At 46.8% G+C, this 1024127-nt stretch overlaps 3 protein-coding genes across 6 annotated transcripts in view; 2 read left to right on the forward strand and 1 right to left on the reverse strand.

Annotated features, from left to right (window-relative positions):
- The first annotated feature begins 162403 nt into the window (after positions 1 to 162403).
- Positions 162404 to 259636, forward strand: NCF2 (neutrophil cytosolic factor 2). Of its 2 annotated transcripts, none has more exons than XM_078643095.1 (15): positions 162404 to 163120; positions 166876 to 166958; positions 172591 to 172699; positions 183401 to 183535; positions 192234 to 192341; positions 205507 to 205572; positions 215284 to 215327; positions 217860 to 218001; positions 220123 to 220200; positions 222183 to 222249; positions 225664 to 225710; positions 226338 to 226489; positions 235057 to 235168; positions 246276 to 246447; positions 258867 to 259636. In XM_078643095.1, the coding sequence occupies exons 1-15, from the start codon at positions 162947 to 162949 to the stop codon at positions 258962 to 258964; spliced, it is 1587 nt and encodes a 528-aa protein (XP_078499221.1). In that variant the 5' UTR covers positions 162404 to 162946; the 3' UTR covers positions 258965 to 259636. The 2 variants fall into 2 exon arrangements, with proteins under 2 accessions (XP_078499221.1, XP_078499231.1); XM_078643105.1 differs by lacking the exon at positions 162404 to 163120 and adding an exon at positions 164205 to 164323 and having other exon boundaries at positions 258867 to 259101.
- A 50402-nt stretch (positions 259637 to 310038) lies between these two features.
- SMG7 (SMG7 nonsense mediated mRNA decay factor) lies at positions 310039 to 794042 on the reverse strand. 3 transcript variants are annotated; one of them, XM_078643118.1, is made up of 23 exons: positions 793725 to 794042; positions 713374 to 713405; positions 683754 to 683871; positions 662366 to 662498; positions 647248 to 647419; positions 645477 to 645548; positions 645007 to 645157; positions 640697 to 640832; positions 598799 to 598961; positions 571471 to 571627; positions 536210 to 536280; positions 535800 to 535860; positions 487982 to 488101; positions 482087 to 482525; positions 465016 to 465154; positions 419915 to 420300; positions 392602 to 392982; positions 359959 to 360108; positions 344654 to 344725; positions 334757 to 334913; positions 323005 to 323175; positions 322756 to 322913; positions 310039 to 312594 (listed from the first exon to the last, which is right to left on the reverse strand). In XM_078643118.1, the coding sequence occupies exons 1-23, from the start codon at positions 793751 to 793753 to the stop codon at positions 312481 to 312483; spliced, it is 3582 nt and encodes a 1193-aa protein (XP_078499244.1). In that variant the 5' UTR covers positions 793754 to 794042; the 3' UTR covers positions 310039 to 312480. The 3 variants fall into 3 exon arrangements, with proteins under 3 accessions (XP_078499244.1, XP_078499252.1, XP_078499263.1); XM_078643126.1 differs by lacking the exon at positions 359959 to 360108; XM_078643137.1 differs by lacking the exons at positions 344654 to 344725; positions 359959 to 360108.
- Positions 794043 to 1023437: 229395 nt separating this feature from the next.
- The window catches only part of NMNAT2 (nicotinamide nucleotide adenylyltransferase 2), a 298030-nt gene continuing 297340 nt past the window's right edge, over positions 1023438 to 1024127 (forward strand). Inside the window, exon 1 of the mRNA XM_078643152.1 lies at positions 1023438 to 1023575. Coding sequence (XP_078499278.1) covers positions 1023494 to 1023575 — 82 coding nt within the window. The 5' untranslated portion in view covers positions 1023438 to 1023493. The remainder of the gene's footprint in view (positions 1023576 to 1024127) is intronic.

Raw genomic sequence — 1024127 nt, forward strand, 5'->3', positions numbered from 1 at the left:
AAAAAGCATGCAGTATGGCCAAAAAGCCTAAGTGATCTCATAGAGTCTAGTATATTGCTATATCTTTTATAAATAAAACTAAATTTTGAAAAGCTTCAACCTTCAAATTGAAATTAAAATTTGCTTGAGAATTAAGTGGAATAGTTCATAATTTGTGTATTTGTTTGGTTTCCCCTTATTTATGCATTTTATGTATTGTTTTGGGGTTCATATTGGATAAATTGTCAGGCCCCAAGCTTCCAACAATAATTCAGTGGAGGTCCACAGAAGTCAAATGTTTAAGAACAGCCGTTTTGGCCAACACCCTCACCCTCTCAGAATCCTCCCCTATCATATTCCCATCCTGCCAGTCACATACACACATTTTTTGTTACACTCTAACCTCGGCCCACACATACATGAGCTAGGAATGAATACAGACTGTAAGCACAGATGCTGTGGATGACTACAGGAGATAGGAGGTTGAGAGTGAGGACAGAACCTATGAGTGAGCCCTAGAATGATGAGGTTTAAGTGAGTACAAGAACTAAGAGCTAGCCCGCTGCTGTGAGCAAATGAGCTAAGAGTGAGCATGTGCAGTGCTTGTGCACAGTTCTGTCTTTGAACATTAGACATGAATAATTAAGACAGACGTAAGATGAGGCTGTAAGCAGGGTTTTAAGTGGGCCGGGTCTAACCGGTTCTGAGCACTGGCTAAACGGGTCTCTATCTGGCTCTGTTTTGTGCCCTGGCACAGGTGGTCTGTTTTTTTCCAGACTGCAGAGACACCAGGCACACCGATGTGCACATGCTCACAATGCTCACCTCTCACTAGTGGAGAAGTTACGGCAAGATGCCATGTCAGGTGAGCGTTGTAGGGAAAGGGAAAGGGAAATCCTTTAAAGAGAGTAATTTTCTCTATGGATTTCCTTTCTCTTTTTGAAACTCAGGAGCAGCAACCTTGTTGTGGTGTCACCAGGATTTTAAGTGGATGTTTTTTCCATATTATATATAACCAGCCATAGTTGCTACTTATTTATCTTATGAACTAACAACCATTGACAAAGTCAATAGTCCTGACTTGTTGAAGGTATGATGTTACTTGTCATAACTGTATCGCAGTGTAAAGACCGCGTTGTAACGTCATACATCCAATATAAACCCAAGCTGCGGTGTTTCTCATAAACCCATGTTTTTTATCTCTATGTTTCCTGGCTATTCGTTTGGCTATAAAACACTAGTTCTTTTCACCTTTTCCTCCTTCCAACATATTTCTCTATTGGAAAGCTTGTAAATATTTATTTACCTAAAGTAAGACAAGCCTTACTTCTTGGGTTCAAGCATCAGAACTTGTCTGACTATCCTGGGTGTCCTTTGCTGCTAAATGAGTTGATTGCTCACTGGAATCTTTATGTCAGAATCAGGGTACTGGAGAAGAGTGTATTGTGAAACAAGAACTGCATTTTGAGGAGTATTGTCATTTTGACCATAGCCAACCTCCCAAGCCAGGGCAATCCTCCAAAAAGCCATGAGTGTGAACCAATCCTGGATACCTGTTAGGAGTGGTTCATAGTTAGTCTCAATGATTTGTGAGATTGAGGGAGTGATCTGTACACCCAAGCATATTGGAATGGAAATTGGTTTTCAATAAAGAGATTGATTTGTGCTTGTTAAGATGTTCATCATCTGGGACTTTTGTAATTTCAATGTAAATCCCCAAGCTACACCATATTGGTTCAACTCTTCCAGCAGAGCCAGGAGAGAGTGCCTTGAACCTCTGATATTGAACAATACCACTTTTGCATATATAGTAAATGTGTATGAGTATTTCCCTATTTTTATTCCCACTATTGTGTCATTACAAAATTCCAGCAATAGAGTGAATAATTGCATTGATGGAGGACACCCTGTCTAGTTCCTCTTTGAAAGGGGAAGGATGTGGAAGAACATCCATTCGCTCTAATAAATGTTTTTGGTTCATTGCAATTAGGGCGCAGCCACTTGCTGATTCTTTGACCAAATCTGAATTCCGAGAGCATTTGTAGTAAGAACGGCCAACTCACGCTCAAGCAGAATAAGTTGTTTCTGTGTTTTGTGGGCATTATCTCTGATATGCCAGAGTTATTTGATGTCGGCACAGCTCCTACCAGGCATGAAACCTGCCTTTTCAGGCTCTGTTAAGCCAGGTAACATGATGCATGTCAGATAAATCTTCATGTCTATGTTTAGAGGTGAAAATGGTTTATAGGTGCTAGTGGGGTTCTTCCATTGCTTAGGAATTGCTAAAGCCAGGGTTTTCATCCAGAGGGTCAATGAAGTGATCTTTGAAAAAGAAATGTAAAATCTTGCCAGAACTGGGGGCAGTAATTACAATTGGTCTTGTCAAATTTAGCGGTGAATCTGTCAGGGCTGCAGCTTTGCCTCTTTTCACGCTGGCTCTGCTACAGACTACTTTGTGTACTCAAAAATTGGCCAGGCTAGATGTTCTGACTGTTAAACACAGTGGGAAGGGGGGTATTTTTTAAATATGCCTGAACCCTGTATGAAGGGATTGAAACATTTGCGAAGAGATGTTTATAGTGTGCTAGAGATTTAGGGAATATTTCTATCTTCATTATTTATTGTGCCAGAGGATTCTCTCACTGCTCCAATGCTGGCTCTAGTTGGTTTGTCCTGTAATTTACATGCCAGCCGTAGTACATCCACTATAATATTCCTGTTGTAGTCTGAGTGAGGTGTTTTCAGCTTTGTCTATGAACATTTAATGTTTTTGTGGATTTCATCCACTTACCTTAATTATGATTCAAGATTTTGGTGGGATTCAGCTCCAAGCATATTAAGCCTGGTCACTTTGGAGAGCAGCTGGGCCCTAGCTATAGCTTTTATGTTAACCCAAACAATCCCGGTCTTCCCCTTGAAACATATTCTTCTCTCTCAAGAAATTCTGTATTACACCACCCGACTCTGTACCCCTCAACAAGCTGCCATTCATCCTCCGCTGAGTTGAGGTGCAACTTCCTGAGCTATATGTATCCAGACTTGTGCTTGTTCTGAAAGTGCAATGTGGCCCATGTCTGTTGTTAGTTTCACTTTGGAAGCAGGGAGGGTCCAACCAAGAAACGGTCTAGTCTGCCAAGTCTTATGTACACCCGGGTAAAAGCAGAAGTCCAGGGATATCTAGGATACTGCAATTTGCAGACCTCCATCGGTCCAAAACTGCACAACCATTCTCTTCCTCTCCTGGCGATTGCAACTGTCTAGCTTAATCTCAATTGAGGTCTAGCCCACAGGGGGTCCATGACAACTTTAATTTCCCTGAATCACTGACAGAATAACAAGGAGCTAAATATCGACCTACAAAAATTTCGGTGACAAAATTTCGACTACCAGAATATCAAATTCTTATATACAAACAGGTAAGTACAAAAATATTGAATCCAAAATATTGTTGTAAATTATATAGTATGTTAAAATATTGAATTTTTTAAAAGTCTTAAAAGTAATGTAAAATTAATGAACTAATAAATATAATTAAGTAAAACATACATAGAAATACTTAAATAACCTTAAATTTAATATATATATATATATTAACTTAAAAATATTAAAAAATATTGAATATTTTTAGCGTTGGATAGCGGGAGGGTAAAAATTACTATTCCCACTCCATTGACTGCAACAGTAGGGAAAGCGTTGGATAGCGGGAGGGTAAAAATTACTATTCCCATTTCAGTAAGTGCAACAGTACGGAAAGCGTTGGATAGCGTAGGGATAAAAATTACTATTCCCACTCCAGTGAGTGCAACAGTAGGGAAAGTGTTGGATAGCGTAAGAGTAAACATTATTATTCCCACTTCAGAGAGTGCAACAGTAGGGAAAGTGTTGGATAGCGTAGGGGTAAAAATTACTATTCCCACTCCAGAGAGTGCAACAGTAGGGAAAGGAATGAATTAATATTTAAATAAAAGTTAATTATTTATCAATACCAATAAAAAATAATAACAATTAATTACCAATTACAAAATAATAAATTAATTATAAATACCAATTAATATTACTCATTGCAATTAACGACCTAATAATAATTCATTAACAACACATTAATGTTCAATACCAAAAATTATTAATAAAAACATTTCCCAATTAATACTTAATTAACAATCAATTAATTATCAATGCACAAAAATAATTTCAATAATTAATAAAATACAATTAAATTACTTCCCACCCTATTCCCCTATAAACTTGCTACAAATAATAAAATAATACAATTAATATAATTATCAATTAATAAAAATTATTTCCCAATTAATAAACATTATCAATTATCAATTAATGATTAATTAACAATAAATTGATTATCAATACCAATACATAAAAAGAAATTACTTAATTACAATTAAAACCTACAACCCGCTACAGATCTAAAACACAAAATTAAATAACAAATAATTAATAATTCCTAAAAATATATATTTAATTTACTATAAATAAATTACTTCCCACCCTATTCCCCTATAAACCCACAACCCGCTACGGAGTCAAATTACACAAAACTTAAATAACATAACATTCATCACTTTAACAAAATGCAAACATACATTACAAAAATAATACATGCTGATAACATATATACTAACACTTACAACACTATAAAAAAATTAGATATTTTTAACAACTCTATCTATTACTAACTTGGATATTATAAAAATCGATATTTCTTACCTGAATTTCGATATTTTGTACCACTATATTTTTGTAATTCGATAATATGTCCACTCGATATTTAAAACTCGATATTTTGGCAATTCGAAATTAAAAATTCGATATTGAGACTGTTCACCAATTTCCCTCTGATAATCATCTACCTTTCTGTTCTCTCTAATATATTTTTAATGGAGGTCTTAAGGCCTTTCTCCTGCGTCCAGTTGGGCATGTATAGATTAGAGATAGTGTAAATTGCATGGCCTCAGGAGATTTTTAGTGTTAGCGAGTGCCTGCATTATGTGAAATGATGTCAAGTACTTTGCAAGCGTTACTAGATGCTGGCAGTATTGCCACTCCTTTTTTTAGATGGTGCAGAAGAGAAGAACTGTCTGGGATATCATTTGGATTGAAGCTGGAATTGTCTTTCTTAAGAAGGTAGGTTTCTTGAATAAGACAAACCTACCCCCTGCCCCCACCCCCTTTACTTTGTAGCATGTTTAAGATTCCCATTTATATGACTGCCATGTTTAAGCCTTTTGCATCAAAGCTGAAAATCCTCAGCATAATGAGACCATCATATGCAGAGGATGGGAGTGGCAACAAAAAATGTGATTCTTGGAAGAACATTACACATAGACAATGTAGATCATGTTTCAATGCATAACCTCCAATAAACAAAATATATAAAAAGTGAACGCATTCCCGGTCAAGTTTGATTTGTATTTTAATGTTGTGAGTACCAGCACCCAATGCGTTTTGTTCTGCTCTCAGGTCTTAGGTCTGAAAACAGACCAAAACTCGTTGGTACTCACCACATTTAAATAAAAGACCGGGACTGCGTTCCCTTTTTATCTAGCGCTTAGGCACCAGATTTTTGAAGATTTTGCCGATGAGGTTGTGCCAGGGGAGTCAACGCACTATCAACATGTAGAATGTCTCTTCATCCATCTTGGACCAAAACTGTGTGTGTGCGTGTGTGTATGTGTGTGTGTGGGGGGGGATTTGTGTTCCTATCTATATGGATATATATATATATGAGCAAGATCGCTGAGGCGAAGAAACGCGTCTGGGGCGGACACTTGTCTGCACACTTTATGGAAGAATAAACTGCACTATGCTTCTGTGAGCAATTGGAGGATCGGGACTTGTGTTTCATATATATATATATTCACTGAAACACTGTTGAGAACAATAGACATTTTGACAGAGTAATTAAAAAAATAAATATATATATATATATATATATATATATATATATATATATATATATATGTATGTTATATATATATATGTATGTATATATACATTCTTTCTTTAATGCTTGATGGAGCAAGGTTTCATATGTAAAGAAACTTGCTTGGATTCAATCCTCTCGAAATAACATGTAATAAGTTAACCAACATGTTTTGTGCATACTAATAAGTGCACCACACAACATTTTCTTCATCTAGGGGAAGCTTGTCTATGTGCTTCACTAACAAGTAATCCGAGTGTCTTAAATGGCTGCTGAAAACGCGGGAACTCTTCTGCGCATGCGTCTACTGCATCTACGTAGTATGACGTTCTTTGCTTTTGGTGGGAATTCTTTGAAGCTGCGCAGTGGTAATCAAAATGGCCGCTTTGATCCTCACATGCTAATGCCTATGGCTACGCTTAAATTAAACCTTGCATGTTTTGCAAATCTGCTAATGCGATAGTTACAATAAAATAATGGGATTAGAGTAGAAATGAGTGGTATACAGAGCATTCATTTATTTTCGTATTCTAACATGTTCTTCTTTTACTTTATTAATGGTTTGATTTTTGGGCCTGGAGGGTGAATGAGATCTCCATCTTGAAAATTTGTATGCATGCATCGGGGACACTGAAAGACCTCGAGCGATGACATTGAAGAGCTGCCAAATCCCATCTTACCAGCAATGTGCCTGAGAACTTTACCTCTTGACCCAGAGGAAGAAAATATTAACAAAAATTGTATACATTGTACAAGAAATAATGTGAATGTTGCTGAGAGGATTAAAAGCATGGGAAAGTAAAATTAAGGGTGGGAACTTAGAACAATTAAACCAAAGAAGATGACTTCATATTAGTATGGTGTGATGACCACTCCCCGTCCCACTGACCAATCGAATGAAAGGAATACACGAATTTTGAAACATTGGGGGGTGGTAAATACACTGAGAATAGTATAACTAAGGTAGGCTTAGTCAGTGAGATTGTCCGACTTGTCACAGACCTGTCACTGACCCAACGTTGCTGAAGGAGATCGTGGATGCCACAGCGCTAAGAGGGCTGGTCCAGTACTCTGAAAGAAGAATCGGGAGATTCCTGAATGAGAAGAATCTGTTCATCTAGAAGGGGGACGAGACTAGCACCAGAGAGGGGTGCAACGCTGGCGTTGCACTTAGAAGAGGTTACCTGTCCTGTCCTGCACCTGTCCTGATCCGTTGGCTCCTGATTAGTCGGGAGCCCTTTCTTTCCAGCCCTAGAATGGTGCGGGTTGGACTCGCACCATTCTAGGTAATTATAAATCTGTGTGGTATGTCCTTGTACAGTATCCCTTCCCAGGTACCAATGTCTAGAGATTTTACTAACCCCCAGATGCATCAAGCATCCATTTTGCGATTCCTTATTAGCGAAAAATAAGGAATCGCTAATAAGGAATAGCAAAATGGTATGCAAGAAGAAATCACTTTAAAAATAGCGATTTCCTAAAATTCCTTAATTGCAATTCGAAAATTGCGAGTCGCAATTAAGGAATACATCCCCATTCATTCCTATGGGCCTAGAGGCCCATAGGAATGAATGGGAAGAATTTTCAATATGCGAATCGCAGTTAGCGATTCGCAAAATGAGATTGCGATTTCAAGGGTGCATGGGTGTCCAAAGGAAATTGATCTGTGCACATATGGGGCATGAGTGTGCGCAACATGAAACTTTGAAAAATGCACTATAGTGCATTTTTCAAAGTTTTTGCAAATTACCATGAAGTTCAACTTCATGGTAATTTGGGCCCCTATTAGCGAAATCTCTAATTTTTTTACTTTAATGCATTGCATTTAAGGAATCTCAATTTGAGATTCCTTAAATGCAAATAATCGCAATTTAGCGAATTCTCAGTTTGCGATTTTTGCATTTGGGGTGATGCATCCCAAATGCAAAAATACCGGTCGCAAAGGGGCAGATTCTGAGAATCTGCCCCTTTGCGACCTGTTTTATGCTTGATGCATCTGGTCCTAAGTCTTTAAGGATTTTTGCTTTGATCATTATTTTTCTCCTTGAGAAGTTGGTGATTGACATATATTGGTATTAGACTCACAAAATATTGCATAGATAAAGGTTTTAAAACTCTCCCGAGTCTGTGGTTATTCTATAAAGTAAGGTAAATGTTATTATATGCCTATTATGCTAACAACCTGATCTAGCAACCAGAAGAAATCAAGTAATAAGGTATTAAGGTTTGGTAAGAAACGGTGTACAGGTAATTTATAATTCAAGTGAGATAAAATAGCTGATCGTTTCAGCACAGGATTGCCAGCTTATTGTAAGAATGTTTACGGGCCCAGGTGAGTATGGTGTTTCCGAAATAATCCACGCTGGTAATCTCACGCCATCATGCCATATATTAAAGAAAGCGAATTTATTAGATGCAAGTAACCATTCTGAATGTATATAACAATCATAAGATGATCACAACCTCCTATATACAACTAATTATTAAAAACATTATTTAAACTAAAGTGATATTATAGCATTTTTCTCAATTACGTTTGAAGGCATTGTATTCAAATTCCAGCTTCTGCAATCCTGCAGGCTTCAGCTGTCCTTTTTGCGTAACAGTGATTACCACCTTAAAAGCCACCTACCATGCTTCTCACATTTCTAAAATATATGTCATTATACTTAAAAGAACATGTAAAAAATATACTTTGTTCACAAATTGCACTTCTCCCATTTTCTGATGTTTGAAAAACTTATTTTTTTAGATTTTTTGTTCACTGAAAAAAATCTGGAAATCTTACTTCAACAAAGCAATGCATGTGTAACCCAATTAACGTATTTAGAGGTTGGTGGGCCGGAAACTCCGTCACAACAGCTGCGGAGCATGCCATCCGCCAATCTCTATATAAGGCTTTAAATGTTAATATTAAATAGTTACTTTTCTAGGGGGAAAATGATTCAAGTTTTCTTTATTTGTAAAAAAAAAAAAGAAAAAATTCAAACTTCTTAATTTAAAAGCAACTTGTGGTGTTTGCATGTTTCTTTGAATTGTATTTGGAACGGCACTATGTAATGGAATGTGATGTAATGTATACTGTGGTAGGTTAGAATGTTATCTTGTCATTCAGCTGTTACCTGCCTGATCTGCTGCATGCACCTTTTCTCTTTGTGAACTTACTTGAATAAATATTCAACTACTTCTACTGCGTGGATTACTCTTTGTAAGAAGATCACTACACAACTCCACTTTGATTAAAAAAAAAGACTTTCAGCGTAGTTTTTTTTCCATGAATAAAAAGATTTGCACATCGCTTCATACAAACTCTAAAAGATGTTTTATGAAACAGCACAATATCTTCTGATGCTGTGGTTTTCATATTCTGTCAGAGCTAAGGCTTTTCTCAGAATGTTCATGAGAAGCCATGGCTTCTAATCAACACAGAGACCAGGGCTTGAGGCCTTGTCTGTGTGATGTCATAACTCAGAACCCTGGCCATAGCAACCAGTATCACATCAGAACCTTCAGTTTGCAGAGTTATCCGGACGGGAAAGGCGAAGTACCAGGGCTCTCAGAGGCAATACAATGGAGGGTCCCAGTGGCCTCACCCCAGAGGACTTTGCCGATGCACCCGGAACCAGCCAGGACCATCTTGATTACGAGGACGATGGTAAGAGTCCGGAATGGGGTCAGAATAAAAGGATGCAGACCTGATCTATAAAGAAGGGCTGGTTTCTCCCAGGCACAAAGCACCGCCATGACACAAACTTGGCATAAAAACTACTGAACTTAAGGGGATGATGTATTTGTAGAGGGTGAGTGATGACTACAAGGTTTCCTCGAGTCGAGGTTGGACCCTGAATGTTCACTGAGTAATAAAATATGTTTAAGTGGACACGAAGAGTCGGCAAAGAACCTGCCAATGTTAAACCAAAGCCCATGCTTAGGGCTGTGCAGGACTTAATAATCAACCATATAAATACAAAATAAAGGTGTGACAGAGCTACAATACTGAACATTTTATGACAAATATCATGTGCTCAGGGATGGCGCTAGGGATGGGCAGCGACCCAGGACCCAGCGCTCAGTCCACCAATATGGGGCCTTGCGGGGCCTCGCACCTATGCTCCAGCACTGTGAGGCCCAGAGGAGGGGGACCTGTCTCCAAGCCTCTCAGCAGGGCCGGATTGGCTGTAGTGGGCACAGGGCGATTCCCCATTGGGCCGGAATGGTGGGGGTCGTTTTTGTTAGGGGGAACCGGTTTTGCAGCAGTGCTGCAAAATCAGTCCTCTGTAACAAAAGCGCACGCAGCAGCAGTGTTCCCGCCAGCACCCTCCGCTCCCCCCGGAGGCCGGTTGAACTTAATTGCCGCAGCTGATTTGCGATCCCAGTCCGGCACTGCCGCGCAGTTATGTGGCGTGCTGCTAGGAACGAGAAGCAGCTCTCACAATTTCAGCCTTTGATGAGCCGTGAAAGAGATGCTTGTCAGTGTCTGAGAGGTGGTGTTGCTGCACAGGAGGGGCCCTGCACCATGCAGGTTCAGGATCACCTTCAAATATTGGGATGCAAATAGGGTTGTCAGCTTTCCAGGAGAAAAATCCAGGCCATTCATTGCTGTTTTAGGAGCATGCAAGGGCTGGTACACAATACTAACTGCCACTTTAAACAAAAGTATATGTATTATTTGTAACAAATCGTTGTGTCTTTGTTTACCTGAATTATTACTCTGAGATGGGTGCAGATCTACAGAACAGGACAGAAAACCACACAGGTGGAAACCCTAGGTGCATACAGCCTTGAATGAGGGATTAAACCCTTTTTTTTGCAATATTGTATAGCACTTTTCTTTTTTTAGGCACAGGGAGGTTAAGTGATTTGCCCAGAATCACAGGATCTTGAGCTGATGCCAAGACTGGAAGCTGGTTGCCCAGGTAAAAGGTCGGCACCTCTAGCTGTAATGACACATCCTGGTTAGACGGAGGGTGGCAGGCTGGTGCTACATGAACGCTTGGCTCTTTATGGACTTGTGGTTCTAACTGGACCTCAAGCAGAGCCAGAGCCAGGAAGAATGCCTTTGGTGGCTATTTCTCACATTAAGCCTGTTTCAAAGTGCTGCTGTATTGTCAGAGCAGTGGATGAGGCACACAGAGAGTGTTATTTGCCAGGTATCAAACATTTTGTTAAATTAGTAGACCCAGGACGGCAGTACACTGCTACTTGTTGCAAAGACTATATATTTACCACTGTACTGCATTTAGATGATTATGTTATGATATGTTAACATTTCTTATAAAGCGTTTGTACACCGATTAGTTTCTTGGTGCTGAACTAGTACATATCACTGGGCACCTCCCTTCTCTCAGAAATTATTCAGTACATTTTTAGAAATCACAGTGACTTCCAGTTTTCACATTGAATAAAAGTACTCTCAATCTTCCCAAAAAGGGAGCAGCAGAGTAATAAGCTCAGCCACTGGAACTATATGGTAGAGTAGGGTCAAATTATGTCTCAGGGATGAGTAAATTATGCACCAAAAAAGGCATATTATGCGGTGTAATTCAGTACATTTTATGACAATATTACTTCAATATTTGGACATTTTTGCACTTAACACTGCCTGGGCATTGGTTACACTTAATTAGTACCAGTGTAACATTCAATTTTAGCAATACACAACAGAAAGGTAACCAGTCCAGCTTTTCAAAGGGTCTTCTGCTGCAAGGCAACACGTGTTGTTGTGTTAATAGGAACTTTTGAACCATTTGAGCTAGAAACAAAAAATTGTGTTTGTTAAAACCTGCAGATTATGCAGCAGATGATAGATTAGGTGATACATCAATAATTATGAAAAAAGCAGCAGCCACTCAATCGCATAATCCCAGTGGCCCTGGCAATAAATTCAGAAACATTATTGCCCAAGAGCACACAATTTGGTCAAATGGGAGGCAAGGATTAAAAAAATCGTCTCCTGGTTGCATTTCTCCAACTAGTCCACTAGACTACAATTGGGATCTCAGTAAGTGGGCTAAGGGGATGCTTCTCCATGGAAATTGCCACTCTGTTTCCAGCCATGATCCGCATTAGAACATGATGATCAGATGCCAAATATCCTAGGTCAGCGGTTAAAACGTACTAGTTAGACCAGGTTCTGTGGCAGTGGGTACTTACTGGACAGTATGAATGGTAGATACTGATTTACTACTGTTACTTTTCTAAACTTGTTTTCAAAATTTGCAATTGTGAGCAGTCAAGCCTTACTCCAATATGTGGTAAAGGGATTAGAACTCACCAAAGCATGAAGAGTAATCACACTCTAGAAACTCAATCTCCAGCTGAGTAAACTTTTAACATGACCTGTTTTAGAGGGGGTATTTAGAATGAAACTCCTAAAATCTGCTAGGTGACTCTTAGTTCCTCCGCTCCCCAATAAACACCTTCCGGAGTCTCTGCACACAAAATGTGTCTCCACACGTGCAGTGTTTCTCCAAAGGCATACATTCTCCTGTGAAGTCCCTATGTGGATCTTGCAGAGATGACTGAGGTCCATGGGTGTGAGGCCCAGGGAAGGAGACACTCCTCCCTAAGGTCTTGCAGCACCAGACCATGGATGGGAAGTCCAAGGCAGTGGGGCTACATACCAGAGGCTTTGCAGCACTACATGATAGCCTTGAGGACGGAAAATAGGAAAACATTCTCATGAGTCTCACAGCTGTGGGTCATGGTGAGGTGGTCTATGGAAGGGAACACCCCTCCCTGGTCTTGCAGCGCAGACTATTGTTGTGAGACCAATGGTAGAGGTTTCCCCTATCCCGGGTCCCTTTTTCTGGGCATCGCAGCACTAGACCATGGTTGCAAGGCCTAGAAGAGTGGAGGTCCCTACCCTATGCCTCATAGCCATGTTATAGCATGTTGTAGCATTACAGGCCAGGCAGAGGGCACCTCTCCCCTGGCCCTTGCTGTCATGCTTATGTTGCTGCAAGGCTCATGGTTTAGTGGGCTCTCTCCCCTAATCCTCTCAGTGCTACACTATGTCTGAGAAGCCCAGGAGTTGGGGAAGGGCACCTCGTGTGGGCCCTTCCCCAAAGGCCCCATTGAAACTGTCTCACAGCTCTGTACCATGGCTCTGAGCATAGGTCAATGTCAAGGTCCATGTCCTGTGATGCCATTTCCTGTGATTTCATCTTGCATGTAGCACATTCCCTTTCTGCCCTGGCATAGCCATCTGCTAGTGGCATCACCATCAGTAGTGTAGGGGGTGAGGGGGTACTGGGCCCAGGGGTATTAAGTACCCAATGTTCCCAAATTATGGCTTTATTTTACTGTGCAGTCAGTGGGCAAGAGTGAGGGGGTGCCTTTATTTTGCAATGCCCATATAAGAGAGACAAGTATCACAACAATAGTGCTCTGGATGCTGGTGCAGCCATGTTCCAGATCTTTGAGGCATGAGAGAGGTCCTCCCTATAATGGGCATTAGAGTCAGCCGTGGTTGGACACTCAGTGGAGGAGGCACCGGTCCATGAGCTTAGCAGAGAAGGACTATGGCTGTGAGGCTCATTGGGAGCCCTCTCTCAGGGGTATAGCTATCAGTAGTGCAGCAGGCGCACTGGCACCTGGGATCATGGATGTTCTGGAAACAATGCACCTAGATTATGCCTGCGCTTTACTGGCCACATCATTTTCCTGCATCAGGGCCCATTACTATGCCACTGGTCCCTTCTCCCATGCACCGCACAGCCATGATCTAGAGCTGCGAATGTCAGGAAAGGTCCATCCTCTCCTAGGCCTACCAGCCATGGTCCAGTGATAAGAGGCATAAAGGAGGAAGCCTGCAGTTTTGGGCCTTGCAGCCATAGACCAGTGCGGCAAGAGGACCCTCTGAAGGGCATAGATATCAATAGTGCAGCAAGCGCAGTGGGAGTATGGCCTTTTGAGGTTATGGGTCCAATGCACTCAAATTATGGCTGTATTTTACTCTCCACAAAAAAGACTACAAAAAGTGATGGATGGAATACTTGACTTAATCACAATCAATCAGAGGTTTATAGAGCGCAGCTACTCATTCGAAGGTGTCTTAAGGCGCTATGGGGAGGTAGGGGTGCGCATCAACTGGTAATCCCGCAGGCTGCATCCCACTCCATTATTTTACATACCTCAGTTTAGACCCAGCCATATGCAAATCAGTCTTGTCCCGGCTCCAATGGGAACAGACAAGACCAAACTACCAGGCCAGGTCCTTTCTGAACCGGAACACAAGCAACCCAGGACATGTGCTGCCATATATAGAGATCAACATTCAGGTATAGCTTGGTTCCAGTAAGACAGTGAATAAATAAATATATATATCTTTTAGTTTTATTTTATAACTTACTTGCAATATACAAACAGCAGGGTTACATCCAGAATGAGGAGCAACCTGCATTAAGTCATGCCAAACATGTGCTTTACAACAGCAAGCTCTACTCTTATGGGGGCTTTAGCTCATATTCTATCTGTTTAAATGTCTTACCCCTCTTCACACCAAATTCTACTAGCTATGTTACAAACAAGAACAGCAATCTCTATCAATAAAAAACATGATAATGGCAAGAAGAGATTAAAATAAATGCTTAAATCCACTGTGCACAATATTTTGATGATGTTCCAAAAATAACATGATGGATTGGCCGCAAACTTATCTAGGTTTTGGACTAGTGGTGCTAGACAGAGTGCATTGTAGCATATTTGTTGAGACATGTTGGAAATTAGACTGTGGATTCTTTCCACATTCACAACAGTCCGGCACATATTAGTACACTGCAAAAGACTGTTTTCATTTCATTGTCTGGATGGTAAATGTTCCATTATTTGTAGTACCTCGTTATGGAAACTGCTGCTTTAACCTTCTTGCAATGGTAGTTGAACCATCAGAATGCCATAAAAACATGGTTGGCTTTGACCGAAAGTAATACTGTTATCACCCCTGGCATCACACATGTACCCTGGAACAGTGCAGATACTGTACCTCTTCGGAGAGTGAAGGAAGCTTGCATTGCTGAAGTTCATGCTGTAAATGTTTTGTTAACCACGAAAGTCTCTACTGCTGATCCACGAGGTATCAGTTTTTTGAGTGAGTGAAGTGGCATCACACATGGACCCTGAAACAGTGCAGACACTGTGCATGTTCAGAGAGTGAGGGAATCTTGCACTACTGACGTTCATTCTGTAAATGTTTTGTTTCCAAAAAAGCTTCTACTGCTGATAAACACGAGGTATCGGTTCTGGGTGTGAGTGAAGCTTTCTTTGCTGTGCCTATGCTGTGTCTGTTGGATGAAGGGATGATTGCACTACAGATTCCCATTCGGTGTCTCTTGTGCTAGTGAGGGAAGCTTGCACTGCTGGTTAACATTCTGTACCTTTTCTAAGAAAGATAAAAGCCAAAACTGCTGTTGCCTAAGTGGCCCAGAGAGAGGGAAGTGCTCACTGCTAATGCCCATGGTGTACCTGTGTTGGTAAATAGGAATCTTACATTTCTAATGTCAATGCTGCACCTGTTCTGTGAGGGAATGTCGCTGCCACTCCTGCTTCCATACTGTACTTCTCTGAGCAGGAGAAAATGTGCACTTCTGATGTCTATAACAATCCTGTTCTGTGAGAAAAGGAAGCTTGCAATGCAGATGTCCATTTTAGTTCTCTGAGGGAGGAAATCCTACCCTGTTAATGTTTGTGATATACCGTTTGCATTGGTGTGGGAAGCTTGCACTAATGGTGTCCATGCATTACCTGTTAATTCAGGGAGTAAAGCTTGCACTTCTGATGTCCAAGAAGAACCTGTTCTTTGTGCTAGGGAAGTTTGCATTACTGCACATAAACAATCTCCCCCTGCAACGCAGACACCCTTGAAATATGGTGAAATGGTGCCCGCTTTGGCACTAGGGAGCTAAATTTAGTGCCAGTGCAGGGGGAAATGCAGGGCTGCACCATAGTGTTGTAAACATAGTGCAGCCCTGTATTTCTAAAGTGACGGAGTGTCGTTCGCCTTCTTGGCCTAACAACACGCTTCACCAGTATACTGGTAAATATGCCTCTGAGTTTCTCATGCATTGGATCTCCACATGCTTGAGTCATTTTCTGTTGCCATAGGGAATGATTCAAGAATATCATTTTCTGTGTCGACTGGGAATGATTCAAGCGTGTGAATCTATCAAAGGTACCGATGCTGGAGAACCGGAGTTACAGGTAAGTAACTTATTTCTTAATCAACTGTGAAAGAAAAAGGCTGGTCTAGGACTTGCTGATTTTCAAAATTGAGACTTGTTAGTCACACACAGACACCAGCAGTCATAGCTGAACTTCCTGAGCTACCTTGCCATGACATAATACTACATTACAAAGGACAACACCACATTACAGATGATAACATATGTTCACATTGCTTGCGTCAACATGACACATCTGCAGAGCTGCACTTAGCAAAAAAGTAAGTTCGAAATCACAGAACCCGCTTAAGTCATGTATGTCTGTAATATGCAATGTCAGCTGAACTCCTGGCAACAGGGGATTTATAAACAGTTGTTTTTCACGCACAATTGGACATCTGAAACCTCTTATTAAAAACAACACAACTGGTGGTGAGGGCGATACTTAATTGACAGGTATCTTTTTGAAGCTTTACTGCTTGAAATTTACACCCCAACCAATTAGGCTCTGAGATTCCACCTTCTCGCCTTCAAGAGATACTCCTTGTGCAAATTATACATATTTTCTATATTTTGGATAAACATTTACAAAGATTCTGAATTTTGTTGTGGAATTCAGTTATAACAACACATTCTGATGAGACTTTTAAGGGTGTAGCAGCCCATTAGTACTAAGGTATATTCTACCTTCAAAATCCAATTACAGCTTAAAAGCAAATACTGGTCTGTGATTACGGTAGCCTTTCATTTGAGACCAAGTATTATATAATTTCACTAGTACAAATGTATGGGTCTGTTGGGTTGAGATTGTAGTCTCTAGTCTAGACATTAGAGTAGTTTGAATCTAAAAGTGCAAAAGTGACACTTCTGGAGGCAGAACAGAAAGTCAATAGGCACTACATACATGCAGTGGAGCCATATTTTATTCAGTTCTGGTCAGCACTTATTAACTCATTAAAGTACTGAGCTGAGGGAATCAGACAGCAGATCTTTGCATTTTGTAGTTCATTATTGAAGGGGCTGAAACAAGTGCCTCTCCCCAACAATAATGTATATTTTGCTAGCTTTCTACTCACAAGCAAGCCTTTGTGTTCTTTCTACCTGTCATTTTTGGCTTCATTCACTCTTTCTTTGCTGGGTCTGTTGCTTAGTGGGGCAATGCGTCCACAGTAAGGGCTGTGTTTAACCTTATAGTCACAGGTTCAAATCCCAGTGGATCCACTTAGCCTTTCGGACTTCTGATATCGATAAAATGAGTACCATTAAGTTGGGTAACAATAAACATCTGTTATTAAGCGCCAAGATACCCTTTGCAGTGAACACAATGTGAATGTTATGTTATGGGATTTCTGATTCCTTCATTTTTGAGACACTCTTGCGGTTATGGATTCTGGTTAGTTATAACACTACTGTGGCCCTTATGAAGGCAGTAGGCATGCACCTTGATATCACTCACGCTAAATGTTTTCCAACCATGACCCAACAGATTAAGGGGAATATTCATGCAGGGTTACTGCAGTGAAGGGCGACCTTTTGTTTGCAGCCATGTGTTCGATTTGATTTGATTTTCAACTCTTCAGAATGTATTTGATAACTCAATGTATGTTTTAGTAAACTTAGTAAGTGCCTAGCCTCTATTTCAAAAACATGCATAACATGTCTGCTTCTTCCCCTAGTCACTACACTTAAGGAGAAGCCAGCTCTGCAACTTAGCTCATCAGATGCCTTTGAAAACCTAATCCATGCAGAAGAAACATCCCCAGAGAACACTGAATCTGAGAAGGATGTAGGAAATGAAGTGGTTATTGCTAAGTCTGATGCCAGTGACTTTGTTTGGCATGAAAATGAAGATTACGTTATTGTAATAGGGTCTGACACTACAAAAGCAGCAGAGGAGAAAAATGAGGTTACTACTGAACCTATCTCACTAGTCAAGCCACTCATGCGTACACGCCTAAGAGAAAGGAACAACAGCCGCAGTATGACATATAGCTCAGACATTCAGTGTGAGTCAAGTGATGATGTAGAAGTTGTTCCTCTTCATCCACTGATCTCGGATTTCCCTCCTGGTATCCCCATTACCAAGAAATTTGTGCAATGTTTTCTTGTGCAGGTGCAAGGTAATATTGTTTTGCCATATGGATGTGCTGCTTGCTGGCAGACCTTTGCTGCCATAGAGAGGCGCGACTGTCTGAAGAGAAAGAGAGAAGGTCTCATTTCTCTCCCACGTACAGTATGTTCTTGCTGTGGGAGGAGCGTCCAGGGATACGTGAACAGCACCAGCAGCGAGAGCAACAGCAGCAGCTGCTGCAGAGGCAGCCAGAAGAGGAAACAGCAAGATCGTGTTTCCCATTGCCCACCCCCAAAAAGGCAATGTTCTAGAAGAGAGTCATTCAAGATGACCACTAGAGCAGACAAGAAGAGGCAATTAATCAGCTAATAATCACATACTTTTAGCCAACACTTTAGAATTATTTAGGAAATGTTAATACACATTTAAGTTTAGCACATTACTAACCCATTACCAATAGGACAATATTGATACGTAAGAGTGCCTTTATTTACGCAGCTAATTCACATTGTTAAACAGAGCTCCCCTCCTTTGTGTGCTAAGAGCATATCTACACTTCACAGAGAAGCTTTATCTGAGCCCCATGGCAGGACTGTCTGACAAAAACTATAACTCCTTCACACTGAGCTCCCTTTACCCCGTGCCCTTTACCCCGTGCTGGGCATTATGGAGGCCATAGAACATTCAAAGTTCTGCCACCTTTGTAAAGCTATACATCATTTCTACAGAGAATTGCATCCAGTGGACCAACAGAGTTCAGGGGCATGTACATTCTAAAGAGCAATTAAGCTTGCCTCACAGTATCAGATGTCACAGAGATGGCCCTTATTGAGGAATGAAGTGTTTGCAGGTAGAGTCACCTCACACATCTGTCCAGAGTGCTACAGAACAGCATCATTTTTACCTGAAACACTCACTTCTTCTGTCTAAATGTTTCGGAGCAAAATAGGTCGAATATGATATGCCTAAAGATATATATAATTTGTGGCAGACAGGTTTACATCGAAGGACTCCCCAGAGAGCTGCTGTTTTTACCCCAGGGTAAATTTGGTGATTAGAAACAACTTCCTACTTTCAGTTTCACTTCTCATTTTCCTTTACAGTTCAGTTCTAAGTTTACCTTGGTTCCTTATTTCCTGAGGAATTCCTGTTTCCAGATCCCTAGATTGTATCTTAAAGTGCCCCAACTCCCAGGTGTTACTCAACAACAAGATATATGAAACAGGCTTGAAAGAGTGAGGAACAGGGACCGGACTTTACATATTAGCATTGTTTCCTGGCTGAAATTGGCATTGCTCCCTACCATAAAATAGGCACCAACTCCTGCTATAAAACTGGCACAACTGCCTACTACACAAATAACACTACGTCACCCACATGGATGAACTTCCTCATAGAAAACTGCTGTTATTTACAACTGCATAACATAGACACACTGGGTGGTAGTAAGAGGTATTTCAACTGATTACAAAAAACTGAACTTGGGCTGATATCACATAACAAATGTAAAATGTTGTTTAATGTGGCATGTCTGCACTTATAGTAGTTGCTGCACCTGACCATGTCACATACAAAATCAGCCTAACCAATGGATGCATACATAGATTATCCTAATCCCTCCACTTTCACTCACACCTCAACTGCCCCAGGCTTTGGCCTACTGACCTCACTGCAACCACTTTGCACTACTGATCTTCCCACAATCCTGCATCCTTTTGTACAACCCATACTACTTCTCCGTTATTTGCCATATCTAAACCCTCACTGCTCTTACGTTGGCCAACACCCCAGTACTGTCACAATCTAATGAACCCCAGCATCAGAGCCACGTCTTCGATTGAGACACATGAATTGGGGAAAAACGTAGGTAAAACAGAAAAGCATCCTACCTAACCACCACAATACATGGTGGCTGGCCCTTCCACAGAAAGGAACAAATCAGGGCTGTGACTTATCTAAACCAAGTATTGGGGATCGGGAAAGGGAAATTCTGCAACACATATAAGAAACATGGACATAAAGCCTGACTGATCAGCGTGGTCAGAACCCAGTGCAGCCTGGTTGCTAGTATCTCAGCAAATACTTTTAAATCTGCATTAATTAAGGAAATGGGACATTAAGAGGCACCATCATCTCCAGGATGTCCGGACTTGGGGAGCACTAATATATTGGCAATCTAAATCAGGTGGGAAGTGACCTTTCGGAAACGCTTCTATATAGAGTTTAAAGTAGATGTGGGATAATTGTATCCCAAACGTGCTATGGAACTCAATAGGGAAACGATCAGGGCAAGGATTCTTGCCTGTTTGCATGTCTTCTATTGCTGTCTCAATTTCCTCCGCCATAAGGGGAGCATTGAGGTCATCCCTTTGAGCACTTGCTAGTTCTGGAAGGAGTGTCTCAATAATCAGGATTCCAGCCGGACCGTCCTAAGGTAGTATGCATATAGTGTTCAATAGTAGCTTGCGATTATCACTGCTATTTCAGTGGATGTATGCAGATGGTACCCATCCCAATCAGCGATATGGAGTGATTACTTTGGAACCCATATCTCTAGTGGCCAACCAGTAATGACATTTCCCACTCTTGTCCCCATGTTCATATGCTAGCCAGATAGAATCCCTCCAGCATTGTTGAGCCTCGTCCAGCATATGCTGCCGCAGCAAGGTTCTATCAAGTTTGAGTTGTCAACGGAGAGTTTCAGAGGAGTCTATTTTGTTTCTCTAGCTCTATGATTGAGACATTATGGTCATTACGTTGGCTATGTTTGTCTCTTTCTACCTGTTTAAGGTATGCTGTGGCCAAGCCTGTATTTACAGCTTTGTTAGCTGCCCATAAAGTGCTTGTCCCAATCACCGAGCCTTAATTTATCTCAAAGTAGGAATTAAGCTCTATAGCTAGGTACTCCATCAATCAGGTATCAGGCATTGAAATACCATGTTGGCCTCCTGTGGTGTGCAGGGTCCCCATGCTGACAGTAACAAGTGAGTGGTCTGATATCCCTCTGGGGAGGATGCCATCTGCCGTTGCACATATCAAGTGGGTGGCTTGAAGAAGCAGGAGGTCTATCTGTGAGAGGGGTTTGACAGATGTTGATGTATGTGCATATGTGTTATCCCCAGGATGCCAGGCTCTCCAGACATATCACATAGACCCAGCAAGTTCATCCATGCCCCAAAGGATTTGGATTTCTCTAAGTGATGTTGCTTTGTAAGAACTTTGAATTGCCTGCAGCATTCTTGCTACCTCTGTAAATTTAAATGATCCTGGATCAGGGAGGTCTTAGTGGGCTGCCTGGGTTGTTCCGAGGAAAAGGTGGCGTATTTGTCTGGTTTTGGTTGTGGATGCATTTGGGATCCTCAATCTTTCCCCGTTATGATTACAGAGAGGGGTAACTGTATGCAGAAGTGCCACTTATCAATCAGCGACTTCTCTGTAAATGTCTCAACTCATTCAACTCAACTCATTCAGACAATAGCATCTCACTTTATTCAGGTCCAGCATCACAGCTCATGCATACAATCAAATTCTCAATTCCACACTCAAATCTTCGTTCCCAAAAAGTGAAGCATGTCTGATACAGAGGACAATCATAAGCTGTCTTGATGGCTACCGGGAAAAATGATCAAATGTATTCATACCATTGCAGCCATCTAGCTAGACATGTCATGCTTAAATACAATCACACGCTTTAAGGAAAAGATATCAGACTTCACTCTGGCGCTTGTGGCTGTCTGATACTCCTAGATAATGAGGTATAATTCATGATGTGCCTGCTCTTTGTTTGGGAACTGTGGCACTTCAACCATCCTAGCAACAATCTAGGCCTACGATTTTCTCTCAACTACCATGAGGGTACACATGTAACAAGCAGCAGGGACATTTCAGCCAGTAAAAGGGTCCACCTCACCTGCATCCATGATGGGTACACTAATGATTAGCATGCCTAGAGTCCCAGGCCTGGTAGCCTCTAGCCAGCACTTTGATGAGGTTGGTGTCTGGGGTAGGGCACAATACCTGGACAATGGAGTAGGGCCCACTCGCTGCTTTACTGCAATCACTTGTGTCTATAGCACTTATCTCCAGTGTGTTGCCAACTCACTGCCACATAGGAGTCCTCTGGTCCAAGCTTGCAAATCCTCTCTTCCCAATAGACATGCTCAGTGAGTATTGTCAGGTTCTTGCTCTTCATCAACAGTCAATGCTTGGACACCTGTCACCAAAGGCCCAAGCGGTATAGGGGCATATATTGTTTTTCCTCACACATGTTGAGGTTTTATGAAAGTGTTTGAAAATGTCGAGAACCATCCCAATTATTTTCTTAGAGAATTGATTTAAAAGACAACATGTCTATAAATTACTCTGAAGCCAATTTTGTGTTCTGATTCAATTTCTACAACATTGGGTATTGTGCCTCATATCTGAACCATGAAGAGCATCGTAAGACAAATGTGTATTTTCATTTTTCTACTGAATGGGGTTTCCTCTTGTGTTAACCTACTCTATGAAAATCCTAATTATTATCCCCTGTGAACAAAATGTTTTCTCAACTCTCTGTTTTATGACATTTTATTTCTACTCCCTGACGAAAACAATAGCATATTATAACAATGATAGGTTTTTATTGTGAAGTATCACAAGTTGTAAATGTTAAACAAATTCTAGTAAAATGTTACATTGTAAACTGCTGATATACCCTAAAGAACACACGGCAACAAAAAATCCTACAAAAATAAACTTTACAAACGTGTTGGCTCCTTACTTGTGGCTGTGGTCTCTTTTTTGTATGAATGGTGCAGGGTTACCCCTTTATCCACAGGAAACACATTGGGGCATATGTACAAGCCCCTATCGCCACCACAATGTCACCTATAGTGACGTTGTGGTGGCGGTAGGTGCTGCGGTGGTTTAACGCTGCCTTGTACATAAGGCCCCCTTTCATGCTATGTTTAGCGTGAAAGGGGTGGGCAGTGGGTGTTGCGGTGGGCGTTCCACTACAACACCCATTCATTTTGACGCTACCCCCTATGTATAAGGGTGGCGACCATAGGAGGCAGTGCCAGAATTAAGACCAGGCAAAACCTGTTCTTAACATGGCGAAACGAGGAGAAATGCATTATTTCCTTCTGCCTTGTGCAGCACACATGGAAAAAGCAAAATGCCATTGTTTGTTTATGTAAAGGAAGGTGTCCCTTTCTTTACATAAACAATCTTTTTTTTAATTCTATTTTTTCACTTTCATGCATGCTGCATAAAGTAGCACGCATGAAAGTGACAGGATGGCATTTCTAGGATTGTTTATGTGCTGGAAGGGACACCTTCCTATACATAAACAATCCTTCCCTGCACGCAGACACCCTTGCACTCTGGTGCAAGGGTGCCTGCGTGGGCACTAAGTTGATAAACTTAGCGCCATCGCAGGGAGAATCGCAGGGGGAAATGCAAAGCTGCACCACATTCATGAAAATATGGTGCAGCCTTGCGTTTCAGAAGTGGAGAAGAGAGGCGTTAAGCCAGGAAGGCTAACACTTCTCTCCTCCGCATCCGTGTACATATCCCCCGTTGTTTTGCAATATACAGCCGGCCCTTTCCAAAGAGTTTATTTTGTTTGTGGGTATTTTTGCTTCCCAGATATTTTCTCCACATTCCAGAGCTGGCTGGGTGACTTTTACATATATGTCATTATACCAATCCTAGAGTATTTCAGAAGCGCAATCCAAAAATGGTAACTTTTATTCGGTCAGTTGGAATATCAGATGTAGATTCTAGATATCTTGAACATGGTGTTACCCCACTTAAAAGGTGAGATAGCTTGTAACATTCTGAACTCCTAGTAAGTAAGTTGAGTGGAGGTACCCACCACTGAAGTAGGGTAATCATGCAACAGAAAATGGCAAAATATTTGTAGAAGAACACCCCTCTCTGCTCTCATTATGCAGATGTGCACCAGAGAGAGTCTTTGCATTGCTGTGAGGTCTCATAGGTCAACAGTCAATCAAATAAAGCAGAGAATGGCTGAGGGCTTGAAGGAGGTGGGGATTTCACTAAGTGGTCCCCGGGGCCAGCATGGAATGGCTCATGTTCATAAGTTTTGCTGTTTCATACTTTTGTCCAACTGTGCCCAGCACAATAAGTTAATTGCCATTAAAGGGTGTGATGACAGGAGAGATAAAAGTGATCTAAGCAGCCTAGAAATCTAGCCCAGGTAATGTGCGTTAGATATGAAACGTGGTGGCAGGAGGAAGATTCAAGCAGAATATAAAATAAAAAGAAAAGACGAAGAAAACAGACAGACCAATGAGGTCCAAAGAAAAAAAAAACAGTAAATGGCAATAGAGCCGGGAACATGCAAAAATTGACAGAGCTAAGGAAGTAGAGCGACCAGAGGAATATGAGGAGCTAAATCAAATCATGTGCCATTCAATATACTGCGCTACAGTCTGAAGGTGTCTATCCTCCAACAAAAAAAAAAAAGATCTGTGAAGGACCTTAAGGTCCAACAGTTGCTGGAACATTAGATCTTGGTAGATGTAGCCTCATTTCCTATCTTAGCTACCACAATAACTGAACTAAGCTGAGGATTTGAGCGCAGGTCATCAATTTGGCTGTTTTGATCCCCAAAGCTCGCGGCTTCATAAAATGTTGAGCTTTGACCATCCTCCTATATGCAGTGTGACATATATGCAGGAGAAAGCAGGTCTATCCGCCTTTTGAATTAGGATAAACAGGACCAAAAGTTCGACCTAGGAACAACAAGAAGGGACGGACTTAAATCTCCTTCTGCCTGTCCCTGCTTCCTTGCCATTTCTTCCTGTCGGGACCAGCTCCTGGCCCTGTACCTGCCACACTCCTCCCCGAGCCTCCTTCCGCAGGCTAAAGCCAGGTGATTCTTGACCATCAGGAACTATGGAGGGCAAGTGTGGAGACATGGTAGCTAAGTGTAATGGCATAAGTTGGTGTAGAAGTGGGTATTAGTGTAGACTGATACAGGTATTTTTTAAGGTGACTGTGTTTATCTCATATTATTACATGATTTACCCTTTATGCACTATTGCAGTCATGCATGAAATATGACCGCATAATGTTGCATGCTTGGAAAGTGTAGTGTCTGAGTATTTTTGGGGTATATGGATGATCTGATATCTGGATCTGTCAGACAAAGGATATCATTTGTGGGAAGGGCGTATGGGCATTGCAAGCTTATAGTCACAGATAAATATATCCCATCACAATTAATAGGTTGGGCGCTGGTTAGTCAACATCTCATCAGTAGCTTCTCTTGATTAGACAATGGTGTATTCAATTCAACAAAACCTGTCACAAGGCAACAACCAGCAAGACACAGAATCCCTGGGCTCAGGGATAAAGGCTGATTTGTGGCTTTTGGCTCTCACCCTGTTTGAACCTTGTCAGTGAGCACCCAGAAGGTTTGGCAGCTATTTCATACATTTGTGTATGATTCCAGCAGCTCAACTTCCTTTAAGAATAAAAATAATTTACAATAAAAAGGTTTATCACTGGATTCTACTCCTGCTATGGCTGTAGGATGGAATCTGTAATACTAGTCTTGCAAGATACATAAGGAATGCTCCCAGCCAGATGATAGTTTAACATGAGCCTATGAACAAGAAAAAGTCATGTTAGTCAGAGTGAATAATAATGTAAAGCCAGTTGAAGCGATTGGGGCATTTGGTATGTCCAGTTTAGCTAAAAATCTTAGCCAGGCCTAGATGGTTGGTTGCAATGCCTGTTCCAATATCAGGGAGATACGTGATAAAGCAATAGTCCCTATCCACTGCGAGAGGTGAATTTTAATACTTTATCACAAAAAATCCAAAACTTTATTCTGCAAATGGTCACCTGATACCCATGTTGAGCATTTTTGGGAGGATTTCTCTAGTAGGGTCAAAACTCATGTTTCGGAGCAAGCGAATAGCACCAACTATTTCCTCAGAAGGGAGACATGCTTTAATAATTTGAATCCACAACGCACAATGTCGATGCTTTGGCTATATTGATAACGATAACTGTGTGCAGAGGGATGGCTGCTATATTGTATATTTCCACTCCCTTCCACAGGCCAGGTAAAACTTCCTTGTGGACCAAGCCAATGGTTGGTGTGTGCCTGTTTCCTCTTATCCTCTTTCAATTATTATTACATCACACAAGTACAAATTACTTTGCTAAACCTCAAGTTTAGGTACAATATTAAGATTGGGTTGATTCAGGGGGGCGCTAGAGGGCGCACGGCAAGATGGCCACACTTCTGTGAGGCTCTGCCAGACCGAGTCATCATCCGTCTAAAATCCGCCATATCCGTATGCTGTTTCCTTACCAATTGATGGCAGACTCTGTCCTGTAACCTGCGCTGCTGATTTGTGCTGTTGCGGGGACCGTGTACCTCGTGGGCCTGAAACTGGAGACCTGTCTTGTGCGTTGCGCGGCTCCTGCAAAATGGCGGACTGTCCTGGCCTGGTTGCATAGACTCCCCTAGCTGCTAACATATACATCATCTGTGGGTCTGCACTTTGGCAGCGGTACCGGAGCAGCTGCAAAGGTGTGGTGGTGAAGGGCGGACCCTACTGACACCCCGGCAGTGGGAGGCGGCTGTCAGAGCGGCTGGGCCAGGCACGGCCGCGAATGAAGAGACGGTGGGCTGGCGACGCACCTGCCGGGAGCTGCCGAGGTGAAACGACCCTCTCCTGCTGCTGTGGGCTCGTCGCTTTTCCTGAGCTGACTGCGGTGAGTGGGGCCGGGATCTGGACGCGGCTGGGGCTGCGGAGGCGGCGCGGAGCAGGGTGCTGGGTCTCGCCTCTGCGAGCTGTGGTTGGCGGGGGAGTGGCGCGGGCAGCGGCAGCATTGCTGGTGGCGGCCGAGGGGGCCGGGGCTGCTTGTGAGGCCGCGGCGTTGGGCTGAGTGCTCGAGCTGAGGAAACGCTAGTGCGGGGCTCCGTGAGGTGGGCCGCGAATCCCTGGCCTCAATTGACGGCGAGCCCTGAGCCGCATTGAACTGCAGCGGGTCGAAGAGTGTTGGGCCATACCTGAACTGTGTTGGACTCTGGTGGCTGATCCTTCGCAATAGCGGGGCATCATTTGTGGCGCAATAGGACGGGCAGGGCAGCGCTACCCACAAATACATGAGGCAGAGCTCTGTGTGTGCTAGCCCTGGGGACCGATTGCTAAGGGGTAATAGGCAGCTACCTGTGCTTCACATTACAACGTTGGCTGCACTGATTTGGGTTCTTCATCGTCGAGAGGCTTCCAAACTGGCATAGGAGGGCTGCACTACATTCATATACCATACTAAGGGCGCTCTGCTCCCATCTGCTGTTGATCTGCGCTGTAAGACACAACATGGGCCGGACATATAGAAATCAGCCTAAACTAACGTTCGAAGGGCGTAAGCAGCCTCTGTCCACGCAACAGGCCGCATCGGACTCTGAGACTGCAGTGATGCGGGGAGCTCCCCAAATCTGGAGGCCACACTGATAGCTATGCAGAAGACGCTGCAGTCCATCGAGGGCACTATGGCGACGGTTAATCATAGACTTGACCATATGTCCACGCAATTAGAGAGACAGAATGCGCGCATGGGAGAGGTGGAGCAGAGGGTGTCCGCCACGGAGGATGCTCTCACGACAGTGTCAGATAAGGCGCTTAATATGGAACGGGTCCTCTCGCTTATCCAAGCAAAGAATGAAGATTTAGAGGCGCGGTCACGATGCAATAACATCCGCGTCATGGGGCTGCCGGAGTCCACGAATGTGGGTAAAATGGAGGAGTTTATGGAGCGCCTGATTGTGGACATTTTTGGAGCCGACCAACTGTCTCGCATGTTCATTGTTGAGCGCGCTCATCACTCCCTAGCTGCGCGGCCGGTGCCGGGTGCGTCTCTGCATCCTTTCATAGCTCGCATCCTGAATTATAGGGATAGGGATGTAATTTTGAGGTTGGCACGTGAGAAAGGGACTATTGACTATCAAGGGAATAAGCTGGCATTCTTTCCGGACTTTACTGTAGCAGTTCAGGCTGCGCGGAGGGAATTTGGCAATGTGAAACATTTTCTACGTAAAGAGGAAGTTCAGTATGCTATGTTGTACCCAGCCCGGCTCCGAATTGGAGCGGTTACAGAACATAAGATTTTCATCTCCCAAAAAGCCGCAATGGAGGGGGCGTGGCTACGAGCGCGGCAATGGCGGTCGCAGCTTCCTAGAGCTCCCGCTTGCCCGAGCCTTATCCGTCCATCTATCCTGTCCCCGAGCCTCTGCCACACTCCCTAAGCGAGGCGATTACTGCGGGGAGCTCTAGTCATCCTCCGGTGCGGTCCCTGGGGACGTCGGCGCCTTGACTGCTGCGGGGCGCTTGAAGACGGAGAGCGGCCTGGTGCGGCGCTGAAGCCGGGTCCTCAATTTTGGCGCCCCCCGCCCGGGAGACACCTGAGTGGCGCGGCGGCCTTGCCGCAGTCCTGGACTGCTGACGACCCTGCCAGACGAGCGGGGGCAGGTTCGTTCCCCCCCCGTGATCCGCCTGCGGCGCCACTGCCTTGAAGGGGCGAGGGTCGCCCACAGCCTACAAGGGGCCTAGCGGACCCGGCGGAGCCGGGGCCTCAATTTTCGTGAATCCAGCCCGGGGTTGGCTGGGTGCAGCTCCTGACCGGGGAGGACACCTGGCTGCTGCCTCTCTGCGTTGGAGGCTCACTTCACGGCGGGGTGTCGGTCGACGGACCCTGTGGCGGGCGGAGAGTTGTGGACGCCCCCCCCTGGACCCCCAGACACCGCTGGCAGTGACAACTGGCCCGGGTGGGCAGCAAGTGGACGGGCCCAATCGATCGCCCTGGGGCCACGAGTGGTGAGGGGGTGTTTCCCGGTGCCTGCTATACCTTGCCTGGACTAGGACGTGAAGGGGGACGCCGACTGCCCGCTCCTGGTGAAGGGTCGTGCCTGGTGGACGGAGTCCCTGCTGGAGTGGAAGAAGAGCGTGGGGATCCCCATTGCCACGGCTGTGTCGATTGTTGGTGGCCCGTGGACAGGCGGCGATCATGACCCGAGGTGGGGGCGGCAGCCAATCTAAACAACCGACCATCGACAAATACACGGGGCCAACTGGGGGACCGGGCCCGTCGGGGGGGGGTCAGCATCCGCCGCCCCCCCCGGATAATACCGCGCTCATGGCCGCCATCACCCAATCCCGGGACACGCTGGACGCTAAAATTGGCGCGGTAGGCGCAGATGTTACCCTGATCCGCCAAGACCTGCGGAATGCGGTGGCGCGGATTACTGAGGCGGAGTCCAGAATATCTGTCGTGGAGGACGATGTTGGGTCCCTGAAGAAACGGCTGGCGGTGGTGGAATCGGTGCAGAAGAATCTGGCGCTGCGAGCTGAGGATGCTGAAGGTCGCGCCCGCCGCAACAACCTCCGATTTGTTGGTTTTCCGGAACGGTGCGAGAAGGGGGACATGGCGCAATTCCTTACCCAGTGGCTGCTGAGCTGGATGCCTCCGGAGGGCCTGTCCTCGTGCTTCATCATTGAGCGCGCCCATCGCGCCTTGACCCAACGGCCGCCGGAGGGTGAGCGGCCCAGGGCAGTGATCGCTCGGATACTGAACTACCACGATCGCGACGCTATCCTGAGGGAGGCGAGGTCCAAAGATGCCATCCTCTATGAAAATCACAAGATCATGGTGTTCCCCGACTATACCAGAATCGTACAGCAGAAACGACAATCCTTCATGAATGCCAAGGCGAAGCTCCGCGGTCTGGGTCTCCAATACTCCCTGCTGTACCCGGCCCGTCTGAGAGTGATTTTCCAGTCCAAGACATTGTTTTTTGATACTCCGGAGGAGCTGTTTCGTTGGACGGATGAAACTGTGGCGCTGCGGCCGCATGACCAGCCGGGATTGAATCCTGGGTCCTCGAGGGGTTCCTCACCGGAACGCAGAGATCACCCTTCCAGGGGCAAGAGAAACCGGAGATCTAGATCGCGGAAGCGTTCGGCCTCTGCCGCTGGTGCGCAGGGAGGCCACGGACCCGAGGACTCTGACGTATCCGGGAAGTGACACTGCTGCCTTCAGGTACTCTGTGCTCCTGGCTGGGTAGCGTGGCTACTGAGACTAAGTGGAATGGGGGCAGTGGACCGGCGCCTTGGATGCTTTCCTGATGCCTCGATGTCTTCTTGTTCCTAAGTTCGTGAGATTGAGTGGGGTGGTGGGTACTGGCTCGGGTACAGCCGATTGGGGGCTGTCCCACTCCTACCTTGTAGGAGTTTGTTTTTGGGGGGGGGGGGGGTAGTGTAGATGGGCCTGAGGGAGTTGGGATCCATTGGCATGGTGGGTCCTGTGCCCTCTGTTTTGGGCTCGGGATCGCCCATGCCGCGACAGATGCTTCATGGTTCTGTGAGGTGTAGGGGAGGGGGGTTGGGGGTGTGGGGAGTTGGGAGGGGACTGGCTTTAGCAGCCCCTACAGTTTTTGGGTGTTTGGGTGGCAAGGGGGGGATGCACATGCTTTTTATGAATATGCGACTGCTGTTGAGTGGTGGGTGGTGTGGACACGAGGGGCCCTCCTGGCGGACTCCATCAGACTATGGTTGATACAATGCACAGACTCCCTGTGGAGTCCCTAAGAGTTGTCACGTGGAATGTCAGGGGATTGTTAGACAAGGTGAAACGGGGGGCGGTCTTGCGCTGGGGGAAGAGGGCCTCTGCCGATGTGCTTCTGCTTCAAGAGACTCATATGATGGGGTCGAAGGCACTCAGTTTGCAGCGATTGGGCTATCACCAGGTGTACCATGCCGGCTTTACCCGGGGGTCCAGAGGGGTGGCTGTGCTGATCCACCGCAGGGTGCACTTCGTACATGTGAAGACGTGGGCGGACCCGCAGGGTCGCTATTTGTTTGTCAGGGGCACGGTGGGTACAGAGCCCGTAATTCTTGGGAGTGTATATGCCCCCCCCCTGCAGTGGGCCCTGGCTGAGAGGATTTTCCAAGTATGGGGGGATATCCAAGAGTCCCTGGCGGTGGTTGGGGGTGACTGGAACGAGGTGATGGATGCTTGCATGGACCGCAGGGGTCGCCGAGGACCGGGGGGGCTAGACCCCCCTCTTCCCGTCTCCCCTCCCTCTACGAAGCTGCGAGCGATGTGTGATGCCCTGGGCTGGATGGATGCTTGGCGACATATGCACCCTACTGCACGTGAATATACGTTTGTGTCAGCAGTGCATGGTTCCTTTTCTCGCCTAGATTACTTGTTTGTTCCCCGAGTGTGCATGAGCAGAGTGCGGACGGTGGAGATCTTGCCTAGGGGGCTGTCTGATCATTCCCCGGTTTCGCTCGACGTAGAACTTTTCAAGCCACGACAGCCCTTTCGATGGAGGATGTCCTCTTGGCATCTCCAGCAACCTAGCTATGTTAAGCACCTCCGGGAAGCTATTGATCACTACTGGCGGGAGAACCTGGTTGATGATATCGACGCGGTCGTAGTGTGGGAGGCCTTGAAGCCCACGATGAGGGGGGTTGATATCGCTTGGGCCTCGGCGGCTCGTCAGGATCGCCGCGAGGCGATCGTGGCAGCTGCGGCACAAGTGGAGTCCTTGGAACGGCGGAGTCGTGGGGGGGGGGTGACGATACTGGGGTGCGACTGCTACTCCAAGCGCAACAATCCTACGCGTCAGTCCTGCTGGACGAGGCCAGACAGGCGTGGCTGGCCACACGGAGCAGGATTTGCCAGTGGGGTGACAAGTCGAGTTCTATGCTTTATAGACTCTGCCAATATAACGTCAACCCTGTCACCCTGCCCGGTCTTCTGGCGGAAGATGGCACAGCCATTACTGACCCTGTCCGCCTAGCGGCGAGCTTTGCCGCCTACTTCGGAGCACAGTATGCCCCATGTGATAAGTTGACGGGTGAGGATGTTGCCAAGTTCATCGATGACCTACCTCCTAAAATGGTGTCGGATGATGTCAGGGAATCTCTGGATGCTCCTCTCACGGCGGAGGAACTTGGGGAGGCCCTGGGACAGCTCAATGCGGGTAAAGCCCCCGGGCCGAGCGGTTATCCCTGTGAATTTTATAAGAAATTCTACACGCAATTGGGACCCCATTTTCGGTGTGCCCTGGAAGCGGCGCGTACTCGAGGCAGGCTACCGCCTGATTGGCGCCATGCTGAAATCGTGGTTTTTCCGAAGCCAGGTAAGCCCCCTGATAGTCACGACTCGTATCGCCCCATCTCGCTGCTCAATATAGAAGCCAAGATACTGGCTAAAGCCCTAGCGAATCGGCTGCTTCCTTACATAGTGGACCTGGTACACCCCGACCAATCGGGCTTCATGCCCGGCAGGGCTACACGCCATAATATTCGGCGAGCGTGGGCTGCGATCGGGGCCATGGGAGCCATGGGTGAGCAGGCTGCTCTGTTGCTTGCAGACATTAATAAGGCATTCGACTCGGTGAGCTGGACTTACCTGTTTGCGCTCCTACCCCGTCTCAACCTCGGCCCTGTTTTTCTATCCTATATTAAACTACTGTACACAGACATCACGGCCACTGTGCGTGTTGCAGGGGCCGTCTCGGAGACATTCCGTATTGGCCGGGGTACCCGCCAGGGATGCCCTCTCTCCCCCTATCTTTTCGCCCTGGCTATGGAGCCGTTGGCCGCCTGGGTGCATATAGATGCGCAACTCCGAGGATTTGTGTGGCCCCAGGGCCTCTCCGATAGGATCGCGTTGTACGCGGATGACGTCCTTTTCTTCCTGACCGACCTGCGTCGCTCTGGGCCGCGGGTATTGGAAATAATGCGGGTTTTTGGTGACGTATCCGGCTTATACCTCAACCTCAGCAAATCCACCTTGTGGGTCCTGGGTGGTGGTGCAGTATCGGACCCCTGGACGCTGGACCTGCAAGTGGCCACTGGAGGCCTGCAGTACCTAGGGGTGTTCCTGTCTGACTCCGCGACCCTCGCGTGGGAACGCTCGGTGCTGCCGGTATGGGAGCGGGTGCAGACCGACGTTAAAACATGGTCCCGGATGCCTCTTAACATCTTTGGCCGGTCCGCCATCTTTAAGATGGTGGCGCTTCCACGCCTTTTATACCAACTGCAAAATTATCCCCACTCGGTGCCGGCTTCCTGGTTTCGGCGAGTGAACTCGGTCCTGGGGCAATTCCTGTGGGCCGGGGGTTCGGCCAGGGTGGCGTTACGCACGTGCTTCCTTTCTACATACTGTGGGGGACTCGCCACCTCGGACCTTCTGTCCTACTACCAGGCAGCTCATCTCCTCGTCCTTAATGACTGGTGGTATGGTGATAGAGGCGACCCGGCATATGCATTAGAGCGTGCGCTTATGGGCGATAATACCCTCCATATGCTTCTCTACTCCGCCCGGCTGCGTCGGGGCTTGCCTAGTGTTACGAAGACAGTCTTCCTTGTTTGGCGTCAGGCATTGCGACGCATGGGCTGGTGGGGTAGGCTGACGGCGGAAACGCCGCTGTGGCGTAATGGCAGGTTGCCTGCCCTGGCCTCCTTGCCGGGTTTTGGTGGCTGGGATGCAATCGGGATATCGTCGCTGGGTGATGTGCTGTCTGGTGCTGCCCTTAAGTCGTTCCAGGTCCTAAGTGAGGAGTTCCACTTGCCGCGGACTCAGTTCTTCCGTTACCTACAGCTGCGGCATGCACTCACACCGTACATTGCCGACCTGGAGTCGCTCCCCGACTTTAGCCCCATTGAGGCAAAGCTGTTCATGGGGGAGCTTGGGGAAAAAAAGGTGTCCCGCATTTACCAGACTATGGTCACCCACTGCGCCTCCGACCTTCTTCCCCTGCGGACGGCATGGGAAGCTGATGTCGGGTCACTAGACGAAGATGACTGGCGAGAGGCCCTGGAATCCCCGCGTGGGACGGCGATCGCGATGAGGCTCAGGTTCATCCAATTTAAGGTCCTCCACAGGGCCTATTTTACGCGTGAACGCCTCTGGAAGGCTGGACTGATTGCATCGCCGGAATGCTTGCGATGTGGTGCGGAGGTTGGCTCGCTGCTTCATACCCTGTGGCTGTGTCCTAGGCTTGCTGGCTTTTGGAGAGGTGTGTGGAGCTGTTTGTCTGAAGTGTTAGGATGGGACTTGCCCCGAACGCATCGCTTAGGTTTGCTTCATATTCTCGAGGGGGTGGGAGGGAATCGCTATAAGCGCCACCTACTGCTGTTGGGGTTGGTACTGGCCAAGAGAGACCTAGCGCGGGCGTGGAAGGATGAACGGGCTCCCCCCCTGTGTGTTTGGAGGGCGGGTCTGGACTTTTGCATGGGCCTGGAGCGCCCTATCTTTGAGGCGCGTGGGTGCCCCCGCAAACACTTTCGGATTTGGAAAAGATGGGCTGAGTATAGAGACTTGCCGCTTGACCCCCCCGTTGACCCTGAGGAAGAACTCTGAGCTTCCCCCTTAATGTAGGCCTGTGTCTGGTGCCAGACCGACCACTCCGTACGTCTTTATAGCTGTTTCTTCTTCGCATGTGCATGGGGTTAGGGAGGGATTGTGGGGTGGGATTGGTTGAGGGCGGTTGGGTGTTGGGGATGGGAATGGGTGGGAGTGGGTTGCTTCAAAGCGATGGAAATATGTTTGACTCAGATTCCAATCCTGTGTTATGTGATGTCTTCATCTGCGTGGTGGTTTCTCCTGACTGTGGGGTACCACATTCATTGCCTTGCCTGATTATTCAATAAAATCTGTTGTGAAAAAAAAAAGCCGCAATGGAATATGCTAAAAATTAAACGGCGGAAACGCGATTCGGCTGGCGCACAGGAGGGCGAGAACCTGGGGGAGGAGGAAAGTTGAGTTTCGTACTCAGGCTGCTATGGACATTATGGTTTGATTAGTTGTACTAATGATTTGTTATGCACTGTGAATATGTCGAACTCTACTGCTTAGGATTGGGAGGTGCGATTATGCTAATCCACACCGTTGGGGCTAAGATTTCGTTCGACTGGGTCACCCTCCCTTTTTGTGCAATGCTAAGGGTAGCTATGGTTGCAAGGTTGTATTCACTAGATCTTATTTACCCACTTGCCTATCTTGGAATGGGGGGGTGGTCTACGGTTCCCCTATCTGTGACAGTCAAGGGCTCATGTTTATGCTATGGATGTTATATCTTGTTGTTCGGTCACCTCCTGTTATATGGGAGGCTTATGCATTTGCGCCCCTCCAAATGGGTGTGCCCCAAATGTTGAATGCAGTTGGGTTGGGGGGTGGGGGGGGTTAATTGTGGTTGGGGATGGCTTTGGCAGGTTGGGGTTGCAGCAGTGGATTGGGGTTTGTTCATTGCCTATTTGTTGGGGGCGGGGGTGGTTGCATGGGTGCGGCTGTGTAAAGTGTGCGTGTAAGTTTCACTACTGGTCTCCGAAGGTGTGTTACTCAAATATCTATCACACGTTACGATTTATTTTCGTCTTTAATGGCTAGAGTGGGCAAAATCACTTGGCTCACGTGGAATGTACGGGGGTTGAACAGGCCACAAAAAACCAGACAAGTATTAGCATATTTTACTCGACGTAATATTCAAGTGACATTCCTGATGGAAACGCATCTTACAGGGCATGCTGCCGCCTCTGTGGCTAAGCAATGGGCCGGGGTTCGCGTAGCCTACAACTATTCGTCTTATGCTAGGGGGGTAATGATATTGATTAAAAAGAACGTCCCATTTGTGAGCATGCATGAGGAAATTGATAAGGATGGTCGGTACATCATACTGCAAGGGACGCTTTGTGGTACCTTTATTACAATGGTCAATGTGTACGGACCGAAAGTGGATGACCCTGAATTTTATACAATTTTGTGAAATAAGGTTTATGCATTACTGGCATCCGCTATTATATGTGGGGGAGATTTGAATGTAGTATTGGATCGGGATGTGGACAGGAAGACATGTTGCCTGACTTCTGACAAGAAAGTAGGGCAGGCGGTGAGAGATGGCATGACTGAGTTGGGATGTGTGGCGCATGCGGCATCCGGGTGTGAAAGAGGGTACTTCTTATACCTATGCGCATGATACCTGGTCTCGATTGGACTATTGGTTGTCGACCAGGGATGTCAGTGGCTGGGTGACGAGGGCTGTACATCTTCCTCGCACATTGTCGGATCATGCGCCAGTGCTGATAGACATGGTACTTCCCACATATGCTCCTGCGCCGTTTTTGTGGAAACTACAGCCAACTGCACTTTTAGACCCGGTGTTCAGAGAGGGCATACGGGAAGCTATAGACAATTACTTTGCAACAAATGTTGACTTGGTGGAGGACGCGGATACCGTTTGGGAGGCGTTTAAGGTAACAATACGCGGGGCGTGTATAGGGTTTCGATCAGGGGTGCTTCACTCGTTAAGGGCCGCGATGGGCCGACTGGAGCGTGATCTGGTAGGACTGGAGAGGCAATAAGAGGGAGCGCCAACGCCATCTCTTCTGGCTAGCATAAGGTCAAAAGTGACAGAGTATAATGAGCTAGCGGAGCAGGAGGTAAAACACCTGTCAAAGCGGAGTAGGGCCCGATATTACGGTGAGGGGGGCCGACAGGGGCGCGGACTGGCTGACAGGATTACGGAGCCATGGGCTAAATACTGCGGAGTGCAGGAACTCAAGGAGGGAGATAGTTCTGTGACAGACAGCAATGGCATAATGGATACATTTGCAAGCTTTTATAAGCATATGTACGGCCATCGGGAGTCAGCCAATGAGGAAGAGATAGCACAGTACTTAGACGATGTGGCCTTGGTCTGGTTGTCAAAGGGGCAGCAGGATTTTTTACTGCATCATTTAACAGAGGGCAAACTTAAAGAAGCAATTGCCGCGCTACCTAATGGGAAGGCCACAGGAACAGATGGTCTTCCCTCTGAATTTTACAAGGAATATACCGATTTGATATTACCTCATCTCAGGCTATGTTTGCAGAGGCATTGGAGCAGGGGTGGCTGCCAGATATGTTGAGGGAATACTGGACTTTGACTTTCAAAATTTTCTATTAACACCTATATGAATAAAGCATAACGGTCCATTTTCTACAACGTCACTAGTTTATTTATTTATCTGTTTCACTAGTCACTCTCTTTTTACTTTTTTTGTTTCTCAGAACCACTTTTTTGTGCATATACAAAATATACAATAAAAAACAATTACAATGACATATATTCACTATACATATTTACAATTTTTCAACTCATCCACACCGTACTTTGACTAGTCCATTCATCCTGCAATCAAACACACACATGTATAAAACAAAAAAACAATAAAGTATGGCCCTTTGCCAACAAAAACAGTTCGACGTACAATTTATGTACCCTAATAGATGCCACAATGTGACTATATTATATAGAAATATCTAGTTGGAACCTAATTTCTTAGTATCCTAACACAGTCCTTCTAGTCTTATTATTGACACAGGGCCAAAAAAGGGTCGACGCGTTTTGAAACCCATTGATTGCGGGGTTCTCCTCAGGACCATAAAGTTCTACAAAAAACAAAAGACAAATGTACCAGATTAAGTCACCTATTTCGTAAAACTGCCTTTTTGTATCAACATACAGCCACCAGCCTACTCAATTCCGCCTACCTTATTTCTAAAGGAATCGATGTCCCTTGTGTGATCATGTGGTGTAGTCACAATGTTCTAGACATAAAGACAATTACAAAGAGACATTTACTATATATAAGTGGGTCCTCCGCATATATATAACAATGGATCAACTCATGGAACAATGGCCATTAGCACTCACCTAGTTCACGATGTGAGGAGCAGTGGCACTAGATGGAAAAGAGCTGGGCATTAATGGAGGAGAAAGCAACATAGAGCAATTACAAAGTTGCTGGAGGCAACACTAACCTTAATAGTGCGTTTGAAGGGCTCATAGTGCCTACAAGGGGGACATATGCCGAGAATTACTACCTAAATAACGCCGTGGTCGGTCACACTTTAATAGAGTCATAGGGGTAACAGGCGGAACGACTTACCCGGTCTCCTATGTGGCGCGTCCACACCGGGTGGGAAGATTGCTGCCGGCGCTTGTTTTCTAAGCGATTCTGAGAACAAAGAATCGGGGGACTGGGTTAAATCATTTGAAGGCTCGGAAAAGCAGTGGGAGGAGCAAAAACTTCTTTCTAGACTTACATCAATATTCGAGGTGCTCTCCGTGAGAAAAGTCCGGACGTTTGTCAGGCCACGCCGGCTTCTACGTATATTACGTTCATTTTCGGTCATGTGACCGAGTTTTCCTTAAAGGGACAATGTCTCGTAAACTTAACAGAAATTTATTGAGCATAAAAGAAGTGTACATAAACACACACGTTCTCCATAAATACTTTGCCCATTTGAGGAGTGTCTCTTTTGAGATGACCACCACTGATTATCCAACTTCTTTGGATTCTTAAACTGACCCGCTTGCCAGTGGCGCGGCCTATAAATAATCAAAAGGAATCATTGTATAAAAATTGAATCCGGACCCCGGCTTAGTGCGCTTCGCTCAGAAGGCTACTGATAACGCCTACCTTTGAATGGTTGCAAATAGTGAGTCTCTATGATAGCAATGTCCATACTGGAGTCTTCTGATTAACAGAACCTCGCCGTATGTTTTTTCTCTAGTTATGGCCGTCACGGGCTGTGTCAACTATCCCTCATGTCCAATGTGAGGTGAAGAAGTTACAAATGCCATTGTCTCAGTAGTTCACTGTCTTAGGGAATTGCTCTGAAGATTTCAGAAATCTCATTCAGGCCATTTACAGCAGTGTTGAATTTCATTAATAATCTCAGCTCCATGTCCCCCCCTCGAGGGTCCTGGTCCACTTTAGAAATAATGGTCCAGCGAATGTCCTCCTCTTTGTGTTTTTTCGATGTCCAGTGGTGGACCAGTGGTGGGTACTTCTCTCCTAATGCAGGACTTGTGCTGCGTGATCCGCTGGCGTGCCTCCTGTATGGTTTTGCCAATATATAATTTTGGGCACGGACACATGATCCCGTATACCACATTCCTTGTCTGACAATTAGTGAATTTTTCATGTTTCCAGTGGATTCCGTCAAAGCTGAACACTGTACCTTCCTCCGTTTGTGCACAACAACCACAATTTCCACACTTATGATGTCCTACTATTGGGGGTAATTCCAACATGTCTCTTAATGTGGGTTTAGTTTCACGAGGTAGAGCAGCCCGCACTATGTGATTTGCCACACTTTTCTCTTTTTTAAACGCGAACAACGGTGGTTCTTGAAAGTCACAATGTAGATTTTTTTACCAGGTGCCAGTTCTGCATTACAATTTTTCGCAGTTGGTGTGAGCTGGGGCAAAAAGTGGTTACACACACAATCCTCTTCGTGTCAGGTCGTTTCTTCTTTTGTAACAGAGTATCACGAGGAACCCTCCACGCTCTCCTTAATGAGTTTTTTAATAGTGTTTTTTGGATAGCCTATTTCACGTAACCGTTCCATTAACCCATTAGCATGTTTAAAATATTCGTCTTTATTGGAGCAATTTCGTCGAATTTGTAAAAATTGACCAAAAGGCAAATTTTGCTTGAGGCTTCTAGGGTGGTGGCTTCTGTAGTGGAGGGCTTTGTTTCTATCGGTCGATTTACGAAACAATGTTGTTCCCAATTTGCCTTCCGTTGCATACACCTCCACATCAAGAAAAGTGATACTTTTATTAGATGCAGTATGGCTGAATTTGATGTCCTCAGTTCTTTGGTTGAGCCATGTTACAAAATCATTTAGTGTCTCTTGGGTCCCCGACCAGATAAAAAATACATCATCGATGTATCTGATGTATTTGGTAATAAATTCAGTGAACTGATTATTGTTGTAAATAAATTTGGTCTCATAAAGCCCCATAAACAATACTGCTAACTCCGGTGCAAAGGGGCAGCCCATGGCCACCCCCTTTGTTTGGAAAAATAAGTCAGTTTCAAACTGTAAGTAGTTCTTTTGCAGGGAAAATTTGGCCAAACTCACTATGAAACTTGTAGGCACTCTAGTTGCTTGTTCTCTTTGATCCAAGAAAAAAGTTAAAGTCTCCAAAGCCTGGTCCTGGGGGATTTGGGTATACAATGAGACTATGTCCATCGTGACCATTAACTCGCTAGTCTCGTCAAACCTTATCGATGTTATTGCATTCAGGAAGGCTGTCGTATCCTTTAAATGCGCAGAGATTTTTTCAATCAGTGGTTTTAGGAAGAAGTCTATATATTTGGCGACCGGTTCTGTCAATGATTGGCAACCTGATACTATTGGGCGTCCTGGTGGGTCATTTGCGTTCTTGTGCATCTTAGGAATAATGTAGAACACCAGTAGCCTAGGGTTTTTATTTTGGAGAAAAGCTAATTCTTTGGATCCTAGGATCCCTACATCATGCCCCTCCTGAAGGATGGCAAACAGCTCATTTTGCAGTTCTCTTGTGGGGTTATTGTTGATCTTTTTGTAGCAGGTCGGGTCATCAAGTTGGCGTCTCACTTCCTGTTTGTACTTATTGATGTCCCAGAGTACTACCGCTCCCCCCTTATCCGCTTGTTTAATTACTAGCGATTTATCATTCTTGAGCGAGCTGATGGCATCTTTCTCATTTCTCGATAGGTTGAAATTTATATACTGTTTCTTCTTCTGGAGGGCTGATATACCTGACAATATGGTCCTCTCAAAAGTAATGACCTCTTTAGGTGTCTTACATACCGGTGGACAGAAAGATGATTTATTCCGGAGGCCCGTAACTTCCATACTGTGTGCCTCTGGCACGGCTTGAAAAAAAATTTTAAGCCTTATTTCCGTCGCTTCAAGTTTCATTTTCACAAAGTCCGTTGGTCTTACAGGGACAAATGAAAGTCCTTTTTCGAGGACAGCTATTTCAGACGTGGTAAGAACACGATCTGACAGATTGAATAATGGTGAAGGACTTAACTCCTGTAGTATTGGCGTCTGGTTCTCATCTCCCATGGCTGATAATTGGAGCGTGACCGGCCCCTTGCTCGCTGTCGGCCTCTGTCTAAAAAAGGCTGCGGGTGTTGTTGCTGGTTGTTCTGATTACCCCTGTAGCTCGAATTACTCCTTGTGTCGCTTGTGTCTGTCTCTCCGCCAGAAGAGGAGGAAGTATCAGAGAAAGTCAAAAATTTGTTTTTGAGCGTCCTTGATTGTCCCTAAAGAACTGTCTCTGATTCTGTCGTGTGTAAAAATCCTGTTGTAGATACGGATAAACAGTTTCTAATGAGAAGTTCTTTTTGTCCAATTCAAATTTATTCTCTTTCTGGGTTACTGAGTAGTTCTTAAACTCTAGTATTTCCTTCTCTATTTTTTCAAGAAGTCCTTTCGCGTCGGAGATCAGTTGGTTGTTTTGAATTTCCATTTCCTGAACTGAAATTTCTTGCAATTGCTTCAGGGAAATCCTATCTGCTGTTTCGACAGTGAGGACCATAAGGTCCCTACTGCACTTGGTCTCTATCCCACTGAAACTTTTTTTATATTCTGGGTCATCTACAAACACCATGGGAGTATTTCTAATTTGCAATCCACAAGGGATTGTACCTGCACGTAAGTGTTGAAGCAGAAAATGACCATGCAGGTCCGTTCTGATCGGCTTTTTCCCTAGTCTAATCAATCTATCAGATTCATTTTGAGTCTTTGTATCTCTCTCTGACATATTCTTCAGAATATGTCAGAGAGAGATACATTCGCTTACAGCGAGGAACACATCCAGAAATTAATCAGTGCGCCACCTGTTTTCGCTTCTGCCACTTTAAGTCTAACAGCAAAGACTCAAAATGAATCTGATAGATTGATTAGACTACGGAAAAAGCAGATCAGAACGGACCTGCATGGTCATTTTCTGCTTCAACACTTACGTGCGGGTACAATCCCTTCTGGATAGCAAATTAGAAATACTCCCATGGTGTTTGTAGACGACCGGGGTCCGGATTCAATTTTTATATAATGATTCCTTTTGATTATTTATGGGCCACGCCACTGGCAAGCGGGTCACTTTAAGAATCCAGAAGATCGAAAGATGATGCATCGCGAACACTTTACTACATTGACCAGAGTCCTTAGGGGCGACACCGCCGGTGTGTGAGTAGTGTGCAACCCCACCCCCATTTGTAACTTTAAAGCTCCCGTGAGCAGTGGGCTGACGAGCCTGGGATCCCGCACCTCCGCGCCTGAGTGGTACTATACCTGGCAGATATTGGCAGCTATCGGCAACCCCAGTACACGGCCTATCCCTGCTGACGAGGGGTGATACCCCGAAACACGTGTCCAGGGATGGCGAAGACAGCGAAGATAGCAGAAGATCGAAAGATGATGCATCGCGAACACTTTACTACATTGACCAGAGTCCTTAGGGGCGACACCGCCGGTGTGTGAGTAGTGTGCGACCCCACCCCCATTTGTAACTTTAAAGCTCCCGTGAGCAGTGGGCTGACGAGCCTGGGATCCCCCACCTAGGCGCCTGAGTGGTACTATACCTGGCAGATATTGGCAGCCATCGGCAACCCCAGTACACGGCCTATCCCTGCTAACGAGGGGTGATACCCCGAAACACGTGTCCATGGATGGCAAAGACAGCGAAGATAGCAGAAGATCGAAAGATGATGCATCGCGAACACTTTACTACATTGACCAGAGTCCTTAGGGGCGACACCGCCGGTGTGTGAGTAGTGTGCGACCCCACCCACACTTGTAACTTTAAAGCTCCCGTGAGCAGTGGGCTGACGAGCCTGGGATCCCGCACCTACGCGCCTGAGTGGTACTATACCTGGCAGATATTGGCAGCCATCGGCAACCCCAGTACACGGCCTATCCCTGCTGACGAGGGGTGATACCCCGAAACACGTGTCCAGATATGGCGAAGACAGCAAAGATAGCAGAAGATCGAAAGATGATGCATCGCGAACACTTTACTACATTGACCAGAGTCCTTAGGGGCGACACCGCCGGTGTGTGAGTAGTGTGCGACCCCACCCCCATTTGTAACTTTAAAGCTCCCGTGAGCAGTGGGCTGACGAGCCTGGGATCCCGCACCTACGCGCCTGAGTGGTACTATACCTGGCAGATATTGGCAACCATCGGCAACCCCAGTACACAGCCTATCCCTGCTGACGAGGGGTGATACCCCGAAACACGTGTCCAGGGATGGCGAAGACAGCGAAGATAGCAGAAGATCAAAAGATGATGCATCGCAAATACTTTACTACATTTACCAGAGTCCTTAGGGGCGACACCGCCGGTGTGTGAGTAGTGTGCGACCCCACCCCCATTTGTAACTTTAAAGCTCCGGTGAGCAGTGGGCTGACCAGCCTGGGATCCCGCACCTACGCGCCTGAGTGGTACTATACCTGGCAGATATTGGCAGCCATCGGCAACCCCAGTACATGCCCTATCCCTGCTGACGAGGGGTGATACCCCGAAACACGTGTCCAGGGATGGCGAAGACAGCGAAGATAGCAGAAGATCGAAAGATGATGCATCGCAAACACTTTACTACATTGCCCAGAGTCCTTAGGGGCGACACCGCCCGTGTGTGAGTAGTGAGCGACCCCACCCCCATTTGTAACTTTAAAGCTCCGGTGAGCAGTGGGCTGACGAGCCTGGGATCCCGCACCTACGCGCCTGAGTGGTACTATACCTGGCAGATATTGGCAGCCATCGGCAACCCCAGTACACGGCCTATCCCTGCTGACGAGGGGTGATACCCCGAAACACGTGTCCAGGGATGGCGAAGACAGCGAAGATAGCAGAAGATCGAAAGATGATGCATCGCGAACACTTTACTACATTGACCAGAGTCCTTAGGGGCGACACCGCCGGTGTGTGAGTAGTGTGCGACCCCACCCCCATTTGTAACTTTAAAGCTCCCGTGAGCAGTGGGCTGACGAGCCTGGGATCCCGCACCTACGCGCCTGAGTGGTCCTATACCTGGCAGATATTGGCAGCCATCGGCAACCCCAGTACACGGCCTATCCCTGCTGACGAGGGGTGATACCCCGAAACACGTGTCCAGGGATGGCGAAGACAGCGAAGATAGCAGAAGATCGAAAGATGATGCATCGCAAACACTTTACTAAATTGACCAGAGTCCTTAGGGGCAACACCGCCGGTGTGTGAGTAGTGTGCGACCCCACCCCCATTTGTAACTTTAAAGCTCCCGTGAGCAGTGGGCTGACGAGCCTGGGATCCCGCACCTACGCGCCTGAGTGGTACTATACCTGGCAGATATTGGCAGCCATCGGCAACCCCAGTACACGGCCTATCCCTGCTGACGAGGGGTGATACCCCGAAACACGTGTCCAGGGATAGCGAAGATAGCGAAGATAGCAGAAGATCGAAAGATGATGCATCGCGAACACTTTACTACATTGACCAGAGTCCTTAGGGGCGACACCGCCGGTGTGTGAGTAGTGTGCGACCCCACCCCCATTTGTAACTTTAAAGCTCCCGTGAGCAGTGGGCTGACGAGCCTGGGATCCCGCGCCTGAGTGGTACTATACCTGCCAGATATTGGCAGCCATCGGCAACCCCAGTACACGGCCTATCCCTGCTGACGAGGGGTGATACCCCGAAACACGTGTCCAGGGATGGCGAAGACAGCGAAGATAGCAGAAGATCGAAAGATGATGCATCGCGAACACTTTACTACATTGACCAGAGTCCTTAGGGGCGACACCGCCGGTGTGTGAGTAGTGTGCGACCCCACCCCATTTGTAACTTTAAAGTTCCCGTGAGCAGTGGGCTGGCGAGCCTGGGATCCCGCACCTACGCGCCTGAGTGGTACTATACCTGGCAGATATTGGCAGCCATCGGCGACCCCAGTACACGGCCTATCCCTGCTGACGATGGGTGATACCCCGAAACACGTGTCCAGGGATGGCGAAGACAGCGAAGATAGCAGAAGATCGAAAGATGATGCATCGCGAACACTTTACTACATTGACCAGAGTCCTTAGGGGCGACACCGCCGGTGTGTGAGTAGTGTGCGACCCCACCCCCATTTGTAACTTTAAAGCTCCCGTGAGCAGTGGGCTGACGAGCCTGGGATCCCGCACCTACGCGCCTGAGTGGTCCTATACCTGGCAGATATTGGCAGCCATCGGCAACCCCAGTACACGGCCTATCCCTGCTGACGAGGGGTGATACCCCGAAACACGTGTCCAGGGATGGCGAAGACAGCGAAGATAGCAGAAGATCGAAAGATGATGCATCGCAAACACTTTACTACATTGACCAGAGTCCTTAGGGGCGACACCGCCCGTGTGTGAGTAGTGAGCGACCCCACCCCCATTTGTAACTTTAAAGCTCCGGTGAGCAGTGGGCTGACGAGCCTGGGATCCCGCACCTACGCGCCTGAGTGGTACTATACCTGGCAGATATTGGCAGCCATCGGCAACCCCAGTACACGGCCTATCCCTGCTGACGAGGGGTGATACCCCGAAACACGTGTCCAGGAATGGCGAAGACAGCGAAGATAGCAGAAGATCGAAAGATGATGCATCGTGAACACTTTACTACATTGACCAGAGTCCTTAGGGGCGACACCGCCGGTGTGTGAGTAGTGTGCGACCCCACCCCCATTTGTAACTTTAAAGCTCCCGTGAGCAGTGGGCTGACGAGCCTGGGATCCCGCACCTACGCGCCTGAGTGGTCCTATACCTGGCAGATATTGGCAGCCATCGGCAACCCCAGTACACGGCCTATCCCTGCTGACGAGGGGTGATACCCCGAAACACGTGTCCAGGGGTGGCGAAGACAGCGAAGATAGCAGAAGATCGAAAGATGATGCATTCGAAACACTTTACTAAATTGACCAGAGTCCTTAGGGGCGACACCGCCGGTGTGTGAGTAGTGTGCGACCCCACCCCCATTTGTAACTTTAAAGCTCCCGTGAGCAGTGGGCTGACGAGCCTGGGCTGACGAGCCTGGGATCCCGCACCTACGCGCCTGAGTGGTACTATACCTGGCAGATATTGGCAGCCATCGGCAACCCCAGTACACGGCCTATCCCTGCTGACGAGGGGTGATACCCCGAAACACGTGTCCAGGGATAGCGAAGATAGCGAAGATAGCAGAAGATCGAAAGATGATGCATCGCGAACACTTTACTACATTGACCAGAGTCCTTAGGGGCGACACCGCCGGTGTGTGAGTAGTGTGCGACCCCACCCCATTTGTAACTTTAAAGCTCCCGTGAGCAGTGGGCTGACGAGCCTGGGATCCCGCGCCTGAGTGGTACTATACCTGGCAGATATTGGCAGCCATCGGCAACCCCAGTACACGGCCTATCCCTGCTGACGAGGGGTGATACCCCGAAACACGTGTCCAGGGATGGCGAAGACAGCGAAGATAGCAGAAGATCGAAAGATGATGCATCGCGAACACTTTACTACATTGACCAGAGTCCTTAGGGGCGACACCGCCGGTGTGTGAGTAGTGTGCGACCCCACCCCATTTGTAACTTTAAAGTTCCCGTGAGCAGTGGGCTGGCGAGCCTGGGATCCCGCACCTACGCGCCTGAGTGGTACTATACCTGGCAGATATTGGCAGCCATCGGCAACCCCAGTACACGGCCTATCCCTGCTGACGAGGGGTGATACCCCAAAACACGTGTCCAGGGATGGCGAAGACAGCGAAGATAGCAGAAGATCGAAAGATGATGCATCGCAAACACTTTACTACATTGACCAGAGTCCTTAGGGGCGACACCGCCAGGGTGTGAGTAGTGTGCGACCCCGCCCCCATTTGTAACTTTAAAGCTCCCGTGACCAGTGGGCTGACGAGCCTGGGATCCCGCACCTACGTGCCTGAGTGGTATTATACCTGGCAGATATTGGCAGCTATCGGCAACCCCAGTACACGGCCTACCCCTGCTGACGAGGGGTGATACCCCGAAACACGTGTCCAGGGATGGCGAAGACAGCAAAGATAGCAGAAGATCGAAAGATGATGCATCACGAACACTTTACTACATTGAGCAGAGTCCTTAGGGGCGACACCGCCAGTGTGTGAGTAGTGTGCGACACCACCCCCATTTGTAACTTTAAAGCTCCCGTGAGCAGTGGGCTGACGAGCCTGGGATCCCGCACCTACGCGCCTGAGTGGTACTATACCTGGCAGATATAGTACACGGCCTATGCCTGCTGACGAGGGGTGATACCCCGAAACACGTGTCCAGGGATGGCGAAGACAGCGAAGATAGCAGAAGATCGAAAGATGATGCATCGCGAACACTTTACTACATTGACCAGAGTCCTTAGGGGCGACACCGCCGGTGTGTGAGTAGTGTGCGACCCCACCCCCATTTGTAAGAATCCAAAGAAGTTGGACAATCAGTGGTGGTCATCTCAAAAGAGACACTCCTCGAATGGGCAAAGTATTTTTGGAGAACGGGGTGTGTTTATGTACACTTCTTTTATGCTCAATAAAGTTCTGTTAAGTTTACGAGACGTTGTCCTTTTAAGGAAAACTAGGTCACATGACCGAAAATGAACGTAATATACGTAGAAGCCGGCGTGGCCTGTTAAACGTCCAGACTTTTCTCACAGAGAGCAACTCGAATTTTAATGTAAGTCTAGAAAGAAGTTTTTGCTCGTCCCACTGCTTTTCCGAGCCTTCAAATGATTTAACCCAGTCCCCCGATTCTTTGTTCTCAGAATCGCTTAGAAAACAAGCACCGGCAGCAATCTTCCCACCCGGTGTGGACGCGCCGCATAGGAGACCGGGTAAGTCGTTCCGCCTGTTACTCCTATGACTCTATTAAACTGTGACCGACCACGGCGTTATTTAGGTAGTAATTCTCGGCATATGTCCCCCTTTTAGGCACTACAAGCCCTTCAAACGCACTATTAAGGTTAGTGTTGCCTCCAGAAACTTTGTAATTGCTCTATGTTGCTTTCTTCTCCATTAATGCCCAGCTCTTTTCCATCTAGTGCCACTGCTCCTCACATCGTGAACTAGGTGAGTGCTAATGGCCCTTGTTCCATGAGTTGATCCATTGTTATATATATGCGGAGGACCCGCTTATGTATAGTAAATGTCTCTTTGTAATTGTCTTTATGTCTAGAACATTGTGACTACACCACATGATCACACAACGGACATCGATTCCTTTAGAAATAAGGTAGGCGGAATTGAGTAGGCTGGTGGCTGTATGTTGATACAAAAAGGCAGTTTTACGAATTAGGTGACTTAATCTGGTACATTTGTCTTTTGTTTTTTGTAGAACTTTATGGTCCGGAGGAGTACCCCACAATCAAGGGGTTTTGAAACGCGTCAACCCTTTTTTGGCCCTGTGTCAATAATAAGACTAGAAGGACTGTGTTAGGATACTAAGAAATTAGGTTCCAACTAGATATTTCTATATAATATAGTCACATTGTGGCATCTATTAGGGTACATAAATTGTACGTCAAACTGTTTTTGTTGGCAAAGGGCCATAATTTATTCTTTTTTGTTTTATGCATGTGTGTGTTTGATTGCAGAATGAATGGACTAGTCAAAGTACGGTGTGGATGAGTTGAAAAATTGTAAATATGTATAGTGAATATATGTTATTGTAATTGTTTTTTATTGTACATTTTGTATATGCACAAAAAAGTGGTTCTGAGAAACAAAAAAAGTAAAAAGAGAGTGACTAGTAAAACAAATAAATAAATAAACTAGTGACGTTATAGAAAATGGACCAATATGCTTTATTCATATAGGTGTTAATAGAACATTTTGAAAGTCCAGTATTGGCAGTTGTGTTGTTTATTACTTATATCTGGCTTAGCCTTGGTGGGTTAGGAGTCAAGACCCTGTGTTGTCCATCCAGATACGTTGAGGGAGGCTCTAATTGTTGTTTTGGCAAAACCGGGCAAGTCACCAGATAAATGTGAGTCATATCAACCATTATCCCTTATGAATACTGACGTTAAAATTCTTGCCAAGGTTCTGGCGACGCGCTTACGCCTGCTGCTCCCTGTAATGGTCCTTCCGGACCAATCGGGGTTCGTTCCCACACGTTCCACGACCCACAATCTGAGGGCACTGTTTGCAGTACTCCATCTGCTTAAGCCTGATCTAGCGGCGGCAGCAGTCCTGCTAGATGCTGCCAAAGCATTTGATTCGATTGCGTGGCGTTACATGCTGGCGGTACTACACCGAATGGGGGTCCCTTTCCTCTTCACTGCCCGGATTAAATTACTCTATACGGACCCGATGGCCCGGGTGCGGGTTAACGGGCGTGTGTCTGGGGCATTTCCCATTCGGAGGGGCACTCGACAGGGGTGCACGCTTTCGCCCTTGCTTTTTTCCTCTTATTTTGGAGCCGTAGGCGTGTATATTGAGGCAGAGGCATGCTGAGTCGGCACTCCGGTTTCATCAGAGGCCATTGGCAGTCTCAATGTACGCAGACGATATGGTCCTATACGTCAGGGAGCCGGAACGGTATTTGGTAGGGGTAATCAGAGAGTATGTCCGCTTTGAGTGGTTTTCAGTCCTAGCTATAAACTGGGACAAATCGATAATACTACCACTCACGAACAGCACCAGACTGTTTGAGCTGAACTTCCCATTGGAGTGGGCTACAGAAGAACAAGTTACTTACCTTCGGTAACGCTTTTTCTGGTAGATACTATATCTGCCTGTGGATTCCTCACCTTGTGAATATCCCCCTTGCGCCAGCAACGTTCGGAAATTTTCTTCGTAGTACGCCGACGTGGGCGACGTCACAGGAGCACGGCATCGCACGCGACTCCGTCTGACGTCACCGACCCCATATCAGGCCCACGCCGGCGTGATGACGTCAGTTCCGCCCTTTTTTCCGTGCCTTCGAGGCACACGGACGGACCAACTATAGCAAACATGCAAATATACAATGTACACAGTACATATAGAACAAAATCAATACAATAGTATAAACCATATATACAGAAAGACCAGGTATAGCAGAGTGGACAACGGGGAGGCGGGTGGGTCAGTGAGGAATCCACAGGCAGATATAGTATCTACCAGAAAAAGCGTTACCGAAGGTAAGTAACTTGTTCTTCTGATAGATACATCTGCCGTGTGGATTCCTCACCTTGTGAATAGATTCCCACAGCAGTCCCCACTCCCGGAGGAGGGTGTCCACTCTGCTACACCAGGAAATCTTGGAGGACAGAGCGCGCGAAGTGGCCATCCCTCCTCACCTCGGTATCCAAGCAGTAATGCTTCGCGAAAGTGTGGAGGGAGGCCCAAGTCGCGGCCCTGCAAATATCCTCAACAGGTACACCCCTAGACAAAGCAGATGTTGCAGACTTTGCCCTAGTTGAATGTGCTCTAATACCCTCAGGAGGGTCCTTACCCGCAAGGGAGTAGCAGATCTTGATGCACAGGATTATCCACCTGGAAAGAGTGCGCTTGTGCACCGCTCTGCCCTTCTTGCAGCCAGCAAAACCAACAAACAGCTGGTCGTCCATCCGGAAGTCTTTAGTCCTGTCCAGATAGAAAGACACCGCCCTCTTAGGGTCCAGGCGATGCAGTCTCTCCTCCTCCTTGGAAGGATGTGGGGGAGGATAGAAGGTAGGAAGGGTAATGGACTGCCCAAGATGAAAAGGAGTCACCACCTTAGGCAGAAAAGCAGCCCTGGTCCTAAGAACCATCCTTTCAGCATGAATGGTCAGGAATGGGGGTTTAGAACTTAGAGCTTGAAGCTCACTTACCCTCCTTGCCGAGGTGATTGCAACGAGGAAGATCGTTTTAAAAGAGAGAAGCCTCAATGGACACTTGTGCAAGGGCTCGAAGGGAGAACCCATTAAAAAGGTCAGCACAAGATTCAAATCCCAGTGAGGAACAATAAAAGGGGTAGGAGGGAACATATTTATGAGACCCCTCAAGAATCTTAAAACCACCGGAGATTTAAAGAGAGAGGGCTGATCCGGCAAACAGAGAAACGCCGATAAGGCCGAAAGATACCCCTTGACCGTAGCCACAGCCAAACCTTGCTGAGCCAGACAAAGAGCAAATTGTAAAATATTAGATAAATAAGCCTTCAAAGGGTCAATATCTCTCTCCCTGCACCAAGAAACAAATTTCGACCACCTATAGGAGTAGATGGACTTAGTGGTGTCATGCCTGGCAGAGAGAATGACATCCACCACATCGTGAGGGAGAGAAAAAGAACTCAAGTTGCCCCGTTCAATCTCCAGGCATGAAGGTGTAATGTCTGGAGGTGGGGGTGTAGAACCTGCCCCTCCATCTGAGAGAGAAGGTCTGCCCTGTGAGGGAGACGGAGCGGCGGGTGAGAGGAGAGGTGGAGTAGGTCCGAATACCACACCCTTCTTGGCCAATCCGGGGCGACCAATATGACTTGGGCCCGGTCTTGACGAATCTTCCTCAGAACCCGAGGAATCAAGGGTATGGGAGGAAACGCGTAAAGGAGTTGATTTCCCCAACTCAACTGAAACGCGTCCCCCAAGGCTCCTTGCATCGGATACTGGAGACTGCAGAATGACAGGCAGTGCGCATTCTCGCGAGTGGCGAATAGATCCACCCGAGGAGTCCCCCACATCTGAAAGATGTCATGAACAACCTCCGGGTGAAGCCTCCACTCGTGGTCGGCAGAGAACTGCCGACTGAGACTGTCCGCACGAACGTTCAGAACTCCGGCCAGATGATTTGCCACCAGACAAATCTGATGGTCCTGAACCCAGGACCAGAGACGCAGAGCCTCTCTGCAGAGACACTGCGACCCTACTCCTCCCTGCTTGTTGATGTACCACATCGCAGTCGTGTTGTCTGTCAGGACTTGAACCGAACGACCGCGAAGGGAAGGGAGGAAGGCCTTGAGCGCCAAACGTATCGCCCTCAATTCCAGAAGGTTGATGTGAAACAACCTCTCTTCCGGAGACCAAAAACCCTTGACCTCCAGGTCTCCCAGATGAGCACCCCACCCGAGAGTGGATGCATCCGTTATCACTGTGGCCACTGATGGAGGCAGTTGAAAGGGCTTTCCTTGCGACAGATTGCCTTCCACGCCCCACCAAGACAGATCCGCTGCAGCTTCTCTGGAGATCTTCACTGACTCCCTGAGATCTCCGTTGTGCTGATACCACTGCCTGCGGAGGCACCACTGGAGTGCCCTCATATGCCAGCGTGCATGACTGACCAACAGAATGCAAGAAGCCATCAGACCGAGCAGACGAAGGACCTTCAGGACCGGAACAACCGCTCCATTGTAGAATAAAGGAATCATCTCCTGAATGTCGTGAATCCTTTGAGGTGAAGGGAATGCACGACATACAGTAGTGTCCAGTACCGCACCTATGAACAGGTTGCGCTGGGAGGGCACCAGGTGAGATTTGGGTACGTTTATCGAAAAACCCAACCTGTGTAACAACTGAGTTGTCTCTTGCAGATGATGGAGCACCTTCTCCGGCGACTCTGCTTTGATCAGCCAGTCGTCTAGATAAGGGAATACAGGAATCCCTGACCTTCTGAGATGCGCAGCCACCACTGCCATCACCTTGGTGAAAACTCGAGGCGCAGTAGTAAGTCCAAAGGGAAGGACCGCAAACTGGTAGTGCTGCAATCCCACCGTAAAACGGAGATACTTCCTGTGCGACTTCAGGATTGGGATGTGAAAATACGCATCCTGCAAGTCGATTGACACCATCCAGTCTTCTTCCATCAGCGCAAGAAGAACCTGAGCAAGGGTGAGCATTTTGAACTTCTCCTGCTTGAGATAGAGGTTCAAAACCCTGAGATCCAGGATCGGCCGAAGCCTGCCATCCTTCTTGGGAATCAAGAAATACCGGGAGTAGCACCCTTGACCCCTCTCCTACTCTGGAACCACCTCTATTGCACCCTTTCGAAACAGTGCCAGGACTTCCTCCTGCAGGAGAAGCAGGTGGTCCTCCGAACAAAAACCTTGGCACGGAGGGTAATTGGGAGGGAACTCCTGAAAAGGAAGAGCATACCCATTCTCTACGAGATTGAGAACCCAAAGATCTGATGTAACCGATTCCCAATCTCGTAGAAAATGAGTAAGCCGACCCCCTACTGGCCCTACATGATCCAGAATGGTGGATCTAGGGCTGCTTTGCTGATGCGGGTGGGGGCTGGGCATTATTGGAGGAAGTGGAGGAAGAGGAGACTTGACGTCCACGTCCCTTTTGTCTACCTCTATAGGACTTATATAGAGGGTTCTGCTGCTGCTGCTGCTGTTGTTGACCTTGCTTGAAGGGACGAAAAGAAGATCTACCAAATCCTCTGAATTTTCTAGTCGTCGACCCTCTCATCTGTAGACCCAAAGATCTTGCAGTGGCACGGCTGTCCTTAAACCTTTCCAAGGCTACATCAGCCTTTTTACCAAAAAGGCCAGTTCCTTCAAAAGGCAAGTCCAGCAATGTAGACTGCACATCCGCAGAGAAATCCGAGGACTTTAACCATGCGGCCCCCTTGGTCGCAATAGAGGAACCCATAATTCTAGCAACAGAATCCACAGTGTCCATGCCGCTCTGAATGACCATGCGCGCAGCAGCTTGAGTGTCAGAGATCACTTCATTAAAGTTTTTCCTATCTTCCTCAGGAAGTTTAGGTGACAATTGCTTCACTGAGTCCATCAGAGCATGTACATACCTTCCTAAAAGGCAAGTAGCATTTGTTGACTTAAGAGCCATGCTCCCAGAAGAGAAAGTCTTCTTCGCAGACTGATCTAACTTCTTTGATTCTTTGTCAGCTGGCACTTGAGGGAAAGAGCCTGCAACCCTATTAGAGCAAGCCGCCTGTACCACAAGACTTTCCGGAGATGGATGTGAAGAAAGGAATGCAGGGTCATCAGGAGCCACCCTATAGCGTCTTGCAATAGCTCTCGAAACTGCAGGAGCAGATAATGGTCTCTTCCAAACCTCTTTAATTGGATCAGTCAAGGCATCAGTAAATGGCAGTGTAGGTTCCACAATTGAAGAGGGAGAGTGCAAGACTTCAGTAAGGATGTTGGGCTTGTACTCAACTGTGGGCAGCTTCAAGTTGAGAAGATCAGCAGCCTTCTTAATAACCACGTGATAGGGAGCCACATCCCTAGATGGAGCATCCGAAGCCGAAGGTAGACCCCACTCGGGAGAGAGTTCCAGACCACTAGCATCCCGAAGTTCATCGAAATCATCATCATGATCAGGAAGTTCGCCTTCCTCCACATCAGAACTTTCATCATCCCTTTCTTCGAGAAGACGCTGAGCTCTTCGTCTCGACCACTCCAATCGAATCGAAGTCGACGGATTCGGTAACGACTCCGACGGAGCCGGTTCCGACGTCGATCGAGGAGCCGGAGCAGTAGGATGAGAATCATGGACAGGTGTGGTACCTCGATCTCGACTACGAGGCCGATCCGGAGTCGGCGAAGCCGTATGCGGAGTCGAAGACCTCGGTGGAGCCGTACCGAGCCAAGGTGGAAGAGGCGCCGGCATAAAAGGCATAAATGGAGCTGGGGCGTACGACTGAGGAATACCCAGATTGTACGATAATGGACCCATGGGACCAACAGACGCTCCAGCGGGGTACATCGCCCTGGAATATACTCCAAACATCGCATTGAGAAAATGCGAGGGATCCTGACCAGTACCAGGAAATGGAGGGTACGGACCTACCGGATGTTCCAACGGAGGCCGTTCCGACACATTCTCACTCTGACCTTCTGGGTCTGCAGGAGTCTCCATTGGAGCCGGAGTCTGAGGAATCATCTCCTCTTCCTCTTCATATTCCGAAGGATGTGAGGATACCGGATTCGGTTCAGGTTCCGGAGTCGGAGAACCTTCGATTGACAAGACAGGTGAAGGAGAGACAAAGTCCTTACGGTGTTTGTGAGACTTTTTCTTCGAGTCAGAGGATTCCTTCCCTGAATGATGTCTTGAACTGTGCTTCCTCCTCTTATGTTTTCTCCTCGAGGAGCTCGAAGCATGACCTGAAGCCGACTTAGATCTAGATCTAGATCTTTCTCTGGATCTTGACTTCGCTTTAGATCTCGACTCCTGCCCAGATCTCGAACCCGCTCTGGATCTCGACGCCGATCTCGACTTCGATCGAGACCTTTGCTTCGACTTCGATCGTCTCGACGTCGATCTCGAATATTTTCCAGTATCCTGTTTTACCTTCGCTAAAAGTAGTTTAGCTTCACGCTCCCGAAGCGCCTTTGGGTTCATTTTAAAACAGGAACTGCAGTTTTTAACGTCGTGATCCGAACCAAGACACCACAAACAATCCTTATGTGGGTCAGTGATAGACATCATGCGGGCACAAGACCTACATTGCTTAAAGCCTGTTTTCCTCGACGACATCTTCGGTGAAGAATTAAGTCGTAAAAGAGAAACAGTGACAATTAAATAATAGCTAGATACTAAGTATCCGCAACCATTAACAGATGCAGAATGGGAAGAAAGTTGCGCCATGACTGGTGGTTTTGCTGTCAATGGCAATTTTCAAACTAATACATTATAAGTATCTCCACCAGTGGTACTACTCCCCACACAGTTACATAAGTACGGACTGAGAGACACGGATTGTTGTGTGAGATGTGGGGTGGAGGATGCTGACTTTGTACATTTGGCATGGGCTTGCGTCCGAATCTTTACATTCTGGATGGGAGTGACTGAGGCACTGTCTGCCATGACCGAGGTTCAGATTGGCTGCAATCCAAAGGTATGCTTGCTAGGGATAGAGTCCATGATACCGGTGAGGGTACGCAAATTGGTAGTGCTATCCCTGCAGCTGGCCAAACGTAGGGTGGCCATGTGCTGGGGGGGGAAGAGGGCACCTGAGGTTAGGACCTGGCATATTGCCGTGACCAACTAGCTTGTTATCATGAGGGTCTGCCATCGGCATCTAGACCGCAAGACATTTGGGGTCCTTACACTGTGTATATTATGTCTCGAACGAACCCCGATTGATTCTATATGATAACTCCGAAGATTCGTTTATAGCTCAATCCCAATGCTCCCATGGAAGGGGCTGACTTTTGTAATAGCTGCTACTGTACTGTACATCTGCACAGTTGTTGGGGTACTGTTTTCCACCCGACTGAGGTATTGGTTGCTGAAGATTTGCCTAATTAATTTTTTTGTAACTGTGATGCATTATCTGATTTTTGTGATACTTGTGATTGGATTGTAACACGCATACTTTGGCTGCACCTGAATGCTATGTTGCATGTTATTGTTGCAAAATGATAAATAAAATAACAATAAAAAAAAAGATTGGGGTGATTCAACCTAACTTTGGAGAATAGTGCATCTTTGCTATGTTCTTTGCTGATGACACACTGCTTCTGATTAACAATGCGAGGGAGCTTTAATGTAGCTAGCTTCTTACTAATTTCATATAAGCTTTAGATGTACTTCGGTGAATCAAAACTAATTATCTTTAGCCTCTTTAGAAGGGGATAGCACCTGGGATACTAGGCACTTTCAGGTAATTTGTAGCTATCTCAGGCACTAGTCATAGCCCCAGATTAAGGTACATTCAAATATTAGGTGAAGGAACCCACTGAAATTCAATAGTAAATACCTATAACAAACTGAGCACCTACAATAATGGTCCCAATACTGGATCCCTTAATAAAAACATATCTGGCAGTAATCTTTTCAGAACTCTCATGAGTCAAAAAAGGATCATGATATATTAGAAGCTGCCGATGAGTCACTGAACTGTGAGCAACTAATCTTCGTGTTGCCGTTAGAATGGATCGCAGTATCAATTTGGAGAAAGAAGTAGCAAACTGTGCATCAAGAAATTGACTTAACAAAATTGTAATGCAAAGGTGGGTCTCTATTTGTTATAATCAATATTTTTCTATAAAAGACGCAGCCCACAAATGAGTGATGGGACTACATCTGGTTCTGGATTTCCAAACTAGATATCAACAGGTTTACAATGGGGTTGGGTCAAGAGGATTGGCTCTAAAGGGTGTTTAGACAAACAAAGTCAGTGAACAAGTTCTTAGCAGGGGTGTGCATAGGCTATTGCCTGAAGAACTCCAATTTACAAAATATTTGAACACTAGCATGAATCTTGGGTTCTTAAAAGGTGCTTTCTGTGAAATGAAATGAAATGGTGGAATATGATTGCCAGAATTAGTCTAATTTGCTCACAGCTGTAAATTTCGGGTGAAGGATCAGAATGTGTTTTTTCCTTTAAAAAAAAATAAATAATTCTTATTAATTTATTTGCCATACAATATCTACCCCCATACCGCTCCCCGGACTCCTCTCAGACAATTTGTGAAAACGGAATAGCAATACAAACTTCATTGGTGCAATAGTAAAAAAAAGAGCATAATGAATCTAATACAATAGTAACTTATAGCAAGCTTATGCAATAGCATCACCATTATTTTCATCATTGGATCTAAACAACAATAAGATGAAAAAAAAACAAGCAAGTTCCTATCCTGTCCCGTTGCACCTTAGCATTCACTTTATCAAAGGATCCCATATTTCCAACCCCCTTTAGCATTTACTACGCCCTTTTCTTTTATATATAGCTACTTCTAAACCAAATGTCGCCAATAGTTGGGTCCGCCATTGTTGAAACGCCGGTGGGTTTGGATCCATCCACGCTGATGCAATACAGACACTTAGGATGGCCATAGCCACAAAAATCATTCCCTGCATGTTCCCTGATCGGCATATTCCAGCCGTACCCAAGATTATCTCTTCAACTGAAATTTCTATTCTTGTACTTAAGATCTCCGATAGAAAATCTGATTTATCAGTGATTAACTTTTGCAGTACATTACATGATGCAAAAATATGCACTATGTCTGCTTCATGGACATACGGTCCTTTTGCCTGACCCCCACTTGGCTATCTTATATGGTGTATAGTACAGCTAAAAACAAGTCTTATTATATTGCGCTTGTAATCTGGTAGACATTAAAAGGGTCTGAGATAATTCATAAGAACAATAAAAGATATCAGCTGAAACCCCCAGTTTAGCCTGCCATTTCAAAAAGCATTTATCCATATCATCTGGCACAGCGGCATTCATGTATTCATAAACTTCGCCAATAGATCCTGCTCTGTTTTTAATTAAGATTTCCATGGTTTTGACTCGTTGAAATTTAGATCTTCCTCCTCCCTTTCCCCCTCAAAAATCCCTGACCGGGAGGAATTAAAAAAAATCTCTATGGTCTAATATATAGTCATTTTTTAATTCATCAAAAGCCTTGAACCCTGAAGCTGAATAAAAACAGCCAAGCTGCAAAATCCTAGTTCGTACCCATATGTTGATGCATGAATTTCCAAAGATCTCCAGGAGGTTGTGATTATTAACTATCGGCATATAAAAGATAACCTGCCTATACCCAACATTTTACGTACATTGTTCCATACTTTATGCATACTGAACAGAGTTTTAAAGCGAACTTTCTTGGAATAGCTATCATATAGTTGCCGACATAAGCACGTCGGCAGCTCGTTTCTTCACCGAAAATAAGTTCCTGTGGTGATGGAATCCTATCATTTGTCCTATTGTCTTCATTTGTCAGTAATAACTTCCGGCTATACCTTAATGTGATAGCCCAATAATAAAGTTTTAAATTGGGAAGGGCCAACCCACCTCTATCTTTTGGTAGGGTGATAAATCTCAAGTCTCATATATAATATATAAACCTTGAGAACATACTCTCTATTGTCTTAAACCATTGAGATGTAAACTCCAAACAAATTGTCCTAAAAAAGTATAGAAACTTTGGTAAAAAAAAAGCATTTTTATCACGTTGCATTTACCGCCAATGGATAGATGCAGATTATTTAAGCTTGCGAGATCTTTTTTCGTATGTTGCATTAATGGTTCCAGATTATTTTCAACTAGGTTATCCAGTTTTGATGTTATACTCACACCTAGATATGTGGCTCTTTTCACAACCCTGATTATCTCTCATCCTGATTTTTTGGTTAAGTATTGTCTGCGTTTTATCTTGATTCAACGGGTAGCCGGATACGTCTCCTAAAATTTTGGCCTCTCTTTCTATTATCTTTACTGCGGTGTTAGGATCGGATGTGACCAGAGAAATATTATCTGCATATGCCAAGGTTTTTGTGGGCCAATCCCATGACCATATTAGAAGTATTAATGCATTGATCTCAAGTCTGTGAATAAAAGGGTCGATAAACACCACAAATAAAGGGGGAGAACAAAGGTACCCCTGTGTGGTCCCGCTAGTAATAACAATTTTCTCTGATAATGTCCCATCAACCATCACTACGGCTGATGGTTCGATGTAGAGCATTTGAACTGCCTTAATAAAATTCTCCTTAATGCCACTTCTTGACATTGCTGTCCATAGATATTTCCAGGAGATCCTATCAAAAGCTTTTTCAGCATCCAATAAAATAAATGCCATAGGGTCTCCTGAAACATCAGTAATATCAAACAAGGTAATCACTACTTGGATATGATCAATGGTAGACCTCCCTGGGATAAACCCATGTTGACGATATGTAAAAATAAAAAATGTAAATTGATACTTGTATAGCGCACTACTCACCCGCCAGGGTCTCAAGGCGCTTGTACGAATACCGCTGTGGAACCCATCCTGGCTTTCCCTGTGAGGTGTCCACTCCTGGGCACCCCCAAGGTGGAGGCCAGGCATCCTTAGCGTTGTGGGGACCGTTGTGGAGATTAAGCAAGCCATTGCCCAGAGTTGCAGAGTGGGACTCCCTGATTGGAATAGGCACCGAGGCGAGAATTATCAGGTCCGTGGAATTTTTGAGCCCAAGACCCGCAGAGGCGGGGAATTGAACCCTGGTCCCGAGCTAGACCTCTGCATCAGGGTCTGCCGCTCTAACCATTGAGCCACACTTCTCCACGATCAGATACTACTTTATGAATTACCAACGCAAGTCGGCTGGCTAAAAGTTTAGAATAAATCTTGGAATCACCATTGATCAAGGTGATGGGACGATAGGGCCAAAGAACTGTAGGTGTCTTTTTTTTTTTTTTTTAACACAATCTTCACTAAAGACCACGATCCTGTGAAAAATATGTGTAAATAAATCAGAGATTATTCCCTTTAGATGCTGGGAGAATTTAGCGTAGAATTCTGCTAGTATACAGTCTGTACCAGCCGCTTTCCGTTTAGCTAAGCAATTCATGAAGAGTAAAATTCCCTCCCATTGCGGTGGGGATTCCAAGCCATCCTGATCTTCTTCCTCTAATCTAACAGATAGAATTTGATCTAAATATTCCTCGATCCTATTCTGTTCTACCCCCATATTAGCATCATATCATTTTTTATAATACTGCTGGAATGCCTCTCTTATTGCTTTAGGTTCAGTCTTATGCCCATATTCTGGATTGTTAATTTCCCGTATTAGATTAACTGCATTTTGTTGTCTAGTACAGACTGCCAAATGATGACCAATCTGTTCGCTTAATTCATAAACTGTTTCTCTCCCTGTTGTTGCTTTCTTCGTTAAAATATATATAATAGTAGTTTTAGCAATCACCACATGTCTTTGCTCAATTTCAATTCCCTGTCCCTCGTGTACAGCCCTTATCAGACCTTCCTCAGCTGCCCCCAATTTTCTCTGCAGTGCAGCCATTTTTTGTTTAGCCTCCTTGTTGAAATTTAGTAAAAATCGTAGTGTTTCTCCTCTAATCCCTGCATTCAGGGCATCCCAAACAAACTTAATTGCTACACCGCCCATAATATCCTCCACAAACCCTGGTATCCACTGAGTCATATGTCTACAGTATTCCTTATTAAGCAGCAATGCCCTCTCAAAGGTCCAGATTTTTACATTTGAGTTCACTGCTCCCATTTCTATATTTAAAACTAGTGGTATTGGTATTGGTGGTGGTGGTACTGGTGGTGGTGATACTGATGGTGGTACTAGTCGTGGTGGTGGTACTGGTGGTGGTATTACTGGTTGCAGTACTGGTGGTGGTGGTACTGGTGGTGCCAGTGGTGGTGGTACTAGGGATGGTGGTTGCGGTGGTTGTACTGATGGTGGTTGTACTGGTGGTACTGGTGGTGGTGAAACTGGTGGTGCTACTGGTGGTGGTGGTACTCGTAAAGGTGGTACAGGTGGTGGTTCTGGTGGTGGTACTGATGGTGGTACTAGTATTGAATGTACTGGTGGTGGTGGGACTGGTGGTGATGGTGGTGGGGGTATGGGTGGTGGTGATACTGGTAGTGGTGGGACTAGTGGTGGTGGTACTGGTGCTACTGGTGGTGGTGGTACTGGTGGTAATGGTACTGGTGGTGGTGGTACTGGTAGTGGTGATACTGGTAGTGGGGGTACTGTTTGTGGTGTTACTGGTGGTACTGGTGATGGTGGTGGTACTGATGGTGGTGGTTCTGGTGGTGGTACTGGTAGTGGTGTTAGTGGTGGTGGTACTGGTGGTGGTAGTACTGGTGGTGGTGGTGGTACTGGTGATGGTACTGTTGGTACTGGTGGTGGTAGTACAGGTGGTGCTGGTACTGGTGGTAATAGTACTGGTAGTGATGGTACTGGTGGTGGTACGGGTGGTAGAGGTACTGGTGATAATGGTAGTACTGGTGGCGGTTCTACTGGTGGTAACCGTTGGTAGTACTGTACTGGTAGAGGTACTGGTGGTACTCGGACTGGTGGTGGTGGTGGTACTGGTAATGATGGTGGTGTTGGTACTGGTGATGGTGGTACTGGTGGGGGTATGCATAGAGGTGTCAGTAAATGGTTTCTTGAGCAGAGGAATAACTTTAGCTTGTATCCTTGGGCCAGGAACAGAAGTGATAGACATCGAAAGATTGAAGGGAGGAAGGAGCTGATCCTGAAGTTTAATGAAAAGATCCGCTTCAAATGGATTGTCAGGTGAGCCAGAGGTGAGCCAGATTTCACCTGGCTGCAGAGAGTCTTCAAAAAAGGCAGACCAAAAGAGGGCAGGGAACTGAGCAGAGCAGGAGGGTAATTGTTAGCACCGACAAGACAGCATCAGACCTTACAGGATTGACAAGGCGGAAAATGTAAGTAAATGTCCTCAATCTTCTTTGAGAAGTAAGCTGATTAGTTACAATGAGCACTAGAATTTTTGAGAGGGTCAACTGTAAGCACTGGCGTTGAGAGGCTATTTACCAAGCTAAAAGTTTCTTCAGTAGGATTATTGCTACAGCTAATTTTGTTAGTGTAATATTCTGCCCTAGATTTCATGATCAGTTTATGATAGGATTTAATAGCTGATCTGTATAAAACGTTTTGCATTGGGTCCTATGCTTTCCTCCAGCAGCGTTTCAAGGCCGTACAGTGGTTTTTAGCCAAAATAAGGGCCTCATTAAACAAGGGGGCAGCGGGTCCCTTTGTCACAGAAACTTATCTGACTGAAATAAAAGCATCTAAAGCAGAGGTAAGCCAGAGTTTCGAAGTACTATTAGCAGTCTCAGCAGTGGGAGGCAGCTGAGGACAACTGGCTTGGAAGTACTAGCCAAATCTTGGAAGATTGAGCTTTCGCCATGGGTGTTTAAGAATAAGTTCATGGGCCAATATAGGTGCCTTGCAGGGTAAATGGATAGAAAATTATCAGTCCAGAGCATAGGTAGGGATGGAGCAACGTGAAGAGAGCTGAGTTTGGAACAAACCAGATCAAGAAGGTGACCCGCAGATTGCGTGGTACCTACAACAAGTTAAAATAACTGCATAGCAGCGAGGTCATCAATACAATTGGTGACAGTGCTGTCCTGTGTGTCCTCCAGCTGGAGACTGAGGTCTCCATGGATGTTAAAATTAGATAATTGAGATGACCAAGGGAGCAATGAAATTAGTCAATTCCTCCCTAAAAGCTTTTGAGGGATCAGGGGGGCGATGGACTAAAAGTTCAAAAATGTTTAAATATTTGTCAAATAAATTTTTAGAAAGGCACTTTTACAGTCTGTGTTGTTATATTAAAACACGCCATAGGTGAGTGTGTCTTTATAGATCACAGCAATGCTGCCTCCTCTGCCACTAGTTCGATCGAAGTTAGTTAAGTAGAAATCAAAGAGGAGCGCCAAAGAAGGTTCTTCAAAAGAGAATTGGCCCAGCCACGTCTCTATAAGAAATAAAAACATCAGGAGAATTATCAAGAATAAAATCCTAAATATCAGAATGGTGTTTAAACAAAGACCGGCAGTTCATGCTGTAGAGCCTATATTCAGTGGGTTTAATAGTCAGGGAGGTTAGGGAATGACTACTACTCAGCCCAGGTGTACAGGCCTGGAAGCAACAGGTTCTGCAATTCCTCAGTTCCTGTTGCAAGCAACAGAGCTGCGTGGAATCCCTGAGTGCGTAAAGTTCAGAGGAAGTGTAAATTAACCTGCAGGAGCTAGGAGGGGCAGAGTGTCTCACCACTGGTGCCGTCAAACCATCTGAATTGGAAGAAACTTCAGGACTTTTGCCCACACAGAAGTGTATGAAATGTCCTGCCTCCCTGCTCTGGTCCCTTGCTGTCTGCAGTCACAATGAGATACTGTGACGTTCTTTGTGTGTGAGCTAAGACAGGGTCTATGAAGTTCAAGTGGGGTTATGCACAGCTCAGTTCCCTATCCTGATTGAGTGGCGTATTCTGCCAACACCCAGTCTCTCTATTGTGTGGCGGACTGGGAGGAATACACAAAGACCAACTACACCTACTCATGAGACCCAGCAAACGGGCTTCAGGCACCAAATAATTAGGACAAGGAAATGCAACATTCTTAAAGTGGCATTTTCAGAATTCAGTCTTAAAATCCAACTTTACCATTATAGAGGATTTTAAATTACAAATCGTTAGACACCAAACATGATACTTCTCCCCGCTCCCAAACAGAAGTTATCACTTATGAAATATAATAAGGTATCCCAAAATTATCCTAAGGGAGAGGCAGGCCTCACAGTAGTGAAAAAAAATGTGTGAGTTTTTGACTACCAGGGCATGTAAAACTTAAACTTAAAGTACATGTCCAAATATTTTAAATACAGTGCACCCTGCCATATGGGCTGTTTGGGTGCTTCCTTGGGGATAATTTATATGTAACTAAAAGGGAGTTTTAGGCCTGGCAAGGGGTTTATTTTGCCAAGTCAAATCGGCACTGCATACTGGCTGCAATGGCAGGCCGGAGACATATTTTAAGGAGCTACGTACATCAGTGGCACAGTAAATGCTGCAGGCCTATTGGTAGCATTTAGTTTACCAGCCCAGTTATCTGGTATACTGCTTTACTAGGGACCTGTAAGTAAATTAAATATGAGAATCAGGTGTGAGACAATTTTACTATGTTTTAGGGAGTGACTACTGGTACTTTAGCATTGATTAGCAGTGGTAAAGTGTACAAAGTCCAAAAGACAACAAATACGAATTCAGCAAAACAAGAGAGGAGAAGGTAAAACGTTTAGGGGAAGACCACCCTACAGGTCAAATAATATTAGTTTATATTTTTAAAACATTGAAATTCACAGAAAAAGTCAAAGGTTATAGTTAAATGAAGTAACAATAATTCGCCCCCAACCATGCACGGTGATGTCATAGATGATGTAATTATCAGATGTCACACTGATTATGCCTGCTTACCCCTTTTTTTAAATTCTGTTTAGGTACCTCTGTCCCACCAAGGGCACACACTGCTTTTTTATTATTCTTTTTTATAAGCAGTGCGGGGACCCCTCCCAAGCTGCAAAGCCAACTCTCTAGCTGCCAGCACATCACCATGCTGGTGGCGGGAGCCGGCAGCTTCCTTCTCCCTGCATGCTTCGTACGGGCAAGGTGCTGAAGTGTATGTCCCACACACCTGGCCCAGATAAGTGGGACAGAACACCTGAGTGTGGGGGGCCAACAGAGCTCCCTTTTTCCTTCCTTTGGAGTCTTGGAGCCCTTTGCTATCTGTGCCAGCCCTGGCCCACCCAAGGGTGCTTTAAATTAAAAAGGGGAGGAGCCTATTACCACTCTTCCTCAATACAATTGAAAAAGAAGCAGTATTGCCCCCCACCAGAGCTAGGAGGCTAGGGTATACTGACCATGCTACCTTTATGTTGTTTGGGGTTTTTTTCAGGACAGGTAATTGAGTCCCTGAGACCTAAATTAGCTGCTGTAACACCTTTGTAGATGTTGACAGCAGCCAGTCAGATCTAATCTTTTGATCTGTTGGGTCTGCTAATCCTCCGCTGCCTGAAATATACTTACAATTTGAACCTTAATTTCTCAAAACCTACTGAACAGATTTACGCAAAATCACTCTTTCTGGATAAAGATCTAGCTCTCTGCCAAATTTGGTGTAATTCCTTTCAGCCATTTTTAGGGCTCACCCCTAGCGATGCAGTGCGCAGCACTGTTCACGCAGGTGAGCCCTTTTGTAGGGGGTTTAGAAACGGAGCCTGGAATCGCACACGCTTGTGCTTATGCTTTTCCTTTTGGCTTGCGTTATTGGGCTTTGAGTTCGAGTTTTTTTTAAACAGAGCACGCAATAGGCCAAAGGCGGGCGCATTGCTCCGCCCATGGCCTATTGGTGTCTGTTACGTGCACCAAAGCCAATGTGGTTTCAATTATTGTGCCCAGACACGGGCGCGATAATTGGAAACATATAGCTCGCTGTGGCACGCGCGTGCGCGCACCACTCGCGGCCGTGTTTTTTTTTTTTCTTCAGTGCCGCTTGTTTTTTCTAGTGTTTTTGCAGCCTGGCACTGCATGCCTCACTGACTCAAAAAGAAATACACCTTAGTGCGGAGGTCATATGTGATTCATGTCAAAATACCACAGTGATTCGGGAAATGGATGCCCCCGTTAAAAGAAGCCTCATTTAAAGACCCTGTTGTTTTGGTGGGAGTTTCCACTAATGACTTTGTTTTATGTAAGGATAAAAAACTGCCTAACAAAGGAATTCATGCATTGCCTTAATAGACTGCGCCCGAGTTAAGTTAAAAAATGTATGAGTTCCCAACAGCATTGTTCCTTTTACAAGAGCATTATAAAATGCAACCAGTGTGGAGATTAAACTTCCCCAAGCAAATTAAGTACAACTTATCTCTGCTCGGGTTTCAGACTCACTTGTTCATTTATCACATAACAGCTAGCATTTCTGATCAGTGTCAAAATGCTCTGCATCCTTGCAGTTAACAGATGTCTTCTCTTGTTGAATTAATTACTTTATATTTCACGCACTGGTGGCCGCAGATGTGTCACTATAGCAACATCATTAATTTCGGATCCCACCGGAAACATGCACTCCAATCAAACCTAATTGTACCACATTGCTTTCTTGTCCCACAATAAGGAAACTATAATGCAATTATTGGGATACTTCATTTTCTATTCTAATGTGGCAAATGAGAGGAGCGCAGTGATGGACGCGTATTGTCAAAAAGCTTCATGATAAAGAGCAAACTTAATTTACAATCATACAAAGGACTACCTTGCAATTATGTTAGCAGTGTAATGCTCCTTACTCAACGGCTAATTCTAAATCATCTGAATGGATGCTTGATCTGTTGCTAGCGGTTTGCTTTCCCTTTTCTTCTTTCCTCCAACATAAGGAACCCTCAGTGCACTGTGGCAGTCACCTAGCGTGAGCGCTTCTCAAGCACGCCAAACCAGTCACTTGGGTGGCCTTTAAACACACTTGCACTCGTTTGCAAATGTGTGAATGTACCTCTAGGGGGCAGGAGAGATGTGTGCGCTGTTTGAGAAGCACATTTGCATTTCTCGTTTAAATAACGCGCACTAGAAATGTAAATGTAAAATGTCATGGTATTTATAGAGCGCACTGTCACCAGACGGTCACCTTGCGGTGTCGCCTAATCGGCTTTGTGGCGCTGATACTCATACCGCTGTGGAACCCCTCGTGGCTTTCCCTGTGAAGTGTCCACTCCTGGGCACCCCCAGGGTGAAGCCAGGCATCCGTAGCCCTGTTGGGTCCGGTGTGGAGGATAAGCAAGCTATTGCCCAGAGTTGCAGCGTGGGGCCCGTGATTAGAATAGGCACCGAGGCAAAAATTAACGGGTCTGAGGAAATTGAGCCCGAGACCCCGCCGAGGCGGGAATCGAACCCTGGTCCCCTGGCCAGAACTCTGCATCAGGGTCTGCCGCTCTAACCATTGAGCCACACTCCTCCACACTACACAAATAGAAGGCTAAGGAGAGCGCTCCAAGGGACAGCCCTAGTCATGTTTTGGACCCTCGAGCACGGCTGAGTTCAGGCTTCCGCTCTGGCTTGCTCACCCTTACCGAAGTTGAATACTACATTTAGTGGTTAACCTGTCTTTTTATAGCATTCGAAGACTATTTTATGCCAATTTTAGTATTCAATAGTGTTCTTTTTGGGAAGGCTGGTGCATGAAGACTACTGATATGTGAGTGGTACTTCTTGAATGCTAACAGAATACTAAGCACATACTTATTTGTAATCGCATAATCTTCATTTACAATGCAGAACATTTAGTGAATGCAAACAATCTGAATACTACTGGACTTTACCCAGACTACTATTAACATTCTATTCAAGCTGCATGCTGAATGGGAAATTGGTGCCTTATTCATTATACTATTTGTATGCCTTATTTATTATACTATTGTGGTAGTTGTGTAGTGTGGGGTAGTGTTTTTAGGGTTTAGGGTAGTGCTGGGGGATCTTGCAGGGTAGTGTTTGAGTGTAGGGACCGGACTGGAGGTTGGGGGATGGTCGTGCTGTGGGTAGTGTTTTAGGGTTGAGGGTAGTGTTGTGGTGCTTGTGTAGGGTAGTGTTTTAGGGTTTAGAGTAGTGCTGGGGGGTCGTGTAGGGTAGTGTTTAAGTGTGGGGACCAGACTGGGCATCAGTGCACGCTTTTCCACCATGCACACACACCACCAGCCGTCAGTGCAAGCTTCCACCAGGCACACACACCGCCAGCCGTCAGTGCATGCTTTTCTACCAGGCACACAAACCACCAGCCACCAGACCATGCTTCCACCAGGCACACACACCACCAGCCGTCAGTGCACGCTTCCACCAGGCACACACACCACCAGCAGCCAGTGCACGCTTCCACCAGGCACACACACACAGCAGTCAGTGCACGCTTCCACCAGGCGCACACACACACAGCAGTCAGTGCACGCTTCCACCAGGCACACACACACACAGCCGTCAGTGCATACTTCCACAAGGCGCACACACCACCAGCCGTCAGTGCACGCTTCCACCAGGCACACATACCACCAGTCATCAGTGCACGCTTCCACCAGGCACACACACCACCAGCTGTCAGTGCACGCTTCCACCAGGCACACACACACAGCAGTCAGTGCACGCTTCAACCAGGCACACACACACACAGCCGTCAGTGCACGCTTCCACCAGGCACACACAGCCGTCAGTGCACGCTTCCACAAGGCGCACACACTACCAGCCGTCAGTGCACGCTTCCACAAGGCGCACACACTACCAGCCGTCAGTGCACGCTTCCACAAGGCACACACACACCCAGCCGTCAGTGCACGCTTCCACCAGGCAGACACACCACCAGCCAGTGCACACTTCCACCAGGCACACACACCCCTAGCTGTCAGTGCACGCTTCCATTAGGCACACACACACAGCAGTCAGTGCACACTTCCACCAGGCACACACACCTCCAGCTGTCAGTGCACTCTTCCAACAGGCACACACACCACCAGCCGTCAGTACAGGCATCCACCAGGCACACACACCACCAGCCGTCAGTGCACACTTTTCCACCAGGAACACACACCACCAGCCGACAGTGCACGCTTCCACCAGGCACACACACACAGCCGCCAGTGCACGCTTCCACCAGGCACACACACCACCAGCCATCAGTGCACGCTTCCACCAGGCACACACAGCCGTCAGTGAACACTTCCACTAGGCACACACACCACCAGCTGTCAGTGCACGCATCCACCAGACACACACACACAGCCGCCAGTGCACGCTTCCACCAGGCACACACACACAGCTGTCAGTGCACGCTTCCACCAGGCACACACACCACCAGCCATCAGTGCAGGCTTCCACCAGGCACACACACAGCTGTCAGTGCACGCTTCCTCCAGGCACACACACACAGCCGTCAGTGCACGCTTCCACCAGGCACACACACTGAGTTCGCACTTGTTAGCATTGTTGTTATGAATAAACCACATTTTATTTATTATAGTTGTATGGTAGCGCAAGGCAGCTAGGTAATACAATTGGACATTTATGTATGGTCATTTGATGTGATCTTTTAAATTAAACAAGGAATAGCACAATACGTTTAATTATTTACGATTCTCCATTTAATTTTGTAATATCGATAAACAGTTTTCATGAAATGTCATGGTCAGTTTCAATGTCATTCTATTGCAAGACCGGAGGCTTCTGATTATGCTTATTCAAATTCTTTACTGCAAACACAGCAGCCAATGAAAATAAAACTACACATTGTAAAAACAAAAATACCCATGAGGCTTGGAACCACGCCTCCATTATCACAGCCAATCACTGCATCTTAAAGTATACAAAGTAGAGAGGCAGAAAACTGGCTTCCTCTTTCTTTGCTGCTCCGTAGTCCAGATAAGTGCCTCTCGACCATGTATACTTTACACTTTGCTGTCTTGGATAGTCTTTGATATATATATATATATATTTATCATTCAGTTTGCTGTATTGCTTTGTGTATGATTACACTGTTGTACAGTTTTTTATACCTTGTGGGGGATTGTCTGCTTTCAGCGAGCGTCTGGCGTCATGCGTGATCTATAAATAGCCGATATAGGAGCGCAGCTCCTTTGAGCCCGCTCCGCTTCAGTAGCTCCCCCTTTCAGCGAGTGTTGCACTGTAGTTTTCCTTAGTGCCCCGTTTTCGCTGCCGCCACGATGCCAGGTTGGCTTCAGCGCTGGGAGTGGAGCGCACGTCGGAGCCTTCGTGGGCACTCCAGGGCTCGTGCGCGTCTCTGTGCGCGCAGCCCATCTAAGTGCCGATCACGACACTCTGCCCCAGGCTGATTAGGGGATAATTCGCGCAGCAGGCCAGGAGCCAATTTGGGCCGTGTTCACGCAGATAAGGCAGCGTTTTTGTTTATTCTGACCTCATGCTTGTGGCAGGCATTAACCCCTGCATTACCAATGCTTCTGGAAGCCACAATTTTTGGGTGCCCCTATTTCTGACTGCAGATAGGGGTTTTCTACCTCCATTAGTCCTAGAGTGGGACTATACAGTCTTATTGAGTGGCTTTGGTATTATTTTTTATTGGCTCCTGCGCCCGGCACTACTCCCAACCGCCGCCCTTAGTCTGGGTTGATAATTGAGCTTCCCTCTAGAGATTTCTGATTGGAATTTTTATATTCTACTTCTGAGTATGGCAGAGTACGACTGCTACCAAGAGGAGGATGCTGCGTGCGATGACCAGGGCGAAGATGAATATTATGAAGAGGAGTCCATGGAGCTTTGTAAGTATTTAGACCTGCACACCCGTTAAAACGTGTATTGTGAATCACTATTTTGCAATTCTGTAATCAACTGTTGGGGAGCAGCCCTGCTTGGGGTCTAGCCCCGACACCCTTACTGAAATAAGCACTATTAAGACCTGGAGCTACCCAGGTCTGCAAGGTGCTTCTCCTAGAGGTCCCTAAGGTTTCTGATATTTAAACTGATTATCTCGCTGTCATATACTCTTTCTGCCAATACTTTTTTCCAAAACAATATTTTTTACATTAGATCATGAACACAAATAAACAAACTCAATTGTATGCAAACATCTAATTTGCTCTGTTTCTGTTTTAATAAACATGAGAAGCCATTCACTCGAGGAGTCCATGGAGGACATTATTAACAAAAAGCTTGACGCAAAATTAGATAAGGCCCTTTCTTCCGCCCTATTGCCCCTAGCTAAGAAATTGGAGTTGCCAGTTCCTGCTACCCCCAAACCCCACTCCTCCTCTAGCTCCGATCCGGCCCATGTTCCCCCGGCACCTGAGCCCACTGGTTCCCATTGGCCCCATGTGCACTCCTATGCAAAAATTTTAGCAGTCCAACGAAAGCTCCAAGGATGGCGCTCCTGCCGCTCCCCTTCCACAGTCCTCTCCTGTCCCTGTTCTCGACACCACTACTGATGCTGGGACTGGTACGGATTCATCCCAGGCTTCTAAACCTTGCAAGTGCACGAAGAAGTGGAAGCACGCTTCCTCTCCTGTTCACCCTTCTCCCTTCATGTTCGACCCCTCAGACATAGTCCATCCTAGGTCCTCTGACTGGGTCCCTCCCCCTGCTATGGCTGAATATTTGCAGACCAACCTGCGTAAGGTTTTGACAAAAAGGATTAGGGCTCGCCTGAAGTCAGAATATCCACGCCCAGACTTAGCACACAAGGTGGCTCTCACCCCCGACATAGATGCCTCGATGACACCCGGGCGCGCCAAGATAAGGTCCTTGACCTTTCGGACCCTCTAGCGAAGATTCTTGAATTGGCCCTCCAAGCTCAGGAGACAGGGGCAGCAATCCATCCTGAGGTCCTGGCTGATTGGGCACAAAGGGCTATTTGCATGCTTGGAAACGCTAATTGGGCCTTGGCTTCTGAACGACGGAAGTCCGTCTTGCTCAGGATTGATCCACAGCTGGTGGAACTGGCTTCGTCTGAACAGGGCCCCCTGGCAGAGGGACAGCTTTTCAGAGACAAGTTTGTGAAAGATATTGCCAAGTTTGTAAGCACGTTTTCTTCCTTCGACAAAACGCAAGCTTCTTTGAAAAGAGTGTTACACCAGGTCTCTGGTAGGGCCGGGCGTGGCAGAGGAGGCTCGACCGGCCGCTACTCGAACCCAAGTCCTCAGAGAGGATACGCTCCCAGGTGTGGCAGAGGTTACACCCAGGAACCCGAGCAGGCTGGTTTCTAACCCTCCAAATCGCACGGCTACAGAGGTCACTTCAACTCGGGTGTCGACCGTGGATATAAGAATTTCGACACCCAGTCCTCTGGTAAGTCCTCTGTGCCCATTGATCCCCCTAGGAGGCAGGTTGTTACATTTTGTGGTCAGTTGGACAAATCTCACTTCAGATGTTTGGGTTCTTCAGACCGTTCAGGGTTACCAGATAGAACTGTTGGATTGTCCCCGTCAGGTGTTCCCCCCTCGCCCTCTCCTTTTTTCCCTTCAAGAACAGATTTTTATAGACTCAGAACTGGAAGAACTTTTGGCCAAACAGGCTATTGCCGTGGGACCCTTCATCCCCGAAGGATTTTGCAGTAACGTCTTTTTGGTTCAGAAGAAAGGCGGAGGTCAACGCCTAGGAAGGAAGTTAAGAGATTTCAATCCTTATGTAGTCTATCGACCTTTCAAGATGGAGGGTATCCATCTGTTGAGAGATCTCCTGCTGGAGGAGGACTGGATGGTCCGGCTGGACTTGAAGGATGCCTACCTTACAATACTAGTTTGCACCTCACATAAAAAACTTCTTGCAGTTTCAATGGAAAGGGCAATGGTACCGATATCGCACTCTCCCTTTTAGTCTTTCATCGGCCCCGTGGGTCTTCAACAAACTCATAAAGCCAGTGGTCTCCCGTCTCCGGGAGATGGGAGTGCACCTCATTGTGTACTTAGACGACATGTTAATTCTGGCGCAGGATCGGAACCTTCTCCTCACACACTTGGAGTGGACGATATCCCTGTTACAGAATCTGGGTTTTGTCATCAACACCGAGTCATTGATGGTACCGAGCCAACAGATAGAGTTTCTGGGATTCCTGATAGACTCAGTCTCTGCGCAACTTCTCCTTCCGGTGAGCAAAATCAGGTCTATAAAGAGGGAGATAAAATTCACTTTAACCAAGCAAATGATTTCCCTGAGGGTTCTGGCAAGAATTGTGGGGCTTCTTGCCTCATCGATCCAAGCCATATTCCCGGGTCCCTTGCATTACAGGGCCCTCCAAAGACTCAAGATGTTTTACATTCAAAAGAGGTTCCATTACGACCATCTCATTCCCTTATCCCTGGAAACTCGAGAGGAGCTTCATTGGTGGTTGGAACACATGACGGACTGGAATGGACGAGCAATCTTCGGCGCCGCCCCGGACTTGGTTGTCGAAATCGACGCCAGCCAATGGGTCTGGGTCGCTCGCTGTGGAGAATTTACCACAGGAGGACGGTGGTCAGCAGAAGACCTAAAGTTGCACATAAATTGCCTAGAGTTGCTGGCAGGTTCCTTTGCCATCAGGTCTATCTCACCCCTGAAGAGCAATTGTTGCATCCTTCTCCGAATGGACAATGTCTCAGCAGAGAGATACATCAATCGCCATGGGGGGACGAGGTCCAATATGATAGTCAACATAGTGGAGGAGTTCTGGCAATTCTGCCTGGATTGCAAGATCTCGGTTGTGGCAGAATATCTTCCGGGGAAGCTCAATCAAGTAGCGGACTGGAACTCCAGCTTCCTCAGAGATTACAGCGATTGGAAGCTTCACCCCTCTCTTTTTGCTCAGATCATGGATATGGGAGGCCCATGCCACATAGACCTGTTTGCCTCTCACCTCAATGCCCAACTTCCCCTGTTCTTCAGTTGGAGACCGGATCCGATGGCAATGGAAATGGACGCGTTCCTTCACCATTAGGGGTATCAGAGGAACTTTGCCTTTCCTCTGTTTGCTCTGATCCCGAGGGTGGCGGCCGGCGGCCGTCGACAGAGAGCTTCCTTAGTGTTGGTGACACCTTTGTGGAAGACTCAGTCGTGGTTTCCCACACTTTTGGAGTTATCTCCAGGACCCAGTGGGAGCAGGTCATCCACTGGTCCTGCAGAGCCAGCAAACGCTGATGGTGTGGATGCTCTCAGGAGACATAAGAGCATTGCAGGCCTTTCACAGGCAGCTGTCAATTTTAGATTTACAAAAATTTTTGAGAGTTGCACTCAGTAATATGTTCAGCATGAAAAAGTTCAAGAAATTTGAGGATCTTCAGTTCCTTCTTTATTGATTTCTTTATTTCCGTCTTTATAAAATACAATGGCACAGCCAACGCGTTACATTCCCTTTCGTGCCTTGGGAATTTCGTCAGGGCTGCAAGAATTTTTTTTACATGCATAAGCATATTTATCACATACATTAAAACAAACAATAACCTGTGTTACACGTGAATTAAACATTCGACTAAGTATACACCAATAGTCAAATGAGTTATTCTTTTCGAGAAAGTTATATCTATTCAACAACAAGTGCTTCATCTGTCTAGAGACACGCTTGCCCTCACCCATGCGTGGTCTCAGACCCGAATTTTTTAAAAAGGCATATGTCCCAGATCCACACCCCAGGGTGTTGAATCAAGGCAAAGCCATGTGCATTAAGGTGCCCATTGGGGAAGAAGACACCCAAAAACCAGGAGACAATAAGACCAGAAACCGTCGTGCTAATAGGCAAAGATGAGCAAATAGTGAAAAGGAAGAAAGAAAGAGGGAAAGAGAGGTGAAAAAAGAAGAATAGAGAGATCATATGTGACTTCTACAGCACACCAAGGTGTGAAATAAGGATATAAAAATGGGGGTGGGGGGACGACGTGAAACATTCCTCCCTATTAGTGACCCAGACTTTTATACAAACGAAAAGAAATGTCAAATTCGAAGGGATTCTCACCAAAAGAATTAGTTACAGTCTCAGTCCCACAGTTCAAATGAAAAACAGCATGTTCCTCATACGCGCCGATAGAACGTATTATCAATAATCCAACTGTCCAAATGCCTGAAATATGAGAATAATGGTAAGACCCACCGACTCAAACCGTGCCTAGCTCAGATATTATTCCTAAAAGCCGTACACAGAACGAAATTACATATCAACATATGAAAAAAGTGTGTTCAGCAATACATCCCTGACCATGGGATAATATTCACGAGATGGGATCCATAATGTAAGAATACATTTTCTTAATATAATAGTTTTCCTATACTAAAAGTCAGTAAGGGATCCGAAACACATGAAATCTGATAATACCCAAATCCGTTCATGGTCAATAGTTATCAAATTAAGGAGGCGAGTACCTTCATATAGGCTAATTTCCCAGAGCAAGATCCAGTTACGTTCCTATGTGTGGTTCAGAATAATAATGTCCACCAGACAGAGCTTGCAAAGATTCTCGCCCCCTGCACAAAAATATATATATATATAAGCATATTGTATTAATGGATTTTCGTGAAATTAAAATCATACCAAATGACAACACTCCTTATTGATGAGTTCCAACTCCACCATTGTAGATATATCCCATATTGGGATAGATGGCATATGGATAACTGCCATCTAATATAACAATTTCGTATCCATGTAAATAGGAAAACCTGAGGATATAGCTGTCTCAATTTCCAACTGCATACCTGGTCAACCAATTGCCAAATGGGCAAGTAAATTGGTGGAGTTGGAACTCATCAATAAGGAGTGTTGTCATTTGGTATGATTTTAATTTCACGAAAATGCATTAATACAATATGCTTATATATATATATTTTTGTGCAGGGGGCGAGAATCTTCGCACGCTCTGTCTGGTGGACATTATTATTCTGAACCACACATAGGAACGCCATTCAAGCCAGTCTCTGCTGCTACCTTAGGTAGGTGGGTTCAATGGGTGATGTTGGAGGCAATCAATCAATCAATCAATCAACCAGAATAATTTATATAGCGCGCTACTCACCCGGTAGGGTCTCAAGGCGCTGGGGGGGGAGGGGTCCGTTACTGCTCGAAAAGCCAGGTCTTGAGTTGCTTCCTGAAGGAGAGATGGTCCTGGGTCAGTCGTAGGTGGATGGGGAGGGAGTTCCATGTCTTTGCCGCCAGGTAGGAGAAGGATCTTCCTCCGGCGGTGGCTCTGCGAATGCATGGTACGGTGGCGAGGGCGAGGCTGGTCGATCGCAGCTGACAGGTGGGCGTGTAGAAAGTGAGGCGGTTGTTGAGGTACTTGGGGCCCAGGTCGTGGAGAGCCTTGTGTGCGTGGGTGAGGAGTCTGAACGTGATCCTCTTGCTGATGGGGAGCCAGTGCAGGTCTCTCAGGTGGGCGGAGATGTGGTTGTGGCGGGGGATGTTCAGGACGAGTCGTGCGGAGGCGTTCTGAATGCGCTGGAGTCTTTTCTGTAGTTTGGCTGTGGTTCCAGCGTAGAGACTTTTCCCGTAGTCCAGTCGGCTGGTGACGAGTGCCTGGGTGACAGTCTTTCTGGTTTCGGTGGGGATCCATCGGAAGATCTTTCAGAGCATGCGTAGGGTGTTGAAACAGGATGACGAGACGGCGTTGACTTGTTTGGTCATCGAGAGGGAGGAGTCCAGGATGAAGCCCAGGTTTCGTGCATGGTCCGTTGGCTTGGGGGTGGTGCCCAGGGCAGGGGGCCACCAGGAGTCGTCCCAGGCGGAGGGGGATGATCCCAGGATGAGGACTTCCGTCTTGTCTGAGTTCAGCTTCAGGCGGCTGTTCTTCGTCCACTCGGCGACGTCTTTCATTCCTTCGTGTAGGCTGGCTCTGGTGGTGGTAGGGTCATTGGTGAGGGAGAGGATCAGCTGGGTGTCGTCGGCGTAGGAGATGATGTTAAGGTTGTGTTGGCGTGCGATGGCTGCGAGGTAGGCTCATGTAGACGTTGAAGAGGGTGGGGCTGAGCGAGGATCCTTGTGGTATGCCGCAGATGACTTCGGTGGCCGCGGATCTGAACGGGGGAGGCGGACTCTCTGGGTTCTTCCAGCGAGGAACGAGATGATCCACTCCAGTGCCTTCTCTTGGAATCCGATGTTGCTGAGGCGCTGTATTAGAGTGCGGTGGCAGACTGTGTCGAACGCTGCAGAGAGGTCCAGGAGGATGAGGGCAGCTGTTTCCCCGTTGTCAAGCAGGGATCTGATGTCGTCGGTGGCTGCGATGAGGGCGGTCTTGGTGCTGTGCTTGGCTTGGAAACCGGACTGTGAGGGGTCGAGGGATCCGTTTGTCTCAAGGAAGGCGGCGAGCTGTTTGTTGACGGTCTTCTCGATTACTTTGGCAGGAAAAGGGAGGAGCGAGATGGGGCGGAAGTTCTTGAGGTCGGTGGGGTCCGCTGTCGGTTTCTTCAGGAGGGCGCTGAGCTCGGCATGCTTCCAGCTGTCCGGGAAGGTGGCGGTGTTGAAGGAGATGTTGATGATATCCCGGAGTTGGGGTGCGATGATGGAGTCGGCCTTGTGCTAGATGTGGTAGGGGCAGGGGTCGGTTGGGGATCCGGAGTGGATGGTGTTCATCGTGCGGGTGGTGTCTTCGGTGCTGACCGGGGTCCAGTTGCTGAGGGTGGTGGTGGGGGCGTTGGTTCGGTAGTTGGGTGCGTGGTCGGTGCGCTGAAGCTGTTGTGTATGTCGGCGATCTTGCGGTGGAAGAAGGAGGCGAGCGAGTCGCAGAGGTCTAGCGATGGTGTGATGTCGTTGTTTCCGGTGCTGGAGATGGAGAGCTCTTTGACGATGCTGAAGAGTTCCTTGCTGTTGTGGGTGTTGTTGTCCAGACGTTCTTTGAATGTTGTTCTTTTGGTGGTGCGGATCAGCTGGTGGTGTGTGCGGGTGGCGTTCTTGAGGGCAGTCATGTTTTCTGTAGTCTGGTCGTGGCGCCAGGCTATCTCGAGGGTGCAGCAGTTTTTCTTGGAGGTTTTGAGTTCGTTGGTGAACCACGAGGTTCTCTTGCTGCCGGGTCTGCTGGGAGGGTCCTTCAGGGGTGCGAGGTTGTCGGCGCAGTTGGTGAGCCACTGTGTGAAGTTGCGGGCTGCTTCGTTGGGGTCCGTTGTGCTGGCTGGATTGTTCTGGCTGAGGGAGGTGGTGAGCTGGTCGGCGGTGGTTTTGCTCCAGCTCCTGCGGGGAACCTGTTGCGGGTGGTGGTGGGTCGTGGTTCTCCTGAAGCTGAAGTAGACGCAGCTGTGATCAGTCCAGCGGAGTCCGGTGGAGTGGCTGAAGGAGATGTGCTTGCTGGAGGAGAAGACGGGGTCGAGCGTGTGGCCAGCGTAGTGGGTGGGGGTGTTCACCAGTTGCTTGAGTCCGAGGTTGGCGAGGTTGTCCAGCAGGGTGGTGGTGTTGCTGTCCTTGTTGTTCTCTAGGTGGAAGTTGAGGTCCCCTAGGAGGATGTAGTCAGAGGAGGTGAGGGCGTGTGGGCTGATGAAGTCTGCGATGGCTTCGCTGAATTGTGTACGTGGGCCCGGGTGTCTGTAGATGAGAGTGCCTCTGAGGGTGGTCTTGGGGTCGGTGTGTATCTGGAAGTGAAGGTGCTCGGCGGCGGTGAGGGTGTCGTCGGAGTTGGTCGTGATGCAGATGGTGTTTCTGTGGACGACGGCGATGCCTCCTCCGGTCTGGTTGACACGATCCCTCCGGGTGATCTTGTATCCTTCCGGAATGGCTATGGCAATGTCGGGGGCTGAGGAGGCGTTCATCCAGGTTTCCGTGAGGAAGGCGACGTCTGGTGATGTTGTGTCGAGCAGGTTCCAGAGTTCAACGGCGTGTCTGTGGACGGAGCGGGTGTTGAGGAGGATGCACTTGAGGTGGTTGTTGCTGTTGCTTGGCCTTTCAGGTGCGGTGCAGGTCCGGAGGCAGGTGAACTTGCAGGCTCGGCAGGTGAAGGGTCCGTGGGTGCGTTTCGGAGTGGCTCGGTGGCAGGCGGGGTTCAGGCCGGGGTTGAGTGCGTTGAGGGTGGTGGCGTCGTAAGTCCGTCGCGTGGGCTGGCATCGTCGGTGGCCAGTGGTCCTGGCGCTGGGCGGGTGCGGTCGCAAAGCGTTCGACATAAGAGGGAAGGGGGGGAGGAGGGGTCATCTGGGAGGAGGGAGGGAGCAGGGGGGCGGGGCCGCACGGGAAGCAGCGGTGGGAAAGACGGGGCTGGGGAGCCTCCCGAGGATCGCGGCGATCCTAGGGGAGGCAGGGGCCCAGAAGGAAAAAAAGAACAGTCCAATCGCTCGGGGTACAGAAAGAGAAGGGGGGGCGGGCAGGCACTCGGGGCACAGAAACCAGGAGTCAGGAGGGAAGAATAAGAACAGTCACTCAGTCCTGCGGGGTGCAAAAGTAGAAGGGGGGGCTGGCAGACACACACGGGGCACAGAGCCAGGGCAGAGGCAGCCCAGGCGGCGAACGCGCAAGAAGGAGAGAGCGCCGATCTGGAGAGAGGAGCAGGAGGCACAGCAGTCAATGCAGGCAGAGCTGCAGCAGTGGGGAAGCGACCTACCCGAGGGTCAAGGCAGGTATTGATATTTCTGTTTATGGTGCCCACTCTACAAGAGGGGCTATGGCCTCCAAAGCTTATATGTTGCGATCCCGTTTGGAAGACATCCTGAAAGCAGCTGACTGTTCTTCAGATTCTATGTTTAAAGTTTTCTATTATAAGCCTATTTCTCATGTTTCTGATGCTGTGATTGATAAACTTTGAACCAGCATAATCAGAAGCCTCCGGTCCAGCTTTAGAATACAAAATTTTAAAGCTAATGCAACAAGAATTTTAGATTTTATTAGGAACACGGAGGCGAGGATTATCCCACCCGTTGGGACAGTTTATTCAACTGTTAAGTTGTTGAAAGTTATATTTATAACTCTGTTATGTACCCACCCTATGAGAAGTGAAGTTGTGGGTTCCCTTTCTCAACCTTTTTTCTGTTTTTAGGAAATGATTCCAGCAAGAATTAATGGGTCACTCCGGCTGGAGATGCATCGCCCTCATGCTTGAAGCAGATGACTTTGTGTGCTGTGGATTTATTCTCCTTTGAGAATTCATAAAGGAAATATTCATCTCTCTGTTGAGAGTTTAAGACTTTGGATTTGGTTCGTTCTTTTGGACTGAGTTCGCGCAAAGAAAGAGGAAGCCAGTTTGGTGCATATCTACTTTGTATACTTTAAGATGCAGTGATTGGCTGTGATAATGGAGGCGTGGTACAAAGCCTCATGGGTATTGTTGTTTTTACAATGTGTAAGTTTATTTTCATTGGCTGCTGTGTTTGAAGTAAAGAAATTGAGTAAGCATAATCCTTGCCTCTGTGTCATTAATAGAATCTAAAATTCTTGTCACGATATCTGGAAAATGTTGTAATATAAGGGTAGGTAGCCGGTGGCAGACTCGTTCTTACACCGCACACACACACATAAATGCAGCATTGAAGAGCTATTAACCCATTGAACAGACAGAGTTAGTTAGATTCAAAAGGAATTCCTCCAATCAGCAGTATCAGGGGGACGGGTTAAGGATTAAGGTGGCCCGGCTCGTCCTCCAATCATGAAGGGAAGTAAGTGTAATCATTTCAAAAGCGCCCAATCAGAAGTCCGCTTTCATTTTCTTGCATGCTTTCTTGGCAGACTGGCAGCATGAGGGAACCTTCCTTGGTGATGGGCGAGTCGTTTTACATCTTCTCACTGTGAGCGAACCTTCCTTCTGAGGAACTGAGATAAACCTTTACTTGCATGCGCGGTTGCAATGACGCTGGTGCATCTGTGCACTTTGAGGGATAGCTCAACTATTTACGGTATGTGCCTGTGTTGTATGTAGAGCTATCCCTGCTGTCTGAAGGTCGCACCGACTAGATCTGTGCATTGTTGTGAGTGCATGAAGATAATCTTGAGCGCGACACATGTGTAAATCTGATGGCTCGAGCTTGTGAGGTGTGTTTGAGTCTTGGCTCCCTCTTATCAGAAGACCTGAAAATATTTAAACACAACTTCTGCACCCAGCTGTAGAGCCTTGCCTGGAGTACTGCTACTACTTTAACAGGCCCTATTATGAGTGTTGCCTCAAGCACTTCAGGCTCTTATTACATGTTGTGTCTATTAAGAACCACGCCTGAGAAGATAACGATTTGAGCAAGTTCTTTATTGTTACCAACACAGGCTCCGGGATCGAAGCGTAAGCTGTACCAGCTGCCTCACGTCACCGGCTGTAACTGTCAAAGCAGGGTGACAGCTGGTGACGCAGGTCACAACGGTGTCCTTGCAGGGACAACAGGAGAAACATACTATGGTGTCCCTAAGTGGACACAAAGCAATACATAACACATCCTCCCCCGTTGAGAGTGGTGAGGGAGGAATGATAACCATAACGACAACCAAACTGTTAGGGAAAAAAACATAAGCTTAGTCACACACATAGTCGCTGAGCTTCACAGGGGGTAACACCCTTCTACCGCACCTGCTAGTGGTACCCTGTGGAAGCTGAGTGCATACAGGGGTTGCGGGTAATAACCTCGCTGCTCTGCAAGTGGCAGCGCTTAGGGAAATGGCAGGTGCGTTGTTGGTTGAGGCAGACTCCGTAGCGCTCTGTGACTCGACTCCAGAGTTGTCAAGTCCGAGGTCAGACTCGCAGTCTGATGAGTCTGAAAGGGCCATGTTATGTTTGGATGTGTGCGCCTGTTCACTACTCAATTTCTCCATTTTGGATGTGATGTCTTCGTGAGTTTGTGGTGGTCTGTACACAGAAAAGGCAGAGAAATGCACACCCTGCCATCACTCAACAAAGCTGAATTACAGTACACCTCATTGACAGTAAGGGGCGTTGAGTATTTGTCCTGCCCCTTTCCTATGTGGCCGCTCCTCTTCACCTTTACCAAGTCCCCTGCCGATATCTGCACTGGTTTACAGTTGTGTTTAACATCATACCGGGTCTTGACACTGTGTTGCACTTGTTCTGTTCTTTCCCTGACTTGTTCTGCCATCCAGTGCACTTTCTTTGCTGCTGATGTCCACCCCACATTGCCCTTGGTAAGGGGTGTCCTTCCTCGCATGAGCGCAAATGGACTATAGCCAGTGGAGTCACATGGTGTGATTCTGTAGGCCCACAAGGTCTTAAGGATTTCTCTTTTCCAACTTAGTCTGTTACTGTTCGCTAGCTGTATTATACCCTTGAGAACCCTATTGAACCTTTCCACTGTACACAGATGTAGTTTTGTGTTGTATCTGAGTTCTTCAAACATATGCTTTGAAGGCATCTGATATAAACTGTGGGCCGTTGTCGCTAACAACTACTTTCGGTAGGCCTTCACGTATGAACACGCCAACCAAGAACTCCACCACAGTTTTTGAATCTGCTCTGGTAGTAAATTTGAGTTCAGGCCATTTAGTAAAATGATCAATAATTACAATTATGTACCATTGTTCACCCAGGTCTTGCATGGGTCCCATTATGTCTACCCCCACTCTTTCCCAAGGCATTGCAAGGCATTTTATGGGATGGAGGGGTGGTCTGAGGGTCACCTGGCTCTTGTCAGATTGTTGGCACATTCCGCAATCTCTTACCATCCTTTCTACTTCAATACTTACTCCTGGCCACCAGTAGTTCTCCTTCACTCTTTTCTTACTCTTCACTATGCCTAAATGTCCTTCACGGCATAGCTGCAAAATTCTCTTTCTCATGGTGATTGGGGGAATTACTCTTCCTCCTCTTAATAGTAACCCATTTTCATGCGATATTTCATTCCTTACTTCGTAAAAATGGCTCAGAGTCTCGCTCATGTTCTTTTTGCTGGTCCATCCTTCTTTCTGCATATTGATGACATTTTGCATGTCAGCGTCCTTTTCTTGTTCAATTAACCACTCCTCTTTAGAAATTCCCTGGAGACATTCTTTTAAGATGGCTATGCAACATTCTTCGCTTTCATTTGTTGCTTCTGTTTCTTTTTTTTCTACTGGCATTTTGCTCAGATAATCGGCTACAGTGTTTCTAACACCTGGAACATAGTGAACTTCATAGTTGTAATCGAAAAGGCACATGGACAACCGCGCTAATCTTGGCGATGCATTGTACAGGCCTTTAGTAGTGAACACTTTGGTGAGGGGTTTATGGTCAGTGACTTTTTTACCCCACACAAAGTTCCTAAAGTGTTCTAGTGCCCATACGCACGCTAGCGCCTCCCGTTCGATGACAGAGAATCTTTCCTCTGTTGGTGTCAAGGAACGTGATGCTAATGGGATTGTACAATCATCACCTTTGTCGTCTTTTTGTGTTAGCACCGCCCCAAGTCCTTTGGCACTTGCATCAGTGGTGATGGTATTGTTAAGCCAAGGGTCGACTCCTTGCAATGGCATTGCACTGCACAATTCTTTTTTTAGTTTCTCAAAGGTTTGTTGGCAGGTTTCGTCCCACTCAACTTTGCTTCTCATTTTTATTAATTGCTTTAGATCATAGGTTTTACTAGAAAAATTCCTTATGAATTTTGCATAAAATTCCACCAGCCCTAGGAATGATCTCATTTCCTCTTTATTTTTGGGTACTGGTGAGTTCTTGATGGCATCAAGTAGGTCCTTCTTTGGGCTTATCCCATTGCCATTGATTTCGTGTCCTAGGTAACTCACAGAATCTTGTGCGAAATTGCATTTGTTGTACTCTGCTGTGAGTCCCTTTGCCTTCAAGATTTCCAATACCTGTTTCACTTTCCCATCGTGTTCATCTTTGGTTTTCCCATCACAAGGATGTCGTCTTGAAATATCAAGATGTTGGAAACTCCCTTGAAAATATCACTCATGAGTCTTCGAAACATCGCTGCAGCAGAAGCTAGTCCAAAGGGGACCCTTGTATATTGGAAAAACCCAAATGGTGTGATGAAGGTAGAGAGGTTTTTACTGCTGTGATGTGATGGTACCTGGTGGTACGCCGATTTCAAGTCTATGGTTGTAAACCATTTTACCCCCTTTGTGGTAGCCAACATTTCACCTATTTTTGGAAGTGGAAATTGTACTACAACTATGTTTTTATTCAGGTCGCGAAGATCCACGCATAGCCTGATTTTTCTATTAGGACGTTTGGCCACGACTAAAGGTGTAACCCACTCACTGGCTTCCACCTGTTCCATGATTTCTTCCTTAAGTAGTTTTTCCAATTGAGATTTGACCTCATCCTTGACTGCAAACGGGAGGTTCCTTGGTTTGTGCACGACGGGTATAGCTTGTGCTTTAACCCTGATTCTGTGCTGGTATCCTTTTAATGCTCCAATTTTTCCAATGAATACTTTGGGGTACTTATCTAACACAGTCTTACTGTAGTCATCTATTCCTTGTACTACTAGGACAGGGTCTTCCTGGTTTGGGTCTAGGATGATGCCCAAGTCGCCCTGATCCATCCATCCCAGCACGGATGGTCCTACAGCTACTACATACAGTTTTCCATCTGATTCTCTACCTTTGAAGTTGAATTTAAGCCTTCTTATTCCACAAACTTTGATGGATTCTCCATTAAATGATGTTATAGCTATGTCCCCTTTATCTAGGTGGTCTCCAATTTGTGGTGAGAATTTTTCTACCCATACTTTTCTATTTATGATTGTGTAGGGTGAGCCCGAATCTGCCACAATGCTGATACCTACACCACCAAGTGTCATTTCACAAACTGGCTTCTTTTTCCTTTTTGTCTTGTTAGTGCTGACCTCGTGTACCTGTTCTTCTTCTATACTGAGGACACACAAGATATCATCCTCTTCATCTGAAGTGTTTTGTTGGTAGTACTCTTCATCGTTGACATATTTGACGGAACGTGTGTTCCTTCTTCTGAATGCTTTTTGGAAATGTCCTACTACTCCGCAGTATGTACATTTCACTCCTCTTGCAGGGCATTTCTTATCATCAGCCCAGTGTGATATGTCGCCACATCTATAGCAACGTCTCTTATCACTGTCTCTTTGTTTACTGTAAACTGGTTTGGGCGTTCTGTTGCCCCAAGCTTGTTTTGACGTTTGTTTATCTAGCATTACTCTGTTAACTGTCGCACTCTCCTTCTTCACGCTGCATTCTGCAATTATTGCTTTTGCGCAATGGCTTTTCTAGCAATGTCTATTATATTTTGAAGCGGGTATTCTCCTTTAGCCCATAAATTGTCTTGTATATTTGCATTAGAACCTTGCATTACAATTTGGTCCCTGATGAGCTCGTCATGTAAGTCGCCAAATCTATAGTTCAATGCTAAGTTTTTGAGTGCTGACACATAGTCATCTACCGATTCTTCTTTTCCCTGTTTTCTGTGGAAGAACTTGTATCGGTCCACTCCCACGCATACATTTGGCTTGTAATACGTATTAAGATCATCTATAGCATTTTTGTATAAGTCATTCTCACTTTCCCCTCTTGTTTTCTTATTGATGTTGTTATAAACTTTTATTCCTCCAGCACCAAGGCAATGCAACAAAAGTTTGTATTTTTTCTTTGAGTTAAATTCGTAGTTGTCCTCAGTGTCCAGTTATGGAAGATTTAATACTGAGCCTTTTCCAATTCTAGTGCCCACATATAGGGTACATTCTAGCGTTCTAGAGGCCACGTCTGCACAGTCATTGTCACTTGCTCCCGCCCCCATTCCCCATCAGATCCATTTTGGAACACCGCACACCTGAAGATTCGGGAGAAAATATTTCTGTTTCTAGATGAGAGAGGTGGACATGTAGTTCAGTAAATGGGTAACTGATGTGTGGTGTGCATGTAATTGAATGGATGAGAGAAGAAACAAGGCAAGGAATATGAATGCGTGGAAAGACGACTGGATGGACAGAGAGAAGGGTTACAGAGGAAAGGATGAATGGATAGATGAATATGTGGGTGGCTGAATGGGCAGAGGGCGAGTGGGTGAAGTGACAAGGATGGGCAGAGGGATGAAGGAGTGGGCAGGTGGAAAGGAGAGTGTGATGATAAGTAGGTGGAGGAGAGCGTGGACCGATAAATGTGTGCATGACAAAGCTGGTGAGTAAGAACTCAGAAAAGTGGGTGGATGACTGACGTGTTCATGACAGTGTTTGAGTGAGTGTGGCTGGACGGATGGGTGGAGAGATGGGTGGGTAGGTACATGGATGAGACTGTACTCATCAGTTAAATGACTGAGTATGGACGAGTTGGCGGACAGATGGGTAGGTAACATGCAAGAAAGTGGACGAGTAGTTGGGTGAATGTATGAGAGGATGGACTGGAATTGGTCCAAAAATAACTAATATCTCGACATAAGCGATTAAGGTGTCAAAACCCCTTTGTTCTGGGAACAAAAAATTCGGGCCCACACCTGATTATTTTCAATCTGTTAACAAGCTTATGGCTCTTTTAGGAGGAACATTAACGTTGTGAACTCAAGATACTCTGCAATAACATAGCAACCAAAATAATTACTTCCAGCATACACAACAACTTGGCGGCGGCTAAACTGGATGCTGGTGTTCATACATATGCTTTCAACTTCTACACCTCGGGGTTATCAATTTAATGACAAAATCGCTGGTGAATAATGAATCGAGATTTTAGTAAAACATAAACCCATCAGCTGCTGTCACCAACAAAGGATTTAATTGAATGTAGCCTTCGTCAGAAGGGTAAGTGTTAGCCAAACATTTTCACTGGGCTGTGAGGTGAAAGAGTTGGATGCACAGAAACAGATGGAAGACATTTCTTAATGAATGCTATAGATTTAATTGAAGAAATAGAGATTGGCACCATTACATTTGTCATGCGACTAGAGCAGTTTGGAAAGTTGATAGAGAAATCAAACAGAACTGAACCATATATATAAAAAGATCCTCGGGGAGCAGGCGCTTGAAGCAGACTTACTTTTGGTGTGAATGAAGGGCTTCTAGCAGGTAGAGAATGTTTGGTTACAACTTAATCCCACAACTTAATTATTTGTTCAACCTTCGTCATTGTAGCGCGAGGCAAGGGATGGCGCTGTCCCCTCAGGACACTACAAGGTGTTCCCTGTGGTACAGTCCCTCCCTGGCGCTCACCGCAGATTTCTGCCTCTGGCTGCAGTTTCATCATTCTCTTTCCTCCTAATGATGGGCACCTTGGCCAAGAGCTCAAATCTGCACTGGTCAAGCCGTTAGCAGGATTTACTCTTGTCCCTTCCAGCATGGGTACACGCCTTCTCACCACACTCCCTGAGCACAAGTCATTACCTCCTAGCCCTCTGATATATTATTTTTCACACCTGTCTAGGGATCCTCACCTTCCATACAACTCTGGCCTTCCTCATGCTCCTTACCTCCCCGCACTGCTCTATCCCTCGTGGCCCTTACTAGATGAGGGGGAGCAGCTGGCACCTGGCATCTCCTCTGTGCCCATACCGACGAATGGAGAGCCTGCTGCTGTGTATTCAGGACTGGGCCTGGCCTATGATTTCTTTAGAGTGCACCCTCTGCCACCAATGGCATTCCCTCTTATCTCCCACCAAACAGACTTCCCAGACTGCCCTCATCCCGCTTTGCCTCTAAAGAGCCGTAGTCAGTCAGGGAAGTATTTGGGCAGGAGAGACACAGCATTCCCGTTCATGGCATTTAACCGGTTTGGCATCTTATGGCACAGGAGCTGAGAGTAGTTCACAACACAGCTTCTCCTGGGTACTTTATGGCACATGGCCCCATGGTAGCTCATTGTAAAAGACCTAGTGGGCATTTCTTGACATGGGACATTGGGTTTTGAATGCCACAGAGTTTGCTGGGTAGTTTACCTACTTAAACACTGCCTGGGCTCCTGAAGGATCTTGTGGGCTTCTTTTTGACACAGTCATTTGAAGACATTTCGAGGTACAGTGTTTGAAACGCACTTAATGACACCTCGTGGTCAAATCACAAAATGCAACTTCAGGTCCATTCAAGGTCACGTGACCTTGTGGGCACTTCATGCTATGGGACAACACATGCTTTGCATGGCAGAGGCACTTACACTTGTGTTGTCCCATAGCATGATGGCACCGATATCACAGGCATTGTGGGGCTTTGTGGGTATTTTACTGCACTTGAGCTCATGTGCATTTAACAAGCACATGACCTCGTGAGTATTTAAAGGCCCAAAACCTACTAGGCCTTTTGTGGCAATGAGTATTTCATTACAAAGAACTTGAGGGCAGTGTATGGCATTGAACATCGTGGGTATTTCATAACAAAGAATTTGAGGGCATTTTGTGACACTGCCCATGTGCAATTCATGTAACACGGCCCTATGTATTTACAAGCACATACCATCATATGTGTGCAATAGGAAGGACTTAAAGGATACATCACAGAAGTGCCTCATTGACATTTCATAGTACAGCACCTCCGAGCACTTCAGGGTAGATGGCCGGATATGCACTTTACGGGACAAGAAGCCAGTTCCAGTCCATGGCTCATGATGTGTGTGATCTTTCATGGGACAAGACATTGAAGACAGCGGCATGTCATTTAAAAAATTCAGCCAACCCTGTATTTTCCCTTGCGCTGGCATTACAAATAGCACCTTGCACTAATCCACACAACCCTTATGGTGATTTTAGTTGTCTTAGACAACCATAGAAAGCTCTCTAAGTGGTAGCTGTGGAGAGCAATCCAGAAGGAGTGTTAAGCAGCTTATTTTACCAGAACTAATCATATAGTGTAGGTTAAACAAAAAAGAGCAACACAGTGTAGTTATAAAAATAGTTATATTTATTAGACACACTCACTAACACATTGGTATATCTCTTACCCGGAGATAGCAACACAATACACACAATATTTCAAATGAAAAATAGGTAAGAAAGCACAAATACACAATGGTCTCCAGGGGAAGAATAAACCATAGACTAAAGAAGTGGAATGCAAACTACACTGTTCCTTTTGAGTTACCCAGTAAAGTTAGGCCTTGCACAGCCTTCATCACACTGCCCACCACTTTTTGTTGCCAGAGGTCTGCTTCCGCAGCCACAGAATGTCCAAGCATTGCAAAACCCAGAAATCTTCAGCATCCCTATCATCAGTCCAGCACCAATTTTTGCATTAATTTCTTTATTTATAAGGTTTTATATTGCGCAGACTTGACCCTAATAGGGTATCGGAGCGCTTTACAATTGGTTAGGCAAGACAAAAATATGACAACCAAGCACCAAATGCTGTCAATAGCCGTTGCAAATCGGGAGGAGTTCCATGAGTTATTCACCCAGACGACGAAAGGGTGGTGCGAGCCCAGGTTGGGACATTGTCAGTTCAATTTTATATGCTGAGTCAGGGCGTAGTGTAGATATTTGTTCATCAGAAACAGTTTCACTTCTTTTTCGAATGAGGTGATTGATGGATTCAGTCTGATATCAGGGGAAAGGGAGTTACAGATTCTGGGGGCCCTTCCGCAGCAGTTTCGGTTGTAGGTTTTTCCCCCAAAAATTGTCTGTGTTTTTAACAGTAAGGTACTGGCACTCCTAGAGGATTTGCAGCCACTGGACAGATCCAGTTTGTCAGCTATGTACTTCAGTGTGTTAAAGTGCAGTACTTTATGTGTCAAGCAAGCAATTTTCAGCTGTATCCTTGCATAATAGGCGAGCCAGTTTAGTGTCTTCAGATCGGGAGTGATGTGGTTATTTCTTTGGGATCCAGTGATGAGTCTTGGCTGTGCTGATGTACACTTGCATGTTGAGATTCTTGTTGAGTGCAATTACCAGTGATCTTGTTCTATTTATAACTTGTGGATGGCAATTGAAGGCAGTTAGATGTTTAATCCAATCTTTGATGTCGAGGAGTCCCTTTGTTGGGGTGATTAAGAGCAATTCCGTTTTGAGCGAGTTGAGTTTGAGGTGGTTTCTTGTCAACCAGTTTTAGGAGTTTGCTTGGAGCAACCTATCAGTTGCTCCAAGCCTCACCAATTGCACTCTTGTCCCCAGCACCCTGCACAGCTCAAGGGTCCATATCATTTTAAAACCTGTTATACCTAGACTCTTCCTATACCGTATGCATGCCACCAGGGGATTCAGTGGTGACACCTCAACCTCAGCCTGTCCAGTTGTTCTTGCTCCTCATCACTCATAATCCATGTCACTCAGCCAGATCATTGTACCAGCCATGCCAATACCCACCCCTGGATACCTTTCATCTCGCGGTCACTGTACCCTTTATTTACATCCAGCTTTATCACTATCACCTAGAAAACCATTGCACCTGCACTGTTTAACCTCTGGCTCGAGTACACTATAGCCCTACAGTAATACTCATCCATAGTACTAGAAGCATATCATCCAACGTCACCCCCAGCAACCTTACACCAAACATGCCCAGATATTCTGTATTCCTCGTCTAGAAAACCCAACTAGTTTGTGGTCGCACCAATACTGCCAACCATACTCGGCCCAAGCACTTGCGCATGGTCATTATAAAACATCATGTCACCTTGACACACATTTGTTTCTTGGCTTTGATTTTACAAATTGTGCACTTTGTTAGTACAGTTTGTTCGCTCAAATGAATCCAAGACTGTAACTCTCAAAATACTTTGATGTGTTAAATGAAGCCTAGGACCCCACATGAGATGTTCCTGTAATATGGTTTCATCTCATAAACCTGATGCAACCTGCATGGCACTCATTCCTCCAGCATCACATGCCTCTCAATCAACTGTACCTTGTTAATCTTTCCCACAGAGAGAACTAGCTCCTTTGCATATATTACATGCTGCACTAACATTTACACTAATACACATAGTCCCCCTCTTGCCCTAGATACCGGCCCTAATTCAGGACCCACTCAGTGCCCCCTATGCACCTTCAAACTCCCCCTTCTGTCCCATCTCCCTCCCCTGCACCACCCCACCCCCGTTCTCTTCTGCGCTGCTCTTATACATGCCCGCTCTCTCCCCAAACACAAATTTGACATTCTAGAGTTACTAACTAGACCTCCTATTTATAACAGAAACCTGGGGTGACTGATTTCTGTTCCGCTATGCCTGAGGGTTACTGTGTACTCAGACAGGACAGACCTATCAGGAAGGGAGGTGGCCTAGCCATTATTCACAGAGAGCGATACAACACCAAAATAGAAGCCCTAGACTCCTCGGTCTGTGAAGCACTCACCTTCTCCATTGCCCTTTCCAATCAATCAATCAGAGTACTTGTAAAGCGCGCTACTTACCCGTGAGGGTCTCAAGGCGCTATGGGGAGGGGAGGGGGGTGCTGCTACTGCTCGAAGAGCCAGGTTTTGAGGAGTCTTCTAAAGGTGAGTAGGTCTTGGGTCTGCCGTATGTGGGTAGGGAGGGTGCTCCAGGTCTTGGCGGCGAGGTAGGAGAAGGATCTGCCGCCGGAGGTCATTCATTGGATGCGGGGGACAGCGGCGAGGGCGAGGCTGGCGGAGCTGAGCTGGCGGGTCATCAATCATTTAAAGGAACCCTCCTTTACTGCCCTCCGGGCCCCCGAACAAACTTCCTCACAGCCCTAGACAGCCTGATAGAGCCCATGGCAGGAGCCCCCGATTATACTATTCTAGGAGACTTCAATTTCAACCCAGAATCTCTCAACGATAAGGACACCGCCCTTCTCACTACCGATTTACAAGAAGTCGGACTTTGCCAGCTAGTAACCAAACCCACCCATCTAGCTGGCCACACTCTTAACGGTCTTTTTACCAACAATACCGACATTGCCCTCCTCTCTGCTATCCCTCTCGTCTGGACAGATCATGCTGCAGTACTCTTCACCATCCAGCCCCGGAACACCAACCTCCCCCGGCCCAAGGCCCATATTCCCAAACTCACTCGAGCCTACAAAAACATTGACATCCCCCTACTCACATCTACCCTTTCCAATACTCTTGATGATTTCATCCCCGACATAGCATCCAACCATTACCTGGACTGGTTACATTGCGCCTTTAGTACTCTGGTACCACCCAATATGATCGCCAACGATCGAATTACACCTTCCGCCCCTTGGTTCACTGAGGCCCTCAGACTCCAAAGATAACACTGTAGACACTGGCACAAACACTACAACTCCCACGACAAACAAACATACAGGACGCACTGGCCATGTACAAGCGCCTCATTATCTCAGAGCAAAGTAACTTCTATCTAACACAAATCGAATCTGCCCAAAACTCCTCCAAACAGTTGTTCCAGGTTGTAAACAAACTCTCTAATCCCCCCACCTGTCCAAATTCAGACACCTCTCAAGAACTTTGTAACTCCCTTGCCAACTTCTTCGCAAACAAGGTTACTACTATATACTTAGCTTTCACCTCTCACACTAACCCCAACTCCACGAATCCTGACACCCCCATCAGCACTACCTCCACCTCTTTCTCTAATTTGCATCAAGTCTCCCCCGTACAGATCGCAGAATGAATTTCCTCCATAAGATCAGGATCCCCTCTTGACCCCTGCCCGCCTTCCATCCTCAAACTCATTCTGAATGTCATAACCCACTCTCTCACCAACATTTGTAACTCGATGTTTCTCACAGGCTCCTATCTGGAAAAAATCAGTTATCAAACCCCTTTTGAAAAGACCCACCCTTGACCCCATAGCCTCGATGAACTACAGACCTATCGCCTGTCTCCCATTTCCATCCAAAATCTTTCAAAAATTAATGAACAGACAATTATCGGAGTTTATTGATCAAAATCACCTCTTGGACCACACTCAATTCGGATTCAGAAAGGGCCATGGAACCGAAACGGCCCTTATAAAGGCATCCGACGAGATCAGGATGATTTTAGATCAAGGCGGCACGGCAGTCCTGATACTTTTGGACTTGTCCGCCGCCTTTGACACGGTCGATCACGCCACCCTCATCGACCGTGTCACCTCCTTAGGCATCCACCACACAGCCAGGGCCCTTCTAGCTTCATTCCTTGCCAACCGCACCCAATCAGTAAAGTTAGGCTCCTTCTAGTCACCTGTTTTCACTCTCCCTTGTGGGGTGCCCCAAGGATCCTCGCTAAGTCCAACCTTATTTAACATCTATGTTTCAGACTTAGCGAGGGTGACCAAAACTCACGGGACGAGTCTAACATCCTATGCTGACGACACTCAGCTGGTGCTAGCAATTCACAACGACGGATAAGCAGCTGCGTCCAGATTCCAGGAGGGAATTCTAGCCATCAGCTCCTGGATGACGAGCAACTGCTTAAAACTAAATTCTGATAAGATGGAGGTAATGACCTGCGGCAACCTCACCCCAGGGTGGTCCCCTACCTGGTGGTCCAATGAGTTGGGTCCACCGCCAGACCCCGTCACCAAGGTCAGAAATCTTGGGGTCCTGTTCGACGATAAGCTCTTGTTCACCTACTATGCAAATGCTGTAGTCTCCTCCTCCTTCTATATCCTAAGAAAAATTAAGAAACTATTACCATATCTCCCCGTCTCAGCCGGCAAAACACTGATCACCACATTAATCTTTTCTAAAACCGACTACTGCAATGCACTCCTGCTCAATGCCCAAGAAAAAGTCCTTAGCAAGCTTCAGTTGGTTCAAAACTCGGCAGCCAGAATTCTACTCGGCATCCCCAAGTTCAAACACATCACTCCGGCCATTCGCCAACTCCACTTGGCTACCCATCAGAAGCCGGACCAAATTCAAAGCACTATGCATCGCTTACAAAGCAATCAATAATTCGGGACCACAGTTTCTAAAACAAGCTTTTTGCCTATACACACCCAACAGACCACTACGCTCCTCCACAGCATATCTACTACCTGTCCAACGCACCAAGAAAGCTTCTTGGGGAGAGCTGCGCTTCCTAGTCTCCACGGCCAGACTTTGGAATTCCCTCCCTCTCTTCATTAAAAAGAGTCCCACACTCATCACCTTCAGGAAACAATTAAAAACCTGGCTTTTCAACCAATAACCGCCCTCTGCAGCGATTTCCTTTCTGGGTTTAAGTTCACAAGCGCCGAGACACCCCAGGGTATTTACGCGCTATACAAGTTGCCTAAACATAAACATAAACTAATCTGCAGTCATTAACAAAACCACTCAATATCCCTCTGTTTTGCCAGAACCTACTCAAAGTCACTGTGCTTCTTGCTCACTATACCATCACCCACTCACAACACATCCTAGTAACACTACTCACCACTAAACATTTTTCTTCTTATTCACTGCTGCTGGTAAATATTTGAGAATCAACAGGCAACTGTATTTCATTTATCTCAAGAAATTGTCAATCTATGCAGGGGCCACTGGAATTATGCAGCTGTAGAGGACCAAATCATGGGGCATAGTTGACAAAATTATGTGGTAAGAAGAAAACAAGTTACTTACCTGAAACGTTAGTTCTCCAGTATTGGAAGCTTTCATAGATTCACATGCCTGAATCATTCCCCGTCGTCGAGACGGGAGTCTTCGTAATATAAAAAAGCAGTGCTTAGTAGTATAGCAAACTGAAAAGAGGCCTATAGGCCCATTTCCCTTTTGCAACCCATAGCCTTTGTTATGTAAAAAAGGCCCAAACCTTTCCCTGAACCAATCAGAGCTCCTCACTCTCTAGAACACTCCTGAGAGAACCTTCTGCCCCTCAGATTTTTCGCGCACTTGTGTATATAACACACTTTTTGTGCTGAATCCGAGGTGAGCCTCTCAGGGGAGGAGGGTGGGTGCATTAGAATCTATGAAAGCTTCCAATACTGGAGAACTAAAGTTACAAGTAAGTAACTTGTTTTCTTACTCCAGTATTGGAACTTTCATAGATTCACATGCCTGAATCAGAATAGCGAGCAGTGAAAAACAAAGCACATTTCTCTGATACATTTCATAATAATGCAATACGATTTGAAAATGAAGCATAATCTCATATATGTATACACGTATATAAAATGTGACTTTGTAAACAAGAGAAATTACGGATGGAGGGATGTAAAAAAGGCTCACCGTTACTGGATGATATTCCGCAGTACTGCCTCTCCCACCGCCGCATCCGATTCTGCGGCTGCCTCCAAGCAGTAGTGCCTGGTGAAGGTGTGCGTAGATGCCCAGGTCGCTGCTCTGCAGATATCCTGGAATGGCACTCCTCCAAACAGTGCAGTGGATGTGGCCACCGCCCTCGTGGAATGGGCACGAACTAGTGCATTCAGAGGCTTTCCAGCAGCTTGATGACAGTAGATAATCGCAATGGAAATCCATCTGGCAATTCCCCTCTTTGACAGCGGGAAACCTTTCCTGGGTGTGCTGAAAGCGACGAATAACTGAGAAGGCTTGCGAAAAGCCTTAGTTTCTTTCAAGTAAAACTTCATACATCTTTGAACGTCCAGTGAGTGCAATACTCTTTCCGCTGCTGTTGACGGATGAGGAAAGAAACGTTTCAACACCAACGGTTCATTCAGATGAAAATCAGTTGGCACCTTCGGAATGAACTTCGGGTTCGTTCTGAGAATCATTCTATCCTCTTGAAACTGTAGGAAAAGCTCCTGAATCGTGAGCGCTTGTAGTTCATCTACGCTTCTCGCTGAAGTCAATGCAATGAGAAGAGCCACTTTCCAGGACTAGAACTTAAGGTCCGCCCTGTGTATTGGTTCAAACGGTGGTTTCATCAATTGAGAGAGTACTATATTCAGATTCCATAGTGGTGGTGGAGGCTTTACTGGAGGAAAGAACCTGAATATCCCCTTCATAAATTGCTTGATGATCCTTGATGACCATAAGGACGGGCCTGACGATGACCTCCTGTAGCGGGATAACGCAGCCAATTGCACCTTCATGGAAGCGTGTGCTAACTCTGACTTTGCTAATAGCAGAATGTAAGGTATAATTTGATGAGGTGCAGCAGTAAGAGGGTGAACGTTATGCCTCTTCCACCACAGACAAAACCTCTTCCATTTCTTCCTGTAGGTTTTGTTGGTACTCTCCGCTCTGGCTTTGGACAGGATCTCCCTACATTCGTGTGAGATGTTTAGATGACTAAACTCACAGTGTTCAGGAGAAAGGCTGCTAATTGCAAGGATTTCGGGTCCGGATGGAGCACCTGACCCTTGGACATTGTCAGAAGCGATGGAATTGGATGCAACCGAATTGGACAGTCCTCCGACAGCAGCAGTAGTTCCGTGAACCAGTGTTGTCTGGGCCACCACGGGGCTACCAGGATCAGCCTGCACGGTTCTTTCTTGATCTTCACCAGTACGCGGGGAAGAAGAGGAATTGGAGGAAAAACGTAGGCAAAGACGCCGGACCATGCCATGGAAAACGCATTCCCCCAAGATCCCTTCTGGGGAAGCCAGCTTGCGAAGTACTGGCATTTCCTGTTTTCCCTTGTAGCGAAGAGGTCCACTATCGGTGTTCCCCATCTTCGAAAGATGCTGTCCAGGATCCTCTGGTCCAGCTCCCATTCGTGGCAGGACGATTTGAGTCTGCTGAGAGTATCCGCTTTGACGTTTTGATCCCCAGGGAGGTGTTCTGCTGCCAATGATATTCCTTGCTGAAGAGCCCATTCCAATATCTCCTTGGCTTCCTGAGACAGGGAGAGAGATCTTGTTCCCCCTTGCTTGTTCACATAGTGCATCGCCGTAGTGTTGTCTGTTCTTACCAACACCGGCGAACCTCTTATCCTTGGTAGAAAAGCAAGTAATGCAAACGGATCGCTCTGAGCTCCAGCAGATTTATGTGCAATTGCTGCTCGTGCACCTTCCAACGACCGCTGACTTGAAGGTCCTGAAGGAAAGCTCCCCATCCTTCTAAAGACGCATCCGTCGTCACCACTAGAGGAGCCGCTCTTGCCAGAAACGTCAGACCTTGAGACACATTTCCTTTTTGTGTCCACCACTCTGCTGCCTGTACCATCACTGGTGTCACCCATATTGTATCGTCGAAGGATCCCTCCGCTTGACGCCATCGGAGATCGATCTGCTCCTGCCATGGGCGCATCCTTAATCTGCAGCAAGGCACCAGGGGAATACAAGATGACATCATGCCCAGCAAGGATTTGTACCTGCGGACTGAAAGAGACTTTCTTTTTACAAAGTCTTGGAAGAGGGACACAATCCTCAGTTGCCTTTCTTCGGAGGGGAACGCCTTGTTGCATTCAGTGTCCAATATTGCCCCCAGAAATGTGATCACTTTTGCTTTGTGGAGGTTTGACTTTCCCTCGTGGAGAGTCAATCCTAGTTTGGTGAACAAGTCTATGCAGGCCTGTGTTGACACTCTGGCCTGCACCTTTGATGGTGCTTTGACCAACCAGTTGTCGAGGTAAGGAAATATTTGATGTTTTTGCTTCCTCAACACAGCCGCTACTGGAGCCAGGCATTACGTGAATACTCTCGGCGCTGACTTCAAGCCGAATGGCAGTACCCTGAATTGGTAATGTCTCCTGGCTACTAAGAACCGAAGGTACTGTCTGTGTGCAGGATGGATCGGCACGTGGAAATACGCGTCTTGTAGGTCCAATATAGTCATATGATCTCCTGGGTTCAATAACGGAAGGATGCTCTGCAGAGACACCATCCTGAAAGATTGTTTCTTGAGATAGGTGTTTAAGGATCTGAGATCCAGAATGGGGCGCCATTGGAGCTTGTTTTTCCTGACAAGAATAAACCGGGAGTAAAACCCCTTGTTTTCCTGGGCTTTCGGTACCGGTTCTATTGCTCCCTTTCGGAGCATTGTCCGAATCTCCTGCCGGAGTTGATGCAGATGGTTGGCTCTCTGGTGCATCGGTGGCGTACAAGGGGGCGTTTGAAGAAATTCTAGGGTATGATCGAATTGAAATATTTTGAGGACCCATTGGTCCGTTGTTATTTTCCGCCAATTGTGAAGATAGTGAGCAATCTTTCCACCCAGGGGAGCATCTGACATAGCCGGAAGATGGAGGTTGTCATTGCCGACGGGTGCTGTCCTTTACCCGGCCATCCCATCCTCTTGGAGTTGATTTTGTATATCCTCCTGATTGACGCTGACTGTACTGTTGACGGTAAGGCTGTGATGAGGCCGAATAAGAAGAATATCTCCCCTGTTGATATCCTCCTCTATACGAGGACTGCCCTCTACCCCTGGAGCCACGAAAAGGGGTTTTTCTGTATTGCAGTGTCCCCAGAGCCTTTGCCGTATCAGTATCCTTCTTGATACTCTGCAGAGTATCATCAATATGCTTCCCAAATAGATCTTCTCCATTGAAAGGGAGGTCTAAAATCTTGTTTTGCACCTCCCGCCTAAACGCAGTTGATCGCAGCCATCCTTGCCTGCGCAGTACCGCTGCTCCTCCCAAGGATCTAAAAGCTGTGGTCGCTATATCCATAGCGCAGTCTATGACTTTGGCCGAAGTCCTCTCCCCTTCCAGGAGAATCTTCTTCGCCTCCTGCTTCTCTGGTTCCGGCACCTGGTTAATGTATGGAGACAGGTCACACCACATCTGCCTGTCGTACCTTCCCAAGATAGTGAGGGCATTAGCTGCTTTCACTAGCAGAGCCGACATTAAGGGAAACCGTTTTCCTGCCTTATCCAACCTTCTGCCCTCTCTGTCCGGAGGTGTTGTGATCGGAGCAGATGGGTTCCTGGATTTCTGTTGTGCCAACTGAGTAATCACAGAATCCGGTTTGGGATGACCCAAAAGGCAAGCTGGAGCATCAATAGGTGCCTTATACTTTTTATCTAGTCTAGCCAGAACCGGCGTTACCGTAGCTGGCGTCTCCATGACCTTTAATCCTTCCTCCCAAATATGAGACACTTTAGGCAGGGATCGCACAGATTTCCGATACGAGTCCTTGAAGTTGTATAAAAAACATTCCGCTTTCTCCTCTGTCATGGACAGTGCAAATCTCTTAGTGGCTCTTTCCATCAAATTATGAAAACCACCGATGTCCTCCTGTGAAGAATCTACTGGTCTCGGCGTGGGAGTTGAAGGTGAGGGGGTGAGATAGACATTCCATTCTGCACTTGGTTCCGCAATCTCCCCATCCTCATGATCGTCATCCGAGGTATCGTGATGTGACGTCGGTGGTGAAGACCTAGCAGTAGGCTCCGGCAAAATCTCTCTCCTACGAACCGGTGTCCCTGGTACCGACCGTGGACGCGGAATAACCTCTGGGACTTGTTGAGTGACTGGAGTCGCTGGGTATCTCCTCCTATAATCCTCCAACATGCCCTGGAGGTCCCTCAACAAAGAGGATGGCACATTTGTCATCTCCTCGCGTTGCTGTTGGCGATTTCGGTGCTGTTCTTGGGGATGTTCCTGAAAACCCCCATATTCTTCCTCAGAACCCACCTCCTGGTACTTGACCTGCAATTGCGAAGGGCTACTCGCAATTCCATACTCGTCATCTTCCTCCTCCGAATCTTTCTCTTCCAGCAGGTGAAATGGCAGCAATGGAGAGACCTTGCTCGGAGATGTAACCTCTGCTGTTATAGGCTTTTTCCAAGGCACAAATCTTTTCTCTGGTGTTTTTTCCCTCGTCGACGAGCCCGTCGACGAGATTCCCATCGCCGTCGTCGACCAAGTCATCGTCGTCGACGTTGTAGTCACCGTCGACGTCGTCGTCGACGCTGCCGTCGACACTGACGTCGTCGATGCATCGACGGTAAAACCGTCGAAGATATCGCCGTCGACAGTGAAATCGTCAACGCTGTTTTCTCACCAGCTTTAACACCATCTATCTTCGTCGACGACGGAGATGTTTTTGTCATCGTCTATGACACCTTTTTCGTCGACGGTCCCGTCGATGGTGCTGAAACACTACCTTTCTCCTCAGAAGGCGAAGAAGAAGTCTGTTTGAAGGTAATCTTGATTTTCTGAGGCGGATTTCACTTGTTTCACCTCACAAGCAAAACTCTTCTTCCCCTTAGCTTTAACTGAAGGGGATTTTGAGGGACTGCGCCCTGAAGACCCTGGAGTGGTCTTTTTTAGGGCCTTCTCAGGTCTTTCTCCTGAGGAATGTGTCTGAGGAGATCTACTTCTCTTCTGAGATCACTTAGACGCCACAGATTCCTCTTCGCTCTCACTTGAGAGGATTTCTTTCCTGGCTTTAACCTTCTGGAGCCAGACCAGCAGCCTTCCCTCACGATCCCTCAAGGTTTTATTCGAAAAGGTACGACATACCTTACAATCTGCTGCCTTATGGTCTGGATAGAGGCAGTAGATGCAATCTTTGTGAGGGTCATCTGTATAAAGCCTCTTCTTAGAGCAGGTGGAACAAGCTCTAAATAATCCTTTCTTCTCCTTCTCGGACATGGTAGATGAAAAACCTCAAATCTTAGTCAAAATACTGTAAAAGTAAAGAGTTTGAGCAGAGCTCAAAGGAGACTCCCTAGCACAACGTGCGGTAGAAAAATCTGAGGGGCAGAAGGTTCTCTCAGGAGTGTTCTAGAGGGTGAGGAGCTCTGATTGGTTCAGGGAAAAGTTTGGGCCTTTTTTACATAACAAAGGCTATGGGTTGCAAAAGGGAAATGGGCCTAGGCCTCTTTTCAGTTTGCTATACTACTAAGCACTGCTTTTTTATATACCGGAGACTCCCGTCTCGACGACGGGGAATGATTAAGGCATGTGAATCTATGAAAGTTCCAATACTGGAGTAAAAGGCAAATTTTATAGACTAATGCAGCACATTTTGTGACATATTTTTGCATTTATTATTTAGGCATTTTTATCATTGTTGACAGTGGCTTAGCGAAGGTTTTACTCCATTAGTACTACTTTAAAACTCAAATACAGCAGTAGGCTACAGAAAGGTGACCCATCTACCTTCACAAAAGGACTTCCTCTATCCAGCAACAGATTAGTAACTCTGCTCTATGCCAGTCCACTGTACGCCACTCTATGCGACTCCACTCTGTCACTCCAATACAGGACACGATCTGCCACTCCATTCTACAACACTCTATTCCACTCATCGCAATTCTACACTGCAACACCCCACACCACTAGCTAGTGCACAACATGGCTAAAATAAATTGGCAAAGCGCAACTTCTGCTGTGGACGATTGTGCGGTTAGATCTGCTTGCTGTCATTGCTATAAAATACAACACTGTAAATTACTTGGCCCGAAAGAGGTATACATACAGAGAAAAACAAAAAAACACCTGATACACGGGCCGCCAATTTATTCTCTAATTGACTGGTTACAAATATGGTCACAATTGGTCATGTGAAAGCGCATCATATAAAAAACATTGTGAGCCCTGAAGAAGTCCGTGTGTGTGCAAAAAGTTTGAAAAAAAAGGAAAATAAAGGATGAAGTTCAATAAGAAAAACAATAACATTGACTCGTCTTTGTCCGACAACTGTACTGTGAAACTGTTAATTGTTTGACCTTTGAAAAAAGTGTGCTGGGCAAATTGTTTCTACACATTGGCAAAGCCAATAGCTCTTCCAAAGGCAAATACATTGAAATGTCATATCTCACACTTTTGTGTCCAACTGCATTTCCTTTAAAAAAAAATGTACTAGTCGATGCCATAAACGCCTTGTACAAACGTGTTTAGTGAATTGTTTTTATAAGTTCTAACATTAATGGAGTCTGGTGGACAATCAATACAGGAGGAATTAGATTTTTTTTTTTTTATCTGACAACTAATTGAATTTTGCACAATTGCTCATTTTGGGTAACCTGAAACCGTGGTGATCCTGTCTCATCATGGTCCAAGTGGGAATTTAGTTAGGTTCTCGACAATTCAACTGGCTCTCTACTTGCAGTAGGAGGGGTCTCCTGGTACTATCCTGTGTATGTCTGGTTCGGCTCCTTTGCTTTGTGCTTCTCCTACGATCTCTTGCTCCGGTCTTCTCACATACCACAATTATAAAATTCTTACTAAATGCATAACTAATGAGTTTGTAACAGGCGTATTAGGATCATTGACTCCCAAGATGTAACACATACAATTTAGTCCAAAAGAAATCATTAAAAGAAGCCTTGTGCAAGCAACCAAATGAATACAATTGCTATAAATTAATCAGAATTAACTCAACTAGTGTTCAATTAACATTCATTTTGAATTCTGCTAGTCTTACTTAACTCTTGACAGTCATTGCCATTAGTCTTCAGATATTGTTCACATAGATACCACTAATCTTCAATTAGCGGTCACAATAAATGAGACTAGCCTTCATTTTGCTCTTGAAATAGCACAAAAGTGTTCAATTAACATTCACTTTAAATTCTGCTAGTCTTACTTGAGTCTTCACAATCATTGCCGTTAGTATTCAGATATTTCTCACAAAAAATACCACTAGTCTTCAAACAGTGGTCACAATCAATGAGACTAGTCTTCATTTTGCTCTTCAAATAGCACAAGAGCTGCAAATAAAACCTAAGAGAATACTACTAAGCTCCAAATGCTATTCTTCTAGAATACTACTAGTCTTCTTTTAGCCTTCAATAGAAGTGTTCAATATGTATTTGAAGGGTAGTTGAGTAGAACTAGTATTCCCTCATTTGCATATTTCGGCTTGTGGGCATACTACATAGTCTTCATGCATACTAAATAAATACTATATTTTAATAGTAAATGAATAGTAAATGAATACCGCTGTAACAACTGTAATCAGTGAAGATCTTCCATTTTGGTGAGGGCAGCGCTGAAGTTTCAAGGCGCGCATTTAGCAGGAAGCGCCGTAGGTGACTGGTAATATTTGTCAGGCGTCAATAAAAAAGTAACAAATAAAGGTAACGTTCCACTCTATTTTCATATTGTGGAAAACAAAGATATTTGAATACAAGACATCTACAGAAATACCAAAGAGTGACAATAAAAATGGATTAATTATGAGATGCGTGTTTTTGTGCTTATTGCTGCCGTTTGACTCACTCCGGGCTTCAAACACCTGGTATCGGCGTGCTGGGGCAGCCTAAACATGGCCGGCTGGAGGCACAATAATCGCTACACAGTGAAATGCCTTTTAAGAGCCGTTCTTTGACATTCTTTTAAACTTGTTAATCGGCTGAAGGAGAGGTTGTAATTTTCTTTCTGCTGGACCTGACACAAAAGGACAAACCTAGCCTGCGGCCTCTGTCCAACAATGATTTTCACAATAAATTAAAATTGACAAATAACTACGCAAAGCAAATCTACCAATTTCTGACTTTCATGTGCTGAAAAACAGATTACAAAAGGAATGGCAAACACGTGGTGATGAGGTATTCCAGTGCGAAAGCTCTTTGCTCTAGCGATTTCAAGCCTGGTAACGGAACTGTTGGTATTTCATCGGGACAGTGCTTAACGGCATAAACAAGGTATCACCCATCATGGCGGACAGTGGTTGGGTAATCAGAGACAGCCTCACTCAAAGCACAAGATGATATGGCTGAGAGAAGGTGGTGAGCTAGACAGAGATATTAAAGGATGCCATTAAGAGGGATTAAGATAACTAAGCAAATTAGAAATCAGGCAGGACAGTGAGAGGTACCAGAATCGACACCGAGATCCCAGGAAAACAGCTGTCGGTGTCTCCAACTCCTCTCTCTATACAGTGCCTGCTGCTATGCCTTCCCAGAACTCCCTTCACCCCTTTGTTAAACCTTCCTGCATAGCTAAGAGCAGGTTTGAAGGGGTGCGGGAAGGAAAGCACAGGGGCACACTACAGATATCCATTCTTCATATCGTTTGACCCCTGAAGCTTGTGGGAGGACAGAGACATCAAAGGTTGAAGAAACAGCTCTCCCCAAGATGCTAAAGGAAGAAACCCTGGACACTGAATGTTGCATCGTAGTCTAATCCTGAGGAACACTTGAAATTACAATTGGGTTTAACAAAGAGAACTTTCTACAGACTCTTTATATATATGAGCAACGAAAAACAATAAAAAGCAGTAACTGGGACAGATTAGTAGGATTATATTGCAATCCCTGTACACGTACTTATTTGCCCATGGATTGTAATTATAATGGGAAACATCCTTTAGGACGAAGAGGAATCACGTTTTGTTTTCACAACATTGGCAATAAAAAGCACCGTTAGCACGCATTCGTTCAGCACACAAGTCGTTATAACAACTTGCTTTAGAGGAGGCTCATTGGTGGAATGGTGTTGGATTTAAATTCCAACACCATCCCTACTATTGTACAGACTGGAGTTGGAATAGCAAATGATCCTTTTCCAAAGTCCAGCAAGTCTTTATAATGACTTGTGAGCTGAACGAATGCGTACTAATGACACGTTTGTTTTAATGACGGCGTGATGAAGGCATGCGCGCTAAATGCATGCAGTATTCCTTTGTACAATTATTTGGTGCAATGTTTATCACACTTGGTAATTTCCAGCTGCAATAAAGTTGGCACTCTCAATAAAATTTTGGCAAGTCAAATTGCCGGAATTTATAAAGGGAAAAGGTTCAGTACTTACCAGGACATTCAGACTGGGGGGTTTTAAGTACCAAAATCCACATGTTATTGCCCAAATAGTTAGAATATGCGAAAGTTATAGCATGTGATAAATACCGAACACCTTGGTGTCACATATTTTTCAGGTGCATTCATTATCACATCGACAAGGGCCACTTGTAACAAGGCCCATAAATGTATTTTGGAGTCCTCCTATTTGTAGTCCACTCCTTTCTTTTTTTGGATGTCTGCAAAAAACTTGAATTTTCCAAGGTCGCTCAAAAGCAGGCACATTTTCAGGCCGGTTAATAATTATATATATATATAAGTGTTATATGTAAAGCGCATTCGGGAAAGTGCGACATAAAAAATAGATTATACATAGGAAACGACTACTTGACATAATTGACGTATGTCTCAAACAAAGGTCTTTTTTTAAGAGACAATTAGAACACAATGTTTTAAACTAGTAAGTTTAGCTTCACTATGTACGGCCTTTCTGATGGAAAGCATCCCATAAAAACATAAATTCAATATTTTCATGGATAAAATGTGGTAGAAGTTTTTGAGCTAAAGTCTAAACAGTTGGGTATAAATAAATGAAATATGCACAGTAGCACAAAACTGTAAAAAAAAAATATGGTAGCAAATACTTAATAAAACACATTATTAACATAGCAGGAGAGTGGGAATCAGAACACCAAGACTAGGGACCCTGTGTCACTTCCTCTGCCCATTGGCATGTGAGGCAGGCAGTTCTCCGATGGCCGCCGCACTCGAAATTCGCACCCCTCCCAAGGCACTCTGGTGTGCCTGCAGCAGGAGTTTAGTGGGTGCCCAATAACAAAGATAGAGGCAGCTGCAAGAAAGGACAAACATTGGCATGGACAAACATTGGCATAGCCAATAGGTCTCACGTTTTGGACCTTCTAAGTGTGTAGCCATGCAGCATATTAGCCTGAGTGTTGTGCCGCCAGGGATTGAAGAGCTATACAATTCCTACACCTTTTTTTTACAGGCAGAAATGGCTAACACTCCTATATAAAGTGTTTAAATAACAAAGTAACTAAAAAACAGGTTGGACCACATTTAGATTCAAAAGCAGAGCAGAAGAATGAAAAGTAAGGTTTAAATTTTTTGATCTTTAAACAACTGCTTTAATTATGCTCCATGATCAGACCTTGTCAGACCTGTCTTACCCTTTAGCTGGTGGCTATGGCAGCAGGTGTTGTGACATCAGTACTCAACTGTAATAAGTTATTACAGATGAGTTCTGATGTCATTTCTGTGTAATCTGTGACATGGTGCGTCACAAGTCACTAAATATAAACACATTTGAAATGCAGCTTTATACAAGTATTACAGAATCCCATGTATTATAAGGATATTGCAGGTCAATGAGGAGTTCCATGACCACATAAAGGTAGAAGGTAGAAGTCTGAGTTCCTTTAAAAGGTCATGGATCTCCAAGGTGACTTTCATTATGCTTATAAGCCATGTCAGGGAGTACTTTATTCCTTATAATACATGGTCACACATTCCCCCTTCCAACAAACTGCTTAAATATTTGGTGCCTTCTTCTTTCATATGAAATAGACAGGGTGTTTGCAGACATGAAAAATAAAAGTAAAATTGGTGCAAAATTAAACATATCAAAAAGCAGTTCGAAATTGGATGCATGGCAGAAGGCAGACTTTCTTCAGAAGGGCAAGAAGCTCCTTGGTGACTTGCAATATCCTTATAATGTGTGGTAAGGAGTTATTTATCCAATATATCATAAGTGATCAGCTACATGCCTTAATTACAGGTGACTAGAGTTCTACCAACTCCTCTGTAATAGGAAAGTTTGTAACCAGCTTTTATACAGGGATTGCAAGCGTCCATGTTTTATAATAAAACTTTAATTCAACCCCTGCAAACAACACTAGGGCACTGTCAAACTGTGAAACACCTGCGTTTGCAATGCATGCACAAGGACGAAAACACTGGAACACAAATACTGATGATATATTAGGAAAGTTTCAGCACGAGTAAAGAGAACGGTCAATCAAGTCAGAAAATATACTAAAATGTTAACAGTTATGAATTTAGATAATGTTAAAATTAAGTTGGGGCAGTAAACTAGGTGTTTCAATATACAAACTAGCCTTCAGGAGCTGTCGTCCTCCTACGGGAGTCTGGGGCAGAGCTGGGATTTGGCACAGTGCCTTTCAGGGCCTCCTCTCCGAGGGTCCTGTCTGAGTTGTCTTGCAGCTATGGCGGCGGTGATGCACACGGCAGCTCAGCTGCTCTAGGAAAAGCAGCGCGCCTTGTGAATCTTCTCTATACAAACGTTTTATACGTTGGGTGCCATGAGGGTAGGGTTTGCATGAGAGGATAGGAGTGAGGGGAAACCTTCCCAAGGTTATTCGTGCATCCGTACTGGCTATCCATACAATAACAACAATTCCTGGGACGGGTCTAGAGTCAACATGTTGTCAAAAGGAAATTCCTTGCATTAAAGTCTTGTTTTGACCGTAAGAAACGCACACAAAATGCACTACGTCATTGTCCCACCCCACCAATTTAGAGTCATGGGTCACAATGACCGTGCTCGCACGAGATAGGTACTTTATAATGAGGTTCTGTAGGGCAGTGATTATACGCCGCAGTTCTCTTGTAAGGGAAATGCTTTCCTTTTTTATGCACCATAACAATTGCAAATTATAACTCAGCAATTCAGAGAATCTGCGGTTACATTGTTGTATCAACTTAGAAACTTCATAGTTAAATTGCATCGCTCTTTTTAAACAAGCATTTGCAATGCAATAGGTCTCGCACTATTAAAGTTTGAGTTATTGGTGTTGCATTATTATTAGCAATGCCATTAGCACAAACTTTAATAATGCGAAACCTATTGCATTGCAAATGCTTGTTGCTGTATTGTTGTTAAATGCATGGGGAAAACCTGTTTTAGGACCCCCCCCCCTTTTTCTTGACTCCTGCTTGGGGAATCACCCCCAAAACCTTCCAGTAAGGAGCTCAGGTGGATGAGACTTCATGTTACTAAAAACCCACATCTCAGTCTGCTCCTCAGGAAATATTTTAAATACAACAGCTCCTAACACAACAAAATTGTGTTCAGGAGTGACTCGCTATTGTCCTGAATACAAAATGTTAGTGACCTAGTTGTTAATAGGGACTCTGTGGTAACGCTGCACTGTGGTTGATTACAAGGGAGTTAACTGAAAGACTGCTGCTGGTGTTGGAGGAACATTTCACTCTGCAGGTCAGAATGTTTTACTGAACTGGATGAGGGAGATATTTGAAAACTCATAGAAAATGTAGCCTCGTTTGATATTTCTAGAGCACCAACTGTAAGTTCTAGGGCAAAAAAAACAAATTTTGTTCCACCATTACAGTCTCCTCTGTGGGTATTGCATACAGTTTTACAGCTTTGATTCGATCAAGATGGGGTTCACACTTCCCAGCTGTTTGTCCTAAATACAGAATGCTAGCTCTCAATTTGCTCATTGGAAAATTGTGGTGAAGCTAAAGTTGATCACTTGGGAGTTAACCAACAGACTGCTGCTGGTTTTAAAAATAAATTTCAGTCTGCATGCAAGAATGTTTCTCTGATATGGATGAAATAGATATTTAAGAACGCATAGACAATGTGTTCTCATTTTAGATTTCTAGAGCACTAACCACAAATTGTATTACAAAATGAAACCTGTCACCTCATTCACTTCTCTAGAAAATGCTTTACATATTGCACCTGTGATTCCATCAAAATGCCATTCATGTGTGCCACACTTTTGTCATAAATTCAGAACGTTAGCTCTCTAGAAGTTCATTAAAACTCTGTGGTGAAGCTGCAGAACAACACTGAAGAATCAACTGACATAGTACTGATGCTATTGGAAGAACATATTTTATTCAGAACATCAGATTTGTTTTTTACTTGGCTGAGGAAAATAGTCTGAACTTATGGAAAATGTCCTCTCATCTTAGCTTCTTGAGAACCTTCCATAACCTCTACGAGAAAAACATGAGAAAAGCAGCTTTCTCTCAAAAATAGATCATTAAATTCCAGCAGGGGGTCAGCATTTTCCACAAGGAAAAATAACCTGAGAACTGAACAGAATTCCTGAAATGAATATAATACCACCAACATTTGATTTATATTGTGACTAAAATCAATTCTAAACCTTTATATATGCTCCTTTCTGTGATCCTCAAAACCTGACATTCACTACAATGCATTTTAATGGGAACAATGGCCCTGAGTCCTGGAACGACTTCGACAACATATTGTTGATATTATGGCCAGCCAATAAAGGAGGGCGCTCACCCTGCCCCTAATTTTTGTATTCATTTTCAGGATGCACCGTCCATGATCATAAGCCCTGTAATGTCTCCCATAACATATTATTAATGTTGTGGCTAGTAAATCAGGATTCACTAGTCTTCTTTAAATTGACCGATCAGAGCACAAATGAACATCAACACCCATATATCACTAACTTTTTAACCCCTTCATGTCCAAATTAAGCACCTCTTAAAACAGTAACTTCTTGAAAAAGGCTGAACGGATTTACTGCAAATCAATAAAAGAACAACTTCTGAGTACAGTTCTAACTTTTGACGAATTTAGAGTAATTCCACTCAGCCATTTTTTCTGTATCAGAGAACAAAGTAGTCTACGGAAACTAACATGGGAAATCACTCTTTTGTGACCCCCTTTTCTTGGCCCCTGGTTGACATATTGTAGTAAGCCATTCAACAGCAGTCAAGTAAAAGAGTAGTTTATGTATCATAAAACTACACAGCTCATCATCTGCCAGGTACATCCAAGCCAGCCCCAATCAGTTAGAGCCACAGAATTAAATCATCACATTCCAAGTGTCAGTCAGTCAATCCACTTTATTCGATTACTTATAATCATAAGTGCCGCTCGAGACTGCTTTTGGGACTGTGAGGACCCTATCCTGCCTGAGGAGTGTTGGAGGTCTCTGTACATCGGGACTTAGCTGCTGTTTGCCGTGCTGTGCCTGCAGAGGAGAGAGGAGCGGAGACCGGGACTGCGAGGACCAGCATTCCACAGAAGATCTACAGCTGGTTCCTCTTCCCGGCCCTGCCGCGCCCCCTCTCAGTGACACGCCCCTTTTCATTTTCTTAAAACATCTCGCGGCCCCCGCTTCGCGGGAGCCGCTCGAGACTGCTTTTGGGACTGTGAGGACCCTATCCTGCCTGAGGAGTGTTGGAGGCCTCTGTACCTCGGGACTTAGCTGCTGTTTGCCGTGCTGTACCTGCAGAGGAGAGAGGAGCGGAGACCGGGACTGCGAGGACCAGCATTCCACAGAAGATCTACAGCTGGTTCCTCTTCCCGGCCCTGCCGCGCCCCCTCTCAGTGACACGCCCCCTATTGTGAACAAGTCTGGTTGGCCCTCGCGCTTCGCGGGACGCGCGCGGGACTCAGCCCGGGGCTAAGCCCGGGCAAAGGGCGGGCCGTTTGAGGCCGTTCGAGGACTGGAGAGACTGGACTGGGCCAGCCCTCTAACATTTCTCCTACGTATTTATTTTGGTCCCCCCTTTCCTCCTTTAGCAAGCTATGCTTACTAGAGGAAATAAATCGAAGGCTACTGGGAGTGTGGGCAAAATGTTGGGTCCAATGGATGACTTTATCACCAAGGCTAATACCTTCATAGATCAAAGTATTTCACTGATGGAGGAGAGAGTTTCCCTGGATCTAGCGTTCGCCAAAAGATCCTCCATGGGCAGTTTGGCCGACGCTAGAACCCCTATACCAGCTAACAATAATGATGGTCAAAGGGCTTCTGGCGAGGGTAGGCGTAGCTTACCAAACAATGTGGATCTGTCGGCTTCTCAGCTCTCAGATCTACATTTAAGTTCAGATCTTGAAAGAACTCCTGACTTATTGCCACAAACCCTTCCGCAAATGACATCAGATGACAGAGAGAAAGCGAGGGGAATGAGGGAAGGTGCCATAAGAAAAACCAAGTCACATTCAAGAAAGTCTAGATCCAAGGAGACAGATAATATCCCTAGGACACCACAGAACCTACCACCTATCACAGAACAGCTAGTAATCCCCGTGATGGTTCATCATCCCTCTCACGACACCCCTACCCCTATTAATCTGGAATCCCCTATCCTTTTACCCAGCGCTAATGAACTAATGGATAGTGATAATCCCCACTTGTTAAATAAGATCACAGAGCTTTTTAAACTTTTTTTGCAACCAGTGGAAGTAAAGCTCGCGCTAATAGAGACTCAACTATCCAAACTGGTTAATCTTTCACAGCAAAAACAACCGTCAGGGTTACAAATGGGGGGAGGTAAGCAAAATAAACAAGTCCCCACCAAGCCTGGGAATACCCTTCCGAAACCCGTAACCATCCCAAAAAATCCACCACTAGCCATAACTCCCGCACCTACGAAAGGTAAGCCCATAGTGATTCCCTCCACTAACGTTACAACCTTCACACAGGGAAACTCCACTTCAACTATAACTCTGGTTTCGAAGTCAGTGGTAGAAAATAAAACAACATCCAAAACCCTGGTAACACAAATTCCTGCTGCTAATCCCTCGATCCCTGCCTCTAATAGAGATGCTCCTAGTGTATCCACCGAACTCAGATTCCCAACAGATCCGCCTCCGGATGCTTCTCCCTATGTGGTGGTAATGACCGGAGTGCCTGAACTGGTGGACCATAGTGTCGAATCCACGTGGTCCCTGAAAAATAAGGCACAATTTTGGCTACATAATAACCGTCCTATGCCCCCAAACTGGTATGGAAGGATCCTGATAGTACGCAGGACCCCATGGGTGGGAAAATGCAGGAAAACGATCCCAGGAGATTGTATCGTGATCACTTTTGAAGATCCTCGAGTCGTAGATTTTATTTTTTCTTGGGATCACCCGAAGCCAAATGGAGGGATTGATATCAAACCTCTTTCCTTTTTCTACCCCTCCAGACAACTCTACGGATCTTATCATGGCCATGATTTCCCCTGGAAAGCGCCACCTCAACATCACACAAACCTCATTAACACAAGACAATTTGGAGTTCCTCGGTATTGTGACCAGGATAACTCCTGGCACCTAGTGGGCTCGCGTCATCAGGGAGGACGTTGGGATGAATGGGGTCCACACACGTTGAGGTCCACCTATAGAGAACCGCCACACTGGGACAATTGGTATACTGTTCTGGTGAGCAACAGATTTAGCGGACTCGAAATGGTCGACTGACCATCAACGGAAACTGATTCTAATAAATCAAATTTACCACAGTCACCGTCAAAAATACCTACCTCCATGGTAGCAACAGAACCCGTGGTAATAAAATCTGACATTCCCTCCATATCTATCCTTGTTTGGAATGTGGCGGGTTTACGCCCCCTAAGGTAGAGGATGGGACAGCCTTTCACTTTTTGAAACCATTTAAAATAATTTGTCTCCAAGAGACATGGTCCACAACTGAGCTCCACCTCACGGGATACAAAACGTACTTTGTCCCAGCTGTGCGAAACTCTGTAGGTAGACCTAAAGGCGGGCTAACAACATATATCGTAAATACTTTAAAACTTCTTAGAGTGACCTACGTTTATTCCGACCCAAATTTTCAAATTCTTTCGCTCTCCTTTGAGGATAAGGAGACGATTCTCTTGGTCAACTCTTATAACAATCTAGAAGATGACCATTTTTTGAGCCTCCTACGAAATGTCCAAGAGAAACTAACTCAATTTTATCGGCTGAAGCAAGGGTGTGGGTTGACTCACCTTTAATGGGGAGGTGATTTTAATCTCCATCCTTGCCCGCTGATGAAATCAACATGTTGTGGGATTGTTGATGAATTTGACGTATCACTGGTGCATTTTACCCACACTAAGGTGGGAAATGCCTTGAATAATTTGCTTTTTGACCTGGATCTTGTAATAGGTAATACCTTAAATTCAGATCAAAATACCCTCCACCCTACCTACGTGGGCAGGGGCCATCAAACGACAGTTGATTACATTTTCCTGTCACCCGGCCTGTCGCACACAGCTAGAGCCTTTCAGGTCATCGCTAATTCATTGAGTGATCATTTGGCACTGAGGATAGACATTAGTTTAAGCGACTACAAACCCCAAATAACAAAAACCTTCGCACAGAACAAGCTATCCCTGGGCAAACAAAATGGTTATACCCTAAAATGGGGAAAAATCAATCCAAACGGTATCTTAAAAAAACTGGTTGTTGAGGCATATTCCAATATTAATAAGTGTCTGGACTTATCGGCCACCCATGAAGAAGTCTTAAATAACTTCGGCCACATACTGGAGAAAATTAAGGGATTACTGACAGTCAACTCAAAATCTAACATCCCTTCAAAGAACGGATGGTTCAATCACAGCTGTACTGCAGCTCTTACCAAATTAAAACTTGCATTACACTCCAAACCTAGAGATACGGGCCAGATCCAACTCCTTAGGTCCCAATATGCAAAGGCACGTAAACTAAGAATCGAGGAACTTAAAAAAAACTATGGGAAGATCTTCATGCGAGTGCTGTTGCTAAAAACAGCGAGGCCTTTTGGAGAACGGTTAGAGCACCTTATCTCACTGATAATAACAGCCCAAACATCGAAGTGGCCATTGACGAAGAAACATGGGTGGCTCACTTTACACACATTTTTAAAAACACTTCCACTACCATCGACCCTGTCAATATCCCCCCAATAGTAGCATATCCAATACCACTCCATTTTGACATCTCCGACATACTAGTGGCCTTAGATTCAAGCAAGAACGGAAAAGCCCCTGGCCCAGATGGGGTCCCAGTGGACCTTTTTAAACACAACGTTGAGCTCTGGGCCCCCATCCTCACCAGAGTCTGCATAGCCGCTGCTAATGTAGGTCTCTTAACTTCCTGGACTAAGACCATCATGGTCCCCATTTTTAAAAAAGGGGACCGCCAGGATGTGAAGTGTTACCGTCCCATCTCATTGCTGGACTCGCTGGGAAAGGTTGTTGGGAGAGTAATTCTCGAGCGACTCCAGCAATGGGCGGATGATAGAGCTATCATCTCGGACCTCCAGTTTGGATTCCGAGAGGGGTTCGGAACGGTGGAGCAGGCCTTAAATCTGAGTCTGATTTTGGGGAAATACATGGAGGCAAAGAATAACATGGTGTACATGGTCTATGTAGACCTGTCCGCAGCCTTCGACTGTGTCTCGCATACGAAGCTGTGGACGGTCTTAGGACAAATGAATGTGGATCCCCCTCTCCTAGACTTCTTAAGGAAACTCTATTCTAGACCCTCGGCAAGAGTGCGTTTTGGTCTGAATGGAGAGCTGACGGCGTCGTTCGGAGTAGAGCGTGGAGTCAGGCAGGGTTGTGTCCTGGCCCCCTTCCTCTTTTCGTTGTATACCAACGGTCTGGAGGCGGAGATGTTGAGGGGGGCCAAGGACCTCCCACGTGTAAAACAGCGCCTGATTCCCGCTTTGCTCTATGCCGACGACGCGGTCATCCTCGCACGTACACCGCGAGAATTACAGCACTCCCTGAATAGGTATACGGCCTTTATGGGTGGTCTTGACCTGAAAGTAAACGTTAAAAAAACGTTTGTCACGACCACCGGTTCTAGGAAAAAAACGAGGAAAAGACATTTACCTCGACAACCAAAAACTGGATGTCACCCCCCAGTGCCCATACCTCGGAATTATGATAGATGAAAAACTCACCTGGAGGCCAGCAGTTGAGGCAAGATGTCACCTGTTCAGAAGATCCACAGCGGCCCTAATGAGTTTCTCCCAGAGACTGGGGAGGAGGGCACCAGTGGAGCTCCTGAAAATCTATAGTGCGAAGTGTCAGGCAATCGCCCTGTACGGAGCGGGAGTATGGGGACATACAGACATTAGCCCACTCCAGGTAGTGGAAAACACCTTTTTAAGATTCATTCTAGCTACCCCGAAAGGAACATCAACCTATGCTTCGCATCTGGAATTAGGAATACCTTATTTAGAAGATCTGATAAAGATCCAACCACTGATGTTGTGGAGACGCGTTTGGACCTCGGTCAAAAATGCCCTTACTCAGTCTATTGTAGCTGACACCATGGCTCTTGATCAGTCCCTAAAAGTAAAATGGCTCAGCTATGTTAGAAATGTTCTAAAAGATCTTGGTCTAGAGAATTATTATCTTCAACCAGAGACATTGGTCAACCTCCCTAAGAAGGTTTTAAAGAATCTAGCTCTCAGTCACCTAGAGACACTGAGACTGATGTCCGAGGTGCGAAAACCTTCGGTTTTGCATGCAAACATGGTCCAGATAACACATTCCATCCAGCCGTACCTAACTCTCCAGCTCTCTACATACGAGAGGATGTTGTTAACAAGATTCAGATTGGACACTTTCTTTAGATTGGTGACATTCCCAGAAAGTAATAGTTGGGATCAAATTCTCCCTTTATGTCCTTGCGATGGGGAATCGAAACAAACAAACATACATGTTATCATGTTTTGTAAATTTTATCACCAACACAGGAGAATCTGGATTTTACCAACATTGAGGCGATGGGGTTCTAGGCAATACCGCCCTGCAATGCTTAGTCTACAAATGCTTGACTCTGAACATGTTTGCTACATCGTTTTAAATTTCCTGAAATGTATTAGGAAACATAGAAGAAATCTCTAAAAAATAATCTGGAATCAGTTTTAACTTAATTAACCGAAATGACCACGTTGAATGTTTTTGTATGAATTTCTTTGGAATAATGAACTGTAAACTATAGGCTTGTGTAAATAAGTGTAAATGTAATTTTTAAATGCTCCTTTTATGGTCTTTCCATGTGAAAAGCCGAATAAAGAAATTTATATATATATAATCATAAAAGTACAAAAAAACAATACATAAACATAGACACTACTACAAATCTTTAAACATAACATTAAAAATACATAGGAGATATTAAAATTCATAATGGAACCTAACACATATTCAGATCCCTTAAACTAGAATTAGGCAATAGCTAATGAGTAGTACCTTTGGATGGACCCATCCTCAAAGTTCTCTTGTTCTTAATCCTCACAGCTGCTACCAAAAAGGATACAATATTAAAAATGTCATTAGGGTTACACAAAGCTTGAAGAAAAACTAGCGCTGGTCTAGCCTGAGTGAAACCCCTTCCACTCAGTATAGGTAACAGATATCTTCTGCGAATATTGGTGAAAAAGTCGCAAAACATCATAAAATGTATTGTGTCCTGGGGCGAGAAATCATCACATTGGAAAGGATCAGCACCAAGGCAAGATGGCGGCGGTGTGCTAGACCGCTGTGAGGCGTCTCCCTGGCCAGTACCTGGTCCGTAACGAAATGTGAAGGTGTTTGTACTCTTATGAGTGATTAATGGCTGTAAAAGCTGAAAAGACTCACCTATCTTTCTTTTGGCTGTTTATCTCGATGGTATCGAGGATATGACTGGGAATCGAGTGGAGAACTGGCCCATAAAGGACACACTGGACCCGGCTGCTCTGCAGTTACGCTTTTCATTTTGCACCTCGTTGATTGGAATTGCTGTGTTGAGGTTGATCGCTCGCATACAATCCAGCAAAGCACCCACTCACAAAAAGCAAAGTAGCTTCCCTGGCTCAGTCCAAGCTACTCTCCGTCTTTGTGCGACTCCGCCTCCTCAAAGCAACTCCGACGGAATGGCCCCGAAGAACTCTGCGACGGTAGCCGCCGCCGCCTCGAAGACCAGAGCGGCGAAGCAAGCTCTCCGTGATAAAGAGCTAATGACAAAGCGAGGAGGCACATTGGGGCTTGAGGGGGTCGGCAATTTTACTGACTCCGATATTTCTTTAACTCTTGTTAAACCTGCAAAAGGATCAAAGCAGCTGCCTACAACACCCGTTTCTGGTCCCTCTGTTATCGAGCTGCTCCGGAAAACTCCTGCCCCGGCTCTTTCAGTTCAGGTGCCGGCAATTACTCCGAAACAGTCAGCGGTGCCGAATACCCTCCCTAGCTCAACAGTGACATCAAGTGGGCAATCTAGGGATGGAAAGGCTGGAAAAGAGGGAAATGCTGACATATTCACGATCACCCCGGCGGCAGCAGAGGCTACTTTTGTGACGCATCAGGAATCTACGGCGGGAATAGCAGACTCTAACGCTGGAGTGCAAGGTATGGAAGGTCACCCCTCTTGCAGTACTCTGCCCCCTTCTATTGTTCTGGCTGCCCCAACAGTTCTTCCATTAACTCTACCTGATACCACCTCGATAGTCCCTAATATCTCTGAGACTTTGGGTGTGCAGGGCGGACAGGTACCGCAGGCTGTGCAGACACAGGCTGCACTTAGTGTTCCAACGAACGACACGGTGGTGTTAGAAGCTATAAACACTTCAAAGAATTTGGAGAATTTGTTGGAGCCTCTAGGTGGCAACGAGAAAGCTGGCAGAGATGAGGCAGCTCTCGACCCGACTGACACCGATAAGGACCCCTCTGACTTCTACTCAATATCCGAAGGGGCCGAAGATGCAAGATGGTCAGATGGCTCTGAGCTAGACATTGAAAGTAACACTGAATCTGGAACCGAAAGCGACCATGAAGCGAGACCTGGTGAATCCAGGGAAAATAAGAGAACTGCCCTGAGGAAGAAAAGGGGCCATCGGGGTGCCCTAGGGTTAGCATGGGACTACTCTCCCTCTGCGGTGCTCGGCCCTCAAGAACATGCTTCAAGCTTATGCTCTACACGACGGGGGTCTGCATATCAGCAAGATGTATGTATGTATGTATGTATGTATGTTTGGATTTATATAGCGCTTATAACCCAGGGGTCTCTAAGCGCTTTGCCTTGGGAACCCGTCCTGGCTTTTCCCTGTGAGATAGCCCCTACAGGGCATCCCCAAGGTGAAAGCCAGGCATCCCGCCGCGGGGGGCCGTTGTGGAGATTAAGCAAGCTTAATGCCCAGAGTTGCAGAGTGTGAACCCATGATTAGGTCAGGCACCGAAGCGAGAATTATCGAGTCCGTGGACATTTGAGCTCGAGACCCTGCCGCGTCGGGAATTGAACCCTGGTCCCGGGTCTGACCTCTGCTTCAGGGTCTGCCTGCTCTAACCAGTGAGCTACACTCTCCACTGTAATGGATACAGTCCTCCAGACTATTGCCTCCCATCGTGAGGAAACATCAAGGGATGGGCGTAAGGCGCAATTAGCTCTCCACAAGGTACAGGGCGTAGTACGTAAACTGTCAAAATCTGTTGGTACCTTCAATACTCGAATGACAGAGATGGAAGATCGCATAGTCACCAACAAGGCTGAGGCTAAAGCCACTCAGGAGCAGGTTGAATCACATGAAGCGGAATTAAGTGACGTCAGGTGGAAGCTTGAGGACATGGAAAACCGTCTTCGCCGCAATAACCTGCGTGTCCTCGGAATACCTGAAAACATCGAAGGTACTGACATGCGAGCCTTCATCATTCAGCTCTTTAAAGACACACTCCCTGAGCTTTCTTCCTGGAATTGGGAGTTAGAAGTGCAGCGCGCTCATAGAACACCATTTACCTTGAAATCCACCCTGAAACAGGGAGGCTATCCACGCGTAGTCCTGGTATTTTTCGGGAACTTTCTTCTCCGACAAGCCATTTCAGACAAAGTCAGGCCTGAAGCTCGACGTACCAGAGACTCCATCTCCTATTTTGTTAGACCAGATTTTTGCCACACTACTGTGGAAAGGAGGTGGCGCCTAAGACAACTTATTAAACCCTTCATGGAGAAGAAAGCAAAAGTGTATCTTAATAATCCAGATAAATTGAAAGTACTGTACAATGGACAGACTAAATTTTTTACCTCTGAGATAAAGGCCAAGGAATTTTTAGATAGTCTGACTTAATGTAGACAAGCCTTGTACATAAATGATCCTCTGGTCAGGAAGCTGAGGATGGGTTGAGGGTTGAGGGGATTGGAGTAATAGATAAATGGGGCGAGAGAGTGGAGAGTAGGGAGTGGAGAGTGGAGAGTAGAGAGAGCATTTCTATATATGGTAGATATATATTAAGATACTTGGCTAGGCATTTAATTGTTATATCCCTTATATTTAGCCATCACCCTACACCTAGTCATGAATTGTATTATATGATACATACTCTCTCTCAGGATTTTCCGGCTTTTTCCCCATTTTTTCTTCTCTCTATCTCTCTCTCTCCTGTCCTCCTTCCATTCTTTATGCTCCTAATACTTTTTTTTTTATATCTCTCTGGAAAAGATTGTTTTTGTATTTTCTGCACTTTTTTCACACCTCATAAGTACGATACCACAGTTGACCATTTTCTTTTCCCTTTTCTTTTTCTCTCCTTTTCTTCTGTTTCTGTCGTTGGGGATCACTGGCCTGGCTTGGGAGCGCCTACCCATCACTAAAGACTCTAATAGAGTCTAATTGCCTCACTGTGTGGGTTGTGGGGGGTTGGTAGTAGCGGTAGGGGTGTGGGGGGAGGGGGAGGGATGTAGGGGGGTAAAAACTTAAGAAATGAGCATGATCAGTTGTACCCGAAATTTTTGAAATTTGCGAATCTCATTACTTATTAGGAACTATTTGCTACTTATGTTGAACAATTGGAATTTTGATTGGAATATTAATCTCGAGGCAGATATATGCTGTTGTATGTAAGGCGCTGGGTTGTTTGGGCATAACCTTAAATGGGGAGGTTAAAATTGCGCTGCTGGAATGTTGCAGGCCTTAATGACAGGAAAAAAAGGGCCCAACTTTTTCAGTCACTACGTCAGGACCCTGTCGACATCCTATGTATCCAGGAGACTCATATAGCGGAGAGTGATAAAGATTTGTTAAAGATTCCGGGGTATAAATTGATTGCATCAACGTCTCAAACATCTAAAACACGGGGGTTGCTATTTTGGTAAAACCTGGTTTGGGGGACCCCAGACGCCGACTGGTTGACAAACATGGTAGATGGGCTGTAGTCCAACTGGAGATAGGCATCACCATCTGTTCACTCTATGGCTCCAATTTGGACGATCCGCAATGTTTGGCGACCTTGAGATAGAATTGGCCTCCTGGTCTGGCCCCCTTATCCTTTGTGGGGATTTTAATGTGGATCTAGGAGATTCAGTAATTAACCAACTGCCCCAGAATTATAACGGCCGCAAACCCAAGGTCTATAGAGCAGTACGTCACCTGATGGACAGTCATGATCTACTCGACGTCTGGGATATGCTGAGGCAGAGCGATAATGGCTCTACCTATTTTTCCTATCCCCACAACAAGTACGTCCGAATAGATTATATCATGACATCTTTGCAGAATTCGGCCCTAATAGATATATTTAAATCCCCCAAAACTATTTCTGATCACAATGCGCTCACTCTTGTCTTTGATATGGATAGTTTTAAAAGACCCAATATCCAATGGTCATTTGATCGCAAGCTTCTTGCTAAACCAGAATATATAAATCACATAACATCGTGGGCCCAAGCCTTTTTCGATTGTAATCAATTTAGTGCACCCAGGTTCCTTGTCTGGGATTGTTTTGAGGCAGCGATGAGGGGGGAGACTATTTCGTTTGTAGCTAAACGCAAAAAGGCTCAGGATAATATCAATACTCAGCTTAATTTGGAACTGTCTAATCTTGAAACGCAGCATGCTAATCAGATTCAGCAAGGAATCTCAACTTCTGACACATTGCAAAAGTTATTAATTTTAAAAACAGAAATTAATGGCTCTTTAATTCAAAAAGCTGCTGAAACATATCAAGCTAATAAAAACAATATCTATGAATCAGGAGAAAAAGTAGGGAGACAGTTAGCCCGTAGAACTCGACAGAAGCAAACATATAATAAAATAAAGTGTATTGAATATGAGGGCCGACATTATTCTTCCACCCAGGACATTGTAGGTGTGTTTCAAAAATACTATCAAAAGCTTTATCAAAGAGAAAACGACCATCAGCCTACCAGAGATACGAAAACCTTCCTTAATGACTGGCTGCATGACCCAGAGTTAATTAGGAAAATCGATCAATCAGTTAAGGAAGACCTCGAAAGGGAAATTTCAATCACGGAGCTTGAGCTGGCACTTTCGGACCTCGCTAATTGTAAGGCCGCTGGTCCCGACAAAATTCCGTTGGACCTATATAAGGTATTAGGCAAACAGGTAATACCCTACCTATTAGATCTGTTTCTGGGGGTACAGTACCACTCAACATCACCAGATTCTTGGAAAAATACCAACATAGCGATATTCTCTAAAAAGGGGAAGCCCCCTCAGCTTCCATCTTCATATAGGCCTATCTCTCTCATAAACTCCGACTCAAAGCTATATGCCAAGATTCTTGCAAATCGGCTGAGCGGGGTCATCGAACATCTTGTATCCCCGTGGCAGCATGGCTTTATACCCGGGAGGGGCACAACTGACCATACCCGGAGAGCCATTTCCCTATTTGACATCATGGGTGCCACGGGGGGGAGATGTCGATGATCCTACTCGATGCCGAGAAGGCGTTTGATCGTGTATCTTGGCAGTTCTTATGGGACATCATGGAATTTAACAACTTTGGGATCGGCTTCATTAAGGCCATAAAAGCTTTGTACATTGATCCAAGGGCCAAACTTTCCATCGGCGGCTTTGAGTCGGAGTTTATAGAGATACAAAGAGGCACGAGGCAGGGGTGCCCATGCTCTCCGATATTATTTGCTTTGGTTATTAATCCATTAATTTTAAAGCTGCTCACCTCCCCTGTAATCCAGCCAGTCAAGGTGGGCCCCTATTCAACTAAAATCCTGGCATATGCCGACGATGTCGCCGTGCTTACAACCAATCCGGCCGACGCACTTACTGAAATAGAACAAATTACCCAGATGTTTGGATCCTACTCGGGGTACTCCCTAAACAGGGATAAAACCATGGTTCTCTGCACAAACAATACCTCATTTGATAGCCCTTATAAAGTTAAAAATGCAACCTATCTTAGTGTAAGTATATCTCCTGAGGTGAAGGAAATTAATCGGCTTAACTTTGATCCTTTGATCAAAAAAGTAAAAACCGACCTCAGGAGGGTAGACAACCTACACCTCTCTATAATAGGGAGGGCGAACTATATTAAAATGAATATATTCCCGAGAATACTTTATCTATTTCGGGCCATTCCCCTGATGGTTGAGGGTGGCACTATTAAAATCCTAGATTCCACCATATCCAAGTTCTTATGGAATTTTGGGAAAATTAGGAGGGCTTTACCACTACTGACTCTTCCTCAACATAGAGGAGGCCTTGCTATTCCGAATTTGACACTATATCTTTGGTCAACATTGCTTCAGCAATGGGCCCGCTTTTTAATATTAAACCTATCATTTCAACCAATATAGAATCACATATCCCTTCCATTTTTGAACTTGGATTAGGTGATAAATGCCAAGGGTTATTCTTGAGACAAGTTGAGGCGTCATACTACAAAAAGATTAAATTCAAGGTGATTAGAGATTCATGGAAAATATGGAAACTTGCCTCTAAACATCTGGGTATTCCTAAATTCACTAAATACACTCCTCTATGGCATAGCGCGATCCTACCAGCTTGTCTAAATGATAACATCTCCCGGAAATGGGAGAATCTTGGCATTTACACACTAGGTGATTTCTTTGGACAAGATATGTCTCCATCCTTTGAAGGGCTCCAGCGGAGATTTGCTATTCCATCTACAGATTATCTAAAATACATTCAAGTGTTCACTAGTATTCGTAACTCTACACTCAACATCAATCTAGATAGTTTTCACTTTTTTTCTATTATTGGGAAACGTTCCACCAGGATAGGAACTATATATGATACACTCTTCTGCTGACGACCTAGATCGTGTCGAGCGAGCTTGGGCACTAAAACTTGGAAATCCAGATGTGGACATCGATTCTTCCCTGGCACTCTCAGCAACATTATTTTTAGCCTCCAATCTTAAAGCTCAATATTACAAAACTGTCTATAACCTTTATTATACCCCGTTCAAGCTTTTTACTTGGGGTTTGCGGACAGATGATAGCTGTCCAAGATGTGGACAGGGTCAAGCAAATCTAATTCACATGTTTGCTGATTGCCCCAAACTTGATACCGTACAAACTATGATTGGGGGATTTTGGGCTCATGTTTTTGGTCGGAGTCTTAGAACCTCAGCTACTTTATATCTTTTGGGTCAGGATGAATCTCTAGGTTATAATGCGGAGGAACGCAGGATTGTCTTTTTAGGCACCGCCGTCCTTCGTATTATACTTGCCGCCCGCTGGAAGGATCCTGATGCACCCACTTTTCAGATGTGGCTTAGCCAATTCCTTGCCACATACAAGCAGGAGGTAGCTACATATAGTACGAGAGGAAGAAAATCCAGAGCTCTTGGTGCCCAGATCTGGGCCCCAATTTCAGATTGGTACTCTAATGTAAGATGTCCCTCTTGATCTGATCTGAATTGATTTGATTTGACTTTATTCATGTAGTTTTTATTGGTTAACAATGCTTTCTTTCCTGCCTTTTTCTTTTTTGTATTTTCTGTACAGAATTATCCGATGCACTATTGTTATTTCATGTTTTCACTTTTTTGTAATGAATTGACAGTCTTGATTTCTACTGATATTGCTCAATAAAAAATAAAAAAATTAAAAAAAAGGAAAGGATCAGCACCTTCAGGTTTACACCATCCATGATAATCCTCTAATGTTAGGTGGATCAAATTAAAACGGAGCCTCGTTAGACGCCAACGATGGTACGACTTATTAACAATTAACAGATAAGGTTCAGTGTTAATAGATGTTTTTAACAGGTAATGGGCCCTAACTAAGGGTTTACATAGCTCCTGTTCTTCTCCCTCCACCGACAAGAGGTTCTTAAAATTCAATTTCACCCACAACACGTCCTCCTTCCGAATCTTGTCAGGATCCTCATAGAGCTCTGGCTGTCCCAATTTAATTAACATACTTTTTACATACGCCACCCATTTGATGTTTACAGACGTATCCAATGCTATACAATCTCGTAAAATCAAATGATTCAGGGTTAGTTCGGGGTTCAGCCACGTTTTGAGCCAGCAAAGCAAAGGAGCTGCTCTCAATGTATCAGTGACATAACCCATCCCTAATTCCTGATGTATAGCATACGATGGGGTTGATTGTGGGACGTAGAGAAGACTCCTTAAAAATGTGTTTTCCGCTATCTGGATGCCAGCTTGATCTTTATATCCCCATATGGCAGATCCATAGGCCGCAATAGCCAAACACTTGGCTTTATAGACCTTTAGGATAGCCTCTATCGGTCTGGCCCCCAGACGCCGCGCAAACCCTAACAGGGATGAAGAAGCTCGTATAACTGCATTATTTTTGGCTTTTTGTTGTTGGACCCAGGATGACCTGTCATCAAAAAGAACTCCCAAATAAGTAAAGGAGGACACAGAAGAAACCTCCAAACCATTACAATAAAAAGTCTTCCTAGGTCGATGACCTACTGTCATGGAGTGGGACTTTCCATTGTTCACAACCAGATCCAGTGAGATCATAACTGCCCCAAAAGCATCTAAGAGCCGTTGTAGTCCTACTGCCGTACGGGCCAAAAGAACCGCATCATCCGCGTAAAGGAGGACAGGGACTGGACACCCTCCCACTCGCGGAATTCCAAGTGTCACAGGATGTTATGACATCACAACCTCAATGACAGCTATAGAGAAAAGGATCATTGAATACAACATAGATTCATTAAATACAACATACCTTCCCTTCTCCTACCAAAAACAAGAACAAAAACAAAAAGAAAAAACAAGGATAATATAAAACAACACATTAGAAGGTAACTACAATACATGAACTATTCATGAAACCTACGAGGAGTAATAGAGACTCTAGAGCTCATTCTACGTTCAAGAGGAGGAGAGGACATACAAACCTCTTGTCCATTCAACATTGGACAAGATCTTGTCTTGACCAACTTGGACAGGTTCCACCAATGACCTCCTTCCACCTGAACTGCATTATTACCAATTTTGATAACCTTGACAGGTTCATCAAATTTACATTTACCTTTCTTGGTGTGTACAAACATGGTCCCCCACATTTAGAGGAACAATATTGGCACCTTTCTTTTTGTCATACCATGTCGTTTGTTTCCTTTAGGTACAATATCAGAATTAACTTTAACCTTTTCCATAAGAGATTCAACATTGGTCACAGAATTTATCCATTTCCCCATCCATCCTGGTCTAAAGCACGTATTAGCCTTCCTTCCCCATAATAGTTCAAAAGGAGAAACCTTAGTGGACGAATAAGGTGTGGTCCTATAAAACCAAAGCATACTTTCAAGTGAATTAAAAACATCATGCTTACCATTCATAGCCCACTTGACACACTCCCCCACAATCTCTCCACAAGACCAATGGTCTGTGGATGATATAAAGACCTCTTAAGATGTTTGACTCCACTGGAGATCAGAAAAGACTCAAATTCTTCGCTTATAACTTGAGTTCCATTGTCCGAAACTAGAAATTGTGGAAACCCTTCCCTCAAAATCACATCTTTAAGAAACTTGACAACACTAGAAATGGCATCCTTGACAACTTTAATCTCCGGCCATTTTGATGTATAATCCATCAAAATGAAAATGTATTTCATTCCCACAGGTAAAACTTCATAGGGCCCCATAATGTCAATTCCTACCTTGACCCATGGACTGGATGGACACTCAATGGGTGATAGAGGAGGAGTAGCAATCTTGAATGTTTTCTCTGATGAGCAGCACACAGGACAATTTTCGACCAACGTGCTAATCTCATCATCCATACTGGGCCACCAGAAATCTTGACGGAGACGCCGTTTGGTGAGAGTGATGCCCAAATGTCCCTCATGAGCTTCTTTGGTAATAGTAGATCTAAGGGAGTGAGGTGGAATGAGTTTATCACATCTCATAAGTGAACCATCTTCCAATTATATTTCCGATTCAACTTTCCAATATGGCTGTAACATGGTCAACAACATTTTTTCTCTTGGCCATCCATCCCTGACTAACACACACACTTGTTGAAGAAGACTGTCGTATAAAAGTGCTGCCCTCCAATCTCCTTCAGTCCCAACCGCAAGAACAGACATATCTAAAGCAGCAACAAAACAGTCGTCAGCATCTTCTTCATTTAAATCTTGGAAACTGGTGCCTTCGCTAAACCCACTGCTCTGAGGTAAACGTGAAATGAAATCTGCTCTAGTGTATTTCCCCCCGGCAATGTGTGATACATCGAACTGATATTGAAGCAGTTTGCTAACCATCCTGGTACTTTTGGGGTGCAGCCCTTACTGGGACCGGAAGTTAATATGGAAACAAGTGGCTTATGGTCAGTGATCAAATTGAAACGTCTTCCCCATACATAAGGATGATATTTTTCAATGGCCCATAAACAAGCAAGTAATTCCTTTTCAATCACTGAATATTGGACTTCTGCACTCCTCAGTACTCTGGAGGCAAAGGCAACCGTATTCTCCCGACTCCCACTCTGTTGTGTGAGAATGGCTCCTAGGCCAACCTGACTCGCATCTACAGCTATACAGCAGGGTAAATCTGGGTCAAAAGGAGTAAGAGCATCACTTTACTTTAAGGAACTCTTAACTTCATTAAAGGCACGATCACATTCTAAAGACCAAACAAATTTGTAACCTCCCTTGAGTAAATTACTAATAGGCCTGACCATTGAGGCGTAATTGAGAATAAATCTCAAATAATATTCCAATAGACCTAATAGAGATTTAACACCAGTCTTGTCCTTGGGCACAGGGGCATTTAAAATGGCATCAACAAGACCTTGTCTAGGCTTGATTCCCTCATGTGATAGTAAATGACCAAGGTACTCAATTTCTTTACACAAAAACGTACACTTCTCAGTTTTGAGTACTACAACATTTTTCTTGACAATTTTGAGTACATTTCTAATAATAACATCATGCGAATCATTGTCTTTGGCATAGATAAGTACATCATCCTGAAAGACAAGAACCCCTTCTACTCCTCTCAACATGGTCTGCATAACCCTCTGGAACACCTCCGATAACTAAATGTTCCAAGAGGGGACACAAACGCTGTTAGAAAGCGAGAGTTGGGATGCAATTCTATCTGATGATATGCGCTAGCCATGTCTAGCTTGGAAAACACATGTGCACCCTTCATTCTGGTGAACAGATCGGTGATTCTAGGCAAAGGGTGAGAATCTACCCAGATCTCTTTGTTAGGAGACCTGAGATCCACACGCGCAATTGCCCATCACGCTTGCGAGCGACGACAAGAGGTGACAACCATAGAGATGATTCTGTTGGTTCAATGATACCTTAGTCGCATAAGCTTCTGAGCTCCTTATTGAGATCTTCCCTAATGCTGAATGAGACCCCTCTGAGTTTGTGCTTAACAGGGGTAGCACCATCCCTTACAATAATGTTGTGCCGCTTTCCATTTAGTACACTCATCTTCACATGTAACCAGCATGACTTGCTCCTTCGTGCCTGGTTTTAATATCATGCAAAAAAGGCCCTGGCGAAACCCCCCAAGGTTTTTGAGGCCTTTGACACCTACATAGATTTTACCCCTGATTATTCTCCCTTTGGACATAGGAACATTTTCAATGAAACCCAAAAGTTCAATTTTTATCCCTCATACGAGATAGGTGAGCGATTTGGAGGAAACAACTCTCTCTCACCCCAAGTTTCAGATTTTTTTGGGGTGGTTATCATGGTAATCCTGGCACCAGAATCTACCAGTAATTGAAGTTTGTTATCTCCAACAAGAATCTCAACAATGGGGTCAACACATAATGAGGGATCACCAGTAAGAGGTATCGAACAAGAATTATTGGAAAAAGTGTCATCAAGAACAACTGAAACAATTTCAGGTTCTGTGTCATCGTCAGATTCCATGACACATTCTACAGTTTTGAAAATAGATGATAATAAAAAATTGAAAAGGTTGAACTGTGGGTTCTGCGGTGTAGTCAAATCGTCGCCAAAAATCTGTAGTGAGCCACTCAACAGCAGTCAAGTAAAAGAGTGGTTTATTCATCAGGAAACTACACAGCTCATCATCTGCCAGGTACATCCAAGCCAGCCCCAGTCAGTTAGAGCCTCATAATTAAATCATCACATTCCAAGTGTCACAGGATGTTATGACATCACAACCTCAATGACAGCTATAGAGAAAAGGATCATTGAATACAACATAGATTCAATAAATACAACATATATCTATGCAAAATTTTCCAAGAAGGAACTAAGGTGAATGAACTTTCTTTTTGGAATGTTTTGTGCAGATATGTCAAACGGCACTAAAGTTATTACTAAAACAAAAAAGACTCTTCCATGGGAAACTATGATCTAACTATAACTACAGAATGGTGACCACCTCTGTGTAACATATACATGAAAAAGCAAAATGTAAAATTAAACATTGAAAAACTCTCTGTACATGTGTGAAAATTTGAAATGGGAGGCTAATACTTAAGGGCACGATTTGAGTCGAGGACAGGGTATTCAGTCACAAACGTGGTGGAGTACCCTGTCCCCCAAACCAATGGTCTGCCCACCCTATTTAGAATTAGGAGGACTGTCATCTTTCTGACGGTGATGCTTCTGTTGGATCCGCCATTGCAAAGCTTACTCTGATGGTCTGACGGAGTAGGTGCCGTAGGAGTAAAGACTTAAGACAACCTGCCCTATTTAAAGCAGACGTCTGATGTGTTTTTTTCTATATGCCAGGAAAAACCTGGTGGTACCAGCCAGACAAAAAAAGAATAATGGCCCCTAAATCCTGGAAGAAAATCTCCAGGGTCTGTGCGCCATTCATTTTTGTTCGTTCAGTAACAAACTCCTGCTTTGGGAAAGACTGTAGCAGCTAACCAAACTTGCAGTGCCTTCCAAGGAACCAAAGGAACTCCTATGATGGCGACTTCTCTGAAGACACTAAGATCACCAATGGGCCGACGATGGTCTCTAAATCTAGGGACAGTGGGGTGGTGGAAGTAATGTCCTCCATCACCCTGATGGATGGCGGGCCGCCTGCCAAAGTCAAAATCAGGTTTTAAACAGGTATTCCTACCATGATGCACGGGAGCAGCGCAGGTACAGCATGTGGAATCAAGTATGGGCGATTGATGGCCTCAATTGAAGTACTCTAAGTGCTGACAAAAAGCATGCAGTATGGCCAAAAAGCCTAAGTGATCTCATAGAGTCTAGTATATTGCTAAATCTTTTATAAATAAAACTAAATTCTGAAAAGCTTCAACCTTCAAATTTAAATTAAAATTTGCTTGAGAATTATGTGGAATAGTTCAGAATTTGTGTATTTGTTTGATTTCTCCGTATTTTATGTATTGTTTTGGGGTTCATATTGGAGAAATTGCCAGGCCCCCAGCTTCCAACAATAATTCAGTGGAGGTCCACAGAAGTCAAATGTTTAAGAACAGCCGTTTTGGCCAACACCCTCAGCCTCTCAGAATCCTCCCCTATCATATTTACATCCTGCCAGTCACATCCACAAATTTTTTTGTTACACTCTAACCTCGGCCCACACATACATGAGCTAGGAATGAATACAGACTGTAAGTAAGCACAGATGCTGTGGGTGACTACAGGAGATAGGAGGTTGAGAGTGAGGACAGAATCTATGAGTGAGCCCTAGAATGATGAGGTTTAAGTGAGTACAAGAACTAAGAGCTTGCCCCGCTGCTGTGATCAAATGAGCTAAGAGTGAGCATGTGCAGTGCTTGTGCACAGTTCTGTCTTTGACCATTAGACATGAATACTTAAGACAGACGTAAGCTGAGGCTGTAAGCATGGTTTTAAGTGGGCCGGGTCTAACCGGTGCTGAGCACTGGCTGGTTTTTAAAGGGGGCCTCTAAACGGGTCTCTATCGGGCTCTGTCTTGTGCCCTGGCACAGGCGGTCCATTTTTTCCGGACTGCAGGGACACCAGGCACACCGATGTGCACATGCTTATGCTGCTCACCTCTCACTAGTGGAGAAGTTACGGCATGATGCCATGCCAGGTAAGCGTTGTAGGGAAAGGGAAATCCTTTAAAGAGAGTAATGTTCTCTATGGATTTCTCTTCTCTTTTTGAAACTCTGGAGCAGCAACATTGTTGTGGTGTCACCAGGGCTGTAAGTGGATGTTTTTTCAATATTATAAATAAGTAGCAACTATGGCTTCTTATATATCTTATGAACTAACAACCATTGACAAAGCCAATAGTCCTGACTTGTTGAAGGTATGATGTTACTTGTTGATCAGCAGGCACGCCCTGACCTCCACCGACTACATCTTCCTCAGAGACCTGAAGTTTCACCTTGAGAAAAACAACGACAACAACTCCACAACCCTGATCCACAACCTCGGACTGAAGCAACTCGTCACAACGCCCACCCACTCCGCCGGCCACACACTCGACCCCGTCTTCTCTTCAAGCCTGCATGTCTCCGTCAGCCACACCACCAAACTCCTCTGGACCGACCAACGCTGCATCCACCTCGCCTTCCAGAAACCCACCACACACCACCAGATCCCCCGCCGCTGCAGGAGCAAAATCACCGAAGACCAACTACACGCAAATCTTGCTCTCAGCCCACCCACCGAACCCTCCAACACTGACGACGCTGCCCACAGCCTCAGACGCTGGATCGAGGACTGCGCTAACATCCTCGCCAAAGAAACCCCCCCACAGAGACACCAGCAAGAGGGCCAGCTGGTTCACCCCAGAATGCCTGGCCTCCAAGCAAGCCTTCCGGAAACTAGAGAAGAAATGGCACAGTGAGCAAACTCCGGACAGCCACGCAGTACACAAGGACGCCAGCCGCAACCACCACCACCTCATCAGGGCGGCCAAGAGGACCTCCTTCAAAGACCGCCTCGACAACAACGCATACAATAGCAAGGAGCTCTTCAACATCGTGAAGGAACTCTCCAACCCCAGCTCCAACACCAAAGACATGCCGCCGTCGCAAGCCCTGTGCGAATCCCTCGCCACCTTCTTCCACCACAAGATAGTAGACATCCAAGACAGCTTCAACACCCAGACAGCCCCAACAGACAGCAACACAACAGACCCTCGACACACCATCGACCACGACCCCCTGCTAGCCTGGGTCAGTGTGAGCATCGATGACACCATCAAGACCATGCGCACAATCCACTCCGGCTCTCCGTCAGGCCCATTCCCGCACCACGTCTTCAACAGAGCAAGCAGCTCCATCGCACCCCACCTGCGCAACGTCATCAATCTCTCCCTCGAGACCGCGACCTTCCCAGAGATCTGGAAACACGGTTAGATCAACGCCCTACTCAAAAAACCTAAGGCAGACCCTAGAGACCTCAAGTACTTCGGCCCATCTCTCCGCTCCAATTCCCGGCCAAGGTCATCGAGAAAACCATCAACAGACAGCTAACCCGATACCTTGAAGAAAACAGAATCCTGGACCCTTCCAGTCAGGGTTCCGCAGCAACCACAGCACCGAGACTGCCCTCATCACCGCCACCGACGACATGAGGACCCTGCTGGACAACGGCGAGACTACAGCACTCATCCTCCTAGACCTCTCTGCCGCCTTTGACACCGTCTGCCACTGCACACTACGCGCACGCCTCCATGCAGCAGGGATACGGGACAAGGCTCTGGATTTGACCACCTCCTTCCTCTCCGGCAGAACCCAGCGCGTCTGCCTCCCCCATTCCGTTCCAAAGCTTCCGAGATCATCTGCGGCATACCCCAGGGATCCTCCCTCAGCCCGACGCTGTTCAACATTTACATGGCCCCGCTCGCACACGTAGCACAACCTCAATTTAATCTCCTACGCCGACGACACTCAGCTGATCCTCTCCCTCACCAAGGACCCCATCACCGCCAAAGCCAGCCTCCACGAAGGAATGAAGGCTGTCACCGGATGGATGAAGACCAGCCGTCTGAAGCTGAACCCGGAAAAGACGGAGGTCCTCATCCTCGGCTCCAACCCTTCAGCCTGGGACGACTCCTGGTGGCTGACGGCACTGGGGGCAGCCCCGACACCCACCGATCACGCACGCAACCTGGGAATCATCCTCGACTCTACGTTCTCAATGACCAAGTAAGTCAACTCCGTCTCCTCCTCCTGCTTCAACACCCTCCGCAAGATCTACAGAAGGACAGATACAAGAAAGACAGTCACTCAGGCCCTTGTCAGCAGCAGACTCGACTACGGAAATGCCCTCTACGCGGGAGCCCCAACCAAGCTCATCAAACGACTACAACGCATCCAAAACGCCTCGGCACGACTGACCCTTGACGTACCATGCCACGGCCACATCACCCCCACCAGAGAAACCTGCGTTGGCTCCCCTTCAACAAGAGGATATCCTTCAAGCTCCTCACCCACGCACACAAGGCACTCCACAAGACCGGCCCAGCATCCCTCAACAGACGGCTCTTCTTCTACATCCCCAACCGCCAGCTACGCTCCGCCGACCTCTCACTCGCCACCGTCCCGCACATCGGAATAACAACCACCGGTAGGAGATCCTTCTCCCACCTTGCCGCCAAGACATGGAACACCCTCCCACTGAGCCTACGACAGACCCAAGACCTGCTGACCTTCAGGAGGATACTCAAGACCTGGCTGTTCGATCAGTAGTGCCCCCCCAGCCCCTTGAGACCCTCGCGGGTATGTAGTGCGCTTTACAAATGATTGATTGATTGATGGTTGTATCATATATCTGGATGCACTGACAGAAACTGCAAAATACAAGTCAGGCGGCACACTATGCTAGGCACAGATTTTTAGCTTATGTGTTTTTAAGCCACGCCCTTAATTACATTGGCCACACCCCTTTGATAGACCCCCCCCAGTTTATTCATTGCACTTAAAGCCATGGCTGTAAGTGAGCACAGGAGCTCCGAGGGACCATAAGATTGAGTTCTTCCTTTAGGAGTGAGCACATGCTATGTGTGAAAACAGGAACTGTGAGGCCGTGCAGGAGCCAAGAGCGAGCACAGGGGCTGTGAGCAAGAAAGCAACATACAGTGAGCACAGGAGCAATTCAAGGAAATGATGAGCAGAACGGCTAGGAATGAGAAGTAGGGCAATAAGCATTGAAAATGCAATAGGTCTAGAATTTGTTGGAGATATTGGTATTATAAATGCCAATGGGCCATATGCATGAACACATTTTCCCATAGACACAAAATGGGCAAAACCCTTTGATGCATCTGGCCCAATATTTTTTACCTAGCTATGTCGGTTCCTAATGGCAATGTCTCCACTGTGGGTACGAGGTCAGAAATGGTTTTAACCCCTTCGCCGCGGGGCTAATTCCCCCGCGGCACGGGGGAGGGCCTGCGCGCGGCGCCGCGGTACTCATGACGAGATCAGTTCGTCATGAGGCACAGTGGAGCAGTGGAACGCCCCGCACAGAAGGGGAATTATCCCTGTGTTATGACGAGCTCAGCTCGTCATGAGCACAGCTCCAATGTGCCTCATGACGAGCTGTGCTCATCATAAACGCCGAAGGAGTTAAGATCATGTCTAAAAACCGTCACTTGTAAATTAGCACTTCTCAGTACATAGCTACAATGTAACATGTTAATGTCAAAGCTTCCTCATGTTAAAAAAAATACCATATTTTTTAATTTTGAAAAGACTATCATAGTTTATGTGGTTTGTTGTATGATTTACACAGCCAACATGTTCAGGGCTCAGCTGTACACGGGCTCTACGAGCCAAGCCATGCACTTGGCTCGGTACTCTGTTAGTTTGTTGCCTTGCCCATCCATAATGCTAAAGCTATAAACCAGTTTGTATGTATGCCTGGTCTCTGGCGACTGGCGTCCTTGCACCATCCAGCTGGTTAATGAGGAGTTCCTGATGTCTGGAAGCAACATGATTTATTTGCACTTAATATATGACACACCGTTGGATGCTGAAGAGAGCAAGTATTTTCAGTCTGCATACTGGGGAGACGAATTTATTGCAGTTCCTGAAGTGCACGTGGTCTTTTAGGCCCCATGCATATGCATTCATGCTTGGGTGAGATCTCGTTAAAAATGGCAGTCAGCTCGCTGAGAGATGTTAATGTCGGGAATGTAAGCCCTCCTCACGAGATGCGGCCTAGGGACTGAATCATTAACTTTGATTTCTGTTGCAACTCGGAACAGAAACAGCCCTTTACCAAATCTAGAGCGTGCTGTTCCTAGAAATTACATATTCTCCTGGCTTTCTTCCTTTTTTGTAAATCTCATCCCATTCATTCACCTTCGCAAATAACTGCACCTGAAACACCCACACGATGAATGTGGAAGGGACAATTTGAAACGCTGTGGCTTTGAACAACAGAACGAGTTCGTGATTTCCCTCCAAGCATGTTTTATGCAGGTAAGGGAGTTCAGCAAGCTTTATGCACTTTCAGTAGATATTATGCGCCTGAAAAATAACACTGTTAAAATGTTGGTCATGGGCAGCTCAGCCTTTGATCCATGCAAGACAGAGAAAAATGGTATCCAGTATGGTGGCGGTGGCAACGTTTATCATGCAGCTGTATCAAACCGTAAAACCTGAGTGTTACATTCCATGTACATATTTATCTGTTATGTTATGTCTCTTTAAATGCACTGCATCTTTCAGTGTTCTTACTGTTATGCTTAGAATGTGTACTGCTGCTAGGCACCAGGTCAGTTGCTACTGTTCCTGCCTGCCAGCCAGATGCTGTGTTGCTGTGCCACAATTCTTGAAATAAATATCTTCAATCAATTACCAGTCTCTGTGTGAGCTGTAACACACTGAGCTACGCAGCAGTATACACAAAAGACATTCTCTTTAATAGCAGAAGCGAGGGATCGGATTTCACCGTTTGTGAGAGACATGGAGTGGCGATGATATTGGACTAGAGCTAGAGAGCGCCATGTATATAAGAACTTTATTGTTGGTTAATTAAAACCCTTACAATATAAAAACACTTAAAGCATATTCTTAATACAAAACAAACCACTGTATAAAACTGTAAAAAGATACTAATTTAACGTTTTACTTAAAAGTCTGCAGAGCTTCTTGGCAGTTAGTGATAGACTCGGATACCAGGTTAGGGTCAGCAGATTGATAATGGTTGGAGAGTAATTATTTGACCCAGGGATGGAGTGCCGCGCTGCCATGATGAGAAGTGGTTGGGAGCGTCAATAACTTCCAGCAGTTTTTGTGCCTTGGTGACAAGTTTTGTTAACCCGATGTTCAATTTCGTATTGTCTGGGTTTAAGGCTGCTATTATGGCTTGGCGGCATGATTGGATTCCAAGCCTAATCCATTCATCTCGCAGTAGAAGTCATCTGACAGTGAGCGTTGCAGGACATAGGCAAACTATGTGTTCCATTCCTTCAGTATGGTAGATGCACAGCCTTCATGGAGTGTGATGATCCGGTCGGTGCCATTCTTGGATGTTCTTTAAAAAAAGGCCATTCACCCATCCTTAGAACCAGGACATTTTTTTCCAATGAAGTGCGAACGTGCTAGATAAATAAAAGGGTACAACTCCTCGTTTAAAATTTGTAACCACTGCCCAGGCGTGTTTCCTTTTTGACAAGCTAGGCACCAGGTCAGTTGCTACTGTTCCTGCCTGCCAGCCAGATGCTGTGTTGCTGTGCGGCAATTCTTGAAATAAATATCTTCAATCAATTACCAGTCTCTGTGTGAGCTGTAACAAAATTTGGCGACGAGGGTCAATTAAGAAGGAAGGACACTCCATCAACTTTTTAGCGGCACAGGTGTGGAGTAAATTGAAAATTTCTAGCAATTCTTGCTGCAGGATGACAGGTTAAGGAAAATTTCTTGCTCTGGAGGTTTTTCTACCGTTTTCCTGGAAACCCGGTAATTCTATGCATTTTGGGTCGGGAGAAATTGATTTTTATGGAAAAAGAAGATATTTCAATCTTGTTTTCTTTTGAAGCTGCATACCAGCGCGAGGGTTGCTCACCTGTTTCTTATCCGCATGCGTATGTGTTGTCTCGAGCCCGAATACTTGGATCGTCTCACGCGCAGCTGACTGAAACATTCGTCAGCAAGGTGCGTTGACGGAGATAAGACGTTGCGTCCTACGTCATTGGAAAACAACGTGGCGGCCATTTTGTTTATTTCGTTTCCATGACTACATTTCACCGAGGGTAATTTGGAACTTTACACAGTGCTTTTACCGATATGCAAGAGTATTTTTAAGTTACCCAAGTAAGTGGCGCTTATCTTTGACAACCATCGAGTGAAGGACAGTACTGTTTTTCTTCATTTTTTTTTTATTTTGGTGTTATTCACGATGTTGCTTCACGATGCTGGAAGCAAATTAAAGTTTTTTTTGTCTCTTCTCTTTGACTATTCGTTCATATTTTAGGGTGATTTACTGCATACTTAGTTTATTATCACCATATATCTTTTGATCCACATTTTTTTTTTAAAGTGTATTTTTACAGTTATGGCCATGCAATTTGATCCACGGGACAAGTTTTTACAAAATAAAGGGGAGCCTCCTTTACCCTGGACACGTTGGAAGGAGGAGTTCATCAATTATATGAAGGCGATTGACGGTGAACGAATGGGAGCGGAAAGAAAAAAGAGCATTTTACTACATTGTTTAGGTTCAGATGGACAAATGGTTTTTAGGGCTCTGCCACAAGTTCCACCTTCAGAAGGTGAGGGTAAGGGAACTAATGTTTACAAGGAAGCTTTATTAAGGCTAGAGAAAAGATTTAAACTGGTTACAAATATTGCTTTAAACAGATAGAAGTTTTATACTAGGGCACAACATGATACAGAATCGTTTGATTTTATTACTGCGTTAAGATCGTTATCCATTCATTGCAATTTTGGTAGTATGTGTGATGAAATGTTGAGGGATCAAATTATTGTTCACGTAAAGAATAAGAAAACACAAGAGCGTTTGTGGGAATTGGGTGATCCTAAATTATCTGAAGCCATTGCTATTGCCAAATCGTTAGAGCAATCGGAGAAGTGGATGATTACAGTTAAGAAACACACTGAACAGAAAAATGATTTGGTTGATGAAGTGTGTTCGCTCAAACGCACGGAGTCAAATTCAAATGTTAATGTCCATCCCAGTGCTAATTTCAATTCTAGTAAGACAAATTGTCATGGCACTGTTAGAAGATTTGATAAATCTTTTATATGTGGAAGTAGAACGCATTTAGCTTCATTTGGGGGATGAGAGAGTGTAGGAAATGTAGTAGGTTGGGGCATTTTTCAAACATGTGTAGAGATGTAAACAAATTGGTTCTGTATCATGTTGTGCCCTAGTATAAAACTTATATCTGTGTAAAGCAATATTTGTAACCGGTTTAAATCTTTCTCAGGAAAAAATGTCGTCTGTCGTGGAAGAAGTCCCCAAAGCATGCAAGTGTGAATGTTCTGGGAACCATTGTGGGGACAAGAAAGGTTTTGTTGTGTTTTTGATGGAGGGTATTTCAAACATTAATGATCCTGCTGACTGCATGTGTATAAAAAAACCTCTTTATGAGGTTGAAGTCTTGAACGTCAAATTAGACCTTATGGCTGACTCAGGTTCCCCTTGGACAATTATTACGAAGGAATATTTAGATGTCCGATTAAGTTCAGTTCTTTGTCTTAAAATCCATTTTCCCATCTGACATTTGTGCTTTAAGTTTCAATGAGACTAGAATTGATATGTTGGTTTTTTTGTGGTGGGTGTTACTTTCAAAGGAAAATGTGTGAGTGTTAAGCTGTACATAGCTGTGAAAGGTATTAATGTACTTGGCTGGAGAGACCAGTGGAAATTTTGAATTATACGCAATCCTCGTGCAGAAGAGCCAGTGATGTTGGATGTGAATGCGGAGATAAATAACATTGCCATGGTTGAAAATGAAAAGTTTACTAAATTGGGAATGTTAATTAAAGCAGAGTTCAAAGATGTATTTTCGGATCGATTGGGGTGGATTAAGGATTATTCGCATAGAATCAAACTTAAGAGTGGTGTGATTCCTCTCAAACAAAAACTAAGAGGTGTACCCATTAATGTGAGAGAAGAACTTAAGAAAATGCTTAATGATTTAGTTTCAGAAAACATTATTGAACCAATAGAGTCTGCAGAATGGGTTTCTCCCATTGTTTTAGTTAGGAAACCGGATAAAAGTTTAAGAATGTGTGTGGATCTTCGAGCTCTTAATGCAAGTATCATTGTAGACTGTCATCCTCTGCCCAATATAAATGAAGTGGTATCAATGTTGGAGGGGGCAAAGGTGTTTTCTACCTTAGACTTAAGATCCGCTTACCATCAGATTCCCCTTACTGAAGAGTCAAAATGTTTAACAGCTTTTATCACTCCTCAGGGTTTATACCAGTACACTAGAATGCCGTTTAGGTTAGCTTCGGCGGCCTCAGTGGTTCAAAGAGTCATGTTTAATATTTTCTGGGAGTTTGATAATTTTGTTAAGTGCTTTCAGGACGACATATTAATTTTTTCAGCTACTACTGATGAGCATTTACAACATCTACGGAGTGTGTGTGTGGAAAGTTGAAGGAAAATGGTCTTACCTTAAAACCTAGCAAATGTAAGATGTTTCAACACTCTGTAGAATACTTGGGACATACATTGTCGGGTGATGGTGTGGTTCCGAAAAAATCAAATGTTGAGGGAATTACAAATGCTCCTGCTCCTAAAAATAAGGAACAGTTACTCGCTTTCGCAGGTATGTGCGAATACTATAGTAAATTTGTATATAATTTTGCATCCAAGATGGAGCCTTTAAGAAAACTGCTCAGGAATAATTCGGTTTTTCTTTGGGAACAGGAACAACAAACAGCTTTTGAACTTATCAAGTCAGATATTTTACAAGCTCCTACTCTTAGGCCTTTTTGTTTAAACAAAATGTGTATACTCACAGTGGACGCCAGTATGTATGGTTTGGGTGCTGTATTGTCTCAAGTATCTGGGAAGGAGGAGTGGAATGTTTGTTTTGCTTCACGTACTCTCAATGAAACTGAACGGAGATATGCGGTTATAGAAATTGTCTTGTGAATGGGCCATAGAACATTTCCGTAATTACATATGGGGTAGTACGTTTCTTTTGAGAACTGACCATAAACCTTTGGTAAATATTCTTTCTACGGGTGGTGGATGGAGTTCCACAGCTCGCATAGCCAGATTGACTTCAAGGTTGCAGGAATATTGTTTTACTCCAGAGTTTGTGCCTGGTAAAAAGAATGGCATTGCAGATTTTATGTCTCGTATGCCTTGTAAAACAATTGGTGATGTGAAATCTGAGGAAGGTGAAATAGTTATGTGTTTACAGGATGTTTTGTCAGGTTCGTTTGATGATATTTCTGAACAGGCATGGAAACTTGCTGATGAGCAAGATGTCACTTTACAGAATATTAGGAAATACATTTTGGAAGGTTGGCCTGATAAAAGGAATTTATCTGATAGTGCCATGCCTATGTTTTCTGCTCTTGATGAGTTAGAATTAGAAAATGGTTTGATTTTCTAATTCTGGTAAATGTGTTCCTCCTTTTGATATGCAGAAGGTAATTTTGGATCTGGCACATAAAATGCATCCAGGAATGTCCGCTATGAAGCGTCTTATAAGAAATTATTTTTGGTGGCCTGGTATTGATAGAATGGCTGATCGCAAGGTAAGAGAATGTGAAGTTTGTATGGGAAGTGAAAAAATGTTGAAGGTCAGTGTTCCTCCCTTAAAAAATTCAACTTGGCCAAATGAACCTTGGAAGAAAATTGCTTTTGATATTTCTGGTCCGTTTATGTGTCTTCCTGTTGATTCCCGTTATGCTTTGGTATTGGTGGATTACCACTCTAAGTGGCCAGAAGTCAAGTTTGTTTCTTCAGTCTCTACTAACGTGGTGATAGAGTTTTTCAAAGAAGTGTTTTCCAGAGAAGGTTCTCCTTCAGTCCTTGTTACTGATAATGGGGTGCAACATACCTCTTTAGAGATGGAAAGTTTTCTCAAACAACTTAGCATTAAACATTGTTTGGTTTCCGTTTATGAACCGCATGAGAATGGTTTGGTTGAACGTTTCAACAGAGTTTTCAAGGGTTTTGTGTCTGATGTCATTAAAATTGGGTCTGGCTGGAGAAATTTATTAAGAGAAAAACTGTGGTTATACAGAATAACTCCTCACTCAACAACTGAAGTCAGTCCTTTCCGTTTGTTAAAAGGGCGTGATCCAGCCTCTTCAATTTGCCCATGGTGGTTAAAAGACAAATGTCCCAATATATCCTTTTCTGATGATCTAACCTGGACAAGGTTAGTAGCAACGCTGCGCTGCTGTACACGACGCGCTGCCTCGCTGTGTAAATTGCGCTAGTATGCGCTTTTAAAATCGCCGTTTAATCATTTTTAAATAAAATACGAAATTGCCGCAATAACTCTTTTTAAAGCACACATAGCGCTTACCTGCACTTAAATGGTAAAAGTCACCGCTGTTTGGCGGACCACTTAGCTCCCTACACCCACGCACCCAGCCATCTTGGTGGTAGGCAGGGACAAAAACGCGGCGCCATTTTGGTGAGCGTCCTAGTCTTTTGCCTGGCTGAACTCGGACCTATTTAAGACGCCTGTAGAGCCTGCTCGGTCCTGGACAAGGTTAGTAGCAACGCTGCGCTGCTGTACACGACGCGCTGCCTCGCTGTGTAAATTGCGCTAGTATGCGCTTTTAAAATCGCCGTTTAATCATTTTTAAATAAAATACGAAATTGCCGCAATAACTCTTTTTAAAGCACACATAGCGCTTACCTGCACTTAAATGGTAAAAGTCACCGCTGTTTGGCGGACCACTTAGCTCCCTACACCCACGCACCCAGCCATCTTGGTGGTAGGCAGGGACAAAAACGCGGCGCCATTTTGGTGAGCGTCCTAGTCTTTTGCCTGGCTGAACTCGGACCTATTTAAACCTGCCTGATGCCGCGCAGCGGGAACGCGCAGCGGGACAGCCGGACTCACGCCGGAGTCCAGCCAGAGTCCAGCCAGAGTCCAGCCAGAGTCCAGCCAGAGTCCAGCCAGAGTCCAGCCAGAGTCCGGCTCGTCTGCGCTCGTCCGCGGCGAGGGTAAGGGAGGCCGTCCCCATACATACGCCTGTAGTGAACTCCAGGGATTGGTTGTGTTCTCTTAATACTCATTCTCCCTCTTGTTACAATCTCTTGACCCCAGATAATTGGAAGGACACAGTGGTATGTTTGCACTGTAGAGCTAAGCTTATTCCGGTATTAAGCTCTCATGCTCATCCTCATTCTACTGTCTTTCGAGGGGGGCTTCTTAATGCCAGATCGCTATGTAAAAATGCCCAGCATGTCCATGATTTGATCATCGAAATGGACCTGGATTGCTTATTTGTCACCGAAACATGGCTTCGGCCGTGGTGCAATCCGGATTTAGCTGTAGCTTTGCCTCACGCCTTTTCAATACAACGATTGGATAGACCATTGCAGCGGGGAGGCGGGCCTGGCTATTATTTATCGCACCACTCTCAAATGTTCTACATTTGAATTGCCTGACATTAAAGAAGCTGAGGCCATGGCCTTTTGTCTTACCATCAATGACACCCTCTCTTTTTCTGGTGCCCTAATCTATCGCCCACCTGGCCCACGGACAGTCTTTCTGGATAGTGTGGGAGATACTCTGAGCGAGCTTACTCTTCGGTTCGCACATTGTACAGTATTGGGAGACCTTAACCTTCATCTGGACTCCATCAAAGAGCCAGGAACCAGTGATTTTATGGACATCATAAACACACTCGGCCTTACTCTGCTGACATCGGAACCCACACATGCAGCAGGCCATGTCCTGGACTGCACTTGTACTAATATGGAGGGTTTGTCTGTTAAGGCCCCACATACCTTGACATGGTCAGATCACAAACTCATCCCATTCAACCTTTCTGTAAAACAGAAGGTTCCGATTCCTAAGGCAGATTCGAACATGGCCGGCTATAAGCCAGATTGGATTAATGCCCTGGCGCGCCCGCTGCTCATTGAGAAGTTGAGGGCTAGCAAACCCGGCTTAACAGGGTGCACGTTAACAGATAACCAGCAATACTGCGAATGGTTAGCAACATTTGGCTCATCCTTAGATGTAAGGAAGAAGTGTGGTCACACACATGGTTCCACAAATAAAAAGAGCGCCCCCTGGTTTACATTAGCTCTGAGAATGGAATTGAGTGCAGTAAGATCCCTGGAGCGCAGATGGCGAAGGAAATATGAGTCAGCTGCTCGTGATATCTATATAGCTGCACGTAAGAACTATCATGCGGCAATTAAGCTGGCTAAAAAAAACTACTATCTGGAGGCTATCTCTGCCTCTGAAGGGGGACAGAAGGAAATCTTCAAGATAGTTAAGAGTTTCACCAATCCCATCGCGCTTTCCCAGGAGATCACCCCCTCGCAATCATTGTGTAATGATATAGCTAATTATTTCGAAAAGAAGATCTTGGATATTGTCAGGGATTTTCCACCGAGCCTCCCCATTCCAGCTGATCCGGATAAAATGAGGATAGACGCCTTGACATCCAGGACTTCTTGCTTGGAATCATTTGCACAGGTTTCCCTGGAGGACTCATACCAAGCCATCTCGGCTATAAAATCTGGTTCCCCATTTGATCCATGCCCGCCCATAGTTCTTCGAACCTTGGTTGCGGATTTAAATCCAATGATTAACAGTATCATTAACTCCTCGCTGGCTACTGCTGTAATCCCAGATGATTGGAAATGCGCAGCAGTTATGCCACTGCAAAAAAAAGCCCTGTCAGACCCAACAACCCTGTCTAACCTGCAACCAATTTCCCTACTCCCGGCAGTTTTCAAACTGACAGAGAAATTTGTCAATCATCAGTTGTCAAATTTCCTAGAGGAGAATAATATTCTCCACTCTAACCAATCAGGGTTTCGGTCCAAGCACTCGACTGAGTCCGTCCTTTTGTTCTCGGCCGAGACATTACGTATGGCATTGGACCAGGGGAAGAAGGCCGTCTTGATTTTACTCGATCTATCGGCGGCCTTCGATACGGTCGCCCACTCAATCTTGACCGACCGTTTGAAGAATGCAGGTGTAGGTGGAACGGTGCTGGCATGGCTTACTAATTTCCTATCTCTGCGTCGTCAGGTAATAGTACTAGGTGACTATAAATCTGAGGAAAAGACCATCAACTCAGGGGTTCCACAGGGCGCCAGTTTGAGTCCTGTCTTATTTAATCTTTATATGGTCCCCTTGTTAGAGCTGATTGTGTCTTACCAGATTGAAGTCATAGCGTACGCTGACGACACTCAGCTGATTCTAGTGCTGGATAGGGAGTTGCCGGAGGCAGAAGAAAACCTGAGGAACTGTCTCCGGGCTACATTTGAGTGGATGACTAACAACCACCTCAGATGTAACTCGGGGAAGACAGAAATAATATCCTTTGGCCCTCTAAATACGTTTTCCCCCTCACAATGGTGGCCTGAGGGTGCTGAAGCCCCCCCTAACACTATTGCTTCTGCACGAAATCTTGGAGTCAAATTTGATGCCCAACTTTCTTTTAAACCGCAGGCAGTAGCTGTGGCGGGCTCGTGTTTTCAGATTATCAGATCACTGAAGAAGTTTTTTGACTTGCTGCCTCTGGCGGCCAGGAAGACTGTTGCAGTGGCCCTTATAACATCTAGATTGGACTACTGCAACAGTCTTTATGCAGGCACCAATAAAGCGGTGCTGCATAGACTGCAGATGGTTCAACATGCTGCAGCTCGTCTGGTTTTACGCTGGCCGAAAAGATCATCTGCTTCGGCGGCACTAAAAACTCTACATTGGCTGCCCATTCATAAGCGGGTACTTTTTAAGATTCTTGTGATCGCCTTTAGAGCCTTTCAGTCTCAAGGCCCTAGATATCTTTTGAGGGGATTTCAACGCTATATGCCAACACGCTGTTTGAGGTCTGCCAATCAAAACCTTTTAGTTGTTCCTAGATTTAGATTAGCCACTAAGGGAGGGAAGTCTCTCTTTGTGCTAGGATCAAAAGCCTGGAATAAACTGCCAGCACAGCTCCGTTGTATAGTCAAGGAGACTGACTTCAGAAAATCATTGAAAACATGGATCTTCTCGCTCTCAGACATAGCCTGCAGAGCATTGGTGTAATAATTGCACAGTGTGTTACTGCCTTCTGTCTACCAACTCATTTTTCATCAGGGTTGGGTGTGGAGCGCCAAGATGCTCCCCAGAGCGATAGTTGCGCTATAAAAATGTGTGCTTACATTACATTACATTACATTACATTACATTACATCTATTAAGAAATGTTGCACAAAGAGTGGAGTGCAAACAAGCTAAGGTTAAAGAATGGTATGACAACAAGTGGAAGGCCAAGGAGCCAAATTTTACTATTGGTAATTGGGTCAGGATTAGAAAACCTGGTTTCATCACCAAATGTTCAAATAAATTTGGTAAACCCATGAAGATTGTAAAAGTGTTTAGCAACAGTGTTATCACTCAGGATGGTAAGTTATGGAACATCAAGCGTGTTGCTAAATGTCCTTCTTTGCAAAAGGTTTCTGTGCCAGATGTACAGTTGTGTTCCAATGGTGATATTGCCTCAAGAGTTAAGACGTCGGTTCGCTCCCGAATTTCCCCGATGCGGTTTGCTGATTATGTAACCTGAACTTTCCTTTATAGTTGTTCTTCTTCTCTTTGTTAAAAAGGGAGATGTGTTACATTCCATGTACATATTTATCTGTAATGTCTCTTTAAATGCACTGCATCTTTCAGTGTTCTTACTGTTATGCTTAGAACCTGTACTGCTGCTAGGCACCAGGTCAGTTGCTACTGTTCCTGCCTGCCAGCCAGATGCTGTGTTGCTGTGCCACAATTCTTGAAATAAATATCTTCAATCAATTACCAGTCTCTGTGTGAGCTGTAACACACTGAGCTACGCAGCAGTATACACAAAAGACATTCTCTTTAATAGCAGAAGCGAGGGATCGGATTTCACCGTTTGTGAGAGACATGGAGTGGCGATGATATTGGACTAGAGCTAGAGAGCGCCATGTATATAAGAACTTTATTGTTGGTTAATTAAAACCCTTACAATATAAAAACACTTAAAGCATATTCTTAATACAAAACAAACCACTGTATAAAACTGTAAAAAGATACTAATTTAACGTTTTACTTAAAAGTCTGCAGAGCTTCTTGGCAGTTAGTGATAGACTCGGATACCAGGTTAGGGTCAGCAGATTGATAATGGTTGGAGAGTAATTATTTGACCCAGGGATGGAGTGCCGCGCTGCCATGATGAGAAGTGGTTGGGAGCGTCAATAACTTCCAGCAGTTTTTGTGCCTTGGTGACAAGTTTTGTTAACCCGATGTTCAATTTCGTATTGTCTGGGTTTAAGGCTGCTATTATGGCTTGGCGGCATGATTGGATTCCAAGCCTAATCCATTCATCTCGCAGTAGAAGTCATCTGACAGTGAGCGTTGCAGGACATAGGCAAACTATGTGTTCCATTCCTTCAGTATGGTAGATGCACAGCCTTCATGGAGTGTGATGATCCGGTCGGTGCCATTCTTGGATGTTCTTTAAAAAAAGGCCATTCACCCATCCTTAGAACCAGGACATTTTTTTCCAATGAAGTGCGAACGTGCTAGATAAATAAAAGGGTACAACTCCTCGTTTAAAATTTGTAACCACTGCCCAGGCGTGTTTCCTTTTTGACAATATTGCCCTATCTGAATGAAAGGACCACAACCTGATGCTCTTCTTAATAATTGCTTTCAATGCCGACTGGGAGGGATTTGTTCACCAAAACTCCTTGACACGGAGTAGTTGTAAACTATAATTCAGATGAAGCCGATATTTGTGACTGGCGTGACTTTTCTGGATTTCTTGCCAGAGTCTAGCCTCCAAGGAACTCTCCCGGGCATTGTGCAATCTGTTGCAAAACTCTATAAATGTACCGGCCTCTACGCCGTGATGGTCGAATAGCCCTAGTTCAAGGCGAATATGTGCTGTGCCTTTGGAAGATGAAATGCACGTTTAAAAATGTTGATTATTAGTTTATTTAAAAGAGTATTTGTGGTACTCTTCGTGATCTCATGGCCATACGTCAATGTGTTAGTTATCTTCGCCTTCATCACTTTCAACGTTGAAATTAAACTGGAACCAAGCAGTTTTTAGTCCTCAGTGCTTCTTTCTGTTTGACAAATGAGCATCTGGTGTCAAGAAATATTCCCAGGTATTTGTAGTGTGGTGTTGAATAAATGTTTACTTTGCTAAAAGCGCCACCCTCCACATGTCTTCTTTAGCTTCCCAAATGAAATTGTTTTTGTTTTGGATATGTTCAACTCTAAGAAATTGCTTGTAGTATAGGGGAGCAGTTCATCAAGTAGCCTCTGTAGGCTCACTTTCGTATGGCTAAGCAGCACCAGATCGTCAGCGTATAGGAGGTTGCTGATTCGTACTGCGTCTAATTGGGGTGGATGGCAGTTAACACTGTCAAGAATTTGCTAGAGATCCAATATAAACAGCTTAAAAAGAAGTGGAGCCAGCACGTAGCCTTGCTTCACTCCACTGCTCATCTCGATCTTCCTAGAGACATGGGAGCCTTCACCCAGCTTGATTCTAATCCATGTATCAGAATGGAGTTGAACTATTGCGAGTAGCAGAGGCCGGCGTACGCCCCAGGACTTTCATTTTTGCCACAGTAAGCCCTGGGGTACTCGATCGAAAGCTGCTTTAAAATCTACGAAACAGCAGTGCAGTTGGGTTTGTTGGACAAACGCTTTCTCTATCAAAACAGACAGGGTTAATAAGTTGGTTGTTGAGCCAGAGTTGGCCACGAAGCCCGTCTGATTGAAGGAGAGTCGCTTTGTTTCGTTGGCCTAAGCCAGAAGCTCTTCTAACAAGATTCTTGCATAGTATTTCGCCTAGACATCTAAGAGTGCTATCATTCGATAGTTACCGGGGTTGTTTCTCTTCCCACTCTTGTATATGGGATGAATGATAGCACCTCTCCAGGACTCAGGAAGGGTGTTGTTTAGCCTGCAATAAGAAAACAAGGGGGTCAGATGGACTGTCCAGAATTTAGCTTCCAATTTGAATAAGGCCTGGGGTAGACCGTTTGGCCCAGGTGCAACATCGGCTTTAGCTTTCTTTATTAAACGTAGAATCTTACGGTTTAGTTCTTCCGGTGCCGCTGTTGACTCAAAGGGTGAATCGGTAATGACTCCACTAGTCACACTTACTGGTTCTTCAGGAGGACTAATGACTAAGAGGCTAGGGCCCGACCATGTTGGCTTTGTAGCCTCTGTAGAGGGTACCTTTTTGTTGGCTGTGCTAGGTAATTCGGGGCTGGCAACTTTGTTGATGATGCTCTTAAAATGAGATGATAAAAAAGAGGACCATTCATCAGCACTGATGTTTGCGCTGCCATAGCTGCTTCCACCTCGCTGGGCTTGAAGGCAGTTTGGGCTTGCTTGTAATTGTTTGTTAAAGTTGATTTTATTACCTGGGCTCTTCCTAGATTCCTGAAGGCCACGATTTCCAAGTAGCTTTAATTTTTTTAATGCAGGTGAAGTGTGTGGTCAAAATATGTGCTGCTCAGGGGGCCTCTTAAATGGAACTACTTCTGGTAGTTGGTTAATAAAACTAGCCCAACTACTAGTAGGAGAGGAATACAAATCTGAAAGTTGGCTTAACAATGTTCTGCATTTATCCAACACGAGGGGGGCCCCTGATGACGCGGGGTGTTGGCAAGAATTGTTATAACTTGAGGCCGATGGTCGCTCTCACCTTGTGGTGCAATATGATAACTCTCAATTAAGGGGAGAATTTGCATGCTCCCTAGGGAAAAGTCCAGAAAGTAGAAGGTTTGACCGTCGGATTGTGTCCAAGCTGGAGGAATATCTGTGTGGAAACAACCATTCAATACGGTATAACCTACGCTGCCTAACTGAATTACTGCATACTCGCCCAATTTTTATGGTCGGTTTCCTACAGGGACTGACAGTGTTGCAAGGTGTGATGGAACCATTGAGGGGGCAATCTCTGGTTCCTCAAAGGTGTCACAGTAAAGGATGGTATTGAAATATCCTGTAATTATACATGGTATACTACCATGCTCACTGAGCAGGTTGCTAGTGGTGATAGCCAAACAATCCAATTTAGATTTTTTCTCAGTGGTGCATGGGGATATGTAAACATTCAAGAGACGCAACTGGATATCGGTCTGTTGACTACCCAGAAGGATTCCAGAGAGCCATTATTCCTCAAATGTTAGCTGCTTAGTGGGTTGGGATAATTTGGTTGACACATAGATCGCCAGTCCACCACTCGGCCTGCCAAATTTGTACTGTCTTGTTGCAAATTCAAGATAGCCTTTAATGGGAATGCTGTCTACTGCCCAGGTTTCCTGCAGCAGAATAATGTCATATTCCTTTAAAAAACCAAGTATGGCTGCTGATTGGATTTTATGACCAAGGCCATTGATGTTCCAGGAGCATATTAATAGACGGGGGGGAGGGGTGTTGTAATCTTTCCGGCTTCTCACTAGGGCCCCTGGGAGCCATGACCAGTCAGACTTTTCGGAGTTTTGCTGGTTTGTTGTACGCTCCTGGGTTACTGTGGGCGAGCGACTTCTAGCTGACTTTAATACGGAGAAGGTGACCGAACGATCACTTTGAGCCTGGGTCTGATTATTCTGTAGTATTGTTGGATAACATGGGAACTGAACGTTGACATTGTTATACCCCACTTTTTAAATTGATCAGTTTTTGACTGGACCAGTTCTCGAATTGCTGAAGACCCAAGCGTTAATTCGGTTGTTTTGCCCGCTCCAGTTCCTGATTATGGAAGAAATTTAATGGAGATTATGTTGTTGGATTGCAGGGCGCACAAGTCTGGGAATAATTTTAGAAGTCTTAATATGTTCCCACGATTTAGGATGCCGTGGGGGGCCTCTTGAAACATACTCTGGGGTTAGCAGTAGTGTGGTGCCTGAGTTGGTGGTAGGCTGCGTAAAATCTTCATCAGTCATAAAAGGCTTTCTTTTCTTTGAATTGTCGATAAAAACATGCTTAGTCGGACATGTAACTGCCAATGAAGAAGACGGCTCACAATATTTAATAGTTGGTGGCGAGCACAGAGTCTTTTGCTCATGGGCGCCAGCAGTTGGTCGTTTGACAAATTTGAAAGATTGGGTGAGCGGGTTCTTTAACAGTGTATTGCATAGCGTAAAGATAATTACCCTCCTCTGCTGATAGACAATTATGGAGGGTGTCTAGGGGCAGCGTCACTGGAATTTTATTTCCCAAATGCACTGTACCTGATGCAGGCACGGTTATGAAGGTTGACTGGTTCCAGATATTGCTTGTGTGGAATAGTGTGAGTGGGGCTGTCGATCTTGGCGAGGCCCCTGTTGTTGGGTATTTAGTTGCGGGGGATCGATCTGAGGAGTCGGAACTTGTGCTGCTGGACTAGAGACCGAATTTGCTCCCGACGAGGGCACCTGCCCTTGTGCTTGGTCTGAGTTAATGGTAACAAGGCTGCTAGCATTTGAGGTTTTGGTTTTGGTTGCGTGTTTGTTCTGGCTCTTCTGTAGTCTTTTTCTTTCCCGTTTTGACAACCTGTGTGTGTGTTGTGTTGTTGAGCTGCTTTTGTGGGGGTTACTCTACTATCTTCAAACTCCATATAAAGTGGGGAAATAGGTGGAAATTGGACTTTCATGACAGAGGGACCATCAACTGGGTTGAGAGCTGGGGGCAGGGTATTTAATGGCCCTGTCGACGGTAGCTTCTCGATTTCGGTTAGCATTGAAGAAAGAAATTGTGGTAGGGATGATAAAGAATCAATAATAGGGGAACAGCAGCATACCAATTGGACCAATTGGGCTTGAGATTGAGCTTTAGTAATGACAAATTGAGTGCCTCGAGTTTTTGGTCTATTCCTGCAGTGTACAACGCTAACATGTTCAGAAGGTGCACCTGCAGGTCCATCTTGTCTGAGTGATAAGCTAGGGCAGCTGCCGAGGTTTGGAGAGTTTGCAGTAACTGGGACCAAAGTTCAGTGAGGTCAATTGAGGATGAGGTTGCCTGGGCAGCGGGTTTTTGAGGTTCGTTTGAAAAAAACGATAGATCTAGGGGGGAGAGAATAACATTTTCTCCCAACACGTCTGAGTTCCCCGTTTGGTCGCCTTGGTCGGCCTTTTCTAATAGAATTTTGGGGTTGAGGTTATTGGACAGGGATGAAATACAACTTCAGGGATCAGGATACTTGCACTCTTATTTTGGCTGTCAAGTAAAGTTACAGTTGGGAATTTTGATGTTGATGGAGAAAACGGACTTGAGTTCTGAGCGGACTGAGCAGTTGGCGAACTGGCTTCTTTGAAAACGGGGGTTTGGGAAAGGACCTGTTCAATCTCATCTGACTGATGGTCCAAGAAGAGCTGTCCTGATGGTGAAGGCAGTTGACTATCTTCAGGGGCGAGAGTCCGTTGTCGCTGAAGAACACAATGGCGAACATAATAGTGAAAAACTTTCGCCTTCATTGACAGCCACGTGAATCATGGGCTGGATCAGCATTTGATTCAAGGTGGTAACTGTTTTCGTAGGGAGGGGAACCTGGGACAGTTCTGCTGGACTGTAATTTTTCTTCGAAGACTGCAGTGGTGCTAGGCTCCTAAAATAGTCCCTTAATGAAAGTTTAGTCGATGGGTTTGAAGGGGCTATTATGCCCAGTTTTGGCACCTTATTTCTCCAGTGTTCCTCCGCTGTAGCCATCCCCCCTGCAGCGGGGTGTGGCAAGTGGGTATTAGCTAATTGCTCTTGTGCTGAAGGCTACCAGGGTTTGAGGTTGTGTCCTAAATCAGGGTCAAATCCTATATGTGAATTCACGAAAGGTTGTGGATGTGGTTGTAATTGCTCGAGGGATTCGGCCAATGCTTTCGGGCAGTTGGAGGAGCCACATTTGCGTTTTTTTTATTTACGTGCTTTGTAGGTGCTTTTCTCACCCGCCCCTATCTCATGCTTAAGGTGTATAGCCAGAGGGGAGTCCAGCAGGGTTCCTGAGAGTTCAACTGTAAAAAGGGTTGATGCAGCAAAAAGGAGGAGCTGAGATAATTAAGGGCTGTTTAAATCAATTTGCAGACAAAAGTATAGCTCCGTTGGTTGTCGCAGAGGCCGCCGCACCCTCCCGCAGGGGGGGGGGGAGGCTTAGAGGCCGGCGCCATAACCCACGCGGTGCCCCAGCAGTGGGGAAACTGGTTTTGGGCGCCTTAAAGCGCCCAGAAAACCAGCGGAAGTCGAGGGCGCCCCAGCCCGGTCCGACCGGAAATGACCCTTGACCTGGTCACCCCTAAGGGGCGGCCAATGGTCACTCCGGCCTCTTTCGAACCCCCCAATCAGGGGGGGTCACCAGAATCCCCGATGGAGGTTTTCAGGGGATTTAAGGCGCCGCCTCTCCCAGCAAGGACACAACTTAGGCGAGGAGCTGGGAGAGCGGCGCGACAACGCAGCAACTGCAGAAGGACCACAGCGGGAAGGCGAAGCCCTGTCGGTGAGCACCGGGGCTCGGAGGAAGCGAGGAGCCAACAGCCGGTTGTGCGCCGAGACCTCTCCCCACCTCGTCAACAACAGCCTCTCAGCGCGCAGTAGGGCCGCTGGGGAAACAGAAGTGCAGCGGTACGGGAGCACGAAGCCTCTCTCCGGCCTCACGAGTTTCTTTGGCGCCAAGGGACTCGGCCCGACAGCAGAGACCAGAGCAGGTCCCACAGCCGAGAAGCGTCAAGAGCAACGTGAGCATCGAGATAGCGCGCACTGGGGCCGCTACAAACTCCGAAGACGACCCTCGCGGTCAGAAAGGTCGGGGTAGACCCGAAGCAGGCATCGGGGAGTGGTTGAGCGCTGCACCCGCTCTCCGGTGCCGCCAGAAGGCGCGGCGTGTGCCCGTCGCAGCAATCCCCCACCCCCCCAGAGGGGAAATTGCGGGCAGAGACCTTACTTGATCCCCCCCCCATCCGGTTCAGGGCACCTGATTCTCCCCGCTCGAGCGGTGTGAGCGAAGTGAGCCCGCACGGACTCAGCTGTTCCAGCCGCGACCACGTGGCCCCGGAAGCAAGCGGGCAGAGTGCGGCCCTGCCGGATCTAACTCATCGGGCGGGACGCGAAGCTCAGAGCCCTGTTAAAGCCCACGCTTTGGGCGGTGCACCACTAAACGGCCTGACGCAGTCTCAGAGGCACACAGCCATGGCAGAAGGCCAGCCCGAGGAGGTGGCCGAACTGCTGAAGAGGATACGCGAAGTATCGGCTATCCACGGAGACGACTGGCTGCAGCCTCATCTGGGCCAAGGGAAAGCCAGCAGACCGGAGGACCTGGCAGACGAGGTAGCCGGCCCTTCATCACCTAAGAAGCGCAAATGCACGCCACAGAAGAAGGCATCCAAGAGGAACCCACCGAGGAAAGAGCGCCAGCGAGCCCCCGCGCCACGACCGGACGCTGAAGAACGGTTTGAGGCGACCGGCAGCACAGCGAATGGTGAGCATATCAGTAGCATTGTAAAAGAATGCTTGAAATCATTGGCGCCAGCATGGTTTAATGGCTCAGTACAGGGGTCAGGGGGGCCCAGGCAGCAGCGCGCAGAGGAGGCGGCAGGCATGCCATGGCATATGGTCGACCCAGGGTGGGCGCGCCAGGTGAGGGTACAGGAACAAATGGGGCTATCAGCGCAGGGCGAGCAAGTTTCCCCAGTGTCTGGTTGGGGGTATGGGACCACGGCAGGCAGCCCAGCGTTAGAAGGGCTAGTCACTGACCCTTACAGCAGGCCATCCCCCGGTCCGGCGTCATTGACAACAAAGGCCACCGGCCTAGCTTGCCTCATACCCCTGGCGGTTAAGGAAAGAATATGGCGCAAGGAATTTATAGACATATTCTCCCTGCTTGAGATACAACTCGAGGGCCTGGACCTCACCACGTGTGACAGGAGTACTGCGTAGGTACGGCTTCATCCCCGTATCATACGCAGATGATACTCAGCTCCTCTTTCCTTTTAAAACTCTTTCCGCTGAGGTTAGGAACTCTTTTTCTTCAGGTATGAAGGAAGTGGCAAAATGGATGTCTACCAACTATCTCCAATGTAATGTCAGCAAAACGGAGGTCATGTTGTTTGGGGAGGCTAAAATACTATGGACTCCGGAATGGTGGCCATCAGAATTAGGAGCAGTCCCTGAACCTAAACAGGTCGTGAAGAATCTGGGAATTCGGTTTGATCACGGCCTGTCATTAAAACAACATACAAGCTACATTTCAGGGATATGTTTCCATACCATCAGTCTGCTCCGCAAAGTCTTCCCACTTCTACCCGACTCTGTTAGAAAAACACTGGTTCAAGCACTGATCCTTAGTCGGATCGATTACTGCAATGGCTTGTTGCTCTCTGCAAACGAAGGAGTGTTGGCTAAGTTACAAGTCATTCAGAACACGGCAGCTCGCCTTGTTCAGAATGCTCCCCCGAGAACTGCCTCTAAGCCCCTCCTTGAACAACTTCATTGGCTCCCAATTCGACAAAGAGCCAAATTCAAAATTTGCTGCCTGATCCATAAGTGCTTGAATGGACAGGTGCCGGTTTATCTGGAGCGGAAATTTGTTCCTTACATTCCAGCACGATCCCTTAGATCAAGTAATGATCTCCTCCTCGTGGTCCCTCGCGTTAAAAAATTCAGACACGGAGGTAGAGCTTTGTCCATCACTGGTCCCAAGCTGTAGAATAAACTCCCTCTGTATTTAAGACGATGTAAGGAACATTTTACATTCCGGAAATTTTTAAAAACCATCTTGTTTAAAAATGAAATCTAAATTCCATCTCCATACCACGCCCGCTGTCTTAACGGTTCCAAAAAGCGCAGAGATACTCCAGTTGGAGTGGATTCAAGCGCTATATAAACCAATAAATAAATAAATAAATAAATAAATAAAGAGGATGACAGGAAGGAAAGGCGCGGCGCCAGAAGGGAGCGTAATTTTGAAAACTGGCGTGACGCTTTCAGAATTATGGCTTGTATTATAGTGGAGAAGTTCCCCCGCTGCGCGGCAGATTTATGATTATATGAGGCCAATATCGACCTGGCGCAGAGGCAGTTCCCCGGGGATGCGTGGCTGGAATATGATAAAGGTTTTAGGCTGAAGATGCAGAGGCACCCTGAGATGGAGTGGAACGAGGAGGATGTCTCAGGTTTTATTCACAAAATGCTCGCAGCCAAAGAAGTTAAATCTTAGGCTAGTAGAAGAGACCAGTCCTTTCGGAGTTCCTACCAGAAGGGAAGGGGCAGGTCGTATCATAAACAGAGCACAGGGAGCTCCCACTCACCAAACAAGGCCAAAGCTATATGTTGGAGATATGACGCAGGGGATTGCACATGGGGATCTTCATGTAAATTTCAACATGCATGCTCTAGCTGTGGGGGCAGGCACCCGGCGGTTTCCTGCAAAGGGGGCAAGCGCGAGTCTAAGGGAGACAAAAAAGAGAAAAGCAAGAAGCACTAGCCGCAAGGCAAGTAGAGGGGGGAGCTTGGCAGACATTTGAGAGTGCCAGCTGGCCAGATCCCCTATTAACACACAACAGCTGCGCAGATTGGCAAACAAATACCCAAACAGAGCAGACGCCAGGGTGCTGGTAGAAGGCTTTGAGGAGGGATTTCGCATTCCATTTGAGGGTTCCTTACCACTGGGGGGGGGGGGCAAACAACCGAAAATCAGCGATACAGCACCCTGAGGTCGTGGGAGCCAAAATAACTAAAGAAAAAGCGTTGGGCAGGATTGAGGGCCCTCTCCCAAAAGAACTGCACAGGGGCATAGTGGTCTCTGCCCTGGGGGTGGTTCCAAAGAAGGAACAGGGCCAATTTAGGTTAATACACCACCTATCATTTCCTGAAGGGTCATCGGTGAACGACGGAATCACGCCTGAAGCCTGCACAGTAGGATACGCGTCAGTAGACGACGCAATTGAGTTAGTAAAGGCAACAGGGAAGGGAGCCCTCATGGCCAAGGCAGACATCGAATCTGCATTCCGTTTGCTGCCCGTCCACCCCTCCAGTTTTCACTTACTGGGCTTCCAGTGGGAGGGAGACCTGTTCATTGATAAGGCAATGCCCATGGGCTGCGCTATATCATGCGCATACTTTGAGCAGTTCGCCACTTTTTTGGAGTGGGCCCTCCATGACTGCCATCAGGAAGGCGGCAAACTGCATTACCTAGATGACTTCCTGTTCACGGGGCCAGCAGGGTCCCACGTGTGTGATAGCACGCTAGCAGCCTTTGAGGGGCTGGCCAGGTCCCTGGGGGTCCCCCTAGCATCGGATAAAACGACGGGCCCAACCACGAGACTCACTTTTTTAGGCATAGAACTGGACTCCATCGCGGGGACGGCCAAGCTGCCCGCAAACAAGGTTATGGAATTCTGGGAAGATGTGACCAAATTGCGGGGCCGGAGCAAAGCCACCATCCGCGACATCCAAAGGGTGATCGGTAAACTGAACTTTGCAGCTAGGGTGATCCCCGCCGCCAGGGTATTCTCCAGGCGCTTGACTCAGCTGACATCAGGCGTCACCCACAGAGACCACCACATCCGGTTGAGTACAGGGGTAAAACAGGACCTGCGTATGTGGGAGGAGTTCCTAAAAGATTTCAACGGGGTGCTGATCTGGAGAGAGGGATGGGTGACGGCCAAACAGATATCCCTTTTCACTGACGCAGCCGGGAGCCTGGGCTTCGGGGCAATCCTAGGGAAACTATGGTGTACAAGCCAGTGGCCAGACAGGTGGCATGCACAGGGGGTCACCAAGAATATCACATTCCTTGAGCCTTTCCCGATGATAGTGGCTCTGACAATCTGGAAACAGGAAATAAAAAACATGAAGCTAACCTTATGGTCAGACAACAAGGGGGTAGTACAGGCCATTAACAGAGGCGCAGCGAGATGCCCTGACACACTGAGACTAATGCGTCAGTTGATTAAATTACAGCTGGAAGGGAACCTGGAGCTGAAGGCTCGCCACGTGCCAGGGGCAGAGAACATGGCAGCGGATGCACTATCACGGTCCCAGATGAAGCGATTCAGGGAGCTGGTCCCTGGGGCAGAAAAGGAGATGACCCCTTTCCCAACATCCCTGTGGGACCTGGGGGGTAGACCTATCCAGACTGGTAGGACACTCGCTCACCCCAGAAGCTACCAGGAGATACAAGAGGTGCGCAAGCACAGTAATGAGAGTAGGGGGCATAAGCTCACTCGATGACAAGGCAGGGACGGGAACAGCAGTAGAGATGTTCGTACAATGGGCATTCAGCGCAAAGAAAACGAGGTCATGGGCACAGGCCTATTTGTCCGCCATTGCCCACTTTGCCAAGCTCCACACAGGGAAAGATCCCACGGCCTCTCTATATCTAAAGACAGCCCTGAAGGGTTGGAGGAGAGTGGAGGGGACGAAGACAGACAGCAGGCGCCCCATTGACTTTGGGAAGTTGGGCCAGCTCCTGGGTGCGTTAGTAGGAATCATGGTAGACAACTACGAATTACTGCTATTTAGGGCTGCATTTACCATGGCTTTCTTTGGCGCTTTCCACATCAGCGAGTTAGTGGCGCCCAACAAGACGGACCCGGCGCAGCAGTGCCTGCAGGCTAGGGACATCAAACCATTGGAAAGGGCTGTAGAGATCACATTGAGGCAGTCCAAGACGGATAGGGCTCGAAAAGGGGTTTCGATACGACTCCATTGTATCCCAGAAGCTGGGCTCTGTGCGGTGTGCTGGCTATTCAAGTACATGGTGGCCCGCCCGGCGGGCGAGGGCCCCCTCTTCAAGCACCAGGATGGCAGGAACCTTAGTAGGTTTCAATTCACGGCCGTGATGCGCCAGGGCCTCCGGAAGGCCGGTTTTCACCCGGCGGCTTTTGCCCCGCATTCTTTCAGGATCGGCGCGGCAACCACGGCATCGCAGCATGGCATGCCGGAGGACAGGATCCAGGCCGTGGGCAGATGGCGATCCAGGGCCTACAAGTCATATGTACGCCCTCATCTAATATAAAAAAAAAAAAAGAAATAAAAAAAAAAGAAAAGAGAAAGAAGGGGGGGGGGGAGACAGTCACTTTGGGATGCCGCACGACTGGGTGCTGAGGGGCCACCCCGCCTCTCCCTCCTACACATCCTCACACTACAAAAAAAAAACACAAAAAAAAAACCCTGGTGCGCAGCAAGCCACCGTAACTGAATTCTCTCTCTCACCAGGGGGACGCCCGCGTCTGGTTTGGGTGGTGGGACATTCATTCGTGTCCAGAATGGAGTCTTAGTGGCGGCAGTCGGGGCACAAATCAGCGAACAGACCCAAAGCGACGTACATCCGTTGGATAGGGCGACTAGGAATGAGATGGGAGCAGCTCCTGCCAACTCTCGACAGCCTCCTGGCAGACTCGGCGTGGCATCCGGACGTCCTCATCGTTCACCTCGGCGACAACGACCTAACGCGGCTCGGGCGCAAGGCGGTGGGGCAGGCCATCCAAAGGGATCTCATCAAGGCGACAACATGGCTGGGCCCCACGACAGTGGTCTGGTCGGAAATGATCAGCAGGAAGCACTGGAGAGGCGCTGACTCCGACAAAGCGGTAGATAATGCAAGGAGAAAATTGAACACCGCGATGCACAAGTTTTGCTCCACCAATGGCCTGGAATCGATCAGGCACGGCCTCATTCACCCGGGACGCCCGGAGCTTTATGGGCAGGACGGGGTCCACCTCTCTGACAGAGGGATGAAAGTGTTCTGGGACAACCTGTGGGGAGCAATGGCGCTGGCAGGTTGCAGATAAAAAAAAAAATTTTTAAAAGGTGAAGGGAAGCCACGAACCCGGGGCTGGGGGGGAGCCGCAGAAAGACGTGAGCCTCCCTGCGGCGTGGCGGAAATCCTACAATGGTTGGCTAAGGAAACACACCGGCGGGCGGTGTGTAGGACGAGGGCCACTCACTTTTGGATGCCGCACGGCAGGGTGACGTGGCCACACTAAGGAGGGGAGTACCAGGAGGAGACGGCACTCGCGGCCCAGACCCGGCCGGACGGCAGGGCGCAAATGGTAGCGAGCTGGGGACCTAACTCCAGAGAGAAAAGCTCCCCTCCACGACACGCAGAAGGCGTGCGCGACCAACCACGGGAACACCAAGGACTGACAAGGAACTGGTTTGGTACAGTGCCATTTACGAACTGAGGAATACACAAAAGACCCTGACACCTGTGCTCACATGAGGGTGTCATGAAGTATATTTGACATGTATGATTTATGAGTACAGTTCGTAAATGAGAAGTTGTATAACCAGTATGTGGTCCTTGTTAATATGTGTTTTAATATTAATAAAACTGTGGCCAACAACGACCATTACGAATAACCGGTACTGTTGGCTGACTTCATTGGTAAGAGGGGTAACGGGCATCCAGGGAAGGAGGAGCCGGGAAGTGGCTGTTGGGTACCCACGGAATGGGCACGTGCGGGGGTTATCGCAGAGGCCGCCGCACCCTCCCGCAAGGGGGGGGAGGCTTAGAGGCCGGCGCCATAACCCACGCGGTGCCCCAGCAGTGGGGAAACTGGGTTTGGGCGCCTTAAAGCGCCCAGAAAACCAGCGGAAGTCGAGGGCGCCCCAGCCCGCTCCGGCCGGAAATGACCCTTGACCTGGTCACCCCTAAGGGGCGGCCAATGGTCACTCCGGCCTCTTTCGAACCCCCCAATCAGGGGGGGTCACCAGAATCCCCGATGGAGGTTTTCAGGGGATTTAAGGCGCCGCCTCTCCCAGCAAGGACACAACTTTGGCGAGGAGCTGGGAGAGCGGCGCGACAACGCAGCAACTGCAGACCCACCCTCCCACACCTAAGGAGCAGCGAAGTCGCAGGGCTGAAGATGGCAGGGGCGTTTGCGGAAATCCTACAATGGTTGGCTAAGGAAACACACCGGCGGGCGGTGTGTAGGACGAGGGCCACTCACTTTTGGATGACGCACGGCAGGGTGACGTGGCCACACCAAGGAGGGGAGTACCAGGAGGAGACGGCACTCGCGGCCCAGACCCGGCCGGACGGCAGGGCGCAAATGGTAGCGAGCTGGGGACCTAACTCCAGAGAGAAAAGCTCCCCTCCACGACACGCAGAAGGCGTGCGCGACCAACCACGGGAACACCAAGGACTGACAAGGAACTGGTTTGGTACAGTGCCATTTACGAACTGAGGAATACACAAAAGACCCTGACACCTTTGCTCACACGAGGGTGTCATGAAGTATATTTGACATGTATGATTTATGAGTACAGTTCGTAAATGAGAAGTTGCATAACCAGTATGTGGTCCTTGTTAATATGTGTTTTAATATTAATAAAACTGCGGCCAACAACGACCATTACGAATAACCGGTACTGTTGGCTGACTTCATTGGTAAGAGGGGTAACGGGCATCCAGGGAAGGAGGAGCCGGGGAGTGGCTGTTGGGTACCCACGGAATGGGCACGTGCGGGGGTTATCGCGGGACTGTAGGCTGTGTAGACTGTGGCCGTAGGCTGGGTGGGCTGTGTGGCTGTAGGCTGGTTGGCAACTGTGGGCGGCTGAAGCGTGTGAGGCAGATTCAAGGTGTGGCAAGCGGGGCTCACAAGGCAATTGCAGGCTTCAGGCTGCACCTGATCTAACAGGCCACCACTGCAGGTTGCCAGGGGCTCTCACTTAATGCAGCCGCCGGCTAAAGGGCAGCAGCGCTTGCCCTTCAGCCCTTTTACGAGCGGTCTGCTGCGGTGGCACCAACGCTGCAGACCATATCCTCTAGCCGCTAAATGGTTATCCACTTTGGAGAAGCCAAACAGTGCCGGGCAGCGGAGGAGCGGGGCAAGGGAGGCTAGAGCGGGGGAGGTGAACTGCTACTCCCGTGGCGCCAGGTCCAAGACCCCAGTCCAGACACCAAGCCTGCTGCTAATGGCTTTGACTCTTTTCTCACCGCTTTGCTCCGGCCGTATCACTCCCGCTGCCTTCTCCTTCATGGTCGCGGTTTGCTGATTGCCGACCTCAGGTGGCCTCGAGGCCTGCGGCTGCAGCAACCTCTCCTCTCCTCGGCGCTGGCGTGCTGGCTGGCGCTTCACCAGTAAAACCAGAGCAAGACCTTGCTTGCTGCTTGAAAAAGTTCACTCATTCGATTTCAGTTACCTTGTCCGGCTCCGGCTGCTCAGCTTGACAGCGGGGCAAAACAAGAGATGAAGCACTGTGATGCGACGGAGAACGCTCTTCTCAGCCACCGGGGTCAGACCCAGAAGACGTTGAAGTTAGTGTGTTCATCGGGAGAGAAACAAAACCAAGCACGCTGTTGTGCGGGGTCCTCCCGCCGTGTGTCGCAGCCAAGGCAGTGTATGAGCTAGAGATGTCAGCTACCGGGAGCAGCGTTTCCACATTCGGCATTTTCAGCCGGTGGTAGAGCAGTTCGACGTTTCAGCCATTCCCGGCATCTTTCCCTGCCGTCAGCTGCGGAGCATGGATGCGTTCAGCGTGAACAGTCTGGAGTTCAGAACAATCACATAGGTTAACCATGTCAGATCTTGCGTGTACCAAGCAGAGGCTAATTGCCTGAGTCAGCTTTAATTTTTGGGGAAAGAGGGGCTCCCTTGTGACCAGGCAGCCGGTCAGGAGTCATGCTGACCTAGCTAATGCTGTCCCCCCTCAAAGGCAATTTATCCTTCTTGGCAGAACGATACCTGACAAAAGCAAACAAGAAGTGTCAGAGGCGCGCGGACGTCTCTTTGGTTTTGGACTCAGGCGGGAAAGAGCAGAAAGCAACACATACTCCCTACAGTTTCCGATAGAAATTAATGCATGGGTTACCGAGCCATGCGGTGTTTCACATACCATAGTTGCAGATGGAGGTGGCCTTCCATTGTGCTCGGAGGGTGCGGGGAGGGCTCATAACGCAAAACAGAAGGGGAAGCAAAACGGGCAGAAAGCAACATTTAAAACAAGCAGCGATGGGCCAAATGCATCAATAAAGGAAAAAAAAGTTCTCCCAAGCAAGAGATAAAGAAGGCAAATGTAAGTACACTGAGCCAGTGCTCCTCAGCCTTGAAAGGAAGTGAGGTATTGGCTGCGGGAATGAGACAGGAGGCAGAAAAGAAGAGCAACGCTGGAGTGAACCAATCGTATGCAGGAGGCGGAAATAGAGTACTTTTATTGATTACAGAAGGTCTTGCAGACTTCGCAATGCGCGCCGACAAGGCTGGACCTAAAAATGAGCATAGGAGCTATGAATGAAGGGACAAAGATTACATGAGTTAGGTATGAGAAAAACTGCAGTAGGTAACACAGGAGTGAGTACACCAGCTAGCAATAGGCCCATGCTGTATGTGAGCACAGGAGCGATGAGTGAGTACATGAACCAGCTAGAAGTGTGCCCCAGAGCCACATATAATGCAAATACAAGTTACTGTCCCTAACTCAACATGTACAAGACTGAAGTATTCTTCTTTGGGAAGAAAACTAATGGTGGCTATGAAAAAACGAATGGTGGCCCACGGACCACTCCCACAACTCTAGGCTTCTTCCTGGACAGCACCCTACCTATGAATAAAACAGGTAAACACAGTCTCATCCGCTTGCTTTTACACCCTATGCATGCGACTCAAGATCTTCAGGTGGCTCCCAGTCAACACCCGAAGCGCTGTCACGCAGGCTCTTGTCACCAGCAGGCTGGACTACAGGAACACACTCTACGAAGGAATCATCGCACACCTCCTGAAGAGACTAAAGACAATACAAAACTCAGCGGCAAGACTCATCCTCAACCCCTCCAGAGAGACCCGCATCACACCGCACCTCAAGAAACACAACTGGCTCCCGATCCAGAAGAAATGCCAGTTCAAGATGTTGACCCATGAATACAAAGCCCTGCACAAGGAAGGACTAGCATTCATCGACAATCTCACGACCTTCCACCAACCGACCAGACACCTAAGATCTGCCTTCCGCTTCTTCGCAGACACGCCCCTGATCTGCCAGAACTACAGGGGAGGACGTTCATTCTCTCACCTGGCAGCCATAGCTTGGAACGACCTTCCCCTGCACCTCAGGACCGCTTATTCGCTCTGGGAATTCAGAAAGGGACTCAAGTCCTGGCTGTTCGAATGAATAACCACCTAGTATTAGTCAGCTACTCCAGCGCCTTGAGAGACTCACAGGTGATTTGATGTGCTCTATAAATCCCTGATTGATTGATTGACAAACCCTTAGACCCCTCAAGACATCACATAGTTGTCTCCTTTGCCCATCCCAACAGGCTTGTACTCACTGGTGAGGCGTTGTTAAAATGAACATAGCATTCAGAGCCCTGGTCAGTGGCGTAACATTAACCAGCACAGCCCCCGCGGTGAGTGAGGGGGCACAAACCACAGAAGGCCCCACCAGCACAGTACACTGACTGGGCCTGGAACCAAGAGGGCTGGTCTGGCCGTATCAGGTACTTGGCATTTTTCCGGTGGGCCGGAAGAGTGAGGGCCGGTTTTGGAGCGGTGTGGGACATTTTTGCTACTGAGGGCCAGTTTTGCAGAAGGGCTGCAATATTGATCCCCTGTTACAAAAGGAGCTGCAGTGTTTCCCATAAGCACATCCCCATGCTCCTGGGGCTGGTCCGACTCAAATGCCTCAGCCGGTTTGCGTTCTCCGTCAGGCTGTGGGGACCAAAGTGGTATGTGGTGGGCCGGGGCACTCCATGTACTTTGCGGGGACCCCTCAAGTTTCATTATGCCACTGGCCCTGGTTGCTTTCTAAAAAGGGGCTGTCTTCATGAACTTCAGACCAAGCAATGCATGGGTACTAAGTAGGGTTGCCACCTTTTCCAAAGAAAAAGAACAGTCATTGGTTCGCGTTTCAAGTTTCTGCATAGATCCAGCCATTGTACTTAAAAAGAACTGTAAGTAAAATCTTCTGTTTACATGTTTAACATGGCCTTTCTGTCTTTGTTTACTTTATCAGTTAGGGTACATTAGGGCAGTACTAAAACACATTTTAAAGTGTTTTCTTCTTACTCAATTACTGTGTTAGTAAGGGGAAGAATACCAGGTTTAGTCGATTTTCCTAATATTTGTACCCACTAGAACATTAAAATACTGGTCATATCGGCAACAACCACTAGCCAGGTGGCAACCCTAGAAAGGGCAAGCAAGGTTAATGTCTTCTATCACTGACTACCCTTTAATTGGTTGGCGTCCTTTAATTGGTTGGCGTCCTTGGAGAGCGCGCTGGAGGTGTGAGGTCCGAGTCACTCACGACTCAGGCGCTCAAACGGGCTCTGGGGACACGCGCGAGGTCGTGACTGACCTCTGTGTTTGGGTAAAGTGCGGAGTGAAGAGGAAGCAGAAGGACGGCGTTTAAACCAGCGAGGGCGAGAGAATTACACAAGTGCGTCGGTTTGGGGAAGTGTCTCCGTCGCTGCTTCCAGCTTCACTTCCTCTGCAGGCCCAGTCAGGCACGGCCGAGGCAGTGATTCTTAAAGCCCCTCTGCTGAGAGGGGAGAGAGCCAGCCCCTGCGCCGCTGTGGTCTGTGTGAGTCCGCCGCCTCCCTAAGACTCACACCTCGCGGTGAGCTCGGGAGCAGAGTGTCTGTCACGGCCTGAGACCCCAGCAACCACCAAGAGCCGTCTCCCACGCGTCACTGGAGACCCCAACAAGACCTTCCCCCGACGGACCCACCGGAGCACCGACCAAGGCCCGCCTCGGACAGGGAGACCCGAGCAACCAGCGAGAACCGCCTCTGAGGGGAGACCACTGACCACCCTGCGGAGAGGGAGACCCGAGAGCACACCGGGACCAAACCCTGCACTTCAGAGCGAGACCCTGAGTGTTCACCAAGACCCGCCTCAGAGGGAGACCCTGAACATCCGACACGGACTATTCGTTAACGCCTGCGTCAGGGAGGGGGGAGCTGCCTTCAAGAGGGAGACCCAGAGTATCCCCTACGTTCTCCGAGGGCGATACACACAGGCCTTCGGTTAACCATGTCGTTGGCTGAGACCATTCGGCTCTGGGCCGAGGGGGTGTCTGCCGCAGACAGGAAGGACTGGGCTAAGGCGCTGGAGGCCTTTGAATCTGTGCAGGACCCCCACTCGAAAATATGCTTCAATATTGGATGCATCCACCTGATCCTCGAGGACCTTAACTTGGCTGAAGAGGTGAGTGAGTGCTGCCTCCGGAGACTGTCCCATCGCATTCTGCAGGGAGGTCCCAAGATGAGAGACGGGCAACAGAGAGGGTGGGAGAGAGAAGGGGTCAGAGAGTGCAAAAGAGGGAGGGACACGGGGAAAGCAAAGGACAAAAAGTAGGTTTGAGAGATAGAAAAAGAGAGCGAGAAGGGGCCAAAGCAGGAGAGAGCAAGAGAATGGGATAGACAAAGCAGAGAAAAAGAAACATAGCCAGAGAGGGCAGGCGAAAGAGACACAGAAAAAGAACAGACAAGAGAGAGATGGAGAAAAACAGAAGGAGACAAATGAGAAACGAGAGGGCAAGTGAAAGGCAGAGTTTGCAAGAGAAATATATATATATATATATATATATATATATATATATATATATATATATATATATATATATATATATTGGGAGAGAAAGTGTCAGAAGGCGAAAGTAGAGAGACAAAGTAAGACAGACAGCGAGAGAAAATGAGAACAAGAGCTAGAATGAGTGAGGTGAGATAGATAAGAGGAGAGAGGAAGACCGAGAGAGAGAAAAGATAGAAGAGTTAGAAAAAGGGGGTTGAGAGTTAAAAGAATGAAGGAGCGAAATACGGGAGAGAAAGGTAGAGAGCGAAATAAAAAGAAAGATGCACAGAGGGAAAGGGAGTCGGACTGCGAGAGAAAGACAGAAAGAAACAGGGAGACAGACAAGGGGAATGGGAGATAGAAGTGTGTATAGGTGTAAGCAGGTGTGTGATCTGGAGAGGGAGAGAACAAGAGATAAGGTGCAAGACAAAGAGGAGTAAAGCTAGATGATATGGGAAAGAAAGGGGCAAGTAAGAACAAGTGAAAGGGGAGTTAGGAACACAGACAACAGAGAGAGAGATACAAGAAAATAAACGAAAGCAAAGACATACCTCAGAGAGAGACGTGACCTGGGACAAGAGATAAGGGCAGGACCATCATTGTCACAGGCTGAACAAGAATAAGAGCAACAGAGAGAAGACATGAGACACAGGCGGGCACAATACACGTAGACACTGGACTGGGCTGAGGGAAAACAGGAGAAATAGCACAGACGCCGAGACATTGAAAGATGCTAGTAGGTACAAACTCACCCGAGAGAGAGGCTGAGAGAGGCACAGAGAAAGGCATTGAAAGAGACAGTGAAGATCCAATGAGACATCCGCTGGCCCATCACAGGTACAGAATACTGTAGATCGAGGGGAGCAAGAAAAAAGGCCAGGGCAGACGGGCATCAATGGTACAGACCGCAGAGAATGAGGGAGACATACAAAGGAAGCGGATTTACCCTAGAACAAACGGTAGATACAGAAAGAGAGAGGGACAGCCATGCAGAGATGGGGGCGTGCTGCAGTGCACCCCAGGCCTTACTGCCACGATAAATTATTAGCCCAAAATATATCGTACCAACTTTTATTAATGACCTGTGCGGCTGGTGCTCTTTGCTGCCATGTTGCTCATTTGCAGACTGCCTTTCAGTGCTACCAGCAACAGGCAGAGAGAGCTCGAGAGGGCGGTTTGACCCCTGCGGAAGGCAGGGCCGTCAGTGGTCGAGTGTTAATGGAGGAACAGCAGACTGGTGTGCTGCTATTGCAGTGGGACCCAGAGTGTGCCATAGATATCGAGGCCATATACCAGTGGCAGGTGTGACTCCATGCTAAGGGTTGAAGAAGTCTGGGGGGGTTTCCTGTCATCAGACACCCTGGAGAGGCAAACTAGCTTTGTTCAGTTTGTATAGATTTCTTCGAATCCTGAAATAATAGCGAGGAAGGCCCTTGCAGGACAGACGTGGAAGAGAAACTAAAACCTTCTACAACATTTCCTCCCTGCCAGTCACGACTGGAGGCTCGCCTTTGCAGGTCTAACCTACAGATAGCTCTAGCAGTCTGTTTCGAAGGCCTTTTGGGGGGATAAAACAATTCATAGGTGAGCCAGTTGCTCAAAATTTCTTGTCCATCTCACTTCTTTGTCCCTGATTCAATGGCTTTCCTCCCTATTCTTGTGTTTGTCCCGCCCAAGGAGCATGTCGGTCACTAAGTGTTTTGTTTGTATTGAAATGTATACATCCATTGCAGACATTAGACCTTGCAATGCAGTACATATAAAGAACTATGTTCTCACCTCTCTATCTTTCCCTGCTGCCCTCCATTCTCCACTCCCCTCTTTTTCTTAACAATCACCCCCTGCACCCGCTTATCCAAGACCCCTGGTGCTTACATTGTTTTAACCATTCCAATATGACCTCTCATGTAAGTGCACACGCACGCTTGCAACAATGCCATTTGTTATGTTTTAGAGCATCTTCTCAAAGATGGCTGCTGCAGATGCATGCTGGTTTCAGTATATGGGTAGGTGTGACAGTGCGTGTGGTAAGTGCCTGGTGGCCCCTTTGACAGATCAACATAGTTACGGATAACACAAGGAGGTCTCTACAAGCCAGACACATTACCTACGTACCTCAAATGTGTGCGAATAACTGCAGAACTTTAGAGCAAACCTTCTCTCTCTTATGGTGGTATCTAAATATATTATTTTGATATATGTTTGAAGTTTGGCATATAACTCCATCCAGTACCTCGCAATTGAATGGTGACTGCAGTCTTAACAGCCATGTTGCACAGACATATTGAACCCAGTGCCCTAATGGGTGTCACCTGTTGGTGGACAAGGCCACTGGGCAGATGTTTGCAGACAAAGCAGTGTGTTGTATGTACTTTTAACCTCCTACACTTCGTGATGTCGGCTCAGGACTGTACCAATCTCTACCTAATGACCCAGGTCACTCAGGGACATTTTAAGGATTTTGGGGGCCCTGGGCCAAATGTATTAGGGGGCCCCTGTTCTGAACAGTTTTGAATTTATGATCCAGATTCAGCTCTTTCATACCGTCTTTGGCCCGGTCACTGATAGTGCATAAGCACACTGGTCTAAGTTCGAATTGTGTTTACATCTAATATTCAGGGATAGTGATGTGTGGTTTTTAATATTGTAACACAGCTGCATCTCACTAATATTACTGCGAATAATCAAGGCCATGCCCTCCCATTTCTCATATGCGAGGTAATGTTATGATCTAAAAGAAGCTTTGTTATTGATGTTGCCTAAAACATTCACACATTTCTCTGCAAACTATCTGTAGTAGACTCACACATCACCTACATTAAAAATAAATTAAAGGAAAACTGTACTTAAAACATTTCTCTTTAAGAATTATTCAAGGCCATCAGGGCAAGATTCTCCGCAGAACTGAGCTGGCTCTACCAAGGGGCCCCCTGATAGGCTGGGGCCCCGGATAGAGCCCACTGTGCCCATGCCTTAAAACATCTCCGAGGGCACTGCCACCCGGGCTTAGGCCAGCCTATTATGGGGTTTTAGGGTGCACTAGATTAGAACAATCTGTCACTGTTTACCCTGAGGTCTGAGACACACACGAGCAGAAGAGTCTACCCCAGTGACCTGGAGCAGTGTGATAAAGGACAGGGGGTGTCTGGTGGTCTGTGGCACCTGGGTCTGGACAAGCCTGATCCTAGTGAGCTGAAGATCTGTGGTACTTGGGACCAGGAAGTCTGTCCCTAGAAATCTCGCTTTCTGAGGAATGTATGTGGACAATCTGGATCGAGTGTCTTGAAGCTCTATGTCATGCAGGACATTTAATTCCAGTGTTTATGAAGTGAGTTGTTTAATTCTAAAAGATTGCCTGTCAGTAACATGTGCCTTTGTGTCTCCCACAGGCCTACTCCAGAAGCATTGCACGGGACAAACACTTGGCCGTGGCATATTTCACGAGGGGAACAGTGTTTTTCAAACTGGGAGAGTACGTATAAACTTTCCGTTTTCTTTCATGACACATTAAAGCTAGCCGTGATAGCTTTACTAAAGTCCTCATAATATATGGCCTCAGTCTTCGAGGGTTCCATTGGCACACTGCAGATCCAATAGTCATCACCTTGCATCTTCAGAGTTTAGGCATGTAAGCAGAACGAGGCTATGACCCAGGACTCTAAAAAGTCAGGCTTTGTGGAAAGCAAGCCTACAGTTGTGCACCACCCTTTCTCCAGACCTGAGATGCATAGAGAATCTTTTATTTTCTTTCACAAACCTTGTCTTTTACTATATTTGTATGCACATTATTTTTGTAATGTCGAATGGAGTGTGATCAATGTCAAAGCAGCTAAACTGTGTTCAGCATATCCGCTCATTTTGTTAATCGAGTTCTTTTGGTACCTTATACAATAACATAATAACAGAGTGTCCACTTTTCTCTCTCCCTTTGCTACTTTCTCCTCTTCCTCATTCCCCTCTTATTATTTGGTGAAACAGCCTTTATAAGGAGGTTTATACTACATTGTGCTTTTATCACGCATTTGTTACCGCTCATGTTTTTACCACATATATGCCTTTACAACGCATGCTATTACCATGCATTTAAGGTAAGTTGGTGGGTCTCCCCTACAAATACATTGTTTTTATATAGATATATATATATATATGTGTTTATATATATATATCTACACAATGCGTGGTAATGGCATGCGTTGTGAAAGCATGTGTTCTAAAAAAGTGTGAGGTAAAAATTGCATTGTAAAGACATGCAAAGTATTTCCCTGCGTTGTTCCATCATACAACCCATTATTGGCAAATATTGGCAAATCAAATAGGTCTCACCTACGCAAGAGCTATTCGCTTTGCCAATGTGTTTTAGCCATGTTGTACACCAGCGTGGCTGCTGCTCAACGCGGCTGAAAGTTAGTGGCTTGGAAGAGTGTGGCGTGGAGTGTCGTAGAGTGGAATGGCAAAGAGGGGATTAGAGTGTTGTAGAGTGGAGGGGCAGAGAGTGGCGTTATTGGAGTGGCATAGTGTGGAGTCGCATAGTGTGGAGTCGCATCAAGTGGAATAGAGTAGAGTGGACTGGTGTATAGTGCATTGGCGTAGAGTGTTGCAGAATATAGTTGTGTAGAGTGCAGTGACATTGAGTACAGTGGCATTGAATTCAGCGGAGTACAATGTAGTATCGTAGAATGCAATGCTGTAGATTAGAGGGGTGCATAGTAGATTAAAGTGGTGCATAGTAGACTGGAGTGGCGCAGAGTGCAGCGGCGTAGAGCGGTGCAGAGTAGCATAGAGGTGAGTGATGCAGAGGGCAGTGACGCAGAGTAGAGTCGAGTAGCATAGAGTGCAGTGGCGTAGACTGGTGCAGAGTAGAATAGCATAGAGGGGTGCAGAGTAGAGTATAGTGTCATAGAATGCAGTAGCATAGGGTAGAGTGGAGTAGTGCAGAGTAGAGTGGCATAGAGTTCAGTGGCAGAGAGTGCAGTGTTGCAGAGTAGAGTGCCAGAGTGTAGTAGTGTAGAATGGCGTAGAGTACAGTGATGCAGAGTATAGTAAAGTGACAGAGTGAAATCATGTAGAGTGCATCGGCGCAGAGAGCTGTGTCTAAGAGTAGAATGGTATAGAGTGCAGTGGCATAGAGTGGAGTGGCACAAAGTGGCATAGAGTGTAGTGGCCTGGAGAAGCGCAGAGTGCAGCGGCGCAGAGTGCAGTAACACAGAGTAGATTGTTTCAGAGTAGAGTGAAGTTGCGTAGAGTGGAGTGGTTCAGGATAGAGTGTTGTTGCTTAGAGTGTGATAGAGTCTAATGGCATAGAGTAAAGTGGTGTAGAGTGAAGTGGCATAGAGTACAGTGGTGCAGAGTAGATTAGGAGTAGCGTGCACTATATTGGCATATAATGCAGGGGCATAGAGTTGAGTATTACAGAGTAATGTGCATTGGCATAGAGTGTATTGGCATAGAGTGCAGTGGCATAGAGTGGCATAGAGTGCAGTGGAGTTGTGCAGAGTAGACTGGTGTGGCCTAGACTGGAGTTGTGTAGAGGGCAGTGGCAAAGAGTGCAATGGTGTAGAGTAGAGTGGCAAATAGTGCATTGTCATAGAGCAGGTTGTTACAGGGTAGAGAGGCATAGCGTAAACGGGCATAGACTGCAGTGGTGTAGAGTGGAGTGGTGCATAGTGCAGTGGTGCATAGTGCAGTGGCATGTAGTGGTGTAAAGTGGAGTGGTGCAGAGTAGAGTGCAGTGGTGTGGAGTGGTGCAGAGTAGAGTGGAGTCACATAGAGTGGAGTATTCATCGTGTGATAGCACACTACCATTACAGACAACACATTTTCAATTGACATGACCATTACATTTGCACAAACATACAGTTTTACCAATAAAACTATACAGTGCACAGACAAAAATGTGTGGAAATTGCATCACCTAATGTAATGATTTGTTTTGATCATATTAAAGTATTTGTTTCCAACACACTTCGGAAATACTAAAAAATGTGCTTTAATTAGTGTTCCTATTTCTGATGTATTCTAAAATACTTACACAGTTCATTTAAATGTTGTCGTGTGGTAGAAAAAAACTATTTTCTACCCCCAGTATCCAGCAAGATTGTCACATAAATCCTCTCACTTTGTAGTCAGAGAAAGAAAAGTAAACAAACGCCCTCAGAAGTCAGTACCTGACATTTGACCTCAGTCTTTGAACGCAAAGCAAATGTGAGGAAATTAGAACAGAATGGAAGCGTGTGGAAGGATACTGTAAACACGGTTTGGGCAAGGGAAGGCACAAACTCTAGCTGGGCAGCCTAAAAACAAATAAGGCCAGCAAATAGAAAGCAAGAACAATGTGAGTTACAAAGCCAATGGCAAGCAATAGGCAGAATGTATTCCTAGGTCAGCTTTCTGAATGTCGCCAAGATGTCTTTAGCAAACCAGACAGTTGTGCTCTCTGGTAGGCTGTGACCTGAAACCATACCCACTTCCCCGAGCTGCCCCGTGCTTTGAGCACTGCCCTCTGCTGTATTGGCACGCATCAATCTTAAAATGTTTGTTTTACCCATTCTAAGATGGCCTCTACTGCATGTGTATTCATGCATCGAGGCCAGCTTTGAATGCTATTCTTATGCATTAAGCAAATTCAGAGCTGGCTCCTAGAGAACCATCCCGGCACTAGGAAGTACAAATGCATGATCACATGTTTGATAGGTGCTACGTGGCACACTATAGGTACCTGTTCCCCTTGAGCTTCAACAGATCAACATAGTCACAAACACTGCAATGACATTTCTCCGAGCTAAACAATTTACATACGTACCTCAAGTGTGTGCATATCACTGCATTGCGTTACCAGCTCCCCCATACCTCTTTAAATTATTTTTCATTATGCCCAATTTTCTGGACTCCCACGGCTCATATTACATGTTCTTCCTGTTGAAAGCAAAGATTGCACATTTGAATTGCACGTTTAAGGTCTCTCTTGTGAAATTCTGAAGTGCCTGACTGGTTATAATCCATGGAATTAGCTCTTTCTTCACAACTTCAGTTGCTGGTCTGCTCCTCCTTTTCATGTTCTTCCCATTAAAGTATTGAGCAAGACTATCTCAAGAAGGGGAAATGAAATATACCTTGTCAAAGCAGGAAATTGTCAGAGGATGGTGCAATAAGGTGTTGTGTCCCACTGATGACATCAGGAGAGCAACCCAAGTGTTTTTTAATCCCTGTTCCAAAATGTATTTTCATAAATAAGCGGGTTTGGCGTGTATTTAATGCACAAAAATTAATGTTGCTACGACTTGTGGTTTAGACTTTCAATATTGAGAATTTGTTATATTGACGCATGAAGGTGGACTTGTTTGATTATATAATTAAACTAGCAGAGGTGAGGCCCAAGAGCTTACTCTGACCACAGGTCAGCTCAAATCAAAAGAAGGTACTTTCTACAGTGGCACAGTGCTATACCTAGCAAACACAAGGAGATGAGGGACAGAGTGCTGAAACTTTTCAGACACTCACCACCAGCCACAGATTCTGTGTTGAATCCATCATCGTTCTTTAGCTCACCTCAGTTCAGACCCATCTATATGCAAATCAGTCTTGACCCAGTGCCTCATGGGTACAGTCCAGCCCAAATTGCCAAGCCTGGTCCTCCCTGAACTGGAAACAAGCATCTTGGGACGTGTTTAGGGGTAACAACACTCATCAGCCAGGCTAGGTTGAATCCAGTGGCACAGTGAGCAAGGGACCCACGTCTGGCCATACCCTGCCAACATACGGCAAACAAAGCAAACACAAGGAGATGATGGACGGAGCGCTGAAACTTTTCAGACACTCACCCCCAGTCACAGATCTGGGTTGAATCCATCATCGTTCTTTAGCTCACTTTGCCACCTCAGTTCAGACCCAGCTAAATGCAAATCAGTCTTGACCCTGTGCCTCATGGGAACAGTCCAGCCGAACTGCCAAGCCAGGTCTTCCCTGAACCGGAAACAAGCATCCTGGGCCCGGTTTGGGGTAACACCCCTCATCAGCCAGTCTAGCTTGAATCCAGTGGCAAAGTGAGAAAGGGATCCACGTCTGGCCATACCCTCCGAACTTACGGCGAACAAAGCAAACACAAGGAGATGATGAGTGCTGAAACTTTTCAGACACTCACCCCTAGTCAAAGATCTGGGTTGAATCCATCATCGTTCTTTAGCTCACTTTGCCACCTCAGTTCAGACCTAGCTATATGCAAATCAGTCTGGACCCTGTGCCTCATGGGAACAGTCCAGCCCGAAATGCCAAGCCAGATCTTCCCTGAACCGGAAACAAGCATCTTGGGACCGGTTTCGGGGTAACAACTCTCATCAGCCAGGCTAGCTTGAATCCAGTGGCAAAGTGAGCAAGGGATCCACGTCTGGCCATATCCTGCCAACTTACGGCAAACAAATCAAACACAAGGAGATGATGGATGGAGCACTGAAACTTTTCAGACACTCACCCCCCGTCTCAGATCTGGATTGAATCCATCATCGTTTTTATAGCTCACTTCACCACCTCAGTTCAGACCCAGCTATATGCAAATCAGTCTTGACCCTGTGCCTCATGGGAACAGTCCAGCCCAAACTGCCAAACCAGGTCTTTACTGAACTGGAAAGAAGCATCCTGGGACCGGTTTTGGGGTAACACCCCTCATCAGGGGCCTTTTTTAAAAGTACCAGGACACCAAAACAAGCAATGATTTTACTGGAATTGATTGGATCTATCTATCTATCTATCTATCTATCTATCTATCTATCTATCTATCTATCTATCTATGTTAGTCTGTCTGTGTCTCTCTCTCCTTGTCTTTGATGTTCTGGGCACCATATTGTGACTACTTGATATTCCTTCCAAGATATACCAGACTTACACCTTTGGGTTAGGTGAGGAGGGGAGATTTTAAAAGAGGCTCAAAAAACTGTTCATTTGTTAATAAATGCACTAGCTATGCTGAAAATTATCAACAATGTGGCAACTCCATCAAGAATGTAATTATGTGGATTTTTCTGCATCCTCAGAATTCCCTAATTTCATAATTAATGCAACACTACTTAATTGTTACAGCATAAAGAATCTCTCCCCCCACTTTCTCTCTGCAGCTATGAGCAGGCCATGCAAGATTTCACAGTAGCATTCACGCAGCTGAGGGGAAACCTGCTCATCGACTACAAAATCCTGGGATTGCCGTACAAACTATATGGGTGTGAGGTAAAGAGCTTGTTCATGTATACATGCAGCCATTTACGCTGCCTGATGATTTCTTCAAATTAAAAAAATAGAACTTTTAGAAGCATTTTCCTCATGTTTCTCCGTAAAGAGATTAGCAATAAGTCTTACAGATTTTAAACATTTGAGAACTATATTTTGAACCTTTCTTGTATTTTTCTTCCTTGTTCCTCTCTAGCATCTTTTATATCCAATATTTCTGACAGGAGTTGGGACATCTTTGTTTCTCATCCACAAGTTCTCCAATTTCAAGTTTCTACTGTGGTGGTTTATGGTATAGAGGGTATTTCAGTAACTCAACATATGGTTCACCCTACTATTTGGCACCAATTACCAGTGTCCCGGATAGTGGCGTTCTACTTATTGCTCCATATAAAATCCTATTCTCTATCACCTATTGCAAGATGTCTTTTAACAGTGGGGAAAAACATGTGGATGTTGGTGTTTTCTGCATCAAAATTCACATACTCCTATGTTTGCAGGGCGTTTTTCACTTTTCCCAGATTGACCTGTCAAATCGTGAGGGAGAAAATTCCGGGGGCACTGATTACTTGTAATAATGATCGCTGGGCAAATTCGGCTTTGCACAGAGATCTCCAAATAACGAGAAACTTCTGTTTGAGGCCGATTGGGGTTGTTCCTACTTCCGAATGTCGGAAATATTCTTTGCCCTTTATCTCAATCAGTGATATCTTGACTAACACTGTAAACAAATATCCCTGTGGTAGCCTGATCAATACAGTGGTGGGTATTCTGTGATAACCTAATCAGTGCATAGACAACTCTCTGCAGTGATAGACATCTTTGATAGCATCATCCATGCATTGATAGATATCTCATGATAGCCCGATCATTGCAGTGATGAACATCCATGTGCAGTAATAGACATTCCTATGGAAGCATGGTCAATGCAGTGATAAACATCTGCGTGTTTGCCTGATCCACAGACACGCCTGTGAATGCCTAGACAGTGCAACTGTGTAAGATAAACAGGAGTAAACCCATGAACCACGTTGGGATGGGTGAGTAATGCAACAAGAAACAATTCCCAACTGGTCTCAATAGAAGTCAATTAAATACAGTATGCAATCAGAATTACAAAGAGCAAGACAAAACCAAGGAGTCTCAAAGACGTTTTTTTAGAAGAAGCTTATTATTTAGCAAATTTTTCAGGGTCTTTCACATGGCTAAATACAGTTAAACAGCACTGTGTCGAGCAAATCATGTGACAACCGGAGAGGCACTTGGTGAATAGTGATATTTACAATAAGTGAGAGTGCAAGTGCTAAGGTGAGCAGCGTGAACGACGCATAGTGACAAAGAATATGTACGATCAGCCTGCCCCTCCGCAGACCCAGCCCGGAGGACTTCTCTCACGCAACTAGTGTGTGCGTGCACGGCACTGCCCTCATCGACAACCTTGTCCTGATGACGATCCCGACTCACGGGGATCGAAACGCCGTCGACACTGCAGCATTATTTGTTGACGCATTTTACGTTTTGTGCTCCAAAAATTTATTGAATTTTGCTTCAAAGTAATCGCAACTTGAAATTGTGGAGCCATCACTGTACATATTCTTTGTCACTATGCGTCGTTCACGCTGCTCACCTTAGCACTTGCACTCTCACTTATTGTAAATATCACTATTCACCAAGTGCCTCTCCGGTTGTCACATGATTTGCTCGACACAGTGCTGTTTAACTGTATTTAGCCATGTGAAAGACCCTGAACAATTTGCTAAATAATAAGCTTCTTCTAAAAAAACGTCTTTGAGACTCCTTGGTTTTGTCTTGCTCTTTGTAATGCTGATTGCATACTGTATTTAATTGACTTCTATTGAGACCAGTTGGGAATTGTTTCTTGTTGCATAGACAGTGCAACAGCAGACTCTCCAGAGAAAGCGTGATCAGTGCAGTGAAAGCATCTCTGTGATTGCCTGATCGGTGAAGTGCTAGGCTCCCTGTGAAAGGGTAGGCAGAGCCTTGTCATCACAGAGAAAGCCTAATCAATGCAGTGATAGGCATCCAACTGATAGCGGATCAGTGCAGTGATAGATTGTGTGCAGTGATTAACTTTTGGAGATAGTTGTGGCACAGCAATTATTTGCTTTTCTAGAAGATCACAATATTCATTGTGAGAGTCAATTTGGTTTTCATCCCGGAAGAGACACAGAGGGCCATGTTGTTTGCCATGGAAGTGATCTGTCACATTGAAGATGAGGGTGACTTAGAGGGAGTGGTGCCCTGGACCTCTTTGCTGTGGTTGACCGTACCATAATAACCAATTGTTTGAAGGAGGTAGGAATAGCATGCACCATCCACTATTGTTAAACTTGCTGATTTCATATCTGCTAATATGGAGTCTTCTTCCTGATTTCCATGGGGTCATCATTGTCACCTATGCTTTCCAAACTGAATGCTTTTTCTCCACCCTACCATATTCAATCTTTTGGTTGTGCTGCTATTTCATATGAATATGACACATTTGCCTAGATGCATCAAACAGAATTGCATTCGCAAACGGTGCGAATCGCAAAATTCGGCCGTTTGCGAATGCAATTCATAGATTTGGGATGCATTAACCTTTTTTGCATATTTCGCAATTTAAGAAAGTGCAATTTATTTGCGATTTCTTAAATTGCGATTGCATTTAAAAAATCGCAAATTTGCGATTTCTTAAATGCAATGCATGATTTTTTTAAGGTAAAAAAATCGCAATTTGGAAGTGGTAAATTAACATGAAGTTAAACTTCATGCTAATTTATGAAAACTTTCAAAAATGCACAAAAGTGCATTTTTGAAAGTTTCATTTAAAACACACACATGCCCTTTGGGCATGTGTGTGTGAAAAATGTACTTAAAGTTTAATTTCAGGGGTGCAGGGAGGGGTCCTTTAGACCCCCCCTGCACCCTTGAAAATGCATTCTCATTTTGCGACTCCTTAATTGCGAATGCCTTTCAATTGATTCCTATGGACCTCTAGGCCCATAGGAATCAATGTAAAGGGATTCCTTATTTGCGATTCGCAAAATTGGGAATCGCAAATAAGGAAAAATAAGGAAACGCAAAATAAATTGCGATTTTTTAATGCATTGCCGTTTGCGATTCCTAAATTACGATTCCTTAATTTTCGCAATTAAGGAATCGCAAACGGCAACAATGATGCATTTGGGGGACAGTTTATTATATGCCAACATCATGAGACCCCCTCTATCTATGTCACATTCCTCAACTACTTGGAGGTAGGACAGCCAAAGGAGGCCTTTAATGTTACTCACATTGAACACTAATAAAAACGAAATCTTTATAATTAGCAGAAATAAAGAATGCAGGGACAGGTTGTTTTGAATTGGTAGTCTTGGAACAGTTACCTCCTCTAGACCCTAATGTAAAATCATTAGATATCTTTTTGGACCCACACTTTCTATCCATTCTCAAATACGTGGTTTGCAACACAGAGTTTCTGTACACTGTTTATGCTGAAATAGTTTCCCTTTTTCTTCGTGGAGTTTTACACTTGTCTCTTGTTACTTGACGCATGATGTCCAGATTTGATTACTGTAACATTTTATATTTGGGGTTGCTAGCTTCTGCCACGTGAAAGCTTCAAAGGGTACATAATGACTCGGTTTCTCTAATTTGTTATGTCAAAAAATACAATCAAGGCTTACAGAAAGTACATTGGCTGACAATGGAGAAAAAAAGTTAAATTTAACTGTCTTTGTTTAATCCATAAAGCTTAACCATCCAGAGAAGTCTTGTTTAATCCATCTGTTGCACCCTTCATTCCCCTGACATCTCTACTCTCTGAAGCCTTGCTATTACTACAAGTACCCTCAGTAACGCTAGTGTGTGGGCAGTTGGTCATTCAGCTTTCTTGGTTCTAAACCTTAGAACCATGTACTACTACTACACCCACAACAGGCTAATCAGTACACAGTCTTCAGAAGGGCTCTCGCTCTTAAGACCTTTTCTTTCTGCTAATTGAGTCTTCTGCTACTTCTGTCATGCTGTGTCGTGTTCTCTAGACCAGGAAACCATTTGGTATATATTGCACGTTAAAAGTAAAAAAATAAGTCCCTCAATCATAGACAACCCTGTGCAAAGATGGACAGCTCTGAAGAGCGTGGCGGCAGTCAATATCTCCAAGAGAGCCATATGGATGCAGTGGAAGGTGCAGTTTGAAAGTCTGATCTAGGCAGTAATAGGAGTCATGTGAACACAATTAATTCATAGAAGCCTGTGAAAGTCATATGCAAGTAGTGATAGTAGTCATATGCAAGCCTGATTAATCCATTGATTTTAGTCCTTGTGGAAACCATGTCAATGCTTTGACAAGTGTATAGTGCTAGCCTAAATGATTCCATGACAACAGCCCTGTTAACTCTGGCTTAATACGACAAATAGGAGCTCCTAGGACTATCTGTGAAAGTCTCATCGCTGCTGTGACAGGAGACCAGTGATATGCTCTTTGATGGTGTCATTGTAGTTGTGATCAGGGCTGAGGTCAGAGCCTTCTTCCCTTGGTGCTTTGTGACGCTTCTGTTCATCAAATCAGAACCTTAACACAGTTTGATTTGTATATCTCGAAATCAGGCTTGTGACATTATGGCAACTTGACATCAAACAAGACTCAAGACTGAGCTCCTGACAGTCTCAGGTTCAAGTTTCCCTAACTATACAGTTGTCGTCACATATAGACAAGCACCAGGCACGCTCTCTTCATACGTCCAAACTCTCGAAAGGAAGATCTGATGTCAGATTGAGTTGATGTCAGACAGTGACACTAGTGGAATGGATGTATCTGCTCTATTTTATCTGCGCGGCTTTGTTAAATTAATTGTGGCATATCTTTGTTAGAGAGTTATATAGAGGAGTATGAATTCCCAAGTACAATAGGAGTACATTTGAAATATTTGCATTTATATGTGGACCATGTTCCCTTGCCAAGTGGCCTAGTTTTTCTTTGCATCCGCAGGAGGACAGGTAGCTTGAAGCTTCTGACTTGGCAATAAAGGACACATAGATGGATGACATCATCAGGGAGTCACCTTCTTGAAGGGTGAGACACATTTTGGAGTAGATGTGTGCAGCCAGGAAGCCACTAGTGCTGCACAGGTCACATTAAGGTCATTAAATAATTAAACATATAGGTTGTATATAGCACAATAATTCATTTTGTTCTGTGTGGATCAGAATTCACCTTTCTGCTCATTGAAAGTCTTCAAAAGGATCTTACATTCCTGGAGTTAGTACTGTAGATACCAGGTCAGGGGTGTTTTTGGTCTTAGTAAAAAGAACGGGCTGTGGAATCACAGCTTGTATTTTGTAAACCTTTTTGTAGGAAATGTTTACTCCATGCAGCTTTTGGTGAGATGTGGCAGTACTCTTTGAGAGAGTGGATATCAACAGGGCCTAGCCAGGGTAGCAGTTTTCCACCGCTGACCTCCCTTTGGCAAACTGGGCACCACCCTTGCTACAACTGGTCTTCGGGTCATTAACAGAGGAACAGAAAGTACGCAAGCTGTCAGGCTCTGTTTACTTTCAGTGTTTTAGCATTTCTACCTTTTTCAATAGCTCCTCACCAGCATATGTAAGGCTGCTGAGGGGCCAAAGGCGGGACAGAGGTCAAGTCTGTGTGGAACTTTGGTGATTCAACATTAATTTTATGAGATGTGCTCAAGGAGCAAAGTAATACATTGTTTGAAAGTTAGACTGCTTCTGATCGACTAATCTAACTGGAAATCCGCTTTAAAAAATAGAAAAAAACAAAAAACACTTGCATGCAAATGCAGGCGAACATGTGATACTATATTAGGTCACTACCCAGTGCTTACCTTGGACCAGTGTTTGCAGATGGTGGAATAATTCACTCATTTTTTAGGACAGGGTTCTATTGTGCATTGTCAGACTTTGTCCAAGAGCAAAAAAGCAAAAGGCAAAAAATAAAGGAGGAAGATGAGAAAATAGGATACAATCACCAATCCTGAAAGGAGGGTTAGAAAGAAGTAGCAAGGAGGGACGTGGCTTGATGACCAACATGGCGGACGCAGCCTAGCGAGGCTTCAGCCACCCAAGCCTATAATCCGCCCGAATCCTTCTTAAATTCTGCCTCCAGCGGTCCCTACCAGCAGCACTGGTCATGAGTGTCAGGCGGAGTTCCGGTTTGGGAAGCGATGGCGGACCAGAGGCCGAATCGGACTATGGAAGACGGGCATGTGGTTGTGCCCTAGGCCGCACTGCCGCCAGACTGTTTCGCCACGGAGCTGACGCCCAGAGAAGGACACGGCTGTTGAAAGGGATCGCAAGCCGACCCACGGACCCTGCCCTGAGGTGAGGAGACACCATTTTGGGCTTTTGCTGAGGCGGTAGCAGCCCTGGCTGGGCTGCGCCCGTCTGTGGACCTGCGGGGTTCACAGAACATGCCAGGTGCAGTGGCGCCTGGGGGCACGGGGCCATGCTGGGGCGTTACGCGGGGCTCTCCGCCTACCTTGGTGGACCCAGGTGGTGGAGCAGTAGGCGACAGCAGCAGAGAGGTCTTGAGGCAGGGTGGGGAGGGCCCGGCTGTGGCCTAGGCCTGTGATCGAGGGCAGGCTGGGCCTTGCCGGGCCACGCCCGCTGCACCTTCATCAGGTTGTAGACAAGGCCCGGGGACCAAGAAGGTTAATAAGCTCACGGTTGTCGCGCAGGCGTTGGCATACCGTGTCGCAAATTCAGAGGGCTGATCTTGGTGCAACAATCTACGCTTTATTGGCTTCCCATAGCTTTGCGAGGGCCCCTTCATGGACCGTTTCCTTACACAGTGGCTGAGGGTCCTTCTGCCAGAAGACTCCTTGTCCTCCTTTTTCGTAATTGAGAGGACTAGGAAGCCCCCTCCAGGGGAGCGCCCAAGACCGGTGATCGCCAAGCTGTTAAACTACACAGACCAGGATACCTACCATCCTACAATTTGCACGACTTACAGGGACCAGCTGTTTTTTGAATCACAGCCCATAATGATTTTCCTGGTCTACACTAGACTAGTGCAGCAAATGTGCCAGTCATTTACAGCTGCAAAATGTTGGCTCTGGGAACTCAACATACAATATATGCTGCTATATCCTGCCCAAATGAGGCTACATACAACTCAAAATTACATTTTTTGGACACTCCAGAAGCGATCTTTGCCTAGGCAGACGAGGCAATGCACCTACAACCACACCCCGCCACCGCTGGAATCCGACTCCTCACAAGAATCGCAGAGAAAAAGGCAGAAGAGGGGTAACTCTAAGAGGAGGTACAGGTCCATATCTAACTGGTGCTCCCTGACCCAAGACAAGGCGTCAATGTATACCGACCGACTTTACCTCTCAGGTGTGTGGCCTTGTCCAGCATCGGTACTCTCCTCATCTATGCAGAACCGCTGGGAGAACCAATATGGCTTGGGGGCCATTCAAGGAACTGTTACGCCCCTGAACTATTATGTTTAACTTTTTTGTGAAGTTTGGGTAGGCTTGGCCGAGGTCCACTTCCCCGCAACAGATACTCCTTGTTGGTGGAAGTATAGGGGTGGGGCTTTGGGGAAGGAGAAAGTTCAGTCCTACCAAGTTCATATTGTTGTAGTTATCGCACACACACAGAGACCGCATCACACCATCGCAAACGCAATTGAGATAGCAATCCCCATAGACAATCAATTACTTCACACTTACATATTCCCCAGCTTGGGGAATTAACCGTAGTATCCTGGAATGTTAGAGGGTTGCTGAACAAAATTAAAAGGGGCACCGTTCTCTGGCCGGCCAAACGAAGCGAGGCGAAATTCTTCTCCTACAGGAGACTCTTCTACTGGGCAATAAAACCTTGTGCCTCACCAGATTCGGGTACACCACAGTATACCATTCAGGCTTCACACAGGGTCCCCGGGGCACAGCTATTCTGATGCACCACCGGGTCCCATACATTCTATCTAAACAGTGGCTAGATCCTGGGGGTCAGATACATTGCATGGCGAATGCATAACTATAGCCAGTGTTTACGCTCCTCCTCTGGGGCATACCTTCACCGATAGAATCTCCCAAGAGTAGGTTGAGCTCCCAGGGGGTCTGACTCTGCTGTGTGGGGATTGGAATGACGTTATGTCACCCCTAGATCATCGGCTGGGGCCCCAGACATGTAGATCCAAAGTCTATCTCCTGACTACTACACTAGGGTGGCCGGATGCGTGGCGAGCCTATCGCCCCTCTGAGGGGGCTTTTACATTCCTATCGGCCGTGCATGGCATCCGATCGCAGCTAGATTATGTCCTTCTGCCTTACAGTTACATACATAGGGTGTCCCACGTCTCTATCCTGCCCTGGGGATTATCAGACCATTCTTCAGTCTTACTCAAGCTGCGTTTAGGTTCTCAGAAACCTCCCTTTGAGTTGCATATATCGCCCTGGTACCTCCAAGACCCCAAATACCAGGATGTTCTTTGTCAGGCCATTTCTGACTATCTCTTTGCCAATGCTGCCTTGGCCCCGTCCAGTGTTATTCTGTGGGAGGCTCTTAAACCCACAATTCGTGGTGTCAATAGTAGCTTCTTTGCTGGTGAAAAACACAAATGTCTTACCCAAATTGTGGAATTAGAAGACTGCCAGAGGTCCCTTGAAGCACAATTTGGTGCCAGTCCAACATTGCAGCGCAATCTCCCCCAAATACAGCAACAAATACATCAACATCTCATCAATGAGGCACGGGGCGCGCAAGATCTGGTTAGCGACACAGCACAGGATTTATCAATGGGATAACAAATCTAGTAAAATACTTTACCAGTTGTGCCAGGCTGCGATGTCCCCTACTCCCATTCCGGCACTTCGGGACGCAGATGGAGTTCTGTGCACCAGAAGTGGTGATCCAAGTGTTCGCAGCCTATTATGCTTCCCTATATAAACAGAAAGAACTCATATTGAGCGCCCTTATAGGGAAGATATACCCCCAAAAGCTCCCAGACCAGTTACGAGATCAACTAGACACCCCAATAACTGTAGACAAAATCAGAGGCTCCGGCTCGTCGACAGCTCGGGCACACGGGGCAACCCACTATTGGGAGTGGGTCAGCACCAACTCTCCCGGCTCGTGGCTCTCAGGCTCCCACTGACCGGTTTCTCATCCAAACCAGGGCCGCCAACACTACGAACACTGCCGGGCAATCTCTGCACTCGAGGCCCCGGCGTCAGCGCCACGAAGGCCGGCAAGCAGACGGGGGCAGGTCTTCGAATCCACTGCACGGTGGAGCCCCAAAAATAGATGGTAAGTGAGCGCTTCTCTTTAACAACCTAAATCAAAAAGCCTCGCTCAGGAGTATCAATAGGATAGGCGTGCGGGGAGGAAGGGACCTCAGAGCGAAGCGTTCATGCGACTGTTCCGATCGCCATCTTGGCTCCTCCCAACTTTTTAAATTAAGTTTATTTGTTATATTTGTTAAAATGTATATTAAATCTACTTTATTTTTTTAAATCCATTTTATTATTTAATATTTATTATATCATTTTATATATATATATATATATATATATATATATATATATATATATAAATTGATGTTTTGTACAACTATATTTTTAACATCTATATTTTTTCCCGATATTTTTGTACTTACCTGTTTAAGTAGAGGGAGTCAATATCTTTGCATTCTATATTTTCTCATCTATATTTTTTACACCTATATTTTTTACATCGATATTTTGTAAGTGAACCATGTCTCAGATGTAGGGACGCGGATGATACCTTCTTTCACAAGGTCTGGAGTTGTGAGGCACTGCAGTCGTTTTGGCATAAAATCTCATCCTACCTGGGCCATGTCTTATCCTGGAGCCTCCTGTTCGACCCTAGGCTGTTCTTGCTTCAAAGCACAGACGGGATTGGTGTGAATCGCTACAAACAACACTTACGGCTTCTTGCCCTCACACTTGCCAAGTGGGACATCTCCCACGCGTGGAAGGCGTCTTCCCCAATGGTGGGTGGGAAGAAGACAGCCATGGACAGATGCATGGAAGTCGGGGTCGGGGTCGCAGTCTATCAGGCACGGGGCACAGGAAGATTTAGCCCCAGTTGGGCGACATATCGGGGCATAAATTTACATCCCGCCACAAACCGACCCTCCATAAATTGCTAAAATATCTAAGATGAGCAACTCTGTCATCAATACAAATACATCTAGACATAATGGGGGACTGCCCGACATAAGGGCGGGGTCTCGTTTGGGCCATTAGGATGCGCCAATGTGTTCAAGTGAACTACGTGATAATCTGTGTTACGATTCAGTTGTTGGGCCAGCTGTTTTGTAGGCTAGTTTGATTATGTATTTCTCAAAATTGTGGTACTTTCTATATCGAACTTTATCTACAATGTATGCTTTGGGCACTGCCCACCACCTGCCATGGAAACTTAATAAAATTTGTTGTAAAAAAAAAAAAAAGAACTAGCAGGAGTGAAAAAGAGAGAGAGAGAGAGTAAGTCTATGGTGGCAAAAGAAAGAGACATGAGGTGCTTACAAGACCAAGCATTCTTGGTATGACATAACTTATGAATTCTTTCTGCCCCTACACTAATTTTGTATTTTACCAATTGGTAATAATTTACAATGCCTTTTTTGCCTCATTGTGCTTTTTTACCTCCTTACCTCCCGCCCTTGTTACATTGTTTTACATTTGGCCCCAGGTCCTTCACAACTTGGCCTTGGTGCATGCCATGCTTCAGGACTGGCGGAAAGCTGAGGAGACCCTGACCCTAGCCACAAGTTTGAAGACTGAGCCAAAGCACAGCAAAATCGAGAAGGCATTGGAATCTATCTTGGTAAATCATTTTTCTTTATCATTTTCTATTGTCCTGTGCTGATACCTTGTTGAAAGTTGCCAATGCACTCTCCAAGTCCCGACACAACACTGTTTATTGCAAAAATGAATAGTCTGTGAATCACAGAGATTACTGACAAGGAGATCACCCTGACACAAAGTAGTAGCCAAATATATACCCTACTGCACACAATGTTACTATTGATCACATGACAAAGTTCATACCAAGAGGACAAGCAGGCGCCTAGCTGAGCTCATAAGAATGAGTATATTGCTTTAGGAGTAACAAAATGTAAATAGTTTTAGCTGAACAAGCTAGTTAGCAAATTTTTGCATCTCATGTGCTGGGACGCAACAAGTCTATGGGTCACAGACGAGTACATCCGCGAGGCTTAGTTAGCATTAGCAAGAAAACATGGCTGCAGCAGGTTGGACACAAGACCAGCGCAATGTGTTTATGTTTTTCATAATGAATACTCTATTTCTTCCTGCATAACTCTGAACTTTGCTGGCCTAAGCATGAGCGCCTTCGATCTTTTTAGCTTAAAAGTCCTCACTTACTTATTCAGCTTTCTTTGTTTCAGAGGACAGATCTGCAAATATTTATTAATGAATTAAGGAACAATGGGGCACATGCATCAACCTATTTAGGAAGTGCAAACGGTGCGAATCGGTAAATTCGGCCGTTTGCGCTTCCTAAATAAGTTTTTGGGATGCATGAAACAATTTTTGAAAATCTGCATTTTTTTGCAATTCCTAAAAATGCGATTGCATTTAAGGAATCGCATTTGTGCGATTCCTTAAATGCAATGCATGAATCTTTAAAAAAATGCAAATTTTGAAATGGGAAGTGCAAATTAACACGAGGTTGACCCTCGTGTTAATTTGCGAAATTCCGAAAAAAAGCACAAAAATGCATTTTGGAAAGTGTCATGTTACACACACACATGTCCTTTGGACATGTGTGTGTGAAACTTGCACTAAAACAAACATTTCAAGGGTGCAGGGCGGGTCCTTTGAACCCCCCTCAGCACCCTTGCAATGCATCATCAAAATTTCATTCGCAAAAAAAAATTCGCAAAAAGGCATTGATTCCTATGGGCCTCTAGGCCCATAGGAATCAATGTAATGCCATTCCTTAATTGCGATTCGCAATTAAGGAATCGCAATTTCCGGAAATTAAGAAATCCTAAAAACCTTTAGGATTTCTTGATGCATAGGATTTTGCAATTCCTAAATTGCGATTCCTTAATTTTCGCAATTTAGGAAGTGCAAAATCCTACAATGATGCATGTGCCCCAATATACCTGTTCAATTACTTTAAAACATTGGGATTGCAGCCAATACTTATGAAACGTCTGAGGGCCAGATGTAGGTCGGTCGGTAACGGCCGAAAATCGGTATTTTCGGCCGTTACCGACCGGTATTTTAGAAATGGTATGTAGGGCCACATATTTTACAGAATCGGTAAATTTACTGATCGGTAAATTTACCGATTCTGTAAAATACCGAATCGGTATTTCTACCGATTCGGTAAATTTGATATGTAGGTGGGACTCTTCTGAGTCCCACAAGCCTTACCGATTCGGTATTTTAGCATCAAATTCAATTTGATGTTAAAATACCGATTCCGGTGTGCATGCACATGTGTGCATGCACACCTATGCCATATGACAGGCAGACCTGCCCTTAGGGCAGGTATGCCTGCCACATGGCACCTGAGCCTCTTTTGGGGGTGCCAGAGGGTGTCAAAGTGACACCCCCTACACCCTTGTGTAATTCGGTATTTACCGATTCGGTAAATACCGAATCGGTAATGCCCATTCATTCCTATGGGCTTCAAAGCCCATAGGAATGAATGGGCATTACCGGTCGGTATTTACCGAATCGGTAAATACAGATTTTTACCGATTCGGTAAAATAAACATCTGGATGCTCCTTCATGTCCCCCCTTCTTATTTACCGATTCTTAATTACCGAATCGGTAAAATTCGGTAATTAAGAATCGGTAAATAAGTCCTACCTACATCGGGCCCTGAGTTCCCAGTACTAATGCAAGGTTAGACTGCTGTGCCTTTTCCTGAGCGTTTTATAAGTAGTAGCTTGTGTGACAATTTGCTCATTCTTATATAAAAGCTTTTCTCATAGCACATTTTGCCAACATATGTTTCGCCTCTTAGCACTGATTGGCTTAGGGTTTTTCAGGGCTGTATGCGAATAAATGTGGTTTTGTCCTTTTTTCTCGAAAGTCCATATTTTGGACCCATGGTAAGCCATGTAAGCCATGACTTCTGGTATCTTGGTCCTGAATTTATACAGAATCTAGTGATAATTCAGGTTAAGAGTCACCTGACCTGAACAATACCACCCATTTGAAAAAGAAGCATTACCAAGGTAGAGCTAGGATTGCCCATTGAAACTTCAGTACACATCTACGAGATCTGTAAAGATGTATGTCATGTGCTTAACTGCATCTCCACCTCTAGGATCCACTGTCCAACTCACATTATATCACAAATGAATTTAAATATTTGCGGATTAAATTCGTTTTTAAAATATTTGGGGGAATACATTTTGTTTATTAGGGAGGAAACGAATAGTGTTCCCCAATAGAAATGGTGAGTGTTTTCTTGACCGAGGTTGTCTCCCTATGGGTGGGGATTAGGGTTTATTGGGGTAACATTTTAAACAAGCATTTACAATGCAATGGTTTTGCCTTTGTTAAAGTTAGAGCTATTGGCATTGCTCTTGACATTATTTTTATTTATGTTTTTTCTAACATAAATAAATGGCATTGTCATTTACAATCCCACTAGCTTTATCTCTCGCAAATGACACACACAAACACACACAGAGCCCCCCACACACACAGCCACACAGAGCCCCCCACACACACAGCCACACAGAGCCCCCCACACACACAGCCACACAGAGCCCCCCACACACACAGCCACACAAAGCCCCCCACACACACAGCCACACAGAGCCCTCCACACACCCACACAGAGCCTTCCACACACACCCACACAGCACAAGCAGGCAACAGGGGCACACGGAGGCACAAGCAGGCAACAGGGGCACACGGAGGCACAAGCAGGCAACAGGGGCACACGGAGGCACAAGCAGGCAACAGGGGCACACGGAGGCACAAGCAGGCAACAGGGGCACACGGAGGCACAAGCAGGCAACAGGGGCACAAGCAGGCAACAGGGGCACACGGAGGCACATGCAGGCGACAGGGGCACACGGAGGCACAAGCAGGCGACAGGGGCACGAAAAAGGAGGCGCAAGCAGGCAACAGGGGCACACGGAGGCACAAGCAGGCAACAGGGGCACACGGAGGCACAAGCAGGCAACAGGGGCACACGGAGGCACAAGCAGGCAACAGGGTCACGAAAACAAGCACAAGCAGGCAAAAGGGTCACAATCAGGAATTGTAATTTAGACGGGGCTGAAGTGGAGAACGGTCAGTAGGGAAGTAGTGCGGCTGGTGCAGTGGTACCAGGCCGAAAGGTGAGAGGGGCTGTCTGCACCCCAGTTTGGACAGTTTCCACTACCTAACAGGGATTGGTGGGAGGGGGGCGTACTTCTTGCTTGCTTTAGGGCTGTTACTTCGGGGACGCAGTGCACGCTCTTGCCTGCTGCCTGCGGGACAAGACAACAGGCAGGGAGAGGACAGGCTGGGAGAGGGCAGGGAGGGGACAGGCTGGGAGAGGGCAGGCTGGGAGAGGGCAGGCTGGGAGAGGGCAGGTTGGGAGAGGGCAGGCTGGAAGTGGACAAGCTGGGAGAGGACAGGCTGGGAAAGGTCATGGAGGGGACAGGCTGGGAGAGGGCAGGCTGGAAGTGGACAGGCTGGAAGAGGACAGGCTGGGAAAGGGCAGGGAGGGGACAGGCTGGGAGAGGGCAGGCTGGGAGTGGACAGGCTGCGAGAGGACAGGCTGCGAGAGGACAGGCTGCGAGAGGGCAGGCTGGGAGAGGGCAGGCTGCGAGAGGACAGGCTGCGAGAGGACAGGCTGCGAGAGGGCAGGCTGCGAGAGGGCAGGCTGCGAGAGGGCAGGCTGCGAGAGGGCAGGCTGCGAGAGGGCAGGGCAGTAAGGGGGAAGGACTGGGGGTGGGCAGTAAGATAAGATTGGGACAGGGGAAACAAGGTAGTGGGGGTGGGGCAGTAGGACTGGGAGTTGCGGCAGCCGGGACGGATGGGGGTGGCTTGGTGCTGCATAGGTAGGGACCTGTGGCAGTCGGTATTAGCGTCCACCCCACCCCTCCCCCCAGAATAGGCCTTGGGTGTGAGACAGGCTCCCAGCCTGCCCGCGGGAGATGAGTCACTGCGGCTGTAATGTGAGCCACACACCTGGCAGGCAAACAAACACCAGGCCAGACCTGCAGAGCTATCAGAGGGCGGGGAGGGGTCACTACATCAACCCCCTCCCCACCCAACCCCAGTTTGAAAAAAAAAAACATGCCAGGCTGCCTGGGTTATCAGAGGGGGCGGGAGGTACCTCTACCTCTACATCTACCCCCACGCCCCCCGCCAAGTTTACACCACGCATGCCCGGGATGTCTGGGTGATCACATGGCTTTACTACAAAGCACAATAACCCGTTCTAATCTAGTTTTATTTTGCCCGCCATTACAGAAACTGCAGGTTTCCAATGCCACTGCCAAAGGTACTGTAATGAAGGCCATAGTATGCATCAAAGATAATGTCACATGGGAATACCAAGCCCACTATAAAACTTACAATTCCAAGAAAGTAAACACTGAACCAATGGGAAAAACACGAGCTACAATTCATGGAACATGCAAGACACCATACAGTGCAAACTTCTCAGCAGTCAGTGAAGCATCTCTTTTAACAAGTCAATCTGAGAACCAAAAGAGTATCTTAGCCCAAAGAGATCAGAGGGACAAGACAAACGCCTTTCCACGCCAGGGGTTAAGCTAGGCACTTCCACTATAAAACGAAGCACAGGCAAATTAAACTATGAACAGCAAGTTATCTTGCACCACATTAGCAGACTATGATGTTAGCCATTATACACTGAGAGTCTTTGAAATTTTTTAAACTAAAGGACAACCACCATTTCTTCTCAGACGTACCGGGCAATTGTGAACAGTTTCAAAGGGTTTTCACCCTCATTCATCTAATCTGCAAGGGCATCGCCAGCAACTTATACACACACACAGAATGTGTCCTGGGATAGTGCACTCCTCTCGGGGCACGACGGCGTCATGACAGCCCTTGTGCAATGTGTGCCCGCCCCACTGCACGCACATTTTTTCACACTCAGGCGGACACACACACACACACACTACACACTCTCACACTGATACTCAACACGTAGACACATATGCAGAGACTGAGAGACATGCAGACGGACGAGCTGACACGCACAGGCACACTCACTCAGCCACACAATGCGCAGACAGACGTACACACATGAAGAAACCCGCACAGACACGCGCACAAACACACAGGCGCATACACATAGTACATACACACATAAGTATGTACACACAGAAGTATAGTAGTCCTTTGCGCAACTAATACGTGGGACCAGATGGGTCAGGCCGTCACATACGCACATTGGATTTCCTGCCAGCAAGCTTACCTGGTCACATGGAAGGGCGTGTGACCCAGAGCTCCGTGGGAGGCAACACCACAACAGCAGGGATGGGTGGTATGTACCCTTCACCGCTAGCAGTGAGGCCGAAAAAATCCCTAAGAGGTGCTGTAGAATAACTTCAGTAACACTTGACTCCACCTCGGAACAAGTTGGAACACTTACCACGGGTCGCTGCAGCTCTTCCTCACCCGGTCCCGCTTCTTGGGGCCGGGTGCTCTCACGGGCGGCGGCGGGGCTCCTCTTCAACCATGGAGCCCTGCCGGTGGGTTCATCTGCTTCTCCTTGTCCGCGCTGGGGGGGTGGGACTTCGCTGCAGCTCTTCCTCACCCGGTCCCGCTTCTTGGGGCCGGGTGCTCTCACGGGCGGCGGCGGGGCTCCTCTTCGACCATGGAGTCCTGCCGGTGGGCGCAGCTGCTTCTCCTTGTCCGCGCTGGGGGGGCGGGACCTACGCAACACAGGGCGGCCAGGGGCTGGAGGACTCCCGCTCCTCCCTCGAGACTGGCCAGAACTCCGGGGCTCCCCCTTCACTTGGGAGCCCAGGGAAGGACACGGCAGGCGGCTTCTTCTCCTTGCGCTGGAGCTCTTCTTCTCCGGCACTTCTGCTTGTCCCGCCCCCGGCCTGCCTGACTTCCGGGTCGCGGCCAATCGCAGCGCGGCCCTGGGGTGGGGAGGCCGGACAGCGGCGGTGTAAACACGGGCAATGCCGGGTGGGCACCGGCTTCAATTAAAATATAAAGCGAGATGGCACTCGCTCAGAGGCGCCAATGTCGCTGGCAGGGTGGGCACCTGCCAGGGGGCTCCAAAAAATCGGCAAGGGACGGTATGTCAATGCCGGACCAGATTCGGGGGCGTTCCCGGCTTTTGCCTGACGTCGCGTGACGTAGCCAAAAGGGAAAAATTCTCGGGAACGCCCCCGAATCTGGTCTGGGATTGACAGACAGAGCCCTCTACCAATGGCTAGCCTCCATTTATGGAGCTAGCCAATGGGAGGAGGGGGCGGATACCCGACCCCACATAGAGATATCAGAGATATCATTAGATTTTGCTAGCGCATGGGTACTTCGTACGCATTGCGTAGGCAAAACCTAAAAATGGGGATAGAATGATTCTGTTGGTTTTGCAAATCAAGGATACATTTGTGTGTTTTGTGAAGTTTAAAGGAGGCCAATGTGATGCCACATTTAAAATACCAAAAGTTGCCCACAGCAATGATAATCGTGCATAGATTGTTGATGCAATTTTGGATCCTGTAAAATTGATTCTTTAGAGAAACCGATCGGAAATTTAGACTGACCAAAATGTTTCCAATTTTCACACATATTTTTAGTAATATTAGTCATATTTATGAATTTCAGACATTCAAGAGCATCTACAATTACACAGCTCTTTACTGAAAGACCGTTTTCCACGTGTTAGAAATATAAAATGTCAACTAATTTTGGTGAATCTTGCAAGTTTAAACTTTGAGAAATCTGCCCTGCCCACTCACAATTGTTTTTATTGTTGATGTCTAAATTTTATGGAAAGAGGCCACCAGATATTAGTATAGCTGTGGGGGCCTTTAACAAAGGAGGGGGCCTTTATTGGCCAGTAAAGCCCACTATGGAGTAGTCTAAGGCTATTAGAACATTCCTCCCCGAGACGGCAGAATGTTCTAATTTGTAAAACAAACGCCTCATGGAGCCCGAGGGGGTTGAAATCCTGATGGGCTCTGTAAGGCGTTTGTTAAACATTTGAATGTTGATGCTCCAGGCTTCTACTGGCCATTAGAAGCCCGGAGTATTCCACGGTTTTCAACGGAGTGCTCCACATTTCAATGTTGTAATTTAAGATAATTCACCTACCCCTTCAGCAGTCTCCATTATCCTAATGTTTTTCTACAATGAAAATGTCTCCTCTACTCAGGAGAAGCTGCTTCCACACGATTGGTATCTAGGTTTCTAACACTGCAGTTTGAGGACCTAAGATGTATTCTAAGCTTCTGCTCGTCAATAAAGCGATCGTGATTTTGTGCCGATCAATGTATCTCTTTGTGCATTAAATTGTAAATATGTATAATTTAAATATGTGTACAATCTAATGCTGTTCTAACGGACAGCATCCTGGTGACAGTTATTTGGTCTCGATCGGTTCCCATATACCATGCTGTCTAAACATAGTAACTCATGTTTCAAATACACCTGCTACTACACAAACAAATTTCTGTAGGGCACCCCACGGTGTTTAAATCTGTCCTAAATCAACTATCTAAAAAGCCAAAATTGTTGGGGAGCTTAGCTTGTTCTGGAGTGATGGAAGTCTTACTATGTAATTGTATTTTACATTACATGTACTTAATGCTGCTGCAAATCAGTAATTTTCCATTTCACATTTCACTCCAGTCAGTTATTAAATATATTACTTTACACTCAATATTTTTTTAGAAGAGACAGCATGAGCTCCGCTGGGCCTCTTGTAGAATATTCAATGTCGCTCTAACATCCAGGAAACCGTGTGTGAGTAAGAGAGTTACACAAAGATACACAAAGGGATGTTTGAGCAGGATGCACATTCTGAGAGTTTCATAGTCCCTTTGTGTTCATGGTTTGCTACCTTTTCTCTGCAATAGCACTCTGTCCAGAATCACATTAATGTTTGATTAAATAACAATAGGTCTTGTGGAGGATCAGTTCTGCCCCTTTACTCCACCCATTCAATAAGGCCATTTTTTAGAATAACTTTTCTTTATTATTTCTATAATACACATTAATTTTCTAAAGTTCATCAGCCCCAGTGAATACGTTCCTGTAGGTTACGAATGTATCGTACTGTAGGCCAACTATCCAAGGACAGTTGAAGTCATTGCAGCATCCACTAGAGCATCTATGGGCCAGTCATAGTCCTGAACCCTGATCCACCACAATGTTGAAAGCATGGCCCTCCGTAGCTCAGAATCAACTGAGACATACTCTCCTTCTCAAGAGTCATGTTCTTGAAAGGCAAAGTGAAGACTTGCATATAACTTTCTGATTCATACCAATATTTCAGTATCCGTTTCCCTGAGTGACAATTGTGTTTTTTTCATTGTTACAGAAGCAGAAGGTGTACACACTTCTGGAGATGCCATTGGCTAGGCTTTTTCGGCCTAACGAGAAGCAGGTGGCACAACTGCAAAAGAAGGATTACCTGGGAAAATCAGAGGTCCAGTATTGTTTAAATCTGTGTTTATTATTCACAATTCAAGTGGTAAAGGAGAGAGAAAGAGTGCGTGTGTGTGTGTGTGTGTCTGAGCAGAAATCAGTTTAGTAACTTTGAAACAGATTGAAGCGCATTGCTTCAGAAACCTTTTTCTGTAGGGTTGCAAAAAGCAAAAAACTTGAAATACTAAGCACTGAATATGAACACCACTGATGAGTCAGCCTCTTGCATTTATGTATACAAATAGGCAAAAAGAGTCAATGAAATGTTTGTTGCATATTCCATTAATGCTTGAAATCTCTACTTTAGAATGGAAGCTATAATTCTATGATGTAGTTAAACTGCTGATTTCTCCAATTGAATCTGATCTTCAGAACCGATTGGGACCCATGCTTATGCACATTATGAATCTTTCACCAGTTTGTAGTCGGTAACTTTTTTGTTCTCATACATAGCTCAGTACTAGAAACACTTCACAGATCCAGACAATAAGCCATCCCCAGACTGCACATGCATAAATTACCGTGCCATTTAAATTTTTTCATAACCTTCTCCACCACATTTAGTAGTGATCTTATCCATTCTCATTACTTGTGTTTGCACCAACTAGTCAGATCACACAATTGTTATGTTGTTTTCCTTTGAGTACTGCTAAGGTTAGATACTGCAAATCATGTAATGGAGTGCTGGTGTTATCCAAATCCTATCACTTTTTCCTTGACAAAAAATGTCCTATCAGATCTAGTCATCATCACCATTTCCATGCATTTCTTCAGGATTTTTTTTTATCTTTGGGAGTGGCAACAGATATTAGGATGGTAAAGTGATGAACGTCTCTTTTTTTTATCGTCTTTATTGGGTTTTCACACTCAAAGTATAGTACAAGTTGCCATCTTTATTATACAACACCATACAACGACATACAGTGACATTGACCAGCATGACACTTGGTGGGGAACCAGGCTACATTGCATGCCGGTGACAGGAGGAGAAAATTAACTTTTTGTATATATCTTGTATGTTATCCACTTTATGCTCAGTGAAAAATCTACAGGCGCTATAAACACAAAAGAAGAAAAAACTATACGATCACTAATAATCCACATGTGCGATGTTATGCGAGTCGTGCATAAGCTAGGGTATTTGCTTTTGTGTAATGCTTTTTAAAGTCAGTGGGAGCAGCAGGGGGGTTGGGGAGAAACTGGACCGCCATGAGGAGGTGTCCAGGTTGCTCGTATCTGCATGCTATTGTGCTGTTATGGAATCCAGGGATGAGAGACCATCTCAGCCCTGTGGGTAACTAGATGTATTCAGTCTGCCTTCCACGAAGGACAAGTACTGTTGCCATTGCATAGGGTTAGCCTGAGGGGTGTTATGGGGTGTCATCAGGGCTTGTGTCGTATGTTCCACCACCAGTGCCTTGCGGAGATCCAGCATCCAAATACACATATCAGGTGCTGTGGTCGATTACAAAGACAGCTATTCTCCACTTCGCTAGTGCAAGTACCAGGTCTAAGAACCTATTAAGATTTTTCCGCTTTGCATTGCGCTTGATGATGCCAAGTAGGAAGTGCAGGCCTTGCACAGGTATTAGTGTGTCAGTTGCTCCCCCTAGTATTATTGCGATCTCCTTCAAATATGCGCCCAAGCAAGGGCATGCCCAGACCATGTGGAGAAATGTTGCATCCGTCTCTAAACAGCGAGTGCATATGTTGACTAACGTGGGGGTACATATGGCCTAGTCTGTGTGGTGTTAGATATGTATGATGCAAGTAATTAAACTGTGTATAAGTGAGTCTAGCATTCGTTGATATTATTTAGGGGTACCCTATGCACTGCATCTACTGTTTATCAGTTATGATGACTGCCAACTCAGAAATCCCAATATGCCCGAAGTGGTGCCAGTAGGGAAGTAGAACTGTATAGTGCCATCACCACATGTCTTACTTTCCCATGCATGAGCAAAGTCTGCAGCAGCTACGATGTGTCTGGCTCTTTCTCCGCATTCTCCCAAGTTAGGAGGAATTGCCGTGTCAGTAGCGCATAATGCACGAAAGTACCCTGCGGGATACCAAAGTTCTCTATCAGTCCTTCTAGGCTGTGCAACTGTGCGTTTGTTAATAGATCGCCCCAGGTATCCAATTCCACCACCTAATCGAATGGACCGCACAATGGGAGGACTTGCTATACACAAATTGCGATAGGCCAACATTAAAAGCCTTACAGGGATAGACATTATACGTTTGATCCCGAACTTATAGGGAGCACTTTCATTACTGTAAATCCACGAAAGCATACAAGATCATACAGGAGGTTGTTCTGAGAGGGAGCGACTACCTTCATGCACTAATTCTGATGAATATAAAGAAAGGTTCTCTATATTACATTTGCCCTGAAGAAGTCCTTAGGGACGAAACACGTTGGCTACTGTCATTTTAAGAAGAAATTAAATAAGAAAACTGAAACAAGACCAAATGGACTTGATACTTCTTTTCACTTAATATTATATTTGTTGGACATTGTTTGGAGTGCTGGATCATATTGTTTTGCTTAAAATTTGTAGGATATCATATCCTAGGAGGCTTAGGGGTATTGAGCCTCAGATCCCTAGCACCCTAAGAATAGGACTGACTATAACCCCACTGGATGATAGGTGTAGTCACCACTGCCTCATACCTCGTTTTATTTGTGTTTGTATATCCAATTCCCCACTGCCCAGGATTCCAGCTCCGGTCGGTCATGGCTGGTGAAGGAGTCCGGTAAAATCTCAAGTGGTACCATGGGTGCATAAGTCATTGTTAGGCTCTTAGATGTCACGCAGCGCAGCCAGATGCGTCTGGCTGCCATCATTAGGTTGCCTTATTTCCTCTGTGTCGGGGTAGTGAAACCCTACAGCCATTCTATATTGACTCTGCGTCGTAATGGCATTACCCAACAGGACATTTCTGCCACATGGGCACTCGCTAGCAATCACATTGGCCATTAAAGTTGTGCAGTAGCATAGTAATGCTCGTAATTTGGAGTCCCCAATCCCCCATCTGTTTATGGAGTGCCACTTTTGACCTTGAGCCTCTCCATATCACTGCAACTAAGAGCAACTCCAGGTCCTTAACCGCATGCGTGCGGCGGCTTTTTTCGCGCTGCGCTGCTTTTTTTTAAAAGCCGCGTTACATGACGAGCTCAGCTCGTCATGAGCGTGCGAGCGGCACAACTCATGACGAGCTGAGCTCGTCATGAGCGGGGAAGGGGTTAAATAAGGGCTTTGGCAATCTATGCTGGAGGGCATCAAAAAAGTAGAGGAGCCTCAGGAGTAAAAGTATTTTCGCTATAGCCACTCTGCCCTTGGGGGACAATGGGAGGCCGCACCAGAATGGTAGTGCGGCGCGTGCTCTGGACACTGCCTTACCCAAGTTCCCTTCTACGATGTGTACACTGGAATGATAAACCTGCACCCCATGTACTTAAATGTGTCAAATGCACACTCCAGCGGAGTTCAGGGAATACCCTGTCTTTGATCCAGTGGGACCACTTTCATGGGAAAGACTACTGACTTAGGCCAGTTAATCCGAAGGCCTGAGCCCTGCACGTAGGCATCTAGGAGCAAAATCAGGTCCTGCAGCGCTATCTCCTCAAAGGTACACCAGCGCATCGTCTGCATATATTGAAATTATATGCCATTGTCTATCAGGATGGACACCCCAGTCCAGCACTCTCTGGCGCAGTTTGCATGCTAATGGCTCCATGGCAAATGCAAATAGGATAGGCGATAGAGGGCAACCCTGTCTGGTGCCTCGCTCAATGATAAATTGTGGAGAGATGTCACGCCCTGTCCTGACTCGTGCCTGCAGGTTTGTATATAATATACGTACCCAGTGTAAATATTTAGGACCTATGCCGAATTTGCCTAGCACTCCTATCAGGTATTGTCACCCTAGCGCATTGAGCTAGCCAAGGGGTATCGATTTCCGCATGGGCCCATTCCAGCAACCTGAACAAGCGGCGCAGATTCAATCCAGTACTTCTTGCCGGGATAAAGCCATTTTGATGCTCATATATCAGGATCGATTTCGTTTCCATTAGTCTGTTGGCCAGTACTTTTCCCAGTATTTTCTAATTGGCATTTAATAAAGACAAAGGCCGATATGATGCCATTTCCAGCGGATCGCTTCCGGGTTTAGGTAGTACCACCTACAGTGCCTCTCACAAGGATGTTGGGAGTTCTCCCTTTTCATACGCATCCTCATACACGTTCTCCAATTGGGGCACTAGTTGTTCAGAATAGGCAGAGTACAACTCGGAGGGCCAGCTGTGGGTGCCTGGGGATTTAACCGCCGCTAGCTGTTTAATAGTGTCTAGTATTTTGTCCACTGTAATAGGTTCCTCTAATGAGTCATGCTGAGATTTTGTCGCCTGCGGGAGCTGCACTGTTGTTAAAAAGCTATGGATGTGAGGGAGATTAATAATGACAGGTGCACTATATAGAGCTGTATAATATTTGTAAAAGAAGTCGTTGATTGCTGCTTGTGTGTTTACTAGTACCCCCTCGTTGTTGTATATCGCAGTGATGGGGGGTTGAGAAGCGTCAGTTTTTAAGTGCAAAGCTAACATTTTGCCCGCATTATCAACCTCTGCGTGTTGCCGGGCTAAATAGTGCTCATAGTCTAGTGCATTTAGGCTATCTGAGGTCTCGCTGTATGCTGGCCATGCCTTGGCCAGAAGAGTAATTACCTGCGGAGTCTGTGGGCGCCAGGCTTTCACATCTTTGAATATCCGCCTCGTGCCTTTGCGAATCTGCCAACAGCGTCATGCGTGAGCCATATGTCATCTTGATGGCTTGTCCTCGGGCGACTGTTTTAAACGCTTTCCATTCTATGCCTTTATTAGAAGTGGTGCCTGTATTCTCCTGGAAATATGTGGGAAACGTCTGTAAAATGGCAGAGCAAAAGTGCGTGTCCCTACGCGCAGCTATGGAGAGATGCCATGTCAGGAGCCTAGCCCTCTGAGCGCCCCATGAGAGGTGTAGCTGCAGTGGCATATGAACAGATAACGCCCATGCTAGATATTCTGTATGTGTTACCCTAACTAAGGCTTCCATGGAGCAATATACTGCATCGATCCGCGTGGGGATATCATGCAACGTGGAGTAATGGGAGTAGATGTGCGTTTCAGTGTGCTGACTGTGCCACACGTCTTTTAGTTGCATGTGTCTACCCAGTCCCTCAGGTGTCTTGACAGTTGAATGAATTGTGCTTACATGAGCGGTGGGCGTGAGCGGTCCAGATCGAGATCATACGTACAGTTATAGTCTCCTACCCATAGTGTAGGCGCTGTAGGGTCAAACAGCAGGGATGGCGTAAGTGTCTGGAGGAACTGTCCCTGTCCAGTGTTCGGGGCATACAGAGAGACCAGTGCCAATGGGGACCCGTCCAGCAGGCCCTCAAATATCACGTAACAGCCCTGAGGGTCGATGCAGGTGTGTTCCAGTGTCAGTGGTGTGCCTGGTGCCACCCATATAAGGTCGCCTCTGGCGTATTCGAAGTATGAGGTGCCTATGACCGTGCACATCCAGCGCTTGCGCAGTGAAGCCAGTGTTCTCACAATGAGATGCATGTCCTGTAGTAATGCAATTGCAATCTCATGGGATCGCATGTATTGGTACCTTCGCACCTGGACCACGGTGACCACCGAAGACACAGCCCGCACGATGAACACCATCCACTCCGGATCACCGACCGACCCCTGCCCACACCACGTCTTCAACAAGGCCGACTCCACCATCGCACCCCAACTCCGGAACATCATCAACGCCTCCTTCAACACCGCCACCTTCCCGGAGAGCTGGAAGCACGCCGAGATCAGCGCCCTCCTGAAGAAACCTACAGCGGACCCCACCGATCTCAAAAACATCCGCCCCATCTCGCTCCTCCCTTTTCCTGCTAAAGTCATCGAGAAGATCGTCAACAGACAGCTGACCGCCTTCCTCGAGACGAACGGATCCCTCGACCCCTCGGAGTCCGGCTTCAGAGCCAACCACAGCACCGAGACCGCCCTCATCGCAGCCACCGACGACATCCGGACCCTGCTCGACAAGGGGGAAACAGTGGCCCTCATCCTCCTGGACCTCTCCGCTGCGTTCGACACGGTCTGCCACCGCACCCTAGTCCAGCGCCTCAGCAACATCGGTATCCAAGAGAAGGCACTGGAGTGGATCATCTCGTTCCTCGCCGGAAGAACACAAAGAGTCCGCCTCCCCCCGTTTCGCTCCGAGGCCACCGAAGTCATCTGCGGCGTCCCGCAAGGATCTTCACTCAGCCCCACCCTCTTCAACATCTACATGAAACCTCTCGCAGCCATCGCACGCCAGCACAAGCTCAACATCATCTCTTACGCCGACGACACCCAGCTGATCCTCTCCCTCACCAGAGACCCCGAGACCGCCAGAACCTGCCTACACGAAGGGATGAAAGACATCGCCGAGTGGATGAAGGACAGCCGCCTGAAACTGAACTCGAACAAGACGGAAGTCCTCATCCTGGGATCTTCGCCCTCCGCCTGGGACGACTCCTGGTGACCCCCAGCCCTGGGCACCGCACCCAAGCCAACCGACCACGCACGCAACCTGGGCTTCATCCTGGACCCCTCCCTCTCGATGACCAGACAAGTCAACACCGTCTCCTCATCGTGCTTCAACACCCTGCGTATGCTTCGCAAGATCTTCCGCTGGATCCCGACCGAGACCAGGAAGACTGTCACCCAGGCACTCGTCACCAGCCGACTGGACTACGGAAACGCCCTCTACGCCGGAACCACAGCCAAGCTACAGAAAAGACTCCAGCGCATCCAGAACGCCTCCGCCCCACTCATCCTGGATGTCCCCCGACGCAGCCACATCTCCAGCCACCTGAAGAACCTGCACTGGCTCCCCGTCGACAAGAGGATCACGTTCCGGCTCACCCACGCACACAAGTCTCTCCACGACCTGGGCCCCAAGTACCTCAACGACCGCCTGACCTTCTACACGCCCACCCGCCAGCTACGGTCCACCAGCCTCGCCCTCGCAGCCGTACCACGCATCCGAAGAGCCACCGCCGGAGGAAGATCCTTCTCTTACCTGGCTGCCAAGACTTGGAACTCCCTCCCCATCCACCTTCGGCTGACCCAGGACCATCTCGCCTTCAGGAAACAACTCAAGACCTGGCTGTTCGAGCAGTAGCATACCCCTCCCCCCAAGCGCCTTGAGACCCTCCCGGGTGAGTAGTGCGCTATACAAATGGCATGATTGATTGATTGATTATATGTCTTGACGCATCCTGCCAACCCACGCACATTCCAGGTTACGAGTGTGTAATCATTATTAGTCATTCAGTGCCTCTTGTGGGGAAAGTGGAAAGAACCCCACACATGCAGTCCCCCCGCCTAGCCATCAGGCCTATTTGCCCGCTCTATTGCCCGTCAACCATCCCGCTGTATATTATTTTGTTGAACTGCATCACATGCATTGCAAAATAACAAGTAGAAATCGCATTAAACAAAAAGAACATTCCCTGAACACCCCACCAAAGGCCGGTTTGCCAATACACTGAAATGCCATCAAACTTGTTGTAGAACAATTGCTATCTCAGCTACCAAACGTTCTGTAGGGGCACAGCTAAATTCTGTTCTAGCCTGACCTTGGCTGCCATCTATTAATCAACCAACACTAGGATATCACATAGCTCAGTCCCCCATGTTTGGAAAAGAAAACAATATGCAACTAATTAAGGCAACCCCCCAGATTGACATCTGTACAGTTTACCATGTGCTATTAATACTTAGCAAAACGGATATGCAGGGCGTCCCCCCAGTCCTTTCGCCATCCGCTGGTTAGATATGAAATCTTGTCTCAAAGTGTCTGCATACTTCAGGGCATGACCCAAGTTCGTTTGTAGTCTGTGAGGTCACCTCTGGGCCTTCTCCTTGCGGCTCTGCACCCTGTGAATCTGTTAGAGATACCAGGCGGTCCTGTCCATCTTCCGAGTCTGGTCTAGTTGACGCTGTGGGGTTGCTGAGATGTTCCGCCGTCTTTATGACCCGCGCCCACTCAGCTGCCACCTGCCTCTTAGTAGGCCATTGTATCCTGTTCCTCCCTCGCCTTCTACTTGTGCCTACTAGTTCCAGGCTGGTCGTGGGTCCCCGTTGACAGTGGGTGGAGGGTGTGCAAGTCCATTTTGGTCTAACCAAGACCAGGCTTCTTCCGGAGTAGAGCAATATATGTTGGAATCTTTGTGGTGTATAGGCAGCTTGGCTGGCTATTGCAGTGCATATTGTATCTGGTGCTTTCTCAGGCATTGCTTAACCTCTGTATAAGAGGACCTGCGATGTTGGACAGCCAGGGTGTAGTCAGGGTAGATATGCACAGTTGCATTTTCCACCTGCCAGGGTCCTCTAGATCTAGTTACTTGGAGGATGTGGAGGATGTGGTCTCTGTTACTGTAGTTAAACAATTTTGACACCACTGGTCGTGACGGATTCCCTGGGCATGGAGGGCCACCCGGAACCCCATGTGCCCTTTCCATGGGAAAAAATATTTGAGACCTTGCCTTGTAGGATTTCATTGGAGACCTTCCTAGTCCTCCACCCTGCTCGCTAAGTATTCCACCTCCTGCTGTAGGGCTTTAAGTTGGTCTGTGGCAGTGGACACTGTAGGGCGCAAGGCCGCCAGCGCCAATTCTGATCCTCCACTCTGGTCTTGAGTTTTTTGTGATTGTCCCTTAGAAATCCCATATCGACGCAAAACTTGTCTATTTTGGGCCCCAACGTGGTCTTGATGTCCAATATTGCAGCCATCAGTTCATCGAACTAATGTGAGTGATCTGGTGGAGAATTGTCAGTGGGTGCACCCTTTTGCTGTGTGCTTCCACCATTTGCTGCAGATGGCATTGTTTTAGCTTGTGGGGGATACGTTTAGTCCGAACGTGGCTTTCCCACTATATATGTTGGTACTGGCTGGGCCCTATAACGATGAAGTCACAGGCTGCGGTCTCGATGTGGAGGGCCTGGATGGGCCGTCTAGTGGTCGACAGCTCTCATCTTGTGGGGCGACGACCAGTTTCACCCTCACATCTTTGGACACAAGGTGCCACGCAACAACACCACTACAATCCAGTGACTCCGGAGGGTGGAGGGAGAAACCATGTGTGACTGCTCAAGATGCATAAGAGGTAACTGAGGGTCCAGCCATGCCAAGCGGACCGCTCTATACGGTGAATCGCCCAGGGTGTGTCTGCGGTAGATATATATCATAGTAGTGCTCCGAGTGGCTCAGATTCCAGGTTTCTACCGCCTTCAAGATGGCGGGATTCCCACCGCCTTCGAGCGACCCATCGATAGTCTCTACGTCCCCTGTGGGGCTAGCGGCCACCACAGGAGCCTCATGACAACGCTCTACGCAGTGCAAGTCTTCACGAGCAGCACGATCCTCTCCCATGTGGTCCCTAGGGCACAGTGTAAGCCGCCAGGTCCCTGGTGAGGGTAGTGCTTCAAATATTTTATTACCATTAAAATCAAGTCAAAATATTATTGTAAGCACTGTGAGGTCTGGTTAAGGGAAAGGGAAGGCGAAGGGGTAAGAATTAGAGTTAAGGTGTACTATGAGGGTTATGGAAATGGTTCTGGGGTAAGGTTAGGGCTTAGAGATGAGGTTAAGGCTCAGGTTTGGGGGTAAGATTAGGGCTAAGGGTGAGGGACAGGAGTAGCAGTTAAGTTAAGTGTTGGGAAAAGAATAAGGGCTGGGGTAAAAAAAGAGAGAGACACCACGTGTAGGGGGTTTGTTGTAAAAACTATTAATTAATATAATTATACTGCATGCAAGACTATTGATTGCCTGCTATGGTAGTTCCTTGACATGAAATCCTGTAATGACTTTCATCCATCACTGCATTTGCACAATCAGTGTGCAAAATGTACTGCCTATGATTGAGGTCCAGAATTTTCCTATTTTTGTTGTTTTACAATGATGCATTGGAATACAGGTCATTTTGTACATACGTTTCTGTGAATGCATCAAGGCAAATCCTGGTTACTTATCAATACAAGTGGACATGAACCAGAAATCAACCTATATGCATGGAAAGTCGGTAAACAGTTAGTACTTTTTTGTTTGTTTTACTGTTGCTTGATTGGTAGGGACCGCCTACGGGCCAGCCACCATCAAGGAGGGACTGGTGGAGAAAAAGAGAGGCAAACTGGACTAGACGGCAGCTTCTGTAGCTTCCTTACTGGCAGTACTCTAAACACTGACATGAAGCATTTCTACTAACTTTAAGCTGATATAATGTACTTAAGTAGTCTTTCTTCAGGCACACTGAAAACCCCATACAGAGGCTTGGCCCATCAGACACCCATACAGTCCGTCACACATTAGACTGAGACAAGGCACACTACCTCTAGCTAATGGGTACTCACAAACTTTCTCCCGGGGGCCAAAATGACAGTGTAGTTTGTGGCCGAGGGCCGCACCAGTAGGGGTGGGGTCAGTGGGGGGTGGGGTCAGTGGGGTCAGTGAGGGGTGGGGTCAGTCGGGGGTGGGGTCAGTGTGGGGGGCGGGATTAGAGTAAAAAAAACATTAAAAAAAATTAGACAATGCAATCTTACCAGACATTGCATAGCTTCATACACACTTTGACCCCAATTCTATTAAGGGTTACTTTTGGCCCACCCTTGACCCCGCAATAGCCTGCAATGGCTTGCAAACACAATGACAAGGACCAAAAACTGAGGAAAGTCAAGAGGACTACCAAGGGTTTACTTTTTATTCCTGGAGCAAACTCAATGACTGCTGAGGCCAGTCTCTCTCTCTCTCTCGGTCTCTCCCAGTCAGTCAGTCTCTCTCTCTGAGTCAATCAGTCTCCTCGCTCTCAGTCAGTCAGTTTCTGTCTCTCTCAGTCAGTCAAGTCTCTGTCTCTCTCAGTCAGTCAGTCTCTGTCTCTCTCAGTCAGTCAGTCTCTGTCTCTCTCAGTCAGTCTCTGTCTCTCACAGTCAGCCAGTCTCTGTCTCTCTCAGTCAGTCTCTCTCAGTCAGTCAGTCAGTCTCAGTCAGTCAGTCAGTCTCAGTCAGTCAGTCAGTCTCTCTCAGTCAGTCAGACAGTCTCTCTCAGTCAGTCAGACAGTCTCTCTCAGTCAGGCAGACAGTCTCTCTCAGTCAGCCAGTCTCTCTCTGTCAGTCGGTGCTCTCTCCGTCAGTCAGGTGCTCTCTCCGTCAGTCAGTCTCTCTCTGTCTCTCAGTAAGTCAGTCTCTCAGTCAGTCAGTCTCTCTCGGTCTCTCAGTAAGTCAGTCTCTCAGCCAGTCAGACAGTCTCTCTCAGTCAGTCAGACAGTCTCTCTCAGGCAGTCAGTCAGTCTCTCTCAGTCAGTCTCTCTCTTAGTCAGACAGTCACTCTCTCTCTTAGTCGGTCACTCTCTCTCTTAGTCAGTCGGTCACTCTCTCTCAGTCAGTAAGTCTCTCTTAGTCAGTCAGTCTCACTCTCAGTCAGTCAGTCTCTCACTCTCAGTCAGTCTCACTCTCCGTCAGTCAGTCTCTCAGTCAGTCAGTCGCTCTCTTTATCTTGAGTTATCTTGTATTCTTACACTTAGCCGCCAGAAGGGTCAGCTCCAGCATGGAGACTGTGCCTACTCATTAAATATGGGCAGTGATCACACCATGTAGGTGTATCAATTTATTTGTCTTTCGTTAGTGCGGTTTTCCCTACCACTGCTCAAATGTATTGTGTAAAGAGGTTTGGAGGGAACAAGCTGACTGCGGCAGAGAAAAAGAACACCACATTTCAATTTCCCACCATATCTCTCCTAAAGTGACTGTCTACACTACGTGGGAGCAATCCAGGGTGAAAATGTCAGCATGCCTTTGGCAGAGGGTGGGATCCCTCTTAGCATAGATTGTTTTGGAATATCCCCACACAGTTGGACATATAGTCATAACCCACAGGTCATGCCTTCAACACACTTGTTGTTTTCTAGTATGGTATGAGACAGGACATACTTCTTGATGAAAGGCACTCTTATGGTGTTTCATGGAGTAAACAACTCCAACCCAGGTGACGGACAGGTCAACATTGACTGGGCTGCTGTCACCATTTCTAAATGCATTTAGAATGTCTTGTTTAGCTTCAATAGCTGAGGCGATGTATATATCCTTCCTCTGCCATCCTTTAGATGCAGTGGTGGTGCAGCGGGATACTGGCAATGGAATTATGATGATTTCCATTTGAATTCCCATTACAGCCTCCCCCTAAATCAGGCCCATTCGTCTTACTTTACCTACTTTTTTTTATAGCCCATGCAATGTTTTCCTTGTAGTGGTCTGGAAAAAAAAGGTCCAATATGTTTTACTTTCTACTGCACACTGGTACTTAGAGAACTTTTCTGAATTCAAATTTGCAAGAGAACAGGAGAAAAGAACCAGCTCAACTTAAAATGACACACATCAAAATAGCCAATTGCAAAAGTTCTCTTGCCACACATATCCTTTAGAAATTTAGCTTTTTGTCATTTGTTATTACTCAATTATATAATTATTACAAAATTCATAGAACACACTTCACAGTAGCATATTTGGAGGGGAAGGAACTAGTTTTCAGTGAAAGGATATTTTTGCTAAATTATTGACAATTGAACAATGTGTTTTTATATAGACCCAGGAATAAAGGATGAAAGTTTTCTATTTATACACTGGTGTTTTCTTCCACAATACCTCTTTCCATTCTCCACTACCACAGCCCAAAAGTTATTAAATTAGTCACTTTAAAAGTAAGCAATGGATGTGCAACACACATACACACCATTCCTGTTTGTATGCATTTCCCCTTCTTTCTTTCTCTGCTGCATATCTCAGTTACTAGATGAGGAATTTGGAGTATGAGTGCATTAAAGGCAAGTTCATCTCACTTAAGTACTTTTAAAGCACTAAAATTGGTTGTTTTGAGTTTGGGCTAATTTGAGACGAGTCATTTTGAAGCACTACACATTCAAAATGGCCAACTGAGGTTTGTGTGTAAGTCGCCCTACAGTAAGTTTCATCTATGTATAATCCAACAGATTAGCCATTCTGCAGTCTGAAGCTAAGGGCAGTATTGTAGGAGTGGAAAATTGTGAGAAAATACAAATAAAACAAAACAATTTTTTCTGATTTTTAGGTGGTTGTTGTGGCGTCTGTTGTTGACAAGGACACCTATTCTGGATTCGCTCCTCTTCAGCCACAGGTAAAATCTTTAGTTTCCTTTGACAGAGGTTTTTAACTGGTATACAGACAAGATGGGTACATATTTTTAATTACCAATTTTTAGATTTATAAACCAGAAATATAGCACACATGATGACTTTTATATCGAGTAGTTGACTACAGCTCACATTTTAAATTATTCAGCTGTGTTCAATTCTTTTCATTCTAATCATTTATTAGTTTCTAGATACATTTACAAGCACATCCAATACCGCAATTAAGCATAAAACTGTAATTTCATAAATGTTCATAAAAATGGAGGGTTTGATTAAATGTGCCATGGAGACATATATAGAAACTATAAAATATCTTACTGAGCATCTTTTAAGCACATACTGATTGGCATACCTGTAAACACATTCATTCAGCCTCATAAAATCCCACAAGTGTCCCTCAAATGTCATCAAGAAAGAAACTTACCCCATTTCTAAATGAGATTCTTTTGAGGCCTTCTAAAAGATCCGTCTCCTGCTAAAGCAGTTCTATTGACAAAGTTTGTTTTACTCTTCCAGTTCTTCAACACCAAGGAACTCTACATATGAAAAACTCTATGCATATAAGTTTACGCTTATATTCATGAGGAACTTTACAAGCCTAAATTGTGAATAGACAAAAGTAGTAAAGTTATTCAAAACCGTAGACTTACATGTCCTTACCCTTTAAATTCAGGGGGTGGAACATAATAAACAAGTGTAAAGTTACTACTCATTACTTTTTACATACAGGCGGACATCTCCATAGTGTAAAGTATAGAGAAAACTTTATACGTTTATTAAAGTGTAAAAGTTCAAAAAAATGTAAAAAATAGTTTTAAGATGAAAAAGTATGTCAATAATTTAAAAATGTTTTTTTAATGTAGAACATAAAAAGTGTTACAGCATTGTTAACTTAATAATAATTACATTTAAATATTAAATTTTTCTTAAGATTTAGATAAAAAGAAATCCTACCTACAATATAGATTTTATATTAATTATGTATTAAAACATTTAAAATAAATTAAATGTATATATAGAATTAACTTAAACAAATGTATTTTTTTTAATGAAGTTACTTTAATGTTTAAAATTTAAAGAACTCGCATTTTTTATAATAAACTAATATTTAAAATTGGTATTTATATATAACAACTTTAAATTAAATTTGTTTAGATTAGAAAAAAAATGTTAAAATAAGTTACTTTCTTTTAACATTAGTTCCTATGTGTGTTTACTTTAATTCCCTGCCTCCATTATTTTACATGAGAGGGTGTTGCAGTACCAATGGTTGGCCATGTGTTGTGCTGGACTTGGATGGTTTCTGATCCCTTTTAACTGTAAAAACGATAGAAGTGCAGTTTGTGAATAGCAAAGTGCTTACTCTATTGTGAGTGGTTTCATGTGCCCCCCCATCAAATCCTCTATAACCATGTATAACCCCTCCTTACTCCTCTCTAAACCCTATCAATTAATTTGAAATGTTTCTGTTTTCCAGTCACTTTCCCCTTGCCCCTCCCACATTTATTACTAAAATATACTTATGTATGAAGAGATCTTCGCAGTCGGGATGAGATTCCTGCCCATAAAAGATAGGAATCGAAACAAAGACCTTTGCATGTAGGTTACTGAACAGCATTTGCTAATATGTTAAAAGTAATATAGTAGTACTACTAAATGTACAACAAAATGCAGTTTGTGACTAGGCCCCTAAGAGATCAAAATCATCAGACTTCTTAAGAAGCAAGAGCTCTCTCTAGCTGGCCAATTCCATACGACTAGCAAACAATTTAAAATTATCAACTTAAGACGATTGTAGTACGAAATATCAAAGATGGAATATTAAGTGGCACCAATATCGTGACCAAAATATTGAAAACCAAAGTATGAAGAAGGTAAGTGCGTATAGGTAGGTAACGATTTATTATTATTATTACCTCAATATCTATGCATATTTTTTGGCATGATATTGTGGCCACTTGATAATCAACAGCACTTTTGTTGAGGGGGCACATGGCGTTTACATAGAATCTGGAAAAATGCTAACTTCAGCCACCTAGTAAAAAAATAGTTGGTGTTCAGCAAATATCTTAATATACACCAATGTGGAGCTAGAAGCATAAAGAAAACAACTTAAAAGGAAAGCCTGGAGTCAGGGCATCCTTTTCGTTCACTGAAATGTGTGCACAGATTGTATGGCTGCCATCGATAGACCATCATATTATGGGTGCCGTATTTACTGACATTTAAACAGATGGCAGGGCAACGAGGCACTAAAAATATCCAAGTTGTAACCATATAAAACAAAATATATACTGCAAAATGGAGACACAAACACCTGATGGCCCTTAAATAATAATGACAAAAGATGCCACGAAACAAGTGAAGTACACAAGACAGATACATGGCTTTAAGTAGAAGAACTTTATGATGTGAGCATGAAGGTAAACTGGCCTGGTCATGTCAAAAAACGTGAGAGCCCATCCTCTTTGCTTATTGCAGTCAAATATTAATATCTAGACACTATAGGCACCTGAAGAAAAACTAAAGATGTGAGAGAGTGTCTGGAGCACTTGAGACGAGTATATTGCAGGTAATGCTGTGGGGACACCGAGATCTGCAAATGAGGATCCACTGGACAGCACTGGTTCCCTACAGTAACACTCTTGGGTCAAAAAGCTCCAAGAGGAAGGAGCTAGACTATGATGAAGGACATTGCATGCTTTGAAATTTTGTATTTGTATTTGTGGTGGTATTTATAGAGCGCAACGTTCGCTCCGAAGGGAGCATCTTGGCGCTGAGTTTCCTGTTATTCACACACACCGCTTTATAACCTGTTAGATGTAGGTGCTATACAAATGTGATGGACTTCACATTATACATGTCAAAGCATGTCTCCATGGTAGAGTCTATACATTTTGAACCACTTGATGAAATGGGAAATATATATTTATTTTTAGAAGAACTATTGCTACAGAGGTATCCTTTTCTTGCATTTATTTACAAAAGAAATGGTATTTTTACTATTTTCCTATGCCCGGCTATTGAAGTTAAATAATCATCACTCAGGATGCAATATGTACACTGTCATAACAGCTCTTCTTTTAAACTAACTCTCCTACCTCAATATAAAAATGATTTTCCTCTTCAATGATCGCTGGGCAACAGCAGCTGCGCTGCACCACACTAAAGGCTGCATTTCTGCCCACAAGAAAATTCAACGATTTACTTAGCATCTTGTCTACTTTAATGGATCACAAACAGCACTATCTGTTGTCTGATATCGCCTTTTGTTTCAGAATTTGAAAGCAGTTTGCACATGCAGGGCAATCTGAATAAGAAAAATTGTAACAAAAAATTACAAATTCGAAGAATGGAAAGAGTTGTTGGTTGGGAAATCAAGAAGAGATTATCAGACTATTCGCATCGTCCTCTTCCTGACAAACTGAGACATCACACCTTCCCAACAGACTCTGAAGCCCCTGAAGTATTACTTAAAATGTCCGTCTCTTTCCAGAGCTCCGCCCTTCTGCTGTCCCATAGCATCCGGATCCAGCAACATCACTTCTTGTTATCGCTTAACAAGAGCAAGCCTCAAACGCATGGGGCAAATGAGAGGGCCAAGAGAAAAAGCACCAGGACGAGGAGATTAGGGGTGGGGCCCATTACCCCAAGGACACCATACATTAACCTCGCTTCCCACCCTGCTCATTCTCTCCCTGAGAGTTGAGCATAGGCCAAAGAAAAGGCCGGAGCCAGGTGAAGTATTAGCCAAATGTACACAACCCCAACTTGGATGAAACATCCCAGAAATGAATTATACAGAAAACAGCATCATGAAGTTTGAACACCAGAAGAAGGCAATACAGCCTATCCCACCCCCACAGTAGAGTCATGAGCTACCTGCAAACGAAAGTGATCAACAGTTGTCGGGGTCTGCACACAAGCAGGAGTGGAAGGCTGGAGCAGAAGCCCAGGAAAGAGACTGCTCCAGCTTAGTGACCAACCCCCTACACCAATAGGAAAGGGCAATAGTCAACCCATAAGCAGGGCAAATTAGTATCTACATGCAAAATCAAATATAGGGCTTCACAGGCATGAAACCCAGCAGCATAAGCCAAATAAGTCAATGCAGAAGATTTCACATCAAATCCCATGGCTCTCCTCCAAAAATACTCCTGCACAAGGGCCAGTCCAAGTGAAACAATGAAACGGTTGGACAAAATATATCAGGATAGGGTCCCGAATACCAGACATTCTAAATCCCATCATAACGCCACAGTGGTGTGAAAGCCACTTTGTGTGAAAGTAGATTCCGAGAACTCTTGCCCTGTTGCTTAAACGGAGCACCTTATGAAGTTCGTAAAACAAAATGCAAATCTTAGGAAGGCACTAGTGCCCTATCTGGTGGATCTACCCAGCAATGATTACAACGTTTGTCTTACAGTTAGAGGTAGGCCTTGGAAAAGTAGTCGTGGATCTTAGCAGGACAGCTTTTCACATGAATGAATGTGTTGCCCAATGAAACTTTCAGATGTGGTAAAGGGTCTTGGTGGCACTGATAAGTCACATTATGTAGGCAGATGAGAGCATCCCACTGTTAGACCCTCACAATCAAGTGTTATACAGCACCCCATATTCAGAGACACCACTGAAAAGCTGGGCAGAGAAACCACGCTGAACATGGCTGGATAGTGATCAGAAAAACAGTATGATGAGGGACCTCCAAAAGATGCCTCTGGCTGTTTTGCCAATTAATACATGCAAAGCAACCCTCGGAGAGATACTAGGACTAGAAAATGACTCACTATGTATTTACTGTGCCAAATCGGTTGTAACGGAGGCAGGTGGGCCTACAGGGTTCTTTGTTTTGGAGGAGGCCCCCTTAGCCCTTAAGCCATGCCATTGCATGTCCAACAAATGCATGCAATGCTATGGAATGAGAAACAGTTGGACTTTGGGGAAACTCACCCTGCTTTCCCAAGCAGAAAGTAATAGAATCGCAACACTGTTGAAATTTGCGGCTATTAATTTTTTGCTACTAACTGATACTATTTAGATGTATTTTTTCCCTCTCAAAATCTCTTTCTCTTCATTTTTTACACCCAACCTACAAAGCATTATTTGCCACTGTATATTTTATTACTTCAAGTTAATGGAAAAGTGACTTACCTTTGTAAAGGCCTTATCTGGTAGAGACTCTATATAGCCGCAGAATCTGTACCTACCCTCAAGCGCCAGCTGGATCCGGAATTACCCCAGGCATCAGACTGGATCCGGAAATTGTTTTGTGAGCAGTACCCCTGCACGCCGGTAGGTGGGGTTGTTCAGCTCCATGTGGTATGGTGGCAATGGTAAGGAGCCGAAGAGGACAATTGTGCAGAGGTCTAAAGGGAGCGCACGTAAGGAAAGTGAGAACGAGATTGAGGTCCCACTGAGGCATAAAAAATGGAGAAGGTGTAAACAAATGTTGTACGCCATTCAAACACCTATGGGATTTGAAGATTGATGGCTCATCAGGCAGCCACAGAAAAGCGGAAAAGGCAGGGCAGAGAGATAGCACTTCAGAGTACCCAGAGCAGAACGCAGTAGGGCAAGGAAAATAATGAATAGGAGAACCTGGGAAAGGGGGGGGGGCAGAAAGGAAATCAACTTGTCTTTCTGTGCACCATGCCACAAATACTGCTCAGTGGCAGGCGTAAACCGTCTTAATGGAGGGCCTCCTGGCTGTTAAGATAATGTTACAGACTTAAGGCGGAAGGTTGAAAACTGTCAACTGTTGCCGCTCAATTTACACGCAAGAAACAAGAGCGTTGACAGGTTTGGGTGGAAAACCCTCCCCTGCTGCTGCACCAGAATATCCACCAGAAAGGGCAGTCTCATCAGCGGATTAATGGCCTTGCTCAACAGCTTGGAATACCAAACTCTCCATGCCCAGTCCGGAGCCACAAGAATGACTTGGGCCCGGTCGTTCCTGATCTTCTTGAGAACTCTAGGCAGGAGTGGTATGGACAGAAAAGCATACAGGAGGCCTGAGATCCACTCGAGACAAAAAGTGTCTCAGAGTGAGAACTGCCTTGGAAACTCCAACGTGGAGAACTGCTGACATTGCGCATTCACGTCGGTGATGATTAGATCTCCCGACTGCTGAAAGAGACCATGCACCATCTTCGGATGGAGACACCATTTGTGATTTGGTAGGCATCTTCAGCTGAGTTTGTTCACCCTGGACTTCAGAGAACCTGCCAGTTGCTGAACCACCAGGGATAGGCATTACTGTTCCTGCCATGTCCAGAGACAAAGGGCTTCTTGGCAATGGGACCACAACCCCACACCACCCTGTTTGTTGCAGTATCACATGGCGGTAGTGTTGTTGTGCACACCTGCACCAGCCTTCCCTGGATGGAGGGTAGAAAGACTTTTAATGCCAATCAGATTTCTTGGCGCTCCAACATGTTGATGTGGAGTCTGGCTCAGCCATGGACTAGAGTTTTCTGATCTCCACCTATCGCATATGGCCGGCCAATCCCAGGAGTGATGCTCCTGTCACTACTGTCAGATCTAGTTGGGGAAGTGAGAAGGGTCTGCCGCTGACCCAGTCCAATTCCTTAATCACCATTGCAGCTCTTTTGCAGTTCCCTCCAAGATTTGGATCATGTCAGAGATTTCCCTGAAGCTGTACCCACTGGAACTTCAGGTCCCACTGCAGGGTCTGGATATGCCAGCGGGCATGTGTCACCAGCAGGAGTCCCTGCAGCCTCACAAGCAGTCTCACTGAAATCCAGGATAGAGGCTGAAACGTCGTCATCATAGCCTGAATGTCCTGGGCTCACAGTTCTGGAAGATAGGCCCAAACCTGCACCATGTCCAGAACAGCTCTGATGAAAGGGGGAGCCTGAGAGGCAGTCAGGTGTGACTTCTGCACGTTGACAGTGAACCCCAGTGAGTGCAAGAGATCTGCCGTAGTCTGAAGGTGGGACATGACAGCCTGTGGCAAGCCTACCTTCAACAGTCAGCCGTTGATATAGGGGGAAGATTGGCACCCCTGATCTCTGCAGATGAGTTGCCACCACCAGCATCAACTTGGTGAACACCTGAGGGGCTCTGGTGAGGCCAATGGGGAGCATAGCAAACTGAAAGTGCTCATGGCCCACCGTGAACCGCAGGTAATGCCTTTGGGCAGGCAGGATGGGTATATTGAAATATGCGTCCTGCAAGCCGAATGCTACCATCCGGTCTCCTGGGTCCAGGACAAATAGGACCTGAGCTAGAGTGAGCATTTTCAACTTCTCCAGGAAGAAGTTGATGGAGGTCTAAGATAGGATAACGGCCTCTGTCCTTCTTGGGCACTAGAAAGTAGTGGGACTAACAGCCACAACCCCCTTTTGGCATAAGTACTCTCTCTATGGCTCCTTTGGCCAAAAGAGCTGCCACTTCTTGTGGAAGAAGATATAGGTTGTCCTCAGTCAGCCTGTCCTATGTAGGTGGCATGGAGGAAGGGGTAGCCTGCGAAGGAGTAGCCTCTTCAGACAATCTGAAAAACCCACATGTCTGATGTTCTGAACTTCCTGCGGAGCATGCGATGGTGAATCCTGCCACCCACTGGGCGCCCATGATGGTAAATGGGCAGACTAGGAAGGTGTGGAGGATGCAGTTGCTGGGAGGGTGGTGGACTGACCAGACTGCTGACCAACCGACCCATGGGGCATGTAGGAGCCGCATCCATGGGCACACAGAGGCTAGTAAGATTGCACACTACGGTGGCTGGCTGGGTAAGCAAGTGGCTGTACGCCGTTTCCTAAGCCATTAAACTAGGATTGAGGGTGACGAGGGGCCATAGAAAGGTGCAAGGACCTGGCCGTAGCCCTGTTATCCTTCAAGTGCTCCAGCGCTGAATCCGCCTGGTCTCCTGAGGGATGGGAGCCATCAAAGGGCATGTCCATGGGTGATGTCTGGACAACCGCAGAAAACCCAGTAGTCCTCAACCAGGTGTGGCGTCGCAGGGCTACTGTCGATGAAACCGCTCTGCCTAGTGAGTCGGTGGTGTCTAGTCCACATTGAATGTTAAACTCAGCCGCATCCCTCCCATCTGCAACAGCCTGGGAGATCACGTCCCGGGCCTCCTCAAGGACCATTGGTAGCACCTTCAAAACCATATTCCACAGAGTATGAGACTAATGGCCCAAAAGACATGTGGTGTTCATGGACCACAATACCAGGCTGGTGGAAGAAACATTGTCTTTTCCTAAAGTTTCCCGCCTCTTGGATTTCTGATATTGTGGTGTGGTTGGAATGCGCCAGGATGTATGTGTGATTTGGAGACCTGGACCACCAAGCTCTCTGGAGTGGGTGTTGGTTGAAAAGTTTGCATCCCCTGGAGCGGGGTGGTTACAGTGGGCAATTGTCCTATTCACAGGAGCCGCTGTGTTGGGCTTGGACCAAGTCCCAAGCAGGACGTCATTAATTGCCTCATTGAAACAGAGAAGTGGTTCTGATTGGAGACACTGCTGACGGAAGCATTTCTGTCAAGACATTAGTCTTGGCTGCCACGAAGGGCAAACTAAGGTCCAGGATCTCAGCTGCCCTCTGCCCTACCATTGCAAATGACCCTGCTACTTCTGTAGCCATGGTAGGGGGAAAAAGCATGCTAGTATCTGCAGAAGGGTCCAGTCCACTGGCTTTACCCAGATCCTCACACCGGTCCATTTGTTATTCATAAGGCTGGTATTCTTCAGGGTCCAGCAACCCCTCCCCTATCTCCCGAGTCCTAGCCCATAAGAATAGGGCTCAGGATCTGGCCTGGATGGCATCGCTCCAGATAACGCACTTACCGCTCCGTGTTGGAGTCAGGGATACCCATGGGGATGGTGCTGTCGGAGGGCTCCAGCTGTGCTGGGAGCATCAATCTCAAGATAGGCACAAGGGAATGGCGAGGTTGCACGACAGGTGCCCATCTGGATCCCTGGGGCCCGACTGGCACCAGAGCCATCGGCATGGGCCCAGTAAGGTCCTCTCCTGAACCCACAGTGCCCAAAGGCACACCAGAGTGAACGGGCCATACAAATAGGAGGTTCATGGCTTCATAAAAATTTTATAATGGGCGGGGGTCGCTCCAGCTCCTGGAAAATCAGGGCGGTGTGGAGCCGTACCTCAAGAGGCGACGCTCCCACCTCTCATCGGCCGGCGGACGAGGTGAAGTCGAAGCATGCTTCGACTTCTTATTATTTTTGTTGCATTGGGACTTATCCGAGTGACTCGATGACTTGGAGTGCGATGATGACCTCAGACTCCATGATCGCTCGGAGGACCTTCTCTCGACTGGGATGTCAATCGTAGCAGCATTGCACATCGAGCCGCTAGAAGCTTGAGGAAGCGCTCCCTTATGGCTAGAAGACAATCAAATGCATTGATTTAATGGTCTTTAATGTCTGTGTTGCCTGTTTTTCTTTACATGTTAAAATGTTTTTCATTTATTTATTATAGCCAATAAAGAATGAGTTTTGCCCATTAAAAAAACCAAAAAAAAACCTAACATTTGGATTATCAACACAACAGATTTAAGATGATATAAAACAGTGACAATGCATAAAACAATGGGTACATGCTATATTAAGCAAATAGAACAGGAGTAAAGTGTTTTTACTTTGTGTTTTCTGTTGCTCCTCATTATGCAAAAATCAGTATTCATGGCCCATTTTATGTTCTCTTTTTTGCAGGCTTTTCAACCACCCCCCAGGCCAAAGACCCCTGAAATCCTTAGGTGAATATCAGAGACATGCTCTGTGTATGTCTCCTCTTTGTTTTGACTGTGATAGTTTGAGTTAAATGCCATCTTGATTCTAAGACTGCGCACACATGAAAGAAAAGAGATTCTGTCCACCTACTCATGATACCAAGCTGGAGTCCTTTATTCCGATTACATGACGTGAGGCCTTCGCCTGATGTTAGGTGCAATGTCGAACAATATAACTCTTATTTATTCAAAGTCTAGAAGTATTCCTTCCCTCCCACATGCTAATTCCAAGTCTAATTCCCACACAGGATTTATTCCAAAGCTTGATCGTCCACACCACTCGATCTTCTCTGCAATTTGATTTTGGGCTACCTCCTCCTCTTCTTCTTTGCAATTGTGAATTATGGTTATTCACATCTTCACACCTTCCAATACTGTTTCTAGGTTTTCTTGATAAATCATTGGCCACTCTTGCTGAATCTAGGCAACCGCTGGAACCCCTTTTCTTTCTCACTGCTGATTAGCATAAATGTTGGACCTGGACCTCTCTGCAGGGTCACCCCCAAAATATTGCCTTCAACCCTCTAATTTTTGCTGAATTTGTTTTAGTTGGCCTTAAGTCTCTGTGCACTTTACAACTGCAAACCAGTGCTAAAGTGCTTGTGCTCATTCCCTCAAACATGGTAAAGTAGACTTACACTTGACTGGCATATTTAATTAGTAAGTCCCTAGTAAAGTGGTACCCCATATAGCCAGGGCCTATAAATAAATTAAAAGCTACTAGTGGATCTACAGCACTGATTGTGTTGCCTACTTAAGCAGCCCTGTAAAAGATGTCTCAGGCCTGCCATTGCAGTCTGTGTGCAGTTTTAAACTGCCATTTCAACTGGGCAAAATAAACCTTTTGCCAGGCCCAAACAGTCCATTTTAATGAATACGAGTCTCTCCAAAAGTAGGCCCTTAACAGCCCAGAGAGCAGGGTGCAGTGTATTTAAAAAGTTAGACGTGTACTTTTAAGTTTTACTGTCCTGGTAGCGAAAAACACAAAGTCCTTTTTCACTACCGTCAGGCCTTCCTTTCTCATTAAATAACACTGAGTTTCCATATTACATTTAATAAGTGATAATTTTCAATTGGGATCAGATGGATGGGTCAATATTGGTTTCTAAAGAATTGTAAATTAAAGCCCTCTTTAATGGTAAAGAAGGATTTTAAGTCAGTTCTGAAAATGCCACTTTTAGAAATTTGCCATTTTCATGTCCTAACAATTTGGTGCCTGCTTCCAGTCTCTGGGTTACATGACTAGGTGTAGCTGGCAGTTGGTCCTTGTGTATTGCTCCCAGACAGTGAGACAAAGGAAAGGGTTGTATGACAGAGGCACACGTGGCTGAACCACGCCTGCCTCTACAACACGGTCCCAACCACAAATGCGTTTTAATCACACATTCGTTTACCACACATGCCTTTTCCACGCATGGCTTTATAATGATATTCATTGTAAAGGCTTGCTTTCTAAAGGAATATGTGTGGTAAAATAAAAACTAGAGGTTCCTAGCTACAAGGCCATTTGAGCAGATCTGCTCGGAACCACCTGTAACACCCTCTAATCGTACCCTAAACACATGCTTAGGCCCATTGCAAGCAATTTCAAATTTAAAAACTAGGCCGGAATCCATCCCTTCCCATGGATCGATTTCTTAAAAAATATCTCAGGCACAGTAGACATCCCTAGCCATCAGTGACAGAAGCCGGTTTTACCTGTAGCAACTGGAACCCCAGCAAAAACATTTCTGAACAACCCCTACTAGGCTAGCCTGAATCCAGTGCTAAAGAACAATGACGGATGATTCAACCCAGATCTGTGACTGGGGGTGAGTGTCCGAAAAGTTTCAGCGCTCCGTCCATCATCTCCTTGTGTTTGCTTTGTTCGCCCTAAGTTGGCAGGGTATGCCCAGACATGGGTCCCTTGCTTACTTTGCCTCTGGATTCAAGCTAGCCTGGCTGATGAGGGCTGTTAGCCCAAAACTGGTCCCAGGATGCTTTTTTCTGGTCCAGGGAAGACATGGCTTGGCAGTTCGGGCTGGACTGTTCCCATGAGGCACAGGGTCGAGACTGATTTGCATATAGCTGGGTCTGAACTGAGGTAGCGAAGTGAGTTAAAGAACGATGATGGATTAAACCCAGAGCTGTGACTGGGGGTGAGGGTCTGAAAAGTTTCAGTGCCCCGTCCATCATCTCCTTGTGTTTGCATCCTTGACTACAACCAGTTCCTCTTGATGCTACTTATAGGCAACACTCTAAATCTTCCTCCCATCTCACTGCTGATTACAGGCCTTAACCTGCTGCTTGGTTTACTCCCACTCATTACTCATTATGAGCAACAACTTGCGCTTACCATCCCTGTTGCTGATGACTATAGGTGGCGTACAGCTTCTATTGCGGACTGTCACTGCCACTACTCTTACATTTCCACCTTCCACTGATGATTCTAGGCTAAGCCTGTCTTAACTATGTGAATGCTCTGCACCTCCCATTATAACGTTCTTCTTTCGTGTCTAGGGCCTTTGAAGGGAGGCCTCATCGTGTTCTCTATGACTTTACCCCAGCGACGCCAGAAGAGCTCCAGGTCGTCCCAGGGAATATTGTTTTCTTGCTCAAGGAATGTGATGATAACTGGGCCACCATCATGTTCAATGGGAAGGTAACAAGAAAACCGTTCTTTTTTAACCCAGACCTTCCTCAATTAAATAAAACCCTAACCAGAGACCTGGAATTTGTTTTAAATAGAAAGTGAATGATTGATTCCACTGGTTGCTTTGCTGGGGACCACAGACAGAAATGGTACAATACGTAACAGAGTTACGCCTAGTAGGTGTGTGTTTGGCGCAGGCATAGTCAATGTGAAGACTTACAAAAGTAAAAACAGGCCAGGGAGAGGCAGTCAGACAGGGACACCGACCCAAAATGAGATGTACAAGTGGAAGGTGATGGTGTACCTAGAGGGTTGAACTATGATAACAGCAACAGAGTCAACTCTGTGAAGCAGCATGGTCTGCGATACTTAAGAGCGAGGTGGAGTAAGACCTTAGAGGTACAGAATGAGCAGAGGTCAGACAGGTAGGTTACACTGTTAGAGAGAATTGACCCAGCAGATTATTGAGATCGGCTTTAGGAGTGGAATGTAAGGGAAGGTCCATCTCTAAATTCTTCAGAACAAAAAGTAGTTTGACCTAAGGGGTAGGAAGAGAAAGTCTGTTTCAAGGAGTAAAGAACATGAGGGAAACAGACCAAAATTGTATTGTAGTGGGAGATGATTGCCAGACCCAAGGTGAGCAGAGAGATTCAATAAGAGCAGGAAAATTCAATTAGATGTTTAGAAAGTGAGGAGCAAAACCAACGTGTGTAGAGTGAGGGGGCTAACAGGGTGTGCAAAGAAGATTTAGACCCAAGGGTGTCATCTGTAAGTGGGTATCAAACCCTACAAGCACGGTGCAAGTGTGAATGAAACTCCAGACTTGCATGATATGGATGGAAGGTTGACCCCAGGGATGCAGAGTGAGTGAGGGTCAAGCACAAAGAATGTCAGAGTCAGACTCTGGTTTCAAGAGTGACTTACCAGGGAATTGCATTGTGAGTGAGAGTCAATCCCAAGAGATGCAGAATAAGGGAGAATCCATTAAAAGCTAAGAAATGTCATCAGACACAAGAGATGCTGACTGAAGGAGACTTCCATAAGTGTTAAAAAGTGAGGAGATGTTCCAATTGTATGGGCTGAACTTCCTCTCTCTTTATATCCCTTGCTCCCAAGCCTCTCGCTATGCACATCTTTTTAAACTTTATTTTAATGGCTTTCTAATTTGTTGTCAAAACCAAACACAAGGGTGTTCTCAAAAGCCCAGAGAACAGCTACAGACTAATATTCCAAGTGGTTGAGTCATACAATCTTGGTGGATAGATTAATCATAGACAGGAAACTATAGTTCATAGATTCATCCTAGGCATACATTTTATAAAGACATTATCATTAAAAACAGTTGTGTGGAAATTCTCTCTGCTTGTTATTCGAGGGGGGGGTGGGGGGTTCTATATCTTTCACTCTATCAATGTATCTGTAGTTGTGATATTCTATGCAGGATTTAATATTTTGTCAAACATTTTGGAACAACTCCTCTCAGGGAATTTCTATTCTCCAATCACTCTTGAATCTGATGACTCTTCCTAATGCTGACTTTTTTTCTATCCTATTGGACTCTCGCCTACAAAGCACGAGAGTAGGACACAAACTATGCAGAACATAAGGGAGTCAAGCACAAGCCTTGCAGAGTGATGGAAAGCCAGAACTAAGGGGTTTAGTCTGAAGGTTTATTATTCCATTATTCTATTTATTCCAGAGAGAGAAAGAGTGATGCAGGAGTCAAGCTGAAGGTGGGCAGGTTGAAATCAATCAATCAGGGTTTTTAGAGCATGCTAATCACCTGTGAGGATCTCAAGGCGCTCGGGGGGGGGGGGCAGATCCAGATCAGTCGAAGAGCTAAGCTTGAGGGCTGATGAAACATGTCTCGAGTGAAGCAGGGTTAGGTCTAAGGAATGCAGAGTGAAGGGGAAGCAAAGACCTAAGGGATGAAGATAGAGGAGATTCAGGAGATTCAAGCCCATCCTGAGCAAGGGGAAGCATGGCATGCGAAGGCACTCTAGGGCGAGTAAGAGTCTAACATGATGAACGGTTAGATCCATTGAGTATCAAGTGAAGAGGTGGAGATACAATTGCGATCATAAATATTTTAAGAATTGTATCTTAATTATCTTGTCTCTTTTTCCTCAGAGAGGGATTGTGCCATGTAACTACCTAGAGCCCTTGGAACTCCAGTTTCAGCCTCAGTTGCAGACAACAGAGTCACAGGTAATGTTCGACCGATAGCCAACAGGCAGGAGGAAAGGGAATATCTTGAGCTGGTGCAAGACAGATTGGGGAAGGTGGAAACCTACATCCTGCATGCCATAGATTGCACTCCAAACATCCTTCCGAATATCCTTTCTAATTACAATCTTTGTGCCAATCTGCTAAGCCAGGTTATTACTCTGGGGCTGCATGCCAAAGTGTCTTATCCCGCCAGGCAGCTGTCACTTTCTGTAAACACACAGGCCTGCATAGTGTAAACACACAGGTCTTTATGGGGTTTCTCCATTGAGGAACCAAGGGCCGTATTACACAAAGTGCGGTGGGGCGCAATGGGCGTTTGTGACTGCTTTGCATGCCCCCGGGATACTCTGGTATTACAGAAGGGGTAGCAGATGCTTGTGCGGCCCCTTCTGTAATACCGATAAAGCTGGCACACATGAAGCACCAGCACTATCTTCAGGGGGCGTTCCCTCATTTTCATGGGGGCATGCCCCTTGCAAATGTGGGAGTCCCTTTGCCTCTGCACCCTTGCCGTATTAAAGACCTGGGCGCAGAGGCAAAAAAGCTCTCAGGAGGCACACTGAACTAAAAGGTAGTGCACTGTCAGTGTGTCCACTGGGAGCAGCCCTCTGGAGGGGGAAACGGGATCCGATGGACTCCCCAGACATCCCCAAGCAGGTGGGTACAGTCACTGACTGCATCTGTTTGCAATGGGATCTCCAATCTCCCTTCAAAGTGCAGGGGGTTTGCCGCCTGCACTGTGAAAACACGGAGCGGCTTTAAAGCAGCCGCTCCGTTTTTCAAGTGAATGCACTGCCCCCAGGGCAGTGCGGGTTCCCGGCTGCCCAGGGGGCAGCGCATTTATCACAATACAGCACATTTTCCTTCATGGTGCTGGGTGCACCTTTTTAAAGGTGGGCCCTGCGCCATGATGGATAATGCACCCCATATATAATGCGGCCCCAAGTCTCCATCATACAGAGGTCAACAAAAGGTGCCGTCTGTCAGCTTTATTTACTCAGATTTGCCAAACCCTTCATTCCAAAGGATGATTTCAAACAAGCTGTGCAGGCACTGGCCATACTGTGTCTTGACTATGGGTACTGACTACTTAGTGGTCTCCAACAAGATGTCTCACTCCCTTAAAAGCAGTATTCCAACAGCCTTCGGATTGATCTCAAATTTGGGTGAAGAAAGAATAAAAAAACAACAATATTAAAATTGCAACCATGGCTGATTCCAGTGGCCAGATGAAATTACAAAACTCCCTCCATCGCCTTCAAGTCTCTAAAATTAAGCACACAAGCTATAATAAACAAATCAAAAGTATAAGGAGGCTACCAAAATCTATGTAGCAAATCTGCACTTTGACTAGAAACACCACGTTTCAGTGAAATTTACACATTTTATTGTATGTTCTCGGTCAGTGTCACTTTGATTTGGACGACCTACTGATAGAAATCAGTCCAGCTCAGTCCTTCCCAATTTTCATTCACAAAATGTAGTGCTCCAGAAAATATAACCAGAGTGTGTTCGTGATGTATCCCGCTGCAGACTTTTTGTTTTGGAAACCTTTATGACCTGATCTACCTGTATATATGATATCTGAGGAAACCACTTTTTATTTCTCTCCCCCACTCACCTAAGTAATATGACCTTACTTATTCTGGATGCAGGACGACTTAACCAATATGTATATATTGTGTCAGAGAAACTGATGTATCTATTGGTATTTTTCACTATGTCTTAAATAACATTGTATGTTCGATGGCCACATCTACATTTTCATGGAACCCATTATTTATGAAGCTCTCTGATCTCCTCCAGGATGGAGTATGCACTATACAGAAAAGTAGAACCATGCAACTTAATGTTATTTTTCTTGTACAAAATAGAACACCATTAGATCCCCCGCTGATGCAGGGAGAGATTTCCCACTTACCTGGCTTTTCATCACAAAATACATAACTGTTTTATTTCAGGACAAGAAATCTCCAGAGACTTCAATTCCAGCAGCTCCAAGTTCAGCACCACCAAGTATTGTCATTGGTAAGGGACGATCCACAACTGTTCACTTGGTGTAGAAAATCATCGTGAACAAGAAAGGAACCTAGAAGTGTCTAGAAAGATAACTTGTGAGGATATCTTAAACACTTTGAAAGTCTATTCTGGATCTAAGGCAGTGCTGCAGCAGGGCAGAAACAAAGAAAATGTAAATTTATTAGTAACTTATGTTAGAGCACTGTACATGTACAGGTATCCATGGGCATAGACAGACATAGCAGACAGTAATTATAACGGTGTAATCAGGCTATGATGAACTACAACCCACTCAAAGACTAACACATCAGTCTACTCATATCAATCAGTAATGATCTTACATAGTCTGCTCTTTCTTCCTTCTGTCCAATTCTTCCATCCTCTCCTTTCTGCCTTCTTTCTTGGTCTGCCCTCCTTTCAGTTCCTGCTATTCTAAACCCTGGTAAGCAGCTGATACTAACACTTTTATGGTATGCCTTCTACATCTACTCAAGATTGAATTACCATGGATTTTATTATTTGTAAAACATAGGGACACAAAAAAGGCTTTATGATGCTCAGAACTGAATGAGAAGCATTAACGTGGGCAGGTGAAAGCCGAGGTTGACAAATTCAGCATAACCAGGAAAAAACATGTTAGTACTTTATCTAAATACAAGGTGATTCTTAATTTTCCAAAATTCCAATGGCAACTGAGCCTTTGGCTAAGCACCTCAAGAACACCTACACAAACTGTTCCTCTTGATATCAGGGGCGAAGCGCAAAATTGAATTTTCAGTGCTCAAGAATTGGGTTAGAGTATAGTGGAGTAGGTGATCAGCAAGATCCCCGAGCTCTCTGTCATAGCAGCTCTGCCTAACACAACCCTTAGTCCAGCGGCAACTGTGTGCTGCAAATAAATGAACACATTTGCAGGGGTTCTAATATGTACTTGCTGTGAGACAGTGAAAAGATGCATGGGCTGATAACTTTACAGGATATTAACATAATCAAGTCTGGAGAGAATGCAGAAATCATCTACGGTAGAATAATGATGCATTAGGAGGAGGACTTGTCAGTGTTGACATGAGCCTTCAAATACCACGTGTGATCCAACAATACCCTGAAAGACTTAACTTTCATGGTTTGTATCAGAGATGGCCCTTTGCACAGTTAAGTTTTGGGAGACAAAGGTCCTATTTCCATGGATAATTTCATAAAAACTTTAAAACATGTTAAATCCTAAATAAAAAAAATCCTTATGACTCGGAAGGAGAATTCATTTAGACAATTACATTTGTCTTATACATGTTAATTTGGACACATTATAGACGGCACAAGGCATAGGTGTATATTCCTGTCTCAGGTTAGTTGCTGACTTTGCCAAATTTAACACCAAGAAACACTGGGCGTTATGAAATTATTCATGGAAATAGCATTTTTATACTTTTGTATTGATTAAAAGGATTTTTTTATATACATATCTACTTGTGTGAATATAAGTGACATAAACATCGTGAGTGGAAAGCAGAGTGGGTCTAGTATGAATGTGGTCATAAAACTAGTTTAATTCATCTCTGATAGTTTTTACCAAAGGGAACACTTGTTTTTAACCTTTAAGTCACTGGGAGCTCCATCCCTTTGGGTTTTCTAGAGCCCCTCCCCTTGGTTTCAATGTATTCTTTCAGCTGCCAACACATTTTGAGTCCTCAGAACAAGCATGGGCCATCCTCATGCATACAGCCTGTAACAATTCTCTCTCCCTCTACCAAGTATTAACCATAATCATGTTCCCCAACCAACCTGTGAAGTATCCTTATGATCTCTAAATAAGTCTATACTACTCTGATGGCCTCCAACCAAGTCTGGAGTATCCTCATGTCCTCGGACCAAGTTTGAGCTACTTGAATATAGCGGTGGTGCAGAGAAATTGCACATGATAGCTTCATTACTTTTAAAATCTTATACTCACCCACCATTATGACACTTTGGGTCTTTCATCATCTCATGTCAAACACAGTGCAGTAACTTGGTGATTGCAACAAGATGATATCGGACACCAGTTTTTCAACTTGACTTCCGAGCAGCAGAGTCGAATTTAAGGTGTTGAATACACCTCTCATTCCACTCAGTCCCTTGGTATAGCACCCCATTCGAGCACATGAAACCAGCATGAGGTTCAGGCAACCTTTAAATCTAACACTTGAAAACGATGAGAAGTGCAAAACATTTTCAGGGTTGTGGGTTACAGTGTAAACACGGTAGGAAGATTGTCCTATGAGGATCTTAAACTTCAGAGAAACACTGAAGTCAGAAGACAAGTTGGAGACATAAACAGTATGCAGCTACAAAAAAAGACAACATTTGACTGATGAATGGGAAAATATTCCAAAGTAGCATAATGCTGAGTAGCTACCAGGCCTGGACACCATCCCATGGATTTGTGCTTGCCTCAACCCTTCCTCTCATTTTGAATTTTGACTTATCCTCATATCCTCCGACCACTTCTTAAATATCAACTGTTCCGACCAGGTTGGAACTATCTTTATATCCTTTACATTATCTGTGCATTCATCGACTAAGTCTAGACTATTATATTGTTTAATCAAGTCTGAAATCCTTATGTCCTCCTTCTAAGCCTGAACTATCCTCATGTCTTTCAGCCAAGTATGAACTATTGGAATTTGCTGTATGTTTGCCTGAACTATCAATATTTCCTTGATCAAAATCTGAACTAACCTCATTTCATCCACCCCCTTCTAAACTATCGTCATGTCCTCGTACCAAGTCTGGAATATCCTTCTGTCATCCAACTAAGTCTGGAATAACCTTGTGTCATCCAACCAAGTCAAACCTATTGTCATATGCTTTATGTAAGCCTGAACTATACTAATGCCCTCCAACCATGTCTAAATTATCTTCATCTCCTCTGTGCAAGTCCGGACTACTTTTATGTCCTCTACCCAAGTCTGAACAATCCACATATCCCCTAACCAAGTTGGACTATCATCATGTTCCCCACCACATCTGAATTAAACATTCACTCTCCTTCCAAGTCTAAACCACATTCATATTTTTGATGCTTTCTGAACTATCCTTACGTCTTCCGTCCAAGCTTGAACTATCTTCATGTCTTTAATCTAAGTCTGAATTCTGTTGAGCTTTCCAGCGGAGTACAAATTTACTTCCACCATCTGTCTGCCAAGTCTGACTTCACATCCATTGGACTTTTACCTAGCCTCTACGCAACTCAATCAAGATCACTGCACAATTACAGGCAGTATGGTAAATCTTCTGTGGGACCTTCTCTAGGAATGTCTCACTTTTTGCAAGAAGTGCATTTAAAGACTGACACAAAAGCACCTAGTATTACTACTATTTGTAGTATGTGCAGTAAATGTTGAACTTCTCACGAACAATGATATGCTGTTGCTTCTTTTGCAGATAAAAGTTCCCTGTCATCGGAAATCCAGAAAGAAGGCATGATGGAGGTAAAGTCTTGCTTTTAATAGGCCCCAAGAATAGGGTAGGAGGTGATGCATACAACTCATACAGATATAAGCTATGACGCTAAGGCATTTCTCTTGGCCTATGTTTTGGTCTAGTGTAGGAATAGGAGAGAGGGGCATTTCTTAGCTTCAGCTACTGATGGTCTCCCTCCAAGGGGATTACATCTATAATAATAGTATTGACTAATTATATGGGTCATAAACTGTCTCTTGTCCCTACAACAATAGGGGATATTGTAAATCAGCAGCATTGTATTCATGTTATCCTCCTGTGATGGATAAATGGCTGAGTCAGGCGGACTTAGCATTGTAACATGCATATTTGGTTAAGGAATGCATGCATGTTCCTGCTCATTCACTTCATGGCCTTTCTTTTGAGGGATGCTATTGAGTGTGAAAGGCTGGTTCAGTGTCCATGACCCTGAACTTTTTGGCCTCCCTTCAGGAGGGCCAGCTCTAGAGCTATGTATTCCATCTGTCTATCAATTCTAATATCTGACCATTTAAATTCTTCACACATCTCGGACTGCTGAATTTATTTATTAGTTCATTAGCATGAACAAGACCCAATTTGTGTCAGAATGTTAACAAGTTTTCCATCCACTTTAGGGGAAGAACCGAGAGGCTCCAGAGAACTACATTATCAAAGTGCACTACAAATTCACTGTGAACCTGCAGGTGCAGACGGAGCTCTCATATGACGAGATCCTCGAAGCGGTGTGTAAGAAGCTGGAAATCCCAAGAGATCGTACCAGGCTTTGGTAAGTTGAAAAAGTCATGGCCACATAACCCAGACCATCAATATCCCAGAAATGAAGATGCGTCGCCCAATAAATATCCAGACCATTTATCAATAAAAAGTGTTTCCAGCAAGAAACATGCAAATCCGCCCATAAAATCCTTTTTCAGTAGCACAAATGTTTACTTATATCATCTAAACCAATTCCATGTCAAGGAACATAGATATTGCTCTAGTGGCGGCTAAATGTGTGCCTAGAAAAGGACCAAGCATGCTTTGAGCCAGTTAAAGAATGTACCATCAGTGGGAAAACTAGCCTATTCCTTTATTTTGATCTTTGTAACCTGGGAGTTTGCTCTTCTAGCTAACATGTAAAGGGCCTTGTTTAGAGAAGGGTGATAAAGTGTCATCCTCCAGCTTTTGGCAAAAGCTCCATCTTCTCTCCTCTTGGTTCCTTTGCCTCAATTAGAAGGAAAGTGCTGAGGCAACAAATGATGGACGGAATGCTGAATAAATCAAACATTCACCCCCTGTCAAGAGATCTAGGAAGCATCATCGTTGTTTTGCTCACTATGCCACCCCAGTTTGGACTCAGCCATAAGCAAATTAGTGTTGACCCTGCTACTCGTGGGAACACTCCAGGCGAAACTGCCAAGCCGGGTCCTCCCTGGACCGGAAACTAGCATCCTGGGACTGGTTCGGGTTATCTTCCCTTATCAGCCAGGCTTGCTTAAATTCAATTAGAAAGAAGGCAAACACAGCTTCAGGGGCAGCGGACCCATCAAAACACTTGCAGCAGACGTGACATAGTTGAGAATAGTGCTGGAGAGGTCAGTGTATTTAGGAGAGGCATTCCAGAGCCATTCCAAATGATGTCTGGTGGCCCTCGGCCACCCCAACAGACCATGCCCGGAACCTCGGCATCATACTTGACTCCTCACTCACCATGACGCACCAGATCAACGCGGTCATCTCCACCTGCTTCAACACCCTCTGCATCCTTCGGAAGACCTTTAAATGGATCCCCCCCGAATCCAGAAAGACCCACACACCCATAACAAGCAGTCTGGACTACGGAAACGCCCTCTATGCTGGAATCAACAAAACCCTGCTGGGAAAACTCCAGACCATTCAGAACACAGCGGCCAGACTCATCCTCGGCTTCCCACGACATGTCTACATCACCCAACACCTGGGAGACCTCCACTGGCTCCCCGTCGAGAAGAGAGTAACCTCCAAGCTACTCACCCACGCCTACAAATCCCTCCACAACACTAGACCCAAATACCTCAACGAAAAAGTCTCCTTCCATGTACCCTAGAGGAACCTCCACTCCGCCGACCTTGCCTTAGCAGAAACCCTCAACATCCGCAGAACCAGAACAGGTGGAAGAGCCTTCTCCTACGTTGCAGCAAAGGCCTGGAACGAGCTCCCGCTCAACATCAGACCCTCCTCCACGCTGCACACCTTCAGGAAGAGCCTCAAGACCTGGCTTTTCGGCTAACTGAGCTGCACCCGTTCCCCCCAGCGCCTTGAGACCGTCACGGGTTAGTAGCATACTTTATAATTCCCTTATTGATTGATTGAAGTCTATTCTATCATGGTACATCAATGATAAAAAAAAATGGATTCCGCCTTGTTTAAGTTAGAATTAACTATGTGTGTTTTTTTAAAAATTTCTGCTGCAGGCATAAAAACCTTTTCCAATACTTCATTTGGGCATAGCGTGACCATCTGGACACAGTTCTTATCATTTAAACCCCTGTATACATCAATAATTTGGCAAACTATAGCCTGCTATCTTTTGCAAAGTGTCAAGAGCTGAGGTCCACTGCATGATCATGTTCATGTAGTAGTGTTTGGTCTTTTTCGGCTTCAAACTGTTGAAGTCTGCAATTTATGGAACAGGTGCTGAGAGATGTGACACGTGTGGCAAACCCAAATAATGTTGAAATGCGCTGCATCCCAAAATCCCATAAACGAGTGCCCCCAACAGACCCTTTGTTTTGCTGAATGTAATTACATGTTCCTAATGGGTGGCCAAAATAATATCCATGCCATAGCTACAGAATTTCCTTAAGATGGCCCTGCTTGCGCTCTGCTCCATTTTGCCCTCTCTTCCACCCAACTCTTTTCATGCTCTAGCCTCTGTTTTGCCTTTTGTTTTCCTAGTATCTTCAATGTCTAGCCCTCTCCAAGCCATTCTATCCTCTTCTTCCTCTTGTACTCTCCACCATCCTTTCCTCTTGTATCTTGCTATCTCCTCTCCACTGCCCTAGGCCTACCCTTCTGCACTTTTCTCTCCTAACAATTTTCCCCTGCACTTTTCACTTCCTTCTTCTCCCTCCTCTCTTCTCTCTTAATTACATCTGATGAAGACAGCTAGAATCCCAGTGCTATGGTATTCCAGATAACCATACTATGCAAAAAAAACATACCATTACAAAGAAACTTATTTTTTCAATATGAAAAAGAACACCGATTTCATCATTTTAATGTATGCCTTTCAATATTGTTGAGAAAAGTCAAGTAAACAAATGTAAATAATATTTAAATCAAACAAGCTTGCAGGAACAAGATTTCTTGTTGAGCCATTGGTCATCTTTGCATTTTCAACAAGGAATGGTCCGAACTGTGTCATACTCCAGTGCGCAAACCAATTTTAAGAATCAAACGTGATCTAGGTGATTTAGGCGGATCACCATTTTTTGGGGATGTGAGACTTCAAATCTGAAGACTAACTTCTTACACTCTCCTCTTCAAAAAGTTTCCTTTCCGCAAAAAATAACTTCAAAATGCCCATCATTGAACTGCACGAGCCACATAGAAACAACAAATCCTTGGTTTCCACTGGGTTTGAGTTGCTTCATCTTAGTGTTCACTTTCATAACTTTCTCCTCGTTGACTGACCAAATAAAAATATGTTGATGGAAAAATTACTAACATCCTAGAGGGGGAGTTAGTAGATGATTTCTAACTGTTTGCATCAAAAGAGATTATTCGTTGGTACATTTACAAATTTTTATATTATTGCTTTTTTCTAAAATAACTTAGCGGACTCTAGATATGGTTTTGTTGTTTGGAACTCAGTGGTAATCACGTTTGTTTTGTATCCTCGTTTCCTGTTTATTTGAACTGCGTAGCCCTCAATCTCTTCCACACCTCACCTTATTGTCTCGGCCCAATATGAAAAGTGTATAAATTGACTTTGTGCCTCACAGGTCTTAGTATTAATATTTTAGAACGTTAACCTCACTTTTCAATGAATTTGTAAAGAGAACATTTTAACATTCTGGACATCGCTCCGTCTTCGTTATGTACTTTATTCCCTTGACGCACTTGCTCCCAGATGTGCTTCCTACATTTGATAAAACCTTTCATTTAACGTTACTGTTCTTGTAAGTCTGTTAGGATGTTGCTCAGATTATGTATTTTATCCATGATTGCTGTGTTCTTTTATGGTTTTACTTTTAGAACCGAATAGAGATATTACTACTTCTTCTACTACTACTTGAGGCAGCCAATTTATTTAATCTTTTAACAACTCTAGTATCAAAAGTCAGCATCGCTGATTTATTTTTTGTGGTTTTATATAGTGTGAATTCTTTATAGTCATGCTTACAATAAGTACATAAGAAAAGAATCCTTATAAAGCATGTAATTTACAATTTCAGATTGCAATTTTGTACACCTCAGGTTACAGTTTATGGGGCAATTTACATTACAACTATTCTGGCTTCTAGGAGGTAATTCCACTCAAAGGGCATTCATACGAATACCTCTAAATTGTATTTCAAGTGCAGTAGCATGAACAACAAGGACTGCGGTATTAATGTCCTGATAGATAGGAAGAGGTTCTCGTCTTGCATAAAATATCTTACCCAGTAACCAGTTAGTGAGTGAACATTCGAATACTTCTCTATTGGCATAGCTCCTTCTCAATATCCACCTCTCCCTATCTAGCCACTCTCCATGGCATGATGACACCTGTACATCACTGGATGGCAACCTCACTCCCAGTGTCCAAGCTGTACTTACTCCAGCACTGGTGACGACCCACCACTCCGACATGAAGAGTGGCGGATTGAACCTCAGAGTATCTTGTCATCATGAGCAAACTACCTACATAGGTAACGATAAATTGTATGTCTTTGATGCAGTATGGGAGTCTTTCGTGGTGGGAGACAATGCCACCCCTCCCATGAAAACGCATATTCTCGTTCATTTCTTTCTTAATGGGTACTTAGAAATGCTTCATGCTAAACCATCCACACGATGGGCTAACTTGTGGGCCCGCAGATAGAGTTCAATCTCTTCTTCATGGTTCTGCACATATATTTTGACACTGACCCCACAATGAGTACCCCGCCCTTCCGTATCCCTCTAGGCTCTACTGTCCCCTACCCCTCGTCACCACCCCTGGAGCTTTTGAAAGGTTTTTTTTATATTCTTCAGAAGTGTGCATAACCTGTACATCTTTCCAATGTAGACATTATTTTTTAAGTCTTTATGCAATGTTTAGAGTAGTTTTCGCCTTGTGTTACTGTCATACCTTCTTTGTATTGAATTTCAATAAATTCATAAACTTTGCAAAAAAAAAAGGGATCTTACCTATATCAGGGGGTTTCCAACACTTGAGTTTAATTTAGTATCTCAGTAGATTTTTTTGGAGATGAAGAAGGTTCCATTCCTGTTGTGAGCTGAGATGGCATTTCAAATTCTGAGGGCATGTCCTGAGAAAAATCTCGAAAGTGTAATTGATTTTCTGACGCATGGATTGTTGGGTAACAGTTTCTTTCTGCTTCTAAGCAACCCGTCTCCTCCTGAGACCAAGTTTGTTGTTTAAAAAATGTAGGATGTGGAGGTGGAGATCTTTGTAGTCAGGCTAGCTAATTTACATAAATATCTGATATCTAATGGCATCCAGTTATGGCTTGAGAAGACAGGAGTGATTATATGCTTGTTTTTTGTTAGGTAGGAAGTTGGTTGCTGCATGTAGAGCATCTGTTAATGGGGTGAGACTTTTGAGAGGCCTGTGCCTAAGGACAAAAGAAAAAGAGGGTGTGTCTTTTAATGAGCTTTTTTTAATGCTATTTAACTCCCCTAAGAAAACTTGCTCACTTCTACAGCAAAAAAACTGTGAATATTAGAGCTGTTTAGACCATTAGTTCACAGATCACTCAGGTTTTAGCTCTACAAATCCCTTGAAGATAATATATTTGAAAAATAAACAAATCCTGCTGGAAGAAGTATATTTATTTTCCTCTGTTCAGTGCAGGATTTGTAAATTCTCAGAGGATTTGAATATCTGAGCAATATGATAAGCTGGTAGCAGCTGAACTTTTTATTGCAGGATCCATTACAGTCTGGTAGGCATAAGCAGATTAGGGGAGCTTCTCCTCGCCCCAGGGAAGACCTGCGGAGCAGGAGAAGGTCCGAGAGTGTGAGATACTGCCCACAAAAGTGAAATAAATGCCCATATTCTTCTCATAAAATTCACAGTTCCAAATTTGGGTCTGCAAATCTGCACATTTATGGGTAGATCTCCATAACAAAAAAAACAAAAAAAGTTCAATAATTTTACAAAACAGTTAAACAAATAAAAGTCACAGTGCAAATAATCATTGCAATGACTATACTCAGAACGTACAATGGACCCGGTCAGTCTCAACTACTATGGATATTTAGCTCTCTCTTCATCAAGCACCTCCCTTGCTCTGTCTCGCACCAAATTGCCCTATATGGTGCACACCGCTCTGTACAAATAATGAATGAATCAATCAATGAATATAGCCTCCACCTTGTTCTGACACACTCTGGTCATCTACGGAGGAATGTGGGGATATAGAATGCCTAATCATTCCTTGCTGACATGTTGTTTGATAATAAAGTATTGGTATTTTCATATGCAAATATGGAGTAACATCTATTTTTCGCAAAACGGCCCTAAGCATGAGAACCTCTAACTTTTGAATTGGGCAAGTGACCAGTCTATGAAGTTCAGATGTGCTTAATATTGAGATCATTAGTATTAAAAAATATTTTGGGTTTTCCCACGCCATAAAAAGGATAATGTTTCTATAGCAAAAACGTTTCACGTGCACAGAGTTAGATGCATTGCATGTACCACAAACAAATGTGCACGTGCGCCAACGCTTTCAGTATTACAGAAGTAATTCCAAAATGCCCCGGGGGCGCGCAAAGCGGGCATTTTTACACCCAGGGCACGTCTATAATCCAGTCTCAGCAGGTGTCCCCGTTCTCTCGAAAGTCATTTGTTTCTACTTTTTTGAATTTATTTATGTTTAAATGGTATAGTGGGGAAAATTGATGTGACACTTTTCCTGAATTCAGAATTCTGTCTGGTTTTTAGGTCTCGGCTGAACGCGCGGAAGCGCGTATCCGCCGACAACCTATTGTGGCCGTGTCTCCTTTCCAGGAGACACTCCTGGCCGCGCGCATCGCCTTGGAGGCGATTTCAAACGAGCACGCGCACGCGAACGCTCGCTGCATTCTCTCTCACACACACACAGAAGCGCCAATGCATGCACGCACGCACGCACGCACGCACGCACATACAGCCTCCCCCACACACATACACACGCACGCACACAGACACACGAGTGCTGCCCCGCACACCGCACACCGCACCCCCCAGCCCTTTCTAACTTACCGGGGCAATCTCGGGGGACTCCGCCGCTGCAGCTCTTGCCAGCTCCTTTCACGGGGCTCCCTCTTGGTCAAGGGAGCCCCGCAACAGTCGCCTAACCTCCTGCTGGCGGGCCCGGGGTTCTCCACTGCTCACAGGAGCCCCGGGCCGCGATACGCATGCCTCCTCTTCCGGTCCTGACGCGGCCCCGCCCCCGTCACAGGCGACATTGCCTGACTTCCGGTGGGTGCGTACATTTCCGTCTTCGTTATTTATTTATGCAATTTTTATTTTTATTCTAATGCTGCCGAGACCATTGCATTGTAAATGCTTGTTAATTAAGTATCGGTTTGTGCAGTCCCATACTTCTTTACTCAGCAAGTGCCAAAAAATGGGAGAAAGGCCACCTGTTACAAAAGTGTCTGCACTCTGCCTGCTTTGGAGAGTTCAAAATATACCAATTATGCAAATGTACCATTTATATCAGGTCACACTCTGATGAAAAAAATCGTACAGTTTTGTACTGGGAAAAAACTAATTAGTTCAAGAACTTGACTTTAAAGATGTAGGGGCACATGCATCAAGGGTTTTTGCATTCGCAAACGGTGCGAATCGCAAAATTCGGCCGTTTGCGAATGCAAATCCCTTTTTTGGGATGCATTATTTTTTTTCATTTTTTCGCAATTTAAGGAATCGCAATTATGTTGCGATTTCTTAAATTGCGATTGCATTTAAGAAATCGCAATTTGTGATTTCTTAAATGCAATGCATGAAAAATTTTTTTGCGAATTCGCTAATAGGAAGAGGTAAATTACCATGAAGTTGAACTTCATGGTAATTTGTGAAAACTTTCAAAAATGCACAAAAGTGCATTTTTCAAAGTTTCATTTTACACACACACATGCCCTTGGGGCATGTGTGTGTGAAAAATGTTCTTAAAGTTCAATTTCAGGGGTGCAGGGGGGGTACTTTAGCCCCCCCCTGCACCCATGAAATAGCATTCTCATTTTGCGATTCCTTAATTGCGAATCGCAAAATGAGAATGGCTTCCCATTCATTCCTATGGGCCTCTAGGCCCATAGGAATCAATGGGAAGGGATTCCTTAATTGCGATTCGCAAATTGTGAATCGCAATTAAGGAAAATGAAGAAATCGCAAAAAAAATTGCGATTTCTTAATGCATAGCATTTTGCGATTTCTTAAATGAGATTCCTTAATTTTCGCAATTAAGAAATCGCAAAATGTAACAATGATGCATGTGGCCGTGCATTCTCATTTTGCGATTCCTTAATTGCGAATCGCAAAATGAGAATGCCTTCACATTCATTCCTATGGGCCTCTAGGCCCATAGGAATCAATGGAAAGGGATTCCTTAATTGCGATTCGCAAATTGTGAATCGCAATTAAGGAAAATTAAGAAATCGCAAAAAAAATTGCTATTTCTTGATGCATAGCCGTTTGCGAATTCTTAATTGCGATTCCTTAATTTTTGCAATTAAGAATTCGCAAACGGGAACATTGATGCATGTAGCCATTAATGTTTTGACAGCAAACTGCAAATTCTAGGTGTAACTTTGATCAAACTGTTTTGATCAGTTAAATCTAGTATGTTTGGTACCAGCTGCCCAAAAAAGAATGTTACGGTTTAATTATTTATGTATGTACAAAACAATTTCATGAAAAAGTTACCAAGGCTTGAATGAGAGAAAAAAAGTCCTTACCACCGTGGGTGAAAAGCCTCGGCACTATAAATAATGTATTTAATGTATTTAATTTAGAAATAGTTCTACCAGATCTGGGCCAAAAATGTTTTTAACATGCCCCACAGGGACAGATTGTCCAATGCCGTTATTCCCAACTTCCCCCATCCCGCTGACTTATTATTAGGCGGTACAGTTGTGTGGTAACAGGCCTTGACTGTATTTTACTTCTCACTGTAGTTACAAGTCTATGGAAACAGAGGAACGCGTGCCGCTCAGCAAGGAGAATGTGCAGAGTGCTTGGGGTCAGGCTTCAAACCGCTGCCTGAGACTATGGTGTGAACTTAAAGAGGTAGGACAACAATCTTTTTTTATAGCAACATTCTAACTTTAACGTTAACAGGATTTTTCGTGTGTGCATACTTAATTCACAATTCATTGACAATAATATAGACCATTACCACATTGAACTTGCCGAACTAAATTGGCTATTTGTCCTTAATTTTAGATGTTATACCAAACACCAGTGGTACAATTTTGATTGTTCACTTTTTCAATATCGGAATTAAAGCCCCTGATCTGTAGGGTATACGAATGTCTCTACACAAGGCCTCACATAAGAAGCCATGTTCACAGCACTTTCCACAGTAATGAGCCAGGGGAGACGTATCAATTTAGTAAAACTATTAAAGGATCACGTTCCAGCAGTAGCAAAACCTTTTTTCTCTGGAACAGGCGTTATTGTCCAACACAATGGTACTAATACTTGTATGTGTAGCAGTGCTTAATTTGTTTAAAAAAAACAAGCTCCAGGGTTCTCATCAGGCGGCCGCTGCAGCTTGTACCATACACTGCCCCTGCTATACTAGATGATAGTAAGAATAAAACTATCACCCACACTCCTGTAAGAGTCACAATTCGGACTATTTTAAGCTCACAAAGCTATAATCATGGCTTGGGCAGCAGGTAATAGTAATTTTAGTGTATATTGACTTAAGAATTAAGTGTTGTTGTGGTCATCTCTGAATTGGCTAGAGAGCACCACCTTCTGGCAGACTGTAACAAGCTCCCATGTTGACAGTTAAGTGCTGGTGCTGAGCATCGGAAACCACCAGCTCAAATTAAGCACTGATGTGTAGGAAGGATGTGGGCATTGGACTACTGCCTTCTCTCTGTGAGTATCACATAAAGCAGCAGTCACAACATACCATGTTTTGTGGATCAATAGTGTGACCAGATGTATTTCTGTGTGTCAGGGAGAGACAAGCCTAATGTCTCATTTCGTGTAAAGATCTGCTGTTGTAAGAGACCCAGACCGTTGCGCTGACATCCCACATGCATGTCGAGCGTGAGTATGTGCAGTGTGTGTAGTAGTGGGATTCATGATGGATGCACGCATGACAAGGGCGAGGATGATGACCCCCTTCCTCAGAACGTGTAGTGTGCGGACTGTATTCTTGTGGTTGTCGGCAAAGTTTCATACACTGAAGTGAAGGAGCATATAGAAAGGGCTACCTTTAGAAATTCAATTAGAAACGTTAGCAAAGGGCTGCTGAGTTCTTCCCGAGCACTGCCATTTGGTAGTTTGCAGTTTCTGGTGTTCTGAGTGAGGACTGTTCTAGGCAATGCCTGCCCTCTTTCTGTCTCTGATAGTTCGTTTAGGAAGTCAGGTCACAGCCAGTTCCATAGATCTCACACTGCATTGTGTCCATGATTTAGATACCCTTGCTTGGAGCAGCCCCATTACTAGCTGCACTGAGAACCATCCCTTTGCACAATGCCTATGCCTGAGGAGCAGCATGAAAAGGATATTTGAAAGAGAAGACCCACATCTGTTCTGGTGCCTTAGACAGTGAAGCCACATATTTACTCTTGAGAATATGCCTAAAATTGGGATCCAAACCACCCCACTTAGTAGGAGTCCCAGGTTCTTGACCAAGAAAGGGACTACTCTACAGAGTACTGAGAGAGCTTGTGTGGGGCCCAGGCTGGCGACTGCCAGTATCCCAGAGGTAAGGGGACATTACCTGAAGACTGTATTTCTGCTGGAGGAGCGGAGGGTTTGCCTGAAGTGCCTAGAAGCCTGCTTACCTGCTGAGAAAGGGAAGGAGCATGCCTGGCCCTGCAGAAAAAGGCTGTCTGGGAGGAGGAGACCAGCATGTTTAAGGTTTGTAGACCCCAGAGAAAGCACACCATTCCATAGAGCGAAGCCTGGAGTGACCCATGCCATGAAGTGGTCCCACTATTTACTTTGTGAGATACACTAAGATTGTTACAGAGCAAGTACCACTGTGATGCCTGGGAGTCTGCAGAGGGCTGTAAAGACTGGTGCTACCGCTGCTAGTGTGAGAGAGAGTGAAGCTGCATTACCACCAAAGTTGGAAGCCTCCGTCATCACAGATGGTTCAGGCTGGAAGCCGTAACTGCTGAATCTGAACCCCTGTCTGCCAACGACCGGGAAAGACACCAAAGGCAGGGTTTGCAGGGTGAAACTGCATCCAGATTCTCATCCTGCCAGTGCTTAATTTAAGCCTGTGGATTCTGGTGCTTGGCACCAGGATGTCATTTTCAACACAGTGACAGTCTGCCACAAGATGGGGCTGTCTGGCCAATTTAGAGATGACCACAACAACATTTAATTGTTAATTCAATATACATTAAAAACGACTATTACCTGCCGCCCAAGCCATTCTTATAGCTTTGGGGGCTTGAAATAGTCCGAATTGTTCCACTTGTAGGAGTGTGATGGTTAGTATTTGTGTTGTTACTTTCATTGGCAACATAGCAGGGGCTATGTATGGTTCAAGAGGAAGTGGCCTCCTGACGAGAACCTTGCCACTTATTTTTTTTTTTTTAATTAAGCACTGCATCCTGACAATACTGTCCAGAGGCTGAGGTGGCATTGCAAACCCTCGGGAGTCATAATTGTGAAGGATGGAGCACAAAGCATTTCTGCTGCACTCTTTCACCTACATCGATACCAGTAATTTAAAGCGGGGCTTAGCCTGCACCTGGGATAGGAAAGAATCCAGCACAGACGAGCCTGCCAGAGGAGAAAAAGACATTGAACTAGTTGCATTTGACCTGTGAAAGAATTTGACACTATCTGAAGCTGTATTATGGTCTTAAGAAAATATGTAGAATCGATTTCTGCAGTGAGATTAAAAGTCTTTTCTTTTTACATAGACTATAAGCACTGGGCTAAATATCACATTATTGTGTTCCCCCCCACCTCCCATACTGTGTCCGTAAGTAGCTTTGGACTGCTTGCCCTCAGTGCACTGAGAGTTAGGTATGGGAAGGGTTAACCTTGGCCCAGTTTACAGAGAAACAGTAGGGTGGACTCCAGGGCAAACAACCTCATCTCCCATAGTTGAGGCTCGGTAGTTCCTGTCTGCCATGCGGGTCCAACAGCAGAGCATAACAGTGCCAGTTCCGTTTGGATCTGCATCATTCATAGACCGCACAATGGAATGATTCTTATGCAGGATGACATGAGGCCTAGCAGTGAATTTAGTATTGTAAGTGAGGTTGTGTATTGCTGAAGTTTATAGTGCTTGTCAGACAGAGTTCTGTGATTGTTGGACATTTGCCCTTTCTGGGGGGGTCACCCCATATTTATTTGTTTTTTTTGCTGAAGCCTATTTTTGCTCGCTAGTTTGCTAACCAGTGGTTAAGTGTTTGTGCTCCTCCTTTCAACATTGTAAAATTGGTATAGACCTGATTTGTTTATTGAATTTGGCTAAAGTCTCTAGTATATGGTACAAAGTGTACCCATGACCTGTAAATGAATTACGAACAGTGGACGTGAGCATTGATTGTACCATCCACTGTAGTGGCACTCTAAAGCATGTCTCCAGGTCAACCACTGTAACCTGCCTGTTCAGTTTTAAACTGCAAATTTGATCTGTCAAAATCACCCCTTTTTTACAGATCTAAAACTTCCTTTTAAATATTATTAAGTCTCTCCTAAGTAGGCTTTATCGCCTACAAGGCAGGCTGCATAGTATGTAAAAGTGAGACATGTAAAAGTTTAATGTTCCATGTGAGGAAATGTGGTTCATTTTATAGTGTGGTTGTGCGACCTCACTGTCTTTAAACTCACAGCCCTGTCTAGGGTACAGTCAGGCTCGTTTGTAAAACCTTAGCTTAACCCTTGATAGCTGTGGCTTCGAGCAGTCAGGATTTATTAAAGGAACAAGTGCAAAGCATTTAGAAGTACCAAAACAATTGAATAAGAAAGAAACGGTACACAAAAGAAATCGGACACCAATTTATAAAAAAGATCTTAATTTTACAAAGTTTTACACACCAAAACGAACAAAATCTACCCTAGTGTTCCAGAGATATAGATTTTTAAACCAATTGTAAATCACTGCTGTTCACTCAAATTGTTAACAAGCATTGGCAACTACCACCATTAGTGCTACTTTGGAAAATGTTAAAAACTTTCAAAAGAGTTGCGTTCAGGGGCTTTTACCCGCATTGAGTGACTAACTCCGACAGGCAGCAAATCAAGGGGGCTAGTAAGGTTTAACAGGACAGTTACCTTGCAGCCAAAGCAGTCTCCAGTTCAGTTACAGGCTGTATGGGCCAGCTCTCAAAGAATTCAATGGAGTGGTCCTGATTCAAGGGATACAGGATGCGGATCCAACAGGGTTGTCCTAGTGTCACCCCTGGTTCACAAACATGTTGGGGCAACTTTAGCCACAGAGGTCAATGTCCCTCGAAGTACAGTCAAAAACCAGTTCTCACTGGTCTACTGATTTCCAGTCGCAGCAAAACCAGTGGTTCACTTTAACTGTATCGGGGACCAAACTGCACTTCGATAACTCTCCCAGGTCTAGCAGACTTGGATGCAACTTATGAGCATTAAGGTTAGGTCTCCCGAGCTGCTCTTTGGCGGGTAGCAAACAACCAGTTGTGGTTACTAATTTTGCTAAGGCGGCTTCTTCAGCTTTCTGGCTCTGGAAGTTAGCCAACTGACTCTCATAGTTGAACTCTTCTGTCTGGGGCTTGGGGATGACTATTCCTCGAGCCAGGTATCAAGAGGTACAGTCCTTTCTTTGCTAGCCCAGAAGCAGCAGGTGCAGTCCAGTTTTTGGTGTAGCCCTTCTTCAGTCGTCTCTCCAGTGCAGACATGATCTGAGGTCTGGGTGCCACTTTAGTTCTCACAGCTTCCCCTTGGGGGATGCAGAGACTATTAGCCAGAGAGAGTGAGAGTGAGAGTGAGTGTGTGTGAGTGTGTGTGAGTGTGTGTGAGCGAGTGTGAGCGTGTCTGTCTGTCTGTCTGTCTGTCTGTCTGCCTGCCTGCCTGCCTGCCTGCCTTTCTTTCTTTCTTTCTTTCTTTCTTTCTTTCTTTTGGGCTCACACCTTGTGTCGCTTCAAGCCAGGGAGAGAGACCTTTTCCAACAGCAGGCCTCTATTGTTTCCTGTCCTGGGAGTCGGTCCCAGGAGGGCAGAAGGCTGTCTTGTGGCCAGCATCTGAGAATGGCCACTGAAAAACCTGGGCAACAGAGTGGAAACTTTCGAACGTCGCCTTTTACTCAAAAGTACATTAAATTTAACTAAGGCATCAAGTTGGGTTTAATGTAATGATTCTTTTGATATCTTGACGTACCAACTTTGGTAGTCCCATTTAGGAGTTGTCAGCATGTAATGTGTAAACTTGCCAATGGAGGTTCTAGTGATTCCACAGTAAAAATTACAATTTGGGGTCTTTACTGTAAGGACAGATAAAATGACATGCCCTACTTTTTAATATGCAGCACCCTGTCTGTGGGGCTCCACAGGCTTGCCTTAGGGGTAACTTATATATGTCAAAAAGGGTGGTCTGGACTTGGTAATTAGTTGAAATGGCAAAGTTGATTTAGCAGTTTTAAACTGCTCTACCAGTCTGCAGTGGTGGGCTAGGAGACATGCTTTACTTTGTCCCTCCCACAGTGGCATAATAAGGGCCACAGCCATGAGGGACAATTTAACTTGCAGGTCCTGTGTACCCCTGGTACCATATACCAGCAACTTATTTGTAAGTTAACTTATGCCTATTGTGTATGAGCCAATCAAATATACACTTTAAGGGCCAGAGCACTGCCACCGAGATCTGGTTATTAGGCCTCACTGAACTTTCACAGTCAAAGGAATCAGCCAAAATATTTTTTTTATTTTTTTTATAAACAATTATTTATTCAGCATATTTTGAGTTTAGTCCCTTACCACCCTTTGTCCCTCCCCAGCCCATGCCCCTCCCGCTTTTAAACATTTTTGGTCAAGAATTCCATTACAGCAGCATAAATATATACACTTATTTCACCAGATTTTGCTAAGTTATTGTAACATACAATGGAAGACATACTAGTACATAGTCATAGACGAGAGGGAAAGGAGAAAAAGAGTAAAGTAGTTAGATAATTAGATAAATAAATTATAAAAGTTAGAGATATTTATTCTCTATTTCCATACCTGCTCGTCCGTTCGCAAGTTATTAAGTCATGTTAATTTCACACGACTTAAATTAATTATTGCCTATCAATATTCATTATCTTGCAGCCAATTGATTAAGGGATGCCATATCTCGAGACCCTTTTTTTTTTCTATGTGTCCCCTTTCTCCTGTATATAGCTATTTCTAGGCTATAGCTAGCTAGCAGTCTTGATCGCCACTGTTGGAATAGTGGAGGTGTAGGATCCAGCCAACCGGTTGCTAGACAAATCCTAAAGATGGCCATAGATATGGATATCAGGCCCTGTGTTTCCCTGGATCTTAGACCTTGTTCTAGTCCCAACATAATTTCTGTTGTCGTGATAACGACTGGAATTTGAAAAATTTCAGAAAGAATACGTGCATGATCAGATGGATCAATACCGGGATTACACATTTGGGGGTATTTTTTTCACCATTGGCCATTAAATCTTTCGAGGAATTAAAATTGGAATTTGGGCTTGAACATAGGGATTTTTTTAAATACCTCCAAATCAGAGATTTCATAATAAAAAAAGGGGGAGGCAGGGCTGAGTTTCAGAAAGTTCCGATAATAGAAGCTATTATAGGTAAGATTCCTATCAAAATAGGAGATATTTATAAAACTGTAATCTCACTGCTACCAGATGATCTGGATAGACATAGTCTCAAATGGCAAAACAAATTAAATATCACTATAGACGGCGTACAATCAGCATTTCAATTCTCTCAAACATCACTAATATCCACGAAATTACAGGCTCAATATTATAAGACTTTCTTTCAACTATATTACACGCCATCTCAGATCGCCAAATGGAGTATGGGGAAAGGCACGAATTGTCCAAGATGTGCTACACATGCCGCCGATATAGTACACATATTTGCAATTCACTAACTATTATCAGATCAGAAATCTGTAAATTTCTTTCTGAAATTTTTCAAATTCCAGTCGTTATCACGACAACAGAAATTATGTTGGAGCCCAAAATATTTGAGAGTGATCATACAAAACGAGGCATTTCAGTACATTCCACATGTCCCTACCGTGAAAGTACCTAAAAGCTATTTTCACTGTGGCAAGACTAGCTCCTTCCATAGGAAAGCACACTGGATAACATTATAACACCTTTTAATTTAATGATAATTTCAGTTTAGGTAACATCTAGAAAAATAATTTAAGGACTCTCTTTAATAGTGAAAGAAATACAATTTAATGGTAAAGTTGAATGTTGTTGAACTATTGAAGAAAAGGTACAATAGAAATGTTACGTGTTCTCTGCCTAAAGCCTCTAAGGCCTTTCTGTGACTTATGACTGTGAACTGGCTACTGATGGCTCCCCAATTGGGAGGTGTGAAATTCTCCTAGGATATAGGCCTTGGGTGTGGGGAGCTATTGTCCTCATGAGGCCTGTGGACTGTCCCCAGCCCATTGGTGCACTTCAAAGAGGCTTCTCCTGTCACAGGCAAATGTTAGCTGCCACCCAGGCCGGCACCATTATTTTATCCCATCAGCCTGACCATACCCATCACAGTCAGCCTCTTGTTGACATCAGTGTCCAATCCTGCTGGACTGTCAAGAATTGCTTGACAGGTCAGCTTGGGTTTTATATATGAGAACAGAACAATTGATGGACAGAATGCTGAACAATGTCAAACATTCACCCCCAGTACAGAGATCAGGGACGAAATCCATTGTATTTTTGCTCAACACGCCATTCCAGTTTGCACCCAGCCATATGGAAATCAGTCTTGACCCTGTGCCCCATGGGAACAGTTCATCCCAAACTGCAAGACTAGGACCTACCTGGACCAGTAACAAGCATCCTAGGACCGGTTTTCAGGTATCACCCCTCATTAGCCAGGGAATCCTGAATCCAGTGGGCTGGTGAACACGGGACCCAAGTCTGGGCATACCCTTTCCACTTAGGACAACAAATGCAAAAAAGAACAACTGATGGAGGGAACGCTGAACAATGTCAAACATTTGTACTGAAACAGCTCTAATGTCGGTAACAGACGATCTTCGGTTGTACCAGGACAGAGGTTATTCTGTTGTCCTGGTGCTACTGGATTTATCGGCAGCGTTCGATACGATTTCCCACACCATCTTGATCGAACGACTGTCTGCGAGTGGAATCGGCGGAAGGGCACTGGACTGGATCAGAAGCTTTCTCTCCAATCGCACCCAATCTGTCATCATGGGTGACTTTAAATCGGAGGAAGTTAACATTTCCAAGGGGGTACCACAGGGCTCATGTTTGAGCCCAACGCTATTTAACACCTATGTGGCCCCCTTGGCAGGTGTTACTAGAGCTTTTGGCTTCTGTCCAGTGTCCTACGCAGACGACACGCAGCTGCTTTTCCCTTTTAAAACTCTTACCCCGGAAATTTTACAATCCTTTTCCGATGGGATGAAGGCAGTTGCAAGGTGGATGTCTTCCAACTTTTTACAATGCAATGTTGGAAAGACAGAGGTGATGCTCTTTGGTGAAGCCAGGATTCAATGGTCCCCTGAATGGTGGCCCTCTGATTTGGGGCCGGTCCCTGTGCCAAAAACAATAGTCAAGAACTTGGGCGTCAGACTGGAACCAGAGCTAACCATGAAGCAAAACGTTAACATCACTGTAGGTTCTTGCTTTCATGTGATTGGCCTTCTTCGTAAAATCTTCCCTTTCCTCCCTGACTCCCATAGGAAAACCCTTGTTCAGGCTCTGATCATCAGCCGGCTCGACTATTGTAACGGGCTCCTGGCAGGTGCAAGTGAGGAGGTTTTGGACCGTTTGCAGGTGGTGCAAAATACGGCAGCGAGGCTGGTGCTAAATGCACCCCCTAGATCTCCCTCCAGACCGTTACTTTATAAGCTCCACTGGTTGCCAATACGTCAACGAGTGAAGTTTAAGACTTGTTGTACCATCCACAAGGGCCTCAACCAATTGGGACCTGAGTACCTGGCGAACAAATTTATTCCTTATGTTCCCATCCGTGCCCTTAGATCCAGCGACCAACTGCTACTAAATGTTCCAAAAATCACTAAAACCAGGTTGGGTGGTAGAGCCTTATCTGTCGTGGGTCCCAAATTGTGGAACTCGCTTCCGTTGTCATTAAGGCAATGTAATGACCACCGTCAATTCAGAAAACATTTGAAAACGTTTCTGTTTGGTTCATTTTAATGTTTTCCTGCTCACAGTATTTTAACTATCTGCTCCTTTTTCAGTTCTGTACCGGCAGTTACAGCGCGGAGATACTCCCTTGGGAGTTTATTCATAGCGCTATATAAGCCCATAAATAAATAAATAAATAAATAAATTTGTCCCCAATACAAATATCTGGACCTAAAGTAATCGTTTTGTTTTTTACCACGCCATTCCAGTTTGAACCCAGCTGTATGCAAATAAGTCTTGACCCTGCTCTCCATGGAAACAGTCAAGCCCGAACAGCCAGGCGAGGTCCTCCCTGGACTGGAAACAAGAATTCCTTGGACCAGTTTCCTGGTGAGCATGGGACCCAAGTCTGGGCATACCCTTCCCACTTAGGTTGACAAATGTTAAAAAGAACATTTGATGGACGGAATGCTCTACAATGTCAAACATTCACCCCCAGAACAGAGATCTGAGGCCCATAGCCATTGTTTTGTGCTGACCATGCCATTCCAGTTCGGACCCCGCAAAATACAAATCAGACTTGACCCTGCTCCCCATGTGAACAGTCCAACCCAAATTGCCATGCCAGGCCCTCCCAGGACAGGAAACAAGCATCCTAGGACCGGTTTCGGTGTTTTACCCCCCATCAGCCAGGATAGCCCGAGTCCAGTTGCATGGTGTGCATTGGACCGATGTCTGGGCATACCCTTCCCACTTAGGATGACAAATGCAAAAAGAACAATAGATGGACGGAACGCTGAACAATGTCAAACGTTCACCCACAGTACAGAGATCTGGGCCTAAATACCTTATTTCTTTGCTCTCCATGCCTTTTCAGTCCAGCCATATGCAAAGCAGTCATGACCTTGCTCCCTACTGGGGGTGAGTGTTTGACACTGTTCAGCATTCTGTCCATCAGTTGTTCTTTTTGCATTTGTTAGCCCAAGTGGGACGGGAATGCCCAGAAGTGGGTCCTGTGTTTGGCATGCCAATGGATTCTCCATTATGTGATGTAAGGCATTAAGGAAGCTTACAAGCACCTGTATAATATTGGAATTCCGATTTGCTGTCTGGCATCATAGGGCCACTCATAACATTAATGACAGTTGTCATACTCCTGCTACCCCTCAAAAGCTCCTCCAAGTCTCATTCACAAGGGAACTGTCCATATTCATCCCCTGTACGTTTAAAGTCTGAAATCCATTGCACATTCATTTGAGTTGAACTGTAGGCTGCATTTAGGTACCATTGGTCACTAATGTCCACTTGTAGCCCGAAATCCAGAATATGCTCTGGCAGTTGGATGGATATCTTTAATGATGGAGAATGAATCAGTGAAAAGGTATTGGAACCTCAGTCATGGTCATTATTAACGCCATTGATGGGGTCATCAAAGACTCGGGGCACTTCTTGTTGACAGGCTAAACTGCCAATCGTACCATGCAGAGGATGAACATACTTCATCCACCCAAACAAAGAACAATGGATTAAAACTGGAGCATACTGAACAGAGTTTAGAGTGGACCATAATGTTAGTTCATTGATGAACTCACGTGGCACTGTTTGACTTAATTGAAATAGATGTATTTTAAAGTAACTGAAAAGCAATGATCTAAGTGTTATACAAAAACCTTAAATAAACTGCTGCTTTCTATATTTGTTCTGTGCTGTTTAGAGACACCCTTTACTAGTGGTATCAATGATATTACCGATAAGAGGTTGGCCAGTGCTACCAGTGATAGTCAATGTGATACAGCTAGTGTGACAGATGTACCTTTTGTTTTGTGACAACAAATTACCAGTTGTCCCCAATCACACTGCAAATCTGCCTCTTCAAAAGTATGTTGTCTGTGGTAGGTCCCAAGCCCTGCGCCCAGAGGTCTGGGTAAACAGAAGGTCGCTACGGTGTCACAAAGCACCCCAGACGAAAAGCATTCAGATGAGGTGTTGGCCCTGTTCAGATACGAAGCGATGGAGCCGGAGGATCTGGAGCTTCAAGAGGGGGATGTCGTACATGTATTGACCAAAGGTAAGAGCTGAACTTTAACTTGGACACATTAAATGATCGGAGGCTTAGTCCCATAACTTGTGCAAATTCTGCTAGTATATGCACTTTATCATGTAGGACAGAAGAAAATAAGACAAAGGAGTTAATGGGCATACCTTCAAAGGTGCGCTGCTTAAATAGATTGCATTTAGGATGAGATCTTTGATGGTCAGGTCAGCAACCAAAGGCATAAGATTACACATTTTCGCTGGATTTGTAATGGTGTTGGGATAAGTCCTCTGGTCAGATCACAGCAATACAGCATGCCTGCAAGAATTTGCCAAAGTCGGCAATGTCCATGCTGTGCAGCACAAAAGAAAAGGCAATGGCAGAGTAAATGTCTCAAAGCCAGACCTATTGGCTTTGCCTATGCTTGCTAGGTCTCAGTACGACATCCCTGGTATGGTCAATCTCCCCATACATGAAAAAGAAATATGACATTTGGCAAAAAATCCCATCAAATAATGAAGGCAACTAAACACTTAGTGAAAATACATTTGGAAACAGATGACCTCTTTTGCCAAAATAACAGCAGATAACATCTACTGTCACAATAAACATCTTTTTAAAAGGAGAATAAGGCTTTTTTGAAGTGTGCATTGTACAGTAAAACACTTACAAATGGCAAGAGGTTCAACAAGGACGACAAGGAAAAAATAAGATTAGTACCGTAATCACAGCGCCATCAGTGGAAGCGCACCAATCAAGCTGAAGCAATCAGTACTTGCTCCAGTCGAACATAGAGGAAGTGAAGCCAACACACGATGGCAAATTAGAAGACCGCAGATAAGAGAGACAACAAAGCTAACAAATGTTAAGCAATGGGCAGGCTGCAAGTCCTTTGTTGCACACAATATCTTTCACCAGCGAGATCGCACTCATTGCATGCGATGTCGCAGGCGAGACACAAAAACGAGGTAGGAGACGAAAGAGATAGTGTAGCTATTGGCCATACCTGGTGTAGAGAAGAAATTAGTTAATATCAGTTTTCAAATGAATGCCATGGTTAAGTTTGCTAGTTTGTAAACTGTGAAATAACAAATATTTCATCTTTCATGAGTAAAATTTTATGTAAAGTGAATAGATTGCAGAATTGTAAAACGAAATGTTGCACAGGTATGCTTTCTCCATGTTTATTTCATCATCATGTAAGTACCAAGAAAAAAGAGTTTAAAATAAAAAAAGTCTGCTAGTTCGTGCAGTCATCCCCTCATTGAGAAGTTAAGACAACAACAAGAGAAAATAAGTCAATTGAGAGCGGGCAAAAACCAAACCATTACAGTGAATCCGAGTCAAAGAGTAAAGATGTCAGTGGCCTTTCTTCTCTTCCACATTTCTCTCCCCCACGCCATTACAAGTCTGCCTCAGAGCCTAGAGATGCTTTTTTGCTGCACTCGAACTGACTTTTTAAATATGTTTGAGTCAGGTCCTGCGTCTCCTAAACAAGTAATCGCTAGATTACAGTTGATTAGAATGAAAGAGAGTAACACATTAAAGCAAATAGAATAAATAACATAGTTCAGCACTTTAAAAACCCACTTAGCCCATAAGCGGACATATTAGGCCTCCATTTTTCATACAGAATAAGTATTTGCGCAGCACTGAAGAACAAGCTACTGAACTTTGGTAACACTTAATATTTTTGGGAACTCTAACTGCAGATCCTCACCTCAGAATACTCCCCAGGAGCCAGAGTGGATGCAGAAACGTTTTTGCAGCAATGCTACTGCACGTTGCACCCTGACAGACGTGAAGGACAGGCACTCCATGTGCAACACAGTGATAGCAATGTTATCCCTCGTGCAATGGGCTCTCGGACCTTCCAGTGGCTGCTTCTCTGACAGTGCATTGCAGATATTAGAGGATTATGCATCTCAAGAGATTTCTTTTCAGCACAGCCTTCCTTTTCTTTGCCCCAGAGAACTGCTCAAAAAGATGTTCATTCATAATGTGTTCTTTGATGTGCTAAATATCAAAGCTGAACGCTTTTTGAAGTCTAGATGATGAAGCGTCTCCTCTTTCAAAGGGTGAGATGGGGCAGGATGATAAACTGCCCAATGTGGAAAGGAGTCGCAACGTTTTCTGGGAAAAGGGTGGTGTAGGGCAGTTAAACCAACATTGCCTGAAGCTTACTCATGCAATGAGCTGGAGTAATAGAAATAAGGAAAATAGTCTTTAAAGTCAAGAGATGCAATGAAATGCCATGCATGAGCTCGAAAAGTGTGCAGATGAGAAATGTCAAGACCAAATTAAGGTCCAACTTTGGCATCACAAAAGGGTTGGTATGAAACGTTTATAAACCTCATAAAAACAGGTGATTTGAACTAGAAAAGGTGATCCGGCAAATGGGAAAAGGCTGAAAGGGGAGACAAATAACCTTTAAAATTGCCTACTGCAAGGTCTTGGTGAGCCAAATACAAAAAGAACATCTGACAGCTTGGCTTGTAAGGGTTAAATATTGCAGCTACCACGGCAGGCTACAAATCTGTCAAAGCACCCAAAGAGCATCTGGCTGAGAGGATGACATCCAACACTTCAGATGGCAGTTCAAACATAAGACCCTATCCTGTTGCTGCAATGGAAGACCCTTGCAAACTGAAAGCCTGATCAGAGGACAAATATTCATGTCCATACATTCCGGGTACCACACCAGCTTGACCCAATCTAGAGCGACTAGGATGACTTGAACCTGATCATTTCTGATCTTTTTCATAACTCAGGAAGGGGAGGCTGTGGTTGGAAGACATTCAGGAAGTCCATGTTCCGTTCCAGCTGGACTGCATCTCCTAGTGAGCGTTCTTGCAGAAACTCCTAAGCACAAAACCTTTGATACTGTTCTCTCTTGACCGTGGCGAAAAAGGCTAGCCAGGATTCACCCCACTGTTATAAGATGCCCTGTACCACTTCAGGATGTAGATGCCATTCATGATGTGCCAGATGCCACCTGCTGGTCTGCTCGGGTATTCAAGCATCTGGCTTCATACTTCACAATTAGGGAAATGCCCTGACACATTAACCAAATCCAAAGATACAGCACCTCCTCGTAGAGGATCCCATTCCTCCATGCTTGTTGCAATACCACATGCCAGTGGTGTTGTTCATGAGAACCTGCACAAATCTCACTTTGATGGATGGCAAGAAGGCCTTCCGAACCAAATGAATGGGCTGCATCCCCTACAGACTGATATGGAGCCAGGACTCCGTTGTAGACCAGAGTCCTCTCATCTCCACCAGTTGCAGCTCCTCCAATAAGGCTGAGGAGCGTCGCCCCACTGCCCACGGAGCAGTGCAAAATAAAAAAGAAAAGTATAATTCCTGGAGTTATTTTATTTTTAGTATTGTCAGGTTAGAGTGGGGCGGGGGTTGCATCTCCTGACGTTGGGGAGGAGGAGTGGTTGCTGCACTCTAAAGTGTGCATCACACTTTGGCCAGCCGTCTTGGCCTGGCCAAACTGCCATGCACACTTTGCATGTTCTCCAAGCAGGCTGCATTACAGCCTGGGTAGGATACGTGCCCAGGCTCCCTATCCCCCTCTGAGCGCTAAACCATGGCGCTCAGACCAATCACAACGCTGCATTGCAGCATTATGATTGGCTCAGGGGAGCCTGGGTGCCTCCTGGGAGATGCTTGGGGGACACAGGACGTCGGAGAGAAGGAGGAAAGACGAGATGATCAGGTAAGTTAATTTTTTCCCCTCCCCCGTGCCCCCACACCTCTCCCCTGTCCCACCACCCCCATACCGTACCAGCCGCAACTGATCTCCACCTCCCTCAGATTAACTCCCCAACCAAGTAGTGTGGCGCCTGTCACTGCCATCAGCTCTGGGGGGGGAGGGGGGGGAAGAGGGTATAGGGGTCTGCTGCTGAACCAAATGCATTTGAGCTGCTACAACTGCAGATCTTGAGCCACCTCTGCTGGATTTCTGATGGCATCTCATAGATTTCCACGGTACTGAGTCCACTGGAAATTCAGATTCTTTTGCATGGCCAGCATGTGCTAACTGTTGTAGTGGACCAGAAAGGGGCAGGAGGCTAAGAATCCAAGAAGCCTCAGAGCTGCTCTCACTGAGATCCTGGACTGAGGCTGAAACATTATGATCATAGTCTGAATGTCCTGGCTCGTTGCAGCAGACAGAAGGCCTTGAACTGCACTGTATCCAGCATAGCTCCAATGGATGGCAACCTCTGTTAAGGAGTCAGATATTGCTTCAGCTTGTTGATTGTGAACCCAAATGATGTCAAGAGGTTTGCCATCATCTGGAGGCGGTCTTCAACTGCCAGGCATCAAGGCAGGTGAAAACTGGTATCCCCAATCTCTAACGGTGTGCTCCGACCACTACCATTATGTTCATGAGCCCCAAAGCATGTGGGAAGGCCAGAGGGGAGCACTGCAAACTGGAAATGCCCCCTCTCCTCTTTCAGAGTATGGAACCCTCTTAATAGCACCTTTAGAAAGCAACACTTGTACCCTCCTGTAACAGAATGGAGTGGTCCTCCTCTGAATGCCTGTCAGATGGGGGGGGAGGGGGGTTAAATTTGGGAGATTGAAGAGAGAGGGTTGGGCACAGCAATTCAAAAGTTGGATGACCCATCCGTTGCATGGGATGGATCATCACATTGAGAGGAAAAACTGAATTCCGACTCAGGCAGTATGACAACTGGTTGTGTTTTAGTAATTTTATAGTGTGACATTGGTCAAAATCGGGCTAAAGGTAATTTGGGGGTCAGACATTGGAATCCGCTCCGGATCCTCTTCTGACACCAGGTCAAGCATCGAGGAAGAACAGCCCGGCTCAGGAGCTGGAGTAGATGTATGTTAGAGTCTGTACAGGTTGAATAAATCCTTAGGGGTCAGGTGTTGCCATGGAAGAACCCGCTGGCAGGAACCTGACTGGAGACCCTTGCGGTTCCCTGGGACCCGAAGACATGCCATGGGGAGCCGGAAGAGTGGCAAACATCTGCTGTAGGGCATCTTTCAAGGCTTGATGTGCTGTGGCATCATCCTTGCCCCATGAAACTATGAGTGCATCAGGATCAATTGGGGAATCTGTAGCTGGGGCTATCGAAAGGCTGCACTTCAGTGCTTTACCAATGATATACGATCAGAAAGAAAGATGGGGGCAGTAACAGAGCAATTGAGAATTGTTCATTTTGGCTCCACTGCTTTTATCATAATGAAGTATCCTTGATGACACTAGGAGCTGCAGAAACCCATGATTAAGTTACAAGGGCCTTTTGGAAACCTATCCAGAACATCCATGTGTCGACCACACTGTGGCCTGTGAGAAGCAGGTGGACGGGGGAAAATACCTGTACCCCAGGCACAATAGTTGTGTTAGGTCAGATCATTGGAAAATTCTAAATATTTATGATTTAGAAATCATCTTTTTTTCTTCAACAGAAACGATTTTGGCCTGTTGATGAACCAGGGCAGTTCCGCAGTTTCCATGGATCATCCCATTTGTGTGTGGATGTTTGTCTTCCTGGTGGCAGTTAGCGCATCACTTGGATCAATGACTTCCAAAATCTGACAGATGAAGACCTTATGCAGTCTTCATTAAGGACACTGTGTCCAGAAAAGACAAGATTTACATAGTAAGGGGCCCATTAGGATGTTGGGCGGATTGCCACCGCCAGCCTGGCGGGGGCAATCCGCCCGACATCCACACTCGTTCCCCCCGCCATATTAGTATGGCGGGGGGAACCTTGGCGGACGGAAAGACCGTCCGCCGTTTTTCCGCCGGATCGCCTTGCGGCCAGGGTGGAAAAGGAATATTATGGTGGCGGTGTCTATCAGACACCGCCACCCATATTATGATGGTTGTTTTAAGGTGCCTTTCCGCAGCGGCGATGCCGCCACGGAAAGGCATGCGGTCTTCACTCTGGGGGCCCCCTGCCCCCAGAGTGAAGGGGAGGTGGGGGTGCACACGGGGGGTAACCCCCCTTTATTTGCATTTACAAAGCGGCAGGCACCGCGCGGTGCCTGCCACTTTGTAAATGCAAATGCTGAAATGCATTTTTAGCATTGTGGCGGGCGGTGCAGAGAGCACCGCCCGCCACAATGCTAAAAATACAGGATGTGCCCACCACTGTGACGGGCACATCCTAATACCCCCCACGGGACCCCCGCCCTTATGGCGGGCGGTCCCGAATACCGACAGGCTGGCGGGCGGACAAAGTCCGTCCGTCATCCTAATGACCCCCTAAGTTGGGAACTTGCTTCTCAACATTATTTCTGAAATGCTAAACAGACAATCCACAACTTAGGTGTTAAGAGGGCCCTCATATTATTTGGGTCATGAAAAGCCATTGTTTGTTTCCTTTGCTGGCCATAACCAACCAAGTCCTCTGCACCTTGCTGGATTCAATTGTGAATATCTGAGATCTATTCAATCCAGGAGTTTCATCTGTCACCCTGAACCATTCTACTCTGTTAGGGTCAAGCCCTTGTTTGTGGCATTTTAGAGACGTATCATTGATGGCACATCTGCAAAGTTACCCCTAACTACATATCACACTGAATTAAACACTATACACTGGATGTCCCTTGCAGGGATGATGCCCAGTTCTTTCAGGTCAAGCTGAAAACCATCTTATGCTACACAAGGGCTGGACTTAAAATCTGCCTTTCTCCTCATATTGATAATGATGTGGATATGCTTAAGACTGGAAAGGCTGGGACATATGAGGGGGCACAAATTACTCACTGTACTTACTACATCACTGCTATTCCAAACACCATTTTCTGCATCGCTTAGTTATGTTGACATTCTCTGTAAACAAACAAATGGAACCAATGTGACAGAGGCGGGGAGGCTTCCACCTCCCCATGCTCAGGGCTTTTTTTTCCTAATGTGCACCTACTTCAGTACCAGTTAATGATACTGAGCTTTTATAATGGGCTTTCTGTGCTCAAACTGAAAAGCTACGAGTACTGTTAGAACTGGGGGTCTCTAGTAGGCAATGGTATACACCTTTGACCAAATAGGGACCCTTGCTTCTAAGTCAGGGAAAGGGGATTACACTACTGGATAACCCCTGCTCACCCCCTTGGTAGCTTGGCACGAGCAGACAGGCTTATCTCAGATGCATTGTGTTAAGCATTTGTGAACACACACAGTAATACAGTGTAAACACTACAGATGGACACCACACATGTTTTTATAAAAAGTAGTATTCTTTATATAGACTTAACACAAAACCACAAATGACAAATCCACAAAACTGTACTTAAAATAGGCTTAAAGATGGTAGAAGTTACTTAATTCAAATTGATGATAGATGCGACAAAGTTCCCACCAAAGTACCTGGATGGGTAACGCAAAACAAACAAAAGGTTCGCAGGAAGGGAGATGCGTCGGTTCATTGCTTCGGAAGAGACGATGCGTCGTGCCCCAATGCTTGCGCAGAGTAGGGGATGCGTCTCGGTTCTTACTGGAGAAAAGGTGATGCGTAGATTCTCGTGATGCGTTCCGGGTGCGATGCAACAAGATGGCGCCTCTATGCGATGTGACCATTCGGTGCGTTGCAATAAGATGGCGCCCTTGATGCGACGGCGTGAAAACGATGCGTGCACTCCCGGCAGCCGTGCGGCGAACTCTGTAGCTTTAGAGCCGTGACAGGCCCTGCGACATGCTTCTCCAGTGATGCAACAGCAACCTTGTGGCAGCGACACACTTCTCCGGCGATGAAGGCACGCTTCTCTGGTGATGCGGCGGCAACCTCTGCGGCGGCAACGCGCTTCTCTGGCAATGCGACGCAACAGCTACGACTGCGACGCGCTTCTCCTCGATGCGCACGCTTCCAGCTCCTAGCGACATGCAGGCTTCTGCAGTCAGAATTCCCAGCAAAGAAATTCAGAGGGGAGCTGGTGGGGAAGTCTTTTGTCCCTGAGACTTCAGCCGGAGGCAAGCACAAGTTCAAGCCCTTGGAGTAATATTCTGCAAGATGATGAAAGTTCCTTCTCCTTTCCTTGGCAATAAAGAAACCACTGCAGGCCAACCCAGCAACACAGCACACTGGCAGGGGTGCAGTCCAAACTCCTGCAGCTTCCTTGGTTCTTCTCCTTGGCAAAAGGTTTGTCTTGTTCCCAGAAGTGATCTAAAGTCTTGTGGTCTGAGTCCCCATATTTATACTCATTTTCTCTTTGTTCTCTGAAGGCAGAGAGGCCTTTGCCTAGTCCAAACCAGTTCTAGTCAGCCCTGGAGCACTTTGTTGACAAGACTCCTTTCCTTTCACAGTGTAGGCCAGGGACATCAGACACACCACAGGAGGTGGAGCCAGCATTGTGGAGGGAAGGCACAACCCTATTCAGGTCCCAGGTGCAACTCCTCCCACCCATCCACATGCAGATATCTACTCAGCACTGTGCTGACTCACCCGGTCTCCTGGAATCTCCCAGCCCCTGTCACTCACACACCAGACAAGGAATACACAACCTAGCAAAGGCAGGTTTGGATAGTTAGGCAAGCAAATACCTACTTTCTAAAAGTGGTATTTTTAAACACAGAATGTTAAAACCAACTTCACTAAATGATGTATTTTATCATTCTGAGTTCAGGCATACTAAACTCGAATTTCTACCTAGTTCCCAAAATCAGTTAGGATTATAAGATGTTATAATCAAACTGTCCATTCTGGCCTGTGGGGAACAGGTAGCCTTGCAATAGTGAAAAACGAAAGTGGCTGTAATTCACGGTTAGGACAAGCCACACACACCAGGCATGTCCTACCTCATACTTACAATGCACCTTGCCCTTGGCCCTACCTTAGGTGCGTCTGATCTGAAGAAAAGGGAAGGTTTAGGGACTGGCAAGTGGGTGCACTCACCAAGTCGACATGGCAGTACTAGACTGCACACAGGCTCTGCAATGGCAGGTCTGAGACACACTTTACAAGCTGCTTCTGTGGGTGACACAAACAGTGCTGCAAGCCCACCAGCAGCATTTGATCTACAAGCACTGGGCACACATGGTGCACTGTACTAGGGTCTGACAAGTAAATCAAATAACCCAATCATGGAGCCACTAATCAATACATCAATTTAACATAGGGAGCACCTGCACTGTGGCAGTGAATAGCAGTGGCACAGTGCCCAAAGCATCTAACCAGCAAATCATATAAAAAACAGAGGAGGCAATCAGTACAAAATGGAAGGGAGACTCACGCCAATGATACCAGGTATAACAAGTCCCATATTTACAACAGTGGGTACATTTAACTCCTTTTTAATCCTTCCCTTAGTTGTCTTGAGGTTAGGTTGTATCCCTTGCAAGATTTCACAGACCTGGACTAGGTCTGTGAAATCTTGCAAGGGATACAACCAACCCCCTAATTTCATATCGATCATCAGAAATAATAGCTCCATTGCTGTAACATTGAAATGCCAAGGTACCCACTTTGTTCTATTGAGACTCAATTCTGTTTTATCTGTTTCCTTGAGTTGTGCCATTGCCGCCTCTAGGTATAATCAATAGAACCATTACTATGGTACATATATTTTGTTTGCTTGGGGGGCACCATCACCACTTCTGGATATTCTCCACATACCCACAGTAGTAGTATCTACTGCTTCTATGTAATTGTCACCTCCTGCTAATTAATGTTATGCCTTCTGGACCAACTACAGTAGTGTATATTTTTTGCCAATGCTCTGAATCACCATGTCAATTAATGACTGTTGCAGTGGTGAAAGAAGACGACATACACAAATCACAGCGTGAAATTATCATAAAACAATTACTCACAGCAGGGTTTGAAACGCACACCCACCACCTCAGTTGACCAACTGCACTGCCATAAATCAAACGTTTCCCTCTTTGTGGATCTTTGCCGTACCCTTTCATAGAACCATAAATGTCCTCGCAACGCCTCTTCCTTGGATTGCTTCACACGATCCCCAATTCAACTGTCCACCTTCCTGGAACCAAAAACAGCACCAAAACTCACTCCTACTTTTACCACTCTTCATTCTTTAATCCTTGCTGTTGCTCAGTGCATCTAAACCACTCCTATACTTCATTGAATCTCCTAACCTCTCTGCTCCTCATTTGTTTCCTCCAACACAGTGAGATCACTAACTGGCTTCCTAGACCCTCTATTACCTTTTCATTCTGGATCTCTCCACTTCGTCCCTCTAATATCACCCTTCCTAATACTCCCTTGACTCTCGCACGCTTCTCCCTTTACCAGTTCCACCTTCCCATGCTTCAGCCCTCCCCCACACGCTCTTCCCATGTCCAGGACAAGATCCCCACTTATACTCACTTACTCTCCTTGTGCTGCAAAGTAATCTAGCCCACACCCCACAAACACATGCCCACCTCTCCTCGTGCACATCATTCTAAGAAACAACTGCAGGGTTCAGACTCACTTTCCACAAGATCCAGTCACAAAATCCTCATCCCATACCTTGTCCTGTCGTAATGTGTATGTCGTGTACGACCGTATTTTATCAACTCTTTCCCCAAGTTGCACATCAACCCTCCTGCTCCTTTCCTTTCCCAAAGCCTTTACACCCAGAAAACAACTAAATACATGGCAGCTCACACCCCGCCATGACAAAGCAGAACCTCAGGATAGCTTTACATGTTTCTACCAGTCAACAAGGCTTCAGCACCGCTACCCGCTTTGACACCTGCACAAGCATGACAGGTGACATCTTTTCATGGCAAAGCTAACTATGAAGAGGTCACTAAATGTATCGTGCCATCGACTATCCCTGCTCAATTTGGCAAGATTCAATTTTGCTATCCTCCTCCTATAAAAAGATCAGTCATGTCAGCCGATTTCTCATCCTGGCAAAGAGAAACATCAAGATAGGTCTGAAATGAATCTCCAAGGGCAGCCAATAGGAGGATGCCGCTGACATCCCATCCTGGAAGAGAAACAACATAAAATATCTGCAATACAATCATCACGAAAGCTGAATATCTGCCACAGCATAGTTCAGGGATGCAACTGGATAATTTCTGAACCAAAGGGTATCATGAATGAAAAACACCAATATTTCATACATTGCCTACTGGCACAAGGATATTCGCATCCTCCCCTTGCCACCCTCAAGATATGGAGTGCAGCTGGAACTGACACTCACCCGGAGTGCAAGGCAAGATATCCTCAGCCCTATGGTCTCTTTCCGCCTCTTCCACATCGAACAGCCCCAACCTGAGAACTAATATTAGGTGACAGCAGGCGATTTATGATGAGGAAGACTGAGGGGCAGGCTTCGGAACTCTCAGGAACAGATGAGCGCTCTTAAATGCCCTGATCATTTCAAGCAAGGGGGCACCCTTCAATGCCTGATCACTATAAGCATAGGGCAGCCTTCAGTGCCCTGATTACTTCAAAGTTGAATACCTCCAACTCACTGTACCCTAGGTCCCAAAATGTACCCACACCAAGAAAAGTTTCCAGACTAATCGCAGGAAATATGAATTCATATTACATTCTCTAAGAGGAAGCAGAAAGATCGCTTGTTACAGATCACGATAAGCCCAGGCCTGGATTAACGGTGTTTTCTGGTTTTGGGTCAACTTAGTGTGTGACAGAAAACGTGAATTTCCTAAACACCTTGCAAGTCTGAGCATTTTCTCCCAGTGTTCACAAAAGGAGACAGTGAGAAGAGGAAGGCAGACCTAAATCCTCGACCTCCAGGCACCTTCTATAAAATGCAGTACCTCGTGAACCCAGGCCTACCTGGGAATTGTGCTAAATAATACTTTGGCTCAAGCCAATTCACTTGAATCCTAAATCTCAAATCCATAATTCACACAGTAAACTTAAGGTGAGTTTCCCAGTCTGTCAATCCACTAGGGAATAATTTCACCCGATTAATTTCGAACTAATTAATTTTCGGGGAAATGTGGCTAATTCTTATTTTCTTACAGTTGTACCGGATCATTTTTTTGATAGCGAAGATAAAATCCTGTATTTCGTCCTTTTTCCTTATTTAAACCCTTTAATCCATACTCTATGCCTTAGCCAAAGTACCAAACAAGGTTTTAAACCATATCCTTCATATTAAAACTACCCTATTACTACACTGACCCCCACCCTTACCATTATTACTCAAACCCAAAACCTTACACAAATCTAAACCTGTTCTCCTCCATATAACCAAGTCTAGCCCTCTATTAACGCAAGCCCTAAATCCTCCCCTCGTTCTTTAATCCAGCTATACCTAGCACTAATTCACACCCTAAAACGGACACTAATATTTAGTTTCAAAGTTTTGGTTTCCAGTATTTTTGCTGTCCCCGATTTATCCCCCGACATTATGGCCCAAATATGTAATTTATTTTAAATATCCTAAAAGTCATTTGGATCATTCACTCGCAATACAAATGTACAATAAACGAAACAAGAGGGTACAAAAAGTAATTTACCTCTGTTACTTTACAGTGAACGAGGACTGGTGGGAAGGAGAATGTCAAGGAAAGGTGGGAATCTTCCCATCATCATTCGTGGAAGAATACGTCACCCGTGAGCCTGGACTCTGAGACCCTGCACAGTCCTCAAACACAGACGGCTGTTCTACTACAGAAGATCATGCTCTGAGAAAGACTACACTCCAGGCAGAAATAATTTATTTTCGTGTTACACAATTTATGGAAGGAATCGGAGCAGGATTATGTTTGGGGGATTCTTCACCTAGAAGTTCACCTACGTGGAGGCCCTTTCATTTGAGCACCAGGCTCAATTTTAGGTTAGGACTACATGAAGCATCAAATTACCGCAGATTTGCCCCATTGGTATAGTGTGCTGCATTAAGGTTGCAATTTTGAATAATCTGTATATATTCAAATATAGCTCTTTTTACCAGAGGTTTGCCATCTCTAGGCACTTTGGATACTGGTATCGCGAGTTTTATAGTTTAATGATACTCAAATAGCAAATTCTTCTCACATCCAGCTCTTAGGATCACAGGTACTTAATGCTTCCCTGTTTTGAGGTCAAGATTTAACCATCTGTAACAGCTTCCTTGCCCATATAAAAATATTTATCTTATTCCAAATAAATGTTCTCACCAGTCCTATTATTTTGTCTATTTTCTCACTCCACTCAAGGATTCTCCGGAACTATGGAAATAAAAGTAAAGGTCTTGTAATGCTTTCTGTGATCGCATCATGCAAACTGTTTTTTTTTTTCATTAAACAATTTGTGGCATAAAATGTGTTCATGCAATTGTTACAACGAAATCACGTTTCTGATTTTGGTATTTTTTGAGAAGCCGAAAAAAAAGTGATGTGTTAAAAAAATAAAAAGTTAAATATCTATTTCCAAAAGTATATTGTAGCTTCTGGACCCAGCTGGACAATTTTTCATATTTTGAAGGTATGAAGTTTAATTTCTGAGATGGGAGCTTAGGAAGGGATAGAGTTACATTTCATAATACTAGATTAAGAATTTTATAAGGGATGTTGTGTTTTCCACCTAAAATGCTTTTCCAATGCCTTGCTAATAATATAAAATGACAGCTGCAAAAGTATCTATTCCCTTTTGGATCTAGCTGGCAATTGTTAAAAGTAATTTACCCCGTCCTTTTTCTACACCAACCAACTGAATAACACACTGCTGTTTCTAAGGACCCCGGCACTTAAGGAGCCGCCCCCGCCCCCCTCCAGCGTCTTGAAACCCTCAGGGGTGAGTAGCTGTGCTTTATCAACCATGATTGATTGACTGCTGGAGGTGGTACAGAAGGCGCAGCTTAATGTAGCACTGAAGTATACAAAAAATAATGGGTAGAATGCTCGAGTTCATTACAGCCACTGGTAATTAAACTGGCCGCCACCCTGTCCATCCTTTCCCCCTCCCCACAGTCTTTGTCCTACTCCAACAGGAATGATAGACTGGGGTGAGGCCCGAGTAATGATCAGTGGCCAAGATTCATTCAAGTATTCCATCCATCACTTTTTTGTATACTTCAGTGCTACTGGCATGCCCAGATGAGGGATCCCATGTTTCGTATGTCACTGGAACCAAGCTGCACCCTACTGTTGACCCCTAATCAGGGCGAACCCATTCTAGGGTTGCTTGTGCTCTGGCTCAGGCAGGACCTGACCTGGCCCTTCAGACTGAACTGTTCCCATTGGGGCAGGGTCAAGATTGATTGCACACAGCGGGCACCAAAACGAGCTGGCCTCGTTTGCAAAATAGCAATTGACTGTAAAGTGGCCCTTAATAGTTACCAGTGGCTGAGATTAATTCAAGCATTCCATTCATCACTTTTTTTCTGTACTTTGTCAGCCTTGTATAGTAGCAACAAGTGCAGGTGAAAACACTGAAAATGGTGGCACTGCTACACACAATTGGGGTGGGGGTGTGAAGAGGAGTTTGTCTACTCACAATTGTTGTGTTACCCATTTGACTCCCACACTTGAACTCTGGGAATCCCTGGCGATGTATTTAAACAAAATAAAAACGATTTGTAGTACTTTTAGTCATCACCGGTTGAGATTTCTGCTGACTGGAAGCCCAATTCAGTTAGCTCTGAGGATACCAGAGTTGATCCACTCACTCTGTCAGTGACAGAAGTAAGCAACATTGCCCTTAAAGATAAACATCAGGATCTTGCCCTGAACCTTGCTCTACAAACATTTACCATCTAGCCATCTGTGCCGTAGAGAAACTGGAGTGCCCCCCTCCCTCTCTCCTCCTCCAGCTCGGGGACCTGTGTTATGCTACTAGGAGGTTGGTCCTTTAATCCTCAATCATTTTCAGAAAATGTCTTTACCATTCACGTCCAAAGTGGCAGAGTAGATTGTCAACAACCAGATCTCACACTTTATTAAGGACAATAATACGCTGATTGAATTTTCAAGCAGGATTTCAAACATATCATGGCACAGAAGAAGCGCTTCTTTGGATGTCGAACAAGCTGCGGATGATCCAGGATAGAAGTGAAATGGGGTTGCAGCAAACAAATGTAGACGGAATGCTGACAATGCAAACATTCTCCCTGAGTCAAAAGAAGTAGGTTAAAACCATCGTTCTTATGCCCACTATGCAACCCCAGTTTGGACCCAGCCATATGCAAATCAGGCTTGACTCTGTGCCCCATGGGAACAGTCCAAACCGAACTGCCAGGCCAGGTCCTCCCTGGACAGGAAACAAGCATCCTGGGACCGGTTTCAGGGTCTGTCACCCTTTTTCAGCCAGGCTACCTTGAATCCAGTGGCACAGTGAGCAAGAGACCCACGTCTGGGCATACCCACCCCACTTAGGGCGAAAAGTGAAATGGCTACAGTCAGCCTCCTCTTTCCTTGTGTACACACTTGTGGTGGCCTGCTTCTTTTCTAGAGTGCCACACCTGTGATTATGGTGGCCTGCTTCTTTTCTAGAGTGCCCACACCCGTGAACTCTGTTCATAATCTTGGTTTTATTTTCAACAGTAATGTGGCCAGCACAGCACAAATTTCCAATTGGGCTTCTTAATGTGTCTTTCATTTGAAATTAAGGAAATAAAATTGTTTGCAACCTTTTCATCACTAATTCAATGTGGATGGTTGCGTCTTGACTACTGTAATGTATTATATCTCACCCTTCTGAAATATGATTTTTGGAACGTTTGTCTCATCATCTCTAATGTTTACAAAGGCTGTTAAATGAGAAAATAATTAAACTTAATATGCTTTGTATCAGTTGCTAAGCCACTTACGGGTTGTGAGAAAGTGCCACCTTTCTTGCCTTGGTATGCCCCCACTTTTTTCTGAACTGCTGATGTGCTCTGACTGAGTGTGCCCTGGGTCCCTGCCAATCAGGTACCCAGGGCCTGTGTTCCTTCGCTAAAGAGAAAAGCTATGCTGAAACAAAATACCCAATTGGGATCTCGGGCCACCTGTCAGCCCCTAGTAAATGGTACCCTAGGTACCCAGGGCATGGTGACCAGAGAAGACCCCTGAGGGCTGCAGCAATTATTGTGTCACCCTCAGGGGCTCTGTACCCTGACACCCACACACTGCCTTTGCAGGCTGAGTGCCTAACTACAGAACTAAAACGAGAGTCGACAAGGCACACGTCCCTGTGTGCCATGCCCACAGACCCCACTGCCCTGGCATACTTCAGTCACCCCTCTAGCTGGGTGCCCTATGCCAGTGGTGAGGGCACAGGTGCATGAGCCCTGTGCCCCTACAGTACCCAGGGCCATTCCTGGGCACTGTAAGTGCAGTGATGCCATTTAAGAGTATATGGTGCTGGGAGGTTGTCATTACGAACTCCACAGCACCATAATGGCTACACTGAAGACTGACAAGTTTGGTAGCAAACTTCTCAGCACATTAAACCCGCACTGATGCCAGTGTGGGATTTAATGTAAGATGCACGAGAGGGCATCTTAGAGATGCCCTCCAAAACTCGAACCTACAATCCATGTCTGGGCTGAGTGGCTGCAGAGGCTGCCACACAGCAGACATGTTGCTGGACCCCTGGGTGGAGAGCCCCCCCGCTCTCCAGGGCCTGCAACAATGCACAGCCTGGGCGAGGTGGTATGTCTCCTCCCCCAGGATGGACGGGGGAAGCTTCAAAGGCATACCGCCTCTGAGAGCTTCTCCAGACCATTTGCTGTACCCAGCAACTGGCCCCCCACCCATTCTACTGCCACTCTGGCGGGAAAAACGATGTCAAGAAGGAGGGTGTGCCAACTCCACCCCTCAGGTGGAGGAGGCGAGGTGAAGCACGACACCGGGCTCTGGCCATCTTGTAGATGGGGAGCCCTGCCCAATCCCAGCTAGGCTCCTGCCCCCCTCCCATGGGAGAGGAGCAGGCTAGGGGGTGTCCTCACCCCTGGACAGGGACCCATTGATCCCTGCCCTTGCGCTACATGTAACGCCCCTAAATGTAGTATTTAGGGGCTCCCTGAACCTTCCTTCCTCAGATCCCGATTTCAAAAGAAGAAAGAAGATCAAGAAGAAGACCCGCCGCGCAGCTGCTAACAGGACAACAACAACTGACTTGGCCCCAGCCCTACCAGCCTGTTGATCCTGGAACCTGCTCCTGCCTAATCCTGGCGACCTCCGCGGACAGCAACCTTGGGACACCCAGAGGACCTCCCTGCCTTGACCCTCTCGAAGAATGGGACTCCCATCAGCAGAGGCTCTGCTGCAACACCCCACCTGGTGCTCACCAGGAAGCTCCGGACCAGCCCACTCTGCACCAGCCGAGCCTGAGCCGGGCCGAGCCGAACCAAGACCACGAGGACATCCCCCCGGCGACTTGGACCCGAAGTCCAGTGCCCAAAGACCCTCCTCGACGAACCAGCCGAAGCCTGCAGACTCAGAATCAGGGGCCACCCCAACCGCGACCAGCCGAGGGTAAGCTTTTCCGACCCCCAAAGACACCCCTGCACCCGGCGCCCCGCAGCCCCCTGTGCCTCCCTTTGGGATACCTACCTGTGCTCCATCATACTTACCTCTCGAAGTGCTGGTCGCCCCTGGAGAGTCACCGTCCCCGAGCCCGCAGCCTTTGTTCCCTCTTCAAGATCCTCATTGGATAACACTGAGCGCCCGACGGCTCAAAAGCACCCTGCACCCAAGTGCCGCTGGCTGTGACCTCTTTTCCCTATCCTACTTCCCCCTTTGCCCAGAGCAAGTGACCAGAAGCCCAGCTCCCAGAGACGAGTGGCCTGCTAGCCAGCAGCCACCAACCGAAGGCTCCTTTCCATCATTGGATAACATTGGGCCTACCTACCTCTGCACCCGGCCGCCCCTGTGCCGCTGGGACTGAACTAACTGTACTCACCTGACCCTGGGGGACCCAAGAGTCTACGCCCAGAACACTAACTTCACCAACCAAGTACTCACCTGGAAACCAGTAATTCACTTACCTGCCATTGGATAACATTGACCCATTTTGACTCGAAAATTTTCAAAGTGTGAAGTTTTGAAAACTGAAAATATTCCTATAAAATCAGCCAAAATCCGAATTCGAAAATACTCACCTGTGATCAGGAGAGAAGCCAGTACTGTGCCTTTCAGCCCAGTACTGAACCGCAAAAGTAATACCTAGCGGGTTTACTAGTAACCTGTATTTTCTCCATAGGAACCCATTGTCTGCTTTTCTATGAAATTTCTGGTCTACTTTTGAAAACTGCAAATATTCTTTAAAAATCGTACGAAATACTGAAACGCAATTACCTACCTGTTTTGAGTTAAGCCCCCAGTGCTGGCCCTAGGAGACTAGTGCTGGGTTACAAATGTAACGCAATCGTACTTTACCTGTAACCTGAATTTCCTCCCATTGGATAACATTGTCAGAATCACCTTGAAAAGTTTCTAAGTGTTAACTTTTAAAACAGCTTTAAATTCAGGAAAATTCATCACAGTAACTAAAACGTTTTTGCTAATCTGGTTTCAGCTTAGACCCCAGGACTGAATCGAAGATCTAGTCCTGGAACTACCAAAGTAATCCATAAAGTAATCAACTGTACTTTCCTATGAAAAACCCATTGAGCTCAATGGTAGTGTGTTTCAGAACTGTATTGCTTATTAGCTATCCTGTAATTATTGTGTGTACAAACTTATTGTTCCTCTGCAAAGTATTTACATGAGAGTACACGTACCTCGAAAAGTATATTTTTATAACTGTTGGTTCTAAAAATAAATGTCAAAACAGAAATTCCCCTTTGGGTGAATTGCTATACCATCTATACTTTCAAACAACATTTAACTCAAGGGAGCAAAGAAGAAATCTAAAGTTGACGTTCATAAAAATTATACAATTTATTCAAGTAAGTTTTAAAAACATAGAATATCCTATCATCAAGTACATAATTCATAAAAATATACAATGCAATGCAATGGAATTTGCTCCAACCACTGCCTGCAAAAAAATTCCAACCATTTCCCAGGCTAAGAATGGGTAGGTGGAAGGTATACGACAACCCACAAACGTCTGAGTTTTCAGGTGTGTGCAAACTTTCTGGTTATTCAATCTCTGAAACACCTGCTCCCCAACCTGAACCGTAGATTTACTCACACAAAAGACAATTTCAAGCATAAAACCAGCATTTGCAATTTCAAAGTGGTTTTGCACTCAAAAATGTTATTTAAATGTGTAAATTAAACTTCCAAGTGTAATCACTGTAAGAATCGGGTCCTAATTACACAGCATACGCATTCCACCTGCAGGTTCAAAGGTGAAAGCACTAGGAGAACTCGGGAAAACTGCAATCGAAAATAAACAGACTAGTGCTGGGCAAACATACAAGAGTCAATAGACAGTCAGATTCCTAATGGAACTAAAACAGAAGGTCAGAAATTGGGAGACACCTGAAGCATGCTAATAGCAACTGAAATCATATTCACTAATGCTTTCTGCCTTGAAAGATAAATTCCTAGTTGAGTAATTTAACCACTTAAATCTGGTGGCTGATACCCCGGACGTCCATTGCATTACCGGTCTATTGCAGGGAACATCAACAAGTCGCCCACTGCATTGCTTAAGAAAATCCTTTTACAGGGGCGGGGATAGGTCACACAGGCATGGGTCATGCCCCCACCGCAAAAGGGATGTTTTTTCTGCCCCCTCACACGACACCACAGATTCATTGAGCAAAGAAAAGGGGTGGGGCGGCCCACACTGGCATTGAGCAATGCTCCTCCCGAAATGTGGCAATAAAGTCTATTGGCACTGCACCCTGGGCATACAGACTGGTAAGGGGGTTATTTCCCCAATCTGGTCCATCTGGGGTGGGTGTGGTAGAGAACGCCCACTAGAATACAGGGTAAAAAATATAAAGGGGTGGAGGTAGCCTGCCCATGTATCGGGTCTTACCCCCATTTCATATATGCGCCTGCAGTCTTTCTGCCCTCCGTCCCTCACCGGTTCAGTAAGCACAATAGACAAGTAGAAAAATGGTTAAAAAAACAAGCACTGAAAATGCAATAGGTCTCGCCTTTGATGAAGTTATAGCCATTGGCTTTGCTAATGGTATTGTATTCTAGCTTTGCAATATTTAGTGTATATTTGTGATATGTGCCTATATTTGCTCTCCCCTCGCCCCTTTCGTCTGCCTCATGCTATTGTAATTCTCACTATACGAAATTAACACATACTATTCTTCTATTCATTCACCTCCCAAATCTGAAACTCTGCTCTTTTCCTACTACCACTATGCTTTAAACTACTACATAGCTAACAAACCAATTCTAACTACATACAACTACAACATATCAAGCTAGAATACAATACCATTAGCAAAGCAAATGGTTTTAAGCTAATTAAAGGCGAGACCTATTGAATTTTCCATGCTTGTTTTAGACAGTTTGCACAGTAGTGTGGGCTGCTGTGCAACAAAGCTGAACGTATAGAAAGTAATAATGCTATACGGTGGCCAGCACAGGTGGGAGAATAAAAACACGAGATGGGAGGGGGAGCAAGAAAGGGCAATGCGGAAGGGGGTGGTAGGGAGTTTGCATGCAAGGAGGAAAGTGTGGGGGGACATGTAACAAAATCTGGAGACGGGTGCGACCGACAGAGAGCGATGTAGGGGGCCTTAAAGTATATAAAGGGAGAGAGAGAGAAGGCAACTAATTACAGAATGGAACACACTCCTGCTAGCTTTACAAGTCAAGTCGGATAACAGAACGCTGTAAACTGCGTACCAAAACACCGAAGACTAACAAACCCTTATAACACTGGAACTAGGTAACAGCGTGCTAGCTGGCATACACAGATCAGTATTTGACGCATCTGAGAATCATCCTCTCAATAAGGGATACTGGACTCATTACCAATAAAGGGGAGGAGAGGAGGTTCGCAATTCTTGCAGCCGCTACTGTCCCCAGACTGCAAAAATTAGCTTGTAAGTGATGATTTGTATCCATACAAGGATGCATGTTTATTTCATTGAAAAATTAATAAAGAGTCACGCAAAAAAAGGGGGTGGGCAGTTTAACTCTTACCAGTTATTTCAGTGGCCTCAAGTCATGTGGCACTCTTTGACCCTTGATTTTTTTGCCATGGTCACTGGACACGCAAGGACTTAGGATGCTAAGGTGCTGCTCCTAATTTAACCAGGACGAGAGGGGCCGCCCACGGGGCCAATTGGCTGCTTCGCCAATAGCTCTGCACATTTTGCCAAACACATTGATGAGGGCATTTGCATTCAACAGCTAACTTTCAAAAAGTAGAGAACACAAGGGTCCCCAAAATCGTTAGAATTCTACCTCGTTTAATGAACAGCTACAGCAGGCAGAAATCTATTTGCTTACCGACCATAATAGGAGTATAATCAGGTTTTGTTTTACAAAAATGCGGTTCAAAGGACCAATAGTGTGTACTGACATACAACTTTGAGTTGTGCTTTAATTTTAGAGGCATTTGTGGTGTGTATGGTTTGCTGCAGTATTGTGCTGTTGTAGTCACCTGCTCTCATTCCTAACCATATACCACTTTAAGTCAAAGTTCGTTAATAAAATATAGAATTTGAGTAGAGTAGTTTATTTCACCTTGTGTTAATTGTAAAGTAGGTCCATGTCATGCATCATGAAACTGTCGACTCTTCTGTTTGATTTCACCCAGATGCACTTTGCATACTGGGACTTGTGTGTCATTTTCAGTATGGGACTGCAGGTACCAGCAAGAAGAACGCTGTTGGTTATGAACTTATGATGCCTGCACTGACTGAAGATACCGTACACGCTTTTACCTAGCAAGTGTGCCATTAGTAGCACAACATAGTGAAACAAGACAAGAGTTGCTTATACTCTTAAGAACGAGTACAGCGTATTCCTGGACAGTTGTGTTTAGAATCTGGGCACCCCCATAGGTTTAGTTTATTTCTAGGACATGAGATAAAACCGCTGTTGTGCCTCCCGTACAAAAGAGTTATTGCGGCTGTGTGCAGCTGCTGGTCCAGAGCTGTGTGTGCCAGAAGCTGCCCTCGCTGGTTGGTCCTGCACAGAGGAGCATTCAGAGTCACCTTTGACAGGGTTTGTTTACAGCAGCTCACAGGTCAGTGCCGGGCTCCGGCCAGTCGAGGGGGCCGTTTACAGCTCTGGCTCAGTCGCCTATAAATATTGTCTGCATAATTAAGGAAGAAAACCCCCCACAAAACCAATGATGCATCTGGTCGTGTGACTTTAATTGCATGTGAATGTCAGTGGGGGACAGGCGCAGAGTGATTAGCGAGCACATGCCTGTGTTTTGTTAATGGCTTTACAGGTCCCTGTGTGAGCGCGCGGCCAGCCCTCTGATGGCCGGTGAGCCAGGGAGAAGGCACCCAAACAGAGTTCTGGTCACGGGCAGCGTTGTGGGCCGCTGAGCCCGGGGGCTGGCTTAAGCCGGAGCTTTTTTTTCATCCCCGCTCACACTGGGACTGCTATTTTGAAGCTTTCTTGCTGTTGCAGTAGAGGCTGCAGCCCTGCCTGGCTTACACGGAGCAGCTCCGGAGAGCCGTGGCTGCGCGCATGCCCCTCTGCCTGCCAGAGGACCCTCCGCAATGGCTGTCGGTGATGGTGAGAAGCGACTGGTGGGCTAGTGGATGGCGCGTGGCACGGTAATGTGTGTTTTCGGCACCCCTTTTGCATCTGCTGTGACAGATCTTTTAGCGATGGCTTTCTTAGCTGCCGGTGAGCGGAGCTCTGCAATGGCTCTTCTTTCCTTTGCATTCACCTTGAACAAGCACTCGAAAAACAAGGCACATTAAAACTAGCGCGGCCGAGGCGGCCTGCGCTCAAAATGACAATGAAAGAGTGCTTCCAGACTTTTAAAAGAGCGTGTAACTCCGCAGGTACAAGATCCAGTCCCGGTGGGCGGGACCAAAAATGGCAGAGCAGTAACAAGGAGGGACTAATAATCCTCCTTTCCAATCGTGAGCCAGCGTTTAACATGGAGGATGACGCCAGCGAATGAAAAAGATGGGCAGGGCTTATAGTCTGCCTCTAAAAGCTTCGGAATCCGTATCGATCCCAAGAAGCCCTCGCAAGGCGAGAGCAGCGCATGCGCGCTGCTAATGCCAGGCGAGACCTAAAAAAAGGGGGGGGCTATATTTGAGTCATGCCCCCAACTATGAACAGGTGCAAGTTTTTCTGCTTTGCCCGGTGCGCAGTTTGGGGAACGTACCCCAAGGATGCCACAAATAGTTTTGTTAAAAAAATTAACAAGGCTGAGGCAGGCTTGTCCATACATCAGGCTACACTCCTACCCAAAAGGCCAATAGTCTTTTTACCCATTTCTATACCTATGGCAAGCAGAAGGAAATTGGGATTCTTTTGGGTATGGTTTTGACATATGGGCTGGCAGAGAGGGAGGCAACCCAGATTCCCTCTCACTGGTCATGGTGAATAGCTGCGCTATTCAGGCACTGGATCAGCTAACCAGGGCACCCCATGAACCCTGAGCTTTACTGAAACCTAGAGACCTAGGCAAATCCAGGGTGGTGTGGCTTGCATGTATCTTACTATGTTTTCTTACCCAGAATGCCCTGCGAGCCTCAAGCCTTGGCTAAAATCACATTTTCCTCACTTTTTATGAAAATAAGTGCTGGAATCTGTAAGGATCCACAAAATTCCTACTGCTCAGTGTTACCAAACCTCTGTAGATGAAACCAGAATTGTTGCTGGGCTTAACGCATGTGACAGAAACAGACGAAACCTGTGACTATATGAAGTCAACAAGGTCTTTACATGGTTTCTGGTTTCGTTAAAAGTTACTTTGGTAACCACCTCCTGAATTTCCCCAGGCAACAGACTGGATCTGGAAGCATTTGTAGAAATTCCCTCATCATCATCATCATGCTCATTGTTAGAAATGAAGGTCACTAGTTGGCAATGGCTTGCACCTTTGTCCAATAAGGGACCCTTCTTACTAGTCAGGGTAAGGGGAATACACTTCAAAAATAACCCCTGCTCACCCCCTTGGTAACTTGGCACGAGCAGACAGGCTTATCTCAGAGGCAGTCTGTAAAGCATGTGTGCGCACACAGTAATACAATGAAAACACTACAAATGGACCCCCAACAGTTTAGCAAAAAACCACCACCACTGCCGCCACCACCGCCGCCACCACCACCACCACCACCGCCACCACCACCACCACCACCGTGTAGCCTTACTGGTAAGAGGGCAAACCAAAGAGGCTTCTGGATGGCAGATTCTGGGAAGACGGTGGACTAGGTGACCCTCTGGCTTGTGGTTCATGTTTGTAGGAACTGCAGGAACATAAAAACTGGTAACACTGATGGTTGTGGTGGCTCATTGGGGAAAGACATGGTTGGTAGCCCCTACCATAGCCATGGAAGAGGTAAAAGGCAGACTGGGGTTGGCAGGGAGCCATTGACTGGCCCTTAGATCTGGCCATAGCCTTGATTTCTTTAAAGTTCTCCAGCACAGAGTTTGCCTTACCACCAAAAAGGCAAAAGCCCTCAAAGGCCAAGTCCATGAGGGAAGATTAGGCAACCCCCAAAAAGCCAGTGGTTCCCAACCATGCATGACATATGAGTGCTACTGACTATGCAATCGCTGTGCCCAGTGAGTCAGTTATGTTAAGCCCACATCTTATGGAGCTGTTTGCTGCGTCTCTACCATCAGCAATAGCTTGGGAGGGTATGGATCAGGCCGCCTTAGAGACCTTGAGCAGCACTTGTGCCACAGATTTCCACCAAGTGTGGGCGTATCAGTCCAAAGGCATGCAGTGCTCATGACTGCAGTGCTAGGCTGGTAAAAGAGAACATAAAATCCTCTTCCTAAAGGTGTCCAACCTTTTGGATTCCCTATCCGGTGGAGTGGTGGGGAATGCACCCTGGTTGATTGAGGATGTAGAGGTTTGAACCACCAAGCTCTCCGAAGTGGGGTGCTGGGTGAGGAAACTGGGGTCTCCATGAGTGGGGTGATAGTGGCAGGAAATTGTCCTATGCACCGGAGCCCCTGTTTAAGGTTTTGACTGGACCCAGAGTAAGACATCCGTAACTGCTTAATTGAATGGGAGTAGAGTTTTGGAGGGCTGAAGCACTTCCATCAAGACATTCGTCTTGACTGACAGGGAGGGTACTGAAGGAGACTCCTTCCTTCTTAGTCAAGGTTGGAGGAGAGACCAAGCCAGTGTCTAGGGAGGTGTCCCACCCATGGCATCCACCAGCTCCTCCTATTAGTTGTCCTCTGATTCATCTAGGGTATTATGTTTCATATAGGTACCCTAATATAGGCTCAGGTAGCAACCTAACCTCTCACCTGTATTTCCCCTGCCAGTACACTACATGACAGTTCTTGAGACTGACCTTTTACCTAGTTACGGTACTGCTAACAGGACGTGGGTTTTTCCCTGAAAACTAGCCTCATCCATTATGCATGAGGATTCTTGGAAACTCAGCCGGACTACCATCTCCTGCATAATAACTATGCATAGGGGTCATTCCTTCCAACATCCTAAGTCTGACATGACACAGCACGGTAGATCCCCTGAGGGTACCACTTTTAGGTATATAAACTCCATATACCGGGACTGGGAGAGGAGAAAAAGGACTTCCATGCTGACAAGTGGACGCAAGACACTGAGGTTTCTGCAAGCTGACGCTCCTGCTCGCAGTGGTCTGACATCCCTCGAAGGGTGTCCATCTCAAGACCAAGACGGGGTCCCACAGTCTCTCACTTCAGGTAATGGGTATGACTTCATCCTAGAGAGATTCTTGGCTCTACACCTACATATATGCTAGGTCCACTTAGGGACATCTCTTTAATGTTGCATCGTAGGAGTATGCATTATTACCGTCATGTATTTTTATACCTGCCTATAGTTATTGTTTTAGCACTACGGTATAAATCTACCATCCTTTTACTCTGTTGGTGCTTATAATCATTTATATCCGTTTCTGTCTTATGGTTGTTTTAGCACACCTATTTTTCACTAGAATGATGCTGGTTCAATAAACGCTTATTGAAAACCGCCGTTTATTCTGAGCATCTCTCAAAGAAAAAGTGAGCAGGAGTGACTGAGCGAAACGTATCCCACTGTTTCACCGATCCCTGATGGAACAGAGTGGTCATGTTCGATAGCTGCCAAGAACTATACTCTCCTTGGTAAGAGGGGTTTCTAGTGGCACTGTGAGCTAGCTGGTACACAGGCAAATATACCTAGTTGGGTTGTCTGGAATCAGTCTGGACACCAATCCCAGTCTATGTTGTCTAAACACGCTGATCTTATATAGGTTTATAGGAACTACACGGCATGGCGCCGCCAAAGTTGGTTTGGTACTTATTTAACGGTGAAATCTGAGCAGGTCAGTCATGCTAGTCTCAGAGGCCCCTACTCACACTTTATCCAGAGACTTCTGGAGTGGGAAGGGAACTATCTGCCACAGCTGAGTAGGCATATCCTATGTATTGGCTGAAGGTTTATCAAGCTTGAAAGACAAGACGTTCCTACTGTGCATAAAACCTTCACAGTTTGAAACTTTTTCCTTCTTCAAAATAATGGCTGACAAAGACACTGATGCGCCAGCACATCGTGCAGCTGCAGCAAGGGAGGAAGAACAAGATGAATTAAACATTTCAGAAAATGTCAGAACTGCCCTTACTTTAAAACTATCAGACTATGGAGTCAGAGCTAGGGGTGGGACAGTAACATTCGTGATTGAGGCAATACAAAATCATACAGAACAGAGGTTTTCTATTCATGGGTTAAATTCCCACAAGCAGATGCTCAAAGAAATGCGTTACTTACCTGTAACAGCAGTTATCCAGTATTGGTGTCTTTCATAGATTCACATGCCTGAATCATTCCCCGTCGTCGAGACGGGAGCCTCCGGTAAATAAAAAAGTAATGTCCTATAGACATACATAGAGAAAATAGGCCCAAGGGTCTCCCCTTAGTGGCCTTTCCTTGTCCTTATGTAAAAAGGACCAAACTCTTACAGTCAGCCAATCAGCTCCGACCTCCCTCTAGGACCTCCCTGGGAGGAGCCCCAGTCCCTCAGATTTTCGTACGCACCCAACTAGGTTGGCGTAATATTGTTAGAGAGGGATGTGAGACCTTCCAGGGGAGGCGGGAGGGTTGCATGTGAATCTATGAAAGACACCAATACTGGATAACTGCTGTTACAGGTAAGTAACGCATTTCTTATCCAGTATTTGGGTGTCTTTCATAGATTCACATGCCTGAATCAGAATAGCTAGCAATCAGATATGCACCCGCGTGATGGAAATTGTGAGAAGTTGGCCTGATGTGCAGTGCTCACTATTCTAGTGATCACTATATATCAGTCCAAACAACCCTTATTGATGATTGGTTGTAAGTCTAAGGCTAAGACTCTAGAGGGCGTGTTAAGCCAGCTGTTTTACCATCACATTACCCCTTGAACACCCAGTGAAAGGACACCACACAAGTGTTATGAAAATAAACAATGTATTTATTAGAATCACAACAACCCTGTACTCTTTATGAGGACAGGGTGCTAAGCACACAACAAAACTCTTACGAAAATACTTTTAAGTTAGCACGTTACACAAATGCCCGAGGGGCACGAAAAACCATATACGCTAAAAGTGGAATGCGAATTACTAGCAGGTAAGTAACAGTTCTAATAGGCTTTGGAATCGCTAGGACTGGACTAGGGAATCGTTAGATTACTACTAGGAGGCCTAGGGGACTCGGGTGCAGAGTGTGCACTCTCACGCGGGATGCGGGACAAAGTCTATGGAAGCTAGAATTCACAAAGTTAGTGTTCACGGGCGAACCCGACCTGGTAGGGAGAAAATGACAGTGGATCCTGACCCTTGGATAGTGAGGCTATGCTGGGACACCGGAGTGCCGAAGTTACCTAGCCCAGGGGCTGCAGCTGCATAGGTCTGAAAAGACGTCGGGGATCTCGTTGCCGGACCAGGAGCCTGGAAGGAAGAAGTTGCTGGCAGGCGACCAGTGAAGGAAAGTTCGATGGATCCAAGCCTGGATCAAGGAAGAAGAAAACCTGAAAGCAGAGGGGACCAAGTTCTTGAATCACTAGCCAGTGATTAGGTGGGCACCAGGATGGCACCGGGCGAAGTCACCGCAGTCAGGTGAGTGGGCGCTGCTGGGCTCTGCAGTCTCTCGGACCAGGAGGCGTTGTCGGCGACCAGGGTGGAGGTGCGAGCTGTCCCACGAAGGATGAAGTCGTTGGCGTCGAAATTACCCAGGATTGGGCAACAAGCCTTGGCTAATTCAAGCCCACGCGGTGGACTTAAAATGGCGTCTTGAGTGGACCAGGAGGGTCCAGGGTGCTCCTCTTCGGGAAGGGAGCAAGGGCCAGTCTGGAGCAACCAGACCAGCAGCAGAAATGTCGTCGGGCGTCGTCAGGGAGGCCACAAGCCAACGGGCTAGTAGCCAAACAACGCGGTGAGCAGCGGAAAGCAGAAGGGCCCCACGCAGATCGTGGAGATGCTGGGGGGCTGCACTTCGGAGCTGGAGCTGCTCAGAGTCGGGGCTTCTCGGACCCCAAAGCACTCGCCAGTAGATTACTCGGCGGGCTTGCTGGAAAGAAGTCGTGCAGTCTTGCAGATGGCCAGTCCCTTGAGGTCTCGTCGCACCCACGGTTCTCAGCTGGGCTGTAGAGGTGGGTAGAGGTCAGAGGTGCCAGGGAAGCCGGTTCTCGTCGAGCTGGGCAGTCGGATTCCGGAGGAAGGACTTACAGCAGACCGCAGTGTTCTTAGATGGTGCCTGCGGATGCAGGGTGACTACTCCTTAGTCACAAGGGAGAAATCTTAGGAAGAAGTCTTGAGTTCCTTTCGCAGAAAGTAGTTTCAGGATTCAAAGATGATCTGATTTGGAAGGGGGCCAGTCTCTACCTTTATCCTGTAAAAAGGGGCTGGCACGCGACTAGGTCCTGCCCTATGGGTGGGACCAGGAGGGGGGTGGTTACACCCACTTCCTTGGCGGGCTTTTCCCCAGCACAGGGTCTGGAGTGACCCTGGAACTGGTTCCAGCCAGCCTATGCACAGTGAGCACCGGGGTGCCACGTGCAGTCACCTTCCTCTAAAGCCCTGCCTACCTACAATACACAAAACCCTGTCTGGGACGGTGCTGGCACCGCCCCTGGCAGGAAACCCTTTGTCCTTATCTCCTGCTCTGGGAGGACTCCCAGCAGCAGGAGGGCAGACTTGTGTCTCGGTGGCAGCATCCATTTTGTGGATGCTAAGGCTCTGTCTGACTTTTAACCGGGTTATAGGTTACAGGCATGTCGTGTCCCTCTAGAAGGGTGGAATGCTAACCCCGTCGCCAGAATTGGCGAGGGGTTAGTATTCCAATTCGTATGACACCTTACTCGACATGTTTTGATAAAGCGATACCAGAGTTGGCACATAACCGCGAGGATTATAATGCACTTAAGAGTATATGGTATGCGATATCATGGAAACGGCTAAGGGATGGATCCCGAAAGCCGCAGACAGGCTCAGCTCATGCTAGAGCACCATCTCACACGATTCCCAGCACTCTGCCTTCAGGATTGTTAAGGCCTGCTATAGGAGTGACTGATAGGAGATCTGTGTGTCCATTTTTAGGGTTAGATATAGGTATACTATATCTAAAGCAAAGGGTGAGTACACCACCTTGCCCCAGCTGTCGTGCAGCCAGTTGTGTCAGTTTTAGTTAGTCAATCCAGGGGTGGCATAATACATGCTTCAGCCCCTGGGAGACTTCTGGGTGCACCTCAGCCCTGGGTACAGGGACTTGGAGAGGGCCCAGTGCCAATTCAGTACCTAAGTACAATTTGGATAGAGAGAACAGCTAGGCTGTGGGTCTGATTAGCAGGCCCACAGCCAGGGAAAGTCGTAAACCAGTGCAGCAAAAAGCAAAAATCTGGGTGATCATAGGATTGCAGACCCTACTCTCCTACATGACCCCCCCCCAAACTTTGGGACAATAAACTAACCTTGACCAGGTGAGTCTTCTTGCTCTAAGTGGAAATACCTGGAGAGCCCATCAGCATTGCTGTGATCAGTCCCAGGTCTATGCTCCACTGTAAAATCCATCCCCTGTAGGGAAATGGACCACCTAAGCAGTTTGGGGTTTTCACCCTTCATCTGATTTAGCCACAAGAGGGGCTTATGGTCTGTCTGAATGGTGAAGTGAGTGCCAAACAAGTAGGCCCTCAGCTTCTTCAGGGCCCAGACCACAGCAAAGGCCTCCCTCTCAATAGCTGACCAATTTTTCTCTCTGGGTGTCAGCCTCCTACTAATGAAAGCAATAGGCTGATCATTACCATCAAAATTCAGTTGAGACAGAACAGCTCCCACACCCAACTCAGAAGCATCTGTTTGGACAATGAATGGCTTGGAGTAATCTGGACTCTTGAGGATAGGAGCTGTGCACATGGCCTGCTTTAGGTCATTGAATGCTTTCTGACAGCTTGCTGTCCACTGAACTTTCTTTGGCATCTTCTTGCTTGTCAGGTCATTAAGGGGGGTCACTATGGACCCATAATTTCTGACAAACTTCCTATAGTACCCAGTCAGGCCCAAGAAAGCTCGAACCTGAGTCTGGGTGATTGGAGGAGTCCAGTCCTTGATGGCCTGTATCTTACTCTCCAGTGGCTGAACCTGGCCTCCACCTACAAGGTGGCCCAGGTATACAACCTGTGACTGCCCTATCTGGCACTTTGTGGCCTTGATAGTGAGGCCTGCCTTTTGCAGGGCCTCTAACACTTTCCTCAGGTGGACCAGGTGATCCTCCCAGGTGGAGCTAAAGACAGCAATATCGTCAAGATAAGCTGCACAGAAGTCATCCAGCCCAGTGAGGACTTGATTCACCAACCTTTGGAAGGTGGCAGGTGCATTTTTCAGTCCAAAGGGCATTACCACAAATTGATAATGCCCTCCAGGGGTAGAAAATGCTGTCTTAGGTTTGGCTTCCTCAGCTAACCTGATTTGCCAATACCCAGCTGTCAAATCAAATGTGCTTAAGAAGTTGGCAGAAGCCAATCTATCTATAAGCTCATCTGCTCTTGGTATTGGGTGGGCATCAGTCTTAGTGACTGCATTGAGGCCTCTGTAGTCTACGCAAAACCTCATCTCTCTCTTACCACCCTGGGTGTGAGGCTTTGGCACTAGAACTACTGGGCTAGCCCAAGGGCTATCTGAGGGCTCAATGACTCCCAGTTCCAACATTTTCTGCACTTCAGTTTTTATGCAGTCTCTAACATGATCAGGCTGTCTGTAGATTTTACTCTTGACAGGCAGACTGTCTCCAGTGTCAACATCATGGGTACACCAATCAGTTTGGCTGGGTGTCAGAGAGAACATATGTCGAAAGGATTGCAGAACTTGCCTGCAATCCTGTTGCTGATGTTCAGTGAGGCTGCCACAAAAGACAACACCATCAACTGACCCATCATCAGGATTCTGAGTGAGCAGGTCTGGGAGAGGGTCACTCTCTTCCTCCTGTCCCTCATCTGTGGCCATGAGCAAGCTCATGTCCTTCCTGTCAACATATGCTTTGAGCCTGTTAACATGGAGCACTCTGAGAGGGCTCCTGGGAGTTCCAAGGTCCACCAAGTAGGTAACCTCTCCCTTTTGCTCAATGATGGTGTGGGGCCCAGACCATTTGTCTTTCAGAGCTGCTGGGGCCACTGGCTCCAGCACCCACACCTTCTGTCCTGGCTGGTACACAGTCAGTACAGCCTTTTGGTCATGCCAAGCTTTTTGAAGTTCCTGGCTGGCCTCAAGGTTTTTAGATGCCTTTTCCATATACTCAGCCATCCTGGAGCGGAGACCAAGTACATAGTCCACTATGTTGGTTGCAGGCTTTTTGAGAGGTCTCTCCCATCCTTCCTTCACCAAACACAGGGGTCCTCTTACAGGATGCCCATACAGAAGCTCAAAAGGGCTGTAGCCAACCCCCTTCTGTGGGACCTCTCTGTAAGCAAACAAGAGGCAGGGGATCAGGACATCCCATCTTCTCCTAAGAGGTTCAGGTAGTCCATGAATCATCCCTTTCAGGGTCCTGTTGAATCTCTCAACAAGCCCATTGCATTGTGGATGATAGGGTGTGGTGAACTTGTAGTTCACACCACACTCTTTCCACATGGCAGTCAGATATCCTGACATGAAGTTTGTACCTCTGTCAGAAACGACCTCCTTAGGGAAACCCACTCTGGAGAACACTCCAACTAGGGCTCTTGCCACTACAGGGGCTGTAGTGGTCCTAAGGGGAATAGCCTCAGGATACCTGGTGGCATGGTCCACCACCACCAGTATAAACTTGTGTCCTGATGCTGTCTGGGGTTCCATTGGACCAACAATGTCAATCCCCACTCTTTCAAAGGGAACCCCCACCACAGGTAGTGGTATAAGGGGGGCCTTTGTTGTGCCACCTGACTTACCACTGGCTTGGCAAGTGACACATGAGCGACAAAACTCCTTGGTATTCTCATTCATATGGGGCCAGTGAAAGTGTGAGACAAGCCTGTCCCAAGTCTTTGTCTGACCTAAATGACCTGCAAGGGGAATCTCATGGGCCAAGGTGAGAAGGAAACCTCTCAGAGACAAGGGGATGATCAGCCTCCTGGTTGCACCAGGCTTGGGGTCTCTTGACTCAGAGTACAGGAGTCCATCTTCCCAGTATACCCTGTGGGCACCTGTGGCATTCCCTGCAGCCTCAGCAGCAGCCTGCTGTCTGAGGGGTTCAAGGGAAGGGCAGCTCAACTGTTCCTTCCCCAGGTCTGCTCTGGAGGGTCCCCCTGAGCCCAGAAACTCAACTTGATCAAGTTCAAGCTCTTTAGGCTCAGTTTCCCTCAGCTCTTCTAGATCAGCCTCCTCAGAGACTTGATCCTCAACCTGGGGCAAGGGGGAAGGCAAAGCCTTACCCTTACTGCTCTTCTTCTTGGGAGGTGTCTGGTCCATAATTTCAGGATCCAGCACCTGTTCAGTGGGGCATCTTCTGGCCTGTGACCTAGTCACAGCAAGCACATGTGCTGGCAAGCCTAACATCTCCATGTGAGTCCTCTGCTCCACTTCTGACCATTGTGATGACTCCAAATCATTGCCCAACAAACAATCAACTGGGAGGTCTGAACTGACTACAACTTTCTTTTGTCCCTTCACTCCACCCCAGGAGAAAGCTACAATTGCCACACTATGACTAGTAGTGACATTGCTGGCATTGGTCACCAGGAAATCAGTACCTGGCATGATCTGTCCAGGGTCCACAAAGTTAGGTGTCACCATGGTGACACTGGCACAAGTGTCCCTATAGGCCTGAGCCATTTTGCCATTAATCAAAGGTGTCTGCCTGTATTTGCCCAAAGTATTGGGACTTATTTCAGGGGACATATCCACATCCCCTGTACAGACAAGGACAGCCTGAGTGAGTGTGCCAACTAAGTTGTCAGACCCCTCAGTACCCAAGGTTAACCCAACTAATGCCTTGGGAGTGACACTACCACTACTGACTGTACTAGGGGGTGCAGTTGCTTTAGGAGCTGTAGTGGTAGGAGTTTGTCCTCCTCCTCTTTTGGTGCACTCACTAAACCAGTGAGATTTACTTTTGCAGTACTGGCACCACCTTTTGGACTGGCCTTCTTGAGTCTTCTTCTTCTGGGAAGCCTGACCCCCACCCTCTTTGGTTTGTTGGGGACCTGGTGAAGACTTCTGGTCATTTTGCTCATTCTTGACATTACCCTTCTGGTCTGCTTTCTTCTGACCACCCTGGTTCTGGTTCTGGTTCTGCTTGATCCTTGTCCTGACCCATTTGTCTGCCTTCTTTCCCAATTCTTGGGGAGAGGTCAGATCTGAATCAACAAGGTGCTGGTGCAGCAACTGGTTCTGACAATTGTTCAAAATTTGTTCTCTCATCATTAGATTATACAATCCTGTGTAATCTGTAACCTTGCTACCCAGCAACCAGCCCTCCAAAGCCTTAGTGGCACAATCCACAAAATCAGACCAGTCCTGAGACTGAGTTTTCTGGGTGTCTCTGAACAGCAACCTGTACTGCTCAGTGGTTAAACCAAACCCATCAACCAGTGTATTCTTCAGGACCTGGTAATTGTTAGCATCCTCCACTCTTGTAGTGAGGAGCTTATCTCTACCTTTACCATCAAAGGAGAGCCACAGTATAGCTGCCCACTGACTCTGGGGAATGTTCTGCACAGTGCAGGCCTTCTCCAGAGCAGCCATCCATTTCTGGATGTCATCCCCTTGCTTAAAGGGGGGCACTATTTTAGTCAGGTGTTTAGTATCTAAACCCTTCTCTCTATCTCTTGGGAGATTGCTGCCACCAGTGGGAGCTAGCCCACTCATCTGCTGCTCTCTTGCCAGGGCAAGCTTCTCTTTGGCCAGGGCAATTTCTTCCCTTTCAATCCTCAGTTCAGCTTGTCTCATCCTAGCCTCATGCTCCCTTCTCTGAGGGGAAGTAAATCTCCTCTGTGGAGGATTCCTTCTCCCCTGAGAAGAGGCATTAGAGTGCAGAGATCTATTGGAGTCCCTAGAAAGAGATCTATCTCTCCTAACTCCCAGGTTAGGCCCACTTCGGGTTAGTACTGGGGGGCCCCCAGATCCTAGCCCAAGTAAGTCTAAGTTGGTCCTAGTTAGCCTTCGGACTACCTCAAGACCCTTGTCTACCTCATCCCCAGAGAGTACCTCCTCATCCTCCTCCTCAACTGCTGAATCAGTGTTGGGGAGGTCTGGATCCCCAGAGGTTCCCTCCAAGGCTGGCATGCTCTCATGTAACTGAGAGAGCTTTCTGGCATCATATGTCTCTAAGAGACCTATCAGAAAGGGAAGGGTGGGGTTAGACCCCTGCTTCAGTTTCCTGGAGACACAGAGTTGTCTCATCTCCTGAAAATTGAGAGCTGCATATCTTGAAGTGACCTGTGGAGGGTCAACACTGACCAGGGGAGTCTCAGTAGAGTCCCCCTGAGTCGACATGCTTTTCTAGTGAGGTGTAAGTGGTGCACTTACCTACACTATATGTTTGCCTACTGATCCCTTGCTAGAGTTGTAGTTTAGGGTGTGCTAGGCCCTAGGAGCTACAACAGCTGGTTCAGTAGAACTCAGAGTATTCTAAGCTAAGTTATATGTACCTTTAGTACTTATGTGATCTTTCACAAGACATTCTTAGGGCATGTGTGGTAAAACAACAGCAAGCTCAAATCCCAACCGCTGCCACCAATGTGAGAAGTTGGCCTGATGTGCAGTGCTCACTATTCTAGTGATCACTATATATCAGTCCAAACAACCCTTATTGATGATTGGTTGTAAGTCAACCTTATAGACCAGCTATCCTAGTAGCATGGATACGAGCAGTCTAAGGCTAAGACTCTAGAGGGCGTGTTAAGCCAGCTGTTTTACCATCACATTACCCCTTGAACACCCAGTGAAAGGACACCACACAAGTGTTATGAAAATAAACAATGTATTTATTAGAATCACAACAACCCTGTACTCTTTATGAGGACAGGGTGCTAAGCACACAACAAAACTCTTACGAAAATACTTTTAAGTTAGCACGTTACACAAATGCCCGAGGGGCACGAAAAACCATATACGCTAAAAGTGGAATGCGAATTACTAGCAGGTAAGTAACAGTTCTAATAGGCTTTGGAATCGCTAGGACTGGACTAGGGAATCGTTAGATTACTACTAGGAGGCCTAGGGGACTCGGGTGCAGAGTGTGCACTCTCACGCGGGATGCGGGACAAAGTCTATGGAAGCTAGAATTCACAAAGTTAGTGTTCACGGGCGAACCCGACCTGGTAGGGAGAAAATGACAGTGGATCCTGACCCTTGGATAGTGAGGCTATGCTGGGACACCGGAGTGCCGAAGTTACCTAGCCCAGGGGCTGCAGCTGCATAGGTCTGAAAAGACGTCGGGGATCTCGTTGCCGGACCAGGAGCCTGGAAGGAAGAAGTTGCTGGCAGGCGACCAGTGAAGGAAAGTTCGATGGATCCAAGCCTGGATCAAGGAAGAAGAAAACCTGAAAGCAGAGGGGACCAAGTTCTTGAATCACTAGCCAGTGATTAGGTGGGCACCAGGATGGCACCGGGCGAAGTCACCGCAGTCAGGTGAGTGGGCGCTGCTGGGCTCTGCAGTCTCTCGGACCAGGAGGCGTTGTCGGCGACCAGGGTGGAGGTGCGAGCTGTCCCACGAAGGATGAAGTCGTTGGCGTCGAAATTACCCAGGATTGGGCAACAAGCCTTGGCTAATTCAAGCCCACGCGGTGGACTTAAAATGGCGTCTTGAGTGGACCAGGAGGGTCCAGGGTGCTCCTCTTCGGGAAGGGAGCAAGGGCCAGTCTGGAGCAACCAGACCAGCAGCAGAAATGTCGTCGGGCGTCGTCAGGGAGGCCACAAGCCAACGGGCTAGTAGCCAAACAACGCGGTGAGCAGCGGAAAGCAGAAGGGCCCCACGCAGATCGTGGAGATGCTGGGGGGCTGCACTTCGGAGCTGGAGCTGCTCAGAGTCGGGGCTTCTCGGACCCCAAAGCACTCGCCAGTAGATTACTCGGCGGGCTTGCTGGAAAGAAGTCGTGCAGTCTTGCAGATGGCCAGTCCCTTGAGGTCTCGTCGCACCCACGGTTCTCAGCTGGGCTGTAGAGGTGGGTAGAGGTCAGAGGTGCCAGGGAAGCCGGTTCTCGTCGAGCTGGGCAGTCGGATTCCGGAGGAAGGACTTACAGCAGACCGCAGTGTTCTTAGATGGTGCCTGCGGATGCAGGGTGACTACTCCTTAGTCACAAGGGAGAAATCTTAGGAAGAAGTCTTGAGTTCCTTTCGCAGAAAGTAGTTTCAGGATTCAAAGATGATCTGATTTGGAAGGGGGCCAGTCTCTACCTTTATCCTGTAAAAAGGGGCTGGCACGCGACTAGGTCCTGCCCTATGGGTGGGACCAGGAGGGGGGTGGTTACACCCACTTCCTTGGCGGGCTTTTCCCCAGCACAGGGTCTGGAGTGACCCTGGAACTGGTTCCAGCCAGCCTATGCACAGTGAGCACCGGGGTGCCACGTGCAGTCACCTTCCTCTAAAGCCCTGCCTACCTACAATACACAAAACCCTGTCTGGGACGGTGCTGGCACCGCCCCTGGCAGGAAACCCTTTGTCCTTATCTCCTGCTCTGGGAGGACTCCCAGCAGCAGGAGGGCAGACTTGTGTCTCGGTGGCAGCATCCATTTTGTGGATGCTAAGGCTCTGTCTGACTTTTAACCGGGTTATAGGTTACAGGCATGTCGTGTCCCTCTAGAAGGGTGGAATGCTAACCCCGTCGCCAGAATTGGCGAGGGGTTAGTATTCCAATTCGTATGACACCTTACTCGACATGTTTTGATAAAGCGATACCAGAGTTGGCACATAACCGCGAGGATTATAATGCACTTAAGAGTATATGGTATGCGATATCATGGAAACGGCTAAGGGATGGATCCCGAAAGCCGCAGACAGGCTCAGCTCATGCTAGAGCACCATCTCACACGATTCCCAGCACTCTGCCTTCAGGATTGTTAAGGCCTGCTATAGGAGTGACTGATAGGAGATCTGTGTGTCCATTTTTAGGGTTAGATATAGGTATACTATATCTAAAGCAAAGGGTGAGTACACCACCTTGCCCCAGCTGTCGTGCAGCCAGTTGTGTCAGTTTTAGTTAGTCAATCCAGGGGTGGCATAATACATGCTTCAGCCCCTGGGAGACTTCTGGGTGCACCTCAGCCCTGGGTACAGGGACTTGGAGAGGGCCCAGTGCCAATTCAGTACCTAAGTACAATTTGGATAGAGAGAACAGCTAGGCTGTGGGTCTGATTAGCAGGCCCACAGCCAGGGAAAGTCGTAAACCAGTGCAGCAAAAAGCAAAAATCTGGGTGATCATAGGATTGCAGACCCTACTCTCCTACAGAAATGCTCTGTAGTCACAGTAGACAATGCATGTGTCGTCATACAACATGTGGACAGCATAACAGTAACATCACAATAGCAAGGAACGTGCATACCTGGATGGCGGGATGTAGGAAGGCCCACATCACTGAAAGAGATGGCGAAGCACTGCCTGGCCCACTGCCGCATCCTTCTGAAGTTCGATATCCAGGCAGTAATGTCTGGAGAAAGCGTGCGGTGACTTCCAAGTCGCCGCTCTGCAAATGTCCAAGATTGGTACCCCAGCGAACAGTGCTGCGGACGTGGACATCGCCCTGGTGGAGTGAGCAGTAACATGCTCAGTTAAAGGGCGTCCGGCCTGGTCATGGCAGAATGCAATCGTTGATGAGATCCATATTGAGACGCTTTGTTTCGTGAGGGACAGGCCCATTCTTGGTCTGCTGTATGTCACGAACAGTTGTGAAGAGTTTCTGAAAGTCGCAGACTTATCTAGGTAGAACCTGAGACATCTTTGAGATCTAAAGAATGTAGAGGCATTCCTGCTGCGGTTGAAGGGTTCGCAAAGAGAGTTTGAAGGATTGTTGGCTCATTGAGACGAAAGTCTGAAGGCACCTTTGGAATGAATTTTGGATTCGGTCTCAGCACCATGCTAGCATTCCTGAACTGCATGTATGGTTCCTGAATGGACAGAGCTTGGAGCTCGCTCACTCTTCTGGATAGAAAACCGCCTGTAGCCCACTGACTCTTAGTGGGGATTTTTCACGAGACATACTTTGGGTCAGCTCCGTGTACTGGTTGAACGGATGTTTCATGAGCTTGGTAAGAACCACATTGAGACGCCAGGAGGTGGCAACATCCTTACTGGCGGGAAAGATCTATATAAACGTTTCAGAACTTGCTTAATCAACCCGCTTGACCAGAGCGATGGGCTCGTTTGAATTCTTTTATAACGAGATAGCACTGTTAAGTGTGCTGTAATGGATAGATAAGGCAATATTTGCACCAGTGATGTGGAGAAAAGCATATTTCTGCGGTCTACCCCGCAGACACAAAGCGCTTCCCTTTCCGGGAATATGTTCACGTGCTATCCGCACTTGCTCTGGCAAGAATGTCTACAGTCCTGTGGATTATTCCGATTGTGGAACTCTGAACTCAGTCTTGTGGAGTATTTCGATTGTGGAACCCTGAACTCAGGGGTCAGGCTACCAACCAGAGAGACTGCAGACCCTGATGTCGAACTGCATTATCGATCATAGTAAGCAGAGATAGATACTGCCGCCGGTGGATCGGCGGCTACAGGGATAGGAGGTGGAGTTCTGTGAACCAATGTCGCCTCTGCCCAATTGGGGCTATTAAAATCAGAATACCCGGCTCCACCAACCTTGTCTTGAGGACAATGGGAGCATCGGGAATGGCGGAAAGGCCTACGCAAAGATATTGTGCCCTGCGGTTGGAGATGCATTCCCTAGCCAGTTACCGAAGCGTGGGCATTCGGCTTTCATTCACGTCGCAAGTAGATCCATTTGTGGCGTGTTTTATCTGGAGAAGATGTGGCCAATGAGTTGTTGGTCCAGCTCCCCGTTACAATGGTTTCTGCCTGCTGAACGCATCGGTGAGCCCATTGTTCGTCTTATTCTTGGTAGGCAAGCTTAAAGGCCCAGGAAGATCGTCAGCAGTTCCGGCAGACTGATATATAGTGTCTTCTCCATAGGAGACCACCTTCCGCATTTTGTGACGACGTGAGGAATCGCCGGAAGTAGGAGTGACAAGCCTTGAGATCGTTTTTGAGAGGATATTCCTCATTGTAGGACTCCGGCCATGTGAGGATTCCCTTTTATGTGGTAAGATGACCCTGTAGATTGTAACCACTGTCTCAATAGCGCCTCTTGTAGAGGTCTTGTTCGTAGTTGAGAGCGAGGAATCAGGAGGATACACTATCACTCTCTGATATGAAAACCTTTGTTGACCGTGTGGCCAGGGTTATACCTAGGAAACCGATGTACCTAGGAAACTGATGTAGTGAGAAGGTCTCAGGACCGATTTTTCCTGATTGAGGATGAGATCCAAGCATCGAAAACTGAAAGCAGGCGTTGGGAGACCTGGACACGTCTTTTAAGGATGAAGCCTTGAGCAGGCAGTCCTTCAGAACCGAAAGACTTGGTGTCCTAGTTATGTCGCTCCCAGGGAACTGTATTTCGTGAATATGTGTGGTGCAGACTTGAGCTCGAAAGACAGAACGCGAAACCGTAAATGTCTGCCCACTACTGCAAATCGTAAGTACTTTGAGCGATTCCTGTGAAGTGGGATATGGAAGTAAACGTCTTGTTTGCTGGACCTCATGGGTTACCATGCGAAACAACTGCCTCATTTAGGAGGGTGTTGAAGTCTCTGAAGCCCAATGTTGGTTTCCTCCTCTTATCTTTTTTCTGGATATAAAAAGGAAGCGGGAACAAAAAAAACTTTTCCCTTATGAGGAGGAGGTACTCTCGCTATAGCTCCTTTGAGGAAGAGGAACTCTCGCTAAAGCTCCATTCTACAGCATAATCCAGACGTAGATGCAGCTGTATATCTTGATATCTCTGCTGCCCGTTCCATGAGAAGACAATTTCTCAGAGGATGGGAGCTTGTTTTGCTATTGTCGGCGACTGAAGGCATTGTGGTCTACTCTGGCCTGAAGAGCAGGAAGATTGGAATTGATAATTCCTTTGAGGGAAGACCTTCTTCTTCCTCCATTTGTACTAAAGGACAGGTCCATATACTGAGGAGTGTCCAAAGTTCTCGCATTGTCTGTTTCGTTAACTTTTCGCGCCAATAGTGACTGGCCCTCATCTGGCCTGTCCACAAACATTGTTTGCACCTCAGGACGGAAAAGGTCCTCCTTGGATCCGCAAGACTGCTGGTCCAGCCACTTGCGGAACCCTGTCATAGCGATATACCCCGTGTAGTGTATGGTTTAACGCCAATGCACCGCCTCTAGCGGAATCCACCTAACTTCCTCTTCGGATGAGTCTGGTAATTCCGGCTGGTATTCGGAATTCCGGCTGGTATGGGGCCAGTGTGCCCACAATTTTTCCATGCTAGCGTACCAAGAGCGCTAGAACGTTCACAGAGGAAAACCTGTTCGTCAGGTTGTCCACTCTTAGACCCTCCTTATCAGGAGGAGGTGACAACGGGGCCGAAGGATCCCCGGAGTTTTTCTAGGGCGCCTGTGGCACTACGGAGTCCGGCTTAGAAAGTTCCTGTCAAGCACGCCGGTGCTGTATCTGGCGCCTTATACTTCTTCTCCAACGGAGGGATCACCAGTGATACAGAGGAGGGGCACTACCGGACCCATACCACTTCTGACTATAGGTAATGGATAACCCGTATTGACCTTACTGCCTTCTTGCAGGGGTCTATGAAGACGTACCAGAAGCAGGCCTGTTCTTGAGAGGTCATGGAGATCGTAAAACGTTGAGCGGCTCTCCGTACCACCTTAGAAGAGATTCCAGAAGTAGTGGAGTTCCTTCTTCGTCGATGAATTCGTCGACGAGGTTGCCGTCGTAGACTATGCCATCGTAGACGCGCAGTCATAGATGACCATACCCTCTTAAAAGAGATTACAGACTTGGTGGATTTCCTCCTTCGTTGACGAGTTCGTCGACAAGATCTCCATCAGAGAGTATGCCGTCACAGACGAGCAGTCATAGATGAGGCCGTCGTAGACTACTCGTAGACAAGGCCGTCGACGCCGTCGTAGACTAGCCTTCGTAGCTGAGTCTGTCGTAGATGAGGTCATCATAGACTAGACCATCCTAGACGAGGCCATCGTAGACGAGTCCCTCGTAGACTAGGCCATCGTAGACGAGGCCCACGTAGACGAGGCCCGCGTAGATGAGGCCATCTCAGGCTAGGCCATCTTAGAGAAGGCCCTGGTCGACCAGACAGGCTGTCCTAGACGATGTCGTCGATGACTATGCCGCCGTAGACGAGTCCTCGAAGATGAGCCTACGTAGATGAGGCTATCGTCGATACCGTAGACAGGGCGTCGCAGGCGAGCAGTCGACTCCTTAGACTAGCCCTCGTAGACGAGGCCGTCATAGACTAGGCCGTCGTAGACTAGGAAATTGTAGACTAGGCCATCGAGCACTAGGCCTTCGTAGACGACTAGGCCATCGATCATTAGGCCTCCATGGAGTAGGCCAGTAGACTATGCCATCGTAGACTATAGATTAGGCCATTGTAGACTAGGTCCTCGTAGACTAGGCCCTGTAGACGCTATAGATAGACTAAAATTGTAGACTAGGCCATCGAGCACTAGGCCTTCGTAGACGACTAGGCCATCGATCAATAGGCCTCCATGGAGTAGGCCAGTAGACTAGGCCATCGTAGACTATAGATTAGGCCATTGTAGACTAGGTCCTCGTAGACTAGGCCCTGTAGACGCTATAGATAGGCCGCCGTAGACAGGCTGTCAGACGCGCCCACAAAAATGCGCCTTTGTAGATGAGGCCATCATCGTAGGTGAGGCCATCATCGAACCGTAGACAGGCCGTAGACATGCCGAGTAGTCTTCGTAGATGAAACCATCATTGATACTGTAGACAGGCCTTCGTTCCGAGAGGCTGTCGTCGATGGTTGCGTCGCCGACGTCAAGGTTGCGTCGCCGACGTCGATGGTCTCGTCGTCGACGGACTCGTCGTCGACGGCGACGGTCTTGACGTCGACGGTCTCGACGTCGACGGTCTCGTCGTCGACGGTTTCGCCGTCGTCGACGTCGACGGTCTCGACGTCGACGGTCTCGACGTCGACGGTCGCTTCGTCGACGGTCTCGACGTCGACGGTCTTTGCCTTCGACGGTCTTAGCCGTCGACGGTCCTCACAGTCGTCGACGGTCTTCGCCGTCGTCGACGGTCCTCGTCGTCGACGGTCCTAGTCGTCGTCGACGGTCCTAGTCGTCGTCGACGGTCCTCGCCGTCGTCGACGGTCCTCGCCGTCGTCGACGTCGACGGTGTCGAAGTCGACGTCCATGGTGTCGTCGACGGTCTCGTCGTTGACGTCTATGTCCTAGTCGTCGACGCTCTCGACGCTCCAATCGTCGACGGTGTCGCCGTCGACGTCTATGGTCTCGTCGTCGACGTCATCGTCGAAGCTGTCATCGACGCTCTCATTGTAATGATGATGGTTTTGACATCTATGGCTTCTTAGGCTGTATCTCTAGGAGGTATAGACGACGCCTTTCTGAACGAACCTATGACCAGAGGAGGGGATATAGACGGCTCATACGTCGTCTATTTTGTCCGATATTTCTCCAAAGCAAGTCCTTTACTCTCCTTTCCCACAGAGTGGGGAGACCCTTGAAGGACTGCGCCCGGAAGACCCCTGAGCGGTCTTGTTTAGGGCCTTCTCAGGATGGTATCCTGAGGAATGAGTCTGAGGAGATTCTCTATTGAGGTCTCCTGGACTTTGAGGGCTGAGTCTGAGGAGATTCTCTATTGAGGTCTCCTGGACTTTGAGGGCAACACCTCATCGCAGTAAATGGAGAATAATAACCTCCTTTCTGGCCTTAAGCATATTAACAGCTCTGTTCACGACCCCTCAAAAGTCACTTGAAAAAGCAACATACCTTGTAGCCTTTGGTCTGAGTGCGAGGAACCGAGCAGAGCCACCTCTTGGAACAAGAAGTGCAGGCTCCAAACAGAATTCTTCCGTTCTTTCCCTTGTTAAAACCTTCTTTAAAGAAAGTATTTGAAGATAAAGATGTATTTGAAGATAATCCATAGTAGAAAAGCCAATTTAAGTGAAAAAAACACAGAATCTGAGCAGAGCTCAGAGGAGACTCCCTAAGCACAACGTGCGGTAGAAAATCTGAGGGACTGGGGCTCCTCCCAGGGAGGTCCTAGAGGGAGGTCGGAGCTGATTGGCTGACTGTAAGAGTTTGGTCCTTTTTACATAAGGACAAGGAAAGGCCACTAAGGGGAGACCCTTGGGCCTATTTTCTCTATGTATGTCTATAGGACATTACTTTTTTATTTACCGGAGGCTCCCGTCTCGACGACGGGGAATGATTCAGGCATGTGAATCTATGAAAGACACCCAAATACTGGATAACACATACATTTCATTCTTATATTTAAGATGAAACACCAGACAAATTCTGTCCGTATGAGGACATTGAAATTCCGCTCACCTAGCAGGAGCACATAAACTAGTTTAAAGGCGCCCTCTCACACACACACAACAGAAAAAGTGAGACTCGGTCCGCTCAGAAGAGATGGAGAAACTTGGCCAGTCCTAGCTTGGAACTTGGAAGACGGACCAAAGGACTGCCCTGCTGCACCAAGGGACCAGCGAGAGGCTGCACCTGGTGGCTAGCAAAGGAAGAGACATTGTCTGCCGTGTGCTGCTCATGGAAATCTGTCTCCAGAGCAGAGCCTTATTTGAGCCAGTGGCTTCTAGTGCTCGGCACCAGCCCTAATGATAGCCCACCAAATGGTGGCTCAGTCTAATTTTGAGATGAGCACACAACGTGTTTAATAATTCAATATACATAAAAAAATTAATTTAAAAAATCGGACTATTCCATGCCATTTTTATAGCTTCGGGTGGCCTGTAATAGACTGAATTATCACAATTGCAGCAGTGCAACGAGTAGTAATTTGGTGGTACTGTCACTGGCAGCGCAAGCAGTGGAGGTGGGTGGTGCAGACTGCATTGGCCACTTAAGAAGGGCTCTGGTACTTAATTTCTTTTTTTTTTTTTAACAAATTAAGCACTGTCTTAGAGCCCAGACAAGCGAAGTGAACAGCAAGGGCCAACTGACTGACCTACTGTTTACAGCACAGAGATACAACAGCTGAGGAATCCTGCTGGGGCCAGTTGGTAGCCCAAAGTCATCAAGCCGCTTCCACCGCCGCCATGCAGCACTGAGGACCAAGACCCGATGCACAGAGTTACACCAGAGTTTGCCGAGCCTGGGAGTGCTGTCTGAGAGTGGCAGGGACACACACTAGGCGAGTTACAGACTCTGGAAGGATTGACCTGTGACCGCAACAAAGGGTGACTGGGCTTCGGCCAGACGGGAGATTACTTCGAGAGAAGTGGACCCTGCAATGAGAACCCTCTTACCATCTTCGTGGACCAAGGAATTCCTGCAGGAAGACCCCTGTTGAAGTCGCATCCACAGCATCGTTAAAGCCGCTTCTGCATCATTCATCCCTTGTATCAGGACCACTCCACAGGAATCCATTGCAACATGGATAAAATGCCTGTAAATGCTACAGGACTGCTTCTGTAGAGGGAGCCATACTTGAAGACCTTGCTGGTCCCCTCGACTAGCTCCCTGCTGGAGAGGATCGCCCCCGAAATTCTAACCAACTGCAATGATACTTACCCTAGTTTTCCTTGAAAAAGTTTCAAAGTGTGACATTTGTTGCCTTTGACGAGGCTTGTTCGCAGTTGAGTGAAATTGCTTTCTTAATGCTGGTAAAATCGATATCTCTGGAATCTTTTTCATTCTAGTGTCTAAATTCTTATATAAGTGCAGTATATTTTTATTAATTGGTTCGGGATTTGAGTGTTGCGTTGATTTCTTCAATTGTTTTGGTGCTGTTTAAATGCTTTACACTTCTTCCTCTGTGTAAGCCTTATTGCTCAGTGCCAGAGAAATCCAGGATTAAGTTGTGTTTAACAGACCCATGTGTCCTAAAGTGGTTGGTAAGTGCATTACACGGTGAGGTTGTGCAACTACATTGTGTAATACACCTCATTTCCTCAAAGGCGCATATGTAGTCTTGCGTGAGGTACTATTGCAGCTCATGAAGCACTCATCCCAACAGTGTCATTATCATCCTTACCATATGTGGACATGGTGTGTTAGAAATGGGATTTCCGGCTAGCGGAGACTTGCATCATAACCCCTGCTCACCACCTTGGTAGCCTGGCACAAGCAGTCAGGCTTATCTTAGAGACAGTGTGAAAAGCATTTACATATAACAGTAATACAGTGTACGCACTACAAACTGACACCACACCAGTTTAGAAAAATATCACATTTTTATATACTTAAGACAAGACCGAATACGATAAAAGAATCCACAATACTATACTTCAAAATCTTCACTTATCAAAATATGCTTTTCAAAAATAGTTCCTTAAGGTCGATAACTCCGTCCGGGGCTATCGTGGCGATGTGAACAACAAATCCAAAAACAGTTCTTGCTGGCCGCCGGGTCGCAGGCCAACTACGGTGTCGGGAAGACCAGCAAACAGTACCTTTCAGAGATGCAGGGTGATGGGGCCCTTGAAGTCACTCGCGTTGCAGGTCGAGCTCCTTTCTGATGGGATTCGGAGCGCTGGCTCCGACAGGCGTCGGGGGCTGCGGTGTGAAGCGCTGCGGCAGGCGGTGTCCCCAGGTTGCGGTGCGAGCAGCTCGGTGGCGGCGTCAGATGGCGTCGTTGGTGAGACCCGGGGCCAGATGAAGGCGGTGCTCGTCACAGTGCTAGCAGGTCACGGTGCAGGCAGTAGCGTAGTCGTTGCTGAAGCGCTGTCGTCAGCTGACGAGCGGGAGTCAAGGCTGTGGTGTGGGATGAGGGCGGTGCATTGTGTTAACTCACGAGCGGTGCCCCCGAGCCACGGGGCAGGCAGGAAGTGGCGGCGTCAGGACAGCCACGTCGCCGTCGTGTAGCGTGGCGATGCAGAGTGCGGTGCCCACAGGTCGTGGAGAGAGCCGCGGCTAGGTGGCGGCGGGAACAGGCGTTGTCGGTGAGACCAGGGTCGCGTTGCCCTCTGCAGTGCCAAAGCTTCGGCGTGAAGCAAGGCAGTGCGGTGCACACAGGTCGCGGTGCGAGCAGCAGCTCGGTGATGGAGTCAACAGGCATCATCGGTGAGACCAGGGTCGTGGTGCGGCGGTGCCCTCTGCAGTGCCTTCCGGACACGGGTTCGGCAGAGTCATCGTAGACATCCCCTAGGGGCATTCTTCGGGGTGCAGAACAAAACACACAGTCCCAAATGCTGCGGGTCATAGAACCTGAAGTCTTTGTTGTTCCTGAGACTTTGTGAACAGGGGGCAAGCTCTACTTCAAGCCCTTGGAGAGTCTCACCACTTTGGTTGCAGAAAGTCCAGTCCAGGCCTTTCACTGCCCAAGACAGAAGCAGCCACTGCAGTCCAGCAAAGCACCCAGGCAGGCGTTCCTTTCGCAGCTTCTCCGGCGCTTCTTCTTGGCAGTCCTCTTGATCCAAATGAGTTCTAACATTCAGGGGTCTGGGACCCAGCATTTGTATCCAAAAATCGTTTGATCTTTCAGGCAGAGGGTATCTGTGTCCAGCCAGAACTAGTTGGACCGTCTCTGGCATGAATTCCTGGCAGGAGGTGGAGACTGCTTTGTCAGAGGCAGACCAGGCCCTTTAAGGTGCAAGGAGATTCCCTCCCTCTTCCCCCATCGCATCCAGGTCTGTTGAGCCCTTTCCCGACCTACCTAGACTATCAGGAGCCACCCCACTCCCCAGCCATCTGTCGTCCCAAAAACCAGACAGGCAATCCACATTCCAGCAGGCACACAGGATGACCAAGCAAAATAATACCCACTTTCTAAAAGTGGCCTTTATGAACTCAGAATGAAAAGGCCCCCCCTTGCTAAAGGCTGTGTCTTTAGACGCTGAGTTCAGGCATACCAAACTTAATTCACTTATACCTTTTTCAAGCTACGTACTTGGGTGGCACAATCTGTGCTGCAGGCCCACGAGCAGCGGTGGACTCGCAGTGCTCGTTACTGGGGGCTGACAAGTGAGTCGCACATCCAATCAGAACACAATTTACCACAGGAGCACCAGCGCTTTACCACAGATCAGCAGTGCGAAAAGCACACAGAAACGTTATACCAGCACAAAGAGAGTCAAAACCGGGAGGGCAGAAAGGAAAAAACTCGGAGGAAACACGCCAAAAGATGCCAAGTCTAACATGGTGTCTGAAAACACAGGCAAGCCTTTGGAATTCCATTCTATCTCACTATTTTGGTTGGGTTTCCTCATGACTGCTGTTGGAAAACACCAAATAAAGGGGCTGGATTTGTCGAAGCTCAAGATGCACATTTTTACCATTAACAGTGAAACCAACCTAGGCAACAGTGACAATGATGCCTATGTGTGCACTAGGCCGTGATCGCTGCTCCTACTCACTTTCTTCCAGTTGTTTACGTGAGTAAAGGAATTGAAAGAAATTGAAGTCACTTGTGCACAGATGAGCCGGTATGACCCCGCATGACACCTCCTCAAGCCCACAGTGCAACATAAAAAAAGAATCCATTGCGGATTGTTTTCCCCCAGCAGGTGAGATCTGTCAGTTGAGTGGATAAGACAGAATATATGTGCTGTGCAATGCCAAAAGGCAAAATTGAAAACAAATTGGATCATTCGCTGCCTGGGAGGGGGCAGGTCACACATGAACCAACATCAGTACAAGCTACCAACAGATGGCTAGAAGGTAAGTAACATTTTCCCTTTGTAGGATGTGTTGTATATACACATGCTTTGCATAGACTGCAAAGCAGTACCTACCCAAAATTATGGCATCAGAAACCCTTTCAAAGGGCTACATAGAGTACTGGTAAACACTCTTTGGTCTTTTTTTACCCCAAAGTGTAGAACTTTGAATTGGTCTTTTTGGCCACTTACCAGAAAACACAGGAGGCAGTGATTTGCTCAATCTATTGGGATGTGGAAGCAGTTCAGATGCTGTTTGATCAGTAGCACCCCCAACCCCAATGCCTTAAGACCCTCGTGGGTATGTAGTGCGCTTTACAAATGATTGATTGATTGAGATCTACAGTATGTCGCAGAGTTCTATATTTCTTGGAAGTACAGGGAGTACTTTCCATGGCCCGCTGGTGAAAGGGCATCAATTCAATGGCACCTTTGTCAAGGAGTGCCTGAACTTTTTCCTTTAACACTTGTAGATGGTCTCGACTTGGTAAATGGCACGAGGTGAAATGTTTGGTGGCATGGTGTTGAACTCCAGGTAGTGCCCCACTGTATAACAAAAAGCACACATTTGTTTGGAGGATATTTCCTCCTGCTAGGAGTGACCTCAATCTTGCCCGACAGGTGTTGTGTGATGATTGAGTGCTCCAGGATGTGCGGCTTACGGTGAGACGCCCCGGGACTCTGCAACATTTTCACGGTGCTTCGCGAAGATTAAACAAGTGGTCGCGACACGGATGTGAAGACGAGCCACCCTACCCTCCAGAAAACGGCGCCATAAACTATTGGATTGCAGCAGTACCACCACAGCCGTCTGACCCGGCACTGCTGTAAATCAGCAGTCACCAAATTGTGTCACCAGCTAAAATACTGGGTGTACATACCACGTAGAGTGAATTGTTAGGTCATGATGAGAACTCCCTGTACTAGAGGGGTTCGAAACGCATAGACCTTAGGATAAACCAAACCCCAAAAAATTGTTTTTGTGTTCAAATAGGACAAGCTTTATTAAACAGTAGGATTATTGCAAACTTCACAAAGTTCATTTGAATGTTTGAAATGTATATAAATGTATATTTTTGCTTCTTGTGGAAAAAGTGATTCTGTTTTTACAATTTGCTGTTTGGTTTATTGTACATGTAGGATGATTATGTATGAGTATGAATGCAGTATGTTTGGAGATTAATGGTGGATGTGATTGTGTTATATTTGGTGGTATTTTGTACAGTCAAGTTGTAGGTTATGTAGTATTTTGCATATATATAAAAATTGACAAAGCTTTTTCCAAAAAATGAGAAAGTGAATAAATAAAAAGCAATTCATGAGCTTAAAGATATAGTGATGAGCGGTTCCTACATCTTTTTGGATTAAGTTCATCTAATAGTAGCAGCACTGGCATTTGTTCTTTGGTAGTCCTCATCCTCCAGCTCACCCAAATCCCTTTGCCAGTGATCATGGAGCCGTCGGAGGGGATCCGAAGAGTTATACACCCTTTTTGTTATATGTCAGGGAGATCGCCCGGAGATCCATGAAAACCGTAAGGAGTCTGACCTCCAGCGGGGTCTCTTCAGGGAGGGCACGTGGTGTGACTGCCGTTAGGGCATACCTAACCTATAGATATCAAAGTTTTGGTTGTGGTGAAATTATATTCCTGTTGCATGTCTGCAAATAGTATTACCCCCCCCTACCCCCCGCCCCAGTCCATAGATCTCCCAGTTTTTAGATTCCTATGAGGTCCCACTTACCAAATCCAGGGCACTTAGATAACCGGCCCAATCTCTCAAGTTCCCGAGCGTGATGTGGCTTGTGTTATTTTATTATACCATCCCAGCCTTTTGTGTGCTAGATTCCACAGTCTGATCGCTTGTGCCGTGGGACCTGTGAGCTTATTGCCTCGGATGTATGCGTATAATGCCCATACATGGCCCCCTGTGCCCAGAAGGAGTCTGTCCATTCTATAGACTGAGTCATCCTGTGCCCGGAGCACACACTGATTATTAACTGCTATTTGGCTGCCCAGTAGTATGTCTGACTGTTCAGCAATGCAATTCCCCCATCGTACCCCACTACTAACTTCTGCATTGCTATTTGTGGGGGTTTCCCATCCCAGAACATAGTACACACCTTGGAATCAGCCTGGAAGCAGGATTGCCAGATCGCATATGTTTTTTTTGCAGAGCGTAGAGGAAGCTGGGAAGTGCCATCATTTTGAAAAGTGCTGGCGTCCTAGTAGGGACAGTGTAGGAAGGTTGATCCCTGACTATGGTTGCCCCCAACTTTTTGCCTGGTGTTTTGCTGGTTTTCTGACTTAGTTGACCTGAGGCCCTGCTATTCAGGACCTCAGGCCCACTGCTCTTTCTGTAAAATGGATTCCATGTACCTTAGGTACATATCTAAATTGGATACTGAGTCACCTTATCAGTCCCTGTACAGTGTACCTTAGGTACCCAGGGCATAGGTGTACCCAGGGCCTACCAGGGGCTGCAGCATGTATTATGCCACCCCTGGCTGGCCATCCAAATCTGACACAACTGGCTGCTTGACAGCTGGGGCAAGGTGGTGTAATCACCCTTTGCTTTAGATATAGTATACCTATATCTAACCCTAAAAATGGGCACACAGATCTCCTATCAGTCACTCCTATGGCAGGCCTTAACAATCCTGAAGGCAGAGTGCGTGGAATCGTGTGAGATGGTGCTCTGGCATGAGCTGAGCCTGTCTGCGGCTTTCGGGATCTATCCCTTAGCCGTTTCCATGATATCGCATACCATATACTCTTAAGTGCATTATAATCCTCGCGGTTATGTGCCAACTCTGGTATCGCTTTATCAAAACATGTCGAGTAAGGTGTCATACGAATTGGAATACTAACCCCTCGCCAATTCTGGCGACGGGGTTAGCATTCCACCCTTCTAGAGGGACACGACATGCCTGTAACCTATAACCCGGTTAAAAGTCAGACAGAGCCTTAGCATCCACAAAATGGATGCTGCCACCGAGACACAAGTCTGCCCTCCTGCTGCTGGGAGTCCTCCCAGAGCAGGAGATAAGGACAAAGGGTTTCCTGCCAGGGGCGGTGCCAGCACCGTCCCAGACAGGGTTTTGTGTATTGTAGGTAGGCAGGGCTTCAGAGGAAGGTGACTGCACGTGGCACCCCGGTGCTCACTGTGCATAGGCTGGCTGGAACCAGTTCCAGGGTCACTCCAGACCCTGTGCTGGGGAAAAGCCCGCCAAGGAAGTGGGTGTAACCACCCCCCTCCTGGTCCCACCCATAGGGCAGGACCTAGTCGCGTGCCAGCCCCCTTTTCCCAGATAAAGGTAGAGACTGGCCCCCTTCCAAATCAGATCATCTTTGGAATCAAGATACCACTTTCCACGAAAGGACTTCACGATTTCTTCCTCAAGATTCTCCCTTGTGGCTAAGGAGTAGTCACCCTGCATCCGCAGGCACCATCTAAGAACACTGCGGTCTGCTGCACGTCCTTCCTCCGGAATCCGACTGCCCAGCTCGACGAGACCCGGCTTCCCTGGCACCTCTGACCTCTACCCACCTCTACAGCCCAGCTGAGAACCGTGGGTGCGACGAGACCTCGAGGGACCGGCCATCGCCAAGACTGCACGACTTCTGCACAGCAAGCCCACCGAGTAATTTCCTGGTGAGTGCTTTGGGGTCCGAGAAGCCCCCACCCTGAGCAGCTCCAGCACCGAAGAGCAGCCCCCCAGCATCTCCACGATCTGCGTGGGGCCCTTCTGCTTTTTACTGCTCACCGCGTTGTTTGGCTACTAGCCCGTTGGCTTGTGGCCTCCCTGACGACGCCCGACGACATTTCTGCTGCTGGTCTGGTTGCTCCAGACTGGCCCTTGCTCCCTCCCAGAAGAGGAGCACCCCGGACCCTCCTGGTCCACTCAAGACGCCATTTTGAGTCCACCGCGTGGGCTTGAATTAGCCAAGGCTTGTTGCCCAATCCTGGGTAACTTCGACGCCAACGACTTCATCCTCCGTGGGACAGCTCGCACCTCCATCCTGGTCGCCGACAACGCCTCCTGGTCCGAGAGACTGCAGAGCCCAGCAGCGCCCACTCACCTGACTGCGGTGACTTCGCCCGGTGCCATCCTGGTGCCCACTTAATCACTGGCTAGTGATTCAAGAACTTGGTCCCCTCTGCTTTCAGGTTTCTTCTTCCTTGATCCAGGCTTGGATCCATCGAACTTTTCTTCACTGGTCGCCTGCCAGCAACTTCTTCCTTCCAGGCTCCTGGTCCGGCAACGAGATCCCCGACGTCTTTTCAGACCTATGCAGCTGCAGCCCCTGGGCTAGGTAACTTCGGCACTTCGGTGTCCCAGCATAGCCTCACTATCCTAGGGTCAGGATCCACTGTCGTTTTCTTCCTACCAGGTCGGGTTCGCCCGTGAACACTAACTTTGCCTTTTCTAGCTTCCATAGACTTTGTCCCGCATCCCGCGTGAGAGTGCACACTCTGCACCCGAGTTCCCTAGGCCTCCTGCTAGTAATCTAAAGGTTCAGTAGTCCAGTCCTAGCGATCCCAAAGCCTCTGAGAATCGTTACTTACCTGCTAGTAATTCGCATTCCACTTTGAAAGTATATGGTTTTTCGTGCCCCTCGGGCATTTGTGTAACGTGCTAACTTAAAAGTATTTTCGTAAGAGTTTTGTTGTGTGCTTAGCACCCTGTCCTCATAAAGAGTACAGGGTTGTTGTGATTCTAATAAATACATTGTTTATTTTCATAACACTTGTGTGGTGTCCTTTCACTGGGTGTTCAAGGGGTAATGTGATGGTAAAACAGCTGGCTTAACACGCCCTCTAGAGTCTTAGCCTTAGACTGCTCGTATCCATGCTACTAGGATAGCTGGTCTATAAGGTTGACTTACAACCAATCATCAATAAGGGTTGTTTGGACTGATATATAGTGATCACTAGAATAGTGAGCACTGCACATCAGGCCAACTTCTCACATTGGTGAGCAGCGGTTGGGATTTGAGCTTGCTGTTGTTTTACCACACATGCCCTAAGAATATCTTGTGAAAGATCACATAAGTACTAAAGGTACATATAACTTAGCTTAGAATACTCTGAGTTCTACTGAACCAGCTGTTGGAGCTCCTAGGGCCTAGCACACCCTAAACTACAACTCTAGCAAGGGATCAGTAGGCAAACATATAGTGTAGGTAAGTGCACCACTTACACCTCACTAGAAAAGCATGTCGACTCAGGGGGACTCTACTGAGACTCCCCTGGTCAGTGTTGACCCTCCACAGGTCACTTCAAGATATGCAGCTCTCAATTTTCAGGAGATGAGGCAACTCTGTGTCTCCAGGAAACTGAAGCAGGGGTCTAACCCCACCATTCCCTTTCTGATAGGTCTCTTAGAGACATATGATGCCAGAAAGCTCTCTCAGTTACATGAGAGCATGCCAGCCTTAGAGGGAACCTCTGGGGATCCAGACCTCCCCAACACTGATTCAGCAGTTGAGGAGGAGGATCAGGAGGTACTCTCTGGGGATGAGGTAGACAAGGGTCGTGAGGTAGTCAGAAGGCTAACTAGGACCAACTTAGACTTACTTGGGCTAGGATCTGGGGGCCCCCCAGTACTAACCCGAAGTGGGCCTAACCTTGGAGTTAGGAGGGATAGATCTCTTTCTAGGGACTCCAATAGATCTCTGCACTCTAATGCCTCTTCTCAGGGGAGAAGGAATCCTCCACAGAGGAGATTTACTTCCCCTCAGAGAAGGGAGCATGAAGCTAGGATGAGACAAGCTGAACTGAGGATTGAAAGGGAAGAAATTGCCCTGGCCAAAGAGAAGCTTGCCCTGGCAAGAGAGCAGCAGATGAGTGGGCTAGCTCCCACTGGTGGCAGCAATCTCCCAAGAGATAGAGAGAAGGGTTTAGATACTAAACACCTGACTAAAATAGTGCCCCCCTTTAAGCAAGGGGATGACATCCAGAAATGGATGGCTGCTCTGGAGAGAGCCTGCACTGTGCAGGGCATTCCCCAGAGTCAGTGGGCAGCTATACTGTGGCTCTCCTTTGATGGCAAAGGTAGAGATAAGCTCCTCACTACTAGAGTTGAGGATGCTAACAATTACCAGGTCCTGAAAAATGCACTGGTTGATGGGTTTGGTTTAACCACTGAGCAGTACAGGTTGCTGTTCAGAGACACCCAGAAAACTCAGTCTCAGGACTGGTCTGACTTTGTTGATTGTGCCACTAAGGCTTTGGAAGGCTGGCTACTGGGTAGTAAGGTTACTGATTTCAAGGGATTGTATAATCTAATTATGAGAGAGCAAGTCTTAAATAATTGTCAGAACCAGTTATTACACCAGCACCTGGTAGACTCTGATCTGACCTCTCCACAAGAATTGGGTAAGAGGGCAGACAAATGGGTCAGAACCAGGATTAGGCCCAAGAACCAAGGTGGTGACCAGAAAAAGGAATCAACCAAGCCTCAAGAGAAGGGTGGGAATAAATCTACAGATCAAACCACATCAGGGCCCCAAAAATCCTCTGAGGGGGGTGGGTCCCAGAATCCTTCCAATAACCAGAAGAAACCTTATTGTTATCCCTGTAAACAGGTGGGTCATTTAAAAACTGACAGCAGTTGCCCAAAGAATAACAATAAGGAAAACATACCCCCAAGTAACATTCCCAAACCTCCTGTTACTACTAGTAGTAATCCCCCAGGTGGTGGGAGTGCCCCCAAGAATTTGGGTGCATTTACTTTGGGAGTTCCTGGGGACTCTGGCCTAACCAGGTCCCCAAACTTAGATACTCTTGTCTGTGAGACTGGCATGGGGTTTGCCAACTTCACCACTTGTCCCAACACTTTGGGCAAGTACAGACAGGAGCCCCTCATCAATGGTATAAAAGTTGAGGCCTATAGAGATACAGGGGCTAGCATCACTATGGTGACTGAGAGTCTAGTCCCCTCAAGGCAACTTTTACCTGGTGCCACATACCAGGTGACCAATATTGATGGAGTACAGAGAGATCATCCCATGGCAGTGGTCAATCTCAGCTGGGGAGGTGTCACTGGCCACAAGAGAGTGGCAGTGTCACCAAACTTGCCTGTAGATTGCCTACTGGGGAATGATTTAGAGCTCTCAGCCTGGGCTGAAGTAGAGCAAGAGACCCATTCTAGAATGGTGAACATCCATGGTAAGGTTAGTGGGGCAGTGATAGCCACAGCCCCAGTCCAAGATATCCTCCCTGAACAGGTCAGGAGGGTTGTGCCAGTCACAACCCAATCTCAGACAACTTCCTTCCCAGAACAGGTTGTCAAGGCTGTCATGGTAACAGCCCACACCCAAACTGAGCCCCCTCCTGAAAAGGTTGGGAGAGTTGTGATGGCCACAGCTCAAACTCAGACAGATGATAGTGTGGTGAAGCCTGAAACTATGGATCACTCCACTCAGACAGAGAGCATTGAGGAGGAAGAGAAATCTCCCTCCCACCAGACTTTAGGAACAGATCAGCCTCCTCAGGGGACTGATCTGACCCCTTGTGAAGCAACTGCCACAGAGGTAGTCAGGCCTAGCCTGGCAGAACCCCTGATGTCAGTGGACCCTTCCAAGGTGGGACCCAGTCTGGAGCAGGTAACCTGCCCCTCTCTACCCTGCCTCAGTCAGCCCAGGGCTGTAGAGGTCAGGGAGGCCAGTGTTGGACCCCAAGGGGCCCCCTGTCCAAAAGAATTTCCCAATCAGCAGATTAAGGGCACTGAAGCTAGTAGTCCTAGCCAAGTGAAAATAAAACATACTCCTGAGGGATCCCCCTTAAAATTAGTTAGGGACCTCCCACAGATGGACACTGTTGGGCACAGCCAAACTTGGGACCTGAGGGCCCCAGACCTGACCTGTCCCTCCAGTAAGCCAAACAGAGGGACCCAACCTCCAGCTGTAGGTAGCCAGAGGTTGACCCTGAGAGCCCAAAACAACCCAGTCTTGGAAAGAAAGGCCTATATGGTGGAAAATGATTGGAGGAAGCTGAGCCCAAAATTAGTGGAGCCTCACTTCAGTACTCCATTTCAGCACCAGCCTTTTTCTTTGACAAAACACACCACAGGTAGAGATTCCCTATGGTGGAGACCCTCAGACACCCTTAGGGTGAGGGATTGCTTAGTGGACCATGACATAGGGGGTAACCATGCCAGTGCTGGTACTTCCTTAAATGGCCACTTAGGCAATATAGGCTTACCTGGACAAGGATAGCCTTATCTCCTTTCGTTTGGGGGGGGGGTTATGTAGGAAGGTTGATCCCTGACTATGGTTGCCCCCAACTTTTTGCCTGGTGTTTTGCTGGTTTTCTGACTTAGTTGACCTGAGGCCCTGCTATTCAGGACCTCAGGCCCACTGCTCTTTCTGTAAAATGGATTCCATGTACCTTAGGTACATATCTAAATTGGATACTGAGTCACCTTATCAGTCCCTGTACAGTGTACCTTAGGTACCCAGGGCATAGGTGTACCCAGGGCCTACCAGGGGCTGCAGCATGTATTATGCCACCCCTGGCTGGCCATCCAAATCTGACACAACTGGCTGCTTGACAGCTGGGGCAAGGTGGTGTAATCACCCTTTGCTTTAGATATAGTATACCTATATCTAACCCTAAAAATGGGCACACAGATCTCCTATCAGTCACTCCTATGGCAGGCCTTAACAATCCTGAAGGCAGAGTGCGTGGAATCGTGTGAGATGGTGCTCTGGCATGAGCTGAGCCTGTCTGCGGCTTTCGGGATCTATCCCTTAGCCGTTTCCATGATATCGCATACCATATACTCTTAAGTGCATTATAATCCTCGCGGTTATGTGCCAACTCTGGTATCGCTTTATCAAAACATGTCGAGTAAGGTGTCATACGAATTGGAATACTAACCCCTCGCCAATTCTGGCGACGGGGTTAGCATTCCACCCTTCTAGAGGGACACGACATGCCTGTAACCTATAACCCGGTTAAAAGTCAGACAGAGCCTTAGCATCCACAAAATGGATGCTGCCACCGAGACACAAGTCTGCCCTCCTGCTGCTGGGAGTCCTCCCAGAGCAGGAGATAAGGACAAAGGGTTTCCTGCCAGGGGCGGTGCCAGCACCGTCCCAGACAGGGTTTTGTGTATTGTAGGTAGGCAGGGCTTCAGAGGAAGGTGACTGCACGTGGCACCCCGGTGCTCACTGTGCATAGGCTGGCTGGAACCAGTTCCAGGGTCACTCCAGACCCTGTGCTGGGGAAAAGCCCGCCAAGGAAGTGGGTGTAACCACCCCCCTCCTGGTCCCACCCATAGGGCAGGACCTAGTCGCGTGCCAGCCCCCTTTTCCCAGATAAAGGTAGAGACTGGCCCCCTTCCAAATCAGATCATCTTTGGAATCAAGATACCACTTTCCACGAAAGGACTTCACGATTTCTTCCTCAAGATTCTCCCTTGTGGCTAAGGAGTAGTCACCCTGCATCCGCAGGCACCATCTAAGAACACTGCGGTCTGCTGCACGTCCTTCCTCCGGAATCCGACTGCCCAGCTCGACGAGACCCGGCTTCCCTGGCACCTCTGACCTCTACCCACCTCTACAGCCCAGCTGAGAACCGTGGGTGCGACGAGACCTCGAGGGACCGGCCATCGCCAAGACTGCACGACTTCTGCACAGCAAGCCCACCGAGTAATTTCCTGGTGAGTGCTTTGGGGTCCGAGAAGCCCCCACCCTGAGCAGCTCCAGCACCGAAGAGCAGCCCCCCAGCATCTCCACGATCTGCGTGGGGCCCTTCTGCTTTTTACTGCTCACCGCGTTGTTTGGCTACTAGCCCGTTGGCTTGTGGCCTCCCTGACGACGCCCGACGACATTTCTGCTGCTGGTCTGGTTGCTCCAGACTGGCCCTTGCTCCCTCCCAGAAGAGGAGCACCCCGGACCCTCCTGGTCCACTCAAGACGCCATTTTGAGTCCACCGCGTGGGCTTGAATTAGCCAAGGCTTGTTGCCCAATCCTGGGTAACTTCGACGCCAACGACTTCATCCTCCGTGGGACAGCTCGCACCTCCATCCTGGTCGCCGACAACGCCTCCTGGTCCGAGAGACTGCAGAGCCCAGCAGCGCCCACTCACCTGACTGCGGTGACTTCGCCCGGTGCCATCCTGGTGCCCACTTAATCACTGGCTAGTGATTCAAGAACTTGGTCCCCTCTGCTTTCAGGTTTCTTCTTCCTTGATCCAGGCTTGGATCCATCGAACTTTTCTTCACTGGTCGCCTGCCAGCAACTTCTTCCTTCCAGGCTCCTGGTCCGGCAACGAGATCCCCGACGTCTTTTCAGACCTATGCAGCTGCAGCCCCTGGGCTAGGTAACTTCGGCACTTCGGTGTCCCAGCATAGCCTCACTATCCTAGGGTCAGGATCCACTGTCGTTTTCTTCCTACCAGGTCGGGTTCGCCCGTGAACACTAACTTTGCCTTTTCTAGCTTCCATAGACTTTGTCCCGCATCCCGCGTGAGAGTGCACACTCTGCACCCGAGTTCCCTAGGCCTCCTGCTAGTAATCTAAAGGTTCAGTAGTCCAGTCCTAGCGATCCCAAAGCCTCTGAGAATCGTTACTTACCTGCTAGTAATTCGCATTCCACTTTGAAAGTATATGGTTTTTCGTGCCCCTCGGGCATTTGTGTAACGTGCTAACTTAAAAGTATTTTCGTAAGAGTTTTGTTGTGTGCTTAGCACCCTGTCCTCATAAAGAGTACAGGGTTGTTGTGATTCTAATAAATACATTGTTTATTTTCATAACACTTGTGTGGTGTCCTTTCACTGGGTGTTCAAGGGGTAATGTGATGGTAAAACAGCTGGCTTAACACGCCCTCTAGAGTCTTAGCCTTAGACTGCTCGTATCCATGCTACTAGGATAGCTGGTCTATAAGGTTGACTTACAACCAATCATCAATAAGGGTTGTTTGGACTGATATATAGTGATCACTAGAATAGTGAGCACTGCACATCAGGCCAACTTCTCACAGACAGTGGCAGTGATCTCCAGTGATGGACATCGCTCCGGAGAAGAGTCAGAGGGGCCTGCAGATTGCGTACGTAAAACAGGTCTGGGTCTGCCGTGATTAATATCCAGAGGTATTGGAAACTCTCGGTCACCACCGTAGCATCACATTCCGCCAGCAAAACTGGGGGCAGACCATTTAGTATAAAGATTGTGGACCAGGGGTGTGGAATTTTTAAAATAATCTACTTGGCCAAGGGACAAACCGCTACTAAGATCTACATGTCCTGAAAAATCCACTTGTCCCTCCGACAATTATAAGAGCGGACAAAGAACATTCACTATATTTCTATTTTGTTTTACACGTTGTTGCATTTCTACAGCACTGTGTGCACCTTTCAAGTGCCTGAAGGAGATTCTGGATTTTCTGAAAAGTTACCACCTCGTTAGCTTTGCATCACTGGTAGATTTATTTTGTTGATTTATAGCACACCAACATGTCCTTTAAAGCATGAATTTTGTAGACAGTGGGTTTAAAATATCTGTTTTGGATGTTGCAAGGGTGTTTTGAAAGTGCTCCAGTTTTGTTGTGGCAAGCTTGCAGTTGTATTTAGGCATGACGTGACACAGAATGGTGCATTTTTGGTTGCAGGGTATTTGCTCATGCTGATCATACGTCGTGTCACAAGCTTGAAACCAAAATTTGCACAACAACGAAGCACACCTTGCAGAGGTCTAAGCTCAGCACGAAATGAACAGCATGGTCATTTGTAACATTTATAAGGTGCAAACTAAGTTACAGGTAAGTAATGTTTTTCAATTCTTTTGTTGGACCTTTGCTGGGAAAGGGTAGTGTGTTTGGGAGGTGCCAATTCTTTACCGCGGTATAAAAATTCTGGGTGTTTTTCAAGTATCCGTATTCTTGACAGGGGGATTTTCCAGAGCGTGACTCGCAGGGCCATTCTGTACCAGAGACACATTCTTTAGCAGTAGGTGTGACGTGTGAGTTGAAGGAAGATCGGTCCTGTGTAATGGATGGTCTTGTGTGCGATGCAGAGATCTATGAATGAGCTGTTTCTTGCAGCCAGTGTCATTCTCGAAGAATGTGAGTGATAGGATTATGCATACATAGGTATTGATATTGAATTATGCCTGCATTCGTAATTAGCTAAAGGTTGGGGAGGAAAAATAGCATTGGGCACCGGTATATAAACTCTTGGCGTAAAGTAGGTGTGACTTACCCAAAGCGATGGTGGCCATCTCCTTGTGAGGAAATCCCAGATGTAGAAAGTTGTGGCATTGAGTTCACAATGAGTAAAACATGCCTTATTCACTTTGTTTACCCTAGCAGTGGGTCGAGGCCATAGTCCCTCCCTATCGTGTTTCTCACTTCATTTGATAGCGCTGGTTCATGCACCTGTGGCCAGATGGTGAAGAGGTGATACTTTGTCCAAGTTTGTTTTACGTGCGAGAATCTCAGTCTTTTGACAAATATGAACTTGAAGTGATTGAGATGCTGAAGATGTATAATAGAGTGTTAGCACACACAGGCATAAACTTAAATATTTTTTTTTTACTCCTGTTTTTTTATTAATGTTTTCCTAAATAAACCTAAACAAAATGACTTGCACTACTGTCAATGCTGGGCATAAGTATAACTCCTGCAGGGATTAGAATACCCTTTGTTTACAGTAAAAGACTCACAGACTGTCACTAATGCATCCTTGGAAATGACAGGGGGCAGTGCTCTTCAATTATTGTAGAGCCCAATATATCACGATTAGGTATCAAGAGGTGAGCTGCATAAATAGTTTCAATTTCCATGGATGAGTACCTTGCTCATATAGGGGCATGTGTAAAGTCACCATATTCGCGTGGCATAACCACAGCCATAGTAAACAGAATACAGGGTTTCTGTGTCAAACAGTCTCTGTATGAGACACATGGCTGCAGTCATCATGGAAGATGTGAGGCCATAGTGGGCACTAAATATGACCCAGTCTACAGCTCTCCAGCTGCAAGGTACACCAAAGCTCTACTCGGATGGGCTCCCGCGACTATAGAATCGATTGATCACTGTCACTGGAGTGCGGCCTTTCAGCAAAGGGAAAATAGCTGCCCAGCACAAACTAACATAACGTGGTTATGCGTGATAATTTCATGCCCTTGCTGTAAATGACCTTAAAATGCCATACTTTTGACCCCGCCCCCCTTGTCAATAATCCCAGCCCGTAGCATGCAGCATCACAGTTTCCGTACATTTCTTAGTAAATGGTGCGTTTTTCTGCAGATTATTAATGGGTTTATTCAGCGGTCAGACTCACCTGTAGGAGACGCCTGCCACTCACAATTCCAGAGAGATGGCCTGCGTGAGGCCCAAACCGACATTGCGGGATGGTGGAAATCGAGACACTCTTCAACCGGCGGCAGAGAGACCACACGGATGCCCCGTCCCACGGCGCTTGGACCCGGCAGTAGAGAAAGCATTTCATGCCTCACCCAACTCTTTGCATGTTCGGCAGCTTAATTAGGAGTGTGGGTGGGCTACACCAGTGTTTAACCCACGTGCTTTTCCCACTGAAGAAACAGTGATGTTTTGCTGGGCTACAGACTCCCAGCCAATCACTGGCTATAGCCCAGCCATGGGCTTTTATCTAATCAGAGGCCTCCAAAGTTCTTAGGCTTCTGTCAGCATGTCTAATCGCCGCAAGTACCCGAGAGTGTACGCAGCTTGTATATTTTTAGTGATTTAATGTCTACTTGTCCGTTGGACAAAATGGATATTAAATCTTCTTGGCCATCATAAAAATCAACATGTTTCGGGTATCGGGCGATATGATTCCCCCACCCCTGTGGACTTAGACACATTTATTTAATAGCAGGAGTATTTACCGAAATTTGTGAAGATATTAAATATTCTAGCTATAGAGGGGGGAGGGGGATGGTCTGAGACTGCAGGTTGGAGGGGGCGACTCCATGGCCTAGAGGTACTCTGGGCGTTGTGCGACTCTCTATGCTGGGAGTGGTAGGACAACGGAGACCTGTGTTTCTACTGATTATGCTTCTTTTATTTCGTCAACTTAACTGAACTCCTTGACTTTAAAGACAAAACGGTAACGAGAACAGCTTTCAACTTCCTCTGAAATTCGGCGACGCCAAGTTTGGCTTCACAGTTGCAGACTGCCTTCTTGTTCATCTTTGTGCAGTATTCGCATTCCTCCAAGTCATGCCTGGAGCAGACACACCAAAGACAGACCTTGCGGGTGTCTGGCACTGACATTTGTCAGTTGCAGCCTTTGCAAGGCTTACTGTGTAATTTTTAATTGACATATCCTTTCCACACTGGAATTTTTTTTGATGGAAAAAGAAAAACCTTTCAACCTGACAGGGTTGGATGGAGTGCCAGATCCTCGTCAGAAGGCACATCTATCTTCAGACTGCGGAGTTGGTGTAGGTATAGGGGCCCAGACATCACATCCTAGGCAGAATGATCTGACACAGAGCCAGCACGATGTCACCTATCGGCGCATGAAGGAACGATTATCAAAAAAATCTCTAGATCCAGTCTGACACCTGGGAAAATTTACAAGGTGAGAAATATGCGGTTAGAATTATAACAAAAATAGTAGTAAGTTGATGGGAGTGCATATACAAGCAAAGGAAAGGTGCCTAGTGCGCACACACCTGTGTGCACTTGGGACCACACACATCCCAAGTGCAAATATCTGTGTACACGGAGACCACTAACTTCGTTCCTAGCTACAACTAGTAGTTTCTTGCCCTAGCCACTATGTAGAGCTTCTAAAAAAAGGCGGAGAATGGAAGACCACCACAATCCAGGAACAAGAAATAAGAGTTCTTCTGACCAATCATAAAGCATGGAGAAGCTATTTTGGAGCCTATGTTGCTATGATAGAGAATATTGAAGCACCTATTTGGGGTGACAGATCAGAGTTCACGTATCGTACTGGATTCTAGTCACTTGCCTTTTGCCAATATTTGCATGCAAAACTAATTCAAAGAAAGAATGGACCTAGCCTGGAATGTTTATAAATATTATGAGAGTGATCATTTCTGTTAACTTCAGCACAATGATTTGCCTGTGTAGATTTCAGGCAATTTAGACTAGGAACTGGGCAACTTAATAATTCATTGACAGTAAAAGAGTTCTAACTTAACTGATTCACTGAAGAAACAACTTTACAAATGTTACTATGTTTTTCTTACACTAAAACACAAAGTAGGCTTCTATTTAAGACTACTGACAAGAGAACCACCATGTTACCCCCAACGTGTAAGTTAACGCTCATGTTCTTGGTCATCACACTTCATAAGCATTTCTCAAATTTTCTTCCCCACCCTCCAACCCAATCAGAAAATAACACGTGCAGTTGGAGAGAACACGGTTTAATTAAAGGCAAAGCTGGTTTCAGCAGCTGCAGGTCTTTGCACAGACAAACACAAATAAGCTTACAACACAAACCAGTTACAGCTGAGGTTCGACCTCTGCCCCCTGTCCAACACTTGAGCACTAGTGGATAGGATGGAGGGGCCCCATTGCCCACTATAGACCCTTATGCAGCAGTAGTTTGGTGGAAAGTTTGGTGCAGCTGGGTTCTCTGCCCTGCTGAGCTAGTGACTTTGGGCCTGGTGGGCAATTACAATACAAGAACGAAGGAATGTTTTACTGGTGCTGCTGCAATGGATGTTTAGAGCAGCTTTTAATCCCTCCTGCCTTGGTAGCACAAAAAGATTGTTCAATTTCAAACCCCACCACTACAAGTGTGTTCAAGAGAGGCAAGAAAGGAGCACCACACTTCAGATATGTAAAAAGAAACAGACCTCTGGAGTGCCAGGAGGAGCTGTAACAGTCAGCACAGGCAAGAGGCATGCAAATGAGACCTGGAGAGGTCTGCATGCCCATACTCACACATTCGGGGTTCGGGAAGGCGCAGAGTGGTTCTCTGTAAATTAGTTGACAGCTTGTGTAGGCAAAGAGCTACTTGACAACAGACTGTAATTACCTGAAAATTGTGGCCATTTGAAGACTTTTACACATGTAGAAATTCTCTTACAGCTGAAGGTCTTACCACTGTAAGGCTAACTGCTTTTATTCCTGCAGGAATATTACATACAGTTACTCTGCTATTCTGTAATGTCTGCTGACATACAATTAATGGCAGTTTTGGATGTGAATATCCAAAGAAAGCAGTTACATTATGGCCACTTTGATAGCTTATACAAGTGTTCATCTTGAGATGTATTTCAGTCTTTAATAAGCCCCTGCCCCCCAAATTAAAGTCACCTTCGCTCCTCACATCACTATCAGTCAGACATTTAAATATGTATCTCTCCTTTTTTTTTATAATCAGCGACGGATGCTTTTCATTTTATCCCACGGTGATCATTCTCACTGTAAGAGCAAATAAACCCTTAAAACAGTTCTCCCTTCTTCATTGCCTCCCTTTTTAAACTCAGATTGTGGAAGCATAGTGCTACACCTTCAATTGAGGCTGGATGGGCTGTATCTCACACATACACACAGTGCGAACAAGAACCCACTGGGCTAAACAGCATCGTAGCAAGGAATATCAAAGTTGGCCTGCCGACTAGAAAACCAACTTTTAGGAGGGGTGTGTTTAAGGGATGTTGCCATACTGAGCCACATTGCTCTATGCCACCTCTAGTACCCCCTCCCCCTTACCCTACTGAGTGCCAACATTCCCCATCAACCCTACAATTTCACTTAAGGGTAAAGCACTTTCTACATTGTCTGACAGCATAACCACTTACCACCCTTGGAGAAATATGGGTAACACCACAAGGGTCTTGAATTAAGGAGGGGGTGTAAAAAAAACCCTTCCCAATACCCTCCCCACAAATTCTGAGCTGCAATCTACCTATTAAAACCAGCCAGTGACCCAGTGAGTTGACGACTAGGTTGCTTCCTACACTACAGTAAAATGTACATGAGTTTAAAACCCACCCTAAACCTCCTTCCCCTTTGTAGTTCCCTGCAGGAGACACTGGCTTATACAGAGCCATTGACTCAGCTTAAATGCTGCCCCCCATGTATAGAAGTCCACGTCCTGTGGTTCTCCTAGGAAAGTTTATTACTAAGGACATGCAGGCAGGTGTGCTCTGTGCCTGGCATTCCTCTTCTGGTCTTCTCTATGCCATGTCAGAGGAGAACTGCGCCTTGTGTTCAGACTTCTAGCAGGGATGGAATTATTAGGGCTACAGGTAGGTCTGCAAACGCAGGATGATTAGGCAATCTTTATGCTGAAGGGGACACTACTGACCCCAGCAGGTAATAAAGATGTTGAAGACATTTTTCAATCAGCAAAGCTTTCATGAATTACCCCACCCGCTTCCCTACTGTTCTCCTTAGCCTCATGGACTGAGTTCCCAACCGTTGCTTCTATCTGCCCTTTCCATCTTGGTTTTTCCATGTGGTTAGGGGTAGTAGGCATGCACAGCAGATTTGAGAGGAGGTGGCGGATGGGATAACTGAGTGATGCGTACACCAGTTTTTCTCTCCCTCTGAATGGGCCCGGACGGGCATTTGAGGTTAAGGAAGGGTGTCGGGAGAGTCCCTATGTCCGTTCGGTTTCTTTGCCGTTGCCATCGTTCACCGCCGCACTGCGGAGATGGATTTTGTTTTCGTGCGCCCGGCAGGTCGGTGGAGCGCTTGTGCCCTCTGTGCGAAACGGAGAGAGAACTGAGGGCTGCCACCCCGGAGAATGAGGACTGCTTGAGCTAGTCCTGCAAACCCAGCATGCCATGGTATATGGAGCCTTCGTCAGCGAGGGTTGCAACCTCGGGCGGGTCTTTCAATGTGGTGGGTTCAGGGCACCATGCCCTCGCTGTTGTTTCTCCTTCTGCTGCATTAGTAGCTGCTCCAGAGCCGAAGGGCCAGGGTGCATCATGGAGCTGGACCAGATGGACTGAAAGGTAAATTGGAGGATGCCAGTGATTAGTGTTTTACATTCTTACATCTGCCAACAACATATTACTTCAGCTTAGATATCAGTCCCCCATGACCACCTATATCAAACACTTCTATATTTCAATATGTACTCATTGCACAAATGCTTCTGATAAACACAAAAATAAGTAAGAAAAGGATACTTCTAATCCTAGATATTGGCCATGAACATTTTAATTTATACACATTCGAGTTATTTGCCCTTGAGCAGGGCCCTGGAACACACTGCAGTAAACAGAAATCACAAAGTAAACATGCAAGCAGGATGCAACATCTGAACTGTTTTGAATGAAGCCAATTGGAATTAAAATCAAAGACTAGAAAATACATTGGACTTAAAAGTCCGTTTTATTCTTCATTGTGCTGTGGGGACAGGATCAAAACAAAGGTAGGGTTGTGGACCGACCTCCAGGTGTTCTCTCTGCAAATCCCAAATATTGCAACATTTCTCAAACAGGCAGCGGACAGCTTTGCCTGCAGTGTTATTTGCCATGGGTCTACTGTGAAGACATTTTGAAAAGTGGCGATAATACAGGACAATATCCACTTACGAACTGTTTCAAGGAACATAAAAAGACACCTTGTTTTCCAAGCATGCTGAAATAGCAATCTATTCTGATCCAAATAGAGGCTAAAATGTATATGAATAGTAGAGAAGGCGGAATACGTTGTGGTCAGAATCGTACCCCTCCACTTCTTCTGCATTTTGCTAGCTTCAGAAGCCGTGAGATGGGATTCTTGTAGGAACGCGATCTGCGTGTGGTGACGCAGTAAGAATGCGTGTATTCTGTGTCGCTTCTGGACCGCCCCCAGCCCTCTCACATTCCAGGTCGTAATGTTATACTTCCCCACTACTCTAGCCATGTTCATAGTTGTACCTGATAAGTACCTGCACCCGCCCGCCGATTCGCACCCCACATGATTGCCACCCGGAGACTACCCTCCCCCACCCCAAAAAACAAAAAAGAACTAACGGCGCAGCTCAAAAACCAAGCTGTGCCCAACAATGTAACAAAATAGAAAAGGATTAGAAATCCTGTGCGTTCGCCATCGGGGGGGTGTTCGAGCGCCATCATGTTCTGTACCCGCTGTTCAGAGAGCGCCGCCGGCTCCACGGCTGCCGACATGGGGCCACGTTACCAATATTCAAAGGGGAAACGAATATGCAATTCGCCCGTGTGTCAGCTACCTACTACCTGTGGTTCGACCATACCAAAAGGACAAAACATTAGGATAAGATCCATAAAAAGCATTGGTCCCCACGTGCGCTTCCCCTGCCTCCCTCCTCAAAGCAATCCACCGCAATCATACAATAGTCAATCAGGGTAAGCAGGGAATACAATACGGTTCTCAGGCTCTTCAGCTGCCGCCAGTCTGGTCATCTCCACCGCAATTGTCCATCAGGTAGTCTGCCGTGCCTGGCGTGACACTAGGGAACAGCAACACACTGAGGTCCGAGTCCGAGTGGACCGTGCTGTCCTCGGAGTCTGTTAATATCTTTCTGGGAGTCCTCCCGAAACGACCCCGCCACCTCCAAGGCGTCCCGGCGCTTCTCCTTTTGTTGTGTCTTAGACGGGCCCCGGCTCCTTCCATTCCGTCGCGGCTTGGGGGCCTCCGCTCCGCCCCTGTCACGAGGCTTTCTCGGTTGTCCGGCTTCCGACGTCTGCGAGGGACCCCGGCTGCCATCGATGCCCATCACCTTTAACCATTCCTCAGCATCGGCAGGGCTCTCGAAAAAGTGTGTTTTCCTGTCGTGTATGATTTTTAGACGGGCCGGGAAAAGCAATGCATACTTGAGATTAGCGGATTGTAGTTTCTTCTTCACGTCCAGGAAGGAAGAACAACGCTTTTGGACCATGTTAGTGTAGTCCGGGTACAGGGAGATCTTGTGGTTCTCATACTGGATAAGGGACTTTTCACGGGCCTTCTGCAGTAGGATGTCCCTATCTCGGTAGTTCAAAATCCTCACTATCAGCGGGCATGGGGGTCGTCCGGGATCTGGTCTGCCGTCGGAATCCTGTGTGCCCTTTCCACGCAGAAGTGTGGGGAGAGTCCTTCCTCCGCTATGTGTTCTCGGAACCACTGCTCCATGATGTCCGCCGCCTGAGGGCCCTCACATCTCTCCGGAAGGCCTATGACGCGGATGTTGTTGCGGCGGTTACGTCCCTCCGCATCCTCCACCCGGTCTAAAAGAGTGGCCATCTGAGTCTGTAGTTGTCTTATGGAGGATGTGTGTTCCGCCACCGTTGGCGTGATCTTGGCGATGGATATGCCCGGTTCCTTGACCCTGTCCGCCAGTTTGCCATGGTCCGCCCGTAGGAGGGACAGGTTCGTCGTCAGGGTGCCCATTTGCTGCTCCAGCACCGCTCTGGAGTCCCTGATTTCCTGTAGGATAATGTCCAATTTATCCATGTGGGGTCCCTCCGTCCCAGGTTGTGGCGGCGCTCCTTCTTATGCACCTGGTGGCATCGTGGTGGCCGTCGACTGTCCTCCAGGGTTCACCGGTTGTTTCGCTCCCTTACGGACCATTAGTGCGATGAGCTTAGACCCCAAAGCGTAGCGCTATGTGGAGCCTACCGTAGCTGGCCCCGCTTGACTTGAAATGTCCAACCCCCCGGACAAGTTCCGCCTCAGCAGCACCACATAAAGGATTAGTTCAAATGGGGATCCTCAGGCCAGTCTCTCACAGGGCGAAGGAGGCGCCGCAGCCTCCCATGCGGCCCCCCACCAGATTGCGCCGCCTCTGTGCGCCACTGTCAGCTTGCCGCCCGTGAAGGTAGAGGAGAACGGGGAGGGGGGCCCCCCAGGCCGGGATCGCCCCCAGCGTCTACCTCCGTCCGCACCAGGCGACGTCCGCTCTCCTCCAGTGCGCGGTCTCCTCTCTGCAGGGGGCGAGTCTGCCCCCCCCCCAGGCCCGTGTGGCAAGTCCGTGGTTAGCGCTCCGCTCCCCTCCGGGCAGCGCCTCCGGTGGTCCTGTAGTGCAGGGGGGTCAAGAGTGAACCCAGTTCCAGGGGGGGGCAATTGCACTGAGGGGGCCGCTATCTCACCTCCGATCAGGCGGCGCGGCACAGCACAGCAGTCTCCCCCACGTGGTCGGAGCCTCCCGGGTGCCCCGCGGCTCAGCCGTTCCTGCAGCGGCGCCCGTCTCACGCCTCCTCCCCGCGCTCCGACACCCCTGGGGGGGTCGTCTTCCGATGGTCCTCAGCGGCGCCCCGGGCACTCCTCGATCTTTGTGTGACCACAACCGGGGCTCCCCGGCACTTCTGGTGTCCGCAGACTCAGCCCAGGCGGCCACGCTGTGCACTGTGGGTCCCGGCTTCTCAAGGCCCACCCCCACCGAGGGCTGCACCGCCGCAACCTCCGCCCTACGGGCTGTTTCCCCGCACTTCCACCAACCGCAGGGGAGGCAGGGGATAGATGCTCGCCTCCGGTCCGTTAGGTAGCTTGCTCGGGTGTCCTCAGGGTAATTGCAGCAGGATTGTGCCTCGATCGGCGCCAGAGCTCTAGCGGCGCACGTCCATGCGCTTGGCTAGCAAGCCACGCCCCCGCCTGAAGCATCTATTACCTTGGATTCTTTTTCAGGTGGGGGTGCCTCACCTGAAGTTTGTGAGTTTGCCCTTTTCCTAGCATTTGACACAACTAGTGAATCTAATGGTAGTTGTCCTTTAATGTAGGCTGGATCTGCAGGTGCAGGCCTATATTTTTCTCAATTCTAGGGTTTAGGAACCTAGTACGTACAGGGTCTTTAAATACCTCTGGAGCATGTTTGATGACCCCTTTAATCATAGGAAGAATTTGAACAGACCTTTGCGATTGTTCGAATGTGTCTAACAGAAAATCTTCCTCTGCCTCATCAGAATGCATAGTGACCCCATGGTAAATGGCAGCTCTGTTCAACAGGTGACCAAAACCAATGTTATCTTCTGGGGGAGAAGGTTTTGATGGGTATGACTGTGGGTCAGGAATATCTGGCACATCCTGTGGGTTTGGGTACTCCCAGTCTGTATCATCTGTAGGGTATGGGAAAGGCTCATCTGTGTCTATCCCTCTTCCTAAACTATACTCATCATCATTTTGAGGTGAGTGTGGAGATAAAAGAGGAGAATGTGGAGGAGATCTCTGTGGTGAATTGTTAAGAGGAACAGGGGATGAAGGAGAACGAAGTATAGGAGAAGAAGGGTGCATAGGAGATGTGGCAGAGTCCTTGTTGGCAGGAACTACAGGTGTGGGTGTTGCATCTGCCTTCCTCTTCTTGTGTGGTGTAGTGGATACATGACCTGTCTTTGGGTCAATGTAGATCTTCTTTTGCAGAGGTTCTGGTTGAAAAAGGTCTTCTCCTTGTGGAACCTTTGACGGCGCCGATTTCTTCGGTTCCGGACGAGGCTGCTGTCTTTAGCCTTAGGAGGTGTTACAATGTCCTTTGGCGTAGTTTGACACCGAAGGTGTTGTTTTCAGTGTGGTCGGCTGTTTCGAAGGCTTGGACGCGTCGGAATCAGGCCTTGTCGATTTTGGTACTGAAGACAATGGTATCGGAGTGGAAGCTGGTCTCGTTGGCTTCGAGGCGTCGGACGCTGGCTTCATACCTTTGTCAGAGACTTCTTTCGGTTTCGGTGCCGAGGGAGCTGGTGGGATCGGCACGTGCTGCTTGCTTGTTACCGAGCTACCGGAAGGTTTAATGACTTTCTTCGGAGCCGGGCTCGATGGCAGGGCTGTCCAAGTGTTTTTTCGGTCACGACTGGGCCCCGGAGGCAGAGTGTTGACCTTTGTCTTCGATCTGGGTGCTGTATGTGGTGCAGGGGCAGTAGTACTCACGCGCTGACCCGATGGGATGGAGTCATCGGAGTCGTCTGCCTCTGATACAATTTGGAGATCATCGGAATCTTCTTCGGGAACGTGCAGAACCTCCTCGTCGAAGATATCCGCCGGTTCCGGAGCTAATCTCTGCATGTCGTGTCGACTGGCCCTCCGATCTCGGATGGTTTTCTTGGATCGAAAGGACGCACAGGCTGTACAGCTGGATTCGTCGTGTTCTGGCGATAAGCACAGGTTGCAGACCGCGTGGTAGTCACTGTGTGGAAACTTTGCTCCACACCCGGGATATCTCTTGAACAGCGTCCTTTCCATGAGGTGTAGGCCTGCGTCAACGACCGGAATCGAGCTGGTGGAGTCGAAACGATGTCAGTCGATATCGAAGTTAGTTACGTTTTTATGATTTTTTGCGCTTCAAAGTACTTGAAATGTAGATTTTGAGGCGGAGCGGAAAAAGTTCATCCGAACCCAGTGGCGGAAAAATACAATCTAAGGATGGAGTCGATGCCCATGCACACTATCGTCAAAGGGAGGAGTCGCCTATCTCGTGACTACAAAAGACTTCTTCCAAGACGACAACAACATGCAATCATCCGAGCCCAACACCATGTGGCGATCTAATGCAAAAGTGTAGTATCTGCAGCTCATATGCCTCAAACACATCGTTACCGAAGCGAAGTAACTTGTACATCTGATAGACTACTAGCCGCAGATTCCTTAACGTAGAATAGATACCCTAGCCATATCCAGAGGGGAGGGGGCCTGCGAGAGAACCTCCCCAGTCAGTAAGAAACACAGGGTGTGTCAGGGGGACAAGAAGGGCAGCCCACCCAAGCAGAAGTAAGCAGGATGAGGCAAAGGGAGGCCAGGACACCCGTAGTCCCTCAAAAATACCAGGAACCTCCACCAGAAAGCCCCGGAGGGACAGACAACGGCCGGCAGAGGAGTACGGAGGAAGAAAGAGTTAACCCAAACTCTAAGGAAAAGAGGTAGAAATGGGGCAAGGCCCTCCACAGGAGAACACCCAAGTGAAGGGGACAGCTGAACCGGCCCTAGCCTTGATTGGTTCAGATGCTCCGTCCATCACCACCCCCTTTTGTACTGCTTTGTTCGCCATAAGTTGGCAGGGTATGCTCAGACGTGAGTCCCTTGCTCACTTTGCCACTGGAGTCAAGCAAGCCTAGCTGAAGACGGCTGAAATGCCAGAAACCGGTCCTAGGAAGCTTGTTTCTGGTCTAGGGAAGGCATGGCTTGGCAGTTCGGGCTGGACTGTTCCCATTAGGTGCAGGGTCAGACTGATTTGCATATGGCCATGTCTGAACTGGGGTGGCAGAGTGGGCTAAAGAACGGTGATGGATTAAACCCAGATCTGTTGACTGGGTGTGAGTGTTTGATTGGTTCAGATGCTCCGTCCATCACCACCCCCTTTTGTACCGCTAGCCTCAAGTCAGCGGGCAAGGTAGAAACGGTTCCACAGCCAAGAAAGGGAGGCGAGAGAAGACAGACGCAGTCACACTAGGCACCAGCAGAACAAAAGGCAAGGGCACACGCCAAGGCCCCCGGCTGTGGACTGAAAGAGCAGGTGTGTACAGCCGGCAAGTACCATGAAGCCGAGCACCCAAGCCAAGCGCAAGACGAAGGCAAAGGTCAGGGAAATCCAGAACAACCCCCAAAGGGAGGCCGTTCCAGATAAAACCGACCCACGAAAAGAAGTGGGACCAGGCCGAAACGCCGGACAAAAAAAGGGCAGGAACACCACAGCCCAATGCCGCAGACGGCATGCCAAAGCTGGTCCAGCGATTTAGCGAATACTGAAAAGGACAGAACCTGGAGCACCGCAAGCTATGCCCAGACAAGAGCAAAGAAAACACACCAGCGGAATACAGTAACGCCAGGAAAGGCGAGGAACCCACAAGGGGCGTCCACAGCCCCTCAGCGTAGGACAGAGCTATACAATAGCTACAAGTACCCCATGTAGGGTAAAAGACGTCCCAAAGAAAACATGAAAACCACTCTTAGGGAAAAAATCCCGCAGCAGAGAACAAGAACATAAGGACCTGTGGCTAGAAGCACAGACGGCTTACCAATCAGCCAAAAAATACACAATTGCCAAAAGGGCTGAACCAGCAGCCAACAGGAGAGAGGGGCAACCTAGGGTCCCCGAAGGCACGGCAAACCACATCGAACATACAGGCCGGCCACTCAAAACACCAGACTCCAGGAAGAAGGTGGGATAACGCTTCCCACCAAGCCCCGGTGGATCAACAAGCCAAGCTTACGGAGGGGGAGGAGGATGGAGCCCCGCAAGGAGACGTTGAATGGCGGAGTCCGCGTGGGTGTTAAACAAAAGAACCCCATCAAAGGGCAGGTCAACCAGACGCTCCCAAATATTCTCAGGAAAAACACCATCCCGCAACCAAGCATGGCGACGGAGAGCCACAGAACTGGCCATAGCACGGCCGAGAGCATCAGCAACATCCAAGGCCGCACAGAGAATAAATGCGGCCAACTCCCGACCATCCAACACATGGTGCTGTAAATCAGCGCAGGCATCGTCTTGGGAGATGTGAGACAGAAGGGACTCCACAGAATCCCACAAGCTGGCAGTAGCCCTGGCCAACACACAAAGTGTGTTAAACGCTCGCAAAGCAGCACTGGAGGAAGCTAACCATCGGACCTCCTGTGACGGAGGAACCAACACCACAGGCAAGGACGGAAAGGCAGTCTGCAGAGGAGGGCCCTGAGTAGAAGGGTGGAATGAAAGGCAGAGCGGGTCGCGTGGAGCAGGACGGTGGCAGTGTAGGAGTGGCTGAGGCACCGGATCACCTGTGGCAGGACGCCCCCAAGCTGCCAGAAGAGAGTTGTGGAGCGAAGCTACGAATGAACGAAGCAGCTCCTGCCCACAAGAGCCCTGGTGGAGAACTTCTAACAGATGATCCGTAGGGAATGGTGTGACGGGGTCACCCATTCGCAAACTGCCAGCGGCCGTGGAAATAGCCCGAACAAAGGCAACACTGGCCTCTGTAGGGCGCAGCGGGGGAGAAAGCAATTCCTCCGTAGGCGACGGCTTTAAACTAAGCCGTACGTCCCCAAATCCAGTTGGAGGAACAAACGACCAACCCCTGAATCCATGAACGAGTGGGGAACCTGAGGGCCCCCCGGGGAAGGCAGAGAAGCCAGTGGAGCAACCAAACACGAGCTGCAGAAGAGAGCGTCTGAGGGCTGTGGCCACGGGGACGGCGAGGAGCCCTCCCTAGAAGACGCCGGTGTAAAAGCAACGATGCGGCGGCCCATCTCCGGAGAAGAAGAGACCAGGAGCTGACCAACCTCTGGAGAGGAAGGAACCTCTTAAGACGAGTCAAGTACCCGACGCCGGCACGGCGCCGTGGAGTCCATCACAGGCGCGACGCCAGTCGGCACCGCAGAGGACATAGGAGGCGCCGAGTCGACTTCCACCACGTGCTCCCTAGGAGAATGGGTCGGAGCCAGTTCGGCTAAGGAACGGCACCGAAAAGGCAGCCGCCTTCGCAGAGGACCGAGGGGGACTCAGGGACGTGCCCAGAGTCCCGGTGTACTCCTGCAACGCCACAGGGAGCCCCGTAGGGATGTGCGGTGAGGCAGGGACGCCGTGGGTCAAAGAGGTGAGCCCCACAGGACCGCGCCCCGACGACACCACCCTCCTACAACCTGAAGCCGAACCTTTCGGTGCCAGGGACGAAGCCACCAGAGACTCCGCGGAAGGCCCCGCACGAGGCAAGGGATCCGCAGACGTCTCAGGAGGAGGAGGGGGGTTAAGGGGCAACGAAGCCTGCAGAGCCGCAGCGTAGGTTTTCATTTGGGCCCTAGTCACCCCGATGCCAGGAAACGGCAGGTAGGGTGGCGACTGGCGAAGGCGCACGTCCCAAGGGGAGCCTGCGCCTTCCGCTGAATGAGGACAAGGCCTCGGAGACCAGCTGCAGGACCTACCAGCTGGCGAGCGATGCCCTTGGGGCCATGGCGATGCCGCAGTCTGAATCTGCGGCTCCTAACTTCCGAGGTAGGGGACCGACACTGGGACGACACCGACATGGACAAGCAGGCCGACAGCAATTTCATACGGCGCTCCCGCCGGGACTTCGGTTTGAGGTGCCGTCGAGCTTCGCAGTCTGTAGAGTCATGGTGCTCACCCAAACACCACATACAGATAGGGTGAGGGTCAGTCACCAACATCTGACGTGCACAATCAGTACACGTCTTGAAGCCCGAAGGCATTCGCACTCTGTTCTTCAACGCAAAGCGTGAAAAGAAGGCCTGAAAACAGGCCAGGGCACGATCTGGATCTGCGTTGCACGCGGAAAAGAGAAAAAACTGACGTCAGGGCGCCGGGGTGGGGCTTATGTGACCTCGCTGACCGACGACGTCATGGCGGAGTCACGTGGTACCGCCCCGGCGCGCAGAGATGCTGTGGCAAAAAACATTTTCCGGATCCAGTCTCATGCCTGGGGATCATTCTATGTTAAGGAATCTGTGGCTAGTAGTCTATCCGATCGTAGATTTACTTAGAGTTGTATATTAAAAAAAAATTCTATTGTGCAGTACATGAACAGCAACACCAGTCTGTTAGCTGTCAATAAAAATATTTTCTAAAAATGAGAGAAAGCAACAGTCTCAAAAGTGCCTACTACCTGATGTGTACTACAGATGCTTAACAAATACTAAGGGAAATAACGCTTACTTTGAAGGAGGGTATGTAGGACAATAGAATAACATGTGAAACAATTCTTTAGGAAGATTGTCAGGACCTCATTGAAAATTAACCCTTAAATTAATGAATGCAGACATTCAGAGGGAGCCTTTCTGATTTTGGACAAGTCAAACTAGCAGATACAATGTCCTTGGCAGCACTGTTGTTTTTTAAAAAAAGAACAAAAAGAAAAACTAAAGAAAAACAAAATAACCGATGGGTGAGTTGTGGCATTCGGATGTTTTTAAGTAACTTGCTGTAAACCTTTTTTTCTGGCACATTTTAAGCAACTGTAGTAGTTAGCCCAACCACAATCAAAAAGACAGCAGTATTACAAAGAGTGGCAAACGTAGTAAAATATGGACGTTACCATTTCACATACAAGGAAAGGATTAGCAAAGTACAATTCACCCCGCATTAAACAAGCGATTTGCATCAAAAGTCCAAATACACACCATAAAAAGCAGGACCATCACGTCACCAAATAAAGCACATGATAAATTCCTCCATTAACAGATATGGTGAGCTTTTAAGGAACAAAATGCAGTTTGTTCAAATTATTAAACAGCTATTTACAGTACAGCTCACCTTTAAACTCTCCATTAGGACCGCAGATGAATCATCCCGGGAGCCAACGTGGGATGCCCAGGCATTACTGCCAGTCTGGGGCCCAGGCTGATGCCAGCCACTCACAGAATTGGAGGCAGATGTTGCAGTTAGATAATCTAGGCCAAAACCTCCCATGGCTGGAAAGGTAACAAGCAAGAGAGAGAGATTAATAGGACGGGGATAGCATGGTAAGCTAATAAGACGATGGCTCAAAGATGCTAAACTTACCAGGCTTATCAGTCTTCCATCGATCAGCCACCCTTCTGTCTCTGCTGTCTGGTGTCCCGATGGGTCCAAAGTTAGAGAAGGAAACAGAGTTGTGATTGTGAGTTGGAGGAGAGCTGGGAAGGCTGCTTGGGTTTGAGGAGTGAGGAGACTGGCTGGCCGGTGTGGAGTGATCTATTTTAAACAAACATAACATAATCAGTAACGTGCTATGAGCACACATTCCTCATTACTCTACACTTTACAAATCCAGTAATCAATTAATAGAAATGTACGCGATACCAGATGTTAAAAAATAAAGAAATAAAAAAGGTAAGTAATAGGCAATGTCGAGGTTATTTGATATCAGAACTAAAAGAATGGTTGGGTCAACAGCACTAAACCAATTCTTAGATGAACAAGTTATCTAGCTTCAGTGGCAACCTTTCTGGGGAATTCTATATCTACCTGCAACTTTCTTACATCTTAAATCCCTCCAGGCACGAGACTGGGTTAGAAAAATCTGCAATAACACTCCTTTGATGGCAAGTGGTGCCACAGGTTAGACTAGATTCTGGGAACCACTCCAGACATGTCACAAAGTCAGAAGATTCTACCCCAGGGCATGGCCATCAGTTACTCACCTTGAGAAGTAGAGATGAGGCAGACGGGACGGACAGAAATGCCATGTATGAAGCCAAACTTGAAAGCTTATTAAAAATTACATAATCACTCCTCAGAACAGGGAGTAGGGTAGGATCAATGAGGAATCTGCAGGCATAGACACATCGTTACAAACGGCAAAAAAAGTGGTCTGATGGATACTTCTACCTGCAGATTCAATACCTCGAGTCAGTAACCAAACAGAACATCTATGGTGATGGCTCAAATGAGATGGTTAAACCAAGGATCCTAGAACACAGATTAGGCAAAATTGGCATCCCTGCACATTTCAGAGTTGAGACAATAATACATGGTAAAGAAATGAACCCCTACTGCAGACAGGCAAATATCCAGGACAGGATAATCCCTGGACAATGCTGAATAACAGCCTTCACCTTGGTGGAAATGGCCCAGATGCTCTTGGTAACAGCGTACCAAATTTTAATGTATAGTGCAAGCCAGCTGGACAGTATGCTGCAGAATCGCCTTGCTGGTCTTGGAGCCAATATAGCCAATGAAAAGTAGAACATCAACCAGCAATCAAGGTCCTACCAATACAAAAACTGATGGCGATGAGGGGATCCAGACAGTGCAGTCTCTGCTCCTCTTCAGTGGGAGAGGTCAGTGAATGTTGGTAAAGTGATGCACTGTTTTACGTGTAATGTGGTGGCAACCTTAGGCAGGAAACCAGCATTGGTCCCTAGAACCAGTTTGTCTGTAAAAAAATGTGGCAAAAGAAGGGAAAATAACATTTGCAGCTTGCTAACATGATGAGCCGAGTTAATAGGACTCAAAAAAACAGTGTTCAATGTAAGGAGCCACAAAGGGCAACTATGCTTAAGCTCAAAGGCTGAACTCATGAAAAAAGTGTGACTCATGTCAAGGTCCCACTGATGTACAACAAAGGGAGAAGGGAAGACACAAACCTGTAGGAGACAAACTACAATGGTTAATCTGGTAAACAAAGAAAAGCTTTGTGGGACCTTGACATGGGTCTCAGTATTTTCACAAGTTCAGCCTTTGTTCCCAACCACAGTTGAGTTGCTCTTTGTGGCTGCTTACATTGGCCCAAGTTGCTGGATTTTCAACAAAACATCTGTTTTAGTCTCAATGGAGGGCAGCTTTAATTCCAGCACATTGGCTGGTCTCAAGACCATCACTGCAAATGAGGCCCTCACTTTTTATAGCTGGAAGTAGAGCTCTGTTTTTTGGAAAGCATCAAGCCCACTAGTATTCTGTGAACGAAGATACAAGGCATAATTAGTGTAATGAGTAGGGAGCAGGGCCACCTTCCCCACCATCATCCTCATCAATATCTTGGGTTGTCTCCTGCTATGGCACAGGGTCAAAATGAGTGCCCAACATATAATGGATCCTCGGTGGATACAGTCAAGCAGCCAAGGTACAGGATTAGTTTATTATCATAGGGTAACATCGGTCAAGCTTGGGCCAAACTGTGTTCCGAGATCCGATGTGGGTGTTCACACCCGATCCTCCTCTGGCACAGGTGGCACTGGTACCAGCTTTGGGCAGAGGGAGCAAACTAGGATCTTAGGGCCGTAGCAGTCTTACTGGGCTTGATAAAGGGCCAGTAACTGGTTCTACCGGAACAAACTGCAATAGGGAGGGACCTGCTTGTGGTAACCTGACTGGAGGCCAGTGCGGATCAATGGGGTCTAAAGCCATGCTAGATGGAGACTAAAGCACACTGAAAATGTGCAGCATGGCTCCTTTGAAGTCCTCGTTTTGCAGCAGAGTCAATTTTAGCTCAGGAAAATAAGGGTGTGTCGTAATCAATGGATGGACCGGCTCTATGGCTGGAGACATCCATGGAGGTGACTTACATTTCAACACATTTGCGCTTTCTATATGGAGTCAAGAGTGGCAAAATAGGGCTGAGCCCCGCTCTTATCTTTTTAAACATTGAATCTAAAACTAGGTTGACATTTTAGCCTTCAATTCATAAATGCAGCTGCATCCTTATATACATACTATTTTACATCCTTATCCACGAACACAGGGGCACACACTAATGATCTTATTCAGACAGGAAAATTAATGCGGGAAATACAAAATCCCCCTGTAAAATGAAGGTATCAGATGAGGTCTTCGACCACAAAGTATGGTCACACAATGATTCATTCAGAGAGAGGTTTAGATATTATTAAACCACAACCTGTGCCTTGAGAAAGCAGAAGGTCTGAAAAGCATGTTGGCTGTGGACTCAATCATTGTAAAGATTGAACTTGGAGCACATTATTGGAATATTGATATAGGGATTATATCGATGAAAACTACGACCAGTTATCACACTTATGAACTTCAAGATCAATAAATATGTTAGCCCTTGCTCATGCAGTCTTATTTTAGCCTTTTACTGAGATTCCTTTTTTGAAAACTAGCTTTCTTTGGTCACTATATATTTATTTAGGTTGAAGGAGATTCAGGAGAGCTTTTGACTATAAAAGGAAATTAAATGTTGCTGGGCTGTAGACTGACTGAAAGGGGTATTATTGTTTGGAAGCTTCATTGTTATGTATATCAATCCTACTTGGTTTCTAGGACATGTAAAAAAAAATAACATTTCACATTAGATGGTGGCATTTTTCAATGTGTTAAAGTATATTTTCCGTTTTCACTGATCCACCAAAGAAGGTGAAGCAACTTTACATCTTAAATGATTATGATGGACCGACAGACCAGTGATCATGCTGTAAAATTGGACTATATTTTTCAACAGCTTTGGGTTTGTAGAAGAAAAAGTTTAGAAAGGTTACTTTTCCTTGTTTGGGTTCAGTCCATAACTGATCAGCTTTTCAGTTCTAAACACATCGTCAATAACTTCATGCATGGTCCTAAAAGCCACTTTGTCTTCACTGAATAATCAGTTTCAAAAGGTCAAATAATCCTCGATTCACGTTTCACCCCCTCAGGTTGAGCATCCAGCAGATTTTACATGGCTTTTATTTTAGCCCGTTGCCATAATCAATATTAATAATGAACTAGTTGCTAAATTCACTATAAGTATAAGACAACAAAGAATTTTTCTGGGGGCTAAAAAATGCATTCAATTGTAATACATTTTAGCAGGAATGTGGAACACACATGGTCTCCCTTCACATGGGCTGCATGGTACTAATAAATTCACCACATTGAGATCAAACAAACCCCAACAGATTCAAACAACTGATCATTAGTGCAGTATCAAATGTGTCTACCAAAGGTTAAAAAAGAGGCTCTAATAGTGAACCCTTTATGTAATATGCCTGTCAAACTATCTTGCTATTCAAGAGTTTCACGTTTGGGTAGCTTCGGACCTAAAGTAAAATATCCACATCACAAAGCAGTGGCACTCCAAAGATCTTGTGTGGCCCGAAGATTACCTTTTTCTTTTTATCACGGGGCAGTTATTAGTACAGAACCAAACCAACAACACTGCAACTGGATCACATTTGATGAACAAGTTACTTACCTTAGGTAATGTCTTATCTGGTAGAGCATTTCTAGCCGCAGATGCCTTACGTTTTAATTTCCCCAGGCTTCAGACTGGTTTGAAAAGATTTTTTGTGAGCAGTACCCATTGGCACTGGTAGGCTGCTGGATTGGCTCCGTGATCGCCGGCCATTACGGAAGGGACGTTTGCGTCACCCATACAAATGCTTATGTCAGTTACTTTTCATGACTTTACATTACTTGCCAGAAGCATGGAGCCATGAAGTTCACTGAAACTGGTGTGTTCAAACAAGGGCCCTGAAAGGGATCATCCCGGACCCTAGAAATCTATCCGCAGAAAGGGGTGGAGGGGTGGGTTTGTAAGGAGTCTGCGGCTAGATATTGTCTCTATCAGATCAGGTGTTACCAAAGGTAAGTAACTTGTTCATCTGATAAGACTTCTAGCAGCAGATTCCTTACCTTTGAATAGATACTCCAGCAATACCATCCCCAGTGGTGAGTCGGAGGACAAATTTAAACTAGGAAGTTCTGCAGGACCGAACGGAGATATGCACGGCCCTGCAAACCTGACTGCCCAGGCACTAATGCTTGGTAAACGTGTGTAGGGAAGCCCACATTGCTGCCTGGCAGATGTCCAGAAATTGGGACTACACGTGCTAACAGTGGTCGTAGCTTTAGATCTGGTGGAATGAGCCTTCAGGGAGCTGCTTCTTTGCCAGCGCATAGCAGTTCTTGATGCATAGTACCACTAATCGAGGGGAAACGTCCTTTGGGACGAAGCCCCAATCATGCTGTGCCTTCACAACACAAGCAGCAGAACGAACGTGTCTTAAGCATTCGTTCTGAACGCAAATCATTACGACTTGCTTTAGGGGGGCACATTAGAGGAATGGTGTTGGAATAAAATTTCAACGCCTTTCTTGCTGATGCGCAGACTGGAGTTGGAATAGTAAATTAAACTATTCCAAAATCCAGCAACACCCCCAAGACACTTCGTTATTACGACTTGCATGCAGAATGAATGTGTGATAAAGACGGCATTCCCAAGGCACATGTGAAACGCATGCGGACTACCGTCATACATTTCCCATCGAGAGATGGCGAATTTCTGCACTACCCGACATTTCTTCTGACCATCATAAACCAGGAAGAGGTTGTCGTCCACCCAGAACTCTTGTATGCAGTCAAGGCAGAACGACAACTCTCTTTTTGGGTCCAGACGGTGGTGTTGCTCCTCTTCCTTAGAGGGATGTGGAGGAGCGTAGAAAGAGGGCAAGGAAACCGATTGGCCCAAATGAAAGAGTGTCACCACTTTCGGGAGGAAAGAGGACCTAGTGCGCATCATCAGTTTGTCCATGTAAACTGATAAGAATGGAGGATTGGAAGATAAAGCCTACGGCTCACTTACCCTTTGAAACTGCTGTAACTGCCACAAGAAAGGTGGTCTTGATGGCGAGGGGACAATTGTGAAGAGGCTCGAAAGAAGCCCACATCAAGAATGTGAGGACCAAATTAAGGTCCCACTGAGGCATAATAAAAGAAGAAGAAACGTATGTACAAGGAAGGCCTTTGAAAAATCTGTTTACAATAGGGGACTTAAAGAAGGTTGCTCGGGCAGCAGCAAGAAGGCAGACAGAGGAGAAAGATAACCCTTCAGAATGCCCAAAGCAGAGCCCTGCTGGGCAAGGATAAGAATAAATAGCAAAATATCAGAAAGGGAGGCAGACAGAGGGTCAATGGACTTTTCTGTTCAATAAGATACAAAACGGTTCCAAAGGCAGGCTAAAACAGTCTTGGTGGACGGACGCCTGGCTGCCAGAACATTGCAGACTTGGGGAGGAAAGTTGAAAGCCATCAACTGGGGCCACCCAATTTCCACACAAGAAGGCAGAAAGTTGACTGGTTCGGTTAGAGGACCATCCCCATCTGCTGTGGCACAAGATCCTCCATAAGGGGCAGCCTGATCGGAGGATCGACACTCATGCTCAGAAGATCAGGATACCAGACTCTGTGCTTAGTCCGGAGTCACAAGGATAACTTGGGCCCAGTCGTTCCTGATCTTCTTAAGAACTCTGCGCAGTAGTGGTATGGGCGGAAAGAGGTAAAGGAGGCCTAAGCTCCACTCTAGACTAAAAGTGTCTCCGAGTGAAAGCCGCCTTGGAAACTCAAGCGTGCAAAACTTCTGACATTGCACGTTCTCGGCAGAGGCGAACCAATCTAACCAAGGCTCTCTCCACTGCTGAGAGGCCTTGCGCCACCTCCGGGTGGAGACACCATTCGTGATCCACTAGGCACTGGCTGCGGAGTTCATCCACTCTGGCGTTCAGAGAACCCGCCAGGTATTGAAACACCAGGGATATACCTGGATGTTACAGGGATATACAGAGACGCAGGGTCTCTTGACAGAGGGTCCACAGAGCCACCATGTCCCCATTTGTTACAGTACCACATGGCGGTGGTGTTTTCCGTGAACACCTGAACTAGCCTTTCCTTGATGGATGGTAGAAAGGCTTTAAATGCCAGTCGGACAGCACGGAGCTCCAGCATGTTGATGTGGAGTCCTCTGATCTGGTAGCCACCCCATCCCTACTGAGAGATATGGTTGGGGAAGGGAGCGGGATCTGCCTCTGACCCAATTGCGGTTTGTTAGCTAACACAAGAAGGGTACTGGAAAGCCCAAAAAGGGAGCACAGTGAACTGAAAGTGCTCGTGGCGGTTGGAGGGGGGTGTTGATGAACCAGACTGTTGGCTACCCAACCCACAAGGCCAGTAGGAACCATGCCCTTGCTCACGTAGAGGCTGGGAAGCTTGCACGGCTTGGTGGCTGCTATAGGTTTGACACGGTTGAAAGCCTCTTTCATTGCAACAAAAGGAGCGAAAGGCAGACTGGGGACGTGGGGCAGCTGAGAGGCCCAATGACTTGGCCGAAGCCAACAAGTCCTTAAAGCGCTCCAGCACAGAGTGTTCCTCGCCTCTGAAGAGATGGGTGCCATAGAATGGCATGTCCTTGAGGGAAGACTGGACATCCCCTGAAAATCTAGATGTTCTCAGCCAGGCGTGGAGTCTGAGAGCCGTCTACCAAATCGGTCTGCCCAGAGAGTCAGTCATGTACAAGCCACAGCTTATAGTGAACTTCACTATGTCTCATGTTTGTAACTGCTTGGGAGAGAATGACCTGGGGCCTCCTCCAGGAACTGTGGCATTTGCACAACCTTTTCCCACAGTGTGGGAATAGCAGCCCAATAAGCATGCGATGTTCACCAACCACAATGCAAGGCTGGCAGAGGGAAAGATTTTCAGCTGTTCAGCATCTTGGAGTACCAGTCCAGGGGAGCAGCGGGAAATCCGCCAATAGAAGTGGAGGCTTGGACCTTCAAGCTCTCCAGGGCAGGGTGTTGGGTGAGGAAATTTGGGTCACCTGGAGCAGGGCGGTGGGCAATCATCCTAATCACAGGAGCTTCTGTGCTGGGTTTAGACCAAGTCCCCGGAAGGACGTTGGTGAGGGCTTAGTTGAACGAGAGTAGGGGCTCAGGGGAGGAGACTCCTGGTTGCAGTACCTCGGTCAAGATGTTGGTCTTCACTGCTACCGAGGAAAACTGATGGTCTCAGACCTTAGCCGCCCTACGACACCACTGCATAAGTAGCTCTCTCCTCTGTGGCCACGGTAGGGAGAGAAAGACAGTATATGGAGAGGCAGCCAGATCGCTGGCATCATCCAGTTCCTCACACCAGTCCATGTCCTGCTCATAAAGATTATATTCCAGAAACCACTCCCATTCCTCCTCAAGGCCTATCCCTATGGAATTGGGTTCAGGCTCCGACTTAGGACACCAGGGTCCTGTTGATGCTGGAATCGGCTTCTGCCAACGCCGTTCGTGACGGATTCGTGGATCACAATAGGGGCTTGCACCGGGGGAAGGTGGCAGTTGCATGACCTCCGGCGGTCCGGATTTATGCTGGGCCATCAAAGTCGGGCCAGAGCTGTCGGCACAGAACCAGATGGTGATCCCTCCAACCCTGCAGGGCCCGAAGAAGTGCTGGAAGTGTTGGGACGTTCAAAAATGAGGCGCATGGGCTCATAAAACTTTTATTTGAGCGGGGTTGCTTTTGCTCCCGGAAAACTGGGGAGGTGCGGAGTTGGCCCAGGTACAGGTTCGAAAGCTGATGTTCCTTTGTCGCATCAGCCAACGGACGAGGAGAAGTCAAACCGCACTCCGACTTCTTGTATTTTTTTGTGCCTCTTACCAGAGTGCCTTGATGATTTAGAGTAGGACGAATAGGACTTTGGACTCCTGGAACCATTCCAAGATCTTCCTCTTGAGCGGGACCGTTACTTCCATGGAGTCGCATGTCGTGCCACAAGCAGCTTCAATGACTGCTCCCTCAAAGCCTTTGGTCCCGTGGCCGGCAGTTGGAGCACGACTTGGAGTCGTGGTCGTGGTCGTGCTCCAGACACCACAAACACACGAGGAGTGAGTCAGTCACGGACATGGCGCAGTGACAGGCACTGCAGGGGTTAAAATCGGTCTTCCTTGATTAACGCTCGACACACCAGGAGGAAAAAATCTCAAGAAAGGTCAACAAATGTCGCAAAAATCTTGTCAAAAATGGACAGAGCGACAGCTCTTCTCTTGAATCAGCGCAGGCTGGTGCGGAAAGAAAAACTGATGTCAGCGAGCCGAGGTGGAGCCTATGTTGGCGAGGCAGAAGTCAATTCCAGGTCAGACGCCACCGCCGCATGGACCTAATCTACGCCACATACCAGCACGCAGGGGTACTGCTCACGGAAAATCTTCCAGATCCAGTCTGACCCTGGGCAAATCTAAAGGTAAGGAATCTGCAGCTAGAAGTCTCTATCAGATACAAACATTGTGTGACCAGTGTTTCGCTATTTAATGGCCTCCGATTGATCTCATTTCATGTTCTTTTCAGTTTTAAAATCCAAATACTTTTTGTGTATATGTGTAGTCAGTGGGTACAAGAGCATATAGTGCAGAATATTATTTCCACAAAAATAGCCAGCATTCACGGAAATTGGTTTACCACATGTTGGAATTTTTCTGAAAAATAGTCTCACCAACCTGGAATCATGAGGTTGGTGTTCTCTAGTTTGAAATCTGTGCAAATGAGGGTACATCTGTACCAGACACCCTATAAAGCAAAAGCCCCACTTATGGTGGACTGAACAGACCATTACCTGGAGGAGCTGGAGCCTATAGGCAATGGATCATGAAAAAATCCTGCCAACTTGGTTTAGTGCACCCCATGATGCAAACCAACAGAGGTAAATTAACAGTGTATGGGTATCTGCAAGACAGTAAGGAATATTCTATCTCTGATTGCTTGATTAAAGGCCCAATGCTCCAAAGGTTTGAGTTTTACTCAAAGCCAACTCAACCAATAAGAGTTTACAACCTTTACACAGTGTCAAAAACAAAATAAATCCCGCAAACAAAAAATAAAAATTAAATCCACTATAAATCTATACAAGATCATTTAACCAACAAGCATTGTAAATGCATTAGGTTTCAACTATGTGATTAATAATGAGCTGTATTTTGTAGTAACCTGCTGAGTAGTTGTACAATAGAAGTTACAGAAAGTCTGTTAAAGTGTTACGACTTGTTTATGTGCAAAAAAGCAATATATTGTGCTGTTACTAGTGGTGTAGTGCGGGTAAATAGCAAAATTCTGAAAAATGAAACGAAAGAGAAATAGAATTAATTGATGTAATCGCAATATTGTGTGTTTAGAGGAGTTCTGACAACTTTTGGGCCCGGTGCCACTGCACATGCCGCATCACTGAAAAAATTATCCTAGTGCCTGCGAGGCAACTGCACTTGTGATTGCTTATTTAGTAGTTAAATATAGCGATATTTGGTGTTAAGAGGAGTTATGACAACTTTTGGCTCCGGCTCCACTGCAACACCATTGAAATCATGGCCCAGTTGGATAACTCACTTGTGACTGCCCGTTTAGTAGTAAAATTTAGCAATATTCTGCATTTAGTGTGGTCCCTAGAGCACCACTCAAATCATGCCCCTTTTACCTGAAAGCTAATTGCAATTGTGTCTGCCTGTATAGCAATATTAGGAGTTTATAGGTGTTCTGACAAATTTTTGGCTTGGTGCCTCTGCACCTACTGCACCATTCAAATCATGATCCTAGAGCCTGAAAAATAAATGCACTAGTAACAGGCTTTTTAGTTGTGAAATATAGCAATAATCTGTGTTTATTGGGGTGCCTGGAGCATTTGGCCCCGGTGCCACTGCACCTGCTACACTATTGAAAGCATGACCTAGCACTTGTTAGATAACTGCAAGTGTGACTGCCTGTTTAGTAGTAAAATATAGCAATATTTAGTGTTTAGGGAAGTTATGACAACTTTTGGCCCCGGTGCCACTGCACCTGCTGCACCAACTAAATCACCCCCCCTTATAACTGCAAGGCAACTGAAGTTGTGGCTGTCGGTTTAGTAGTCAAATATAGCATAGATCTTGTATATTAACTTTATTTTTAACGTGCAATGTTTATTACAACATTTAGAATTTGATCATAATGACCAAATAGATTACATTGAAAAAAATCAATCCGATAATGCATATAAAGTTCAAAGAAAGATACTGAGGCGTGAAGAGGAAAGGTCACAAACGTTCTAAGGCTAAATCATCTGCTTTACACAGCTAAGGAATAAAAAGCAACCATCCCAGCATACTGTTACAAGCGGTCTGCCTTTTCCGTGGGAAGATATCTCATCTTGACAATGAATTGGGTTTTAACAGTGTGAATAGCTTTAGTAGAAGTATTATATATGTGTGCAGCCAGGAGAAGTTAATTAAAAAAAATAAAGGTTTCACACAAAAGCGAATGACTACAGTAATTCGGCCATGGGAACGGATAAGAACCTTGTTTTAAGATATATTAAATACAAGAGATTTCGCAAGCGCTGTGCAGGTAAAACCTAAAACAGTGTTTTAGAGGCAGAAACTCAAGAAGCAAGCCATTTGTGAAATTAATCCTCAAATGCAGGACATTCCTATCAGGTAAAAAGAGAATACAGTGATCTTGATTTCCCCAACTATCATACTTTAATCTCTAACCAATTTAATAAATGGATGGGTGCACAGGATACAACAGCCCATTTGGAAATCCCATGATCTTGACAACATGCCTGCCTAAAGAGAACAATCCTGGGTACAGAAACGGAGCATAATTCTGTGGGTAGTGGAATGATCAGTGTGGGCTTCCGGTCGTTATGGAGCAAGGGGTGGGAAGTGGTGGGATGCGAAGGCGCACTAAGATAGGGAATGCTGGACTAGAGAGGTGTATAATACAGCACAAGCCTGAATTAAAGCAGGTGCTAGTACGATATGGAAGGGTGTCTGGAAAATGCAGTGGGCGCCAAGATGTAAGGGCAAAGTCTAGTAGGCACTGGATGGGTGATGGAGCGTTGCTGGATAGATGAATTCGAGCAGGGGATGCTAGATTTAACAAAAGGTACAAATGTAACAGAATTGTCAAGAACATACAACACAATGTGCTACAATGTAGTTGTGGAGTCTAGAAGGGATTGTGTCAAACGAAGCTGATGAGGAATGCAAATGGTAGGAGTGGCTTTCAGTGAAGTGCAAGTCAGACTTCAAACAGATAATCTCCTCACCAGAGCTGGCAGGCAGTGATGGAGACCAAGGTGTTCCCTCGAAGAGCGAGTAAAGGGAAGTCTCTTGGTGCCCTACAGCTGACGAAGCATCCATCTTTGAGCTGGTGCCAAGGGCTTTTCCATACACCTCGTTGAACATGTTATTCGGATACCTTTCCTGTAAAACAATTAGGCATCAATTAGTGATAGGTTAAACCTGCCTGAAAAAAGGGGCTGCACTCCACTTATATTCTTAAAGGCAATCCTTCATTTGAACTTCAACTGTTCAAGTAGAGCTACGAGTTTGGAAATGAGCCGTTACACATGCAAGCACATACATAAAGAGATAACTGGCAAGAAATAATTATTTGTAATCAAGACAAACTGGGATCCCAAGCTTCTGACATTCCCACTTGAGCTATTACCTCACCTGAAATCCAACTTAATTTCTGAACAAAAAGTGATGTAGCTTAATTAACGGATACTATACCCAGTCTGACAAACTAAGGCAAGTGTGTCCCATCTGATGACCAGAAAGAGCACCCTTTCAAAACACTTGTCAGAGATGGGCTCTCCATCGAGTCACAAAATCAGGACCAGATTGGCTCTCTGCAGCTACAGATATAGGACAACCCAGGGTTATTGCCATGTAAGAATTCGAATAAAAAGTATCTCAAATAATGGGCAGATAAGGTTCACTGGAGAAAGAGGCAAGTCATGAATGTACTTTGACGGATTCACTTTGTTTAACGTCACTGCAGGTGAATAGCTGATTGTGAGCTCAGAGACCAATTACTTGGACATCTCAGGTTTTATAGAAAACAGATCCTTTATGAGGAGCTTACACTCCGCTACTACTGCTACCAAAGAATGGAACCTATCTGTATTCCCTCACTTCCTTATCCTCCCATTGCTGTGGTGTCATACACTCCAACAGAGCTGTAGGGCCCCTCTGAAAATTGCAGTTTCATTTTGCAACTGGTTTGAAACAGACTTGTTTGCTTGCTTAATTGCCGTTTTCTGATTTCAACTAGTACTCTGTTTAACCAGGAGAATTAATGAATTTATTTACTTATTGAGTTTTATATGAATCTTAATCATACGCTCTTGTATAGCGCCTTATCACCGTAAGGTCTCAAGGCGCTTGCTTTGGGAACCCGTCCTGGTCTTTCCCTGCGAGATTACCCCTACTGGGCATCCCCAAGGTGAAGACCAGGCATCCCATCGCGGTGGGGCCGTAGTGGAGATTAAGCAAGCTATTGCCCAGAGTTGCAGAGTGTGAACCCACGATTCGAGTAGGCACCGAGGCGAGAATTATCGAGTCCGTGGACATTATGAGCTCAAGACCCTGCCGCGTCGGGAATTGAACCCTGGTCCCGGGACAGACCTCTGCATCAGGGTCTGCCTCCTCTAACCGGTGAGCTACACTTCTCCACTGGCTAGACCCAGAGGTATCAGAGCGCTTTACATGAGGAAGAAACATGGTTTCAGAACATGGTTACAAAGTTACATCAGTTACTGGAGCGTAGTTACAGGAACTACATGAATACAAAAGCATAGCAAAAAAACATGAGGAAAAAATAGGTACGGGGAGAGAAGATTAAACCAGGATGGTGTAAAATTATGCCTCAGCAAATATGCTGCCAGAGGTGAAGAGCAGACTTTTGCCTTGGAAAGTTGGTCAACAACCACAAACCTATGAGCTTGTTGGGTTTTGGCTGGTCATAGGGAGTCCAATATCCGAAGGCCCATGTTTCTATTGCAGGGGTTCTAAACCTTTTGACTTTTGTACCCTCCTTAATCAATACTGGAACCTAGGGACCCCCGCTGAATCATTAATGGAATCAGGAGGTCCACCGAGTCATTACTGGAAGCCGGGGATTCCGGGATATACTTTTTTGAAGACAAACACAATACGCACAAAAATTCAGATGCAAGCATTCATTGTACAAATACATATATGAGGAAATATATTATTTAATTAAATTAATATATATATATATAAAAAAATAAATTGTAATGGGATGGTTCGAGCTTTACTAAATTCGATTTAGGCCGCTCATTGTCCATATTATATTCTATATGATGCACTTTAACTGCTCTCAACTCTGAGGAAACTAACTTTTTAGCCTCCAATTTCAAATTCCTACACATTAACAGAACATTTTAGAATTTTCAGCTTAAAAATGTGTTTCATTTATATACACGTTATTAATCCATTTAATTTTCTGAGCAGTCGTAGACTCTGGGTGGACTTTCGGATCCTCGGAGCTCCCCTGACCACAGGTTAAGAACCACGATCTACTGCATTCACTAGAAGCTATTAACTGGTTCTCTGGAAGTTCGTCAGGTAAGTCACTAACTATGTAATTACTGGTACCATGACTGATGAATAATCAAAAGGTGCCAAAACAGGCACTACAGCATTACTGTTACCATATGTGCAAAGTATCACAGGAGCCACAATTAAGCATAACAATACAGATTCATAATTGAAGGTGACATCTTAGTTACACCTCAGGTACCAAAACACAATGCATTGTAATCAAAGATATAAATTAAAGTGGGCCATATCGAAATGGGAAATATTTACTAGTACCATGTGTGGGCTCATTCATAAGTGCCCAGTAATCAAGGAGGCATGATTACCGACAACCAATAAAGGGAAATAACTGGGCCAAAATGGGACATGTGCCATTACCATCCCACAATTTATTGTGGCATACTTGTAATCACCTGAAGAGCAAGGAGGTCATTTCTAAAACCACCACAGGGTGGGTGGCATGGAGGGGGAATGGGAGGCAGGGATAGACACCTGTCAAGAAAAACGCATTTGGTGAATTTTTGGACCTGCAATGGTTGCGTGCAATTAAAATAGACCTTAGACAATGCACAGATGTAAAGATACACTATAAGCAGACAAAAATTGTAGTGACAAAATAGGATATTAAATGGCAAGAAAATAAAAGTTGTAAGCCTAGGAGATACGATGGGCTGAAAACCTTAGCTGACTTACATAAATATTTAGTTTGTGGGCAAAATACTTCTTAAATCCATGGCATGGGGAAGTAAATTCCAGTTAAATCCTATTAAATGTGTTTCTGCCTACTACTGTAGAAAAAAAGGCCTAAGAACTTACCCGCTTGGGCAATTTCAGATAGTTCCTGTGTGGCCAGTGAGCATCAAACAATTCCAGAGAACTATCCCGAATTGTGGGTGGTTCATGGAATAGTTCAATTCCGCAAAATCTGCCTCTTTCTCGGGTTCCTCTGGGTAGATTTAGCCCAATAGCACTCCACAGGAATTTAAAACAAGCAGATTTCCGCAAAACAGTTTCATCCATCCATAATGCTATAGTTCTATGGCTTTAAATGTCTTTGCTTCGGACTCTTAATAACTATGTGCATTTGAAAGGCAACAAATTCAACCCCACAATATGTGCATACATTTCTTTTTTAGGTGTTTAATTTACTTTTTTTTGTAAGAAAAGATCAAGTCGCCATACAAAAGGCATTGATCTAAATAATCTCTCTCTGGTCATATTTTAGCATTCCTGCTAAGTGGAATTTCACTAAGAATATAGAGGAACTGTCTCTTTTGACACTTATGTAGATGACACAAGAAATGTGACTTAGTGAAGAACAAGTTACTTACCTTCGGTAACGCTTTTTCTGGTGGATATAGTATCTGCCTGTGGATTCCTCACCTTGTGAATATCCCCCTGCGTCAGCAACGTTAGGAAAATTCTTTTGTAGCACGCCGGCGTGGACGACGTCATAGGAGCACGGCATCGCGCGCGACTCCGACTGACGTCACTAACTCCTTATTAGGCATACGTCGGCGTGATGACATCAGTTCCGACCTTTTTTCCGTGCCTTTAAGGCACCCGGACGGACCAATGACAATAGATATATACATATACAGTGTACACAGTACATAATATCCAAAATAACACATTGTGTGTAGACAATGTATGAAAAACACAAAATATATATATATAAATACATTTAAATAATGTCATGAACTCAGGTAGAGTGGACAACGGGGAGGCGGGTGGGCATGCGAGGAATCCACAGGCAGATACTGTATCCACCAGAAAAAGCATTACCGAAGGTAAGTAACTTGTTCTTCTGATGGATACATCTGCCAGTGGATTCCTCACCTTGTGAATAGAGTCCCACAGCAGTCCCCACTCCCGGAGGAGGGTGTCCACTCTCCTATACCAGAAAATCCTGGAGGACAGAATGCGCAAAGTGGCCGTCGCTCCTCACCTCGGAATCTAAGCAGTAACGCTTCGCGAAAGTGTGAAGGGAAGCCCAAGTCGCTGCTCTACAAATGTCCTCTACAGGTACACCCCTAGACAAAGCAGAAGTAGAAGACTTTGCTCTAGTGGAATGAGCTCTTATACCCTCTGGAGGGTCCTTACCCGCCAGGGAATAGCAGATCTTGATGCATAGTATAATCCATCTTGAAAGTGTGCGCTTGTGCACAGCTCCTCCTTTTCTGCAGCTAGCAAATCCAACAAAGAGCTGGTCATCCACTCGATAGTCTCTTGTTCTATCAAGATAAAAGCTCACCGCCCTCTTAGGGTCCAGGCGGTGAAGTCTCTCCTCCTCCTTGGAAGGGTGAGGGGGAGGATAGAAGGTAGGCAGGGTAATGGACTGTCCTAGATGGATAGGCAGAATAGCAGCCCTGGTCCTAAGAACCATTCTTTCAGCATGAATGGTTAAGAACGGGGGCTTTGAACTAAGAGCTTGAAGCTCACTTACCCTGCTTGCCGAGGTAATTGCAACCAGGAAGACAGTCTTAAAAGATAAAAGTCTCATGGGACACTTGTGCAAAGGTTCGAAAGGAGAACCCATCAGAAATGTAAGCACAAGATTTAAGTCCCATTGAGGCACAATAAAGGGAGTAGGAGGAAATTTTTTTGTAAGACCCTTTAAGAACCACAGGAGATTTAAATAAAGACGGCTGATCTGGCAGGCAGAGAAATACAGACAAGGCCGAAAGATAACCTTTGACTGTAGCTTCAGCAAACCCTTGCTGAGCCAGGAAAAGAGCAAATTGAAGTATATCAGACAAACGAGCCCTCAAAGGGTCAATGGACTTCTCACCACACCAAGTCACAAATTTAGACCATCTGTATGATTAGATTGACTTGGTGGAGTCACGCCTGGCCGATAGAATGACATCCACCACATCATGTGGGAGAGAAAAGGAATTCAGGTTGCCCCGTTCAATCCCCAGGCATGAAGGTGTAAGGTGTGGGGGTGTAGAACCTTCCCCTCCATCTGAGAGAGGAGATCTGCCCCGATAGGGAGACGGAGTGGCGGGCACGAGAAGAGGTGGAGTAGATCTGTGTACCACACCCTTCTTGGCCAATTCGGGGCGATCAAAATAACTTGGGCCCGGTCTTGGCAAATCTTCCTCAGAAGCCGAGGAATCAAGGGTATGGGAGGAAACGCGTAAAGGAGCTGTGAGTCCCAACTCAACTGAAACGTGTGCCCCAAGGCTCCCTGCATCGGAAACTGGAGACTGCAGAATGACGGGCAGTGAGCATTCTCGTGAGTGGCGAACAGGTCCACCCGAGGAGATCCCCACGTCCGAAAGACGTGACGAACTGCCTCTGGATGAAGCCTCCACTCGTGGTCGGCCGAGAACTGCCGACTGAGACCGTCTGCACGCACGTTCAGAACTCCGGCCAGATGATTTGCCATTAGACAAATCTGATGGTCCTGAACCCAGGACCAGAGACGCAGAGCCTCTCTGCAGAGACACTGCGACCCTACTCCTCCCTGCTTGTTGACATACCACATCGCGGTGGTGTTGTCCGTTAGGACCTGAACCGACCGACCGCGAAGGGAAGGGAGGAAGGCCTTGAGTGCCAGACGTATCGCCCGCAATTCCAGAAGGTTGATGTGAAGCAACCTTTACTCTGGAGACCAAAGACCCTGATCTCCAGATCCCCCAGATGAGCACCCCACCCTAGAGTGGATGCATCCGTTATTACTGTGGCCACCGATGGAGGTAGCTGCAAGGGCTTTCCTTGAGACAGATTGCCCTCCACACTCCACCAAGACAGATCCGCTGCAGTTTCCCTGGAGATCCTGATCGACTCCCTGAGATCTCCCTTGTGTTGATACCACTGCCTGCAGAGGCACCACTGGAGTGCCCTCATATGCCAGCGTACATGGTTGACCAGCAGAATGCAGGAAGCCATTAGACCGAGCAGACAAAGGACTTTCAAGACTGGAACGACCGCTCCATTGTGAAATAAAGGAATCATTTCCAGTATGTCGCGAATCCGTTGTGGTGGAGGGAATGCCCGACATACAGTTGTATCCCGTACTGCACCAATGAACAGGTTGCGCTGGGAGGGCCCCAGGTGAGATTTGGGTACATTTATCGAAAAAACCAACCTGTACAACAACTGAGTTGTGACTTGCAGATGATGGAGCACTCTCTCTGGAGATTCCGCCTTGATCAGCCAATCGTCCAGATAAGGGAATACTGGAATCCCTAATCTTCTGAGATGTGCTGCCACCACAGCCATCACCTTGGTGAAGACTCGAGGCGCAGTAGTAAGACCAAATGGAAGGACCACAAACTGGTAATGTTGTGAACCCACCGTGAAACGGAGATACTTCCAGTGCGACTTCAGGATTGGGATGTGAAAATATGCATCCTGCAAGTCGATCGGCACCATCCAGTCTTCTTCCAGCAGCGCTGGAAGAAGCTGCGCAAGGGCGAGCATCTTGAACTTCTCCTGCTTCATGTAAAGGTTCAAGATCCTGAGATCCAGGATTGGACGAAGTCGGCCATCCTTCTTGGGGATCAGGAAATACCGGGAGTAGCATCCCTGACCCCTTTCCTGCTCCGGAACCACCTCTATCGCACTTTTTCTCAACAATGCCAGGACTTCCTCCTGCAGAAGTAGCAGGTGGTCCTCCGAGCAAAAACCTTGGCAAGGAGGGTAATTCGGAGGGTCGGAGGGAATTCCCGAAAGGGAAGTGCATACCCATTCTCCATAAGATTGAGAACTTAAAGGTCCGACGTGACAGATTCCCAATCCCATAGAAAATAGGTAAGCTGACCCCCTACAGGACCCGCATGATCCGGAATGGCGGATCTAGGGCTGCTTTGCTGTAGTAGGAGGGGGTGGGAAGAGGAGGAGACCTGACGTCCTCTAGAACGACCCCTTTGTTTTCCTCTAAGATTTATACAACGGATTTTGTTGCTGCTGCTGTGATTGCTTGCAGGGACGAAAAGAAGATCTTCCAAAGCCCCTATATCTTTTGCCCACAGATCCTCTAGTTTGCAAACCTAAAGATCTGCCTGTTGCTCTGCTGTCCTTGAACCTCTCCAATGCAGCATCAGCTTTCTTCCCGAAAAGGGCTGAGCCATCAAAGGGCAAATCCATTAAAGCAGCCTGAACATCCGCAGAGAACTCTGAAGTCTTCAGCCAGGCAGCTCTTCTGGTGGCAATCGAAGACCCCATAACTCTAGCCACTGAATCCGCTGTGTCCATACCACTTTGTATGACCTGCCGAGCAGCAGCCTGAGTGTCAGAAATCACCTCATTAAAATTCTTTCTGTCCTCCTCATGAAGCTTGGGAGACCGCTGTTTAACAGTATCCATCAAAGCATGGATATATCGACCCAGCAAACAAGTGGCATTTGTAGATTTTAGGGCCATACTGGCTGACGAAAACACTTTTTTTGCATTTTGGTCCTGCTTTTTGGAATCCTTATCACCAGGTACCTGGGGATTGCACCTGCAGATGTTTTAGAGCAGGCAGCTTGTGCTACCAAACTCTCTGGTAAGGGATGAGTAGATAAAAATTCAGGGTCGCCAGGAGCCACTCTAGAACGCCTTGCAACAGCCTTAGAAACTGCAGGAGCTGTAACTGGTCTATTCCATACTTCCAAGGTGGGATCAGTAGGCGCCTCAGTAAAAGGAAATAAAGGCTCAACCACAGATGAAGGTGAATGGAGGACTTCAGTCAGAATGTTCGACTTATACTTAACAGATGGCAAAGTCAAATTTGAGAGTTCTGCAGCCTTTTTAATTATCACATGGTAGGGAGCCACATCTTTTGAAGGAGCATCAGATACTGTGGCCAACTCCCAATCAGGAGACGGCTCTAGACCACTTGCATCCTGTAGATCGTCAAAATAATCCTCCTGATCTTGGAGCTCACCTTCTTCAATTTCAGCTTCCCCATAACTCTTCTCCTCCAAAAGGCACTGTGCTTTACGCCTCGACCACTCGAATCGAACCGACGTCGTCGGATCTGGTATCGACTCCGAAGGAGCCGGAGCCGAATGTGGAGCCGGAACCGGCGCTGAACGAGGAGCTGGAGCCGGCGTCGAACGAGGAGCTGGAGCCGGCGTCGAACATGGAGCCAGAGCTGGCGTCGAATATGGAGCCAGAGCTGGCGTCGAATATGGAGCCAGAGCTGGCGTCGAACTTCGATTTGGATCTCGAGGTCGTTCCGGAGCCGGTGAAGCCGTAAGAGGCGTCGATGACTTCGACGGCGCCGAGAGATGCCAAGGTGGAGCCGGAGCTGGCATAAACAGCAAGAACGGCGCCGGAGCATAGGCTTGGGGAACCCCCAAATTGTATGCCAATGGACCCATGGGACCAGCCGGTGCTCCAGAGGGGTACATGGCTCTCGCATAAACACCATACATGGCGTTTAAAAAATGCGAAGGGTCCTGTCCTGGACCCGGAAAAGGAGGGAACGAACCCACAGGCTGCTCCTGAGGAGGCTGCACCGGAATCGACTCCTCTTGTTCCTCGGGTTGGTTTACCGGAGTCGTCGAACCCTGAGCAACAGGAACTTCCTCCTGTTCTTCGTCATGTCCAGAAGGCTGAGACTGATCCGGAGACGGATCCAACACCGGAGCTGGTGAATGCTCCCGTGACTCCAAAGGCGAGGCCTCACCTTCATGACTTCGAACTGGAGAGGGTGATACCATGTCCTTACGACGCCTTCTTGAAGACTACTTCGTTTTCGAATCCAACTCCTTACCGGAATGGTGCCTTGAACTATGCTTCCTTCTCTTATGCTTCTTCTTAGACGATCTGGAAACATGTCCCGAAGTCGACTACGAAGCCGACCTCTACTTTGACTTCAGGCGTCTCGATCTCAAACTCTTACTGGCATCCTTACCCTTCAATTTGGCAACAAGAAGTTTTGCCTCACGTTCTGGAAGAACCTTCGGGTTCATCTTCAAACAGGATCGAAAACCCTGGACGTCGTGATCCGAACCCAGACACCATAGACAGTCACCATGCGGATCTTTAATGGACATCATCTTTCCGCAGGAATCACATGGCTTAAACCCAGTCTTCTTCGTCGACATCACGACAGAAGACCGCAACATCGAAGAGATACAAATAAACTCACAATAGTAACAAAGTTACTATCAATCAACAGAAGATCCCTCGAAACAGTTAGCGTCGACGACGCGGAAAAAAGGGAACTGATGTCATCACGCCGACGTAGGCCTAATAAGGAGTCAGTGACGTCAGTCGGAGTTGCGCGCGATGCCGTGCTCCTATGACGTGCTCCTATGACGTCGTCCACGCCGGCGTGCTACAAAAGAATTTTCCGAGCGTTGCTGACGCAGGGGGATATTCACAAGGTGAGGAATACACTGGCAGATGTATCCATCAGAAGACAGCATACTGCATGCCCTTGTGTTACTGTGAGTCCTTAGTCACACAATGGAGCTGCTGGTCCAGGGCCATAATTACAATGCCACCTTGCCAAAACCATTCAAAGTAAGGGTAAAGAAAACATTCTTTGAAAAGAACCCACACAAACTAACCCCTTCCCAAGGAACAAGCCATATTTAAGGATAACGTTAGATAGGCCACAGATCCCAAGACCTGTGTATGAATGTTTGTACCTGGTTAAGCGAGAAGCCTGTGAGAGACAGGAAAGAAGGTTGAATCAGTTCCGAAGGTTTCTCCAGCAGCGACTTTTCCATGGAGCAGAAAGGAAAGGGGACACAGTTACTAGGGATGCTTATATGTCTATGGTGATTAGACGCCTGTGCGTTTTAGTTAGTCTTAAAGACCAAGCCACAGGTGGGAGCCAAGTGCAACTCTGTTGTCTCAGAAACACTTTACAAAACAGAAACGTAGCACAAGTAGTCCACCATGTGAAAATAACAATGTAGGGCCACAGGCCAAAGTGACATGTTAGCGCTATATGAAAAATACCTACTGAATAATGGCAATAGACCATTAAAGGAAAGAAAAGGTTATGCAATTCAGCTGTCAAATGAATGAAACCAGGAAAGCAACAAAAGGGAAATGTGTTAAAGGAAATGGTCTTTTTAAGATGCAATTTTGCAGTGGGGTGTGAGGACAACCTATGTAAGCGTACGACTGACTCAAGTCTGATACAATTCCTCAATGATTTTCATTTTACTACTAATAGATCAGTATTTCCTAGCCAAGAGCAAAACTTTGGGAATCAGGTCAAGGAAGGCTTTTGCAACACACAAAACAATCTACTTTGCCACACTCTACTATTAAACTGATTAAAAAGCACATACCAATACAATGTGAGAGATCCAAATAAATGATCACTTTGTAATTAACAGTCAAACAGCAATCTAAGTGATATACCTACTTCGAATAACATGCTGTAGCACGACCTGGTGAATTAGCCTTGTAGCAAACTGGGCCATCACAGTCAATATCTGTGCGACAATGCAGCATAACAAATGTAGGACAACAGTAAGGCGCATTTATGGCTCTTTTGTGTCCATACTCTCTGCTTAAACTAACCCACTCTGCTAAAGGGAGAGCCAATTTGCTCGACTGGTCAATGACCTGTCTAAACTGCACTCTGCACTTCAATACATCCCCCACATAACCTATAAATGATTAAGGCAAACCACATGGCAAACTCGGTAAGGCTAAATTGTTATTCAGAGATGTCAAGAGTTCAAATGACTTGCATTGTGCTATTAAGCAAAAGAGACTAATTATTTGGATTTGTAAAACCCTACCTAAGCCTTATAAAGCACCAGCCCAACTTACAGGTCTCTTGTATTCTTTACCCACTTGTAGGAAAGAATGAACTTAAAAGTAGACCTGGTCTGTTGCATCACAAAACTGATTTTGTACATCACAGCGAGACTGATTTAACAGGGGCTGTTACGTAGGGTGTTCTTATTAGCATAGCAAAATTGATTTTGAACATATTGTCTGAGAGTAGTACAAATGTTCGACAAGTAATTAAAAATTAAGCTATAGCTCACATATCAATGACTGTTTGGTTAGTACCATAACACTTGGCAATGGTCCATCATACATTATTTATTAACCTGAGTTGCCGATCATAAAAGGCACAGTTCTGATTATGAATGTTGAGGTTTTCTTTTTAAAGAAACCTTAATACAGTGAAAAATTGTCTAATTGTAGAGCTTTGCATTTGTAAGTTGTCCAGGGAAAATAAACCAGGGAAGTATCCCAATGATGAGCATATACATGTGCCTAACGTTTTCAATAAATTTCACATACATACTGAAAGTGGGCATTACAATATCTGAAAGCCTGAAGTCGGTGTTTGCATGTGTGGCACTTATTTGGTGCTGGAGAACCTTTTACTTTACAATCAGCAACAGTCTGTAAGTCAACCCTCAAGGGACTGTTACTACCTTCTCGTAACACATCAAGGTTCTAGTTTCAAGAGCTACGGAAGCCGATATGCAACAGTGACAAATTTGAGCATTGACTGGGAGGACCACAAATGTTTGAAATATGGAAATCCCCAACGGACAAAAAACATGCTTTTAGAATTTGGGTGGAAATGTGAGTTAATGGGCAGAATAAGTACTTGGGGAAACCCCAATAAACTGTAAGAGGATATCTTCACAAAAGAAACCTAAGAAAGGCTGTGTTTCAGGAAGCAAACACAGGCAGCCTTGAAGTGGACACAGTTGGAGTGATTTTCCTAGAAAGAATAGCAGTGTGGTAACAAAGCAAAAAGACTACAACTAAAGCAAAATTACAATACGAATAAAGCAAGAGAAAGCATTGTGCACACACTGAAGTGCAAAAGCAACATCGTTTTCAGTCGACCAGTTAGCCTCTCTAGGTGAACAAAGCCATTACAGCAATGTCTACAGATTAACAGCACCAGAGGAAAATCCTTCCCCACAAAAAACAATAAAGTGTTGCCACTCCGATTACATCCTATGTCAGAGGCAGCAGAGGGAGGTGATTCCCAAACCAGTAAAACTAAATGTTTATAACGTCCTGTACACAGGCTGTACAAAAGTAAGTTGAAGGAGCCCGATATGAAGAGATAGGATCCTGGCAGCTGTCAAGGCAAAGCGTGTAATGGGAGGTGTATGGAAAACACTCAACTTTTCAACACTGCGCCCCTCAAAATCTGAACAAGCACTTGCAAAGATAATAGTTCTGGCTTTGCCCGCTGACCTTTTGAATTTGACAATGCTCATTTAATTTGTGAACGCTCTTCGTTAAACTTTTTAGGAAAAATAAAACATGCAGAGCTGGCCGAATGTGTATGCTCATGCAGGTACATGCTCAGCATCCATCTTAAAATGTTTTTTTACAATAGTTTTACCAAACCTGGTGGAAGTGTGGGTCTGCATGGGTGTATACATGCATGCACACGGGCGACAATTTTTACCCCCCCCCCCCTTTTTTTTTTTTTTACATAAGCACAACAAAAATTATATCCCATTCAAAACACGGCTGCCATGTATGCGCATTCAGAGATAAGGGATACCTGCAGTAACTGCGCGTGATATGGCACAACCCTAGCAACAGTGAGGGCCTGGGCCTGGGGACGTCGCAAACATTTAAAAATCTATTACAAAAAAGAGTTTTCTTTAAAAAGCACATACTGCCTCAACAGTTACTGGCATTGAAGGAGACTATTTTCTTTGTGGGTGACGAAATTGTGCTTGAGAAAAATGCAGTCACTCACACAGATGGGAATTAATTACGGAAATGGGCTTACCCAGTACAGTATGCTATGGTGGGTGGAAAATCAAAATGACACTGCAACAAACCAGTGAATGAAAAGAGCTGACTGCAAGCCCACGTATGCATAAGAATATACATTTTATTAAATCAAAAGTTAGCTAATGCCAGACCTAAAATTGAAAAAGTTCTGAACCTCAAATTAAGGGTTCATAGATAGAGTCTTCAATAACATTTAAGCGTAACGATTAGTCTTTGTACATCATCCACAGTTACATTTTGCATCCGTGGGAAATGACAGGTGTATGTGCTGTTTGTGTCCAGTTCTGCTTCCAGATGTAAGGTACAATTGTTTGTATGAATCAAGAACTTATTTGCTTAAAATTATTAAAGGAAAGGGTTGAGATGGAAATGTTTATCGCATGGTGATGGACGAGCACCCCTGCCAGAGTGCCCCAACTGTAATGAGGTCTGAATCCTTGACTGCTGATTTTTCTCATTATAGACAAACATGGATCAGGAGTGTGCGCAATGCCATAGGCCTGTCTTATGGACTGTGGTCTTGTTGGACTGGGAGTGAGGGTCTAAAGTGTTAACCTGAGTTGTGAAAGGCTACTGCCTTTACCAAGAGTTAAGCGGCACAAGCGCGGTGGGGACAGCATACCATGAAGTGATCAGTAGGAGTGAACATGTCCTTTTTACCAGTATCACTGGAGTGAGGCATACAGGCTCACTCATTTAAAGTTCTGCTGCTGTGTCCTTAACTCACCCATGGCCTACATCAATTTGGTACACAGTGCTGCGCAGAGCATGTGGGGTATCCATGTGCTGGTGAATGTGTGCCGGTGAATGGTATAATACATAAAGGATGTAGTGATGTGCAGTGCGTGTTTATTATATGCATGTGCTGGGATTATGTGTGCCTGCGAATCATACAGTGCACAAAGGGTGTAGTGCTGTACAGAGCGTATGCTATATGCATGTGTTGGGTGCATGTATGCCTGTGAAGGATACAATCAATGGGAGCCTATGGATTCCACTTTAGAAGAACAAGGGATGGATGGAGAAACATGAGCAGAGGAAGCAGAGGAATCAACCCCAACAGATTTGTGTATTGCTGCAGTCCTGTAAGCTGGATGTGACACATTAGAGGAAGGGAGAATCAGACTCAACAGTACACTTCAAAGGGGCCCAGCGAAATCTGAGGAAGGAGATGGGGCTGATAAGAGAATCATGAAGAGTAGGGCTGAGGCCAGGGGGGGGTTGCCTTTTGATACCATATCACTGTGGTCAACATCCAGGCGTGAACCTTTAGTCACTTCACTGGCCAGTGTTGTGGAGCTACCAAATTTGGAGTTCTTGCTGCTGTGACAGACTGCTTTCTGGAGGAAGAGAGAACAGAGTGGGCATTTCAAAGAAAGCAGATCCTCCAACATAAAAACTTCAAAGCCCCAGACCCTAAATCACATTTGGTTTCTGGAAATGGACTATAAGAAGGGGAGCTTAAGACACATACATTTTGAACTATCAAGCAGCCACTCTCAGGAGGAGAAGCCCTGCAAGACTTCTGCCTTTGACCAAGACGGGGACAATACCTGCTAATCTCTCAGCTGGGTGAGTGGATGTCACCCAGGGCATCCAAGACCACCTGCCCTGGAGCACCAGTGACTGCTTGCTTGCCAAGACTTGTGTGCCCTGTGAGGAACAGGTGGGCTTTGGAGGGAGTGAAGTCCAGTGGGGAATACTGGTGAGTGTTTTTCTTAGAGGACTGAGGAGATAGATGCTGCACTGACCGGGTAGTTGCCCATGTGAAGGGAAAGTTGTCGACCCCTGTATGCCAGAAGAGGGCCTACATGAAGCGAGCTGTGATTGATGCTGCACCGAATAAGTCATCACCCATGTGCGGTGTTAAGTCTGCATCCCCATATGTCGGAGAGGTCGCAGTGAAGGCTGCTGCTGTGCAAATCAGGCCAGTGCCTGTGTGTAATGGAGTCCTGCGACTCGGGCTACTAGTATGACTTCACCTTAATGTCGACTATAGTGAAAGAGAAGAAAAACACAGCTTCTAGCTTGAGTGAAGTGGGACTCCGGGACCTGCCAATGAAACAAAAGTTTATAGAGGTGTATAAAAGTGTAAGCTAGGCTTCACATTTGGAGATTGAGCAGGTGGCAGAGGATCTCCTTGACCAAAGGTTTTAGAGGTTCCAGGTGTTTGTAGTTGTAGTTGTGAACAAATCCACTTTGCAGCATAGCAGGCTAGTGTGGTAGGTCTCCAGGACTCTGGTGGGATACCCATGCACTCCTGCGGGAGATGCATGTAGTCTAACTCCAAGATGTCAGGTTCCAAAATGCTTTATTGAGCTGTTTGGGGTCTGGGTGTACGATTTAAACCTTGTTCCTGGTGAAAAGGTCCAGCCTGTTTGGATCTTCTCAAGGAACCCGATTGACATCTTCAGTAGTTCTGAGTTCTAGTGCAGAGTAGCAGGGCTGCCTGGCCCAAGTGTGGGCTATGAGGATGAGAGTCAAAGAGGTCTGCTGCATCTGCCACACCACGAATGGAAGGAATGGGAGAAACAGAAAAGTGTAAGCAAAGATCCCTGACTAATTCATCCATGGTGCATTATCCATGGACTGTGGGTGGGAGTACCTAAGCTGGGCATTTTGCATTTTTAGGAGTTGCAAATAGGTCTATGTGAGTGTTCCAGTGTGAAACGTACTAGCTAAGGACTTGTGGGTGGGGTTCCCTCTCATGAACACGTCGATGGATCCTGCCGAGCAGTTCTGTGAGGTTGCTGTCCATCTCTGGACAGTACTCTGCTATCAGGTGGATGTGGTGGTGGAGTGCACAATGCCAGGTGTCCTGTGCCAGCAAGTAGAGGGGTAGAGAGTGAGTGCCGCCCTGTTTCTATAAGTAGTACATAGCAGTCATGTTGTCTTCCTTGAGGAGTACTTTTTTACCCTGTTTGAGCGGAAAGAAGCCTTGGAGGGAGAGATGTACGCGGAGGAGCTTGAGATAGTTGATGTGGTGCCATTGTTGGTGAGTGGTTAACACTTCACCAACAGTGGTGTGATTCGAGATATGCCACTCAACCAGCTTGAAAGGAGTCTGTGCTAATGGTAACTTGCAGAATGGAGTCAAGGAAAGGCCTGCCCTGTAATACGTTGTTGATGTTCCACCACTGCAGACAGCGATATGACCTGGCTGTCACCAACACTAGCTTCTCAATCTGACCCTCTGCCTGTGACCATCGAGTCAAAAGGCACTGCTGTAGCGGGCACATGTATAACAGACTTGGGGCACCATGGTGATGAAGGAGGTTATCATTCCGAGGAGAGGCATAAAGGTTCTGTGAGGTGATAATTGGCTGAAAAAGAGGTAAGAGTGGCTAGAATGCTAGGACCCTCTGTGGGCTAGAGTAGACTTTGCCTGTGACCGAGTTCAGTACTACACCCTAAGGAGGGCCGGATTTGGAGCAGCTGTAGGTGAGGCTTGGTGGTATTAATAGTGAACCAGAGGCTGCGGTCGAGTGAGATTATATCCTGGGGTATGCACTAGCCGCTGGTGCTGGTCTGCCCTCTTGATCAGGCCATTGTCGAGGTAAGGGAAGAAGTGGATGTCTCTCACCTTAATTGGGCAGCCACCACTGCAAGGAACTTCGTGAAGACCTTTGGCACAGTGGTGATGCTGAATGAAAGTACTTTGAACTGATAGCGATGGTCACTTACCATGGGTAGAGACAGTGGTTGGGATTGATGGGATGTGAAAGTAGGGATCCTTGATGTCTAACACTGTAATGTAGTTGCCTTCTTTAAGAAGAGGGACGACCCCCTGCAGAGATACCATTTCGATTTTTTTTTAGCTAAGTTTTCATAGGCTTCAGTGGAGGCAGCGTTGTAGAGATATTGCCCATCTGGAGATGTATGAAGAATCTCTTCTGCTTCATGTAAAGCTCTTCCTGGAGCTGCTGAAGGGTGGGTTGCTCCGAGTTGTCAAAGGATTCTTTGGCTCTGATGCAGTCTTCGATTTGAAGGGAGTGGCGACTACGATAGCGGCATAGAGGCTGGTTTCAGCACCTGAAGGGTGTTTGGCCTCAAAGGTGTTGGAGGCCTGTGGAGCACCCTTGAGTTTGACGACCAGTAGGGGTTGAGGCCTGTGGAGGCTCCGAAGCCTTTGTCCAGTGTGGACAAGAGCCTGAAGATAGTGGATGTCCTGGGAGCTGCACCTTAGTTTGAGGGCTCAATACCCAAACCCTTTTGGAGCCAGTGTAGTACACTAGCAAAATACATGCCGAAGATTTCATGCACACAGAAAACTAAAAGATGCATGGTGTAGTTAGCAGGATTGATCCTAATTAATAAGGAGAGCGGGGAAGAAATGTAGGCGTGTCAATTGTGTTGCACAATAGCTGTACTATACCAGAGGGGCATACTGGGGGAAGGCACTTGGTAGTGAATGCCCTTGCCTACTATTGCTTCTGGTTTTCAGTTCCATCATCTGTGTAAACAAGCACAACAAAATATTGGATGATTTATTTTCCCACCTAGACACCGAAGGTTGGTTTTGCATGTCATTATTTTAATCTTCATATATTATCCTTCAGCCATGAAGTACAGTTGAGGAACTATCAAAATCCGAATCCAGAACTCTGAATGACACCACAATGCATTCACAAATTATCAAGACGATGAACAAACACTTTAATAAATAATCTGTGCTGTGTCTACTAGAGGTTTCTGCAGAATGAAACACTAATGTTAAGCTGAAAGCTTTCATACAATCCTGAGCTACATACAATGGTTCCCCCTTCATAAGAAAGCGTTCATGCATCAGATATTTAGAGTCAAAACTGCAAAGGTGGTGGCTAGAACTGGACCTAAAAACTCGGCTTGCTACCTCAAGACAATACAAAAGTTATATGATGAATTCCTTGAACTACTGGGTCTGGGTGTGAAGCCTGAGACAAATATGCAATCCTCCCTTTTGACTGCGGAAATATGTTAAACACAGACCATGTAGGTATGAATAGGAAGAGATTACATTTGCACTACTAACTAGATGTTATTCTTGCAAAAGTCAGGCTTTCGCAAGAAGTGGGTACATTGCAGTCTTCGTTTCTAGTGTGGAAACTGTGTAGAATACACATAATGCACAATAGGCATGCAGAGCATTGCTATCCACCATATTGCCTTACCACCATTGCTAAAAAAATCAGCGTGGTCATCAACTTACCAGGCATATGCTAAAAATATCACAAATATTCAGTTCAAAAGGTTAGTTTAGCAAAGCAGTGATGTGCTGATTTCAGCATATTTAATTAAGCTTAGTAAAGCTGCAGAATGAGCAGTCAGGAGGAGTTTGTCACCTGAGCCTACATAGGTATTCCACTTTACTACAAAAAGCTGCAGGTTCACAAAAAAAGCCGGCTTGAATAAATGTTTCCAAGAACATCCTGAATCTTTGTACAAAAGAGCCTGCACTTTCTGATGGAGCAATGAGAGGTGACCCATCATCAGCCGTTCTTTGGATGGTGGCAAAGACTGGGAATTCTGCAAATGCAAGGGCGTACCTCTTACGCACAATCTGAAGCAACCACGTGTCCGAAGCAATTGTAGACCATTGGGGCAGGTGATGCCAGATACTTGCCACCAACAGGACAGGCTGTGCTGCATGGAGGGTGTACTAAAGAGGCTTAGTGGCTGTAGCTGCCAGAGGAGCTGGACAGCTTGCTGGGCCTGGCTCCCATGTCCTTTATGGGCTCTGCTACCCAGTGCAAAAAAAGGATGGTTCAGGTTGTTCTTACGGTGAGTACAGTTGGATTAGCAGGTGTCCATAAGTGCCCTGACCACATCCGTGGTAGGGGGAAAAAGACTGTTGCTGAGACCGGGCAGATTGAAAAAGCCCTAGGGATTTGGCAGTGAATCTAATGTCTTCAAAGCGCTCGAGCACCGTGTCTGCTTTATAACCAAATAGATGGGAGCCATCGAAGGCCATGTCTATCAGGGATTCCTGTACATCCCTCGAATACCCAGTGGGGAGCAACTAGACAAGACAATGGAGCCCCATCATAGAAGCCATGGCTCTTTCTAAGGTGCTGTAGTATACAGCTCGCACCTGTTGGCAAACTTCACTGCGTCTCAGCCATCCATGAGGAATGGGTTGGGGGTGGTGCGACCCTATTAGGGAAGCAGCTGTGCAACTGAATCCCACATTGCATGGGAGTAATGGCCCAAGAGGGAAGCAGTGTTCACCGACTGCAAGGCTAGGCTAGTTGATGAAATAAATACGTTTCCCCAAAGGAGCCCAGACTCTTGGAATAGGTGTCATGTGGGGTGAAAAGTAATGCATTGGGGCGGACCTTAATGGCTGATTCCTCCACAACCAGGCACTCAGGAGAAGGCTGCTGGGAGAGGAAGGCTGTTTGTCCTGGGGCAGGATGGTGGTTTTGGGCAATCACTGCACAGGAACCCCGAGAGAACATCGGTGAGGGCTTCATTGAAGGGGAGCAAGGGCTCAGCTGAAACCGTTCCTGGGTAAAGCACTTCAGTCAAGAAGTTGGTCTTGAACTCGACTGCTGGCAGCTGCAGGCCCAGGACCTACATTGCCCTGCGCATTGCAGAGGCGAAGGATGCGCCTTCCTTCAAGATTGGGCCCAGAGGGGAAAACAAGCCAGAGTCTGGGAAGAGTCCAAACCACTAGCATCGCCCAACTCCTCGTACCAGTTTTCAGCAGGATCAGGGAACTCCTCCATAGCACCAAACCCTTCCTAAGCATCTCCCCTTTCAAGGAGGGAGGGTCTATCAAGCGGTGGGAAGCCTAGAGGTTGGAAGGACTAGGACACTCGCCAGCAAGGATGTTGAAGGGCGCCAGATCAGAGTCAGGGGTGATAGGCTCGCTGTTGAGCAGCACAAGTGGCGGCATCGGTCCGCATCTGGGGCTGGAACCTTAGATCCCATCTGATATCGGGGCAGAACCCCAATGGTAATCCAGCTGAAGCACCTCATTGGTCTGTGGGGGACAAAGGCGCTTCAGAGGGAGTCAGTGGCTTAAAGGTGGCGTGCATGGTGTCAAAATTCTCAATTAAGTGGGCATTGCTAAAGGGAACTCGGGGTATTGCTGAGTGGGCCCTGAAGCAGGCTCCACAGGAGTATGAGAACAGGGCATAGAAGTACAATGTTTGAACAGAGAACTTGCTGACAGCGTTAACTTCTTTTTCTTGTGCTTCTTTGACTTATCGGACTTAAGAGGAAGAGGTGTTAGAGCGTCTACACTGGCAAAAACTGATGGACTGGGATAAATAATTTAAGCACTTCTACCATCAAATTGTTTGTTATACTACTTCTGTAACTCAATAGGGGTATGCTCGATATTCAGATGCTGTGTGTAGGATACCATTAAAATTGGCCCGCTTGGTGTCTGGGAGGCCATGGAGCAGGGCATTACCACCACCCACATGAGAGTTCAGGAGCATGAACAGCAGTTCTGCAGTTGCTTTCTTGGAGAAATGTATTCACTTTATTCAGTAGAGAGAGGTGGTACCAGGCCACCTGGCTTTCATGGCAATGTGTTTCTTGCGGATAAGGTTGTGACAAGTGACTTGGCACTGGGTGAAAGTTATGGATTAAATATGCTCTGCTTCATGTTCTTGAGCCTTTTCGGTTTGTTGTTTTTTGTTGTTCTGGTGAAAAGGAGAAGGAAAATATTACTTACCCTGTAACCATCCCTTTGTAGTCCCTAGGAGTTGTAGATTCACATGCTATGCATATTCCTGCCCTCTAGCTTTGAGTGCAGATGTTCACAAGTTGTTTTTTTCTTCAACTAAGTCGTCGGTCTCAAGGTATCACCTGACTCCTCCCATAACCCAAAATGCATCAGGGTAACAAATCCACCTCAGATTATTTTTCCCCCTGCAGGTGTGTTTAGTTATTGAAGTGAAGTATAGGTATATGCACTGGCATTGTGAGTATTTACAATAAATGTGAAAAAAGTCTGAATTACTGCACGCTTCTGGGAAGGCAGGAGGCCGCATCTGATGCTACTACACTGCAAGCCACAAACAGATGGTTCCAGCTAGCTTTTTTCCCATTGCAGCCTGTATTGTTGTAGATTAACATGATTTGCACAGTCTATAAAGCAGTGTCTAGCGAGCAGATTAAGTTTGAAACAAGGGCCTTAAAACAATTTGGCCATCAAGAGCCTGTTGATAGGCTTGAACATCCACAAAATAAGTTGTGTTAACCATGTAGCAGCTTTTCAAATGTTTGCTACTGAGATGGTACCCAAGATGGCCATAGTAGCCCACTTCTTACAAGTGTAATGTGTCCTTGACACTGCATTTAGTGGGCCCTTAGTTTTAAGATACCATGTCTGAATACACCAGACTATACATCTGGTTATGTCACTGTTCGAAATGTGAGGCTTGCAAAAGCAACCAACAGATGCTTAGTTTTGTGGATGGATTTAGTAGTATTTATGAAATAAATTAGGGCCCTGTTGCCGTCATTTTTGTTTGCTCGTAAAACCATACTATCCTTTTGGATATGGATTCAGAGTTCCTCCACTGTTAATATCTCTTCTGATTGAGGAAACAGAAATAACGAAGGCCACGTTCCAAGACTAGAATTGTACCTCACAAGAGTGTAGCAGTTTAAATAGGGGCACTACAAGTCTTCCTAATAATACACTGAGGTTTCGGGCTAGGCCTGAGGACGTTTATGAAGGAATTTCTTTTGAGGCCCTCCATGAAGCCTTAACTGGAAGTCTATTCAGGGACAAGTGTTTTCGCTGATTTGCCTACTGCAACTAAATTAAGACATTTAGCTGTATACTAATACTGATTTCTGAAGATGCAGCAAGTAGCAGAGGATATCCTAAAATGAAGCTTTAAGTGGGTCTTAATGAGTTCCTAAGCAGTAATGAACAACGCTTTTCCAATTGGCTGCATAACAGGTGTGCATGGTGATATTAGCGGCTCATGGAGGCTTTGCATACACTCATCTGCGACCTGAGGTGCCAGATGACTAGATTCGTTTTCCTGAGGTTTGGATGTCTGAACTGCCCCAAATGCTGTAAAAGGAGGTCTGGTCTCAGTGGTAGCTTTTCGTGTGGATGGTCCAACATCCCTAGAAATATTGAATGCCATGTCTGTCTTTCCTAAGTTGAAAAAGTGACTAGACATAAGGGTCAGACGCTGTAATTGTCCACACTATGAATTGAGGTGGAGTGGAGAAAAAGCATAAGCAAAGATCCGTGACTAGTTCATTCATAGTATATTGTCCCCGGACTGTTAATGTGGTTACATGGAGACAAAGTTGTGGCATTTTGCGAGGTGCTAAACAGATTGATAGTGGGGGAACCCCATAGCCAAAAGTACCACTAAAGTACTTGAGAAGTCATCCCCCATTCATGGAACTGTGTGATACATACTGCTTAACAGGTAAGCAAAGTCGTCCACCCAAGGCAGATGCTCCCCTAGGAGCTAAACCTGATTCCGAATAGCCAAATGCCAGATATTTGGGCATAGAGCTGAGAGCTGGGGCAAGTAAGTCCACCACTGCTTGTGGACATAGTACATTGCAGTCATGTCAGTTTTAATGAGGACTTTATTGCCGTGGATGACCCTATAAAATGTGCAGAGTACAAATCTCACTGCTATAAGTCTGGGGGAATTGATGTGAAAACATTGTTGGTGTAGTGTCCAGGTACCCTGTACAATCTTGTGGTTGAGAGGACGGTGATAAAGGTGACGTGCAGTAGTGGGTCAAAAAACGCATGTCCAGCAGTAAGTCCTTATTCGACCACAGGAGTGTGTGTCGAGTCCCAGGCTGTACCAACACTACATCTCTCATTGACCCTTTGCTTGTGACCACTGCCTCACCTGGCACTTCTGTAGTGGACGCATATGTCGCCTTGTATACGGTACTACTGCAGTGTACAAAGTCTTCATCACGAACAGATTTATCATCATTCTTACTGTAAGAGGATGTGGTGTCTAAAAAAAAAAAAAAAAAGGCAACCTTTGAAATGCCATCACGCTCTCTTTGTTTGGCTAGCTTTTCCTGTCAGTGTTTAGCACAACCTCTAAAAAGGGTTGGATTTGATATATTTTCACACTGTCTGTGAATCCTAGCGTGTGCACAATAGATACTGCATATTGAGTGCATGTTAGGCATCGCTGTCTGCTACTGCTCTTTATGAGACAGGTGTCAAAGTATAAAACAATGTGAAAGCCATTGCAACGCAGGTGTGCCACCATCTCCACTGAAAACTTGTGAATACACTTAGGGATGCTGTTGTGACATTGAATGGGAAAACCTTGAACCGGTATTATCCATTTACCACAAAGTGAAGGTAGGGGAGAGGCACCGGATGGATGGGGATATGGTAGCAGGTGTCCTTGAAGTCGAGGGTCACCTTGTAATCTCATGTGCAGAGCAGCCGACTGACATCCACAAAGGGGTCATTTTGAAGTGTACGGACAGGCTTTTTCGGCTCAAAAGCTGGAGGACTAGGATAGGCCGCAGTTTCTTCCTTTTAGGGAATGAGAAAATACGGAAGTATTCTTTTTGGCACCACTGGTGAGGGAGCAAAGGCTTGATGGCACCACTGGTGAGGGGTACCAGCATCTTCAAAAGTCTTTTTGTTCTTCAATCATTGCGTCGCGATGAGGTAGAATGTTTGTTTGGTGGTGTGGAGTGTTAGGAAGTACCCCTGATGTACCAATAAGAGGACCAATTTGGCTAAGGTTATTTTTCCAACTGCAGGAGGAATAACCTTTTTTGTCCGCTAATAGATTTGTAATGATCGTTGGGGGAATAGTGATCGAGTTTGTTTGGAGTAGGGGTGTCCCTTCAGGAACTTGCATCTGCAGTTTCCACAAAAGCCACCTCTGCCGAAGGATCTGGCGGTAAAGCCATCCTGAAAATACTGGTGTTGGCAGTATTCCTGTCTTTGGAGAAAGGTCCCATCATTGGCACAGTCTTGTCTGATGCTTCTGAAAGGCACAACAGGTATGTACACAGCACTCTGGGCCTCAGCAGTATCTGTATCCTTTTTGATTTTCTCAAGCATACTACCCACTGGAGGGCTTGTTGCTCCCCACTGAAAGTTAAGTTAATGAGGTGCTGCTGCAATTCTGGCTCGAGCTCAGACACTAAGTTGTGTATGGTGGCGAAGTATCCTGGAAGAGTATCGCCCTTGACACATTACTACCCACTTTGCCTCAAATTCTTGACCTCTTGTGAAATGCTTCTGGTAAATGCTTGACCATGTCGCCTATCTCCTTCCAGCAAGAGAACAGTCGGACTGAGTTGGCAATACTCCACTGGGTGACTGCCCCAACAAATATTTACTTGCCTGCCACAACATTCCTCTTGTTGTTCTTGAAGAAAAACAACTTGCAAAAGTCTGTGCGCAATATGAATTACAGGAGAAGGCAAAGCATGAGCATCTCCAGCAGCACATAATACAAACTTTTTTTTGGTGTGGTTAAGGTTCAGATACGTGCACAGCATCATGGTCTGGATGGGGTGCAGGTAGTGTTTGAGGAGTTGAGGAGAATGTCTGCAATGGAGAGATTTCAAATTAGAGATGTGTGAGGTTGTTGAATTGGTGAATTTTGATGGAGAAGAGATGGAACCCTGAAGGACTCCGAAGGTTCGGGGATCCGAAGGTACCCCTATAAATTAACTGGTTTCATTTGGATAAAGGAATAATCTGAGAAAGACACTGAAATTGAATTCAATTTGAAAATTCAGAGCGTGGATGCGAGTCAGATTATCAACCTCGTCTAAGATAGCACAGAGGTACATCAGTAGCAGGCGTCATCTTTGTCCGTGAATAAGTAAGCTTAGCAATTCCCAATATTTTTTTTAAAAACGGTCTTTTTTCTAGACCAACAGTTATACGAATTCTACTACTACTGTAAGAATACTGAATGTCATCTTTACTAGCAGGCAGGTCTCTATATGCGCTCTACAATAGAAGACCTATCAGTAACCAGGAAGGCTCAAACTAGTCTTTCAAATGCGCAAATCAATGGCTTGAAAAGGATTAGTGTGTCCCTGTCCATTAATTCATAGACAGTTCCAACAAATGTAACATACTGGGATTATTAGACCGTTAAGAGAAAGGGAAAATCAAAAACAGAACAAAACAGCCACATCTTAGACACATCCCAGTCACACAGAAAGACAAACACAGGGCAGGGTCAAAGCAAGGAGAAGCAGTAATATGTAGAATACATACAAAAAGGCTTCGTCCAGGAAGAGAGGCGAGAGGCCCCAGCAAAGCTGGATAAAGATCAGAAGGATGGGAGAAAGCCCGCTCTTCCTCTTCCTCCAAGGCAGCCAGACTCTTTAGCAGGTCCGGAGGAAGCAGAGGGGAGCTCTTGGGGTCCTAATGACAGAAAGGAGCAAAGTGAGAAAGTGGAACAGGAAAGAAATAGAGAGCAATTTGGGCATGTACTGAAACAGAGGAAGGAAGGAAGGAAGGGAACCTAGGATAGGAACAGAAACTAGAACACACTCCGAGCAAGAGCAGGGATGGGAGCAGGAATGAAAGATAAAAGCAAGGAAGGGAAGAGCAACACTGAAGTGCAATGGGAGAAAATAGAAAAAAAACTATTCAAGTGTAGAAAAACAGAGAAAATCAAGAAGAAGGAGCAATGAAGGGCATTGGGATATGGCATCCATGAAAATTGGCAAATTGAAAAAAGGAGGACGAGAGCTGAAAGGCATAAATGATTAGGAAAAGTGGATTAGAAATACAAAGACTACTATGTAGCAAAAAAGAGTGAATAAAAATAAAGTGACAAAAAAGAATCAAAACGGGGAATGATTAAAGATCAGAAAGAGGATCAAGGAAAGTAATCATGGAAGCTGCTGTGGAAATGTATATAAGGGAGAGATGTCAGTGAGAAAGAGCTGCAGCAATGATAGCTGGGATGAAAGCAGAGAAAAAAAGAAAAAGAAAAGTTACTCAAAATTCTTAAGCTTGGAAATTCTTCACTGTATTCATGAACAGTGCATATTTCGCACAATCCTGAAACACTTTCATAAGCCAGAAAACGTATTTTGCTGAGCTACAGGCACACTTAACTATAGAAGGTTAAAATTTAAGTCAGTAGTCCTTAAACCTTTTAAAAACATGTTTACAAAATAAAGTAAAATGAAGTGATCAGACAGGCAAAGTCGCTTTAGCGGGAGAAAAGTCTGTGTGCCTTTAAACCCTCAGGCTGATCTGTTCTACAAGGGAATATCCGAGCAGATGACTGGCAGATCATGCTGGAGCTTTTAAGTCACTTTCCGCATCTTGTGGAAGAAAAGTTAATAATAAATTCAGTAAATATTACTCTAACGGAGTGTGGGTTGAATTCAATGAAGCTTCCAATGGTGGAGAACTAGGACAAGTAAATAACCTTTGCTTCTCCATCATAGGACCTTCACTGACATTAGTGGAAGCTTGAATAGAATTGCAAAGGCACCCACATTTTCACCCAGACCATGAATGCCTTCTACCCCCAATAGGTTTTATACAGATGCTTAGGAATTAGTCCTTTAGTCCAGGTAATAAATCTTTGAATTAGCTCCTCTGCAGATTTCAGCAGCGTGGCCATTTCTGAAAATAGCAGTTGTGGAATTTAGGTAGATCTCTTGATCTACCCATATCCATCTAACCATATCCAAAGCTCTCCATCTCCTTCCTTCTAGCTCGCTCTCTTAGCAAATGTCTATGTCTAGATATATTACACAGTAGCGTCGGGTCCGAGTTTACATAGACCGAGAGCTTTTAGCTTCACAAATAACTGTCACTCTTTGACCTAACTGTACAAAGTGTACTGAAACAAAAGTTTAACCACCTAGGCTCCTTTAAAGAAAGCTTTGTGCTGATCTGTTGAGCGGGCGCCAAGGAAAAGTATCCCAAAGGTAATATTTCCAAGATTAATTACCTTAGTAAAGTTTTGCTCTTAGATACAGAAAAAAGGCTAAAAAGAAATACACCAAATTTGACAAAGTTAGAACTTTACTCAGAAAGCGTGCCATTTGTGATTTGATGTATATCTGTTCAGCCGTTTGAGAAATCGGAGTTTAAAGAATGAATCTGGTCAGGAAAGAAGGGGGTAAAAAAAGGTAAGGATATCTGGACTTAAGGTGTCCAGATAGTCAATCCAGATTGGCTGGTCACAACAAGAACCATATTTTGTGGCAGTCATTACATTACAGAACTCATGGACCCAACAACCAGAAAATGGGTTAAAAAATATAGGGGGGGGGGTTTAAACAACCCGGCACTAGAGGCATATAGGCTAAAATGCTAACATTCTACACTAGTGACTAAAGTGTGGGTCACCTGAACGCCATCTTGATGGAATCAAAGCTGTAAAACTTGCAGCACTTCAATTACAAATTAACGAAATGAGGGGGTTCATTTTGTCATAGAAATTATGGTTAGTGCTATTAAAAGTTATAAAGGAAGCAGATGTAGGCCTTTTGATTCACAGAAGGACACAAACTTTCACTTGCCTTCATAAGTTCTGTTGGATGATTGCACTCTCACTTGAGCTAGCATTTTTCTGCAATCATCCAGGATGTTCGGGCTGGCAACACTATTGTGCTCAGGAGCCAGGCGGTGAAACTGGGAGAGGATGGATGTTGATGCAAAATTTGACATAATATGTGGACTCTTGTCAAGAAGAACGGGAGTGGCAAAATGAGCTCTAGGAGATCTTAATAACGGTGCTGTTTGCGCCATGTGGGACAATTAGGATGATATAAACAGGTCTCCAGGGAACAATAGCCAAAATCGCGGGGAACAAATGGAAACAGTAGAAAAATGTAAGCAAATTTTCTGCTCCAGGTCAAGGCAAATAGTACCCCTCTTTCGGGGTTGAAAGTGCCTGCCAGAAAAGATATGGATTGATTTTTCCCCAGAGATGGAATATTTTCTGGGGCGTGTTAATTTAGCACGCAATCATGGCATTCTCCTGTCAAAGTAGTGAGTTGGCTTATTGTTGGTGCCTGGGAGGTGTTATGCCTTTGAGGATATCCCACTCTGTACTGCCGAAGCCCAAAGGTGCAGGGCCCCCTCCTTGCTCGTTTACATAAAACAAGAATGTGGTTTTCCATTTTTATTAGCACAGTAGAGCAATGTATTTTCAGAAGAACGGAAGCAAGGTGCAGATGGCTGCCATTCTAGCATATGGATATGAAATGTTGCCTAAGGCCCGAATTCCCTCCATGAATGCTCCTGAAGCAAAACATTTTAGAACTCCATCTGTAGTCATTACGTAACGGAATGCTGGGGCATGAAGAAGGGACCTACATTTGTATTGCTCCTGTCAGTCTGCCATTTTAATGATGATTTGACTACCTGTTATCAGTACTTTGTCTTTGAAGGAGCCATTACATTGCATCCATTGAGCATCTCATTTTTCTTAGAGGTCTCATATGGAGACAGCAGTTGGGTATCAATGCTACGCACAAGGACATCAACATTTAAAGGGAGTTGCACATATGGATGGTTGCTTCACTTTTGGTTCACAGAATAAAGTGGTAACGCTTAGCAAACTGCAAGCGCTTTTTTAATGGAACTGCCTTTATGTCAATGGTATCGAGGACGGACCCTAGAAAATAAATCCAGCTTGTGTGAGTCAGTGGAGATTTTGAATGATTCAATGCAAGGTCGAGGATGTGACACTGCTGGGCTGGATGATGCAGCCTCAGATCGCAAGCTTTCTTTTAACCAATCATGCAGGTAAGAAAAGACTTGAGGACCCTGGAGGGACACACATGGAGCAATGCAATTCGTAAAGATATGGGGGGTGGGCGGGTGGTTTGACGTGAGGCAGATACTTTTGATATGTGGGAATGTAAAAACATGCATCCTGTAAATATAATGAAGGTATGTGCACCTCCATCTACAGAGGCAAAAGAATGTCTTGAAGTAACAGTTGTTTCTTGAGGTGTTTGTTCAAGCACTGTAAGTGCAGCACGGGTCACCATGCTCCTGATTTTTTATTTCAGAGGAAAAACCAACCAAAAAAACCAAACTTACATTTTGCTGGCATTTCGGAAATTGTTCAGGGGTCGCCCTATTGTATCACTGAAAGGATCTCTGTAGTTGCAGAAGGCACTGACTGTATGCTCCCGCTGTATCAGAAGTGATGCATGATCATTCCTGTAAGTAAGCAGTGATGCAACCTCAAACACAATCAGGCACTGAGGGGGTAGAAGTTGCTGGTGTCAGTGGAGAGTCACTTGCTTGTACAGCCTTGGGATTTGGAATGGCGACGTACATGCTTTTTAGGATTGGTGGAGTATGGCAGACAGTTGGCCTGAGTTTCTGAATTGCCTGGACAGATAAGGTCTATTTTACTTTCTTCGGGTCGGCTGCTGCTGGTGAGATAGCGGTCAACTAATTGATAGAATTCATAAAAACAGTGCAGTCCTTGTTCTCTTTTATATTTTAAAGGGTATCACTAATGTGGAACCAAACAAACTTCCCATCTAAGGTCAAAAACAAAATGCAGGCCTGTACTTTTGGATGAGAAGAGGTGTATCTCAATTGATTCCGGGCAATGTAGAAGAACCGCACCAACCAATTGGTGGAATCCTACATTAGATACGTCCATAGATGCATCTGTGAATCCATCCAGCTGCTTCACATGGACTGAAATAAGCCCCTCGCCCCATGTTATGTTCCCAAATGCCAAGCTAACAGAGCTTGAGGGGCATTGATAAAATTATATCATTTAGCCTTTGGAGCAGAGGCCGCTGGCAGCTTTCTTTCTCTTTCCCCCTCTGTGCCTCTCTCTCTGCCCCCGCCTCTGTGACCCCCTCTCCCCCTCTCTTTCTTTCTGCCTCTCCCCTCCTCTCTCTCCCCCTCTCTCTGCCTCTCCCCCCTCCCTTTCTATCTGCTCTCCCCATCCCTCCCTCTGCGCCTCTCCCCCTCCCTCTCTCTGCGCCTCTCCCCCCTCCCTCTCTCTGCGCCTCTCCCCCCTCCCTCTCTCTGCGCCTCTCCCCCCTCCCTCTCTCTGCGCCTCTCTGCCCCTGGCCCCCTCTCTCTGCCCCTGGCCCCCTCTCTCTGCCCCTGGCCCCCTCTCTCTGCCCCTGGCCCCCTCTCTCTGCCCCTGGCCCCCTCTCTCTGCCTCCCTCTCTCTGCCTCTGGCCCCCTCTCTCTGCCTCTGGCCCCCTCTCTCTGCCTCTGGCCCCCTCTCTCTGCCTCTGGCCCCCTCTCTCTGCCTCTGGCCCCCTCTCTCTGCCTCTGGCCCCCTCTCTCTGCCTCTGGCCCCCTCTCTCTGCCTCTGGCCCCCTCTCTCTGCCTCTGGCCCCTCTCTCTGCCTCTCGCCCCTCTCTCTTTGCCTCTCGCCCCTCTCTCTTTGCCTCTCGCCCCTCTCTCTTTGCCTCTCTCTGCCTCTCTCTGCCTCTCTTTGCCTCTCCCCTCTCTCTGCCTCTCTCACCTTTGTCTGCAGAAATCCAACCGTTACCGGGGACTGTTGACTAGCCCCGGACTCTTCCCAGTCAGAAGCACCGTTTCTACGTTGTTACCTTATATACTGGTACAGCATAGTAAGTAGGTTTGTGTACGGATCATTATCTTCCATTTATGTTTCGGGTATTTGCTCTCAGCCACGTTTTTGTACTAGGAGGCCTTTCTTCTTTGCAAATTGATTGTTTTATCACGGGGTTTTCATTTTCTGAATTCTGGCATAAATCTTTCCTTGTTCTTGTGTCCACCTAATGAACAAGTTACTTACCTTCGGTAACGCTTTTTCTAGTAGATACAGTATCTGCCTGTGGATTCCTCACCTTGTGAATATCCCCTGCGCAGCAGCCAATCGGAAACTTTTGTAGCTCTCCACGCCCGCGAGGTCATGGACGACGTCACAGAGGGTAAGACTCTGCTCGCGACCCCGCTGACGTCACTGGATCCATAATAGGGCCTCGTCGGCGTGATAACGTCAGTTCCGCCCTTTTTTCCCGTGCCCCCGAGGCACACGGACGGACCGACATAAACAGTAATAGTATACATAGCACACAGTGTGCAAACAATGCAATATGCATGAATATATAAAACATCCATTAAAAACATTCAAATAAACACACAGCAGGTATAGAAGAGTGGACAACTGGGAGGCGGGTGGGTCAGTGAGGAATCCACAGGCAGATACTGTATCTACCAGAAAAAGCGTTACCAAAGGTTATTAACTTGTTCTTCTGATAGATACATCTGCCAGTGGATTCCTCACCTTGTGAATAGAATCCCACAGCAGTCCCCACTCCCGGAGAAGGGTGTCCACTCTGCTATACCAAGAAATCCTGGAGGACAGAGCGCGCAAAGTGGCAATCCCTCCTCACCTCGAAATCTAAGCAGTAATGCTTCGCGAAAGTGTGGAGGGAGGCCGAAGTTGCGGCCCTACAAATATCCTCTACAGGTACACCTCTAGCCAAAGCAGATGTTGACGACTTTGCTCTAGTAGAATGAGCCCTTATACCCTCTGGAGGTTTCTTACCAGCCAGGGCGTAGCAGATCTTTATACACAGGATAATCCATCTCGATAGCGTGCGCTTGTGCACTGCTTTCCCCTTCTTGCAGCCAGCAAATCCAACAAAAAGCTGGTCGTCCACACGATAGTCTTTAGTCCTATCGAGGTAGAAACTCACCACCCTCTTAGGGTCCAGGCGGTGAAGCCGCTCCTCCACCTTGGAAGGGTGAGGGGGAGGATAAAAGGTAGGAAGGGTAATGGACTGCCCCTGATGGAATGGAGTTACCACCTTATGCAGAAAAGCAGCCCTGGTCCTAAGTACCATTCTCTCAGCATGAATGGTCAGGAACGGGGGTTTCGAACTAAGAGCTTGACGCTCACTTACCCTCCTTGCCGAGGTAATTGCCACAAGGAAGAGCGTCTTAAAAGACAGAAGCCTCATGGGACAATTGTGCAACGGTTCAAAGGGTGACCCCATCAAGTAGGTCAAGACAAGATTCAAGTCCCATTGAGGCTCAATAAAAGAAGTTGGAGGGAATTTATTGGTAAGACCTTTTATAAAGCGTAATACAATAGGTGACTTAAATAATGACGGCTGGTCTGGCAAACAAGGAAAGCCGACAAGGCAGATAAATAACCTTTTACAGTCGCCACAGCAAAACCCTGCTGGGCCAAAGAAAGAGCAAACTGAAGTATGTTCGACAAACAAGCTCTCTAGGGGTCAATAGATTTCTCTCCACACCAGGAAACAAACTTGGACCACCTATAGGAATAGATGGATTTGGTAGAAAGACGTCTGGCTGAAAGAATTACATCCACCACATCAGGCGGGAGAGAAAAGGAATTCATGTTGCCCCGTTCAATCTCCAGGCATGAAGGTGTAAGGTCTGGAGGTGGGGGTGTAGAACCTGCCCCTCCATCTAAAAGAGAAGATCTGCCCTGAGAGGGAGACGGAGCGGCGGACACGAGGAGAGGTGGAGAAGATCTGTGTACCACACCCTTCTTGGCCAATCCGGTGCGACCAATATAACTTGGGCCCGGTCTTGGCGAACCTTCCTCAGAACCCGAGGAATCAAGGGTATGGGAGAAAACGCGTAAATGAGTCATGATCCCCAACTCAACTGAAACGCGTCCCCCAAAGCTCCGTTCAACGGATACTGGAGACTGCAGAATGAGGGGCAGTGGGCATTCTCGCGAGTGGCGAACAAGTCCACCTGAGGAGTTCCCCACGTCCGGAAGACGTGACGAACCACCTCTGGGTGAAGCCTCCACTCGTGGCCGGCCGAGAACTGCCGACAGAGTGTCTGCGCGAATGTTCAGAACTCCGGCCAGATGATTTGCCATCAGACAAATCTGGTTGTCCTGAACCCAGGACCAGAGAAGCAGAGCTTCTCTGCAGAGAAGATGCGACCCCACTCCTCCCTGCTTGTTGACATACCACATCACGGTCGTGTTGTCCGTCAGGACCTGAACTGACCGACCGCGAAGGGAAGGGAGGAAGGCCTTGAGTGCCAAACGAATCGCCCTCAATTCCAGAAGGTTGATGTGAAGCAACCTTTCCTCTGGAGACCAAAGACCCTTGATCTCCGATCCCCCAGATGAGCACCCCACCCTAGAGTGGAGGCATCCGTGATCACTGAGGCAACCGATTGAGGCAGATGAAAGGGCTTTCCTTGAGACAGATTGCCCTCCACCAAGACAGATACGCTGCAGTTTCTCTGGAGATCCTCACAGACTCCCTGAGATCTCCGTAGTGCTGATACCATTGCCTGCGGAGGCACCACTGGAGCGCCCTCATGTGCCAGCGTGCATGGTTGACCAGCAGAATGCAGGAACCAAACAGACCAATCAGGCGAAGGACCTTCAGGACTGGAACGACCGCTCCATTGTAAAACAAAGGAATCATTTCCTGTATGTCGAGAATCCTTTGAGGAGGGAATGCCCGACAAACAGTGTCCAGTACTGCCCCTATAAACCGGTTGCGCTCTGAGGGCACCAGGTGAGACTTGGGTACATTTATCGAAAAACCCAACCTGTACAACAACTGAGTTGTCTCCTGCAGATGATGTAGCACCTTCTCTGGAGACTCCGCTTTGATCAGCCAGTTGTCCAGATAAGGGAATACCGGAATCCCTGATCTTCTGAGATGGGCTGCCACCACTGCCACCATCATCATCTCCAAACGCAAGGACCGCAAACTAGTAGTGTTGCGACCCCACCGTAAAACGGATATACTTCCTGTGCGACTTCAGGATTGGGATGTGAAAATATGCATCCTCCAAGTCAAGCCACACCATCCAATCTTCTTCCAGCAGCGCCTGAAGAACCTGCGCAAGGGTAAGCATCTTGAACTTACCTTGTTTCAGATAAAGATTCAAGATCCTGAGATCCAGGTTTGGACAAAGCCTGTCATCCTTCTTGGGAATCAGGAAATACTGGGAGTAGCATCCCTGACCCCTTTCCTGCTCTGGAACCACCACTATCGCACCTTTCTTTAACAAGGTCAGAACCTCCTCCTGAAGGAGATGCAGATGTTCCTCTGAGCAAGCCCCTTGACAAGGAGGGTAAGTTGGAGGGAATTCCCTGAAGGGAAGAGCATACCCATTTGCCACAAGATTGAGAACCCATTGGTCTGTAGTGACCGATTCCCAATCCCGCAGAAAATGGGTAAGCCGACCCCCAACAGGACCAACATGACTGGGAATGGGGAATCTAGGGCTGCTTTGCTGCGGTGATAGGGGACGAGGTAGAAGAAGAGGAGGAGGAGGGTTGACGACCTAGAGGACGACCTCTGCTTTTTCCCCTCTAGGACTTGTACAGCGTATTCTGTTGCTGTTGTTGCTGCTGTCGAGGCTGTCCTTGAGGACGAAAGGGCGACTTTCCAAATCCACTATACCTTCTGAAAGATCCTCTAGATTGAGTCTGTAAGCCAAGAGATCTTGCTGTGGCCTTGCAATCCCTGAATCTCTCAAGAGCGGCATCCGCCTTCTTACCAAAGAGTCCTGTTCCATCGAATGGTAAGTCCAATAGAGGAGCCTGCACATCAGAAGAAAAGTCTGAAGACTTCAACTAAGCCCCCCTTCTCGTAGCTACTGCAGAGCCCATTATCCTTGCCACTGAGTCAGCCGTATCTAGGCCGCTCTGGATGACTTGACGAGCTGCAGCCTGGGTGTCATCCAAAACCTCTTAAAAAATTTTCTTATCTTCATCAAACAGTTTTGGCAGCAACTGCTTAGAAGAATCCATCAAAGCATGGATATATCTTCCCATCAAGCAAGTAGCATTTGTAGATTTTAACGCCATGCTTGTAGATGAGAATACCTTTTTGGCGGACTGGTCAATGCGCTTTGAATCTCTGTCAGCCGGAACCTGAGGAAAAGCCCCTGAAGACTTCTTTGAACAAGCCGCCTAAACTACTAGGCTCTCAGGCGAAGGATGAGCCGACAGAAACTCTAGATCTTCGGGTGCCACCCTATACCTCCGTGCCACAGTCCTGGAGACCGCAGGAGCAGATATAGGCTTCTTCCAAACCTCCAACACTGGCTCCAAAATTGCCTCATTATATAGTAAAAGAGGTTCAGATACAGAGGAGGGAGAATGCAACACTTCAGTTAGAAGATTGGATTTAAACTCCGTGGTAGGCAGAGTAATGTCCAGTAACTCCGCAGCTTTTCTCACTACCATATGATAGGGAGCTGCATCCTTAGAGGGAGCATCTGGGCCAGGAGAAAAATCCCACTCAGGTGAGACATCAAGGCCACTTGCGTCCTTTAATTCCACAAAATAGTCCTCAGATTCAGGAAGTTCACCTTCCTCCATCTCTTGTCGATAACGTTCCTCCTCTACAGCCCTCTGGGCTTCCCTCCTGGATCGGATCCTGGGGGCTGGAGTCGAAGGCTCCACAACCGACTCCGTCTGCTTCGGGATCGGCGTCGAATGCGGATCCGACGGCGCCACAAACTCCAAAGGAGGACGACCAGACGGCGTCGGAGAATCTCGATACGGCGTCGGAGATTCTCAATACGTCGTCGGAACTCTCGGCGCCGGAAAATTCCAGGACGGTGTCGCTGGCATAAAGGGCATAAACGGTGCCTGGGCATAAGTTTGGGGAACACCCAAATTAAATGCAAAAGGACCCATGGGACCCGCAGGTGCACCGGATGGGTACATAGCCCTCGCAAAGACGCCATACATTGCGTTAAGGTAATGAGATGGGTCCTGACCTGGAGCCGGGAATGGAAGATAAATACACGGCGGCGTCCCTGAAGCCGGTGCTCCTGGAGTCGGGCCAGCCGGCGCCGATAAAGGAAACTCCTCAGGCTGCTCCTGATCCTCATGCTCTGGCTCAACCTCATCAAGATTCGGAGAGTGAACCGAATCAGAGGGAGCCGGCGTCGAAGATCGAGAGACCTAGACTTCAGGAGTTACAACCTTCGCTGGTGAAGCTGGATTCGAAGGCAAAGGACCGACGTCGTCTCTGTGCCGCCGAGAAGAGGACTTCGGCGCCGATTCTTTATCAGAGTGGCGCCTCGAAGAATGCTTCTTCTTCTTAATGCCTCCTCGACTTCAAATGCCCCGAAGCAGACTTCGAACCCGACCTGGATTCGGATCGAGACCTCGACCGTGATCTTCTTTTACTCGCCTTCTTCTCTTTTTTCTTCATCTTAGCCATAAACAATTTCGCCTCCCTTTCTTTCAATGCCTTCGGGTTCTTCTTCCTACAGCACGCACATTCATCGACGTCGTGATCGGAGGACAAACACCAAACACAGTCCTGATGCGGGTCAGTAATAAGCATTTGCTTCCCACACTCTCTACAGGGCTTGAAACCGGACTTTCTTCCCGACATTTTAGAAAGGAAACAAGAAGAACAGACGAGAATACTCGAAATTACAAAGTAACTATGGAGAGTCCCAAAAAACCGTTGGCGTCGACGGCGCGGAAAAAAGGGAACTGACGTCATCACGCCGATGAGGCCCTATTATGGATCCAGTGACGTCAGCGGGGTCGCGAGCGGAGTCGTACCCTCTGCGACGTCGGCCATGACCTCGCCGGCGTGGAGAGCTACAAAAGTTTCCGATTGGCTGCTGCGCAGGGGATATTCACAAGGTGAGGAATCCACTGGCAGATGTATATCAGAATAAGCTTTTCGTTTTAACATGTTAACTTGGCACATTATTTGTTTTCACTTATCGGTGATCTTAACATCTTTTTATTTCTTTTGGGTTAGGTTCCATCTCTTGTACCCTTATTTTAAATCTAAATCAATAAGATTTCATTACAATGTTCTTTGTCCTGCAGACCTTTTGTTGTACTGGCTGAGCACCCTGTATACAATTGCTCTCAGATGGCTTCCCACCACTGAATACTCTAAATATACAGCACCCTGATGAAGGAATTTCTCTCTTCAGCCTTTTCCGAAACGAGAGTCTGCGCTTTCCTGCTGAAATACATGGCTATGTCTAATGGAGTGTATTTCATTATATTGAATATTGTCTTTTCACTTGCGTTTTCCCCCCGTTTTCACAATCATGTATTGTTTATCCTGTGCACGTGTCTATGTAATGTGGTAAGTCTTGTTATGTTTTGTCATTTGTCTCATGTCAAAAATGGTTTTCTTTTTCAATCCTATGTTGGTGCTCTTTGATATATTATGTGGTTAGTAATTTCCCCATACATGTTTTTGCTTGCCAGTTTATGTATATAAGGAGGTTATTTGTGTAAAGAAAAGATAAAAAGATTTAATCACTATATTTTTGAAGAATAAAATTCCAGAAATCATTGGTTTGTTGGACAATTGTACATATATTTTATGGACATTTTTGCCAAATCTGAATTCATTTCTTGGAGAAGGTACTGTTGATATTTATCTTGTTGTTTCCCTGCCTCCTTCTCCATATGTATACAGTTTTACCAGGGACCCTAAAGTTTACCTTGACCACTCCAAAGTACAGCCTTGGAACAGATAAAACAAGCATTTGCAATGCGATAGGTTTCGCATTTACACGAGTTTAAGCTATTGCCATTGTAAATGACAATGCCTTTTATTTATGTTTTAAAAACAAAAACAAAAATAAAAGGCATTGTTATTTGCAATGTCAATAGCTCAAACGCACGTAAATGCGAGACCTATTGCATTGCAAATGCTTGTTGTAATTTAGTAATTGTTTTCTATAGTGCTTACGAAGGAATCCCTTCAGAGCACTTTGCTCATTGGACTCACACTATTGGTCAATATCTGTGGAATGAATCGACTACCTTACAGAGGGTGTTGTGGGTTTTCTCAGCAATCAATTGGCAAATGGTGTATTAGGAACTGCCGTGTAACATTTGTCAAACCCTAATTAAAGGTTGCTTTGCAAAGAGGTCTGACAAAGCAATTTTACCAGCCTGCTGCTGCCAATGGAGTTTGCAGAATGTTGCTGCAGTGTGCAGCGGGAGAAATCAGTTGTTATGCAGGCTTCAACAATGGGATGCCTTGCTGCGCTGCCCTACACCAAAATCACATAAATAAGCCCCACAGAGTATAAGGGAAGTGATTCACAAAGCAGCATTAGATAGATCCTTGTTGATGGATCTAATGAAAGTCTTTAGCCTTCCCACCAACAGCGTGCATTGCAGCATACTTTTCAGAATATTTACTGTGGTGGAGCAAAAGGAGTAATTGAATGTGCTTGGTGTCTTCTTATTCCCAGCCAACATAGATGGCTCTTCCTTTGCTTTAGTTGCAGGTTGTATTGTGTACTATGTAACTGGAGCTGCGGGTAAGTTGCTCCCAGATGTAGAGCTGTGGGTGAGTTGCTCCCAGATGTAGAGCTGTGGGTGAGCGGCTCCCCGATGTAGAGCTGTGGGTGAGCGGCTCCCCGATGTAGAGCTGTGGGTGAGCGGCTCCCCGATGTAGAGCTGTGGGTGAGCGGCTCCCCGATGTAGAGCTGTGGGTGAGCGGCTCCCAGATGTAGAGCTGTGGGTGAGCAGCTCCCAGATGTAGAGCTGTGGGTGAGCTGCTCCCAGATGTAGAGCTGTGGGTGAGCTGCTCCCAGATGTAGAGCTGTGGGTGAGCTGCTCCCAGATGTAGAGCTGTGGGTGAGTTGCTCCCAGATGTAGAGCTGTGGGTGAGTTGCTCCCAGATGTAGAGCTGTGGGTGAGTTGCTCCCAGATGTAGAGCTGTGGGTGAGTTGCTCCCAGATGTAGAGCTGTGGGTGAGTTGCTCCCAGATGTAGAGCTGTGGGTGAGTTGCTCCCAGATGTAGAGCTGTGGGTGAGTTCCTCCCAGATGTAGAGCTGTGGGTGAGTTCCTCCCAGATGTAGAGCTGTGGGTGAGTTCCTCCCAGATGTAGAGCTGTGGGTGAGTTCCTCCCAGATGTAGAGCTGTGGGTGAGTTGCTCCCAGATGTAGAGCTATGGGTGAGTTGCTCCCAGATGTAGAGCTATGGGTGAGTTGCTCCCAGATGTAGAGCTATGGGTGAGTTGCTCCCTGATGTAGACCTATGGGCGAGTTGCTCCCTGATGTAGAGCTGTGGGTAAGTTGCTCAGTGAGTAACTAGTAACCAAGTGTATCCTTTCTATATAGGTGACCATGGCAGTCACTTAGGGGCCCGAAGTTAAGTGAAGCAACAAGGTTGAAGGATGCAAATTACAATCAAATACATTTAAAAAATAGTGATTGGGAGTTGATTGCATGGTTTGTCTTGTAATGCCAGTTGTAGGCAGCAAAACTAGGGCTACCTCGGTGGGGTCCCTGTCGCCAGAAGGCTTATACTGACAGTTCAACAGGGGACCTAAAGATTGTGAAGCAAGGCTACAGCCGCCATGTCCTTGTTGGACTTGTCGACTGCCGTCTGTGTGGAGTCACTTAAAGGGCACTGGGTCATTCTCTGGTGGAAGTGTAATCAGACCACAACAACACGCTATGTGCTGCCCCCTGCAGGACGTCAACCTCTGATGCAAGAGCCACTTACAATGGCTATGCATGTTTACTTTGTTGATGTATGACCCGCTGAGACCCCCTCCCATGCTACAGACACCATTCAATATCGCTGTCCTGGTAATAAGAACTCACTTGCGGATTCCTGTGGCCTGGACACGTGTTTTATTAGCACGTCGGGGTTGTCGCAGATTAAAAAGCAACAGCAAACCCATTTTACTCAGCCTGCGCAAACTCTTGATTGAAAGTCCCATTCCAGGTGAAAGTCTTTGCAGCCCGAAAGTCTTACTTCCTTTTTCTGAATTGCATATTTTTTAGGCATACAAATTCACCAACACTCTGGCTGGTGCTTTCAATTCCTCACCTTTGACTCACCAGCGAGGATGATCAAACTCATCCTCTGCAGGCAGATTAGTCGTCAAGACCTTGTTCTATTATTTCCTCATGAAATACAAATACCTCTCGTTCAGTGGTTCTGGGTGCTGCAGAAAATGCAAAATCATCGCTCTCTGTAGCCCTGAGCCAGCCCTGCGTACCACCTTTGAAGGATCAACAAACCGGAAATCAATTTTAGAATACATTTTGAATTTGCAGACCTTAACAGTTAAACGAGAGCATAAAGTGCTGCCAGCTCTAACTTTCTCAATATGCTCGGGGAACGAGATTGGTGAGGCGGGGCAGAGGCAGGGAGAGAACAAATGGCTCCTGCACGTCACTCTACAGTTTATCATTGAGTATTTAAACAACAGCGACGGTAGCGGGAATCGCACTGCTTCACAAAAGCTTCAGTAGAAACACAAGAATAAAAATGCCCACAGCTGCTATTGTTTTCCTCCTATATTAACTAATTAGTTTTAAAGAAGGGTGATAGATATGATCCCTCTAATTATCGTCCTATTTGTCTTTTAGACATTTAAAAAAAAAAAATTTCAAGGCACCTTTTAAATCGAATGGGTTCGTGGATAGATGAGAACGAGATCTTTAACCACTTGGGAGCTAGTAAACAAACCTCCCCAGTGCTGCGCTGTCCATTATCCGGTGCTGAACTGGACGTCCAGCGGTCGCACGCAGCACTGGGGAGGTAGTGCCCGTGACGACCGTTGGCCGACGGCAGCACTTAAGGGGTTAAAAAGTTTCAAGCAGGCTTTAGACGGAACACGAGTACAATAGATCAGGTTTTTAGGTTTTGTTGCATTTGTTGGAAATATGTTTTTTTATTAAAAGGACACATTTATGTAGCTTTTGTTGACCTTAGGGCAGCTTTTGATTTAGTTTTGCGGGATCGTTTATGGGATTGTTTGTTTGCACTGGGAGTACCAACTTGTATACTCCAGCAGATTAGACGATTACATGATAATAACTTTGCCAGAGTACGCTGGGGCCCAAAAGGGGAATTAACAGAACCTGTACCTATCAGACGGTGAGTCCGTCAAGGATGTGTGTTGGCCCCCACACTTTTTTCTTTATTTGTCAACGACATTCCAGACTATTTAGATAGGAGCAATAATGATTCCCCAAAGCTAAATGGTGTGAGGGTCCCCTCACTCCTATTTGCGGACGATACGATCCTGATCTCACAAACGCCCGCTGGTCTACAAACCCTTTTAAATTCCTTCAAAATGTACTGTGATTCTAAAGGCCTAGAAATAAATACGAAAAAAAACAAACGTATGTCAATAAATCCCCATAAATCTTTTAAGGGGCAATTCTTCCTAAATAGCCAAAGACTTGAACTTGTTTTAAATTTTTCGTACCTTGGTGTCTCCCTAGACTCAACAACCTCATGGAGAACGCAAATTGAAAAAAGCAAAACCATCTTTAATCAGAGTACCCTACCTATTATAAAGCGTCATGTGGCAAGTTTAAGCAAGTCCATTTCGCAAGCACTAGAAGTTTTTAAATTTAAGGTACAATCTGGTGCTTTATATGGAGCAGAAATCTGGGGAACAAATGCGGGTAATATTTTTAAGACTAGTGAAAACATCTTCTATAGAAGGCTTTTGAGGTTGCCCAAACGTACCCCACTTGTACCATTATTTTTGGACTTAAACATGAAACGAACGGATCATATCGCATTACTTAGGCCTCTTTTGTTTTGGGTCAGGCTTTGGAGTACCCTTGAACTTACAGACTATAAACAAGGAATCTTAGAAGTTAGGAACCTTGATGTTTATAATACCAACCCTTGGCTGCAGCATGTTAAAAATTGGTTCCAACGGATAGGCCTTGCTAATTTCTGGGACGATCCAGCGTGCTTGAGACAAAGATGCAAGATTCTGGTCAAGGCAAGATTTTGGTTTTATACAACACATAATTACCTAAACGATCAGCCATGTGGATCCATTACACATAGCTTTCTTGATTTTAAGGACTCTCCACTTTTTGAAGATTTTTTAAATGAGATTCAACCACCCCTTGCAAAAAGCTTATACTTAAAATTTAGATACAGTATACTCAAATCAAACTCAGTATTAGCTAGATGGGATAAGTCAATAGGGCAAACAAAAAGCGCAAACTGTACATGTTGTCAGTTAAATCAAAGAGGATGACAACCACATACTGTTCTTTTGCACTGCCTACGATCTAGCAAGGAGAAGATGGATCAAACCCTTGTGCAAAGCTCTAGGTATACGGTCATACCTGGAAGCTTATAGGATCATCAAAACAGACACAGGTCGACTTACAGTATTTTGTGTCAGTAGATTCCTATTGAGTGTTAGTCAAACCCGCAAATACTTGGCCCTTGATTTGTAGATACAAAATGGGTGCACTTTATATGTAGGTTAGGTTGCCCTGATCGTGGCTGGTGGTGGTACTATTCAAAATACCTGTTTTATAGCTATTTATTGTTTAATATAATCCTTCTCTTTTTATGCTTATTTTACTCTGGATGATTTTATCATATTAATTGATGAATTGTATATTTTCTGCTTCCCACTGGTATGTTGTATCCACTGTGCAAAATGTATTATTGTTGTTTATGTATCTTTTATGGCCGAATGAGCCGAAATAAAGATTAAATGAAATATTAACAAGCCGCAACAGTAGCGGGGATCACGCTGCTTTAAAAAAGCTCCAATAAAAGGCACACGGCTGCTTTTGTTTACCTCCTATGCAGAAAGTTAAACAAGTGCGGTCCCGAAAGTGAAAGTAGGACCGCACTGCAGCCGGAGCATGGAGATCTTTTGTCTTTATGAGGCCATGCGTTTAACACATGGCCCCATAAAGATAAGAAAGTGCTTTGCGACAGCAGCAAAGCAGGCCACTGAGTCCGGATCGGAGGCCAAAGGGCGTGAACCAAAAGAACAAGTTACTTACCTTCGGTAATGATATATCTATAAGAAACAGTAGTTAGTATTAGATTCCTTACCTTAGAATAACCCCAGGCGTCAGACTGGATCCGGAAATTTTTTGCGTAGCAGTACCCTTGCGCGTCGGTAGGCGTCGTCTGCGGCTCCGCGTCCGTCGTCGTGATGACGTCGTCTTAGTACTTAGACGCCGCTTCCGCGTGCTGACGTCAGTTCTTAGACACAGCTTTTCCGCGCCAGAAACGCAGAGCCATGTTAAAAACCAACACTGGCGCCATTGAAACTAGGGCCCTGAAAGGGGATGACCTTAACCCTAGATATCAGTTTGCAGAACGGGGAGGATGGGTGGGGCGGTAAGGAATCTAATACTAACTACTGTTTCTTACAGATATATCGTTACCGAAGGTAAGTAACTTGTTCATCTGAAAGAAACAGGTTAGTATTAGATTCCTTACCTTAGAATAGATACCCCAGCAATACCAACCCCGGTGGTGGGTCTGCGAACCAATAATCACACCAGAAAGTCCTGGAGGACAGAACGGCCAAAGAAGCCATCCCTCCAGACTTGGCTGTCCAGGCAGTAGTGTCTTGCAAACGTCTGCAGGGATGCCCACGTAGCTGACTGACAGATGCCCTGCAAGGGGACTCCCCGTCCCAGGGCAGTGCTAGCCGCCGTGGCCCAAGTAGAATGGGCTCTCAGCCCAACAGGAGGCTCCTTCTTCGCCAAGGAGTAACACGACTTGATATACAAAACGACCCACCGAGAGATGGTCCTCTTGTGCACCGCCCGTCCCTTCTTAGCGCCCACGTAACCAACAAAGAGTTGGTCTCCACCCGTGTGCGATCCAGATATAATGAAAGCGCACGTTTTGGGTCCAGACGGTGGAGCCGCTCTTCCTCTTTAGAGGGATGCGGTGGCGGAAAGAAGGTGGGCAAGGTGATAGACTGCCCGATGTGGAAGGCCGTGACAACCTTGGGCAGGAAAGATGGCCTAGTCCGCAACACAACCTTGTCCGGATGGACACAAAGGAAAGGAGGTTTGGATGAAAGAGCCTGGAGCTCACTCACTCTCCTGGCAGAGGTGATGGCAACCAGGGAAGAAGTCTTCAGAGTAAGAAGGCGGAGAGGGCAGTTGTGAAGTGGCTCAAAGGGAGCGCACATCAGAAAGGTAAGAACAAGGTTCAAGTCCCACTGAGGCATCACAAACTGAACAGGAGGGAACATGTGTGTGATGCCCTTCAGAAAACGAGTTACAATAGGGGACTTGAACAAAGAAGGTTGATCAGGCAGCCTCAGAAAGCCGGAAAGGGCAGAAAGGTAGCCTTTGATAGTGCCCAGAGCAGAGCCCTGCTGGGCAAGAGAAAGAAGAAAGAGAAGAACCTCAGAAAGAGGGGCAGAAAGTGGATCCACAGCCTTTGCTGTGCACCATGCCACAAATGTATTCCACCTGCAGGCGTATACCGATTTTGTGGAGGGACGCCTGGCTGCCAGAATGACATTACAGACTTCAGGAGGCAAGTCAAATGGCCTCAAATGTCGCCGCTCAATCTTCAAGCATGGAGGTGGAGACTGGACAGGTTCGGGTGGAGGACGGTCCCCTGCTGCTGCGACAGAAGGGGGATCGACTGACATACTGAGTAGTTTGGGATACCAGTACCTTTGTGCCCAGTCCAGAGCCACAAGGATGACTTGGGCCCGGTCGCGTTTGATCTTCTTCAGCACTCTGGCAGAAGTGGTATAGGCGGAAAGGCGTACAATAGACCGCAACTCCACTCGTGGCGAAAAGCGTCGCCGAGTGAGTGCAGCCTTGGAAATACCAATGCGCAGAACTGATGACATTACGCGTTCTCTTCGGTGGCGAATAGATCTAACCAAGGCTCTCCCCACTGCTGAAAGAGGCCTTGCGCCACGTCCGAGTTCAGACGCCATTTGTGATCCATCATGCACCGAAGGCTGAGTTCGTCCGCCCTGGCGTTCAGAGAACCTGCCAGGTGTTGAACCACCAGGATCACGCCCTGATGTTCCAGGCACTGCCAGAGGCGCAGAGCCTCCTGGCAAAGGGTCCACGACCCCACCCAGCCATGTTTGTTGCAGTACCACATGACGGTGGTGTTGTCCGTGAACACCTGCACTACACTCCCCCGGACAGAGGGGAGGAATGCCTTCAGTGCTAGACGAATCGCCCGCAGCTCCAAAAGGTTGATATGGAGCCGGAACTCCGCCGGAGACCAGAGGCCTCTGATCTCCGCCTCTCCCATGTGGCCTCCCCAGCCCTAGAGGGACGCGTCCGTCACAACTACGTGCTCTGGTTGGGGAAGGGAGAGGGATCTGCCGCTGACCCAATCGCGGTCCGTGAGCCACCACTGCAGCTGTCTCGCAGTGCCCTCCGAGATCAGGACATGGTCGGACAGGTTGCCCTGATGCTGGGCCCACTAAAACTTCAGGTCCCACTGCAGAGCCCGCATCTGCCACCGAGCGTGAGGCACCAGAAGGATGCAGGAGGCCATCAGCCCCAGAAGCCGCAGCGTCAACATGACCGAGACCCGGGATAAAGGCCAAAAGAGTGGAATCAGAGCCTGAATATCCCGGACCCGCTGTTCGGGAGGATAAACCCGAAACTGCGCCGAGTCGAGAACCGCTCCGATGAAGAGGAGCTTCAGAGAGGGGCACAGGTGTGACTTCGGCACATTGATGGAAAACCCACGCCGGTGCAGGAGGTCTGCCATAGTATGGAGGTGGCTGACGACTGCCTGGGGCGAGCCCGCCTTCAACAATCAGTCGTCGAGGTAGGGGAAGACTGAAACCCCTAACCAGCGCAGATGAGCTGCGACCACCGCCATCACCTTTGTGAACACCCGTGGGGTGCTGGTAAGGCCGAAGGGCAACACGGTAAACTGAAAGTGCTTGTGGCCAACTGTGAACCGCAGGTAGCGCCGGTGGCAGGACGGGGATGTGGAAATAAGCGTCCTGCAAGTCCAGCGCTACCATCCAGTCTTCTGGGTCCAGGGCAGCTAAAACCTGAGCCAGTGTCAGTATTTTGAACTTCTCCTTCCGGAGGAAGCCGTTGACGTTTCGTAGGTCCAAGATAGGTCATAGGCCCCCTTTGCCCTTCTTGGGTACCAGAAAGTAGTGGGAGTAGCAACCACACCCTACTTCTGGCCCAGGAAAGCGCTCGATAGCCCCCTTGGCCAAGAGGGCCATAATTGCCTCCTGCAGAAGTCGGAATTGATCCCCCGATACGTGGTGGTATTGCGGTGGCATGGCTGGAGGGGTCGCCTCGAAGGGGACCTACTCTTCCCTTCTTTACCCTTGGATTTGTATACAGGGTCCCGGCTTTACCCCCTCCTCCCGGAGCACCACCTCATTAAATGGTGGCTTGAGTTGCAGCACTGTCGAGATGAAGTGTGTATTTTGTGGCAAGCATGTGGGAAAGAGGAGACAAAGGTCATCCTTTCTGGAGGTTAAAATACCTCGCTAGCTGGGTGTCCAATATGCAATGTTCCCAGCGAAACTGACAGTTGTCACCGACACAGGAACTAAATTCTTCATCATACTATGGGGGGTGTGGGAGTGGATCGAGACAAAGCCACAAGTCAACAGATCACCAACTGCCCAACAGCGGGCCATGCAACTCAGCGAGCCTGCTTCCGAAACAGACTTACTAGAAGGAACTTTCCTGCTAATGCTCAGACGATTTGCAGCACCCACCTGCCCCCCACTGGCGTCACATGGGCCTGAAAGCACAGACTAGGAGGGTTTTGAGGCGGATGCAGCGGGGGAGGGTGTGGACTGGCCTCGCCGTTGTCCCCGACCGCCTCCACAGCGGTTTCCACAGCCGCCACCGCGTTGGATGTTAGTCTGCGGTGCGTGGCTGGCAGCACGTTTGGGGGCGTCCCTTCCTTGGCCACGAAATGAGCGAAAGGTACCCGTTTGCTGGCGTGGAGCCGATAGGCCCAAGGACCTGGCCGTAGCCCTGGAGTCCTTAAAGCGCTCAAGCGCATGGTCTGCCTTGTCGCCAAAAAGGCGATGTCCAGAATACACTCATGGACATGCCGTTTGATGGCCATCCGCCGAGAAGTTGGCGGACCTCAACCAGGCGTGGCGACGAATCGCAACTGTCGTTGCCATCGCTCTTCTGCCCAGTGAGTCGGTGATATCCAGCCCGCCCACACCGGATAGAATACCGTGCCGCATCTCGGCCCTCCACAAGGGCCTGGCCGAGTTTAGCCCGTACCTCCAACGGGCATTCTGGCAGCACGTCCGCGACCGTATCCCACACAGAGTGGGTGTAGCGGCCCAAGGTGCATGCGGTGTTGGAAGACCGCAGTCCCAGACTTAGGGAGGAGAATACCTTTTTGCTGTACTGCTCATACCTCTTGGATTCCCTGTCAGGCGGAGCCGACGGGAATGCGGTCTGGGAATTTGAAGCCTGGATAACCAGGCTCTCAGGGGTGGGGTGGGTGGACAGGAAACAAGGGTCGCCCAGGGCCGGTCGGTGGCGTCTGGCCACGTTCCTATCTACAGGCGAACCTGTAGCGGGCCTGGACCAAGTGCCCAGAAGAACGTCGGTCAAGGCCTCACTAAACGGCAGCAGAGGCTCAGCCGAGCTTGACTGCGGTTTAAGGCCCTCAGTGAGGAGGTTAGTCCTCACGGCCGCGACTGGGAGCTCAAGGCCCAAGGCCTTGGCCGCCCACGTCAACACCACACTGTAGGTTGCCCCCTCCTCCGTAGCCACGGTTGGAGGCGAGACAAAACCAGTGTCTGGTGAGGTGTCCAGACCGCTGGCTTCCCCAAGTCCACCTGTCCAGTCCTCCACGTGTCAGAGGGTCCTCAGACCCCTCCCAATTCTCCTTATCACCCATCTCCTGATACTCAGGGGTATCAAATGATGGGGCCGGTTCATTGAAGTAAAACTCTCCAAACGGCGCAGAAAGCGGCGCCGTCTTCGGGCGGCGCCGTCCCCGATGCCTCCCTCGATCCGGCGCCGCTCACTGAGGACATCTGGTGGACCGGCGCCGGTGAGGTCGTCAGGTCAACCGGCGACGATCCGGACCCAGAAGCGGATCCAGCAGGGCCCTGCGGCGCCGAGCCCAAAGGCGGCATCGGGGCCGAAGCACCGGTCTGCGTCGGGGCCGAAGCCCCCGACCCGCTAGAGTCCGCTGGGCCCGAAGGCGCCACGGAACCCGCCGGAGGAGTGAGGGACCTCATGGCCATGGGGAAACGGCGTCCCGTGTGGCCCAGGGACTGGAGGGTGTGGGGCCGGACGCGACGCCCGCGACTACAGCGGAGCCGCGTGGGCGGTTTCAACCGAACCCCCAGCCGCGTCACGCGAGCGTCTGGGGCCGTCGGAGAGCGATGACGTCTCTTCGACTTCTTTTGCTTACCTGACGACTTCGAACCTGAGGAGTGATGTCGACTCCCGGAGCTATGATGGTTCCTCTCCCGCGACCTGTCCCTCGACCTCCGTCCGGACCGGGACCGTTCGCGGAGCGGGGCCGACTGCCAGAGCTAGAGTCGCTTGCGGGACCGCTCCCGCCTAGCTTTCGAAGTCAGGGCCCGGCAGTCGGAGCAGGTCTTGTCATCATGGTCGACGCCGAGACAGTTAAGGCACCGGCGGTGGGGGTCGGTGACCGACATCAGTCGGTCGCAATCCTCACAAGGCTTAAAACCTGGCATCCCTACTGCCACCGTTCGGAGTCGAAGACTCAAAAATGATCAAAAAAGATTAAAAAGTTTAGTCAAAAAATGACTAAGGTACCACTTTTTCCGGATCTGCGCTTGCTGGCGCGGAAAAAAGAAGAACTGACGTCAGCACGCGGAGGCGGCGTCTAAGTACTCTGACGACGTCATCACGGCGCCGACGACGGACGCGGAGCCGCAGACGACGCCTACCGACGCGCAACGTTACTGCTACGCATAAAATTTGCGGATCCAGTCTGACGCCTGGGGATATTCTAAGGTAAGGAATCTAATACTAACCTGTTTCTTACAGATACCCTCATTTCCAATGGCAGGCCGCCGTTTAGCATAAACGGTGACGCCAGCCAATAGAAATGAGGGGCTGGGCTCAAAGCCCACTCCTGAAATCTCCTTCATCACAATAGTCCTCGCAGAGCGAGCAATGTGTTGCGCTGCAACGCTTCACACAAGACTTAAAAAAAGAAAAGGTAAACATCTGCCACTCGCTGGGGCTGCCATACGAGAGCACAGCTTAGTTAGTGCGAGCTGTTCTTCTGAGAGCGTTCAACTTCAATGGGATTTGTGATGTTGTTACTGTTCATTTATGAGTTAGCAATTCAGCTGCAGTAGAGCTAGTTTAACGTGGTTTGAATGTCAACTCGTGCTCATCTCAAATTGGAGTACCCTACCCCGGGAACAGCCAAGCGCACTTCCGCATTGCGGGAAGCATGGTTGGAAAAAACAGAGGCCAGACTTTCCCAGACAGGATGACCTCTTGCTGAACCAACAGGTAAGCCGTGTAAGCCCCTCCTAAACCTTGCCCCTCTAAAGCTTGTTTTGTACCAGTAGTTTAGTTTTTCTCTTTTTTGGGCAGGGGGCGCGTGGGTTGGAATAGGGGAAGGCCATGCTTCTCTCCATAGCTCAGAGAAGAGTCAGAGCTGCAGGTTCAGCTTTGTTGGACCCCAGCGAGTTACAGGCTCCAGAGCATCAAACCAACCTGGGATGTCTCAATGAGGAGGCGAGCCTTGCTCAATGCCTTTGCTGACTGCTACAACCAGGTGTGAAAGTATTATGTGACAGTATGTGCCCTTTACGTTGTTGTACGTTTTTAAAGCACATATATTGACTGGAACCTTTCGCTGTTTTATCTCAAGTTAGTATTTCTGCCCCGAGACTCAGATCATAGAGCTGCTGCAGGTGGTGTTTTGCTGTACTACGTGTCCCAAGCAGCGATAGAAGAGCATAAAAAACTGTATGGTGGTGCGGCGGGCCCAGGTTTCACGGACGCTTTTGTAAAAAAAAAAAACTAAAAAAAAACGGCCTTTTTTTAACAAAAGTGCCAATTTCACGTTTATTTTTGCAAATTGCGAATTCGCGTAATCCTGGAGGGTCTATCAAGCCAATGAATTTGGATGTAATTTTAGGTTTAGCTGGGTGACTATACAGATCCCACAAGTCGTGTGGGGACAATGCTGTTCTGTCGTCCCTGGTGTAAATAATAAAGCAATCACGTCAGATCAATATGCAGAACGGTGTGTGCAGTCCCAAACGATGTGAAACTTCTCCACCCCCACAGTACTGCATCTGGGACACGAAGTTTGAGCTTGCAGGAAGAATTTGTTGACTTTACTGGGTGTAAGATATGGTCTGTGTTTAAAACAGAAATTAATTAACCTAAACCTTGCCTTCCTGGAGACCCTAGGGACTCTATCCAGCACTTTTACTCAGTCTCCATTCTGAATGGGTGCTCTCAATGGGTCCTCTGTCTTTCAGTGCTTGTAAGGAGTATTTATACCTTATCTCAGAGTTCGATACAGGCCTGAAATGGACTTTTATTTATCAGTGGTAGTACATATAATATAGCATTCTTGGTGCAGTCTAGGTTCTCCTGTTCTCCCTCTTAAGTTCTGCTACAACCACTCCGTAAAGCAAAAACTGCCCTGCTCGGAGGTCAAAGTCTGAATGCGAACCCTCAAAGGTCAACAGTTATCCAGCCCTAAATAATTCACCCAGAATTTCAATGCCTAAATCTGCTCAGTCAAAATTCACCGCTTACCCTCATGAGGGAGGGCAGATAAATATTACAATGGGATGTCCTGAAAATATGGGGCCTCCATTCAAGTTTCTTTGTAGTAGGCAGAGAAGCCAGCAATCTTTGACTACTGTCAGCAATCAGCAGTGTTCTACCTTAGTCTGTTTAGGCATCTGTCTGTTCTTTCTAACTTACACCCACATCGTAAACCACTGCAACTGCCCTGCCAAGTAATAAGTCTTGCAGTCTAGGGGTGCCTGGCCTCCGTCTGTCACTGGGGGTTGGAGCTTGGATAGTGTTACTCTACATATATTTTTACCCCATATTAAATCAGCGAGTACAGGGTCTCATTCTTGGAATTTACCTCTGGGATTATCCCTGGTAATGCAGCAAAATAATACAGTAGTCTAGGTAATGTCACCATATTGGCATTCGCAACTTGCCCTACCACCGGTATGGGGAGTTTTCTCCATAAAGTTATCCGGGCTCTCAATGCAGTGATTGCCTTCCCCACATTACCCTCCACGGCGTTATTATTTTAGTGAAGTATTTTTCCAGATTAGCCCAGTGGGAATGGGACTTCATTCTGTGAAGGTAATAATATAACAATAGGGTTATGATTTGGTACTGTTCTAGTCAAGTATTCAGGATCAGTGACTGCTGCATAAAAAAGTGTCAAGGTGAACATGTAAATAGTGCAATGCAGAGAAAAATGAGTAGTGTCAGTCTGCAGGGTGGTTTACCCCCCATGTGTCTGACTAGCCGCCCTCCCACTCCCCTCCCTCCCTCCCTGCTCTTACCAGTCCCTCCTCACCAATCATCTTATGGCAGTCATGCAAGGGTTGGTGTGCACTGCTCAGCACAGGGCCAGCAACACTGTTAAAGTCTCCCCCGATGATGACAGTAGCATGTATTTGGCTATTTGTGAAATCTCATCCAGAGGGGTGGGGTGAGTGTGGGGGGTGGGATGGGTGCAATCGGGATGGGGGGTGGGGTGAGCGGGTGGTGAGATTGGATGGGTTGGGCGGGCTAGTGGGGGTGTGGGGGGCTGGGTGTGTGTAGGTACAGGTTGGCACAATATGTGCTGCAGCCATTAGAGGCCTTCCCTGGTCACAGGGCCCTTGATACCCATTGTACCTTTTATAAGGGACTTGCATGTGGCCGGAAGTGCCAATTGTGGGACCCAATGTACAGTTTGGGGAAAGAACACATGCCCTGGGAACCTGATTGGTGGGTATCCAGAGCACATCCAGTCAAAGTGCATCAGAAATCTGGCAAAAAGGGGGTGTTACTGCAGCAGAAACCCTACAACAATCTTCTATACAGTGAGCTGTTTTATCTAGATAGAAAAGCGGTGCAGCATGACTCAGGCTTCGGTGATGGTCGCCCACCCACACACTTCACCATCAAGTCAGTAGCGGCATACAGTGGATTGTCAACTTTATGGACCATAACAAACAACCCCATCTCACCAGGCCCAGAAAAGAAATGCCCCTGCAACTTTGCAAACATTAGCAGTAAGCCTCAGATAAAGTCAACTGACTGAGGGGTAACTTATTGTAGGCCAGGCCAGGAGCCAGAGTCCAGTGTATAATCAGATTGAGGGTCCGTGTCTGACCCATTTGTCCCTTCTCCACCATGATCCAAAAGTCATACTGATCTGGAGATGTTTAGATTTGCCACTAAGGCCACCACATTCAATCTGTTCCATTGTGACTGAGCATTAGCAGGAAAGTTCCTTCTAGTAAGTCTGTTTCGGAAGCAGGCTCGCTGAGTTGCATGGCCTGCTGTTGGGCAGTTGGTGATCTGTTGACTTGTGGCTTTGTCTCGATCCACTCCCACACCTCCCATAGTATGATGAAGAATTTAGTTCCTGTGTCGGTGACAACTGTCAGTTTCGCTGGGAACATTGCATATTGGACACCCAGCTAGCGAGGTATTTTAACCTCCAGAAAGGATGACCTTTGTCTCCTCTTTCCCACATGCTTGCCACAAAATACACACTTCATCTCGACAGTGCTGCAACTAAAGCCACCATTTAATGAGGTGGTGCTCCGGGAGGAGGGGGTAAAGCCGGGACCCTGTATACAAATCCAAGGGTAAAGAAGGGAAGAGAGACCCTCTGGCGCTATAGTTTCTATAATTCAAATATCCAGAAAGGTGATCGCGTGAGTACCTTCAACAAGCTCTGGTAGCCCAGTTACAAGGATATTATTTCTATGGGCTCATTCTTAAGCGTCTTTGGTCCTGTACTTCAATGCACAGATCCTTTCCTCTATTTTCAAGATCTGAGCTTTCAGCTCTCCAGCTACGGACGCCAGGTCAGCCAGAGACAACTCATTTGTCATGGTCCTCTCTGCCATTTAGCAATTATCACACAAGATACCACTGTCACTGAACAAAGTGCCCGTTTTGTGCTTTAGGGCCTCCCTAGAGACTTTAATTGACAAGAGCATAGAGTCCAGTGTGGCCGCATTGGTGTCATCCTTGTTTAGTGAGGAGCGAGTAAAAGTGGCGGAACAAAACTTATGGGGGGGCCCCTGCAAAGTACATGGTGGGGGCCCCCTATGCTGCGAACCCAGTCAGGAGCTCTCAGTGCTGCCTGTGCACAGTGCTGGAGAGGGCCCCCTGGAGCTTGGGGCACCCGCACTGCAGGAATTATTGTTACACCACTGGCAAGTAACTCTTTCCTCAGTGTCGCTATTTGAACAAGTCAATAATTACATATTGTTGTCTAATGATTTCCATTTAGCGTGCCTGATGCAAAAAGAACAATTGATAGACAGAATGCATAACAATGTCATACATTCACCCCAGTACAGAGATCTGGGCCTAAATCCATTGTTTTTTTGCTCACCATGCCATTCCAGGTTGGACCCAGCCATATGCAAATCAGTCTAGACCTTGCGCTCAATGGGAACAGTCCAGCCCGAACAATGCTGATGTGCTGAAGGCATAGTATGTGTTGGACAAGCAAGTGTTTCCAGTACGTGGCCTGCCTGTTCTGCAACAAAAAAAAATCGTACCTCACTTTGGTTAGAGGCACTCAGCAGGAGGGGCACCTTCTCCTCTGGGTGTATGCTCACCTGCAACATGCATTCGTCTCCCCCAATTCAATCTCTCACAATTGACTCCTCATCACCTTGAACTCTGGTGGAACTCAACAATGGCTTACAACCAGCTCTGAGATGTGGGCCCTACAGTAGTAGCTGGCGAGGGCCTTCATAGGCAGGCAGTCTCAAAAAGCCAGCACTCTTCGCATTTTGTTAGACTCCAGAAGTGGGCAAAGAAGTGTCACTCCCTGGCTCCTGAGCACTCAGGATAAGCTCGGAGGGATCCGCTGAGCACCACTGATGAGGCCGCGCCAGAGCTCAAGTGCCACCCAATTCCGATGGGGGATGCCCAATTCCGATGGGGGACGCCCAATTTGATTTTTACTCGCAGATGTGATTCAAGCCTTCCGTTGGCTCAGTCAGGTAATGAGGCCACCAACTGACTCCCTCACAGGCAGGAGGTGAGGGGGGGCACATTTACCTACTGGGGAGGGGAACAAAGTTCTAATAGAGGAATACGGTAGGCCAGACTTCTAGAAGATGCCACAAATAGATGACATTCTGTACTGAGGCATGATGAGGCTGCTTGCTCCTAGTAAAACAGTTGTGGGGACACCTTTTCCATTTGGTGGCATAAGATGCCGCACTGTAGTGGGTCGGCAAGCCTCTTTCAGAATGAGCATGCACTGTTCGATTAACTGAAATTATCTCAACTCCAAGGTCGTCGGTGTCAATTCGCAAGACTGAGCCCTGCGATTTGAATGCAACAACTGACCCTGATGCTGTGTGAGCAGGCCTCCATGCTAAACAACTCCTTCAACAGTGACTTGCCTACCTCACTAGAGTATTTGACCTGGTAGTTTGTGTATTTCGGGTCACAAGTCACCTCAAAACTAACAACTTGCAAAATCTGTGCCTAACACAAGATGGGAGTATGCAAAGGAATGCGCTCAACAGTTGCACGAGCTGAAAACTCATTATTATTCTATTTGTTTATCATTATTAAATAAAGCACAGATCAAAACATAAGGAGACTTACCCACAGCATCCCCTCAGTTCCAATTTAATATAACCAGCAGGCCCAAGAATTCAACAATTCATTTAAAACCAGATGTAAAGAAACTAGCCTCAAAAATAGTGTCCATTAGATCAAAAGTATCAGCAAGAAATAGATAAGGAGAAAAGAATGCACAGAAGCAGATGCATAAAGGAGGAAATTCTTTAGGGGAGGGAGCACGATTAGGGCCATTAAAAGGCAGGGTGAACAAGAACAATGGAAGGGAATGGAAACATATATGGGGAATCCATAGAAAAGTGATCAACAGCCTTACAAAAGACAACATGATGAAAGTAAGTCAATCAACGTCAAGCCAATACAGCAATATGACATTGTTCCAGGTTATGTAACAATCCACAAGCATCAAATGTAGACTGAGGTCCAACTCAAATTACCTTCTCTTTATCAGAGTACAAGCAGAAGCTAATTTACAACGCCACAAAATGTAATTCAGGAAAACCATTAAGAGGTGAAATTCCCTATGTACGTTTTAAGAGAAGAAACAGTAAAGTCCAACTCTGCTTGAAGAGAAGAGACGGAGCGTCCAAGCGTATAAGGATGACCGCTAACTTTACAGGTCCGTGGCTCAAAAGGAGATGATCATTCTAGGGTAAATGTCAGGACAACATGGTCTACTCTGAAATATTATAACCTCTTCAGGTTTAAGATTGAAGTGTCAGATTAATTAAAAAAAGAAAAAAAATCATAGAGTAGCATTTAACTTTGAGGACACCGACTACCAAGACCAAAACAATAATATACAGTTTTAGTGGTCAACTATACAAAATGAAATCCGTTCTCATCTTTCTCTCCGGGAAGAACTGTACTGTGACAGTAGGGACCGGAGATTAACATCTTTAATGCTCCCCACAGCATTCTGCCTATATTTATTTTATTTATTTAGTCACTTGTAAAGCGCGAACAGCTACCCCCAACGGGGGTGTCCCGGCGCTGACAGCGTGTGAAGTCCTAGAGGGTCCATCAGAGAATTCCGTCAGGCTAGATCCGAGAGAAGAACCAAGTTTTGAGTTTCCTCCGGAACACAGCCTCAGATGAGAGGAATCTAAGTTCATCTGGAAGTGAGTTCCACAATCTTGAAGTGGCCACGGCAAAAGCCCTACCACTTGTGCGAGTCAGACGGAAGCGTGGGCAAAACAGAAGGCAAAGATGGTTGGATCTAAGATCCCTTGTTGCCAGAGACCGCCTGATTCTGTGCCTTAAGAATGCCGGGCCACGACCATTGAGAGCTCTGAAGGCAAAGATCAGGGCCTTAAACTGAATGAGATATCTCACAGGTAACCAATGCAGTTTGGCCAGATGGGGTGAAATCGAGTGGCGATAAGGAATGTTACAAATCAACCGGGCCGCCGAATTCTGCACAATTTGCAGACGGTTAATGAGATATGCAGGGGCACCGACATACAGACTGTTTGAGTAATCCAGATGGGATGTGATTAGTGCATGTACTACTGTTCTGCGGGACTCAAAAGGCAAAAAAAGGATGATTTTTTTAATCATTCGGAGTTTTCCGAAGCAGGATGATGAAACCTTATTGATTTGGGTCTTGCAGGAAAGAGCTGTGTCAAATTGAAAGCCCAGGTTGCGGGCAGCTTGAACAGGCACAGGAGGGGGATTAAGTTGAGACGGCCACCAGATATTGGAGGGAATAGCAGATTTTTGATTAAAAAATAGCACCTCCGTTTTGTCGGTATTTAATTTTAAGTTGTTGATGGACATCCATGAGGCGATGTTAACCAGACAGTGGCGAAAGCGGGCCAGGGAGCTGTCAGAGTGATCCTTAAAAGAAAACACAAGCTGAGTGTCATCAGCATAAAAGATCACTCTGACGCCCCATGATTCAACCAGCTCTGCCAATGGCCTTAGGTACACATTAAATAAAAGAGGACTGAGGGCAGATCCCTGCGGTACCCCCCATCTCAATGGTTTCTTAGTGGAAACAAAGGGTCCGAGGGAAACCTGTCGAGGCACCCTGCTATTTATTTATTATTTTATTTATCACATTTAGGTTTTGAGGGCCCATAATGCAGCCATCCAGGCTACAAAACATCTTAAGAAAGAATAGTATGTTTTATTTGCCCAGATATTGCTTTACTAACTACCTGTGACAGAATGTATTAGTTTCCAAATATCATTCCTGGCATACAAATATTTACACCACCTAGCACCAGATTTAGCTCAGAGATTGTCGTCATCTAAACAATTGCAAACTCTTAGTAGTATGCAATAGGTCTTATTTAACGTACCCCTTTCAATCTCAGTACCAGAAGTGGACACTCCTTTCAGCACTTGTCCCCAATGTTTTTAACTCTCACCTACTGGGTCAGATATTCCTCTTCTCCAGCAGCACTGAATAAGTTGTTAAAGATTAATCTTTTTATAAAGGCTGTGTATTTAGACAGGCCATGGGTGATAAGTACTAAATAAATACAGTCCGAATCCCACAGCCAATCCATGAAGTGACTGAAGAGACAGCTCAGTCAATCCATCCCACAGATGATGCAGAATTTATACAACAATCTTTTTCCCATTTTCAACAGGAGACAAACCTACGCACGATGCATACCAATAAACACTATTAAATTACCAATTAAGTACTCCAATCCCCTGCTTGATAATGCACTGGGTGACTGAGCAAATGGCACTGTAACACAACAGTGATAGCAAAGACTGAAAAAGGCACCAAGTGTTAACTGGCAGAGAACAGTAAAACTACCCCAAAGAAATTAGATTGAAAGCTACCAAATCGACCACATAGAATGACACCAATAACATTGCATATCAGTCTGAACGAGGATGAGCAAACCCCACACAGTAAGAAATAAAAGGGCAATGACTAAAGCCTGATGCACATGCTAACATTACAGAGAATTGGAGACAAATAAATAACGACTAACACTACAATAACTGCAAAGGGATATACAGAAAGTAGATGCAACATTACATCAAATGAGGGGGGGGGGGGCGGGACACACACACAAAGTCTGACACGCAGAGCAAGCCGGCCATGGTAATAGCCGTAAAGTACACACACACCACAGACAGACTACACAAGTTGCTGCACCAATGAATAACAGTAGAGCATCATTCATAATATCGGACGAGCAACAGCCCAGATCTGCAAACAAGTATAACAAGACAGTATCTAAGAGCACCTATATACAGGAACAGGAGGCCATCTGCGCCAAACCCAGAATTGATTTTTTTAAAGCAAAGGCAACCTTTCCAAAAGGAACTATATCAACTCAATAAAAACTACTATGGACTAGAAATTCCACTTTCTGTGTAGAGAACACCCCAAACAATCAACAAGATACAGTCGAACAGTTGCATTACCTCAAAAGCCATTCTATTTACAGGATCCTGGTCAGGACGGAAGACTCCTGGTGGCCGCTTGCTCCTTCGGTCCATGCTGGCTTGTTGCTCCATAAGTGCCCGGGTTTCAGCCATGCTGTAGGTGTTAGCAGGAGCTTCGCCCCAGAACATGTCCGCTACCTTAACCTCAGACGGCACCGGGTTATAAGGCTCCATGGGGAAGGGCTTCATCTTCTTCTCCAGGGGCTGCTGCATGCTTGGGTGCTGCAAAGACTGCTCGAAGAGCTTCATGGGTTCCTGTGAGGCCATGTAGTATGACTGCTTCATGGGCAGAAGTTTCCCGATGGGACCAGACATCTGAGTAGGATTCCAAAGCTGTTTGGATGTATCCATTTGCTGGTACTAGAGAAAAATAAACATGTTGTAAGCAACATTCAGGTGACAAATACTTAATTGGCTACATTTCTGTACTAACTAAACAGTTAAATGAAGAGAATGTGTGCTAGGGCATTTAGGTAGCCAAGTATAGTGGCAACACCACAATCTTTTGTTCAAAACCCACACCACAGAAATTCTATTTGGCAATATTTAAATTATCTTGACACTTTTTATAGTGTCCTGTAAGTGCATTTATAGGTCAGTTAGTTTCACTCATCTTTATCTATTTCCTTTCGTAACTGTTATACAGCTAAAAATTCCAATTTGTACTTTACGTGCCAATACAGCCAGGGATAATGACCAGCAAATATTGGTGGCTAATAGTGCTGTAGGCTAACAAACATAACTCAGAGCTGGGATGACAGGCCTGGTATCTTGCAAAGCATAAAGCAAGAAACCTGAGAGAACAAAACTAGATATCTAAAAAGATAAGATATTGTGAAACCTGTAGAAGGTGAATATAATCAGGAACATGAATTACAATGTTGTTGGTATTAAAATACGATATGTAAGATATAAAGAATTAGAGTAAAGAGGGGACTGGAGCAAAGACTCTCTCCATCGGTAAGGGCTATAAGCCCCTTTTACCTTAGTTGTAGGGTGGAGGGTGGTAGGGGGGGAGGGGAGCACATATGGAGGTGGTAAGAAGGGAGGGGGGCGAAGTGGGGTCACAGAAGGGGAGAGGGAGGGAGGTTTATAGGGATAGGTGGGGGGGGGGGCTGGGCAGAAAGAAGTAAAAAAAAACACGAAATTCAGACAGATACAGACGGATGCACAATAGGGTATGTTATACCGTACAAGGCTGGCATAAGCAGTGGCAAAGGAAATATAGAGTATCCCAAATAAAGAAATATGGCTACATTCAGAATCTGCTCATCAAATGTTGGTGGTTTAAATGATAAGGCAAAACGTGCAAAGGTTTTCGAAATAATCAATACATTGAACCCAGATGTCCTATGCCTACAGGAGACACATATTCCATGGGGGAAACAACATGTGTCTTGAAATTAGAGGGTACAATCTAGCAGTATGCTCCACCTAAACAACAACAACGAGAGTTGTGGTTACATACATTAAACAACAAAGAGGAGCAGTTTATCGAACAAAAGCAGATAAGTGGAGACGTTGGGTCATAATGGAGATATCATTGGGATTTTCTATAGTTAACATATGGTTCAAACCTAGACGATCCCAGTATATGGGAGGAGCTAGAGTTGGAATTCGCACAATGGTCACGCTCTGATTATCTGCAGCGACTTCAACATACATATGGATGGGAATAGCATTAGCAATAAGCGGAGAGTTCCACGGATCCTGCGGGTTCGGTGGTAGGTGCGGATTTCTCTCTCTTGGAGCGCTGGACCCATGATCCACTTTGACATGCCCGAATAAAGGAGAGCAGTGATCTGCAAGCTGAGAAGGCAAATTCAATAGTAGGAGGCCCTTGGACCAAGGCTCAACAGACACAGGAACGGAGACAACAAGTCACAGATGCATTGTGGTCCTTGGAGCAATAACTACAAAGGGAGGAAGCCTAAGGTATTCAAGGCACTCTCCGCATTCAAAAGTACGCATGGGGTTGCGGATATATGGGTAGAAAAACACATTACTCGCAACCACACAAGAAATGTGATCGTTTGGATTTTTTCTGGTACCTGTACAGTGGGTAGATAACCTGGATATAGTAAAACTCCCAAAATTATATTCGGATCATAATACGTAAATTATGGAAATCAGGGAAGTTCAGGGTCTGGGCAGACAAACTTCATTGACTTTTGATAGGAAATTATTATTAGATGATAAATTTTGTGCATATATCAAGCAATGGACGCAATCTTTTTTTGATTGCAATAGATTTAGCGCTTCCCGTGCACTAGTCTGGGATTCGTATAAGGCTGCATTGAGGGTAGAAATAATAGGGTTTGGTGCCCATAATGGTAAGGAGCAGAAAAAACAGACGGACCAACTAGTGAATAAACTAGGTAAATTGGAATCAAAACACATACAAATAATATATAATAGAGCTTCGGAAGATGTAGTAATACAACATTGTCTAAGATAGCACTGGCTAAAGCCGAAATTAATCAATATTTTCATGAGAAAGTGGCGGAAAAAAGTTCCATATATATCGTAAGGAATTGTAGGAGTATGGAGAGACAACTGGGAAGCTATTAGCGCTGACAACGAGACAAAAAAAGTGTCAGAAAGAATATATCAAAAATGAAAGATTCGAATGGGGTAATGACGTCACATACTGAGAGGATTGTCAACATTTTTGAGGATTTCTATAGTAAACTATATCAAGCAGAACTCCCGGGAGGGGATCAAGAGGAGCAGGATGATATAGAAGATATCGATAATTGTGGTATATCCCTTCCTAACATAAGTAGTGAAACGACTCCGGAATTAGAGCGGTGAAATTACATTAGAGGCAGTACAGCTGGAACTGTCTCTCTTTCACCTGGCAAAGCAACTGGGCCAGATAAAATCCCAACTGAGCTGTATAAAATGCTATCAGTACAAATAACACCTCTCATGAAGACCTATTTTTGGATGTACAATATCGTGGAATACCCCCAAGCTCATGGCAGGATACAGATGTTGTGGTCTTCTTAAAGAAAGACAAACCCTCAGAACTCCCCTCGTCATACCGCCCAATATCATTCATGAACACAGATGCAAAAATATACTCTAAAGTCATGGCCGCCCGATTACAGAAAAACATTGCTGAAATTATTTCACCATGGCAACATGGCTTTGTTCCAGGCCGGGGACCACAGACCACACGCGGCGGGTAATATCATTATTGGATATTGCTGAGGTAGAGAAAAGAACGGTGGCTGTGGTCCTCCTAGACGCCGAAAAAGCCTTTGATCGGGTGGCCTGGAGCTACCTGTGGGATAAACTGGCTGAGAGAAGCTTTGGGTCAGGATTTATACGGGAAATGCAGGCCATGTACTATAATCCTCACGCCAAGATTCAGATAATGGGGTATACATCCAAAAGGCTGAAGATAGAAAGAGGGCCTCGTCAGGGCTGCCCTTGTTCTCCAATTCTTTTTGCATTTTATCTAGATCCTTTTATCTTCCTGATTTTAAACTCCCCTATAATCAAGCCAGTTATCTCTCATAGCTATGAGACAAAAATATTGGCATATGCCGATGATATTGCCTTGCTAACACTAGACCCACAAGAAGCAATCATGGAAGTAAAGGTTGGCAGAAAAATTTGGGAAGAGATCTGGATACTTGTTAAATAGCTCAAAGACACACATTATGTGCTCCCCTACTGTATATTGGATGATCCTCGAGTAAAGGAGTCTGCAGTATACGTAGGAGTTAGACTGACAGCCAAAATGGGCAATATCTGGACAATAAATATAGATCCAGTGATGGCCTCAATCAGTAGGGAATTGAAACGATTAGACCATCTGCATATCACGATAATTGGCAGGATAAATGTAATTAAAATGAAGATCTTTGCAAACATTTTGTATTTAATGCGGGCCATCCCCCTAGAATTAATGGCCAAAAAAATACGGAAAATTGAGGGGTTGTTCACTAATTTTATTTGGAGCTACCAGAAAACTCGACGTGCCTATAAATATTTGAATCAACCGATCGAGCAAGGTGGATGGAACGCTCCTAATATACAGCTATACTATTGGGCTACGGCCCTACAGAACCTGGGTATTCTCTACTATCATAAGACCCCCCAAAATTATATAGGGGAAATACCAACTATTTATGAATTGGCAATTGGGGAAGCCGCAGGGGTACTATTCCAGCATCAAGATGACATGAGAAAATATCAAAAGAAGGGATATAAATGTATTGACTGTGCAATTAAAAACTGGAGAAAGATAGTGAAGACATGTACGATTAACAGGTTCACCAAATATTCGTCACTTTGGCATTCTGATCTCCTGCACATAAACATATGATGATATGGCTAGAAAATGCGAACAAAATGAGGATTGTAATGCTGATAGATGTTTATGAAAATACAGAAATGCGCAGGTTTATAGAAATTGCACAGAAACATGATTTACAAAGTGACTCATGCTTTAAATATCTACAAGTCAAGAATTGCATGAGAGATGTTCCAAAAGAGAGCATCAGTTTTGACCCCATACCAATACTACAGCTTATGAGTAATTCTAAAAACAAGTTAAAAGATTTTTATCAGGAATTGCAAAAATGTATGCCTAATGATTTAGAAAAAACAGAAGCAAACTGGGCAACCAAACTAAGCGATGGGGAGGTTGATATAGATACGGTCCTGGAAATATAAAACGGTATATAGCCTATATTATACACCATTGAAGCTTTATAATTGGGGAAAAAGAGAAACGGATAATTGCCCAAGATGTCAAACTGGATCAGCTGACTTAATACATATGTTTTACTCCTGTGCTAAATTAGATGATTTAAAAAAAGGAATTCAGGCATTTATGATACAGACACTGGCAAGGAATGTTAAGATCTCCTCTACATTAATGCTACTGGGCTTTGATGTAACAATGCAATTTGACACTCCACAAAGAGATTTTGTGTTCTTAAGTCTAGCAATAGCACGTCTTTTGATTGCCACAGTATGGAAGAATTCTGAACCACCAACTTACTATATCAGTGATTAAATCGACTAATTTTTATTGGGAAACAAGAAATCGCTTTATATAAATATAAAGGTTTAAAAACTAGAAAAAAGGTATGAAAATTTGGAAGCCACTTATTGTTTGGATGGAGGAACTAAACAGACAAGAGGTTGGGTAAAGGAATAGATCTTATCATGTTTATAGGCAAGTACACTGAAAAGATAATGTTTGAAAGATACGTTTCTTGTGTTCTTCTTATGTTTATTTTGTTTAACTTACCCTCTGTGTGTAACTTTGCATGTCCAATGTATTTCAATGCATCATGTCAGATTTCAATTAAAAAAAAAAACTAAAAAAAAACTCAGATGAAAGATGCCAGGTCCTGCTTTCGAACTGCAGTTCTTATTCAGGATACTAACTTGTCTATTTGGTTCACTGCTTATTGGCTTGGACTCCCTCATCCTGGTCAGCATCTTGTCCTGCCCTTTTGATAAAAGGGTTTTGTTTGCTCCATAGTTGAAACAAACATTGGCAATGCCAATCGATCTTGCTTACCTTTACAGTAGGCCTGGGTGAAATTTTAACTGCACTGGAGTCATTGATGTAATTTTGGGTATTTCACGTTACTCTTTTGACACAAAATTACATGATTACAGCCATTTGCATACGTATGCATAATTTGGCACAAAATCCTATCGCAAGATCACAGGAACAATGAACTTAGCAAGCTCAAGGGACTGCCGGCTGCTGCGGTTTGTGTTCTATTGAACGTAGCTCAATTTTCTTACCTCACAATGCATCCTCAGGTCCATTTTGGACATTTTCTTCTAAGAAAACTGCAGTAAATACTGGGTTGCACTATTCTTGTAATTCCACGTAATCTTGTGTGATTTTGCTGCAATTACGCATAATTACGAAATAGCAAATTATGCAAGTTCTACGTCCACCCCTACTTTGCACACATGCACAACCAGTTCAATGCCTGTCAAGATCAATGTTGTACCTTCCTTATTTATGCTACAGTTTTTCCAGTGAACACTAGGTGACACTGAAATGCTGAAAACTGACGTTGTTTCAAAGTGGATCTGCTTTCTTAGCTGCAGTACAGCTCAGAGCAAGACAAAGGGCATATTTATCAACAGCAAGACATAAAGGCTCTTATGGCCTGTCAAATGCAGAGTAAGAGAAAGCAATCAATAAGAGCAACGCAATTAAGACTACCACAAAATCCATCTAATTCTGAGCAAGGATTGACTCTGTGGACTATTGTATACAATACTGTCTCGGTCTGTAATGAGACCTCAAAAAGTAGACTCCACATGCTTGAGTTGCCCAAGACCTTTGTCCAAAGGGATTTTTGCTTCTATTTTCCTCTCTCTGCAATGTGGTGCAACCATTTATTTCATCATGTCTTAACAATGACAGTGACACCCATATGATGCTGCCCGAATGCTTTCTCTACTATTTGCAAATTGTTCAAAATGCGGCAGCAAGTATTAATTTTGGCCTTAGTACTACTCTCATTGGTTACATGTCCGAAAATAAAGCGCAAAAATATTGTGCTGCAAAACATAGCAGGAATATCGACTACCAAAATATCATCACTGAAAATATGTATATGTAAGTAAAGGTTTATTTTTATTAACTCCACATCTATGTGCCTTGATGATATTTACATTGTCAAGGTATATAGATGCGGAATTCCGTAAAGTTAAATTACATATGTAAAATTACCTTCATGATATTTTGGTAGTCGATATTCTGGAGAATTTGTTGCAGTCTATTCTTGTCTCTGCCTTACTTTCCATCGTCCAAGTGACTTAACATGAAGCTGGCAATGGATGTGTGTTCAAAAGATATTTCTGTTCATGATCCTCTCCTCCTCTTTTGTTGTATAGCGTTTTAGGACCCTAGTGTAATTTTCCCGATTCATGCCTTTATATAGGTATAAATCACCTTGTCCTTATATAGACATAGAAATCATAACCATATTTAGACATGGCCCATGCAGTTCAAATACGGCATGGCTACTTCCACTAGTTCCGAAAATACACAACGATTTCTTGGAAAAACTCTGCTTCAGAAGTTAGGGACTTCCCCTTGCTTGAATATTGATTTGTCCAAGAACTCATGGAGTTTTCAAAGAACAGACTCTTTGATGACGTTATTATGTCCACCTTTACGTCAAACTCGGCAGCTTCAAGGTATAAATATGCCCACACTTGCCATAGCAAACACACGGTGGTTTGGAGCAATTCGACTACCTACTTGCCCGACGCAGCTTGCTACAGCAAGTGCAGAAGGAAGCCGACCCTCCAGCAGACGCACTGAGAGAGACGCAGTCTTTTCTCTTGACGAAAAATCCAGCTCCAGTGTTTCCAAGTTACCCTTGCGGGTTGTTGGGAAATCGAGTCCTGAGACAGAGAGATACTAGACCTTCGTTCTAAACCAAGGTACGGAGCTGATTAGACACGAAGAGAAATCTTGGGTAGATTCTTGGCAAAAAGAATACTAGATTTATGCTACACCTCACTTACTCCTTCCCTCGTACTAGACTTAGGTTAGGTACATCGGGGTAGGCGTATTTTAGAAGCAACAGTTGAGTACTTTTAGTCTTTATTTATTTATGTATGTATTCTATGGCTTAGAAACCATACCATACCATGCTTTTACAGTATTATTCTATAATACTCTTTTTGCTGTACATATTATACTTTACAGACAGTATTACAATTGTAGCATTTCATTTCTTCCACATGAGAAATAAAACTGTTCAATAAATACTTTTATTGAATACGCCTGTCTCTCTTTCTCTGCACCTCTGGTGAAACGAAGCATGCACGAATGACTAGATCTATTGTTTCCATGACTGTGAAGATCAGTTTTATCTTGGGGAAACAAAGTTGTCATGTTTATGCGGTTGTCAGAAACTAATCCCTTCTTGTTCATTCGAGAAAGTTTCTAGTGACCTCGGAGTTAGCTGGCACTCACAATTAAGTCTAGTATATTCGATAGAGACCTAGTAGACCTCAGTCCTACGTCTAATCTATAAGATATATTATTCCAATGCGCAGAGCCTATTGGGACTATAGGAACTACACTACACTTTGTCTTGCTCGCCCTCTTTTTCTCAGTTGTTTAACATACAACTTATTTGTATAACTGGATATCTGAGTGGAGACCCAACACACAACACAGTATGCTATCACTATTAAACAAAACAAATATTCATTAAAATTGCCCAAAAAATATTTCTTGTATCTCTAAAACGTCTAGATGGTCCGAAGTTTGTAATGAATTCCAGAATTGTTCATCTTCCAGTAAATGAATGGAATGGCACTGGAGTCTCTCCTGTACATCACTGTTAAGTTTGTAAAAAAGTTAGTACTAGTATAGTTCCTCTTGTTGACGCAGTTTCCAAAAGGTAACAAATAGTACTCAAAATGCCTAAAACATGGAAGGAGATCTAGGTCCAACCTCTGCAATCTCTGAGAGGTCCTTTTGGAGGTGTGCGAACACACTCACCGGGGTACTGGCCAACTAGTCAAAAGCAATCAGGGGTGTCCCACAACATACACTCTGGGCAGCAACACTGGCTCCATTACCATAAACTTGATGGACGTGTAGATCTCTTCAGCACGTGTTAACCCCTTGACAGCATGCTTGTATCTAGTGCGGCTAGGTATGGCTGAGTCTCCTCCTATTGTTTGGTTTGTTGACCCCCAAAACTCCCCTCCAAACAGGGATCCCAGGATGGTTGCTTCCCAGCCCCTCTTTCCCCAGAGGCACAGATAATAAAATCATCCAAACACTGAAACTTGGATTAGGGGCCGGATAACCCCGGTTGTATTTTATTAAAATTAATAAATCATAATTAAACAATTCTTGACACACTTTAATATGCTCAACCAAATTGTTGAATTTTATTACCAGCCTCAGTTAGACCATGCAGTATTAAGAAGCTGCTGTTGCCTTGCAGGGATTTTCAGAATGCCAGTGCAATCCTTTCTTTCTCCAAGCAACAAGGTCATTTGTAGCAGTCTACCTCTTGTGGGCATTTGTGTCGACGATGTAAGTCTGAAGCCTCCCATTGCCTTAATATAGTACTGGCAGAAGGCAGCAGTTCAGTCCTGTTCTCTTACATTCGGCATGAGGTAAATAAGGTATGCATTTTCTTTGTGTCCAAGTAAATCATGTGCTCTTCAGTGCTTAAAATAACCTTGCACAGCATATCATGTTTAGGGCTTTATAGCGGGTATCAAGGGGTACATTTTTGGTTAACATCAAATGAACCTATGAAACCGGAGTGCCACTCATTGTGGAGTCCGAGCTGGAAGGTAGGGGAGTGAAACTGACCTTCATTTGTTGGCAAATGACTAACTCTTGTGGAAAACATTCATGCACAAATATTTAGAGTGGTAAAAAGGCCTATCTGTCTGGCTTTACAAAAGACACTTCGGGGGAGGGGAACGCAGACTTATTATACTGATGTGATGCGCTATTACAATGTACTGGCTGCTCTTGGTGGTGCAGGACATCCATTCGTCCCACTGTTCCAAGAGTTGATGATGTTGCACCAAGGATATTGTGCTGGATAACTAAACACTTATAAGGTCCCAAAGGTAAGACCTATTGGCTATGCCAATACTTGTTATCACATGTGATTACAACAAGTTCATTTGCCCACACACACACAGGAATACCGTTCCCAAAATTAATTTTTGTCGTCTTTGACCTCTCAATACATGGTTCAAGTACAAGAGATTAGTTTCCACAAGGTATTCTGAGGAATCCTGGAAGTGAAAACGTTAATTACTCTGTAAGCGTTTGTTTGTAGCATTTGGTGATGTCAATTCAAATGGTCTCCATACTCCTAGTGTTTAGTGTTGGGTCGGATGTTGTGTTTTCTTCAAAGATTCTTTCAAGTCACGAGATGTACTATAACTCTTCTCTTGATACACAATTCACATGAGCACAGCACAATGGGTGAGAATGTGTATGGAAGGTCGTGCAAGCCTAGAGTGGTGCACCATGCTCATTGTGCAGTACCAACAGGGAAACAATAGAAGATCTGCAGTAATCAAAAGCTTCCTGGGAGGAGGGTGGATGCATATAAATCTACAGCACTACACACAAAGATAAGATGCTTATAGGTAAGAAGCATTTTTAAATCTTAGTGTGTGTGGCTATAGCTACACAAGCTCTGCATAGACCTTAGAGCAGTGCCTACCATGAGTGGTGGCTAGCAAGCAGATAACGCAGATGTCCAAGTCCTTAAAATTGTCTGACCAACCACAAACTGCCCTTCCTATCTTCCTCACTTGCTCTTCGATAGTTTGATCAGCTCGTTGTGGCCTCTGTGAAACCTTACAGGGGTCATTCCTTTTTTAAAGCTGGTATAGCAAGATGAATAGTAAAGTGCATCCTAGACTTATCACCCTAAAGCTAGGAGTCTTACTGAAACCCCAGGACACACTCCATCCCCAAGAAAGAGGCAACCAAGACATTCTTAGGGAATATTCCGCTAAATGGTGTCCACCTGGGCAATACCATACACCTTTACCAAGCACAACTGTGTGGATATTGTAGCCTGCCAGCAGTCCTCAGTGGCAGAGCTCTTTCCCAAACAGTTCAATTGTTCCCCCAATTTGCAAAACCTTTGACAACCTCTGCAAGTCCCTAGTGTAGAAAACTGACTCTATATATACACTACACCAAAATGAGGTATAGTGTGTATAGAGTCCAGAGGTAGGCAGAGGTTAAAGTTAGATAGAACATTTCTCTCTATTTGTGGTATAGTGGTCGAGCAGTAAAGCACTTTCAGAGTACAGTGTTAAGCATTTGATGTACACAATCAGCAAATGAATTCACACACTCAAGAACTGAACTCTAGGCCAATTGTTTTTGTATAAAAAAAATATTGTTTTATTTTAGAACCAAGCAAGCCTGTCACAGGTAAGGATTTAAATACTTTACAGTAATAAGTTGCTGAATGTAGAACAGTTTGAAAATGCAACAGGAATTGTACTTTGTTTGATTTACAGGGGATGCAGTGGGTTGGAATACTTAGCAAATGCAGTACATTGAAATGAATAGGCTTTTCAGTAAATTACAGGCAAGTTACTTTTTACGTTACTTTTCTAACTCAGTGCTGGATACCTAGATTCAGCACTGGGACATTTCCTGCAAACAGGTAAGCATATACGTTTTGGTTATTCGTGCGATTTTAAAAGAATGTTTTTAGATTTCAAAACGCCACAATTAGAAACATTTTGGAAAAAAATAGTTACTGTTATCCTATGGAGGAAAAACAGGTTATCGGTTCACAGGTAAGTTTCCGACTGTGGGAGTTAAGGTTCTGGGGTTAGACTCATGGGTACCCCAGGATCAGTGATGCACTCTTGTTACACCCTCAGCGGCACTAGGGTGGCCGGGTGCAGAGCGTTGAGGCCCAATGTTTTCCAATGGGGATAAGGGGTCCTCCGGTTGGTGGCTGCTGGCAAGCAGGCCACTGGGTTGTTGGGAGCAAAGTTCCTAGGGTTTAGGTCAGGGCAAATGGGGAAACAAACTAGTACAAAAAGGTGCACCCTCAACAGCACTGGGGCAGCTGGGTTCAGAGTGCTGTTTTGACGTTGGGCGCCCTGTGGTTTCCAGTGGAGAACCTCCGGTTTGCAAAAGCACTGCAGGCAGGGAGATGAAGGACTTCAGGGTGCGACCACCACTTCGAGAGGTAAGTTGGGAAGATAGGGGTTGGTCAGGCACCGTCAGTTTGGGCACACAAGGCCTTGGGGCGTCTGTCGCAGGGCTGCCTTTTGGGGTCGGATCTTCTTACCAACTCTTGGTCGCGGTTAGTGGGGCCTTCTGGATTTAGACTGCAGGCATTGGCTGTAGGCTTGAGACAGGTCAGGGGTCGCCGGATCTCGGTTCAGGACCACTGGGGTGACCACCTCGTGGTGTTTTTCCACACGGGAAGGGTTCGGTGGGTGCAGAGTGGGCTGGATTCGCGGTTTTGGTCTGCTGCCAGAGATTGCTTCTCCTGTGAACACCGGATTTGTTCAACAGCAGTCTTTTGAAGGGAAGGCAGGCAGGTCCTCTGGGGTTTTTGAGGTTGCTGGCTGCAGGAGACACCAGGATTTCGCAGAACCAGGTTCGAGGGGAGACAGGCCTATAAGGCTGGGACCAAGTCAGTGGGTGTCTTCCTCTTGTTAGTTGGATGCAGGGTTGTTTTGTCCTTTTCCTATTGTTTCTGGATCAGAGGAAGCAAGGGTCAGAGCGCCCCTAAACACTAGATTTAGGTGTGTTATAGGTAGGTAGAGGTCAGGGACCAATGGGTCCCTTCCCTGGGGTGGATACACCCCTTATTTGCAGCCTTTGTAACATGGCCCCCAGCCTCTCCTGCTATCAGGAATTAGATCAGCTGAGAAAGTGTGCCCACCTCTGCCAACCCCAGCCCTCATGTGGGGGAGGAGAGGTAAAGCCCACTCTTCAGTGCCCGCCATCTTGCAGATGCCAGGCACTCTCCAATCAGGATTAGGGATTGTGCCCACTTCCCCACGTGAGGTGAGCACACCAAGGGTGTAGTCACCCTAAAGTCAGTAGCCCATTGGCTACTGACCTCAAGACTCCCAAAACGCCTCCTAAATACAGTATTTAGGGGGCAACCCTTAACCAACAAGGCAGATTGCCGCAATCTACGAAGGACGAAAGACGACGCCCAGCAGAGGACACTGCAGAGAAGAACAGACTTCTCCCTACTGGCCAGTCTGCAGTTTCCAGAGAACCTGCGCTAAAAGTCGCCTTGTCCTGCATCCAGGGACCTCCAGAACCCTGGGAGGACTGACTGGCTTCCACAAAGACCGGATCTCCTGTGAACAGCAGCTCTGTTAAAAAAACTCCCAAGACAGAGTCTGAGCCTGTTGAGGACAAAGAAACCAGACGCCTGGAACCGCCACTGCACCCGTCGCCTATGGCCCGAGTTAGTGTGGCCCACCGGTTCGAGTGAGGTGCTCCAGAGTAGAGTCCACCGTGGGTTGACCCCTCCAGGACTCCCCGACGTAGCCTAAAGCCTCTGCAAGGAGACTTCCCCCCCTCCCCCCAACAGCGAGTGGCCCTGTAAGATGAAATCTGACCTCAAAAGACACCCCTACATCCAGCCGCCCTGGAGAGGAGAACCTGAGGTGCACCTACATCCCGAGCCCCCCAACTTACCTGCCCAGCTGCTGGTTTCTCCTGGAAGTCTTCCTGGACCAAGCCTGCAGCCAAAATCCAAAACCAGCAACTCCTATTGAAAACAGGGCACCCAACGCCAAAACAGCACCCTGCACTTGGCCGCCCCTGTGCCGCTGTGGGTGCAACTTTTGTGCTAAACTTGATCCCCCTTTGCCCTGAGCTGAAGTCCAGGAGCTTTGCTCCCACAACCTTGTGGCCTGTTCTTGAGCAGCCACCAACCGGAGGCCCCGTACACCCCACTGGTTAACACTGGGTCCCAGCACTGTGCACCCGGCCCCCCTAGTGCCGCTGAGGGTGCTCCGAGTGCGCATAGATGACCCTGGAGGAACCCTGGTTCTAACCCCAGAATACCATCTCCCACAAATAAGTGCTTACCTACAAACCGTTAATTTAATTTCCTTCCATAGGATTGCATAGACTGTTTTCTCTTGAAAAGTGTTGAGTTGGTTTGTATGAAACATTGAAAAACTGCAAAAGTACTAAAAGTGAATTACTTACCTTTTGTCTAAGAAATGGCTCGCTCAGTGTGATATCTAGGCATATCACACTGATTAGCAAAAGTAATCTAAAACGTAACGTGCACAGTAATCTGTAAAGACACTGAAAAGTAATTTCAAACTGTTGACTTACTTGTAATTTAACCAACTGCATTTGAACGTGCATTCAACTGTAAATCATTGCATACGTATTGCAAAGTATTATTTCACTTACCTGCACCAGGCCTGGCTTGGTTCTAGACATAAAATAACTAAATAATATTTTTATACAAACAGATTGGTCTGAGTTCAATCTTTGAGTGTGTGACATCATTTGCTGACCGAGTGTGTACAACAAATGCTTAACACTACCCTCTGATAAAGCCTTACTGCTCGCCCACACTACCACAAATAGTGTGTAAGGTGCTATCCACTTTTACCTGGGGCTCCACTGGACTGTGCACATTAAACCTCATTTTGGTATAGTTTATACAAAGCCAGCTTCCTACACTCAGTGCACTAGTAGGAGGCACAGGATGGCTCAGCACTGCTGCCATTTCACTCTAGAAATTATGTGCGGAGCCAATATAGACACCAGTCCAGCGCACTGACTTCTATTACTTTTGAGACAGTCCGCGCTCCCAGTTGCAGAGCCTTAAAAGCAAACTGTTGAGATGACTGTGCAGATTCCTAAACTTGGGATCTTAATTGTTACAGGCTAACCACAAAATAGGGAGGAAGGGAAGGGAGGTGCAGAATCTGCAGCTACATAGATTCACTACCAGAAAGAGCGTTACCGAAGGCTAGTCACTTGTTCTTCTAATAGACTTCTAGCTACAGATTCCCCACCTTTTGAACAGATACAAAAGTGCCACCAATATGTAGGTGGGTCGCTGTATAGACTCAAACCATAAAGTCCTGCAGTACTGTGTGGGCAAAGGGCCCCTCTCTGTGAACCAGACTATCCAGATAATAGTGATTCATGAAGTTATGGAGGTACGTCTCCTTAGACGCCTAGCAAATGTCTAGGACAGCGACTCCGTGTGCTAATGCCGTTGTAGCAGTTTTAGTCCTAGTAGAATGAGCACGCAATCCTTTCGGAGGCAGCTTTTAAGCCCATGAGTAGCAGATTTGAATGCAGAGCACAACCCATCATGAGATGGTCACTTGTACAGAGCCTTGCCTTTCTTCATTCCAGAGAACACTACAAAGAGCTGATCACCGTCCATGTTCTTTGGAACCATTTATGAAGAAGCTCAGCGCTCTCTTGGAGTCTAAGTGATGGAGTCTTGCCCCCTCTTTGGAGGTGTGAGGTGGAGCACAGAACGCTGGCTGGGTCATGTTTTGAACAACATGGAGCTGAATCACAACATAGAAAATAAGAATGCCCGGGTCCATAAAACCAGTTTGTCTGGGAAGAAGTAAGTATAGGGCAGGTTGGCACACAGCTTGGAGCTCACACACGACAGGCTGTTGTGATGGAAATGATGAACAATGTTTTGAGGGTGAAGAGTAACAGGGAACATCTGTAAAGCGGCTTAAATGGAGTGCAATAGGATAAATTCTACAGCAAAAAGTTAGATATGGTGGACCGCTGCAGTCCAACATGGATTATCCTTATGGAAATTAAGAGTTTCTGGCTTTTTCTGAATTTCAAATAGTCTCCTTTGAGTCAGATAAACGGCCTAAGTGAAATACAGTGAAAGCTTGGAACGCATAGATTTTGTACCACAAAATAAGGGCCACAGCAATTATGTAAAAGCTGGAGGTCAAAATTTAATGACAGGGTCGGCTAATTGTGGCAAAACAGTGAAATTATGCATTATGTTATGAGATTAATGGAAAATGTTGCCAATTATGTGAAACGGCCTAGTGATTTTGACGTTTTACCATAGTTGATAAAACCGCTATTTATGTGCCAGCTCCTCTTCAAAATGTTGTCCAACAACACTTCTATATTTGGTCTAGCACTGAAGTACAGGAAGGCCACTTTAGTATTGCTGTCCTTTCTAAACCACAGATAAAAACACACTTAGTTGGATGCACCATCTAAAACATTGCGCTGAACAGAATGCAAGTTTAAAAGTACACATGTATAATGAAAGGGGTGCGTTATATTTTCGCACATCTTTCGGATTTCTGATTCAGGCTTACCATGTATTCACCCAAAAGGGGCCTTTGGAGCACCCCTATCCATAAAAAAGCAGCACTGCAGTAGAGTATACCATACTGTATATTAACCTGCCCATGCAGCCTAACAGGTACTTTCAAATATAAACATCAGATCTTAAATCAACTTGTCAGTGGTATTTCTAATTTTACAATAACCTTGTTGAAAGACACTGCATTCGGAACACTGTCAGTGATATATACACAAATTTGTATGAAGAAAGAAAAAAATCAAGACAAAAAACTAAAATATTCCTTCCAGCCTGTTTGAATTGCATTAAGGTTTAAGGGGTTTATTTTCTGATACAGACAGAAGTCCATCCCATCAAATAGGGATGTTTGTTTTTTCTGGGCAGCATTATCACCTCTTTAAATGTCTCGCTGCAGCAACATACTGCTGAAGTTGACCACTCACATCCACAAAGTGTCTGCACTGACATAACCGGGTTATACGAAGAAGGGTGACCATTTCCCTGCTCGGTTTCAGTTTTCTCACTAGTAATTACGTAAAAGAGCATTTGGCTCGGGGAAGATTTGTTACAAGAATGAGCAAATGGAATCAATAACTAAGGTACTGGCATGGCAAGACAAGTCCAGAAAGTGCTAGGACTGCAAGTGAAGCCAGATTATCAAAAAGGTCATCCCCATCTCACTACAAAAAGCTGCCTGCTGAAACCGCTCTATTGGAGATGTTTCCGACCATGGAGAAGCCTGGTTTATGCAACAGGAGAACTTCTAAACGCCTGCCTGTGGGGGGAAAACATGACTGGTGAAGGGAAATGATTTTATACACAGCCGTGGGAGTGCCAGCAAAAACAGAATCACAACACAATCAAGTATGCAATTGGCAACGTCTCAAAGGAGTCTAATTCGAAAGGTGCCACAGGAACATGACAACATTTGGAGTGGTGCGCGCACATTAAATAGGCTGATAAACAAAGTTGAAAGCGAGCGGGTTTGTTTACTTAAGAACATGAGGGAAGATCACGGTAAGGAAGATATGCAGCTGGCACAATGCGCGCCGCTGCTCGCTCCCGAGCCCCCTAGGCCAGGGGAGTTAACATTAAAAGAAAAGGCAGGACATGATGCAGTCTTTGGCCATTTGTGTGCTTTCAGTACTGAAAGCCACACGCAAAAGCCAATTGAATATGCAGGAGTTAACTAACTCCCACGGAGAAGTTTAGGATCAGTGTGTAGTGCTCACAAGAAGCCTCCCATAGAGCAGCGCACGTGTCCTGCGCCAGGCTTGACCTAAAAAAAGTCTAAGGACAAAACAACAAAACGTCAGATAACTTAGCCTCAAATCTCAGCCACAAGCGTATACAGGTTTTGTCGATGGACGCCTGGCCTCCAAGATGTCGTCAACCACCTTCGGAGGTGCAAGGTGTTCAGCTGTCTCCACTTGATCTCCAATTATGAAGGTGGAGTTTTAAGTTGGAACCATGCAGGCATTTACTAAGCCTGCTTTAATGCAGTCCAAACCACGAATGCGTCATTACAACGAAATTCCTTTACCACGCAAGTCGTTACAACGACTGGTCTTAGGGAGAGTGCTTATGTTTGGAATAGTATAATTTACTATTCAGAGTCCAGCCTGCGCAACAGTAAGGAAAGTGTTGGACTTAAAGTCCAACATCAGTTTAACAATGCCTTGCTTCAGGCAAATCATAGTAACAGCTTGCATGATAAAGGAATGCATTGTAAAGACGCATTAGTGGTTCAGACCATGTTGTTAAGGCACAGCGTGGTTCGAGCCGCGATGTAAGGATTATGCTACTTACCCAGTAAGCATCTGTTCTTAGCATGTAGAGCTGTAGATTCACAGGCTTTGCATACTCCTGCCATCTAGTGTTGGGTCCAGATGTTTGCAAATTGATTTTCTTCGAAGAAGTCTTTCCTAGTCATGAGGTACGGTGGCTCCTCCTTCCGGTGAGAAGTGTGCATGGGCATCGACTCCATTGCTGGATTGTTTTCCCGTAAGAGTGTGAGAATGGAGTAAGTTCAGTACAGAGATGTGTATGCAATGTAAATAAGGCAAAACTGCAACAGCTACAGGTGATTGGGGAGGTGGGAGGGTGCATGTGAATCAATCTACAGCTCTACATGCCAAGAACAGATGCTTACTGGGTAAGTAGCATAATCCGTTTGAGGCATGTGTGCTGTAGATACTAATGCTTTGCATAGACTATATAGCAGTATTCTCCCAAAGCGGTGGATTTAAATGTTACAGCAGTTTGAAAAAGTGTTTTTAGCACTGGTTGGCCTATATTGGCTTGTTGCTGTGCTAACATCCACACAGTAATGTTTGGTAAAAGTGTGTGGTGTGGACCATGTTGCTGCTTTACAAATGTCAGCTATAGGGATGTTACCTAAAAAGGCCACAGATGATGGACTTTGTGATGAATTGTCAAATGCCAAATTGTCTGAGAAAGGCAAGACCGTTGCAGAGAATGTGTCCACCCCCCCCCCCCACCTGTTTTTAAACTTAGTACATTGCTGTCATACTGTTGGTGCAGACTAGGACAACTTTCCCTGTGAGGTGAGATTGAAAAGATGTTGGTGCTAGATATACAGCTAGAAGCTCTAGATAACTGATGTGCAGAGCTTTGTACCTGTTGTCCCATAGACCTTGAATTGTCAAGTTATGAAGATAGGTACCCCAACCTGTGAGGGATGCGTCTGCTGTTAGCATGATCTCTTTTGATAAGTTTAGTGTGTTCCACCAATGCAGAGAGCAATGGTTGCGGCTGTCTACCAACAACACATCTGTTAATTGACCAAGACTGATTCCACGGACGTGCTGAGCACTCCTATTGAGGACACATGTGCTATCTTGCATGTAGCTATATCGTGATGCATGATGCAATCACCCCTAGCAGTAGCATGAACGTTCTGGATGCTAAGTATTGATTGGCCTGAAAATGTATTTGCAGAGATAAAATATTCTGAATTCTGGCTGCATTGGGAGAGGCTAGAGCTGTGCAAGTGTTTAGAGTCGCTCCCAGGTAACACTGCATTTGTGAAGCCTGAAGCTTGTGTATGTCTAATGTAGTCTGAGTTTGCTGTAGACACTTTTGGTGTGTACTGGCCTTGATGAGCCAGTCGTCCAAATATGGGCAGACATGAATCTGTTGTCTTCTGAGATGTGCCGCCACTACTACCAGACATGTGCTCAGCACCCATTCTTAAAGCACCAGACTACTCCAAGCAGTTCATAGTGCAGACTGATGCCTCAGAGCTGGGGATAGGAGCAGTCCTCTCCCAGATCAATGAGGAAGGCCAAGATCAACCTGTTGCTTTTATAAGCAGGAGGCTACTCCCCAGAGAGCAGCGTTGGAGTGCCATTGAGATGGAGGCCTTTGCTGTGGTTTGGTCCCAGAAGAAGTTGAGGCCCTACTTGTTTGAAACTCACTTCCTGGTTCAAACTGACCACAGACCTCTCAGATGGCTAATGCAGATGAAAGGGGAAAATCCAAAACTATTGAGATGGTCCATCTCCCTACAGGTTATGGACTTTGAAGTGGAACACCAACCAGGGACTGCCCATGCCAATGCAGATGGACGTTCCAGGTTCTTCCACTTAGACAATGAAGACTCCCTAGGGCAAGGTTAGTCTCATCACCCCCTTATTTTTGAGGGGCGGGGGGGGAATGGGGGGGGGGGGGTAGAGAAAGTGCTATCTTTCTTGACTTGGTATGCCCCAACTTTTTTCAGAACTACTGATGTGCTTTGACTGAGTGTGCCCTGGGTTCCTGCCAACCCGGTACCCAGGGCCTGTGATCCTTCCCTAAAACTGTGTTGAAAGTAAAACCCAATTGGCATCTCTGGCCACCTATCAGCCCCTAGTAAATGGTACCCTAAGTACCCAGGGCATGGTGACCAGAGAAGACCCCTGAGGACTGCAGCATTTATTGTGCCACCCTCAGGGGCCCTGTACCCTTACACCCACATACTGCCTTTGCAGGCTGAGTGTCTAAGTACAGAACTAAACCAAGAGTCGACATGGCACACATCCCTGTGTGCCATGCCCACAGAACCCACAACCCTGGCATACTTCAGTCACCCCTCTAGCAGGGTGCCCTATGCCAGAGGTGTGGGCACAGGTGCATGAGCCCTGTGCCCCTACATTACCCATGGCCATTCCTGGGCACTGTAAGTGCAGTGATGCCATTAAGAGTATATGGTGCTGGGAGGTTGTCATTACGAACTCCACAGCACCATAATGGCTACACTGAAGACTGACAAGTTTGGTACCAAACTTGTCAGCACATTAAACCCGCACTGATGCCAGTGTGGGAGTTAATGTAAAATGCACCCGAGGGCATCTTAGAGATGCCCTCTAAAACCTAACCTACAATCCAGGTCTGGGCTGAATGGCTGCAGAGGCTGCCACACAGCAGACATGTTGCTGGACCCCTGGGTGGAGAGCCCCCCGTTCTCCTGGGCCTGCAACAATGCACATCCTGGGCGAGGTGCTAGGTCTCCTCCCCCAGGATGAGCAATGGGAAGCGTCAAAGGTATGCTGCCTCTGTGAGCTTCTCCAGACCATTTGCTGTACCCAGCAACTGGCCCCCATCAGTTCTGACCCCCACTCGTCAGGAAGGGGGGTGTGCCAGCCTGTGCCAACCCCACCCCTCAGGTGGGGGAGACTAGGTGAAGCACAACCACGGGCTCCGGCCATCTTGAAGATGGGGAGCCCTGCCCAATCCCAGCTAGGTTCCTGCCCCCCTCCCACAGGAGAGGAGCAAGCTAGGGGGTGCACCCACCCCAGGACAGGGACGTATTGGTCCCTGCCCTTGCCCTACCTGTAACGCCCCTAAATTCAGTATTTAGGGGATCCCGGACCCTTCCTTCCTCAGATCCTGATACCAAAAGAAGAAAGAAGATCAAGAAGAAGACCCGCCGTGCAGCTGCTAAAAGGACGACAACAACTGACTTGGCCCCAGCCCTACCGGGCTGTCGATCCAGGAACCTGCTCCTGCCTAAATCCCGGCGACTCCTGCGGACAGTAACCTTGGGACACCCAGAGGACCTGCCTGCCTTGACCCTCTTAAAGACTGGGACTCCCATCAGCAGAGGCTCTGCTGCAACAACCCCCCTGGTGCCAGCCAGGAAGCTCCGGACCAGCCCACTCTGCACCCGCCAGCCCGAGTGACCCAAGACCACAAGGCCCTCCCCCCCCATCCCCCCCCCCACCCCGGCGACTGGGACCCGAAGTCTAGTACTCAGAACCAGGCCCCCCTCCCCCCCCACAGCGACCAGCTGAGGGTAAGCTTTTCCGACACCCAAAGACCCCCCTGCAACCGGCGCCCTACAGCCCCCTGTGCCTCCCTTTGGGGTACCTACCTGTGCTCCAAGATCCCAACTTACCACTCGACGTGCTGGTCACCCCTGGAGAGTCTCCGCCCTCGAGCCTGCAACCTTTGTTCCCTTTTGACCTTTTCCATTGGATAACATTGAGCGCCCGACGGCTCAAAACCACCCTGCACCCAGCCGCCCGAGTATCGCTGGTTGTGCCACCTTTGTCCTATCCTACTTCCCCCTTTGCCCTGAGCAAGTGACCAGGAGCCCAGCTCCCACAGCCGCGTGGCCTGCTAGCCAGCAGCCACCAACCGGAGGCCCCCCGTCCCCCATTGGATAACATTGGGCCTAACTACCTCTGCACCCGGCCGCCCCTGCGCCGCTGAGGGTGAATCAACTGTACCTACCTGACTCTGGGGGACCCCTGAGTCTATGCCCAGAACCACAACTTCACCAGTCAAGTACTCACCAGGAAACCGGTAACTCACTTACCTGCCATTGAATAACATTGACTGGTTTGACTCGAAAAATCTTCGAAGTGTCTACTTTTGAAAACTTGAAATATTCATATAAAATCATCCGAATCCCGAAATACTCACCTGTGATATGGAGAGGAGTCAGTACTGTACCTTGTAGCCCAGTGCTGAAGTGCAAAAGTAATCCCTAGCGGGTTTACTAGTAACTTGTATTTTCTCCATAGGAATCCATTGTCTGCTTTTCTATGAAATTTCTTCTATGTGAGTACTTTTAAAAACTAGAAATATTCTTTAAAAATCATACGAAATACTGAAACTTAATTACTTACCTGGTTTGTAGTTGAGACCCAGTGCTGGCCCCAGGAGACAAGTACTGGACTACAAAAGTAACAAGATCGTACTTTACCTGCAACCTGAGTTTTCTCCCATTGGATAACATTGCCAGATTTCTGTTGAAAAGTTTCTAAGTGCTAACTTTTAAAATAGCTTTTTATTCCTGAAAAATCACTACAATACCTAAAACGTTTGCTACACTGTTTTCAGCTTAGACCCCAGGACTGAACCTGGGAGCCAGTCCAGGAATTACCAAAGTAATCTACAAAGTAATCAACTGTGTTTATATAAGGAAATCCATTGAGCTCAATGCTGAATTGTGTGTAGAATTGTGTTGCCTACTGCAACCCCTATACCTATTGTCTTTACAAAGTTTATTGCCTTTCTGCAAAGTACTCATCTGAGACCTCTCATATTGGGAACAGTATATTTTTTGATACCTGTTGTTTCTAGAAATAAAACTATATCTTTTCATATAAAAACAATTGGACTGGAGTTCAGTCTGAGTGTGTGAAACCTTTTGCTGACTGAGTGTGTACAACAAATGCTTTACACTGTCCTCTGGTACTGCCTTACTTCTCTACCAAGCTACCACGTTAGAGAGTAAGGTCATACCTGGCTTTAACCTCTGTTATACCTCTGGGGTTTGTGGTCTCTATACACACTGTAAGAGCCACTTTCTCACACTGGTTCTATAGCTTCTTTTGTGAAGAGCTTGAACTTCTTGTTTTAGAAGCAGTAGGTGATGTGATGAGAGCTTGTCAGTGCAAGGTGGAATGTTGGGAGGACTGCTGGTGAGCTCCAGGCAATAACCATATCGGATCATTTCTAGCACCCGTTTGTCTGATGTTGTGGATTGCCAAATGGAGAGAAATTGTTGAAGACTTCCCCAGACAGATGTTTGATGATCAGGGGAAAGCGTAGGCAAGTCACTGCTTATTGGGGTAAGGGGAGTTGCGTGTTGACGTGCCCTTACGTCCTACCCTTAAAATTGTTTCCACTGTGCCATCATTCCGTCTCCAGGGTCGAGAGTAGACCAGACTTATTCTGGTGTGAACATTTTGAATCTTTCCTTATGGTGACCCTGGTATGGCTAGCAAAGGACAATATTCTTCTTCACAATGGTTCTTGTTGTCTGCCTCATGTTATGCTTTCCTCCTCATTAGAAAGCAGACATTTTGCTTGCCGCCAAGGACGGATGCATGCTGGTCTACTAGGTCCTTGATTCGTCTTCTGATTAAAGCTTGGGTGATGGTTCCAGCAATACCTAGTTTGTAGAGGTGTGACCAGGACTAGAGAACTCCCTTCTCAGAGATCAAGGTCACCTTAGAGATCCTTGTAAGCAATGTATTCAACTGTTTTCATCAACAGCAAAACAATCAGTGACAATGCTGATGGTTTCAATGATGGTAGAGCGTAGAAGGTGGCTATTAACTAGCTCATCAACGGGAACTTGGGTGTAGATGATAGGGACGAAACTGGTTTGTGCCTGTCTGTAGACAGTGGTCGGCATCAGACTGCATTCAGTGCCTTAGGTGTCAACGGTTAGGGAAGTCTATTTTGGCTGAAATCTCAAGGTGACACATAGCACATTAGTAGATGGACTGGAAAGTTATCAGTTTTCTTCCCCACTTTCCTCTTCATTTTTGAGGCAGCAGATTGGAAGCTGAGAGAATATCTTCTGAAGTAGCAGCCCTGGTTGACACCTTGTGCTCAGAATGCTCTACGTGATTTTTAGGCATTTGACAAACACTTTGACTACACTAGTCTACTGAGCATGAAGCATCTCTGAAATCAGAGTAAAATACGACATACTCAGTCTTTTAAAGCTTTTGAAGACAACTTCCTGCAAACATAGCAGCCTTTGGACTCCTGAGAAGCAATATATGCAGGCCTTACAAAGGTCCTGCGCACAGAGCTTCAGCTTCCTACATGAACTACAAGGCCTCAAGTGGCTTTTCTTGGAAGAATCTCACATAACCAAAAAGCTTGAGTCACAACAGAGACAACCCCATATTCAGAAGAATGCCTTCAGGGTAGGAAACATTTTTAGATAAAGATGAACACAATCACTTAGCTGACGATAAAAGAGTGTAGCTCAGACAGAATCCTTCACTCATGAAGTGCTCACCATTTCTAAGCAAGAGTAACAACTACCCTCTCAAACAAGTGTGTGCAGTGACTGGGAATGAAGGCAGCATGATTATGGCCAAGGGGCAGGCAGCATGATTATAGTCCAGACGCACCCCTGTAGGAAGACTGCCTATGGGTTCGCTAAAGTATTGGACTATCCAGTCCCCATAACAGACTAATCTTCCTTCTTCAGGTCTGAGGCATGTTTGAAGTATTTGTAATATGCATATATTGCTGTGAATGTGTGCTTAAAGTTACGTGTTCGTTTGGTGTGTGTTGTGCGCTTTGCACAAATTGGCAGGTGAATGGTGGGGTAGATTTGGAAACCATGCTTATACCCTTCATATCATGGTGGTCTTTATGTCGAGCTAGTGACGACCATCGTTGACACCCCAGTTTCCACACAAACTCTCATTGTTCCCCCTGCTTGAAAATCTGTGTATATGGTATTGAATCTCAGTCTATTCTCTTTAGTTGGTGTAGGTTTTCGCTGTGCTCAGTAAAGCTCACCTACCCTCAATGCCCAGAGCAACAGAGGCAAAAAAGTGTTTCAGTACGAGGCAAATTAAAGGTCTGCATGGTATCTCCGGGATCACAGTGATGTAAAATCTGGACAGCATAAAGGGCAGAAGGAACCTCCAGAAATGGAGAACCCTACAAACTGTTTAATGTTGTAGATCTTTTGGTTCAATATGACATCCCACCCTGACCATCTGGTGGTATAAGTACCAGACCCTCAAGCAGGTTCCTCAATGACGCCTGCACACCATTATATGGGAACATACAACAGTTAAAAGGTCTGCAGCATTACTGTCCTGCATCCAGACAAGAGCTAAAATCTGAAAAGCCTCTAGTGGTCTTGCAGTTATGCACAGAGAAAGACTACTTACCTGCTTGTCTGCTGATGAGCTGGACTGCAACTGCTACAGACGTTACCAAAATTGTGGTAAGCCCTCCAAAATGTCCAATGGACGAGAAGACATGCCAGGACAGCTTGACAGACTACCACAGTCCAGCTGTCCAGGAAAAAGCAAGATGAGCATCAGAATATGGAGTGGCTGAATCACTGGTCATCGACACAAAGGTGAGCCTGGTTCACGATCCATGCTTGTAGGTTTCCTATAATGTCATAACGCCTGAGGAAATAGAGTCAGAAATGTTTGACTCATCGTTTTAGCTACTGGGGTTGCTTGACACAATCAAATTAAATTGCAAGCCACTAGCTGATCCTATAAGACAATTTATCAATTGGGAATGGTGCCATACCACCAGTGGCTTTACACACCACAGAAATTTTCAACATGAATGGTAGATTCGCAGAGATTCCAACATGGAGGTTGTATTGATCCCCAACAATCTCTTTGCAAAGCACAGGTCAACGAGTGGACCATGAGCTCCAATTAATCATTGGCTGTGTTTCTAACCAGGCGCTAGTGACTGGACTACAGGTCATCAGGACATCACCACCAGAAACTCTATTGCATAGGATCCTAGCTGTTTAGGGAAGTGAGTTTTTTATTTTTATTTTAAGGTCTTTATTAATTCTTTTAGAAATAACACCATTTAAACAACCTCTTTGCTATTATAGTGGTAACAAACACCAATTTTGGATCTGCAAGTCCCACATCTATCTCATACCCATCTCTCAAATCATTTTTGTAAAAGGTTAACGGACAATGAGAAGCAGAGATCATACACAGACTCAGTCTTAACCAAGCACAACAGGATAACCGTCTCTGAGCCAATATCAACAAGTCTCACAAATAGCTATAAGAGGTAATAATAATGTCTGGCTTGCACCACCTCACTCAATGTATGCATCTTCACTATAAATGTACTAGTCACTTGTCTGTTAAATAAAATAGTTTTTCATTTTCTAAAGTGAAGTACTAATTGGACATTGATGTAAATAAGTTTAATTTATTGTTTCACCCTGAATCTAGCTTTCTAACTACCCACCTCCATGAGTACGCCTTGACTGTGTCCTTGCTATTTTCAAAGAGCCTGAAGGCTGTAATATGGCTAACCAATTTGAAGCAAACCGCATTTTGGCAATGGTACACCAGACTTCCATTACAGGAAAAGACAAACCCATCTACATCACTGCACTGCAGACAGATGAGAAATGACAAGCATACAAGATCTGGATACTGTCCCACTCCTTCAATAGTCCAGGTGTACAGTTCAAATTGACAAAAAAGAAAGCTCTTGTATATTTAGGGAATTATTACAGCTCAACAAGAGAATCATTTATTAACAGCAACAGTCCTTGAATATTTCTAAGTATTGCATTTAAGAAGTGGGAGAGGTTGTGGGGAGCCTGGCAAGCCTATAGGGGGGTCGGGAGGGTCTTCTAAGGTATAGACGGCACGCAATGCTGTATGGAAGGCTTAAGCAATATGTATAAAGTATAATGGGCCGTCAAAGCACCACTATTATCCATGTTCTGCTTATGCTCCTATCAGTTCTTCCTTGCCATCTATGTGCCTGTATACACTGAATAAAGAGAATGGTTTCAATAAAAATTAAAAAAGAAAGTATTGCATTTGCATTATGCAGATTGCAATCAGTTTGCTCACTCTGATTACGCTGAAAACAGTTATTGTAATTAACCAGAAAAGGTTGATGAAGTTTGTGCTTATGCTGCTTAATTCACCCACATCTTAATTTACCAATAAATTAGAGCATTCAACTTCCAGGAAAAGACACAAGAGACAATGCACCCATTGGATACTACCCCTAATAGTGTCAGTATCAGTAGAGCCTTGTAAAACTGTCAAATAAAGTTTGTCATCCAAAGTTATTGCTGTTCCTTCTTAATTTATTTGCATGTTTACATACTTCTGATGTGTATTCTTGCCATTAACATTTTCTTTCATGTTCACCAAAATAATGTATCTAGAATTCGATAAGTACACTCACTGTATTGACAATTGTGTGCAATTTGACAAACACCAAAATTGGATCTAGATAAAAAAAGTTGTGGTATAACACTAGGCCTTTTTGAAGGGCAGCTTTGGCATATACATATGGCCTGTTTGATGGTTAGAGAAATGGGTGTAGAGGCTATTATCCCCATGCTAGACAAGCACTATTTGACCATAAAAGCAGAAGGGATTGTCATGAAAGAAACTGTTAAGATTTCAATAGAATACATTTAAGTTCTAGCTGAGCCAACATACCTGCTGAAGAGTATTGTGGTGTGGTGGGCTCTTCCCCAGAGACTGCCCCTGTTTGGTGGGAGACTGCTGCTGTTGTTGTTGTTGCTGCTGCGCCAAAGCTTGGAGCTTCAGCTGGTTTGAAACCTGTGCAGTTTGCTGAGCTGGTGAGACTGAAGGGGGCTGCTGTGAAGGCTGGGGTCCTTGATTCATCACCCCAGGCCCAGAGGGCCTCTGCTGGCTGTAGGGAATGTGGGATGGTTTCCCACCTTGCCCTTGGCTCCCAACCGGAGAGTGAGGTGAAGGTTGCATGTAGGAACCAGGGACGGAGACTCCTGCAGGGAAGTTATAGCTGGAATTCATGGAGAATGCGACAGGTGGAGGAATGACATATGCAGGGGGTGGAAAACCTGATAGAGAAAAATGTAACAATTAGTTGTTTTACTGTGTCAATTTAACAAGGAAAAAAAGACAACCAATGGAAAAGTGATTGTATAAGGTCTTTGAATTCAGGGAACATATCCATTTGCACCCCTTGTAAAATGGATGGCAGGGAAATTCTAGAAGGTGAAATCTACCATGGTGGGAGGTCACGGAGCCTCAGGAAAAAATGGAACGTTGGTGAAGTGAGACTTTCTGCAAAGTTATCACACAAACTAGAGATGGTTTTGTCCAGATAGACATCCTTCCATTACTGCCACCTGTAATATTTGAATGGCCTGTAAATGCATCCAGAGGTCTAATGCTTATGCCGGCCACCATGTCGAATCCATGACATGGCCCATCAGGGAGCAAACATGGAACAGAATATGCCCCAGTCTCCCTTTTACATATCCCTAGCTACATAACATGGGTGACTAGGACATATAGCGCGACAGACCATAAACAGTGATTAACCGCTAAACATAAGTGCAAAAAGGGAAAACAGTGGCGATAATGAGCAAAAGAATAACAATACATTATGCACTTCAATTAGCTCCATTAAACAGCTTCACCAAGCCTTCATCATATTCAATTAGCAAATCAACTTTGCCTGATCTCTTCTTAGATGGAAGGCATGCAAGTGCATTAAGGTGCCTTCCTTTTCACATAGTTAACCCCATGGGCATACCTCAGACCCCAAAGAGACAATTAAGGAACATGGCAGTTAACCTTTTATGCATATCTATCCTGCATGTAAGTAGTAACTGCAGCCACACAGTCAGCCTTTTGTCATCTGGGCCCCCCAACCCAAAGGTTCACACTGGTAATCTTAGTAGCTATGTTCAGGCTGAATTTGAGATATAAGTAACTATGCAGGGTTCTCTGCCAAAACTCTGAACAAAAAGCAGCAGGCCTAAAACTAGGCTACCCACCTCATTATTTTTGTAACATCTTAGGACATCACACAGGCCATAGAAACAATAATGTGGCTGCTAACCAAACGCCTGCTTCAAGAGCGTGAGCCTGACCCCACCAAGCTTTCTATGGCTAGGTAATCTGTGAGCCTACTGGACCAATCCAGCTCTAACAGCAGATCAAATGAGAAACATCGGTCTCCTAAAATTGTCCGGCTGTCAGAAGTAGAATCACTGGTGGGTAGATCCTAGCACTTTCAGCATCTCTCTGAAACTTTCATCTTAACTTCAAACTGGACTCGCTGATGTTCAGAATAATGTGGTTGACTTATTAGTGGCGCTCCATGCATCAACCATGGACATCAGAACTTAATTGCTTTTTCAGAGCACCTCTAACTACCCTTTCTCTTTCACCTCCTCATTTGGTTTTCTTGACCTACTTAGAATTATGTATTAGCCAAATAATGAATATGCTACTTACCAGTATGCATCTGTTCTTGGCATGTAGGGCTGCTAACATTCCTATCTGTAGCATAGATCGCCGCCTAGTGTTGGGTCCAGATGATTGCACATTGTTGTCCTGGAAGAGTCTTCGAAGTATCACGAGATAGGTGGCTCCTCCCCTGGACTACAGTGCGCATGGGCATCGACTCCATCCCCAGACTGTTTTTAGCCATTGTGGCAAAGATGGAGTTTAACAGTGAAAATGATGGCCATGCTAGAGATTAAACGCAAGAAAAGTCTGCAGCCGCTACGGGCGCCGGGGAGGAGGGCGGGCGATATGAATGTTAGCAGCCCTACATGCCAAGAACAGATGCATACTGGTAAGTAGCATATTCAGTTTGAGGCATGTGGGCTGCTAAATTCATATCTGTAGCATAGAATACATAGCAGTCCCTCCATTAACGGCGGCCGCCCGTGCCAGCTGCAAAAGTCTGAAAAAGTGTTTTAAGAACAGCCTGTCCTACAGTTGCCTGCTGTTTGGAATGCACATCTACACAGTAATGTTTGGTAAACGTATGTGGTGTAGACCATGTGGCTGCCCTACAAATGTCTTCCAAAGGAATGTTACCTAGGAATGTCATGGAGGCCCCCAACTTGGGTGTGGAGTGTGCCTTGGGGGGGACCGTTAAAGTGCGCTTAGCCTTCTGATAGCAAATCTGAATACACTTAACGATCCACCTGGCTATTCCTGCTTTGGAAATGGGGTTGCCTTTATGCTGGGCTGCGAAGGCAACAAAGAGTTGCTGTGTCTTTCTAAAAGGTTGTGTTCTGTCAATGTAGTACATAAGCGCTCTTTTGACATCAAGCGTATGGAGCATCCTTTCTGCTACCGTTTCTGGGTTGGGAAAGAATGCGGGCAGTTCGATGGTTTGATTGACATGAAACTGCGACACCACCTTAGGGAGAAATTTGGGGTTAGTGCGCAGCACCACCCTGTTTGAATGAATTTGTATAAATGGCTCTTGAATGGTGAGCGCCTGTAGCTCACTAACACGTCTTAGAGACGGTATGGCAATGAGAAAAGCCACTTTGCATGTGAGGAACTGAAGCTCACATGAATGCAGAGGTTCAAATGGGGGACCCATCAATCTGGTGAGCACCACATTGAGGTTCCACACAGGAGCTGGCGGGGTCCTGGGAGGGATGACCCGCTTCAGCCCTTCCAGGAATGCTTTAATGGCAGGCACCCTGAAGACAGAGAGATGCTGCCTGTTTTGGAGATAAGCCGCTATGGCGGATAAGTGTATCCGAATGGAAGCGTATGCTAGATTGCATTTGTAAAGATGCAACAGATAGCAGATATTAGGAATGGATGCATCGAGCGGGTTGATAGCGTGCTCGGTACAGTAGATGATAAACCGCTTACATTTTGCTGCATAGCAAGCTCTGGTAGTGGGCTTCCTTGCCTCCCGGATGATGTCCATGCATTCAGGGGGCAAATCAAGGTAGCCAAACTCTAAGACCTCAGGAGCCGGATCGCCAGATTGAGCTGCTGTGTATCCGGGTGCTGAATGTCGCCACGGTTCTGCGTTAAGAGCCGGGGTGTGAGGTGCAGTCTTTGATGCGGTACCACGGAGAGTTCGAGGAACGTGGTGTACCACGGTTGTCGCGCCCACGTTGGAGCAACTAGGATGAGCGTCAGCGAGTGTTGCTTTAGCTTTCTTGCCACCAGCGGAATGAGAGGCGCTGGGGGAAAAGCGTATGCAAATCTGCCTGACCAGTTCATCCATATCGCATTGCTCTGCGATAGTGGGTGAGGGAACCTGGCGGCAAAGCTTTGGCATTTTGCGTTTTCCTCCGTGGCAAACAGGTCTATCTCTGGATGACCCCACTGCTGGAAGTACGGACGGAGTACTGATGGATGTAACTCCCACTCGTGCATCTGGTGGCTGTACCTGCTGAGCAGATCCGCCATCTGATTGTCTGTGCCCGGGAGGTGTTCCGCCATGAGGAAGATGTTCCTCTGAATGGCCCACTTCCACATGCTCTGAGCCAGATGAGACAACTGTGGAGAGTGCGTACCTCCCTGCTTTTGAATGTAGTACATGGCTGTCATGTTGTCCGTCCGGATCAACACTACTTTGTTGCACAGATGTACTTTGAAGGACTTGAGAGCCATGAAGATTGCCATCAGCTCCAAGTAGTTGATGTGCATCTTCCTTTGTTGCGTTGTCCATAGTCCCTGCACCGTGTAGTGGAGCACATGAGCGCCCCATCCCTGGAGAGATGCGTCCGTTATTAGTGTAATCTGTGGCACAGGCTCCTGGAACGGTCGGCCCTTGCAAAGGTTGTGTGGATTCCACCAATGCAGAGAGCTGTATGCCCGACCCGTCACCAACACTAGGTCGTTTAACTGTCCTTGAGCCTGAGTAAATGTAAATGTAAATGTAGTATACTTGTAAAGCGCACAGCTGCCCCAGCAACGGGGCGTCCCGGCGCTGTATAACTCTGGGGAACCCGTCCTGGCTTTCCCTGTGGGATGGTCCCTTGCTGGGAGTCCCCAAGGTGGAGCCAGGCATCCCCGGAATTGGTGGGGCCGTTGTGGAGATTAGGCAAGCTAATGCCCAGAGTTGCCGAGTGGAACCCCTGATTAGAGTAAGCACCGAAGCGAGAATTATCAAGTCCGCTGACCAAGGTCCACGACCCTGCCGCGTCGGGAATTGAACCCTGGTCCCAGGCTGACTTCTGCTCTCAGGCCTGCCGCCTCTAACCAGTGAGCCACACTAGTCCACTGATGCGCTAAGCATTCTTGGAGCGGACGCATATGGAGCCTCGCGTGCGGGACTATGAAGATGCAGGAGGCCATCATGCCTATCAACTGCATGAACACTCTCGCTGGGAATGAGTGTTGTGGTCTGAACTTTTGGATCAGCGCCTGGATGTTGTCGATCCTCGCTGGGTTTGGCTGAGCTGTGGCAGCCAGAGTATTGATCGTCGCGCCCAAATACTGCTGCACATGGGCCGGCTGAAGGTGTGACTTCGGGTAGTTCAGTGTAAATCCTAGACTGTGAAGGAGGTGAATGGTGTGGGACATATCTGCGGCGCACTGCTGGGCTGACTTTGCCTGAACGAGCCAGTCGTCCAGATAAGGGTAGACATATATACCCTGTCTCCAGAGGTGTGCCGCCACTGTCGCCAGACATTTTGTGAACACTCTGGGAGCAGTGGTCACTCCGAAGGGGAGTACCTTGAACTGGTAATGCCTGTTTTGGATGGTGAACCTGAGGTACTTTCTGTGGGATGGGTGGAGTGGTATGTGAAAGTAAGCATCCTTGAGGTACAAGGTTGCGAGGAAGTCTCCCTGTTGTAACAAGGGAAGAACCTGCTGCAGTGTCAACATGTGGAAGTGTTCTGAAAGAATGTACTGGTTTAAGGGGCGTAGGTCTAGAATCGGTCTGAGTGAGCCGTCCTTTTTTGGGATTAAGAAGTACAGGGAATAAACCCCTGTGCCTTCTTCCTCCACTGGCACGAGCTCTATTGCGCCTTTTTGCAGCATCACCAGAACCTCCTGCTGCAATAAGTGCAAGTGCTCTGCTGACATAGGACGGTGTTTTGGGGGCATGGGTGGTGGGGTGGATGTCAGTTCTAAACAATAGCCGAACTGGATAAGTTTCCTGACCCACCTGTCTGTGGTGATGGACTTCCAGACGGGCAGGAACTGTTGGAGTCTCCCCCCCGACAGGTGTTGGATGGTCGGGGGCAGTGACAGGGAGTCACTGTTTGTTGGCGGCAGAGGAACGGGAACTGTTGTTGCCTCTGCCTCTACCCTTGGCACTGTTTCCTCTGTATCCACCTCTGCCCTGCTTGCTGTAGGAGGATTGCGCACCACTTTTAATGAATGGCGTCTGCTGCGACATGTGCCCTCTTGTTAACACCTCGATTGCCTGAGCGACGAAAAGTGTTCCCTCTAAATTGTTGTGACTGGAGAGCTCCCATGGACTTGGCAGTCTCGGTATCTTTTTTGATCTTCTCCAGGGTGGTGTCCACCTCTGGGCCAAACAACCTGTCTGGATTAACGGGCTGGTTGAGGATAGTAGTTTGTATCTCTGGCTTGTATCCCGAGATGCGGAGCCATGCCTGACGCCTCAACATCACACTAGTGTTGATCGCTCTCGCTGCTGTGTCCGCAACATCTAGCGCACACTTTATAGCAGCGTTGGAGATGAGCTTCCCCTCCTGGATAAGCATTTCAGCTCCCTCTTTAAACTGGTCTGGGAGGTGTTGTAACAGCTGCTCTAGGGTGTCATAGTGTGCCCTATCGTATCTGGCCAACAAGAGCTTGCGTGTTTGAGATGCGCCATATGTTGGCCGCCTGAGCTGCTACCCTCTTCCCAGATGCCTCCAGCACTTTTGACTCTGTCTGGGGGAGGAGCTTCACCCGTGGTTTGGGAGTTTGCCCTCTTGCGGGCATTAGAGACCACCAAAGAGTCCAAAGGCAACTGGCCCCTTATGTAGGTCGGGTCGCCAGGTGCCGGTCTGTATTTCTTCTCAATGCGTGGGTTTACAACCCGAGATCTTGTGGGTTCCTTGAAAATGTCTGCCGCATGCTTAAGGACCCCTTTCAACATTGGGAGAGTTTTGACAGTTTTTTCAGCAGTAGAGAAAGTGTCAAAAAGGAAGTCCACCTCCACGGGGTCAGCATGCATTTCCACTTTATGGTTTGTAGCTGCCCTTTCAATTAAGGCATTAAATGCCGCAGAGTCCTCAGTGGGAGACGGCTTCACGTTATAAACCTGAGGATCCTGGCCCGTCTGCTGGTCCCCTTGATCACCAGTGTCCATCCATGAGTCCTGTTGCTCATCAGGCTCTGTATGAGCAGGAAAATTGTACTCCTCATCTTGCTCCCCTCCATCCCCATCAGAGTATGTGGGTGAAGGTGCTGCACTCCTCCTATGCTGAGGAAGAATCTGCTCCACCAGAACTGGTGTTTCTGCTGCAGGCTTCTTACGTTTCAGAGGAATGGTAAACGACTGCAAAGGTTGTGAAGTAATCTTCCTCTTGTATAGCGTGAGTTTCCCGGTGTCTGCATCGATGAAATGCTCAGACCGTTCTTCAACCAAAGGGTGTCGATGACCCACAGTCCCAGCCGGGTGAGTTGACGTCGACACAGTGTCCTTGGGCACCGACCGCGGTGCAAAGGCCTTCGGCGCCACCTTAGGCGGCAACGTGTAGAGGAGCGGTGCCGATGTGGTCTTCGGTGTGTCTGCCGGCTTCGGTATGGAAGGAGTCTTCGGTTCCGATGCCAAAGCCTTGTCCTTAAGGCGCTTGAGGGAGTCCACGACCTGCTTCGTAAAGGAAGCGGACGGCTTCGTCGATCTGACCGATGTCCTTGGTCCGCCCCCAGGGGAAGACCCGAGCGTGGATGACTTGTGCTTGTCTGTTCGAGGCGCAGGAGCACCCTTGACCGGTGCGCTTCGATCACTGTCCACGGCCGCAGACGTCGACGGCTTCGGATCGACGGGTTTCCCTTTAGGAGGAACGACCCCAGACCTTGGCTCCGCGCCCTTCACTGACTTCGCGTCAACGGGCCCCTTGGTCTTCGGTGCGACAGACTGTCCCGATGTAGGCTCGACAGCCTTCTTGGACGTCGGCTTGTCTACCTTGGTTGACACCGGCTCGACGGGCTTCTTCGAGCTTGGCCCCTTGACCACCTTCGGCACCCTTGCCTGGTCGACAGCTTGCATCGGTTTGGAGGCCCCCGAAGACGACGGCGTCTGTACCGGAGCAGACGTCTTCGGTTTCGATGGCGTGTCGGCCATCTTGGTTTTCATCGATTCCGAGGGTTTCAGTTTCGGTTTCGATTTTAGTAATGACGGCTCCGCGGAGGTGTCCGTAGTCGGGCCGGAAGGCGGGGCCATGGATCGAGGTGTAAGGTCTTGGGTAAGGCCGCGTGGCGATCCCGTGACCTGAGCCTTTGTAAGAGTACGAACGGGGCATAGCTCATCCTCCGAGCTATCTTCCATGGCTCCATATGCTTCGTCGTCCCCTACCTTCTCGACGAGTTCCTTAATGTCTTGACTGTGGATGTCCGCTCCGTCGTCGGACTCTACCTCCACCGGGGTAGGGGAAATCTGCAGGTGACGCACTTGCTCGTCTGCCGCGGGGTCGCCAAAGATGTCCACCGGTGCCGGAGCCGATCGCTGGGCCTCAAGGCGCGCCACGCGCCGAAGCTTGATCGTCTTCTTCGAATGAAATCTTGAACAGGCCATACAGTTGGCCTCGTCGTGGTCCGGCGACAGGCACTTGTTGCACACAGGATGGACGTCAATGTGTGGGTACTTGGATCCACACACGGGACATTTCTTGAATGGACTCTGTTCCATGCCGTCGAAGTCTTGCTGCGTCGACTAGGCCCCGATCACCGAAGAGTCACACGACCCCCCAGATATCCGACTCCACGAGCTGGAAGATAGATGGGACCGAACGCGAACAATACCGACGGTGCAAAGAAGGCCTTTTGGCCTTGAAAAAATTCTATCACGATTCCGAACAGGAGACGTCGAAATCACATCCGAACCCAATGGCGGAAAAAAACAATCTGGGGATGGAGTCGATGCCCATGCGCACTGTAGTCCAGGGGAGGAGCCACCTATCTCGTGATACTTCGAAGACTCTTCCAGGACAACAATGTGCAATCATCCGGACCCAACACTAGGCGGCGATCTATGCTACAGATATGAATTTAGCAGCCCACATGCCTCGAACATATGAAAACAAATGTTCCGACTACTATTGAAGCATGTGATTTTGGGAGTGAAGGTATCAGGTGATGCAACATATCATGCACAGTAAAAAAAACGATATCTATTCATACAGACTATGCACAGGCACACCCTGCCGTCGACTTTACATATTGTAGACAAAGATTGCATGAAAAATGCCCAAGTGTAATACACTACCTAAATTTGCCTTATGTCTCACCCATCTTACTAATTTATGCCAACTGTCAACAAGTAGGATTGTGAGTTAATCAAGCCAAAGCTAAGAGATGAAAGGAACTTCTAAACAGGAATATCTACGAGACAACACAAAGCAATTGAGTGCCCCCGTACTCCAAACACAGGTGGTTACTAGAAAAATAAAATTAGACTAGTAGCAACAATAGTGTGTTATGATGGTTAGAGCTACCTGTTCTAAAAGCATATATGCTGGGAAAACGGGATAGGGGACCAGAGTTCGCATAAAAGCATGTCGAAGTTTTTACTGCCCTAGCTTTTTTATGGGTTTGCAAGCAGCACTAAAAAGCAACTGGGGATATTAAGCATCTAAGAAGATTCACAGTGACATCTCTGCAACAAATAACAGACTGAATGGCAGGGGTGCTTTGTTGTATCCAAATAAAATATTTGAAGTTGCCCCGCAGTCCCATAGGTTTCAAACAAGAAAGCAATATTAAACAATAATCTGATAGCACTACAATATTAAATGTCGAGTTTCCACCCTTTTCTTCTATGCTTTGTCTGGATAAGAACAAGGATAGCAAAAACAGAGGAGACAGTACTGAAAGGCCAATCTGCGAGAAAGACACTTTAAAATCATTCACTGTAATGCTGAAACAAACAAATGTTCAAATTGCACTGTACATGACAATTCATCATTGCAAAAGTAACATAATGGCGTTCAATATCTCCAATGGGAAAGAAAGATTATTCTTAAGTCTTTTTCTAGATCCTAATTATACCAAATAGCTTTCACAGCAATAACCTTAAACCTTCTCTCTTCTGTCAATACCTAAAAAGAGAAGGTCAATTTACCTGTAAGGCACAACAAAAATAACTATCATGAGTGCTGGCTCAGAATTCAAAGATATGGCACTGTCATTGCCAGTGTTTACGAGAATCCAAAAAATAAGGTCCAGATGACCGACTAAAAGCAATAGTCTGGCTCACAAACCCCAGTCAGATGCCTTCAAGAGCCAGCATGGCTGAGTATGGCCTATGCTGAAAACGAGGTCCTGATCAGAGGTTCATTTAAGGACCGACCTGTGCAGCCTGAACGTACGCTTTAGCTTTCACTGCCCTCAAGCCTAACATGAACACTTTTGACCAAATGTCCTCAAAACCTCAAGGTCTCTATAAATAATTGTCATTTTCTTTAACTTATCCTTGTGATCTGTATTTCTCACATACCTGAAATAGTGAAAAATGACTCCTTACTTTTTGTACCCCAAAGGATGTCAGTCCGTAGAACTTGACTGGAGGGAGCAGACTCCCCATTTGAGAGATTGGTAGAGGTCCAAGAGAAGCACTTCAAGGGCCTACCTGGTAACCACCATAGGACAACATTGTTACAGGTGGACTAGAGTGAGCAATGAAAAGAATGTTCTAACTGCAAACACATGTAGAGCAAGGACATCAATTGAGGATTCCTTAGAACATTTCCCTTCTACAGCAGGCCAGTCACGTAGAAGAGATTCACTCTAAAGCTTATTAAACAGGACAGTATCTACTGTTAACAATTTAACTAGGATGTTGTCTGGAAATGCAGGTTGCTTATTTGCACCACTGTTCTATACAAATTTCTAACATTGCCCCACCCTCCAGGATGAACACCAACTGACGATCCAAATAGCGGAGCCCTGGATCCAGAAAAAAATGGGAAGTAGTAAAAATGGCACAACATGAATTTCTAAAAAAAAGAAACCCAACTGATGTGAACTGCAATAAATCATCAGCCCTCAACAGTATAGAGTGGGATTCAGTTTATTTTTATTCTCATCTTTTTTTTTTTTTTTTGTTCAGTAAGACTTTATTGAAATTTTAAGAATGATGAAGCACATAAGTACATACAAAAAAGTGAAGAAGGAATTCATTAAAGTACAAAGAAGCGAAAAAGACTAATCATAAAAAATACAGTCATTAATAAATTACATCGCAAGAAAAAATTTGACATTCTAAGGAGAAAATAAGGAGGGGAATTTTATTCTCATCTTTAACCGTGACCCCACAGACTATGAGGGAATTCAGACTAGGAGTGATAACTGATGGAGAATGATTGCATTCTAACAAACAAAGAGGTAAGGTTAAAACAGAAGACTTTACAAAATAGAATGCCACATATCTCCATTGTTCAATTAGGGCATGCATGAGCCAATCCATTGTCATTCCTACGAAACAGCCTTGGACCTAATAAACTTAACTACTGCGTTTGGTCCTCGTCGCTCAATCAGTAGTTTGGAAAAAACTCCAGGCACTCGTAAAATGGTGCTGTTTTTTATGCAAATTCTGAACTCAAACATGTGGCCGCCAAACATTCACCAGAACAGATGGAGTAGTTTCTTACCTGTAACTCCAGTTCTGTAGTAGGGGTATCTCTGTTATAGTCATAATCTAGTGAATAGTCCCGCTCATGCGCGGGAACCCCGGAGCAATTAAAAATAATCTCTTAAGCGGTCTTCTTTGCAGTACTGCATGGACACTTAAGAGAATTAAAGACAAATAATACAGCCTATACATGCAAGGCTACACTGTCAAGTACTTCAACTAGAAATGCAAGGATATTCCACCAATATCACACTTAGACCTGTCTGTCAGGTTTCACCATGGAGAACACTTCCCCCTTCACCAAATCCTTGGAATGATAGAGAGGAAGGACAGGACAGACAAGCCCCCATAGGCTGCCATTATGTGGCTTAAAAAGGGATACCGTGCCTTTAAGGAAACTTTCCAGAACTCTCCTGGTATCCCAGAATGCACAGCAACTCCCTCCACTTTCAGTTCTTTTTGGAGGTGTATCAGCTAGACCTGTAGCATTCATCATTTCATCCTTTTCACCACCGGGGAGGAGGGCGGGCGCTTATGACTATAACAGAGATACCCCTACTACAGAACTGGAGTTCCAGGTAAGAAACTACTCCTTCTGTAGTAGGGGACCTCTGTGTATAGTCATAATCTAGTGAATAGAATGGCAAGCCCATCCAAAAACAACCCGGCGGTGGAGAAAAAAAAGACAACACCACTATTATGCGAACAGATTTTGCAGCGAAGCCTGTCCAACCTGAGCATCTGCTCTGGCATCAGAATCCAGACAGTAATGCTTAGCAAAGGTATGGACCGACTTCCAATTGGCAGCCTTGCAGATCTCTGCAATGGGAACATTACGAAGCAAAGCTGCTGTGGCCGCTTTGCCCCTGGTGGAATGAGCCTTAGGCTTACCCCCTATGGTCTTATTCGCTTTCTGATAAAGCTGGATACAAGACACAATCCACCTAGAGATAGATTGCTTCGAAGTAGCCAGACCAGTCCTAACCGACCCATAGTTGACAAACAATTGGTCGGACCTGCAAATGTCTTTGGTTTTATCCAGATAGAATTTCAACACCCTTCTAACATCCAGGGAATGAAGAGCCCTATCCGCTGGAGTGGAAGGATTCTGGAAAAAAGTCGGTAAAGTTATAGTCTGATTAACATGAAAATCAGAAATCACCTTGGGAAGGAACTTAGGGTGAGTACGCATAGCAACCTTAGCAGCATGAAACACAGTATAAGGTTCTTGGCAACACAATGCCTGAATCTCACTCACCCTGTGGGCCGATGTAATGGCCACGAGGAACACCGCCTTCCAGACAGGTGCTGCAGCGAAGCCTTGTGAATAGGCTCGAAAGGTTCCTTCATCAGCCTGGACAGCACCACATTCAGTTCCCATGCAGGCGAAGGAAGCCGAACAGGAGGGAACACCTTCTTCAACCCTTTCAAAAAATCCTTAATCACAGGAATCTGGAAGAAGGACGTCTGCGAAGGGCATTTTCTGTAAGCAGTCAATGCATCCAGATGAACCTTAATGGAATGGAAATTAAGGCCAGACCGAGCCAGATGCAGAAGGTATGGAAGGATGACATCCTCCTTGCAGGTTGTTGGATCATAATTCTTAGACATGCACCAGATGCAGAATCTCTTCCATTTGTAAGCATAAGAGGTCCTAGTAGACGGCCTCTTAGCCTCCTTCAATATGTCCATGCAATCCTCATGAAGATTTAAGTGGCCATATTGCACTCTCTCAGGAGCCATGCCGCCAAACTCAACGACGAGAGGTTGGGGTGCACCATCTGCCCTCCGAACTTCGTGAGAAGGTCCGGCCGACACGGCAGCCGCCGATGAGGCAGGATCGAACGATGAAGCAGGTCCGTGAACCACCACTGTCTGGGCCATTCCGGAGCAATGAGGATCATCCGCGCCCGGAACTGGGCCAGCTTGATGAGCACCGCCGGAATCAGGGGAATGGGTGGAAAAGTGTACAGAAAGCTGTTCGACCAGCTGATCCATAACGCGTTCCCCAGAGTCCCCGGTTGGTAATACCTCGAGGCGAAGTCGCGGCATTTGCTGTTTTCGGCAGTGGCGAACAGCTCCACGTCCGGAGTGCCCCACATGGCGAAGACGTCGTCGAGCACCGCGTCGTTTATGACCCACTCGTGCTTTTCTTGAAGCAACCTGCTGAGGGCGTCCGCCTGAACATTCTGCACACCGGGCAGATGAGTCGCTGTTATAGTCAGTCCTCTGGCTAGCAGCCAGTGCCAGATCGCCTGCGCCTCCTGTGACAGTGTGCGCGATCTTGAGCCCCCCTGCTTGTTGAGGTAATACATTGTGGTCGTATTGTCCGTCTGTACAAGCAAGGAGTTGGTCTGGAAGGACGGAAGAAAGGCCTTCAATGTCAAGTGAACCGCTCTGAGTTCCAAGAAATTGATGCGATACGTGGACTCCGCCGGAGACCACGTTCCTTGGATCTGTAGATGGTCTGAATGCGCTCCCCAGCCCAGGAGAGACGCATCCGTCACGATAGTCTGAGTCGGGATATCATTGTGGAAAGGAACCCCTCGGAGTAGATTCTCTGTCGAGCACCACCATCTCAGGGACTGTTGGGCATGAAGAGACAACTGGACCTTATCGTCCCAGCACCCTGTCCTCTGGTCCCATTGATCCTCCAAACATTCCTGCAGCGGCCTCATCTGCAGGTGCGCATGTGGGGTGAGGAAGTTACAAGAGGCCATCGACCCCAGTAGAGAAGACACTGTCCTCACTGTTGTAGATGGAGCAGCTATGAGAGCCTGAGCCTTCCGAAGGAGTGATAAGCGTCTCTCCTCAGAAGGAGACACTTGCTGACAGCGTACTGATGGAGGCTCCCAAGTACTGCAGGCACTGGACCGGGATCGGAACAGACTTGGACATATTTATGTGCAACCCCAGCCAATTCAGCAGGACGGTTGTCCTGTTGAAGTGCAATTGTGCAGCCTGGAAGGTGGAGGCCTTGATCAACCAGTCGTCCAGGTACGGGTAGACAAACACCTTGTTCTTTCGCAGGTGCGCTGCCACCTCAGCCATGCAGTTGGAAAACGTCCTGGGTGCAGACTTCAGTCCAAACGGTAGCACGGTGTACTGATAGTGATTGGTGCAGACGAGGAAGCGCAGGAACTTCCGGTGTTTCCGTGCAATGGGCACATGGAAGTACGCATCTTGCAGATCTATCGCGCAAAGCCAGTCTCCCCTTTGCAGCTGAGGGTAAATCTGGTGCAAAAACAACATGCAAAACTTTTCCCTGCAAATCCACTTGTTTGCTTGTCGCAAATCCAGAATGGGCCTGAACTCGTTCTTGTCCTTCTTCCGCACCAGGAAGAAGCATGAGTAAAGGCCCTTTCCCCTTTGAGACAGAGGGACGCCTTCTATATCCCTTTTTCTTAACAGGGTGTCGGCCTCCACCTGGAGCTCGTGCAGCCGGGACTGCGAGCCAACCGGTGGAATCGCTGGAGGCGGACTGGTGAACCGAAGACTGTATCCATTGCAAACAATATTCAGCACCCACTTGTCTTGAGTAATGTTTCTCCAATCTGCCAGGTAATGTTGGATGCTTCCCCCCAACGGAGCGGGAAACGGATGAGGGGGAAGAAGCACCTCAGGGCGTAGACCCAGCCGGGCCTTTGGTCGCGGATGAAGCCTGCTGACCACCACGGCCCCTCTGGCGCTTTTGGAAAGGGCGCCGCTGGAACTGCTGCTGCTGTTGTTGCTGCTGCTGCCCAGCCTGTCGACCTTGCCCTCTAACATGCGCCAGTACCGTCTCTGGAACGAGCGGAAGGTCTTCTGTTCCTTCGGCTTTTCCAATCCAACAGCCGTCAAGGTCTCCGCCTCCATGCGGGCCATCTCCTCGTCCGCATGTTTTCCAAAGAGGGTCTCGCCAGAGAAGGGTAGATTGCCAACCCTCTGCTGTGCCTCGGGTTTCAAGGACATCAGACGCAGCCAGGCGTGGCGCCTCAGGTTGACCCCATGACAGTATCCGTGCGCTGCCAGGAGGGAGGAATCCGCAGCCGAACTGATCACCTGGTTGGAGACCATCAGTCCTTCATTAAGGATTTCTTGGAAATCCTCCCGGTTATCCCGGGGATGGAGTTCCACGAACCGTGAGAGGGACTCCCAGAGGGACCGATCATAACGTCCCAACAAGGCTGAGGCACTGGCGGCCTTGATAGACGTGGAGGCCGTCCCGCATACCTTCCTGCCTGCCGAATCCATCCAGCGGCTCTCCTTGTCAGGAGGCACTGTCGATGACGGGGTGGTGGGGTGTTGCTTCCTCGCCGGCGTCACAATCACTGAGTCCGGCGCAGGGTCCAAGCGAAGAAACGCAGGATCCGAGTCAGGGGCCCGATACTTCTTTTGCAGCCTGGAAGGCGCTGATTTCGTAACCGCAGGGGTGAGGAAGAGCTCCATGGCGGGTTCCACCAGCCCTGGCACCAACGGCAACAAGGGGCAAGACAACTGCTTCTTGTGCAGTGTCTCGAAGATGACGGAAGTCAAGGGCGCGGGCACCGTGAGTGTGATGCCCAGCTTAGCCGCTCCTCGCAGCAACACCTCCTGGAAGGAGACAATGTCGTCTATCGGGGACACCCTCGTCCAAGGGGAGTCTGACCGGGTCGGCGAGTAGTCCCTGGCACTGGACGAATCCGTGTGGTGGGATCTAGACCTGTCCCTCCTACGGCGTCGTCTGGACCTCGTAGACGAGCGACGGCGACTCCTGGACCTATCTCTCCGTCTTGAGCGAGACCTCGACCTCCGCTGCCTCAGACGGTCCACGGGGGCGGAACGGAGGGCGCTGTGTAGGCCGAACCGGGAGCCTAGGTAGCGGCGGCCCCGTAGGCGATGTCGGCAAATGAGGTAGCGAGATAGACCTTGGCGGAGCCGGTGGAGGAGGACGGTGAGGAGGAACCGGAGGTGGTGGAGGAGTAGGAGGTGGAGGCAGTGGAGGAGGAGTCTGGGTACGCGGAGGAGGATCCACGGGTAAAGGAGGAGGTGTAGGCAACCTCGGTTTGGAGGGTGAGTAGACTTGAGTACTCCGAGCCCGGAGACTGTCCCACTCTCCTTTTCCTCTTCTGACCCGAAGGGGGCGATCGAGGCCCTACCCCTCGTAGACAAGCGACGGCGCCACCGCGACCGTGTGCTCGCTGAAGCCGAGGACTCCGTCCTGGTCCTAGAACGTCTAGGCTTCCTCCTCGACGCTGTGCGTCCTTTCGACGTCGACGAGCGTCTCCTTGACATCGACGAACGTCTCCTCGACGTCTACGAGCGTCTGCTCGGCGTGGATGGTCGTCGCTTCGACATAGACGGTCGGTGCCTTGACGTCAATCGTCTTCTCGACGACGACGATTGTAGGAGAGTAGGGTCTGCAATCCTATGATCACCCAGATTTTTGCTTTTTGCTTCACTGGTTTACGACTTTCCCTGGCTGTGGGCCTGCTAAATCAGACCCACAGCCTAGCTGTTCTCTCTACTCCAAATTGTACCCAGGTACTGAATTGGCACTGGGCCCTCTCTTGTGTCCCTGTAACCAGGGCAGAGGTGTACCCAGAAGTCTCCCAGGGGCTGCAGCATGTATTATGCCACCCCTGAGTTGACTAACTAAATCAGACACAACTGGCTGCTTGACAGCTGGGGCAAGGTGGTGTAATCACCCTTTGCTTTAGATATAGTATTCCTATATCTAAACCTAAAATGGACACATATATTCCTATCAGTCACTCCTATGGCAGGCCTTAACAATCCTGAAGGCAGAGTGCATGGAATAATGTGAAATGGTGCTCTGGCATGAGCTGAGCCCGTTTGCAGCTTGCGGAACCAAGTCCTAATAGCTGTTCCATGATAACGCTATACCATATACTCTTAAGTGCATTATGTACCTCGCGGTCATATGCTAACTTTGGTATAACATTATCAAAACATGTCGAGTAAGGTGTCATACGAATTGGAATACTACCCCCTCGCCAATTCTGGCGACGGGGTTAGCATTCCACCCTTCTAGAGGGCAACGACATGTTGGTAACCTGTAACCCCGGTTAAAGTCAGACATTGCCTCAGCTCCACAAGATAGATGCTGCCACCGAGACACAAGTCTGCCCTCCTGCTGCTGGGAGTCCTCCCAGCACAGGAGGCAAGGACAAAGGGTTTCCTGCCAGGGGCGGTGCCAGCACCGTCCCAGACAGGATTTTGTGTATCCTAGGTAGGCAGGGCTTTAGAGGAAGGTGACTGCAAGTGGCACCCCGGTGCTCACTATGCATAGGCCGGCTTGAACCAGTTCCAGGGGCACTCCAGCCCCTGATCTGGGGAAAAGCCCGGCAAAGGAGAGGGGTGTAACCACCCCCCTCCTAGTCGCACCCATAGGGCAGGACTTAGTCGCGTGCCAGCCCCCTTTTGCAGGATAAAGGTAGGAGCAGGCCCCCTTCCAAATTAGATCATCTTTGAATCCTGAAACTACTTTCCCCGAAAGGAACTCAGGACTTCTTCCTAAGATTTCTCCCTTGTGACTAAGGAGTAGTCACCCTGCAGCAGCAGGCACCAACCAAGCATCGCGGTCTGCTGCAAGTCCCCTCACCGGATCAAGACTGCCCAGCTCGACGAGAACCGGCTTCCCTGGCACCTCTGACCTCTACCTGCATCATCAGCCCAGCTGTGATTCGTGGGTGTGACGAGACCTCGAGGGACCGGCCATCTTCCAAGACTGCACGACGCTTGACCAGCACGACTCCCGAGTGACCCTCGACCGAGTGCTTTGGGGTAAGAGAAGCCCCAACCCTGAGCAGCTCCAGCACCGAAGTTCGGCTCCCCTGTGTGAGAAGTTGGCCTGATATGCAGTGCTCACTATTCTAGTGATCACTATGTATCAGTCCAAACAACCCTTGATGATTGGTTGTAAGTCAACCTTATAGACCAGCTATCCTAGTAGCATGGATACGAGCAGTCTAAGGCTAAGACTCTAGAGTGCGTGTTAAGCCAGCTGTTTTACCATCACATTACCCCTTGAACACCAAGTGAAAGGACACCACACAAGTTGTTATGAAAATATACAGATATGTATTTATAACAAGACTACCCTGAACTCTTTATGAGTCAGGGAGCTAAGCACATAACAAAACTCTTAAGAAAATACTTTAAGTCGCACAATTTACACAAATGCCCTAGGGGCACGAAAAACCATATACACAGTAAGTGGAATGCGAACTTGCTAGCAGGTAAGTAATACTTTTCTAGACTTAGGAATCGCTAGGCCTACAATTCTAAACACTGGGATTAGATGCAGGAGGCCTGTGGACGTCGTGTGCAGAGTGGGAACTCTCACGCGTAAGGCGGGAAAAAGTCTATGGAGGCTAGCAGTTGCAAAGTTACTGTTCTCGGGCGAACCCGACTAGGTGGGTCGAAAACAAGAGTGGATCCGAACACTTAGGGTGTTGGACTATGCTGGAGCACCGGAGTACTCAGGTTACCTAGCCCAGGGGCTGCGGCTGCATAGGGTTGAAGTTGCGTCGGAAACTCTCGTTGAAGATCCAGGAGCCTGAAGAAAGAAGTTGCTGGCAGGCGACCAGTGAAGAAGTTCGTGGTGATCCAAGCCTGGATCAGGGAAGAAGAAAGACCTGAAAGCAGAGGGGACCAAGTTCTGAATCACTAGCCAGTGATTAGATGGGCACCAGGGTGGCACCGGACGAAGTCACCTCGACCAGGTGAGTGGGCGCTGCTGGGCTTTGCAGTCTCTCGGACCAGGAGGCGTTGTCTGCGACCAGGATGGAGGTGCGAGCTGTCCCACGAAGGTTCTTGCTGTCGACGTTGCTGGACCCAGGATTGGGCAACAAGTCTTGGCAAATGCAAGGCCCACGCGGTGGACCTAAAATGGCGTCTTGAGTGGACCAGGAGGGTCCAGGGTGCTCCTCTTTTGGAGGGGAGCAAGGGCTAGCCTGGAGCAACCAGACCAGCAGTGTTTGTCGTCGTGGAGCGTCGTGAGAGGGCCACTAGCCAACGGGCAAGCGACCTGGACCACGCGGTTGGCAGCAAAGAGCAGAAGGGCCCCACGCAGATCTCGTGGATGCAGGGGGGCTGAACTTCGGTGCTGGAGCTGCTCAGGGTCGGGGCTTCTCTTACCCCAAAGCACTCAGTCGAGGGTCACTCGGGAGTCGTGCTGGACAAGCGTCGTGCAGTTCTGAAGATGGCCGGTCCCTCGAGGTCTCGTCGCACCCACGGATCACAGCTGGGCTGATGATGTAGGTTGAGGTCAGAGGTGCCAGGGAAGCCGGTTCTCGTCGTGCTGGAGCAGTCTTGATCCGAAGGAGAGACTGGCAACAAACCGCGATGCTTGGTTGGTGCCTGCTGCTGCAGGGTGACTACTCCTTAGTCACAAGGGAGAATCTTGGGAAGAAGTCTTGAGTTCCTTTCGTGGAAAGTAGTTTCAGGATTCAAAGATGATCTGATTTGGAAGGGGGCCAGTTCCTACCTTTATCCTGCAAAAAGGGGCTGGCACGCGACTAAGTCCTGCCCTATGGGTGGGACCAGGAGGGGGGTGTTTACACCCCTCTCCTTTGGCGGGCTTTCCCCAGGCCAGGGGCTGGAGTGCCCCTGGAACTGGTTTCAGCCGGCCTATGCACAGTGAGCACCGGGGTGCCACTTGCAGTCACCTTCCTCTAAAGCCCTGCCTACCTAGGATACACAAAATCCTGTCTGGGACGGTGCTGGCACCGCCCCTGGCAGGAAACCCTTTGTCCTTGCCTCCTGGGCTGAGAGGACTCCCAGCAGCAGGAGGGCAGACTTGTGTCTCGGTGGCAGCATCCATTTTGTGGAGCTAAGGCTCTGTCTGACTTTAACCGGGGTTACAGGTTACATACATGTCGTGTCCCTCTAGAAGGGTGGAATGCTAACCCCGTTGCCAGAATTGGCGAGGGGTTAGTATTCCAATTCGTATGACACCTTACTCGACATGTTTTGATAAAGCGATACCAGAGTTGGCATATAACCGCGAGGATTATAATGCACTTAAGAGTATATGGTATGCGATATCATGGAAACGGCTAAGGGATGGATCCCGAAAGCCGCAGACAGGCTCAGCTCATGCCAGAGCACTATCTCACACGATTCCAAGCACTCTGCCTTCAGGATTGTCAAGGCCTGCCATAGGAGTGACTGATAGGAGATCTGTGTGTCCATTTTAGGGTTAGATATAGGTATACTATATCTAAAGCAAAGGGTGATTACACCACCTTGCCCCAGCTGTCGTGCAGCCAGTTGTGTCAGATTTGGATGGCCAGCCAGGGGTGGCATAATACATGCTGCAGCCCCTGGTAGGCCCTGGGTACACCTATGCCCTGGGTACCTAAGGTACACTGTACAGGGACTGATAAGGTGACTCAGTATCCAATTAGATATGTACCTAAGGTACATGGAATACATTTTACAGAGCGAGCAGTAGGCCTGGGGTCCTGAATAGCAGGGCCCCAGGTCAACTAAGTCAGAAAACCAGCAAAACACCAGGCAAAAAGTTGGGGGCAACCATAGTCAGGGATCTACCTTCCTACACCCTGCATCCACGAGATCTGTGTGGGGCCCTTCTGCTCTTTGCTGCTCACCGCGTTGTCCAGGTCGCTTGCCCGTTGGCTAGTGGCCCTCTGACGACGAATTTCAACGACAAACACCGCTGGTCTGGTTGCTCCAGACTGGCCCTTGCTCCCCTCCAACAGAGGAGCACCCTGGACCCTCCTGGTCCACTTCAGACGCCATTTTGAGTCCACCGCGTGGGCTTGCATTTGCCAAGACTTGTTGCCCCAATCCTGGGTCCAGCGACGTCCACAGCAGATATCTTCGTGGGACAGCTCGCACCTCCATCCTGGTCGCCGACAACGCCTCCTGGTCCGAGAGACTGCAGAGCCCAGCAGCGCCCACTCACCTGGTTGAGGTGACTTCGTCCGGTGCCCACCTAAATCACTGGCTAGTGATTCAGAACTTGGTCCCCTCTGCTTACAGGTCTTCCTCTTCTCCGATCCAGGCTTGGATCCCCAAGAACTTCTTCACTGGTCGCCTGCCAGCAACTTCTTTCTTCAGGCTCCTGGTTCATCAACGAAGAAACCCGACGACATTTTAACCCTATGCAGCCGCAGCCCCTGGGCTAGGTAAACCGAGTACTCCGGTGCTCCAGCGTAGTCCAGCTCTCTAAGTGTCTAGATCCACTTTCGTTTTTGACCTACCTAGTCGGGTTCGCCCGAAAACACTAACTTTGCTTTTACTAGCCTCCATAGACTTTTTCCCGCCTTACGCGTGAGAGTTCCCACTCTGCACACGCCGTCCCTAGGCCTCCTGCTTGTAATCTAAAGGTTCAGTAGTCCAGTCCTAGCGATTCTAAAGCCTATGAGAATAGTTACTTACCTGCTAGTATTTCGCATTCCACTTGTATAGTATATGGTTTTTCGTGCCCCTCGGGCTGCCCTCCTGCTGCTGGGAGTCCTCCCAGCCCAGGAGGCAAGGACAAAGGGTTTCCTGCCAGGGGCGGTGCCAGCACCGTCCCAGACAGGATTTTGTGTATTCCAGGTAGGCAGGGCTTTAGAGGAAGGTGACTGCAAGTGGCACCCCGGTGCTCACTGTGCATAGGCCGGCTGGAACCAGTTCCAGGGGCACTCCAGCCCCTGATCAGGGGAAAGCCCGCCAAAGGAGAGGGGTGTAACCACCCCCCTCCTAGTCCCACCCATAGGGCAGGACTTAGTCGCGTGCCAGCCCCTTTTTGCAGGATAAAGGTAGGAACTGGCCCCCTTCCAAATCAGATCATCTTTGAATCCTGAAACTACTTTCCACGAAAGGAACTCAAGACTTCTTCCCAAGATTCTCCCTTGTGACTAAGGAGTAGTCACCCTGCAGCAGCAGGCACCAACCAAGCATCGCGGTTTGTTGCCAGTCTCTCCTTCGGATCAAGACTGCTCCAGCACGACGAGAACCGGCTTCCCTGGCACCTCTGACCTCAACCTACATCATCAGCCCAGCTGTGATCCGTGGGTGCGACGAGACCTCGAGGGACCGGCCATCTTCAGAACTGCACGACGCTTGTCCAGCACGACTCCCGAGTGACCCTCGACTGAGTGCTTTGGGGTAAGAGAAGCCCCGACCCTGAGCAGCTCCAGCACCGAAGTTCAGCCCCCCTGCATCCACGAGATCTGCGTGGGGCCCTTCTGCTCTTTGCTGCCAACCGCGTTGTCCAGGTCGCTTGCCCGTTTGGCTAGTGACCCCTTCACGACGCTCCACGACGACAACTACTGCTGGTCTGGTTGCTCCAGACTAGCCCTTGCTCCCCTCCAAAAGAGGAGCACCCTGGACCCTCCTGGTCCACTCAAGACGCCATTTTAGGTCCACCGCGTGGGCCTTGCATTTGCCAAGACTTGTTGCCCAATCCTGGGTCCAGCGACGTCGACAGCAAGAACCTTCGTGGGACAGCTCGCACCTCCATCCTGGTCGCCGACAACGCCTCCTGGTCCGAGAGACTGCAGAGCCCAGCAGCGCCCACTCACCTGGCTGAGGTGACTTCGTCCGGTGCCATCCTGGTGCCCACTCAAATCACTGGCTAGTGATTCAGAACTTGGTCCCCTCTGCTTACAGGTTTCTTCTTCCCTGATCCAGGCTTGGATCACTCCGAACTTTCTTCACTGGCCGCCTGCCAGCAACTCTTTCTTCAGGCTCCTGGATCTTCAACGAGGGTTTCCGACGCAACTTCAACCCTATGCAGCCGCACCCCTGGGCTAGGTAACCGGAGTACTCCGGTGCTCCAGCATAGTCCAGCACCCTAAGTGTTCGGATCCACTCTTGTTTTCGACCCACCTAGTCGGGTTCGCCCGAGAACAGTAACTTTGCAACTGCTAGCCTCCATAGACTTTGTCCCGCCTTACGCGTGAGAGTTCCCACTCTGCACACAACGTCCCCAGGCCTCCTGCATCTAATCCCAGTGTTTAGAATTGTAGGCCTAGCGATTCCTGAGTCTAGAAAAGTATTACTTACCTGCTAGCAAGTTCGCATTCCACTTACTGTGTATATGGTTTTTCGTGCCCCTAGGGCATTTGTGTAAATTGTGCGACTTAAAGTATTTTCGTAAGAGTTTTGTTGTGTGCTTAGCTCCCTGACTCATAAAGAGTTCAGGGTAGTCTTGTTATAAATAAATATCTGTTTATTTTCATAACAACTTGTGTGGTGTCCTTTCACTTGGTGTTCAAGGGGTAATGTGATGGTAAAACAGCTGGCTTAACACGCCCTCTAGAGTCTTAGCCTTAGACTGCTCGTATCCATGCTACTAGGATAGCTGGTCTATAAGGTTGACTTACAACCAATCATCAATAAGGGTTGTTTGGACTGATACATAGTGATCACTAGAATAGTGAGAACTGCATATCAGGCCAACTTCTCACAGTGTTGGGTCCGGATGATTGCACATTGTTGTCCTGGAAGAGTCTTCGAAGTATCACGAGATAGGTGGCTCCTCCCCTGGACTACAGTGCGCATGGGCATCGACTCCATCCCCAGATTGTTTTTAGCCATTGTGGCAGAGATGGAGTGAAATAGTGTAAAGGATGTCCATGCTAATGATTGAATGCAAGAGAGTATCTACAGCCGCTACGGGCACCAGGGAGGAGGGTGGGCGATATGAATGTTAGCAGCCCTACATGCCAAGAACAGATGCATACTGGCAAGTAGCATATTCAGTTCGAGGCATGTGGGCTGCTAAATTCATATCTAATGCATAGAATACATAGCAGTCCCTCCATTAACGGCGGTTGCCCGTGATAGCTGCAGAAGTCTGAAAGAGTGTCTTGAGAACAGCCTGTCCTACAGCTGCTTGCTGCTTGGAATGCACATTTACACAGTAATGTTTGGTAAATGTGTGCGGTGTAGACCACGTGGCTGCTCTACAAATGTCTTCCAAAGGAATATTCCCCAGGAAAGCCATGGAGGCCCCCAACTTGCGTGTGGAGTGCGCTCTTGGGGGGATTGTTAAAGTACGTTTAGCTTTTTGATAACAAATCTGGATGCACTTAACAATCCATCTGGCTATTCCTGCTTTGGAAATAGGGTTGCCTTTGTGCTGGGCTGAGAAGGCAACAAAAAGTTGTTGTGTTTTCCTAAAGTGTTGTGGTCTGTCAATGTAGTACATCAACGCCCTTTTTACGTCTAATGTATGGAGCATTCTTTCCGCTACTGTTTGTGGGTTTTGAAAGAATGCGGGCAGGTCAATAGTTTGGTTGATATGAAACTGTGACACCACCTTTGGAAGGAATTTGGGGTTAGTGCGGAGCACTACCCTGTTTGAATGAATTTGTATGAATGGCTCTTGGATTGTGAGCGTTTGCAGCTCACTAACACGCCTGAGCGATGTAATAGCAATGAGAAAAGCCACTTTCCATGTCAGGAACTGAATCTCGCATGAGTGTAGTGGCTCAAAAGGTGGGCCCATCAGCCTAGTGAGGACTACATTAAGGTTCCACACTGGAGCTGGTGGTGTTCTTGGAGGAATGACTCGTTTCAGTCCCTCCAGGAAGGCTTTAATGGCAGGCACCCTGAAAACAGAGAGATGCTGCCTGTTTTGGAGATAAGCCGCTATGGCGGATAAGTGTATCCGAATGGAAGCGTACGCCAGATTGCATTTGTAAAGATGTAACAAATAGCAGATGATGTTAGGAATGGATGCATCTAGCGGGTTGATATTGTGTTCAGTACAGTAAATGACAAACCGCTTCCATTTTGCTGCATAGTAAGCTCTGGTAGTGGGCTTTCTTGCCTCCTGGATGATGTCCATGCATTCAGGAGGCAGATTGAGGTAGCCAAACTCTAGGACCTCAGGAGCCAGATCGCCAGATTGAGCTGTTGCGGATCTGGATGCTGAATGTCGCCATGGTTCTGCGTCAAGAGGCTTGGAGAGAGATGCAGCCTCTGATGCGGTACCACGGAAAGTTCTAGAAACGTGGTGTACCATGGTTGGCGTGCCCACGTTGGAGCAACCAGGATGAGCGTCATCGAGTGTTGCTTGAGCTTTCTTGCCACCAGTGGAATGAGAGGCGCTTGGGGAAAAGCATACGCAAATCTGCCTGACCAGTTCATCCATATCGCATTCCCCTGCGATTCTGGGTGAGGGAACCTGGCGGCAAAGCTTTGGCATTTTGCGTTTTCCCTTGTGGCAAAGAGGTCTATCTCCGGATGACCCCACTGTTGGAAGTACGGGTGGAGTACTGTTGGATGTATCTCCCACTCGTGCATTTGATGGCTGTACCTGCTGAGTAGATCCGCCATCTGATTGTCTTTGCCCGGGAGGTGTTCTGCCATGAGGAAGATGTTCCTCTGAATGGCCCACTTCCACATGCTCTGAGCCAGATGAGACAGCTGTGGAGAGTGCGTACCTCCCTGCTTCTGGATATAGTACATGGCTGTCATGTTGTCCGTCCGGATCAACACGACCTTGTTGCACAGATGTACTTTGAAGGACTTGACCGCCATGAAGATTGCCATCAGTTCCAGGTAGTTGATGTGCAACTTCTGTTGCTGCGTCGACCACAGTCCCTGCACCGTGTAGTGGAGCACATGAGCTCCCCACCCCTGGAGAGATGCGTCCGTTGTTAGAATAATCTGTGGCACAGGCTCTTGGAACGGTCAGCCCTTGCAAAGGTTGTGTGGATTCAATGCAGAGAGTTGTATGCCCGACCGGTAACCAACACTAGGTCTGTCAGTTGTCCTTGAGCCTGTGTCCACTGATTCGCCAAGCATTCTTGGAGCGGACGCATATGCAACCGTGCGTGCGGCACTATGAAGATGCAGGAGGCCATCATGCCTATCAACTGCATGAACACTCTCGCTGGTAGTGAGTGTTGCGGTCTGAACCTCTGGATGAGCGACTGAATGTTGTCGATCCTCACCGGGTTTGGTTGAGCCATAGCAGTCAGGGTATTTATTGTCGCGCCTAGATACTGCCGCACATGGGCTGGCTGAAGGTGCGACTTTGGGTAGTTCAGTGAGAACCCCAGACTGTGAAGGAGGTGAATGGTGTGGGACATGTCTGCGGCGCACTGCTTTTCTGACTTTGCTTGAACGAGCCAGTCGTCTAGGTAAGGGTAGAACTGTATATTTTGTCTCCTGAGGTGCGCCGCAACTGTCGCCAGACACTTTGTAAACACTCTGGGGGCAGTGGTCACTCCGAAGGGCAGTACTTTGAACTGATAATGCCTGTTTTGGATGGTGAATCTGAGGTATTTTCTGTGGGAGGGGTGGAGTGGTATGTGAAAATAAGCATCCTTGAGGTCCAAGGTCGCTAGGAAGTCCCCTAGGTTTAGCAGGGGAAGAATCTGCTGCAGCGTCAGCATGTGAAAGTGTCCTGACAGTATATACAGGTTGAGGGGGCGTAGATCCAGAATGGGCCTGAGGGATCCGTCCTTTTTTGGGATAAGGAAGTACAGGGAATAGACCCTTGTACCTCCCTCCTCCACTGGTACGAGCTCGATTGCGCCTTTTTGCAGCATCACCACCACTTCTTGCTGCAATAAGTGCAAGTGCTCCGCCGACATAGGACGTTGTCTTGGGGGAATGTTGGGTGGAGTGGATGTCAACTCCAAACAATAACCGTACTGGATACGTTTTCTCACCCACCTGTCTGTGGTGATGGACGTCCAGACTGGCAGGAACTGCTGGAGTCTCCCCCCGACAGGTGTTGGATGGTCGGGGGGCAGTGACAGAGAGTCACTGTTTGTTGGTGACAGAGTAACGGGAGTTGTTGTTTCCTCTGCCCTTGGCACTATTTCCTCTGTAACCCCCTCTACCTTGCTTGGGGTACGAGGACTGTGCGCCATCTTTCGTGAATTGTGTTTGTTGTGCCAGGTGACCTCTGGTAACACCGCGGGTAACTGAGCGACGAAAAGTGCTCCCCCTGAATAGCTGGGACTGAAGCGCCCCCATGGACTTAGCTGTCTCATTGTCCTTTCTAATTTTTTCGAGTGTGGTGTCAACTTCTGGGCCAAACAGTCTGTCTGGATTAACAGGGCTGGTTGAGTATAGTTGTTTGAATGTCAGGTTTAAAACCTGATATGCGAAGCCATGCTTGGCGCCTTAACATGACGCTAGTGTTAATAGCCCTAGCCGCTGTATCTGCCACATCAAGCGCACACTTTATCGCAGCGTTTGAAATGAGCTTTCCCTCTTGTATGAGCATCTCGGCTGCCTCCTTAAACTCATCTGGGAGGTGTTGAAGGAGCTGTTCTAGTGTGTCGTAATGCGCCCTATCATAACGTGCCAACAATGCCTGTGTGTTTGATATGCGCCAGATATTGGCAGCCTGCGCAGCCTTTTGCCAGATGCCTCAAGCACTTTCGACTCCTTGTCTAGGGGAGGAGCTTCACCCGTTGTCTGGGAGTTCGCCCTTTTGCGGGCATTTGCGACCACCAACGAGTCCAGAGGCAACTGTCCCCGAATATATGCAGGGTCCCCAGGTGCCGGTCTGTATTTCTTTTCAATACGTGGGTTTACCACTCTCGCCCTGGTAGGTTCCTTAAAGATCTGAGGCATGCTTAAGGACACCTTTTAGCATAGGAAGTGTTTTAACAGTTTTTTCTGAAGCAGAGAAAGTGTCAAATAGAAAATCTTCTTCCACCGGGTCAGCATGCATGTCCACATCATGATTTGCAGCTGCCCGCTCTATCAAGGCATGAAATGCCACTGAATCCTCAGTTGGGGATGTTCGTGCACCAAAACCCTGTGGGTCCTGTACCACCTGATGGCTTCCCTGGTCACCAGTGTCCACCCATGAGTCCTGTTGCTCATCAGGGTCATTGTTAGGTGGGAAATTGTACTGGTCATCCTGGTCATCGTCCTCTCCCCCTGACTGATTGGGGGAAGGTGATGGGCTCCTCCTTGGTGGAGGCTGAATAGGTTCAACAAGGGCAGGAATGTCCTGCAGGCCTCTTCTTTAGCGGTATGACATAGGAGTCCAATGGGTGGGAAGTGATCTTTCGCTTATAGAGCGTTAATTTCCCCGTTTCGGCATCGATATAATGCTCAGATTGTTCTTCTGAAGCTTGATGTCGATCCAACCGGCCACTTAGCGTCGAAGGTTCCGATGTTTCAGTGGTCTTCGGCACCGATCTGGGTGCAAATGCCTTCGGTGCCAACTTCGGCGGCAGAGTGTACAGAAGCTTGGTTGAAGTCTTCGTAGGTGCGTCAACCAGTTTCGGAGCCGACGGCGTGCGAGTCGTTGACGTTAAAGTCTTCTCCCGAATTCGTTTGAGGGAGTCAGTGACCTGCTTTGTGAAGGAAGCAGAGGGTTTCGTAACCGATGCCCTATGTCCGTCACCATCGGAGGCTCTCCGTGCCGACAAAGTGTCCGCTGACGCATCTTCGGCCCCAATGGTCCACTCCTCCGTTGTAGGCTTAGGTGCCGATGCCGTTGCTTTAGATCCGGCGTCTGTGTGCCGATGCGTAGGGCCTCCGGACTTTGGCTCGGGGCCCTTTGTCGACTTTGCTTCGACCGGGCGTTTGCCAGTTGGCGCCGCAGACGCGTCCGAAGGAGTTGCAACAGTCTTAGTGGACTTTGCCGGAGTAACCGTGCTCGACACGTGTTGGACGACCTTCTTAGAGGACGGGTCCTTGGCCACCTTCTGTGGCGGTGGCGGTTCGACAGCCGTCTTCGGCTTCAGAAGCCCGGCGGGCGACGGAGTCAATGACGTAGCAGGCTTTTTCATTTTTGATGGTACGTCGGCCATCTTTGGTGTTGTCGAATCCGAAGGTTTCGGTTTCGATGGTACGTCGGCCATCTTTGGTGTCGTAGAATCCGAAGGTTTTGGTTTCGGTTTCGATTCGCGCAATGGCGTCTCCGCTGGTGTGTCCGAGGCCGGGCCAGAAGGCGGGGCCGGGGATAGCGGTGCAGGGTCGTGGGTAAGGCCGAGTGGCGATCCCGTGACCTGAGCCTGAGTCATGCAACTTTCGGGGCATAGCTCTTCCTCCGAGCTATCTTCCGCGGCCCCATAAACTTCTTCGTCGTCCCCTACCTCCTCGACGTATTCAAGGTCCTGGCCCTCAACGGGTTCTCCGGGATCTGCCTCGACCTCCGCCGATGGGGGTGAAATCTGCAGGCGATGGCTTGGGCCTTCTGCCTCGGCTCGTTGAAGATGTCGTCGGGTACCGGAGCCGCTCGCTGGGGCTCGAGGCGCGCCGCGCGCCGAAGCTTGAGCGTTTTCTTCGACCTGAACTGTGAGCAGGCCATACAGTTGTCCTCGTTGTGGTCCGGCGAGAGGCATTTGTTACAGACTGGATGCACGTCGATATGTGGGTACTTGGATCCACACACGGGGCAGCGCTTGAACGGACTTCGTTCCATGGTAAGCTCGTCGGGGTCTTGCTGCGACGACAGGGCCTCGATGTCCGAAGAGTAAGTAGACTCCGCAGAATTTCGACTCGAAGAGTCGGATGAAGGCCGAGACCGTACGCGAACAATACCGACGCAGTTAACGAAGGCCTTTTGGCCTTAAAGAAGTATGTTTTTCCGATTCCGACAAGGAGACGTCGAAATCACATCCGAACCCAATGGCGGAAAAAAACAATCTGGGGATGGAGTCGATGCCCATGCGCACTGTAGTCCAGGGGAGGAGCCACCTATCTCGTGATACTTCGAAGACTCTTCCAGGACAACAATGCGCAATCATCCGGACTCAACACTAGGCGGCGATCTATGCATTAGATATGAATTTAGCGGCCCACATGCCTCGAACTTGAGCTTGCTGTTGTTTTACCACGCATATCCTAAGAATATCATTTGAAAGATCACATAAGTACTAAGGTACATATAACTTAGCTTAGAATACTCTGAGTTCTACTGAACCAACTGTTGTAGCTCCTAGGGCCTAGCACACCCTAAACTACAACTCTAGCAAGGGATCAGTAGGTAAACAAATAGTGTAGGTAAGTGCACCACTTACACCTCACTAGAAAAGCATGTCTACCCAGGGAGAGTCTACTGAGACTCCCCTTGTGGCTAGTGACCCTCCACAGGTCAAATCAAGATATGCAGCTCTCAGTTTCCAGGAGATGAGACAATTGTGTACCTCCAGGAAACTGAAACAGGGGTCTAACCCCACCATTCCCTTTCTGATAGGTCTCTTAGAGACATATGATTCTAGGAAAGCCTCTCATATAGATGGGAATATGCCAGCCTTAGAGGGTACCAGTGGTGATCCAGACCTCCATGACACTGAAGACAGAGTTGAGGAGGAGGAACAAGAGGAACTCTCTGGGGATGAGGCAGACAAGAGGTCTGAGTTAGTCAGCAGACTTACTAGGGCCAACTTAGACCTACTTAGGGAAGGAGCTGGGGGACCCCCAGTGCTGACCCTAATAAGGCCTAACCTTGGAGTTAGAAGAGATAGATCTCATTCTAGGGACTCCAATAGATCTCTGCACTCTAATGCCTCTTCTCAGAGGAGAAGGAATTCTCCCCAGAGGAGATTTACTTCCCCTCAGAGAATAGAGCATGAAGCAAGGATGAGACAGGCTAATCTGAAGATTGAAAGGGAAGAACTTGCCCTGGCCAAAGAGAAGCTTGCCTTTGCTAGAGAGCAGCAGATGAGTGGGGTAGTCCCCACTGGTGGCAGCAATCTCCCAAGAGATAAAGAAAGGAGTTTAGATACTAAACACCTGAGTAAGACAGTGCCCCCCTTTAAACAAGGGGATGACATCCAGAAATGGATGGCTGCTTTGGAGAGGGCCTGCACTGTCCAGTGCATCCCCCAAAGTCAGTGGGCAGCTATACTGTGGCTCTCCTTTGAAGGCAAAGGTAGAGATAAGCTCCTCACTACTAGAGTTGAGGATGCTAACAATTACCAAGTCCTGAAAAATACACTGGTTGATGGGTTTGGCTTAACAACTGAGCAGTACAGGTTGCTGTTCAGGGATACCCAGAAAATTCAGTCTCAGGATTGGTCTGACTTTGTGGATTGTGCCACTAAGGCTTTGGAGGGCTGGTTGCGGGGCAGTAAGGTTACTGATTATACAGGGTTGTACAATCTGATCATGAGAGAGCAGATTTTAAATAACTGTCAGAACCAGTTGTTGCATCAGCACCTTGTGGACTCAGATCTGACCTCTCCCCAAGAATTGGGAAAGAAGGCAGACAGATGGGTCAGAACAAGGGTCAAGCAGAACCAGACTCAGAACCAGGGTGGTCAGAAGAAAGCAGACCAGAAGGGTAGTAACAAGAGTGAACAAAATGACCAGAAGTCTTCAACAGGTCCCCAACAAACCAAAGAGGGTGGGGGTCAGGCTTCACAGCAGAAAAAGAAGACTCAAGAAGGCCAGTCAAAAAGGTGGTGCCAGTACTGTAAAAGTAAGTCTCACTGGTTTAGTGAGCGCACCAAAAGAGGAGGGCAAACTCCTACCACTACAGCCCCTAAGGCAACTGCACCCCCTAGTACAGTCAGTAGTGGTAGTGCACCTCCCAAGGGACTAGTTGGGTTAACCTTGGGAACTGAGGAGTCTGACAACTTAGTTGGCACACTCACTCAGGCTGTCCTTGTCTGTACAGGGGATATGGATATGTCCCCTGATGTCAGTCCCAATACTTTGGGCAAATACAGGCAGACACCTTTGATAAATGGCAAAATGGCTCAGGCCTATAGGGACACTTGTGCCAGTGTCACCATGGTGACACCTAACTTTGTGGACCCTGGACAGATCATGCCAGGTACAGATTTCCTGGTGACCAATGCCAGCAACGTCACTACCAGTCATAGTATGGCGATTGTTGCTTTCTCCTGGGGAGGGGTAAGTGGCCAAAAGAATGTTGTGGTTAGTTCAGACCTCCCAGTGGATTGTTTGTTGGGCAATGATTTGGAGTCATCACTATGGTCAGAAGTGGAGCAGAGGACTCACATGGAAATGTTAGGCTTGCCAGCACATGTGCTTGCTGTGACTAGGTCACAGGCCAGAAGATGCCCCACTGAACAGGTGCTGGATCCTGGAACCATGGACCAGACACCTTCCAAGAAGAAGAGCAGTAGGGTTAAGGCATTGCCTACCCCCTTGCCCCAGGTTGAGGATCAAGTCTCTGAGGAGGCTGATCGGAGAGAGCTGAGGGAAACTGAGCCTAAAGAGCTTGAACTTGATCAAGTTGAGTTTCTGGGCTCAGGGGGACCCTCCAGAGAAGACCTGGGGAAGGCACAGTTAGACTGCCCTTCCCTTGAACCCCTCAGACAGCAGGCTGCTGCTGAGGCTGCAGGGAATGCCACAGGTGCCCACAGGGTATACTGGGAAGATGGACTCCTGTACTCTGAGGCAAGAGACCCCAAGCCTGGTGCAACCAGGAGGCTGGTCATCCCCTTGTCTCAGAGGGGTTTCCTTCTCACCTTGGCCCATGAGATTCCCCTTGCATGTCACTTAGGTCAGGCAAAGACTTGGGACAGGCTTGTCTCACACTTTCACTGGCCTCACATGAATGAGAATACCAAGGAGTTTTGTCGCTCCTGTGTCACTTGCCAAGCCAGTGGTAAGTCAGGTGGCACAACAAAGGCCCCCCTCATACCACTACCTGTGGTGGGGGTTTCCTTTGAAAGAGTGGGGATTGACATTGTTGGTCCAATGGAACCCCAGACAGCATCAGGGCACAAGTTTATACTGGTGGTGGTGGACCATGCCACCAGGTATCCTGAAGCTATTCCACTTAGGACCACTAAGGCACCTGTAGTGGCAAGAGCCCTAGTTGGAGTGTTCTCCAGAGTGGGCTTCCCTAAGGAGGTTGTTTCTGACAGAGGTGCAAACTTCATGTCAGGATATCTGACTGCAATGTGGAAGGAATGTGGTGTCAACTACAAGTTCACCACACCCTATCATCCACAGTGTAATGGGCTTGTTGAAAGATTCAACAGGACCCTCAAAGGGATGATTCATGGACTACCTGAAAAGCTCAGGCGTAGATGGGATGTCCTGATACCCTGCCTCTTGTTTGCTTACAGAGAGGTCCCACAGAAGGGGGTTGGCTACAGCCCTTTTGAACTTCTGTATGGGCATCCTGTAAGAGGACCCCTGTGTTTGGTGAAGGAAGGATGGGAGAGACCTCTCAAAAAGCCTGCAACCAACATAGTGGACTATGTACTTGGTCTCCGCTCCAGGATGGCTGAATACATGGAGAAGGCATCTAAAAACCTTGAGGCCAGCCAAGAACTCCAAAAAGCTTGGCATGACCAGAAGGCTGTCCTGACTGTGTACAAGCCTGGACAGAAAGTGTGGGTGCTGGAGCCAGTGGCCCCAGCAGCACTCAAGGACAAATGGTCTGGGCCCCACACCATCATTGAGCAAAAGGGAGAGGTCACCTACCTGGTGGACCTTGGAACTCCCAGGAGCCCCCTCAGGGGGCTCCATGTGAACAGGCTCAAGGCATATGTCGACAGGAAGGACATGAGCTTGCTCATGGCCACAGATGAGGGACAGGAGGAAGAGAGTGACCCTCTCCCAGACCTGCTCACTCAGAATCCTGATGATGGATCAGTAGATGGTGTTGTCTTTTGTGGCAGCCTCTCTGAACATCAGCAACAGGATTGTAGACAAGTTCTGCAATCCTTTAGACATATGTTCTCTCTGACCCCCAGTCAAACTGATTGGTGTACCCATGAAGTTGACACTGGAGACAGTCTGCCTGTCAAGAGTAAAATCTACAGACAGCCTGATCATGTCAGAGACTGCATAAAGACAGAAGTGCAGAAAATGTTGGAGCTGGGAGTCATTGAGCCCTCAGATAGCCCTTGGGCTAGCCCAGTAGTTCTAGTGCCAAAGCCTCACACCCAGGGTGGTAAGAAAGAGATGAGGTTTTGCGTAGACTACAGAGGACTCAATGCAGTCACTAAGACTGATGCCCACCCAATACCAAGAGCAGATGAACTTATAGATAGATTGGCTTCTGCCAACTACTTAAGTACATTTGACCTGACAGCTGGGTATTGGCAAATCAGGTTAGCTGAGGAGGCCAAGCCCAAGACAGCATTTTCTACCCCTGGTGGGCATTATCAATTTGTGGTAATGCCCTTTGGTTTGAAAAATGCACCTGCCACCTTCCAAAGGCTGGTGAATCAAGTTCTCACTGGGTTGGATGACTTCTGTGCAGCATATCTTGATGATATAGCTGTCTTTAGTTCCACCTGGGAGGATCACCTGGTCCACCCGAGGAAAGTGTTAGAGGCACTGCAAAAGGCAGGTCTCACTATCAAGGCCACTAAGTGCCAGATAGGGCAGACACAGGTTGTATACCTGGGCCACCTTGTAGGTGGAGGCCAGGTTCAACCCTTGGAGAGCAAGATACAGGCCATCAAGGACTGGGCTCCTCCAACCACCCAGACTCAGGTTCGAGCTTTCTTGGGCCTGACTGGTTACTATAGGAAATTTGTCAAGAATTATGGGTCCATTGTGACTCCACTTAATGACCTGACAAGTAAAAAGATGCCAAAGAAAGTTCAGTGGACAGCCAGCTGTCAGAAAGCATTCAATGACCTAAAGCAGGCCATGTGCACAGCACCTATCCTAAAGAGTCCAGACTACTCCAAGACCTTCATTGTCCAAACAGATGCTTCTGAGTTGGGTGTGGGAGCTGTTCTATCTCAGCTGAATTTTGATGGTAACGACCAGCCCATTGCTTTTATTAGCAGAAGGCTGACCCCCAGAGAGAAAAATTGGTCAGCTATTGAGAGGGAGGCCTTTGCTGTGGTGTGGGCCCTGAAAAAGTTGAGGTCATACTTGTTTGGCACTCACTAAGATTCAGACCGACGCCGGAGGAGCTTGGCGGGCATCCGAGATGGCCGCGTGAGCACAGCGCTCTCCGGACCCCCGCCGCTCCCGGCTTAATATCCTGCTTTAATCCTGATTTCTTGCGAGGATTCACATAGAGGACATTGGGCTGATCTACCTGGACCTTTCAGAAACTGATTTGGACATCGGGTGCCTGAATTATGTTCAATTGAACTTTTGGGCTCCGCCCTCGAAGTGCGCCCGGGACTGGGTGAGGTTCGGTGGCCGTCTTGGAGTTGAACAACAACGGCAGGGGGATTGGTCTTGTGGGTCCCCCTCTTAAGGTTCGGTTTCGTTTCTGCCTCAGACTGGGACACTGGTGAGAGGGTCGGACCGGAGCTGCGGCCGGGACACGAGTAGGTTGTCTGGCCTTGGCTGCACGGTTCCTGGAGTGGGCTGCCTCGATCCTGGTGATTCCCCCTCTTGTAGTCCTTTGGTCCCGGGGCCTCCATTTCTGGTGCCCGGTCCGTCGACCCTGGTGACTTTACTTGTGACGCATCTTCAAAATGGCGGGCAGAGGGGACCGAGAGACGCGCAAGACGAAGACACCTCTGCGCGGGGGTCCGGTTCAATCTAATGTTATGGATCGTTATACCTACTCTAAAGGGTCCCCCGGAGCTGCCCTGCCCGGTCCCATTGCGTCCGACCAAGTGGTGGATGCGTCGACGGAGCCCTCCTTGCAGGACATTATGGGCGCCATTTCTGGCATGAGGGAATCCATAGGCCAACAGTACGAAACCTTGGCCCACAAACTTGACACTGTGGCAATTGAGGTGAATTTGATTCGAGCCGATCTCTCCAAGACGAACGAAAAGGTGAAGTCGTTGGATATCAAATCATCCAGCCTCACGACGGACGTCTCTGATATTCAGACGGAGATTGGCAATCTCCGTAGGGTGAACGATTTCATGACCCGGCGCTTGGAGGATTTTGAGAACAGGGCACGTCGCTGTAATGTTCGCGTGGTTGGTGTGCCGGAGAACCCGGAACCCCACTCGGTTGATCTCCTGGTTGAAGACCTTATCCAGAACCACCTTTCTCCGTCTGGCCTTAGTAAATTTTTCGCAGTGGAGCGCGCACATCGTGTTCCGGGGGGCCAGGGCAAGCCAGGCGCCCCGCCGAGACCTATTGTTGCTAAGCTCTTCCACTATAGAGATCGGGACGCTATCCTGCAGGCCTCGCGGGTGAAGGGCCCGGTGGCCTTTGAGAATGCCACGGTGAACTTTTATCCGGACTTTTCCCAACAGGTCCAGAAGCAGCGTATGGGATTTCGTGGTGCCAAGAAGCGTCTTAGGGACATGGGGATGCGTTACGCAATGCTCTTTCCGACCAGGCTACGGGTGGAGTATAATGATCGAACTTTCTTCTTTGATCGGCCAGATGCTGTGAATGACTGGCTAGACTCCCTGCCTCATCGACCTCCTGAGACTGAGTCCGAAGCCCACCCGGGCGGTGCTGAAGGTGGCGTAGAGAGCTGAACATTTCATCTTTGACTGATGCCTTGTTTTGTATAACTTTTCCAGGGATGTAAGCCTATGTTCCTCTACCTCACTTGTGTTTTGATGTATGATTCTATTCTCGTCATTGGTTTGATGGGGGGCGGGTGGGACAGAGCCTTTCCTCCTCCGGGCTCTTTGTGTAGAATAGGGGTTCTTGGGCGACAGGCACACTGCAGGTTGGGGTGGCTTTTTAGCTTTTTGCAGGGGTGCAGGGTGGGGGGTGTTTTCTTGTTACCTGGGGGGTGGGTGGTTGGGAAGTTCGTTGTTTGTGTGTTCTGTGTTCAAGGCGACTTTATTCTGTATCTGTACTGCTTTTCATGGTCGTGCTCATTGGTGGGGGGTTTGGGCTTTTTCGGGTGGGATGGGGGGTAGCGGTTTGAGATTTGTTTCGTGGAACGTTAATGGTCTGGGAGATCGTATCAAACGAAGTGTGGTGTTGAAATGTATACGACGTTTATCTCCTGACATTGTTTTCCTGCAGGAGACTCATTTGATAGGCAATGTTTGTCATGCAATGAATAGGTGGGGCTATCGCCTCGTAGCGCATTCGGGGTTTACCTCGGGTTCCAGGGGTGTGGGTATCCTTGTCCGGGCTTCCCTCCCCCTGGCTATTGATGATGTTATTCAGGATGACCGGGGGCGGTATGCTGTTCTTGTGGGTCGATATGAAGGCCGTGCCCTCTCCTTATTAACCGTTTATGTGCCCCCCGGCTTGCAGACTTCTACCTTTTCAGATTTGGGCCGTGTCTTGTTGGACCTCCCTGATAGTACTCTCTTTCTGGCTGGTGATTTTAATTCGGTTGTCTCCGGCCTCCACGATCGCCACCCCCCTAGGGATACCCCTGCGGCTCAGCAGTGGTTGGGTGGATTTTTGGATACCTTTGGCCTGGTGGATTGCTGGAGGCTTTTGCATCCTACGCAGCTTCAGTACACCTTTCACTCTGGGGCCCATGGGAGTCTGTCTCGGCTGGATTATTTCCTGATGCCTGCGGCTCAGTCCCCAGCGGTGCGTGAGATTGTGCACCTGCCCAGGGGTATCTCTGACCACTCTCCGCTCTGGCTTCGTTTTGAGGTTGGGGTGGAGGCAGTGGGCCGGGTGGCCCCCATTAATCCGTGGTACCTCACCTCCCCCGAGACCCGCACCCTTTTGCTTAAGTCCTTGGACTCGTATTTTTTGGATAACGAGGGGTCGGTTTCCTCTGCTGTGTCCCTATGGGAGGCCTTTAAGACCGTGATTCGTGGGCAGGCCCTCTCCCTTATTGTTGAGGCTAAGAGAGCGAGAAATAGAGAGGTGGTTGATCTTGAGGGGGAGATTTCTGCATTGGAGGAAGGTTTGGAATCTGGTGTCACGCCTGAGAAGCTCCATGCCCTGGGTCTGAAACAGTTTGCTTATAAGTCCATGGTCACAGATGCCGCCAAAGTGATGTTTCGGGAGCAACAGGGTCGTTTGTATGATGTGGGTGACAAAGCGGGTAAATTGCTGGCATGGCTGGATAAGAAGGAGAGAGCTAATCGTGTGGTACCCGTGATTCAGTCTGCGAGTGGTGTGAGTGTAACGGACCCGATTGGAATAGTTGACCGGTTTGCCGATTACTTCCGTGTGGTGTATACCCCTGTGTCGGTGAGGGATGTGGTTGACTCTCGCCTTCTGTTGCGTGATATAGCCCTGCCCATTGTTTCCGATTTAGACCGTGTGGCGTTGGACTCCCCCTTTAAGGTTGATGAGATAGCTACTGCCATCCGTTCCCTCCGTTCCGGGAAAGCATTGGGCCCGAACGGGTTGCCAATTGAATTGTACAAGTTGCGTCCCGATAGGGTGGCTCCGTATCTTCGCGCCATGTTTCTGGAGTCCCGGGAACGGGGTATTCTCCCTTATGATCAGAGACTGGCCACAATAGTTGTCATCCCCAAGGAGGGTAAACCACGTGATCTTTGTTCCTCCTACAGGCCCATATCCCTGTTAAATGTTGAACCCAAGGTATTGGCGAAACTCCTGGCATCCCGTCTCTTGACGGTCATTAGTGACTTGGTCCATCCGGATCAATCTGGATTTATCCCGCATCGCAACACGGCTCTGAACCTACGTCGTCTTCACGGCGCGGTCGCGAGGGCGGGGCTTCTGACGGAGCCGGCCATTTTGGCGTCGTTGGATGCTTCCATGGCCTTCGACACGGTGGAGTGGCCTTATCTTTGGGCGGCTCTTGAGAAATTTGGTTTTGGGCCTGAGTTTATTGGTTGGGTCCAGTTACTGTACGCGGAACCTCTGGCACAAGTAGTGGTGAATGGTAGGGTATCGGCTCCTTTCATCCTTGGTAGGGGTACCCGTCAGGGATGCCCCCTGTCGCCGTTACTGTTTGCGCTCGCCATGGAACCATTGGCTGCTTGGCTTCGGTGGGAACCTTCCCTCAAGGGGATCCGCTGGTCTCCGGACTTTGAGGACCGCGTTTCGCTTTACGCGGACGATATCCTTTTATATCTCACCTCCCCGCGTAAATCTCTGTCTGTTCTGTTTGACGTTCTTGCTTCCTTTGGAGCCAATTCGGGCATTGTTATTAACTGGACCAAGTCCTGTGTATATGTTCTTTCGGGGGTTTTGCCCCCCTTGCCGAGCAGACTTCCTATTCAGGTGGTCCACTCGGGTTTCAAGTATTTAGGGATTTTTATTACGTTGGATCCGACGCTCCGCTTTGACCGTAATCTCCTCCCACCGTTGCTTAGATTGCGCCTGGATGTGGCCCGTTGGCGTAAGCTTCCTTTGTCTCCTCTGGGCAGGGCGGCTCTGTTTAAAATGATGTCCTTGCCGCGATTCCTTTACGCGCTCCAAAACTCCTATGACGCTATTCCTAAGACCTATTTCCAAGAGATTGAGAGTCTTCAACGGCAACTGATATGGGATGGGCGTCCGCGTATAGCGCTTGCAAAGCTCACCATCCCTTGGTATGACGGGGACATGGCGCTCCCCGATATCAAGCGATATTACTGGGCTTCCCAGTTGTCTGCCATTAATCACGTGATGTTTTCCCCGGGTCGTAATCCTGCATTCGAGATGGACAGACTCCAGCTTCCGGGTGGGGACTTTACTAGAGCGCTTTATTCCCGATCGGCCGGGCGCCATCTTGTGGGCCCATCCAGGATTGCAGTAACGGTGTGGCGGGCTGCGAGTGTGAGTTTGGGGTGGGAGGATCGATTGACGTTGGCGACGCCGCTTTATGCATCCGAACGTTTGGGCGGGCTCTGGTCTACCAAGGGTTTCGACCGCTGGGATGTGATTGGGATCTGTAAGGTGGGTGACGTGTACTCGAACGGTTGTGTGAAGTCGTTCCAGGCCCTCCAGGCGGAATATGGTTTGAGTGGTAGGGAATTTTTTCGCTACCTGCAGGTCCGGCATGCCCTCGCCTCAGTCTTGGTCCCTGATGAGGCCCTGCCTGAATCTTCTCCCCTCGAGGACCGTGTCCTTGATGGGCATCTTCCCGATAGCACTATTTCTCTTATTTACAAGAAATTGATTAATAATCGGGCGGACTTACTGGTCCGACTTCGGGAGGCTTGGGTTTGCGATGGGTTGGAACTGGACGACGAAGATTGGCAATCGGCGCTCTCTTCTCCCAAGGAGGTGGCCATTCCTGCCCGTCTCCGCTTGGTTCAGCTTAAGATTCTTCATCGGGTCTATGTCACTGGTCCGCGTCTGGTTGCGATGGGCTTTTCTTCGGATGGGCTATGCAAGCGTGGATGTGGCTTGAGTGCGACCTTTTTGCATATCCTTTGGGAGTGCCCGGTTGTAGCTGCTTATTGGACTGCTGTGCTTGAGGTGATGACTGCTGTTACGGGTGTTGCCCTGCGGCCGGAGCCTCGCAGATGTCTGTTGAATGTGTGGGAGCCCACTGACTACTCGGTGGCCCAGACCAGATAGGCTACCCTTGGTTACATGATTGCGAAGCGGGATGTCGCGCAACTCTGGGGCGCTTCCAGGCCCCCTGAGGTCTCAAAGTGGGAAGACAATATGGACTGGTCCATGTTTCGTGAGAAGACGGTTTATGTGGCCAGAGGCAGGCCCAGGGCGTGGACGAAGGTTTGGGGCCAGTGGAATGATTATCGTGGGGATATTTGCACCCCTCCCCTTGACAACATAGCTGAGATTGTCCTTTCTCCCTAGACTAGAGTTCCCGGAACCCTTCCGTAAGGTTTTTTATACTTCCGGTTCTCCCCGCTGCTCCCCTCCCCCCCCCTCCCCGACTTGATTGGAGCCTCTGGGCTCTGGGTGTGTTCTCCTGATCGTGGAACCGTCCCCTCCGCTCTTTGGGCTGACCTTAAGTATCATTTATTCGCCTTTTAGTGTTTGTGTTTCTTTTTGTAAAAAATGAAAATACAAATTGTTCTGTGATGTCTATAGAGTAATGCTTTGTACTTGAGCTGTACCTACCCACGGGTGTACATTTTCTTACATGCACTGTGCCTTGTTATTAGCGGCCAGCCCGTGAGGTTGTTGGCCCATTCTTGTACTTTTCTATGCTTACTCCAATAAAGGTTTTGGAAAAAAAAAAAAAAAAAAAAAAAAAGATTCAGACCGACCATAAGCCCCTCTTATGGCTAAATCAGATGAAGGGTGAAAACCCCAAACTACTTAGGTGGTCCATTTCCCTACAGGGGATGGATTTTACAGTGGAGCATAGACCTGGTACTGATCATGGCAATGCTGATGGGCTCTCCAGGTATTTCCACTTAGAGCAAGAAGACTCACCTGGTCAAGGTTAGCTTATTGTCCCAAAGTTTGGGGGGGGTCATGTAGGAGAGTAGGGTCTGCAATCCTATGATCACCCAGATTTTTGCTTTTTGCTTCACTGGTTTACGACTTTCCCTGGCTGTGGGCCTGCTAATCAGACCCACAGCCTAGCTGTTCTCTCTACTCCAAATTGTACCAGAAGTCTCCCAGGGGCTGCAGCATGTATTATGCCACCTCTGAGTTGACTAACTAAATCAGACACAACTGGCTGCTTGACAGCTGGGGCAAGGTGGTGTAATCACCCTTTGCTTTAGATATAGTATTCCTATATCTAAACCTAAAATGGACACATATATTCCTATCAGTCACTCCTATGGCAGGCCTTAACAATCCTGAAGGCAGAGTGCGTGGAATAATGTGAAATGGTGCTCTGGCATGAGCTGAGCCCGTTTGCAGCTTGCGGAACCAAGTCCTAATAGCTGTTCCATGATAACGCTATACCATATACTCTTAAGTGCATTATGTACCTCGCGGTCATATGCTAACTTTGGTATAACATTATCAAAACATGTCGAGTAAGGTGTCATACGAATTGGAATACTAACCCCTCGCCAATTCTGGCGACGGGGTTAGCATTCCACCCTTCTAGAGGGACACGACATGTTGGTAACCTGTAACCCCGGTTAAAGTCAGACATAGCCTCAGCTCCACAAGATGGATGCTGCCACCGAGACACAAGTCTGCCCTCCTGCTGCTGGGAGTCCTCCCAGCGCAGGAGGCAAGGACAAAGGGTTTCCTGCCAGGGGCGGTGCCAGCACCGTCCCAGACAGGATTTTGTGTATCCTAGATAGGCAGGGTTTTAGAGGAAGGTGACTGCAAGTGGCACCCCTTTGCTCACTATGCATAGGCCGGCTTGAACCAGTTCCAGGGGCACTCCAGCCCCTGATCTGGGGAAAAGCCCGGCAAAGGAGAGGGGTGTAACCACCCCCCTCCTAGTCGCACCCATAGGGCAGGACTTAGTCGCGTGCCAGCCCCCTTTTGCAGGATAAAGGTAGGAGCAGGCCCCCTTCCAAATTAGATCATCTTTGAATCCTGAAACTACTTTCCCCGAAAGAAACTCAAGACTTCTTCCTAAGATTTCTCCCTTGTGACTAAGGAGTAGTCACCCTGCAGCAGCAGGCACCAACCAAGCATTGCGGTCTGCTGTAAGTCCCCTCACCGGATCAAGACTGCCCAGCTCGACGAGAACCGGCTTCCCTGGCACCTCTGACCTCTACCTGCATCATCAGCCCAGCTGTGATTCGTGAGTGTGACGAGACCTCGAGGGACCGGCCATCTTCCAAGACTGCACGACGCTTGACCAGCACGACTCCCGAGTGACCCTCGACAGAGTGCTTTGGGGTAAGATAAGCCCCAACCCTGAGCAGCTCCAGCACCGAAGTTCAGCTCCCCTGCATCCACGAGATCTGCGTGGGGCCCTTCTGCTCTTTGCTGCTCACCACGTTGTCCAGGTCGCTTGCCCGTTGGCTAGTGGCCCTCTGACGACGAATTTCAACGACAAACACCGCTGGTCTGGTTGCTCCAGACTGGCCCTTGCTCCCCTCCAACAGAGGAGCACCCTGGACCCTCCTGGTCCACTTCAGACGCCATTTTGAGTCCACCGCGTGGGCTTGCATTTGCCAAGACTTGTTGCCCCAATCCTGGGTCCAGCGACGTCGACAGCAGATATCTTCGTGGGACAGCTCGCACCTCCATCCTGGTCGCCGACAACGCCTCCTGGTCCGAGAGACTGCAGAGCCCAGCAGCGCCCACTCACCTGGTTGAGGTGACTTCGTCCGGTGCCACTCTGGTGCCCACCTAAATCACTGGCTAGTGATTCAGAACTTGGTCCCCTCTGCTTACAGGTCTTCCTCTTCTCCGATCCAGGCTTGGATCCCCAAGAACTTCTTCACTGGTCGCCTGCCAGCAACTTCTTTCTTCAGGCTCCTGGATCAACGAAGAAACCCGACGACACTTGAACCCTATGCAGCCGCAGCCCCTGGGCTAGGTAACCCGAGTACCCCGGTGCTCCAGCGTAGTCCAGCTCTCTAAGTGTCTAGATCCACTTTCGTTTTTGACCTACCTAGTCGGGTTCGCCCGAAAACACTAACTTTGCTTTTACTAGCCTCCATAGACTTTTCCCCGCCTTACGTGTGAGAGTTCCCACTCTGCACACGCCGTCCCTAGGCCTCCTGCTTGTAATCTAAAGGTTCAGTAGTCCAGTCCTAGCGATTCTAAAGCCTATGAGAATAGTTACTTACCTGCTAGTATTTCGCATTCCACTTGTATAGTATATGGTTTTTCGTGCCCCTCGGGCATTTGTGTAAATTGTGCGACTTTAAGTATTTTCTTAAGAGTTTTGTTGTGTGCTTAGCTCCCTGTCTCATAAAGAGCCAGGGTAGTCTTGTTATAAATAAATATACTTTATTTTTCATAACAACTTGTGTGGTGTCCTTTCACTTGGTGTTCAAGGGGTATATGTGATGGTAAAACAGCTGGCTTAACACGCCCTCTAGAGTTTAGCCTAAAGACTGCACGTGTCCATGCTACTAGGATAGCTGGTCTATCAGGTTGACTTACAACCAAACATCAATACGGGTTGTTTGGACTGATACATAGTGTTCACTAGAATAGTGAGCACTGCATATCAGGCCAACTTCTCACAACGATCTCCTCGGCGTCGAAGACCTCCGTCTCGACACTGATCTTCGTCTCGACGTCGCTGACTTATGTGTCGACGGTGACCGGCGGTGTCGCCTCGACGGCGAGCGCCGGCGTCTTGACCCCTCTCGACGTCAATGAAGGCTCGACGACTAATCAGTCCTCGACGTCGACCTCGTCGGAGGTCTCAAAGTCAGTCCCCTCGACCAGGAGCCCTGGGGAGACGGGGAACAGACTGTGGTCATTCCTTTCGATGCCGAAGGTATCGACGTTGACGGAGACCGGTGGCGTTTTCTGGCCTTTTCCTTACTGCGGAGCCCCCCCAGAGGCCGGCGCACGGGCAGAGGAAGGAGCCCCTTCATGCCCAGACACACCTTGTCCTTGCTGCCTTCTCTGCTCCAAGCCTGGTCTTCTCCCTGTCCTTCAGGGTCCTTTTAGGGAACTGTAGACAGATATCACACTCCTTACGAACATGAGAAGACAGGCACAGGATGCACACCCTGTGAGGATCCGATTTTGCCTTTTTCCTGGAGCACTCTGGACATTTATCAAATAAGGCAGGCATATTTGATAAAATATCGGCCAAAACACCAGAGAAACTCCAGCAAAGATGAGAAGAGGCAAAAACACGTCGAGTGAACACACTCTAACACTTTAAAAGTGCACAATTGGTAGAAAAACCCAAAAAAGGGAGAGCTCAATGCTCCAGGGTCCTGCTAGCAGGAGCTAGAAAAAAGAACTGAAAGTGGAGGGAGTTGCTGTGCATTCTGGGATACCAGGAGAGTTCTGGAAAGTTTCCTTAAAGGCACGGAATCCCTTTTTAAGCCACATAATTGCAGCCTATGGGGGCTTGTCTGTCCTGTCCTTCCTCTCTATCATTCCAAGGATTTGGTGAAGGGGGACGTGTTCTCCATGGGGAAACCTGGCAGACAGGTCTAAGTGTGATATTGGCGGCATATCCTTGCATTTCTAGTTGAAGTACTGGACAGTGTATCCTTGCATGTATAGGCTGCTTTATCTATCTTTAATTCTCTCTTAAGTGTCTATGCAGTACTGCAAAGAAGACAGCTTAAGAGATTATTTTTGATTGCTCCAGGGTCCCCGCACATGAGCGGGACTATTCACTAGATTATGACTATACACAGAGATCCACTACTACAGAAGTCTTTTCTCCCTTACATGACACAAACAAGCAAAAGTAGACTCATACTACAACAGTCAAACTCTGCCATGTTTTAAGGCTATCCAGATTGCAGTAGCATGGACTACACACATACAAGTCACAGAAATTACATGATGTATCTACCTGGTCGGCTGGGAAGAGGAGGGAACGCTCCTGGATGATGAATGGGGATGAACTGCGAAGTGCTAACTGGAGTCGGTGTTACAGTAGTTTTTCTGACTTCTGAGACTGGTGTCTTTCTCAGTTCATTCTGGGACTTAACCTACATGAAGAAAAAAATAAACAAAAAAATGACCTTCAAGATGATACTTTCCAATTGGCCCAGAAATGGGAGTTACAGGGCCAATCGCAATTATGAATGTTGGTATTCCACACATAAAATTCAGCTGCTAAATACAGTCAAAATCGATGTGAACCTTCAGGAGAAAACGTACAGCGTTCTCACAGAAATGCCAATTTTTGCATGTTATTCCACAAACAGGCAAACCCAGTCCCCCCCCTCCCCCCCCCCTCCCCACTGGCCACCCCTTATTACCGAGACCCCCATTAATTGCAATTCTGGGGAAAGGGAAAATAACTTAGATTTTAATGAACCAGCAATAATGAGGCTCTTAGACTTTTCTCTTCCTCCTTCATAGCTTAAGCCAAGTAATAGTGAAATTTGGGTTTGAAAAGTACAAGGATTATATTCTGCACTGTATACTATGTATATTTTTATAATATATTGTAAAGTTTTATAGAAAATTATATATATATATATATATAAAGTTGTATGCAGAAAATAAGGAAACTGTTACTTCCCCTGTAAGCATCTGTTTATGGCATGTAGTCCTGTAGATGGACATGCTCTGCATACTCATGCCATGTTAGTGTTGGGCTTGGACATGCACAACTTGTTTTTCTTCAATGGAGTCTTTTGAGTGACGAAGTAGAGACTCCTCCTATGACTAGTAATGTCATTTGGCTCCATTGTTATGTTGTTTTCCCGCATGGCAGGTGAGAATGGAGAGGAGCATGAAAATGCACAAGGATGACCATGCAAGAAAAAGGTAGAAAAGAAAGAAAGTACACCCAAAAAAAAATAATAATCTGCAACAACCAAAAGGCTTCCAGGGAGGAGGGTGGGCACATGTGGATCTACAGCACTACACGCCACTAACATGCTTACAAGGTAACATTTTCCATTCGTGGCATGTGTAGCTGCAGATGCATGCTCGAGACAGAAAGTAAAGCAGTTCTCCCCAAAACCGTAGCTATACAGAGAATGTTGCAGAAGGTTGAAAAATTGTACATAGTACAATACAGCCTTGCCCACTTGATTGTCATGTTAGGAAATCCACACAGTAGGTGTTTGATGAACGTGTGTGGTGTTGAGCAAGTAACTGCATTTCAGATATCAGTAATTGGGATTAATACCCAGAAAGGCCCCGGAGGCAGCTTTTTTTCCCCCTTTCTTTTTACTGGTAGAATTCGACCTTGGAGGAGCAGGGAGCTACCTTTTGACCTTGGCATAGGAGGTTTGAATGCACTTGACTAGCCAGCCAGCTACCCCAGCATTTGAAATGGCATTGCCGTGGTGTGGTTTAGTGTAGGAGACAAACTTTAACTGAATGATTTTGTTCATCAATGCAGTACTAGGGCCCTCTTTACATCTAGTGTGTGAAGGGCTCTCTCTGCTACGGAGGTTAAAAAAACATTGGAAGTTCAATTGTCTGGTTAATGTTGAAAGGAGAGATCACATTGGGTATAAACTTTAAACTAGTTCTAAAGACAACCCTGTCAGCATGAACTTTAAAAAAGGGTTCTTCAAAACGGAGAGGCTGAATCTCGCTCACATACCTGAGGGAAGTGATCGTGACTAAAAAGGATAATGTTACCTATCCAGTAAGCCTCTGTTATTGGCATGTAGAGCTGTTGATTCACATACTTTGGATACTCCTGCCATCTAGTATTGGGTAAGGATGTTTGCAAGTTGTTTTTCTTGGAAGAAGTCTTTCCAAGTCACGAGGTAAAGTGACTCCTCCTTTCGGTAACAGTGTGCATGGGCATCGACTCCATTGTTAGATTGTTTTTCCACAAGAGGTTGAGAATGGAGTAAATGTAGAACAGAGATGTCTATGCGTATGTGATGTAAAATGAGAAATGCAACAACTACTGGTGCTCGGGGAGGTGGGAGGGCGCATGTGAATCTGCAGCTCTACATGCCAAGAACAGACGCTGACTGGTTAAGTAACATAATCCGTTTGAGGCATGAGAGCTGTAGAAACACATGCTTTGCATAGACTATAAGCGGTACAAAGGGGGTGGTGATGGACGGAGCATCTGAACCAATGAAACACTCACACCCAGTCAAAAGATCTGGGTTTGATCCATCACCGTTCTTTAGCCCACTCTGCCACCCCAGTTCAGACATGGCTATATGCAAATCAGTCTGACCATGTGCCTCATGGGAACAGTCCAGCCCGAACTGCCAAGCCATGCCTTCCCTGGACCGGAAACAAGCTTCCGAGGACCGGTTTCTGGCATTACAGCCGTCTTCAGCCTGGCTTGCTTGAATCCAGTGGCAAAGTGAGCAAGGGACTCACGTCTGAGCATACCCTGCCACACTTATGGCGGCCAAAAGCGGTACAAAAGGGGGTGGTAATGGACGGAGCATCTGAACCAATCAAACACTCACACCCAGTCAAAAGATCTGGGTTTGATCCATCACCGTTCTTTAGCCCACTCTGCCACCCCAGTTCAGACATGGCTATATGCAAATCAGTCTGACCATGTGCCTCATGGGAACAGTCCAGCCCGAACTGCCAAGCCATGCCTTCCCTGGACCGGAAACAAGCTTCCGAGGACCGGTTTCTGGCATTACAGCCGTCTTCAGCCTGGCTTGCTTGAATCCAGTGGCAAAGTGAGCAAGGGACTCACGTCTGAGCATACCCTGCCACACTTATGGCGGCCAAAAGCGGTACAAAAGGGGGTGGTAATGGACGGAGCATCTGAACCAATCAAACACTCACACCCAGTCAAAAGATCTGGGTTTGATCCATCACCGTTCTTTAACCCACTCTGCCACCCCAGTTCAGACATGGCTATATGCAAATCAGTCTGACCCTGTGCCTCATGGGAACAGTCCAGCCCGAACTGCCAAGCCATGCCTTCCCTGGACCGGAAACAAGCCTCCGAAGACCGTTTTCTGGCATTACAGCCGTCTTCAGCCCGGCTTGCTTGAATCCAGTGGCAAAGTGAGCAAGGGACTCACGTCTGAGCATACCCTGCCACACTTATGGCGGCCAAAAGCGGTACAAAAGGGGGTGGTGATGGACGGAGCATCTGAACCAATCAAACACTCACACCCGGTAGCGGAGCCATGACCACCACTCCTCAGTCTTCGGGTAGGTCGAAGCACAAAAAGAAGGCGAAGAAGCACCGCCTTGCGGTCTCCCCGACCGTTGGCCAACAAGACATGCGGAAAGTAGTCGCCCGGCTCCGCCCACGGAGCCTATTGGGTTGACTCAGACCTTCCCGGGAGCCATCGACCCCTGCCCAACGTCTTAGCTTTTACGAAGCCCTCCATTCAATCTTTGGGCAGCCCGATTCCACCGGCGCACTTTCAGGCCCCGCGGACTCAGCTGGGGGCTTTAGGCCTTCGATGCCAGCGGTTTGGTGCCGCAGGGCCTCCAGGAATCCAGGCCTGGATCTAGATCGGTGCCGGCCGACCTCATGACACCACCTCAGTCGCTGAATCCAGTGGCAACACCTCTGCTTCCTCCGATGCCGGTTGTGACCCCAGCCTCCCCCTCACTGTGGACACAGAGCCGGACCGGAGTCGACCGACGTAAGGACCAACACTTTTGTACCACTTTTCTCCCCTAGTGTTCCCTATCGCCCTGAGTGGCTACCAGAGAAGGGCGAAGAGGACTGGGAGGGGAGGGGTCTGCTCTGGAAGACCAGCAGTTAGAGGAACCAGACTGGAGAGAGGAGCTGGGTGAGGCCAGTAGTCTGGACACCTCACCAGACCGTGGCATGCTATCTCCCCTACTGTGTATGAGGTGACCCCTGTGGTGTTATGTGTAGTGGAATTGAAGCCGGCAGTTGTAGTAATGGTGTAGATGGTGGAGGGGAGGGCAAGGTAGGGTGGATAGGACTTGTAGTAATGTCCTTCTTCTTAAGATGAATCTCATATCCTGTGTCCTCTGAACTAACGTAACCTTTTTGAGGGCGTTTTAGCCAAAATGTGTCCAGTAGCTGGATTGATGTATAGCTTCTTCTGTTTCTAGTCCAATCTGTCCTTTATGACCTCCAAGATCGGATCTGGGAGATCTTGCTTTGATTTCAGCTCCTTAGTTTCCAGAGCCAAACTGGATTTGTCTTTTTTTATCCTTCAAAGAAGAAGGTTTTGGTTCCGAAACAGACTTGTGTTTTGAAGCTGTAGATTTCCGAACCAGATTTGTCTTTCAGAGTGGAATGTTTCGGATCCGAAGACTAATTGTCTCGATGCCAGGCCTGAGGGCCGAGCATTGGAAACATCGTCTCAGTTCCGGCAAAGGACTGACTGCAGATGTGGTGCCAAAGCCTTATGTTTAGTGAAAGAGAGTTTATGTGGTAAAGGGGCTTTAGTACTCGGGGCACCCTGTCCTGCTGAAATAACGGACTCAATTTCGATCTCCAAGTCGGAATTTGATTCTGGGACCGAAAAGGCCGCCTCTTCCTCCGCAGCTGTCGCTTCCTCCTGTTCGGATTCGTCTCCAAAGATATCCAGAGTATGTTGAGTGCTCTGGCGCTGAATTTCTCATTGTCGAGCCAGACGATCCCGAAGGGTCTTTTTCGATTGAAAAGACAGACAAGCCTCACAATTATCTTCTTTGTGCTCCGGTGAGAGGCACAAATTGCAAACTTGGTGTAAATCAGTGCAAGGGTACTTCAAGTGGCAGAGAGGACAGAACTGAAACAGAGACCATTCCATCGGCAGAAGGTTGGACCGACGTGGCTCGGCCCGAAGGCCACCCACAAAGTTGTCGACCAAAGGGAGAGACTATCCCGATCGAGTCGATACACGGAGAGGGAAAAGCATACAATAATACAGTCAGGGGCACAGTGGATTGATCACCGAGGGGAAACCGAAAGACTGTTTTGAATCAGAGTGCAGCAATACACGTCTGAACCAGATGGCAGAAAGAAAACAATTAACAATGGAGTGGGTGTGCATGTGCACCATTACCGAAAGGAGGAGTCACTTTACCTCGTGACTTGGAAAGACTTCTCGGAAGAAAAACCCCTTGCAAACATCCGGACCCAACACTAGATGGCAGGAGTATGCAAAGCATGCATATCTACAGCACACATGCCTCAAACTGCTACTTTCCACACAAAAAATTGGAGATGGCAAAAATGAAGTGGTTTAAAAAGGGGTCCCATGAGCCTAGTGAGGACTACATTGAGGTTCCATGACGGGACATGGGGTAACCAGGCAGGGATAACACTTTAGTCCTTACATAAAGGCCTTAAAGAAAGGGATTATGAATAGTGAAGAGTATTCCCTGTTCTGTAGGTATGCCGCCACTGCAACCAAATGCAAACTACTGCATGAATAAGACAGGTCTGAAAGCAGCAAGTGAAAAAAGGTAAAAGACAATGTCTTGTACTGTGGGCTTTAGTGGATCAGTGTGTTTGGGGGAGTGGGGGGGGAGGGGCGGGGGGACAGTTGTGAACAAACCTCTTCCACTTTCCAGACTTGGGTAGTGGGACAGAGGGCCTTTCTGAGGATGGACATGCATTCAGGAGGCAAACTGAGGTAACCAACCTCTAGGATCTCAGGAGCCAGAATGCCAAGTTGAACTGACTGGGATTTGGATGGCTGACTTTGCCCAAGTGTTGAGTGAGAAGATCTGGCCTGTTGGGGAGCTTCTTGTGATGGACTACGGACAACTCTATGAGGGTTGTGAACCACAGCTGCTTGGCCCACTTAGGAGCCACTAGAATGAGGTCTGCCAGAGCTTCAGAATCACTTATGGAAGCAGTGGGCGAGGCAGAAAACCGTAGGCAAATATCCCTGACCAGTTCATCCATAGTGCAGTGCCCATAGGCTGTGGAAACCTGGAGGTGAAGCCTGAGCATTTGGAGTCTTTGGTAGTTGTGAACAGATGTGGGTCGGGAAAACCCTAACATTGCTTGTATGGGAGCAAGACTTGGCGGTGGAGTTTTCACTCGTGGATTAATTGCTGAATCCTCATGAGAAGGTCTGAGAAGTCAGTATCCACTCTCGGAAGGTACCCCACTAGCAGATGTATTCTGTGGTGAATTGTCCAATGTCAAATGCTTCACACTACCAAGAGCTGGGGCGAGTCTATGACTGCCTGTTTTTGCAGGTAATACATGGCAGTGATGTTGTCTGTTTTGACCAGGACGTTTTATGATGTACATGGCAGAAGAAAGCCTTCAAAGCCAATTGAACTTTCAATAACTCCTGATAGCTTATGTGGAAGGTCTGCTGAAAGGGTGTTTACAGTTTTTGAACAGTCATGTCCTATAGATGTGCCCCAAGCTTGCGAGAGAAGGAGTCCGTAGTGATGGGACAGGAGTTAAAAAACGCCTACACCTCAACAGATTGCCGCTATTTCACGACTGCAGAGAGCGATGCGTTCTGGCCCTAATCAACTCTAGATCCTTCCACAGACCCTCCGCTTGTGACCATTGTGGCACCCGACAATCTTAGAGCAGACACACGTTTAAGCGGTGTGGGGAACAAAGGCGATGTAATGTGCAATCATGCCAAGGAGGGGGAAAAAGACCAAATGATGGAAACAAGCATCCTAGGACCAGTTTTGAGGTATCACCCCATATAAGCCTGGCTAGCTTGAATCCAGTGGCACAGTGAGCACGGTACCCACGTCCGCTTGTTTCTGGTCCAGGGAAGACCTGGCTTAGCAGTTTGGGCTGGACGGGTCCTATGGGGAGCACGGTCAAGACTGATTTGCATATGGCAATTACTGGATTTAACACAAATCGGTGACTGGGGTGAATGTTTGATTTGTTCAGCATTCTGTCCATCATCTGCTCTTTTTGCATTTGTCGTCCTAAGTGGGAACAGTATTCCCAGCGTGGGTCCTTTGCTCCCTAAGCCTCCAGATTCAAGCTAGCCTCGCTGATGAGGGGTGATACCCGAAACCGGTCCCGGGATGCTTGTTTGCGGTCCAGGGAGGACCTGGCGTGGCAGTTCAGGCTGGATTGTTCCTATGGGGAGCAGGGTCAAGACTGATTTGCATATGGCTGGGTCCACACGAATGGCATGGCGAGAAAAAAACTATTTAACCCAGATCTGTGACTGGGGGTGAAGAAGTTTGACTTGTTCAACATTCCAGCCATCATCTGTTCTTTTTGCGCTATGCTGAGAAGGAGTGTTAGACTTGGCATCTTTGGGCGTGTTTCCCTGACTTTCTGCTTTTTGACCTCCCGGTTTTGACTCTGTGCTGGCTTAGTGTTTCTGCGCACTTTTATCACTGCTGATAAGTGGTAAAGTGCAAGTGCTCCTGTGGTAAAATGTGTTGTGGTTTGGTGTTTCCATGATTGGCCGGTTTGATTTATGTGTCAGTCCCTAGTAAAGTGCACCGCGTGTGCCAGGGCCTGTAAAACAAATGCTGTTGGTGGGCTGCAGCACTGGATTGTGCCACCCACCCAAACAGCCTGTAAATGTAACTCAGACCTGCCACTGCAGAGCCTGTGTGAGATTGGGTATTGCTATGTCGACAAGGAAAGTTCACCCACTGCGGTTTCCTTATTGTCTTGTATTGTTCTATTTACAGTGGCCCCCGAAGAAGGGACCCATTGTCCCGAAATGCATCGGGCCAACTACAAGCAACTGCTGTTAACCAGAAGCTGTTGATAACGGATTTAAATATATGGGCTGTTGTGTTCAATTATGAACTTTTGTTGTATTAACAAACAGTCATGATTTAATGACATTTGTGTACATCATACAATTATTCAGAATGTAATGGAACTACATGAGAAAACAAACAAGAATAACTTGAATTATTGAAGATGATTTGTACTGTGTTTAATTTGACAGTAGCAGTCAATTTGTAGTGAAATTGATTAATACAAGTTTGAGTTTGAATACAAAATATACGCTGTGCTCCAGTCAGGTCCAAACAGTTCTTGCTTTGCACCCAATACATGTTAAGTTCACCCACTTGCCAGGACCTAACCTTCCCTTTTCTTACAAGTCAGTCACCCCTCAGGTAGGCACAAGGTACCCCTGTGGGCAGGGTGCAGTATATGTGAAAGGTAGGACATGCCCTGGTGTGTGTGGCATGTCCTGATAGTGAATTACTGCCAATTTTGTTTTTCACTATTGCAAGGATACCTGTTCCCCATAGGACAGAATGGGGAGTTTGTTTATAACATCTTATAAACATAACTGGCCCTGGGAACTAGGTAGGAAAATGAAGTTTAGTATGCCTGAGCTCAGAATCAAAAGATGCATCTTTTAGTGCAGGTGATTTTTAAATTATGGGTTGGAAAATACCATTTTTAGAAAGTAGGTATTTTCTTGCCTAACCATCCAGTGTGCCTCTGCTGGGTTTGTGGATTGACTGTCTGGGTCTTGGATGACAGGGGCGGGGAGCAGGAGTGGCTCCGGATAGTCTAGGTGGGTCAGGAAAGGGCTGAATAGACCTGGGCTGCATTTAGAGTAGGGGGGGATTTCCTTGCACCTGAATGGGACTGGTCTGCCTTTGACAATGCCGTGTCCACCTCCTGCCAGGAAACCACAACAGAGAAGGCAGAACTGGTTCTGGCTGGGCACAGAGACACTCTGCCTAAGAGATCAAAGGATTTTGGGATATAAATATTGGGGCAAGACCCCTGAACTTTAGAACTATTTTGGACCAAGAAGAAGAGGAGCTGGAGAAGCTGTGAGGAGGAACTACCACATTGCTGTGTGCTTTGCTGTGTTGGCCTGCAGTGGCTGCTTCTGTCTTGGGCAGGCAAAGGACTGGACTGAACTTTCTGCAATCTACTTTTGTGAGTTTCTCCAAGGGCTTGAGGTAGAGCTTGCCCCCAGTTCAAGAAGTCTCAGGGCCAGCAACGACTTCAAGCTCTTCTGCCTCAACACTGGGAACTGTGTATTTTGGGCTGCATCAGAAGAAAAAGCAACCAGACGACATCGACGAAGCTGTCGAACCAGTGTCCAGAGCGCACCGCCGCACTGCGACCCTGGTTTCACCGATGACGCAAGCCGACGGCGTCACCGAGCTGCTGCTCGCACCACGACCTGTGGACACCGCACTCCGCACCGCCTCGCTTCACGACGACGCCTTGGTATCCCAGATGACGCTCTATGCCGATATCTACGCCGCTGCTTGCACCATGGTTCGAGGGCACTGCTCGTAAAGTTACACAATGTACCGCCCTCATCCCACACCGCAGCCTTGGCCTACCAACGCCATTGATTCCAGTTCGTCAACAGACGACAGCGCTTCAGCAACGACTACGCCGCTGCTTGCACCGCGACCTGCCAGCACTGCGACTAGCATCGCATTGACTTCACACTGCGACCCTGGTCTCACAGACAACGCCATCTGACGCACCGCCGAGCCGTTGCTCGCACCGTAACCTAAGGGCACCGCACACCGCGCTGCTGCACTTTGCACCGCAGCACTCGACGCCTGCCGACGCCAGCGCTCTTGACTTCAACAGAGAGGAGCTCGATCTGAAACGAGTGTGACTTCGAGAGGTCGCCAACAACCTGCATTTCTAAAAGGTACTGTTTGCGGGTCTTCCCGACACCGTAGCTGACCCGCGACACCGGGGTCAGCAAGAACTGTTTGGATTTGTTTGCTCACGATGCCGTGATAGCCTCGGACGGAGCTCAACATCAAGGAACGGTTTTTCAAGCATATTTTGATAACCGAAGATTTTTAATTACTATATTGTGGAATTTTATCGTTTTGGTCTTGTCTTAAGTATATAAAAACATTGGATATTTTTCTAAACTGGTGTGGTGTCATTTTGGAGTGCTTACACTGTATGTTATGTGCAAATGCTTTACACACTGCCTCCAAGATAAGCCTGACTGCTCGTGCCAAGCTACCAAGGGGGTGAGCAGGGGTTATTTTAGGAGTAGAACTCCCTTCTCCTGACTAGGAAGAAGTGTCCCCATTTGGACAAAGGTCCAAACCCTTGCCAACTAGAGACCCCAATTTCTAACAAGGAGCAATACTGTTCTCACTGTTCGCAGACTATTTGGCTGAAAAAGTCAGCAGGAGCTGGATGGCTTGGACTCGTGCGGAGCTGAGATACGTTTTGCTGGTGACGGAGTTCAGATTTGCACCTAGGGAGGGCTGCATTTGTTGGGGGTGGGACTTGCACATGTTAATGGTGAAACAATTAAGTTACTAATCTTTAGTAACGCTTTATCTGGTACTGCCATCTAGATGCAGATACCTTACCTTTAGGATTATCCCCAGGCATTAGACTAGATCCAGATATTTTTCATGAGCAGTACTCCGTACAAGTAAGCGGCATCATTCGGCTCCACGTAGCATCATCAGCCGCTTCGGAAGCGACATACACGTACCTATATAGGCACCACCCCAGCACACTGATGTCCATGTCTTTTCACAACTATCCACACCAGAAGTGTGGAGCCACGAAGAACACTGACCACTGGTGTGTAAAACTAGAGCCATGAAAGGTGAAAAATCCTGTCCGTAAAAATCTGTTTGCAGAGCCAGAAGGATGGGTGGATCAGTACGGAATATGCAGCTAAAACTGGTACCAGATAAGGCGTTACCGAATGTAAGTAACTTAATCTGATAAAGAGACTTCTAGAATGAAGATTCCATACCTTAGAATAGATACCCAGGCAATCCCTCCCCGGAGGTGGGTGTGTGAAACAATTTCACACCGAAAAATCCTACAAGACCGAAAGAGCAAAGTGCCCATACCGACAGACCAGACTGTCCCGGCAGTAGCGGTTTGTGAATGTGTGAAGAGAAACGTATAGTTTCTTACCTGTCGGTGTAGTTTTGCAGCCTGGAAGACTTTCTGAATTCACTATGCTGTGCATTATTTATTGGGTCCAGAAGTGTCTTTTTTTCATGGTCAAGATGGGCGTCGACATACCACTATTTGGTGTCCTTCGTGACGTCGACGTGCTTCCTCCGGAAGCTCCTACCTTTGGTCACCATCATCGGATTCTTTTTTTTGAATTGTGTTATTCTGGTTTTTCCTCTTGCTTTCTAAAGTCTTTTTTAATCTTTTAATCCCTTTCCTCCTGTCTCCTCCTTCTGGCAGAGTAGGGTGGGTTCACTAGTGAATCCAGAAAGTCTTCAAGCTGCAAAACTACACCGACAAGTAAGAAACTATATAATTTGCAGCGTGAATTTGGTTCAACACCCTGTTTCCGAACAGCTCCTTCTGAAAGGCTTTTAGGGCTAGGAACACTGTTTTTAGTTCCAGGTAGTAGATGTGCTTGACCGCATCCTGCTGCGACCATGGCCCCCTCACCTTCTTCATGTGTGCCCCCCACCCCACCCCCACCCCAGCTGGGAGGCATCCTTTGTGATGGTCACTGTTGGAGTTGGTTGTGTGAATGGTTTCCCCTGCGATATGTTTTCTTTGTTCCACCACGCTATTTCCTGATGCACTGCGTGTGGGAAAACCACCAACTCCCTGTTGCCTGTGACCATTGCTGCTGAATCCATTCCTGGAATGGTCTCATGTGTTGTCGAATATTTTGGACTAGGTGAATGCATGACACCATCATTCCCATCAGCTTGCTCACCATCTTCACTGTCAGAACTTGCCCCTTGCGGTAATGGCGCGCTTCCTTCAGTATCGCCAATGTTCTCTTCCTGCTGGGGAACACTTTGGCCTGTATGGTGCTGATCTCTGCCCCTAAGAATATCTTGATTTGCTCCGGTTCTGTTGAGTTTTCCCAATGGATTGAGAAACCCAGATGTGTCAGTAGGACGTGCTGGATGTGTTGGTTGCATTGGCTGTACGAACTTGTCTTTACGAGCCAGTCGTCGAGGTAGGGGTATACGTGTATTCCTTGCCTTCGTAGGTGTGCTGAGACAGCTGCTTGGCATTTTGTAAACACCCTTCGTGCGGATTTGAGTCCGAATGCCAAAACTGAACTGGTAGTGACTTTGGTTGATCACAAACCTTAGTAGAAGTTTGTGGTTGTGGTTGATGGAGTTTTGCAAGTACGCGTCCTTTAAATCTAAAGTTCCCATGTAATCCCCTTGTTGTATTGATGGTATTACCTCTTGTAGGGAAGTCATTTTGAATCTTTTAGTCTTTATGAATTTGTTCAAGAACCTTCGGTCTAGGATAGGTCTTAGTGTGTCATCTACCTTTGGCACGAGGAAGTAAGTGTAGTAGACCCCTTGGTTCCTCTGGTAGTACAGCACTATCTCTATCGCCTCCGTGCTGAACAGTTCTTGCGCCTCTAATCACAAGAGCAAGAGTTCCTTTGCTGAGTGTGCCTTGCTTCTTGGTTTTCTGTTTGGAGGTTGTTTCTCTAGCTCTATACAGTATCCATATTGTATGCCTTGCTGAAACGTTTGGTGCGATGTGGTAGGCATGTTGCGCCCCCCCACCACCACCATCTGGTCTTGTGGGTTTACCCCTTCTCATCCCTCTGAACTGCAGCGCTCCCATCGACCTTGCGGTCTCGTTGTCCTTTTTGAGCTGCGTTAACTTGTCTTCAACTGGTGTGTCAAACAGTTGCTCTCCGTTAAAAGGTGTGTTCAGGAAATTGCTTTGCACCTCTGGCTTGAATCCAGAAATTCTGAGCCATGCGTGTCTTCTATCGATCACTCCTATCATCATTAGTCTGCTGGACGTCTCTGCAGCATACAAGGCCGATTTCAAGCATGTGTTCGCCATGCTTTTGCCCTCTTCTATCAGTTGAGCCGTTTTATGTTGGTACTGGTCTGGTAGATGCTTTAGGAGTTGCCCCACTTCCTCCCAGTGCTGGTATGTGTTCCTGTTGATCAGGGCGTTGGAGTTTGAGATGCACCAATGGATTGCCACATTTCTCTTCACCTTTCTCCCTGTGAGATCCATCCTTCTACTCTCCTTGACCGGCATTAGTGGGTACATTGGCCCTTTTCCTAGCGGTTGCTGTGATTATGGAATCAGCTGGTACGGACCCTAGGATGTATGTGGGGTCCATGGAGGAATGTTTATACTTCTTCTCCGTTCTTGGAGTCACAGCTTTGCATACTGCTGGTTCTTTAAAGGCATCTCTTCCTTGGTCCAGCACACTAGGGAGCATGGGCAGGAACTGACTTCTAGTTTGTGGAGGCAGTAGAGTTTCCAGGAGAAAACATGCCTTGGGCTTTTCCTCCTCCATCTTTACCCCATACGTGTGTGCAGCCTTTTGAACGACCATATAGTAGATCCCTATGTCGTTTGGCGGTGAAGGCCTCGAAGGGTATGTGTCTACCCCTTCTTCCGGCGATTCGGCGTTGAGATCATGCCATTCCTAGTCTTGTGCCTCCGAGGATGTCGAGTCGCGGTAGGACTGCTGATCCTCATCACCCTCAAAATAATAGACTTTCTTCTCTCCTGTTCCTCGACCAGTTCAGGCGTTTTCGGAGGTTTGGCATCCTCGTTGTCTTTTGACTTCGAACGCGGGTTTCAGTGGAATGGTGTATTGTCTCATCTTTTCGTCAAAGTCCCTTTTCCGCTGCAGGATGCTCGTCATTTCGGGCTCGAGCCTCCTCTTCTACCTTTCCATCTCGGCGGCATGTTCGGCATCGAGAGTTGGAGCGCTTCGCTTCCAGGCCGCCGACATCGAAGTAGATGTTGGGCTTCTTTTCTCGGCGCAGAGGTGTCCTTTTCGAGGGCAACCTTGACGACCTAGACTTTGTGGGCTTTCGCCGTTTGGGAGTCCTTTTTGAAGGATATGCTCGGCTGACTGTCCTTGGTTGCTGTTGCCTTCGTTGAGTGTTTTGGCGGCAATGCTCCCTTTGAGGACTTTGCTTCACTCCTACGAATGTCACTCGGGGCTTTAGCTTCACCCTTTCGAGTGTCGCTCGAGTGTCTAGGGGTCAACAACTCCCTTACCTCTTTCGATGTCTTCTTATGGACCTCGAGCAGGGACCAGAGTAGGTCCCATTAGGAGAAGCCTCACTGGGGACCATGGGGCCTCAAAGGTGCTCCAGAGAGACCCGGAATCATTCCAAACAGCTACAGCATGGACAAATCGGGCAAATTGGAACCAGATTAGGAACAGGCTCTAAATTGCACATGGAGGAGGGGTCAGATCCTTTAAGTGAAAGACCGGTTGTATCATAGACAGAAGTCTAAACGTTATTGCTAAGCAATAATGTTTAGACTTATGTCTATGATACAACTGGTCTTTCAGTCTACCTCAGAGAACTGGAGCACGCCTGGGCCCAAGACTGGTGTGTGATCTACCTTGTCGCTTGTGCTCAGTGTCATACAGATTTGCCTTGTGCTCTGTGATGGCCTTCGGATGAATCATGAACAGCAATAACGTTTAGACTTATGTCTATGATACAACTGGTCTTTCAGTCTACCTCAGAGAACTGGAGCACGCCTGGGCCCAAGACTGGTGTGTGATCTACCTTGTCGCTTGTGCTCAGTGTCATACAGATTTGCCTTGTGCTCTGTGATGGCCTTCGGATGAATCATGAACAGCAATAACGTTTAGACTTATGTCTATGATACGACCGGTCTTTCAGTCTACCTCAGAGAACTGGAGCAAGCCTGGGCCCAAGACTGGTGTGTGATCTACCTTGTCGCTTGTGCTCAGTGTCATATAGATTCGCCTTGTGCTCTGTTTGGAACCCTGTTCACCAGTTCCACAGTCAGAAGCTCTGGTTGTTACACCATATGGTGAGAAATGTCTATGACCCTCACCCCAATTATTAGGGAAATACACTTTATGGGGAAAAACATGTACTGCAGAGAAACATTGATAGGTGTGAGACAAGGACAATCAGAACCATGGATAGTTAGAAAAGACTTAGAAGTGTCCTTAATGACATCACTTCCTACAGTGTCATTGGGCAAAGGCCCTGTGACATCGTTTCGTGAGATGCCTTCGAATACGGTACTGGCACTCCTGCATGAAAATCTAGAAAACGTATGATCTGTGTAGATCACAAATTTAAACTGAGGCAAAGGGCGCACTCGACAGTCTCTCTCATTCACACAGTGTTTCTTCAGCGAACAACGCCATATCAGAGAAAACGTTAATCTGCTTATGCTCCGATTAGCAGTATTCTTGCTTCCAAGCACGCTCAGTTCGACTCAGCCAGAAACTGAGCATGCTCAATAAGTCAAATCCTGTTTTCGGTGAGTGGTTTAAGAAAGGAGCTTTGCGTCTTTTACCTGACAAAAGTAATCGTTAAGGAAGTAGTACTTCTGCTTTACAAATCTGACTCCTTACAAATAAGACACCGAGGTTTCCCTAGCAAAAGTTTAACCAGGAGACAAACCGAGTGAGACACAGAAGCACGAGAGACGCACAGAGAAAGTTCTTACCCACTTAGGACATCCCGAGCTGAGCGTGCGTGCGCATTAACAAAGCAAAACTGCTTAAGGCTTGCGACGACGTCCGGCAACCTTGCCTGGCGCATGAAGAGCGCGGCCAGAAGTGTCCGGGGCTTTCGTGATCTGAGGGAGCCCCGCGTGTTGGAGAAGCGAGGCAGGAGCCCACCCCGCTGAGGGAAGTCCAGCGGGAGCCCACCCGGCCTTCGTGAGTGCCGCATGGTGCGGCCGGAGCAGGATTTCAGGCAGGGCTCCTGTGAGCAAGACGGAGCCCCGGGTGTTGCTGCGCCAGTGACCGGGTGAAGAGGCGAGTCCTCCCTGCCATCGAGGAAACCAGCCTGGGAACAGTGCAGAGTCCCCACAAGAGCCGGTGAGTGGGGTTGAGCGGGAGGCATGCTGGTGGCCGCGCCTGGACAGACTAATTTGCATATAGCCAGGTTCTGAGCTGGGATAGTGCAGTGAGCTAAAAAACGGTAATGGATTAAAACCATGATCTATTGATTTGGTAAGAGTATTCTGCATCATTCAGAAACTCTGTCCATCACCACCCCCCTTTTCCAAAATCGGCCGCGCCTGGACAGACATATGCACACGTATGGTGCGAGCAGGAGTTGTGATAAAGCCGCGAGCAGTACTCATGCACATCTCCTGTCTGTTAAGCTTCAGCCCAGACAGTCGATGTGCACGTGTACGGCTTGCGGCGTTATTACAACTCCTGCTCGCACCATACGCATGCACATCTCATGTCTAGGACTTGCCGTACGTGTGAACATGTCCTGTCCCCCTTCGCAATGCAAGTCGGCAACAATAGATCTCGCCTAGGCTAGTAGCGCATGGCGCTGCATCGCTAGGCGAGACCTAAAAAAAGGAACTAACATTTGTGCGCAGGGGTGGCGCCTATATGTGTATGAGGTCAAACTGGAATGGCATGGTGAACAAAAAAACGATGGATCTAGGCCCAGATCTCTGTACTGGGGTGAATGTATGACATTGTTCTGCATTCTGTCCATCACCTGTTTTTGCATTTGTCACCCTGAGTGGGACGGGTATGCTCAGACTTGAGTCCCGTGCTCTCCATGCCACTGGAATCAAGCTATTCTGGCTGATTAGGATGCTTGTTTCCAGTCCAGGGAGGACCTGGCTTGGCAGTTCGGGCTGGACTGTTCCCATTGGGCACAGGGTCAAGACTGATTTGCATATGGCTGGGTTCAAACTGGAATGGCATGTTGAGCAAAATAACAATGGATTTAGGCCCAGATCTCTGTACTGGGGTGGGAATGTATGACATTGTTCTGCATTCTGTCCATCACCTGTTGTTTTTGCCAATATGTGGATCCCTGCCATCACTTCTTGAGTCGGACCAGGCTGTCACAAGGTATGACCTTGGCCAAATGTTGATGAATGGGAGCAATTGTTGAAATGTTCAGGATCCCCTCTTGTACTTGGGCGGAATACAAATGTTAAGGAATGTTAGAAGTGTTCATCAGCACATCTGTGCCTTGCCAAAAGGCAACCGTGAGCTACTGTCATTATCATCCTGTGCTTCAAACTACAGTACTGCAAATATCAGCTTCTGGTGGAGGTTTCGGGAGAACCTGAGCAAGGAGAGATGGTGCACAAAAATTATAACAAGAAAATTTGTAGGAGATAATATTGTACTATGGTTTACCTGCACAGCAATACTTTGCTTTCCTGCATCTGGGACTTTATCAAGGCCATTCCTTTTCATATCGTTCTTCCGCTTGTTGTCTTTTTTGACATCATTCTTGTTGGTGGGTCCATTCAGTCCTTTTCCGAAGTCCCTGCCATTTTTGCACAACTCCCGTGAGGGAAAATTACGCGCTGGCTCACGATTCACCTCCCTAGGTTTAATGTTCTCCTTAAAGGTGACCATGGGCTTCTCTGACATTTCACAGCTGGTACCCTGGGGTCGACCTGTGGATAGCACCGATTTAAGTCCTGCGCTGCCATCAGTGGAAAAAGACTCAAGGGGGGAAGTTTCACGAAGGATAATGGTGTCTTTCAAGTCATTCGGCTCATCCATGTTTAATTCTGGGATATCCGTAACAAAAAATAGCTTTCCTCCGTTGTTCTGACACTGAATTAACCTAAAGAAAGGAACATATACAAAAGGTTAGTGGAAGCCTCAGAAAAATGCATGGGAACTAATTGCCTATAAGCACACAATTGGCGCTTCGTCGAAACAAATCATTTTGTCAAACTACAATGCTAAATTTACCTACATGTAGTTTATATCAGTCCTTTGGAATTAAAACAAACAAAATAGTTCCTCAACATCTCAATAACAATTATTTACACTCAATAAAAAGAAACAATGTCAGAAGAACACTTAGTTGCAGACCAACAATGGACAGCTAAGCGTCTATCTGCCATGAATGCTGGGATTCCAAGGCTCTGGCATCACAATGTCCCATGTACTAGCTATAGCTCTGTGCACCCAAGTGCCTAATTTTGCTTAAAGAGAAGATGTGCTGTTCGTTTACAGAGGTAAACCCACTCCTCAGTAAAATTAGGGGAGTTGAGCAAAAACTGTTCTTCTGAAAATTTTACCTGGGAATGGGTCATTAGATATTACCTGTTTTCTGGGTTGGATGGGTCGAGGTTGTTTGCGAGTTGAGGTCTAACAGTAGATTTTCAGCTCGGGTGGGAAAGATAGTTCCAAGAACTTGTTCAGTATGCTTCTAGCTACTTCATTGTAAGAAAGTGCACTCTTTTTGCATGGCTGCCCCCACTTTTTGCTAAACTGCTGATGTACTTTGACCGAGTATACCCAGGGCCTCCCTAAAGCTGCATTGAAAACAAAATCCAATTGCCACTCTCTGGTCACAGGTCAGTCCCTTGTAAATGGTATCACAGGTACTGTGGCAAGGGAAGGCATCTAAGGGCTGCAGCACTTATTGTGCCACCATTAGAGGCCCTGTATGACACACCCACACACACCCACACCCACACCCCCCTGCAGGCTGTGTTTTTTGGTGCAGAACAAAGTGAAGAGTCGACATAGCACACATCCCTGTGCGTCATGCCTACAACCTACAGCCCTGGCATAGGTCAGCCACCCCTCTAGATGGGTGCACTATACCAACGGTGAGGGTAAGGGTGCAGGAGTCCTGTATCCCTACAGTGTCTAGGCCAATTCTTAGACTGTGTAAGTGCAGTAATGCCATTAAGTGTATGGTGCTGGGAGTTTGTCATTACGAACTCCACAGCACCATAATGGCTTTGCTGAAAACTGGGAAGTTTGGTATCAAACTTCTCCGCACATTAAACCCACACGGATGCCACTGTGGGATTTAATGAAAAATGCACTCAGAGAGCATCTTCGAGATGCCTCCTGAACAACGGCCAGCCTCTAGTGGGTTCCCGGACTGGTACACACCAGTCTGCCACCACAAGACAGGTTTCTAAACCCCTGGGGTTGGAGCCTTCGCTCACTGAGCCCAGAAACAAAGCCTTCCCTGGGCAGAGGTGGTCACTCCTCCCCCAGCCCAAGAAGATCCATCTGTGTCAGGGGAGCTTTAAAGGCCCTGTTGCCTTTGTAATGCTACTCCCAGCCTCTCCTGCTATCAGGAGCAGGCCCCCTTCCGGTCTACCCTCCTTTTCCGCAGAAAGACAGGCGTGAAAAATTAGCACAGCCCACGTGTGCCCACCTCTCCCACCCCTCAGGAGGGGAGGAGAGGGGAAGCCCACACTTCGGTGCCCACCGTCTTGCAGATGGCAGGCACTCTCCAATCAGGGTTAGGGATTGTGCCCACTCACCCACGCAGGGTGAGCACACAAAGGGTGTAGTCACCCAAAGGTCATTAGCCCAGCGGCTACTAACCTTGAGGCCCCTAAAATGCCCCCTAAATACAGGATTTATGGGGCAGCCCTAAACCAAGAAGGCAGATACCAGCAACCTACGAAGAAGGATGAAAGAAGACACCCAGCAGAGGAGACTGCAGAGAACTGACTTGGCCCAAGCCCTACCGACCAGTCTGCAGTTTCCAGAGATCCTGCGCCAAAAGTCACCCTGTCCTGCGGCCAGCAACCTCCAGAACCCTGGGAGGACTGACTGCCTCCCACAAAGACCAGCTCTCATGTGAACAGCAGCTCTATTCAAAAGAAACTCCCAAGACAGACTCAGAGCCTGCTGAGGACAAAGAAACCAGACGCCTGGAACCACCACTGCCCCTGTCGCCTACGGCCCGAGTTAAAGTGGCCCACTAGTCCCAGCGAGTTCCCCCAGCACTCCAGAGTCCAAGTCCACCGTGGGTTGACCCACTCCAGGACTCCCCGACATCACCTGCAGCCTCTGCACGGAGATTCCCCCCCCCCAACCCCCCTACCCCCCTTCCCAATCGCAAGTGGCCCGGAAAGGTGACATCCAACATCAAAAGACACCCCTGTATCCAGCCGCCCGTGCCCTAGATGAAAAAAGACTAAGGTGCACCTACATCCCCCGAGCCCCCAAATTACCTGCCCAGCTGTTGGTTCCTCCCTGAAGTCTTCCTGGGCTGAGCCTGCAGCTAAAAACCAAAACCGAGATTCCCCATTGATAATAGGGCACCCGACGCCAAAACAGCATCCTGCCCCCGGACGCTCCTGTGCTGCTATGGGTGCACCTTTTGTGCTAAACTGGATCCCCTTTGCCCTGAGCTAAACCCTAGGAGCTTTGCTCCCACAACCTTGTGGCCTGCTCGTGAGCAGTCACCAACTGGAGGCCCCCTATCTCCCATTGGATAGCACTGGGCCTCAACACACTGCACCAGGCCGCCCTAGTAGCGCTGACTGTGTTTTGAGAGTGCATCATTGACCCTGCGGGGAACACTTATTCTAACCCCATAAACTCAACCCAAAAGACAGAGTACTCACCTGTTAACCGATAAGTTTATTTCTCTCCATAGGAAACACTGACTGTTTTTCTCTGGAAAATATTCAAAGTGTGGAGTTGATTTATATAGAAATCTGAAAAATTACAATTGAGCAAAACTGATTTTGCTTAGGCTTTCTCTAGGAAACGTCCCTGTGTGTCATTTAGGTATATCACACTGAGTAGAAAACATAACTTAAAAAGTAATCTAAAAAGTAACTAAAAAGTAATCTATACAGTATTTCAATACCTTGACTTACCTGCATTTTAAACAACTGCATTTCAACTTGCATTCACTTGTAAACACTGCATAATATTTTGAATATTTTGCAAAGCATTTATTTCACTTAACTGTGCCAGGCTTGGCTTGGTTCTAGAAATAAAATAACAATATTTTCATACAAACAAAATTGATCAGAGGTCAGTCTTTGTGTGTGTGACCTCATTTGCTGATTGAGTGTGTACAACAAATGCTTAACACTACCCATTTGATAAAGTCTTCCTGCTCGCCCACAGTACCACAAATAGAGAGTAAGGTGCTACCTAGTTTTACCTCTGCCAACCTATGGGGTTCCACTGGACTGTGCACACTACAACTCATTTTGGTATAGTATATACAGAGCCAGCTTCCTACAATAGTGCTATCTACTTTTACCTCTGCCTACCTTTGGGGTTCCACTGGACTCTGTATATACTATACCAAAATGAGGTATAGTGTGCACAGAGCCAGTTTCCTACAGTAAACAAATGCAAATCGGTTGCTGTGAGACAACCTGCTAACATTTCTATTGCTTGCAAGTGCTAGATTTCGCTCAATGGTCCTATATCCAATGGTATCAAAAGGGCTTGATTGACATTGACAGTCAGATCCATACTTTTTTGTAGTTGTTCATCTTGCCAGGTGCAATAAAATTGGGCAAGGGATGCTAATGTGGGAAATAGGCCTCACTGTGGTCCAGAGTCAACCATGGGTAAGAGAGGACAATTCAACAGCCTGAAGATCTGAGTTCCCTACACTTTATGCCAAAAAATAAAAAGCGTCACTGCCAAAAAAGGTATCCAAAAACCCAACGCCCAAACAAGGACTGCTACTACCCAAAGAAGGTTTTCTTGAAAATCTGGTTATAGTGACTGGTGTCAGATATAGGGACAGGCTTTGTCAAATGTACATCAAACACACAAACGGTGATGGAAGGAATGCTTGCAAAAAGTCTAACGAATGGAAATCGCTCGGGGTAGCACTCCAACCCATAATTCTTTTATCCCCCATTCCAGCTCAGTTTGGACCCAGTCAAAAGCAAATAGGTTCTTGACCCTGCTCCAAAAGGAACAGTCCAGCTTGAACTGCCAGGCCAGAACCTCCCTCAACTGGAACACAAACAACCTAACACTGGTTTTAATCTTATTAGGGCTCATCAGGTGGGTGCAGCTTGGTTCCAGTGGCTGAGAAACATTTACTCCATGGACTGGTTAGAAACCAAAGTGTTCATATTTTTAATGAGACAGATGAAAATAGAAGACCAGCTCCTTCTACGGATCCATTGTGTTCCTTTTAGGTATTGGAACATGTATCTGAAATTCAGTCGCTGTGCTCCGGGGAACTCAGTGTAGGTACTGGTAACACCAGTTCCCAATTGAAACGGTTGTACTTCGGGTTTGATTTGACAGACTTAACTTTCAATATCTTGGTAACCGCAGAGGCAAGAAGGATGGTTCAATTAGGTAAGGAATAGAGGCAAGAGCTTCAACAGACCACAACCAGCTCTTATGGGAGCATGGGTATTGAATGCCTGCTGATCCTGCTGGACCCTAGCAAGGGGGTAAAGAAAAGGATACACAATATCTAAATGTTGTATTAAAGATGGTAGGGGGCCTCCCTCGCAAAAGAAGAGCAGCAATACAGCTACATGCCCCAGGCGAAGTTCTTCCTCCTTTCCAGGTACACTATGAAGACCTCTGGGTGACATCAGGCCACAGAGATGAGATCCCTACAGATGTTCCAGTCAGCTGGGCCTTGTGCTATTTTGGGGGTGAAGCTTGCTGCTCCTATTAGTTGCAGTGCAGATCAACGTACGGGTAGGTAAGCTCTGGATGGCTTCAAAGATCACAAAAGCTTTATAAACACTACCACTGAGCACAATCTAGCCATGGTTGAGAAGATAGCATCTCAGAAATGCGCTATTCTTTAGGTGTGACAACCACTGTACGGTGGAAAACAAAACCCTAGTGGGTAGTGCACCTCCAGTGGGCTTACATATCTGTCACACTCAATGTGTGAAGTACAGGGATCTTGGGAAAAACATTTTAGAGCAGGGTAGTACTCCGCTTTACCAAGCTAACGAGTGAGCTTTCAAGTAGATGGAGATGTGTAAATAGCACATAGATGCACATACTACTATTATCAAGCAAGATAGCCCTTAACCTATGTCTACTTGCCTTTATAAATTAAACAAATTACATTGATAAATGCACCTTTTACATGTGTAGCACTACGTCAAACCTTGCATTTCAATCGTTTTACACTAAAGAAATATAAGAAGGCAACTATAGCATCCCCATTGTGTAAAACCCATAGTATTATGCAGATCAAGGGGGGATATGGTGGATAATGCATTGATTTGGTCTAAGTACTGAAAGATTCAGTAGATCAGAGATGGTGAGGAGCTGCTGTATAAGACCAAGAAAAATTACCTTGGTAGGTTCTCACACATCCATTTGCCCATGGAAACCAGACGCTGAGGTCGAATCAATTTGTGCTGCACTTCCTTCTCTCCAGTGATTGCCTGGTGGCCTTTGGAGAAATCCAGGTTTCTGAAATAAATTAATCAAAGGAAGTGTTAATGCCAGTGACTCCAGTACTCGTTTCTTCTAGTTCGTTCATGTTAAATACTGGTGGGAATTGTTACTACCTCACCAAGGAACAGGAATTTGGCACCCAAAATGCCAACGTTTTATAAATAAAGAGGCTGTACTGCATGTTCATCCCCATCACCTTTCACAAATCTTATTTACAGACCTCTGCCCTCCCCCTCCAATTCATCACCAGTGCATCTAACCTAGTTTTCTAGAGTAGGTAGTAACAAAGCCTCAATTTTCAGAGCCATGGATTACAGGAATTTGATGGTAATTAGAAACACAAGCTCTGAATTCTTGAATGATCACAATGGTAATTTTCCTTAATTTTACAACAGTTTTTTTAGTCCAATTCACAAATAAGAGGAAACAGATTACCAAACTGAGAAAGGAAAAGCAAATGACCAGCAAAAAACCTGCTTAAAGCAAATTGCTGCACAGGAATCTAGAAAAAAATCATTTACTTACCTTACTAATGGTTTGAGCTTGATGTGCTTCTAGATTCACATAATGTACATAATTCCACCATCTAGTGGTTGGATTTGGAAGTGCAGAATTGGCAACACTTTCCCACTCTTGGATGGGTGTCTACTCAGGTAGAGCATGAATATGATCCACCATAGGACAAAAATGCCTACCAACGTTTTATGTACTTACCCTGTAGCATCAGTTTGTGGCATGTAGTACTGTAGATGTACGTGCTCTGCTTACTGCTGCAATCTAGTGTTGGGCTCAGACGTGTACAAGTTGTTTTTGGTCAAAGAATTTTTTGAGTCACAAGTTGTAGCGACTCCTCCCTTAATGGGCAATGTGCATCGACTCCAAGGTCAGACTGTTTTAAAGCAGGCAGGTGAGGATGGAGATAGTTATTTCAAAAGAGGGGGAACCAGTAGCGTTATAGGTCCAGCATGTGAGCCCCTTATCAGATTTAGAGCATGAACGAAGGTATGCAGTTGCTAGTGAAAACTAAAGCCTTAGGACTGTGCAGGATGGTTTTTAACTGAGGAATATGTTCCAAAAGGAGCAAAGGCTTGCACACACCGGAATGGGTGTCATGCTTCATCATTGGGCTAGGTCCTCATTGGGCTTTCTCTACAATGACAGAAGGGCAACCACAAGGGGGCACTTTGCTGGGGATCTTTTTAGAACAGTTGTTTGATGAAATGAGGATGTGTGGGCTGCTAATGTGGTTTAGATTGGTAATCCCCATGGGCAATGCAACGCTGGCCCGACGAGGAGCTAGCCCAATTATTAAGCATGACACTCATTCAAGAGTGAGGGCCCTTGCTCCCATTAGAGCATATTCCTCCCTTAAAAACAATCCTCAACAGTCCTTCGTCTTTAGTTTTCACTAGGAACTGCATACCTTTGTTCATACTCTAGGATGGAGATAGAGCATGAGAATGCATAAAGATGTCCATGCAACAGATATAGGAACTTGGCTCTGTATATGATATTACCACTAGGTGGCAATACTGTGCACAGAGTCCAGGGGTTCCCCAAAAGTGTACAGGGCTCAATGCAAAACCCAAAGTGCGCTATTAGTGGTAGTGTGGGTAGTAGCCTTAGGCCTAATAGAGAAGTGCAAGACATTTATTGTTCAACAATGATCAATAATGGACTTGTGACTCAAGGAGGAGATCAAGACCAATTTTAGAAAAAAACATACTTTGTTTTTATTTTAAGACCAAGGTCTTCTAATAAGATAAGTACGTTTTTAATTAAAAATACTTTTCACTTTGAAAATCGACACTTTGAAGCTTTTCAGAACAGGTCAATGTTATCCTATGGGGAAAACAATATTGCGGTTAAACAGGTAAGTATTGTACTTACAATCCCAGTCTTGGGAGCCAAAAGTCAGCAAGGGCTAGGGGTCAGATGAGTAACAAGACTGCACCACCAGCGGCACAGGGGCGGCTGGGTGTAGAGGTCAAAATCGGGAGTTCGACCCAATGCTTTCCCATGGAGACTGGGGGTGCCTGAAGCTACACTGCTTGCAGTTAAGTAGATCAGTTGCAGGGGCCAAGCTTTAGGGGTTTGGTTAAGCATAGGGAGTGGAGGTGCCCCAAAGCAGCACCAAACATACACCACCATCGGCACAGGGGCGACAGGTGCAGGGTGAAATTTCGACAACAGGCGCCCAATGCTTTTTAATGCGGATTCCTCTCTCAGCAAAGCGGCTTCAGGCATGGCACCCGTGGTTGCAGGAGGAAGACCAACGACAGCAGAAGCAGAGATGTAGGGGGCCATAGGGGCACCATTAGTTCAGCTCAGCAAGGCCTAGGGGCTTCGGGTGCAGGGGTGCAGGGGTGCCTTTGGATGTCTGAGTCTTCGTACCGGAGTTGGTCGTGGTGAGACTCTGGATTCACACTGCATGCGCAGTCGTGCAGGGCAGGAAAGGTCAGCCAACGCTGGGCAGGAGGTCAAGATCGCCGGGGAGACTTTGCTGCACAGGTGAGCCACTCAGACTCGGGCCGCGAGCGCCAGGAGCAGAGTTGGCAGGAGACGCAGATCCGGCTAGATCCGGGGGTCCTTGGAGCTTGTTTCTCCTTGAAAAGGTCTGTGGTTCACAGGAGATTGGAGTCTTTTTCAAAGGCAGCAGTCCTCCCAGGGGTTTCCGAGGTCGCTGGCGGCAAGACAGTTCAGAGGAACTGGAGACAGGCCGGTAGGGCTGGGGCCAAGGAGGTTGTCTTCAGTCTTCTCTGCAGGGTCGTCTTTGGTGGTCACAGATCTAGTTTCTAGGTCTGGGGGAGCTACCTAAATACTAAATTTAGGAGGCATTTTAGGAGACTAGCAGGTAGGGCCAATGGGCAGCTTACCTGGGGTGACTACACCCTCTATTATGCCAACCTCCTGTGAGAGAGGGTCATAGACCTTGCCCTGATTGGAGGAGTCTCCCCATCTTCAAGATGGTGGGGACTGAAAGTTGTGCTTCAGGGTTAATTTGGCAGTGGTGGGCACACCTACTACTCTAAGTTTTCCTGCCAGTTTTATCGCCCAAAGCGGTGTAAACCAGGGGCTGCCATCTGCTGCTAGCAGCAGAGGCTGGGAGTCGCGTTACAAAGGTGGCAGGGTTTTGAAGCTTCCCTCTACAAGCACTGGCTCATCCTGGGGGAGAAGATGTGACACCTCTGCCCAGTATGTGCATTGTTTCTGTTCCCAGAGAGCAGGGGCTCTCTACCCAGAGAGAAGGGGCTCTCTACCCAGGGATCCAGAAATATATGTCTGGGGATGGCCGACTACCCACAGCTGGTCAGAGACCACACCAGGGTTGAGGCATTTTGTAATGAATCCATCACTGGCATCAGTGTGGGTTTATTATGCTGAGAGGTTTGATACCAAACTTCCCAGGCTTCAGTAAAGCCATAATGGAGCTGTGGCGTTTGTGTCGACAAACTCCCAGCCCAAGTACTCAAAATGGCTTCATTGCACTTACAGTGCCTAAGAATGGACTTAGACACTGTAGGGGTATATTGCTCTAGCAGCTATGCCCTCACCTGTGATATAGTGCACCCTGCCTTAGGGCTGTCAGGCCTGCCAGAGGGATGACTTACCTATGCCACAGGCAGTGGTGCGTAGGCATGGCACACAAGAATGTAGGCGTATTTATAGAGTGCACTAATACTCCGGATTCCAGAGTGTCCTGGCGCTGTACTCATACCGCTAGGGAACCCGTCCTGGCTTTTCCCCGTGAAATGTCCACTCCTGGGCATCCCCGGGGTGCAACCAGGCATCCCCAGCGCTGTAGGGGGCTGTTGTGGAGACTAAGCAAGCTATTGCCCAGAGTTGCAGCGTGGGACTCGTGCTCAGAGTAGGCACCGAGGCGAGAAATCAGGTCCGAGGAATTATGAGCCCAAGAACCGCCGAGATCAGCCGAGGCGGGATTTGAACCCTGGTCCCGGGCCAGGCCTCTACACCAGGGACTGCCGCTCTAAGCAGTGAGCCACACTTCTCCACTGAGCCACACTCCTCCACCGTCCAGGCGTGCCATGTCAACTCTTTTAGGGTAGCAACACATAACCTGCAATGGCAGGGTATATGTGTTTGGTGTGGGGTCCCTTAGGGTGGCACAATACATACTGCAGCCCTAAGGGTCCCTCTCTGGTCACCAGGCCCTTGGTGCTATTGGTCCCTATTACAAGGGACCTATAAGTGTGCCAGAAGAGTGCAAATTGTGGGAGCAATGGTACAGTTTTAGGAAAGAACACAGGTCCTGGGAACCTGATTGGCAGGGACCAATGGCACACTCATTCAAAGTGCATCAGATATCTGGCAAAACGTTAGGGGGTGACCATGCAGAAAGGTGAACTTTCTACAATGAATAAACAACCTTCACTGCTGAGAGTCCAGCTACTTCTGAAGGCTCTGTAACTACAGGAGCTCCTGGCTGTCAGAGTCTGCAGTGGATGGACGAATGGACACACAGGTTTGCTTTTGCGCCAAGGCCGCTTTCGACATCGATCTGTGTTTCGGCTTAGGGGAGTCCTTTGAAGCTGGCATCGAACAACCAGCACAGAGGGAGCTGTAAGCATTGAGGCAGGCCGGGATTTATGCCGCTGGGTTGGTGCCGGAGTCAGCTCTGAAGCCTTAGGTCAGTGCTGTGAGGCAGCGGTGGTCTGGAAGGCTGTGTCCTGGAATGTGGATTCGAAACCCGGCACTTGGATGGACACTGGTGCCCCGGTGCTCTGTGGTGCTCACTGTGATTGTCTTTGGATATTGAGCAGCGGTGGGCTGAGGATCTGGGTCACTGGTTTTTACAGATTGTGCAGGCAAATAAAGTTATTCCATTAACTAAACTTGCCCGTAATTATCAATGCACTCAGATTGAGAACGTCTCCGCTCACTAGCCAGGGGGAATGAAAAGAAGCAGGTTTCCCTCCCGAAATTCACATTTGGTTGCATTTTAGTGGAATATAGAGTTGTTCTACGTTTCACATCAAAAGACAAATCACTGACACAGAAATAGATTTCTGATACACTTATAACTTTTTCTAGAAGACAAGCAGACTATGTATATAGTTCGGTTTGTTACCTTCAAAAAATGCATTCCTAATGGCTTTGAAAAAATGAATTGCAATGTGATAAGAAAAATGAAGGCAAAAGGTGGTGTCCCACGCTTAACAAGAGTTGGAGCTAACCTAGAAGACAGGCTGCTAGGGGAGCAATATACAATTAGGCTAAGTTCTCACTTTTACCATAGAGTAGTAACGGAAAGTACCAGAAGAATTATTAACAAACCTTCCAAATTTGATTGAAATATGGTTTAAAAAGTTGCAGTCTTCATCTCAAATGGGAGATTTTTATGGTTAAGTGAGGAGTCAAAGTTATTGGCCATCAAGTGTACACCTAAAGTGCTCACTATAGCCAAGGGGTGGAGTATGCCAAGGGAGGACTGGCTCAGACATTTTCAGGAGCATAGACATAACTGTAATAAGCAGCAGCAGGCTCTTATTCGGAAGCTGAATAATAATATTGATGAGGACTTATCACAAAGTTTGCACCAATGAAGAGAAGTAAGTAGAAGAAAAACTGGCCAGAACGAGCACCATGGAAGTGGAATTGCTCAGAAGGAAGGAGGGAGGGTGTTACTTGACTAACAATCGGTTTGCACCCTACAGTGCTGTAGATTCTCAAGCTCTGCAGATTCCTGCCATCTGGTGTAGGGTGCAAAAGTTGCAGGTTGTTCAAAGTAAGGTTTTGTTTGCAAAGGGACTGTGATCCCTCTCAGAAATGCACAATGCTAAGGACAAAAATCCATCTTACATCATGTTTTTCGCTTAGGGGAGAGACTAAATTAACAATTTACTTACCTTCGGTAACGCCTTACCTCATAGAGACTATCTAGCTGCAGATTCCTTACCTTTGAAAATTCCCCAGGCGTCACTCCAGGAACCAGAAAGGTTTCTTGAACAGTGCCCCTGAGCAACAGTAAGTGAATTTGTTCAGCTCCACATGACATTGTTGGAATCGTCCGCGCCGGAAGTGATGTGTGCGGTGCCTATATAGGTGCCACACCAGGGCGCGGACGTCAGTTACTTTTTGCGACTTTCCACACCAGAAGTACAGAGCCATGAAGCATACTGACAATAGATATGGAACACTAAGTCCTTGATAGGGGAAATCTGGGTCCCTGGAAATCAGAGGTCGTCCTGCAGGACCGAAAGGGCAGAGTAACCATCTCGAAGGACCCGACTGTCCAGGGAATAAGGTTTGTTAAACGTGTTATGTTAAAGGAAGTTATTCAGCGCAAACAAATCCCTATAACATCCGTCTCACTGGGGCATAATAAAGGGAGAACGTGGAAACAAATGTAAACCTTTCAGAAACGTATTTACAATAGGGGATTTGAAGAGGAATGGCTGATCAGACCACCACAGATTAGATCAAATGGCAGAGAGATAGCCCTTCAGAGTGCCCATAGCAGGGCCCTGCTAGGCAAGGGAGAGGATGAACAGGTCAACCTGAGAAAGGAGAGCAGAAAGGGGATCCATTTGTCTTTCTGTACACCATGAACTTGAGTGATCTAGCCACTCAACCTCTGCGCACTGTTGCTTTTTGTAACACTATTTTGACTATTAAACTTTGTTTTTCGAAAGAAATTTTATCAAACTATACAATCTTGAACATAAACCATGAATTTTGCATTATAAACATGATTTTTAATTCGATTTCAATCATCAATTCAAAAAATCAGTTGCATATTACGATTTGTTTCATACAGTATAAAAACAATATTCCATTTCATGAAAGTATGGCGTTGTTGACGAAGCCCGATGCATTTCGAGTCTAGCAGACTCTTCCTCAGGGGCCTGAAATCTCCATACGGAAAAAATGTACTCCACCTCGGTCTTCAAGTCAATTTCAGCTGTAAATCACTACTTTCAAAAACGACGAAACTTCCACTCCTTAAGGACGCTTTCACGGAGCTCAATTTCTCTCCACCTTACTCCCGTAAAATTTCACCACCAGTGACAGCAACAGTGCACAGAGGTTGAGTGGCTAGACCACTCAAGTTCAGGTAGTACAGTGTGACGCACGGTGTGCAGACATACGTGCCACCTCAGCTGCACGCTTGTAAATAAAGAGAAATATTTACCAAGATATCGTTACCTAAGATGAACTAATACAGGTGTGCTTCTCCATCCAATTCAATTCTTTATGTACACCATGCCACAAATTATCCCCAACAGTAGGAGTAAACTATCTTAGTGGAGGGACCCCTGACAGCCAAGATATCTTACAGACTTCGGGAGGAAGGTCGAAATCTGTCAACTGTTGCAGTTCAATCTCCACTCAAGAAGGCGGAGCATTGACGGGTGCACATGAAGAACCCTCCCATGCTGCTGTGAAAGAAAATCTTCCCGTAGGGGCAAACTGATCGGAGGATCGATGGCCATGATCAACAACTTAGGATAACAGACTCTCCATGCCCAATCCGGAGCCACAAGGATGATTTGGGCCCAGTCTTTCCTGATCATATTGAGAACTCTGGGCAGGATTGTTATGGGTGAAATGGCATACAGAAGGCCTGAGCTCCACTCAAGCCGAAAACCTTCTCAGAGTGAGAGTAGCCTTGGAAGCTCCAGCACACAGAACTGCAGACATTGCCCTTTCTCGTCGGTGACTAACACGTCTAACCAAGGCTCTCCCCATTGCTACAAGAGAAAGTAGCAAGAATAACCACCACAACCCACAACTGGCATCAGCACTCTCTCTATGGCTCCTTAGGCCAAGAGAGCGGTCTCTTCCTGGCGGAGAAGAGATATGTGGTCCTTCGTCAGTCTGTCGTAAGTTGGTGGAATTGAGGGAGGGGTAATCTCAAAGGGGAGGGAGTAGTTCCTTCAAACAATCTGCAAAATCCACCTGTCCAATGTTATGGACTGCCAGTAGGGCAGGTGATGGCGAATCATGCTGCCCACTGGGTGCCGATGATGGTAATGGGCAGACTTGGAGAGTTAGGAGGCTGCGGCTGTGAGAAGTTGGTCTAGCATATGATGTCCACTATTCTAGTGGGCACCTTGCACCAGTCCAAACGACCCTTATTGATGGTAGGTTTAAGACAACTTTTATAGAAAGCTATCCTAGTGGGAGCTGTGGAGAGCAGCCTTCAGGCTAAGTCATGAAGGAATGTAAAGCAGCTTATTTTACCAGTCTTTAATCTCTTGAATGATCAAATGAAGGCAGAACCACACCAGGTATATATATAAAATATATGCATTTATTCTAAACACACCCCTCTAGTCTCTTTATGAGGCTCGAGGCAAAAGTACAATACAGGAACTTAAATAGCACACAGTAAATTAGCACAGTATACGTTTTGCCCTAGGGGCCTCACAAATCATATACCAAGAAAGTGGTATAAGTACCGCTCTAAGCATAGAGACAAGGTCTAGAGCCTGTAGAACCACTGGGGCAACCAGGAACCACCCAAGGTAGGGACGCAGGAGGCCCACGGGGGACAGAGGTTAAAGTCAGAACTGACCTTACTCTCCAAAGTGGTAGCTTGGTCGAACAGTAAGGCAGTACCAGAGGACAGTGTACACACTCAGTCAGCAAAAGGTTTCACACACTCAAGAACTGAACTCCAGGCCAATTGTTGTTATAGCCTTAGATATAGTTGTTTTATTTTAACAGTTATAAAAATAAACTTTTCAAGGTACGAGTACTCATGTAAATACTTCGCAGAGGAGCAATACGTTTGTACACACAATTACAGGATAGCTAATAAGCAATACAGTTATGAAACACTCTGGCATTGAGCTCAATGGGTTTTTCATAGGAAAGTACAGTTAATTACTTTATGGATTACTTTAGTAGTTCCAGGACTAGATCTTAGATTCAGTCCTGGGGTCTAAGCTGAAACCAGATTAGCAAGAACGTTTTAGTTACTGTGCTGGATTTTCTTGAATATAAAGCGATTTTAAAAGTTCACACTTAGAAACTTTTCAAGGTGATCCTGACAATGTTATTCAATGGGAGGAAATTCAGGTTACAGGTAAAGTACGATCGCGTTACTTTTGTAACCCAGCACTAGTCTCCTAAGGCCAGCACTGGGGGCTTAATTCAAAACAGGTAGGTAATTGAGTTTCAGTATTTCGTACGATTTTTAAAGAATATTTGCAGTTTTCAAAATAGACACTTAAAAGAAATTTCATAGAAAAGCAGACAATGGGTTCCTATGGAGAAAATGCAGGTTACTAGTAAACCCGCTAGGGATTACTTTTGCGGTTCAGTACTGGGCTGAAAGGTACAGTACTGACTTCTCTCCTGATCACAGGTGAGTATCTTCGAATTTGGACTTTGGCTGATTTTATAGGAATATTTTCAGTTTTCCAAACTCCACAAAATTTGAGTAAAAATGGGTCAATGTTATCCAATGGCAGGTAAGTGACGTTAGTGTTCTGGGTGTAGGCTCAGGGGTCCCCCAGGGTCAGGTGAGTACAGTTAGTTCAGTCCCAGCGGCGCAGGAGCGGCCAGGTTCAGAGGTAGGTAGGCCCAATGTTATACAATGAGGGAAGGGGGGGCCTTCGGTTGGTGGCGGCTGGCTAGCAGGTCACGCGGCTCTGGGAGCTGGGCTCCTGGTCACTTGCTCAGGGCAAGGGGGGGGAAGTAAGATAGGACAGAGAGGTCACAGCCAGCAACACCCGGGCGGCTGGGTGCAGGGAGCTTTTGAGCCATCGGGCGCTCAATGTTATCCAATGAGCATCTTGAAAAAGGAACAAAGGCTGCAGGCTCGGTGACGGTGACTCTCCAGGGGCGACCAGCACTTCAAGAGGTAAGTTGGGATCTTGGAGCACAGGTAGGTACCCCAAAGGGAGGAACAGGGGGCCGCAGGGCACCAGGTGCAGGGGTGTCTTTGGGGGTCGGAAAAGCTTACCCTCGGCTGGTCGCGGTTGGGGTGGCACCTGGTTCCGAGTCTGCAGGCGTCGGCTGATTCGTCGAGGAGGATCTTTGGGCACTGGACTTCGGGTCCCAGTCGCCGGGGGGGGGGGGGCGTCCTCGTGGCCTTGGTTCGGGTTGGCCCGGGCTCGGCTGGTGCAGAGTGAGCTTCCTGGTGGGCACCAGGTGGGTTGTTGCAGCAGAGCCTCTGCTGATGGGAGTCCCAATCTTCTAGAGGGTCAAGGTAGGCAGGTCCTCTGGGTGTCCCAAGGTTGATGTCCGCGGATGTCGCCGGGATTAGGCAGGAGCAGGTTCCAGGATCAACAGGCCGGTAGGGCTGGGGCCAAGTCAGTTGTTGTTGTCCTGTTAGCAGCTGCGCGGCTGGTCTTCTTCTTGATCTTCCTTCTTTTGATATCGGGATCTGAGGAAGGTAGGTTCAGGGAGCCCCTAAATACTAAATTTAGGGGCGTTACAGGTAGAGCAAGGGCAGGGACCAATGGGTCCCTGTCCTGTGGGAGGGGGCAGGAGCCTAGCTGCGATTGGGCAGGGCTCCCCATCTACAAGAAGGCCGGAGCCCGGGGTCGTCCTTCACCCCGCCTCCTCCACCTGAGGGGTGGAGTTGGCAAAGGTTGGCACACCCTCCTTCCTGTCGTAGTTTTTCCCGCCAGTCTTCCCGCCAGAGTGGGGGTAGAACGAGTGGGGGGCCAGTTGCTGGGTACAGCAAATGGTCTGGAGAAGATCTCAGAGGCGGTATGCCTTTGAAGCTTCCCCCTGTCCATTCTGGGGGAGGAGACATATCACCTCGCCCAGGATGTGCATTGTTGCAGGCCCAGGAGAGCGGGGGGCTCTCCACCCAGGGGTCCAGCAACATGTCTGCTATGTGGCAGCCTCTGCAGCCACTCAGCCCAGACGTGGATTGCAGGTTTGGGTTTTGGAGGGCAGCCCTCTAGTGCATTTTACATTAAATCCCACACTGGCATCAGTGCAGGTTTAATGTGCTGAGAAGTTTAGTACCAAACTGGTCAGTCTTCCGTGTAGCCATTATGGTGCTGTGGACTTCATAATGACTACCTCCCAGCACCATATACTCTTAAATGGCATCACTGCACTTACAGTGCCCAGGAATGGCCCTGGGTACTGTAGGGGCAGAGGGCTCATGCCCCTGTGCCCTCACCTCTGACACAGGGCACCCAGCTAGAGGGGTGACTGAAGTATGCCAAGGCAGTGGGTTCTGTGGGCATGGCACACAGGAATGTGTGCCATGTCGACTCTTGTTTTAGTTCTGTACTTAGGCACTCAGCCTGCAAAGGCAGTGTGTGGGTGACAGGGTACAGGGCCCCTGAGGGCGGCACAATAAGTCTGCAGCCCTCAGGGGTCTCCTCTGGTCACCATGCCCTGGGTACCATTTACTAGAGGCTGACAGGTGGCCAGAGGTGCCAATTGGGTATTTTGTTTCAGCATAGCTTTTCTTTTTAGGGAAGGAACACAGGCCCTGGGTACCTGATTGGCACAGGGACCCAGGGCACACTCAGTCAAGCACATCAGCAGTTCAGAAAAAAGTGGGGGCATACCAAGGCAAGAAAGATGGCACTTTCTCACGGTTACAGATAAAGGACACTTAGGAGTCGACTATGGTGGAACCCCTTCTGTACTGGACACTTCGAAAGTCAAGACCCACGGGAGCACCGAAGTACTCGTGTTACCTCACCCAGGGAAGCCGGGTGCATAGGTGTCTTTCTGTGTCGGGTTTCGTTGTCGTTTCCAATGGCGAGCTGGAAAGAAGTGCTGCAGGGGTTGTATGACGTTACTACGCATACTTTTACAACGCACACCTTTACAACGCATTTTTTACAACGCAACATCCATTACAACGCATTCCATTACAACGCATACTACCTTTACAACGCATACCATTACAACGCATAACATTACATGTATGGTAAGTGTGGGATAGTGTAGGGGTAAAAATTACTATTCTAACTCCAGGGGGTGCAACAGTGTTGGATGGTGATGGTATGCGTTGTAGTGTCATGCGTTGTAGTGTCATGCGTTGTAGTGTCATGCGTTGTAGTGTCATGCGTTGTAGTGTCATGCGTTGTAGTGTCATGCGTTGTAGTGTCATGCTATGTAAGGAATATACTACTTACCAGTAGGCATCTGTTCTTGGCAAGTAGGGCTGCTGACATTCATATCTGTGCATAGATCGCCGCCTAGTGTTGGGTCCGGATGATTGCACCTTGTTGTCCTGGAAGAGTCTTCGAAGTATCGCGAGATAGTTGACTCCTCCCCTGGACTACAGTGCGCATGGGCATCTTCTCCATCCTCAGATTGTTTTTCGCCATTGTGGCAGAGATGGATAGTAAAGTAAGAGATGGCCATGCCAGAGATAATGCTGCAGCTGCGACAGGCACCAGGGAGGAGGGCGGGCGATATGAATGTCAGCAGCCCTACATGCCAAGAACAGATGCATACTGGTAAGTAGCATATTCCGTTCCAGGCATGTGGGCTGCTGAATTCATATCTGTGCATAGACTGTATAGCAGTATCTCCTCTAGCGGTGGTTACCTGTGCCAGCTGCAGCAGTTTGAAAAAGTGTTTTGAGGACAGCCTGGCCTACAGCAGCTTGCTGTTTTGCTTGCACGTCTACACAGTAGTGTTTTGTGAAAGTGTGTATGGTGGTCCATGTGGCTGTCTTACAGATGTCTTCTAGAGGAATATTTCCTAGGAAAGCCATGGATGCCCCCATTTTTCTTGAAGGGTGTGCTCTTGGGGGGACGGTTAAAGTGCGTTTTGCCTTTTGATAACATATTTGAATGCATTTAACTATCCATCTGGCTATTCCTGACTTTGAAATAGGATTTCCTTTGTTTTGTGGTGCAAAAGCAACAAATAGTTGTTTTGTCTTTCTAAATGATTTAGTTCTGTCCACATAATAAAGTATAGATCTTTTTAAATCTAATGTGTGTAGGGCTGTCTCAGCTACTGACTGTGGATTTTGAAAGAATACTGGCAGTTCTATTGATTGATTGATATGGAAATTGGATACAACCTTAGGCATGAACTTAGGGTTGGTTCTAAGAACCACCCAGTTGGCCTGTACCTGCATGAAAGGTTCTTGAATTGTCAGTGCTTGTAATTCGCACCTTCTCCTGAGTGAGGTAATGGCAACTAAGAATGCAACCTTCCACGTTAAGAATTGTAGTTCACATGAGTGTAGAGGTTCGAAAGGAGGTCCCATAAGTCTGGTAAGCACTATATTTAGATTCCAGACTGGGGAAGGGGGGTGTCTTGGAGAGATCACCCTTTTCAAACCCTCCATGAAGGCTTTGATTGCTGGTACTCTAAACAGTGAAAGGTGTTGCCTGTTTTGAAGGTATGCTGCTATAGCAGCGAGGTGTAGTCGTATAGAAGAGTATGCTAAGTTACATCTTTGTAGATGCACAGGTAACATATAAGGTTTTGTATGGAAGCGTCTAATGGGTTGATTTGGTTATTGTTGCAGTAAATAACAAATCTCTTCCATTTAGCTGCATAGCACGCTCGTGTGGTTGGTCGTCTTGCCTCCCTAATGATGTTCATGCAGTCTGAGGGCATGTTAAGGTATCCAAACTCTAAGACCTCAGGAGCCAGATCGCTAGGTTCATCTGATTGGGATCTGGGTGTCTGATTTCTCCATGGTTCTGAGTTAGAAGATGGGGTGCAAGGCACAGTCTTTGATGAGTAACTACTGAAAGTTCTAGGAACGTTGTGTACCACGGTTGTCTCGCCCATGTGGGAGCAACTAGGATTAGCGTGAGTGTTGCCGCAGATTGCGTGCCACCAGCAGGATCAGTGGTGCTGGGTGAAAAGCATACGCAAATCTGCCTGACCAGTTCATCCATATCGCATTGCCCTGCGACAACGGATGTGGGAACCTGGCGGCACAGTACTGGCATTTGGAGTTTTCTTTTGTGGCAAACAGGTCTACCTCTGGGTGACCCCACTCTTCGAAGAATGGCTGGAGAACTTGGGGGTGAATCTCCCATTGGTGTAGTTGTTGGCTGTGCCTGCTGAGCAGGTCGGCAATCTGATTGTCCTTCCCTGGAAGGTGTTCTGTTAGGAGAAAAATGTTTTTTTGGAATCGCCCACTTCCATATGCTTTGTGCCAGATGGGACAGCTGTGGAGAGTGCGGTCCTCCCTGTTTCTGGATATAGTACATTGCGGTCATGTTGTCCGTCCGGATCTACACCGTCTTTCTGTACAAGTATTTCTGAAATGCTTTCAGGGCTAGGAATATCGCTAGCACCTCTAGTTGGTTGATATGCAGTTTTTTCTGTTTGTTTGTCCAGAGCCCTTGTACTGTGTATTGAAGGAGATGGGCTCCCCAGCCTGTCAGTGATGCATCCGCTATTAGTACTAGTTGTGGAACCGGCTCTTGGAACAGTCGCCCCTTGGAAAGGTTTTGTGGGTTCCACCACTGCAGAGAGTTGTGAGCGCGACTGTCTACCAACACTAGGTCTTTTAGTTGCCCTCGAGCCTGGTTCCATTGCCGTGCTAGGCATTCCTGTAAAGGGCGCATTTGAAGTCTGGCATGGGGGACAATGAATATGCAGGAGGCCATCATGCCTATGAACTGCATAAAGGCTCGACCTGGCAGAGAGTGTTGTGGCAGGAATTTGCGAATGAGTATCTGCATGCTGGCTATCCTTGCTGAGTTTGGATATGCTTTTGCCACTGGAGGTATTTATAGTGGCTCCAAGGTACTGCTGAGCGTGGGATGGTTTCAGATGCGATTTTGGGTAGTTGATGGAAAACCCTAGACTGTGTAGCAACTGAAGAGTTTGAGATGTATGTACTGCGCACTGTTGGTACGATTTCGCTTGTATTAGCCAATCGTCCAGATAGGGGTACACATGGATGTGTTGCCTTCTGAGATGTGCTGCCACTGTTGCTAAGCATGTTGTAAACACTCTTGGAGCCGTGGTAACCCCGAAGGGCAAAACCTTGAATTGGTAGTGTTGACCTTCTATTGTGAACCTGAGGTATTTTCTGTGGGCTGGATGGATGGGTATGTGAATAGACGCATCTTTGAGGTCCAGTGTTGCTAGGAAATCTCCTTGTTGGAGCAACGGGAGCACTTGCTGTAGTGTGATCATATGGAAGTGTTCCGATAGTATATATTGATTTAGGGGTCTGAGATCCAATATTGGTCTGAGAGAGCCGTCCTTCTTGGGAATAAGGAAGTATAGGGAGTATACTCCGGTCCCTTGCTGGTGGAAAGGGACTTGCTCTATGGCCCCCTTTTCCAGCATGCATTTCACCTCTTGTTGGAGCAGGGTGATGTGTTCCGTGGACATAGGACGATGTCTGGGTGGTATGTTTGGTGGCGTAGAAGTAAGTTCTAGGCAATAACCAAACTGGATCATTTCTCTCACCCACTTGTCCGTGGTAATTGCGTGCCAGACAGGTAGGAACTGTTGGAGTCTGCCTCCGACCGGTGCTATGTGGTCTGGAGGCAGCGTAATGAAGTCACTGTTTTGTGGCAGTGGAGGCTCTGGTGTTATTGCCTCCACGTCCTCTTCCCTTATTACTGTTGCCCCTATAACTTCCTCTGTTTGTGTTCTTGTTGAAGGAACCTTGTGTGTTACTTTTGTATGAGGCAGATGTTTGCGAGGTATTTCCTCGTGTAGTTGCCCTGTATGAGGAGCGCCGAAAGGAGCACCTGTGTTGCTGAAATTGCAATGCCCCCAAGGATTTTGCGGTTTCTGTCTCTTTTTTCATTTTATCCAAAATGGTGTCGACAGCAGGGCCAAATAGAAAATCTTGATTGACAGATTGGTTAAGAATAGTGGATTGCACCTCATTCTTAAAACCGGAAATACGCAGCCATGCATGTCTGCGTAATAAGAAGCTAGTGTTAATTGACCTAGCTGTGGTGTCTGCTGTGTCAAGCGCGCATTTGATGGAGGCATTTGGTATAATTTTCCCTCTTGAATGAGGCCATCAGCTTGTGCTTTAAAGGGCTCAGGCAGGTGTTTCATTAGGCTTTCGAGTTGATCATAATGCACCCTGTCGTAACGAGCCAGTAGGGCTTGTGTATTAGCAATCCTCCATGAGTTTGAGGCTTGTGCTGCTACCCTTTTGCCTGATGCCTCCAGTATTTTTGACTCTTTATCAGGGGGAGGTGCTTCCCCTGTTGTATGGGAGTTGGCCCGTTTACGTGCATTAGCCACTACCGGTGAGTCTAGACCCTACTTACACTGTCCCCTGATGTAAGTAGGGTCGGTAGGAGCAGCCCTATACTTCTTTTCTATTCTGGGGTTGATTACTCGTGCCCTGGCTGTATCCTTAAATATGTCAGGTGCATGTTTCAGAACTCCTTTTAACATGGGAAGTGTTCTAACACGTTTTTCTGAAGTGGGGAAGCTGTCAAATAAGAAGTATTCCTCAACAGGGTCATAATGCATATCTACATTGTGGAATTGTGCTGCCCTGTCTATGAGTTGATTGAAGACTATGGTGTCATCTGTAGGTGACGGCTTAGTAGGATAAGAGGGTACATCAGGGATGGGGTGGGTGTTGTAAGTGTCTGTTGGCTCCTCCCATGGTTCCTCTTGTGGTTGAGGATCTTGTGGGAAATCATATTGAGGTTGTGGCTCATCCCCCATGTTACCCTCATTGTCCCCGTGGTGAGAAGGAGAGTAAGGAATGTAAGGATTAAAGGGTGTAGTAGGCATGATAGGCTGAACAGAAATGAAGGGTCTAGAGGGAGAAGTCCCAAAGTCCTTTTTCTTTAATGCAATAGGGGAATGTGAGCCAGAGTCCAAAGGCCTCTTCTTTCTGTGCAGGATGGTAACTTTATCAGTCTCTGGATTGATGTATATTTTTGCTTGGTCGTCTGATGGATCTGGGTGGAAGAGTTCTTCCTCTACAGTTCTGGGTTGAGTGTTAGACTTTTTTGGGTCGGTAACGCTTTCTTTTTCGACGACTTTTGGTGTTCGCTTGCTTTTTTTCGGCTCGGGCCCTCGTTCGGGGTCGACTGGAACTTTCGGGTCGACACGTTTTTTGTGCTCCGTAGGCTTTTTGGGATGAGTGTCCTTTTCCGAGTTGACATTCTTCTTCGGATCGACTGGTGTCTTTGGAGCCCTTATCTTTGGGTCGACAGGTTTTTCCCGCCGTGCTACGGGCTTCGGTACGGCCCACTTTTTGTCGGCGACCTTTGGCGGGTCGATGGATTTTGGACCGGTAGGCTTATTCGGGTCGGCGACCTTCTTTGGTTCGGCGCCCTTAGGTGCGTGCCCCTGTTTGGTTCAACTACCTCTTTGGGGTCGACGTTTTTTGGCTGAGCGGCCTTCTTGAGGTCGACAGTCTTTTTTTGGCTCTACGCTTTTTGGCTCTACGGCCTTCTTTGGTTCGACGCCCTTCGGGTCGACGACCTTTTTTGGCTCTGGAACCTTCTTTGGGACGATGTTACTGGGCCCTGGGGTCTCTGAAGGTTTCAGTTTCGATTTCGGAGCAGAGCCGGATGGCGGGGCTAGCGAAACTTTTTTATGATATTGGCTAAGGCCTTTTGGCGATGCCTCGACCGGAGCCTTCGGTAATGGGCTTATTGGTGTCGGGGGCAGTGTACTCACGATTTGCCCCGGTGGGATCTGGTCATCGGAGTCCGAGTAGTCCTCGACGGTGACAATCTCTAGGTCCGAGTCTTGAACGTCCTGTAGTTCCTGGTCATCATCGAAGATGTTGTCCGGTTTCGGTGCCTGCCGCTGCATTTCTTGCCTAGCGGCCCGTCGGATCCGTATGGTTTTCTTCGACCGAAACTGGGCGCAGGCCGGGCAGGATTCTTCCCTATCGTCTGGGGAAAGGCACTTGTTGCATACTGAGTGTTTATCAGTATGTGGGAACTTGGAGTGGCATTGTGGGCACCTTTTAAAAGGGCTTCTTACGCCAACCACACACATCTACAATCCGGGCAGGGTACGATGGGAAAAACAACTGGGTAGATCCCTGAGTCACAAAGAATGGGGGAACATTGCATATAGGGTTAGGCACTCAGCATACCACATGGGACTCACCGAGACGCTCACAAAAATCTCTCTATACTGGTACTACACCCCCGAGAGGTGATCCGAAATGGATCCTTCAAAAGATAAGCTCTGCTGGAGGAGTTGTGGGCACACCGGAACCGTGGTACACATCTTGTGGGAATGCCTGCTCATCCAATAATACTGGACACACATCTTAGATGAAGTAGACGCACACTTCCAGACAGAAATACCCCGCTTTCCTGCTTATTTTCTACCGGGCCTCCCCAATGCATTAACCTACCCGCTGCGCTCTCGTAGGGGCCGTAAAATGGCCATAGCCCTTGGGTCTGCTCTGCAGAACATCCTTACACACTGGCATACCACCAACGTCCCTACCACCACAGGCTGGCTACACAGGAAGTGGCATGTGTTTTCTTACCTGTCGGTGTAGTTTTGCAGCTTGAAGATCTTTCTGGATTCACTATGCTGTGCATTATTCCGCGGTCTTGTGGTTGGGTCCGGATTCGTAGTCTTTTCTTTTTTTTTTTTTTTTTGTAGCCCAGGTGGGCGTCTGCGTCACACCCCTTTGGGTGTATTTCCGGTGGTGTCGGCATGCTTCCTGCGGAAGCTCCCACTCTTGGGCGCCATCTTCGGGTTCTTTTTTTCCGTGTTTCTTTCGTTTCCGAAGTAATGGCAATGTTCTATTCAGGTGATATTTTACCGCTTTGTACCTTCAAAGTCTTTTCCACTTTTCTATTTCCACCTCTTCTCTCTCCAGCCTCATCTTTCTGGCGGAGGTGGGTGGGTTCGCTAGTGAATCCAGAAAGATCTTCAAGCTGCAAAACTACACCGACAGGTAAGAAAACTATTCGTTTTGCAGCGTGAATCTTTCTGGATTCACTATGCTGTGCATAGATTTTGTAGCGGTTTCTCATCTCTGTGGCGGTTGGGTGGAAGATGAGCGTTGGGTATTGAATATGTGCTGTAGCACCTTCTGTCCAACTTGAGCTTCCTTGTTCATCTGTATGTCCACACAGTAGTGCTTCGTGAACGTGTGCACCGAAGCCCATGTTGCCGCCAGGCATATGTCTTGTATGGGTGTGTTAGCCAGGAAGGCTATTGTAGCCCCCTTTTTCCTAGTGGAGTGGGCACGTGTCCCCTCTGCTAGCTCTTGTCCTGCACGCTTGTGGCAGAGTTGAATTGTCTGTGCGATCCATCGTGCAATGGTCTTTTTGGTTACTGCCTTTCCCATGTAACTGTTGGCGAATGACACAAAGAACTGTTTTGTTTTCCTGTGTCCCTTCGTCCTCTCAATGTAGTGCATGACTGCCCTTCTGGCGTCCAGGGTGTGCAGAGCTCGCTCTGCAGCAGTTGTCGGTTTTTGGAAAAAACTCGGTATCTGTATCGACTGGTTCATGTGAAATTTAGATACCACCTTCGGCATGAAGTGTGGGTCAGTCCTCATCACAACTCTATCATTGTGTATTTGTATGTAGGGCTCTTGTAGCGTCAGAGCCTGAAGCTCGCTTACTCTGCGTAAGGACGTTATTGCAACCAGGAAAGCTGTTTTCATAGTTAGCATCTTTAAGGACGCCTTGTGGATTGGTTCAAAGGGCTCCTTCATGAGTTCCGTTAGGACTACGTTTAAGTTCCATGCAGGTGGCGGCACCCGCTTGGGTGGTGCGATCCTTTTCGCTCCTTCTAGGAATCTCTTCACCACCTGTGATGTGAAGAAACTCCTGCAAGTTTCTCCCCTTGTGTAGGCGACTATCGCTGCCAAGTGAACTCTCAAGGAGGATGAGCTAAGGTTCTTCTCTAGCAAGTGCGTCAGGTACTTTAGCACTGTGGAGTCCTTCATTTTATTGTGAAGTCTCTCTTGTCTGCACCATATTGTGAACCTTTTCCATTTCGCAACATAGCACTTCCGAGTGCTAGGTCTTCTTGCCTCTCGAAGTACCCTCAGGGTACTTTCTGGCAATCTTAAATGTGCGAACTCTATGTCCTCAGGAGCCACGCTACTAGGCTCATGTTCTCTGGCTCTGGGTGGAGCACCTCTCCGTTCTGCATGGAGAGTAAGTCTTTCCTCCTGCTGAATCTGTGGGGTGCACACTGTGTCATCTCCATGATCTGCGAATACCATGTCTGCCTCGCCCACTGTGGTGCGACCAGTATCAGTGTCATGTTGCTCGCTCTGCATTTGCTCAGTACTCTGTGCATCAGTGGTATCGGGGGAAAGGCGTAGGCAAATGTCCTTCACCAATCTATCCATAGGGCATTCCCTAGTGATCCTTCCTCGGGCTGCCTGGATGCGAAGTTTTGGCATTTTGCATTCTGGCGTGTGGCAAACAGGTCCACCGATGGAGTTCCCCACCTGTCGAATAGGCGCCTTGTCTCCTGAGCATTGAGCTCCCACTCGTGGGATGCCGATGTCTGCCTGCTGAGCCAGTCTGCTTGTATGTTGTCCTTCCCTGGCAGGTGTATGGCTAGCAGGTCTATCTTGAGAGGGATGGCCCATCTCCATATCTCCTGCGCCAGCGTTGAAAGCGGGGCTGACTGTGTGCCCCCCTGCTTGTTGATGTAGAACATCGCAGTGGTATTGTCTGTTTGTATCAACACCTTGTGTTTGTACAGTCTTGTTTGAAAGGCTTTCTGTGCAAGGAAGATTGTCTTCAATTCTAAGTAATTGATGTGCTTTGTCGCATCTGTTGGTGTCCACAGACCCCTCACCTTGAGCTCCTCCATGTGAGCGCCCCATCCCTTCAGGGATGCGTCTGTGGTGATGGTCACTGTTGGCGTTGGGGGCGTTAGAGGCTTTCCCCTTGCTATGTTCTCCATGGTCCACCATGTCATCTCCTTCTGCACTGCGTGCGTTACAACCACTAGATCCTCCCAACTGCCTGTAGCTTGTGACCATTGCTCCTGTAGCCATTCTTGAATGGGTCTCATGTGGAGTCGTACATTCGGTACCAGGTGGATGCATGATGCCATCATCCCCATGATCTTGCTCGCAGTCCTCACTGTCCGAGCTTGTCCCTTCCGGTAGAGGCGAGTTTCCTTCACCAGCGCCCTCGCCCTCTTCTCGCTGGGGAACACCTTGCCCTGTAAGGTGTTGATCTGTGCTCCCAGGAAGATCTTCACTTGTTCTGGCTCCATTGAGGATTTCTTCCAATGGATGGAGAACCCCAGGCTTATGAGCGTGCTTGTCACTGTATGTGCGTGCAGCTTGCATTTCTGGTATGAGTTTGCTTTCACCAGCCAGTCGTCCAGGTAAGGGTATACGTGTATCCCCTGCCTTCTTAGGTGCGCTGCGACTGCTGCGAGGCACTTTGTGAAAACTCTTGGTGCTGATTTTAGACCGAAGGCCAGTGTCGTGAACTGGTAGTGGCTTTCTCCGACGGTGAACCTGAGCATGTGCTTATGCTTTCTGTTCATTGGAATGTGCAGGTATGCGTCTTTGAGGTCTATTGTGACCATGAAGTCCCCGATCTGCAATTGTGGGAGCACCTCTTGCAGGGAGGTCCTTTTGAATTTTTGCGTTCTTATGAATTTGTTCATGAACCGTAAATCGAGAATGGGTCTCATTGTTTCGTCTACTTTTGGTACCAGGAAGTACGTTGAGTATACTCCTGTGTTTCTTTCCTTGAAGGGTACCCGTTCTATGGCCTGCTTCTGCAGGAGTTCTTTTGCTTCTTCCTGAAGGCACTGCAGCTGCTTGCTTGCTAGTGGCTTTCTTTTTGGTTTTCTGCTTGTTGGCCTCCCCTCCAACTCTATGCAGTATCCGAATTGGATAATGTTGAGGATCCATTTGTCTGATGTGATTTCTCTCCACTCTCGGAGGTGGAATCTTAATCTTCCTCCCACTGGTGTCATGTGGTCGTAGGTGTCTAGTTTGTCTTGACCCATCTGTACGTGCTGCCCCCTGGGGTCTTTTTTGTGGGCGGGCACACGGATTTTTTTGAAGTCACTTGGAGGTGGGCTGCTGCCCCCCTCTTCTATTTTGTCCCCGTCCATTTCTCCCTCGAAAGGACTGGCCTCTTTGTTGGTACTGCCAGGACTGCTTCTGATGACCCTGCTGAGTCTGCGAGTCTGCCTGGTGCGTTTGCTGGAAAGCCTGGTGTGATGTACCTGGCTGGTTTCCGCCTCTCCCGCCGGGCCTCCGTGACGGGGTGCCCCTCTTGTTCCCTCTGAACTGCAATGCTCCCATGGATCTTGCTGTTTCGTTATCTTTCTTCAGTTGGCTGAGCGTTTCATCGACTGTTGATCCGAAAAGCGTGCTGCCGTTGAACGGTGTGTTCAGGATGCTGTGTTGCACCTCAGGTTTGAAACCGGATATCCTGAGCCAGGCGTGCCTCCTTTCCGTGACGCCCATCATCATGAGCCTGCTGGCGGTGTCTGCCCCATCCAGGGCCGTCTTAAGGCAAGAGTTTGCCGCGTTTTTTCCCTCTTCAACCAGCTTTTCGGCTCTGTCTGGCATCCTGGGGCAAGTCCTTCACCAAGTGCCCCAGTCCCTCCATGATTTGGTACATGTGCCTGTTTATCATGGCGTTGGAATTAGCCATGCGCCAGTGGGTCGCGGCATTCCGTTCGATCCTTCTGCCCAACAGATCCATCCTTTTGCTCTCCTTATCCGGTGGTGGGCCCGAGGTAGTGGGTACGTTAGCCCTCCTCCTTGCTGTGGCCGTGATAATGGAGTCTGCGGAGACCGTGCCCTGAATGTAGGCCGGGTCCTTAGTGGCATGCTTGTACTTCTTCTCAGTTCTGGGAGTTACTGCCTTGCATGTTGCGGGCTCCCTGAAAGCTTCCTTCCCCTGAGCCAAGACGCTCTCGAGCATTGGAAGGAACTGGCTCCTCGTTTGTGTTGGGAGCAATGTTTCTAGAAGGAAGTCTGCTTTCTGCTTCTCTTCGTCGAGCTTGAGCTTGAGCTTGAAACCTGCTGCGGCAGCCTGTATCACCGAGTTGTAGGCCCCGATGTCGTCCGGCGGCGAGGGCCTCGAGGGGTAAGTGTCGACCACCTCCTCGGGGCTGTCGGTGTCGACATCTATGTAATCTACCTCCTGTAGGTCAGAGGGTGTCGAGTCTGCGTCTGTCCTGCTTTCTTCCTCCCCATAGTTGTAACTATCGTAGGGATTCTCGTACTCCTCCTGGTCGTCGATCACCTCGATGTCCTGGTCTTGTTCCTCGACGACTTCGGCGATCTCTTCCTCCTCCTCGACTGCCTCCTCCACCGGTGGCTTGGTCTTGTGAGGGATCGTGAAGGCCTTCATCTTTGCATCGAAATCTTTCTTCCGCTGCATGATGTTCTCCATTTCGGCCTCGAGGCGCCTTCTCTTCTTCTCCATCTCTGCCGCGTGTTCCGCGTCGGATGGGTCGGCCGTTCTTTTCGGCGGATGGTTCGTCGCCGTACCTTTCGGCGTCGAAGTTTTCGACGTCGACGTCGGACCGGATCTTGGGTCTCTGGTCGTCGTCGTCAGATTCGGGTCTTTCTCCCTCGGCGTCGATCGATCCTTTTCGTGGACGATTTTCGACGTTTTCTTCTGATCAGCAGCCCTCGGCTCCGGGGACTCCTTCTCGGAGGATCCGCTGGGCCTGGGAGTAGTCGCGGACGCCACCTTTTTTGGCGTCGGCGCTTTCGGGGTCTTGCCCTCGATTTTTCTAGACTCAGAGTCTCTCGGGTTCTTGGGGGCCGAAGAGTCTCCTACCTTGTCAGAAGTCTTCGTGTAATCGGTCTCTACGACCGTGTAGCTGTCGTCTTCGGCGGCAGCGTTGTCTTCTTCCTCGGAGGACATCCCCAGCTCGTAGAGGGACGGAGTCGGGGCCTTCCCCTGCAGGGTGGCGTGTGCTACCCTCTGCCTCTCTCTCACACGAAGGGTCTTCGGGGCGAAGGCGGAACAGGCGTTGCAGTCTCCGCTTTCGTGGTCCACCGGTAGGCAAAGGTTGCATACCGGGTGCTGGTCCTTCTGCGCGTACTTGTGGTGGCAGTTACGGCAGAACTTGAACGGCGTGTTGTCCATCATCGAGCGTCCAGGGCCTCTCTGGCCGCGTGTTCGACGGTCGTCGATGATCTCGATGAAAAACGCCTTCTCCTCGCCGGCTTTTCGTCGATGAAGTCCCCTGTAGTCTTCAGATGACTTCTCCTCGTCTTTTCTGTATTTTCTTTCTTCTTTCTCCAAAAATGTCTGGAGCCCAAACGGGAACGATCCAGACCCGACCGCGGAAAAAAAGAATCTGAAGATGGCGCCCAAGAGTGGGAGCTTCCGCAGGAAGCATGCCGACGTCACCGGAAATACACCCAAAGGGGTGTGACGCAGACGCCCACCTGGGCTACAAAAAAAAAACAAAGAAAAGACTACGAATCCGGACCCAACCACAAGACCGCGGAATAATGCACAGCATAGTGAATCCAGAAAGATTCACGCTGCAAAACTGTCACTCACCGCAGCAGGGAAGGGGGACCAACTTGAGGAACTCTGGCAGCCTTTTAGAGCCCTACTGCTGACCGAATTCACGGAGATAACCTGTCCTAGATATCTCAGACTGTTGCGCCTGACGGCACCCATAGCTACAGATCCTTAGGGTACTCGAGGCAAGAGTCGCTCAGGACTGGGACGAATAAGGCGTAGGGAGACTGTGGGGAGCTCTGGACTGGGTGAGGGGGGGGGGGGGAGGTTGGGGGTTTGGCTACGGGCGGGGGGAAGTTTTTCTTGGATTTTTCTAGTTGCGATATCTTCTTGGTTCAGTGCATTTTCATTCCCGGCAGGTTTGTTGTTGCCAGTATTGCTTTGAACATCATGCCTCCGCTGAGAATTAATACTTGTACCTGGTATAACCACAATGCTTATTATACTACATTGCACTGTCTTCCAATAATAAAAAGATTTAAACCTAAAAGGGCTTCTTTCCATCGACGGTCGGCTCACGTCGCGTCAAAAAGGCCCAACGGCCTGCATCGACGACCGATGGGAGATGGAAAGCTGGATCGAGTAGAGAGGTACCGAACGAGAACAATACCGTCGAAGGCCTTTTGGCCTTTGTTAGACCTGGCACCTTGGCGTGAGTTTCCCTTCCACTTTTTGCTGTTGTGCCTCAAATGTTTTGCTGGAGTCTGCTACTCAGGGCACTGCGCCACGGCCAACCCGTGCCGCAGTGCAAGTGCTCCCTACTGTAAAGTGTACATATGATTGATGTCCATGATTGGTTCATTGGATTTACTGTTAGTCCCTAGTAAAGTGCACCAGGAGTGCCAGGGCTTGTGAATGCCAACACTGCTAGTGGGCCTGCAGCGCTGGTTGCGCCACCCACAGAAGCAGCCTTAAAATGTGTCTAGGGTCTGCCATTGCAGAACCTGCGTGCAGTCTGGTACTGTCACCCTGGCTGGGCAAGTGCACACACTCGCCAGCCCCTAAACCTTCCCTTAACCTTCATATTAGTCACCCCTATGGTAGGCCAGAGGGCAGGGTGCATTGTAAGTGTAAGGTAGAACATGCCCTGATGTGTGTGGCATGTTCTAATAGTGAATTACTGCCAAAGTCGTTTTTCACTATTGTAAGGCTACCTGTTCCCTTCTAGGCCAGATGGGCTGCTGGAATTATTACACTCTATAATCCCAGCAGGCTCAGGGAACATGGTAGAAATTCATGTTTAGTATGCCTGAACTCAGAATAATAAAATACTTCTTTTAGTAAAGTTTATTTTAATATCCTGTGTTTGCAAATGCTACTTTTAGAAAGTTAGCATTTGCTTGCCTAACCATTTCAGCCCGCCTCTGCTTGGATGTGGATCTGACTGTCTGGTGTGTGTGAGTGACAGGGCTGGGAGTTGACAGGTAGTGATTAGCAGGAGGACCCCTTAATGGGTGGTGGGAGTTTCCCCTGAATGATGCATCAGGCTGTGCCCCTGCCACCACAATGCTGGCTCCGCCCTCCTGGGGAGCGACTGATGACTCAGCCTGCACCTGGCCCAGGAAGGACCGAAGCTTGTCAACAAAGTACTCAGGCCACTCCTGCCCTCTCAATGCCGGCTCCGCCCCCCTGGGGAGCGGCTGATGTGCCTGCCCTCACACTGAATACAGAAGTCATAAGTACCCACAACAAGTACTCAGAGACTGGAGCAGTTATGCAGAGGCCCCCCTGGCTTGCTAGAACAAAAGAAACTGGGTATAAAAGTAGGAGCCCTGCTCCTTGTAAATTAGATCCTGTTTGTGCTACAGAAGAAACTCTGCCCGAAGAGAAGGACCTGGAAGGACAAGGAGGAGTGCTGTCTCTGGCCTGTGTCTGGTGCCTTGCTGCCAAAGGAGAGGAAAGAAAAGACTACCAAAGACTTTTGCTTATTTGAACTTTGTGCCAAACTCTGCTGAAAGATCTCCAAGGGCTTGCCTGTGAACTTGCCCCCTGACCAGCGCCCCAGGAACAGTGGGCGCTACCCTTCTGAAGAAAAGCTGCTGCTGGCGTGTGCTGTGTGTCTCTACAGCGCCAAGGAAAGGAGAGTTGAGAGCGCTGTGCCTGCCGCCACGCTCTCTGACAATTGGTGCAGCTGTGCCCCTTCCCCGACCACCGTGACTGTGGCCTGTTCGTGTGCCAGCCGCAAAGTAAGGACCAGCCCCGCGCTGGTTCGAGCGCCGTGACTGTCCGCGCTGAGCCGCCCTTGCAACGGAAAGGGAGGACCTGCCCGGTCCAAGCATCGCCGCCTGTGTGACCCCCGAGGTACAGGCTGCTCCGCAAAGACCGGCCCTGCCAAGATTGTGCCCCTCGTGACTTGGGCGCTGAGACCCCCTGGCCCCCGCAGCTGGAAGTGACTCGCTGCTGAGCCGTGCCTGAATTGTGCCCCGCGCTCCGTGGAGTGCACCCCCCTCAGCCCCGCCTGCCTGCAGCTTCCCCCTTCAGTGCGAGTGAACCGGACTCCGGAGAATCCTGCCCCGCATCTGCACCGTCAGCCCGGGTGCCCTGTGACCTGCGCTGAGACTCGCAGGCCGCCGCACCCTCCAGGAAGACAACGCGACGTGGGACAGATCCACGGACAGCCGTCCGCTCCAAGACCTACAAGAAAACCAAGGTACTGTGTTCTTTGTCCTTGCGGTGCGAGCGTCCTACGTCCTGAGCTCGCACCGCGCTACCTGCTTCCCAGCGTGAGCCGCCCCTGAAACCGAGGCTCGCACTGTGCCGGGTCCGCGAGGCCCACGCGGGAAGCGTGAGCTTTAGCCGGCCGGGCCCGTTCTCCTCTCTGAAGCGAGCGGAGACAGCGGAACACGCATTGAGGCGCTACAAGACACTGAACCTTGCTGGAACCTGGGCAGAAGGCCCAAAAGATTGCTTATTGCTAAGAAAGAACTGTGGCAACTTGAAACTAAGTAAACTGGAACCGCTATTGAAAGTTTGACAACTGTATTTACAAGCCTGCTTGAGATTTATATAAAGAACATATATTTTTACAAATACAGTTTGGTGTCATTGTGTGGTGGGTTGGTGGTGATGGTGTAATGTTGCAAATGTTTAACCCTATATGCCCCAGAGATTAGCCTAAGACTGCTTAAGCCACACTACCTAGAGGGTAAGCAGAGGTTGTCTTGAAGGTAACCCTCAGCCCTGACGGGGAAGAGAGAGGCCCTGCTTGTCGCCAGTGCTGCACTGCGCCAACCAGAGACTCCCCCTTCCTACAGCCTTTAGAAAGTTTTGTTTTCGATTCCGAAGTTGGAGTTTTGGAGTTAGCATCCGAACCCAATGGCGGAAAAAAAACAATCTGAGGATGGGGAAGATGCCCATGCGCACTGTAGTCCAGGGGAGGAGTCACCTATCTCGTGATACTTCGAAGACTCTTCCAGGACAACAAGGTGCAATCATCCGGACCCAACACTAGGCGGCAATCTATGCACAGATATGAATTCAGCAGCCCACATGCCTCGAACTGGATGTTGCGTTGTAAAAGTTGCGTTATAATGGTAGTGCGTTGTAAAAGTTGCGTTGTAAAGGTTGTTTCCCGGTGCAGGCGACGAGGAGAAAAGTGTCCGGATGGATTCAAGGGTGGATCGGAGATCTGAAGAACCTGAAAGCAGAGGGGACAGAGTCTGGGTCACTAGCCAGTGACCAGGATGGCGACAATAGGATGCCAGCCGATGTCGGGTGCTTTCAAGTGATGCAGGTGAAGCTTGACTCTTCAGCCACGAGGACTAGGAGGCGTCGACGACAACCAGGAGCTGGATTTGAGCTGTCCCACAAAGGATGTCGAGTGCTGCAGCGTCGGTATCTGGATTGCACCCAATAAGCCTTGGCAACAGCAACAGACGCAAGATGACAAGATTGGCTTCGGAGCAGACCAGCAAGGTCTGAGGGACTCACCCTTTGGAGGGGAGTCAGGGCACACCTGGAGCAGCCAGGGAAGCCCAAGAAACAAAGTAGATTCCTTCGTGGGGACCCACCAGTTGAAGGGGCCTCGAGCAGGAAGCGGGTCCACAGAATACTCGTGGAGTGTAGGCCTCTAAGCTATGGTGCAAAAGGTGCTCAGGGCTTGGACTACAAGTAGTCCAATGCACAACTTCTGGAAAACTCGGGAAGTCGATGCACTAGCAACTGTGCAGGATGTCCAGGAGTTCCGGTCCCAGGTCTCTCGTGATAGCTACAGGTCTCAGCTTTGCTGGAGACTTGTGTCCGCCTCGGAGATGTCTGGAAGTCAGTGTCCTTTGTCGCAGATTTTTCGGGATCCGGCGGGAGCCTCGAAAATGCAGACAGGCAAGATGCTTCTTTGGTGCCTGTTTGAACAGGGGAGTCACTCCTTGACCCCAAGGGAGATTTCTTCCGTCTTCCAGTCCATATGGAATGTCGAAGGTACAAGATTTCTATTTCAGAGTTTCGTCCAGGGTAATCTAAAGTCCTAGGGACTGGGTTCCTATACTTATACTAAGTTTAGGGGTTGGACTAACTCTAGGGTCCCACCTATGGGAGGACCTGGGGAGGGGGTGATTACACCCCTTTCCCTTTGTCCAGTTTCACGCCAGAGCTATGGCTGAGTGCCCCAGCAACCGGTTTGACCTGGGAAATGCATGGGACACCTTGTGTGTCCCAGGCAGTGTCTGAAAAGCAGTCACAGAATGCAACCCACCATGCCCCAATACACTAAAGTCTGTCTGGGGAGGTGCTGGCACCTCCCTGGACAGTAAACCTATTGTCCAAGCCTCCCCTGCCGGAGTTTGGTCCAGCAGCAGGAGATCAGACTCGTGTCTGTGGCACCAGCATCCATTTTGTGATGCTGGGGCTCTGTTTAACTTCTACCTGGTTTACCAGTGTGTACATGTCTTCTCCCTCTAGAAGGGTGGAATGCTACCCCACCGCCAGAAATGGCAGGGGGGGGGGGATTGTATTCCCAAGTGTTTGACAGAGACAAGACATGTTTTGATAAAGCCATTCCAAAGTTATCATTCACCGCGAGGATCACAGTGCACTTAAGAGTATATGGTATGGCTATATCACATAACAGCTATAAGGAAGGGCTTCCGAAAGCTGCAGAGGGGCTCAGCTCATGCTAGGGCACCCTCTCACACAAAACCAAGCACTCTGCCTTCAGGATTGTCAAGGCCTATCATAGGAGTTACTTATAGGTTCATATGTGTCTGTTTTAAAAGTTAGATATAGGTACACTATATCTAAGTAAGAGGTGCTTACACCACCTTACACGGGCTGCAAGTGCAGACCTGTGGTGCCATTTTGGGAGGCTTCCCAGGGGTGGCATAATACATGCTTCAGCCCCTGGTAGGCCTCGGGGGTACCCATGCCCTTGGTACCTAAGGTACCATATACTAGGGACTCACAAGGGTAACCCAGTAACCAATCTGGTGTGTACCTAATGTACAGGTAATGAATTTAGAGAGGAAAGCAGATAGTTGGCTGGGATCCTTCTATTCAGGGCCCCAGCCTAAGTCAAAAACCATCCAAACACCAGGCAAAAAGTGTGGGTAACCATGCAGTTGGATTTCACCTTCCTAAAACGGCTACGGGGGTAGGGAGGGACCGTTTGAGGGTGACGAGGGACGATGAGAAGGCACAAGGACCTGGCCGTAGCCCTGCTGTCCTTTAAACGCTTCAGAGCCAAATCCGCATCATCTCCGAAGAGATGGAAGCAATCACAGGGCCTGCCCATGATGTCTGGATATCCGAGAAAAGCCAGCAGAGCTCAACCAGGCATGGCATCACAGGGCCATGGTCGACAAAACCGTTCTGCCTTGTGAGTTGGTGGTGTCTAGTGACCATCTAATTGTGAACTTAGCCTGGGAGAGCATGGCCCGGGCCTCCTCTATTGGTAGCACCTGCGTGACCGTATTCCATAGGGCGTGGGAACAGCAGCCGGAAAAGCATGCAGTGTTCACAGACGGCAATGCCAGGATGGTGAAATAAAACATTTTCTTGCCTAAATTGTCAATCTCTTAAATTCCTGATCCGGCCGGTTGGGAAATCATCGGCATTTAAATGTGAAGTGCAGACTTGGACCACCAAGCTCCGTGAGGAATTTGGGGTCCCCTGGAGAAGGGAAATTGCAGCAGGTAATTCTGCTGTTCACAGGAGCTCCTGTGTTGGGCTTGAACTAGGTCCCAAGCAGGACATCAGTAAGTGCTACACTGAATGGGAGAAGTGGAGTGGAAGGGGATCACCTCCAGTTGAAACACTTCAGACAAGATGATGAGGTCCAGGTCCAGGACTGAGCAGCAGATCTTAAGGCGGAGAACTGTCCATCAGGAGGCTGTCCACGTCTGCACTTCCTTGCCCTTCTTTGCACCAGAGAACCCCACAAGCTGCTGATCGTCCCCACAAGCTGCTAATCGTCCACCCAATGCTTCTAGGTACAATGCATGTAAGACCTCTGTGCCCTTTGGGGGTCCAAGCGGTGGAATCTCAGCATGGTCCCTTGAAAGGCTTCAACTAGCGGCAAGGACTATGGACCCAGATAAGTGGTGACCAAAGGCTGAATAGAACAGGAGCGAGACCTTGAGGCACAGGGACACACCTTCATCTTCTCTGGAGAATTGCAGAAAGGGGCAGAATCTAGCCTGGCCATCTACTGCAAAGCTGATCAGTAGCTGGAACGACTTTGGAAGAGCACTCTTGACTTCAACTTTGAAGACGGACCTAGGTGGAGTCTTGCAGTGCTTCACGACAAAGCTTTACGTTCACAAATTGTCTTTGGGTTCATATGGGTGCAGTCGCCACAGCCCTTTGAGTGTGTGGAGGCCCCACCAACCAGAGTAACACCTCGTGTGGATTAGGCACAGGCGACAGACATTCCCTACAAGGCTTAAAACCTGTAGTCATGGGAGTTGACAAAATCCCTTGCACACTGAAAAATGTTTGAAGGAAAAATAACTTCACAAAGTAAAGAAAAAGAGGAACAGAGCTCCTTGGATGTGTCTGAAAGCATGCAAAGAAAGCAACTGAAGATAGCACAGAGGTGGCACTTATATGGTGCTCCATTTACTTCTGGAACAGAATGCCATCATACAAACAATGTAGTATGTAAGGCTCTTAAAATCTCAAGCTCTGCCAACTCCAACCCTAAGGTAGGGGGAGGTGAAGTGAAGTACACCTTTCAATCACTGCCATCTTGAAGCTGGGGGGGGGCTCCAATCAGGCCTAGGTCTTTGCCCCCTCCACAGGAGGGTGGCATAACAGGGTGTAGTCACCCCAGGTAAGGTGCCTATTGGCCCTACCTGCTACTCCCCAAAACACCCATAAATCAAGTTTTTAGGTAGATCCACAGACCTAGAAACTAGATCTGTGACGACCTAAGTAGCAAGAAGACAACCCTGCAGAGAAGAGTGAAGACAACTGCCTTGGCCCCAGCCCTATCGGCCTGGCTCCAGCTTCTACGAACCTGCAACCTGTCTTGCAGCCAGCGATCGATGAAAACCCTGGGTGGACTGCTACCTTCGAAAAATGCTCCAATCTTCAGTGGACAGCAGACCTATCCAGAAAAAATGGACTCCCAGGGCTCTGGATCCAGCAGGAACTGCAATCCCTGCCCATTCTGCACCAGACGCCCACGGCCACAGACGGAGTGGTTCACCTGTGCAGCGAAGTCTCCCCAGCTATCCAGACCTCATGTCCAGCGTTGCCTGACCTCTCCTGATCTTCACAGCGGCACATGCAATGTGAATCCATAGGCTCCCCTGCAGCGGTTCAGGTAAGAAGACTTCGACATCGAAAGGCACCCCAAGCCCCTGGGCCTTGGTGAGCTCAACCAATTGTGCCCACACGACCCCCACCATCTCTACTTATCTGGGCTGTCGTTGGTCTACGTCCTGCAATCTCCAGTGCGGCGCCTGTTTGCCAATAAGAAGAAACTCAATAAAAAAAGCATTGGACGCCGGATCTTGAATTTCCACCTTGCACCAGGCCGCCGCTAAGCCACTGGTGGTGTATGTTTGGTGCTGGTTTGTGGCCGCCCCTGTGCTTGTGCCAACCCCCAAAGCCTGGCCCCTGAAATTGATTTACTTACCTGTAGGCAGTGTGGCTCCAGGCACCCCCAGTCTCCATTGAAAAGCATTGGGCCGAATTCAGATTTTGACCTCTGCACCAGGCCGCCCCTGTGCCGCTGGTAGTGCGGTTTAGGAACTCACCTGACCCGTGCTCATTTTTGACCCCGAAGATTGGAATTTTAAGTGCATTACTTACTTGTTTAGCAGCGATATTGTTTTCCCCAAAGGATAACATTCAACTGTTCTGAAAAGTTTCTAAGTGTCAATGTGAAAGGAAAATGCTACTTACCAGTATGCATCTGTTCTTGGCATGTAGGGCTGCTGACATTAATATATTAGCATAGATAGCCGCCTAGTGTTGGATCCGGATGTTTGCACCTTGTTGTTTTGGAAGAGTGTTCGAAATATCACGAGATAGGCGACTCCTCCCCTGGACTACAGTGCGCATGGGCATCTTCTCCATCTTCAGATTGTTTTACGCCATTGTGGCAAAGATGGAGTATAGAACAGGGGAACTGTTAAAGTGCGCTTTGCTTTTTGATAGCATATTTGAATGCATTTAACGATCCATCTGGCTATTCCTGTCTTGGAAATGGGATTACCCTTATGTTGTGGTGAAAAGGCAACAAATAGTTGTTTTGTCTTTCTGAATGATTTTGTTCTGTCAACATAATATAGCAGAGCTCTCTTAACGTCTAGTGTGTGTGTAGAGCTCTTTCAGCTACTGATTGCGGGTTTGGAAAGAAAACTGGTAATTCTATGGACTGATTGATGTGAAAAGTGGAGATGACTTTTGGCATAAATTTAGGGTTTGTAGGGAGTACTACCTTATTGTGATGTATTTGCATGAAAGGTTCCTGAATGGTTAGTGCCTGTAGTTCACTTACTCGCCTAAGGGAGATAATGGCAATTATAAAAGCCACCTTCCATGTTAAGAATTGTAGTTCACATGAATGAAGTGGTTCGAAGGGAGGTCCCATGAGTCTGGTAAGTACTATGTTTAGGTTCCAGACGGGAGAAGGTGGATGCTTTGGAGGGATAATTCTTTTAAGACCTTCCACAAAAGCTTTGATAGGTGGTATTCTAAACAGGGAGACATGTCTGTTTTGAAGATATGCTGCTATAGCAGCAAGGTGTAGCCTTATTGATTTATTTATTTATTTTTAGAATTTTTATAGCGCAGCTGATACCTTGCAGGCTTCCTGGCGCTGGAGAATACTTTAACTAAGGATAACTGGTAGCGGGCAACAAGCGGGGAGGATAATTAGGGGGAACAACCAGGTCTTGATCCGTTTCCGAAAGGGGAGGAGATGAGGGATTTGGCGTATGTCGATAGGCAGACTATTCCATAATTTAGCCGCTGCGACCCTAAATGATCTTCCCCCCCGTTCTAGCTTTGTAATATCTGGGCACTTTTGTCAGATATGCTGAGGAAGAACGCAGGGCTCTGGTGGGGGTGTACCATGAGAACATATCTTGCAGAGGTCTGGGTCCAAGTCCATGCAGCGCTTTGAAGACAATGCAGAGGGACTTGAACGCCACCCGCTGCCTCAAAGGTAGCCAGTGTAGCTCGGCCAGGGCCGCCGAAGATCTCCTCGTCCAGCCGAGAGCAAGCTTGGCGGCGGCGGACTGAATTCTTTGAAGCCGGTCTAACAGCGTAATAGGGGACTCAAGGAGCAGAGCGTTGCAATAGTCGAGGCGACTAAGTATAGTGCACCTGACTATCATCGCCCGAGCTTGTGAAGGGAGGAGTGGCATAATTTTACGCAAGGAACGTAAAAGAGCTGAGCACGTCCCCACTGTTTTGGCGACCTGGGTGTCCATGTTCAGTTTGTTATTGAGCGTGGCTCCCAGGTTGCGGACCGAAGTAACTGGCAGTGGTTTGTCCCCGAATTCCGGAGGCCAGAAATCACTCGGGAACTGACGAGAAATATAATTTCCCGCACAGTACAGAACCTCTGTTTTGGAGGAGTTAAATTGTAAGGAGTTCCTGTGCAACCACCCAGCCGTCTCTCTTAGGCAATCATGGAAGGAGGTTAAGGGGATAAAGCCTTCTCCCTCCCAAGAGAGAATGAGCTGGGTGTCGTCGGCATAGTTGATCGTTGTTATCCCGAATGACTTGATTAACGTTATCAGTGGTTTAAGATACACGTTAAAAAGAATGGGGCTGATAGAGGAGCCCTGGGGAACTCCCTGAGGTACTGGGGCAAAAGCGGATTGGAATGGAGGGAGGGAAACAGCCTGTCTTCTGTCCTGCAGGTAAGAATGAAACCACAGCAGGGCCGTGCCCTCCACATCTGCCTCGCGGAGTCTGTCCAACAGTGTCCCGTGGTTGACCGTATCGAATGCGGCAGACAGGTCCAGCAGTATCAGTGCTACTGGCTGGCCCCTGTCTGCACGCATGCGAAGATCCTCCATGGCTGTCAAGACTGCTGTTTCGGTACCGTGAGCAGGACGGAAACCGAATTGGAGTTCATCCAAGAGGTTGTTCTGTTCTAGGTGCGTGGAAAGACAAGAGCTTACCCATGAGTATGCTAGGTTACATCTTTGAAGATGTATTGTAGCAGGTAACAAATTAGGTTTTGGATGGAGGCATCCAATGGATTGATTTGATTATTATTACAATAGATTACAAATCTTTTCCATTTAGCTGCGTAGCATGCTCTGGTAGTGGGACGTCTTGCTTCCTTGATAATGATCATGCAGTCGGGAGGCAAGTTAAGAATCCGACTCTAAGACCTCAGGAGCCAGATCGCTAGGTTAATCTGATTGGGATCTGGGTGCCTGATTTCTCCATGGTTCTGGGTTAGCAATTGTGGCGAAAGGCGCAGCCTTTGGTGAGGGACTACAGAGAGTTCCAGGAGTGTCGTGTACCATGGTTGTCTTGCCCATGTAGGAGCAACCAGGATCATTGTGAGTGACTGTTGCCTTAATTTGCTTGCCACCAATGGAATCAGTGGGGTTGGTGGAAAAGCGTACGCAAATCTGCCTGACCAGTTCATCCATATCGCATAGCCTTGTGACAACGGGTGTGGGAACCTGGCGGCAAAGGACGGGCATTTTGAGTTTTCGTATGTGGCAAACAAATCTATTTCTGGATGTCCCCACTTTTGGAAGAATGGTTGAAGAACTTGAGGGTGAATCTCCCATTCGTGTACCTGTTGACTGTGTCGGCTCAGTAGATCTGCTATCTGATTGTCTATTCCTGGAAGATGTTCTGCCAGGCGATCAATGTTTTGTGGAATCGCCCACTTCCATATGCGTTGTGCTAGGTGAGACAGCTGTAGAGAGTGTGTGTCTCCCTGTTTCTGGATGTAGTACATGGCTGTCATGTTGTTCGTCCGGATTAACACAGCCTTGTTGCACAAGTATTTCTGAAAGGCTTTCATTGCTAGCAATACTGCTAGTAACTCTAAGTGGTTTATATGTAGTGTCTTCTGTTTGACTGTCCAGAGACCTTGGACTGTGTATTGAAGGAGATGGGCTCCCCAACCGGTCAGTGATGCGTCCGCTGTTAAAACTACTTGTGGAACTGGCTCTTGGAACAGTCACCCCATGGAAAGGTTTTATGGGTTCCACCATTGCAGAGAGTTGTAAGTGCGACTGTTTACCAACACTAGGTCTTTTAATTGTCCTTGAGCCTGGTTCCACTGCCGTGCTAGGCATTCTTGTAATGGACACATGCGAAGGCGAGAATGAGGGACAATAAATATGCAGGTGGCCATCATGCCTATAAGCTGCATGACTACTCGAGCTGGTAGAGAGTGTTGTATGTGAAATGTTTCAATGAGAGACTATGTTTGCTATCCTGGCCGGGTTTGGATATGCCTTTCCCACTGAGGTATTAACTGTAGCTCCCAGATATTGTTGTATGTGGGAGGGTTGCAGATGTGATTTTGGGTAATTTATGGAAAACCCTAGACTGTGCAGTAGCTGGATTGTCTGAGGTATGGCTGGCACACTGAGCGTATGAGTTGGCTTTTATGAGCCAATAGTCGAGGTAGGGGAACACATGGATGTGTTGTCTACTGAGGTGTGCTGCTACTACTGCTAGGCATTGTGTAAAAACCCTTGGTGCTGTAGTTACCCCGAAGGGGAGAACTTTGAATTGGTAGTGTTGACCTTCGATTGTGAACCTGAGGTATTTCCAGTGAGCTGGATGTATAGGGATGTGAAATTATGCACCCTTGAGGTTTAATGTAGCAAGGAAGTCGCCTTGCTAGAGCAGTGGGAGCACTTGTTGTAAAGTGATCATATGGAAATGCTCTGATAGTATATATTGGTCTGAGTGATCCGTCCTTTTTGGGGATGAGGAAGTTTAGAGAATATACTCCTGTCCCTTGATGTTGGAATGGGACTGGCTCTATGGTACCTTTTTGTAGCATGGAGAGTACCTCTTGTTGTAACAGCGTGATGTGTTCTTTGGACATTGGACGATGTTTGGGCGGTATGTTGGGTGGAGTAGAAATGAGTTCCAGGCAGTAACCATACTGGATAATTTGTCTCACCCACCTGTCTGTAGTGATGGCGTTCCAGACTGGTAGGAATTGTGTTATCCGCTCTCCGACTGGTGTTAAATGGTCTGGAGGGAGTGTGAACAAGTCACTGTTTGGTGGTGGTGGAGGCTCTGGTGTTGTTACCACCACGTCCTCTGCCCTTGTTATTGTTCCCTCTATTACCTCCTCTATTGGAGCCTCTATTAAAGGAGCTTTGTGTAGTACTTTTAGATGAGGAAGAGGCCTGGGATGTGTTGCCTCTGCCTCGAAAAGAGGAGCGACTAAAGGAGCTTCGAGACTGTTGAAATTGAAGTGCACCCATGGACTTAGCGGTGTCAGTATCTTTTTTCATCTTTTCTAAGATGGTATCCACTGCAGGTCCAAACAAGAAATCCTGATTAATGGGTTGATTAACTATGGTAGACTGCACTTCATTTTTAAATCCAGAAATGCAGAGCCAGGCATGCCGGCGTAGTAACATGCTAGTGTTGACAGATCTAGCGGATGTATCCGCTACATCAAGGGCGCATTTAATGGATGCATTGGTGATGAACTTCCCTTCCTGTATTAATGCATTTGCTCTTGCTTTATAGGGTTCTGGTAGGTGTTGTAATAACCCTTCCAGTTCATCATAGTGTGCTCTGTCATAGCGTGCTAGGAGAGCTTGTGTACTGGCAATTCTCCATGTATTAGCCGCTTGAGAAGCTACTCTTTTGCCCGAGGCTTCTAAAATCTTTGACTCCTTGTCTGGAGGGGGGCATCACCGGTTTGCGAATTCACACTTTTCCTGGCGTTAGAAACAACTAAAGAGTCAAGTGGTAACTGAGCCCTGATATAGGAGGGGTCTGTAGGGGCTGGTTTATATTTCTTTTCAATCCTTTGATTGAATAAGCGCGTTCTAGCGGGGTCTTTAAAGATGTCTGATGCATGCTTTAGTACTCCCTTTAACATAGGTAGTGTACGTACAGTCTTCTCTGATGGTGGGAAGGTGTTAAATAGGAAATCCTCCTCTATAGGGTTAGTGTGCATGTCTACGCCATGATACTGGGCTGCCCTGTCTACTAGCTGGTTAAAAGCGACAGTGTCGTCAGTAGGAGATGACTTTGTGGGGTATGTGAAGGGATCGGGAATGGGTAGTGGGTCATCAGGGTCGTTTGGATCGTCCCATGTGGTATCTTGGTTTCCTTGATCGTCAGGGTCTATAAAATCCTGTTGAGGATCTTCACCATGTCTTCTTCCTCATCAAAATGTGGAGGTGTAGGAGAATATGAACATAAGGCATGTCTGGAGTGAAAGGAGGAGGTGAAAAGGTCTTGAAGGGGATGTCCCAAAGTCTTTTTTCTTAGGAGGAACAGGAGAAGGAGCTTCAGTGTCCAGTCTGCTCTTGTTTTTACTTCTGTATGTCCTGTTGCAGGTTCTATATACAGTCTCTTTTGGCCTGGGCTCACTGGATCAGGATGAAAAAGTTCTTCTTCTGCTGTCCGTGGCTTTGGCGCCGAGATTTTTGGATCGGTCGCTTTCTTGTCCTTATGTTTCCGTGGAGCTGTATCCGGCTCGACGTCTTTTGTCAGCTCGACAGCTGTTTTCGGGTCAACGTTCTTGTTCGACTCAACGGTCTTTTTCGGCCCTACTGTCTTTTTAGGCTTGATGTGCTTTTTCGGTTCGACTGCCTTTCGGCTCGGCGGTATTCTTCGGTTCGAGGCCTTTCTTAGGGTAGATTCCTTTTTTCGGGTCGATGACCTTTTTCGTGTCGACGCTCTATCGGATTGACGACCTTTTTCGGGTCGACAGTCTTAGTAGGATCGACGACTGTTTTCGGGTCGACTACCTTTTTCGTGTCGACGCTCTTCTTCGGGTCGACAGCTTTTTTGGTGACGGAGCCCGTTCTCGGCTCTGTGGCCTTTTTTGAATCAACAGACTTTTTGGGAAGTGTTTTACTTGGTACTGGTGTACCTGAAGGCTTAGGTGTAGTCTTCGTAGCCGAGCCGGAAGGCGGGGTTTCTGAAGCTATGTTTCGGTCTCGGCTACGGCTTTTGGGCGATGCTTTGACCGGAGCATTGGATGGAGGTGGAGGCAGAGTAGGGGCTTTGGTACTCACCGTTTGCCCCGGTGGGATCTCGTCATCGGAGTCAGACTGGTCTTTGACGGTGACTAGCTCTAAGTCGGAGTCCTCTGCAAGTTCATGTTCGTCCTCAAAAATGTTTTCTGGTTCTGGTGCCGGCCGCTGCATCTCTAGTCGGGCAGCTCTTCGGTTCTGGATAGTCTTCTTCGACCGGAACTGAGCACAAGCTGGGCAGTTGTCTTCGTTGTGCTCCGGAGCTAGGCACCTGTTGCATACTGTATTCTTGTCGCTATGTGGAAACTTGGATCGACTTTGTGGACATCTTTTGAACAGGGTCCTTTCCATCGGCAGGAGGTCCATGAAAGAGTTGTCGTGTTGAGGGATAGATACCGAGCGGAAACAATACCGTCGAAAGTTGAAGGATTTCAGCCTTTGAATTTTGTAAAACTTTGGTCCCGAAGTTGGAGTTGTCGAAGTGCATACGAACCCAATGGCGGAGAAAAACAATCTGAAGATGGAGAAGATGCCCATGCGCCCTGTAGTCCAGGGGAGGAGTCACCTATCTCGTGATACTTCGAAGACTCTTCCAAGACAACAAGGTGCAAACATCCGGACCCAACACTAGGCGGCGATCTATGCTCAGATATGAATTCAGCAGCCCACATGCCTCAAACAGAGTTTTTATTTTAAAACGCATTTACCTTAGTGCGAAGAGCTTAGTTTTAAAATAAAATACAAAGTATAATTTACTAACATTGGTGTGGATCTCTGTGAGAAAGTGCCATCTTTCTTGCATTGGTATGCCCCCACTTTTTTCTTACTGCTGATGTGCTTTGACTGAGTGTGCACTGGGCTCCTGCCAGCCAGGTACACATGGCCTGTGTTCCTTCCCTAAAACTGTGGTGAAACTAAAACCCAATTGGCATCTCTGGCCCCCTGTCACTCCTAGTAAATGGTACCCTAGGTACCCAGGGCATGGTGACCAGAGAAGACCCCTAAGGGCTGCAGCCCTTATTGGGCCACCCTTAGGGGCCCTGTACCATGGCCCCGAAACACTGCCTTTGCAGGCTGAGTGCCTAAGTACAGAACTAAGCAAAGTCGACATGGCACACATCCCTGTGTGCCATGCCCACAAACCCACTGCCCTGGCATACATCAGTCACCCCTTTAGCTGGGCGCCCTATGCCAGTGGTGTGGGCACAGGTGCATGAGCCATGTGCCTCTACAGTACCCAGGGCCATTCCAGGGCACTGTAAGTGCAGTGATGCCATTAAGAGTATATGGTGCTGGGAGGTCGACATTACGAACTCCACAACACCATAATGGCTACACTAAAGACTGACAAGTTTGGTATCAAACTTCTCAGCACATTAAATCCACACTGATACCCATGTGCCCGGAGGTAGTGCTGAAAGAAACGCGAGCGGATTCACGGCTTCTCACTTGATACTAAATGGTCGTCACAGAGCCGCTAACAGTCTAAATTGAGCCAGTAAGCCGGAAATCACCATTTATATTATGGTTTTCAAAGAAATGGCGTAAATACAATTCAACCCGCCGTGATACAAACGGAACGAAAACGCCGGCGGGCGCGTTTCCGCTACACTGCAAGCAGCGGTTTCAATCTGACGTTAGATAGCTGCACCGTGACCGCGTCCTCCACGCCGTTTTTGGTCCTGAACCTGATTATTGCAAATAAAACAACAGCCAATCAAGATACGGCTTCCCTGCGTACTATTCACGATCCCCCTCTACCACCCTACCGTATTTCACCTATACTCGAGGCCCTGAAGAGAATCCTAAGAAAGCAATTGGGATTCGAAACGCGTAGGCTCCTTTGGCCACAACATAACTGCGAAAACGGCTTGGTCATCTAATTAATGTTTCCATTCCGTCTGTACATTACGAAGAATCTTTTGAAAATATAAAAAATCATTAGAGACGAATGTACATGTAAAAAATTTGTTTTGTTTACTATTGTAACACAGTGTTCGCAGTATGTGGCTTCATGTTCTTTTGTAAAGTAGAAATTGCAAATGTATATACAATTTTTATGATTATAATGTATGTTTCTATAGTTCTTTTCTTGTATGGTGTGAAAGTTTGTCGAATGCCTGTGATATGGGTGTAATAGCGAATGTTTGAAGATACATATTTAGTTTTTCTAATTGCACTTGTCCTTCCCTTGTGAATAGGCTTTTTTTGATCGTTTGAAAAAATAGAAATCTACTTTTCTAAAACCTTGAAATAAAAAGCTATTAAATAGCAATTCCCGGCCTCGAATCTGTTTTTCAGGTTTTGGTTAGTACATTGTTTGTTTAAATTATCCATATCAGCACTGGCATTCTATTTTTGTTTTTTGATAATTTGGCTCAGCCTTGCTGATTAGGGCCCACCCGTAGTTGTTTTCTAGTTAAAGATATGAATTCAGCAGCCCACATGCCTCGAACAGAGTTTTTATTTTAAAACGCATTTACCTTAGTGCGAAGAGCTTAGTTTTAAAATAAAATACAAAGTATAATTTACTAACATTGGTGTGGATCTCTGTGAGAAAGTGCCATCTTTCTTGCATTGGTATGCCCCCACTTTTTTCTTACTGCTGATGTGCTTTGACTGAGTGTGCACTGGGCTCCTGCCAGCCAGGTAACACATGGCCTGTGTTCCTTCCCTAAAACTGTGGTGAAACTAAAACCCAATTGGCATCTCTGGCCCCCTGTCACTCCTAGTAAATGGTACCCTAGGTACCCAGGGCATGGTGACCAGAGAAGACCCCTAAGGGCTGCAGCCCTATTGGGCCACCCTTAGGGGCCCTGTACCATGGCCCCGACACACTGCCTTTGCAGGCTGAGTGCCTAAGTACAGAACTAAGCAAAGTCGACATGGCACACATCCCTGTGTGCCATGCCCACAAACCCACTGCCCTGGCATACATCAGTCACCCCTTTAGCTGGGCGCCCTATGCCAGTGGTGTGGGCACAGGTGCATGAGCCATGTGCCTCTACAGTACCCAGGGCCATTCCAGGGCACTGTAAGTGCAGTGATGCCATTAATAGTATATGGTGCTGAGAGGTCGACATTACGAACTCCACAACACCATAATGGCTACACTAAAGACTGACAAGTTTGGTATCAAACTTCTCAGCACATTAAATCCACACTGATGCCAGTGTGGGATTTAAAGAAAAATGCACCACAGAGGGCCCCCTGAAACCTAACCCCAATCCACGTCTAGACTGAGAGGCTGCCTGCAACAATGCACATCCTGGGCGAGGTGCTAGGTCTCCTCCCCCAGGATGGGCCGGGGGAAGCTTCAAAGGCCTGCCACCTCTGTGAGCTTCTCCAGACCATTCGCTGTACCCAGCAACTAGCCCCCACCAGTCCTGACCCCCACTCTGGTGGGAAGACAGGCAGGAAAAACTACGTCAGGAAGGGGGTGTGCCAGCCTGTGCCAACCCCACCCCTCAGGTGGGGGAGACTAGGTGAAGCACGACCCCGGGCTACTGCCATCTTGAAGACGGGGAGCCCTGCCCAATCACAGCTAGGCTCCTGCCCACCTCCCACAGGAGAGGAGCAGGTTAGGGTGTGTACCAACCCCAGGACAGGGACCCATTGGTCTCTGCCCTTGCCCTACCTGTAACGCCCCTAAATTCAGTATTTAGGGGCTCCCTGAACCTTCCTTCCTCAGATCCCGATAAAAAAAGAAGAAAGAAGATCAAGAAGACCACCTGCCCTGCAGCTGCTAACAGGACGACAACAACTGACTTGGCCACAACCTTACCGGCCTGTCGATTGTGGAACCTGCTCCTGCCTAATCCCGGCGAATCCCAGAGGAGAGCAACCTTGGGACACCCAGAGGACCTGCCTGCCTTGACCCTCTAAAAGCCTGGGACTCCCATCAGCAGAGGCTCTGCTGCAACAACCCCTCTGGTGCCAGCCAGGAAGCTCCGGACCAACCCACTCTGCACCCGCCGAGCCCGGCCCGTGCCAGAGTGATCCAGGACCACGAGGCACCCCCCTGGCGACTGGGACCCGAAGTCCAGTGCCCAAAGACATTCCTCGACGACCCCGACCACGCCTGCAGCCTCAGGACAAAGGACCCCTCCAAACGAGACCAGCAGGGGGTAAGCTTTCCCGACCTCAAAAGACACCCCTGCACCAGGTACCCCACGGCCCCCTGTGCCTAACTCCTAGGTGCCTACCTATCCTCCAAGATCCCAACTTACTCCTCGAAGTGTTGGTCGCTCCAGAAGATTCTCCGTCCCGGGCCTGCAGCCTTTGTTCCCTTTTCAAGTTCCTCATTGAATAACATTGAGCGCCCGATGGCTCAAAATCAACCTGCACCCAGCCGCCCAAGTGCCCCTGGCAGTGCAACCTGTACCCTATTCTACTTCCCTAATGCCTTGAGACAGTGACCAGGAACCTAGCTCCCACAGCCGCGTGGCCTGCTAGCCAGCAGCCATCAACCGGAGGCCCCCTGCCCCCCATTGGATAACATTGGGCCTAACTACCTCTGCACCCGGCCGCCCCTGCGCCGCTGAGGGTGAACCAACTGTACCTACCCGACCCTGGGGGACCCCTGAGTCTATGTCCAGAACCTTAACTTCACCAGTCGAGTACTCACCTGGAAACTAGTAACTCCCTTACCTGCCATTGGATAACATTGACTGATTTGACTCGAAAAATCTTCTAAGTGTAAAGTTTTGAAAACTTAAAATATTCATATAAAATCAACCGAAATCCGAAGTACTCACCTGGGATCAGGAGAGAAGCTAGCACTGTACCTTGTAGCCCAGTACTGAACCGCAAAAGTAATCCTAACCGAGTTTACTAGTAACCTGTATTTTCTCCATAGGAATCCATTGTCTGCTTTTCTATGAAATTTCTAAGTGTCTACTTTTGAGAACTTGAAATACTCTTTAAAAATCATACGAAATATTGAAGCGTAATTACTTACCGGTTTTAAGTTGAGACGCCAGGGCTGGACCTAGAAGCCCAGTACTGGATTACAAAGGTAACGAGATCATACTTTACCTGCAACCTGAATTTTCTCCCCTTGGATAACATTGCCAGATTTCCCTTGAAAAGTTTTTAAGTGTGAACTTTTGAAATAGCTTTTTATTCCTTAAAAATCACTGCAATGACAAACGCTTATACCCCCAAGACTGAATCTAGGGTCCAGTCCTGGGATTACAAAAGTAATCTATTAAGTAATTACCTGCATTTATGTAGAAAAACCCATTGAGCTCAATGCTAAATTGTGTTTAGAATTGTGTTGCCTACTGCAACCCCTGTACCTATTATGATTACACAGTTTATTGCCTTTCTGCAAAGTATCTATCTGAGATCACTCATCGAGAAGAATATATTTTTACACCTGTTGGTTCTAAAAATAAAACAACTATATCTGTTGATATAAAAACAATTGGCCTGGAGTTCAGCTCTTGAGTGTGTGAAAACCTTTGCTGACTGAGTGTGTACAACAAATGCTTTACACTGTCCTCTGGTACTGCCTTACTGCTCGACCAAGCTACCACTTTTGAGAGTAAGGTCAGCCCTGATTTTAACCTCGGTTATAACTCTGGGGTTTGTGGACTCTATACACACTGTATCTTACTTTGGTCCAGTATATATAGAGCCACTTTCTCACAATCTCCTACTTGAGTCGTATGTCCATTATTGGTCAATGTTGTGCACCAACTGTCTTCCACTCCTCCGTGTTAGGTCTAAGGCTGCTCGCCCACACTACCACAAATAGAGCACTTTGGGTTTTACATTGAGCCCTGTACACTTTGGTGGAACCCCTGGACTCTGCACGGTATAACCACCTAATGGTAATACCATTTACAGAGCAGCTTACTACACTCCTCCAATTGGTTATTCAGAGGTGAGCCTTCTCTTCTTAAGTAGCTAAAGTGCGTGGGTTTCGCCCCATGGGGGAGGCCAAAGTAGCTTTCCCGGTGGATGTGTGGACAAAAATCATCCACAGTCTCCTCAAGAAGCTCAAATGTGAGAGGGTTTTGACTCAAGTCAGATTTTAGTGTCCAAGCCTATTTCAGAACATAAGATCTAGGTTTCAGAGTCTGCTTCAAAGCTGATCTGTTTTTTTCCTAAGGATCGGGTCATAACAGCATAGGTGGATGTCAAGACACGGAGGCCTTCCTTGAGCAGAGGGGGGTCTTTCTGAGTCCAGAGGTTTTAGAGCCTGGAGCTGGACCCAAAGGTGGTGCCTCTTGTGGATGGTCTCCAGGCTTAATGCCGGACTCCCATGGGAGTGATGCTCGGATTGACAGGAGGACATTTCCATGGTGAGCTCCTGGAAGTCTAATCCTTAAGTGATTGTGAGAGAATGGAGGCTCTAGGGGTTGTTTTGGTCCCAGGGTCTTTACTGTGGCACAATGGAGTTACTCTTGCAGCTTCACCTAGTAGACGCCGGAGGTTATAACTTTCAGGGCTTTGCTTTGCCTGCAACAGCTAGATACCTGAAGACCCTGGCTGTTCATCCTTGGCATTAATGATATCCTTGGGGCTACGTCCCTCAGGCCGAATATGTCCAGAGTTTTTGGTGATCCCTTATGGTGCATTTTGCAGTATTCCCTGCATTGTTGTGTCGGTTCTGGATAGCCTTTTCCACCTGAACTCCTTGCATGCTGAACAATTCACATCCTCATGCTCAGGAGACCAGGAGAAGTTGCAAACAAGTTAAACCAGGGGAATTTTGAGTTGCACTAGGGCAGACTTGGAAAGGGATTTGCTCCATAACAGGATCTGCCTGGGTCAAAAAAGAAAGGTGATGGGGACAAAATACTCCATTCTGGAAAGGCTTTGGGTATTGAACTGTTAACATCACTGTTTTCTTAAGCATGATTTCCTCCACCCACAACCCATTACCAAATGTGCATATGTTGCGAGACACAACAAAAGTGCCTCTTTAAAAAAGCCATGTGATTTAGCCTATGAAAATATCAGTGAGGCATACTCTATGTATTTTTTGAATTCTCTTGTTTTTTAGCTAAGCATTTTCATATAACTTGTTAAAATAAAGACATCAATAATGAGGCATATGGGTAAAATGGTATTTCTTCATGTTCAACACACTAGGACATGTCATTAGGATTACAGTGTGATTTCTATATATAAATGCCTTAAAGCTAGATGACACACTTATACACTGAAAAACAAATGATGTTCAAAATAGGTTACTGAATTGAGAAACTTAAAAAAAAAAGTAAAAAAAAAGACAGTTTCATATGTTTCTAAACAAAAAGGTTGTGTTGCTTTTCTTTTCAAATTTTTGAAAATTTGTCAAGGACTATGTGTGGACCATCAGGTGCAGTAAGAGCAGAAAGTACCCTGAAAGCTCATGATGGTACAATATAAAGTAACCTGCAAAGAACAGACTCTGAATGGACCTTTGAATATTTTTTGGATTAAATCTTTTTATTAATATCAAGAAAAAGTGGAGCAAACATTTTTAAACCGCAATTTGCTTACGACCTCATCTGAACAATTTGGTATTTCAAAAGCATATTAACGACTAGGCCTTGGAGTGAAAACTAGGGTCACTGTGGGAGAAGGGAAGATGCACAGCGGTTTGCCTACAACCCCACAGGGTTGGCCGTGCGAGAAGCCACTCCAAGGGGCTAGACCATGTACAGAGATACAAGATGCCCGTAGAGGTAAGACCGCTCTACCATCTACATCATGCTGCACATGCAAAAAACCGTAGCCTTGCTCTTAGATGTGCACACTAAAGAATACAAATGATCAAACCGAGATAGGCAAAAACCCCACCCTAACCCACCCCCCATCCTATCTCCTTCCGAAGAAGTCTAGGCAAAATTGAGTGGCAGCGGGGAAACCATATTATTACAGGGAGCTGCCCACAAAATGACCTATTGAAACCCTAAGACGGTGGCAGTATCTTGAGGATGTGCAGGTATGCCGGGCACTAAAGTGCTCTAAATTCCTTAGACCGGATAGAGATGAACGGGGACCATATTACGCCATAGGATTTGGGGTCAACACGAGCAGGCAAGGACAATCTCTCCATACCAAACCTCGCCCATAAGTGCTGGCGCCATTGCCTGTGGTCTGGGATTTTGTCTGATCCCCAGTGTGCCAAGAGGAGCCTATGGTCTGTGTTAAAGGTCATTGCCATCTGTCCGCCCTTGATGGACCGTAGAGGGTAGGTGAGGGCATTGGAGAGACCCAGAAGTATGTACGCAGGAAGGCACGGGATCGCTGTTTGAAAGGCCTCATCTATGTCATTCAGCACCTGTTCCCAGAACTGCGTGAGCTTGGGGCAGTTCCACAGCAAATGTACAGCCTCTCCAGCACTGGCTGTTGCAGAGTCCATTCCACTTATGCATGCACATTGGGGTAAAATACCAATAGGTGGTGAGTTTGTAGGCTGTTTTTGTGGCCTATATTGAATGTAGTGTGATGAGCCCTGTAAAATAAGTCCTTCCACCCTTTATCGGGATGTCCTGACCCAACCCAATTCTGAATATTTTTAAAATCACAGTGAACATACATGTGTGTTGCTTCCAGGGACATTACAAATTCTTCCAGAGTGGCTGTGCACAGCTACAGGAGAATCTTAGATAGCTCCAAAATACCCAAGCTACATCCTAATACACACTTATAAGCACCATATGGTCAAGAGGGAATGTTTGTTAGCAAAGCCATACAAATACATGCTAAACAATTAGAAATATCATAAAAATAATCACAAGCAGACATTTCTTAACAACCACTCACCTGAATGCAGGTCTGAGAGCCAGGAACCCTTGAAGCTCAAACTCCTCCGGGAGTGGCGTTACTGTGGATCAATTCAGATAAAATAAATGTCAACCCGTACCAGTCCTATTACAGAAGTCCAGGTCAGTTGGCAGTTAATACAACATTAATTACTTTATGGACAGGACTCACATAAATCTACCCAACACAATTTAGAGTAATTAGATACACCATGAAAGAACAAAATATCTGCAATACCAAACTGTAAACTGTATGTATTATGCAACAAAGGCACCAATAAAACAATGTGTGCCAATCGAACAATCACACAAAATATCCTTTTATAGCTTCCTTCAATAAAGTTGCCATTAAAACTGTAGCACTGCAAAATTTCCAATATACCCTATTTGTAACTTGACCTCCAAACTTACAGATAGTGTTGGAGAGATCTTCCTCTTGCACATTGAAACTGTTCAAGAGAGAAATCAGCCAGGGCCAGATACTGCAATATAAAAAATTCAGTGTAAGCACACAATACAATCATGATAGGATTATACGAAGTAAAATAACGAGTCTTCCATTTAAATGGAGCTCACTATCCTGAAAGTCTTTCCCCTGGATGCTCCTCCACAGGCAAAGAACCTCATTGTTTTTTCAAGAATGCTCTTTTGACATTTGAGTTACACCACAAGCAACATTAAGTTTGTGTTAGCATTAAAAAAGATGACAATGCTAATCAAAGTACAGTGAAAATACTTGGCCAATTTGTCCTTTACGAATCTTCAAAATAAAAACATATTAAAGAAATGGAGAAAGATGAAAATGTACTTAAGGTAGTCAATAGGCCTACTGTCCCACAATGTTCAGCAAGGGCAATTGAAACATCAATTGATTTTCACAAGGTAGCAGGATCCTCATTTTCAATAAACTACCATGCAATTGCTTCCATTGATTTCAATGATCACTTCCTTATTGGAGAACTAGGACTACAAGTAACTTTTCCTTCTCTCTCTCAGGGGATCTCTATCCGTAGTCACTAAATATAAATAATGGTCATTACTCCAAAGTGGTGAATGTAGCCAATGGAATGCTAAAAAATATGCATGCTGTTATACACTAGTTAAATAGCTTATGGAGGAAAGCCGGAGACATGTGGGTATCTAAATAAAAACAACATTGTGCATGTATGAATGTAAATCTCAGTGACTGTGCTACACATGTAAGAAAGGGGAACTTTTCCTAAAGCTACAGTAGCCAGCTTCCCTGCAAGATACAAGTCTCTGGCTACAAAGGGAAGCAAATATAACAATGGGATTGGTTACTGGTGCACTCTCAAAGGAGTGCATCATGCTCTGTTGATTTGAACTTCTTTAAAGGTGAGGTCTTGCCACCTTGGAGGTTGTCCAAGCAAGGGGGAACTGACATCGCTAATTCAATGAGATCTGGAACCTAATAAGATTGCTGGTTTGTATACACCACAATATTAAAACATTAAAAAATATAAATGGTCTAGCCTAAAACATGGACTAGGGTTTAATATATACATCAGGCCAAGACATCTTGGAATTGGAAGGAGGGTTACCAAAGGAATTGCTATTTGGAGAGGTTGGTGGATAGGTACCAGACTCGTGTGGTGTTTTCTGTGTGAGCTGTTTACATCAGGACTCAGGATCAGCAAATGTATGAAGTTCACATTTATAAAAACTACAATCAAAGTGGCATTCACGTTCAGCTATACATCCATAAAAACAGAAGGGAAGAAATTCTTCAGCAACTCTAAATATTTCCACAACAGACTTGCATGGCCGGAAAGCACTTAAAATATATGAAAAACCGCAAGAACACATCTCTTGAGGCCATGATATATGGCAAATTGTTAAAAAACATGTTGATTTGGATGATTATTACAAGACGCTAATAGCTTACACAAAAAAGGAGGCGTTAACGAGAAAGAGCCATTTGCAGAATTAGTTATTCAGTTCTGACGACAAAAGTGGTAGTAGTACTAGTAGTGGTGGAGGTGATGAAAACACCCACAGATGATATATCTACTGCTCCCCACCATTATCGTCGTTCCTCAATGGATAATGGCGGAATGGGTCTCATCCATTCCCACCCTCGAATCCCATTTTGAAGAGGTAAACTTTTTTTTTTTTTTTAGGAAGAGGACGAGGAAATGGTAGACAACGAGACAATACCAAGGTACAGTGGAAATGCAGATGGACACAAGGAGCTAAAGGAAGGAAGGTCAGCCAGGAACCAGTAACAACTATCTAGTTAAAGTTTATTTATAAAGTACATAGTTAAGTAAAACTATTATACTACTAATATCACATTAATTAACAATAGAACTTTTCAAAACAATCTTATTTGCATAACAATATCACATTTATCATTGAAAAAGCCTTAAGGTAGGAATGAAAACATCCACACAATAACGTGTATTAAATGTTCGCAGGTTCATCCATGCTGCTGCTTTGCAAATGTCACTAAGAGGGATATTTCCCCTGAAAGCCATGATTGCTCCTTATTGAATGAGCCCTTGTCATGGTTGTAAATGTTAGTTTGACTCTATCCCAACAAATATGGATACATTTGAAAATCCATCTTGCGATTCCGGCTTTTAGCATAGCCTTTCCTTTATGTGGATTTGAAAACAAAAAATAGGTGTGCTGTTTTCCTGCAGTGTTTTGTATGTTCCAAGTAGTACAGAAGTGCCAGTTTAACATCAAGTGTATGTAGGGCACGCTCTGCAAGGGTCTCTGGTTTTGGAAAGAAAAACAGTAACCCTAGTGTTTGATTTAAATGGAACGGAGATATAACCTTAGGTAAGAACTTTGGGTTTGTGCGCAAGCACAATTTGTCTGGGAACACATGAAATGATGGTTCTTCCACTGTGAGTTCATGTATTTCGCGAACGCTTTGTAGAGATGTTATTGCTACAAGGAAAGCCACCATCCATGTTAAAAATTGTATTTGACAATGAAGTGGTTCAAATGATGGCCCCCATAAGACGTGTTTGGACAATATTTAGGTTCCACGCAGGTACTGGAGGTGTACGTGGTGGAATGACTTTAATCCTTCCATGAAAGCTTTGATGACCGGAATACGGAACAGTGTTTCCTATTTTATAGGTGTGATGCAATGGCTGCTAAATGCAAACTTATTGAGGCATATGCCAAATGTGCCCTTTGCAAGAGTAACAAGTAACAGACTAGTTAATGTTCTGTTGGTTTGATGTTTAAGGATGCACAGTACTGAACAAAATGTTTATTTTGCTGCGTACCAAGCCCATGTGGCTGGTCTTGTGGCCTCCTTTAAAATAGACATACATTCTGGAGGGAGATTTAAGTATCCTAACTTTATGACCTCAGGAGCCAGATCGCATGATTGCTCTGTTGTGCACTGTGATGTCTTACCCTGCCCCGGCTGTGTGTGATAAGGTTTGGGTAGTTTCCCATGGGGTACTACAGATAACTCAAGTAGTGTGGTGTACCATGGCTGTCAAGCCCATGTGGGCGCAATTAGCATTAGAGTTAACGAAGTTTGTCTGAGTTTTCTGACCACATATGGAATGAGTGGGAGAGGAGGAAAAGTGTAAGCAAATATCCCTGACTAGTTCATCCATAGAGCATCCCCTTTGGAAAGTGGGTGTGAGTATCTGGATGCAAAGCTTTGGTATTTTGACTTTGGCAGTGGCAAGCGCATCTATTACAGGGGTTCCTCACTGGTGGAAGTATTGTTGCAGTAATGGAGTGTACGTTTACCACACATGAACTTGCTGCTGTATCCTGCTGAACAGGTACGCAGTGGAGTTTTCTTGCACTGGTATGTATTGAGCAGGGGGAATATTTTGTGTTTGTTTGCCCATTTCCATACAGTCTGCACTAGTTGTGACAGTTGTATGGAATGGGTTTCTGTGTCCTGTCACACCACCACTTCCTCCTCTTGTGGAGAGGGTGCTTGTGGCGAGTCGCTCTACCTCGTGAATCGAAAGACTTCTTCAAGGAAAAACAAACTGCAGATATCCTCGCTCAACACTAGATGGCGGACTTATCCTACGCATCTGTATCTACAGCTGCACATGCCTCAAACACAGTGTACCCTAAGAGGGGAAGTGGAGGACTCTTTGCCTTGAGGTAACAAGTATGAACGCATTTGTCAATCGCCAGACTATACCAGTCTAGGAAATAGGCAGCCCCTTGTGAAGTATAGCAAAGGACAAAAAGAGCTGGTCTGATTTGCAGAATAGCTTGATCCCATCTATGTAGTACATGAGGAACTTCTTAACAGCCAAGGCGTGTAATGCACTTTCTACAGAATCTGGCTGCAGGAAGACCACATGAAATTCTATGGTTTGATTAAGATGGAAGGGCAACACTATCTTAGGGAGCAACTTAGGGCTGGTTCTAAGAACCACCCTATCTCTGTGGAGCCTTATGAATGGTTGCGGAGTGGTAAGGGCTTTCAGCTCGCTAATGGGCCTAAGCGAGGTGATAGTTACAAGAAAGGCTACCTTCCAGGAAAGGAATTGTAGAGGCCATGAGTGCACAGGCTCAAATGGTGACCGAGAGTTTGGTAAGGACTATGCTGAGGTTCCAGGCTTGAGAAGGGGGTGCACTTAGTGGTAAGACCCTTTAGTCCTGCCATAAATGCTTTAACGACTGGTATTCTGGTGTGTGTTGTCGGTTTCTGCATGTACGCTGGGACTGAAATGGAGTGGAGCAGAATGGATTCGTAGGCCAAGCCTCCCTTCTGCAGATACAGAAGGCAGGTCAAACTTTCCTGCATTGGAGGATTTCAAGGTCCAGGTTGGCTGGAAATGGTGTAATGAACAAACCTCTTCCATTTACCTGCATAGCAGAAGTAGGTTTTAAGACATCTGGCCTCCTTCAGGAATGACACATTCTGTGGGAAGGTAGAGGTATCCAAATTACAAGACTGCCCTGAATCTGAATGCCTGACCTAGTATGGTCTTTGTGAGAGAAGGTCCAGCCACTAAGATTAGAGTTTGAGATATTTGCATTTTCCATTGACTGTTGGTGTGCGTACATGGCAGAAAAGCTTGAACAATCTGTTTTTTTATGGGATAGCAAAGACGCCTATTTGTGGAGTGCCAAAATGCTGAATGTATCTGTGGAGGACCTGGGGGTGGAGTTCACACTCATGAACCTGTTGGTGCATCCTGCTAAGCAAGTCGGCAAAATTGTTGGCTACCACTGGTAGATGCTCCACCAGAAGAGAATGTTTTAGAGGAGTGCCCAAAGCCAGATGCTCTGGGCTTGTGAGCCGAGGGGAGTGTGTGCCATCCTGCTACTGGATGTAATACAAGGTTACAAATATTGCCACAAGCAGAACTGGGTCAGCAAAAGGCCTGCTTTGCAACAGGTTGTGGTTGACATCACTGCAGAATGCAATGTGCCTTGGCCTGATCCAAAATTAGATCTTCCCATTGACCCATGGCTTGTGACCACTGTAAACTGCAACAATCTTGCAGAGACTCCGTAAGTGAAACTTTGCATGGGGAACCACTGTAATGCATGATGTCTTAATTCCCATAAGACGCATAACTGTGCGCACTGTGATCGGACTGCTGGCCTGAAAAGGAGGCTGTAGATGTTGGATATAAAACCTTTAGCTCATTGGGATATATGCCTTGCCTGTGACAGTATTTAGGAAGAAACAAAGGAAGGGGAGTACCTGAATGGGTTTGAGGTGGAATTTGGTGGAGTTTACTGTAAAGCCTCATGTGTGAAGCAAGGACACCATCACTTGCATGTGTGGAAGACACTGCAGCCCTGTTGCTGCTCTCTATCAGCCAATTTTCAAGGTATAGGAAGATGTGAATTAGTTCCAAGAAGAAATGAATCGCCACCACTACCAGACACTTCGTGAACACACTTGGTCGTTGTGACAACAAAGGGGTGTACTCTGAATTTGTTGTGATGTCCATTTACCACAAAATAAAAAGGTACAAGTGGGGAGGGTGGATGGAATATAAAAGCAGGTCTTGAGATTGGGCACTGTAATGAAATCCCCTTGTTGGCTGAGGGCGTGACCTCCTGCTGGTTTGCCAATTGAAAAGATTTTGGTAAGTTGTAGCGTCTGAGGGGGTTGAAGTTGAGAATAGGACTGAGGTAGCTGTCCTTTTGGGGAATGAGTAAGTATGACGAGTATACTTCTCTCCCTTGAATTCACAAAGGTACAGCTTCTATTGCCGCCTTTTTGCAGAAGTGCATGCACCGCTTTCCTTTAGATGAGAGAGATGATGGTTACTGACCCTGTGTGATGACGGTGGGATGTTGGGAGGGGTTGGAGGGGTTCAATGCAGTCTGAGGCACTAGCCTTGCTGGTTGATGGCCAGTACCCATTTGTCTGACATGATTTCCTGCCATTGGTGGAGGAATAAGCATAATCTCCCATCCCCAACAGGTAATGTGTGGTCAGGCAGGTCACAGTTTGGTAGCGGTAGAGCACTTGTTGGAACTTCCTTTAACTCTACCTCGGTTTCCTCTATAGGACCCCCGTACTGTATTCCTGACAGCTTGAGCTTTTTATGCCTTAAAAAGCTTATGCCTGCTTCAGCCTCCGATAGGAGTGGGGCTGCTCGGGAAGGAAAAGGAATATGCTACTTACCAGTATGCATCTGTTCTTGGCATGTAGGGCTGCTGACATTCATATCTGTGCATAGATCGCCGCCTAGTGTTGGGTCCGGATGATTGCACATTGTTGTCCTGTGTTAGACCTGTCTGCCTTTGGGAAGTCCCTCCAATATATTATTTATTTTTATCCCATTTTTGCCCCTCATACCTCTTATTTTTTTTATGTCCACTGGATTTTTTGTGGTGCTGGCAGGGGTTAGATGCTCTTTTGCCCCCATAGTTTCTCACCTTAGGCCTAGGTGCCTTCCCTGACTAGAAAGTGAGGTTTACACAAAATGGTGGTTCTCAACTGCCCTAACTGCCAACCTATGAGGAAGCCCCATAGAATAATATAGAGACCTTCCAGAACCTTCTGGACCCTACTAGACCCTGGGTGGACAGTCTATAAAAGGGCAGGGGTCAGGTAGCCATTTTGTACAGTCCAGTGAGTTAGAGGAGTGAGGCAGTGGTGTGGGGAGGTCGGCGCGCAAGAAGTAGTTAGTTTGTCAAAGAGATAGACAACCTCTTCGTGAAGACGTCCCCCCTCTTGCCCCTGATCAATCCCTCTTGCTAGACTTGGTCGACTGAAAGAATCGGCTGGTAACTGCTGTCGGTCCCTTGAGACCCTCTGATAACTGCTTGCTGAGCCGCTGACTGAGGAACCCCCCCCCCCTCTCGCCAAATCATCTCACCGGTTGTTTAGGAGAAAAGACCGGCGCGAATTGTGGCGCCCTGCACTGCCCGCGGAGCCTCTGGAGTGGAGGCGTGTGTCCTTAGAGGCGGTGCCGGGCTCGGCGCATGAGTGAGGGAGCGCTGAACCTCGCGCAGGCTCTGTAGTGCCATCTTCCGTGGTGGATCGGAGTAGTGCTGAGATCCGCGCAGGCCCAGAAGCGGGTTCCCGCGCGACTGAGGCGGTGCCATTCTGAGACGCTACTCTTCCGCGCCTGAGCAGTGGCGCGATCGACGAGGGAACGGCGAGAACAGCGCGGGTGACTGAATCACCGGCAGCCCCAGTCCGGCCTCCCTTCAGCCGGCGTGTGTGCGCTGGTTCCGTTGTCCGTGGGAGGAACCGCTGAGAAAGAGAGCGGGAGGACTGTGCCCTCAATCTACTCGAAGCAGCCCCAAGTAAGGTGGAGAAGGGGGGGGGGGGGGGAAGACTGACGAGTGACTGGGGAAATTACTTGAGAGGCCAGAAAGGAATTCCCGCACGCCCCGATCCCAGGAGTAACTGGAGGAGCTCTTTAACACCCCCCTGACTCCCTGAATTCCTGTAAGACAGCCCTGACAGTGTGAAGGAAAACTGAGTTGGAGATTCTTCTTGGGTCAGACGTTCAGAGGAATAAGTATCGGAAGGGGACACTACAGTGCTCAAGAAGTGAACGGAGATATTGGGATCGATTAAGTTGGCGGTTGGGTTATAAAGTGGGATTCTTGAGAGGAGGAAGGGAAGAAGAACCTGTGGCTTCATCCTGTGCTAACGTTTGATTAAGATATAACTGAGCTGATTACGGTATTGCTTCTGACAACTGAGTAGTTGAGGTTACTCATCTGAATGTGAGAAAGGTGCCACACAGTGGTTAGGAAGGTAACCTTTCAGGGTCCTGTGACCTGAACTTACCCATAGTAGTGGGCTGGAGTGGGTTAAGTGTTAATGGTGGGGATTGTTCCTTTATGTAATCTGAAAATCTCAGCTGGTGTGGGCAAATTATTGCTGTAGGAGGAGTTGAACGCTGAGGTAGTGCCTCCGGGATCAATTCTCTGTACAAAGATTAATGAGCTACTGGACTGAGATCTACTAATGTGATAGGTCATGTGTGAAAAGAACTGATAGAATTGCACAGTGAATTAAATTGTAAAACTACGGAGAAGAGAGAAAAGCTAACAAAGTATTTTTTATAAAACAGCTCATATTTTTCCAAACTTGGTGTAGTGTCATTTTTCAGTGGAATTGCTTTAAGTTACTGCTGGGTGGTGTGCAACCTTTACACGTGTGCCTTTATAAAATGACTGTCTTACCCTAGGCCAGGCTACCCTAGGTGACCTGACAACTTTAGGTCCAACATCCTGGAAGAGTCTTCGAAGTATCACAAGATAGGTGGCTCCTCCCTTGGACTACAGTGCGCATTGGCATCCTCTCCATCCTCAGATTGTTTTTCGCCATTGTGGCAGAGATGGAGTATAGTACAGCAAGAGATGTCCATGCAAAGAGTGAGTGCTGCAGCTGCGACAGGCACCGGGGAGGCGGGTGGGCGATATGAATGTCAGCAGTCCTACATGCCAAGAACAGATGCATACTGGTAAGTAGCATATTCCGTTAGAGGCATGTGGGCTGCTGAATTCATATCTGTGCATAGAATGTATAGCAGTATCTCCCCTAGCGGTGGCCGTCTGTGCCAGCTGCAGCAGTCTGAAAAAGAGTTTTGAGAACAGCCTGTCCTACAGCAGCTTACTGTTTGGAATGTACATCTACGCAGTAGTGTTTGGTAAATGTATGTATGGTTGACCATGTGGCTGCTCTACAAATTTCGTGTAAAGGAATATTTCCTAGGAAAGCCATGGATGCCCCCAGTTTGCGTGTAGAATGCGCCCTAGGGGGAACTGTTAAGGTGTGTTTTGCTTTTAGATAACATATTTGAATGCACTTAACGATCCATCTGGCTATGCCTGATTTTGAGATAGGGTTGCCTTTGTGTTGCGGTGAGAAAGCAACAAACAACTGTTTTGTCTTTCAAAATGCCTTTGTTCTATCTATATAGTATAGCAGAGCTCTCTTGACATCTAGAGTATGCAATGCCCTTTCAGCTACTGTCTGTGGGTTTTGAAAGAACACTGGCAGTTCTGTAGTTTGATTTATATGAAAATGGGATATTACTTTTGGCATGAATTTAGGGTTTGTTCTGAGAACTACTCTATTTGCATGTACTTGAATGAATGGCTCTTGAATAGTTAGGGCTTGTAGCTCACTAACTCTTCTAAGGGAAGTAATGGCAACTAGGAAAGCCACCTTCCAAGTAAGAAATTGTAGTTCGCATGAGTGTAGTGGTTCAAACGGTGGTCCCATAAGTCTGGTTAAAACGATGTTTAGATTCCAGACAGGTGAAGGTGGGTGTTTTGGTGGAATTACTCGTTTGAGTCCTTCCATGAATGCCTTTATTGCTGGCACTCTAAACAGTGAAAGGTGTTGCCTGTTTTGGAGGTATGCTGCCAAAGCAGCCAGATGTATCCTGATGGATGAGTACGCTAAATTGCAACGTTGTAGGTGCAGGAGATAGCAAATGATGTTCTGTGTAGAAGCATCTAATGGGTTTATGTTGTTGTTTGTGCAGTAAATGACGAAACGTTTCCACTTTGCTGCATAACATGCCCTGGTAGTGGGTCTTCTTGCCTCTTTGATGGTATTTATGCAGTCTGGAGGCAAGTTGAGGTATCCAAATTCTAGGATCTCAGGAGCCAGATCGCCAGGTTCAGCTGTTGGGGATCTGGGTGTTGGATTTCGCCACGGTTCTGAGTTAGAAGACTGGGTGTGAGTCGCAGTCTCTGATGAGGCACCACTGACAGTTCTAGGAACGTTGTGTACCATGGTTGCCTTGCCCACGTGGGAGCATGAATATGCTACTTACCAGTATGCATCTGTTCTTGGCATGTAGGGCTGCTAACATTCATATCTGTAGCATAGATCGCCGCCTAGTGTTGGGTCCGGATGATTGCACATTGTTGTCCTGGAAGAGTCTTCGAAGTATCACGAGATAGGTGGCTCCTCCCCTGGACTACAGTGCGCATGGGCATCGACTCCATCCCCAGATTGTTTTTAGCCATTGTGGCAAAGATGGAGTTTAACAGTGAAAGTGATGGCCATGCTAGAGATTAAATGCAAGAAAAGTCTGCAGCCGCTACGGGCGCCGGGGAGGAGGGCGGGCGATATGAATGTTAGCAGCCCTTCATGCCAAGAACAGATGCATACTGGTAAGTAGCATATTCAGTTCGAGGCATGTGGGCTGCTAAATTCATATCTGTAGCATAGAATACATAGCAGTCCCTCCATTAACGGCGGCCGCCCGTGCCAGCTGCAGAAGTCTGAAAAAGTGTTTTAAGAACAGCCTGTCCTACAGCTGCCTGCTGTTTGGAATGCACATCTACACAGTAATGTTTGGTAAACGTATGTGGTGTAGACCATGTGGCTGCCCTACAAATGTCTTCCAAAGGAATGTTACCCAGGAATGCCATGGAGGCCCCCAACTTGCGTGTGGACTGTGCTCTGGGGGGGACCGTTAGAGTGCGCTTAGCCTTCTGATAGCAAATCTGAATACACTTAACGATCCACCTGGCTATTCCTGCTTTGGAAATGGGGTTGCCTTTATGCTGGGCTGTGAAGGCAACAAAGAGTTGTTGTGTCTTTCGAAAAGGTTGTGTTCTGTCAATGTAGTACATAAGTGCTCTTTTGACATCAAGCGTATGGAGCATCCTTTCCGCTACCGTTTCTGGGTTGGGAAAGAATGCGGGCAGTTCGATTGTCTGATTGACATGAAACTGCGACACCACCTTAGGGAGAAATTAGGGGTTAGTGCGCAGCACCACCCTGTTTGAATGAATTTGTATAAATGGCTCTTGAATGGTGAGCGCCTGTAGCTCACTAACACGTCTTAGAGACGTTATGGCAATGAGAAAAGCCACTTTCCATGTGAGGAACTGAAGCTCATATGAATGCAGAGGTTCAAATGGGGGACCCATCAATCTGGTGAGCACCACATTGAGGTTCCACACAGGAGCTGGCGGGGTCCTGGGAGGGATGACCCGCTTCAGCCCTTCCAGGAATGCTTTAATGGCAGGCACCCTGAAGACAGAGATGCTGCCTGTTTTGGAGATAAGCCGCTATGGCGGATAAGTGTATCCGAATGGAAGTGTATGCTAGATTGCATTTGTAAAGATGCAATAGATAGCAGATGATATTAGGAATGGTTGCATCGAGCGGGTTTATAGCGTGCGCGGTACAGTAGATAACAAACCGCTTCCATTTTGCTGCATAGCAAGCTCTGGTAGTGGGCTTCCTTGCCTCCCGGATGATGTCCATGCATTCAGGGGGCAATTCAAGGTAGCCAAACTCTAAGACCTCAGGAGCCAGATCGCCAGATTGAGCTGCTGCGGATCCGGGTGCTGAATGTCGCCACGGTTCTGCGTTAAGAGCCGGGGTGTGAGGTGCAGTCTTTGATGCGGTACCACGGATAGTTCGAGGAACATGGTGTACCACGGTTGCCGCGCCCACGTTGGAGCAACTAGGATGAGCGTCAGCGAGTGTTGCTTTAGCTTTCTTGCCACCAGCGGAATGAGAGGCGCTGGGGGAAAAGCGTACGCAAATCTGCCTGACCAGTTCATCCATATCGCATTGCCCTGCGATAGTGGGTGAGGGAACCTGGCGGCAAAGCTTTGGCATTTTGCGTTTTCCTCCGTGGCAAACAGGTCTATCTCTGGATGAGCCCACTGCTGGAAGTACGGGCGGAGTACTGATGCATGTAACTCCCACTCGTGCATCTGGTGGCTGTACCTGCTGAGCAGATCCGCCATCTGATTGTCCGTGCCCGGGAGGTGTTCCGCCATGAGGAAGATGTTCCTCTGAATGGCCCACTTCCACATGCTCTGAGCCAGATGAGACAACTGTGGAGAGTGCGTACCTCCCTGCTTTTGAATGTAGTACATGGCTGTCATGTTGTCCGTCCGGATCAACACGACTTTGTTGCACAGATGTACTTTGAAGGACTTGAGTGCCATGAAGATTGCCATCAGCTCCAAGTAGTTGATGTGCATCTTCCTTTGTTGCGTTGTCCATAGTCCCTGCACCGTATAGTGGAGCACATGAGCCCCCCATCCCTGGAGAGATGCGTTCGTTGTTAGTGTAATCTGTGGCACAGGCTCCTGGAACGGTCGGCCCTTGCAAAGGTTGTGTGGATTCCACCAATGCAGAGAGCTGTATGCCCGACCCGTGACCAACACTAGGTCGTTTAGCTGTCCTTGAGCCTGAGTCCACTGATGCGCTAAGCATTCTTGGAGCGGACGCATATGGAGTCTCGCGTGCGGGACTATGAAGATGCAGGAGGCCATCATGCCTATCAACTGCATGAACACTCTCGCTGGGAGTGAGTGTTGCGGTCTGAACTTTTGGATCAGCGCCTGGATGTTGTCGATCCTCGCTGGGTTCGGCTGAGCTGTGGCAGCCAGAGTATTGATCGTCGCGCCTAAATACTGCCGCACATGGGCCGGCTGAAGGTGTGACTTCGGGTAGTTCAGTGTAAATCCTAGACTGTGAAGGAGGTGAATGGTGTGGGACATGTCTGCGGCGCACTGCTGGGCTGACTTTGCCTGCACGAGCCAGTCGTCCAGATAAGGGTAGACATGTATATCCTGTCTCCGGAGGTGTGCCGCCACTGTCGCCAGACATTTTGTGAACACTCTGGGAGCAGTGGTCACTCCGAAGGGGAGTACCTTGAACTGGTAATGCCTGTTTTGGATGGTGAACCTGAGGTACCTTCTGTGGGATGGGTGGAGTGGTATGTGAAAGTAAGCATCCTTGAGGTCCAAGGTTGCGAGGAAGTCTCCCTGTTGTAACAAGGGAAGAACCTGCTGCAGTGTCAACATGTGGAAGTGTTCTGAAAGAATGTACTGGTTCAAGGGGCGTAGGTCTAGAATCGGTCTGAGTGAGCCGTCCTTTTTTGGGATTAAGAAGTACAGGGAATAAACCCCTGTGCCTTCTTCCTCCACTGGCACGAGCTCTATTGCGCCTTTTTGCAGCATCACCAGAACCTCCTGCTGCAATAAGTGCAAGTGCTCTGCTGACATAGGACGGTGTTTTGGGGGCATGGGTGGTGGGGTGGATGTCAGTTCTAAACAATAGCCGAACTGGATACGTTTCCTGACCCACCTGTCTGTGGTGATGGACTTCCAGACGGGCAGGAACTGTTGGAGTCTCCCCCCGACAGGTGTTGGATGGTCGGGGGGCAGTGACAGGGAGTCACTGTTTGTTGGCGGCAGAGGAACGGGAACTGTTGTTGCCTCTGCCTCTACCCTTGGCACGGTTTCCTCTGTATCCACCTCTGCCCTGCTTGCTGTAGGAGGATTGCGCACCACTTTTATTGAATGGCGTCTGCTGCGACATGTGCCCTCTGTTAACACCTCGACTGCCTGAGCGACGAAAAGTGTTCCCTCTAAATTGTTGTGACTGGAGAGCTCCCATGGACTTGGCAGTCTCGGTATCTTTTTTAATCTTCTCCAGGGTGGTGTCCACCTCTGGGCCAAACAACCTGTCTGGATTAACGGGTTGGTTGAGGATAGTAGTTTCTATCTCTGGTTTGAATCCCGAGATGCGGAGCCATGCCTGACGCCTCAACATCACACTAGTGTTGATCGCTCTCGCTGCCGTGTCCGCAACATCTAGCGCACACTTTATAGCAGCGTTGGAGATGAGCTTCCCCTCCTGGATAAGCATTTCAGCTCCCTCTTTAAACTGGTCTGGGAGGTGTTGTAACAGCTGCTCTAGGGTGTCGTAGTGTGCCCTATCGTATCTGGCCAACAGAGCCTGCGTGTTTGAGATGCGCCATATGTTGGCCGCCTGAGCTGCCACCCTCTTCCCAGATGCCTCCAGCACTTTTGACTCTTTGTCTGGGGGAGGAGCTTCACCAGTGGTTTGGGAGTTTGCCCAGGCATTAGAGACCACCAAAGAGTCCAAAGGCAACTGGCCCCTTATGTAGGTCGGGTCGCCAGGTGCCGGTCTATATTTCTTCTCAATGCGGGGGTTGACAACCCGTGATCTTGTGGGTTCTTTGAAAATGTCTGCCGCATGCTTAAGGACCCCTTTCAACATTGGGAGAGTCTTGACAGTTTTTTCAGCAGTAGAGAAAGTGTCAAAAAGGAAGTCCACCTCCACGGGGTCAGCATGCATTTCCACTTTATGGTTTGTAGCTGCCCTTTCAATTAAGGCATTAAATGCCGCAGAGTCCTCAGTGGGAGACGGCTTTACATTATAAACCTGAGGATCCTGGACTGTCTGCTGGTCCCCCTGATCACCAGTGTCCATCCAAGAGTCCTGTTGCTCATCAGGCTCTGTATGAGCAGGAAAATTGTACTCCTCATCTTGCTCCCCTCCATCCCCATCAGAGTATGTGGGTGAAGGTGTTGCACTCCTCCTAAGCTGAGGAAGAATCTGCTCCACCAGAACTGGTGTTTCTGCTGCAGGCTTCTTACGTTTCAGAGGAATGGTAAACGACTGCAAAGGTTGTGAAGTAATCTTCCTCTTGTATAGCGTGAGTTTCCCAGTGTCGGCATCGATAAAATGCTCCGACCGTTCTTCAACCAAAGGGTGTCGATGACCCACAGTCCCAGCCGGGTGAGTTGACGTCGACACAGTGCCCTTGTGCACCGACCGCGGTGCAAAGGCCTTTGGCGCCACCTTAGGCGGCAACGTGTAGAGGAGCGGTGCCGATGTGGTCTTTGGTGTGTCTGCCGGCTTCGGTGCGGAAGGAGTCTTCGGTTCCGATGCCAAAGCCTTGTCCTTAAGGCGCTTGAGGGAGTCCGAGACCTGCTTCGTAAAGGAAGCGGACGGCTTCGTCGATCCGACCGATGTCCTTGGTCCGCCCCCAGGGGAAGACCCGAGCGTGGATGACTTGTGCTTGTCCGTTCGAGGCGCAGGAGCACCCTTGACGGGTGCGCCACGATCACCGTCCACAGCTGCAGACGTCGATGCCAACAGCTTCGGATCGGCGGGTTTCCCTTTAGGAGTAACGACCCCAGACTTTGGCTCCGCGCCCTTCACCGACTTCGCGTCAACGGGCCTCTTGGTCTTCGGCGCGACAGACTGTCCCGATGTAGGCTCTACAGCCTTCTTGGACGTCGGCTTGTCTACCTTGGTTGACACCGGCTCGACGGGCTTCTTCGAGCTCGGCTCCTTAACCACCTTCGGCACCGTTGCCTGCTCGCCAGCGTGCATCGGTTTGGAGGCCCCCGAAGACGACGGCGTCGGTACCGGAGCAGACGTCTTCGGTTTCGATGGCGTGTCGGCCATCTTGGTTTTCATCGATTCCGAGGGTTTCAGTTTCGGTTTCGATTTCAGTAATGGCGGCTCCGCGGAGGAGTCCGTAGCCGGGCCGGAAGGCGGGGCCGTGGATCGAGGTGTAAGGTCTTGGGTAAGGCCGCGTGGCGATCCCGTGACCTGAGCCTTAGTAAGAGTACGAACGGGGCATAGCTCTTCCTCCGAGCTATCTTCCATGGCCCCATATGCTTCGTCGTCGTCCCCTACCTTCTCGACTAGTTCTTCAATGTCTTGACTGTGGATGTCCGCTTCGTCGTCGGACTCTACCTCCACCGGGGTAGGGGAAATCTGCAGGTGACGCACTTGCGCGTCAACCGCGGGGTCGTCAAAGATGTCCACCGGCGCCGGAGCCGATCGCTGGGCCTCAAGGCACACCACGCGCCGAAGCTTGATAGTCTTCTTCGATCGAAATCTGGAACAGGCCATACAGTTGGCCTCGTCGTGGTCCGGCGACAGGCACTTGTTGCACACAGGATGGACGTCAATGTGTGGGTACTTGGATCCACACACTGGACATTTCTTGAATGGACTCCGCTCCATGCCGTCGAAGTCTTGCTGCGTCGACCAGGCCCCGATCACCGAAGAGTCACACGACCCCCCGGATATCCGACTCCACGAGCTGGAAGATAGACGGGACCGAACGCGAACAATACCGACGGTGCAAAGAAGGCCTTTTGGCCTCGAGAAAGTTCTATCACGATTCCGAACAGGAGACGTCGAAATCACATCCGAACCCAATGGCGGAAAAAAACAATCTGGGGATGGAGTCGATGCCCATGCGCACTGTAGTCCAGGGGAGGAGCCACCTATCTCGTGATACTTCGAAGACTCTTCCAGGACAACAATGTGCAATCATCCGGACCCAACACTAGGCGGCGATCTATGCTACAGATATGAATTTAGCAGCCCACATGCCTCGAACACTAGGATTAGTGTTAGGGAATGTTGGTGCATTGTGTGTGCCACTAGCGGGATTAATGGCGCTGGGGGAAAAGCGTACGCAAATTTGCCTGACCAGTTCATCCATATCGCATTGCCCTGTGTCTGCGGATGTGGGAACCTGGAGGCAAAGTACTGGCATTTTGCGTTTTCGCTTGTGGCAAACAGATCTATTTCCGGTTGTCCCCACTTCCGGAAGAATGGTTGGAGCACATTGGGGTGAATCTCCCATTTGTGCATTTGTCGACTGTGTCTGCTGAGCAGGTCGGCTATTTGATTGTCCTTGTCTGAGAGGTGCTCTGCCATGAGAAACATGTTCCTCTGGATGGGCCATTTCCACACTCTTTGAGCTAGGTGTGACAGCTGTGGGAGTGTGTCCTGCCTTGCTTTTGAATGTAATACATAGCCGTCATGTTGTCCGTCCGGATCAACACGGTTTTGTTGCATAAGTGTTTCTTGAACGCTTTTAGGGCTAGGAAGATTGCCATCAACTCTAGAAGATTGATGTGCATTTTTTTCTGTTGTGTAGTCCATAGTCCCTGGACTGTGTAATGCAGGACATGGGCTCCCCAGTCTAGCAGGGATGCGTCCGCTGTAATCACTATTTGTGGGACAGGCTCTTGGAACAGTCGTCCTTTGCAAAGGTTTTGTGGATTCCACCAATGCAGAGAGTTGTATGCACGACTGGTCACCAACACTAGGTCTTTTAATTGTCCTTGAGCCTGGTTCCACTGCCTTGCTAGGCACTCCTGTAGCGGACGCATGTGTAGTCTGGCATGAGGGACTATAAATATGCACAAGGCCATCATGCCTATCAGTTGCATAAACACTCGAGCTGGTAATGAGTGTTGTGGTCTGAACTTTTGGATCAACATTTGCATGCTGTTGATCTGTGCTGCGTTGGGGTATGCCTTTGTCACTAGAGTATCTATTGTCGCTCCCAGGTACTGTTGGACGTGGGAGGGTTGCAGGTGTGACTTTGGGTAGTTTAGCGAGAAGCCTAGACTGTGCAGGAGATGAATGGTTTTTGACATGTGGTTGGCACATTGCTGGGCCGATGGCGCATGTATTAGTCAATCGTCCAGATATGGGTACACATGAATGTGTTGTCTTCTGAGATGTGCCACCACTGTTGCTAGGCATTTGGTGAACACACGTGGAGCTGTTGTGACACCGAATGGTAGGACTTTGAACTGGTAGTGTTGTCCTTGAATAGTAAACCTCAGATAGTTTCTGTGAGCAGAGTGTATCGGTATGTGAAAGTATGCGTCTTTGAGGTCTAGGTTTGCCAGGAAGTCTCCCTGACGCAGCAGTGGCAAGACTTGTTGCAGAGTGAGCATGTGGAAATGCTCTGACAAAATGTACAGGTTGAGGGGCCTGAGGTCCAATATTGGTCTGAGGGAACCGTCCTTTTTGGGAATGAGGAAGTATAGTGAGTATACTCCGGTTCCTTGATGTTGAAGTGGGACTGGTTCTATGGCCCCCTTTTGCAGCATACTGATGACCTCTTGCTGCAGTAATGTTATATGTTCCTGTGACATTGGACGGTGTATGGGTGGAATGGTGGGTGGTGTTGATTTGAGTTCTAGGCAATAGCCATGTTGGATAATTTGCCGAACCCATTTGTCTGTAGTGATGTTTAACCATAGTGGCAGGTATTGTTGTAGTCTTCCCCCAACCGGTGTTATATGGTCTGAGGGTAGTGCCAAGAAGTCACTGTTTGGTGTTAGTGGAGGATCTATTGGCATTGCCTCCACGTCCTCTGCCCTTGTTATTATTACCTCTGTATCCACCCCTGTTCGTGTTTTTATTGTAGGTGGATTGTGTATTTGTTTTGTATGTGGATGATTGCTGCGATGTGTTACCTCGCGCTCCTCCCCTATAAGTGGAGCGACGAAAGGAGCTTCTGTGTTGCTGGGACTGAAGAGCCTTTGCGGTCGCCGTGTCTTTTTTTCATTTTGTCCAGAATTGAGTCAACTGCTGGAGCAAACAAAAAGTCTGGATTTATAGGCTGGTTAAGAATTGTAGCCTGCACCTCATTTTTAAATCCAGATATTTGCAGCCATGCATGCCTCCTAAGTAGTACGCTTGTGTTGATAGATCTGGCAGCTGTATCTGCCGCGTCTAGAGCACATTTAATAGACGCTTTGGTAAAGAGCTTTCCCTCATGTATGAGTTCATCTGCCTGTTCTATGTACGTCTCAGGTAAGTGTTGGAGAAGTCCCTCTAAAGTATCATAGTGTACCCTGTCATATCTGGCCAGCAAGGCTTGAGTATTGGCTATTCTCCATGAGTTTGCTGCTTGAGCTGCTACTCTCTTGCCTGATGCTTCAAAAATTTTGGACTGTCAGGAGGAGCAGCCTCCCCAGTAGTTTGTGAATTTGCACGCTTCCGTGCGTTGGCTACTACTAAAGAGTCTAAAGGTAGTTGCCCTTTGATGTAAGTAGGGTCTACTGGTGCCGCCCTATATTTCTTTTCTATCCTTGGGTTGATGACACGTGCCCTAGCAGTGTCTTTGAATATGTCAGTTGCGTGCTTTAGGACGCCCTTTAACATGGGGAGCGTTTTGACACTTTTTTCTGATGTAGCTAGTGTTTTGAATAGAAAATCTTCTTCTACCTCATCTGAATATCTGAATGCATGTCTACATTGTGGTAGCTTGCTGCTCTATTTATTAAAGAGTTAAAAGCCACTATCTTCTGTGGGTGATGGTTTAACTGGGTATACAGTTGGGTCTGTAATGGGTAGAGTTCCTTCATCGTCTGCCTCACCCCCCCCACCCCATGGTTGTGAATTGGGGTCTATATATGGATTTTGTGGATATCCAAACCCCACGTCTGCATCCTGATCTTCATCTTGGCTATGGTCAGAGCGGCAGGTGAGTATGGGGTAGTAGTAGGCATAGCCGGAGAGAGAGGCTGAAAGAGAATAGGAGAGGTAGCACAGTCCCTTTTCTTTTTGAGAGGAATTTGGGAAAAGTCTTCAGTAGGAACTGGTCTTTTCTTCTTGGTATAAACAGTCACTTTCCCAGTATTTGGGTCAATATATAGTTTAGACTGATGCTCTGTGGAAGGGTCAGGATGGATGAGCTCCTCTTCCACAGTGTTTTGCCTCGGCGCCGATGTCTTTGGTTTGACCTTTTTCGGTTCGATGCCTTTAGCTGTTTCGACTTTGGTGCCTGTATCGGTTTCTGAGGTTTTCCGACAGGTTTTTTCGGTCCGATGTCTTTTCCAGGCTTCACCACGCTTTTCGGACCGCTAGGCTTTGTCGGTTCGGTAATTTCTTTTGGCTTCAAAGGTGTTTTTGGAGCCTGCGTCTTTGGCTCGATGCCCTTCTTCGGATCGATGGGCTTCGGCTCGACGGGTTTGGTCTGGTGAACCTTCGGTTTCGGTTCGACGACCGCCTTGGGTGTAGCCCTTTTGTCTTCGGTGCCAGGCTTTTTGCCTTTTTAAACGGTCAAAGTCGGTTTGGTCGATTCGACGGTCTTTGGTTTCGAAGGTGTTTCTGGTATAGTGGCGATAAGTTTCGGTTTTAATTGATCCGGCCTTGGAGTACGTGTCTCAGAGGGCTCTTTTTGTATGTTCTTAGCCGGGCGGTATTGCGGGGCTGTAGAACCAGTTTTTTGATCTTGGCTAAGGCCTGATGGTGATGCCTCAACCTGAGTCTCTGATATAGGTGTAGTGTCTATATGGGGCAGTGTACTCACGGTTCGCCCCTCGTTGTCATCGGAGTCGCCTTCGACAGCTACGATGTCTTGACCATAGTCTTCGATATCGACAATTTCTTCCTCCTCGTCGATGTAGTATTCAGAGACGTTCTCGGAGTCTTGATCGTATTGATCCGAGTCTTCGGCGTGCACTAGTTCTTCCTCATCGTCGAAGATATTTTCGGGCTCTGGTGCCGATCTCTGCATTTCTTGCCTCGCTGCCCTCCGATTCCGTATTGTCTTTTTGGATCGGAACTGGGCACAGGCTAGACAATTATCTTCATTATGGTCTGGAGATAAACATTTGTTGCACACTGGATGCTTATCCGTGTGCGGGAACTTTGAGTTGCACTGCGGGCAGTATTTGAATGGACTCCGTTCCATCGACCGTCGGTCCACGTGGCGTCGAGAAAGCCTAACGGCCCGATTCGATGACCAGAGTGCAACAAAAGTTGAAGAAAGTCTTTCGGTACCGATCACAAACTATACCGACGAACTCGAAGGCCTTTTGGCCTTTTAGAAAAGTTTTCTTCGATTCCGAACTTGGAGTGCTGGAAGGTACATCCGAACCCAATGGCGGAAAAAAACAATCTGAGGATGGAGAGGATGCCCATGCACACTGTAGTCCAAGGGAGGAGCCACCTTTCTCGTGATACTTCGAAGACTCTTCCAGGACAACAATGTGCAATCATCCGGACCCAACACTAGGCGGCGATCTATGCACAGATATGAATTCAGCAGCCCACATGCCTCGAACTGCTACTTACCAGTATGCATCTGTTCTTGTCATCTAGAGTTGCAGATCCACACACTTGCATTTGATCGCCATCTGGTGTTGGGCTCGGATGCTGGCACTTTGTTGTCTTGGAAGAAGTCTTTGTAGTCACGAGATAGGTTACTCCTCTCTTGGACGATAGTGCCCATGGGCATCGACTCCATCCTTAGACTGTTTTTCGCCATGATGGGAAATGATGGAGTTATTAGTAACGAAAAATATGTCCATGTATGTATATCCAAGTAAGATAGAACTGGAAAAGATACAGGTCCCGGGGAGGTGGGTGGCGTGGGTGGATCTGCAGCTCTACATGCCAAGAACAGATGCATACTGGTAAGTAGCATTTTCCGTTCGAGGCATATGAGCAGCAGATCACACACTTGCATAGACTGTACAGCAGTATCTCCCCTAGCGGTGGACACCTGTATCAGTTGCAGTTGTTTGAAAGAGCTTGAAAAACAGCCTGGCCCACAGCAGCTTGTTGCTTGGCGGCACGTCAACACATTAGTGTTTAGTGAAGGTGTGTGTTGTAGACCATGTTGCTGCCTTACAAAAGTCTTCTAGGGGAATGTTCCCTAAGAATGCCATGGAGGCTCTTAGTTTGCGTGTGGAATGCGCTCTAGGGGGAATTGTGCGTTTAGCTTTTTGGTAGCATATTTGGATACATTTAACAATGATGTAGTTCTGTCAATGTAATAAAGTAGGGCTCTTTTGACTTCTAGCGTGTGAAGAGCTCTTTCTGCTATGAGTCTGGATTTTGGAAAAACACCGGTAGCTCCACTGATTTGTTTAAGGTGAAAAGCAGAAATTACTTTCGGAAGGAATTTTGGATTGATGCGGAGAACCACCTTGTTACGATTTATTTGTAAGAATGGTTCTTGTATGGTTAAAGCCTGGATCTCACTCACCCTTCTGAGATATGTAATTGCAATAAGGAAAGCTACTTTCCATGTGAGGAACCGAAATTCACGTTTATGTAGAGGTTCAAATGGGGGTCCCATGAGCCTAGTAAGTACAATGTTGAGATTCCATACCGAAGAGGGTGGTAATCTAGGAGGAATGATCCTTTTAAGTCCCTCCATAAAGGCTTTAATTGCTGGTATCCTAAAAAGTGACATGTGTTGTCTGTTTTGTAAGTAAGCGGCAAGTGCTGCCAGATGTAAACGTATGGATGAGTATGCTAGATTACATCTTTGCAAATGTAGTAAATAGCAAATGATATTTTGGATGGAGGCATCCAGTGGGTCGATATGATTGTAAGTGCAGTAAATGGCAAATCTCTTCCATTTTGCTGCTTAGCAAGCTACAGTGGCAGGGCGCCTGGCCTCTTTAATGATGTTCATACAGTCCGGTGGAAGGTTAAGGTAACCGAACTCTAGGACTTCAGGAGCCAGATCGCTAGATTGAGTTGAGTTGGATCGGGATGCATTATCTCTCCATGGTTCTGCGTTATTAGTGATGGGGAGAGGCGTAATTTTTGGTGTGAGACTACTGAGAGTTCCAACAGTGTTGTGAACCAACCATGGTTGGAGTGCCCATGTGAGCCACTAGGATCATTTTTAGAGACTGTTGTCGGAGCTTGCGTTCCACAAGTGGAATCAGTGGGAGTGGCGGAAAAGCGTACGTAAATCTGCCGGACCAGTTCATCCATATCGCATTGGACAGCGGGTGTGGAAACCTGGCAGCGAAGGTTGGGCATCTTGCGTTTTCGCATGTGGCAAACAGGTCTATGTCTAGTTGACCCCACATCTGGAAAAATGGTAGAAGAACTTGTGGATGTAGCTCCCATTTGTGAATCTGTTGTGTCTGTCGACTTAACAGATCCGCAATTGGATTGTGAACTCCTGAAGGTGCTCTGCCCACCTCCAAATATTTTGTGCGAGGTGGGACAGTTGCAGAGAATGTGTGCCTCCTTGTTTTTGTATGCAATACATGGCGGTCATGTTGTCCGTGCAGATCAGGACAGCTTTGTTTTGTACATGAACTTGGAATGATTCCAAAGCTAGGAATATTGCTAGCAGCTCCAGATGATTGATATGGAGCACTTTTTGTTGAGTGGTCCATTTGCCATGAGTTGTGTGATTGCGGAGATGTGCTCCCTATCCTGTGAGTGATGCGTCTGTTAGTACTATCTGTGTACTATCTGTGGAACAGGCTCGAGGAACGGCCGCCCTTTGGGTACGTTTTTTGTGTTCCACCACTGCAGAGAGCAATGTGTGCGGCTGTCCACAAACACCAGATCTTTAAGTTGTCCCTGAGCTTGATTCCACTAATGTGCTAGCCATTCCTGTAAGGGAGGCATTTGAAGTTTTGCATAGGTACAATGAATATGCAAGATGCCAACATTCTTATGAGTTGTATGAATACTCTGGCTGGGAGAGAGTGTTGTGTTTGAAATTTGTTGATGAGAGCTTGTATCCTGGCTATCCTGGCTGGACTGGGATATGCTATAGCTGTGGAAGTATTTATTGTGGCTCCCAGGTATTGATGTACATGAGAGGGTTGGAGGTGCGACTTGGTATAGTTGATTGTGAACCCCAAGTTGTGCAGTGTTTGAATGGTTTGTTGAGTGTGTTGAACTCACTGGTTGAATGATTTGGCTTTTATTAGCCAGTAATCCAGGTATGGGAAGACATGGATTTGCTGTCTCCTTAAGTGTGCTGGGCTTTTGGTAAATACTCTGGGAGCGGTGGTGACTCCGAGCGGAAGGACTTTGAACTGATAGTGTTGTGAAAATGATCTGAGTGTATATACAGATTGAGGGGTCTGAGGTAGAGTATTGGCCTTAGGGACCTGTCCTTTTTGGGGATTAGGAAATACAGGGACTAAACTCCGGTTCCCTGATGTGTTGAAATTACTTTATTCGAAACGAGTTTCATAAAAGTACAATACACAGTATCCAAAATAAACTATGCATAAAAATAATTTCAGACAATGGGCAAAAATTTTGACCTGATGAACCAAGCATTCGCCACATATTTAGCCACCCCACAAATCATGTGCATTGAAATGACATTAGTTTGAATGATACGCATGGCTAATCTATGTTCCCTCACCCCTAAATTCCTACAAACAGGTTTCAACCACCTATCTCTTGGTTTTTTGTAAGCTACACATGCAAATAGGAAGTGGCCCAATGATTCTTTCGGGCAGGGACAACTTGGACATTTGATCTCTGTTCCACTATATCCCTTCCAGCCTTCTTTGAATGTGTTGAGGGGTAAAATACCGTATCTGAATTTCAGAAACAGTGTTCTATCGCGAGGGACCTGGATAAAGTCCAGAAAGGGCTCTAACTTTCTAAGAGGCTTATGGTCAAGGAAGGTGCTAGTTAAATGGCCCCAATTTGGGTTCCTAAGTTCTTTTGCAACAACCCAATCCCAATATAGTTTTTTAACAGTTGTTTTTGGGGGTGGCATTTGTGAAATCCAACTCTCCTCCAGACCTATAGATTTCACAAGCCTCTTTAAATTGTTCAGCCATTTAATTTTATTGGCTACATTCAGACTAATCAACTCATCCAAAACCTTAGCATAGTTAGAGAGTTCTGGGGTCCTTCTGAGACGAACCCAAAATAACAGGGGGCGGATTTGCACCAGATCAGCTATCGATTTTTTGCCCAGGTCTAAAAATAAGGGTTTCAAGGGGGACGATAAAGGTAGCGAAACCATGTCTCTAATGAACTTATTTTCCGCCACTATTAAAGCTTTTGTATTTTCCGCCCCCCAAAGTTCTGAACCATAGACTGCCGCCGCCAATGCTTTCCCTTCATAAACTGCCAGGGTAGGGGCTATGGGTCTGCTAATAGAACGTCGCCGATTTTTAAGAATTACTCCTGCAACCCTTTTGAGGTTTAAAACCATTTTAGCGATATGGGCAGACCAACTCAAATTGTTACAAAGTCTTACTCAGAGGTAATCAAATTCTTGTACCACCTCCAGCGCGGTGCCATTCAACAAGAGATTAACCTTCCTAAGTTTCTTTTTAGAGGTTAGCACCATCAACTTTGTTTTTGAAGTATTTATTGTCAACCCCCTGTCTTTACAAAAACTGCAAAAACGATCGAGCAGTTTCTGCAAACCCATAGGGGATTTAGACATGAGAAGGGTATCATCGGCAAAGAGGAGAGTGGGTGTTTTCTCTCCTGCAAGGACGGGGGCATCAGCCGGGTCCTCCCTCAAATGGTCTACCACCCCATTAATAAAGAGGGAGAACAAGGTTGGAGCCATCACACACCCTTGTCTCACTCCCCTATTTACCGGAATCTTCTCAGTAAGTTGGCCCTGGGATCCCCAGGGATCCTAGCATAATTTCCTTCATGGAGTTTAATAATAAATTGTAGAAGGTAACTAGGAAAACCCATATTGGATAAGACCGACCAAAGCTTAGTCCGTGGAATGACGTCAAATGCTGTCTTCAAGTCTATAAAAGCCAGGTATAGACTGCCCTTCGTAATTAGCACTGACTTCCAACAGACTGCACAAAATCTGAAGACCTGATCTATTGCACCTATATAGCTTCTGAACCCGGCCTGGAAATGGGACAAAATGCCTTTATCCACAAGCCAAGATTCTGTGCGATTTATGATCACCCTTCCCACCACCTTCTGGATAGTGTCTATCAGACTTATCGGTCTGTAATTAGAGGGGTCATCCCTTTCGCCCTTTTTGTAAATAGTTATCACCTCAGCGCCTTTCCAGGAATCGGGAACGGGGTGACCAGCCTGGATCAAATTCATCAGACACGAAATATACTTAGCCCACACATTTGGTTCATATTTTAACATGTCCCCTGGGAGACCATCTTGGCCTGGGGCCTTCCCGGGCAATAGTTTAGAGATGGCATCTAATACTTCTCTCTGGGAAAATGGATCTATATTGTGAATCAAATTTCCACATGGCATATTTTCAGGGGTAGTAGCTGGTTGTGATAACGAGCTATCCAAATTATCCTCGCAATACAATTTTAAAAAATGGGAATACCATTCCTGCTCCGTAATATGATTTAAAATAGGTCCTGCTCCCTTGCTATCTAGAACATTAATTAATTTCCAAAAAATAACAGCGTTTTTCCCACATGCTGCTTCCTTCAGCTGTTGCCAATGCTCTTCCTCCCAGTCTCTTTTTGCGGATTTTATACTTCTTGAGTAATCTTTCCTAGCCGCCCGGACGGCCACAGAATCCTTGCTTCGTATTGCTTTAGTAATTGCTTTCCTTTTAGTTCTGCAATTACTCGTGTACCATGGATTACTTATAGTTTTAATACCATTAAGGCATGATTTTGCCATTGGCTTCTTACAAAAGTGGGCTCCCAGTTTACTTATTAAGTTACTATAGGATACCGACAAACTGGGACCGACTAAATTAACTGAGGAGAAGGCTAAAGCTGTCAATCTGCTAGTTTCTTTGGATACTAAATCCGTAATATTTTGGAGCTTCCCCTCATCACATTTGACGACATTCCATTTTAGCTTCCGATTATTATTTACAGGGAAGATTTCTTTGGTTAACATCTCAGTTACCCGACTGAGATCACGGCCACTTACCCACCTAAGCTGCATACATAAGGGGTTGTGGTCGCTATAGGAGGACTCCCTAACCACCATGTCAATTACGTCGGGCCAGGAATGTTCATCTAAAAGGATATAGTCGATACGAGAGGGGCACCCCAGCCTATTAAAGGTCATCGCGCCTGCGCGATCTGATTTTGTACGGCCATTTAAAGCCCAAAGATTATGATCTAACACCAGGGCATTCAACTGAATAACTCTCAATGACCATTTCTTAATTGGACTAAGATTTAGCGGGGGTATGCTTTGTCTACCTTCCACTACGTTCGATCCCAATACTTCTTCCACATCTAGAGGTTCGAATGTACAGTTAAAATCCCCCCCGACCAGTATTTTAGATCTGGTCGGGAGTTTTGACAACTCCACATCCAATAATTCCAATATTGGGGAACTAAGGCCTCCCTGAAGACCTCTAGCATAAATACAGAAGATTTCGTAGGTATAGCCCCCTACACTGTTCTTTAGAGTAATGTGCAAGATGTCATTAGAAACGTACTTGTTAGAAATAGCACAACAATTCAGAGTTGTTTTCACCCAAATATGTAACCCACCAGAAGGGCGGCCTCTTCCTAATGAGACAGCTGGAACATAAAATGTAGAGTAACCATTCATATATTCGGGGGATAGGCACCACGTTTCTTGAAACATACAAATATCAAAATTGTTAATAAAAATGTTCCAATCAGGATTTGCTAAGTTTTTCTTTAAACCTGCAATATTCCATGATAGAATATTGATAAAAGGACCCGGAGACTTAGGTTCCATTTGACCTGTAGATACTATATCCTGCATACAGTTACCAACTACAACCGGAGGTTCAATAATATCTGTACCAGCACTGGTGGAGCCTGTAATAACCACTCTGTCTACAGGTGGTTTAACTTGATCTCCGGGTAAGGCCTGCACCACCCGACTACCCAATCGTTCAATGGGCTGGTTGGTAAGTCAATCGACTTCCTCCAGACCATTGAAACGATTATAACATTGAATAGGGTAATCCAACTGTGGGCCCAACCAACCCTCCTTAAGCCTATTACCACCATGATAAGTTCTACCTCTTCCTCTACGCACTTCTTGCCAATCTCCATTTCCAGCCCCTCCCCAGTTGTAGGAGCGTTGATTCCCCTGGGTTTCAAATCTCCTCCAACCATTTTCATGCGGGGTGGTCCTTAGCCAACTCCATCTATTATCATGATTCCCCGCGGGCATATAAAAGTATGACAAGGGTTTAACAAGGATCTCGGAGTCATTGTTACGGCTATGCCCAGAGCAAATAAACTCTACAATACAAGGGTCTTCAAATGTGATCACCACACAATCTCCTTTGAGGTGTTTCTTTTTCTCTCCCACCCATGGTGCTCTCTCTACCATAAGAATATTTTTGTTGATATTGGGTGGGGTTGGGAGATTCCTGTCCAACCAGTGACAAACTTTGTTTTTAAGGCCCCAGAATGTTTCGGGGATGTCTGTGGTAAGCTCAGGGACACCCGTTAACACTATCACAAATGGGCAGGCGTCAGACGGTAAACTAATATTCCGCCGTACCCTTGGTGTCTTCACAGGGGGTGGGTGCGGGATAATGCTTGGCGCGGTAGAACTGGCTGTTCCCGGAGGTTTATTAACATCTACAACGACTTGTTTAGTGATCACTTTACCAACCTTCTGTACAGATGTAACGGTTGGACAAGTCTTGGTTTGCTGGATGGGTGCTATTGGAGGGTTCTTAACCAGTAGCAGTGGGCTTCCCGTTGTACCGGGGGTATTCTTCTGAATTTCTTGAGTTACTTTTACCCCCTTACAATTTAGCTCCTTTGATACAATTCCCAATTGATTTTCTATACCCTGGAGTCTAACTTCCAGGGGCAAAAGCAAGGACCTAATAAGGGTCGCTAGGGAGTCAAAAAAGGGCGCATCCACATCCTCTTCACTCTCTACAGACTCATCAGGACTACCATTATCAAGAATACTAGCCAAGCTAGTGTCGGATACAGTTACATCTGGTAACTCTAGGGGTAGGGGGTGGGATGCTCGAGGTGGCCTAACAGAAGTTACTGGGGCATCCACACTTAATCCTCCCTCCTGTAAACCATTTCCCACACCAGCTGTGTTCCCCATACAGGGTAAAGTATTTTGATTAGCTACAATATCACTAAGCACCTCTGTAACAGATGGTATTGGAGAGGGTGTTTTCCCTACAACAGTAAACCCTTCTAACTCCGGGGGGTCTGTATGTATAATAGCTGAAGTAACCATGGGAGTAATGAGGGTGGCAGACTCAATTGTGGGTACTGGTAATGTAGATACCGGAGATATATTTATACTTTGAGGCTGGGTCATAGACAATACAGGGGTCACATGAGTAGTTAGTAAATGGGGCGTATCTGATAAACGCAATTGTTTATTCGGAGTACAAGCCAGAGCTATATTACCCAATGATGATCTTTTGGCCTGGAGCAAATCTTGAGAAACCCTCCGTTCCATCAATATAATACCCTCATCAATTAGGGTGTTAGTGCGAAGGATAAAACTATCCAAGGTATTAGTGAGTTTTTTGGTTTTTGTGTTTTTTATCCCCGCTACCGCCTGGCTTCTGGTTTTCCGTGTTGACATTGTATAACACCAGCAGATAACTAACAAGGGGTACTCTAGTTAAATGGTAAAAGGGTATAACTTAATTAACAAACCCTATACGTAGAATATTACTACAATAAAACTAATCCACACACAGTAGTAGTGCTAAAAACCAAACAATGACATCCCATACAAAAGATAGCACATCAATGACAACTACAATTTTATAAAACTTGCGAGGGGGTGTGGCCAGTCCAGTCCTCTCGGTCCTCGGAGGGCCTCAGAGGGCCCGCCCTTTGCCCGGGCTATGTCCCGCGCGCGTCCCGCGTGCGCGCTCACCTCTACGCTTAAATAGGAGGGTTGGGGGCGGGAAGAGACACCAGGTGCGCTAAGTTGTTGAAGCGCTGGGCACCCTGGGTCTCGCAGTCCCGGCCCCCGCAGCGTCCGCTTGTGACCTGGATCCTCGTCCTCGTCGATCAGGAAGCAGGGAGCAGGCAGCAAGTTAAAAGCGTCTTGAATTAAAATAATGTTCCACAGGAATTATCCCCAAAAGGCTGCGAGCGGTTCCCTGATGTAGTAAGGGGACTGGCTCTATGGCATGCTTTCGAAGCAGGGAAAGAACTTCTTGTTTTAAAAGTGTAAGATGTTCAGTGGACATTGGACGCTGTTTGGGTGGTATGTTGGGGGGGGGGGGGGGTATCTGTAAGTTCCAGGCAGTAACCATATTGGATAATTTCTCTTACCCACTTGTCTGTTGTGATGGATTGCCAGACAGGTAGGAACTGTGATAATCTTCCCCCGACTGGAGTGCAATGGTCTGGGGGGGGGGGGGGGCTGGAGGGAAGTCACTCTTTAGCAGCAGGGGAGGTGCGAGAATTGTTATTACCTCTGCCTCTCCCTCTGCTGTTATTGCCTCTGTATCCTCCTCTAAAATATCCTCTATTGGGAGATGTTTGGGTAGTGTTTTTAAAAGAAGATCAGGTATCTGTGCCCATGTTCTTGGAGGCTCATCTGTAAAAGGAGCGACAAAAGGAGCCACGTATTTGCTCCCATGGATTTAGCAGTCTCTGTGTCTTTTTTCATGTTTTCAAGAGTCGTGTCCACAGCCGGTCCAAAAAGTTGCTGTTGATTAAACGGCTGATTTAAAATGGTTGTCTGGACTTCTAGTTTAAAGCCTGAAATGCGTAGCTAGGCATGTCGTCTGAGCAGTACATTGGTATTGATGGACCTAGAGCCAGGGTCTGCTTAGTCAAGGGCACATTTAGTTGAGGCGTTTGTTATAGGTTTGCCCTCTTGGATGAGATCAAATGTTATATTGGTCAGGCAAATGCTGTAACAGGGTTTACAGCTGATCATAGTGGGCCCTATCATATTTAGCAGTGCTTGAGTGCTAGCTATGCGCCATTGATTGGCCGCCTGCGCAGCTACCCTTTTGCCAGATGCGTCTATTAATTTGGATTCTTTATCCGGGGGTGGTGCATCCCCGGGAGGTTTGTGAATTTGCGCGCTTCCTAGCGTTGGAAACTACTAGAGAATCCAAAGGCAGTAGTCACTTGATGTACGCAGGGTCAGGTCTATTTTTTTTTTTTTTTTTTTTTTTTTTAAATCGATCATTGGATTAAGAATCCTGGCTCGTACAGGATCTTTAAATATGTCAGCGGCATGTTTAATAACCCCTTTAATCATTGGTAATATTTGTACAGTTTTTGGGACTGTTCAAATGTATCTAAAAGGAAATCCTCCTCTGCTTTGAGTGCATTGTGACGCCGTTAAAAACGGCAGCCCTATTGATTAGTTGTCCAAAACCAATATTATCGTCTGGGGGAAATGGTTTTGTTGGGTCTGGTTGGGGGCTTGGGAGACCTGGAAGTTCTATTGAATTATTGTAATCCCAATCGCCTTGTGGAGGGTCGTCTGGTTCTGTGAACGGGTCATTGGGGTCTCCCCCCCCACCCCAAGGTTATCATCATCATATGGTGGTGGTGTATGTGGTGGAGAAGTTACAAGTAGAGATGGTGTAAAAGGTTTGGGGAGAGGATTAAAAGGAGGTATAGGAGAAGAAGGGGGCATAGGTAAATGTCGGAATTTGTAAAGCGCACAGCTACCTCCACCGGAGGTGTCCCGGCGCTGTCCGTATACCGCTTAGGAACCCTTCCTGGCTTTCCTGGGAAATGTCCACTCCTGGGCACCCCCCAGGTGCAGCCAGGCATCCCAGCGCTCATGGGGCCGTTGTGGAGACTAAGCAAGCTATTGCCCAGAGTTGCAGCGTGGGACCCATGATCAGAACAGGCACTGAGGCGAGAATATCCAGTCAGGGGAATTAATGAGCCGGAGACCCGCCGAGGCGGGAATCGAACCTTGGTCCCTTGGTCCCTGGCCAGAGCTCTGCATCAAGGTCTGCCTGCTCTAACCATTGAGCCACACTTCTCCATGTAGAAGAGTCCTTCACAGGCACTGGCTTTTTATTTTTGGATGGCACAGCTGTGACATGTCCTGTTTTAGGGTTAATATAGATCTTTTTCTGCCTGGGATCGACAGGATGCGGATGAAAAAGTTACTCTCTCGATAACCGCTTTCCACATGAAAAAGTTCCTCTTCCTCGATAACCGCTTTCGGCGTCGATTTTTTCGATTCAGAGCGGGCTGGTGCTGATTTTGTGTTCTCTGGCCTTAGGAGGCGTAGTAGAATCCTTAGGCTTGTTTTTTGGTCCCGAAGGTTTTGGTTTCAGAGCCGAGGCGTACTCTTTCGGCCTAGAAGTGTTTAAAGCCAGTTTATCTATGGGCCTGAAGGTGTTCGAGGCCGGTTTGTCTTTCGGCGCCGAAGGAATTGGTAGCGATTTCGGAGCCGAATGTTCCTTTGGTTTTGGTGCCGAAGGTGCCGGTGGGACTATTATATGCAGTTTGCTTGGTCCCGAGCTACCGGAAGGCCTGTCTTTCTTCTTCGGAGCTGGGCACGGAGGCGGAGCTTCTGAAGTGTGCTTTCGGTCACGACTGGGGCCACAGGATAAGTCTTGACAAGTGCCTTCTGTTTTGATGGTGGGGTTGGGGTAGGGGCAGTAGTACTCACTCGATGACCAGGAGTGATGGAGTCAGAGTCTTCAGCCTTTGACACGATTTCGAGATCTTCGGAATCTTCTTCTTGTACATCTGGGCCTACATCAAAGATGTCCTCTCGTTCCGGAGCTGATCTCTGCGCCATGATGTGTCTTCGAGCCGGACGATCTCAAATGGTCTTTTTTGATTGAAAGGAAGCACAGGCTGGACAGCTGGACTCTTCATTTTCTGGTGAGAGACACAGGTTGCAGACCTTATGATGGTCACTGTGTGGGAACTTCGCTCCACACTGGGGGAATTTTTTTGAACGGTGTCCTTTCCATGAGTCGTAGGCCTTACGGCATTGAAGGGCCCAGAGGCCCGCGTCGACGACTGGAATCGGGCCGATGAAAGTCGCGTCGAAGACTTCGATGTCTTAAGTGAATTTGAAAAGTTTAAGAAGGTTTTGCACGTCGAAAAAGTTTGAAATTAAAGTTTTGAACTGGAGCGCAAAAGTTGCATCCGAACCAAATGGCGGAAAAAACAATCTAAGGATGGAGTCGATGCCCATGCGTACTATCGTCCAAGGGAGGAGTTACCTATCTCGTGACTACAAAGACTTCTTCCAAGACAACAACAAGTTGCAAGCATCCGAGCCCAACACCAGATGGCGATCTAATGCAAGTGTGTGATCTGCAGCTCATATGCCTCGAACAGGGGGATTTCACCACGTGTCTGGGTTGGAGCCTCTGAAAGGAGCCCTTACATGTTACAGCTCGAGAGCCCCATGGACTTGGATGTCACCATATCTTTTTTGAGCATTTCATCAACCTGTGGTCCAAAAAGGCATTCCCATTCAAAATGGGAGGTTGATGAGCTGTTGCTGAACCTCTGGTTTAAACCCGGAGATCGAGCCAGGCATGGGGTCAAAGTACGGCACTGGCATTTACTCCTCTAGAAGCAGCGTCTGCGGCATTCAACACACAATGGATATTGGCACTGGAGATGATTTAGCCCTCCGGAAAGCTCTTCCACTCTTCTTTTGGAACTGTTCCAGGCAGTGTTTAAGGAGGACCTCCATCTATTTCCATTATGCCCTACCATATTTGATAGAGCGCCAGGGGCCGTATAACACATTACCACTGTTTGCGCCCAGTGCACCTTGAAAACAGTGATAATGCACCCCATTATGGTGTATGTGTTGCCCCCCAGGGCAGCGGCAAACTCGCACTGCCCTGGGGGCAGCACATTCATGTGGAAATACAGAGCTGCCGCTCTGTGTTTTCAGTGCCGCCTGCACTTTCAAGAGGGTTTAGAGATCCCCTTGCAAGTGGGTGCAGTCAGTGACTGCTCCAGCCTGCAAAGCGATGTCTGGTGGGGTCCAGGGGACCCCCCTGTACCTCCTGCAGAGGGCTGCTGCCAGGAGGCGCACGGACTGTTTGCCACATTTTAAATGGCACACTGTCAGTGCGCCTCCTGAGGGCATCTTTGACTCTGCGCCTGCGTCTAATACTGCGCGGGCACAGAGTCAAAGGAATTCCCTCATTTGTATAGTGCACACCCCTATGCAATTAAGGGAACACCCTCGGATGATATCGCTAGCGCTTTAAGCGTTCCAATACTATTGGTATTATAGAAGGGGATGCACAAGCTTCTGTGTCCCCGTCTATAAAAACCAAAGTGTCCCGGGGGCACGCAAAGCAGACGCAAAAGCCCACTGCAACCCCAGGGCACTATCTGTGATACGGCCTCAGTTTTGGCTGTCAATGGCTGTTCCAAAAACCTCTTGCCTACATCGTTGATCTTCTTGCTCTCCTTATCTGGAGGAGAGTGATTTGGACAGAGGTGGGCTTGCGAGCAGCATGGACCACTAGGAACTCCAGTTGGGACATGCTTCCTAATTAACACATAGGATCACTGATTATTGTCTACCCTGGGAGGACTTCTCTAGTCTTGACAGGTGCTCTGAAGTTATTAGGGGCAGAGTTTAGCATCCCCTTTAGCACAGGGAAGAAGTGGACAGAACACACTAATTTGGAAAGCGTCTACAAGAGGATATAATCTTGCTCCTCTATTACGTGCATATCCACTCTGTGGTAGGTAGCTGCCAACTAAATACTTTCATGGTATGCAGCTGTATAAGCTGGGCTAAAGCTCTGAAACGATAATGGTCTGAGTTAGTGTCCACAATGAGTCTACGTTATAGTTGTCCCACTGGTCATCAGAGAGTCCCCTCCCACCTTGGCTCGTCATAAGGGTGAAAAGACCCTTAGACAACCAGACGTAGAAGTCAGCAATGGTCTGTGTGTGGATTTGCCTCGACCACCATGCTCTGAGCTCAATTCTCTACTCCTATGGGAGTGTTGTTCTATCTCGATTCAAGGTACTATCTTATGCTCTTACTGAGCCCCTGAGGTACTCTAGGTTCTATGTGTGGTTTTTGACCCAAGGCCCAGTCTTCTGTGCTGGAGCAACATCATGTGGCTGGTCTTCACACTTGTTCAGTGAGAGCGATCTAGGGCTCAGGCTCAGCGACCATTACTCTTGTAGCAGAGTGCATTTTCTTCCCAAAGATGTCTGGGGTGCCGGACATGTTCTACTGCTGCATGTTGCGGAGGAACCAGTCTTGTTCCCTCCTATACCAGAGGATCTTCTTCGACAGGAAGTCATGACGCAAGGCACAGGTGTCGTTCTTGTGGTCTAGGGACAGGAGTAGGTTACACCTTTTCTCAGTCAATGGATATTTTGTGTGGCCTGGACAACACTTGAAATTCTGTGTGTTCCATCACCCATGACGCATTCTCGGGCAATGAAGTGTGTTGGGCCCCGGAAGGGGGCTAAGCCCTGAGTGAAACTCGACAACTATGGACCTTGAGGTCTGAGGGATTTCCAGTGAATTATTGGGTCATAACGCAGCTCGAAAGAGCCTGATGCAAGAGATTGATAAGGCCACTGATGGGACACGACTGGCATGTGGAGAACATGGCAAACTCGGAGCCCAGCCGTATGTTCGAACTGGACAGTGGTGCCCATGCTCAATGCACACTGAAAGGAGTCACTGAGTGGCGCGGGAGACTGCAAAGATAAGACGTTTGCAAGTCCGAGACCAACACTGGCTTGCAGGAGTAAGGTAATCGTGTGCATCTACAACCACACATGCTACAAACATAATATTTATACATACACACTTCTACAAATATACACACACACATATATACATACATATACACACACACACACACCGACAAAACATACAAATACACACATATATATACACAAACACATATACACATACACGTGTATGTATACTTATAAAGTGAGCATTGTGCATTCCATTTAACATCTTGCAGAAAAAACATTCACCAAGAGAACATTGCACTACTCACTATTGCCTTTCATGAACTGTGGGCTCCTGGAAGACGCTGGGTCTGAGTTTTAGCCAATCCAACGAGACATTAATGGCAGGTAGAGGGTCAGCAACAGTAGATTCATCCCGGTATGAGCTCTGAAGCGGCCACTTGCACAATACACCAAGAAAGGACACTATGGATAAGAAAGGGTCAACGGTTAAGGGGTCCAGACATATCCGCATCACTACATGCCTCACAGAGACATTCTGATTGTAATAAGATGCAAAGCCATGTGTAATTGGTGAATTGTCTAAATTTTTCAGATATACCTTGAACATCTGCTCAATGCTTGTAAAGCAGTCATTGGCTAAATTGGTAGACAAACTTTAACACAAGTGTAGAGAATGGCACTATAAAGTTCTGAGACTACTGAAAGCTAAAAGATGACTTTGTTAGAGGCATATTTTAAAACGCACCTCTTGGCTTTAAGCTTAGGTTTTCTAGTAAACAGTGCAAATGGAAAATGCTACTTACCAGTATGCATCTGTTCTTGGCATGTAGAGCTGCAGAGTTACACACTGTGCATAGATGGCCACCTAGTGTTGACCCAGATGTTTGCAGTTTGTTTTTGTTATAGAAAAGTCTTTGGAAGTCACAGGATAGTCGACTCCTCCTTTGGATCATACTGCGCATGGGCATCGGCTCCATCCCCAGATTGTTTTACGCCATTAGGGAAGTGATGGAGTCTTACAAGAAAGTAGTGATGTCCATGTAATTTGTATCTAATTAAGATAATTCTGGAACAGATAAAGGTAGCCGGGGAGGGCGTGTACAACTCTGCAGCTCTACATGCCAAGAACAGATGCATAGTGGTAAGTAGCATTTTCCGTTCGAGGCATATGAGCTGCAGATTACACACTGTGCATAGATTATATAGCAGTACCCACCTTTAGCGGCGACCACCAGTATTTGTTGCAGTTGTTTGAAACAGAGTTTTTAGCACAGCCTGGCCCACAGTGGCTTGTTGTTTAGTTTGCACATCTACACAATGTTTTGTAAATGTGTGCGGTGTAGACCATGTAGCTGCTTTGCACATATCATCTAGGGGAATGTTCCCCAAAATTGCCATGGACGTCCCTATTTTCCTTGCAGAATGGGCTTTGGGAGGAATAGATAACGTACATTTAGCTTTGTGGTAACAGATTTGTATGCATTTAACAATCCACCTAGCTATCCCAGATTTTGATATGAGGTTACCTTTATGTGGTGGTGAAAAAGACACAAAAAGTTTAGTTTTACGAAAAGTTTGTCTCCTTTCAATGTAGTAAAGCAATGCTCTTTTGACATCCAAGGTGTGAAGAGCTCTTTCTGCGACTGTTTGTGGCTGCGAGAACAATACGGACATCTCAGACTGATTCAGATGGAAGGGTGAAATGACTTTTGGAAAGAATTTAGGACTAGTACGTAGAACCATTATATTATGATGCATTTGCAGAAAGGTTTTTTGAATGGGAAATGCTTGTAGTTCACTAACTCTTCTGAGAGAAGTAATAGCTACTAGGAAAGCTACTTTCCAAGTTAGGAATTGCAATTCACATTTACGCAACGGTTCAAAGGGGGGTCCCATTAACCGTGTGAGAACAATGTTTAAGTTCCACACTGGTGAAGGTGGTTTCTGGGAGGGATTATTCTTTTGAGTCCTTCCATAAAAGCCTTTATGGCAGGTACTCTGAATAGAGATAGATGTTTATTTTGTAGGTATGCTGCAATGGCCGCAAGGTGCAGTCTGATGGACGTGTACGCTAAATTACTCTTTTGAAGGTGTAATAGGTATCCTATGATGTGTTGAATAGACACATCTAAAGGATTGATGTGGTTGTTTTGACAGTATATTACAAACCGTTTCCACTTAGCTGCATAACATGCTCTAGTGGTGGGACTTTTAGCTTCTTTAATAACGTTCATACAGTCTGGAGGGAGGTTAAGGTAACCAAACTATGACTTCAGGAGCCAGATCGCAAGGTTGAGACCCAGCGGAGGTGTGTTAATAGGCGTGGAGATAGGCTTAGTTTCTGGTGTGGTACTACAGAAAGTTGCAGCAGCGTGGTGTACCACGGTTGTCTGGCCCAAGTAGGAGCAACTAGAATAAGTGTTAGGGAATGTTGCTGTAGTTTGCGTACCACTAACGGAAGTAGTGGGAGAGGAGGAAAAGCGTACGCAAATTTTCCAGACCAGTTCAACCATATCGCATTGCCTTTGGACAGTGGGCGTGGATATCTGGCGGCGAAGTTTGGGCATTTTGCGTTTTCGTGGGCGGCGAAGAAGTCTATCTGAGGTGGTCCCCACAGTTGAAAGAACGGTTGAAGAACTTGCGGATGAAGTTCCCACTCGTGGATTTGCTGTGTCTGTCGACTTAGCAGATCTGCCATTGTGTTTTGTACTCCTGGAACATGTTGGGCTAAGAGGAAGATCTTTAGTGGTATAGCCCATCTCCATATCTGCTGCGCAAACAGAGAGCTGCAGAGAGTGTGTCCCCCCTTCTTTGTTTATGTAATATATTGCTGTCATATTGTCCGTGCGGACTAAGACAGCTTTGCCTGACACTTGCTTTTGGAATGCTTTCAGGGCTAGAAATACAGCTAGTAACTCCAAGGGGTTGATGTGGAGTAACCTTTGTTGCGGTGTCCACCTGCCTTGCATGGTGTGATGCAGTAGGTGAGCTCCCCAGCCGGAGAGCGATGCGTCTGCTGTTATGACTATTTGAGGAACTGGCTCTAGAAACGTACGGCCTTTTGAAAGGTTTTTGGTGTTCCACCATTGCAGAGAACGATGAGTCCGACTGTTTACCAACACTAGGTCTGTTAATTGACCGTGAGCCTGGTTCTATTGTCGTGCTAAGCACTCTTGAAGTGGACGCATTTGTAGGCTTGCGTGAGGTACTATGAATATGCAAGATGCCATCATTCCTATGAGCTGCATGAACACTCGAGCTGGAAGCGAGTGTTGCAGTTTGAATTTTGTTAGGAGAGTTTGTACACTTGTTATCCTGGCTGGAGAGGGATACGCTAGTGTTAATTGGGTGTTTATTGTAGCGCCCAGATATTGTTGTACATGTGACGGTTGCAGATGTGACTTGGTGTGATTTACTGTGAATCCCAAGTCGTGGAGCAGTTTAATTGTGGCATTAGTGTGTTGTACACACTGGCTGTATGAGCTGGCGTTTATGAGCCAGTCGTCTAGATATGGGAAGAAGTGACTATGATTTCTTCTTAAGTGTGCTGCAACTACTGCTAGGCATTTGGTAAACACCCTTGGTGCTGTTGTGACTCCGAATGGGAGTACTTTGAATTGGTAGTGCTGACCATCTAGTACAAATATGAGATTTTCTGTGCACTGTGTGGATAGGAATGTGGAAGTAGGAGTCCTTGGGATCCAGAGTAACAAGGACGTCGTCTTGTAAAAGGAGCGGAAGGACCTGTTGGAGTATGACCATATGAAAGTGGTCTGACTGTATTTACAGGTTTAGGGGTCTCAGGTCTAGGACAGGTCTTAGAGATCCGTCCTTCTTTGGGATGAAGAAATACATAGAGTGTACACCTTTGTTTTGCTGATGCATTGGAACTAGTTCTATTGCATTTTTCTGCAGGAGGGATAGAACCTCCTGTCTGAGCAGTATCAGATGTTCTTGTTACAGTGGACGCTGCCTGGGTGGTATGTTTGGGGGGGGGGGGGAGATGTTAGTTCGAGACAGTAACCTGACTGAATTATTTGTAGCACCCACCTGTCTGATGTGTTTTCCCAAGCTGGTAGGTATTGTTGTAGTCTTCCCCCGACAGGAGTGGAATGGGGAGGGGGGGAAGGGGAGGGAAGTCATTGGGCAGGGGTGGAGGCAGAGCGGGAGTTGTTGTTCTTACCTCTGCCCTTATTGTTGTTACCTCTGTAACCACCCCTCTGGTAGCCCCTACTGTAGGTGGATTGTGTTGGGGCTTTGTAAGAGGTAGAGGGTGCGTCTGAAGAGTATCCCCTGGTGGCGCCTCTGTAAGATGAGCGGCGAAATGACCGTTTGGGAGCCAGGGGTGGAGGCAGAGCGGGAGTTGTTGTTCTTACCTCTGCCCTTATTGTTACCTCATGAGCACTATAAGAGCTGGGAAATTGTCAACCAAATTAGTCCAACATTTCCACACTACAAAACACTGTTTTACTTGGGCAGTGCTAGAAAAAGTAACGGGAGATGCTCAAAGCGTGGAAAGACTACTGATATCCAAAGAAGCAAGATGGATCTTTCAAGAATACAGTGAAGAAGAAGGACTGAACGAACTGTTGGAGTGGAATAAAGTACATTGACCACTAGATATGTATCTGTAACCCGTACCCTGTATGTAGGCCGTCCAAATGTTACACAAGGACTTAAGAGCCTTAAAATTGCTTGTCAGTTTGATATTGGTGAAGTGTGAGTGCTGGAGGTTAATTGTAAATCTAACCATTATATGATGTCTGCTACTAAATAACAACCAATGCAACTACATTTTGTAGGTTGCATTTACACGTCTCCATCCTACTTCCCCCGCGTCCTTTATTTATCTTAATGAGCAGAGAGCAATTTGCCATGCATATCTGGGAATAAATCTACCCCTTGACGTCCATATATGAGACAGACCAGGGCAGGACTAAATAAATATGTAGCCATTGGACCATATGTGTGGGTTCTAGTAGTTGCCTGTATTAGCTCCGGGTGTTCTGCTTACATTCAAAGATGGCGGCCTTTTAGTCTCTAAATTAGGAGGTGTTAACCAAATTAACAACCCCTGGTTTCCTGTTGAGAATGGAACTAAATACCCATGAGAACAGTTAAGATTTGAGCGCGAGTTACCTGATCCCTTGCGGGACCGCTGTCAGAAGCCTTAACATCATGACTTGTATTTGTATTTTTCTTTAAGAATCTTCCTTTAAGAATTTATTATTAATTCACTTTTGATATTACAGAACTATCAACACTTTTCTAACATTTTAATTTTTGGCTTCCAGCTATGTGTATGACTATCTGTAAAGTTCAATTGGAAATGCTCTCCAGTACGCTGAGATATTTAAAGATGGCGGACATGAAATCGAGAGATTTGTTTACTTTCCTGCGTCTTTTGCCGACATTGGGCTAGGTGCGAGAATCCCGCGACTGTGGACAGCACGCTCCCGAGATTTCGAGCGGTGTCCTCTTAAAATAAAAACAGGAATGGAAAACAGCGTGTTTGAGACTGGAGGAGACAACGCGCTAGACCCAGTTTTGGTCGGTAAGGAAAGGGAGACGGCGGGATGCAATAGATGGGACACGATAGATTGGAGAAACAATCAGCATAATCTTAGCTATGGAAAGTCCCCCGTAGGCTCGGGTTACTTCTGTTACAAGCTTTTATTATGTTTTTAACACGCAGAAACCCTTTTCTCCCTCTCTAGAGACAATATCCGACGCTAAATAAAGGGCGACTCACAGACAGGGGTGCAGCTCAAAACTAGGAATTCTTTACATAAAAAGACCTGTTGGCCGGTAGGAGGCACCTGGACTCTTTAAGGGTAAATATAAATAGAAGTTTTCTGTGCAATAGTGTGTTACACGAGTAGTAGTGTCATGGGTATGCTGTAAAGAGGACTTATACACATTTCTTGTGTTTTTATTGACAGTCATGACGTTGGTGTGTTCAACAACTTTGCAGTGGTAAAATACTATAGCCCTGAAGAAATTGCCTATAAAGTTGTGAAAGGCAATGAAACATGTCGGCTTGGTTTAATCGGTATGCATGTTTAGCAGCTAATCCTGCTTTTTAGGTCTCGCCTACGACGAACGCGCTTAAAGCTCGTTCCCGCAAGCGAGAACGAATAGTTTTCTTACCTGTCGGTGTAGTTTTGCAGCATGAAGATCTTTCTGGATTCACTATGCTGTGCATTATTCCGCGGTCTTGTGGTTGGGTCCGGATTCGTAGTCTTTTCTTTGTTTTTTTTTTCTTAGCCCAGGTGGGCGTCGGCGTCACACCCCCTTGGGTGTATTTCCGGTGACGTCGGCATGCTTCCTGCGGAAGCTCCCACTCTTGGGCGCCATCTTCGGGTTCTTTTTTTCCGTGTTTCTTTCGTTTCCGAAGTAATGGCAATGTTGTATTGATTTGGTATTTTACCGCTTTGTACTTTTAAAGTCCTTTCTTTAGTTAACCACCTCTTCTCTCTCCAGCCTCATCTTTCTGGCGGAGGTGGGTGGGTTCGCTAGTGTATCCAGAAAGATCTTCAAGCTGCAAAACTACACCTACAGGTAAGAAAACTATTCGTTTTGCAGCGTGAATCTTTCTGGATTCACTATGCTGTGCATAGATTTTGTAGCGGTTTCTCATCTCTGTGGCGGCTGGGTGGAAGATGAGCGTTGGGTGTTGAATATGTGCTGTAGCACCTTCTGTCCCACTTGAGCTTCCTTGTTCATTTGTATGTCCACACAGTAGTGCTTCGTGAACGTGTGCACCGAAGCCCATGTTGCCGCCAGGCATATGTCCTCTATGGGTGTGTTAGCCAGGAAGGCTATTGTAGCGCCCTTCTTCCTGGTGGAGTGGGCACGTGTCCCCTCTGCCAGTTCTTGTCCTGCACGCTTGTGGCAGAGTTGAATTGTCTGTGCGATCCATCGTGCAATGGTCTTTTTGGTTACAGCTTTCCCCATGAAGCTGTTTGCGAATGACACAAAAAACTGTTTAGTTTTCCTGTGTCTGCCCTTCTGGCGTCCAGGGTGTGAAGAGCTCGCTCTGCGCTAGTTGTTGGTTTTTGGAAAAAACTCGGTATCTGTATAGACTGGTTCATGTGAAATTTGGATACCACCTTCGGCATGAAGTGTGGGTCAGTCCTCATCACAACTCTATCATTGTGTATTTGTATGTAGGGTTCTTGTAGCGCCAGCGCTTGTAGCTCGCTTACTCTGCGTAAGGACGTTATTGCAACCAGGAAGGCTGTTTTCATAGTTAGCATCTTTAGGGAGGCCCTGTGAAGTGGTTCAAAGGGCTCTTTCATGAGTTCCGTTAGGACTGTGTTCAAGTTCCATGCAGGTGGCGGCACCCGCTTGGGTGGTGCGATCCTTTTCGCTCCTTCTAGGAATCTCTTCACCACCTGTGATGTGAAGAAGCTCCTGCACGTTTCTCCCCTTGTGTAGGCGACTATCGCTGCCAAATGAACTCTTAAAGAGGATGAGCTAAGGTTCTTCTCCAGCAAGTGCATCAGGTACCTTAGCACTGTGGAGTCCCTCTTCATTTTATTGTGGAGTCTTTCCTGTCTGCACCATATTGTGAATCTTTTCCATTTCGCAATGTAGCACTTCCGAGTGCTGGGCCTTCGTGCCTCCCGAAGTACCCTCAGGGTGCTTTCTGGTAGTCTCAAATGTGCGAACTCCATGTCCTCAGGAGCCACGCTACTAGGCTCATGCTCTCTGGCTCTGGATGTAGTACCTCTCCGTTCTGCATGGAGAGTAGTTCTTTCCTCCTGCTGAATCTGTGGGGTGCACACTGTCATCTCCATGATCTGCGAGTACCACGTCTGCCTCACCCACTGTGGTGCGACCAGTATCAGTGTCATGTTGCTCGCTCTGCACTTGCTCAGCACTCTGTGCATCAGTGGTATCGGGGGAAAGGCGTAAGCAAATGTCCTTGACCAATCTATCCATAGGGCATTCCCCAGTGGCCCCTCCTCGGGCTGCCTGGATGCGAAGTTTTGGCATTTTGCATTCTGGCGTGTGGCAAACAGGTCTACCGATGGTGTACCCCATCTGTCGAACAGGTACCTTGTCTCCTGAGCATTGAGCTCCCACTCGTGGGATGCCGATGTCTGCCTGCTGAGCCAATCGGCTTGTATGTTGTCCTTCCCTGGTAGGTGTATGGCTAGCAGGTCTATCTTGAGAGGGATGGCCCATCTCCATATCTCCTGCGCCAGCGTTCAAAGCGGGGCTGACTGTGTGCCCCCCTGCTTGTTGATGTAGAACATCGCAGTGGTGTTGTCTGTTTGTATCAATACCTTGTGTTTGTACAGTCTTGTTTGAAAGGCTTTCAGCGCAAGGAAGATTGTCTTCAGTTCTAGGTAATTGATGTGCTTTGCCGCATCTGTTGGCGTCCACAGTCCCCTCACCTTGAGCTCCTCCATGTGAGCGCCCCATCCCTTCAGGGATGCGTCTGTGGTGATGGTCACTGTTGGCGTTGGGGGCGTTAGAGGCTTTCCCTTTGTTATGTTCTCCATGGTCCACCATGCCATCTCCTTCTGCACTGCGTGCGTTAAAACCACTAGATCCTCCCAACCGCCTGTAGCTTGTGACCATTGCTCCTGTAGCCATTCCTGAATGGGTCTTATGTGGAGTCGTACATTTGGTACCAGGTGGATGCATGATGCCATCATGCCCATGATCTTGCTCGCAGTCCTCACTGTCCGAGCTTGTCCCTTCCAGTAGAGGCGAGTTTCCTTCACCAGCGCCCTCGCCCTCTTCTCGCTGGGGAACACCTTGCCTCCTCCTGAAGACACTGCAGCTGCTTGCTTGCTAGTGTTTTTCTTTTTGGTTTTCTGCTTGTTGGCCTCCCCTCCAACTCTATGCAGTATCCGAATTGGATAATGTTGAGGATCCATTTGTCTGATGTGATTTCTCTCCACTCTCGGAGGTAAAATCTTAATCTTCCACCCACTGGTGTCATGTGGTCGTAGGTTTCTAGTTTGTCTTGACCCATCTGTACGTGCTGCCCCCTGGGATCTTTTTTGTGGGCGGGCACACGGAGTTTTTTGAAGTCACTTAGAGGTGGGCTGCTGCCCCCCTCTTCTATTTTGTCCCCGTCCATTTCGCTCTCGAAAGGACTGGCCTCTTTGTTGGTACTGCCAGGACTGCTTCTGTTGACCATGCTGAGCCTGCGAGTCTGCCTGGTGCGTTTGCTGGAAAGCCTGGTGTGATGTACCTGGCTGGTTTCCGCCTCTCCCGCCGGGCCTCCGTGACGGGGTGCCCCTCTTGTTCCCTCTGAACTGCAATGCTCCCATGGATCTTGCTGTTTCGTTATCTTTTTTCAGTTGACTGAGCGTTTCATCAACTGTTCCGAAAAGCGTGTTGCCGTTGAACGGTGTGTTCAGGATGCTGTGTTGCACCTCCGGTTTGAAACCCGAGATCCTGAGCCAAGCGTGCCTCCTTTCCGTGACGCCCATCATCATGAGCCTGCTGGCGGTGTCTGCCCCATCCAGGGCCGTCTTAAGGCAAGAATTTGCCACGTTTTTCCCCTCTTCAACCAGCTTTTCGGCCTTCTGCCGGGCATCCTGGGGCAGGTCCTTCACCAACTGCCCCAGCCCCTCCATGATCTGGTACATGTGCCTGTTTATCAGGGTGTTGGAATTAGCCATGCGCCAGTGGGTCGCGGCATTCCGTTCGATCCTTCTGCCCACCAGATCCATCCTTTTGCTCTCCTTATCCGGTGGCGGGCCCGAGGTAGTGGGTACGTTAGCCCTCCTCCTTGCTGTGGCCGTGATAATGGAGTCTGCGGAGACCGTGCCCTGAATGTAGGCCGGGCCTTTGTGGAATGCTTGTACTTCTTCTCAGTTCTGGGAGTTACTGCCTTGCATGTTGCAGGCTCCCTGAATGCTTCCTTCCCCTGAACCAGGACGCTTTCGAGCATTGGAAGGAACTGGCTCCTCGTTTGTGTTGGGAGCAATGTTTCTAGAAGGAAGTCTGCTTTCTGCTTCTCTTCGTCGAGCTTGAGCTTGAAAGCTGCTGCGGCAGATTGTATCACCGAGTTGTAGGCCCCGATGTCGTCCGGCGGCGAGGGCCTCGAGGGGTAAGTGTCGACCACCTCCTCCGGGCTGTCGGTGTCGACATCTATGTAATCTACCTCCTGTAGGTCAGAGGGTGCCGACTCTGTGTCCGTCCTGCTTTCCTCTTCCTCCCCATAGTTGTAAGTATCATAGGGATTCTCGTACTCCTCCTGGTCGTCGATCACCTCGACGTCCTGGTCTTGTTCCTCGGCGACTTCGGCGATCTCATCCTCCTCCTCGACCGCCTCCACCACCGGTGGCTTGGTCTTGTGAGGGATCGTGAAGGCTTTCATCTTTGCATCGAAATCTTTCTTCCGCTGCATGATGTTCTCCATTTCGGCCTCGAGGCGCCTTCTCTTCTTCTCCATCTCGGCTGCGTGTTCCGCGTCGGCTGTTCTTTTCGGCCGATGGCTCGTCGCCGTGCCTTTCGGTGTCGAAGTTTTCGACGTCGAACCGGATTTTGGGTCTCTGGTCGTCGTCGTCGTCAGTTTTGGGTCTTTCTCCCTCGGCGTCGATCGATCCTTTTCGGGGACGATTTTCGACGTTTTCTGCTGATCAGCAGCTCTCGGCGCCGGGGACTCCTTCTCGGAGGATCCGCTGGGCCTGGGAGTAGTCGCGGACGCCGCCTTTTTTGGCGTCGGCGCTTTCGGGGTCTTGCCCTCGATTTTTCTAGACTCAGAGTCTCTCGGGTTCTTGGGGGCCGAAGAGTCTCCTACCCTGTCAGAAGTCTTCGTGTAATCGGTCTCTATGACCGTTTAGCTGTCGTCTTCGGCGGCAGCGTTGTCTTCTTCCTCGGAGGACATCCCCAGCTCGTAGAGGGACGGAGTCGGGGACTTCCCCTGCAGGGTGGCGTGTGCTACCCTCTGCCTCTCTCTCACACAAAGGGTCTTCGGGGCGAAGTTGGAACAGGCGTTGCAGTCTCCGCTTTCGTGGTTCACCGGTAGGCAAAGGTTGCATACCGGGTGTTGGTCCGTCTGCGCGTACTTGTGGTGGCAGTTACGGCAGAACTTGAACGGCGTGCGGCCAGGGCCTCTCTGGTCGCGTGTTCGTCGACGATGATCTCGATGAAAAACGCCTTCTCCTTGCTGAATTTTCATCGATGAAGTCCCCTGGAGTCTTCAGATGACTTCTCCTCGTCTTTTCTGTATTTTCTTTCTTCTTTCTCCAAAAATGTCTGGAGCCCAAACGGGAACGATCCAGACCCGACCGCTGAAAAAAAGAATCTGAAGATGGGGCCCAAGAGTGGGAGCTTCCGCAGGAAGCATGCCGACGTCACCGGAAATACACCCAAGGGGGTGTGACGCCGACGCCCACCTGGGCTAAGAAAAAGAAAAAAAAAAAAACAAAGAAAAGACTACGAATCCGGACCCAACCACAAGACCGCGGAATAATGCACAGCATAGTGAATCCAGAAAGATTCACGCTGCAAAACTATAGTCGTCGTCTCAGCAGTCTGAGACCGACTAAGTGAGACAAGACCTGGCCGCGCGCAGCGTTTCTCCAAAGGATAACGTTGTGCGCGCGGCCAGGTCTTGTCTCCACGGCATGCGAATGCAGACCTCTCTGGAATGCAGGGGGGAGTCTGCAGAGAGGCGCGCGGCGCTGATAAACAGGCAAGAGGCGCGTGTGGAATCAGAGTCTGCCAGGCTGCACGCGCTTTGCTGCCCGGCATTTACTTTCGCTGTTCTTGTTTCCTGAGTAGTTGCTTGTTTTACTTTCTGCAACCTCTCGTCGTGTTTTCATTTGAATATTTAATTCTTGCATAATTAACTGTGGTAAATGCCATCCACGGCCCTGCACTCCACATTTCAGCACTCATAACTTTACTTTCATTTCCTCAGCAAAATGCCATGTTCCATTTCCAGGCACCTTTGATCAGCACGGTAGCAGTGAGCACGGCGCAGATTAATCGGTTTGTCAGTGGAAATACACGTACAGCGCTCTGATACCTTTGAGTTGATTTGCCACTAAAAGAAACATTTCTGTGTTGGGTAAATCACAGCTTGTGATGCTAGGCAATTCTTGATCGCGCTCATGCCAGGAGTCTTCCACAACACTCTTGCACATGACTTTGAGCCGAGGCTGCGGCATAGATTTACCAACGGAATAGTTTAAATTGACTAACAGGGCCAAAGTATTTTCACCACGCAGAAGTCAGCGACTGATATGCAAATTACCTTGTAACATGAGGCACGTAGGTTGTAGACGATGTATATGACCATTTGTCATGTACCAAGTGCTCTATGAAAGTGCTATAAGACTTGCCATTTAATAATAATAATGCCATTTATTTATCAGTTTTCAAACCCAACACCTAAATAAAAAAATTGTCATTTACAATGCCAATAGCTCTAACTTTTGCTAAGGCGAGACCGTTGCATTGTAAATGCTTGTTAAACGGGTAGGTGGCACGAAATCAAAGAATAAAGTAGCAGTAATCGTGCACACCTATGCATTTTAACTACACTATTTTTGTTTTTGGTTTTCACTGCACTTGCACTTTGTTTCTGAACACATTCACCTCTGGCTTGAAGACCGGCGATGATGAGAACAGGCCATATCTGGTGAGTACCTATCAGGTATCCCGATGGTGGTTCGCCTGTGAGGGTTCATCTCGCCTTTGCCCACATTTTTCTTTATAGTAGTATACACTATTGTTGGGTGTTGCATTGAGACTGTCGTAATTGGGATTTGGGCTTTTTAATTTGGCAATACACATTGCACTCACCACCCCTATTGCAATTAAAAGAAGGGGAGAATATTGCAAAATTGCAATAAGAGGTAAACGTCGGATTCTATGTATAATTGCCTTGTGAGGACCCGGTCTTTGTTGTGCATAAGACTATATGAGTGGAGGGCGACTCGGGTTCTAACCTTTTCCCTCTGTGCTCCTTGTTAAATACACCTCTGGTAGCCCCTACTGCAGGTGGATTGTGTAGGGGCTTTGTAAGAGGAAGAGGGTGTGTCTGAAGAGAATCCCCTGGTGGCGCCTCTAAAATGAGCGGCGAAATGACCGTTTTGGAGCCTGCGACTGCAAGGCTCCCATAGATTTGGCTGTATCTGTATCCTTTTTCATCTTTTCAAGGGATACATCTACTTTAGGTCCGAATAAGTGTTGCTCATCAAAGGGCTGGTTAAGTATAGCACTTTGGACTTCAGGTTTGAATCCTGAAATGCGTAGACAGGCATGGCTACGCAACAAAACACTCCATCTAGTGCACAACTAATAGAGGTGTTTGTAATATTTTTCCCTTCTTGGATAAGCTCATTTGCTCTGTCTTTATATCTATCAGGGAGGTGTTGCATTAATGATTCTAATTCATCGTAATGTGCACTGTCAGATTTTGCCAATAATGCTTGTGTATTGGCAATACGCCACACGTTTGCTGCCTGAGACACAGTTCTTTTACCTGATGCGTCAAGGAGCTTAGACTCTTTATCTGGTGGGGGAGCTTCACCTGATGTTTGTGAATTTGCTCTTTTGCGTGCATTAGAGAACACAAGAGAGTCTAATGGTACTGGGCCTTTAATATATGCTGGATCTGAAGGGGCATGAGAACAAAACTGGGTCTTGACTCTTAACCGGCAAGGCTAAGCCAAATCAACTAAACCAACGATTCTGGGATCGTGCCAGAAGAAGCTGTAAGAATAACACAGTGTACTCGAGTAGGATTTTCGGAAATCTGTTTGCCGTAGGAAGGACACGCCCCTCTAAAACATCTAAAAGCCCGACTAAGCGATTACAACGCAAAGACCGGGCACCCCAAGTCTATGCACAACGGTTGCAAGACTATTTGAACAAATCCACACCCGTCCCTTGAGATACCCCACACAGGATTGATAAGAAGTCTTGTTGGTCCTGAGGAGAACCCCGCAATAAGGGGTTCGAAAAGCGTCGACCTTTTGGGTCCACTGTCAAGAATAAAAATTAGAAGGACTTGGTTAGGACACAATACGATCTATTCTGACTGAATTTTGATAGTCTTTTTGAACCTATAAACCATAGAAAAAAATGTAGGCTACATCAAATCGTTTGGTTTAATGAAGTACTTCTGTTGACATTGGCCTATACCTCAGAGGTATATGTTGTTTGTTTCTTGAATGTGAGGTGAATGTATGTAGTGAGAAAGGTTTGGTGTGGTTGTGTTGTATAGTTATATCGAAATTGTCTGTTATTCAAAATTTGTATTATTCTGTACATATTTTGTATATGCACAAGAAATGTTCTTCAAAAAATGGAAAATACTCAGACTAGTGAAAAAAATTATTAAAATAAACTAGTAACGCAAGTTACAACAGACTGATATGTTTTGTTCATAACAGATCTTGGTTTAATAGAAATTAAGTTAGTCCAGTACTGGCAGTTGTGTCGTTGGTTTAGTGGATCTGAAGGGGCAGCTTTATATTTCTCTATTCGTGGGTTGATGACCCAAGTTCTAACTGGGTCCTTGAGGACTTCTGGAGCATGCTTAACTCCCTTAAGCATGGGTAAAATTGAGGAGGAGCTTCGTGCATTATCAAAGGTATCATTAGGAAGTCTTCATCTACAGGGTCAGTATGTATGTCTACCCTATGGTATTGTGCAGCCCTGTGTACTAGCTCATTAAATCCGATAGTGTCTTCTGGTGGGGAAGGCCTTGAGGGATACATGTCGTCTTGAAGGACATTAGGGACGTCTGGGGTGTTATAATCATCCCACGGGTCAGGTGAGCCTGGAGGAATAGAGGGATCATCTGCACCACCCCCTATATCATCAGAGCTATCATCCCTGTTGTCATCAACTGGTATGATAGATGATGTAGGGGAGTGCTGTGGTAGGGGAGCAGGTGGTGATGGCACATGTGGAGGAATAGGGGAAGGAATCCTTAGAGGAGAGGTGGCAATGTCCTTCTTTGAATGAGGAGCTGGTGCAGGTGTATCCAGTGGTCTTTTTTTTTAACTGAGAGTTAGTTGACCAGTGGTTGGATCCTTAACAAGAGTCTTTTGTGCAGGGTCTGGATTAAATAAGTCCTGTGCAGGAGGCAGATCTTTTGGTGCGGAGTGAATTCTTGGCACCGAGCTGGGGCTTTCTTTTGGCTTTGAAACGTGTTTGGTAGGAGGAGACTTTTTCAGCTCCGATGGTTTTGTCGGTTCCGATGATTTTCTCGGCTTCGATGGGGTTTTAGGATCCGACGTTTTCCTCGGCTCCGATGGATTTTTCGCATTCCGATGATTTTTTCGACTCCGAAGCGTGTTTGCTTGGGTCCGATTTTGGTTTCAGTGCCGAGGGGCTAGCAGTAGGCTTCGGCGCCGATTGTTTCGATGCCGGCGTAGCGGTCAATGATGTCTTTTTCAGTGCCGGTAGGTGTGCGCCGGCACCGTGGGCCGGTCGACTCGAGCCCAAGTCGCCGGAAGGCTTAGTGAGCTTCTTAGCCGGGCCCGAAGGCGGGGCAGTAGAAGCAGTGTCCCGGTATACACCTGAGCCCAAGGGCGAGGGTGACACCGAAGCCTTTTTTGAATGTATCGAGGAAGGGTTGGGGTCGACGGTCTTACTTACAACCCGCTGTGCTGGAGTGATGTCTTCAACTTCGGAATCTTTGGCCTCGGAGTTGCTATCGACGCCATGGTGTTCTGAGACGTCGACGCCCTCTTTGAAGATGTCGTCTGGAATCGGAGCTGATGAACGAGCCTTTGTTCTCCTAGCTCTTCGGTCCCGGATCACTTCTTGTAACGGAAGGAGGCACAAGCGGAACAGTCTCTAGTCTTGTGCTCCGTAGAGAGGCAAAGGTTACACACCTCATGTAGGTCTGTGTGGGGAAACTATGACCCACATTGAGGAAACTTTTTAAATGGTGTCCTTTCCATGAGCTGGAGTTGAGGCCTAGGTGGGCCCGAAGGCCTTCGTCGACGACCGGAATCGAAGACTTCGAAGTTGAAGAGTAGCGTCGACTGGTAACGCGTTCGAAACTATATCGTTGAAGCTGGTGAGGATTGCACGCCGAAGGAAATCGGTTCCAACAAGGAGCGCTGGAAACACATCCGAGCCCGGTGGCGGAAAAAAACAATCTGGGGATGGAGCCGATCCCCAGGCACAGTATGATCCAAAGGAGGAGTCACCTATCCTGTGACTTCCAAAGACTTTTCTATAACAAAAACAAACTGCAAACATCCGGGCCCAACACTAGGTGGCCATCTATGCACAGTGTGTAATCTGCAGCTCATATGCCTCGAACAATTCTCATTTACAATAGGAATTGCCTAATTTGTGTTTCAGGGGAGAGTGAGCTATGTCTATTTCAAACCAAGAGCTACCAGTATCACAAGCATGCGTGCCTGTGCCAACAAGGGCAGATATTGTGCTCCTGTTTTGGCTGGAATATCCAAACAAAGCAATATGGAACACCTGTCAACTAGGACCAGAAAACCAACTTTGCTCTGCACTGTCCCCAGTTATTCCTCTCTAACTGTAGCCAAAAAAATTACCATTGGTCTGGAGTCTTCAATCCAGACCATTAGTTGCAGACTTGCACAAGGATTGCCACTATGCCGCTCAGCTTTTCAATGGCTATACAAGACTACTGGCATAGGTTCTTACAGTACCACAAGCCTTTCCAAGTGGACACAAATAATAAGCAACTTTATAAACACCTTCAGAACAAGACAGAAAAAAAAAAGTTAAATAAAACACCTTTTCCATGAAACACAAATCACTGGTCGAAAAAAAGGAATGTTTTAGGTTGAGCCTAGGCGGCGCTTGCACGGACTCCGAGACAAAGTTGTACACACTTAGTGGGCATACAGCCCGCCCAATGCCTTATTATTCATCCCTTCGATTGTCCTTTAAAAATGCTTACTTGGTAGTGATGAATCCTTCCTCTGTCCTTCCTTTTTGTTTTGTTTCCTCCCACCGAGCACCACACTAGTACTGATCCTTACACTTCGGTGTTCATTTCGTGGGACTATTTTTTTCTGTTTCCTGCTCGTGTCATGTTGTTTGCCTTTCTTCAGTGCATGTAACATTTCGGTGCCTGTCCCTGCTTGCATTTTATTGCATCTTCCATAGTTCACTTAATCTCCCGTGCCGTGCCCCCACCACCACCTGCCTGTCGCTGCTTGCCCTGCAAATGTCCTGTTACTGTATACAATCTCTCCTCTCCCCCAGAACCCCTCCTACCCAGACCCTGCTTTTCACATTGCTGCAGCTTGATCCTGTGTAAATCGCTTCATTTCCCTGTGCCTAAATATTTAAATGTGTTCTTGTGTAATGTAACAAGGTTCACGCAAAGCAGTCCAATACCTTCAGGTCGATTCTGCGCTATAGCAAATCAGGATAGACAGACTTCAAGGCGTGAGGTCAATCAAAAGCAAGGGAGAGAACATGGCGGGGACCACCAGCCAGAAAACCAGAGGAGTGCAGGCATGCCCTCAAAAGTGGAGCACTGCATGTCAGGATTTCAGTAGTCGTAGATACATGGCTACTACATCTCCCCGCTGGAGGGACAGTGACTTCATGTGGCATCCCGATGCGACTGGGTGCCACTTTCTGGGTGAACAACATCTGCATAAAATATCAGGGACACTCCTTATTGCGCAGGTTAAAGTGTAGGCAGAGCGTCTACTTCTATAAGGACTCAAAGCTGTGCAATGTAAACTTGTGTCCTTGTGTAGTGAAACTGGTGCTCATGCAAAGCACTCCAATACCTTTGGGTCGAGGTCATGCAATATAAAAAGATAAAAAGAAGCTGCTTAACTGGGTCATTAATGAGGTTAAAGGCTGCATGTCGGCATGGTGAAGCAGGATGGATAACCAATCTCAATCTTATCCAAGCAGTAACACTAAAGGAATGTCTTTTGTAAAAACAGTCTCAGCAGCACATCCTTAAACAGCACACTTTAAACAGAATAAATGTGCCACTGATGTGCTTTCAAATAGCAATAATTTTTAGGTTCAGGTGCATGGGATTTACAACAATTAGAACAAATCGGAGTCTTGTTTTCCCCCCTTTGTATGATGGTTTATATATTGCGTTGCAATTGCATAGCACTCAGGACACCGCTTTAGAGCACTAATGAAAACTTCATACCAATCCTCACGTAGCTTATCAAATGCTTCACACACAACTGTCGGACATAATTCATCATGTCTGATAACCGAAGGAGTTCCACAAAGAAAATAACAGCACATCAGGGCACAGTTCCCTGAGTCAGTCACGGCATTCAATAAACTGTTTTATTGCAGGCAGGTGTTGGTAGGACAGTTACAGTGCCAGGCATCCTGGTGTAAGCAGACAAAATGGGACCCACTCTCTGGTGGGCTCTGAAAATAAAACCCTTACTGCAGTTCAGATGCTGCACAAGACTCTTGGTACCTGGTACCACTGCACCCGATGCACACCAACTATAGCTCCGCCCCGGCACGTAGGCATATTTGTTCATTACTTTATGATTTGTAACTGACTGAATGTTTCTAAATGCTTGTATTACATTTTTTAAATAGCATTTGCATTAAGCAAGATAGTGAGCTAATTTCTTTAGCACCTGTCCGAAACAAATTACCTTTAGGTGCTAGTCATCTGAGTAAAGATGTTGCCCAGTGTGTGTCCCAATGCTGTACGGTACCGCCAAAAGCAATTGCTAAAGAAAATAAGTCCCAAAGGCGAGATCTATTGGCTATGCCAATGCTTGCTCTAAAGTGGAGGGATCAACATTCTCACAATTGGAGACAGGTATAGTATATCAGTAAATACACAATTCAAAAGTAACAATCTCTGGGTTTGTTTCGACAGTGATCTTTTTGAAACATTACTCATCCAAAATATCAACTTGTTACTTATGTGGAACAAAATTAATCTACACCGTATTGAGCTTGTCCGAGCACTTATGCTGTCCCGGCTGTAATAATGCAACATTAATCTGCTTTGAAACAATGGAAAAAGAACTCGAGAAGCTCCAAAGAATGCACAAACATGGACCTCGAATGTGCTCTACTCTGGAGTCTGCCCACCGTACCTTTGTTTTCAAAGGCATATTTACTACATGACCATACCCTTTTTCTGGGAAGGACCAAACATCTTTTAGATAACACTTTCATTTTGTCATTTCTCTCTTGATATACAAGTTCGCTTTCCTCCTCTCTCTCCGAAGCCATTACTGGTTCTTCTGTATAGCTGTGATGCAACAGTATAATGAATGTAACTTTGGGGGATATGCACTCCAAACAGGCTTCTAAACATGCGGCCATACTTCGGGGTACCAGTTACTGGAAGATATTAAGAGCAAAGGAACTAAAGCGACTGATAATATGAGTTACTTGAAGCATCTCAGGAGATACAAACCATACAGTGTTCACAGGACACAGTCTTTTCTTTAGCAGGCAGGGCAGGTCCTCTGGGTTCTTGAGGTTGCTGGCTGCAGGACTCACTGGAGTTTCACTTCAGTAGGTTCGAGGAGGGGACAGGCCGGTACGGCTGGGACCAAGTCAGAGGGAGTCTTCCTCTTCTTGGCTTTGGCCCGGCTATTCAGTCCTTTTCTTCTTAATCATTGCTGGTCTGAGGAGGCAAGATTCGGGGGTGCCCCTAAAGGTAGAGGACCTCTAAAGCTGGCACAATAAGTGCTGCAGCCCTTAGAGGCCTTCCCTGGTCACAGTGCCAAGGGTACCTGTGGGACCATTTACCAGGGGCTGACCTGTGGCCAGAGAGTGCCAAGTGGGGTTTTGTCTTCAATGCAGTTTTAGGGAAAGAACATAGGCCCTGGGTACCTGACTGGCAGGAGCCCAGGGAACACTCAGTCAAAGTACATAAGCAGTTCAGCAAAAAGTGGGGGCAACCATGCAAAAAGAGGGCACTTTCTTACAGTAACAACATGAAGTGATATTGTTAAACCAGCAATCATGGAGAAGTTTTCCCTTACATGCTCTACGGATGAAGATGGATCAAAAAATATAAGGAATATGCTACTTACCAGTATGCATCTGTTCTTGGCATGTAGGGCTGCTGACATTTATATCTATGCATAGATCGCCTCCTAGTGTTGGGTCCGGATGATTGCACATTGTTGTCCTGGAAGAGTCTTCGAAGTATAACGAGATAGGTGGCTCCTCCCTTGGACTACAGTGCGCATGGGCATCCTCTGCATCTTCAGATTGTTTTTCGCCATTGTGGCAGAGATGGAGTGTAATGCAGTAAGTGATGACCATGCCTGAGAATGAATCTGAGTACTACAGCTGCGACAGGCACCGGGGAGGAGGGCGGGCGATATAAATGTCAGCAGCCCTCCATGCCAAGAACAGATGCATACTGGTAAGTAGCATATTCCGTTCGAGGCATGTGGGCTGCGGAATTTATATCTATGCATAGAATAAATAGCAGTATCCTCCTTAGCAGCGGTTGCCCGTGCCAGCTGCAGCAGTCTGAAAAAGAGTTCTGAGAACAGCCTGACCTACAGCAGCTTGCTGTTTGGAGTGTACATCCACGCAGTAGTGTTTGGTGAATGTGTGTATGGTGGTCCATGTGGCTGCTCTACATATATCCTCTAGAGGAATGTTACCTAGGAAAGCCATGGATGCCCCTAACTTGCGTGTGGAATGCGCTCTTGGGGGAACTGTTAATGTGCGTTTTGCTTTTTGATAACAGATTTGTATGCACTTAACGATCCATCTGGCTATACCTGACTTTGAAATGGGGTTGCCTTTCTGTTGTGGAAGAAGGCAACAAACCGTTGCTTAGTCTTCCTGAAATCCTTTGTCCTGTCTATGTAATACAGGAGAACTCTTTTGACATCTAGCGTGTGCAGTGCTCTGTCTGCTACTGAGTCTGGATTTGGGAAGAAAACGGGTAGTTCTATGGTTTGGTTAATGTGGAACTGCGACACCACCTTAGGCAGGAATTTTGGGTTGGTATGCAGCACCACCCGATTAGCATGAATTTGTATGAAAGGCTCTTGAATAGTTAGGGCTTGAAGCTCACTAACTCTCCTTAGCGATGTTATTGCCACTAGAAAAGCCACTTTCCATGTCAGAAACTGTATCTCACAAGAGTGAAGAGGTTCAAAGGGTGGTCCCATTAGTCTGGTGAGAACTATGTTCAGATTCCAGACAGGTGAAGGAGGGTGTCTGGGAGGAATCACTCTTTTGAGTCCTTCCATAAAAGCTTTAATGGCTGGCACTTTAAAAAGAGAAAGATGCTGTCTGTTTTGAAGATAAGCTGCCATTGCGGCCAAGTGTATCCTAATGGAGCTATATGCCAGATTGCATCTGTATAGGTGCAACAGATAACATATGTTTTGCGTGAATGCATCTAGCGGATTTATGTCAATAGTAGAACAGTAAATGACAAATCGCTTCCATTTGGCCGCGTAGCATGCCCAGGTTGTAGGTCTTCTTGCCTCCTTGATGATGTCCATACAGTCAGGGGGCAGGTTGAGATAGCCAAACTCTATGACCTCAGGAGCCATATCGCAAGGTTTAACTGTTGCGGATCTGGGTGCGGATGTCTCCACGGTTCTGAGTGAGGAGACTGGGCTTGAGTTGCAGCCGTTGGTGAGGCACCACTGAAAGCTCTAGGAACGTGGTGTACCACGCTTGCCGTGCCCACGTTGGAGCAACTAGGATGAGCGTCATGGAGTGCTGCCGCAGTTTGCGTGCGACCAGCGGTATGAGCGGTGCTGGAGGAAAAGCGTACGCAAATCTGCCTGACCAGTTCATCCATATCGCATTGCCCTGAGACTGCGGGTGTGGGAACCTGGCGGCGAAGGTTTGGCATTTTGCGTTTTCTTTTGTGGCGAATAGGTCTATCTCTGGATGACCCCACTGCTGGAAATATGGTTGGAGCACTGAGGGGTGTATCTCCCACTCGTGCATTTGGTGGCTGTGCCTGCTGAGCAGGTCCGCCATCTGGTTGTCTTTGCCTGGGAGATGTTCCGCCATGAGGAACATGTTCCTTTGAATGGCCCATTTCCACATGCTCTGGGCTAGATGAGACAATTGTGGAGAGTGCGTGCCCCCTGCTTCTGGATGGAATACATGGCAGTCATGTTATCCGTCCGGATCAACACGACTTTGTTGCAGAGATGCAGCCTGAAGGCCTTCATTGCCATGAAAATCACCATGAGCTCCAACAGGTTGATGTGCATTTTTTGCTGCTGCGCTGTCCATAGTCCCTGCACTGTATAATGGAGGACATGCGCTCCACAACCCTGGAGAGATGCGTCCGTTGTCAGCACTATCTGTGGTACAGGCTCTTGGAACGGTCGTCCCCTGCAAAGGTTTTGTGTGTTCCACCAATGCAGAGTTGTATGCACGACCGGTCACCAACACTAGGTCTTTCAGATGTCCTTGAGCCTGGTTCCACTGTCGTGTCAGGCACTCCTGAAGCGGACGCATGTGTAGCCTTGCGTGAGGGACTATAGAGATGCAGGAGACCTCATACCTATCAGCTGCATGAAAACCTGCGCTGGGAGCGAGTGTTGTGGCCTGAACTTCTGAATGAGCAATTGCATGCTGTTGACTCTGGCTGCGGTTGGGTGCGCTGTCGCTGTTAGTGTTGATTGTCGCACCAAGGTACTGTTGCACATGTGCGGGTTGAAGGTGTGATTTTGGGTAATTCAGCGAAAAACCTAGACTGTGTAGGAGGTGAATTGTGCGGGACATGTGGCTGGCACATTGCTGGGCTGACTTTGCTTGAACAAGCCAGTCGTCTAGATAAGGATAGACGATGTGTTGTCTCCGAAGGTGCGCCGCCACTTTTGCTAAGAACTTGGTGAACACCCTGGGGGCAGCAGTGACCCCGAAAGGCAGGACCTTGAACTGGTAATGCTGGTTGTTTATGGTGAACCTGAGATATTTCCTGTGTCCTGGGTGAACGGGAATGTGGAAATATGCGTCTTTCAGGTCTAGGGTTGCTAGGAAGTCTCCTTGCATGAGCAATGGTAGAACTTGTTGTAAAGTCAGCATGTGAAAATGTTCTGACAAGATGTACTGGTTCAGGGGTCTGAGGTCTAGAATGGGTCTGAGAGACCCGTCCTTTTTTGGGATTAAGAAGTACAGTGAGTACACCCCTGTACCTTGCTGATTTTTTTTTGATTTTTTTCTTTTTTTCTGCAGAGTTTTATATAGCGCGAACTAGAACCGAACCAGTTATCAGAGCGCTTTACATAGCACCAGTTACGTTACATGAGGGGACACTTTCATTTTTAGGCACGGGGAGATTACGTGATTTGCCCAGAATCACAGGGGGTTTTTGGCATCGTTACCGAGACTCGAACCCAGAACCCCAGGTCCGAGGTCGAGCGTCTTAGCCGTTAGGCCAACCCCTCTCCCGATTTAAAGGCACGAGTTCTATGGCCCCTTTTTGCAGCATGCGGAGGACTTCTTGCTGCAATAAGTGCATGTGCTCTGCAGACATAGGACGGTGCCTTGGGGGTATGTTGGGTGGAGTGGAGGTTAGTTCTAGACAATAGCTGTGTTGTATAATGTCTCTCACCCACCTGTCTGTGGTTATGCCTTCCCAGACTGGCAGGAACTGCTGGAGTCTTCCCCCGACTGGTGTTATATGGTCGGGGGCAGTGACAAGACGTCACTGTTTATTGGTGGCGGAGGATCTGGTATTATTATTTCCGCGTCCTCTGCCTTTGGTGCTGTTTCCACGATAGCCACCCCTATTGTTCTTGTTATAGGTGTTCTGCGAGCCCCCTCTGTTGTATTGGGCTTGCTGTGATGCTTGACCTCTGGAGGCTCCCCTGTTACCGGAGCGACGAAAGGAACTGCCCCTGAACTGTTGTGACTGCATAGCCCCCATGGATTTTGCTGTCTAAGTGTCTTTTTTAATTTTCTCAAAGGTTGTCTACACATCAGGGCCAAAGAGAAAATCAGGGTTAACCGACTGGTTGAGCAAAGTAGTTTGTATCTCCGGCTTAAAACCAGAGATGCATAGCCAGGCATGCCTTCTAAGCATCACACTTGTATTTATGGCCCTAGCTGCCGTGTCTGCTGCATCTAGCGCACACTTGATGGACGCATTGGAAATTAATTTCCCCTCCTGTATCAGCATTTCTGCTCCCTCCTTATAAGCCTCAGGCAGGTGTTGCAGTAGCTGCTCTAACGTGTCGTAGTGTGCCCTATCATATCTGGCTAATAGGGCTTGTGTGTTGGAGATCCTCCAAATATTTGCTGCTTGAGCCGCTACTCGTTTGCCAGATGCTTCAAAGATCTTGGATTCTTTGTCCGGAGGGGGAGCATCACCACTGGTTTGAGAGTTTGCCCGTTTACGAGCATTAGCCACTACGAGGGAGTCCAACGGGAGCTGGCCTTTGATGTACGTAGAGTCCACAGGTGCAGGCCGGTACTTCTTTTCAATCCTTGGTTTTACAACCCGTGCCCTTGTGGTCTCCTTGAAGGTGTCAGTAGCGTGTTTAAGGACACCCTTTAGCATAGGCAATGTTTTTACTGATCTTTCTGAAGTCAAGAAAGTATCAAACAAAAAGTCCTCCTCTACTGGGTCAGCATGCATGTCCACATCATGGTTCTTGGCTGCCCTTTCAATCAAAGCGTTCAACGCGGCAGTATCTTCAGTAGGCGAGGTTTTGATGGTATAGGACTGAGTGTCAGGCGTGGTCTGTGGCTCACCAGGGTCAACCCAGGTTTGCTGTTCATCCTGATCTGTGTCAGCAGGATAATTGAACTCATCTTCATTGTATCCCTCCCCTATATCCTCATAGGTGCATGTGGGTGAATAGGAATAGTCTTGTTCATAGGACTCTACAGGCTCAGAAAGAACAGGTGAGGTTGCCGAGTCTCTTTCTTTTTAGAGGGATCTTGTATGACTCCAAAGGAGTTTCTGGAGCTATTTCCCGTTTGTAAATGGTGAGTCTACCAGTATCCGAGTCGATGAACAGTTTTGACTGATTGTCATAGGAGGGTGCTTGGAACATTACATCCTCCTCAGCAGTCCTTGAAACCACCGACACTTTCTTGGTAGCGTCGGTGCCCTTTTGTGGCTCGAAGGTTTTTGGTCGAGCGGTCGGGGGCAGTCCATATTTAATAGGTTGTGGAGACAAACCGACCTTTTTTGAGAGTGTTGCAGTCTTCGATCCGACCAACTTTGGAGGATCACTGGGCTGCTTGCGGCCTTGCGACGATTCGAGCTGTCGGTGCGCAACAGGGACGCCTTTTTGCTTCGACGCGACGTGCTTATTCGTGTCTGGTGCACTTTTCGCCTCTAAGGCCTTGCTGGATATCGTCGCCGAGGCTGGAAGTTTCAGATCGACAGTCTTCCTAGCCTTGAGTCCTTTGCCAGTGTCGCCAGCTTTGGGCGTGGACGTAGACAGCATCAGCGCGACGTGCCTGACGGCAGAGACAGGCTTCGGCGTCCCGTGTTTCGGGTCGACGCCCCCTTGTGATCCCGAAGGGGTAATGACACTTTTAGATTGGGTTGGAGCCGGCGAATCCGAAGCTGTCAATCCGAGGACTGACGTCAGCAGTTTCGGTTTCAATACAGTTGCTGTCAGTTTCGGTTTCGAGTTTGCCGCTGAAAGTGGCTGATTGATCGAAGGCTCTGTAGAAGTATTCTTAGCCGGGCCTTGACGCGGGGCTATAGAATGCGGGTAAAGATCTTGGCTAAGGCCTTCCGGCGATGCCTCGACCTGAGCCTCAGAGAGTATAGTGTCAGTATCGGGCCCCTTATTGCGGATGGGCCTTGCTCATCGCTTGAGTCGTCATCGACGGCTCAGATGGCTTCTGCGTCGTCTCCTACCTCGACGATGTCTTCATGGACGTAGTCTTGTTCTTCGTCCACACTATATCGTGAGTCGTGCTCCGATGCAGGGTCCGACTGCTGGTCTGGATCCTCTTGATCGTCGCCCTCGATGACGTCTCCCTCGAAGATATCTTCTGGTTCTGGTGCTGTTTACTGGGCCGACTGCCTCGCGGCGCGTCGAAGCCAAAGTGTTTTCTTTGACCGGAACTTGGAACAGGCCATGCAGCTGGCCTCGTCGTGGTCCGGGGATAGGCACTTATTGCACACTTATGGCCCGACGCTCGTCTAGGCCTAGCTGTCGAAAGGCAATACGACCTTCGACGTCCTGTTCGAAGAACTGGATGAAGTACCGGGCACCGAACGAGAGACAATACCGACGCCCCGAAGGCCTTTTGGCCTCGCGAAAAGTATTTAAAGTAGATTCCGAACTTGAGTCGAGAAAATACATCCGAACCCAATGGCGGAAAAAAACAATCTGAAGATGGAGAGGATGCCCATGCGCACTGTAGTCCAAGGGAGGAGCCACCTATCTCGTGATACTTCGAAGACTCTTCCAGGACAACAATGTGCAATCATCCGGACCCAACACTAAGCGACGATCTATGCATAGATATAAATTCAGCAGCCCACATGCCTCGAACATATATATTATATTTACTGGGAAACGGTATGGTCCAACAATGGAGTTACGGCTATAAAGCCTGAGGTTAACTTGAGTGATTAAAAACTGGCATATGGTGTCCCGGATCCAAAAGACAAATTACAGAAAATCTGGGGTCCTGTACTTACCTACCTTAGCCGGGTCTGGTGGCTCAGTGGACTAATGCATCCACTGCAGGGACTTGTATTCGACCTCATGATCGCAGGTTCAAATCCCGGCGGGTCAATTTGAGGTTGATAAAATGAGTACCATTGGGTTGGGTAACAATATACATCTGTTATTTCAGCGCCAAGTTGCCACGTTGCTGGGGTGAAATTGCGCTTTATAAATACACATGTTATGTTAATAGAGAATTAAGAGGACTAACTTGCCCCAAAAGGACAGAGGTGTGCAGGGTCTCTGAGGAAATGTACAGGATGTAGTAGCTGGCATATGAGTTCAGATGAACCTTTCAAGAAGGTATGCCCACCCAAAATGTTTTACATTTTTAAAAATGTAATAAACATAATTGAAACAAAGCATTCCATGGCACACAGGGTGTTTGTTATGATAGAGCACGAGGAGGTGAACAATCGAAAAAGTATCACAGCACTTCTCTCCAAAGAAAAAAATGGAGCACTTTATTTAGGACTAAGTCAGGGCACTCATTGCTTAGCTTGAAATAATCAAACTAGTCCCTAGTATATTGAGGGCAAAAGATAGGTAAACCTCTGCGAACATTTGGATGGATTGGAACACATGTCAGCGACTACTTACTCTATTAGCAAACAGCTTTGCTTAACTCACATCTTGGACCTTAAAACAGTATGAGGTTTATTTAGCAATGGTCCATTCAGATATCGGCCACAGTGAACAGTTTTAACTAACACTCAAGGACACTTGTCATTGCTTCACAGTGCCCACATTAACTTAAGCTAAACTGTCAACCTGCCATTCTAACTTGATTTAGGATTTACACCCACTTCACCCCAAATACAGGCATTTGCATGCTGACCTATCTACAGAGAGGTTAACAGACACAGGACTACAAAAAAACATAGAAGCAATAATAGTTTTCAACCACTGAGTGGAGCAGGCTAACGGACTTATGCACAATTAAAAAAATAACTGGATGTTTAACTCTTGAAAGAAAGAAAAATAAACAATTTTTTCAGTATAAAAAGAAAATTACATCAATTCTAATACTCACTGAAAAGTGCTAGAAGATGCGTCCAGCAGAGCTGCTCATCCTGACTGAAACTGTTCTGTTCAGCCTCACTGCTGAAGTCCCGCAGATTATGCATCTGGAACAGGTTGATGACTGTGATATGTACCAGCTGCTGAGAGTTAAATGCCTTCTGGAACAGCATCCTCTGCAACATAGAATTTAAAGTGGCACGCATTGAATTAACATGTTCAAAATAGTAGTACATTTATCCAAATGGAACTATGTATGCCAGAGGCTTGCTTAGGAGTTCTACTTGGGGAACTTGAGAAAGGTAAGCAAAGTGGGGGTTAACTTCCAGAATGACTAAAACAGAGGACATTTTGATTTCTTGTATGATCAATATATTAACAGGCAACTACTATTCAATCACAACTTTCCACACTCTACCCAATTTCCAACCTCAGAACGCCGTGAAATGTTCCATTAACCGCTTGCGCGCTACCGCGTTTTCCCGCTGTACGCGGGAAATTCAAAAATGGCTTGTTTATGACAAAGCCAGCTCGTCATCCGCGCAGCGCAGGTAACGCTGATGACGAGCTGGCTTTGTCATCAGCACCGAAGGGGTTAATATTCTCCGATGTTCACTGTAAACCATGAAACAAGCATGTAATCTCAAAAGGTAGCAGAAAAAGTAAGGACAGAGTTGTAGTTTGAGTGCCCCAAGAATGCAACTAGATTCAACTGTAGGAACAAAAATCCAAACATATCTCAAATGAAAAAATTGCATCCCTGATGTAGTCTTCTTACAAACACTAGATGACCTTGTAACTGTTACACTCTGCACTATCACTTCCAATTTCAACTACATCAGTGCACTCTAGTTTACCTATAATATCCAAGTCTACATTTGCACTTTACGTCTCACTCACTGGTGACCTACTTTATACTGTGTCCAACACCAACTTTGCCAAGTTCCAGATATTTCAATCACTTAAACTAGTACTTGGACAACTTGCACTATTGATAATAAAACAGAAAACTTGGGAAAGGCCTTATTCTCAAGTTCAGAAAAAATAACTTGCACCCACATTAAATTGATGAGCCGGCTATTCTCTGCCGAGAACAACCTTTTTCCCAATTCTTACTTGCATATTTCAAAATTCTTTACACAAAGCCTAATGCAATCCTTCCATCAAACCCTATTCCCTTTCTCAATATATGCATCACCGCCTTTAATCTGACGTACATTTTTACCCAAATACAAAGTAATACAGTAATCTTTTTTGATCTAATCTCGCATAGCTGAAAGGACCATAATAAGCATATCCCATCCTTATCCACAAATATTATGAAATCTTAGACTTTGTGAAAGCTGAAATCCTAAAACAACCAATGAAATCAGTGGGTGTTAACTCATGGCCACGGGGGTAAGCATCCATGTTTTCTGATTTAACATTAAAGAGCTTCTGAATCAGCAAAAATGGACAACTCAGCACGTCCTACAATCCACCTGGCAATATAATGCCTTTCATGTGGGTTCCATTGCATACACAGAATCAGTAAGATTTACTAATAGCATGTTTTCCTGGGTACCCTTAATTCACATCCTTCCCACCAACAACTTTATAAGCCCTCCATGTTGACCAAACTATACTTCCTCTTCCACACCATCATATAATGCTCTATTCCATTGCAATTCCTGCACAACTGATCTGTAGCCGGCTAAATGTCACAACATCCCATTTTCACTTTCAAGAAACACCTAAAACAATCAGATCCACCAGTTTAACTCCGACCCAGTGAGTATGACCTATTCTTTACCACTGGGACAATGGCTGGGAAAGCTGTTTTGCTTCATTTGCAATCATAAATTACTGCATCCTCAACGCAACATATAATATCAATTACTGTTCATAAGGAAAGCCTTTGTCAAATGTGACTTTCCGTGATTTTATTACAGCTTTTAGTACCAACTGCTTTCCAACCAACCTCGAATGTAATAATTACAAGTCCACCACGAACACATACTTGTTTCCCCAAGTAATCTTTTTGCATGGCAAATTCAGTCAACACACCTTTCCACTTCCTTTGTGGTTAATTGATAATGAAGCACGTTTTAGAACCATTGTACCGCCTGCTTCCAGGCATCCTTGCCCTAAAAATGTTACCACAAATTAACTCTACCAAGACCTAAAAAATAAAAATGTTACGACAAATTACCTCGCCCAAAGACCTAAAGAAAAATCATATTTCACTTGTTTGCATTTCACAAACTATTTACTTCACTGTCGAAAAAAATGGTGTGCTATCTCCCAAAACATTATAGAAATATCCCAGCACCTGTCAGTCAATAATGGCACCCTTTGCAGTAGAGCAGAAGGCAAGTGTTCTGTGTTGAAGGTGACATGGACAACTAAGTTAAACAATAAAATGCTCCAAAGCCATGTGATGCAGTCAACTGACAGCTTAGTTGCTCATTCAGCACTGGCCTTCATTAAACCATAACAATCAAATGATTTAAATGGTCAATATTGCTGGGTTCACTAAACAGTGCACTAATAAGTTGCTTTCTACCACAACAATGACTCAATATTGTCAACATGTAGCGCAGCTGCTAGAAAATCTGACAATGTATCTTATTATGCTCACGTGGAGTATAGTCCGTGCACATGCATACAACACAATCGCTATAATACAGTAAGAGATATCACACACAATCGACCTCCAAAACCATGCATGAATCTGTGTTTGTTGACTTTCTCTATGCAAGAATTGTCCATTTGTGCCTGGTGATGCTCACATGCTTAGTACCTAGCCTCAATAACACCCAAAAATCACTAGGAAAGAATGCTGCATGACCCTCCACTGCTTTCTATTTCTGCCCCAACGTCCATCCCTGGGATATGCCTGCAAACATCTGCGACTTACTGACTGGTGCAACCATGGTTGGGTAAACAATTTTCACCACCATTCTCGATTATACAAGACAGGACTAACATCCTGTTAAATTCCCTCACCTCCTGAACATATGCAGGAACTCTGCTTTTATCACAAAGGAAGCAGAGTATAGGGACCAAATGCTACTATGTTGAATTCTGGAACCGAGGAGATTCCAGACTGCTTTACAGTATCAGGACAGGTTCTCCTGTATTACAGGAGGACCCTTCTTCCATGTATTACCTTTTAAATAGAGACAATGTAAAGAGTTTGGATACCAATGCTAGACAATGGATGTGTAATCCATTTTTTTTTTATTTTCTACGGAGTCTTTATACATGGAGACTGTATATGTGAGATTCATCTTTGTTTAAATGCCAGATAATTCCATAATCCCAAACGTGGGGACAAATATTAAAATGTGTATGAATTTAATGAAGATCAGCATTGAGTGTTGATGGTCGCTTCAATGACAGAAGGTGCAAATTACCCTACAGAATAACTATGGTACTTAGAATACCTCAGTTTGTTTGATCATCTGCATGGGCCTCAAAGTAATATTTAAGCATAGTTGAGTAGGATTGTACATGGATGGTCCACCTACACTCATCCCATGACACTTTGCACCAAATCAGGAAGAAGTAGAAGGCAATTAAAGTAATCACTGTAAGAAGCCAAGTCCTTATCTGCAGTGATTTGATCCAATGAAAAACTAAGTGATGCCAGTGAGAGCGACGAGAGTAACCGCATGAGAGTGTACAAGTGAGAGAAAGCATGGAGCGTGAGCAAGAGGAAGCTGAAGCTAAAGAGTGAGTGATAGAAAGTGCAAGCAAAAGAAAGCAGGCAAGAGTGAGCAAGAAAGTGTGCAAGCAAGAGAAAGTGTGGGAAACGAGTGAGAGTGTGTGTGATACAGTGAATTCACAGGATTGCCTACCTAGAAGTGAACCTGCTGGGACAAACTCTTCAGTCTAAGATCTCCCCTAAATCTGGGTAAGAGCACGAGTGACAGAAAACATGACTGAGACAGCAAAAGAGATAGCAAGGTAATAAGTTGAAAAGCACAAGTGAGAAAGTGGGAGTGTAGAAAAGTAGTCCTTTTTAGGTTTCGACCTGGCGAAAAGCTGCGCAAGCAGCGTTCGCGCAGGCGAAATCTAATGTTAGAACAGTACTGGCTTTGGTCCCGCCTTCTCTTCCATTGGCTAGCTCCATAAATGGAGGCTAGCCATTGGAAGAGCGATCTGTCCGTCATTGCCGGAGCAGATTCGTGGGCGTTCCCGCGATTTTTACTCATCCCACCCCCTTGCGATCGTCATGCGGCGGTGGGCGGGTTTTTTTTTTTCTTTTTCGGTCATGTTTTTGTCTTTTTGGAAGTGCCTTTATCCGGAGTGGTCGGCGAGATTTACGTTGCCAGGAAGTTGTTGTTATTTCCGATCAGGTAAGCAGCATTTTCTTTATAATTTTGCTCCTTGCTCTTGTCTGTTTGTTGTATAATGCTTGTTTTTGTTCCTTTTACAGGTCCCCCCAGGCCCGTGGCCGTTCCGTGCAGCGTCGTGCAAGGAGTGTTTTGACCGGTATGTATGCAGCTGTTTGCGGGTCTCAGGTAAGCCATCTTGTCTCGGTTTGTTGTCTAATGCTTGTTTTTGTTCCTTTTACAGGTCCCCCCCGGCCCGTGGCCGTTCCGTGCAGCGTCGTGCAAGGAGTGTTTTGCCCGGTATGTATGCAGCTGTTTGCGGGTCTCAGGTAAGCCATCTTGTCTCTGTTTGTTGTCTAATGCTTGTTTTTGTTCCTTTTACAGGTCCCCCCCCCCCCCCCCCCCGGCCCGTGGCCGTTCCATGCAGCGTCGTGCAAGGAGTGTTTTGCCCGGTATGTATGCAGCTGTTTGCGGGTCTCAGGTAAGCCATCTTGTCTCTGTTTGTGGTCTAATGCTTGTTTTTGTTCCTTTTACAGGTCCCCCCCGGCCCGTGGCCGTTCCGTGCAGCGTCGTGCAAGGAGTGTTTTGCCCGGTATGTATGCAGCACTTTCTGGGTCTCAGGTAAGCCATCTTGTCTCGGTTTGTTGTCTAATGCTTGTTTTTGTTCCTTTTACAGGCCCCCCTCCGGCCCGTGGCCGTTCCGTGCAGCGTCGTGCAAGGAGTGTTTTGCCCGGTATGTATACAGCGGTTTGCGGGTCTCAGGTAAGCCATCTTGTCTCTGTTTGTTGTCTAATGCTTGTTTTTGTTCCTTTTACAGGTCCCCCCCGGCCCGTGGCCGTTCCGTGCAGCGTCGTGCAAGGAGTGTTTTGTATGTATGCAGCTGTTTGCGGGTCTCAGGTAAGCCATCTTGTCTCGGTTTGTGGTCTAATGCTTGTTTTTGTTCCTTTTACAGGTCCCCCCCGGCCCGTGGCCGTTCCGTGCAGCGTCGTGCAAGGAGTGTTTTGCCCGGTATGTATGCAGCTGTTTGCGGGTCTCAGGTGAGCCATCTTGTCTCGGTTTGTTGTCTAATGCTTGTTTTTGTTCCTTTTACAGGTCCCCCCGGCCCGTGGCCGTTCCTGCAGCGTCTTGCAAGGAGTGATTTGCCCGCTATGTATGCAGCTGTTTGCGGGTCTCAGGTAAGCCCTCTTTATTTTCTTTCTTATGTAATACGTTGTTTTTTATTATAAAATGTCTCCATTTCGTCTCTGCCGCTGTGTGTGTGTGTGTGTGGGTGCAAATGCAATAGGTGTCGCATTTGCGAGAGATTAGGCTATTGGCTTTGTAAATGACAATGCCATTTATTTATGTTGTCAAAGCCAACACATAAATAAACATGTTGTCATTTACAATGCCAATAGCTCTAACTTTTCCAAAGGCGAAACCGTTGCATTGTAAATGCTTGTTTGACATGGTCACCCCCACTTTTTGCCTGGTAACTGATGTGATTTCGACTGGAAGTGCACTGGGCTCTTGTTCACTAGGTTCCCAGTGCCAGAGCTCTTTCCCAAAATTGTACAATTGTTCTCCCAATTCGCAAAACCTTTAGCACCTACTATAAGTCCCTAGTAAATGGTCCCCCTGGTACCTAGGGCCTGAGGTACTAAAGAGTGTGCCCAAGGGTAGCAGCACTAATTGTGCCACCCTAAGGGACCTCTCACCAAGCATATGCAAAACTGCCATTGCAGGCTGTGAGTCTTGGTGGAGACAAAAGTGAAAACACAACATGTCACACATCGCTGTGTGCCATGCACTCCAACACTGCATGTAATATTTCTAAGTCACCCCTACAGCAGGCCTGACCGCCCAAGGCAGGGTGCTGAATACTACACGTGAGGGCATAACTGCATGAGTAGACATGCCCCTGGGCGGGTCAGTCCTATCACTGCCAGTACAAGTGACCAGGGACTGCATTTTATAACATGTGCTGGAAACTGGAGAAAACAAGTTCCCCAGCTACATGATGGCTCCACTGAAAGATAGGAATGTTTGGTATCAAACATCTCGTATTGATGAACCTGCATTGATTCCACTGTTGGATTTACCAATACATGAACTCAGAGGGCACCTTAGAGGTGCCCCCTGAAAACATATCAGCCTCTGGTGTGTTCACAGACTGGTTTCTGCCAGCCTGCCACCCACTGTTCTGATCCCTTAGGGTGATAGCGGTCTGCTCTCTGGAGACCCAGAACAAAGGCTTGTCCAGGAAGGGAGTGTCACACCCTTCCCACAGAAAGACCTGCTAACTTGCCTCCCTAGACGGGAAAACTTCAAACAGCTACCACCTTTGGATTGCGAATCTGGCTCCCTTCACAGGTGAGAAAGCCACACCCCTTTGTCCAGAGCCCACTTTGGCACCTGGACAGGGATGAAAATTAGCTATTCAGGTAGGCGTACTACCCCCAGGCTAGTTCAACCCCTAAGGTGGGCTAAACTGAGGTGGACATGATTTTTCAGAAGTAGCCATCTTTGTGATGGCATACTTAGGAATTCTGGGACAGGGTTATGCCCACTTCCAACAGTAAGTGGTCATATAGGGGCGTTATGACACCCAAGGGCAAGTAGCCTTTTGGCTACTACCATAATCCATAATCAGATCTTTATGGTGCTTTCCTGAGGCTCAGCCGGGAAAGTTAGGCGTGCTACTATCTTTATTTTGCTCACGTTAACATCTGTGATTAATGTAAGTGGCTTTCCTGAGGCTCAGCCGGGAGAGTTGGGGTGTTATATTTTTAAAGTGTCTTGAATTTAAAATTCATTTATCTATTTTTCAACACCTGTGGCATTACGCGCTGTGTTTTATCCACACCCACAGTGCCACCGCGATCCCTTACAGCCGATGAGGAGCTGACCGGGACTGACGCGGGCGCCATCTTAGAAGGATTGTGGGGTGGCGGTATAGTCGATTGCAGACTCCTGCCCTCTTTCTGCTCCTTTAAATGGTAACCATCAGACAACGGCGCAGCGGGCGCGCCAAAGGCGCGCCTAAGGCAAGCCCGTCTGCGCCCGTCATCGCCAAGACATCGCCTCTCGCCATTCCCCCTGGCCGAGCTTGCACAGAACCCATGCGTTACGATAGGTAAACGCTTATCGCATTTATTCAAAGCCATGAGAGCTGTGGGGTCCCTCTAACTCGGTTGGGAGAGACTGCCCTGAACTGTAGGAGGTGTGGGTTTGCTACTCCAACACCGTGCCGGGTGGGACAGGGAAAAGGAGGTAAACCTATGCTGCTCAAGGTATGTCAATTAAATGTTAGGTCTCTTGTTAAGCACCATATGGAGGTGCAGTTGTTTCTCACCGAGGAAATGCCAGATGTTCTTTTCCTCTGCGAAACATGGCTACGGGACGATGGGGAGGGGATTCTTAAACTTACCCTTCCCAACGGATACCTGATTAACATCATTAACAGGGACTCTAGGGGTGGTGGCACAGCCATAATTTATAAAGTTCAATACCCCTGCTCCTTTATGAAGGAAGATATCTGGGGGGTGTGAATGTGCTTGCTTCAGGATTGAAATAAGTGCACATTTTTCCTTCTCAGGATTGTATGTCTACCGTCCTCCAGGGCCAGCAGCCAAGTTTATCGAGGCACTAGTAGAGACAGTTAGTTCCTTGGTGGTCGGACCTGACAATTTTACAATTCTGGGAGACTTGAATCTCCATTTTGATCTAATCCAAGACTCGACCGTTCATAATCTGTTGGCGGATCTGGCTGCCCTACAGCTCGAACAACTTATACTAGAGGCTACTCATATTGCCGGACATATTCTGGACCCGGTCTTTTCCAATATACCAGCTGCGAGTATAACTCCGCCTAAGCCCATGGGATGGACAGACCATTATTTAATTGAATTTAAACTTGACATCATTGAGCCTTTCAGGCCAGGTAGGGAGAAACTGGTCCTTAAGAGACCTTGGCACAAATTGAAATCAGAAGATCTTTAAGTGGTTCTGGGCGCCTTCCCCTTACGAAATCTGGCTGATCCGGAGTTGGCATATAGTGCCTTTTGTAAATGGATATTAGGAGGACTGGACACTCTCATACCAGCCAAATGGTCAAAGGGGCGTACGTCTAATTCTAGCCCATGGTATAGTGAGTCATTGAGAGCTATGAGGAAGGAATGTAAGAGGGCAGAGCGGATTTGGAGAAGGGAGTATAATAGCGAAGACAAGATAAAATACCTGATTAAAATAAAGCAGTATCATAAATCCATTTGCTCTGCACGTGCTGCATTTTATGCGGAAGAGATTAAAAACAGCTCGAACCCCACCAAATGTATTTTTAAAATCGTAAATGATCTTAAGAAGGACAGAGTCACTTCTTCGACTATTACATCTGCTCAGCAATGCGAGGAACTTGCTACCTTTTTCATTGAAAAAGTACAAAAGATTTATCAATCTTTCCCGCAGTATCATCAATCTTCATCTGCCCCTGCTGGGGAAAAGGCTGAGGGCCCTACTCTTGCTCTAATACCAGAGATGTCCAGTGAAGACCTCGCTAGGTTATGCGGCAAAATTAAATCTGGGTCCCCGCTAGATCCTATGAAACCAGCACAATTTATTGAATCACTAGGGCTCTTCCAACAGCCACTAGGCGAGATAATCAACCTGTCCTTCACCATGGCCGTTGCTCCAGAGACCTGAAAACAGGCCTGGGTCTCTCCGATTATTAAGAAACCCACGCTGGACCCTTCAAAACCAGAGAATTTCAGACCTATTTCTCTCCTCCCGTGGGTGGCGAAGATTGCTGAGGCTCATGTAAATAATGTGTTATCTCAATACATGAGCCGCCATAATACTCTGGATCCATCTCAGAATGGCTTTAGACCTGGCCATAGTACCGAATCCGCCCTATTAGCCACATCTGAACATCTGCGATTGATTTTGGATGCCGGTCAGAGTGCAGCGCTGATCCTGTTGGATCTTAGCGCTGCCTTGGATACGGTATCACATGCCATTCTCTTACATCGCCTAGAGGCAATAGGAATTACCGGATCTGCATTGGAATGGTTCAGGTCATTTCTGAGGGACAGATCCTTTCGGGTATTGGCTCCGCCATTTCTTTCTCAAATACATCCCATACGCCAGGGGGTTCCGCAAGGCTCAGCGCTAAGCACGTCTCTGTTCAATTTGTATGTCCAGCCATGGTCGGCTGTGGCAAAGAACTGGAACCTAACGATGGTATCATATGCCGACGATACCCAGCTTGTGATCACTCTAGCTGAGGGGCTATCTACATCGGCCACTAGGTTCAGAGACGGGCTGACAGCTGTGGCCCAATGGATGGCAGATAATTGCCTCCAGCTTAATGCGACCAAGACTGAGGTCCTGCTGTTGGGGAAAAACACCACCCTTTGGAATGCGCATTGGTGGCCGGACTCCTTAGGGATTATGCCTATACCCTAGACCTTAGTTAAGGACTTAGGAGTTTGGATGGACTCCTCGCTTAGCTTTCAGATCCACATTAAGCGAGTGGCTGCCACTTGTATGGGCTTGTTAAGAGGCCTTAATCCTCTTTTGAAGTTCTTTGAACCTGCAATGCGACAGCTTATTGTTCAATCTACTATCTTGTCTCGATTGGACTACGCTAGTGTGCTACTCCTAGGGGCCAATAAAGCCGAGATTCAACGACTCCAACAAGTCCAAAATCTGTCAGCAAGGATTTTGGTGGGACTTCCCCGCCGATGTTCGGTCAGATCTACCATCAGGGGATTACATTGGCTTCCAATTTTTGCCCGGATTCAGTTTAAAGCTCTGTGTCTGGTGTTTAAGATCGTCAAACTTGGGAGCCCAGAACTTCTATGTACCCTTCTGACCTCATATGTCCCTCATTGTAACGTTCGCTCACTTGGACAACACCTGGTGACGGTACCACTGATTAAACTCTGCCGCATCAGTGGTCATTCATTTAGATATATGGCGGCCAAGTTATGGAACTCCTTGCCGGCTCATATCCGGGGTATGGAGGATGTGTTAGTCTTCAGGAAAGCAATTAAAACCCTACTTTTCCCTTCAACATAGCTTTTGGATGTTGTTTGGTGAGCTCTCAGGGGATTCTGTTCCAGTTAGATTTGTCAGCGCCGGGACGCCTCTTTGCTGGGGCAGCTGTGCGTTTTAAAAAACATGTAACATAACATGTAACATAAACTCTCCTTGCGCCCCTAAATTGAGCATTTAGGGGAGCCCCTGGCACCAGGAGAACAGATTCGGACGACCTGAAGACGGACAAAAATGAGTACAGCAAGAAGAGAAGACCCAGCAACTGACTTAGCGCACACGCTGACTTCACCTTTTGCACAAACGTCTACTTGCCCTGCAGCTGCTGAGTCCCCAAAGCTCAGGAGTCCTGCCAGCTTTCTTCCAGGAACAAAGACTTCCCGAGGGGAAGCGGAACTGTTCCCTGCATCGCGCAGACAGCAAAAGAAAGACCAACACCACTCCGGCCCCGCCAAAACCCAATGCCGCCAAGCACAACTGCACCCAAGCACCCCCTATCCCTTGTCAAAGTGGGCCAAAAGTGTCAGCGTTGTCCTTAAGCTCTCAAGGCACCGAGAACACTGTGAAGTGACTGCTCGTGACTCCCACAACGTCCCCTGCAGACTCTGTTAGCAGGCCCCATCCAATGTGAATGTTTTCGGATGGAGAAACCAGACACCTCAAAGCCCTCTGCATTAGGCCGCCCCGTCACGACGAGAAGAGGACCACAAGATGTCCCTCAACATTGCAAGAACCGAAGACCCTCTGTTTCACCAGACTGGGCTCTCAGTCCCCTCATGCAGCTTCTTTCTACCGTGACTGTTCTCCATTGGATAACATTGGGCACCAGACACTGTTTTTCTCTTGTGCATCCGGCTTCCCTAGTGCCGCTGGTGATGTTCCACTGATGCTGCCTTGGACCTTGCCCACCACTTACCTTCACTCCTGGAGAAGAGTCCTGAATGTCACTGTCCAGAACCGATAAACTGCATATAATTTTCCTACTATGGGTTAACTTTTCAGAACTCAAAAATTACACTGTCGACTTTTGGAAATCAAAAATATTCCGTTTTAAAAATGAACTTACCTGAACCATTTTCTTCTGATGCCTAACCATCTATAAAGATACTTGCTATTTTTATAAATTGGTGTGGATCTCCTTATTGAGTCACGTCTCGCTTATTGACTATTGTGTGTATTTTCAGATGTATTGCACTCCTCGGCATGAAGCCTAAGGTTGCCCAATAACACAACCCTTCTAATAGAGCACATTGAGATTGTCATAGCCAGTCCCTGCCCACTCATAAGGTAGACCCGGGACTCTTTATGTGTTATATCAACAATCTGATATACCGTGTAAAGACCCAGCTTCGTACAGTGAGAAAGCAAGTAACACTGCAAGAAAGTGTGCAAGCAAGTGTATGTACAAGAAAGTGAGCGTGAGGATTGCCAGTCTAGACTAACAGGCTTGGACATAAATACATTTCTGCAGTCTAAGAGCTGACCTACATTTGGATAGGAGCTTCTGCCTGGTTACTGCACAATAATGTAACTGTAGTCCGTCAGGAAAAAGGAAAAGGCACAACCAAAATTGTTTTCCTCTGAAAGCTTGCATCCTGAAAGGTATAGGGAAACAAGCGAGCATAGACAAGGTTAGAGCTTCAAGGGAGATGATCTAGTGAAGAGAACTTGGGAATCACTACTGCAGGCTACAAGATTCCATTTGGAGGGCCAGATACTGAAATGCTTAGTCTCCCCCACTTCATATTGAGAAGGTTAAGGAGAATGATTATTGAATTTCTATTAGGAATCATTTGATTACTACAGTCTCATGTTTATTATTTAAACATGAATACAGCTTTCCACATTCTGTTCACTTAGCCTAGATTTACAAGTTTTTTCTGCCTTTTATATTGTTTTGCTTTTTTCTACATTCATTGAATCGCATTGCATAATTAATTGAAAAACACTTTGGTGAAAGTTTTATCGTATTTCCAGAACATGTTAATATTCATATAGTAACAACATTGGACCAGTTAGATCATTTAAGAAGTTCAGATGTCACAGAACATGGAGTGCTCTTAATTCCCTGCTAAAGATTTGAAGTACTGACTTTTAGATGCACACATTCCGGCTGCAGTTTACGAAGTACACTGACGGCTTTTTCAATCACACTTTGTACTTAAAAGAAGAGACTGAAGATGGACAAAAGCAAGTTTATTTTCTGAAGCAAACCATTCTCTGATAGTGAATGGGTTGAACCAAGATGGATTTTACAAGGGTGACATGTAAAGCAAAATGTTGAGGACCCTAAACTGTCACTGAATAGAAGACTACTTTGGGAAGGGGAGGCTTCACTGAGACAATTACCTGTAAACAGACATGTAAACAAAGTTGTACTTCTTAGACGTGATGCTATGACTGCCATGCATCTTAAGAAGGTCCCTGTAGTCAATTTGAAGCCAAAAGGCAAACCTTTGTATTGGAAATGGTTGTTGCAGAAGATGAACTTCAACAATTTGATACTTTGGAGCGATCAGATTTAGAAAATCATCTTGTAGATCTACAGCATATATCAACTTATGTTAATGCGGTGGATATATCCGACATCCCAAATTCTTCTTTTGATGTTTGTTTGTTTGATGCTTTCAGGTCAACAATGAGTCTGAATTTGTGATTCAATCTCTTTGTTTGAACCACAAAGAGAAAGGGGGGAAAAAAATCCCTTCCCTTTTTTCGAGTTGGTGGTCCTCTCCACTGTTATCTTCTCTGGAAGTAGGTTGACCATTTACAGTATTCAATCCTCTGCAATGGAGTTTTCGGAGGGACTGCAGGTTGAGAACTGAACCTGGGAGAATAGTTCTGTTGAAAATATTCAGCACCTATCTGTCTTTTTTGTCTACTGAATATTATTGTAGATGCCCTGAGAGGCCAAAGTAAGAGGTGGAAAGAGGAGTCTGTTTTCCAAATGCTAGGAGCATGCTTCGTCACGGAAGCAGAGTGGCCTCCTATTCTGCTATAAGGAGGTTTCCAATAGTCACCAATTTGCTGTTAGGACAATTGAGAATAATGAACCCTCTGCATATAGTACAAACTATCCAGAGAAGTAACATTTCCTTCTCTCTCTCTCCCTCTCGAGACCAATAATTTGCATCTCCAAGTTAGCCTTGCTTCCAAATAACTTGCTTTCAGTGATTGGCAGACTGAGAATGCGCTGATATGCTTCAGGTTTCAAGCCTGTTAGATGAAGCCATAAAAATCTTTGCATAGTGAGTCGGCAAAAGTATCCAAGTGCTCCAAGGTCAGCTGAATCTACAGCTCCACATATTACCCAAATCAAAACCATAATTCCTTCACTGTGGATCATCTAAGAATCAGCTTGTCTGTCCTAGGAAGATCCTTCACAAATTGCTGAAGTCTGCAGGAAGCTGGCGGTTTATAGGATATACCACGACATGGCTATATCATGCAAATCGTCCAGAGATTCCTCCAGAAGTGTACAGGGCCCAATGTAAACCCAAAGTGCTCTATTTGTGGTAGTGTGGTTGAGCTGCCTTAGGCCTAACTCTGAGGAGTGTAAGACATTTGTTATGCGGACTGTGACCAAAAAATCGTCCAGAGATTCCTCCAGAAGTGTACAGGGCTCAATGTAAACCCAAAGTGCTCTATTTGTGGTAGTGTGGTTGAGCTGCATTACTCTGAGGAGTGTAAGACATTTGTTATGCGGACAGTGACCAAAAAAATGACACGACTCAAAAAGGAGATCCACACCAATTTTATAAAAAAATATGTTTCTTTCAAGATTTATTTTAAGACCAAAAAATACGTAAAAATGTAAGTACGTTCATAAGAAATACTTTTGAGTTTAAAAAATTAACACTTAGTGAACTTTTCAGTTCAGCAATGGAGAAATGGGGTAATCAAAGGGATGCTGCTCACATGCGAGTAACACGGTTTGGTAGCCCAGTCTTTGGGTGTTATGGAAAGCACAAGTTTGGGAGGGGAGAGGGGTGGTGCCGGGGGGGAGCTCAAGGCAGCACCAAACTCACCCTCAAAGGCACAAGGACGGCTGGGTGCATAGTGCCAACACAGTGTTGGGCGTACAATGCAAACCAATGGACATCGGTTTGAAGAAAGGCTGCAAGCTCAGGCCAGGAGGCCAGACACTGAAAAGCCACAGCTGCCCAGGTACGTAAAGATGCTAGGGGACTTAAGAACACTGGCGGTCGTGCTCCAAAGGGCCCAGGGGTGTCCTTAGGAGTCAGAAAAGTCTTACTGGGCAGGTCACAGTCAGGGGAACCTTCGAGTTGAGGCTGCAAGCGTCCAGGTGGATTCCGGCAGGGGTCAGCCCACAGTGGACTCTTGCTCAGAAGCACTGTGGGTGTCAGATGCACAGGTGGGTTCAGGGGTGGTTTTGCAGTTCCTCCAGGCAGAGTTCTTTGTTCTTTACAGTTGGTTTCTTCTGGACTGGTACACTGTCCATAGGAGATCTTTAGCTTTGTCGAAGGCAGGCAGTCCTCTAAAGGGTTAGGAGGCTTTTGGCACAGGATCGTTGAGGGCTGCAGACAGGCCAATGCGGCTGGGACCAAGTGAGTTAGTGTCTGCAGTCTTCCCTGCTAGAGCGATGCTGTAGTGTTTGGTTCTTTGGTCATCAGGAATCTGAGTCTGGAGCTGCCACCTAAAAGGAAAATGCTACTTACCAGTATGCATCTGTTCTTGGCATGTAAAGCTGCAGATTGCTACACTTAGCATTAGATCGCCACCTGGTGTTGGGCTCAGATGATTGCATGTTGATGTCGTCTTGGAAGAAGTCTTTGTAGTCACGAGATAGGGGACTCCTCCCTTGGATGATAGTGCGCATGGGCATCGGCTCCATCCTTAGATTGTTTTTCGCCATGATGGGAAATGATTGAGTTAGTAGAAGTAAAGAAAAGGTTGTCCATGCGTGTGCATTTAAGTAAGATAAAACTGGAACAGATACAGGTACCGGGGCGGGAGGGCGTGTAGCAATCTGCAGCTCTACATGCCAAGAACAGATGCATACTGGTAAGTAGCATTTTCCGTTCGAGGCATATTCTATTCACTAGATTATGACTATACACAGAGATCCCCTACTACAGAAGGAGTAGTATCTTACCTGTGACTCCAGTTCTGTAGTAGGTGTATCTCTGTTATAGTCATAAGCGCCCGCCCTCCTCCCCGGTGGTGAAAATGATAATGTACAGTATGCTACAGGCCTTGCTTTATACACCTTCAAAAAGAACTGAAAGTAAAAGGACTTTGGCTGTGCATCCTGGGATACCGAGGGCCTCTGGAGAGTTCCTTAAAGGCACGGTATCCCTTTTCCAGACACATAATGGCAGCCTATGGGGGCTTGTCAGTCCAACCCTTCCACTCTATCATTTCAAGGATTTTGGTGAAGGGGAAGTTTCTCTATAGGTGAAACTTGGCAATATGTGTAAAATTTGATTTTATTTGGCTATCCTTTTCACTTTAAGTTGAAGTACTGGCCAGTGTAGCCTTGTAATTATAGGCTGCATTATTTGTCTTTGATTTTCTCTTAAGTGTCTATGCAGGACTGCAAAGAAGACCGCTTAAGAGATTATTTTTGATTGCTCCGGTGTCCCCGCACATGGGCGGGACTATTCACTAGATTATGAATATACACAGAGGTCCCCTACTACAGAAGCCAAGTTACATCTTTGTAAATGTAGAAGGTAGCAAATGATATTTTGGATTGAAGCATCTAGGGGATCAATTTGGTTATTGTTGGAGTGAATGGCAAACCTTTTCCATTTAGCAGCGTAGTAGGTCTCCTGGCTTCTTTAATGATATTCATACAGTCTGGTGGTAGGTTAAGATAACCAAACTAAGACCTAAGGAGCCAGATCGCCAGATTCAGTTGGCTTGGGTCTGGATGTCTGATGTCTCCATGGTTCTGCATTAGCAGGGATGGTGTCAGACTTAGTTTTTGGTGTTGAACTAGGGATAGTTCTAGCAGTGTTGTATACCATGGTTGGCATGCCGACATGGGAGCTACTAAAATCAGTTTGAGCGACTGTTGTCGTAGCTTGCGCACTATTAGTGGTATTAGTGGTAGTGGCGGAAAAGCGTACACAAATCTGCCTGACCAGTTCATCCATATCGCATTGCCCTTGGACAGCGGGTGTGGAAACCTGGCGACGAAGTTGGGTTTTTTGCGTTTTCGTGTGTGGCGAACAGATCTATGTCTGGATGACCCCACTTGTGAAAGAATGGTAGAAGAACTTGTGGATGTAGTTCCCATTTGCGAATCTGTTGTGTGTCGACTTAACAGATCTGCTATCCTATTGTGAACTCCTGGAAGGTGTTCTGTTAACAGATATATGTTTTGTGGAATGGCCCATCTCCAAATGTTCTGTGCAAGCTGGGAGGACAGCTATAGAGAGTGTCCCCCCCCCCCCCCCTTTTTAGGTCTCGCTGCGAAAAGCGCGCGAAAGCGCGCTCTCGCTGCGAGAACTATAGCTGTCGGCTCAGCCAAAAACTGGAGACAAGATATTGCCACGCGCACATTAAGAAGCATGGCAGAGTCGGATTCCGATGCGCGCCTTGGGATTGAGTCGCGCGCGTCGGAATCCGACTCTGCCATGCGCCTTGGGACGCGCGCGTGAGCTTCTACCGTAGACCGCTCACGTCGCGTGCCTCGTATGTTTCAGTTTCGTTTTGCGTGTGGCCGGTGGAGAGGAGCAGAGAGTCGGCGCCCGCGGCGGCATTGCTAAGCGCAGCACTAGGCCAGAGGCGGACTATGGATCGGCTGAAGCAGGGGAGTGGGGCTGCTCAGGGCAGGCCAGAGTCTGTGGAATCCGCACAGAGAGAATAAAATGGCGCGCTGCGAGTGCGAACTGGAGCGAAAATCCCCCTTGGAGAACCTCGGCATCGCCAGGTTTTATAATAACGAAACCAACTGCGATGGTGTTAGTTTCGTTATCACTCGGGTGCAGACCACCACGCCCCAGACGTCCCACAATGTCCAATTATCCATAAACCCCCTCCCCCACAGACTTCAAGGGCACTCCCACCCACTTCCTGAAGTCAAGTTGTTAGATACCGGGGTGCAGCACGCCCAGCTCAGAGGCGGCAGCTGGGAGGTTTGTAGCAGTTAAAAGCATGCGATTCTGGGCAAACGCGACTCCATGCCACTTCCTGACAGAAGCTTTTTATAACCGCGCGCAACACTTCACAAAGCAGCCGGCAGCTGCCAAGTTATCATATCGAAACCCGCTAAAGCCCATGCCACCTTCCCTTCTGTGAGGCCGCGGGATTTGTTATACCGCTGCTTCTAGTTCACAGTTAGGCTAGTGCTCAAGCAATCTTATTTTTCTCTCACTTGCGTCTCAAATGGTCAATATGTGCGATGTAAAGTTCTAAAGAAAGAACCCCGCACTGTGCGCAATTACTGACCCAGATACGCTTCCACCTTCTTCTCCATCATGTCCAGTTTTGTTTACTCTTATCTGTTTTAAAGCGTTCCTTCGCATGCAGGCTGTTTGTTTTACATTCACCAGCTGAGGAATATTTAGTGCTCAAATGGCAAATACTGTGGAAAAAGGTATTCACATTTTTGGGTCACACTGGTGTAACTGAAAGGGAAGGCTCGCATGACTCAATAACGTAAACTGCACTGCAATTACTATTTGGTCTGAATGAAGGAGTTTGCCTGAATGTCAGAAGAGGAGAACTTAAAGTCGGACCCTGAAATCGGTGGGTAAAAGTGTCCAAGTCCTTTTACTGATTCCATTACAGTGTGCCACTACCGATCAATACCAGGCCTCATTGAATGTCAAATACAATGTCTGTAATGGTGGCATGGTTTCAGGATTTTCCCTGGGAGCCTTCTTAATGGGTGCAGAAAGTAGTTCTAGATGATGTAATAAACGCTCGCCTGGATTACTGCAAGGTGTTGTGTTGCCTGCCCTAACAATACATCGATGACATTGGTTTGCCTCTACATTAAACAAGTGTTAGACCCGTCGGCCCTTTGGGTGGTCCCTCCTAGTATTTATTTATTTTGTTCCCTTTTTGCCTCCAAAGTTTTCTATTTTTTGTGCCCACTGGAATTTTTGGTGTTGTCCTGGGGGCTAGGTGCTGCTTTGTCCCTATGATTTTCTGAGGCCTTGGCCCTCTTTTGTGGAAGTGGCTTTTTGACTGAATGCATAAACACACAAAATGGTGGCTTATAACTGCCATAAGTTTTACCTCAGGATCTAGGGCCATATGTAGCTATGGGGAAGTTCTAGAACCTTCTGGCTTGTTCTGGACACAGGGGACTGAGGATATAAAAGGCCAATACTTGGGCGGCCATTTTGTCACCTAAGAGCCAGTTGGAGTGCAGGCTGTGGCGTTAGGGGTTCAGGACACTCGGAGGGTTGATCTCCTTTTAAGGGTTGCCTCCTTACTGCTGTCACCGTTCCCCCTGCCTGTAGACCTGGCCCGCTGTAATGGAGTTCCTGATATCCCTGATCACACGTCTTCACAAGTCTAGAGGGGTTAACCCCTGGCACTGATGAGAACTTAAGATATTGTAAGGTGGAGTGAGCTGTGTGGGAAGCTCTGCCTCGCTGACCCGCGGAGTGAAGGTGTCCAAGAACTCTGAGGAGCTTCGCAAGGGTAGGGACAGGACTGTGAGCACTAGTCAACCTCCCCCCCCCCCTCCCCGATCCAAATCCAGTCATCATTGACCCCAGCTGTTCTCCTCACATGTGCTTTGAAGCGCTGCCAAGAACACAGCTTCCTCTCCCTTAGACATATCGGAGGGTGGTGAGGCCGCCGTAGTGAGGATTGCCTGTCCTGCAGCCTCGATTCCGAGGGTAGAGGAGACTCCTTACCGGAGAAGAGTCAGGGGCGCCGGTGTTGGAGGTGCCCTGGGAGCCGCTGCCGTGTGGACTGAAGGCGGGTTAGGCGGTATAGTGAAACTGAGGAGACCTGCTCTGCGCAGGCTCCTTGGAGGGCTGACTGATCCGAAAGAGGGCGGGTTGGCCCCAGGAAGTTAGCGGCACACAAGCAGGTCTGGAGGAGGGCCCATTGGCCGTCTGAGAAGGGGCGGCACCACACCAGAGTCGCTATTCCCTTGCGCCTGCCCAGTGGCGCGGCTTGCCGAGAGAAACCAACGGAAGCATCCTGAAGAGAAGTTCAGCGGAAACCGCGAGCCAGCGCGTCCTTCCCTCGAGCAGGCTCTGAAGTAGAGTAGCCGGCCTGTGAGGGAGGCGTCGCTGGAGAGAAATGGGAATGACAGTGCAGTCCAGTCTCCATCAACCGCTGGGTACAGCGGAATCAGTCGGAGACACTCAAGTAAGCAGGGATCTGGGGGCTGGAACGGGACCTGGAGTCAAAGGTTGGAGGTCCTGGTGGTGAGACACCCGTAGGAGCCCTCTTGAAACTGTTGTGCTGGCCAGAGAGCATGATGTGGCAAGACAATTAATCTGAGACTTGAACATTACCAGTTCTAGACCCATTTCTGGTCAGTAAAGACAACCAGAGAGCCAGTGCATGGAGAGTCAACTTCAACCATTAAAAGTCTGATAAATGATTAGTTTCAGTCTGTTTTCAACCTAACTAAAGGGGGGAAAGTGGGAAACTAACCCTGGCACCTCTTGGACGAACATTTGATTCGACTTAACCAAACAGTTTGTAAACAGAGGTCTTCTATCGGCTCTAAGGCTTGATGTTGCTATTTTATTCAATGTAAAAGGCCGTACTTATGTATGGTGCCATAACTAATTAGTTAAGGAATGGCTTTCAAGTTAAAGTAAGAAGTGTACTCATTGTATCCCTTGATTGTAGGAAACAAGGTACTGTTGAATAAGAAAAGGGGGGGCAGAAAATTGGTGGTAAAGGTACCTATTGTAAGTAACTATAAATTGATTACCGGAGTAAGAAAGCTCTAAGAACTTTTATAAAAGTGACCCGTATTTTTCCAAATTGGTGGTGTCATTTTTGAGTGGATGGGCGCTGGGTTTCTGCGAGGGTGTGACGCAAGCATAACATAAATAAAAGGCATTGTCATTTACAATGCCAATAGCTCAAACTCGCGTAAATGCGAGACCTATTGCATTGCAAATGCTTGTTTGTATATAGTACATGGCTGTCATGTTGTCTGTCCGGATTAAGACAGCTTTGTTTTGTACTTGGAAGGTTTTGAGCGCTAAGAATATTGCTAGCAGCTCTAGGTGGTTGATATGGAACGATCTTTGTTGAATGGTCCATTGCCCTTGAGTTGTATGATGCAGGAGATGGGCTCCCCATCCTGTGAGAAATGAAATGAGTCTGATATAAGTACTATTTGTGGAACAGGTTCGAGGGACGGCCACCCTTTTGTCAAGTTTTTGGTGTTCCACCACTGCAGAGAGCGATGTGTGCGGCTGTCCACCAACACAAGGTCTGTTAGTTGTCCTTGAGCCCTATTCTCTGTTGTGCTAGACATTCCTGTAACGGACGCATTTGCAGTCTTGCATATGGCACAATAAAGATGCAAGATGCCATAATGCTATTAGTCTCATGAACACTCTGGCTGGGTGAGAGTGTTGATGTTGAAACTTTGTGACTAAAGTTTGAATGCTCTGTATCCTTGCTGGACAGGGATACGCTAGAGCTGTATACGTGTTTATTGTAGCCCCTAAATATTGATGTACATGAGAGGGCTGTAGGTGCGACTTAGTGTAGTTGATTGTGAACCCTAAGTCGTGCAATGTTTGAATTGCCTGAGATGTGTGTTGGACACACTGATTGAATGACTTGGCTTTTATGAGCCAATCATCTAGATATGGGAAGACATGTATCTGTTGTCTTCTGAGATGTGCTCCTATTACTGCTAGGCACTTTGTGAACACTCTGGGTGCAGTTGTTACCCTGAATGGAAGGACTTTGAATTGATAATGCGGTCCTTCCAGTACAAACCTCAAATACTTCCTGTGAGAAGGATGTATAGGAATGTGGAAGTAGGCGTCCTTTAGATCTAGTGTTGTAAGGATGTCGCCTTGTTGCAGCAATGGGAGCACTTGTTGTAAACTGATCATATGAAAACGATTTGAGTGTATATAGTGATTGAGGGGCCTAAGATCGAGAATTGGTCTTAGTGTCCCATCCTTTTTGGGTATAAGAAAATACAGCGAGTAAACCCCTGTTCCTTGATGTTCTAAAGGAACTAGTTCTATTGCGTCCTTTTGAAGAAGTGATAGGACTTCTTGTTTGGGCAGTGTAAGATGTTCTGCAGACATTGGACGCTGCCTGGGTGGTATGTGTGGAGGGGTAGCTGTAAGTTCGAGGCAGTAGCCATACTGGATAATTTGTCTTACCCACCTGTCTGTTGTGATGGAATGCCAGACAGGTAGGAACTGTGTTAGTCTGCCCCCTACAGGAGTGGAGTGCTGTTGGGGGAGCAGAGGGAAGTCACTGTTTTGTGGTGGAAGAGGTTCGATTATTGTTGTTACCTCAACCTCTTCCTTTATTGTTGTTGCCTCTATAGCCGCCCCTAAAATATCCTTTACTGGATGATGTCTGTGTATTGGATTTGAAGGAAGTAGTATTGTCTGCTCCAATCTGTTTGGAGCCTACTCTATAGAAGGAGCGACGAAAGGCGCCTCTAGCTTGTGTGGATTGCAAAGCTCCCATAGATTTGCCTGTATCGGTGTCTTTCTTCATTTGCTCAAGTGCTGAGTCTACCTCTGGTCCAAACAATTGATGTTGGTTGAATGGCTGATTTAAGATGGTAGTTTGCACTTCCTGCTTAAATCCTGAAATGCGTAGCCACGCATGACGTCTAAGTAGGACACTAGTGTTTACAGCTCTAGATGCAGTGTCTGCTACATCAAGTGCGCACTTGATTAATGCATTTGAAATTAACTTGCCTTCTTGTATAAGGTCGTTTGCCTGCGCCTTATATTGGTCAGGTAGATGTAGTAGTGTCTCTAACTGATCATAGTGAGCCCGGTCATATCTTGCAAGGAGGGTTTGTGTGTTAGCTATACGCCATGTATTGGTAGCTTGTGCAGCTATTCTTTTGCCTGAAGCATCTATCACCTTAGATTCTTTATCAGGGGGTGGTGCTTCACCGGATGTCTGTGAGTTTGCTCTTTTTCTAGCATTTGACACGACTAGGGAATCTCAGGGTAGCTGTCCTTTAATGTAGGCAGGATCTCCAGGAGCAGGCCTGTACTTTTTCTCAGTTCTAGTGTTTAGAATCCTAGCACGTACAGGATCTTTAAATTGTTCTGGAGCATGTTTGATGACCCCTTTAATCATAGGCAGAATTTGAACAGACTTTTGTGATTGTTTAAACGTATCTAATAAAAAGTCTTCCTCTGCCCCATCTGAATGCATGGTGACCCCATGATAGATGGCAGCCCTATTCAGTAAGTGTCCAAAATCAATATTATCTTCTGGGGGAGAAGGTTTTGATGGATATAAATGTGGGTCAGGAATATCTGGCACATCTTGTGGGTTTGGGTACTCCCAATCTGGATCATCAATAGGGTAGGGAAAAGGCTCATCTGGGTCTGCCCCTCCCCCTATGTTATACTCATCATCATTTGGAGGTGTATGTGGTGAAGAATGAGGAGGAGAGTTCTCAGGAGAATTTGGAGGTGAAATTTTAAGGAGAACTTGAGATGAAGGAGAAGGCAGTATAGGAGAAGAAGGGTGCATAGGAGATGTGGCAGAATGCTTCTTCTTGACAGGCACTGCAGGTGTAGGTGGTGTGTCAGACTTCCTTTTCCTGTGTGGTGTAGTGGATACATGACCTGTCAATGTAGATCTTCTTTTGTAGAGGATCAGGTTGGAAAAGTTCTTCTCCTTGCGGAACCTTTGCCGGCGCCGATTTTTTCGGTTCCGGGCGTGGTTGCTGCTTGTCTTTAGCCTTAGGACTTGTTACTGTGTCCTTTGGCGTAGGTTTTGGCACCAAAGGTATTGTTTTCGGAGTCGTAGGCTGTTTCGAGGGCTTGAGTGCATCGGAATCAGGCCTTTTAGGTTTCGGTACCGAAGATATTGGCTTCGAAGTAGAAGCTGGTCTCGTCTGCCTTGAGGCGTCAGACGCTGACTTCATAGATTTGTCTTTATAAGTCGACGGTTTCGGAGCCGGGACTTCTTTCGGTTTCGGTGCCGAGGGAGCTGGTGGGATCGGCACGTGCTGCTTGCTCGGTAAGGAGCTACCGGAAGGCTTGAGAATTTTTCGGTCGCGACTGGGCCCCGGAGGCAAAGTGTTGACCTTTGCCTTCGATTTGGGTGCTGGGTATGGAGCAGGGGCAGGGGCAGTAGTACTCACACACTGACCTGATGGTATGGAGTCTTCGGAGTCGTCTGCCCCGGATACGATTAAGAGATCATCTGAATCTTCTTGAGGGACGAGCGGAACCTTTTCGTCGAAGATATCCACTGGTTCCGGAGCCGATCTCTGCATGGCGTGTCGACGGGCCCTCCGATCTCGAATGGTCTTCTTGGATCGAAAGGATGCACAGGCTGTACAGCTGGATTCGTCGTGTTCCGGCGATAAGCACAGTTTCAAGACCTCACGATGGTCACTGTGTGGAAACTTTGCTCCACACTTGGGGCATCTTTTGAATGGCGTCCTTTCCATGAGGTGTAGGCCTCACGGCGTAGATAGGCCCAACGGCTCGCGTCGACGACCGGAATCGAGGTGTAGTCAAGTCGACGTTTATCGATATCGAAAGTAGTATGGTGAAGTTTGAATAAGTTTTTACATGTCGAAGTACTTCAAAAGTAGATTTTGAACCGGAGCGGAAAAGCTTCGCCCAAACCCAGTGGCGGAAAAAAACAATCTAAGGATGGAGAAGATGCCCATGTGCACTATCGTCCAAGGGAGGAGTCACCTATCTCGTGACTACAAAAGACTTCTTCCAAGACGACAACATGCAATCATCCGAGCCCAACACCAGGTGGCGATCTAATGCAAAGTGTAGAATCTGCAGCTCATAGGCCTCGAACAGGATCTTTTCATCAACCGTAAATATGGCAATTTTGGACTTGTCAACTAGCTCACATTCATTTTTAGAATTCAACAGCTCTTGCTAGTGTTTATCCTAAACTGCTTCGTCTATTTAGTAGAAAATAAATGTCTATTTTAGAAATGAAAGATTCAACAAGACACGGAGATTGTGTGTTATTTAGTGTGCTGGATCTCAGTTTCTAGCACACTAACTTTTCCTAGAGTAGGCTGTGTCTGCTCAACCCTTGCAAAAATTAGGGATGTTAGCAGAATGACTTGTTTATACAGCTCAACAGTATGGGTGGCTCCAGAAAATTGTGTCCAATTACCTGAAAACACTAAGACCATTAAGTATTCGTCAAATTAATAAATGAAACAAAATTTGGCAAAGATGCGTGTGGACTGGACTTTACAAATTATTTTTATTTGTGCAAATGAGTAAGAAGGCAACTGAGAAATTACTAGGTTTTCAATTTAAACTAGGCTCAGAGTTTTCAGACATCTACAATGGAACCGGCATTAAACATCTAAAAGCAATAGTAGGGAGAAAATAAGCAAATCTCCTTCGGACTTCCGCATATAAACTGTCAAGTGTATTTGACTCCCATGCAATGGCTTATCAGACCAACACTTTTCAAACATTGGTATCTTCCAGTCCTTGATGAACATTATCTAACTTGAATTAAGATGACCGAAAATAAAATCCTTGCAACGGATTTTGCCATGCTACTGACGAAATCTTGAACCAAATCATGAACTCCAAAAATGTATTTAAAAATAAGAGCTTTGGTGTCACAAATCACTATACCTTTACACAAGTAGGGAAAGCATTTAACTTTGGAGGGGTGAGATCTGAAACCCACAAATTCATCCAGTTCATTCAGCACTCTGCAGCTCGACTTGTTTGCAATGCAAGTCATACAGCACCTCTGCTCAAGCTAATGCAAACCAGGTAAAGAAAAAATGCCCTTTCAAGGTTCTAGTAGTAACCCATGAGCTCTTCACAACAATGCTGCAAAACATATCTTCAACCTCATTATGCATCACCAGACAGCCAGACCATAATGTTTAAAAATGAACTTACTTCACTATCGCTCAAAGAAGATTCTAGTCGAAATTAGAAGATTCACTTTAAACGATCCCGTACATCAAAACTGTTCTCTCAACAACTTGGGGACATTTCCAAGACATATAAAGAGCTGTCTCTTTGTGAAAACAAATAGTTTACTAGTCGGTGTAGTTTTGCAGCTTAAAGGGGGTTTAAAAATATACCTGCAAAGTCCACACGCTCGTGCGTGTGATTTTCTTTTTGTGGCCTGCTATTGGCCTTTTACTGCTTGCTGTTTTGTAAGGTACACGCCAATAGGCCAGAGGCGGGCGCATAGCTCCGCCCCTGGCCTATAGGTGTCTATTACGCGCATTTCCTGACACATGCTTTAAATTAGCGCGGCCAAAGCATATGGCAGGAAAGGCGCGGCACCACTCCCGGCTTTGTTTTCCCGATCGCATCAGACTTTTTTTTTCAAATGCAATGGGTTTATAGAACATACTTGTTATAACTTACGATCAGTGTCTGGACTCGTATTATATTCCCATTTGTAACTTCATTTTCTTTCAGTGTACATGAAGTATCTCGAGTTATTATTTTACTAGGACACTTTTTGTCTTGGTGTAAATGGCTTCGGATTGTCGCACGAGCCCCAGAGCTAGTTTTGCCGGTGCAGCACGAAATGCACACACTGACCCCTACTGGCGCATATCACGCAAGGCGCGACTCGAAAACGGAGATATAGGCATTTGTTCAGGTTAATCGTCTACGATATATATCCTGCTCGAGTCCGTTATTGCCCTTTAACCAGTTGCATATGTAAAGCTCCAATCATAAATGTCTTATATGATTCTAATGAGCTCCTTCATTCCACCAGGTCACGTCCGTTTTGTGCACAGTGACCTCGGGGTCATGTCTATGTGGTTGGATCCAATACCGGAGGTTGGCTGTCGCTTTTTAAAGAAATTACTACAAATATTTTCACTGAGTAAGGTGACAGTAACAAGTGGCTTTCTGAAACTATACGATGGTGGCAGTAAGTGCTAAATTATTTATTATAATTAAATACTTGTTACGTTGGAATAAGGTACAAACATATCTGCGATTCTTTGGCTTTTAATACAGCTGAGAGAATAGACCTTGAATAGACTACCTTATTGGGGAATTAGGCTATTCCTCGACTGGATGGTGCCACGGAAAGACCAGAAGGGCTGGGCAGTATCAGTCGTATGCCAAGCTCCGTATGGGCGAGTTTACCTACATGCAGTGTTGCTTCGAGGAGTCAGAGGAAGCAAATGCCTGTTTCAACTACTGTTTTAAGAGGGGCTGTACAGTGGAGATAGGGGCGTAGCATCAGGGGGCGTGTATTTTTGTCTATGCAGGAGAAAATGGCGCGGCTGGGGCGCTCTCCCCTGCGCCTCGCTAATAACAAACGCTGCCATAGCAGCATTGTGTTTGGCGTCAGGGAGGGAGGCTGCCTTTCCAAATGACGAGGTGAGCTGGAGGAATTGGCGCAGGACGGCGGGAGTCAGACTCTGATCCATTGATCCATCCCCACCCAGAAGCTGAGTAAGTTTAATTTAATATTTTTATTTAATTAAACCCCTCCCGCAGGGGAGCCTATTTACAATGATTCCCCATATTAAAAGTGACTGCGGTGCAAGGGGCTTGTCAACAGACAAAATAATCTCACATCTCTTACTTTGTCAATTGTCATTATATACGTAAATAAGCCTTAAGCCTTAGTGCCCAGCAACCCTCAAAACAGTCACGGAACGCGTATCCATTGTTGAGGAACACTCCGGCAGTGAACACTGAGCGAGTTCATCGGTGCACAAATGAACATCTAATCAGTGCACATGAACGCTGAGATAGTCATGGTGGTGCTCGAATACTCAGTACACAGGAATCTCCAGACAGTGGTGTGAAAACTCGCAGAGAGCGAGAGGTCACTCAGACAGGCACCAGAACACCAGGCCAGAGTACGGGAACCAATGTATGGAAACACTGGCTGTACATATACCCTGACAATTCTCCAGAATACTCTGTGCGCAGGAACTCTCAGACCTTGCACAGGAGGACTCCGACAGCGCACGTGAGCAGGTGGTGCCTGGGAATACTCAATCCCGCCTCCCCCCATCCCCCAGGATGACTCCATTTCCACACCCCATGCCCCCACCCGCCCGTAATGCTGGCCGTGACCGGCACTTAAATAGTTTTCTGCCTGCTATGTTTTCATTTGTTTAATGTTAACCTTCCACCTTTCCGTTCAAATTCCTTTCCCGCTTTTCCTCGGAGCATTGCATTTCCCCCGCTTTGCTTTTTATTTCATTTACAGTGTTTTGTTTACTTAACCTGTCTTATTGTGGACCATGTATCCCCCTTCGTAGTTATTTTTTTGTTCCCTTTTGCTTCTGTGCTTCTTACGTTTTTCGTTTATAATTGCTATCATTTCTTGACTTCCAGTTCTCTCTCATATTATTTATTTTCCTCAATTTTCTTTCTCTGATCCGTATTTTTCTTAAACCCATCCACCCTATTTGGCTCCCTTTCTTTTGATCATATTTTGGTATGTTACTTCTTTTTTTGTTCATACGGTGTTATTTGCTCTCTTTCTTTTGTTCATATTTTGGTTTGTTTGCTTCTTTCTTCTTTCAAACATTGCATGTCCAGCCGGTCCCTAGGTTCATATTCTGTTTCGTTTTTGTCCATTTTTTTTACTCTTATCATTTTAGTTTGTGGGAACCCTTCTCTATTCCTTTTGCTAATTTCATTTCATGTTCTTCCGATTTGATCTTTCTGTCTTCAGGCGGTCCCTTCACTCCCCCAACCTCATGAGTCAGGGTTGAGTGGTGTGAATACACTGGATGAGTGGTGTGCCCTTCTGAGTACAGGGTAAGCAGTCTACTTTTGTGAATGTTGGGAGAGCGAAATAGTGTGCATTTTTGAGTGCAGTGCAGCGAAGGGTGAGTGATGTCTGTGCGAGTGAAGGTTGAGCAGTGTGCATGTGTGAGTCCAGGGTGAGTGATGTGGATGGGTGAATGCGGGCATAGTTATATGTCAGGGAAGGGTGAATAACGGGTCAATGAGTGCAGGGTGAGTAATGTGCCTATGTGAGTGCAGGGAGAGTGATGTATTTGTGCAAGTGCAAAGAGACTTTTCTGGCTACTCCCAGAGATGTGTTCAGCAAGCCACCACTTTCTCAAATGTGCTTGAAAATGCACTATTTGCCCACTCTTTTTTTTTTTTAAACTAGGGAAAGACCCCCCCCCCCCCCCCAACCTCTTGTAGTTGGTTCGGTCTCGCTCTCCACAGTTCAGTATATACGCCCCCACTACTTTGAAAACTCACCAGCCACCACTGGGAGGGAGAATGTAAAACTGAGATTAATTTATGAAACCGGTTGTAATAATAACATCGAGGCGTAATGACATTCATATAGCGTTTACTAGCCCTGATGAGCCGTTCAGTTGATGCTGGCATTTCCCACCATCCTTGTTTTTTTGTTGCTATTGGTGAGCCTCGACGACGTAGTACCATTTGGTGAGCTAAAACAGAAGAATGGGGGAGTGGGGGGGGGGATCTGCGCAGGGTAGTGTATAGAGTATCTCCTAGTCAGATATCCCAATCAGTGTTAGTTCCTCAAGGTTACCATACAACGACCACCCAACATTGTAAAGTTGTAGACATAGATCCACAAATAGTACAATAATACACAGTTGGCAATCTGAGCAAAAAAACTAAAGATTAACTTCATATTTTCAATCATCTTAACACTTGTAGCCCAAGCCACAAACCATGCCAACACGTGTTTCGTCTGTGCGGCTGTAAGCCATAGACTTCATCAGGGCAACAGAAAACTTTTCCTAATAGTCGTGTTCATAAAACAATAGGTATAACCAGTATCCAAAACCACCTTAAAATCTAAGAGCATTACATGAATCAATTCCAGGGTGGAGGTTAGTCAGTAATAAAAGACTGTATACGTTAGAAGGTCACAATAGACCATATAAACTTTATCCGGCATTGCAAATAAAGAACAAGCATTTACAATGCAATGGTTTCGCCTTTGGAAAAGTTAGAGCTATTGGCATTGTAAATGACAAAATTTGTATTTATGTGTTGGTTTTGACAACAGATAAATAAATGGCATTGTCATTTACATTGCCATTAGCTTAATCTCTGTTTTATCGGAGAGCGCGACACACTCGCAGGCACCGCCGCCTCCGGAACACTGGGCTGCTTTATCAAGCCATCAAGGCACCGATGCAGCCTCACCATGGAGGGTGTCATACCCTCAGGCACTGCTGCAGTCTCGGCATCGGTGAGGGTTTCTCACCCTCAGGCACTGCTGCCCTCTCAGCATCGGTGAGGGAGTCACCGCCCCCCCCCCCTCTCCTCCCCAGGCATTGCTACACTCTCAGCATGGAGGGTGTCACTCCCTCAAGCACTGCTGCAGTCTTGGCATCAGTGAGGGTGTCACACCCCCACGCACAGCTGCATTGCTGCACTTTCGGCATGAAGGGTGTCACTCCCTCAAGGCAAGTCCTGCTGCACTCTCGGCATCGGTGAGGGTGTCCCACCTTCAGGCATTACATTTTTTTGTGGATCCTGTTAGGAACAAATTCTATTTTTATTTCCCATGTTTTACTAATTTAAGCCCTAGGTTGCCGTAACAATATTGAATTATACATTAAAGGTTACGACAAAAATACACAAAAGAGAGCTAGAGAGAAAGTTAATTTTCCCAAGAAAGCCTTGGAAGGTGTGTATGTGTGTGTGGAGGGGGGGGAGCATTTCCTACTTTACCAATTCTTTAAAACATCTGTGGCCCGTGGATGGCACCTGTGTGCTAGACAGAGGCCTTTACATATGTACATATAACATGGGCCTCGATATGGAACCACAAAGGAAGGCTAGGTTTCCTATCCGCTGCACGTCACGGTAGAAGTTTTTCGGTATTTGTAAGTAGCCATCTCATTAGTCTCAAGCCGACCAACATCTTAGACTAACTAGCCCCAAAATGGTTAAATAAAGACGTTTGTGTTTTTCAAAAGGAATTGCGCCCCGTACCCTTTGGGATGATAACGTAGTGTTTTACTTTAACTGACCTGCTGACAAATGCATTATTCTTGTGTTTTTTTACCTGCACATCAATTCTGGGGCCACAGCTCTCAAAAAGGATTGTACGAACTGCGTAACATGAGGGGAACAAACAGTTCGTTATACTTTGTCAATGTTTCACCCACTGCTGAGTTTGTTAGTCTCTTATAAATCGAAGGTAACTGATCATTTCTAATATTCTTGATAACTACGTCGAGTGGTATGTAACAATGAAATACAGGAACCGGGCTGCCATTTTCTTAGCTGCATTTTACATGCAGGAGAACTTAAAGGTACTATCTGCTAAACAAAAAACTGAAGATCACCGATGCATTAACTAGCGTTGCAATGTCTACTAAACTGACTTGTGACACAAGGGTTTCTGTGGAATACTCAAAATGTGCATAGCCGGCCACGCCCAAAAGGGCGCATCCGCCTCAGGGAATACAAAGGCTGTCATCTTGGGTGAGCCAGGTTTTCGCACAGCTTAAGACCAAATGACTTCCCCTCTCCAGACTGCGGGTTCTTATGGGTGTATAAAATGTGACAAAATCATCTTACCCATTGTTGCCTGACATCACATTTTAGAACATACTAGCACTGGAAACGGCTGACTACAGCTCAGCATGTTAATAATACCACCACAACAGCTATACGCTTATTTTTTCCATTTATGATTTTTTATCTATATCTAGAGGTGTTGGGATAATTATGTTGGGATCCTTTACTGGATCAAACTTAGTTGCACATCCTGAAGCAAGCGTCTCTGGATTGAGGGGCCCTGTCACGGAGTTATACAAACTTGATGCGCCCAGCAGGCGGCGATGCTGCGTTTTTTCCAACACCGGAGGCTGCAGGCACAGTAAAGCACTTAGGCAAGGTGCGCACTGCCATCCTGGATGCTGTTAACACCCTCTTCATCCTGTCATAATGTACCCCACGCACACGGTTAATCCTATGCTAAAAATTCATACCAAAAGCTTACGCTTTAAACATTGATATGGTGGAGTACTTGAAAGGAGCGAGTCCGTCCACCCTCCCAATTTTCTTTTGTGGGTTTGCGGGGCCAGGGGTTTTTTTCCGCTCCCCTGGGATGTGCAACATAAAGCTCCTTGAAGGAGCAGCCCGAAGGAGCAGCTCCATCACGCATGGGATTGCGGAGGCTTCAGGTGACCTGTCTTCCATCAGCTGATTCTATCGCCGCAGGCAGTGAGTGGTGTGTGTCGGTGTGGGCGTTAACCTTGTTTTGTGAGGGCGTCTGCTGCTGGAAAGAGCTGAGGCGCATATGACGCACCCCACGCCTCTCCGGCTGCACCAGGAGCTCGCCAAGACATAAACAGTCACATCGGAAAGCCTTCACTCAAATATGTGCTTTTATGAAATAAAAAGCTCCACACTTCATTTGAAGTTATGTGAAGTAATGATTAAGCATGCGTAGGCGAGACTCGACCAGCATTCGGGCACGGAGTCCGGGGTTATATGTGCGCAAGTTGTTCGATATACGAACGGGTACGGAGCAAAGAATCACACCCTAGAAGAGAGTTGGAGAAGCGCCATGAAGCGCAGCATGCCCCATGCGCCTTGGCGGGAACGGACAGCGGGAGAGGGAGGGGAGCACTCACCAGGACTTCTTCCAGCGGCGGTGGGCCTGAAACCTTACCCCCCCAAAAAAAATAGCACACACCCACCGCCGCGATGACGATCAGAAAAGGGTGGAGAGGGAAAAAATCGCGGGAACGCCCACGAATCTGGTCCGGCCATGACGGACAGATCTCTGTTCCAATGGCAAGCCTCCATTTATGGAGCTAGCCAATGGAACAGAGGGCCGATTCCCAAGCCACTCTACTGTTCTCATTAGGTTTTCACCTGCGTGAAAAGCCTGCGCAGTGCGCAGGCTTTCACTCCGGCGAAACCTAAAAATGGTTCCTCGTGTCCTCGAGAAGATAATACTAAGGACTGACATTTGGACTTTATTTGTTGCTTCTACTTTTGTGTTTTTTTGCTCAGGTTGCCAACTGTGTATTATAGTACCATTTGGTGTTCATCTATGACGTCGACAGGCTTCCTCCGGAAGCTCCCACCTTTGGTAGCCATTTTTGGATCTTTTTTTTTTCTTTACTATCCCATTTTTCATCTTTCCTCCTAGTTCTCTTCCTTGGCGAAGGAGTGTGGGTTCGCTAGAGAATCCAGAAAGTTCTTCAAGCTGCAAAACTACACCGACAGGTAAGAAACTATTCATTTTGCAGCGTGAATCTTTTTGGATTCACTGTGCTGTTCATAGACTTTGTAGCGGTTTGCTCGTTTTGTGGTGGCTGGGTGGAAGATGAACTTTGGTTTGTAAATAGATGCTGTAAGACCTTATGTCCTACTTGTGCCTCCTTGTTCATTTGAATGTCCACACAGTAATGTGTGGTAAATGTGTGTACAGAAGACCATGTTGCTGCCATGCAAATGTCCTGGATTGAAGTGTTAGCGAGAAAAGCAATAGTTGCTCCTTTCTTCCTTGTTGAATGCGCTCATGGCGCACCTTGTAAGGTCTATCCTGCTTGTGTGTGGCACAATTGTATGGCTTGTGCTATCCATCTTGAGGTTGTGCTCTTGGTTACTGGTCTCCCCAGAATTTGTTTTTCAAAGGATACAAATAACTGTTTTGTCTTTCTGTATTCTTTAGTCTTTTCCACGTAATACATGACTGCTCTTCTTGCGTCAAGTGTGTGCAAAGCTCTTTCTGCTTTGTCTTTAGGGTTTTGATAGAAACTTGGTATTTGTATACTTTGGTTTATGTGGAATTCTGACACCACCTTTGGCATGAATTGTGGATCTGTGCTCATGACAATTCTGTTGCTATGTACCTGGAGGTAAGGTTCCTGTAATGTTAGCGCCTGCAGTTCACTAACTCTATGCAAGGATGTTATTGCCACTAAAAATGCCGTCTTTATTGTAAGCATTTGTAGCGTTGCTTTGTGTACTGGTTCAAAAGGTGCTCTCATTTGTGCTAGAACTATGTTGAGAATCCAATCTGGTGCTGGTACCATTTTTGGCGGTGCAATCCTTTTAGCACCGTCTAGGAAACTTTTGATCACATGTAAGGTGAAGAAGCTTTCCCGTTTCCCCTCTTTTATATGCTACGATTGCAGCTAAATGTACTTTCAGTGATGAACGTAATTTACTTTGTAGCAAATGTGCGAGATATTTTAGAAATGTTCTTTCCTTAGTAATCTTTCTTGAGAGATGCCTTTGAAGATACCATTGGGTGTACCTCTTCCATTTTTCTGTATAACATTTGCTTGTTGTTGGTTTCCTAGCTTCTCTTAGAATGTGCACATCTCAAACTACCAGAAAGCACAATCGCTGTTCTAAGTCCTCAAGAGCCATGCCACTAGGCCTCGGCTCTCTGGTTCCAGATGAAGAACTTTCCCGTTCTGCATTGTTAGTAAATCCTTTCTTCATGGAAGTTTGTGCATTGTTCCATGTGAGATTTCCATTAGTACAGAGAATCATGTTTGTCTGGCCCATTGTAGAGCTATGAGACTCATTGTCATCTTGCTGGTTCTGCATTTGCTGATCACCTTGTTCAGCAATGGTATTGGGAGAAAAGCATATGCAAATTTCCCTGACCAGTCTATCCATTGCGTATTCCCTAGGGACTGCTTGCAGGGTTGCCTGGATGCGAAATGATGGCATTTTGCATTGTGGGGTATGCAAATAGGTCTATTTGTGGTGTTCCCCATTTTTTTGAAAATTCTTTGCACTTCTGTTTGGGTCAGTTCCCACTCGTGGGCTGCTGTTTGTCTGCTCAGTTTGTCCGCTTCTAGACGGTCCTTCCCTGGCAGGTGTATTGCTAAGATATCGATTTCCCTTGGAATTGCCCATCTCCAAATTTGTTATGCTAGTGTTGAAAGTGCAACAGAGTCCCTCCTTGTTGGTTTATATAAAACATTGTTGTAGTGTTGTCTGTTTGTACCAACACCCTTTACCCGTATAGCTGTTTCTGAAAGGCTTTTAAGGTCAAGAACACCATTTTCAGTTCCAAGATATTGATGTGTTTCACTGCACCATGTGGTGTCCACAATCCCCTTACTTTGAGATTGCCCATGTGTGCTCCCCATCCCACTAGGGACGCATCTGTTATGGTCATTGTTGGAGTTGGAGGTGTAAAAACTCTCCTGTGCCATGTTTGCTTTGTTCCACCATGCCATCTCCTGATGAACTCTGTTTGTGACAACCACTAGATCCTCCCAACTCCCCGTTGCTTGTGACCAGTGTGTTTGGAGCGATTCTTGAAATGGTCTCATGTGCAGACGAATATTGGGAACTAAATGAATGCATGATGCCATCATTCCAAGTAATTTCACCACTGTCCTCACTGTCAGATGATGCCCCTTCTGGTACAGATGAGTCTCCTTTAATAGGGCTGTTCTTCTTTTCTAGCTGGGGAATGCTTTTCCTAACAGTGTTTATCTCTGCGCCCAAGAACATCTTCTTGCGTTCCAATTCCATTGATTATTTTTCCCAGTGTATGGAGAAACCCAGCTTTACTTGTGCCTCTAACACTTGTTGTATATGCTGTTTTCATAGGCTGTATGAGTTTGCCCTTACTAACCAGTAGTCAAAATAGGGCTAAACATGAATTCCTTGCCTTCTGAGGTGTGCTGCTACAGCTGCCAAGCACTTTGTGAACATCCCTGGTGCTGATTTTATAACTTTGAATTGGTACGGTTTGTTGTCCACAACAAATCTTAATAGTCTTGTTCATTGGGATGTGTAGGTACACATTTAAGTCTAATGTTGCCTTGCAGTCTCCTGTTTACACCAGAGGTTGCGCCTCGTGTAGGGTAGTTTTTTGAATTTTTGTGTTTATGAATTTGTTTAGAAACCTTGGGTCTAATATTGGCCTTAATATTTTGTCCACCTTTGCAATTAAGAAGTATATTGAATATACTCCTTTGTTCTTCTCTTTGTGCGGTACGTGTTCTATCACATGTTTTTCCTTTCATTCTTGCACCTCTTTGATGAGGTGAGATAGTGGAATGTCTTTCTTTGGTGCTTTGTCTGGAGGTTGCTTTGTTAGCTCTATGCAGTAACCGTACTCTATTATGTTAAAAATCTACTTGCCTGTGGTTAATGGTAAAATTGTAGTCTGCCTTCCCCCACTGGGGTAGTATGTTTGAGGAACTGTAAATTTATGTGTGTGTACCCTCAGTGTCGCGGATTGTACGGTCTTGTGCTTGAAGTCACTTTGTTGAGGTTTGTTGTCCTCCCCTTTGTGGCTGTCCTCTGCCACGGAAACACCCACAAAAGGATGCTCTGGCTTGGTACTGCCAGCTTTGCTGTTGTCCCTGCTTTGTATCCGGTTTGGTAGGTTTGCTGAAAACCCTGATGCGAGGTAGTTGGTTGTTGCGTACCTCTACCTGCTGGTATCCTTGATGGTGTTCCTCTTCGTAGGCCCCTGAACTGTAGGGCCCCCATGGACCTACGAGTTTCATTGTCCTTTTTCAATTGGTTGAGTATCTCATCCACCACGCTCCCAAACAATTGCTCCCCATTGAATGGTGAGATGATGTTACTCTGAACTTCAGGTTTGAATCCGAAATTCGAAGCCATGATTTTTCCTTTCTGTGATTCCAATCATCATTTGGCTGCTGGATGTTTCGGCAGCATCTAAGGCACTTTTTAAAAATGTATTTGCGATATTCTTCCCTTCCTCTATCAGGTGCGTAGCTCTCTTTTGGAATTGTTCAGGGAGGAATTTTAACCGCTCTCCTACTTCTTCCCACTGTTAGCTATGCGCCATTGATTCGCTGCACTCCTTTCCACTTTCCTTCCTACCAGGTCCATCCTTTTGCTTTCTCTGTCTGGAGGTGGACCTACTGTAGCTGGAACATTAGCACTTTTCCTGGCCGTTGATGTAATAATAGAGTCAGCCGGCACCTCTACCCTGATGTATAAGGGGTCTTTAGAAGAGTGTTTGTACTTCTCTTCAGCTCTTTGAGTTATAGACTTACATGCAGCTGGCTCCTTGAATGCCTCTGTTCCCTGGTCTAGTACGCTTGGTAGCATTAGAAGAAATTGGTTTCTCCCAATGCTTGTGTAGTCATTAGTGTCTCTAGCAAAAAACAGGATTGTGGCGTTTCCTCCTCCAAAGGCACCCCCATATGTGCGTGCTACCTTTTTAACCACTTGATTATACATGCCAATGTCATCTGGAGGTGAAGGCCTGGAAGGATACGTCTCCACAGCCTATTCCTGTGATTCGGCATCGAGATCTTGCCATTGGAGGTTTTGATTCTCCGAGATCGCCGATTCAGCATATGTTTGTTCATCTTCGAAGTCGTCCGCGAAAAACGATTCTTGTTCTTGTTGTTCTTCCTCGACTGGCTCAGGGGTTGTCGGTGGAATTATGTCCTCGACGACTGTCTCCCCTACCGTATCCTTAGTTTTCGGTGGAATCTTGAATTGCTTCAAGCTTTTGTCGAAGTCTCTCCTACGTTGTAGTATATGTACCAATTCGGCTTCAAGCCTTTTTCTCTTCTTTTCTATCTCGGGCGCGCATGTTTTGGCATCGAGATCTTCCACCTTTCGTTTTTCACCAGTCGACGCCGAAGCGGTCATTGAGGTTTGTTTGTGTCTCTTTTTACGATGCCGAAGCATCCTTTTGTCGAGCGTCTTTCGAGGACCTTTTCCGTTTCTGAGTCCTTATCCAAGGATCCTACGGTGTGCTTTGGTTTGAATGCCGTCGCGGTCGTCGAAAATTTTGGTACTGGGGCTCCCCTTGTTAGTTTTGAGCCTATTTTTCGAGACTCTTCAGGTTTTTTCAGGGTCGACGACTCCCTTACCTCTTTCAAAGTCTTCTTTCCGACCTCCACGACCAAAATAGCTCTTTCCTAGTCGCTCTCTGGGGTCCAGGTCTCACAATGAAGGCGGTGGTCCTTGGCCCTGCATGTTGTGATTTGCACATCACTGTCTTTCCCTTACTCTCAAAGTCTTTGGGGGGAGGACAGAGCAGGCGGTGCAGTCGGCCCTCTGATGATCCAGCGGCAGGCACAGGTTACAGATTGGGTGCTGATCATTCTGTGCGTACTTGTGGTGACAGTTCTGGCAACATTTGAATGGTGTTTTGTCCATTACCACGTCCAGGGAGCCCCCTGCATGCGCATTCTCTGTTCATCTAAGATCTTGATTTTAGACTCCTCGTTCTCCAATCGTCCTCCAAGATCTTGTTTTTTCGACTCCACGTTGACCTCCGGTTGTCCTGGGAAGCCGAAAGAACTTACTGTGTTTCTTCTTTATTTTCTTTCGCTTCTTCTCTCCAATCTTGGGAGCTTCTCCGTAATGATCCAGACCCAACGGCGGAAAAAAAAAGAACCTGAAAATGGGTATCAAAAGTGGGAGCTTCCGGAGGAAGCCCATCAACGTCACAGAAGGACACCAAATGATACTACGCCGCCCACCAAACAAAACAAAAAAAGAGAAGACAGACTACAGTTCCAGAACCAACCACTAGATGGCGGAATAATGCCCAGCATAGTGAATCCAGAAAGATTCACGCTGCAAAACATTCAATTGTCTGACTAGCACACTGCATAGCTCTCTTTAACAAGTAACCATCTAATCTTTTCGGAGGTCTGGAATCTTTACGAATACCACAAATAACTGCATTGAAAAACATGTCAAACTTTCCCAGACAGAATTACCAATTAGACCAGAATTATTGTATTTATTTATTAAGCGCTGCACTCATCCCGAGGGATATTAAGGGGCTGGTAGCGAGTATCCTGGTTCGGCTGCGGGAGTGGGAATTAATACTTGGGGAACAACTGAGTGTTTAGTGTTTTTTGGAACAGTACGTAGTTGGAAGTGAGCGGAAGGTCCAAAGGTAGCTCGTTCCAACTTTTGGCTGCCAGATAAGAGAACGATCGCCCTCCGTTCTCGCTTTCCTGATGCGCTTAGTTCTTGCCAGAGCTAAGTGAAGTGCCCGAAGGCTCCTAGTGGGGACATAAAACTCAATTTTTTCCTGGAGTATAAAAGGGCCAGTTCGGTACAGCGCCTTATGTGCGTGACTGAGCAACTTGAATGTTGCTCTGTGCCGTATGGGTAGCCAGTGCAGTATCTTCACGCACGCAGAGGCCGAACTTAACCTGTCTTTGTTGCAGACAAGTTTGGCGGCGGCGTTCTGAAGCACCTGGAGTCGCGTGAACAGGAGCTCGTTCATGCCTACAAATAGTGCATTCCCATAATCCATTTAGCGGACTAGCAAGGCTTGTGTGACAGATCTTCTACAATCCAGAGGTATCCAGGGGAAAAGCCTGGCCAGGAGTTTCAAGGTAGCAAAGCCTTTTCCGCAGAGGGCTCGTACATGGTCCTTCATGGACAGAGTGTCATCAATGGTGATGCCCAGGTTTTTTGCGCAGTGTTTGGGAGTTGGAGCGGTGCAGAGTGTGTGTGGCCACCATGTGGCATCCCAAACTAATTTGGCACCCCCAAAGAGTAGGATCTCAGATTTCCCTGCGTTCAGTTTTGAGCAGTGCTCATGCATCCATCGAGCCATTTCCGTGAGGCAATTGTGTAGTTTTGATTTAGTGACCACAGGTTTTTTTGTCCAGGTTCACCATCAGCTGCGTGTCATCAGCATAGGAGCAGATACCAATGCCTCACTTCCTGCTGATTTTAGCCAGCGAGGAGACATAGACATTAAATAAAGTGGGGCTTAGGGATGCTCCCTGCGGGACGCCACAACTGATGTGGCTTGTTTTGGATTGATATTGGCCGAGGTGGACAGATTGTGTTCGGTTCCTTAGAAAAGAGCTGAGCCAGTTCAGTACTTTAGAATGGATTCCTTTTTCATAAAGGGTTTCTAGCAAACTGTTGTGTGAGACCGTGTCGAACGCCGCCGACAGGTCCAACAATATCAGCGCTATTGCCCGCCCCTGGTCAGTACAAGATGTAATGTTGTCTGATACAGCCAACAATGTTGCCTCTGTACTATTTTGTGTCCTAAATCCCTGTCTGTGATGGATCTAGAAGACTATTGGTTTTTAGGAAGTTGGATATTTGCCTGTTCACCAATCTTTCAAGGACTTTGGAGAGGTAGGGAAGTTGGGATGTAGGGCGGTAATTTTCGGGATTGAGAACATCGGTTCCGTTTTTTTTTTAGCAGAGGGATTACTGAGGCGTGTTTCCATTTGTCAGGGAAGGTGGCGGTTTTGAGGGAATAGTTAAAGAGCTGGGTGATGTATGGCAAAGAATGGAGACAAGCTGAGCAAAGATGAAGTGAGGGCAAGGGTCAAGTGGGGATCCAGATTTTACTTCACCCATGGCCTTTAGGACCTCATTTTCTGTAAGGGGGTGAAACTATCCATATTAGATGTGGCATCTGGGTGAGGAATCGAGAGGTCCCTATTCTTTGAATTGGCGTTGGTGGGAGTATTAAAAGGCTGGTTTACTAAGCTCGATGACAATTCTGTATACAGTTCTTTAGCGGAGTAGCAATTCTCATTGATTCGAAGGGCATAGTAGGATTTTTTTGCATTTTTTTTTGGCGTGATTGTAGGATTTAAGTTTAGATTTGTACCTTAGTTTGTCCGATTCGTTTTTTGAAGATCTCCACAGATGTTCAAGGTTTTGGCATTTCCTCTTGAGTTTCTTAAGTTGCGGGGTGTACCATTTTTCCATGTGGGGTCTTTGCAGTTGCTTGTGTTTCTGTATTGGGGCCAGTTTGTCCACTGTTGTACAGATCTCTGACTCAAGGTTGGCGGCGCCTATGCATGCTGGGAAATCTCCTAAGGTCTGTGCATTGGGGCATGTGAAGTGAGCAAGAAAAGATGATTCGGTAACAAGTCGCCAGGCTCAATTCACTATCTGATGAGTTTTGCAGAGCTTAATTGATTTAGCTGGTAAACCCAGAGTAAAGGCTATGAGCGAGTGGTCTGTCCAGGGTAAGGGCTTGATCTCATGGATGCAAGTGGCGTCGATATTAGTAAAAAATAAGGTCAAGCGTGTGGCCAGCTATGTGGGTGGGCCCCTCGGTCCACTGTTTGAGTTGAAGTATCTGCTTGTCGCTCTCTAGTTAAGAGACGACCGGGCTATCTTTTTTTCGTAGTGTATATTAAAATCCCTTATCAGCAGGTAGTATTTCAGGCAGACTGGGAGGAGTTGAGGGAGTAACCTGGTACTCCGGTCAACTTGGTGACCCGGGGGATTATAGATCACTGCTCCTGCCAGGATGACAAGGCCTTCGTTAAGTATTTGGAAGGGGAGTATTTCATGTTCATTCTGTGGTGCCACTTGCACTGATTGGCAGGTTAGATGATCTTTGAATACGATTGCTACCCCTCCACCCTTGCGGTCATGCCCGTCTTGCTTGATCATTTTGTAATTGGCTGGTAATGCATTGTCAATATCTGGGAGGGAGTTGTCATCCATCCAGGTTTCCGTGATGAGGACAAGTTCGGGTTTCCTTTCATTTAGGAGGTCCCATATATCAGAGGAGTGTTTGGGGAATGATCTAGCGTTGAGGTGAATACAGGATAGCTTGGGAAGATGGTTGGGAGCAGCCTGGCTGCTTGTTTGACTGAGCCCGATGCTGGACCATTTACAGAAGTGGCAGGAGATCGGACCAAACGTGAAGCCGGGGTGGGCTAAGGCGCATCGTGAGAGGTTGCTACCTGTGTTATGTGCAAGGATTAGCAGGGCCTCAAGGAAGTATTTAATGGTGGAGCTGGGCAGGTGCGGCGCGGGCAGGGGATCTGGCCCCTGGCCGCGGCTGGATTGCCTTTGGCGCGCCCGCTACGCGATCGCTGACACATTGGTCTAATGTAGCGGGAAGCGCGGGCCTGGCTCCGCCCTCCCGCCGAAGTGTGCAGCGATTGGTCTGCCTGCCTCCCGGTCGCCCTCCACTCAAACGGCACACTGCCGCGGTGGCCTGGGGAGTCGGCAGCCAAGTAAGAAATTCAGGAAGACGGGTAGGTTTTTAAAAAAGGAAACCCTAAATCATTTTCTCTTTTTTTTTTTTTAACGGATTGTTTAAAAACAGAGCCTGGACTGCTCTGAAGTTCCAAAGTGCTAAAAATGAATCTGACAATATGCAAATAACAAAAAATGCTGTGCCACAAATCCTAAGTCGATTTGGTGGCGATTATGTTTACCAAGAGACGTTTTTTTTGAGCAGCAGTCTTACCAGAATAGTGCCTACTCGGGCTTCGCTCCAGAGGGCAATGTTCAGAAACTGGCAGGATACAGTCTTCTAATGATCGGCTGTGCGAGCAGAAAGGCCAAGGTACTCAACTACACATTTTGTCCTGAGTTTGTCAAGAGAGACCCAACCATCGCCACATTGGACACACAATATGTGAAAAATTTTCAACAGACAGGGTGGTAGAAAATAGTGAAAAAACTAATAAAGAGCAAAGACTTAAAAAAAAAATAGTTACATAGGTTTGTATGGATTTTGCTGACCTTAAAGTGTTCCTCCAGCTTCTCCCGCAGAGGACTCAGCTTCTCTAGACTCCTAGTCAGGAAAACGTGCCCATGGAACTTAATAAAAGCCTTGATGAAGTCAGAGACTCCCCATCTGGCCTTTACCTCGTCCCGGCTATACAGGTTAGAGAAAAGGTTAGTCAGTCAAAAGAGCTGTACTATGGCAAGCTGCAAAAGGAAAATCTAATTTTTAAACTTAATTACAATGTAAAGCAACAAATGCATTACAACTTCAGCTTTAATATTTGGTTGAAAAAATATAACCCTTTAACTAGCGTGCATATATGAATTAATCGCATTATGAACATACCAAGTATAAAATAAAATCATGAATGAAAAAATTATATTCCAGTGTAGATATTCAGTTCCGTTTTATGAATATAGTTTCCAACAGTTACGATTTTTTGCCATCAGATTCTGATTGGACATCTGAAGCATAATCGCTCAATCAACAGAAGATTGTACTCAAATGAAGTTCTGGTTTTACATCAAAGGAATGTTCATTAAAGTAATAGACGTTATAAATGCCAGCTACATATTTGTACCCCGGAACACATAATTTCTATTTACTAGTTCATATTTTAACAAATAAGCTGTGATGTACAATATGCTGTGAAGCATGCTTTAGGAACCTATCAAAGGCAGGATTATTCCAAATTTTAGACCGTTTAACTCTAAAGAATATTTTCTAAAATGTGCACTGCAGCACCTATAGCCCAACCCAATGTGCACAAGGAAAAAGCACAGCCTGACAGGCTTATGAAATAGAAGTTTGAAAGATGGGGGGGGGGGGGAGCAGCATCATTCTATCCTTTTTGGAGGCCAGGGGTTTTTACTGCCCAGGTTGCCTTTGACAGGAAAGGTTTTTTTTTTTTGGGAAGCACACAAAGTGTGCCCTGTTGAATCTTTCATTTAGTAAAGAGGGCAATTTCTACTAGATGAACACACAAATTAAAATTAAGATAGTTATGAACATTAGAAAAGTATAGTAAGCCAGATGCACAACATCCCGGCCTCAATAGGGCAGGAAAAACAATAACTGTACAAGTCATATATAAAGAATGTTTAGTGAGATAGTTAGTACAACTAACTAAAAAGGTTCCTAAAAGTTGATTGACTGACATTGCACAGCTTTTGCTTAGTGAAGGAAGGTATGCACTGATTTGTATGTAGCTGCTAAGCATATGTCTCAGAGAGGAATGCCAAGCAGTGGTGGTTGCCTTCCCCTGGGAGAGCGGACCATGGTATTCCTAGAAAGATTAGCCAATTGGCTACAAAGCGATATATGCAGGCTACAATTCATCAACACAGATTGTTTGGATGTGGCCAAACCTTAACAAATATGATCACAATTAACAAATAATTGGATACATATGCTTAGTGCTCTAATCTTGTCAAAATGCAAGCAATGCACCCTTCTGACATCCAGTGAATGAAGAGAACGTTTCGTGGGAGAAGATGAATTGGAAAATTAGACTGGCAAGGTAATTATGTGACCTGACCTTTTAGGAGTGGACAAATACAGTGAAGGGATGCAAGTGGAGACATACCAATGCTGGACAGATGTTACTGTTGCCAAGGCAGTTTAGGATTGGATTTTACAAAATCTGGATCCTGCTTGGGAGGCTTGTTCTTCAATAAGCACAGATTACAGAAACGGTTTGTGCTGCTTTTACAAGGATGTTTAGTTTAGATGCACCTCTAACAAGAATGCCCAGGAAGGTGGCAATATCCAGCAGATAATCATTTGTGGGAGAGGCTGCAGGTGATGTGGTGTTGTAAAAGAATCTTGGTTCACTGCCATCAAAATGTGACTGGGAAGACTAAATACAAAAAGGTCATTTGACACCAGCACGTTTTGGAAAGCACAGGGAGACCCATTGTCTCAAAGACTGGAGTACAAGATTAAGAGGCACTAGCATGCGGTTCACAGGGTTTAAAAGTGATCTTCCTCACTGGTGACAGAGGCCGAACACAAGACAATCCTTGATGGCAGGGGGAAATTTAAAGGTCTAAGTGGTGTTTGCACTGGGTCTTCTGCAGGTATGGTAAAACGTGGAGACCCAGAAGGTTGCACTGCTTGTTCTTTCTCAGGTATTAACCGTAATCTTTTTTCAGGTCTTGGGGACATGGACAATTATGAGAATATAACTCTTGCAACAACACCAACGTTAGCTTTTATGGAGTCAGTATCAAATGGATAGTATGTATTGACCGGAAGGGAGATGCTTTTATGCCATTAGAGTGTTTCCATAATGAAGGTGTTGCAGTCTGTCTGGAACACTTTGACGTAAAAAAAAAAAAAACTTGGAAGTCTGATGATGGTGTAAATGAGTAACCACTGAGCCTGCCTTTGACAACGAGAATGCTGAAGCCGAAATATGCAAGGTAGTGGTCTTCAATGGCAAACCGACATTAATGTTGATGTTCTTCTCGCATTTCTTTCTTAGATCTGTGCGAGTCCTCATGAGCAGCTGACCAAATTTGCAGAACCCGCATTGTCCCTCCAGGGCTTTTCAGGGTCTTTCCTCTTCTACACTTCTCTCGCCCTTAGAATCTCCAGCTTGAATTGCCTTGGTCTAATGGCCTCTTGATCTTTAAATGTCCTCAACATTTTTGTGAATTAATTCTTTCACTAAATGTTAACATGTGGGTCAAGAACAGCCTTCATTCTACTGTGGGATGGGCATTTGATGAACATAGAAATCATTCTTCCATCAAAAATACCTGTAGAATTCACTGGCTTGATAGGTGTTAAGGATGTTTAGTGACAGTCAAAAAAGCAAAATCCTCAGAAAAATGGAGGTGTGAACCCCAATGGGTTTTCAGATCCCTCACGTTAGCTAGACAAAAGTGGGCCTGAGGCAGCAGCCAGTACACAGCCCCATGAGAAACAAAAGCTCCAGGACCATCAAAATGACAGGACGATTTTTCTCAAGCTTCTATTACGTAAGCCTATTATTGTGTGATTTTTGAGAAATGATTCTTGGAACTTAAACAGTCTAAATTCCAGCACAGTTTGCTGTTTGATAGGCTCCTGAAGAATGTAGACATACTAGACTTCACAGCTTAATTATTGAAATATGGACAAGTATATTATATAAGTATATGAAGTGTTTCAAGTTCATGCATGTAGCAGGGATGTATTCTAACTTTTCTGATCATCTTTTTCGTTTTACTTTATTTAGACAATTTTATTAATGTGGACACGACCCATGGGTATTAAAGCAGGGTACATAAATACACGGGCAACAGAGATGGGGCGAGTGGGATGCGCAGCACATGGGCAACAGAGATGGGGTGAGTGGGAGGGGAAGCACACTGGCAATAGAGGGTGAGCTGGGAAGCACACGGACAACTGAGGGAGAGTAAAGATGGGGAAGCACACAGAGGAAGGGCAGGTAAGTACAGACAACAGAGGGTGGGTGGGCCTGGATGTAGAAACAAAAGGACAATGGTGGACAGGCGTGGCTGGGGAAGCAAGAATAGCAAATGAGGGCTAGCAAAAGAAAAAACATGGACAAGGAAAAGGAGCACAGAGTAAACAAGGGAGACAGCTGGTTAATGCATGCACTCACGTAGAGTGCTTTACTTAAAGGATAAAAGCAACATCTGAAAAGGGAGCAGTGGAAATACAATTAAAAATGGGCCAATGCTTCGAACACCAGAAGAGGGAAAGCCCATGAAAGCTGACAAATAAGAAGCAAGGCAATAAGGGACAATACCAACCAATGGTAAGCAATGGGTGGGCTCTAAGCCCACTATAAGCGAACAGTAGGTCTTACAACAGAGAGCACATGAACAGCCTTAGGTGAAACCTACAATCCCTAGACAACCCAAACTGTTCAAGGGGAGCAGGGAAGGGAGTACTGCTGGATAACTGAGTAGGGTGAACAAAAAAGAAAACCACAAAAATAAAATGTTGAACTCCCATTTACAATTTGTTCTGTTGGAAGTCAAATAGCTACGACAAGAATCCTCTCTACCATGATACAGTAATCCGGAGGATTGATAACCAACATTTTTGAGCTGCTTATTGTTACAAAACATGAATAAACCTGCAGTGGGCACCATAATAAGGAATAGGGCGGTATTGGTCGATGACAAAGAAGAGCTCAGGTTACAAGGCTACAGAACCTATGCCATTTGTATTTTTATTTGCCAAAGTCCAAATTTTCAAATGCAATTTCAGGTCCAATCAATAGATGACAAGCTAAAGTTAAGCATGTGAACAAGGAATGGATGCCAAGCTGGTAAACAGTGGTTGCCTAGTTGTAGGGTGCTCTCACCTCTCCAGTGCTTTGGAAAGGGCCTTCTGAAGATTAGTGGATGCTGCAGGGAAAGGAAACTTAACAGATATACTCCTGCAGTAGTAGAAAATGGTTGTCAGGTGGTCTCCCTTGGAAGAGGCTAGGATAGCCAGCTGGTTGTATGGCTGCCCTAAAGAGAAAAACAAAGGATCAGAAAACAGGTTATTTCAGCAATATCAAGCCAACCATACAAACTAGCTTCCACAGACCTACTAGGAGATGGACAAAGTCAGGAAAGTAATTTTGTTGAACTTCCATTACTAGATAATGCTCTACCAAAAAATGAAAAATGACATTTTTCGCCCCAAAACATTTCTTTAGCCACTGTACCAAGAGTACAGAAAAGGAAATTATATGACAGCCATATGTACAAAAAATAAACAAACCAATCTATGCCCCCTCCCAAGGTTCCCAAAAAATGTTAAGAAGTGAAATCCTGCAATGCTCACCGTTCGACGGTACCAATTGAGCAGCGTGCCGGTAGTAGGACTCTGCTTGACTTGTCTGGTTCCTGTACCGAGCTGAAGTTTAAAGAAAAAATTTAAAAAGTAAGCAATCTATATTAAATCAATATATAAAGGTTAAGGATCATCTCAACATTTTTATTCTGAACTGCAATTGGTTGTGTCCAATGCTCAGTGGCTGAAAGCAGATGAGCCTGATGAACTAAGATAACTACTAGATCACAGTAGCTGTTACTACTTGTGGGTATATGATTGTGTACAGTCATGGAAAGAGGCCAATTTGCAAATACACTGAATTCTAGCAATGTTCCAGTTTTGTGTAGGAATTATGGAATGGACCAACTTCTCTCTTCAAAGGCTACCCCAATATCAAGTGTCACAATAAGAAGTAACAAACATGCCTTTGTGTATTCTCAACACATCCAAACTCTTAATACACACTAAACCTACAAATAACTTTTAGAAGAAAACCAATGTTATGGGAGTAAGTGATACTACTCTTCATATCTTTTAGAGATGCGTTGTGGGTGCTATTAAATGTAAACACAGTTCCACAATCTTCCAAAGCAGGACCTGCCATCCCACTTTCTTTATCAATCATCAAAATAGTTACCATCGAGGTATGGTGAGCCTCAGACAGGAAATGCACTCATTTAGTGTATTTTGTTTTAAAGCAGGATATGTAGCATGCTATGTCAATCAACTAAGCTGGTCCATAAAGTGGCAGTCTATATATGCTGTTCGGCAGGGTAAACTTAACAGTAGCAAGCTAAGAGTAATGAAAAGTTGGCTTAAGTCAGAAAAGGAGAGGGAGCAGGACAAGGGAAGAGCAGCAATGGAAGCAATATTGTGGGGAGATTAACGGGGTAAACAGGATGCAAACTAAGCTGGTGAGGGAATGTTCCCCTCAGGAAAGGTGTTCACATGATCATGAAATGAGAGAATGTAGGAAGAGGTCTACTGGAAGTGCATCCGATTCTAGTGAAAAGAATGGATGGAGGCCATGGTTTTGGTCACTTTGGCCAGGAATCTGCAGTAGAAAAGCACAGCAGTGTTTCATTTCAACCACTCATGCCATAACCAACACATGTTTTATAGAAGACCAGCAGAATAAAATACAGCCTTGCAAATCTCTAGGTCTGGTTGAATTCAGAATTGACTAATAAAGGATGTTTGCCATCCTTGTGCAGAGCTGAAAAGACTTCAGGAGATGGGCTTCTTTGCAATCTAATATTTAAAATAGAAAATTAAAAAGTATGCAAACAACCTAGAAATCAATCATTTGGTAAAACCCTTCTCTCCAAGCTACCTGCAAATGCTATGAAGTATCTGCACTGTGAATGTGCCTGGCCTTCTGTTTACATAAACACTTAAATCACTTCTGTACCGTTCTTTTAAATTTAGTGCTATCTAGAAGATCCAATGTTTGAAAAATACAGTTTTAACTACTGCATAGATCTCAAATGCTAGCCCAAATAAGGACAATGCCAAGTGATGGCACAGCCCGCGGACATAAGAATACAGAGACCAAGAGGAATAATCACACAAGTACTAGATAAGCTGTACAGGATACAACTGAAAACCAATATGATTATCCACAAACCAAGGATTTTTTAAGTCTTGGCTCTGCGGTCTGTATGACAAACACGTCATGAAGTATGAGCTGAACATTCCAAATATGTTGCCCCTGTTCCCCTATGTATATAAAGGCCTGCTACACTACTGTACAATGTCCCTGGGCATTTTCTCCCCTCACCGATGTCTCCTAGATGCACCAGGCAGTGCTGGCAGATGTAGGAGCAAGAGCTGGACTGTGGTTTTACTACGTTGCTGGTGTAGGTCTGCTTATTGCTGATGATTCCCAGTTGTGAGGATCGTACGCGGCAAGGAAGGTCCACATTAAATACTGTGCACAGTTCCTGCAACAGCTGCAATGAAAAAGTCAAAATTAATCAATGGAAAAAAGCAGCACTAATCGCTGTATCTGCCAAACAGTATGCATGCCTCAGACAACATGGCAAACAAAAACATTGAATGGCCAGTCATTGTGTGCAAAAAGTTTTGTGGACAAATGACTGATCAGGTTACAAATAATAAAAAATGTACACCATTAATACGTCTGATCTTACATAACCAAGAACGTTGTCCATTAGAATTTAGGTACTCTGGTGCCCAAGAAGTGTCATTCCCAGAGAAGGAGTTAGTTATATTCTGCTTGTCTGCTCGGTTCGATGTGTAAGTCGCTATACATCTTGTCTGTTCGGTGTGTAAGTCGCCATGCGCTACACATCTTGTTTATACGGTGTGTAAGTCCCCAGGTGCTACATGTATACATTGGTTTTTCACCCCTGCGTTAGCGGTAGAGTATGGGTGTTGGTCCCATTTACATGGTTTATGTCAAAAACCCTTACAGGAGGGATCACTTTTTGTGTTACGTTCCCAAGTGTTTTACCCTTACATGAGGGGTGTCACAATGGGTTTTAGTGCCATTCTTAGTGTGTATTTCTTGTTCCTTACTTTAGGAATCTTGTGTACACGTTGTGTTCCCTTGTTGTTGGGATCATTGTCTCGGTTGTGGTCCACCCTTTGCTATATGTTACATTTTATTCTCAATTGTTTTAAAGGGGAGGGTGGGTTATATTGCTTGTCAAGTTATTTAATGTTGCTTGTCAATAGATTTACCCTTCCTTTCAAGTTACTTAGTGTTCAGACTCTCCCGTAAAGTTGTATAGTAGTTTTCTTCCTTAGGTCTTGAACTTTTCTCCACTTTTGTACATTATTGTGCATAGTTCCTCATTTAAAAGGAGGGTGATATGTTATATCCTGCTTATTTAATCATATATATCCCAGTTTAGCCATCTCCAAGCTGCTCAGCCAGTGTGAGTGTTGAGAGTGGAATGTTGGGGACTGTGATGCTTGCAATGAATATGCCTCTTGAATCCGCATGTCATTAGCCCACATACTACACAACGTGGTTGTTACAACGACCGCGTTGTGACAACGCATACCATTACTCTGCAAGTCGTTAGAACGACTTGCGGAGGGGGGGCGCTGGATGTTGGAATATTAAAATGTACTATTCCAACTCCAGTCTGTGCGAAAATTAGGGAAGGTGTTGGATTTTAAATAATAATAATAATAATAATAATATAATATCCACATTTGTAAAGCGCACAATCACCCGTTAGGGTCTCTAGGCGCTGGGGGCCGTCGGGAAGATTAAGCAAGCTATTGCCCAGAGTCACATGGTGCTGGGCTAATCTGCCGCCGGTGCCAGGGATCGAACTGTGATCCCCAGATTCCGGAGTCAGTCGCCCTGGCCGGGGCGCCACACCTCTTCCTCCTCCACCTAATCCAACACCTTCTCCCCCCTTCCGCAAGTAATTCTAACGACTTGCGAAGTAATGATAGGAGTTGTCACAACGCGGTCATTGTAACAACCGCGTTGACAACATGCAGGCTCAAGGATGCGTCTTGAAGGTGCTTTACTGCTTGGAATGCTTGGGTGCCTGTGTGGATGAGTGGTGACAGTTGAAAGAAGGGCTGAGCAGCAGACAGGCTGACCTGGTGGGGCTGGTGTATAAGGATTACCAAACTGAAGAGCAGATGTTCATTATTACTATCCTACTATCCTGCAACCTAAACTTAATTAAGAAATACTTAAAATACAACTCAGCTACGTCTGGTAAGAGATAACAGAGTTGCCCAGTCTAGTCTTGTGAAGATGTGTTTCATTAGAGGTGGGGAAATCTAAGAAAGTGGTCAGCACAGAATGAGACTTCAGACAGAGCTAGGTGTCTACACTTTAACAGTGGTACTTAGAAGATTCTGGTGTGAAGATGTATCACATTTGGAGAGTTGAGCAGATTCTGCTCTTGTGAAGACTCAAATAGAATATAAGGGCCAGTTTTGCCCAGATCTGAAATAACAGATGAATCATTCCCTGTAGAGTTTGTCTGCAACTTGAGCTGGTCTGCTGTATTTTGCAAGAAGCTGGGCAAAGTAATGTGCTTACTTGTGGATTAAGAATGGAAAAGGGAAAAAACCTCTAAAGCATGACAAGAAAAAGGTACTTGCCTTTAACAATAGTATTGTAACTAAAAACTATGACTGTATTCTCTGCATTATTCCACAGTCTTTTGTTTGTGGCAAGAAAAGCATTTTCTTGTTGTTCTAGATGTCAACTACACCAATACAAAGTGCAGTGCCTTGGGATTCAGGGGGTGGATGAACTCATCTCTTCCGCCTCCAGACTCAAGGAATCACCAGGTGATTGTCACTCTCTACTGCACCAGCGAAGTGAGCTATAAGGGCAATCCTACAGATTTCCAGAGCCCCCAGAAATTGAAGATGTAACAGGTTGAGCTGGTACATTCACCAAGATCCTTCTGCCATGTCAAACAAGATTTGGATGGCAAACACATCTAGCATGTTCTTCCAGGCAAAAGTTTGGTAGACTGGTGGCAGGGTCTAGAACAGCAACATATGATCAGCGCTATCAACCTCTGCTACCACTTAGTAATTTGTGAGGGTGACACTATCTCAGCAGAAGATGGGCCAACATATTCTACTGCTATGCTCAGAAAGAGTGTGGGGGGGGTTTATTAGTAGAATTTCTGAGAGGGGCAGCTGGCGATCTTTGAAAATTGTGGGGCATAAATAGCAACCCAGAAAGAGGCAAAGTGACCATGCGCTTCATCTTCCCAGGCAGGGTTTGTGGTTGTGGGGGAAATATCTCCCTCCACAATTCTTCAAAACAATTAGGTTAAACGGTTCATTTTACTTCATAAGCTCTACATAAATTTGCTAAAAAGCCAAACGCTCTGAAAGGACACAAGTAATTTTCCACTATTTCATGAGTGCCAATAAAGTAAGGCTTCTCAGACAAGATAGAGGTTCATCTCAAGAAAACTGAATAAATTAAGCTTAAATGGAACATTTTGATCAGAATTTCGCTAGAAAGTGTATAAAAAGCCTTAGATGTTAGTGATTAGAAAATTCAACTTCACAGGTGCTAAAATCCTCCACCAACCTATGACTCAAGCACTCCCCAATCCAAAAACAATTATGCAAACTATTATTTCAATCATGTCCTCTATGTTAAGTTCATTCAACCAAATTGTTTTATCGATCAAACCTATTTTCACAATTTCCAAAATATCGATCTCCAAAGCATTGCAAAGTAAAAACCTCCTCTTCAGAAAGGTCATTACACTGTAAACATCACACACATTTCCTGAAATTAAACAGCCAATTAATTTTGATACATTTAATGATTCACATCTCTATCAATAGACATCCCTCAATGGCAAAGTTCTCCATAAACCGGTGATATGACATACCATTCATTCATTAAATCTTTATTTCGACATTTTTCAGTCATAAAAGATTACAGTAAAAACAGTATACATAAAAAGCATAAAATTAATTAGATAAATGTACACAGTCACTGTATAAAATCACCCTTGGGTGCCACTGTAATAAAAGAGGATCTTTTGGCCCACATTGCTAAAAGTAATTTTGAAAGTGCAAAAACTATATGTGGTGATGTATCGGTCTTGAGAACTCTCAATGCAACAGAGCATTTATCAAAACCCAAGTTCTTGCACAGGGGTACAAGCCAGTACTTTCTAGCTTTTCTATAGGCAGGGCAGAAGAAGAGCATATGCATTTCATCCTCCTTGGACGCACCACACCCAGGGCAGGATTTGCCCATGGAAGACGACCACTTGCCTACAAATACCCCTAACGGTAGTGATCCATGCCTCCATTGAATGTATAGCTTCCTTGCTCCTACTGGGTAGATAACATTCAAAAACTCCTCAAAAGCAAAAGAATGTTTGAGTGTTAGAAAAGTTATTGTCAGGGAGCCAGCTTTAGAATCTTGCAACCATATATTCTGTTTATAGTCCATAAAAGATTTCGCAAGCATTTTGCCGGAAACCCCCCTGCATGCCTGTTCTGGGTAGTCCCATTTTTCCTAGTTCGTTTTTCACGAATACAAGCCAGGGGATTTTAGCTGCGCTAGCATGGCTCAGCACATCCTTCAATTCATGCCTATAATTGGACAGTTCTGGTGTTATTCATAGCCTGCAAGAAAACCTTAAAGGTTTCAGAGCTAGCTCATCCTGGATAAAACTCAGTCCTAAGTCCAATCTCAATGGAAGGAGAGGAGTGCAAGTAACTGCCTCATAAACTTGTTCTCCACTTTACCGATATCAGAGTTACAGGAGTGCCCCCAGAGTTCCCCACCATGGAGTGCAGATGCCCTTGCCTTAACTTTGTAGATCTCCAAAGCGGGGCTCACTGGTTTAAAAGTGGATGTATTTGCCATTTTAAGGATACCACCCGCTAACTGGGAGAGTCTGAGTTGGGCTTTCACCTGTTGGGGACCTGTTGGGGACCCCAAGAAAGATTTTCATTGATCGTCACCCCCAGGTATTGAAACGTCTGTACCCTCTCCAGTCTGACACCACCAAGAAGCGGTGTTGGGCGAGTGTGTGCCGGGAGACTGAAAATCATATATTTGGTCTTATCAGCATTGATTTCCAGTCCCCGGCAACGACAGAAGTCGATAAAGCCATCCAGCATTCGCTGAATCCCCATTAGGGACTTGGAAAGCAGGAGGGTGTCATCGGCAAACATTATCGCTGGCACCCTCCTGCCTGCCAACCTCAGTGCGTCATTGTTGGGAACCGCGTCCAGGTGTGCTACAACACCGTTCACATACAGACAAAATAGGGTTGGTGCCAGGACGCACCCCTGCCTGACCCCCCTGGCGACCGGGACGACAGCACCCCTTCCCTATCACATCTAACCTGAGCATAATTTTGTGTGTGTAGCCTCATCAGGGCGGCCAAAATTGTATTTGGGACTCCCATGCCCTGGAGCACTGCCCACAATTTGCCCCTAGGTACTAGGTCAAACGCGGACCGGAGGTCCACGAAGACCATATAGAGGCTACCACCCCCCAACGTTGCCGGCTTCCAAAATAACATTAGGAGACGGAAAATCTGATCCACAGTAGATGTTTTTTTTCTAAATCCCGCCTGGTAGGGGCTGAGGATGTCGTGCTCGTCAATCCATTCTTGTAAGCGATCCAGGATTAGTCTGGAAAAAATTTTGGGAGGGACATCTATGAGGCTGATGGGCCTGTAATTGGTTGGGAGCAGAGGGGAACCCTTCTTGAAGATTGGAACAATCTCCGCTCCCAACCAAGTACCCGGTATCTCCATGCCCCCAAAATCGCGTTGAAAAGGGCACAAAGGTAGGGGGGCCCAAATCTGTGGAAAATGACAATGTATATGTACATAAGCGGCGTTCATTTGTGTTCACCATACCCCTCGCTGTAAGCAGAACGAATACCGCGAAGCATTGACCGCATCATCCCGCCAGCATAGGCCCATGCACGCACGTACGCAACAGCCATTTTAGGCACCAAGGCCTCTCTGCCCGTTTGTTAAATCCCCAGCATGCCCCCCTCCCCGTTGAACACCCCCGCTCTCTCATGCATAGGCCATAAAAACCCTCTCCCTCTGCGCGACCCCGCTCTAAAAGTGACACCCCTGCCTGACTGACACCCCCCTGCATTCCTCCCAGGAACACCCTTCCCCTCTTCTGATGACCCCCCCCCCGGCTACACCTGGCCTCTCGACCCGGTCCCAAGTCATAAAACAAAGCCTCGTGGATGTACCCCCCCCCCCCTGGCCCCGCATAGCAAAACGTGATACACCAACCGAAGTGCCCGATCTTATCGCCTGCCCAACCTTAGATCTGACCACCCCCCTCTTGCCCTCGTGTCCTGTTGGAATGTCCGGCCGCAAGATTACAATCACATGTTACATTTGGGAGGGGAAACGACATCCGAGCGACGGGTGTGGGAATAGGCCTGAAGCTGGGATTCCAAACATGCCTTTTCGTACTTCAAAGTTTCTTTATTGCAATAAGGAATGTTTGTGCATCATAAACCTGTGTATAAAAGACGGAGCCTCAGAAAAACTTGTTAGAGCACCTCTTGAAGACATTGTGCGCGTGTCCGAAATGACAGGCTCTCCTCATGAGAAATAAAAATCTGTTCTTGCACTCCCGCTTCCAGCGCCTGTCTCTTCATTTGGTAACTGCTCAAAATGGGAACTAAGAGGCGTCTTGTGCCAGCAGCCTGGGCATCGGTTGTAAATTGGGCTGTTTTTCCTCAATTGGCGTCCCAACGCGGGGCCCATCAGCGACATAAGGTCCGGTAAGAGAGGTCCAGATGATGGGGTGAACATCTGAACGATTGGAGTATACCTGCCTTGAGAGGGCCCTCGTCCGGCTGCCGATTGAATGAACTTCACCGATTCCGAACGGACCTCTCTCAAGTGACCTACTGTCCTGACTGGGATCCCACAAGAATGCTGCGGTAAAAACATGGAGTAAGAGAACGATCGGGCGCTGGAAAGGGAAGGCGAAGAACTGTCCACACGGTCCGGTCCGGGTAAGGTTAAGTAGGACGTCTTTACGTCTGATTGATTGTTTATATTGGAATCGGTATTTACATACTGGTATTGTTCATTGATTGGTTCATTTAGCCTTGGTTGCTACTTGAAGTATTGGTTCTCTTTGAGACATTCTCTGTTTGCAAACAGCGACGAATAGGAACGTTCCTCTCTCTTTGCAAATAGTGAAGGATAGGTAATGCGGACTTTTGTCCCCCGTTGTAATCCGTCATGCCTATTTTTCTCCCCACTGATTGATTGGTTGCTCTGTTGCTCTTTGAGACATTCGCTGTCTACAAACAGAGAAGAATAGGAATATTCTGTCTCCCTTTGCAGATAGCGAAGGATAGGTAATGCAGACTTTTGTCCCCATTGTAATCCGTCATGCCTATCTTTCTCCCCACTGATTGTTTGTTATCGATTTTTATCGATTATCGCTCTTTTGAGATATTCCCTGTCTACAAACAGAGAAGAATAGGAATATTCTGTCTCCGTTTGCAGATAGCGAAGGATAGGTAATGCGGACTTTTGTCCCCCGTTGTAATCCGTCATGCCTGTTTTTCTCCCCACTGATTGATTGATTGTCTGGACATTTATTGTTCAAGGAATAGTTCTTTTGAGGTATTCTCTGTTTGCAAATAACGTGGAATAGAAATATTCTGTCTAGTCTTTGCAAGTAGTGAAGGGTAGGTAATGCGGACCTTTGTCCCCCGTTGTAATCTGTCATGCCTATCTACTCCCCACTGATTGGTAAACTAGTTCCACCCGGACCATTTATTAGAGGTAGATCATCTGGCTCAACCGGAGGGCGCCCCTAATAAAAAGGACATATGTAAAATATGAAGTAATCACCGTATCCTGTTAACAGAAACTTCAGCGCAAAAACACACTAGTAAAGGAAGGAAAAAGAAATCGAGCAAAATCAGTAGGCCACTGATGAGTTTTTGACTTCGCTAGAAATAAGAAACGTTAGAAATAGCCCGCAATAAGAAACATGAAAGTGGTGAGAGAAGCCAAGCTTGACATCACGGCAGCCACGAGGTAGCTAGGCTCCGCCGCCCCTCACTGCTCCAAACATGTCTGTCCCACCGCCCGCCACGCCCAATAACGGTAACATAAGATAGATACAAGTCAGCAGATACCTACCCCCATTCCGGAAGCTCCCGAAGTGCAACAGGTCCACGGTCACACCCATCCGGAAGACGAGGCCTCGACACGTGCAGGGCGGGGCCCGGCTGGCCGCCATCGGCCGGAGAGGTCGTGGAGTGGAAGGCCCGGAATGTACTGGTCTTCCCATCCCCTTCTTCTGGCGCCTTGCAGGCCACGGGGGGGGGGGGGGGGGGGGGATGTCTTGCTTATGCCTCCGACCACCCCCCCCCCCCCCCTCATCGCCTGGTCCGGACATCACGAACGCCATCGGCCGGAGAAGCCGTGGGGTGGATGGCCCGGAATGTACTGGTATTCCCATCCTCCTCTTCTGGCGCCTTGCAGGCCACGGGGGGGGGGGATGTCTTGCTTATGCCTCCGACCCCCCCCCCCCTCTTTAATCGCCTGGCCCGGCCATCACGAATGTCAGCGCCAGAAGACGGCGTGGGGTGCACTGGGAGGGAGAGACGGCGCGGACGAGCCTCTCCCACCTCCCCAGGTGGAGGCCCCTCAGCTGCACCCCCAACGCTCCACTCACCCGACAAGGGTTCGTCCACTCTTGCGGTGCAACGCCACGCCCGACAGGCTGGAGTCCGTCTACTCTTGCGATCCAGCGACTGCCGGTTGCCACGGAACTCATAAAATAACGGTAGACTCTTGGGAGATTGGGCCTGGCGTGCAAAGATGGCCAGGTCGCTTGCCAGCTAGAAAATGAGTCCCCCGTCCAGAAGCGTTCTCCTCAGCTTTGAAGATTCTATGAGAGCCGCAGGGGCCCCCGACCCCCGCGGGCCCCCCCCCCCCCCCGATGGGGAATGACTGCCATGATTGCCCACGGAACGACCAAGACGTAGCCACGAGACGTCGGCGCTCTCATGCTGGCGCCAGCCTCAGTTTGAATGACCAAAATCCTGCAGACTACCAATTTGATCAGTTCCGGTGGAACACCAGTATGACCCGGTAGGAAAGATTGTTGCCTCCTTCCCCCCTTTGACTGATGGTTCATGTCGACGGCCCCTTCTGTTGCCCTTTAACAAAACTTTTGGACTGCCAAAAGAGGCTCTGGTCCAACCACAAGTTGGTGGAGACATTTTGACTATGCTTGGACCTGCCTGACCTCACCCAAAATGGCGCCGGTACAAATGAAACTTGCAACTCCCTGTTGTGTTCTGGTTGCTCAGCCTTGATCGCATGGCGGGAGGGGATGGGTACTGATTGAACATTTGGACAATGAATTAATGTTAAGTTCTGACGCGTCATTGATTACCGTATTATTGAAAGTTCGAATTTTCGACACTTATGGTACTACCCACAATGAATTTTCGATGTGATTTTATTGCACTTGTCGCACCTTTATGAAATCAACGGTCACCGACTCCGTTCAAATAAATATCCCCTCATGTACAGTTCCAGTCTGCTCCGTGGCTGGCCCACGTGGTTGTAGACCCGTATTTGTGCGCCAACATTTTTAAATAAAGAGTTTTTTGAAAAGCAAACATAGTTGTAGCGCTTAGATTGGTAAGTTTTGAATAAATGACCACTGTTTCCGATATAAGTAAAATACAGGTGAAATGAAGCAACTCGATTACTTAAAGGTTAAAAAGCAAAGTACACAGAAAATATTGCAAATGTGAATGGTCCAGGTTTGTTGTGTGTGTGTGTTTTTTATTATATTTTTATTTTTGTGCAACGTAAAGCAATCGATAAAGGTCGCGGTATTTAGCCTTTACTTTATGTGCCACATGTATCAGGGAAGTAGTTTCAGATGCCCCTAAGCCACTCCGAAGGAATGCCACCTAGCCCCTCTAGTTTCCGTGCCTGATGAACAAAAACGACCCTGCACCACTGTAGACCATCCCTCCTCCTCGAAGGAGAGAACGAGTTCACCCCCACCTTACACTGACTACCCTTTGTTTTGACCCTTCCCTACACACGATCCGTAATACCACACTTGGGCGATCTATGCAAATATACAGTCCATCAATGATTATCTCTCCCGCACTACCGGTCCCTCTGGGCTTAAACGCCGAGATGAAAGGGACTGCATCCCGCGGAGATAGGTCGAGTATGTGGTAAGTAAAAGCATTTTCGGGTTTATGCGCGCTGATGTGTTTTAAAACGCTGCCCCCACCCCTTCTTTTTTCCCTTCTTTTCTGCAGGTCACATCGGAACGTCGACTAGAGTATGGAGAAGACCTACGCAACACGCCATGGTTACGCACGAAAAAATTGTATATTGTCTATGGGGACTGCCCTGAGAACGTGACGAATTTGTGTGATATGAATGCACGCGTGTATGCCCTGATGTGTATATTTTATGTATGACTTAAAGTGATGATCGAACGGCAGATGGAATGGGGAAAAGGGGTCTGAACATGGTGCCTATACACGACGAACAAACAAAGATATAGCACTCCCTTACTTAGAAACAACTGTCTCTCTCTCTCTGAACCCAGCGATTGGGAGGGTGGCCTGAAGCAGAAACTTGACAGGTTATTGCAGTATGACAAAATATGACTCCAACCGGCACCCCAAATAATGCAACCAAGAATGACGTGCACCCTTGAGTAAATTCATACGGTAACTAAATAGGGAAAGGTTTAGGAATATTCCAGGGTGAGGTTTACCCAAGTACCCTCCTCCTGGAAGACTAGGAATATTGTCAAATGTTTAAGATTTACCACCTCCTTCTTGCACCCTCATAGACATGAAACTCAAAGCTGCCCCATTATTCTCCCGACTGACACCCTCCGTTGCCTCAGCCTGGATACCCATTCGCTAAAAATGATTCGAAGATTCCACCGTGAGTATTAGCCCGACCAGGTTAGTTCCCGAACAATTGACAAAGGTGAAAGTATTTGCAACCGAGGCCACCAGCAAAGGCAGCCAGATGAATTAAGTAGGATACTAAGGATGCGCAGCATGCAGAAAGAAATCTTTTTGGCCTAGTACTGTTCTATGTTTTGTCTTGGATTTTTGTATCTAAATACATGTGCTATCCCCCCGCTTGAATTCATGTGTACGTAATGTATGGATCTACGTCGTCCCTCAGCCTGTGTTTCTATATAACTTGAACTTGAATTGGCTAAGAAGGAAAGGACAGGTAAGACGACTGATGTCCCCTAATCTGGCCTTTTTTTTTTAATTATAGGGGGACTATATGTCAGTGGCCTTCTGTTCTCAGTTCGTTAGAAACACAATCCCCAATGCCCAGATTGCCCCACCTCTCTGCACCCAAGTACGGATGTCCAAAGCGTCCTCGTTTCTCCCGATTGACCCCAGCTCCATATCCCGAAGTATAACTGATGACCCTGAATAACCGTTGCTCCCCGAGAAAAGAATGTTTAGCCTCTGTCCCTCTCTCATGATGATAGAAGATTGCCAGGGCTTGGGTTAGAAAGACGAGTCTCTACCGTAGGATCCGATTTCGAGTTTGATGGAATACGCAGTTGATAGGAGCCTGACTTCTCTCCATGTACGTCATGAATGAACACCAAATAGACTTAGTACGAACTCAGTAGAAATGCCCGCATACATACTCCATAGTGATAACTTCTGACCGTGACCGATGAACGTATCCCCAACTACTTAAGATTGGGGGCGGAATTGAAATGTATAAATGTCTTCTCCTGCCATTTCTCTAAAGCTTGTTTTGTACCCCTTCAAAGATACACAATCACCGGAGGAGAGGGGCCGGACGTGACGCACAGCCTAGCCGCAGATCATGAAGCACATGTGACCTCGACCAAAGGTGGAGCTGCAGAGCAACGAGACGCGGGACGAGGCACCACTCAAACACGGAAAATGAAAGGATGGAGGGCTGCCTTGAAGCCCTCTGCTTGCTGACCCATGCGTGCCAGAAGTCCCCGCCCCTTTGAGCCCGATTGGTGGGCCTGCCTGCTCGTTATCCTTTGCTCCCTTGATTTGTCTCAAAGATCTGATCCCACTCCGCCCTCTCTTCCCTCGATTATCCGACAACACCCCCTTTTTTTTCACATGGATTTTGACTCAGAGAAGAAGAACAACATTTAGGTAGAATAGGGTTTGCCACGGAAGGAGAAAGAAATGCAGGTGCCCAGCATGAGGCACCCTTCAAAAGATTAGTTAGGAAACAGGACTGTGGTCTAACAGCAGAGGACAGATCGCACCCTGCGACGTGTAAGGATGGATCCGAGCTGGACCTACAGCTCCACAGCCGGTGCTCAACAGCGCCAACGGAAGAAAACGAACTACTAGAACCTACCAGTGATGGCTCGCTGCTAAAAAGACACTGTGGCGAAGACCCCCCCTCCCCTTTCTGGACTTTCTACCCCACCCCCCCCTGGACTAATTGCTTGTATTGAACTGAATTCCTCCCTCAACCACTTTGTATTGCTTTCAAAATGTTTCATCGGTCACTTTTAACTGTACATTGATACCGCCGGAGAGAGAGTCAGAACATGGTTCCATAATGTGTCAGAACATTTCCTTGATTGATTCCGACTGAGTTGTATACCGATCTCTAGACTCGTTTATATAACACAACAAATGTAAATTCATATGTATTGCACCTCGTCTATCGCATCGACTGCACATGGTTATATGCAATCCGCCAGTATTGACAACCGCTATTTCATTGACCACACATGGCTATATGTACACCCCGTCAGTTAGGATAAACACGGAAATGAACTAACTTATGTTAAAAAGCGGCGACTGTGGAAAATGACAATGTATATGTACATAAGCGGCGTTCATTTGTGTTCACCATACCCCTCGCTGTAAGCAGAACGAATACCGCGAAGCATTGACCGCATCATCCCGCCAGCATAGGCCCATGCACGCACGTACGCGACAGCCATTTTAGGCACCAAGGCCTCTCTGCCCGTTTGTTAAATCCCCAGCACGCCCCCCTCCCCGTTGAACACCCCCGCTCTCTCATGCATAGGCCATAAAAACCCTCTCCCTCTGCGCGACCCCGCTCTAAAAGTGACACCCCTGACTGACTGACATCCCCCTGCATTCCTCCCAGGAACACCCTTCCCCTCTTCTGATGACCCCCCCCCGGCTACACCTGGCCTCTCGACCCGGTCCCAAGTCATAAAACAAAGCCTCGTGGATGTACCCCCCCCTCCCCCCCCCCCTGGCCCCGCATAGCAAAACGTGATACACCAACCGAAGTGCCCGATCTTATCGCCTGCCCAACCTTAGATCTGACCACCCCCCTCTTGCCCTGTTGGAATGTCCGGCCGCAGGATTACAATCACATGTTACATTTGGGAGGGGAAACGACATCCGAGCGACGGGTGTGGGAATAGGCCTGAAGCTGGGATTCCAAACATGCCTTTTCGTACTTCAAAGTTTCTTTATTGCAATAAGGAATGTTTGTGCATCATAAACCTGTGTATAAAAGACGGAGCCTCAGAAAAACTTGTTAGAGCACCTCTTGAAGACATTGTGCGCGTGTCCGAAATGACAGGCTCTCCTCATGAGAAATAAAAATCTGTTCTTGCACTCCCGCTTCCAGCGCCCGTCTCTTCATTTGGTAACTGGTCAAAATGGGAACTAAGAGGCGTCTTGTGCCAGCAGCCTGGGCATCGGTTGTAAATTGGGCTGTTTTTCCTCAAATCAACGGTTGATCTCCAAACAGATCACCGGGAAGCCTATCAAGGCCAGGGGCCTTGCCCTTGGCCAACTTACTTATGGCAGTATAAACTTCTTCAACCGAGAAGTCTAGCTCGGCACCTTCCCCTGGTCTAGATGTATTTACCAGGGAATGTTCTACACCTGAGACTGCTGCGTATAAGGTCTTAAAATGAAGCTCCCAGACCCCCGCCTCAATATTGGGTTCGATTGCAGATCTAGGCTCTCCTGACCCGGAGTTAACTATTGCCCAGAATCTGCCATACCCATTTCTCCAATGTACATTTCTGAGGGAAGCCATTGCGTCCAGTCTTTCAGTGTACTTCATGCCCCTTTTCCACAAAATGTTTTACGAATGCATTACTTGATCAACAACCTTTATATAAACTCAGTCTGGAGCATTTTTGTGACATCGTGTCTATATCGAAAGATATCTGTGACGTCAGATTTATTAAATGATTTGTTAGCATTCATCAATACAGGACCGTTTTCATAAAGCCCTTCCCAAACAATATAAAGTCAGGCATTCCACAGACGAAAATATTTACAAATGACAAATGTTCAGGATAGTCTTATCTAACTAGGAGTGGAAACCCCAGCAAATGTGTATGGGATTGTAAGAATCCGACAGCTAAATACAGGAACGTAAAGGCCTCTGTCAATAAATAAAACTAGAGTTTATAATTTCACTTTTAGACAAACTAAACAAGTATGGGTTCAAAGAAGGGTAGACAGGAGAAAAACTCATCTCCAAAAATAACTTTTAGGTTTTGTAAACTAGCACCTGAACAAACAAGAGCTCATTTACTACATTTGGGTTCACTTTAGATATCCAAAGAAAACCTTTGTGAAAACCCTCCAAACACTTCCCACATATTTGATTTACATAAGTGACTGAAAGGACAACCTAAAAAGAAAAATGATATCACTCAGAGAATAAGAATTGCAAGTTACAACAAAATGTTGTAATCACATTCTAACAAGTGTCTCAAATGCAGCACCACACAACTAAAAGTTCTATTCAAACAATGTACCTACGCATTATTAAAACACAATGCATAACAGTAACTGCTCACCTAGATAACTAGTTACTCAAATCCAAAAACAGACTGCTTAAGGAAGTGAGAAGTACTTCTTACAAACGGTAATATTTCAAGTCAGTGAACCTATGTGGAGAGAAACAAAACATACCCATTGACGGTCTTGGAAATCTGGTGGCAGTTAGGAACCAGATTAAAACAATCCCTTCAAATGCCTTACTACAACTCCCAAACGATATGTCTATGAGGCGTAAAAGCTCACCCTCAGGACTCTACACCAAGAAACACCATTTTCACACTCATGACGTAGCAGTCGTCACTCCATAAAAGTCCAAACTAAAAAAATTGTAATTTCCAAGTAATGGATAAAAGTAGGCTATTACTCACTCATAGACTTCCTCAAGTTTTAGTACAAATTAGGACTACTAGCTAATAAATAGTGATTTAGAAAACCAAATGCTTGAACACAGTAATTGTAGTATGGGTAGAGAAAAACTAAATTTGAGGCATTTCACAGGGAGAGCTGCAGTATCTTGTCACTTTGCTATTCTTTTCAGGTTACAAACTTCACACCCAGAGCAAAATGTGGAACTCACCTGAGTATAGAATCCACTGGCTGCCTCTAGGAACAGGGAGAGATTGGCCTGCACTTCACCGCGATTAGGATTAGCCCGATTCTTTGCCTGGCTCTGGAGGGTCGTGATCTGATTCTTAAAGGCGTGATTCCAGCTAGGAACAGAATTGTGCACAATTCAATTAAAGCACAGTACAACCAGAGTATCAGTGAGTTTGTATGTGCATGCCCTTTTATGAATAGTTACCTGTAACAATATTTTTCAAGCAAACTTAACATAAGCAGAGATCTGTGAAAAGTAATGAAGATCTCAGTACTTAACACAAAGCCACATCACGGAGATGAACAATTGTAAACCCCTTAGTGGTCCTTTAAGTCCCACAGCTGAAGATAAACATTCAATTTTGGCCTTGGATCAAAATAATTAGAAAACTGTGCAAAAGTGGTGGACCGAATCATGAGAAACCCTTTGTCAACAGAGGGTCAGGAGGACTTCATGACACTAAATCCTTTAACATAGAAAACATGCTGGTTAAGCTAAAAATTAAAGACTCATATGCCACTTTTCGTGTATCTGTCCAACAGGGGGCATGCTGCAGAGAGGAATTATATACTACTGGCTGGCAACGTTCCAAAAGGCATGAAAAAGAAATATTCCCTTCAAGAAGCATCTCCCTGTGGAACTACATGAACTGAAACAATCAACTTTGTTCTCCAATTTCATCTAAAAGGGAGAAGGAATGAACATCACATCTTGTAAAGGGACTAGTATAGTTTAAGGCGGCCCCATCAACAGGACACAATGTTAGAAGGATTTCTATATAATGATAGATGGGGGAGTGGATGTATACTAGAGAACGATTACAGAACAAATGTCAGGAAACTCAAATCTTTCTACTCTCCGGAGCAGATCCCCCCAAAAATCAGAAACGCTCTGACCAGAAGTAAAGAAAACCGGGATTTTTGGAATAAAATAAAAGATACAACATTGCCCTACATTTAAATAACCTTTGAAGGAAATATCCCAAAAGGTCATGCAGCAAAAACTCCATTGCATAATTAAGCTTCCGAACACAGGTCAATTGCACTTTCCCCCCAAAAATAAAGGGGATTCAGAAGGTCACATGAAGACTGTCTTCCAACCTGAAAGTATCAAAGCTTTGGATAAAGATGAAAAAATTATAAGAGACTGCAAAACATTGATTAAGCAAACTGAAGAAAAAAAGCTTAGCAAATGCAGTGAGTTCACAGCCAGAGTAGCCTTAGAGCACCATGGAGAATAAACACCTCAGTTTCAATGTGGCATACAACACAAATATACTAACACATGTTTTCTGAATTTGAGGCCTCTAACAGCAAAGTTGTCAACAGCAAAACACTATCCAAGAGACCTCACCGCAAATCCATAATTAGAGGCCTCAATCAACCATGACAAGAGGGAGTACCTAAATCAGAGTCTGATGCACACTAGGACAGAAGGTCAAGTGATGTGACACAAATTATTATATAAGAGTTGTTTGTCGAGAAGTAATGACACATTGGACACCAATCAAAAGATTAGCCCACCTCAAAATGAAAATCTCAAGAGACATCACCTTCTTCTGCGGATTTGCAAAAATAGAAGAAATGCATTACTTACCTGTAACTAATAGTTTTCTTACCTGTCGGTATAGTTTTGCAGCTTGAAGATCTTTCTGGATTCACTATGCTGTGCATTATTCCGCGGTCTTGTGGTTGGGTCCGGAATCGTAGTCTTTTCTTTGTTTTTTTTGTAGCCCAGGTGGGCGTCGGCGACACACCTCCCTGGGTGTATTTCCGGTGACGTCGGCATGCTTCCTGCGGAAGCTCCCACTCTTGGGCGCCATCTTTGGATTCTTTTTTTCGTGTTTGTTCTGTTTCCGAAGTAATGGCAATGTTCCATTAAGTGATTTACCGCTTTTAACCTTTAAAGTTTTTTGGTTTTTTTTGGTCTCTGCTTATAACCACCTTTTCTCTCTCCAGCCTCATCTTTCTGGCGGAGGTGGGTGGGTTCGCTAGTGAATCCAGAAAGATCTTCAAGCTGCAAAACTATACCGACAGGTAAAAAAACTATTCGTTTTGCAGCGTGAATCTTTCTGGATTCACTATATGCTGTGCATAGATTTTGTAGCGGTTTCTCATTTCTGTGGCGGCTGGGTGGAAGATGAGCGTTGGTTATTGAATATGTGTTGGAGCACCTTTTGTCCGACTTGTGCTTCCTTGTTCATCTGTATATCCACACAGTAGTGCTTCGTGAACGTGTGCACCGAAGCCCATGTTGCCGCCAGGTATATGTCTTGTATGGGTGTGTTAGCCAGGAAAGCTATTGTTGCACCTTTTTTCCTAGTGGAGTGGGCACGTGTCCCCTCTGCTAGTTCTTGTCCTGCTCGCTTATGGCAGAGCTGAATTGTTTGTGCGATCCATCGTGCAATAGTCTCCTTGGTTACTGCTTTCCCCATGAAACTGTTGGCGAATGACACAAAGAACTGTTTTGTTTTCCCGTGTCCCTTCGTTCTCTCAATGTAGTGCATGACTGCCCTTCTGGCGTCCAGGGTGTGCAGAGCTCGCTCTGCGCTAGTTGTTGGTTTTTGGAAAAAACTCGGTATCCGTATAGACTGGTTCATGTGGAATTTGGACACCACCTTCGGCATGAAGTGTGGGTCAGTTCTCATCACAACCCTATCGTGTATTTGTATGTAGGGTTCTTGTAGCGTTATTGCCTGAAGTTCGCTTACTCTGCGTAAGGATGTTATTGCAACCAGGAAAACTGTTTTCATAGTTAGCATCTTTAGGGAGGCCTTGTGAAGTGGTTCAAAGGGCTCTTTCATGAGTTCCGTTAGGACTATGTTCAAGTTCCATGCAGGTGGCGGCACCCGCTTTGGTGGTGCGATCCTCTTCGCTCCTTCCAGGAATCTTTTCACCACCTGTGATGTGAAGAAACTCCTGCACGTTTCTCCTCTTGTGTAGGCGACTATCGCTGCCAAGTGAACTCTCAGCGAGGATGAACCAAGGTTCTTCTCCAGCAGGTGCGTGAGGTACTTCAGCACTGTGGAGTCCTTCTTCATTTTATTGTGAAGTTTTTCTTTTGTGCACCACATTGTGAATCTTTTCCACTTCGCAACATAGCACTTCGAGTGCTGGGTATTCGTGCCTCCCGAAGGACCCTCAGGGTGCTTTCTGGCAGCTTCAAATGTGCAAACTCTATGTCTTCAGGAGCCATGCCACCAGGCTCAGGCTCTCTGGCTCTGGGTGTAGCACCTCTCCGTTCTGCATGGAGAGTAGGTCTTTCCTCTTGCCGAATCTGTGGGGTGCACACTGTGTCATCTCCATGATCTGCGAGTACCATGTCTGTCTGGCTCACTGCGGCGCAACCAGTATCAGGGTCATGTTGCTCGCTCTGCATTTGCTCAGCACTCTGTGCATCAGTGGTATCGGGGGAAAAGCGTAAGCAAATGTCCTGGACCAATCTATCCATAGGGCATTCCCCAGGGACCCCTCCTCGGGCTGTCTGGATGCGAAGTTTTGGCATTTTGCATTCTGGCGTGTGGCAAACAGGTCCACTGATGGCGTTCCCCATCTGTCGAACAGCCACCTTGTCTCTTGAGCATTGAGCTCCCACTCGTGGGATGCCGAAGCCTGTCTGCTGAGCCAGTCTTCTTGTATGTTGTCCTTCCCTGGTAGGTGTATGGCTAGCAGGTCTATCTTGAGTGGGATGGCCCATCTCCATATCGCCTGCGCTAGCGTTGAAAGCAGGGGTGACTGTGTCCCAACCTGCTTGTTGATGTAGAACATCGCTGTGGTGTTGTCTGTTTGTAGCAATACCTTGTGCTTGTACAGCCTTGTTTGGAAGGCTTTCAGTGCAAGGAAGATTGTCTTCAATTCCAGGTAATTGATGTGCTTTGTCGCATCTGCTGGTGTCCACAGTCCTCTCACCTTGAGTTCCTCCATGTGAGCGCCCCATCCCTTCAGGGATGCGTCTGTGGTGATGGTCACTGTTGGTCTTGGGGGCGTTAGAGGCTTTCCCCTTGTTATGTTCTCCATGTTCCACCATGTCATTTCCTTCTGCACTGAGTGCGTTACAACCACTAGATCCTCCCAACTGCCTGTAGCTTGTGACCATTGCTCCTGTAGCCATTCTTGAATGGGTCTCATGTGGAGTCGTACATTTGGTACTAGGTGGATGCATGATGCCATCATGCCCGTGATCTTGCTCGCAGTCCTCACTGTCCGAGCTTGCCCCTTCTGGTAGAGGCGAGTTTTTCACCAGCGCTCTCGCCCTCTTCTCGCTGGGGACCACCTTGCCCTGTAAGGTGTTGATCTGTGCTCACAGGAAGATCTTCACTTGTTCCGGCTCCATTGATGATGATTTCTTCCAATGGATGGAGAACCCCAGGTTTATGAGCGTGGTCGTCACTGTTTGTGCGTCTCGCTTGCATTTCTGGTATGAGTTTGCTTTCACTAGCCAGTCGTCCAGGTAAGGGTATACGTGTATTCCTTGCCTTCGTAGGTGCGCTGCGACTGCCGCGAGGCACTTTGTGAAGACCCTTGGTGCTGACTTTAGCCCGAAGGCTAGTGTTATGAACTGGTAGTGGTTTTCTCAGATGGTGAATCTGAGCATATGCTTGTGCTTTCTGTTCATTGGGATGTGCAGGTAGGCGTCCTTGAGGTCTATCGTGACCATGAAGTCCCCGATTTGCAATTGCGGGAGCACCTCTTGTAGGGAGGTCATTTTGAACTTTTGCGTTCTTATGAATTTATTCAGGAACGTTCGGTCCAGAATGGGTCTCATTGTTTCGTCTACTTTTGGCACCAGGAAGTACGTTGAATATACCCCCTTGTTCCTTTCCCTGAAGGGTACCGGTTCTATGGCCTGCTTCTGCAGGAGCTCCTTTGCTTCTTCCTGAAGACGCTCTAGTTGTTTGTTTGCTAGTGGTCTACTTTTTGGTTTTCTGCTTGTTGGCCTCCCCTCCAACTCTATGCAGTATCCGAATTGGATGATGTTGAGAATCCATTTGTCTGATGTGATTTCTCTCCATTTTTGGAGGTAAAATCTTAATCTTCCTCCCACTGGTGTTATGTGGTCGTAGGTGTGTAACACCTGATCCCTCTGTACGTGCTGCCCCCTGGGATCTTTTCTGTGGGTGGGCACACGGAGTTTTTCGAAGTCACTTAGAGGCGGGCTGCTGCCCCCCTCTTATTCTGTCCACGTCCATTTCCTCTCCCTCGAAAGGACTGTCCTCTTGGCTGGTACTGCCAGGACTGCTTATGCTGACCATGCTGAGCTTGTGAGTCTGCCTGGTGCGTTTGCTGGAAAGCCTGGTGTGATGTACCTGGCTGGTTTCCGCCTCTTCCGCCGGCCCTTCGTGACGGGGTGCCCCTTTTGCTACCTCTGAACTGCAATGCTCCCATGGACCTTGCCGTTTCGTTATCCTTTTTCAGTTGACTGAGCTTCTCATCAACTGTTGTTCCAAACAGTGTTTCGCAGTTGAACGGTGTGTTCAGGATGCTGTGTTGCACCTCGGGTTTGAAACTTGAAATCCTGAGCCAGGCGTTTCTCCTTTCCGTGATGCCCATCATCATGAGCCTGCTGGAGGTGTCTGCTCCATCCAGGGCAGTTTTGAGGCAAGAATTTGCTGCGTTTTTCCCCTCCTCCACTAATCTTTCGGCCTTTTGCCTGGCCTCCTGGGGCAGGTCTTTCACCAGCTGACCCAGTTCCTCCATGATCTGGTACATGTGCCCGTTGATCAGGGCGTTGGAATTTGCCATGCGCCAGTGGGTCGTGGCATTCCGTTCAATCCTCTTGCCCACCAGGTCCATCCTCTTGCTTTCCTTATCTGGTGGTGGCCCAGAAGTAGTGGGCACGTTAGCCCTCTTTCTTGCTGTGGCTGTGATGATGGAGTCTGCCGAGACCGTGCCCTGAATGTAGGGTGGGTCTTTTGAGGAATGTTTGTATTTTTTCTCCGTCCTGGGAGTGACCGTCTTGCATGTTGCGGGCTCCTTGAATGCTTCCCTTCCCTGGGCCAAGACGCTGTCGAGCATGGGCAGGTACTGGCTCTTTGTGTGGGGAGCAGTGTTTCCAGAAGGAAGTCAGCTTTCTGCTTCTCTTCGTCGAGCTTGAGTCTGAATGCTGCTGCGGCAGTCTTTATCACAGAGTTGTCGGCCCCGATGTTGTCCGGCGGCGAGGGCCTCGAGGGATATGTGTCTACAACCTCCTCTGGGCTTAGAGTGTCGACGTCCAGATAATCCACCTCCTGTGATTCAGAGGGAGCCGACCCGGCGTCCGTCCTGTTGTCCTCTTCCTCCTCATAGTCGTAACTATAGTAGGGACTCTTCTACTTCCTGGTCGTCGATTTCCTCGGCGTCAGGCGCCTGTTCCTCGGCGTCATAGTCTTCCTCCTCGACAACCTCCACAACCTGTGTCTTTGTTTTCTGGGGAATCGTGAAGGCCTTCATCTTGGCGTCGATTTCCTTCTTCAGCTGCAAGATGTTTTCCATTTCGGCCTCGAGGCGCCTCTTCCTTTTCTCCATCTCTGCTACGTGTTCCGCGCCGGATGGTTTGGCCGCTCTTGTCAGCGGCTGGCTCGGCGCCGAGCAGGTCTTCGGCGCCGAATGTTTCGACGTCGAACCGGATTTCGTGTCTCTGGTTGGCGTTGGTGCTTTAGGGTCCTTCTCCCTCGGCGTCGATCGATCCTTTTCGGAACGAATTTTGACGACTTTTGCTGTTCAACAGCTCTCGGCGCCGGGGACTCCTCAGAGGATCCGCTGGGCCTGGATGTAGCCGCGGGCACCGAAATTTTTGGCGCCGGCGCTTTCGAGGCCTTGCCCTTTCGAGACTCCGAGTCTCTCGGGTTCTTAGGGGCCGTAGAGTCTCCTACCTTATCAGAAGTCTTGGTGTAATCGGTCTCTACGAACGTGTAGCTGTCTTCTACGGCGGCAGCGTTGTCCTCTTCCTCGGAAGACATCCCCAGTTCGTAAAGGGATGGAGTCGGGGATTTTCCCTGCAGGGTGGTGTGCGCTACCCTCGGTCTCTCTCTCACACGAAGGGTCTTCGGGTGAAGACGGAGCAGGCGTTGCAGTCCTTGCTTTCGTGGTCTACCGGTAGGGAAAGGTTGCAAACCGGGTGCTGGTCCTTCTGCGCGTACTTGTGGTGGCAGTTACGGCAGAACTTGAACGGCGTGTTGTCCATCTTGAGCACTCAGGGGGCCCCCTGGTCGTGCGTTCGTCGACGAAGTTCTCAAAGATTTCTCCTTCTCCTTCTTTGGCCATTGGTTGATGAAGTCTCCTGGAGTCTCCTGAGATGTTTTCCTTCCAAATTCTGTATTCTTCTTCTTCCTCCAAAAATGTCTGGAGCCCAAACGGGAACGATCCAGACCCGACCGCGGAAAAAAGAATCTGAAGATGGCGCCCAAGAGTGGGAGGTTCTGCAGGAAGCATGCCGACGTCACCGGAAATACACCCAGGGAGGTGTGACGCCGACGCCCACCTGGGCCACAAAAAAAAAAAAAAAAGAACAAAGAAAAGAAAAAACTACGATTCCGGACCCAACCACAAGACCGCGGAATAATGCACAGCATAGTGAATCCAGAAAGATTCACGCTGCAAAACTGCAGTTATCCAGTATTGGTATCTTTCATAGATTCACATGCCTGATTCATTCCCCGTCATCGGGATGGGAGTCCCCGGTACATAAATAAGGAAAATGCTACTTACCAGTATGCATCTGTTCTTGGCATGTAGGGCTGCTGACATTCATATCTTAGCATAGATCGCCGCCTAATGTTGGGTCCAGATGTTTGCACCTTGTTGTCTTGGAAGAGTCTTCGAAGTATCACGAGATAGGTGACTCCTCCCCTGGAATACAGTGCCCATGGGCATCTTCTCCATCTTCAGATTGTTTTTCGCCACTGTGGCAAAGATGGAGTATAGAACAGTAAGAGATGACCATGTAAATGTATGTTAAGAAGGTAACCCTGCAACTGTGACAGGCACCGGTGAGGAGGGTGGGCGATATGTCAGCAGCCCTACATGCCAAGAACAGATGCATACTGGTAAGTAGCATTTTCCATTCGAGGCCTGTGGGCTGCTGAATTCATATCTTAGCATAGACTGTATAGCAGTTTCTCCTCTAGCACTGGTTACCTGTACCAGCAGCAGTGGTTTGAAAAAGAGTTTTAAGGACAGCCTGGCATACAGCAGCTTGTTGCTTAGCTTGCACGTCAACACAGTAGTGTTCAGTGAAAGTGTGTATGGTAGACCATATACCTGCCCTACATATGTCTAAGGGAATATTTCCTTGTAACGTCATGCATGCCCCCATTTTGCGCGTTGAGTGTGCTCTTGGGGGAACTGTTAAAGTGCGATTTGCTTTTTGATAGCTTATTTGAATGCATTCAACGATCCATCTGGCTATTCCTGTCTTGGAAATGGGATTAACCTTATGTTGTGGTGAAAAGGCAACAGATAGTTGTTTTGTCTTTCTGAATGATTTAGTTCTGTCAACATAATATAGCAGAGCTCTCTTAACGTCTAGTGTGTGTAGAGCTCTTTCAGCTACTGATTGCGGGTTTGGAAAGAAAACTGGCAATTCTATGGACTGATTGATGTGAAAAGTGGAGATGACTTTTGGCATATATGTAGGGTTTGTACGGAGTACTACCTTATTGTGGTGTATTTGCATGAAAGGTTCCTGAATGGTTAGTGCCTGTAGTTCACTTACTCGCCTAAGGGAGGAAATGGCAATTAAAAAAGCCACTCTATGTTAAGAATTGTAGTTCACATGAATGAAGTGGTAATTCGAAGGGAGGTCCCATGAGTATGGTAAGTACTATGTTTAGGTTCCAGACTGGAGAAGGTGGATGCTTTGGAGGGATAGTTCTTTTAAGTCCTTCCATAAATGGTTTGATAGGTGGTATTCTAAACAGGGAGACATGTTGTCTGTTTTGAAGATATGCTGCTATAGCAGCAAGGTGTAGCCTTATTGAGGAGTATGCTAGGTTACATCTTTGAAGATGTAGCAGGTAACAAATTAGGTTTTGGATGGAGGCATCCATTGGATTGATTTGATTATTATTACAATAGATTACAAATCTTTTCCAATTAGCTGCGTAGCATGCTCTAGTAGTGGGACATCTTGCTTCCTTGATAATGTTCATGCAGTCAGGAGGCAAGTTAAGATATCCGAACTCTAAGACCTCAGGAGCCAGATCGCTAGGTTCATCTGATTGGGATCTGGGTGCCTGATTTATCCATGGTTCTGTGTTAGCAATTGTGGCGAAAGGCGCAGCCTTTGGTGGGGGACCACAGAGAGTTCCAGGAGTGGCGTGTACCATGGTTGTCTTGCCCATGTAGGAGCAACCAGGATCATTGTGAGTGACTGTTGCCTTAGTTTGCTTGCCACAAATGGAATCAGTGGGGTTGGTGGAAAAGCGTAAGCAAATCTGCCTGACCAGTTCATCCATATCGCATTGCCTTGTGACAACGGGTGTGGGAACCTGTCGGCAAAGGACGGGCATTTTGAGTTTTCGTTTGTGGCAAACGAATCTATTTCTGGATGTCCCCACTTTTGGAAGAATGGTTGAAGAACTTGAGGGTGAATCTCCCATTCGTGTACTTGTTGACTGAGTCGGCTCAGTAGATCTGCTATCGGATTGTCTAGTCCTGGGGGATGTTCTGCCAGGAGATAAATGTTTTGTGGAATCGCCCACTTCCATATGCGTTGTGCTAGGTGAGACAGCTGTAGAGAGTGTGTCCCTCCCTGTTTCTGGATGTAGTACATGGCTGTCATGTTGTCCGTCCGGATTAACACAGCCTTGTTGCACAAGTATTTCTGAAAGGCTTTCATTGCTAGAAATACTACTAGTAACTCTAAGTGGTTTATATGTAGTGTCTTCTGTTTGACTGTCCAGAGACCTTGGACTGTGTATTGAAGGAGATGGGCACCCCAACCTGTCAGTGATGCGTCCGCTGTTAAAACTACTTGTGGAACTGGCTCTTGGAACAGTCGCCCCTTGGAAAGGTTTTGTGGGTTCCACCATTGCAGAGAGTTGTAAGTGCGACTGTCTACCAACACTAGGTCTTTTAGTTGTCCTTGAGCCTGGTTCCACTGCCTTGCTAGGCATTCTTGTAATGGATGCATGCAAAGGTGAGAATGAGGGACGATGAATATGCAGGAGGCCATCATGCCTATAAGCTGCATGAACACTCGAGCTGGTAGAGAGTGTTGTATGTGAAATTTTTGCATGAGAGACTGTATGTTGGCTATCCTGGCCGGATTTGGATATGCCTTTACCACGGAGGTATTTACTGTAGCTCCCAGATATTGTTGTATGTGGGAGGGTTGCAGATGTGATTTTGGGTAATTTATGGAAAACCCTAAACTGTGCAGTAGCTGGATTGTCTGTGAGGTATGGCTGGCACACCGAGCGTATGAGTTGGCTTTTATGAGCCAATCGTCGAGGTAGGGGAACACATGGATGTGTTGTCTTCTGAGGTGTGCTGCTACTACTGCTAGGCAGTTTGTAAACACCCTTGGTGCTGTAGTTACCCCGAAGGGGAGAACTTTGAATTGGTAGTGTTGACCTTTGATTGTGAACCGGAGTTATTTCCTGTGAGCTAGATGTATAGGGATGTGAAAGTATGCATCCTTGAGGTCTAATGTAGCAAGGAAGTCACCTTGCTGGAGCAGTGGGAGCACTTGTTGTAAAGTGATCATATGGAAATGCTCTGATAGTATCAAAGGTCTTGGGTCCAATATTGGTCTGAGTCATACGTCCTTTTTGGGGATGAGGAAGTATAGAGAATATACTCCTGTCCCTTGATGTTGAAATGGGACTGGCTCTATGGCACCTTTTTGTAGCATGGAGAGTACCTCTTGTTGTAACAGCGTGATGTGTTCTTTGGACATTGGACGGTGTTTGGGCGGTATGTTGGGTGGAGTAGAAATGAGTTCCAGCCAGTAACCATACTGGATAATTTGTATCACCCACCTGTCTGTAGTGATGGCGTTCCAGACTGGTAGGAATTGTGTTATTCGCCCTCTGACTGGTGTTAAATGGTCTGGAGGGACAAGTCACTGTTTGGTGGTGGTTGAGGCTCTGGTGTTGTTACCACCACATCCTCTGCCCTTGTTATTGTTCCCTCTATAACCTCCTCTATTGGAGCCTCTATTAAAGGAGCTTTGTGTAGTACTTTTAAATGAGGAAGAGGCCAGGGATGTGTTGCCTCTGCCTGAGCCTCGAAAAGAAGAGCGACTAAAGGAGCTTCGAGACTGTTGAAATTGAAGTGCACCCATGGACTTAGCGATGTCAGTATCTTTTTTCATCTTTTCTAAGATGGTATCCACTGCATGTCCAAACAAGAAATCCTGAATAATGGGTTGGTTAAGTATGGTAGACTGCACTTCATCTTTAAATCCAGAAATGCAGAGCCAGGCATGCCGGCGTAGTAACATGCTAGTGTTGACAGATCTAGCGGATGTATCTGCTACATCAAGGGCGCATTTAATGGATGCATTGGTGATGAACTTCCCTTCCTGTATTAATGCATTTGCTTTTGCTTTATAGGGTTCTAGTAGGTAATAACCCTTCCAGTTCATCATAGTGTGCTCTGTCATAGCGTGCTAGGAGAGCTTGTGTACTGGAAATTCTCCATGTATTAGCCGCTTGAGAAGCTACTCTTTTGCCCGAGGCGTCTAAAATCTTTGACTCCTTGTCTGGAGTGGGGCATCACCTGTTTGCGAATTCGCTCTTTTCCTGGCGTTAGAAACAACTAAAGAGGCAAGTGGTAGCTGAGCCCTGATATAGGAGGGGTCTGTAGGGGCTGGTTTATATTTCTTTTCAATCCTTGAATTGAGTAAGCGCGCTCTAGCGGGGTCTTTAAAGAGGTCTGATGCATGCTTTAGTACTCCCTTTGACATAGGTAGTGCACGTACAGTCTTCTCTGATGTTGGGAAGGTGTTAAATAGGAAATCCTCCTCTATAGGGTCAGTGTGCATGTCTACGCCATGATACTGAGCTGCCCTGTCTACTAGCTCGTTAAAAGCGACAGTGTCATCTGTAGCAGATGGCTTTGTGGGGTATGTGGAGGGATCGGGAATGGGTTGTGTATCATATGGGTCATCAGGGTCGTTTTGATCGTCCCATGTGGTATCTTTGTTTCTTTGATCTTTAGGGTCTACAAAATCCTGTTGAGGATCTTCACCCATGTCGTCTTCCTCATCATAATGTGGAGGTGTAGGAGAATATGGAACATAAAGCATGTCTGGAGTGAAAGGAGGAGGTGTAAACGGTCTTGAAGGGGATGTCCCAAAGTCTTTTTTCTTAGGAGGAACAGGAGAAAGAGCTTCAGTGTCCAGTCTTCTCTTGTTTTTACTGTAAACTGCTATATGTCCTGTTTCAGGTTCTATATACAGTCTCTTTTGGCCTGGGCTCACTAGATCAAGATGAATAAGGATGAATAAGTTCTTCTTCTACTGTCCGTGGCTTTGGCCTACTGTCTTTTTAGGCTCGATGTGCCTTTTCGGTTCGATTACTTTTTTCGAGTCGAGTGTCTTTCGGTTCGACAGCCTTTTTCGGCTCTGCGGTATTCTTCGGTTCGAGGCCTTTTTAGGGTTGATACCTTTTTTTGGGTCGATTACCTTTTTCAGGTCGATGCTCTTTTTCGGATCGACGACCTTTTTCAGGTTGACAGTCTTCGTCGGATCGACGACTGTTTTCGGGTCGATTGACTTTTTCGAGTCGACGACCTATTTCGCGTCGACGCTCTTCTTCGGTTCGACAGCTTTTTTGGTGTCGGAGCCCGTTCTCGGCTCTGTGGCCTTTTTTGAATCAACAGTCTTTTTGGGAAGTGTTTTTCTTGGTACCGGTGTACCTGAAGGCTTAGGTGTAGTCTTCGTAGCCGAGTCGGAAGGCGGGGCTTCTGAAGCTATGTTTCGGTCTCGGCTAAGGCTTTTGGGCGATGCTTTGACCAGAGCCTTGAATGGAGGTGGAGGCAGGGTAGGGGCTTTGGTACTCACGGTTTGCCCCGGTGGGATCTCGTCATTGGAGTCCGACTAATCTTCTACGTTGACTAGCTCTAAGTCGGAGTCCTCTGCCTCTGGAAGTTCATGTTCGTCCTCGAAAATGTTTTCTGGTTCTGGTGCCTGCCGCTGCATCTCTAGTTGGGCAGCTGTTCGGTTCCGGATAGTCTTCTTCGACCGGAACTGAGCACAAGCTGGGCAGTTTTCTTAGTTTTCCTCCGGAGCTAGGCACCTGGTGCATACTGTATATGCTTGTCGCTATGTGGAAACTTGGATAGACATTGTGGGCATCTTTTGAACGGGGTCCTTTCCATCGGCAGGAGGCCCACGTGGCGTCGAAAAGGCCCAACGGCCCGCGTCGACGACCAGGTGTAGATGGAAAGAGTTGTCGAGTCGAGGTATACCGTGCGGAAACAATACCGTCGAAAGTTGAAGGTTTTCGGCCTTTGAATTTTGTAAAACTTCGGTCCCGAAGTTGGAGTTGTCGAAGTGCATCCAAACCCAATGGCGGAGAAAAACAATCTGAAGATGGAGAAGATGCCCATGCGCACTGTAGTCCAGGGGAGGAGTCACCTATCTCGTGATACTTCGAAGACTCTTCCAAGACAACAAGGTGCAAACATCCGGACCCAACACTAGGCGGCGATCTATGCTAAGCTATGAAATCAGCAGCCCAAATGCCTCGAACAGTAATGTTCCATTAGACATACAGAGTAATAGGCCAAAGGCCTCACATTAGTAACATATCCAGGTCCTTTTGTAATAAGGACTAAACTCTAGAGAGCAACCAATCGGCTGCCACCAACCTCCGGAACCTTCCTGGAAGGAGCTCTAGTACCGCAGATTTTCGTAAGCACAGTGCTATATAGAGGAACAAATGAGAGTACTAGGTGAGCCCTTCCAAGGTAGGCGGGTGGGTTGTATGTGAATTTATGAATGATAACACAACAATAGAAGAGGTTCCTGGGGAAATTTAAAAGACCTAAGTGTCAGCTACTTTTCCTGCCTGTGGAGGCACCTCCCCAGTCAGCTTGGATGCCGGCTAAGAAGTACCGACGGACAGAGCGGTGCTTCCCCTTGCCCTGAGCCGCTGCCGGGTGGGGTGAGGCTCATTTCTCCTGCACATCTGTGGTACAGTTTATCCACAGGCAGGAAAAGTAGCTGACACCTAGGATTCCAGGTGATCACGTTCCTTTTTCCTTTTTCACATTTATGTTTTCACATTGCAGTAGTACTAGTAATCTTAGGTCCTGAAGAAAGCAAGGACGATTCAGTCCATGATAGTTGCTGAAACATGTCGACCTTCCTCTCCACCTAGGCAGTTATTTGGTCTAAACTGCTTTACTATATTCTGCTTTTAATATTGGACGAGCGAGCAAAAACAAGAATAAAGTATGCGTTGTTCTCCCACACAATTTTAAATACACTTTAACACTTTTTCATTATTATTTACACTGCAATTCAGTCACCCCCATGTCACATCACGGAGATTTCTGATATTAGGACCATTCAGTTGGCTATTTTAGGTACGGAGGATGTTCCATTCTATCCTCACATGTTATTAATAGCCTGCGGTAACAAGGTCCACAAAGGAGCCCCAAATGATGAAGGGCGGTATCGAGTGGTGACTGATGGGACTTCTCAAGATTAGGTTAGGTTCACATTTATCCACTTATTCTTAATTTAGTTTTCACATTCTGTGGGTTGGTCTGCATCACGTTCAGTGGAATCTTCCTTTTGAGACCCATTGACACTTATTTGTTAGAAATCTATGAAAGATACCAATACTGGATAACTGCAGTTACAGGTAAGTAACGCATTTCTTATCCAGTATTAGGGTAGCTTTCATAGATTCACATGCCTGAATCAGAGTAGAAAGCAATGATAAGCACATTTCCTTTTGCATAAAGAATATGAAGCATTAGTTAACAAATACATATATACATATGCATATATCACAACATTAAAATACAAAGCAATAAGTTGCAAGTCTGGCAAAAGGTATAAAAGTGATAGGGAAATGTGCGTGGAAAAATAAGAGAAAGGTTGGTGGGAAGGAAAGCTCACCTCTATCGAAATAGATGATGCAACACTGCATGTCCCATTGCAGCATCCTTCGTGAGTTCTGTATCCAAACAGTAATGTTTGGTAAATATATGCGACGTCTTCCATGTTGCTGCTCTGCAAATCTCCGTGATGGGCACACCTGCAAAGAGTGCCGTAGAAGTAGAGACTGCCCTAGTGGAATGGGCACGTATCCGCGATTGTAAAGGCTGACCAGCCTGCTGGTGACCGAAGACAAAGGCACCAGAGATCCATCTGGAAAAGCTTTGCTTTGTGAGTGAGAAACCCTTTCTAGGTAAGCTGTAAGCCACAAAAACTTGGTTGGATTTGCGCAAAGTTTTTGTTCTCTCAAGGTAAAATTTAAGGCAGCGCTTTAAATCCAGAGAATGGAGAGCTCGCTCCGCTGCCATTTGAGGATTTGGAAAGAAAGTTTTTAAGACAATAGGCTCATTTAAGTGGAAGTCCGATGGTACTTTTGGAATAAATTTTGGGTTTGTCCGAAGAATTACCCAGTCATTTTTAAATTGTAGAAAAGGATCTTGAAGCGTGAAAGCGTGAAGGTCACTAACTCGCCTTGCAGATGCAAGGGCTAAAAGGAACGCAGTCTTCCAAGATAGAAACTTGAGGTCAGTTCTGTGTATCGGCTCAAAAGGGTGCTTCATCAGCTGAGCAAGTACTGTGTTTAGTTGCCATGTTGGAGGTGGCGACTTTACAGGAGAGAAAGTCCGAAACAGACCTTTGAGAAACAGTATTATTAATCTGTTCGACCAAAGAGAAGGTCCAGTATAAGATCTCCTGAAACGGAATATTGCTGCCAGGTGGACTTTGATGGAAGCATGGGCGGGGCCCGAAGTAGCCAAATAAAGGAGATATGGTAATATCTCTTCTGGAGAGGATGTGGAAGGATGCACTTTAATCGACCTGCACCAGAGGCAGAATCTCTTCAATTTAAAGGACAAGTCCTCTTTGTGCAATCTGCCGGGAGCAGGTTAGGACAGCTCTGCATTCCGGAGGAAAGTTCAAATCTTGAAACTCGTGGAACTCAGGAGCCAGGCCGATAATTTGAGAGAAGCTGGGTCGGGGTGCTGGACTTGTCCTTGGTTCATTGTGAGGAGCGATGGAAACAGCGGGAATGGAATTGGTGTTTGCAGGGAGAGGAGATGAAGCTTCGTGAACCAATGTTGGCGAGGCCATGCTGGGGCTATTAGAATCAGCGTGCAAGGTTCTGCTTTCATCTTCCTGAGGATCCTGGAGATCAGTGGAATCGGTGGAAAGGCATAGGCGAATACGCAGAACCATGGTATTAAAAATGCATTCCCCAGTGATCCCTGTTGGGGATGCCAGCTTGTGAAGTGTTGGCATTTGGCATTCTGTCATGTGGCGAAAAGATCCAACGGGGGTTCGCCCCACAGAGAGAAGATGCTGTCAAGAGTGTGTCAGTTTAACTCCCACTCGTGGCAGGTGGTCTGCATTCTGCTCAGTAAGTCTGCCAACGCATTGTTCTTTTCCTGGAACGTACTCTGCTCGTAGAGAAACTTTGTTTCGAAGAGACCAGTTGCAGTTTTTTTGTGATTCTTGAGAGAGTGAGAGCGAACAAGTCCCTCCCTGCTTGCTCTGGTAGTGCATTGTTGTAGTACTGTCTGTCCTGACAAGCACTTGCAAATCTTTTATTCTGGGAAGGAACGCCAGGTAGACAGCTCTGAGTTCTAGGAGGTTTATGTGTAGTTTTCGCTCAAGAGTTAACCACTTCCCGCTCATTTGAAGCTCCTGGAGGAAGGCTCCCCAACCATCCAGAGACGCATCCGTGGTTATAACCTGAGGAGCTGCTGGAGTCAGGAAGGATAGGCCTCGAGACAGATTGTGTGGCTGAATCCACCAGTTGAGAGCGGTGACCAACTGAGGAGTCACCTGTATGATGTCGAAGGATCAGCTGATTTGAATCCATTGTGCAGAGAGCCTCTTGGAGAGGACGCATGCAGAGACGACAGTATGGAACCAGGAGGATGCAGGAAGACATCATTCCGAGGAGAGATTTGAAGAGGCGCACTGAAAGCGACTCTTATGCGCAGGTGTTCTGCCAATCGTAGGAGTTTTTGTTGCCGCTCCTGCGATGGATACGCTTTTTTCAGGACCCTATCTAGGACAGCTCCCAGAAATGTTATACGCTGAGAAGGCTGTAAAACTGACTTGTCCGGGTTGAGGGTAAGAACTAATCTTGTGAAAAGCAGCAGGCAGGCTTTGGAAGATATTCTTGCGCTGTCGAGAGAGGGTGCCTTGACAAGCCAGTCGTCGAGATATGGAAAGATTTGGTGATGCTGTTGTCTGAGAAATGCAGCCACTGGCGCAAGGCATTTTGTGAAAATGTGTGGGGCTGACTTGAGCCCGAAAGGCACGACTCGGAATTGGTAATGCCTGCCCGCCACAGCAAACCTTAGAAACTTTCTGTGCCTTTTGTGGATCGGAAAATGAAAGTAGGCATCCTTGAGTTCCAAGGATGCCATGTAGTCATTCACATTGAGAAGCTGTAGGACTTCCGGGATAGTGAACATGCGAAATGATTGTTTATGAGATATTTGTTTAGACTTCTCAAATCTAGGATTGGTCTCCATTTCTTTTCCTTCTTTCGCACCAAGAAGAACCGGGAGTAAAAACCTTGTCCTTTTTGATTCACAGGTACTCGTTCTATAGCACCCTTCTGGAGCATCGCTGATATCTCCATGAGTAAGAAGTGCAGATGCTTGTGATTCATATGTTGAGGGGGCGTTGGCGGTGGGGTTTGGACAAATTCTAGGAAATGTCCGAACTGCACCAGTTGAAGAACCCAACGATCCTTTGTGATTTGACTCAAATTGTTAAGATAGTGGGAAATTCTTCCTCCGACTGTGGAAGGTGGAAAAGAAACAGAGACTGGTGGTAGAGAGAAGTAATTGACGTCACGCAGAATCCTTCTGCCGTCCGTTTTTCCCGCGAAAAGAAGAAATGTTGTATGAAGTCTGCGCTTTGTCTTTGCTGAAACTGCAGTCTGTACTGGTTAGGAGGAATATGAGGACCTATATTGTTGGTAGCCCCCTCTCGGAGTATTGTCCTCTACCCCTTGAGCCACGAAAAGTGGTGTTTTTATATTGGAGGGTACCCAGGGCTCTAGCCGTATCGGTGTCTTTTTTTAATGACTTGGAGGGCCTCATCAATGTGGGTACCAAAAAGGAGTTGTCCGTCATAAGGCATATTCTGGATCTTGGTGCGTATTTCAGGTCGGAATGTTGTTGCCTTAAGCCATCCTTGGCGCCGCAGAACTGCCACACCAGCCAGTTGCGGGAAACCAGTTGAAGCGATGTCCATAGCGCAATCTATGATTTCAGAAGCAGACCTTTTGCCTTCCAGAAGCACCTTTATTGCTTTGTCTTTAGATTCCTGCGGCAAGGACTCCAAATATGGTGCAATATCTGACCACATTTGTCTGTTGTGGCGTCCCAATAGTGCCAGAAAGTTAGACGCTCGAACTATTAGTGCTTACATAGAGGAAAACCGTTTCCCAATATTTTCCAGGCGCCTGCCCTCCTTATGCTGAAAGCTGAAAGAGTGACAGAAGGGTTTTCGATCAGCGTTGCGCTGCCAGAGTGATCACAGAATCAGGCTTTGGATGCCCAATGAGACAGGCTGGAGCGTCGTCTGGAGCCCTGTATTTATTGTCCAACCTTGGCAGAACTGGAGGGACTGTAGAGGGATTTTGCATGATCTTGATGCCTTGATCCCAAATATAGTCAATGATGGGCATCGACCTAACAAACTTTTTAAAAGGTTCCTTGAAATCGTAAAGGAAACAGTCCTGTTGGTGAGAGGGCATAGGTAGTTTGAATCGTTGGGCAGCTCTCTCCAGGAGATTATGAACACCTCCTATATCCTCAGGAGGGGAGTCCGCCTGAGGAGGCAAAGGCGATGCGGGAAGAGGGATAACAGTCTCTCCCATTCGTCATGGTGTGACTGAAAATCCTAAAGCTCCCCCTCTTCCTGTCCTTCATCTTCATCGTCCTTAGATGGAAGGGGTGGCACCGGAACCTCAATAGGAATAGGTGGTGAAGGCGGTACGTGCACTCTCTGTGGCGGTGATGACACCGGAGCAGGAGACGGCACAGAGGTAGGAAACCTTTTTCTATAGTCAGAGATCAAACTGCAGATCAGAGACCAAGGCTGAAGGAAGACAAACCATCTGTTGTTGAGTGTCCTCAAGTTAATACTCATGGTCCTCCATGTCCTGATTGTCATAATCAGAATCCTCCTGATACTTAACATTAAGTTCGGCGGGACTTCTCGCAGCCCTAAACGTACTATCTTTATCTGAATCCTTCTCTTCATCCAAAAGGTGCGTGGGTGGCAAAGGTTGAACCCTACTGGGCGATGTAAGAGAAGGAGACAGCCTCCGCGCAATTTTGTGATGAAAATATGAAATTTTGAGTCCTGACGTAGGTGTCGACGAGGCAGTCGTCGGTATAGACGTTGTCGATGAGGATCCGATGATTGTAACAGATGCTGCTGTCGACAAGGGACTTTTAGTCGTCAACGGGATGGTAGTCTGTGGTACACTCTGTCGACTACGTTGCACTGGTCGTCGACGCTGCAGTCGACGCAGTCTTCTTGATCCTTGACGACAGATGTACGTGCCGTTGACGAAGACGTCGTCGGCGACGAAAGAAACGCCGACGAGACTGTTGAACTCGTTGTCGAAGACGAAGTCACTCCAACGGCAATCTGTGGAGATTTCGTTGTCAGTGCTATCGTCAACGAGGTGGTCGTAGACGGGGCGGAGGAAGGCTTTTTGAAAGTGTGCTTTATCCTCTGCAGTGGAGTTAGAGGGTCTTGAGCTGACTTCCTTGACCCTGGAAGGGAAGAACACTCTTTTGCAGACAACTCCTTAAGCTTTGGAACCTCTGAAGACTGGTTTTGCGTCTTCTTTTGAGGTTGCTGCATAGAAGGTCCTGGAGAAACTTCTCTGGTCCTTTTCTGAAGAGTTTTTGAAGTAGATTCCAAAGAGGTTTTGCTCCCCTCAGAGGACAAGGGGTCTTCTTTGCCTGCAAGTCTTTGCAGCCAAGGCAAAAGCCTTCCCTCACGAGTTTTTAAAGTTTTTGTAAAAAAGTCCGATATACCTTGCATTCTTTAGGGAGAATGGTCTGGATAAAGACAGTTTAGGCAATCTTTGTGCTGGTCATTGACATGCAATCTCTTCTTTTTGCAAGTCTCACATGGCCTAAATAGGCCTTTTTTAGGGGTCATGAAGACAGTGTAGACTTCACTCAGATAGAGAAAAAAAACGAAAAAAATACCTCAAATCCAAAGATATTGAAAGACCCTGAGCAGAGCTCATTGGAGACTCCCTTAGCACGACATGCAGTAGAAAATCTGAGGGAATAGAGCTCCTTCCAGGAAGGTTCCAGAGGGTGGTGGTGGCAGCTGATTGGTTGCTCTCTAGAGTTTGGTCCTTATTACAAAAGGACCTGGATATGTTACTAATGTGAGGCCTTTGGCCTATTACTCTGTATGTCTGATGAGACATTACTTTATTTATGTACCGGGGACGCCCATCCCGACGACGGGGAATTATTCAGGCATGTGAATCTATGAAAGATACCCTAATACTGGATAATATCCAGTAACCTTCAAAGGTGCACAGCATAAAAGACAAGTTACACCAGACACAGACATAACACAAGAATAGCTCCAGAAAAAAAAATATGTTAAACTCAAAAAGGGGGACAAGGCTCTGTGAGGTTACAGCACTAGCACAGCACGTCTTGAAGTCTACACTGCAAATTTGCATTACTACAAGAGAAAGTAAATAACCCCTTCCACACGGTTATACAGGGATTAAGTCTAACTTTATAAACAATGTCCATGTTACCAACTCTAAAGGGGTGCACACAGACCACCAATTCAGTTCATGCCAAGGGAAAGGGTGAGAGTGGAGCTTGGGGAGTAATAGTACAGAAAAACAAAGGGGCTAAGAGTGTGAGACGTAAAAGACCTTTAGAGTTACTCAAATTCATGAGGTTTTCAACTTGGTCATTTGAAACAGCATTAAAACAAATTGTCGAAATTGTTCTGAGATCACTCATACCATATGCTAGGATATGTGACAGCATCTGAAAAATTACCCCAAACTAGTGGAGAAACCTGCCACTGTTTCCAAATCAACAGCCAAATTTACGTTTTCAAGCCTACTTGTTAACAAACTAGTAAACCTGGGTGTTTTGAATGAACGCAGCACCTGTTAACATTCATCTCAGTGCCTCTCCTCCCTTAGCACAACATTTATACTCACAGGTCCTGTTCCACCTTCTTGTCCAGTGCACACTCCAGGTCTGTGACGAGCATCTTCTGGTAAAGATCCTGCAGAGCTTGCCTTGATGTCCAGACCTCCGTGGGACCTAGTTTGGAATCTGACCACAGACAGGGACAGAATCAAATATGTCACTTTTTCCTACAACATTGTATTTGACTGAACTGTAGAGCACAACTTATAGATTGTCTATAACATGCAATAGAATGCACAAACTACATTTTGTCACAAGCACATTGTCCTGTATTGGAAGAATGTGATTACATGCCATAGGTGCCCCAGGCACCTGTAGTTTCCAGTCACACTGTGCTAACTTCCTCTTCAGTTCAGCTTTTTTCAAAAGATGGAGCAATAGCTTTTTTACCACCTGGAAATAAAGAATAGACTAGGAGCAATTCAAGGAAGTGGCGCAGAGCGGGCTGTTATGGCCACAAAAATGGTAGGGAAAAATCATTGTTTCAGATAAACAAAAGTTAGCTTATTTTGTACTAACTCTTTCAAGACGACATAACTGTTCCCTCTTTTGCAGTATTTCCTCTATATTAATGATGGTTTATTTATTCACACTAGAAATATGTTTCATCTGTCTTTAGTACTACTACATCGGTTTGTAACCCTATGAGGTGATTCAACAAAAGAGAAATGGATATGCTGATACTGTTCAACAAGCAAAATGTGACCGACAACAAGAACTGTCAAATCTAATATGGGGCTTTCACAATGGTTTTTCACCCGCTGCATCCCAAACTTCAGCAGTTCAAGGCCAAATATAGCATAGAGCCGTGATATGTCGAAAGTCTGACTACAGTTTAAACTCTCTGAAGTCAAACACTAGCAACTGAAAAACCTGCAAACAAAAAAGTGCCCTAACAAAAATGTTATCTACTTTTTGTAGGAAGCTGGCTCTCTATATACCTTATCTAAGTAAGGTATAGTGTGCACAGAGTCCAGTAGAACCCCAAAAGGTAGGCAAAGGTAAAAGTAGATAATACCTTTTTCTCCATTTGAGGTAGTGAGGGCAAGCAGTAGGGCTTAATAAGATGGCAGTGTTAAGCATTTGTTGTACGCACTCAGGCAAGAACTTATGTCACACACTCAGACTGACCTCAGACCACTTTGTATAAAAATATTTAGTTGTATTTATTTTCTAGAACCAAGCAAAGCTGGTACAAGTAGGTGTAAATGGTATTTTTCAAGGCAGGTTGAACAATACAAGCAAGCTGAATGAAAAAGGACCGTGTTACAGGTTTGTAAATGCTTTGAATATAGTTGAAATTACTGTTCGATTACTTTGCAGATTACTTTTCAAGTTACTTTTTCTACTCAGTGTGATATGCCTAGATATCACACTGGGACACTTCCTAGAGAAAAGATAAGTACATCAGTTGTCGTATATTTGCAGTTTAGGAGTTCCATACAAACCAACTCCACAATTTAAACAATTTTCAAAGAAAAGCAGTCAAAGCAATCCTACAGGAGGGAATGAAGTTATCGGTTTACAGGTATGTACTTGTTTGTGGGGGTTGGGTCTCTGGGATTAGAACTAGGATTGCCCCAGGGTCGAGGATGCACTCTCAAAGTACCCTCAGTGGCACTAGGGCGGCCGGGTGCACAGTTCTGAGGCCCGATGTTATGAAACGGGGATAGGGGGCATCCGGTTGGTGGCTGCTCACGAGCAGGCCACAAGGTTGTGGAAGCAAAGCTCCTGGTGTTAGGCTCAGGGCAAAGGGGGATCCGATTTAGCACACAAGGTAAACCCACAGGGGCAGCAGGGTGCAAGTTGCCGGTTTGGCGTCAGGTGCCCTGGTGATTTCAATGGGGATTCTCCGGTTTCAACAAACACTGCAGGCTCGAGGACAAAGATCTTCTGGAGGTGACTACTGGGTGGAGAAATAAGTTGGGATGCTGGGAATCAGTCGGTTGGGCCACCCAAGGCCATAGGATGTCTGGTGCGGGGGATTCTTTAGGCGTCAAGTTTTTCTTACCGGTTCCCGTCGCGGTCGGGGGGATCCTCCAGAAAGAGGCTGCGGGTGTCGTTTGGAGACTTGAGGCAGGTCAGGGATCACCAGATTCCAGGTAGGGATCGCCGGGGATACCTCCTCGTGCTCTTGGGCCACTATCTCGGCTGTGGGCGTCTAGTGCAGAGAGGTGCAGACTCGCGGATTTGGCCAGAGCCAGAGTCTGTGGGTGAGCAAATCCGGTGCTCATGGGGACCAAGTCTTGGATTAGGAAGGCAGGGCAGGACCTCCCGGTTCTTGGGGGCTTCTGGTTGCAGGACACACCAAGGTTGTGCTGGAGCAGGTTCGGGGTTGGGACAGGCCGGTAGGTCTGGAGCCAAGTCAATTGGTGTCCTCTTTCAGCACTGCTTTTAAGGTCCTCCTTCTCTCTTCTTGTCTGTAGATTTAGGGGCGTTATACGGTACAGGTCGGGACCAATTGGTCCCTTCCTTGGAGTTGGTACACCCCCTATAATGCCACCCTCCAGGGGGGGGGCGCATAAGCCTCACTCTGGTTGACTGTGTCCCCCATCTGCAAGATGGCAGGGGACAGAGTTGTGCTTCATCTCGCCTATCCCACCTGAGGGGTAGGATTGGCAAAGGTAGGCACATTTCTCCTCCGGACTTGGTTTTCCCGCCGAGTCTCCCACACAAAATGGGGGTCAGAACCGGTGGGGGGCAGCTGCTGGGAGCAGCAAATGGCTGGGGCAACTCACAAAGGCGGCAAGCCTTTGAAGCTTCCCCTTTGTGGACCCTGATCATCCTGGGGGTAGGGGCTTGGCAAGTCGTCCCAGGATGTGCATCATTTCAGGACCCAGAGAGCGTCAGGCTCTCGACCCAGGGTTCCAAAAACAGGTCTGGTGGCAGCCGCTGGCGAGCAGCAACTCCGCCAGGACACTAGACGTAGGTCGTTCTCCAGAGGGCATCTAGAAAAGGCCTCTGATCGCATTTTACATTTAATCCCACACTGGCATCAGTGTGGGTTTAATGTGCTGAGAAGATATATATATCCCCTACAAGGGACTTACATGTGGCCAGTGAGTTGCTAATTGGGTTTTGCAACTGAAGGGAAATTAACATAGGCCCTGGTTGGCAGACCTAAAAGTCTGCTCACCAGAACAGAGAGGAGAGTAAGTAGTAGTATTCTTTACTGCAGGAAAATGTCCTACCTTTGAAACCAAGAGTGCAAAAGGTAGTACATACTGAAATTATTGACAGATGCTCACATGGCAGAGTGGAAGATGTCCAACCGGAACAACAGAAGCCAGGGTAATAAATAGCAGCTTACGTCCAGGAGAAATACACCCAATTGCAGTCATAAGTATCCTTTTCGGGCCAGGAGTAATACAGCCTGATGCAAAGGACAATCCTCGCAAAGAGGTTCTTTTCTGGACCACTTTTCCTTTCATTACTTCAGCAAATCCAGCAACAAATTGATCATCCTTACTATGACAAAATGAGACTGCACCGCATAGGCAGGGCAGAAACGTCCACCTGTTTGCGTTGTCTAGGGTCAGAGGGTACATTTTATCATATAATGTGGGAAGATTCAAAGGTACTGGACAACTCTGATGGGGAGATGGAGTGTGTCCTGGGGAGACGATTCCACTCAGTCCCACGTTTGTTTTGCTGGGAATATCTACAGACATTGACCTTCCTAAGTTGGTCTTCCTAGTTGGTCTTGCTGCAGCTAGGGTTGGTAGTTGCAAAACGAAACATAGCTAGGGCATGGGGGGCCGCGGCGAGTCCATCTCTTGTTGAGTGGAGAAAGAGCATGGACATGTATATGCTAAGGGAGAAGACAACCTATAAAGCACGGGGCTACCCTAAAAAGTTTTGGAAAATATGGAAGCCGTGGCTTGTGCACTATAGACTCTCTCTCGGATTCACAATGATTTTATACGGTTGGGTATATGGCTGGAAGGGGAAGATGGGGCCCACAATGATGCTCTGGTGCATAACATCGTTTGATATTTTTAAAAAATTGATCCATTCAGTACTAGTTATTCCTAATAAGGTAAAAACCTATTAAAGAAAAAACTTAAGGCCCTGCTTAGGATGCAGCTAGTGAAGCCTAGTGATTGATTACCCCAAATGAAAAGGTAAAACCACTTTTGGAAGAAAGGATGTGTTCAACTGAAGCACCAATTTGTCAGGGAACAAAGTGGTATTTACCGAGACTGAACTAATAATTCACTGATGCGATGTGGAGAATTAATTACAATGAGAAATACAATTGGGGAGCCATGAGCAAGATGGCTGCCCTGTATCCTGCACCACCGGAACTTTCCCCAAACACACATACTCAGAACGGGGGCTTCAAACAACTGAGAAAAGAACCCTAAAAGCCCATGAAACAAGAAAGTTCAGCACATGAATGCTACATGAGAGAAGAACTGACTCTGTCCCATTACTCGCTGAGCAGGACCTAAGCAGTTATCCAACAGCTGGCAACAGACACTCAAGGCAAGCACCGCTGCTACACCCCACCACACTGCAGGCCCCTAGATGAGTGCAGCAGTGGGTGTTGGTATCCTAGTTTAATGCTACATTCCTCCCTTAAGTATGCATATGGACCCATCCAAGTCTGGTTTCCTTCAGAGGAGGCGTCACTGCAGACCTCTGCGGAACAGAGATTTCTCCAACCACCTCATCTGCCACCCCCATTGGGGCCTTAGACCTCTTGACTACACGACAGACAAAAGGTGGGTGACAAGGGTGGGTGGGTGCCAGTGCAGCTGCAGCTTACCACAGCAAGCTGCCTCTCGCCCCAGCACCTGTGTGGAGGCTCCCCGTGACTGGGCCCCTGTGGTGACTACCACCGGTAAGGAAGCCGTGGATCAGTACTCCCTCATCCATCTCCTTCCAGACAAGCAGAGTCTTTCAGACACCCAAAGGGCCCAGGTCAGCAGGGAGGGGGTTGGCACTGCTGCACTACTTTCTCTGTGGTAAGCCACCCCTATACTCCACAAGTGTACCTATGAACAGGCACACACAGGAACTCAGCTATCCCAAGTGGCGCCACAAACAGGAGATTAACGCCTGCCCTGCTGCCACTCATATAGGGGTTACTTTGGATATCACCCGCATGACTGGCACCATCCCCTTTCTAGGTCATAAGGGTTGCCCTAGACAGCTGGGCTGACTCACCACTCCGTGCATGAGAGCCATCTTGGATTAGAAACCAGCCCTAACGCAGTCATAATAAAACAGCACGCCACCTTCAAATATCATCTACAGGTAACCCCTATGGTGAAGGTACCAAGATCATTTACATTGAGGACAGGCACTATACTCACTTGTGGGGCAGCACAGCAGCTGCTAGATCACAGGGAGAGTATATTCACTGACACCACTACTGTTAATGACTATGGGGAAGACGTCCGAACAAGTAACTTTTTCCAAAGTTGTGTCTTGTGCCAACGGCAAACTTCAGATGGGAGCAAGCCATCACTATTGAGGTACTCACGAAAGAAATCAAAAGTTCAATGCACACAGTGGAAGTGTCCTCTACTAATAAAATGAGTAAAATCTAGACTAGACAGACACCAGATAGCAACACAAAGACAAATTCTGCAACTCCCCTGACTCGGGCAAGCAAGGTGGACCCTCCAAAGAAAAGTCACAGACCTAGAGAACCGCTCCAGGCGCAACAAGATCTGCATGTACGGCATATCCTAAAAGAGGAGATGGCATCCAGGGCTTTTTATGTACGTTCTTCCATGCTTAATAGGAAAGTACAGATCCCATTGGAATTTGAAAGAAAACACAGGCTAAAATAAGGGGGGTGGCGATTGTCCATGGCCAATTAGAATGTGTCTTTCGCGACATACACAAACCCGGCAGATCCTAACACTTCAGCAAACTCGCCACAGATCTGGGGCACAATCTCATCCCGGAAGTTATTGCCTCACAAAGATCAGGCTGAACCCTGCGCTCGTGCCAGACATAGCCACTCTCTAAGGGTACATAATAACTCGCAAGGACCGAATCAACAAACACAGAGGTGGAATTGCATCCACAAGGACACCATACACTGTACAATCTTCTCAGATGACTCAATCCAGATATTGGAGCATCTCAAATTCCAACTTCACACAGACGAAAAAAGCACCATTAGAGGCACCCTTCCATACAGACCACCGGACCACGTCCCAGCTTCTGCCAATGCTATCCCAGACAGCATCAGCCCAATCGCCATCAACACCACAACCAACCTCCTAGAAAGCTTGAGCAACATCGGCCTCAAACAACTTGTCACAACCACACCCACGTCGCAGGACACACGCTCAACCCCATTTTTTTATTTTGTTAAATCCAGCGACAGAAGTACAACCACATCTCACCTAGACCAACCACAACAGAGTACATTTCACCTTCTCAGGATCTTCCAACACTGGCACCAGGACTGCCTCATCGCTTCAGGAATGTAGGAAAAGACTCCAGACTTGGCTGTTTGAATTAAGAGAGCACTACGAAGCAACTAGCAACTCCAGTGCTTTGAGGCCCTCACGGGTGATACAAGTTTTATAAATATGGACTGATTATAAATCTTGATTGATAAGACTTGCAAGTCAACATGGTCCTTTCACCTACAAGGGAAGTTGATTAGCGTTCTCTGCAAACTCTTCCTATGAAACGTATGTGCTTCGTCGACAATTCCGCTCTGCCCTTTACTGGAACAGAAGGGGGAATCGGGTACGGATTATTGGGTCCGGCCACAATGATCCTGGCTATCGACAGATCAACCTGAGATTTCACAGAACCTCAACAAATTGAGTACTTTTTAGACTCAGACCATGCCTCGAAGGATACAACACTGCGCCACCCACCCACCCACCTAGATGCCACAGCTGAATTCCACCATCCTTGAGATTTGCCTCGTTCCCAACGGAATGATGGGCATTAACATTTGCCATGTACCCGCGGATACCCAGGGGATGTGACGTACCCACCCGCCAACCACAATGCCAAGGTACAGGTTAAATCACGATTTCCCTCAGGCCATGATGGACCTCTTGAAATGCTGAGGGCAGACCCTGATAAATGCCTCCAGCCCTATACTGACTCATGATATTTTCCGCAATCCAGGCTGTATATGCTACTCACTCACTCTTAATTAAAGCAAGTATTGACAGTAACATTGCCCTGGCAACGACACCCGTATAAAGTTTACGACAGTAGCTTTTACTCACAAGCACTCAACTTGAGACACTGGATGCCCTGCACCACTTCGGTCTCTACGGCTCCGGAAGTTGCTCTGCAGAGGCATACCGCTGCGAACGTATCAACCCACTGGACAAGCTCCACCTCAGGATGGTTATCGACACTCAGAGAGACTACTCAGGCTGACCTAATGGCCGAATCCACTATGAAACCGCCTGGTTTAGAACCCTGAATGTACATATCACAAAAGGGTACGTGTAAAGCAAGAAGGTCCTCATCATGCAAGGATCCAAGAAAAAACTGACAGGGCTAATTCAGGAAACACATGAGCCTTATGGAAACAGACAAGCGAAGGAAAGACTGGGTTTGGAAAGTGATCGCCAGCCTCAGACACAGGATCCCTGCCACCACAAACTACACTCCTATCACTGCCAGGCAGGAAAGATGGGGTGGCTATTCTTCACAAATGCTTTGCAACAAAAATACGCAAGACCTGAATCGAACCCCTAGGTGGATATGTGTTTGTGACACTCACGTTCCCATCCAAAACATATGTAGCGGCTCCATATACACAACAACAAGAGACCAAAAGGATAATGTTACTTAAACAGTAAGCATTTGTTCTTGGCATTTAGAGCTGTAGATTAACATGCTTTGCATACTACTGCCATCTAGTGTTGGTTCCGGATGTTGCAAGTTATTTTTCTTTGAAAAAGTCCTTCCAGTCACGAGGTAAGGGGACTCCTCCTTTCGGTAACAACAGGCATGGGTATCAACTCAATTGTTAGATTGTTTTGCCACAGAGGGTGAGAATGGAGTAAGTGTAGAATAGAGATATCCATGCTTATGTATATAGGTAGAAGTGACAGGGGAGGCGGGTGGGCGCATGTGAACATACAGCTCTACATGCCCAGAACAGATGCTCACTGGGTAAGTAACATTATCCATTCAAGGCATGTGTGCTGTAGATCACATGCTTTACCTAGACTATAAAGCAGTATGCTCCCAAAGCGGTAGCTAACTAGTAGCTGTTGTAGTGGTTTGAAACCGTGTTTTGAGTACAGCCTGGCCTACATTGGCTTGCTGCCTTACGAACATATCTACACAATAGTGTTTGGTGAATGTGTGCGGTGTAGACCATATTGCTGCCTTACAGAGGTCGGCTAGGGGAATGTTCCCCAAGAAAGCCATAGTAGCTCCTATTTTGCTAATGGAATGTGCTCTAAGGGGTACTGTTAAAGTTCTTTGCTTTCATATAACATGTTTGTATAAATTTGACAATCCATCTAGAAATGCTTTATTTAGATATGGGATTGCCCTTGTGTGGTGGAGCAAAAGCAACCAAAAGCACCAAGGAGTTTTTGGTTTGTTTTGCGAAAGTCTTTTGTTCTTTCGATTTAACAAAGTAAAGCTTTTCTAATATCAAGTGTGCGTAGAGCTTGTTTTGTCAATGAATCAGGTTGAGGAAAAAGCACAGGCAACTCAACTGATTGATTTATGTGAAAGGCAGACACCACTTTAGGTCACTATTTACTGGGGGAGGGCGAGTTGTGTGGAGCGGAACCTCTGCCTTTACCGTTGTTCCCTCTATATCCTCCTTTGAAGAAACCGCTTATGGAGGATTGATTCTTTCCTTTATACGAGGAAGTACTGCTGTCCGAAGATGTATTTTTGGAGCCACCACGGTAAAAGGAGCGACAAAAAGAACCACGGTAAAAAGGAGAATGTAATGCTCCCATACATGTGGCTACCTCTCTCTTTTTTCATCTTTTCTAAGGCCTGACCTACTTTAGGTCCAAAAAGGTGTTGCTTATCAAATGTAGTATTTAGAATAAACTGTTAAACTTCTGCTTTGAAACTAGAAATTCTTAACCAAGTGTGTCTCCTGAGTAACACACTAGTATTAATTTCTCTGGCTGCAGTGTTAGTCTCATCTAAGGGCATCTAAATGAATTATAGATGAGCTTCCCTTCTTGCACTAAATCTTGTGCTTTAGCCTTGTGTTCATCTGGTAGATATTGGAGAAATTGTTCCATTACATCCCAGTGTGAGCTGTATCATATCTGTCTAAAAGGGCTTGGGTGTTAGCAATACACCAGTGATTTGCAGCTTGAGAAGCTACTCTCTTACCAGAGCATCTAGCAGCTTAGATTTTTTGTCTGGAGGGGAGCATCTCCAGAGGTTTGTGAATTAGCCGTTTTACGAGTGCTTGAAACCACTAGGGAGTCTAAAGGCAACTGTCCTTTATTTTTTACTGGATCAGATGGAGCAGATTTGTACCTTCTGTCTACTACAAATCTCGGACAGGATCTTTAAATACATCAACTACAGGTCTCATGCCTTTAAGCATGAGGACAGACTGGGTAGACCTGTGCGTGCTGCCTAATGTTTCAAATAAGAAATCTTACTCAAGTAATTCTTTGTGTAACTGTACTCCATGGTACAGTGTAGCTCTAGCCAACAGTTGTAAATACCCTACATTATCATAAGGAGGGGAAGGCTTTGCAGGGTAAAGATCTGGGTCATTATATGTCGGCTGATCAAAATCGTAATCCCTCCAGGGGTCTACTGGTAATGGATTATCTTCCTAATCTACATCATCTTAATTATATTTGTGATAATCATCAGGCTGTGACGGTGGCGAGTCCTGTGGTGTAGTAGGCAGCGGTGCTAGTGTAGAAGTTGGTGGTGTAGTGGAACTTATCAGAAGAGGAGGAGAAGGATTAGTCTCAGTATTCTTCTTCAGTGGAATTGTATATGGAATGTCCTCAGATTCTGGTTTATGCATTTGAGGCATGTTACTGATCAGCCGTCCTGTATCTGGATTGATGTACAGTTCTTTTTGTCTAGTATCCATTTTAGGAGGAGAAAAGTAAAAAAATCTGATTGTGTTCTAGGAGGAAAGTCTTTCGATTTCGGCAACAATGACTTCGGTACCGGAATATATTGCCCTTTCGGTACGGAAGGTTTCGGCTCCGAAGACACTTTGGGTTTGGACGTCAAGTGTTTTGGCTCTGAAGCGTGTTTTGGCTTAAAGCTCCCTGGTTTTGGCTCCCACTCAGTTTTAGGTCGACTCTGCCCTGAACCGGAAGGCTTGATAACATGTTTCGGTGCCGCACCCGTAGGCGGGGCATTAGAAACCGTCTCGGTGCAGACTGACTCGAAGGTAGGGGTGGCACTGAAGCCTTATGTTTGATGGGATTTGGATTTCGGGGCAAGGGGTGTTCCGTACTCACGCGACCGTGGCCCATTGGCAAGTCCTCTTCTATATCCTAGTCCGTTCTATGCACTGAGATGGACTGCTCCATCATCTCTTCTTCAGCACCTTGTGTGTCCGATTCCTCCTGCTCTGGACTGTCTCCGAACAGTTCTGGCGTATATTTGAAGTTCTGGCTCTGCATTTCATGACATAGAGCCAGATGATAGCGGAGTGTCTTTTTTAGATCAAGCCGATCTGCACGTGTCGGAGTCCTGTTCATTGTGCTCGGGTGACAAGCATAAGTTGCACACTTCTTGCGAGTCGCTGCGCGGGTACTTCGTGAGGCACATAGAACAGAATTTAAATGGAGTCCGTTCCATCAACTGCGAGGTGGACCAATGCGGTCAGGCCTAACGGCCTTCCACGAGTTTCCCAATCAAAATTGAAATTTTTCTTTGACTGATATGCGGAGAAGTGGGATATGCGTACAAAAACAATACCATCGAGTGTACAGTGGCTTGTGTACAGAGGGGAACCCGAAGAACAGCTCGAACCGGAGCAATTCACGTCAGAACCCGATGGCGGAAAAAAAACAATTTAACAATGGAGTCTAAGCCCATCCATGTTGTTACCGAAAGGAGGAGTCATCTTTCCTTGTGACTGGAAGAACTTCTTCGAAGAAAAACAACTTGCAAACATCTGGTCCCAACACTAGATGGCAGGAGTATGCAAAGCATGTGATCTACAGCACACATGCCTTGAACACATTTTTTCTCCAAACTTAATATATTCTTGACAGGGGTAGGAACACATGCTCATAGTTGGCAGTGATTGGAACATTGCCCAGCCACAACAGCTCTTACACAACCTACTAACCAATCAAAGGCAGGTGGACCCTTGGAGACTCACTTATCTGACTGACTGGGAATACAATGTTAAGTCATGCTTGCACAATGTAGAATCCGGCATAGTTTATTTTCTTCTCAGAATGCCAAAAGTCTTACCCTGCACTGTAGCAGTGCACTGTGTCTGGGATTATACCCAATCTCTCTGGAACAAGACTGCCACCTTCAATTTCCCCATGATAGAGTCCAGAGAATGGATACCCATAGGTACAAACTTTCTGAGAACAAGCGGAACCTGTTGGGTTACCTACAGAATTATGTAGACCTCAATAGTGGTTCAGTATTTTTTCTGCAAGTCCTGTAGATGGAAAAAAAAGCATCCATGAGAGCCCTGATGATCAGCAATTCGAAGAGGGCAAATAAATTAACCCTGCAAAGCAGGCTTACCTTAGAAGAAGAGATTCTAACTATGACTCAGTTGTACAAGAGAAATCCTACACCTACAAATCTTCGCTTCTTCACAACAACAAAATTTGAACTTCATTCCCTGCTTACAGCGACCACCAAAAAGGCCCTTCACCGCCTTGGGAGCAACCACTATGAAGGAGGAGAAATGGCAAGTATTACTTGCCTTTCAACTGAAGCAATGGACAGCGCAATCTCCAGTTCCTGCTATATATGGACGGGACAGTAGACTAGCCACTCACACGATAGCCATTGTTACAGAAAATGCACAGTAGTACTCCGCCCTATATACTTCTGAAGCCTCGGACACCAAGGCTCAAGAAAACTATTTTTAAGGACCTTCCCAAGCAGACCAGATGCCAGACAGTCAAGCAGATCTCGATGGAGAAGTAACCGATGGCGAAATCATGGAAGCCATTAAAGCAATGCTAACAGGCAGGACGCCAGGAATGGATGGCTTCTCCATAAAAAAAATTATAAAATCAATTTCAAACACTGTACTATTACTGGGAAAATTGTTTTGAGTCTCCAATGCACAAACTCCTCCATTACCAGAATGTACCCAGGCCTCATTGGAGCGGATACTAAAGCAGGAGAGAAACCCCTTGTATTGTGAAATCCACGGTTTGATATCTCTCATCAATTCAGATATGAATATTTTTGTCAAAGTCCTAGCCAAAAAAGTTCAAACAGTACATCCTGTCCCTTTATTCATCCCAATCAAATGGGATTTGTCCCTTTGACGATTGTCGCGCAATCATCAAATTCGATGCCCCACATGGATTGGTCCGCCAGAAATATAAACACGGAACGGATTGCCCTCTCCCTCGATGTGGAGAAGGCTTTTGACTGGATGGTGTGAGGTGCCAGGGTCTTTGACCTACATTCCTTATCTGGCTTGGGGGGCTATACCATACACCAGCAGCATTAATCAGCTGCAATGGCTTCCAATCTTCTCCCCATAACATCTGCAGAGTGACCAAACATGGGCGCCCACTCTCCCCCTGCGTTTCAACTGGGTCTTAGAACATTTGGCGATAACAATTCGCAAGTCACCAGTAGTGAAAGAAATGCCTACGCCAGAAGGGGAACAGAAGCTAATGCCTTACATCGATGATATGCTATTAACTCTCTCTTCTCCGGCTGTTTACATCCCAGTTCTAAAGGAGCAGATGGTTTATTTATCTTCAGCAGCTACCGCATCAACTGGTCCAAAAGCAAGGCCCTTCCCTTGATCCCAGTCCCAGTCCCAACAGTATATAGCCTGCATGAATGACAGTTGCCTTGGATGCCGACACAAATGAAATATCTTGGAGTCCCAATTCAAACTAACCCACATAGCATTTTATCTGACAATGTTGACTAAAGATCAGATGCAAAGAGATATAAGGACTTGCAACATCTATGGGGAATGATCCAAACCATCCAGATGGTCGAAGCCACCACTTTAATTAGGTCTTTGGCATGCTGCTGGTACAGGTACCCCTGCCAAAGTTATGCTGTATTGCGTCTCGGATCAACCGATACATCTGGCAGGGAGCTGCCTCCAGACTCAGCAGCTAAGCTCTACACAACCACCACCTCTGGGGGATTCCGTCTCACTAGACGCGAGAGGTACCATGCGGCAATACACCTCTCCCATTTCACCTACTACTTCCAACCTATGCTTGAATCCCCACACTGGCTGCTTCTAGAGAACTATATTCAAGAAGCACTCCACAATGTCTCAGTGGTGTAGAACAAGACAATGCCAATAGACACCAACCATACTTCAAAGTACTCTGAAGATCTGAGAAGAAAGTCACAGAACTCTAAACAGAAAAGGGATCACCAACTCCCCACTTTAGAACAATCAAGAACATAAATTGGAGGGAGAGCAGCCCGCGTTAGCCCTGTGGTCTGGGAAGGGCATTAGAACACTGGACAATTTGATTTGCAAAGGACACCTAGTTACCTGTGCTGACGGAGTGAGGATTAGCACCTCAAACAAAATGTCTACATTATCATCACTTGAAAGCTAAAATCTTGCGGAAACTAAGTGGTGATCACCAAGTGACTCCACTGGTATTTATCTAAATGGGGAAAATACAAAAAACATACAACAGGCCTTAACACTCTTATAGATCACTGTAGGAGAGTAGGGTCTGCAATCCTATGATCACCCAGATTTTTGCTTTTTGCTGCACTGGTTTACGACTTTCCCTGGCTGTGGGCCTGCTAATCAGACCCACAGCTTAGCTGTTCTCTCTATCCAAATTGTACTCAGGTACTGAATTGGCACTGGGCCCTCTCTAAGTCCCTGTACCCAGGGCTGAGGTGCACCCAGAAGTCTCCCAGGGGCTGAAGCATGTATTGTGCCACCCCTGGGCTGACTAACTAAACTGACACAACTGGCTGCACGACAGCTGGGGCAAGGTGGTGTAATCACCCTTTGCTTTAGATATAGTATACCTATATCTAACCCTAAAAATGGACACACAGATCTCCTATCAGTCACTCCTATGGCAGGCCTTAACAATCCTGAAGGCAGAGTGCTTGGAATCGTGTGAGATGGTGCTCTGGCATGAGCTGAGCCTGTCTGCGGCTTTCGGGATCCATCCCTTAGCCGTTTCCATGATATCGCATACCATATACTCTTAAGTGCATTATAATCCTCGCGGTTATATGCCAACTCTGGTATCGCTTTATCAAAACATGTCGAGTAAGGTGTCATACGAATTGGAATACTAACCCCTCGCCAATTCTGGCGACGGGGTTAGCATTCCACCCTTCTAGAGGGACACGACATGTATGTAACCTGTAACCCCGGTTAAAGTCAGACATAGCCTCAGCTCCACAAAATGGATGCTGCCACCGAGACACAAGTCTGCCCTCCTGCTGCTGGGAGTCCTCCCAGAGCAGGAGGCAAGGACAAAGGGTTTCCTGCCAGGGGCGGTGCCAGCACCGTCCCAGACAGGGTTTTGTGTATTCCAGGTAGGCAGGGCTACAGAGGAAGGTGACTGCAAGTGGCACCCCGGTGCTCACTGTGCATAGGCCGGCTGAAACCAGTTCCAGGGGCACTCCAGCCCCTGGCCTGGGGAAAGCCCGCCAAAGGAGAGGGGTGTAACCACCCCCCTCCTGGTCCCACCCATAGGGCAGGACTTAGTCGCGTGCCAGCCCCCTTTTCCCAGATAAAGGTAGGAGCAGGCTCCCTTCCAAATTAGATCATCTTTGGAATCAAGACACGACTTTCTACGAAAGGACATCAAGATTTCTTCTTCAAGATTCTCCCTTGTGGCTAAGGAGTAGTCACCCTGCATCCGCAGGCACCACCTTAAGAACACTGCGGTCTGCTGCAAGTCCTTCCTCCGGAATCCGACTGCCCAGCTCGACGAGAACCGGCTTCCCTGGCACCTCTGACCTCTACCCACCTCTACAGCCAAGCTGAGAACCGTGGGTGCGACGAGACCTCGAGTGACCGGCCATCTTCAAGACTGCACGACTTCTTTCCAGCACGACCGCCGAGGGATCCTCTGGTGAGTGCTTTGGGGACCGAGAAGCCCCGACCCTGAGCAGCTCCAGCACCGAAGTCCAGCCTCCCAGCATCTCCACGATCTGCGTGGGGCCCTTCTGCTTTTTGCTGCTCACCGCGTTGTTTGGCTACTAGCCCGCTGGCTTGTGGCCTTCCTGACGACGCCATCACTGCTGCTGGTCTGGTTGCTCCAGACTGGCCCTTGCTCCCTTCCAAAAGAGGAGCACCCCGGACCCTCCTGGTCCACTCCAGACGCCATTTTAGGTCCACCGCGTGGGCTTGAATTTGCCAAGACTTGTTGCCCCAATCCTGGGTCCAGCGACGTCGAGAGCATCATCCATCGTGGGACAGCTCGTACCTCCATCCTGGTCGCCGACAACGCCTCCTGGTCCGTGAGACTACAGAGCCCAGCAGCGCCCACTCACCTGACTGCGGTGACTTCGCCCGGTGCCATCCTGGTGCCCACTTAATCACTGGCTAGTGATTCAAGAACTTGGTCCCCTCTGCTTTCAGGTTTCTTCTTCCCTGATCCAGGCTTGGATCTCTTCGAACTTTTCTTCACTGGCCGCCTGCCAGCAACTTCTTCTTCAGGCTCCTGGTTCGTCAACGAGGAATCCCGACGTCTTTTCAGACCTATGCAGCCGCAGCCCCTGGGCTAGGTAACTTCGGCATTTCGGTGCCCCAGCATAGCCTCACTATCCAAGGGTCCAGATCCACTGTCGTTTTCGACCTACCTAGTCGGGTTCGCCCGAGAACAGTAACTTTGTGAGTTCTAGCTTCCATAGGCTTTTTCCCGCCTTACGCGTGAGAGTTCCCACTCTGCACGTGGTGTCCCTAGGCCTCCTGCTCCTAACCTGAGTGTTTAGTATTGTAGGCCTAGCGTTTCTAAAGCCTCTGAGAATTGTTACTTACCTGCTAGTAATTCGCATTCCACTTTTAGAGTATATGGTTTTTCGTGCCCCTCGGGCATTTGTGTAAATTGTGCGACTTAAAGTATTTTTATAAGAGTTTTGTTGTGTGCTTAGCTCCCTGTCTCATAAAGAGCCAGGGTAGTCTTGTTATAAATAAATACACTGTTTATTTTCATAACAACTTGTGTGGTGTCCTTTCACTGGGTGTTCAAGGGGTAATGTGATGGTAAAACAGCTGGCTTAACACGCCCTCTAGAGTCTTAGCCTTAGACTGCTCGTATCCATGCTACTAGGATAGCTGGTCTATAAGGTTGACTTACAACCAATCATCAATAAGGGTTGTTTGGACTGATATATAGTGATCACTAGAATAGTGAGCACTGCACATCAGGCCAACTTCTCACAATCACGTATACTCGACCCGTCTGTACAAGTATTGGAAACCATACCTCTCAGCCTCCCTGACTTAATCAGAATAGGAAGACCTCCTCTTCCTCCATGACAAAAGCTTGAGGAAAACGCAACTCACCTCCATCTAGCCACTTCAAGATCCTTCATGACTGGCACTGATCACCCTTTAAGCTCCAAAGGGCAAAGTTAGCGGTCTCTTGTTGCTGGAGATGTGGACATGTTCATGGAGACACAATAAATATTATAGCGTTGGCCAATGGTTCCACATGACTGTATGGCACAGTGGGATAATCTTCTGAATGCCACTGACTTGCAGATCCAACCTTCCTTGGATCCAACACTCCTAAACGCAACCCACAATATGGAAGAAGTCTCCTCGCACTTAAAGAAATTGTCTGGGCACCTCTGACAGTGACCACAGTCCACAACCTGAGTAAGTGGAAATCCGTCACCCCACCATCAGTGGAAAGAATGGGCATCGACCATGGCTGGCACATCATCATACGAGAAGCTGAACTACAAACTGAATGACCAGGTGGAAGTGTTTAACAAGATATGGGGACTCTTTGTCTTGACTATCACAGGTACCACCAGCTCCTGGCCCCCTTCCTTTTTAACCTGTATATAAATGGATTGGAAGATGCCTTGTGCAAAGATAGCTTGGATCCCCCATTTGTAGGTGGTCGCCCAATACCAGCACTTTTGTACGCTGACGACGCTGTACTTATGTCACGTACTCAAGTGGGCCTACAGCGGGTGGTTGATAGCTTTTCCCGCTTTATGAAGGAGTTAGGCCTGAAAGTCAACACATCAAAGACTTTCACTATGTATTGTGGTAGACAAATTAAATCTAAGAGGCCAATTTTTATAGCGGGACAGAAGCTCGAATTCGCTAAACATTTTTCTTATCTTGGGATACTTTTTGCCCAAAATGAGACGTGGTCCCAAGCTGTTTCTGCGGAAAAACTCGAGCTCATTAGATCAACCGCTGCTCTCAAAATCTTTTCAAGTAAATTAGGGACCAGACCCCCTGTAGAATTGATTCAAATATATAAAGCCAAATGTGTAGCTGGTGCTACTTATGGTAGTGGGGTCTGGGGCTTTGCAAACTCATCGCCTATCCAGGCTGCTGAAAATTCATTTTTAAAATATATATTGGCACTCCCCAAAAGCTCCTCCAATTTTAACTGTCACTCTGAATTAGGCCTTTGTCATATCACAGACCTGATTAAAATAGAGCCAGTGCGGTTATGGCACAGACTATGGACTCAAGAAGCAACACACTTAAAACAGAGACGTCCTAACAGACATTCTGAAATTGGAGGGTGCCACTAAAATACCGTGGGTGAAGTATCTTTTCAACTTCTTGAAAGATATTGGGAGAGAGGAATATTTCTCGAATCCCATGGATATTTCAGAAATCTCACGAAAAGATTTGAAGAAGGAGTGTCTAGCCCTCTTAGATTTCCACCGGGTTGCTGCGGAGGTCTTAAAACCTTCTGTTCAGCAGCACCAACTGGTTTTAGCAACTTTTAAGATTCAGCCCTATCTAATCTATGTAACTAATAATTATGAGCGTTTTTTACTCTCACGCTTTAGATTCAATATCTTCCACAGATTGGTTTGTTTTCCTACGATCAATAATTGGACGCACGATCTACCTCTTTGCCCTTGCGACAATGTCTCGCCTCCGAGTACTATTCATGTATTCCTATTTTGTAAACTGTATCATGAAATGAGGAAAAATGTTTTACTGCCATTTTTTAGAGTACTAGGATTTCGTCATTGCCGTGCGGCGATGATTAGTATCCAAGCTTTAGATAATCATGTATCTGTAGCAACAACAACTTTGTACCTAAGAAATGTGATGATCATCAGGAAACGTATGATTACATAACTGCACTTTAAAATTGTAATTGTTTCTCCTATGAATCTAATGAATTATCATATTTTTATATCCTCTTTTTAAAATTGTAATCTGTAATTTTTTATCTGTACTTTTAGGATTGCACACAATAATCGAATAAAGATATTTTGAATTGAATTAAATATCACAGGTACCACCAGCTTATTAGAGTTAGCTCACTCTCCCATTTTCCCCGCACAAAGTCTCCAAACACATCCTCTAGTTCAAACTAAGTTTAACATATGCCTTGAAGACTATGCCCAGAGCCATAGAGCTCCCCAAACCAAATAGGGTTGTTGAGATTAAAGACAGGCAATCATGCTAGGGTGACTAATCCACCTCGGATGGTCTATGCATGGTATCTACCCACAACTCACTTGAACTCAATCATTAGTTCTCTTAGCTGAGAGACAAGACTATGGAACATTCCCAGGCCAACATGGTCAGAAGGCAGGAAAGCACGGACTGGAACATCAGAGCCAAGACAAGTGCCTCGAGCAAGGATTGCTTATGAGTGGAATGGCAGTTTCATGTAACATGTCATTGTATACACTTGCTTTCCACCTACTGCATGACCGGATTTATTCTACTTTATACCTGACGAAACATTTACATGTGTTTCTGTAAAATTCAATAAAATATTTTTTGTAAAGAGATATATAATTAGGTAAGTAGGATACAATTGTAAAGAGGCTCGAAGGGAGCACACATCAGAAAATGAAGGACCAAACTTCAATCAGACCATGGAATAAAGGCGGCGGCAAAACCCTTTCAAAAGGTTATCTAAACAGGTGACTTTAACTTAGAAAACCCTGCAGTAGACTTAAACAGTGCCCACAGCACAACCTTGCTGAGCTAACAGCAAAATAAGGATTAGAGAGCACAGCCTTGTAGAGGGTCAACCTGCTTCACCTCACACAAGATAACCAATTTAGACTAACCGACCGATTAAATGGACACTTTGTAGACAGACAGCAAGCAGCCAAAATGACAACCAACGCCTCTGATGGTAGAGCAAAACCACTTAGCTGACATTGTGCAATTTCAATGCATTAAGGTGTAGGAAGCTGGCAAGAGTAAGGTATAGTGTGCACAGAGTCCAGTAGATCCCCAAAGGCTTACAGAGGTAAAAGTAAATAATACCTTACTCTCTATTTGTGGTAGTGTGGGCGAGCAGTAAGGCTTTATCAGAGGGTAGTGTTAAGAATTTATTGTACACACTCAGGCAAGAAATTATGTCACACACTCACAGACCTAACTCAGACAAATTGTTAGTATCAAAAATATTTCTCAGTTGTATTTTAAATACAAGCAGGACTTGGTACAGGTAAATGGAGTTGTACTTTTGAAGACAAATTGTTTAACAACCAAGCTGGCTAAATATGCCTAGATAATCCCACTGGGACATTTCCTAGATTAAAGGAAAGTAAAACAGTTTATCAAAATACACTTTAAGTTTCCATACAAATCAACCTAAACATTTGTGGAGAAAAATTAGGTCATCGAATTGCAGGTGTGTAAATGGTCTTGAGGGTTGAGTTTCTGGTGTTAGAACAAGGGTCAGGTGCAGAATCGTGGATTTGGCCGGATCTAGAGTCTGTCTCTTGAAAAGTACAGCGCTCACAGGAAAAAGTCTCTGGAGGGATGGCAGGGTAGGTCCTTTAGGTTACTGGTGGGCTGCTGGCTGCAGGACACAGGTTTTCTGTGGAGCAGCTCAAGGCTGGCACAGGCCGGTAGGGCTGGGGCCAAGCCAGTTGTCCTCCTCTTCTTCCTTTAGCACAGCTCTTCGGTTCTCCTTCTTGCGTGTCTGAGCCAAGGTTTGGGGTTGCCATTAAATACTAAATTTAGGGGTGTTTCAGGTAGGTACAGGTTGGGAACCATGGGTCCCTTCCTTGGGGTTGACTGTTCCCATGAGGCACAGGGTGTGAGAAGTTGGCCTGATATATGCTGCTCACTAGTTCTAGTGATCACCTTGTATCATGCCAAGCAACCCTTATGGTGCAGGTTGTAAAGTCAACCTTATAGACAAGCTATCCTAGGGGTAGCATGGACTAAGCAGTCTTAGGCTAAACTCTGTAAAGGCATGTGAAGCAAGCTGTTTTACCATACACAATCCCTTGAATACCAAATGAAAGGACACCACACAGATATATATTGAAAATATATATAGATTTATTACTACAAATATCCCTGATACTCTTTATGAGCACAGAAGCAAATGCGTTAAAACAAAACACACAAAAAATACACAAAAGTTGCACAATATGGATGAGCCCTAGGGGCCACCTAAACCATATACTAAAATAGTGGTATAAGAACCACTATGGGGAAAGTGAAGAGGCCTAGGGCCTGGGGAATCGCTGGAGCTGTTCGGGACTAGCAGTGAAGAAGTCGGGAAAGGCCCGCGGGACTCGGGAGCAGTGCGGAAAGTGCACGCGTTACCAATGCAATGTCAATGGTGCGCAAAAAGTACAAAGTTAGTTAGAAAGGAACCTTCCGAGTGACCTAGAAAGCTGAAACTTGAGACACAGACACTAGAGGTGTGTACCAGTGTGGGAACACCGGCGGAGCTGAGTTACCTCACCCACAGGAAGCGGGTGCATAGGGTCGAAGTAGTGTCGGGTTTCGTCACGCAGGTCGATGGTGCTTGGAGCTGAAGATGCTGCAGGCGGCTCGATGTGAAGAGTTCCGGTGGATCCAAGGGTGGATCTGAAGAGGTGAAGACCTGAAAGCAGAGGGGACAATGTTCAAAGTCACTAGCCAGTGACTACCGTGGAACCAGAGTGGAACCAGGCGATGTCTGGTGCAAACAGGCGTCGACGTGTAGCTTCTCTCTGCAGCCATGTGGACACGAGGGGTCGAAGACGTCCAGGAGTCGGTCACGAGCTGTCCCACGCAGGCTTCTCGCTGTTGGCGGTGTCGGCGACTTGATAGAAGCAAACAGGCCTTGGTTAATGCAAGCCACGCAGGAATCGAAAAAGGCTTGTTACTCGGACCAGCAAGGTCAGAGCAGGTACTCCTTTTTACAGGAGCAAGGGCAAGTCTGGAGCAACCAGACCCGCAGTGAAAGTTGTAGGTTTCGTCGCCAAGATGGCCGCTAGCCACGTGGCAAGTGGCCGGGATGGCGCGTCGAGTGGCACGGTGCAAAAGGGCCCCACGCAGATCGTGGAGATGCTGGGGGGCTGATCTTTGGTGCAAGGGCTGCTCGAGGTTAGGGCTTCTCAAACCCCAAAGCACAGCGTCGAGGGTGCCTCTGATGCTGCGCAGTCAGCGTTTCGGGGGTCTTCCAAGATGGCCGGTCCCACGTCTCTCGGTGCCTCCACGGGTCCCTTCTTTGCAGGGACTGTGGATCGGGCTGTGAGAAGTCTGGGAGTCTGGGTCTTGTCAGGCTCTGGGCTCGGGCTTCGGCGGGAGGCGGCGGCAAAGCAGACGTCGAGTTGCTGGTTGGTGCCTGTGTTCACAGGGTGGTCACTCCTTGGCCACAAGGGAGATTCTCTTCCGTCTTCTGTGCAGCAGAATGTCGAAGTCCAGTCTTCTTCTTTATTTCAAGTTGATTCAGGATGATCTGAAGTCTCAGGACACAGCTCCCACTCTTATTCGAATCTGGGGGGCCGGATCACCTACTAGGTCCCTCCTCTGGGTGGGACCAGGAAGGGGGGTGGTTACACCCCCTTTCCTTTGTCCAGTTTCGCACCAGGACTGGGGCTGGAAAGCCCCAGCACCGGTTTGAACTGGCCTATGCACAGGGACACCTTGTGTGCCCCAGGCATGTCTGTTTCTTTTCAGCCCTGTCCTACCCAATACACAAAATCCTGTCTGGAGTGGTGCTAGCACCTCCCCAGGCAGGAAACCCTTTGTCCAAGCTGCCCTCGCTGGAAGGACTCCCAGCAGCAGGAGGTCAGACTTGTGTCTGTGGTGGCAGCATCCATTTTGAGATGCTAAGGCTCTGTTTAACTTTAACCGGGGTTCAGGCTATGTACATGTCGTGCCCCTCTAGAAGGGTGGAATGCTACCCCCGTCGCCAGAACTGGCGAGGGGGTAGTATTCCAATTCGTATGCCACCTTACTCGACATGTTTTGATAAAGCCAAACCTAAGATAGCATTTAACCGCGAGGTTCATAATGCACTTAAGAGTATATGGTATGGCAATATCATGAAACAGCTAAAGGACATGGTTCCGAAAGCTGCAGACAGGCTCAGCTCATGCCAGAGCACCATCTCACATATTTCCAAGCACTCTGCCTCCAGGATTGATGAGGCCTTCCATAGGAGTGACTTATAGGAACATATGTGTCCATTTTAGGTTAGGTATAGGCATACTACACCCAAGTAAGGGGTGGTTACACCGACTTACCCCAGCTGAGTGATCAGCCAGTTGTGTCAAATATGGAGGCCAGGCCAGGGGTGGCACAATACATGCTGCAGCCCCTGGTAGGCCTTGGAAGCACCTATGCCCTGGGTACACTGTTACAGGGGCCAATAAGGTGAACCAGTTCCAATTTCGTTATGCACCTAAAGTACATGGGTTACAATTTAGAGAGAGAACAGCAGGCTGTGGGTCTGATTAGCAGGCCCACAGCCACATTAAGTCAAACCAGTGAAGCAAAAAGCAAAAATTTGGGGTGACCATAGGATAGCAGACCCTACTCTCCTACACAGGGTCAGACTGATTTGCATATGGCCATGTCTAAACTGGGGTGGCATAGTGGGCTAAAGAACAGTGATGGATTAAACCCAGATCTGTTGACTGGGTGTGAGTGTTTGATTGGTTCAGATGCTCCGGCCATCACCACCCCATTTTGTACCACTTTGTTCGCCATAAGTTGGCAGGGTATGCTCAGACGTGAGTCCCTTGCTCACTTTGCCACTGGATTCAAGCAATCCGGGCTGAAGATGGCTGAAATGCCAGAAACCGGTCCTCGGAAGCTTGTTTCCGGTCCAGGGAAGGCATGGCTTGGCAGTTCAGGCTGGACTGTTCCCATGAGACACGGGGTCAGACTGATTTGCATATGGCCATTTCTGAACTGGGATGGCAGAGTGGGCTAAAGAACGGTGATGGATTAAACCCAGATCTGTTGACTGGGTGTGGGTGTTTCATTGGTTCAGATGCTCCATCCATCACCACCCCCTTTTGTACCACACCCCCTATTATGCCACCCTCTAGTGGGAGGGGGCATAAGTCTCACTCTGGTAGGCAGGGTCCCCCCATCTCCAGCCCAAAGTCAGAACCAGTAGGGGGCAGTTGCTGAGAGCCGCAAATTGCTGGGTCAGATCAAAGGTAGCAAACCTTTGAAGCTTCCCCTTCATGGACCCTGCCCATCCTGGGGGAGGAGGCTTGGCAACTCTGCCCAGGATGCACTTTCTTTCAGGACCCCGAAAGAGTTGCAGGCTCTCGACCCAGGGGTCAAGAAACATGTCTGGGGATGGCAGCTGGCGAGCAGTCAGTCAACCAGGACACTAAAGTTATGTAATTTTTCAGGGGCCTCTCCAAGATGCCCTCTGAGTGCATTTGCCATTAAATCCCACACTGGCATCAGTGTGGTTTAATGTGCTGAGAAGTTGGATACCAAACTTCCAAAGGTTCAGCAAAGCCATTATGACGCAGTGGAGTTCGGATAGACTAACTCCCAGACCATATACTCTTTAAGCTTTACTGCACTTAAAAGGTCTAAGAATGTACTTAGACACTGTAGGGGTACATGACTCATGCACCTGCACCTGTACCATTACCAGTGGTATAGTGCACCTTGCCAGAGGGGTGGCTTACCTATACCATAGACAGTGGGTTGTAGGCCTGGCACACATCCCACGACTCTTCACTTTTCTCTGCACCAAAACACGCAGCTTGCAATGGCAACGTGTGTGTGTGTGTTAAGGGACAGGGCTTCTAGGGGTGGCACAATATGTGCTGCAGCCATTGGAGGCCTTCTTTGGTCACAGTGCTCTTGGTAGCCAGAGAGTTGCCAATTGGGTTTGCAACATTACAGTTTTAGGGAAAGAACATGGGCTGTGGGTACCCGGTTGGCAGGAACCCAGGGCACACTTAGTCAAAGAGAATCAACATCAGACATTAAAGGGGGGCAGGGGAGGTGGGGGGTCGGAAGCAATCATGCAAAAAGGGGCACGTTCCTACATAAGGTGTAGATTGTGGAGGTGGGTTCATATGTGGGAATCTGCACTGTTGCTGGGACAGCCATTCCTTCCAATGACAAAGTCAAATCAATGGGTATATGCCAAGATTAAGGAGCTCAGACGACCAGACCCTCTGAGCACAGTCCAGGGTTATCGGAATGAGTGGAGCCAGGTCCCGCTTGATCGCAATCAGGATCCATGAGTTTAGCGGCAGAGGGAAAAAAACGTGTAAAGGAGGCTTGAGACCAACTGAAGATGGAACGCATCCTCTGGGAATCTTCAAGGAGGAAATTCCAGGGGGCAAGAGGCTAGGCATTGATCGCCATCAGAGATAGCAAACAGACCTCTCGTAGCCACACTCCAACCAGTAAAAATACTCCATGTCACCTTCAGATGCAGACATCACTTGTGATTGGACAGAAGACATCTGCCAAATTTAAAAGCACCGATACTGAGAGAAGTAAGGCGACTGGTCCTCGGGGAGGTCCCATGAGTTACCAGCTACCTTCACAGCCTCCTGGTCTCCAAACAGAGGGAAGTTGATCCCACTCTGTCCTGTTTATTGCAGTACCACATTACAGTAATGAATTCTGTTAGAACCTTGACTGCCCTGTCTCTGATAGAAGAAAAGCCTTGAGGGCAAGCTGGATGGCATGAAACGTCAAAAATGTTGATGTGATGGTGTTGATCCAAAGCGGACCAAAGGCTCTGTTCAGCACATTCCTCCCACCCCAGGAAATGGTGCTTCAATCATCAACATAAGCTCTAGCTGGGAAAAGGAGAACGTTCTCCAGTTGTCAGAATATGTGCATCTCCAACTGGGAAGATGGACCGTGTCACCTACATGATCTTTGTGAAGACCAGAGCGTCTGAGGTAAGGCCGAAGGGCAGGATAGTGAATTAAAAATGTTCTGATCCCACCGGAAAACTGAGGTACTGTCTGTGGGAATGCATGGTCAGCACATAGAAGTACACATCCTCGGATGTAATCTAATCCTTCGGGCCTTGGCCAGTGATGACATTTAGAACTTCACTTTCCAGAGGAAGGTGTACAGGTGTCAGGTTCAAAATCAGTCTCAGGCCCCCATACTTCTTGGGAAACAAAGCATCGGGAATAACACCCCATACCCATTTCAACCACGGGCATCATCCTGATCGCACCTTTGCTAAGCAACGTATAAACCTCCCAGGAGACAATACAGGCATGATCTGCCACCCTTTTAGAAAAACTATGGGGTGGTGTGGTGGCGCAGCTAAGAAAGGGGGGTGTAACCAAACTGAACAAACTAAAAAAAAACTCACTGTCAAAAATAGCCGCACGCCAGGCAGTAAGGCAATAGTGAATTCCACCTCCTACCAGTCTTACATGACAGCATGAGGAGAAACTAAAGTTGAAAGCCACCACATCTGCCCTTAAAGCCACAAAAGTAATTGGCTAGCCGTTGCACACAGGCTGCAAGGGTTGCTTTTGGCAGAAGGTAAGACTTGCGTTAACACTGAATTTGCATAAGTGCTGGTGGAAATGATGCGTGGAGAAAACCAGTCCCAGGGAAATTGCCATAACTATTATTATTGAAGCGCTGCAGTGCAGAGTCTACCTTCTCATTAAAAAGCCTAGCGCCACTTTAGTGCTTATCCATTAGAGTGACTGGAACATACCTATAAAACAAAAGTTGTGCGCATCCAAGCTCAAAGTTGGATTGCAACACTCATGTCCACAGCCCAGGAGACTGTACGTAGTGTAAAAGCTACACCTTAGAATCTGGTTTGTGGCATTCCTGGCTGTCTAACACCTTCAGTAAAGGTGGCAAAATCTCAACATGACCTTCAAGGCATGGGTTTAGCGACTGAGGAGGCACACAACCTTTAGTGTAGTATACAAAAAAAGTAATGGCTGGAATGCTTGAATTAATCTATAGACAGTGCTAATTACTCGAGACACAAACCACCCATCGTTATTTTGTACGCCATGCCATCTCAAATTTGATCCAGCCTTAAGCAAGTCAGTCTTAACCATGCTCCAATAGGAACAGTGCAGTCCAAACTGCTGGGACAGGCCCTGTCTGAACTGGAACATAAATAACCTAGGACAAGTTTCGCCCTTATTAGGTCTCATAAGTTGGATATAGCTTTATTCCAGTGACAGTGTACACAGGACAAAGGTCTCGGCATACTGGCCCCACTTAGGGAGTTGCACAACGTTTACAGTTAGGACTCCTTTTCCAGTGGTACAGTCTAGAAAACACTTGGCAGACTGACTGTCTTGGACATGACGGCCCTTAAGAGTCATATGCTGCATCAAAAAGCTCAGATCACCAGGTGCAGCCCTATATCACTGAGCAAAGGGGTAAACTAGATGGGGCTGAGCAAGCTCGAATAGCTCGCAGTGAAGGGTTCCATCACAGCATTGTTGAATGGAAGCAAGGGTTTTGAATCTGAAGTAACAGGCTGCAATATCTCTCAGAAGATTGGCTTTAGTCTCAACAGTAGACACAAGCCGATCCACAATCTCAGTAGCTCTAGGCACCACCAAAGCAAAAGAGGCACTTTCCTCAACTGGGTCCCCAATGATGGAGCATGTCAAAGCCACTAACATTTTGGAAGTAAAGTTATAGGCCATCAGTATCGTGAGTGTGAAGCAAATTATGCCCCTCATCCTCTTCATCCATGCTATTCACATGCTCCAGAGCACTTATGTCAGTACCGAAGAGTGTATCCACCCTCCTAAAGTATATTTGTATTGAGGCAAACGAACAGGACAAGAGTCCTCATCAACCTGAAGATGCACCTTAGTTATCTCATAGCACCATATGGAACACATTTTGGCCTACGCCAACCCTGAATCAATAGAGTTGGGGCGGGATTCAAAACAAATAATGGTGTAGAACTACCCAGCGCATGGTCAAAGCATGCTAGCACTGGAAGTTGGACAGGCATAAGCTGAACAGGGTTCAGTCGGAGTCCATAGGATGAGGACTAAATAGAGGAGCAGACAAAACTATGGGGTTTGAAGGCCTGACAGAGGTGTACAGAACAATTTTGAAAAGTTGAAGCTTGGCGTCCTTCAAGGCCACGATCCGATGTGGAGTGTGAGGCCTGAGGAATTCACTGGACACCTGCTCCGGCGCCAGAATTGGATCAAAGACATTGATGCTGGAATCAGCCCCTTCGAGCTCAGTCTGGATCACAGAAGCAAGGACTTCTTGCGTTTGCAACTGGTCTCGTTTTTAAACTTTGTCCTAGGATGGCGAGCGGGTACAAGACCGTGAGAAGCTGTGCTTCTCATGTTCAGTTATACTTAGTTTGGACTCCCACTTTCTCCTGCCCTTTGAATGCATCAGGCAGAATTTATCCCTACAATCGGAACTGAGAATTCATACAAAGATTTGCGCCCTGAAGAAGTCGCTGTGCACATCAATTAAGTGCGATGAAACACGTGTTGGCTAAGGATCTCAAGATTTAACTGAAGTGACTGTGATACAAGAGTGTTTTTTATTATTGTCAATGATACATAATATTTACTGTCAGCGTGTGCAAGGGACTGTTTGTTATGTCAGTGGTTGTCCACATTGGGGAGGAGGGTGGCTCTCCATACCCATATGCACTGCAGTCATAATTGTACACTAGTACTCACAGCATATTTCCCAGGAGCGCCATTACCGGCCTACACAATCCACTGACCAATAAGTCCCACTAATATTAGGAAGTAGGTTCCCTTGACAGTGAAAATTAAAAACATACCAGCAATTCTGATGCCACTGGATGCAGACAAAGCCTGAGACTCAGTGGACTGGTCATTCTTGGAACAAACTCTGATGATCTTTAATTTCTGCCACGACTTTATCAAAAGAAACTGGCTTACTATCATATCTCCACAGCGAGCATTAAAGTCAACAGCATACATCAGGAGAGGTTCATCTGTGGAGGGGAACTCGAAAGGGGTGCCCTGGCCCCATTTCCCTAATCTGTTTGCCTTCAGCATCTGACTATTGCAAGTCATATACACCATTCCAGGGAAATTGTTCGCATACAATCTGTGCCGAGAAGCATAAACTATCTCTGTTGCCTGGAAAGCTTCACCAAATCTGGGAGATTAAGACCGTTTTTGACTGCAGTGATCAAACAATTAATAACTTTAAGACTTCACAGGATATAAACGTTTTTAAATGAGAAAGTCTGAAAATTTACACATTACATTATCTAAAGGTGCAGTGATCAACTAGCAAGGGCTGTACACCTTCCAATAGGCTATACGCTTTATTGAATGACTGAGACTAAAGCTATCCCCATCAGTGGCAGAACAGACTTGAACAGACAGATTCGACATGGCAAAGTTTAGGAGCGGCAAAGCAGATTACAGTCAGTCACTTTGTTAAATGCACATCTGGAATATCATGGCCATAAAGCTACTGGCTAATGCGAGGAAAGAGCATTAGAAATGTTGCAGTCTTTTAAACCTCTGCTGGGATATATGTTGGTGGATCGCCATACTTTGGCAAGTTCACCTTGTTTTCAGGCAGCAGATCTCATCTCTTAATGTCTTACTAGGTAGCAAAGGAAAGAAATACATTGAATCGGAGTAGTGGCACTGGCATTCTCAGTTTTCCATAAGGGCTCTGGTCATAGGGTAAACAATCAGTTCAAAGCTCTTTGTCAGTCGCCACAGTATAGGAGAAGTTAAGTGATACATGGGTTTGGAGTCAGTATAATTTATTTCCTTTTTTTTTTTTAACAGACTGACTTTAAAAAAAACATGTTGCAACTTTTGTGTGTGTGGGGTGTACTTACTGTATTGTATTTTCAGAAACATTAATGAAAACCTTGCTGAAAAAAAAGTTTTAAATACTCAACCACAAACTGTCTACATTAAACACAATAACCCAGTTTGGTTTACTCACAAGAATTTCTCAAAGTTAAATTAACCTTGTTGCAAACTTGATCACCCAAATACCTATGCCTGCCTACATTAAGAATGAACAAGAATGCTGAGGATGACCGGGCTATTTTACAGGTCTTGTTGAATAAATAACATATTAAAAAGAAAGCACATTACACTTACCTGTCATGTCAGCCTTCAGGACCTCAGCCTGCCTGCAATAGAAAATGTAAAGTGAGTTTAGTATCCAAGACAAACCCTCCCATTTAAGTCCTAGAACTTTCCACCAGCAAGTCATTTAATAGAAGTGGAATATCAAGAGAAACATACCACCAAAGGAGAAAGTTACCAGTAGAATAATGAGGGTTATACTGTTGATGGTGGAAGGTAATGCGTAAAAGAATCAGACCAACAACACTACAACAACTTCATATGGTGCATACTGGAACAGAAAATAAAGTTCTGAACAGAACAAAAGAGTTATGGAAACGGCCATTGTCAATAAGACTAAAGCAGAGCCCATCCGGGACTAGACCATCCACAACCACCAGGGAACTAGCATCTGCATGAACTCCTTCAATTCTCAATCTCTACACTTCACAGTCTATTCCTTTTGACCTTACTATCTTTAATTTACGTTTTTTAATATTATGTATGCCTTTAGTGTAGGAAGAGTTATAGGGAGACTCATGCCATAGTCTTTCGTCACTCTTTGGATGGGCATGGCCAAACTCACGTTCTTCAGGGTTTTCTAAAAGTCATGTAAACGCTCAGAACCTGTTCCATTGCAAGGCGGTAAGAATGTCTAATAGGCATTTAGGGCTGCACTGATACCAAATCCTGAAATTAAATGGGGGGAAAAAACAAGATCGTGGCTATCAGAGCAACAGTCATTTCTGTTCCCCCTCAGACCTCTTCCAAAGTCTGGCCTTCCAATTTCGAATAAAGCCCCAGCCCTGTCTATTAGGTTTTGGACGCAATGGATCTTTGCGATGACTGCAGCTTTAAAAAGCCTCTCTCAGCAATCTGGTGTATCCTCTTCTTGTTAGGGTCTTGCTTGGCAGTCTTGCTGTTTGCATTTTCAAGGCTTGACTATTTAAATAGTTTGCACCTTGGCCTGTCAAAACAGTGGATTAAAACTTCTTCAGAATCTGACTGCTCAGCTAATTACACAGGCCCTGGTCCCTAGATATAACTCTGTAATAATAAATGTTTTCCAGAGATTTTCATTTGTGTTTTTGCATAATTAGAGAAGTAATTTTGCTTGGGTAGACATTGCTAATCCAGGCTGAATTTTTCTGGACGACATTTTGAAAAATGGCAGATGTGTTGCAGTGATGAAGTAATTTTTCAGGTACCATGAGGCCTACATACTTCATTTCAGAGTCAAAACATAGGTTTGGGGGCCAAGTAGTTATACAGAGACTACGTAACTCCTCAGAGAAACTCTTCTGCCATTTTCCAAAACGGGAGCTCTATAATGACGTGTTTTAACTATCATATTGGTAATTAATTTTATTATTGTTTTTGTTTCAGGTTTTCCATTGATTCAAATTCGTAAACTTGAGCGAAGCAGGTGATAGCAGAGGATCTTTACCTCCTGACAGAGTACTGCTAACTACATAATCTGAGGACTCCTTCAACAAAGAAATGTGTCATATCCCAAACTAATCCGAAAGAAAAGCTAGCATCAACTGTGGCTGGACAGAAAAGAGTGTGAGATGATGCAGAAATACGACAAGGCAAACTTCACAAAAGATTGAAACAGATGGGTCAAGAGGATCAAATATTTTATCATTATAACAAGTACTACAAGTCACATACAATGGAAAAAAGCCTGGAAAAAAGGTGTAAAAAAATAGCAGAAACCAGTGAAACACCACAAGAATCAGTCTCTTCTGAGAAAGCGACAACAACCAATATCCACTTAGAAGATAGATTGCTGCCCCTCATCCACCTCCAACAACTGCTCAGAAAGCAAAGCATCTTAAATGTGTTACCTGTGGTTAAATCAGAACAATGGTTAAAGGGCTGGACAAATGAACAAAGTACAGAGTATATGAGTCTCAAAGGGCAAATGTTTTTTATCTGCAGCTAGATTCTTCCACTATGAAGTTTTCAACTGAGTAGCTGATCTAAACAGCAAGGTGAATGTCTTGGCAGCTGATCTGTATGCCCACCTGAACTGCATATGCATATATTCGAAAATGTGAATGAACAATGATCTCCAAGCAACAGCGTAACAGTCAGTATTCAGTTAAGTTTGCATTCTTTGAAAAAGAAAATGGAGTTTTAAAATCTCTCAAGGGCTGGCTACGGGTTCACGCTCGTTCAAATCAGAGAAATGTGGGTCATCAGTGATGAAAGTGTATTAACCCATGAAATTAAATGAAGGTTTTTTTTATGAGAATGCTCAATCCCAGAATTTGTTTTTGTCAGTCTAACAAAAAGAATGAGCCACTTATGATGTTCTCAGCTGATTGGACTCCAAGTTCTTGCTGCCAAAATAAGATCACAGGATGCAGTAAAATCAGCAGGAACTGTTATAAGAAACATCCTGAAAGATTTAGATTTTAGACTTATTGAAAAAACTTTGTATTGCCCCAGAACTCCGTAAATCATGGGAGTCAACAAAAATGCCTGATATGGTCTTAACATTTTTTACATCATTGTTTAATATCAGCAAAGGAAACTGTTACAAATTAAAGGTCTTGGGTTTGGAACAGAAGCAGACAACATTTATGATGGCTTTAAAGATATAAAGCCAAGTGGGAGACAATCCCATGAACCAACAGGATTATGCTGTGAAAATGTACTGTTTTGTTCAAGTCATGGTTTATGAATTACATCAAGGCAAAAAGAAAACTTCACTACACATGATGACTGCCCACACAATCTATGACAAGTGCAAAATTAGAGAGCTAATCAATTCAATGAATAGAATTGGTGTATCAACAAGTTATAATGACATTGTACGGGACAGAAACTTGTTAGCAGCTCATGCTGTAAAATCTTGTGAATCCAACAAGCACAGCACTTCCAAGTCACTTCACCAGGAAAGGATTTACAGTTGCTGCTCTTGATGATTTGATGACAGCTGTTCTTTGTCTGGAACATCCAGCACACGATACTGTCAGTGCTTTTTCAAGACTGTACCAAAAAAGTAACTGCTGGAAAACAAGCTGTGACAGTGGCGGAGGACATGAATCTTCTTCTACCTGATGCGGCGGTCTGCAAAAGCAGATTTAACTGAATTTATCATATCACTTATTCAGTGCGGACTGAAGGATGAAGAAAAGCCAGTTCCTACGTGGGCTGGAATTCATGCTCTGATGTCCCAAAACACCGTCGAAGGGAATTGTTGGTCAGACACGGAAAAGTGAATATGCTGCTCAATGGTAGATAGTTTACAATTAAATCCGGTGTATACGCAATGTTTTCAGAGATTACAAATTCAGAATAAATAGACCATCGCGAAACTGTTCCTCATAAGGAACTTGAGGGGAACACTTTAATAAATATGTTGACAGCCTTCTTCATTTCAGGCAGCAGCAAGAAAACCCCTTTGAAATGACGGAGCCTGTGCGACTACATAACTTTGGACTAAACAATGTGGCTAACAATATAAAGACGCATCCACTAGATGTCCTGGAACATGGATCGAAACTATATGCAGAACTGAAAGAGATTTGTATTGAAAGAGAGAAGCTGTTTGACATAATCAATAAAGCTAAACGTCCACGATATAATTGTCATAGTAACAGTGTCATCCAACCCTCCACTACAAAACAGGTTACAAAAAAACAATTTACGCAAGCACTGAGAGCTGGATGTAGCAAAAGAAAGTGGTTAATTTATCAAGGACATTCTGTTGCATGATCTTCCCACAAACGCATTATTTGCTGGAGATGCTGCAAACAAACCAGTGAAGCACAAACTCGTGCAGAGCTAAAAAAAAAAAAACTTTCACCTGAAGAATTTCAATTTGAAAAGGCGTCCTCATTGAAAACTGAAGTTGTTGTGGACTATGTGTCACAACTGCGAATGGTCAAAATTTAATCCATGCAAAACCTCGGAGAGGTCGTTCAGACTGTTCTACTTCGCAAGAACTGCACATTGTCTTTGACAGTTATATTGAACTATCCATCAAAGAATGCAAGAGAATCCGACTAATGTCTACAAGTGGAACAATAGACCTTGCCTGTATCAAACACTCGCCACCAATACCTGTGCAACTTGATAAATTCTGGTCATCAACATCGACCAAGATGAACCTGAAGGTTTTAACTTGCCAAAAAATTGTTGTTGCTTCAGTAAACATTGAATTTTCAATTACTGCAAGTGGAATGATAGTCAATGAGGGGATGGTGCTGCAGAATTGCATTCAAAAGGTACAGGCTTTATTGTTCAAGAACATAACGGCAACTTGAAGGAAGCTGACCTTCGTGTTGTGCCATATGTTAAGTGGGCTGTTTGAAACGGGTCCAATTGAGTCAAATTACACAGATGTTATTACTCTGCTACTTATATATGTTACAATGTTCATAAATCAAGGATTGTCAGTTATTGATACGTTATGGAACAAGCGACAAAATACCTTAATCCCGCTTCATATTCTGTACATGAAACTTGACCCAGAGATGCCCAGTGTTCTGATCAAGGCAAATATTCTTATGGGTGATGACACTACAAGCAAAATTGGAACAAAGCTTGGAGCTTAGCTGCTGAACCTGTGAAGTTTCTAAAAGGATTTGCGGAGACAGAAGAAGGTGACTTTACATATGTGGAAAAATACCTTATGCGTGTGAAACGATTTCGGACTGCAACACATTTTACGATCTTCGGTACAGTGAGTTCAAGAGCTCAGTCCTGCTATATGACCTTCCACCGACTTCATATCCTGTGCGTGGACTGGACACATTAAAATAGAGTTCTACTTTATCAGAAGATGTGTAAATGTTTTGGATCATGCATTTGTAGAGAAAGATCCGTGTGAATTTGATTATGAAGATATTGATGGGGTGCTAAAACCTACAAAATGTCTGTGGGTATAGGCATTAGAACTTACATGTACCTGCAAAACCTGTGCTGCAAAAAGATGTCGGTCACTATGCTCTTCTCAAATGTTTAAACATTCTGCAAATGTACCACGAGTGATTGACGAAACAAATAAAGTGAACTATCAAAATGTGTCTTAAACAGGAGTGAAACATTTTCCTATTCAGATCATAAACACGGTTTTGTGCAATACATTAAAGGATTAAAAACCATTAATATGTGTTTCATTTCTTTATAGGTCTCTTCTTCCTCTATTATAGCCGCCATTTCGGAAAATGGCAGAAGGGTTGCTCTGAGGAGTTTTCTGTCTCTAGAAGTCTACTTGACCCCCAAAACTTATGCTTTGACACCAAAATGTAGTATATAGTTCTCATGGTTCCTGAATTACAACATCACTGCAACACAGCCGCCATTTTTAAAAATGCCGTCCAGACGAATTCTCCCCTGATCAGCAATGTCTACCCAGGCTAAATTGCTTCTCTGCTGACCCAAAAACACAAATCAAAAATGAAAATCTCTGGACAACATTTTTTTTTTTTTTACAGAGGTATATCCGGGGGCAGGGATTAACCAAATATGACTGCATGTTTTTCTAATTCTGGCTAAATTTCAGAGTTTCACAGTAGTCCAGAAAACGACCGTCAAAAATATTCAAAAGTTTATTTTCTCAGAGTTTACAATACTTGACATACATTTCAGCTAACACCTTTTACCCAACTGTGTCCAAAGTGAGGTGTCATGGTGTGCAAAATAACGATGGACTGGGATGCACCCAGAGTAATTGCCAGTGGTCGTTGAGATCAATGTTCCCTCTAATTATTTTCCTGTGTGTGCAGCAGTGTAAGGTCTCTGTGCGCTGCAGCCCAGGCTCTGTGCACCAAGAATCCGGCCATGTGTGTGGGGACAGCGAGAGGGGTTCCTGCTCAATTGTGCAGATAACTGACCTAGATACTGGACTGCAGGAGGCCTGGTGATGGGGCAGGCAGGGCAGAACTGGGAACCCAAAGCAGCCCTGGCAATTTTTCGGAAAGGGGGGGGGGCAAGGGTCAAGCACTACTGCTGAACAAAACCGGTCCCCAGCACTGCTGCTTTTGTTACTGGGGCCGATATTGGAGCATCACTGCAAAACTGCCTCCAGTAACAAAATCGGCCCCCACTGCTCCTAAACTGGCACCCACCCTTCCAGTCTCTTGGGCAAACGCCCGATGCCTGCTACAGACAGTCGGGCCATGGGTAAGTTCTTCGTCTTGGTGACTGGCATACACTGTTTGTATCATGTTGGAAATGAACAGGTGCAGTGTAGAGCATCTGCAATAACATCAAAGCTACACTAATATACTTTAAGAAACCAGGGCAACCTGCCTCATTCCATAGCACCAGTTAACCTCTGGTTTCCTAACTAACTACAAAGCAGCGGCTGAGGGACATCTTAAAGATTTTAAGGGCCGTTGGTGAAACATATTTAGGGAGCCCCTGTGCTGATCACCTCTGAATTTATGGTTCAGTTTCAGCTCTCTTGTGTGCTCTTTGGCCACATCACAAACAGTGCACAGACACACAGGTTCAAATTCTAAATTTGTTTATAGTTAATATTCAGGGATAGTGATGTGTTTTCCAATATTGTAAAATAGTAGAAGCTCACTAATACTACTGCAAATAATCACTGTGACATCCTCCCATTTCTCATATCTGAGATCCTGTTTGGATCTAAAACAAACACTTTTTATGAATGGTGCATGAAATCAAAACACATTTGTCAAACTGTCTGTAACAGACTCTCACACATTACCCAGATTTAAAATAAAGTAAAAGAAAATGCTTTTTGTAACAACCGGGACCTGAGGCAAGGAGTGCGATGGTGCAGATATCTTATCATAGGGAGGCAGCCCCTCCTGGTAGAAGTGGGTGTTGCTGGGGAAGAGACCAACATTACAACACCCAAAATGGAGATCAATGTCCTAGTGCTTGACTGGAGTAACGTTTGTTTATTTGCCATTTTTTTGTTTTTTTTACTTTAAATCTCAACCCGCCCCTTCTCAAAGGCGTTACTGAGTTCTGCACCAATAACTCTTTCAATGCACCATTCTTTAGTCTATGTAGAGAATGACTTGGAGATGGTGGTGGCCTACCAAACAAAAAAAAATTACTTTTACTTCAGCTGGAAAAAAATCTAATACTCATATTTCCTGTCCCTTTTTTGTGGGATTGTCGTCGGTTTCAACTGCTTCAAATATCTTTACTCTAATTGGAGAATTATTTCAGGAAATAGCCCCATAACTGTCCAAGAAATACTTGGTGCAATAGCTGTAAACTAAGCATTCTACTCCAGATGAGACTTCCAGTGCTTTTGCCAACAGTTGGCACGAGGTCCCCAGAGGCACTCCTATCCCCCGCAGGCATACAGAACAGGAATCTCAGGTGGACATGTAAATATTAAAGTCCAATACAGAGACAGTCATCAGAAGAATCTGTGAGTATAACAAAAACTGCAGACTTACCTTGCTCTAGCGAAACTGTCCTCTTGAAGGTTCAACAAAAGGCTGTTTGAGCTCAGATACACTTTGTTTTGTGATTCTGCAATCGTTTTTGTAATATATAATACAAGTAACATTATACCTACAACAAGCCAGGACGATTGGCTTTGTCAATGGTTGTTAGCTGCAGAAGATAAATAAGCAACAACTAGGGCTTTGTTGGATCTAATATTGAAGATGCTTCCGTTCTGAAATGATGAGACTGTGAAAGAACTATAGCAAGTCTCTTTGCAGTTACAACAAAGGCTTTGAGCAGTTGTACTGCTGCAGATTTAAGATTTACCCGGAGGGTAAAAATGAAGAGCCCGATAGGGACCCGTCTCACCACCTGCTTTTAAGAACTGCAGATGCTGAGCACCGGCAGGGCCCCGACCACTTAAAGCCCTGGACTTGCTGCATGCCTTTTGTAAATAGAACGTGGCTCCTGGTAGATAGTGTGCATTTTTGAAAGTACACATGTTAATTGCAGCGTAGTTTATAGGCATGACAGGCGCTGCAGTTAACATGAATACTTTTTGAATAATGCACACAATCTGCCTGCAGCCACGCTCTATTAAGAAAGGGCACTTAGTAAGTCCAGAAGCACGTTGTACGCTTTCGCTATCACTAACATATATTAGTGATTGTAAAAGCACACGTCGTGCTTTAAGGCTTGCTGCATGCCTTTTGTTAATAGAGAGCAGCAGGTTGAGTGTCTTTTTTTAAGTTTTCATGTTAATTGGAGCACCCGACATACTAATACACGGGCTGCATTTAAGATGAAAACTTCCAAAAAGGCACACAATCTGCCTACAGCCGCGTCCTATAAACAAAAGGCACGCAGCAAGCCTAAAAGCAGGACGTGTGCTTTTACAATCACTAATATATGTTAGTGATTGTAAAAGCACACGTGGTGCCTATAGCATTAGCAATACCCAAAGAATGGCACACCATGTACTGACGTCGTAAGGACAGCAGATGGGAGTTGGACTCCTCAGAATTAAAAGCTGTAACCAGACTTTCACCCCTGATGTCAGCAGTGAGCACTAAACTCGCTGACCTGTCTTGGCGGTGAGATAAGCCCTGGAACAGATTTTACAGGAGGTCGCCGAGGGGCAGGTGGTATACAATATAGAGAAACACACCCCTAGGTGTGAACTGTAGATAGACGGTCAGGCATGCTTATTAAGGATGAGCTGTGGGGCTGATGGATTAGCAAGGTCTCCGTCCTATGGGGAAACAAGCAAACCTCTGAAATGCTCAGCGGGAGGTGCGTAAACCCACCTCAAGTATCCAATATATTCTCGCACTGTAGCCGTCCGATACGTGTATTTTTCACTACAAACCTCATATTATAGGGATGTGCAACACATGAGGGAGCCATGCTCCCCTTCATATGTCAGTACAGGGATTTTCCTGAATGGTCTTGTATTCCAGCCTTGTTGCTCTGTCGTGTACTTCCTATATTCCCAATAGGCTCTGCGCATTGGAATAATATAAACAGCAGTGTAGACGTAGGACTGAGGTCATCTAGGTCTCTACTAACTATATTAGACTTAATTCGTTTTGCCAGCTAGCTCAGAGGTCACTAGAAACTTTCTCGAGTAAACAAGGAGGTGTTAATTTCCCTGAATAGACAAGAAGGGATTAGCTTCTGACAACCGCATAAACATGACAACTTTGCTCCCTCAGAATAAAGAGTATATCTCTAGAGTCGTGTGAAAACAATAGACAGTTATTTTACTCAGTCAATTATGCATACTTAGTTTCACCAGAGTGCAGAGAAATAGAGAGACGGGCGTTTTCAATAAAAGGTGTTATTTATTGAGCAGTCTTCTTTCTCATGCAAGAGAAGTGAGTTGCCACAATTGCAATGTTTATCATGAAGTAAAGTGCGTACAGTAAAAGGAGTATTATGAAATAATACTGTAAAAGCATTGATATGGTTTCTTAGCCATATGATACTTTAAAATGGATAAAATATATACATACATAAAAACATTGACTAAAGTACTCAACTGGTGCTTCTAATATACACCTACCCCGGTGTACCTGACCTAAGCCTAATACGTGGGAAGGAGTAAGTAAGTTGCAGGTTAAGTTGGTTTTTTGCCAAGAATCTGAATCAAGAATTCTCTTAAGGATTTAGCCAGCTCCGTACCTTGGTTCTAGAATGTAGGAGGTCTTGTATCTCTCTCTCAGGACTCGATCTCCCTGCAACCCGCAAGGGTGACTGGAAACATCGGAGCTGGAATTTCTCAGCAGGAGAAAAAAGACAGCGTCTCTCTCAGTGCGTCAAATGGGAGGGTCGGCTTCCTTCGGCACTCGCATCGGGCAAGTAGATAGTCGCTCTGCTCCAAACCGGCATGTGTTTGCTTAAGGCAACTTTGGTATATTTATATACCTGGAAGGTGCAGGGTTTGAAGTAAGGTTGGACATAAGATGTCACTAAGAACTAACAGTTCTTTCTGGACTCCAGGAGTTCTTGTGCAAATCAAAACAAAAGCAGGGGGATTTCCCGTAAAAATATTGGAAGTGAAAAAAAATAATTTCGCTTTCAAGGGAAAAATAGTTCCAATTGTTTTCAGTACTTTCGTTTATCAAAAAAAAACCTGAAGGCCGAATTCAGAGTTCAGGGAACGCTGTGTGCTCGTTTGTTTTAAAAGTTATTCTCGTTGTTCGGAGAGAACATCATATCAGACAGGGTTGCGAAAAATTGGTCTACAACATCAGGTGAAAGTTCCACCAAGTTCGAAAATGCTATAATAGTGCATGTGAGAGAATCATTGCCATCATCGATGTTGGGATCAGCAATGCTCACAGAAGGTTGTATCTGTGTGGTGCTGCTTTCATCTCGTACTTCACAGCCACCTAGTCGTAATGGTGAAGTCTCAACAAATGCAGTCATAAGAATAGGTAGCCGCTGGGGACAACACGTTGCATGAGTCGTTACCGGACCTAGCAAAGTATCGAAATCCATTGGTACTGCTGATGGTAGTATAAGACAGACGTCCAACACGCATTCTTCTCCGCATAGCAGACATCGAAGCACAGGTAAGATGTAAACTTGCCAGATTGGTCTGAATGAAAGAAACCAGGTAATACTCAGATCTCTTAGCCGGGCAAAGCCGAGGACTTTAGTGATTCGGTCTCGGTAGCGCATTGCTAGGATCGTCTCTTTTATCGTAGCTGGAGTTTTGTGTGTGGCTTGGCTTGCCATATCGGAGCAGAAGGATCAAAAATAAAATTCCTGCTACGAGTCCCAAAAGAAAAGGCAGGCCGCCGAATAACGAATGCACAAAATTCGGGAAAATGCCCAGAACTGTTTCAAAGGGTGCTAACAGTCCCGAAAAAATTGTCTTAAATACATGTGCGATGCCACTGGTATCAGACATGTTTAAGATTTGACCTAACATTTCTACGAAATGCACGGGGCAATTTGTTGATAATAGGGAATATATCTCTGCCGCTGACCTTGCCACTTCGTCTTTCGACGAGGTTAAAGGCACAGTTGTCTGTAAAAGAATAGACTTCATTCTGCTTAAAGTATCAATTCGAATAGAAGATATTCAAAGAAGGCCATATTGCCGCCTCCATGTCTGGATTGCTGCTTGGATACAATACTTGCATACAGCAAGTGACCATGGAAGTAAAGCTCACGAGATAGGCTTTTCCTGGCACCATGCCACAACAGCTGTGGTCACTTATTAGAACGTAGCTGCTATTGGAAAGCTGTCTGAAAAATGGCTCTATCTGTGTTGCAGGAGGGCCATGCAGGTAACATGAAAGGTTATTTGATGAACCTTCGCAGGCTCCATGCAAGTTAATACCTCGACACAGAAGTGTACCGCTTAGTGATTTTTTACAATTATTACCACTAAGAAATACCTCTTTTTTCCCTTCACTATAACATTTGTGTGTATAAGGTAATTTGTATGTTGACTTGATGTATCCTTTACCCAACCTTTCATACAGGCCTGCTGGTATATATTTTTGGCAATACTTAAACTGGAAAGTTGTTATCGGAATTGTAATTGTTCCGTGTATTATCCATTCAATGACGGGTCTCTCTGACAATGTCAATGGTAATCTCTCAAATTTTTCAATGTTCAGAATCTTATAGTCTGCTCCTTTTTGTGCCAAACTGATTTGTTTATCAGTAAGGTTAAAGATAGCGAATAATCAGTTGCATGTTCATTTTGTGATGTTGACATCGCCACTTGCTATTCCCGTATACATATGTATCGACTTGCTGACAATGTGGATTGCTTTAATGACCTCAATAAAGTGTTTAATAAAAATAAAAAATAAATTAAAAAAAAGATAGCGAATAATGACGTTGTGTTGATTAAACGCCATGGCACGTAGCCTGAGCGCAGATTTTGCAACGTCCAGCCTAGCTGTACAATAGAACGTAATTGGGACTGACCATGTTATAATAGAGCAGGACTTGCTAATGCTACATCAATAGCATATGATACAATGCTGTCCAATGAATATATTCTGGAGGACAGAGTCCTCTACAGAAAGTGATTTTCCAAATTAATACAATCAATTTCTCGTATTTTTTCAGCAGTTTCAATTTGTGTTACTTTCCAAGCCTCGTTGTAAGCAGCGTATATACCGGCGTGTATGAAACGTTTTTGACGCTGTTTGCGTGGACCCAGTATGAAATAACGCAAGTCAGCACCGTCTTTAAGTAAAGTCAAGTGTTGCTTAATTTCAGCCAGTGTGGATTTCTGTAGCCATTCGAGGCATAGTTTCCCTACACTCTAGGTTGTAACTATCCCTGGATGTTGTCTCTGGGAATATCTTGGGTCTGGCCTGTTCTGTTTTAACCCCTGTGTTTTGTTCAGGAATCTATCTTGACAGTTATTTGTGTCTATCGGCCAGATCAACCATTTTTTCCAATCAGGATTTGTTCTGTTTTGGTGAAAAATATGGGATACGTCTATCTCTACATCTGTAGTGCTATTACTATCAGGTATGGGCTTCGGAATAGACGGTTTATTTAAGTCTTTTATCTTGGCTAAACCAAGACAGGTTGTTTGTTGAATGGTGTCATTCAGGAATATTATCTGTTCTGGGATCATGCAGGCTCTAAATAATGCTTCTAAACCTTGTACCTGCCAGTCTTTTGTACCCCAGATGGTTTTTGTTTCAATGTTTTTCCAATATTCAAAACCAAATGTAGACCTTTTATCATAAAACTTTTCAGAATAAATCAATTTAGTATATGTCAACATTGTTTTCATTCATGTCTTAATTAACATTTTAAAATAAAATGTTTCTGGATCACTGTTAAACCCTGAGAAGTGTTGCGATTTCTCATAAAATGTTTTTGAACTGCCTTTTGGCTGTGTTGGACAATGTTCCCATTTGGTTATGATTAAAAACATTTTTAGGTTGAGCAGATTTATGCAGATTTATGCAAATAGTGATGACCAAAATGATTATAACAGTACATTTCTTCATAATTTGATGAACCCTGCAAATAATCATGTTCTGTGAATGTAGCTGACATTACTAAATCTGACATCATATTATTAATATTTTCAAAGTCCCAATCATCAGAGAAAGTGCTTGGTTTTTACAAAGTCACTTAATGAAACCTTGAGCTGGTGTAGATATTTCAAGAGCTCAATCGGGCCATAAATGTCATAATCAGTTTTGTCCCATGCTACCCCACCGGGTATTGGATTGGCTGTGATGTTCACTGATGACAGTTCTCTTTTCTTGATGTGAGATGATGTGTGAGCAGGGGTGTGGAATTTAATAAAATATCTACTTGTCCATGGGGCAGGCTGCTTAATAAATCTACTTGTCCTGTAACAAAATCCACTTGTCCCCTTTGTGCTATGTAATGTGGCAACAAATTACGCAACAATCTCATTATATAAGAGTTCTGATATAGCCACTCTGATTATGCCAGGGTTCATTCTATAGTAGTGTTTGAATACAAGCACTTCCCTTATGCTGCTATGTTTCTGCAGGTCTACATACTGGGGCTGAAGGTAGTGGTAAGCAATAGTTCCAGGGTTGGAATGCCCTTTTTAGTCTGTGCAAACCTACTAACGTGCATGTTTTAAGGGTTTTCACCAATTCTTCTCTAATCATTTCCCATACTGAGAACGGTTGGAAATGTGCTACTGACAGTGGCAGACTTAAAACTTCTTCCAGGGGGAGGAGCTACGTTAGCAATCAAGATGGCCGCGTAAGCTCCCGGCTCCGCCGACCTCCGCCAGCAGCTCGTATATCCTGATATGGATCCTGAATCTGCACCAGACCTCCGTGTTCATGAGGTGTTCCTGAATCTAAAGGTGCAATCCCGAGATTTCCATCTTCTTGAATGATGAAGATACGCCGTGTTTTCATTCTCAGCCTAACCCAGCATGGAAGCCGGGGCCTCGATTTCTGACCCATCCGGGTTGGAGTTGAACAACATCGGCCGCGGGACTTGGGCTGCGTCCAGTCTCCCGAAGTGGGGCATATTCCGATCGTTTTGGATGGCGACACTGATCGGTTGATTCTGAGGATACAGCAGCATGACGCACCGGTTGCTGTGGTCGGGAGTCCGTCGCCCGGGGACTCTGCTAGCCAGCCGGGGTCGGCGGGCTTGGGCCCCTGCTTGCGGTGAAGGTGTCGATATTGCGATACTGAGAGCGCCCATCGTTGTCATTGGCTTTACGTGTGCCTGTTATCCCGGAGTAGTTCGACCTCCGGGGTTCGAGTCCTGCTCTGTCACTTCGCGAGAGGGGATGGAGCGGGCGGACGCTATGCCATCACTGCAAGCCGTAATGGCCGCCATTGGGGCGCTCCACTCACAGTTCTCCGCCATCATCCAGAAAATGATTGTAACAGTGGACGATATCTACCTGAGACCGGAATACGACCCTTCGGTAGGTTTTCAGCAAGCTGTGGTACCCGCGGTGCAGGGTGCGCTAGAGACGGAGGACCCCGTGCGGAAGCCGGATTTGATGTGTTTTGTCGGTTCCCAAATAACAGCCTGCGAGCTTGGAACTATCGTAAGCTCACCCGGCTCAATCCAGATACCGCCCAAGATTGACATGGACAGTTTTCTACTTTGTAATAAGTTTCTCAGTGACTATTGGAGTGATTCATTATCTTCCTACTTGGTTCAACCACGTTCTTGTGACTCATTTTTGGTGGACAGCTATCCTCATTTGCTTTGTGGACATCAAGAACTAATATTTTGGTTTCGATCCTACTGCACTGACTTGGACTTTTCTGAACACTCTGATTCTTCCATTGAGATGGCGGTACGGGCGAGAAGGGCTCGCACGAAAAATCGTAGTGGCCAGGGTTGAACTTGACTGCCTGGGTTTGATAAAATACCTTGATTCGATAAGGGAATTGTAACCTATAATGATGTGGGAGTCGGGTGGTTTTTGCTGACTCCCCCGGTTGGTCTATAATCATAGCTTTATATTGTCTTGATTATGTTTCGGGGTGGTCGCTTCTGGCGGGGGGTAAGGGAGACCGGGGGCATGCGTGATCTCTCCTCCTCCGCTCTTTTCCTTCTTTTAGGGTTAGTTCTTGGGCGACAGGCACGCTGCTAGTGGGGTTAGGCCGTAGCCATTGCAGGGGTGCCGGGTGTTTGTGATTTTGTCTTTATTTTGTTCTATGGCCTTTTTCTTCCTTCTTTCCTTTTACGAGAGGTGGGTTGTTTATCCTAAACTGATTTTCTCATTCATTTGGGTGCCTTCTCCGACCTTAATTATCCTGTATTTTGGCTGGATGGGTCTTGCAGACGGAAGTTAAACTGGGTTGTTTAGCACATTGTCTATCCCACTTTATATGCTTAACTATGTTGACGTCATATACTCCTGTGTATTTGTTTATCTGCGTTGCTGTATTTGCCCATCGACGACTGTACTATATTCTAAAGTATGACACCTTATATCTGTAATGCCTCCTCTTGTTTTCTTCAATAAAAAGACTTTAAAAAAAAAAAAAAAAATTCTTCCAGGGCTGGGAAAAAGTGGTTGGAGGAAAAGTGAACTTGAAAACATTCAGATTTTTACATAAGCAAATCTACACCTGCATATTTGCTCATGCTAAAATGCAGTTCAAATATTTTCTGGGAGTACTATTTCTTGGCCTACTTCTGTAAATTCTTGCGTATTCATGGAAACTGTACATATGCACGTAATGCAAGGATATATACCATGGATGCACTTTTGAGACTTTCTTTAATAATTGGGCCTCTAATTTGTCCTGGCTTTAACCATGACCTTTTGTTTTTTTTATTCTGTCTCTCTCTGTCGGTCTATAAGCTGGCGTCCCTGTAAGTGACAGTATTTTGCTCTTTTAGAAGGAGCATATTGGCACACAAAGTAGTCAGTCAAGTAATCTTTATTCGATTTAGTTAAAAATCATACAAAGAGCATAAAAAACATTTATGTACAAGTAAAATACAATTAAACGATTTCGTTTCATCTAATTCATGTGGCGAAGTATATCAGTTAAAACAAGATGAAAAAGAATATAAAAGACAGTTCATAGGGGAAGTTTTATAGTATCTTGCGTCATCTTGATCTAGCCGCCGCCACTAAAAAGTTAGCCATACAGAATGTGATGTGAGTGTTGCTCAGTGATTGAAGATAAAACATGGCTGGTCTCACTTGGGAGAAACCAGCTTCCCTTAGGACCGGTAACCAATATTTTTTCCTCTGTTCAGAAAAGAAATCACAAAACATAATAAAATGCATGGTGTCTTGTACAGAAAAATTATCGCAAGTACAGGGCGGTGCTGACTCTGGTTTCACCCAAGTGTTGAAACTTCCCAAATAAAAATGGATAAGATTAAATCTAAATTTATTTAAAAGGAACCTGTGAAATGGCTTGGTGACAAAACATAAATAGGGTTCTAGTGCGATTGAGTTTACTAACAAATAGTGTCGTCTTACTGTAGGCTTAAGCAGTTTCTTTTCCTCTCGGCACATTCTTGCCCTTAGCATAAATTGTTTTTTAATAATAACTACGTCTTGATTTGTTATGCCAGAGGGGTCTATAAAAAGTTCCGGCCGGCCCAAATCCGTAAAGGACTTCCTCAGGTAGGCCAGCCACGGAATTCTACTGCTATAATCTAGAGACATGACATCCTTCATTATCAAATGACAAAGTAGTTTTGTTCAGTGGCCAGAACCGCTGTGGCAATGTGTGCTGACCAACATTTATTTTTTTGTTTTGCTTTTGCCAATGCTTGTTAGAATGGTGAGGACCCAGCAGCTCCCACACTGTTAAGCTCTTACAAAACCCATGCCTAAACAAGTCACGCCTTGACAAAACCAAAAGGCTGACCACCAATTTCAGACCCACTAGCTTTGCCAATGCTTGTTTATTTTTGTTTTCCATATTCGTAGTTAAACTGGTTACACTGATATTCCATTCTGAATATTTTTGGGAAATACTAACATACATCAACATGTTACTAAATGATGCTACAAAGATACGGTACCTAAAATCTTACAGTAGTTTAGCTAAATGCTTTCTTTTCTTGCATGCATTTTTTTGTGAATGTTTTATTTTGAAAGCAAAGAATCATCGCTCTTGCTTCCAAGCTTATGCAAATATTTGCATATAATCAGAGAGCATTCTGGGGGCATTATACAGAGCCTTATATTACTAAACTTTGAAAAATGTGTGTACACTTTTATACTGGAACCACCGTCAGTAGTGCAGGCCTAGCTTAAAACATTTACTTTTAGTGCGCACCCTAATAATAAAGGCTTTGTGTTAATGAACCATATATACAAGCTTGAACAGCATTAACGCACATATTACATATAACACACACTTTACCTTAATTGTAGAGAATTCCCTTCCCTGTTCCACAATGTGGTACTGTAAACTGGCAGCCAAAGGGTTTGTGCTGCAGGGGGTTGGGGCCTACTTGGCCCAAGGACAAAATGCACATTAAAACTTGTTGCCCTTGACCCCAAACAATATGTCCGGGCGTCGGGCTATAGGAATTTAACATCCCTGTGTGTGAGGCTTTAGGACCAAGTTGATGTTCTGACTTGCTGTGTCCATTGTACTATATTTTCCATCAATAAATCTACCCAAACATAAAATCATGATGAGCCAAAGCAGGAGGAAAAGTACACCTAACACAATCCAAAATTCAATCCATGGAGAAATCAGATATGTTTCTTTGAGTTGATGAAAGAGTCCAGATGCAGTTCTGTCAATTGTTGGAATTGCTTTCGGATTTTCTTTAGTCTTTGGATCTTTCTTTGGTACATTAGTATAGTCCGATGCTACATCATTGTAGACAGGTGTTTGACGAACTGTTGCAATTTGGGTTTCAAGAGGCACAAGTTCCATGGCTTTGTTGCATAGTCCTTTTTTGTTCACTGCAGGTTTATCAAAAGTGATTAGTCTCTCAGTTTGAACCTCATGGATTGTAGCAAGGTTTGGTCTTCTGCTTCTTCTTGGGAGTCCACTGGGCCTACTACTTATTATTGGCCACATGATTGTGGTTTTACCAGGTCGATGGATACAACTCTGTTCTCCTTTTTACCAGCAAGGGGCGGTAGTACTACTGATCTTGTTCCGCTGACAGCTAAGACAGGTACAGGCCCAAATTCTTTCTTCACCGCGATCTTCTCTCTGACTAGATCTCCATTCTTTGGAATCCAGACAGGTCTTGCTGGGACAGGTGGTTTCTCTTCAGTGGCTGTTGGCTTTAACTTTATATTACTCAGACTTCTTGTTTCATTTAAGTCCTGTAAAACAGGCAAACTGTCTTTGATATCAAAGGCTTTTTCTTCTACCACTGAAGTCTGACAATTTAAGTCCTGGATGTGCATTCTAGTGCCGAACAATAGTTCGTATGGAGTGATAACTTTTAGAGAATTTCTTGGCAGATTGTTATGACTACGTTGGACACTTGTTAAATGTTTGACCCACCCATCACCCGAACCTAATACCCTCGCCGTTATAGATTGCTTTATGTCAAGGTTTTTTCCTTCTACTACCGCATTACCCTCAGGATGGAAGGGAGAAGAGTACCGCAATGCAATGCCCATGCTGGTCATGGCCTCTTTGTAAGCTCGAGAGCTAAACGCAGAACCCTGGTCAGAATGTAGCATGCCAATTGCCAATTCCAATTCCAAAAATTCTTTATTTCGGCCACATGGGCCATAAAAGATGCAGTAGAATACAATACATATATATAAAAACACAATATTTACAAATAAAAATTTCTACTGGACCTGCATGGGGTAAGGGATACGAGGTAGTACAAGTTCAAGAGGACATTTTCTTCCTTATTATCCATGCTGCCATTAGAAATTTGGAAACAGCAAAGACAATATGGCCCAGAGTATTGGTTTTCATGACCCTGTAGGCCTGTAGGTACTTCCTAAAGCCCAGATTCCGACACAAAGGTGCTATCCAACGCCTCCTCGGTCTCTGGTAAGCATGGCAACCAAACATTATGTGCAGATCATCTTCATCATGGGCTTTACAGCATGGACAGAGTTTGTCACCCCCTGTGGACCATTTGTAGGTAAATACTTTGGTGGGGAGTGCACCAAACATCCATTGCAGGAACAGTTTCCTCGCCAAGAGAGGAAAAATAAAATCCATAAAAGGTTCAAACACATATGAATTTTTGGATTCCATAAAACGTCCCGTCAGGGTGCCACTATTATGAGCATTATCCATGTCAACGAGGTTTTTGTTCTTGTACAGCTGGGCAAGAGTTTTACGCGAAATCCTTTGACAGCCCTGAGCTGGGTCATCCCATAAGTCTGGCAAATTCAGGCTAAACAGTTCCGACTTGATAAAGGCCAGCCAGGGAATTTTGCAGTTGGCATTCAACCTCATAACATGAATAAGGTCCTGTCTATAATGATACAATTCCTCGGTGGTCCATATCCGATGCCAAAACTTCACAGGTTTCGACAGAAGATCCTCAGCAATAGAGGGAAGGCCCAAGTCTAGTCTTAAAGGGAGGAGTGGCGTACCTTGCGGGAGAGCAAGTAGGCGTCTCAGAAAGCTATTTTCCACTCCTGCCATAACCTTCCCTGCTTTATGTCCCCACAACTCACTGCCATAGATGGCTGCTGCCTTCGCTTGGGACCTGTATGTTTCCAGGGCCGGGCTTACAGGCTTAAAGGTGGACTTGTTAGCCACCTTCAGGAGTGCGCCCGATAGCTGGGAGAGTTTCAGCCTAGATCTCGCTACCTGGGAGTCCCATGATAAATTTTCTTGAAGTGTTACCCCCAGATATATAAAGGTCGAGACCCTCTCAAGACTAGTTTCCCCCAGTTTAGGATTGGGTCTAGTTTTGGTGGGGGGGTTGAAGATCATAAACTTAGTTTCTTCTGTGTTCACCTCCAACCCATGTTGCCGACAGAAAAGGCCAAAACCATTCACAATTCTCTGAATCCCCATGGGGGATTTGGAAAGCAGGAGGGTATCGTCAGCAAACATTATTGCCGGGACCCTCCTGCCTGCCAAAAGCGGGGCATCATTGTCTTTAACAGCGTCAAGATGTTGAATGACGCTGTTGATGTAAAGACAGAACAGGGTCGGGGCCAGGACACAGCCCTGTCTGACGCCTCGACGGACCGGGAATTTGCCCGAGAGCTTACCATCCCTCCCACACCTTACTTGTGCAAAGTTGTTCTCATGCAACCTGATGATGATACTAAGAAGGTGGGGGGGTACTCCTAGCTTTTGCAGAACCTCCCATAGCTTCCCTCTGGGGACTAGGTCAAAGGCTGACCTCAGGTCCACGAAGACCATGTACAGTCGTCCTCCCTCTAACGTTACCGTCTTCCAATATAGGAGAAGGAGGCGGAAGATTTGGTCCATGGTCGACGTGTTCTTCCTGAAGCCAGCCTGGAGGGGGCTCATGATGTCATTGTCCTCCACCCAGTCTAGGAGATGGTTAAGGATAAGGCGCGCAAAGAGCTTTTGGGGTACATCTATTAGGCTAATAGGCCTGTAGTTGGCGGGGAGCAGAGTAGATCCCTTCTTGTGCATTGGTACAATCTCTGCCCCCAGCCAGGACCCGGGGATCGCCATACCTCCTAGAATGGCATTAAAAAGGATGAGAAGGTATGGACCCCAGATGTCCGGGTGATGCCTAAAGAGATCCCCGGGTAACCTATCCAGACCTGGCGCCTTCCCCAACGGTAAATGCTCCAGGGCCGCCTCCACTTCCCCCAGGGATAGTTCCATGCCAAAGGCCTGGGATCCCAGGGGCGCTTGCAGGGCTGTATCAGGGCAGGGATTAATGTCTTGGTAGAGTACCCCAAAATGGGCCTCCCAGACCACGGGGGCAATGTTGGGTTCAATTGCTTTTTTGAGTTCCCCTATCCCATTATTTACAAGGGCCCAAAATTTCCGGGAGTCCCTAACTTTTAGGGCATCATGAAGGTCCTGCCAGTGGTTCCAGTCCCACTCGGTCCTGGCGGTCACCATCACTGATTTATAGTACTTCCTAAGGTCACGAACCTTGGCCTTATTTGACCCCTCTTTTATTGCAGCAATGAGCTCAGATTTTGCTGCCCTACAAGAGGAGGTATACCAGGTGGGAACGTGGGTCTTTTTCTTTCGAATTGGAACCACCGGGTGAAATACCTCAGCCAAATCCCTCACTAAATCCTGATGTATAATACCCAGTTTCTCATTATATTCTGGGGTTCTTGGTTCATTCAGAAGTACGTCCACCTCCATGAACCTTGGGACTGCCAACTCATATAACTTATTGATGGCCTCTTCTGAACTCACTAGCTTTCCCCACTTAACCCGGCGCCCATTTGTTGTAAGGAGCAATTCCCCCGTATCTTCCCCTCGGTTTGCTGGAGATATCCCCGCCGACGGCAGAGGGCACTGGATGTTTAAACAAAGGGCATTGTGGTCACTATCTGACCTATTTATTACCCTAAAGTCGAGGACGTTTGGCCAGAGTGTAATGTCCAACATGATATAATCTAGCCTCGACTCATGACCCCTTCTATTGAAAGTACACACTGAGGGGGTATCGGAAGGAGTACGACCATTACAGGCCCTCAGTGCGTAGTTCAGGGTAAGGGACATGAGTTGTATTGCTAGGGGGGACCAGGCTTTGGGGTGAGGAGAAGACGAGGGTGGGACCCCCCAGTGATCATCCTCGGCCATAAGGGCACCATCCAGTAAACCTTCCAGGGGTTCAAAGTGGCAATTGAAGTCTCCTCCAAGCACCACCTTGAGATCTCCCGGAAGCTGACCCAAAAAGGAGGACAGATCTTTTAGGGTCGGTGACTCATTTGGCGTGGCAACTGGTCACGAGTAGACATTAACAATGGCCCACGATGGTTTGCCAGGCCATGTGAGCCGAACACACTGAATGTCGTGCGAGAACGTATGTACCTGTTCCGCCTGGCACCCAGTGTGACTCGCAATCCAGATTGCCAAGCCACCTGATGGCCTCCCCCTCCCACTCCATTTGGCAGGGATTTCAAATATTTCAAACCCTCTCCTAGATTGGGTGTCCCTCGCCCATGTTTCCTGAAAAAGGAGGATATCACTGCCACCTACTAGATGATCCCACTCCGGTGAGCCTTCCTTGTTTGCAATTCCTGCCACATTCCAGGAGAGAATTCTCATCCCTGGATCAAGTGGTAGAATACCTTGGCCTCCAATAGGAGGTTGCGCAGTGACTATGGATGGGTAAGTGTCTGGCGAGACAATGCTGCAAACCGCGACGGCGGGAGGCCCGACCAACTCCGCCGCCCCAGGTTGCAAGATATCATCAGACCCGGTGTTAGGTGGAGGTCCCTGTTGACCCAGACTATCGTCCGTGATATCCGTTCGATCTTTAGCGGTATCCTGCCGGGCGTGTTCAGTTACCGGGGCTGTACTCAATCCCACCCGACTTTGCACCTCATCCACCATCTTCCCAGGACCAAGAGAAGTCTCCCCGGTTTGTGGCAATTGCGTATGTGCCGATAAAGACTCGCAAATCTTTGTATAACAGTTCTGGCGTCAGCCAAGCGCTGGGGCCTACATTTTAAGTGAATCTAGTCTTAATATTTATGGGAACGCATATCTCCGGCTGGATTTCTGCGTATAGATAGCCTGATGCTTTCTAATAAAGGAGTCCTGGCAGTAGCCTGGTCCGGTTCACAACTGCGATCTCTGTTGCAGTCTGGACAATCCTTTGCAAATTTTTAATTTTGCAGGCTCATCCCCGGCCACCAGTATTCTGATTGTAATTCTTTTAGAGCTTTCACGATCTCTTGGTGCCTCAGACCCTGTCCTATGTGTGCTTCTTGAATCAAGTAAGCCCTCCGGTTCGTGTTTGGAATTACTCTATCCCCACTCCAGGGATTTGAGCAAAAGGAACGGAGTTTGCATCAATTATGTATGTATTATTGAGTGGATAGTCGAGAGGTAATGCTGCATAGTCTCCTTTTAATGAGGCTTTTACCGCCAGCACAGTTTCTCCGTCTATGTGTTTTTTAGAACGCTTTTTTGTGGCTACGGAAGCCAGTTGAACCGCTGCCGCTGTGGCTCTGTTAGCCAATGAATTCCCTGCAACGTGAACGCCATCACGTTGATGACTCAGTGTATGTATCACGTGAGTCTTTTGTAGTTCTTTCTGTAAAAGAACTACTTGTTCCCAAAGCTTGTTATGCTTTATTGTGGCACCGTTGTCATCTTTGTAACCGTTTTTGATCCATGTCTGCATGTCATTATTGTAAGACCTGACGCAGTAATGCGAATCGCACACTATTAGTGTGGGGAATTCGCGATCGGCATTTTCAAGCGCCATCTTTAAAGATCTTATTTCTGCTCGCTGAGCTGTACAGTTTGAGTGATTCAGTTTTGGTGATTATCGGTCTGAATTTACCTAAGCTCCAGCAACCTTTAACAATCGCGCACGCTGCATTGTTGGATTTTTTATCCACATTGTACTGTTGTGCAAATCTATCCATGTAGATAACACATGTGTATTGTTCGAGAGGCAGAATTTCGATTGGCAGAGGATATTCTTCTTCATATTCTAGATCTTCTAGTTTTTTTCATTTTCGGATCAAAAGCGTGTTTCACGTCTTCTGCAGCAAGAGAATTTTCCCATTGTATCCATTTTGGATCTAATGCCACAGCATTTGGAATGCGTGGTCTTGTCACTGCCTCAATGGCTGATCCTGCTGTTAAAACAGATATGTTTCTTCCTTGGACTAGGGCTCTTTCTTTTGCTACAGCAGTTTGAACCGCAGTTAGAATTTTTTCAGTAGAACTGAATTTCATTTCAGCTTGTGTGTACAAATGTGATTTGTAAGCTATTGGTACCGTTTCTCCCTCATTAGGTCAGGTATGTCAATCCGCATCTTCCTGGGATGACTCAGATTACAAGGTTGCGTTCAATTGCGCGTGTTTGCAGTTTTGTTTTAGTTAACATGTCTGTTTGTAATGATCTTGAAATTTCTGTGTGTTTCTGAGTCCAATTAATTGGTTTGAAAATCAGGTTTTATTAATTCATAGAGATGTTTAACCCTCTCTGCATAATTTAGAATGTATGTTCTTCCGAAATTCAGGAAACCTAGTATTGATTGTAAGTTCTTCAGCGTTTTTGGAGCTTGGAGTACAGCACATTCCTCTAAGAAATTGTCTGCCAGGCTTTTGCCTTCACTTGATAATTCATATCCTAAAAAACAGGACAGTTAGATGAGCAATTCGTGACTTTTTAAAGTTGAATTTATACCCTTCAGCTGCGAACCAAAGTATTATGGTGTTCACTCTTTTCAAGTGAGTCTCCAGGTCATCATCTGTGAGATAGATGTCATTGACATAAGATAATGCCTCATCATCATATATTTGTAGTAACTCTGTTACCCTTGCTGAGAATAATCCTGGGCGCTTCTTGAATCCCTGTGGCAGTCGACAGAATTGTTTTGCGACCCCATTGTTGAGAAAGCGGTCAAATACCTGCTTTCAAGTGCAATGTTTTGACAAAAGAAACCATTTGAGATATCTAATGTTTTATATTTTTTGCGCACGATGTTATTCATTAGTGCTGCACTGTAAGAGTTTTGTACTGCAAATGTTTTACAGCAAGAGTTTAGGTGTCTGTAGTCCAAAACTAGATATGAATCGTCTGGCTTGGAGACAGGAAACAAAGGATTGTTCATTTGTGAGGTGCATGTTTCAATCACCCCCTGATATTCAAGTTGATCTAAGATCTCCCCGACTTGCTTTTTAGCTTCTTGTTTAACAGGATACTGCCTTTGTGCAGTTGGTTGACTTTTTAACTGGATTTTATGGTGAGGAGAATCCTCATCCCATCCTACATGATTTTTATATAATGCAGGAGCTTGAGCTACTGCCCATTTTCTTGCAAATGTGTATTTTTTGTGAATTGGAATTTGATTTGAGAAGGTAGGCATAATCATTTCTTCGCCATGAGGGCACTCCCTGACAAACTCTGGTGGCCAGTCTCTCAGCTAACAGGATGTCATAGCCTTTCGAAAGGTTATCCCAAAAGAGACCCTTTATTTTCCTAGTTTTGTCCCCCTCTATACGCAATGTTATTTCATATAATTTATGGGGTTTGCTAACTCTGGTGTCTGCAGTTTCCACTTGAATGTGTTCATTCGTGTCCACTGTCTCCAGAAGATTCATCACGATCTTGCGAGCTATGGTCACTTCTGCTGCGCTGTCTAGCATTGTCTGGGCCCACTCTCCGTTTTTCAGTTGTGTCCTCAGAATCCTCGGCATGTTTTATTTTAATACTGGCTACCTTCTTTTTTGGAAATTGTAATTTTTTACTTTGATGAGCAGGTTCCTTGTCTTTGGACTTGACGGGCTCTTCCTTGTGTTCTGACCGTCCTCTTCTTTCCGCTTTCTGTGAGGAGGTCTGAAAAGATCGAGAGGGACGTGTATCAATATCTTGATATCTGTCAGGTTTTCTCAATTTTTCCCTATCTCTAAGGTTGTATCTTTCCTCAGAGGGCTCCCTCTGGGGAGACTTGCCTCCTCTTTCTGGAGATCTCTCTCTCCGTTGAGGAGACCTTCCTCTGGACTGAAAACGTTTTTCTCTGGGAGTGGATTGTTTATTACCCTCCCAACTCTTTTTTGGAGTGTTTAGATTATTCTTAATAAATGTTTTTTCAGGATTTTCAATTAGTTGAGGTTTTAGTGGTTTCCCACCCAAACTATCTCTACCTAGTTCTTCATAGGATTTTTCTATGATTCTGGCAAGTTCAAAAGGTTGTTCTGCTATATCTGTTTCTTTCAATTTCTGGCAGATCGCCACAGATGCTGCTTCTCCTTTTATGTTGGCTAGTAATATAGCCGAGACTTGCTTAAAGTCTTTCAGTAATTTCATACCTAGAGTTAAAGCAGGTTCTGGACCATATTCATTTTGAATCTGTCTTAGTACGTCTGGTATAACCGCCATGGACGGAACACCATGTGTTTTTGTGTAAATAGAAGCAAAGACTGTGCCCCAAGTGTCACAGTCCTCCACATGTGGTGCGATCCCCATTGGAAGACAGATAGTCAGAATTCTGTGTTTTTCATGAGGTGTAGTATCAGGAAATACTGCCTCTATTTTAGTGATTTTCTGAGCTAACCAGAATGGAATTTGTTCCCGTTTTGCGGGTATTTTGCCAATGGCCGATTGTATATTCTGTGGTGTGATTTTATTTGTGTTCCCCTGGTGAGGGGTGTGCTGTGGAATTTTTATATCTGGTTGGAATTTTGAAGTACTCATGACATATTGGACCAATTGTCTATGTATTTTAATTAGTAGTTTTAGCTGAGCTAAAAGTTCCCGGTCTGACATTTTTTCAATGTCGGGATGTGCTGTGTAGCTGGCTAGAACTGGCCACGTGGCTCCTGGTCTACCTAGTGGACCGAGCCTGGTGATGTGATTTTGATGTTTTAGGGCGCCATTAAACCAGAGCAGGTGTTCTTGGTAAGTTAGTGGGATTTCAACGTCCTCGAAAGGAGCGTATTCCTCTGGAGATTCCTCTATTTTGTAATAGTGGAAGAATTGTGTTACAGAGTTTGCTGCTGGAAAATGTATCCATGAATAGAATACCTCTGTCTGCCGATATTCATGAGCCTCTACCACGAATATGACTGTACCACCTCTCGGTGATAGTCCATTCTCTATAAATTTAAGAGTTATAGTTCTTCTTACATTTACCGGAATGATTATAGCATACGGGTCTTCATCTCGGAGACTTGTGTCATCCGCTAGGAGTTGAGCTGCTATTCTTGCTCTCTCACTTTCATCATCACTTTCTCCCATTTTACTGAAAGAAAGTTTTGTTGCAGATCAAGTTTCAAGGAAACAAAGATTAGGTGCACAATATTTTGGAACACTGTATCCTTCAACGTTGACTAAACCAAAAACTAATACATAGAAATCTCTTCCTACTAAGTTCCGGCGGATATTAACCTTTTACCCACTCCAGACGTCTTTTGGAGTTTTTACGGGAAAAGGGGTCTGTGTGAAAAAGCACGACTGAGTTACTCTAATGTCTTGCGTTAGATTATCGCCTTACCAAACGTTGGGCGCCATGTAGTGTAGTTCCTATATTCCCAAAAGGCTCTGCGCATTGGAATAATATAAACAGCAGTGTAGACGTAGGACTGAGGTCATCTAGGTCTCTAATGACTATATTAGACTTAATTCGTTTTGCCAGCTAGCTCAGAGGTCACTAGAAACTTTCTCGAGTAAACGAGGTGTTAATTTAGCCGAATAGACAAGGGATTAGCTTCTGACAACCGCATAAACATGACAACTTTGCTCCCTCAGAATAAAGAGTATATCTCTAGAGTCGTGTGAAAACAATAGACAGTTATTTTACTCAGTCAATTATGCATACTTAGTTTCACCAGAGTGCAGAGAAATAGAGAGACGGGCGTTTTCAAAAAAAGGTGTTATTTATTGAGCAGTCTTCTTTCTCATGCAAGAGAAGTGAGTTGCCACAAGTGCAATACTTATCATGAAGTAAAGTGCGTACAGTAAAAGGAGTATTATGAAATAATACTGTAAAAGCATTGATATGGTTTCTTAGCCATATGATACTTTAAAATGGATAAAATATATACATACATAAAAACTGACTAACGTACTCAACTGGTGCTTCTAATATACGCCTACCCCGGTGTACCTGACCTAAGCCTAATACGTGGGAAGGAGTAAGTAAGTTGCAGTTTAAGTTAAGTTGGTTTTTTGCCAAGAATCTGAATCAAGAATTCCCTTAAGGATTTAGTCAGTTCCGTACCTTGGTTTTAGAATGTAGGAGGTCTTGTATCTCTCTCTCAGGACTCGCTATCCCAGCAACCCGCAAGGGTGACTGGAAACACCGGAGCTGGAATTTCTCGGCAGGAGAAAAGACAGCGTCTCTCTCAGTGTGTCAAATGGGAGGGTCGGCTTCCTTCGGCACTCGCATCAGCTGGGCGTCGGGCAAGTAGATAGCCGCTCTGCTCCAAACCACCGTGTGTTTGCTTAAGGCAACATTGGTATATTTATACCTGGAAGGTGCCGGGTTTGACGTAAGGTTGGACATAAGACGTCACTAAGAACTAACAGTTCTTTCTGGACTCCAGGAGTTCTTGTGCAAATCAAAACAAAAGCAGGGGGATTTCCCGGGCTGCTGGAGGCTTGGTTTGTTCCAAGAACGCGTTGTACTTTCTAGGAGTCTATGGGAGTAGCCGTGCCGTATTTGGACTGCATGGGCTATGACTAGATATGGACATGATTCCTATGCCTTTATAAGGATATGTTTTGTTATAACCGTATAAGTCATGAATCGGGGATATCTTGATTAGGGTCCTAGATAGATTCACAACAGCTCCTTTATCCATACTCTTTCGCGAGTGCCTGGCGTGTGTAAAATCAGTGTTCCGGCTCACCCAAGTGATAGGAGATATAGACGTGCCCTTTCTTCATGGAGATATAGACGTGCCCTTTCTTCATGGAGATCAGCTGGGGCAGATTGTCTGTTTTTTTTTTTTAAAGTATTCATGTTGATAGCTGCGCCTGTCATGCTTCTACAGGGCGCTGCGATTACCATGAACACCCATCTCTTAGGATCTACCTATCGCCCTCCATCTACCTACCTACCTATCGCCCTCACGCTATCTACCTATCGCCCTCACGCTATCTACCTATCGCCCTCACGCTATCTACCTATCGCCCTCACGCTATCTACCTATCGCCCTCACGCTATCTACCTATCGCCCTCACGCTATCTACCTATCGCCCTCACGCTATCTACCTATCGCCCTCACGCTATCTACCTATCGCCCTCACGCTATCTACCTATCGCCCTCACGCTATCTACCTATCGCCCTCACGCTATCTACCTATCGCCCTCACGCTATCTACCTATCGCCCTCACTCTATGTACCTATCGCACTCACTCTATGTACCTATCGCACTCGGGGGGGCGTGGCTTAGCAAAATGGCCGGCTAGACGCGTTATCGTCCAGCTCCTGCCCTAGTGTCCCCTAAATCCTGCATTATCCTAACACTAGTTGAATTTTATTGGTGCTCCTGAGGAGAGAAGCTCCCCCGGACCTCGACAGCAGGCCCTTACTGATTGCTTCACCGCCGGCGACTATGGGAGACCCGGTGACCCGCGGCGATCCCGCCTGCAGTAGGGCCTGGAAGATGGCGGCCGCCGCGCAGAGAAGCAACGCCTCTGGCCGGTGAGAGACGGGAGCCCCGGCGGAACAACAGTACCCCCTGCAGAGGCGGTCGGGAGGTCGCGCAGCCCCCCGGTGCCTTTGGGGGCAGCGGAGGGTGAGCCAGAGCGGCTGCTAGGTGTGCCGCAACGGTCCCTGGAGTGAGCCCTTACGCGAGGCTGAGGAGGTGAAGCCTACGTGCACCCGGGCAGCATTGGCGCACCGCGGGATCACAGACATACCCGGGCACTCCGGCCCGAGAGACAGCCCCCCTAATCGGGGTGAGACGGGGGCCCCGGAGGAGCAACGATACCCCCTGCGGAGGCAGCCGGGAGGGCGGGAGGCCCCCCCGGTGACCAGCGGGAGCGGCGGAGGACGAGAGAGCGCCGCAGCGGACCACGGGGTGAGGCCTACGCGCATTCTGGCAACATCGGAGCACTGGCAAGGCGGCCGCAGACGGAGCCCGCGAGGACTGGGCGACCTGGGTCTTCAGTTTCCTTCTTTCCCACCCCCCCCACGCCCCGGCTCACTGGGATTGCGGTTTTGCGGACATATCTGGGGCTGCACCCAGGCCCGAGTGGGACCCTGCGCATCGAGGCCCCCCCCCCCAACGCGGCGGGGCGACGTACTCCGGCCCCCTATGGAGACGGTGGGGACACGCTCCGCGACTGAGTGACTGCCTGGGAGGCACGGAGCTGGTGTGGCCTGCGCACTTTCCTGAGGCCCGGTGAACGCTGCAACTCTCGCATTCCCCCACCGGCAAGGGGCCAGACCCTGTCCCCGCCCCCCCCCCCCCCCCGCTCCTGGGCAGCGCGTCGCTGAGGGAGCCTCTGCAGATCCGATAGTGGGTGCTGGGGTTCGGCACGGAGCCCGTCCTACCAATAGAGCTGATCGACGCCGCTGTCACACCTCTGGTGAACTGCCCGGTGGAGCGCCCTTGGAAGGTCCTATGGTCATGGGAAAGGACCGTCCGCTACGAAGAGCCCAAGCAAATAAGATTGTGCAATACACGGTCCCGGGTCCTCCGGCGGTGGAGCGTCCCAGCCTGGACCGGAGGATGAAGGCCCACCCAGATACTGCTGCCCAGGACAAGGCCGATATTCTGGCGGCGATCCGTGACTCCAGAGTGGCGCTGGAGAGCAAAATGGACGGCATGGCCATGGATATCAACCATTTACGTCTTGACCTCCGGAAGGTAGCGGACAGGGTCACCAACACGGAGGGGGATTTAACCGAATTGCACTCCGAGGTCCAGCAGCTGAAGGAAACAGTGGCGGCTCTCCAGGAACATACAGCCCGCTTGGAGGATCGAGCTGAGGACGCTGAAGGCCGGTCCCGGAGGAATAATCTCCGCTTTCTGGGATTTCCCGAATCCACGGAGCAGCAGCGGCGGACCTCTTCCTGGAAGACTGGATCGGCAAGGCCTTCCCAAACCTGCGACTGTCCAAAATGTTTGCAATAGAGAGGGCCCACAGAACCCTGGGGCCGCCGCCGAAGCCAGGAGCCCCGCCAAGGGCCATAATAGCCAGTTTCTTCAACTTTAGGGACCGGGACATGATCCTACAACATATCCGCAAGTCCAGACCGCCTAGGTATGATAACCACGACATCCGCATTTTTCCAGACTATACCAAAAAGGTACAAAACCTCCGGAATGACTTCTTACAAGTTAAACGCCGAATGCGGAGCCACAGTATCAAGTACAGTCTGCTTTTCCCAGCCGGGCTCCAAGTGCAACACGACGCCGGAACCCTTTTTTTCGACCACCCGACGAACGCGGAGGAATGGATGGACTCGTTGGGCCTGGAGGATCACGAACACGCACAGGGCTGGCAGGGGCAGAGGCGGCAGAATGCCAGACGGCGGAGCCAATGTCGCGGAGAGGAAAGCCAGCCCCTGGGGGGACGCGCTGCGACACAAAGCCGTATCACGGTGGGCCCGGATGGTACCCTCCGGGAGGAACTGGAGGAGATCCCAACCCAGAACCAATTCTCCCCTCTTTGTTTGGTGAAGGAAACGCAATCAGACTCAGGGGGTGCTGCCGGCTCAGCTACTGACCCGCCGCAAGTCGCTTGACTGGTAAATCTGATGGATCGTATCTGATGCGGGGGGGTTATGGACATTGTGAGTATTTTCTATATCTTGTTATGGGGGGGATCCCTGGAACCTGATGGACTGGACATGGGACTGTTTCCTGGAGTTCTGGGAACAACGTAAAGGAGGGAGGGGGAGCTGTAGACCTGTTGCCCCTAGTGATTGTATTATTGTGCAAAGTTTCAACTTTAAGTGGCCGATTGTAGAGTGTCGCTGCGACCGGCTAGGCCTCGGCCGGGCGGCACCAGACAATTGGTTGACGGTTCAAATAAGGGGTGCGGGGAGGGGTTTTCTTTCTTGTTTTTTTCTTTGGATTACTGTGTTTTTCAATGCGCCGTTTCATAACGCACAGAGAGAAAGTTGGTTTCTATTTTCTAAGTGTGATTTGAACGGGGAGGGTCCGTGGGGGGGGGGGGGGGGGGGGGGGGGAGGGGGAAGAGTTTTTTTTTGGGCGGGGTTCTGGGTCTCCTGACCAGGTTTGGATTTGGAGATGCGGTACTACCGCCTGTGGGTGGGAAATGTTGGGGTTCCTTGTTTGGATTTAGAGGGGGATGCTGCCGGGTTATTTTATACTTTAGCTTTGCAATGTTTAAGTTGTCTGCTTTATGGAGGGTCATGTCTCGCTGCGGGGAAGGTTCCAATGGGTGCCAGATGGGAGCTGCGCGGTAGAAAAGTGCTAACCCATGGTAAGTGATACATGTAAATACAAACTACTGACGTGGAATGTTAGGGGGCTCGATAATATGGTTAAACGGATCAGAGTAGCCACTATCTCCGGCGCTATGGGGTCAGCTTTGCGTTGCTCCAGGAAACACACCTTTGGGGGGGACTGCCTTAAGTAAGTCCAGCGTAGGTGGCGTGGCCAGTTTTTTGCCACGTCTTACTCCGGGTTTGCCAGAGGGGCTGTCATTTGGGTGGCACCGGGGGTCCCCTTTAAGGCCACACACACAAAATTAGATCCGGAAGGCCGGTTCGTAATCGTGGTTTGTACTCTGGATGGGCGTAGTGTGTGCCTGGTGAATGTCTACGCCCCAAATACAGACGATGGGGAGTTTTTAGGTCAAGTACTGGGACAAATAGATATAGACCCAGACACAGAGCTCCTAGTGGCAGGGGATTTTAATTGTGCACTGCATGGAGATTTGGACAGATGCCCCCCAAAGTTAGACGCCAAACCTAAAATTAGAGAGGCAATGACCCAGATGCTTCACAGTTATGACCTGATAGATGCGTGGAGGCACCGCAACCCTGCTCACCGGGTGTATGCGTGCTACACGCCTGCTGCCAACACACACAGTAGACTGGATTACTTCTTCCTACAGGGCTGGGTTATGGACCGGGTGGACGAGATCCACTACCTGGCGCGCTACCTCTCTGACCATTCTCCGCACCTGCTCACATACTTGGTGGGCGGACCTCGGCCCAGGATCCCACTCTGGAGACTCAATACGGAGGCCTTCGGGGATCCCACGTATAAGGAGACTATCTCGCAAAGCCTCGGGCCTTATCTGGAAGTCAATTGGGGGTCGGTCACCATGAGGGCGACTGAGTGGGACGCCATGAAAGTGGTCATTCGGGGGACATGCATGTCCACTGAGGTAGGGGTGAAACGGGTGCTGAAGCGAGAGCTCAGGCAGCACGAGGACCGCTTGGCGGAGTTGGAAAGGGCCACAGACAAAGAACAACGGCCTGAATGGACGGCCACGCGACAGCAATTAGGGGACACATGGGCCTCGCTAGGCAAATTTAATAGGGCAGCCAGCAGGCGGAGGTGGTACACGGAGGGCGACAAAGCAGGTAAACTGTTGGCGCATCTGATACGGGCAGAAACCCAACCTCACCCAATCCTGGTGTTGCGGAATGGTTCGGGCCGGATCGTATATACCAAACAGGTGATTAACGAGGCGTTCCGATCCCATTTATGCACAATATACTCGGAATCGCAGCCCTCAGCGGGCGCCGAAAGTATAGAGGTGTACCTCGAGGGGATACAGTTGCCCAAGATTGAGGCGAATAGCCAGGAGGCCATGGGGGGACCACTCCGTGAGGAGGAACTGCGGGCTGCAATAGCCCACCTGCAGACGGCAAAGTCCCCAGGGATGGACGGACTAACAGCCGAACTTTATAAAGAGTTCAAGGGGGGTTCTGGTCCCAAAGCTCCTTGAGGTGGCAATGGAGGCTTACGACCGGGGTTTGCTCCCGGATTCCATGCGGGCGGCAACGATCGTAATGATACCTAAGCCGGGTAAGGATCCTCTCCTCCCCGGATCCTATAGACCCATATCAATGTTGAATGTGGACCTGAAGATCATCAGCCAGGTGCTGGCTTCCAGACTCCTCCCCTACCAGTCAGGGTTCATCCCAGGACGGAACACCCTATGGAATATTCGTCGCCTGGCCCACGTCATGCGAACCTTAGAGGGACAGGCCAAACAAAACACGCTGGTCTTCCTGGATATCGAACAAGCGTTCGATTCGATCCGCTGGGCCTACCTCTGGAAGGTGCTTCTACGGCTGGGCCTGGGGGAGGGATTTGTAAAATGGGTACAGTTATTGTATACTAGGCCCGTGGCCAGGGTCCGCACCCATCGCTCCGTCTCGGACGAGATACCCATTTCGAGGGGGGACACGCCAAGGGTGCCCCCTCTCTCCCCTGCGCTTTGCTCTGGCAATGAAGCCATTGGCATGCCATCTTCGCACGGTTCTGCAGGGCCGGGGGCAGTGGAGCATGTGGTGTCTTTATATGCGGATGACGCCTTGGTCTATCTGAATCAACCGACGCAGTCACTGCCCATCTTGATGTCTGAGCTGCCACATTTTGCGACTGCCTCCGGCCTTGCAGTAAATAGGGCGAAATCCCAGCTTTATGCGATAGGGGAGAGGTCTGACTGGGAGGGGGTCCAACGCCCGGAGGTGGGGCTTCCCTGGGTAGACGACACACTGCGCTACTTGGGGATCTGGATTGGGCGGAACCCGACCGATTTTTTCCACAACAACATGGGACGGATAATCCGGGGTCTGAAGGGAAGCATTCCTTTCTGGAACACCCTTAAGATCTTCCTGATGGGGAAAATTGCTCTAACCAAGATGGTGGTCCTCCCGCGATGCCTGTACACAGTGCAGGTGTCCTTTTATGAGGTGCCGCATCGGATTTTTTGGGAATTGGATTCCCTCTTTGTCCTCCTGTTGTGGAACGGGAGGAGATGTAGGGTAAGTCTGGAGGTCCTGAAGCGTAGCTGGGGCGCGGGTGGACTGGAAGTCCCCGACCTAGAGTTGTACTATTTCGCGTCACAGCTACAGCATCTCATTGCATGGTTAGATACGGACCCCTCCTGGGAACGGTCCTTGCTGGCAGGGGCTTACGGAGATGGACAACTGGGAGCGCTCCTTTGGCAGGAGAGGGGATGGCGAGACCACATCCCCCCGCTGGTGCGGTTAGGGGCCGCAATGTGGGATCGTGTGGCACGTCGCCACATCGGCGGCACGCCGTTCGCCCCTGATATGGATATGTGGCTGAAGCCACCCTTCGCCCGGATTGCACGAGTCATGTCCATAGACAAATGGGTGGAGGGTGGTTGCCTGATGTTAGCCGATCTATACCCAAATGATAAATTCATCACCTACCAAGAGGCGGTCTCTACCTTCGGGTTGGGTCCGGAGCAATTTCTTCATTACGCCAAATTAGCGGCGACTGCACGAAAGTTATGGCTCTCGTTCCGGGAGGCTCCGGGGCATACCCATACCTTAGTCACTATGTTAGCAATGGCTGGGGGCCGGAAGTTTGTGACTCACCTCTACAGGGCTTTACGGGAGAATAAGAGGGTACGGCCGCTGACGATAGAAGACAAATGGCAGCAGGCGTGTCCGCAGGACATCACCCCCGTGAATGGGAAAAGATACACAAGAGTGTGAGGAAGGTGTCAGTGAGCAATCGCTTTAAACAAATTCAATATAATATTATACACATGACCTATCTTTCCCCTAAGCGACTCCAAATTATTGATAACTCCAGAGATTCCCGATGCCCGAGATGCCGTAGTCCCATGGCAGATTTCGTCCATATGGTGTGGGCGTGCCCTACTCTCCAATCCTATTGGACATCGGTTCTCGAGGTCTTGGCGAAGGTCTCGGGGTGGGTATTAGATCTGGATCTGCGCCCTTGTCTCCTGGGATTAATCCCCAGAGACCCCAAACGGAAAGTAAGCAGGCGGTTTCTCATACTGGGCCTGGTCACGGCTCGACGTCGTATTGCAATCCACTGGCTGTCCCCGCAGGGCCCGAGGTTGCAGAAATGGAAGGAGGACCTTCGGGAGTGGGCATTGGCAGAAGAGGTGCCTCATGTATGAGGCACACGAGAAGAGATGGGAAGCTGCCTGAGGTCCTACAGGCTTGGGGTGTGATGTTTCAGGAATTGGTGGGACTAGATACCCCATTGACGCAACACAGCCAGGATTCCACGAACACGGGAGCGGACCGGACCCAGGGTGGCGGGACACACGTTGACCCAGCATTGTAAAGTAGTGGCATAGACCCCATCTTTTTCTTATTCTTCCTCTTTTTGCGGACATCTTTTCCTACGTTCCTAGACCCGGCAGCAGAGGAGGGGGGGGGGGGGGAGTTTGGGGAGGGAGTAGGGTTTTGGAGAGTGGGAGGAGGGGGGACGGATGTGTTTCTAAGTTCTCCATTATTGTTTTTCTGGACGAGGTAACTGGATAAGTGGTGGACACTGCACTTCATTATACCCACCGTTGTTAAGAGATAGCTCAACTTCTGGACTTGATAGGTAGATTTTCACGCATAAGGCGACTCTGATGTAAGTTGTCGGTTTCAAAGGTGTGCACTTCGTTGATGCTTTGAATTGATATAAGTGTGTACCCTTGCCATGCACTCTTTGTCCAATAAAGGTTTTTGAAAATTAAAAAAAATATATATAAATTACCTATCGCACTCACTCCGTCTACCTATCGCACTCACTCCGTCTACCTATCGCACTCACTCCGTCTACCTATCGCACTCACTCCGTCTACCTATCGCACTCACTCCGTCTACCTATCGCATCACTGAGCATCACTCAGGGGCACCACAACATCACTGAACGCCACAGCATCACTCGTCGCCACCACATCACTCAGCGCCGCCACAGCATCAAAAGAGACCAAAGTCCAAGTGTGTGAAAAACAGTGGAACATCAGAAGAGCCTTGCGCTCAAAACTTTTTAAAAACTGTTATGCAGAGGTTCCTCTGGTCATCTGGTTACATCTACCATGTACAGATTTAAGGTGTATGAAGTATTGTGAGTGTGTGAATGTGTATGATTGGGTATGATATTTGTGTATTTATTATACACAGTCCAGGGACATTGTTGATTGTGTTTTTTTATAGGTATGTTTAAATAATATTGATTGTAAATGACCATATTTATTTTTTGTATTTGTTAAATTTTTGACTTTGAAATAATAGATAAAAGAAAAAAGTAAGAAATGAAGTGAAAAGAAATGAAATAATGAAGTGACATGAAAAAAATAAAGATAACGAGAAAAATAATTCCTTTGTTCAATTCACTGTTGCGAGACTCTATATATTAATGATTGATAAGAACTACGTCTGATTGTAAAGTATATGTAGACTATGAAGGAGGATATTTAGCAGTTTGTTGGTTCTTTCCCCTCTTCTCCCTAGTCTTTAAGTACTTCCAATAGAGAGGGTTCCCTATTTTGCGTAGTAACATCATGAGATGATTCCAGGCTTCTTTTTTCCGGATTCAAATCCTGGTAACATGCTGGGACGAAGGTATTCCTGGCGCTCAAAAAATGGCAGTTCAAAATGGGCTCACGGCTTGGTATGAACCTAGGAGAACACCAGGGAATGAGGCTTGGCATTGCGTATGTCTATTATAACAGGCCTTTCTTGGGTGAATGGGCTTGGCAGTGAGTATGTCGATTATACCAGGCCTTTCTTGGGGGAATGCGCCGTTGATGGCAAGCAAATTCAGTTATAGGCATCCTTCCTGGGCAAGGGGCAGGTCAAAGGTTGAGAGGGGCAGAGGGCACCATTTGTTGCTAGGGGAAGTAGACATGGTGAAGGTTAGCTCTTAGAAGATAAGATGCTAGTTGTTTTCTTTGGTGTGTTTCTGTGATTGCCCATCATTTTTTATTGGGAATTTGGAAAAATGCGGACTGTTCACAGAAATGTTACTTTTGAGAAATACATCTCATACAGAGCATTTGGTGCTTTGGTACAAACGTGCTGGTCAGCAAGTGAATATTCTGCTTTTCTTCTGCTTTGTGACTAATAAAACTTTGTCAACCATTAATGGTTTGAGAATCAAAATGATTTATTCATTTAGAAAAAGGTACTGAAGGGGTGGTTTTTGGAGGGTGATGGAGGGTTAGACACATGCACATAGCTTCTCCTTTGAAGTAGGTGGTGGAAAGCAAGAAGTGCAAAGATCAGAACGACAACGACAAACCTCCTCAGCAATGTATTTGGAATTATTACCCGTTTCCCCATGTTTTAACACACTCGACCAGGGAACAGTTTTCAAATCACTACATAAATCAGGGTTTCATACATATACAAATAACCTCCAAGAGTGAGTGACCGCCTTGACCAACTGGCAAAGCAGTATTGACTGCCCTTTCAGAATCCAAAAGGTAGCTAAGGCCAGGCCACACTCCAAAGGCATGGAATGCAGATTAAGGATGTTTACCCACATCACCTGCTGAAAGGAAACAAATGATAAATTGCCAAACAATCAAACTTGCTGTCAGGGATTATGGACAAATACTGCACCACCTTTCATTAACCCCTCGTGTACTACTTATAGAAGTATGAACTTTCAATTGCCTACTACTGTGCCATGGGTATCGAATCAAAAGTGACTGCCCACTCGATGAACAAATCTCACCAAATAGCAGTTTAAAGTATTGAGGTTATTCGTATTAACTAACTACTGGGGCACACATAGTGGATTGTGCCAAGAACATCGATCGACAGAAGAGAGCATTCATTTAAGTTGCCCATAAATGGGTTCTTGATAACAAGTGAACAACCTGCTACAGGACTCAAAATATAATCTTGGCAGTCTACGAAATACAGGATGTGAATGGGAAAAATAATGTTCAATTCAAGAAAAGGTGCTCGGCTGAGAGGATGGTAAGTACAGGCAACTGCGAAGTACAGATTTCTGGGTGTAGCGTTGCAGAAACAGGTTTCAACAATTATACTTCATCTTGTGCAATTAACGTACTGTCACTTCATGCACTGCTTCTACTATACAAAAAAGAATCAAGGTATACAGGTTGCACTCTATGTTCTTTGCTGTCGAAGTGCAAGCAAGCATTCCACCCAATTACTGAAAATAAAGTTAGCGAAGTCCAGTGTCTGTCCTGTGTGCTATCTTATAAAGGTCTACCAGTAATCTTCAACTTATATGCAGAGTCCATGGGAGTCTGACCGGCTGACAAGGATATCAATATTAACCAGTACGATGCGGACACCGTGTTATCTCTCTGAAGTTATGCTCTGGCTGAGGCCCTGATCAACTGAAAAAAGTGCCCTATCATCATTCAATGAAGAATACAAAAAAGTGATGGGTGCAGTGCTTAAGTTAATCTCAGCCACTGGCAAGTACTCAAGTCCACAACCCAGTCCTCTGTCAATCATCACTGGGCTGCTTGTGCTCTGGTCGAGACAGAACCTGGCCTGGCAGTTCTATTGGACTGTTCCTACTGGAGCAGGACCACGGGTGAATTGCATATGGCTGGGTCCAACCTAAAGTGACGTGGTGGGTAAAAACAATGAATTGTGATGCAGCACTGAATATTTACCAGTACATCAGGTTAATTCAAGCATTCTATTTATATCTTTTTGCATTCCCTGCTAGCATGGAAGTACAGGAAATATCTCAAACCCGAAACCAAAAAAGGCAGAAATTATGCCCATCACCAGTAGCTCCAACTACTACATGTAAAAATTGGCCTTAAAGGCTGGCAGGCAGGTGTACTAGATTATCTGCTAGCTGATGTCCAAGAGACTCAGGGCAACTGGAGCGTGTTGAAAACACAGAAGCCTATTTCAGAAGTTTTCATAAATATGACATTACACGGACACTCCTACGTACATATAATTTTGGACTTGCTGCATGATACACAAGCAGTTTGCTCCAAAACCCCAACATACCTGGACAATACGTCCAGTAGAATTCACAAGGATCACAGATGCAGATTCATCATACTTGAAATCAAGAAATGCTAAGCTCAAGAGTGTGGAACTCGATTACAGTGCTGACCAATCAAAATTCATGCCCTTGTCGACCTTCAGAAATAGCTTGCTGTGGGCATGCTGCTTCCAGTCCATTCAGAGACCACTCTCCTTTTACTCTTTTGTAAATTTGCATTTCACCCCTCAGGGCTCGACAAATCCGAAAAATGCTACTAGTCCTGCAGGTCTAGTACCATGGAAAATCTAGCTCGTCCTTATCCATTCTCCCTCGCAAATACGAGCGGGCGAGTGGATTTGTCGAGCCCTGGGGTGAGAGGGTGGGAGAGGGTGGGTGAGGGTGAGAGGGTGTGTGTTAGAAATGGGATCCCTGGCTGGCCAGGGCTTGTGCCAAAGTCAGTCAGAGACCACCACTTCCACGTCAGGGCAAGGGAGTTACACGCAAAGATAACCCCTGCTCACCCCCTTGGTAACGTAGCACGAGCAGTAAGGCTAAACTCGGATGCAATGTGAGTTAAGTGTTGGCGCACACACCCCCAGCAACAACACCCAAGGCCCACCACAAAGGAAACTCCACACAAGGTTATGTATAAAAATAGCCTTTGTATTATACCAAAACACATTAGATAAAAACACACACTTTACAATGTGCCAACAAGCATGGGCAGAATTTACAGGGGATATGTACAAGACAGGGCCACCTGGACCACTGTCAGGAATCAGCACTTTTAGAACTTAGAACATAGAATGTAAAATCACTTTAGCACACAACCAGTAACTACTGGTAACCAGGTAAGTACTACCTACGCAACCCTAACCACCTTAGGAGAATGTCACGCAGGGAACTAGGACCTCCCTAGCACCACCTGTACTAGCAAGAACAACCACCTAAGTATCACAATACCTGTAGGGGTATAAACACATAACACATGATGCATAACATACATTCAGAGGTGTAAGGAACAAGGCACATGATGCATAAAAACACATTCAGAGGTGCAGGAAAACACAATAGCGCAGAACTCACATTAGTCACCACCTGCGAATGTCCCTAGGCCAACTGGCCTCTCTAGGGCTAGGATGCCCTGTGTCCCCAATGTCAGGGGCCTAAACGTGGCAGCTGCCCACGAAGTGCTGGGCAGCTGTGTAGATAATGGTGGGGGCCACGTGGGAGCCTCCTGGGCTCTGAACAACAATGCCCCCGACGTTGGAGTCCACCCTCCGGGGACTCGTGACCCAAAAATGCCTCTGAGCCTCTCTGGGCTCTAATGAAAGAAATGCAGCCTCGCAGGCTCGTAATGCACAGGGGCGCGCTGAGCCTCTCGGGGCTCGAAAGACAAGGTAATGCCCCCGGAGCCTCTCAGGGCTCACAAGAAAATGCTGCCAACGTTGGAGCCCCTCAGGGCTCGAGAACAATGCTTGGCCTTCGTTGGAGTCCCGCTCGGGGGACTCAGGATACAGAAATGGCCCGGATCCTCTTAGGGCTCTTCACAATACTGTGCCCTTGAGCCTCGCAGGCTCTGGATCAGATGCTGCCCAAATCACGGAGAGAACACCCTGGGGGGAGCGAGCACTGGCAATGTGCCCCGACGCCCCCCTCTTCCACAATTCACCTCGGGCCCCACTCACCGGTCGGGTTGCTGGGGCTCTCCTGACTGCACACACGGGGCTCTCCTCTTCACACGGGAGCACTGTTTCTTCTTGTTAGAAATGGGATCCCTGGCTGGCCAGGGCTTGCGCCAAAGTCAGTCAGAGACCACCACTTCCACGTCAGGGCAAGGGAGTTACACACCAAGATAACCCCTGCTCACCCCCTTGGTAACGTAGCACGAGCAGTAAGGCTAAACTCGGAGGCAATGTGAGTTAAGTGTTTGGGCACGCACCCCCAGCAACAACACCCAAGGCCCACCACAAAGGAAACTCCACACAAGGATATGTATAAAAATAGCCTTTGTATTACACCAAAACACATTAGATAAAAACACACACTTTACAATGTGCCAACAGGCACGGGCAGAATTTACAGGGGATATGTACAAGACAGGGCCACCTGGACCACTGTCAGGAATCAGCACTTTTAGAACTTTAAATACTGTTAGAATTTCACTTAGGACATAGCATAGAAAATCACTATAGCAAGAAATAGCACACAACCAGTAACCACTGGTAACCAGGACCTCACTAGCACCACCTGTACTAGGAGAACAACCACCTAAGTATCACAATACCTGTAGGGGTGTAAGCACATAACACATGATGCATAACATACATTCAGCGGTGTAAGAGCAAGGCACATGATGCATAAAAACATTCAGCGGTGTAGGGAAGGAAAACACATGATGCCTAAAAACATTCAGATGTGTATCAAAGAACAATTGAGCCAAACTCACATAAGTCACCACCTGTGACTGTCCATAGGCCAACTGGCCTTGCAGGGGCTAGGACGCCCTGTGTCAGGGGCCTAAACGTAACAGTTGCCCACAAAGTGCTGGGCAACTGGTGCAAACAATGGGGCCACACGTTGGAGCCTCGCAGGCTCTGAAGAATTACACTGTCCCCCTGAGCCTCTCTGGGCTCGAGCAAATGTGGCACCAACGTTGGAGTCCCCCCTCTGGGGACTCGAAATCAGTGAATACCCCCAAGAGCCTCTCAGGGCTCGCAAAACAAGGAAATGCCGCTTGGGGGGTCGCTCTGGGACTCTAGAACAAATGGTGCCCTGAGCCTCTCAGGCTCTGAAGAAAGTGCCCATAGGGTCGCTGGAGCGGCCCTCTGCCAACTGGGGCCGCTCAAAAGTGGAAGAGACCTGCCCCCAGAGCCTCGTGGCTCCAACAACCGTGCAATGCACCAGCAGGGGGGGGGGGTTACCGGTAGTGTGCCCCGACGCCTCCCCCTCTTCCCCAGGCAGCACGGGGCCCTCCACTCACCGGGTCCGTGGCGAGGCTCTTCTCTGGTGCTGCGGCAGGGAGCGGGGCTCTTCTTCACACCAGAGAGTCCCCGCTTGGAGCTGGCCTCTTGTCTGGTCCTCTCCTCGGGGGGCTTTCCCTTCACATGGGAGCCCCGGCAGGCAGCTTCCGGCTTCCTCTCTCGGGCTGCGGGGGCGGGACTTCCGGCCCCTTCTCCCAGGGCCGCGCAGCGATTGGCCGGCCTGTCAGCTGCTTCCGGGTCGCCGTGGGATCTAAGTGTGTCCTCAGTAGAGAAAGGCTTAGAAGGAATGCCTACCTGTCCGTCGGTACTTCTCTGCCGGCGTCCAAGCCGACTGGGGAGGTACCGGGACTTGGAGCTTCCAGAATATATTACCCGGCACATCATTTGTGGAACTAGGCATGTGGGTGTGAGGCACCGCATCTGATTGGACATTCCTGAGCTTACTTGCAATAGGCTCCAGGCCGACCAATCACAGCGGCCACGATTAAAACTGAGCTAGTCTAGAAAAGACGATCAACCCCGTGGCTAATGGCAACAGTGGTAAAGCCCCAGTTAAATACAAGGCTTCTGTGAGATATGCTGGAAGCTCCAAGTCCCGGTACCTCCCCAGTCGGCTTGGACGCCGGCAGAGAAGTACCGACGGACAGGTAGGCATTCCTTCTAAGCCTTTCTCTACTGCGGACACACTTAGATCTGTCCAAAGCTTTGTTAATCTTTAACTCACATGCTATCTCGAGCGCTGCGCTCTTCTTTGTTACAACTAAACGCTCAGCGCCGGGGATTCCTGAAGACATGGTCAGGTTCGGCCACTGTCTATTCTATGCATGGTTTACTGTTCTCTTGTGGGCCATGTTTTTCGCATGGTTTAGCGACTCACTATTTCATGCGATTCTCTGTTCTGCTATGGAACACACCCACATCTTGGCTTATCACTATGTGGGTAACCTTTGGGCACCAGGCATGTTCTACCTATGAAAGGTAGGGAGCTTGTTCTCATATCTGTGTTTACTTGCCCCCTATTTTAGAGCGGTGCTTCACTCATTTCCTGAGCCGCAGCCAGGTGGGGTGAGGTCTCTACCTCTTACGAGTCTGGTAAGATGTATAGTAAGGAGGCAATAATACACTATTTTAGTGAGTGTTTGGTGTATACATGTTAGATACACAATGTTATTGTTCATGTTCAGTGACATTCATTTTCTATATATACGCGGTGATGGCTCACCGACGCGCTCACATAATATTCCTCTCTTGTGCTTCTAGTGACACACACGTGTGTTAACAACAACAAGAGACCCCAAATCAGTCAGCAGGGACCTCGGGGAACGTACTTTGTATATGCAACAATGGTCCCATGCATTCCAAAATTACAAACAAAAGAATGAATATAGACAGAGTCAATCTATATTGTGAGCGACATGTCCAGCCGGACAGCGGTCTTCCAAGTTTACTCAATAAACACTTAGTTAAAACACAAGAAATACCTTCACAATTCAACCAGTGTGGTACACAAGCCTGTGCCCAGCACTAACAGATCGGGTACAGAAGGTAGGTATAGAAAGCGAAGAAGGGCTTTTTAAGGCAAAAGACGTTTTCTGTTTTCAATTCAGTTGTACAGAATTTGTGAAAGAAGCACCATTACATTACATAGTAATCACGTTTTGTATTAAGTGCTAAATAGGTCGACAGCGTTTCGGACCCCCTATTAAATCACGGGGACCATCATCAGGACATTTCAATGAAAGCCTTAACAGTAATAAGCCTCTAGTTGCCTACAAAAGAAGAAGAGGAAATACATACAATTAAATATATAAGCTGCAGAAATATATATACAAGTGACTTATAGTGACAAGTGACGCACTCATCTCCAAGGCGGGTGGAATTCATAAGATGTGCATTTGCGTGGTGGCGCGAGCGGACATGCTGAAGTAAACTGACCGGAGTCAGAGTTTGCAGGGTTGCATGCACATTCAGTCATGCTGAGGTACACTAAGCGGAGTTGGAGTTTGCAGGGTTACATGCACATTCGGTCAGCTATGAGGGTTTCGATAACCGTGATCAGATCATGCCGGCACGGTGTAAACAGGTGAAGGCCGTGACACATGCACAGTCGAAGGATGTGGAATTGCCGGTGGTTCGTGAGCAGGCGACTGAACAGTTGTCCTGTATACGTGACTAAGAGGACGTGAACAGTAGGGTTTAAGGTGCCTAACAATAGCGGAACCTCTGAACTAAATAGGAGCAAGGCTGGTGGCCCGGGCGGGAGTTATGCGGACTTACCAGTAATTCCACCGGAGAGTGGCCGATGGAAGGTGGAAAGTGAACGCTCTAAAGGAGGAGGAAAGCGTAATTAGGGCGTGCGTGCGGGGGGTGTGTGTTAACTGAACTAAAGAGCGAGGAGCTCATGTTCTTACCAGAATCGAACGAGCCAGTCCGCGGTACAAGGTAGTATCCGTCGGAACCTAGGGAAACCTAAGAGGAAACACGAGGTGTTAGCGAATTGTAAGAGTAAGCGTGTGGGAGGCCAAGAATTATAAACATTAAAAGGGGTTCTTACCGGATGAGTCGGCATAAAGGTGTGCTCCCTGGTGTGCTCGTGTGGGAGAGTGAAGGCTGGCTATATCGAGGTGGGAGTTGATTGGGCGAGGAACATGTGATGTTCCTGGGCATAAAAATGGACAAGGGACAACAACTCGGCGGCCATCTTGGGTGAGTGGGTTGAGCCAGAAACCCGGGGAAAGTGCCGAGGTGAAGTGCAAGTGACAGTTACAGTGAGCCACATAAATTACATTTAAGTAAAGCAACAGATTGCAGTAAACAACATGACTGACTCAAGGCCAGAACTATATTAAAGCAGGCCATTCCTCCTGCAGGTTCAATCCTGAATTCAGACGGTCAGTCTTTAAAATCCATTTGAGCTCTTCTCTGTTCAATAGGCGAGTAAGATCACCACCCCTGGGTGGAATGATGACCTGAGTGATCACCGTCCAGCGAATGTCATTTTCCGTATGACCCTTGTCCACAAAATGTTCAACCAGCGGGCATTGGGTGTTTTGCAGCGGACCCGACTCCGATGTTGGGATATCCCCAGCTTGATTTTTTGCTTCGTTTGGCCAACATATATCAAGTCGCATGGGCAAAAAATGGCATAAATGATGTTGCAACTATTACAATTGGTGAAAGTTCTTAATACATTTCTCACATCTTTGTAAACAAACTCCTTACCATCTACTGAATAGTCTCATACAACACATGTACCACATTTGGAATGGCCACGGAGAGGTGGTAGTTGCCAGTGATCATGGAGTGTGGTATTCTTTGTTGATGGCAGTGCAGCCCTTACTAGCTGATCTTTAAGATTTTTATTCTTCTTAAAAGCAAAGAGTGGAGTATCCCAATTGAGTGGACCTGAATTCAGTATGTGCCAGTTCTTTTTTATGCTCTGTTTGACACGGTTAGAAATGGGTGAGAAGGTGGTCACACATACCAATTTGTCAGAGGGTTGTTTTGGTTTTGGCTCAAGGAGTGTTTCGCGTGGACAGTACCAGGCTCTTTTCATGGAGTTTTTGATTAGACGCCTGGGGTAGCCTCTCGTTCTGAGTTTCTCAAAAAGGGTATTAGCTTCACAGAAGTAATCCTCCTTTTTGAAACAATTTCTCCTGAGTCTGAGAAATTGTGAATATGGCAAGCTGTCCCTCAGGGACCTGGGGTGACAGCTGTCATAACTAAGCAAGGTATTTCTTTCCGTGTGTTTACGAAATAGGGAGGTATACAAAGTGCCATCTTGATGTTGGATATTTAAATCTAGAAAAGCGATATTCTGTCTATTGTGGGATAGGGTGAAAGTAAGATCATTACAGTTATTTTTAAGCCAATGCAAAAGTCCATGGAGGTCATCTAATGAGCCACCCCAGATAAGAAAAATATCGTCTATGTAGCGCTTCCAGGTATGCAACCCTTGATGGAATGGGTTGCTGGAATGTCAGAAACCCATTCCATCAAGGGTTGCATACCTGGAAGCGCTACATAGACGATATTTTTCTTATCTGGGGTGGCTCATTAGATGACCTCCATGGACTTTTGCATTGGCTTAACAATAACTGTAATGGCCTTACTTTCACCCTATCCCACAATAGACAGAATATCGCTTTTCTAGATTTAAATATCCAACATCAAGATGGCACTTTGTATACCTCCCTATTTCGTAAACACACGGAAAGAAATATCTTGCTTAGTTATGACAGCTGTCACCCCAGGGCCCTGAGGGACAGCTTGCCATATTCACAATTTCTCAGACTCAGGAGAAATTGTTTCAAAAAGGAGGATTACTTCTGTGAAGCTAATACCCTTTTTGAGAAAATCAGAACGAGAGGCTACCCCAGGCGTCTAATCAAAAACTCCATGAAAAGAGCCTGGTACTGTCCACGCGAAACACTCCTTGAGCCAAAACCAAAACAACCCTCTGACAAATTGGTATGTGTGACCACCTTCTCACCCATTTCTAACTGTGTCAAACAGAGCATAAAAAAAAGCAACAAAAAAAAAAAAAAAAAAAGAAGAACTGCCACATACTGAATTCAGGTCCACTCAATTGGGATACTCCACTCTTTGCTTTTAAGAAGAATAAAAATCTTAAAGATCAGCTAGTAAGGGCTGCACTGCCATCAACAAAGAATACCACACTCCATGATCACTGGCAACTAACACCTCTCCGTGGCCATTCCAAATGTGGTACATGTGTTGTATGCTACTATTCAGTAGATTGTAAGGAGTTTGTTTACAAAGATGTGAGAAATGTATTAAGAACGTTCACCAATTGTAATAGTTGCAACATCATTTATGCCATTTTTTTGCCCATGCGACTTGATATATGTTGGCCAAACGAAGCAAAAAATCAAGCTGAGGATATCCCAACATCGGAGTCGGGTCCGCTGCAAAACACCCAATGCCCGCTGGTTGAACATTTTGTGGACAAGGGTCATACGGAAAATGACATTCGCTGGACGGTGATCACTCAGGTCATCATTCCACCCAGGGGTGGTGATCTTACTCGCCTATTGAACAGAGAAGAGCTCAAATGGATTTTAAAGACTGACAGTCTGAATTCAGGATTGAACCTGCAGGAGAAATGGACTGCTTTAATCTAGTTCTGGCCTTGAGTCAGTCATGTTGTTTACTGCAATCTGTTGCTTTACTTAAATGTAATTTATGTGGCTCACTGTAACTGTCACTTGCACTTCACCTCGGCACTTTCCCCGGGTTTCTGGCTCAACCCACTCTCCCAAGATGGCCGCCGAGTCGTTGTCCCTTGTCCATTTTTATGCCCAGGAACATCACATGTTCCTCGCCCAATCAACTCCCACCTCGATATAGCCAGCCTTCACTCTCCCACACGAGCACACCAGGGAGCACACCTTTATGCCGACTCATGCGGTAAGAACCCCTTTTAATGTTTATAATTCTTGGCCTCCCACACGCTTACTCTTACAATTCGCTAACACCTCGGGTTTCCTCTTAGGTTTCCCTAGGTTCCGACGGATACTATCTTGTACCGCGGACTGGCTCGTTCGATTCTGGTAAGAACATGAGCTCCTCGCTCTTTAGTTCAGTTAACACACACCCCCCGCACGCACGCCCTAATTACGCTTTCCTCCTCCTCTAGAGCGTTCACTTTCCACCTTCCATCGGCCACTCTCCGGTGGAATTACTGGTAAGTCCGCATAACTCCCGCCCGGGCCACCAGCCATGCTCCTATTTAGTTCCGAGGTTCCGCTATTGTTAGGCACCTTAAACCCTACTGTTCACGTCCTCTTAGTCACGTATACAGGACAACTGTTCAGTCGCCTGCTCACGAACCACCGGCAATTTCACATCCTTCGACCGTGCATGTGTCACGGCCTTCACCTGTTTACACCGTGCCGGCATGATCTGATCACGGTTATCGAAACCCTCATAGCTGACTGAATGTGCATGTAACCCTGCAAACTCCAACTCCGGTTAGTATACCTCAGCATGACTGAATGTGCATGCAACCCTGCAAACTCTGACTCCGGTCAGTTTACTTCAGCATGTCCGCTCGCGCCACCACGCAAATGCACAGCTTATGAATTCCACCCACCTTGGAGATGAGTGCGTCACTTGTCACTATAAGTCACTTGTATATATATTTCTGCAGCTTATATATTTAAATGTATATATTTCCTCTTCTTCTTTTGTAGGCAACTAGAGGCTTATTACTGTTAAGGCTTTCATTGAAATGTCCTGATGATGGTCCCCGTGATTTAATAGGGGGTCCGAAACGCTGTCGACCTATTTAGCACTTAATACAAAACGTGATTACTATGTAATGTAATGGTGCTTCTTTCACAAATTCTGTACAACTGAATTGAAAACAGAAAACGTCTTTTGCCTTAAAAAGCCCTTCTTCGCTTTCTATACCTACCTTCTGTACCCGATCTGTTAGTGCTGGGCACAGGCTTGTGTACCACACTGGTTGAATTGTGAAGGTATTTCTTGTGTTTTAACTAAGTGTTTATTGAGTAAACTTGGAAGACAGCTGTCCGGCTGGACATGTCGCTCACAATATAGATTGACTCTGTCTATATTCATTTTTATGTCTAGTGACACACACAACTTGTGAGGCAAGACACGATGTGGACGCCTAGAAAATTCAGGTGATCTCTAAGCTTGTCTCCTTATGATTTCTTTATTTAGCACGGAATCACATTATATTCATTTTGTTTATTAGTGTTTGTTTACACTTTTTTGCAGTAGCAACAGTCATAGGTCCTGAAGAAAGCAAGGACAAATATGTCCAGAAGATTTGCTGAAACATGTTGACCTCGAATTACACCTAGGCAGTTATTTTAGAAAACTGTCACTGACCATTTTTAATGTTGGAGGAGTGAGCGACACCAGAATAAAACTCTTTAGTACTCCCTCATCCAATTTTAACACACTTTACTTTTCACACATTTTCTTGCACTGCAACATCAGTCACTCTGTTCCATCTATATTCTCAAAACAGAGTAGTAAGACCATATTGAGACCTATCGGAGCAGGTGAGGGCTTTTACCACCTCTGTCCTCATCTGTGACGGGCAGGGGCTCTTCCGTTTTGGTCATAAAGGAATCCCAAATGATGAAGGGCGGTTCTGTGTGGTGACGGATGGGTATCCTCAACCGACCAATCGGGAGGTCTGGGGTTAGACTTTTTTGATTTAGATGTACAGAGTAGGTATGATGTTTGTGTTGGGTGTCCGGGTCACTTTAGCGTATATATTTCTTTGTTGAAGACCCTTTGCTACTTGTGTGTAGAAAAGTGTGCAGATGCGCCAACCACCGGTTCCGAAATATTCATCTTTGTGGGATGTAGAGTTGGTTTTAGGGGAATTGCTTAATTGGACGGAAAATTATTTCATTTAAATTGGTCATGCTGCTTATTTGATATCTTTTAGAAGAGTATCAGATGTTAAGGGTTTGGAAGTGATGTCACCAAGTTATTTACCAGAGGGAGTTTGTTTCAATATTAGGAAAAAAACGGTCTAGAATAATATTTTATCCAAGTTTGGAGGAGAACAGAAAGTTGTGTGAGGTTAGATGTTCACGTAGGAGAGAAGAACCAAGAGTGAATCTCGGTTGATAATTTCCTTCAGGTCCCCTTTTAAACTGGTCTCTAGTCTGAAGCTGGCATGGTGGGTTAAGGAGGTCATGAGAAAAGCAGGAATAGATGTTGCGAGATTTAGAGGCCCAATACGCAAGAGGAGCAACGGCTTCTAAAGCATTGGTGACTGGTGGCAGATTGAGTGATATATTAGCTGCAGTGGATTTTTTAAATTTTAAACCAGTAGAGGAATATTATGGCAAGGCTTATTTAAACTTGCATTGATGTCTTGCTATAGAATTCAGATTTTCCAAAGCAGGGTGATGATTTTATTGAAAACAAAGAGGCTGACATTAGTCCTCCCTGAGTTTTCCCATCCTATAATGTGTCCTTTATGTTCCTGGTTGGGGGGGGCGGGCGGTGTAATTTAGAGGAACGGAGAAGCTTTTGGGGAATGAAGCTGTATCAACGGGAAGTTGATTCAAGTATATTTTGAAACGTTTTCTTCTTTTGAGATGCAGCAAGAAAGAAGGATGATGGCTGACTGACATGGGATTATATTGGATTGGAATGTTCTAAGATTCTTATTCTAAGTTCTATTGTTTGTTGAAGTTGCTGCTGTGAGTTGGCAGTAATGAGGATATGCATATTATCAGCCTCCGTGTCTAATAGAATCACGATTTTCTTCCCCACCCTGCTGTGGAAAATCGGATTTTACCCAGATATGTTTTGGTGAAATGTATTTTTGGAGGGCCTCTTAACAACTATGTTTGTAACAGAACCATTGTCAACAATAGAGAGTAGACCCTTTTCACAACTGAATGTCCACTTAAGATCTTTGAGGGAATGCCCGCTGGCAATTGTGAGAGAAGATTTCAATGTCACCTTCTAGCCCATTGTTGGTAAGCATCAGATTTCAGAAGATGAGGCCAGGGGTATTCCCCTATTAGGACGGGGAACCCCTTAAAAATTGTCCAAGAAGTGCAACACAAGTATCGCTCGCAACCTTAGAGTGTGGGTTAAGTGCTTGCAATGGAAGATCTAAGTCTGATGGCAGCAGAATGCACACAAGTCAATTGGATCACCTATATACTGCTAGATATCAGATTCTGGTTACAGATGGTAGATTTTAATATTGCAGAAAGACATGACCGGGACCACAATGCCCATATTTTGACCATGAAAGAGTTTTGTCCTTTTTTCGTACTCGGGGAGGGGGGGGGGGGGGGTAGTTAAAGTGGGAGAACTTGTTATCGCCTTCGGTCAGAGGACTGTTAAATGGACAAAAATCAAAGCTGATAGGCCCAGTGTAGCAGATATATATATATATATATATATATATATCCTATTTTATAAAGAATTAGCACCATATGCTTATTTAGACTAATGTCACATTCCAAGAGTACAGCTACTTTCTTCCTTTCTTAGCCTGCTGAAACAAGGGTTCTTATTCCTTCGTGCAAAAACCTAAACTGAAAGTTAATCCTTGGTATTCTACAGACTGTAGGAAAGCAAAGATTGAACTGATTAAATCCATTAAAACCGGAGACCTAAAATTGATCCAAGATAATAGAAGGATCTACAATCAGGTCCGTAAAAGTAGAAAAAGACTGGGATGACCAAAATTAATATGGAATTGCTGGACGCTTCAAGGGAGAAGAATAGGGCTAGGTTCTGAAATGTACTCACACATGGCGGTCAGGTAGAATCTACTGCAAACAGAACATTTTATTCAAGTAGGTAAATGGGTCAATCATTTTGCTTCCTTATATTCTATATTAGATTATCCAAGACCATCTGATCCACTCTCTTATGGTAGCCTGGAAAGCCACTTGCCTTCTTTGGTGTTTACTCTTAGGAACACTCAGAAGACAACTGAGTCTTTAAAGCCAGCGAAGGCACTGTGACAAGATGGGAAACCTGGAGTCCTTTAAAGGTTTGAACAAAGGTTTTGAGTTTCTATCTCAAAAGCTCATATCGGTCAAGAGGACAGCTCGGCAGCAGTGCGTTTTGGCACCCCCTCTCTTTTCCCTCTACCTGGAGTACACCCATAGCACTCCAAAAACATAGTGGACTGCATATACCTGCCTTATTATTTGCGGATGACACCTTGCTCATTTCCCATACCTCTGTTGGTCTACAAAAGTTGTAGGGTAGATTCCAGGCCTATTGTAACAAGGGCCTGGAAATAAACAATTATTTACTATTTACTCAGGGCTCGAAAAATCCAAAAAATGGTACTAGTCCTGCAGGTCTAGTACCTTGAAAAATCTTCTCGACCTAACTGCTACCTACTTGACCTCCGTCTCTGAAAGCGGACCAAATGTGACAAGATAAGATTTAAAGGCATCTTTATTGCTCATTAACTGTGGAGCAATAAAAATGCATTTAAATCTCATTATCTTGTCACATTTGCTCAGTTTTCAGAGACAGAGAATAAAAGTTAGTTTGTCCTCCTACTCGCCAGAAAGGGCGAGTAGGACCTAAAAACAGCTCGCCCGCGTTAAATTTAGGTTGCATAAGCGAGCGGTCGAGAGGATTTTTCGAGCCCTGTTACTGATTTAATGCAGCGCATAGCTGTCCCAGCGACGGGACGTCCCAGCGCTACCCAGCTAAGCGTTCTTAAAACAGATCGAAAAAAGTGAGAAGGCGATTAACCCGGAAAGAGCCAAGTCTTCATGGCTTTGCGAAACTGTAGATGGTTCAGAATTCCCCTAAGCGCAGAAGGAAAAGAATTCCAAAGTTTTGCCGCCAACAGCTTAAAGGAGCGGGCACCCGCTCTGGCTCTGTAGACATGGGGAATACAGACCAACCTTTTATCCGTGGAACGGACGACTCGGTGAGTATGGTACTAACATATTGGCTAACACAGTAGGAGCTCGATGAGACATAATTTTGTTGGCAACACAAAGGGTCTTGAACTGGATTCTTCTTTCTACTGGCAGCCAGTGTACTTTGGATAAGGATTTGGACACTGAGCACGATTTAGGAAGTGCTGCTGAGTTTGTATGCTTTGAAGCAGCAGAATACAGGACTTGCTGGCACCTAGATATAAAGAATTACCATAGTCCAGTCTAGACAAAATCATGGCCTGTATGATAGTCTGGGGGACAGAAGGATCAAAGAAACTCAGAGGTTTCAGACCCCCGAGTAGCCCGAAGCAGGCCCCGGCAACTGACTTGGATTGAGTATCAAAGGACAAACTTCTATCAATCCAGAAGCCCAAGTTCTTAACCACCTCCTTAGGTATAGGAGCTGGTTTAAGTTTATCCGGCCATCACTGCTCGGACCATAGATCGCCGTCTCTCCCCAGCAGAAGAATTTCCGACTTGCTTGCATTTAACTGCAAACAATTTGCTGTCATCCAATTGCCAATTGCCAACATATCCTCCTTGAATTTAACAAGATGTGATAAAGCAATGACCAGTTGGGTGTCATCAGCGTAGGACACCAATGATAGCCCTCTGCTCCTAGCTTCCACCTCCAACGGTTGTACATAAATATTGAAGAGCAGAGGGTCCAAGATCGAGCCCTGAGGCACTCCGTATTTAATAGAATACTCCTGAAAGTGGAAAGAAGGCACAATGACCTGAAAGGTTCTACCCTCCAAAAAAGAGCGAAGCCAAGTTAAGGCCAACCCTCAATCCCAATCTCCTGGAGCCTGCGCAGTAGTATCTCATATGAAATTGTATAGAATGCGGCACTTTAGTCAAGGAGAATCAAGGCTGCCGACTTCCCGTCATCAAGACTACCACGGATTTCTTCAGTCATCGCCTACAAAGCAGATTCAGTGCTGTGGCGAAAACTGAAACCGTTTTGAGAGGTATCCAAAATTTCATTTTGTCTACAAACTCAGTAAGAATGGTATTTATATGAGATTCCGTGGCTTTAGCTAGGGAGGGGAGCTAAGAGATGAGGCGGTAATTGCCAGGATCGGATGGTTTTAAAGAAGGTTTCTTAAGGAGAGGAATTACTTTGGCAAGTTTCCCGGCTGATGGTAAAGACGCTGAGGATAGAGACAGATTGATCAATTCTCATGCCACAGGTAGGATGACATTATGAAATTTGTGAAACTGAGCAGGTCTCAAAGTATCAACTGAAGAGCCAGATTTGATCTTCCAACATAAGAGACTCAGTTTCAGTGAGGGATAATGGAGGAAAGGAGCACAGAGTATTGATTCCCCTGTTGGGTCTTTTATCTTCAACACACTCCCCCCTGTTGAGGTGGGCAGTAGGGGCAAAGCTTTTATAGATTTTTTCCACCTTATCGACAAAATATCTGGCTAATTCATCACATTGAGAGTTAGAGGCGATAGGGGCGTCTGCTTTCGAATTAGAGCCTTTCATTACCTTAAGGAGAGAAAAAATCGTTTTTGCGGGGTTGTTATTCTCCAGGATTTTATTGCGATATACACTGCTCTCCGGGCTAATTTATGATAAGTCTTGATTGAATTACGATAGTTAATTTTGGCTTCCATGTCGTAGGCTCGTCTCCAGACTTGCTCTAGTTGTTTACGGTTTGTTTTTGCCTTACTCAGAGATTCATTAAACCAGGGATTAGATTGCTCGCTTTTTTTTTAGTCGGACAGAGTTTGGCGGGAATACAGCTGTCTAGGGTATTAGATAGCCAATCTTGGAAAAAGCGGCGTAGCTGATTCAATAATGTGGGATTTGAATGTATTGGTGTCTAACTAATGCCTGGGTCTTTTCAAAATTGGCATAGAACCTTTCTTTGCCGGCTTACCTTGCCAGCGACTTGAAAAAGGGACAAGAAAATGATCTGTCCATGCCATGGGAATCGGGGCCACAGCTATCAAGGAATCTAAATTATAAAATATAGGGTTTAACAAATGACCTATTCACGACACGCTGGATCCGCTGACAGGCCTCCAAATCGGCCAACAAATTGGTGATGTCTGTCTTACGATATTCTTCCAAATGAAGATTAATAGGAATAACTTTTTTAATGTAGCGCTTTATTACATACTTCGGTTTCAGAGTGCTATAATCAAAACATTTTACTGACACTTCAGTGGTGCTCTTAAAATAGTAAAATTAGCTGCCCCACTGGCCAGTAAAGTGACCTGAATACATGACCATTCATGCCCATAAACCCCACAAGGGGAGATTTAGATTGGGGGGCATTAGCTTGGAAAACGTTGATGGGTTTATTTCAAGATTAGAGTGGATAGCAGGTTGTCCTGGGTCTCCCACATTGAAAAAAAGGATGAAGACTCTTATCCACAGAAGTACGGCTGTCCTCAAACAATATAGAAAAACTCATTCTAGAGAAGTATTCCCAGCATTAGAGGTTTATAAGGCAGTGACGCAATCTGTAGCACTCTACAGGGGAGAAATGGGTCTCGGAAGAGTCCACTATTTTAGCCCTGGGCAAAATTTCATTTTTTTAGATCACTTCTTGGGCTGCCAGCCAGTTTCCTACCCTCCCAAAGTCCACATATTATGACTTGGAATTTAAAAGTGTGGCTCAATTGGCTGTTCTTTGGCCACTACTGTATTGTATTCACATTTTGGTGATGCCAGAGTTACACATCTACAGAAAAAGCCTGCAAGAAATTATTAAGCCTGTGAACTGGACTAGAGGTAAAAACAAGCCTAAACTGGAGGAATTCATCCAATCAGCAGCAGCAGGAAACTTATGAAACAAACCACCACAAGAAGCAAAAAACTGGTTATAAAATCAAAGCATTTAGAACCATCTTCCCTACCCCCAAAACTAGTCACCAAACATTGTATATATGTTGAGTATTCTTGCCGGCATTCATATTATCAAGTTCAAATTTTTGGTAAATGCCAATTTGTACTCCTGTAAACCAGACGTCAAAACACAATCTATTTCTGTTATATTGTTCATTGCTACACAAGGACAGAACTGCATCATTCAGATTTCCCCACACAGTCTACTTTAGTTACTGCTGTGGCCTTTTCTAAACCATACTAACAAAACAACCCCACATCCTCAGTGAGACCATACATCTGATATTCTTTAGCAGCATAACAGACTGGCTCTCCATCTGTTCCAGCTATTAAAATGTCAGAGTTTAAATTATTTCACTCAAGACATTTGGAAAAACCTTCTGAAGCACATACACTGTTTTGCAATCCTGCTTGAGCAGCAAGCACAAGTCCTGTAAATCATGAGTATGACAGTTACTAACAGGATCAAAAGGATTGTAAGCAAGAGGCATAATATGCTCTAGACAAGTTTTTATGCTATTATCAAAAGAGCAGGTGAAAGACTAAGTTACTGCTTGGCTGAGCTCCTGGTTCACCTCTTTGTGCCTGAAGGGAGGGTAATCCCACAGCACGAAAGCAGGGGAGAGAAGCTTGGAGCCAGAGATATCCATGGCACTCAATAGTGTTATTATTATTATTATTAAAAAATGTTGTAGAGCGCGTAGTCACCCGGGGGTATCCCAGCGCTAAGAACCCTACCCCAACCTGTCACAGGGCTAGGAAAGGAGGGGGAGTGGGGGAAAGGACTGGGATTTCGATAATCCGGACAGGCGGGATTCATTGGGGAAAGAGATAGGTTTTCAGCCGCTTCCTGAAGCGAAGGTAGTGAGGTTCGTTTCTCAGGTCGCGGGGGAGTGCGTTCCAAAGGCGTGCGGTGTGAACTGAGAAACGCCTTCCGCCTGTGCGTGCCTTCCTGAATCTGGGGGCGATGATGAGATTCTCCGTATCCGAGCGGAGGGATCTGCAAGATTTATAGGGTTTGATAAATTTTCTGAGAATGGGAGGGCCTTGATTTTGTAGCAGTTTGTGGGCTAGGCCCAAGGCCTTAAATTTGACTCTCTCCCTCATGTGGAGCCAGTGGAGGAGTTTTAGTGCTGGTTTGGCCGAGTATCTGGCAGGAGTCTTGGTGAGGATCCGGGCAGCGATGTTCTGAATTCTCTGCAGTTTGTTCATCGTTGCTTCTGGGGCGCCCAAGTATATCACATTACTATAGTCCAGCCTGGAGATTATCAGGCCTTGGATTAGTAGTTTTTGCGAGTGGTGGGGCAGGAGGGGCAGAATATTCCTCAGTGATTTCAGCAGGCCAAAGCATGTCCCGGCTACTTTTTTTGCTTGCGAGGTAAACGAAAGGGTAGTATCGAGCCACACGCCCAGGCTTTTTACCTCTTGTTTTGGTTCCGGGAGGGGGCCCTGACAGTCTGGCCAGATGTTCGGGGGAAAAGTGATTCCTTTCTGGCCAAGGAGAAGGACGTCGGTTTTTGCTCCGTTCAGTTTTAAGGCTGAGCTGTTCATCCAGTGTTGAACCTGCGTAAGGCAGTTGAGTAGATCTGCTGGTTTTTGGCTGGGATGAGAGAGTGATACGACCAGTTGTGTGTCGTCAGCGTAGCTGACGACGCTCACTCCGAACGGGGTGATAACCTCCTCCAATGGGGACATGTAGATGTTGAATAATGTGGGGCTCAGGGAGGAGCCCTGAGGCACGCCACATTGGAGGGGGGTTTCGGAGGAGCAGGTGTTGTTTTCCCAGATCTGAAAGGTACGCTGGTCTAAAAAGGATGAAAGCCAGGATAGGGCGGAGCCTACCACACCGACTCTTTCGAGCCGTTTGATGAGAAGTTGGTGGTTGACGGTATCGAAGGCCGCACTCAGGTCGAGGAGGATCACTGCCACTGATCCTCCTTCGTCTAAGAGTGCTCTGGCCTCCTCTACCGCTGCCAGGAGGGCGATGTCAGTGCCCTGCCCTGGACGAAAGCCTGTCTGAGAGCTTTTTAGTCTGTTGTTGTCCTCCAGAAACTGTGACAGTTTATTATTGACTAATTTTTCGGCAATCTTGCTTATCCCTGGGAGAAGAGAGATCGGCCTGAAGTTGGCCAGGTTTTCGGGATCCAGGGAGGGCTTCTTCAATAAAGCCTTAACAACTGCCGCCTTCCAGCTCAGGGGCACGGTTCCCTGTTGGAGTCAGGCATTGATCAGGTGGGTAAGGGGGGGAACGATGATGGAAGTTACTTCTTTAAGGGTCCGAAGCGGGGCGGGGTCTCTAGGAGATCCACTTTTGATGGAGTTTAGAGTCTTTTCTACTTCTTCGATGGTTACTTGACCCCAGGAGGAGAGACAAATAGATGTCAGAGTGATCGCGGGATCGTTATCTTCGCACGGGCCGGCAGGGGGGATTGAGTCAAGGATTTTTTGTATCTTTTCTTGAAAGAAGTTAGCCAACTGATGGCATTTTTCCTGATCCGCCTTGGAGTCTGGGGGGTTTGTCGGTCCAGGTTCTGGGGTCTTCAGAAGCTCTTTAAGAATGGCATAGGATTCTTTGCTCGAACATACTGCTTTTTCTATTCTTTCCTGAAAGAATATGGTTTTGGTTTTGCGGATAGATGATTTATAAGTTGCAAGGGAGATAGAATAGGCACCTTTATTTGCTATGGATCTATTTTTCCGCCAAGTGCGTTCCGCTCTCTTACACTCCTGGCGTAGGGCTTTGAGCTCTGAGGTATACCATGGAGCGGAGGGCACTCTTTTAGTATGTTTAAGAGTAGTTTTTTTTGGGATTAGTTTATCAAGTGAGGAGGTGATCCAGGAATTAAACTGTTTATTGGCCGTGTCAGGCTCAGAGGAGAGCTCAGGAATGGAGTTTGAGAGGGTGGTGGCCCATTCTGTAGGCACAAGTTTGTGCCACCGTCTATCGATGACTTGGGTTTTCCTGGTTTGAGGGGTCTTAGTGGGGACATCCCAGGAGATGGGGACTAGGAAATGATCAGTCCACGGTAAAATCAGGGGTGGGCCGGTGGTAATGTTAGTGACATTGGTGAGGACTGGGTCCAGCAGGTGCCCTTTATCATGGGTGGGCTCGTTGTTGACCAGACGAATGTTAAAAGACGACAGGTCTTGAAGAAGCTCGGAGGCTATCCGATCGGTGGGGTCCATAAAATGCAGATTAAGATCGACTACAATAAGAGAATTGGGAGCGGAGGAGGCTAATTGTGAGACCGCCTCTGTAATGGCATTAAGAAATTTCCCAGGAGCACCTGGGGGGCGATAGATCAGTAGTCCCAACAGGGTGTGGGCCGGGGAGGTTTGAATAGAAAATTGGCAGCCTTCACAGTCGTCGATGTGAGCATTAGAAGTTCTGCAAGTAAGTTGTTCTCTGTGGATTAGGGCTAACCCCCCTCCTCTCCCTCTAGGTCTATGTAGGGTTTGGCAAAGATAGCCTGGGGGAAGGGCAGTGACGATGTCCGCATCAGAATTGTCAGATAGCCACGTTTCCGTGAGAAACAATGCGTCAAGCTCCTGATCTTGTATTAATAAGTTGGTTTCGTGTGCGTGCTTAGGGAGGGAGCGGCAGTTAAGAAGACCTATCTTAAGTCCGGATTTGGCTAAGTTATGGGTGATTGGATTACAATGTACACAGTAAGAGAAAGGTTTACCTTCCATATGCGTATGATGACAGGGCAGAGTTTTATCCGGTTGGAGAGCGCGAAGCATGTCCCTAGAGTACACCAGGCGGTAAGGAGAAGCTTCCGGCAGGGTCCCTGGGCCTGGGTCCGGTCGGGCCCAGACAGGCTTGCCTTTGGCGCGCCTTCGGCGCGCTGACAGGCGCGCTGACGGCGCGCCCGCTGCGCCCGTCCGCTGCGCGTCCGTGGGGCGCACATAATTTTATTCAGAGGATGGGGGGAGATGGGCGTGGCCTCAGAGGGGGCGTGTCTTCGCGGGTCGCCGGTAATGGCGTCGGGAAATGATAGTCTTTGCCTCGCGTCAGCTTGTGATCAGCAGCGCGTGGAGACTAGGACTAAGCTGTGTCCTGTCTGAGCGGCGAAGTGCAAGTTAAAACACAGAAATAAGTGACAGTTCAAATTTTTAAAAGAAACCCTCCCGGCTTTCCGCCTCAGGAGTGCAGGTGAGTTCTGTTGGGCGCTAGCGGTCAGCGTCTATTTATATTCCACACAGGGGGGCGTGGTACCAGAAAGGCTGCACCTATGCAGGTCTGGGTGTAGGTTTCTAGGTACAGTACGCTTAAGCATTTACATGGTATACTCATACACTGGAATGGCAGGTCATCGATCTCTTGTGGCTTTCCAGTAGGATGAACCCATGGTTTGCACTACTTGGTGGCCCAGAGGGGGGAGCCCTTAGCACGCAACAAACAACCGTTTAGGCACTTTTTAGGACATACAAAGAATGACCCCTTCAGACGTTCAGTTCTTCACTCTCCATTCATTAACCCTGTAGCACCAAGTCTTCACGGAACTTAGCAGTGCTTCAAGGAGAAATACTCTAGTTCCTTTATGTCTGATTCAGTAAACAATAATACGGGTAAACAGCAATGCTTGCGCCTATTCTCACAGCTGCAATCAAAAGTTGTAAATATATGCGCTGACGCTTCACTCCTAAATTTTGATTAGATTTCTCAGTTTTTTTTTGTTTTTTTTTTAAATCACCCGGAGTAACCATGTACATGTATTCAAGTCACAGATTAATGGGAATTCCTGAAGCCACACATTTACTTCTGTGGATGGTTTTGAAAAACGCAAGTCACAAGAGTAAATGTGGCTGAAATGTGTTAAAAACTCGTGGATTTTCAGTGTAAGTAAACTCTATATTCAGACTTAAATCTCTGCAGAGTTTGATTTGGAGTTGGGATCTCAAAGGAACAGGTGGAATGTGTGCACCAAGAGAGTGAACTTGATATGCATAAAGCTTTGTGAATCAGTCGATTTGAAGCATTACAGGCTTCTAAGTGTGTGTGTCTACACGTCATCCTAGCTGAATGACAGCAAAACATTTTAAATCAGTCACCGTTTGTGCATGCGACAGTCCACTCAAAAATACCTGTTGCATATTTCACTGCCACTGCAGTTTTGTACAGTCATAGTCTATGGATTTCACATTGGCCTGGCTTCTAGGCAGACAGACGCCTAGTTCCGCAGGCTAAATTAATTCGTTAAAACCCAGATTTATTCGTTTTTTTTTTTTACTTTTGGGCCTGCAGGTTAGGTGAAAGGTGGTGGGTACCCTGTATGAAGAGCACAGCTAGTGAAGTGCACGCCTAGAGTCCAGGCCACAAGCCTCATATCGGTTACAAGATGTCTACTGACTTCTTTATAAACAGAAATTTAATTTGTACTCCCCTTGTAATATAAAAAATACAATGTTTGAAGCATGAAGACTACACAGCTCTACGTGTCAATGCTCCTGCTGATGGGTGTAACTTGCAGAACAGGGATTGTAGACTAGCAGTCACACTCAGCCTTTCAGTCTCCCATATCGATAAAATGAGCACAAGTAAACTAGTAACTCCTTCTGAAAATACTACAAGCCTGTGTCAGGAAGCAGATATGAACAAGCATTGAAAATGCAATAGGTCTCGCAATAGAAGAGTTTGACATTTTTCGTTTTGCATATGGATGAGTGGCGTTGCGTGGATGAGTGGCGTTGCGTGGATGAGTGGCGTTGCGTGGGTGAGTGGCGTTGCGTGGCTGAGCGGCGTTGCGTGGCTGAGCGGCGTTGCGTGGCTGAGCGGCGTTGCGTGGCTGAGCGGCGTTGCGTGGCTGAGCGGCGTTGCGTGGCTGAGCGGCGTTGCGTGGCTGAGCGGCGTTGCGTGGCTGAGCGGCGTTGCGTGGCTGAGCGGCGTTGCGTGGCTGAGCGGCGTTGCGTGGCTGAGCGGCGTTGCGTGGGTGAGCGGCGTTGCGTGGGTGAGCGGCGTTGCGTGGGTGAGTGGCGTTGCGTGGGTGTGTGGCGTTGCGTGTGTGTGTGGCGTTGCGTGTGTGTGTGGCGTTGCGTGTGTGTGTGGCGTTGCGTGTGTGTGTGGCGTTGCGTGGGTGAGTGGCGTTGCGTGGGTGAGTGGCGTTGCGTGGGTGAGTGGCGTTGCGTGGGTGAGTGGCGTTGCGTGGGTGAGTGAATGGTTAGCTGTTGCTTATGCGACGTATAGCACTTAATACTAAAGTAGGCAGACCTTCTTAGCCTTTGTGAGAATAATAGCAAAATAAAAATAAAAACCAGATCAAGTCAAGGACGCAAACGGCACCATGCTATTGTTTATTTACTCAGATGATATGCATAAAAATGTAACTTGTGAGCACGTTTCTCTAACTCTCCAATAATCCCATTACAACACTTTGTACAAATGAGATTGGGACTCATCCTTCCGAAGTCGAGAAAAATGTGCAACGCTGTGTTGAAGTTAATTTTTTTAATTAACAAAATGCAAATAATGTGGAGAGATTTCAAGTGATTCAGGAATGGGGGCCCTTGTAAAGAGAAAGTACGGCCGGCCTGGGCAGTGATAGGGGAGGAGGGAGGAGAAATGCGAGTCACGGCAGCAGCAGCCTTTGATGTGCCTGCCGGCCGGCCGTGAATAATTAGGGGGTGAGAAATGCGCTCGGAGGGCTGCCTTTGATGTGGTAATGCGAGGCAGGCAGGCAGGCGGCTGGTGGCATTGTGCACGCGCTTTTTAGGGCTTGCGCAAGCGCAATGACCTAAAAAGCACATGCACTTGAAGGAATCGCCAGTGGAATCGCCAGTGGATAAACACTGGATAAGCCCCTATAGAGCTTCGCCAGCTATGCGCTGAAGCGCATCAGCAGGCGAGCCCTAAAAACAGCATGCGTGTTCATAGCAGCCAAAAAGATCCCTGCCAGTCTCAGGCACAGTCAGTCTGTCCTGTTTTTTTTATAAAAGCACTTAACTCATTTGTAAACTAATGTTAGCAAAGCTAAGGCGGATAGTAGGAAAACCAGAATGCAAAGTACTCTCGGCTCAAAACTCAGGACTGGATTTAGGTATCACTCACACACGACTTGCGGCCCACAGGTAAGCAGCCCCCTTCATTCATGTCCCTCCGTCGCGCCTCTCCGAGCACCGGTTACACAGTTTCCCTGCAGGCACCTGTTACTCGCACGGTTGACGGAAGCCGCTCGTTACAAAGAGTCTTCCTCCCATTGCCCCTTGCACTGCTGTCTCACCACCTGGGAAGTGTGGGGATACTGAACTGCTGTCCTTTTCCTCCCCTGCAACAGGGCAGGTGTCTACAGTCTGGAAGCAGCAGCCCCCGCAGGAATAAATCCGGGCACCTTCCTGTCCCCAGGTCTGCGGCTGCTGCAGGGAGGCTGGCGGCCGCGTCACTTCCTCGGTAATCTCAAAGTCGCGAAGAGTTCACAAAGAGGCGCGAAGGAGGAGGCGACGGGTGGGTGGGGGGATGCCGCTCTGCCCAGCTGGACCAGGCCACGGGCGCCGGTTAACTACCAGTGCTAAGACGATGCTTGGCAAAGCCTAGAACAGCGTGAGCCCCCAGTTAACTCACTTAACAACGAACGGTACTTAGACTGTTTCGCTCGTTCTTAGCAGTTTAACATCGGTGTCACCCTGTCGGGCACCCAGGGATTAGTGTTCTCAAGGCAGCAATAAGAGTTGCTTTTCACACAGTCCCCTCATTGGAAACTAATAAATGGGTGCAGACGGCAAGCCATGCTGAAAATTTGATGTTTGCGGCTCCAGATTTCGCTCTACCTTCCCTGGGAAATCCGGATAACTGCAGACAAATCTCACAAACTCATCACGCAGAACCTCTCCCTAAACAAGCAATGCTAAAGCAATGCCCGAGGCTCAACCTAAAAAGAAGGGTCTTGTAAACCTGCATATATACAACAGTAATGCGGGACAGGTGAATAAAACATGGTTCAAATCCTGAGCACCATTATTACAAAGATTAGAAATATTATCCATATTTACTGACTTGGACCAATTGGCAGTTAGAACTGTTAGGGGCAGAATGTTTAAGTGTAATAGGGCCCATGTAATAGGACCGCATGTTCCAGGTCTAACTTTCGCTAACACCATTTACTGAAGTGATCACCTATCATAAGTTCTGTATATAATTCCACGATCTACTTTATATATTTGCTTTTAACCACATGGTTTACTAAAACTCATGGTTGACTGCAAGTCAAAATTAAAAGAGCGAAGACAATTTTTTCCATTTGGCAAAATATTAAAATACTATCAAACGCTTACCTAATTTTCTATTCTAAAATCAAATACATCTGCAACAAAAGAAAAAGGGCAGCACAGGGCTCTGTAACTTTTGTCATGCAAAAGAATGCCAATTTATTACAGAAATGGAAGAGACAAGAGAGCTGGATAATTTATTTGTAACTGTACGTACTTCTGCTTAATTATGTACAACACCGAAGCCTCACCGGGTTTTGGGCAACATGCAGAATGCAACCTGTGCAAGGGTGTCATTGCTTAATCGCGTACATAAGGGGCCTGCGCAGTCAGCCATGCCTTTAAAGTGGCATGCCAGGTAGTAGTCAGTGTGACAGCAGGGTGCTACTCGAACCAGTTTCACGTTAAAAAAAAAAAAAAAAAAAAAAAATGAATATCTAGGGTCAGTAAACGCCAGCAATTCCACGCGCTTACTGAACTGCCACCCCAACATCTTGCAGGACCCTGCAAGGCAGTCACTGGCCTGGCTTGAACTCCAGGAGCTTGGGTAGCAGCCAATGCGAGCGTCCGGCTGCTAGTCGTCAACAACAGACTGACACTGTAAGGAGACAGTTCTAGCAGCACTCAGCCGCTCGTTCTCGTTCCTTATCTTTAGTCTTTTTCCTTCTAGACGTTAGGAAGCAACAGTCACATAACCTGGTCGGTCTGGTTGAATGAAGGCTATCACTTTCCGGTCCATGACTGACAGGCCAGGCACACATCGAGCCCAGCCCAGCCGGCTCAAAACTGGGCTGCACCTATCGGCTGCCTGTGGACTGTTTGGACAGAGGAACGTGTTGACTCCAAAGCCAATCAGTGTTTCGAAATTCTATGCAGCGCATTGGGGTTGGCTAAGGTGACCCGATGCTCCAATCCTAGATCGCCGTACACAAATAAGCAGTACCGCCCTCACTCAGACGACTCCCTTGAACATGTTTAGCTGTGGCATTGGTGGTTGTGCGTCATGAAAGTGTTAGCATTGTGGACAAATGATATCCGTTAACAAGCAGAGCTGAGGACTCGAGGTAAGCGCACCGGGGGGGGGGGTGCTGTGTGTGCAGGGGGCCTGGGTGGGTGTGTGTGCGCGCGCCATTACTGCATGTGAGCCAAGCGGAAGCAGGGGCTGTGTGTGCGCGAGAAGCGCGTCCACAGACAAAACTCGGCGTGTGCACCGGTCACTACAACAACAACAACAGGTCTGGCTGCGACAGCGCTTTCGCGCTGCAACGCCAGGCAAGACCTAAAAAAATGCTACACACCAACAAGCATTATCACAATAAATCAAAAGAAAAAAATACCATCATGTCCATTAAGTGAACAAATGCAATTAAAACGAATTTTACACGTTCCATTTGACCACCCTTCACACACCCACATACAACAATACCGCGTGGACCCAGAAATGGTGCATGCTACGATGCTTAAAGAATACAATTTTTTTTTAAAAAAAAGGAAGAACAGACCAATGTACTATCCCCCACACGTGCCTACTCAGTATGCAGATTAACTATCTGCAAAGAAGCCACATAGCTGTGTGTGTGTGGGGGGGGGGGGGGGGGGGTCTGTGTGGGGGGGGAGTAGTCTGTGTGGGGGGGGAGTAGTCTGTGTGGGGGGGGAGTAGTCTGTGTGGGGGGGGGAGTCTGTGTGGGGGGGGGGAGTCTGTGTGGGGGGGGGAGTCTGTGTGGGGGGGGGAGTCTGTGTGGGGGGGGGAGTCTGTGTGGGGGGGGGAGTCTGTGTGGGGGGGGGAGTCTGTGTGGGGGGGGAGTCTGTGTGGGGGGGGGAGTCTGTGTGGGGGGGGGGAGTCTGTGTGGGGGGGGGAGTCTGTGTGGGGGGGGGAGTCTGTGTGGGAGGGGGGCCAGAGTGTGTGGGAGGGGGGCCAGAGTGTGTGGGAGGGGGGCCAGAGTGTGTGGGAGGGGGGCCAGAGTGTGTGGGAGGGGGGCCAGAGTGTGTGGGAGGGGGGCCAGAGTGTGTGGGAGGGGGGCCAGAGTGTGTGGGAGGGGGGCCAGAGTGTGTGGGAGGGGGGCCAGAGTGTGTGGGAGGGGGGCCAGAGTGTGTGGGAGGGGGGCCAGAGTGTGTGGGAGGGGGGCCAGAGTGTGTGGGAGGGGGGCCAGAGTGTGTGGGAGGGGGGCCAGAGTGTGTGGGAGGGGGGCCAGAGTGTGTGGGAGGGGGGCCAGAGTGTGTGGGAGGGGGGCCAGAGTGTGTGGGAGGGGGGCCGAGTGTGTGGGAGGGGGGCCGAGTGTGTGGGAGGGGGGCCGAGTGTGTGGGAGGGGGGCCGAGTGTGTGGGAGGGGGGCCGAGTGTGTGGGAGGGGGGCCGAGTGTGTGGGAGGGGGGCCGAGTGTGTGGGAGGGGGGCCGAGTGTGTGGGAGGGGGGCCGAGTGTGTGGGAGGGGGGCCGAGTGTGTGGGAGGGGGGCCGAGTGTGTGGGGGGGGCCGAGTGTGTGGGGGGGGCCGAGTGTGTGGGGGGGGCCGAGTGTGTGGGGGGGCCCGAGTGTGTGTGGGGGGGCCGAGTGTGTGGGGGGGCCGAGTGTGTGGGGGGGCCGAGTGTGTGGGGGGGGGCCCGAGTGTGTGGGGGGGGCCGAGTGTGTGGGGGGGGGCCGAGTGTGTGGGGCGGCCGAGTGTGTGGGGGGGCCGAGTGTGTGGGGGGGCCGAGTGTGTGGGGGGGCCGAGTGTGTGGGGGGGCCGAGTGTGTGGGGGGGCCGAGTGTGTGGGGGGGCCGAGTGTGTGGGGGGGCCGAGTGTGTGGGGGGTGTTGTGCCAGGTTTGAGAAGAGCTCAATAAGACATTGAACCAGTAAACCTTGATGTGGGGTTTAAAAGGTCCTTTTGATTGCAACTCTAGAACTTGATTGGCTGTAATCGACTGGTTTTCTATCCTTCATTAGGCATCATACTGCTCTCCACACTATCCTTCATTCAAAATAATGCTAATCTCCTCAACACTCTCTTCCTTCTCCCTATATGCTCTCCCCTTGCATCTTTCTTTTGCCTCATTATATTCTACTCCTCACTATACTTCATTAACCCTCATGCTATTCTTCTAATCATTCTCCTTTACAAATATTAAACACAGCTCTTCTCCTACTAACGCTATGCTTTAAACTACTACACAGCTAACAAAAACAATTCTAACAGCTTGCTCCCACAACATAACACAAACACTAAATAATGCAAAACTATAATACAACACCATTAGCAAAGCAAGCGGCTTTAACTTAAACAAAGGCGAGACCTGTTGCATTCCCAATGCTTGTTGAAAAGGTAACAATCTCAATAACTTGGGTGTGGTGATATGAATGGTTACATGAGGGTGTGGAAGGGACACGGGTGAATGGATGTTGATCCTAAGAATGACACTTGTTGGTTGAAGGTATGATAATGTATTTGTCCCACAACCATAATTTTATATGGGCATGTCTTAGTTAAGGATATTGTCTTTATTGGTGTCTTTTTGCGTTGTTTAAAGATTGTATTTATATATACTTGTTTGTTTAAGATGTTATGTTAATATGTTTGTATAGATATTCGTTTGGGAGGAGCAAATCCCAATAAAGACAGTGAAACACGCCGACAGTTTTGACAAACAATCCACAGTACTTGGACAATTAGAATATGTCATTGTTCATATCCAAATATACCCAATGACACCCTTAGTGGGAGTGCAATTCTTCTGAAAAAATTGTTTTCATAGATATTTTTCCTCTTCCTTGTTTTCAACTATATGTATTGTTTTTATTTACATATGTTGTATAGTTGATTGTAATATTTATGTTGCATATTAAGGTACACTGTTTGGTTTGCCCGTAATATTTTTATGGATTGATTTACGAAATATTAATGATCAAATTGCTTATATGTGTTTTCCTAATGTCCCGTGATAGCAAATTTGGTTGGAGTGGAAATTGGATGCAAGTACATTGTTTCTTTAAGTTCTTCTAATGGGTATCTTCTGGTAATTTGTGCATCAGAGTGAGGCAAATAGTTCTGCCGATGTGCAGTGAAATTTAAAAAGGCTACAAACAACGTCTAGCTTTTACGAGTCTTAAAAAAAAACAAAGCAAGTGAAAAAAATAAATAGTATTTATGGGGTTTTCCACACTTATGTTCAAATGTGCCACATACACTTATGGTGCAAAGACAGCATCATCATCCAAATACAACATTTACTGCTATAAAGTTCTACCCTCTACCGCCCATAATAGATTTTAACTCTTAAAGTAGGCATATGCTCCTTCTCCCTCTCCTAAAAATGTGCACTATCAGTCATGTGAAAGATGTAACGGCTTATTCCTAAGCCTACAGAGGACATATTCAAAAAGTTTAAATGAAGACGAAACGTGGTTTGACAACTGATTCTGAACCACTTTATTCCTCCAATGGTCTCTAACATAACAGAGGGGGCAACACAATAGTACTCTCTCAATGATCAATCTCAAGCATTGGTTATGGCTACATCGGGTATTATAATTACATATGGAGGACACTGCATTTAACATCTATAAAGATTATGTACAAAAACAGACAAGAAACAAAGCTTTACTTGGCGACACAACTCCTTTGTTTTTCACTGTTCAAACTGGCAGAAATTGTCTATGGAGCTAATGAAGGGTGCAGTATCATGATCTTTGCCCTCAAAAAGTAAAAAGCATCCTACAAACAGCAAACCAAGGCGGTTTACTGAATTTCAGCACGATGTGCCCCTGTAATGTCACCAACTTTAAGTTCCTGGTTACCCTTTTCCACGTCCTCAGGAGATTAAAAACATGCAGGTATATGAAGTGATAGGTTTCCATATAAATCAGCCATACCCGTAACCTGGTTGATGTCATGTTGCACAATGGTTTACACTATAAAGAATATAATCCCTTTGTACAGGTAGCGTAGCTTGAATGACATTGCATATAGCAATCTGCAATTAGTTATGACTGCCAATCTAATATACAAAAAGGGCAACAAAATGATATGTCAGCACACCAATGCATCAAAACAGCCAATCACATTGTCCGCTTTGTCACATTGTACTGCAAGGTGTGACTCACTTAGTACCGCTGAATTGAGCTGTAACACCTGTTATTTATGTGGCAGCAAGCGAACAAGTTCCCATCACCATAAGTCAACCTCCTACTCTGTTTTGCCTCTGCTACCCATTGTCTTCTTCCTTTCAGCTTGTAAAGTCAAACTGGCTAATAACGTATGGTTTTGATCAGTTCTGCTGCTCTCTGCAGTCATTCAGCCTCTGCTACCATGAATGTCTACCCTTCTTTGATCTCTCTCACCATCTCTGCCAACCTCTTGGCCACATGTATCAAAAATCTCGCTTCACCCTCAATTTTCCTCTCTAGCTACTCACATAAAAAAACAGGTTACTCAGAGAGATGATAAAACACATTTACCTTTAGCAAATAGCCAGAATATCAGTGGGGGGGGGAATAAATTGCGTTGTTTGTGTGCCCAGATTCATACATTTCTATTGGGCAAACTAGCTTAGGGTTTGGACAATGACGCAGTTAATCATTTATCACCCTCTACTCCTTGGAATTATCGTGCCATTGAGAAATATACGCGTAAGAAGGGAGGTGGAAAAATAAAAGAAAGCTGGGGCAACAGAGGAACAGATGCACGCACATCTTTTAAAGGTAGTGTGCACATGTGGGAGAAGGAATCTAGCGTGGGTGAATACTAGACAGACAACTGGCGGTAACAGGGGGGTGGTCGAACAACGTAAAACGAGTATTATGCTAGGCATCAATATTGAAAAGTAAACCTCGCATCACATTAAAACAGAAAGTTTAACACTCAACATTCATTTAGACAACATATGCAGATTTCGTAGTTTAAAGATTTAGTTCAGCTGTCGTTATCCATCACAGACTTTGAATAGTTCACAAATCTTGTTCCTTGTACTTTTTCATGGTCTATTGGTTAGAGAATAAAAGTTGACCGCGTTAGTATCTCGAGCAGACATGGGTTCCACGTTGGATATGCCGAGTAAAGACATCAAATGCGAATATCTAAGGGCAAGAAATTCAGTCTTGGACTTGAGGTTGTTTGCATAGGCTTAAACAATCAGAGTACACAATTGGCTTGCCAGCTTCACCAGCTCGGACGCCACCTCACAGTCTCATCTTTTCAACAAGTCTGCTGACAGCCAGACTCGCTCAATCTGCCAGCCTTTCTGTCAAGCAAGCCCGACGCATCAGGCCACTGCCAGCCAGAGGACCCGGTCCTTGCTGTCGCAGCCGGAGTCCCCGACCAGCACTCTTTCCCAGTTTCAATGGACCATCACCTCTCATGCCGCCCCCAGCAGAACACCTTCGTCTAGAACAGATCGCATGGTTCAAGTGGGCTATAATCTACACTCCTTGGCTCACATTTACCCGTTCTCCCCGATGTGCTCCTGATGGAGCGGGATAGAAAACAGAATTCTGTTTAAACCCGTGAAGTCACACTTCCATAAATAAATTAATAATGCTAACAAACTTGTGCTGTGTGTATAATAATTCAACCTAGTTTAAAGTTGCATTTTCACAGAACACGTGGGAAACTAACATGTGTGCTCATAAATGTGCATTATGTTGCATTCTCAAGTATGTGGAAAATAATAAATTAATTTTGTCTATTGTCATGTCATAACTAATAGCAGCTGTTTTTGAAATAATGGCATGTGCTTATTTTGCTTCCCTTGTCTATGTGATGTCATTTCTACTATTCTAGGTGCACATAAGGCTTTATGGATTATGAAGACTGGTAGATATAAAATGCTGCTTTATTTGTGCTTTACTGCTAGGTAATTTAGACTAATGGGTTAATTATTAGCAATGATGGGAGGCAACAGAACAAACTGTATTTCTTTCATTAATTATTCTTTGTGTTTGTTTATATAATAGTTTTACAAATGAAGCTTAGAGATGGCTGCAGGAAAATTAGTACCCTTTTAAAAGTGGCGCAGGGACAGTGGCGCAGAAAATTGACGCTTTCTGAAAGAGGCCTAATGATGAAAATGGCTCAAGTGAAAATAATTCCAAGAAGGATGGAAAAGGCCTCTGAGCTTTTATTTTGAAAGGTTTTGGAATGAACTGCTAAAAAGATGACTTTTTGGAGAAATTTGCTAACGTTTGCTAACGTGCCACGGGAGTTCAGAGCTGACTAGCTCAAGGTTAAAAAGGAAGCTGTCGCTACAAAATGTAGCAGTCTAAGGAGAACTGCCAAGACTTCTAAATGAACAATGGACAAGTGAATTTGCCCGGGCATGCAAGAAGGAGGTGTCACAGTTTACTGTGGTACGAGGTGGCTCAGCCAATGGAGAACTAGAATTCGTCTGCTGGAATGTGAAAAATAGTTAGCTCAGCTCAATTTAGGGTATAAGAATAGGTTCAGAGAACACATAGTTGGCTTACGCTCGAGAAATCTGGAGGACGATGTTATGCTGATGGACTTTACACGTGAGGACAGGAGTTTTTATTAATTACTTTATTACTAGGAGATGAGGGTAGAGACAGAGATATAGTTAGGATTTTGGGAAATGCTTAATTTTACTTATTCCTGCTAATGAATAATAATTCTTGATTTATGCTCTTTTTATTAATACTGAATAAATCTTTCTTTATGACATTTTCTAATGCTTGTTTAATAAAATACCAAAACCTAAGTTTTTATAGATGTGTTAAAATAAACTTTCTAAAATGACAAGCTGGTCTTGATTATTGCAGATGGTTTAAACAACTATATTTAGATCTTATCGCCTCATGATTCAAGCGCTCTATTGTTGTTATGGGCCTAGTGTTGTAGTGTAAGTTTTGTGGTAGTAGATAGTGTCATTTGTGCAATATTTTGGTGAGAGCGCTGGATCAATTTCTGGTAGCCATCGGACGGTTTATATATGTTGTTTTTGACATACATGTTACATGCATGATACATATATGTTGGTAAATTCATAGGATTAAGTTTTAACACATGTTGAGTTTGTTTATTTTGTGCTATGTGTGTACCGGTACAAAAACTGTGTGATGAGAAGGTAGTCATGCAGAATATCTGATCTGTTTCTGTGATATCGCCGAGTATCACTGTTGGTATCGCCGTGTACCAGAAGTATTGTCGCCGTGCAATACAGTGTTGTCGCCGTGCAACACAGTTTTAGGGCTAGGTGTGAATCTTGTATAGTGAGGGTTTTCTAAGAAATTAGAGCAGCATGAGAATAGGGACAAAGCGCCTTCCATAAAACTCACTGTGATAAGAGTATTAGTTATATTCAAGCTTGAGTGAAGGGCAGGGTAATGTCGGTGCATGATTATCTATAAACAGGTTAGAGTCCTGTACGGGTACATGTTTTATATCTATAAACAGGTGAGAGCCCTGTACGGATAACGGTGTTATTTTGCTAACGGTGCATGATTTCTATAAACAGGTGAGAGTCCTGTACGGATTTCATGTGTGACTGAAGTTAGGGAATTTTCAGTGTGAAAGTGCGTGATTGTTTTGTAAGGTATGTTCAAGTGGAACTCTTAGAACTTTCACTTCGCGGTGGGTTCAGAGCAAAATGAGTTCATATTCTTACGTGTTAGAAGGGTAGAGTAAGAGTTGCTCTACTGGCAAATGGAAATTATCCTTAGTGTGAATAGCGCCGTCTATTCCGAAGTGTGGATACTTGAATGTATGTAAACTATCCTAATTAGAGAAGCAGACAGATGTGTTTCGTTTTAAATATTCACTAAAATGTACCAAAAGTAATTTTAAGGTACTTAGGAAAGTTCAGGATAAAGTCTGTACCATTCTAAGACTTTTATGATGATGTGCAGTGTTTAAATACATTTAAAAGCTCTGCACGCTAATAAAATTCAAATCAAAAGTGTTCAAGCATAGTTGAAAAGTATAAAAAGGTGAACTGTGCTATTTTAAAACATTCAGGAGCATTTTAGAATGTTCTGTGTTAATTAGGCTATAATTAAGGTATTCAACGTTGTTAAACAAATTTAAGTAAGTAAAAAGTGATCAGAATTAAATTTATAAACATTCCTCGCTTTAATTGTAATAATAAATCGTTCTCCGTAGTTTAAATCCATTAAAATGTGCCCCGATCGAAAATTGTAAGGGAGGGGCTGGTTTTGTGAGTGAGAACGTGTGAGGAGAGAGCCTGCAGCTGCAGCAGCTGCCTACGTCAGAATTGCCGCGCTCGGATTGGCTAGAGCGTCAGCATTGTATATGAAAAACTGCCCCCTGATTGGCTGAGGTGTCGTTATGCTGTAACAAGCTAAACGTTTACTTTTGTTCCCTTTATTTCAATAATACTGCTGAAATAAACATAGATGCGTGTAGTATACACGTTCCTTAAAGAATAAGAAAAACTGCTGTCAAGCAATCAAACGTGTCACAACACTCCGATTAATTGAAGTGACTGGAGTGTCTTATAATGAGAAATTTGGTCTTAACAAGCGTCCACTAAATAAATGCCCGTTTTATTTTAAAAAATAATTTTCCCAAACGTTGATATCAAAAGAAGAACTTAGAGCGCTCCATAGTAAATACATTTTGTGAGGGAGGGGCTGTTTGCCGAGCGAGAGGCGAAGGGGAGAGCTGCCAGCTGCAGCGGCTGCTTGCGTCAGCCGCCGCGCTGCCATTGGTTGGAACACCGACGCGTCATGCACGGAGCCGCGCTCTGATTGGGCAGAGCTCCGTGTGTTGTCTGGAGACTGTTGCAAGGGGGAGCCGCGCTCTCGTCGAGCGGGGTTCTGAAAAGGCCTTTGCGTATTAATACGCTGTATTCTTTTAGCCTGCTAGCCTCCCTCGATACTGTAATAATTACGAGGAGGGCCGCGCTGTAATTAAATTAGGTCCGTCGCGTCAGCACAAAAACAGTACACTGATTGGTTATTGACGCGCAGCGTCACTGAAAGCCTGTGCACTCATTGGCTAGCGACGCGCAGCATCAGAACTGAGCTGCATTGTAATTTGTTAATAGCAGTTCTTTATTTAGAATAGTGGCGTTAGGGTAAACTAATGTGCATAATTATTGCCTGTAAATTTTGCAAAAGTCCTCGAGTAAAATAAAGTGTCCGCTTTGGTTTCCATTGATGTAAAGGTACTGCTGTTTTCAGTAGAGAGGGGTGTTATGACTGAAGTGGGCGAGTGAATGCATGATAAATAAAATAAAACGATTGCGCGTAACATCTTTTCTGTAACTTTGCCAGGCTTTGAAATACTTGTGCAGACTTTGAAATATTCACGAAGGGACAGCGCTGTGATTTGTGGAAGTTCCGGCGCGTCATAGAAAGGCCGCGCACCCATTGGCTGTTGACGCGCAGCGTCATACAGGGGCCGCGACCTTATTGGTTGAGGAGGCTCGTGAGCTATTGGGCGAGGCTTCGCTTTTAGTCCTAGTCAGGGGAGCTGCGCTCTGATTGGGCGAAGCTCCGTGTGTGGTTCCAAGTCTGGGCGAGGTCTAGAATTATTCCTAATTGCCCTGAGCTTCGTGTTTTGTTGTGCGCTGGCTATTGTGATGGGCGCTGGCCCTAAAGTGATAGTAAGATTGTGCTATACTTCCTAAATCTTAATTTCTCCATTAGGAGGCTTGGTTGAGGGAGGTCTGTTTGCTGTTGCTAGAAAAGAACATTATTATGATTGGCTCAGACGACGTAGTGTCATAGAGAGACCGCGACTGGATTGGTCAAGACTTGGTGGGCATTCTGGTTGGCTGAACACTGTGCAGCCACATGCTGATTGGACTAAACACTCGTATTGATATATATTGTTTACTTTTTGTCAAGGATTTAAATTTTCCACGCTATTAATGCCCAAAACTTCGTTTTTATTAATTTCTTGATATTTACCACAACACATTTTGCTATCAATTAATAAGTAATACAGGGGATATAAGTTGTCAATAAAGCATTTGCAGCTGACATTAGTAATACAAGTATAGTTGTAGAGCCCATCAAAGAAAAAAAAACAAGATTGGGCAATATTAGCAACATTGTATCAAATTTGGTGATTTTTGATTTACAAGTCAAATTAAATTATTGGTTTAAATAAATTAATAAGAAGGGGTAAAGGTTATTTACAAGCAAAACAATTTTATGTAAATTAAGGCAAATTAGGTTTTCTTTTTCACAGGTATATGTTGCAGAAGGTGTGTAAGTGAAAAATAAGTACATTTAAAACACATGAGATTATATGTTGATATTTACTGTTATAAAATAAAATTTTGCGTTGCTACTGTTTTTGCAAATTGATATTTTTCTTTCCAGGTTAATTATAATTAATGATACAGGTAAATTAGGAGATATATTAAATTGACCAAATTATAAAGTTTTCTACACCTGATAGTATTTAATTAATTAATTGATCAGCAAACGCTGCAAGGCAAATTTAGAGAGTACATTTACCAAAATAATTAAATAAAATGTCTTCCTTATATAAGAAAATGAAAAAGGTTGTAGCTAAATGTGAGAATAAATTAAAGATTCCAAAATTAGTGAAAATAAATAATAAAGGTGTCAGAGTAGAAAATAGAGATCAGTGTAAAATCGATGTTGTAAATATGGATCAGAACAGAAATTCAAGAAGACCCCCAGAGCAGATTGATGTAACGCCAAAAGTGTCAGATCAGATTGATAAAGTGCCAGTTCAGAATTTTACTAAAATTAATGCAATTGAAAAACATGATGAAATGATTGGTACATCTGGAATTAATATTCCTGATTATGTAAATTCATCAAATGATTTGAAGGAGTCCATGAAAATTATGGAAACAGAGATAGTTCCTGTACTTAGAAAAGATGAAATTAATTCCGCAATTTTAAAGGTCCCATTAACTGAAAAGGTTTATTCTATTGTACTTGAAATTGAATTAGTAGGGATTGCAACCGAGCGAGAAACAGAGATGACTTCAGTTCTGGTAAGTGAGAAGTCTGACATTGACCTAATTGAATTAATACAGCCTGATGAGTCAGAATTATGCTCAAAGAAAAAGGAGATTGAAATAAATAAGCTGAATGAAGAGCTACAAATACAGCGACAGGTAATGGTTCAGCAGAATGACATGGCTTCATTGCCATTACAAATTTTTGTTAATGAACAGTCAGACAAAACAGATACAGGATTAAATAAAGAACAGGAAAACAGTCCAAAAAGATTAAATGCACTTCCAGAATGTTGGAATAAAAATAATGTTCTTTTGAGTGAAGACATTAAAATGAAGGACGCAATTGATAAACAGATTAAAACATTGACTTCTGCAGGTTCACTTTTCAGAAATGCAAATTTAATTAAAAGATTGATTGATATACAATTGGCAGAAAGGTTTGCTGTCGTGATATGTGCAGCATACAAAATGAATGATGAACATGCTTTGAGTTCACTAATACTAACATCCGTAGTTGAAACATGGCAAGGAGTCAAAAAGTTACAAGATGATGCAACTCATGAGGAGAATAACACATGGTTGAGAAACACATGGTTGAGAACAGATTTTATACAGCGAGATGAGGATGAGATTTTGTCACACAAAGATGATAGAGTAGTTTTACCAAATAGCATGATTACTGACATGGACAGAATGTACTATAAAATTGCAGAATTTCTTTACCAGAGGTGTCTGTCATATCAGCAAGCGAACACAATTAAGAGAACAATTATGAGATTGGGAACTGAATTACAGGAAAGTGGTTCGTTGAACAGATTACAAATGGATTTCTGTGAGATGTCACTGAATGACAAACTGTGCTACATTTTTGTGATTTACTGTTTGATTACAAAATGGTTTGAAACATTTCAGATGCGTCATGATGAAATTACTGTTGCAAAGTTATCAGATAACAGAAGACATATTGAAAACAGATTGCTCCATTGTGCAGATAAACTAGAATTTTTAGATGTTGAGGAGCATGAGAATGTTACTATAAAAGACAAAGATGCAAAAATGTGCCTAGCTGCAGGTACAAAGTGGACAGATGTTCTTTCACTTGTTTTGATGTTTCTGAGAAATACTACTGATAAAAAGACAGATTTAAGTTCACGTGAGATAATGATGGACAAGGTCATGAGACAGACATTCATACCAGAGAAGAGAATGATGACTATCAATGATGGCATCAATTTGGAGAACTGTAGGAATTTATCAGATGAAATGATTTCTGTGTTTGATGAAGATGAAACTGAAGTGCAAACAAGAGAAAAAGAGCAAGTACTTGATTTGTTACCAGGTAAAAGGATCAGGAAAAAGGTTCGTCTAAAAAGAAATTCTCTAGTGCCAAGGTGGCAGAAAAGGAGGCTAGTCAGTCTTGTCACAACAAATGCAGAGAAGTGCAAAAGACTGAAGAGGTGGATTGACACTGGCCATACTTTTCGTGTATCTACACCTGAAAATCCTGATGAGGATAGTGTCACAATTGATGATTCAGATTCTGAAGAAGAGCCTGAAGAGAATCCAGATCTTGAAGATCGACAAGTTGGTCGACATCTGGAGAACATGAAGAGAAAACAAGCCTTGATTGAAGAAGACTTGAAAGTTGTGACAGAAGACTCAGAAAATGATGGAAATCTGCCAGAAAAAGAAGCAGAAGAAGAATATGATCAGATTGTGATTCAAGACCAGGAGAGTATTGAAAAGCAGAAGAGTAGCTCTGAAAGCAGGAACAAGAATTCTGAAACTGGGAAGTTGAAGGTAATTGAAGAAGAAAATGAATTGCCAAGTACCAGCTACAAAGATGACGTTCCTAACGGAGTGAAGCTGCTGAGTAAAGAAGTACCTGAGTCCAGAATGAAAATATCTGACACTGAAACTGATGAAAGTGATGAAGATTCTGAAATAAGAAAATTCAGAAAAGGAGCTTGGAGAACAGAATGTAATGTGACCAAGCAAAAGAAGAAATTACCAAGAAAAAGTGATGAATGGCCAGGAGAAAATGAAGGCCTAAAATTCAAATTGAGATACAGATCAAAGAAGCAGATTGATGAGATATCAAGTCAAAAAGATTCTGAAAAGAAAAGTGAGGCAGGAAAGAAAATGGAAGTGATACCTGTAATGGATTACAGTCAGGAAAAGATTGAAGAGAATAGTGACAATGGTTGAAGTACATACTTGTTAAATTTTAGGTTTTCTGTTTTTTTTGGCATAAGGCTGAAGAAATCTTGTTAGGTGACACAAGGTCGAAGAAATTCTGTTAGCTGAAAAATTAATTTGTGACATTAGGTCGAAGAAAAACTGTTAGAAGGTTTAAAGAGTATAAAAAAAAAAAAAAAAAAAAATTTGAAAAAGGGGGGTGTTAGAAATTTTTAGAAAATTTAGGTAAAATTTTTAAAATTTTTGTTTTATTTTTATTTGCAAGCTTAATGCAAATATAATTCTGCTTTGGTTAATTTAGGTTGTTATTGTTCTTTTAGAAATTAACAAAGAGAAGTTTAAGGTCAATAGGACAAGCAAAGTTTCAGCTAGTCAAGACAAACATAGTATAGTACTGACATTTTATTAATTATAGTTTTTGCAACACATTTATTGAAGCTTAGTTGTATGATACACAAGAGAATGAAATAGAACTGGAGGGGTTTCTTAAAACTCAATATGAGAATTGTAGATAAACTGATGAGATAAGTCTTTAGAAATACTAACACAGGTGAAATTGAATCATGTTCATCTTAGATAAAATCTTTGCTAAATTTTTGGGTGCTGGTGTGGTGATTTGTTAATCACCAGATGAGGGAGTTGATGGAGCGGGATAGAAAACAGAATTCTGTTTAAACCCGTGAAGTCACACTTCCATAAATAAATTAATAATGCTAACAACTTGTGCTGTGTGTATAATAATTCAACCTAGTTTAAAGTTGCATTTTCACAGAACACGTGGGAAACTAACATGTGTGCTCATAAATGTGCATTATGTTGCATTCTCAAGTATGTGGAAAATAATAAATTAATTTTGTCTATTGTCATGTCATAACTAATAGCAGCTGTTTTTGAAATAATGGCATGTGCTTATTTTGCTTCCCTTGTCTATGTGATGTCATTTCTACTATTCTAGGTGCACATAAGGCTTTATGGATTATGAAGACTGGTAGATATAAAATGCTGCTTTATTTGTGCTTTACTGCTAGGTAATTTAGACTAATGGGTTAATTATTAGCAATGATGGGAGGCAACAGAACAAACTGTATTTCTTTCATTAATTATTCTTTGTGTTTGTTTATATAATAGTTTTACAAATGAAGCTTAGAGATGGCTGCAGGAAAATTAGTACCCTTTTAAAAGTGGCGCAGGGACAGTGGCGCAGAAAATTGACGCTTTCTGAAAGAGGCCTAATGATGAAAATGGCTCAAGTGAAAATAATTCCAAGAAGGATGGAAAAGGCCTCTGAGCTTTTATTTTGAAAGGTTTTGGAATGAACTGCTAAAAAGATGACTTTTTGGAGAAATTTGCTAACGTTTGCTAACGTGCCACGGGAGTTCAGAGCTGACTAGCTCAAGGTTAAAAAGGAAGCTGTCGCTACAAAATGTAGCAGTCTAAGGAGAACTGCCAAGACTTCTAAATGAACAATGGACAAGTGAATTTGCCCGGGCATGCAAGAAGGAGGTGTCACAGTTTACTGTGGTACGAGGTGGCTCAGCCAATGGAGAACTAGAATTCGTCTGCTGGAATGTGAAAAATAGTTAGCTCAGCTCAATTTAGGGTATAAGAATAGGTTCAGAGAACACATAGTTGGCTTACGCTCGAGAAATCTGGAGGACGATGTTATGCTGATGGACTTTACACGTGAGGACAGGAGTTTTTATTAATTACTTTATTACTAGGAGATGAGGGTAGAGACAGAGATATAGTTAGGATTTTGGGAAATGCTTAATTTTACTTATTCCTGCTAATGAATAATAATTCTTGATTTATGCTCTTTTTATTAATACTGAATAAATCTTTCTTTATGACATTTTCTAATGCTTGTTTAATAAAATACCAAAACCTAAGTTTTTATAGATGTGTTAAAATAAACTTTCTAAAATGACAAGCTGGTCTTGATTATTGCAGATGGTTTAAACAACTATATTTAGATCTTATCGCCTCATGATTCAAGCGCTCTATTGTTGTTATGGGCCTAGTGTTGTAGTGTAAGTTTTGTGGTAGTAGATAGTGTCATTTGTGCAATATTTTGGTGAGAGCGCTGGATCACTCCCACCAAGCACGCACTACCTTTAAACTAGTATTGTCTATCATACCATATACCAGACTGGCAACCTAGCCCTCCCACCTCACATTCCCACTAGATCTCTAAAGCACCCAATGCCTCTCCTTAGGTACACAGCCCCTTTGGATTTGTGTCAGGAAGAGTACCGCGATCTTATCTTTCTGGACCATCATTTGGCATTTCATGTCTAATACAAAGAGTTCTCGCCCACAAGGTCTTTAGCACCTGCAGGTACCCTCTTATGCCTTCCCTGTGTCAGGATGTTGATTTTGGGCCCCGCCATACACACCTCCACTAACACAATTATATTTACTAACGTGGACTTCAAGAATTACTTACCGGAGATACTGTGCGCACAGCAGGCTCATCCTCCTGTGGGCTACGGACTCCGCTCAGCTACGGAGCGGTGCGGCCTCCACCGCCGCAGCCGCCATCTTCCCTCCGTGTACGCCGCTCTAGCTGCCCCAGATTCTCTCTATGGTCTTCTGCTGCCTCCGGGAAGCGCGCGCTCCCCGCCCCCGCCAGCGCGCCCCCGGCACTTCCGGTCTGCGTGCGGACCGTCTGCTCCCTTAACCCCTTTCCCCGGTCGCTGTAACTCTGGCTCCCAGGGCCACCAGCAGCGCGCATGCGCACGCTCCCGCGCACCTAGGTCTTGACGTCACGTGACGGCTCCTCCTACTCCCCATGCCAAAGCATGAGGAAGGAGGAGGGGCGCGAGCGGACAATGTGATTGGCTGTCTGGCTGCTATGGCGACAGATGGTCGCCGACTGCTGTCTCCCCTGGCAACCGACTGCTAGGCCTTGGAAGGTACACCTGGCGTGAGCCACGGGAGAGTACCTAAAAGGCTCTATGGGGGAACAAGGCCTTCCCTAAAGTATTGGGATAATAAAGGGTTCATGGTCCAGGGTAAGGGTTTTACGGAGACCGACCCCTGTAACGCAGTCCTTTTCAGGGGGGGGGGGGTATTCAAACCGTGGACAAGCCCATTTTTTTTTATTTTAGGTTATTTCATGCATTTTTATAAAGCGCGTACTTCACCCGAATGTGTCAGATAGAGCTAGGAGTGGGATGTGGTGGTAGGGAGACACCATACTAAGCAGGGAGAGTCACACTCCAGGATGAATCACTGTAGGTAAAAGAAAGCTAAGGCACGAATCATGTTAGGGATGGAGAACACAGGCACGCATGTGTCATGGGGAAGGCAGCAGAGCCCAGGTATGATTCACGGTAAAGGAAGGAGAGGCCAGACACAAGTCATGACGAGTCATGACAACATTGTTTGGTTCCCAAACAACCTGCCTTTCAGTCTACTGGATCTCTTGTTGTGGAGTATGGCGGAGCTCTCTGGCCAAACAGGGTCCGGTCAGACTGGCCTATCGGGTACTCAGGCAGTGCCAGATGGGCTGGCCTGAAAGTCCGTGTACGGGCCGGTTTTTTGACTGTTTATGGGGATGCTTTTTACTGTTAATTTCACTGATATTAAAACAAACCTTGCCTTGAACAAGCTCAAATCCATGCAACCTTCCATACATTCCCAAAGACGTATACATGTGTCTTTATACATTCAAAACTGCCCACATTCGCAAACATGGGCACCTTTTTTAGCTGTCTGAGTTACAAGCGAGGCTCACCCAGGGTTTAAGTGGGGTGAAAAAACTAGGGGGGCTCTCAAAGGGGCCTGGCCAAAGTACTTATGGGCGTGGCTTAAATACACCAGCTAAAAATCTGTGCCTCCCGATTTGTATTTTGCTATTTATGTAATTACATCCAGCTATATGATACAAGTAACATCATACCTACAACAAGTTAGGTCTATTGGCTTTGTCAATGGTTGTTAGTTGCCTAAAATAAATAAGCAGCAAGTATGGCTTGTATAGAATATTGAAAAAGCTTCCACTTAAAGCCCTGGTGACACCACAACAATGTTGCTGCACCTGAGTTTCAAAAAGAGAAGGGAAATCCGGAGAGAAAAGGTCTCTCTTTAAAGGGTTTCCCTTGCCCTACAATGCTCACCTGGCATGACGCCATGCCATAACTTCTCCACTAGTGAGAAGTGAGCAGTGTGAGCACGCGCACATGGTGTGCTTGCTGTCACGGCAGTCCAGAAAAAAATGTACTGCCTGCCAGGGCACAAAACGAGCCTGATAGAGACCGTTTCGAGGCCTCCTTTAAAAAACTGCTGGTGCTCAGACCATATGAGACCCGGTCCACTTAAAGCCCTGGGCCCACCTTTATTTTAGTGCCCGGGATTTTCTGAACAAGTCCAACCTTGATGCCAAGTTAAATATCACCTCCTTGTCTGGGGTTGACACGTGACCAACTTTTCACCAGCACCACCGGTAATTAATATTCACTTTATGGCCTTGTATTGCAGAGCTGATTCAAGAATTTTCGGAGCCTCAAGCAGAAACCTTTTCAAGATTAGTATGTTATTATTAGGCCTCCTAGTTTTATGATATGTATTTTCTTGACATTTCCATCTGTATTTGTCCATATTTATTTTGGGTTTTGTGAAAAAATGAAGCTGAAACTAGTATATTTCCAATTTTATTCAACCAATAAATATTCGCTCATGCTGGAATGCCTGCCAGGTTTCAATGATATGAACACCTGCAGAAGATACTTTCAATGCACTTATTTGGAAATATGCACATTTCATTATCAACCTTTTGCATATCTACTGCTGGTTAAGCCTTTTTACTAAAATTCTTTTCTCTTTTTTTAACACCCTTGCACATCAATCCATACAGCTATTGACGTGTCAGTCATGGCAGAATCACTCAAAAAGGACGTATGTCGCTACTACGCATGCATTTACAACGCATGCCTTTACGACGCAACTTTTACAACGCAAGTCGTTACAACGACTTGCGTTGGGGGGTGCTGGATAGTGAATAGTTTAATTTACTATTCCAACTCCAGTCCCCGTGGATAGTAGGGAAGGAGTTGGATAGTAAATTAAAATTAAACTATTCCCTATCCTGGAGCGCCCCCCAGCGCAAGTCGTTGTAACAACTTGCGTTGTAAAAGTTGCGTCATAAAGGCATAGCGTTGTAAAAGTTGCGTAGTAAACGCTGTTCCCCCTCAAAAGCAACCTAATTTCCGTGTTGATCCACATTTAAAAATAAATACAGACAAGAAAATAAATGGTTTTCTGTTTGCATTTATCTGTAGAAATCAGTAAAACTGAATGTAGGCAGCTGGCTCTCTATTTACTATACCAAAGTAAGATATAGTGTGCACAGAGTTCAGGGGATCCCCAAAGGCTAACAGAGGTAAAAGTAGATAATACCTTACTCTCTATTTGTGGTAGTGTGGGCGAGCAGTAATGGTTTATCAGAGGGTAGTGTTAAGCATTTATTGATTCAGAAAAGGGGGTGGTGATAAACAGAGTGTCTGAATTAAGCAGACCACTCTTACCCAGTCCAAAGATCAGGGCTTGATCCATCACCGTTATTTAGCTCACTGCCCCATCCCAGCTCAGAACCTGGCTATATGCAAATTAGTCTGTCCCTGGCCCAGTGCATCATGGGAACAGGGCAGACCAAACTACCAAGCCAATTCTTCTCCAGAAAGGAGACAAGCTACCGGGGACCGGTTTCTGGCATTTCAGCCTCGTGGGCCCGGCTTGCTTGAATCCTGATGGAGCAGTGAGCAAGGGACTCATGTCTGAGTATACCCTGCCACACCTATAGTGGCCAAAAACGATTCAGAAAAGGGGGTGGTGATGAACAGAGTGTCTGAATTAAGCAGACCACTCTTACCCACTCCAAAGATCAGGGCTTGATCCATCACCGTTATTTAGCTCACTGCCCCATCCCAGCTCAGAACCTGGCTATATGCAAATTAGTCTGTCCCTGGCCCAGTGCATCATGGGAACAGGGCAGACCAAACTACCAAGCCAATTCTTCACCAGAAAGGAGACAAGCTACCGGGGACCGGTTTCTGGCATTTCAGCCTCGTCGGCCCGGCTTGCTTGAATCCTGATGGAGCAGTGAGCAAGGGACTCATGTCTGAGTATACCCTGCCACACATATAGTGGCCAAAAACGATTCAGAAAAGGGGGTGGTGATGAACAGAGTGTCTGAATTAAGCAGACCACTCTTACCCAGTCCAAAGATCAGGGTTTGATCCATCACCGTTATTTAGCTCACTGCCCCATCCCAGCTCAGAACCTGGCTATATGCAAATTAGTCTGTCCCTGGCCCAGTGCATCATGGGAACAGGGCAGACCAAACTACCAAGCCAATTCTTCACCAGAAAGGAGACAAGCTACCGGGGACCGGTTTCTGGCATTTCAGCAACGTCGGCCCGGCTTGCTTGAATCCTGATGGAGCAGTGAGCAAGGGACTCATGTCTGAGTATACCCTGCCACACCTATAGTGGCCAAAAACGAATCAGAAAAGGGGGTGGTGATGAACAGAGTGTCTGAATTAAGCAGACCACTCTTACCCAGTCCAAAGATCAGGGCTTGATCCATCACCGTTATTTAGCTCACTGCCCCATCCCAGCTCAGAACCTGGCTATATGCAAATTAGTCTGTCCCTGGCCCAGTGCATCATGGGAACAGGGCAGACCAAACTACCAAGCCAATTCTTCTCCAGAAAGGAGACAAGCTACCGGGGACCGGTTTCTGGCATTTCAGCCTCGTCGGCCCGGCTTGCTTGAATCCTGATGGAGCAGTGAGCAAGGGACTCATGTCTGAGTATACCCTGCCACACCTATAGTGGCCAAAAACGATTCAGAAAAGGGGGTGGTGATGAACAGAGTGTCTGAATTAAGCAGACCACTCTTACCCAGTCCAAAGATCACGGCTTGATCCATCACTGTTTTTTAGCTCACTGCCCCATCCCAGCTCAGAACCTGGCTATATGCAAATTAGTCTGTCCCTGGCCCAGTGCATCATGGGAACAGGGCAGACCAAACTGCCAAGCCAATTCTTCACCAGAAAGGAGACAAGCTACCGGGGACCGGTTTCTGGCATTTCAGCCTCGTCGGCCCGGCTTGCTTGAATCCTGATGGAGCAGTGAGCAAGGGACTCATGTCTGAGTATACCCTGCCACACCTATAGTGGCCAAAAACGATTCAGAAAAGGGGGTGGTGATGAACAGAGTGTCTGAATTAAGCAGACCACTCTTACCCAGTCCAAAGATCAGGGCTTGATCCATCACCGTTATTTAGCTCACTGCCCCATCCCAGCTCAGAACCTGGCTATATGCAAATTAGTCTGTCCCTGGCCCAGTGCATCATGGGAACAGGGCAGACCAAACTACCAAGCCAATTCTTCACCAGAAAGGAGACAAGCTACCGGGGACCGGTTTCTGGCATTTCAGCCTCGTCGGCCCGGCTTGCTTGAATCCTGATGGAGCAGTGAGCAAGGGACTCATGTCTGAGTATACCCTGCCACACCTATAGTGGCCAAAAACGATTCAGAAAAGGGGGTGGTGATGAACAGAGTGTCTGAATTAAGCAGACCACTCTTACCCAGTCCAAAGATCAGGGCTTGATCCATCACCGTTATTTAGCTCACTGCCCCATCCCAGCTCAGAACCTGGCTATATGCAAATTAGTCTGTCCCTGGCCCAGTGCATCATGGGAACAGGGCAGACCAAACTACCAAGCCAATTCTTCACCAGAAAGGAGACAAGCTACCGGGGACCGGTTTCTGGCATTTCAGCCTCGTCGTCCCCGGAAGCTTGTTTCCTTCCCAGTACAAGAATTGGCTTGGTAGTTTGGTTTGCCCTGTTTCCATCATGCACTGGGACAGGAACAGACTAATTTGCATATAGCCAAGTTCTGAGCTGGGATGGTGCAGTGAGCTAAAAAACGGTGATGGATCAAGCCCTGATCTTTGGATTGGGTAAGAGTGGTCTGCTTAAGTCAGGCACTCTGTTCATCACCACCCCCTTTTCTAATTCATTTTGTCCACCATAAGCATGGAAGGGTATACTCAGATGTGAGTCCCTTGCTCATTGCACCATCAGGATTCAAGCTAGCCGGGCCGACGACGCCTGAAATGGCAGAAACCGGTCCCCGGAAGCTTGTTTCCTCCCCAGTACAAGAATTGGCTTGGTAGTTTGGTTTGCCCTGTTCCCATCATGCACTGGGACAGGAACAGACTAATTTGCATATAGCCAAGTTCTGAGCTGGGATGGTGCAGTGAGCTAAAAAACGGTGATGGATCAAGCCCTGATCTTTGGACTGGGTAAGAGTGGTTTGCTTAATTCAGGCACTCTGTTCATCACCACCCCCTTTTCTAATTCATTTTGTCCACCATAAGCGTGGAAGGGTATACTCAGATGTGAGTCCCTTGCTCATTGCACCATCAGGATTCAAGCAAGCCGGGCCGACGACGCCTGAAATGGCAGAAACCGGTCCCCGGAAGCTTGTTTCCTTCCCAGTACAAGAATTGGCTTGGTAGTTTGGTTTGCCCTGTTCCCATCATGCACTGGGACAGGAAGAGACTAATTTGCATATAGCCAAGTTCTGAGCTGGGATGGTGCAGTGAGCTAAAAAACGGTGATGGATCAAGCCCTGATCTTTGGACTGGGTAAGAGTGGTCTGCTTAATTCAGGCACTCTGTTCATCACCACCCCCTTTTCTAATTCATTTTGTCCACCATAAGCGTGGAAGGGTATACTCAGATGTGAGTCCCTTGCTCATTGCACCATCAGGATTCAAGCAAGCCGGGCCGACGACGCCTGAAATGGCAGAAACCGGTCCCCGGAAGCTTGTTTCCTTCCCAGTACAAGAATTGGCTTGGTAGTTTGGTTTGCCCTGTTCCCATCATGCACTGGGACAGGAACAGACTAATTTGCATATAGCCAAGTTCTGAGCTGGGATGGTGCAGTGAGCTAAAAAACGGTGATGGATCAAGCCCTGATCTTTGGACTGGGTAAGAGTGGTCTGCTTAATTCAGGCACTCTGTTCATCACCACCCCCTTTTCTAATTCATTTTGTCCACCATAAGCGTGGAAGGGTATACTCAGATATGAGTCCCTTGCTCATTGCACCATCAGGATTCAAGCAAGCCGGGCCGACGACGCCTGAAATGGCAGAAACCGGTCCCCGGAAGCTTGTTTCCTTCCCAGTACAAGAATTGGCTTGGTAGTTTCGTTTGCCCTGTTCCCATCATGCACTGGGACAGGAACAGACTAATTTGCATATAGCCAAGTTCTGAGCTGGGATGGTGCACTGAGCTAAAAAACGGTGATGGATCAAGCCCTGATCTTTGGACTGGGTAAGAGTGGTCTGCTTAATTCAGGCACTCTGTTCATCACCACCCCCTTTTCTAATTCATTTTGTCCACCATAAGCGTGGAAGGGTATACTCAGATGTGAGTTCCTTGCTCATTGCACCATCAGGATTCAAGCAAGCCGGGCCGACGACGCCTGAAATGGCAGAAACCGGTCCCCGGAAGCTTGTTTCCTTCCCAGTACAAGAATTGGCTTGGTAGTTTCGTTTGCCCTGTTCCCATCATGCACTGGGACAGGAACAGACTAATTTGCATATAGCCAAGTTCTGAGCTGGGATGGTGCAGTGAGCTAAAAAACGGTGATGGATCAAGCCCTGATCTTTGGACTGGGTAAGAGTGGTCTGCTTAATTCAGGCACTCTGTTCATCACCACCCCCTTTTCTAATTCATTTTGTCCACCATAAGCGTGGAAGGGTATACTCAGATGTGAGTCCCTTGCTCATTGCACCATCAGGATTCAAGCTAGCCGGGCCGACGACGCCTGAAATGGCAGAAACCGGTCCCCGGAAGCTTGTTTCCTCCCCAGTACAAGAATTGGCTTGGTAGTTTGGTTTGCCCTGTTCCCATCATGCACTGGGACAGGAACAGACTAATTTGCATATAGCCAAGTTCTGAGCTGGGATGGTGCAGTGAGCTAAAAAACGGTGATGGATCAAGCCCTGATCTTTGGACTGGGTAAGAGTGGTTTGCTTAATTCAGGCACTCTGTTCATCACCACCCCCTTTTCTAATTCATTTTGTCCACCATAAGCGTGGAAGGGTATACTCAGATGTGAGTCCCTTGCTCATTGCACCATCAGGATTCAAGCAAGCCGGGCCGACGACGCCTGAAATGGCAGAAACCGGTCCCCGGAAGCTTGTTTCCTTCCCAGTACAAGAATTGGCTTGGTAGTTTGGTTTGCCCTGTTCCCATCATGCACTGGGACAGGAACAGACTAATTTGCATATAGCCAAGTTCTGAGCTGGGATGGTGCAGTGAGCTAAAAAACGGTGATGGATCAAGCCCTGATCTTTGGACTGGGTAAGAGTGGTCTGCTTAATTCAGGCACTCTGTTCATCACCACCCCCTTTTCTAATTCATTTTGTCCACCATAAGCGTGGAAGGGTATACTCAGATGTGAGTCCCTTGCTCATTGCACCATCAGGATTCAAGCAAGCCGGGCCGACGACGCCTGAAATGGCAGAAACCGGTCCCCGGAAGCTTGTTTCCTTCCCAGTACAAGAATTGGCTTGGTAGTTTCGTTTGCCCTGTTCCCATCATGCACTGGGACAGGAACAGACTAATTTGCATATAGCCAAGTTCTGAGCTGGGATGGTGCAGTGAGCTAAAAAACGGTGATGGATCAAGCCCTGATCTTTGGACTGGGTAAGAGTGGTCTGCTTAATTCAGGCACTCTGTTCATCACCACCCCCTTTTCTAATTCATTTTGTCCACCATAAGCGTGGAAGGGTATACTCAGATATGAGTCCCTTGCTCATTGCACCATCAGGATTCAAGCAAGCCGGGCCGACGACGCCTGAAATGGCAGAAACCGGTCCCCGGAAGCTTGTTTCCTTCCCAGTACAAGAATTGGCTTGGTAGTTTCGTTTGCCCTGTTCCCATCATGCACTGGGACAGGAACAGACTAATTTGCATATAGCCAAGTTCTGAGCTGGGATGGTGCACTGAGCTAAAAAACGGTGATGGATCAAGCCCTGATCTTTGGACTGGGTAAGAGTGGTCTGCTTAATTCAGGCACTCTGTTCATCACCACCCCCTTTTCTAATTCATTTTGTCCGCCATAAGCGTGGAAGGGTATACTCAGATGTGAGTTCCTTGCTCATTGCACCATCAGGATTCAAGCAAGCCGGGCCGACGACGCCTGAAATGGCAGAAACCGGTCCCCGGAAGCTTGTTTCCTTCCCAGTACAAGAATTGGCTTGGTAGTTTCGTTTGCCCTGTTCCCATCATGCACTGGGACAGGAACAGACTAATTTGCATATAGCCAAGTTCTGAGCTGGGATGGTGCAGTGAGCTAAAAAACGGTGATGGATCAAGCCCTGATCTTTGGACTGGGTAAGAGTGGTCTGCTTAATTCAGGCACTCTGTTCATCACCACCCCCTTTTCTAATTCATTTTGTCCACCATAAGCGTGGAAGGGTATACTCAGATGTGAGTCCCTTGCTCATTGCACCATCAGGATTCAAGCAAGCCGGGCCGACGACGCCTGAAATGGCAGAAACCGGTCCCCGGAAGCTTGTTTCCTTCCCAGTACAAGAATTGGCTTGGTAGTTTCGTTTGCCCTGTTCCCATCATGCACTGGGACAGGAACAGACTAATTTGCATATAGCCAAGTTCTGAGCTGGGATGGTGCAGTGAGCTAAAAAACGGTGATGGATCAAGCCCTGATCTTTGGACTGGGTAAGAGTGGTCTGCTTAATTCAGGCACTCTGTTCATCACCACCCCCTTTTCTAATTCATTTTGTCCACCATAAGCGTGGAAGGGTATACTCAGATGTGAGTCCCTTGCTCATTGCACCATCAGGATTCAAGCAAGCCGGGCCAACGACGCCTGAAATGGCAGAAACCGGTCCCCGGAAGCTTGTTTCCTTCCCAGTACAAGAATTGGCTTGGTAGTTTGGTTTGCCCTGTTCCCATCATGCACTGGGACAGGAACAGACTAATTTGCATATAGCCAAGTTCTGAGCTGGGATGGTGCAGTGAGCTAAAAAACGGTGATGGATCAAGCCCTGATCTTTGGACTGGGTAAGAGTGGTTTGCTTAATTCAGGCACTCTGTTCATCACCACCCCCTTTTCTAATTCATTTTGTCCACCATAAGCGTGGAAGGGTATACTCAGATGTGAGTCCCTTGCTCATTGCACCATCAGGATTCAAGCAAGCCGGGCCGACGACGCCTGAAATGGCAGAAACCGGTCCCCGGAAGCTTGTTTCCTTCCCAGTACAAGAATTGGCTTGGTAGTTTGGTTTGCCCTGTTCTCATCATGCACTGGGACAGGAACAGACTAATTTGCATATAGCCAAGTTCTGAGCTGGGATGGTGCAGTGAGCTAAAAAACGGTGATGGATCAAGCCCTGATCTTTGGACTGGGTAAGAGTGGTCTGCTTAATTCAGGCACTCTGTTCATCATCACCCCCTTTTCTAATTCATTTTGTCCACCATAAGCGTGGAAGGGTATACTCAGATGTGAGTCCCTTGCTCATTGCACCATCAGGATTCAAGCAAGCCGGGCCGACGACGCCTGAAATGGCAGAAACCAGTCCCCGGAAGCTTGTTTCCTTCCCAGTACAAGAATTGGCTTGGTAGTTTGGTTTGCCCTGTTCCCATCATGCACTGGGACAGGAACAGACTAATTTGCATATAGCCAAGTTCTGAGCTGGGATGGTGCAGTGAGCTAAAAAACGGTGATGGATCAAGCCCTGATCTTTGGACTGGGTAAGAGTGGTCTGCTTAATTCAGGCACTCTGTTCATCACCACCCCCTTTTCTAATTCATTTTGTCCACCATAAGCGTGGAAGGGTATACTCAGATGTGAGTCCCTTGCTCATTGCACCATCAGGATTCAAGCAAGCCGGGCCGACGACGCCTGAAATGGCAGAAACCGGTCCCCGGAAGCTTGTTTCCTTCCCAGTACAAGAATTGGCTTGGTAGTTTGGTTTGCCCTGTTCCCATCATGCACTGGGACAGGAACAGACTAATTTGCATATAGCCAAGTTCTGAGCTGGGATGGTGCAGTGAGCTAAAAAACGGTGATGGATCAAGCCCTGATCTTTGGACTGGGTAAGAGTGGTCTGCTTAATTCAGGCACTCTGTTCATCACCACCCCCTTTTCTAATTCATTTTGTCCACCATAAGCGTGGAAGGGTATACTCAGATGTGAGTCCCTTGCTCATTGCACCATCAGGATTCAAGCAAGCCGGGCCGACGACGCCTGAAATGGCAGAAACCGGTCCCCGGAAGCTTGTTTCCTTCCCAGTACAAGAATTGGCTTGGTAGTTTGGTTTGCCCTGTTCCCATCATGCACTGGGACAGGAACAGGCTAATTTGCATATAGCCAAGTTCTGAGCTGGGATGGTGCAGTGAGCTAAAAAACGGTGATGGATCAAGCCCTGATCTTTGGACTGGGTAAGAGTGGTCTGCTTAATTCAGGCACTCTGTTCATCACCACCCCCTTTTCTAATTCATTTTGTCCACCATAAGCGTGGAAGGGTATACTCAGATGTGAGTCCCTTGCTCATTGCACCATCAGGATTCAAGCAAGCCGGGCCGACGACGCCTGAAATGGCAGAAACCGGTCCCCGGAAGCTTGTTTCCTTCCCAGTACAAGAATTGGCTTGGTAGTTTCGTTTGCCCTGTTCCCATCATGCACTGGGACAGGAACAGACTAATTTGCATATAGCCAAGTTCTGAGCTGGGATGGTGCAGTGAGCTAAAAAACGGTGATGGATCAAGCCCTGATCTTTGGACTGGGTAAGAGTGGTCTGCTTAATTCAGGCACTCTGTTCATCACCACCCCCTTTTCTAATTCATTTTGTCCACCATAAGCGTGGAAGGGTATACTCAGATGTGAGTCCCTTGCTCATTGCACCATCAGGATTCAAGCAAGCCGGGCCAACGACGCCTGAAATGGCAGAAACCGGTCCCCGGAAGCTTGTTTCCTTCCCAGTACAAGAATTGGCTTGGTAGTTTGGTTTGCCCTGTTCCCATCATGCACTGGGACAGGAACAGACTAATTTGCATATAGCCAAGTTCTGAGCTGGGATGGTGCAGTGAGCTAAAAAACGGTGATGGATCAAGCCCTGATCTTTGGACTGGGTAAGAGTGGTTTGCTTAATTCAGGCACTCTGTTCATCACCACCCCCTTTTCTAATTCATTTTGTCCACCATAAGCGTGGAAGGGTATACTCAGATGTGAGTCCCTTGCTCATTGCACCATCAGGATTCAAGCAAGCCGGGCCGACGACGCCTGAAATGGCAGAAACCGGTCCCCGGAAGCTTGTTTCCTTCCCAGTACAAGAATTGGCTTGGTAGTTTGGTTTGCCCTGTTCTCATCATGCACTGGGACAGGAACAGACTAATTTGCATATAGCCAAGTTCTGAGCTGGGATGGTGCAGTGAGCTAAAAAACGGTGATGGATCAAGCCCTGATCTTTGGACTGGGTAAGAGTGGTCTGCTTAATTCAGGCACTCTGTTCATCATCACCCCCTTTTCTAATTCATTTTGTCCACCATAAGCGTGGAAGGGTATACTCAGATGTGAGTCCCTTGCTCATTGCACCATCAGGATTCAAGCAAGCCGGGCCGACGACGCCTGAAATGGCAGAAACCAGTCCCCGGAATCTTGTTTCCTTCCCAGTACAAGAATTGGCTTGGTAGTTTGGTTTGCCCTGTTCCCATCATGCACTGGGACAGGAACAGACTAATTTGCATATAGCCAAGTTCTGAGCTGGGATGGTGCAGTGAGCTAAAAAACGGTGATGGATCAAGCCCTGATCTTTGGACTGGGTAAGAGTGGTCTGCTTAATTCAGGCACTCTGTTCATCACCACCCCCTTTTCTAATTCATTTTGTCCACCATAAGCGTGGAAGGGTATACTCAGATGTGAGTCCCTTGCTCATTGCACCATCAGGATTCAAGCAAGCCGGGCCGACGACGCCTGAAATGGCAGAAACCGGTCCCCGGAAGCTTGTTTCCTTCCCAGTACAAGAATTGGCTTGGTAGTTTGGTTTGCCCTGTTCCCATCATGCACTGGGACAGGAACAGACTAATTTGCATATAGCCAAGTTCTGAGCTGGGATGGTGCAGTGAGCTAAAAAACGGTGATGGATCAAGCCCTGATCTTTGGACTGGGTAAGAGTGGTCTGCTTAATTCAGGCACTCTGTTCATCACCACCCCCTTTTCTAATTCATTTTGTCCACCATAAGCGTGGAAGGGAATACTCAGATGTGAGTCCCTTGCTCATTGCACCATCAGGATTCAAGCAAGCCGGGCCGACGAAGCCTGAAATGGCAGAAACCGGTCCCCGGAAGCTTGTTTCCTTCCCAGTACAAGAATTGGCTTGGTAGTTTGGTTTGCCCTGTTCCCATCATGCACTGGGACAGGAACAGACTAATTTGCATATAGCCAAGTTCTGAGCTGGGATGGTGCAGTGAGCTAAAAAACGGTGATGGATCAAGCCCTGATCTTTGGACTGGGTAAGAGTGGTCTGCTTAATTCAGGCACTCTGTTCATCACCACCCCCTTTTCTAATTCATTTTGTCCACCATAAGCGTGGAAGGGTATACTCAGATGTGAGTCCCTTGCTCATTGCACCATCAGGATTCAAGCAAGCCGGGCCGACGACGCCTGAAATGGCAGAAACCGGTCCCCGGAAGCTTGTTTCCTTCCCAGTACAAGAATTGGCTTGGTAGTTTGGTTTGCCCTGTTCCCATCATGCACTGGGACAGGAACAGACTAATTTGCATATAGCCAAGTTCTGAGCTGGGATGGTGCAGTGAGCTAAAAAACGGTGATGGATCAAGCCCTGATCTTTGGACTGGGTAAGAGTGGTCTGCTTAATTCAGGCACTCTGTTCATCACCACCCCCTTTTCTAATTCATTTTGTCCACCATAAGCGTGGAAGGGTATACTCAGATGTGAGTCCCTTGCTCATTGCACCATCAGGATTCAAGCAAGCCGGGCCGACGACGCCTGAAATGGCAGAAACCGGTCCCCGGAAGCTTGTTTCCTTCCCAGTACAAGAATTGGCTTGGTAGTTTGGTTTGCCCTGTTCCCATCATGCACTGGGACAGGAACAGACTAATTTGCATATAGCCAAGTTCTGAGCTGGGATGGTGCAGTGAGCTAAAAAACGGTGATGGATCAAGCCCTGATCTTTGGACTGGGTAAGAGTGGTCTGCTTAATTCAGGCACTCTGTTCATCACCACCCCCTTTTCTAATTCATTTTGTCCACCATAAGCGTGGAAGGGTATACTCAGATGTGAGTCCCTTGCTCATTGCACCATCAGGATTCAAGCAAGCCGGGCCGACGACGCCTGAAATGGCAGAAACCGGTCCCCGGAAGCTTGTTTCCTTCCCAGTACAAGAATTGGCTTGGTAGTTTCGTTTGCCCTGTTCCCATCATGCACTGGGACAGGAACAGACTAATTTGCATATAGCCAAGTTCTGAGCTGGGATGGTGCAGTGAGCTAAAAAACGGTGATGGATCAAGCCCTGATCTTTGGACTGGGTAAGAGTGGTCTGCTTAATTCAGGCACTCTGTTCATCACCACCCCCTTTTCTAATTCATTTTGTCCACCATAAGCGTGGAAGGGTATACTCAGATGTGAGTCCCTTGCTCATTGCACCATCAGGATTCAAGCAAGCCGGGCCGACGACGCCTGAAATGGCAGAAACCGGTCCCCGGAAGCTTGTTTCCTTCCCAGTACAAGAATTGGCTTGGTAGTTTCGTTTGCCCTGTTCCCATCATGCACTGGGACAGGAACAGACTAATTTGCATATAGCCAAGTTCTGAGCTGGGATGGTGCAGTGAGCTAAAAAACGGTGATGGATCAAGCCCTGATCTTTGGACTGGGTAAGAGTGGTCTGCTTAATTCAGGCACTCTGTTCATCACCACCCCCTTTTCTAAAGCATTTATTGTACACACTCAGGCAAGAAATGATGTCATACACTCAAACACTGAACTCAGACCAATGGTTGGTATAAAAAATATTTCTTTAGTTGTATTTTATTTTTAGAACCAAGCAGGACTTGGTCTAGGTAAGTAAAATTGTACTTTTCAAAACAGGTTGATCAGAATATGCAAGTTGGATGAAAGTGACTTTGTTATAGATTTGTAAAACATTTAATGACAGTTGATACTTGTAATTACTGTGTGATTACTTTTTAGATTACACTTGAGATTAGCTTTTAGATTACTCTTCCAACTCAGTGTGGTATGCCTAGATATCACACTAGAACATTTCCTAGACAACGGTAAGTAAAACACTTTTGCATTAAAACACAATTGCTTAGGTTTCCATACAAACTAAACTCAACACATTGAACTTTTCAGAGGTAAAACAGTCAATGCAATCCTATGGAGGAAAATGTGACAATCAGTTTGCAGGTAAACAATCAGTCTTTAGGGATGAGTTTCTGGGGTTAGAACAAGGGTTCCCCCAGGGTCAAGGATGCCCTCAAAGAGCACCCTCAGTGGCACTAGGGCGGCAGGGTGCAGAGTGCTGAGGCGCAATGTTAGCCTATGAGACAGGGCGGTTGGTTGATGGGTGCTCTCGTGCAAGCCACTGGGTTGAGGGAGCACAGCTCCTAGGGTTAAGCTCAGGGCAAAGGGAAGTCTGAGTTAGCATACAAGGTGCACCCACAGAGGCACATGGGCAGCCAGGTGCAGGGTGCTTATTTGGCGTAGGGTGCCCTGTTGTTTTCGTTGTTTTCAATGGGAGATCTCCGGTCGGAACAAAGACTGCAGGTTCGGGCTGGGAGGCTTCCTGGTGGTGACCACCAGTTGAAGAGGTAAGTTGGGATGCAAGGGGTTGCCTGGACAATGTTGGTTGGGCCACCCAAGGCCGTGGGTGTTGGGTGCAGGGGTGTCTTTATGCTTCAGGTTTCCTTACCAGCTCCGGTCGTGGTGGGGGGATCCTCCAGATAGAGGCTGCAGTCGTCATGGGAAGGCTTGAGGTAGGTCAGGGATCCCCAGATCGCAGGTCAGGTTCACTGGGGGGGACTCCTTGTGGTGTTGGGCCACTTGAACTCGGGCCATGGGCGTCGAGTGCAGAATGATGCAGACTCGCGTATTCAGATTTTTGCCGAAGTCTGGTTCTAGAACAAGTCCGGTGCTCACGGAAGACTGAGTCTTTGTAGAGAAGGCAGGGCAGGTCCTCTGGGTTCTGGCGGCTGCTGGACATGTTGGGATTCCACTGGAGCAGGTCGGGGTCAGGTCAGGCCAGTAGGGCTGTCACCAAGGCAGTTGGTGTCCTCCTCTTCTTCCTTCAGCACATCTCTTCGGTCCGTCTTCTTCTTCTCACTTGTCTGAGAAGGGAAGGTTCAGAGTGACCCCTAAATACAAAATTTGGGGGCGTTTCAGGTAGGTACAGCTCAGGACCAGTGGGTCCCTTCCTTGGGGTAGGTATAACCCTATTATGCCACCCGTAAGTGGGAGGGGTACATAAGCCATTTTCTGGTTGGCTCGGTCCCCCCATCTTCAAGATGGCAGGGACTGAGAGTAGTGCTTCGCCTCCCCACCTTTACCTGAGTGGTGGAGTTGGCAAAGGTGGGCACACCATCCTCCTTCCTTGGTTTCCCCGCTGATTCGCCCTCCCAAAGCAGGAGTTATAACCTATGGGGGCCAGTTGCTGGGTGCAGCAAAAGACAGGGTCAGCTAACAAAGGCGGCAAGCCTTTGAAGCTTCCCCTTCGTGGACCCTGCCCATCCTGGGGGAGGAGGTTTGGCACCTTGCCCAGGATGTGCTTTGTTTCAGGACCCCAGGAGCAGGAGGCTCTCGACCCAGGGGTCCAGAAACATCTTTGGTGGTGGCAGCTGGCGAGCATCGACTCAACCAGTACACTAGGGTTAGGTCGATTTTCAGGGGGCATCTCTAATATGCCCTCTGAGGGCATTTGGCATTAAATCCAACACTGGGATCAGTGTGGGTTTATTAGGCTGAGAAGTTTGATAGCAAACTTCTCAGTCTTCAGTAATGCCATCATGGAGCAGTGGAGTTTGGTTCACTAAACTCCCAGCCCATGGTCTAAAATAGCTTCACTGTAATTACAATACCTACGACTCGCACAGGTACTGTAGGGACCCAGGGCTCATGCCACTGGGCCCTCACCTGTGGAATAGTGCACCCTGCCTTAGGGCTGTAAGACTTGTTACAGGGGTGACTGGCCTATGCCACAGGAAGTGTTTTGATGGGCATGACACACAAGGATGTGTGCCATGTCCACTTGTAGTTTTAGGGTCTCCCCCTGACACGCAGACTGCACTGGCAGTGTGTATGGGTCAGGGGAGGAGTCACTGTGTGTGGCAAAATAGATGCTTCAGGCCTCAGAGACTCTCTCTGGCTATGGCTGTTGAGGCTCCTGGTACATTTTACAAGGGACTATATATTTAGGCCAGAGGAGTGCCAATGTGGGAGCAAAGGTACAGTTTTGGGCAAAGAATACAGGCCCTGTGTACATGATTAGAAGGAACACAGGGCACACTTAGTCAAAAAGCATCAAACATCAGGCAAAAAGTGGTGGGCAACCATGCAAAAAAGGGACACTTTCCTACAACGAAACCTTAGTAATTTTATTTATATGTGCTATTAATATAGTACAAACCTAACCAAAAGGCAAAGAAACAGTCTACATGCGTTTGTTGGGGTAGCTACCTGGTCTGTTGGACTGTTGCTTCTTTATGATGTAGTTTTTTCTACAAAAGGCAAGTTTTTGTAAATTAAAGTTCTTAAGACTATCTGGATGGCTATGGGTATATCATTCCAGACCCTCAGTTCACAGTGGGAGAAGGCCTTTTGCTGTGTTTCTGGCCATCTGAAGGTGTCCTGGGTAGGGTTTTTTTGGAGAGCCACCAGAGGTGGTGAGCGTTTCATCCAAGTAGGCAGGGGTGCCAGTCATGATGGCATTGTAGTCGATGCAGCTGGTTTTGAAGGTGGTGTGGGTTGGCAAGGGGAGCCTGCAGAGTTCCATATGGGTGGGGTGATTTGATCATATTTCTTACGGCAGAGACATGCTACAGAATGCAGGAAGATGCCCTTATGCGGTGCAATGTGGATTACAATTACAAGATGGGTTCCCAGCTACCCAGTGCACAATAAAGTGTGTGGCACAGAAGATATTTCAGCACAAAAGATATGAAAGCCAACAAAACAGATGAAATTAGCTTGTTTCCTGTTAAAAGCATCACTCAAGCCAATGTAAAATTAAGCAATGGGATCTCGTGAGAAATCTGAGCTCTGATACATTGATCTTTTTATTTGAAAGATTATAAAACACAGGTGAGTCCTAGGAATAGGGCAGCAGAATACTGTGAACACAAATAATAATTATCATGTAGGGTCCCCTCTTACAGTGCTTAGCATTCTAGGCTTTTGAGCCCAAACTTACATAGCTAAATGTGAAGCTACCAGAATACAGTGATACGTAGGCTAAAAGGGGTAAATGACATGAGCCCTTGAGCCATGGCTAAAAGACCCGTCTCACGCCCAACTGGAGCAATGAAAAGTTCTAATACTAATTATGAGTATGCACATAGGCTGTTCCAGAGTACATTCCCTTTAGTAAATTAGCATGATGTAGATTCAGTTAAGGGTTTTGATATATGTATAATTTCACCTGCATACAGTGATTTTTCCCAGTTTTGCATCACTCCTGGAATTTGTCGGAAACAGTATTCTAGATGCCTTCCAAGCTGGTGTTCAGCCTTGGCATAGCATGAAACTGGTGATACTGTTGGTTCCGACGGACCTTTGACATATGGTCGATAATTGGGTGTCAGGGCACTGGTATTTTTTTAGGCTTGTCAGCAGACTACAATAGCATACATCATTCCATCCTGAAAAAACCCTAGGTAAAAGGCTGTTGGGGCTGGGTGGCCAAGTCATCAAATGGATTACATAATTTCAATCCAACCATTAGCATATAACTACGTTACCACCTTTACATTCCACAACTAATCAATTGCACTGTGAGGTGCAAACCATGGCCAGTCATGTCTCTATTGCCACTGCAACACCCAGAGGTCAATCTCTGCTTGTATATGGATGACATTCAAATCCTTTTTAGCCTGTCTAATCCGGGTACAACTATAAACCTTTGACAAACTGCCTTACTTAAACCCAGTGAAGATAAATCCAACTGAAAACCAATCTGCTGCTAACACTCAAAGCATCTCCTTCCTTGCTCATGGCCTTTTAAACTGAGTTGATAAACCTCTTCATTCCCCAACCCTGGTCATGTGCAATCTGGGCACCCATCTCAATTCCAATCTATCACTCAAAACACAAGTGAAAAACATGTTAGGTATGTTATTGCAATTTGTATAGTGCAACTGCTACCCAGGAGGGTGTCCCAGTACTTAAACTGACATGTCAAAGAGCTGATCAGTGTTAATACAAAATAAATAGTTTTAAAGTTTTCCAGAATTGAAGAACATGACCAGTTGTTTTGATTGGAAGAAGAAGGGCATTACAGTTTTTGACAACTATCAAACTAAAAGGCAAGGCCACCTGCAATCAACTTTTTCAAACGAGGGATAACAAGATTGTCATTAGAAGAGAAATGCAGCAGACAAGATGGAAGAACATCTTTGAAGAAATTTAGGATCGGTGCCTGATGTAGAGCAATAAATAAGATAAAGAGCTATAAATAAAATTGGTTTATAATCGACAGGATGAAAGTGACAGAGGTATCTGTAAGGAGTAATGTCTGTCAGTGTAAAGCAAAAATTAGGCAAATAGTAATGGTCTGAATTAATGTCAGTTTTTCAAATAGTTTTTTGGCGACTTCCATATAGAGACTGCTGCAGTAGCAGAACCTGGAGATTAACAAAACGCGACAAACTTGTTTTCGAAGTTTTAAATAAAATAGAGGAGAAATATCTGTTATTTTTTTTTTTAGTTCAAGTAGTTTTTATTAGTTAGAAATAAGAAAGGAATACATTAAAAAATACATGCAATACAGATACAAATCCATGCAATATAAGATGCACATGAAAAAACTGTTGATTACACAGAGAAAATTGGTATGGCATAATCCGAGAAGTTAAACAGATGAGCAAGGACACAATGGAGGAATGCATCTGCAATATAACTAATCAGAACAAAGAACAAATGTGATCAAGTGCACAAAAATAGCCGTACTACCAGTGAAAACTAAGCTAGAAGGAAAGCTGCACCAAGAAAATTGACAGTATATTGTATTGTAGTTGCATTTATATAGTGCTTACTACCCCTCGCGAGGCGTCGAAGCGCTTTTTCGGCGAGTAGCACGCTACTCCGGGACCCATATGGGATTAGTGTTGAATTAGTATAGTGAAACTTGCAAGTACATTTTAAGTGGTGGATAGGTTAGTCAGTTATTTGGATTTGGAATGATAGCAGAAGGATAGAGGAGGACAAACGTTTGTATTTATATAGCACTTGTTGACGCACGCTATTCAGGAAGCCTATAAAGGATTAGTGGTGAATTAATATGGTGAAATATTAAGTAATTTCAGTGGTGGATATTAGTCAGTTACTAGGAGTGAGAAGAATAGCAGAGGGATAAAAGGGGAAGAAAGATTTGCATTCATATAGCAATTTCTTGGTCCCCAGAATTAAACTGGCCAAAATGGGCGGCCGCTCGTTTTCCAAAATGGGCGGCCGCTCGTTTTCTTATCTTGGTCCAAAGATGTGGAATGCTCTTTCGCCGGCCCTGAAAGCCGAGACTGATCTCCTCCCTTTTCGAAAAAAACTGAAGACCCTTCTGTTTAATTGATTCCTCTGCACTGTCTTGTTCTGGTTTGGGCCTTTTGCTTGTTTTCTTTCTTTTAATCTATCCCTGGCGCCGGGAAACCCATTGAGGGTAGCTGCGCGCAATACAAGTTTAAATAAATAAATAAAAATAAATAGCACTTGTTCCCCTGATGGGTGTTGAAGCGCTTTTCTGGTGAGTAGCACGCCACTCCGGAACCCATAAAGGATTAGTGTTGAAAACTAGTATAGTATAAATATGAAGTAATTTGAGTAGTGGATATGTTATTCAGTTATTTGGGTAGTATATTAGTATAGTTGAATATGGAATGTGAGAAGGGGACATGTTAGTCTGTTAATTTTGATTGAAAAGGATAGTGGAGGGATAAAAGAGTGAAGGATTTTTAACGTCTTAGCAGTAGGAGAAGGCTTTTGGATGATGTAAAAAGGAGTTTTGGAGGGGAGGAGTCAGAGGGAAGAGTTTAGAAAGGTTTGTTTTAGGGGATTGGTATAGTAAAAAGAGGTGTCAGATGATGCAAGGAGGGGTAGAGTAGGAGAGAGTTTAGAAAGGGTTATTTTGGCGATCATAGTAGTGGTATGGGGTTTGGGATAAAACAGAGAGTGGATGTAGAGGATGTATTGATAGATGTATAGGAAGAGAGATAGGGTAGTGCATTGGAAGGAGTAGTAGAAAGTAGTTTGAGATGAGTCAGAAGGTTCGGCTAGAAGATTATTGAGCGAAGTATAGGCTGAGAAATAGGGTAGTGCATTGGAAATGCTAAATTAGAAGAAAGTGATATATATATAGATCCATAAGTACATTGTAAGTATATAGATACATAAAGGAGATAAGTATATGTAGATTAAAGATATTGATAGAGGCACAGGATGAGAAATAGGGTAGGGCATTGGATATGCTTTTTCAGGAGAAAAGTAACAGACACACAGATCCAAGTACATGGAAGGCACATAGATGCACAATGGAAGTATGTACATGTAGACCAAAGATGATTTTTATTTATTTAATATTATTTTTCTCTTAACATAATATTATATTACATGTTTATACAAAGTAATACACAAAGATAGGTACATATCTATAGTGAAAACAAAGGCTTATATACAGAGGGATATGCTGTAAATTTCTGTTTGCGTATGGTGCTTATGTGGTGGAAGAGCCAAATCTTGAGTAGTTTTCTGAAGATAAGGTGGTTGTCGGTGGACCTTATGTTGGGGGGTAAAGAGTTCCATAGTTTGGCTGCTTGAACAGAGAAGGATGTGCCACCCATGGTTTGTTTCTTGTAGGGTGGGATTTTGAGGCGAGATGCTCCTTTAGAGCGGAGGTTCCTTTGTTGAATGTGTTTGGTGATTTTATTCCTGATGAAGAGTATTGCTTTGTGGATGATACAAAGCAGCTTGAACGTGGATCTTCTGGCAACCGGTAAACAATGCAGGGCTTTCAAGGCAGGGGAGATGTGGTCTCGCGGTTTGATATGCAAGAGTAGTCTGGCAGCCGAGTTCTGAATCCGTTGTAGTCTTTTTATGGTCGTTAAAGGTGATCCGTGGTAGAGGCTATTGGCGTAATCGAGTTTGGACAGAACAAGGGAGATGGTAGCTTGGACCTTGTGTGGAAATCCCAAATGAGGGAAAATTTGTTGCAGCGTTTTTATAGTAGCAAAGCTTGATCTTGCTAGTTTATCCATTTGGGCATTCATCGACAGCTTGGAGTCCATGTTCATTCCGAGGTTTCTTACTTCCTTTGATACTTTAGGCAGTGATCCCAGTTCATCAGGTCATGCGGTAAGCGGGTTGTAATGTTTCCAATCGCCACACGTGAGAATTTCAGTTTTTGAAGCATTCAATTTGAGATGGCTCCAAGTCATCCACTGATCCACGGCTCTGAGATAGCTGAAAATTGGCGATTTTCCAATGTCTTTGGGGCATTCCAGTTGAAGGAGTATATGCGTGTCATCTGCATAGTTATAGCACGTGAGGTGACATTTATTGATCAGTACTGGTAATGACTTCATGTAGATGTTGAAAAGCATGGGCGGGATGATAGAACCCTGAGGGACTCCTGCTTTTGTGGAGTACGGTTTGGAAGAGAAAGGTGGGGTATGGATGAAATTAGTTCTGTTTCGAAGGTAGGACGCAATCCAGTCTAGAACAGTTCCCTCTATGCCGGCTTCATAAAGTCTTTGTTTCAGAGTGTCATGGTAAACCGTGTCAAAGGCAGCTGAGAGGTCCAAGAGAAGAAGCGCAGCACCCCCGTTGCGGTCAACTGTATTCTTTAGGTCATCCCAGATGGCAATGAGGACAGATTCAGTGCCTCCTCCCGACGGAATCCTGTTTGGAAGTCTGAAAGTATGTCATTCTCTTCAATGAATTGTGACATGTGGGTGAACACTGCTCTTTCTATCAGTTAGCCCAGGAAAGGTCCATTTGTAATGGATCTGTAGTTATCAGGGTTCAGCGGGTCCAAGTTTGTTTTCTTCAGTAAAGGGTGTATGTATGACTTTTTGAGTTCTTCTGTAAATATTCCAGTAGTTAAGGAATCGTTGATGATTCTTCTTACTGGAGTGGCAGCAGAGGTTGTTAAAAGAATTGTGTTGAAAGTTTGTGGCGGACAGGGGTCAGAAGGGCTGCCAGCAGACCTGCTTGCTTTGACCAGGCCCATAAATTCATCGTGTGAGATGTGTTGGAAGGAACGGAGAGGCTTGATTAGAACATTTTTGGATTGTTGTTTTGTACAAGGGTTGGTGCTGGTGCTTTGTTTCTGTTTTAAGTACGAGTCCAACGTGTCTGCTTTATCCGTGTAATGATTTGCCAGTTTGTCTGTGAAATCTTGAGTAACAGGATGAGTTCCTTCTAGGCAATTTGGTTTGCAAAATTCACTGAGTATTTTATAGAATTCTTTGTTTGCACATTTAGCGTTTTGAATTCTGTCTGAATAGTACCTTTTCTTAGCTTTTTTGATAAGCGACTTATATAATCTGTTAATTTTCTGTAGGTGAAGTTTGTCTTGATTGGCGTTTGTTTTGAGCCAGGTACGTTGCAGCTTTCTAATTTGTTGTTTTATGTCTTTTAGTTCTATGTTTCTCCAAGGCGCTTTTTTTCTTTTGTTCTGTTGTGTGGTTTTGAGTGGTATCAGGATGTCAAAAGTTTCCTGTAGCCACTCATATAGATTTTGAACAGAATTTATGGTTTCCAGATTTGTACTGGATGTTAGTTGTGTTTCCAAGTGTTCCAAATTGAGTTTGTTCCATGGCCGATAGGTGGATTGATGTAAGGTAGTTTTAGGTGAGTCGCTTAGTGTTGTTTTATGTTGGAAAGCAAGCAAGCGGTGGTCTGACCATGTGACTGGAGTTATAGTTTGAAAGGTAACTAGTTCAGTATTAGCAAAAATATCATCTAGGATATATCCAGCGGTGTGTTTTGGATTGTGGACAATCTGATGCAGGTTCAATGCGTCTAGGCCAGTGATTATTGTTTTTGGATGGGTCATATTGGGTTTATCAAACCAAATGTTAAGGTCACCCTGAACGGATAGGTTGGGGTTTATTGTTATCAGGTTTGAGACTGTGTCTAGAAGTGCTTCTGGGAATGTTGCCTTGCTAGGTGGAGGTCTGTAAAGGAGCAGGAAGTTACAGGAGGAAGACGGTGTAGGATTGCATCTTGTTAGAAGAGCCTCACAATTCTTTATGGCGATATTGTCAATTTTAGTGATATGTATTGTTTGCATGAATACAACAGCTAGACCACCTCCTTTTTTGGCTATACAATTTTGGGTGATCATTTGATAGCCTAGAGGAATGGCTTCATGCAGGACTGGACCCATATCCTCTCCCAACCATGATTCGGTTATGAATAGTATGTCTGGTTGTGCATCGGTGAGAAGGTCGTAGATGTGATGCTTGTTTTTAGAGAGGGATCGAACATCTATTAGTAGACAGTTTAGTGAGTGGCCTTTGGTGATAGTGGGACTTTGTTTTGTAGAAGAGTGATCAGTATTGTGTGGGGTTGTAGCAGTTGTGTTTTTAGTGCTGGTATTAGCTGTATTACGATAGCAATCGTGTAGCTGTTCTATATCGTGTATCGCCTATGGTACATAGAGAGCCAGGGGGGAAAAGAGGAAGGAAGGAGGTCGAGGAATAGGTTGGGATGTCTGTCATATTTCTCCTGTATGATCCCTAAGAGCCAATAGTGGAAAAGGTCAGTGGACCCTGAGAGCCTAGTTCCATGTAATTATCAAGGGACCGCCAAATCCTATTAGAGATTTGTGGTACGAAATGCTTTCCTAAGATTGACGTATGAGCCCCACGGACTAAGGAACTCCAAGCCTACCAGGTGTGGTACGATAGATTTTGAAAGGGTTTCCGTACTGTAAGTATGACTTTAACTGCAGTGGTTAAGAGCAAGTCTAACAAAGCCATATCTGTAGAGTCTAAGGGCAGATTAGTCGAGAAAGCCCAGGGGCCTATCATTTTAATAAAAAGGACCAAGTAGATAAGGCCTTCTTTATCTTAGGGTAAAACATGAAAGTATTACCATTGTGAATACCCAGAATCTTTACTGCTGTACTAGGAATTGGGATAGCCCATTCTACTGGCCACCATCCAGAGGATCATGCACTCTTGGGTTGCCCAATCATAAGCACCTCTGTTTTACCAGTTAAGTTTAAGGGTGTTATTGTGCATCCACCTGACCATTTATCAGTGACAACTTGTAAAATGCTTTTGTTCAGAATCAATTGACTTATCTGAGTATATGATAAATGTTGGACTTGGCCCTTCTGGCAGGTTCACCCCTAAACTTTTTGCTTTTAATGGTGACCTGGTGATGGTGATTTTAGGGTTCTGCGCACTTTCACTGTGTCCCAGTGGAAAGTGCGTGCGCACTTTGAATGCATGTGGTGAGATTGGCCTGCCCTCCCATAGGAATGCATGGGGAATGTATGTGTCCCTGGTAGTTCCTGATGTGTGGGGTGTACAGGCTCGAGTCTGGTATGTGCGGACTCGTGTGATTGAATGCTGTGAAATGATGTATGCGGCGTGTATGTGTCTAGTGTGGAAGTGCCACTTCTAGACATGGCTGTACGTGTGCTGTGAGGGGGCTGGAGTGTGATTGGCTGGAGCTGGCTGGCAAGCCTGGCTCCAGGAAGTCTTGATGGGTCTGCCCAGTGGTGAGTGGAGAGATTAGCATGAGTGATGTGAGGGAGGGCTGCACCTGGTTCCTGAATAAGGCTAGGCTTTCCCCACACAATGCTGGATCCACCCCCTGTGGTGCGTCTAATGACCCTAGCCCTGCCAGTGAATAGAGTGAGGGGCTGAGCACATCAAGGGTGCTCCAAAACCAGCTGCGACTGGTTTCTCCCCCACCCTGCACCTACAGACAAAGGAATTTACAGTGTAAGAAGGGGCTGTGTCTCCTTACAATTTGTTCTGTTCTAGGATCCTGTCTGAGGGGGGCTGTTGCTGTGCTGGGCACCAGGAGGACCGCCACTTGGACTGCCTCCCTGCCTGGAGGCCCAGTGAGCTGGCTCTGGGCCCAGCCTTGCCCTCCTGCCTACATGCCAAGGACTTGTTGCTGGACTTTTTGGCCTCTAAAGCGCCTGGAGCGCTTTACCTGTGCTCACAGGGCCCGAGTGTTCCTTGTTTTGCGAGCCCAGAGAGGCTCTAGGGGGCACTTATTTGTCTTGAGTCCAGGAGGTACTCCAACAAGGGGCACATCATTATTCAAGAGCCCACGAGGGCTCAGGGGGCATCAGTCGTGGCGAGCCCAGAGAGGCTCACAGCCCACCCTCTTGTTTCAGAGCCTGCGAGGCTCCAGCATTGCCCCCATCTTTGTCACACAGCTGCCCAGCACTTTGTGGGCAGCTGCCACGTTTAGGCCCCTGACACTGGGACACAGGGCGTCCTAGCCCTAGAGAGGCCAGTTGGCCTAGGGACTACCACAGGTTGTGGCTAATGTGTTAATTTTGCGCAATTGTGTTCTTTGATACACCTCTGAATGTTTTTAGGCATCATGTGTTTCCCTTCCCTCACCTCTGAATGTGTTGTTTATGCATCATGTGCCTTGTTCCTTACACCTCTGAATGTATGTTATGCATCATGTGTTATGTGCTTATACCCCTACAGGTATTGTGATACTTAGGTGGTTGTTCTCCTAGTACAGGTGGTGCTAGTGAGGTCCTGGTTACCAGTGGTTACTGGTTGTGTGCTTTATGTTCTATTTTGTGCTACAGTGATTATGATTATATGCTCTAAGTGCTAATTCTACCAAGTGCTAAGTTCTAAAAGTGCTGATTCCTGACAGTGGTCCAGGTGGCCCTGTCTTGTACATATCCCCTGTAAATTCTGCCCGTGCCTGTTGGCACATTGTAAAGTGTGTGTTTTCATCTAATGTGTTTTGGTGTAATACAAAGGCTATTTTTATATATAACCTTGTGTGGAGTTTCCTTTGTGGTGGGCCTTGGATGTTGTTGCTGGGGGTGCGTGCGCAAACACTTAACTCACATTGCCTCAGAGTTTAGCCTTACTGCTCGTGCTACGTTACCAAGGGGGTGAGCAGGGGTTATCTTGGCGTGTAACTCCCTTGCCCTGACGTGGAAGTGGTGGTCTCTGACTGACTTTGGCGCAAGCCCTGGCTAGCCAGGGATCCCATTTCTAACAATAAACGAGGTATCATCTGTGTACATCATGAAAGTATAGACGAAAGGGCGTATTAACTGAGTCAATGGGGCCACATAGATATCAAAGAGAGTGGGCCTCATGGAAGAGCCCTGTGATACTCTATGCATCACTGGATTTATGTTAGAAAAGGAGTATGCTGATTCCGCTATGTTTACAATTGTTATCAGGGCTGCCTCCTTGCTGTTCGAGGTTCTAAAGCATGATTGTGCATGATCAAGAACAGCGTTAACCAGTTCGTGTTTTGCAGGGCCATTACAAACATCTAAAATGAGGGACAATCCTGTTCCCTGACACACTACTTTGCAGGTCCCATCCCCTGGACCTTACAATCATGATCTAGTCCTGCAAGGGCCAGGTGAGGGGCCTAGATCTGCAGCTGTGGTCTAGTGCTGCAAGGACTAGGGGAGAGCCTCATCCTCTGGGCCATAGGCTAGCACTAGAAGACCATGGAGACAACAATCCCCTTCCTTGGGTCCTGCAGCCATGATCTAGCACTGTGAGACCTAAGAGAAAGGCACCCCTCTCTTTCTACCTCTACCTCTCTCTCCATCTCCCTCCCTCCCCACAGGCCTCACAGCACTGGCTCAGGGTTGCAAGGACCAGGGTAGGAGGTTCCCCTCCCCTGGACTGCACAACTATGACCCAGCTGGGACACAAGCCCAAAGGAAATGGTGGCAGCAACAGAGACACTGAAGTATCTGACAGGGGTGCCCAACTCCCTCCCTCCCCACAGGCCTCACAGCACTGGCTCAGGGTTGCAAGGAACAGGGTAGGAGGTTCCCCTCCCCTGGACTGCACAACTATGACCCAGCTGGGACACAAGCCCAAAGGAAATGGTGGCAGCAACAGAGACACTGAAGTATCTGACAGGGGTGCCCAAGTCCGAATGGCTAAAGGCATTGTCCCTAGCTATGTGCCAGGAAAATACATAGACAGGTGGCTGGTCTCATATGAGAGAGCTCTCAAAACGCGAAAGAAGGGAGCACAACACTGAGAAACACTACTGTTGGAGTTAGTACCAGTAGGTGGTAGGGATAGGCTGCTTACACGTGATGATGAAGTAGCAGAATCCTACCCACACATGAAAACAGCTCTTGTCCAGTTGTTTGGTCTCAATACTGAGGAATGCAGACACAAGCTTAGAAAATCACTGCGGAAGGCAACATTGACACGGGTGGACTCTGTGTATACATCAGTTATGTCAATGTCAATGTCAAAGGTTCTTATATAGTGCCTTTGCACCGCAAGGTCTCAAGGCGCTTGCTTTGGGAACCCGTCCTGGCTTTTCTCTGTGAGATAACCCGTACTGGGCATCCCCAAGGTGAAAGCCAGGCATCCCGCCGCGGGGGGGCCGTAGTGGAGATTAAGCAAGCTATTGCCCAGAGTTGCAGAGTGTAAACCCATGATTCGAGTAGGCACCGAAGCGAGAATTATCGAGTCCGTGGACATTTGGGCTCAAGACCCTGCTGCGTTGGGAATTGAACCCTGGTCCCGGGTCTGACCTCTACTTCAGGGTCTGCCTCCTCTAACCAGTGAGCCACACTTCTCCAGCCATCCAGTTATGGCACTGGATGGCTGGATTAAGGGTAAGAAAGTAGACAGATATGAAGGGCTCTACAATTTGTTGGCCAGGGAGCATATTTTAACAAATTGTCACTCAGAGAAGTTGCACCTGCATTGTGTAGACTCAAAGTTGTCTAGCCCCAGAGAACTAGGCAAGACAGCTGATGAGTAGGTTAGGTCACGAGTACCCAGGAAGGCCCGGGGGGGGGGGGTTGATCACAAGAGGGGGTTTTAAACCTATCAAAGAGGTTCCTCCAGAACCCTAAGGAGGGGTCAAGACCCATGCCATCTCTAGCAAGCAAAGTAGTGGGAGTCTAGGGCTAAAGAAAGTCTTGCAGAAGAGGTGGTGCTTTGACTGCCAGCAGTCAGGATTCCACAGTGGGGATGCAGTGGGTCCCAAGAAAAAAGGTTGTCACTGGAGTGGCTAGTGTAGCCTTTGAGAAGGACACCTCAGGTGAGGAGGTCCTAGTAGCTTTCAACTGGAAGAAGGATCAAGATGGTAAGCTGGTGATCCCTGAGGGTGGGAGTAGGCACTTCCACAACCTTAGAGTAAATGGGGGATCCCAACCACTGCCCTGAGAGACACCAGTGCCAGTCACACCATGGTGGTGGACAGACAGGTTAGTGTCCCTAGACCAGTACTTACCAGGAGAGGTAAGGATGGTAGGGTAGACCCAGGCTAAGTCACAGACTACCCTGTGACCTTAGTGCTCCTAGAGGTAGGGGACACCCTTAGCTGGCATAGGGTGGTAGTCAGTCCCACCCACCCCTTGATTGTCTCCTAGGCAATGAGCTCCCAGAGGTTGTTTGGGCCCAGAAGGGGCAGCCTCCCAGGGCGCTGCCATACCCAAGGCTCTTGGAAGTTTGGTCCTAGGAGACATAGGCCCCAGAAAAGAGGTAAGGGTGGGAAAGAGAGGACACTACTAGCTAGAGGAGGGAAGGGACCCAAGACTGGCCCTGGTGAAGCCTCTCTTGACCCCCAAGAAGTCCTAAAGACTCAGGCTACTGCTCAGACTCAAGGTGTCCCCATGAATTGACAGAGAAAATGGTGGAAGGAGGAGCTCTGCCACCTGAGATGTTAGTACCCCATTCTGAAAAGTTAGAGAGGCCCCAAGAATCAACCGTAGCCCCTCATGTAGTACATCCATCTGTCAGTGTAGACCTGAGGGTGTGATTCTTGGCGCCAGCAGCTGTCAGTAGCTTCTGTTGGATGCTTGCATTTGTGGCAGCACTATCCGTCCGTGGCATGGGAGTCAGGCCCCGTGAAATGAAGTAAAGGTGGGCCCCCGAACCCTGTTGGTCATGGTGGGGTTGTTCAAGTGTTGGGTGATCTCTTAGCACTAAGTGAGGTCGGTACCTCACAGTCCAAGTAGGGGATAGAGAGATGATTAACAGAAACACCATCCTAGTTAAGGCTCAATTTAGGTTGGGGCGTGGCATAGCTGAGGTAGGTCATCTCCCCAGTAGGAATGACCCTCGCAGAAGAATGTAAGGCAGTGTAGGTCCTGCAATGTTCAGCCAGTTTCCCTACATCCTTCCTCGATGAACTTACCAAAAGTCTGGTTGAGCTCTCCTGGACGCATTAGCTGGATTGTGGGGGCATTGTGTGGGAGGGGGAGGGGAGTGTGTGAGAAGGGGGAGGGGAGTGTGTGGGAGGGGGGAGGGGAGTGTGTGTGAGGGGGGAGTGTGTGGGAGGGGGCAGTGTGTGGGAGGGGGGAGTGTGTGGGAGGGGGGTGGGAGGGGGGGAGTGAGTGGGAGGGGGGAGTGTGTGGGGGGTGGGAGTGTGGAGTGTGTGGGAGGAGGGGTGTGTGGAGGGGGTAGTGTGTGCGAGTGGGGAGTGGGAGGGGTGAGTGTGTGGGAGGGGGTGTGGGAGGGGGTGGGAGGGGGGTAGGAGGGGAGGGTGTGTGGGAGGGGGTAGTGTGTGGGGGGGAGTGTGTGGGAGGGGGGAGTGTGTGGTGTGTGGGAGGGGGGAGTGTGTGGGAGGGGGAGTGTGTGGGAAGGGGGAGTGTGTGGGAAGGGGGAGTGTGTGGGAGGGAGAAGGGGAGTGTGTGGGAGGGGGAGGGGATTGTGTGGGAGGGGGGAATGTGAGGGGGAGTGTGTGGGAAGGGGGAGTGTGTGGGGGGAGTGTGTGGGAGGGGGGAGTGTGTGGGAGGGGGAAGGGGAGTGTGTGGGAGGGGTAGGGGAGTGTGTGGGAGGGGGAAGTGTGTGGGGAGGGGAGTGTGTGGGAGGGGGAGTGGGAGGGGGAGTGTGCAGGAGGGGGGTGAGAGAGGGGGTGTGGGAGTGGGAGGGGGGAGTGTGTGGGAGGGGGGAGTGTGTGGGGGGGAGTGTGTGGGGGGGAGTGTGTGGTGTGTGGGAGGGGGGAGTGTGTGGTAGGGGGGAGTGTGTGGGAGGGGGGAGTGTGTGGGAGGGGGAGTATGTAGGGGGAGTGCTTGGGAGGGGGGAGTGTGTGGGTAAGGGTGGGAAAGAGAGGACACTACTAGCTAGAGGAGGGAAGGGACCCAAGACTGGCCCAGGTGAAGCCTCTCTTGACCCCCAAGAAGTCCTAAAGACTCAGGCTACTGCTCAGACTCAATGTGTCCCCATGAATTGACAGAGAAAATGGTGGAAGGAGGAGCTCTGCCACCTGAGATGTTAGTACCCCATTCTGAAAAGTTAGAGAGGCCCCAAGAATCAACCGTAGCCCCTCATGTAGTACATCCATCTGTCAGTGTAGACCTGAGGGTGTGATTCTTGGCGCCAGCAGCTGTCAGTAGCTTCTGTTGGATGCTTGCATTTGTGGCAGCACTATCCGTCCGTGGCATGGGAGTCAGGCCCCGTGAAATGAAGTGAAGGTGGGCCCCCGGACCCTGTTGGTCATGGTGGGGTTGTTCAAGTGTTGGGTGATCTCTTAGCACTAAGTGAGGTCGGTACCTCACAGTCCAAGTAGGGGATAGAGAGATGATTAACAGAAACACCATCCTAGTTAAGGCTCAATTTAGGTTGGGGCGTGGCATAGCTGAGGTAGGTCATCTCCCCAGTAGGAATGACCCTCGCAGAAGAATGTAAGGCAGTGTAGGTCCTGCAATGTTCAGCCAGTTTCCCTACATCCTTCCTCGATGAACTTACCAAAAGTCTGGTTGAGATCTCCTGGACGCATTAGCTGGATTGTGGGGGCATTGTGTGGGAGGGGGAGGGGAGTGTGTGGGAAGGGGGAGGGGAGTGTGTGGGAGGGGGGAGGGGAGTGTCTGTGAGGGGGGAGTGTGTGGGAGGGGGCAGGGTGTGGGAGGGGGGGAGTGTGTGGGAGGGGGGGAGTGAGTGGGAGGGGGGAGTGTGTGGGGGGTGGGAGTGTGGAGTGTGTAGGAGGAGGGGTGTGTGGAGGGGGTAGTGTGTGCGAGTGGGGAGTGGGAGGGGGGAGTGTGTGGGAGGGGGTGTGGGAGGGGGTGGGAGGGGGGTAGGAGGGGAGGGTGTGTGGGAGGGGGTAGTGTGTGCGAGTGGGGAGTGGGAGGGGTGAGTGTGTGGGAGGGGGTGTGGGAGGGGGTGGGAGGGGGGTAGGAGGGGAGGGTGTGTGGGAGGGGGTAGTGTGTGGGGGGGAGTGTGTGGGAGGGGGGAGTGTGTGGTGTGTGGGAGGGGGGAGTGTGTGGGAGGGGGAGTGTGTGGGAAGGGGGAGTGTGTGGGAAGGGGGAGTGTGTGGGAGGGAGAAGGGGAGTGTGTGGGAGGGGGAGGGGATTGTGTGGGAGGGGGGAATGTGAGGGGGAGTGTGTGGGAAGGGGGAGTGTGTGGGGGGAGTGTGTGGGAGGGGGGAGTGTGTGGGAGGGGGAAGGGGAGTGTGTGGGAGGGGTAGGGGAGTGTGTGGGAGGGGGAAGTGTGTGGGGAGGGGAGTGTGTGGGAGGGGGAGTGGGAGGGGGAGTGTGCAGGAGGGGGGTGAGAGAGGGGGTGTGGGAGTGGGAGGGGGGAGTGTGTGGGAGGGGGGAGTGTGTGGGGGGGAGTGTGTGGGGGGGAGTGTGTGGTGTGTGGGAGGGGGGAGTGTGTGGTAGGGGGGAGTGTGTGGGAGGGGGGAGTGTGTGGGAGGGGGAGTATGTAGGGGGAGTGCTTGGGAGGGGGGAGTGTGTGGGTAAGGGTGGGAAAGAGAGGACACTACTAGCTAGAGGAGGGAAGGGACCCAAGACTGGCCCAGGTGAAGCCTCTCTTGACCCCCAAGAAGTCCTAAAGACTCAGGCTACTGCTCAGACTCAATGTGTCCCCATGAATTGACAGAGAAAATGGTGGAAGGAGGAGCTCTGCCACCTGAGATGTTAGTACCCCATTCTGAAAAGTTAGAGAGGCCCCAAGAATCAACCGTAGCCCCTCATGTAGTACATCCATCTGTCAGTGTAGACCTGAGGGTGTGATTCTTGGCGCCAGCAGCTGTCAGTAGCTTCTGTTGGATGCTTGCATTTGTGGCAGCACTATCCGTCCGTGGCATGGGAGTCAGGCCCCGTGAAATGAAGTGAAGGTGGGCCCCCGGACCCTGTTGGTCATGGTGGGGTTGTTCAAGTGTTGGGTGATCTCTTAGCACTAAGTGAGGTCGGTACCTCACAGTCCAAGTAGGGGATAGAGAGATGATTAACAGAAACACCATCCTAGTTAAGGCTCAATTTAGGTTGGGGCGTGGCATAGCTGAGGTAGGTCATCTCCCCAGTAGGAATGACCCTCGCAGAAGAATGTAAGGCAGTGTAGGTCCTGCAATGTTCAGCCAGTTTCCCTACATCCTTCCTCGATGAACTTACCAAAAGTCTGGTTGAGATCTCCTGGACGCATTAGCTGGATTGTGGGGGCATTGTGTGGGAGGGGGAGGGGAGTGTGTGGGAAGGGGGAGGGGAGTGTGTGGGAGGGGGGAGGGGAGTGTCTGTGAGGGGGGAGTGTGTGGGAGGGGGCAGTGTGTGGGAGGGGGGAGTGTGTGGGAGGGGGGGAGTGAGTGGGAGGGGGGAGTGTGTGGGGGGTGGGAGTGTGGAGTGTGTAGGAGGAGGGGTGTGTGGAGGGGGTAGTGTGTGCGAGTGGGGAGTGGGAGGGGGGAGTGTGTGGGAGGGGGTGTGGGAGGGGGTGGGAGGGGGGTAGGAGGGGAGGGTGTGTGGGAGGGGGTAGTGTGTGGGGGGGAGTGTGTGGGAGGGGGGAGTGTGTGGTGTGTGGGAGGGGGAGTGTGTGGGAGGGGGAGTGTGTGGGAAGGGGGAGTGTGTGGGAGGGGGAAGGGGAGTGTGTGGGAGGGGGAGGGGATTGTGTGGGAGGGGGGAATGTGAGGGGGAGTGTGTGGGAAGGGGGAGTGTGTGGGGGGAGTGTGTGGGAGGGGGAGTGTGTGGGAGGGGGAAGGGGAGTGTGTGGGAGGGGTAGGGGAGTGTGTGGGAGGGGGAAGTGTGTGGGGAGGGGAGTGTGTGGGAGGGGGAGTGGGAGGGGGAGTGTGCAGGAGGGGGGTGAGAGAGGGGGTGTGGGAGTGGGAGAGGGAGTGTGTGGGAGGGGGGAGTGTGTGGGGGGGAGTGTGTGGGAGGGGGGAGTGTGTGGTGTGTGGGAGGGGGGAGTGTGTGGTAGGGGGGAGTGTGTGGGAGGGGGGAGTGTGTGGGAGGGGGAGTATGTAGGGGGAGTGCTTGGGAGGGGGAGTGTGTGGGAGTCTTATTGGCTATGGCAATGCTTGTTGGTAGCAAGCAAGGACAGTGCCGTTGTGATGTTGAGTGATGCTGTTGTGGTGCTGAGTGATGATGTGGTTGGGCTGAGTGATGTGGTGGTGTATTAGAGTGATGTGGTGGTGTTCCTGCGTGATGTGGAGGTGTCCCTGAGTGATGTGGTGGTGTTCCTGAGTGATGTGATGGTGTCTGTGAGTGATGTGGTGGTGTCCCTGAGTGATGTGGTGGTGCCCCTGAGTGGTGCCCCTGAGTGATGTGGTGGTGCCCCTAAGTGATGTGGTGGTGCCCCCGAGTGATGTTGTGGTGTCCCAGAGTGATATGGTGGTGTTCCAGAGTGATGTGGTGGTGTCCCAGAGTGATGTGGTGGTGTTCCTGAGTGATGTGGTGGTGTTCCTGAGTGAGGTGGTGGTGTCCCTGAGTGATGTGGTGGTGTTCTTGAATGATGTGGTGATGTCTGTGAGTGATGTGGTGGTGTCCCTGAGTGATGTGGTGGTGCCCCTGAGTGGTGCCCCTGAGTGATGTGGTGGTGCCCCTGAGTGATGTGGTGGTGCCCCCGAGTGATGTTGTGGTGTCCCTGAGTGATGTGGTGGTGTCCCTGAGTGATGTGGTGGTGTCCTAGAGTGATGTGGTGGTTTCCTAGAGTGATAAGTGTTACAAAGTCACAAGGGAACCCAAAAGGTATAGCATAGGGACCTTGGGCAGTATCATATTATAGAGAACATTGGTCCCTATTTTGGAACGGAAATCACATTTATACAATAATCATACTCTAAATAGACAGTATGTCTTTTGTCCAGTCGGACAAGAGTTTATTTTTCATATAGGAGCAAAAATTCAAAAGTGTTTCAAACATTAAATGACAAGTGGGCATAGCCGTGACCCACAGAACATTGAGACACAACAACGAACACAGAATGGCCAAGAGGCAAGGTAAAATATGTCTCTACACTCGTGTTTTACAATTTTACAGACTTAAATCGTTACTGTATACACCATTGCGCATTACAATATTGCTTAATCATATTGAATATGGCGTTTGGGTGTCGACGACGTTTCGATGCCCGCACTAGATACTGGGCATCATCCTCAGGACAATTAGATCAATCATTGTTGTCTTAAATTCAATTACACAATGCCTTTATCGCATTACTGCGGGGAAATTGTAAACACAAGCGTGCGGGCGCAATGGCTCGTATTCACTGCTGGTGTGGGCACGAGTGATCGCGTTTATTATTAGCGGTCAGGCATCTGATGGGGCCACAAAAATGGAGAATCCCACTTGGATATAGGAATAGCAGGTCCAAACGGGTGCTCGATCACACGATTTTAAGAGACGGGAGCTCGATGGCATGTCCGGCTGCACGGTCTGGCCTAGACCATGCAGCCGGACATGCCATCGAGTGAATGTATTGTGATGCATCATGTGTTTTCCTCCCTTACACCTCTGAATGAATGTTATGCATTGCATCATGTGTTATGTGCTTACACCCCTACAGGTATTGTAATACTTAGGTGGTTGTTTTCTCCCTAGTACAGGTGGTGCTAGTGAGATCCTGGTTACCAGTAGTTACTGGTTGTGTGCTAAAAGTGCTTCTACATTCTATGTTTTACATTCTAAGTGCTATTTCTGACAGTGTTACTTCTGATTCCTGACAGTGGTCCAGGTGGCCCTGTCTTGTAAATAATCCCTTGTAAAATCTGCCCGTGCCTCTGGCACATTGTAAAGTGTGTGTGTTATCTAATGTGTTTTGGTGTAATACAAAGGCTATTTTTATATAACCTTGTGTGGAGTTTCCTTTGTGGTGGGTCCTGGATGTTGTTGCTGTGGTGCGTGCGCAAATACTTAACTTACATCGCCTCCAAGTTTAGCCTTGCTGCTCGCGCCACGTTACCTAGAGGGTGAGCAGGGGTTATCTTGGCGTGTAACTCCCTTGCCCTGACTTGGGAGTGGTGGTCTCTGACTGACTTTGGCGAAAGCCCTGGCCAGCCGGGGATCCCATTTCCAACAGGAGGATTACGGGATGATCTAGTTGTATGTCCCTCCCACCCCCAAAAGATCAGCTTAAATGTGCAGATGCTTCCACCGGACTACCATTTCAATCTGTTCAAAGGTTTATGGCTTGCTATTTCTAAATGGATTCAGATCGGATTTCTGTCTGCAAAACCTGTCTCCGGGCAAAAAGTTGTACTTGAATAAATTTCATTTTGGTACAACCAACATTAAGGCGATAGTTCCTCCTATTCCTTAACTGGTCCAAATTTTCCTTTGTTTTTGTTTTTTTTGTAAATCAGTTTTAAGTTAAGCTGCACGATTGTTAAACGGTCTTTGACATGGTTAGGTGTGGCATCTTTCCATTTATGTTTTTATTTAATCTATTAGGTGACTTGGGCCTTGTTGCAATGTCGTTTTTGTGTTTTATCTAGTGCTGCCCTGTTACTTTTCAGTAATTTTACAATGCTGTCGAAGTCTGGAGTGGGAGGACTGGAGGAAGGAGGAGTAGGGTGATGGAGTCGAAGTAGAGATGGGGAGCATAAGTGAAAGGAACAAGATATGCTTTGAAAGCACAGTTAGGTTTTTGGGAAGAAGGCTAAAGGAGCCAGCTCGGGAGAGAGACGGTTAGGAAAACAAGCTATCTCGGCATTGCTGTGGCGGGAGCGCATTCCTTTGAAGTCTGATGCAGGGGGCGGAGGAGCGGCAGCCTTTGAAGTCTGATGGGGGGGGGTGGAGCGGCAGCCTTTGAAGTCTGATTCTGAGGCACAGACAAATGGTGGTGTGTGACGTGGCTGGCGTTGTGCACGCGCATAGATCACATGAACTGTGTCTAATCCACCATTGCGGTAGACTGTTCTTTTCCCCTTACTATAATCTCGCCGGAGCAATGCGCAACCGCATCGGCTCAGGCGAGACCTAAAAACCTTCAAAATTCACTAAAAAAATAAAGGTTACAGGGACGTTATAGCTAGGAAATAGAATTTAAAAAAACTTTGAAATTTACTGAAAAAAATAAAGGTTACAGGGACATTTTAATTAGGGTCAGATTTCACTCATACAAAACCGGTAAAATTCAGCAGTTATAGTTAGCTGAGCTAATCTGACCCAGAGCACAGTATTAGGCCATGAAACGCCCAATCCAACAACGCCAGAAGTTTGTCCATTACATTAAGAGCTAACATGAAAGGGTTGTTGGAAGGAGATTGTTGAATGCAAGAATAGGGTTCCGCACCAGGGTTTTCTTTTCACTCAGCTGATTAAGAATTGAGGGGAGTTGTCACTATAATATTAAATTATGATATAAAGTCATAAAAGCAATCCAATCAAAATTGATGGAAAACGTTTAAGAAAGAAATATATGGAATTATATTATACTTTCACTTGATGGGCAAATGGCAGCGGGTTGAATTGTTGCTTGAAGAATGTCAAGAGGTCTGGTGGTTCGTAATATAGACATCAACAAAGCTGTATACATAGAAATATTTATTATATATGTTAAATATTATTGTAAATATTGATTATCAGCATATAAAAAGTCAATCATACATCTAGCCTAAAGAGCTTGATATGGGTTTGCTTCATCAAAGCTATATGATAAACTCGGTATTAGAAGACACAAACAGACGCATCATGAAAATTATTACGGTAATAAGACATATAAAAACAATATTTTTACTGGTTTAAAACACAGAAGGTGCAGCATGCATCACTTGGGATGGTAATAATCAACTGCATACTTAATAGATTACATATTAAGAATCCAACTTCCCCCGTGGTTGTCAAACGTCCCTGTGTTCCACCTCCCCTGCCCTGACTTAATTGACCATGCTATTCATTTAGAGGCCGATTATGATGTTGGGCAGAAAGCCTCCTCCCGACAGTCGGAATCTCCTCAACCACGTCGGAGCCCTTCCGACTGACTCGGTCGGTTTCCATTCCGACTGCCTGATTACTATATTTGTGGTTGGAATATAGACCGCACGGTCATTCCAAATCAGTTCCGTGCGACTCGCAGAGTATTTGTGTCAGTCGGAACTGTATAGTACACCCCTATGGACAGCGTTTCTACCCCCTGGATTAGGCAGTCGATTTCCAACAGCTTTTCTGCGTCGGCCTGTCCGACATGGAAAGGCTGTCGGAAAGTAACTTTGGGGGCGCCTTGCAGGCCTCCCTTGCCTTCGTGGCTGAGGGCGTACCTAAAACCCTGCACTATGTGGCTGGCACCGTTGGGAGCCTGCAACAGGGTGCAGGGTTTTCCGCACACCCACCCCATTTCCCCATAGGAATCTGAGTTACGGCCGGTTGTCGGGTGGAACACAAGCTCCCATAAGGAACAATGGGACTTCTACCATACAGTGTTTGGTTGCATCGTAATCCAGCAGTTGGAACCGCCGATTGAAAGTCGGTCGGTCCCGATTCCGATTCGGTGTCGGGCAGAGGTTTTTTGCACAACATCGTAATCGGCCCCTAAATTGTAATCCTCTGCACTTGGCAATCCCTTCTTATTTTCTACCACTCCTTGGGACAACCTCTTCCTTCATACCTGTTTTTTGGCTACCATTCTAGTGCATCTCTGCTTTCTACTCTTCTAGGTCTGTTTCTCTTGCACCCTTCAACACTTAGCAATATTTCGTTTGGACATTATCCGTCCTATGACATTCCATGTTTATATGTAACTAGCAGCCCGTCCCGACGTTGTCCGGGATGTGTTCTCCTTCCCATATAGCAGTAATTCCGCCTCAATGGGAAGCTCTGTGAATATTCCGCCTCAATGGGAAGGTCTGTGAATGCGGCGCACCTTGTTGTTTGAAGACGCCTCTGCCGAGTGAATGCCACGCTTGGAAAGCCGCGCTGACAGCGCTGCACGCCCACAAACGATGTATCGTGAATGGGCGTACACAGTCAATGCCGCGCCCCCTGTGACAACGCTGCGCGGCCACAAACGAAGGATCGTGGATGGGCGTGCACAATCAATGCCGCGCCCCCCTCTGACAACGCTGCACGCCCATCGCTGACAGCACAACGCCAACGCCCACAAGGGACTACTTTACCCCTAAGGTACTTTGACCTCTCTAATGTATATGGTGGGCAGCTGTATAGCCTATGTCCATCTACTGCAACTCCCCTTTACAATGCTGTATTGGGTGTTGTGATTGGTGCTGTACTTCTTGAGTTTACCCGCCTCAAAGGTTTCAGCTCTCTCTTTATAATAGTAGTATAGATTAGGAATCACATCTCTTCCCTTTATGTTTAGTACAAAAGCTTTAGGGGAACAGTCTATTTGCAGACCCATAACTTGCACAAAACAGTCTTTTAATGGTCCCAATATTGCTATATTTTCGGCACAAGCATAAGACGTGGTGAAATTACCACAATTGTGCACATCCCCTCAGGCACCTCCCATGGTGAAGTTGATGCTTTCTCCCATTTTTCATCATACAAGGCTACTAGGTCCACCTTCCATGTTAATTTCATTTGTCCCAACGTGTCCAGGGAGTTGTCTTAGTATATTTTTGTATATTAGGGCTACAGATTTTTTTTGTAGTGGATCACATAGTATTCTGTCTTCCAGTGGAGAAGACCCTTGAACTTGGTGTCCCTTGTGATTTGGTTGTCAGCCAAGTGCTACTCTTGTCATAGAGTGTTAAGTGTAACAAAATCCCCCACAACATATATCACCTAGCTTATCTATACCAATAAGGTCCCTTTTCTGGAAGCCTTTAAGTTTTCCCAGTTTGGCTAGGGCATCACTGTCCCACAGTGGTGTCTCTTCCACGAGTTGCCCCTACCAGCCTAAATATTTTGTGGCTTCCTTCAATGTTGTCACCACTGCATTAGTATGGGTTGAGAGTGGTGTTGGTAATCTATTCCTATATAGGGCTGTCAAATAGCCTCTATGTCTCATGGCATACCTGCCAATCCGTATTGAGAATTCATCCTATGGTACAGATACCCAGTCATCGATCGCCACCAGCTGTGCGGTCCAATAATATTTTTGTCTGTCTGGGAGCCAGATGCCACCATGTCAGCTTGAGAAAGGCAATACGAGGCACCTTTCCATCTCAGAGCAGAATGTGGACCTGTGCCTCTACCTTCCTGAAGAAGCCCTCAGGTAACTTATAGAGTGTGTTTTGCAGGACGTATAAAAATTTGAGTAGGTAGATAATTTTAAACATTGTTGCTCTTTCCATTAGTGAAGTTGGAGGGTCCGCCAATGGTTCACGTGACGTCCAGTCGGAACTGTTCTAGAATGGCATAGAGGTTGCTAGCGAGACAGGCACCAGTGTCTCTTGTAATGTAAATACCCAGATAGCGAAGCCCAGCATCATGATCTGCAGCAGACAGACGCTATACACTAGCCTTGCATCCCTCGTCAAGGGATGCAGGCGTGACTTAGCCAAGTTTATAGTGTAACCGAATTAGTTCCTGAAGAGCTTAAAGATGTGTAGGATTCTGGAAATAGTGCATTCGGGCTCAGCTACATGGTGTAACATCTCGTCAGCATAGAGAGACATGTTTCTTCCCACCAGCTGTCCCATCTGAGACCTCGAGTCAGGGGTCCCTCCTGACCCATGCTACCAAGGGCTCCAGAGTAGAGTGAAAAGTAAAGGCAATGGCGGACACTCCTGTCTGCTCCCCCTCCCTAACTACAAGGGAGTCGATGGGGCTCCATTCACCTGCACCCAGGCCATTGGTGTCCTGTAAAATAGCTCCATCCATTTTCTAAACTCTCATCCAAACCCCATCCTTTCCAAAACTCCAAATACATAGGTTTAATCTGGTGTACTGAATGCCATTTCCACATCCAGAGACATCACCGTGGACGGCTCCTGATAGTTCATGTGTATTCAAAGCACCTAAATAGTCTCCGTAGGTTGAGTCGTGTTTACCTGTTAAACCCAGATTGGCTGGGGTGTATTAAAGTGGTGATTACCAGGTTTAGCCTATTTGTCAACACCTTTGCCAGAACTTTTACCTCTGAATTTAGGGAGATGTGTCTATATGTGGTACACTCGTCAGGCGGTTTGTTCGCTTTGTGTATGACCACAAATTTGCCCAACCTCAAATCATGCCTCTTCGAACATCCGTAGCATGGGTGCAGCTAGCATACTGGCCATAGTCTTGTAGAAATCTGTCCGACTGCATTTCTCATATAACTGCTATTATCTATTCAGGTTCGATGTCCGTTTCCAACACTGACTTATCTTCAGGTGAGCGTCTAGGGGCCCTAATATCTTTAAGGAAATCATCCTAAGCCTCCCTTCTATTTGGATTTGTGGAGGAATACACTGCTAGCAAATGTTGTGCAAAGGCATTTGCCAGATGATTGTTTCCCCATATCATGCCTCCAGTTCCTGTTATGATCTCTGGCACTGAGGAATGGCCACGGTCTCTCTGCCATAGCCATGTAAGCAGCTTGCCAGATTTGTTACCAAATTCATAGAGCCTGCACTGTGTGGCTATATAACTGACTTCAATGTATAGTATTCCTAGTGCTTCATGTAAAGCATCCTCCGGTGGCGTATCTCTGATTCTAGTTTTAGAGTTTTGCTTTCTAGTGTGGTCATCTGTTCCCATCTTTTTTTTTTTCGGCAATAAGCAAAGAGATGTCTTGGCCCCTAAAACCGCTTTGTGTGCATCCCACTGAGTAATCTCTAAGTCTACTGATAACTTGTTTTACAAGAAATACTGTTCTGTTCTTTCTGTACTTTATTCACTATTTCCTTATTTTTGAGCTACCACATGTCTATGTGCCAACCATTTCTCTTCTTCCCTTCTCGGCTTTTAATCTCAGCACACAGGGCGTCTGATTGGAGATTCACCTGGCTGTCTGGCCTCTCAGAACTGGCCTAGGTGAATTTGATGCATTAAGAAGTAGATGGTGATCTGTTCATGTGAACAGCTTGGTCGTGAGTGCTTTCCTGAAATGCCAGAGCGATGAGGCAGCGCTGATGTGCAGGGGAAGGTCGTAAGGAGCATTCTCTACTGTTCAACAGATTAGCAGAGTGTCTGCGAGGAAGAGGGAGGTGGATCGTAGGTGTCTGGTCAGTTTGTGGAAGGTCAAGTGTTTGTTGATTTATGAGGGTCTTTCGTTGTGCAGGGCTTGGTGTGCATGGGTCAACATATTGAACTGGCATCTGTTCTGGATCGGGAGCCAGCATACCTTCTAGAGGTGGGGTGTGATGTGGGTCCATCTGGGTAGGTGAAGGATCAGTCTTGCCACTGAGTGTTTTATTGCCTGTATTCTCTTCAGGAGGTGTGCGGTGATAACTACATAGACTGTGTTCCCGTAGTCAAACCTGCTGTTGATGAGGGCCCACATGACGGTCCTTCTGATGTTGACTGAGAACCACCTGAAGATCTTGAGTGTCAATGAATAGGATGATAAAGCAGGCCAATGAGACTTTGTTTACCTGTTTATTCGTAGATTGCTTGCTGTCCAAGATGAAGCTGAGGTTGAAGGCGTTATCTGTCGGGGTAGGGGATGGGCCGAGTTCAGCAGGCCACCATGCGCCGTTCCATGGCGAAGTGTTGTTCCCAAAGATGAGGACTTCTGTCTTGTCTGTGTTGAGCTTGAGACTGTTGTCCTTCATCCAGATCACATTCATCGTACATCTGTGGAAGTTGGCTCTGGTGGTGGAGGGGTCTAACAGCGAGAGGATGAGCTGGGTGTCGTCGGTGTAGGAAATTATGTTGAGTCCATACAATCTGACGGTGTTGACAGGGGGGGTCATGTATGTGTTGAAGAGGGTGGGGATGAGGGACGATCCTTGGGAGACCCCACAGATGACCTTCTTGGGTTCCAAGGTGAATAATGGGAGAGAGATTCTTTGAGTTCTTCCAGTGAGGTATGAGGTGATCCATTTAAGGGCATCTCCCTGGATTACAATGTGGTGCAGTCTGTTGAACAAGATGTGATAGGATGATGAAGGTGGCTAACAGATCCAGTAGGATGAGGGTTGCCGTTTCACCGTGGTCCAGGAGGGCCATGATGTCAACTGTGGGTGCGATCAGGGCTGTCTTCATGCTGTGGTTGGCTCGGAATGCAAATTGAGAGGGACCCAGGAGGGTGTTGTGTTCTAGGTGTTTGGTAAGTTGCTGGTTGATTACCTTCTTGAGAACCTTCACTGGAAATGGGAGCAGGGAGATCTGCTGGTATTTCTTTGGTTCTGCTGGGTCGGTGGATGGTTTCTTCTGGAGGGGCCTCACTTCAGCATGTTTCCAGTTCTTAGGGAAGGATGCAGAGGTGATGGAGGTGTTCAGGACTTTCTTTGAGCTCATCACCAATTGTCTTGTTCCTGAGGTTGAAGACATGGTAGGGGCAGGGGTCCATGGGTGCTCCTGAGTGATGGAGATTGTGGCTTGAGTTGTGAAAGGGTCTCAATGGGTGAGCAGCTGTTCAGGGTTGGTGTTCGTCGGTGAGAGCGTGCTGTTGTCATCGGGGGCGGCAGGTTGGGGTTTGCAGTTTTCGTAAATGACTGAGATCTTGTCGTGGAAGTAGTCCGCCAGGGTGTCACACTGTTCTTTGGAGTCGGTGATGTCGTTCTCAGTGGTTGCAGGGTTGGAGAACTCATTCACGATGGCGGAGAGCTCCTTGCTGTGGTTTGTTCTGGCTTGCGTGCGATTTGCTAGGGCTTTCTTCTTTGTTTCTTCAGGAGGCAGTGGTACTGTCTTAAAGGTGGCATGGTCTCCTGTCTCTTTGCTGGTGTGCCACTTCCTTTCTAGTTGCCGGCTGTTGCATTTAGTGGATTTCAGCTCCACGGTGAACCAGCTGGCTCTTCTGACAGGTCCTGTGGATTTAGCTGGCTTGTAGGGGGCAATTGTGTTGGCACATCCTGTGATCCACTGGGAGACGTTCTTCGCAGCCTGTTCTGGGATGGAGAAGTGTGGCTCAATGGTTAGAGTGGCAGACCCTGATGCAGAATTCTGGCCCGGGACCAGGGTTCAATTCCCGCCTCGGCGGGTCTTAGGCTCAATTTCCTCAGACCTGATCATTCTCGCCTCGGTGCCTATTCTAATCATGAGTCCCACTCTGCAACTCTGGGCAATAGCTTGCTTAATCTCCACAACGGCCCCAACAACGCTAGGATGCCTGGCTTCAACTTGGGGGTGCCCAGGAGTGGGCACTTCACAGGGAAAGGCCAGGAAGGGTTCCTCAGCGGTATTCCTACAAGCGCTGAGATGCCTCCGGGTAGTCGTGCGCTATACAAGCGCGTAATTATCATTTATGTTGTGTCTGAGAGTTGAGAGCATTGTTCAACTGGTCTTCTGATATCTTTTTCCAGTTTCTGCCTGTGGAGCGAGGGGGTATGGTCTCAGTGTCGGCAGGTCCTGAGATGGTGAAGTGAATGCTATAGTAATTGATCTAGGTGAGCAGTGAGATGTGGTTGTACTTGACTCTGTATCTCAACATGAAAATGGGTTTGAGTATGTGTCCTGCGATGTGGGTAGAGTCGTTGACAAGTTGCTTGAGACCGAAGTTGCTCATGCTTTCCAGGAGTCGGTTGTGCTGGTATCGCTGGGGCCACTGAGGTGGAAATTAAAATCCCCAGGAAGATGTAGTACTCGGAGTCAATAGTGATCAGGTTGATGAGGTCAGGGATGCCGTTGAAGAAGCTGGGGCGTGGTCCTGGTGGTCTGTAGGTTAGGGTGCCTCTGATGGTGCTTTTTCCCCTGTGTGGAGTTGGAAGTTGAGATTCTCCATTTTTGTGGTCAAGTTGTCAGAGGGGATCGTGCAGCAGATGGTGTCCTTGTAGATTAAGGCAATTCCACCATCTTGTTTGTTGCTTCGATCCCTTCAAGGGTGGCGATGGCAATGTCCGGCGCAGAAGCAAGATTCAACCAGATCTCTGTGAGGAAGCTGATGTCCGGGTGAGGGATGAGATTGTGTCTCAGATCTCCGTGGCATGTTTGCAGAGCGATCTTGCGATGAATAGAATGAACTGGAGTTGTGCCATGATGGTCTTGGTTGGCGTGACGGACACAGTCGTGTTTGCGGTGTCTCCAGCTTTGTTGGTTGCTTTGGTATTGCAGGTGAAAAAGCAGTAAGACCTCCATTAAGTGGGTCCTGGAAGGGAGAGGGTCGCTGGGAAGCAGGAATCAGGAGTGGCAAAAGCAGGAAAGCTGGTGGTGAAGCAGACTGGCTCGCTGTACAGAGGGCAAAAGTTACAACACAGTGACAGACACAGACCAGGAACAAAAAGGCACAGAAAACGAAGTCAACAGCGAATGGAGAAACAACACAGCACAGAGATAGCAGTCACAGCAGCAATGGGGAAAAAACAAGAGGCACAGGAACAATGGTGACAACAACAGTGGGAAAAACAACAAGGCACAGAACTGGCAGAAACTACTGTAATGGGTGAGCAACAGGCACAAGACTTACAGAAACCATGACAATAGGAGAAACAACGAGGCACAGAACTAGCAGAACCAACAACAATGTGAAAACAACAAGACAGGGAGCAATTGCAATGGGGCACAAAGAGGGACACACAAAGGGCAGAACCAGGAGAGAACAACGAGCTAGGGCAGAGAGGAAGGGAGCTTGCGCACAGACCTGCTCCTTCAACCACCAGATTAAGATCTCCCCAGCACCAATAACCCAGGGTGGCAGTTGCATTAGCAGTGTACCCACGTCTTGAAGTGTAGCTTATCAAAGTATCGGGGAGAAGTATGTGAAGCACAGATTTAGTGTCTTTCTGTTCCAATGTTCTCTCTGTGCTGCATAAGGGCATTGTGGGCCTTACCATGTGTTGATTGAGATGTATGGGACTGTTTAAATAAGTGGCAAAGCCAGAATGGGCCCGCACCATGTATCCATACTGTTCTAAGAAATGACATTTGTTTCCGTTAAGTTAGTTTCCTGAAGCATGACCACGTCAGGCCATGTCTTTTTAGATATTGCATGACTGACACTGTTTAGAGTTTATTGCCTAAACTGTTGACCTTCCATGTTAATGCACTTAGTGAAGTTTCAGCGGCCATCGTAGTCTTCGGAGTGTAGCCTCCCTTCTCAGATCTTCCCCGTGGTGTTCCCTCTTGTCTTTCCTCCTTTCATGGTCCTATGTCCCTTCTGTGTGTGTGTGAGATGTTTGCATTAACCAATGAACCCATTTCCTCTCCCCCTTGTCCCAACTCCTCCATCTCCATTGCCCTGCTATGAAGGCTTTGAGCTACCATGTCCGAAACTTGCAGAGTAACTGTCTCCCCAACCGAGATGTATACATCACCAACAATGAACAGTGAACACGTTTTCTAGTTCTTCTGTGTTGGTAATGCAATCCCCTTCATGATGTATTGTCTGTACTCCAACGTGGCTCTTCCACTGTCCCATGCTAGTTCTCCTGTCCAGTTTGCCTACGAGGCCCTCTGGGATTGGTATCACGTGTTCCCCCCAGCAGTTTCTCGTTGTGGGGCAAGGATTACTCATGTTTCTTCTTGCTGCTTGTTTTCCTTTCTTTGCCTGGACATGGGATTCCATCCCTGTCATGAGCGACTATCTTCACCATGGGCTGTCTCCATTGTGTCTTGCGATCCTGATCCTCCTCCTTCCCCTCCCTCCTTCCTCTCTCTTGCCGGGTGCAACAAGTGTTTGCAGGCCTCTAGCCTTCTAGATACTTGCAGAAGTGCAACGATTTTCCTTCAGCCGTGTTCCATAGCTTTGCAGGGAACAACATCATATATTTTATTTTCTTTGAGCAGAGACCTCTCTTCGCTTCATCAAAAGTGAGTCTCAGTATTTTATTGTATTTTACTTTTACTTTATTTTACTGTACTTATCCATTCATTAATCATTTTGTTACTGATGCACTCTGTGTTAATTATGTACCTTGTACTTTGTACTACTTAGGTGCATTGGTTGTGCTCTTTGTTTTACTTTTCAACATTTTCAATAAAAATTATTTGAAATAAAAAAGTGCGTCTCAGTCTTTGGACTCTGAGGGTAAAGATAGGAAAGAAGTGTATGCTTTCGCTTTCCTATTGCAGATAGTTCCATTGTCTGGCAGCTTGGCGGATAGCCTGGGGTTAAATATTCTCGATATATTTGTGTTCTTGGTCGAGCCCCCTGGCTAGAGAAGTCCTGCGGTTGTAGTGTATTCCCTGTAAGATTCTCAGTGCCGTGCTGGGCCTGTCTGCTCTCTCAGTACCCCCACAATCCTAATGTTATTGTGTCTTCAGCGGCCTTCGTAATCTTCAAATTTAGCTTTCATTTGTTCATTGTTTTTTTGTAGTCGAGTAACCTTTGTTTTGAGACCAATGGCATCTTCACACCATCGCGCCCCTTTTCCATCTTTTTCATAGCTGTGACCCTTTTACTCAATGTTTTAAGGTCTGCTCTTATTAGGTTCACTTCTATTGTTACAAACTCTATTTTGGGTTCAATGTGTCCCTGATTTCATGCACTGCTGATATTATGTCTTTTAGTAAGGGTTCTCTGGTTATACTTACCCCATGGTTTCAGTATCTTGCCTCTCAGCCCTGGTCAGCGACAGTGGTATTGCGTATTTGTCCATCTTATTCTGTTGACTTCCTTTACCCCCACCGCCATGTACCATGGTGCTTCCACCCATCTGTTCTGTTGGCAGTATCGTCAGCGGGTACTTGCTGGGATGGGTGGGTGCATGAGTAGGATCCAAGGGGAGAAGACTATTACACACCTGCCTAGGGAGGAGAGCCTCCTACTATGCCATCTAAGCTTCCCTGTACCTAGCAGTCTCTCATTTTTCTCAGTCTCTCACTGTGGGGAAGTTTCTAGCATCCTAGGGTGGGCTCCACAGGTTCTCTTCTGAGTTGCCTTCCCCTGCTGTGGGTGGGTTGACTTTGTGCTTTCTCACTACCAGTCAGATTCCAAGGTCAGATGGGAGGGAGCTACATGTGGTCCAATGCCAGCTTTGATCACTTGGCCTGATATTATTGATCTAGTGAGTTTTCCTGATCACCTATGCTGCCCCTGGGGGTTGGGGTTATCATCGGAGTGCACAGCTAGGGGTCCACAAGGGTAGGTGGGTGAGTTGAATCTGGGTAGGGGTGACTGGTACACAGCGTCAGCTGCCTTCGGAGGAGAGCCTTCTACTGTGCAACCCCGGGTTCCTCTACCTTGTGGTTTTTCAGTTTTAGCAGTCCCTCACTGTGGAGTATTTTCAGGTATTTTAGGGTGGGTTCCACACCTTCTCACTCACACTGGAGTTGCCTCCCCACTGAGAACAGATTGCCGTTGTGCTTTCTTGCTGCCAGTGGGATTCCTAGGTCCAAGGGGGGGGGATCTACTCCGTGTGGTGCAAACCGTGCTTATAACGCTGGGCCCAATATTCTTAGTCAAGTGGTCTCCACCACTCACCACCAGTGCCTCAAGTGGGGGGTGGGTGCTGTCAGCCATTGTATCAGGGTCCTGTGCCCCGGTTGCTGTTCAGTAGGCCCTGTTTATTTCCTGGCCTGTCTCAGTGCAGGCCAGTGATGTTTCCCATTCACACGGGCTTCTTCACACACTGCTTCCATCCACCAAGTGACTCCGTTGTTTGGGTGAGGATCATTATGAAGCCCCTTGTCCTTCCGACAGCCTCCCACTGTGGCATAGTGGATAAGGACTGCCTGCCTGCCATGGCTGGGAATCTCGAGGCCACCGCAGGCCTACATTGCGTCAGGAATTTTTACCGAACTTCCTTCGGCCTAGCTGGTGCTCCTGTCATTGCTCTCATCTGCTGCTAAGGATTGAGCTGGCAGGACGGATACTGTTAGGGTTTTTAGGGGATTAATGTCCCGGCGGACAGGAGCCTTTCTATTCGCCGGCCATCTTTTCGGCTCCAGGCTATGCCCCCACAAAACATATAAAACATTGTTCGAATGTTAATAATCTTTTAATGAATGACAAGAGAGGATAAACATGGAAATATAACTGTACTTACCAATACAACTGATAAACGGAAGGATGTGTTCAGTGACGTTATGTAATAAAGATTAGCGATTTAACCTTACACTTTAAAAATCAAAAACAACGCTTTCAGGTTAAGGGATTTCAGACCGAATATCAAGTTATTTTAAAATGAATCTATAACCTTATCAGGTGGTTATACAAAATACAAATTAACTTACTAAAGACTTACTAGTCCCTGCCATCCTTTGTTGTTTAAGGACAACCCACATCTGAGTATGCTAGTTGGAGCTGTAGAGGAGGTGGTGGCAGTTGGCTGATAGGCAGAAATATATGTATGTATATATTTAATATTTATAAAGCGCACTGTAACCCTACGGGCATCCTGGGGCTGAGATATGATAAAAGATAGATAGGGGCAGGCGGCGGAGGTTACACTCTGGGGAAAAGCCAGGTCTTAACTTTCTTCCGAAACAGCAATAAATGCTGTATTTGCCTCAATTCCAAGGGAAGACTGTACCATAACCGAGCGGCTGCCACGCCAAATGCTCTCCCCGCCAGTGTGGTTTTCTTGATCCTAGGGACAGTTGCCAGGCTGGCTGCCGAGGAGCGCAAGCTTCATGCAGGGGCATACCAGCCAAACCTGCCCTGAAGGGGTTTGGGTCCAAATCTGTGAAGCGCTTTAAAAGCAATGCACAAGGACTTAAACAGTATCCTTTGGCTGACAGGGAGCCAATGCAGCTCAGCAAGTGCCTGGGATGTTGAAGATCCACAAGCTCTCATTAGGACAAGCTCTGGAGCCCCGAGATCAAATACTCCAGAGACTCCAGTAACAAAGCATTTCAGTAATCCAGGCAGCTAAGGACCACACTCCTAACCACTATGCCTCTGGCCTGAGGAGGTAACAAAGGTAGTGTCTTCCGGAGTCCTTTAAGGAGCATATAGCAATTCCTGACTACTTTGTTCACATGCGATTCCAGTTTAAGCTTGTCCTTGAAGCTAACCCCCAGGTCGCGCACCGTACTCACAGGTACCGAAGGTGCATCCGTGGGGATAGGCCAGAAGTCAGAGGATAAAGCTGTTGCCACTCTGCCAGCCCCACAGTGCAGAATCTCCATTTTATCACTGTTGAATTGTAATGCATTGTTTCTCAACCACAATACCATATCCCGCATACACTCGTGAAAGGCCTCTTGAGAATGGTTACCTTCCAGGTATACTATCAGTTGGGTGTCATCAGGATAATTAACTGCAATAATATTGTGAGCTTTGATGACATCCATGAGCGGCTGCATATATGCATTAAATAGGATCGGGCTGATTGAAGGACCCATGAGGGACCCCATGCTCATTATTAGTGAAGTCTGATTGAAAGGGAGGTAGGGGAACAGCCTGCCGTCTGCCCGCCAGATTGGACTGGAACCACCGCAAAGCAATATTTGCAACCCCCGGTTCTTCCAGTCTTGACAGTAGGGTGGCATGGTTAACCGTATCGAAAGCGGCGGACAGGTCTCACAGGACCTTCCAATTTACAAAGAACATGATAGGATTCAATACATAAGCCTATGAAATGTCGAGGCTTGCAGCATAAATCTATATATTAAAAATGCAGTAAAGGGGGGCGTGGCCAAGGCGGCAAGCATGGCGGACGCGGCTTGAGTGAGCTCCGTCCCGCCGGCGCACTATCCTTCCTAATATCCTGCATCACCCCGACCTGCGGACGTCCAGACCGAGTATTTGATTGTCGGTGGTGGGGAGTGTGCCCCGGCGGCAATTTGGGCGTACGGAGGGAGAGACTTCCAGCTTGAGCTCTGGGGCAGTGAGGCCCGCGCCGCGCGCTGAAGCCGGGACCTCGAGTTCAGCGGCGCTGGGGTCGGCAGAGAGAGTTGTGCCTGCTTCCTGGAGCTGTGGATCCTCGCGGGCAGACAGCACGGCAGGAGGCTGCAGAGGGATCCCGGTGCTGACCTGGAACTGAGACACTGGCGGGTGCGGGGTAAGCTGCCGGGGAGAGGCGAGCGGCTTCGAGGGGGGGGGTGGCTTCCTCAGAAACGGGCCGAATCCACTCGGCGGTCAAGTCAGACCGCGGGAGCCCAGTGGACCGGGAGAACTAGGGGGCTCTTGTCTTCGCCCCTTCTCCCGGGAACAACCTCCCATTTCCCCCCCCAGCGGATGCGTGTGTTGCCGCCGAGGGTGGCGGCTTGATGCGGGCCCCGTCCGGGCCGTGGGCCAATGCAGGGCACCGCCGGGTGCCTCTCACTCGGCGGCTAGATCGAGCCACGGGACGGAACTGGCACAAGGGCCCGAATGGTGAATTGGGCTACAACTTTTAAAACAGCCGAGGTGAGCTCGGATTACTTCCCGCTGGCCGAGGAGCTGGAGGGTGCGCGAGCTGGCGGTTTCGTGGTGAAGGCCCTCACCGGGGGACACACAACTTCTAAGACTGTAGCCGGGTGTCTATCCTACGCTGGGGGACATACTATAGCGACTGGCGCAGATGGCTGGGGGTGTCGCCGTGTTGGACTGAGTTGGTGCAGCAACGCGCATAGCCACACTGCTATCCTTGAACACTAATATACGACCCCCCACTGGTCTTGGCAGAGCGGGAAAGATCCTATCGGAGGTCCCCGACCGGAGTGGAGGGAGCGACTACCCGGCGCCCCGGCGGCCAGTGGGGTCCCTGTACTCGAGCCTGTAGCTCAACATGACGCGGGGCGGCAATAGTGGAGGCACTACGAAACAAGGCCCCATTGACAAATTCACAGGGCCGAGTGGTGGAGCGGGGACTTCCGGAGGCCAACCAGGACCGGGTCCGGATATTGCGGCCCTTATGGCAGCTATAACATAATCTAGAGACATGCTGGACGCAAAAATTGGGGCAGTTGGGGCCGATGTCACATTGCTCCGTCAGGATTTGCGTAATGCTGTGGCCCGTATAACTGAAACCGAGACCAGAATCACGGGAGTGGAGGATGATGTGGCAATTCTCAAGAAGAAAGTGGCGACTATGGAAGGGATACAGAAGGGCCTTGCACTCCGGGCCGAGGATGCAGAAGGGCGGGCCCGGAGAAACAACCTGCGGTTTGTGGGACTTCCGGAGGGCTGTGAGGAGGGCAACATGGAGGCATTCCTGACACGGTGACTGTAGTGATGGCTCCCCCCGGATTCCCTCTCGCGCTGCTTTATAATCGAGCGAGCGCATCGAGCACTTCTCCCGAAGCCACCGGTGGGAGCTAGCCCCCGACCGGTAATTGCCAAACTCCTCAATTATCATGACCGCGACACTATCCTGAGACAAGCGCGGGCAAAGGAGCCCTTAATGTATGAGAGCCACAAAGTCCTGATATTCCCGGACTACACTAAACTGGTGCAGCAACAACGGCAATCCTTTACTGCAGCAAAGGCACGGCTGCGAGACCTTAAAATCCAATACGCCCTGCTCTACCCTGCCCGCCTGCGTGTGGTGTTCCAGTCCAAGACACAGTTCTTCAATACTCCAGAGGAGGTTTTTGCTTGGACAGATGAGACGATCCGAATCAGAGTGCATACCCCCCCCCGGGCCGCGATTCCGACTCTTCCTCCACGGCGGAACCCCCGAGGACTCCCCGGAGGTTGCGAAGCAGAAGCAAATGGAGGGCGCGCTCTCAGAAGAACCAGCTTCCCCGTGATGGGGCGACGGGAGGCAACAACGCAGCTGATGTTCCGGCTCCGGGGCCATGAGGCCACGTGCTACTCTGAAACTTTCTAGTGCGAGACCCCAGATGGATGCAGACGGATCGAGATCCTACCGGGAGCGAAAATAACTCTTGAGACTCAACACCAGACTTTTTGCTTAAAGTTAATGTATAGAGGTGGGACGTAGGTCAGGGGATGCCTGCGGGAGGGCGAACATCACCCCCGGAGTTAGCGTAGTTAGTTGGGTAAAGGGTTAGTTGGGATCGGGTGGGTAGTTGGTGGGGATCCATTGGAATAGTGGGTCTTTAGCCTCCCGTTGGGGGCTGGAGATGATCTATACCGCGACAGATACTTCAATGTTGCTGAGGTATGGGGGGGGGCCGTGGGGGAGTTGTGGGCAGGGTTGGTGGTGAGGGAGGGGTAGGGGGATTGTTGGGGGGGTACGAGTTTTGGGGGAGGGGGTTGGAGGGTTGATTGGGGGGGATGGGACAGTTAATATCGACACGGTGTACATTCGAGTCCGGTTGCAATCGTATGTGTGTGTGTGGCCCCAAGTACCCAGGGCCCTGATTTATCTGCCCATAGATGGCGGTTGATGCCCACGAGACAGGCCTTCCACGGGCGTCACTACGAGTAGTGAGTTGGAATGTCCGGGGAATGCTCGACAAAATAAAGAGAAGTGTAGTGTTGCGGCTAGGGAAGAGAGAGCGGGCGGATGTGCTACTCTTACAAGAGACACACCTCCTAGGCACCAAAACCCTTAGCTTGCAACGGTATGGCTACCAGCAGGTATTCCATGCATGTTTTGTGAGAGGGTCACGAGGGGTCGCAGTTCTAATACATCGCAGACTGCCCTATGTACATGAGACACAATGGGTTGATGCCCAAGGCAGATTTATTTTTATTAAAGGAATGGTGGGTGATGAGCCAATGGTCTTTGGTAGTGTGTATGCCCCACCCCCATTGCAAGAGGCACTCATTGAAAAGTTGTTTGACGTGTGGGCTGAAATCCCGAATGTAATGGCGATAGTGGGCGGTGACTGGAACGATGTAATGAATGGACGAATGGATCGGTATAGGCCCGGAGGGGGTCTTATAGCAGATACCCCCACTAAATTGAGTGGCATGGTGCAGGGGATGGGCTGGATAGATGCATGGCGGTACCAACATACTCATAGCTGCAAATATACATATGTCTCTGCGGTACATAAGTCCTTTTCCAGACTCGATTACCTGTTTATTCCTCATACCTGGATAGGGAGGGTGGCCTCCACGTCCATGCTCCCACGTGGCCTGTCGGATCACTCCCCAGTAGCGATGGACTTGCATCTGGATAGGAGGCGGCAACCCTTTAGATGGCGCTTGTCTACATGGTATCTGCAACAAGACAGTTATCGGTCGCGTATGCAGGAGGCCATATCTCAGTACTGGGACAGTAATGATAGGCCTGAAACGGATGATGTAACCCTTTGGGAAGCTTTAAAACCCGTGCTCCGTGGGGTGGATATCGCCTGGTGTGCGGCGGCCCGCAAGACCCGTAGGGGAGAAATAGAGGAGACAGCAAAGCGGGTCCGAGACCTAGAGGAGGAGTGCAATACAGGGGGAGATGCAGATGTCATTGGGCAGCTGCTGCTGATGCAGCAGTCTTATAACTCCCTACTAATGGACGAGGCTCGTCAGCTGTGATTGGCTACACAAAGTAGAATTTATCAGTGGGGGGATAAATCCAGCACCATGCTATATAGGCTTTGTCAGGGTACTTTCCAAGCGCAGTCCCTACCGGGACTTCGTGATGAGGTGGGGGATCCTGTGACGGCCCCGGTAGAACTGGCTGCCAGCTTTGCACAATACTATGCGGCCCAATATGCCCCTCGGGAGGTCATCCCAGAGGAGGATGTAGACAAATTCCTGGCGGACCTCCCGCCGTGGGCACTTTCCTAATGAGGGACATGATCGGCTGGAGCTCCCGCTATCGATGGAGGAGCTGGATGCGGCACTCGGGGAACTGAATACTGGTAAGGCCCCCGGGCCTAATGGATTCCCTTGTGAATTCATAAAGACATTTCATCTCCAGTTGGGGATGCGCTACAGAAGGGCACTGGAAGCAGACAGGGAACGTGGTCGCCTTCCAGCAGACTGGCGACACACTGAGATTGTGGTCTTCTGTAAGCCTGGGAGGCCTCCTGAACAGCATGCATCATATAGGCCAATATCGCTCCTAAACGTTGAAGCGAAAATACTGGCGAAAGCCCTGGCCAATCGCCTCCTCCCATACATTACTGATCTGGTTCATCCAGACCAGGCGGGGTTTATGCCCCATAGGGCGACGAGGCACAATATCAGACGCGTGCAGGTGGTGATAGAGGCGGCCCGGGCTGCCAAGATCCCGGCAGCGCTCCTCCTGGCTGACATTGATAGAGCCTTCGATTCGTTAAGTTGGGTCTATCTCCGTGCGCTTTTGTCTCACCTGAACCTTGGGCCCCACTTCCTCTTGTACTTGCAGTTGCTGTACACGGACCTGACGGCGTCGGTGAGAGTGGCGGGAGCGGTGTCCGACCCCTTCACTATCGGCCGAGGCACCCGACAGGGCTGTCCCCTCTCACCCTATTTATTCGCCCTGGCCATGGAGCCGCTGGTGGCGTGGGTGCGAATGGACGCGCAGATGCAGGGAGTTGAGTGGGAGCTGTGACCGTCCGATCGAATTGCACTCTACGTTGACGACGTCCTTTTCTTCCTCACGGACATAAATAGATCGGGGCCCAGAGTCCTTGAGATAATGTGGGTATTCGGGGAGGTATCTGTCCTGCACTTGAACATACGGAAATCTACGCTGTGGGTGCTGGGAGAGCGCGGGGGGCTAGGATCCTGGGCGTCAGCGCTGCAAGAGGCGGCTGGCGGCATTAGGTATCTGGGCGTATTCTTGACGGATGTACCTGGGGTCGCTTGGGCACGCAATGTGGTGCCTGTTTGGGACCGCGTAAGGTCAGACATGAAAACATGGTCCAGAATGCCCCTGAATATATATGGCCGATCAGCCATATTCAAGATGGTGGCTCTCCCGCGTCTCCTCTACCAGTTGCAAAATCATCCATACCCCATTGCGCCACAGTGGTTTAGGCAGGTGAATTCGGCATTGAGCCAGTTTCTTTGGGCCGGAGGGTAGGCGAGAGTGGCGCTACGCACCTGTTTCCTCTCCACGTATTGTGGGGGCCTGGCAACATCAGACATTTTATCCTATTATCAAGCGTCCCACCTGTTGGTACTGAATGAATGGTGGTATGGGGACCGAGCCGATCCGGCCTATGCCCTTGAGAGATACATGATGGATACGGATACGCTGCACACCATTCTATATTCGGCGGTTATAAGGAAGAGGCTCCCAGTGGTTACCCAGGTGGTTTTCCGGGTGTGGCGTGGAGCCCTGCGCCGCATGGGTGGTGGAATAAATTAACGAGAGAAACCCCACTGTGGCAGAATGGGCGGCTACCGGCACTGGCGTCCTTACAGGGATTCCGCGGCTGGGATGCCATTGGTATATCGGCGTTGGGGCACGTCATGAAAGGCACGACCCTCAAATCGTTCCAAGCACTGAGAGAAGAATATGACATGCCTCGAACCCAATTTTTTAAATACCTGCAGCTCCGGCACACCTTGTCCCCCTCCTTGATAGGCCTAGACTCGTTGCCCGAATTTAGTCCCCTTGAGGCCAAGGTGTTTATGGGGGAATTGGTAAATAAGAAAATATCTAATATATATCAGACTCTGGTTACGCATTGTTCTTCTCCACTAGATAAGCTACGATCTGTGTGGGAGGGAGACATAGGTGCCTTGGAGGAGGAAGACTGGAGGGAGGCCCTGGAAGCTCCGAGAGGGGCGGCAATTGCAGTGCGCCTGCGTTTCATTAAATTCAAGTATCTGCATCGAGCCTACTATACTAGAGACCGATTGTGGAGAGCTGGTCTGATTGCCTCCCCCGAGTGCCTGCGGTGTGGACGCGCGGTGGGCACATTTATACATACGGTGTGGTCGTGTGAGACGCTGACGAGGTTCTGGACTGGAGTATGGAATTGTTTGTCTGAGGTGTTGGGCTGGGACCTCCCCCGCTCGCCGCAGCTAGGCCTTCTTCATGTTATGGAACAGGTTGGAGGAAATATATACAAACGTCATCTGCTGCTTCTAGGCCTCACGGTGGCCAAAAGAGATGTAGCTCGGGCCTGGAAGGACACTAGGGCTCCATTGATTGAGGTGTGGAAGAGGGGTTTGGACTTTTGTATGGGGCTGGAACACACGATCTTCGAGGCCAGGGGCTGCCCCCGAAAACATTTTAAAATATGGAAGCGATGGGCGGACTATAGAGGGCTGTGGCTGGAACCACCAGCGCAACGGGATGCTGATGCAGAACAATTGCTTGTTGACCCTGGGTGAAAGGGGGTACACACTGATCGTGATTTCATAAGCTTTTACGTTTGGACCATGTAGACACTGTGCGGGGATGCGGGTGGGATCCGGGAGGGAAGGCAAGCGGAGGGCGTTGGGGGAAGGGAGTTCGGGTATGTTCTTTTACTTCAAAATGTTGATTGAACTGCTTGTATGTGATGGCTATATATCTGCTCACTGGTCCTCCGGTTCATGGGGGGCAGTGTCCTCTTTGTAATTCTTCATCAACATAATAAAATTTGTTCTGAAAAAAAAATGCAGTAAAATCAGAATTGATGGATATAAAACAAAATCATACAAAACAAACATTTGCAATGCAATAGGTCTTGCATTACTGAAAGTTAATAATGATGCAATGCCAATAGCTCAAACTTTCAGTAATGCGGGACCTGTTGCAATGCAAATGCTTGTTTTACTAAATAGAAGCACAATTGTTATGTGTAACAAAAAATCCTAACAATCTAGGATTGGCCAGAATCCACTTAAAAGGGCGGGTGTGGGTAAACATTGTTTAGCGAGGCCACGTAACGCAACACAGTCTCCTTAACAACGTCTCCAAGCCGCATATCAAAGAGAGAGCTGTTCATTTTAAATCACAAAGTAGATGGGCCTCTGATACCCCGGCGTGTGATCTCTGGGGGAGTCATGTCTCAGGCTGAGAAGCTCGGAGGGGCTAGGCTCGGAGCTAGAGAGCTTTTAGGACAAGCATTTGTTTCGGGCTACGGCAGCATTTGCAGTTCCTGAAATTGAAGCTAACCTTTTTCCTTCCCCTAAAACTAAATGCAAAACATTTGTCAAGTGAGGGTGTGTTATAATACACATACCTGCGCTGCTCACAAATTTTGAAATTCCAATGTTCCGAGACTGTCGGCCACCATAGTTTAAGATGGTGAAAACAAATTGTTGAGTTGGGCGAGCCGCGGACAACAAGACGTGTGGCAGCAATTGTTCAAGATGTTAAAAAAATCTTGAGTTGGACGAGCCACGCACAAGATTCGGGACCACCATTGTTTAAGATCAAGCGCGACGTACACACCAAAAATTAGATAAACAATTAGAAGAACAACATGTCAAGGTTAGTGGGGTTGGGGAAGTATGTAGCTGGTGTGCCTGCAACGGCAGCTACGACAAAGAAGTGCTTAACAAAAGAGTGCTGTGAAACAGTAAATAAAACGTCCTGAGTAAGGTCACATGTAAAAGAGGTAGTCATTATGAGAGGTTACAACAGTAGAAAAGGAGGGACTAAGGAGGAACTACAAAAGAAATTAACTAATGAAAAAGAAGCATTCACAAAAGACAGTGAAAGGAGCCAGTTAAAAACATGGGCAGAGCTTAAAGGCTTAAAGGCTGTATCCTGAATACAGCATGTCTTGAAGAGAGAGCGCAAGCGCAACGTAGGTGAAACCTAAAAACTAGACTGTAGAAGTGTCACAGACAAAAATGTAGTCCATACTAGTGCATACTGGTGTGTGTTGTGGGGATGAATTTAGATGCATGCCCTGTTTAAGGCCCTGCCACTGTAGATAGTACTCCTGCTCCGGGAGTGGCTACCAATGCACTTGAAATAGACTCTTTTTAAACAATAAAACACATCTCTTATCCTATTTATCAATACAAATAAAAAAACACTTGTTTTTTAAAAGTTTGTGTGTGTACTTATTACTACATATAAAAATGGGTATGTATCTGTAGGGGGTGGGAGAATGTAGCATTCGAGTTGATTAGTGTAAAAAAACGTAAAGGGATGTAGTTTCTTAACTGCTCTTTCATTGGAAATGCCTTGAAACTGACATTGGCCATAAAGCAGGTCAGGTTCTACATTGGAATGGATACTCCTATTGAGGGAGGAGAAACAGAGGTGGGATCAAGATCCACCTCCAGGCATAGCCTTTATAGCCATTATCCTGAAGAACTTCTCCTTCATCTGCCTTCTCCCATTCTTAAATTTTTACTTGAGAACCCCTACATTGTGTACTCCCACCCCCAAAGCAATAAAATAGTCTGTCAATTCCTGCCACATGGCACCCTCTTTTTCTGTACTAGGCCATCAAGAAGGAAAAGTCTTTGTACTGTACTAATGAGCATTCTTCAACCAAATCTTCTAGAAAACTGTTTAACCTGATTAATTTCCTATCTGCCCCCGGCACCGTCTAGCATAGAGGGATTGCGGGATTTTTGCGATCGAATGGCCAAATTCTTCTACTCTAAAGTTGTTGACATATATAAAGCTCTTAATCAGTGTAATTCTGAGCCTTTTATGCCCTCTAAATTGGAGTCTCAGATTGTGTTGGGGGATACAAAGATGGTGTCCTCTAAAGACAGCCCTAATGCCTGTCTACTGTGTTTTACTTTGTTGACACAGGAACAGACGGAGTCTTACCTCCTTAATGTTAAATCAGGCTTCCCACCTGAACCCTGCTCTCCAAAATGTCTTGCAATTAGGAGTTAAGATTATAGTGCCCCACCTCACTGAAACTTTGAATAAAGCTATCACAACTGGGTGCCTTCCTCGATCCTAGAAAGGGCAGTGGTCAAGCCTCTGCTCAAAAAGCCCAATTTACATCCTGTAGAAATAGACAATTATCGGCCCATCTCCTTGTTGCCAGTCCCCTCCAAAATCCTGGAGATACATCTTAATGTCCAGGTGATGACTTACCCAGAATGAATTAATATGAGGCATTGCACAGGTGTTTATATGGTGTTTTATGAACTTATCACATTGAGTTGCCCGCAAGGCTTAATATTTGAAATCAGACGCAATTGAGATTCATTATTTGAATCCAGGGGGGCACATATCCCTGGCAAGCTAAGTATGTCTGAGAAGGACACATTGTCATTCAGTGAGGATCATATCCAAAAACTTCTCTCAGACTCCACGTTGTTTTCATCGGTCACTTTGAGCAGTATAGCCAAGCAGCAGAATGTTACAGATAAATTGATCAGATTGCAAAAAAAACACGTGAGAACGGAACTACATGGTCATTTCCTACTCGCAAATCTCAAAGCTGGGAGCATACCTTGGGGCCTTCAGATAAAAAACGTTCCGGTCATATTTACCGACGATCCGGTGTACAAGAAGGGGTTCAGCTGCATCAGAACTAAATGCAGCACAGACCTAATGGTGCATACTGTCGAGACAGCCCACAGAAGCTGTCAAAAAGAGATAGAAGAGATTGAGGAACAATTGCAAACTATTAAAGATAATCATACGGACACAGAAGCAAAACTGCTCCTTGAAAAAATCGAAAAAGAACTGGCTACATTTAAAGATCATACGGTCAACTTTAAGTCAACCAAGTTTGAAAAGGACAAGAAGAATTTCAAGCCTTTTCCTTTGCCCCTATATATTTAAGATGACAGGAGCATTCTAATATGTGTACTGCATGATCAGTTTTGCAGGTAAACAATCCTTTGATCTTAATGGATTGAGAATCAAAGGCACTGGTGTACTCCGTGGTATTCGTACCAAATTTACAAGCTCGAAATGGGCTGCATTTGAAAAATCCTGCCCTTTTGGACAGCCAGTTACCAGGATTTATCACCACAGGACTGGAATTTACCAGTGCGTCCCTCATAGAGGGCGCACATCTGTAGGTGATAGAAGGCAGAGTAGGCAAAGTTTGGGACAGAGTAAGATCAGTCATAACTATTGGGCAGTTTTTATTAAAAAAAAATCAAACTTTTCTTTTCTGGCTGCTGTATGTAGTTATCAGTCTCACTGAGTCACTATCTTTCGGAGATATTTTAGAGATTTCTGGGGTGGTAGAAGTGGTAATGATACTGGCATTGCATGGGCAATCCTCTCTAGATTGACTATTAGCCCTTTCCATAGCAGCCTTGAGCTCTTTCAATTTGTATCCTTGAGCTATAAATCTTTGGAGGGCCTCCATCGGCAGAGTTTGAGATCTGTATCTGAACTACAGATTCTCCTTATTCTCAAGAACTCGCCATACGGAATGCTTCTGATAAGGTGGTTAGGGTGGGAGCTGCTAGCATGGAGCACTGAGTTGCCCGCAGTTTCTGTGAAGTCTAGTGTGAATAGTTTTGTTGGTCACATATAACTCTACATCTAAAAATTGTACACATTGATCACTTATTTCAGCAGTAAATTTCAAGTTCAATTCATTACCATTGATGGTATCAACAAATTTCTTGGCAGATTCAATAGATCCATTCCAAATCACACAGACATCGTCTATGAACCGCCACCAATGAAGTATAGGGGCATCAAACAGCTCCTCGTGTGTATTTCTGAGGACATGCTCCACCCACCAGCCAACGTGGAAGCACGCGTAGGTGGGAAAGAAGCATGCCCCCATTGCCGCACCTCGTAACTGTTGATGTACTTCTTTGTTGAACATGAAGTAATTGTTCATGAGACACAATTCGATCATTTTAAGGAGTATGATGTTATGTTGGTAACATTCAATCCTACATTGACCGAGATAATATTTCCACTGCTTGCAAACCATCGCTATGATGTATGCTCGTATAAAGAGAGCAAATGTCCATTACTATGAGTAAATAATTTTCACTCCATGTGTCTGTAGTTTGGACAAGAAATGACCCGTACCTCTGATGAACGATGGAAGGTTCTCCACAAAGTCATGCAGAAAATATTCCACATATTTTGACATGGGCTCGAGTATACTGTTTTGTGCAAATATTATGGGTCTCCCAGGTACTGGTTAAATGTTTTTGTGGACTTTGGGGACAAAATAGAGTAAGGGTGTGATAGCATAGTAATTCTTTAAGAAGCAGTGTTCATTTTTACTTAACAAACCCTTTCGCTTCCACTGGGCCAACTCTTTCAATATGGATTCTTTAATTACTCTTAGGTCATTGTGTGTGACTTTTCTATAACACGAAGTGTCATTAAGATGACGTTGGGCTTCCTCCAAGTACGAAGTCCTAGGCCATATCACAATGTTGCCACCTTTGCCTGCCTTATTGATGATTATATCACTTTTGGCTTGCAACTTGCGCATCAAATTGGTGTATTGTATTTCGGTATATTTTCTCTGATAGTGTTTGTGTGTGATTTTCCTGATCAATTTTTTAAGGTCTTCAACGACACAATCACTGAATGTGTTTATGGCATCTTTAGGCATAAGGGAATAAAAGTAGAAGGCGGTCGAAATTGACTTTTTGATGGTTTAGCTCCTTGTACTCCCATTGCTCGAAGTTCATCTTGTATGGAAATATCAATATTTTCTTCATTGAAGGCTAGCTAGTGCACAGCTCGGAGAACATCTATATCTGACACTGCAAGAGTTGAACTCTGTGCATTCTGTGTAGCAATTGTAGAGGCATATTAGCAGATTCAAATTAAATGAACACTCGGGAGTTGTTGCAAGGTGCAGATTTAATATACAGTCGTAGCGCGTTTCAACAGCAGATCTGTCTTGATCACACACAGACTGAAAAGTTAGACTCCATTACATAGGAATATGACAACACAGAAGATGGACTTTGATGTTAAATGTCAAGAACATTCTAGCCATGGGGGCGGCCATCTTAAAACATGTAAAGGTGCTCTATTAATGCATACAATCCCACTACAAACAAATGATACATAAACAAGTATAGAAAGACAATGAAAAGAAAAGTAAAGGGATAATGCAGAAGGGCGTCTGTACTGTGAGTTGAAGGGCACGTCTCACAGTCGGCACTGATTCAAGGCCAAAAAATAATAATGCACATATATAACGGCAAAAAACTAGGCAACCCCAATTGAAATGTGCAAAGTTGCAAAGAACAAAATGCTGTGGGGAACATCTAATAAGCGTTGAGTGACATAGCAATGCCCAATGTCGTTCACGCAATGGTGGGGCGAGGAGGTCCTCTTGTGTCCTGAGGACCTCAGGACACAAGTGGACTTCATACTCCGAGCAGCAGTGTGCCAGGAGCCACGTTTGTAGAGTGGTGTAAAAAGGGGCGTGGCCTCGGACCGCCTCTCTGCAATGCAGCTCTGTGGTGCTTACTGGAAGTACCCAGTGGGCTAGTTGGCTCCCAGGGACCCTCAGTATTCAAGGGGAATTAATTCCCCAACTTACATCGCTTCAGGTGCCACTAACTCTGTGCACCACAAGACAACGCCACGTGGCTGTGGGCCCCTGCTGACCTCTGCCTCCGGCCTACACTGCGTTCAGGAGCGCTCACACACATCCAATCCATTCCTTTCTTCACGGACGACGCATCATCGCAGGCTGCCCACCAGCTGAGCGCCACAGGTGCCACTAACTCTGTGCACCACAAATCAATGCCAAGTGGCTGTGGGCCCCTGCTGACATCTGCCTCCGGCCTACACTGCGGTCAGCAGGGCTCACACACATCCAATCCATTCCTGACCTTCATGGACGACGCATCATAGCTAGCTGCACACCCCCTGAGCGCCAAAGGTGCCACTAACTCTGTGCACCACAACCCATGGATCCTTTATGATTGAGTTACGTACTGCAGACACAACAATGTCACCTCAGGCATTGTGGAAGACCTGGGCCGATGATGATGAAGATGAGTCAGGTGTAACACACCCCACTGCTGCTGCAGCAGGAATATCCCGAATGGACACAATCATTGAAATTTCTTCACATGAGCACGCTCAGCTCTGGTGCCTCTACCTCAGTGCACCACAAGTCATGGCCCCTTTTGATTGAATATTGGGTTACCTCTGTACTTGTTCCTCCTACCTCCTTGATGCTACGCAGTTGTTTGTGTTATGTTGGTGTTTTCTGTTTCTGCTTTAATAGTGATCACTGTTCAAGTTGTTGCCAGGATCCACCACTCCCTGAGGGCTGGCTCACACTTACCCCACACCCATCCAGCACTGTCGTCACTGGATATGTGATCCTGGTAATAAAAAGGGTCCGGGCACACATGTCCGTCGCCAGTTCCACTACCTATCCAAGAGTGTCCGTGTTGTCATTATGTATAAATGATGGCCCCAGGCCCTACCACATTGCACTGTGCTGTGGACAGCGGACGCAACCATGTCACCCCAGGCAGTGGGTAAGCACTTGGACATGTAGCTAAGTCGTCCCCCCCTGTAAGCGACAATGTTGCGATGTAGCATGCACCTGGAGGGCGGGCTCCACAAATGGAGTAATGAAGGAGCGCAAGACCGCTCAGGGTCCAGGATCATACATGCCAAGTGTTGTGTGTATCTGTATTGCCGCAGCATGAGCCAAAAGCCTAGCCACATTAGCAGTGCCAGTACAGCCAGGCATGTACTCTACATCTGTGTCTGCCCTATCCTTACCACAGGCCTACACTCACGTGGCCCACCACCTTCAACGGCCAACATCACAGTGTCATTGTCAGGCTTGTGGACATGCACAGACAGGCATGACAATGGTGTGCCGTAGGAGTGCAAGTGATGCAATCGCGTACATAAGTAAATGGGTTCAGGGGGAGGGAGGAGCAACTGTGTGGCAACGTAACACAAAGTGATGCCGCTCAAATGCTACATGCAAGACATGTCAAACATGAATCCCAAAGTGGCACACATCCCAAACCCCACCCCCAACAAGCCACATTACATTTCCTGAATGCAAGCAGATAACAAAATAACATTAGGGATGAAAGCTCCTTTGTTTGAACTATCAGGTGGGAGCACATCTGCACCTCTGACCTCAGAATTGCATGTGCCCGGCACCCCCTGACAGATACCATAGCAGCTGATGATGACTCCCACACTACGCACAGCCCGATGAAGGAACAATGTATAGACACCCCACAGACAGAAGTCCTTGCTTGAAGTTATCTTGCATGGAATGGCCTTCACACTTAGTCCCACACCATCCCAGGCGTACAACCGTTGCACACTAAAACAACTCATTAATCCGAGCTGTGGCATTCCATTCACAGAACTGGCGCAGGTCAGAACAGTGCTGTTTCAACCAGAGCCACTGACGCAATGGCAGGACAGCCAGGACACATGCACAACTCCTGTCACGTGGAACTGTACCGTGCATGAATGCTGCATTTACTGGGGGCTCTGCTATTGGCGGTGCTGTGGATCAGTTACCGGCTAAGCTTCCGCCTTGCCACCATCACCTGCATTCAGCCTGTGTTGCATTGTCGATGGTGCTTATTCGAGTGGTGCATGGATGTCTGCCTATCCAACAGGACGGTAGATGAACTGGATTTTGAAATGTGTGTGCACTCTCTGTTGGCACACGACCAGGAGTGTCACTGTGACACCCGTTTAAGGGATGCCTTGATACTTGGCATACATGCTGGCAGCTGGACCTGGGAGATTGCACAAATCCACGTGTGCAGTGACCACATTGAACCGCTCCCCTATTGGGCTGTAGTGCAAGTTGGTGAAAGGGAGTGGACGCAGCACATCTGTCTGGACCTGCTAATGGATGGACTCGCCGTCCTGTTTGATGAAGTCGACAACGACCTGATGTTGGAAATATTAGCCTACGAAGCTGCAATCGCTTTCATGGATGAGTAACTACGTACCTGCAGCCACAACAGACTTGAACACATTGCACATGTCCCGACACCTTGTTGCATCTTTGAGATCTGGTCACAAATCCCACGACAACAGTGGACATGGCTGCATTAGTCTGGACTCCGAATACATGAGCAGACACCTGTGAAAGGTGAGGCACTCCCCCGGAGTGGACAGCGGCGCTTGGTAATGTTCCTCATTCTGACATACTACTGCATTGGTCTGCATGTTGTGGCACTTACCTTGCCCGTACTGACACACATATGCTAATGAAGTCTACGCACATTCACTGGCATTCAACTGTGATGAGTGTTGATTTAAATGACAATGTGTGTCTTAATGCCTATCTGGGTCACGGCCATACATGCGCATTGATATCATTACCCAGGAGTATCTTTTTGTGGAATCACTGTCCCTACATTCATCCATACTTTCATTCTTGATTGATCCTGGCCATGACATATCTGTGTGATTTGGAATGCTTTATTCACAGTCAGTGGAGTGTTGCAATTGGACCAGTACAGGGCCATGCAAACCCCACTTTATATTGTTGGCCCGCGGAGGGCCAGTCAGAGTCCTTTTGGGATTGACAAATTCATAGGGAGTGGAAGACTACAGTCCCCAGTGTGATTGCTGTGTCATTGGTAACCAAACAAAATATGGCAGTCCATGTCGGGGTCCAAGGTGAGTGTCGCTCAGTGTATAGGGGGGTCAGTGGGAGGTGTTATTCCAGGGCATGATACAGAGGGTAGAACCAAGCTGAACCCGGCCATATGGCGGAGATGAATGCTACCACTTCATTCTTACCACACAGCCAGATTCTTCATCATCTTCATCCTCTGATGTGTCAGGTGCCTCACATGCAGGTGGTGGTGTTTTGTCTGCACCACAGTGTAGCAGTGACACATCAGGGGCCAGAGGTGGAATGTCTGTCACACTGTGTGGCACTGACACTTCAGGGGGAGGAGATGTGGATGGAGTGGTAGCACCAGCATCCATCCGCGCCAGGCTTGTGGTGGCAATGCCATGAAGAGGTTCTGCAGGGCATGGAAGATCACAGCTACATCTCGCTGGTGTGCAGCTGTGGCAGCTATTTGTGAGGCTAGCATCCGCTCCATGTTCTCCATTATCATTCACATGTAACGCAACTCCTTGCTGACATCGTTGGGACAACTCTGACCAGACAGTTGTTCTTGGCACAGAGTCATGACCCCAGCGATGTCAGCCATGGCTTGTTGTAGAGCAATGAGCAGACAGTGGGTGTCCATTAGGGACTGTGAGTGGTCCCTGATGGGACTTAGACACCCACGTATGGCATCTAGTTTGGCTGCCATGAGGTCGTACCCAACCTGCAGCTGGTCTGACATCACCTCCTGGCACCCTAACACACGGCGTTGGAAGGCCATGTGTTGGTCGTGGGGGTCATGGGAGACAGCCGTGGTGGTGGGTGCTTCCTGCTGTGTGGTCTGTGCAGGGGGTGGGGTCTCATGGATGCAGCTGGCTGCCCTGCTCCAGGAGGTGGGGTGCTGGAGCTGTCCCTGAGCTGTTGGAGTGTGTCGGTGTAGATGTTGGGGAGGTCCTCTTCATCATCAGTACTGTGTTGTTGGGTCTGCTCTACAGGAGGTGTTGATTCTCCCTCTGCAATGTGAAAGGGAAATGCAGATTGACATTGTGTTCACATGTATGTTTACGCATTGTACAAGTTTATTGTCAGACTGCATGGCAATGTACATTGTGACTCTTTATGAGGAGACGCCTATTTGAAACAGGACACTTGACATTTCTATGCCATCAGGGATGTAAGGTTGTAGTTGTACATTGTTATCTCACAGTTTCTCGCTATGTCAAATGCGAATGGTCATGTTCTAAACAGAAGCAGCTGTTGTGTCCTCTGTTCTGTTGTGAAAGTGTTGCAGTTTGTACCACATTGTTGTCAATGTTGGGGTGCTCTGCATCTTAGGTGTGTGTGCTGCATTGTGGGTGAGTTGCCCCTTTGGCTCTTATTTGGCTGGTCCTTATCCCTTTCAGGCGGTGTGCCTTTCACTTCTGTGCTCATACAGTGCTGAGATGTTGCAGACTTGTGTAAATTGGGCTCTTGGTCGGAGTTGTGACTCTTGGGCATGGTTTGTCCATGCTATACTTACTGGTGCATGTGTGCCATGGTGTCCATCTCCCCCTTCCCCCCAGTCCCTGGTCGTTACTCACCCTGTTGCTGTTGCCTCAGGTCATGTTGTGCAGTGTCCGGTCCCCCAACTCCTGCCACGGTCTCCCCAAGGATGGTCCCAGGCTGGTCCTCCGTGGGGGTTGTGGGGTTCTGGTTGTCCTCTGTACTTGCTCCGGCTACCTCCATGGTGTTTTGTTTGTGTTTTTTGTTGCCGCTTTTATAGTGATTTTTCCTGCCTGACTTGTGGGACTTGTGGGTGTGGTGCTGTTTATCGCTGCATTTTTTATCGCAGTTGGGCCCATCTCAAATGTTGTCACGTTCGGGTTCAGATTTTTATCGCCGTGCTGGTGATTTTATTGCGGACATTTGATGCGTTAATGGGAGACTAGAGCATGTTACCGCCGTGTTGTGAATAGGACGTTAACACAGAGTTCTTTTCCCGCGATGTGAAAGATTGCGTTAACCGATTTTGCCGATGATTGTCGCACGTTCTTGAGAATATCCCCTTAATACAAACATATGCTATTGCAATTTCTATAAGTTTATCACTGCTTGTGTGTGTGTGAGTGGCTATGTGAGTGACTGTGTGGTTGTGTGAATGGCTATATGGGTGCGTAAGTGGGTGTGGGAGTGGCTGTGTGAGTGGAGGTGTGGGTGTGTGAGTGGTGTTATGGGTCTGTGAGTGGTTGTGTGAGTTTGTAAGTGGGTGTGTGAGTTTGTGTGTAAGTGGCTCTGTAGGTCTGTGAATGGGTGTGTAAGTGGGTTTGTGGGCCTTTTGTAGTGTAGTTCCTATTATCCCAATAGGCTCTGCGCATTGGAATAATATCTTCAATAGTATAGACGTAGGACAGAGGTTAACTAGGTCTTCTACTGTCGATATTAGACTTAAAGTTATGTGTGTTTGCCAGCTAGCTCAGAGTTCACTAGAAACTTTCTCGAATAGACAAGGAGGAGTTTAACCTCCCTGGATAGACAAGAAGGGATTTAGTTTCTGACAACCATAGAACATGACAACTTTGCTCTCCCCTAATCAAGAGTGTATCTCTAGAGTCGTGTGAAAACAAAAGACAACTTATTTTACTCAGTCAGTTCAGTGCATTCTTAGTTTCACCAGATTGTAGAGAAAAGGAAGAGACGGGCGTGTTCAATAAAAAGATGTTATTTATTGATCAGTCTCTTTTCTCATACAAGAGAAATGAATCGCTATTATTCCAATACTTATAGTTAAGTAAAGTGCATACAGTAATACCAGAATTATAAAATAATACTGTAAAAGCATTGATATGGTTTCTTAGCCATATGATACTTAAAATGGATAAAATAGATACATACATATATACATTGACTAATCGTACTCAACTGGTGCTTCTAACTACGCCTACCCCAATGTACCTGACCTAAGCCTAATACGTGGCGGGAGTAGATAAGTAGCAGTTTAAGTTAAGTTTGCTTTGCCAAGGGTCTGCTTCAAGAATTCTCTACAAAGGATGATTCAGTTCAGTACCTGTGATTTAGAAGGCTGGAGGGCTGGTATCTCTATCTCAGGTCTTGATATTCCAGCTGCCTGAGAGGGCGGCTTGGAAGCGCCGGAGCTGGATTTCTCGGCAGGAGAAAAGGCATCGTCTCTCTCTCAGCGCGTCAGAAAGGAGGGGCAGCGTCTGTGGGCTTCGCTGTCAGCTGGGCTCCTCGGCAAGTCTCGCTGCTCCAATCTTGTCACCACCTCGTGTGTTTGCTTAAGGCAATGTCGGTATTATTTATACTTGAAAGGTGCCGGGATTGACGTAAGGATGGACATAAATACGTCAATAAGGATGTCATACGAACTGGTCGTTCGCACATTCTTTACTGAAGTTCTCGGCTAAATCAAAACAATGGCTGTGGGGATTTCCCAGGTCGTGGTAGGTTTGATTTGTTTTGAGAACACCGTATGCCTATTAGGGGGCTGGAGAAATAGTGCTTGCCTAATGAGATGGCATGCGTTATGACCTAATCAGATAACGGGGCTTCTGTGCCGTTGTGTGGCTAATCAGATAACGGGTTTCTGTGCAGTTGAATGGCTGCTAGTTAGTTATTAACCAGACAAGGGTCAGAAATAGGGGGATCGATACAGTACCCATAGTAAATACACCACACCCACTCCACGTAATCTATGTCCATATTTACAAGTCTAGGCATAGTAAACAAAACTAGTAGTGCATGTGTATACCGAACCACCCCAAAATACAATCATTTGCATATTGAAATTTGGAAATGCGAAACACACGAAAAGATGAGTATAGTTACTATATGCACTTCAAGCAGTACAATAATGCTAAATCTAAACGCATATTTTGAAATCAGCATGAACGAAATGCGGAAATTACACATGAAATGGCTCTTAATACAGAATAAAAGGTCGAGACCATCTCATCACAAAAATCATAAATACCTATGAACATGCTAGAGGGTAGCTAATGTCTCTAGAGTAGCTAAATATAGAAATTTTGTTCTCTAAGAATAGTTTTACTTTAAGCAGAAGATAAGTGTCCCAAAAAATCGTAAATATTTTTGGAAATGAAAGGGGAGAAAAAATTGTCTCGCTCTCCGAAAAAACTGGTGAGAAAATTTCTTATTGCTTTATTTTCAAAGTTGAAGGCCAAATTCAGGGTGTAGGGAACGCCGTGTGCTAGTTTGCTCAAAGTCATTCTTTCTGCTCTGGTGAAAACATCATATTGTTGAGACTTTCGAAAAAACTGTCAACTGCTTCTTGCGAAAGTTCCACTAACTCGGAAAAATTTTGTAACATGCATTCATGAGCATGATTGCCTTCATTGATGTTTCGATCAGCATAGCTGACAGAAGGTCGTACCTGATCGATGCTGCTTTCATCTTGTACTTCACAACTCTTCAATCGTAGTGGTGAAGTCTCCACAAATGCCGTCATCAGGATTGGTAGCCGCTGGGGACAGCACAATGCATGAGCCGTTACCGGACCCAACAAAGTCTCTGCGTCCATTGGCATATCCGATTGTAGTGTCAGACAGGTGTCCAACACGCATTCTTCGCTGCATAGCAAGCACCTTAATACAGGCATAACACAACTTTGCCACATCGGTCTGAATGAAAGAAACCAAGTCATGTTCAAATCTCGTAGCCGTGCTAGTCCAAGGACTTTAGTTATGCGGTCCCGGTAGCCAATAGCTCGGATTGTTTCTTCCATTATCGCTGGTGTCTTGTCTGTGACGTGGTTTGCCATAGCGAAGTAACAGGATCAAAAATAGGATGCCTGCCACTAGTCCCAAAAGGAGAGGAAGTCCGCCAAAGATGGAATGGACAAAATCAGGAAAAATACCCAGGATGGCTTTGAATGGGGTTAAAGCTCCCGAAAACACTGTCTTAAATACACTCGCGATTCAGCTTGTATCAGAAATATTTAAGATTTCGCTCAGTATTTCTGCGAAATGTATGGGGGAATTGGTTGATAACAGTGAATGAATCTCAGCAGTTGTCCTTGCAACTTGGAGATCATACGTTTCTTTTGATGACGTTAACATTGTTGGCGTCTGTAGGAGCACTGACTTCATTCTGCTTAAAGTATCAATTCGAATAGAAGAAATTTTCAAACTGGGCCACAACCATGCCTCCCTGTCTCGGGCATCGTTCGGGAACAATACTCGTTCACAGCACATGACCTTCGTAGTCACGGTTATGAGATAAGGTTTTCCGGGCAGCAGACTGCAACATCTGCGATCTACAATTAGAATGTAACTCCCGTTCGAGAGTCTCTTAAAGAATGGTTCTATTTGTGTTGCAGGTGTGCCTAGCTGGTGACATGAAAGGTTATTTGAGTTCCCTTCACATGCTCCATGCAAACTAATACCCTGACACAGAAGTGTACCGCTTAGTGACCTTGCACAATTATTGCCACTAAGAAGCACATTCTGGCCTTTATTACTAACACATGTGTGTGTATAGGGCAAGTTCCATGTTGACTTAATGTACCCTTTACCCAACCTTTCATACTGGCCTGCCTGTATATATTTTTGGCAGTATTGAAACTGGAAAGTTGTTATCGGAATATTTATTATCCCATGTATTATCCATTCAATGACAGGTCGTTCTGACATTGTCAATGGTAATCTCTCAAGTTTTTCAATGCTCAGAATTGTATAGTCAGCACCCTTCTGTGCCAAACTGATTTGTTTATCAGTAAGGTTAAAGATATTAAATAGTGACGTTGTGTTGATTAAACGCCAAGGCACATAGCCTGAACGCAGATTTTGTAACGTCCAGCCAAGTTGTACAATAGAACGCAATTGGGACTGACCGTGTTGTAACATCAGTAAGTCTTGCGATATTATATCGATTGCTGAAGACACAATACTGTCCAGTGAATATATTCTGGAGGACAGAGTCATTAACCCATTGTCCACAACAGAAAGTGATTTTTCCAAATTAATACGGTCAATTTCCCGTATTTTTTCTGCTGTCTCAATTTGGGTTACTTTCCAAACTTCATTGTAAGCTGCATATATAGAGGCCGCTATGAAACGTTTTTGACGCTGTTTGCGTGGTCCCATAATGAAATCACGCAAGTCAGCACCCTCTTGAAGTAAAGTTAGGTGTTGCTTAATTTCTGCCGTGTGGATGTTTGTAGCCATTGAAGGCAGAGCTTGCCCACACTGTAAGTAGTTACTATCCCTGGATGTTGTCTTTGGGAATATCTAGGGTCTGGCCTGGTCAATTTGAACCCCTGTATTTTGTTCAGGAATCTGTCTTGACAGTTATTTGTGTCTGAGGGCCAGATCAACCATTGTTTTCAATCAGGATGTGTTCTGTTTTGGTTTAAAATATGGTTCACGTCTATCTCAACATCTATAGAGCTATGACTGTTCGTTGTTGGCTTTGGAATAGACGGTTTGTTTAAGTCTTTGATTTTGGCTAAGCCAAGACAGGTAGTTTGTTGAATGGTGTCATTCAAAAATATAATTTGTTCTGGGATCATGCAGGCTCTGAACAATGATTCTATACCTTGTACTTGCCAATCTTTTGTACCCCAAACAGTTTTTGTTTCAATGTTACTGTTCCAGAAATCAAAACCAAATGTATTCATTTGCTCAAAAAATGAATCTGAATATATCAATTTTGTGTTTGTAAGCATGGTCTTCATACCTGTCTTATTCGACAATTTGAAATAAAATGTTTCTGCATTACTTGTGTTAAACCCTGAAAAGTATGAATATTTATCAAAAAATGTTTTGGAACTACCCTTTGGTGGAGTAGCACAATGTTCCCATTGGTTATAATTTAAAACATTTCTAGGTTGTGCAGATTTATGGAGATAATGGTTACCATAGTGGTTATAGCAGAACATTTGATCATAATTAGACGAACCCTGCAAATAATCATGTTCTGTAAATTTAGCAGACATTACTAGGTCAGACATCATATCATTAATACTTTCAAAGTCCCAATCATCAGCAAATGTGCTTGGTTTTACAAAGTCACTTAACGAGATCTTAAATTGGTGTGGATACTTCAGGATTTCAACCGGGCCATAGATTTCATAATCAGTATTGTCCCATGCTACACCGCCTGGTATAGGGTTGGCTGTGAAGTTCACTGAAGAAAGTTCTCTTTTCTTGACGTGTGAAGATGTGTGTGGTTTAAGGACCAAGTTGATTTTCTGGCTTGCTGTGTCCATTTTAGCATATTTTCCCTCAATGAAATGTCCCAAGCATAGTACCATGATGAGCCAAAGTATGAGGATAAATGCACCTAATGTCACCCAAATTTCAATCCATGGAGAAGTCAGATAGGTTCCCTTTAGTTGATGAAAAAGTTCCTTTGCTTTGTCTTTAAAAGTTTTTGTTGATGGCTGTACTTCTGGTTCGCTTTGTTCTTCTGAAGAATCATCGAAATTGATGAAGTAGCCGGATGCCGTTCTGTCAATTGTTCCAATTGTTTCTGGATTACTTTTTGCTTTTGGATTTTGCTTTGTTTCATTAGTAAAGTCTGTAGTTACATCATCGTAGGTTGCTGTTTCTTGATGAAAAGCTTTTATTTGGGTTTTAAGAGGTTCAAGTTCCATTGCTTTGTTGCATAGTCAATGTTGTTTCACTGTAGATTTTCCAAATGTGATCAGTCTTTCAGTTTGAACCTCTGTTGATGTAGCAAACTTTGGTGTTCTGCTACTTCTTGGGAGTCCACTTGGCCTACTATTTGTTATCGGCCACATGATTGTGGTTTAACCAGGTCGATGGATATGACTCGGTTCTCCTTTTTACCAGCAAGGGGCGGTAGTACTACTGATCTTGTCCCGTTGATAGACAAGACAGGAACTGCTTTTCTGTAAGAAGGCCCAAATTCCTTCTTTACCGCGATCTTTTCTCTGACCAGATCCCCAACTTTTGGAATCCAGACAGGCCTTGCTGGGACAGGTGGTTTTTCTTCAGTGGTTGCTGGCTGCTGTTTCAACTTTATGTTGCTCAGGTCTTTTCTTATTTCATTTAAGTCCTGTAAAATAGCCAAGCGATCTTTGATATCAAAGCATTTTTCTTTAACCACTGAAGTCTGACTATCTAAGTCCTGGATTAACATTCTAGGCCCAAACAATAGTTCGTATGGACTGAGTCCTTTCAGAGAATTTCTTGGCAGGTTATTTAGACTACGTTGGACACTTATTAGATGTTTGACCCACCCAGCTCCTGAACCTAATACCTTTGCTGTTATAGATTGCTTTATGTCACGGTTTTTTCTTTCTACGATTCCGTTTCCCTCAGGATGAAATGGACAAGAATACCGCAATGCAATGCCCATGCTGGTCATGGCCTCCTTATAAGCTCGAGAGCTAAAAGCGGGACCCTGGTCAGAATGCAGCATGCCAATTGCGTATGTGCCGATAAAGACTCGCAAATCTTTTATAACAGTTCTGGCGTCAGCCGATCGCTGGGGCCACATCCATATGAATCTCGTGCATGAATCCACTGCGACCAAGATATATTTATAGTTACCATCCCTTTGTAAGGGACCACAGTGGTCCAGGTAAACACAGGCTAATGGTTTATCTGAGATTAGAAGGTGTGTCTGTGCTGGTCGTTTCACTGTTGATACTTTCATTCTTTGACATATTTCACATTCTAGAACATAGTTCCTTGTTTGTCGTCGCATTTGTGGCCACCAGTATCTCTGTTTTAATAATGATACTGTGGCTGAAACGCCAGCATGTACAGAAGCAAGCCCTTTGTGTGCCGCTATGATGAGTCCTAACCTATGTTCCATGTTTGGAATTGCCCTATCCCCCACTCCAGGGATTCGAGCAAACGGAACATTATTTGCATCAGTTATGTATGAGTACTTTACTGGAAAGCCTTTCGGGAGTGTTTCTATCGCATCTTTTACTGTAGCGCTGACAGCCTGTAATATTTCGCTGTCTATTTTTGTTTTTGACCGAGTGATGGCAGCTACGGAAGCCGTTTGCACAGCTGCCTTCGCGGCCTCATCAGCCAATGAATTCCCTTCAACGTGAATGCCATCACGTTGATGACTCAGTGTATGTATCACGTGAGTCTTTTGTAGTTTCTTTTGCAAAAGAACTACTTGTTCCCAAAGCATTTTATGCTTGATTGTGCCACCTCTTGCATCTTTAAAACCGTTCTGAACCCAGATCTGCAAGTATTCATTGTAAGATTGGACGCAATAATATGAATCGCACACTATGAGGGTTGGGAAATCTCGATCGGTATTTTCAAGCGCCATCTTGAATGCCAGTAGGTCTGCTCTTTGAGCTGTACAGTCTCCTAGAGATTGCGTTTTAGTGACCACTGGTTTAAATTTTCCTTCATGCCAGCGACCTTTTACAATCGCGCACGCAGCACTGTAAGCTTGCTTACCCCCCACTGCGGGTTGTGCTGATCCGTCTGTATATAATATACAGCCGTAATGTTCTAGAGGCAGAATTTCGGTCGGCAGAGGACATTCGAATTCATATTGGAGAAACTCTTGTGTTTTTAAGTTAGGATCAAATTCGTATACCACGTCTGTTGCAGCAAGAGAATTAGCCCATTGTATCCATCTCGGATGGAGTGCTTTAGCATTCGGAATGCTTGCTTTTGTTTCCGCCTCCAGGGCTGGTACCGGTGTCACGATGATTATTCGTTTACCTTGTGCTAGGGCTCGTTCTTTTGCTACAGCAGTCTGTACTGCGGTTAGAATTTTTTCCGTTGGGCTAAATTTCATTTCAGCTTTTGTGTACAAGTGTGATTTGTATGCAATTGGTACCTTCTCTCCCTCATTAGAGGTCAGGTATGTGAATCCGCATCTTCCTGGGATGACTCGAATCACAAGGTTGCGTGTGTTGTCACGTGTTTGAAATTTTGTTTTAACTAACATATCTGTTTGTAAAGATCTCAAAATTTCTGTGTGTTTTTGAGTCCAATTGATTCTTTTAAAATCTGGTTTTATAAGATCATAGAGAGGTTTAACTCTCTCTGCATAATTTATAATGTAAGTTCTTCCGAAATTTAGGAAACCTAGAATTGATTGTAAGTTTTTTAGTGTTCTAGGTGCTTGGATTACAGCACATTTCTCTAGGAAATTGTCAGCCAGGCTTTTGCCTTCACTTGATAGTTCATATCCTAAAAACAGGACTGTTAGATGGGCAATTCTTGACTTTTTAAAGTTGAATTTGTAACCCTCTGCTGCGAACCCAAGTATTATGGTGTTCACTCTCTTCAAGTGAGTATCCAAGTCATCATCTGTTAGATAGATGTCATCTACATAGGATAATGCCTCATCATCATATATTTGTAGTAACTCTGTTACTCTTGCTGAGAATAATCCTGGGCTGTTCTTAAACCCCTGGGGCAAACGACAAAAAAATTTTGCGCGCCATTTATTGAGAACGCGGTCAAATATCTGCTTTCTGGTGCTATATTTTGACAGAAGAATCCATTAGAGATGTCTAATGTTGTTTTGTATTTTTTGCGCACTATGTTATTCATTAGTGCAGCACTATGCGAGTTTTGTACTGCAAAGGTTTTGCAACATGAGTTAAGGTGTCTGTAGTCCAAAACAAGACGATATGAATTGTCTGGTTTGGAGACAGGAAACAAAGGATTATTCATTTGTGAGGTGCAAGTTTCAATCACCCCCTGGTATTCAAGTTGATATAGGATCTCTTTTACCCGTTTTTTTGCTTCTTGCTTTATTGGGTACTGCCTCTGAGCAGTAGGTTGTGATTTTAACTGGATTTTGTGAGGAGGAGAGTCCTCATCCCATCCCACATGGTTTTTATATAATGCAGGAGCTTGGGCTACTGCCCACTTTCTTGCAAGTGTATATTTTTTATGAATTGGAATATTATTTGAGAAGGCAGGCATAATTATTTCTTCGCCATGAGGGCACTCCCTGACAAACTCTGGTGGCCAGTCTCTTTCAGCTAGAAGGATATCATAGCCCTTGGAGAGATTATCCCAAAAGAGACCCCTTATTTTCCTAGTCTTATCCCCCTCTATACGCAATGTTATTTCATATATTTTATGAGGTTTGCTAACTCTGGTGTCTGCAGTTTCCACCTGAATGTATTCATTCGTGTCCACTGTCTCCAGATGATTCATAAGGATCTTGCGAGCTATGCTCACTTCTGCTGCGCTGTCTAGCATTGTCTGAGCCCATTCTCCGTTTTTCAGCTGTGTCCTCAGTATTCTCTGCATGGTTGATTACTTTAATACTGGCTACCTTCTTTTTTGGAAACTGTATTTTTTTATTTTGATGAGCAGGTTCCTTGTCTTTGGACTTGACGTGCTCTTCCCTGTGTTCTGATCGTCCTTTTCTTTCCGATTTCTGCGAGGAAGTCTGAAAAGATTGAGAGGGACGTGTATCAATATCTTGATATCTATCAGGTTTCTTCAGATTATCCCTATTTCTAAGGTTGTATTTTTTCTCAGAGGGCTCCCTCTGGGGAGACTTGTGCCCTTGGTCCGGAGATCTTTCTCTCCGCCGAGGAGACCTTCCTCTGGACTGGAATCTTTTTTCTTTTGGAGTGGATTGTTTATTTCCATCCCAGCTCTTTTTTGAAGTGTTTAGATTATTCTTAATAAATATTTTTTCAGGTTTTTCAATAAGGTGGGGTTTCACCGGTTTTCCACCCAAACTATCTCTTCCTAGTTCTTCATAGGATTTTTCTATGATTCTGGCAATCTCGAATGGTTGGTCTGCTATATCTGTCTCTTTTAACCTCTGGCGGATCGCCACATTTGCTGCTTCTCCCTTTATATTGGCTAATAATATTGCCGAGACCTGCTTGAAGTCTTTTAGTAATTTCATACCAAGAGTTAAAGCAGGTTCTGGACCGTATTCATCTTGAATTTGTTTTAGCACATCTGGTATTACTGACATGGATGGAACACCGTGGGGCACATGCATCATTGAGACATTTTGCACTTCTTAATTTGCGAAAAATAACGAATCGCAAATTAAGAATTGCAAAATGCTATGCATCATTTTTTTCGGTATTCATTTGTGATTCGGTAAAAATCGCAATTTTTACCGAATCCCAAATAAATACCGAATTCTTAAGTTAATTTTCGCAATTCCCATTGATTCCTATGGGCCAAAAGGCCCATAGGAGTCAATGGGAAGGCATTAGCAAATTGCGAGTGGCACTTTGAAAATTTCATGGGTGCAGGGGGGGGTCCAAAGGACCCCCCCATGCACCCCTGAAATGTATTTTTCGTATCATGTTTCACACACACATGTCCTAAGGACATGTGTGTCCGTAACATGAATGTTGAAAAAAAAGCATTTTTAGCATTTTAAACACTTTTTCCAAATTTACCGAGTGGTTCAACTACTCGGTAAATTTGACACCCTAATTGCGATTTTGCACTTTTAAAAGTAATGATGCATTGCTTTAAAGAAATCGCACATTTGCGACTTCTTAAAAGCAATCGCTATTTTAGAACTCGCAAAAATGTTACGAATTCTAAAATTGCTTCATGCATCCCAAAAAGCACTTTTGGAATCGCAAACGGCCGATTTTAAGGAATCGCACCGTTTGCGACTCCAAAAATGCTTGATGCATGTGGGCCCATGTGTTTTTATGTAAATGGAAGCAAAGACTGTACCCCAAGTGTCGCAGTCCTCCACATGTGGTGCGATTCCCATTGGAAGACAGATAGTCAGAATCCTGTGTTTCTCAACCGGGGTGGTATCTGGAAATACCGCCTCTATTTGAGTGATTTTTTGTGCTAACCAGAATGGAATTTGTTCCCGTTTTGTGGGTACTTTACCTAGACAGGACTGTATGTTCTGTGGTGTAATTTTATTTGTGTTCCCTTGGTGAGGGATCAGCTGTGGAATTTTAATAGCTGGTTGGACTGTTGAAGTCCGCATTACATATTGGACTAATTGTCTGTGTATTTTAATTAGTTGTTTTAGCTGTGCTAAAAGATCTGGTGCAGACATTTCTTCAATGTCTGGATGTGGTGTGTATCCGGATAGGACCGGCCACGTTGCTCCTGGTCTACCTAGTGGACCGAGCCTGGTGATGTGATTGTTATGTTTTAGGGCGCCATTAAACCAGAGCAGGTGCTCCTGGTATTTGAGTGATATTTCCACCTCCTCGAAAGGAGTGTACTCATTAGGAGGTTCCTCTATTTTGTAATAGTGGAAGTCCTTTGTTACAGCGTTTGCTGCTGGAAAGTTTATCCATGAATAGAATACCTCTGTCTGCCGATATTCGTGTGCCTCAATTACGAATATGACTGTACCACCTCTCTGTGTCAGCCCATTTTCTATAAGTTTTAAAGTTATAGATTTCCTTATGTTGACCGGGATGAGTATTGCCTCCGGGTCAGTTTGCAGCAGAGTATTGTCAGCTGCTATGAGTTCAGCTGCTATTCTAGCTGTCTCCCTTTCTTCTTCATTTTCTGACATTCTACTGTCAAGAAGATTTTGTTTATTTGCAGATCAGGTTTCTATGGAAACAAAGATTAGATGCACAATATTTTGGAACAGTGTATCCTTCAATGTTGAATAAACCAAGAACCATACATAGGAGTCTCCTCCTGCTAAGTTTGGCGGATTTAACCTTTCACGCACTCCAGACGTCTTTGGAGTATTATGGGGAAAAAGGGGTCTGTGTGAAAAAGCACGACTGAGTTACTCTAATGTCTTACGTTAGATTTATCGCCTATCCAAACCGTTGGGCGCCATGTAGTGTAGTTCCTATTATCCCAATAGGCTCTGCGCATTGGAATAATATCTTCATTAGTATAGACGTAGGACAGAGGTTAACTAGGTCTTCTACTGTCGATATTAGACTTAAAGTTATGTGTGTTTGCCAGCTAGCTCAGAGTTCACTAGAAACTTTCTCGAATAGACTAGGAGGAGTTTAACTTCCCTGGATAGACAAGAAGGGATTTAGTTTCTGACAACCATAGAACATGACAACTTTGCTCTCCCCTAATCAAGAGTGTATCTCTAGAGTCGTGTGAAAACAAAAGACAACTTATTTTACTCAGTCAGTTCAGTGCATTCTTAGTTTCACCAGATTGTAGAGAAAAGGAAGAGACGGGCGTGTTCAATAAAAAGATGTTATTTATTGATCAGTCTCTTTTCTCATACAAGAGAAATGAATCGCTATTATTGCAATACTTATAGTTAAGTAAAGTGCATACAGTAATAACAGAATTATAAAATAATACTGTAAAAGCATTGATATGGTTTCTTAGCCATATGATACTTAAAATGGATAAAATATATACATACATATATACATTGACTAATCGTACTCAACTGGTGCTTCTAACTACGCCTACCCCAATGTACCTGACCTAAGCCTAATACGTGGCGGGAGTAGATAAGTAGCAGTTTAAGTTAAGTTTGCTTTGCCAAGGGTCTGCTTCAAGAATTCTCTACAAAGGATGATTCAGTTCAGTACCTGGGATTTAGAAGGCTGGAGGGCTGGTATCTCTATCTCAGGTCTTGATATTCCAGCTGCCTGCGAGGGCTTGGAAGCGCCGGAGCTGGATTTCTCGGCAGGAGAAAAGGCAGCGTCTCTCTCTCAGCGCGTCAGAAAGGAGGGGCAGCGTCTGTGGGCTTCGCTGTCAGCTGGGCTCCTCGGCAAGTCTCGCTGCTCCAATCTTGTCACCACCTCGTGTGTTTGCTTAAGGCAATGTCGGTATTATTTATACCTGAAAGGTGCCGGGATTGACGTAAGGATGGACATAAATACGTCAATAAGGATGTCATACGAACTGGTCGTTCGCACATTCTTTACTGAAGTTCTCGGCTAAATCAAAACAATGGCTGTGGGGATTTCCCAGGTCGTGGTAGGTTTGATTTGTTTTGAGAACACCGTATGCCTATTAGGGGGCTGGAGAAATAGTGCTTGCCTAATGAGATGGCATGCGTTAATGACCTAATCAGATAACGGGGCTTCTGTGCCGTTGTGTGGCTAATCAGATAACGGGTTTCTGTGCAGTTGAATGGCTGCTAGTTAATTATTAACCAGACAAGGGTCAGAAATAGCGGGATCGATACAGTACCCATAGTAAATACACCACACTTTGAGAGGATGTGTGAGTGGTTATATAGGTGGGTGTGTGGGTATGTAAGTAGTTGTGTGATCGGGTGTGTGAGTGACTTTGTGGGTCTGTGAGTGGGATTGTGAGTGGCTGTATGCATGTGTGAGAGTGGAAGTGGGTGTGTAAGTGAGCATGTGAGTAGGTGTGTGGGTCTGTGAATGGATGTATGTTTTTTTAAAACTGGGGTCTGGTTCCTTGGATCCGTCCAATTCTGTCTTCTTTCTTGCCCATGGGGGTCTCTCACAGACCCCGCCATCAGTCCCATGGGGTCAGGGTACCTCTTCTATCACTTTTACATTTTATTTTCTCCACTCTGAACTGTGTCCAGATGCATAAAATGGAGGTGACAACTTTCCTCTCAGGTTACGGCCAGCCAATCACAGCCTTGCTGTTGGCATGTGGATCTGTGGATCCATGGCGGATCTGTGTCTCTAGATATGCACAAATCTTGTTACTTCAATAACTTCAAAACTTCTGAACAGATTTACACTAAATTACAAAAAGGACTCATTCTGGACCGAAACCTAGCTTTCGGCGAATGTTGGTGCAAATCCCTGCAGCAGTTTGGGCTATAGTCGTGCCTAAAATTCCTATGGATAATTGCATGGGGAAAGCTTGTTTTGGGACCCCCCCCACTTTTCTCAGCCCCCACTTGGCGGATCACCCCGAAACATCGCAGACAGCAGTTTAAGTGACTGGCACATTAGTTTTGAAAATTTTGCGAAGATTCATCAAATGGCACCAAAATTATGAGCAAAACAAAACGTGCTTTTCCTATGGAAACTAGGTCCTAACCATAACTACATATTGGTGACTGGCACTAGGTAATATATACAGATATATATATATACAGATATATATATATATATATATATCTATGTATATAGATATATTCCAAACAATCGTTCGCACCATTTTCAAAGAACGACGTCCAGGCCAACAGCTTTGTTCAACAACTGGTGTTTATTCACAGTGCACTCGACGCGTTTCGGGAACAAATTCCCTTGTTCACGAGTGATAGTGCTTGTTTACAATCCAGTACAGGAACGGACGTTCACAACCAAGGGGGCGCATATCTGAACTTTAGCGCTCGGCAATTACGAAGGAATACACCAGGTTCACAGCCTTGTCTTCTACCATGAACACTAAAAGGAGCGAGGCAGCAAGGCAAATTTTTGATATCCAGACGACGGGGTCGAATGCAGACACGGCGTCAAGCATGGTGAACGGTGGGGATTGTTTGGAATACGGGGGAGTGGCGATCCCGTCCCGGCCCGCCGCTGCTAGCGGCCATCCCTGCTTCTTCGCCGACTCTTGTTGGATATATAGATATATATATATATACATATATTACAAAGTGCCAGTAGCCATTTTGGACTTAATAATAGGATTCCCAGGTATCGGAATTCCTCAGAGTTTTGCTCACTAATAACTTTCACCCCGTTCGACGAATCTCCATGAAACTTTACAGACCTCTAGCTTTTTCTACATTGGCAGAGAATGGAAAGTTTTTGTGGTGATTGGTCAAGGGGGTGCAAAGATAAAAGGGGGTCCCAAAATAAGTTATTTCTCCAATGTATTTTCCATAGACTGTTATATCGAATGTAGCGCGAAAATGGCTGAACGAATTTCCATGAAATTTGGGAGGATTGCTCATTATGATGTGCAGATGATCATTGTGGGTACTACAGGTAAGTATGGTAAGTATTCATTAAGTTATAAGGAATTTTAGCTTAGTGATATCTGTTGTTGCAGTACTTTTGCAAAATTGTGCGGTATTTTGCAGTATTTTGTTGAAGTACAGCAATACATAACGATGAAAAGGCATTATTTGATTGGCTAATGACTGCCTTTAAAAATACGGAATAAGGTCAATAGTCCAAGCTATTGATATACTATTAGAAATGTCAAATCTTGATATAGCCATCGCTTTGGGGAACTATATGAAAAGCATAAAAACCTTCCTAAGGGACAGATTGAAGGGTGTTTAGCAATTCTATCCCTCTTCCTCTTTTAGATTCCCCCACTTAGTTTAGGAAATATACTTTAGACAAAGATACATATCTTTGAACTGAGTTGAAATGTAGTTGCAATGGTGGAAAGGAAGCAGATATTGCATTAAAAAAAAGTTACATAATTAAAAATGTATTTTAATGAATCTTACAGCTATATATTTAATTATAACTACATATTTAACATCCAAGTTTACTGGGGTAAAAAATTGCTGCTATTGGGGAATGAATTTGGATTCTGAACTTTTATTATGAATTGTACTATAAGGAATTTTTTAATGCATTGCTTGTTTCTCATTGTGATTCTCGCAGTGTTTAAAGACCACGGTCTAAATAAACAACGTTTTTCAGATTCAGACTGCCTTTACAAAAGTTAAAGGTAGCCATATTGCTTTTAAGTACACTTTGGCTGTGTTCTGTGTTATGCCCTTAGATATAGGTAATTATTCCGTTTGATATTTTTTCACTGCATATTGCCACTTTATTAAAGTGATAATAGGTGGGGGAAATTATTTATATGTTTCTATATTTTTTATTTTTAAATGTACGGCATACTGCAGTACTTCCTAGGATGTACTATGGTTCTTAAAAAGATAATAATAATAATAAATACAATTAAATAAATATGTTTTAAAATAAATAATACACTGCACTATACCATATTTCTCAAATATAGTTTACAATATTGTATTTTCAATTTATAACATATTTAAATCTTTAAACACTGCAGCAATACCTACAAATTACTTCACTTTTTTGGTTTTTTTTTTTTTTTTAAATGTGCGATTCTCTCTAAGCTGCTGTAAAAATGTATAGAAAATCATAAATACATTTCCCCAACTATTATCACTTTAAAAAGGGTGATTAGATAGGGAAAAACCTAATACTTACCTATATATAAAAGGCCCTAACCCAGAACACATTGAACATGAGCTGAAAATTACATGGCTGCCTTTTTACGTTTTGTAAAAACAGCTATTAGCCAATCAGTTACTGCCTTCTTATTGGCATGTACCAAGGTATACCCCAAAGTTACAGCTGCACAATATTTTAATAAGTATTTTAACACTTATAACTTTTACACTACTTACACAGTTTACAAATGCTACCAAAAATTAGCATTTATACCTCATAATCTATATTCCTGGCACATTGCATCCACATGCATTCATTCACTTTCACACTATATCTGATTTCAAGAGCCACATTACGCTCTATGCGACTCCACTATGTCACTCCACTCTACGCTATTACCCTCTACCCCACTCCACGTCACTCCACTATATGCCACTCTACGCTAATCCACTGTACTCCACTCCATTCTGCCCCACTCCACTGTACACTATTACACTACGCTACTACATTCTATGACACTCCAGTCTACGCCACTACACTGTACGCATCTCCACTGTACGCTTCCCTCCTGTACGCCACTCCACTCTATGCCACTCCACTATACGCTGCTTCAGTATATGCCACTCCACTCTACAACACTACGCTGTATGGTATTACACTGTACACCACTCCATTCTTCGCCACCTCACTGTACGGCACTACACTCAACGTTATTCCACTCTACACCACTCTACTGTATACTGCTCCACTCTATGCCACTACACTTCATGCCACTCTATTCTATGACCCTTCACTGTATGCTTCTCCATTCTACACTCCAATGTATGCGGCTCCACATCAACCCACTGTACGCTATTTCACTATATGGTACTCCACTCTACTCCACTCCAGTGTATACCACCCCACTCTATTCCACTCTACGGCACTCCACCCTACACTATTCCGCTGTATGCCACTCCACTCTTTACTATTCCATTGTATTCCACTCTACTCTATGCCACTACACTGTATGCAACTCCACTCTAAGCTATTCTACAGTATACCACCCCACTCTTTACCACTACACTGTACTCAACTCCAGTTTATAACACTTCACCCCACACCCTCCACTCTACGTTATTGTATTGTTTGCCAGTCCACTCTATGCCACAATGCTTTACGCAACTCTACTGTATGCCACTTCACTTTACACCATTCCAGTGTATGCCACTCCCATATACGCTATTCCAGTGTACACCATTCCACTCTATGGCACTCCACACTATGCCACTTCACTATACACTATTCCACTGTACGCCACTCCGCTCTACTCTGGTCCACTGTATGCCACTCCACTCCACTGTACGCCACTACAGTCGACACTATTCCGCTCTACACCAGTCCACTTTACTCTACTCCATTGTATGCCACTCTATTCTACGCCAATACACTCTCTCCTATGCCACCCTTCGGCACTCCACTTTATGCCACTCCACTCTACACTATCACACTGTACACTACTGAACTATGCACCACTCCACTCTTCGCCACTCCAGCCTATATTGCGCCACTGTGTGGCACTCCAATCTACGCTACTCCAATGTACGATATTCCACTGTACGCCCCTCCACTCTACCAGGCGCGGCCACTGCAGGTAAGAGAGATGTGGCGGTGGGGCTGGGTTGGGGGATTTCGAGAGACGACCATGAAGGAAAATTAATTATTTATGTAATTTTCCCTTGTGGTTGTCTCTCAAAATCCCCGCCCCCACCCGGCCCCACCGCTCTTACCTGCAGCGGCTGCCCTCTACGCTATTCTACTGTATGCCACTCAACTCTCTCTGACTCCACTGTACGCCACTACACTGAATGCTGTTCCAATCTACACAACGCTACTCTATGCTACTCCACTAAACCGTTTCCCAGACACTGTTAACATGTGTAAAAATTACAACATAATTAGGTAATGCTATCACAGAAAGTTCAGCATTATTTCTCATAATTTGGCTTTTCTTGTCACATAATTTAGTAAACCCTGTCGAATAATCTGGTCTTCCCCTTCCACAAAATTCCATTGGATCTGCCTATAGACTAGTCCAGCTCTACCTTTCTAGAGAGTAACTGGCAGATGTATCAAGCAAAATACCTCCCGGTAAAATTGCGAATTGGTAAAACAGGCCGATACCGAACGCAAAACCTGGAAATGCAATGCATTAACCCAAAACCCTTAAAAAATAAAGAATCGCTAAATACCTCCCGCGGTAAAATACCGAATCGCATAATAGTGAATCGGTAATACCGAGAAAGAAACCAGCCTCTGGAAATACCGAATCGCTAATAAAGAATCGCAACGAAATGCATCAAAACTCGCAAATACCGAAAATGCTCAAAATCGCTATTTTGCATGAGCAAAATAAGGGGAATCACAAACTGGAGGTAAAGTTATTGGAAGGTAGAAAAACAAATAAAAAATTCCAACACAGGTGCAGCCAATCAGAAACCCTTCAAATATGCCTCTGGAGACCCTGTAGGTCTTCCAAAATGGCTGCCCCCTACGTGCTTGTTAGGAGGAGGAGAATCAACGCCCATGCACAGCGCAGGAGGATGATCCAGGACAGAGTCTTCAGGGTGCGCATCACATTGCTGGGCCAGACAGAGGAACAGATCTTTGACAAGTACAGGCTCAACAGGGCCATGATCATGCGCCTCATTGCCGACCTTGAACCACTACTGCAGCACCAGACCCGTAGGACCAACGCGATCCCAGCCCATGTCCAGGTCCTATGCAGCCTGCACATGCTGGCGTCAGGAAGCTTCCAGGGGGTCATAGCAGAAGCTGGAGGCATGTCGCAAAGCGCACTATCACACTTCTTCCACAATTTCCTAGATGCCATGCTGACATTGATACATCACCACATCACCTTCCCCACAACCCCACAGCAGTTGAACCGCACCAAACAGGAGTTCTACCAGGTGGCACAATTCCCCCATGTGATAGGGTGCGTGGACTGCACCCATGTCGCCATCTGTCCCCCCTCAGCCAACGAATACATCTACCGCAACCGGAAGTCATGCCATTCCATCAACGTCCAGGTTGTGTGCAATGCCAAGCGCATCATTACGGACATCGTATCACAATTCCCAGGAAGCACCCACGACGCATACATATTCAGACACAGTGGCATCCACAGGCGCCTGATCAACGGGGAATTTGGAGAGGGACATACAAATGCCTCCAAATGAACACCATCCTCACATATGTAAATGTATCCATGCAACTAACCCTTTGCTCACCTCCCTGCAGGTGACAGCGCCTACGCCTTGCGTGAATATCTCCTCACTCCCTACCTCAACCCTGCCACACCTCAGGAGCAGCGCTACAACGCAGCACATATCAGTACCAGGAATGTGGTAGAGCGAACCTTTGGCATCCTCAAGAGTTGCTTCCGGATACTACACAAGACAGGAGGTGCCTTGCAGTATGACCCAGTTACCTGCTGCCGGATAATAGCAGTCTGCGCCATGCTGCACAACATTGCCACACGAAGGGGGATACCAATAGAGGTGGACGGAGAGGACGACTTACGGGCACAGCAACTCCCCCCCAACACCAACAGGCACACGTGCCAAATACAGCTGAGGGACAAAGGAGGCGGACATACATCACAAGACATCACTTCTGAGACAGGTATGAAAGAGCCAACACAACATGTTTATGTTTGCAATTGTTTAATGCACATGAGTACCTGTCAGGTGCATATGTATGAGACGCCAACATGACGCAGAATCAAATAAACAAATGAAAACATGTCCGTTGTCATCACGGGTGTAACATGTTGCTGTATAGTTGGCCCATGGTTAAGTCACATGGCCAGGGAGCCAATGGATCATGGCTATTTGCGCCTGCCCCGTACCCCCAGCCTCCTGTCCCGTGACTCGGCCACATCTCCGCGATGTGTTTCTGTGGCTGTGGTGCGTCGTGCACTGCGCCTCCTCTCGCTGGCCTCCGGCACAGAGACACTGCTCACGCTTGAGGCAGCCTCACTCTCCTCCTCCCCTCCCAAACTGCTGGCACTGAAAGTCCCAGACTGCAGATGCTCCACTGCAGTGGTCACTCTCACCAGGGACTTTGCGACATCTCCGCAATAATGGCCCAAATCGACCTGCAGGGACACAGATCTGCGCGACAGCACGGCTGTGATGTTGCACAGCTTAGTGATGGCTCTATTGGTGGCATTAGTACGGACCATCATTCTGCCGATGCCTACGGCGATCGCTCTGTTGGACTGCAATTACAGCACGTGTAAGTTCCTGCAGGCACAGTTTGATGTCTCTGTTGCCCTCAACAACGGCTGTGGTCATCTCGCGCATTGCGTCTGTCATGGTGCCAATTTTGTTTGTCAGTTTCGCTATGTTGATGTTAAAAGCAACCATGTGTCTCCCCTGCAGGCGCTCGACACGCAGCATCCGTGTCTCCACCACTCCGTATTTGTGTGCTGGATCATCTGCTCTCTCAACAGCTCTACCTAGGGGCCTGGCCCGCTGCCTGCCTCGGACATGTGCTGCTGCTTGGGTGGTTGGAGCAACAACTGTCTGTCGTGGGACAATTGTGTCAGCTGGCCTCTGCTCTGACTCCATCACCTGCAGGGAGGGGACATTTGCCCTGCGACTCTGTGTAGTTGGCGGCTGTGGTGGTGGTGGTGGTGTTGTCTGCCGTGGTGGTGGTGGCGGTGTTGTCCGCCGTGGTGGTGGTGATGTCCGCCATGGTGGTGGTGGTGGTGATGTCCGCCGTGGTGGTGGTGGCAGTGATGGTGGTGATGGTTGTGTTGTGGGTTCAGGTCCCTGCGGGGGTTTCAACATCTGTCACCACTGGTGTCTCTGAGATGACGAGGCGTCCGCTGTCATCTGAGTCGAGGGGTGATGCATCTGTATGTGAAACAGTGCATAGTTATTATTTTGCCATGATGTATCTGTGTTGCATAATTTCAACTACATAAAGGAGATTTTGAACTGACATATGGCCATGTGCAGCTGGTTTCATTTCTATTACATAAGGGGTCAGACATGCACTCATTCATGATATGACTACAACTACCATGATGCACTACTCTGGTGAGGGGATATGCATTAGGCACAGCTACATATGCACTGTGATTGGCCTGGGGGGATGGGCATAGGTGGACAACATGCTGCATATCTGGCATGCATCTTACCTTCTCCTCCTGCTGCTGCGCCGGATGTGTCCAATTGAGTGACCCCCACAACAGCTTCTGGCTCAATTGTAGCCTCAACAAGGTCCTCAAGGGCTGTGTTTGGAGTCACGTTGGATGTTCCCCCTCCTGTGCCAGCTGCATCCCTCACCCTTTCGGCAATCCTCTCCTTTGCCCTCTTCCGGAGGTCACACCACCTCTTCTTTAAATCGTCTATGCTGCGGTGGGTGACTCTTACAGCATTGACTCTGTCTTTATTGCGCAGCCACAATTTGCGCTTCTCTGCCTTTCGTGTTTGCTGCTCACCCCCTCGATGAGCAGTTCGAGTTCCTTATCCGAAAACTTTCGTTTTCTCTTCCTGGGTGCCTCCTTGTTCTGGGGTGCATCCTTCTCCATCCTGGTAGTCTGCTCTGAGTTTGTTTTGTGTTCTCACTGTCACAATCCTCAGCTCCTGTGCTCTGCCTCCTCCTCTGAGCTCCTAAGGGCACTGAATGAAGCATGGGCTGTGTTGCTTCCTGGTTGTGATGTCATCAGCCTGCTTCCGGTGCGACTTTTCTTTTTTAGCGGATTCGCTAATACCGAAATCGCAAATACCGATTCGGTATTTGCTACTTCGATATTTGCTAATCTTTGAATTGGTGTCTCGCAAACGTGTTTACCGGATATTTAACCATTTTTAGCGATTCGGTATTAACCCCTTCGATGCTGGCCCGTTTCCGCCGCTGTGCGGTAAACAAACGAACAGGGCGGGGCCGTAACGAACCCCAGCCGTCATCCACACACGAGCACCGCGGAGCATGACGGCTGGGGTTCGTCACCAGCATGCAAGGGGTTAAATACCGAATCTGTTGATGCATTGAGGTATGCGACTCCTTATTAGCGATTCCTTATTTTTCGCTAATAAGGACGCGTTTTACCGATTTTTGATGCATATACCCAATAAAGCTTAAAGTATTGCCTTCGTTTGATGAATTCCCAAAATGGAGAATGTCAGCAAAAAAGGGGGAGATGGAAAAAGTGTTAGGTGTATGGGGTTTAGAACAAAAAGTATGAGGAAGAGGAGCATCAGACCTCGTAAACATCACATGAATGGGTGAAGAAAGGACAGTAAAAGCATATTAGCATAAGGAAAGGACAAACAAGGGTGCAGTGGAAGAGCTGGGCTTTGACAGAGCAAATTGAGAACTACCAATTTGGTGCCATCCATGCTGCTGTCCTAGTTGGAATATTGGCAACAGGGTAAGTCTCCTTTCACTACATTGTCTCTGAAACCCTGACATTTTATTCACGGCTACGAATGAAAGTGGAAGTTGTTCTGGGGGGAAATACTAGAAGGTCAAGAGGCGGCCTCATTAAATAAACTAGAAAGAACAAGGGTCTCTAGGATCCACGAAAAGTATTGGGCAAGTACGGAGGGTGCGAAGACATTGGAGTCCTATTGCTCTTCCACTGTTTAGGCAGCAACCTACCATGCCCTTTGCCTCTCACCCTTTCTTGTACAGGGTGATCCTCTAACTGGGTCTGAACTACAACCTGATTGCATCTTGCCAAAGTGCAGGTCGCCTGGCTTTGTGAGCCTTTGAAAGCCTGAGAGGGGCTTAGGGCATTTACCTGAGATCAAATATATGGCTTCCTTTGGCCTATTGGGAGTAGATGGAAACTGGTGGCCTATTAAAGTTTGTGTAGTTCCTACTCATGTTAGCAGCCTTCTTTGCTCTTCCACACACCTTCTCCTTCATTGGCTACATTGGTTCCAAAGTAGATAAATAAAATATTATGGTGCATGGCTACTGCTTTTGACGCCAATTCCCTTTTTTGCCCTTTCGCATCCTTTTACTCATTCAACAGCATCTCTGCCTGGTGCGTTTGGTTGCATTGATTACTGGGCCTTCTCAGATTTCCACCCTTTGCTTTCTTTTGGTGTATGATTTCACAGCATCCTACTGCCCTTGTGGCTAAGCTGGTGAGTCCTTATTATAATTATAATTAGGGATCCCGGTTTTATGGTATTTATTTTTTGAACATTTCCATCTGCATTTATCCATATTTCTTTTTTGGCCATTTTATCTGTGTTTATCCATATTTATTTTGAGTTTTGCGTGTAAATGAAGGTGTAAAACTACATTTCCATATTTATTTAACTGATAGATGCGCACTCATACTTTTTTGTCTGTTGTGTTTTAGCTATTTAAGCTGCCAAATAATACATAACAATACATCCACTGGTAAATACTAGCATTATACCACAAATGTATATTGACACAAGCAGGTATTTAAAGAAATTTCCTCCTGTTTTTTAATTTTTCTTGCTGTCCGTCTGCTCAGCTGTTGCATGAATGCATGAAAGATAGCACGGAGAGTCACTAAAAAGCAGCACATATTTCTGTATTTATCCACTTTTAAAGATAAATGCAGACAGAAAACAATGTTTTCTGTGTGTATTTAGCTGTAAAATTCTGTAAAAACGGAAAACAGGGAGCCTTAATTATAATTTGAGCATCTATCGTTCACATACCCTTAATAATCACACTGCTGGGCACTGCATCTCATGACCTGATAGCTGCACCTTGTTGGTCCTCATGAACAACATGACATAACTACCGATATAGGCTGACATTTTTTTTTTTTAAACCCTCCCAACAACACACCCTACACGGTTTAACTTTCTATCCCTGTGGGTAAGGGCTACATCACCTCAAATAGTGATAGTAAGTGCTATGCAAATGCTGCAATACACTACATTGCAACCTTCCCATGCTAAAAGAAACAAGCATTTACAATGCAATGGTCTCGGCATTATTAAAGGTAGAGCTATTGGCATTGCTTATTACTTTTTTTTCATTTTTTTTAAAACATAAATAAATGGTATTGTAATTTACAATGGCAATAGGTGAGCATTAGAGAGTAGTAGAGAGTAATTGCGGACACAGAGCCACACACACAGAAAGCCACACATACACAGAGAGCCACACACACACACACACAGAGCCACACACACAGAGAGCCACACACACACAGAGCCCCCCACACACACACAGAGCCCCAAACACACACACAGAGCCCCACACACACACAGAGCCCCACACACACACACACAGAGCCCCACACATACCCACACAGAGCCCCCCCCACACACACACACAGAGCCCCACACACACACACACAGAGCGCCACACATACACACACAGTGAGCCACACACACAGCGAGCCACACACACACACACACACACACAGCGAGCCACACACATACACACACATACACAGAGCCCCACACACACACAGAGCCCCCCCCCCCACACACACACACAGAGCCCCCCCACACACACAGAGCGCCACACACACACACAGAGCACCACACACACACACAGAGCGCCACACACACACAAAGAGCCCCACACACATACACACACACAGAACCCCACACACACACACACAGAGCACCACACACACACAGCGAGCCACACACACACACACAGCGAGCCACACACACACAGAGAGACCCACACACACACACAGAGCCCCCCAACACACACACAGAGCGCCACACACACACAAGGGAGCAGCACACCCCAGTGACTGCAAAATGGCAGCTTTTCATAGGACAAACAAAGTACATAGAAAGCTCAGGGTTTTAGCGTTACTTAACTACCTAAACAGGTGTGATTTCTTTGTAGTGACTGAAAACCAAAGCCGCAAAATAACACGTATCCTCTCCGACTTCACTCCGGATACATTTGCCTCTCCTCGGAAGGAGCTTAATTTAAGGTAAATGGCCATTTATAGCAGGAGCAATTATGTTGATGATCGTAGAGACATAATGCTCACTCGGCATCGGAAGGAAGCAGAAAGAGGACCAATACAGCCGTGCCATGACACACCAAGCTCCATCTCCCTATCGCCTCTGCTGTCATCTTCCTAATACTCTCAGCAGCCATAGTTCAGAGCACTTCCGGCTTCGAAAACCCGGTTCCGGAAACAACCCAGCTTCTGTTGCTCTCTGGTGAGGAGGCTGAACACAAGCTCGTCTTTTGTTTCAGTGAGCACTTTTCTCTTTCGTCCCTTTTCTATGTCAACAACCCAGGAACTACACGGAAATAAAGAGACCCTGGAAACAGACAAGCTCCGAAGACATCGTTTCTTTTTGACCAGTCTGCGAAGCGGGCGTCCATCTTACATTGGACTAGATTCATACTAACTTCGATCAAGCTTCACATAGAAATTAAACTTTCCAAATACTTTTTTTCAAGGTGCCAGATTATATATCTTATACAAATTTATAATTGTGATTATAATGTGTATTTTATGATTCTTTATCTTCTGTAATATCGAACCCATACAAATGTAGGCGTCTGCGTAAATTTTCAGAAACAACTACTCCAGTGATTGTTTTTAATTAAATACGTTGCACGCAAGCAATTAGGTGTCATTGTGCTTAGGTTACATTCAAGTAAAAAGAAAAGTAAACATTTACAATGCAAGGGCCGGACGCGGTCGGCCAGAAATGGCTGCCGCAAAGCTCCTAAAGTTTCAAAATCGGGGGCGTGTTTTTGGGTGAGTGAGGGATGACGTCACAGATAGAAAGAACCTAAAAAACACGCCCCCGAATCCGAAAAAGACGGGGCTTAAAGGGAGTGGCGCCCCTCTCCTCCAATGGCTGGCCAGCATTTACTAGGTCAGCCAATGGAGAAGAGGGGCGGGTTCCAAGCCCCCTCTAAGAAACATTAAATCTCGGGCTCCGCCCACTGCTACGCAGTGCGACGGTCCTCGACCTAAAAACTGATGACTTCACCACATGGGGGGTTTGGGGAGCAGCCGAGCACCGCGAGGTCTGCCCCCCAGGCAGATTTGGGAGGGGGAGGGGGGCGAGCAGAGAGCAGCCATTTTGTGGCTTTGGGATATAGCCCAAAGGCAGCCCAAGTTAAATAAAAAAACACTAGCCCAAATGATAGATAAGGGGGCTTGCGCCTGCCCAGCCACCATTTTAGGTTCTGGTGACCTGGTGGCCGGGAGTGCAGTAGTCAGGTTTCTGGTTTTTCCCTGTGGTAGTTAATGAATGCTTTTTATAGCGAATGTTTTTTATAGTAAGGTGGGGCGGCTGGGGAGCACTGTCGGTGGCTCCCTGCCGTCTGCTTACCGGGATATGGAGGCGGGAGGGGCTTGTGGCCGAGGGGAGTTCGAGGAGGGGGAGCGGTGGATATGGAGGCGGGAGGGGCCCGTGGCCGAGTGGAGTGTGAGGAAGGGGAGCGGCGGGGGAGTGCTGCTGGTGGCTCCCCGCCGCCCGCAGGTATCCGTGTCGGGTGGAGAGTGGGGCAGGCGAGCGGCGATGGAGCACTGCTGGCGACTCCCCGCCCCCCTGAAGGCATGCCTGCGGCCCGCACCGGTGCTGCGAGTGCAGGCGAGCGGAGGGGCGGGGCGGGCTGCAGAGGAGGCAGGCAGGCTGCTCGGGCCTCCGAGCGAGTGACAGGAGGCCCGAGCGCGTGTCGGAAGAGTGCGGCGGGATGCAGGGGGAGGAGCACAACTCCGCAGCGGCTCCAGGTGGAGTCAGGCCACCCCGGTAGTACGGGGGTGGCGGCGCAGGCTTCTGAGGTCCCCCGGGGGGTGGGGGTGCTGACAAGCTGCAAGGAGGGGGGGCAGGTGAGGTCGGCTGGAAGAGGCTAAGACAGGGGGCGCAGGAGGTATAGGGAGAGCCCTTCAACCCCTCAAGAAGGCGTAAGGGCAGGCAGCTGCCCGGGGTGGACCGGGGGCAAAGGGGGGGTCTGTCAGGGAGGCGTAGGGCCTGGCACTGGGGGGACGCGAGTGCATGGGAGGGTGGGAGGCCTCTGTTGGGGTTTTTGGGGGAGCTCAAGGGTGGACTTGGAGGGGGAGGGGTCAGGGGGGAGCCAGGGCGTGGGCGGGGAAATACCCCGGATAGCAGGAGGGAGGGGATGTGGGGTCCATCGCGGGAGAGAGGGGGTACGGTCCTAGATGGGGGTGGGTGGGGGGGAGGGGAGGGGATTCGTGGTGAGGGAGCGGCGGGCCCATCCTGAGGGGGAGTTCCCGGTGGTGCAGGGAGGAAGTGGGGGAGCTTTCTACGGATGACGGGGAGCGGGGGGTGGGTGTGGAGGGTTGAGGAGTAGGGTGGGGGTGAGACGGGGTGGCGGGTTGTCGATAGGGGGGTGGCAGGTAGGGGGGGGCGTTGTGGTAGTGGTGGCGCAGAGCAGTCTGAGGGACCCAGCACACCGGACCTGCCTTTTCTCTTGCAGGTGGAAGCTCGCCGCGGGGTTCCTGACTTGGCAGGGCTAGGAACGGCCCCTCGACACCAAGGCGAAGGGAGGGTTGAGCCTCCCGCGGCAAGCCTGGCACCGGCGTGGGATCCAGTCATGGTCGGCACAAGAAGGCCCGATACGGGCTCGCTGACCCCTCCACCCACAGGGCCGCTACGGCTTGGGGGACACCGACGAAAGACGAACACCGCTTCACATGTTTTATTGATGTGGAGGGGGCAAAGGATTAGGTGGAGGTTCCTAATAGGGGGCAGTTGGCGCCGCCGTCCGGGAGAGGGTATAGTGGCCGTGTTGGAGGACAGAGGTATGCCAAGGAGCACCTGGAGGTGGTGCGGGGCAATATGGACCGGATGGGGTATGCCAAGGAGCACCCTGAGGTGGTGCGGGGCTATTGAGGTATGCCAAGGAGCACACTGAGGTGGTGCGGGGCAATGGAGGTATGCCAAGGAGCACCCGGAGGTGGTGCGGGGCAATCTGTACCGGTTGGGGTATGCCAAGGAGCAGCCTGAGGTGGTGCGGGGCAATTGAGGTATGCCAAGGAGCACCCGGAGGTGGTGCGGGCAATCTGGACCAGAGGGGGTATGCCAAGGAGCACCCTGGGGTGGTGCAGGGCAATGGAGGTATGCCAAGGAGCACCCAGAGGTGGTGCGAGCAATCTGGACAGGTTGGGGTATGCCAAGGAGCACCCTGAGGTGGTGCGGGACAATTGAGGTATGCCAGGGAGCATCCGGAGGTGGTGCGGGGCAACCTGTACCAGATGGGGTATGCCAAGGAGCACCCTGAGGTGGTGCAGGGCAATCTAAATTGTGGTATGCCATGGAGCACCCTGAGGTGAAAGTTAAAAAAAAAGGGGGGGGGAGAGTCGGGGCAGCCTCATGGGCCACTGCAGCGTAGCAGGCATTCACTAGGAACTGTTTTTGCTTTGCTGGTTTCAATGCATGTGATATGCAGTATGGCAAAAAAGTCAAACAAATAAAAAAAATAAAAGGTGGGGGGGGGGGGGGGGGAGTTGGGGCAGCCTCATGGGCCACTGCAGCATAGGAGGCATTCACTAGGAACTGTTTTTGCTTTGCTGGTTTCAATGCATGCGATATGCAATATGGCTTAACCTCATTCAAGACGAATACAGATACAAAATTACCTCTAGCTACCCCTCCACATTGGCCATAATGAGTTGTTGTTGGAGCTTTATAACCGGGGGCCTTGTCAGTGCCAACAAAGGCTTCGCACACAGTATATAAACTTCCAGAACATTTAACTGGCTCTAAAACGAGGCATAATTAACATTTTCCTAACACTGGGAGTCGTTTGAAGAGGGGAGGTGGTAAATATATGTTGTTCAAGGGCCCTTTGGCCCGCTACCCTTTCTGCGGCATCTTTTTAAGAAGGTGGGAGCAGAGCAGCCGCCATAGATCCAGTCACTGCCTCAGGTGAGCCAGCGCGCCGTGCTCCACTGGGTTTATCAAACGGGCCAGCCACTGCAGGCTGAGCAAAGCAGAACTTTGGGCAGACCCAATTAAGTGCCAGCTCAGCATCTCTCGGATTATCCTACAATGCTAACACATCATCTGCTTTTGAACTTCACCCTCTGGCGAAGGATTAGCTGCCAGCCAATAGATTGGGGTGAGGATTAAGAGGCTGGCGTGCTCCTCCATACAAGCTGGCCATGATTAATGGCATAAAATTTTGCTTGGAAAATGCATAACAAATCCATTAAAAATACATACCCTTTTACGGAGGCATTGCCTTGAATAGACGGGAAAAAAAAAAGATACAGCAAATGTGTTTGTTGGGTTTCAGTTTACAGGCAAACAGGCATGAAGAGTGTAGTTTCATGATGGGTACAATGGAGCATTTTAGGTTAAGCACACTTTCCAGAATATTCCCGGTAGTTACATGGTGAGAGAATGTTTCTGAGAGGTCGGCTAGAGAGCACACGGAGGTGGTGCAGGAGGATTTGGACAAGGAAGTCAGTGAGGGCCGCGTGGTGGGCCTCTTTGAAGACTGGCCGTTGGAGGAGTCGATGGTGTCCCCTATTGGGGTGGTGCCCAAGAAGGAGGCAGGGCAGTTCGGCTCATTTGACACTTGTCATGGCCTGCAGGTGGGTCGGTCAATGACTACATTGATGAGCGGGAGGCTACAGTGCCGTACTCGTCAGTGGGCGCGGCCATGGCCCGGGTGGTGGCTGCGGGCGCAACAGCACGAAGGGCTAAGTGCGACATCAAATCGGCTTTCCGGCTGCTGCCGGTTCACCCAGACGATTGGGGCCTACTGGGGATCCAGTTCCGCGGCCGCTGGTATGTGGACAAGGCAGTGCCGATGGGCTGTTCAATGTCAGAAGCATATTTGAGTGTTTTAGTATGTTCCTGCAGTGGTTTTTATGGAACGGACGGGTCACCAAGGAGTTACGCACTACCTGGATGACTTCTTTTTGGTGGGGGCCCCAGACTCCGCGGACTGCCAGGTTTCAGGAACGGATGGGGTACCTAGGTATGCCGTTGGCACCGGAGAAGACAGTGGGGCCAGGCACGGCGCTGTCATTTTTGGACATTGAACTGGACTCGGGACCATGGAGGCCCGATTACCAGTGGACAAGAAGCAGCGGATGTTGGGGCTGCGAGAGGTCATGTTGGTACGGACAAAAGTCATGGTTTTAGAGATTCAGGTGCTGTTGGGGTGCCTTGATTTTGCTCGCAGAGTGGTGCGGGTAGGGCGGACGTTCTGCTGGAGGTTGGGCAGAGTGTTGGCGGGGAAGAGGCCTCCGCATCACCATGTGCGGCTGTCCGCCGGCGTTCACGAGGATTTGCGGAGGTGGTAGTTTTTATTTTCTGCACCATTTCAATGGAGTACCTAGGCAGAGAGGGGAAGACATGGTCTGGGATGTTCAGATATTCTCGGATGCGGACAGGAGCAACGGTTTCGGGCGGTATTGGCAGGGACGGTGGTGCACGGTGAAGTGCCCCCCGGAGTGTTTGGGGGTGGCAGGAGCATAGTGTTTTTGGAACTCTCCCCGTTGGTGGTGGCAGTCGTGCTGGTGGGGGGAAGTGGTTGGCCCACAGGCGTGTGACGTTCAAGGTAGACAACATGTCGGGGGTACAGGTGGTGAATCGCCAGTTTACCAGAGATGAGCAGGTGCTGAAGTTATGGGGGTCTTTGTTTAGGTTGCCGGCGCCCTGATATTGCTTTTCGCGCGGGGTACGTTCCGGGGATTATAATGACATAGCGGAGGCTTTATTTCGTTCACAGTGGGAGGGATTCCGTGGTTTAGCCAAGGACGCAGATCAGGGCCCGACAGGCATGCCTCCGCAGATGTGGTACTTTGGCAACACAGGAGGTTGCAGCTGGTTCTAGAGTCGTTGGCGGGCTTGACACGGACCACGTATGTGTCTGCAGGAGGGGTTGGTTTTTCATCACAAGGAGAGGTGCAACCGGATCGCAGTTGTTGGCAGTGTGCGGAAGAAGTTGGAGCGGCTGGGTATGGATGAGAGTCGATTTGGTACGCACTCGTCTCGCATTGGCGAGGCGTCAGAAGGCACTGGAGGGGTTGGGGCGAGGGGACATCATCCATTTGGGGCGGTGGTCATCCGACTGTTACAAGCGTTATGTGCGCTGCGACAAGCCTCAATGCTAGCGCGGTTGTTTTTGTGGCCTATACTTGACTTCTGTTTCTCGTTCAAGGTTCTGCGGCTGGTCCCCTCGCACGCGATATGACTGTTGGTTGGTGGGCCACTCCTTTGGCAAGGGGGCTCTATTGCTAGCGCTGGGTAGTTGCTTTGGCGAAAATCTGGGTTAACCCAGCTGTTTGTAAAGTCCAATGGTTTGGGAGAGGTGGGATGCGCTGGAAAGAACTGGTTGAGACACTGAATAGGCTGTTGGTAGGGGGTAGGTGCCCTGTCGGGTTGGTTCTCCATTTGGGGGTAAATGATATGGTGCAGGAAACAGGATTGGTTTTAAGGAGGGCCATGAAGAGGGATTGGAAGCAATCAGGAGGAAGTGGTCGGGGTGTTCGGCCGTTTGGACCGAGTTTGTTCCGCGGAGGATTTGGAGAGGGGCAGTGAGGCCTCAGGCGGTGGACACAGGCGGACGGAAGATCAATGTTGAGATGGTTCGGGTTGGCAGGCATTTGGGGTTTTCGAGAGTCTGGCACTGGGATCTGCAGTACGATGCACCGGAATTGTTCAAGGGTGTCGGGGTCCACCTATCGCGTTTGGGCAGGGACTTGTATCTCTTGGAGTTGCGGGAAGTCTTGTCCAGAAGGTTGGGAGTTCGGTGGGAGTGATGGGCGAGGTGTGTAGGCATTAGGGCACAGGTTCTTGGGGGGTGGGGGGGGCAGGAAAAGGTGGAGGCGGTGTAATCACCTACCCATCCGCCTTTTCCTGGGTGGCGGAGTTGTTGTTGAAGTTGGCCAAGTTTGGCTGGAGTTTGGCAGTTTATCGTTAAGTTGGGGAGTTGGTGAACAGGAGCGGGGAAACGTTAAGCGGTTTGGAAGTTTACATTAGAGGGTCGTTAGTTACAGTTGCAGGAAGACAAATAGGAGGGTAGGTCTTGGGAGAGTAGGAGTTTTAATGTTAGGTGAGAAGATTGTGTATTATTTAATGTATTGCAAGTTATGTATTGTATGTTGCAGGGTGGGGGTTTTTATCATGTGGGGATCGTAAGGGTGGGGGGAGGCAATGTCAAGGGGTTTAGGTAATTCGATGTTTAGAGAGGTTTTAGTTTTGTAAGGCGAATCGCCAGTTTTAATAAGTGTGATGTGCACCTGTGTTAATAAAGCGGCCTTTTACACACACAAATTGGTTGACGGTGTGCTTGCCCCCCTTTCCTCCCTCCCAAATACACCACCAGCTCACAGCAGCACACAAACGAATATATCCCAACCATGTCACATCGACACAAGCCACACAGCAACAACACCCTCCTTTAAAGGGCAAGCTATCACCCACATACCACTGCAATTCAGAGATTGCAACCATGATTTTCTCGATAGACCACATCAACAACTACAACACATGATACAATTGCTTACAAAATAAAAAACACTTACATGTGACATCACAAGGTGATAAATAACATGCCACACCTTATCATATATCACAGCCTCCAGATCACCCTGGTCTCCATTACAACATAGAAGACAATGCCAGACTCCACCGAAGGGGACTATTCCACACACAACATCACATACCCACTAGACTGCACAACAACTCATGATTACCCTCCCGACTGCTGTAAACATCACACCAACTCACTCCATAACTTTTGCAACTTCCATGCCTACAACATACTACCCAACGATAACAAATAGCAAGTTGTTTCTAATCAACTTGTAAAAAATATATATCACCCAAAATTTAGACTCTTCACTTCACTGTCCTACCTGATATAAAGCCACAACATACTTCTCCACAACACACCACAACCTACATGACACACCACATCATATAGCACCACCAACAACAACAAATTGCAAAAATAGACCCTCCTCAAAAAACACATTGCATCCATTATTCAGAACAAGCTGTCTTAGTGAAAAGCACAGCCACCTCTCACATCTAAAGCCACCAACCTCTGAGCCCCACAGCATGAACACTGGTGGACTGGGAGGGAACAGCAGTCCTGGACGAAGAGCGAAAACGAGGCAAAAACGAACTAATACTGTGCAACCACTCCGCCGGTCCTCCCTTTCAATCGCGCACAGAGAGACCGGCCACAAGGTGCACAGCCAAAAACAAGGAGAAGCAGCGCGCCCCCCACCCCCGGGGCAACCAGGCAAGTTGTCCGCCATAGACACTTGCACAAGTGCCACCATTGCCTACGCAACGTTAGTTCCCGTGCCTGAGTGTCCAGCACTTTTGCAGTACTCTACCCAAATGTACCCCGATATCTCTTGTAACCTGCACACCCGTCACCCTTTCCTCCTGTAATGCACTGAATGCTGCCGCATGCAATCCGATTGCTCACAATTGTCACCATTACCTCATGTAACATAAGGTTTCCCCTGTAAGTTGATCACTTGTAAATATCTGCCCCCTTGCACGCAACGTTTGTTCCCGTGCCTGAGTGTCCAGCAATATTGAGTACTCTACCCAAATGTACCCCAATATCTCTTGTAACCTGCACACCCGTCACCCTTTCCTCCTGTAATGCACTGAATGCTGCCGCATGCAATCCGATTGCTCACAATTGTCACCATTACCTAATGTGACATAACGTCTCCCCTGTAAGTTGATAACTTGTAAATATCTGCCCCCCCTTGCGAAGCGCTCCAACGTCCTCGCACAAAGCCGCGCTATATAAAAATGCATAAACAAACAAATAAATAAGAAAAGGGGCAGGCGGACACGGCACCAGGGGGCCTGGGGAACGGGAAGGCGCACGAGATCGCAACCCCAAGAGACCCGCAGGCCGAGGAATAGACCGGACCGGAGGCGGGGCCACGCATGAAATCACCAACACCCCCCCAGAGACCCACAGGCAGGACGGCCGCGCCGGGCCCATGTCGCACTGCCCCCCCAACACAGTCCCCCTTCCCAGAACCACGCAAGACCACATCCGCATGCAAACTCAAACACCTCCCCCCCAGGGACCCACATACTGAAAGACGGCCACACCGAGCCCAAGCTGCACACCCACTCCAAGGCCCACCCCGCCAGTGCGACACCAGCATGAGGAGCGCACCCCCCTCCCCGCAACACGAGGCAACACAGTAGAGGCACCCGGCCAACCCCCCGCCCGGGTCCCTGGCCCCGCGACCGCAATCCACCCCCACACCCACAACTACTTCAGTGATTGTTTTTAATTAAATACGTCACACGCAAGCAATTAGGTGTCATTGTGCTTAGATTACAATCAAGTAAAAAGTAAAGTAAACATTTACAATGCAAGGGCTGGATGCGGTCGGCCAGAAATTGCTGCCGCTAAACTCCGAAATTTTCGGAATCGGGGGCGTGTTTTTGGTGAGTGACGGATGACGTCACAGATAGAAAACCCCTAAAAAACACTACCCCCGAATCCAAAAAAGACGGGGCTTAAAGGGAGTGACGCCCCTCTGCTCCAATGGCTGGCCAGCATTTACTAGACCAGCCAATGGAGAAGAGGGGCGGGTTCCAAGCCACCTCTAAGAAACATTAAATCTCGGGCTCCGCCCACTGCTACGCAGTGCGACGTCCTCTACCTAAACATAAAGAGAGGAAAGAAGGAAGTGGTGTAACTGAAAAAAACAATGAAGAAAGAGGTGTGGAAAGGGTTAAATTTGGAGGGTGCAGGGGGAAATCCCCACCACTGCAAAAAGAGAAAGGATAGAATGGAGACGGAGATTTAAAAAGAAAGGAGAAAACCAAACTGAATTTAAGACATTTTGGCAGGAAGGTCAATCACTAGGTTGTTTTCTTCAACATGGTGAATGCCTTTTATGGTGAAAAATTCGTGGAAACCAGTTGGACGAAAATGGTCCATCAGAGCCAGTTTCTGCAAGTTTGTGTTTTGTCAAGTCAAGTTTATTTTGCATAGTTAATACAAACCACTGCGTTACAGACTTAAAATAACCAGATCTAATGCATTCAATTGTAAGAAGTAATTCAAATGTATTCAAACAAGTAACATTGTTTAAGATAACCACGATTTAGGTGACTATAAAAATACATTTTTAACACACTCAACTTAAATGTGGGGCACAGCAGTATAAAACATGTTCCTGACATAAACTCAGTTACTAAGGGATCCCGCTGTTTGAATGTAATGTCCCGGCCCGCCTTCTTCTTGGGAGGGCGTTTTTATCTGTTAGCAGAGACAGAAATCGTATTCAGGAGTTTGTTGCTCGATTAAAGGCTTCTTTTTATATTCTGCTGGCCCACAGTTCATGAATATCTAATTACTCGATGGCCTGGTTAAGATATTCTTCCCAAGTGCCTTTTTGGTTCCTACATTCTTGATCCTCAATTTCAAGCCAGCATCCATTGTTGATGGAGACACTTTCGGAGGCATGCAATCTCCAACATAGTTTGGCAAACGAGCTCTTACTATGAATTAATTAATTTTTTAAGCTGAATTCTAGTCGCATTTGCGCTGGTGAAACTCTTTTTGGTATGAGAACACTGATTTGTGCACCCTTGCTTGGATCTTATTGAGTGTAGATATTTCCCGTCTGTGCCTGATTTCCATGCAATAGGCCACTGTTGGCATTAACTGTGCTGACATTACAGGTAATGAATGGTCAAAAAACTGGCAGTTCAATTTCTTTTTCAGTGTTTGAAGCCAAAGGTTAATTACTGTGCTCTTGCTTGTAAGGCTGCCACATGATGTGTAAATGTCACATGACGCTCCACGCTGATGCCTAAATATTTGTATGTGGTTGCCACTTCAACCGTCTTGTCTTCTATGAACCAGGTGAATGTATTAAATTTGTGTCCACCATGCACACCACTTTCGTTTTATTTAAGTTTAGCTCTAACTCTGAAACATCCAGGTAGTTTTTTGGAGTTCATGCTTCGTTTTAGGCCTGTTGGGGTTTGACTTAGGAGGACAATGTCATCTGCACACTGCAGGCGACCCATCTTCTCTGACACCAAAATTGGCGGGTGGCTGTTGTCTTGTGGAGGGCACCTTCAAGAGCTACTAGGTACAGGTTTAACAAGCCTGGGGCCAGCAAAAGGCCTGTTTAAGACAATTCATTGTGACGATTTTGTTTGTAATACTGCAACTGTTACTTATTTTAACCTGTGCCCAAGTATGCAATGTAACAGTTTCCCTCAGACAGTCTCTGGAATTCCCCTTATTTCTTGAGTTTTATCCAAAGACGATCTCGGGGAACCCGATTGAAGGCAGACTTGAGGTCTACAAAACACGCAAAAAGCCGAGCTTTCCTTTGCTTGGCCTTCTCTTCTAGAATGCTTAATGTTCTTAAGGTAATTAGTGGGCCCACGCCTGTTCTAAAACCTGTTTGGATTCATGCTATCAGGTTTTTCTTCTTTACCTAAGTTTGTAAGTGTTGAAGTATACATCACGCAAATAGTTTTGCTTCTACATCATTTAAAGCTATCAGCCTGTAGTTGTTTGGTAGGGCTGGGTTGTCCTTCTTGTAGATGGGTTAGAAGATATTGCCTTTCGATGAATCTGTGACAACATTGGTGCGATAAATGCAGTAGGTAATAGGCCCAGTAGTTTGTATTACATTTAAAAAGAGCATTTGGGAGGCCGTTTGGGCCTACTGCCCCTTAAACCTTCCATTTTTTCAATTTTGTTACTAGGTGTTCTATGTCCACTATTTATTTTGCGTTGTACTGTAGATTTGTAGTGGGAATTTCCGACTCAACTGGGAACACCAAACCGCTATTGAGTGATGTGACTTACTGTTCATTTTGGGGGTTCCAAGTTGCAGGGTTGGATAGATGCCTATTCTCAGCCTCTTCAGTGACCGGCTTTGCATACAATCTGCGGATGTGGACTTCCCATGAGTCTGCACCAATGCCGGCATTTTCGTGTATGGGCTTTCCAGGGAGCGACCCATTTACCACTTGCCATAATTTTTCGCTATCTGGCTGCTCGCTGGACCATAAGATCTTGTTCCACGTTTCCTCCTGAGAACGTTTTGCTGGCCTGCATTCTTTAGGGTATTGCTGTCTCAGTATTCGTAAAGTGGATTTGTCAGCCTGCTTCCCCTTGTTGGTCTCCTTAGATCCTTGCAGGCTCGGCTCCAGGAATTTTTATTTGGGTGGGCCAAGGGTGCATTTGGGTGGGCCACTGGGGCTCAATTTGTCGCATATATTTCTGGGCAGGCCTGCTTCAGGGCCCCCCTTTATCTCCTCTTACTCTTGCAAGGCCCAGTAAAACGCACTCTTTTACAAATCTCTTTGTAAATGTTATCACTCTCAAAAAGTGTTTTTTCCATGTAATGTTTCTTTGATGGGAAGAGGAGGTTTCTGAGGTGGGGGTATCAGGCAAGTGACTTCTCGGGCTCCCTCTGTGCGAGCCTTCAGGGAGAATCCCTCTTCATTACTACCTCCACCTGACCCCAGACTCTGCAACACACTCCCTTACAGGCTTCAATATCCACTACTCCTCTCCAGTGCACCTTATCTCACAGCTGACCTTGGGCCCCAGCCCCATATCAGGCACCATCGGGCTCCACTTTCATTTTGCCAGGTAAAAACATTAGAAAAATCACTTTCAAACTTAAAACATTGAATATAGCAGTAAATATAATTAGTACGCAATTTAAAGTATGTTCCACAGTAGCCCTTATGACCCGACTGCTAATTAAATAAACAAAAACAGAAAGGCCATGACAGGGCCGGCTTTATCACTGATTGTTAGAAAGGCGATCCCCGGGGGAGGCAGAAGATGTCTGACTGACCACCCCTAGGTCCACCCCTCCGTCGAGAAGTAGCCGAGCGTTATCGAGAGGCCTCCTGGGTGAGGGTCCTCTCCTAGGATCGTACAGCAGGGTAACCACAACACTACAAACGGACACCACACAAGAGGTTAAGTTCTTAGGCTTTATCAAGAATAAAGGTTGCTGGGTCTCAGCGGTATATACAGGCAGATCGAGGGATCTGTAGAGTCTCGTAAAAGGGACAGGGTAGCGGGACAGTCTCGGTATGGATACAGGAAGGGATACCCTGCGCACAGCTCTCAATCCTCGAGCCGGGGGTTCCGAGAGGTCGAGCCGCGGCAGCGCCAGCAGGACTCGACAGGTGGTCTTAACGGAGAGGAGGCCGCGGCAGCGCCAGCAGGCTCTCAAGATGGTTCAGCCGCGGCAGCGCCAGCAGGCTCTCAAGATGGTTCAGCCGCGGCAGCGCCAGCAGGCTCTCAAGATGGTTCAGCCGCTGCAGCGCCAGCAGGCTCTCAAGATGGTTCAGCCGTGGCAGCGCCAGCAGGCTCTCAGGTGGTTCAGCCGCGGCAGCGCCAGCAGGCTCTTAGGATGGTACAGCAAAGGTGGGCCACGGCAGCGCCAGCAGGCTCTCAGGGTCTCTTCAGGTTACAGGCAATGAGTTCTTCTGGTGTTGGCCGTGACAGCGTCAGCAGGGCTTCCAGTCCAGGATACAACTGGCGTCCTAATCCAGGGCTGGCCCAGATATAGGACTGGAGTCCTTTGATGTCCGGACCCTCGCGCCTGGGGGTCAGAGGGGCCGGGGTGATGGTGTCCAGACACCCAGCAGGGGGGTGGAGCCAGCGCCCAGGGAGGCCGGAGGGCGATCGAAACCAGGCGTCCGGGGACGGCTGGAGGGCCATCGAAACTCCCTTTTCTCCGGGATCTGTCGAGTGGCCACTCGACCACCTGGGTGGATCTTGGTGCCTCGATGTCTGGGCTTCGCTGGGGCCTGGGCCGGGGCCGAGGCCACGTGGTCGTGACGTGGTGGCCCAAGATGGAGTCGGGCGCGGCCTCGTGCTTAGGTCGTGAGGGGCCCATGATGGAGCCAGGCCGGTAGTGGGGGTCCGGGATGGTGACCGGACCAACAATGTTGGGACGTGCAGTGTCGGGCAAAAGGGCTGCCCAATGCTGGGTGGAGGGCCGATGTCGTCCTGGGCCCGCCATGCTGGTGGGGTAGGACCACGCCATGAGGCCGGGTCCAACACTGATGCAAACGTTTTTTTTGCCGCCACACCAATAACCTCTTTCTCCGTAAATACCTTTACCATCACCTTCCAACAGTGCCCCTCATCTCTCCATGACCCCCCCTATTGACCTCCTCCTCGGATTTCCTCACTGCCTCACGCCACAAGTGCCCCTCATAGCCCCTCCCCCTCATGACCTCCTCCTTGGAGACCAGTACCCCTTATCTCTATCTCTATGTAGCCCCTCCCACTCATGACCTCCTCGTCTGACTCCCTCACTACCACCCTCCACCATTGCTCCTCATCTCTCCCTAGCTCCCCCTCCACCCCATGACCTCTTCCTCGGATTCCCTCACTGTCATCCCCCACCAGTGCCCCTCATCGCTCCATAGCCCCTCCCACTACCTCCTCCTCGGATTCCCTCACTGACACCCTCCAACAGTGCCCCTCATCTTTACCTAGCCCCTCTCTCATATGCATTTCATTTGTTGTATAGCGCTACTCATATCAGTGTAGTGTGTGTCAGTACTTTACATCACACACACATTATACAGAGACAATGAATCATACAAGTATGTAAATCAGCCTATAGGGAATGTCACATAAGCCAATGAGGATTACAAGGTGTATGAATCACGTGTCATCCATACTGGTGGGGAGTATATTTTGAAAGGGTTTGGTATGGGGAAACCCAACCTTAGGATTTAAAGAGTATTCCATGGGGTCAGCTTTACTGATAAAAATGTATATCTGCCCAAACATACTCATTTTAGCAACATTAGAATAATGAAAGACTGGGGAAGTTCTAACTATGTCACAAAACAAAAAAAGCGAAGTTCTAACTATAACATTCATGTTTGTATGCAGCTCTTAGATGACAGTTCATAGGTCACTGTCCTATGATACGATTGTAACTTCTGAACTCCAAGTAACACAAGGATCTCTGTGACAAAGGCAGTAGCCCAATGAACTATCCAGATACAAGAAAAGTTCATCTGCATTTAAAAACTACTAACAGACAAAAGATTGCTCTCCAGCAGGATCATTAATCACCAGCGTTATCTGGGCATTTTGTAATGTCTTATTGTTGTCCTGCATTGGCCATGATAATGATAAAAACTTTTAAATGAAGCTCACACGAAGTATGTGTCCTGCTGGGCCAGTGCAGATTTTAAAAAGAAAAAAATGTAGTAACACATTCTCTTACCTACTCCATTAGTCAATCTTTGTGTCACAGCCTGATGTGATAAAGCCACTGCAGGGGTCAGGAAAGGTGACTAAGAATAATCAAACTTATTTTCTCCTGAGCTGCATAGAAAAATAAATATCATAGCAGCAGGACAGTAGGCAAAGGTTACCAACGGTTAGCAGTGTCAAAGAAAGGATTTGTCACCTTTCGTCATGCCGAGACGAAGGGGTGAAAAACTAAACAAAACCTCAGTTAACATGTTAATGGTCTTTAACCCCTCCCCTGCTGGTGACGGAACCGCTCCGTCATCAGACACGGCCGCGCTGTGCTGATGACGGAGCGGTTCCGTCACGGCCCGCTCGGAGCGCCTGCGCAGCAGCAATTCTGCGCCTGCGCTGAACGTTCTTAAGAGCGGGCGGGGCCGTGACGGAACGGCTCCGTCATAAGCACAGCGCAACCGCGTCTCGTGACGGAGTGGTTCCGTCATGAGTACGCGAGCGCCGTGCGGCCGCCCCACCCCTTAGCGCTGCGGTGGAATTGCCGCCGCAGCGAAGGGGTTAAAGACCTGTGAAGTACTCAGGTGCGGGGCTGCGATAATCTCTAAAACTGTGTGTGCGCCCGGGAAAGCTGTCTCGGCCCGGGCTGACACACACGACCTGCGCGTTGCGCCCCTGCCTTCCAGCCCTCACTGCTGAGGGCCAAGGCTCCTCCCGGCCCACCCGCTAGAACCGGGCCTGGATCCTTGTCTCATTTATTTAGCAATTTGAACTTTTAATTTACGTAGCCCACTGCCAAACTACCTTTGCCCTCCTGAACTTGTGTTCTTAAGTCTTTGTGATCTGGCCGGGAATTTTATGAGGAGAGTGGAGGCTAGGGTTGCCCATGTTTTTTCACGTACGCCAACTGACCTTTTTGGTGCATCGTGAATATCTGTTGCTCTTTTTAACTCCTCTAGGGTACCAGCACAATGACAAAACCTCTTCCATCACCATCTCTATCCCAGGCGTGTGACATTTTACTCTTTTTACGTTTTTAGTACCTGGGGCATTAGACTGTTTGCTGGACTCAACTGGGGGATTTTGCAGGCTATCTGGAAAGTTTGGGGAAGCGGTCACTCTCCTTGCAGGGTAAGATTTAAAATTGGCGCACCAGGGGCAAGCCTGCTTTACTTAACAGCGTGTGGTCTATTGTTGAACTTTTTCTGCCACTTAGGTAAGTGATGGCTGCTGGAGTGTCCCCCTTTCGATTGTCAATAAAAAGCTGTAGACCTAGGTTTTCCAGTTGTTTTCGAAGTCTATTGCCACTCAGGGAGTTGCTCCTTTTTTACTCTGGTGGCTTAAATCTATTTTGAAATCCCCAGAGATGATAAATGTTGCTTGCTTATGAAGATTCTGTAATGTCTTTGTTAAATTAAGCAAGATTGCTATATGTTCCCCATTCCCTACTGTGCTATGTAGATGTAAACATTAATGAAGAGCAGTGACATGTGGGTGAAAATATTCTTTTTAGATCCTGTTTTGGTTACTTATTGCCAATTTACCCCAAGATCGATTTCTTATTTAACCCAATTTTTTTGTGGAGCAGAATGTGGATAGTGCCCCTCTGGCATGCCTGAAATTTTAACATTTTCCAGCTGGGACGTGATGCTCTAATTAATTTTTTAAGCTGAATTCTAGTCTCATTTGCGCTGGTGAAACTCTTTTTGGTATAGAGAACACTGATTTGTGCACCCTTGCTTGGATCTTATTGAGTGTAGATATTTCCCGTCTGTGCCTGATTTCCATGCAATAGGCCACTGTTGGCATTAACTGTGCTGACATTACTGGTAATGAATGGTCAAAAAACTGGCAGTTCAATTTCTTTCTCAGTGTTTGAAGCCAAAGGTTAATTACTGTGCTCTTGCTTGTAAGGCTGCCACATGATGTGTAAATGTCACATGACGCTCCACGCTGATGCCTAAATATTTGTATGTGGTTGCCACCTCAACCGCCTTGTCTTCTATGAACCAGGTGAATGTATTACATTTGTGTCCACCATGCACACCACTTTCGTTTTATTTAAGTTTAGCTCTAACTCTGAAACATCCAGGTAGTTTTTTGGAGTTCATGCTTCGTTTTAGGCCTGTTGGGGTTTGACTTAGGAGGACAATGTCATCTGCACACTGCAGGCGACCCATCTTCTCTGACACCAAAATTGGCGGGTGGCTGTTGTCTTGTGGAGGGCACCTTCAAGAGCTACTAGGTACAGGTTTAACAAGCCTGGGGCCAGCAAAAGGCCTGTTTAAGACAATTCATTGTGACGATTTTGTTTGTAATACTGCAACTGTTACTTATTTTAACCTGTGCCCAAGTATGCAATGTAACAGTTTCCCTCAGACAGTCTCTTGGAATTCCCCTTATTTCTTGAGTTTTATCCAAAGACGATCTCGGGGAACCCGATTGAAGGCAGACTTGAGGTCTACAAAACACGCAAAAAGCCGAGCTTTCCTTTGCTTGGCCTTCTCTTCTAGAATGCTTAATGTTCTTAAGGTAATTAGTGGGCCCACGCCTGTTCTAAAACCTGTTTGGATTCATGCTATCAGGTTTTTCTTCTTTACCTAAGTTTGTAAGTGTTGAAGTATACATCACGCAAATAGTTTTGCTTCTACATCATTTAAAGCTATCAGCCTGTAGTTGTTTGGTAGGGCTGGGTTGTCCTTCTTGTAGATGGGTTAGAAGATATTGCCTTTCGATGAATCTGTGACAACATTGGTGCGATAAATGCAGTAGGTAATAGGCCCAGTAGTTTGTATTACATTTAAAAAGAGCATTTGGGAGGCCGTTTGGGCCTACTGCCCCTTAAACCTTCCATTTTTTCAATTTTGTTACTAGGTGTTCTATGTCCACTATTTATTTTGCGTTGTACTGTAGATTTGTAGTGGGAATTTCCGACTCATCTGGGAACACCAAACCGCTATTGAGTGATGTGACTTACTGTTCATTTTGGGGGTTCCAAGTTGCAGGGTTGGATAGATGCCTATTCTCAGCCTCTTCAGTGACCGGCTTTGCATACAATCTGCGGATGTGGACTTCCCATGAGTCTGCACCAATGCCGGAATTTTCGTGTATGGGCTTTCCAGGGAGCGACCCATTTACCACTTGCCATAATTTTTCGCTATCTGGCTGCTCGCTGGACCATAAGATCTTGTTCCACGTTTCCTCCTGAGAACGTTTTGCTGGCCTGCATTCTTTAGGGTATTGCTGTCTCAGTATTCGTAAAGTGGATTTGTCAGCCTGCTTCCCCTTGTTGGTCTCCTTAGATCCTTGCAGGCTCGGCTCCAGGAATTTTTATTTGGGTGGGCCAAGGGTGCATTTGGGTGGGCCACTGGGGCTCAATTTGTCGCATATATTTCTGGGCAGGCCTGCTTCAGGGCCCCCCTTTATCTCCTCTTACTCTTGCAAGGCCCAGTAAAACGCACTCTTTTACAAATCTCTTTGCAAATGTTATCACTCTCAAAAAGTGTTTTTTCCATGTAATGTTTCTTTGATGGGAAGAGGAGGTTTCTGAGGTGGGGGTATCAGGCAAGTGACTTCTCGGGCTCCCTCTGTGCGAGCCTTCAGGGAGAATCCCTCTTCATTACTACCTCCACCTGACCCCAGACTCTGCAACACACTCCCTTACAGGCTTCAATATCCACTACTCCTCTCCAGTGCACCTTATCTCACAGCTGACCTTGGGCCCCAGCCCCATATCAGGCACCATCGGGCTCCACTTTCATTTTGCCAGGTAAAAACATTAGAAAAATCACTTTCAAACTTAAAACATTGAATATAGCAGTAAATATAATTAGTACGCAATTTAAAGTATGTTCCACAGTAGCCCTTATGACCCGACTGCTAATTAAATAAACAAAAACAGAAAGGCCATGACAGGGCCGGCTTTATCACTGATTGTTAGAAAGGCGATCCCCGGGGGAGGCAGAAGATGTCTGACTGACCACCCCTAGGTCCACCCCTCCGTCGAGAAGTAGCCGAGCGTTATCGAGAGGCCTCCTGGGTGAGGGTCCTCTCCTAGGATCGTACAGCAGGGTAACCACAACACTACAAACGGACACCACACAAGAGGTTAAGTTCTTAGGCTTTATCAAGAATAAAGGTTGCTGGGTCTCAGCGGTATATACAGGCAGATCGAGGGATCTGTAGAGTCTCGTAAAAGGGACAGGGTAGCGGGACAGTCTCGGTATGGATACAGGAAGGGATACCCTGCGCACAGCTCTCAATCCTCGAGCCGGGGGTTCCGAGAGGTCGAGCCGCGGCAGCGCCAGCAGGACTCGACAGGTGGTCTTAACGGAGAGGAGGCCGCGGCAGCGCCAGCAGGCTCTCAAGATGGTTCAGCCGCGGCAGCGCCAGCAGGCTCTCAAGATGGTTCAGCCGCGGCAGCGCCAGCAGGCTCTCAAGATGGTTCAGCCGCTGCAGCGCCAGCAGGCTCTCAAGATGGTTCAGCCGTGGCAGCGCCAGCAGGCTCTCAGGTGGTTCAGCCGCGGCAGCGCCAGCAGGCTCTTAGGATGGTACAGCAAAGGTGGGCCACGGCAGCGCCAGCAGGCTCTCAGGGTCTCTTCAGGTTACAGGCAATGAGTTCTTCTGGTGTTGGCCGTGACAGCGTCAGCAGGGCTTCCAGTCCAGGATACAACTGGCGTCCTAATCCAGGGCTGGCCCAGATATAGGACTGGAGTCCTTTGATGTCCGGACCCTCGCGCCTGGGGGTCAGAGGGGCCGGGGTGATGGTGTCCAGACACCCAGCAGGGGGGTGGAGCCAGCGCCCAGGGAGGCCGGAGGGCGATCGAAACCAGGCGTCCGGGGACGGCTGGAGGGCCATCGAAACTCCCTTTTCTCCGGGATCTGTCGAGTGGCCACTCGACCACCTGGGTGGATCTTGGTGCCTCGGGGCCGAGGCCACGTGGTCGTGACGTGGTGGCCCAAGATGGAGTCGGGCGCGGCCTCGTGCTTAGGTCGTGAGGGGCCCATGATGGAGCCAGGCCGGTAGTGGGGGTCCGGGATGGTGACCGGACCAACAATGTTGGGACGTGCAGTGTCGGGCAAAAGGGCTGCCCGATGCTGGGTGGAGGGCCGATGTCGTCCTGGGCCCGCCATGCTGGTGGGGTAGGACCACGCCATGAGGCCGGGTCCAACACTGATGCAAACGTTTTTTTTGCCGCCACACCAATAACCTCTTTCTCCGTAAATACCTTTACTATCACCTTCCAACAGTGCCCCTCATCTCTCCATGACCCCCCCTATTGACCTCCTCCTCGGATTTCCTCACTGCCTCACGCCACAAGTGCCCCTCATAGCCCCTCCCCCTCATGACCTCCTCCTTGGAGACCAGTACCCCTTATCTCTATCTCTATGTAGCCCCTCCCACTCATGACCTCCTCGTCTGACTCCCTCACTACCACCCTCCACCATTGCACCTCATCTCTCCCTACCTCCCCCTCCACCCCATGACCTCTTCCTCGGATTCCCTCACTGTCATCCCCCACCAGTGCCCCTCATCGCTCCATAGCCCCTCCCACTACCTCCTCCTCGGATTCCTTCACTGACACCCTCCAACAGTGCCCCTCATCTTTACGTAGCCCCTCTCTCATATGCATTTCATTTGTTGTATAGCGCTACTCATATCAGGGTAGTGTGTGTCAGTACTTTACATCACACACACATTATACAGAGACAATGAATCATACAAGTATGTAAATCAGCCTATAGGGAATGTCACATAAGCCAATGAGGATTACAAGGTGTATGAATCACGTGTCATCCATACTGGTGGGGAGTATATTTTGAAAGGGTTTGGTATGGGGAAACCCAACCTTAGGATTTAAAGAGTATTCCATGGGGTCAGCTTTACTGATAAAAATGTATATCTGCCCAAACATACTCATTTTAGCAACATTAGAATAATGAAAGACTGGGGAAGTTCTAACTATATCACAAAACAAAAAAAGCGAAGTTCTAACTATAACATTCATGTTTGTATGCAGCTCTTAGATGACAGTTCATAGGTCACTGTCCTATGATACGATTGTAACTTCTGAACTCCAAGTAACACAAGGATCTCTGTGACAAAGGCAGTAGCCCAATGAACTATCCAGATACAAGAAAAGTTCATCTGCATTTAAAAACTACTAACAGACAAAAGATTGCTCTCCAGCAGGATCATTAATCACCAGCGTTATCTGGGCATTTTGTAATGTCTTATTGTTGTCCTGCATTGGCCATGATAATGATAAAAACTTTTAAATGAAGCTCACACGAAGTATGTGTCCTGCTGGGCCAGTGCAGATTTTAAAAAGAAAAAAATGTAGTAACACATTCTCTTACCTACTCCATTAGTCAATCTTTGTGTCACAGCCTGATGTGATAAAGCCACTGCAGGGGTCAGGAAAGGTGACTAAGAATAATCAAACTTCTTTTCTCCTGAGCTGCATAGAAAAATAAATATCATAGCAGCAGGACAGTAGGCAAAGGTTACCAACGGTTAGCAGTGTCAAAGAAAGGATTTGTCACCTTTCGTCATGCCGAGACGAAGGGGTGAAAAACTAAACAAAACCTCAGTTAACATGTTAATGGTCTTTAACCCCTCCCCTGCTGGTGACGGAACCGCTCCGTCATCAGACACGGCCGCGCTGTGCTGATGACGGAGCGGTTCCGTCACGGCCCGCTCGGAGCGCCTGCGCAGCAGCAATTCTGCGCCTGCGCTGAACGTTCTTAAGAGCGGGCGGGGCCGTGACGGAACGGCTCCGTCATAAGCACAGCGCAACCGCGTCTCGTGACGGAGTGGTTCCGTCATGAGTACGCGAGCGCCGTGCGGCCGCCCCACCCCTTCGCGCTGCGGCGGAATTGCCGCCGCAGCGAAGGGGTTAAAGACCTGTGAAGTACTCAGGTGCGGGGCTGCGATAATCTCTAAAACTGTGTGTGCGCCCGGGAAAGCTGTCTCGGCCCGGGCTGACACACACGACCTGCGCGTTGCGCCCCTGCCTTCCAGCCCTCACTGCTGAGGGCCAAGGCTCCTCCCGGCCCACCCGCTAGAACCGGGCCTGGATCCTTGTCTCATTTATTTAGCAATTTGAACTTTTAATTTACGTAGCCCACTGCCAAACTACCTTTGCCCTCCTGAACTTGTGTTCTTAAGTCTTTGTGATCTGGCCGGGAATTTTATGAGGAGAGTGGAGGCTAGGGTTGCCCATGTTTTTTCACGTACGCCAACTGACCTTTTTGGTGCATCGTGAATATCTGTTGCTCTTTTTAACTCCTCTAGGGTACCAGCACAATGACAAAACCTCTTCCATCACCATCTCTATCCCAGGCGTGTGACATTTTACTCTTTTTACGTTTTTAGTACCTGGGGCATTAGACTGTTTGCTGGACTCAACTGGGGGATTTTGCAGGCTATCTGGAAAGTTTGGGGAAGCGGTCACTCTCCTTGCAGGGTAAGATTTAAAATTGGCGCACCAGGGGCAAGCCTGCTTTACTTAACAGCGTGTGGTCTATTGTTGAACTTTTTCTGCCACTTAGGTAAGTGATGGCTGCTGGAGTGTCCCCCTTTCGATTGTTAATAAAAAGCTGTAGACCTAGGTTTTCCAGTTGTTTTCGAAGTCTATTGCCACTCAGGGAGTTGCTCCTTTTTTACTCTGGTGGCTTAAATCTATTTTGAAATCCCCAGAGATGATAAATGTTGCTTGCTTATGAAGATTCTGTAATGTCTTTGTTAAATTAAGCAAGATTGCTATATGTTCCCCATTCCCTACTGTGCTATGTAGATGTAAACATTAATGAAGAGCAGTGACATGTGGGTGAAAATATTCTTTTTAGATCCTGTTTTGGTTACTTATTGCCAATTTACCCCAAGATCGATTTCTTATTTAACCCAATTTTTTTGTGGAGCAGAATGTGGATAGTGCCCCTCTGGCATGCCTGAAATTTTAACATTTTCCAGCTGGGACGTGATGCTCTACGTAGCCTACTATTTCCTTTGGATTGTGTTTCCAGGTTTCCTGTATTAGAATGATGCCGAAAGACTGGAGAAATAACAAAGCGTCTCCGTCTTGCAGCATGTTTTCTGATCCATGGGTGTTCCATGAGCATATATTAATGCATTCTTGATCCTCATCAAGCTGTTAAATGACCAGATGTCTTGATAGACCTGCTGATCCTTCACCTGGTGCACCTTGCTTGGGCCCTGGACCATTGTTAGGCTCTCAAAGTGTAATGGGTCCAGTCCTGCCCCCAACGCACCTCTTAGGACCGAGCTTCCGCCTTCGGTAAATGGTGGGTTAAAGCTTCTTACTTTTGCGGGAAGGAATGGTCCTGGATATTGAGGGGTTTCGCCTATTTGTAGCTCAATCACCCATTCTTTGAAAATATCCTGCTGGACCAACAGTTGCTGGGCTATGTCAGAAGAGGGAAACAACCTTTACAACGCAGTCATCACATCGCACTACATTTACAATGCAGTCATTACATTGCAACATCCTTTACAACGCATGTCACTACAACGCAGCCATTACATTGCAATTCACTATAACGCATGACAATACAACGCATGTCACTACAACGTAGCCATTACATTGCAATTCACTATAACGCATGACACTACAATGCATGTCACTACAACGCAGGCATTACATCGCATGTCATTACAATGCATACCATTACAACGCATAGTACCCCTACACTATCCAACACTTACCCCACTGTTGCACCCCCTGGAGTTAGAAAAGTACTTTATACCCCTACACTATCTGACACTTACATTAAATGCAATGTAATGGTATGCGTTGTAAAGGTATAAGGCGATGCAATGGAATGCGTGGTAAATGTAGTTTTAAAAAATTCATTGTAATGGCATGCGATGTAAATGTATGCGTTGTAAGGGATGTTGCGGTGTAAAAACGACGTTGTAAAGGCATGCATTGTAAATGTATGCGTTGTAATGTCATACATTCGTCGGAAGAGGCCCAAGTTGTTTGTGTTGCCTCTCTGTCACTCCTACTAGGGTGCAGTATAAATTCTATTCACTGGAGGTCGCTAGAGGTGATGTGCTCTAGCTCCCTTATTTCCTTTATTAACTTTATGATGGCTCCTCGATTCAGAGTATCAAACACCCTATCGATGTATAGTTCGGTATAAGCAAATATTTTGTTACTGGTAGCTCCCATGACGCTCCTTGCTGGTGAACAACACTTACAACGCAACTTTTACATCGCAGAGCCTTTACAACGCAACCATTACAACGCAAACTATTACAACGCATTGCTCTGGGGGGCGCTCTAGGATAGGGAATAGGTTAATTTACTATCCAATAACCTTCTCTAGTGTCCACGGGGACTGGAGTTGGAATAGTAAATGAAACTATTCACTATCCAGCACCCCAAAGCACTATGCGTTGTAATGGACTGCGTTGTAATACTTACGTTGTAAAGGCATGCGATGTAAATGCATGCGTTGTAATGTCATACATCCTGTCCCTGGTCTCGGGCCGGCAAGGACTTCACATTTTGTTGTACGAGGATGTGTCTCCTCCACCTCCCCCATGTTAAGGATTTATATACAACCAAGCCAGTTGTCCTGCTCTTTACTGTCAGGAATTCTGCCGGATGAGGGCTCCACAGTGTTGACCGGGATATTGGGAGTAAGCCGGGTCTCTTTTGCTTCTTGTAGGGATAATGAAATGACCTGGGTGCTTTACAAACCTGGTTCTGTGTTTTGTCCCTTGATTGAAGGGGCGAGATTTTTCACTGCATTGTTCTGCAAACTCTGGGGGCTTTGAAAGGACACTGGCCCGTGTGTGCTCACCGGGGTAATAACAATAGGTTTGATTTCTTCGGTTTTTTCCTCCAATGCTTCGGACGCATCCACTGTTCTGTGTTGAGCAAATAGCTATTGAATACTGTTTTGTTGTGTGACTTGGCTTTTCTTGCCGGATTTTCTTTGCCTTTTCGTTCTCCTTTTTGTTAGGGCCAAATCTTTTCTCCCCTTTCCTCCTTGATGGTTACTAGAACTGCTGGTTCCGGATCCTCAGGTGCAGGTGGACTCTCCCTAACTGCATCTGCTGCGTCCAGCTGTTGGGAACCTTTATAGCTAATGACCCTTTACTGCTCTTTGGGCCCTGGTTGATGCGACTGGATCCAATGAGTTATGTCGCTTGCCAGCTGTTGGAATGTGCTGTTTATTTGACATCCCCTTCTAAAACCCCACCCTTTCAAATGGTTATACAGATTGGGACCTTGCTGCCGCCCAAATGTCGGTAAGAATTGTTGGGAGGACCTGGACATTGTCCCCTAAATATGCTCATTGGCATGTGATGTGCTGTGCTGTGTATAATTATGATTTTGTGCTCTCTGTTTCAGTTCGCTGAGTGCTTCCAATTTCTTGTCAATGCCCACTATGTGTACTGCCATGATGTTAAGGAGGCCCACCCGACAATTGCACTTTCTCCCTCTTCATATGTATGTTTACCCCTGCGCCGCCCTGCCTCCGGGATGTGGGCCATACACGGCTGTGTATTGATTCTGGGACTTCTTGTTCCTGCTGTTTACATGTGACCTGAGTCGATGATTGTGTATTTTGTGCCTTCTTCTTATCTTCGCCACAATAAAAACAGTTTATAAAAAAAAAAAAAAAAGGAGGCCCACCTGAAGTTCCTGTTTATCAGCTTGATGGCGAATTGATGAAGACATTTCATCCATTGTGGATTTAGATACCCCCCCGCCCCCTCCCATGTACAAGCTTGGACGTCGGTCTTGGGTGACTCGGGGGGCCTGGTCTGTTGATGGTTTAGTTTTTATAACCGGAGAAGAACTGCCTGCTGCAGAGGAGCTCGAGCTGGTGGCAGCGTCTTGTTGTAACCTTTTAATAGGACTTAAGGGAGGCTTGGCTTCAAAGATTAACTAGTCCTTGGTTGGAGATCTGCTGCTGCAGACCACAAACGGCTTAAACTGATAGTCGTTGTTTCCATTGGATGCTCGGTTTCTTGCCAAGGGGCTGAGAGTGGCACTAGAGGGTTTTTTGATTTGCAATACAGTGACCTAGTGCCTAGTTGATGCTGTTTCTATGAGCTCAATTATATATTGGTCTTGCGTATCAGTTTCCTTAGGATAACCCATAGAGATGACTGAGGCGGACCCTGGACTAAGACAGTCCCAATTGCTAAGGACAAGGAAGTTCAGTGATCAGAGTGACGCTATTGATCTGATTTTATGAACTTCCTCCTGTGTTGTATGAGGCGTAGCCAGAGCCGGACTTGATGGAATTATGACAACGTCCATGCCATCATCTGCAAAATCCTTGTCTCTGAGAACAATGTCTCCCTCTCCTGTCTTTGCTAAAATGCCTGGTGCTTTGAATGTGCTAGCTGACACAATGGTCACTTTCTCTGTTTTTTTGGGGGGTCAGAAAATCATTTATTTTGTTTCTCTCTTTTTTTGGAGCTATTGGGATATTACCCTTTTTTGGGCACTGTTTTGGGGGCAGGGAGTCGTGAATTATAACTTCTGAGTCCACCGGGCAGTGTGCATAATACTATTTTTCTAGTTTTTTTGAATGCCTTTTTTTCCCCTGGCCTGCCCTGAGCCCCCCCCCCCTCATTTTTCCTGACCGCATTGTTTAAACACTGACTTCCTGTTTAGGCTCCTCCCAGGGTGTCACACTCAACGCGAGTAATGAAACTAAACAAATGACTGGACTTGGAGACCTGGCCTTGCTGCAGGTGGGAACTAGGCGACTCGGAGGGGCGTATTTCTCCTGGGGCCTGCCTTCTTCCCATGAACTGCCTGAGGGTCCTAGATGGCTTTAATCAGAGAGGCTTCCTCCGGGAGGCGCAAGCACCCCAGTGGATTTCCTCCTGCCTTCATACACTCCACCAGCAATTCCTGACTGTCTTCACCTGTTATAGAGGTGCGGGGTTTGTGTTTTTGAGAGATATTGCTATACTGTAGGCTGCAATTGCTTTAAAAATTCTTGTGGGGCGTCTCACTAATATCCTTAATGTACCCCCCTGTTTTGTAGACTGGTCAATGATTTTTCTCCTATCTTTTCTCCTACAGATGAATATAAATTAAGACATATGATGAGGGATTATTTTCATTATCACTCACTATATTGTTTTTTTTTTTTTAATAGACAGCACTGTTTAAACATTTTTGGCCAGATATATGACCTTTTTTTGCAGTCACATACGGGAATTTGGCCCGTTTACAACCGCAAAATAGGTCTGGTCCATGTACAAACCCTATTTTGTGAGTTGGTAACCTATTACCGACTAGCAAAATAGGGTTTGCGATTCGCTATTAGGAAGGGACGTGTCTAGGGCCTCCCTTTCTAAATAGCGAGTCCCAATGGTATGTACCTTTGTTTTGCAACCGCAATTGCGTTTGCAAAACACTCACAGTTTACCACCTACTTCAAGTAGGTGGTAAGCCACTTGCAAACAGGAAGGGGTCCCCAGGGCACCCCTTCTCCTCAGCGCCTTGAGACCCTCGCGGGTAAGTAGCACGCTCTACAAGTACTCTGATTGATTGATTGATTGAAAAAATTAAACAGTAACGTTTCATTTTTCTTTTTTTAAATGCATCCTGTTTTCCTTTAAGGAAAACGGACCGCATAAAAACAACTGCCTTATTTAAACAGCAGTCGGATGTGCAGCACAAGTCTGTGGTCACTAATGACTATTCTAAATATCATGAGGTTGCGGTGGCAAGTAGTGCCTGAGAGATGATCCCAAAATTAGTAAAGATAATGGCTGCAGATGGCTTGTTGCAAGCATTAAGGATTGATGATGACTGATAACTGAACGTTGTTCCAGGGGCAAGCGATAACTGGCTACTGTCAATCTTTAGGTATCAAGCACAGAAAGATAATGCCTTGGTGGCCACAAGCCAACGGGGAGGTTGATATATGGCCACAAGGAAGTGTCCCAGTCAGTTATGCATTGGTTGCCCTTTCAGGGAAGCCATTCCTCATTCCCCGATCTGGAGGGATTTAGTATTGGTGCAGGATCATTATACCAGCAGCAAGTTTCGGCTTCCCTTTGAACCCCAGCTGTGGCAGGTCAAGTGAGTTCAAGGCATTAAGATAACTGTCCGATGAGGTGAAGAAACAGTGAAATGTTTCATTTTTTGAAAAATTCACAGAAAATTAGTTATTGTCTAGCATACCAAAATTCAGTCAGCCAGTAGACCCCACTCCACTCATGCCACTATTGTATGCAGTCTATGTTAGACATGTACACTCTTTTTCTCTCCACATCTTTCTGAAATTCTCCATCTGCATATCTCACACCTCATCTCTTTTGTCTACAGCACACTCCTGTCAATCCCTCTTGCTTGTACTTCTTTGCATCTCCATCACATCACCACATCCAAACACACAATGCACAGACCCACATTTAAGCACTGCGTTTTCTTTTAATTGCACCTTGTAAATATTACGACAACTGCTTACCTCCTTCACAAACTTTTTAATAGAATCATAATTGCATCTGGAATGCATAACCATTGCTCTGAGCGCTCTGCAGAGAGCCCAAGGATGGGTGACCATATTTTCTAAGCACCATTTTGACCCACACTACAGGCACTGAGAGGAACTTGCACTGCCTCCAGGCTCAACTCCACATGGCCTGTTATAAACACCTAGAGGTGACTCTGTTTAAAGTATGCACTGTATAAGAGTAATCTGCTGAACAGAACTTCCTCGAAAAAATCAACATGCATAGGAAATACAAGATTATATAAAGGATGTGAAATATAAACATGACCGCCATTGATTACCTTAACATTTTTTACATTGATTATTCAAAAATCGATCAATGTTTTTCGCAGTAAAGTAAAGGACATGAATACAGGGCTTGAAAGAGAACCATTTCAAAGTCTGTTTTAAATTACTACTGGGTCTGAGACCACTTAAAACCTTGGTTGTTTTTATAAATGTTTGTGTGTTAGGAGGAAAGTGGTGTTGTGCATGCCACAAAAGGTGTGGAATTCAAAATTTGCAAACATTCGTGACAAGAATTTTCAATTCTATTAAGGACTAGGAGGCGAGGATTATGCTTTCTCATTTCTTTAATGAAATGCTCAGCAGCCAATAAAACAAAACTACAAATCCCATGAATACTTGGGAATGACCATAGAGATTACACTATATAAGGTCCAAACACTAGTCCTTCTTCCTCTTTCTTTGGGGAAACAGTTCAACATCGAAAAACAATCCCAGGTAGAGCAACAACAACAGTTCCAAGCACGCTGCCGAAATCCAAAGGATCCTGAAGCAGAGGTTGGAGGAACCTTGGTCCCGAGAACTAGGAGACATAGGAGACTCTCGAGGAAGATCAACCACATCATTTCTGGTCTGAACCTGAAAAAGATATAGAGCCGTAATATCCCAATAAAGGAGAAAAAGCAAAGCAAGTCAGGGGGGGGAAAAGAACAAGGAAAAAGAGATCTGCAACAATATGCAAATATAATACAGTACATGACAATGCAACATAGTCATAATAAGGGTGGGATAATCCTCGCCTCCTAGTCCTTAATAGAATTGAAAATTCTTGTCACGAATGTTTGCAAATTTTGAATTCTATGTCAGGACAGGAGGCTCCGATTATGCTTGTTTAAAGCTCTTCCACCACAACAGAAGCAACACTAACAATTGGTTTATAATAAAACTTCTTGAAAACAGAGTCTGAAGACCAATCTGCAGCTTTCATAATGTCAAATAAAGTAACACCCAGAGAATAAGCTTTAGAGGCCATCGCCCCTCTTGCAGAATGTGCTCCAAACACAGAAACATCAATGCCCGCTTCAGACATGAGCCATCGCACCCAGCGAGCCAGAGTAGCCGGTGCAACAGGACGGAAAGGCTTCTGCAAGGCAATCAACAATTGACCTTGCACGTCCGTACGCAAAGAAGCGGTACTCACCTCATAATCCTTCAAACACTGGACAACACAAAGATTGGGATGATCAGGAAAAGAAGGATACGTTATGGAGGAAGTGTTGGATTTAGTCCTCCTAGAGAGAGTGAATGTAACACCCTCGGGGGTGAAACTGCGACCCGCAAGGTCTAAAGCGCGAATATCAGAAACACGCTTGCAGGATACCAGACACAGTAACATGGTCAATTTTGCAGACAACTGTTTACGGGATAATAAAAGGTTAGAAGGCCAAGCCTCCAAAAACCTCAGGACAATCGAAACATCCCACAAAGAAACATATTTAGGAGTGGGAGGTTTTGCAAGACGAATCCCCTTAAGCAGTTTGGAAAGCAAATGATGTTCACCAACAGGCTTACCATCAATGTGGACGTGGCCCGCAGAAATCGCAGACCGAAAACTATTAACAGTCCGATAGGCCAGACCAGAGGTAGCCAGAGAAGTCAAAAAATTAATGACTAGACTGACATCCGCTGAAACGGGATCGACTTCCCGTTGAACACACCAATCACACCAGCGTTTCCAAGCCCCTCGATATCGCTTGTGAGTATTGGGAGACCAGGCGTTACTAATGAACTGGGCAGCGTCGCTAGAAATGCCCGGGATCGACCAACGATCCCCGAGATTCGCCATGCCAGCAGCTGGAGAGAGCCTGACAGAATGAGGGGATGCGGACTCCCGAGAGGATCCTGCAACAGATTCCACTTCAGGGGAAGAAGGAGCGGAGGTGCGCAACACATCTCTAGAAGAACCGGGAACCACGCCTGAGCCCTCCAGAGAGGAGCAATCAGAATCAGTTCCGCACGAAACCTCTTGGCGTAAGCCAGCACTCTGGGAAGCATCATGAAAGGGGGAAACGCATAACAAAGAGTCGATGGCCACTGTTGAAGAAAAGCATCCGTGGCCAGAGCTAAGGGATCCGGTCTCCAACTGTAAAACCGGGGAAGTTGCGCGTTGAGGCGAGAGGCAAACAGATCCAGGTGACACTGGCCCCACTGCCGAAGAATGGCACGGAAGACTCGAGGATGAAGTCTCCAGTCGCTGAAATCCCGAAGGTGTCGGGAGTGCCAATCCGCAACCAGATTGTCGCGGCCCGGAAGATACTCTGCAATAACCGTGATCTTCCGTCGCAGGCAAAAATGCCAAAAATCCTTGGCTATCTCCGCCAAGACCTTGGACCGAGTCCCGCCCAGCTTGTTGACATAGCGGACTGCGGACACATTGTCCATTCGGAGAAGAATGCAACAACTCGTCTGTAGGGGAGAAAAACACCGTATCGCAAAGGAACCCGCTAGGAGTTCCAGACAATTTATGTGGAGAGCCAACTCCTGGGGTGACCAACGACCCCCCGTCGAGACAGACCCGCAACGGGCTCCCCATCCCCACTGACTGGCATCCGATTCGATCACCAGTTCCGGAGATGAACCGAACAGGGCTCGACCGTTCCAGGCCTCCATGTGGTCCAGCCACCACTGCATCTCCTCCCGCACTTCCTCCGAAAGAGGAATCTGATCCGAATAGCGGAGGCCTTTCCGGAGATGCTGAATCTTCAGGCGTTGCATCGCCCTGTAATGTAGAGGACCCGGAAAGATCGCCTGAATGGAGGACGCTAGAAGACCGGCCACACGTGCCAACGACCTCAACGACACAGTCTGTTTGGAAATAACAGACGTCAATTCCCTCCTGATGTAGCGCAGCTTCTGATTGGGCAAGAGAAGTTGGCAAGTCACCGAATCTATCTGAAAGCCCAGAAAATCGATGGATTGAGAGGGGACCAAAACCGATTTCGGCACATTGACTAGAAAACCTAGAGACTGCAAGAGTGTGATGGACCACTCCAGATGCTGCAGAAGCCGGAGAGGACAATCCGCCATAAAAAGGATGTCGTCCAGATATATTATCAGCCTGACTCCCCTGGAACGAAGATGTTCTACAACTGGCCTCAGTAATTTCGTGAAGCACCATGGTGCCGACGAAAGGCCGAATGGGAGAACCTGATACTCGTACCAACTCCCCAGCCATTGGAATTGGAGAAATCGCCGATGGGGCCTGTAAATCGGGATCGACAGATACGCGTCCTTCAGGTCCAGACGGACCATCCAATCTCCCTCCCGAAGGAGATCCCGCAAAAGATGGATGCCCTCCATTTTGAAGTGTCTGTACACCACCCCGCTGTTGAAGTCTTTCAGGTTGAGAACCAGGCGAGACCCGCCCCCTTTCTTCTCGACCAGAAAGACTGTGCTGACAAAGCCCTTTGGATGGCGTTCGGTAGGAACAATCGCACCTTTTTTGAGGAGAACCTCGATTTCGTCTGATAGACAAGCTTGAGAGTGACGGGAAAAAAGCATAGGAGGGGGAAGACGGGTCTGATGTATTGGGTGATAGAATTCTATCTTGAAACCCTGAACGGTCTCTAGCACCCAAGCATCGGTGGAGATCATACGCCAATTGTTTAGGAAAAATTGCACTCTGCCCCCCAACATCACATCGCATGCTTGAATGAGGCTCACCTGTAGCGCCGGAATCTTGGTAATGGCCTTGTTGACCACCAGATCGTCCTTTGCCGTATTGACCTTTTCCTTTTCGGGACGGATAGAAATTGGCACGAGAGGAGTATCCTGAATCATACTGTCCACCACGCTGCTGCGAGGCACCTCTCTGGGACTGCTGCTGCGACCCACGGCCGAACGAGCGTCCCCGTTGACGTCCGGCCTTGGCAAAAACCGGACGCATGGCCCGGCGCAAGGATGCCTGTGCCTTATCAATCCCGCTGAAGGTGGACACAAATCTCGTCAGTTCCTTTAAGAACGGTTGACCAAATAAGAGGCCCTGCGCCTCTGGACCAGCTTCTGAAGTCGCCAATTCAGCCAATTTCGGATCCAACTTGAGCAAAATGGATCTACGCCTTTCCGCAGAAATGGCGCAATTAACGTTACCCAGCTGGCAGACAGCCCTCTGTGCCCACTGAATGAGCTCGTCAGGGTCCACGAGAGCCGAAGCCTCCTTAGCCCGGAAGCCTAGATCAAGCATCTTGGAAAGGGGAGCAAGCATGTCCAGCAACTTATCCTGGCACGATCTCCAGGATCGGTCCAGGCCCTTCTTAGGATCCTTCGAATACTTTTAAGGTATGTTACCATCATAGGATCCACCTCCGGAGTATCTGCCAGATGGTCAGCAAGATCAGGCCTCGGGCACTCGGAACGGAGCCTAGCCCGAACGGAAGCGTCAAATGGCTGACGAATGTGCGCCTCTATATAAGCCGCCACCGCTGGGGAGGGCAACCAGGAGGATGAATTTGGGTGGACCATATCCTCCGGTTCAAAAGTCAACAGAGACGGACACTCAGGCGCGTCAACAAAATGCGCCTTTCGGACACGCTTCTTGGGCGGAGAATCATGTGCAGAAAAATCTTGAGCATCATCAGAGTCATCAGTAAATTGCGGCGCAGAAGACTTTGAAGCCTCCGAGGTCAAAGCTTTCGCCAACTTCTTGAAGTCAGACTTATGAGGGTTCAGAGGGGATTTGGTGGATTTCTGCGAGGCAGGCAACCAGCCCTGCTGCTGCGCATACTGGTTTAAATGACGCTTTAAAGGGTTAATGGCACGAACAAGCGCCTTATTCACCGAGTGCTGGACACCCTTATCCAGCTCCTCCACCAAATCATATTCAAGAGTATCATCACCCTCATCACCATAAAAGCAGTCATCATCTGCGTCATAGTAGTCAGCCATAGCACTGCAGTGCAACAATACAAAGCCCACAAGATGACTGGACCAATATACAGTATCAAGGATACAATGCAGGGGGAGTGATAACCCCAGAGCAGGCTAAATAGAGTAGGCGCAAACCAAACTCCAAAGAAACAATTAAACGTGGAGGGAGTGAAGCCTGCCGATCAATAAACACTCTAGGCAGAGCCTATGCACATGAAAATTACAACCGCAGCACTTTCCTGTGCTCCGGCGTCGAACGGGGTCAAAAGTTCGTAGGCTGTGGGCGTGAGCGTTGAATAAACGGTCCTTCACTCAACCGGCGTGAGGTAAACAGAGCCTCAAGCCGGAAATACTGCAGCGCGCATGCGCGAGACTGCCGCCGTACAAACACCGGCTCGAGAGCGCTCGCGCTCCCCTGTTGAGCCGCCGACCCCTACTCCCGCTCCACCAAGGCAACCGGGCACAAGCGGCCAGGCGCAGGGAGGTGCACACATGCCCCCAAGAAAACGCCGCCAACGGACGGAAAGCAAAGAACCGGCAAACAACACGGAGCCGGAGCGCACTAATTAGCATAAACACCGCGCACTAGCAAGGCAGAGCAGCGGAATACAAGGCAAGTGCAAGAATAACAGTATTAAAACAGTATCAAATCAGCACAAGCACTAGATAAGAGATAAAGAGACTTAACTGGCTGCGGAGCAGCAAAGAAAGAGGAAGAAGGACTAGTGTTTGGACCTTATATAGTGTAATCTCTATGGTCATTCCCAAGTATTCATGGGATTTGTAGTTTTGTTTTATTGGCTGCTGAGCATTTCATTAAAGAAATGAGAAAGCATAATCGGAGCCTCCTGTCCTGACATAGAATTAGATCTGGACTCCACAGTTTGGAGTGTTAGTGGTTTCGCCTTCTGTGACCTATCACAGTGAGTAAAAAGCACCGTAGACTCTAGACACAGGACTTTGGATTCAGCCATTTAAGTCACCATCCTTTTATGTGAGCTTTATCTCCTCCAGCGGCCCGACGCAGCAGTCAAGACCATTTATTTTGTTTTACACCACCTGACACTGCTATATTCACACAACAGATCTGAATGTTTTTGTATTTCTAATTGCAATTGCATTTATAAAGCACTTACTACCTCTGAAGAGGAGATTAAATGGTTCACACCAGGCAGCACAATGCTCTGGAACTCAAAGTTAGTGGTTAGTCCAGTATTATTGGTTATTGTTGACTACTGGAAGTAGTCTTGTGTGCCTACACAAACTATTCCCAGCATTCAATCCAGTTTATTTTGGTGATTAAATTAAAATGATTTATTTGTGATCATTAGTGGGAGGATGTTACACATACACATGGTTGGTGGGATTACTAAATGAGCTATGGGAAGCAATGCATTGTTAGGTTGCAGGGACTTATATTTCAGAAGAGCAGGATCTTCTAAATGAGCTATGGGTAGTTTGCAGAAATACAGTATTAGATATTAAGGTGACCATGAATTTGTCAATGAGTTGCACTCAGAGAGGGGAGGCATGCAGAAGATGGAGGAAAGGAGAGGGCCATTATAAAGAAAAAAGAGCAGTGACAGTCAGACATTTTAAGTAAACTCAGTTTATCATACCAGAGTTTAGGGATATAGATTATTTGTTTTGTATTAGAATGCAATTTAGGGATGCAAGACTGTAAAAAGAAACAACAGTATGTGTGTGTGAAGATAGTTATATACGCTAATACTAGACCACCGCTCCTGCCAGGTAAGCTAGGTAAGCTAGTGAGCTCAGGGTTTGGAGTGAAAAGTAATGGCTGGGTGCTTATGTAGGGAAATAGAGTGCTTGAGGCTGCGCTCAAAGGAAGCAGTAACCTCAATATCATAGCAAGGTAACAAAAGATATTGGCAACAAATGCAAACATTGGAAATGCAGGACCAGATGACTGGTGACGGCCATCACAATTAATTATAAAAGCAAGGGGGATCCATTTGGATGTGTTTGATTTCGCAGGGTAAAAGTCAAGATGAAGGGCGTGTACAGCTTCCATAGGTGGCGGAAGTGATCTGCCTGCATTTCTGTGGTTGGAGGGTGGAGAGCCAGACACACAGGTGTGGCAGAAGGTGACTGGGCATCCTTTAAAAATTCAATGAAGGCTTTGTTAGCAAGGGGCTGCTGATAAATCACTGCCCCTTGGTAGATAATAGAGCTGAGGGTGAAAATGTAGATTCTGTTGTGCATGGTGAAGGGGCCCATTAGGTGAGGCCAGGGCTTAATTTGAGCCAGTGGTTTCTAGTGCTCAGCCGCGGCACTTAATTGTCGACACTGGCGCTTGTGACAGTCTGCTACAAAATGGCATTGACTGGCTCATTTGGAGATGACCAAAACCACAGTCAATTATTACGTCAAAATACATTACAAATGACTATTACCTGCCATTTTTATAGCTTTGGGGGCCCAGAAGAGTCAGAATTGTCACACTTGTCGGGGTGTGATGGACAGTAGTTGCATACCTGCCAACTTGCACAAAAATCTCACCTGTGAGGAGGGAGCCGGGACCTTAGAGGGGGTGGGACCTCATGCCGGAAGTACCTATGAGGCACTTCTGAACACCAACCTTCCGCCAATCCCCCTTCTCCCCACCTCCAAAAAAGCTTGCTGAGGCTGGTGCCGATGTCCTGGGGTGTTTTTATACCCCTTAATGGACGTCTGCGGTTCAAAGTCTCGGAAAACGAGCTGGAAAACCACTGTTTACAGCGGTTTTCAGCTCGTTTTCCCTGCCACATTGTGATATCGGCTCCTCGCCGAGTGACCTTGTGATGGGAGCCAATATCACGTGCCAGAGGGTGGCACCGTGTGAGTTTGCAGGTATGTAGTTGTGTTGTTACTATCACAGGCAGCAAGGCAAGGGCAATGTGTGGTGCAAGCTACAAATTAAGCACTAGAGGCCCAGCCTTTTGTTTTCCTTGATACATCTTTAAGTTGTGCCGATATAATAACATCACACCTCTTTGTGCCCCTATTGAGGGTGCTGCTCCAGGTCGGAGACTAATTTATTTATTTATTTGTGCATTTTTATATAGCGCGGACTTTACCCGAAGGTGTCAGAGCGCTTCACAATAGGAACAGAACTGGTACATGAGAACATTACAAGTGAACCAAATAAAAAGGCAAACGTTACATTAAATAAAGCAAAAATGACAATCGTGAGCCAGCAAAATACAAGAGGTAGCAAACGGTGCATTACAAAAGTGACAATCGTGAACCAACAAAATATAAGAGGTAGCAAACGGTGCAATACAGGAGGAAAAAGTGACGTGTGCAAGTTACAAAAGCGTACAAGGTAAACATAAAGCTATAATACTGCAATATATGGAGGGCACTCAAGCACAAGAACAAATAAGAAGGGAATGGTGGCACTTGTGCAGGTAAACAATTGTAGGAGGTAGAAAACAGTGTGTTACAAGAGAAAGTGACGGGTGCAGGTTACACATGAGTTCTAAGCACAGGTAGAAAGATAGTACTGCTCAATACTACCCTGTTTAGATTTTTTTGATTTTATTGTTGGACTATTACAGCGGTTTATGTTTGACTGTGTTTTAAAGCTTAACTGTATGTGTTTTACAAGCAAGTACGCATTTTGAGGCGATCGTTGACTGCTTCCGTTAGACAGCAATATATGCCCCTCTGACTCTGAGGCTGCAACAGAATATACTTCAAATCCAGGTGTGGTCGGGTGTGCTGAACGTGTGCACGCGGTTGATTTCTAAACTCTGAAGATATTCTTTTATACTGCCACACGATGGTGCTAGAGAGCCCGTTGCAACAGTATTTGTAAAAGAAGAAACAAACTCCCGTGCAAGGTGATGACAGCAGTCTTAGAGGAGTTTGTGCGCATGTCCGCCTTGTCTAGGTGTGCGTAAGAATCAGGACTCACAGAGCTTCGGCAGGTGAAATCCAGAGGCTGGAGACGCCGTTGGTAAATTCTCGGTCCAAACAGTTTAGGTTTGAGCGGCCTTGTCCGATTATGAAACGACCAATTCAGGTTTGGTGTTTTAAAATAGGTGGGATTTTGAGGGTAAATACAGTTTTTACATGACTTTTTGGCACTTTGGGCTGACCGTTTTTTCACAGAGCTTGATACCACATTTTTGCTCTTTCGCGGCTACGCTTATAACGAGAGTTAATACCGGATTATCCCTTTCCGTCGAATTTTGAAGGGACTTTTTTGTATTCCTTCGCCGTTGAGCAATAATGAAGTAGACATTGTCTGGTGATTGGATTGCAGAGCATATTTAATGCTGTGTTGCATTTACTCACTGCTGATAAATTCTCATATTCCATGTCGTTCCTTCCAATCTGCTAACTACAACAGACTACCTCTGTGACGGCTGCTAACGTTTCATTTACCCAGATGCCGAGTCACAAAGCATCAACAGAAGCATTTAATAGTATTAAAAATAATACTACTTTAAATTCCTCCAAATGCCTTTGGCAATAGTTCCCCACATGTTCTAAATGAGTGCGTTAGTCATCATACTCTTTTTAATGACCTCTCGGGTATTAAGCAGTGAGTCGTCACTACAAACATTCAGACTAATGACCTTGACGTCTGACGCACATGTCTGCATCAAGTCATTACATTCATTGACCCATCTGACCGTATTATTATCAAGAGTTTAATTATAACCTGGAAAATGCCTAAGGAGCAGGGATGGAAGAGCAAATATTCAGTTTTTTTGGGCTACGTGTTATGTTATGTTATGAATATGATATGTTATGTCATGTCATGTTATGTTATGCTATGTTGTGTTATGTCATGTTATATTATGTTATGCTATGTTGTGTTAAGTCATGTTATATTATGTTATGCTATGTTGTGTTATGTTATTCTAAGTTATGTTATGCTATGTTATGTCATGTTATATTATGTTATGCTAAGCTATGTTATGTTATGCTATGTTATGTTATGTCATGTCATGTTATATTATGTTATGCTATGTTGTTATGTTATGTCATGTCATGTTATATTATGTTATGCTATGCTATGTTGTTATGTTATGTTATGTTAGGCTCAACCAGTTTTGTCAGCTCAGCATTACATGGAAATCGGTGCTACACTGCTGCTACTTAATTAGGGTTAAAGCATGCCAACCACAAGCAGCCGCTGAGCGACTCGAAGGGCGAAACACATTTATGATTGTTAAACTGAGTATGTTGCTCAGCACACTGTATATAAAGCTTTGATATCCCATCCCAGCCTTCAGGATCCCGCTTTGTTAAATTATTTAATTGTTTTGAGCTTTTCGATGGAATGGTTAAAATAAATCATTTAGTATTTTCTTTCTCCCCACCAATTAGTACACTTATTCTCGGTGAAAACTGTTGCTGAGCAGTGAATTATCATACATACATTAATTTTCTCTCCTAATTCCTCGGTCGATTCGTTGACTCCGCTTATTCTGTGATTCGTTTTCAAGAACACTTTTTCTACTGGTTATGTTGGTGTCAATGAAACCAGAAGATCTGCATTTTATTCACTGCGCACCCTTCAATCAAATCGTGTGATTTTCAGCATCAGTTTATCTTTGCAACTCATGTCGCTAAGCTACCAAAGCTGGGAGCACGTGGAAGTAGGTTTAACGCATATTTTTGACTTTTATAAAAATACACAGAAATGATACATTGATCTATACCATCTGGAATATCTCAAACAAACAATTTAATCCTCACTTTGCTGTTGATGGCCCTCATGGTCCTGAAACTCAGCAAACCTTGTCAACATTCCTTCAACACCTCACAAGGGGCCTCTAATATTGTGTGTTGATTCCATATGGGCTGGTTGCTCCCTACTTTGGTTATAAATGCAAAGTTACTGGCAAGGAGCTGTGTGAGGATTTTCAGTGCTCCAGGCAAAAGAGAATTATGACAGCTAGAGCATTTCCAATACAATGAAAAAGCGCAATTTGCACACCTTTTTCAGTATTTTAGCATCACATTATTTAATGCTGCTTCCTTACCACGCCTTATGAAAGTGCCAATCAAGACTGGTAATGGGAAAGAACTTACCCTTATTGGAAGGAGGTGTAAGGGAAGGGGTATCTCGATGGGGAAAATATTTTCCCCATCAAGAAGCAGAATGTGAAATGCGGAAATGCACATCTGCATTGTATTCTTTGTTTACAACATGTCCATAAGATCACATGTGAAATATTTTGTTAAAAAAAATTCAAAGATGGCTAATGAGCATGTCGTTCCTTGAATTATTTTTCTTGAAATAAAAGGAAACTCATTCCAAGATGGCCACCCCATGATTGTGTTTCGGCATGGTAGCCACCTAGAAATGTTTTTCTCTTTTGTCAGCCTTTTTGGAAAATATTGAATACATTTAAAGATGGTTAGATCAAAGGGGACACTGTTCCATGGTTGTGAGTGCAAGTATGTCGCCCAATTTGAAAGAAAAGGGAAAGACAAGAGTAGAGGAGTGTTAGAAAGGCGAACCCGGGGGAGGCAGAAGGTGTCTGACTGACCACCCCTAGGTCTACCCCTCCTTCAGAGAAGGGACCGAGCGATGTCGAGAGGCCTCCGACGGGAGGGCCCTCTCCTAGAATCGTACAGCAGAGTAACCACACCACTACAAATATACACCACACGTAGATAGAGTTTTCAATCTTTATCGGGCAATAAGTATCGTTTCAATATATACAGCAGATCCCGAGATCTGGAAAGTCTCGTGGCAAGGGGCAAGGTAGAGGGACAGTCTTATAGATGGTCGGTTGCAAGGAGACCCTACGCATAGCTCTCAATCCTCGAGTTGGGGGGTTCCGGAAGGTTGGGCCGCGGCAGCGCCAGCAGGCTCCAAGATGGTTCAGCGAGTGTGGACCGCGGCAGCGCCGGCAGGTCCCAAGATGGTTCAGCGAGTGTGGACCGCGGCAGCGCCAGCAGGTTCCAAGATGATTCAACGAGTGTGGACCGCGGCAGCGCCAGCAGGTTCCAAGATGATTCAGCGAGTGTGGACCGCGGCAGCGCCAGCAGGTTCCAAGATGGTTCAGCGATTGTGGACCGCGGCAGCGCCAGCAGGTTCCAAGATGGTTCAGCGAGTGTGGACCGCGGCAGCGCCAGCAGGTTCCAAGATGATTCAACGAGTGTGGACCGCGGCAGCGCCAGCAGGTTCCAAGATGATTCAGCGAGTGTGGACCGCGGCAGCGCCAGCAGGTTCCAAGATGGTTCAGCGATTGTGGACCGCGGCAGCGCCAGCAGGTTCCAAGATGGTTCAGCGAGTGTGGACCGCGGCAGCGCCAGCAGGTTCCAAGATGATTCAGCGAGTGTGGACCGCGGCAGCGCCAGCAGGTTCCGAGAGGGTTCAGCGAGTGTGGACCACGGCAGCGCCAGCAGGTTCCGAGATGGTTCAGCGAGTGTGGACCGCAGCAGCGCCTGCAGGCTCCAGGATGGTTACAGCAAAGATGGACCGCGGCAGCTCCAGCAGGTTCCAGGTAGAGCAGCAAGGGAAGTTCGTCTCAGGGTCAGCCGCGACAGCGTCAGCAGGGCTTCTCGACTCCGGGATACAACTGCCGTCCTACTCCGGGGCTGGCCCAGATATAGGTCTGGAGTCCTTTGATGTCCGGACCCTCTCGCCTGGGGGTCAGAGGGGCCGGGATGATGGTGTCCAGACACCCAGCAGGGGTTGGGGCCAGCGCTCAGGGAGGCCGGAGGGCGATCGAAACCAGGCATCCGGGGACGGTTGGAGAGCCATCGAAACTCCCCTCTCCTTGTCTCTGGTTGAGTGGCCACTCTACCACCCGGAGGGTTCTTGGTGCCTCGATGGCGGGCTCGCTGGGGCCGTGGCCGCGGCTGGTCCGGGACCACGTGTCTGTGACGTGATGGGCCCAAGATGGCGTCGGGCCTGGAATGAGGGTCCGAGGTGGCCACCGGACCGGTAATGCTGGGGCGGCCCGAGTGTGCCGTGCCAGTCGTTGGGGGCCGCCGGGTGGCGGATCTGGTGGTTTGTAGGTCGTGCAGAGGTGTGCCCGAGGCCGACCCGGGCTGGATGGAGGGCCGATGTCGTCCGGGGCCCGCCATGCGGGAGGGGTAGGACCACGCCACGAGGCCGGGTCCAACACACGTCCCCTCCAGCTGAAGGCAGGGGAGAGTCACCCATCTTCTTGGGGATTCTCCTCGCCAAGGCGGAAGAATCTGGAGAGGCCGTCAGCGTTGGCATGGTCGTTGCCAGGGCGATGCTCCACGGTGAAGTTCATCCCTTGGAGGGAGATGGACCAACGTAGCAACTTCAGGTTCTCGCCCCGCATCTGCATCAACCACCGCAGGGGCCGGTGGTCGGTCTGTACTCGGAAGTGGGTGCCGAAGAGGTAGGGCCGGAGCTTCTTTAGGGCCCATACGACGGCGAATGCTTCCCTCTCGATGGTGCTCCATCGTTGTTCTCGGGCCAGCAGGCGCCGGCTGATGAAGGCCACAGGAAGGTCAACTCCGTCAGAGTTCATTTGGGACAGTACGGCCCCAATGCCGTGTTCCGAGGTGTCAGTTTGGACGATGAACTCTCGGCTGTAGTCGGGGGCCTGGAGCACCGGGGCGGTGCACATGGCAGTCTTTAGTGTCTCAAAGGCTACTTGGCACTCGGGGGTCCAGTGCACCTTCGGGGGTAGTCTCTTGGAGGTTAGTTCTGTGAGGGGCCCCACAATGCTCCCATAGTCCTTTATGAACCGCCGATAGTATCCAGTGAGCCCCAGGAAGGCTCGGACGGCGGTCTGGGTGACGGGGGGCTCCCAGGCCTGGATGGCGTCGATCTTGGGTTGGAGGGGAGCCACTTGGCCGCTCCCCACTTGGTGTCCCAGATAGGTCACGGACCCTTGACCGATCTGGCACTTGCTGGCTTTTATTGTTAGTCCGGCCCGTTGGAGGGCCGTCAGGACCTTCCAGAGGTGGGTCAGGTGCTCGTCCCAACGGAGGCTGTACACCGCAATATCGTCCAGATAGGTGGCACTGAACTCTTCCAGCCCTGCCAGCACCCGATTCACTAGTCTCTGGAAGGTGGCCGGAGCATTCTTCATGCCGAAGGGCATCACGTTGAAGTGGAAGTGGCCATCGGGGGTCGAGAAAGCGGATCGTTCTTGTGCCCCTGGCGTGAGGCCGATTTGCCAGTATCCGGCTGTGAGGTCGAGGGTGCTGAGGTACCTGGCGGCTCCCAGGCGATCGATCAGTTCATCCGCTCGAGGAATGGGATGGGCGTCGGTCCTGGTGACGGCATTCAGTCCCCGGTAGTCGACACAGAACCGCAGCTCCGGGGGCACCCCGGGGGCGGCGGCCTTAGGGACCAGGACGACGGGACTGGCCCATGGACTGTCTGAGGGCTCGACTACCCCTAGGGCTAGCATCTTGGAAACTTCGGCTTGGATGCAGGCCCGGACTCGGTCGGGGACTCGGTAGGCTCGGTGCCGCACGGGCGGACTGTCCCCGGTGTCGACGTCGTGAACACACCACTGGGTGACTCCGGGGGTGAGGGAAAATAAGTTCGCAAATTGACCCAGCAGTTTCTGGCGCTGTTTGGGTGTCAGCGCGGGAGAGAGGGAGACTCCCTCGACGGAGCCATCTTTCTCGGAGGTGCTCAGGAGGCCTGGTAGAGGCTCGGAGTCGTCCTCTGCTCCGTCATCGGTAGCCAACAACAGGCTCAGTTCGGTGCGGACAAAGTGGGGCTTGAGCCGATTGGCGTGTAGGACCCGGAGGGGGTTCCGGGGGGACTCCATGTCCACTAGGTAGGTGACGGGGCTCTTGCGCTCCACCACGTTGAAGGGCCCCATCCATTTGTCCTGGAGGGCGCCGGGGTCGACCGGGGACATGACCCAGACCTGCTGGCCCGGCTCGAATTCAATGGCCGAGGCATTTTCATCATACCAGCGCTTCATCTCCTCTTGACTGGCCTTCAGGTTGGTTTCGGCCAGTTCCCGGAACTTCCGAGTCTGGTTGCGGAGAGTCAAGAGGTATCGGAAAACATCGGGCGGAGTATCGGAGGCGGCCAGCTCCCAGCCTTCCTTGACCAGGCTGTGGGGGCCTCGCACCGGGTGTCCATATAATAGTTCAAAGGGGCTGAACCCCAGGGACTTCTGGGGTACCTCCCGGTAGGCGAACAGGAGGCATGGCAGCAGAACGTCCCATTTGCACCGGAGGGGCTCTTCTAGGCCCTTGATCATTCCTTTCAGGGTCCTATTAAATCGCTCCACTAGTCCATTCCCTTGAGGGTGATACGGGGTGGTGAACTTATACGCGACCCCGCACTGTTGCCACAGGGACCGCATATATTTCGATATAAAGTTTGTGCCCCGATCACTGGCGACCTCTCGGGGGAAGCCGACTCTAGAGAAGATCCCCATTAGCGCCCGACCCACTACGGGGGCTGTGATAGTCCGGAGGGGGATAGCTTCTGGGTAGCGGGTGGCATGGTCCACCAGAACGAGGATGAAGCGGTGCCCCTGAGAGGTTGGAGGATCCAGGGGCCCCACGATGTCGATCCCTACTCGCTCGAAGGGAGTGGTCACCACGGGAAACGGTTGGAGTGGGTCCTTGATTTCCCCCCCCACTCTTTCCGCTGGCTTGGCAGGTCGGACAGGTTCGGCAGTGGTTGGTCACATCGCGGCGCATCTTCGGCCAATAAAAGTGGGTCACCAGGCGGCTGTAGGTTTTGTCCTGCCCCAGGTGCCCGGCGAGGGGCACATCATGTGCCAGGTTTAAGAGAAAGTCTCTGAAGTGGAGGGGGACGACTAGCACTCGGCCGGCCCCCAGCTCGGCGTTTTTTTGTTCACTGTACAGGAGGTCCTGGTCCCAATAGATCCAGTGGGACCCCGAGGAGTCTCCTGTGGCTTGCGTGGCGGCTTGTTGTCGGAGTCCCTCAAGGGAAGGACATGTCTTTTGTTCCTGACGGAACTGCTCGCGGGTGGGGCCCCCTTCTTGGCGCCACTGGGCTAGTTCGGGAAGGGGCCCGAGCTCGGGAAGTTCTTCATGGCTGGGGCCCTGCGGCTCCAGTTTGGGTTCGGCCGTGGCAGTGGCGGGTGGCGGAGGTGCCGGCCATTCAGGTTCTTCGGGCAGATTGTCTTCGGTTGGGACGGCGTCCCGGGTGGACATAGATCGGGTCGTTACGCAAACCCATTCAGGAAAGCCTAGCATCCCCAGATGCTCTCTTCGCTCGATCTGTGCCCAGGAGGAACTTTCCAGGTCGTTCCCTAGGAGGCAGTCCACCGGGGCATCGTCTCGGACGGTGACTTTCAGCATGCCGGACACTCCTCCCCACTCGAAGGGGATGCGAGCCATCTGGCACAGGCTCTCGGAATTGTCCGCTGACCGGACAGGGCACAGAACGTGGGGCAAGATTTGTTCTGGGGTCACCAGATGGCAGCGGACGGTGGTTATGCTGGCCCCCGTGTCACGGAGAGCCTCGGCCCGGCGTCCGTTGATGGTGACCCACTGGCGGTACTTCTGGGTGTTGATCGGAATCTGGTCTCGGGGGATCATGTCTTTGTCGCCCAGGGAGGCGAGGCACATGGCCGCGGACTCCCATTCTTCTGGTTCCGTAGGGACCTCTTCTTCTTCATCCTTTTCTTCGCTCAGAGCAGCTGCAGTGATTTGTCGACCGGGGGGCCCGGTGGTGCCCGGCCGCTGGTTCATGGGGCAGAGAGGATCATTGGCATAGTGACCCAGCCGCTGGCATCTGTGGCACGTAACGTTGGGGCGTGGCCCCGGTCGGGCTGGATGGGCCCCCCTCGGGCTGGAGGCTGGTGTAGAGGAGGCGGGCGAAGACACCGGCGGGAGGTCTCGGCCTCGGCTGGTGCCAGACCCGCCGCCTCGCGGCCGGTGGTTCCCCGGGGACCCTCGTCCGTATTCTCCTGTGGTGTTCCGGTGGACGCGGTTGCTCGCCCACCGATCTGCTTCGACCGCTAGCTTTCGCGCCTCGGTCAACTTGCTGTCGAGGAGGTGCTGTCGTAGTTCAATGAAGCAGTTGTTGGAGAGGTGCTCCCATAACATCAGGTCGACCAACTGCTGGTAGGTAGTGACCTGACTGCCTTTGACCCACCCCTCGAAGGCTCTGCTAAAAAGTTCACATATTCTACCCAAGTGGTACCGGGGATTTTTTTACAGTCTCGGAACCTCTGCCGGTACATTTCGGGGGTGAGTCCGTAGCGCGTGAGTAGGGCCGTTTTCATGTGTTCATAGGAGGTCATTTCGGTGTCAGGGAGTTCCAGCAGGGCGTCCCTCCCTTCGTTGACGAACTTTCCCCACAGGCCGGCGCCCCAATCCTTCAGGGGCACCCGATGGGCGGTCATGGCCACCTCGTAGGCTTTGAACCATTGTTGGATATCATCGTTCTTGTAGTATTCTTTGACTACATCTTTTGGTAGGTGAACCTTGGTGTCCACGGGAGGGGCCGAGGTCTTGGCCCCGGCCGCGCTATCTTCGTTGATCTTGGCCTTGATTTCTAGTTCTCTCAGGCCTCGTTCGTGTTCATATGCTAGTCGTTTTTCTTCGAGGTCACGTTGTCTCCGTTTCTCTTCTAGATCCCCCTCCAGCCGTAGTTGCTCGAGGGCTATCTTTTTCTCCGCTAGCTGGAGTTCTCCGTCTAGCCGGAGTCGTGCAAGCTCCACTTCGTGTAGCCGGTTGCGCTCTCGTTCTCGAGCGTCTTCATAGATGAGGTTCGCGTTTAGTGTTGCGGTTCTTTCCCCCGTCGGGGGTGCGCTGGTTTCCTGTTGCCCGTTCGGGCCATTCTCCTCTTGGGGTGGTCTGTCTCGGGTTTCCACCCAGGCTTGTAGGGCCGATTTGAAGTCCTCTTTTGTGCTCAGGCCACTGGTAGCGATACCCATGTCTTTACAGAATTGTTTTAGTTCTTTGTGGCTGTATTCTTCTATCTTCTCTTTCTGGAATTCGGCAGGTAGGTTGGTTCCTTGGGTCGTCATGGTCTCTGTGTGTTTTTCCGTCGTAGCGGGTAGATCACTCTCTGTACGATTTTGCGTTGGCTCGGATCGCAGCGCCTGCCACCAATGTTAGAAAGGCGAACCCGGGGGAGGCAGAAGGTGTCTGACTGACCACCCCTAGGTCTACCCCTCCTTTAGAGAAGGGACCGAGCGATGTCGAGAGGCCTCCGACGGGAGGGCCCTCTCCTAGAATCGTACAGCAGAGTCACCACACCACTACAAATATACACCACACGTAGATAGAGTTTTCAATCTTTATCGGGCAATAAGTATCGTTTCAATATATACAGCAGATCCCGAGATCTGGAAAGTCTCGTGGCAAGGGGCAAGGTAGCGGGACAGTCTTATAGATGGTCGGTTGCAAGGAGACCCTACGCACAGCTCTCAATCCTCGAGCTGGGGGTTCCGGAAGGTTGGGCCGCGGCAGCGCCAGCAGGCTCCAAGATGGTTCAGCGAGTGTGGACCGCGGCAGCGCCGGCAGGTCCCAAGATGGTTCAGCGAGTGTGGACCGCGGCAGCGCCAGCAGGTTCCAAGATGATTCAGCGAGTGTGGACCGCGGCAGCGCCAGCAGGTACCAAGATGATTCAGCGAGTGTGGACCGCGGCAGCGCCAGCAGGTTCCAAGATGGTTCCGCGATTGTGGACCGCGGCAGCGCCAGCAGGTTCCAAGATGGTTCAGCGAGTGTGGACCGCGGCAGCGCCAGCAGGTTCCAAGATGATTCAGCGAGTGTGGACCGCGGCAGCGCCAGCAGGTTCCGAGAGGGTTCAGCGAGTGTGGACCGCGGCAGCGCCAGCAGGTTCCGAGATGGTTCAGCGAGTGTGGACCGCGGCAGCGCCAGCAGGCTTCAGGATGGTTACAGCAAAGATGGACCGCGGCAGCGCCAGCAGGTTCCAGGTAGAGCAGCAAGGGGAGTTCGTCTCAGGGTCAGCCGCGACAGCGTCAGCAGGGCTTCTCGACTCCGGGATACAACTGCCGTCCTACTCCGGGGCTGGCCCAGATATAGGTCTGGAGTCCTTTGATGTCCGGACCCTCTCGCCTGGGGGTCAGAGGGGCCGGGATGATGGTGTCCAGACACCCAGCAGGGGTTGGGGCCAGCGCTCAGGGAGGCCGGAGGTCGATCGAAACCAGGCATCCGGGGACGGTTGGAGAGCCATAGAAACTCCCCTCTCCTTGTCTCTGGTTTAGTGGCCACTCTACCACCCGGAGGGTTCTTGGTGCCTCGATGGCGGGCTCGCTGGGGCCGTGGCCGCGGCTGGTCCGGGACCACGTGTCTGTGACGTGATGGGCCCAAGATGGCGTCGGGCCTGGAATGAGGGTCCGAGGTGGCCACCGGACCGGTAATGCTGGGGCGGCCCGAGTGTGCCGTGTCAGTGGTTGGGGGCCGCCGGGTGGCGGATCTGGTGGTTTGTAGGTCGTGCAGAGGTGTGCCCGAGGCCGACCCGGGCTGGATGGAGGGCCGATGTCGTCCGGGGCCCGCCATGCGGGAGGGGTAGGACCACGCCACGAGGCCGGGTCAAACAAGGAGAGGTTGGGAAAAGAGGGTGAAAGAAGGAGAAGACCCACACACACAACCACACACACACAACCACACACACACACACACACACACACACAACCCCACACACAACCACACACACAACCACACACACATCCACACAACCACACACACACACACACACAGAACCACACACACACAACTGTAGTATGGCTTAGGGCCCACTTTGTGTGCATGTAATGTTAGCATGGCTTATTAGAAGTTTAAACGCCATTTTACATTTTCCTGCTTTTGCACATGACACTGCATAGCTGTTTTTGTAAGTTAGCCTTCACGAATGTTTACACATGAGAAAAGGTTTGTTTTCGACATCTCTACACTTGCATCGTGCCACTAGTCTGTACAGGGAGTGCTAAAGCTGTCAAGGTAATCAAAACATGTTAGTTGTTTTCCGACATGTTCGGGTAACGTTTTCTAGACACAACATTTTGTCAGCTGTGAGCCAAGTAAGATTCTGGCGTCCTTATTATCACACAATAGCCATGATTTCAGGCACTTGGAAGACTTCCGTTTCCAGGGAGGCAGAGAGTCTAAGCTGATCCAGATGTAATTTACTCTTACTGAGCAGAAAGGTAATGGGGTCCCCCAAAATAAGCCTAAGAGACCTTCTTTAGGTTATAATACATAGTTCCTATATAGGGAGGGTATTAAAACTAGGCGCTATAGGACCTATTTTCACTATCATTGTAATAGCATTCCTCCTTTTGCATTTTATGGAATTGTAACCACGCTGACCATATTATTCTTTATCATATGTCTGCTTATGTTGGCTAAAATACTGTACATGAGATCACGTCGTTAAAATAAATATTTTAACCTTACTGTGTCTCTTCTTTACTCCTGTTGTGGACTGGAATGAGAGTATAACAAAAGAGTGTTCTCACTTTCCACCATTCCTGAGATGCATGTTCTAGGTTGTCTAATCATTGGTTTCTTTGCTATAGGACGAAGAGCTAATGTGACACTGATACTAGCTGGTTGGGTTTTTCTAGGTACGGTGGTGAGTACACCACAATTCACTGACGTCCTAGGTCTCTGTGCACAGTTCTGTGTATGAGCAGGATCCTTGCAACATGGCGCCGCCAACGAGTGTGGTCTTATTGTGAGACACTTGAGTAGTGCTTATATCAGTCTACGACCCCCTCACTATTGTTTCCGGTTGACAGTAGTGACGGATAAAACCTACCTATAGTTAAATAGGTCTTTTCAAGCTTGATATTTTATAAACTGTTTTTCTATTGAATTACTACCCAGTTGTGCCTTATTCTATTGTATTGTACTAATCTATCACTGTGTCGATATGGCTGTTGATATCCCAGCACACAGTCGTTTGGCTGTGCGGAATCACTTGCAGCATTACCTAATTTCATTAGAGGGGCAGGCAATTGTTTTTGTTGTATCAGCTGACACAGTGTACCCGTTTGCGTTGTTCTACTCATGCGTCACGTTTCCTGCGGTAGATGCTGTGTCTGGTGTGTTTCACACTTACACCCCTGCTGATTTCCCTGCAGCGTACGCTCCATATCGGACAGTGGAAGTTCTGATTTCTGCTTGGCAGCATGCCGTTTGGTTTAATGGCGCCCTACCACATGTTATAACGGCGGTCAGACAAGGGCTGTTGTCAATCCCAGGCGCTACTTAGCCTGTTTTAGCTGCTTACACCCTGCATCCTCAGGCGGGGCAGTTAACAGCTCCGCAACTGAGACCCCTTCATGCCTCTGCAGTGTCATTGATAAGGGGTCTGGTTCATTACATCACCCGCAACCTCCCGGGTGGGGCCCTGGGTGGTGCAGCGCATCCAGTTGGTGGGGCCGCCTGAAGTTTAGTCCCGTCATGGTTAATGCGGTCATGGGCCAGCGTCCCCAGGATAAGGAAGAGATGCCTTTTTCGACCAAATGGAAGCAGTATTCCCGAATACTACTCCTGTGGAGAAACACAGGATTCTTACCATAAGTTTGCAGAAAGACTTAGTGCTAGATGTAAATGACTGTACAACTTGGGGTGTGATTTTTGCGGCACTCTATACTAGGTGCTTGGGCACCCCGTCAATGGCTGTCCTACCCTCCATCATTAAGTGTGTTTAGGATGAACACGGGCCGGAGGCGGCTGTGGAGTTGGGAATGCGACTCGTGGGAGCGTTTGACATGGTCCGCGATCTTGTCCTTGCAAATGTTAAGGGGGATGCAGTGAGTTTCCAGGTGTCTAGTGCTTTGCGCGATGTCCCCGACTCCGACAAACCCTGTCAGTTACCAAAAATTATTACGGAGGCTTATAAGACCGTTGGCCGAAATAGTTTGGGACTTAAGCCTTTTGGTAAAAAACAAACACAGCAGCAAACTCAACAAGCGTCATCTGATAAGGATGACCACCCAAAAGTTCAGAAACAAAATTGGAGTAAGAACAAAAAACTGGGGAAACAGCAACAGAAACAGGGGACCTGTCCTGCTTCTCCTACACCTGCCTCTGCTGAGCGTACATATGAGTTGCGGGACCGCAGTACTATTAAGTCACCTGATAGATTTCAGGTTCCTGAACAACGTTCTCCTCGCTCTTTGCAGGAAACATCGGTCTCAACCACCGGTGGAGGAGGCTGCGGCAGAGGTTGAGGTGCCAACAGAGCCGTGAGCAGCCTCGCAAGGCTGATGGAAAAGGCAAGCAAGACGAGTCACAGCGACAAAGACCCCAGTTTCAAAAGAAGAAAGTTGCTGCTTTAACAGCGAGATATGCCACAGATAGTGAGAACGCAGCTTCGGAATCTGACATGGGCACTGACGCTGTTGGACAGCTCGGCGGAGATTACCATAGTGCGAGAGGCCCTGCGTCCACTACTGAAGGTGACAGTGACTGACACCTTTGTTGTGGTTTAGACAGCAGACACTTGGGTGGCTCCCTTTGACAGGCTTTATGAAATTGACCTTGTAATTGAAGGTGACATAGAACGTACCATAAAAGGGGTGTTTTGGTAAAATCTAACTACTACCTATGATATTTTGTTGGCGGAGGTTGACTGGCCCCCACCCTTTGTCTTAGCTGCTCCCCAAGGGGAGGAGGTAATTCTCCCTAGTTTCACACACACAGTGCCGAAAGAGCAGTTGATTGGGCTAGGGCGCTTGCGCCGGCTTTGTACCGTACTCACTGTGGGTAGGACAAATTTTCCTCTTGACATGAGATCTCTTTGCGATCAATGCCACAGCCTCAACCCCAATACCCCATGGGCGAGAAGCTAAAGCTTCAGTTGCAGAAATCCTTGTACAATTGGAATATCAAGGAGTCATTGAAACGTCTGTGTCTCTGATGAATAACCCCCTTTTTACTGTGATCAATCCAGATGGTTCGTACCATTGGTATTGGCTTACTGACACTCAAACGCACATTGTCGTACGTGCGTGGTGCAGAATACTTACAGTTCTGCTCTTATGGATAATCTTGTGCGTAAACGGTTCGAAACCACACTTGACATATCCAATGTTTTTTTTGCCCACAATCTGTCCCCACTTAGTAGTCAATGGACAGCTTTTATAAGTGGTGGCAAACAGCGCCGCTTTCGCCGTTTGGCTATGGGCTGTAAGAACAGTCCAGGCGTTTTTGGCACTCGCGTTGTCTCTCTCTTGGAGGGGTCGACACAGATGCATGTTCGTATGTGGATGACATCTATCTCACAGACGACGAATTATGGCCGCATCTGTGCCACGTGGACCGCATAATTTGCAATTTTGCGGATTTTGGCTACAAATTTAACTTTGCAAAATCTCACATAGCAGAGTACACAGTGTTGTTTCTGGGCTACGCGCTCAACAATGAAGGTCGAGGTTTGGCTCCTCACCTACTGGAGAAATGCACACTTTTGCGAGCTCCCACGACACTGAAGAAACTACAATTCTTACTGGGCTTTTTGAATTTCGGGCGTACTTACATTCCTGAATATGCCCAGCGTATCATGCCTCTTTACGCTTTGATAAAACCTACTTTTTCCAAATCGTGCTGGCTGCCTGAGCATTCAGCCATCTTGCAATCTTTGCAAGCTGATTTGCTTGAATCTAAATTTTTGCTGATCCATGACAACCACACCAACCTGGTAATAAGAATCGTGCCGGGGTGGTGGGTTTCATGTACCTCACTTTTAATGAGGGTGACACAGTCCCTATCGCTTACAAGTCACACTTGTACACTTCGGCTGAGTTGCGGTTTTCCACTGTGGAAAAAGTTTTGACAGCAGTGCAAATGGCAATTCTTAAGGAACGTACACTTTCGCAGGGGAAACGCATTTTGGTTGTTACTCCGTATTCTGCCTTGGAGGCAGTGACAAAAGCCAGTGTACCTAATTCCAAGGCTTTGCACCCTCGGTGGATACAATGGGCTACGTCCTTGACATCTCTGGATGTCACATTCATTTTTGATTCCTCACTGCAGACTCAAGAGTACTTGCAGTATGAATTTGTTCATCCTGCTCCTCTAACTATGCACCCACTTGAGGATTTCCATAGTATCATTTACACTGATAGCAGTGCACAAGCGGCTACGGATTCAAAACACGCATATTCTTCGGCCTGCGCAATTGTGGTTGGTACTATGGTGGATGGTGAATTCAAGTCCGATGTCATGCATACTCAGACATTAGGGACCTGTACCGCCCAATTGGCAGAGCTCCGTGCTGTGATGCTTGCATTGGAGTTCCCGGACCCCAGTGTGACCACTCTAATTGTTAGTGACTCTTACTATTGTGTTCAATCCTACCCTTTTGGACTCAAAATGATTATTGTGACTCCGAGGGGCGCACAATAAAACATAAAATGATCTGGTTCGAGTGGCTGAGCTTAAAGAACGGCTCCCACTTGTCTTTGTAATTCATACTCTGGGTCACCAGCGTGTTAGAGTTCACGCTGTTGGCAACTGTCTCGCAGATGAGGCTGCGAAGACAGTAGCTGCAACATATGCAGTAGCAGCGGTTACACGTTCCAAAAGTAAGATTGATGATGACATCTTGGCAGCTATTGCCGCAACAGAGAAGGGAGGTAATTACCCTAGAGGCTTCCCTTCTAAATATTCTTATCATTTAAGCCCTGATAAAGTTCCTTATGTGAGAATTAACAACGTTAATGACAGGTTAATATCCAACACGGACCGCAGACAGGCTTTGATTACAGCAGCCCACGCCGGGATGGCTTCGGCGCGAATGCCGGCATGTCAGCTACTGTTTCTCATCTCCAGCAGCGGTATTGGTGGTGGGGTTTGTACAAACAAACGCGTGATTATGTCCTTCAATGTGGCATTTGTCAGCAAATTAAACCTTCTAATGCTGAACGTCCGCCCCAAACTCAGTTGTGCATATCTAATAAACCAATTGCGTGTGTTTATTTGGATCATTGCAGTCCTTTCTCATCTGATACTGCGTATAAGTACATCTTAGTAGCAGTTGACTCTTGCACACGCTTTGTGTGGCTATGGCCTCAAAGGAGTGCTGATTCCAGATCTGTCGTAAGGGATTTGCGTGTCTTTTGGGAATTTTTGCGTGTGGTGCCTTCCATTCGGACCAGGGTCCAGCGTTCGCCTCTAAGCAGACCCTCCAGCATTTCGCGATTTCGCGATTTGCAAAATAATCGCGAAATCAGTAGAGGAGCGCGATTCCCGCGATATTTACCCTTTTGGCCGCGAAAAAGGTCTCCGGCAGACAGCAAAAGAAATGATAACATCCTATTGGCTGTACGCGCATATCGCATACGTCACTACGTGGCTCCTACACTGTAATACTTGCCTGCTTCTTACTGCGGCCGGCCGGCATTAGGCAATCATTTCCATGTTCCTTCTTTTCACCGAACTTTTCACGAGCTAAAGCTTTTCACAAAAACACCATCGTGTATCCCGCACATAATCAGCGTGTGCACCAGTGAACGGAATAGAACCTAAAATTCAACAATGCGAGGTGCACAGCTCGGCAAATCGAGAGAAGGAAAGCAGGACACGTTTGGAAGCGACAGGCAGCAGAGCACGCGCCCTCCCTTCACTTACGAAGGGCAGGATTAGGATGCGGCTGAGTCCACGGTGAGCTAAGACAGCCAGTTCTTCATCCCTTTTTTATGGATCCATCACTCTGCCTATCATGGTTCCCGGTAGTATCCGTGCCTGCACTTGCGCGCACACTATCTTTCCCTTGCACTCACACTTTATTGCATAGCGCGCACGTCTCTGCTTCCTGCAAAATTAAGACTTTTTGCTGCCCGCAGCCTCCTAAAATACGAGTGCTGTGAAAAGAATGAAAGGTATTTTTCTTGGTGCTGAAATGCAGGGAGAAAGTCTTGTGAGTTTACAAGGCGTGGGGAAAGCGTTCGAAAACGGTCGACATTCCCTGCCATGGGCCTGTGGAATGTCATAACAGAACCCTGAGCAGCCGGAAGTTAAACATCCCATTCGTGTAGGGAAAGATTAATCAGGAGTTGAGAAGCATTCAGGTGCACGTCCAGAAATGTTTGTTTTATATGGCAATACGTGTGCACGATTTGTGTTTGTTTGTCGTTATTGAAGAGAGTCCGGTTCGGCTTAGCAAGCAATTTCTGCAAATCTGTCCAAAGTTTTCAGCTGTTTAAAAGTGCCCCAAAATAAAATGTAGTGGGATACCGGCGCAAATACTTTATTTCACAGAGTTTCCCGTTTGTTTTTCCTCCAATATGAGAGCATGTATCACCCATTAGTTCACCACAACAGCACAGAGAGAAATAAAGGGGAAAGGCACAGAAGAGGATCAGAATATTGTAAGTAGCGATAAGGTAACAAGGGTTAAGGAAGATGGGGGTACAAAGACAAGGGAAAAGAAAATAATCAAAGAAAAAGCAACAGAGAAATGAGAAAGAGAAGCAAAGACTGGAGAGAGGCATGGAGAAAGTGAAAGCAGAAAGTGGTAGGAGAGATGAGGGAAAAAGAAGGGGTGGAGGAACACAATGGAGAGAAATATGTGATTGATTTATTCTTGGTACTAAATGACACAACATATATGAGTGACCTTTAAACTGTGGAAAGGGCGTAACCACACTAACAACAAACATATCAATGTAGTGTTTACAACTAGCTGTGAGTCATGCATTTCAATCTACTGTGTAAACGGGGTTCTTTTCAGAGAGCTGGATTTCACCCTGTAGGTCAGCATTTGAGGCGCCTCAGGTGACACAGCCCTGTAGAGGCAGTGGCGCTTCCCCGCCGTCCAATTTCTGCTTCCTTCTGGCCAAGCGACGTTTGTATTACAAATTCCCATTTCGATTAATGAGAGAGCAAGTCAGTTTCCAGCCATAGGAGCCTTCTGCGGCAGAATAACTATCAGAAGGGAGCGCTGGAGTGCAGACATATGCAGGTCATCAATTGCATGGCCACGGTGAGTTATATATGGATGAATGGACAGAAGCAGCAAAATACCATTTGGGGCAGCACACTATACTAAGTTCAGGGGGTATATTACCAACAACTAGCGATAATTTTTGTCTCTAACTTGTTTAGAGACAAAAATTATCGCCGCACATCGGCGATTTTTATCGCAGATAAACCTTGCTATTAGCAAGGTTTATCGCAAATGCGATAAAAAACGGCCGCAATGCATGAATATCGCTGAAAAGTCAGCGATATTCATGCATTATCGAGCAAATGCTCTTAGCCATGTTATCCACCTCCCATTGGATAACATGGTGAAGAACTGCTCAGGGCAGGTGTTAGCTTTTGGAGATATTCGCGCTTAGCGCGAATATCTCCAAAAGTTGGTAATAGGAGATAGCGATGTTAGCGACTGTTTCCAGTCGCTAACATCTTGGCACGCCCACTTTGCATGTCATTAGTGATAAATATCACTGACATGCAAAGCGGGGCCCAAGATGGTCGCTATCTCCTATTAGCTGTCACTAACTGGTGTTAGCGACAGCTTGGTAATAGGGAGATAATTTTATCTCCGCTTTCTTGGCTTTTAAAGCCAAAAAAGCGGAGATAAACCCCTTGATAATATACCCCCAGATTTTTAGCATAAGTGTTTTAAGCCAGGCCCTTAATTACATCGGCCACGCCCCTGTGAGCAACCCCCAGTTTTTCATCCTACTCAAAACCCTGCACACACCCCTCTGCTGTTACACAATTAATCACGTTGTAAATACCCCGCACCATGGTGCATCTTTTGCGCCGCCGCTGCGTCACAAAAGTGACGCAACGGCAGCGTAAAAGCAGCCCAAGGGGCTTGTAAATCTGCCCCAAAGTGTCTACATTGTAAAGAAACCAAATATACATAGCTTCATGTAGTTAAATAACTAAAAAAACGAAGATATCTGTGTTTGTTGTAGGAAAAATGGCCACATAAAATGCCGCAAAATTGCCGCTAAATTTCCATATTTGTGCCGCTAAATTTCCATTTTTGTGCCGCTAAATTTGCTAATCCATGCCGCTATATCCTGGGGGGTCTGTCTAAGGCATACAAGGATGCCATGGCTTCATTGGGGGTCCAGGTCAAATTTTTGTCTCCATACCGGCCTGAGGGTAATAGTGTTGTGGAGCGGATGAACCGTCACTTAGAGCAATCCTTGACAGCTAAGGTATTAGGTATTGGCAGAGATTGGCTTAACCACCTCAATAGCATACAACGTGCACTAAATAATCTCCCTAGAAGGTCCCTAGGTGGGCGGACCCCATACGAAATGCTCTTTGGCATCAAAATGTTTGTCCCGGACCTTGATGGTCTGGACTTGGCGGCGGCAGCCGCATCCTTTGACCTAGATGAACATTCTAATGTTTTGCAGAACCTACAAAAGACCAGAGACAGTCTTGCTAAGGAACACTTGTCCTCCACATCTGATGATGCGTTGCAGATTCCGGTAGTCGGCTGGCTACCCCAAGTTGGAGAACTGGTCCGAGAGAAGATCGACAACAAGAAAGAATTACTATACCTGGCAGATATTGGCAGCCATAGGCAACCCCAGTACACGGCCTATCCCTGCTGACGAGGGGTGATACCCCGAAACACGTGTCCAGGGATGGCGAAGACAGCGAAGATAGCAGAAGATCGAAAGATGATGCATCGCGAACACTTTACTACATTGACCAGAGTCCTTAGGGGCGACACCGCCGGTGTGTGAGTAGTGTGCGACCCCACCCCCATTTGTAACTTTAAAGCTCCCATGAGCAGTGGACTGATGAGCCTGGGATCCCGCACCTACGCACCTGAGTGGTACTATACCTGGCAGATATTGGCAGCCATCGGCAACCCCAGTACACGGCCTATCCCTGCTGACGAGGGGTGATACCCCGAAACACGTGTCCAGGGATGGCAAAGACAGCGAAGATAGCAGAAGATCGAAAGATGATGCATCGCGAACACTTTACTACATTGACCAGAGTCCTTAGGGGCGACACCGCCGGTGTGTGAGTAGTGTGCGACCCCACCCCCATTTGTAACAAGAAAGAATGTGATCCTTCCTATCGAGCTCCAGTTGCCGTGCTTGGCGTGCAGGGTACAAGAACAGTCATTTTACTCCTCTTCTTGGGCGAAAGGGGAACAGGCACATCTCCATTGACAATGTCAAACTACACAGGGTGGCCGATTCTTCATACTATGACTCCTGCCATTTCGTGTCCAGCGTTTCGTGTCTGTTTTACTACCGGATCCTGCCATTGGGCCTGATGTTGTCATTGAAATGCATACAGTTGCGAATCCTTTATTGAATTCAACTGCTGCTGATCCTCCTAATGATACTGAATAAACTTACCCCATTGACTTGTCTATGCCTGATTTGGAGACCCGTGTGGCTAACCAATCCCGTTTTTCATTTGACACTGGTTCTACAGCATCGAAGGCCCCTTCAAAAGTTTCGATTTTTGCTACCTGGTTTAAAAAACATTTTTTGATTCCCCTTGGACTTACATTTGGCTGGTGCTTTTTGCAATTTTTTCATTCATGTCCATCGGATTTGTGGTGTATTTTTTTTGTTTTATTAATGGACAATACATTCAAGAAAGAACTTCAATTAGACTAATTGATGGAACTTTGGACCCCACTCCTCTTCGCACAAAATGAAGAGGGACCAGACATTTGTGAATATAACTGCTTGGCCTGTTTTAGGTGGGATTGTATGGGATTCTGTAAAGTTCCAGATTCATGGTCCCACAGAGGTTATCAATGTTTGCAATGTGCTCCGTGTTTCTATGGGGGATGTGGTAAAATCTAGCCCGTAGAGACTTTGTTTACAGATTTGAAATATTATGCTGCCTTTGATGCTGAAAATGTATATTTAGAGTCTACAAACTATCGTGATTTGTACTGTTACCAGCATTTTGACAATCACTTTCTGCATAAAACAAATTCATTTAGAAATGTGGTTAACTACACCCAGTGAGAACATTGTCCCGCGCCAGTGGAAGGTAGCTCAAAAACCCTTTTGAAAAAGTTTTTTTTATTTTACTGATTTTAATCAATCCAACCCTGATGCATTTCATTTTAAGTTGACTGAGAAGTCCTCTTACACGGTTAGACTTACGCACACTAAATTACTGTATTCAAAGTCCTTTATTGACCAGTTGGCTGTTGGGGGCTATGAACTGTGGAAAGATACTATTGATCTTAAATCTGTTTGGGGTTCTAAAAGTTGGCAAGTGCAAGGCACTGAGGCTTTGCATCGTGCATGTCTCATCCCAAACCATACGTTGTTTTTGAATGCTACTATTTCGCAAACCACCTGCTTTGGATTGGCTACTTCTAAAAAATTAAATGCTCCTTCATTTCCTGATTTGGGTGAATTTCCCGATTGAAATAATTATACCAGTAGTTCTCTAAGAGATTTACAAGCCCTGTTGAAAAATTCATCTTTTAATGTCTCCAGCATCAATCCCCAAGGCTGGTTGCTATGGCAAAAGAGTGCAGATTCTTGCCAGCACCGTTTTCTGGGTCTGACCCCTGGCTATAGAGAGGTTAGAGTAGATCCCCGATTTCAAACTCAACATTCAGTAGCCACCTATTCTGTAGACAAATTATGTCAGAGTTGGCTCAGACACTCAACCTTAGCGTCTATTAAGCTACATTTGTCCAAGCTGACTGACACCGTCGACTTAAATGACTTTGTGAAAGATTTGGAAACTGTCCCAGATTGAGGCTGCTTCTAGGCTTAGAGCTATAGATCAGGCCAGTTTAGAAAGAGGGTGTGCCATTGTGGATAATAGCATTAACACCCTTTCCTCCCGCATTTACACATTGGACAATGTTGTTTCATCTGTTGTTGATATTGTGCAAGAGGACGTTGCTGTACTGTACCATGGACAGAATCAATAGCGTTCTGTTATATAGTTTGCATGGACTCTTCAAACGTTGAAAAATGGCAAAGTGCCAAGGGATTACATGAACACAAGTTTGTTATTCTTGCCTTTTGATTTGACTGTTAAACAATAATTTATGTCAATGAAAGATGCCACGTTTTCACTGTTGCATATTGAGAAGTTAGAACCGTTACTGTTTTCAGTGGCCGAATCAAATTCTGCAGTTTGGCTCATCCATTGGTTAATAACTCTCCCTTTTCCCCTGTTTGGATTTGAGTCTTGCATGAAACACTATGCTATAGATAGATAGGGACGGATGACAAACTTAAGGTTGGAAGGGATGCCCAAGCCCTGGTGTTTATTTCAGTCGCGGTACTACGAATCCTTATTTCTGCAGGGTGGAAGGATACCACCGCCCGACTTTCCAGATGTGGCCCTCCAGGTTACTGGGCATACATAACATAGAGTCATGCTTATACGAATTTAAGGGTAAGAAATCTCAAGAACTGGGCAGAAATATCTGGGCAACCCTGAAGAAATGGAGGGACTCGAAATATTAAATTTTATGTTGTATACTTATTTAGGAGCACAGCTTTTTATCAATTTCTGGGCCATGCTATTAATGCTTGTATGAACTGTTTTTCTTTTCGAGCTTTGACTATCTTTGTCTTACACTATTGATTAATATCAACTAATTTATTGCATATTAAGAATTTTGTATTTTTGCATTTTGGATCAATGAATTGTATATGTATTTGCTTATTACGGCTATACACCTATGCCTCAATAAAAAAAGAAGAAAAAAAAAGGGAGGGCACCTGCTATACAGAAAACAATAAAAGATACAGGTGAATGAGTGCACTGTAGATACACATATATTCACCCAAGCACACAGCCAGAAAGTGCTAATTGCTGCTTTTACCATCAAAAATACATATTTTATCGTAATTTGGCCGATATTTGCACTCGCATGACCGACACATTAATTGATATGTTGTTGATTTTCTTATCCAAAAATCGTTATTTATTGTTGAATTTGATTTATTTTCCATATAATTAGTCTGTCGACATAATCTCAATGTGTAGTCAACCCCTGTGCAATTCCAGGTTCAAATGTGATGCTTTCGAGTTGTTTGTTACAAGTGTCTTTTGAAAATCTGGTCGTAAGAGGTGCTAAAATAACAGACAGCCAGAAGTGCATTGTCATAATTGAAACATGGTTGTGCAAAACTGGACTGCTTGGCCTGTCCCTTCAAATTATGTATGAAGTAAAGTAAGTATTTAATTTTTCAAGACTCTTTGGGTGGTGCTTATCTTCATGAAGTTTGGAATCTCCCGTTCACATAGAGGTGCTTGAGGGAAGGAAAGGAAGTTTGCTTGAAAGGTGAAGATTACACGTCCACACCAGATCATTCATTAGTCTGTAGAAATATGCAATTGCACTGTTCTTGCAATGTCCAGGCGCCAAATCTTGCGTGTGTTTTGAAAGGCACCCCCACCCCGGCTATTACACCGACTTTCACACTGCTTGCAAACAGTAGTTATTCATTATTAAATAGTGAAGATTGTTGTGGTATGCTTGCCGGTATTCCTTATATCGTTGCAGTTTCCCAGCGTGTGGTTTGCTGTAAGAATGTCTTGTTTCCTCCTCCACATGGGAGGCTCAATGTTTCCATCTGACCTTGTATTCCGACCTTGAAGGCAGAGTTCAACAAAATGAGTCGAATAGGAGCTCTTTTGTCCCAGAAGGAAGTCCCCTTACATCTGCACGTGAGACATTCAATCAGGAGTTTGTTAAAGCGCGACTACTCACCCGTAAGGGTCTCAAGGCGCTAGGGGTGGGGGGGTTGGGGGGGTGCAGGTTCCATTCCATCAAGGAGGGGGTCTGTCGAAGAGCCAGGTTTTGAGGTTTCTTGCGAAGATGGGGAGCGATGTTGTCTGTCTGAGGTGGAGCGGAAGGGCGTTCCATGCTTTGGCCGCGAGGAAGGAGAAGGAGCGGCCTCCCGATCTGGTCTTTCTGGTGCGGGGGACCACAGCGTAGGAAAGCTGGGCTGATCGTAGGGTCCTTTGGGGTGCGTGGAATTTGAGTCGGCTGTTCAGGTATGCTGGTCCGGTGCCGTGGAGGGCCTTGTGCGCGTGGGTGAGCATCTTAAAGGTGATTCTCGCCTCGACGGGGAGCCAGTGGAGTGTGCGCAGGTGCTGGGAGATGTGGCAGTGTTTTGGCAGGTTGAGGACCAGTCTTGCGGCGGCGTTCTGGATGTTCTGTAGCTTGCGGATGAGGTTTTTGTTTATTCCGGCGTAGAGTGCGTTGCCGTAGTCGAGTCTGCTGGTGACCAGGGCGTGAGTGACTGTCTTTCGGTGTTCGAGTGGGATCCATTTGAAGGTCTTACGAAGGAGGCGGAGGGTGTGGAAGCAGGAAGATGAGACAGAGTTGATCTGGCGGTCCATTTTGAGCTCGGAGTCCAGGATGATTCCCAGGTTGCGTGCGTGGTCTGTGGGGGTTGGCGGGTTTCCGAGGGCGGTGGGCCACCAGGTGTCACACCAGGCGTCGGGGTTTGGGCCCATGATGAGTACTTCTGTTTTGTTGGTGTTTAGTTGTAGGCAGCTGTTTTTCATCCATTTGGCAACGGCTTCCATGCCTTCTCGAAAGTTGCGTCTGGCGGTGTTGGGCTCGTTGGATAGGGAGAGGATGAGCTGGGTGTCGTCTGCATATGACACGATGTTGAGTCCGTAGGTTCTGACGATGGGGGCAAGTGGAGCCATGTAGACGTTGAAGAGCGTCGGGCTGAGGGAGGAGCCCTGGGGGACTCCGCAGGTGATAGGTGTGGGGTCCGAGAGGAAAGGGGGGAGTCTGACCCGCTGCGTCCTGCTGGAGAGGAAGGAGCAGATCCAGTCGAGGGCCTTGTCCTGGATTCCTGCATCGTAGAGTCTGCGTATTAGGGTGCGGTGGGAGACTGTGTCGAACGCCGCTGATAGTTCGAGGAGGATGAGGGCTACTGTTTCTCCTTTGTCCAGTAAGGTGCGGATGTCGTCTGTTGCGGCGAGGAGGGCGGTTTCCGTACTGTGTTTTTTTCTGAAGCCGGATTGGGAGGAGTCGAGGATGTTGTGTTCTTCAATGAATGTGGCGAGTTGGCTGTTGATGGCTTTCTCGATGACTTTCGCTGGGAACGGGAGCAGGGAGATGGGTCTGTAGTTTTTGAGGTCGGTGGGGTCCGCTGAGGGTTTCTTTAGGAGGGGGTTGACCTCGGCGTGTTTCCAGTCGTCGGGGAATGAGGCGGTCGCCAGGGAGCGGTTGATGGTTTGGCGGAGCATGGGTGCGATGGTGTTGGCGGCTCTGTTAAAGATGTCGTGGGGGCAGGGGTCCGTGGGGGCCCCTGAGTGGATTGACTTCATTGTCTTCAGTGTGTCTTCGGTGGTGAGGGCTGTCCAGTCATCAATCGCTGGTTTCCGGGTGTCGGGGTGGTTGGTGAGGGTTCAGTGTGTTGGTTGTCTTCGTCGAAGTTGTCGTAGATGCTCTTGATTTTGTGGTGGAAAAAGATGCTGAGTTTGTCGCAGAGGTCTTGTGAGGGAGGGATGTCGGTAGACTCGCTGGTGGGTTGGGCGAACTCCTTGATGATGCTGAAGAGTTCCTTGCTGTTGTGTGCGTGGGTGGAGATTCTGTCTTCAATCGCTTTTTTCCTCGTTTCTCTGATGAGTTGATGGTGGGCGTTGGTGGCGGCTCTGAAGTTGTTGTGGGCTTCTGTGGATTTGGTGTTTCTCCAGACCTTTTCGAGGCGGCGGCATGTGCGCCTGGACTCTCGAAGTTCGGTGGTAAACCATCTGGCTTTCTTGGCACGGGTATTGTTGTTTTTCTTGAGGGGGGCTATGGTGTTGGTGCTGTCCGAGATCCATCTATGCAGGGTTCGGGCTGCGGTGTTGGGGTCGTCGTTTTCCGCGATGGTTGGGGTGGAGTTGTTGAGTGAGGAGGTGAGCTGGTCATCGGTGATTTTGGTCCAGTTTCTTCGTGGAAGCAGGTGCTGGTGTCTGTGGATGGTGGGTGTTCTGAAGGTGAAGTGGACGCAACGATGGTCGGTCCATGGGAGTTCGGTGGTGTGGCTGACACTCATCCTTCACGTTGCACATACTCGTACTGAGGTGAATGCCTTATTAAACACAGACCTGCCACTGCATTTCAGTGCTTTGATTCACAGAATCTTTAATGCCTCGTCGACCACTGGCCTGGCAAATTTTTTTAAAGTGGTATGTTCTTGCCTTGTGACCTCATTTCCAACTATATTTGGTGTAATCCCTATATTCTTTAGTTCGATTTTTTCGAGTGTATTCGGCGGTTTGCCGTTATTTCTCGCATTGGGAGCGGGCATACTGCTGTTGATTTGTTTACCCCGGAATGGATGCACAATCTGTGACCCATGACGATCTGCACCGGCTGCTCCAGCTTCGTAACCGGATGCTAGTATACTATATATCGCTACCTGTGGCGCATGGTTTGTCTTTCCGGTTCTCATTCTTCACTTGCATGCAGCCTGTTTTCCACTGCCTGAATTGTGGATTTGAATGTGCCCTGGATTTGTGTCTCTGCAACACGGTGTCTCCTGACATGGATTTTAATCTACTAATGAGTCCCTTAGTTGCTCATGAAATAGATTTCGGGATTATGGCCTGCGCAGCGGCTCATGGGGTTCTAGGCAATTGGAACATTTGGACTGCTGCCAATGACTTTGAGGTCTGGATGGGCACTTTGGGGACATTAGAAACTTGGAAAATAGTGCGTATTTCCACGTGTGGACTAAAACTGCAGAATTGAGCAAAAGTAACAAGAAAACGTAAATGAAAAGATACTGACAAGATAAAGAATGAGCAAAGAGATGAATACGCCTACAATGGCAAATCTTCGCTGTGCACTGGTTTGGGGAGAAAGGTCTTCCTGCATTGGGGCCAATGACTTTCTGGCACGCAGTTATATTGAAGTAAGCCTGAGTTGCCCTCTGATGGTGCTAGAGGCTCCAGCAATCGAAGAGCATGTATGTTCATTTCCATTGCTTAATTGGATGGCTGAAATGTTCATGGATGATGACAACGACTTCCTATTAGAGGCAGTTGCAACGTATGGTGCCTATACGTTGTTGGATTGAAGTGTGACTTCTGCTTCATAGACATGAACTGAACTTGTGAACAATTTTTTTTCTCCCCCTATACCTCCTTAATGTTGTTCTTACATTTTTTTAGGTCTTTTTTCACACTATGGCCACCGTGGTTGTTTTCACTAACTTGGTTTCTTTTTAATTGGGATTTTACTCCCAATTATCAAGTTTGGCAAAATTCCTGAACTTGGTTCTGTCTCATTTGAACTGTAACTCTGCATTCTATGAATCTTGCCCCCTTTATTGTGTGTTCCTCGATCAAGGGAGGGTGTAATATGGCTTAGGGCCTGCTTTGCGTGCATGTTATGTTAGCATGGCTTATTAGAAGTTTAAACGCCATTTTACATTTTGCTGCTTTTGCACATGACACTGCATAGCTGTTTTTGTAAGTTAGCCTTCACGAAGGTTTACACATGAGAAAAGGTTTGTTTTCGACATCTCTAGACTTACATCGTGCCACTAGTATGCACAGTGAGTGCTAAAGCCGTCAAGGTTATCATAACATGTTAGTTGTTTTTCAACATGTTCGGGTAACGTTTTCTAGACACAACATTTTGGCAGCTGTGAGCCAAGTAAGATTCTGGCGTCCTTATTATCACACACTAGCCATGATTTCAGGCACTTGGAAGATTTCCGTTTCTAGGGATGCAGAGAGTCTATGCTGATCCAGATGTAATTTACTCTTACTGAGCGGAAAGGTAATGGGGTCCCCCAAAACAAGCCTAAGAGACCTTCTTTAGTTTATAATACATAGTTCCTATATAGGAAGGGTGTTAAAACTAGGCGCTATAGGACCTGTTTTCACTATCATTGTACTATGATTCCTTCTTTTGTTTTTTATGGAATTGTAACCATGCTGACCATATTATTCTTCATCATATGTCTGCTTATGTTGGCTTAAATACTGCACATGAGATCACGTCGTTAAAATAAATATTTTAACCTTACTTGTGTCTCTTCTTTACACCTGTTGTGAACTGGTATGAGAGTATAACAAAAGAGTGTTCTCACTTCCCACAATTCCTGAGATGGTTCTAAGTTGCATGTTCTAGGTTGTCTAATCATTGGTTTCTTTGCTATAGGACGAAGAGCTAATGTGATACTGATGCTAGCTGGTTGGAGATTTTCTAGGTACGGAGGTGAGTTTCTGGTACACCACAATTCACTGATATCCTAGGTCTCTGTTCATGAGCAGGATCCTTGCAACACAACCACACACACTCAACCACACACACTCAACCACACACACAACCACACACACAGCAACCACAACCACACACACAAACACACACAACCACACACACACAACCACACACACAACCACACACACAACCGCAACCACACACAAATCCACACAACCACTCATACAACCACACACACAACCACACACACAACCATACACACAACCACACCCACACAACAACTACAAGCACACACACACAGCCACACACACGACCACACACACAGAACCACACGCACACAACCACAAACACAACCACACCCACACACAAACACCCACAACCACACACACAACCACATGCACAACCACACAAACCACAACCACACACACAACCACACACAATCACACACACAACCACAACCACATACCCACAACCACACCCACAACCACACACACAACCATACACACACACCACACTCAACCACACACACAACCACACACAACCACACACACAACCACACGCACACAACCACACACACACAAACAACCACACACAACATCAACCACATAACCACACACACAATCGCACACACAACCACACACACACAACCACACCCACAACCACACACACAACCATACACACACACCACACATAACCACACACACAACCACACACACACAACCACACACACACAACCAAACACATACAAACAACCACACAACCACACCCACAACCACACAACCACACACATAACCGCACACACAACCACGCACACACAACCACACACACACACAACCACAACCACCTACACACCCACGTAACTACACACACAACTACACACACAACCATACACAACCACACATACACAACCACACACACAAATGCACACACAGACAACCACACACACACATACAACCACACACACAACCACACACACATAAACACACACACAACCACACACACAAGCACATACAACCACACCCACAACCACACCCCACACACAACCACACCCAAACCCACAACCACACACACACAATCACACACACACAACCACACACAAATCCACACCGACACCCAACCACACACACACACAATCACACACACATAACACTACACACAACCACACACAACCACACACAACCACACACAATCACACACACACACAATCACACACAAAAACACATACAACCACACACACAACCACACACACACCCACACCCAACCACACACACCCAACCACACACACACACAACCACGCACACACACACACACAACCACACACAATCACACACACAACCACACACACAACCACACACACAACCACACACACACAACCACACACACAACCACACACACAACCCCACACACAACCACACACACAACCACACACACAACCACACAAACACAACCACATACACACACATCCACACACACAACCAGAGGCACACACACAACCACACCCACAACCACTCTCACAACCACTCTCACAACCACACACACAACCACACACACAGCCACACATACAACCACACACACACTACCACACCCACAACCACACACAACCACACACACAAACACACATGCACACACACACACACACACACACACACACAACCACACACAATCACAAACACAACCACAACCACACACACACAACCACACACACACAACCACACACACAACCACACACACAACCCCACACACAACCACACACACACAACCACACACACAACCACACACACACAACCACACACACAACCACACACACAACCACACATACAACCACACACACAGCCACACACACAACCACACACACAACCACACACATAACCACACAAACACAACCACATACACACACAACCACACACACACACAACCACAGACACACACACAACCACACCCACAACCACTCTCACAACCACACACACAACCACACACACAGCCATGCACACACACACAACCTCACACACACAACCACACACACAACCACACACACAACTACACATACACTACCACACCCACAACCACACCCACAACCACACCCACACACATCCACACACAACCACACACACAAACACACGCACAACCACACACAACCACACACACAGCCACACCCACACACACAACCACAAACACAACCACACACACAAGCACACACACACAGACACAACCACACACACAACCACAACCACAGACACAATCACACACATAACCACAACCACACACAGACACAACCACACACACACAACCACACACACACAACCAGACACAGAACCAGACACATAAACACACACACAACCACACACACACATAACCACACACACGCAACAACACACACAATGACACACACAACCACACCCACAACCACACACAATCACCCACAACCACACACACAGCCACACACACAACCACACACATAACCACACACACAACTACACATACACAACCACATCCACACATCCACACCCACACACAACTATACCCACAATCACACCCACAACCACACCCACAACCACACACACACACACAACCACACACAACCACACACACAGCCCCACACACACTGCCACACTCACACACAACCACACACAATACCACACCCACACACAATATCACACACAACCACAACCACAACCACACACACAACCACACACACAACCACACAGACAACCACATACACACACACCCACACACTCAATCACAACCACACACACAACCACATACACAACCACACACACAACCACACACACAACAACAACCACACAACCACACACAAACACCCACAGCCACACACACAGCCACACACACTACGACACACAAAACCACATACACACAACCACACACACACAGCCACACACACGACCACACACACAGAACCACACGCACACAACCACAAACACAACCACACCCACACACAAACACCCACAACCACACACACAACCACATACACAACCACACAAACCACAACCACACACACAACCACACACAATCACACACACAACCACAACCACATACCCACAACCACACCCACAACCACACACACACACAACCATACACACACACCACACTCAACCACACACACAACCACACACAACCACACACACAACCACACGCACACAACCACACACACACAAGCAACCACACACAACATCACCCACAACCACATAACCACACACACAACCGCACACACAACCACACACACACAACCACACCCACAACCACACACACAACCATACACACACACCACACATAACCACACACACAACCACACACACACAACCACACACACACAACCAAACACATACAAACAACCACACAACCACACCCACAACCACACAACCACACACATAACCGCACACACAACCACGCACACACAACCACACAACCACACACACACACAACCACAACCACCTACACATACACAACCACACACACAAATGCACACACAGACAACCACACACACACATACAACCACACACACAACCACACACACACATAAACACACACACAACCACACACACAAGCACATACAACCACACCCACAACCACACCCCACACACAACCACACCCAAACCCACAACCACACACACACAATCACACACACACAACCACACACAACCACACACAAATCCACACCGACACCCAACCACACACAATCACACACACACAACACTACACACAACCACACACAACCACAACCACACACAATCACACACACACACAATCACACACAAAAACACATACAACCACACACACAACCACACACACACCCACACCCAACCACACACACCCAACCACACACACACAACCACGCACACACACACAACCACACGCAATCACACACACAACCACACACACAACCACACACACAACCACACACACACAACCACACACACAACCACAACCCCACACAAAACCACACACAACCACACACACAACCACACAAACACAACCACATACACATACATCCACACACACAACCAGAGGCACCCACACAACCACACCCACAACCACTCTCACAACCACTCTCACAACCACACACACAACCACACACACAACCACACACAACCACACATACAACCACACACACACTACCACACCCACAACCACACCCACACACAACCACACACACAGACACACGCGCACACACACACACACACAACCACACACAATCACACACACAACCACACACACACAACCACACACACAACCACACACACATAACCACACACACAACCCCACACACAACCACACACACACAACCACACACACAAAACCACACACACAACCACACACACAACCACACACACAACCACACACACAACCACACACACAACCACACACACAGCCACACACACAACCACACACACAACCACACACACAACCACACAAACACAACCACACACACACACAACCACAGACACACACACAACCACACCCACAACCACTCTCACAACCACACACACAACCACACACACAGCCACGCACACACACAACCTCACACACACAACCACACACACAACCACACACACAACTACACACACACTACCACACCCACAACCACACCCACAACCACACCCACACACATCCACACACAACCACACACACAAACACACGCACAACCACACACAACCACACACACAGCCACACCCACACACACAACCACAAACACAACCACACACACACAAGCACACACACACAGACACAACCACACACACAACCACAACCACAGACACAATCACACACATAACCACAACCACACACAGACACAACCACACACACACAACCACACACACACAACCAGACACAGAACCAGACACATAACCTCACACACAACCACACACACACATAACCACACACACACAACCACACACACAACCACACACAGCCACACACACAACCACACACACAACCACACACACAACCACACAAACACAACCACACACACACAACCACAGACACACACACAACCACACCCACAACCACTCTCACAACCACACACACAACCACACACACAGCCACGCACACACACAACCTCACACACACAACCACACACACAACCACACACACAACTACACACACACTACCACACCCACAACCACACCCACAACCACACCCACACACATCCACACACAACCACACACACAAACACACGCACAACCACACACAACCACACACACAGCCACACCCACACACACAACCACAAACACAACCACACACACACAAGCACACACACACAGACACAACCGCACACACAACCACAACCACAGACACAATCACACACATAACCACAACCACACACAGACACAACAACACACACACAACCACACACACACAACCAGACACAGAACCAGACACATAACCTCACACACAACCACACACACACATAACCACACACACGCAACCACACACACAATGACACAAACAACCACACCCACAACCACACACAATCACCCACAACCACACACACAGCCACACACACAATCACACACATAACCACACACACAACTACACATACACAACCACATACACACATCCACACCCACACACAACTATACCCACAATCACACCCACACCCACAACCACACACACACACAACCACACACACATACAACCACACACAACCACACACACAGCCACACACACTACCACACTCACACACAACCACACACAATACCACACACACAACCACATACACACACACCCACACACTCAATCACAACCACACACACAACCACATACACAACCACACACACAACCACACACACAACCACACACAAACACCCACAACCACACACACAGCCACACACACTACGACACACAAAACCACATACACACAACCACACACACACAGCCACACACACGACCACACACACAGAACCACACGCACACAACCACAAACACAACCACACCCACACACAAACACCACAATAACACACACAACCACATACACAACCACACAAACAACAACCACACACACAACCACACACAATCACACACACAACCACATACCCACAACCACACCCACAACCACCCACACACAACCATACACACACACCACACTCAACCACACACACAACCACACACAACCACACACACAACCACACGCACACAACCACACACACAAGCAACCACACACAACATCACCCACAACCACATAACCACACACACAACCGCACACACAACCACACACCCACAACCACACCCACAACCACACACACAACCATACACACACACCACACATAACCACACACACAACAACACACACACAACCACACACACACAACCAAACACATACAAACAACCACACAACCACACCCACAACCACACAACCACACACATAACCGCACACACAACCACGCACACACAACCACACAACCACACACATGCACAACCACAACCACCTACACACCCACGTAACTACACACACAACTACACACACAACCATACACAACCACACATACACAACCACACACACAAATGCACACACAGACAACCACACACACACATACAACCACACACACAACCACACACACATAAACACACACACAACCACACACACAAGCACATACAACCACACCCACAACCACACACAACCACACCCAAACCCACAACCACACACACACAATCACACACACACAACCACACACAACCACACACAAATCCACACCGACACCCAACCACACACACACACAATCACACACACACAACACTACACACAACCACACACAACCACACACAACCACAACCACACACAATCACACACACACACAATCACACACAAAAACACATACAACCACACACACAACCACACACACACCCACACCCAACCACACACACCCAACCACACACACACACACAACCACGCACACACACACAACCACACACAATCACACACACAACCACATACACAACCACACACACAACCACACACACACAACCACACACAGAACCACACACACAACCCCACACACAACCACACACAACCACACACACAACCACACAAACACAACCACATACACACACATCATCCACACACACAACCAGAGGCACCCACACAACCACACCCACAACCACTCTCACAACCACTCTCACAACCACACACACAACCACACACACAACCACACACAACCACACATACAACCACACACACACTACCACACCCACAACCACACCCACACACAACCACACACACAAACACACGCGCACACACACACACACACAACCACACACAATCACACACACAACCACACACACACAACCACACACACACAACCACACACACACAACCACACACACAACCCCACACACAACCACACACACACAACCACACACACAACCACACACACAACCACACACACACAACCACACACACAACCACACACACAACCACACACACAACCACACACACAACCACACACACAGCCACACACACAACCACACACACAACCACACACACAATCACACAAACACAACCACACACACACAACCACAGACACACACACAACCACACCCACAACCACTCTCACAACCACACAAACAACCACACACACAGCCACGCACACACACACAACCTCACACACACAACCACACACACAACCACACACACAACCACACACACACTACCACACACACAACCACACCCACAACCACACCCACACACATCCACACACAACCACACACACAAACACACGCACAACCACACACAACCACACACACAGCCACACCCACACACACAACCACAAACACAACCACAGACACAATCGCACACATAACCACAACCACACACAGACACAACCACACACACACAACCACACACACACAACCAGACACAGAACCAGACACATAACCACACACACAACCACACACACACATAACCACACACACACAACCACACACACAATGACACACACAACCACACCCACAACCACACACAATCACCCACAACCACACACACAGCCACACACACAACCACACACATAACCACACACACAACTACACATCCACACCCACACACAACTATACCCACAATCACACCCACAACCACACCCACAACCACACACACACACACAACCACATACACACAACCACACACAACCACACACACAGCCCCACACACACTACCACACTCACACACAACCACACACAATACCACACCCACACACATCCACACACAACCACACACACACACAATATCACACACTACCACAAACACAACCACACACACAACCACACACACAACCACACAGACAACCACATACACACACACCCACACACTCAATCACAACCACACATACACAATCACATACACAACCACACACAACCACACACACAACCACACACACAACCACACACACAGCCACACACACAACCACACACACAACCCAACACACAACCACACACACACACTCACACACACACACAACCACACACACAACCACAACCACACAAACAACCACACACACACACAGAGCCCCACACACAACCACACCCACAACCACACAGACAACCACACCCACACACACCTAAACACAATACCACACACACAACCACAACCACACATACAACCACACAACCACAGACACACAGACACAACCACACACACACTACCACACATACACAACCACACACACACAACCACACACACAACCACACACACACACACACACAAACACACACACAACCACACACAGAACCACACACACAAAAACACATACACAGCCACACACATGACCACACACACAACCACAACCACACACACAGCCACACACAACCACTCACACACAACCACACACACACACAACCACACAGACGCACAATCACACACACAACCACACACAACCACAACCACACACACAACCACACCCACAATCACACAACCACACACCCACACACAACCACATCCACACCCACAACCACACCCACAACCACACACACAACCACACACACACACAACCACACACACACAACCACGCACACACACAACCACACACAACCACCCACCCACCCACAAACACACACAACCACAACCACACACGCACACACAACCACACACACACAACCACAACAAAAAAATGCATGAAAAATTGACTCTTTTAAAAATTCTTATTCCATCAGAATCCTGTCCTCCACAACACCCTGTTTTTTTGGCTGTCAGCTGTGAAAAGAAGACCAATATTACTCCCATTTTTATTATTGTGTATCCTCGGTTAAATTCTGTTTTTTTTTTAACTTGTCTCTAGTTCATTTCGAATCTTACCGTTACTAATTCAAATTGTGTTAGCTTTGGCTCATTTGCAATGCAAACTTTATCTCTATAAGTTGCTGTAACAAGCTGCAAATCCGCTACGGAAGCCCATTCATTTGCTAATTATTTTCCACATAAGGTTGCAAGACCATAAAGTGGAGTATTCAGGATTTTGAATAGTTTCTTGTTTTAAGATGTTCCTCTCTCCTGCGCACCCCACTCCTGTACTAAGGTTACGAGTGACCTGGCACCCGCCTTTCAGATGTTCATGCATCCACCTAAGTTTGGCCTGGCACTGGTGCGTCCCATTATTAGCAAAAAAAGGGGGGACAGTCAAGGACAATATTTACCGGGGTCCAGTGTAAGTGTCCTACAAGCTGAAACCAATTTGTATACAAAGTTCCCCCAGGATGAATTAAATTACTCTCTCAGAAAGAAAAAGCAGTGTGGCAGGGGATCAAAGAAACCCTTGACGGAATTAAGGATGCCTCACACAATTACGATGTTGGACAACGGTTGCCATCCTCCCCTGTGATTGTATCGTGTCATCATTGGCCTCCTGCTCCAACGGCGGGCTGGCGGTGCAATGCCTGCCGGGTAGCACGTAGTGCTACTCTTTGGTGGAGTTCTTTTATTCCTTGCCAATAGATGCATGTGTGTGAGGAACCAAAATAGTGCAGTAGTGAGCGTGAGTGAAGGTTTTAAAATAGGTCAGTCGAGTCCAAGAATACTTTAATGAGATGGCTCACTGCCCAATTAAAAAGTGAAGGGAGGGGTATCGAGGCACAAGGAGTTAGGTAAATTGCCCTCGTTCAACCCTCACCTCAAGTGCGGTCAACATGTTTCTTGCCATAGAGGCAATTCGTCAGGACCTAAACATGCTCATCAGCACATAAACAACAGTGTCACCCTGGTTGAAGTAATTACTAATACAACCTGTGTGTCAGTGCAGGTAATGATCCTGCAGGGGTTCCCAACCTGAATGTTAGAAGAGAAAGAGATACAATCAAATCTAGAAGCATTTTAGTGGGAACTGTACATGTAGTTCAACATGGTTCAAGGTGTGTGCATGCACAAAAAAGTGGCGTGCACAAACATGTAATTGTGACTTAGTGAGAGAGGAAGAAAAATTATTAAAAACATGGTGATGTGTATTCTAACACACCACTGACACGAAGATATCTGTGTGATATATATCGACATGTACACTCCATGCAGCAATTTAAGAGTAGTAGCCTATGGTAGTGTATTCCATAAAATCTGCTATTTACATAGATATCCGAAAACAGAGCCAAAGACGCTAGTCTGGGAAGATCTAGTGCCGAGTGCATCTGAGTGGAGGAGGCACTCGAAATATCCTTACCCGTAAGCCCTGTTGGGAGGCCCCCACGGTCTGTCCTTGGGGAGCCCGAGCGGTAGAGAATTTCCTAGGTAGAGAAGTAAACAGGGTGTTTTTACAATAACCGCGAGCAAGGCATCTCTGCGGTATGCAACCCGATACGTACACCGTTTGTTGTGCACGATCGGGAAGTCTATGCGCTACGTGAATTAGACGGCCACCATCCGTACCCGGGTCCCAATCTTACGTAGATAACTCGGGGCGCTGGACATGTAGACCTACCCTTCCCCAGGCGGCGGAATCGCAGGACAGCCGGTGAGTCGGTTAGTCACTGCCGGGTTTATGTAAGGGAAGCCGCGAGGGTTGTCGGTGGGCGTGTCCGAGGCGCGTTGCTCGGCAGGTCAGGCACACGTAGTGTAGAAAGCGAAAGCAGACAACAAAAGCTGCTGAGGAGTGTCTACAGGGGAACGCCATCTTAGAGTGGTGACGTTCCATTTACAGAAATGTATCAGGATGCAATGTCCTATGTGGACGAGAAGTACTCGGGCCCCAGATTAGTGTGGGTGACAAGGATACATAATTAATTAGGGGACAGACTGAGCGTATGTTATCTAGCCAGCATATTCAAAGGTATGGAGTCATTAAGGCCCAGGGTATCTGTCTGAAGGCGGTGCACCCACCGCTGTTCCAGCCTGTAGAGTGCTTTTTGGTTGATGGATGGGTTACACTCAATGACAGTCCATTGCATGTGTTGAGCCAAATGATGTTGTTGTTGGCAGTGTTCATACAACCTTGTGTGAGTTTTCTTACATCGGATGTTGCTATTGTGCTCCATGATGCGTAGTTTGACGGCACGCATCGTCATCCCGATGTAGATTAGTTTACAAGGGCACGTAAGCAGATAGATGCACTTTGAGCTATTGCAGTTAGTATGTTTGTTACGGTGCCACTCGAAATTATTGGGGAGTTGTAGAATTTTGCCCTGGATAGTCTGGGGACAGACCACACAGGATCCACAGCGATGGTGGCCCATAACTGGAGGCAGGTCCCATAAAGTATTCAACGGACGTGTGCTGAATTTTTTGGGGCGAGTGTGGATCAGAGTGTCTTTGAGGTTTGCTGTCCTTTTGAAGGCAAAACGTGGACGTGGTATATCAAGACCCGCCGTATTTAGGATACCCCAATGGGAGTTCACCGTCTTCTTTATGAATGTGGAGTTCCTTGTGTAAGCTGTAACGCAAGTGATCAAGTCCTCCTTCTCCTTGGGGTGGGTTTCCAACAGTGAGTCTCTGTTGTTGTTGAGCGCCCTCTTAGTAGATTTTTTAAGGAGTTGTGTCGGGTACCCCCTTTCCTGAAGTTTATGTTGGAGGATGTTCGCTTCTTGTTTGTAGTCGCTGATTGATGTGCAATTTCTGCGGAGTCGTAAAAATTGCCCAAATGGCAGATTGTCCCTCAATGATCTGGTGTGGTGGCTGTTGTATAGCAGCAGGCTGTTCCGGTCAGTCTCTTTTTTGAAGAGAGTGGTGGAGATTTCTGTGGGATCCAGCTTGATAGTTAGGTCTAGGAAAGGGACAGACCTCTCAGAAATAGTGCCTGTAAATTTCAGGAAGCGGTCCTGTTGGTTGATCCAGGTGCAGAAGGCCTCACACGTAATTCGGTCACCTTTCCAGAATATCAAAATATCGTCGATATATCGACGCCAAAGGGTGAGGTTTTCACGAAACGGATTTTGTTCTGGTGGGTAAATGTGGTTCTTCTCAAAGGTCGTCAATGAGGCTGACTTCCTGACCATTTCAGAACCCGTCACGCCTTATTTCTACACTCTCCCCAAAATTCACAAGGGAACCACCCCTGTCCCGGGAAGACCCATAGTCTCCGGGATTGGGTCTCTCCTGGAGCCCCTGTCTCAATTTTGTGATGCTTTTCTGCAGCCTCTGGTGAAACAGATCCCCTCTTACCTACAGGATACCAGAGACGTTCTTCGCCTCATTGAAGAAGTAGATGGCAGAGAAGATGTTGACCTCCTCCTCACGTTAGACGTGGAGGCCCTATATACTAGCATTCCGCAACAGGCAACACTAGAAGCGGTGGAGTCCACCTTACGGTTGGAGGAATGGTCCTCCCCTACCCCCATAACATTCATTATGGAACTAGCCAACATAGCCCTCACAGAAAACTTTTTCAGGTATGAGTCACAGCTCTACCATCAGATATGCGGGACATCTATGGGTTCTACCTTCGCGCCGAGCCTGGCGTGTATCTATATGGCGACCTTTGAGAAGAACCACATTTACCCACCAGAACAAAATCCGTTTCGTGAAAACCTCACCCTTTGGCGTCGATATATCGACGATATTTTGATATTCTGGAAAGGTGACCGAATTACGTGTGAGGCCTTCTGCACCTGGATCAACCAACAGGACCGCTTCCTGAAATTTACAGGCACTATTTCTGAGAGGTCTGTCCCTTTCCTAGACCTAACTATCAAGCTGGATCCCACAGAAATCTCCACCACTCTCTTCAAAAAAGAGACTGACCGGAACAGCCTGCTGCTATACAACAGCCACCACACCAGATCATTGAGGGACAATCTGCCATTTGGGCAATTTTTACGACTCCGCAGAAATTGCACATCAATCAGCGACTACAAACAAGAAGCGAACATCCTCCAACATAAACTTCAGGAAAGGGGGTACCCGACACAACTCCTTAAAAAATGTACTAAGAGGGCGCTCAACAACAACAGAGACTCACTGTTGGAAACCCACCCCAAGGAGAAGGAGGACTTGATCACTTGCGTTACAGCTTACACAAGGAACTCCACATTCATAAAGAAGACGGTGAACTCCCATTGGGGTATCCTAAATACGGCGGGTCTTGATATACCACGTCCACGTTTTGCCTTCAAAAGGACAGCAAACCTCAAAGACACTCTGATCCACACTCGCCCCAAAAAATTCAGCACACGTCCGTTGAATACTTTATGGGACCTACCTCCAGTTATGGGCCACCATCGCTGTGGATCCTGTGTGGTCTGTCCCCAGACTATCCAGGGCAAAATTCTACAACTCCCCAATAATTTCGAGTGGCACCGTAACAAACATACTAACTGCAATAGCTCAAAGTGCATCTATCTGCTTACGTGCCCTTGTAAACTAATCTACATCGGGATGACGATGCGTGCCGTCAAACTACGCATCATGGAGCACAATAGCAACATCCGATGTAAGAAAACTCACACAAGGTTGTATGAACACTGCCAACAACAACATCATTTGGCTCAACACATGCAATGGACTGTCATTGAGTGTAACCCATCCATCAACCAAAAAGCACTCTACAGGCTGGAACAGCGGTGGGTGCACCGCCTTCAGACAGATACCCTGGGCCTTAATGACTCCATACCTTGGAATATGCTGGCTAGATAACATACGCTCAGTCTGTCCCCTAATTAATTATGTATCCTTGTCACCCATACTAATCTGGGGCCCCGAGTACTTCTCGTCCACATAGGACATTGCATCCTGATACATTTCTGTAAATGGAACGTCACCACTCTAAGATGGCGTTCCCCTGTAGACACTCCTCAGCAGCTTTTGTTGTCTGCTTTCGCTTTCTACACTACGTGTGCCTGACCTGCCGAGCAACGCGCCTCGGACACGCCCACCGACAACCCTCGCGGCTTCCCTTACATAAACCCGGCAGTGACTAACCGACTCACCGGCTGTCCTGCGATTCCGCCGCCTGGGGAAGGGTAGGTCTACATGTCCAGCGCCCCGAGTTATCTAGGTAAGATTGGGACCCGGGTACGGATGGTGGCCGTCTAATTCACGTAGCGCATAGACTTCCCGATCGTGCACAACAAACGGTGTACGTATCGGGTTGCATACCGCAGAGATGCCTTGCTCGCGGTTATTGTAAAAACACCCTGTTTACTTCTCTACCTAGGAAATTCTCTACCGCTCGGGCTCCCCAAGGACAGACCGTGGGGGCCTCCCAACAGGGCTTAAGGGTAAGGATATTTCGAGTGCCTCCTCCACTCAGATGCACTCGGCACTAGATCTTCCCAGACTAGCGTCTTTGGCTCTGTTTTCGGATATCTATGTAAATAGCAGATTTTATGGAATACACTACCATAGGCTACTACTCTTAAATTGCTGCATGGAGTGTACATGTCGATATATATCACACAGATATCTTCGTGTCAGTGGTGTGTTAGAATACACATCACCATGTTTTTAATAATTTTTCTTCCTCTCTCTCTCACTAAGTCACAATTACATGTTTGTGCACGCCACTTTTTTGTGCATGCACACACCTTGAACCATGTTGAACTACATGTACAGTTCCCACTAAAATGCTTCTAGATTTGATTGTATCTCTTTCTCTTCTAACATTCAGGTTGGGAACCCCTGCAGGATCATTACCTGCACTGACACACAGGTTGTATTAGTAATTACTTCAACCAGGGTGACACTGTTGTTTATGTGCTGATGAGCATGTTTAGGTCCTGACGAATTGCCTCTATGGCAAGAAACATGTTGACCGCACTTGAGGTGAGGGTTGAACGAGGGCAATTTACCTAACTCCTTGTGCCTCGATACCCCTCCCTTCACTTTTTAATTGGGCAGTGAGCCATCTCATTAAAGTATTCTTGGACTCGACTGACCTATTTTAAAACCTTCACTCACGCTCACTACTGCACTATTTTGGTTCCTCACACACATGCATCTATTGGCAAGGAATAAAAGAACTCCACCAAAGAGTAGCACTACGTGCTACCCGGCAGGCATTGCACCGCCAGCCCGCCGTTGGAGCAGGAGGCCAATGATGACACGATACAATCACAGGGGAGGATGGCAACCGTTGTCCAACCTCGTAATTGTGTGAGGCATCCTTAATTCCGTCAAGGGTTTCTTTGATCCCCTGCCACACTGCTTTTTCTTTCTGAGAGAGTAATTTAATTCATCCTGGGGGAACTTTGTATACAAATTGGTTTCAACTGGTGCGTCCCAGCCTGGCACACACCGGGTGATCTCTGCACCTCCTTCTAAACCCCAGCTCACTACTGTTTGCAGTCTGTCACTCACCCCTCACCTCCCTGGCACTCACCCTTCACCCCTCAGGCCTGCCAGTCACTCCTCGCACCTGGCACTCACCCTTCTCCCTCTCTGGCACTTAGCAGTGACTCTGCATGACACTCAACTGTCAACTCCCTGACACTCACCCATGTCCCTCCTGCCGTTCACTACTCGCCCCCTTGGCACTCACCCTTCACCTCCATGGCACGAGCCCTTCATCCCCCTGGCAGCTACCCTTCACCCCTTGCACTCACCCTTCCCCTCCCTGGCACTCACCCTTGACCCTCCTGACTCTTACGTCTCACCTCCATGGCACTCAACCTTCATCTCCCTGGCACTCACCCTTCATCCCCCTGACCTGCCACTCAACCTTCACCTCTGTGGCACTAGCCCTTCACCCCCTGGCCTGGCAGCTACCCCTCACCCCTGGCACTCATACTTCCCCCTTCTCTGCACTCACCCTTCCACTCCCTGGCACTCACCCTTGACCCTCCTGACTCTTACATCTGATCTCCCTGGCACTCACTCCTCACCTCTCTGACACTCACCCTTCCCCCCCATGGCCTGACAGTCACCCTTGTCCTTCTTGGCATTCACTCCTCACCTCCCTGCCACTCACCCTTGACCCTCCTGGCACTATCCCGGTTTTCCCCAAGAACAAAAAATAACAAACATTGGCATAGCCAATAGGTCTAGCCTTTGGGACCTTATAAGTGTTTAGCCACGCAACAGTTGATGTTGTTGCACCAAGGATATTATGCTGCATAACTAAATACTTAAAAGGTCCCAAAAGCGAGACCTATTGGCTATGCCAATGCTTGTTATTTGATGGTTTGCCTTCCTATAGGCAAAAATAACATGGAACCTGACACTCAATTTATATGGCACGAATTGCTGCGCACAATGCTCGTGTCACACTCAAGGTATTACACATTTTTTTATCTGGTGCACTGCTTTACATAGCTATTTGTAAAGCAATATTGACAGAAGTTTTTGGTTGCACATCAAATTTATACCACCGCAGACTCACGAATTTAGTTTACATTCCTGATTCTGTTAGTGTATGTTTTAAAATGTATTGTTTTAAACAATATATCTTTTTAATGTTCTGTTGTTTGTAAATATGTGTTGATTCGTGACATTGTTCTTTGGAACTATTATCAGTAAAACTCGACTTGACTTGTGGTGTTCCCTTTTCCAGATGGTCGGAGGCCTAAGACATAGTGGAACCTTCGCAGTTGTGGGGGCCATCGGCCTTTCTCCTCGTTCAATCCCTCCCTACTTTTCATAGATTTTCCAGCGTGTAGTAAATAGAATCCCAAGAGCGACTATCACAGGAGCTTTCTTAGATGGCAGAAGTCTCTTTGCCAATGATTCAGCTCTCACTGTTCTGCCCACAGATGGGTCTATGTTGGTGAACGCACACTTTAACTGGTTCTGCTGCTATTTGACTAAGAGTGAGAGAACTTCCTCAACTGAGGTAAATGTCCTTTGATGACAGATGCACACTTTATGCATCAGTGATTAATTTGTAAAGAAAAATAAGTGCCGGGGGCTCTCGTCAGCAGGCAGCTTTCACCAGCGCATTTCTCCTCTTAGCGCTGCCCAAAACAGAACCAACTACTAACCATGAAAGTTGGTAGAGGATGTGGCGTAATGGCCAGAGCTGTTGACTTCAGAGTTGGGGAACCAGGTTCCAGTCTCGGTGTCAGCTCAACATCCTGTGATTCTGGGCAAATCACTTAATCTCCTCGTAAATGAATGTGTCCTTAACTGGTTCACATGAAAAGCACTGGTATTGATTATTAAGTGCTGGTGCTGAGAACTCGAAAACCATCGGCTCAAATGTAAGCACTGATGCAGGAAATCTCCTCAGGTTCCTGTCTTATCCTGTTGCAACAGTCTGAAGTGCACAACTCTTCTCCCACACACTTTTCTCAGCTAACACCTCTCAACAGCCTATCTTCCTGCCAGATATCCTCCACAAAGCCGTTCCACGCCCCTCCCGTCCCCCAAAGGCCCTTTGTTCTTCTAATTGGCCCTCATGGGGATCTTTACATTTAATCCAGGTTAAAATATACCTAATTGAATCGCTGTAGGAGTAAGGGGGGGCAGTCCACATGCTCCATTCTGACAGAACTGACATAACTTCAAGAAAAATATACCATGTTCAGAAAATCATCTTTGGTATATGTAACATTACATACCTGGTCCTGTGGAAACCAATGAGCTCTTTGTCATCTTAGCTAATTTAACAACTAGGCTTTTCATCACTTCAAAATGTATTTATTTTGACGTGTGCGAGCTGCATGTTCACAGTTTTTCTGCAGTGGCAGCTCTGAAGTCATGCTTTTCAAGTCACATGTGTGTGGGGCACAGCAGGTTTTATGCGGCTTTAGATCTTATGCCAAAAAATATATGCCAGGGCCCCCTTTAATTTATATATGGAAGGCATGGGACCGGGGGGAATGGCACAAAAATGTATAGAAAAGTGGTCCTACCTGCCTAAATCTCTTGTGCAAGGGAATAAATCCAATAGAACCAGATCACACCATGTTTTTTTGTTAATATAAAGCATGTTACTTTGCCATATTTTGCTTATTTGTATTTTTCTATATACTTTTCATCATTATTTACAAAAAATCCATTATTTATTACAAAACAGAGATATATTAATTTCTTCATTACATACACTGAATTGCACAGTTTTGATTTATGACATGTTACAAATCCATTAATAAAATTAAAATGCTCTTACCTCAGATCATCACGCCTCCATTTGACCTCCTATATTACTCTCCACTAACATACCACTCACACTACTAGTTCCATTGGCATGGTGTGCTCTAGCTAAAACATTTTGATAAACTAAAAATAATAAAAAAATATATATAAAATATCCATCCATCCATCCATCCATCCATCCATCCATCCATCCATCCATCCATCCATCCATCCATCCATCCATCCATCCATCCATCCATCCATCCATCCATCCATCCATCCATCCATCCATCCATCCATCCATCCATCCATCCATCCATCCATCCATCCATCCATCCATCCATCCATCCATCCATCCATCTATCTATCTATCTATCTATCTATCTATCTATCTATCTATCTATCTATCTATCTATCTATCTATCTATCTATCTATCTATCTATCTATCTATCTATCTATCTATCTATCTATCTATCTATCTATCCCAGAAGTGAAACCAGTCCCTAAGCCCTGGCTCCAGCTGTACAGGGCCATCCCAGTCTCCACTTCCCTATCTTCCAGGATTCCCAGGCCTGTGTGTGTTCTGCCACCGCTGTAATTTGCCTGGGCCCTTTACAGGAGGTGTTAAAGCTTGCTGAAGAGGTTTTTCTCTTTGGAGAATCCAAAATCTGACAGCAATCCTGTCACAGCCTGCCTTTTTGAGCCTTTGACCTCTCCTCTTAACCTGTCGGTTTCTTACATATGACAAAAAACATCTTACAGTCAATTAGTGGATGGATCAGTAGTATTCCTAATGCTCTTTGTTTGGGAAATATGACTCGTGGAAAAGAAATTAAGTCTCCTTTACTATTTGGACTGTGGATGTCCATTAGCGAAATGTTACTTTGGAGAAAAGGGTAATCTAGTACTTTTTTGCAAATCCCAAAATTGGAGCACTGAATTATACACTAGGTTATAGGGTACATCACAAAAAATAAAGGGTTATCATCAGCGTCACTACTCACTACACAATCACAAATGTAAATTTGAAAAAATGGCTTACTATAATATGGAAACCTCAAACGTCTGAAATGAAACAACAAATGCAAGACAGCATTATGAAAAGATGTTTTCTTTGAAATGGGAGAATTATTTGGCCTGATATGAGCATCACATATGAAAATTTTAGTTGGAGGAAGAAGTGGGTGCATTCTTCAGAGAATGTGGCAATGCATTGTGGTGTACACCAGAGCTCTAAATGTCTACTTGAGTAGTATACTGCCTATACTACTTACTTGGCTCAATCTGCATCTCGAGGCAGTGAGTTCACCCAGACCCAGAGTGTCCAAAATAATCATGTGGCTAAGTCAAGAATGTAGATTAAAACATCCTGTATAAATGCTCCTAATGGAGCAGGGTCAAGACTGATTTGCATATGGTTGGATCCAAACTGAGGTGAGACAGTGACAGTGGCGGCTCCTCCACTAAGGCAGAGGAGCGTTACCTCACTCCTCAAAAGGAAAAATAAAATGATGACAACGTAACGTTATTATCATATTTTCTTTCCTATTGCAGTCAGTGTCGAGGCTGGCCTGAGTCGGGGAGGAGTGGTTTGCAGTCCCTAAATGCTCATGACTGTTTGGCCGGCCAAACAGTCATGCACACTTTGAATGTTCCCCACCAGGCTGCATTACACAGTCTGGTGAGGAACATGCACAGGCTCCGTGTCCAAACCACGGCGCTCAGACCAATCACAACACTGCATTGCAGCGTTGTGATTGTCTCAGGGGAGCCTGTGTGTCTGGGTGCTTCCTGCTGCCGGCCGACACTGGAGACAGGAAGAAGGAAAAGGACAGAGGAGAAACGGCGGACTGCCATTCAAGGTAAGTCAATTTTTTAAATTCCCTAAATCCCCCCCGGTGCCCTCCCACCCCCATCAGGTAGCAACCGCTACTGCATGGTGAGCAAAAGAACGATGTGCTGGAATGCCGCTCCAAGCGATTGCTAGTAGTTAGACTTGTTGCAAGCTTTTTGTTTCATATCACTCCCTAACTTGCAAGGGTATGCTCAGGTGAGGGTCCCATGCTTACTGTGCAACTGGAATCAAGCTACACCCAACTGAGAAGTCCCAGTCAGGGAGAAACCGTTCTTGGGTTGCTTGTGTTCCAGCTCAGAGAGCACCTGGTCTGGCAGTTCGAGCTGGACTGTTCTTATTGGAGCATGACCAAGACTGATTTGCCCATGGCAGGGTCCATTATGAGGTGGCATGGTGGGCAAAAGAATGATGGATTGATATGATACCTCAAGTGATTACTAGTGAGGATTGCATGCATTCCTCCCATCTCTAAAGCACTGCATGGTGCAGACACCTTTTACCACTGTATTATGAGACCAGAATTCTGGAAGTGGTAATGAGTGGCAGGAATGTTTGTGCATAATTGTTGTGTTGCATTTTGTTATGGAAGTAATGTGTTGTGTTGTTTTTACGCTGTTGTGTTTTGGTGCTGTAATTTTCAATGTGTTGTGCTACAATGATCGTGTTGTGTTGTGTTCTGTCTTAATTGATTTGTTTTGTCTTGCTATGTTCCAATCATACCTTTATGTGTCCTTGTGTTATGTTCTTCTTTCATGTTGTGTTTTCTACTTTAAAGATACCAACAAATGTTGCTAGATTTCCAAACAGTGGAGTTGCTTTCCTTTAAAGATCCAGGGACAAACAACCATTTACCATTGTCTAATGGACTGATTATCATTGTCTCTTGTCAGATGCGGAAACAATTATTGCTGCACCTATTTGTGCCAATTATTGCCTATTTTGGCTTTACAGGGAATAGCATGAGGATTTTTGTGCTTAGTTTACCAAAATCTACCTCTTATGGTAAATATAGGTCCTTTTTGTCGTATTAAATTCTGGCAGGTTTGTTCTGCCGAAATTTAATGGAGGGTGCAAAGTTTGTTGCAGCTGGTAATTATTGACAGCGATAGACAGTTGTGTACAGAGAGATCACATTTTAACAGCCCACGTTGTATCAGGACTTTAGATGATAAAGTACACTGCTCTGACTATGCAACTAATTTCAATGAATGTCAGGTGTTACCTCAATGTTTTTTACATTGTGGTGCATCGCATTGCACTAATCTTATCTTGATTACCATTACATCACCATTTTCTACTTCACATTTTAGGATGTAAGTAGTATATCTTGACCCATTTTATACATGCACGCACACATTGATATATCTGATGTTTTAAGAAAAATGTTGCAACTCTAGCGTAAAATGCAGTTCCTTTATTATGTACTTTGGGGCATATTATCAAGACAGGCGATAAAATTATCGCCATTTTCCATGGGAGAAAGGGTCGGATTTCAGTTTGTGAATGTTCACAAATGTACATGTTTTTGTGTGTTTGGAAACTTACATGACAAACCATGTCTCAGTCTTACCACTTACCACCACTTGCACTGGATTTATTTATGCTGAGTTCTCTACCCTTGTAGTGGATTAATCTGCAACAGTAAAACCCTTTACCCCTGTCAAGAATACTTTTGTGAATTCCAGGCAGGCAGAACATGCCATTGTGTATCAGGCCCTTTGTGTTTAGTTTGTGACACTATGGGGGTATATTCTCAAGAACGTATGATAATTATTGCAAAATTAGCTTAACGCAAACTTTCAACATCACAGTCTATCGCGGGAAAATAATGCTGTGTTAACGTGGAATTCTCAACGCGACAGTACCATGCAATAGTCTCACAATAACGCGTCAAATGACCGCATTAAAATTAACGCAACACCTAAAAAATGCTAAACACGATCGCGAAAAAAAGCGGCGATGTCCCAAACCGCGATACAAAAATCAGCGATAACCAGCGACAGGCCTGTGCAAGTACAACCTCACATCCGTGGTTTAGTACAAATGTCCACTGTCCCGCATCAAATAGGCATCTCCTCACAAACAGTCACAATGTACATTGTCATGCAGTCCGCATGTAAACTTCGCCAATGCGTCAACATACATGGAACACACTATGAAACTGCATCTCCCCTTTACATTGCAGAGGGACAATCAACACCTCCTGCAGAGCAGACCCTACATCTTGTCAGTGATGATGGAATCGACCCCAGGACAACGACTATGACAAACTCCAATGGTTCATGGACAACTTCTGCACCCCATCTCCAGTAGCAGGGCAGCCCAGCACCATTGAGGTGAGCCCACCCCCTGCACAGACCACACAGCAGGAAGCACCCTCCACCACGTTTGGCTGCCAACACCTCATCGAAGAACACATGGCGTTCCAACACCGTGTGTTAGACCGCCAGAAAGAGCTGGCTGTACTCCTGAGTGGGAATCCGTACTACCTGTGACACACAGAAATGGCATTTCGAATACGTGACGCCCTAAACAGCCTCTCTGTACAGAGGTAACACACCCACCATCAATTCTCAAAATATGCTGTGCCTGTGGGTATTTTGTACTGTCCCATGATTGCTAAGGACTGTGACAATGTGACGTGCTCATGTGAAGAAATTGTCAATGATGGTGTTTCTACGGGCTATTCCTGCTGCGACTGCAGTGGGGTGTGGTCTACCTGCCTCATCTTCCTCATCATCGTCCGGTGCATCTGGCACATGTATCCATGGGGCATTGGTGCGTACACATATGTTGTGGAACACACACCATGCAATGATCATCTAGTTTGTTCTGCATGATGTGTTGGCAGGCTCATTGGTTAATTGGTGCATGATATGTGTGACTTAGTGATTCTTGTTTGACATGTACTGCTTGTAGCAAATGAGCGGCATCAATGTGTATTACATAGACTCATTGCTGCTCCTCCTTCCCCCGGGCATATTTACTAGTGTGCATAGCGCGGTTGCATCACTTGCACTCCTACGGCACACCATTGTCATGCCTGTCTGCGCATGTCCACAAGCCTGACAATGACACTGTGAAGTAGTGCGCTGAAAGTGGGTGGCCATGTGTGTGTAGGCCTATGGTAAGAATAGGGCGGACACAGATGTAGAGTTCATGGCTGGCTGAACTCAGTATGCGGTTGAGGGTAGACCTTTGGCTTATGCTGCGGTAATAGCGACACACACACAACAGTTGGCAGGTATGATCCCTGACCCCGAGTGGGCTTGCGCTCCCTCATTTACCCCTTCAGCCGAGCCCGCACTCCGGAGGCATGCTAAATTGCAACATTGTCCATTGCGGGACCGGTGACACTGATACTACAACAGATACAACTCATTAGTAACTTAATTGGCAAAGTCAAAACTTAACCACTCCCAGAGCCCCGGGTTGATGAACCACACCCCTACTCTAGACTGTTGTGCGCCAAACCACTCCACTTATGCTCACAGGTGGTACGACACAGCTACATGGCCCAGGTCAACCCCACTGCCTAAGGTGACATGGTTGCGTCCGCTGTACAAAGCACAATGTTAAGTGGTAGGGCCCGGGGCCCTCATGCATACATACTGACCACACGGACACACTTAGATAGTTTGTGGGACTGGCTACAGGCATGTGCGGCCTGACCCCTTTATTTCCAGGGTCACATGCCCAGTGACGCCTGTGCTGGATGGGTGTGGGGTGAGTGTAAGCCACCCCTCAGGGGCTAGTTGGTGCGGGCAACAACTACAACTGTGATCAGACAATCAGAAGTTCAAACAGTAAGGGTCCATTACTTGAGCTGCACAGAGTTAGTGCCCCTGTATGCACTGCAGCCGGCACTGGCACACCGCCATGGGTCGGTGACTTGCGGTGCACTGAGGTAGGGCCACAGGTGAATGTCGTAGAGGGTTGCAGGGGACAGTGGAAGGTCTTCTTCCAGGGCATGATGCAGAGGGCAGAAGCAAAAACAAACAGGTAATATGGAGGAGATGAATGCTACCAAAGTTCAACCAGTGAGTGTCCATAAATGTCGGGGCACAGATTTAGTGGCACCGGAGATGAAAGGGGATGCAGTCTGCAATGAGGCCTGTACAATACTAAAATCTCTTTCATAAATAAATCAAGACTCAGTTCCAAATGTGTGACCGACTCGATCGCAGTGTAGGCCGGAGGCAGCGGACAGCAGGGGCGCACAGCCACGTGTCATTGGCTTGTGATGCACAGAATTATTGACTCCAGAGCAGTTGCTGGTAGTGTTCGTTCACCTCCACAACGATGATCCTTTTTTTCCTTCGACTGAACCTTGTCTTCCTCTTACTCCTCTCCTTGTGTACAATGATATGAACTCTGCCTTTGAGAAATCAAGACTCAGTTCCAAATGTGTGCCCTACTGGACCTCAGTGTGGGCAGAAGGCAGTAGTCAGCAAGGGACCACAGACACGTGTGGTTGGAATGCTATGCACAGAGTTGGTGGCACCACATCGAAGGGAGTACAGTGATATCAAATGTCCCATTAACAAATGAACTCTGCCATCAGGATATCAAGACTCATTACCAAATGTGTGACCTACTTGACTGTAGTGTAGGCCGGAGGCAGCGGTGAAGTACGTCAACGAGTAAGGAGTGCTGGGGGCCTGTGTCATGGAGGCCAGTGATGGTCTGAGAAGGCTGCCAAGGTCGCGGGCTTCAGGTTTGGAGCTTGCACCGGCACGTGGTGGGCCCCCTTTGACACACGCCGGTGTCGGCAGGTGAGCAGAGAGGCCTGGGTGAGCAGGGGTGGACAAAATGGGTCTGGGGACCAGCAGCTTGGGGTGCAGCAGGCGCACAGGATCGCAGGCAACAACACTCGTGGCGTCGGCCTCATGGCGGGGTGAGAGGCGTCGCGATGGCAGTCACATTGGCCATTCCGGAAGAGAACCATACCCAGAACTATGTGCTTTTTATTCACACCCCTACGCTTGCCTGGCATACGCCGGGCCAGCCCACTCCGCTCACGCTTACAGGGGGGGACGTAACAAGCTACATTTCCGTGATCTTCCCACCTGGCTGAGGTAACATGGTTGCGTCCACTCTACACTACACTCCAAACACCAGTAGTGTATGTTGACATGGATATGTCTGTGGTCTGCATACTGCAGTCTGGCCAGCACATCCACGCCACACTTGGCATTGTGTACATTCTCATTCATGGGTCACTTGCCTCCTTCGCACATGCCTGGTTCCCACCTCTTCCCACAATATGCTATTGTGTGGCTGAGGTGCCATGCTGTTGATGGCTCATGTACATGGCAGCCCAGGTTACCACAGTAAGTTGTGCTGTTGTGTCTGGTAGGTGAGCATGTTGTTTGGCATGTTGTATGTGAGTTTGTAACATGTGCATCCCCAGAGTTGTGAGTTGCATGATTGTGGAGTTGGGGTGTGTGGTGTGTTCATTTGGTACGTACCAATGAGCACAGCATTTCCAAAGGTGCCATCCTGGAAGCACCGGTTGATGATGGACTGTCGGAAGAAGTAAGAATCATGCACACTGCCTGGGTAGTTGGCGATGACATTGGTGAAGAGACCCCGGTGGTCCACTATTGCCTGCACATTGACGGAATGCTGTGCTTTCTGTTGAGGTAATTGTGTGCAGTGTCAGCCGGGGGCACAAGTAGAACATGTGTGCAGTCAATTGCCCCAAACACGTGCGGGAAGCCAGCTATGGCATAGAAGCCTTGCTTGATCTCCAGCTGTTCCTGCGCAGTGTGGGGGAAGTGAAGGTGCTAGGGTACCAAGCTGTTGATGGCATTCAAGACAGTTGTGAGGAACTTTGATAGGACTGGCTCTGAGACTCCTCCGACTCTGGCAGTTGCTGGTTGGAAGGTACCAGAGGCCAACAGATGCAGCACGGCCAGCAGCTTTGTCTGCAGAGTGATGTTGGTTGTCCGCACTGTTGGTACCGTCAGCCTGTGGGCAATGATAGTCAGGATGCGGAGGTTGGGTGTTCTTTTGAGCCTGTAGTGGGCAATGACATCCTCTGGTGTTAGGTCTGTGAGGCTGGTGCGTTTTCTGAAGGTCCGCTGTCTTTGTCTGCGATGCCTCTGGGGACAGTCCAGGGGGTGCAGGGGGTGGTGGCGGGTTTGGAGGTGGTGGCCGTGGGTGTTGAGGCCCTCTTGGGGCTCCGAGCTGCATGATCAGTAGCTCCATGGCATCTTTTGTTCTTCTGGTGTGGCTCTGGACTGGGCTGCCTTTTATGGTGCAGGTTGTAGTCCGACTTTACACCAGGTAAGAGCAGGTGTTAAATCCCTGCTGCTAACGTGCCTCATTGCCTGTTTTGGGATCTTATCGCCGATCTGGCTGGTCATTGAAAATGTTGCGAAGTGGTGTTGTCGCGGCTTTTTGCACAGGAACGCCTACTTTGCATATCATTAGCGTTAGTTGCCGGGGTCATCTGTGGCTATGTTTTTTGCGGCTGCTATCACAGGCAAACTGGTGATATTGGCTGTTAGCACCAGCTTGTGAATGGGGCGATACATTTATTGCCACTTTAGCTGAGATAAAGTGCCGATAACTCAGCGATAAGTCCTTGTGTAGAACCCGATCTCCGCAGCGTCCAACGGGCAGAGCCCTGTCCACGGCAAGAGAACGCTGAAATAAAAGCATTTTTTCTATTTTCCGAAGTGCAACGTTTAACATGTGCTGAAACCTTAATGGGCGGCTGAGCGCTGCCTCCCAAGCCACCGAAAGGACAATAAAGGGTCTTAAATAACAGCTATCAGCAACCACTGGAACTTCACCCCCCAAAAAGCACAAACAATAAAATGTAAGACTAGAAAAGCGTACTACGAATCTAATGTAACTGGGGCTCACATACAGCTCCAATAACTTCCAGTCATTTTTGCGCTACATTCACCTGCAAAAAAACAATACATACCAGCAGACGCGAATGAAACACGTTATTATTGTGGCGTCAAGAGGGCGGTGAGCGCTATAACAATGTGCAGTGTTATCAGTGTTTAAACTCCCTTTCATTGTCTACTCATGTCAATATTAGGATGTGATTTCGAACTACAAATCTTCACCAGGGAGATGGTGCACCAACCCTGGAGACCCCTGAAGGCTGAGGAAGACTTACTTCAGTGGTGATTTTATTCATGGGCGTGAGCTCCACAGACAATATGCATTTAAATGTGCCTGCACGGGGAGGATCGCAAATTCCTAGCAGGCGGCTGGTGTGATGAATTACTAAGCACAAAGAGGCGTTTGGTTGGCCAGGGGGTAAGATTTGTATGTTTAAAGGGTAATTAACAGGTTTGCCAGGGGGGTGGGAAGGCTGGGGTGAAGGCAACATTAACAAGTGGAATAAAAGTGAAATAGCTGCTGGCGACGAGCAGGGACCCATTTTAAACAAGACCTCAGCGCCTCTTTCCTTCCGTTTCTTCCCTGAGAAATGGATCCTGTTGGAAGGGGCGATCCCAGAGGGCCGGGATATGCTCTCCCGACCACTCTGTGACCCACCTCTCCAACAAATAATGCCGAGTCTGAACGTGAGGCCCTCGCCGGGGAGGACTTCGAGTCTAGGATCGTACACACTGAGCGTACACCACACTTATAAACGGACACCACACCGTGGGTTTCAGTAAGCAAGTTCTTTATCAAACAGTAGAGGTTTTAGGCAGAATGAACACGTATTTACAAGCGATCGAGGGATCGTAAAGTCTCAGTGGTAAGGAGGAGGGAAGCGGGACAGTCTCAGTATTAGGCGAGTACGAAGCGTACCCTACGCACAGCTCTCAATCCTCGAGCCGGGGGATACGGAAAATGACGATCGTACTGGTCGTTCCACTCACTTCTTCTCGAGCCAGGACGTGTTGGTAGCGTCGATGGTCCAGTCGGGCCAGAGTACTCCTCGAGCCGCGACAAGGTCAGCAGTGCTCGATCCGGAGTGCACAGAGAGTCTGTCCGTTCTTGAGGAGCTGCGACCACGTCAGCAGGGCTCAGGGTGTTCAACGAATGTCCTTAGAGTTCCAGGATGAGCCGCAACGAGGTCAGCAGGGCCCCGAGGTTCCAGTTCCTTCTTCACGAGGGTGAGCCGCGACAGCGTCAGCAGGGCTCGATAAGTTCCAAGTGTCCAGTCTTTTCCCCAAGAGGTGAGTCACGATCCGATCAGCAGGGCTCTCTTGTCCAGGATACAACTGCCCGCTAGTTCTTGGGCGGGTCTTGATTTAGTGCAGTGGCCCTTTGATGTCCGGACCCTCGCAGGCGGAGGTCTCATGCCTCAGGGCGGGTCCTCGGAGTGCTCCGTCGGTTGGTCCTTTGATCCCTTTGAAGATGCATCCGGGAATTCCAAGACGCCCAGCAGGGTCTGGGGCCAGCTGTCGGGGGGGCCAGAGGTGCGATCGAAACCGGCCCACAGGGGAAGGCCAGAGGTGTGAGAGAAACCAGTCTCCCAGGGGAGGCCGGGGGTCCAATCGAAACTCCTTGTCTTATCTCACTCAGGGAGCCCTTTAACCCCCAGCCGGGCATGGCGCGTCAGGAGCCTAAGTTTCGCTGGGGCCGGGGTCAGGCAAGGCCTAGGGAGTCAGGGACCTCGGGAAGGGTAATTGCAGTCGGGGGCCCTGTGGGGTGATGCAGGTTCTGGGCGCCCGGTACCGAGAAGGAGGATGGTGGAATGCAGGACTGGCCGTCGGTTGGTGGGGTCGTGTAGGGAGCGGGGCGGACAGGGAACGGTACGACCAGGGGTTTTCTGGGTGCAGGGCCAGGCTAACGGGGTGCTGAGGATCGGGGGGAACCACGCCACGAGGCCAGGTCCAACACGCGCCCCCCCAGCTGAAAGGCAGAGAGAACTACCCATCCCCTTGGGGGTTCTCTTCACTGAGGCGGAAATACCGGGACAGGCCGTCCGCGTTGGCGTGGTCAGCACCAGGCCGGTGCTCAACAGTGAAGTCCATCCCCTGGAGGGAGATGGACCATCCAACAGTTTGGAGTTCTCCATTCTCATTTGCATTAGCCACCAGAGAGGTCGATGGTCGGTTTGGACCCGGAAGTGAGTACCGAACAGGTAGGGCCTCAGCTTCTTCAGGGCCCAAACCACCGCGAAGGCCTCCCGCTCGATGGTGCTCCACATTTGCTCTCGAGGGGGTAACCTCCGGCTAATGAAGGCCACTGGCTGGTCTAGGCCCTTTTCATTCATCTGAGATAGGACTGCTCCGATGCCATGCTCGGACGCGTCCGTTTGGACCACGAACTCTCTGGAGTAGTCGGGGGCTTGTAGTACGGGGGCAGTGCACATGGCGACTTTCAATGCTTCAAACGCCTTCTGACAGGCGGGGGTCCAGCTAACTCTTTTCGGCTGCTTTTTGGAGGTCAATTCTGTGAGGGGGATTACGATGCTGCCGTACCCCTTTATGAATCTTCGGTAGTACCCCGTGAGCCCCATGAAAGCCCGCACTTCCGTCTGGGTCGTGGGGGCCTCCCAGGCAACGATCGCATCGATCGTGGGTTGGAGGGGTGCCACTAGGCCGCTCCCGACCTGGTGCCCCAGGTAGACCACTGACCCTTGTCCGATCTGACATTTACTTGCTTTGATGGTGAGACCCGCTCGACGCAGGGCCATCAACACCTCCCAGAGGTGTTGGAGGTGTTCGGTCCAGTGGGAGCTGAACACCGCGATATCATCTAGATACGTGGCGCTGAATCCCTCCAACCCAGCCAGTACCTGGTTAAATAGCCTCTGGAAGGTGGCGGGGGCATTTTTCATGCCGAAGGGCATCACCCGGAAATGGTAGTGGCCATCCGGTGTGGAGAAGGCGGATCTCTCTCTGGCCCCCTCCGTGAGGGCGATTTGCCAGTACCCGCAGGTCAAGTCAAAGGTGCTGAGATAGAGAGCAGACCCCAGGCGGTCAATGAGCTCGTCTGCTCGTGGAATGGGGTGAGCGTCGGTCCCGGTGACTGCGTTGAGCCCACGGTAGTCCACACAGTACCTCAACTCGGGAACAGCGCCGGGGGCGGACGCCTTCGGAACCAGGACCACGGGGCTGGCCCATGGGCTGTCAGAGGCCTCGACCACTCCCAGGGCTAGCATCTTGGAGACTTCGGCCTTGATGCAGGCCCGGACTCTGTCAGGGACGCAGTAGGCTCTGTGCCGTACCGGAGGGCTGTCCCCGGTGTCCACATCGTGGACGCACCAACCGGTGACGCCAGGGACGAGGGAGAAAAGGTCAGAGAACTGTCCCAGTAGCTGGGGACAGTCCTCGCGTTGCTCGGGGGTGAGGGAGGAGGAGAGACTCACTCCCTCTACGGAGCCATCCTTGTCCTCCGCACACAGGAGATCGGGGAGAGGCTCCGTGTCCTCTTCCACTCCGTCGTCGGTGGTGAGGAGCAGACTCAACTCGGACCGCACGAAGTGGGGTTTGAGGCGGTTTACATGGAGGATCCTCAAGGGGTTCTTGGGGGACTGCACATCTATGAGGTAGGTCACTTGGCTCTTGCGTTCCACCACTTTGAAGGGCCAGGTCCACTTGTCCTAAAGGGCACAAGGTTCCACTGGGGCCATCACCAGACCTGCTGGCCGGGCTGAAACTCGACCAGAGTGGCATTCTGGTCATACCATCGTTTCATTTCTTCTTGGCTTGCCTCGAGGTTTGCCTCGGCAAGCTCCCGGAACCTCCGAGTCTGGTTTCGGAGGGCCAGGATGTATCGGAACACATCTGGGGGTGGATCCTAGGGTGCCGCTTCCCAACTTTCCTTGACCAGGCTGAGGGGCCCCCTGACAGGGTGCCCGTAGAGCAGCTCGAAGGGGCTAAACCCCAAGGATTTCTGGGGGACTTCCCAGTAGGCGAACAGGAGGCAGGGTAGGAGGATGTCCCACTTGCGCCTCAGGGGCTCCTCGAGACCCATGATCATCCCCTTGAGGGTACGGTTGAATTGCTTAACCAGGCCATTACCTTGGGGGTGGTATGGGGTGGTGAACTTGTACGTCACCCCACACTGTTGCCACAGGGACTTCATGTACTTGGAGATAAAATTAGTTCCTCGGTCGCTCACCACTTCTCGCGGGAATCCCACCCGGGAGAAGATCCCCACGAGGGCCCTCCCCACTATGGGGGCCATCACCGTTTGGAGGGGAATGGCCTCAGGGTACCGGGTGGCATGGTCTACCAGGACGAGGATGAACTGGTGGCCTAAGGAGGTCCGGGGGTCGAGGGGCCCCACGATGTCTATTCCCACCCGTTCAAAGGGGGTACTGACAACGGGGAAGGGTTGGAGGGGAGCCGTGCGCCTTCCTTCGCTCTTCCTGCTGGCCTGGCACGTGGGGCAGGACTTGCAGTGGGTCTCCACATCGGTGCGCATACGGGGCCAGTAAAACTTAGTGACCAGGTGGTGATAGGTTTTGTCCTGTCCCAGGTGTCCCGCCAGGGGCACATCATGGGCCAGGTTCAGGAGGAAGCCGCGGAAACGTAGGGGTACCACCAGCACCCGGGCTGACCCTAGTTCGGCGGACTTCTGTTCACTATATAAGAGGCCATTTTCCCAATAGACAAAGTGGGGGCCGGACTGGTCACCGGCAGCCTGGGCGGAGGCCTGCTGCCGCGGCCCAACTAGAGAAGGACAGGAGGTCTGTTCCAGGCAGAATTCCTCTCGGGAAGGTCCTCCTTCCTGGCGCCACTGGGCTAACCCAGGGAGGTCGTCCAAGGTCGGGGCCTGTTCGACGGGAGGGCCGAGGGGACCTGCGTCGGGGTCAATTTCCTCCCCGGGGGGTAGCTCGGAGACCTCGGGTCGCTCGCTGCCCTCCGGGTCGTCAGGGACCGGGCGAGGGGTCTCGGGTTCCACCCCCTTGGGTGTGGACATTCGGGCGGTCATGGATCGTGTGCTCACGCAGGCCCATTCGGGCAGGCCCACCATCTCTAGGTGAGTCCTCCGCTCTACCTGCTTCCACGGGGAGCTCTCCAGATCGTTTCCCAGTAGACAGTCCAAAGGCATGTTGGTGCGGACCGCTACTCGCAAGTCCCCGGAGACTCCTCCCCATTAAAACGGGACCTGAGCTATTTGGCAGGTGCGGACAGAATTGTCGGCTGAGATTACCCGGCAGGAGGCGTGGGGTATAATTTGGTCTTCGGTGACCAGGTGACAGCGCACTGCGGTGATGCTGGCTCCTGTGTCTCGGAGAGCCCCTATGCGGTGCCCGTTGACGGTTACCTGTTGTCTGTACTTCTCAGTGTTGTCGGGCAGGGAGTCTCCGGGGACCATTTCTCTATCCCCAAGGGAGACTAACGACATGGCGGCTGGTTCCCACCCCTCTATGTCCTCTATCTCTTCCTCTTCTAGGGCTACTGTGGCTAGCTGGCGCGCGGGGGGGCTCCCAGCAGTGGGTTTCTTGTGCAGGGGGCATTGGGGGTCACTGGCATAATGCCCTGTTTGCTGACATCTGAAGCAAGCTATGCTGGCTCGGGGTCCCTGTCTACCTGAGGGGGTCCTGCTCTAGTGATGGGAGGAGAGTTCCTGGACTGGTTCTGGGAGGGGCTACGTTGGGGCCCGGACTGGTACCCCCGCTGTCTACCTTGACCTCCCCCTCCTCTCTGGCGGGAAAACCCTTGTTGATTTCGGCCATAGTCTCCCACGGGCCTCCTTGGGACTCGGGTGCTCACCCAGCGATCTGCCTCGACAGCAAGCTTCCGGGGATCTGACAATTTGCTGTCCAGAAGGTGCTGTCTCAGTTCCACAAAGCAGTTTGTGGATAGGTGTTCGTATGCGATGAGGTTGAATAGTCCTTCAAAGGTGGTCACCTTTCTGCCCTTGATCCACCCTTCCAAGGCCCGGCTGTAGAAATTCACATATTCTTCCCATGTGGTGCCGGGGATCTTTTTGCAGTCTCGGAACCGCTGCCGATACATCTCCGGGGTGAGCCCATATCGGGATAGCAGAGCGTCCTTCATATGGGTGTAGGAATTCATGACTGTGGAGGGCAGGTCCAGCATGGTGTCTCTTCCCTCACTGAGGAAGCGGCCCCACAATCCGGCCCCCCAATCCTTTTCAGGCACTCGGTGGGAGGTCATGGTGACCTCGTATGCTTTGAACCACTGCTGGATTTCGTCCCCTTTGTAGTACTCCTTTACTACATCCTTGGGGATGTGTATTTTGGCCTCCACCGGGGAAGATGTTTCTCGGTTCCCCGGGGGTCGGATGTCTTCGCTTCTGGCTTTTAGTTCAAGTTATTTTAAGCTGTGTTCATGTTCGAGCTGGAGTTTCTTTCCCTCATGCTCCCTCTGGAGCTTCTTTTCTTCTAGTTCCCCTTGTAACCGTAATTGTTCCACGGCCAGTTTTTTCTCGGCCAACTTAAGCTCTCCTTCTATTTTAAGGCGCGCTAGCTCCAGCTCGTGGATTCGGGTTCGTTCTCGGTCTGTCATCTCCTCTGGTGACAGACCTCTTTCCGCACTAGGACTCTGTGTCAGGGAGTCTGTTCTCTCACCTTCCTGGCCGCAGGTTTTGGTCTGGGGCCCCCCTTCTCCGCCGTCTTCTTCTGGTGGGGGGAGGGGGGGCCCAGCCTCTACCCAGGCTATCAGGCCTTTTTGGAAGTCTTCTTTGGTGCTTAACCCAGTGGTAGCGATGTGAAGTTCCTTGCAGAATTGTTTTAGTTCTTTGTGGGTATACTCTTCCACACGGTCCTTTTGGAATGTGGGCTTCTCGCTTGTTCCGGTGGAACTCATGGTTGTTCTTCGTTCAGGTAGTGTGTCAGTCGTTTTACTGTACGATCTCTAGACGTAGGCTCTTATCCCATCGCTGGCCACTAATGTTGGAAGGGGCGATCCCAGAGGGCCAGGATATGCTCTCCCGACCACTCCGTGATCCACCTCTCCCACAAATAATGCAGAGCCTGAACGTGAGGCCCTCGCCGGGGAGGACTTCGAGTCTAGGATCGTACACACTGAGCATACACCACACTTATGAACGGACACCACACCGTGGGTTTCAGTAAGCAAGTTCTTTATCAAACAGTAGAGGTTTTAGGCAGAATGAACACGTATTTACAAGCGATCGAGGGATCGTAAAGTCTCAGTGGTAAGGAGGAGGGAAGCAGAACAGTCTCAGTATTAGGCGAGTACGAAGCGTACCCTACGCACAGCTCTCAATCCTCGAGCCGGGGGATACGGAAGATGACGATCGTACTGGTCGTTCCACTCACTTCTTCTCGAGCCAGGACGTGTTGGTAGCGTCGATGGTTCAGTTGGGCCAGAGTACTCCTCGAGCCGTGACAAGGTCAGCAGGGCTCGATCCGGAGTGCACAGAGAGTCTGTCTGTTCTTGAGGAGCTGCAACCACGTCAGCAGGGCTCAGGGTGTTCAACGAATGTCCTTAGAGTTCCAGGATGAGCTGCTCCGAGGTCAGCAGGGCTCCGAGGTTCCAGTTCCTTCTTCATGAGGGTGAGCCACGACAGCGGCAGCAGGGCTCGATAAGTTCCAAGTTTCCAGTCTTTTCCCCAAGGGGTGAGCCGCGATCCGATCAGCAGGGCTCTCTTGTCCAGGATACAACTGCCCGCTAGTTCTTGGGTGGGCCTTGATATAGTGCAGTGGCCCTTTGATGTCCGGACCCTCGCAGGTGGATGTCTCATGCCTCGGGGGCGGGTCGTCGGAGTGCTCCGTCGGTTGGTCCTTTGATCCCTTTGAAGATGCGCCTGGGAATTCCCAGACGCCCAGCAGGGTCTGGGGCCAGCTCTCGGGGGGCCAGAGTGGGATCGAAACCAGCCCACAGGGGAAGGCCAGAGGTGTGAGAGAAACCAATCTCCCAGGGGAGGCCGGGGGTGCAATCGAAACTCCTTGTCTTATCTCACTCAGGGAGCCCTTTACCCCCCAGCCGGGCATGGCGCGTCTGGAGCCTAAGTTTCTCTTGGGCCGGGGTCAGGCAAGGCCTAGGGAGTCAGGGACCTCGGGAAGGGTAATGGCGGTTGGGGGCCCTGTGGGGTGATGCAGGTTCTGGGCACCCGGTACCGGGAAGGAGGATGGTGGAATGCAGGACTGGTCGTCGGTTGGTGAGGTCGTGTAGGGAGCGGGGCGGACAGGGAACAGGACGACCAGGGGTTTTCTGGGTGCAGGGCCAGGCTACCGGGGTGCTGAGGATCGGGGGGAACCACGCCACTCGGCCAGGTCCAACAGATCCAAATATGAACAATCCCGCGAGTGGTGCACGCGTGCCACAGTGAGACATGCTTTCAATTATCTCGCCCGTGTCTGGGCACGATAATTGAAACCACATGGCCTAATGGTGTCTATTACGTGCACCAAGGGCGTAATAGACACCAATAGGCCGTGGACGGAGCAACGTGCCTGCTTTGGTCAATTGCGTGCAGTCTTTTATAAAAAGACGCACGCAAAGGCCAATGGGGTAGCACGAAAGGAATCGCACACGCACAAGCATGTGTGATTCCCAGTTCAGTGCTAAAACCCCATTTTTCACTCACTAAAGGTCTTGCGCTGCGCGAGCAATGCTGCGCAGTGCAACGCTGGCGCCAGACCTAAAAATCTGAAATAATTCAAAGATAAACCAGGTTCAAACAAATAATTTATTCTTGGTTGTTTATAAAATGCACGCCTATACAACAACCCCCGCAGATGACCGTTTTTCTACCATCCCAAATGTTCACAAGGATATCTTGCGCCTCTTTTGCCCCATTACCTTTTAACGGGTTTCTTTCCACTGCATCTCGCACCAACTTCTAGTGAACGCCAGGAGGTTTGTAAACTGCCCTGGAGCGAGTGCCGGACCATAGGCGCATACAGACCCGTTTTCTGAAGCACACCCGTCATAGCACAGCTGAAGAATGACACCCTGGGTCACCACCTAAAAGGGGACAAGATTTTAGCTTATATAGGAAAAGTGGTATAGCATGGCTCTGAGCTATAGATAAAGGCTACCCAAGGAATGCTGAAACACAGGAGGTAATAGAAAAGCCAATATCAGTGAGTCTTTGGTACCTACATACAATATGGACCCAATCGTGCCAATGATGGGCATCAAGAGCAATTTTATGTTAAAGGTCATATGTGAAAATTGTCGTCAATGCACTGAGCAAACATTTACAAAATTGCTTCCGATTGGGTTATAGTCCAGTTTAGATAACTCTGAAGCACGAGTTCCAGTGAGGTGTTAAAAGGAGCTGTGACAGGACGAGTGGTGGAAATGCGCTATCGTCTTTCTTCAAGGTACCCCGCTGCCCCAGAAACAGTTGCGTTGTGTTTTGGAACAAGTTCAGCACTATGCCACAATAATTTCTCCATTTGTTAACAACTCCTTATGGGCCTAGCAAGCATCAGCCGGCATAAGTATTTTGTCTAACAATGGAACCAGTTTGTTGAGAAATTATTTATTCAATCCTCACCACAGATTAATAATAATAATACAGGAAGTGTTATTTATAGATCTAAAAATGTGATTAGGGTAAAAAACGCACGCAAAGGCCAATGGGGTAGCACAAAAGGAATCGCATATGCACGTGCGATTCCTAGGTCAGTGCTAAAACCCCTTTTTTCACTCACTAAAGGTATCGCGCTGCGGGAGCACTGCTGCGCAGTAACGCAGGCCTAAAACGCTCTTCCTATGAAAACTACATCTTAACTACAACTATAACTACCTCCTGGAGGACGCTGCACTCTATAATCTATTATTCAAGATTAATTAATCACGCATGTAACGCTTCACTGCTGTGCGCGCCGGACACCAGAATCACATTGTGGGAAAAAAAAGATATATATATGTAGACTAGAGTCCAGGTATATAATTGATCTAAATTCAATAATTCCATTTGGTCTCAGTACTGAAGAGGAGCTTACCATACATCTAGGCTGAATATTTACTTACTGAAAGGAGGTTAAGGGAAAACTGCAAACTTTTTAATAACATTGGGCTGCATCAGGATATACATACTAACAAAGTAAAATAATGAATTCAATGAGTCTAATTGATAATGATTTATATCTAATTTGGTTACAGTCTGCATAAAATCGTTCCTGGGATGATTTATGGTCGTAGGCAACGTACCTGTACGGTTGATGTAACAACCGACAATTGGCCAAAGAGCAAGCCTTGAACAGCTGGTACGAGTGGACGTGGCTGTGCAAGGTTTCTGTATGGATGATGTCCAACTTCGGTGCAGTGACAGAATGGTGAGCCCTGATGAATCTGCCATAAAGCGTAACAGGCAGTGAAACATGTCGGCCACAGGTAGTGGTATGCGAGTTTAAGCTACCAGCCTTTTTATTTCACCAGTCTACACCAGACCTATGAATAAAGTTGCATTATTGGTGTAGCTGTTGATTTTAATCCCATTCTGTGTCACATCAGGGAGATTTTCCTTGATTTTTTGTTGTGCGCCTGTTTTGTCCTTCACCAATTATTTTGGGTTGTTTGCTTTGGACACTCGATTTTTCTTTGAGAAGGAATGGTAACCGATGATGAGAAAGGGGTTTTAATCTGGTAAGCATCTGCCAAGGACCCCGAGGGTTGTGCGCCCGTGAGGTGCCATTCTCTCTCACCACACATTTTTTACGTTTGATTGTCTGTCAAGTGTGATTGGTTGTACTGTTCTGTAGGGAACAGACATTACAGGAACTGTCGAGTTGAATTTTATATGAGACCTCCTTGTCCTCCTTTCTTCACAAACAAGTGTTTGGTTTTGGACGGTCAGGCAAATACAGAACACACCCTTCTATAGATAGAGGGGGTGGGCTATTGGATCCAAATGATTAAATGGACTGTTTTCCAATAAATTTTGAATAGCCTGCTAGACTAGTGCTAACCATTGTCCAGGGTACAGGGATTTGTTGCTATTGAATGTTATTGAGTGGAGGGCTATCCCGTGAGTAACCTTACATCCCTCTGGGCTCCTTTTTGAATTACGTGCATAAAATTATGTTATTGATTATCGGACTCGTGAGATATATGAAATTTTGTGCAATTAATTGCCCATCCAGGGCTCAATTGTGTTTTTTTAGAAATATGGATTTATCGGTTATATTACAAATGCAGAAATCGATATGTCCAAATACGAGAAAAATTACTAATTGTGCACTCTAAGATGGCGCCTGAAACCAAGGCGAAGTAACACTCCGCTTTTTAGGTTAATTGGCGGCGCCAGAAACTACATGATGTTTGTATATAAAATGGCGCTTGTTTTCTTTGCAAAAAATATAGCAAGAAGAAGGCGAGCATTTCGAAATGCGTCCTGTGCATACTGCTTGTCGAATAAAGAATTACTACAGACAGGTCTCCGGGACAGCAATGTGCACCTGCTTCGCCCCCAGTTATGCAAATGTCTTCGTAGGCTGGTGGGAGGAGCAGGTGAGGGTAAATATGAGAGGTACCCCTTAACAAGAGTCAAGGGAAGTAGGGTTATTTAACCAATGAACTAGGAGGATTCCCTTGAGTGAGAATAATTGGGAGAAGCCAAAAAAAGGGTCAGGGGGAAACAATACCACAAAACAAATATATATGAAGAATTCTTACAATTTATTGAAGTATATAAATGGTATAAAGAGAGTCAACCCCAAATGGAACCCTCTCAGCGTAAATAAAACAATACATTTTTTTTTTATAAAAAAAGGGGTTTCAATTTTGGCCAGCAAGATTGAATCACAAAAGACAGAAAAAACAGTAGGACATAAAATTTGTGCAATACTTGATGTATATTCGGACTCTATTGTGAACACCCAAGCTATATGTACCATAATACAATATTTCAGCAAAGATGTCGAGATCCTGAATTATACTGGGTGAAGCGCCGACGCGTTTCGGTGGTTTTCCAAGTTATTGTCCACCTTCTTCAAGACACCTTTTGGTTTCTGTCGTAGTGTTGGGGTCTATATAATTGCCCTAAAGGAGTGAACATACAATAAGGTTTGATGAGTGCATAATCTTTTACATTTATCATGCATGACACAATCATATGCTAGGCCTTTAACAGTTGGTACATAGCTATACATATAAATAATAGACTGTTCCATTAGCTTCCATGTAAATAGGTTGGGTTGTTTAAGGTGCGACATATTAGGCTAAAAGAACACAGATGCATACAGTGAATCATATCCTAACTGGTAGATCTGAACATTCTATTACATACATATGAGGAAATCAATTTGTTTTCTTACAGGATGGATAATATCACTCTTTGACATTTATTTTGTTCTGAATCCCTCTATTTTCCCAAACCATATATAAGGGGGAAAAATTATGTTCTATGGTCCTAGGGAAAGGATGGCCTGGTGTTTAGTAGTTTGTAGATTCTTTAGTCGGCTGTCTATAAGGTGGAGCTGTTCTGCCCGACTACTAAACTGAATAGATCATTACCTCGATTTTGGTTATTAGGTTAATGCAAAGAGAGGATTGGCATGATTTAAAGGTATATACCAGATTGACGAGTCTTGAAAACTGGAAATTGTTATGTCACTTTTGTGTGACTAGAAAGGAGCAATTACCTTGGAGTCCGTATGTTTAGATAGAGTTTCTATGTTGTTCCATTTTTTAATGCCAAATGTGTAGGGCTGTATCTCTGGATTGTATATCCTGTATGGTATTCCTGTAAGTCACAAGTATGTGTAGAGCTTTACACTAATTTGAGTTGTCATTTTTTAATCTCGTTTTATAAAAGATTTTTTATATATAGGTATTGTTGACAAGGGCTAGACATACCTTAGATATATGTACCTAGGCGTATAATCAATTCAGAGTTGTTGTGCCTAAGATATATACTGCTGCTGGTCTTCTTTCTTAAGTTAAAGTCCAGAGGCGCCTAAGTCTTGTCCTTGCAGGATTGAGTTCCGGTTCTCTAAATGAAATGTATGGAGATCAAATGTGAGTCAATTCTGGGCAATATTATTGGGGAGTTACTCCTCTATGTATTCCTAAAATTGCATACGCTTACCTAATACACCGCAAAGGACTGCTCACTTCTCTGGTTATCATTAGTCTTTAAAGCGTAGAACCAGGGGCATTAACTTTATGTCCTCATGGTATGTAGTTCTAGAAATCAGAAAAGAAAAGCAAGAAAGGAGGGGTCTGTCGGTTAAAAAGCCCACTCTGTTTGATTCAATCATCGTTCTAGCTTCTCAAGCTAACCTAATGATAGCGCTTACCTGTGGTTTCACGACGGACTGCCTGCTTCTCTGGTTCTACGGGGAATGCCCGGTGATAGAGAGCGCCGTCTTTAAATACCTAAACTGGTGTCTGATTCGTCCGAGAACCATCCAATCGGGTTAATCCTAGACGTAGCCACGCGATTAACATACTGTGGCTTATAATGTTGTATCCCTATTGGTGGATTTCTTTAAGGTGTATTCCGATTGGATTGGGGCAGTCTGTCAGGAAGATGGGTCATCTGACAGAGGGGTGGGTCCTATCTCAGGAAGGGGATGTGTCAGCGGAGGTCCTAAAGGCCACATGTTTCATTCTCTGATTGTTTTATTTTGCGGGTGATTCCGCATTCGTCGTAGATGTATTGGCCGACTATTTTGGACTCTATCAATGCTTACTTAAAAGTTGTGGCCATAAGGTTGTATATGTATGATTGGGGGTCTATATTAGGGCGCTGGGGTCTAGAGATGATGTGAGCTCGTCCGTAATGCGGGGATTACAGTTTGGGGAATTCTACAGAGCGAGTATCATTGTCTCAGTGAAGTAACTTTCCAGAACTCCTAGATTGGGTAGGATAAGATAAGATATTAGTGATTTATAGGGAAAATATCTCAGGCGATTGCATAGCGGCTCTTGTATGATTGAAATATACTTAATGTTTACGTGAGAATGGGCGTTGGTACGTGGCATGTTAAACTTAATGTATGAAATGGTCAGGTGACTCAGAGTAAGATTCTTGTAGTTAATATTAAGTGCTATGTTAGAGAATGATACCCTCTAGAGATGTACTTAGGTGATTCACATGTAAAGTAAATAGGGGCAAAGTAGCAAACGTGGACTATTTACTCAGGCGGTCTAGATACATAATAAGTGCTATTTTAGAGAATGAGACCCTCTTGAGATGTACTTGGGTGATTCACATATAAAGTAAATAGGGGCGAAATAGCAGACATGGACTATTTACTTGGGCGGTCTAAATACATTTTGTCCAGTCCTCCCTGGTGTTTAGACCCTGGTGGATGGTATTCAGAAAACAGAAGTACCATTGTTCCCTGGTTTTCCTAAGTTTGTCAGTGTCTCCGCCTCGTCTGGTGGTTCTAATCTTCTCTAGAATAAACCAGCGAAGGTCATCGCAAGTGTGGTTCTCCTGTTAGAAATGTCCTGCTAAAGGCGCATTGCATTTGTTTGTGCGAATGGCCGATTTATGTTCTAGGACTCTGAGTCTAAGTTCTTTACTGGTCTCCCCCACATAGCCAAGGTTGCAGGGGCAGATCAGTAGGTACACTAGATTTTGGCTCCTACAGTTGTTGAATGTTCTAGGGGTTAAAGTTTTGCCATTAAATTCCAGACTGGTGCCTGTAATGCAGTGCTGGCATACTGAGCAGGTCCCACATTTGGGGTTACCTGAGGCTGTTAGCCCTGTTAGGGTTCGTTGTGTTTCCATAAGTGGTTTATATGTGTGGACAAGACTATTACGTAGAGTTTTATTTCTGCGAAAAGAGAAAAGCGGTTTATTAAGTTTGGTTTCTTGGTTGAAATTAAGAATACGCCAATTCCTGTTGACGATATTCTTAATTTGATTGCTCAAGTATGAGAACTGGGTTACAAAGACTATTTTGTCTAGGTCATTTTTCTTGTGTGTTTTATTTTGATCGAGGAGGCTGTCTCGGTCATAAAATCTTGCCCGTTTGAGAGAATTTTTTATTAATTTACGGGGATAGCCCCTCTCCTTGAGTTTTTTTGTCGTATTCTCAGCATGTCTATAGAAATCCTCAAGATTCGAGCAGTTTCGTCTCAATCTGAGGAATTCTCCAAAGGGCACATTGTCCCTTTGTGCTTTAGGGTGATTGCTCGAGTAGTGTAGGAGTGAGTTCTTGTCCGTAGGTTTGGTAAAAAGTTCGACTTTCAAGAAGCCCTCCTCTTCTTTAATGGCTATATCAAGGAATTCTACCCTGGAGTTACTTTGATGGCCTGTGAATCTGAGGTTGGGGTCTCCCAGATTAAGCCATTCTAGAAAGCTGGCTAACTCCTCGCTGGCACCGCTCCAGATGAAGATGATGTCATCTATATAGCGGTGCCTGCAGGAGATGTTCTCGAAAAAGGGGGCGGCTTCGTTGAATATATGATTGAGTTCGAACTCTCCCACATATAAGCAGGCCAGGCTGGGGGCACAGGTGGCCCCCATACTGGTCCCCTTGATCTGTAGGTATAGGTCATCCTTGAAAAGGAAAAAGTTTCTCTTTAAAATGAAATGGATACATGACATGATGAAAATGTCGTCCCCTCCGTGAAGGTCCTCTGTTTCTAGTATAGACGCTATAACTTTTAGGGTGTTGTTTTGGGGGATGTTTGTATATAGGGCTTCCATATCCAGGGTGACCAGAAATTGGGTCACCCTGTTGAAGCTTTTACCCTCAAAAACTGAGATAGCGTGTGAAGTGTCTTTGAGGTAAGATTTTTGTTTCTTTACAATAGGTTGTAAGAAAAAGTCCACATACCTACTTAATGGTTCCAAAATGGACCCTATGCCACTAATTATGGGTCTCATTGGTGGATCAGTAGGGTTCTTGTGGATCTTCGGTAATCCGTACATTGCTGGGGTGACTGGGTGTTGGTTAAAGAGAAATTTGTATTCGGTTTCACTAATAGCACCACTATTCTTGCCCTCACTCAGGAGTTGGGCTACTTCGCTTTTTAATTTGCTCAGTTCTTGGAACCTAGATTTCTGGTAGTGTTCCCTGACACGAAGAAGTTCTCTCATTTTGTTGTCATATTTGTTGGTGTCAAATACGACAATTCCCCCACCCTTATCACCGCTATATAGATGACATCATCTTCATCTGGAGCGGTGCCAGCGAGGAGTTAGCCAGCTTTCTAGAATGGCTTAATCTGGGAGACCCCAACCTCAGATTCACAGGCCATCAAAGTAACTCCAGGGTAGAATTCCTTGATATAGCCATTAAAGAAGAGGAGGGCTTCTTGAAAGTCGAACTTTTTACCAAACCTACGGACAAGAACTCACTCCTACACTACTCGAGCAATCACCCTAAAGCACAAAGGGACAATGTGCCCTTTGGAGAATTCCTCAGATTGAGACGAAACTGCTCGAATCTTGAGGATTTCTATAGACATGCCGAGAATACGACAAAAAAACTCAAGGAGAGGGACTATCCCCGTAAATTAATAAAAAATTCTCTCAAACAGGCAAGATTTTATGACCGAGACAGCCTCCTCGATCAAAATAAAACACACAAGAAAAATGACCTAGACAAAATAGTCTTTGTAACCCAGTTCTCATACTTGAGCAATCAAATTAAGAATATCGTCTACAGGAATTGGCGTATTCTTAATTTCAACCAAGAAACCAAACTTAATAAACCGCTTTTCTCTTTTTGCAGAAATAAAACTCTACGTAATAGTCTTGTCCACACATATAAACCACTTATGGAAACACAACGAACCCTAACAGGGCTAACAGCCTCAAGCAACCACAAATGTGGGACCTGCTCAGTATGCCAGCACTGCATTACAGGCACCAGTCTGGAATTTAATGGCAAAACTTTAACCCCTAGAACATTCAACAACTGTAGGAGCCAAAATCTAGTGTACCTACTGATTTGCCCCTGCAACCTTGGCTATGTGGGGGAGACCAGTAGAGAACTTAGACTCAGAGTCCTAGAACATAAATCGTCCATTCGCACAAACAAATGCAATGCGCCTTTAACAGAACATTTCAAACAGGAGAACCACACTTGGGATGACCTTCGCTGGTTTATTCTAGAGAAGATTAGAACCACCAGACGAGGCGGAGACACTGACAAACTTAGGAAAACCAGGGAACAATGGTACTTCTGTTTTCTGAATACCATCCACCAGGGTCTAAACACCAGGGAGGACTGGACAAAATGTATTTAGACCGCCCAAGTAAATAGTCCATGTCTGCTATTTCGCCCCTATTTACTTTATATGTGAGTCACCCAAGTACATCTCAAGAGGGTCTCATTCTCTAAAATAGCACCTATTATGTATCTAGACCACCTGAGTAAATAGTCCATGTTTGCTACTTTGCCCCTATTTACTTTACATGTGAATCACCTAAGTACATCTCTAGAGGGTATCATTCTCTAACATAGCACTTAATATTAACTACAAGAATCTTACTCTGAGTCACCTGACCATTTCATACATTAAGTTTAACATGCCACGTACCAACGCCCATTCTCACGTAAACATTAAGTATATTTCAATCATACAAGAGCCGCTATGCAATCGCCTGAGATATTTTCCCTATACATCACTAATATCTTATCTTATCCTACCCAGTCTAGGAGTTCTGGAAAGTTACTTCACTGAGACAATGATACTCGCTCTGTAGAATTCCCCAAACTGTAATCCCTGCATTACGGACGAGCTCACATCATCTCTAGACCCCAGCGCCCTAATATAGACCCCCAATCATACATATACAACCTTATGGCCACAACTTTTAAGTAAGCATTGATAGAGTCCAAAATAGTCGGCCAATACATCTACGACGAATGCGGAATCACCCGCGAAATAAAACAATCAGAGAATGAAACATGTGGCCTTTAGGACCTCCGCTGACACATCCCCTTCCTGAGATAGGACCCACCCCTCTGTCAGATGACCCATCTTCCTGACAGACTGCCCCAATCCAATCGGAATACACCTTAAAGAAATCCACCAATAGGGATACAACATTATAAGCCACAGTATGTTAATCGCGTGGCTACGTCTAGGATTAACCCGATTGGATGGTTCTCGGACGAATCAGACACCAGTTTAGGTATTTAAAGACGGCGCTCTCTATCACCGGGCATTCCCCGTAGAACCAGAGAAGCAGGCAGTCCGTCGTGAAACCACAGGTAAGCGCTATCATTAGGTTAGGTTGAGAAGCTAGAACGATGATTGAATCAAACAGAGTGGGCTTTTTAACCGACAGACCCCTCCTTTCTTGCTTTTCTTTTCTGATTTCTAGAACTAGATAACATGAGGACATAAAGTTAATGCCCCTGGTTCTACGCTTTAAAGACTAATGATAACCAGAGAAGTGAGCAGTCCTTTGCGGTGTATTAGGTGAGCGTATGCAATTTTAGGAATACATAGAGGAGTAACTCCCCAATAATATTGCCCAGAATTGACTCACATTTGATCTCCATACATTTCATTTAGAGAACCGGAACTCAATCCTGCAAGGACAAGACTTAGGCGCCTCTGGACTTTAACTTAAGAAAGAAGACCAGCAGCAGTATATATCTTAGGCACAACAACTCTGAATTGATTATACGCCTAGGTACATATATCTACAGGTATGTCTAGCCCTTGTCAACAATACCTATATATAAAAAATCTTTTATAAAACGAGATTAAAAAATGACAACTCAAATTAGTTTAAAGCTCTTCACATACTTGTGACTTACAGGAATACCATACAGGATATACAATCCAGAGATACAGCCCTACACATTTGGCATTAAAAAATGGAACAACATAGAAACTCTATCTAAACATACGGACTCCAAGGTAATTGCTCCTTTCTAGTCACACAAAAGTGACATAACAATTTCCAGTTTTCAAGACTCGTCAATCTGGTATATACCTTTAAATCATGCCAATCCTCTCTTTGCATTAACCTAATAACCAAAATCGAGGTAATGATCTATTCAGTTTAGTAGTCGGGCAGAACAGCTTCACCTTATAGACAGCCGACTAAAGAATCTACAAACTACTAAACACCAGGCCATCCTTTCCCTAGGACCATAGAACATAATTTTTCCCCCTTATATATGGTTTGGGAAAATAGAGGGATTCAGAACAAAATAAATGTCAAAGAGTGATATTATCCATCCTGTAAGAAAACAAATTGATTTCCTCATATGTATGTACTAGAATGTTCAGATCTACCAGTTAGGATATGATTCACTGTATGCATCTGTGTTCTTTTAGCCTAATATGTCGCACCTTAAACAACCCAACCTATTTACATGGAAGCTAATGGAACAGTCTATTATTTATATGTATAGCTATGTACCAACTGTTAAAGGCCTAGCATATGAATGTGTCATGCATGATAAATGTAAAAGATTATGCACTCATCAAACCTTATTGTATGTTCACTCCTTTAGGGCAATTATATAGACCCCAACACCACGACAGAAACCAAAAGGTGTCTTGATAAAGGTGGACAATAACTTGGAAAACCACCGAAACGCGTCGACGCTTCATCCAGTGTAATTCAGGATCTCGACATCTTTGCTGAAATATTGTATTATAGTACATATAGCTTGGGTGTTCACAATAGAGTCCGAATATACATCAAGTATTGCACAAATTTTATGTCCTACTGTTTTTTCTGTCTTTTGTGATTCAATCTTGCTGGCCAAAATTGAAACCCCTTTTTTTATAAAAAAAAAATTATTGTTTTTTTTACGCTGAGAGGGTTCCATTTGGGGTTCACTCTCTTTTTAACATTTGTATACTTCAATAAATTGTAAGAATTCTTCATATATATTTTTTTTGTGGTATTGTTTACCCCTGACCCTTTTTTTGGCTTCTCCCAATTATTCTCACTCAAGGGAATACTCCTAGTTCAAGGGAGGAGCAGGTGTCCAGAACCCATACCATCGGCAATGAGACCAGACGAGCAGGAGAATGGTATCGCTACATTGACGATCTATTCATAATATGGCAAGGCAATACAGATACAGCGCAGGGTTTCATTGTGTATCTCAATGACAATCAAGTGGATTTGCACTGTTCAGGCACAGTGAGTCTAGTGGCAGTGGACTACCTGGACCTGAGGGTGTTCATCACTGACAACAAAATAAACACTACACTATATCTCAAGAGTACTGCAGGGAACTCTGTTCTGTTTGCCACTAGCAATCACCCTCCCTAATTGGTGCAAAGCATCCCCTATGGGGAGCTTTTTGCGACTGAAAAGGAACAGCACACGTCCTCATGATTTTGAGAAAGCTGCCCAGGAATGTGTGGAACGATTCCTACAGAGAGGGTATGATCAAGATTTGCTTGAGAGGACTTTACATAAAGTGAGGAGGATTCCTCGACATGAGCTGCTCCAGCCCAATTTGGGAAAGGGCAAGAACAACAATAATGACCATAAGTTCAGGATGGTGACATCGTACTCGGCTGAGGCGAACCACCTGAAACATATGCTCAGAAAAAACTTGCATATTCTGAGTACAGATAGTGTCATAAGTGAGGATATCCCCAAACATCCGTTAGTGACCTTCAGAAAGGCCAGTTCGTTAAAAGACAGGCTTGTGGAGAGTCACTGCAGTAAAGAAATCCAACGAACAAATACATTAAAAGAGATGAAAGGGTTTTATCCATGTGGCAAGTGTAAAGCCTGTTCAAATAGCAGAAGGGTCCTGAGCTACAGTATTCCAGGGGTCGAATTACAAAAATCGATTCAGACATTTTTGACCTGCACAACACCATATGCAGTGTATTGCATAATCTGCCCATGTGACCTATGTTACATAGGCAGTACAATCAACCCTCTGAAAATGCGCATTTTAGAACACCAAAGGGCAATTGTAAAGAACAATGGAGCATATCCGGTAGCAAGACATTTTGCTGAAAAACATCACAGCAATAGGAATCTCCTAAGATTTTATGGTTTAGATCATGTCCCAGAGAATACACAAGGGGGGGACAGACTTAAAAGATTACGGAGACTTGAGTCACGCTACATTGTAGAATGCCAAACTAAGCGTCCGAAGGGGTTGAACAGTGGCGAAGAGCTGGCTTCACACTTGGGGAACTAAGTGTAGATATGTAGGCCATAGGAGTACGTGAACTAATGGGTAATGTCTGGTTATTTTGAAAAGAGGAGGTGGTATATCAAAAGGAGGCAAATAAATGGTGTTAATGTGAAAATGCTGCTAGATTATCTAAGAAAAATGTTTTTACCACATAGCGATAAAAAGGACACAGGCTGATCCACAGCGAGATGTTTTTTAACGCAGTGATGGAAATCATGTAAATACGCTGTCATTTATGAGAAATGTAAACCTCCCCAGTTTCCAACAATGAATGAAAACCCATTACAAGATGGCGAATTGGGTTCTATAACGTAAAAAGAGAGGAAGGACATTTAAAAAGCAAAATGTCGACAAAGAATACAATGAAATAACACAGAAATATTTAGTTTGGAAACCCAAATAAATGCAGTGATATGATGTTGTTTTTACCCGGTAACCAATTAATGAAATAGGGGGGAGTAAGGACACCTCGTTTTAAACATTCTGTCGCAATTTGAACATTTTGAAAATATGTAAATTTTATCGTGTAAATGGAAAGATAAATTGCGGCAAATTAATTGATCATGTATTCATGTAATATACTGACACCAAAAAGTGAAATTGATTTCAATACTGTTATATTCATTGAAAATGAGGTAGACAGTAATGGCGAGCGTGTTAGCACTGCGGCGTAGTCCCTTTTCTGTGCGTTTATTGATTGTTTTGAAAATATAAAAGATGGAGGCCTCCCTGCGTCTGTGAACACCGAGGAAGTTCTATCTGGAATAAATTGAATCTGGAAAACGTCTCCTAGAGTGCTGGTATCTTCTTGTATGGGAAGAGGATTGTGAGCTGAGATATATATATATTTATGTTGGTATACACGAAACGCGCCGGGCTGGGCTGGACTTGATGCTGTGAAATTGTGCCGCTGAATTTGACCTTTGCTGCTTCTTGAATAAATGAATGGCAGATTCAACCTACCTGTGTTGGCCCTTTTCTCTGCAGGCAACTCTTGTTGGATATGTTTGGCGGCCCCGCCTGAGCCGCGAAAGGTGCCACAGTCCCGCTGCGGCGCCAACCGACGCTGCGGCATCCGGGACAGGTGGTGCCGTTCGAGTAGCATGATGTAGCAGGGCAAAGCAAAGGGGAAAGTTTCGCCACCCACTGGGGTTTCATTTTGAACAATTTGAGGCTACAACGAGGCAACCCACTGGAGGTAATACTTGAATCACTACAGGTCCCAGAAGGCCACTGCGGTGGCCACGCCTAACAGGGCGGGATTGACTGTTACATATAGGTGCTTCAAAAACTGCCTCGCTGAAAGCCTCTCAGTGCCAAGAGTCCATGAGGAAGTGTTGGTATACACGAAACGTGTCGGGCTGGGCTGGACTTGATGCTGTGAAATTGTGCCGCTGCATTTGACCTTTGCTGCTTCTTGAATAAATGAATGGCAGATTCAACCTACCTGTGTTGGCCCTTTTCTCTGCAGGCAACTCTTGTTGGATATATATATATATATATTTCTTTTTTTTCCAGCCAATACCTGTTCAAAATACAATAGGCTCCGACGTAGCAGAGGATCCAATTTTAAACCACAATATATTTCAAGTAAAACGGCTAATGTGATGTGTTTCGGCCGAGACACCACCTTTCTCACACATAATGAGCACCATACTGTATTTACCATGTGTGCTGTGAAACAGAGCACGTGATGCATGGATATAAAGGAACACATTTATTATTTGAGAACCATTACATCATACAAGTGCAACAAATCCAGTGACTGCACACTTGATATTTACAAACAGTGAAGACCTCTGGTTTAAATACCATAGACAAGTGTCGGATCTTCACATTCGGAAACCCCAATGCATGCATGGCAACCCGACTGTACATACATGATGTAAAACTACAAATAACAAAATACCTGTTGAACTTACTGTTCATAATGTAGTGTGCCCATGCAAATAATTCTACAATTAAAAGAACAGAGACACATAAGCATTTGAATTACCTAAAATGTGTCTGTGCCCGTTAAGACGCTGTGATTCCTAAATGTGTTTTGGGGCAAAACTTCGGTCTCCCCTTCAGGTACTGTCCAAACTGAAACAAAAGAATTCTTAAAAGCTATTATACAAATTTTTAGAAATGGGAGTCTCTAGTTGGCAAGGGTATACACTTTTGTCAAAATAGGGACCCTTGCTTCTAGTCAGGATAAGGGGCTACACTCCTAAAAGAACGCCTGCTCACCCCCTTGGTAGCTTGGCACGAGCAGACAGGCTTATCTCAGAGGCAGTGTGTAAAGCATTTGGGAACACATACAGTAACACAGTGAAAACACTACAAATGGACACCACAGCAGTTTAGAAAAAAAAAATAATCTTTACTAGAATTAACACAAGACCAAACACCAAAAATCCACAATACTGTAATACAAATAAGACTGTAAAATGGTAGAAATAGCTTAGTTCACTTTAGATTGTAAATGCAACACTGTACTCTCAAAGTACCTGGGATGCGTAACGCAAAATACACAAAAGGGTCGCCAGGTGATGCACCATTCCTTACACTCAGGGGAGTGTATGTGTTGTTTCCTTACTGCTGCGCTGGGGAGTTGAGGCTCGCTTCCTTACTGTGTGGTGAGTTGGCGTGCCGGTTTCTTACTGCGATCCAATGCCGCTCCGGTGCGATGAGTCAAAATGGCATCTTGGTTACGTTGCAACAACGTTGATGTGATGCGTACACACCCGACGGCCGTGCGGCGACTCAGTGAACTTCTGAGCCCCGATAAACTCTGTGACATGCTTCTCCGGTGATGCGACGACTACCTCTGCGGCGGCAATACGCTTCTCCGGTGAAGTGACTCGCTTCGATGATGCGATGGCGACAGCGGCAGTGGCGGCACACTTACTCCGCGATGCGACAACAACTGCTGCGGCGGCGACACGCTTCTTCTTTGTTATGTCGCTCTTCCAGCTCCCAGCAACACGCAGTCTCTTAGAAGGCCAAGCACAACAGAAGTCACTTCAATTCCCAGCAAGGGAATTCATGGGGGAACTGGTGGTGAAGTCTTGCATCCCTGAGACTTCAGGCAAGAGGCAAGCACAGTTCAAGCCCTTGGAGATTCTTCTTAAAGATGATGAAAGCACACTCAGTCCTTTTTCTCCTTTCTTTGGCAATGAAGCAACCACTGCAGGCCAACCCCCAAACAGCACAAGGCACAGGGGTAGTCTCCTCTTTCAGTTTCCGGGTTCTTCTCCTCAGCAAAGGTCCATCTTGATTCCTAGAAGTGATCTAAAGTTCTGGGGTCTGGGTCCCTCTTTTTATGCACACAAATCCGTTGTCTCTGAAGGCAGAGAGTGACTGTACCTAGTCCAAACCATTTTGTCTCTGAAGGCAGAGAGTGTCTGTACCTAGTCCAAACCATTTCTGGGTGCACTCTGCCAGTGCACAACTTCTTCCTTTTCCAGTGTGGGCCAGGGTCATCAGATGCACCACAGAAGGTGGAGCCAGCATTGTGGAAGGCAGGCACCATCCTATTCAGGCCCAGGTGCTACTCCTCCCACCCCTCCCAATGCACATAGTCTATTCAGCCTAGTGCTGACTCACCCTGACTCCTGGAGCCACCCCAGCCCCTGTCACGCACAAACCAGACATGGAATACACAAACCTAGCAGAGGCAGGCTGGATGGTTGGGTAAGAAAATACCTACTTTCTAAAAGTGGTATTTCAAACACAGAATGTTAAAACCAACTTCACTAAAAGATGTATTTTATCATTCTGAGTTCAGGCATACTAAACTCGAATTTCTACCGTGTTCCTTGGGTCAGTTAGGATTATAAGCTGTCATAACCAAACTGCTCATTATGGCCTATGGGGACAGGTAGCCTTGCAATTGTGAAAAACAAAATTGGCTGTAATTCACTATCTGGACATGCCACCCACATCAGGGCTGTCCTACCCTTCACATACAATGCTATCTGCGTAAGGGCCTACCTTAGGGGTGGCTAACATGTAGAAAAGGGAAGATTTAGGGACTAGTAAGTGGGTGCACTTACCAAGTCAACAGGGCAGTACTGGACTGCACACAGGCTCTGCGATGGCAGGTCTGAGCCATAGTTTACAAGCTGCTCTGGTGGGTGGCACAATCGGTTCTGCAAGCCCACCAGCAGCATTGGATTTACAGGCCCTGGGCACATGCGGTGCACTGTACTAGGGTCTGACAAATAAACCAAATAAGCCAATCATGGAGTCTGAGGAAAATGAAATTTTACATGACCAATATGTCCCCTGCGTGTACCCTATGTTTAATGTAAGTAATCAACACTTCCCAATGCAAGAATCCTTTAGGGTTTGGAACGATATTGACCAAGATTTATTAAGAACCTCTCTCATTGACACATGGCCGAATATTTCGGAAAATGTTAATGTAGCGATGCAACAATTTTCAGAATGGCTAGGGTCAGCGATAGACATAGCTGTTCCTGAAAAAACATTTTCCAAAAATAGAAAGATGCCGTCAGCACCTTGGTTTACGGAAACACTAAGAAGACAAAAACAGACCTGCAGGAGCCATGAGAGAAGGTGGCGTAAAACCTATGATTCCGAGAGTAAAATACAATATAAACAGACACTAGCAGTCTATAAAAAAATGATTCTTGAGGCCAAAAAGAATTTTTATGAGGAACAGATAGAATCGGCAAAGAACTCTAGCAGACAACTGTTTGAGATAGTAAAATCTTTAGCGGGTCAATCACAGGATTTGGCTCCTCCATCTACTCAAGCTTTTTGTAATGCCTTAGCAAATTTTTTCTTCTCCAAGGTAAATGACATTTACGTCGAATTTGCAACCAGTAATATACCAAAAGATTTGCAGTGTAATCCACCTAACAGGCAAATTGAATGCTCCTTTGCCGAATTCAAAAAGATACCGAAGGATCAACTCACAGCTATTATTGGGTCAGTTAAATCTGGATCGGCTTTGGATCCATGTCCTCCAAGGGTTTTTCCTCCTATAATTGACTTAATAAGTGATTTTACTATGCAAATCTGTAACACGATGTTTACATCAGGTGTCTTCCCTGACAGATTAAAGAACACCCTACTAAAACCACTTTTGAAAAAGCCAGGTTTGGATAAAGAGTTATTAAAAAACTATAGGCCAATTGCCAGCCTGCCTTTTCTAGCCAAGGTGATTGAAAAAATAATGAATATCCAACTCTCGGAGTATATTGAACATAACAACTTACTTGATGAGTCTCAGTTTGGTTTCCGGAGGATGCATGGAACTGAGACTGCACTCATCAAGGCAGCTGATGACATCAGGGCCATAAGAGATCAAGGTGGCATAGCGGTATTGGTGATGTTAGATCTGTCTGCTGCATTCGACACGGTCAATCATTCTACCTTGATTGACCGTGTCGGGGAGCTGGGTGTTCACTCTATGGCTCGAGCATTACTTACCTCATTCCTGGCTGTGAGAACACAGGCAGTAACCTTGGGGCCCTTTAGATCGGCCAACCTAGCACTACCATGCGGAGTTCCACAGGGCTCATCCCTAAGTCCGACGCTTTTCAACATTTATGTGTCGGACTTAGCTAGGGTAATCAAGATCTACCAGATGAGTCTCACCACCTATGCCGATGATACACAATTGGTGCTAGCTATTAACAAGGATGGGGAGGAGGTAGCAGCCCGGTTTCAGGAGGGCATGCTGGCAATTAAGGAGTGGATGGCCAGCAACTGTTTAAGGCTGAACTCAGATAAAACTGAGGTGATTATTTTTGGTAAGCTTTTTCCTATCTGGTCATCTATCTGGTGGCCTCCGCTCCTTGGAGCCTTACCATGCCCTGTGCAGAAAGTGCGAAATTTAGGAGTCATCTTCGACGAGAAATTAAATTTCGTCGATCATGCTAATCAAACAACGTCCACTGCTTTTTTTAAACTCAAAATTCTAAAAAAAATAATTCCATTTCTCTCAGAATCTGGAGGAAAAACGGTGGTGAGTGCACTTGTTTTATCAGCCTTGGATTATTGTAATGGCTTATTTCTTAATGCTCAAGCTCGGGTGATTCCCAAGCTTCAGCTTATCCAGAATGCTGCCGCGCGAATGCTTTCCAGGACACCCAAATATGGACCAATTAGACAGGTAATCAGGAACTACCATTGGCTGACGGTTAAAAACCGGATTAAGTTCAAAACACTGTGTCTCACCTTCAAAGCAATTCAGCAACATGGACCCCAATTCCTCAAACAGAGACTTCTGTGATATAGCCCCAATAGACAATTAAGATCAGTCAATTCTTTCAACTTGCTGGTACCACGAACCAGAACAGCTACGTGGGGAGATAGATCTTTTACCATCGCAGCAGCTAGACTTTGGAACACTCTTCCACTAGCCATAAAATCAACCTCCACGTTGCTACAATTCAGAAAATTAGTGAAGACATGGTTGTTTGACCAATAACCTTCCTGTTATCTTGTTTGGAACTGTAATCGAGTATTATGAGGCACACATGAGTTTAGCGCCAAGACGCCCAAGGGCATACGCTGCGCTTTATAAATTTTAAAAATAAATAAATAAATAAATGTATGTGCATGTCACCCATGCATTTTCCCTTAGTGGCCTGAAGAATGAGGCCTCTGCATTTACGTCCTGCATTAGGATGCCAGTCATCAAGTCTCCCATGTAAGAAATATTAAGTTAGCATTTAAGGCCCATGTATTTGCATTGTGCACTTTTAAATAAATCACGATGAACCCGTTTTGTGGCTGAATTAAGGGTTTCATGACTCCAGACACTCTGAGAGCTACAGTTACGTATCCCTAACCTCGCATACTTCTGGCTCAGCCGAAAGAGACCCAGCACGGGGTGCCAGGACAGTGTTTTGCAAAATAGTTATCTGCTCCCCGGACTCAAGATATCAGATAATACCGGACGTGCTGGTCGCCCTGACACTGAAGGCCTCTCTACTAGACTGAATGTCAGCTTTCCCCCCAGTCACACGTCAGTTGCACGTCATGATCATGTTGCACGCACAAGTAGGGCAAAGTTCCAGCCTGCCATGCAACCCCCCTCCATGTATCCACCCACCTATGACTCACCTATGACTCATCAAGTGTACACCCTCATGCACGCCCACATGCTCTTATCTTCTTTTCTCTCTTGCTCTGCCTCGAGCGCTCCTCCTATGTACAAGATTGCACGTATAAATATGTAATCAGAAAATAATGTTTAGAAGACCCTTCCTGAACCTTAGAGGTGATGGAACAGATTCTCCCTTAACTCGAGTTATTGGAATAAAGCCCTTTGACTCGGATACCACGGACTCTGCCTCTCATTTAATGCATGACACTTTGTTTATTTATAGGAATTATGACAGGGTAATATTTTATTTACCACAAGTCACTAATCCATTACAATACTTTACAATAGGGGGCACTTGCACACTGGCACTGATTAGCAGTGGCAAAGTGCCCAAAGCATCTAGCCCAGCAAAACATGTAGCAAAAACACGGAAGGCAACAGCGAAAAGTGGAAGGGAGACCCCACGCTAATGGTCCCAGTTCTAACACAAATTGTCTCAGATCACTATTCACAGTACATGGGTGCGCACAAATCCAAATTAACTGATCTTCGCAAATTTTCTAACTGTGGCGCTGTAATGACCTGATAATTCTGCCAATCACCAGGGCATACTTACCTTATCCCCTCTCGGGACCCAAAAGGATATAACACTTCACAATACTTACCCAAGAAAGTAATAATACTAATGATTATCTACACATATATGGCATTAGCCGGGGAGCTTGCAAACAGCAACAACAACGCAAGAATCAATACCAGTGATGACAACAACCCGGGAAAACAACACCACTCGGCAAAACAACGCAAGAAACAAAGGGCCACAAGGTAACAACGTACCCCAGGGTATGAAAACACAACACAATACCAAGGGCCACATGGTAACAACAATGCAAAACAATGTGAAACAAAGCCCACCCTGGTGGAACTGACTAAACACTTCAAGCTCATCCTAACAATGCCTCGGGTGGATTACTTATCAGTTTTGGCTTCCCTGGATGAGAGTGGGGACATCCAACATTCTACAACTAACTGCAGGAAGGGAAACTTACCATCCTTCCGATGCTACAGCATTTGGGGCAGATGGGCCCTGACCTCCCATCCCAAGGAACACAGACAAATAGTGATATACTCTGGGGTTTCTTTATTACATAATGATAGAAGGACAAAAGAAAGAAAGTTCTACTATGTCACTATAGGCCTTCCTCACATCAATCCCTAAGCAATTACTAAATGCAATTAGTATGTACATATACAGAACTTATATGTAAATCAGTATATAACCTGAAAATAGGAGACGATAGTTAGATAAGAACCGTTAGGAAATAAGAGTTAGTGGAACACCTCACCTAGGGGCATATTATCAAGATAGGCGATTAAATTATCGCCGTTTTAGCGGCAAAAAACTGCAGCTAAAACGGTGATAATGGGCTTGATAATATGCTCTATGGAATTCCAATTGAAGCCCATGTTAGATGTCCTTCACATCTAACATGGGCTTCAATTGGAATTCCATAGAGCATATTATCAAGCTCATTATCGCCGTTTTAGCGGCAGTTTTCTGCCGCCAAAACTGCGATAATTTTATCGCCTGTCTTCATAATATGCCCCCAAGTTTCTACACATACCGCTTCCACTTCACCAGAGGGGAGCCCGTTTCTCCAGCCGAATCAGGATTCTCTGCTCCACTGTTACAGCTGCACGTCTGCAACGTGATGGACTACCAGTGGTCGAGACCCGAACACCCTCTTTAGTACAAGTGGAAACGTTGGTCGAAGCTTCTAGCAAGCCTCGCCCCCTGTTCCCAACAGATTCCGTACCACTCCGTGCCAAGGCCACAGCATCAGCTAGCTAGGTGTTTGTTATGACTCCGAGGCAGAGCGGGCACATTCCTCCGACAAGAACCGGTTCCTACCAGCATACAAAGTGCGGAAAACAAGTGAGAAGTAAAACATGACTCCTCACCCAGAAAAGCTTAGAAGATGGCGACAGCTTAGAAAATGGAGTCGCTTAAGCATAGGCCACTATTCCCGCAAAGAGCCCGAATTAGTATGCAAGATGGCATTAGAGTATGCCAAAGCCAATAGGTAAGCTCTGCCTTTGAGCAAGATACAGTCAGACCCAGAAAGAAAATTATTGAGTCTTACTTTACAGCTAGTTCGTATTGTGCAGGCCTACACAGAATTATATTAGAGCAAACTATACTGAGATGGTAGTGGGCAACGGTCATAAGCGAGCCGTTTCCATACAAAATGGCTCCATCACTATAGCCGCCTGCCATGTTATTCAGGGTTTCAACTGTTTGTTTTTCTCTGTTGCCCCTCTTCTTCCAAGTGAAACACAAATCAAGGGTATCAGTTAAACACAACATAGTTCACAGTTGTATGTGCCCCATACCTCATAGAAAATGTAAACAACTGTTCTCCTCAACTGTCACTAACCATTGTTGGGCATTGCATAATATTCCTCCTATGGCAGCGCTGAATGAACAAACAATCTTCGGTGTAGCAATTACTTCCGTTCTCACAAACTGGCTGCAAAATACCAGAAAGTCAATTGGTGGTGTTGGTAATCCTATCAATGCAGCTTGAATGTTGCCAGCCTGTCTCCTAATTGCATCAATTACAACAGCAAGCTTCACCTGCAGCCTTGAGCGCCTTCCAATGCACTGGCCGCAGAAATCCTACATGTGATTGTTGAGAACAGCACGGGGCTCCACAGAAGTAGATTCATTCAATCCTCCTTTTTGGAGTTAGCATCCATGGTGCCCCCGAACAAGAGGGCGCATTGAATTCCAATGCCAACAATTCGAAAACCATTCCATTCCAACAAACTTTATTTCGGACAATATATACCTTAAAAAGTGACCAATACAGACAACGCCACACGTAAATAAAAAAGCAATACATAACAGTATGATAAAAACAAAACTAAATTTAAAATTGTCAGTGAGATCCCATCATAATATAAAAAGATGGTACTCTTAGAAATGCAATTAATCAACATTCCAAAAATACTACCAATCAATTGACATTGCCTTTATTGAGTTCTTCTAGAGTATTGGACAGTGGATTGTGGGAATGTTATAAGTAATTAAAAGTGAATTAAGAAAATACAATTGTTAAAAATTAGTTAGAATGTGACATGGGGGAGGTGAAAGAAAGCTTATATTTAAGCTACTACATTTGTCCATGTCCCTCTTTTGTACCACATGGAGTTCAGAAAACGGAAAACAGCTAAAACAATGGGTGGATGGACATCTGTTCGCAATATTCTATATGCCTCCACGTACTGCCTACACCCCATGTTTTTAAAGAGTGGGACTATCCAACCCGGGACAAAAAAAGAAAACGTACATCAGTCTCCTCTGTGCAGTCACAAGTGGGGCACACCAGAGAGATAGAGTTCGGCCATTTGTTGGTAAATGCACGGAGTGGCAGTACCCCCATTCTAAACTGAAAATAGAGTTTCCTTGCGAAAATCGGTTGGATAGCATCCATAAAGTTCTCAAAAAGATAGTCAGCTTTAATATTTAAGAAAGCAACCATTAGATGTACAAGTTGAGCATTCACCTGCAGTTCATCAAGCTTGTGCGATCTATAGGCTCTGACTAGTTCTAAGTGTGGAATGGCCGGAAACACAGACTCTGGGTGGGTCCATAAGTTTGGGAAGCTTAACTTATAACACAGGTCCCTTATACAGGAAAGCCACGGCAGGTTAGCCACCTTCGGGAGGCCCAAAATCTCCTTAAGTTCTGACTGAAAATTAACAAGCTCTGGAGTCGCCCACCGTCTCCGCCAATAAGTTAGAGGACGAAGACTGAGCTCCTCTACTATGGTTTCTAATGCCAAGATCTATTCATAGTGGGGTGAGAGAGGTACAGGATGGGAGACCCAGCAACTGTCTGATAAAGTTATTCTCGGTTTTTGACCTGCCGCCAGCGGAGCGGTGACCCCATATCTCAGCCCCATGGAGGACTGCTCTCCTGGCTTGGACTTTGCAAATTTCTGCGACAGAGGCAGCCAGTTTACAGTAGGAGTTCCTGTAGGTTTTTAATATACCCCCCACCATCTGAGCCAGTTTAAGGCTTGCTTTAGCAATTTGAGGGCCACACTCAAACTTTTCACCAAGATAATCAAGGACAGAGACCCTCTCTAACATGGTGCCATTTAAAGAGGGGCTGGGACGTGAGGTTTTGAGTGTGTTGATCTCTAAACCTCTTCCTGTACGGAATGTTACGAAGCTATCAAGGACTTTGAGTGCCCATAGGAGACTTGGAAAGGAGCACGGTATCGTTCGCAAACATCAAGGCCGGCACCTTGCTGTGTGCCAGCTTGGGGGCATCATTGTCAAGTGCCTCATTAAGATGGACTATCAGAGCATTGATGAAGAGACAGAAAGGGTTGGGGCAAGCACACATCCCTGCCTTACACCTCTGGTTACGGGAAAATAAGGGGTTAATTCCCCTGATTTCCCATACCTTACTTGTGCATAATTATCCGAGTGCAGTCTCATGATAAATGTCAAGAGATAGGGAGGAATTCCCTGTTGTTGCAAAACCTCCCACAGTTTGTATCTTGGAACCAAGTCAAAGGCCATTTTCAGGTCTACGAATATCACATAGAGGCTGCCACCCCCTATTGATACCATCTTCTAGTGTAGTAATTGTAACCTTAGAACTTGGTCAATGGTGAAGGTATTTTTCTTGAAACCGGCTTGATAAGGACTAAGCATTTCTCTCTCCTCTATCCAATCATGCAGGCTATCGAGGAGGATCCTTGCAAACAGTTTCTGTGAGACATCGATCAAACTGATCGGCCTGCAATTGATTGGTAAGAGGGGAGAGCCCTTTTTGTAGATGGGGTAGATTTCAGCCCCCATCCAGGTATCCAAGATCGCCATTTCTCTCAGAATGGCATTAAAAATTGCCCAAAGATTGGGTCCACAAATCCCTGGTTCTGCCCTTAATAAATCACCTGAGATCTTATCTAAGCCTGGTGCTTTACCAAGAGGAAGCTTCCTAATTGCAGTGTGGACCTCCACTAGAGAAATCCCTTGCTCATCCTGGGGAACTGTCCCCATGGTAACCAAAGGGCCGTCAGCAGAGAGGTCGTGACCTACCTCCGTGAAATATAATGCTTGAAAGTGAGATTTCCAAGCTGGCGCGGCAATATTGGGCTGAAGGGCTGACTGGCCTCAGTTGTTGTCGGACCTTACTAAGGACCAGAACAGCCTCATATCTCTGTTGGAGAGGGCAACTCTAATGGCCTCCCATCTATCTAGCTCCCATGACTTCTTTGCTTGGTTTATGGAGACACGGTAGAAAGCTCTCTTTTGTTTGATTAAGAGCCTGTTATCGCCCCTGATTGCATTGAGGAGGGCTTTCTTAGCATTGCGGCAGGAATCATTATACCAAGTTTGTTTAGTGCCCTTCATGGTTTTAGAGTGTGTCAGGGGATTGAACATATTAGTCAGGCTAGATGTTAGTTCTAAATGCAGTGCCTCAATTCTTTATAGGGTTTGGGGGGAGTCCATAGCCCCAAACATCCCCCCCAGTTCCGGTCAGTGCTTTCCAGTTAGGGCAAAAAGTGCAGCCACCTTGTCAGATGACTGTATAAATGACCCCCATCTAATTCTCCTTCTGTTGTTAGCAACAGTTAGATTGCTAGCTACTATGGCATGGTTAACCGTGGGGTTATTAAATTCTGGGAGCAGAAGTTCCAATAGGAGAGCATTATGGTCACTGTCTTGTCTTGACGAAACAGAGAAATCCGCAACCCACTGCCATGATCTAGTTTCAACCATGATATAGTCCAACAGGGATGATTAACCAGGCCTAATATAGGTTGTCCTTCCTGGTCTGTCTGACTCAGAGAATGGGTTAGAGTCACTGTGTTCATCTGAAGTGCTAATGGTGTCCAGGCCTTTATAGTTTGGATTTGAGGAGTGGGGATAAGCCAGAGCCGATCCTCATCACTAGAAAAAACTTCGATAGGGGCAACAAGGGGCTTATATTGACAATTAACGTCCCCCCAATGGTCAACCTTATGTTCGGAGGGACAGAAACAATGAAGGAGTTCAAGAGTCTGTGAATCCTGACAGACACTTAGAGGGCGAGAACAGAGGTTTATAAAAGCTAAGGTCTGGATGTCGACTGGATGTCGTTAGACGAGGTGTTCAGCTGGGCCGCTGTACAATCCAGATGTAAGGCAACCCGTGTGCTTGGACCCCCTGAGGGCCTGCCTCTTTCCCCCTTTATAGCAGGGGGCATTGAAAGTTGAATACCCCGTCCTCAAGAGGTTGTCTCTGGTCCAGGTTTCTTGAAACATACACACATCATGGCTGGCTACAAAGGACTCCCAATCTGGGCAGAACAGTTTAGAGTTAATTCCAGCGATGTTCCAAGATAAAATTCTCAGCTTATGGTCAGAGTTAAGATTTCCACAAGGAACATGTTGGCTAGTAGAGAGCGGACTAGTGGTGATCTCCTGTTGGGCAGAGGGGACTAATTCCACAGCCATACTAGAAGGGCCACTACTGATTGAACCAGAAAATGTGGAATCATGCACTGCTAGCGGTGGGTTTCCCTGCTGGTGATTTGTTTGTGGATCTCCTGGGACTTCCCCCTGGTTACCCCCCTTAACCAGCATCAAGCGCCCTGTCTTGAACCCCCTTGGATCACTACCTAAATCCTGGGACCCATTACATAGTGTAAATTCACCTTCCCACACAAGTCCACCTCCTCAAGGGCCCCAAATCTATTTGCCACTGGGATGTTATACAGAAGGGGTCTGGGATATGGATCCACTATAGATTGATTCAGAGACCAGTTAGCTGGGGCACAGGGGTTAGTGGTCCGGTCGTGGCTACGACTGTGGGAATAGAAATAGTCCAAAATATAGGCCCTAACCACTGTAAATGGGGATTGGGGATTGAGGTTGTTATCTGCCAAAAAATTGACGGTCTCAAGATTGCTAAAATTAATAACAATACAGTCCCCTTGTAAAGACTTTGGACATGTGCCCAACCAGCCAACTCTACGGACCATAAGGATCTCACCTGCTCGGTCATAAGAAAAATGCCTGAATTTAGCCAACCAGAAAAGACACTTTTTCCTTAGATCCCACTGGGTCTACTTCTGTCCCACTTTAATCCCAGGTACACCGGTCAATATGACTACATATGGGAGTGAGGCTGGGGGTAAGGCAATAGTCGGGAGGGTCGCCTCTTCAAGGCCATTCTCAATAGCCACCAAGCAGTCCGCTGCAGACCTATCAATCCTAGAGTCCAGTTGTAAAGACTTTTTTGCTGTTGGATCCTGTATTCGGGGGGAAGAGTTATGTGTCCCTTCCAGGGTATTGAAAGACCTAGGAGCACTAGAGAGCCTCCTGACTTGATTCTGATTAACGTCTGGCCTGGGTATCTGGGGCACAGTGGTTCCAGCAGGCACGGTACTACGAGCAGCTGTTTTGCTGGGGCCCGCAGACGAATGTAAGAATGCCTCCCTGGGGGGACATGCTTGTCTGCAGGGATTTAGGCTCCCCTGTCTGTCTGTGTACTGCCATCTTTTTTCTCCCCTGGGGCATGGTTGGTAGGTACTATAGTGTTGGTTTGCCTAGTATGGACAGACAAGGACCCTGGGCCTAAATGGTTGAGTAACTGGACCAGCTCTTCCTTTATAATAACTCTCAATTGTGACTGCAGTCCCACAATCAGGCTTCTGGCCCACTGTGGACAGTCAGAATCCACTGTGGGGCTAGGAGGGCCTACAGACACAACCCTAGTACTAGATAGGATGCTATCCCCGAAAGCGGGCTCAGCATTCTTCTTCCTTTTAGCCCCCACCTCAGGCTCAAGATGCTTCTTCCTTTTAGCCCCTATCTCAGAACCAACTTTACACTTGCCCTTCTTAGATGTGTTGGAATTAGGTCCTCTTTTACGTGTGGCTCTCTAGGCTGGTAAATCTCGGGGTTAAGAGAGAGAAGACTCATTCGACCCAGGCAAGGATTCTAAGAGGCTAGAGGAGGGTAGAGGAATTAAAGGTATTGCAGAGGGTGACTCCGGCTCTGGGCAAAAGATGTCAGGAGTTGGAGACAGGCGACACTCTGTTAACTCAATTTCAGAGGTAACCACCCCAATAGCTCCCTGGAGCATCCTATCAATTGAGGATGGAGGCATTGGGGAACATAGAGGCACTCTGAGGTGTTTTGTCACACAATAGTGCTTACCCATTATTCCCACCAACAAAACAATGCTTGACCCTTACCCTGGAATAGACCAAGCATGGGAGAATAATGAATGGGACAGAAGTTGAATAGAATTATTCCTGGAAAACCAGTGACAGACCACAAGTAACAAGAAGGGTCACAAATAGTTATACTAAAAAGAAACTCATACAGCCATCACTAGCAAAAAATTAGTCACAGGAAACCTTGTCGGTGGTTAAACAGTGGTAGCTAGTAAAGAAGTTCAGCTTGGACTCTGCATTGCATAAACATAAACCAACCTCGACTGATGCTGCTGTGAGATTAACAGTTTAGCAGTCCGGGCACTGCAGCAGGGAAGAGTTACAAATGGCTAGTCATTTGGTTTGCTCCGGGGGGTCTTACCCAGTTTGTTGAGCTCGAAGTGCAACAAGAATTGGGGTGACTCTGCCCTGACTCTTCCTGGTGATGACTAGCTAGGACGGGCCCGCTCTTGGCCCACTCACGTCCCATGACGCAGAGGACTTTGGCGCTTTTTAAAACGCTGCCAGGCTCCTCCTCCTCCCCCCTCCTGGGAGTGTTTCAGGGATAGATTATGGGGCTTGCAGTCCCTCAGTACACCAACAGCAAGGCATGTCCTGCGCCGCGGAGAAATTCAGCACTATTTAAAGTGCTGCTAGGCTCCTCCTCCTCCCTCCTGGGAGTGGATGCAGGGATAGATTATGGGGCTTGTAAATGTAAATGTAGTTGAGCTTATATAGCGCACAGCTACCCGCAGTGGGTTTCCCGGCGCTTGCTTAGGGAACCCTTCCTGGTATTCCCCTGTGAGATAGCAGGGTATCCACAAGGTGAAAGTCAGGCATCCCGCCGCAAGGGGCCGTTGTGGAGATTAAGCAAGCTATTGCCCAGAGTCGCAGAGTGTGAACCCGTGAGTCGAGGGGGCACCGGGGCGAGAATTATCGAGTCCGTGGAATTTTTAGCCCAAGACCCGCCGAGGCGGGGAATTGAACCCTGGTCCAGGACTGATCTCAGCTTCCAGGTCTGCTGCCTCTAACCCCTGAGCCACACTTCTCCACCAATGCAGTCCCTCAGTACACCAACAGCAAGGCGCGTCCCGCGCCGCGGAGAACTTCGGCACTTTTTAAAAAAGAGGCTCCAATGCAGCACAGGATGCAATTTCAAACCATAATATTTATTCCAGTAAAACAGCCAATTTTCAAGACAGTAGCTGAAGTGAACGGCGAACTATTTTTGAAAATTCGTCAAGCGACTTCAAAGTTATTGGCAAATGAAAAAACCCTCTTCCTATGGAAACTTCATCCTAACTGTAACGATGTACTGGCGACCACCAGTAGGTAATATGGTAATATATGTATATATATATATATCACCTTCTGGAGTTTACTAGTTGGCAGTTATACTTAAGACCTTGTTTCTATTCAAAAAGCGTTTTTACTTTTGCCAATATCTTTGGCGCCGTTTGACGAATCTTTGCAAAATTTTCAAAACTAATGGGGTGGTCAGACCAGCTCCTGTCTTAAAAGTTTCGGGGTGATTTGTAAAGCGGGGGCTGAGAAAAGAAGGGGTCCCAAAACATGTTTTCTCCATGTTAACTTCCATGGGAAGCTTTAGACACGGCAAAAGCCCGAACTGCTGAAAGGAATTACACCAAATTTGGCAAAAAGGCAGCTCTTGGTCCAGAAAGCACTCTTTGGTAAATTGTGTAAATCTGTTCAGTAGTTGCTGAGAAATTTAAACATTTCTTAGATATCCATATATCTAAATGAAGCATTCTGATTGGCTGCCAACAGTTCCAACCAGGAGGTCTTGGCAGCCATCATGTAACTCGGTTGAACCGAGACACAGGAAAAAAAGTAAAATAGGATTACAAACAAGAAAAGGGGGCAGGGTAGAAACACCCTTACCCCCTAGGCCTGCTCAGGGGGTCCCACAGGGACCCCTGGGCCAAAAAAAGCATTTTATTTTTTATTTTTTGGCAGGAATTGCGTTGGGTCCGCAAATCCCGCCGAATAGTTTTTTAAATGAAGTGCTTTGTTTTTTTTAAGCCACTGGGTGGGCCAGCTCCCTGGGGCAATCATCAAAATACATGCAGGGCGCCAACACCTCCCTGGGGCTATGTTCATGAAATGCGGGGGGCACCCGGGGCACCCCCTGCAGCCCTGGGGAGCGCCACCTACTGGGGCTTTTAAAAGAAAATGCATGGGGGGCTTCTGCCTCCCACGTAGCCCCGGGGACTGCCACCTCCCTGGGGCTATAGTCAATAAATGCTGGGGCCAGGCTGCCCCCCCAGCCTAGGGACCGCCCCCTCCCCGGGGCTGTATTTTTAATAAAAGGCATGGGGGGCTCCTATCCCCCCCATGTAGCCCCACGGACCGCCACCTCCCCAGGGCACAAATCATGTAAATGCGGGGGTCCACTTCAGACCCCCGGCCCTGGGGACCGCCACCCTCCAGAGCCAGCTCCAGCAATGTCCCGGGGCGCCCACCCCCGGGACATTGCAGGTTGCTGTGGCATGGTGGGAGCACTGCTCCTGTTATGCCATAGCAAACTCTGCTTTGCTTCATGGAAGAGAGATCATGAAAAATGTTCTTGCTTCCAAGAAGCTAAGCAGAAATGTTTTTGGGCAGAGAGAGCTGCATGCTAGCAGCTCCCTCTGCCCAAAAGCAATGCCGGCTCGCACAGGAGGCGGGGAGCCGGCGGGGACTGCAGGGCCTTGGGGCTCCCCCCACTGTCCCCGAGAGGCCAAGCCCTGAGAATGGGGTCCACGGGCCGAAAATGGCCTGGGAGTGGGTTCTGCGCCCTTAAAAGAACATGTTTTTAAACAGAATAGCCGGGCCCTGGAGGATAGGGTCTCCAGGGCTAAAATCGGCCTTGAAGGCACCCCCCCCTTTTTATTTACATTTTTTTAATGGCTCAGGACCCCAGGGATTGGATCCCTGGGGCCCAAAATGGACAAAGGAAGGGGGCCACACAGCCCGGTCATAAAATGTTAAATAAAGGGAAGCTGGCAACTTGCCAGAGGCCCCACCCCCTTTCTCCATTACACTGCAAACACGCCTCCTGGCATGCTCTTGGTTGGGGGATGAAGTCCCCTTCGATGCTGAGGGTCCTTAGGGGCCAAGTAGCCCACCTGTTACCTCCAGTAAGGGCTAGTTGGCGGCCCCCAGTGACCCTCAAGAGGCAAGGGAACTTCATCCCCCAACCAAGAGTGCACCAGGAGCTGCGTTTGCGGAGTGGTGGAGAAAGGGGACATGACTTGCGACCACCTCTCAGCAATCCCACTGTGTGGGGCTTACTAGAGTTAACAGGTAGGCAGGTTGCACCCTAAGGTTGTTATTCATTGGGTGTGAGCTGTTCTTCACTGGTTGTAATTCACTGGCTGTGAGCTGCCCTTGCTCTACGCTGGGTGTGAGCTGTCCTTGTGCTGCACTGTTTGTTCAGTACGTGCGAACTGTCCTTGCCCTGCACTGGGGGTGAGTTGTCCTTGCTCTGCACTAGCTTTTCTTCGCTTGATGTGAGCTGTCTTTGTTCTCTACTGATTGCTTGTTATTCACTGGATGTGAACTATCCCTGCTCTCCAGGTGTTGAGAGTCACTGGCTGTCAATTATCCTTGCTCTGCACCAGTAGTTATTTGCTTGGTGTGAGCTGTCCCTGCTCTTCACTGGTTGTTATTCACCAGGTGTCAGCTCTTCTTGCTCTGTGCTGGTTCAGAGTTATCTTTCTCTTAACTGGGTGTGAGTTGTTGATGGGCTGTGAACTCTCCTTTCTCTGTACTGAATGTTATTAACTAGGTGTGAGCTCATCTTGCTCTGTACTGTGAGTTGCTCTTGATCGCAATGGTTATTCACTAGGTGTGATGGCCCTTGCTCTGCAGGGTGTGTGAGCTGCCCTTGCTCCTCACAAGCATGACGTGCATGCCTCATGGCGCCTGGACGTATTCACTGTCAGCCAATTAAGTGAGAAGCCCACATAAGTCACCTTTTCTGAGACTTCTGTCCATCTTTAACAGTTATTTCAAGAGGTTCATACCTTGCTACCTCTTTCCCACCACAGCCCCTTGATTCACAAGGCAGTGGATGTGACTCATCTACATTCCTGCATTCAGAATCGGACTCAACCTACCCCTGATGGTTCTGCAATAACGTAGTTTTTTCCTAACTAGGTAATCATCCAGCACTTCGGTCTGGTCCACCTTTTATTCTTTTAAAATTCCACGCAGTTCCTTGAATTCTGCCCTATCAATAATTCCACAGAATCCAACCCCTGGCAGATCGACCAATCGAAGCACTTATCAGATCTTTGATTGTTACTACTACTGGTAGGTTTTCACAACCACTGGTCAATCCTTTCATACTATGTAACACACCTTATTTATGGCTAATTTCTCTTGTAGGCTGCCCTACCTCTTCCTGAAGAAGACCCGACGTGACTTCAATTGAATCACGCACTTTCTTGGGTCAAAACGTCGGTGTGCCTATGCAATCCTTCCCCATTCTCTACACTCTATGTAATAGCAGAACCATGTATGGATTGGAGATTGAATGAAATCGGGATTGATGTCTACTGAATGAACTTTTTATGTACATTTTGTACAGCACTGTATATATGTTATTCACCCAAAGCACTTTGTCATTTCTAGATCACCTATCACTGATTAGTTTATTGTTTGTGCTGCCCTTTAAAAAAAAAAAAAAAAAACATTGTTTTTTGTGAAAGCCTGACAAAGATATAACTCTAATTGTACACCAGAAAAATGAATTAAATTACGGATACAATTGATACTGATTACATCAATCTAGGTGTGTTTACCTTTTTTCTTTTTATTTATAAATGCTGTTAAAGTAATTATCTAACTCCTGACAGAACCTACCTTACCTTTGATTTCAGAAACCTAGGTTCTGAGGGTCACTAGGTAACCCTATTATACTTAATGAATAAATGCTTGCTCTTCACTGGTTCTTATTCATTAGGTGTGATTGCCCTTGCTTTGCAGTGTGTATGAGTCGCTCTTGCTCTACACTGGGTGTGAGTTGTGGGTGGGGTGTGAGCTATCTTTGCTCTGCACTGGTTGTTATTCACTGGGTGTGTGTTCATCTTGCTTGCACTTGTTGTTTTTGTTATTCACTAGGTTTGAGCTTCGTTTACTCTGCACTGTGAGCTGCCCTTGCTCTTCATTGGTTATTATTTGCTAGGTTTGAGCTGTTCTTGCTCTGTACTGGTTGTTATTAACAAGGTGTAAGCTCCTCTTGCTCTGTACTGTATATGAGTTGCTCTTGCTGTACACTGTGTGTGAGTTGCTGATAGGCCAGGGTGTGAGCTGCCTTTGCTCTTCACTGGTTGTTATTGCCTGCCTGTGAGCTGCCTTTGCTCTGCACTGGTTGTTATTCCCTGCCTGTGAGCTGCCTTTGCTCTTCCACTGGTTGTTATTTCCTGCCTGTGAGCTGCCTTTGCTCTGCACTGGTTGTTATTCCCTGCCTGTGAGTTGCCTTTGCTCTGCACTGGTTGTTATTCCCTGCCTGTGAGTTGCCTTTGCTCTGCACTGGTTGTTATTCCCTGCCTTTGAGCTGCCTTTGCTCTGCACTGGTTGTTATTCCCTGCCTGTGAGCTACCTTTGCTCTTCCGCAGGTTGTTATTCCCTGCCTGTGAGCTGCCTTTTCTCTTCCACTGGTTGTTATTCCCTGCCTGTGAGCTACCTTTGCTCTTCCGCAGGTTGTTATTCCCTGCCTGTGAGCTACCTTTGCTCTTCCGCAGGTTGTTATTCCCTGCCTGTGAGCTGCCTTTTCTCTTCCACTGGTTGTTATTCCCTGCCTGTGAGCAGCCTTTGCTCTTCCGCAGGTTGTTATTCCCTGCCTGTGAGCTGCCTTTGCTCTTCCGCAGGTTGTTATTCCCTGCCTGTGAGCTGCCTTTTCTCTTCCACTGGTTGTTATTCCCTGCCTGTGAGCAGCCTTTGCTCTTCCGCAGGTTGTTATTCCCTGCCTGTGAGCTGCCTTTTCTCTTCCACTGGTTGTTATTTCCTGCCTGTGAGCTACCTTTGCTCTTCCACTGGTTGTTATTCCCTGCCTGTGAGCAGCCTTTGCTCTTCCGCAGGTTGTTATTCCCTGCCTGTGAGCTGCCTTTTCTCTTCCACTGGTTGTTATTTCCTGCCTGTGAGCTACCTTTGCTCTTCCACTGGTTGTTATTCCCTGCCTGTGAGCAGCCTTTGCTCTTCCGCAGGTTGTTATTCCCTGCCTGTGAGCTGCCTTTTCTCTTCCACTGGTTGTTATTTCCTGCCTGTGTGCTACCTTTGCTCTTCCACTGGTTGTTATTCCCTGCCTGTGAGCAGCCTTTGCTCTTCCGCAGGTTGTTATTCCCTGCCTGTGAGCTGCCTTTGCTCTTCCGCAGGTTGTTATTCCCTGCCTGTGAGCTGCCTTTTCTCTTCCACTGGTTGTTATTCCCTGCCTGTGAGCTACCTTTGCTCTTCCACTGGTTGTTATTTCCTGCCTGTGAGCTACCTTTGCTCTTCCACTGGTTGTTATTCCCTGCCTGTGAGCTGCCTTTGCTCTTCCACTGGTTGTTATTCCCTGCCTGTGAGCTACCTTTTCTCTTCCACTGGTTGTTATTTCCTGCCTGTGAGCTACCTTTGCTCTTCCACTGGTTGTTATTCCCTGCCTGTGAGCTGCCTTTGCTCTTCCACTGGTTGTTATTCCCTGCCTGTGAGCTACCTTTTCTCTTCCACTGGTTGTTATTTCCTGCCTGTGAGCTACCTTTGCTCTTCCACTGGTTGTTATTCCCTGCCTGTGAGCTACCTTTGCTCTTCCACTGGTTGTTATTCCCTGCCTTGGCGCTGCCGTCGCCCTGCGCTGCCTGTGCGTGTGGTTCTCCGGCGCCAGATGCCGCCCGTCCTTGCCCCGCACCGGCCGAGAGACGCTCCCGGAGCGGGCAGGGCTCAGCGCCTCTCCAGCGGCTCCAGCAGGCAGTGGGAGGGCTGTGGAGGGCGGGGAGGGAGCTCTGCGCCTCCAGCCCCTCCTGCCTCCTCTGCAGACAGTCGGGAGAGAGGAGCCGGCGCCATGAGCGAGCACAGGACCCACGTTATCCTGCTGGCCTGCGGGAGCTTCAACCCCATCACCAAGGGCCACATCCAGATGTTCGGTGAGTCCGCGCCGCCCCCGCCCTGGGCCCCCAGACCCCGCGGCACAGTCAGCGCCAGTGGGCAGCAGGTTGCCGGGAGGATGGCTGCATCCCAGGCCCTGGAGGAGGAGGAGGGGCTGCATCCCGCCCAGCTCGGGTACCAGCGCAGCCGGGTCCAGGGCCTCCCTGCGCCCGTTCCGGCGCAGGGGCTGTGCCAGAGGAGGGTACGGGCCCCCGCGCTCCATCCGGGGTCCATCGCAACAGGGCATCCCGACTCTGCTCAGTGATACATACAGCAGGGCTTCTAGGCGCCTCGCATCCCACGCAGGTACCAGCGCCGAAGCTGCCCGAACCCCCTCAGGCCTTACTAGCCACCCCCCCCCTCTTGTACCACACAGGAACATGTAGAGCATCCGTCACAACAGAGGGTACGGGCTGTCTGCATCCCACCCCGTACCAGCACAGCGGGGCGCCCAGGCTCTCAACACTCGCTCAGGTAGCATCGCAGTGGGGTTTACCGACCCCTTCCTTCCCTCATAGGAGACAGTGCATCAGGTCATGTAAACTGCCCCC

The sequence above is a fragment of the Lissotriton helveticus genome, chromosome 1_1 (genome assembly GCF_964261635.1).
Source record: "Lissotriton helveticus chromosome 1_1, aLisHel1.1, whole genome shotgun sequence".
NCBI classification, from domain to species: Eukaryota; Metazoa; Chordata; class Amphibia; order Caudata; family Salamandridae; genus Lissotriton; species Lissotriton helveticus.

Bases quoted from the DNA above. Each gene is read 5' to 3' on its own strand.
- SMG7 (XM_078643118.1), bottom strand. From the start codon at position 793,753: ATGAGCCTGCTGTGCGCACAGTATCTCCG. The intron at 535,861-536,209 runs GTAAGTTTGGAG...ATTGATCCACAG, and splicing joins AGATCTCTCCAACACTATCT to TAACGCCACTCCCGGAGGAG. The intron at 488,102-535,799 runs GTGAGTGGTTGT...AATTTATTTCAG, and splicing joins GCTCTCAGACCTGCATTCAG to AAACCTGGATTTCTCCAAAG.
- NCF2 (XM_078643095.1), top strand. From the start codon at position 162,947: ATGTCGTTGGCTGAGACCATTCGGCTCTGGGCCGAGGGGGTGTCTGCC. The intron at 163,121-166,875 runs GTGAGTGAGTGC...TGTCTCCCACAG, and splicing joins ACCTTAACTTGGCTGAAGAG to GCCTACTCCAGAAGCATTGC. The intron at 172,700-183,400 runs GTAAAGAGCTTG...ATTTGGCCCCAG, and splicing joins ACAAACTATATGGGTGTGAG to GTCCTTCACAACTTGGCCTT.